Consider the following 1107223-nt stretch of genomic DNA (forward strand, 5'->3'; position numbering starts at 1 on the left):
ATACACTAATTGCCACTGAATTGTATGCTTTTTAATAGTTAATTGTATGTGAATTTCACCTCAATTTAAGAAAAAAATCGGCCGGGCGCGGTGGCTCAAGCCTGTAATCCCAGCACTTTGGGAGGCCGAGGCGGGTGGATCACGAGGTCAGGAGATCGAGACTATCCTGGCTAACATGGTGAAACCCCGTCTCTACTAAAAATACAAAAAAAACTAGCCAGGCGTGGTGGCGGGCGCCTGTAGTCTCAGCTACTTGGGAGGCTGAGGCGGGAGAATGGCGTGAACCCGGGAGGCGGAGCTTGCAGTGAGCCGAGATCACGCCACTGCACTCCAGCCTGGGAGACACAGCGAGACTCCATCTCAAAAAACAAAAAAAAAAAAAAAAAAAAAAGAAAAAAATCAACATCAGTTCCCCCAACCCCACATCAAGGCTCAGGCACAGCCCTAGTAGGCAAGACTGGACACTGGCCCTGTGTTAGTCCATTTTGTATTGGTATAAATAAATACCTGGCGCCAGGCGAGGTGGCTCATGCCTGTAATCCCAGCACTTTGGGAGGCCGAGGTGGGTGGATCACCTGAGGTCAGGAGTTCAAGAACAGCCTGGCCAATATGGTGAAATCCTATCTCTACTAAAAATACAAAAAAAATTATCTGGGCATGGTGGTGGGCATCTATAATCCTAGCTACTCGGGAGGCTGAGGCAGGAGAATCGCTTGAACCCAGGAGGCCAAGTTTGTGATGAGCCAAGATTGTGCCATTGTACTCCAGTCTGGCAACAATAGTGAAACAAGGAGGAAGGAAGGAAGGAAGGAAGGAAGGAAGGAAGGAAGGAAGGAAGGAAGGAAGGAAGGAAGGAAGGAAGGAAGGAGGGAGGGAGGGAGGGAGGGAGGGGGAGGGAGGGAGGGAGGGAGGGAGGGAGGGAGGGAGGGAGGGAAGGAAGGAAGGAAGGAAGGAAGGAAAAAAGGAAAAGGAAAAGAAAGAAAGTCTTGAGACTGGGTAGTTTATAAAGAAAAGAGGTTTATTTGCCTCACAGTTCTGCAGGCTGTACAAGCATGGTGCTAGCACCTGCTCAGCTTCTGGTGAGGCCTTAGAAAGCTTATAATCGTGGCAGATGATGTCATCACATGGCAAGAGAGAGAGCAAGATAAATGCCAGGTTCTTTTATTTTTTTTATTTCATTTTCTTGAGGCAGGGTCTTGCCCTGTTGACCAGGCTGGAGTACAGTGGTGCCATCACAGCTCAGTGTAGCCTCAACTCCCTAGGCTCAATCGATCCTACTGCCTCAGCCTCCCAAATAGCTGGGACTACAGGCATGCACCACTATGCCCAGATAATTTCTGTATCTTTTGTAGAGAGAGGGTTTCACCATGTTGCCTAGGCTGGTCTTGAACTCCTGGGCTCAAGTGATCCACCCACCCACCTCGGCCTCTCAAAGTGCTGGAGTTACAGACATGAGCCACTACACTTGGCCTGCTAGGCTCCTTTAAACAACCGGATCTTCGTCTGGGTGTGGTGGCTAATGCCTGTAATCCCAGTGAGGGGTGACAACGTGCTAGCGGCCCTCGCTCTCGGCGCCTCCTAGGCCTCGGCGTCCACTCCGGCGGCGCTTGAGGAGCCCTTCAGCCCGCCTGGCACTGTGGGAACCCCTCTCTGGGCTGGCCGAGGCCGGAGCCGCCTCCCTCTTGCGGGGAGGTGTGGCGGGAGAGGCGCTGGCGGGAAGGCGGGAGAGGCGCTGGCGGGAACCGGGGCTGCGCGCGAAGCTCGCTGGCCAGCGCGAGTTCCGGCGGGCGCAGGCATGGGCTTGGCGGGCCCAGCACACGGAGCGGCCGGCTGGTGCCGTCGGCCCAGGGTAGTGAGGGGCTTAGCACCAGGGCCAGCAGCTACGGAGGTTGCGCCGGGTCCCCAGCACTGCCGGCCCACATGCACCGCGCTCGAATTCTCGCCGGGCCTCAGCCGCCTCCCTGTGGGGCAGGGCTGGAGACCTGCAGCCCGCCATGCCCGAGCCCCACCTCGTGGTGGTCTCCCCTGCGGCCCGCGCCTCCCCAACGAGCGCCACCCCGGCTCCGCGGCGCTTGGTCCCATCAACCGCCCAGGAGCTGAGGAGTACGGGTGCACGGCGCGGGAGTGGCAGGCAGCTCCGCCAGCTGCCCGGGTGCGGGATTCACTAGGTGAAGCCAGCTGGGCTCCTGAGTCTAGTGGGGACTTGGAGAACCTTTATGTCTAGCTAAGGGATTGTAAATACACCAATCGGCACTCTGTGTCTAGCTCAGGGTTTGTAAATTCGCCAGTTGGTACTCCGTATCCAGCTAACCTAGTGGGGACTTGGAGAACTTTCCGTCTAGCACTCTGTCTAGCTCAAGGATTGTAAACGCACCAATCAGCACTCTGTTGAAACGGACCAATCAGCTCTCTTACACATCAGCAGGCTGTGGGTGGGGGTCAGATAAGGGAATAAACGCAGGCTGCCCGAGCCAGCAGTGGCAACCTGCTTGGGTCCACCTTCCACACCGTGGAAGCTTTGTTCTTTCACTCTATGCAGTAAGTCTTGCTGCTGCTTGCTCTTTGGGTCCACGCTGCCTTCAGGAGCTGTAACACTCACCGAGAAGGTCTGTAGCTTCACTCCGGAAGCCAGCGGGACCATGAACCCACCGGAAAGAACGAACAACTCCAGACGTAGTGCCTTTAGGAGCTGTAACACTCACCCCGAAGGTCTGCAACTTTACTCCTGACAGCGAGACCACGAACCCACCAGAAGGAAGAAAGCCCCAGGAGAATGGAGACAGCAGTGAGAGTGGAGTCTGGGGTCCTTATCCTGGTGGCCTGTCTGCTCCTGGCATGCCCTGCCATAGCCACTGGTAAGACACACGTGCTGGGCCTGCAGAGGGACTTGGTGTGGAGAAGTCAAGAGTGAGACAGGTACAGGGAGCAGTGGGCAGACCGCTCAGGAAAGAGTCCTGTTTGGAGGCAGACCGGGGGTTGTGCATTCTCTCTGGGCAGGTGCTCTGCTCTTGCTATATTTGTTTTTGTTGTTATTGTTGTTTGTTTGTTTGAGACAGAGTTTCACTCTTGTTGCCCAGGCTGGAGTGCAATGGCGCGATCTCGGCTCACTGCAACCTCCGCCTCCTGGATTCTAGCGATTCTCCTGCCTCAGCCTCCTGAGTAGTTGGGATTACAGGCGCCTGCAACCACGCCCGGCTAATTTATGTATTTTTAGTGGAGATGGGGTTTCACCATGTTGGCCAGGCTGGTCTCATACTCCTGAGCTCAGGTTACCCACTCACCTCGGTCTCCCAAAGTTCTGGGATTACAGGCATGAGCCACCAAGCCTGGCCTGTCTTTATGTTTCAAGGGGGCCTGAGATTTTTTTTTTTTTTTTTTTTTTTGAGATGGAGTCTCGGGCTGTGTCCCCCAGGCTGGAGCGCAGTGGCAGGATCTCGGCTCACTGCAAGCTCCGCCTCCAGAGTTCACACCATTCTCCTGCCTCAGCCTCCCGAGTAGCTGGGACTACAGGCGCCCGCCACCATGCCCGGCTAATTTTTTGTATTTTTAGTAGAGATGGGGTTTCACCATGTTAGCCAAAATGGTCTCGATCTCCTGACTTCGTGATCCGCTCGCCTTGGCCTCCCAAAGTCCTGGGATTACAGGCGTGAGCCACTGGGCCCGGCCAAGATTTGTTTTAATCAAGTATAGTAAGACAAGCAGATATGCAAATGACTATCAGGAGGGAAGAAGTTTGCTCATAGTTCCCTGTGAACAGGAAGCAGGCCATGCCATACAAGGCCACAAAGGGAAGCACCAGGTGGCATTCGCCAGGAGGCAGAGGGAGCAGGGGGGAAATGTGGGCAAGCCCTTTTGCCATGGTTTCCGCGGGAAGGAGTAGGCAAGGCAGGCTAAACAGGTTTATGATTGGCAGCAGGCTCTGGGAAAAGGGGCTGTCCCCAGCTTCCTGGTACCTGGCTCTGTGGTGATTACGGCTGGTTGATGGCAGCCAGGAGCTGAGAGCTATATAAAGGAGGTGGTTGGGATGTGGCTCTGGACTGGTTTGCATTTGCTCCCTAGAGAGTTGCCTGCCAATTCCAACTCCCCAGAGAGCTGCCTCCTATCTCCAGGAATTATCTAGCCTGGGAGAGGCAGTCCTCCAGTCTTAGTCTGTTTGTGTTGTTGTAAAACAATACATGAAGCTGGGTAATTCACAAAGAAAAGAGGTTTAATTAACCCACAGTTCTGCAGGCCGTATAAGAAACATGGTGGTGCCAGCTGGGCACGATGGCTCACACCTGTAATCCCAGCACTTGGGGAGGCTGAGATGAAAGGATTGCTTGAGCCCCAGAGTTTGAGACCAGCCTGGGCAACATAATGAGACCCCGTCTCTATATTTTTAAAAATAATTCAGGCCGGGCGCGGTGGCTCAAGCCTGTAATCCCAGCACTTTGGGAGGCCGAGGCGGGTGGATCACGAGGTCAGGAGATCGAGAGTATCTTGGCTAACACGGTGAAACCCCGTCTCTACTAAAAATACAAAAAACTAGCCGGGCGTGGTGGCGGGCGCCTGTAGTCTCAGCTACTTGGGAGGCTGAGGCGGGAGAATGGCATGAACCCAGGAGGCGGAGCTTGCAGTGAGCCGAGATCACGCCACTGCACTCCAGCCTGGGAGACACAGCGAGACTCCGTCTCAAAAAAAAAAAAAAAAAAAAAAAAAAAAAAAATTCAGGGCCGGGCGTGATGGCTGATGCCTGTAATCCCAGCACTTTGGGAGGCCCAGGTGGATGGATTACTTGAGGTCGGGGGTTCGAGACCAGCCTGGCCAACATGGTGAAACCCCGTCTCTACTAAAAATAGAAAAATTAGCCAGGTGTTGTGGTGCGCACCTGTAATCCCAGCTACTTGGGAGGCTGAGGTCCTAGAATTGCTTGAACCTAGGAGTCAGAGGTTGCAGTGAGCCAAGATCATGCCACTACACTCCAGCTTGATCAACAGAGCTAGACCCTGTCTCAAAAACAAAAAATAAAAACAAACAAATGGGCAAGTGGCTGGCCCCAAGGCTCAAGGCCCCAGTGGCAGGCCCGGTCTGGCCTGGAGTGGAGTGGTAGTGACTCTCAGGCAGGCAGGGAGGAGGAAGTTGGGAGTCAACCTAAGACCAGGCTCACCAGCTTGCTGGGAAGGTTACCAAGGTGCTGTGTGGTAAGTACTGAGAACAGCCCGAGTGTTTGTCTTTCACTCCTTCCCCTCGTGGGGGCTGCAAACTCACCCCATGGCCTCTCTGTCCTTCCCTCAGGGCCCGAAGTTGCTCAGCCTGAGGTACGTACCACCCTGGGTCGTGTGTGAGGCCGGCAGGTGGGCGTGAAGGGCACAGACCGCCTTGTGAATGTCATCCTGGGCATTCCATTTGCCCAGCCACCACTGGGGCCTGACCGGTTCTCAGCCCCACGCCCAGCACAGCCCTGGGAGGGTGTGCGGGATGCCAGCAGTGCGCCCCCTATGTGAGTAGTGTTGGTGGAGGCGGGCAAACCGGCAGGTTACTGGGGGAATCCTGCTGCTGGGGCTTGTGGGATTGAACAACTCAACCTCAGGCCCCACCCTTGGCCACAGGTGCCTACAAGACGTGGAGAGCATGAACAACAGCAGATTTATCCTCAATGGAAAACAGCAGATCTTCTCTCTTTCAGAGGACTGCCTGGTCCTCAACATCTATAGCCCAGCTGAGGCCACCGCAGGGGCCAGTAGGCCGGTAGGCACCCCAGAGGGCCCTGTCCACCCGATCCAGCTCCACTACTCCCACCTTTCCCCTCCCATCCCTGTTTCCAAAGCACCCTAGAGGTCCTGAGACTGCCCTGGGCTGGCAGGTGGGCAGCTGAGGTCTCAGGATCTTGGGGGTCACTGCCCCATGGCCACCTCTGCAGGTCATGGTATGGGTCCATGGAGGCTCTCTGATAACTGGCGCTGCCACCTCCTATGATGAATCAGCCCTGGCTGCCTATGGGGACGTGGTCGTGGTTATAGTCCAGTACCACCTTGGGGTCCTTGGCTTCTTCAGGTGAGATGACGGGCCTGGCCAGAGCACTGCCTGCACCAGGGAGTGGCCAGCTCACCAGAGCAGCTGGGGATCTAGGCTGGGGACCAGAGCCTGAATGGAGGGCTGCTTACCCATGCTGTCTAGGGCAGAGAAGGGCACCCCCCAAACCTCCACCCTGGGAGAGCGGTCCAGCCAAAGCCAGAATTATACAGTGAACTTGGTCCCTGTAGAGGGCATTGATTCCTGGGCTGAAGCCCAGGTTCCAGCAGGATATGGGACAAAGAGCAACAGGCCCTGGAGATGCCAACCATGGCTCCCAGTCAGGCCAGACCTGGGGAGCAGAGAAGTGTCTGGCATCCTGGTGGCTAATTCAAAGCAAACCTGCAGAGGCTGGCGAGGAGCCAGGCTGAACTAACCATTGCCCCACACTGCCCCCAGCACTGGAGATGAGCATGCACCTGGCAACCAGGGCTTCCTAGATGTGGTAGCTGCTCTGCGCTGGGTGCAAGGAAACATCACTCCCTTTGGGGGTGACCTCAACTGTGTCACCGTCTTTGGTGGATCTGCTGGTGGAAGCATTGTCTCTGGCCTGGTAAGTCACCATAGGGGACTGGCAGTGGCGGCCAGGAGGGCTCCGGTGGTCTCAGAACTCCCAGCCCCTCTGCCCTCATCTGACAGCCACCTGCTGTCTCCACTGCACCCAGGTCCTGTCCCCAGTGGCTGCAGGGCTGTTCCACAGAGCCATCACACAGAGTGGGGTCATCACCAGCCAAGGGATCATCGAGTCTCACCCCGGCCCCTAGCTCAGGTCTGCATTTCCTTCCCTCTCTTACTCTATTTGTGCCTCCCGTACCCCACTCTGTGCTGGCCCTGGGGTCTCAGAGTAGTGGGGGTTGCTGGCAGGGAACTTCCTGTTAGCAAAGAGGAGCCCACTAGGATGAAGGAGGAACAGAGGAAACAACTGCTGCATTCCAGCATGTGGGCAGTCAGGGAGGGCTTCCTGAAGGATGCCACCCTGAAGCACATCATCGTTGGCCCTTTCTCCAGGGTGGGGTCTTGAGGAGCACCCTTCTCTGCCCCAGGCAGCATGGTGGAGGGGGTCTCCATTCCCAGCCACCTGCTGCCTGAGAGCTCTCCATTCAGGCTCCAGATCCCCACCCTACATCCTCATTGTAAGGCCTTGTGAAGAGAATCCAGGGGAAGCCACAGTGGGAACTACATCTGCAAAGGCTGCAGGTGTGGGAGAGAGTGACAGGTCCTGCAGCAGCAAGCTCTCAGGTTAGGGGACAGGGCAGGAAGTGAAGGCACTAGAGAAGTGGGGGCCATGCCTGGGAATCAGGTCCATCCCCTGGGGTGGGAGCTACCTAATGTTGCCACCCCAAGGAAGGCCTAGAAGCAGTCTGACTCGCCATATGCCTAGGGCGAGTCCTGGTCAGGCCCTGTCTGTTCCTCTGTGAGCCCCAGACCACAACACAGCCAGGCTCCTGGCCCTGGCCCACCTCCTGGACCCTCACCGTGCCCTACGACTAACATTAGTACAGGGCTGCTGCTCTGTCCCCATGTGGCTAGCTGGAGGCATACCCGGGTCTTGGCCTGAGCCTGGGGAGTGGGGCTGGAAAGGGCCAGGCCAGAATTCTGGGTAAGAGACAGCATTGGGCCGAGCATGGTGGCTCATGCCTGCAATCCCGACACTTTGGGAGGCCAAGGTGGAAGGATTGCTTGAGCCCAGGAGTTTGAGACCAGCCTAGGCAACATAGTGAGACCTCTGTCTCTATGAAAAAATTTGCCAGGCATAGTGACTCATGCCTGTGATCCCAGCTACTTGGGAGGGTGAAGTGGGAGGATCCTTGAACCCAGGAGGTCAGGGCTGCAGTGAGCTGTGATCATTGCACTCCAGCCTGGGTGACAGAGTAAGACTCTGTCCTTTTACAGGACTAAGGGGCTTCAGCAGATCACTCCTGGCCTCCAAAGGCACCCTGGAAGGAGAAGAGCTGGGTTTTGCAGGATAACTAGGAGTCATCTGTCCCTTCCAAGACCCTCTGCAGCTTAGTGCTGTGTCAGGAGTCAGTCCTTACACAAAATTCCCCCCACTCCTATCGTTTGTGTTTTCTTCTGTCTCTTTTTCTGTCTCTGTCTCTCTCTCTCTTTCTCTCTCTCCCTCCCTCCCTCCGTCTCTCTCTCTCCCTTTCCCTCTTTTTTGAGACAAGGTCTTGCTCTGTCATCCAGGCTGGAGTCTTTGTGTTTTCTTCTTTCTCTCCCTTTCTTCTCTTTTCTATTCTCTTCTTTCTTTCCCCTCCCTCCCTCCCTTCCTTCCTTCCTTTTCTTTTTCTTTCTCTCTCTCTCCCCTTCCTTCCTGTCTAAAACAAAAAAGCAAAAAACAAAACTGAAGCTTATTCTGATTAGGTAAAATGTTTGTGGTAAGCCCTAAAACAAACACTTAAAACAATGATGACAAAAACAAAATTAAAAATGCACAGTGAAATAAATCATTAAAGAGATTAGGCCAGGCACGGTGGCTCACGCCCATAATCCCAGCACTTTGGGAGGCTGAGGCAGGCAGATCACTTTAGGGCAGGAGTTTAAGACCAGCCTGGCCAACGTGATGAAACCCCATCTCTACTAAAAATACAAAAATTAGCTGGGCATGGTGGCATATGTCTGTAATCCCAGCTACTCAGGAGGCTGAGGCCGGAGAATTGCTTGAACCCAGGAGGCAGAGGTTGCAGTGAGCTGAGATGGCACCACTGCGCTCCAACCTGGGCAACAGAGCGAAACTCCATCACAAAAAAACAAAAATTAAAATACTTTGGCCGGACACAGTGGCGCATGCCTGTAATCTCAAAATCTTGGGAGGCTGTGGTGGGTGGATAACCTGAGGTCAGGAGTTTGAGATCAGCATGGCCAACATGGCAAAAGCCTGTCTCTACTAAAAATACAAAATTAGCAGGATGTGGTGGCAGAGGCCTGTAGTCCCAGCTACTCGGGAGGCTGAGGCAGGAGAATTGCTTGAACCTGGGAGGTGGAGGTTGCAGTGAACCAAGATCACACCACTGCATTCCCCAGCCTGGGTGACAGAGCGAGACATTGTCTCAAAAAAAAAAAAAAAAAGGCCGGGCGCGGTGGCTCAAGCCTGTAATCCCAGCACTTTGGGAGGCCGAGACAGGCAGATCACGAGGTCAGGAGATCGAGACCATCCTGGCTAGCATGGTGAAACACTGTCTCTACTAAAAATACAAAAAATTAGCTGGGTATGCTGGCGGGTGCCTGTGGTCCCAGCTGTTTGGGAGGTTGAGGCAGGAGAATAGCATGAACCTGGGAGGCGGAGCTTGCAGTGTGCCGAGATTGTGCCACTGTACTCCAACCTGGGCAACAGACCGAGACTCCATCTCAAAAAGGAAAGGAGAGGAGGGGAGGGGAGGGGAGGAAGGGAGTTAAATGAGAAAAAATTCTGAGAGAAGCACAAGAAAAAGTGGACAGACACACAATGGTTATGATCAATTGTTATGAAAAGCAGCTGCTGCTTCCCATGACAGACGGGCCAGGGTCCCATTTGTGGCTGAGTGGCTGTGCAGGGATGACCCTTTTCCCTTCTCTTCCCAGGTGTCTTGGTCCCAGTTGTGGCTGAGTGGCTGAGCCAGGATCCCATTTGTGGCTGGGTGGCTGAACAGAGGTGACCCTTTTCCTTTCTCTTCCCAGGTGCCTTGCACACCAAGAAGCCTCAAGTGGTCACCAAATATAGAACCCTGCAAGGAAAACAGATGCACGTGGGGAAGACACCCATCCAAGTCTTTTTAGGAGTCCCCTTCTCCAGACCTCTTCTAGGTGTCCGCAGGTTTGCGCCTCCAGAACCCCCGGAGCCCTGGAAAGGAATCAGAGATGCTACCACCCACCCACCTGGGTAAGAGTCAGAGGCCTGTCCGCGGGAGGGGGCAGTGGGCCTGTGCCTGCATCTGGGTGGGGCTTTGCACAACTCACTGAGAATAACTCACTGTGTGACCACAGGCAGGCCTAGGGCCCATTCTGGGCCTCAGTTTTCAGACCCATATCATGAGCTAACTGGTCCCGATGGTGTTTAAGTCACTGACAATGCTGTTGTTGGTTTCTTTTCTTTCTTTCTTTTTTTTTTTTTTTTTTTTTTTTTAGACGGAGTCTCGCTCTGTCACCAGGCTGGAGAGCTGTGGCATGATCTCGGCTCACTGCAACCTCTGCCTCCTGAGTTCAAGCGATTCTCCTGCCTCAGCTTCCCGAGTACCTGGGACTACAGGTGCATGCTATACCACGCCCAGCTAATTTTTGTATTTTTAGTAGAGATAGGGTTTCATTATGTTGGCCAGGATGGTCTTGATCTCTTGACCTCGTGATCCACCTGCCTCAGCCTTCCAAAGTGCTGAGATTACAGGCATAAGCCACCACTCCCAGCCTTGTTGTTGGTTTCTTAGAGGAGAGCTCCAGGCAAGGGGGGGGCTGTCACTGACCGTGCCCCAGCACCTGCTGGGGAGCTGTGTTTTCCTGAATGTGTCTGAGGGGCAGTGTTCACTCTCACATCACCCTCCTGACCCATTCCGGAGCTCTTCCCTCTCTCTGGGGGCTGAGGCCTGAGTCACAGAAGCATAATTGGAACAATGACTGCCCTTTGAAGCACAGGGCTTGGCAGTTTACCCAGAAAAAGTGTATTTACTATTTATTCAGACTATTGAGTAATCCACTGTCCAGAACATTCTGTGGCAATCATTAACAATGCTCAGCATCGGTTGGTTAAAGCACAAGGTTTAGAAAAATGTCTGAGAACCTGGATATCAGCTGATATAAAAAGATACAAATACCACCCTAGGTGTCTAGCTGTTAAAAACAGGTTGTTGGCTGGGCATAGTGGCTCACACTTTTAATCCCAGAACTTTGGTAGACCAAGGCAAGAGGACTGCTTGAACCCAGGAGTTCAAGACCAGCCTGGGCAGCATGGCAAGACCCCATATCTACAAAAAAATTTTAAAAAATAGCTCGGGGTGGTGGTGAGCACCTGTGGTCCCAGTTACTGTAAAGGCTGAGGTGGGAGGATCACTTGATCAAAGCCCAAGAGGTCAAGGTTGTAGTAAGCCATGAGTCGCCACTGACAGCACTCCAGCCTGGGCCACAGAGTGAGACCCTGTCTCCAAAAAAAAAAAAAAAAAAAAGAAAAGAAAAAAAAAAAAGAAAGAAACAGGTTGTCCACTGTTAGAACACGACCAGCAGTTACTAAAATACCAGGGTGTTCATTGTCAGAACATTGGCTGTCACTGGAAAGATCCCAGTTATCCTGAACATTCTGTGACTTATTTAGAATCCCAAAGATCAGGTGACAGAACATGGGATGGCCACTGTTAGGACCTTGGAGATCAGGGATTTAGAGGTTAGGACGTTCACTGTATAGAAGTCTGAGTGTCAGTTGTTAGAAACTGACTATGAGCTATCAGAACAATGCCTGTTTGGAAACAGAGTGTCAAGTGTGAGAATTTGTGGATTGCTCAGAATAGCCCATGGGTGGTGGTTGCAGTGGGCAGCGGGAGAGAAGGATGTTGCAAAGATAGTAGTTTCTGCCTGAGTAGTTACCGGGGAGGTGGAAGGAAGGTATCAGACTCCAAATTTATTTAGAAAGTAAAATTGACAGGATTTGCTGGAGAATTGGATATAAGCCACAAGGGAAGAAGAGGAATCACTGATAATGACTAGTTTTTGGCCACAGCAGACAAGGAAATAGGGGTACCATTTATCAAAATGAGGAAGACTGGAGCAAGAGCAAGTTTGGGCAAAATAGGAATTCATTTTGAGCCAGGAACAGTGACTCAGGCCTGTAATCCCAGCACTTTGGGAGGCCGAGGCAGGAAAATCACTTGAATTCAGGAGTTCCAGACCAGCTTGAGCAACCTAGTGAGACCCTGTCTCTACAAGAGATTTAAAAAATTAGCTGGGCACAGTGCCGTGGTCCTAGCTACTTGGGAGGCTGAGGTAGGAGGATCGCTTGGGCTTGGGAGGTTGAGGCTGCAGTGAGCTGTGATCATGCCACTCACTCTTAGCCTGAGAGACAGAGTGAGACCCTATCTAAAACACACACCCACCCACACACACACAGTTCCTTTTGGGGCCTGTTAAACTTGACGTGCTGACAGATGTTCCATGTGGAGGGCAGGTAGGTGGCTGGAGAGAGGAGACAGAAGGCAAACTGATCATCAGCACATCAGTGGTATGAAGCCCCTGGGCCTGGATGATGGGAGAAAGGATGGTCAGAAAAAAAAACTGAGGGTCGAGGACTGGGCACTCTCATGCTTAGGCCTGGAGAGGAGGAGGAACCACTAACAAGGTGGCAGGAAAATCAGGAGCACGGGGTTTTACAGAAGCCCAGAGAAGGAAAGCTGTTCGAGAAAGAGCATCTGACCGGGCGTGGTGGCTCTCACCTGTAATCCCAACACCTTGGGAGGCTGAGGTGGGAGGATCCCTTGAGGTTAGGAGTTCTAGACCAACCTGAGCAACATAGTGAGACCCTGTCTCTACAAAAAATTTAAAAATTATCCAGTGTGATGGTGCGTGCTTGTAGTCCTAGCTACTTGGGAGGCTAAGGATCACTTGAGCCCAGGAGGTCAAGGCTGCAGTGAACTATGATCATGTCACTGCATTCACCTGGGTGACCCTGTCTCTAAAAAAAGAGAGGAGGCTGGGCACAGTGGCTCACGCCTGTAATCCCAGCACTTTGGGAGGACGAGGCAGGTGGATCACGAGGTCAGGAGTTTGAGACCAGCCTGACCAACATGGCAAAACTCCATCTCTTCTAAAAATACAAAAATTAGCTAGGTGTTGTGGCATGTGCCTATAATCCCAGCTACTCAGGAGGCCGAGGCAGTGAGCTGATATCTCCCACCTGAACCCAGGAGGCGGAGGTTGCAGTGAGCCAAGATCGTGCCACTGCACTCCAGCCTGGCCGACAAAGCGAGACTCCGTCTGAAACAAAAAAAAGAGAGAAAGAGACAGAACAAAAGGGAATATAATGTGGTCAACCACGTTGAGGGTTGTCAGGGCAAGTAAGACAATGACAGAGATTTAGCTAGATGGATGTCACTGGTGACCATGGCAGGATGGCTCTGGGGGTGGGATGGACACAGAAGCCTTGGCTATTCATAGTCCCAGTTCCTGGCTATCAGAGCCCTGGCTTTCCTAGTGAGAAGGTAGATGTGGTTTACTAGACAGCATTCTAATACCACATTAGCTGCTGCCAAGAAGTCAATCAAAGAAGACAAAAAACAATCTATAGAGATACAGATGCTGATACCTTGGAGAAACTGGGTCTTTCCTGGGAGTGGAGGGGAAGGCAGCCTGTTAAAAAGTTTGGCCTTAAGTGAAAGAGAGATGGGATAGTTGCTGGGAATGTGGGTGGGGGTGGACAGGTTTGGCTTGAGGAGTGTTGGAATGCTGTAGGGAAGGACTGGTGAAAGGGAGCAGTGACGCTCTGGGAACAGGCTAGGCTAGGACAACAGCAGAAGGGAGCAGAGGAACAAGGCGAGGCAAACAGGGTGTCCTGCACCCCAAATGGTCCAGGCCCAGCTGTTATGAGAATAGACACCTAGGGGTTGGGCCAGCAGGGAGAAAAGGCGAGGTGGCCAGAGAGCCCATGCTCCAAAAATACCCCAAATATCCACAAAGTATAAGGCACTGGGCTGGGTGCCAGGACTCAGATGAGTCTACCTCCATTCCTGCCCTTGGGAAGAGCATGGTCACTTGGGGAGGAAAACAGCCAACTGAAATAACTCCAGCCAGGACACAGTCAACAGCAGACAGGAGGCCGGGCATGGTGCTCATGCCTGTAATCCCAACACTTTGGGAGGCCGAGGTGGGCAGATCACTTAAGGCCAGAAGTTCGAGACCAGCCTGGTCAACATGGTGAAACCCCGACTCTACTAAAAATACGAAAATTAGCTGGGCATGATGGTGTGTAGTCCCAGCTACTTGGGAGATTGAGGCAGGATAATTGCTTGAACCTGGAGGCAGAAGTTGCAGTGAGCCAAGATCGTGCCACTGCACTCCAGCCTGAGCAACAGAGCAAGACTCCGTCTCAAAAAAAAAAAAAAGTAGACAGGACATCAGGAGTCACAGAAGAGGAAGTGACCAGCAGAGAAGACACCACTTGAGCTGGGCCTTAAACAGGGCTCAGCAAGGAGGGGCAGGATGGAAGCACCCCTGAGCATCCCTTCTTCTCTCTATAGAAGGTTGCCCACCTGGCTGGATACAACCAGAACAGCACACAGATCCTGGTAAACTGCCTGAGGGCACTTTCAGGGGCCAAGGTGATGTGTGTGTCCAACAAGATGGTAGGTAGAACATTCCAGCTGCCTGACCTGGCTACCTGAAGGCCATCCTCCTATCCTGGTACCCAGCCACCCCCAACTACTTCCCCAGGGACCCTGTCTCAAGAGCACACTGGGGAGACTTCCTTTAACTCTGATCCCTTCCTCTCCACCACAGAGATTCCTCCAACTGAACTTCCAGAGAGACCCTGAAGAGGTAATCAGGCCACATTCTGCAATTTGAGTATTTACTGAGCACTACTTTGTGCCAGGCACTTGGGATACTTAGGGAATTGTTCAGGCCAAGATCCTTTCCCGAGTGGAGCTGATGTTCCAGTGGGGAAGGACAATAAACTCTGTAAATAAATATATTATCCACCTCCTTAGAAGATGATAAGTGAATAGCAAGGAATGGAGAGGGTAAAGGGGTTAGACATGTTGGGAGGTGTGGACTTTTAAATAGAATGGATAGGACAGGACTCAGTGAAGTGAAATTTAGCAAAGATTTTCAAGAGGTGAAGGAGTGAGCTATACAGATACCCGCGGTAAGCATCCCAAGTCCACGTAACTTGGTCCTGCCTATCCTGCTCCCCTCCCACACCCATCCTCCTGGGGCTCACCATGCCAGCTCCAGTCTTTTTGCAATCAAAGAGCCTAGGCTAGAGCAGCCTCTGAAGGGGCACCAAAGGTCGCAGGGACCCTGGGAGGATACTTGAGGAGACTGGCTGGAAATGCCCTTTGCCTTGTAGATTATCTGGTCCATGAGCCCTGTGGAGGATGGTGTGGTGATCCCAGATGACTCTCTGGTGCTCCTGACCCAGGGGCAGGTTTTATCTGTGCCCTACCTTCTAGGTGTCAACAACCTGGAGTTCAACTGGCTCTTGCCTTATGTAAGTGAGTAGGAGTTCAATTGGCTCTTGCCTTATGTAAGTGAGTAGGAGTTCAATTGGCTCTTGCCTTACGTGAGTACCACAGTGGAGGCAGGGAAGGATGCCTCTTGGACAGTGCTGGGCACCAGGGCAGATGCCAGTAGCCCTTCTGGGGATGCACATATATTTGGGAGCCTCCTGTAGTCCCTGTACAGTAAAAACTGGCCATGAATGTTGGAGGGGAAGAAGGGCAAAGTGTGGCCTGTTGGAGATTTGAGGGCCATAAATTCTCAGATCATAGTTTAGATGGCTTATGATGTTCATTCCCAAGCCTCTAGGCAACTGCAAATCCTGAAGCCCTCCCTTGCTCCTGGGTCAGGGTAGATGCCCCAGCTCAGGAGGGACCCCCACTCAGTACCACTTCAGCTCTAGCCCAGGTGGTAGTGATGAATAGGATGGGAGCAGGCGGGCAAGAGAGAGTCATGGGCCCTTCCTGGGCTGTGTGCTGTGTCTGAGAACTCATCATTAGATGGGCAAGACCCTTGGGGCCTTTGTGGCTCTGGCCAGAATCCCTCCTAATGCTCAGGCCTGACCCACACTGGGGTCCTTGGCTTGTGAACAGATCATGAAGTTCCCGCTAAACCGGCAGGCGATGAGAAAGGAAACCATCACTAAGATGCTCTGGAGTACCCGCAGCCTATTGGAGAGGGACCCAGCTGGCAGGGGTGCTCAGTTTGGACAGGGCTGACCCCCCGTTTTTTTAACCTAGTAGCTACTCTCTGCAAAGGGGCTCCCATCCAGGGTAAGGATCTTTCTTGGAGGGCCTGGGGTTTGGTGTGGGATCAGATGACTGCTTATAGGTAAGGTGCTCAGGGTCATAGGGGAAGTTATGCAGCAAAATTCAGGGTTACATTCTGCTGAGATGGAAACTTTCCCAGGAATCTCCCTTTTTCCCCTCCCAGGCCAAAAACTCCTGGGGGGCTGAGCCTGGATCCAAGTCACTGGTGGGCCCACCTCTGGCCCAGCTGGCACCCAGGCCTCAGATAAGTGTGGCCTCCCCACCCAGAATATCACCAAGGAGCAGGTACCACTTGGAGGTACCTGGAGGAGTACCTAGACAATGTCAATGAGCATAACTGGAAGATGCTACGAAACTGTATGATGGACATAGTTCAAGATGCCACTTTCGTGTACGCCATGCTGCAGACTGTTCACTACCACTGAGGTATGTGGGGTCCCCATGAGTGGCCACACTGGCCCTGTCCACTCTCCAGGTGTGCTGTTTACCAACTGGGCTTATTGACTGCTCCCCAACCCTCTCTCTACTTCTGGGCTAGTGTAGGATTCTAAAATACCACAGAGGAGGCAGCATGCTATCAACTATAAGAGAGGAAGGGGCCAGGAACGGTGGCTCACGCCCATAATCCCAACACTTTGGGAAGCTGAGGCGGGGGCGGATCATTTGAGGCCAGGAGTTCTAGACTAGCCTCACCAACATGGTGAAAACCAATCTCTACTAAAAATACAAAAAAATTAGCCAGGTATAGTGGTGCATGCCTGTAGTCCCAACTACTCGGTAGGCTGAGGCAGGAGAATTGCTTGAACCCAGTAGGGGGAGGCTGCAGTGAGCCAGCATCACACCACTGCACTCCAGCCTGGGCAACAGAGCGAGACTCTGTCTCAAAAAAAAAAAAAAGGGTATAAGAGAGGAACTGTTCTTCCTTAGGAACAAGGGCAACCTCAGACAGTACAGAGGAGAAGCTTGGGGTGGTCAGGGAACGCTTCCTGGCTGAAAGGACAGGCTTAGGGGCACCGTGAAAGTCCAGGCTGACTGGGGCTAGGGAACATGTGGGTGACAGGTTAAAGTGGGGGCTGGAAACTGCAGACACCAAAGACCCTTCAATAAGAGGCCAAGAAAGGAAGGTTCAGAACAGGGAAAAGAAAGGCTTCCATGATCCTGGCCACAATCCTGTGAATTAGGTTTTAGCATTCTCAGTCTGAAGATAAGGAATTATTGATACAATTCAGAGAGGTAGAGCTACTTGCTTTAGATCATACAGCGAATGAATAGCACAGACAGGATTCAAGTCTGCTCCCTTGATTCTGAAGCCAAAGTTCTTTTTCCTGCTTGGTGCAGGTTAGTGGGACACACGGGGTGGATGAGAAGCCTAGGCTGAGGCTTTTCCTGCAGCCCTCCTCAGTTTCCCTCTTCACAGATGCCGGACTCCCTGTCTACCTGTATGAATTTGAGCACCACGCTCGTGGAGTAATTGTCAAACCCCGCACTGATTGGGCAGACCATGGGGATGAGATGTACTTCTTCTTCGGGGGCCCCTTCGCCACAGGTATAAAGGCCCCACCGGACACCCCGACTGGGTGTCCAGTTTTCCACCTCTGTATGCAGACCCACCCCTCCATCGGCTGGCCACAGAGAGCTCACCAGTTCCTAATCTGTGATGCTCTCCCAAATGAAAGTCTTCTGCTCTGGAGGCAGCAAAAGTAGCAAGAGTAGGGTGGGATGTCAGCATCCCCTGCTCTGTCTGAAATCCCACATCCCATTCTGCCCCCAGGCCTTTTCACAGGTAAGGAGAAGGCACTTAGCCTCCGGATGATGAAATACTGGGCCAACTTTGCCTGCACAGGGTGAGTCTACCCCCCAACACATCTGGCCATTCTACCTGCCCAGTGCTGGACCTGATGGCCAGCTGCTTCGGATATTTGCCCCAGCATGTCCTACAGGAACTGCCCAATTGACCCAACCAGAGTGCCCCTTGTTCCTCAGCTTTCCCCAGTCAGTCACCAGATCCTAAATGTCTCCAGAATGTGTCCTTCTTGATCCATGACCCACACTCTTCATTCACTCAAGCATTCCACAGTCATTCACCACTGCTCTCTTTTGGGCCCAGCCCCAGTACTGGGAGCTGGAATTCAAGGATATTGCAGACATGAGCGCCATCCTCCAGCAGCTCACCACGTAAAATCAGGAAATTATAATCTGGCACGCTGAGAGCTGTACTGGGGGAGCACAAGGCATGTTGAGAGCATAGAGGAGGTGTCTGACCCAGTATAGGGGGCAAGCGACATGTAAAGAGAGCTTTGGATAGCCTTGTGACTATTTTCTTAAAAGTTTCGCTCTGTCACCCAGACTGGGGTGCAGTGGCGCAATCCCAGCTCACTGCAACCTCCGCCTCCCAGGTTCAAGCGATTCTCCTGCCCCGGCCTCCCGAGGAGCTGGGATTACAGGCCACCACGCCCGGCTAATTTTTGTCTTTTTGTAGAGATGGGGTTTTACCATGTTGGCCAGGCTGGTCTTGAACTCCTGACCTCAAGCAATCCACCCACCTCAGCCTCCCAAAGTGCTGGGATTACAGGCATGAGCCACTGTGCCTGGCTTCTCTCCTTTCAATCCATCCGGATGATACTCATTGTCTGTCTTTTTCTTTTTTTAAATTTTTTTGAGACAGTCTCACTGTACTGCCCAGGCTAGAGTGCAGTGGTGCAATCACAGCTCACTGCAGCCTTGACCTCCCAGGTGATCCTCCCACTTCAGCCTCCCAAGTAGCTGGGACTACAGGCACACACCACCATGCCCGGCTAATTTTTTTTTTTTTTTTTTTTTTTTTTGAGACGGAGTCTCGCTCTGTCACCCAGGTTGGAGGGCAGTGGCGCAATCTCGGCTCACTGCAAGCTCTGCCTCCCAGGTTTATGCCATTCTCCTGCCTCAGCCTCCCGAGTAGCTGGGACTACAGTCGCCTACCACCATGCCTAGCTAATTTTTTTGTATTTCTAGTAGAGACGGGGTTTCACCATGTTAGCCAGGATGTTCTCGATCTCCTGACCTGGTGATACACCTGCCTCGGCCTCCCAAAGTGCTAGGATTACAGGCGTGAGCCACCATGCCTGGCCTAATTTTTGTATTTTTTGGAGAGATGAGGTCTTGCTATTTTGCCCAGACTGGTCTCCAACTCCCAGGCTCAAGCCATTTTCTCACCTATGTCTCCCAAAGTGTTGGTCTTACAGACGTTAGCCACCATACCCAGCCCAAGGGTTCTTTCCGAAATAACATCTGACCAAGTCACTCACCTGCTTAAAACCCTTCATGGCTTCTCTCTGCCTCAAGATAAAGTCCGAGCCCCTCAGCCTTGCATGAAAGGCCTTTCAAAATCTTTCGTACGTCATCTCCTTTCCACTTCGATCCCTTTCACACACACTCTGTTTTGTTGTTGTTGTTTTGTTTTTGAGACAGAGTCTTGCTCTGTCACCCAGACTGGAGTGCAGTGGCGCGATCTCTGCTCACTGAAATCTCCACCTCCTGGATTCATGCCATTCTCCTGCCTCAGCCTCCCAAGGAGCTGGGACTACAGGCGCCCGCCACCTCGCCCGGCTAATTTTTTGTGTAGTTTAGTAGAGACAGGGTTTCATCATTTTAGCCAGGATGGTCTCGATCTCCTGACCTCATGATCCGCCTGCCTTGGCCTCCCAAGGTGCTGGGATTACAGGCGTGAGCCACTGCGCCTGGCCACACACACACTCTGTTTTTACCTAACTCTTGATTTATGCTTCCTCCAAAAAGCCTTGGTCTTTTATATCTCTCAACCTGGCACATACGGTTTGCTCTGCTTGGAAGGCCCACCCCAATACACACTTTCTTACTCTTTCTTAAAGATCTAAGTATCATCTCTGTAAAGCCCTCTGGAACCCCAATTCCCAAGGGCAAATTAAATGAGGGCAGGGTGAGAGAAAGAAGCATGATGAAGAGGAACACACATAATCCTCTCTTTTTTTCTTCTGGGCAGAAATCCCAATGATGGAAATCTGCCCTGCTGGCCACGCTACAACAAGGATGAAAAGTACCTGCAGCTGGATTTTACCATGAGCGTGGGCATGAAGCTCAAGGAGAAGAAGATGGCTTTTTGCGTGAGTCTGTACCAGTCTCAGAGACCTGAGAAGCAGAGGCAATTCTAAGGGTGGCTATGCAGGAAGGAGCCAAAGAGGGGTTTGCCCCACCACCCAGGCCCTGGGGAGACTGGCCATGGACATACCTGGGGACAAGAGTTCTACCCACCCCAATTTAGAACTGCAGGAGCTCCCTGCTGCCTCCAGGCCAGAGCTAGAGCTTTTGCCTGTTGTGTGGGACCTGCACTGCCCTCTCCAGCCTGACATCCCATGATGCCCCCTACCTCAATGTTGACATCCAGTTAGGCCAGGCCCTGTCAACACCATACTGTGCCCAGCTCTCCAGCCTCGGGACAACCTCTCTTTTTCCCTTCTTCAAATCCTCCCACCCTTCAATGTCTCCTTGTGGCTCCTTCTTATGGGAGGTCGACCCAGACTGCTACTGCCCCTGTCACTGCACCCAGCTTGGCATTTACCATTCATCCTGCTCAACCTTGTGCCCATCTGTTCACATTGGCCTGGAGGCCTAGGGCAGGTTGTGACATGGAGCAAACTTTTGGTAGTTTGGGATCTTCTCTCCCACCCGCACTTATCTCCCCCAGGGCCACTCCAAAGTCTATCCACAGGGATGTTCTCAATAAAGAAGTGTTGATTTGACCTGAATTTCTCCACCTATAAAATGGGTGCATGAAGTGAATGGTGTCTCAATTTGAGCCCTGGGAGAAAGGGAGTGTTGCTGCCTGTTCCTTAGTGGGCTGTGCCTGGATGCTACACTCAGTCAAGGGGTGCTACTGCAAAGTTGCCTGGGGTACAAAACACTTGCCTTTTGCCTTCATGGTCTCAAGTGCACCCCTCAGAACAGTAGGACAGCCACACCCCATGCTCACTTGTCCATCAGTTTAGGTCTTACTGCTGCATCCAGATTCCTCTGGCCTCTCTTGCAGCCCGTGCATATCCCAGCCTGTCCCACAGTTTTGTTTCATTGTTTTGTGGGCTTTTTTTTAAAGTTTTTTTATTTTTTGAGACGGAGTTTCGCTCTTCTCACTCAGGCTGGAGTGCAGTGGTGTGATCTTGGCTCACTGTAACCTCCACCTCCTGAGTTCAAGCGATTCTCCTGCCTCAGCCTCCCGAGTAGCTGGGATTACAGGTGCCCGCCACCATGCCTGGCTAATTTTTGTATTTTTAGTAGAGATGGGGTTTCATCACGTTGGCCAGGCTGGTCTCGAACTCCTGACCTCAGGTGATCCGCCCATCTCGGCCTCTCAAAGTGCTGGAATTACAGGCATGAGCCACCATGCCTGGCCACTGTGGGCTTTTTGGTGGTAAAATACATGTGACAGATTTTACCATTTTAACTATTTTTGTTTTTTGTTGTGAGATGGAATCTTGCTCTGTCACCCAGGCGAGTGCAGTGGCGCCATCTCAGCTCACTGCAAGCTCTGCCTCCTGGGTTCATGCCATTCTCCTGCCTCAGCCTCCGGAGTAACTGGGACTACAGGTGCCCACCACCATGCCCGGCTAATTTTTTTTTTTTTTTTTTGAGACGGAGTCTCGCTCTGTCGCCCAGGCTGGAGTGCAGTGGCCGGATCTCAGCTCACTGCAAGCTCCGCCTCCCGGGTTTACGCCATTCTCCTGCCTCAGCCTCCCGAGCAGCTGGGACTACAGGCGCCCACCACCTCGCCCGGCTAGTTTTTTGTATTTTTAGTAGAGACGGGGTCTCACCATGTTAGCCAGGATGGTCTCGATCTCCTGACCTTGTGATCCACCCGTCTCGGCCTCCCAAAGTGCTGGGATTACAGGCTTGAGCCACCGCGCCCGGCCTCCCGGCTAATTTTTTGTACTTTTAGTAGAGACAGGATTTCACTGTGTTAGCTAGATGGTTTCGATCTCCTGACCTTGTGATCCGCCCGCCTCGGCCTCCCAAAGTGCTGGGATTACAGGCATGAGCCACCATGCCCAGCCCCATTTTAACTATTTTTACATGTACAGTTCAATATCAGTAAGTACATTCACATCATTACACAACCATTGCCACTATTCTGTCTTTAGAACTTTTTCATCATCTAAACTGAAACTCTGTACCCGTTCAACAATGACTCGCTGTTATCCCCTCGTCGTAGCCCCTGGTAACCCCTATTCTGCTTTCTGTCTCTATGAACTTGACTCTTCCAGGTGCCTGACATAAGTACAGTAATGCAGTATTTGTCCTTTTGTGTCTGGCTTATTTCACTTCACATGATGTCTTCAAGGTTCATCCATGCTGTAGCATCTATCAGAATTTCCTTCCGTGTTAAGGCTGGATAATATTCCATTGCAGGTATATACCACATTTTGTTTATCCATTCATCCAGTGATGGGCATTTGGGTTCTTTCCACCTTTAGGCTATTGTGAATAATGCTGCTATGAACACTGGCATAGTGTTCCACAGTATTTTTGTCCCAAAGTAGTGTTGATTAGGTCCTTTATTCCCAGAGGTTCCTGAGTCTCTGGGGCAAATGGAAGCTGTATAGATCTGTGGGACGAGGCCATCTAATTCCTCATACCCCAGGATCTAACCCCCAAAGCAAAGGGATGGTGGAGGAGGGGGGAAGCCCCTTCCAAGCAAACAATCCTCACAACGACCATGGATCTTATTATCCCCATTTTACAGATGAAGAAACTGAAGCATTGAGACATTGAAAAGCCTTGCCCAAGGGCCTGAGCTGGTGGAGGCAGAGCAGGAATTGGGTCCAGGCCAGCCTGAGGCACCCTGCCACCTCCATCCAGACCTGGAGCAATCCCTGAGGAGGGTGGCTACCACAGGAGATGGGGCAGCTCTAGTCTCAGGAAGCACAGCCGGAGGATGTCGCAGGCCAACAAACAGCCACTCATCAGTAAGGAGCCAGAGTGAGGGCTGCTAGTTCAGCCCCCGGAAGGTGGTCCTGGGGCAGCCAGTGCAGAACTCAGCAGGGGCTCAGCTCCAACTGAGCCAGATTTCACTCCAGTGTCCTCAAGGGACGTTGTGACCTGGAGGTCCTTGGCTACTCACCCTGGGGCCTGCTGGCACAGCCCAGGAGCTAGCCCAGGCCTGCCTCTGATGGTTCCTCCCGATTTCTCTCCTGACAAAGATTCTCTCGTTGACCAAACTCTACTCAGACTTTCCTGAACTTTTTCAGCTAGGCCTGACTTTTTAGCAAGATTCCTGCTAAGTCAGTTTAACCAGAGCCCCCCATCCTTGATATCTGATCACCTTCCATAATCTAATTAAGTTCCTTAGCCTGGGCCAGGTACGGTGGCTCACGCCTGTAATCCCAGCACTTTGGGAGGCCGAGGCAAGCAGACCACTTGAGCTCAGGAGTTTGAGACCAGCCTGGCCAATATGGTGAAACCCCATTCTACTAAAAATACAAAAATTAGCTGGGTGTGGTGGTGGGTGCCTGTAATCACAGCTACTTGAGAGGCTGAGGCAGGAGAATCACTTGAACTCGGGAGGCGGAGGTTGCAATGAGCTGAAATCGTGCCATTACACTCCAGCCTGGGTGACAGAGCAAGGCTCTGCCTCAAAAAAAATAAAAAAACAAAAGTTCTTTAGCCTCTATTATCCCCAAGATGATGTCTGGTCACCCCGGCCTGGCTGCAGCAAGAATCCTATTGGATGGGCTTAGCCAGAATTCCCCCTTTATCTCTGATGTTTCCTTTCAGTAATTTTCCATCCACTGACCCCACCTTGCTCCTTGGCTATAAATTCTTACTTGTCCATGCTGTATTCAGAGTTGAGCCCAATCTCTCTCCCCAACTGCCTGACTGCAAAACCCCACTGTGGCAGTCCTTATGTCAATTTTTTTTTTTTTTTTTTTTTGGAAACAGGGTCACCTCTGTTGCCCAGGCTGAAGTGCAGTGGTGCAATCACAGCTCACTGCAGCCTCAAACTCCTGGGCTCAAGCAATCCTCTCACGTCAGCCTCCCAAATAGCTGGGACCACAGGCAGGCACCACCAGCCTCGGCTGATTTTTTAAAAATGTTTGGGTCTGACATGGTGGCGCATGCCTGTTATCCCAGCACTTTGGGAGGCTGAGGCAGGAGGACTGCTTGAGCCCAGGAGTTTGAGACCAACCTGGGCAACACTGCAAGACCCCATCCCTACAAAAAATATTAATTAAAAACATTAGCCAGTTATGGTGGCACATGCCTGTAGTCCCATCTACTCAAGAGGCTGAGGTGGGAGAATCACTTGAGCCCAGAAGGCCGAGGCTTCAGTGAGCTATGATCACACCACTGCACTCCAGCCTGGGTGACAGAGTGAGAACCTCTCTACCGCCTTGTCCTCCAAAAGTGCTGGAATTACAGGTATGAGCTACGACTCGGCCCCTATGCCTATTTCGATGCTCCTGAATAAAGTCTGCTTTACTGAGCTTTAACAAGGATCATGAATGATTTTTCTTGAACGCCCCTCCTCATGCTCTCTCACACGGGTCTGTGGGGAGGGCAGCTGCTTCTAAGGGCCACATACCCAGGGCCCTCCTCCCCAAATTGGAGGAAGTGCAGCTGAGCAGGAGCCAGGGCTTTGTCGGGTCTGGGCTGGCTGTGGCATATATGACAATCATAAAGGGCTCTGGGGAAACCCTAGAACCCTCCCTAGGAGGGAGGACAAGCCTGGGAGAACACCAGTGGGCAGTCTGAATGCTGGGCTGGCCCCTGCCTCCCACAGCCCTGGCTCCACACCCTCCCCATACACCCAGGAAGGTGTCCCTCTTCCAGTCAGCTCCTTCCCGGGTTGCACTGCTGGATGACGGAGGCGGGAGGGCTACTTACTACTGCCCCATCGTCCCACCTTGTCTTCCTGTCCCCACTCAGGTCTTCCCACGGCCACCCGGAGTCTCTCCTGAAGCTGTTGCTAGGCCCCATCCCGCGTGGATCGGTGCGCACAACAGACTGGATCTTGGTGAAAGCCCGAGAACACTTCTGAGTCTTGCCCCCAGCCGCCCTCCCCATCCCCCGGATTTCACACCAGCCGGCGCTACCGCGGGGACGAACGAGTGCGGGCGCTAAGCTCTCGCGGGCACAGCGCACACACGCGCCCCCTGCTGGCCGGGCCGGGCCGCCCACCTCCGGATGAGCCTGCTCCCGGCTCCGGAAGCAGCTCCCCAGCTTCTCCCCCGCCACGCCCCCACCTTCCACCCTGGAAGCAGCAATTACCGGCCCAGGCGGCTGGGAAAGGGCCAATTAGCGCAAGAGACGCGGCCCCTCTGCGGGGCCCCTGCTGACCGCAGCCCACGCAGCGCTGCCTCCGCCGCGGGCCCCCAGGCTCCCGTCGCCCGCCCGCCTGCCGCAGCCCTCCCGGCCTGGCCGACAGCGCTGGCTGCCTGGGAGCCCCGGGGGACACGCCGTCCGGCCTCCCGCCATCTGCAGTCACGGATCCAACCGCCTGGCGCTGGCCCAGAGCCTGGGCGGACGTGCGGGCGCCGGGAGCTGAATCTCGCCGCCGGTCTCCAGGCGGGGGCGGCTCGGCCCAAGCCTTCTTGCCTTCTCATGGCCCTCCTTGCTCCAAGGCCCCGTTCTGGGCTGGCCGGACCTCCAAGGCCCCGTTCTGGGCTGGCCGACTGGAGCAGTTCCCCGCTGGTGGCTATGGCAGAGCCAGGCTTTGGAAACCCACGACCGGTGCTGGATCGTGCCCCGCGACAGGCACGTGGGCAGGGTGGAGGGTGGGCAGCACAGGGAAACAAGAACTCATTAGTGACAGTGAATGCATGAACTTCCTCCCCTGGTTCCCTCCCGTGCGCAACCTGACTTACCCACCTATAGGCTTTGGGAGACCCAAGAGGGATGGGTCCTGTCCTCCAGGAGCCTGCGGGCTGCATGGGCAGAGGCTCCAGGAGCTTGGCTAGGACCCCAAGCTAAAGAAAGCCCCGAGGTCCAGGAAGGGAGGCATCGGGTGAAAAAAAGGGGCTGGAAGAGGGAGTTGTAGGGGACAGATGACACCACGTCAAGGCTTTCCCTTCCCCCAACGAACCCCCTTGCCGCTGTAGCTGGTCACACTGGGGCCCCGGAGTAAGGGACAAAGTGGGCCTGAGCGCAGTACATCCTCTGCAGGAGGCTGAAGTTTCTAGAACAAGAAGTGGGAGAAGGTTCAGTAGGAAGGTCCACAGGTGAGGTTGACCAAAGAGATCCTGCTGTTTCCCCATGAGTGCCACAAGGGACTGGGTTAGAAGAGCTGAGGCTGGACCAGAACTGGATGCAGTGACCTTTTCTGTGTGTTCTCCCTCTGCTCCCTCAGGTCTGGAGGGCTGGGAGCCTGCTACGTGCTCTGGAACTTTACTCAGGTCTTGTTGAGCCACACTTTCTTTGGGAAAGTGTAGCCCATGTCTCTAAAAGAACCAGAACTCCTTCTTTCCACCAAGGTAATTAACTGTGTGGAGAGGGAGAGAGCCCCTTTCAGAAATTGGAGGATGCAGACTGAACAATGAAGGAACATAGCAACAATGAAGGAACATAGCGACAATGACACCACCTTGAGTCCAATGGAATGAGGTGCAGCTGCATTAAAGAATGAGGATGGAACAATCAGCCAAGAAAGTCAGGGGGTTGGCTGGGTGCCACGTGACTCACACCTGTAATCCCCACACTTTGGGAGGCTGTGGTGGGCAGATGGCTTAAGCCCAGGAGTTCAAGACTAGTCTGGACAACATGGCAAAACCCCATCTCTACGAAAAATACAAAAATTAGCCAGGCATGGTGGCATCCCCATGCAGTCCCAGCTACTTGGGAAGCTGAGGTGGGAGGATGGCTTGAGCCTGGCAGGCAGAGGTTGCAGTGAGACAAGATTTTTTAAAAGGCTGTAGTCCCAGCACTTTGGGAGGCCGAGGCAGGCGGATCACATGAGGTCAGGAGTTCTGGACCAGCCTGGCCAACATGGCAAAACCCTGCCTCTAATAAAAATACAAAAATTATCCAGGGCCGGGCGCGGTGGCTCAAGCCTGTAGTCCCAGCACTTTGGGAGGCCGAGACGGGCGGATCACGAGGTCAGGAGATCGAGACCATCCTGGCTAACACGGTGAAACCCCGTCTCTACTAAAAAATACAAAAATCTAGCTGGGCGAGGTGGCGGGCACCTGTAGTCCCAGCTACTGGGGAGGCTGAGGCAGGAGAATGGCGGAAACCCAGGAGGCGGAGCTTGCAGTGAGCTGAGATCCGGCCACTGCACTCCAGCCTAGGCGACAGAGCGAGACTCCGTCTCAAAAAAAAAAAAAAAATTATCCAGGTATGGTGGCACACACCTGTAATCCCAGCTACTCAGGAGGCTGAGGCATGAGAATCACTTGAGCCTGGGAGGTGGAGGTTGCCGAGATTGTGCCACTGCACTCCAGCCTGGGCCACAGAGTGAGACCCTGTCAAAAAAAAAAAAAAAAAAAGTCAGGGGTGGAGGAAAGAGGCAGAAGCTGGTGGACACACAGCCAGACAGACAAATGGAAAGAGAGCCAGGGCAGTGCTGGGGCAGTTCAGGCAGGAGGGGGGCCATGCCTGGACACTCAGAAGGTAGCTGTGGGATCTGTTTCTCATCACAGTTGTCTGACCACTGAGACACCTTGGGGTGGGAGGGTGATGGAAAGGGAGGGCTTCCTGGAGGAGCGTTTGAAAGAACCTATAGGGAATAGTGGAGGGAATGAAGGTGGGAGTGGAGGGGAAGCTATCTCAGCCAGAGGGCACAGCAGGAGCAAAGGCCTGGAGGCAGGAATTGGCTTGTTCAGTCCCAGCAGCTCTGTGTCAGTCAGCATGACCCCCACAGAAAGGCTGAAAGAGGAAATGGCCCAGAACTGGAGCACCAGGCCTGTAAGCTGGGAGGGAGCATGGACTCTAAGCGGAGGCACTAGGGAGCCATGGGAGGGGCATGTCTTGGTCAGATTTACCTTCCAGAAGGGTCTTTGAGGTTACCTAGTACAGAGACACTGGAGGAAGAGAGAGTGGAAGTGAGTAGACCGGGGGATGGTGGCAGAGAACTAGACAGTGGTCCTTCATGGAATCGAGCGAGCAAGTTCCCAAAGTAGATGGTCAGGACCTAGTGACACATAAGGGCAGGTGTCCTGTTTCTCCAAGGAACTTTAGGCCGAGGTGGGAGGCCAGCTCTGATTACTCACCTCCTCCACTCACAGAATGGCCCCTGGGGTACTCTGGCCTAGTGTACTCCCACCCAGCCAAGTCTAGGAACTCATGTGGTCCCTCCCCAGGCCTGGGAGACCTTGGCACCTACCCACTGGGCCCAGGAAAAGCCCCAAGAGGGTGTCCAGTCCAGGGTAGAGACACAAACAGACCTCCCACCCCACAGAAAGCTTGTTAAGACAGCACTCTCACCTCCCACCACCAGCCCTCTGTGCAATGATGACTCCACTGCCATGAGGGGTTAGGCTTGGGTCTATTTGGGGAGCCAGTAGGTAGGGGAGGAGGGCCCAGTTGAGCACAGAAAGAACTCAGAGGCTGAGATCACATGGCCCACAGAGCAGAGTTCACCACGCCTCTCTTAGGCAGAATTTAGGGAGCTGTGTGTTCCTGTCTGGGCCTGTTCTTCCGTGTGTCCTCAGGCAGACCACTTGCCTCTCTGGGCCAGACTTTCTTTGGGAACAGTCCCTGTGGTAGGACAGGACTCTGGCCTCAGCTCCCTCTAGCCATGGTCCAGGACCCCTGTCCACTCCCAGCCCTTTCAGCCACAGGAGCTGCTGGTGGAGCATGTTGGTGACCTCACCAAGGAGCTGCTGGGTGATCATTATGGATCCCCCACCGATAAAGAGCAAGAACCCTTTTGAGGGGGAGCCTGAAGGTGAAAGAAAAAGCCTTTCAGGAAATTAGCACCAGTGGCAGGAAAATTCATCAAAAGCTGGCGGAGGCGCCTGTGGCTGATTCACGTCTCTTGCCAAAGAGGCAGCTCCTCTGGCCTGGGGGAAGGGCTGGCAGCTTCCAGGGCCTTCCAGAGACCCCAGATCCCTGGCCCTGTTGCTGGGCCTCTCAGCACCTGGCAGGGGTGCCACCATGGATTTGCTGCTCCTACATCACAGGATTCTGCAGTGCTAGGAAAGACTGCTAATGAGTAGGGGGGCTTGGGTTTTAATATAACTCTTCCCTCTGCTGTGTGATCTCAGACACTCAATTGACTTCTCTGATACTCCCTGCCAGGAGAAATCCTAACCTTCCTGGCCTCTAGGCGACCAATACATCCACAATACTCAGTATATCTGAGACAAGAATATTTTTCTGAAGAGTGAGGATGCAACTATACCCAAACAATCATTGGTAGTGGGAGGTCTCATGTGAGAAGCAGGGAGGCAGCCTGAATGTGGAACCCATTATTCTGGTAGCAGCCCCACCTGCCAGCATCCAGGCATGGCTGACAGAATAGCTGTTGCAGCACACACCTCTAGGGGGCACCATTTCCATGGTTTACAGTCTGAATGAGGCCTGGATGTAACCTGAGCTTCATGACTGCCTCCTCTGGGCTTGGTACCCACATGCACACTCACACCACACACTTGCCTCAGAGAAGGCTCTGATTGGTTGATCACAATCACCACCTAACCTAAAGCATCCACATTGGTCAGGCTTTGGAGCCCGCGCTTCTGCTCTAGCTATGCATGGCTCCCTTCAGCTCCCAGAGCAGGTCCGGTCCCAGTCCAGCCGGATCATTTAATGCTGATAGAAGCAGGATCCTTTGAAAGAGCTATGGATGTAGCAGGCCCCAGAGGCTCAGAAAGTCCTTTCCAGGCCATGCCCTGGTTCTGGCACTGCCGCTGCCCCTGCTCCACTACCAAAGGAGGGAGGCCAGGCCATGCATGATGGCTCACGCCTATAATCCCAGCACTTTGGGAGGCTGAGGTGGGCGGATTGCCTGAGGTCAGGAGTTCAAGACCAGCCTGGTCAACATGGTGAAACCCCGTTTCTACTAAAAATACAAAAAAAATTAGCCAGGCATGGTGGTGCTCACTTGTAATCCCATTTACTTGGGGGGCTGAGACAGAAGAATCGCTTGAAACCGGGAGGCAGAGGTTGCAGTGAGCGAGATCGCACCACTGCACTCCAGCCTGGGTGACAGAGTAAGATTCCATCTCAAAAAAAAAAAGAAAGAAAGAAAGAATAAAGAAAAAAAAAAGGGCCGGGCGTGGTGGCTCAAGCCTGTAATCCCAGCACTTTGGGAGGCTGAGACGGGTGGATCACGAGGTCAGGAGATCGAGACCATCCTGGCTAACACGGTGAAACCCCGCCTCTACTAAAAAATACAAAAAAAAAAAACTAGCCGGGCAAGGTGGCGGGCGCCTGTAGTCCCAGCTACTCGGGAGGCTGAGGCAGGAGACGGGCGTAAACCCGGGGGGCAGAGCTTGCAGTGAGCTGAGATCCGGCCACTGCACTCCAGCCTGGGCGACAGAGCGAGACTCCATCTCAAAAAAAAAAAAAAAGAAAAAAAAGAAAAGGAGGCAGGCCACAGGCAGTTACCCTTTTTTTTTTGAGATGGAATCTTGCTCTGTTGCCCAGGCTGGAGTGCAGTGGAATGATCTCGGCTCACTGCAGCCTCCACCTCCCAGGTTCAAGTTATTCTCGTGCCTCAGCCTCCCAAGTAGCTAGGATTACAGGGATGAGCCACCACACCCAGCTGATTTTTGTATTTTTAGTAGAGATGGGGTCTCGCCGTGTTGGCCAGGTTGGTCTGGAACTCCTGACCTCAGGTGATCCACCTGCCTCGGCCTCCCAAAGTGCTGGGCTTACAGGTGTGAGCCACTGCGCTGGCTTCAGGCACCCTTTCAGCTCATTGTATGGCATTTTTGCTAGACCTTATATGAACTCAAATTGTTATCCAGTGCTTCCCTTACTGCCAGTGTTTACAGATGGCTTTGTATCAACCAAAGTGTTGTACAAATCATAGCATTTCAGAGCTAGGAGAGACCATAAAGCATGTCATAGCCACCATTCTTTGAGAACTTGCAACTTTGTGCTAGACACTAACTCAGGTACCTTCTGATGTTTTTGCCTGCACAGTACAGCCATTCCTTTTCCTGTGACACCACCCTGTCCTCAGCAATTCACAGTGTCCACACCACAGCTTAGGGATGACCAGATAACCCAGACTTGGACTATGAAACTCAATCTCAAGATTTTTGTAGAAACATCAGGAAAGAGAATGGCTACCACTTGAGGGTGAGTCAGCATGTGAAGGAAGCTAAAACAGAAAACTAGCCAGTTGCAGTGGCATGTGCATGCAGTCCCAGCTACTCGGGAGACTGAGACAGGAGGATTGCTTGAGCCCAGGAGATCTGGGCTGTAATTCACAATGCTGATTAGGTGTCTGCACTAAGTTGGCATCGATATGGTGATCTCCCAGGAACGAGGGACCACCAGGTAGCCTAAGGAGGGGTGAACCAGCCCAGGTCGAAAATGGAGCAGGTCAAAACTCCTGTGTTAATCAGTAGTGGGATCATGCCTGTGAGTAGCTGCTGCACTCCAGCCTGGGCAATATAGCAAGACCTCATCTCCTAAACAAACAAACAAACAAAACAAACAAACAACAACAAAAAAAAACGAATAGTGAAATGAAATAGTTCACACTGAGAAACAGCCTTGAAAAAATAAAATAAAATAGGCCAGGCGCTTATGGCTCACACCTGTAATCCCAGCACTTTGGGAGGTCGAGGAAGGCGGACCACTTGAGGCCAGGAGTTCCAAGACCAACCTGAGCAGCAACATAGCAAGACCCCCCACCCAACCTCTTTTTTTTTTGAGACGGAGTCTCGCTCTGTCCCCCTGGCTGGAGTGCAGTGGCGCGATCTTGGCTCAGTGCAAGCTCCGCCTCCCAGGATCATGCCATTCTCCTGCCTCAGCCTCCTGAGTAGCTGGGACTACAGGCGCCTGCCACCGCGCCCGGCTAATTTTTTGTATTTTTAGTAGAGACGGGGTTTCACCGTGTTAGCCAGGATGGTCTCGATCTCCTGACCTCGTGATCCGCCCGTCTCGGCCTCCCAAAGTGCTGGGATTACAGGTGTGAGCCACCGCGCCCGGCCAAACCACCCAACCTCTTAAAAAAAAAAAAAAATTAAAGAGTTAAGTGACTGCATTTCTTCAACTGTAGGACTTCTCTGGGATCTATCTCTCTCTGAGTCTACCTGGCCATATGCCCTTGAATGAGTCAGTCACCTGTTCTGAGTCTCAATTTCAAGAGCTACAAAATAGAGCAGTAACTCTTTCCCTCTTTATCCTTTTATTATTTATTTATTTATTTATTTTTGAGACGGAGTCTCGGTCTGTCGCCCAGGCTGGAGTGCAGTGGCACGAGCTCGGCTCACTGCAATCTCTGCCTCCTGGGTTCACGCCATTCTCCTGCCTCGGTCTCCCGAGTAGCTGGGACTACAGGCGTGTGCCACACCCAGCTAATTTTTTTGTATTTTTAGTAGAGACAGGGTTTCACCGTGTTAGCCAGAATGGTTTCAATCTCCTGACCTCGTGATCCACCCACCTCAGCCTCCCAAAGTGTTGGGATTACAGGCGTGAGCCACTGCACCCAGCCTTCCCTCTTTATCTTGAAGAAATTAAGGAGAGGACAGCGAGAAAGTGTTTGGAAAATTTCTTTATGCAGTGGCTTGTGCCTGTAATCCCAGCACTTTGGGAGGCCAAGGTGGGAAGGTTACTTGTGCCCAGAAGTTCGAGACCAGCCTGAGCAACGTAACAAGACCCCGTCTCTGGAAGTAAGGAAGAAAGGAAAGAAGGAAGGGAAGGAGGGAGGGAGGGGAGGAGAGAGGGAGGGAAGGATTAGTTAAGTGGAGTGGAATGTGCCTGTGGTCCCAGCCGTGAGACTGAGGCAGGAGGATCACTTGAGCCCAGGAGTTTGAGGCTGCAGTGAGCAATGATGCCACTACTGCCCACCAGCCTATCTAACAGAATGTGACCCTATATTGAAAAAAATGGCCGGGCGTGGTGGCTCATGCCTGTAATCCCAGCACTTTGGGAGGCCGAGGCGGGTGGATCACGAAGTCAGGAGATTGAGACCAGCCTGGCTAACATGGTGAAACCCCGTCTCTACTAAAAATACAAAAAATTAGCTGGGTCTGGCGGTGGGCACCTGTAGTCCCAGCTACTGGGGAGGCCGAGGCAGGAGAATGGAGTGAACCTGGGAGGTGGAGCTTGCAGTGAGCCGAGATCGCGCCACCGCAGTCCAGCCTGGGTGACAGAGCAAGACTCTGTCTCAAAAAATAAAAATAAAAATAAAAATAAAAATTAGCCAGGCGTGGTGGTGTGCACTTGTAGTCCCAACTACTCAGGAGGCTGAGACAGGAGGATCGCCTCAGCCCAGGAGTTGGAAACTGCAGTCAGCTAGGATCATGCCACCGCACTTGACTGAGCAAGACCCTGTCAAAAAAAAAAAGAAAAGAAGAAAAAAGAAAGAGAGAGAAGAGAGAGAGAGAAAGAGAAAGCAAAGGAAAAGAAGAGAAAAGAAAAGTTATGCACTGAAGGGAAACCTGAGTTGTTCATCTTTGTGTCCATTTCTGTCACCAACACTACCTAAACTGCAAAGCATGCTGGGAGCTCCCCCTGGGTAGGAGGGAGCAAGATGAAGTTAGCGTAAGGTGGGACTAGGGAAGCTATCAAGACCGTGGGATACCTTTGAGGTGGTTGAGTCCAGTCTTGTCTCACAGGCATTGGTGAAGGGATGCTGTGGGGCAGTCATTCTGCCCAGCTTCATTTAGAAAGCCTTGTCAGAGGCCTCTGAACTACACTTTTTTTTTTTTTTTTTTCTGAGACAGCGTCTTACTCCATTCCCCAGCCTGGAGTGCAGTGATGCAATCTCAGCTCACTGCAACCTTCACCTCCCAGGTTCAAGCGATTCTCCTGACTTAGCCTCCCAAGTAGCTGGGATTACAGGCACGTGCCACCACCCCCAGCTAATTTTTGTATTTTTAGTAGAGACGGGGTTTCACCATGTTGGCCAGGCTGGTCTCAAACTCCCGACCTCAGGTGATCTGCCCGCCTTGGCCTCCCAAAGTACTGGGATTACAGGTGTGAGCCACCACGCCTGGCTCCAACTACACTTTTTTTTTTCTTTTTTTTAAGGCGCTTCCCTCTTGTTGCCCAGGCTGGAGTTCAATGGTGTGATCTCAGCTCACTGCAACCTCCACCTCCCGGGTTCTGGGATTACAGGCATGCGCCACCATGCCTGGCTAATTTTGTATTTTTAGTAGAGACAGGGTGTCTCCATGTTGGTTAGGCTGGTCTCGAGCTCCCGACCTCAGGTGATCTGCCTTGGCCTCCCAAAGTGCTAGGATTACAGGCATGTGCCACCACATCTGAAATTTTTTTTTTTTTTTTTTTTTTTTTTTGAGACGGAGTCTCGCTGTGTCGCCCGGGCTGGAGTGCAGTGGCCGGATCTCAGCTCACTGCAAGCTCCGCCTCCGGGGTTTACGCCATTCTCCTGCCTCAGCCTCCCGAGTAGCTGGGACTACAGGCGCCCGCCATCTCGCCCGGCTAGTTTTTTGTATTTTTTTTTAGTAGAGACGGGGTTTCACCGTGTTAGCCAGGATGGTCTCGATCTCCTGACCTCGTGATCCACCCATCTCGGCCTCCCAAAGTGCTGGGATTACAGGCTTGAGCCACCGTGCCCGGCCTGAAATTTTTTTTTTTTTAGACAGTGTCTGACTGTTGCCCAGGCTGAAGAGCTGCAGTGGCACAATCTCAGCTCACTGCAGCCTCGACCTCCCCACCTCAGATGATCCTCCCACCTCAGCCTCCTGGGTAGCTGGGACTAAGGCTTGCACCACCATACGCAGATAATTTTTGTATTTTTTTTGTAGATAATGGGCTTTCATCATGTTGCCCAAACTGGCTTCCAGCTCCTGGGCTCAAGCCATCCACCTGTCTTGGCCTTCCAAAGTGCTGGGCTTACAGGCATGAACTACTGTGCCTGGCCTCTCTAAATGACACTTAATGAAGAGTGTGAATTGGTCTGGCCAAGGAAGGGAAGAAAGACAGGTTAGACAAAGGGAAGTTAGCCAGGGCTGGAGCAGACCAAAGCTGAATTCCTTGCCCATTTACTCAGTAGTGTCATCTCGAGGAAAAGAACAATTGTCTGCTTTCTAAATTGCCCTTTTTGTGTTCCTGGAGGGGAGGCAGGCTGGTGAGGTATCTGTGGGCTAATAATTATTTCTGCTTATTTACAAGGTAATATTACAGCATGATGGGAAACCCTGCCTGTCTTAATGATTCCGAGCTTGGAAAGTTTGGGAGAGAATCCAAGAACATGGCAGGTTATCAAGGCGTTATCAGCTGGGACACAAAAGGAGAGAAGGTAAAAGAGGCATTTGGATTCCAGAGTCAATAATGAGCCAGAAGTGAGTGTTGAATTATTCAACCTCCTGTATTGATTCATTGATCTCTATCTGCAGCTCTTGGTTTATTCTTGGTTGGCATTTCCTGTGTCTCAGACACTGATAAGAGAAATGGGAGGAGGAGGAGGAACAGATTCTTAAGACTCAAGAAGAGAGAAGAGGCGATGTCAAAGAGAAATTTGGCAACATACATCAGGAACCTTAAGATGTCCATATCTTTTGACCTAGTGGTTCTACTTTTGGAAACTGATCCTAAAAACACTATCCAGAATTTTATTTTATTTTTTTGAGGCAGAATCTTGCTCTATTGCCCAGGCTGGAGTGCAATGGTGTGATCTGGGCTCACTGCAACCTTCGCTTTCCAGGTTCAAGCGATTCTTGTGCCTCAGCCTCCCAGGCAGCTGGGACTACAAGTGCGTGCCACCACACCCAGCTAATTTTTGTATTTTTAGTAGAGTCAGGGTTTCGCCATATTGGTCAGGCTGGTCTTGAACACCTGGCCTCAAGTGATCCACCCACCTTAACCTCCCAAACTGCTGGGATTACAGGCGTGAGCCACTGCGCCTGGCTCAGAACTTTTAAGAAAAAGCCTTCGGCCGGGCGCGGTGGCTCACGCCTGTAATCCCAGCACTTTGGGAGGCCGAGGCGGGCGGATCACAAGGTCAGGAGATCGAGACCACAGTGAAACCCCGTCTCTACTAAAAATACAAAAAAAAATTAGCCGGGCGCGGTGGCGGGCGCCTGTAGTCCCAGCTACTCAGGAGGCTGAGGCAGGAGAATGGCGTGAACCCAGGAGGCGGAGCTTGCAGTGAGCCGAGATCGTGCCACTGCACTCCAACCTGGGCGACAGCGTGAGACTCCGTCTCAAAAAAAAAAAAAAAAAAAAAAAAAAAAAAAAGCCTTAAGGACCATGACATTCACAGCAGCCTAATTAGTAATTTGTGAATAACAGGAAACAACTTAAATGCCCAACAATAGGGGATCTGCCAAGTAACAGTAGAGCTACAAGATGCCATTAGGAGCCGGGTGCGGTGGCTCATGCCTGTAATCCCAGCACTTTGGGAGGCCGAGGTGGGTGGATCACATGAAGCCAAGAGTTCAAGACCAGCCTGGTCAACATGGGGAAACCCTGTCTGTACTGAAAATACAAAAAAAAAAAAATTAGCCAGGCATGGTGGTGCATGCCTGCAATCCCAGCTACTTGGGAGGCTGAGGCAGGAGAATCGCTGGAACCCAAAAGGCCCAGGTTGCAGTGAGCTGACATTGCACTGTGCACTCAAGCTTGGGTGACAGAGCGAGACTCTGTCTAAAAAAAAAAAAAAAAAAAAAAAAAAAGGCAGGGGCTAGGCGCTGTGGCTTACACCTGTAATTCCAGCACTTTGGGAGGCCGAGGCAGGCGGATCACCTGAGGTCAGGAGTTCGAGACCAGCCTGATCAATGTGGTGAAACCCTGTCTCTACTAAAAATACAGAAATTAGGCGGGCATGGTGGCAGGCACCTGTAGTCTCAGCTACTCAGGAAGCCAAGACAGGAGAATTGTTTGAACCTAGGAGGCAGAGGTGGCAGTGAGCTGAGATCGCACCACTGCACTCCAGCCTGGGCGACAAAAGCAAGACTCCATCTCAAAAAAAAGAAAAGAAGAAAGAAAAAAAAAGAAGATGCCATCAGGAATTTTATTGCGTTGTTTGTTGGTTTGCTTGTTTGTCTGTTCTTGAGACGGGGTCTGCCTATGTTGCCCAATCTGGTCTCAAACTCTCAGACACGAGTAATGCTGCCACCTTCACCTCCCAAGTAGCCGAGACTGTAGGCACATGCCACCACTCCCAGCTATCATTAGGAATTTTAATATGACATGGGGAAATATTTACACCATAGGGTTAGGTGGTAACAGAGTATCCAAAGCTGCACATACAGAATTTCATAACTAAGTGAAAAAAATGCAGATGAAATAAGCCCAAACGAAACACAGTAAAATGTTGGCAATGACTACTTTGAGATGGTACGATTCCTTTATTCTCTTTCTGTATGTCCTAAATTTTTTTTTTTTTTTTTTTGAGACTGAGTCTCGCTCTGTTGCCCAGGCTGTAGTGCAGTGGCGCGATCTCAGCTCACTGCAAGCTCTGCCTCCTGGGTTCACACCATTCTCCTGCCTCAGCCTCCCGAGTAGCTGGGACTACAGGCACCCACCACCACGGCTGGCTGATTTTTTGTATTTTTTTAGTAGAGACGGGGTTTCGCCGTGTTAGCCAGGATGGTCTCTATCTCCTGACCTCGTGATCTGCCCACCTCAGCCTCCCAAAGTGGGGGGATTACAGGTGTGAGCCACCACGCCCGGCCTGTATGTCCTAAATTTTCTACAAAAAAAGTACAAGTTTTAAATAACTTTAAAAATTCTTAACGGTGAGGGGAGATACCCTCATATGAAGGCTTCATAGTAAAGTAAACAAATTAGTGTAGAACTAAATCCTCCCAGAATCCAGGGGGCTGTTGTGTCCCAGGCGAGCTGACCATCTCCTTGGCACATAGCATGCAGCCAAATGAGTAAACGGATGCTGTGGGGCAGTCATTCCATGGAGGACAATCAGAGGCCCATGAATAGATTTAAAGAAAAAGTATAGCCTGGACAATGTAGTAAGACCACATCTCTAAAAAAAATTTTTTTTAAATTAATTACCCAGGCATGGTGGCACCTGTAGTCCCAGCAACTTGCTACTCAGGAGGCTGAGGTGGGAGGATTGCTTGACCCCAGGAGGTCAAGGCTGCAGTAAGCCGTGATTGCACCACTGCACTCCAGCCTGGGTGAAACAGGAAGACCCTCCCCCAAAAGAGAAAGAAAGAAGAACGATGAGTTTTCCCAGTAGAGAAACAGAAGGAAGTCATGGTATGGGTATGTGGGGAATGGAAACAGGCCAGTATGGCTGGATTGCAGGGTGCCATGGGGAGAAACGATAGGAGATAGTGTTGGAAAGTAGGGATTGTCAGGGGGTCATGAATGCTAGGCTGAGGGCCTTTTTCTTTCTGCCCCAAGTTTCTTCATCCTTGGGGGAGGGGTCTTAAGCAGGAGCGTGGTGTGGTTAGAGCTTACCCCAGCTCTCACCACATTATGTTATTATTATTACTACCATTATCATCGTTATTACCATTATTATTATTTCCTAGCCCCCTAGTCTAGTCTGTTTCCCATCACTTGTCAGAAACTAGGAGAGCAGGGGAGGGGAAGGAGAGCAGTCCAAGGCAGCCCTCTAAGATCAGCAGCCAGGCTTCCCGACCCCAACTTGGCACTCTTCCCACCACAGTAGGCTGAGTCCTGCCATCCCCAGGCACCCAGACAAACTCCTCCACCCCCAACCCCGATGACAAAGAGGCTCATTTGGAGCCCGGGCAAGATTTGCAAACGTCAAACTTATAATTACAAGGATGAAATCATCTGGTTCCTTTTAAGCAAACGGGTTTATTGATCCCAACACTAAAGAAATGCTATTCTGGGGAAACTTGCTCCTCTCTGCTTTCCTTTCCCTATGGGATGGCTGAGCAGGGGGAGGGTGGCTGGGGGGCTCAGAAGAGGGAGATGCCCCTGGGAGGGAGGGGAGATTCTTTGGGCCCAAGGGTGGATTTTACAGTATATAAATTATATCTCAAAAAGAAAAAAATTCTTTAGGGCCCAGGAAACTGCCACACTTGGGCAGATGACACCCTCATCCTGGATTAAGGCCCACTGCCTTCTAAAAACTAGAAGCTGAGTGGAGCCAGGGTTTTAGGCAATGTGCCAGCCACTAATTTTCCTTGTCTCCCACTCCTCTCAAGTCTCATTTGTGGCTCCAGATCCTATTTCAACTTCAAGATGGTACAATATTTTCTCAGTAACTGAAGGGAAACTATTTCCTTAGAAAAAATGCATCAGAGGCTCAGAGACCTCCTCTGTGAGGAGAGGCAAAGATGGGTGGCTGCTGACACCAGACCTGGATAAAACCATCCTTCCTGCTGGGCCTGTGGAGGCAGGACGTCTAGATTTCGATCTTCCAAGTCAAGAAGGGACAAACAGGCTCAGAGGTAGGAATGCACAGCCCTCAAGGGCAGACCCACATCTTGCCACAAGGCCCACAATAGAACCCCTTTCTTCAACCTGTGGGAACCCTTCTAGAACATGTTGGGGTGCTCCCAGAGGAATAACCCCAGACATAGCCTTCTATGAGTGTGCAGTTCAGTGAGGGTGGCAGGCAGGACTTTTGGTATCTCCACTAGGTCTCAGAGTAGAATGATTAAAATCACCACCGTGGGGTCACTTAGCACCTGTGAATCTCAGTTGGCCCATCTGTAGAATAGGATCAATAATACTAAACTTATAGGAAGGAACGAAGATGATGTATCCCAATGCTTAGCTAGTTTCTTTAGAGTTGGTGGGGGGTCTCACTCTGTTGTCTGGATGGTCTCGAACTCCTGGCCTCAAGTGATCCTCCCACTTCTGCTTCCCAAAGTGCTGAGATTACAGGCGTGCACTCTCTCTCAAAAAAAAAAAAAAAAAAAAAAGAAAGTACAAAAGGACAGTGATGAGACCCTGATCCATTTGAAATAACAAAATGGAGGCTGGCCACCGCTCCTGGCCTTATTTACTTTTTCAAAGTCTGTTTCCTCATCTCTGAGATGGAGACATGAGACCTGACTTAGAAGATGGTTGTGTGGGCCAGGTGCAGTGACTCACACCTATAATCCCAGCACTTTGGGAGGCTGAGGCGGGCAGATTGCCTGAGGTTGGGAGTTCGGGACTAGCCTGTCCTTCTCTACTAAAAATACAAAAATTAGCTGGGCGTGGTGGCAGGCGCCTGTAATCCCAGCTACTCAGGAAGCTGAGGCAGGAGAATCGGTTGAACCTGAGAGGCGGAGGTTGCAGTGAGCCAAGATCGCACCATTATACTCCAGCCTGGGCAACAGAGTAAGACTCTGTCTCAAAAAAAGAAAAAAAAAAAGGAGGTGGTTGTGTGAACTAACTGAGATAAGGTGCATGAAGGCACCCTGAACAGAGCTTCACAGTTGCACTAGGCAAGTGAAGGTTCCTGCACTCTGCTCAGCTTCATTGTGTATTATCTATTTACCCACCCAAGATCAGCTTTAGGAGTCTGCAGGAGCAGGCACCCACCTAGGAAGTTAGGGAGGTACTCAGAGAAGACCCTTGGTTGGCTTGAATCCTTACAAAAGGAAGATTCCAGATGATAGGACTTCAGATAATTCAGTCAGGTTTTGGGACGGTGGGGGCAGATGTTTCTTGGCACAGAAGAGACACCTGCAAGCTTCCATGTGTGGGCCTTAGTAGAGCTGGATCTTAGCAAACCCCCTTAGCAAACATCCATAGCATAGTGTCTGGGCTAACCCATACCCAACTCAACAGCTGCCAAAGCTGTTAGAAGCACAGACTTAAGTGTACCTTACATGGGTGAAAGTTTCCTTTATAAATTTCCTTTAATTCAGTTTTTTAAAAGAAGTGAAAAAAATTTAAACCACCACCAAAAAGGCATATAGAGGTTAGCTGAGGAGATGGCCTTCTTCAGTATGTGGCTTATTTCCCAGTCATCCTGGCTGTTGAATGCCAGACTACACCGAGTGTGGGTTACCCTGTGGCCTGCAGTTGCCCAAGGCTGTCTGTGGGGCTGCTGTTCTGGGTCTGCTTGGCAGGCTTTGCTGTCCCTTTCCCTTAGGACATCATTCCTCCCCTCCATGAGGCTGACAATGAGAGCGCCCTGCCCTGTTCTGTACTCCCACCCCTCCAGGTCCAGCTCCCTTGACCCTGATCTTGTCTAAGCTCAGTGTCTGTCTGGCCATCAAGGCCATTCTAGAGATCTTTCAACTTTTATTTATTCCACATTTCCCATGGCAGAAACAATTATTGCTGGGGTCTTTGGCCAAGATCAACTTGGAGGTCTGTGAGCCCTCCTTGGACCCATTGTGGAACAAGAGTGCTTCTTCATGGAGTTCCCCACCCCCCCCCCACCCCCCCCGAGACGGGCTTATGCTCTTGTCACCCAGGCTGGAGTGCAATGGCACGATCTTGTCTCACTGCAACCTCTGCCTCCCAGGTTCAACCCATTCTCCTGCCTCAGTTTCTCGAGTAGCTGTTTGAGATGGAGTCTTGCTCTGTGGCCCAGGCTGGAGTGCAGTGGCACCATCTCGGCTCACTACAACCTCCACCTCCCAGGGTCAGGCGATTCTCCTGCCTCAGCCTCCTGAGTAGCTGAGACTACAGGCGTGTGCCACCACACCTGGCTAATTTTTGTACTTTTAGTAGAGATGGGGTTTTGCCATGTTGACCAGGCTGGCCTCAAGCTCCTGATCTCAGGTGATCAGCCCGCCTCGGCCTCCCAAAGTGCTAGGATTAGGCCAGGCGCAGAGGCTCACGCCTGTAATCCCAGCACTTTGGGAGGCCGAGGCGGGCAGATCATCTGAGGTCAGTAGTTCCAGACCAGTCTGACTAACACGACGAAACCCCTTCTCTACTAAAAATGCAAAAAAATTTAGCCGGGGATGGTGGTGGGCGCCTGTAATTCCAACCACTCGGGAGGCAGAGGCAGGAGAATCACTTGAACCCAGGAGGCGGAGGTTGCAGTGAACCGAGATCACGCCATCGCACTCCAGCCTGGGTGACAGAGCAAGACTCTGTTTAAAAAACAAAAACAAAACAAAAAAAAAGGCTGGGATTACTGGTATAAGCCACCGCGCCCGGCCACAGGACTAACTTTGAATGAAACTCTGCCATAAATCCCATGTCAGACTTTCTCCAGTTTGGGCTAAACGACTTCCCTAGAACTTATGGATCTTATTTTTTTTTTTGCAGCTGATTGCACACTGAGAAAGTAAGACTGGCAATCGGTTACATTCTTAACGCAGCTTGTTCTTCTTTAGAAACTTAAATTTATTGGGCTCCCACTGTGTGCTAGACCCACATAACAGTTCTCACGCTAACACTGCAAACTTAGGAGTGTCTGCATTTTGGAAATAAGGAAACTGAGGTTTAGTGGTCCAGTTCTTGTCTAAGGCCCCAGCCAGCAGGTAGTGTAGCTGAGTGGGATCCCATCTAAGACCCATCTGACTCCAACAGCCACGACCTTTCCACCATGCCTTGGTTGGATTCTTCGGTCCATTTCCACCTCAGTCTTCAACGTGCACAGCCTACACCCCTACCGGTCGGTTTAGGGACGAAAAGTCCCCAAGGACTTAGGTTTCCTCGCGTTCAAATGACAATCTGGGGTTACTCCGCGCACCTGGGGAACCCAGAAGTTCCAGATGGCCGAGGAAGGGCGGAAGAAAAGGCCTGCGTTAGCTACTCCCGTCTGCTAAAAGGCAGGCGGATCCCCCCACGGCAGCTCCACGCCGAGTGACCGCGGGCCAGCAGCGGGAAAAGGGCAGCGCTGCGGAAGGAGCCCCAGGGCGCCACAGCCCCGCCGCTTAGCCAGCGGGCGGGTGGCGCATGCGCGGCGCGGGCCGCGGAGTTGTGAATGGTGCGTCTTGTTTGCTGGAGTTGGAGGCGGGCGGGCTCGCAAGGAGGAGGGGTGGGGCCGGCGGGGGCGGGGTGGGCGGTGAGAGGAAGTGGCGGCGGCGGCGGCGGCGGCGGCGGCGGCGGCGGCGGCCGGGGGCGGCGAGAGCTGGGGCTACGCCGGCGGCAGGCAACGGCTGAGGCGGCGGCGGCAGCGGCGTGGGTTGGGTTCGAGCGGGCAGCGGCGCCTCCGACTCCTCGGAACGGGAGCCCACGCGGGCGGGCGCCTGAAACAAAGGGAAGCGGGCGTCCGGGCGCCGCGGGTGGGCGGTCAGTCGGTCAGCGCGGAGCCAGCCAGTGGGTGCCCGCGCAAGCCCCGAGCGCGGCTGGCCGGCGCGGCCTCAGGGCGGGAAGATGCCGCGCGTCGTGCCCGACCAGAGAAGCAAGTTCGAGAACGAGGAGTTCTTTAGGAAGCTGAGCCGCGAGTGTGAGGTGAGGCGGGCGGGCGGCTAGGAGGCCGCAGCGCGCCCCGAGTGGGCCCGGGCGAAGAAAAGTTTGGGCGGCGCGGTCCCCGGGAGTCCCGGTCGGCGCGCCTGCGGAGGGGCAATCTCGCCTGGGCGGCCGTCGCCCGCAGCCTCTGCTTGCCTTTATCGGCGCCGCGCTGGGAGGGCGGGCGCGCGGGCGGCGCCGCGGATTTGGCTCCTGATTTCGGGCCGTCTTGCCTTGCAGATTAAGTACACGGGCTTCAGGGACCGGCCCCACGAGGAGCGCCAGGCGCGCTTCCAGAACGCCTGCCGCGACGGCCGCTCGGAAATCGTAAGTCGGCGGGCCCGGGGCGCAGAGAGGGGCGCGCGCGGGTCACTTGTTGCGCCGGGCGGCCGCGGCCCAGGCCGGTTCCGGACGGCGGCGCGGCTGCCGCGGCTCCCGGAACTGAGCGGGCGCCGTCTCACTTCCTACTCGGGTTTCAAAATGCGAAACCAGACGCCGCGGGCCGGTGCTCGCGAGGAGACGCTTTCCCTGGGGCCCGCCGCGGTGGCGCGTGTCGGCCAATGGAGCACCGCGAGTGGGGCTCGAACCCGAGCCAGACTAAAGAAGTGAAGGGCATTGTTTAGGCGGCTACACCAAGGAAGGGTTCAGGGTATTTGTAGCAAGCAAGCAAACCCCCATTCGGAAAAACAACCGGAGCTTCTTTCAAGGTCGGCGATAGTTTGTTTCTTAAAAGGTGAGCTCTCGGTGATTCTCTGTCAAGCGGTCTCACTCCCAGATCGCCGAGAAGAAATCTTTTCTCCAGTTATTTATTGTCCTAATAGAGAGGAAACGGGGGGAAAAGGCCTTAAAAGTGTCATTTTCTTAGAATGTTAAGCTTCAGGAGAATCAGAAATAAACCATTATCCCCATGTCTCGAGTAGGGCTGCCGTTCCTAAAATGCACAGATGGGCGAAACTCACGGTTGATCTCGAGGTCCTCGTTTTAGGAGGCAGATTTGGTGTGTCTTCACCAGATCTTGGGTTGAAGAAAAAAATTCAAGGGTCCTAGTTCCTCTCATCTCCTTTTGGTTTGCCTTGTTGGAGGTGCTGATGAGGAGAGAATGGTAGGAAGAAACCGAGAAAAGAGGTTGATTATTATTTTTTTGAGGTAGAGTCTTGCTCTGTTGCCCAGACTGCAGTACAGTGGCTCGATCTCCACTCACTGCAACCTCCGCCTCCTGGGTTCAAGCGATTTTCGTGCCTCAGCCTTCTGAGTAGCTAGGATTACAGGTGCCTGCCACCACGCCTGGCTAATTTTTGTATTTTCAGTAGAGACGGGGTTTCACCATGTTGGCCAAGCTGGCCTCCTGACCTCAAGTGATCCGCCCTCCTCGACCTTCCAGAGTGTTAGGATTACAGGCGTGAGCCACTGCGTCCGGCCTGATTATTTTTTAAAAAGTTAAAGCGCTGTCTAATGGAATGCTGTTACTATCTGCTGGATGACTTGGACCTATTGCATTGTCAGAGGCTTGAAGTTAGATGCGATTTGAATTTGGGTTAATAGTAGGAAGACATATTGGAAATTTACTTCTCCCACCCCCTTTATAAAACCAGTTTATTTTTATTCAGATATAATTCATATGCCATAAAAGTCTTCCTTTTCATCACTGAACTCAAATTTAATTTTAAAGAATATCTTGATATTTTAAGTGAAGGCTTTTTAGAATTGTAATAGTGAGAAGATACTGGTTAAATTTATAGGAGCTCCTGAATATTTGGTCATTAGTGCATGTTATGAAAGACAGTCTCAAGCTTTTAGCCCACTTGCAAGTTTCTTGAGTAATTGTATTATTTATATGATTGAAGTGCATAAGACATGCTTTTAGATTTTGTCACTGAGTGGTATAAGAAAATAATTCATTAGCTGGTGCGATGATCGTGTCATCCTTTGCCTGGGTTACCTTTTGCAAAAGGAAGGTGGTACACTTGAGGATAGAATTTCCTGGAGGTAAAGGATGCAAGTATAAAAGATAAGATACAAAGTATTTGTACTGTCAATGTTTGCTTTTTTGTTTGTTTTGAGATGGAGTCCCGCTCTATTACCCAGGCTGGAGTGCAGCAGCATGATGTAGTCTTGGCTCACTACAACCTTTGCCTCCCAGGTTCAAGCGATTCTCCTGCCTCAACCTCCTGAGTAGCTGGGATTAGAGGCACACACCACCACGCCCAGCTAATTTTTTTGTATTTTTAGTAGAGACAGGGTTTCACTATGTTGGCTAGGCTGGTTTTGAACTCCTGACCTTAAATGATCCTCCCACTTCGGCCTTCCAAAGTGCTGGGATTACAAGTGTGAGCCACCGCGCCCGGCCTTGATTTTTTTTTTTTTTTTTTAAGAGAGAGGTCTTGCTGTGTGGCCTAGGCTGGGGTGCAGTGGCTGTTCACAGACATAATCATAAGGCACTACAGCCTCAAACTTCTGGGCTCAAGCGATCCTCTTGTCTCAGCCTCCCAATAGCTGGGACTACCAGGCTTGGTGTCACCATACGCCGCCCCATGTATTATATTATTATCACTATTTTTGAAAGCTGAATTTTTTTGGAATGGTGAATCATAGCTAGTAGGGTGTTTTCTGTCATTTCAGACTTTGCTGAATGGAATTATGAATTCAACCCATGGGATATCTGAAATGCCGTAATATTATAGTAGTGTTATAGGTGGTTAGTGTTTGTCTTAAATTTCTTTCCAGGATGAATTAGACATTCTAGACTTTTCCTGTTTCCAAATATCTGATCCTCACCTGAGCCTGGGAGATCGAGGCTGCAGTGAGCCATAATCGCACCACTGCACTCCAGCCTAGGTGACAGAGTGAGACCCTGTCTCCAAAAATAAAACAAATGTCTGATCCAACACATTTTATAAGTTTTAAATTTCTGAAAAGTATTAAAGGTTAAAGAAGGTAGATTGAATGCTGTGTGAGGTTTGCACTTAAGACGACACAGGTCTTATTTTGTTAAGTAATGTAACTATTGGTATTTGGAGAGGAATTTCACATTTCCTAGTTTTTTCTCTTTCTAGTTTCCCTCCTTTAATTTAGTGTTAACCCACATTTAATTACAGGATCCTTAGCTCCTAGAGGGTGGAGACCTCATTAATTCTGTATAAACCCCTCTGGATACAGGTATTTTCCACAATACCATAGGTACTTGATTATTTGAATTTAGAGGCTACTTAATTTAATGCCTGAAATTTATCTTATTACTTATGAACAGGCCATGGTTTCTTTCTATTTGGCTGTGGAAAAAGGCATTATTTTGCCTGTTTTGACAGCAGCCATAAATGGCAAGAATATCCACAGTTCTCAAAACTATTCCCAACCTTTCTCCTGCCCCAGTCGTCCTCTTCTTATTTTGAATGTCTCCTTAACGTATCAGTGAGGTAAATGAAGAATTCATTCTGCTTTTGCCTAGGTTGGAGTGCAGTGGCACGATCTTGGCTTACTGCAACCTCCATCCCCCAGGTTCAAGTGATTCTCTTGACCCAGCCTCCTGAGTAGCTGGGATTACAGGCATACACCACCACACCCGGCTAATTAATTGTATTTTTAGTAGAGATGGAGTTTCACCATGTTTGCCAGGCTGGTCTCGAACTCCTGACCTCGGGTGATCCACCCACCTCGGCCTCCCAAAGTGCTGGGATTACAGGCATGAGCCACCACTCCCAGCCTCATTTTGAATTTAGATGTGAAATAATTTAAGGATGTGTTGATCATCTCTCTCTAACTATAAAAATCAGCCCCCTTATTTTATGCCAATTGAGTTTTTAACTGTAAAACCTAATCAGCATTAAATAAAAGTGAACACCAGTAGAAGAATCTGTGGTAGAATCTGATTTATTCTTTTTTTGAGACTGGATCTCACTCTGTCACCCAGGCTGGAGTGCAGTGGTGCCATTTCCGTTCGCTGCAACCTCCGCCTCCTGCTTCCGCCTCCCGACTAGCTGGGATTATAGGTGCCTGCCATCATGCCTGTCTGGTTTTTGTATTTTTAGTAGAGATGGGTTTCACTGTGTTGGCCAGGCTGGTCTCCAACTCCTGGCCTCAAGTGATCTGCCTGCTTCCGTGAGCCACTGCACCCAGCTTTGATTTATTCTTACGAATTTTTTTTTTTTTTTTTGAGTTGGAGTCTCGTTCTGTTGCCCTGGCTGGAGTGCAGTGGCCCTATCTCAGCTCACTGCAAGCTCCGCCTCCTGGGTTCACATCATTCTCCCGCCTCAGCCTCCCGAGTAGCTGGGACTACAGGCGCCTGCCACCGCGCCTGGCTAATTTTGTTTTTGTATTTTTAGTAGAGACAGGGTTTCACGGTTTTTTGTTTTTTGTTTTTTTTGAGACGGTGTCTCATACTGTCGGCTAGGCTGTGCAGTGCAATGGCAAGATCTTGGCTCACTGCAACCTCCGCCTCCTGGGTTCTCACGATTCTCCTGCCTCAGCCTCACGAGTAGCTGGAATTACAGGCGCACACCACCACACCCAGCTAATTTTTTGTATTTTTAGTAGAGATGGGGTTTCACTATGTTGGCCAGACTGGTGTCGAGCTTCTGATCTCGTGATCTGCCTGCCTTGGCTTCCCAAAGTGCTGGGATTACAGGCTTGAGCCACCGTACCTGGCCTATGCTTACCAATTATGTAGTAAGAGTGTTGGAGATGTCTTCAACGCTAATAATCAATTAAAGAAAAAATATTTATGAGAAGTATGGTTACTCTATGGTGAGAAGAGTAAAAACTAATACATATTTCTAATTCTGAAGAATGAATGGTAAACAGTATGTTGGATTGTCTCAAGGTGTGCTATTTTATAATTTGTGAAACCTATAAAACATAAGACAACCTGGAAATCTTAAATATAGGCGTCATACCAGTGTAGCATTTTGATGTTTTCATTTTGTTTCTTTTTTTCTTTATTTTCCTATGTTGACACCATATTAATATTTTGGAACAGACTTTTTCCAACTCTTACGTATATGTAGGTATCTCATTAAAAGAGTTCTATGGTCAGATAAGTTTGGAAAATGCTTTTCTAGAATGATCTGTTTACCACTTCTGTCTCAGAGAGCGATCTTTATGAGATAATGGACATATAGTGATGAAGCAGGAAATCTCTTCTGAGGTTGGCATCAAGACAGGAGATGAGGTAATACGATCTGCAGAGTGTCTTGGCACAGAGCTGATTTGGGGTACACTGGAGGTGGAAGGATTTGCTACTGAAGAAGCACACCACAGGGATTTTGACACAGGGCATTCATTCATGTGCTGAGTCTCTTTTCTGCCACCACTCTGCTCTGAGAATTTCATTATCTGAAGCTGAAAAAGTTGGCTTTCTTGTTGAACTTAAAGTTATTTCTCATATCATTCAGCAAACACTTTCGTAACATTTACTTGGTACTGTTTTAAGCACTTTACAAATAATTAATTTGTGAGGAAACTGAGGTATGCTTCAGGTCATACAGCCTGGGCAGTTTCCCTCCCAGAAACTCCTTTTTTGTTTGAACTAGTGTTGGGGGGTTCTAAGACTTATGCTCATAGTGCATGGGAAGTTTTTTTTGTTTTTTGTTTTTTCTTGTTTTTGAAATGGAGTCTCACCTGGTTGTCCAGGCTGGACCACAGTGGTGCAATCTCAGCTCACTGCATGCAACCTCTGCCTCCTGGGTTCAAGTGATTCTCCTGCCTCAGCCTCCCAAGTAGCTGGGATTACAGGTGTCTGCCACCACGTCCAGCTAATTTTTTGTATTTTTAGTAGAGACAGGGTTTCACCATGTTGGCCAGGCTGGTCTTGTACTCCTGACCTCAGGTGGTCCACCCGTCTCACCTCCCAACGTGCTGGGATTACAAGCGTGAACCACCACTCTTGGCCTGAAAGATTTTTAAAAATGATGTTGTAATATTGATGTTAGTTCAGTTTCTATGCATATAAAACATTTACCACATGAAAATGGTACCCCAGTTGATTAGGGAAATGCCATCAAAGAGGTTTAGAGATTTAGCATTTAGGTTGACAAGTGTACTGACAGTGCCAGTAATGGAAATAGGAAGGATAATTTTTACCTCTAAAGAATCTAAGCTGTTAACCATCGGGGAACTATTGGATAGCCAAATTGGTTGTTGGCTTTAAACAAATTGCCCCAAATGTGAACCTCTTAATTTGAGATGAAGACTGTATGCATGGAAACAAATAATGCTTCTGAACTTAATTAGTAGAATAAACCAAACAAAAAACTTTTTTTTGAGACGGAGTCTTGCTCTGTCACCCAGGCTGTAGTGCAGTGGTGCGATCTTGGCTCACTACAAGCTCCGCCTCCCGGGTTCACGTCATTCTTCTGCCTCAGCCTCCCAAGTAGCTGGGACTACAGGCGCCCACCACCACGCCTGGCTAATTTTTTGTATTTTTAGTAGAGAGGGGGTTTCACTTTATTAGCCAGGATGGTCTCAATCTCCTGACCTTGTGATCCACCTGTCTCAGCCTCCCAAAGTCCTGGGATTACAGGCGTGAGCCACCGCGCCCGGCCACAAAAAACTGTTTCTGGTTTCAGCAAAGAAGAGTTTACATTTAGATGATGAAAAATGTATTTTTTCAAAAATGCTTTTACTTCCTTTTTTCTTAATTTCCTTTGGGAAAGGGGTAATGTCTTTGTTTTTTGCATGAGGGAAATATAGAGGTAACTTGCTCAAGGGCTACATAAAATGACACTTTATTGAAATGGTTTTAGATCGTTCCATCTGTTGAGCTCTAACATCCAAATCTTTTATAAATATTAGATGAATACTTTTCTCTCCGTTGTAGTCGGATCAAGTTCTCCTAAAGTCAAATATTAGAAAAGACATATTTTTAAAAATCATCTAGGGTTTTAGAGAGTACTGTGACATCGCATGCTAATGTATGGTTTATCAGAGGAGAGACAGAAATTCCAAGTGCATTTTTTATGTACTGCCTGCCATGCAGTGTTTCTTTCAGCAAGGGAAATCAAGGAAAATTAAAGTGTCTCATTTATACAACTTTAAATTGAGGTGTTCTTTAAAATTCAAAACCTTTAGATTTTCAGTGATTTTTACATTTAAAAATAGAAGTTTTTAAATGCAAGGATGGATGGTGGCTTCTGGTTAGACATTAGCAGTGTGAGATCCTAACGTCAGCAAAAAATGACCTGAAAGAAAGTATTGATTCCATGTCTGATTTTATATTAAGCAGCCAATGGCAAATGTCCTCAAAATGGAATCAGATGTTTGTAACTTAATACTTAAGAAAAATGATGAGTGCATGTTTTTTTACTTTTAAGTATTCTCTGTGCTGCCTGACTTAAGACATAAACTGATGTAAAAATAAATGACTGCCTGCATAATTTATGTAATGTCCTGCTCCTGATCCTGTTTGTATTGATTTTTCTAAAAGGCTTTTGTGGCCACAGGAACCAATCTGTCTCTCCAGTTTTTTCCGGCCAGCTGGCAGGGAGAACAGCGACAAACACCTAGCCGAGAGTATGTCGACTTAGAAAGAGAAGCAGGCAAGGTAGGAAACGTTTCTTTGCAATTTAAAATACTGTGAGTTGTTTTGTTACAGATTATTTGGTAATTTACATTTTAATAAAGATCACAGATCTGATTACATCAGCATATGCTCAGATTTGCTTTCATTCCATGTTATAAGGATGTAATATAAATTTTTTTTTTTTGACGGTGTTGAGCTCTTGTTGCACAGGCTGGAGTGCAATGGCGTGATCTCTGTTCATTGCAACCTCCGCCTTGCAGTTTCAAGCAATTCTCGTGCCTCAGCCTCCTGAGTAGCTGGGATTACAGGCACCCACCACCATACCTGGCTAATTTTTGTATTTTTAGTAGAGGTGGGGTTTCACCATGTTGGCCAGGCTGGTCTCGAACTCCTGACCCCATCATGTGCCCTCCTCTGCCTCCCAAAGTGTTGGGATTACAGGCGTGAGCCACTGTGCCTGGTCAATATAATTTTTTAAAACCACTGGTAAACTTTTATATCACTCCATTCCTAATTTCATGTACATGATATTTGTCATAGAACATTCTAACCCTTAAGGAAAGTAACAGAACAATTACTTTAAAAGTTTGACAATACGTATTTTGTTTACAAAAATATATGTAAGTATATTAAATAAAAATAAAATTAAGAGGTGAATGGAAAAAAAAGCCCTCTAGGTTTAAAAATTAATAGTATTTAGAAATATCTCATAGGTAACTTTTTAATTCCATTAACAGCAAATTTACATTTGAGAAAAAACTGAAAATTTTAACTCAGAAATATGTATTTTTTGTTTTGAGAAAAAGTTTCTGGGAACATGTCTTACAGTTTTGATGTTAGAAGTTTAGATTAAAGATACAAAAATATAGGTAAAATGTTTAAGCTGAGAGCCTTATTTCAAGTCTACGTTAAATGTATTACGATTTTGATTTGGGTGATTTTTTTTTTTTTTTTGAGATGGAGTCTCTCTCTGTTGCCCGGGCTGGAGTGTAGTGGCGTGATCTTTGCTCACAGCAACCTCCACCTCCTGGGTTTTAAGCTGTTCTCCTGCCTCAGCCTCCTGAGTAGCTGGGATTACAGGCGTGTGCCACCACAGGCTAATTTTTTTTTTTTTTTTTTTTTTTTGAGATGGAGTCTCGCTCTGTTGCCCAGGCTGGAGTGCAGTGGCGGGATCTCAGCTCACTGCAAGCTCCACCTCCCGGGTTTACGCCATTCTCCTGCCTCAGCCTCCCGAGTAGCTGGGACTACAGGCGCCCGCCACCTCGCCTGGCTAGTTTTTTTTTTGTATTTTTTTTAGTAGAGACGGGGTTTCACCATGTTTGCCAGGATGGTCTCGATCTCCTGACCTCATGATCCGCCCGTCTCGGCCTCCCAAAGTGCTGGGATTACAGGCTTGAGCCACCGCGCCCGGCCATTTTTTGTATTTTTAGTAGAGACGGGGTTTCACCATATTGGTCAGGCTGGTATTGAACTCCTGACCATGTGATCCGCCCGCCTCTGCCTCCCAAAAGGGATTACAGGAGTGAGCCACTGCACCCGGCCTGGTGAAATTTTAATGAATAGCATCTTGGATTGGTTGATCCTTGATTGAGAAGTCAAGGAGTTGACTTCTTGAAGTAAAATTTTTAAAGAAGAAACACTCTTTTAAATCTAGTTTTATACTCAAAACACCCTTTTGGATCCAGTTTTATACTCATTATTTTTTCTGGGTTTGTTTCGCAGTGTGTTTTTGTACCTGTTTTTATCAACGTATTAAGTTAGTTTTCTCAGTGTCATCATGAATGGCATAACCTGCCACATTTATGTAACATGAGAAATGTCTAACTATTCCTTTGAGAAAATTAAAAGGATTTTGTATTAGGAAAAAGATTTTTAATCTTGTGTGTGTATATATACATATATATACGTGTATGTGTATATGTATATGTGTATAGTGTGTATATATGTGTATATATGTATATATAAAATTAAGAATTTTTTGTTTTCTCCAATTTTATGGAATTAGATTTGCTCTTTTGTGCATGACAAAACAATCTTTGAATTGGAAAAGGGAAAATAGATTATAAGATTTTAAAAAATGAGTAATAAGCAAGCAGTTTGCTTTCCTGTGTATTAGTTTGTTTGCTTGGAAAACTAAAAGTGAATGTTCCAGATTTTACTATTTGGTAATTCTTACACAGTATATAAGGAAGAATTTGAGAAGTCCTTGTAGGATTGTTGTTTTTTTGGTCTTTCTGATGCGTATATGTGTGACCATTGAAATTACTATTTTTTCTTGTTTGAATACTTTAAAGTTTGTTTAATGTGGTAGCTCAGATACTAAAGACATAAACCAAAAAAACAAATTTTTTTTTTGTCAGCTTTAGCCCAAAACTATTTTAATGCTTCAAGAGCGTCATCTCAGTGTTACTGAGGTCTTCCAGTATTTAATAACTTATAAATGGGTTGTTAACGCTACTAGAAGTTAAGTTTGCTTGAATTAATTTAATGATATTGCTTGACTAGTGTGAAGACCACATTATCCTTGGACTTAAGCCATTGAGATGTTTTTAATTATATGACCAAAAATAACAAAAATGTGAGATGGTTTGTTCTAGTACAGTCATGTGTCGCTTAATGGCAGGGATATGTTCTGGGAAATGTGTTGCTAGGTGATTTTTATCATTGTGTATATATAGAGCATACTTAGACCTAGGTGGTATAGCCTGCTACACGCTTAGGCTATATGGTATAGTCTGTTGCTCCTAGGCTACAAACCTATACTGTACAGCATGTTACTGTACTGAATACTGTAGTCAACTGTAACACAATGGTAAGTATTTGTGTATCTTCATGTATCTAAACATAGAAAAGACATGGTAAAAATACAATATTAAAAAAATGGCTTTGAATGGAGCTTGCAGGACTGGAAGTTGCTCTGGGTCAGTCACTTGAGTAAGTGGTGAATGAATGTGGTTCTGTAGATTTTATAAACACAGTATGCTTAGGACACACTAAATTGCTTATAAAAATTAAGCAATTGCACTACAATGTTAAAATAGCTATGATGTCACTAGGCAATAGGAATTTTTCAGATTCATTATAATCTTACAGGACTACTGTCATATATATGATCCATTGTAGGCTGAAACGTTGTTAAAGCAATGCATGAGTGTATTAAAAAGATATGTTTTTAATTCTATTAGGAAGAATGGTAGAACTGATGCAAGCTATTAGGAAATGTACATTTTTTAAATTCTGGTTTTAGAAGTTTTTTTTCTGTGAAGTGACAAATGTGAATGTTTTCAGTTTTGCAGGCTTTCAGTCTCTGTCACAACTACTCATCTCTGTAACTACTTAATTCTGCTGTTGTGGTGTGAAAGGGCCCTAGACAATATGTAAACAATTGAGTGTGGCTGTATTCCATAAATGATGACACTGGTAGAAATCAGTATCTTTCCCTCAGATGTAAATCTGTAAATGTTATGCATAGATCATGTATTTCTCAAATAAAATTTTGCCAACATCTGTACTACTTCTGTACTTTTTTTCTAGAAAAAAAAGCATAAGGCAAAAACTCCTGCTGCACTGTTCCATGCCACTGTAATAAAGTTCTCCAGTGAATTTGGAGAAAAGGCATTGCCCTGTGTTTTCTCATCCATGGAGCTCAGACTGTGGGGTCTCGAATTTCTTTTCTCTTTTTATGGTCTGTTTCTTATAACCATTAGGTTTTGTTTCTGTCCCCACAGGACTAGGACTGGAAGCAAAGAAAATTGAAGGAACTTCTCCAAATGTTAATTATTTGCCTCTGTTCCTTATGTTGGATTCCATATCAGTGTGTTCTTTCATATTCTTTCAACTGAGTTACCTCCTGAAGCAGCTTAGTTCTCGTCCCGTTCATATGCAGCTTTGAGGAACTATAGTTGTTAAGGCTTTAGAATTAGGCAAAATTGAGTTAAGTTCTGGCTTCTGCATTTACTATGATGTAACTTTGGGCATGTTTAATTATTATAATCCTCAGTTGTAAAATGAGATTAATGGATACTTCTCAGGGTTGCTGTTGAGAGTAACTGAAATAGTGTATGTAAAGTCTTTAACCACTACTGTACCTGTCACAGTTATCCAAAAATTTATTCATTCAGAAGGTCTTTGTTGAACACCTGTTATGTGTACTGAGCATTGTCCTAGGTATTTGAGATACATCAGTGAACAAAGCAGAGATCCTTAATGGACAATATACATAATAAGTTATGTAATAGCTTACAAAGTGACAATAGCTTTGGGAAAAAGGAAAGGTATTATAGGATAAGGGTGATCAATGAGCAGGAACGTTTGCAGTTTTAAATTGGGTGGTCTGGGTAAGGAAGATCATACCCGAACCAAGACACAAAGGAGGTTAGGGAATGGTGAGCCGTGCAGGAGTTGGGGGTGGGGGAGAGATGTTCTAGACAGAGGAAACAGCCATTATAAAGGGCCCCAGAGTGGCACCCTGTGTTGGATCAACAGCAAGCAGGCCATTGTGGCTAGAGTAGACTGTGAAAGAAGTTGTAGTAGATGAAATCAGAAATAATAATGAGCCAGTTCATGTGACCATGGTAGGCCATTATAACCACATGGGATTTTTATTCTGAGTGAGATGGGGAATAGTTTTGAGTGTTTAGTTTGCTTATTTTTTAGGTACAGGGTCTTGGTATGTTGCCCAGGGTGACTTAAACTCCTGGACTCAAGTTATCCTCTTGGTCTGCTTCCGAAGTAGCTGAGAGTAAAGGCATGCTCCTGCTGCTGGCTTTTGAGTAGATGAATGATATGATCTACGTTAGGTTTTGACAGACTAATGCTAGCTGCTAGGTTAATAATAGATTATAGAGGGCAAAAGTGAAGCAGGCTATTGCAGAATCTTGGTGAGAGACCAGGGTGGTAGCAGTAGAGGTAGTGAGAAATGGTCATATCCTGGATGTATTTTGAGATAGAGACAACAGGATTTGCTTATGGATTGGATATGGCATGTGAGAAAGAGAAGAATTAAGAATGACTCTAACTTAGGCTGAGGCAGGAGAATTGCTTGAACCTGGGAGGGGGAGGTTGCAGTGAGCTGAGATCGTGCTGCTGCACTCCAGCCTGAGCAACAAGAGTGAAACTCCATCTCAAAAAAAAAAAAAAGAATGACACCCACTTTTTGGCTAGAGAAACCGGGAATATGGGTTTACTGTCATGCGGGCTGGGAAAACTGGCTGGAACAATTTTGAGCAGCAGGTTAGGTCGATTTAGGGCATGTGAGCTTGTTGTGGGAGCTTGTTATTGCAGCTTGTTTCTTTGTTTTTTTTTTTTTTTTTTTTTTTTTTTTTTTTTTTTTAAGAGAGAGAGGGTCTCGCTCTGTCACCCAGGCTGGAGTGCAGTGGTGCGATCATAGCTCACTGTAACCTCAAACCTCAAACTCCTAGGCTCAAGAGATCCTCCTGCCTTTTTTTTATCCCCCACAAAACAAGGTCTCATTCTCTTGCCAGGCTGGAGTACAGTGGTGCCATCATGGCTCACTGCAGCCTCAACCTCCCAGGCTCAGGTGATCCTTCCACCTCAGCCTCCCGAGTAGCTGGGACCACAGCATCTCACCTGTAACCCCATCACCACCATGCCTGAAGTTATTTTTGTATTTTTTGTGGAGATGGCGTTCTGTTATATTGCCTAGGTTGGTCTTGAACTCCTGGCCTCAAGTGATCCTCCTGCCTTGGCCTCCCAAAGTGCTGGGATTACAGGCTTTTTAAAAAAACATTTGTTTCTAAGTGTTTCATTATTTTTTCTGCCTCAGTCTCTTGACTCACTAGGACGACAGGTATTTGCCACCACATCTGGCTGATTTTTTAATTTTTTTGTAGAGAAAATAATTATGCTCAGGCTGGCTTCTAACTCCTGGCCTTAAGCAATCCTTCCACCTTGGCTTCCCAAAGTACTGGGATTACAGGCGTGGGACCCTGCATCCAGCCTGAGGTTTTTTTTTTGTTTTTTTTTTTTTTTTGTTTTTTTTTTTTTTTTTTTTTTGAGACGGAGTCTCACTCTGTCGCCCAAGCTGGAGTGCAGTGGCGTGATCCTGGCTCACTGAAAGCTCTGTCTCCTGGGTTCACGCCATCCTCCTGCCTCAGCCTCCCGAGTAGCTGGGACTACAGGCGCCCGCCACCGCGCCCGGCTCATTTTTTGTATTTTTAGTAGAGACGGGGTTTCACCGTGGTCTCGATCTCCTGACCTTGTGATCCGCCCGCCTCGGCCTCCCAAAGTGCTGGGATTACAGGCGTGAGCCACCGCGCCCGGCCCAGCCTGAGTTTTAACAAATGTATGCACCCATGTAGATGCTACCACAGTCAAGATATATTTCAGTTCCCCCCCCCCCAAAGGTTTCCTTGTGCCCCTTTGCAGGAATCTGGGACCGGCTGGACTGGGTGGTTCTGCCTCAGTGTCTCTCATGAGGTTGCAGTCAAGCTTTTGCCTGGGACTATGCAGTCTCTGAAGACTTGACTAGAACTGAAGGATCTGCCTGTTGGTAGGTGGTTTCACCTCCTAGCTATGCTTCTCCATAGAGAGAAAAAGAGTGAAGCCACCATGCCTTTTATTTATTTATTTATTTATTTATTTTTTGAGACAGAGTTTTGCTCTGTCACCCAGGCTGGAGTGCAGTAGAGTAATCTCAGCTCACTACAACCTCTGCCTCCCGAGTTCAAGCAATTGTCCTTCCTCAGCCTCCCAAGTAGCTGGGATTATAGGCATATGCCACCACATGTGGCTAATTTTTGTATTTTTAGTAGAGACGGGGTTTCACCATTTTGGCCAGGCTGGTCTCAAACTCCTAACCTCAGGTGATCTGCCTGCCTCAGCCTCCCAGGGTGCTGGGATTATAGGTGTGAGCCACTGCGTCCAGCCCACTGTGCCTTTTATGATCTATTCTTCAAGTCACTTTCATACCTTTTATGATCTATTATTTGAGTCACTTGTTGCTTAGCCTGTTCATTAGACGCTGGTCACTAAGTCTAACCCACATTCAACAGGGAGAAAGGTGTTCACACACACAGGGGTGTGAATACCAGGAGGCTGGGATCATTGAGGCCATCTTAGAGGCCGGCTAAAATAATATTCACTTAAATTTAGTGAACTCAGAAAAAATTGAATCCTAACAGAGCGGAAGCAAAAAGCCCTATATCCTCTATTATTTGAAATACAGTTTTATGATTTAAGAAAATGGGCTCATAGAAATTAGTCCTTTTATTCATTCTGTTGCTAATGTGGCTGTAGAATATTTTCAAATCAAGGGCTTCCATAAGGAAGTTCTGTTAACGGGTGACTGATTATAAGTACATACCTTACATATGACCAAGTCACAGCACAGAATTTTATAATCTATCCTTCAAATATATTTGAAACTATTATACCCAGGTACCTGGTGAGCTGCCTACATTGGCTCTTAATAAGGATCTTTCTCAGAAACGGTTTAAACTAATACAATATAGTAGAAAGGGCTCTAGATTTGAGTCTAGACAATCATAACTATTTTCCTTAACATGTAAATGAGGATCAGAATGTCTGCCCTATTCATGTGCCTCGTGAGAATTAAATGTAGTACCGGAATATGTGAAAATGCCTTTTAAATTGTAAACCCCTATCCACAGTTAGACTATTTAATGGTTCTGTAGGGTGAGATTATAGCTAACTGATTGATAGAGTGTTTGTGCTATAGCGTACCTTAGGTAAACTTCATGTCAGGTAGTTGAAAAATGTTGGAACACTACATCTTTCCCAAGTGTTCCATCCTGATGTGTTACAAACACTGGCAGCCAAAATGTTCTTAATCCTTCTTTACATTAATTTAGCTGTCAAAAGACAAGGGAAAAGCAACTAATCAGAATTTAAATCATTCTTAAAATTGTATAGACCAAACAACTCCAATTCCTTTTTTCTTTCCTCTTAGGACTTATTTCCATTTACTTTTATTTCAAATAAATGCAAGTGATTATGGTTGACCATAAATTGTTAGTCTTGAGTGGTCAGATTAATGGTTTTTACATGTATTCTGTATCTCATAAAGCTTCATTGGTATTTTGAAATAATGATTGGATGTACTGACTTTGCGATCCCAGTTTATGACTTTAAAGATAAGGGGTATGAAAATCATTTCATAAAAGGAAAAAAATGAACTTTACAGTGATACTGTTCATTTTTTTGTGTAGAAATTGAATATGCTATCTAGTTTTTACCACATTGACCTCAGAAAAAGAGAGGTTACACTTTTTTATGGTTTATATTCCTGTTTATAGCTTGTGATTTTAATTGATAGTCAAATACATTAATATCAGACATCCAGAAGTATTTATAAAGTATATATCATTAGAGTAGCTACTTTGAAAAATCTTGATAAGTTATATATTTTTTCTTTGTGGACTTTTATACTTAAAAGTCTTTTAATTTATTTTTATGAGCATAAAATAAAGCAAAATCTAACAACATTGGATTTAATGAGTAAGGACAGAATTTTATTTTAAATGACCTTTTCTAATAAAAGTCTATGACTCTGCTTCTTCTGGAACCTTTTACGCACTTGCCTGCAGGATCTTTGTCCCAAAATAAATATTGTGTTTGTTTATATACCATCCACAATTTGGCACAGTTTACAGGACTTCTTGATGTTAGCTTTGAGAAATCCCTATTTAAACTCAAGAAGTTCCTTCTCTGTAGATAGCCCAGACATTCCAAATAAAAGATCTCTGTGGTAAAGCTTTGGAGTGTGATTTTCTTTGAGAGAGATTGAGGCAACTTTACAAATACCTTGTCACATCTGGATTTTAAGTATTTCAGTTCAACTAAAATATGAATTGACAGCACTTTGTTATTGACAGTTTAGTGTATTGAAATCTGGTTTTAAAAAATGTTTTAGGTATACTGTAATACTCTAATAATAACTGAATCATACAATTTAGAACTGGTAGCTGCGAGCTTATATATATATAAAAGACACCTTTGTATCTAGAAAAACGTTTGTATTTTTTTTTTTTTTTGAGACGGAGTCTCGCTCTGTCGCCCAGCCCAGGCTGGAGTGCAGTGGCGCGATCTCGGCTCACTGCAAGCTCCGCCTCCCGGGTTCACGCCATTCTCCTGCCTCAGCCTCCCGAGTAGCTGGGACTACAGGCGCCCACAACCGCGCCCGGCTAATTTTTTGTATTTTTAGTAGAGACGGGGTTTCACCGTGGTCTCGATCTCCTGACCTTGTGATCCGCCTGCCTCGGCCTCCCAAAGTGCTGGGATTACAGGCGTGAGCCACCGCGCCCGGCCAACGTTTGTATTTTTAAAGAAAAGTTTTTATTTTCGTTATTTTTCAATCTAAGAGAGGAAGTCGACTTTCTGAAAAAAGTAAAATGTTTTGGCTGGGTGTGGTGGCTCATGCCTGTAATCCCAGCACTTTGGGAGGCTGAGGCAGGTGGATCACCTGAGGTCAGAAGTTTAAGACCAGCCTGGTCAATGTGATGAAATCCCACCTCTACTAAAAATACAAAAAATTAGCCAGGTATGGTGGCATGTGCCTGTAATCCTAGCTACTTGGGAGGCTGAGGCAGGAGAATTGCTTGAACCCGGGAGGCAGAGGTTGCAGTGGGCCGAGATTGCACCACTGTACTCCAGCCTGGGCAACAGAGCAAGATTCTGTCTGAAAAAAAAAAAAATAGAATGTTTTAAAATTAGTATGTCGTAGTACCTTCCAGTTAAAGAGTACATGAATCTGAATATATGGTAAATGCACCTCTGAAGCACTTGAAGATTGTGTAGTCCCTTTTTCCCTTCTTTTGGATTGCATTATTTCCATTTTAGTGTAAAGGTGAAATTCTCATTCATGACCTTTCCTGAATTACATAGTCCAAGTGAGAGAAGGCAGAAATAATGTGTCTGAGAAGAGCATCTTTCACTCTTCCCCTTCTTGCTTCTACTTTCTACGTTTTTTTTGAGACGGAGTCTCGCTCTATCGCCCAGGCTGGAGTGCAGTAGCGCGATCTCAGCTCATTGTAAACTCTGCCTCCTGGGTTCACACCATTCTCCTGCCTCAGCCTCCCGAGTAGCTAGGACTATAGGTGCCCGCCACTGCGCCCGGCTAATTTTTTGTATATTTAGTAGAGATGGCGTTTCACTGTGTTAGCCAGTATGGTCTCCATCTCCTGACCTCGTGATCCGCCCTCCTCAGCCTCCCAAAGTGCTGGGATTACAGGCGTGAGCCACTGTGCCCGACCTTTTTTTTTTTTTTTTTTTTTTTTTGAGATGGTGTCTTGCTCTGTCACCTAGGCTGGAATGCAGTGGTGTAATCTTGGCTCACTGCAGCCTCCACCTCCTGGGTTCAAGGGATTCTCCAGCCTCAGCCTCCGAGTAGCTGGGATTACAGGCCTGGCTAATTTTTGTGTTTTTATTGGAGATGGGGTTTCACCATTTTGGCCAGACTGGTCTCAAACTCCTGACCTCAGGTGATCTGCCCACCGTGGCCTCCCAAAGTGCTGGGATTACAGGCATGAGCCACTGTGCCTGGCCTTTTTCTTTTTTTTTTGAAACTGGATCTCTCTCTGTCACCCAGGCTGGAGTGCAGTGGTGTGATCTTGGCTTATTGCAACCTCTGCCTCCTGGGCTCAAGAGATCCTCCCACCTCAGCCTCCCAAGTAGCTGGAACCACAGGCATGCGCCACCATGCCCAGGTAATTTTTTTTGTAGATACGGGGTCTCACCGTGTTGCCCAAGCTGATCTCAAACTTCTGGACTCAAGTAATCCACTCGCCTTGGCCTCTCAAAGTGCTGGGATTACAGGCGTGTACTCATCATTTTTTTTTAATGGTTAATTCAAATACTACCAGGATAGACTATTGAAATGTTGACTGAAGATGTTAATTTCTTTGTAGCACTGCTATGCCCTGGTTTTACTGTTTCCCATTTTCACTTGTAATTTTTCAATCAGCATTATTGAGGTATACTTTACATACAGTACAGTTCACCTATTTTAACTGTACAAGTCCGTGACAACTGTGTATTCAGTAGTATAACCACCACCAAAGTTAAGATATAGAATGTTTCCATTGCTTCAAAAAGTTCCCTCATGCCCCCTTGCAGATAGTGTTCTAATTGATGAAGACATATATGCACTGATACTTTCGTGATCCTCATCTTACAGGGAAGAAAACGTTTGTAATTTCTTTTTAACAGCATAAAAATGTTGTTTACCTTCAGGTGCAGAGACTTTGTTTCTTCAATATTATTCTTTGATAGTTTTCTACAGAGGATTGGAAGCTACAGACAAGCTAAAGTATAATAGTGATATGGTAGACTTTAATTTTTACCTATTTTTATGAAAGTATACAATGTAAACAGTTGGAAAGTATTATCTATTATAAGCTTTTCAGTTTAAGATGGGCCTGCTCAAATTGATGTGTATTTAGGAACTAAGAATTTTAAATAACATTTGAAGGGCCGGGCACAGTAGCTCACGCCTGTAATCCCAGCACTTTGGGAGACCAATGCAGGCAGATCACAAGGTCAGGAGTTCAAGAACAGCCTGGCCAACATAGTGAAACCCTGTCTCTACTAAAAATACCAAAAAAAAAAAAAAATTAGCTGAGAGTGTTGGTGGGCGCCTGTAGTCCCAGCTACTTGGGAGACTGAGGCAGGAGAATCGCTTGAACCTGGGGGGTGGAGGTTACAGTGAGCAGAGATTGAGCCACTCCACTCCAGCCTGGGAGACACAGCAAGACTCTGTCTCAAAAAAAATAAATAAATAAAATAAATAAATAGCATTTGAAATGTACTTTAATGCTGTGTGTAGAAACTGTATTTAAAAAAATAAAACTTGCCCCTTGGCAGTATTGCTGTGCTTTCAGGACTCTAATGCAGAGTGTACCTAAGAAGGAAAGGGCTGAGTCTGGGAATGGTTGGCAGGTTGTTTTTGGGGATGAAAAACTTTTTACCCATGTATGCAGCCAGTACTGAGCCTTTTTGTGTTTTAAAACTTCAGATGTAAAGGCAGGTTAACCTTCAGATTAAAACAAAAAGATGGCATAGAAACTGGTGACTTCGACATTTACATTAGAAGAATTTAGATGTTTTCAAATAAACAAATCTTCTGCCCATATCATAGATGTTCAAAGTTTGTTCTGTATAACAACAATCATATTTTCTAATAATTGTGTGGCCCCGTTTGCAGAACATTGTTCTAAGTAATGAGCACTTTGGGAGAACCCTCTCAATTGTTTTTTTGGGATATTGTTTATTCACACCAGCTTTTTAGTCCTGAGTTTCAATCCCTTTGCTATCCAGAACATTTCTGGGCCATTTTTTACTGAGCCAGGTGCCGTGGCTCGTGCCTGTGGTCCCAGTGCTTTGGGAGGCCAGGGCAGGTGAATCGCCTAGGGTTAGGAGTTCAAGACTAGCATGGCCAGCATGGTGAAGTCTCTACTAAGAATGCCAAAATTGGCTAGGCATGGTGGCAGGTGCCTGTGGTCCCAGCTGCTCTGGAGGCTAAGGCAGGAGAATCGCTTGAACCTGGGAGGCAGAGTGAGCCGAGATTGCGCCACTGCACTCAGCCTGGGAAGTGAACAAAATTCCATCTCAAAAAATAATAATAAAAATAAAAATGCAGAAATTGGTCAGGCGTGGTGTCGCATGCCTCTGGTTCCAGTTACTCGGGAGGCTGGGGCGGGAGAGTTGCTTGGGCCTGGGAGGCAGAGGTTGCAGTGAGCAGAGATTGCACCATGGCACTCCAGCCTGTAGCAGAGCGAGGCCCAGTCTCCAAACAAATAACAACAAAAAAAAAAACTCTAAAAGATTTCTTATTTTCCTTAAGCGTATTGGCCAAGGTTAAAATATTCATCCTGAATATTCTGTATGAAAACATTGGATATGAAGAAAAAAAGAAAATTTGGGCAGTTGACCAGGGGGGAGAATCAAGGTTTTTGGTTCTTCCTAACACTTCTTCTCAATGAGACTATACTCACTTTTTAAAAAGCTATTTATAAAATATTAAGATATTACATAAAGTTAAAAATTGAAACGAAAGTCAGCATCTTAAATTCACCAATTGCACAACTGAATGGTGTTTTTTGTTTGTTTGTTTTTTTGAGACAGAGTCTCGCTCTGTTGCCCAGGCTGGAGTGCAGTGGCATGATCTTGGCTCACTGCAAGCTCCACGTCCCGGGTTCACACCATTCTCCCGCCTCAGCCTCCCGAGTAGCTGGGACTACAGGCGCCTGCCACCACACCTGACTAATTTTTTTGTATTTTTTTTAGTAGAGATGGGGTTTCACCATGTTAGCCAGGATAGGATGGTCTCGATCTCCTGACCTTGTCATCTGCCCACCTCAGCCTCTCAAAGTGCTGGGATTACAGGTGTGAGCCACCGCACCCAGCCTTTTTTTTTTTTTTTTTTTTGAGATGGAGTTTCGCTCTTGTTGTCTAGACTGGAGTGCAGTGGTGCGATCTCAGCTCACGGCGACCTCCACCTCCCGGGTTCATGCAGTTCCCTACCTCAGCCTCCCGAGTAACTGGAATTACAGGCATGTGCCACCACGCTTGGCTAATGTTTTGTATTCTTAGTAGAGACGGGGTTTCTCCATGTTGGTCAGGGTAGTCTCGAACTCCTGACCTCAGGTGATCTGCCCACCTCGGCCTCCTTAAGTGCTGGGATTACAAGTGTAAGCCACCACGCCCGGCCACTGAGTGGTTTTTAATATAGTCACAACCATCACCATTACCTAATTTGTGAATATTTTAGAGACGGAGTCTCTTGTCTGCCGGGCTGGAGTGTAGTGGTGCGATCTCGGCACACTGCAACCTCTGCCTCCCAGGTTCAAGCTATTCTCCTGCCTCAGCCTCCTGAGTAGATGGGATTACAGGAGCCCGCCACCACGCCTAGCTGATTTTTGTACTTTTAATAGAGATGGTTTCGCCATGTTGGCCAGGCTGGTCTCGAACTCCTGACCTCAGGTGATCTGCCCACTTTGGCCTCCCAAAGTGCTGGGATTACAGGCGTGAGCCACCGTGCCTTGCCCCATGCTATTTTTGAAACAGTCTCGCTCTGTTGCCCAAGCTGGAATGCAGTAGCACAACCATGGCTCACTACAGCTTCAACCTCCCAGTCTCAAGCGATTCTTCCACCTCACTGGGACTGTAGGCACATGCCACTGCACCAGCTGTTTGTTTTGTTTTCTTTTACTTTTTGTAGAGAAGGGGTCTCACTATGTTGCTTAGGGTAGTCTCGAACTCCTGGCTGGGTTCAAATGATCCTCCCACTTTGGCCTCCCATGAACCATTTTAAATGCTTTTTGAAAACTGCAAAGCAGTTTTTATGGTGATCGCCACCACCAGACACTGTGGTAGTGATAATAGTTTACATTATCACTAATTATCTTAATACTGCACTATATAGAAGTGTTTAATTTTAGAACATATCTGGTGATAGCTTGATTTTACAGCTGAGGAAACTGAGGCCAGAGAGGCTAAGTAAACCTTCAGAAGTCATGTTACCTGTTTCCTGGTAGAGCCAGGACCCCGACCTACTTCTTTTTTTTAACCACCAAGTCTGTTCTTTGTATGCTACACTACTGCTAATAAGTAATCATTAGGGAAGTTGATGCTAACTCCACATACCACTTTCCGAAGCCTTATTTAAAGTTATTTTGGCCCACCAAGTTACTCTACTGATATATGTATATAAATTATACATATTAGATTATAATTTATATATATATATAAAAATATATTTAATATGTAATATATAATTATATATCTAATATATAATGTATATATTTATAATATATAAATTACATACAATTTGTATATATTTACTTATATATTATATAATATAATCTGTATTATGTATGATTGTCTTATATATATTAATATATATAGTATCTAATATATAAGATATATATTATATCTATATACGTATAGCATTATGTTCTAAGACTTATTTTTTTATATATATATGTAGTATGTTCTAAGACTCTCGGGGATTCCTGAGTACAGGATTTGATAGTACCAAATCCTATATATGTGCTATTTTTTCCTATACAGATATATACCTATGATAAAGTTTAATGTATAAATTAGGCACAGTAAGAGATTAACAACCATAACTAATAATAAAGTAGAATATGGCCAGGCAAGGCTGCTCACAACTATAATCCCAGTGTTTTGGGAGACCAAGGCAGTAGGATTGCTTGAGTCCAGGAGTTTGAGACCAGCCTGGGCAATATGAAACCCTGTCCATACAAAAAAGTTTAAAAATTAGCCGGGTATGGTGGCATACACCTGTAGTCTTAGCTATTTGGGAGGCTGAGGTGCGAGAATTGCATGAACCTGGGAGTTTGAGGCTGCAGTGAATTATGATTGAGTGATGACACTCTAGCCTGAGCAATAGAGCAAAACCCTGTCTCCAAAAAAATTAAAAGTTTAAAAAAACAAAGTGGAATACTAATAACAATATGCTGTAATAAATGTAAAATGAAGGTTATTTGAACATAAGCACTGCCATACTGCAGCAGGGTGGCTACTAAGTAACTAATAGACACATTCCTTATATAGCGTGGATGTGCTGGAGAAAGAGATGATTCATCTCTCTGGAGAGGAGTGCAATTTAAAACTTACAAATTGTTTATTTCTGGAATTTTTCATATAATATTTTTGGACTGTGATTAGTAACCGTGGGAGTAACTGAAACCATAAAGAACAAAACTGTGGCTAAGCGGGGACTACTGTACTTGATACATTTTTCCTTTTAGGAATTCTGCTAAATCATTTTTCATTTGTTAGATGTGTCTTACAAAGAATAGATAAAAACGTACATTTTAGGAATAATGATAAAAGGAACATAGGTATATTAGGACTGATGTTCAGTGTGGTAGCTGTTATACAATCCACATGTGACTGTTGAACACTTGTAATGTGGCTAGTGTGAATTCACATGTGAGGTGTGTGGAAAAGCACAAACCAGATTTTGAAACTCAGTATGAAAAACAAAAATAATACAATGTATTGCTATATATATGGATCCAAAATATATATCCAAAATAATGTAATATATTGTTTTTTATATATATATATATATGTGGATCCAGTTTTATACTTATTATTTTTTCTGGGTTTGTTTCACAGTGTGTTTTTGTACCTGTTTCTGTCAACTTACTGAATTAGTTTTCTAAGTGTCATGAATAGCATAACCTGCCACTTTTATGTAAAACATGAGAAATGTCTAAATGACCAACATATATAGGTAAAATGTTTAAACTGCGAGCCTTATTTCTACGTTAACTGTATTATATGATTTTGGTGATTTTTTTTTTTTTTTTTTTTTTTTTTTTGAGATAGAGTCTTGCTCTGTTGCCCAGACTGGAGTGCAGTGGCATGATCTTGGCTCACTGCAACCTCCACCTCCTGGGTTTTAAGCTATTCTCCTGCCTCAGCCTCCTGAGTAGCTGGGATTACAGGCATATATATATATATGTGTGTGTGTGTGTGTGTGTGTATATATATTCCTATAGCAATAGCTACAGGCATATATATGTGTGTGTGTATATATGTATTTCTATAGCAATAGAAATATATATAGCAATAGGAATATATGTATATATAGCAATAGGAATATATATACATATAGCAATAGGAATATATATACACACACATATAGCAATAGGAATAGATAATGTATTTTGAGATGAGTTCTGGCTATATCACCCAAGCTGGAGTTCTGTGACACGATCTCAGCTCTCTGCAACCTCTGCCTCCCAGGCTCAAGCCATCCTCCCATGTTGCCCAGGCTGGTCTCGAACTTGTGAGCTCAAGCGATCCACCTGCCTTAGCCTCCCAAAGTGCTGGGATTGCAGGTGTGAGCCACTGTGCCTGACCCAAGATATTGCTTACTTGATACCATGTTGAAAATTTTAGATGTTTTGAATTAAGTAACATTAAAATTAATTTCACCTCTTTTTACTTTTTAAAAAATGCCTACTAGGCTGGGTGCAGTTGCTCATGCCTGTAATCCTAGCACTTTGGGAGGCCAAGGTGTGAAGATTGCATGAAGCCAGGAGTCTGAGACCAGCCAGGTCAGCATAGTGAGACCTCATCCTTACAAAATAAAAACATTTTTTAAGTGACTGGACATAGTGGGGTGTGCCTGTAGTCCTAGCTCCTGGTGAGGCTGAAGTGGGAGGTTTGCTTGAGCCCAGGAGTTCAAGGCTGTAATGATCTGTGGTGGTGCCACTGCAGTCCAATCTGGGTGAAGGAGGGAGACCCTGTCTCTTTTTTTTTTTTTTTTTTTTTTTTTGAGACGGAGTCTCGCTTTGTCGCCCAGGTTGGAGTGCAGTGGCCGGATCTCAGCTCACTGCAAGCTCCGCCTCCTGGGTTCCCGCCATTCTCCTGCCTCAGCTTCCCGAGTAGCTGGGACTACAGGCGCCCACCACCTCGCCCGGCTAGTTTTTTGTATTTTTTAGTAGAGAGGGGGTTTCACCGTGTTAGCCAGGATGGTCTCGATCTCCTGACCTCGTGATTCGCCCGTCTCGGCCTCCCAAAGTGCTGGGATTATAGGCTTGAGCCACCGTGCCCGGCCGACCCTGTCTCTTAAAAAAAAAAAAAAAAGCCTGCTAGACAATTTATAGTTACAAATGTGACTTGCATTTGTGATTCACATTATATATTTCTATTGAATAGCACTGCCTCCACAGTTGGCCAGGTATGGCGGCTCACACCTATAATTGCAGCACTTTCGGAGGCTAAGGAGGGAGGATTGCTTGAGCCGAGAAGTTACAGACCAGCCTGGGCAACAAAGTGAGACCCCATCTCTACAAAAAAATAAAATAATTAGCCAGGTGTGGTGACACAGGCCTGTAGTCCCAGCTACTTGGGAGGCTGAGGCAGGAGGATCCCTTGAGTCCTGGAAATCAAGGCTGCAGTGAGCTGTTTTCATACCACAGAGCACGATGCTATCTCAAAAAGAAAAAAAAAAAAAGGAAAAGAAAACTTTAGAGTTCTTTTCCTCAACCCGTCTGCCCCCACAAAATAATCACTATCCTGATTAATGTATTTATTCCCTTACTTTTCTTTGTCATTTTATTTCCTATGCATATATCTCTGAATAATGCATTGTTTCATTTTTAAAAGCATGAAAATAGGAAGCACACACTTCAGGGCGGTGTAAACAAAGGACTCTAATGTCGCTTTCTTTTTTTTTTTTTTTTTTTTTTTGAGAGGAGTCTCGCTCTGTCACCTAGGCTGGAGTGCAGTAGCACAATCTTGGCTCACTGCAAGTTCTGCCTCCTGGGTTCACGCCATTCTCCTGCCTCAGCCTCCTGAGTAGCTGGGACTACAGGCACCCACCACCACCACACCCGGCTAATTTTTTGTGTTTTTAGTAGAAACGGGGTTTCACCATGTTAGCCAGGATGGTCTCAATCTCCTGACCTCGTGATCCACCCTCCTCAGCCTACCAAAGTGTTGGGATTACAGGCGTGAGCCACCACGCCTGGCCTTCTAATGTCACTTTCAAATGCAGCTCCTAGAAGATGAGCTGAACAGAATCTTAGGGTCAAGTCTGGATTCAGCTTCCCTGTGAATTTTTAGAGCCTCCCTGGGGAAGCTTGTGAGCAGAGTCGTGAGTGGATTATGGGAAACCTAGGGCTCACACTGGAGTTAGGGCGTCTGGCACACTGTAAAACCTTTGCTTACAGTGTGCCAGAGATCTGGAGGAATATGGTCAGAGGGAATTAGTTGCTCTGGTATTTTCTGCTTCTAGGCTCACCATGACCTTTACCTTCTTTTATCCTTTTTTTTTTTTTTTTAAATTCTTGTGTCAAAATTGATGTCTCATTCCAGACCTACCTTCTTTTCACAGGAGTAAGTCAAAGCACATCACCTCTGTCAGCTCAAATAAGTGTCCTTAGCTGGTCCCAGCAGTGGAGAAGGCTTATATGTGAGCATTTTGCCCTCAGGATCTTGGTGATGACCATCCTTAGAATGTCCGTCTCTTGAATCTAGACTGATTATCCTCTATATCCAGTGCACTGCTTTCATACTGGCTTCTGTGTTCATCCTCTGCTGTGAGGGGCTTCTTTTTTTGTTTTTTGTTTTTGTTTTTGTTTCTTTTTCAATTTTTCTGTCTTCCTGTTTCTTGGTTTACAGTCTCTTTGTGGATAACAGAGTCCTTGCATGTTTGAAGTGTCTTTATTCTACCCTACTTTATTGTAAGTTTGTCTTGTTCTAGAGTTTGAAGTTAGAGATTATTTTCATTAAGAAGGCCTTGTTTCATTGTCTTGGTTTAAATGTTGCAGTTGAAAATCTCTGAAGTCATTCTGTTTCCTGATCTGTTTGTGACCAATTTCCCTCATCTTTGGAAGTTTGTAAAATCTCCTGTCTCCATGTTTTGGTATTTATCTATGATGTAACCTAGTGTCAGTCCACAGTCATTCCTTGTGCAGGGTACTTGCCAGCCCTTTACAGTATGGCAGCTGTGTCCTTCATAAGGAAATTTTCTTGTATTATTTGATGACTTCCTTTCTTATATTTTTTCTATTCTTTTCTGGAACATCTACTATTTGGATGTTAGACCCACAGGAATGATACTGTTATCTTATTTTCTTATTTTCTCTTTTGTCTTTTTGGTTTACCTTCCAGAAGATTTCCTCTACTTTATCTTCAAAGTATTTTATTGGGTCTTAATTCCTACTATCATATTTATATTTCAAATAGAGCTTTCTTTTTTTGTGTGAGACAGAGTCTCGCTCTGTTGCCCAAGCTGGAGTGCAGTGGCGCGATCTCGACTCACTGCAAACTCCGCCTCCCGGGTTCACACCATTCTCCTGCCTCAGCCTCCCGCTGTAGCTGGGACTACAGGCACCCCCAACCATGCCCGGCTAATTTTTTGTATTTTTTTTAAGTAGAGACGGGGTTTCACTGAGCTCTTTTTTTGTGTGTGCTACAAATGTTCCTTTTTTGTTAGTATCCCCTTCTTGTTTATTGGGTGCATTTTATCTGAGAATCTAGCTGGTAGATATTTACCACTTTACATCGCTTCAGAGGAAATGGGGGCTGCAACTGAAGTGTGAAAGTCAGAATTTATCTTGGCTCAGCTTTTCATTTAAGAAAAGAAGAATACAGTGAAACCAAATTAAAATAATTATGTGGAGAGCATATTGGTGGCATGTTAATACATTTTTAGGACTTTTCGGAAGGTCTAATTTATTCTTGACAAAAGTCTTAGTATCCATTTATTGAATATTTATATGTGTATATACACACAGTTTATTAAATCTATTAAAATTAAATCTAATTTTTTTTTTTTTTGAGGTGGAGTCTCGCTGTGTCACCCGGGCTGGAGTGCAGTGGCCAGATCTCAGCTCACTGCAAGCTCCGCCTCCTGGGTTTACGCCATTCTCCTGTCTCAGCCTCCCGAGTAGCTGGGACTACAGGCGCCCACCACCTCGCCCGGCTAGTTTTTTGTATTTTTAGTAGAGACGGGGTTTCACCGTATTAGCCAGGATGGTCTCAATCTCCTGACCTTGTGATCCGCCCGTCTCGGCCTCCCAAAGTGTTGGGATTACAGGCTTGAGCCACCGCGCCCGGCCAAATCTAATTTTTTTTTGTTTTTTTTTTTTTGAGACAGAGTCTTGCTCTGTCGCCCAGGCTGGATGTGCAGTGGTGCATCTCAGCTCACTGCAAGCTCTGCCTCCCGGGTTCATGCCATTCTCCTGCCTCAGCCTCCCAAGTAGCTGGGACTACAGGCACCCACCACCATGCCCGGCTGATTTTTTGTATTTTTTTTTTTTTTTAGTAGAGACAGGGTTTCACTGTGTTAGCCAGGATGGTCTCCATCTCCTGACCTTGTGATCCGTCTGCCTTGGCCTCCCAAAGTGCTGGGATTACAGGCGTGAGCCACCGCACCCGGCCTCCAGACAGTTTCTTTAGTTTTTCATTTTATGATTTATCTTTTGAACTATAAGAAGATTGGTAAATTACATTAAATCACTATAGAAGAAGCCATTTTTACCCATACCTGCAACCCAGTTATGATTCAGAGGCAAACAAGATTGAGTGACTGTAGAGATTATCTGGCAGTTGAGCAGCTGACTGTGCATTTATGAACAGGGAGGTGCATGTGGCTAAAGGAGGATGAGTCAGAACCAAGTATCTTCTAAAGGAATCTGTTGAATAGACTACAGAAATGATTACAGCAAACGACAGAGTACATACTTCTTCAGTGGAATATCTTGTTTTCTTGGGTGCCTATGGCCATCCCAGTATTACTGTTGGCTGATTCATTGGTCTGGGTAGGAACAACTCTTCATTGTCAGGGAAAAAACAGTGACTCTCCTTTGGAAAGAAATTACTGTCAGTGTTGCTGTGATGTTCTCTATGTTTCACAAGTTTTATGTACATTGAGCTGTCTGATTTTTATTGTCACCTATGAAGGAGTATTATTTAACCCGATTTTTTTATATGTAAGAAATCTTTGCCCCAGACACATTTAATAGAGCTAGAATTTAAACTCACATTTTTTTAAGATTCCAAAGCACATTTTGTTTTCACTCTTCCCATGCTGTCTTGAGGTAAGCATAGTGGATAATATTTTCTTTCTTTTAAAAATGAATACATGGCCGGGCACAGTGGCTCACTCACGCCTGTAATCCCAGCACTTTGAGAGGCCAAGGCAGGTGGATCACCTGAGGTCAGGAGTTCGAGACCAGCCTGGCCAACATGGTGAAATTCTATCTCTACCAAAAATAAAAAAATTAGCCAGGTACGGTGGTGGGTGCCTGTAGTCCCAGCTGCTCAGGAGGATGAGCCAGGAGAATCGCTTGAACTGGAGAGGCAGAGGTTCCAGTGAGCCAAGATTGTGCCACTGCACTCCAGCTTGGACGACAGAGCAAGACTCCATCTCAAAAAAAAAAACAAAACAAAACATATATGGCTAGGCATAGTGGCTCACGCCTATAATCTCTGTACTTTGGGAGGCCAAGGCGGGAGGATTGCTTGAGTCCAGTAGTTCAAGACCAGCCTGGACAACATAGCGAGACCACCATCTCTACAAAAAAATGTAAAAATTAGCTGGGTATGGTAGCACGCACCTGTAGTCCCAACTACTTGAGAGGCAGCAAGTTGAGGTTGCAGTAAGCCATGATTGCACCACGGCATTCCAGCTTGGGTGACAGAGTGAAATACAACACAACACAACACAATACACGTGGGCATATTTGTGAATCACTGTGAAAGCGCTGTGAGTATTGAGTTTGAGTTTACAAAGAAATTGTAGTGGATGAATTTGCAGATACAGAATCCACAAAGAACAAGGATCGTTGGTGGCCAAGCGCAAACTTGTACAGAGTGGCAAAAAAATGAGTCACATTCAGAGCATGTTCCCAGTTGAGGTAGAACAAAAGTGGTGCGCTGCCTTCTTGTCTCAGCTTTTATACTGTAAGTACATGTCTTTTTCGAGGTCTATTCACATTTTTCATGTTGTGCTTTTTGTTGGTGATTTCACTGTTTAAAATGGCCCACAAGCATAATGTTAAAGTGCTCTCTAGTATTCCTTAAATGCAAGAAGGCCGTAATGTGCCTTATGGAGAAAATGTGTATGTTAGCTAAGTTCCCTTCAGTCATGAGTTACAGTGCTGTCAGCCGTGAGTTCAGTGTTAGTGAATCAGCAATATATATTGAAGACAGTGTCTGAACAGAAGCATACATAAAACAAGATTATGTATTGATCAGTTGAGGAAGATGTTAGGCTAGAAGGAACCTACCTCTGCATTTCCCTTAGGAACAGTGGTTTAGTGTTCACTAATTCAGTGTTTATATAGACTTGATAGAGTATAACAATGGCAAGTCTGTGTGTGTGTGCACGCGCACATAGGCTTAATAATTTTCTTTACCTAGTATTGTATTGTGTCTTTTCCCATTAACAGCATAGTATAAACATCCCATGTAACATGCTTGTTTTTGGTGGTGAGGGATGCTTGTTTTTGGTGGTCAACGATCAGCAGACCTGCCTGGATTCTAGCAGACCTTTTTTTTTTTTTTTTTTTTTTTGGACAGAGTCTTGCTCTGTCACCAGGTTGGAGTGCAGTGGCATGATCTCAGCTCACTCCAACCTTGGCCTCCCAGGTTCAAGCAACTCTCCTGCCTCAGCCTCCTGAGTAGCTGGGACTACAGGTGCGTGCCACCACACCCAGCTAATTTTTATATTTTTAGTAGAGACGGGGTTTCACTGTGTTGGCCAGGATGGTTGCCATCTCTTGACCTCGTGAGCCGCCCGCCTTGGCCTCCCAAAGTGCAGGGATTACAGGCGTGAGCCACCATGCCCGGCCTCTAGCAGGTTTTTTATTTTTGAGATGGAGTGTCACTCTTTCACCCAGGCTAGGGTGCAGTGGCGCAATCTTGGGTCACTGCAACCTTTGCTTCCTGGATTCAAGCGATTCTCCTTCCTCAGCCTCCCAAGTTGGTGGGATTACAGGTGCCTGTCACCATGCCTGGCTAATTTTTGTATTTTTAGTAGAGACGGAGTTTCACCATGTTGGCCAGGCTGGTTTCAAACTTCTGACCTCAGGTGATCCACCCGCCTCGGCCTCCCAAAGTGCAGGGATTACAGGTGTGAGCCCCCGCGCCTAGCCTCTAGCAGGCTTTTTAATTTTTTTTTTTTTTTTTTTTGAGACGGAGTCTCGCTCTGTCGCCCAGGCTGGGGTGCTGTGGTCGGATCTCAGCTCACTGCAAGCTCCGCCTCCCAGGTTTACGCCATTCTCCTGCCTCAGCCTCCCGAGTAGCTGGGACTACAGGCGCCCGCCACCTCTCCCGGCTAGATTTTTGTATATTTTTAGTTGAGATGGGGTTTCACTGTGTTAGCCAGGATGGTGTCGATCTCCTGACCTTGTGATCCGCCCGTCTCGGCCTCCCAAAGTGCTGGGATTACAGGCTTGAGCCACCGCGCCCGGCCTCTAGTAGGCTTTTTAAAGGTCATTGTTCAATTCGGAAGTTGATTTATTCAGCTCATTATCGTTGGGCATCTAGGCTATTTCTGATCATTTGGCATTATTTACAAAAATCCCTTGAGAATAAACATTCTTGTAATAGAATATTTTTTGTACATCTTTGATTAAGTTTTAGGCTACATTCACAGACATGGCATTGCTGGGTCAAAGGAAGATGCACACTTACTCCCCCAAATTGCCTTCCCAAAATCATTAGCCAGTTTACCCTCCCCCTGACAATGTAATATAACCTGTTTTCCCTCCTGATACATGTTATTAAAATGTTTTTCAATTTATTTTAATATTTGTTTTAAAATATTTATTCTGATTTAATATATTTGTTAGTGAACTTTTTTCCACAATTTTTGGTTAGTTATGTTAGTTTTGTTCTAAACTGTTCTTTTCCACATGGTTAGCCAGTTTTTTCAACTCCACTGGTTAAATATCCTTTTACTATTGATTTTAAGTGATGCCTTTTTCATGTATTAAGTGTTTATATACTTGGTTTCATTTTTGAATTTTTTGGTTGTTCCATTAAGTTATAGCTGACTGCCACAGCACTCCTATATATTTACTGATTGTGTTATGTTTTAATATCCGAAAGAACAAAAAATTATTCTTTCTCTAATTTTTCATGGATGGCCTGATTCTTTTATATGAACTGTAGACTTCCCAAATTCTAAAATACATTATTTTGATATTTCAGATATTTCATTGGAATTTCGTTTAAGATTACTTTGGGATAAATTGTCATTTGTAGTCTTTCCATTCATGAATATGACGTCACACTAGTTACTCAAATTTTTTTTTTTTTTTTTTGAGATGGAGTCTTGCTCTGTTGCCCAGGCTGGAGTGCAATGGCACCATCTTGACTCACTGCAACCTCTGTCTCCTGGGTTTAAGTGATTCTCCTGCCTCAGCCTCCTGAGTAGCTGAGATTACAGGTGCATGCCAACATGTCCAACTAATTTTTGTATTTTTAGTGTTGATGGGATTTCACCATGTGGCCAGGTTGGGTCTTGAACTCCTGACAAGTGATCCACCCGCCTCAGCCTCCCAAAGTGCTAGGATCACAGGCGTGAACCACGCCCAACCTAAGTAATAAACATTTGTTGAATAGGGGGATCTTTTCAAATGGAAATTATTATTGGAAACTTACAAGAAAAAAATTCTAAATTCTAGCTGTTTTCTGTTCTTCTATTAATCAGTATTTAAATATTTACTGAGAACCTAAGGAGTAATGAATGATCACACCCTCTTATGTTTTCTTAAGACACCAGTTTATAGACTAGAGCCACAAGTGTTTAAGCTCTAACAACTTATTACAGAGAAGTGAGATATCCTTTCTAGTTAAAAGGAATTTTTTGACAGTGAAGTTTCAGCTTCTTGCTTTTGTCAATAGCTTTGACACCTGGTTTCTGTGTGTATTGATTTTATGACTCAGTACTGATGTGCATGGGGGTCTTGTTTGCAAATCTATAGTTACTCTGTTTTAATTGCCTTGAAATTCTCGTCTTTAGAATCACTCAAAAAAGGGAACTTTGCCATCCCTTTGTACCTTCAATTTCTCTCTCATATCTCGGCTACCTAGAAACCATGATCTTTTCTGTAAGTTACATAGTATTGTAGAGGAAAAGACAGGTAAGGATGCCACTGCTTATTCCAAATTTAGATATTCATAGAATAAGTACCTTCCAGACCCTCAAAGAACTGTTTGTACAGGTTAATACATGAGAAGTTGACTTAGGTTATTCCTTTGATACTTACATTTCAAAACACAGGATTAGTAATACTGAGCTACTTAAGTTTGGTTCATTTACTAAATGAACATTTACCATCTCAGGCTCTATATTAGAAAGATCTTTGTGTCTATGAGGGAAAGGAAAAAATGGAGTTTTTCTATCATAATTGAATCCTTTTTGCCTTGCACACCCCTTTGGAGCATCTAATGAAAGCAGTAGACTTCATTAGAAAAATGCACATGGGCTCAAACACATTTTTGCACAGAGAAGTTTCTGGTCTTCTTGAAACATATCTGTAAGCCCAAACCGCTGTAGGTTTTCTGAACTCCATCTAATGCAGCCAACAAAGGGGAAATTTTGAATGGGGACCTGTAACAACCTTTAACCTGCGCTCCTTACAGGTTTCTTCACTGGCTGTTCATAGCCTGCTCTGCTGGGGTTTTTTCTTCTACCCAACCATCTAAAAGTTGGACTTCCTCCAGATTCTTCCTGGGTCCCCTTCTTTTCCCCTGCTTACCCCGGGGTCTCTTCCTTTCCTCTGGATTTAAATACCATGCTATTGTTGATGGCTGCCAGATTCATAACAGCCCAGATCTATTCTGAGAATGCTGGAATCCCATATGTAACTGCCTCCTCAAAATCTTGATTTGGATATCTCATAGATGTCATTTACATGTGGCAGATAAAAATTGTTGCCAACTTTTCATTTTTCTTTTCTTTTCTTTTCTTTTCTTTTCTTTTCTTTTCTTTTCTTTCTTTCTTTCTTTTTTTTTTTTTTTTTTTTTTTGACAGGATTTTGCTCTGTTGCCCAATCTGGAGTGCAGTGGCACGATCATGGCTCACTGCAGCCTCAACCTCCTGGGCTTAGGTGATCCTCCCCCCTCAGCCTGCAGAGAGTTTCGGGGACTGCAGGTGTGTAACACCACACCTGGCTAATTTTTTGTAGAGATGAGGGCTCACTATGTTGCCCTGGCTGGTCTTGAACTCCTGAGCTTAAACAGTCCTCCCACTGTGGCCTCCCAAAGTGTGCTAAGATTACAGGTGTGAGCCACCATGCCTAGCAGCAAACTTTTAAAAATGACAGCTCATTGGGATATAATTCACATACCATAAAATTCACTCTTAGAGTGTACATTTCATTGGTTTTTAATACATTGAGAGTTCTGCAACCATCATTACTATTTAATTTCAAAACATTTTCATCACACCGTAAAGAATCCCATATATGGTAGCAATTACTCCTCATTTGCCACTCCCCTGTGCCACTGGCAACTACTTACCTACTTTCTGTCGCTCTAGATTCAGCTTTCTGGATGTTTCTGGGGTTTTGTTTGTTTGTTTGTTTTTGTTTGTTTGTTTTTTGAGACGGAGTTTCATTCTCGTTGCCCAGGCTTGAGTGCAATGGCGCGATCTTGGCTCACCGCAACCTCCGCCTCCCGAATTCAAACAATTCTCCTGCCTCAGCCTTCCGAGTAGCTGGGGTTACAGGCATGCGCCACCACGCCCAGCTAATTTTGTTTTTTTAGTAGATACGGGGTTTCTCCATGTTGGTCAGGCCGATCTCAAACTCCCAACCTCAGATGATCCGCCCACCTTGGCCTCCCACGGTGCTGGGATTACAGGCATGAGCCACCACTCCGGCCAGCTTTCTGGACATTTCAAATAATATGTAGCCTTTTTCTAGCTTCATTCACTTAGTATTGTGTTTTCAAGGTTCATTCTGTGTTGTTGTGTGTATGAACATTTCATTCCTTTTTATGACCAAGTAATATTCCATTGTATAGGTGATACCACAGTTGATGGTAGAAACATATTTTGCTGAAGCTCTACTGCATTAGTGGTGGGAAATTTAAAGCTACAGAATGTGAAAATTAGGTGATATGTGTAATTTAGATTGAATATAACATCATACATACTTATATTTAGAGTTTGAGATGATTAAAAATTTAGATTGAATATAACATCACACATACTTATATTTAGAGTTTGAGATGATTAAAAATTGTGTTAAACTAGCTTTCACCTTTTCCAGAAGAACACAAGATATGAGACTATAGTCACTTTTTAACCTTCTGTGAAGTCTCAAACATATTTGTGATATTTTACTTTTGGAAAGATAAACTGTTTTCTTGTTTTTCTCATGTATGGTTAGCTGCATCTGTTTACCCATTTTATTTTTTTTTTTTTTTTTTTTTTTTTTTTTTTTTTTTTTTTTTTTTTTTTTTTTTTTTTTGAGACGGAGTCTCGCTCTGTCGCCCAGGCTGGAGTGCAGTGGCCGGATCTCAGCTCACTGCAAGCTCCGCCTCCCAGGTTTATGCCATTCTCCTGCCTCAGCCCCCCGAGTAGCTGGGACTACAGGCGCCCGCCACCTCGCCCGGCTAGTTTTTTGTATTTTTTAGTAGAGACGGGGTTTCACCGTGCTAGCCAGGATGGTCTCGATCTCCTGACCTCGTGATCCGCCCGTCTCGGCCTCCCAAAGTGCTGGGATTACAGGCTTGAGCCACCGCGCCCGGCCTGTTTACCCATTTTAAATTCATTTTGTATAAAATATTTCATTGTTCTAGGACAATAGGTTTAATCCCTAATTCATATTCTAATAACTTTTCTTTTTAAAGTTTGAAATAAGGAATCATTTTCAGTGAAAAACTGTCTTTGTGCTTAAATGACATTTTTTTTTTTGACAGAAGCATTTCACTGTGTATTAAATGACATTATTGAATTACATTATAAAATGCCAAACTGTTAAGAGACAGAATTTTATTTTCTTTATACTTTGAAGTTTGGTATTCATGAATACATGAAAGCACCAAACATTTACTTTGAAGATGTACACATAAAACTGTATTTATTTGAATAAGAACATCTAAATAAATCACTAGGATCATCTAAATACTATTTTTAATTATAATTGCAGACATTAGTCTTGATTAAAAATTGTCGTCATTTTCTGGCTGGGCGCAGTGACTCACACTTGTAATCCCAACTCTTTGGGAGGCTGAGGCAGTCGGATCACCTCAGGTGAGGAGTTCAAGACTAGCCTGGCAAATATGATGAAATCCCATCTCTACTGAAAATACACAAATTAGCAGTGCGTGGTGGTGGGCGCCTGTAATCCCAGATACTTAGGAGGCTGAGGCAGGAGAATCCCTTGAACCCGGGAGGTGGAGGTTGCGGTGAGCCAAGATTGCACCACTGCACTCCAGCCTGGGCGTTAAAAACAAAACTCCATCTCATAAAACAAAGAATTTTACTCATTTTCTGAAACCATTTAGAATTTTCCCAAAATAGATCATTGGTTTTCTTTGTCGTGAAGGAACATTTATAAATAAATAATAAATGGGCTTTAAAAAAGTTTAGTAATTTATAAGGAAATTTTTTTTTTCTTGGCTCACTGCAACCTCTGTCTCCCGGGTTCAAGCGATTCTCCTGCCTCAGCCTCCTAAGTGGCTGGGATTACAGGCGCCCACCACCACACCTGGCTAATTTTTTGTATTTTTAGTAGAGACGGGGTTTTGCCATGTTGGCCAGGCTGGTTTCGAACTCCTGACCTCAGGTGATCTGCCCTGCCTCAGCCTCCCAAAGTGCTGGGATTACAGGTGTGAGCCACCACGCCCAGCCAGGAAAATGTTTTTGACTATGGACATTAATATGAATAAGCTGGCTGGGTCAGGAGTTTGAGACCAGCCCAGCCAACATGGCAAAACCCTGTCTCTACTAAAAATAGAAAAGTTAAGGCCGGGCGCGGTGGCTCAAGCCTGTAATCCCAGCACTTTGGGAGGCCGAGACAGGCGGATCACGAGGTCAGGAGATTGAGACCATCCTGGCTAACACGGTGAAACCCCGTCTCTGCTAAAAAAATACAAAAAACTAGCCGGGCGCGGTGGCGGGCGCCTGTAGTCCCAACTACTCGGGAGGCTGAGGCAGGAGAATGGCGTGAACCCGGGAGGCGGAGCTTGCAGTGAGCTGAGATCCGGCCACTGCACTCCAGCTTGGGCGGCAGAGCCAGACTCTGTCTCAAAAAAAAAAAAAAAAAAAAAAAAAAGTTAAGTGGGGCGTGGTGGCGTGCGCCCGTAATCCCAACCACTTGGGAGGCTGAGCAGGGAGAGTCGCTTGAACCTGGGAGGTGGAGGTTGCAGTGAGCCAAGATCATGCCATTGCACTTTGGCCTGGGAGACAGAGTGAGACTCTGTCTCAAAAATAATAATAATTTTTTAAAAAAGAATAAGCTAAGAGATTGTGGAATCTTCAATTCTAAAGAATGTAAATCATTGATGACTAATATAAAATCCAATTAAAGTGGTGTAAACTTGACCTTGCTATTAGAAAAGATGTCTTCATGGTTAGAATTTATAATGAGGTGTGCTAATAGGTGAAATGACAGTCCCCAGTGCATGCTACCCTGTCCACCGTTAGCCTTCTAAATAGCCTTCTAACAGGATTTAAGATTAATGAAGATTTCTGGATGGAAATCTTCATGAGAGATGGTAAATCACGTTTCACTGAGATGAAATACGGGGTATTGTTTTTAGGTTTTGTGAGGGGTTGAGCAGAGGTCGGCATAGTCGCTTGTTTGATTTGGTGCACATTGGTGGAGTTTTAAATGCACAGTGTGGAAGGGAATGAGCACTTATCAGAACAGAAGGAAATGTGTGGTTAAACGGTTTCAGTAGTAACTGAAGACTATTTCCCTTGGTCCAAATAGGAGGAGAAATGGAACCTTTTGTATTTTGGTTATTTTCCAGTATAAGTAGAAATTGGTTCAGTGTGGTTCATTGCAGCCCTTAGCAGGAATGATTGGGTTCAGTAGTGAAGGGGAATGACACAAATATGTACCAGGAAAGCATAAATTTTTATTTATTTATTTTTTTTTTTGAGACAGAGTCTTACTCTGTCTCCCAGGCTAGAGTGCAGTGGTGCGACCTCAGTTCACCGCAACCTCTGCCTCCCAGGTTCAAGCGATTCTCCTGCATCAGCCTCCCTAGTAGCTGAGACTATAGGCACGCACACCATGCCCAGCTGATTTTTTTGTTTTTAGTAGAGACGGGGTTTCTCCATGTTGGCCAGGCTGATCTTGAACTCCTGACCTCCTGCCTCGGCCTCCTAAAGGGCTAGGATTACTGGCATAAGCCCCTGCGCCCAGCCAGAGGGCATAAATTCTATAAGTACTATTTTAAAGGTATCTGAGAGGTAATTTTTTATTGTGTTTATAATTATTGGCAGTTATTCTTATTAGACATCTCTAAAAGAAAAAGAATCCAAGAGACTGAAGAGACTACTGAAATGAGTTTTAAAAAAAGATGCTTCCAGCTTTTCCTCAAAATGAGAAACTATTTTACAAATTTTTATATAATTAAACAGGTAATAAATAATGTCAGATTTTAGCTCACAAAGCACTGGATTTCCCAAAGAAAATACATTTGGTGCAGGTAAATGAAAAGCCTCGTTAATAAAGACATATTTGATAATCTGCAGTTTTGAAAACTCACTGAAGAATTCCTGCTTCCTCTGCATTAAAAATATCTTGTTCAATGCAGTAAATATTAACCAATGCAGTAAATATTAACCTATGCTGGTTTATTCAGAAACTCATGTTAAACGAGGTAGAGAACACCTAAAATTATGTGTTTTGTTTATTTGTTTGTTAGTTTTTGAGACAGAGTCTAGCTTTTTCACCCAGGCTGGAGTGTAGTCGCACCATCTCAGCTTACTGCAATCTCTGCCTCCTGGGTTCAAGTGATTCTCCTGCCTCAGCCTCCCAAGTACCTGGGTTTACAGGTGCCTGCCACCATGCCCAGCTAATTTTTGTATTTTTAGTAGAGACGGGGTTTCACTTTGTTGGCCAGGCTGGTCTCGAACTCCTGACCTTGTGATCCACCTGCCTTGACCTCCCAAAGTGTTGGGATTACAAGCATGAACCACTGCACACGGCCCTAAAATTATGTTTTTAAAAGTAACTATTAGAATGGTGTAGTATTAGGAGTGGAAAGATTGTAGAACCTGTAATAAATTTCTCTTATATTGTTTATCACAATAAAATATTCACCTCAGGATAATAGAATTAGCACCATCCTTTCTGGGTGGATACTCTTGGGAACAATTGTATTTTGAGCCAATATGAGAATTAATTTGGTGATCAAAATGATCTAAATTTGGGTATGATGTATACCTAAAGCAATTTTTAATCTAGAGTTATTTATTTACTTGAAAAAGAATGGTGAAGAAACTGTTTTTTTGTGTGTGTTTGTTTTTTGTTTTTCCAGAAGAAAAGTTAAAATGTGAAACAGAAGTTTTCTTTCTTTTTTTTTTCTTTCTTTTTTTTTTTTTTTTTTTGTCTCCACTGTCACCCAGACTGGAGTGCAGTGGCACTATCTCAGCTCACTGCACTCTCCACCTCCCGAGTTCAAGTGGTTCTCTTGCCTCAGCCTCCTGAGTAGCTGGGATTATAGCTGTGGTTGCAACCATGCCTGGCTAATTTTTGTATTTTCAGTAGAGATGGGGTTTTGCCATGTTGGCCAGGCTGGTCTCAAACTCCTGACTTCAGGTGATTTGCCCGCCTTGGCCTCCCGAAGTATTGGGATTACAGGTGTGAGCCACTGCACCTAGCCAGGATGTAGGAGTTTTATCATAAAACTGAAGGTTCACCAGATGGGAGATACTTTTGGTTTCAGCAATCTTGAAGATCTTTTTAAAATTTGTTGGTACTTTTTTAAACCTCAGTGTATAAAGTATAGTGAACATATTTGTCAGTGACTTGAGATGTTACCATATCCTAGGATACTCATTTTTGATATTTCTCTAATGTATAAGCAGATATACTTGTTGGATGTGAAACAATAGGAAGTCTGGCTAATTTTCTTATCTAAAGGTATTATGTGTAAGGAATAAACACATTTCCATTAAGAATTCAAGATGCTTGGTTAAGTTTATTCATTTTGTTATTTTTATTTTTTAACTTTTTAGAGGTGAGGTCTCTCTATGTTGCCCAGGCAGGTCTTGAACTCCTGGCCTCAAGTGATCCTCACACCTTGGCCTCACAAAGTACTGGGATAACAGGCATTAGCCACTGGTGCCTAGCCTTATTGTCTTAGTTGATTTTGTTATAGTATTTAAGAATTTCAACAGGGAATTGAAAGAAGTAGATTTTGGGTTAACTTACCAGTTTCGAGATCAATGATTCATACTACATGTAGTCAAACCCTGTGACTTTATAACTTTTCTACTGTATTTAAAAGACTGATTCAGCTTACTGTTGCATATTGGGAAAAGTAAAAAATAATAAATAAAAGACTGTGAAATAACTTGAATTAAATTTCATAATCCCATATAAAGGATAGCAGTGTTTTGTTCCGAATTATTTATGGACACCTAAAGATAACCACATACTACTTAACGTGATATAATAGTAAATATTATACCAGTTCAAGTTCTTTGGTTAAAAGCAGTAGAAATCAACTCTGGCTAACAAGATAAAAAAATAAAAAGAAAAAAAGATTAATTATCAGGAATCTATGAGATAGCTTATAAAACTGAAGGGAATATCAAGAGCCTGATCCTGCATGGCTCCAGGAACCCACGTTGAGGGAAGCAGTGCATGCTCTCTTCAGAGGGTGGTGGCTTCCAATTGTTTCCCATCTTTCTACCCAACATTCAAAAATCAAAGTGTCTGGCCAGGCGTGGTAGCTCATGCCTGTAATCCTAGCACTTTCGGAGGCCAAGGCGGGCGGATTGCCTAGCTCAGGAGTTTGAGACCAGCCTGGGCAACATGGTGAAACCCCATCTCTACTAAAAATACCAAAAAAAAAAAAAACATTAGCCATGCATGGTGCTTGAGCGCCTGTAATCCCAGCTACTTGGGGGGAGTCTGAGGCGGGAGAATTGCTTGAACCTGGGAGGCAGAGGTTGCAGTGAATTGAGATCATGCCACTGCATTCCAGCCTGGGGAGCACAGCGAAACTCCATCTCAATCAATCAATCAATCATAATTTTATTCATCTTTTCTACAGAGTTTATATAAGTTTAATCTTTTTATTTTCATGTGTCTGATGCTTTTCAATGATTTTCATCCTTTTCTGTGTCTTAGGTGTATTTGAAGGCTCCCATGATTCTGAATGGAGTCTGTGTTATCTGGAAAGGCTGGATTGATCTCCAGAGACTGGATGGTATGGGCTGTCTGGAGTTTGATGAGGAGCGAGCCCAGGTAGGGTGACGTCAGGCTTTATTGAGCATGGTCCCTTTATTTGTAGTCCCTAATCTTGCCTTTGTCTGGGGACCTATTTTACCCAATCTTTAAGTATAGAAAGTATTATGTCGAAGCAATATTGAGGAATCCTGAAAATGTTGAGACTCAAATTTTGATCCTGATTTTGGGAAACTTTTTTCTTCAGCAGTTCTAAATTTCATGGGTTATTCGTATCTGCTCAGTGGGGGCTCCAAAGTCCAGTAAGTAGTTCTTTAAAATATTTGTTCTTGATCTCTAGAATATTATGAATAAGGAAAAAAGAAAAAGCAGTTCAAAATAAAATGTAGGAGCCGCGCTTTTGGAATGCTTGAGTGAGGAGCTCAACAAGTCCTCTCCCCAGAAAGCAATGATAAAACTTGACAAAAATTGTTTAAAAAAAAAAAAAAAAAGAGCTGGACGTGGTGGCTCACACCTATAATCCCAGTACTTTGGGAGGCCAAGGCAGACAGATCACCTGAGACTTGAGGTCAGGATTTCAAGACCAGCCTGGCCAACATGGTGAAACCCCGTCTCTACTAAAAATATAAAAATTATCCAGGTGTGGTGGTGCACACCTGTAATCCCAGCTGCTTGGGAGGTTGAGGCACAAGAATCGCTCGAACCCAGGAGGCAGAGATTGCGGTGAGCCAAGATGGTGCCAGTGCACTCCAGGCTGGGCAACAGAACAAAAGTCTGTCTCAAAAACAACAACAACAAACCACACCCATTTAAGGCCTCATGGAAGCTATTGAATCTCAGTAAGATCAGTGACTGTGGCATTTTAGTCAGGAGCTGCTCCCATTCCCCAGCTGTGTGGTCCCTCAAGTTCTTCCTGGGCAGGCAGGGTAAGCCATGAGCACTGGTAGATCTGTTGTCCTGCCAAAGAGAGCTGACTTTATTAAAAGTAGGGCTTGGGAAAAAAAAATCCATGCCCAGGCATATTGTTTAAAATGATAGAGGTCTCATTTGCAAACAATCTGGCAAAGCTAATGTTGCAGAAAGCAACGAAATGGCAGACCAGCCAGAAATTTATCAGGGAGATTCAGGGAAAGAGATAGGTAAAGTAGACCCTAGTGAGATTACACTCATGTCATCCAGAAAGCTGTATGCACATACAAGGCTACATCTGCTCTGAAGAGAACACAGAAGGCCCTTGCATGCTACTTTTCCCTGGGTGAACACAAGATAGACTGACAAACTCCCTGAACTTTAAAAGCATTTCCCCAAGCCACACACAAGTCCAGTGACAAAAGGTGGAAGTCTGCTGGCTCAAGGTGTTTGTGTAAAACCTCTGACCAATCATTGGCTGACAGCTGAACTATGCTGATCCAGGGACAACCCCCCAGAAAGCAAGACTTAAAAAGACAGCTGTGCACAGTGACTCCCGCTGATAATCCCAGCATTTGGGGAGGCCAAGATGGCAGGATCACATGAGCCCAAGAGTTAAAGACCAGCCTGGGCAACATAGTGAGACCCCATCTCCACAGTTTTAAAAATTAACCAGGTTTGGTGGCATGTGTCTGTAGTCCTAGCTACTAAGGACGCTGAGGTGGAGGGATCGCTTGAGTCCAGGAGTTCAAGGCTGCAGTAGTGAACTATGATCATGCCAATGCACTGCAGTCTGGGCAACAGAGTGAGATCCTTTCTCTGAAAAGAAAGAAAAAGAAAAACTGAGCAGTGACATCAGAGGCTGTACACTGCTGAGGAAAACAGACTCCTCAGAATTAGTCCAGGCAAGTCAGTAAACAAGTGCCAACAACAAGCTGAAAGCAAGGATCAGAAATCAGAGTTGCTACAGTATATTATCTAAATTGTCTAGGTTTCAACAAAAAGTTATGAGACATGCAAATATGAAAATGCGACTTATACAAAGGGGAAAAAGCAAGCAATATAAACTGTCTTTGAGGGGGCGCAAATGTTGGTTCTTAGTGAGAAAGACTTCAAAGTAGTTATTATAAATATGCTCAAAGAACTAAAGGAAAATTCTTTCCTTTTAATATTAAAGGAAATTATGATGGCAGTGGCTCATCAAGTAGAGTATATCAATAAACAGATCTAAATTATTAAGAAGTATCAAATAGAAATTCTGGAGTTGAGGCTGGGTGCGGTGGCTCACTCCTATAATCCCAGCGCTTTTTGAGAGGCCAAGGCGGGCAGATCACCTGAGGTCAGGAATTAAAGACCAGCCTGGCTAACATGGTGAAACCCTGTCTCTACTGAAAATACAAAATTAGCCAGGCGTGGTGGCACATGCCTGTAATCCCAGCTACCCAGGAGGCTGAGGCTCGAGAATCACTTGAACCCGGGAGGTGGAGGTTGCAGTGAGCTGAGTTTGTACCATTGTACTCCAGCCTGGGCAACAAGAGTGAAACTCCATCTCAAAAAAAAAAAAAAAAAAGCTGGGTGTTATGGCATATGCCTGCCATCAGAACTACTCAGGAGGCTGAGTTAGGAGAATAGCTTGAACCCAGGAGGCAGAGGTTGCAGCGAGCCAAGATCGCATCACTCTGCTCCAGCCTGGGCAACAGAGCAAGACTTCATCTCAAAAAAAAAAAAAAAAAAAGAAAGAAAGAAATTCTGGAGTTGGAAAGTATAGTAGTAACAAAAAGTTCACAGACTAAATGGCAGATAAGAGCTGACATATGAACAAAAAAAATGAACAGAGTTTTGGGGACCTGTGGGACATCAGCACACATATTAACATAAATGTAATGAAAGTTTGGGAAAGGAAAGAAAGAGATTGAAGATAAGAAATAATAGCCAAAAACTCTCACACTTGATGAAAAATGTTAATCTACATTGTCCAAGAAGCTCAGTGGACAAAGTAGGATAAACAGAAATCCATACCTAGTCACATTATAAACTGTTGAAAGACAGGGAATCATGAAAGCAGCAAGAAAGAGGATTCTTCACATGCAAAGGAACCACAGTAAGATTAACAGCTGACTTCTTTTGAAATCACGGAGGCCAGAAAGTTGTGGGATGACATATTAAAAACACTGAAAGAAAATGTAAAAGCAGATTGGGTGCTGTGGCTCACACCTGTAATCCCAGCACTTTGGGAGACTGAGGTGGGAGGATCACTTGAGCCCAGGAGTTTGAGGCTGCAGTGAGCTATGATCGCACCACTGCACTCAAGCCTGGGTGACAGAGTGAGTCATTGTCTCTTTAAAAACAACGAAAATGTAAAAGCACCTGATTATTAGCAGATATTAATGTCTTTTAATTGTTTCCCTGATATTAACCTTCTTAACAAAGTTAAAATAGTAACAGGAATATAAAGAAACTCTTTGTTGTTTCTTTGTTGTCTCTTTCCATATAGTTCTTTATATATGGAAATGTAAGAATTTTCTTTAAAGGGGATCAAAAAACGAAAACTTCCTAGTGAAAAGTTTAAGATTCAAAGTGAAAATTCTTAAGAAAGAATCCTTGGTCTGGCCCGGGTCATCCCAGTGGCACATGTCTGTAGTCCTAGCTACTTGGGAGACTGAGGCGGAAGGATCCCTTGATCCCAGGAGTTCCAGCCCAGCCTAGGCAACATAATGAGACCTTCATCTCTAACATAAAAATAAAGAATCCATGCTCTACCTTGATTTCCACAATGCTAATCAGTTCCCAGTTCTTGCAGAAAAATAATAACCAGCAATCTAGAAGACTATTTTCTATTAAGAAGTGATAAAGCAGACTTTATTTATATAAGGAAAATTCAGATTGGATTGACTTTTAAAACTGAATTATTTTGACAAGGTGCAGTGGCTCACACTGTAATTCCAACACTTGGGAAGGCAGAGGCAGGAGCATTGCTTGGTCCCAGGAGTTTGAGACCAACCTGGGCAATGTGGCAAAACCCTGTCTCTACCAAAAAAAGAAAAAAATTAGCCAACTGTGGTGGTGTGCACCTGTAGTCCCAGCTACTCAGGAAGCTGAGGTGGGATGGTTGCTTGAACCCAGGAGGCAGAGATTGCAATGAACCAAGTTGCACCACTGCACTCCAGCCTGGGTGACAGAGCAAGACCCTGTCTCAAAAACAAACAACAAAAACTAAAGTATTTTATTAAGATGATAGGTTAAAATTTTTAACATTTCTTTATACTTGGAGTTTTCCAAGCCTTATTTCCATAGTCCCCAAATTGAACTATATCATTACAAATCAAGTGCCATCTATTATGATAGTTTACTGCTATCACAACGGAGTTACATAATTCTTATGATAATAGGAGTTATACAGTGTATAATAAAAAAATTGAAAGCAGGTGACTCCAACTGTTTAGGTAGCAATCAGTACTTCCCTGTAGCTCTCCTTGTCCCCAGGTCATCTGCAAGATAATATAAGTAAAGAGGCAATGAAATGTAGATACTAGGGGCAGAAGTTCATAGTCGTATAATGTGAGTCCTGGCCCCATCACTTACTAGCTCTTATGGACTGAATGTTTATGTATCCCATCCCCAAATTGATATGTTGAAGCCCTATTCTGTTGTTACTGTACTTGAAGATAGGGCATTTATGGAGGTAATTAAGGTTAGATAAAGGCATAAGAGTGGGGCTCTGATCCAGTAGGGTTAGTGTCCTTATGAGAATAGACAGGAGGAGCTCGCTCTCTCTCTGCCATATGAGGACACAGTGAGAAGATGGATGTCTGCAAGCCAGAAGGAGGTTCCTCATGGGGAACCAAATTGGCTGGCACCTTGATCTGGGACTGCTGGTCTCCAGAAATGTGAGAAAATAAATTTCTGTTGTTTAATCCAATCCACACCATTTATGGTATTTTAGTATGGCATCCTGAGATGACTAAAACACCAGCTTTGTGATGCTGGCAAGTTATTAAATCTCTCCAGGCCTCAGATTTCTCCTTCCTAAGATGGGATAATACTGCCCACAAAATTGTGGGCTGTTGAATGGGATAGCATATGTAAAGGGCCATGCCTAGCACAGTATCTGGCATACAGTACAGTTCCTAAACAAAGACTCTTGTTTGTTACTGCTTGTACTTCAGCATTTTATACTTAGGGTTTCCACTCTTCTGCAGATGTCTGTCTTGTGTAGTAAGAGTGTAAAATCACAAAGCATGGATTTCAGCCCTCTTTCATTGGGCTGGAATAGGCCCCATCTCTAGCAAGTGAGCCTGGTGGCAGCCTCACTTCCATGTCCCAACACAGCTTTGTTTCTCTCTGCTGATCACACAGGCAGAAATAACTCTTCTAAATTAACCAGAAAACAGTTTTTTGAAAAGTTACTTAAGTTGATGGTTAATGTTTTATCATTCATAATTAATATAATTTGATATAGGATGAGAGTGACCATATTACTTATTGTCACCGAATTACTCCTAAAAGAAGGTCTTGTTTAAAATAACTGAAATTATGTAACATTTTGACCCACAAATTTATTGACCCACAAATTGATTTTATTATATTGCTAGCCCTAGAAAAATTGTTTCATTCAAAAAACACTTTCAAAAATGTTTTTAAATAAAATATGTACACATTAAAGCAAAATAAAAGTTACATCTTTATGTTAATCTTCTGAACATTAAGATTAATAAGCAGAATACTTAGTCTTGATACTTTTGCACTTTATTAGTCTCATATCTGTATCCAGTATTTTTCTGAAGAATATATAGATTTTTCAATATGGTCTTGTTTTTCTTCTCTTTTTTCTTTTTCCTTTTTTTCAGACAGAGTCTTGCTTTGTCGCCCAGGCTGGAGTGCGATGGCACAATCTGGGCTCACCGCAACCTCCGCCTCCTGGGTTCAAGTGATTCTCCTGCCTCAGCCTCCTGAGTAGCTGGGATTACAGACATGTGCCACCATGCCCAGCTAATTTTGTATTTTTGGTAGAGATGGGTTTCTCCATGTTGGTCAGGCTGGTCTTGATGTCAGGTGATCCACCCACCTCGGCCTCCCAAAATGCTGGGATTACAGGTGTGAGCCACCATGTCCGGCCCCTTTTTTCTTTTCTTTTTTTTTTTTTAGTGACAGAATCTTGCTCTGTTGCTCAGGCTGGAGTGCAGTGGTATAATGACAGCTCACTACAGCTTCAAGCTCCTGCCATGCTTGGCTAAGTTTTTTTTATTTTTTGCAAAGACAAGGTCTTACCATGTTGGCCAGGCTGGTCTTGAATTGCTGGCTTCAAATGATCCTCCTGCCTCAGCCTCCCAAAGCACTGGTATTATAGGCATGAGCCACTGCATCTAGCCTCTTTTATTTTCTTCATAAAAGTGCCTGCAATATGCTTCTGAATTGCATGTTATAATTAGTAAATTTGGAACTGTTGACATCTTCAATTGAGTGTCTGTAAACATGTAAAAAATTGACAAAATACTCTCTAACAAATGCTGAAGTATCTGGTAAACTAAGCTAAATGGAAGAGAGTCAATTCCATTTTTGAAAGATAAATTGTATATATATATTTCAGCTGAAATATTTTCACAGGTATTGTCTCTGCTTTTGTCCAGAGTACCTTTCTTTGACAAGTTTGATATAAGAAAAAAACCTGTCGAAGCTGTCTCTATTTATTATTCTGTCTCTATTTATGATTCTTCTGAAATTTTTGCCACGTTCTGTTACTTCAGAATCAAATAATTTCCAGTTAAAAATAGGAATTCCATCCAAGATTCTTTTCCCAAAAAGAAACAGAAGACATGTGACCAGGTGTGGTGGGTCACACCTGTAATCCCTGCACTCTTGAGAGGCTGAGACAGGTGGATCACTTGAGGTCAGGAGTTTGAGACCAGCCTGGCCAACTTGGTGAAACCACGTCTCTACTGAAAATTCAAAAATATGCCATAGTGGCGCGTGTCTGTGGTTCCAGCTACTCAGGAGGCTGAAGTGGGAGAATTACTTAAACCCAGGAGGTGGAGGTTGCAGTGAGCCAAGATCGTGCTACTGCATTCCAGCCTGGGTAGCAGAGTGAGACTCCATCTCAAAAAACATGAGGCCGGGCGCAATGGTTCATGCCTGTAATCCCAGCACTTTGGAAAGCTGAGGCAGTCAAATCACCTGAGGTAAGGAGTTCGAGACCAGTCTGGCCAACATGGTGAAACTTTTCTCAACCAAAACTACAAAAATTAGCCGGGCATGATGGAGGACACCTGTAGTCCCAGTTACTTGGGAGGCTGAGGCAGGAGAATGGCATGAACCCAGGAGGCGGAGCTTGCAGTGAGCTGAGATCCTGCCACTGCACTCCAAGCCTGGACGACAGAGCGAGACTCCGTCTTAAAAACAAAACAGAACAAAACAAAACACCAAACTGTTATTTGCAGAAAGTGCATGTACTTAGAAAATCTAAGATAATTTACAAACTATTAAGAAAACTAGCCGGGCGCGGTGGCTCACACCTGTAATCCCAGCACTTTGGGAGGCCGAGGCGGGCGGATCACGAGGTCAGGAGATCGAGACCATCCTGGCTAACATGGTGAAACCCCGCCTCTACTAAAAATACAAAAAATTAGCTGGGCATGGTGGTGCATGCCTGTAGTCCCAGCTACTCGGAGGCTGAGGCAGGAGAATGGCGTGAACCCAGGAGGCGGAGCTTGCAGTGAGCTGAGATCCTGCCACTGCACTCCAAGCCTGGGCGACAGAGCAAGACTCCATCTTAAAAACAAAACAGAACAAAACAAAACACCAAACTGTTATTTGCAGAAAATGCATGTACTTAGAAAATCTAAGATAATTTACAAACTATTGAGAAAACTAGCTGGACGCGGTGGCTCACGCCTGTAATCCCAGCACTTTGGGAGGCCGAGGCGGGCAGATCACGAAGTCAGGAGATCGAGACCATCCTGGCTAACATGGTGAAACCCTGTCTCTACTAAAAATACAAAAAATTAGCCGGGCGTGGTAGTGCACACCTGTAGTCCCAGCTACTCAGAGGCTGAGGCAGGAGAATGGCGTGAACCCGGGAGGCGGAGCTTGCAGTGAGCCCAGATGGCGCCACTGCACTCTAGCCTGGGCGACAAAGCGAGACTCCATCTCAAAAAAAAAAAAAAGAAAACTAACACATGAATTTCACAGGGTATTAGATGTCATACAAGGTCAGTACACCATCAGTTACATTTCTATATACCAGCAATAAACAAAGACAAAGGTAATACTGCAATGCAGACAAGGGCAGGGGGGCGGGGGGTAGGTCTCTTCAGTAAATGGCGCTGGGACAATAAAACATTTCTGTGAGGGGAAAATATTTCAGAGCCCCTTATACCATTCACAGAAATCAATTTCAGATGGATAGCAGTTTATAAAATGTGAAACAGTAAAGCTTTTTTTTTATTTTGAGATGGAGTCTAGCTCTCACCAGGCTGGAGTGCAGTGGCATGATCTCGGCTCATTGTAACCTCTGCCTCCCGGGTTCAAGCGATTCTCCTGCCTCAGCCTCTCGAGTACAAATGAAAAGGATTCAACTTTATTGGGTCATCAGAAAAATAATTATCAAAACTACAGTACTACCACACAGTCATCAGAATGGTTAAAATGAAAAAGACGATATCAAACATTGACAAGAATGTAGAGCAGCAGTTGGTGTGTTGGTAATGTAAGATTGGCACAACATTTGGAAAACTGGCTGTAAATACGCAAGCTGCGCATGCACACACACACACATATATATATGCATATGTATGTATATAATATAAACCGTGATCTAGCAGTTCTACTCCAAGGCATGACGGCAACAGGAGTGAATATGCATATTCATCACAAAATATGTACTAGGACATTTGTAACAGTATTATTAATAATAGCTAGAAATTGTAAACTGCGCAAATGGCCATTAACAGTGAAATTTATAAAGTGCGTGGTCACACAAATACAATGAGAATGAAAAGCTACAACTAACACCAATATGTGTGAGTTCCTCAAAAATATTGAGGGTACAGAACAGGCCAGTTATTGTGCCTTAACTCTTGTAATCCCAGCACTTTGGGAGGCCAAGGCAGGAGGGTTGTTTCAGGCCAGGAGTTCAAGAGCCTGAAATTTTAAAATCTCAAAAATTTTTAAAAATTGACTGGGCACAGGCCGGGCGCGGTGGCTCACGCCTGTAATCCCTGCACTTTGGGAGGCCGAGGCGGGCGGATCACGAGGTCAGTAGATCGAGACCATCCTGGCTAACACGGTGAAACCCCGTCTCTACTAAAATACAAAAAATTAGCCGGGCGCGGTGGCGGGCGCCTGTAGTCCCAGCTACTCCGGAGGCTGAGGCAGGAGAATGGCGTGAACCCGGGAGGCGGAGCTTGCAGTGAGCCGAGATGGTGCCACTGCACTCCAGCCTGGGCGACAGAGTGAAGACTCCGCCTCAAAAAAAAAAAAAAAAAAAAAAATTGACTGGGCACAATGGCTCATGCCTGTAATCTCAGCACTTTGGGAGGCTGAGGCAGGCAGATCACAAGGTCAGGAGTTCGAGACCAGCTTGGCCAGTATGGTGAAACCCTGTCTCAACTAAAAAATTAGCTGGGTATGGTGGTGGGTTTCTGTAGTCCAAGCTACTTGGGAGGCTGAGGCAGGAGAATCGCTTGAACCCGGCAGGCAGAGGTTGCAGTGAGCTGAGATTGTGCCACTGCACTCCAGCCTGGGTGACAGAGCTAGACTCCATCTAAAAAAAAAAAAAAAAAAATTTTTTTTAATTAGCCACGCATGGCGGCACACATTTGTAGTCCTAGTTACTTGGGAGGTTAAGGTAGGTGGGTCGCTTGAGCCTGGGTGGTCAAGGCTGCAGTGAGCCATGATTGCGCCATTGCACTTCAGTCTGGGCGACAGACTGTCTCAAAAAAATAAATAATTTTAAAAATAGCACATGTTATATGAATAGATTTATGTAAAAGTACAAAGTTGGGTAAAACCAATATATGCTTTTTAACCCTCCATTTATTTATTTCTATAGAAAGTAAACAAGAGGCAAAATTAAGCAAAACGCCTCTTGGTAATAAATAATAGGAAAGCCATAAGTAGTATTCACAAAACTATGGATAGTGGTCACCTCTAGGAACAAGAGGGAAACAGGGTAGAGCAGCACAGAAACTGTAATGCCCAAGGTCTATTCATCGTTAACACATGCTTTAGAAGTAAGGGTTATGGTGCCCTCTTGGGTGGAGGGAGCTAATTACTGGAATGGAGCAGGAGACTTCCAGGATGCTGATACTGTTTTGTGTCTTCATATGGTTCTAGTTATGTGGGTGAGTTCAATTTGTGAAAATTCATCAAGCTAGGTTTAGGACAGTGCAGTCCTGTAGAATTAATATACAAGCCATATACTGTAATTTAAATTTTTCTAGGAAAAAATAAAGTAAAATTTTCTAGAAGCCCATTTTAAAAGTTAGAAAAAGAAACAAGTGTGATTTTTACATTTTATTTAACCCAGTATACCCAAAAGTATTATTTGAACATATAACCAATATAAAAATTTATTGAGATATATTATTTTAGTAATGAGTATTTGAAATTCAGGGGGTATAGTCTGCTTGCTTCGCTTCTCAACTCAGATTAATCTTTTTTTCTTTTTTGAGACAAGGTCTCGCTATACCACAAACTCCTGGGCTCAACTGATCATCCCACCTCAGCCTGGTACTACAGGTGTGTGCCACTGTACCCAATAGACTATTCATATTTCAAGTGTGCAGTAGTTATCTGTGGTATGTGGCTGTCATATTGGACAGCATAGCCTTAAGATACATGTACTTTTTTGTATGTATAAAATACTGAAATAAAATATTTCAAAGGTTTTTCTATAGATGAAGATATTTCTGAGTACAGTTATAAAGATTCAAATTTAAATTGTATTTTCATCTTTTAGTGTCTTTAAGTTTGAATGTGTTCTTTACACACTTGGTTGTTTTTTGTTTGTTTTTGAGATGGAGTCTTTTTCCATTTCCTAGACTGGAGTGCAGTGGCACAATCTCAGCTCACTGCAACCTCCGGCTCCTGGGTTCAAGCCATTCTCCTGCCTCAGCCTCCCGAATAACTGAGATTACAGGCACCCTCCATCACGCCCAGCTAACTTTTGTATTTTTAGTAGAGACAGGGTTTCACCGTGTTGGCCACACTGGTCTCGAACTCCTGACCTCAGGTGATCTGCCACACTTGGTTTTTTAATATAATTCTCTAAAAACTTGAAAAACATGAAAATTTTGGTACTTCACCATTGAGTAATCAGAGATTTCCAACTAATTTTAAATAAAATGTTACTACAAAGACTTATTTACCAAAAGAAGGTCAATATTATTATAGGAACTAGGTTGTTTAGCATAGTTCTTCAGAGACTCAAGTTTTTTTAAAATCCAGTGTGTACTGTCATGAGATTATTTTTTTAATTCATCATTAGCTTTGTCACAATTCTACAGTTCACTTACTTTAACTATGGATATATAAAGATATTTGTTAAGTTATATAAACTATAACTTTTTTTTTTTTTTTTTGAGACGGAGTCTTGCTCTGTCGCCCAGGCTGGAGTGCAGTGGCATGATCTCGGCTCACTGCAAGCTCCACCTCCCGGGTTCACGCCATTCTCCTGCCTCAGCCTCCCCAGTAGCTGGGACTATAGGCGCCCGCCACCACGCCCAGCTAATTTTTTGTATTTTTGGTAGAGACGGGGTTTCACCGTGTTAGTCAGGATGGTCTTGATCTCCTGACCTCATGATTCACCTGCCTCAGCCTCCCAAAGTGCTGGGATTACAGGTGTGAGCCACCATGCCTGGCCTATATAAACTATAACTTCTAAATGATAGAATGTTTCATTTCTTTGGATGCAGTTATAAATTACATGTGTACCACTACTAGTTCCTAGTAAATTTCTAATTCAATGAGAATGTTATTTTTTATACAGTGTGTTCTACCATTTGTATTATCAATGTAAGCCAATAATTTTATCTTCATTGTGGTACTTTTTAAATGACTTTGTTTTGGCAATCACAAAATGATATTTCACCTTCAGTATAATGACCCTGCAAAGTTTTATTTGATTCCATGATTGGATTAGAAAAATTGAACCGTTATTGGAATTGATGAATTTTCTATTTGAAGTACCTGATGACACTGCTGTAAAATTAGTGTCTTTTTGTTTGCAAGGTTTTTCTGTTCATGAAGCAACATATAAACAGCTTTACTTTTTACATATGCAAAAAAATGTGGGTGAAATTAATTTGGAAGAGTCATTTAAGTGAAAAGTTAGGCTCTACAGATTGATACGTTAAATGTACCATTTGCAGCTGCACATACTGATTGTCTTTTATGTAAATACTGATGCTGCTTCAGCAGATTTATTTCTTTTGGTTTTCATGTGATCAGTGATATCATTCTGGTCCCCAAAGAGAATAGTAAAGGTCGATATTTTGTGCAAATGAGATGTTCATCGTCAACTTTCTTGGAAACAAATTTGATTCTTAATTTTTTAATTAAGCATGAACTTCTAGTTTTCAACCTCTGCTGCAGAAAGGTAAGTGTTACCAAACTGTAAAATATATATAGTTGTAGATTTAGACAATAAATAAAGCCACAATTTAAATACAGTGAAGAGAGAATTAGTACAAGAGTGGTCAGAATATTTTGTGTATGCTCTATGACAGAACTGCTAAGCCTTTATTTTCCACGTGGATTTCATTTACACCCAACCATGTTTTATGATGACCCCACCTGGCTACATTATGCAGATTGTGGTATAGACTTTGGAATAACAGACTAGTAGTATAACAAGTGGCTGGTGGGGACAGGAGAATTGAAAACCTTATCCCACCCGAACCTGAATTGAGTTAGTTGTTCCTAGCCATTTGAGCCTACTTTGTGGGTGAGCACGTGGTTTTTATTAGCAGATGCCCTTTATGCTGTCCTTGAAAGGGAGGTGTTAGATTGCAGCAGGAAAGGATCAGGATAATACTGGTAATTGCTGATTGTCTCTCCATTTTACCGTTTGTTAAAGTGTGAATTCTGTTCACTGCACATACATCTCACTTGTCATTAGAAAATACCAAGACAAGCTGGTCACGGTGGCTTATGCCTGTGATCCGAGCACTTTGGGAGGTGGAGGCAGGAGAATCACTTGATACCAGGAGTTCAAGACCAGCCTGGGCAACACAGCGAGACCCCATCTCTATATAAAAAATTTTTAAAATTAGCTCTGGTGGCACACACCTATAGTTCCTGCTACTTGGGAGCCTGAGGCAGGAGGATCACTTGAGCCTGGGAGGTTGAGGCTGCGATGAGCTGTGATCATGCCACTGCACTCCAGCCTGAGCTTAAGAGCAAGACCCCTTCTCTAAAAAAAAGAGGAAAGAAAAGATCAAAACAGAAGATGGAACAAGAAAGTGAGGGCTACCAAATATCTCCTGGCTTATTTTGCTGCAAATATTAATAATAATATTTTTTATTCTTTTTTTGAAATGGAGTTTCGCGGCCGGGCGATGTGGCTCAATCCTGTAATCCCAGCACTTTGGGAGGCTGAGACGGGCGGATCACGAGGTCAGGAGATCGAGACCATCCTGGCTAACACAGTGAAACTCCGTCTCTACTAAAAATACAAAAACTTAGCCGGGCGAGGTGGCGGGCGCCTGTAGTCCCAGCTACTCGGGAGGCTGAGGCAGGAGAATGGCGTGAACCCGGGAGGCGGAGCTTGCAGTGAGCTGAGATCCGGCCACTGCACTCCAGCCTGGGTGACAGAGCGAGACTCCGTCTCAAAAAAAAAAAAAAAAAAAAAAGAAATGGAGTTTCGCTCTTGTTGCCCAGGCTGGAGTGCAATGGTGTGATCTCAGCTCACTGCAGCCTCCGCCTCCTGGGTTCAAGTGATTCTTCTGCCTCAGCCTCCTGAGTAGCTGGGATTACAGGGGCCTGCCACCATGCCTGGGTAATTTTTTGTATTTGTTTTTTAGTAGAGACGGGGTTCACCATGTTGGCCAGGCTGGTTTCTTGAACTCCCAACCTCAGGTGATCCACCGGCCTTGGCCTCCCAAAGTGCTTTGGGAGTGAGCCACCACGCCAGGCCCACAGTTTTTTCCTGTCATGAGCACATGTGTCCCAGTTGATACCTAAGTGTATAGAACGCCCTGGGAAATTGGGAACAGCATTATTTTGTGGATACCTCTGGCTTATATAGTATGTCATGAGAATATAGTAGGTCCATGTCATGATGTTCAGTCAAATGTTTGAATTACATCTTTCCATTCTGTTTACGTTATAGACATTGTCACTGAAAATTTGGAGTATTAGAAAACCCCACTGACAGTGACAAATAAAGGATTTATCACACAGAACAAGATATCCAGCAGTACACAGTCCAGGCCTGGTATGGCACTTAATTATGTTATCAGTGGCCCGAGGCCTTTTTTTTTTTTTTGACCCTGACATGATATAAGGTCTCTTAGTCTTGCTGCTGTAGCATGCTCACTGTGTGACTATGTCCTCATTATTATGTTTGCAAGATGGCTGCTGCATCTCTGAGCACTGCATCAGTTCCTAAGAAGGTAGAATGGCGAAATGTCTCAAACTTTCTTAGAAGCCCCATTAGGTGACTTATGTTTCTGTGTCATTGGCTACAACTGAGTTACGTGGCCACCCCTTGCTGCAGTGAATCTAGGAAAGTGAGTAGTATTGATGACTTTTCTGGTATTGTTTTGGATCTTTTAGTTTCTTCAAGTGTACCATCAAAAATCCTAGTATTCTGACCAGGCGCAGTGGCTCACGCCTGTAAGCCCAGGATTTTGGGAGGCAAAGACAGGCAAATCACTTGAGGTCAGGAGTTCAAGACCAGCCGGCCATGGTGGCGCGCACCTGTAGTCCCAGCTACTCAGGAGGCTGAGGCAAGAGAATTGCTTGAACTTGCGTGGTTGCAGTGAGCAGAGAACACACCGCTGCACTCCAGCCCGGGCAACAGAGTGAGACTCTGTCTCAGAAAAAAAAAATCTAGTTTTCAGAAGTGTGTGACGGCAAAGGCCAGGCATCCTAGGCTGTACACAGTAAGGGAGCTCTTTTAAGTTGGGGGCATTGTGGTCAGATTGTGCTTTAAAGGCATACTCCGATGGCTGTGTGGTAGATTGGGTTGAGGGGTGACCAAATGGAAGCAAGGAGAGACTGTTGAGGAGACTTTTGCAATGGTCTAAGTGAGATTTTTAGGGGCCTGAACTAGGAAACTTTTTATAGGAATGAAGAGGAGACTGAAGATTCCAAAATATGTAGGACATCAAGTGGGTAGGACTCAGTGGTTGGTTGACTGTAGAGACAAGGAGAGAGTGAAGAAGAGTCAAAGATGATGGCTCAGGTTTCTAGCAGAAAAAAAAAAAAATGGTGCCACCAACAGAGACCAAAAAAGAGTAGAGGAGAAAGTTTAAGTTGGTTACCTTTTTAGACACAATGAGTCCTGAGGTATATGGGTTTCTTTCATGTGCAGATCTTTAGCCACTAACTGGGAAAAGACAGATTCGTTATATGTTAACAAATATATTTTCCTTAATAATTTCCCTTGAGATTTTTATTTGCTTTTTGTTGTCCAGAAGTTTCCAACATTTGTGTAGTCAGTGCTGTTCATCTTCATTTATATTTCTGGCTTTAGTTCATAGAGCCTTTCTTTTCCCCAAATGATAGAAGTATTTACCACATTTTTTTCTTGTTCTTCTCTGCCTTAAATGTTGATTGATCAGGATTTTATTTTGATGAGTAGGATTAAGTAAGTAAAGAAAACGGAAGAGCATTTTCAATTGTTAGAATATGATTAACATGACTTCGTTTCCAAGGTGTAGTATAAAATATGAAATACTGAATTTTTCTTTTAAAAGTACCTCTGACATTTTTTTTTAATGCTGTTGATGTTTCAGAAATACTCTGCTGTTTGTTTCTGTCAGAATTAAAAAGGCTGGACAAGGTGGCTTGCACCTGTAATCCCAGCACTTAGGGAGGCCGAGACGAGGATCTCTTGAGGCCAGGAGTTTGACACCAGCCTGGTCAACATAGCAAGACCCAGTATCTACAAAAACTAAAAAAAAAAATTAACCAGGCGCAGTGGTGCGTGCCTGTATTCCCAGCTGCTTGGGAGGCTGAGGCAGGAGAATTGGTGTAATGGGGTTAAGCCTTGGATTTTCAGGTTGTGGTGAGCTGTGATTCCACCACTGCACTTGTACTCCAGCCTGAGTAACAGAGTGGTACGCTGTTTTTTGTTTGTTTGTTTTTATTTTCTTTTCCTTTTTTTTGAGACAGGGTTTCGCTCTTGTTGCCTAGGCTGGAGTGCGGTGGCGCAATATTGGCACACTGCAACCTCCGCCTCCCGGGTTTTAAGTTATTCTCCTGCCTCAGCCTCCCAAGTAGCTGGGTTTACAAGCATGCGCCACAACATCCAGTTAATTACTGTATTTTTAGTAGAGATGGGGTTTCACCATGTTGGTCAGGCTGGTCTCAAACTCCTGACCTCAAGTGATCTGCCCGCCTTGGCCTCCCAAAGTGCTGGGATTACAGGCGTGAGCCATTGTGCCCAGCCGCTGTTTCAGGAAAAAAAAAAAAACACCCCAGATCTTGTATTTTTTTTATAAATCAAAATTAAAATAGGTATTTCATGTATTCTGACAGCAGGAGGATGCATTAGCACAACAGGCCTTTGAAGAGGCTCGGAGAAGGACACGCGAATTTGAAGATAGAGACAGGTCTCATCGGGAGGAAATGGAGGTGAGAGTTTCACAGCTGCTGGCAGTAACTGGTTAGTACTTTCCCCCAAACTCTCAGGCTGTGTTTGTGATGTTTGTGCATAATGCTTTTTAATGGTTTAATTTTGTCTTTTCTTTTTAAAAAGTTGTATTCTCTGACTTTGTATTTATTAAATGTAATTGCTGTAAAGAAATTTATTCTAATTTTAAGGTTGTACATCAATTCCTCATTCATTGATCTTCATAAAAATAATTTACTATAATAAGGTATATTTTCTCTTAATTAATTTACCCAAAATCTCACCTATTTTTTTTTCTTGTTTTTCAAATTATTTGTAAAAACTGGCTTATGTTAACATAGACTGCATATTTTTTAGAACATTATTAAAACTTTGGAGTAATATTACTTTCCATTTTCCTATGAATATTTATCTTGATTTTGTAGCTATAATTGTCGGTCATTTGTGTGATTTTTAAAGGAAAATTTAATATTTTCAAACTATTCAAAGAACGGAATTAACAAACTTTCTTTTAACCTTTCAATTGGAAAATACGGAAACAGAAATCAACATTAACAAATCTGTAGCTTCCTTTGCTGGTTTACTTAGGACAAATTATTAAAAATAATAATAATAAATCTATAGCTGAATGAATTATTGTAAGGCTAACATCCTTACAATTGCAGTTTGGTCAAAAAATAAAACTTCGAGCCTGAGCAACTCTGTCTCTATAAAAAGTAAGAAAATTACCTGGGTGTGGTGGCACATGCCTGTAGCTTTAGTCACTTGGTAGGCCAAGGTAGGAGAATCACTTGAGCCATGGAGTTTGAGGTTACAGTGAGCAGTAATTGTGCACCTGTATTCCAGCCTGGATGACAGAGTGAGATCCTGCCTCTAGAAAATAAATAAATAAAACATAAATAAAACTTTGACAGCTACCCTAGCAGCCCCTTCCATATATACATCTAATCATGACTTTCTCATGATTTCTGTTCAAAAGTAATCATTATTTCGATTTTTTTTTTTTTTTTTTGAGATGGAATCTTCCTTTGTTGCCCAGGCTGGAGTATAGTGGCGTGATCTCGGCTCACTGCAGCCTCTACCTCCCAGGTTCAAGTGATTCTCCTGTCTCAGCATCCTGAATAGCTGGGATTACAGGTGCACACCACCACGCCCAGCTAATTTGTGTATTTCTAGTAGAGGCAGGGTTTCACCATGTTGGTCAGGCTGGTCTCAGACTCCTGACCTCATGATCCACCTGCCTGGGCCTCCCAAAGTGCTGGGATTACAGGCGTGAACCACTGCGTCCAGCCCATTATTTCAATTTTTTTTTTTTTTGAGACGGAGTCTCCCTCTGTCGCCCAGGCTGGAGTGCAGTGGCGAGATCTCAGCTCACTGCAAGCTCTGCCTCCTGGGTTCATGCCATTCTCCTGCCTCAGCCTCCGGAGTAGGTGGGACTACAGGCGCCTGCCACCATGCCCGGCTAATTTTTTGTATTTTTAGTAGAGATGGGGTTTCATCGTGTTAGCCAAGATGGTCTCGATCTCCTGACCTCATGATCTGCCCACCTTGGCCTCCCAAAGTGCTGCGATTACAGGCATGAGCCACTGCGGCTGGCCTATTTCAATTTTTATAGTTATTTTGTTTGTTTGTTTGTTTATTTATTTATTTTGAGATGGAATCTTGCTCTGTCACCTAGGCTGGAGTGCAGTGGCCGGATCTCAGCTCACTGCAAGTTCCGCCTCCCAGGTTTACACCTATTCTCCTGCCTCAGCCTTCCGAGTAGCTGGGACTACAGGCGCCCGCCACCTCCCCTGGCTAGTTTTTTGTATTTTTTAGTAGAGACGGGGTTTCACCGGGTTAGCCAGGATGGTCTCGATCTCCTGACCTCGTGATCCACCCGTCTCGGCCTCCCAAAGTGCTGGGATTATACGCTTGAGCCACCGCGCCCGGCCTATAGTTAATTTCTTGTATTTCTTTAGTTTTAGTACCCATTGAAGTTTAGTCTTGCCCAGTTTTAAAATTTGATCTTTTTTCCCCCGCTTTTTAAAATCTACCATGTTGGTTTCTGAATTTTGATGTGTCTTTTAATTGACAATGGAATTTTAACCTTTTTTACACAAAATTGTACCCTGCTTTAAGCAGACCTCAATTACAAAAATTAATATTCAAAGTATATACAAATTGTTCAGAAATACAGATTTTCTTTAAAAAGTATATTCTAGGGCCAGGTGCCATGGCTCACACTTTTAATCCCAGCACTTTGGGAGGCTGAGGCGGGAGGATTGCTTGAGGCTGGGAATTTGAGACCATCTTGGGCAAAATAGCAAGCTCCCATCTTTGCAAAATATAAAAAATTAGCCAGCATAGTGGCACATGCCTGTCGTCCTAGCTACTCAGGAGGCTGAGGCAAGAGGGTAGCTTGAGCCTAGGAGCTTAAGGCTGCAGGAGCTATGATCATGCCACTGTACTCCAGCCTGGATGACAGAGCAGAACTCTACCTCAAAAAAAAAAAAAAAAAAAAAAAAAAAGGCTGGGCGCGGTGGCTCAAGCCTGTAATCCCAGCACTTTGGGAGGCCGAGACGGGTGGATCACGAGGTCAGGAGATCGAGACCATCATGGCTAACACGGTGAAACTCCGTCTCTACTAAAAAATACAAAAAACTAGCCGGGCGAGGTGGCGGGCGCCTGTAGTCCCAGCTACTCGGAAGGCTGAGGCAGGAGAATAGGTGTAAACCCGGGAGGCGGAGCTTGCAGTGAGCTGAGATCTGGCCACTGCACTCCAGCCTGGGCGACAGAGCGAGACTCTGTCTCAAAAAAAAAAAAAAAAGTATATTCTAGCAAAAATAATCAAGATAAGAACTAATGTGTTTGAAGAAGAATGTCAGATGTTACTGTATATTATGCTTCAAGTTTATAAACTTTGTATCAACATGAACATTTCATACAAGAAGAAATAGAAAAAGCACACATTCATCTTTGGTAATCAAAACACATTAAAATATAATTACAGTACATCAACTAAATAGAACCATTTCAGGTGTTAAAAATCAATATTATGCACCTAAGATTGTTAAATTCATGTCCTACATACTTTTGGAATCTACAGATAGTAGAATAGTGGTTGCCAGGGGAAATGGGAGTTAGTTATTTAAAGGATATAGAGTTTCAGTTTTGCAAGATGAAGAGAGTTCTAGTTGGTTGCACAACAGTGTGAATGTACTTAACACTACTGAATGTATGCTTTAAAAATGGCTAAGATGGTAAGTTTTATGATACATATATTTTACCACTTTTTTAAAGTTTTAAAGTCAATGTTACATAATGAAGAAAATTTGTGGGTTTTTTCCAAGCACAAAATTATATGTACACTATTATTTAAATTAAGGTGTGTGTGTGTGTGTGGACAGACAGTGGCTAAGAGCCCAGACTCTACAGCCAGACAGAAGTCTGAATCTGGCTCTGTCATTTACTTTGTCAGCTTGGACAGCTTACTTCACTTTTCTATGACTGAGGTTCCTCATCTACAGAATAGGTGTAATAATCCTGCCTGTCATATGGTCATTGTGAGGATTTTAAATGAGTAGATACATGTGAAACCACTTTGAGTATGTGCCACTGACTAGGTGTTGTGCTATTATTATTGTTAATATTATTTAAAGTACTACATAAAATTTCTGGTTGTGTGTTAAAATATATTTACTAAGAATACATTTAAAAATCAAGCCTATTTAGTGTTTAGTGTATGAAATAAATTGTGTGTGTGTGTGTGTGTGTGATGGAGTCTCACTCTGTCGCCCAGGCTGGAGTGCAGTGGCACAATGTCGGCTCACCGCAACCTCTGCCTCCCAGGTTCAAGTGATGATCCTGCCTCAGTCTCCTGAGTAGCTGGGATTACAGGTTCCCACCACCACACCTGGCTAATTTTTGTATTTTTAGTAGAGACGAGGTTTCACCATGTTGGCCAGGCTGGTCTCAAACTCCTGACCTCAGGTGATCTACCTGCCTCAGCCTCCCAAAGTGCTGGAATTACAGGAGTGAGCTGCCATGCCCAGCCTTGAAATAAAATTTAGTATCTTTTTTTGCGGGGGGAGATAGGGTCTCACTCTGTTGCCCAGACTGGAGTGCAGTGGTGCGAACACGACTCACTGTAGCCTCAACCTCCTGGGCTCAAGCGGTTCTCCCTCCTTGATCTCCCAAAGTGCTGGGATTACTGGTGTGAACCACTGCACACAGCCTAAAATGTAGTATCTTTTAGTGATTGCTAGATCTCTTTGTCAGTGAGTTAGTTAATCTAATGGGCTGATAGCAGCTGAGGATGTCCCCAAGAATACTTGTTAGCTAAGGGAAGAAAATGGAGGGATATATGTGATATATTTGTTTTCTTTGATGCTGTTATAATTCTTGTGATTTTCATATGTGAATACAAGACTTCCACACCATGCCCTTTCATTCTATATCTGTAAAATTTAGAAGCTTTAAAATGTATAATATACATTTTTTATAATTCTGAACCTTTTTGCTCATGCCATTTGTTCCCTGATGTAGAATGTTCTTTTCTGTCCGTCAAGGCCCAACCTGAATGTTGTCGTTAAATGTCAGACCTTTCCTCAGTCTTCTTAATCATAATCATAAAGCCCTTACACTCTGTAGCACTTTTTATTTCTACTACAACATGTTGAAACAATTATAAACATTAGTGCCCTCCACTTTATGGCAATCCCATGAGATGGAGCCCCTGATTTTTGTGTCTTCCACATTACCTACCACAATGCTTTGTACACTGCTTAGTTGTTCATTGTATCTTCAAAAAACAGCCCCTATCCTGACTGTCTGAAAACCAGAATTATAGGAGAGCCTGCTAGGATAGTTCAAGTAGATAATACATATTGATGGTGTCGGGAAAGATTCTAAATATAATCTGTTGGTTTATATTAACTAGTTAAGTAAAGTAATAAACCCAAGTGTGTTGGGCTGTATTCTGCATTAGGGACTGAGAAATATATAGATTAAAATGCATTGTTTCTATCTTTGATCAACTCTCAGTCTTGAGGGAAAGTGATGGATAAACAGATCATTGCAGTGTACTTTTGCAACCACCGTACATAATGGAGGTTCAAAAAGGGGACAGCGGCAGTGTAGAGGAAGCTTAAGTCTGCCTCTGCTTGGGAGATTCACAGGATAGTACATTTAGAGGGATTTGAAGGAAGAATGTGTTTTGCCAGCTGGACAAGTTGGGGAAAGCATTCTGGGCAGGACAAACAGTGTATGCAAAGGCATGGAGGAGTAAGAGAGCCTGCCAAGTCAGAGAGTGTGATTGGTCAGTATTTCTGGAGCAAGCTAACATGGCCTTAAATGAATATAGGAATCATTTTCTAAAAAGTGCTCTTCAGCTGTATTATATTTGGAGATTAACTATTTGACAATTAATGGAACAACTATTGAAAGCTTTTGTATATATTTTGCTTTACGTAAAACTCTAGATTAATTGACTAAGAATTGTCTCTTCTAAATTGCGGTGGCTCACACCTTTAATCTCAGCACCTTGGGAGGCTGAGGGAGGATTGCTTGAGCCCGGGAGTTCAAGACCAGCCTGGGCAACATAGCAAGACTTTGTCTTTATAAAAAATTTAAAAACTAGCTGGGCATGGTAGTGTGTGCCTGTGTTCCCAGCTACTTGGGAGGCTAGGTGGGAGATCGCTTGAGCCCAGGAGATCAAGGCTATAGTGAACTATGACTGTGACACTGCACTCCAGCCTGGGCAACAGGTCAAGACCCTGTCTCCCCGACCCCACAAAAAAAAATAAAATAAATACATGGTTAATTTGATTTTTCTAATTTAAAATGTTGGAAGTATATTTTGGTATGTGAGTTTATATGTATATATGAACAGAAATATAGTCTGTTGATAGAAATGTCACATAATTTCTTGCTCAGATAGATTGTTTCTACTTGTTTTTTGGTCAGTGATTGAGAGCATGGGCTTTGTAGTCAGGCCTAGTTGAGATTCCTGCTCTATCACTTGCCTCGAGCCCTAATTTTCTCACAGAAATTGAGTATTAAATGGGAAAATGCTTGTAAAGCACTTAGTATGATGGTTGGTATGTGTATGCCTACAGTAAATAATAGCTCTAAAGTACTTCTTTAGCACTAAAAGCTCCACCATAATGCTGGTTCCAGTTAATTGAATTATTGGGCTAACAAGAACATCCTTTTAGTTCTCTGAAGTGTTTCAGAGCACTTTCCCTGCATTATGACCTAGAGCATAGAGAAAACAGTTATATTTTCATCAATGATTTAAGATCCTGTAGTCCCTTATGGCAGTAATTGAAAACATCAGTTCTTGTAGAGAACTGTCATCTAGAAAATTGGGCTGGAATCTGACTCCAGCGCATGCACTGGCAATCACATAGTGGAATTTGGGGTTTGTGTGTCTTTTGGCACTTTGTGTGTATGTATTTTGCTTCTCTTTTTTTTCCATCCATAAAAAATTCCTAATGTCAGCTTATTTTCTTGCAGTTTACCTTTTTTTCCCTAAAAAGAGAGTATCAGAGAAAAATGTTATTTCCCCTCTGTAATTCAGGTATCTTTAGAGATTCAAACGTCATCTAATCTAACATTATTACAGTTGATGAAACTGAGAATCTCCAAAAAATTAATTGACTTGCTCTCCCTCAAATATCTGGTTAATGGAAGAAAAAGTGAGTATTTAAACCAGTTTCCTAACCAGGAGGCCTGCACAAATACAGCTTAGTGCTGGCAAATTAATTTCCACACCACCCATAAAGATGCTTAAGCCGAAAAATAAAATCTGCCAGGAGGGATTAAGAACCGTTTTGCCTGGAATAGAAAAGGCTGAGGCAGAAAAGAATAATAATGGTTCTAGTGGGTGGTCCTGATGCCTGGCTGGAGAGGAGGGCCAGAGAACAGTGGTAACTCGTGGGTGGCAGCAACTCAGTAAACGGCCTGTGGAAGCTTGAGATCCTGGCAGCACAGAGGCTTAGGGATGTCCTCCACTGTTTGGATAACCTCTGAGGCCTCCAGCCCTGCCATTCTAAACTTGTAACAGTGGTGCTCCTGAGTATTTAATCTATGTGTAAGGTTAAGATTACTAAGAGGGGGAAGTAGAACTCCAAGTGGTTGGTGGCCCAAGGGGTTTTAATTTTCACCAGTGTCTTTTAACCTGAAACTAATTCTAAAATTCCTTGAGCATGCTTCCATTTCACCATGTGTAAAATTTAGAAAGTTTTCAATCCTTCATGATAGGATTTAGTGTTTTCTTTTTCTCATTTTTCTGGAAAAGCCTATTTCAGTAGTACAATATTTTCGTTACCTTTCAGAGGTAATGGCAGATTATCATTAATTTGAAATGAGAAACTATAGTGAAATGCAGAAGCATTGTTTATGTTAGTAACCTTTACCAAATACTCTTAAATCACTGATATACATTAAAATGATATACACAAGGTACAGAATACTGTGTATAATATCTTACTCTCTGGGTATTTTTCTTACTCCGTGGGTGATTTTTGTTTGAATGTGCATAGTCATTCTCTAGTAGGATATGTAAGAAACTGGAACTAGAAACTATGGGGGAGAACCAGATATCTGGGGGACAAAATAAGCAAATTATTATTTTTCACTGTATATCTTCTATACCTTATGAATTTTGTATCATTAATTACCTATTTAGCAAAAAAAAACATTTTGCTTTTAGTATTACACAGAATAATGAAAACAAGATTCTAGACCTTGCTATCTATATTCTCTGGCATATAGGCTGTTTTTATGTGAAACCCTTCCTTCATTTGAAATTGTATACAGAGCCCCACTGTATAAAATAATTTTTTTTAAAGGCACTGCTCTGGGCAAAGCCAGGGTAGGGATTGTTCTGGTGTCCCTCCGGTGTCCCTGGGGGTGTTTTTATGGAACCCAGTGGGTGGCAGAACATAACGAGGACTCTGGATGTAGTGGAATGAGCACAAGGTTTTGCATCCCGGCTCCACTACTTGTTGCCACATAGCTTTGAGAAGGTTGCTTATTCTCATTGAGCCTCATCACTAAAACCTCCCTCCCAGGTTGTCGCAGAGCTCAGTATCTGAGGCTTAGAATGGGGACTCAGTGGAAGCCAGTTTCTTTACCCCTCCTTTCTGTGCACTTGGCTCACAACATATCTGGAGTGGCAGGAAAGCAGTAAAAGTAGTCATATCCTAACTTTAGATTTCGAAAGTCAAAGATACTATTTTGCCAAGCTATTTTAGATTATGGTATTTTTTGTTTGGTGGATTGGTTGGTTTGGTTTTTGAAACAACCAGTAAAGGATTTTGGACTTTTCTTGGCTCTGTTGGAGGCTACCAGTTACTCTGGGGGTTGAGTAGTGACTAGAAGTGGGTATGAAAAGAACTTCCCACATTCTGGTAATGTTAGTTCTTGACCTGGATACTAGTTAGGTGGGTGTGTTCGCTTTGTGAAAATTCATCATTACATACTTAACAATTTGGGCACTATTCTGTACTTGTATAAAAAGAAGGCTTTTAAAAAGAAAAAATAATCACAGACGTTACTTTTGTGAAATGCTGTCCATTGGCATCTGTTGCCATATAGAAGCATCCTGGTGCCTTTTCTGAGAATCCTTCCTTGATCTGAAAATGTTGACGTGTTTCCCATGGCCTTTCTTTTTGGGGTATATATGTCTATAACTAATTCAGATGTCTTTTGTGAAGGAAGATTGAGGTTAATAAAGGACAGATTTCACGCTCTGATCATAGTTAAGTTGGAAAGATAGCAACTTGTACACTAGTCTCTGTTTCTAGAGACTGTCTTCAACTTTATTGGCCTCTTGACCTAAAACTGTGATCTAGCACTCTTGGCTTTTAACTCAGCTCCAAGGTGACAGGGTGCTTAAAGATATCTTCTCTATTATCTTAGAAATGCCTACATTTGGTTAGATTATAAAGTGGCAGCAAATAAATGGTTGTCTTTAATGTCAGAGAATGGGTAAATTATTGTTTATCCTACTATAAGCAATTTTAATACAATTCAAATCATAGGAGAATTTTATGTGGAAACTATTTTGGAAATAAAAACAGGCAAAAAGTTTTATGTGGTTTTTGTATTTGTATTTTGCATAGTTTGGGGGCCTTCAATTCTGTGTGGTCCAAGAAAAAAATCTCAGCCTCTATTTATTTTAAATTTGCAAAGACTTCAGTTTTCAAATCATTTAACTCTACCAATATTCTTTCTTGTGTATGGACAAATCAACATGAGAACATGTCTGTACTAGGCCTTCCTGGGATTGTGTTTTGGGTAATGGCAATAGATGAGAATGAGCTGGGAGTATGAACTCAGACTGAGAATGAGAATCGGAAGAGGATTAATGAACGAGGAAAAGGATACGAAATCTGACTTCCCCCACTACCAGAGGAAGAGTGTCTTGGTTTTCTATCAGAGGAGCTATAGACTTTATTAAGATTTATTTTGTTTTAGCCTTGTTTTAGTTTCTAAAACTTACTCTATCTGCAGGATATGGATTTTTCAACATTTGAGTAGTTATTTGAAAAGTTCATAAATGTAAATGCGAAGTGATGAGCAACTTTATTATAATAACAGCATCGTGAGTGCATCCTATATGCCAGGCAGTAAATACATTATAATTTTGTCTTTATATTTGCTTTTTAAATGCTCTTGTAAGTTACATCTTCATTTTGAGGAACCGAAGTTAAGAGAGGATAAGAAACTTGCCTAAGGTCACATAGCTAAAGTGATAGAGCCATCGTGGTCCAAGCCCAGAAATGTAAATTCCCACTATTTCATTTTAAAATGTTACTTTATATTTAAAATTTTCCTTAGGTTGCATACTTTGTAAGAACTATATTTTTTGACATGCCTGTTGGACCAGCTCTCGCAGACTGCTTATCTGACAGATGTTTATAGTTGGCTGCTGACCTTTTTTTAACCTTTAAAAAATTTTTTTTAAATTTAACTTTACGTTCTGGGATACATGTGCAGAATGTGCAGGTTTGTTACATAGGTATACCTGTGCCATGGTGGTTTGCTGCACCTATCAACCCATCATCTAGGTTTTTTTTGTTGTTGTTGTTTTGAGAGAGAGTTTCACTTTCATTGCCCAGGCCAGAGTGCAATGGCACGATCTCGGCTCACCACAACCTCCACTTCCCGGGTTCAAGCGATTCCCCTGCCTCAGCCTCCCAATCATCTAGGTTTTAAACCCTGCATGCATTAGGTATTTTTCCTGATGCTCTCCTTCCCCTTCCCCCCGACCCCTCGATAGGCCCCTGTGTGTGATGTTCCACTCCCTGTGTCCATGTGTTCTAATTGTTCAACTCCCACTTAATGAGTGTGAGCATGTAGTATTTGGTTTTCTGTTCCTGTGTTAATTTGCTGAGAATGATGGCTTCCAGCTTCATCCATGTCCCTGCAAAGGACATGAACTCATTCTTTTTTATGGCTGCTTTTTAACCTTTTTAATGAGTTTGGGGAAAGTGCGTTCCTTTCTCTCATGTTGGGACTTAAAATTTGTGCTTTGAGGCCAGGCGCGGTGGCTCACGCCTGTAATCGCAGCACTTTGGGAGGCCGAGGTGGGCGGATCATGAGGTCAGGAGATCGAGACCATCTTGGCTAACATGGTAAAACCCCATCTCTACTAAAAATACAAAAAATTAGCCGGGCATGGTGGCAGGCGCCTGTAGTCCTAGCTACTCAGGAAGCTGAGTCAGGAGAAAGGCGTGAACCCAGGAGGCGTCGCTTGCAGTGAGCCGAGATCGCGCCACTGCACTCCAGCCTGGGCGACAGAGCGAGACTCCGTCTCCAAAAAAAAAAAAAAAAATTGTGCTGTGCGTCTCCTCCAGACTTAGCAATAGGGAGAACTAGCAGTGACTAAGGAGGCTGACATTAATGCCAATTGTAAGTTAAAGGCTCATCTTTTCCATAGGTCTCATTCTGTGTTCTAACTCTGCCTCCAACTATGTTACTTAGGGGAAATCACTTAACCTTAATCTTAGGCTGTCATCTGTACAGTGAGAGTTGAATTAGATCTCTCAAGTACTTTGCCACTCTAAAACTCTATAATTCTATGTTCAGAATTTTGTTTTTCTCCCTTCCTTCCCCCTGAATTTCATTTATTTATTTGTTTATTTATTTTGAGATAAAGTCTCACTCTGCTGCCTAGGCTGGAGTGCAGTGGCCGGATCTCAGCTCACTGAAACCTCTGCCTCCCGGGTTCAGGTGATTCTCCTGCCTCAGCCTCCCGAGTAGCTGGGATTACAGGTGCACACCACCATGGCTGAGTAATTGTTGTATTTTTAGTAGAGATGGGGTTTCACCATGTTGGCCAGGCTGATCTCGAACTCCTCACCTCAGGTGATCTGCCCGCCTCGGCCACCCAAAGTGTGGGGATTACAGGCGTGAGCCGAGTGTTGCAGTCTTACAGCTCACTGCAGCCGTAATATCCTGGGCTCAAGCAATTCATGCCTCAGCCTTCCAAGTAGCTGGAATTCCAGCCATGTGCTACCATGCCCAGCTAACTTTTAAAAATTATTTGTAGGGGCAGGATCTCACTGTGTCACTCAGGCTGGTCTTGAACATCTGGGATCAAGTAATTGTTCCACCTCAGACTCCGAAAGTGCTGTAAACTGTAGGCATGAGCCACCACACCCAGCCGTTCTTTTAGCCAGGTATCAAACATAAAGTGAATACTGCAGTATCTGGACATAGTACACACTCGATAAAATGTAGTTGTTGTTGTTAGGGGATTTTCCCATGAAGAGTTTTCAGCAATTTTTTTTTTTTTTTTTGAGATTTCAATATTAAAAGAATGGAGATCAACCAAGAAATTTTCTTCATTCTGGATACCCCCTCCTCGTGGCTGTTTCTGCATAGCTCTGGCCAGTAGGGAAAACTCAAGCTGCTAGTGTCTGTTCTTTCATCTCATTTGGAGTCATCTCATGACTACCTCCTAGCAACTCTATTTGCCTTGTTCCTGGGAGATGATATACTGAGAGAAAACAGGAGAGCAACTGGTAGTAAGAGATCTGTAGCACAAAATGTTGAGATTAATTCTTCATAAATACTAAGAACAGATTTGTGTTCTGAAATCAGACTCATGGATGTGTGCTTTATATTAAAACTCCAATTCTGAAATAACTGTTATTAAAAGGTTAGAATCAAGGGCCTATGACTGAGGAGAAGGAAACTAGAAATTACAAACTTTATGCTTTTAGGATGATGGAGTTCAGAGTTTCCTTGCCATCATGTAGTATAGTTTATTTACCCATAGAGGAAATCCTTCAAAAACATCCAGCCTTCATTAGAAAACTGCCACAGTAAGAAGTCCTGCTTCTTAAGGCAGCTGCTTATTCAGCTGTTAAGTTCTAGTCCTATGGAAGCTATTTTACTGAACCTAAATCTGTGCCTGTATTTGTTTCCTTCATATGACAGTCAATACATCTTCCCTTCTAGCATTAAATGTCCTCCCAGATATCTCATTCTTCCCTCTTCTCTCATTTGTACTGTTAGACTTCTTCCCTCTTTTTTTTTTTTTTTTTTTTAAGAGATGGGGATCTCACTATGTTGCCCAGGCTGGTCTTAAACTCCAGGGCTCAAGCAATCCTCCCACCTCAGCCTCCAGAGTGCTGGGATTTACTAGCATGAGGCACCATGCCTCCGGGCCCCTCCTTTTTGTTCCTACTCTTGACTCTTCATCACAGTGTCTTTCCTTACATCTTCCTCAGTGCCTTCACAATGTAAATAGAAACGAAACCCAAAAATAATAGCAAAACAACTTTTCTTTACTCCTGTTCTCTGTGCTTTTATCAAAAATGTAATATTTTAAACAAATCCATGGCTATTTCTGTGCAGCTGTGACGAGTAGGGAAAACTCCAGCTGCTGATGACTGTTCTTTGTCATATATTTGGAGTAATCCTGTTATTATTAAAATAATTCAAAAATTACTTTTGCCCCAAGACACAAAAGCTGAAATACTCTTTTCACAAAGTATTGTTGGTAGGTTAGTAGTGATTTGTACATATATAATTAGGATTGATTTTTTCTCAGTGTTTCTTCATTGCTCAGCCCCTTTCTAACCTTCATTGACTGAAAGCAGATGCTTATATCACCATCTCTGATTTTGCAGAATTGATCTGTCCTTACACTACGTTTAGCATTGATTGTGTATGGAACATAAATTGCTTTTCTCATGCATATGTATTCCGCAACTCTTTCGGTCTGTGATTATGCACTATAACCTATTTAATTGAAAAGAATGTGCTAAAATTTAGTCATTGTCCATTCTGCTTACAAAAGCAGTTAAAACATGCTAGAGAAATATATCAAAATTTTAAGAAAGAGGCCGGGTTTGGTGGCTCACGCCTGTAAATTCCAATACTTTGAGAAGCCGAGGCAGGCGGATCACCTGAGGTCAGGAGTTCAAAATCAGCGTGGCCAACATGGTGAAACCCTGTTTCTACTAAAAAAAAAAAAGAAAATTAGTTGGGCATGGTAGCACATGCCAGCTTCTCAGGAGGCTGAGGCATGAGAATTGCTTGAACCTGGGAGGCTGAGGTTACATACAGTGAGTTGAGATCAGGCCATTGCACTCCAGCCTGGGCAACAAGAGTGAAATTCTGTCTCAAAAAAAAAAAAAGGCTGGGCGCGGTGACTCACGCCTGTAATCCCAGCACTTTGGGAGGCTGAGGAGGGCTGACCACCATCATGGCAAACATAGTGAAACCCCATCTCTACTAAAATACAAAAAATTAGCCAGGCATGGTGGTGCATGCCTGTAGTTCCAGCTACTTAGGAGGCTGAGGCAGGGGAGTTGCTTAAACCCAGGAGGCGGAGGTTGCGGTGTGCCAAGATTGCGCCACTGCACTCCAGCCTGGCGACAGAGGAAAGCTTTTTGCTCAAACAACTGGTAAAATGGAGTTGCCGTTATCTAACATAGGAAAACTCTTGCTACTTGGGAAGGTGAGGCAGGAGGACTTGAGCCCAGGAGTTGGAGGTTGTAGGGTGCTGTGTTTGTGCCTGTGAATAGCCCCTGCACTCCAGCCTGGGCAGCACTGCAAGACCTCATCTCTTTTTTTGTTTTTTGTCTTTTGTTTGTTTGTTTTTGTTTTTTTGGTTTTTTTTGAGACAGAGTTTCAACTCTGTTGGCCAGGCTGCAGTGTAACGGCGCAATCTCGGCTCACCACAACCTCCGCCTCCCAGGTTCAAGCGATTCTCCTGCCTCAACCTCCCGAGTATCTGGGGTTACAGGTGCCTACGACCACACCCGGCTAATTTTTGTATTTTAATAGAGATGGGGTTTTGCCATGTTGGCCAGGCTGGTCTCGAACCCCTGACCTCAGGTGATCTGCCCACCTTGACCTCCCAAAGTGCTGGGATTACAGGCATGAGCCACTGTGCCCAGCCGATGTCATCTCTTAAAAAAAATTAGTTCAGCCGGGCATGGTGGCTCATGCCTGTAATCGTAGCACTTTGGGGAGACTGATGTGGGTGGATCACTTGAGCCCAGGAGTTCGAGACCAGCCTGGCCAACATGGCAAAACCCCATCTCTACTAAAAATATTTTAAAAATTAGCCAGGTGTAGTGGTGCACGCCTATAATCCCAGCTACTCTGGAGGCTGGGCAGGAGAATGACTTGAACCTGGGAGGCAGAGGTTGCAGTGAGCTGAGATTGCACTACTGCACTCCAGCCTGGGGAACAGAGAAGACTCTGTCTCAAAATAATAATAATAATAATATTTCCACTTTCATGGAAAGTACTTAGTACAGATTCTGGATACAAACAGATGTTTGTGCTTGGCCAACATTTGGAGGCAGTAAAGAAAACTTACAGAATAACCACATATTAGAACTTGAGAAGGAGACTATGTATATATATATAGTCTCCCTATTAAGTAATTTACCTAAGTGGTTTAAATAGGAATGTTTACTCTAAAGTGAATCTTGAAATCTCGGTGTTTATAATTGTCAAGCCTCTTTTTTTATAAAACAGAGGTGTGTGATCAACAGGGAGTGGTTTTTTTTTTCCTAATTTTTATTTCATAGACCTAGTGAAGCTTCTTAATTGTTAAATATTGTTATAACAATATATCTGGGCCAGGCACGGTGACTCACGCCTGTAATCCCAGCACTTTGGGAGGCCGAGGTGGGAGGATCACGAGGTCAGGAGATCGAGACCATCCTGGCTAACATGGTGAAACCCCGTCTCTACTAAAAATATAAAAAATTAGCCGGGTGTGGTGGTAGGCACCTGTAGTCCCAGCTACTCGGGCGGCTGAGGCAGGAGAATGGCGTGAACCTAGGAGGCGGAGCTTGCAGTGAACCAAGATGGCACCACTGCACTCCAGCCTGGGCGACAGAGCGAGACTCCATCTCAAAAAAAAAAAAAAAAAAAAAAAAAAATCTGGGTGGTACATGGTGACTCACGCCTGTAATTCCAGCACTTTGGGAGGCCAAGACAGGCAGATGGCTTGAGCCCAGGAGTTCAAGACCAGCCCCGTCTACATGGTGAAACCCTGTCTTCTACAAAGAATACAAAATTTAGCCAGGTGTGGTGGCGTGTGCCTGTGGTCCCAGCTACTCAGGAGGCTGAGGTGGGAGGATTGCTTGAGCCTGGGAGGCAGAAGTTGCAGTCAGCAGAGATTGTGCCATTGCACTCCAGCCTGGGCAATAGAGTGAGACCCTGTCTCAAAAAAACAACAAACAAACAAAAAATACATCTGGGGCCAGGCGCGGTGGCTCACGCCTGTAATCCCAGCACTTTGGGAGGCCAAGGCAGGCAGATCAACTGAGGTCGGGAGTTCGAGACCAGCCTGACCAACATGGAGAAACCCCGTCTCTACTAATAGTAAACTACAAAATTAGCCGGGCGTGGTGGCGCATGCCTTTAATCGCAACTACTGAGGAGGCTGAGGCAGGAGAATCGCTGGAACCGGGGAGGCGAGGTTGCAGTGAGTGGAGATTGCGCCATTGCACTCCAGCCCAGGCAACAAGAGTAAAACTCCGTCTCAAAAAAAAAAATCTGGGAATATAAGTGCACCAAGGACTCTAATTTTATATTTCTATTTTTAACATACGAGACAATACCTTATCCATAATAAAGTGCTACAGTTTTCAGTCATATAATTAGTGGAACATATATTTCTCTGTGACTTAGTTTTTTTATTTGTAAATAGAGATAAATAATAGCACTTATGTCATAGGTTGTTGGGAGGGATTAAATTAGTTCTAGCCACATCCTATGGCATGTGCCTACAGTTCTAGTTACTTGGGAGGCTGAGTGAGACAGGAAGATTGGTTGAGCCCAGGAGTTTGAGGCTGTAATTTGCTATGTTCTTACCTGTGAATAGCCACTGTAGTCCAGCCCGGGCAACATAGCAAGACCTCATCTCTCTAAAAAATTATTTAATTCATGGAAAGTACTTAGAACAGTGCCCGCAGACAGCTGATACTCAATAAATGTCAGCTGTTACTAAAAGGAAGAGTTTGCTTCTAAGGCACTTGGCTAATGTGTTAAATACTCTTTTTTCCAAAACTGCAAATATAGATTTGTTGTTGGTTTTTTTTGTTTTTTTTGTTTGTTTGTTTTTTTGAGATAGAACCTCACTTGTGTCATCCAGGCTGGAGTGCAGTGGTGTGATCTCACCTCACAGCAACCTCCACCTCCCAGGTTCAAGGGATTCTCGTGCCTCAACCTCCCAAGCAGCTGGGATTACAGGTGCCTGCCACCATGTCCGGCTAATTTTTTTGTATTTTTCATAGAGACAGGGTTTCACCATTTTGGCCAGGCTGGTCTCAAACTCCTGACCTCAAATGATCTGCCCACCTCAGCCTCCCAAAGTCCTGGGATTACAGGCGTGAGCCACTGAGCCCAGTGCTAGATTCGTTCTTCTTTTATATGCAGTACATATTTATGGTGATTGTCTTTTGAATAAAAATGATTTTTATTCTTGATTGTTAAGGAAACTTTAGTAAAATATGTCAGACTATTTTAATTGTTTTTTTGTTTTGTTTTGTTTTTTGCCTGTTACATGTGAATATATTGGTTGAAAACTTTTTAGTTATGAAGTTTTTCTATGTGCTACTGTCTTGTATTTTATATATCTAGCATTTTGATTGTCGAAACACTTTTTGACCCCAAATTATGATTTTGTCATTGCAGGCAAGAAGACAACAAGACCCTAGTCCTGGTTCCAATTTAGGTGGTGGTGATGACCTCAAACTTCGTTAATTAATAGCACAGCAGATGTGTGCCACCCATCTTTACATAGACATTGCTTCTAGTTGGCAGAAATAATTGATTAAAAGACCAGAAACTGTGATAACTGGAGGTACTGCGGTCTGTTTCTCAACCTTAAGCAGTAATAGACATCACAAACTGCCATGGTTTTGCACTATGATTATACCTGCATTTCTGATTTTTTAAGCGTGTAGCCAGTAATAATTTGAAGTTTTTTTTCTATGCAAGCTTACCTTGTTGGCATTATTTTAGGGAGTTAAAACTATCTACTTGTAAAGCTCCTTTACTTCCACTTTAATTTAAAAGTTCATGTCATTTAAAAACAGTTCAAGAAACTAAAATTATATCAGAGGGTTTTCTCTAATCATTTTTTCTAATTTTTTTTTTGTACTTCTAGATGTTTTGGTTATACAGCTTCATTTTAGATAAGCATTCTTGTTTTTTGTTTTGTTTGCCCCATTTCCTTTTGTGTTTTTATAGTCTATAGCATTTTAAAACTGCTGATGTTTGCATTATTTACAGGCTAAAAACCTAGTAGCATAGAGCTGTCTGCCACAGCCTTCTGACAAGGTTTACAGTTATTAAAGTTGCAGTATCCTTTTAAATGCTAGTAATCAGCACTCTTTCTTTCTTTCTTTCTTTCTTTCTTTAATAGAGACAGGGTCTCACAGTGTTGCCCAGGTCTCGAACTCCTGGCATCAAGCGATCCTCCTGCGTCAGCCTCCCAGAGTACTGGGATTACAGGCTCTTTATTTTTAAACATAGAAGTTTTAAATTGGTATTAACTCTGTACTCTGCCCCAGATTGTTTTAGCTTCTGTTCTGTAATCATGAGTTTGGTTGGAGATATTCTCCATAGATGATCTTCTACTGAAATGCCTAAAGAAGTCACAGGCTGGCTTCTGTTTTATTCAGGGATTTTTTTAAAAAGTCAATCAGAAAAGGGATACTGGAGCTTCTTCATGTATGTAACAGCGTATTAAACTGGAGACAGTGATGAATCAGCTACAAAGGTAATACTATATTAAAATGTTTAAGATAGCTGCTTTTATGTGTATTTTATATTGCATGCTTTTGTAAAAACATGCTGGGTGATGATGAAAGATTAGTTTTAGAGAGAAAATGTTCATCTGTGCAGAGGATACATTTTCTTCCATTAATTCTGGAAAAAACATTCACAGTTATATATATGGTATTTTGCAAAAGGACTATTAATAGAACCTTTCAAGATAAATTAATGTAAGAATATTTTTTAAATAGGCTTACTGTCAAACTGAGTGCAACTTTTTTTTTTAGATACAGACTGGAAAAAAGTGCTAAGTCTTTTGGCACCTCCTTACAAATATTTTTCATGGTCACATTTATTAAATGTTACTACATTTCTGAATTTTTGAAAAATGTATTTTATCATAAAATGGCATTATTTTAAAGGGTGAAAAACTGACAGTCAATTCAGAAAATGAACTGAAGTCTGAATAAGGTCATTGCATTTAAAAAGCATATAACTGTACTTGATTGATGAGGGAGGTGTTACTTTCATTGTATATAGGTCTTATTTCATAAACAGATATCCTGTATCAGAATAAAAATATTTGTTATATATTTGAAGTCATGCATGGTAAGAAGTGTGTTTAAATTGTTATAAACAATAATGCATCATTAAAGGCCATGCTGATCTTGCATAACTATAAGTACTATGAATGAATTTGGTTGGTTTTGGTGGTGTACAGCTCACATGTTTACACACTCAGTGCCCTAATTTGCCCTGAGGGAATTGCTTTTTAAGTGATCCTTACAGTGGTGTTTTATGTTACTTTATTACAGAGCTCCTTGGTTTTTTATTTCTGCAGTTAAATTTTTTTAAATAACATGATGATGGTACATTTTCCTCTGTTGTCTAGCTAAGGGCTTTCAGTCCACCAGTAAATAAGATCAAATGCTATTAAATGTTCCTATTACCATCCTTCTGTAAATACTAGATTTTCCTGTCATTTAGCACCGTGCTGCTTCTGTCTGTCTTAATGCTGGCATTAAGATCATGAGCCCTTTTTCTCCAGTAGTACAGGCTTTGAAAACTACTTCTATTAAGTTATTGATGCAGTTTGATATTTTTTCATAATCTGTATTTAAACAAAATTACATCATTGCATCATCTTTTCTAAATTCATCTCCATTAAAACTTGCCTTAAGCTACCAGATTGCTTTTGCCTCCATTAGCCATACTGTGTGTTTGTTTAATTTACTTTCACAATAAACTTCTGTGTAGTAAAAACAGGGTCTTGGCTCTTTACTGACCTAACCCAGTGATTTCTAAGAAAGCAACAACAGTGGCATCTAGTGGTAATTTCTGTTGATTCCAAAGAAGACTACTTTAAATATAGATGTCACAAGGTATACAAATCCCCCAGTGTCTATTATGGTTTTCAAAAAATCTGGCATGATTTACCCATCCTGTGAGATACGACCATAATAGTGATAGTTGGGAGGAAGAATTTTAAATTACACATCCAAATTAGTTCCATCTTTCAAGCTAGTTGTTTTGGAAATATACAGCCATTTTGATTGTGCTGGTGTTATATCAAACATTCTTAAGACTCATGGCATTTTCCTACAACAGAAAAGCCCTTTTCTTTGGAAGTATACCTTAAGATTGACCCATAATAAACAGATTTACTCATTAACCACCAGACTTACTGCAAATGACAAAAATGCCTTTAAATTCTGAATTGATGCCATCAAGGGAAATTCCAAAGAGGATTCATGCCCTTAATTTCAAAAAATTGAGCAGTAACAGCGTGGTTTTAGTAAGTATATCACTTCTAAAAACATAATTGAATATGCTATCTTGGGGCTGCTTGGTGAAAAATATCTTCCTTGATTTATGCCTCATTTGGCAATAGGGAGCTTTTCAAGCTATAAGCCATTGTATTATCCATAAGACATTACCCCAGAACTTAGCAGCTTAAAACTGTGAATACGTATTATCCCACAGGTGAGTCACAAATCTGGAAGTAGCTAAGATCAGTGGTTCTGGTTCAGAGTTCCTCACAAGGTTAGAGTCATCCTGGGCTATAGTCATCTCAAGGATTGGCTGGATGAAAGATCCCCTTTCAAATCCACTAATGTGGTAATTGGCCTCGATTCTTTGCAGCCTGCTAGATGAAAGGCAGATGTTCCTTGCTAGGTGTTGGACAGAGACCTTCTTCCATTTCATGCCCACTTGGGTCTTTCCATAGGACAGTGCACAGCAGGGTAGCTGGTTTCCCCCAAGGCAAGTGATCCAAGAGAGTACACACCCAAGTTGAAAGCAATTTTTGAGATGGAGTCTTGCTCTGTTGCCCAGACGGGAGTGCAGTGGCGCGATCTCAGTTCACTGCAACCTCTGCCTCCCGGGTTCAAGCGATTCTTCTGCCTCAGCCTCCCGAGTAGCTGGGATTACAGGTGCCCATCAACATGCCCGGCTAATTTTCGTATTTTTCAGAGACGGGGTTTCACCATGTTGGCCAGGCTGGTCTCAAACTCCTGACCTCAAGTGATATGCCCACCTTGGCATCCCAAAGTGCTGAGATTACAGGCGTGAGCCACCATGCCCAGCCAAAAGCACAGTCTTATAACTGAATCTTGGGCTGCCATATTGTATGTTAGAATCTAGTTGCTGGATCTGGCCCACACTCAGTGGGAGGAATATTAAGCTTCATCTGTTAAAGGCGGGGATGTCAAAGCGTTTTTGGACATCTTTCTAAACCACCGCAGTGATATTGAGGGGTGACAATGTGCTAGCAGCTCTCACTCTCAGCGCCTCCTCGGCCTCAGCGTCCACTCTGGCGGCGCTTGAGGAGCCCTTCAGCCCGCCACGGCACTGTGGAAGCCTCCGGGCTGGCCGAGGCTGGAGCCTGCTCCCTCTGCTTGCGGGGAGGTGTGGAGGGAGAGGCGCGGGCGGGAACCGGGGCTGCGCGCGGCGCTCATAGGTCAGCGTGAGTTCTGGCGGGCGCGGGCTTGGCGGGTCCCGCACTCGGAGGTGCCAGCCGGCGTCGCCGGCCCAGGGCAGTGAGGGACTTAGCACCCGGGTCAGCAGCTGCAGAGGTTGTGCCGAGTCCCCCAGCACTGCCGGCCCCCGCATGCACCGTGCTCGAATTCTCGCTGGGCTTCAGCCGCCTCCCCGCAGGGCAGGGCTCGCGACCTGCAGCCCGTCATGTCCGAGCCCTCCCCTCCGCGGCGGGCTCCCGCGCGCCCCAGTGTCTCCGATGGGCGCCGCCCCCTGCTCCGTGGCGCCCGGTCCCATCAACCGCCCAAGCTGAGGAGTGCAGGCCTGGCTCGGGACTGGCGGGCAGTCTGCTAGGTGAAGTCAGCTGAGCCCGAGTCTAGTGGGTACTTGGAGAACTTTTATGTCTAGCTAAGGTATCATAAACGCAAAAATCAGCACTCTGTCTAGCTCAAGGTTTGTAAATACACCAATCAGTACTCCGTATCTAGCTAACCTAGTGGGGACTTGAGAACTTTTCTGTCTAGCTGTCGGTCTAGCTAAAAGATTGTAAACTTACCAATCAGCACTCTGTGTCTAGCTCAGGGATTGTAAACGCACTAATCAGCACTCTGTCAAAATGGACCAATCAGCGCTCTCTAAAATGGACCAATCAGCAGGATGTGGGCGGTGGTCAGATAAGGGAATAAAAGCAGGCTTCGCCAGCTAGCCCGTCGCAACCTGCTCAGGTCTCCTTCCACATGGTAGAGGATTTGTTCTTTGCTCTTTACAGTAAGTTTTGCAGCTGTTCACTCTTTGGGTCTATGCTGCCCTTATGAGCTGTAACACCGGGAAAGTCTGCAGCTTCACTCCTGAAGTTAGCCAGACCATAAACCCACCAGGAAGAATGAACAACTCCAGATGCGCTGCCTTTAAGAGCCATAACACTCACCTTGAAGGTCTGCAGCTTCAACTCCTGAAGTCAGCGAGACCACAAACCTACCAGAAGGAAGAAACTGCGGACACATCTGAACATCTGAAGGAACAAACTCCGGATACACCATCTTTAAGAACTGTAACACTCACCACCAAGGTCCGTGGCTTCATTCTTGAAGTCAGCGAGACCAAGAACCCACCAATTCCGGACACAATACTACCAAATATATGTAACTGAGTATAAGATATGTTTGGTGTTTTAATCTCCTAAACATTCTTTAAAGGTAAGATTTCAGTCTTACAGATTTGAACGCATAATTCCCCCTAGATAGCATCAATCCGTTTTCTTGCATCACCATCATATATTCATATATGGCATTTCAAAAATGTTCCATAGCTAAAAAATGATAGTCACAGGGTGAAATCATGGATGGAAATGGCAGTTTAGTTTGTTTAAATATAGAATATTCTAAAACATAAGTCACTGTTTTAGTCAACTCTCAGCTTTTGGTTAGAAAATTTAAGCAACTTAGAATTAAGGTCGTTATTGGCTTCATTCAGATTTCGAAAATGTGAGTAGACAAAAATAAAAGGCCAGGCACGGTAGCTCATATCTTTAATCCCAGCACTTTGGGGGCTGAGGCAGGAGGATTCCTTGAGACCAGGAGCTCAAGACCAGCCTGGGCAACATAGCGAGACCTTCATCTGCACAAAAATATTTTTTTAATTAGCCAGGCATGGTGGTGCACACCTCTGGCTGGAGTGGGAGGATCGTTTGGCGCCAAGGATTTTGAGGTTTCAGTGAGCTACTGGACTCCATCCTGGGCCATCAGAGCAAGATCTTACCTATAAAAATGGAAAATGTTTAGGCTCTTTTTTAGACTAAAAGTAAGGTTATCGTTTGGGGGGGGGAATATCCAGTGTCCAAAGTAAACATGTTCCCTGCTCACAATGTACAGTCTAGCTCAACAGCTGACCAAAGGCAGTAACACCGTTTAAGTTACATCAGAAGTACTGGCTCTTATAGTACATCTAGTCTGGGTGGTGAATAAAAGCTTCCCTAAAGAGACGTTTGAGGGTGGGTGCGGTGGTTCACACCTGTAATTCCAGCACTTTGGGAGGCTGAGGCGTGCGGATCACAAGGTCAGGAAATCGAGACCATCCTGGCTAACACGGTGAAACCCCGTCTCTACTAAAAAATACAAAAAATTAGCCGGGCGTGGTGGCGGGTGCCTGTAATCCCAGTTACTCCAGAGGCTGAGGCAGGAGAATGGCATGAACCTAGGAAGCAAAGCTTGCAGTGAGCCGAGATCGCACCACTGCACTCCAGCCTGGGCGAAAGAGCAAGACTCTGTCTCAAAAAATAAAAAGAGATGTTTGAGCTAAGATCTGAAGGATGGCAGACCTTACACTAGCTAGAGAAGGTATTGCAGGTAGCTAGCCAATAGCTTGGCAAGTTTTGAGAAGCTAAAAGCAGCTGAGTATGACGAACAGAAAAAAGGTGGCTGCGGCAGTGAGATGAATCCAGAAGGACAGATTCCACCCAGCAGAGGGCAGGGTAAGAGTCACCAGCAGTGCTGGACTGGCCTTTCCAACTGTGTTTTAAAGCATCTGGGGCCGGGCGCTGTGGCTCACGCCTGTAATCCCAGCACTTTGGGAGGCCGAGGCAGGCGGATCACGAGGTCAGGAGATCGAGACCATCCTGGCTAACACGGTGAAACCCCATCTCTACTAAAAACACCAAAAAAAATTAGCCGGGTGTAGTGGCGGGCCCCTGTAGTCCCAGCTGCTCTGGAGGCTGAGGCAGGAGAATGGCATGAACCTGGGAGGCAGAGCTTGCAGTGAGCTGAGATTGTGCCACCACACTCCAGCCTGAGAGACAGCGAGACTCTACCTGAAAAAAAAAAAAAAAAACATTTGGACCATTCCCAAGGGTGAATAGGAAGCCATTGAGGGCTTATGACCTTGATGGAATCGGTGCTTGAGAAAACTCAAGTTTTGTTTGGGGAGAATAGTAAGACTGGAATCAGAAACGTGGTCCCACTGATCATATGATATGGTAACATAGTAGGAAGATTAAGGGTAGCTTTGTGGGCATGGGGACATTTCAAAGCTAAAAACAGTACAGGAGGCATAATTGACAGTTTTCCCAATTTCTCTTATCAGTCAGGATAGACTGGTTATGTTGCTTTGTGTTTTTTTGTTTATTGTTTTTTTTTTTGAGACAGAGTCTCATTCTGTTGTCCAGGCAGGTGTGCAATGGCGCAATCTCAGCTCACTGCAACCTCCACCTCCTGGGTTCAAGCAACTGTCGTGCCTCAGCCTCCCAAGTAGCTGGGATGACAGGTGCCCACCACCACACCCGGCTAATTTTTTGTATTTTTAGTAGAGATGTGGTTTCTTCGTATTGACCAGGCTGGTCTCGAACTCCTAACCTCAGGTGATCCACCCGCATTGGCCTCCCAAAATGTAGGGATTACAGGCATGAGCCACCATGCCCAGCCTGGTGTGTTGCTTTAAAACACCCAAAAAAATTATTGGCTTAAAGATTTATGTCTTATATGCTAAATACTCATCAGGGGTTGACCTAGGCTAACAAAGCAGAACTGGAAGATCACCAGCCATTGTGACAGAACCAAGAAAGAAAACAGGTAATGAAACAGGCATTGGCTTTGAAAACTCGCCTGAAATTGATACACGTGACTTCTGTTTTCAATGGACCAAGCAATTCATAGCCACACCCAACTTCAGTTGTGCAGGGAACTGCAACCCTACTTTTTTGTCCAGTATTTGTGAATCGCTCTAATGACAACAACAGGCCACTCTTTCAATAATTTTATTCTCCTTCCTTCAAGAACATATACTTATCATGGGAGAAAACCTAAAAGTGCCTACTAGTCAGGCATTGAGCTAAAATTGTGTGTGGAGACCAGGATCTACACACCCAGTACACAGTGGTGGGACAGGGACAGAAAAATTGCAGGAAGCACTTGCCTTCAGAAAGGGGAAGAATGAAGTCACTGGTCAGTAACAATTATGAAATGACACTGGAGACCATTTGAGGGCCCTCTGTCCTGAGAGAGGGGAGTGGTATTTGTAAGGCCTATTAGGATGGGTTCCCTGCTCCACCATTTTGCATGACTTAGCTCCATCCCTCATTTGCTGTACACATTACCTGTCATTCCTGCTTTCAAACTGGCTTTTAAAAATCTGGCTGGGCGCAGTGGCTCACACCTGTAATCCTAGCACTTTGGGAGGCTGCGGTGGGTGGATCACCTGAGGACAGGCGTTCAAGACCAGCCTGGCCAACATGGTGAAACCTCATCTCTACTAAAAATACAAACATTAGCTGGGTGTGGTGGCAGGTGCCTGTAATCCTAGCTACTGGGGAGTCTGAGGCAGGAGAATCACTTGAACCTGGGAGGCGGAGGTTGCAGTGAGCCGAGATCACGCCACTGCACTCCAGCCTGGGTGACAGAGTGAGACTCTCCAAAAAAGAGAAAAAAATAACTTGGCAAATGCAGTTAATAACCATGCTACTAAGATTGTTTTCCAAGTTCTTCACGTAAGGTTTCAAGCTTGTTACATTTATTCCCTTCCAAGTTATCACATGTGACAGTTTTACCAGAAGGACTGACATCCTTCCAAACACCAATGTCAGTTCCACCAATCACCATCCTTCCAGCTACCCAAGCTGGCAAAACTATGTCGTTATTCTTGATTCCCAGTCTCTCTCATCTCCCACATCCAATCTGGAAATCCTGCCAGTGGATTCCATCAATTCTGTTACTACTGGATTTTTTAAAATTTTAATTGTACACAAAGCATTTACCTGTAAGCCAGACACACAAGTACAGACCTCCTAACAAATCTGTGAGATTGTTACAGATTTTACAGAAGAAACTCAGGCATGGAGAGGCTAATTAACTTGTCAAGGCACAAAGCTATTAAGTGGCAGAACTGAGCTTAATCACCGTGCTCTAACCTGAAGCTGTCCTTACATGTCTGGCTTTGACTGCTACCATGACTACTTGTCCTCCCTGAATATGCTCTTCATTAGCCAATTCCATATTTCTGAACATCCCCACCCTCAGTTTGGGGGAATGGCTGTTGCTGACATTCTCCTGAGTTGGCCTGCTCCTCCGAGGCACCTTCTGCTTCTACTCTGTGTATTGGGCTCTGGGCCAAGGCCTCCTAATATCACCATCCCAAAGCTGTTACTCCCACCTTGGATAAAAACCTGGGTGAATCAACATTAAATGAGCAAAGATAAACTTTTTTTTTTTTTTTTTTTTAGAGATAGGATCTCATTGTGTTGCCCAGACTGGAGTGCAGTGGCACGAACATAGCTCACTGCAGCCTCAAACTCCCAGGCTTGGCCGGGCACGGTGGCTCATGCCTGTAATCCCAGCACTTTGGGAGGCCAAGGGGGGGGTGGATCACAAGGTCAGGAGATCGAGACCATCCTGACTAACACGATGAAATCCTGTCTCTACTAAAAATACAAAAAATTAGCCGGGCGTGGTGGTGGGCACCTGTAGTCCCAGCTACTCGGGAGGCTGAGGCAGGAGAATGGTGTGAACCCAGGAGGCGGAGCTTGCAGTGAGCCGAGATCGCGCCACTGCACTCCAGCCTGGGTGAGAGTGCAAGACTCCGTCTCAAAAGAAAAAAAACAAAACTCCCAGGCTCAAGTGATCTTCCCACCTTAGCCTCCTAAGTAGCTGGGACTACATGCATGTGCCTCCACACCTGGCTTGTGTCTGTGTGTGTAAATGGGGTCTTGCTATATTGTACAGTCTGGTCTCAAGCTCCTGGCCTCAAGCAATCCTCCCACTTCAGCCTCCCAAAGTGCTGAGATTATAGGCATGAATTACCATACCCGGCTAGATAAACTTTTGTTGTTGACTGACATTGTTCACAGAAATCTGCCTAGTATCCCAACAGGGAATTTCTCAAGGCTCTCCCTGACAACTTTGTTCTTCCTGTTTTGGGGGTTACCCAAATTAGAAATCATTTTCACTTTGTTATCCAGAATGATGTGGTTTCTTCTTTGTCTTGCCTCTCCCACAACCCCACTGGGCTTATCCCACAATCCCACTGGGCTTATCCCACCCCAATTTAGGCCCCACCCATCTTTCTCCTCCAGAAATAAGTCCCCTCCAAGTTGGAGCAAGTTTTGAGAGTCTTGCTCTGTTGCCCAGGCTGGCATGCAGTGGGGTGATAATTGGCTCACTGCAACCTCTACCTCCTGGATTCAAGTGATTCTCATGCCTCAGCCTCCCAAGTAGCTGAGACTACAGGCATGCACCACCACACGTAGCTACTTTTTCTATTTTTAGTAGAGACAGGTTTTCACCATGTTGGCCAGGGTAGTCAGGGTAGTCTCAAACTCCTGACCTCAGGTGATCTGTCTGCCTCCGCCTCCCAAAGTGCTGGGATTACAGGCGTGAGCCACCACGCCCAGCCAGACACTTTTAATTGACTAAGATTGCTCCTCACCAATCTTTTTTCCCCAGATTTCCTTCCCAAGCTATCTAGCCTAGCTGCGCAACTAGGCTTTTTCTTTCTTTCTTTCTTTTTTTTTTTTTTTTTGAGACGGAGTCTCGCTTTGTCACCCAGGCTGGGGTGCAGTGGCCGGATCTCAGCTCACTGCAAGCTCCGCCTCCCGGGTTTATGCCATTCTCCTGCCTCAGCCTCCCGAGTAGCTGGGACTACAGGCGCCTGCCACCTTGCCCGGCTAATTTTGTTTTTGTGTTTTTAGTAGAGACGGGGTTTCACCGTGTTAGCCAGGATGGTCTCGATCTCCTGACCTCGTGATCCGCCCATCTCGGCCTCCCAAAGTGCTGGGATTACAGGCTTGAGCCACCGCGCCCGGCCCTACTTCACTTTTTATTATTTATTTATTTATTTAGAGACAGGATCTCGCTCTGTCATCCAGGCTGAAGCCCCAGGGCTCAATAATCACAGCTCACTGCAGCTATCCTCAAGCTATGCTCCCACCTCTCAGCCTCCTGAGTAGCTAGGACTACAAGCCCAACCTACTGCCACCACACCAGCTAATTTTTTTTTTTTTTTAATAGAGACTGGGTCTTGCTATGTTACCCAGGTGGTCTCAACTCCTGGGCTCAACCGATCCTCCCACCTCATTCTCCCAAAGTGCTGGGATTACAGCTGTGAGCACTGTTCTCAGCATTCACCTTTAAAAACATGTCTAATTATATATCTCAGGGTTTATTTATCCACTTTCCTACTGGACTTCTCAGTGACCCAGTTCTGTTGTTTTGGCATACAGTGCTGCAGTGGACAACCTACTCTATGTAGTTTATCAAACAGCGATTTCAAATTTTGATAGAGCCTCCCAAGATAAACTAGTATCAAGCCAGTTTGAGAATTTAGTATGCCACTCTCCCCTGCTGAAAACCTTCCGGGGCAATGTAATGGAAAGGACTTGGGTTCTGCAGCCTAGAACCAAGGAGCCTTGGGTCTTTAACCCTCTCTGGGCCTCATGTATTCGCCTGCATAAAGTCGGTATAATCTCGCGTCTCAGGTTGGTTGTGAGAACCCAGAAACTGCCTCCGTGAAGGCTTGGCATCAGCAGAGGCCTCGGTTGTCCTTCAGTTTCAGGGTGTCCTGGGGCACGGGCCAAAACCTCAGGCTGAACGTGCTAGAGGAACCTTCCTTTCCCTTGCAGATCAGGAAAACTGTGGCACAGAAAGTGCCACAGGGGTTGGTCAAGACCCCACAGCTTTGGTCCACGCTGCTGCGGGCGGCTTCGGATCCTGGTCCCGGGGGACTGCGCACATTTGGATGTGGTCAGCAGGGAGGCCTGGCCCGGCCCCTTCCCCTTCTACCGAGTCCTCTCCCCTAACCAATTCCAACCCTTAACGCCCACAGTCCTCACTCGGTTCGACTCCTGCCCCAGGGGCGACCGGGTGGGGACGTCATTCCTGAACAACTAAAAGCTGCTGCGGCCAGCGTCACCTCCAGCCCCAGCGGAGACGGTGGGGGCCGTAAGGCTTAGGGACTCCGCGTCCTCCCTCCAGCTGGGCCTCAGCGTGCCCTCTGTACTTGCCTTCTGCGACCAGTCAATGTGAGTCGGATGTGTGTGTGGACTGCAGACGGGTGTTGTGCAGCTGTGTGACGTGTGTGTTGTGTGGTGAACCGTTCTTTGTGTAGATATGTGACGTGTGTGTGCTGTGGTGCACGGATATAGGGGCTCACGAAGTACCGGACTCCTCGCTCCTTGAGCCCTGATGGTTGCCGACGTTACAGCCCTGCCCGGCTCAGCCTCCTCAGCAACCGCGGTGGAACCCGGAGTTTGCGCGTGCGCGGCTCCGCCTCAGGCTCCTCCCCCGCGCTGGCACTCCCGCCTTCGCCGGCCCTCCCCGCGCTTTACGGCCCGGCACGCCACTTTTACTGCAGTCACTCCCGCCGCCGCCGTAGCCCCCACCGTCGCTTGTGCTGCAGGTGAAGTGAAGTGAGGTGAGGTGTGGTGTTGGGCCGGTGCCGCCGCCCCTGCCGCGGGGGAGGAGGTGGAAAGTGGGGCTGCGGCGGGCCGGCGGGGGCGGCCTGTCAGCCGCTGCTTTGTCTCCTCAGCTCGGGTCCAGTCTGCGCTGCTGCACGGAGGCCGCCCGGGCCAGGCGAGCCGAACCAATGCTGGACTTGGAGGTGGTGCCCGAACGCTCTCTGGGGAACGAGCAATGGGAATTCACGCTGGGTGAGTTTGGGGTCCTCTGTCAGGACCCCATTCGCTGATCCTTGTTTTCTTCTGGGCTCTTCCCACCTCTGTTCTCAGTCTCTCACGCCCCTGCGCCCGCAGCTCCTCACCTCTTTCGTCCTCTCGGCTGTCCGAGCTCCAGGCACTAGACACCCGCTCCAGGTGGCCCGATTTGCCTGTCAGTTGCTTATCTCCGGTCTCAGCAGGGTCTCTTCTGGGACGGTGGGACAGTAGTAGTAAAGACAATAATAGCTGGCTCTCCCCAAATGCCTAATGCCCGGCCCTGCTCTTTTTGAACGTAATTCTCTCTAGTACCCTTCGCCGGCGCCTGAGGATAGGTACTATTGTTATTACCATTTCCATTTTACAGACTAAATAATGGCTGAGAAGTGGCTGATCCCTCTGATCACCACTGTGGCCTGTGGTCTGTCTCCCACTGCTTTTCTGGGCTGTGGCTTCCTTCCCCTTTTTTGGATGGGAAACCTAGGTTTGGAACCCATTATCAGATGTTGGGGCTCTGGTCAAGGGAGTTGAGTTTGTGTGTGTTAAAGGAACAGCTGACTTGCTTCCCTCTCTTTTTTTTTTTTTTTTTTTTTTTTGAGACGAAATCTGGCTCTGTCACCCAGGCTGGAGTGCAGTGGCGCGATGTTGCCTCACTGCAACTTAACGCCTCGTGGGTTCAAGCGATTCTCCTGCCTCAGCCTCCCCAGTAGCTAGGATTACAGGCACGCACCGCCACACCCGGCTAATTTTTGTATTTTTAGTAGAGACGAGGTTTCACCATGTTGACCAGGCTGGCTGGTTTCGAATTCCTGACCTCGTGAACCGGCCACCTCGGCCTCCCAAAATGCTGGGATTACAGGCGTGTACCACTGCACCCGGCCCCGCTTCCCTCTCTTTTGAAATGTAGTCTGTATTGGATGCTGTAATCCTAAACCCAGACCTCAGTTGTGACAGGTGAAGGTTGGATGAAATAGGAGTTAGGGGGACGTAACATTTAGTTTCTAAAAGATGCAGTTTGGTCGTTTGGGGTTTGCTGGCCCAGCTTTCTCCCTTCACCCTCTCCATTCCCAACATCACTGCTTTTATGTGTACAAGGATGTTTGTATTCAGTAACCCCTGTGTGTTTACTTTGATGTTCCAGCACTAAGAAAAGGGGGTGGGGGTAGGTGTTGGTGCTGTTTGTTTATGCAGGCCTGAACTTTAATCACTCTAATGTGAGCTACTGGACTAAATCAGCTGCTTCATTGGATTATATATTATCCTTGACTCTGGAAGACTTAATTCTGTGGAGACAGTGTATTGGAGAAACCAGGTGGTACAGATTGCTGGTAGGGCCCTGCTGATACTTAGTGGCTACATACATCCTGTGTGTTGTAAGAGCCAGTTTTTGTTGTTGGTGTTCTGTTTTAAGACAGTCTCACTCTGTTGCCCAGGTTGGAGTGCAGTGGCACAATATCAGCTCAATGCAACCTCTGCCTCCCAGGTTCAAGCAATTCTCCTGCCTCAGCCTCCTGACTAGTAGCTGGGATTACAGGTATCTGCCACCATGCCTGGCTAATTTTTGTATTTTTAGTGGAGACCAGGTTTCACCATGTTGGCTAGGCTGGTCTTGAACTCCTGACCTCAAGTGATCTGCCTTGGCCTCCCAAAGTGCTAGGATTACAGGTGTCAGCCACCGTGCCCAACCATAAAAGCCGGTTTAATTTAGGGGTCTTGGTCAAATTCTTTCATAACTTACACCACTCCTGCAGAGTTCTTTCCAAAATATTAGCTGGTACGAAATGCTTCATTCTTTTGTGAAGCACTAACAGCTTAGTTGGGAGGCTAGTGATACCATGCTAATGCTGTTTGGCTTTTAGTTAACTCCTTTCCTCCCCTGTCCTTGACAGCTTCTACCCAAGCAAGATCCTCCCAGGGCTGGGTAAAAACCACAGCCGTAGCTTCAAACTGTGCTTGATAGTGTGACTAGGTTGTGGATCTCTTGGTGGTACAAGCATTCAGAGTCCCTTGGTCAAAAGTAGTGGCTAGGGACTGGGTGCAGTAACTCATGGCTATAATCCCAACACTTTGGGAAGCTGAGACAGGAGGATAGCTTGAAGCCAGGAGTTCAAGACCAGCCTAGGCAACATGGTGAGACCTCGTTTCTACAAAAAAAAAAAAAAAAAAAAAAAATTAGGTTAGTCAGGCCTGTAGTCTCAACTACTCGGGAGGCTGAGATGGAAGGATCACTTGAGGCTGGGAGGTCAAGGCTGCCATGGGTCATGATCACACCACTGGGCATGATCCTGGGTGACAGAGGGAGACCCTGTCTCAAAGAGACCAAAAAAAAAAAAAGTTAACTAGGATATTAATTGAGATCAGGATTTCCAGAAAACTGAGTGAGAGAGCAAGGCTTCTCTCGGAGCTGTTGTTTTAACACCCTAACCCTGACACCTAGCTCTGGTAGTTTCCCAGGAATCAAGGATTTACATAGTTCTTTCAAACTGTCTAAATAGCAACCAAAAACAGTGAGAAGGGCATTTCTGTATATTAGGTCCAGAATTGAATTTTAGGGGAAAGCTCATAGACTGACCCAGAGCCTTCATGATTCCCGTGGGTCTTAAAATTCATTTTTACATGGTGTCTGCCTGAGAGATGGTGGTCATTTAACTTTATCAGTCATTTTCCACCCCTTTCAATCAGGAAAGTCATTTTCCACCTCTTTCAATCTCCTCCCCACCCCTGAACACATCCAAACTACATTTGGGGCTGTTAGGTAGGGATTGGTCTCAGAAGGGAATCTGTTTTAGAATTACATGCCTAGGCTAGTGAACCAGGAAGAACTTACCTCTTGCCACCACAAGCTTGTAAGATAGGTGTTGTTATCTCTTTTTGCCAGGTGAGGGACAGGTTCAGAGAGAGAGATGATAAATAAAAGTTGGCAAACAGGCATTTCCTGCTTCCCACGGCTCTGTCCTTCTGAGAGTGGACTCAACTTTGTCACCAGGTTTCTTATTGGAATCTGTGCAATTGCAGATGCAATTATCTGCCTGGCATCACAATGGGAAGCTGCATCCTGGCAGCTCCTTGGCTGCCTTCCTGGTGGTATAATGTTGGATGATTAGGGAAATGCCAGCAACACAGGGACAGGAAAACCTAGGCCAAGCAGAATCTCTGTGAATGTGAATGTCACTGATGGTTTGACCAGCGGTGGAGTAAAGGCAGTGCAGATTTGAAATGGTTTTTTTTTCCTTTTTTTTTTTTTTTTTTTTTGAGACAAAGTCTTACTCTGTCGCCCAGGCGGAGTGCAGTGGCGCGATCTCGGCTCACTGCAGCCTCTGCCTCTTGCAATTATAGATGTGTGCCACTAGCTAATTTTTTACTTTTAGTAGAGATGGAGTTTCACAGTGTTTACCAGGCTGGTCTCGAACTCCTGACCTCAAGTGATCCTCCCGCCTCAGCCTCCCAAAGTGCTGGGATTATAGGCGTGAGCGTTTGTGCTGGGCCCTGAAATGTTTTCGATGAGAGTTGCAGAATGTATTGATGCAGAGGCAAGTCTCTGAATTTGTTTTTGAAATTAGTCTTGAAAGGGACTAAAAAAGGTAGATTTAAAGGGTCAGTGGAGAAAATACCTTCTCCGAGATTACCTTGTTCCACAGAGACTGAAGGCTCAGTGTGTTGAAGGCATCATCTACCTCTGTGAATTGCTTACAAACATTGAAAATTAAGTAATAAACAGTGCACAGTGACTCATGCTTGTAATCCCAGCACTTTAGGAGGCTGAGGTGGGGGAATCACTTGAGCCAAGAGTTTGAGACCAGCCTGGGTAACATAGTGAGACCCTGTCTCTATTTAAATAAAAAATTTTTAAAAAATGATCTTATTCCCTGAAGAACTTAGTCTAGTGATAGAGAAGGATTATAGAAATAGTTCATTTTATTATAATCAAGTAGAAGATGTATAGGGTACTGTGGAGGGGAAGAAGGGACTTAACCTGATGTAGGAGTTCAGAGAAGGCTTCCTGCCAACCAACAGGAGCTGGAAATCTTCTAGTCAAGTGAAAGAGGAAAAGAAAAACACAGGAGAAAAGATAAATGATGTGTGCAGGGAACTATAAGCAATTTGGTATTATAATTAGAGCATGATGTACTGGTAGAAGAAGAAAATGGATTTCCCATAGTCCCAATTCTGTTTGGTTTTAGCTGCCTGGGATACTATCAAGGATACTTTGTGCTGGAATCTGTGCAAATCTGTGGAAAAGAGGATATGTATTAGTGAAGTGTATTGTGGGCATTGGTTTAGGAAGAACTGGATTTGGCAAGGTGGGGAAGGAGGAGAAATCTAGAGGTTTTTGACTTGAGAAACTCTGTTAGATGTTGGACATACATATTGAGACCTAGAATACAGAGAAGATGAAAAGATCACTTTTAATCTGTTGACGTTTATTTGCCTTTAGATGTATATAGAAAATAGATGGAGATATGAGTCAGAAACTGGGTGGTTAGTTGAACCAGGGATGAGCAGAAGAAACATCCCCCATTGGAGAGACTTGGAAAAGTTAGAGGAGAGTAGTATTGGTGGAGAGACAATAGGAGTTCCAGAGAAGGAGGGTGGTCAACAGGATTCATGGTATAGGACCTAAGTGTTCACCTAATTGCTTTGTTTCACAGATGTGCATGACCACCGACAGTTGTGCCTGGCACAGTGATTGGGTGCTGGGAGGTATTGAGGTGAACAAGACAGACAAGGTCCTACCTCTGTGAGGATATAAGGGAGACTAACAAATAAATGGTATGAGAGACTTCATTGAATAAGGCGGTTAGGGAAGTGAGGTGTGACCAAGACCTAAAGTGCAAACAAGAGCCAGCTTTGGGTAGAACATTCCAGATTCCAGCAGCAACAAGAGCTAATTCAAAGGCCTGAGGTGAGAAAGAGCTTGATGTATGCAAGTAACAAAGGGTGAACGGTGAAAAGAAGATGTAGATGGCTAAGATCCAGAATATTCAGGGCCTTTGGTGATGACATGTTGTTTGGGTTTTATCCGCCTGCAATGGGAAGCCCTTCCATTGAGAGGTTATAAGCAGGCAAGTGATGAGATCTGTGAGACAAAGATTTGTGCGGTTTAGAAGGCTGACCATTCTGTTAGAGCTGGGATAGTGCTTCTGTTTCTTTGCCATTCATATAGTTAGTTCCCTTTAGAGATCTTTCGTAGCCCTGCTTTACCAGTAGCTGTGTGATGACCAGTCATCATGGCTGCTTCATCTGCTCTGTGTGAGTTTCTTCTTGGGTGACTCAGGATCCTAAGATGCTGAGACATCCTTTGATGTGGTAAGTGGAATCCTCCCTCAAGAAACTGGCATGGGCTGGAAGCGATGGCTCAGGTCTATAATCCCAGCATTTTGAGAGGCCGAGACGGGAGGATAGCTTGAGCTCAGGAGTTTGAGACCAGCCTTGGTGGCATAGCAAGACCCCGTCTCTTTGGAAAAAAGAAAAAGAAAGAGACTGGCCATGTGGATCAGAGAAACCATGTAGCCTTCCTCTTTCTTGACATCTAACTGACTGAGCTTGTCTGTCTTCTGCACATGGATGTTTGTCCATTCCTCCTGGGATCGACAGCATAGATGTTCCTCCATTTAGGAATGGCAAAGGTGAGGGATGCATCCAGCTTGTTCATATTCTCAAACATTTATTGAGTCCCTACTATGTGCCAGGTTTTATGCTATGAAAGGCTGAAAAGTACTTTTTTAAAGATTATAAGTCAGCCTTGCGATGATTGCCTTCAACTTTCTTCAAATGAAGAATGGCCTCTCAGATGAGGGCAGAATCAGTTTGTTTGTTTAAATGAGATGAGCCATGAGCTTTTTACCTTCTAATTAATTTTTCATTTGTAAGCTCTTTTTTGCACATCTCATCTCTTTGACCTGGAGGCCAACTGATTTAAATGTGAACTGGCTGCCATCGGATGAAGCCATGGTTGTTTTTCCTTCCTTTCTCTTGTCACCCATCCTACAATCCATCAGTCCCACTCAGTAAATATTTATTCAACAGTCACTGGATTGGCCAGGTGTGGTGGCTCACACCTGTAATTCTAGCACTTTAGAAAGCAGAGGTGGGAGGATTACATGAGCCCAGGAGTTCAAGACCAGTCTGGACAACACAGTGAGACCTCTTCCCTACCAAAAATTTGAAAATTAGCCAGTTGTGGTGGCACATGCCTGTAGTCCCAGCTACTTGGGAGACTGAGGTGGGAGGATCTCTTGAGCCTAGGAGACAGAGGTTTCAGTGAGCCAAGATTGCACTCACTGCACTCCAGCCTGGGTGACAGAGTGAGATTCTGTCTCAAAACAAAACAAAACAAAACCAGTCACTGGGTGGTTAGCTCTGAGCAGGGTACAAGGCATCCAGAGAGTGGTGAACAGCAGACACACTGTTTTCGAATTCATTTAACTATTAGTCTTTGTTTTTTGATTGTCCAGGACCTGTCTCTATGTGTGTTTCTACTTGTTTAAATTATAATGGACTCTGGAAACAATTTTTTTTTTTTTTTTTTTTTTTTTTTTTTTTGAGATGGAGTCTCACTCTGTCACCAAGGTTGGAGTGCAGTAGTGGGATCTCAGCTCACTGCAACCTCTGCCTGCCAGATTTAAGCAATTCTCCTGATTCAGCTTCCCGAGTAGCTGGGACTACAGGCACGCACCACCATGCCCAGCTGAATTTTTTTTTTTTTTTTTTTTTTTTTTTTTGTATTTTTAGTAGAAACGGGGTTTCACCAAGCTGGCCAGGCTGATCTCAAACTCCTGACCTCGTGATCCGCCCGCCTCAGCCTCCCAAAGTGCTGGGATTACAGGCGTGAGCCACCGCACCCAGCCTGGAAACAAACTTTTTGATGGTCTTGGTGAGTCCTTAGAATGTTGGAGATGTCATTGGAATTTGGATTACTTAAACTGGAGGCATATGTAAATCTGCTTATAATGGGCCATGAGTTAAAGAACCAAGTGTTAAGAGTTAGATATTCAGGAATGCCTCACCCTGTCACTTTTTTTTTTTTTTTCCTCCTGAGGCAGCACCTGGATCTGTCACCCAGGCCAGAGTACAGCCTCCACCTCCCAAGCTCAAGACATCCTTTCACCTCAGCCTCTTGAGTAGCTGGGACTACAGGGGCACACCATCATGCCTGGCTAATTTTTTTTTTTTTTTGAGGTAGAGTCTCACTCTGTAACCCAGGCTGGAGTGCAGTGGTGCAATCTCGGCTCACTGCAAGCTCTGCCTCCCAGGTTCATGCCATTCTGCTGTCGCAGCCTCCCAAGTAGCTACAGGACTACAGGCACCCACCACCACGCCCGGCTAATTTTTTGTTTTTGTTTTTTTTCTGTTTGTTTGTTTTTTTCAGTAGAGACAGGGTTTCGCCATGTTAGCCAGGATGGTCTGGATCTCCTGACCTCGTGATCTGCCCGCCTCAGCCTCCCAAAGTGCTGGGATTACAGGCGTGAGCCACTGTGCCCGGCTGCCTGGCTAATTTTTTTGATTTTTTGTAGAGACAGCGTTTCATCCTGTTGCCCAGGCTGGTCTCGAACTGCTGAGCTTAAGCGATCCACCCACCTTGGCCTCCCAAAGTGCTGGGATTACAGGTTCGCGTGAGCCACTGCACCCAGCCCCTGTCACAATTTTTTTTTTTTTTTTTTTGAGACAGAGTCTCGATCTGTCGCCTAGGCTGGGGGTGCAATGGCATGATCTTGGTTCACTGCCACCTCTGCCTTCCAGGTTCAAGTGATTCTCCTGCCTCAGCCTTCTGAGTAGCTGGTCCTATAGGCATGTACCACCACGCTCAGCTAATTTTTGTATTTTTAGTAGAGACAGCGTTTCACCATGTTGGCCAGGCTGGTTTCGAACTCCTGACCCCAAGTAAAAAAAAAAAAAAAAAAAAAAAGTTAGCTGGGTGAGGTGGCTACACTTGTAGTCCCAGCCCCAGCTACCCGGGAGGCTGAGGCAGGAGAAATGCTTGAACCTGGGAGGCGGAGGTTGCAGTGATCCAAGATCATGCCACTGCACTCAACCTGGGCAACAGAGCAAAACTCCATCTTAAAAAAAAAAAAAAAAAAAAAAGGCCGGGCGCGGTGGCTCAAGCCTGTAATCCCAGCACTTTGGGAGGCCGAGACGGGCGGATCACGAGATCAGGAGATCGAGACCATCCTGGCTAATACGGTGAAACCCCGTCTCTACTAAAAAAATACAAAAAACTAGCCAGGCGAGGTGGCGGGCGCCTGTAGTCCCAGCTACTCGGGAGGCTGAGGCAGGAGAATGGCGTAAACCCGGGAGGCGGAGCTTGGCGGTGAGCTGAGATCCGGCCACTGCACTCCAACCGGGGCGACAGAGCGAGACTCCATCTCAAAAAAAAAAAAAAAAAAAAAAAAAGATGCATGGACCTTTTTTACATTTTACATTTTTATTTTTTTAAAGCTTATTAACCATGATTAGTGTTAGTCTCTTTTATGTGTGACTCAAGACAATTCTTCTTCCATTGTGGCCCAGGGAAGCCAAAAGGTCGGGGTTTCACCATGTTGACTAGGCTGGTCTTGAATGCCCGACCTCAAGTGATCCTCCCGCCTTGGCCTCCCAAAGTGCTGGGATTGCAGGCATGAGCCACTATGCCTGGCCCATGCATGATTTTTGTGATATCCACCACCACAGATAAGCAAAAGAGTCCTTGCATTCAAAGAGTTGGACACCTGTGCACAGTCCAAGTATTCTCTTAGTGCTTGCTGCTTAACTTTATTGTAGCTCTTACTGCTTATTGAACTCTTATTTACTCATGTATCTGTAGACCTTAGTAGCCCCTAAACATCCCCAGGCTTTACTATAGGGACCAGTGCCTAGTGAAGTGGTAGATGTCAATAAATGTATAGCCAAAATAACCACACAGGTTTCTTGCTTTATTTCAGGAATGCCTCTGGCTCAGGCAGTAGCCATTCTTCAGAAGCACTGTCGCATCATCAAAAACGTCCAGGTTCTCTACAGTGAACAGGTGAGTGGTGGCTGATTTGTTTATTGAAATAGCATCCCTCGGCAGTGAGTCACTTCCAGAGCTGATGCTTTGGGAAAGGCTGACTGGCAAGGATAGCTGTGTTCGAATGGGAGAATCTCTAGCACCAGCCAGTTATCAAGTACCTTTTCTTTGATTCTGAAACTTTTGCTCTTGATTTTCTAGTGCAGCTAGATTTGGAAGAGCAGTAATAATTGAACCTGTGTTTTACCTGTGCTCAACTTGCCTACAGGCCCTTAAACAGGGACTTTTCAGTGGTAGGTTGCTTCAGAGGCTGTCGCTGGTCTTTTAGGGTGCTTACCGTCCACTTCCGTGTTTAAAATTGTCTTTTCTGCTTTGTTGGTTAGTTTGTGTTCAGGATTGTTGTAGTGCAGATCTCTAGTGAGCACAGCATACCAGATTTGAAAGGAAACAGATATAATTCACCCCTTTATCTCTCTCAAAGTGTAGTCTTCCCATCACTGGACTCTCCGAAATCTGCAGTTGTGTGACACAGACCATGTGCCGCCATGTTGAACAGCCTTTGTGGTGTCCTATGTGTCACAAGCCTCAGGGAATAGTTTTGAGCCTACAGAGGCTAAAGGATGTCCTCAATGACTTCTCTGAGACCCTTTGAATACTAGTTTGATTATTTCAGTTCTATTTGTTCCAATTAGTTTCAGATCCTAAAGCAAACAAATGACAGCTTATTTCTGACATGAAGAATGTTATAAATTATAGGTGGGCAAAATTTCTGAGAGGCTTCTCAGTTTGGCTTGGAGCAGAGTCGGAATTGAGCCTGTTACCTATACCCAGAGATTACCTTCTGCCATGTTGTACCCCTCTACCAGCCTAGTGAGACCCTCATGTGAGGGATCTGAGAGAACACATGCTTAGTCTCCAAGCAAGTGCTTGAGTATTCATGTGGTACCTGTGACAGAACAGGGGACTTGTAGGAGTGCGCAAGGTTTCTTGAACCAGTGTGAATTCTCAATGCCAAAGTGGATTCTCATTAATTTTATTTATTTATTTACCTTTTTTTTTTTTTTTTTTTTTTTTTTTTTGAGACAGAATTTTGCTCTTGTTGCCCAGGCTGGAGTGCAATGGCGCAATCTCAGTTCACCTCAACCTTCACCTCCTGAGTTCAAGCGATTCTCCTGCCTCAGCCTCCTGAGTAGCTGGGATTACAGGCATGTGCCACCATGCCCCCGCTAATTTTGTATTTTTAGTAGAGACAGGGTTTCTCCATGTTGGTCAGGCTGATCTCAAACTCCCAACCTCAGTTAATCCACCCGCCTCGGCCTCCCAAAGTACTGGGATTACAGGCGTGAGCCACCACGCCTGGCCTATTTAACTTTTAAGAAAATGTATTTTACTTTTTTTGAGACACTATCTTGCTTTGTCACCCAGACTAGAGTATAGTGACACGATCACAACTCACTGCACCCTCAATCCCCTAGGCTCAAGTGATCCTCCCACCTCAGCCTCCTGAGTAGCTGGGACCACAGGTTCATGCCACCATGTCTGGCTAATTTATTTTTATATTTTGTAGAGATGGGGTCTTACTATGTTTTCCAGGCTGGTCTCAAACTCCTGAACTCAAGTGATCCTCCCACCTCGGCCTCCCAAAGTGCTGGATTACAGGCGTGAGCCACCATGACCGGCCAAAATTTTTTTCTTTTTTCTTTTTTTTTTTTTTTTTTGAGGCGGAGTCTTCACTCTGTCACCCAGGCTGGAGTGCAGTGGTGTGATCTCGGCTAACTGCAAGCTCCGCCTCCTGGGTTGGCGCCATTCTCCTGCCTCAGCCTCCCAAGTAACTGGGACTACAGGTGCCCGCCACCGCGCCCAGCTAATTTTTTGTATTTTTAGTAGAGATGGGGTTTTCACCAAAATTTATTTCTTATATCACCACCATCATTGTTTGTTATTCCAATATTTGGGTATAAACAGTGCTAGCATTAAGCTGATTTCCCCCAATATCTTCTTTTTTTTTTTTTTTTGAGACGGAGTCTCGCTGTGTCTCCCAGGCTGGAGTGCAGTGGCGTGATCTCGGCTCACTGCAAGCTCCGCCTCCCGGGTTCACGCCATTCTCCCGCCTCAGCCTCCCGAGTAGCTGAGACTACAGGCGCCCGCCACCACGCCCGGCTAGTTTTTTGTATTTTTAGTAGAGACGGGGTTTCACCGTGTTAGCCAGGATAGTCTCGATCTCCTGACCTCGTGATCCACCCGCCTCGGCCTCCCAAAGTGCTGGGATTACAGGCTTGAGCCACCGCGCCCGGCCTCCCCCAATATCTTCTAAACAACTTTAACACATTAGCAAATATGGGTTTGACCAGGCACCGTGGCTCACACCACTAACCCCAACACTTTGGGAGGGCCGAGGCAGGAAGATTGCTTGAGTCCAAGAGTTTGAGACCAGCCAGGGCAACATAGTAATTCCCCATCTCTACAAAAAATTAAAAATTAAAAATTAACCTGGAGTGATGGCGCACGCCTATAATCCTGGCTATTCGGGAGGCTGAGGTGGGAGGATTATGAGCAGTGAGGTATGATTGTGTCATTGCACTTCAGCCTAGGTGACACAGCAAGACCCTGTCTCAAAAAAAAAAAAAAAAAAGGAGGTTTTGAGTCTGAATCCTGATTTAGATCTCTGCTTTTCTCATTTGTAATTCATGAGAGTTGTGGCATATTAATAAGTAATCTAGTTATCTTTCTGTAAAACAGTATAGTTTCTTGATAATAGAATAATCTTTGGGTTTGTTTGTTTTTGAGACAGAGTCTCGCTGTGTCACCCAGGCTGGAGTGCAGTGTCACGATCTCGGCTCAGTGCAACTTCCACCTCCCAGGCTCAAGCAATTCTCCTGCCTCAGCCTCCTGAGTACCTGCGATTATAGGCATATGCCACCATGCCTGGCAAATTTTTGTATTTTTAGCAGAGATGCGGTTTCACCATGTTGGCCAGGCTGGTCTCAAACTCCTGGCCTTAAGCATTCCACCTGCCGCGGCCTCCCAAAGTGCTGGCATGAGCCACCACACCGAACCAATGTGATGCTTCTTAAATTTGGATCCTGTTCTCTTCTTCTGCCTACTTTCTTCCCTTCCTTACCCATTTGTCTCTTTGTTTCCCAAATGCAGAAAACATTTTGTCTGCATTAAACGTTTCAGAAATATCTTCTTGTCTGTATGCAAATCACACCTTGGAAATGAAATGTCAAGTACATCCCATCTTTCTTAGAGGGATAAGGTATTAACTAGTAGCAGATGCTTTTTCTGAACTGCTTCATATGGAGGACAGCTAGGTTACTGGAAGAACCTGCTTAAATGCCACATAGTACGTGTGTATTTTGGTTTTAGAGATATAAAGTTTAATAAAACATTGACTCTGAGAGTAATTTGATTGCTTTTGAAAATTGCTAGGTTATGTCCTGAATTATAACAATGCCAGGGGAAAAAAAAAGATCAGATCTTGGGAAAGTATAGGAAAATCCAGATCCTGGCACATTCCTTCTCCAAGCAAGATTCCTGAGAGACTAAAATGTTGCTTCACTCTGCTTACTTCCATGGAATGGCTCTCTCCAAAATGGAACTTTGTGTTCTGGGTTGATACTGGTAATCCAAGGTCAGAGTTCATTGTTCCATTATCTTGCTTGAGACCTAATGGTTTAGACATTCATATAGACCTACTAGAAAATTATAACATTCTTTCTTTAGTTTTTGTCAAGCATGATGGTACTACCTGGGCCTGCTGCCTTGTGGGGATCATTGGGATGGAAGGAAGCAACCTGCACTAATCCCAAAAGACTCTTAGGAGAGAATTTCTCCAATAAGGCCAACACCAGCAGTGACTTGTGGCCTTCCAGCCTGTGTCTTTGTCTCTGATAGCCATATCTCCATCATTCACTTTGTCTAACTTGAGAAGCTCTATAAAGAAACTAAACTTTTGGCTGGGCGCAGTGGCTCACACCTGTAATCCCAGCACTTTGGGAGGCCGAGGCGGGTGGATCACGAGGTCATGAGATCGAGACCATCCTGGCTAACACAGTGAAACCCCGTCTCTACTAAAAATACAAAAAAATTAGCCGGCCGTGGTGGCGGCGCCTGTAGTCTCAGCTACTCAGGCGGCGGAGGCAGGAGAATGGCGTGAACCCAGGAGGCGGAACTTGCAGTGAGTGAGATTGTACCACTGCACTCCAGCCTGGGCAACAGAGCAATAGTCCATCTAAAAAAAAAAAAAAGAAAGAAACTAAATATTTTGAGCAGCTATGTGTTAAAGAAGGGTGGGGTTTTAGATGGTGTTTTTCTTTCTACTATTGGGCAGCCTCGATCAGGGCTGTGGAGAATCTTCAGACATTGAATCCTTGAATTAATTGAATTGGACCAGAAGCACGCAGATGGGGCAGGCACAAGAGGAGAGTGCTGTGTGCTCGGTATTGGGCTAGGTGCTTTCTGACCTACTGTCTCTGTCCTCCTAGCAACCCTGGAGGGAAGAGATGAAGGTATTCCTATGAAGAAACCAGAGCTTAGAGAAGTTTTGAGAGTTACCTAAGGTCACCAGGGTTCTATTCACTGCTTTGTTCTGCTACTCCCCTCCCCCAGGATTCAGAGGGGGCAAATGCAGAAATGTGACTCTTTAGATCTTAGATTTAGGCTTTTCAGGAAGAAGCACATATGAAATGGGATGGGAGGTTGGTGGGAGAGAGAAGAGGGATAAGAGGGTCATCTCATAATCAGATCACAGTATATTTCTTTGTCCTAGAATTTGATCTAAACCATCAAAGAATAAAAATGTGTTGCCTGTGGATGGTACGAACAGCCCGAGTGTGAATGGATGTAGGTTCAGCTGATAGGTGTAAGCAGTATCTACTGAGTTTAGATCCTGGACTAGGCCTTTTCACATGACGTGTATTCCTCATCAACTGCTCTGTAGGTTCGATGGCAATGAACTTCATACTGCATATGTGGACCCTGGATCCTGAAAGGAAAATGACCTGTATACTCATATAACTTTGTCCCTTTTCCCAGGTATTTTTACTCAAGCCCAGAAGGGAGAGGCTCTTTTCATCCGATATTAAGAAACAGCAGCTGCAGGCTAGAAGTAAAAAACACCATGTATTCATGCAGCAGTTTTTTTCTGGTTTCCAAGCATCATTAGCTGGAGGAGAGAGGGACTGCCTGCACTTAGATATTCCCTGTGTGTTGCATTTATATTGTAAGGCTTTCAGTAGGTGTTCGGTGAATAAATCAGTTACTCAGAATGTGTTTTATTTTTGTTTTGTAGTCTCCTCTAAGCCATGACCTCATTCTTAACCTGACTCAGGACGGGATCAAACTACTGTTTGATGCTTTCAATCAGAGACTTAAGGTAACTATAAATGACAACTAATGTTTCATGTCCAGCTGGGCCAGTCTTTCTGGAGCTGATTAGTATGTGCTATTGTGACATGTTTCAAAAACTTATAAGTAGGTGTGGACTTCTTTAGTTCAGAGATCACTACAATGTAGGGAACTGAAGCTGTGCCCGTTCCCCTAAAAAGAGGGAAAATGGAAGTGGTTGGGATGGTCAAAAAGAGGCTGGGAAGAGCTGCTTTCCCAGGCTCCAGAGGGGAAGGTGAAAGAGTGTTGAAGATTTGGGAAACATGCTGTGGGGAAGGGGCTTTCATGTCCAGGAAAACAAGATAGTTTTACTTTATTCTGTTGTCAAACACTGTAACTTGGTTAGAAAATGGAAACTGTTCTTCCTAGAATGCTGGGGCTTGGGTTAACAACACCAGCAATGAGTTGATTCTTTAACCCTGAGGAGGAAATGTAATAAAACAACTTACTAATATGTGGGGCTATCTTAATTGGCATTTGAGTGCAATTTGCTAATACCTGTTTCAGTCCAGTCTATTTTTTTGTTTTATTTTGTTTTGTTTGAGATAAGGTCTAGCTCTTTCACCCAGGCTGGAGTGCAGTGGCTCAATCTTGGCTCACTGCAACCTCCACCTCCTGGGTTCAAGCAATCTTCTGCCTCAGCCTCCTGAGTAACTGGGACTACAGGTGCACACCACCACACCTGGCTAATTTTTTGTATTTTTAGTAGAGACGGGGTTTCACCATGTTGACCAGGCTGGTCTCGAACTCTTGACCTTGTGATCTGCCCGCCTCAGCCTCCCAAAGTGCTGGGATTATAGGCATGAGCCCCCGCGCCCAGCCCAGTCTTTTTTTTTTTTTTTTTTTTTGAGACAGAGTCTCGCTCTGTTGCCCAGGCTGGCATGCAGTGGGGCAATCTTGGCTCGCTACAACCTCTGCCTCCCAGGTTTAAGCAATTCTCCTGCCTCAGCCTCCTGAGTAGCTGGGACTACAGGTGCGTGCCACCACGCTCGGCTAATTTTTTGTGTTTTTCATAGAGACAGGGTTTCACCATGTTGGCCAGGCTGGTCTCGATCTCTTGACCTCATGATCCACCCGCCTTGGCCTTCCAAAGTGTTGGGATTACAGGCGTGAGCCACCGTACCCAGCCCAGTCTGTTTATAATATACTCTGTTTATAAATGCCTGGGCCTCACAGGTTAGTCATGTGACACCAGAGTCATGCCTCAAAGTCATGAGGTTGAATGGGCCCTGGGCAGTGGCATGCCAGAGTTGTTGTCCTTGGGTTACGGAGTAGCCTTTCCAAAAGACTTGGGTACTTCCCAGTTCTCATCATCCATGTCACAAGTGAACTGCTAAGGAGAGAAAACAGAATGTGGAAAGAAAATCAGTATGTGGAATTAGAATTCCTCATTCTATCCTGTCTTCATGGCCAGAAGTTCCACACTGGGAAAGGGCAGAGGATGATCATCAATATGGCATAATCACTAATTGGGGGGAAATTAATCTAGTAACATGGAAATGCCTTTACAAGTAGTCATTTCCCTTTGACTTGGTAAAAGTCCACTTTAGAAAATGTAACCCAGAAACACTGGGGGAAAGTAATGGCATTTCATGGTAATGAGAAGCTGGAAGTAACCTAAATGGGCAACAAAAGGGATGGCCAGCAGCCCATAGAATCACAGCATGATGAAGACAATGTCATATGTTTAGTGAGTGCTTAGTACATACTAGGCACATGGCTGGGTGTTTCACACGCATTTTCTAATTTAATCCTAACACGCCTGTGAGTAGGAACTGTTTACTAGCAAGACAACCGAGGGACAGAGAGGATAAGTAGGCTACCTGATGCCAGGCTTTTAACTCAATATTGACAATATGTGGTAGCTGACCACTTAGGCTCTGTTGATGGGTCTGGGAAATAAATGAGAAAAGCTGAAGAAATGTACAGAAGTGTGAGGAATGGGAAGTACCTTTGGATAGGAAAGGAGATAAAATCGAACCGGCAATCCTCTTCTGCTTTCTGTGGGATCCCCATGAAGGAGAGACTGGGGTCCTGCCTGAGTCTTCTGGAAACTGAGCAAGTAATCACCCAGATGTTTTTGGTTGGCACCAGCGTGACCTGACCTGTCTTCCTGCCCTTCCATCCAACACCTTGAGAATCCGCCTCTTCTGATGCTGCCTCCTACAGTTGCTCCCCACCCCCTGCCTCAAGCCTAAGAGAGACAGCCCTGTGGAATGAGGCTTTATAAGTCACAACCTTTACAGCCACCTGTCTTTTCCATTTTTATCTTGGCTGCTGCCACATCTCATCCCCTCTGGGGAAATCAGGAGCTTCTGTAGCCCAGAGGTGGAAAATTATGGGTTTTAACCTTCCCAGGGGCTTGTCCCTGTAGTGCAGCAAGCTCCAAGAGATGAAATCTGCTTATTGATGCTCCTGGTGACATGAAGGACTCCAGGGTGGCCAGCACTCTGGGTCCATTGCCACAAGTACTGCTTCATGCCCTGTGATTAGCTCTGGTCCACTCTTTTCCTGTTGATCAGGCAGGGTCGAAGCACCTATATGTGTTGGATCCATATGGCTGTTGGCAGGTGGGGTGCCAGTGATACAGGAGGAATATCGTGCAGGCTCACTTGCACAGGGCGGGTGGTGGGAAGCTTTGGGGGATGATTGGCTAGCTGTAGGGATAGAAGTGAGGGAGGTGAGTGCCTGCGCCTGCTATGAGCCTTCTGGCTGAAGGTAGCGGCCCTCTGCTAGACGAGCCTCAGTAAAATGGCATGCCAGTTTGGCATGGTATACTCCCATGCCCAGATATTTTGAAGGGGACAGTGACTATCTTCTGAATCATAGCTGTTCCCCTGCCCTTCCTTCCACAGCCCCTCCTGGCACTTCTTTTCATGCTTTCAAGCTTCACACCAGGCAGAATTGCCTAACATGAATTGAACACCTTCCCTATGCAAATTAATGAGTCCCTCAAGGGGCTTAACTTAGTGGACCAGTTAATAGAATACACAAGTAGGGAGGAAAGGGTTCATTCCAGTGCTGTGATGGCCTAGCAGAGGGAGCAGTTCTTTCTAGCAGATAGGATCAAAAGAGCTACATTGTAGGCAAGAAGTTTCCAATTTGGTTCAGTGTTGTGGTCTCTAAATAAAGTTAGGGATAGGGTCTCTGGCCAAAAGTGAACCTACTATCTATTATGTCTCAGTTTCTGTGGCAGTGCCAGATATTCCTGCATACAATGCCCCACAGCCTCTTCCACAATCAGGGTCAGATTGGCAGGACAAACATATTGAGCCAGCTCTGCTTGTGTCTCCACAATGAGAGCCAAACCTCCCAGCTGGAGGATGGTAGATGGTGCTCTGAGCCCCTACTTGTGCTGCTGGCTGCCAAACCCTTGACACCATTGCATGGAGGACTTCATAGTGCTTATTACTTGGCACCACTGATGGCGGAGTGTTAGGTGATGCCTTTTCCTTTATCTCTGCCCTGCCCTGAGTTCTTTGAATTTCATCTGAGGCTGAACCCGTTAAAGAGCAAGCTTCACAAAGGTCCTGAGGCTTTCTTGTTTCAACCAGATCCTCTTCATCAGGGACATAACTGAATACTGTCACACTTGTGTGACAAATACTATGGCTTGCTTTCTAACGGGATAGACCTCCCCCTCCATCTTTTTGTTTTGTAAACAAAATCAACTTCAAAATAAGCTTCCTTCCTTCCTTCCTTCCTCCCTCCCTCCCTCCCTCCCTCCCTGCCATCCTTCCATCCATCCATCCATCCATCTCACTCTGTCGCACAGGCTGGAGGGCAAGTGGCGTGATCTCGGCTCACTGCAAGCACCAACTCTCGGGTTCAAGCAGTTCTCCTGCCTCAGCCTCCTGAGTAGCTGGGATTACAGGCGTGTGCCACCACACCCAGCTCGTTTTTGTATTTTTAGTAGAGACAGGGTTTCACCATGTTGGTCAGGCTGGTCTGGAACTCCTGACCTCATGTGATCCACCCACCTGGGCCTCCCAAAGTGCTAGGATTACAGGCATGAGCCACCGTGCCCAGCGAAAATAAGCTATTTTCAAAAGCAACCTGACCTGGGTTTTAAAATGCAGCAAAGTATGAGATGGGAGGAAGGGAGCTTAGTGTCCAAAGCAGAGCCTTAACAAGCTTCATGTCTGTGAAAGAGATCATTGTCCTATAGGGTAGTGTGTGCTCCAGCCTGACCCAGGAGTGGATTGCATGTAAGAGCCTTGACCCAGAGCATCCATGGACATCTGTTGAGCAGTCCACTAGGAGAGGGCGAGGAGGTTATGCTGTGTGTTTTCTCCTCAGTTTCAAAATGAGAACAAAGGACTGTCATGGTGGCTCATGCTTGTAATCCCAGCACTTTGGAAGGCTAAAACAGGAGAATCATATGAACCCAGGAGTTTGAGACCAGCCTGGGCAACATAGTCTTTTAGTTTTGCTAGGATTCTATCTCTACAAAAAGTTTTTTTTAAAATTTTAAATGAGAACAAAAGACAACATGCAGTGCTTCCATAAAATTTCTATTAGTAATAGATTTTTTTTTTTTACTAGTTATTCTATAAATGTATTTTTAATTGTTTTTAGTCTCTCATCACCTTCAGAGCATTGACAACTCTTAAACTTTTTTTTAGGTGATCGAAGTGTATGATTTGACTAAAGTAAAGTTAAAATATTGGTAAGTTTTCTCCCCTGCTGGTATATGTCACACTTGGTATAGACAGTCCATATATACTACCTTTGTTAAGTTAGTAAAGATTCACATCTGTCACAGATGTGAATTATAGCCTGGTGCCATGATTTCCTGAGGCAACCTTCAAGCCTGCTCAGTTTCCTGGAGAAGAGAAGTAAACCTCATTAAGAATACGTGATGTGTTTAACACTTCACGTATATGTCATCTAACTTAATCCACTCAACAAAGCCAGACCTCAGCTCAGAGGTGATATGACAGTCTCCTCAGTCATAGCTGCCCTCCCTCTGACAGCCTCTCTTATCACCTCTTTTCATGTTTTCATGAGTAATAGAGGTGGTACAAACCAGATAGGTCTGACTCCAAATCCTATGCTGAAGAGAATGCCAAAGAGACCACCATTTTAGAGCTCTAATGTACTTTTTAGAATTACAGCGGGAATGACATGCACAATCCAAAGTTGTTGATCCCCCATTATGGCAAGGCAGCATGCCCCATCTAAAAATCTAGAATACTCCTTTATTTTTCTTTTTTTTTTTTTTTTTTGAGACAGAGTCTCTCTCTGTCGCCCAGGCTGGAGTGCAGTGGCGCCATCTCGGCTCACTGCAGCCTCTGCCTCCTGGGTTCAAGCAATAGAATACTCCTTTCAGTAAGTCTCCTTAACTGGCTTCCCTTTCCCTTTTTGAGGGTGTGAAGAGGACCTGATTCCTGGGGCAGGCTCAGGCAGTTTTGCTGATAGAGGAGTAGACAAGCAAATGTGTGGTACCACTGGCCCCTGCAGGTTCTGGTTGTCTTTTAGTTTTACTGGGGCTTTCATACCTCAGAGTCTGGTGGCTTCTCTTCTCTACCCTCTTCTTAAGAGTCACTGGTGTCTTAAAGCCCCAGAAGATCAACTGTGTGTATCAGCCTCATGAGAATTGACCTTCTCCTGACCTCATTCTCTTATTTAAAAATTCTCTAATTAAACTTTGTATTTTGATATAATTAGAGACTCACCTGCCTGCATCTTAAAAATAACTCTCCCAGCTACTATCATCTCACATGATCTGTGAGCCCATCTTGTGAAGCCTAGTATTAAAAAATATTTTTGTTTTTCAGTGGCGTGCATTTTAATTCTCAGGCCATAGCTCCTACCATTGAACAGATTGACCAGTCTTTTGGCGCAACCCATCCTGGAGGTAAGCCAAGTCCATCTGATTCCTCTGGTCATCAGTGGCAGTTCATAGCAATAAACCTGCCCAGTAGTGCCATCCCACCCCACTTGCTGGAGTCAGGCTCCCATAGGATTGTGGGGTTGGTACTTGGGTGTGAAGGAAAGATCCTCCCCCTTGTTTTCAACTCAGTAGGTCAGTTCAGAAACAAGCTACGGCCGGGCGCTGTGGCTCAAGCCTGTAATCCCAGCACTTTGGGAGGCCGAGATGGGCGGATCACGAGGTCAGGAGATCGAGACCATCCTGGCTAACCCGGTGAAACCCCGTCTCTACTAAAAATACAAGAAAATTAGCCGGGTGAGGTGGCGGGCGCCTGTAGTCCCAGCTACTTGGGAGGCTGAGGCAGGAGAATGGCGTGAAACCGGCGGGGCGGAGCTTGCAGTGAGCTGAGATCGTGCGCCACTGCACTCCAGCCTGGGGCACAGCAAGACTCCGTCTCAAAAAAAAAAAAAAAAAAAAAAAAAAAAACAAGCCACAAGGAAGGTGTTGTCAGTCATCACTCCCTGCCAGGCTGGTTTATGTTAGCCATTTCAGATGCCAGTCAACCATGTTATTTTCTTCTCCCTCACCCCCAACAGTGTACAACTCCGCTGAGCAGCTCTTCCATCTCAACTTCAGAGGACTGTCTTTCTCTTTTCAGTTAGACTCATGGACCGAGGCTCCAAAGTATGAGGTTAGCCCTTCCTGTCCCCTGGTGTTTGTTGCCCAGTGTCTGTGTGGTATGGCTCAGCAGACGGTGTCATGGGATGGGGATAGACGACTGGGTATTAGATAGGCAGACTTTCTTTGGTTTCCATGTATTCGAGCTCTTTACGGGACAAGGAAGGGGCAGAGTGGGTGGGACTGACAGAGGAAGAACAATGCTCAGGCTGGCATTCCCAGGAAGAGGATATTTGCCACCATGGAGTGAGGTCAGGCTCACTTTTCAGAGATAAGTTCATTCATTCCTTATTTTCAAACTCCTAATCAGCAGTTTTCCTGGTTACCTAGAATCTGGAGATTTCATCCTCTGGATTTTCAATTACCTTTATTTTTGCAGACATTTCATTCATTCTTAGGGCTGTGAAAATGATAAGCTTTCATAATGCTTATTTTAATTAAGGAAGCATTTCTGCATTTTCCCCTATGAAGAAAAGGAAAACTGACCAGGTGTGGTGGCTCACGCTTGTAATCTCAGCACTTTGGGAGGCCAAGGCGGGAGGATCACTTGAGGTCAGGAGTTGGAGACCAGCTTGGCCAACATGGTGAAACCCTGTCTCTACCAAAAATATTAAAAAAAAAAAAAAAAAAAAAAGGCCGGGCGCAGTGGCTCACGCCTGTAATCCCAGCACTTTGGGAGGCCGAAGTGGGCGGATCATGAGGTCAGGAGATCGAGACCATCCTGGCTAACATGGTGAAACTCTGTCTCTACTAAAAATAAAAAAAAATTAGCTGGGCATGGTAGCGGGCGTCTGTAGTCCCAGCTACTCAGGAGGCTGAGGCAGGAGAATGGCATGAACCTGGGAGGCGGAGCTTGCAGTGAGCCGAGATTGTGCCACTGCACTCTAGCCTAGGTGACAGAGCAAGACTGCATCTCAAAAAATTAGCCGGTTGTGGTGGTGCATGCTTATAGTCCTAGCTACTCGGGAAGCTGAGGCAGGAGAATCACTTGAACTCAGGAGGTGGAGGTTGCAGTGCGCTGAGATCATGCCACTGTACTCCAGCCTGGGCAACAGAGTGAGACTCTGTCTCAAAAAAAAAAAAAAAAAAGAAAAGGAAAGGAAAACAAAGCAGAATTAAAGGTGGACTTGCATGGTTTTGGGGAGTTTACTGACCCAGAGCCAGAGAGCCAGGTTTGAGGATGTGCTTTGACCCTTTGACCTGAGCAGCTCTTGAAGACCATGAGTGACAGGGAAGACCAGAGCCTGAGTCCCATGACCTGTAGTGCCCTAAGTAAAACTCTTGACCTTTGTTTGCAGCCCAATTTTGCCCATGGCCTGGCTTCTCTCCAGATACCCCATGGAGCAACTGTAAAACGAATGTATATCTACAGTGGCAACAGCCTACAGGATACCAAGTAAGTGTAAGGAGCATGAGTTTCATGCTAAGGCCTGGGCTGCCTAGGAGAAAGAACCAAGCCTCTGCTCATTCTGTGCCTGTCCCCAGGGCTCCCATAATGCCTCTGAGCTGTTTCCTGGGCAATGTGTATGCTGAGAGTGTAGATGTTCTTCGAGATGGAACTGGACCTGCAGGTTTACGACTTCGGCTACTTGCTGCAGGTCAGTGACTGGCTTTGAGGTTGGTACATTCCCCATTATACCTATGTTGAGACAGTCTAAAATCCCATGTATTTAGGATGTGTCTTAGTCCATTCAGGCTGCTGTAACAAAATACCATAAACTGAGTGGCTGCTAAACAACAGAAATGTATTTCTTACAGTTCTGGAGGCTGGGAAGTCCAAGATCAAAGCACTGGCAGATTCAGTATCTGGATGCACCTGCAGTCTAGTTCATAGAAAAGACTTCCTCATATGGTGCAAGGGGCTAGCTAACTCCGTGGAGTCTGTTTTGTAATGGCACTGATCTCAATCCTGAGGTCTCTGCTTCCATAATGTAATCACCTCCCAAAGCCCTCCCCTCCTAATACCATCACTTTGAGGGTTAGGATTTCAACATATGAATTTTAGGGGAACAAAAGCATTCAGTCCATTGCCACATAGTTGGTAGAAGGCAAATTATGCAGATGTTTATGGTTAAAGCTTTTGTTTAGTTTTATCAAGGGACTGGACATAGTTTTTAATTAGCAAATCTTAATAAGCAACAGCACTGCTTCTCTCAGCATGCACATAGGCCTGCTGTGTGCTTATATAGCTTCGTGGCAGTTCCCAAGTGTTTCTTGAAGATGCATCCTGTGGGTTGCAGTGCTACTACTCTCCCCTTTTTCCTTTTTTTCTTTTTTTTGAGACAGTGTCTTGCTCTGTCGCTGAGGCTGGAGTGCAGTGGTGCGATCTCAGCTCACTGCAACCTCTGCCTCCCAGATTCAAGCGATTCTCCTGCCTCAGCCTTCCAAGTAGCTGGGATTACAGGCGCGCATTACCACACCCAGCTAATTTTTGTATTTTTAGTAGAGACGGGGTTTCACCATGTTGGTCTGGTCTCGAACTCCTGATCTCATGATCCACCCGCCTCGGCCTCCCAAAGTGCTGGATTACAGGCATGAGCCACCGGACCTGGGCAGCTCTCCCCTTTTTTCTACCTTTTGTTTTGTTTTGTTTTAAAAGAGATGGTCTCATTCTGTCATCCAGGCTGTAGTGCAGTGGTGTGATCATAGCTTACTGCAGCCTTAAAACTCCTGGGCTCAAGTGATCTCACCTAAGCCTCCAAGTAGCTAGGACCATAGGTACGTGCTACCATGCCCAGTTAATTTTTGTGTATGTAGAGATGGGTCTTTCTGTGTTACCCAGAATGGTCTTGAACTCCCAGGCTCAATCAATCCTCCCTCCTTGGCTTTCCAAAGTGCTGGGATTACAGGTGCAAGCCGCTACACCCAGCTTTTCTCCCTGTATTGCCGAGGCCTGTGTGCTGCAGTGGAATACTGTGGCCTTGAACTCCTGGACTCAAGCAATCCTGCCTTAACCTCCTGAGTAGGCTACAGGCACGCACCACCATGCCTGGCTCCCTTTTTCTACCCTTAATGCTAAGTTCTCAACGTAGGCAAGCAGACGGGACTTGTTGAATTGTGGTTTGGCCACACTTTGTCAAGAGTTTTGCCAACCATGAGCAACAACAACAACAACGAAAAGACAGAGTTGGCCAAGCGCGGTGGCTCATGTCTGTAATCCCAGCACTTTGGGTGGCCAAGGCAGGCGGATTACTTGAGGTCAGGAGTTCAAGACCAGCCTGACCAATATGATGAAACCCCATCTACTAAAAATACAAAAATTAGCCAGGCGTGGTAATGCGCGCCTGTAATCCGAGCTACTCAGAAGGCTGAGATGGGAGAATCGCTTGAACCTGGAAGGCGGAGGTTGCAGTGAGCCGAGATAGCGCCATTGCACTCTAGCCTGGGCAACAAGAGCGAAACCCCATCTTACAAAAAAAAGAAAAAAAGAGTTGTCACCTTCAGTAGCTGGTCCCTCCAGGATTCATGCCTCATTTTGTGACTTTCCCATGCCTGGCCAATGTCGGCTGCTTTTGGTTGTGAATTGTGCTTAATGGGACTGGGAGCTTCAGTGTGGAGTTTGTTCCCATAAAGATAGCTGAGAACCTTCATGGAGCTCATAGCCTAACCAACCAGCATTTGTTTTCCTGCATCCTGAGGCATTGTTCTTTTTTGTTTTTTTGGGGGGTTTTTTTGCTGCTTTTTTCTTTATTTGAGACATGGTCTCCCGCTGTCACCCAAGCTGGAATGCGGTGGCACCATCATAGCTAAGTGCAGCCTTTAACTCCTGGGTACAAGGAATCCTCCTGCCTCAGCCTCCAAAGAAACTGGGACTACAGGTGCACATCACCACCACACTCAGTTAATTCTATTTTTTTGTAGACATGTAGTCTCCCTCTGTTGCCCAGGCTGGTCTCAAACTCCTAGCCTTAAGTGGTCCTCCCACCTCAGCCTCCCAAATGGGTCTTAATTATTAATAATCTGGTATATAAACTCTGAGCCCACTTCTGTGAATGATTAGATAGTTCACAACCTCCAGGTTAAGAATTTCTTAAAATGTGATTTTCTAGCCAAGACAGAACAGCTACTTAAAGGAGTATCACACTTGAGCTGTGGTTTTGGGGTTTTTTGTTGTTGTCGTTGTTATTTTTTGAGGCTAGAGTGCAGTGGCACGATCTCAGCTCACTGCAACCTCTACCTTCTGGGTTCAAGCAATTCTCATGCCTCAGCCTCCCAAGTATCTGGGATTACAGACGTGTACCACCACGCCAGGCTAATTTCTGTATTTTTAGTAGAGATGGGGTTGCACCATATTGACCAGGCTAGTTTCAAACTCCTGACATCAAGTGATCTGTCCGCCTCAGCCTCCCAAAGTGCTGGGATTACAGGTGTGAGCCACCGCGCCCAGCATGAGCCATGGTTTTTGAGAGAATTGAGATGTGACAGCAAGGTCAAGTGATTTAGTATGTTTTTGCCCAAGAGGATCACTGCTTGAAACAGCAGGGTGGTCAAGGACCAGGGTCATTAATCATCCCAGATGACAGCAGGAAGAGCCTGTTAAGGGTGGACTCCCAGCCAATTATGTCTGCCACCTTGTATAGCACATTCCCAGCAGTCACACTGCTCACTGCTTACACTGTCAGCAGGGCAAACGATTTGTTAAGTCAGGGCCTCAGAGGGTTATCGTCTTCACTGAGAGTTTCCTGTGGCAAGCACAAGTTTCTTGACCCACTCATTTCTCATATCCTTCCTTATGGAATATGGCTGCAGTGATGGTTTTAAGGCAGGGAGTCAGTTCAGCCATCTGGGTCTCCACAATAATTTGTAGAAAGATACACTCTGGGGAATCACAATCTAAAAAGTAGCCTGAAACTGGGGGTAATTCTACCTAGATATACTTCAAGCAGAGGGAGACAAAAGAGAAGACTCACCTGTAAAGGGTTCCTTCCCTGCAGCCCCCATCTGTCATCCACACGTATCTGGCACCTGAAGAAATGTGTTAGGCCACTGGATACTTTGGGCCCACAGTCCAGCTTGACAGGACTTTTGGTGGGTTCTATAGGTCACCCAGGCTTGCCTAAGCCTTTATTTGCCCCTCAGTGTATACTTGCTGAGAATAGAGATTCTTGGGTTAGTTGAACTCAGTACCTAGTTATTTCAGATTTGGGTTCTCTAAACCTTCTGTATATAGCAAATGGATTGTTACACATGAGAGAACTTTGACAACTGTAAAGCCTTGTGCTGAGTGAGATGGTGTCAGTGATTATCATGGCACCAGGAATTACAATCCTTCTCAGATTCTTTGCTTCCTTTTTTTTTTTGCTGGGGGCTGGGAGCAAAACGCCTTGTCTCCCCCTCCACAAAATGGGGAAATGTTTACTGTTGGTGTGTCTATTACTGTGCTACAACCACTTCTACATCTGTATGTTTGTGTGTGTGTCATTAACTGTAATCATTTCTGAAATGTTGTATTAGAAAAAGTCAGAGCTTAAAGATTCTTCCCAAAGTATAAACTTTTGGCAAATCAGAAGGTCTTTTATTCCTCTACTTAGCTCGTTTGTCCCTTTTGAGTGATAATGGCTCTTGTCTGGGTTGGAGGGCTCTGTCAGGTGTTTTTGTAGAATTAGGGAGTCAAGTAATGCATGCTTCACTCTACTTGTTGATAGAGCAGTCTTAGAGGTTCAGTGTCTCTATTAGGGGTTACCATTGAGAGTACTTTTGTATCTTTTTTTTCTTTTTCTTTTCTTTTCTTTTTTTTTTTTTTTTTTTTTTGAGACGGAGTCTCGCTCTGTCGCCCAGGCTGGAGCGCAGTGGCCGGATCTCAGCTCACTGCAAGCTCCACCTCCCGGGTTCACGCCATTCTCCTGCCTCAGCCTCCCGAGTAGCTGGGACTACAGGCGCCCACCACCTCGCCCGGCTAGTTTTTTGTATTTTTTAGTAGAGACGGGGTTTCACCGTGTTAGCCAGGACAGTCTCGATCTCCTGACCTTGTGATCCGCCCGTCTCGGCCTCCCAAAGTGCTGGGATTACAGGCTTGAGCCACCGCGCCCGGCCTCTTTTGTTTTTTTTTTAAAGACAGTGTCTCACTCTGTCACCCAGGCTGGAATGCAGTGGTGTGATCTTAGCTCACTGCAGTCTCTGCCTCCGGTGCTCAAGTGATCCTCCCACCTTAGCCTCCCAAGTAGCTAGGACTGCAGGAATGTGCCACCACGCCTAGCTAATTTTTGTATTATATTTTGTAGAGCCGGGGTTTCACCATGTTGCCCAGGCTGGTCTTGAATGCCTGAGCTCAAGCAATCCACCCCGCTTGACCTCCCAAAGTGCTGGGATTATAGGCAGAAGCCACCGCACCCAGCCAAGAAGTACCTCTTAACATAAATCTTTGCATCTTACCATAGTTGTGTGATGATCTGATTAAGGTCTTCTCTAGCACACATAAGCTCCAGTGATGGAGCTTATGGGGAAGAAACAGCACTGCCTTTTTTTTTTTTTTTTTTTGAGACTGTCTCTGTTACCCAGGCTAGCGTGCAGTGGTGTGATCTTGGCTCACTGCAACCTCTGCATCCCGGGCTCAAGTGATCCTCCCACCTCAGCCTCCCAAGTAGCTGGGACTACAGACACCCAACACCATGCCCAGCTAATTCTTGTATGTTTTTGTAGAGACAGGGTATCACCATGTTGCCCAGGCTGGTGTCGAACTCTGAGCTCAAACAATCCATCCACCTTGGCCTCCCAAAGTGCTGGGATTACAGGAGTGAGCCACCATGTCTGGTCAGAAACTGCACTGCTTTTGTTCACTTTTGTTTCTTCAACATCTAGCACAATGTCCTAGCACATGGTAGGCAATAAAATAGTTAGTGAATGAATAAGTGAATGAAGTCTTCAGAGCTTCATGTCACATGTGGAGGATTGAATAAGTCCCTGGCATTATTTTGAATAGATAGTGATCTCTTGTACAGTCTTAAGCCCTGGTGACCTGATGTTTCTGCTTACATGCAGTCTTGCCCCTTGCCAGACCTAATAATGTAGCATGAAGCCAGTAGCTTCTCTGGGGCCCCCAGAGAGGGTCTCTGGTCCTAACCATAACCTGACAACCTCTCTCTTGTTTTTTGCAGGTTGTGGACCTGGCCTATTAGCAGATGCCAAGATGCGGGTATTTGAACGTTCAGTGTATTTTGGTGATTCCTGCCAAGATGTTCTTAGCATGCTTGGCTCTCCACACAAAGTCTTCTATAAATCAGAAGACAAGGTAGGGGAATTATGTTGCAGTCTCTCTCCCTCTTTTTTTAAATCAACACCAAAGTAAACTGTTTGCTATTTTCCCATAGAAGTTGTTCTAATTAAAGCTAATGGTAAAGTAAATTGAAAACTGTTTTCTAACCCCTGTAGTCTAATTACCCTGACTCTGTCCCTCTCCATAGTGCCTACCTTTCCTTGGAGACCAAGGCAGTCCATAATCAATGACAGCTGGCCCCCTCTCCTCCTAGACTGGTCAGCACCAGGAGCTGAGACTCCCCACACTCTTGCTTGTACCGCAGCTTAATGTTACTCATGGAACACAATTTGTAGACTTTATGTTAATCCAGAACTATATTAGAGGGATGGATTTTAATTTATGGTTATTTTTTCCCTACAGATGAAAATTCATTCTCCTTCCCCTCATAAACAAGTTCCATCGAAGTGCAATGACTACTTTTTTAACTACTTCACTCTTGGAGTGGTAAGTTGTGATTCCTCAGAGAAGCCCTTCATTTCTATTGGTGTGGACAGTGCACTTTTGCAGATTTGTGTGTCCACATGCAGCTGGAACCATGGGCATTGGAGAACCTAGTGCCAGCTGGCTTTGCCCAGGGTTGTTTTGCATAGGCTCTGGTACTCCAAAGTAGACCTTTCCCGCAACCAGGATTGCTCAGGAACGCTAGGTTCCCTGGTACATACTGACTTCTTTTCTGAGAGAAATACGTTCCACAGATGGAGGCCTTGGAAATCATTCAGATTAAGCTGTTTGGGGAACTGCCCTTTTGTAAAGCATAGGACCCTCTTCTTGAGTCACAAAATGGAGACTGAAAAGGCTTGGAGACGTGTGAGGTGTGCTTGTATATTTTTAGAGGACACCCCAGAGGCATTGCTGTATCCCTGTGCTCTGGACCCAGGGAGCTGGATGTAGCTGGTAGCTGGCCAGTGCGGACAGCCCAGCTGGTGGGTAAGATGCAGACATGAGAAATGATTGTGTAAACAGTGTTTCAGCAGGAAACATCTCAGAGGGCAGGGCTGGCCTGGACCATGGGTCTTGTAACCTTTGAGTTTTCTAGGGTCTGAGGTCCTGAGGCAGCAAAGAGTAGATTCCAGAGAGGGAGTGAGGAGAGACTGAGTCTGTCCAAGTGGGAAAGACCAAACACAGGAGCCAAGAGTAGTAGTGTAGCTGCTGTCGGGTCATGAACTCCTGAGAGTAGGATGGCGGCAGGAGGGAACAGTGCTGTTGCAGCTGGACCTCTGGTTCAAGGGCCAGTGATGATAGTATCTCGAGAACTTTAGGGTGTTGCTTTTCCAGCTGGAAACTTCTGTGGCCGGTGGCGCTTTTGCCCCAATTTTTGCTTGGTCCCACTGGGCTCATTCCGCTCACTCAGCCTGGCAGGTTGCGCTTGGCTCATGCTACCGCCCTGGATCCCATGCCTGCCAAGGGCAAACCAGGCATGGAATGGCAAGGGGTGTGAGCGAGTGAATGTGGCGTCCGGCCACTGCGCCCAGCCAGGCACACTGACTGCTGTGGTGGGGCGAGCGGCTCCAGGCGCCAGCATAGGCACCGGCTCCATGTAAGGGTAAGGCTAGATCACATGTACTGCAAGCAGCTTCCATTGCTGGCACCTGTGTCTGGACAAGGAGAACGCAGTGACACCCGGAAGCTTGGAGACACCAGGAACCACAGAGCCCCAAACAGGGTGTCACAGCTCTGGCTCGGGGAGCTCCTAGGTCTGGGCTTCCTGAAGGGCTGCAGCTCTTCTTGTTGCTCGCAATGGGGAAAGCAGGGCAGGGCATTTCAGCCCTATTTATGTTACACTTCTTTCAGTCCCACCATTCAGTGGGTCCCAAGTTCTTGTCCTGCGTCCAGGAAGATTGAGGTATGCAAACAGCTGGAGGGTAAGCAAAAAGGAGAGGAGCTTTATTGAGCAACAGAACAGTTCAGAGGAGACCCATAGTGGGCAGCTCCTTTCCACAGGCAGGTCGTCCTTATGAGTGTCCAGCTCTCAGCAGAGAGAATACCCATAGTGGGTAGCTTCTTTCTGTAGGCAGGTTGTCCTGAGGAGTCAAGGAGACCTGAAGTGGGTAGCTCCTTCCCACAGCTGGTAGTCTTGACGTCTGTCCAAGTCTGGCTGAATCCGGGGTTTTTATGGGCTCAGAAGGGAGGAAGTGCTTGCTGATTGGTCCATGAGCAGGCCCGCAAAAAGCACCATAAATTCTCACTCCACCCACAGATTCTACCCAGAGCTGGCAGCCCGGCCCCCAGGCCTTAGGCCATCCCTGGCTTAAAGGTGGGGTTTCACCTGGGACCCAGCCCTTTCTGCCCAGGAGCCCTTCTGCTTCCTACCGCCATCAACATGCTATCCATGGTGCCCATGCTGTGCATGCCGAGGCAGCAGGGGGCTAGTGTGTGTCAGTGCCCCCCTGAGCGTGTGTACTCCCAGCCAGGTTGCGACAGCGCCTGGGCTGAGCCACAACTTTGCTCCTCCCCAGAGCAGGCACCGGGAGTGGGGAGAGGCTAGGGAGTAGAAGCAGACACTGTCAAGCCTGCCAGGGCAAGGGGCCTTCTGGGGTCCTGAGAGTGCAGGGATGCCAGGGTCTGGAGTTGCAGCTGGGAGGCTGCAGTTACACCGAGGAGCATGGGCTCCTGCCCTGCCAACTCAGTAGAGGGCAGGGCTCTCACCTGTTCCCAGTTCCCACAGACTCTGCACAGTTCTATGGGAAAACAGGTCCTGGCCACACTTCTGCTGCAGTCAGCATCCTCACAGCGGCCGCTCCAGATGGGCCATTGCTGCCATCAATAGGTGACAGGGAAGATGGAGAGAAGGGACTGGCCACAGTAGGACTTAGTTGGCTGTGGGTACGGGGGTAGAGTCAGAGGTGACCCTGAGGTCACAGGCCCAAGCAGTTAGATAGATATGAAGCTGGGAAGGGTAGGGGATAGGAGGGAAGTATTCACTGGGTGGCATCAAATCCAGGTCCAAGTCCTGGAAAGAGGTCAGGCTCTAACTTCAGTTCCTGGAGTTGCTGACTCCCACAGAGTGTGTAATGGAAGCCAGGAGGATCTGATGGATCGTGGAATTCAGAATAGTCAGGTGGCCTTGAGCCAAGAACCAGGTGACTTGGCCAGCATGGTGGCTCACGCCTGTAATCCCAGCACTTTGTGAGGCCAAGGTGGGTGGATCACCTGAGGTCAGGAGTTCGAGACCAGCCTGACCAATATGGTGAAACCCCCATCTCCACTAAAATTACAAAAACTAGCCGGACATGGTAGTGTGCGCCTGTATTCTCAGCTACTGGGGAGGCTGAGGCAGGAGAATCGCTTGAACCCAGGAGGCAGAGGTTTCAGTGAGCCAACATCGTGCCACTGCACTCCAGCCTGGGCGACAGAGGTGAGACTCCGTCTCAAAAAAAAAAAAAAAGAGGTGACTCTCAATCTTCTTGGTAGCCTTAGAGCCAAAATCTGCTCTCAGTTAGATTTTTTTTTATCAGGTGCCATTGGCAGGAAGGATCTCCCTTACGTTTTTGTTCCTAAGAACTGGTAGCTGCAGCCCCTGTGCCTGTCAGGTCTGTAGATGGTTGGGTCCCCACTTCATTAGCCTGGTCAACATGGTGAAACCCCGTCTCTACTAAAAATAAAAAATTAAAAAAAAAAAACTAGCTAGGCGTGGTGGTGAGCACCTGTAATCCCAGCTCCTCGGGAGGCTGAGGCAGGAGAATTGCTTGAACCCAGGAGACGGAGGTTGCAGTGAGTTGACACGGTGCCACTGCACTCCAGCCTCGGTGATACAGTGAGACTCTGTCTAAAAAAAAAAAAGAAAAGAAAATGTCTAAAAGCTGGTTGGCCTGTCCCCTGGACTGTTGTCTGGAAGAAAGGTGATGCCTGCAGGCATTCTCACTGTGGAGTGGAGTGGATGTCCCAAGTTGGGCATGCCCTTGGAAAGGCCTCTGCCCTGCCTCAGTAACATTCCCTCCTTGAGTACCCTTGTTTTCTATTCCAGGACATCCTCTTTGATGCGAATACACACAAAGTGAAGAAGTTTGTTCTACACACCAATTACCCTGGGCATTATAATTTCAACATGTGAGTACACCTGTCTGTACCTTCCCCTCTGTAAAGTTGAGTTTTGGACTGAAAACCCCAGGAAAGAGCTTGTGGCTTTGGGTGTTCACTAATTTATCTACATCTGAATTCTTGCTGTTTCATGGGAAGTGAATTTCCTGAGTGCTTGCTGTGTTCCTGGCACAGGGTCCAGTGCCTTATATCTCTCTATTTGAACCCATTTTATAAATAGGGAAATCGGTTCAGAAAGCTTGATGTCTTATCCAAGGTCATAGGCTCTCCAGAGCCCAGGGCCAAGATCTTTTCTGTTTGACTTCCATGCCTAAATCTGGCCTCTCTCAGTGAACACTGTCAGGGGCTCAGAGCCAGGTCTTTGGGCAGGTGTGTTTGGTTCTGTTTCTCCTGGGGTATGGGGTTGGAATATGGGAGTGGCCAGGCCTTCTAGGAGGCCTAGCCTTTACCCATCTGCCTTCTCTCTAGTTATCATCGCTGTGAGTTCAAGATCCCACTAGCCATAAAGAAAGGTGAGTAGTGAAAGCTCTCAGGGTAAGGGAGGGGTTTTAGAGTCTGTTTTCCACTATGAGAAGGGAGAAAGATCGAAGCAGTAGTTGGGCGTGTAGAGCCTCTGCCCATGGCCTCAGTTCCTCTGGGGTGCACTCATTGTTCTGGGGGCTGCAGTGTTCTTGGTCTGAGTCTCCTAGAGGCCCTTGAGGCCTTTTCCTTTGACTGTGGGATTGCTGGCCTGTGGAGGGGGGAGTTTCTTATCTACAGATGATCATCCAGGGGCCCCCAGCCTATCCTTGTTGCCTGCCACCCACTGGCAGTTGGTGTAGCTCACACCTGACTGACCTCCCTTCACCCCTCCATCCTCTTCCACCCTGGAACTCCAAAACAGCCTGTTAGTCCTCCCCATGTACTCCAACCCTAGTGCAAAGGGACACCAGGTCTGGATCCTGCCTAGGGCTGGGGCCACAGGTAGGCTGGGCCAGCTACCAATCTGCCCTGCTGTCTTCTCCTTTCAGAAAACGCAGACGGTCAGACAGAAACATGCACGACCTACAGCAAGGTGAGCACCTATCTTCCTACCTGGCACAGCCTGAGAATGAGGTGGACATGAACCTGCAGGCAGCATGGGGCTGTGTCCTCTAGGCCAGCCATTGGTCACAGGCACGTTCATGTCCCTACTAACCCCTGCTCCCCTCTGTCCCTCTTGCAGTGGGACAACATCCAGGAGCTCCTGGGCCACCCTGTGGAGAAGCCTGTTGTTCTGCACAGGTGAGCGGGAGTTTGATGTCCCTGGCCATCCCACCTGACTCCTCAGAGCCCAGAAAGTCCAGGGAAGCCTGGCACAGTGGATGTTGCTTAAAAATTACAGAAGTTGCCCAGGTGCGGTGGCTCACGCCTCTAATCCCAGCACTTTGGGAGGCCGAGGCGGGCGGATCACGAGGTCAGGAGATTGAGACCATCCTGGCTAACACGGTGAAACCCCGTCTCTACTGAAAATACAAAAAATTAGCCGGGCGTGGTGGCGGGCGCCTGTGGTCCCAGCTACTCAGGAAGCTGAGGCAGGAGAATGGCCTGAACCCAGGAGGCGGAGCTTGCAGTGAGCCGAAATAGCAGCACTGCAGTCCAGCCTGGGCGAAAGAGCAAGACTCCATCTCAAAAAAAAAAAAAAAATTACAGAAGTTTCTGGTGTTGCCACAAGCATAATTCCTGCCCCATTCCACATTAAGAGTGAGTCAACTGTTCTCTGTGTTCACCTGTGCTAGAGAGGCTGTCCCCATGGGTAGCTCCCGTCTCCCAACCCTACCTCCAGGTAGGGGGCCTTCTCACCTTTAGTTATGAATTCATAAGGAAGGAGGGCTTGGCTGGCTGGCCTGGGCTGTCTTTTTCCCATCAAAGCTGCTGCCTGCTGACGTCCACAGCCCCATTCCTGGTTGCCATGCTGCCTGAGATTCTCTGACTCAAGAGAGCCCTCTTGACTCCTCACCACCCTAGTCTAGTTCCACAGTAACTTTTTGTGCCCTGTTGGGTTCTGTATGTACGATTCTGAGTTGAGTGAGGCCATCCCTACCCCTAGGACCTTGCAGGCCTGTGTGGGAAACAGACATACACTCACAGCCATGAGACTACTGGCCAGTATCCCACACCCCAGAAAACACTGGATCCCTTGTTTCAAGGCTGTGGCCTCTGTCTGCCCCTCTAATTCTGAATTCTCTGGCCTCAGGTCTTCCTCCCCAAACAACACCAACCCATTTGGTTCCACATTCTGTTTTGGTCTTCAGCGAATGATCTTTGAGGTAAGCTGTGGAAGCCCTAGAAATAAACTGCCTAGGGGGTTGCTGGTCATGGCAGAGCCAGGTGAATGATGGAGTGAAACTGGGGAGGGCCTAACTGCCATAGTGGGCAGATTCATCCTTCTCCAGCAACCCTGTCTGCTGCATGTCTGACCTCCCCACACTTAGCAGTGAAGGTTCAAAAATGATGTTGAGAAATCTGGGGTCACAGAGGCCAAAGCAGTGGTCTGTATCCAATAAGATGGGAGGTAATGAATCCCAAGTTTCTATCTGAAAACATGAGTATAGCAGGGAAGGGAACCACAGGGAAAGTGGGGTCCACCTGAGGGTGTTGGGGGCCCTCCAGTGGCATGTGAACGAATGCATTGTAGGGGAGTGAGTGGCTCTGGAGGCCCCACTGACTTGGGAGAACAGTGAGCTGCCCTTGTTTTCCCTGTGGATGCGGTATCTCCAGCAGACACCAACAGTTCCAGAAGGACTGGACACATGACCCTGGTAAAGGCTGCGTATAACCATTGAGAAATAGGCAGATCTCAAGTAGAGAGGGGCCCTTAGCAACCAGGGGAGGTTGAGGAGTTGGGAAGCCTAGCCCTTAGGTACAGGTGTGTCACACAACCTCCAGCCCTCATGCACAGGATCTGCCTACATCCCTCTACCCCTCCCCCTTGACCCACTGTCCTCTTCTCACACCAGGTCATGCAGAACAACCACATTGCCTCGGTGACCCTGTATGGCCCCCCTAGGCCTGGTAGCCACCTGAGAACAGCGGAGCTCTCCTAGGGACATCCCCACCTATGCCCCTCTGTCCCGTGGAACTGTGCATCACATCCTGCTCAGTGGGCCTCTGTACCACCCTGTGGGTTTTCTTGGACACCTGGCCAGTGTTGAAGGGCTGTTGTGATGTTCTGAGGTTGGGCTCAGGCTGCATGCTCTGCCATAGGCTGAGTGGCCCAGATATTCCTCTGTCCATCCTTGGCCTGCTGGTGCCAGCAGGGGACACAGACTGCAAAGAGAAGCACAAAGTTTGAGCCTTGATTCCTGGACCCAGGAGCTCTCAACAAACAAGCAAGGAGGCAGGACACGTCAACCCTTGTCCCATGCACGTTGGGAAGACTTGGGGCTCTTTCTGTGACTGAGGACATAGGCACCCAGGATAAGGACAAAGTCCTGCCTTTGGCCCCACATTGCCACATGACCCTTAAGGCAAGCAGGTAGCGTGTCCGTAGTACTTGGTTGCAACATTTGCACTACATCCACTTTAGTTACTTGATGAGCTGGCTGTGGCCAGGGTGACCCACCTGCCCTTCCCTGTTCCTTTCTTGCACGTGCTCCCTGCCTGGGCACACCAAACTGGTTGAAACACAGCTTTCTACCATCCAGGTACGTGCCCAGGCCTGGTTCTCACCCCTGTTGGAGTCAGCTTTCAAGATTGCCTGTGCCCCTGCTCTGCCCCAACCTGGCTGGCAGGGCTGCATGTTTCCATGCTGTTTGCCTCTTTTATTTAATGCCAAAGTTTTAGCCAAAGACATCTTCCTACTTCTGTTGTGTTTCAGCATTCTGTTCTGCACTGTGGGCTGGCTCCCTGCCCCAACCCTGGGCACTGGCCCCTGGCTGAGCCATTTCATGGCTCAAAGCCTCTGGGGGCTCAAGGAAGGCTGGGCTGCTCAGTCCTTTCATGGGTCTTGCTAATGGAAAGTAGCATATATGTGCTTTAAAAATATTAATCCTTTTGAAAAGAATTGAGAAGAGAAATGTATAATTTTATCCCATTTTTAATATTTTGGTCTAGCAACTTGTGATACATAGATGACAATTTTGTGAGTTTTTCAAATGTGTGTACAGATTTTTGTAAATATGACTCTTTTGTAATTAACTCATGTACAGCCTCATCCTGTATAGTTTAATGATGAATGTGCAGGGGACCTGCCTCAGGCTCCTATATGGTTCCTGGGCCTTATAGCCAGGTTTGTGTGGCGCTCCCATGACTTTGTGACTGACTGGTGTCTTCCCATTTGGACTGTGGCCTGGCCAGAGCCCCTTGCATATCCCCCACTGTCAGGGGCAGCCAGAACTGTTCCCATCCTCCTGGAATGTGGGAACCTTCCTTATCCCGTGCCCACATCCCCTCTCCAATAAAGCACCTGTGTCCTCAGCAATGGCCTGCCATGTGCTGTTGCTGGGATGTTTGTACTAAGTGTGGGTATTGGTTTTTTGAGCAAGGGGGTGAAGAATATGGGAAATTAATAGTGGTGGCGTCTCAGGGGAAGACATTCCTTGGCTCCTCTGAGGGGATACAGCCTCCAGTGGGAGACTGGCATTGTTGTGTGGGTTCAGGAGGTGGGGGAAGACTAGGTAGGACCGTGCACTCATTTGTCCCTTATGTGTGGCTCCATCCCTGGTGCTCGGCCACACCTGGGCCCAGGAGAGGTTGTGAGAAGCACAATGTCTGTTTTCAGATGAGCTGTGGCAGAGTGCCTGCCAGGTTCATGAAGGCTGTGGCGGCCGGAGCCCCTCCACCTCTCTGTGGGGCCTGGCCTTGAGAGCCTCTGCATGCGTCCGCGTCAGCCTAGAGGTTCCAAATCCAGCAGTGTGGTAGAATTCCATGAGTCCCTGCCACCCCACCTGAACACACCTCTGTGCTACTAGGAGGACCAGACATGTCCATTGCTCTGGGACCTGTTGGACAAGAGATGGTCATCTACCACCCAGCCGTGGCTCGCTCAAAGGGTCACCATTACACGGGTTTCAACTGGTTCCAGCAGGGTGGACCACCAGGAGCCAAGCTTAACCCCCATCCCCTGGGATCCTGTGGAGAAAGGCACCTGGTGATCGGGGAAGAACCACACACACGGCAATAATCTGCCTGGGAAACCGGCTCCATCTTGGGTCTGAGTTAGGACCTTGGGGCTGTAATTGGGAGCTAGGAGTCCCATTGGAAGGGGCCTGCAGCGACAGGCTGTGGATGCGCACAGGCTGGCCCATGTGGCCCGTGCAGCAGGCGCCACATAAGCCAGATGTCAGCGGCCGAGAGCCCATGCACTACAACCAGCTCGCGGTAAAAGCAGGGGTCGAAGGTGCTCAGATGCGGCGCGGCTGAAGGCTGGGGGATGCCAAAGGTGCGGAAAGCAGGGTGAGGCTCGGGCGTGAGCCGCAAGCGCTGCAGACACATGCCCAGAAAGACGTCGTCGATGGGGAAGAGCTCGACCTGCGCACAGGCGCCAGCCAGGCGGTGCAGCGTGGCCCCGGAAAGCACAAAGCCACCGCCGCCCGCGTAGGCCGGATAGGCGGGCAGGCCGTACACGGCCTCAGGGATGTAGTACTTGCTAGCCCGCGTGCGGATTGGCCGCGCCTGCACAATTACGTCACCAGCAAGCAGGTCTTGCGCCGGATCCCGCGACGCCAGGAACTCCAGGAGATTCCCCACGTTCACGAACACATCGGCGTCGCCCTTAAAAACGAAGCGCACGTCGGGGCAGAAAGCTGAGGCCCAGGCTAGAAAGTGGATCTCCTTGAGCGTTAGGTTAAAAAAGGTGTCGTCGAAGGCCCAGAGCAGGATGTCCGCATAGGCAAGGCTCTCGGCCCGCAGCAGGGCGCGCCAGTGGGTTCGTGCGCCCTCCCCAACTTCGTCGGCCCCGCCCGAGCCTGCGCCCCTGGGCACGCCCAGCAAGAACACGCGGCGCACCAGCGCCCCCTGCACCCGACCCTCCGCGCCCCACGTCTGGCGCACGGCTTGGCGCCGCTCGAAGTCCTCTGCCACTGACTTGACAGCAATAAGCAGGTCTGGGCGGCCACCGGGTGCTCCGTCGCCGCGGCACTTGTGCGGTTGGTTAATGAGCAGCGGAAACCGCCGCTGGTCCTTGGCGCGCAAATAGCGGGCGAAGTCAAAGGGTCCCGTGGGCGTGGGCGGCACCGGTGTGTCTCCTTCGTAGGCCGGTGGGGCTGCACCCGCGTCGGATAACTGGAACGCGCGGGGCGGGGGAGTGGGCCTTGGTGCCGCCCTCCCTCGCGCCCTCGGCGCGCTCGTTGTCGGGGTCGCGCCGTCGCGCTGCGCATAGAGTAGGAGGCCCAGGGAGGCGCAGAGGAGCAGCGTGAGCGAAGCGTCTCTGCGTAGGCGCAGCCTCCTCATCTCCGCGCGGCCTGCGCCCTCCCTCCCCTGTAAGGGTCGCAGTCGGCGGCAGGGGGCAAGGAGCCCCGCCCTCCCCAGATGAGGGGGCGGGAGGCCACGCCCCGGGGGGCTCCAGCGACCGGCGGTTGAGCCCTTCGCGTGGTTCTCCTTCCGGCCGTGTCGCACCGCCGGGACGGGCAGCCTGAAGGGACGAGAAGTTCACCCATGTAGCCAACTCCCTGGCAGCCTCGCTTCGGCCCAGGACTGCGACCCAGGACCGGGCAGGGAGACGGGAGTCTCGGCCCCTCCCCCGCCCGCCTCCCTCGTGCTGAGGCCGAATCCTTTCCACCCCTGCCATCCCCTCAACGTGGGCCCTGGGGTCCCTACACTCACGCTCGGCCCTCGGAAGTGGCGCAGCCCCGGACGCCCTGGCCTCCGGGGCTCAGCGCAGGGTCCCAGGGGCCGCCATGGACGGGGCCTGAGCCAAATGCAGCGTTGGCAGGAAGGGGGACCGGTGCCGTGCCACGTGACCCTCCAGCTGTGCGCGCCCGGACATCTGGAGCTCAGCTCCGCCCCGGCGCCAGGAGCACTTCGGCCTCCGAATGGGGGACTAATCCCTGAGAGGGAGCCTCCTCACGGTCAGTCCCTCTGGGAAGGGCTGATCTGGGTGCTCACATGCCAAATTCGCCTTTCCGGGGTTGAGAAGAAGCATCAACTCCTCTGGTTAGCTCCCCCAACTCTCCACTCCCCACTCCCGCCTCTCCGGAGTGGGGCGGAGCCTGGGCTGCTAGGAGACCCTGAGCGGGCCGGTTCCAAATGCGCATGAACCTGGCCACCATCCCGGGCCCGTCCTGCAGGCCTCTCCTCAGCAGCCCTGATTCCATGAGGCAGGGTGCATACGCTGCCCGAGACATGTGGCTGCCTTCTTACTCCTGGTACTGTCATGCTTCCCACCCCCAGTAAACACACGCACGAGACAAACAAGGCAGCCCACCCAATCCTTAGGACAACCCTGCCAGCAGCTCTCATTCATGCCCAGATGGGGGACACTGGGGGCTCCTCAGGGAGTTAAGTGACTTGCCCAGGATCAAAGGGCCAGAAAGCTCTACCCCCAGGTCTTCTGAAATTCCGCCCAGGATTCTTTCATCTGTCCTTGCCCCGCTCATCCATCCACTGGGATACAGAACAGGGGGCCAACCCAGTCTGCTTTAATTTCACAGGCAAGCACTGCAGCCTGTCTCCCCGGGACTAATGGACCCGAGCCCAAGCCAGGTGCAGTTCTGAGTCCCCTGGTCTCCAGCATAGCCTACTGCAGGTAGAAATAATCAGCCTGTGCTGCTGCAGGTCAGACTGGGCTGGCAGGGATGGGGACAGCTTGGGAAGACTCCTGGCAGAGGCCTTGGCTTAGGGATTGCTCTGGGATCCAGGTGGGCAGAGGTGCTCTGCAATGGAGAGCTAAGTCCTTGCCCAGCTCAGCTGCCAGTTCTCTCTTTCTCGGTCCCAGCCCATATGGTGGAGCCTGGAATAGACAGCCTCCACCAGTCTCTAAGAACCCAGCCCCATCCTCTGTTCAAGGGCTATATCTGCTCCTGATGGCTTCTTGCCACCAACGTTCAACCTTAAAAAGCCAATTCTCTGGCTGGGTGTGATGGCTTATGCCTGTGACCTCAACACTTTGGGAGGCTGAGGTAGGTGGATCACTTGAGGTCAGGAAGTCGAGACCAGCCTGGCCAACGTGGTGAAACCCCCTTCTCTACTAAACCCCCTTCTCTACTCTTCTGTACTAAAAATACAAAAATTAGCCAGGCATGGTGGTGGGCACCTGTAATCCCAGTGACTCAGAGGGCTGAGGCAGGAGAATTGCTTGAACCTGGAAAGTGGAGGTTGCAGTGAGCCAAGAACGCACCACTGCACTCCACCCTGCGCAAAAGTGCGAGACTGTCTCAAAAAAAAAAAAAGGCCAGTCATGGTGGCTTATGCCTGTAATCCCAACACTTTGGGAGGCCAGGGCAGGTGGATCACTTAAGGCCAGGAGTTTGAGACCAGCCTCCTGGCCAACATGGAGAAACCCTGTCTCTGCTAAAAATATAAACATTAGCCAGGTGTGGTGGCACGTGCTTGTAATCCCAGGTACTGGGAGGCTGAAGCAGGAAAATCACCTGAACCTGGGAGACGAAGGCTGCAATGAGCCAAGATCGTGCCACTGCACTCCAACCTGGTGACAGAGTAAGACTGTCCAAAAAAAAAAAGCCAACTCTCCACCCTGAGCCTCACTCTTTCTGGTCACGAAGTAATCAGGAGTCCTCTGCTCCAGCTTTCTCCATGGCCTCACCTCCCATTCCCTCCTGTGATAAAGCTTCGGACTGCCTCCACCATGACTCAGAAAGACCCCTGCCTGGTAAGCTCCTTTCAACTGAGTCCAACAGACGCTCCTCAGTCTTGACTAATTACCCACTCCATTATAGCGGGTGGGTAATCCCCTGGTTTCCAAATCTCCTGGTTTTCCTCCTTCCTCTTTGGCTGTTCCCATTCTGGTTGGTGTCCTTCAGGACATCCCCTGGGGCCACCCCACACACTCCCACTTGTCTATTCATCAATCTTTAGATTGAACCCTTGTCCTGAACTCAGAACTACAGACCCAACTGCCCTCATACTCTCTCCCTGGATGCCCTGCAGGAACATCATTCTCAACTTGTCCCAAACAGAGCAAGCACTTCACTTCCCCCGGGGCCCCATCCCAGCAGGCAGTCCCACCCACCATCCAACTGGCAAAGGCAGAAACTTGGGGTCCTCTCTCAGCCATTCCTCACTCAGTGTCACCAGGCTTGTTGCTCTTCCACCCACACAGCTCTTGGTGGTAATCCCCTTCCCCCATCTCTGCTGCTGCTGCCCCAGCCTGGGGCCACCATTTCCCCCACCCCCATCCTCATCAACCTCCCAGTCTTGGCCAGGTGCGATGGCTCACGCCTGTAATCCTAGCACTTTGGGAGACCAAGGAGGGTGGATCACCTGAGGTCAGGAGTTTGAGACCAGCCTGACCAACATGGAGAAATCCCATTTCTACTAAAAATACAAAATTAGCTGGGCATGGTGGTGGGCGCGTGTAATCCCAGCTACTTTGGAGGCTGAGGCAGGAAAATTGCTTGAACATGGGAGGTGGAGGTTGCAGTGAGCCAAGAACGTGCCATTACACTCCAGCCTGGGCAATAAGAGCGAAGCTCCATCTCAAAAAAAAGACACAAACAAAACAAAAAAACCTCCCAGTCTTAACTTCCGAAACCCTTCAAAGGCTTCTCACTGGCCTCATTGAAAAACCCACACCCTGTAAAATGGCTTATCAGATCCCCCCACACACGTGATCAGCCTCAGCTCCAGGTCTCAGCAAATCCACCAAACCACAGATCCAGACACTTTTAACTGTCCTTCTAATGTCCCTCTCTCGCATCTTCCTCAAGCTCTTGCCTAAGGCTGTCGGTGCCCCGAACATTGCCCTTCTCTTGATACCCCACCCCATACCTTCTCACACTCATCTCCAGGAAGCCTACCACCTGTCCCCTGTCCAGGTTAGGCTCCTTCCTCCATCCTCCACAAATTCTTTTTTTTGGGGGGGGGGGCGGGGACAGGGTCTCACTCTGTCACCCAGGCTGGAGTGCAGTGGCTCAATCACATCTCACTGCAGCCTCAACCTTCCACACTCCAGGGATCCTCCCACCTCAGCCTCCTAAGTGGCTGGGACTACCCAGGCTGGTCTCAAACTCCTGAGCTCAAGCAATTCTCCCGCCTCTGCCTCCCAAATTGTTGGGATTACAGGTGTAAGCCACTACTACTTGTATGTCTCACATCAAAACCCATGTTATACTTTATTATAATTGCTTTACATTCGGGGTCCCACACTGAGTGTGAGCTGGGGGCAGTCAGGATTGATTCGTGTTTTACTTCACTGCAGTATCTGCAGCACCCAGGATGAAGTCCAGGACACCAAAGGTCAAGGTGCTTCATGAGTGAAACTGTAAGGGCTGGTTGTAAGCTCCGCTTCTGGGTGGGAGAAGGTGAGGTTGATCTCCAAAGCAGGTCCCCCCCGCCCCACACTCTATCAAAGTACCTGAGGCAGAATCCCCAATGGTGCACCCCCAGCGGGCTCAGTGGGTGCTGGTCTGGCTCCTGGGGAAGGCAATCAACTCTGCCCCAGCAGGTCCAGCAGATAGGCCAGATGGGGTTTCAGGGTCCCATGGATGGACAGGGGTTCAGCAATAGCAGCAGAAGGAAACCTAGGGCCATCCAGGTTCTCCAAAAGCTGGCTGCACCCCTGGTCTAGGCCAGGCCGCCATTGGGATCGGTCAGGCCCAGCAAGTCCTCTGCCAGGCTGGTGAGCTCGTTCTCCTCAAGTGCCTCCACCAGGCGCTGCAGCGTGGCGCGGCGGCCCTCGGCCTGCACGAAGCGCCGCAGCAGCTGGAAGGCCTGCTCGTACAGTCCCTCACGCTCGTACTCGTAAGCCAGCGAATCCAGCGCCGGGTCCCGCAGCGCCCGGCAGCCCCGCTGCAGCGAACGCCCCACCTTGCGCCATTTGAGGCCCACGGAGCGCGCGAACGTCTGTTGGTCCTGCAGGCTCAGCGGCCGGTTCACTGCGGAGGGAGTGGGAAGCCGGGTGAGGGCGGGGACCTCCAGCGCCGGTCCCACCCATCCCCACCCGGCAACGACCCCTGCCCCTCCCCAGACTCCAACTTCCTGGTGACCCTGCCTCTCCGCCTGCGCCTCACCTACAGGCTGACCCTGGAACAGAAAAGTCTGGGCAGGTGGCGGCTTCACATCCGACAGAGAGGGCACCGGGGGCTGCGAGGGGGCCGATGTGACCTCCCCGTCGCCACCCTGGGTCCCCGAGCCGCACTTCAGATTTCGCAGCGCATCCTCCAGCTCGGCCAGTTCTTCATCCCGGAGCCGGTCGGGCTAGGGGAAGGGAGCATGCCGTCACGGGGGACTTAGCCGTGGATTCCCGCCCTACACCATCCTGACCCCAGCCGGGCCGCACCTGCTGGGCTAGGATACAACTCAAACAGCGCTCCTCGTCCGCCAGCAAAGCGTCCAGCCGCTCAGCGCCGGCGCGCAGCTCCAGTTGCAGCGCCACGGAACGCTGGGCGAGCGCGGCCGCCAGGGTCCTCTGCAGCGCGGCGCGCAGCGCCCCCTCGCGGTAGGCGCGGAGGAAGCGGCCGCAGGGCTGCCGCCCGCAGAATCGCAGCTGCACGATCAGCTGCGGGTCGCTGCGGTGGATCTTCAGCATCTGCAGCACTTCCGGGCTCCCGCCGCTCTCTGCGGAGGCGGGCAGTCAGGCGCCTGGCGGTCCCTAAGCTCGGTCGTTCTCCAAACGGCCAGAGGAGGGGTGAAGCCCGTGGTGAAGCCCCGTGTCCCATCCCCTGACCTAGGGTGCAGGTACCCCAGAATACCCAGCTGGGAAGCAAAATTGGGATGCAAACAGCAACAACCCAGAAAGAAGACCAGGACCTGTCACAGGGAGCACCCCAAGACAGAGTGGGTGCCACCTAGTCCAAGCTCTCACGCCCCAAATGAGGGTTGACAAAAGAGAGGGACTTCGAAGCACAGAAAAGGGGGCGTGTGCCCTGGGCAACCAAGCCGTCTGGGTAGGCGGCCAGCAGGGCAGAGGAGGGTGGGAGGTCTCAGGTCTTCGGCCTCCACCAAGCGCGGCTCCCACTGCTCGGGAAGAAGAGCGGCGGCTTTCGCTGCTCTGAGGCCACGAACAGATCCCCCAACCCGCTTCAGCCTCCTGTGGCCTCTGCCCTGAGATGGGAAAGGGGGGCCTGGAAGGGTAGGTACTGGGGAGGGGTCTTGAGCAAGAAGTGCTGGAGTAAGAGAGGAAAAGAGGAGAGAGACATCCACAATTAGTAGAAAGGAGTGAGCCAGCTGGTGGAGGGGGGCGGGGATGGAGCAAGAGATGTTAGTGCACAAATAGGTAAATCATACACAGACGAGGACACACGTCTACCGTCAAGGTCATGCCACAAGCAGAGAAGAGAGCCTGCACAGCCAGGGGTCCTCTGTCTTGCTCCTCCCACCCTAAATCTTCTCCTTAAAGGTGGCTAAGCCCAGGCCCACCCACAAAATGCCCCAGGCCACCCCTTCCTCTCCACATGCCCGCCCACCCACGCACCTGCCAAGGCAGCCTGCAGAGCCCTGTACACTGCCACCTTCTGCTGGGGGTGCGCGTAGGCATCCGACAGGACCACCTTGTCCAGCGAGGATTCCACAAACAGGTATGCGCTGCCCACCCACTCTTCGTGCCCATTTTGCCCAGCTGCCATCTCACCTCCTGGAGATGCAGACAGTCGGGTATCCAGTTCATCCCCCCTCCCTCTGCCCTGGAGACAACCGTCCAGCCCCACGTGGTTCAGCGTCTCCACCACCGTAACCTCAAGTCCCACATGGTTCAGTTGTCCCCACCACTGGTTGGCATACTTGGGACAGTAAGCCCCTTGAGCCCTTGAGCCCATCTCACAGGAAGCCCCTTGAGCTCCTGGCCCTGTACTGAGTCCCACCCACCCCAGGCTTGCAGTGAGGACTGTCCCTCCACTGCCTTCTCAGCGAAAGAGCCCAGGGTCACAGTGGAGGGGGAGCAGAGGCAGATTCTGCAGTGGGGCCTCTCTGCCTCCTCCTCAGGCCTGTGTGTCTCTCTAACCAACATGGACCAGAGACATCTTCATGCTGGATGGTGCTCATGCCCCAAAGCCAACAAGACCCATATGCTCCTGGCCTTGCCTTCTGAGTAGACTTGAGCCCAGCATCTCTGGAGGACCTCAGCCTAAGACTAAACCTCCTGTCTTCACTTCGAAGGACACCTGTAGTTTGCATCTACCCAGATTCCCTCCTGAAAGCCTGACTTACCTTAGGGACTTCCCTCCTCCCTCTTCTCAATCCATGTGCCTGTGTCCCACTCCCTAGTTTCAGGTCGGGCTTGTGCACCAGACCTGGCTAATCTGCACATTCCATTCACATTTCTGCAGTGATTAGTTCAGAGCAGGGTGTAGGACTTAAGTTGGACCCATGAGAATCAACCCTGCAACTCTGGTTGAGCCAATAGGAAAGAGGCACTCCTTTCCCTTCCCTTGGGACTGAACTGGAAGGAAGAGGTAGCTCTCCTTTAATACTGCTTGGGAAGAGTCTGGCTGGGAATGAAGCTGACACAGAAAGAAATAGTCAAGAGATGGAGCAGTGCACTCCCAACCATACTACGCCCCTGGATCCAGCTGTTCCTGAAGCCACTGCACCCTGGACTTTTCAGTTATGTGAGCTAAATAATCCTTTTTTGTTGTAAAGCCCTTGGAGTTCGGCTCTGGTCATTTCCAACACAAATTGTTCTATTCCTTCCCTGTCCAGAAAAAGCCAGGGCCCCTTGGTGCTAGCATAGTATCTCCTTCCTCCATCTTCTGACAAAAACCTAGCCCTGGACCAGCGGAGGCAAAATTCCCAGCCAGGGAACCACTGCACTGACCCACAGCTCAGTGGTCTCCCAGTTACTACCCCATGAGACAGCAAGTAAGAAACTGCCCTCCCTCTTTCTCCCCACCTTACCCTTTTCCTAGAATCATGGGATCAAGGCCCTACCTCCTGCCCCATCAGTCACACTCCTGCACTCTCCAGTCATCAGGGTTTATATATGGTGGGCTAGGAGGAGTGTTGAGTGTTAGCTATGGGGCAGGACAGATGGGGTGGCCCCAGCTGCCATCTGTTTACATGAGGAACAGGAAGCTATCCTGTCCTGGCCTCGCAACGTGCTGGAATTACAGGAGTAAGCCACTACTCTCGACCTTTGTTTTCTAAATTTTCTTGTTTTTGAGACAGGGTCTTGCTCTGTCACCCAGGCTGGAGTGCAGTGGCACTATCACGGCTCACTGCAGCCTTGACCTTCCCGGCTCAAGCAATCCTCTCACCTCAGCCTTTCAAGTAGCTAGGACTTTAGGCATGCGCCACCAAGCCTGGCTAGTTTTTGTATTTTTAGTAGAGATGGAGTTTCACCATGTTGCCCAGGCTGGTCTCAAACTCCTGGGCTCAAGCGATCTGCCCACCTCAGCATCCCAAAGTGCTGGGATCACAGGTGTGAGGCACCACACCTGGCCTCCTAATCTTTTCATAGAAAACATTAATACTGTGTACTTACACCAAACCACAGTCTGGATAGTAACAGGAAATTTGCATTTTGTTTATCTCTGGGCAGGATGGAGGGAGGGAGGTGGGGGTGGGGAAGGACTGTGGGTGATTTTTATTTTCTTTGTATTTAGCAATATTTTCTGCTTTATGTGAAGTAGAGACATTTTCTTTGTATTAAAAGAGCAAAATAAATTTGTTTTCTTTAAAAGCAAAACAAGAAAAAGTGGGAAACTCTGCAGGTGACAAGTGGGTCCATGATAGGGAGCCAGCCACGGAGGTGAGATAAGGGGGAGTCCTAGGAAAGTGGCCTGGGGAGTAGGAGAGAGTGAGAACCTCCCCTGGAAACGTTCCCTCTTTCACATCTTCCTAGCCCCTTGACTTGGGAGTGCTGACCCGATGGTTGTGGCCCCACCCCAAGGGGTGGAAGTGGGGACCAAACGGGACCAATGTCTGCCCATCAGGTCTGCAGGGGAGGGTGGGGAGGCAGGGAGTACTGGGAACCTGGAGACTGGGGATGCTTCCTCACACTCACTAGTACCAGACCCATGGGGGAGGTAAGCCAGGCTGGAGGTCGAGTTAACAGGGTAAAGAGGCCAGGGCCCTAGTTTCGCATCCGCCGACTGGCAGCTCTTCTAACGTGTTCTTTCACAGAAGCCCCTCCTTGGGAAGCCCCGCGCCCCACCCACCCGTAGTCGTCCCTTTTTGGGAGGGGCTGAGGCTTCCAGGCTGGGTCCTGAGAACGTTTGGTGGCCGGAGACTGTGGGGCACTTGGGTACCGACCTAACAACGTCTGCCGCTATTTCCAGGGGCAAGCCACGCACGGTGCCCCTTGAACACTTAACAGTCCCCGGGGCAGCCCCACCTCTGGCTGGGTGGACAGGGACAGCCTGTGGGCGTGGCCCAGAAATGAAAGCCTGCGACTCCTTGCGACCCGCCGGGCACACCCCCTACTCAGCTACGCAGCTCCCGAGCGCTGGAGGGGAGCTTCCCAGGCTCCCACTAGCCCACCCTCAAGCTGGGGTTTCGCACGTGCGATCGGCTGGGGTGGACAGGGGGGTCTCCGCTCAAGGAGGTGTTCAGAACCACCCCTCCTCCCCCACCCTCTCTCCTGCGGGGCCCTACTGCTCCTCGAAAGCGCTGGCAGGGACGAAGAGCCTGCGGGGGCCAAATTCAGTACCGCCCCCCGCCTCCCACGGGAACAGCCCAATAGGCCGCCGCCACCAGCTGGCTGGAGCAGCCGCTGGTGACATCTGCGCCGCGCCCACGCTTCGGAGCCAAGATCCACCTCCGCTCCCGCCCGCACTGGGGAGCCCACCCACACACCCACCCACCAACTGCACTAACCTGGCCGCCTCGGCTGGGCCTGGGTTCCCACGCCCGCCAGGCTCCGCTCTACTCGCGCCGCTTCCGGGTGTGCGCGGAGGCGCTGGGGCGGTGCCCTAGCCCGAGCCTCCTAGTCCGCCCGCACGTCCTGCTCCGCGGGCTCCCGGTGGCTGCTTCCCGCCCGCTGCCCTCTGCTGCCAGTCCCCTGTCCCGGGCAAAGCCCATCTGGTCCGCTGAGCAGGTAAGACACCAGCGCCCAAGGTTAGACGGCAGGAAGACCGGGACTTTGGGGGTTTGCGATTCTTACGAGGCCGGGGGCTCGTAAGAGCGAGAGCTGCCAGATTTCGGTAGATCAAGGGAGCGCCCCCTGGAGACCAGAATTTTCTGGTGCCCCTGGGGATCCGGCTTCAAGATCGCTGCTGCCAGTGGGCACTCAAAACGGGGTGCCCATGTGTCCCAGGTACAAGCCCAGCCGAGCGTATCTGAAGCCCCAGGAAACACGTGGCACAAATTCCGGGAGAAACTGTTAGCCCGGAAGATATGGGAACATTAACTGGCGAGTAGTGTGAAGCCTTGTGTACGCAAACCTTCAGGAACCTTAAAACAAGATTGGCGGCCGGGCGCAGTGGCTCACGCCTGTAATCCCAGCACTTTGAGAGGCCGAGGCAGGTGGATCACCTGAGATCAGGAGTTCAGGACCAGCCTGGCCAATATGGTGAAACCCCATCTCTACTAAAAATACAAAAATTAGCCGGACGTGGTGGCGCGCGCCTGTAGTCCCAGCTACTCGCGAGGCCGCGGCAGGAGAATCTCTTGAACCTGCGAGGTGGAGGTTGCAGTGAGCCGAGATCTCGCCACTGCACTCCAGCCTGGGCGACACAGCTAGATTCCGTCTCAGAACAAAACAAAACAAAAAGAAAAAACAAACAAGATTGGCAACTTCAAAGAGGACGCACACTTTTCCAGTAACCCATCCCCCTCTAAAGGCTGCTCTCCAGGGTGGGTCTGCGGAGTTCCAGCCAAACCCAAAGTGCCCAGCGGGAGCCAGGACTGCTCAGGGGTCGGCACTTGAAACTTGAGCCCCTCAGGCACCAGAACCGTCAGGTCCCAGAGCCCCAAGTTTTTTTTCATCTTGTGGGGCTGTCTTAGGAAGCACCCGGGACATCTCCCCCGCGAGGCGGAGGCGGGGAAGGAGGCGGGGAAAGAGCCTCCCCTCCCGGGGCGGATCCAGCTTTGCCCCGCCCACACCTCGCTTCCTGATTGGCTCATGGTCCCTGATAAGGAAAAGTCTACATTAATGCTCCCGGTAGTCACTTTCTACTAACCGGCCGGGTTAAGAAGGGGTTTCTCAGGCCGGGCGCCGTGGCTCATCCCCGTAATCCCATCACTTTGGGAGGCCGAGGCGGGCCGATCGCTCGAGCCCAGGAGTTCGAGGTCAGTCTGAGCAACAAAGCGAGACCTCGTATCTGAAACAAAATTACAAAAATTAGCCAGGCGTGGTGGCGTGCCCCTGTAGTCCCAGCTACTCGGGAGGCTGAGGTGGGAGGATTGCTTGAGCCCGGGATACAGAGGGTGCAGTGAGTTGTGATTGCGCCACCACTGCACTCCAGCCTGGGTAAAGTGGGAGACCCTGTCTCAAAAAAAAAAAAAAAAAAAAAAAAAAAAAAAAAAAAAAAAAAAAAAAGGTTGGGGGGTGAGTTCTCAACGTGGAACCTGTGGAGTCACCGGGGACTTGTTGAAATGCAGATTCCTGGACCTTACTCTTTCCGGAGAGCCTGATTTAGTAGGTGAGGCTGTGAAATCTGCTTTGTGAACAAGTGTTCACAAAGCAGTTATCTGATGCCCCACGCTGTCTGAGAGGCCCTCAGTTACTCAGGCCACAAGCATTTGTACACCTAAGATGGGTCTTCCCGCAACACTTTGCGCCTTCCTAAGCCCAGAGACGTCCCTTTCTCTCCAGGCCGGAGCTATTGGGAGTGGCGGATCCTCCCACCCCAGCCGGATCCAGGCCATGGCCGAGACTGGAGAGGGACTGCCAGAGGAGGTGTTGGCACTCATCTTCCGCCACCTGCCCCTGAGAGACCGTGCTGCCGCCGCCAGGGTCTGCAGGGCCTGGGCCGCCGCTGCTACCTGCAGCACCGTGTGGCACGACACAAAAATCAGGTGAGCCTGCTCCTCGACACTCCCCTCCCCATGGCCCACTCACCTTCTCTGTGGAGTCGTGGGCTAGAGATTCAGGTTGACTCCCCCATATTAAAAAATAATTGCTGGCAGGGTGCGGTGGCTTATGCCTGTAATCCCAGCACTTTGGGAGGCCGAGGCGGGTGGATCACCTGAGGTCAGGAGTTTGAGACCACCCTGGCCAAAATGCTGAAATCCCCTCTCTACTAAAATACAAAAACTAGCCGGGTGTGGTGGCGGGCGCCTGTAATCCCAGCTACTTCGGAGGCTGAGGCACGAGAATCGCTTGAACCCGGGAGGCGGAGGTTGCAGTGAGCCAAGATCCCGCCACTGCACTCCAGCTTGGCGACAGAGTGAGACTTTATCTCAAAATAATAATAGTAATAATAATAATTGCTGACATGTATTGACTACCTAATATATACCAACCATTGTTTTTAAGTGCCTTACATATATTAACTGATTTAATCTTTACGAAAACCTGTGTGGTAAATAGGTATTATCATTACCTCCATTGCCCAGATAGGAAGCTGAGGCAGACAGACTTAATCACTTCCCACAGGTCACTCAGCTAGGGAATGGCAGGGGCGGAATTCGAACCACGCCAAGACTTCTTAGAGACAGCTGAGAAAGCCCAGTTCCTAAAATATCATTGGCTCTCCATGTCCAGGTTTCATCCTGTGGCAGACGCCACTGAAATCTTCTAAAAGGATAGGATGCGAGTTCCCTCCTTTGGGGCAACAGTTGTGGTCTGGACAGAGACGTGGGGAGGGAGGCAGGAAATGGGATGGCAGCTGGAATCCCAGCTAAGGGGTGGATAGAGGGTTCTTCCCTGGTCGCGGGGACTCAGCCGAGGCCTTTTCTGCACGGCTCTAACTCAAGTTGCGAATGTGAGCTGGAAGGCATGCTGCCACTTTATCTGTCCACCTGCCTGGACCACGTTCACAACCTCCGGCTGGAATTTGAGCCATCGAGGGAGGTGAGCCGCCGGGCGGCCATCGAGCTGCTGATGGTTCTGGCGGGCCGTGCCCTGGGGCTGCGAGGCCTGCGCCTGGAGTGCCGCGGAGAGAAGCCGCTCTTCGACGCGGGCCGCGACGTCCTGGAGGCTGTGCACGCTGTGTGCGGGGCGGCCCGCGAGCTACGCCACCTCGACCTGCGGCGCTTGCCCTTCACACTGGACGACGCGCTAGTGCTGCAGGCGGCGCGCGGCTGTCCCGAGCTCCACAGCCTTTTTCTGGACAACAGTACACTAGTGGGCAGCGTGGGTCCCGGCTCAGTGCTCGAGCTACTGGAGGCCTGCCCGCGCCTGCGCGCTCTCGGCCTGCACCTAGCCAGTTTGTCCCACGCTATCCTCGAAGCGCTGGCGGCGCCAGACCGCGCGCCTTTCGCGCTCCTGGCTCTGCGGTGCGCGTGCCCCGAGGATGCACGCGCGTCCCCGCTGCCCAACGAAGCCTGGGCAGCGTTGCGCCGCCGCCACCCTGGGCTGGCAGTGGAGCTGGAGCTGGAGCCCGCGCTGCCCTTTGAGAGCGTGACGCGCGTCCTGCAGCCAGCGGTCCCCGTGGCTGCTCTGCGCCTCAACCTCTCAGGCGACACCGTAGGCCCAGTGCGCTTCGCAGCGCACCACTACGCCGCAACCCTGCGCGCACTCGAGGTGCGCGCAGCCGCCTCAGCCGAGCTGAACGCCGCGCTGGAGGAGCTGGCGGCGCGCTGCGCGGCCCTGCGCGAGGTGCATTGCTTCTGCGTGGTGAGCCACTCGGTGCTGGAAGCCTTCCGCGCGCACTGTCCGCGCCTGCGCACCTATACCCTCAAGCTCACGCGCGAACCGCATCCCTGGCGGCCCACGCTCGTGGCGCGATTGGGCGACTTCTCTCCCCCGTCCCCGCAGACGTAAGCGCTCCGAGATGGGACGGATGTGCCCAGGCGCGCCCCGACTGCTAGTGCCTTCTTTCGGGATTGTTGCCCGCCCGGGTCTTTACGGAGTTGGGAACTGTGATGGCATCGGGACCAGTACTGGGCGCCCTCAGACCACTCGCTGCTCTCACCCTCTGCAGACGCCCCACCCGCTCGGTCCTGGACACACTGCCCCCCCTCTTGCCTCCACCCCTCTGCGGACTCTGCATCTCTGCGGCCCTGGCGCGGGGAGAGGGAGGGCACGGGCGCGGGCCGGGCCTCAGGGGTGAGTGTGAAATAAACAAATCCTGCAGTGTTTCTGAGAGTCCTGTTAAAGGCGGGGTCGGATCTGAAAGGGAAGGGCAGGGAACTCACGGGGGACCGGAGGAGCCATCCTGGCAGAGGTGGGGTTTCCTCAGGGTCCTCTGGACTGACACAGCTGCGGGGGGTCAGGGGCGGGACACTCGCACCCTTGGAATGACTACCTCCAAGGGCTTGGGCGGGAGCCCCACCTTCCTATCTGCTTCCCCTGCCTGAGGCTTCACTGTGCCTCTGGCCATTACCTTCTAGCACTTGCCCAGCCCACACCAGGTCGCGCACCGGCTATTTCTCCCGTAGACCAGAGAAGGAAATAGAGGGACTGAGAAGGGTGGGACTCGAACCCAAGTCTCCCACTCGCCCCCCCCCCCCCCCACTCCACTCCACACATCCCATCCAGCCAGCCTTTTCTGCCTGCTGGTGCCTCGGCCGCTGTCCCAGCCCCGCCCCGCGGGCTTGCACGTGGCCCCCGCCTGACCCGGCGCCCTGGGGCGGAGTGGGGCGGAGCGGGCGGCAAACGCAGCACTTTCCGCGGCTTTGACGAGCCCGCAGCGGCCGGGCCCGAGCGCTGAGCCGGGCCGAGACTGCACCATGCAGGAAGCGCCAGCAGCGCTGCCCACGGAGCCAGGCCCCAGCCCCGTGCCTGCCTTCCTCGGCAAGCTATGGGCGCTGGTGGGGGACCCAGGCACAGACCACCTGATCCGCTGGAGCCCGGTGAGGGCCGGGGCCCCTCGATTCCCCCAGTGGTCCCGGGGTCCCTCCACGCCAGTGAACACCCATGCCCGCCCAACCCCCGCGTGGGACTGGCCGTGGATCCCCAGATTCAGCCATTCAGAGAAGTTCACCGTGGAGGGGGCGTGCGAGACGGGGGTTTCCTCTGCGGCCGAAGAAGGCAGCCTTCTGGAGACCTAGAGCCCGAGGGACCTTCGAGGCCATTTAGTTCCCACCCTACCCCATCCGACAGATGGGAAAACAGAGGCCAGGAAATGGGAAGGGCTGGTCTAGTTCAGGGCACACTGCGGGGCTGGGGCCTGTCCAAGGCTGCAACCCCGTCAGCCTCTCCTTTCTGAGAACCGAGCATGGAGTCAGGGTCTGGCTGGGGATAGGGACTCACTGTGGTCGCTCCAGGCCAGGCCTCGGAGCCCATTCTGGCCTGGCCTCGACCCATGTCCCCGTAAGCGGTAGGCCTGGACCCCAGAGTGAGTGTGTGTGCGCACGCCGGAGCGCAGGACTAGCCGTGGGCGGGCACCGCTCACCCTCTTGGTCTCCGCCCGCACGGTGGGCGGGCGGCGTTCTTGGTAGAGCGGGACCAGTTTCCTCGTAAGCGACCAGAGCCGCTTCGCCAAGGAAGTGCTGCCCCAGTATTTCAAGCATAGCAACATGGCGAGCTTCGTGCGCCAACTCAACATGTGTGAGTCCCTACGGCCGGGCAGGGAGCGGGGATGGGGGATTCGGTGCCGGGGATGGGGCGACCCACGCCCCCACGCCCCACTCCCCAGACGGTTTTCGGAAGGTGGTGAGCATCGAGCAGGGCGGCCTGCTTAGGCCGGAGCGCGACCACGTCGAGTTCCAGCACCCGAGCTTCGTGCGCGGCCGCGAGCAGCTACTGGAGCGCGTGCGGCGCAAGGTGGGGGCGGCCTGTGGGAATGAGCAAAGCGGAGGAGGGGTGCTGGGACTGCCGTCCTTGCTCCTGCGACCCAGTCCCGACGGTGCCTCCCGCCCGCAGGTGCCTGCGCTGCGCGGCGACGACGGCCGCTGGCGCCCGGAGGACCTGGGTCGACTACTGGGCGAGGTGCAGGCTTTGCGGGGAGTGCAGGAGAGCACCGAGGCGCGGCTGCGGGAGCTCAGGCAGTGCGGGGGCGGGTGGGGAAAGAGGGGACGGGGGGTGGAGGGTTCGGGATGAGACCATTACTGGCCGGCAGGCGGTTCTGGGCAGCCCCTTCCTCTCTCCGGCCTTGGCGCTTCCATCCAGGCTTACGGGCGATCTCTAGGATGGCCAATCATCGGGGTGGTCTCCTGGGTCCCCGGCCTCGCCATTCTGTGGGGGGTGGTGACTGGGCGAACCCTCAGATGCCTCAGCACCCTCCCACCCCTTCCTCAGGCAGAACGAGATCTTGTGGAGGGAGGTGATGACACTTCGGCAGAGCCACGGTCAGCAGCACCGGGTCATTGGCAAGGTGTTCCTCTCCCCATGCCTCACTTCTCCCTCCCACTCCTCGACACCCCATTCCACCGCCCAGTCCCCCGGCGCCCCTGGTTAAACCTCCCTCCCTCACCTGGAAGTGCAGGGGTGGGAGGGGTGTCCAAAGTATGAATTAACCCTTTGCTTTCTTTTCAGCTGATCCAGTGTCTCTTTGGGCCACTTCAGGCGGGGCCGAGCAATGCAGGAGGCAAGAGAAAGCTGTGAGTGAGAAAGCCAAGAAGGCCCACACCCACTTCCAAGACCCCCCAGAAGACCCCTTGCAAGGACCCCTTCTCCTCCAGAAACTCCTTCATCAGGAATCCTCATTCCTCCCCCTGCACTACAGGCTTCCTCACCCCATCTAGGATCCACTTCCCCCAAACTCTGCCACCTGATACCCCCACTCCCAGATCCTCTCATTCCAGGACCTTATTCCCAAATTCCTGCCCCAGCAGCCCCTTGCCCCTCCCCCCAAGGCTTCCCAACAGCTGAGGGCCTGGGGCTCAAACCAGGTTCCCTCCCTCCCCTCTCTGCCCGCAAAGGGCCCCCATCTCTGGGGGGAGCCCCTTCCACCTCCAGCATGTGACTGACACCCTGGCAACAGGCCTCAGCTCTGCTGACTTGGCTGCTGGGGCCTGAGGGAGGGAGGGAAGTGCAGGCCGAGGGGCATGGGGGCTGACCCTGCCCCACGCCTGCCTGTGCCCTGGTCGACCACACAGGTCCCTGATGCTGGATGAGGGGAGCTCATGCCCAACACCTGCCAAGTTCAACACCTGCCCTCTACCTGGTGCCCTTCTGCAGGACCCCTACTTCATCCAGTCGGTAGGTTTGTCTTCTTCCCCCTTCCCAAGGGCATGGCTGGGCTTATGGAGAGCCTGTTCCTTCTCCCCATCCCCTAAAAGGAAGAGAAGATGGAAGCCAGTCTTCCCCCCAACCAGACCCAGGCCCTCCAGCATGGACTGAGCCTCTTCCCTCAAACCTTCTCCCTTAGACCTGGCCCAGGTGGGTGTTGGTGGGGTTCTGGCTCTCCCTGTACCTACAGGCCAAGGGCTGGGCCTAGCCTTCTACTTACAGCCCCTCCCAGAGACGACTTTGGGCCTCAGCCCTCACAGGGCCAGGGGCCCCATCATCTCTGACATCCCAGAAGACTCTCCATCCCCTGAGGGGATCAGGCTTTCTCCCTCCAGTGATGGCAGGAGGTAAGGGGGACAGGGCTGCCCCTGGGGGGCCTGTGGGGGAGAGCCTGGCAGCCCAGATGGCTGTGGGGGTAAAGGGAGAAATCAGTGCCAGGGTCTGGTTGAAGCTTTTCTCCGGTGCAGGGAGAAGGGCCTGGCACTGCTCAAAGAAGAGCCGGCCAGTCCAGGGGGGGATGGCGAGGCCGGGCTGGCCCTGGCCCCAAACGAGTGTGACTTCTGCGTGACAGCCCCCCCACCGCTGCCTGTGGCTGTGGTGCAGGCCATCCTGGAAGGGAAAGGGAGCTTCAGCCCCGAGGGGCCCAGGAATGCCCAACAGCCTGAACCAGAGGATCCCAGGGAGATACCTGACAGGTGAGCAGAGCCCCAGCTGGACCATGAGCCCTGTGATAGAACAGCCCTTACCAGCCCACAAAGCTTCCTAGCCATTTGACTCCATGATACTCACCTGATTTCTTGGCCCCAGCATCAGAGTCCTGTGGAAAGCAGAGCCTCCCAGTCAGGGCACTCAGCATCTGTGGAAAGGCTTAGGAACCTACATATTAAATGAGTTCCCTGGGGTGATTGTAAAATACACAATAGTTTAAGAAGCCTTGGTGGCTATGATTATGGCTCATGCCTGTAATCCTGGCACTTTGGGAGGCTGAGGTGGACAGATCACTTGAGGTCAGGAGTTCAACACCAGCCTGGCCAACATGGTGAGACCCCCCCCTCCCACCTCTGCTAAAAATACAAAAATTAGCTGGGTGTAGTGGCATTTGCCTGTAGTCCCAGCTACTCAGGAGGCTGAGGCAGGAGAGTCACTTGAACTTGGAAGGTGAAGGCTGCAGTGAGCCCAGATGGTGCCACTGCACTCCAGCCTGTGTGACATAGTCAAACTCTGTCTCAAAAAAAAAGAAAAAAAGAAAAAGAAAAGAAAGAGAAAGAAGGAAAGAAAGAAGAAAGAGCGAGACAGAGAGAAAAAAAAGAAAAGAAAGAAGCATTGATATTGACATTTACATAGGGAGGGGAGGGGTCCCAAAGCCCCAGCTCCACCACCCAAACTCCAGGTCCCAGGTAGGAAGCAGAGGCACTTTCTCTGTGCCCCTTTATGGCAGGGGTGGGGAGGTTGGGGGTAGAAAAAGGATGGGGGTCCTCTCGTATCATTTTCTAAATGTTGGGGGATTTAAATCTTGATGCATCTGGGTTCCTTGGGAACTTAATGGAGGGCGTACACTGCAGGCCAAAAGCAGTTCTCTCAAAAGCAGTTCTCTCTGCACAGGGGGCCTCTGGGCCTGGAGAGCGGGGACAGGAGCCCAGAGAGTCTGCTGCCTCCGATGCTGCTTCAGCCCCCTCAAGAAAGTGTGGAGTCTGCAGGGCCTCTAGATGTGAGTACCCCTTCTGCTGAAACAGGGGCATGAGACCTGGTGGGGTCTAGCTCTCTGTGGAGCCTGGAGAGGGCACCACTGACCCAGAGCTCTCCTCAGGTGCTGGGCCCCAGTCTCCAAGGGCGAGAATGGACCCTGATGGACTTGGACATGGAGCTGTCCTTGGTAAGAAGTGGATCCGGGAGGGCAGAGGCCAGGGGTGGCTGAGCCAAGCCCTCTGGTCCATAGCTGTTCTCTGTGAGCCAGAGCCATGTCTCTAGGAGAATTGCCGCAGTGATTTCCCAGCTGTTCCCCTCAGCTGCTAGGTCTCCTCCCCAGCTGCTCCCTGCGGTTCTCACGCAGATGCAGCCCTTGGTTCCAGAGCTGGGTGAGCCTGAGCTGGCGGTCAAGGGGTTAAATTCTCCAAGCCCAGGTAATGGTTGTGATGACTCATACCTGGGAGGACGCCGTGATTGGGCTGAGCTACCTTGATTGAGTGAGGGGGCAATCTGCAATTTGCAGGGAAATCCTGAGTTCAGGCTGCCCTGCAGAGCGCGTTCATTGAGCCACCCGTGCCCTCACCATTGGGCGAGAGTGGGGAGGTTAAGAATGGATGCTTCATCCTAACTGAGCAGAAGGCAGGCAGGCAGGGCTCTCCTTCCCTGAAGAAAGGAGGGGGAACCTTTCCCCTGGTGAGCACAGCCCCACTTCTCCTAGGGAAGGACCCCACGCTCGGGGCCCCACTCCTGCTGGATGTCCAGGCAGCCTTGGGAGGCCCAGCCCTGGGCCTGCCTGGGGCTTTAACCATTTACAGCACTCCTGAGAGCCGGACCGCCTCCTACTTGGGCTCTGAAGCCAGTCCCTCCCCCTGAGATCCCGCGCCTCTGAAGGGGCTTGGAACCAGTCCGCGGCTGCACATCCTTCTTGGCTTCCTGGCGCCCCCTGGCGGGAGTGAGCGAAGCCCCTACTATTCAACGGCCTCTCTCCACTACCCCGACGAACCCTGCACATAAACTCCATTTTTTTTTCTGTTTCGCGTCTCTTTTCTCTATCGACCAGGCAGCACAGGAGTTGTGGGTGGGGGGTGATTTTGCACTGTAGAAGCGTCCAGATACTAGGTCTTTAATAGAGGAACCCCAGGAGGGTGGAGGTGCTTGGGGATCCGGTGTCTAGCTCCCTTGCTTAGGCCCGGATCCAGGGCTGGCGCGGCGCCGCTGCAATCTCTGGGAAGCGAGGGCTTCTGAGTCGCACTCAGCTCTGCAATGCATGCGTTCTGTGATCCTGGGTGAGTTGGTACCCTTCTGTGAACTTCGTCTGTGACAGGCAGAGAAGAGGGGTCGATGACAAGATAGATGGAAAGCACCTGGAAATTGGCAGGCCCTGAGTGGGCACTGGACGTGTGGGGCCGCGGGCCGAACTGCCCCCTCCCGGCCTCATCTCCTGGTGCGCCCCGGGTGGGAAGGGAAAGCTGACTACGTGCACGTCCCCAGCCCGCGCGCGGCTTCCGCGGCGTGGCTCCCAGTGCCCGGGGAAGAAGCCCTCACCCTCCCTATTCCCAGCAGCCCTGGCCGCCCCGCCCCCGCCGCAGCTGCTGCACCCACCCCCACCCTGCCCGGGCCTTTCTGCACCGTCATCTCCTGCCCCGCCGAGGCTCGACCCGTGAGTGGGGCCGCCCAAAACGGGCCAGACCTGGAGCCCCACTCCCGGCTGTGGGAGGGACGGGAAACCGAGATTGGGCAGAATCAGCGCCCCGTCACCCGCTGCGGCCCTCGGGGTGAGGTCTGTGGACCCCGCCCTGCCGCAGGACTCTCAAGCTCTGGGACTGGGTGAGCTCTGGGAGGTAAGGCGTGGGGCGGGGAATCCGTGCGGCCGCACATGCGCAAAGGCTCTTCAGTGACCCAAGACCCTGGCTTCCCCGCCAAAGAGCCCGCGCTGCTAGTTGGGGTTGGGGGCTAGGACCCAGCTCCACACCCCGCCACGTGGCTCTCTGGGAAGCATCGGACCTGTCACCCTCGAAGGACTGGCCGCTAAATAACTTCGGTATTGAGAGCTCTGAGAGCCTCAAAGGGAGGGCCCAGATCAGCTGGAGTCACTACCCCTAGACAGGATAAAGGGCAGGACTTGGGGTCATAGGAGGAGGAGGCTAACATGAAAACAACGTAGGCTGGAGAGAAGGAGGGGGCAATCCAATCTGCACCCTCCCTGTGTCTGTCCCAAGTAGGTGCTGTCCCCTCTCCCTTCCTATGCCCACCAATTGGAGGGACACTCTTAGGAAGCCTCAGTTGAAGAAAGCAGATAATCTGCACGTACACAGTGCAGTGATGTCAGTTAATGCGGTGGTGAGGACATATGTTGTTCACTGGGTACACAGAAGAAGGAACCACCTGCCCCTGGGACACTTAGACATTGGTGTAGACAAGGGAACATTTGAGTCCCGGAGGATGGATAGGTTCATGAAGAGGAGGGAGGGGGAAAGGATTCCAGTCTTAGCGATCAGCATCAGCAAAGGCTCCGAGGTGCCAGAGGCATAGTGAGTTCTCCCAGCCCTGACTCGTGGAGGGAAGCTGGGAAGGGCCTGGCTGTCCAGAGTGGTGGGAGGAGGCTAGAGTAGCCAGACCAGATACTTTTGGTTCTCTCAGATGGGCAGTGGGGTTGGCGGGGGGAGGTAGATAGGTATTTAGGATGGAATTCTGCTAGACAGGAAAATATAGTTAAGTTCCTCATAGTTCAGGCTGGAGCAAGTAAGATTCCAGTTTTACCACTGAATCTCTGAGCCTGTCTCTTTCCTCATCTGTAAAACAGGAACAGCAATCCTAGCCCAGAGAGTTGTCAAAATCACTGTGCTATAGGGCCTAGTGGAATGGGAGTGAGAGGGGCTCAGAGGAACTGTTACAGGACATGAGGTGACGATGGTGGGGTGGCAAGGCAGGAGCTGATGGAGACTCACTGAGAAGGGAAGCAATACTCATCACAGATGGGACATAAAGGGAGATGGAAGGGCAGGGGGTAGTCCTGGTCTCAGCTTGGTGGCCCGGGGGAAGGGCTTCAATGGGAGGGAGCCAGGGTGTGACGGGGGAGGTATAGCATGACACCAGAGGGTACTGAGAGAGACCTGGGAGGCAGGATGGCAGCTAGGACCAAATCCTCTCTCCCAGAGAAGGTCCAGCCTCCTAGAGCCAGGGAAGGAGGCGGAGGAGGGACAGCAAAAGGAAGAAGAGATGGGAGGATGCCTTGTGAACAAAGCCAAGGCGGGGAGGAAGGGAGGTTTTATGGGGGTGGGGGTGGGCTGAGGGCATGGTCCAAGACCTGATGTCTTTGCTTCCTAATGCCGGGGGTCTTGCTGGCTGGGTAAAGTCACTCATAGGAATGGGCCATAATCGGTTGGCAATAAATGGACAAAGCAACTAAGTGCGGTGGCTCATGTCTGTAATCCCAACACTTTGGCAGGCCAAAGTGGGTGGATCACAAGGTCAGGTGTTCGAGACCAGCCTAGCCAACATTGTGAAACACCAACACCGTCTCTACTAAAAACACAAAAAATTAGCTGAGCGTGGTGGCAGGCGCCTGTAGTCTCAGCTACTTGGGAGGTTGAGGTAGGAGAATCACTTGAACCCAAGAGGCGGAGGTTGCAGTGAGGAGAGAATGTGCCACTGCACTCCAGCCTGGGCAACAGAGTGAGACTCTGTCTCAAAAAAAAAAAAAAAAAAAAAGGATAAAGCAAATTAATTCTCCCTAATAGCTGCTGTTGGTAGAGATAGTCTCTCAAGAGTAATCCCAGCACTTTGGGAGGCTGAGATGGGAGGATCGCTCGAGGCCAGCAGTTCGAGACCAGCCTGGTCAATATAGCAAGACCAGGCCCGGCAGGTGGCTCACGCCTGTAATCCCAGCACTTTGGGAACCCGAGGCAGGTGGATCACGAAGTCAGGAGTTTGAGACCAGCCTGGCCAACATAGTGAAACCCCGTGTCTACTAAAAAAAATAAAAGAATAAATACAAAAAATATATAGCAAGACCCCATCTCTTAAAAATTAAAAAAAAAAAAAGGTCGGGCTTGGTGGTTCACACCTGTAATCCCAGCACTTTGAGAGGCCAAGGCAGGTGGATCTTTTGAAGGCAGGAGTTCAAGACCAGCCTGGCCAATAAGGTGAAACCCTGTCTTTACTAAAAATTCAAAAATTAGCCGGGCATAGTGGTATGCGCAAGTAATCCCAGCTACTCTGGAGGCTGAGGCACGAGAATCACTTGAGCCCAGGAGGCAGAGGTTGCAGTGAGCCGAGATTGTGCACTGCACTCCAGCCTGGGAACAGCAAAACTCGATCTCAAAAAAAAAAAAAAGGTCTCTCAAAATAGGGCAATCCATGGAGGAAAATCAGTCCAAGTTCGGCAAGCATTTGTCGGTAGCTTGTGTGAGCTAGGCCCTGGGTACTTCAAGATCAAACAACAAATGTCTGTAGGTCATTCCGAGGTCAGCAGGGAGCCAGGTGGGTCAGCAGGGAGACAGTCACATTGGGAGTTAGGGCTTCAGCAGGGAGACAGGTGGGTCTCAGGTGATGTCAAGAGATCTCGGTCAGAGCTAGGCCTGAAGAAGATTCTGGTATCTCTGCTCAGGAATCAGGGGACCAGGATGGGCCATGAGACCACATTGGCGTTGCATTATGGTGGTGGTGTTGGTGGGAGGGTGTAGAGGCAGGGCTTGTCATGGAAAGTTGGATCTCAGGGTCAAGGTAAGGGGAGAAAGGCAGGGAGGCTCTCAGCACTTTGTGCTCTGGGTGCAGAGGGGACTGGAGGGTAGAGTATGGAAGCAGGGAGCTCTAGTCCTGGGTTCTGCAGGGCCAAAGCAGGAGGCAGAAGGCTGGACTTAGTAAGTAGTGAGGATAGTGAGAGAAATATTCAGCAGTCAGACTGGAAAGGACTTGTCTGCAAGCTGGGTGTAGAGTATCAGCATCAATCCTAGGTTTTTCTGCCTGGTTAGGTGGTGAAGCAGATTTGAGAGAAAGACCTTAGTTTGGATAAACGGGGTCTGAACCCGCCTCTGATTAGCTCAGGAGGTCCCGGTTGGGGAGGGCACTCAGAGAGTAGACAGAGTCCTGGGAAAGGCAGGGGAGGAGAAGAGATTCACAGCTGACGTTTGGGGACAGAAGGAGGAGCCTGAGGAGGAGACAGGACAGAAGCGTCTGGAGAGGCAGGAGGACACTGAGTTCCCTGTGTTGGCCTCCAGGTCCTGTGCTTGCGGAGACCACTGGAGGCTGGAATCAAGGTGAACTTAGACCCCAGCCCGGGTGTTCACTGGGGGCAATGAGAGAGAGGTCACAGGCGGCGAGGGCAGGGGGGAGGGCAGCCCTCTATTACTTCTCTCCCCTTTCTCCATGCAGGCCTGACAATGGGCAACGCGCAGGAGCGGCCGTCGGAGACTATAGACCGCGAAAGGAAACGCCTGGTCGAGACATTGCAGGCGGACTCGGGGCTGCTGTTGGACGCGCTGTTGGCGCGAGGCGTGCTCACCGGGCCAGAGTACGAGGCATTGGATGCACTGCCTGATGCCGAGCGCAGGGTGCGCCGCCTACTGCTGCTGGTGCAGGGCAAGGGCGAGGCCGCCTGCCAGGAGCTGCTGCGCTGTGCCCAGCGTACCGCGGGCGCGCCTGACCCCGCCTGGGACTGGCAGCACGTGGGTCCGGGTGAGTGCTCGGGGCGGGGCCTAGGGCAGAGCGGGGACGGGGTGGGGCTGACCAAAGGCCCGGGGAGGGCGGGGTTGTCGTCTCCCCTAGAAGTAGGAGAGTGTGAAACCTCACAGGGATAAATTGAGCCTCAGTCACTCCCACTTCCGCCCCAGGTTACCGGGACCGCAGCTATGACACTCCATGCCCAGGCCACTGGACGCCGGAGGCACCCGGCTCGGGGACCACATGCCCCGGGTTGCCCAGAGCTTCAGACACCGACGAGGCCGGGGGCCTGGAGGGCTGCGAGGCAGTGCAATCCGGGACCCCAGAGGAACCAGAGCCAGAGCTGGAAGCAGAGGCCTCTGAAGAGGCTGAACTGGAGCCAGAGCCAGAGCTGGAACCCGAGCCTGAAGCAGAACCAGAGCCGGAACTGGAGCCAGAACTGGAGCCAGAACCGGACCCAGAGCCCCAGCCCGACTTCGAGGAAGGGGACGAGTCGGAAGGTGTGAGGCCGCCCAAACCCTGAGCCGGCTTGGCGGGAGGGCATGGCCTGGGAAGTGGATGCGGGACCCCAACTCTTTGACCACTGTTCCCGTCATCTCTAGATTCCTGAAGGCCAGAACTCTGACTGGCCGTGCTCCGCCCATCCTGGATAGGACCTGGGATGCTGCTGGAGCCGAATCGGATGCCACCAAGGCTCAGTCCAGCCCAGTACTGCTGGAAGTGAATAAACTCCGGAGGGTCCACCGGGACCTGGGCTCTCTCCATGATTCTGGCTATTTGCCCAGGAACAGAGGGTGGGTACCTCTGAGTCCCAGGGACCTGGGCAGCCCCAAGCCTACCACAAGCATCATCCAGTCCTCAGCCCTAATCTGCCCTTAGGAGTCCAGGCTGCACCCTGGAGATCCCAGACTAATCCCCTTAGTGGGACAAGGACCTGACCCTCATGCCCACATACACAACCCATTTCCCCTCATGAGCCACTTGGCAGCCTGTGTAGGTACCAGCTCAACCCCATGCAAGTCCCTGGGCTGAACATGGAGCAAGGGGAGGGTGACTTCTCTCCACGTAGGGAGGGCTTAGAGCTCACAGCCTTGGGAAGTGAGATTAGAAGAGGGGAACAGAAAGGGACCTTGGGTAGACAGAGGCCACACACATCATTGTCATTACTGTTTTAATTGTCTGGCTTCCCTCTGAACTGGGAGCTCAGTGAGGACTCTGACCAGTAACTTACACAAAAGGTGCTCTATACATATTATAATATATTCAATGACTAAATGAACAAGGACTTTCCAACTGTGTTTCTGAGTTTTACAGATGGCAAAACTAAGGCCAAAGGATAGGAGTGGGGCTCATACAGCTAAGTCTGAAGGGAAACTGGAAGCAGCAGCCACCTCTGCACCTCACCTGGTCCAAGAGGGGTTCAGGACTTGGGCCACCAAACTCTAGGGCCTGTCCCTCAGGCGCAATTGCAGCTGCTCCTAGGCTATGCCAACCTCTGCCAGAGACCAGCTGTAAGGGTGTGAGCAAAGACAGGAACAGCAGAGGCCAGTAGAGGGAGTGGTGACAGGGCCAAGGGAGCTCTTGGGCTTGACTCTCAAGGCCTGAATCACTGTGTGTGTGTGTGTGTGTGTGTGTGTAATGGGAGTGGGGCTGGGAAAATTGGTGCCTTCCAGGAAGGAATGTCCTGTTCCCCCGCCCACAAAACCTTCAGGAGCTGCTGCTCCCAGTCACAGGAAGTAGACCATATAAATATGGAATAAATATATGACCAGTGACAGATGCAAAATGTCAGAAAGCAGACCCCAGACCAGCTGGGTCTCTACTACCAGGACCCCAGGCTCAGGCCATCAATCACCCCAGGAGAAGAGATCCCAACCCCTACCAGGACCCAGTGAGAGGTAGACAGCACGATTGCTGAAGGAGCACCAAGGGGCCAGGTGAGGGAAGGGAGACTGGAGTACTGGGACAACCAAAGCCATCTCATGCAAGAACAAGTTTCTATTCCCAAACCACCCCCATCCCCATCAATGCTCAGCTCCCTTCCTGCCCCCATGGCTTCCCTCTGCTCAACAGACAGCTGGAGGCAGGAGGGGGACTCAGTTTGCCAGACATGCTGCTGCAGGTCCCCAGGCCCCAGGGAGGCTAGCAAGGGACACAAACCCTTTGATGTTGCCACTCCTCCTCAAGGAATGCTCCTGCCCTCCCAACACCCCCAAGAAACACCCAGGCCGTGGAAGCACGGAGCAAACAGCTTCATGTTCTCGGGGCCTATCTGAAGCTTCTGTCCAGGGCCTCTGTCTGCAGCCCTCAACGGACATCAGTCGGGTAGCAGGCGACCCAGCTCTGCCTCATCCAGCCGGTTGGTGGCCATGATGTGCTCCAGCTGCTGCCGGTAGCGTGCCAAGTCCTGCATGAAGTGGGGCACCCGGGTATTATCCAGCACCCCATGGGGCCGCAGGTGGTCCACATCCTCATAGGACACCTGCAGGAGGAAGCTGGGCATCAGGCATAGGCAGCGGCCCCTGGCTTTTAGGTAGTGGGTTCCAGCCCACTACTTACGGCTCACTGCCCTTTGCTCCAGGACTCCCCTCCTGATCCACAATTAGCTACAACGTTTTATACCTCTAGACTCAATCCTTGGTCTTTGCTCTTTCTCTCAATAGTTTCTTTTTGTCATAGATGCCCTACAACCCCACTTCTCTCTCTAGCCCAGCCTCTCCCCTCACCTCCAAACATGGACATCCAACTGCCTCCTTAATGTCATCCCCTGGATAGCCCTCAGGGTGGCCCCATGTCCAACAGTCAACTCCTGAGTTCCAACTTATGCCAGCTCCACCCTCTTCATAGTCACCCAGGTCAGATTCCAGGGAGGGGGCTTGGACTCTCACCCTCCCATCATGGTAGCCACGGAGTTAAAAGGATTCCCCTCTCTGAAGAGCTCTCCAGCTCGTCCCTTCATCTCCAACCCAATGGCCACTGCCTGGTTAGGCCAGACCACCATCCCTTCTGCAGGAGTGACAGGAAAGGCCTCCTCCATGCCCCTGCACTCCCTTCCCTAGTCCTCTCTCCAATCCACCTCCCATATGACGTCCAGAAGGAGCCTTCTGAAGCAAGTATCAGTGTCAGTCCTCTGCTTAAAGCTCCTCCCACTCCCCGTTGCTTCAGATGAAGTCTGCTTTCCTCGGCCTGGCACAAATGCCAGTGCCAGGGAGTTGCTCCCTGGCCATTTCTGCAGCCTCCTTCCCTTGGCCTTCCCCTGATGGCTCCCTTGGCCTGGAATGCTCACCTCCTTTGAGATGCAGTATTTACATACACCTGCAGCCTCCGTTAAGCACCTGGTTTTGCTGCCAGTCATTTCATCTCCTGTTCTCACTTCCACCCACACTCCCCCCACCACCAGAGGCCTGGCACCCAGCCCTCGGTCTAGCACCAATCCGAGGCTCAGGGAATTCTACAGCGAGGCAGGGAGCTGGCCGGAACCTCTGAAGGTCCACAGCCCCTCACCTTGCCCAGTGAGGTCAGCAGCGGGAAATCGATGGTCTGGCGATGTCGCAGAATGCGCACGATGCCGTCCAGGTACACCTGGTCCTTGCTGAAACAACCTGGGAGCGCAGGAAGGCGGTGAGCCCCTCGACCGAGGCCCTGCCCCTCTCCCCGCCCCCAACCCTGCTCTAAGCACCTCCCCTGCGCTGGCGCCCACCTGGCAGCGAGGTGTCGGTCTGGCCGCGCTTGGCGCGCACGCAATACTCCCAGCGCACGTCGGCGTCCTGCACGTAGCGCGCCAGGTCCTGGAAGAGCTGACGGAAAGACATGCGCGCGGCGCGGTGGATGGTGTAGTAGAGCAGCGCAGCGCGCCACAAGAACGGCTGCTTGCGGAACAGCACGCTGTGTAGGCTGGCCAGGCCCTCCTCCGTGGGGTTAGCCGGCCGCAGCCCGTACCGCAGCCGGCCCTCCGCGTTGTGCCACGGCTGGCGCGCGTTGTTCACGCCCCGCAGGTAATGGGTGCCTGCGGGGAAGGCGAGGGGAGGCGGCGCTGGGTAGGGCGTTCAGGGACCCGCCTGTGAGCCCAGTCCTGGCCCCTCTCCACCTGGCGGGGCTCTGGCCGCGACACTTCCATCCTCATGCTCCCAAACTCAGGCTCGCACTGAAGCTCTCCCAGCCCCAGGCAGCGTGAAGCTCCTCCTCCGGTGGACTCGCACCCAAGGATCCACAGAGGCTCACATACATGAATCCTCTCCCACCCATCCGTCCCCCACCTTACACCCACGCACCCACACACGTGCACGAACTCTCCCGAACTGACACTGCCCCCAGCCCTCCTGGGCACAAGAATACATATACCACCCTGCCCAACATCCTGGGTGCCCCCACATCATCTTGAACAGTCACGCTGATGCACCCGGTAAAAAACACCTCTTGCCCAGAGCAATAGGATTCTCGAGGAAGAGGGACAAACAGAGAGGAATAGCAGTGAGTGCCCTGCATCCTCCTGCCCAGCCTGGCCAGTCCCCTCCTAAACCAGGCGCCATGTGTCCTCAAGCCAAGTCCATTCCCAGGATCTGGCCTTCCATCCACCCTGGAGGGCCTGCGTGGCGGGTGGCCTGGTGGGACCCTGAGGCTTCTCCTTCTGGCCTGTCAGGGCCTCACCAGCCTTACCCCCACTGTCGAGAGAAGTCAGAGAGGAAGTGGAGAGAGAAAAATATATCCGAAAGGACCAAGAGATGAGGGCAAGCCCAGAGCATGGGCAGGCATGTTCTGGCCTACCTCTGTGAGCCAGAGGGCGGAGGTAGCTGCTCAGGAAGGGAAAGCCCTGACCTCAGAAGGGAAGGGGTGGAAACAAAAGGGGGAGTTATTGGGGCCCCTCCTTCCCACCCCTCCCAGCTCCCAGGCCCCTTTCATGCCTACCCATCCACCCGGATACCCACACCCTGACCTATCTCATGCCGCAGCATGCCCTCCAACCAGTACTGGCGGGCTCCGGTCAGGTTGATCGCCAATGTGGGCCGGCTGTTCTCCACCATCATCACTGCCTGGGACAGCAGGTCCTCACTCAGCTGCACCACAACCTGCAGGTGGCAGTGCTCTGAGCCATGGCCACCAGCCTGGGGCCAGGGTGCAGGTGGACCCAATGATGCCACAGGGCAGCAGGGCCAGACAATTGGCCAGGGCACCCGCGCTTCATCATCTCTGCTCAGAACCAGCTCCCACCTCACTGGGGCAGGGGCAGGGGTGGGTTATGTGTGGAGCTGGACCTGGGGTCACCCACAAGACACCCTGATTTGGGGCATGTAGAGGAAGGGCTCTGCAGGCAAGCTCACCTCCCCGACGCAGCCCTCCTTCTGCATGTATTTGCGCACAATGGACCATATCTGGCACTTGGTGAGCAGCTGCCCCCCGGTGGCAGCCTCAAAGTGTTCATAGGTTCCAAACTTCTCCAGAACAGCTTCAATGATGCCAACTGCCTGTACACGGGGCCACAGTGGCTGGTCAGGACAAGCCCCTTGGGTGGTCAGGGCCAGGGTATGGTGGGGAGGCTGGACTGACCTGATGGATGAACTGTCCAGAGGCCTCACAGTACTTCTCCAGCACAGCTGTGGGCATGGGCTCCAGGTACTCGAACTGTGGATTGTAGGTGTAATGGGACTGGAAGAACTTGTCCCGCTCACGGTCCATATTGGTTGGCCGCAGGGCCACCAACATGCAGGGGCTCTTGCTGGCACTATGGCCTGCATCCCTTTGAGTCTTAGCAATGTGAGGCAGGGAGGCTGCAGGCCGCAGGGTGCCCCCACCTGGGTTCTGTCCCCGTCCAGGTGGAGGCCGTCCCAGGGTGCCACGTCCCCGCCGGCCAGTACTATTTACAGAGTAGGTGCTCTCACTGCGACGCATGTGGCCACGGTGGCCCAGGTGCATCTGTGAGAAGGGCTGCTGCTCAGGCTCGGGCTGCAGTGCTGGGGGGACTGCCAGAGCCAGGGGCAAGGCCAGGGACTGAGACCAGGGGTACAGTGGTGGCCCATCTCGGTCTGAGGGCTTCAGCCTATGGCGCAGGGATGGGGGACTGGTAGGCGGGCTGGGGGGTGCCTGATCATACGCCTGAGCCCCGGAGTCCAGCACCATTCTGTCTTGGGGGTCACATCCAGCCGGGTCACTCCAACTCCCGACACTGTCGACCTCTGGGGACACAGAAGGGCATGTGGAGACCAGCATGAGTGGGTGTGACCAAACAACCAGCAGGCCCTGTACTCCACATTGCCTCTGCTGGGCCCTTGGTGGACCCAGGCTCTGCTACCAGGGGTCTGATTGGCTGTAGCGTCCATTGCTTCCAGCAGACTCACCGGAGTATGCTGGGCCGGGGGAAAGCACTTTTTTGTTTTTGCTCTTTGAGACGGGGTCTTGCTCTGTCACCCAAGGTGGAGTGTAGTGCAATGATCGTAGCTCATTGCAGCCTCCAACTCCTGGCCTCAAGTAGTCCTCCCGCCTCAGCCTCCCAAAGTGCTGGAATTAAACAGGTGAGCCACCGCACCCAGCCGAAAGCAAGTTTTAAACACCCACCTAGATGGTGGTTACTGGAATCCTTTCAGCCTGAGCTCCTGAAGGCAAGGACTGAGCCCCTTACTCGTGATTCTAACCTCTGTACTCAGCACTCACTTAATCTGGGAGGTGGTACAGTGTGGCTTCAGCTGCCTGGGCAGATTAGGTAGGTGAGAAAGCCTCAGGGGCTGCCTTCTGCCTATGGCATCTTCTCAGTGCCACCCCTGCCCACCCATCTGGCTTTACCCACATCATCCTGCCCATTTGGCCTCAGTCAGTTTCAATGTCTGAGGGCCCCATGCTTACGCCAGTACCCCCCAGAATGCCTTCTCTCCTCTGAGCCATCTGTTGAAATCCAAGTTAGAATCTGCTTTTGGGGAACAGAAGGAAGCTTCGGCAAATCCAAGCCAATCCCTGGCTTGTCACCTATCTGAGGAATCTTTCCAGTGGTCATCCAAAGCCAGTGTCAGGGCGCTCACCCTGACTCTGTTCCAGGACTCAGTCCAATCTTGTCTCTCCCCAGAGACTGCCTAGAGAGGCTGCAGCTGCTGAGCTTCCTTGCCTGCTCAGCGACTCACTTCCATCACTTCCTACATCATCAATCTCTTCCTCTCTACTGGAGTCTTTCCATCAGCATAAACACATGCTGTTATTTCTCCATCTTAAAAAACAAAACAAAACCCTCACTAGAACCCACACTCCTCCAGCTACAGCCCCACTGCATCTTCCTCCATCTGCTGCTATTGCAGCACATACCTGTAGTCATCTATACCCAGTCTGCAATTCCTTCTTTCCTGTTCTCTCTTAAATACACTCCAATTAGCCTTTTATTCCCGGCACTCCATCCAAATTGATCTAATCAAGGTCACCAATGACCAGCAATGACCTTCATATTGATCAGCACCCGATACAGTTAATCACTGCATCCTAGAGGCCAGGCAGGGTGGCTCACGCCTGTAATCCCAGCACTTTGGGAGGCTGAGGTGGGCGGATCACCTGAGGTTGGGAGTTTGAGACCAGCATGACCAACATGGAGAAACCCCGTCTCTACTAAAAATACAAAATTAGCTGGGCGTGGTGGCACATGTCTGTAATCCTAGCTACTCGGGAGGCTGAGGTAAGAGAATCGCTTGAACCTGGGAGGCGGAGGTTGCAGTGAGCCAAGATTGCACCACTGCACTCCAGCCTGGGCAACAACAGCGAAACTCCGTCTCAAAAAAAAAAAAAAAAAAAAAATTCACTGCATCCTGGAAACATGCTGTCCACTTGGTTTTCCAAAGACACTCGAACTTAGTTCTCCTCCTACCTTGCTGGTCATCCCTATCTCCCTGACCTCTTAACACTGTAACGCTCCAGGATTTGTCTATGGAAACTTCTCCATTTATGTTCACTCCCTAGGTGTTCTCATCCACTCTCGTGGTTTTAAATACAGTAGCTCAGACTTCTTCCATAAAAACTTTAGACCAGTGTTGCCAATTTTGGTGCAATTTGACATAGTGTCTATTTGCCCAGGCTGGTCTTGAATTCCTGGCCTCAAGCGATCTTCCCACCTCAGCTTTCCAAGTAGCTGGAACCAAAGGCACATGCCATCATGTCCAGCTTCAGTGCACTGTCGTTACTTGAATGTTTAACAGGCATATCAAACAGAATATGTCCTCTGTCTGGGATGTTCCTCCCCCTATATAATGGCATGGGTCACTTTCTCACTTTCCTCAAATCTCTGTATCAATACCATGTTATTAGAAAAGCCTCTCTAACACACCCTCTATAAAATAGTAAACCTCCTCTCCCCTCTCCACTATCTTCCCTTCCCCAAATTATTGTTCTCTCTAGCAGTCATCACCATCACTTCAGTACACTTTATATTTGAATGATAGGTATATTGATAGTTATCTGTTTTATCCTTTCCATCATTCACAGCTGTGTCCCCAGAACACAGAACAGTGCCTGGCCAGCAGCAGTTGCTCAATAAATAAATGAATCCAAGAGCCCTTCTTTCAGAACTAGAATTATTCCTTCCCTGCACTTTGCTTCCCTATCTAGACCTCATCTTCCCCCTCTCCACTCCCCTCTACCCTGCCTAATGACCAGCTGCTTGAACAGACTACAGGTCCCAGGTTTCACTCCCTTTAACTAACTGTACACTTTTTTGGACTCCTCACCCCTTTACAGGCTTCTGCCTGGCCCAGTCCCCTCCATCTCCCCTTCTTTCATTCGACATACCTCCTCGAAATTACCAGAATACGCCTGTTTCTTTCACGTCTCAGGTCCTTCCGCCAAGAATGCCTTTGCAATATATTTCTGGAGCAAACTCAACCATTCTTCAAGGCTCAGTTTAGGCCTCACTTCCTCCAGGAAGCCTTCCCCGCATCTAGTGTCCCACTGCTTCGGCGACTTCTTTACTCAGAGCTGTCACTGTCGGAGCCTAGGTCCGTGTTCTCCCACCATCCCCTGAACTCCCCGAAGGCAGGAACGGGGTCTGATTCAACCCCCTGTACCAAGCACCCAACACTAGGTGCATAATGAATGAAGGATGGATGGGGGAGGAGCCCTCGACTACTAAAGGCGGGGTCTGGTGACAAATGAGAGGGTGTGGCCTGTGCGGATAAGAAGCCCCGGGAGAGGACAAGGTGAAGAGCCAATGGGGAACCAGGAATTGAGGAGGGGCGTGACCTGTAGCCAATAAACGGTGGGGGATAAGGCGAAGGGCGTGTCCAATGGAGGGTGGGGCCAGGAGACAATGGAGTGGAGGGTTCTCCGGGAGATCAGGAAAGGTCGCGTCGCGCGCCTCCTCCCGGCGTTTGAGGGGTTCCGTCCGCGTGCGGTGCCCCCACCTGTTCGCCCTTTATCTTGCCGCCCGCCGCTCCAGCTCTGCTACACCAGCTACCGGCCGCCCGGCCGGCGGGAGCCGACGCCGATGACGTAGTCCTCGGGCGCGCGCACGCTCTTACGAAAGCGGGGAGCTTCTAGTCAGTCTCCACGGCGGCGCGCCCGCGAAGCCGCTGGGAGCGAAGCCAGGGAGGGCTGAGGGGGTGGTGTTCGTGGTCCTGGGCCCGCCCCCTTCCCAAGGCCCCAGCGAGTTACTGGGCTTCAGGGGCTCCCAGGTGGCCAGGGCGGCCGAGACTCTTGCTCACGGCCTGGGCGCTGAGACGTGGGGGCGTAGCCCGCGGCCTCGGGAACGCAGTCCGCACAGAGGGCAAATGCCTGCATAGGCGGAGCGCAGCCCGTGTACCAGGTCGGGAGCCAGGATACTTTAAGCGTGTCACTGTGCAAGGATTCCCTGAACCCTCGTGGGCACTTTTATTCCATCCCACCTTCCCCAACACACACACACTCAGGCGTCCGGGAGCCGTGGTTTATTCTGAGAGCAGCCGGGCTCGGGCGCAGGACCCCGAGGGCAGGCAGGAGGCCGGCGCGGGTGCTGGGGCGGGCACGAGGCTGAAGAGGGCGCGGCGGCTAGCGCGGGGCGAGGGCGGCAGCGCAGCCTGAAGCGAGCTGAGAGCGGCCAGTTGCTGCTCCCGGGACAAGTCACCGCGCAGGCCCAAGAGGGCGGAGACGTGGTCCTCGCTGCAGGGGCACCAAGGAGGCGTGTCAGCCCCGTTCTCCCCGCCCTCCGGCTTCTCCTCCCTCCTGGACCCCCGTCCGCACCTCACGTCGGGAAACTGTTGCTGCAGGCCAGCCACCTCCAGGCCCAGCAGCGCGGGGTCGCGGAGGTTTAGCAGCTCTCTCAGGGCGAGCAGCACCGGCGCGCAGTGCGCGTTCTCCTCCAGGCCCTGAGCACGTCGGGGTAGGGTCTCGCGCCAGCCCTCGTCTCCCACCCAACCACTGAGACTCCCGCCCGTCTGCCCGCCAAGAAGCTCTCACCAAACCGAGGAAAAGCTGCTGAAGCTGGGCAGCATCGTGCCGCAGGCGCTCGGCCGCCTGGGTCCTCTCGTCCGCTCCGCGGCACACCAGGCGGCCTTGCATCAGCGCGCGCAGGTACTGGAGCACCACGGCGCGCTCGGCCTCAGCCAGTAGCAGCTGCGGGGAGGCAATCAGGTGGGTGCAGGTCGCCTCTCTCACCCGCGCCTCCCCTTCCCCAGCCTTTTTCCCCAACACACCTGAACCGTGGGGTTCCGCACGCGCCCGAAGTCCCGGCAGAAGCGCCCCGTCCGTTCGCACACACTTTCCAGCAGCTCAGGGCTCGACAGCCACTGGCGCGAGGGCAGGTCCGCGAACAGGGGCTGGGGAAATGATCCAGACCTGGCATTGCCGCGGAGACCCCCATTGTACGCTGTACCGCCACCTCTCCACCTCCTTCTCCCATCCTGACCTGAAGGAGGCCTCACCTGGAGCTCCACCTGCAGCGCCTCCAACACCAGGCGGCAGATCCTCCTCTGTAACTTGTCCAGCGCAGCTTCCACCGGAGCCAAGGCCCCTAAAGGCGCCCCGTCCAGCTGCAGGACAGACACTGAGGAGCTGGACCGAGCAAAACTACGGCTTCAGGACCAAGGCCAAGGCCCGCATGGCCCTCGGTGGTCCAGCCCCTCCGGCGCCACCTTGTGGGGCAAGTGTTGATAGGAGGGAGCGAGAACAGCGGCTCCCTGCACTTCTGGTCTCAGGCATGGACCAGGGCTGGGAGGCGGCGCTCGGCGAGCTACAAAGGACACAGCCCAGCGGGGACCTGCCTCTAATTCGCGGTGCGACCTTGAGCAAAACATTCTTTCTGTTTGTGTTTCCTCATTCGTAAAGGGAGGGAACTATCCCAGTGAGGAGGGAGTAAAAATCATCACTAACTTGTTTTTCTTGCCCCCACCAAAAAGAACATACCACCCAAGAGGAAGGGAGTGTGTGTGTGTGTGTGTGTGTGTACACACAGCTGTAACCCCAGATATTACTGGCACAGAGTAGGGCCTTGAAATATTCGCTGGACGAATGAGCAATTGACATCATGTGCCAGGCACTATGGTGGCACTTGACATGTTATCTCATGTGATTCTCGGAACATTCCATTAGTACCCACATAATACTAATGAGAAAAGTGAGATTCAGAGAGATTAGGTAACCCATCCAAGGTCACATAACTAGTAATTAGCAGAACTAGAATTGGAACCCCAGGGCGATGTGAGTCCAAAGTCCCTAGTGTCCTAGTGTGGGCTGGGCCCATACACAATAGGTACTCAATAGGGGGTTAGTGAAGGTGGGGTTCCCCGGGGGCCTTCTGGTACCTGAGTGCTGACTGGTGGTTGAGGGCGGCCAGTAGGTAGGGCACGTAATGAGGGACCATTGCTTTCCCCCTGAGGTGGTCTCGGGAGAATCGGATCAGAGCGTCACTGAAGCTGCAATGGGCAGAGGTGGCTCCTGGACTTGCTGCTATGCTGGCAGCCCCACAGCCCCAGTCCCTGGTACTCCTGTCCCATCTCCAAGATACCCAAGTCCTTGTTTGAAAGAGCCCTTTCCCTGTGATATGTCTTATTCACACAGAGTCCCTTTCGGCTGCCTGGGGAGCAGGGATAGGGATCAGGAATGGGTCAGTGTCTCGACAGACCTCCTCAGGAATATGCCCAGTTCTGACAGTGCCATGCCATGCACTCGCTGTTGTAGTGACTCACTGACCAGGCTGGCCACACGAATGTTCTCTTCCAGGATCTGCAGGCAGAAATGAGCAGCCATCAGCAAAGCCTCCCTCCTTTCTCTCCTCCCCATTGCCCCATGGAGGGTGCCTGCCTGTCTGGCCACTTCCCACCTACCTGCAGCACGATGGCTGGCATTGGTGAGTAATAGGAGCCAGACGGGTCCGTGTTGGGCCCCTGCTCCCGGCCCCACTCAGCTACCTCCCCATCCAGTGCATTCTGCAGCCACTGGGACACGCTTGCCTGGAGGGAGGGGCCAGGGGCAAAGGAATGTAGCAGGGATCTGACCCTGCCGGAGATGGGTAGACATTCCACTCTGCAGATAAAGGCCCACAGCAGATGCATAGGACTGCTCTGGACCTTTGCCTCAACTACTCACCTGGACGTTGGCCACAAATGTTGCCTCCAGCTGCTCAATGTTCTCCAAGGTCAGGAGGGGCTCCAGCTGCGACACATCAGCCTCAGGCCCCAACTCCAGGCTCCCCATCATTTCCTGCCTGGAGATGGGTGGCCTGGTGTCACACCAAGTCCCCAGCCTCTGATCCCCCACATCCCGCCGCCCCAAAGGCACTGACCCCAGGTATACATGCAGTGCCCAGTGCAGCAAGGCGAAGGCATCCGCAGCTTCCAGCTCAGGCCCTGCAAGGAGGTGCTGCAGGCTGCGGCGCAGACCGCTATGCAGTGTGTGGGCCCATAGCTGGACCACATTGTACTGCGGTGGGCAGCAAGGCGCTACTAGTGCCTCAGCTGTGGCCAACTCAACTGGCAGGGCCACTCGCAGAGCCTCCAGCCACCCTGGTAGGGCCCCTGGCGCAGGCAGCAGAGGTGACCCAAAGTGGGTCTGCTCCAGGCCCTCCTGTAGTGCCCTCAGACAGCGCTGCCGCCAGTCCCGGGGGACCTGGCCCAGGGGGGTTGTTCGTCCAGTCTCCACCTCCGCCACACGCACAGCAGCCACCAGCAGGGCTGGGTCCTCCCGTGCCAGCTTCCCTGCGGCCCCTGCAGCTGCTTCCACAGCCTGGCCCAGTGCCTCGAACAGAAGGTCCAGCCCCTGGAAGACTGGCAACTCCAGGCCCCCCAGGGGTGCCCACGTATCCTCTCGCAGCTGCTCCAGCTCCCGAAGGCTCATATATGCCTCCAAGAACTGTTGGGCATCAATCAGGGTCTGTGTGTGGGCCACTGCAGCTGGCACTAATGAGAGTGGAAAGGAGATGGCCCTGGGTCTCAGCCTTCCCACCGCCTCAATGTGTACGGCAGGGGATACTGAGGCCCAGGGCTGGGGTGATGTATAAAATATTTAATAACCAGTAGAGTAGAGTAAGCTGGGCACAGTGGCTCATGCCTGTAATCCCAGCACTTCGGGAGGCCAAGGTGGGCAGATCACTTGAGGTCAGGAGTTTGAGACCAGCCTGGCCAACATGGTGAAATCCCATCTCTACTAAAAATACAAAAATTAGACAGGCATAGCGGCCTGTAATCCCAGCTACTTGCGAGACTGAGGCAGGAGGATCGCTTGAACCTGGGATATGGAGGTTGCAGTGAACTGAGATCGCACCACTGCACTCCAGCCTGGGCGACAGAGTGAGACTGTCTCAAAAACAAAACAAAACAAAAAATGAACAAAAAACCATAAATACATAAAAAAAAATAACCAGTAGAGTACTGGCCAATCTAAGAGGATCTTGGCAATGTCCTGGTGGGCCAGAGGTCAACCCATGAGCTCATGGAACATGAGGAAGCTGAGGATCCCGGAGGGAAGGCAGGGGAGATCGGGGGGTCCTGCCAGTACTCACTCAGCCACTCTGTAGGGAAAAGTTTCAATATACTGATAACCAGGTAGCCAGAGTCATGTGACTGGGTGTCCGTCCTGACTCAAGCATCCCACATGTGGGAATCCCAGGATGAGTTGATTTGCACCCTGCCTCGTAGGCCATGGGAAGCCCGGGCTACTCTCTGGGAGGTCCCTGGTGTGCCCCTCTATGCAGTTCCCCATCTAGTGCCCCAGCCCCTTCATTAGGGATGGGTGTTTGTGGACTGACTATTGGAGGCTGAGGCCCAGGGTCCCTGCACGCTCACCTGCCCGCAGCCGAGGCAGCAAGTGAGACATGGCCTGCAGTTGCTTGTACTGGGCAACCCGCTCCCGTAGAGGCTGCAGAGTCCGTAAGGCCTGGGACATGCCCTGGAGCAACCCACGGGCCTGGCTCAGGGCCTCCCGGGTTCCCTGCACCGCCTCAATGGCCTGGGCCAGCTGCCACACACCAGTCTGCACGCCTTCCAGGTATGACTGCACCACTGACTGTGGAGAGATGGAGCCAGTGAGACCAGGCCAGCCCTGCAGCACAGTCCCAGCACCGGCACCCCCCACCCCATGCCTACCTTGAGGCGTGCTTCCAGGGAGCAGGTACGCTGCACCTCGCGGCTGCGGTACTGGCCTAGCCTGGCCAGCTGCTCCGGCCGGTAGAAGATGCCCGAGGCCCACTTAAGCGCTGCACCCCGGGCCAGCTGCTCTGCCCGCTCCTGCTCCGGCCACTCAGGCCCTGGGCAGGAAGAGCCTGGGCAGCCGTGTAGTTAGGGAAGGAGGGCCCAGTGCCCCCAGTCCCAGCTTTCTTATTTATTTCTTTGTTTGTTTATTGAGACGGAGTCTCGCTCTGTTGCCCAGGCTGGAGTGCAGTGGTGCAATCTCGGTTCCCTGCAACCTCTGCCTCCCAGGTTCAAGTGATTCTCCTGCCTCAGCCTCCCGAGGAGCTGGGATTATAGGCGTGCGCCATCACCCCCAGCTAGTTTTTGTATTTTTAGTAGAGACAGGGTTTCACTATATTGGCCAGGTTGGTTTCGAGCTCCTGACCTCAGGTCATCCGCCCATCTTGACCTCCCAAAGTGTTGGGATTACAGGCGTGAGCCACTGCGCTCAGCCAGTCCCATCTTTGTTGCCATCATTCCTCCCCCAGTCCACCCAGAAGGTTCATACCAGGGGACAACTCCGGCTGCATCTCATCCTTGGCTGCTGAGTCCATTGCCGGCCTGGAGGAGCCAGAGCTGAGGTGGGCCCGGGGCAAGCAGGCAGAGTAGATGCCCCTCTGAGCTGCTGCCTCTGTCTAAGCCCTTCTGGGAAGGAGGAAGGAGGTTCTTCCTGGCCCTCTCAGGAAGTGAGAGGGAGGGGGTGTGATGCGGAGGGCACCTGGGAGGCTTTGCCTGCTAGGTTTCCCAGGCGTGCCTACTGCAGATGTCAAGCGAGTCAGGGTGGGCACAGGCCTCCACTGGACCCTGGTCCTGCTCTGAGCTGCACAGGACAGTTTGATACAAAACTTACCAGATTTGATCAGGCGTCCAGTTCTCCCTCCACAAATGACCTTGGCCTTGAGAACAGCCCTCTCCCCCGATGCAGCTGGGCACGCCTGCCACTTGCTCACAGGGCCTGGGCAACTCCAGCTGACTCCAGTGTGCAGCTGAATTCCTCTCCCCAAAGAAATCTCTCTCCCACTCCCCAGCCCAGAAGCCCCTTCTTCCCACCAAGGCTCCTCCCTCCCCAAGGCCATCAACAGAAAGGAAGGAAGCTGAGTCGCTGGCATTTTATTCCCAACAGGAAAGAGTGTCTGCACGGAGGGTGGGGAGGGCTGGGCGACACTTCCCTGAGGGGTGGAGGGGTGGGGTGTACTTGTATTCAACCAGTCTTGACCAGCCCACCCAGAACCTCTTAGTGCTCAGGAGAGGAGACAGGGATTTGCTAGACTTGGCCTCAAGCTGGGGTGGTGGGCAGGGTGTGTAGATATGGATGCAGACGACATCAACAGCACAGGATGAAAACTGTGTTGGTCAGCCTCCGAGGAGGATGTGTACCTCTGCGGAGGAGTGAGAGGTGGCAGGCTGTTGTGAAGAGGGGTGTGGTGGGGGATGGCAGGAGAGGGTCATGAAAGCTGTGTTTTTTTTTTGTTTTGTTTTAGACAGGGTCTTGATCTGTCACCAAGGCTGGAGTACAGTGGCACCATCATAGCTCACGGCAGCCTTCTGGGCTCAAGTGATCTGCCTGCCTCAGCCTCCCAAAGTGTTGGGATTACAGGCGTGAGTCACCGCAACTGGGCAGCTGTGTTTATCTTGAGAGTTATAGGGAGCCAGGGAAAGGACTATAAGGTGGTAATAATTTAGTGGATGTTCAGTCCACCACCCAAATCCACCCTTCAGGACAGAAGTGCTCATTCTCCAGCTGCCAGGAGTGTAGGCTGCTGAGATCAATATTGGGGTGCAAAAGCATGGTACCATCACGTGAACATAAACTCTTCAGAAGTGCTACCCCAATTTCAGAGATCCTAGTGGCATAGGCTGAGGCCTATAATATAATTGCATCTGCCCAATTCTGCTTGTCTTACTCCCTTAAAGGTGTGGATCCTGACCAGGTGTGATGGCTCACACTGTCATCCCAGCATTGTGGGAGGCTGAGGTCTGAGGATCGCTTGAGCCCATGAGTTCGAGACTAGCCTGGGCAATATAGTGAGACTCTCATCTCTACAAAAACTAAAAATAAATGAGCCGGGCATGGTGTGTGCATGCCTGTGGTCCCAGCTACTTGGGAGGCTGAGGTGGGAGAATCGCTTGGGCCCAGGAAGCTGAGATGGCATTGATCTTGCCACTGCACTCCAGCCTGGGCAACAGAGTGAGATCCTGTCTCAAAAAAAAAAAAAAAAAAAAAAAAGTGTGGATCCCCAACAAACTTGCTGCAAAACCCTGTCTCGAGTCCCATTTCCCATAGAACCTGACCTAAAAGAAACAATAATAAATAGTAACAATGTTAAAAGTAACAAAATGACCCTAGCAAACTTTCCTACATGCCAGAAATGACTCTGAGTGCTTTACTGATATATACACATAGGTAAATACGTTTGCATTGGCTGAAGTGTATATAACCCCATAGTCTCTGAGCACTGTAGCGGGAGGACAAGATGAGCGAAAGATGAGGCTAGGACCATGGATGGAGAGAGGTAGACAAGGTAGATATAGTTAGTGCTTGCTGTTTGGCAGGAAGTGAGGGACAGGAATAGATGGGGTGACCCCAAGACAGTAGGGGAACCTTTAGGAACATTTTTGATGTGGCAGTAAAATGAGTTTGAAATATAAAAGAATAAATAAAGAGAAAAAAATTAAAAAGGAACTGATTTGAGGGAACAGATTGGATTAGTCAGGTAGTGTGGTCTTGTCTCCCGAGATGGGGACTGGGCAGAGTTAGTGATGTTGGGGCAGATTGGCAAGGAAAGTTCCGATGGCATCCCTTTCTCTACTGCCAGGGCTGCCCACTGACGCCCTCCTCATTCCTCCCTAACTTCATCCCAACTCCCGGTCTACCCAGGTAGTTTTCGTCTTATTCGGCGGCTGGACATTTGCTAATGGTCCCTGAAGTTTTGCGGTTGCACCCACAGACAGCAATAGCGCCGCGTTCCCTGGAAGACGCACGGGGCGGAAGCGGAAGCAGCAACGCTGGCTCCGGCTGCCGGACGGCCAGGAACGGAAGCGGAAGTGGCGGCGGCGCCGGCCTGGCCTGGCCTGGCTGAGGGGAGGCGGCGGGCGGACGCGATGGCGGAGGCCGGGCCGCAGGCGCCGCCGCCCCCGGGCACTCCAAGCCGGCACGAAAAGAGCCTGGGACTACTCACCACCAAGTTCGTGTCTCTTCTGCAGGAGGCCAAGGACGGCGTGCTTGACCTCAAGCTGGTGCGGCCCGGGCTAAGGGGCGACAAGGGAGGATGGTGGACCAGGCCTGGGCCGGTAGCGGGAACCCCGGGGGCGGTCCAGCTGGGTCCTCCGAGAGCCGGCCGCCATCGTGTGCTTTCTCACAGGAGAGAAGCCGGGGAATGTTTCATTCATTCGGCCGAGGCCATTGAGCTACAGCTATGGGCCAGGCTCGGGGCTCCAGGTGTTCGTCCTCGTGGCCCTTCCTGGCTGGCGAGGAGAAGAGCTGCCTATGGGACAGAGCTGCGGGCCTGAGCTGCAGTAGCGCCTGGCAGGCACTACAGGGTTGGAATCCAGGTTACTCCCTTCCCAGACCACGTCTCAGGGTGGCTGGGGGTACACCCGAGAGTGGGGCTGAGCATTCTCCACTCTGTCTGCCAGGCAGCTGACACCCTAGCTGTACGCCAGAAGCGGCGGATTTACGACATTACCAATGTTTTGGAAGGTATCGGGCTGATCGAGAAAAAGTCCAAGAACAGCATCCAGTGGAAGTGAGTGGGGATAGTGGGAGGGTAGTAGAGTCTCCCACCCAGAAGTGTCGGGTGTGGGGTGGAGGGTGCCAAAGAAGGCAGGGGCCGTGGGACCCAGAGTTGTTAGCAGTCCCTCTCAGCCCCACTCCTTGGGCTCAGGGGTGTGGGGCCTGGCTGCAATACCCGGGAGATTGCCGACAAGCTGATTGAGCTCAAGGCAGAGATCGAGGAGCTGCAGCAGCGGGAGCAAGAACTAGACCAGCACAAGGTGTGGGTGCAGCAGAGCATCCGGAACGTCACAGAGGACGTGCAGAACAGCTGATATCCTCCTGGCGGTCCCTCCTGGGGGGAGTGGGCAAGGGGCCCTCTGGTTCAACTTGCCCTGGGCAAGCTCCCTGTTCCTCTTGGGAGCTTGTCTTGTGGCCCCTGGCCATGGCCCAGCCTCAGGCTCCCTCCTCAGAGCCTCTCCCCTTCCAGTCTTAGCCTGTGATCCCTCCCCCAGTGGACCTGAGTCCCCAGAACTTTCTCTGAGGGGCCTCTGTGTCAGACCTTGGCTAAAGAATTGGGTCTTTTTTGTAGTCTGCCATCTGTCACCATAGGGCATCGGCCATTCTCCTTAACCCTCACACTTTGGCCTACGTCACTCATGAGGACATCTGCAGATGCTTTGCTGGTGAGCAGAGCCTGGGTAGGGGTGAGGGGGTGGGCTGGGCTCAACCAAATCCCTGAGCACTGGGCTCAGTGTCTCAGGAGAGTTCCGTCTCTTAAGAGGGTTTCTGGGGCTTGCTCAGAGAGGAACCAGGCAGGGTAAGTCTTCTGTCTGAGTGTCACTGGGACCCTGTGGAGGTCAGCTATACCAAGAGGGTACAGGAATTCTGGAGTGGGTTCCTGGGTCTGTTCCCAACTGTACTGTTTCCTGGATTTGGCTTCTTGGGTATGATAGAGGTACAAGGGGGAGAAAGGGAGAGAGGATATGTGTGTATTTGCTTGTGTGCAGGCTCTTACATGCAGGGCATGGGGGTGCCCACCTCCAACTTGTTAGTTTAATTGCATTGTGAATGCAGGATATGTTCCTTTTTTTTCTTTCTTTTTTTTTTTTTTAAAAAAAGAGACAGGGTCTTGCTATGTTGCCAGGCTGGTCTTGAACTCCTGAGCTCAAGCTGTCTTCCCCGCTCAACCCCCTAAAGTGCTGGGATTATAAGTGTGAGCCACTGTGCCCTGCTGATGTGTTTCTTCTCCATCATGTATCCTCCTGACTGGTCATGGGAAAGGGATGTTGGCCTTGGCTAGAATACCTTCACCTAGGGAACAGCCATCGGTGGAAGAGTGAGGTGCCTGTGGCCAGTGATATTTGACTCCACATACTTGAACCCAGATTTCCTGGTTACTGACTCTGGGCTCTCAGGAAGAGAAGAGCTTTAGCTCTGCCCGGCCACTATGGGGAATGGGTGAGGTCCACTGTCTAGTCCCTCAGAGACCATGATCTCCTGCCTTGCTCCAAAAGACAGGCACCTCTGTTCCCAGCTCAGATTGAGCCCATGGGCTCTGACCCATTCTCCATGTCATTCTAGGAGATACCCTCTTGGCCATCCGGGCCCCATCAGGCACCAGCCTGGAGGTGCCCATCCCAGAGGTGGGTGCTTAGCCCAGGCAGGCGGGGTCAGCTGAGGGCGGGTGCTGGCTGTGGAGACTGATAAGTCCCGGGTGGGGCAGGTAGGGGAGGCCTGGAGTTTGGGGTTATCTAGGAGGATGGGCATCCTGGGTGGGAGAGGACACTGGTCCTGACAGAGTCGGGCAGGAGCCAAGCCTGCTTCCAATTCTACCCATCTCCCATCCCTTACCACCCATCTCTAGGGTCTCAATGGGCAGAAGAAGTACCAGATTCACCTGAAGAGTGTGAGTGGTCCCATTGAGGTTCTGCTGGTGAACAAGGAGGCATGGAGCTCACCCCCTGTGGCTGTGCCTGTGCCACCACCTGAAGATCTGCTCCAGAACCCACCTGCTGTTTCCACGCCTCCACCTCTGCCGAAGCCTGCCCTAGCCCAGTCCCAATCCCAGGAAGCCTCACGTCCAAATAGTCCTCAGCTCACTCCCACTCCTGTCCCCGGCAGCGCAGAAGTCCAGGGAATGGCTGGCCCAGCAGCTGAGATCACAGGTGAGGCACCATGGGAGCTTGTGACAGGCCCAAGAGGCAGTATCTCTGTGTTGTGAAACACCACACTCAGAGTTGGAAGAGACCCTTCAAGATGGGGATTGTCTTTTTCCTGACCTCCACCTAGCCTTCCCTTGCTATGGTAATGAATGAGCCTTTTTTTTTTCAGATTGAGACGGTGTCTCACTGTGTCCCCCAGGCTGGAGTGTGCAGTGGCGCAATCTTGGCTCACTGCAGCGTCCGCCTCCCGAGCTCAAGAAATTTTCCTGTCTTAGCCTCCCGAGTAGCTGGGATTACAGGCACCCACCACCACACGCAGCTAGCTAATTCTTGTACTTTTAGTGGAGACGGGGTTTCACCATGTTGGCCAGGCTGGTTTCGAACTCCTGACCTCAAATGATGCGCCTGCCTCGGCCTCCCAAAGTGCTGGGATTATAGGCTTGAACCACCATGCCCGCCTGAATGGGCCCTTTTTAATAGGGAACCTCTGACTGTGGGAAGAGACATTGCTGGTGGCAGTTTTCTCCCCCAGATCCACATCCACTGGTGTCTCAATTGCCCTGGTAGCCTGTCTTGAAGTACGGCCACAGCAGACATGTTGACCACGAGTCTCTTTCTGTAGGTCTTATGTTCCTGTCTGTCTCCTGTAGTGACAAATTTTAGGTTACTTCCTCGGGGGTGACTGGCAATGCCTAATTCTCCTTGGGTCTGGAAACCAGGCTTGGGTCCTCCTGGGTCTGGGTTCCAGCACAGCCAGGTTTAACAACCTCTTCTTGACCTTGTGTGACTGGGTTTGGGGGCTATCATTGCAGTGAGTGGCGGCCCTGGAACTGATAGCAAGGACAGTGGTGAGCTCAGTTCACTCCCACTGGGCCCAACAGCACTGGACACCCGGCCACTGCAGTCTTCTGCCCTGCTGGACAGCAGCAGCAGCAGCAGCAGCAGCAGTAGCAGCAGCAGCAGCAGCAGCAGCAGTAACAGCAGCAGTTTATCTGGACCCAACCCTTCTACCTCCTTTGAGCCCATCAAGGCAGACCCCACAGGTGGTGAGTACCTGCCCCCTAGGGGCAGAGAGAGAGAGTCTAGTCTCAGTCCAGTCCTAGGTCAGAAACAATGGGGATGGAACCCAGCTCTCCCGTCAACCCTGTCGGACACGAGAGCTCTCTGCCAGCACCTCTGGGTCAGTGCTGGAGCCCCCTCTAGTACCCCATCCTAGGCTAACACAGAACTCCCTGCCCTCTCTCAAGCCCTTTCCTGCCACCTATTGGAGCACCGCCTCACTAATTGACACTTCTCTGTATCACTCTTTCTCATCTTCTCTGTCTCCTTTCTGTCTGGACTCCTTGAAAAAGTAATCTCCACTCATTGGTCTCCTAGTCACCTTTCAAGTTGCAGCAGTCACTCCCCCAGCCCCAGTGTTACAGCAGTGTCACTCTTGAGAAGCTACCAAAGGCCTGCTGAGCCCAGCAGCCTCCAGCCTGTTTTGCTGGTGCTCTCTTGGTCCGTGTCAATATTCTTTCCTCCTTTGGCATAATTATGCCAGCTCTTGGCTCTCTTGTCTCACTGGCTTCTTGAACTCTCCCTGGCATGTCCTTAAACATTGCTGTTTTTGAGGGCTATGTCCCATTCCACTCCTGGAGAGGGCTGTAGCTCTGGGTGAACGAATCCCCAGCCTCCGCCTGGCCTAGATCTTTTCCCGATATGCACTTTGGTGTCCACCTGCCGTCCTCTGTACATCCAATGGACACTTTTTCCTGCATGTCCTCGACTGAAGTTAGTTTCTCCCTGAAGCTTGCTTTCCACCTCTGCACACCCTACCGTCGGCCCTATTTATCCAGGCCTGATCCTTGGCTCTCACTCTTAGTTCCAGCTCCTTCTCCCTCCTCCTTCTGCTGCCCACCCCATGCCAGCTAAGCGAGGTCTGTCCCAGATGTCCTCTCCTATCCCCTGGTATCCTCAGCACTCAGGATGACCCCTGGCCACCTCTGTCCTGGATTCTTCAGCATCTTTCTCTTTACCCTGACTGACAGACTAATCTTTCTGAAATGCAGGCCTGACAGAAAAATGTGGCATTTCTCTGTTTGCAAAAGTACCTTTAATGACTCCCTGAGGGCCACCAGATAAGATCTGAACTCCTGAGCCTGGCATGTGAAATCCCTCATGGTCCTCTCTGGTTGCATTTTCTTATGCTTCCCCTGTGTCCTCCTGGCCAGAGGTTTGTAGTGGAGTCATCACCCTGTAGCGCCACCACCTCTGCCTGGTGACCTGACCCAGGGTCTGGTCTCTGAGTCTTGCACAGAGCAGATGCTCAGCAAGGGTGGGACAGATGGGGTACCTTCCATCAGACAGGGGGTGCATGCTGAGCCCAGAAAGACGCTTCTGTGACCTTTCTGAGTTAGAAAAGCTGTACCAATCACTTGCAGTGGGCCTTTGGTGCCCTGGGCTCAGCACTGAGGAATTCAGGTTTAGCAAGTGAGGCCAACAGACAGTGCCAGCTTGGCCTAGGCAGGGCCTACTACATTTCCTCAGCTGTGTGGAGCCTCAGGGTGGGTGGTATAGGATCCGAGGAAGCCACGGGGCTGTAGTGGTGCCAGGTTGGACCTCTTGTGTCCTGAGCATGGCTTTCTTGTTTTTCAGTTTTGGAACTTCCCAAAGAGCTGTCAGAAATCTTTGATCCCACACGAGGTAGGCTGCTGCATTCCTCCCTGGGGGTAGGGGTAAGGGACACAGCTCATTGGGTCCTACGGCTGTTTTCTTGCCCTTTTGAGGACCTTGTGGTGGCGCTTATGGTAACTGGGGCAAAGGGTGAAGTTCCTGATGGGCAGGTGGGGTTCCCTTTCCTGGGCTTTGGTAGCTGGAGAGTTGGGAGCTGGAATGTTAGTAACTGAGCTCCCTCCATTCCCAGAGTGCATGAGCTCGGAGCTGCTGGAGGAGTTGATGTCCTCAGAAGGTGGGTGGCCCTGGAAGGTGGGAGTGGTTGTGGGCAGGGGTTGGGCTGCTGCTAGGGGAGCCCTGGCCCAGGGCCTGAGACTAGTGCTCTCTGCAGTGTTTGCCCCGCTGCTCCGTCTTTCTCCACCCCCCGGAGACCACGATTATATCTACAACCTGGACGAGAGTGAAGGTGTCTGTGACCTCTTTGATGTGCCTGTTCTCAACCTCTGACTGACAGGGACATGCCCTGTGTGGCTGGGACCCAGACTGTCTGACCTGGGGGTTGCCTGGGGACCTCCCCCATCCGACCCCTACACAGCTTGAGAGCCACAGACGCCTGGCTTCTCCAGCCTCCCCTCACCACACAGTTCTGGCCACAGCTCCGGCTCCTGTGCTGGCACTTCTGTGCTTGCAGAGCAGGGGAACGGAATCAGCCCCCATCACCGTGGAGCCAAAGTGTTTGCTTCTCCCTTTCTGCGGCCTTCCCCAGCCCAGGCTCGGCTGCCACCCAGTGGCACAGAACCGAGGAGCTGCCATCGCCCCCCCATAGGGCAGCTTGTCCAGCCTCACTGTCTTGCTCCTGCCAGCTACTTCCCCTAGGAGTGAAGGGTGGCATGGAACTGGGCACGTGCCAGCACCGCCCCTAGCTTCCTTCGCTGTCCCCCACCCCCTGACCCTCCAGCTCCTCCTGGCCTCTCACGTGCCCCCTTCTGCTGGGCCTTTAGCCCTAGAACCTGCAGGTGGTGGGGGTGGCTACCAAGAAGGAACAGAGGTCTCAGGAGGAGTCTGGGTGGTCCAGCCCTGAGGATTGACCCCACCTCCTGCTGCCCCATATCCTATCTTCATTTCTGCTTATTCATTTACCCTCATTTAGAGCCATTTGCAGAGATTTAGAAAGATTTACAGTAACGAATGGATTCCTATATAAAGATTATTTTTATACTTTTTGCAGCAAAAGGAAATTGTAATATTTGTACAGTGTCCAAGTGAATAAAAACCGTGCCTAAGGCTAGCTCTGATGTGGTTCTTTCGGGACCCTCCTTGGGACTGTGCTGGATTGGCAGTGTGACTGGGTGGGTCACCTTGCTGGAACCGGGGGTGTGGGGCGGCCTCCGGCAGCCTGCCCTCCCCGCCCCGACCTGCTGCACGTAGGTGTGGGGCGGGGACGCCTCGGCAGGGCGGGGCAGGCGGGGCGGGGCAGGCAGAGCCGTCCTACCTTCCTATCCCCGGACTCCAACCCGGAACTAACCTCGGCTCTCATGGGAAGGCTGCACTGCATGGCCAGGTCAGTCTGGGCCGCGAGTGCGGGACACCAAGGTCAGGTCTCGGAAAGAGGGAAGACCTCCTCGTCCCCAGGGGCCCCAAGCCAGGTGTACCCTTGGCCGGAGGTGCACGGTCTCCGAAAAGTGCAGGTGCCCACGCCCCGGCTGGACCATGACGCCTCCGCGGAACGTGGTGAAGATTGCCATCCAGATGCGTGACGCCATCCCGCAGCTCATCCAGCTGGACCAGGTCACCTGGCTGGTCCCGCCTCCATCTGCCCCGCGGCCCCACCTCCCAGTAGCCCCCTGGCCCTCGGGGCAGCCCGCCCCACCCCTCCCCCCAGGCTCCTCCCCATCCCTCCCTGCCCCAGCCGCTAGAATGACCGCTCCACTTGCAGGCGAAGCCCCTGGCCGCTGTGCTGAAGGAGGTGTGCGACGCGTGAGTGCTGCTGGGCCAGGGCCTCTGGAGGGCGGGAGGGCGGGAGGGCGGGTGGACAGGAGGGGCGGCTCCCCCTGCCGGCCTCGCTGAGCCTCGTGCCCCGCAGGTGGAGCCTGACGCACTCTGAGCGCTACGCCCTGCAGTTTGCGGATGGGCACAGGAGATACATCACTGAGAATGTGAGTACCCTCTCCCCCGCCCCACCCTCCGCCTTCCGACCCCGCTAACCCACCTGGCCCCGATATCTCTGGCTCTTCATCCCACTACCGGAGCGGGATATTTTACTGACCCCCAGCTGCCCTCACCGACACCCCAGCTGATCAGTCCTCGGTGCCCTCCCTGACCTCGCTGCCCTTTCTGCTGTCTTCTCCAGAACCGCGCGGAGATCAAGAATGGCAGCATCCTGTGCCTCAGCACGGCCCCAGTAATCCCCCTCGCGGCCTGCCTACCCCATCCCTGCCCCTTTGCCCCAGGTCCGGAGGCCCCTACCCCAGAGGCCGCCGCCCCAGACCTGCCTTGAGCCACCTAGTTGACACCCGGGGCCGCACACTTCCAGGTCCCACCCTTACTGTGCCCAACCTCTTCACCTCTGTTCCTGCTTCGTTCCTGCCAGGACCTTGAGGCTGAGCAGCTCTTGGGTGGGCTGCAGAGTGACAGTCGTGAAGGGCGCCGGGAAGCCCTGAGACACCTCGTCCCTCTGGCCTCGGACATGACCTTTGCCAGGGAGGTCATCAGCCGTAATGGGCTCCAGAGACTAGGCACCATCATTGAGGATGGGGACGAGTGAGCACAGGGATGTGTGGGCTGGGGGAGATGGTGGGGCTTTCTGGTCCTGATCTGGTCCTGCTCAGCCCCAGATGTCCCCCCTCCAGCCTAGGAGAGGTGCTGGCCCTCAGCCTGAGGGCCTTCTTGGAGCTCATGGAGCACGGCGTGGTGTCCTGGGAGACACTGAGCATCCCCTTTGTGAGGAAGGTGGGTGGGCTTTCCTAGGGCAGCGGGTGGGGGCAGTGGAGCAGTGAGGCAGTGGTAGACCCGGGTTCCATGGGGGTGAGGTGGTGACACCCCCACCCCTTACAGGTGGTGTGCTACGTGAACATGAACCTCATGGACGCCTCCGTGCCACCCCTGGCCCTTGGGCTGCTGGAGAGTGTGACCTTGAGCAGCCCAGCCCTGGGCCAGCTGGTCAAGAGTGAGGTGCCCTTGGATAGGCTGCTGGTGCACCTACAAGTGTAAGCCTCTGGGGCTGGGGTCCAGATGTGGGGAGCAGGGCTGGAGCCTGAATGTTCCACTGAGCCCTCTTCTTGCCATAGGATGAACCAGCAACTGCAAACCAAGGCCATGGCCCTGCTGACAGCCTTGCTGCAGGGGGCCAGCCCTGTAGAACGCAAGGTTAGTGTCGATCAGTGGCTGGATGTGGACAGCACCCGGTAGGCACCGCCCCACCCTAGGGCGAAATAATCTAAGCCCCCTTTCTTTCTACTCCCTCAGCACATGCTTGACTATCTCTGGCAGAGGAACCTTCGCCAGTTCATCTATAAGGTAGGAGGTGGTGGGCCAGGGGCACCTCTCTGCCCCTCCCTCCCAGTGAGCCCTTGCTCAAACCTGGGTCTGGCTGTCCTGCAGAACATCATCCACAGTGCAGCACCAATGGGCGACGAGATGGCTCATCACCTGTATGTACTGCAGGCCCTCACGCTGGGGCTGCTGGAGCCGCGTATGCGCACGCCCCTGGACCCCTACAGCCAGGTGTGTGTCTTTAGTGGGGACAAGGCGGGGGTGGCTTGGAGTTTGGCCTTGAATCTGTAATACTGATCCCTTCTCCTACCACCCGACACTGACCCCAGGAGCAGCGGGAGCAGCTGCAGGTCCTACGCCAGGCTGCCTTTGAGGTGGAGGGGGAGTCCTCGGGTACCGGGCTGAGTGCTGACCGTCGCCGTTCCCTCTGTGCCCGAGAGTTCCGCAAACTGGGCTTCTCTGTGAGTATCCCCCCTACCCAACTCCCCAACCCTGCCTCAGCCCAGGGCTGTTGTTCCGGGGGGCTATGACCCTTCTTGAACTGCCTGTGCCCACTTCCCCCAGAACAGCAACCCAGGGCAGGACCTGGAGCGCGTGCCCCCCGGTCTACTGGCCCTGGACAACATGTTGTACTTCTCCAGAAATGCACCCAGCGCGTACAGCCGGGTTGGTGACAGGGTAGGGTGGGGGGTGGCAGCATCCCCCAGGCAGGGTCCCCATGGGCTTAGCCGTGACACCTTGCCCCATTCTCTGCCCCCTCCAGTTTGTGTTAGAGAACAGCAGCCGCGAGGACAAGCACGAGTGCCCCTTTGCCCGGGGCAGTATCCAGCTGACGGTGCTGCTGTGTGAGCTGCTCCACGTTGGGGAGCCCTGTGAGTGGCCGGGACTGGGCACAGCATGGCTAAGAGCAGGGGACGGAAGGGCAGAGAGGGCCAGGGGCTGCATGCACTTTCTCCCTGAGCCCCTCCTGCCCCCCCGCTCCAGGCTCTGAGACAGCCCAGGACTTCTCACCCATGTTCTTCGGCCAAGACCAGAGCTTCCACGAGCTCTTCTGTGTGGGTATCCAGCTGTTGAATAAGACCTGGAAGGAGATGCGGGCCACACAGGAGGACTTCGACAAGGTGGGTGGGGTGGGAGCTGGGAGGCCTGGGCCAGGGCAGGGGGCTGATCTGGGTACAGAGCTCAGGCCCTGAGCTGAGCTTGGGCGGCCCCAGGTCATGCAGGTGGTGCGGGAGCAGCTGGCCCGCACTCTGGCCCTGAAGCCCACCTCCCTGGAGCTCTTCCGAACCAAGGTGAATGCGCTCACATACGGGGAGGTGCTGCGGCTGCGGCAGACCGAACGGCTGCACCAAGAGGGCACACTGGCTCCCCCTATACTGTGAGTTTGCGGGGATGGATCTTCAGTCCTAGCCCCACCTTCCCTGGTGCCCCCTGGGCTACTCCCCAAGTCAGATGTGCTCAGTGACACCCCTCTATCAGGGAGCTGCGGGAGAAGCTGAAGCCAGAGCTCATGGGCCTGATCCGCCAGCAGCGCTTGCTCCGCCTCTGTGAGGGGACGCTCTTCCGCAAGATCAGCAGCCGGCGGCGCCAGGGTCTCTGAGTGGGCATGGGTGGGGGGCAGAGGGCAGGCAGAGGGCGGCTGGCTTGGTGTCAGGACCTCTCAGCACTCTGGCCCTCTTCCTTTTCTCCACAGACAAGCTGTGGTTCTGCTGCCTGTCCCCCAACCACAAGCTGCTGCAGTACGGAGACATGGAGGAGGGCGCCAGCCCGCCTACCCTGGAGAGTCTACCTGAGCAACGTAAGGCGGGCAGGGGCGGGGGCCAGACACCTGCTCTCCCCAGACCTCCTTGGGCCCCGGGGCTGCCGGGGCCGCAGTGCTCAGCCCAGCCTTCTTCCTGCAGTCCCCGTGGCCGACATGAGGGCACTCCTGACAGGCAAGGACTGCCCCCATGTCCGGGAGAAGGGCTCCGGGAAGCAGAACAAGGTGGGTACAGCAGGCCAGGGGCTCCTTCCCACCCGCCTCTGCCTGCCCTGTCCTCTGCTCAGTGTCCCCGCTCCCTTGCTTCCCCAGGACCTCTATGAGTTGGCCTTCTCGATCAGCTATGACCGCGGGGAGGAGGAGGCGTACCTCAACTTCATTGCCCCCTCCAAGCGGGAGGTGAGTGTCCGCCAGGCTGAGGTCAGCAGGTGGGCAGGGGAGGCAGATGGGCAGACCCTCATGGCTCTGTGCCACCCCCAGTTCTACCTGTGGACAGACGGGCTCAGTGCCTTGCTGGGCAGTCCCATGAGCAGCGAGCAGACACGGCTGGACCTGGAGCAGCTGCTGACCATGGAGACCAAGCTGCGTCTGCTGGAGCTGGAGAACGTGCCCATCCCTGAGCAGCCACCCCCTGTGCCCCCACCCCCCACCAACTTCAACTTCTGCTATGACTGCAGCATCGCTGAACCTTGACAATGTGCCTGGCCACGGGCCACAGCTGCGGCCACTGCAGCAGCCATGAAGGGCGGAGGGTAGAGGAGTGCAGGCACCCTGGCCAGCAGAGACTGCTGCAGAAATAAAGTCTGCTTGGCTTTTGGGATATGTTGAGCCAGCTCTGAACCTTGTGGGCTGAGCCTGTGACAGTGACAGTCTTCCCCTTCTGCCTTCAAACTTAGCTGGTGGATAAGATGGGGCATCAGGCCAGGCCACAAACTTTGACAGCTGCGGTTGAGGGGCTGGTGTTTTGAAGCAGGTGGGGAGAGGATGGGACTGCTGCCCTTCTCCAAGATGAGTCCTCAGCCTCCCTCCATGCTGGGCCTGCGGGGAGGGCTGGCCTGTGGTCTGGGGGTACCTGCCAAGGGAGAGGCTGGGCTGCCAGCCTGCTGCAGGAGAAGTGGCAGGGCAGGAGGCACTGCTCCAAATGGATGCCTTCCTGGACAGCATTAACAGGGGCATAGTCTGGGAGCCATCTCCAGAAGGCTCCTGACAGTCTGACCTCAGTCCTCAAGCTTGCATGGTCCTGCCTGGTATCCTTTGTAGGACTTGGAGGTCTCTGGTGAGAGGCCTGAAGGGAGAGAGGCAGAAGGGCAGGCTCAAGATCCCCAGGCCAGTGGGAGGATGTGGGCTGATTCTGACAAGAGCCACTTCTGTGCAGGAAGCCCCGGATTCTGATTAAAACCTAACTTAGGGCCGGGCTTGGCTCACGCCTATAATCCCAGCACTGTGGGATGCTGGGGCAGGCCAATCACCTGAGGTTAGGAGTTCAAGACCAGCCTGGGCAATATGGTGAAACCCTGTCTCTACTAAAAATATAAAAATTAACTGGGCATGGTGGCACACACCTGTAATCCCAGCTACTCAGGAGGCTGAGGCAGGAGAATCGCTTGAACCCAGGAGGTGGAGGTTGCACTGAGCTGAGATTGCACCACTGCACTCCAGCCTAGGCGACAGAACAAGACTCCATCTCAAAAAAGAAATTAAAAACCTAACTCAGAACCATGGGTAGGGTGGGGGCCAGAGACAGGCCAGAGCCCCTGGGGGCAGAAGCAGCGAGAAGTATTGGGTCCAGCTGGAGGTTTGGTCACGGGGCAGAGGCTGTGGTCACAGACCCCAAGCCCTTGAGGAAAGAAGAGCCCATCAGTCTGTGGAGTTCACAGGATAGGTTGAAGCCACCGCCCCTCAGACTTCTCCCTGCCATTCACCTCCTCTCTCCCCAGTGCCACCTCCAATTTCTTTTCTTTCTTTCTTTCTTTTTTTTTTTGAGATAGAGTTTCACTCTTATTGCCCAGGTTGGAGTGCAGTGGCGTGATCTCGGCTCACTGCAACTTCCACCTCCCAGGTTTAAGCGATTCTCCTGCCTCATCCTCCCAAGTAGCTGGGATTACAGGCATGCACCACCACACCTGGCTAAATTTTTTGTATTTAGTAGAGACAGGGTTTCACCATGTTAGTCAGGCTGGTCTCTAACTCCTGACCTCAAGTGATCCACCTGCCTCAGCCTCCCAAAGTGCTGGGATTACAGGCATGAGCCACCGCACCTGGCTCCAATACTGTTTGTTTGTTTTTTGTTTTTGTTTTTTTTAGATGAACTTTTGCTCTTGTTGCCCAGGCTGGAGTGCAATGGCACCATCTCAGCTCCCCGCACCCTCCGCCTCCCGGGTTCAAGCGATTCTCCTGCCTCAGCCTCCTGAGTAGCCGGGATTATAGGCAAGCGCCACCATGCCCGGCTAATTTTATATTTTTAGTAGAGAAGGGGTTTCTCCATGTTGGTCAGGCTGGTCTCGAACTCCCAACCTCAGGTGATATGCCCGCTTCGGCCTCCCAAAATGCTGAGATTACAGGCATGAGCCACTGCACCTGGCCCCAATAACGTTTTTAACTGTTAACCGTTAACCTGGCTGACCTTGAGAACTGATGAAATGGCACTTCCTTTGGAAAGTGTGCTGGAGGGCACTTGCTCCCCCTCCCCCAGCTAAGCTTCAGATCCTTGGGCATCCAGGGCCTACCATGCCCATGCCTAAGGACTTCCCACCACAGTTAGAGCAGTCAGCCATGGAGTTCTAGGTGGAAATGGGGGCAGGGATCCCTGATGCTGTCGGCCTCCCTTCCCAACACTGTGGGCCAGGCCTGAGGAGGGAGTGTGTCTCAGGATTTTCTCCGCCTGCCCCAGGGCCACTTCAGCTGAAGTTGGGAGGGGAGGGGCCCTTTAGGGGCCTCCCTGTAACCATCAATTACTCCTGCTTAATGTTTCCAGTCCCTTGTGCGTGCCACCATCATAGCAACAGCCTCCCGACTTCCGGCCTCCTGTCTTGCACTTCTAATGCTCTCAATACCAGCTACCCCAACTGCTTTCACCGATATAAATCTTTTTTTTTTTTTTTTTTGAGACGGAGTCTCACGCTGTTGCCCAGGCTGGAGTGCAGTGGCGCGATCTCGGCTCACTGCAAGCTCCGCCTCCCGGGTTCCCGCCATTCTCCTGCCTCAGCCTCCTGAGTAGCTGGGACTACAGGCGCCCGCCACCGCGCCCGGCTAATTTTTTTTTTTTTTTTTTTGTATTTTTAGTAGAGATGGGGTTTCACTGTGGTCTCGATCTCCTGACCTTGTGATCCGCCCACCTCGGCCTCCCAAAGTGCTGGGATTACAGGCTTGAGCCACCGCGCCCGGCCCGATATAAATCTTATCATACACACACACACATACATCCCATATATTTGATGTCACCCTATCCATGTCCATGGGTTAATGGCCACAGTTTCCATGACTGAACCTGAGTTGAGCCAGGTGAGTCACAGACATACCGTGGTTTAGCCCTTTCACCTGAGCACCTGTGGCTTGCAGTGTTCTTGATGCTTGGTCTGAGCTGGCATCCTCCCTGCCTAGACTACCCCCTCAGTGACAGCTGTGGCCTGCCTTTGTGCACCCCCACAGTGCCTTCTACCTGGATCACCCCCTTCCTTTCTTCTGGCCATTTTCACTGCCCTGATTCCTTCCTGGACCCTCCAAGCCCAATTTGTTGCTCCCTGGGCTCTGGTCCCAGGTGCTTGTCTCTCTCTTCACCCGCACCCTGCACGCTGGACTGTCCCTGCTAGCTGGCTTCTCTGCCTCCCCAGCTGGCCCTGGGGCTGGGAAAGCTTTGACCCCTCTGAATCCCCACATAAAGCACAGTCCCTGCAGGCACCGAGGGAGCCCTGGCTCGCTGCTACAACCAGTGAACACGAATACGGACGAGGTGCGGGGACACACCAAGGGCCAGAGCTGCCATGGAGAAGTCACCAGCACCATTGAAGGGGCTGGACTAGGTGACCTCTAGTGACCCTCTCACCCAGAGATGCTGGCCTCTTTCATTCTTTTCCTCTTATTTCCCCCTCAGGACAGCCTCATTGACTCAGGCATCATTCATCGGTAGTTCCTGGAATCTGGCTGAGACAAGCACACAGCTTGTGCCTTTGCCTCAGGACACACCCAAGCCTGCAGGGTCTCCTACTGTGTGGGGAAGATGCTAGGAGTGTCAGGCCAGGGCGGGAGCCCTCAGCTGAAGTTGGGAGGGGAGGGGCCCTTTAGTCAGAATTTAAGACAAGGAGGTACTATCTGGAATGTTTAATCTTAGGGTTTACAACATAGACCTGGGCTCAGCTGCTGAAGCTCAGTGCACACAGGGTGCTGGGAGAGTCCCACAGGAGTAGGTGGAGCTGGGCCTTAGGTCTGAGAAGAGGGCAGGCAAGAGGCAGGGGCTTTGCTCCTCCCAGCACCAGACCCCGCCTGCTGGGGGCCTGGCCTCCCGCCCAGGGCTTGGCCAGAGAGCAGGAGCCTGTGACGGCAAACAAGCAGCTAGCATTTCCAGGGGCCTGTGGCAGCCACGTGTAGCTGGAAAGAGGCTACTGTCAGGTGGTGTGGCGGGAAGTTCCCTCTGGGCTGCCTGGATTGGCCCCACCCCCAGTCCTAGAGGGTCTGCAGTAGAGGGAGGCAAGAGGCAAGCCAGGTCAAGGCCAGGGTTGGGGACTGGGGGAGTCAAGGAGGCTGTGCTGCAGGGCTGGTTACTGACCCGGCCTCAGAGTGTTAGGGTCAGGTCAGCCCCTCCCACGAAGCGGGACTGGACGCAGGACACCTGGGGCAGCTGGGCTTGGAAGCGTCTGATGGCGGCCATGTTGATGCCAGGGCACATGGCCACATCCAACACCCGGAGCTGCCTGCACGCCTGCCCAATGGCATCCAGTGTCCTGTGGGGAGGCCACTGGATGAGTGTCTGGCCCGGCGTGGGACCCAGCCCAGCCCCTGCACTGTGGCTCCATCTGCCCAGTGTCATCGGACACACTCACTGCTCTGTGAGCTGACTGCAGCTGGACAGGTTGAGGTGCTGCAGCCTCGGCCAGGAGCTGGCTGCCTGGGCCCAGCCCTTGTCACTGACGCGGGTGCAGTGACTCAGCGCCAAGTGCTCCAGGCTAGGACAGCCCCCGGCCACAGCCAGCAAGCCCTTGTCTGTAAGTTCTGGCAACAGGCTCAGGGACAGCTGCCTCAGCTGGGGGAACTGGAGCACCTACACGGATGGGGAGGGTCGGGGAGAAGTAAATGCCACTGGAGCCCACAGCCTTGGCCTTTCCAGATCCTCCCACCCCAGCCAGGGCATGACTAGAGGCAGCAGAAGCCAATGAAAAAGGAACTCCAAGGTCAACTTTTTTCCAAGCAAAAAGTGGGTTGGCCCAGACCCCTGACTTCAGCCCCAAGATCCTCAGCCTACCCGCACCCACAGCCCCACACCTTGGCTAAACTGGCATCAGTCAGCTTGCTGCAGGCTGTGAGGTCCAACTCCTGCAGGGCCCGAAGCATGAGCAGGGAGGGGCCCTGTGGCTCGGGACAGGGGTCCTTGGTGCCTGAGGCCTGATGCTCCAGCTCTGGGCGTGGCTGTAGGAAGAAGCCCTTGCTTCTCAGGTTCCTCCTGAGTTTGCCCTTAAATGTTCCTATAGAGAGACTTGGAAGGGACAGGAGGGCAGCTGAGCCCAGGGGCCACCCCATCCTCCCAAGACTTCGAGGGTCCCGCACCTGGGTCCCCTGCAGAGGCTCCTCCAGCCCCAGAAGCCCCCAGTCACACAGCTCCCTGCACCAAGCCAGGCGTAGGACTGAGAGGTGGGTGAGGTAGGTGCAGATGGCCTGCAGGGTCCGGTTGGTGAGGGCCACACAGGAGGACAGGTCTAGCACCCTGAGGCTCAGGCCCAGCGCTGGGATCATGGAGAGCACTGAAGCGTCCTAGGAGGGAGGAAGGGAGGAGACAGGATGGAGCAGCAGCTGGTTGCCTATGCCACCTGGCCTGGCAGGGGTAGCTAAGAAGGGTCTGTTCAAGGTTCTCACCCCACAGGCAGGAGGGAGGGAGGGGAGCTACCAGAGGGTCCAAGGAAGGAAGCAACATGGTCCCTGTGCTGGTAGTGAAAGGTGGGAGTGGGCAGGGTGGGCCATGGGGGTTGCTGCAGGAAAAAGGCCTGGACTGTGGCTGGGGCAGGAAGGATGCAAGTGGCAGGGCCTAGGGTGGCCACCCTGCCTATGCTCCCAGCCCCTGCCAAAAGAGTGAATGAGAATGAGGCCACCTCAGACCACAGCTCACTGGACCAGCCAGTTGACTCTGCTAAGCCAATCGGAGTCGCTCCCTCTAGAATTGGAACCAGAAGTATGAGATGGAGGTAGAGCTGCCAGCTGACAGGGCAGTTAGGGATGGGGAGCAGGAGCTAAGGGCAGAGTAGAGGAGGCTGGTTTGTAGAGAGATGCACAGAGGGGAACAGATTCGTACCAGGTGCTACAATCTGTTGCTTACCACCTGGGCCCACACCTGCAGAGCTTGTCCCTGGGTGGAGGCAGCCCCACAGAGGCCTCCTTTGTAGCCCTGATCCTGGGATGCCCAGCCCTGTGTGTCCTTGATCTCAGTGGCTGCAACAGCCTCTTCACCTCTGGCACACTGCTGGCTCAGCCCGAGATGGCACAGAGGGACAAAAGAACGTGAGGCCTGGAGGCAGCAGCTGAGAGGACACGGGGATGTTGTACCACATATCTGACATGCTTGGTGCCAAAGAGAAGGAGGAGTAAGGCCAGGAAGAGAGACACTTGGAGGGTAACAAGGTGGAGAGACGGTTTTTAGGTTGGGAATGCCCTGGTCAAATGGACAGGCTGAAGAAATAATCCACTAAAGAGGGACAGACTGACACTGCCAAGACAGGGGCGCCACCCAGAGGGACAGCGCTGAGCCCCGCTAAAGGGCCTGGCCTTGGCTACGAAATGACCCTGCTGCTCCTGTCACATCACCCTCACAGGCCCTGTGCCAACACCTTCCTCAGTGCTCCTTCCCTGCCTTCCTTGCCCATCACCCCCTTTCTTCAGCCCTCCCAGCTTCGGAACACTCGTCCTTAGCGCCCCTCCCCAGACCACATGCACTTGGCATGTGAGCTGTTGGCCGCCTTGTGGGCTGGGTCACCTTGGCCACTTGGACCTCCTAGGCCCACAATGGGGGCTTTGGGGAGATGTGCTGGCAGCAGCAGCAGCTGTCTAGGCTCTTGTCCTCCTCCAGATTGGGTCCCAAGTACATTTCTAACTGCCAATCATAGGCATGAACACTGGGGAGTCCCTTCCTGGTGCCACAGGCCCACCACCACCCCGGTTCCCCCTCCCGCTGTCCTCAGCCCTGGAGAGGAAGGGAGGGGATGATGGTGAGCTCACCTTCAACGAAGAGCAGTGGGCCAGGCTGAGGGAGGCCAGCTGGGATGGAGCCCCGTGCACAGAGCCCAGGGCCTGGGCCAGTTCCCGCCCTCTCACCAGGCAGCACTCGGCCATGTTGAGGCTCTGCAGCTCCCGCAGGCCACCCAGAGCTGTACATCCTGCGTCTGTCAGCCGCTGCAGCTTCCCCAGGCTCAGGCGCCGCAGGTGCCGCAGGCCCCGGCTCACGGCCAAGAGCGCCCCATCAGTCAGTTCTGAGCAGCCGCTGAGGTCCAGGGAGGTAAGGCCTGGTTGCTGGAAGCACAGGGTAGCCACAGCCTCTGTGGAGAGGTCCCGGCAGCTGTGCAGGCTCAGCTCCTGCAGTTGCAGCCCAGCTACCTGGCCCAGGGCCTGCAGGGCCTCGGGTGGTAAGCCAGTGCCACTCAGGTCCAGGGCACGCAGCCTGCCAGCCCGCTCTTGCACAAATCGCAGCAGGTTGCGGAAGGAGAACTGGGAGGGAGAGGAGTCTTGGGGGCTGATGGAGCCTCGGACTGGGCCTAGCTCGAAGGTGAGGTGGCAGTATGCCAAGGAGAGGCGCTCCAGGCTGGGGGCACAGCTGCTGAGCCGGTTGAAGCTGAGGTCAGCCAGGTCTCGCAGGCCAGCCAGGTTGAGCTCACGGAGGCCGCTCAAGGCCTGCCGGACGCTCTGTGCCATCTCGGGCTGAGCCAGCAGTGTGCCAGAGGTGAAGAGGCTGTTGCAGCCACTGAGATCAAGGACACACAGGGCTGGGCATCCCAGGATCAGGGCCACAAAGGAGGCCTCTGTGGGGCTGCCTCCACCCAGGGACAAGCTCTGCAGGTGTGGGCCCAGGTGGTAAGCAACAGACTGTAGCACTTGGTACGAAGCCGGAGAGCCATCCACGTTGGTCAGGCTGATGCAGCAGATGCCCCTGAGGCCCAGGCTCTTGATGGCCGAGAGGGAGGCAGAGGACACTGGGATGTTGTATCGCACATCTGTCTATGGAGCAGCAGCAGGCCTGGGGGTAGCCCTCTGGCTTCAGAGGGTGCTGGGCATTGGGTTTGGTGACAAGTCACTGGCCAGAGGTTGAGGGCAGGTCAAGGAAGGGCCCTTCCACAACGGGGACCCATCGTGGTGTGTGGTATCATGTGTGGTCAAGTTGGGCATGGGTAGGAAGTGGGAGCTGAGGTTCAAATGAGATGACCATCAGAGGAAGGCAGGAAGGTTAGTGATGGATAGGACGGGATGCTGAGGGAGGGGCGGGGACAGAGTGGGGAGTTGGCATGCTGAGCACAGGAGGGCTGAGATGGGACCTAGAGGAAACCCAGTGAAGTCCCCAGGGCGTGGGAGGGCAAAGTATGCCAGACCCCAACCTTTGGGACTTTCAGAAGGAGGCCCTGAGATCCATGGACTCAGCCTCCTACTCCAGGGACTTGACATGAGCTAAGCAGCCAGCTTCCCCAACTTTCTAGAGAACATAGCCCTCTGAAGAGTGGAAGGCGAGAGAAGTGAGGTAGGTGTCACTCACCACAACCCTCTATGGCCCAGGTGACAGAGGTCTGGGGCAGGCAGTGAGGCCTAAGTCCCCTGGTGGCCTGAGAGAGTCTGTCACATGAATGTTTGCAAAATGTATTCTCTGTTTAAGCAAAATGTGAAAACTGTATTCTGTGTTTAAGCAAAAATGTGTGCATGTGCATATATGTGTATGTGTCTGTGTATGTATGTGCATGTGCATGTGTGTGCATAGAGCTGCCTGGTATTGGGCCCTGGATGCTCCAGCGTTCAAGATGTGCTTGTGATCCCTGCAGCATATCTCCGGAGAGGACATCTATCTGTCAAGGTAAGGACACTGAAGCCTCCCATTTCCGTGCATGGGAGCTAACAGAACACACCTCACCCGTGCCAAGGAAGTTGAGCTGGCTGTGCGTAGAGAAACAGGGGAGTGAGAATGGGGAGTGCACAGTTGGAGCCGGGTGGGACCCAAGAGACAAGCCAGGGCTACATGGTGGGAATAAGTTGGCTTGTGCAGGCATTTAGGAGCTCCCAGCTAAGGAGATATCTTCAAATAACTTTTCCTGATATTGCACTGGAGTGAGCCAAAGGGAAATTGGTAAAATTTGTGTGGAACAGATCTTTGGGGAGAGGGAGAGGAGGGCTTGGATTCTAAAATCCTTGCCCCATCTCCCTACCTCTTGCCCATGTTACAGGCAAGTGGTACTCAAAGAGGGCTCTTGTATGAATCAACATGGTCCTGATGCAGAAAAGAAAGCTCCCCTAAACCTGTCTTGTCAGTAACTGCAAAAACAACCTGCTGTTCCCTGCTGGTACCCCACAGACCATCATCAAAAGGGAATCCAAGCCAGGCATGGTGGCTCACACCTGTAATCCCAGCACTTTGGGAGGCTGAGGCGGGTGGATCACTTTAGGTCAGGAGTTTGAGACCAGCCTGGCCAACATGGTGAAACCCCATCTCTACTAAAAATACAGAAATTAGACTGGGTGCGGTGGCTCACGCCTGTAATTCCATTACTCTGGGAGGCCAAAGCAGGCAGATCATGAGGTCAGGAGATCAAGACCATCCTGGCTAACATAGTGAAACCCCATCTCTACTAAAAATGAAAAAAAAAAATAGCCGGGCATGGTGGCAGGCGCCTGTAGTCCCAGCTACTTGGGAGGCTGAGGCAGGAGAATGGTGTGAACCCGGGAGGCGGAGCTTGCAGTGAGCCGAGATTGCACCACTGCACTCCAGCCTGGGCAACAGAGCAAGACTCCATCTCAAAAAAAAAAAAAAAAAAAAAAACAGGAATGCAAAAAGTAGAAGTGACTCACAGGATGTGCTCCTGCAAGATGCTTATCAACAGGATTCTCCTAAGAAACACAGGACGCATTCCTAGGTGTGGAGAGACCAGCCTGGCTTCTGCCAGAGAGAAGTGGCACCCATGGCTGTAATGACAGGAAGGAGCAGTGTAAGAGACAGGAACCAGCTCCTGGCCTCTTTCACAGGAACCAGGGGTCAGCCAGGTTCCCCTTCCAGCCCCTACTTCTGGAACATGGTCATTCCAGATGAGAGGGGCACTCACCACAGGTCTCCTCGTGGGCAGTGGATCAGGGATCTCAGGTGAAAGGGAGGCTGGGAAGATCCCACTGTGTGAGGGTGGAGAGGGCAATAAAACATCAGAGAGGAATGGAGGGCATACCTCCAGCCATTCCCAAGCCCTGCAAGCTAGACAACTCCATCGGATGCAGATGAGAGGAAACTAGCTGGGGCAGCTGGGGCAGAGCTGGCTGTGAGGCAGCACCTCCTTCCCCAACTCACACATCACTGAGGAACCCCTGAAAGTCCTGCAGGCCCCAGCTCCGGCGGCACAGCACCTTCAGGGGCTCAGCCTGACTTCTTTCCTTCCCTTCATTCTGGAGCCTGGCTGGCCAGGAAGGGTCTCTTCTCTCCCACTGCCTCCCTATGAACCAGGCGGACAAAAGACCTTGGAAGGCTCTGGCAGTGCCCCCAGGGCCCAAGTCCAGGGCTGGCTCCTGGCAGCAAGGCCACCTGATAAAGAAGCACGGCTTGGTTTAAAGGACTTCTAGCTCTGGGGGTACAGAAGAGGCTTGAGACCATTTCCGGGCCCCACCGTTTTTGCTGGTGGGATGGGAGCAGCCTCTAAGCCACCTCAGAGGTGCCTCCTGAGGTCTGCTCCTGAGGTCACCTGCTCCTGAGGTCACGTGGATTTAAAACTGCAGGAGTTGGCCGGGTGTGGTGGCTCACTCCTATAATTCCAGCACTTTGGGAGGCCAAGGCAGGTGGATCACAAGGTCAGGAGTTCGAGACCAGCCTGGCCAACATGGCGAAACCCTATCTCTACTAAATATACAAAAATTAGCTGGGTGTGGTGGCAGGAGCTTATAATCCCAGCTACTCGGGAGGCTGAGGCAGAAGAATTGCTTGAACCCAGGAGGCGGAGGTTGCAGTGAGCTGAGATCGTGCCACTGCACTCCAGCCTGGGCAACAGAGCAAGACTCCAGCTTAAATAAATAAATAAATAACCTGCTGGAGCCCAGGAACATCCTTTCAGGGATATTTCTCTGTGTGAGGGCACAGCAGCAGGCTGAAGCAGGCCTTCTGGGTTCTGGACTTTGGCCCTGGTATAGGACACCCCCTTCCTGGGCCCTGGGAAGATGCTTCTAGACCCACCCAAAGAGGACTGCATGGCCACATGCTCTAGCTCTTGCTGCCCCATCTACAGAGGGAGCACCTTGCCCCCTGGTGTCCTCCCTTCCTGATGCTGGCCTCTTAAGAGTAATCGCTGGCTGGGCATGGTGGCTCATGCCTGTAATCCCTGGACTTTGCCCCAAGGCGGGCAGATCACTTGAGGTCAGGAGTTCAAGACCACCCTGGCCAACATGGTGAAACCCCATCTCTACTAAAAATACAAAAAAGCCGGGCATGGTGGCAGATACCTGTAATCCCAGCTACTCTGGGGGCTGAGGCAGGAGAATCTCTTGAACCTAAGAGGCGGAGGTTGCACTGAGCCGAGATCCTGCCACTGCACTCCAGCCTGGGTGACAGTGCGAGACTCCATCTCAAAAACAAAAAACAAAAAAAAAGAAAAAAAAAGAGTAATCGCAAAATCATTTGGGAAATGCTCTGAATCTGCTACAAGTGATGTATGTGCCTTTTTTTTTTTTTGAGACGGAGTCTAGGTCTGTCGCCCAGGCTGGAGTGCTGTGGCCGGATCTCAGCTCACTGCAAGCTCCGCCTCCCAGGTTTACGCCATTCTCCTGCCTCAGCCTCCCGAGTAGCTGGGACTACAGGCGCCCGCCACCTCGCCCGGCTAGTTTTTTGTATTTTTAGTAGAGACGGGGTTTCACCGCGTTAGCCAGGATGGTCTCGATCTCCTGACCTCGTGATCCGCCCGTCTCGGCCTCCCAAAGTGCTGAGATTACAGGCTTGAGCCACCGCACCCGGCCTGATGTATGTACCTTGTCTGTGGGAGACCAGGGTTTTGTTTTACCTAGTGAAGCCCTGAACTGAGACTGCAGGCCTGTGTACAGACTTGGAAAGCCATGTGACAGAGAAAATGGCCCTTCATCCTGCCTAGTACAGGACTCCAAAGCTACCATGCCTGTTCTCCAGGAGGCCGTTGGGAAATGTATGCCCTGGCACCCAGGGCATTGGTCTTTAGAGAGGAGTCAGACTGGTGGGTCATACAGAGGCTGCTCCAGGACTTCATCAATCCCTCCGGAAGGGGAGGGCGCAAAGAGCTCTCTTCAGCTATTGCTTCATGGGGACCAACCAGCAGCAGGTAGCCAGGGCTCCCCACAGGAACGGACAGGGCCGGTGTATATGGAGGGTGCTGCCTTTGCCGGCATCCTTACTTGAGAAAATTGGGATTAAGGGAACAGCTGGGACTGGTCAGGGACAGTAAGTCCCCAAGACCAGTGTCCTACCCTAGCTGGGCCTGTGTCTTCCATAGCACCTAACTGGCACCTAACTGGTACTGCCTCAGTATCCACCTGCCCATGCCTGAGCCCTGGGAGATGGTTCCTGCCTGCAGGGTCCCGCAGGTGCTCTCGGGCACATGGTAGGGGTGATGCCAGGTACCTGTGGCCTGGCCTTCCAGTGCTCCCAGCCTAGGTGGGGCTGAGTTTTGCAGAGGCACTAAAGGGTCTTTGTCAACATTCCTTTTCTCTTTTTCTTGTTTTTGGTTATCCCAAGGCTCTGTCATCTGTCTCTGTCCGCATTCTATCTGGAGAGCATAGTTGGCTGGAGCAGCTCCCGCTCTAAAACACTGACTCTGGCTTCCATCTCCTTCGTCCAGCCCTCACCCCTACTCCAATCCTATCTGCGCCTCAGGGCCTGGCTGCCCCCCTTGGGCTCCTCTGACTGCCCCATCTTTGCTGGGCTCCATGAGGCTTTGCCTGTGATGACATCTCCTTGGGGTCCTTGTTGCCCTGCCTCAGTCATGCTGCTGTACCCATTCTCCTGGCCTGGCCAGGACTGGTGAGACCAGCTGCCTCCTCTGAGTCTGTACCAGGGATACAGAACTCCGCCCAGGAAGTCATGGCCTCCTTGCTCACTTCCCACCCCAGACAAGTTTTCTCTCCAAGCCCCTCCCACTCCAGCTCCTGGTCCTACTGATACACCCTCCCTCACCCAGGATTCTCAGAGATGGCCATCAAGTGGGAAGTCCCTCCCTTTCCCCTCTTCATGTCCACCAGCTGCCTCCAGGCAGGGCCCATCTGAACTTTCCTCCTTCTCCTGCTCTTTTGCTTCCAGAAGACCTCTTCTGGCCTCCTTTACCCACTGCACCTTCTCCTCTGAGAACCCTGCTGTTTCTTCCTTTCCACTGCTCCTTCTTCAGAGGCCACAAACACCCCAGAGTCTTAAACTGCAAATAAAAGCCTCCTTTCATCCTGCACCCCCTCCTCTTGTCTCTCCTCTCTCCCCTCCCTCTACAGCCACACTTCTTGGAAGCACACAGGCACAGGCATGCCTGCTGTCCGGCCACTTGTTGCCCTTCGCCTCACCTGCTCACTCCTCCACCTTGGTCCCCACAGGATCATGCATTCCTTTTTTTGAGACGGAGTCTCACTCTGTTGCCCGGGCTGGAGTACAGTGGCCGGATCTCAGCTCACTGCAAGCTCCGCCTCCCGGGTTCACGCCATTCTCCTGCCTCAGCCTCCCGAGTAGCTGGGACTACAGGCGCCCGCCACCTCGCCCGGCTAGTTTTTTGTATTTTTTTAGTAGAGACGGGGTTTCACTGTGTTAGCCAGGATGGTCTCGATCTCCTGGCCTCGTGATCCGCCTGTCTCGGCCTCCCAAAGTGCTGGGATTACAGGCTTGAGCCACCGCGCCCGGCCAGGATCATGCATTCCTGGCAATGGCTCCCTTCCAGCAAGGTCACCAACATGTGGGGGCTTCACCTCAGACCTCCCACCAGGGATCTCTCTGCCATGTCTCCTGCTCTGCATGGCCAGCAACCACTCCCCTTGATGCCATCTCCCACTGGGGTTCTGCAACTCTGCCCTCCTGGCTTTCCTGCTACCTTCTAGCCTGCTCCTCTTCAGGCTCTTTTGGGGTCAGCAAAGAACAGAGATCCAGTCCACAGATGAGTGGGTTCCCCGTGGTTTGTTCCACCCAACAACACACATACATGTGTGCACGCGCACATATGCACACGATCTTTGCGACCCTCCAAGTGTACCCTGGCCAACTGCATTTTGCCCCATGGGGCCATCATTCCAACTACTGTCTTTCCGATCCACATCATTTTCCTGAACGCCAGACCCTGGGAGCCAAGTGCCTGATTGACCTCTCTCCAGAGGGAGATGCGGCACGCCCAAATCTGAATTCATGACCCCATCCTCCAACTCTGCTCCTTCTAAACTCTCCCCACCCTCTATTCAGTCACCCAAGTGGGAAATTTGACAGTGATTCTAGAATCCTCCCTCACTCCCCACATCCACAATAACCCAAGTCCCTTCTACTCTGTTTTCCTAATATGGTGCAATCAATCTGTCCCTCTGCTCCAATCTCACTGCTTCTGCCTAGTTGAGGTCCCCTTACTCTAAGCTCAGATGATGCCAGCTTCCTCCTTATCAGGTCCTGGCCTCCAGTTTCTCTGGCTCCAATCCACCCTGGGTTTTGTCACCGGGTGACCCTTCCAAAAGGTGATTCTGCCTGTGCTTTCCAGACCCTCTGCCAGTTCCGCACGCCTCCGGGACACAGGCTAAGCTTCCTAAGCAAGCATTCAAGCCCTTCTAGGACCCAGGGCTTCAGTCAAGCTCTTCCCAAGCCCGTTCCCTTTCCTCCTAGTCCTGGTTCTGAGGCTGCCACTTCTGACCACTGTCCTGTACCGCACGCCTCTGCTCAGCTGCTTTTTCTGTTCTAGGGGGTCTCACCCCTCACCTTCTCCTATTGGTCTATTTGGCGAATGTTTATTACTCTCTCGAGTCTCAGGCCAAACACCTCCTTCTCCATGGAGTCTTTTCTGATCTTTTCTCTGCACCCATGATGTACCTCACACAGACGTCAAATGCAGCACCCCAGCCTCTTTTGACTCATCTGTGCTCACTACACACTCCCCAGCCCTGTGCCTTCCTCAGTTTTGCCTTGCCAGTGCCCAGCACAGTGCCTGGCACAGCAGAAACACTTGAGAAAGGCTGCCCATACACTCTCCATGTGTCTCTGGTAATTTTCCATCTTCCTCCTGTCCTGTGACTGCTCCAGTCCTCTCTGCTGAAGCCCTGACCTCTATGTCTCTTTTCACTCTCCTCCTGAGACAACCTGGTCTCCAAATCCACTGAGCAAAGGGGCTGCTGAGGAAGGAGCCGCCTCTGAGGAACTTCTCTGCAAATAGCTCCATGTTTCCACTCCCACCTCTCTGCTTCCTCAGGAAGAGGTGACATCCTTTTTTTCACCAAACTGATGCTGAAAAAACAAAAAAGAAACACACACACACACACACACACACACACACACACATAAAAAAAAAAAAAAAAAACGGAAGAGGTGATATCCTCTCCATCCTATCCCAGACAAGCTTGGTATATGGAAGCCTGTCCCTGCCACCATCTTCCACACCTGACCTCTCTCCTCCCCCAAACTTCAAACTTCACCCCTCCTCTAGTGACTCCCTGAAGCATTTATTTATTTATGTATTTAATTTATTTATTTACTTTTTTTTTGAGACAGAGTCTCGCTCTGTCACCCAGGCTGGAGTGCAGTGGCACGATCTCAGGTCACTGCAACCTCCTCCTTCCAGGTTCAAGCAATTCTCTGCCTCAGCCTCTTGAGTAGCTGGGATTACAGGTGCCCGCCACCACGCCCGGCTAACTTTTTTGTATTTTTAGTAGAGACGGGGTTTCACTATCTTGGCCAGGATGGTCTTGAACTCCTGACCTTGTGATCCACCCGCCTTGGCCTCCCAAAGTGCTGGGATTATAGGCGTGAGTCACCACGCCCGGCCTCTTTTTTTTCAAGACGGAGTCTCGCCCAGGCTGGCTGGAGTGCAGTGGCACGATCTCGGCTGACTGCAAGCTCCACTTCCTGGGTTCATGCCATTCTCTTGCCTCAGCCTACCGAGTAGCTGGGACTACAGGTGAACGCCACCACACCCAGCTAATTTTTTGCACTTTTTTTTTTTTTTTTTTTTTTAGTAGAGCTAGGGTTTCACTGTGTTAGCCAGGATGTTTTTGTTTTGATTTGTTTTGTTTTGTTTGTTTTTTGAGATGGAGTCTTGCTGTGTTGCCCAGGCTGGAGTGCAGTGACACAATCTCAGTTCACTGCAACCCCCGCCTCCCAGGTTCAAGCGATTCTCCTGCCTCAGCCTCCCAAAGAGCTGTGATTACAGGCATGCGCCACCATGCCCAGCTAATTTTTATATTTTTAGTACAGATGGGGTTTCACCATGTTGGCCAGGGTGGCCTCAAACTCCTGACCTCAAGTGATCTACCCGCCTTGGCCTCCCAAAATGCTGGGATTACAGGTTTGTGCCACTGCACCGGACCACCCTGAAGCTTTATTTATTTATTTATTTATTTTTATTTTTTTTTTTGAGACGGAGTCTCGCTCTGTCACCCAGGCTGGAGTGCGGTGGCCGGATCTCAGCTCACTGCAAGCTCCGCCTCCCGGGTTCACGCCATTCTCCTGCCTCAGCCTCCCGAGTAGCTGGGACTACAGGCACCGGCCACCTCGCCCGGCTAGTTTTTTGTATTTTTTAGTAGAGACGGGGTTTCACCGTGTTAGCCAGGATGGTCTTGATCTCCTGACCTCGTGATCCACCCGTCTCGGCCTCCCAAAGTGCTGGGATTACAGGCGTGAGCCACCGCGCCCGGCCAGCTTTATTTATTTATTCATTTATTTATAGACAGGGTCTTGCTCTGTCACCCAGGTTAGAATGCGGTGGTGTGATCTCTGCTCACTGAAACCTCTGCTTCCCAGGTTCAAGAGATTCTCATGCCTCAGTCTCCCGAGTAGCTGGGATTACAGGTACGCACCACTGCGCCTGGCTAATTTTTGTATTTTTAGTAGAGACGGGGTTTCAACTTGTTGGCCAGACTGGTCTTGAACTCCTGGCCTCAAGTGATCCACCAGCCTCAGCCTCCCAAAGTACTGGGATTACAGGTGTGAGCCACTGCGCCCAGTCTCCCTGATAAATCCAAACACATTTCAGATTTCTCCAGAAGAGAATCCTTTTGTCAAATCCATCTAAACTTCTCATTTCTGCCCTATTTCTTTTTCTCTTTTTTTTTTTTTTTTTTTTTTTTTTTGAGAAGGAGTCTCTTTCTGTCACCCAGGCTGGAGTGAAGTGGAGCAATCTCGGCTCACCGCAACCTCCACCCCTGGGTTCAAGTGATTCTCCTGCCTCAGCCTCCAGAGTAGTTGGGATTATAGGCACCCACCACCATGCCTGGCTAATTTTTGTATTTTTAGTAGAGGGGGTTTTGCCATGTTGTCCAGGCTTGTCTCAAACTCCTGACCTCAGGTGATGCACTCGTCTTGGCCTCCTAAAGTTCTAAGATTACAGGTGTGAGCCACTGTGCCTGGCCTGCACTATTTATTTCCTTCTTTCCATGGAGAAATTTCTTGCCAACGAGGTCACGCTCTACACTTCCTACTTCTCTCATTCACTCCTCAATCCACCTGGCTTTTTCTTCAGATGCCAAATATCGCTGAAGCCATTGGTGGCCTCCTTGGATAACAAATCTCATGGACACTATTTGTTCTTCATTTTGCTGGGCTTTTTGTGGGATCTGACGTTGTTAATCATCCATTCAATCCTTTATTTATGTATTTATTTTTTTGAGACTGAATCTCGCTCTGTCGCCCAGGCTGGAGTACAGTGGCTAGATCTTGAATCACTGCAACCTCCGCCTCCCTGTTTCAAGAGATTCTCCTGCCTCAGCCTCCTGAGGAGTTGGGACTACAGGCGTGAGCCATCACATCTGGCCTCATTCAATCCTTTAAATGCTCTCCTGCCTTTGATGTCTGTGCCCTCCTCTCTCTGGGATCTCCTCATTCCCCTCTTTGGGTGTCTCCTCCTTTCTGTGCCCTTGAACTTGTGTCCTCCCCTGGGGCTTCTCTGTGGCCTGCACTTCTGTGGCTCTGCATGTTCTCTCTGGGGGAAGTTACTCAGATCTGTGGCTTCAACTGCCACCCATTCTTTTTTTTTTTTTTTTTTTTTTTTGAGACAGAGTCTCGCTCTGTTGCCCAGGCTGGAGTGCAGTGGCCGGATCTCAGCTCACTGCAAGCTCCGCCTCCCGGGTTCACGCCATTCTCCTGCCTCAGCCTCCCGAGTAGCTGGGACTACAGGCGCCCGCCACCTCGCCTGGCTAGTTTTTTGTATTTTTTTAGTAGAGATGGGGTTTCACCGTGTTAGCCAGGATGGTCTCGATCTCCCGACCTCGTGATCCGCCCGTCTCGGCCTCCCAAAGTGCTGGGATTACAGGCTTGAGCCACCGTGCCCGGCCACCCATTCTTTAATGACACCCAAATCTATATTTATTACCCAGACATTTCTCTTGAATTCCTCACTCAGAAATGCAACTACCAAGTGGATCTCAACATCTAGATCCTCACACTTCAAACTTTTAACATGACCAAAATCAAATTCCTTTGGACAATGAGATCAATGACACTGTATAAACAGAATCTACTTATATACCCATATTTAATATGGGATAGAGGATTCCAACCAGAGAAGGAGAAGATTAGATGTAAATGGTGTTTGGGCTCTTTGAAAATTAATCAGCTTAGCTTCTTACCTCATAACATAAATCTAAATAAATTTTACTAATAAAAACATTAACACAAAAATTCAAACCAGAAAGCAGAAGAGACAGTTTTGCTGTAAACCTAAAACCGCTCTAAGTAAGAGTCTATTTAAGAAAAACAGAAGAACAGTATAACGGGACAAGGAATCATTAAGTTTAGAAAACAATGGAAGAAGTAAAAAAGAAAAGGATGTTCAGAATCAACAACAGAGAAATTTAACTTCTGGGCCAGGCATGGTGGCTCATGCCTGTAATCCCAGCACTGTGGGAAGCTAAGGTGGGCAGATCTCTTGAGACCAGGAGTCTGAGATGAGCCTGGGCAACATGGTGAAATCTCGTCTCTGCTAAGAATGTAAAAATTAGCCGGGCGTGGTGACATGCATCTGTAGTCCTAGCTACTCAGGAGGCTGAGGTGGAAGGATCACCTGAGCCTGGTGAGGTCGAGGCTGCAGTGAGCTGTGACTGCGCGCTGCACTCTAGCCTTGGCAATAGAGCAAGACCCTTTCTCAAAAACAAACAAATGAAATTTTTAAAAAATTTAATTAAAAATTAAATTAAATTTTAAAAAAGAGGCCAGGTGCAGTGGCTCACACCTGAAATCCCAGCATGTTGGGAGGCCAAGATGGGCGGATCATGAGGTCAAGAGATCCAGACCATCCTGGCCAACATGGTGAAACTCCATCTGTACTAAAAATATAAAAATTAGCTGGGGCCGGGCGCGGTGGCTCACGCCTGTAATCCCAGCACTTTGGGAGGCCGAGGCGGGCAGATCACAAGGTCAGGACATCGAGACCATGGTGAAACCCCGTCTCTACTAAAAATAGAAAAAATTAGCCGGGCGGGGTGGCGGGCGCCTGTAGTCCCAGCTACTCGGGAGGCTGAGGCAGGAGAATCGCCTGAACCCAGAAGGCGGAGGTTGCAGTGAGCCGAGATCACGCCACTGTACTCCATCCTGGCAACGGAGCGAGACTCCATCTCAAAGAATAAATAAATACAAATAAAAAAAGAAGCCAGGCACAGTGGCTCACGCCTGTAATCCCAGCGCTTTGGGAGGCCAAGGGGGTGCAGATCACTTGAGGTCTGGAGTTCGAGACCAGCCTTGCCAACATGGCGACACCCCATCTCTACTAAAATACAAAAATTAGCTGGGTGTGGTGGCACACACCTGTAATCCCAGCTACTTGAAAGGCTAAGGCATGAGAATTGCTTGAACCTGGGAAGCAAAGGTTTCAGCGAGCTGAGATGGTGCCACTGTACTCCAGCCTGGGCGACAGAGTGAGACTCTTGTCTCGAAAAAAAAAAAGTATATATATATATATGTATATACATACACACACACACACACACAAAATATATATATATATATTAAATACCAAAAAATTTAATTTCCGTATCTCATAAATAAAAGCACATATCTACAAATCAAATTAAAAGGCAAACATACTAAGAATATATTTCAGGCCAGGCATGGTGGCTCATGCCTGTAATCCCAGCACTTTAGGAGGCCAAGGCGGGCAGATCATTTGAAGTCAGGAGTTTGAGACCAGCCTAGCCAACATGGTGAAACTCTGTCTCTACTAAAAATACAAAAATTAGCCAGGCATGGTGGCGAGCACCTGTAATCCCAGCTACTTGGGAGGCTGAGGCAGGAGAATTGCTGAGGCGGAGGTTGCAGTGAGCTGAGATTGCACCACTGCACCCCAGCCTGGGTGACAGAGCAAGACTCCATCTCAAAAAAAAAAATTAGCTGGGCATGGTGGCAGGTGTCTGTAATCCCAGTTACTTGGGAGGCTGAGGCAGGAGAACTGCTTGAACCCAGGAGGCAGAGCCTGCAGTGAGCCAAGATAGTGCCACTGCACTCCAGCCTGGGCAACAGAGCGAGATCTATCTCCAAAAAAAAAAAAAAAAAAAAAAGAAAGAAAAGAAAAAAGAAAAAGTCCATACAAATGGAACAGAAAAATACTAAGACCTTAATAGTTAAATGGATACAGAACATGAATAAACAAAAGGGGGAAATACGAAGGGTGAGCTAATGAGAAAAACAGTGCAACCTCACTAATAAACAAATCAAAATTAAAACAATGAGCCATCACTGCCTGCCTTTTAAACTAGCCCAGATGTCTGCATTCACCTCCTGGCTGGCCTCCTCCCTATGCTGTCTCACTCTCCCAGTCCATTCTGCACTGCAGAGTTCTAATACAAATCACGCTGTGTCACTTGCCTGCCTAACGGGCTCCTTGATGGTCACCAGAAGAAAGCCAAACTCTGCTGCCTGGCACATCTGCCAGCTTGCAGCCTGACCCCATTCTAGCCTCGTCTCCTGCCATGTCTCACTCAGTTCCAGCCACACGGAATTTGTGCGATTGTTTCCAGAACTATTCCACACCATGGTGCCTTCACTTGTGCTATTATTGATCACAGGGCTCAACCTTTCTTCTCACCCTATTCCTTCAGAAAGCCTTCCCTGATGCTGCCAGTCTCCTCTGGATGTCCTTCTTCATGTTCCATCAAACCCTTTTTTTCTGAGGCAGAGTCTCACTCTCTTGCCCAGGCTAGGGTACAGTGGCACGATCTCGGCTCACTGCAATCTCTGCCTCCCGGGTTCAAGCGATTCTCCTGCCTCAGCCTCCTGAGTAGCTGGAACTACAGGCACACGCCATGCCACCACGCCCAGCTAATTTTTGTAATTTTAGTAGAGACGGCGTTTCACCATATTGGTCAGGCTGGTCTCAAACTCCTGACCTCAGGTGATCCATGTGCCTTGGCCTCCCAAAGTGCTGGGATTATAGGCGTGAGCCACTGTGCCCGGCCGTCCCCTTCAAACTGTTTCTTCCCAGTGTCATAGCACTGAGCACACAATAGCATGATCATTCATATTACTTGTCTTTCTCCTTCACTGGAATGTGAGCTCCTTAGGGAACTGTGTCTTATTCGTCTGTGTAGCCCTAGCACTGTACCAAGAGCCAAGTACGTATGAATGTATGTATACATGTGCATATATGAGCATATATGGATGGACGGATGGATGGATGGAGACATATGAGCAGGGCCACAAGTAAGCTGAAGTGAGAAACACCCGAGGGTGGGACGGGGGAGGGTGGGTGCCTTACCTCCCGAAGGGCATTCTGGGCAGCACGGTACCAAGCCCAACTCACGAGGGAGGCCTCTTTCTGATCTGACAGAGGCAGGAAGCTCAGAATATATGTGAGCATCTGAGGGGAAAAGACAGGGCATTGGGGACTGTCAGAGCTGGGAGGTCTTTGGAACCGACTCCAGCTGATAGCACCATGGGTCTGAGGGCACCAGAGCACTGGCTTCTATTTTATCTTGGACGTGAAGTTTCACAAAGCATTCACTTCCCCGCTCCAGGCTTCAGGTATCTTTCCTGTGAACAAACCTTTCCTGAGCTGGGTGAAGGCTTTCACTGACTGATAACAATCAAACTTCCCACCTAGCTGAGTAGAAAAAGCCTGGGCACTGAGGCCAGATAAACCTAGTTCAACTCTCTACTCTGCCAACTGACCTCTAGAACTTTGTTTTCCTTATCTGCGAAATGGCAATTGTAGTGAGGTTTAAATGGGTTATTGTGAGAATTGAAGAACACAGTCAAGTGTCTTGCATAGGACTGAGAGCACAGCAGGCCAGGTGTGCTCACTCTAGTCCTCAGGAAGTCATGCTTGGTCCTCCTGCCCTCATGGCTCAGGCTCTGGGACCCTGCTCTTTTTCCATCTTCTCCACTGCCACCATGCCCTCTCCACTGGTTGTTAAGATGCGATCCCAGCAAGACCTAGATTGGGAGGCTCAGGCCTTTCCCCCACCTAGGGGGTGGTGAGGTTCAAGGTCCTAAATGGGACTGGGGAAGGGGTTGCCAGTGAGGTCTAGAATGATTTGATATTAAATATTTTTTTCTTCTGGAATCTTCCTCCCTGCATCCCAATTGCCTCGTTTTTGGATTCTTCTGTGGCTCCCAGGGCTCAGACCTGGGTCTTTTGGTTTTCTGTTTACCAACACAGGAATAACCAACAATTCAATATTCCCATATTGTCCTATTATCCAAGTGCTAGTCCATATTGCCAATTGTCCATGCAAATGTTTAGCCATCACTTTAATCTCAACCAAAACTCATATTCTACCCTCCGCCCCAAACAGCCCCTCCTCCCAAATTCCCCTTTCAATGCCAACAGTGCATCTACCTGATAACACTTTCTACTATTCAAACCCCTCTGTCCCTTGCTCCTAGATACAAGTGTAATGCACAGGCTTTAGGCCAGGCTAACCTAGACTCATTCAAATTCCAGCTCCACTACTTCCTGTCATGCTGCTGTGTGACCTTAAACAAGGTATTTGACCTGTCTGGGTTTGTTTCTATATCTATAAAATAGGGATACTTTTTAAAAATCTAGATCATAGCCTCATGGGGATTAAATTTTACATATATATAGTGTGTGTGTGACAACTAGATGTTCCATAAATGGTTGCTGGATTGCTGTTACTAAAATTTCTACTTTTGCAACTTTCCCACCTCAGTAGCTCAGATTTCTACCACCTCAAACCTTGATTCCTTCCACAATGTCCCACCTGAACTCTTTACCTCCAAGTTCATCCTTGCTAATACATTATGCACACTGTCACAAGGTTAATTTTTCCTATAAAACAGTTTTCAGTGTCAGCTCACCCCTGCTGTAAAACTTCAGGGTTCACCAGTACTCTCAGGACAGTCTTCACTCCTGGATCAGCACTGCCAGGTCTCTGTGGCTGATTGGACTCGCTGGTCCCCGAACTTCCCCAATCCAGTCTCCCTACTGCCCTACAAACATAGCATGTCTATTTCCTTTTGCCTATGCGGGCCTTTTCCCTGGGATCCCCTTCCTGAAGCTTGACTTCACCAACCCATTGTGATCTCTCCTTCCCTTCTCAGATGCCAAGCACGCAGGCACAGTGCTCAGCCAGTGCTTACTGGATTAAATTAAGGTTGGGCAGTCCAGTCCTCTACCTCTATTTTCACCAAGAGTATGCTCAGGGAAGGGGTCAGGGAAATAAAAGTAGTCATTACTGAGAGGACAATGACTGGGAGAATAGAATTCTGAGCCAGGGAGGCTAGGCATAGGGAAGACAGTATTGATGGGGACTGGGACTGACCATGTCCCAATCCCTCCAGGGAGGCAGGGAAGTCTGTTTGAGCTGAGTTAAGACAGTGGCCATCTTGTCTTCTGGGGCTAAGCAGCCAGCCCAAGAGCAAAGGGAGAGGGGAACAAACCTGTCATCCCTTGGGGTGAGTGGGGGAGGGACACAATTAATTGACCTAAGAAGAGGGTGGCCTTTCTAGAGGGATGAGAGGAGGCAGTGATGAGGATGGAGTGGCCATCCCATGAGTCCCATCTCAAGGGGGCTACTGGAGATAATGACTGGTCACTCATGGGGTCTATGGGGATGGAAATAGCCCCTAAAGCTAAGGGGGAAAGGAATAGCACTGCAAGCTAAAGGGGGTGGGAACAGGCCTATTTTTGCTAAGGATAGGGAGCATCATTCCAGGACCGGTGGGAAAGGGTGGCCCGTTTCCCATGGGCAGAGAGAGGGGGCTGCCAACCTTCAGGACAAAAGAGATGGAGAAGCCATTTCAACAGGCCACTGAAGACAAAACCTGTTATCTCCTCGGCAGATGGGGCAGAGTGGTCTTGCCCCTGGCTAAGGGGAAGGAGCAAACATCCCATGGAGTGAAAGAGGTAAAGGCGGCCATCACTAGGGGCCTAGGAATGGGGAACAGGCCTATCCTTGATAAAGGAATTCAGAGATCATTGCAGTTGATAGGTAGGGAGCAGTCTGTTTCCCACTGCCAGGGAGAGGGGGCGGCCGTCTCTGTCGGGGCGTAGGAAATGGAGAGATCATCCCAAGGGACCAATGGGGATAAGATCAGTTACCCTTCGGGACGATGAGATGGAGCGGACATCTTCCAGAACTGAGCGGAGAGGAGACAGCCACCTCAAGGGAAGGGGATGGGTAGAGGGCCTGTTCTTGCTGAGGTGACAGGGCAGCTATCTCCTGGGGCCGATAGGGAAGGGGAGGACGGTCCCTCAAGCTAAAGGGACAGAGTGGCCCAAAGGAGTAGCCGTTACCCAGAGCTAGAAGGTCGCGGGATCGGGAGGGCAGGTCGTTTCCGCCAGGCTGGAGGGGCCGGGCTAGCTATCTGACAGCCCCTCCCCAAAGCTCGGGACCCCGAGGGCGGGGCCTGTCCGGAGCTAGGCCTGAGGGCGGCTTCCTCTCACCTCCAGGGGCAGCGACTCCGCCATCGCATCCCTGCCGCCTCCGCCCCCCCCCCGCGCAAGGCTTTCTGGGAAGTGTAGTCTCGCCCCTTTGGGGAGGGGTTTGGGAAGGAAGTGAGCCCTATTTCCGTCCCAGACTCTGACCACTTTGGTCTGCGCCGGAAGTACATTTGCTGCAGATGTGGTGCAGATTCGGTCGCTCTCCCTTGTTCCCTGGGCTGAGTATTTGCCTCGCACCATGGCGGTAAGGAGGATGTGTAGGGCGGAGTCCGCACCAGCCAAGCTCTCCAGGGGTTGTGAGAGTGAAAACTGAGAAAGGACATTAAGGGATACGGGGTGGGCCGGAGGGGGGCACCATCCCCTGGCCAGACCGTACTAGAACTGGGCTGGGGGAGGGCGGCGCAGGACCATACCAGGACTAGTGCCGGAGCGGCTTGGGCATCAGTACCAGAGCAGGCCAGAGATATAAGTGACCTGAGATGGGCGTTAGCCCAGATCGGGACTACGCCAGCGGAGGCCTGAGGGAGGCATCATTCTACTCCGCCCTTGGAAGAGTCGTTGCCTAAAGCTAGACTACCACGGGATCCAGAGGCGGTATTAGCTTAGGGTTGAATTATTCCAGGGCGAGCAGGAGGCGATCCTAGCTGTGGGTGCTGGAGAGAGGGCGTCAGCCCCTAGATAGGATGGACTGGAGGATGGGTGGACATCCCAGGGATTGTGCTAGGTTTCAGCACTACGGGGACCTGGCTGAGTTGCGGCTGGAGCTCTATAGCTAACCCGGCTGGTGGGGAGAATGAGGAGGACCGTGGCCTCCTGACGTCATCTCATCATCCCTCTGCAGCCCAAGGGCAAAGTGGGCACGAGAGGGAAGAAGCAGATATTTGAAGAGAACAAAGAGACCCTGAAGTTCTACCTGAGGATCATACTGGGGGCCAATGTAAGTGCCTGCCTCCTTGCTTCTATGCCAGCTTATAGTCAGTCCCCTAGTCCTCAGCACTGCTTGGTGAGAAGTAGTGGTACCCGAAAAAGCTGTAGAAGAGAGTTCCAGTCAAAAAGAAATGAGAGATCTGGGCACAGAGAAAGTACTGACTAGTAAAACACAAAGGAAATGAAGGTGTGAGTCGTAGCTGAATTTAAGAGCCCTTCCTACCTCCAAGCACACAAAGGCTTCTTTCCTGGGCTGAGTTGGGTGTTAGAGGAGAGTCTGGATATTTGGGATTCAGGGAGCAGGGCCCTTTCTTCAGCCCTGTAAGAACAACCTTGCTCATCCCACAGCCTGGCCTAATTCTTGGTCAGAGTTGAGGGAGACCCATGGTTTGGAGGTACCTTCTGACCCCAACCTGATCCTGTGATTGCTTGCAGGCCATCTACTGTCTTGTGACGTTGGTCTTCTTTTACTCATCTGCCTCATTTTGGGCCTGGGTAAGTATCTCCATCCTGGGAGGTGGATGAGTGCATAGGGTCAGTGGCTGACCTTTGATACCCTCATTCTTGCTCTGCAGTTGGCCCTGGGCTTTAGTCTGGCAGTGTATGGGGCCAGCTATCACTCTATGAGCTCGATGGCACGGGCAGCGTTCTCTGAGGATGGGGCCCTGATGGATGGTGGCATGGACCTCAACATGGAGCAGGGCATGGCAGAGTGAGTGTCCCCCACCGCCAGCCCAGGTGAGCGGCCCCAGGGCTGGAGCCCAGATAGCCCAAGAAGCACAGCTACTTGCAACTTGAAAAGGGTGGAAGGGAGTTGAACTGGGGCCCATCTGCTGTCTTTGGCAGCTTTATTTCTATCCACAGGCACCTTAAGGATGTGATCCTACTGACAGCCATTGTGCAGGTGCTCAGCTGCTTCTCTCTCTATGTCTGGTCCTTCTGGCTTCTGGTACGTGGGCTGGGGACGCTCCCAAGAAGGGGCATCTAACCCTCCCCATCTTTTATTCCCTGCACCTTGCTTCAAGTTACCGTTTCTCTTGTAGGCTCCAGGCCGGGCCCTTTACCTCCTGTGGGTGAATGTGCTGGGCCCCTGGTTCACTGCAGACAGTGGCACCCCAGCACCAGAGCACAATGAGAAACGGCAGCGCCGACAGGAGCGGCGGCAGATGAAGCGGTTATAGCCATTGACATTGTGACCACAGGCCACTGGCCCTGGTTGACTCTGTCAAGGTGCACGGCCCCCCATGCCTGGAGCAATGAGGGTCTAGTCTAGGGGCCAAAAGCAGTCTGAGGTATTGGGTATACTTTATAGGGTCGTTGAATAAATGGCTTAGAGTGTGGCTGATGGCTGTGTGGGTGATGAGGGATGAAGCAGGAAAAGCCGGTCCTATGGGATTTCCCTCCTGCTACAGACCCAGCCTAGTGGGGACCCTGAAAGAAGAGAAAGCCTGTTGGATTAGTTAAGAAAATTTTATTTTGCTCTGTGAGTTCAAGGAGCTCACACACATGCACATGCACGTACACACACACACTTACATGCACACACACAGCTAATACTGCTTAAGGCTTGGCTCCTGGGCACAGAGTTCTGGGGCCAGAATTCTGCTCTGGGCCTTCCTCATTCTATCATCTCTTGCACTGCAGTCCAGGGTCCAGATAGATTTCCGGGATGCAGCACCTTCACACCTCCAGGCCAGGACCCTTGCTTAGTCCCAGTGCCTGCACCAGGTCATCTCCGAGCCCACTCTTTAACGTCCGTCTCACTGCAGGGACACAGTAGGGTTGGAGGGAGTTGATGGGGTTCAGGTGGGCAGCGGGGTTGTGGGGGGTTACTTACAAGACTTGCGGTTGCCGCGGGAACGCTTGCGTTCCCTAGCAGCTAAGGCACGAGGACTGCTCTTGGTCACTGACTGCACCAGAAGGTCCATGATCTCATCTGATGTATCACTGGGTAAACTGGAGCCTGGGGGTTCTTCTGGGGGTACAGTGGAGGGCCCCACTGTGGGCATGACTGGGGAGCTGCTCTGGACCATGCCTGAGGGAGGCCAGATAGGAAGGTCAGGCCAAGGTGGCCCTGGAGCCCATTCCCCACAGCAGCTATGAGCCTCACCTCTGCTGCGGCGATTGTGTGTGGTGTCCTCAGGCCTGCTGGTCAGCAGACTCTTCATACTAGCATGACTGTCAGCATCTCCCCGGCCTGGCCCACTGCTCACTGCTACTGGGACAGAGGGGTTGTTGGGGGCTTCCCCAGCCACACCTGAGAACTTCTCTGTCTGAAGAAAGAAGAAGGGTGAGCTGGGAGGAGTGAAGGAAACCAAGGAGGTGGCAGTGAAGACTAAGACCTGGAAGGGCACCCACCTCAGTGATCATGCGTCCCCGGGTCTTGTTACGCTCACGGTATGTGGCCCGCTTCTGCTGCTGCTGTAGTACTCGTTCCCGGCAAGTCCGATACTCAAGCGCAAATTCCCGCAGCGTGTGGCAGAACTGCGTGATGCGAACTTCACGGGCCGCCTGCGGGGTGTAGCCCAGGTAAAGCAGGAAGGCATGGAACCTAGGCAGGTCAGAGTGGGGAGGGACGGTGAGTCCTGCTTGTTGTCTGAGGGAGGGTGGTGGCCGTCCTGCCTCTCTTGGGTCCATGCCCCTACCTATTGCAGACACGGCGGTGCACTATCCTCAGCAAGGCAACACGGCGGGCACGCTGGGCCAGGAAGTGGGTGAGGCGGGCACGCAGGGCTGGGGCGAGCTCATGCTTGGCCAAGCTCCGCAGGCTCTCCTCAGCTGCCCAGCTCCGGCGCTCCAGCTGCCCCAGGTTCTCAGTCAGCTGTTCAAAGTCCACCTGAGAAAGCAAGGGGGTGTACATACTGTCCCCCAACACCCTGTAGATAAGACACGGCCCGAGGCTGCCTCTGAGCCAGACTGGCCAGCTTGGGCCCTGAGGACACAGACATTCAAAAGTTCATAGACTAGTGCAAGAGACACAAGTCCATTTGATTTGAATGAGGAACAGAAGGTTTATTGGGGGAAGTGGCAGTTCAACAGACCCAAAGACTGGGTAGGTGTGGCCAGGCCAATAGAGGAAAGAACATTTCTGGCAGAAGGCATAGCTCACACCCAGGTGGCTGGAGGAAGCCCTGGCATAGCAGCCCAGATAGGGAGAAGAGGGAGGAGCCAGGCCCAGGAAGCAGCGCTTCTCATGCCTCGTCCAGCCTTGGTTGATTCTGGCAGGTGCTAACCTTGGCACAGCGGGTCAGGGCAGGGATTTCTGAATAGAGGTCGGAGGACTCAGGCCGAGTCTGGAGCACTAGGGAGCAGAGATGGTGTAGCAGTGACTGTCGGCGCACCGTGTCTTTCACCTCTGACACCTTCTCCAGGTAGCTCAGCTCAAAGCCGCTGCTCTGAAAGGACCCTTTCTGAGCCTGGGCCTGGTTGGCTCCAGAACCCTGACTCCCCCTAGTCCCCATGTACTCTCACTCACCTGGGATCCATTGAGGAAGTTGCCCACAGCTAGGAGGGTAGCCAGGATGCAGCGGAAGGTGGCATTCTGTACCAGCTGTTCCATACCCACTTTCAGGTCAAACAGTGGCTCAGCAATTTCCTGGTATGGGAGACCAGGGACTCTTAGACTACGTGGTCATGATGCTTACCTGTCCCTACTGTCTGTCCCACTCCAAGATCCAGGTACCCGTTCCATGCTGTCATAGTCCAGCTTGAAGGCCCAGAGTTGTAGACGAGCAGCGAGGCCGCCAATGGAGGCAAGAGTTATCAGGAAGTTCTCGGCTGGGCCCAGGGGTATGTCAGGGTTGGCCAGCTGGGCTTCCTCAATCTTCTGCTGCTCTTCCTCCGTGGGCATCATGGTCAGTAGCTTCTGAGGATGTAGCCAGAGCCTGACATGCCCCACTCAGTGCAGGCCTGAAGCCTCAGGCATTGGTCTTGACCCGACCCTCAGTCATCTAGGGGAGGCCCCAGAGTCTGGGGACTGCCCTGCAGAAAGGCCAAGCCCATGCCCACCACTAGAGGGACAGGAAATGCCCACCTACCAAAGGAGAAGGCCAGACCTCCCTCCCACACCCATAGCTGGGTGACCCCACCTCTATGCCATCCTTGCTGACAGCAAACTCATCAAAGTTGAGCAGGGCAGCCTTAATGACATGCACAGGTGGCAGTGTGGTTAGGCCGATGTTGATGGCATTGCTGCGTTTGGGGTCCAGTACTGTGGTCATTGTCCGGCGGCCCTCACCAGCTTTCTGCATGGTTGGGGGAAGGGCAGTGTAAGACTGAGGAAGGGGGCCAGGCGCAGTGGCTCATGCCTGTAATCCCAGCACTTTGGGAGGCCAAGGCAGTTGGATCATGAGGTCAGGAGATGGAGACCATTCTGGCTAACATGGTGAAACCCCATCTCTACTAAAAATACAAAAAAAATCAGCCGGGCGTAGTGGCTGGTGCCTGTAATCCCAGCTACTCAGGAGGCTGAGGCAGGAGAATGGCGTGAACCCAGGAGGCGGAGCTTGCAGTGAGCTGTGAGCTGAGATCACACCACTGCACTCCAGCCTGGGCAACTGAGCAAGACTCCATCTCTCAAAAAAAAAAAAAAAAAAAAGACAGAGGAAGGGACTAGCTGGGACAGCAATCTAAGAGGGCACTGCAAGGTCCTCCTCTAGATTGCCAAATGATCCCACAACTGACAAACTGGCAACCTGGGATGTGTAAGGCATGGGGATGAGCTTAGATTCTTTTGAGACAGGACCTCGCTCTACCACCCAGGCTGGAGTGCAGTGGTGCCATCATAGCGCACTGCAGCTTAGCTTCTGGGATCTTCCTGCCTCAGCCTCCCAAGTAGCTGGGATTACAGGTGTGTACCACCATAACCAACTTTTTTTTTTTTTTTTAACTTTTTGTTTTTCCGCCTCCCAGGTTCAAGCCATTCTCCTGCCTCAGCCTCCCAAGTAGCTGGCATTGCAGGCATGAGCCACCACACCCAGCTAATTTTCATATTTTCAGTAGAGACAGGGTTTCACCATGTTGGCCAGGCTGGTCTCATACTCCTGGTCTCAAGTGATCTGCCTGCCTTGGCCTCCCAAAGTGCTGGGATTACAGGGGTGAGCCACCATGCCCGGCCAATTTTTTTTTTTTAAATATTTATTTATTTATTTATTTTTATTTACTTATTTATCTTTGAGACGAAGTCTTGCTCTTGTCCCCCAGGCTGTAGTGCAATGGCGCGATCTCGACTCACTGCAACCTCTACCTCCCGGGTTCAAGCGATTCTCCTGCCTCAATCTCCCAAATAGCTGGGATTACAGGTGCCCACCACCACGCCTGGCTAATTTTCTATTTTCAGTAGAGATGGGGTTTCGCCAGTTTGACCAAGCTGGTGTCAAACTTCTGAACTCAAATGATCCACCTGCCTCGGCCTCTCAAAGTCCTGGGATTACAGGCATGAGCCACTGCGCCCGGCCCAACTTTTAGTAGAGATAAGGTCTCACTATGTTGCACAGGCTGGTCTCAAACTCTCGGATTACAGGCGTGAGCCACCATGCCCGGCCAAGTTTAGATTCTAGTTGGGGCACTGCTGATCCCTTGTTAGGAGACCTTGGACAATTCCCTACTCCTTTCTTTGTCTTAGTTTCCCCATGTGGGAAGTGAGTGACTGGCTCCAACAGGTCAGATCCTTGAGCTCTGATTCCCTCCCGCCTCCAGTGGGGCTGCCTTGCAGATGAGTGGATTTACCTTGGAGGGCAGCACCTCTTTGGCACGAGACTCAAAGAGGTGTTCCAGCCGGGCTGTGTCCACTGAGACAGGCTCCAGTGAAGCCCAGAGGGTGGCGCAGGGCCCAAAGCGGCTTGCAGAGATTCCATGGCCCCCACCCAGCTTTAGCTCACGCCAGAAAAGTTTTACCGTCTTCCTCTTGGTGGGGACGGCTGAGCTGTCAGGCAATGAATGGGGAAGAGGGGCAGCCAGAGGTAGAGGTGGAGGTGGTGGGAACGGGCCTTTGATGGATGGGGGAGGTGGAGGTGGGGGAGGTGGAGGGACTCCCGAGAGTAGGGGCAGTGGGGGTGCGGGAGCTGGGACCTCTTTCCCAGCCTCCACAGACTCTACATTCAGCATGTCCTGGTCTTCCTCCTCCCCTAGATCTGAAAAGTCCAGGTCCCCAATAGAGAGGTTGGGTGCACGAGTAGGGAGCTCCCAGATGGGCTCAGCCTTGGGGCTTGCTGGCATCAGTGGCTCCTTGGGCTCTGGCTCAAGGCTTCGCTGGGCCCGGAGCAGGACACAGGGGGCAGGGCTCTGGGGTGTTCTGGGTGCAGGTGCTGTCTCTGGGGAGTCCCAGAGTTGCCGGGCATCTAAAGAAAGGTAAGGAGCTGTCAGTGCCATGCCCCCTGTGGGGCAACAGAGCAACAGGCAGGCTCTGCCTGCCCACCCACCTACTCACCTGGGTGTCCATCTGCCTCACTGGGCATGGCCTCGGCCAATGTCTCTGCCCGGCCCTGGGCCAGCGCAACCTGCTTCTCTGTTTCTGCTGCTGCCACATTCTCCAGGAACCGGGCTCTGAGGGAAGGTGCTTGTCAGTGACAGTGTCTGACACACCCCAGCCCAGGTACACATGCCTTGCTGAGCCCCTGGACACCACCCCCAATTGCAGGCACACACAGACACATGGGGAACAGTCCATGCACTGAGCAGACCAGAACCGCGCCCACCAAGGCCAGCCCTTCTTCAGTCCTCCACATCTGGGGAGGATTACTACCAACCCTGCATTCCCAGATGAAAATACAGGGAGAAGTTCTACTTAACATCTAAATTGCAACCTCGTTCATGTTCACTGTCCTGATTTTTTGTTTGTTTGTTTGTTTTTTAGAGACAGGGTCTGTCAGTCACCCAGGCTGGAGTACAGTGGTGTGATCATAGCTCACTGCAGCCTCAATCTCCTGGGCTTGACCCTCAACCTCCCAAGTGGCTGGGACTACAGACATGTGCCACCACACCCAGCTAATTTTTAAATTTTTTTGAGGAGACAGGGTCTCGCTATGTTGTTCAGGCTGGCCTTGAATTCCTGGCCTCAACCAATCCTCCCACCTCAGCCTCCTGAAGAGCTGGGATTACAGGTATGAATGATGCACCCAGCCAAATTTTTAAAAATTTCTTTGTAGAGATGAGGTCTTGCTATGTTGCCCAGGCTGGTGTCTTGAGTCTAGACAAGGACTCTTAGAGCAGGGGAAGGGGATAGCTGTCCCAATGGGCATATCAGGCTGTCCCTCCCTTAGCATGTCTGGTAGCTTCTGGGAGCCTATGCCTAGGAAAGGGCCTGGTAAACAGGCCAGGTGCCGTGGCTCACGCCTGTAATCCCAGCACTTTGGGAGGCAGAGGTGGGTGGATTACTTGAAGTCAGGAGTTAGAGACCAGCCTAGCCAACATGGTGAAACCCTGTCTCTACTAAAAATACAAAAATTACCCAGGTGTCATGGTGCAGGCCTATAATCCCAGCTACTTGGGAGGCTGAGGCAGGAGAATTGCTTGAACCTGGAAGGCAGAGGTTGCAGTGGGCTGAGATTACACCACTGCACTCCAGCCTTGGAGACAGAGCAAGACTCCGTCTCATAAAAAAAAAAAAAGGACGTGGTAAACAGTGGACCCTCAGTTTATGCTGAAATAATGGGTGCAATCCAGTGTCTCTTTTCTGGCCCCTCCTCTATTGGCTCTCAGTCCCTGCCTTTCCCTCAGCCTTAGGTTACCCCTCTACCCCTACACCACACAGCACCCTAGGTCCCCTCCCTCCTCGGTCCTGAGCTGAGGACATGGCAGAATGAGCCCCAGGTTGGGCGTCCACATCCCCATCTCTGGCTGCTAAGGTGTTGCTATTGAAGCACAGGGACCACTGTGACCCCAGTGAATTTGTTCCCAGTGCTTAGCCTTTAGGTTACTGAGGGGGCATATGTCTGGAAGAGGATAGGCCTGAGTTCCCTAGCTTTGGTTGCATCAGGCACGTGGAACCCCTGCTGGGGGAAGCAATGCTGAAGCCCTGAGCACATGGCAGGCCTGGCAGGCCGGCCTCTGTACTTACTCCAAACTGGCCTTCCCAGGAGGGGATTGGGGGACAGGTGGGCTCTCAGGGGCCCTGGGTAGGGAGGATGAGAGAAGAGATGGTAACTGTGGTGCCAGCTCCGTGGTTGCTCATACCCACACAGAGCTGGGCAGTGATATTGGGGTTCCTTCCCAGCCACAGTGGGAAGCGGGGCAAGGCATGACACGAGGAAACTAGAAGTGGAGGGGAGAGACTGACATGGAGCAGGACAGGGTGCCAGAAGAGATGGAGGCAGCAGAACAAGGGAGTGACAGATGGGGGCGGGAGACATGACAAGAGGCAAAGACAGGCAGAATGTCGGAGGAGAGGAGACCACAGGAGGAGGAGATCTAGTCAGAGCCTAACCCCACCCGCTGGCAGTCACTTACCAAGCGGGAGCAGTTTGGTGAAGTCTGGAAAGAGAGAGAAAGCACGCGTTTGGGCAGAGGAGGCTGAGTGCCCATGGAGGGGCGCAAAGCGGAGGGACAGTGGGAGAGAGGACTCCAGGGTGACTTCTGTCTCCCTGCTTACTTGTAGATGCTCCTCTCGCTGGAGGTGTCAGCTGAGGGTGCCACAGAGATGGTAGGAAAAAGGTTCACTGAAGCTCGGAGGCCGGAGGGAGGGCCCACAGGGCTGGAGGTGGGGCCTGTCAGCGGGGCGGGGCTGGTGAAAGAGGTGGGGCCTACCGGTGAGGCGGGGCCTGTGGGGCTGAAGGCAGGGGCTGTCAGTGGGTTGGGGCCTGAGAAGCTGGAGGCGGGGGCTGTCAGTGGGGTGGGGCCTGCGGGGCTGGAGGTGGGGCCTGTCGGTAGGGCAGGGCCAGTGGGGGAGGTGGGGCTGTCTGTGGGGCGGGGCCTGAGGGGTTTGGGGTCAGGGCTTGACAGCTCACAGGGCCTTGGCTAGTAGATCCACCCTTCACCATCTACGGAGGCTCGTACTTACCCAGGTTCCAGGGCACGCGCGGGGCAGCCCCCGCCTTCCAGCGAACGGCGGCTCCTCTTGCCCTCCTCAGAAGAAGGCTTTCGTCGTTCCCGCCGCCCACCGCCGCCTGGGGCTTCTTCGATGTCTCCATCCTCCAATTTCAGGGCGTTCTAGCAGAGGTGCACCAGGATGTAAGAAAGTGGTTAACATGCATGCAGGTGGGGTGGGGCGCTGGGGACAGCGCTTCTCTCTTCCTTCCTTCCAATCCCCCTCAGAGCGTAGGGCCCGGCCCACCTCGTAGAGCACAAGTTGCGTGCGCAGGTCGACGTCAGTGCCTGCAGTGCCCAGGTGGCGCTGGACCAGCGCTTCCATGCCCTGCTGCTCCAGTGCATCTGTCACATCGTAGAAGGAGTCCTGGTCCGGGAGCGCCGCCAGCGTCTGGAGGGCAGGGATAAGAAGGCAAGGCTGAGGTTGGTGGGGAGGTCAGGAGCCTGAGCATCCCAGAGCTGGTACCCAGTCCTTGGCCAGACCTTGTTGATGAGGGTGACCGTGTACACCAACAACTCAGGGTCAGTGCCATTCTTCTCCTCCAGGATGGATACCAGATTGGCCCAGGGAGGAGCGCCTGCCACACAGAAAGTGGAGCAGTCATGGGGGGATGGGTAGGAGAGAGGGCTCTGAGTGGTGGGGGAGAAGGGACAGTCTCTGACCGGTGGCGCTGGCCACAGAGTTCACTGCACAGATGAACAGCGGTGCGTTGTTTTCGGAGTATTCTACAAACACCAACAGCAGCTTCAGGGCTGTCTTCACCACCAAGCGGGACTGAGGGGAGAGGTCAGCACATATGAGTGGGGCTTAGGCCAGACCTGTGCCAGCTGTTGCTGGGGAAGGGGAAGGGCTGCTGGGGCTGGACCCAGAGAGAATCTAGGCAGAATGACCCTGGCTTCAGGCCCAGGCACTGAAGTGCCTTCTAGGCTTAAGAGAGGCTTAGATTCACTCCCTTCCAGCCCACTTTGCAGAACGGGAAACTGAGGCCCAGAGAGAAGCACTAGGCAAAGGGTATAAGGCTGGGTGGAGAGCCACTTACCAGGCTGGCAGACAATGTGTACAGCCACTGAATAGTCTCACTGTGGGCCACCACCCCCAGCATTCCATCCACAAAGAGCATCAGCTGGCCGAGCGCTGGGGACACAGGGATGGGCAGAGTCAGCGAGGGTCGCTGGAGCAGGGGTCATGGGGGAGGGAAGGGGCTGACCTCTAAGGATGTAGCTCTGGTAGTTGTGGTCGGCAGCAGCACCCACACGGATCAGGCAGCTCAGCCCCTCCGAATGCACGAATTCAGGCACGAGGTCTTTGTCCTCCTGGAGGCACCATGGGGGAGTTTAGGGAGGCTTGGGCTACACACTTACTCCCAGCCCACTGCGAGGCCTCACCTGGAAGATCTGCTTCAATGAGAAGAGGGAGCGGCGGAGCTCAGGGCCACTGGAGCCATACAGCTTTTCTGCAAAAGGTAGGGTATGAAACCGTCAATGGGACACAGACTCACTGTCTTCCTCTACTTGGATACAACCACAACTCTCCACCAAAGAATAGTCTAATATATATATATATAAATTTTTTTTTTTTTTTTTTTTTTTTTGAGACGGAGTCTCGCTCTGTCGGCCAGGCTGGAGTGCAGTGGCCGGACCTCAACTCACTGCAAGCTCCGCCTCCCGGGTCCACGCCGTTCTCCTGTCTCAGCCTCCCCAGTAGCTGGGACTACAGGCGCCCGCCACCTCACCCGGCTAGTTTTCTGTATTTTTTAGTAGAGACGGGGTTTCACCGTGTTAGCCAGGATGGTCTCGATCTCCTGACCTCGTGATCCGCCCGTCTCGGCTTCCCAAAGTGCTGGGATTACAGGCTTGAGCCACCGCGCCCGGCTATAATTTTCTTTTTTTTGGTCTAAGAGACAGGTCTCACTCTGTCACTCAGGTGGAGTGTGGAGTGCAGTGGCACAGTCATAGCTCACTGCAGCCTCAAACTCCTAGCCTCAAGCAATTCTCCCACCTTGACCTCTCAAAACACTGGCATTGCAGGCATGAGCTACCACGCCCAGTCTGTTCTAACATTCTTTTTTTTTTTTTTTTGAGATGGAGTCTTGCTCTGTTGCCCAGGCTGGAGTGCAGTGGCACCATCTCAGCTCACTGCAAGCTCCGCCTCCTGGGTTCACGGCATTCTCCTGCCTCAGCCTCCCAAGTAGCTGGGACTACAGGTGCCCGCCACCACGCCCGGCTAATTTTTTTTATTTTTAGTAGAGATGGGGTTTCACCGTGTTAGCCAGGATGGTCTCAATCTCCTGACCTCGTGATCCACCTACCTTGACCTCCCAAAGTGCTGGGATTACAGGTATGAGCCACCGCGCCCGGCCTTGTTCTAACATTCTTGAATCCCCCTCCACTCCCACCCTGGCCCTGGAAGGAGAGGTCAGGATAGGGAGAGGGAGAGCACATCCAGCTAAACATACTTTGCCCACTGTTCAGCACAGGCCTGAAAGTGAGCCAACTGGGCTATGGGGAGGAGGTGCTGCTGGACACGGATGCCCTCACACACTCACCCAAGATAGCGTTGACCCTCACAGAGAGCTGGGTCCGAAGGATCAGTGTGGGCTTCCGCCCTTTGCTGAAATCAAGGATCTCCGTCAGCAGCTCCCAGCCCATCCCTCAGCATCCCTCCCCACAAGCCAAGGGAGCCAAAGACCTCCCCATGCCAGCCCCAGCCCAGCTTGTTCCTCCCAGCTGCTCCTCCAAGGACCCAAGGGTTGGTCAGACAAGAGGGTTGGTGCAAACACAGGTATCTCAGGTATGTGGGAGAGCCCCTGACTCCCACCTTGGGCAGCAGGTAACACTGGCTAGGCTTTAGAATTCTCTTGGCACACTTCCCTGGGGCAGGAGGTGACCCATGGCCCAGGCTAGTGATCGAGTGTCTCAGCTGCTGACATTTGAGCCAGCCCCTGGCAAGGGTGGGGGTAACCTTGCCTCCCTGGCCCCATCAGTTCTGACCTGATCTCTTCATAGAAGCCCTCCAGCATCTCCCGCTGCTCTTCCAGGGACAGCTCAGGGTCCAGGTAGTATCCAGAGGGAGACACTTGCAGAGCACAATCCTCCAACTGGGGGCAAAAGGAACAGCTGTGAGACTGAGGAAGAGGTGGCAGGGAAATGTATGAAGACCCCTGACCTCTTACCTACCACTTGGGGGGTGGCAGAGAGACACAGGGTCTGCACTACAGCTGTGCATTCCTTCAGCATTTGCTTCTCAAGCCCATCTGTGTCAGGCACCAGGCTTTCTTGGCCTTTGTTTGTACCATCTCCTCTCTTGGCTGACACCTACCTATTCTTTAGGTTGCTATGCAACCCACTCCACCCTGTATGTATGCTCCCCTCCGAGACCTTCCACACAGCATTCTAATATCTGAGCCACTGGTCTCCTCCTCTAGCTTCATTCTCTGGGTTCAGGCACTCCGTCTGTCTTGCTCCCTGCTTTATCTGTAGAGCCTGGCATAGCACCCGACACACAGTAAGCACTCACTAGGACTTGTTGAGCTAATAAACACAGATGAGGAAGGGGAATGGAGAGAAGATGGGAGGAAGTTCCTGCCTTCCAGGAAGCTCACAGCCCTGTGGGGTGATAAGCTGTAGTCACAAAGAAGCCCCAGAGAGAAAGTGTTAAGATGGCTGGGAGGCGCAAACCCACCTGGGAGAGTGTGTCTGTGTGTGCGTGTGTCTCAGTGAGTAAGAGGGTGAAGACAGTGTCTGATCCATAGACTTCCCAGTCCACCAGATTTCAGGGTCTTTGCCCTCCCCCAAGGCGGGCTACAGTTACAATGGTCCTAGCTGGACCTCAGAGACACCCAAGGGACCTATTAAAAAACCAACTTTAGGCCAGGCGTGGTGACTCACTCCTGTAATCTCAGCACTTTGGGAGGCTAAGGAGGGTGGATTGCCTGAGGTCAGGAGTTCGAGACCAGCCTGGCCAACATAGTGAAACCCTGTCTCTACAAAAATACAAAAATTAGCCAGGCAAGATGGCAGGTGCCTGTAATCCCAGCTACTGGGGAGGCTGAAGCAGGAGAATCGCTTGAATCCAGGAGGCAGAGGTTGCAGTGAGCCGAGATTATGCCATTGCACTCCAGCCTGGGAGACAGAGCGAGACTCCATCTCAAAAAACAAAATGAAACAAAACACTTTAGAATCTGACTCAGTCTACAGTAGGACCCCAAAGCCTGCCTTTGTAACAAGCAGGCACATGCTCCATCCACGTGTCCATGTTTCCCTCCCCAGGCTCTCCTCCCCCGCCACAGGGCATGGCACTTAGCCCCTTGAGAAGTGCCTGTAGAGAAACCTGAGGGAGGTGACTCCCGTGTGTCAGAGGGTGGCACTCTGCCTCTCCCAGACACCTCCCCCCATTGCACAGTACAGGCATGAAGGTTCAGCAAAGTCCCCTTGACTTAAGTGGCTCTGGCCCTTGAGATGCCTTGGCCCAGGGAGAGCCCACCTCTGGAGAGGCAGGGGGTCTTCTGGTCTCCATCTTACTAGGCAATGTCAATTCCAACATTTGTCCTGCTGTTTGGTCAGCCCTGCCCTCTTCTGGACCCCGCCCAAGGGCTTCCAACTGGCCTTGGTCCCCTGGAGAAAAAGGGAGTCCAGTTCCTGCCCCAGCCCCCGCCTCTGTTTAGCACCCCTTGCTCCTGCCTTAGAGCCTGACCTGGCTCTTTCCCCACAGTTTAACATGTGGGGCCCTTGGGTGACCCCCTTCCCCCACCCGCCTGGGACCTGGGACATAGGACAAACACTCCAGCCTGTTCTCTGTCCCACTTCCTGCCTGGCTGCCTGCCCTCCCCAGGGTGCCTTGGGCGGGCCTGGCTGCTTTCCCCTCCCTGGGAGCAGAGTCATCTTCTCCAGGGCCTACTGGGAACAGGCCTGAGAAGGGGCAGCAAGGCCCGAGGGCTGGGGTATCTTGTCCAGGGCCAGCTCAGCTGAGGGCAGCCCACATTCTTCCTGATCTCTTCCCACATGGTGACTCAGCAGCCTACTACCCCACCCCCATTCAGGCATAGCCACATCTCCTTCCCTTGGCCTGGAAGATTCTGGGACCCTAGAAGAACACATCTACCCCAGAGTCACCCCCGTCAGGGATCCCCTCGAATCACACACATATAGAACATCTCATTCATTTGAACATTCATGACCAGGCTGGTTTTAGATGCAGAGGACCTAGGAGGAATCAGACACTGCCTCTGCCTTCCCTTCCAGCCCAGTGGGGCAGATGGGCAGACAGACAGATTTGAGTCAGAAAAAGCTCATGAATGTGGAATCACAACTTCCATGGGGGCTAAGAAAGGGGAGGGGCAGAGTGCTATAAAGATAAACGGGAAGGGAAAACATGTTACACCTGGTAACTGCTTACACACCCAGGTATAAGATCGGGTATGCACTGGCCAACACAGGCCGAAGCAGCACAGCCCCAGAAAGGTCAGGCCCACCACGCTGTCCTGCCTCCTTGCATACTGTAATCCCAAGGGAGCAGAGAATGTCCCTCTTCTTCTAGGACACCTGCATCCATCTGGGGCAGGGTCCTGAAGGTTAAATGGTCCACCTTTTTTTTTTTTTAGATATGGAGTCTTGCTGTGTCTCCCAGGCTGGAGTGCAGTGGCGCGATCTCGGCTCACTGCAAGCTCCGCCTCCTGGGTTCAAGCGATTCTCCTACCTCAGCCTCCCGAGTAGCTGGGATTACAGGCATGCACCACCATGGCTAATTTTTGTAATTTTAGTAGAGACAGGGTTTCAGCATGTCATCCAGGCTGGTCTTGAACTCCTAACTTCAAGTGATCCGCTCGCTTCTGCCTCCCAAAGTGCTGGGATTACAGGTGTGAGCCACCGTGCCTGGCCAACGGTCCACATTCTCTAGTCTCCTCAGCTGAGCAGGTTCAACCCTGTCCCTTCGCTGTGGTGGCAATGTCCTCCTTAGCCACTTTGCCTGTCCAGTCCTGCTAGGGCCCTATTTCTGGGGAGGTCCTGGGAAACAGGCAGTCCAGTGCCTTCCAGGACAGTGTTTCCCCACACCCAGCTGTCTGTCCTGGGTGGAAGTGTGGGGTGGTAGGCTAGAGTCAGGCAAGCAGCAAAGAGCAGGAGACTTCCTGCCAGCAGGATAGCACTTGTCCCTCACACCCCTGGCCCCTTCCTGAGGTCACCCTTCTGAGAGAGCCAAACCTCTGGGTCTTGTTTCTCACACCCTGTGGCTGGGCCAGGCCTGAATAAGCCCAAACCCTGGTCCTTGCTGACAGGGCTTAAGGTCAGCATGTAGTATGGGCCCACATCCCTGACACCTGCCTGGCTCTTGTCTTCCTCACTTCTGTGGTCTCTGTCTTGGGGTGGAGTCTTTCCCCCATTCTTTCCAGGCTCAGCTTCTCACTTTGGCCTCCAGCCCACTATTCTCTTGACTCTTGAGGCTCAGGCTTTTCTGAGCACCCAAAACCAACTGGTTATATATGGTTTTATATGCAGGGTCAAGCTCAGGGGACTATGGTGTCTACTTCTCTGTCTCTTTCTAGATATCTATCTATCTATATATAATATATAGATATAGATCTATAATACACAGGTAGATGTCTATAGATATCAATAATTTATATCTATATATAGCTATATATCTGTCATATATACACATCTGTTGCATATATCTATTATATATTTTTTTCTCCCTTGTTTCTTTGGACTGTCTTACCCAATATTTTTAATAACAGTGTAATCAGGTAAGACTGAACATACCAGAGCAGGGTACAGGGAAGATGGAAAAGAGGCGGGATTATAGGCTGAAGGGCTTCTGTTTTAGAAAATAATTGGTTAATTGCCTCTTTTGTCTCCTTTCCTATAAACACAGGACCCTGTGTTCTGAAGACCCTCCTTTCCTGTTATCGTGGGTCTCCAACTAGAGTGTGACTTCCTGAATAAGATGACAAGGATGGGCCTTGGGGAAGGAAATCCACTTTTATTATCTTTTGTTATGCTTCCTCTGTGCCAGGCACCGGGCTGCCTCTTTCTTTTCTTTCTTTTTTTTTTTTTTTTAATTTAATAGAAATAGGGTCTTGCTATATCACCCACTGTTCTTGAACTCCTGGCCTCAAGCAGTCCTCTGGCCTTGGCTTCCCAAAGTGCTGAGATGACAGGCATGAGCCACCATGCCCAGCCTGAGCCACATATTTCATTTGATTCTACCAATAATCCTTTTACAGATAGGGAAACCAAGAATCAGAAAATGAGCGCATTGCCCCAGGGTGCACAGCCAGGAGCCAGGGCTAATTGACCAAATCTTGGGCAGATGGGCCCTGGAAATGCTCCAAGGAACCTTAGAGGGGAGGTGGAGTGAGGGCTGCGGCCAGCACGATTGCCAAGAGCTGAAGACATCCTCTTAGTTTTCTGGACTCTGCAAATACCCCAAACTGGTCTTCCCAGTTCCAGTAAGGGAACACCAAGACACACGCACCCCATACAAGCTAGGATAATAGTATCTACCTCTGCCAGAACCTAGGTGTCAGGGTCCCTCACCAGGCTGCAGCTCAGCCACTCTGTTCCAGAATGACCAGCAGATTGGATAGACCAGCCCCAGGGGAGGCTAGGAGACCAGGACTCATGCCCACACCTCAATTTTCTACAATCTCCCAAAGGCTCCTGAGATGTAAAAAGGCTAGAGTGGGTTGGGATAGGGTCAGGAAACATTCCAGGACAGTGCCACCCCTGTCCTACTTATTTTTAGCCATAGCTAGGGAAACAAAGTTGCTAGTAATGACCAGATTTATAGGGCTGTCTCCACTGCCAGGAGGAGAGGGCTTTCCTGGCCTTCGCAGCAGGGTCAGAGAAGCACCCCAGGTCCCCCTACCTGGAGTTCAGGGAGAAGTCGGTGCTATACCAGGTGTGGTAAGACCTTGGGTATCAGGGAGAGGCTCCTGAGACACTTCCCAGAGGGAAGGTAGAACTGGGAAGCTCTAGATTAGGAGATGAGATGCAAGGCCAGAGGGACACATTCTCCCCTGGGGCAAAGGCAGGTCCCTGAGCTGGGGGAATATTTTGGAGGGGTGGAAGGCGCTCCTGAGTTCCCCCAGGGACACTAGGCCTGGCCCAATGCACTGTCAGGCTCCCTTCCACCAACCAGGGCCAGGAGATGAGTCAGAGGCTGTGGCCAGGAGCTTCCTCCTAGACTAGGAGGAAATGAGCAAGGGTTTCTGAGATCTGAAAGCTCTTTAAAAAGGAAGCCCCCAAGGGAACTCTAGGGGTTAGGCTCTGCCCAATGGGGTGTGTGGGTGGAGCCCCAGGGAGAAAGCAGACTGGCCTCTGTACATCCCCAGGGACGGGGCTCATCTGCTGGGATGATCAGGGCCAGTACCCACAGGAGGACAGAGGCCACTTGGCTGTGTCCTGTCCTCTGCTGGACAACTGTACATAGGACAAAGCAATGAGTAGAGAACCCCTTCCTCTTATTTCTGCCCTACAGCTTGGGACAGGGATGTCCCAGTTTCTGGGCCACCTCTCCCCTCTAGAGGGCCAGCAAGACAGGCCTGAGTCATGTCTGTGACTCTGGGGCACCCACTTACAGGACTACGGGAGGAACAAGCTGTTGACATTTCCTGCAAGGAGCCCTGCTCCCCCTCGCTCAGCTCTCTGATGTCCCTGCCCCTGCCCTATTCTCAGCCCCTCTTCCTCCAGCCTTCTATTCTGGGGCTGTGGTCACAGTTTATATTTGGGTTGAGCACATCACAGTGCATCTGACCATTCCTGGCAGAGTTGCTAGCCCCAGGGAGTCCTGGCTTCTGGCATTTGTGGTAACCTAGTGTGCCGCCTCCTTATCCCTGTGGGGGAGGGGAGGCAGTCCTCAGGTGCTCCAGGTGGGAGAACATTAAATCGGGGAGACCAGGAAGGACTGCATTGGGGATGAGGAACTTATATTCTCCACGAGAGCTCAGTAGTGTCTTCAGTTAAGGAGCAGGGAACACAGGGCAGAGCACCTGGTGGGGTTGGGTGGGGACAGGGGTCCCATGAGAGGGAGACAGAAGGGGTGGTTCTGAGCCTCTTTCTTGCAGCTGACCTACCAGGCTTGCCCCCAGTTGGGAAGAGGGGTGTCAAGGGGCCGGGCACCATGGCTCAAGTCTGTAATCCCAGCACTTTGGGAGGCTGAGGTAGGCAGATCACCGTCAGGAGTTTGTGACCAGGCTGGCCAACATGGAGAAACCCTGTCTCTACTAAAAATGCAAAAATTAGCTGGGTGTGGTGGTGCACACCTGTAATCCCAGCTACTTGGAAGGCTGAGGCACGAGAATTGCTAGAACCCGGGAGGTGGAGGCTGCAGTGAGCCAAGATAGCCCCAGTGCACTCCAGCCTGGGGGACACAGCCAGAATCCGTCTTAAAAAAAAAAAAAAAAAAAAAAAAAATGCAGGGGTGGTGTCAGGGCTAGGTCCAATCCTTGAGTGGCAGGATAAGAGGAATACCATATTTTCTCTAGTGCTCCACCCTTATTTCAGGACCCGGACTTTGGGAGCCTGGGAGCGGGAACCAGTCTTAGTTCAGCACTCCTGTCTTCCCAGCCCCCATCCTGAATGGGAGGTGGCCGCCAGCTGCACACGCTTCTTCCAGGCACACCTCAATTTGCCCCTCCGAATAGGGCAGGACAAGCGGGGGCTGCGTCAAAACTCTGGCGGTGAGCAGTGTGCTGCATTCTTCCAGCCATGGCCTTGAAGCCGGGGTTCTGGCCTGGACACGCGCCACCCCCCAGGCCAATAGTCTCACCACCCCTCCCGCCAGCGCTCAGAGGCGGGGCTGGCCGCAGCGCGAGGAATGCGGGCTGGGGGCCCGGGGCACATTCCAGGGGAGACCCTGGGCCCAAGGGGCAAGTTTACGCAACTCGGCGCCCAGCTGAGGCTGGGAGCAGGGAAGGGCACCCACCCCGACTCTCTCTCTTCCCCAGCAGTTCTCTTCCCCAGCAGTCTAGGCGGCCGGGCTGGTGTGGAGCCTGTGGGGGTGGTAGTGTGCCTCCCAAAGTCCTGGCCCGGAAACAGCGTGCCGGAAAGGGCTGCTTGCGGGGGGCTGACGGCGGCGAGAGGGAGGGGAGAGGAGGTAGGCTGGCCATCTGGAAAAGGGCCTCTTTCCGCACTGTGCACAAGTCGGCTTCGGGGCGGCAGCAAAGTAGGGCAGGCCGGCGGTTTAAAATTAGCCCGGCCCTCCCTCTCACTTCCAGGCGCGGGCCGATGGGCGGCGAGTGTCCGGGGGTGGGGGCGGGAGCGGTGACTCAAAGGGCTTTTCCACCCGTGCAGCCTCCTGCGCTCTGCGGATGCCGGGCCAGACCGCTTCCCGGGGACTCCCCTCACCCCGTGAAGTCTCTCCTCGGCCGGCACTCCCAAGTTCCCATTGACCTACAGAGTCAAGCCCCAATCCAGCTTCTTGACACCGCAGGAAACCTCTGCCACCTCTAGTAGCCCGCGCCAGGCCCGCCCCTCCTCGTGGTCCCGCCCCCACCTCACCTGAAGCAGGTGGAAGCTGGTCCCTCCCCAGCTCCGCCTCCAGGGTCCGCTACGGCCCAAGCGGCTACCGTCATCCTGACCAGGGAAGCCACCCTGGCAGACGGACGGCGAGGGGAACTCGAGCACCTCCCCAGGTGCTTGACAAGTTCCTAGCACCCCTCTTCAGTTTCCCCTCAACTTGAGAGGGGACTCCCCCGCAGGCGGGGCAGAGTGGACCCTGGGACCCCAGCCCAAGACTTTTCCGGAGGAGAACACTCGCTCCAGCCTCTTCAGGAGGGGCACCTCCCACCAGCTTTCATGGCGCCCACCCTGAACCCCCGATCGCCCCAACCTTTCTCCGGCCCCCCTCACCTTGAGCGGCGCTCCCAGCAGGCGGTGCAGCGCGGGTATCTGCGCGCCCAAGGGCAGCGCCCCGTCCAGGCTGCAGGTGGGGGCCCGGCGCGGCTCCGGGAAGTTGGCACACGCGAAGGGGTCGGTGTCTTCCAGGTACTGCACCCTCACGGTCACCACTGATACCGGCTCCTCGTCCCCGCGATCTTCCCCGCCCGCCATGGCTCCGCGGCCGGCTCGCGCGGCGCGCCTCGGAGTCCCGACCCCAGTGCAGCTTCTACTCAAGCACACTATAGCTCCGCTCTTCGGGCCGGGCCGGACCGGACGCGGCTGGAGGGGCGGGGCCAGACGGAGGCGGGGCCGAGGAAGGGGGTGGAGCCAAGATTAGTCCCCGAGTGCGCGCGTGGAGGTAACCACTGCCGGAGGCGGGGCCGGCGCTAGCCACTCACAGGGCCCGCTGGGAATCCCGTTAGTTCACTGGCTAGGAGGGCGGGAAAGGCCGAGCTCGCGCCCCGCCTTCGAGAACGCGCAAAAGGCTGGAAGGCTTTCTTAGGTCTGGGGGTAGAGAGGCTGCGTTCTCTCTGAGGGGTGTTAAGGCAGATGGGGCAGAAGTTTCCTTAGATAGTGGCCGGCCAGGTCTCCCTCAGTTGAGGGGCAAGATGGCCCTTATTCCTTCCATTTGAGGGATGAGTGCTTATGGTTTCCTCATTTAGGGAAAGCAGTGAGAGGGGTCCCTTCAATTTGGAGCAAGAAGTGAGAGTAGATTCCACCCAGTTTGAAGGAAGAGGTGGGATCAGTTCCCTTTAGTTGTGGGAGGAAGAGGGAAGGATGCCCTTCAGTTTTCAGGGAAAAGATTGGGATGAGTCAGTTTGAGGGGGCAGATAGAACACGTTCCCCTCAGTTTTGGAGAAAAAGTGGGATGGGTGCCCCTCAGCTTGAAGGAAAGTGGAGACGGTCCTCCTCTGTTTGGGGCGAGATGAGCCGAATGCCCCTCAGATTTGGAAAAAGTTGGGTGCATCCCGTCTAGTTTGAAGGGAATCAGGAGGCTGGGTTTTCCATAGGTTCCTGTCAGCTTCATGAAAGAGATGAGACAGTTCTCTGTAGTGTGCTGGAAAGGGCGGGCCAGGTGCCCCTTGGTTTGGGAGATGAAGAACAGCCTCCCTCTTCTCCTGGAATGAGCTGGGCCAGTCTGGGCCTTGGGGTTTCTGGGACGTTGGGGGCAGCGTTGTCCATCACTGCTTTGGGGAGCGTCCAGTGCGCGTGCGCAGCTCAGGTCCGGGCGGGGGCCGGCAGGGGGTCCCCAGCTTGGGAGCGCCGCGCGGAGGGCGGCCAAGCACTGTCCCCTGCCGTTTGCACCCGGCCACGCCTGGGCCCCAGGGGGATGCTGCTCGCCGCCCAGCAGCGCTGGCCGAGGAGGAGCCGTGCCCCTCCCGTCTTGACCGCGCCCCCCGCAGACCCCCGCTCTTCACGCTGCTGGCTGCCCGGGGGGGCCGTGGCCGCGCACCGCTCTGGATCTGGTGGGGGCGGTTTTGGGGAGGTTTGGGGGCGCGGACTCGAAGGAGTAGGTTGTGGAACTTGGGGGAGAGCTGCACTGGGGAATTTCCGGAGCTGGGACTGATTTAGGGAGGAAAGAGGAGGGAGTCCCCGACTACGAGAGTCCGGGGCAGGGTCTCGGAGCCCGGACCTGGCTTGGGGGTATCGGAGCCGGGATTGGGGGGAGCGAGCCCCACGTGCCTGTGACGCGGGGGCGCCCGGTAGGTGGCGGCGGCGACGCGGGGCCGGCGGCCGTGCGGTGCCGGGAGGGCGGCTGGGCAGGCTGCAGGATGCTGCGCGCCGCCCTGTCCCTGCTCGCGCTGCCCCTGGCGGGGGCGGCCGAAGAGCCCACCCAGAAGCCAGAGTCCCCGGGCGAGCCTCCCCCAGGCTTGGAGCTCTTCCGCTGGCAGTGGCACGAGGTCGAGGCGCCCTACCTGGTGGCCCTGTGGATCCTGGTGGCCAGCCTGGCCAAAATTGGTGAGTGCGTGTGTGCGTGCGCCAGGTCGACGGTCAGCTGCGGACCCGCCCCCAACACCCTCACCTCCTCGGTCCTCAGATTGGGGCTGGCTTCTTGCACGGTGCTGGGACTTAGGTTTGGATTCCACAAATCCGAGCTCTCGCCCAGTTCCTGCGTCGCCTCCTGTGGGTCCCTGGTCCCTGTCTTCTCCCCTGGGAGCTCTGAGGATTTACCTTTCTGAAGGGCTGTCCCTCCCTCTCCCCAACTCCATCTGTAGGCTCCTTTGCCCTCTCCGCTCCCCTGTTCCCCTTGCAGTAGGCCCTCTTCAGTCTGGTCTCTCCCCCACCAATCCCCAACCTCCCAGAAACCTCTGTCACCGGTGAGGACGTGTGGGGACATTGAGGGGAGGGTGTTCTCCCACGAACACAGGCATCCTGGTTCTGAAAAAGCAGCCTCCCCTGGAGACCACGTCCGAGTGTCCATTCCCTTGGGAAACTACACTGCCACTTTTCCTCCAGCTCTCCCCTGCTGCCCACTTAAAGCTGCTGCCTTCTTGTGCCTGTGTGTGGGGGCCCCCCAGCCCGGTTCAGGTCCACATTCTTCCCACTTCAGGGTATAAGAAACTTCCATGTATGGGGGCCTTCCTGTGTGCTGCCTACCCTAGATGCTTTCATACATCCAACCTCTTCAGTCCTGACAGCATTGAAGGCTGTGCTTCAGACTTCTTTTTCCCTGAATAGAGCTGCTTTTGCTTGCATCTGCTCCTTCCTCCTCCCTTCTGAGCAGCCAGTGGTCCCTCCTCCCACCAGAGACCCTCCTCCTTCTCTCTGTTGTGCAGGCTCTGCTGTGGGGGTGACTAATTATAGCTGAGTGTTGCTACTCTCTCCCCATGGATGCCGGCACAGCCTGTACTCCAATCTCACCAATACAGCCTTCATGGAGGAATCACCCAGAGCCTAGAAAATGCCCCCCTTCTCCACAGGGACACTGCTCGGGGGTAAGGGGGCTGGGCAGGAACAGAACTTTCCACTCTGCTGTGGCAGCCTAAGATTAATAATGGAAAGTAGAACTCAATATGCCTTCGGGGAGCATGGTTCTGTGGGGCTTAGATCACAGGGCTGGGGTTAATGCATAAACAGATGAAGATAAAATGGGGTCCCTGAAGGAGAGAAGTGGAAGACCAAAGTAGTAACAAGTACAGAGAGATCTATGACCACGTTTACCTTAGAGGCCCAGCAGCAATGACAGTAAGAGTGGAAGGAGCCTCAGATTTGGAGCCAGCAATTGGGTTTGCTGAGAAGTCTGTGAGTTGCAGAAGAGTTCCTGTCTTAGGGCTTATAGCAACAACTGTAGTTTTCCCCATAAATCATGGTTCTTTTTCTAGTTTGGATGACATCTTCTATGGAAGTGGGAGAAGAGAGCCTCGTTTTCACAAGCCAAAGAAAATCCTAGAATGAGAGAAAAGGTAGAACATTCAGGAACACCTTCCCCCAGCTTCATTGCTAGACTTTTTCCCTTTTATTAAACAAATATCTACGTAGAACTCACTATGTGCCAGGCACTGTTCTAGGCCCTTTGGGTACAGCTTCCAAAGGGCACTGTCTTGGCATAGGGTCTCACACAGGCTAATTTAGAGGTCTGCTTCCCCAGCACCCCAGGGATCATGTAGAGAGAGATGTGTTCACCTGTGGTCTGAGGACTTAAAGGAGAGCCAAAGAGTTTATTTTAGAGGACAAAAGTAGGAGTGGCAATAGTGTTAGAAACCCTTTTCTTCTCTCCTCCTACAGACAGAACTATTCTATTTAATTAACATTTGGTGTGTGTCTAACATACTATGTGGCTGACATTATGCTAGGCACATTTGCATACTTTATATCATTTTATCCTCACCCTTGATGCTGGGTATTTTTCCTATGTTACAGAAGAAGAAAATGAAGTTGAAGTAAGTTAAATAATTTGCCTGAGATCACACAGAATGTGCTAAGGCTGGAAGAAGACTTGGAGATCTTCTGACTGCTAAAGCCAAAGTTTAAAAAACTACGCAGTCCTGAGTGAGCCCATATAATGAAAGGCACATTGGGCTAGGAAGTCTACACAGCTCCTAGGAGGTATAATATACATTCTGGTCCAGTTAAGGAGTGAGGACATTATAATAGGTAACATTTATTGAGTGCTTACTGTAAATTAGTGTGCTAAGTGCATTTGAGTAGATTGTCTTTCTTTTTTTTTTTTTTTTTTTTTGTGACAGAGTCTCACTCTGTCACCCAGGCTGGAGTGCAGTGGCATGATCTCAGCTCATGGCAACCTCTGCCTCCCAGATTCAAGTGATTCTCCTGCCTCAGCCTCCCAAGTAGCTGGGACTACAGGCACCCACCATCACGCCCTGCTAATTTTTGTATTTTTAGTAGAGACAGGGTTTAGCCATGCTGGCCAGGCTGATCCAGAACTCCTGACCTCAAGTGATCTCCCCACCTTGGCCTCTCAAAGTGCTGGGATTACAGGTGTGAGCCACTGCGCCCCACCTGCAGACTGTCTTTTTTAGTGGTCACAATAATCTCATGAGATCATTATTGTTTTTACTCCCATTTCGCTGATGAGAAAACTGAGTCAGAGACGTTAAGTGATTTGCCCTAAGATCACAGAACTAGGCTTTGAATCCAAGCAACTTGTCTCCAAAGGCCCTGATTTTTACAGCTATCTTATATATAAAAAGATACCAGGTAGCATTTGCTGAGGTTCAAATAATGGCTATGGATAAGGATGTCAGAGAAAGGTGAGGTCCCCTGAAGATGAAAGTATAAAGGAAGGGACACTTCTAGAAGGGGAAAAAGCAGTAAAGGCCTAGGTTACCATGGTGTGACAGGAGCACTAAGAAACAGATGACTTTGACTGCAGGAGAGGGTTTGTAGCCCTGGAGATTGGAAATTCTAGAAATCTTACATATTTCTCCTCCCTTGGTCCCAGTCTTAGAAGGTTGGCCAGGCGCAGTGGCTCACGCCTGTAATCCCAGCACTTTGGGAGACCAAGGCGGGTGGATCATGAGGTCAGGAGTTCAAGACCAGCCTGGCCAACATAGTGAAACCCCGTCTCTATTAAGAATACAAAAAAATTATCTGGGCATGGTGGCGCATGCCTGTAGTCCCAGCTACTTGCGAGGCTGAGGCAAGAGAATCACTTGAACCCAGGAGGTGAAGGTTGCAGTGAGCTGAAATTGCCCTACTGCACTCCAGCTTGGGCAACAGAGTGAGACTTCGTCTCAAAAACAAAAACAAAACAAAACAAAAAAAACCTGGGAGGTCATAGGCCTGTTTGTGGGAGGATATTCCATAAACTGATCTATCCTGTACTCTTTTTGCATTGCAGTATTTCACCTGTCTCGGAAAGTAACATCTCTGGTCCCTGAGAGCTGCCTGCTGATTTTGCTGGGCCTGGTGCTAGGGGGCATTGTTTTGGCTGTGGCCAAGAAAGCTGAGTACCAGCTGGAGCCAGGCACCTTCTTCCTCTTCCTGCTGCCTCCTATTGTGTTGGACTCAGGCTATTTCATGCCTAGCAGACTGTTCTTTGACAACTTGGGTGCCATCCTCACCTATGCCGTGGTAGGCACACTCTGGAATGCCTTCACAACAGGCGCTGCCCTCTGGGGCTTGCAGCAGGCTGGACTTGTAGGTGAGTGACCCTAAGACCTGGGCTTTGCCGGACCCATCACCCCTCTCCCTTCTCCTCAAGCTCTGGAGGTCCATGCTGGTGTGAGCCATGCCCTGAAAACTCCATCCTAGGTCCCTCCCTCTAGAGTGCAAGGCAGTGCTCCCGATGGGGTTCAGGCCTCATCTAGGTCTCTGCCAGTCTGGGCTTCTGCAGCATAACAGCTGAGCAGGAGCCTGGCTCCCAGCTGTGTGTGGGCTGCCAAGGCTGGGGAGCCTGCGTTACCACTCTGTTGCCTCCTGCCCTCTGTTACCACATTGCCACTTGCCAGCCCTGCTCCCCTGAGGCACAGCTGCACATCATTTCTGCAAGGGCCTTCTGTCCTGGCTCTCCCCAGTCCAGGTCAGGGTGGTTTTCTGTTTTTATTATTATTATTATTTTCTTAACTATATGTTGTCTAGAATAAATTCATTATTTTAAAACATTTATTTTTTAAATAAATATAATAGGTATTTAAAAAATAAATAACTATTATAAATCCATCAAATGCTGGCACTACACTGGGTTTTCTCTCCTTACCTATCCCACTGACTCTTCATAGCAAACCTTTTGTGTAGTTTGTCACATTTAATGGATGAGGAAATAGAGCCCCTTACATTTGTTTGCTATCAGGTCCAAGGTTAGCAGAAGAGGTCTGTTTTTTTTTGTTGTTGTTGTTTCTTGTTTTTTTGAGATGGAGTCTCACTCTTGTCCAGGCTGGAGTGCAATGGCATGATCTTGGTTTACTGCAACCTCCACCTCCTGGGTTCAAGCAGTTCTCCTGCCTTAGCCTCCTGAGTAGCTGGAATTACAAGCATGTGCCACCACACCCGGCTAATTTTTGTATTTTTAGTAGAGATGGGGTTTCACCATGTTGGCCAGGCTAGTCTTGAACTCGTGAGCTCAGGTGATCTGCCCGCCTTGACCTCTCAAAGTGCTACGATTACAGGCGTGAGCCACCGCACCTGGCATCAGGTCTGTTTTACTGAGGCTCTTTGCCTTTAGGTTGCCCTCTCTTGCTACCTTCTTTATTTCCTAACGCAAGAAATTCATTCAACCCTCAAGGTTGATGATTCACACTTTTTCCAAGGTATTACAAGAAAACGTTTACAATTGCTACCTGGGACTCTAACCTGGTTTCCCTATTGAGGTAGTGAACTATTTGGGGCAGGAAGGGAAGGGAGGACATCAGATCATAATAACAGTAATAGATAATAATATTTTTTGGGTGCTTACTATATGTTAGGCATTGGCTAACTAAGGAAATTTTATTAGTCTCAATTGTAGACTAGTAAGTCTCAATTGTAGACTAGTAAGTCTCAATTGGAGACTCATGGAGAAACTGGGGCTCATAGAAATTATATGACATATTCAAGTCCCATCTGTGGTGCTTTTCTTACTATATTCAGTCCTCCACCCCTGCTGAGAATTGTGTCACATCCCTTTGGCTAGGAACCACAGGTATGGGAGAAAGCACTCTTTTGTTATTCTCCCTAAAAAAAATAGTTGGCAGCCAATTTCCATTTGCTGGTAGTCATTATTACTGTTGCTACAGTGTTTTTTCCCTATTTTATTATTATTATTTTTTTTGAGACTGAGTCTTACTCTGTCACCTGGGCTGGAGTGCAGTGACACGATCTCGGCTCACTGCAGCCTCCGCTTCCCTGGTTCAAGTGATTCTCCTGCCTCAGCCTCCCAGGTATCTGGGATTACAGGCATGCACCACTGCACCTGGCTACTTTTTGTATTTTTAGTAGAGACAGGGTTTCACCATGTTGGCCAGGCTGGTCTTGAACTCCTGACCTCAGGTGATCCAGCCGGCCTCGGCCTCCCAAAATGCTGGGATGATAGTCGTGAGTCACTGTGCCTGGCCTTTTTCCCTATTCTAAATGGCTGGGTTGAGTTTTGAAACAATCTTGTGAGGCAGGCAGATGAGGAGGCATGGCTTAAGGTAAGCCATATGACAGTGACAGAACCACATCATACAGTTGGTAAGTGGCAAAGCCAGGCCTTAGGCATAGGTAGTCTTTTGATCTGCAGGCTGATGCTGTCTTTGCCAGCCCAAGTCCTCTTTGGGCTTCCTTGTTGTATCAGCAGGGGTGGAGCTTGGGCTTGTCCCAGGGCGTGCTGCAGGAGACTGGGTCGTCTTCAATGACTGGCCTGTTCTACATGTGTCCCTTAATAGCCCCTAGGGTGCAGGCTGGCTTACTGGACTTTCTGCTGTTTGGGAGCCTCATCTCGGCGGTGGACCCCGTGGCCGTGCTAGCTGTCTTTGAGGAGGTGCACGTCAATGAGACTCTCTTTATCATCGTCTTTGGCGAGTCCCTGCTCAACGATGCAGTCACCGTGGTGAGCGTGCTCAGCTGACTGCCATTCCCTGACCCCAGGCTGCATGCTCTGACCAGCTAGGGGTCTGTGCAGACTCAGACCCTTCCCGTGGGTCCCCTGGGGGCAGAAATATGCTGTCTGCTTTCACTGTCTCCCAGCAGTCCCAGTTGCTGCCTTCCCACCTCACTGCTGACTCTCCTCTTCTCGCTCAGGTGCTGTACAAGGTCTGCAACTCCTTTGTGGAGATGGGCTCTGCCAAAGTGCAGGCCACTGACTACCTGAAGGGAGTCGGTCAGTATTTCCCTGCTCCCAGCTGGCACTGGAGGTCTGCCTCCCCTGGGTTGCTGAGGCCCTCCCACCCCACATCAGGACAGAGGAGGCTATTCGGGTTGCCTCATCTCCTCCACTCCTCTATAGATAAATGGGGTCTGGGAGGGGCTTGCCAGGGATCCTGGCTCTGGGTTTTGAGCTCCTGGAAGTGCGGTGGGCATCATCTCTCACTCCCTGCCAGGCAGCAGTCTTGTCAGCCCAGGTAGGGTCCAGGCCAGGGGTCATGCTGACAACCCACTCCTCCCCCAGCCTCCCTGTTTGTGGTCAGTCTGGGCGGGGCAGCCGTGGGCTTAGTCTTTGCCTTCCTCCTGGCCCTGACCACACGCTTCACCAAGCGGGTCCGCATCATCGAGCCGCTGCTGGTCTTCCTCCTCGCCTACGCAGCCTACCTCACTGCTGAAATGGCCTCGCTCTCCGCCATTCTTGCGTGAGTTCTGGGGGCCTTGCAGGCAGATAGCTGGGAGGGGGCACTGGAGATGGTTGCCCCTCATAGGGACACAGGCAGGAACTTCAGGAGTCCATAGGTTTCCCTGAGCCCTTGTGGTAGTGGGAGCCTCAAACTCTCCTGGGGAGTCAGTAAACCTCAGGCAATATTTCAGGAGCTGCCTCCAGAACTGTCCTCAGCACCCTCAAACTCTCTGGGTATAGGCTGGGCTGGAAATAGACTTCAAGGCCTGGGGCCGCCAGCTCTGGAGGCCATAGCACTTCAGAAGGTGCATCAGAGAGCCCGCTAGTCAGAGCACATTCCTCCCACCTTCCCTTCCAGGAGACACTGAGTGGGAAGCCTGGAGATCTGGACGATTAGCCCAGCACTACCACTCAGTCTTCAGGCCTCCCTGGGCTTCAGCTTTGAGAGTCTGACATCCTGTGATGGGCAATGCCCCCTCCTGCAGTATGCTCAAACCCCAGAGGCTAAGCACCCTGGAACCCTTCCCCACTTGCCCTGTCTCTCCATCCTCTCCCAGGGTAACCATGTGTGGCCTGGGCTGTAAGAAGTATGTGGAGGCCAACATCTCCCATAAGTCACGCACAACTGTCAAATATACAATGAAGACTCTAGCCAGCTGTGCTGAGACCGTCATCTTCATGCTGCTTGGCATCTCAGCTGTGGACTCTTCTAAGTGGGCCTGGGATTCTGGGCTGGTGCTTGGAACCCTCATCTTCATCCTGTTCTTCCGAGCCCTCGGTATTGCTGGCACCTTCTGCTTTCCCACTCTCCTTCCTGTCCCGCCCCTCCCCGCAGCTCATCTCCCCATCTGGGTCCACATCCTTGTCAATTCCTAAGCCTCCTCTTGTTGCTCACTTGTCCCAGTCCCTGTTAGACTTCAGCCCAGATACGTGGTGCCATCCACTCCTGCGTCCTCCACTCCCAACGCTTTGCTCCCACTGGCCTCCCTCCCGCTGTAGGCGTAGTCCTGCAGACCTGGGTGCTGAATCAGTTCCGGCTAGTCCCTCTGGACAAGATTGACCAAGTGGTGATGTCCTATGGGGGCCTGCGGGGGGCTGTGGCCTTTGCTCTCGTCATCCTACTGGATAGGACCAAGGTCCCTGCCAAGGACTACTTTGTAGCCACCACTATTGTAGTGGTCTTCTTCACAGTCATCGTGCAGGTGGGAGTGCCCACAAGGCTGGGTAGGGAGAGGGTTGGGCAGGCCCTGGGGGAGTCTTGAAGCCTATGGGACAGGGGCTTCTCTTCCCACTGGGAGATGGAGGGCCCTGACTTCCCAGACCTTGAGTGCAGTGGGGTGGGGGTACTGAAGCTGAAGCCTCATTATGGGGAGAGAAAGGCAGCAGGGAAATGAATAGGAATAGGGCAGGGCTCACCTCCTGCCTGTCCATAGGGCTTGACCATCAAGCCACTGGTCAAATGGCTGAAGGTGAAGAGGAGTGAGCATCACAAACCCACCCTGAACCAGGAGCTGCATGAGCACGTGGGTACCAGAACCCCAGCCCTCGCCTGTGCCTCTCGACCTTCTCCTATTTTGGGCAGAGTCCTGATCCAGTCCCCCTACCCACCCCCCTTCTAGACTTTTGACCACATTCTGGCTGCAGTGGAGGACGTTGTGGGGCACCATGGCTACCACTACTGGAGGGACAGGTGAGGGAGCTGCCCCGAGGCTCCTTCAGCAGCAGCAGCCCCACCAGCCAGGGAAGCACGGGGGATGTGCCACACTTCTGAGAAGGGACAGAGCCAGGTTCAGGCTGGGTGACCTCTGCCTGAAACCCCTCAGTGGCATCCCAGTGCTCTCAGGTTAAGACAAGGCTCCCCAGCGTGGCCTGCTTGGCCCTGCATGGTTTGGCAACTGCCAGACTCCAGCCTCGTCGTGCTCTGCTCTGTCTTTAACTGTCTGCCTGCTAATTCCATGGACCCTGCCTTACAGCCTCAGGACCCACCATATTCCCCCAGCCTGGCCACTGGGACCTTCTCTCTACTAGAACACTCCTTCACCTCCCTCTCACTTACTCAACTTCGATTCATCCTTCACAACTCATCATAGACTTCAATTGTTTAGGGAGGCCTTCCCTGGCCTCCCTGGCTAGGACATACCTGTGTCATATTCTCTAATTATCCTTTGTAGTTCTTGTCATGGTTGCAATTTTACAGTAATTTGTAATAATTTCAATTACTGTCAGGCTTTCCCATGACACTGTAAATTCCATGAGGGCGGGACTAGCCTTGAGATTCTCTCTGGCTGAGGCCCATATCTAAAAAGCCAGGCCAGTGCTGACAGTGTCCTTGCCCCGTCTGAGGAAGGGCCACCTGGCCAGGCCTTGGGAATGGGACTCAGGGCCGGGCCTGGCATCCTCTGTAGGTGGGAGCAGTTTGACAAGAAATACCTGAGTCAGCTACTGATGCGACGGTCAGCTTACCGCATCCGGGACCAGATCTGGGATGTGTACTACAGGCTCAACATCCGGGATGCCATCAGCTTTGTGGACCAGGTGGGCCAGCAGCTACCAGGTGGGCCCGTGGTGGGTAGGCAGATGGGCAGCAGAGCAGGACAGAAAGGGGTGGTAAGCAGGCTGGCCCTGAGCAGGGAGTTGGGAACTCCCAGCTGGCTCCATGGTCTGGTGAAGTGGCAGTGGCAGGAAGCAGCTGGGTCTGGTGCTGACATTCAGAGTCTGGCAGGCAGTCCAGAGAGGTGGGAAATAACTGGACTCTGGAGTCAGCAGATGTGGCTCAACCATTATCACTTCCAAGCTTGTAACCTTGGGTAAGTCACACTCTCTGAGCCTATTTCCTTAGCTGTAAGAAAGAGGCTGGGCACGGTGGCTCATGCCTGTAATCCCAGCACTGTGGGAACCTGAGGTGGGTAGATCACTTGAGGTCAGGAGTTTGAGACCAGCCTGGCCAACATTGTGAAATCCTGTCTCTACTAAAAATACAAAAACTAGCCAGGCGTGGTGTTGCATGCCTGTAATTCCAACTACTCGGGAGACTGAGGCAGGAGAATCGCTTAAATCTGGGAAGCGGGCTGGGTGCGGTGGCTCACACCTGTAATCCCAGCACTTTGGGAGACCAAGGCGGGTGGATCATGAGGTCAGGAGTTCGAGACCAGCCTGGCCAACATAGTGAAACCCCGTCTCTACTAAAAATACAAAAACTAGCCAGGCATGGTGCTGGGCACCTGCAGACCCAGCTACTTGGGAAGCTGCAGCAGGAGAATTGCTTGAACCCTGGTGGAGTTTGCAGTGAGAATGCAGTGAGCTGAGATTATACCACTGCACTCTAGCCTATGTGACAGAGCGAGACTCCGTCTCAAAAAAAAAAAAAAAAAAAAAAAAAAAAAAAAAAATCCGGGAAGCAGAGGTTGCAATGAGCCGGGATTGTGCTACTGCACTCCAGCCTGGGTGACAGAGTGACTCTGTCTCAAAAAATAATAATAGGCCGGGTGCGGTGGCTCACGCCTGTAATCCCAGCACTTTGGGAGGCCGAGGCGGGTGGATCACGAGGTCAGGAGATCGAGACCATCCTGGCTAACACAGTGAAACCCCATCTCTACTAAAAATACAAAAAATTAGTCGGGCGTGGTGGCGGGCACCTGTAGTCCCAGCTACTTGTGCAGCTGAGGCAGGAGAATGGCATGAACCCGGGAGGCAGAGGTTGCAGTGAGCCGAGATTGTACCACTACACTCCAGCCTGGGTGACAGAGCAAGACTCTGTCTCAAAAATAATAATAATAATAATAAATAATAATAATAAGATAGAAAGCAGGCATAAGAGTACCTATGTTATAGATTTTGTGAATTCGATATGCAAAGTGCCTAGCACAGTACCTGGCATGTCAAAAGAGTAAACTAAGTGTTCATTATTATTATTTTCTTTATTACCCCTGACTCCTGGGCAACCCTCCATCTGATTGGCGGCTGAACTTGGTCTTGATGCCTGCAGGGAGGCCACGTCTTGTCTTCCACAGGTCTCACTCTGCCTTCTATGCCCAGCCGCAATTCTGTGGCAGAGACTTCTGTCACCAACCTGCTGTGAGTCTTTGAGCCCCATCCCCTTCCTCATATTCCTCTCCATTGTGCCCTTTCTCTGAATCCCTTCTGGGGGAGATTTGTCAGCATCTTTGCATCTGCCCTTCTCCTGGCCTGTGCCTCCTGCCCCCTCCCCAGCACATGTGTCCTCTGCTTCCGGCAGGAGGGAGAGTGGCAGTGGAGCATGTCTGGATCTGCAGGTGATTGACACGGTACGCAGCGGCCGGGATCGTGAGGATGCTGTGATGCATCATCTGCTCTGCGGAGGCCTCTACAAGCCGCGCCGTAGGGTGAGAGCAGGCAGCATCGGGATTTTGAGGGGGTGGAGGTGGTCTGAGGAGAGCTTAAGAGGCAGTTGGTGCCAGCTTGTTGGAGAGCTGCAGATGCCCAGCTAAAGAGTGTGGGTTTCAGCCGGGTGCAATGGCTCACGCCTGTAATCTCAGCACTTTGGGAGGCCAAGGTGAGTGGATCACTTAAGGTCAGGAGTTCGAGACCAGCCTGGCCAACATGGTAAAAGTGAAACCCCATCTCTACTAAAAATACAAAAATTAGCTGGGTGCGGTGACACGTGCCTGTCATCCCAGCTACTCGGGAGGCTGAAGCAGGAAAATCGCTTGAACCCGGGAGGCAGAAGTTGCAATGAGCTGAAGTCTCACCACTGCACTCCAGCCTGGGCGACAGAGCAAGATTCCATTTCAAAAAAAAAAAAAAAAGAGTGTGCGTTTTATCTCATCAGTAATAAGAAACCTCTGCTTTATTTTTATTTTTTGGAGAAAGGGTTGACGTAATACAAGCACTGTTTAAGGATACCTTCTCTGGTAGCAGAGTGCAGATCAAATTGGAGGGGGTGAGTTGAGAAGCTGGGAGAGCCAGTTGGGAAGCTGGAGTGAAATATTGTGGATTAGGGCTGGGCAGTGGGAAGGGAAAGGGGCACATAGGCCTAGGTGATTGGCTCTGATGGTGAGAGGAGGAGGAGGAGACAGAGTACTGGGGCCCTTGAGGGTCACTGGAGAATGATGGGGTCACAGACAGAAGCAAGAGCACTGAGGAAGCCTCCTAGACCAGCTTAGCCTATGGAAGGTAGGCATCTGTTTTAAATAATGGGAGTTAGTCCAATGCAGATCATGAAGCTTTACAGCTGGAAAGGCCCAGCTCATCCAGGAGAGAATCTGTTGCAACCCCACAAGAGGGCAGCAAGCCATTACCTTGCACCTTTCTAAAATGGGAAGCCGGCTGTCACCAGTTCTGGCAGTTTCAACAATCAAAGCTCTTACTACTGTTGAAACAGAACTGGCCTCCTTTAACTTGCACCCACTGGTCCTGATTTGACTCTTTGCAGCTCTGCAGAATAAATCTTCTAAAATTTCAAGACAGTTCCCTTTCACACAGGCTGTCTTGCCCTCAGGCCAGCATCTCTTACCTCCTGGTATGTCTTCTCTGGACTTAAAAAAACAAGACCCAGAACGGAAGTTGCTATTCTAGCTGTGGCTGGCCAGGGAAGGACCTAGAAGCTCTCTCACCATTCTAGTTCTAGAACTTGCTATTTCTCTTCCCAGAGCCCAAGATCCCTCCAGCCTTGGCTCACCACTCTGGGGCCCCACATTGTCCTTAGAAGCTGCTAAACTCCCAGGTCTTCCTCAGTTAATGGCTGGCAGACCCTGACTCACCTCAGCCTATGGGGATTTTAAAAAACATTTCTTATTCAAAATTCCAGTAGAGTGAATAAAATAACTCATATTGATCTATCAACTAGCTCTGAAAAATCAGTGCATGATTAATTCTTTGTTTTTGTTTTTGTTTTTTTTTTTTGAGACAGAGTCTCGCTCTGTCGCCCGGGCTGGAGTGCAGTGGCCGGATCTCAGCTCACTGCAAGCTCCGCCTCCCGGGTTCACGCCATTCTCCTGCCTCAGCCTCCCAAGTAGCTGGGACTACAGGCGCCCACCACCGCGCCCGGCTAATTTTTTTGTATTTTTTTTAGTAGAGACGGGGTTTCACCGTGTTAACCAGGATGGTCTCGATCTCCTGACCTCGTGATCCGCCCGTCTCGGCCTCCCAAAGTGCTGGGATTACAGGCTTGAGCCACCGCGCCCGGCCAGTGCATGATTAATTCTATTACATTCTGCAGCCCTACCACATCCCGCCCACACTTTATCTTAAAACAAACTCCAGACATCATATCACATCATCTCAGAATATTTCAGTATGTCTCTCTAGGTGGCAAGAACTCTTACATCCAGTCAGTATTCAATAAGTATCTTTTTTCCAGCTGGATGTTCAAATCAGGGTCTAAATAAGTCCACACTTAGCATTTGAGAAATATGTCTCTTTGTTTTAAAAAATCTATAATAGTTCTTTTTCCCCTCTCTATCTCCCTTGCTATTTATTTATTGAAGAAGCTGGATACTTTGTCTTGGAGAATTGCACATTTTCTAGATTTTGCTGACTGTGTTCCAGTGGTGTTGTTTAACATGTTCCTCCGTTCCCTATATTTCCTGGTTGTTAAATCTAGAGGCCTGATCAGATTCAGGGACATTCAATAGGTATGCTATATATTTTCTGTGGTGTCACATCAGGAAATACACAATGATTTGGTGTGTGGGGGGTGTGTGTGTGTGTGTATGTGGTGTTTGTGTATAAGATTGGTCAATGGGTTCAGTCCAATCAGTTCATGTGTAGTCTGTTTTTCAAAAATCTGGAATAAGTTTGTGTGTATCCTGTTAAATGTCATCTTACTTGCTTTGGCCCATCATCCCATTGTTTGGTTCCTATGTCTGCCACCAAATGTCTCCTTCTTAGATTCATATCATCTGAAAATTTGTAAAGACTGTTAACTTTGTATTCATCCAAATCCACATAAACATGTTGAACAGGATAGAGCTGAGGACAGAGCCCTGTGGCATGCTACTAAAGACTTTCCTCCAGACTGACATGGATCAAGCATTTTTGGGGTATGGTAACTCAACTAGTTCTGAATCCACTTAGTATGATAACACAATCCACAATTTCTCATGTTCTTCATCGAAATACCATTAGACAGAGACAGAGATATCTAGTATGCAGTTAGAAGGATTACAGTTTAATAGAGAGATAAGGGCTGGAGAGAGATTTGGAAGCTCCATATCAGGTTTTGTCACCTGGCTACCATAGAATCCCCTGGGGAACTTCCTGGCTTCACCTGGAGATTCTGATTCTGTAGTTTGGAGTGGGACTAAGAATCTGTGTTCTTACTAAGTTCCCCAGGTGATTCAAATGCAGCTGGTCTGATGACTGATGTTGGGGGACCACAGATCTGTATCACTGGGATATCTGGGGCGGAGAGAATGGATAAGTTTTCTGGGGAGAGTGTTTCGTGGGGCGGGAGGAGAGCTAAGGATAACACTGAGGAGTGCACATGCGGGAAAAGGAAAGAGAGCCAAAGACAAGGAACTCTTGGAGAAGCAGTGGCAGGTGGTGCCTCAGGCCTGGGGCAGAAAGAGGGCTAGATGCTGTGCAGAGGCCTGGCCAGCACCTAGGCAGAGCCCACAGCACTGGTGACCAGAGAGAAGGCAGCACTGTGGAGTTGTGGACCCTGGAGTTGCATTTCTGGTATTTAAGGAAGTAGTGGGTAGGAGAGAAAGTGTCAGAATCAAATTATAAAAGTGTAGCAGCAAAATGGAGACAATGGTGTTCAGGGGAAGACATTCTTTAAGGAGGCAAGGGCAGGAGCTTGAAAACAGAGGGGAGGGAACCAAGTGGTGAGGGAAGGAGTGAAGATACAGGAGAGTGGATAAATAGGAGGCAGCAGGAACTGCTGGAGGCAGGAAGGAGGGAACTGAGCAATGTGGAGGCTGGGGCTGGGCAGCAATGAGCCTTGTGAAGGAGATGGACCCCTTCTCCCCAGGAGAGAGGGTACCTCCTGGTGCAGAGTTAGAGGAGGAGGACAGATGGGAGACTTGAAGGGGGCTCTTAGAACTGGTTCAGGGAAGCAGAAAATATGAGATAAAGGGACCAGACTTGGGATATGAGGCAAGATAAGAAGATTTGGCAGGCGCTGGGCAGTATTTCAGGGGATTACCAGTAGATGATGAAAAGGTCCTAAGCAGGGAGGGTAGAGGCAGAGGCAGTCTAGATGAGTGTGTAGTGGACTTGGTGTTGATAAGGGTTAAAAAGAGCATGGCCAGGCACCGTGGCTCATGCCTGTAATCCCAGGACTTTGGGAGGCCAAGGCAGGCGGATCACCTGAGGTCAGGAGTTTGAGACTAGCCTGGCAACATGGTGAAATCCTATCTCTACTAAAAATACAAAAATTAGCCGGGCGTGGTGGTGGGCACCTATAATCCCAGCTACTTGGGAGGCTGAGGCAGGAGAATTGCTTGAACCCCAGAGGCAGAGGCTGCAGTGAGCAGAGATCATGCCATTGCACTCCAGCCTGGGTGACAAGAACAAAACTCTGTCTCAAAAAAAAAAAAAAAAAAAAAAAAAAAAAAAAAAAAAAAAAAAAGATGATGGGGGTGATCCTGAATTATTGGGACTGAGAAGGTCCAGGGTGTCAGGGGAAATAGTTATGAAAGTTCAAAGTGCAGCCCAGAATATCATGGTGATGGATGTAGAAATGGCTAGATGGGAGATTCCAGCTGGAGAAAGGATCCTGTGGTGTAACTAGAAGGGGGCAGGTAGGCTGGATGTGTGGGAGAAGCTCAGATAAATGGAGGTACAAAGAAGAAAATGTCCCCTATGTTGTCACAGTAGCGGAACAAGACAGAGGGTCACCTTCAAACCAGAGAGAATCGGGAAAGGTTGGCAAGGGATGGGGAAGGTCAGGTTTGGGGGAATAAGTTCTGGGATAAAGGGAAGCTTTTCCCAGGGAACTGAGAACACAGTGTCTCTGGCTGGGTTCCTGTTGTATTTTTTGTTTTGTTTTTCAATCCATTGTTAATTCTGGAAAAGCTGGGCTGGCAGGGCCTGTGGTGAATATGTTGGGGCTGTGGCCTGGGGTTCCTGTGGGAGGCCAAGGCATCCGTCCTCATAGCCAGGCGGGGCTGTCATTGCCAGTACAAAGCCAGCTGCAGTCGCCACTTCATCTCAGAGGATGCGCAGGAGCGGCAGGACAAGGAGGTCTTCCAGCAGAACATGAAGCGGCGGCTGGAGTCCTTTAAGTCCACCAAGCACAACATCTGCTTCACCAAGAGCAAGCCGCGACCCCGCAAGAATGGCCGCAGGAAGGCACGTCTTCCCTCAGGGACTCCTCTTCGGAGCTGGAGGCTGACAGCATGCAGATTTGAGCCCCCAAGTATTAGGATCCAGCTTAGGGGGACCCCCAGTTGGACAGTCCTCAGGGACTTGATGACTACAGCAGTTTGAGTTCCCTTTTAGATGTTCCTGGAGCCCCAGAAGTAAGGTGAGACCTTCAGAGGGAGAGCAGCCTCTTGGCCATGTGGTCACCTGCTGGGAGGCAGCAGGGCCTCCTACCAAAGATGAAAAAGGCAGGAGAAAAGGAGATTCCTTTGAGGGGCAGCTCCATGAGCTCCTAAGTCAGCCCAGGCTGATGCATCCAGATTTCTTGCTGGGGCATGGGTCACTCTTGCCTGGTTGGCCAAGGGATGGTAGAACCACTGGGACTGACACAAATTCCCTCCCCTGCTGGGTTAGGAAAACTTGTCCTGTTGACCCCACCAGATAACAGGGTTGGGGTGGGAAGTTGGGGCCAGAGGCTCAAGTTTTCTTTCTTGGTCCTCAGAAGGATGGAGTGGCAAATGCTGAGGCTACAAATGGGAAACCTCGAGACCTGGGCTTTCAGGACACAGGCAAGCAGGGAGCAGTGTGGGATTGAGGATGGGAGGGAGGAGGGAAAGGGCTGGGGCTCGCCAGCCAGAATCCTGGATGACCCGCTGTAGGGTGCATTAAGCACTGTGAACTGGGGCTCTTCCTCCAGGGACTTGATTTCCAAGTTGGAAATGTTCAAAGCAGTAATTAGACAATGTGTGACAGGAGTCATCTGATTGCTAACTATGGGTTATAGGCCCCGAGGACTTGGAAAAGGTGTCATGGAGAAGGGGGAGCTTGGTCTGAGCCTTGGAGGATGGGTGGACCCTGGGGCCCAGGGTCCTGTCTGCAAAGCCAATTTTGTTTTGTTTTTTGAGATAGAGTCTCACTCTGATGCCCAGGCTGGAGTGCAGTGGTGCCATCTTGGCTCACTGCAACCTCTGCCTCCCAGGTTCAAGAGATTCTCTTGCCTCAGCCTCCCAAGTAGCTAGGATTACATGTGCACGCCACCACACCTGGCTAATTTTTTTTTGTATTTTTGGTAGAGACAGGGTTTCACGTTGCTGGCCTGACTGGTCTTGAACGCCTGACCTCAGGTGATCCGCCCGCCTCAGCCTCCCAAAGTGTTGGGATTACAGGCGTGAGCCACCGCACCTGGCTGCAAAGCCAGTTTTGTATGAGCTGAATGTTGATGGGCCTTCCAGCAATCCAAGTGCTCATGTTTCCAGTGGATCGTGGGATTTGGGGCTGAAAGAAGAGGATGGGGGAGCTGGAAAGTGTAGTCCTCATGGCTTCCTCTGAGGACTTAGCTTCCTCTGGTCACCTCCTTGGGCTCTGCAATGTCAACTTCTCTCCCTCCCAAGTCCCCACCTCTTAGGCCAGTGCTTGAAACAGCCAGAGGAGAAAGCAGGTGTCTCTGCCAACATGTGTTCTGCCTAGGGAGACAGCGAGCTGGCTTGGGACTGTGCAGTCCCAACAGGCAGCTGCCAACCCAGGCCACCTGACTCTGCTCTTGTCACTGTCCAGCTGCTGTGATATTAACCGTGGAGTCTGAGGAGGAGGACGAGGAAAGCGACAGTTCAGAGACAGAGAAGGAGGACGATGAGGGGATCATCTTTGTGGCTCGGGCCACCAGTGAGGTTCTCCAAGAGGGCAAGGTCTCAGGTAATGGCTTCCTCCCTGCCCACCTCCCTTCTGGAACAAGCTGGTTTCCTTTCTCTTCACTCATGGCCTCTACTCCAGACAACTCCCTTTTCCTATTCACTAGTTTATTCCTATTCACTAGTTTTCCTATTTCCTAGAATAGTTTTCCTCTTCACTAGTTTATTGATGCCAGCATTTACAGAGCATCTTCTTCATACCAGATGCCCAACATAGGTGATATTCAACTCTCACAACAACCAAGATGGGGAAACTGAGCTCAGAGAGATTAAGAGACTTGTGACTTGTCCAACATCACACAGTAGAACCAGAATTTGAAGCTGACTCATCTGACTCCCAAGCCCACAGCCTTTCTTTTTAAAATTTATTTATTTTATTTGAGACAGAGTTTGCTCTTGTCATCCAGGCTGGAGTGCAGTGGTGCAATCTCCGCTCACTGCAACCTCCAGCTCCCAGGTTCAAGCAATTCTCCTGCCTCAGGCTCCCAAGTAGCTGGGATTACAGACATGCACCCCCAAGCCTGGCTAATTTTCATATTTTTAGTGGAGATGGGGTTTCACCATATTGGCCAGGCTGGTCTTGAACTCCTGACCTCAGGTGATCCACCTGCCTTGGCCTCCCAAAGTTCTGGGATTACAGGTGTCAGCCACCATGCCCGGCCTTTTCTTTTCCTTTTTTTTTTTTTTTTTTTTAAATGCCATTTTTGCATTGCTATAATCTTTTTTTTTTTTTTTTTTTTTTTTTTTTTGAGACAGGATCTCACTCTGTCACCCAGGCTGGATCATGGATTGCACAATGGCATGATCATGGCTCACTGCAGCCTTGATCTCCAGGGCTCAAGTGATCCTCCCACCTCAGCTTCCTGAGTAGCTGGGACTAGCACACCCAGCTCTTTTTTTTTTTTTTTTTTTTTTTGAGATGCGTTTTCGCTCTTGTTGCCCAGGCTGGAGTGCAATGGCGTGATCTCGGCTCACGGCAACCTCCGCCTCCTGGGTTCAAGTGATTCTCCTGCTTTGGCCTCTCAAGTAGCTGGGATTACAGGCATGTGCCACCATGCCCAGCTAATGTACTTTTAGTAGAGATGGGTTTTCTCCATGTTGATCAGGCTGGTTTTGAACTCCTGACCTCAGGTGACTCGCCTGCCTTGGCCTCCCAAAGTGCTGGGATTATAGGCATAAGCCACCATGCTTGGCACCCAGTTGATTTTTTAAGATTTTTTGTAGAGATGAGGTTTCACTGTGATGCCCAGGCTGGTCTCAAACTCCTGGCAATCTTCCCTCCTTGGCCTCCCAAAATGCTGGGATTACAGGTATGAGCCACCATGCCCACTCATATCCTTTCAAGGCCATGCTGCTTCCCTTTATAGTCTAGTGAGGAACAGGAGGTGGTGAGCAAACCATGGGCTCTGTTGAGACCCATGCCCTCAAGTAGAGCCCCAGGTGAAGGTGGCAGCCTGATCTGGGAGAGGAACCTAAATTCGTCAAAATGGAGTTATTGTGGACAAAAATACAGTATATAAGCATGTTTATGTACGTATAGAGACCCAATTCACTCATAATGTTAGTATCACTGATGGTTGGCACCCTCAAGTGTCTTTAAAATTTATTATAGAAAATTTCAAAATATACAATCTTAGAACTATAAAATAAACTCCCATCTATCCGTTACCCAGCTTCAACAATTACCTACTCATAGCCAATCTTATTTCACCTAAGCCTCACCTATGCTCCTCCCTCAACTATTCCTTTGATGCAAGTCTCAAATATCGTATCACTTTATCAATAAATACTTCAGTACGTATCTCTAAAAGATAAGGATTCTTTTTTTTTTTTTTTCTTTTGAGACGGTCTCTCTCTGTCACCCAGGCTGGAGTGCAGTGGTGCGATCATAGCTCACTGCAGCCTTGAATGCCCCGGCTTAAGCAGTCCTTTTGCCTCGGCCTCCCGAGGAGCTGGGACTACAGGCACACACCATCATGCTCAGCTATGTTTTGTTTTTTTTTTTTTCTGGTAGCGATGAGGTCTTGTTATGTTGCCCAGGCTAGTCTTAAACTCCTGAGCTCAAGTATCTTTACTTCTCAGACTCCTAAAGTGATGAGATGAAAGACGTGAACTACCATACCTAGCCAGATAAGGATTTTTTTTTTTTTTTTTTTTTTTTTTTTTTTTTTTTTGAGTTAGGATCTCTCTTTGACACCAGGCGAGAATGCAGTGGCTAGATCATGACTCACTGCATCCTCAACCTCCTGGGCTCAAGCCACTCCACCTGGCCTCAGATAAGGATTCTTGATGTGTGCCTATAGTCAACTGAGCCCAGGAGGCTGAGGCTGCAGTGAGCTATGATCACGCCACTACACTCCATCCTGGGCAACAGAACAAGACTCTGTCTCTTGGGGGACAAAAAAAAGAAAGGATTATTTAAAAAATATATAACCACAATGCTTTTACCATATCTAAAATCTGTCATCAAATATCATTGTTCGAATTTCCCTGGTTGTCTATATATATATATATATATATATTTTCACAGTAGGCTTGTTCAATGTCCCTTTTAACCTATAGCAGTGATTCTCAAGGGGGATGGTGGTGGAGTGATTTTGCTCCCCCAGGGGACATTTGGCAACGCCCAGAGACATTTTTGGTTGTCACAACTGGGGAGGATGGCCTTGGATTGAGGGGTAGAGGCGAGGGATGCTGCTAAACATCCTACAATGCACAGGATAACCCCCCACAGCAAAGGAGTAGCTGTCCCAAAATGTCAAGTATCAAGTTTGATGAACCTGATCCATAGGTTCCCCCAACCCCCTCCTTTTTTTTCTTCACAATGTATTTACTGAAGAAACCTGCTTATTTGTCCTACAGTCTTTCTCTGTCTGGATTTTGTTGATTGCATCCCCAAAGTGTCATTTAATATGTTTCTCTGTCCTTTAAATTTCCTTTAAACCAGTAAATCCACAGGCAGAGGCTCACACCTATAATCTCAGCACTTTGGGAGGCCAAGGTGTGCTGATCACCTGAGGTCAGGAGTTCGAGACCAGCCTGGCCAACATGGTGAAAACCTGTTTCTATTAAAAATAAAAATAAATAAAAATAAATAAAAATAATAAAATAATAAAATAATTAGCCAGGCATGGTGGCAGGTGCCTGTAATCCCAGCTACTCTGGAGGCTGAGGCGGGAGAATAGCTTGAACCTTGGAGGTGGAGACTGTAGTGAGCTGAGATCGTGCCACTACACTCTAGCTTAGGTGACAGAGCAAGACTCCATCTCAAACAAACAAAAAAACTTCGCCTCATGAATTATTTGGTTACTTTGAGGTACAGTTCACCCAGTAAATGCTTGATTCTTTCATTTGTCAGTTTTCAGACCAAAGAGTTCATTCCCTAGCAGCCTCTAAAGGTGAATACCAAAAGTTTTTTTGTTTTACACTTTTTGTTGTTGTTATTACATTTTAATATGCCAGATCTTTCAAGAGATACCATTTTACTTTTAATCATACCATCAATACATTTCACACATGTATTCAAGCAAGAAGCTTACTGGGCTGCTCAGGACTTTATCAATGAACAGATACAGGCTGTGCTTTACTTTGGAGAGCTGGGGTGGTTGGTGGCCACAGGGATTCTTTCCAGGTTTCTTCCTGCAGAATCTCAGGCTTCCTGTAATTCAGCCCCACCCCTGCAGTTCTGGGATTCTTAACTCAAGTCCCCTATACCTCGTCATCCCCTTTGCGGCAAAGCTCTGGCCTCCTGTTAGGTTTGCATGAGCTCACACTCCTGGGCTTTGTCCTACCAAAGGGCTGTGGTGGGTACTCAGGCAGGACGCCTAGCAGAAAAACCTTTGGCCTGCAGCCTCCAGGTGTTTCTTTCCCTCCCTGGTCGCTGGCATTTCTCCCTCGCTGGTTGGCTGGGATGGGGCTTGGCAGGAGGCTGTTTCAGAGACCGGTGCTACAGTAGGGTGAGGGGACTGGAGATGGGGCTTCCTTCATGCCTGGCTCCTGCTTTCGCTATCTTCTTCTTATTTTTTATTTTCATTTATTTATTTATTTTTTAATTTTTTTTTTTTTAGATGGAGTCTTGCTCTGTTGCCCAGGCTGGAGTGCAGTGGCGCAATCTCGGCTCACTGCAACCTCTACCTCCTGGGTTCACGCCATTCTCCTGCCTCAGCCTCCCAAGTAGCTGGGACTACAGGCGCTTGCCACCGTGCTTGGCTAATTTTTTATATTTTTAGTAGAGATGGGGTTTCGCTGTGTTAGCCATGATGGTCTCGATCTCCTGACCTTGTGATCCACTCGCCTCGGCCTCCCAAAGTGCTGGGATTACAGGCGTGAGCCACCACACCTGGCCATTTATTTATTTTTTAGATAGAGTCTCACTCTTTTACCCAGGCTGGAGTGCAGTGGCGAGATTGTAGCTCACTGCAACCTCTGCCTCCTGGGTTCAAGCGATTCTCTTGCCTCAGCCTCCCGAGTATCTGGGATTACAGGCATGCGCCACTATGCCCGGCTAATTTTTGTATTTTTATTAGAGATGGGTTTTCATCATGTTGGCCAGGCTGGTCACTAACTCCTGAGCTCAGGTGATCCACCACTTTGGCCTTCCGAAGTGTTGGGATTACAGGCGTGAGCCATGGCGCTCGGCCAACTTTCCTTATTTTCATTTGTTCGATGAAAATAATGTTTGATTTCTTGAGCAACTACTGTGTGGCCGGCCTGTGCTAGGTGTTGCGGACACAGTGGAGAGTAAAACAGGCTGTGGTACTTCCCCTCAGCAAGACATTCATCAGATAATTGCACAAATGGATGGCAGATGGAAACTGTGGCATGAATTTATGAGAATGTGCTTATACTTGAGGTTTCCACTGTATTGGTAATGAGTTCATGCGTACTCTCTGTCCTCAGGAAACCTTGAGGTGTGCCCAAGCCCACGAATCATTCCCCCCTCCCCAACCTGTGCAGAGAAGGAGCTCCCCTGGAAGAGTGGGCAGGGGGACCTGGCAGTGTACGTGTCCTCGGAAACCACCAAGATTGTGCCTGTGGACATGCAGACCGGTTGGAACCAGAGCATCTCATCCCTGGAGAGCCTAGCATCCCCTCCCTGTAACCAGGCCCCAATTCTGACCTGCCTGCCTCCCCATCCACGGGGCGCTGAGGAGCCCCAGGCCCCTCTCCACCTGCCTTCTGATCCACGCCCTAGCTTTGCCTTCCCCCCAAGCCTGGCCAAGGCTGGCCGCTCCCGCAGTGAGAGCAGCGCCGACCTCCCCCAGCAGCAAGAGCTGCAGCCCCTCATGGGCCACAAGGACCACACCCATCTCAGCCCAGGCACCACTACCTCCCACTGGTGCATCCAGTTCAACAGAGGCAGCCGGCTGTAGCCCAGGGTCTCAGGGAGGAGCAGAAGGTGGAATCCCTGCGGGAAATGCTCCCTGGGCAACGGGTAGAGCCCTTGCAACTTGACATGGGGCCAGAGGGGCCTGGCTTGAAGTAGTAATTGGGCTTCCTTGGGGCTGGTCAGAGGGGTCACCTGAGCTGGTCTTCACAGGGGCCTTTCTCACCACCTCCCTGCTCCTAACCCCTGCCACTTTCTGTTTCAGTAAGGCCTCTACTGTGGCTCAGGACCCAGTCCAGGCCTTCTACGGGCTAGGCCCAGAGACTTGGGTTGCTGCTTTCCCTTCACTAGTGGGTTTTTCCAGGGACTCTATAGGCAGCTGCTCCTGCTCCCAAAGCAAGGGCATCATTCCTATTCTTCAGTGGATGCCAGCCTTCCCTGCCCCCACTCCCTCCCCAGCACTGGGTCAGTGGTGTCCTGGCAGTGAGGCTCCGTGAGAGGAACCGGGGTGGAAGGTGGTGCAGGCCTCACCCTCGGGCTTTGCTGCCCTGTTGGGTCAGCTACCCATAGTCCATTTTTTAAGGGCGGTGGGAACTTCTGTCTCCACATCCTGCTTTAGTCCCTTCCCTTTGCTGCCAGGTATTGGGGTAATAGTTCCTCCTTTTCCAAGACCAAGGCCAGGAGGCTGGGTCAGGCTTCAGTTCAGGCCTGTTGCTTAACTGGGGTCACCCTGGGATCTGCTGCTCTGGTCTAAGTCTGGACCTTTCTGATCCTTGGGTCTGGGTTTTTTGAGGAGGGGACATAGTGGCCTCTGGGCTGCAATGTCACTACCTGAACATTCCCCAAACAGAGAAGGAACCCAGCATCTCAGGGCCACTGCTCCACTGCTCTGGGGGCTGGGATGCCTGGCTAAGCAGGGGCTGACAGCAGGTGACTTTCCAAGGGTCAGCACCTGCCTTGTGTTTTGTACCTTGAACCTAAGATACATTAAACATCTCTCAGATGGATGGGTGTCTTGTGTCCATGTGTCAGAGCATTCTTAGGGTGGGGGGGCAACAACAGGGGCATCTGGTGAAGGAGGTGAGAACCCAACTGCCTGCCCCAGGGATTGAGAATGGAGGGGAATCCTAAGCAGGACTGTTCATCCTTCTGGTCCCATCATGTGTTCCCCAATACTTTCCCAATATTGTCCCCTTAGCAGGGGTCCTGCCATGGTAGTCGAGGGGATCACTGTTTTGGCATGGAGTTACAGAACTAGAAGTCTACAAAATGAGAAAGGCTAGCAGGGAAAGACCCCAGAGGTCAGGTGCCAAGCTGCCCTGATGCAGCACCCCACATACCTAGGACCAGATAAGAATTTCTTGAAAACCTGGATGCAGGTACAGGACACGTGAACATAGGTGGCCTTTTGCACATAACAGATGGGAAGGCAATCTCAAGGGCTCACGGGATTTGGTTACCCCGAGTGTTTATTTTTTATTTTTGGAAACAGGATTTTGTTCCATCACCCAGTCTGGAGTGCAGTGTCACAATCAGCTCACTGCAGCCTGGAACCCCTGGGCTCTAGGAATATTCTCGGCACAGTCTCCCAAGTAGCTAGGACTACAGGTGTGTACCACCATGCCTGCTAAATTTTTAATTTTTGTTTTTATTATATTTATTTATTTTTAGAAACAGGATCTTACTCTGTCACCCAGGCTAGAGTGCAGTGGCGTGATCTCGGCTCACTGCAACCTCCACCTCCTGGGTTCAAGCAATTCCGTCTCAGTCTCCTAAGTAGCTGGGACTATAGGCACATGCCACCGTGCCTGGCTAATTTTTTGTATTTTTAGTAGAAATGGGGTTTCACCATGTTGGCCAGGCTGGTCTCGAACTCCTGACCTCAAGCGATCTGCCTGCCTCAGCCTCCCAAAGTGCTGGGATTACAGGTGTGAGCCACTGCACCTGGCATATATATATATACATATGTACACAAACACACACACACACACATATATATATATATTTTTGGAGGTAGGGTCTCACAATGTTGCCCAGGCTGTTCTTGAACTCCTGACCTCAAATAATCCTCCTGCTTTGGCCTCCTCTAGAGTTGGAATTACAGGTGTGAGCCACCTCACCTGGCCATCTCTGAGTGTTTATGATGCAAAGCAGATAGTGTGGGGTCCAGAAACACGAATAGAAATCCCTAGATGGCCGGGTGCGATGGCTCACACCTGTAATGCCAGCACTTTGCGAAGCTGAGGTGAGCGGATCACCTGAGGTCGAGAGTTCGAGACAGCCTGACCAACATGGAGAAACCCTGTCTCTCCTAAAAATACAAAATTAACTGGGCGTGGTGGTGCACACCTATAATCCCAGCTACTCAGGAAGGCTGAGGCAGGAGAATTGCTTGAACCCAGGAGAACAGCTTGAACCCCGGAGGCAGAGGGTGCGGTGAGCTGAGATCACACCATTGCACTCCAGCCTGGGAAAGAAGAGTGAACCTCCGTCTCAAACAAAAACAAAAACAAAAACAAACAAAAGAAAACAAATCCCTAGATTAAAGCAGTCCCAAATCCAATTCCACTGGTGTCTAAATGACTTAAAAGAAAAAAAAAAATTTGGCCCAGCACGGTGGCTCACACCTGTAATCCCAGCACTGTGGGAGGCTGAGGCAGGTGGATCACCTAAGGTCGAGTTTGAGACCAGCCTGGCCAACATGGTGAAACCCCGTCTCTACTAAAAATAACAAAAATTAGCCAGGCCTGGTGGCGTTCACCTGTAATCCCAGCTACTCGGGAGGCTGAAGCAGGAGAATGGCTGGAACCCAGGAGGCAGAGTTGCAATGAGCTGAGATCATGCCACCGTACTCCAGCCTGGAGGACATAGAGAGACTCCATCTTAAAAAAAAAAAAAAAAAAAAAAAATCTTTGAGAGCTGGGCACAGTGGCTCATACCTATAATCCCAGCACTTTGGAAAGCCAAGGCAGGTGGTTTGCTTGAGGCCAGGAGTTCAAGACTAGCCTGGGCAACATAGCAAGACCCTGTCTCTACCAAAAATCCAAAAAATTAGCTGGGTATGATGACTTTAGTCCCAGCTACTTGGGAGGCTGAGGAACCAGAATTGCTTCAGCCCTGGAGGCGGAGGTTTCAGTGAGCCGAGATTGCACCACTGCACTCTAGCCTGGGCAACAGAGCAAGACTCCATCTCAAAAAACAAAAACAAAAACAAAAACAAAAACCATATATATCTATACATTTGAGATATAAGTCACATAACATAAAAATTCATCCATTTAAAGTGTACAGTTCAGTGTTTTGAATATACCCATAGAGTTGTGCAGCCCTTACCACAATCTAAGTTTAGAACATTTTCATCATCCCCCAAAAAAACCCTGTACTCATTAGCAGTCAGTCCTCATCCCTGGCCCTCCTCAGCCCTAGGTAATAACTAACTTACTTTCTGGCTCTCTGGATCTGAAGGACTTCTGAGACACTTGGAAGGTTATACTTTAAGCCAACTTACCTTTACTTTTTCTGCATTATGCGCAGGGAAGGTGTGATGAGAAGGAAGAGTGACTTGGGCTTTGCCTTCAGGTTGTGCACAGTCCACAGTGATAAGGCCTTGTAGTGAACTAGTAGTCAACAGTTTATTTTTTTAATATTTATTTATTTATTTATTTTGAGACAGTCTCATTCTATCACTCAGGTCACTCAGGCTGGAGTGCAATGGCATGATCTCGACTTACCACATCCTCTGCCTCCCGGGTTCAAGCAATTCTCCTGCTTCAGCCTCCCAAGTAGTTGGGATTACAAGTGCCCGCCACCATGCCTGGCTAATTTTTTGTATTTTTAGTAGAGACAGGGTTTTGCCATTGTTGGCCAGGCTGGTCTCAAACTTCTGACCTCAGGTGATCCACCCGCCTCCGCCTCCCAAAGTGCTGGGATTACAGGTGTGAGCCACCACACCCAGCTGTAGTCAACACTTTCAAGTCAACAGCCACAGCTGCCACTCACCAGTGTCATTCTGGGTGTGTTACATGCTCTCTCTGAGCCTCAGTGTCCTCATCTCTCAAATGAGATAATCATACTCACTTCATAAGGCTGCTGTCAGGATTAAATGATAAAATTTAATGGGAAGAATCTACCCATAGCCTGGCTCAAGGTAAGGGATCATAAATGTCATTATTTGTCAGGCTGGGTGTGGTGGCTCATGCTTATAATCTCAGCACTTTGGGAGGCCGAAGCGGGTGGATCCCTTGAGGTCAGGAGTTTAAGATCAGCCTGGTCAACATGCCAAAACTCCATCTCTACTGAAAATACAAAAATTAGCTGGGCACGGTGGTACATGCCTGTAATCCTAGCTACTGCGGAGGCTGAGGCAGGAGAATCACTTGAGCCTGGGAGGCAGAGGTTGCAGTCATGGGGCAGATGAGCATGGTGGGTTTGATGGGGAGGTAGGCAGGTGTCTTGGATGCAGGAGAGCAAATGCATCAAGCGCTTATCCATGGGTCCTTGCCATGTGACTGGGCAGGGTGGCTTGAGCTGAAAGAACTTGGCTGGGGAAGGCTTCGTGAAGGAGGTGCTGCACCCAGGCCTCAATGGAGGAAGGATTTTGATTAGGGGAGATGGGCATGGGCCTTCAAGAAGAGGAGCCAGTGTGAGACTAGACTAGTGATCAGATTTGTTTTCCAGGCCAGTCTGGGAGGTAGATGGGAAGGCTGTGATGCTTCTAAGTGGCCTTGACTGTCATACCAAGGAGTCTGGAGTTTATTTAGGTCAAAGGCAAGTGAGGTCTGGAAGTTCTGGGGTATTTGTTGCCCTCAGTATTTGGGGTAGTACTGAAGAGGGGTGTGCAAGGCAAATGACTATGGGTCTGTTGTCACTAGGCCCAGTGAGGCCCAGAGCCCTCCCCTCCCTTTTTATTTATTTATTTATGAGACAGAGTATTGCTCTGTCACCCAGGCTGGAGTGCAGTGGCGTGATCTTGGCTCACTGCAACCCCTGCCTCCCAGGTTCATGTGATTTTCTTGCCTCAGCCTCTCAAGTAGCTGGGATTACAGAAGCCCGCCACCACATCTGGCTAATTTTTGTATTTTTAGTAGAGACAGGGTTTTGCCATGTTGGCCAAACCAGTCTGGAACTTCCGACCTTAGGTGATCTCCCTGACTTGGCCTCCCAAAGTGCTGGGATTTTGTGGCATGAGCCACAGTGCCCGGCCCATTTTATTTTTTGATTGAGTCACGTCGGCAAGAAATGGGAGGCTGAGGGAGAGTTGGGGAAGGGTCAGGGGAGGGAGGCCCATTCCCATTTTATGATCTCAGTGGAAAAGGCTGCTGTGAGTTGATTCTGCTGCCAGGAGAGCCACAGAGATGGGCCCCATGAGTCACTGCTCAGTCCTGCAAGCTCAGCCCACAAAGCCTGCTGTGGTCAGCCACCCCTGGCTGGCTTCAGGCCCAGCTCCCCAATATTCCCCACTAGGCCTCAGTGTGTCCTCATTTCTATCTGTACCTTTGCCATCCTGGGGCCATACAACCTGTAGCTCTCTGCCTCTTCTGTCTCCTTTCGGGCTGAGTCTCTGAATCTGTCTCCATTTGTGACTCTGGTTTCCATCTGATACATAGATGTGGAGCCTCAGGAGGGCAGGGGTAGTGTGATGAGTGTCAAGCGCCCCAAAGCATTTATTCTGTGCCAGGCCCTGTGCCGGATGCTGGAAGGACGGAAGTGGATAACATACAGTCTCTGTTTCCGTGAAGCTTACAATGCACATTCTCTGTGGAGTGGAGAAACCAGGGCCTAGCCCTGCCTCTATCTCAGTGTGGCTGTACCTCCCCTGAATCTGCCTGCTGTGCCCAGAGTGCCAGGGTCAGCTATAGCCTGTGGCTTGAGGCTTTTCTTTGCCTCTGGCATTCACAGGGGTATGTGTGCCTGCCAGCAGGTCCCTCCCAGCTCTTAGGGCTCCTGGGGGCCTTGGCTGGTGGGTGCCAGTGGGCAGCAGAAGGGGAGGGAGGGAGCAGAAGGCAGTGACTCAGTGGGGGTGGCCCTGGGACAGAACCGGGGAAGAAGCCAAGGTTGGAAGATGCTTTCTGAAGCCAGCAGGGTGGGAAGAGAGGTCTGGCTGGGAGTTAGGGATAGAGCAGGACAACTCCAAGGCTCCCCTCTGGCAGCCAGACCTGCTCATGAAGACTCCTCGGTAGCTGCCTGAAAGTCTGGACTCTGGGGGCTGGGCTGGGCTGGGTGGGGAGACTGCTGTTGGTCCTACTGTGCCTGTTGTCATCCCCACGTTCGTGAAAGAGGCGCCTGCCTTAGAGCCAGGGAAGCCGTAGCACCGGGTGCCCCCTCTTCCCAGGGACCATGGGCCTGGGCACACCTTGGGGCTCAAGGTCTTCTCCTGGTCACAGAGCTGACCTTCCCACAATCTTCCCACAAATTCTGGGGAGTGTCAGGCCAGGCCCACATGCCCCAAAGGGAACTTAAATCACACAGCTACCCAAGTGACTTTCATCAGTTCAGGATTCCCTGACTGGGGGTGGTCAGGGTGAAATGAGGGGGCAGGGCACCAACACAGCCTGAGTGCTGGCAGCAGGTGGACGTATAACATAGGGAGTCTTCCCCAGTCCTCATGGCAACCCCAGGAGAAAAATGACTTTCCATTTTTACAGGTGAGGAGGGTGAGGCTCAAAGAGCAGAGTTCCTGGAGAGCCCCCAGCAGGTAAGTGGAGAAGCCAGGCCTGGGCTGGGTGCTCTGGCTCCAGGACCCCACCTCAGCACCAGCCTCCTGCATTGGACTTTGTGGAGAAGGGGGTAAGGGGGTGCCACGGATGGCAAAGGGGTGGTGGATCTGGGGGACTCTGGCAGGCCTGGATCAGTTCCACCCATTGGTCTCACTCCCACCCCGATGGCAGCCCCATCCCGCGTGGGATCATGCGACCTGTCTCTGGGTGCCCGCGCCGAGGCAGCGTCCCGCTTCCCTACACAGAAGCCCTTCCCCTCCCGTCTGCCGTCTGCTCATTCAGCCGCGGAAGCCCCTGGGAGCCCCCACCCCTCCCCATCCCGCAGTGCTCTCCCCGCCACTGCCCCCCCGCCCCCGCCCCCCGCCGCGCACTCACCCTTGCGCACCCACGCGGCCTTCCTGGCGGGACAGCGCTTCCGGCGTCCTTGCCAGGCCCGGGAAGTGGGCACGGTGGTGCTGCCGGCCGTTGGTCGCTGCCCCGACCCACGCACTGCGACGCCGCGGGTGGGGCGCGCGGTCTGCGGGGCCCGGGGTTGCGGCGGGGCGGGGCTGGCGGGCCGTCCGGGCCCGTGGAGAGGACCGCGGCGAGCGGGGGTTGCTGAGGGGGCCGGAACCTCATTCCCCGCCGGCCGGGCTGTGCCCCGTCGAGACCTGCGCGGGCTGTGGCTCCGTCCTCCGGCCCCCAGGGGGCGGCGCGGCGCGGCGCCGCGCCCCGGCGGCCCTGCCCTCCCTCCCTAGCGGCCAGGAGGCGGTGCCCGGTGACGCCGCGCGGGCACGCTGTACTCGCCGTCGAGGCCGCCGTCTGTTCGAAGGCTCTCCGGCTTCGCGGTTCCCCGCGAAGCGGCCCGGGGGCGTGAGTGTCGCCAGAGGGCGACGTGGGGCGCGCGCCAGGCCCCACAACGAGGTCAGGGCCCGGCGGGGCCGGCGGGAGAGCGAATACGAGGCAGCGTGGCGCCATGGCGAGGCCGCCCCCATGGGCATGGGCCTGCAGAGAGTGGCCGTGGGGACGCTGAGGGTGGGCGCGCACGGAACAGAGGCCCACGGGCGTCCGACAGGGGACCTGGACAGAGGGACGCCCCTAACATTATTCCCTCTCCCCAGGCCTGAATTGCAGTTCCTGTGCCCTGGCACTAAGACTGGCACCTTCTGCGGCCCATGCCTTTCGCCTGCATTGCCCACTGAATCCCACTCGACTGTCTTCAGCCTGGTTCACACTGAGGCCCAGCCCTCTCCCACTGGCCCGGAGCAGGCCCACCTTTAGGAGGGCGTGATGGAAAGGCCCCTGGAGGATGGGGATGAGTCCCCAGACTCCCAGGGCCATGCCACCGACTGGAGATTTGCTGTGTGCAGTTTCAGGGATGCCTGGGAAGAGGAAGAACCTGCTTCCCAGATGCAGGTTAAGGACCTGGGTCCTCCAAGACCACCAACCGGGGCCGCCCAGGATGAGGGGCTACAGGGCAGCCCCTTGTCCAGGAAGCTTCAGTTACTCCTGGCTGCAGATGAGTCGGGGGATCCCCACAGGGGCAAAGTAGAAAGCTCCTCTGTCCTGTCAGAAGGGCCAGGTCCCTCTGGAGTGGAGAGCCTCCTATGCCCCATGTCCTCCCACCTCAACTTGGCACAGGGTGAGGGTGACACCCCAGGGGTAGGGTTGGTAGTGGACCCAGGTCCAAGCAGGGTGATGCCATCTGGCTTGAGCCCTGGGGGATTGGACAGCAACCCTGTGGGCCTTGGAGACCCTTTATCAGAGAAATCATCAAAGCTGCTGGAGGCAGGTAAGGAAGGCTGGGCTAGGGAAGTCTGGGAAGGGAATAGGGATGCCTGGAGAAATGAGTGTCAAGACCTTGGAGGTCTCTGACCCTACTCAGGCTGAAGCCGGGATCCAAGGAGGGGTCTCTGGATAGGTGGCCCAAGGCAGACCCAAGTCATTTCCCTTCCCAAGCCCCCAGTGGATCCAGCTTCCCTAAGCCTGCTGACTGCCTCCTGGCCCAAGACCTCTGTTGGGAGCTGCTGGCCAGTGGTATGGCCACCTTGCCAGGTAGCCGGGAGGGCCTAGAGGCGGTGGAGGTGGAGTGGCCCAATGGGGCAGGAGTTCACTGCTTCCTCCCCATAGGGACTCGCGATGTCCAAGGCCGGGCAGTACTGCTTCTGTGTGCCCACAGCCCAGCCTGGCTTCAGCCTGAGTGCAGCAGCCAGGAACTCATCCGCCTCCTGCTGTACCTGCGAAGCATCCCCAGGTTTGAGGGTGGGGGTTGGGAGACTGAGCCTGAGCCAGCTGTGAGGACTGGGAGTCAGGTACTGAACTGAAGCTCACCCCTTTAGGCCCGAAGTACAGGCACTGGGACTGACAGTGCTAGTTGATGCCCGAATTTGTTCCCCAAGTTCTTCCCTCTTCTCTGGGCTCAGCCAACTACAAGTGAGTACGGGATTGTAGCTCCCCTCATTCCTTTTCTTTTCTTTCCTTTCCTTTCCTTTTCCTTTTCTGATGGAGTCTCACTCTGTTGCCCAGGCTGGAGTGCAGTGGTGCGATCTTGGCTCACTGCAAACTCTATCTCACGGGTTCATGTGATTCTCCTGCCTCAGCCTCCCGAATAGCTGGGATTACAGGCACCTGCCACCATGCCCAGCTAATTTTTGTATTTTTAGTAGAGGGGGGTTTCACCATGTTGGCCAGGCTGATCTTGAACTCCTGAACTCAGGTGATCCTCCTGCCTTGCCTCCCAGATTGCTACAATTACAGGCATGAGCCATTGTGCCCTTTTCTGTAGAGTTGGGGATAGGGCTGAGCTCAGGTTCCTTGCAGGAAGCAGCCCCAGGGGCCGTGTACCAGGTGCTGCTAGTGGGAAGCACGCTGCTGAAGGAAGTGCCTTCCGGGCTGCAGGTACTAAGCCCAGTTAGGCTAGGGGTAGAGGCGGGGTGCCTCCTCCCTAGGCCTGGGTCACAACACCTTCCTCTCCTGTAGCTGGAGCAGTTGCCCTCTCAAAGCCTGCTGACCCACATCCCAACGGCGGGGCTGCCCACTTCACTAGGAGGAGGCCTGCCTTACTGCCACCGGGCCTGGCTGGATTTCCGGAGGGTCAGTATACTGGGCGGGGTGTGGGGGCAGTTATATAGGCAACTTGGGATTGCGGAGGAGCCTCTTGGACTGGCTTGAACAGCACAAAGCTGGCTGCAGTGGCCTGGAACCCAGGAAGCCCGGGACCAACACTGCGTGCTGCTGCAGTCATGCCTGCCCCTGCTTACAGCGGCTGGAAGCCCTACTGCAGAACTGCCAGGCGGCTTGTGCCCTGCTCCAGGGGGCCATCGAAAGTGTGAAGGCTGTGCCCCAGCCCATGGAGTCTGGGGTGAGTGTCCCCTCCCAATCCCTCCATGAATGCTCCCTGTCTCCCTCCTTTTCTCCCACGGCCACCTCCACTGCTTATTGCCCTCAATCACAGGAAGTCGGTCAGCTGCTACAGCAGACAGAGGTCCTGATGCAGCAGGTGCTAGACTCGCCACGGCTGGCATGGCTACAATGCCAGGGGGGCCGGGAGCTGACATGGCTGAAGCAAGAGGTCCCAGAGGTGACCCTGAGTCCAGATTACAGGTGGGTGCAAGCCCGGCCCCCAGATTTTGCCCCAGCCCACCATATTCTATGCCAGGACTCATCTGGCTAGCTCAGAACCTGGCAGGATTGTGGGTGCCAGGACAGCGTGGAGTGGTGCAAGGCAGGGGGTCTAAGATGGTATACCCTCCACCAGGACAGCAATGGACAAGGCTGACGAGCTATATGACCGGGTGGATGGATTGCTGCACCAACTGACCCTACAGAGCAACCAGCGAATACAGGCCCTAGAGTTGGTCCAAACACTGGAGGCCCAGGAGGGCGGACTGCACCAGGTCGGAACTACTTGCCCAGAGTGGGCCCTGCCCCGATCTCAAACGTGAGCCCCCAATCCATGGCAGCTCTCTTCACCTTGCCCTGCTTGTGCCCCTCCAGATTGAAGTGTGGCTGCAGCGGGTGGGCTGGCCAGCGCTGGAGGAGCCTGGGGAGCCCTCGCTGGACATGCTGCTCCAGGCCCAAGGCTCTTTTCGGGAGCTGTACGAGGTTGCCCAGGTATGTGTGGTCACTTGTTCGTGCCATGGGTATTGGGATGCAATGCCAGGAACTAGGAATGCAGAACTGTGAAAGAAATTCAATCCCTTGCTCTCTTGGACCTTATAGTCCCATAGAGAGTATCAGTTATAATTAATCACAGTCATATACGTGCCTGTAAACTCAGGCAGGATCTCTGGAGAGAATCAGTGCAGGTGATTCTGCCTGAGGGTATAACCAAGACTTTACCCAGCAGGAGTGTCAGGCAAGCTTTTTTTGGGTGACTTTTGAGCTGAGAGTTGAAAGATAAGTTGAGGTCAACCAGGCAGAAGAGGGTTGAGGGTGGGGGCACATTCCAGGCTTAGAAGACAGCATGCACAAAGATCCTGTGGCAGGAAGGAGGGTGGTGTGCCTGAGGAAACATAAGGCCAGTGAGGCTGAAGTGCAGAGCAGAGAGGGAGAAAGAGTGGGGGCAGTTGTGGTGGGACAAGCCTGGTCAGTGGCCACATCACTGGGCCCTGTAGCAGTCAGTATAAAGTTTAATCAGGAAGGCCACATAATCAGATCCGTATTCTAGGAAGATTACATTAGTTTCCAAGTAGACAGTGACTTGGAGGATGGGCATGGGGAGTGCAGTGAAGAGGCAATTGCAGTAGTCCAGGTGGGAAATAATGCCTTCTCTGGACAGGATAGTGGCAGGGGAGACGGGTTGGAGAAGTTGATGGGATTTGCTGTGGACCCATGTGGGAGGGTAAGGGACAGGGATGTTGCAAGGATGAATGGGCGCTGTTCCCTGACAGACTAGGAGACGAGGTCATCTGGGGGAAAGGGCATTCGAGAGTCCAGTCTTGGGCATGCTTTTGAGATGGCTGTGAGGGATGAGAGGAGGGCCCTTGGGTCTCGGGCCTGGAGCTCAGAGGAGCGGTCTGGCTGGAGAGGATCACTTGGTGGGTCCAGGTGTTTGGATGACGTTTGAAGTCAGTTACATGAGAGTGCCTGGGAGATTGAGTGCACTGTCCTCAGGATCCCCAGTGTTTAATGGCCTGGGTGAGGGAAGGGGAGGAGGACGAGCCACCGGAGAAGAGTGAGGAGAATCAGGAGCATGGGGAGGAGCGCTGAGAGGTGGACTCAGTGAGGCCTGAGAAGCGCTGCGGATGGGGCAGAGTGGAGCTAGAGAGGGCTGTAGGGAATTTGGCTGTGGAGTGGAGCTAGAGAGGGCGATTCCTGTAGGGAATTTGGCTGTGGAGAAGGAGAGTGGATGTGGGTGGCAAGTGGGAGATAAGGGGTAGGTGTTCCACCACAGGACAGACTTGATGGGGACATGTCGATATGTCAGCAGGAAGGATCTGGGTCTGGGGGCTGAATCACCAAGCCCGGACTGGCTGAGCCTAGTCTCTGTCTCTGCAGGAGCAGGTCAGGCAAGGGGAGAAGTTTCTGCAGCCACTGACTGGCTGGGAGGCGGCTGAACTGGGCCCCCCTGGGGCACGCTTTCTGGCCCTGCGAGCCCAACTGACTGAATTCTCTAGGGCTTTGGCCCAGCGGTGCCAGCGGCTGGCGGATGCTGAGAGGCTGTTTCAGCTCTTCAGGGAGGTGGGTGAGAGTCTCCCCAGCAACAAGTGATCCATGAGGCCGGAGGGGTGGCAGCCCCAGCTTCAGCAGAGCGTGAGCTCTTCTTGGTCATGCTGCCTGTTCTCTTCCCTGGTCTTCAGTTTGACCCTAAAACCCAGTCACTGGGGCTGTGTCCTGGGCAGCATCCTGTGGGGATGGGGAGTGGGTAGAGGAGCAGAGTGTCCAGTGGGCTTGGCGGGATTCTCCTCTAATGCTTGTCCGGCCCTGGTGTTGCAGGCCTCGATGTGGGCTGAGGAGGGGCAGCGAGTGTTGGCAGAGCTGGAGCAGGAACGCCCAGGGGTTGTGTTGCAGCAGCTGCAGCTGCACTGGACCAGGCACCCTGACTTGCCTCCTGCCCACTTCCGAAAGATGTGGGCTCTGGCCACGGGGCTGGGCTCAGAGGCCATCCGCCAGGAGTGCCGCTGGGCCTGGGCACGATGCCAGGACACCTGGCTAGCCCTGGACCAAAAGCTTGAGGCTTCACTGAAGCTACCACCGGTGGGCAGCACAGCTAGCCTGTGTGTCAGCCAGGTCCCCACTGCACCTGCCCATCCTCCCCTGAGGAAGGCCTACAGCTTCGATCGGAATCTGGGGCAGAGTCTCAGTGAACCTGCCCGCCACCGCCACCACGCGGCCACTATTGCTGCCTGCTGCAGACCAGAGGCTGGAGGAGGTGCCCCGCCCCAGGCATCCCCTACTGTGCCTCCACCGGGCAGCTCTGACCCTAGGAGCCCCAACAGGTATGGGTAGTAGGCAGGGTGGGGAGGGCAGTAGAGGAGAAATGTCTTGGGTCCTGACTCCCCATACCTGGTAGGCTACAGCTGGTGCTGGCAGAGATGGTGGCCACGGAGCGGGAGTATGTCCGGGCTCTAGAGTACACTATGGAGAACTATTTCCCCGAGCTGGATCGCCCTGATGTGCCCCAGGGCCTCCGTGGCCAGCGTGCCCACCTCTTTGGCAATCTGGAGAAGCTGCGGGACTTCCACTGCCACTTCTTCCTGTGTGAGCTGGAGGCTTGCACCCGGCACCCACCACGAGTGGCCTATGCCTTCCTGCGCCATGTAAGCCCAACAGGCCACATGGTATCAGCTCGTTCTGCCACAGTCCCCAAGTTGCTGCTGGGCACATACTTGGTGCCAGTCCCTGTGCTGGGTACAGCTATGAGCAAGACTGGCAAGCTTCTGCACCTGAGGGTGCTCTTAGTTCAGTGGAGGAGACATAGAAGCAAGAACGATACTTGTAGATTATAGTTGGGGCTAGGAGGAAAATAAGCAGAATAGATGTTTGTGAATTACTGGCGGGGCAGAGGTTCTGCTTTAGAGGGCCTGAGTGCGGTGCCAGGACACCTGGTACAAGAGGAAGCCTTTGAGGGGCTGATATTTAAGCTGAGGAATAGGGGAGGGGCTGGAGTGAGTGTCCCACCCAGAGTGCAAGGTCATATGGAGGAAGGGGGCCTGCCAAAGGGGTGGCTGAGTGTAGTGAGCAGGACAGTCCCAAGTGAGGTGAGCTCTTAGAGCCATGGGAGGAGCAGAGCTGAAGGCAGGGGCTCAGTCCGAGGGCAAGGGGCTTCTTCCTCAGGGGCCTGTGGGCACACCCCCCTCTGCCCAGTACTGTTCTTGCCAGATCACCCCTTGTTCAAAGCAGGGCAGATTGGGTCTGTAGGGAGAGGCCTTCCTGGGAGCCATATACTGGCATCTTGGTCCTCTCAAGCTGAGGGTGGTCTATCCTGTGCCAGCCTTAGGGAGCTGGCCCCTTTGCACTGGGGCTGAGCCACATGTCTTTGTAGAGGGTGCAGTTTGGGATGTACGCGCTCTACAGCAAGAATAAGCCTCGTTCTGATGCCCTGATGTCCAGCTATGGGCACACCTTCTTCAAGGTACGTGAACCTGAGACTAGGAAGAGTAGGGGATGCGGGGAGTGCCCCCAAATCACTCAGTGGTCTCCCACCCGCCCACAGGACAAGCAGCAAGCTCTGGGGGACCACCTGGACCTGGCTTCCTACCTGCTAAAGCCCATCCAGCGCATGGGCAAGTATGCGCTGCTGCTGCAGGAGCTGGCACGGGCCTGCGGGGGCCCCACGCAAGAGCTCAGTGCGCTGAGGGAGGCCCAAAGCCTTGTGCACTTCCAGCTGCGGCACGGAAACGACCTGCTGGCCATGGATGCCATCCAGGGCTGTGATGTGAGTCATCCCAAGCTGTGATGGGCAAGGGCGGTGGGTGTGGAAGAAGAAGGCAGAAGAGGCCGGCCACCCACTGGCCCCCAACTCTGCAGGTTAACCTCAAGGAACAGGGGCAGCTGGTGCGACAGGATGAGTTTGTGGTGCGCACTGGGCGCCACAAGTCCGTGCGCCGCATCTTCCTTTTTGAGGAGCTGCTGCTCTTCAGCAAGCCTCGCCATGGGCCCACAGGGGTTGACACATTTGCCTATAAGCGCTCCTTCAAGGTAGGCCTGCCCACCCCAGCCCCGCCACTTATGTTCCCGACCCATGCCTTACCAAGCCCCTCTCTCCCCGCTGGCCACAGATGGCAGACCTTGGTCTCACTGAGTGCTGTGGGGACAGCAACCTGCGCTTCGAGATCTGGTTCCGCCGCCGCAAGGCCAGGGACACCTTTGTGCTTCAGGCCTCCAGCCTGGCCATCAAGCAGGCCTGGACAGCTGACATCTCCCGCCTGCTTTGGAGGCAGGCCGTCCACAACAAGGGTGGGTCCCTGCCCCTCCTTCACCCCACACTCCCCTCGCTGGAGAGCTTACATTGACCCATAGGAGCCCAGGGACCTGGAAAAGCTTGGGAAGTGAGGAGGAGGCCCAGCGACAGCCACCAGTGCAGTAGAAAGGAATTCAAAGCCAGGCAGCCTTGCTGTCACTGCCTCTGACTTTGAATACAACATGAACTTCTCGGAGTATCAGGGGCATCATGGCTGTCTCTCTCTCTTTATTTTTGGAGACAGGGTCTCACTCTGTCGCCCAGGATGGCGTGCAGTGGCATGATCTCTGCTCATTGTTGCCTCTGCCTCCTAAGCTCAAGCATTCTTCCCACCTAAGCCTCCCAAGTAGCTGAGACTACAGGCATGTGCCACCATGCCTAATATTTTTTTTTTTTTGAGACGGAGTCTCACTCTGTTGCCCAGGCTGGAGTGCAGTGGCGTGATCTCAGCTCACTGCAAGCTCCGCCTCCCGGGTTCACGCCATTCTCCTGCCTCAGCCTCCCGAGTAGCTGGGACTACAGGCGCCGCCACCACGCCCAGCTAGTTTTTTGTATTTTTTTTTTTAGTAGAGACGGGGTTTCACCGTGTTAGCCAGGATGGTCTCGATCTCTTGACCTCGTGATCCGCCCGCCTCGGCCTCCCAAAGTGCTGGGATTACAGGCGTGAGCCACCGCGCCTGGCCACCATGCCTAATTTTTAAAATTTTTTCATAGAGGTCTCATTATATTGCCCAGACTAGTCTCAAACTCCTGGGCTCAAACAATCCTCCCACCTCGGCCTCCCAAAGTGTTGGGATTACAGGCATGAGCCACTGTGCCTGGCCAGGGGCCTCATCTTTAAAAGGGGAATATGGCACCTGCCCCACAGGATTGTTGGGAGGAGGGCACCTGGCACTAGAAAGGCTCAGCTCACAGGACAATTTAATGTGCTGGATGAAGGTATATAGGAAAGACTTATTTAGGGGGTGGTAGAGGCCCAAGGACAAGCTTATGTCCAGAAACGTCCCACTTATGTCCACTCTCCACCCAGAGGTGCGCATGGCTGAGATGGTGTCCATGGGTGTGGGGAATAAGGCCTTCCGAGACATTGCCCCCAGCGAGGAAGCCATCAACGACCGCACCATCAACTGTGTCCTGAAGTGCCGAGGTAGCAGGCAGGCTACAGGGTGTCGGGTAGGAGTAGGAAAGCTGTGCGGGAAGCACTGTGGCCTTCCGTCAGTGCTGACCCGCACTCTCCTTGGGATCTGGGGTCAGGCTAGGCTCTGGCCTGTCCCAGACTGACCCTCTCTCTTATGCAGAAGTTCGATCTCGGGCGTCCATTGCCGTGGCCCCGTTAGACTATGACAGCCTCTACCTGGGGGCCTCGAACTCCCTTCCTGGAGACCCTGCCTCTTGCTCTGTTCTGGGGTCCCTCAACCTGCACCTGTACAGAGACCCAGCTCTTCTGGGTCTCCACTGTCCCCGGTATCCCCCCAACTTCCTGGAGGAAGCAGCACTGGAGACTGAGGCAGAGCTGGGCAGCCAGCCCTCTTTGAGTATGTCTGGGCCCAGCCAGAGACAGGAGGGCATGGGTTGGGGTCTGGGGCCTTCCGTGCTGACAGCTCACCCAGTCTCCCTCCCTAGCTCCTGAGGACTCAGAGGTCTCATCTCAGTGCCCATCAGCCAGTGGCTCCAGTGGCTCTGACAGCAGCTGTGTGTCAGGGCAGGCCCTGGGTAGGGGCCTTGAGGACTTATCCTGTGTGAGTGCCATTTGCCCTTACCCACCAGCCCTTCCCCAGCCCAGGCTGGGCCTGTGACTGTGACCAGCCCCTCCCAGGACAGGGTAGCCCTTTACTTTAGGTAGAGCTTGGGGTGGGTGGGCCAGAGCCATTCCCCAGACACCCCCTGGGCCCAGAGTCAGGGAAGCAGGCATTCATGCCTGGCCTGGCTCTGCAGGTCTGAGCTCGGGACTGGACGAGCAGTAGATCCAGCAGCCTGCAGCTCCAAGGAACATTGCCTCTCTGGATCTGCTGTGACCAGGGTGTGGCGGACACCTGGGCCGCCTCCAACCTACGTGTGCAGCACTGTTGACTACCCTTTCTGATGTGTGTGGCCATCGGACTAACTGGCACGGGGCCTCTCTAGGGGAGTCTGGTTGTAGAGCCTTAATAGGCTCCTGGCCCCATGACCCCTTCTCCTGTCCTCAGCTCCCATCCCAGTTGTGGGTTAAGAACAGGCTAGAGCAGACATTGGGTGTTTTCATGCTATAGGCTGGTGGGGGACCATGTGCCTCTGGGCAGTGACTAGGCTGCCCCCACCCCTCAGGAAGAACATAGGTGGGCTCCTAACAGCTGATCCCCAATCCCTGGACTTAAAGCCGAGCTGTTACCATAGGGGCAGGTCCACCTCTACAGGGCCCTGATGCTTGCCTGTCCTGGCCCCCAGGCCCAGCCACTTCTTTACGGGGGCATTTTGGTTATTTTGACTTGATGCCTTTTGAATAACTTTCAACAGAGTTGTCTAAAATTATCTTACTGGTTGTTAGGCCTTTGGTGTCTCAGAGAAGGAGTCTAGGTCTTTGATGTGTGATTTACTGTTTTATTTGTTTATAATAAAAAATAGACTGATATGTACCCACCGATGGGCACATGCATTCTGGGGCTATCTCCAGTTAACATGAACTTTGGTGGGTGGGGCACAAAGGGCTGCATCTCTGGACACCCTAGTCCTCTTGTAGGTACTTTCCCAGGATGGAGTACGAGACAGACCTAGACAGGCCCCTCTGGATGAGCAGGTCCATGCAGCGGCCATATTTCCTGGCGAAGGGCAGTGTAAGCTGGAAGGAAAGGCCAGTCTTATCCCTGATTTCCTGGCCAGTTGCCTACTCTAGCTCCTTGTGGGTGGGGTTCTCCCATCTGGGCAGGGACAGGGCAAGCCCGGCTGTAGAGGACTTTTGATGCTCTAGGGCCCAGCTCTGCCCAAGGGCATCTCACAGGATGGGGCTAGAAATGGCTATCAGGGAACTAAGCAGAAAGACTGGAGGGTCAAAAACATGTTTCCTGCTACCAGTTTTCCACTTTCTAGCCACACACGCTGACTTCCCCTTTACAAACCACATATGAGCCAGATGCCTAATGGTAACTGGGTACTAGAGGGCTTATGGTGAAAGGTGTTATAATAATGCTCTTGATTATAGAAGTGTCAGATCAATGAGAAACTGCCTAAATCGTTTCCACCTCAATGTTAAAATTAGATTAAGGAATCAGAAAAGGAAAAAAAAAAAAACCACAACAAAAAAACCTTTGATCATTTCTTTGCCCTTACTGAACATTTTCTTTTTCTTTGTAAAGAATGCTTAAAAGTAGTTTAAATATGAAAGGAATGTACACAAATGGTGACATCGTGGCCAGATAGGTGAAGCTGCTACACTGGTTGAAAAGGCCTCACTCCCATATGAGTCAAAGCTTGGGCTCGTATGATATGTGTACCTAAGTGTGGCCAGGGTTGTTAGTGATGAAGGCAGTTGGTATCATTAGAGGAAAACTATAAAAACCAGTGACCTAAATACTGCTTTTGGACTACTCTGGATTGGTTAATTTCATCCAGTTTCTCCCTCCCTGGGAGCAGTGGCCTAAGGTGCCTGTCTAGCTTTCTGGGCAGTACTGACCCAGCCCTGGTGCAGCAAGACACATGTCCATCTGAGGCATCCACAGGGTCAGTGGATTTCCAGGGGTTGCAAGTGACCCTCACCTCCACCCAGCTGTACAGGCGCTCCTGGGTGTGCCGGTCATCCTTGAAGCCGGTGATGGCCAGCAAATCTACCACAAACTGCTTGGGGCTGATGTGCAGGGTCTGCCAGGAGAGCCCACGATCAGGCAGGGCTAGGGCAGCTCCTAGCCCCTCAGAGTGAGATGCAGAGCAGTGACTTCTCTGGGCCTGCAGAGCCACAGAGGTAGGGGGCAGGCACTGTCACTGCAAATCTGCCTCTTGGCTGAGGCTCAGTCCAGGTGCAACTGCTCTGCTTGCCCGTCCCTGCCTGTCCCACCACTCTTCTGGTCCTGGCCTTCTCCTTAACCCCATCTTGGCTTACTTCCTCTTGCCTTGCACCACTTACTGTGGGACAGGGGAAGAGGTGGAGAAGGTACAGGGTGCCCCAGGGCCTGGGGCCTATCACACATACCCACAACTGGTTGGCCAGGGAGACCACCTTGGCTGTGATGGCTTTGGGGTCCTTTTGCCTGATGGAATCCAGGATGATGTCAGCCAGGAAGCAGTGACATTTCTGTGCATAAAACATCTCTTCCCAGGACAGAGAGAAACTCAGGAAAGTCACTTCTGTGGAGAAGGGAAAGTAGATGTGGCCACATCTGTCAACAATAGGGCCTTAGAGACAGTGTGAGGAGGGGGAGAGGGGTAGGGCCCCCAGGCCACTGTCTCTGCCTGAAATAACCTGGGAGGGGGCTCAGGCATCCTCACGAGGAGGCGCAGGGCTTGGCCTGGTTCCAGAGCCTCACCTTGGGGCTGGGGGCTGGCTGTGGGTGGTGTATGCCTGAGATTGTCCATCTGTGTGGTGTAGATGATGCTGTCCTCAAAAAACATGCAGAAGCCATCGTTGCCCACCACAGGGGGGTGAGTCACTTTGAGGATAACCCCTAGGCTGTCCACCTCACTGGCCTCAGGCAGAGGCTGCTCAGGGGCAGGGATTTCTGTGAAAACAATATAGGGAGGGGGCTCTCCTTTTAAAAAAATTTATTATTATTATTATTTTTTGAAATAGAGTTTTGCTCTTGTTGCCCAGGCTGGAGTACAATGGCACAATCTTGGCTCACTGCAACCTCTGCCTCCTAGGTTCAGGCAATTCTCCTGCCTCAGCCTGCTGAGTAGCTGGGATTACAGGCATGTGCCACCATGCCTGGCTAATTTTTGTATTTTTAGAAGAGATGGGGTTTCACCATGTTGGCCAGGCTGGTCTTGAACTCTTGAACTCAGGTGATCCACCCGCCTCAGCCTCCCAAAGTGCTGGGATTACAGGTGTAAGCTACCACACCCAGGCTTTTAAAATTCTTTTCTTCAATTACCATCAAATCTACCTAAGCAGGGGCTCTCCTTAAGCTACCTCAGAGCCCAAGGAGGGAGGGGACCTCTGGTGACAGGACAGTACAATCAAGTTACCCCAGCCTTGCAACAGCTGCCATCTCTAGTTTCTCAGAAGTGACACCCTGGGCTGGCAGGGGCCTGTCCTGGCCGCTCCTCTCTTCATTGCCCTGGCATCACTGCAAGTCAAATCCTGAACATTTTGGAACTCCAAGAAACTCCAGATTCCTCTGTTGAATTAAGACGTCTCAAATGGAGTGGACAGTAACCCAGCTGAGGGCTAGAAATCTATATAAAATTTTAAGTTGAGAGCTTTTGGGGCCAGCCTTTGATGCATGTCCAGAGAGTGGACATGCTTTGTCATCCCAAGCTTAACAGACCAACTTAGGGCTCACAGGCAAGAGTCCAAGAAGGCCCCTCCAAGCAGGGCTGGAGCCACTAATAGGGAAGGTGACAATACTGCAGGCAGGGCTTTGAGGGAGCAGAGGCAGCAGCCTGGCACAGCAATTATCAGCACAGTTCCTTGGCCGCCTCCCCTTAGCTGGCTACACACACTATCCAGCTCAGTCCCTGTAGCCCCTGCTACATCCTGGGCTTCTCCACCTGGATGTCCCTTGGCATTTCACACTTATTGTGTGTCCTTCCCCAAGCTCTGCTCTTTCTCTTACTCACACCTCAGTAAGGGCCCATCCACCCCCTTGTAGTCCCACAGGCTAGAAACCTGGCTCCTCCTTGGCCCAACCCTCCTTCCATCCCCTAGCTGCCTAGCCTCCTTCCCCTAGCCTAGAAAGAACTCCAAGTGGCTTCGAACACCTAGCTCCCGCTGCATTTCCTCTGCTCCTGGAGCACACTTTCTGATGGGCACACCTGATCCCTGTGCTCTTGTCTAAAATCCGTCAGAGGCTGCTCACTCCTGTCCTGGTCAGAACAGAGTACCACATCCTGAAGCTGGCCCGCAAGCCCTGTCCTGATGACTTCTGTCTTCAGCCTCATCTTTTATCACATCTGCACATGAAGCCTGGCCTCCAGCTAGACTCATGCCCTGCACTTCCAAACATCCTGGACTTCATCCTTCCCCTGCTGACTCCCCAGCCCTCAGCCTCTTTTGTGCTCCTGCTTCATAGGCACCCTCTTCCCACAGCGCTCATCCCTTCACCATGTGTTCTCCTGGCCCCTCCAGCCATGCCAATGTGCCAGTCATTTCTGTGTCTGCTGCCTGGCACAGAGATGGCATTGGTGAGCAGGGGGGGTCTAGTTCTCCTTTGTCACTAACTTGCTCTGCCATCTTGGCCAAGGAGTTTGCCTTCTCTGTTGTGAATAAGACTTAGATCAAAGTGGGACAGGACTCACCTCTCTCCTTGGTCCTCTGCTTGCTCCAGTCCTTCAGGGTGATGGGTCTTTTTTGGGGGAAGTATGGCTTGAAGGTTGGCTCTGGCCCCTTGTCTTTCAGTCCAGCTCCAGCCCCTGCCTGTGGTCCTGGATCCTTCTCTGAGGCTGTGGAATGGACTTTCCAGGCAGCTGAGGGGCTGGGCTGGGAAGCAGCCTCACTTCCCAAGGGGAGCTGCAGGGTGGCCTCCTCCAAGGGACTGCTCCGGGAGGCTGTCAGTGGCTGGAATTCCCACTGTTTGCAATTGACCATGTCCCATTCTCTCACCAGGGAGATGAGTTTTTGCATGGGAGTGGCGGGAGGGTCTTTGGTTTCAGATTTCTGTGTGAGGTTGATTGTGGTGCATTTCTTCTTTGGGGGGCTCTCAGGGTGGCTCCCCCAGTGTCCGGGGTTGGTACATAAGCCAGGGCAGTGTGAGTATGTGCTGGGGTTGCCAGCCCTCTTGGCATTTCGGCATAGGGACACCTGGATGGGCCGGGTATACTGCTCAGCCTCCTCCATCTGGTTGGACCTGGCCAGGTTTCCCTTAGCCTTGTTCCATGGAGCCCTGTCACTGCAGTCTTCAAAGTCCACAGGCATGTAGGCTGTGGTCTGGGGAGGGAAGGGCACAGTAACTCTGGATAGGTTGGGCATGGACATCAACACCTTGCCCAAGATCTAATAAGCTGGGCCTCCAGGACTTCACTTGCTCTCCCTGAACAATCTCATCCCTGATAGGGGTCACCCACTTGAGCTTTGCTCAGGCTGAGTAGGGGTAGTACCAGCCCAGTGGCCTGTCATTCCAACAGGAGATTCAATCAGCATCGCAGGCCACAAGTGGCCAGTAAGTTCCTGTGCCTCCTTCACGGTTCAGAAACCAGGTTCTGTCCTAGGAATCCATGTAGGCCCTGCTCTTTCGTTTTACTGCATCCCTCAGTAGCTGAGCCTGCCTCCCTCCACCCTGAGCCTGGTGGTAGTGGTTTTTGAGGACAACAACAACCAGAGGAGGCTGGGGCTTACTTCTTTAGTGTCTCTACTGAACTCTGCCAGTGACCCTGGCCCTTCTGTCACCACGTGCAGCCTCCTGATGGGAAAAGCTTCTTCATTTTCAGATTCTTTCTCCTGAGTCCATGACCTGCAGAAAGAGGGGTGGGTTAGTGAGCAGAGACTTCCATCAGGCCATTGGCCAGTTGGTCAGATCTGCCCTTTGGCTGGGAGTTAATGCTAGACAGCAGAGAAGAAGGGGCTCTTAAAGGGTTTTGCCTAGGTCACTGGCCAATCCTGGGCCTGCTTCACTCCCTCAACCCCAAGGAGAACAGGATCCTCTAGGAGTGGGACTTAGGACAGGATTTCAAGAGGAATTTAAAGGACCAAATTCTAAACATAGAGTCGTGAAAAAGTTTCCTTACTTGTATGCTTCACATTGTGCAAGGGCTTCTGAGAGGGATGGAATGTGGTATTCCTCCACCTCCTGGCAGAAGAGGGGCCATTCCCTACAAATGACAAGATGTCTGACTGGGCAGCTAGGGTGGGAGTGTGGGAGGGGGCATAAGTTCCTGGAGCTGCTGCCGCCGAAATAAAATAACCTCCTCCCTGAAGGCTGCAAATCAGGTCTCCTTTGTTGCTAAGGGAGGGGTCAGCCTTCATGATTTCATCTTACTGTGTCCTTGCTTCACTTACTTAAATTCAGATGGTAAAAAGAGTTTGCCAAGTCTCAGGAAGTTGAGAATGTGTCGGAACATCTGGCCATCCCCGTGGATGAGCAGGGTTTGTCCATATGTGATCCAGTACACTCTCTGAGGGTTGGACAGCAGTTCTGGATACTGGAGGGGGTTGGACACCAGACTCAGTCTCAGAGCCTCGGTCTTTGGGAAGGGACAGGTCAATCTTCTTTCACTCCCCTTTCCCAACTACACTAGAGCAGAAGCTTTGAGATTTCCATCTCCCTGTCTTGTCAGTCACAGGGAACTATGGTAGGGAGCAGAGCATCCAGGGAGAAGCACATCATCCCTGCTTCAACTTTTCATGGCCCCTAGACCACCATCTCAAGGCATTTGGAAGCCCACCGTACCTCCTTCTCAGTCCAGGCCCCTCAGAGCTGGCCCCCTCCCTACCCAAACTCCAGAGGGCCTTCCCAGCAGGCTGCTCGGTTCACTTGCGCTTTGTTTGTTTTGTTTTTTGAGGCAGAGTTGCACTCCGTCACCCAGGTTGGAGTGCAGTGGGGCAACCTCGGCTCACTGCAACTTCCACCACCTGGGTTCAAGTGAGTCTGGTGCCTCAGCCTCCCAAGTAGCTGGGATTACAGGCACGTGCCACCACACCCCGCTAATTTTTGTATTTTTAGTACAAATAGGGTTTCACCATGTTGGTCAGGCTGGTCTTGAACTCCTGACCTCGTGATCTGCCCACCTCAGCCTCCCAAAGTGCTGGGATTACAGGCATGAGCCACTGCGCCTTCCGGGAAAGTCTTTGTTCTAAGCAAGTGCTGGAAGCTGTGTGAGGGCCAGGTGATGGCCCCCAGAGCAGCTCAGGTGGTGATGCCAGATGGGGAGCAGGGCAGCCAAGGCTGGCAGTACCTTCAGCAGTGTCTGCAGGGTGGTTGCATACCAGTGGCTTCCAACATACACTTTGATGATCTGTTGTGGGGAATACACAGTGATCTCTGCTGTCCACTCATCTATGGGAATCGAGATAGAACACATAATCATATGGCCAGAAGGGAAAGCAGGTAGGGCCCTTTGGTCAGTAGTGTATTTCATGTTAAGTCTCAATATCTTTCCTCAGTCATATTGTGTTGCCTACTCTGAGAAGCAGCAGAAATCCCTGACATAAACGTTGCTTGCTGCAAGGTTTCCTGGGTGGTGAGGTGGGAAAGGGCACTGCCCCTCTTCACCTGACCCTCCTCCCTCAGGAAAGCTGGGTTGATGACCCTGTCCACCTACAATGCCAACTGCCTCCAGTTTCTGGCTGGGTGTGTCCTGGGTGTGTAGCTTTTCATGTGGCCACTCAGACTGAAACTAAGAATCTCCCTCTGCGTGTTTGTGTTTGTGGTTTGGCAAATGTCATGGAGCCTACTCCCATCAAATCCCTGTCACTTTTATGAGACTAAGCCTCTAGGCATGTCTGGAGAATGGGGGCTATATGCTGGGAAGATGAACCCATGACCCTTTTCCTGGAGCTGACTATATGTAGGCCTTGTTCTGATGTTTGGGAAGCAGTTTCTAATGAGCTCTGTAATGAATGAAGGGTATATAACTAGATTATATAACCAAGAGGTAAGATGTATAGAACTACACTGTGAACTCTAGGAAGACAGAGACTCTGTTGCTTACTTCTGTACCACCAATGTCTACTGCTGTCCTGGTATATGGCCAGTACTCAATAAATGTTGAATGGTGCTAAATGATAGTAATACAGCTTAAACTTTGCCCCCCAGATTTTTGGTAATAAGAAGTTATAGGCAGCTGGTGAAAACAACAGTAGCTTTGGACTCAGTCAAACCCCAGCTTGACCACTGTGTAACTTGAGCGAGTTTTCTTCTCTGAACCTATTTTTCAGCTATTAAATGGACCCAGGGACAGCTCTGTTTAACATCGAGGAGGCTCCTCCCTGCATGGCTATGAGAAGCACAACAAGTCAGCTCCCAGGGTCAAGGCAGGCCTGCCTTGGGGGTCCTGCATGGCTGCAGACTGGGTAACAGCCCTGTCTGCTGCTGGAGATGAATTGTGGGCTTGGAGGTGAGGACAGAGCACTTAACATTATAGTTTCCCTTTTGTAAAAATCCAAAATATTGGCCTGGCTTTCCCCTCCTCCTCCATCTACAGTTCCTCGTCCTGGCCACCTCATCTATTCCCTCCAATCCCCCAGATACTCCCCTGATGCTAAATTCAAACCTAGAAGCTTTCTCACTTACTGAGCACATCCATGGGTGCCAAAGTCCTCGGCTCCAGATGAGTCTTCAAAGCCACTTTCATTGGCTCGTAGGTGATGTCCCTTTTGTCCAGGAAGGCACAGAGCTCGTATACCTCGGAAATGGTCTCTGTCAGGGGCAGCCGGCAAGTCCCCAGCCAGTTCCTACCCAGAGGAAAGGCGTGTTATGAAGAACATCAGCAATGCACCCCAATAGAGTCGAGCCTGTAAACTTTCCATGCCTAGGATGCCTTGCCACAACACTGGCTCAAATCAGGCATTATTAACATCGTTTCCTTGTTTTTTTTTTTTTTTTTTTTTTTAAGACAGAGTCTCACTCTGTCGCCAGGCTGAAGTTCAGTGGCACGATCTCAGCTCACTGCAACCTTCACCTCCCAGGTTCAAGCGATTCTCCTGCCTCAGCCTCCAAAGTAGCTGGGACTACAGGCACCCAACACCACGTCCAGCTAATGTTTTTTTGGTGTGTGTATTTTTAATAGAGACGGGGTTTCTTTTTTTTTTTTTTTTTTTTTTGAGACGGAGTCTTACTCTGTCACCCAGGCTGGAGTGCAGTGGTGCGATCTCGGCTCCCTGCAAGCTCCGTCTCCCAGGTTCATGCCATTCTCCTGCCTCAGCCTCCTGAGTAGCTGGGACTACAGGTGCCCGCCACCACGCCCGGCTAATTTTTTGTATTTATAGTAAGGAGATTCTTAGCTTCAGTCTGAGTGGCCACATGAAAACGGGGTTTTACCATGTTGGCCAGGATGGTCTCAATCTCTTGACCTCATGATCTGCCTGCCTTGGCCTCCCAAAGTGCTGGGATTACAGGTGTGAGCCACTGCGCCTGGCCCGTTTCCTTGTTTTAACTGGAAATCTGTCTAACCTTGTAGGAGAGTAAGCCTGGATAACAGGTCACATTTTTGGAACTGAGCTTGACTTATTTCAGCAAAGCCCTCTAAATGGACTAATTTCATGTCTCCAGGCCCTGTTTCAGGTTCCAGGGCCAGCCGAGGGCCCAGCCACTCCCTTTTTGCCCCATACGCATTTGTCCAAGACATCTCAGTCACTGTGCCGCAGCCTGCCACAGTCTTGGAAAAAGACTGGGGTCTGAACATCAACCCCCTTCTCCAAACCCTCCCTTCCAAGGCACCTGTCTTTGCCCTCTGTGACATCAGGGTGGACATCTCTGAAAGAAATGGACTTTATGGGCCAAAAGAGCCCAAAACAACAATATTGGGAAAAGACAGCATTCAGGGTCAGCTGACCCTCTCACAGGGGCTCCAGAAAACCCACTTCTACCTTCAATTTTGGTACCAGACTATTTTGCGACCCTCAGAGAGTTGCTCTGTTGTTCTGCACCTCAGTTTGCCCTTCTACAAAACAGGGTTGGATTCCTTGCCCCTGCACTGAAGACATCCTGAGCTCATCCCACAAGGCAAGGGCTGGGGATCAGCACCTCTGGGAAGCCTGGCCTGGCCTGCCCTGCCCTGCTTCTAAGGAGGGCTCACCCCTGGCTATGGCCATTCTGTGTGTCCAGTGAGCCTCCCAAGAGTGGCAGAGGACCTTTGTAGAGGGGTCTGCACAGGGAGGTACCCAGCTCCCTGAGGGTGTGACTGTGGCCTGGTCACCTCAGACCTAGCACAGGGCTAGAACCAGGGAAATGGACTGCAGAGGACAGAAAGAGGAAATGGTCTGAAGCCTTTGAACCTTAGCAACCCTCGTACCTTGGCACCAGCCCTCTCCTTTGAGGCCCTAACCTGGTGGTAGTTTGGCGGTGCTGGTGATGGGAATGGCTAAAATGATGGGCTGGCCCCAAGGACACACTTCCCCTCTGGCTAGTGGGAAAGGCCCCAGTTTATTCCGAGAGGGAAGGGCAGAGCCAAGCGTGATGGGACTCAGCGTGCCCTAAGGAGGGCCTCACTTGACATGCTGAAAGAGGACACCATTCCCTGTGATGTACAGTCGGCTTCCGTCTAGCGTGCTCTCGATGCGAAGCTGGCCCAGCGCAGAGTCCGGGTACTTGACCAGCAGACCCAGGGCCATCGTGTAGAGCGGCTTCACAGACTCCAGGCTGACTGTGCGGGCCCCCTTCCCGGGGCTCAGGGGAGGACAGGTGGTCCGGGAACAGCCACCTGTGTCAAGGAAAAGGGTGTATAGAACTAGACTGTGAACTCTAGGAAGGCATGGTCTTCCTAGACCCCCATGGTCATAGCTGGATTGGAGGCTTTGGGGCTCGGTTCCTACTGCTACATCCATTATACCGAGGAGGCTCAGAGGGAGGATATTTCCTTGCACAGTCCAAGTCGAGATCTTCTCAAAATCAGTATAATTTTTTTGTATACTCAGGCTTAGAAATCATAACTATTTGTTGGAAGGTGAGTTGGGAGTGGGGGGATTCATTTGCTGTATCACTAGCATCTGAATTTCCTAAGTTTCAGGAAAGCAGCCATCTGGCCCCAGCCTCTGCAGGAGTCTTCATTAGTCCCAAGCTCTACTGTAACCATCCAAGGGTAAGGAACGGCAACCATAGCCTGGAAACTCTATGTGTGTTACAGGCTTCCTGGATTCACAGCCCCTATTGCTGGCTCTCCTGGGCAGAATTTCCCCCGGAGACATACCTTGTGGCATTATTTTCAGGGTGGGTATTTGGGTTGCTGGTTTATGGGTGGGACCTTTTCTCCTACAGTGGGCCCAGGGTACAGTCCAGAGAATACAGTTATCACAGCCTTCAGGACCCTGCTGCTGTGGCAACAATGTGCCAGTGGGCACACTGCTGGGGGATGTTCGTGGATCATCTCCAATCCTCAGAGCAACCCTACAAGAGGGGGTAGTGCTATCATCATTTCATGCTGAAGAAGCTGCCCTGAGAGGCTAATGAAGTATCTTGCCCTGAACTGCAAAGCTAGGCAGAGGCGGGGCTAGGATTTGAGGTCAGCTCTGTCCAGCACCAAGGTTACCACAGCTGTTTCCCTTATTGTGATGTTAAAGCCACCTTTTGTGTTTGAGGAGTGCTGCCAGCTTCCAGAGCCTGGATGTCAACACAATTCCTCCATCTTTGCATTGCTCTGTGGAGCAGGGGCTATGCTATCATCCCACAGTGATCTATGTTCTCTGAGGAACAGAAGGCTTTGAGGGAAGGGGCTGAACTCACACTGCCTTAAGTGGATTCTAAGGCCCTGGGACAGGGTCCTGAGACCTGCTGCAGCATGCCACTCCCCACAGAGGGTGGGTTTCTTTTTTGAGAAGGAGTCTTGCTCTGTCACCCAGGCTTGAGTACAGTGGCATGATCTCAGTTCACTGCAGCCTCCTCCTCCCAGGTTCAAGCAATTCTCCTGCCTCAGCCTTCCAAGTAGCTGGGATTACAGGGACACACCACCATGCCCGGCTAATTTTTGTATTTTAGTAGAGATGGATTTTCACTGTGTTGGCCTGGCTGGTCTCGAACTCCTGACCTCAAGTGATCCGCTTGCCTTGGCCTCTCAAAGTGCTGGGATTACAGGCATGAGCCACCAGCGCCTGGTCAAGAGGATGGGTTTCTATTTGTCTGGGAGAAGGCTGGGAAATCTATGCCTGAAGATAAGGAAAGGCTTGATTGCCATGGGATAAATGTCTGGTGATGCCCAGGCCAAATTTCCCATGCGCAGTGCAGTCCTACACATTCTCAGGATGGTGGCTGAAGCCATGCTTAGGTGGCAGGTGCCCTATAACATGCACAGTAGCTTCCATGGAGGCGGAGTTGGGAAATGGAATGATGAACGGCCCTGAGGAAACCATGAGGAGAAGAACAAGCTGGAATGAGGTAGGGCTGGGAGCACGAAGGCCTGGGCTGGACAGGGGTCAGCAAGTGTCAGGAATAGGCAGAAACAGGCACATCTGCCGGGAGTTTCCAGGTGAGGTGATGAGGGAATTTGGGGGCAGGTGAGATGCTCGAAGCACTGAGCATTTCCCACACCTCCAACCATACCTGGAAGAGGAAGGATGGGAGTGACTGGTGGGTGCTCCTAGTCCCCAACACTTTCACAAGCAGGGCAGACCTCCCCTACCCCTGAGAAGCCTGCTCTCAGGTCTGAGACATTCCAGCCTGGCTCCCCACCCAGGCTGGGCTCCTTCTGATCCAGGCTGGGCTGGGCTTCCTACACCCCTGGCTGGTTGCCCACTCCCTACCCTCAGTGGGAAGGCTGAGCCGGCAGAGCAGCATGCAGGATTTCAGGCTGTGAATCCTCTTGGATTCAGAGTCAGCCAGAAGACCCACTTCTCTCACTAACCCCCAAAGCCCGAAGTGGTTGTGGAAGGGGAGATTGTTCTTGGCTTTTCCAGGTCAAACCAAGACTATCAAGGGGAGGCCAAAGTTTCCTGGCGACATACCCATGTTCATCCGGTACCACCTTATGGCTTCAGTGAGTGCAGGGATTTCCAGAATTTCCACTTCTGCTTCTAGTACATCAATGTTGGAGAAATTATCCGGTAGTAAAATCTTCTGTGAGCGAAGAAAATTCACTTGAAAAACAAAGGGGAACACAGTGAGTTAATGAGGCTATTTCTGGTTTAACTGCAGGTCCTGGTTTTGGCAGATTTCTGGTGCTGTAACTTATCCTAGGTTCTCCTTGTTCTGAAACAACTTCTCAACATACCTGATTAGATTAGCTTTGAGTGTGTGGTTTTCAAGGTGAAAGACCCCACATTACTTTGTTTTCCTGTGTCTGAGGCCATGGGTGTGGCCTCCCGTGGCTTGGCCTGGGGCTCCCAAGCCAGGCCCTCCTGGTGGGCACACTGGCCCTGAGACTTACCCTGCGAGTCTTGACCCAAGAGCAGGTCATTCCAAAAGAGGGAGTTGTCTTGCTGCTTAGAGAGGAGGGGCCCGGCCGAGCCTGGGCTGGCGGGTGGCACTTGCAGTTTGTCCCTGCCTGGACTGCAGTATGGGAGGCAGAGATGGAGCCAACGCTAATGTCCTGTGTGAATCAACTTGGAGATACAGAAGCACATCACAGACAACTTTCTAGGTGACTATGAATATGAATGACTGGGGTTCCAGACATTTGGGTTCCTAGTGTAACTTGAATGTTTACTGCCCTCTCTCTCTAGATAGCAGTAGCATCTTGGGGTCAAAGAGGTCATTCAGTTCGCATCCCAAACAGAGCTCATCCTGGGGCAGTAGGGGGAGAGAGCCTCTCTGTCAAAGGTGGAAAATCTCATCCTTCCTTAGGCCACTACCTCAAGTGGACAATTCTGCTATGACTCTGAGGGAACCTGTCACTATCTACCCTCCTTCCCTTTTATTCTGAGTTTGCTGACATTAAGAGCAGGTAGCACCATCCTTTGAAACAATCTGGATTCCTCATTTTATGGTGAGAGGAACTGAGGCCTGGAGGCCAGTTGGATACATAAGGGCAGAGTAAGAAGAGAAGCCGACTGGCAACCAGCTGAGCTCCCTGCCCTTCACACCAACTCCTGTGGTCCCTGACACTTTCCAGTGCCCTTTTACAGCCAGGCCATCCCAAAACAAATAGGGAATAAAATAGCCCTGAGTCTAGCAAGATTCTAATGCTGGAATCTGCTTGCCTCCTGGAAGGCTCTGTCATGCTTCCACCACCTCTACCCAGGGAAGCTCCTGAGGCCCTGAGCTCCAAGCTGGGCCTCTGTGGGACATGTAATGGGGAGGGGTGAATGGGCCCTATCAGCCCACCCCCCACCCCACCCCTGGACAGAGCAATCACCAATGAAGCGGAACTCGCTGCACTCGCACTCGATGAGGGCCACCGTCTCAGCCAGCCACAGCAGGTTGTCTTCAGTCACTAGGCTGGGATACTTGGCCACCAGGTCTAGGGGCAGGAAGCAGTAGTGCACCTCCTCTTCTGTGTCTAACAGGGGTGTGTCCATGAGCCCCAGAGGTGCCTTATCATGTAGGCCTGGAAGAGAACATGTAGGCAGTGTCGCTACCTCCCAGAAGCCAGGGGATCTGATTCCAGCAGGGCTTTCACTGACCCAGGGGCCCCAGAGGATGCTAGAGAGACTACCCAGGAGATGGTCCTTGCCACTTGCCAGACACATCTTCCTTCTTTCTCTTTTCAGTTGTAGCTCTAAGATTTGGAAGGCATGTGGTAGGAAGTGGGGCGTGGAAGTCTATTTTTTTTTTTCTTTTCTTTTTTGAGAGGGAGTCTCACTCTGCTGCCCAGGCTGGAGTACAGTGGCGCCATCTCGGCTCACTGCAACCTCTGTCTCTCACATTCAACTGGTTCTCCTGCTTCAGCCTCCCAAGTAGCTGGGACTACAGGCATGTGCCACCACACCCAGATAATTTTTGTATTTTTAGTACAGACGGGGTTTCACCATGTTGTCAGGCTGGTCTCGAACTCCTGACCTCACGTGATCCGTCTGCCTCGGCCTCCCAAAGTGCTGGGTTACAGGCATGAGCCACCGTGCCCAGCTGGAAATCTTTTTTTTTTTTTTTTTCTATAAACAGTGAAGGGCAGTGGGACATGTGACATTTCGACTTATGTACCCAAAGTCATTAAATTCATTTACCCATTTGATCCTTTCTAACTGATCAAACCAAACACAGTGATCCACAGACAAAATAGATACTTTTGACACTCCTGGAAGCTAAAATCCATTAATAATCATAAATGCTTTGTACTCATGTCTCAGATAGGCTGAACCATGCTGCCAGGCACCTATCAGACAATGATCATTTGGGGACATTCTGTGTGTGATGGTTGGAGGAAACTCGAAAGAATGGTGGCATTCCCTGATGAATAGGAGGGAGTGGAATGAAGCCTTGCCTTGCCCATGTGAAGCCAGAATGCAGAGGAGTGAGTGTGGAGGAGGATGTTGGTTCCAGCAGGCAAGCAGCCATGGAGAGGGCCTGTGGCAGGGCAGAAGATCAAAGGAGATGACAGAGACTGCCCCAGAAATCAGGCACTCTCTGCTCTCTGGATGGAAGCCATTTCTGTTAGGGTATGGAGAGGGAAAGTTGGTGTGGGCTTTAGGGAGGGCCAGTCTATCCCAATTTACCTGTAAAGGCTGGGCTTTTGATTGGAAATTCTGAGGGTTTGCTAATACACTTCCATGTACGCCAATAGTTCAGAGATGCTCTCTCAGCAACAGGTATGTCTGCAGGCCGCACGCGTAGATGGTGTTTCCCTTCCTTCAGATTATCTAGAGTCTGTTAGATAAAGAAGAGTACTATCTTGAGAATCTAAACCAAGTAACTATCTACCAATTCTAGTGTGACGATCAGGAAAAACAGTATGTGACTTACTTTGGTTTTTTTCTTTTTTTTTTTTTGAGACAGAGTGTCGTTTTGTTGCCCAGGCTGAAGTGCAGTTGTGTGATCTCAGCTCACTGCAACCTCCACCTCCTGAGTTCAAGCGATTCTCCTGCCTCAGCCTCTCGAGTAGCTGGGATTACAGGCACCTGCCACCACACCCGGCTAATTTTTTTTTTTTTTTTTTTTTTTGTATTTTTAATAGAGACGGAGTTTCACCATGTTGGCCAGGCTGGTCTTGAACTCCTGATCTCAGGTGATCCATCTGCCTCGGCCTCCGAAAGTGTTGAGATTACAGGCATGAACCACCGTGCCCAGTGACTTACTTTAACTGTTTTGAAATAAATTAGGCAATCACACACACAAAAAATGTAAAAATGTAGGGCTATAGGGTGACATGCTGATATTCAAAGTCCCAATGATTATTTCTCTTCTGATTTTTGAAACAAGTTTTATTATACTTTTATGTTGAGTAATAGTAATTTATCTTGCACAATCTAAAGAGTAATTTCTATTTAATCATTAAAAACTTGTTATTTTTTGCTATCATTTTCCTTCAAGTGCTCAAAACCACTTTTGACCTGTTATAATTGTGATTTGCTATTGTTTGTGTTCATCCTAACCCTGGGTAGTGATCTAAGTGGTGAGATTGAGGTATAATAAACATGTCTTATATTGCCACAGGGCTCCACATTTTTCAATGCACTTTGACACATGTTTGCTCATTTACCATGACATGACTGTGAGACAGATGTGGTTGGTGTCTTACTGATGAGGCAGCTGAGGTCAAAGGCTTTGCAGCCTGCCCAAGCAGTCTTCCAAGTCCAGAGCTTGTCAGCTTGAAGGATCAAGCGACCAGGGGTGGGCTGAAGCTGGAGTGGAACACCCCAACTAGGCAAGCCTGAAGCTCAGGGCGGTCTTTGTGCCACCCTTACCCAGGGACCCATTCTCCCTCAAAAGTCCTGCAGGGGGCAGATTATCATAACATCAGCCCCCCCCCCTTTTTTTTTTTTTCTGCCTTTACTCTAGAAGAAGATACATAGGATTTTCCCAATAAATTTCTGGATATAGCAGGGCAAGTGGTACTTTAAAGGCACCAGGTCCTCATAATGGACAGATGCCCCAGATTCAGTCTGAAACTAACAAAAGTATCTGCCTCTAAATGCTGCTATGTCAATGAAGCCCTTAAGTTGCTCTCAAAAATCCTGAGCATTGAGACTAGCCCTCTGGTGGCCAAGCTATAAACTGTGCCCGCATAATCACTTAAGGTCGATGCAAAAGAAGGCGGGCCAGAGTGGGAGAATCTTTCCCACTTTGGATGGTTGGAGGGTTTGCAAAAGCACTGGGCAATGGTGGGATCATGGGGAGTGCTTTCCTGTGGCAGTGAACAATGGGGGAGACAGTGTGTGTGTAGAACGCTGGAAGACAGTCTGTCATTCATTTGAGAAATACTCATTGTGCATCACCAGGACCACAGTCAGACACTGTGCCTGCCCTCAAGAAGCTCTCAGCTTGGGAGAGAAGAAAGACATGAAAAACCACAATTTACGTATACTGAGATTAGAGCCAGTGTCAGTTACGAAGTTTCTGGACTTCCAGGAACCCTGGGATTTCTTTCCACAGCATTAGAAGGGAGCATTAGAGTCTCCCTCTGTCACCCAGGCTGGAGTGCAGTGGTGCAATCTAGGTTCACTGCAACCTCCGCCTCCTGGGTTCAAGTGATTCTCCTGCCTCAGCCTCCCAAGTACCTGGGATTACAGGTGCCTGTCACCATGCCTGGCTAATTTTTGGATTTCTACTAGAGATGGGGTTTCACCATGTTGGCCAGGCTGGTCTCGAACTCCTGGCCTTAAATGATCCACCAGCCTTGGCTGGTGCTGGGATTATAGGTGTGAGCCACTGCGCCCAGGCCTGCCTCTCCATTTTCTCTCCTTTCCCCTAGTCCTGGTCCCCTAGCCCCCAGGTCCTCTCCACACAGTGATCTTGCAAACATATGAGGTGAGTCCAAATCACTCCTCATCTTAAAAAACTTTAGTGCTTCCTGTTGCTATGGGATAAATCCAGATTCTCCTTTGCATTGCACATAATGTCCTTCACAATCAATGGAGGGAGTAGGGTATACATGAAAAGCACAAGGGCTTTGGACTCAGCATATCTGGGGTAAATCCTGACTCTGTCACTTAAGAGCTAACATTTATTAGCCATGGACTTTTAAACTGAATCCTTCCAATCTTCCCCTGACAACAAACTAGGCTCTGGTCTCACCACTCCCTTTGAGGACATGGGAAACTAGGTCCAGGAAGAGGTAGGGGACTAAGTGCACCAAGTAAGTGGAGATGCTAGGAACGAAACCCAGGACTCTGGAGCCCAAGCCCTTAGTGACTGTTTTGTTTTTATTGATATGTAATAGTTGTTCATATTTTTGGGGTACATGTGATATTTTGATACATGGAAACAATGTATAATGATTAATTTAGGGTAATGAAGATATCCATCACGTCATTTTTTTTTTTTTTTTTTTTTTGAGACAGAGTCTCACTCTATCACCTAGGCTGGAGTGCAGTGGCATGATCACAGTTCACTGCAGCCTCAACATACTGGGCTCAACTGATCCTCCCACCTTACTTTCCTGAGTAGCTGGGACCACAGGTGCACATCACAATACCCTACTATTTTTTTTTTTTTTTTTTTTTTTGAGACAAGGTCTCACTCTGTTGCCCAGGCTGGAGTGCAGTGGCACAATCTTGGCTCACTGCAACCTCCGCCTCCCAGGTTCAGGTGATCCTCCCACCTCAGCCTCTGGAATAGCTGGGACCACAGGCGTGCACCACCACACCTGGCTAATTTTTTTGTATTTTTAGTAGAGGTAGGGTTTCGCCACATTGCCCTGGCTGGTCTCAAACTCCTGGACTCAAGTGATCTGCCTACCTCAGCCTCCTAAAGTACTGGGATTGCAGGCATAATCCACCGCGCCCGGCCCACAGCCAGCTAATTTTTAAGTTTTTTTGTAAAGACAGGGCTTTGCCATGTTTTCCAGGCTGGTCTTAAACTCCTGGGCTCAAGCGATCCTCCCACAATGGCCTCCTGGGATTATAGGCATGAACCACTGGGACAGACCCATCACCTCAAACATTTATCTTTTCTTTGTAATAGAAACATTCCAATAATTTTCTTCTAGCTAGTTTGAAATATACAATATATTATTGTTAACTATAGTATTCCTAGCACACTACCAAATACAAGAGCTTATTCCTTTTATTTGACTGTATTGTACCCATTATTCAAATTCTTTTCATCCCCTTCCCTCCTCCTACTTCTCCCAGCCTCTGCTGCCTTCCACTTGTCATGTAACTTCTCCAAGCCTCAGGTTCCTCACAGGCAAAGTCGAGGCAGTAAAATCTGGAAGGTGTTGTAAGGATTAAATGAAACAGTATGTTAATTTCCTTTCTCTTGGAGGTCATATCCTAAATTTCCTTCCTCCCTCCCTCCCTCCCTTCCTTCCTTCCTTCCTTCTTTCTTTTCTTTTCTTTTTTTTTTTTTTTTAATAGGGCCTTGCTGTGTCACCCACACTGGAGTGCAGTGGTACAATCATCATGGCTCATTGCAGCCTCGACCTCTTGGGCTTAAACAATCCTCCTGCCTCAACCTCCCAAGTAGCTGGATCACAGCTGTGCGCCGCAACACCCCACTAACTTTTTGATTTTTTGTAGAGATGAGGTCTTGCTATGTGGCCCAGGCTGGTCTCAAACTCGTTAGCTCAAGTGATCCTCCCACCTCGGCCTCCCAAAGTGTTGGGATTACAGGCATCAGCCACTGCGCCCAGCCTAAATTACCTTTCCAGCCTCATCTCCCATCATTCTTTATGTTTACACCCCATCATCAGTGACACTAAACTCCACAAAACTCCAAAAACACATCACATTCTTTGACACCTCCCTAGCTTTGTGTACGCTATTCCATCTGCCCAGAATACTCCTCCCCATTCTGTTCCTGAAGAGGCTGGAACCTCTCCGAGCCAGAATGGGTCATCCTCCCACTTTGTTCCATAGACACCCAACACTTTCACTTCTCTCTGCAGGCCTCTGGCTCAGTTTCAGGCCAGTTCTTCCCCCTATACCAAGCTTCCTGGGGAGAGGCTGGTTTGATGCATCCCCATTTTGTATTCTAGAACCTAGCATGCATATGAAAGAATGCATGAAAATGGAGGGCTAGCCAGGTGCGGTGGCTCACACCTGTAATCCCAGCACTTTGGGAGGCCGAGCTGGGCAGATCACTTGAGGTCAGGAGTTTGAGACAAGCCTGGCCAACATGGTGAAACCCTGTCTCTACTAAATATACAAAAAATTAGCCAGGCTTGGTGGTGCATGCCTGTAGTCCCAGCTACTCTAGAGGCTGAGGCAATCATTTGAACCCGGGAGGCAGAGGTTGCAGTGAGCTGAGATCACGCCACTGCACTCAAGCCTGGGAGACAGAGCGAGACTCCAGCTCAAAAAAATAAATAAAAAATAAAAAATAAATAAAATAAATAAAAGAAAAAGGAAGGGCTGGAGGGCTGATTTTCTGCAAAGAAAAGCAAAAAGAGACATGGGAGATCTCCAAAGGAACAAACAGAGTAGACTGCACTCATAAAACTGAGAAAGATGGAAAGATGTTGAGTATCCAAAACCACAGGAAAAACCAGCACAAGATTTCAATGGGCAGAGCCTATGGAGTTCAGAGGACAATGAAGACAGGGATTCCACCTTGGAATCTGGAGGCCAGAGGGAAGACCTAAGCGGGAGAGGGACAGGGATGAAGGAGAGGGAGAGAGGATGGCAAGAAGAAAGAGTTCAGCTTAGGTCTGATTTGTGATGGACAGAAAGACAGGTGAAGTAGCAAGAAAAGGGTGAAACTAGGGAGAGTCAGCTAGGGGAGCCTAGCACTCAGCCCATGCTCAGTGGACCGCATCACAGGAACCTGAACCTGCCACTTACTTCACCTGCAGATTCAAGCCCCAAGATTCTGTCTCACTGGAGAAAATAATAGTGCCCTTGAACAAGTCTAAATTGGCCACATAGGAGGAGGCCTGTGGTGGGGAGAGGAGGATATAAATCCCTGCGCAGGACAACACTCCTATTTGGAGGTGTTTGGTACTGGATGTGTCCTCTGGAATGGGTCAGTAATGATAGTCTAGCTAGTTTGAGAGGAGATGTGCTAGTTGAGGAGAGAATGATCTATTTTGCAGAAATGAAATCTCCATTTCCTGCTATTTTCAAGCATGTAAAGTGCTAGCAGCACCACTTCCCCCAAGAAAAGTATGCCTGAGAAACCTTAAAAGAGAGAAAAACTGGCCAGGCATGGTGGCTCACACCTGTGATCCCAGCACTTTGGGAGGCTGAGGGGGGTGGATCACGAGATCAGGAGACTGAGATCATCCTGGCTAACACGGTGAAACCCCGCCTCTATTAAAAATACAAAAAAATTAGCCGGGCGTGGTGGCGGGTGCCTGTAGTCACAGCTACTCGGGAGGCTGAGGCAGGAGAATGGCATGAACCCAGGAGGCAGAGCTTGCATGAGCTGAGATTGCGCCACTGCACTCCAGCCTGGGCGACAGAGCGAGACTCAGTCTCAAAAAAAAAAAAAAAAAAAGAGAGAGAGAGAGAAACTACTAAAACAAACAAGTCCACAAAGATTGCCATCCTTGCCAGTCAGGTCATGCTGCATGCCAGGCCCAGGCATCGGCCTTGACCTAGGCTCAGGAGCCTCAACAAGGCTGTTTTCCAAACTCTGTCAACCAGTACTTGCTCTGACTTCTAGAAATACAAGTCCTCTACTCACGGAAAGCCATTCGGGTGCTATAAGAAATCACAGAAACCATTCCTCAGCCCCTCACTTACTTATTTTTGGTCTGCCAGTTTCCCCTAATAGATATAATCTCCCCAAGACCTCAGGACCTTGGCTGTTTTGTCCTCTGCCGTATTTGCAGCACCTAGAACAAGGCCTGTGGGGTCTCAATACCTTTTTGTTCAATGAATGGCTAAATGAATGAAGAACATTCCAGAGAGCCTGGGCTTCCAGCTGCCCTCTAGCTTTGCTGACTGAAGTTGCAACAGAGTGTGTGGCTGGTCTGCTATAGGCTGACTTCAAGTCTGCTTTCATCTGCCTGAATACAACTTCTAGGAATTTTACTTTTCACATGTAATGAGCTGGAAAAAGTTATTGGAGAGAGGATTTCTTAAGGAAAATACAGACCTTAAATCAATTCAGATAGCTAATTTCTAGCACAAGGATAACTGATGTTGCTTTTGGCCTAGATAGTAATGAAAAAAATATGTCAATCAGAAGCAACATAAAACTGATGGTGTGGGGAAGTATGTGTATGTATATGTGTGGTTGCAAAGATGGCTGACAAATGCACCCTGCTGGCAGAGCTTTGGGACTTAGCAGAGGTTTTCCAAAGCAGCAGCAGTTCTCAGAGATGCCTTATGCTGTGATGTAGGCTGTTGGAAGGAATGTGATGGTAAAGGAGCTTGGGGGAACTTGCAAATCCCTGACTGCCTTGTAAAGACAAGGAGGGCCAGCACTGCTTTAAGGCTCAAGGAAACCAAGGCTGGTAGAACAAAAGGATGTGCAGAACAGCTGCTGTCAGCCCCCAAAGCCAAACAAGACTCAGCTTTTTGCATTTCAAATCTACCCCTTCACTGCTGGCTCCAGTCCCCTTACTCTGCAGAAGTCATCTTGGGCATAGCATAGAGTGCTCTCTCAGCAGATATGTTGTTAAGCACATGCAAATGCTGGGTACTGTGATAGGTGCTAGGTGTTTGTTTCATGAAAACATGAAAAGAGCACAGTCCAGTGAGGGAGAAAGACATATGAATACATGATCACAATAGAATTAGCACTGCTAGAACAGGGGAATTCAGTGTGTTATGAGAGCAGAGAGACAAAAACTTAGGAAATGTCAGGATAGTCTTCCAGTGGGCCACATTCAGGCCAAATCTTTTTTTTTTTTTTTTTTTTCCGAGATGGAGTCTCGCTCTGTTGCCCAAGCTACAGTGCAGTGGCGCAATCTCGGCTCACCGCAATCTCCACCTCCCAGGTTCAAGTGATTCTCCTGCCTCAGCCTCCTAAGTAGCTGGGATTACAGTTGCCTGCCACCATGCCTGGCTAATTTTTGTATTTTTAGTAGAGATGGGGTTTCACCATCTTGGCCAAGTTGGTCTCAAACTCCTGACCTCAAGTGATGCACCTGCCTCAGCCTCCCAAAGAGCTGGGATTACAGGCGTGAGCCACCGCCCCTGGCTTAGGGCAAATCTTAAAAGGCGAGAAATCCAAGAAGAGGAAACAGCAAGTGAAAAGGTATAGAGAGAAAGCATGTGGGGTGCTTGGGGTGTGGCTGAACTTCAACGTGTGTGTGTGCCTGTGTGTGTTCATGTGTGTGTGCATGTGTATGTGGCCCTGCCTGCATGTAGGTGTGTGTCTTTGTTGGGATATGAATCAGCACAAGCAGATGGGCCAGCCTATGAGGAGCCCTGATGCCATGTCAAGGGGTTTGCATTTGAGTCATCCACTTACCCATACCACAGACAAGCTACACAGTTGGGATGAATATCTGCTGCTTATGTCATCCTCTTCCTTTCCAAGATCACAGTCATAATCTCACATCATGAGTAATGGGAAATGTGAGACTGCCACTGGTCTATTTTCTTAAAAACATCATTTGTGTGATCAACATAAAAACTCCCTGGCTCCCTTGAGCACAAGGAATGAAGGCGGGTTTGGGTTGCTTGCTGGTAGCAGAATGCTCACAAGGGGAACAATTTAAATTTCCAAACTGAGAAGTCCCCAGAAGGTGTGAAAAAGGAAACATAAGTAGCATGTCCTGTCAACACATTGTCCTCAGTGGACTTCAGGGGGAAAGTAAAAGAGAATAGATAATCTGCCATGAACCTTAAACCCTGGTGAATGACCCTGAAGGGAAATTCCACACTCTGCAGCTGTGACTCCCACCCAGGCTGATGGATGTGAAGGGCTCAGATCAGTTTACATTTAGGTGAAGTGGCCTTCCCAAATTACACAGGAAGTTCTAGGAGGCCCTGTGATATTAATGTGTGGATCTGTAATGTCTACTTTGTATTTCTCCTATAAACAATATACAGTATTCCAAAACATCCAGATTCATGGATTTACATATCAGCTTTTATGACTCCCAAATTTTTATCTCTAGGCCTAACTGTTTCCATGAATTCCAGACCTGTACATTTAGCGCCTCCTGTTTACCTTCCCTTGAATGGTTTTATTGCACTTTCATTGTCAAACTCAACATGTTCAGATCCTAACTCCTGATTTTCCTCGCTAAACCTGTGTACACATCCCTCAAAATCCACCATTCATCTGGTTGCTCAGGAAAGAAACAAAGGAGTTGTCCATTCTCTCTCACCCTACATTCAATTCATCAGCAAACCCTGTCAGTTCTACCAGCAAGACATATTCAGAGTGTGAACACCTCTAACACCACTATTACCACCATAGACCAAACCACCATTATCTTTCATCTGGATACTGCAGGAGCCTCTTAACTGGTCCGTCCACTTCCTCTCTTGCTCTGCTGTAGTCTAGGCTGGGGGTCAGCAAGTTTTTTTCTGTAAAAGGTCTGACAGTAAATATTTTAGGCTTTGCTTTGCTAACCACATGGTCTCTGTCAACTCAACCACTCAGCTCTGTGTTATAGCTTGAGAGCAGCCGTAGACAACACATAAACAAATGAGCATAGCTATATTCCAGTAAAACTTTATCAATGGCACTGAAATTTGATTTTTTTTTTTTGAGACGGAGTGTTGCTCAGCCGTCCAGGCTGGAGTGCAGTGGTGTGATCTCAGCTTACTGCAACCACCGTCTCCCGGGTTCAAGCAATTCTCTCATCTCAGCCTCCCAAGTAGCTGGATTACAGGCACTTGCCATCATGCCTGACTAATTTTTGTATTTTAGTAGAGATGGGGTTTCACTATGTTGGCTAGGCTGGTCTTGAACTCCTGACCTCAGGTGATCCGCCCGCCTTGGCCTCCCAAAGTGTTAGGATTACAGGCGTAAGCCACCACGCCCCGGCCTGAAATTTGAATTTCATATGATTTTTACATAGCACAAAATATTTTTGATTTTTTTTCAACCATCTAAAAATGTAAAACCCATTCTTAGCTCATGGGCTTTCTAAAAAAGGTAGTGGCTGAATTTCGTCCATGGGCTGTAGTTTGCAGATTCTTGATCTAAGGTTAAGCCAGCAGCCAATGATCTTTCTCTTTTTTTTGGAGATAGAGTCTCACTCTGCCGCCCAGGCTGGAGTGCAGTGGTGTGATCTTGCCTCACTGCAACCTCCACCTCCTGGGTTCAAGCGATTCCCCTGCTTTAGCCTCCTGAGTAGCTGGGATTACAGGCGCGTGCCACCATGCCCAGCTAATTTTTGTATTTTTAGTAGAGACGGGGTTTCACCATGTTGGTCAGGCTGGCCGCCTCAGCCTCCCAAAGTGCTAGGATTACAGGTGTGAGCCACCGCACCCAGACTTTTTTTTTTTTTTTTTTTTTAAAGAGAAGGTCTTGCTCTGTCACCCTGGCTGGGATGCAGTGGTGAAATCTCGGCTTACTACAGCCTTGAACTCCTGGGCTCATGTGATCCTCCTGGCTTCAGCCTTCTGAGTAGCTGAGACTACCGGCACATGCTACCATGCCTGGCTAATTTTCAATTTTTTCGTAGAGATGATGTCTTGTTATGTTGCCCAGGCTGGTCTCCAACTCCTGGCCTCAGGTGATCCTCCCACCTCAGCATCCCAAAGTGTTGAGATTACAAGTGTGAGCCACCGTGCCCAGCCCCTCTCTCCCTCCCTCCCTCCTTCCCTTCTTTCTTTCTTTCTTTCTTCCTTCCTCCCTTCCTTCCTTTCTTCTCTCCCTTTCTCCCTCTCTTCCTCTCCCTCCCTCCTTCCTTCCCTCTCTCTTTCCTTTTTTTTCTTTCCTTTTCTTTCTTTCCTTTTCTCTTTCTTTCTTTTTCTTCCTTCCTTTCTCTTTCTTTCTCTTTCTTTCTTTTCGTTCTTTCATTCTTTCTTTTCTTCTTTATTGAGATATATTTCACATATTTTATTTTATTATTTTTTTTTTTTTGTTGTTGTTGTTTTTGAGACGGAGTCTCGCTCTGTCGCCCAGGCTGGAGTGCAGTGGCGCGATCTCGGCTCACTGCAAGCTCCGCCTCCTGGGTTTACGCCATTCTCCTGCCTCAGCCTCCTGAGTAGCTGGGACTACAGGCGCCCGCCACCGCGCCCGGCTAATTTTTTGTATTTTTAGTAGAGACGGGGTTTCACCGTGGTCTCGATCTCCTGACCTTGTGATCCGCCTGCCTCGGCCTCCCAAAGTGCTGGGATTACAGGCGTGAGCCACCGCGCCCGGCCATATTTCACATATTTTAAAACTTACCCATTTAAAGCATGCAATTCAGTGGCTTTTAGTCTATTAACAGAATCAAGCAACCATCACCACAATCTATTTCAATATCCCTAAAGGAAAGCCTGTACCCATTAACAGTCACTGCTCATTCTCCATTCTCACTCATCCATCCTTCCTACTCTGAGCCCCAGCCCTAGGAAGCCACTTATCTACCTTCTGTCTCTATAAATTTGCCTATTCTGCACATTTTAGATAAATAGAATGATACAATATGTGGTGCTATTTTATTTATTTATTTATTTGTTTGTTTGTTATAGAGATGGGGTTTCGTCATGTTGCCCAGGCTGGTCTTGAACTCCTAAGCTCAAGTGATCCACCCACCTCAGTCTCCCAAAGTGCTGGGATTATAGGCATGAGCCACCGCACCCAGCTGTGTCTATCTTCTATACACATAATCATACAAAAGGACTGTTTATTTCACTTAGCTGATTTTTTTTCATTTAGCATTTTATATATACATATATATATATATAGAGAGAGAGAGAGAGAGAGAAAGACAGGGTCTTGCTTTTGTCATTCAGGCTGGAACACAGTGGTGCAAACACGATTCATTGCAGCCTTGACCTCCCTGGCTCAAGTGATCCTCCTGCTTCAGCCTCCCAAGTAGTTGGGACTATAGGCATGAGCCATCATGCCTAGCTAAATTTCTTTTTTAATTTTTGGCAGAGACGGAATCTCACTTTGTTGCCCAGGCTGGTCTCGAACTTCTGGCTTCAAGCAATCCTCCCGCCTCAGCCTCCAAAAGCTACCTATAACATTTAGAATAAATCCTGTGTCTTCACCATGGCTTTCAAGGTTCTGCAAGATCTGGCTTACTCTGACTTCACTGTCAACCTTTGACATCTCCCTACCTCTCACTGTACTTTACAATGGCCCCCAAGTGGGCCAAAGAGTCACTATAACCTCAGGGTATTAATGTTTAACTACTCCTTTTTTTTTTTTTTTTTTTTTGAGATAGTCTCACTCTGTTATCTAGGCTGGAGTGCAGTGGCGCAATCTCAGCTCCCTGCAACCTCCACATCCTGGATTCAAGTGATACTCCTGCCTTAGCCTCCAGAGCAGCTAGGATTACAGGCATGAGCCACCATGCCCAGCTAATTTTTTGTGTTTTGTTTGTTTGTTTGTTTTTGAGATGGAGTCTCGCTCTGTTGCCCAGGCTGAAGTGCAGTGGCACGATCTCGGCTCACTGTAACCTCCACCTCCGGGGTTCAAGCGATTCTTCTGCCTCAGCCTCCCAAGTAGCTGGGATTATAGGTGTGCAACACCATGCCTGGCTAATTTTTGTATTTTTAGTTGAGATGGGGTTTCACCATGTTGGCCAGGCTGGTCTTGAACTCCTGACCTCGTGATCGCCTGCCTCGGCCTCCCAAAGTGCTGGGATTGCAGGCGTGAGCCACCACGCCCAGCTACTTTTTTTGTTTTTTAGCAGAGATGGGGTTTCTCTATGTTGGCCAGGCTGGTCTCCAACTCTGGCCTCAAGTGATCTACCCACCTCGGACTCCCAAAGTGCTGGGATTGTAGGTGTGAGCCACCGCGTCTGGCCTAACTATTCTTAATGTCTGTAAGTTCTTTCCCCAGATACCTGTATGCCTTACCCCTTTGCCCCTTTTTCATTCAGATTTCTGCTCAAATGTTGCCTTGTCAATGAGGCCTGCCTGATCACTGTTTTCTTATTTAAGTATTTATTGACAAGGTCTAGCTCTGTCACCCTGGCCAAAGTGCAGTGGTGCAAATACGGCTCACTGTGGCCTCAAACTCCTGGGCTCAAGCAATCCTCCCACCTCAGTCTCCTGAGTAGCTGGGACCACAGGCACGCACCATCACGTCTGGCTAATTAAATTTTTTTTTTTTTTTTGTAGAGACAGGGTTTTGCCATGTTGCCCAGGCTAGTCTTGTCCTGGACTCAAGAGATCCTCCTGCCTCGGCCTCCCAAAGTGTTGTGATTGCAGGTGTGAGACACCATGCCCAGCCTCTGATCACTCAGTACAGGAGTCACTTCCCTGGCTCCAGTCACTTGCTATCCCCTTACCCTTCTTGCTGCATACTACACATCTGAATATTAAAAGACAAGGAGATTCGATGTGAATGTTTTATTCTTTCAACTAAGTTCTAGTACTATAAGGACAGTAAAACAATGATATACTGGGGAAAATGTAGCAATATACATTTGCTTAAAAGACTGATTGAATAAGCAAAAACTACAAAAAAAAAGAAAAAAGAAAATCATATAAACACAATCTGAAATTCCAAGAAGTCCTGGAATACAGAAATGCCCTCCTCCTTCATTACACAGGAAGCACTGTTTTGTTTTCATAGCATATATCTCTACCTGACATTGTACAGCTATAGGCTTCACTCCTGTATCTCCAGAACTTGGTGTAAGTTTGGTGCTCAATATACAATAAGACACTAATAAACAGCAAGTGTATCCTTTGGAGGCCACAACTACGGGCTAGGGGTGGGGGTTGGGTGGGCAGGTGGAGTTGGGGGATGTGGGAATGGGGAGGGGTGGAGAGCAGAGCAGCAGCATGAGCCTGGGTGCCTGTCCTCCAGAAGCTTCCCATCTTGTGCTGATTGGTGGTCATTCTACATGGCTTTCCATCAAAGCCTACTATGTCACAGATAATTCTCAGTAGAATATGCATTTGTTGAGTGCATGGGAACCTTAGTTAGCAGGAGGAAAAGTCCCATTTTTATTGTTAGGGGCTAAATCTGAAAGACACTGTGGTAAGGAGTACTAACAGTTTAGAACAGTTTAGATATATGCTGCCCAATATGGTAGCCACTAGCCACGTATGATTACTGACTACTTGAAATGTGACAGTCTGAGACCCAGCACGGTGGCTCACATCTGTAATCCCAGTAATTTGGGAGGCCGAGGTGGGCAGATTGCTTGAGGCCAGGAGTTTGAGACCAGCCTGGCCAACATAACAAAACCCCATCTCCACTAAAAATACAAACATTAGCTGGGCGTGGTGCTGCACACCTGTATTCCCAGCTACTCGGGAGGCTGAGGCATGAGAATCTCTTGAATAAGGAAACAGAGGTTGCAGTGAGCCAAGATAGCACCACTGCGCTCTCGCCTGGGCGACAGAGTGAGACTCTGTCTCAAAAAAAACAATAAAAAAAAGAAAGAAAGAAGTGTGACAGTCTGAATCTGAGATGTGCTGTAAGTATAAAACACATAACGAATTTTTTTTTTTTTTTTTTTTTTTTTTTTTTTTTTTTTTGAGACGGAGTCTCGCTCTGTCGCCCAAGCTGGAGTGCAGTGGCGCGATCCTGGCTCACTGCAAGCTCCGCCTCCTGGGTTCACGCCATTCTCCTGCCTCAGCCTCCCGAGTAGCTGGAACTACAGGCGCCCGCCACCGCGCCCGGCTCATTTTTTGTATTTTTTTAGTAGAGACGGGGTTTCACCATGGTCTCGATCTCCTGACCTTGTGATCCGCCCGCCTCGGCCTCCCAAAGTGCTGGGATTACAGGCGTGAGCCACCGCGCCCGGCCCACATAACGAATTTTGAACGCAGTACAAGGAATGTAAAATTTCTCAATTTCTAAATATTGATTACATGTTGAAATAACATTCTGAATATATTTAATAATGCTTTGAATACATAGTTAATATTTTGAGTATAATAATATATTATTAAATTGACATCATCTCTTTCTTTTTACTGTTTTAGATGCAGCTGTAGAAAATTTAAAATTACATAAGTGGCCCACATACATGGCTCACATTATACTTTTATTGGATCATCCTATGTTTTCCCCAAAGCCCACAGGAATAATGCCTGGAACCCAGAATGCTCTTCATAAATATTGGATGAATGCATTAAGTTGGGTTGCCTGAGTAGGGTCTAAAGACTAAGAATTGGCAAACTCCAATGTCTCCAAGCAAAGTGTTTGCTCATTTAGTAAAAAAATCTGAGTATCTGATAGGCCTTAGCAGTGGGAAAGTGGTGGAAATGTGTGAAGCTGTTGATTAGCTTGAGGCGACTGTTGGTTCCCAGCTGTATTTACACTCTGCTTCAAGAAATAAACACTATTTCAGTTGGGCCAACTCAAATATTTATTTCTTTGAAAACACCATTTCCAAAGTGTAAGCACTTGTTTTACAGTCTTTTTCAGGGAGGCAGATCCACATGATTCTTCAAATACTTCTACTCCTCACACAACGTGGAACTTTGGAATTGGACCAACCCATTGGCTTCTGAGGTGCAGCCTCCCATTTAGAAGCTGCCTGTGGCTGGACATGGTGGCTCATGTTTGTAATCTCAGCACTTTGGGAGGCCAAGGCGGGCGGATAACTTGAGCTCAGGAGTTCAAGACTAGCCTGGCCAACATGGTGAAACCCTGTCTCTACTGAAAACACAAAAATTAGCCGAGTGTGGTGGCACAAGCCTGTAATCCCACCACTTGAAGCCTTAGGAAGGAGAATTGCTTGAACTCAGGAGGCGGAGGTTGCAGTGAGCCGAGATAGCGCCATTGCACTCCAGCCTGAGACAGAGCAAGGCTCTATCTCAAAAAAAAAAAAAAAAAAAAAAGCTGCTTCCTTGATATATTTTGTTTCAATTTGGTAAGTGAAGACAGCAAAGGGGTTAAAGGGCTTAATACACTGTACAATAGGCTTGTATTCTTTAAAATGTTCTTTAAAAAATTGCCTTGATCTCTGATTTTCTGCAACAAGTAAGTTACTCCCTCCCTTCTACCTCAGAATGATGCCTTGGCATAGAGTCGTCAGCAATCCTGTCATGACAGGCCATTTAAGTGGTTTTGAAGCCACTTGTAAACAATTCTAGTACTCCATTCCTGGGGCAGTTGGAAAAAAACAATTAAATTCAAGAAGGTAGCTTGAAAAAGAAAAAGAAAAAAAAAATACAGCAACTTGCCTGGGAATATATTAAGAATTTGTAGGCGAGGCACGGTGGCTCACGCCTATAATCCCAGCACTTTGGGAGGCTGAGGTGGGTGGATAACCTGGGGTCAGGAGTTCGAGACCAGCCTGGCCAACACGGTGAAACCCCGTCTCTACTAAAAACACAAAAATTAGCCGGGTGTGGTGGCGGGTGCCTGTAATCTCAGCTACTCAGGAGGCTGAGGCAGGAGAATCACTTGAACCCGGGAGGCGGAAGTTGCAGTGAGCCGAGATTGCACCATTGCACTCCAGCCTGGGTGACAAGAGTGAAACTCCATCGCAAAGAAAAAAAAAAAAGAATTTCTGATATTCCAACTATAGAATGACTTTTAAGAGAAAACACTGAATTATTTAGTAAGAAGCATCCATAAAAACATACACTATGAAATGTTCTCATTCCTCTATGGCCCAGATACGCATGGTCTATTTCAATTTTCTTCTAAAAAGTGTTGAGGTACAGTTGGTGGTTCACTGAGCTACACTGCAGCTTGTCAGGTTAGTGCTGATAGAGATGGAATAAACAACTTGTATAGACGGTAGGATTAATATGGAGGATGGTCAATAGTCCTTCCCAGTTGTAATATTTAGTTCTTCCAGGTTAAAAAGAATTGTTCAAAAACTACTGAATAAACTACTTAAGATCAGTCACAGAAATGATTTCTGTGGCTTGGAGAAAAATTAGGAAGGAAAGGTAATGTTTTTTGGCAGTACTTTAATGGTTTATAAGTAAAGGTATTTAAAGCTCTTATAATAATAATAATAATAAAGTTTCTTGGAAGACAAAGAAGTGATAGTAAAGGAAAGATTCTGCAGAACTTGTTTTTTTCTCTCTCTCTCTTGACATTTGGCCCAAGATGAGAACTTTTTGCTTTGCTGTAAATGCATCTTGTGTACCTAACAGGCACAATGAGAGGTGATATTCTTGATAAATCTTTTAGATTTTAAATCTCAGACGTCATGTACATAGCAAATCCTAAAATGTCTAAAGTGTTCTCCTTTTAATATTCAAAAAACAACAACAAGAAGCAGCTTAATACAGGATTTTCAAGAGCCAGGGGCACACTCTTAGTGGATAGTAAATCCCATTCTGGGTCCATGGTGGCTGCTAGTATAACTAAAGCACAGTTGGGATGAAATCATTTATTAAGAATATGTAGGCTGGGTGTGGTGGCTCATGCCTGTAATCCCAGCTCTTAGGGAGGCCAAGGGAGCACTAAAGGAGGCCACTTAGAGAGGATAACTTGAGCCCAGGAGTTCGAGACCAATCTGGGCAACATGGAAAGGATTGGCTGGGCATGGTGGCATGCACCTGTGTTCCCAGCTACTCAGAGGGACTGAGGTGGGAGGCGGGAAGATCCTTTGGGCTTGGGAGGTAGAGGTTGCAGTGAGCTGTGATTGCAACAGACACCCTGTCTCAAAAAAACAAAAGCAGGTAATTTCAGTGTATTGTTTTTTACTTTTTTTTTCCTTTTTACTCACCCCTATACTAATGAGGAAATTATTTATTACTTTAACATACTTATTACATTTGCCCATTAAGAGGGTCATCTCAGCAACCAATATATAACAGAAAACAACATTTAGTGATGTAAAGCCATGTTACTGATCCACCACTCCCAGAAAACAAGAGCATCTTACCTGCAGCAAAGGCATCAGCTGCAAACCCAATGCTTGCTCATACAGCAAGTTCAGTTCCGCACAACTGGAGAAGGAGAGTTTGGAGGTGTAGAGGTAATAGTGCACGTGCCTAAATGTGGAACCATCTCTGTCAATAAATAGCCTCTGGCTTTCTGAAGAAGTCAAGGCTGAAGCCTCTTTCCACAGCAGGGAGTCTGGAAACTGAGAGAGTTTGCTTCTGGGAACCGAGAAATGCCAGCCCCCTACGTTGAAATGAAACAAGTCCTCTGATGATTCATGAGACATGCCAAACTCCTCCTAAAGGGAGAATGAAAAAGAGATCTACGCAAGAAAAAGAAATAAAAAGGCATCCAGATTGAAAAGGTAGAAATAAACTATCTCTGTTTGCTGATGACATGATCTTGTATGTAAAAAATCCTAAGGAATTCACCAGAAAACTATCAGAAATGAGTCCAGGCCAGGCATGGTGGTTCACACCTATAATCCAAGCACTTTGGGAGCCTGAGGTGGGAAGATGGCTTGAGACCAGGAGTTTGAGGCTGCAGTGAGCTATGATTGTAACACTATACTCTGGCCTAACAGAGCAAGATCCTATCTCAAAAAAGAAAAACAAACAAAACAAACAACAACAACACACAAAAATGAGCCCAACAAGTTTGAAAGATGCAGAGCAATATTAAAAAATGTTGTATTTTTATACTTTAGTAATGAACACTCTGAAAATGAAATTAAGAAAACAATTCAATTCCATTTACAATAGCATCAAAAATAACATACTTAGGAATAAATTTAACAAAAGAATGAAATACATATACACTGAAAACTTCAAAACATTGTGAAAATTTAAAAGACCTAAATAAATGAAAAAATATTTGATGCTCATGGATTGGAAGATTTAATATCGTTAAGATGACAATAGTCTCCCAATTGATTTACAAATTCAACACAATCTCTGTGAAAATCCTGACTTTTTGCAAAAATTGAAAAGCTGATGCTAAAATTCATATGAACATACAAGGGACCCAGAATAGCTAAAACAGTCTTGAAAAAAGGAGAACAATGTTTAAGAAGTCACATTTCCCACTTTTTTTTTTTTTTTTTTGTAAAGGCAGACTGCCACATGCAGTGCCTTATTAGGATGTGTCTGAAGTCTTGGAAGCTTGACTACCCTACGTGCTCCTACAATGGACCTTGAGAACTTGTTTGGAGGTTCTAGCTAAGAAGAGCAGATACTTGTATACCCTTGACTGAAGACAGGTCCTCCTTTATTGGGGATGGTCGTCCTCTTTGACTGAGCACGCAGCTTCAGGAGGGATGCACATGGAGCAGTGAGGGAAGAGGGGGGACACCCACCTAGCCAGCCAGATCAGCCAAATCAACCCTGGCAATCAATGAAGTGACAGATGTCACAGCCAGATCGCCCTCACATCCCCCACTTTTAAAACTTATTACAGGCCGGGCGGGGTGGCTCACGCCTGTAATCCCAGCACTTTTGGAGACCGAGGCGGGCAGATCACGAGGTCAGGAGATCAAGACCATCCTGGCTAACATGGTGAAACCCCGTCTCTACTAAAAATACAAAAAAATTGGCCGGGCATGGTGGCGGGCGCCTGTAGTCCCAGCTACTCAGGAGGCTGAGATAGGAGAATGGCGTGAACCCGGGAGGTGGAGCTTGCAGTGAGCCGAGATTGCGCCACCGCACTCCAGCCTGGGCGACAGAGCGAGACTCCGTCTCAAAAAAAAAAAAAAAAAAACTTATTACAAAGCTAGATCAAGACAGTGTGCTACTGGCATAAGGATAAATATAAAGATAAGTGGAATAGAATTGAGAGTACAGAATAAAACCCTTACATTTATGATCAATTGAATTTTGATAAGTGATTCAAGATGATTCAATGGATAAAGAATAGTCCTTATAAAAAGTGGTGCTGGGACAACTGCCCATCCATATGCATAAAATATAATAACAATAATAATAAAGTTGGACACCTACCTCACCCCACAGACAAAAATTAGCTCCAAGTGAAACACAGACTTAAAACTATAAAATCCTTTTTAACCCACAGAAATGGAACAAAATATTTGCAAATCATTTGTCTGATAAAAAATTTGTTTTTAGAATATATAAAGAACACATAAACTCAATAATAAAAAGACAACCAAATTCGAAAATTGGCCAAGCATCTAAATAGACATTTCTCCAAAGAATATATACAAATGACCAATAGCACGAAAAAAGATGCTCAACATCCTTAGTCATCAGAAAAATGCAAATCAAAACCCACAACAAAATGCTACTTCACACCCATTAGTATGGCTAGAATGAAAACAATAGATAATAACAAGTGTCGACAAAGAAACCAGGACCCCCATGCACTGCTGGTGGAGGTGTAAAATGGTGCAGGCACTTTGGAAAACAGTTTGGTGAGTCCTGAAAATGTTAAGCATGGAGTTATTCTACTATGAGCCAGCAATTCCACTCCTAGGTGTGCACTTAAGAGAAATAAAGACGTATGTCCACACCAAAATTTCTAGACTAATGTTCAAGAACATAATAGCCAAAAGGCGGGAATAAACCTAACGTCCATCAACTGACAGATGAGTAAATAAAATGTAGTATATCCATAAATGGAATATTGTTTGTCAATAAGAAGGAATGGGATGAACATGGTGGCTCGTGCTTGTAATCCCAGCACTTTGGGAGATTGAGGCAGGAGATTCACTTGAGCCCAGGAGTTTGAGGCTGCAGTGAGCTGTGATCATGCCATTGCACTCCAGCCCGGGCAACAGAGCGAGGCACATCTCTAAAAAAATAAAAAATAAAAAGGAATGAAGTACTGATACATGATAACAACATGGATGAAACTTGAAACATTATGCCAAGGGAAAGAATCCAAACACAAAAAATCACATATGATTCCATCCACATGCAATGTGCAGACAACGCAAATTTCTAGAGATAGAAAATAGATTAATGGTTGCCTAGGGCTGGAGAGGCTATGGGGAGATGGGGTGTGACTACTAATGAGAATGGGATTTCTTTTGGAGATGGTGAAAACGTTCTAAAATTGATTGTGATGACAGTTGCTCAACTCTGAACATACTAAAACCCACTAAATTGTACATATTAAAATGTGTGAATTATAAGGTATGTGAATTATATCTCAATAAATCTGTTAAAAAAAATAGATGAGGTACTGTCCATTCTATGGAGCACATGCAGAACTCTCTTGGGATCTTATCTGCAGAGACATTACATTACTGGGGGATGAATGCTGTAGATACCTTTTCATATATACAAAGGCAGCAAAGATCACTAACCTTCCTCAGCTCATTGTTAAAAGTTTAAGGTCATCTGTACATCTGTTGGACAAGAGGTTGTTGAAAAAAAATATGTATTTTTTTTTTTGAGACGGAGTCTCGCTCTGTCGCCCAGGCTGGGGTGCAGTGGCTGGATCTTAGCTTACTGCAGGCTCCGCCTCCCGGGCTTACGCCATTCTCCTGCCTCAGCCTCCAGAGTAGCTGGGACTACAGGTGCCTGCCACCGCGCCCTGCTAGTTTTTTTGTATTTTTTAGTAGAGACGGGATTTCACCATGTTAGCCAGGATGTTCTCGATCTCCTGACCTTGTGATCCGCCCGTCTCGGCCTCCCAAAGTGCTGGGATTATAGGCTTGAACCACCGCACCTGGCCGAAAAAAAATATTTTAAGGTCATCTATTTATAAGTAAATTGTCTTCTTTGCTTCAAGATGACCTAGTTTATTAATATGATGGAAAAGTAGAGAGCCATCAAACATACAAACCATCCATATCAAATTTTAAAATAAAGGGCACTACCCTTGTAAAAACATTTTTTAAAGGCTAGTAAATAGTATATAGAATTTTACCTAAAAAGAACCATAAAACAATATCAAATTCTAATTAAAAATTATGCACGCTGAAGTGATGGGACTGCAATGTACTGATATCTTCAATTTATCTTGAGATGAATTTTAAAAAGACAGATTGATGGATAGATAGGATTGCTAGATGGACATGTAATAAAACAAATATGAGCAAAATGTTGATTGTAGAATGTAGATGGTGGATATATGGTGCTCACTGTACAATTCTTTCAATCTTTCTGAATGTTTATAAAATTGCATTAAGACGTTCGTGGGTGAAAAAGAGTGTTAAAGTAAGAGGTGATTACTTAAGAAAGGAAAAGCTCCCTCCCTGCTCCAGAAAGAACCTGCATTTCCTATTCTGACAGCTAAGGAAAGAAAATAAATGCATGTAAGAAAGAATGGGATGGGCATCTCTCCCACAGCAAGCCTAGTCTAAATATTCAGACATAAGGAAGAGCAATTATATATGCCACATTTGAGACTAGAAGAGTTCAAGGGGGTATTAAGAGAAAGATGACAAATTGTGAAATGACTTCATAAACTGACAGAAGCAGAGCCAGAAAAATCAATCTAATGAGCTAACCTAGGATTCTAAGTCCCAGCCCTTCCAAAAGCCCTTCTACAAGTTCATGTTCAGGAAAAGGCTGAACGTGACACATGGAGTGACTAAGGGTCCCACCTAGACCAGAAAGCATAAATATGCAAGGAAGGACTCTTGATTCTGCTTGCTGTTCTCCTTAAAGGTGGCTGAGAGCTCAGTAGGGGGTGCTGAGAGTGTGCAGATGTTGGATGCCAAAGAAAACCTACTCCTCGCAGGTGATCCCCAGTTCTGGTCTCAGTTCCTCTTTTCTTGTTAAGAATAGGGTGTGACAAGAGGGTCCTGGCTCCTTCTTACATACATGTCCCATCCACAGGTGGGCTCTCAAGAAGTGCCTGCTGGAGTAAGGGTAGGGGTTAGGGATGCAGCTGTTCTTTCCCAAAGACTGCTCAAGGGCTGCTTAGTGCAGAGCTATCCCAGTCTGGGGACAGCCCTCAGTCACAGGCAAGCTTAGGGGGACCTGTGGTGCTTGAAAGACAAAAGGCTTCTTGCCAGACTGACTTCAGGAAACAGGATAGCCCTAAAGCAGTCATCCCCACCCCATTACAAAGAGCTTCTCTCTTTCCCACGCTGATCCCTCTACCTCAAAGAAGCTCCGTCCAAGTAAATTTCTTCTTCTTCTTCTTGTGTTTTTTTGAGACAAGGTCTGGCTCTGTCACCCAGGTTGCCCAGGCTGGAGTGCAGTGGCGCAATCTCGGTTCACTGCAACCTCCACCTCCCGGGTTCAAGCAATTCTCCTGCCTCAGCCTCCCGAGTAGCTGGGACTACAGGCCGTGTCACCACGCCCAACTAATTTTTGTATTTTTAGTAGAGATAGAGTTTCACCATCTTGGCCAGGCTGGTCTTGAACTCCTGACCTCAGGTGATCCGCCCACCTCGGCCTACCAAAGTGCTGGGATTACAGGCGTGAGCCACCGCTCCCAGCCCGTCCAACTCAATTTCTAGAGCTAGAACCGCCTCATACTCTAAAGACAGGACCACAACTCCTTAGAGCCAGGATTCCCAACCTTTCAGATCTGGAGCTCCCCATTACGCCTTAGAGTTCTGTCCCCACGCTCCAGTCCTTCAGATCTGGATCCCCCCCCTTCACACACACCCTTTCCTTGCCCCAGAGTCAGCATCCCCCAGCGCTGAGATGTGAAGACCTCCCGTCAAAGGGGCACACCCCCAGCCCTCAGACCCGGAGTTCCCCACATCCTCAGAGCCAGAACACTTCATTCCCTCAAGACCGCGTTCTTCTAACTCCTCAGAGCCAAGCCCCCAAATCCTTCCCAGGTGGGGGCCCCTCGCTCTCCCCCGTTCCCCAGACCAGGTCTCGCACCACGTAGCCCTAATCCTTGGCCACAACGACCCCCATTCGCCGCTTTGGTGCTTTTGGCGCCCCCGCCAGGGCGGGCTCCGTACCATGGTCGCGGCTTCAGCTGCGGGCGGACGGGCTTGTGACCCGGCCAATAACGGCTCCCGGGGTCGCGGTGGCTCGCGGGAGGTGGGGGTTGGGGGCGTGGCAGTGGGCGGGACCTGGCGCGCGCCGGGTGTTCTCGCGGGCGGCGGCAGGTGAGCGGCGGGAGGAGATGGCGGAGCAGTGGGAGCTGGACGAGGAAGGCATCCGCCGCCTGGGGGCGCTGACGCTGGAGCAGCCGGGTAGAGTCTGGCCGGGAGGTTGTGGACCGGGAACACAGGGTCAGAAGCTGTGGAAAGAGAACTGAGGTGGAAGCAGGGGAACCTGAGATAGAGGAGAGAGAACCACAGAGAAGCGGTACCTGAGGCTGAGGGGGGCGGTGGGTAACTTGAGGCAGAAGGTTAGAGGGAGGTGGAGGTGGAGGTGGAGGAACTGAAGTAACCGGGGAGTGTGGGGCAGAGCCCGAGGAGTTGAGAGAGAAGAGGGGGAGTGTGAAGTAGGGAAGGAGAAACAAGTTAACAGGGGACCCTGCGGCAGGTGACAGAACTGCCGGGGACGGTGGCTCACCCCTATAATCCCAGCACTTTGGGAGGCGGAGGCAGGTGGATCACCTGAGCCTGGCCAACATGGTGAAACCCCGTCTCTACTGAAATACAAAAATTAGCCGGGCGTGGTGGCTCATGTCTGTAATCCCAGCTACTAGGGAGGCTGAGGCAGGAGAATCGCTTGAACCCGGGAGGCGGAGGTTGCAGTGAGCCGAGATCGCACCACTGCACTGCAGCCTGGGCCACAGAGAGACTCCGTCTCAAAAGTAAATAAATAAATAAATAAATAAATAAATAAATAAATTCCTATTAGACATCCAAGTGTAGGATACCTAGTAGGCAGTTGGATATATGGATCTGGCCCTCAGAGGAGAGGTCAGGGTTAGAGATGTAAATTTTGGAGACATTAGCAATAGGTGGTATTTAAAGCCACGGGAGTGGAAGAACTCAGCTAAGGAGAGAATGTCGATGGAGAAGTGAAAGAAAGCTTAAGACTCAACCTTGGAATATTTCAGTGTTTAGAGGTTGAATAGAGGAAAAATGTGGTATCTTGGAATTTGAGAAGGGGTAGTGTATGGTAACAGCAATGGCCAACTATGCCAAATGCTATTGACAGGCTGAGCAACTTAAATGCAGAGTGTCTGTTAGATTTAGCAACATGTAACTTACTGGTGACCTTGACAGAGGGAGTTTTGGGAGAGTGGGGAGGAGGGAAACCAGATTGGAGTGGGATGAAAAAGGGAATGATATTTGAGGGGAAGAGACAGTGAAAGTAAGAACTTTTGCTGAAAATTTTAAAAGCTGTAAAAGTGACTACAGAAATGGATGGTAGCTGAAGTGTATAATGTGCAGTCAAGAACAGTTATGACAGAACAGGATATATTAGAGCATGTCGGTAGTCTAATGATTAATTATTTGGTAGAGAGGGGAAAATATGTAATTATTTACTCATTTTGACTGTTAAAATAATTCAATTAATTTATTCTGTGGGTAATATAATAATTGTACAGTGAGGCCGGGCGTGGTGGCTCAAGCCTGTAATCCCAGCACTTTGGGAGGCCGAGACGGGCGGATCACGAGGTCAGGAGATCGAGACCATCCTGGCGAACATAGAGAAACCCCGTCTCTACTAAAAAATACAAAAAACTAGCCGGGCGAGGTGGCGGCGCCTGTAGTCCCAGCTACTCGGGAGGCTGAGGCAGGAGAATGGCGTGAACCCGGGAGGCAGAGCTTGCAGTGAGCTGAGATACGGCCACTGCACTCCAGCTCGGGAGACACAGCGAGACTCCGTCTCAAAAAAAAAAAAAAAAAAAAAAAAATTGTACAGTGAGAAGAAAGTCTTGACTCCCCCATCCCTGTCTCATAGGCCTACTTCCCCTTCCTAAAGGCAATTACTGTAACCAGTATCTTGTATAGTTTTCCAGAAATATTCTCTACATATATAAGCATATATTACTTATTTTATAATTTTATATTATGGCAATTTTCAAATATATACAAGAGTAGAGATAACAGAATAATAAACTCCATTAGCCTACCTCAACAGTTACCATCAATTCATGGCCAAGCTTCTTTCACGTTTACCTCACCTATCCTCCACCCACCCCCAAACCCCTACACTGACTATTTTGAAGCAAATTTCAAGTATATGATTTCCTCCATAAATATTTCAGTATGTATTTAATTAATTAATTTATTTATTTATTTTATTATTTTTCAGATAGAGTTTTGCTCTGTCACCCAGGCTGGAGTGCAGTGGCACAATCTTGGCTCACTGTAATCTCTGCCTCCCCATTTCAAGTGATTCTCCTGCCTCAGCCTCCCGAGTAGCTGGGACGACAGGCACCCACCACCACACCCAGCTAATTTTATATTTTTAGTAGTGACAGGGTTTTGCCATCTTGGCCAAGCTGGTCTTGAACTCCTGATCTCAAGTGATCCACCCACCTCAGCCTCCCTAAATAGAGCTGGGATTATAAGCGCAAGCCATAGCACCCGGCCAGTATGTATTTTTAAAAGATAAGATCACTTAAAAAAAATCACATATGCAACCTAAAAAATTTAACAGTAACTTCTGTTTTTGGTTTTGTTTTGTTTTTGAGATGGAGTCTGGCTCTGTTGCCCAGGCTGGAGTGCAATGGCATGATCTCAGCTCACTGCAACCTCTGCCTCCCGGGTTCAAGCAATTCTCCTGCCTCAGCTTCCTGAGTAGCTGGGATTTCAGGCGTGCACCACCATGCCCGGCTAATTTTTTTGTATTTTTAGTAGAGATGGGATTTCACCATGCTTGCCAGCCTAGTCTTGAACTCCTGACCTCAAGTGACTCGGCCTCCCAAAGTGAACAGTAATTTCTTGATATCATAAAATATCCAACTAGTGTTCTTATTTCCCCAATTGTCCTATACTTTTTTAAAATTAGAGTCCATGGCCGGGTGTGGTGGCTCATGCCTATAATCCCAGCACTTTGGGAGGCCAAAGTGGGCAGATCACTGGAAGCCAGGAGTTCAAGACCAGCCTGGCCAACATGGTGAAACCCCATCTCTATTAAAAATACAAAAATTAGCCAGACATGATGGCTCACACCTGTAATCCCAACTACTTGGGAGGCTGAGGCAGGAGAATCACTTGAACCTGGGAGCCAGAGGTTGTAGTGAGCTGAGATTGTGCCACTGTACTCCAGCCTGGGCGACAGAGCAAGGCTCCATCTAAAAAATAAAATAAAATAAAATAAGAATCCATATATGGTCCATATATTGCAACTGGTTTATATATGTCTTAAGTCTTATTTGATCTGTAGGCTCCCCCTTTTTCTCCCTCGCATTTTCAATTATTTTTGAAGAAACTGGCTTCGAAAGAGTTTACTATAACCTGAATTTTGCTCATTGCATTCCTGAGATGTTTAACATTTTCCCAAGTTCCCTGTGCTTCCTGTGAATTGGTAGTTAGATGAGGCTTAATCAGATTCAGGTTGGATTATTATTATTATTTTTTTTTTGCAAGACAATTTCATAGGTAATAGTGTATGTTTATGTTAGGAAGTATATGGTGCCTAGTGTTCTTTCTTTTTGTGATATCAGCCATTGAATATGATTACCTAATTCATTAGGGATTGCAAAATAGTAATTGTCTATTTCTTTCATTTTTCTTTGTTAACTGTAATACTTCCATAAAGAGAAATTTCCTCATATCAACTGTTTGCTTATCCTGAGGTACAGTTTGTATAGGAAAGCCAGCATAAAAGCTTGATTTTTTTTCACCTTATATACCAGCTTTCAGAATGATGATTTATTTTCTTAGCATTCTCCAAAGATGACCAGTGAGGACTGTTTTGCTTTTTCAGTATCATTATAAACTCATCGATTTAAATATATGTCTTAGGGCCGGGCATGGTGGCTCACACCTATAATCCCAGCACTTTGGGAGGCCAAGGCGGATGGATCACCTGAGGTCAGGAGTTCAAGACCAGTCTGGCTAACATGGCGAAACCTTGTCTTTACTAAAAATACAAAAAAAAAATTAGCCTGGCATGGTGGCAGTTGCCTATATTCCCAGCTACTCAGGAGGCTGAGGCAGGAGAATCCCTTGAGCCTGGGAAGCAGAGGTTGCAGTGAGCTGAGATCACACCACTGCATTCACTGGATGAAAGAGTGAGACTCAGTCTCAATCAATCAATCAATCAATCAATGTCTTAGTCCCTTTTCTCTTGTCGTAACAGAATACCATAGACTGGGTAATTTGTAAAGAAAAGAAGTTGATTTGGCTCATGGTTCTGGAGGCTGGGAAGTCCAAGAGCATGGTGCCAGCATCTGGTGAGGGTCATTCCATAGTGGAAGGGCAGAAGGTGCATGCATGAGATGAGAGAGAGAGAGAAAGAGAAGACTGAACTCCTTCCTTTATTAGGATAACTAACTCCCATGATAACTAACTCCACCATAACAGCATGAAGCCACCATTGACCTAATCACCTCTTAGAGGCCCTACCTCCCAGTACTGTTACATTGGCAATTACGTTTCAACATGAAAGCTGGGCATGGTGGTGGCTTACACACTTTGGGAGGCCAGGGAGGAGGATGAGGTCAGGTATTTGAGACCAGCCTGGGCAACATAGCAAGATCCTGTCTCTACAAAAAATTTAAAAATTAACTGGGTGTGGTGGTGTGGTGTACCTATAGTCCCAGCTACTCAGGAGGCTGAAGTGGAAGGATCCTCTGACCCCAGGAGTTTTAGGCTGCAGTGCACTATGATAGTGCCACTGCACTCCAGTCTGGGTGACAGAGCAAGACCCTGTCTCTGAATAAATTAATACATTTCATCATGAGTTTTGGAGGGGACATTCAAACCATAGCAATATATTTCAATGTATGTTTTAATCCATTATAGTTATTATCATAATTGATATTCAGTTTATTCTAACTTTAGTTAATAGGTGATCTTTCTTTTTTTTTTTTTTTTTTTTGAGATGGAGTCTCGCTCTGTCGCCCAGGCCGCGCCCCACCAATAGGTGATCTTTCAAGTTGACTCCTGAGATCTTTTTAAAAAAGTTTTATGGCTGGGTGCGGTGGCTCACACCTGTAATCCCAGCACTTTGGGAGGCCAAGGGGGGCGGATCACCTGAGGTTGGGAGTTTGAGACCAGCCTGGCCAGCATGGTGAAACCCCATCTCTACTAAAACTACAAAAATTAGCTGGGTGTGGTGGCGCATGCCTGTAACCCCAGCTACTTGGGAGGCTGAGGCAGAAGAATTGCTTGAACCCAGAAGGCGGAGGTTGCAGTGAGCCAAGATCATGCCATTGTACTCCAGTCTGGGTAATGAGAACAAAATTCCATCTCAAAAAAAAAAAAAGTTTTAATTATTAGAAACATTCATTGTCATTATAAACAAGTTAAAGGTTGTTAATTCAATTTCCAAATGAGCTGTAAATGTAATGGTTTTCATTAGAGAGACTACTTGATTTGTTGCATTTTAAAAATATATAATTCACATACTATAAAGTTCACCATTTTATTATTTATTTATTTATTTTGAGACAAGAGTCTTGCCCTATTGCTCAGGCTGGAGTGCAGTGGCCCGACCTCAGCTCAATGTAACGTCTATCCCAGGTTCAAGCAATTCTCCTGCCTCAGCATCCCGAGTAGGTTGGACTGCAGGCATGTGCCACCATACCCTGCTAATTTTTGTATTTTTAGTAGAGACAGGGTTTTACCATGTTGGCCAGGCTGGTCTCGAACTCCAGACTTCAAGTGATCCACCTGCCTCTGCCTCCCAAAGTGCTGGGATTACAAGCATGAGCCACCACTCCCGGCCCCATTTAAAAAATATATAATTCAGGGTCATTTTGTACATTTACAATGTTGTACAAGCATCATCACTATATGTATAGTTCCAGAACATTTTCATCAACCCATTAGGCAGTCACACCTCATTTCCCACTACTCCCGGCTCCTGGCAACCACTAAACTGCTTTCTGTCTCTGTGGATTTAACTCTGCTGGGTATTTCATATCATTGGAATCAAATAATATGTAGCCTTTTCTGTCTGGCTTCTTTGACTTAGTATGGTATTTTCATTATTCATTCATATTTCAGCATGTATCAATACTTCATTCCTTTTTTAAAAAAATTAATAGACTTTATTTTTTAGAGAAGTTTTAGGTTTACAGAGAAATTGGGCATAAAGTACAGAGAGTTCTCATATACCCTTACCTCCCTTGCACCTCTCCCCACCCACCCCGTTTCCCTTAATTTTAATATCTTGCATTATTGTGGTATATTACGATTTATGAACCAATATTGATGTTATTATTAACTAAGGTTCATAGTTTACATTAGCGCTTACTTTTCGTGTTGTACAATTCTATGGTTTTTGACAATTATGTCGTGTCCACCAATTTTATTTTATTTTTTTTGAGACAGTCTTGCTCTGTCTCCCAGGCTGGAGTGCAGTGGCGCCATCTCGGCTTACTGCAAGCTCAGCCTCCTGGGTTCATGCCATTCTCCTGCCTGAGCCTTCCGAGTTGCTGGGACTACAGGCGCCCACCACTGTGCCCGGCTAATTTTTTGTATTTTTAGTAGAGATGGGGTTTCACCGTGGTCTCGATCTCCTGACCTCATGATCCGCCCACCTCAGCCTCCCAAAGTGCTGGGATTACAGGCGTGAGCCACCGTGCCCAGCCGTCTACCATTATTTTTTATTATTTTTTGAGGCACAGTCATGCTCTGTTGCCCAGGCTGGAATGCAGTGGCATGATCTCGGCTCACTGCAACCTCCGCCTCCTGGGTTCAAGTGATTCTCATGCCTCAACCTTCCGAGTAGCTGGGACTGCAGGCGCGTGCCACCATGCCTGGCTAATTTTTAAATTTTTAATAGAGACGGGGGCCGGGCGCGGTGGCTCAAGCCTGTAATCCCAGCACTTTGGGAGGCCGAGACGGGCGGATCACGAGGTCAGGAGATCGAGACCATCCTGGCTAACCCGGTGAAACCTCGTCTCTACTAAAAAAATACAAAAAACTAGCCGGGTGAGATGGTGGGCGCCTGTAGTCCCAGCTACTCGGGAGGCTGAGGCAGGAGAATGGCGTAAACCCGGGAGGCGGAGCTTGCAGTGAGCTGAGATCCGGCCACTGCACTCCACCCTGGGCCACAGAGCCAGACTCCGTCTCAAAAAAGAAAAAAAAAAATAGAGACGGGATTTCACCATGTTGGCCAGGCTGGTCCCAAACTCCCAACCTCAGGTGATTCACCTGCCCCGACCTCCCAAAGTGCTGGGATTATAAGCATGAGCCACCGCGCCTGGCCAGTCGTGTCCACCATTATAATACCGGTTTTACTAACCTAAAAATCCCATGTGCCCCACCATCTGTTTATCCCTCCCTCACCCCAAACTCCTGACAACCGCTGATCTTTTTATTGTTGCCTTTTTCAGAATGTCATATAGTTGGAATCATATAGTATGTAACCTTTCAAACTACTTTCTTTCACTTAGCAATATGTATTTAAGGCTCCTCCATGTCTTTCCATGGTTGATAGCCCATTTCTTTTTATTGCTGAATAATATTCCACTCTGTGGATGTACCATTGTTTGCTTATCCATTTACCTGTTGAAGGACATCTTGGTTGCTCCCAAGTTTTGGTAATTATGAAGAAAGCTGCTGTAAACATTCATGTGCAGGTTTGGGGGTGGACATAAAGTTTCAACTCACTTGAGTAAATACCAGGGGATTTACTAGATCGTATAATAAGATTGTGTTTAGCTTTGCAAGAAACTGCCAAATTGTCTTCTCAGATAGCTTCACCATTTTGTATTCCCACTGGCAATGAATGAGAGTTCCTTTTGCCCCACATCCTCCCTAACATTTAGCATTGTCAAAGTTTTAAGATTTGGGCCATTCTAACAAATATATAGTGGTATCTCATTTTAATTTGTAATTTCCTAATGATGTATGATGTTGACCATTTTTTCGTATGTTTGTTTAGTGGAGTGTCTGGTTTGGGTTATTTTTACTGTTTTTTAGAGACAGGGTCTTGCTATATTGCCCAGGCTGGACTTGAACTTCTGGGCTCAAGCAATCCTTCTGTCTCAGCCTCCCCAGTAGCTGGGACTACAGGTATGTGCCACTGCATCCAGTTTTTCTTTTGCCTACTTTTTTTTTTTTTTTTTGGAAATAGGGTAATCTTACTTGGTTGCCTAGGTTGGAGTGCAGTGGTGCCATCATGACTCACTGTAGCCTTGAATTTCTGGTTTCAAGTGATCCTCCCACTTCAGCCTACCAAGTAGCTAGGACCACTGGCCTGTGCTACCACACTCGGCTAATTTTTTTAAATTTTTTGTAGAGACAGAGTCCTGCTATGTTGCCCAGGCTTGTCTCAAACTCCTGGCCTCAAATGATCTGCCTGCCTTGGCCTCCCAAAGTGCTGGGATTACAGACTTGAGCCACCATGCCAGGCCCATCATTCCTTTTTATGGCTAAGTAATAGTCCTTCTTGTGAATATACCACATTTTTGTTTATTCATTCATCTGTTGATGGGCATTTGGGTTGTTTTCATCTTTTGGATATTGTGAATAATGCTGCTATAGATGTTGGTGTACAAATATTTGTTCAGGTCCTTGCTTTCAATTCTTTTGGATATATACCCAGAAGTGGAGTTATTCTATTGTTCTTTTGTGCTCTTATTTTCATTCTTTTGTCTTCATTTCAAAAATGACCTTTTAATTTTTATTATTTCTTTCTTTTTTTTTTTTTTTTTTGAGATGGAGTTTCACTCTTGTTGCCCAGGCTGGAGTGCAATGGCGTGATCTCAGCTCACTGCAGCCTCCGCCTCCTGGGTTCAAGCGATTCTCCTGCCTCAGCCTTCTGAGTAGCTGGGATTATAGGCGTGTGCCACCATGCCCGGCTAATTGTTTTTGTATTTTTAGTAGAGACAGGGTTTTGCCATGCTGGTCAGTCTGGTCTCGAACTCCTGGCCTCAGGTGGTCCGCCCACCTCTGCCTCCCAAAGTTCTGGGATTATAGGCATGAGCCACTGCACCCGGCCTAATTTTTATTATTTCTTGAATTCTGCCTTCTCTATATTCAAATCTTTTTTTTTTTCCTTTTTAATCATCTTTCTGAATTTGTCTAATTTACATTTTTCAGTTAATTCCCACATTTTTGGGTCTCAAGATCCCTTTACACCTTAAAAAATTATTGAGGGCTGGGTGTGGTGGTTCATGCCTGTAATCCCAGCACTTTGGGAGGCCGAGGAGGGTGGGTTACCTGGGGTTGGGAGTTCCCAACATGGGAAACTCTATCTCTACTAGAAATACAAAATTAGCTGGACGTGGTGGCGTATATCTGTAATTCCAGCTACTTGGGAGGCTGAGGCAGGAGAATCGCTTGAACCCAGAAGGCAGAGGTTGTGGTGAGCTGAGATGGCACCATTGCACTCTAGCCTGGGCAACAAGAGTGAAACTCCATCTCAAAAAAAAAAAAAAATTATTGAGGACCTCAAAGAGCTTTTGTTAATGTGGACTGTATCTACTAATATCTACCATACAGAAATTAAAACTGAGAAAAATTTAAAATATTTCTTAATTTATTAATAGGTAACCATAACATAGACATTGTATGTTAATATAAATATTTTTATGAAAAATAACTATATTTCCCAAAATAAAAAAACAGTAAAGAAAGTATCACTGATTTATATTCTTACAAACCTCCTTCATGTTTTGTTTAAAATAAGACAGCTAGATTCTCATACCTGCTTCTGTATTTAATGTGTTATGATATATTGTTTTGCTTGAAATCTTTTGTGTGAGAAAAGTCTGGCCTCATACAGAAATATAGTTAGAAAAGGAAGGAATATTTTAATAGTCTTTCATCGAATTTTTTATATTATTCTTTGATACAATATGAAAACAGGATAAGTGATAGTTTCTTAAAGTTTAGTTGAATGTGGAATCTGAAATAACATCAATGAAATTTTTGTACTGTTACTTCAGAATCTACTGGTATATCTTACATATGGATGAATCTTTTACCCATGCATGATTTTGTAACATTACGCATTGGTCATTTGAAAATATTGACTCACCAAGTTACATAGATCTTCCAAATATTGACAAATTTGATTATATGATGTTTAAAAATCATGTTTGTTAATATCATCATCAATGTCATTTGAAAAATCTTTCAAGGGTTGAGAAGCTGTCAAGTTCATGGTGGCAGTTATAAGCTTTTCAAATTTCTAATTTCTGCTTAGAAGCTGAATTTTTGTTTTTGTTTTTTTTCTTGAGACAGAGTCTCGCTCTGTCGCCCAGGCTGGAGTGTAGTGGTGCGATCTCGGCTCACTGCAACCCCTGTCTCTTGGATTCAAACGATTCTCCTGCCCTAGCCTCCTGAGTAGCTGGGACCACAGGCATGTGCCACCATGCCTGGCTAAATTTTGTATTTTTGGTAGAGATGTGGTTTCACCGTGTTGGTCAGGCTGGTCTTGAACTCCCGACCTCAAGTGATCTGCCCGCCTCAGCCTCCCAAAGTGTTGGGATTACAGACATGAGCCACCACACCTAGCCATGATTCATTCTTAAGGTGCCAATAGCTGTTGCTCTTGTACCGTAAGTGTAAATATTAATACTGTTAAAAAAAAAAAAAAAGGCAATTAGTGTCTGCATATTATCATGAAAATACTTTTTTAAAAGTAGTTTTAACTTTGTGGACCCCTGTACATGTCTCAGGGACCTCCAGGGGTTTAGGGACCATACTTTGAGAGCTGCTACATTGCTATGATGTCTTTAAGCTTGTTTTGAAATATTAAGTTACAGTTTTCATTTGTGGATGTATCTTTCTGGAGTGCTTTTAATTTTAGGGATATTATTCTGCTCCTTTTTAAAAAATAATAGCCTCATATAAGATTTGACTATAATCCTTTTCTGTGGCTCTTTAAGTGCAGTTAAGTTTTCATACACTTTTAGGTGGGAAAGATGGGCCAGAATAGCTTTTTTAGTTTCAAGGTTTTGGATCTCCCTCTTCTGTTGTGTTCACAAAGTAGTGTAAAATACTACATGCTTCCTGAGATCCGTCTACTCTGCTTCCCTCCCCTATTCATATCTGGACCTTTTATTTCCTTTGCATCTATGTCCCTGCTCCATTCAATGTAGATTCTACTCCCACTAATTTCTCCCTGGTATGGGTCTTGTCCTGAAAGGGATCTTTGGTTTATGACTTTTTAAAGCTTATGGGGGCAGGATGGCTCACGCCTGTAATCCCACCACTTTGGGAAGCCAAGACAGGCAGATCACCTGAGTTCAGGAGTTCGAGACCAGCCTGGGCAACATGGTGAAACCCTGTCTCTATTAAAAGTACAAAAATTAGCCAGGCGTGGTGGTGCACACCTTAATCCCACCTACTTGGGAGGCTGAGGCAGGAGAATCACTTGAACCCAGGAGGTGGAGGTTGCAGTGAGCCAAGATCGCACCATTGCACTCCAGCCTGGGTGACAAGAGTGAGATTCCATCTCAATAAATAAATAAATAAATAATAAAATAAAGTTTATAGGACCCAGACTTCTCTAGCACCTTAAGATCTCATTTCAATGCAGTCTCCTGGCACTTATCTGCAAATTGGATTCTGTAGAACTCTCTTCCAGTTTTGGTTGCTATTCTCAGTTTGGCCTACCATCCTTGCTAGTGAGTTCTTACTGACAATTTTGAGGTTCTCCTCTTTTCAGTGCTGTTAGTAGTCTAGTTGATGCCCAGGCTCAGTGGCTCATGCCTATAATCCCAGCGCTTTGGGAAGCTGAGACTGGTTAATCACCTGAGGTCAGGAGTTCAAGAGCAGCTTGGCAAAACCCCATTTCTAACTAAAATACAAAAATTAGCTGGGTGTGGTGATGCACACCTGTATTCCCAGCTACTTGGGAGGTTGAGGCAAGAGAATCACTTGAACTCTGGAGGTGGAGGTTGCAGTGAGCTGAGATCACACCACTGCACTCCAGCTTGGGCGAAAGAGTGAGACTCCATCTCAAAAAAACAGAAAAAAGAAGTCTAGTTGACTTTTCTCTACTTCTTCTCATATATGTGTGTGTGTGTGTGTGTGTGTGTGTGTATGTATATATGTATATTCTACACACACACATACATTCTCTCTCTCTTTAAAAAGTTATACATGCAAAAAAGTCATATTTTCCATCACTTAATTTCTTAGAGATCTTTCCGTGTGAGCATCTATAAATCTACCTCATTCTTTTTAACGGCTGTGTTATGGTAATTAACACTTGTGTAGCACTTACCATGGGGCCAGGCACTGTTGTATGTTTTGTACATATATATTAATTTAATTCTTGTAACACCTTATGAATTAAGTACCATTGTTACCCCCATTTTGCAGATGAGGAAACTGATGCACAGAGAGGTTAAGTGACTTGAACAAGGTCACAGATGTAGTATATTGTCTTTTGTATCAATGTACTATTATTTAGGTGTCTAGTTATATTTTTCTACTGATGGACCTTTGACAGTTTTCTATTTCTTTCTTTTTGATTTTTTTTACTATCTTAAAAACCTCTCTGAAATTGACATCCTTGTGCTATATTTTATATAACCTGCCAAAATTTTGTGGCTATTATCCATAGGGCTGAATCCTAGAAGTGGGGTTGCTGAATATCTTTTGCAATTTTGTTTCGAGAACTTTTGGAGACTTTTAGTACATCGTTCAGGGAAATTAGAAAAATTCAAGGGCTCTATAAAACTAACGTTCAATGTCACTATATTAGACCATATTGCTGCTTTTAAAAAGAAGATCTGATCTTATGAGGCTTGGATGTAGGGCCTTTCACAGTTGAGATATGGGAGGAAGAAAGGCCTACTTTCACTGACTCTGCTGTTTATCCAAGCAGGGATCATAATATATCTACCGATGATCTCTTTTCAGAACTGGTGGAGTCTCTTTCATTGCAGGGATCTTATGCTGGAAAAATCCATTCCATTGGTGATGCCTTCAGAAATTTTAAAAATCTCCGATCCTTAGATTTATCAAGGAATTTGATCACTAGCCTTAAGGTAAGTTCTATATTCTATGACCAGCCAGGTCTGCCCAATTTATTTTTTTGATGGGAAGAAATAAGAGATAGATCATGTCATCCTGGGGAATATCGGACCTTCCCTGTAAATGATTCCCAACTAAGTTTAATTATTTATTATAAAATTATTTCAACTTTGCAGTATATTTTAAATTGTTTGTTATAAAATATTGGGAGGGGAATTTATTTTATACTCTGGGAAAACTATATTAAGATATCACTGTCTAGGGCAAATGCATAAATTTTAATGTGTATAAAAATTATGAAGAACACTTGTAAAAGTACAGATTCTCAGTCCCTACTGTGAGAGTTGGTCTGATTTAGTAGGTCTAGGGTAGGCTCAGGACATACTCAGGGGATTCTGATGATAGTGGTACATGGAGCATACATGGAGAAACACTGGCCTGTGTTGTTGTTGTGGGTTTTTTCTATGAGAAGGAAGGTGTAGTCTTGGAAAAATTTAAGTCAGGGGATGGTTGAGCAGAGGACAGTATAGGAAGGCAGGAGGGACCAAGCATGAACAGTGTGCATGTGGATTAGCAAACACGCACAAAGAACTCTACAAATGTAAGTGTGCACACAGAGATGGAAGTTTTGTTTTCTTTTGGTAGACCCTCAAATACTGCTTCTTGGACATGTTCCCATTTTGCCCAAGCTCTGTACCTGTCTTGGCAAAGCCCTTCTCTGCAAGATTGAGGGTGACAAAGACTCACAGATGCTATCCAGGATTAGTTACCGATCTCCTGGGTCATCTACCAGTTTTGCACTTCCTAGGGGATATTTGTTCAATATCCCGGCCCGCGGGATAGTCAGAGCAGGCCCTGGAGGAGGGGGTGGGAATTTGGGGAACAAGAGACACGAGAAACGGACACAAGACAGTGCTCTGATCAAGTCTCGTTTAATGGCGGTAATGCACTGCCTTATATACACTTGGAAGGGAAGGGGTTGGGCTAAGGCGGAAATGATCTCATTGCCGAGGGCGTGGCCAGGTTAGTTTCGGTTTCTCCCGTCGGACGTCATGTTGCGCTTGCACTACTAAGTAACAATTTTCCCGGGCGCGGGAAAAGTGAGTGAAGAAGAAGCAGGAAGAGCGCCATCTTTAATGAGGTATTAGTACAGGGGAAAAAAGGCAAAGATAGGGAGAAGGTGTGGGGTGGAAATGAATATAGCTCAGGCGTTTAATCCTTAATTATTATTCGCTATGGCCGGGGCGAGCAGCTCCGGACAATTCAACAACACATCCAGACCCAATCCCAAGGTTTAGCTAAGGGCCTAAAAGATTAAAAGCCCCAAAAAGATCAAATTTCCATCTAGGACTCTAACATCAGCAACTCCAAGTTCAACGACGTCTTTAGACTATTTTTTAGCAGCCATTTATATTTGGCCTATCAGTTTCAGAAAGGATTAGTTCTTTCACAGGTGATAGGATCCAATTTGAAAAATGACAAGATAAAATATAAAAAGAAAGTATTAGTTCAGAGTTGCTTAGGTCTCCTCTTTGTTTATTCTTTTTCAGGTTAAATAATTAAGTGAACATTGCTTTAATTTTTTTTTTATACTTCCTTTCTTTCCACTTCTGTAAATTGGGTGAAAAACTTATGAAAATTAATCAAATTAGAGCTAGGCATGGTGACTCACACCTGTAATCCCAGTGCTTTGGAAGGCTGAGGCAGGCAGATTGCTTGAGCCCAGGAGTTCAAGACTAGCCTGAGCAACATAGTGAGACCCCTATCTCTATTTTTAAAAATCGGCCAGGTGCAGTGGCTCACGCCTGTAATCCCAGCACTTTGGGAGGCAGAGGTGGGCGGATCACGAGGTCAGGAGATGGAGACCATCCTGACTAACACGGTGAAACCCTGTCTTTTTTTTTTTTTTTTTTTTTTTTTTGAGACGGAGTCTTGCTCTGTCACCCAGGCTGGAGTGCAGTGGCCGGATCTCAGCTCACTGCAAGCTCCGCCTCCCGGGTTTACACCATTCTCCTGCCTCAGCCTCCCGAGTAGCTGGGACTACAGGCGCCCGCCACCTCGCCCGGCTATTTTTTTGTATTTTTTAGTAGAGACGGGGTTTCACCGTGTTAGCCGGGATCGTCTCTCGATCTCCTGACCTCGTGATCCGCCCGTCTCGGCCTCCCAAAGTGCTGGGATTACAGGCTTGAGCCACCGCGCCCGGCCGAAACCCTGTCTTTACTAAAAATACAAAAAAATTAGCCAGGCATGGTGGTGGGCGCCTGTAGTCCCAGCTGCTGGGGAGGCTGAGGCAGAATGGCGTGAGCCCAGGAGGTGGAGCTTGCAGTGAGCCGGGATCATGCCACTGCACTCCAGCCTGGGCAATAGAGCGAGACCCCGTCTCAAAAAAAAAAAAAAAATCAAGTTGGTTGGGCATGGTGGCTAATGCCTGTAATTTCAGCACTTTGGGAGGCCCAGGCAGGTGGATCACGAGGTCAGGAGTTCGAGACCAGCCTGGCCAACATGGTGAAACCCCGTCTCTACTAAAAATACAAAAATTAGCCAGGTGTGGTGGCGAGCTCCTGTAGTCCCAGCTGCTTGGGAGGCTGAAGTAGGAGAACTGCTTGAACCTGGGAGGCGGAGGTTGCAGTGAGCCAAGATCTTACCACTACACACCAGCCTGGGCAACAGAGTGAGACTCTGTCTCAAAAAAAAAAATCAAGTTAACACATGTAATCAAATAGAACATATATAAGACTCCTGGTGCAGTGCTTGGCATATAGGAAGCACTCAGTAAAGTTAATTTTCTATATTTTTTGCATCTATGATTTTATTTTATTTATTTATTTTTTTGAGACAGAGTCTCTGTTGCCCAGGTTGGAATACAGTGGTGTGATCTTGGCTCACTGCAACCTCCGCCTTCTAGGTTCAAGAGATTCTCCTGACTCAGCCTCCTGAGTAGCTGAGATTACAGGTGCCCACCACCACACCCAGCTAATTTTTGTATTTTTAGTAAAGGCAGGGTTTCACCATGTTGGCCAGGTTGGTCTCGAACTCACGACCTCAGGTGATCTGCTCACCTCAGCCTTCCAAAGTGCTGGGATTACGGGCATGAGCCACCACGCCCAGCCGCATCTGTGATTTTATATTAATCTTTAACAGTTCTGAATCCCTTTGTTTAATTTTCCTGGGAGAAAATGTTTTGTGATTATTCGATTATTCATAGTGTAACTTTGGGGAATACATAAATTCATGCCAACTGGTGAAAGTGAGAGGATAAGAAAGTGTTCCTTAATTTTTTTTTTTTTTTTTTTTTTTTTTTTTGAGACAGAGTCTGGCTCTGTCACCCAGGCTGGAGTGCAGTGGCGCGATCTCGGCTCACTGCAAGCTCCGCCTCCCGGGTTTACGCCATTCTCCTGCCTCAGCCTCCCGAGTAGCTGGGACTACAGGCGCCCGCCACCTCGCCCGGCTAGTTTTTTGTATTTTTTAGTAGAGACGGGGTTTCACCGTGTTAGCCAGGATGGTCTCGATCTCCTGACCTCGTGATCCGCCCGTCTCGGCCTCCCAAAGTGCTGGGATTACAGGCTTGAGCCACCGCGCCCGGCCTCTTTTTTTTTTTTTTTTGAGATGGAGTCTCACTCTGTTGCCCAGGCTGGAGTGCAGTGGCGCGATTTTGGCTCACTGCAAGCTCTGCCTCCCAGGTTCACGCCATTCTCCTGCCTCAGCCTCCTGAGTAGCTGGGACTACAAGTGCCTGCCACCATGCCCAGCTAAATTTTTTTTTTTTTTTTTTTTTGTATTTTTAGTGGAGATGGGGTTTCACTGTGTTAGCCAGGATGGTCTCGATCTCAGCCAGGATGGTCTCGATCTCCTGACCTCGTGATCCACCCTTCTTGGCCTCCCAAAGTGCTGGGATTACAGGCGTAAGCCACCACACCCAGCCGTATTTCCTTAATTTTACACTGAGAGACTTTAAAAGATTACTTGAGCCAAGTGTGGTGGTTTATGTCTATAATCCCAGCACTTTGGGAGGCTGAGGCAGGAGGATCACTTCAGGCAAGGAGTTTGAGACTAGCCTGGGCAACAGAGCAAGACCCTGTCTCTACAAAACAAAAACAAACAAACAAACAAAAACCATAGTTGGTGGTGCATGCCTATAATCCCAGCTATTTGGGAGACTGAAGCAGGAGGATCCCTTGCCCCAGGAGTTCAAGGCTGCAGTGAGCCATGTTCGTGCCACTACACTCCAGCCTGGGTGACAGAGCAAGATTCTGTCTCAGGAAAAAAAAAAAAAAAAAAAAAAAAGTTGAGCTGGGCCATTAGACAATGAAAGACAGTCCTAATGGTGCACTGCCCTGAGAGTGAGGCCAAGGGCACTGATAGCTATTCCTCACCACTGACCCATTAACAATATGGAAGTTAATGGAATTGGAGGAAAAAAAAAAAAAAAAAAGAAATTCATCAAAGTATAAACAGGGTTGTGTTGGGAATGTTTTGTGTCTTTGAATTTTCTAAATTTCTTGCAATGAGAAAATGATAATTTTAAATGAGAGGAGAATAAAAACATCATTTTATAAATACATGATGGAAAATAATTTCACCTTTCTGAAATAATTATCAGTGACAGAATTCCTTTTATGAAAAGCATTTTTACTTTTTTTTTTTTCATTTTTACTATTAAAAGTATATGATTAACCAGGCACAGTGGCTCATGCCTGTAATCCCAACACTTTGGGAGGCCAAGGCAGGAGAATTGCTTGAGCTCAGGAGTTCAAGACCAGCCTGGGCAACATAGTGGGATGTTGTCTCTACTAAAAATAAAAAAATAGTTAGCCAGGTGTGGTGGCACATGCCTGTATTCCCAGCTACTCAGGGGCTGAAGCGAGAGGATCACTTGAGCCCAGAAAGTCAGGGCTGCAGTGAGCTGTGATCACGCCCACGCCAGCCTGGGCAATAGAGTGGTATGCTGTCTCAAAAAAAAAAAAAAAAGTACGCGATTATACATATATGTACATGTTTTGAAATTGTCCTGAAACTTAGTATTGGGCAAAAGCAGCTAACTAGCTAAATACATAAAGATGAAATAAATCTTTTCAATAGCAGGTTTCAACAGAGGAAGAAAATTGTGGCTTTTCCTCTCAAGTTTGCCAGTCTTGATTGTAGTGTTGCCAGTTAGGTAGAGGGTGGGGTTGTTAAATCCACAGAAAGAGAACTGAACAAGGAAGAACATTTCTGCAAAGGAGATCTGACTGATTGATTAAATGGGAAGCTTGTGTGGTAGCAGGAACTCTGAAGAGGAAAACAAAGACAAGAGGAAGCCTAGACTGGTCCAGGAGGGAGGACTTGGAGATAGCATTGTTTTGTTTCCCTAAATAGTCCTTTGACCATATAAGTGAGGCACTGAGATATAAGAACACAACACAACACATACACACACACACACACACACTCTTTTTTTTTTTTTAACCATGCCCCTTTCCCCTAGAACCAGCTTTTTTGCTTACCTCCCTTCTTGTAAATTAAAGTGCTTGTGGCATCAGGAGAGGGGTTGGGACAAAAGTGAGAGAATGCTAATGTGGCTTGGCCACTGGGAAACCACTGTGAAGGATTGGATTGCATTGGGAGAATAATTGGAGAGCCAACAGCAGTGGAGAATTGACTGCAGATATTTGAATGTCAGATTTTGTAAAGAAGGAAATGTATTATATATATGAATTATTTAATGTATGGAACACCCAGTGCTCATGGACTACAGTGGTCTTATTTTCAGACAAGTTAAGTGGGAGTTCCAGCCCTGCCTTTCTCTCTGGGGACTCAGATAACATGTTTAAGGATGGAAAGTAACATATATTTCCACCTTTATCTATGAGGTTCCTAGTCTTTACCAATATGCCATTTCATAATGTGATGTTTTCCTTGTAGGGAATCCAGTATTTATGTTCACTACAAGACCTGAATTTATATTATAACAACATTCCTTCATTAGTGGAAGTGTCCCGTCTACAACCATTACCCTTCCTCAAAGAACTGGATTTGAGACTTAATCCTGTTGTAAGGAAAGATACAGATTATAGGCTCTTTGCTGTATACACACTACAAACTCTGGAGAAATTAGGTAAGACCTTCCTTCTCTGTTCTTTTCCACAGAATCTAACTTTAAATCAGCTGCCCCTTAACCTTTTGGATGTTGGCCCAGAGTGTGCACTGGCAGGATATATTTGTTTATTAGTCAATATTTATGTAACTCTTTTGTGTTGGCAGGATGTATGACGAGTTCTTTTATTGTTTATTGAATGACAGTCTATGATTTTATCAGTTACTTCCAGCTTTAGTTTTCTTCAGTTGATGGTTTCACCGCCCCTTCCTCCTCAACACAAAATTTCCAGGTTGAGAATTATTTTTCCAGGTGCCCCAACTTTGCAACTGTATTAGCAATAGAAAGCTAATACAATTTATTTGGGGCTTAGTTGGCAAGAAACAAGAAATATTCCTTCAAATGAGCTGGTCTGTATTTTCTTATTATTTTACTTATTTATTTATTTATTTATTTATTTATTTATTTATTTATTTATTTGAGACAGGGTCTCACTCTGTTGCCCAGGCTTGAGTGCAGCGGCATGATCTTGGCTCACTGCAGCCTGGACCTCCTGGGCTCAAGCAATTCTCCCATTTCAGTCTCCTAAGTAGCTGGGACTAAAGGCATGCGCCACCATGCCCAGCTAATTTTTGTATTTTTTGTAGAGATGGGGTTTCATCATGTTGCCCAGGCTGGACTTTCTTATAATTTTATTGTTGAGTATACATTTCTTATTGATACAAAATTGGATTTCACATGGTCCTGGGAAACTCATTGTAGGGAAACTAAGTAAACTCTTTCAGACAATGGTATGACTTTCTGCCCTAACATTAGGCCTTTGAATTGTTTACTGTCCAAGCTCTGCTTTCCTGAAGGGTAGTTAAAACTGTGAGGCAGTGGTCGCTATGGCTCCCTGCAGTCTCCCTGAGTTACTGCCTGCTCCAGTGACAACATAATAGCATTATTTTATGACCTGTCTCTAACACACCAAGATGAGACTGGTCTTATTTTTTCCTCTGTGAATATGGTTTTCTGATTAACTACTAGTATGGTTATGCCAAAAAAAGAAACATGCTCAGACCATGGTTTTTGCCTCCAGATGACCGAACTGTACGTGAAGGTGAGAGAAAAGCTGCCAAGCTGCATTTTAGTCAGTTGGGCAACAGTGAAAATTTTCTTTTAGAGGTGGAAAAAAGGTAAGAAGATTCTTTACAAAATTTTTAAAGTTTGGTTCTGGACATAGGAAATAGTGAATTCCTGCTTAGCTTTCTTCATTTTCCAACAGAAATTTCCCACAAGTTGTAAGAATCCTCAGATCAGGAATAAAAGTATTTATTCTGCAAAAGCTGAGATTTTATCTGGGATGATAATCTGGCCCTCAGTGGATACATCCCTGTTTTCTTGAACTCTGGGTATAATTGTTATAAATTCTCTAAAGTTGTTGTTCACAGGTTATAGATAGGGATATTATGAGATTACTTATTCCTATAAATGGTTACCAACTCTTTCTTGGTAGAGTTATCAATCAGTTCCTGATCTTTTCCTATTGAATTAGGATTACATTACCATGGGCAAGATTGTTAGAGATAAATTTGTTAAAGGAAGGGAAGAGAAGCATTTCTCTTCAAAACAAAAAATGAATAAACTTTGAGACTCTAAAATTTCTGAATGGTAGCTTTGTCCATTTCTTGTTACTAAAATCCTCTCAAAAGAAGGTACCATTATCTTCTACCCCCAAACCTATGCTTTTTAAAAAGTAGCTTTATTATTTTAAAAAAATAGATAGTAGTCCATTACAATTTTAATAATACAGAAAACTACACTGAAAAAAGTCAAAGTCACTTCATATCCTACAACCGAGAGTTAACTATTAGTAATGTTTGGTATACATCCTTCCAGATATCCTTTGTACTATAGACACATAGATATATCAGTTTTTTTTTCTGATGACAAAGGTAATACATGCTTATTATTGAGAATTTGGAAAGTACAGAGAAAAAACACAAGGCATAAAGTAAGTAATTCATAATACTACCATTCAGAAAGAAACCTTCATTATATTCCGGTAAATATCCTTTTTTTTGTTTTTGTTTTTTTTCTTTTTGAGACGGAGTCTTGCTCTGTCACCCAGGCTGGAGTGCAGCGGTGCGATCTTGGCTCAGTACAACTTCCATCTCCCGGGTTCAAGTGATTCTGCTGCCTCAGCCTCCTGTGTAGCTGGGATTACAGGTGCACACCACTGCCTAGCTCACCATTTTTAATTTAACAAGATATCATGAACATGTCCCCACAACATTATTCTTATATTATTCTCCAGAATAAGTCTTTTGTTTGTTTATTGCTTTTACCTTTACTACTAGAACATAAACTCCATGAGAACAAGGATCTTGTTGGTCTTGCTTATTACAGTATCCCTAGTTGCTAGAACCGTGTCTGGAATACAGACGATGCTAAGAAATAATGTATTGAATGATGAATGAATGAAGTCAATGCCCATTGGCTTGAGATCCTTTCCTTTCCCAGTGACTTTTGCCTGTCTCTGCTTTGATCCATTGTATGTTTTATAGTGCAGACTTCTGTGAACATTCTTGGTTTCCTATTTTTTCTTAGTTTCTTTTTTTCTTTTTTTTTTTTTTGAGACGGAGTCTCGCTCTGACGCCCAGGCTGGAGTGCAGTGGCCGGATGTCAGGTCACTGCAAGCTCCACCTCCCGGGTTTGCGCCATTCTCCTGCCTCAGCCTCCCGAGTAGCTGGGACTACAGGCGTCCGCCACCTCGCACGGCTAGTTTTTTGCATTTTTTAGTAGAGACAGGGTTTCACCATGTTAACCAGGATGGTCTCCATCTCCTGACCTCGTGATCCGCCCGTCTCGGCCTCCCAAAGTGCTGGGATTACAGGCTTGAGCCACTGCGCCTGGTCAGTTTCCTATTTTTTAAAATCAGATTTATTGAGGTTTCTTTGCATAGAATAGTCACTCTTCTTTAGACAGAAATTGAGTGCTTCTAAAATATTGTATATATATTTTATGGATTAATTTCTATTTTAAATGCATTGGGTACCATTCACTACAAAAATACAGAGATTAATTAATGTGTAACTGAATAAACTTTCTAATAAACAGATAAATTAATTCCATCATTTATCTGTTTAGTTACCATATAATGATTGCAAAACTGGAGGCAAAATGTTACTCAAGTACCCTGTATTAACATTAATATCTTATAAATTCTCTAACTTTGGGTGAAGTTTTTTTTTTTTTTTTTTTTTTTTTAAGCCTTTCTGAGTCCCAGTTCCCCCACCTATAAAATGGAAATAATAACCAGTAGGGGGCCTTTTATGATTACATGAAATGGTGATTATAAAGCATCTGATACTTACAGCCTAGGCTTTGTGTACTTACTGTACTACCCAAGGTACCTACCTGTCTTTCTTGTGTGCTTTTCTAACTAACAGCTACAGTTGTCTCCTCTATAATTCTTGGCAGCAGAATCTTCCTTTCTGTGTCCTAACTATGAGTGTTTTAATTAGAAAGAAACTATCCTACTCCCTCAATAATTCAGATCTAAGTATGTGTCAAGAAAACAGAGTATCTAAGTTCTAAATCTTCTGGCTTTCACACTTTATAGGCTGAACTATAGTGTCCTTCTCTCATATTTCCCAGTATAAATATTACTTTTTCTTGTAAAGTATGGCTTTAACTGAAATGTTTGTGAAATTTTTATTTTTTTGGAGACAGAGTCTCGCTGTGTCACCCAAACTAGAGTATAGTGGCACGATCTCGGCTCACTGCAACCTCTGCCTCCTGGGTTCAAGCGATTCTCCTGCCTCAGCCTTCTGAGTAGCTGGGCCTACAGGCACCTGCCATCATGCCTGGCCAGTTTTTGTATTTTTAGTAGAGACGGGGTTTCGCCGTGTTGGCCAGGCTGGTCTTGAACTCCTGACCTCAGGTGATCCACCTGACTCAGCCTCCCAAAGTGCTGGGATTACAGGGGTGAGCCACTGCGCCCAGCCGAAATATAATTAAATTAATATGTTCAAGAGCATTTAAGAAAAATCCGATCACCATAAAATGTTTTCTAAATAGCATTTACTGGTGATCTCAGAAGCCTTCTTTTTTTTTGTTTTTTTTTTGTTTTGTTTTGTTTTTTGTTTTGAGTTGTAAATAAATTATTCTATGTGGCAGCTCTAGGGAGAAGACAATGAAAAACTGTGTAACAGGTGAGAGCTCTGCATCAAAAGTCAGTGCTAATGTTGACAGCAGGATTGAAATGGGTAAGTTTTCTCCCTGTGATTATAAAATGATTAAATCATCAGTTATCTCAGCTGCCGTAGCCAATATTGGGTAAGATGAAGACACATAGTTGAGAAAGAACAGATTTGAAGCAAGCACAGGTTTACTGACTGTGTTTTTCTTCCATCCTCTCACTGCCAGAAGGACCTTACAGAGCAGGCCTAACCCAGAGCCCATCAAAGCACAAGCTGTACTTGGAGAGTTCAATTTCATTTACATCACTTTACATCATTAGTATACCCAGAAAATTACATCAGTGATTGATTTCATTAGAGACTGGCGACTCATATGCATACATCCAGCTCACACCCTGGGCTTCCTGGGCTGCCCAACCAAGAACCTTTGCAGCTGCAGAATCTCTTGTGTTTGGGATATATTCCTGGGGAAATGTTTACTATGTTCCTGGAAATACAGTTGATAAGCCAATATGGTTAAAGTGGTTATGCCAGGCTGGGCACGGTGGCTCACGCCTGTAATCCTAGCACTTTGGGAGGCTGAGGCGGACAGATCTCCTGAGGTCGCGAGTTCAAGACCAACCTGACCAACACTGAGAAACCCCATCTCTATTAAAAATACAAAATTAGCCGGGCATGGTGGCGCATGACTGTAATCCCAGCTACTCGAGAGACTGAGGCAGGAGAATCGCTTGAACCTGGGAGGCAGAGGTCGTGGTGAGCCGAGATCATGCCATTGTACTCCAGCCTGGGCAACAAAAGTGAAACTCCGTCTTAAAAAAAAATAAAAAGAAAAAAGAAATAAAGTGGTTATGTACCTTAATGGTCATGCCACAGGCTGGGAGAAAGCTTTCCACCAGAGAAGTTGCATCCAGTGAATCCTTGTGGATTAGCTTTTGGTACTGTCAAATAAATCAAGCGAACTTTTACCTGAAAAAATGTTCTTTGGTCTCAGTGCCTCTTCCCTTGGAAGAATCTAGTGAATTATATACAAACTCTAAAAATCAATTCCTAAAAGCCAAGCAATAACTTTAGTAGGTTGACTCTACACTGTAGTTCAGACATTAAGGGTTTTCAGTTTATAACATGTATTTTATTTTCTTGATTTCTTATCATTTATTGACAAATCATTTTTACAGTATTTTGTGGTAAAATAAGACACAGGCCAGGCACAGTGGCTCACACCTGTAATCCCAGCACTTTGGGAGGCTGAGATGGGCAGATCACCTGAGGCCAGGAATTCAACACCTGCCTGGCCAACATGGCAAAACCCCATCTCTACTAAAAATACAAAAATTAGCCAGGTGTGGTGGCACATGCTTGCAATTCCAGCTACTTAAGTGACTGAGGCATGAGAATTGCTTGAACCCGGGAAGCGGGGTTGCAGTGAGCCCAGACTGTGCCACTACACTCTAGCCTGGGCAACAGAGTGAGACTCTGTCTCAAAAAACAAACAAAAAGACATAATGAGGTGTGATTTTAATGTTCATTTCTTGGATGTCCCAGCACATATAAATATTGGGAGTATGAATTACTTTATTTCATTTTAAATAGCATTTTTAATATTTTTAAATTGATACAATTTTATTGTAATAATTTTGAAAAAGACTGAAAATCATGAAAAACAACAGTTTTGTCCTAGTTAATGCTTTGGTATACAGCCTTCCTTGGTATACTACTTTTGGTATACAGCCTAGTCTTTTTTTCTAGGTACAGGCATTTAAATATCCATTTCTAGACAGAGAAAAACACATTGAAGCATAATTTGGCAACCTCTTTTTTGTGTGAGCTGAATTAGACTTCATTTATGCCATATTACTTCATTAACACAATTAGAAAGTCTGAAAGTGCACTTTCTCTTCTAAGAACAAACTGCTTTGCTAGAGGGCCCATTTCTAAAAGTTCTTAGAAGCTCCAGCTGTTGCCTGGATTTTTTTTTTAATATCAAATTTATTTTGCTACTTCAAAACGTTAAGGAGCTTTGTTTTCCACCGAAAATTGTGTTTGTGCTGGATTCCCTGGGGTGTGTTGCCAGTAAGCACTGTTGGTAATCCAATATGATCGAAGTGGTTATGCCACGTTAATGGCCATGCCACAGGCTAGGAGAAAACTTTCTGGAGAAGATCTCTCACTAGCTCAGTTGTTCACAATGGTGTTTTTCCACCAATCATTTCAAATGGCAGTGAACCTCCACTGTCTTGGATCCTCCTCTTATTCTCCTAACCACATAATCGTTGAGTCTTTGAAAGGTTCCTCTCTCTCTTCCCATATCCCCAAAATATGCGTACCTAGGCTACATCTTTGGGCTCTCCTGTTTTTTCTCTTTGACTCTATTGATCTCATCTATTTTACAGCCTTATTTATAAATAAATAAATGTTTCATTTGTTTGTTTGTTTATTTATTTATTTATTTATTGAGAAAGGGTCTCATTCTGTTGCCCAGGCTGGGGTGCAGTGGTGCAATCTCAGCTCACTGCAACCTCTGCCTCCTGGGCTCAAGCCATCCTTCCACTTCAGCCTCCTGAGTAGCTGGGACTACAGGTGTGTGCTACTATGCACAGCTAAGTTTTGTATTTTTTTGTAGAGAGGGGTTTTGCCATTTTGCTGTGTTGCCCAGGCTGGTCTTGAACTCCTGAGCTTGAGCAATTTGCCCCCCTTAGCCTCCCAAAGTGTTAGGATAATAGGCGTGAGCCACTGTGCCCAGCCTGTTTTATTTATTTATATTTATTTTATATTCTTTCCTCATGTCTTAAATATATTGGTCTAGCTTTGACAACCTGCACTGGTCTCTCTCTGCACCAGGCCCGTATTTCTGTTGACCAACTTGTAATATACGCTTGGAATCACCACTGTCTAACAGCCTATCAAGCTAAACATGTCCAAAATAACCCCCAAAACAAACAAATGAGCCCCTCTCCCCCAGCCTTAAACAGCTCCTAGGGTTTCATCAGTATCACCACAACTTTACCATTACCCTGTCCCAGAATCATGTTGGGGTTTGCCACTGCTGCTCCTCTGAGCTGAATGTTCATGCCCTATAGTATGATCCACAATTGACGAGCCTTCCTTTCCATTTCTTTTTTTGTTTGGTTTTTTGGTTGGTTGGTTGTTTTGAGACAGGGTCTTACTCTGTCACCCAGGCTGGAGTGCAGTGGCAGGATCTCGGCTCACTGCAACCTTTGCCTCCCAAGTTCAAGCAATTCTCATACCTCAGCTTTTGGAATAGCTGGGATTACAGGTGCGTGCCACTGTGCCCAGCTAATTTTTGCATTTTTAGTGGAGACGGGGGTTTCACCATGTTGATCGGTCTGGTCTCGAACTCCTGGCCTCAAGTGACCTGCCTTCCTCGGCCTCCCAAAGCGCTGGGATTACAGCACATCCAGCCCCTTTCTATTTCTTGATAGTCTTTTTTTACCAGGCATGGTTAATTATCTCAGTTAATCCTCACAACAACCTTGAAGGTGGTTCTACAGGTGAGGAAACTGAGACCCAAAAAGGTGAAATAACTTGCCCCAGTTATACAGTAAGTGGCAGAGCTAGGAGGCAAACTCTGGTCCATCTGTCATCAAAGTGCTCTTAACCATTACATGATACTGCCTCACAGTCTCTTACTCCTTCAATTCATTTTGTACTTTGCTGCCAGATTAATTCTCTTTTTTTTTTTTTTTTGGAGACGGAGTCTCGCTCTGTCGCCCAGGCTGGAGTGCAGTGGCCAGATCTCAGCTCACTGCAAGCTCCGCCTCCCGGGTTCCCGCCATTCTCCTGCCTCAGCCTCCCGAGTAGCTGGGACCACAGGCGCCGCCACCTCGCCCGGCTAATTTTTTGTGTTTTTAGTAGAGACGGGGTTTCGCCGTGTTAGCCAGGATGGTCTCGATCTCCTGACCTTGTGATCCGCCCGTCTCGGCCTCCCAAAGTGCTGGGATTACAGGCTTGAGCCACCGCGCCCGGCCACAGATTAATTCTCTTAAAACACAGCTGTGATAATTCATTATGCTTACCTGCTCAAAAACTTCTCTGGCTCCTACTCCCCTACTAAATTAAGTCTAAACTCCTTTACTTGGCATATAAGACTCCCCTAAGCTCTATGTGTAATTCGTCTCTTCAACCTAAACTGAAATCTTATCTCCTGTTTGTCAACTACAATGTCCAATACTCAATCAAACCACTCCTTCCTCCCCAAATAGTCCTTCTTTTCTCCCTCATCTGTCCCTAAACTAATGCTGTCCCTCTGCTTGTAATGCTTTACTCAAATCCTACCGTTCTTTATGACCCAGACCAAAGCCCATCCATTTTAGTGAAACTTTTTTTGTTTTTGAGACAGAGTCTCATTCGGTTGCGCAGGCTGGAGTGCAGTGGTGCCATCTCGGCTTATTGCAACCTCCACCTCCCGGATTCAAGTGATTCTTATGCCTCAGCCTCCCTGGGATTACAGGCGTGCATCACCACGCCTGGCTAATTTTTGTGTTTTTAGTAGAGATAGGGTTTTACCATGTTGGCCGGGCTTGTCTGGAACCCCTAGCCCCAAGTGATCCGCCCACCTGGGCCTCCCAAAGTGCTGGGATTACAGATGTGAGCCACTGCACCTGGCCAATAATCTGATTTTTAAAACATACTTTATTTTTTAGAACAGGTTTAGATTCACAGCAAAATTGAGCAGGCAGTAGAGTTCCCGTATACCCTACCTGCACACACGCACAGCCTCCCCCACTATGAATATCCTGCCCCAGAGTGGTACATTTGTTACAATCGGATAAACCTGCACTGACACATCATTATAACCCAAAGTTCATAGTTTACATTAGGTTTCGTCCTTGGTGTTGTACATTCTATGGGCTTGATGAATGTATAACGACATGTATCTACCATTCTACTATTGTACCATTGTACTATTTTTGTACTATCATACAAAAATAGCTTCACTGCCCTAAAAATTCTCTGTGCTTACCTATTCATTCCTTCATCCTCTCTAATTCCTGGCAACCACTGATCTTTTTACTGTCTCCATAGTATTGCCTTTTCCAGAATGTCATATAGTTGGAATCATTCAGTATGTAGCCTTTCAGATTGGCTTCTTTCACTTAGCAATATACACTTAAATTTCCCCCATGCCTTTTCATGGCTTAACAGCTCATTTCTTCTTAGTGCTGAATAATATCTTATTGTCTGGATGTACCACAGTTTATTTATCCACTCACCCACTGAAAGACATCTTGGTTACTTCCAAGTTTTGGCAATTATGACTAGAGCTGTTATAAACAACCTTGTGCAGGTTTTTGTGTGGGCATAAGTTTTCGACTCATTTGAGTAATTGCCAAAGAACATGATTGCTGGATCATGTAACAGTATGTTGAGCTTTGTAAGAAACTGCCAAATTGTTCCAATATAATCTTTTTAAGATGCCTTTTTGTATACTGAGTTTAGTTTCTTATAGTTTCTCAAACTGGACTCCTGTTCTCAGAGTTTATTAGAACATTGAGCTTGAGAAACACTGATGTGGCTGGTGACATGCTACAGAAGCCCAGTGTGTGCTGGGGGCAGTGGAGAAAGGTTTTATGACAGATATGGAAACAAAGCCATCAGACCTTACAGGCTAGACAGCAATGGAATGGCCTGAAAAGAGGAGCAGCACATTTTGATTGGTGGGGTTGGTGTGAATTACTGTCTGGAAGTGGTAAGGAGCATGGTAGGTCATGAAGAAAGCCATGTGTCGGTGTGGTTTGGGTGGAAGGTTTATGTTGGGTAGAAGGTCAAGTTCTGGAGAACAGTGAATGCCTTACTAAGAACAATTTACATTTATCCTGTAGGTACTAGTTGAAAACAACCTAACTCACTGTTTTTGCCAGTTCTATTTGCCTTTAAATAGAGTACTACTGAAAATATACTGATCTAATATATTATTCTAAAATAACAAGGAAAAATCCACCACAGCCACCCTCAGTGGCTCATTCCTGTGTCTAGCATTGAAAACCATCCCATTTCAACATGTTGATCCATGTCATCTCTTGGTTTAGCCATGATGGAGTTTTGGCTGAATAAAAATCAGCTTGGAATAGCAGGGACTTCTCAAAATAGTCACTTGAACAAGATAGAAGTTCATTTCTCTCTCTTTTAGAAATCCAGATGTTGACAATCTAGGGCTGTCATGGGAAGAGTTCTAAGGGAGGAATAATGAATATGGGGGAGAGGCAGTTAGCAATCTCTGTCAGTGGAAATGAGAGCAATTCAGCAAAGGAGTATCTACTGGGCAAATCCTGTGTTGGGGGTAGGCAGACAAGGACATGATTAAAATAGTGTCACATCTTCACATACTCCCATTTTGGAGGGATTTATTACAGCTAATTAGGTCACAAGTCAGGCTTCACCGTGAGACAAGAGTTTCACTGTGGCAGAGATATAGAGGGATGGAGGAGAGGCGGTTGCAGTTAGTACTCATTGTAGGCCTGGGAAAAGGCTGCACAAAACAACACTTTAGTTGGGCATTCAAATAGAGTTCAGTGGGCATAGTTGAGGGGAAAAGGTAGAGAGAAAAGCAGCGGCAATGTAGAGGGAAAAGCAGCAGCAGACAGGTGAAACAGATCAGGAAATTGACTCAGCTGGTGGCTGGAGATAAAGCCAAGTTGCAAAGGCCCTCTTTACTAATTATGTTCATTTTCTTCTCTTGAAAATACGTAATAATTAAGGATCTCTTAGAGGCGAGGCATGCTTAAATGTGTGATTTTGAGAGATAACTCAAGCTAGATTTAGTTAGTGGGAGGTAATGAGGACCTGTCCTAGGAGGCCAATGGTAAAATAAATTCAGATGAGGAAGCACAGGTTGATTAAGTCCTGGAGGATACGAAAAGAAAGCCTGGATACAAAACATGAAGTATTTTTACCTGCAGTGTTTTGCTATGTAGTTCAAACTTCAGAAAAATGGAATTTATGAATATAAGACACAACTATTATTTAAAGGGGGAAAAAATACAAGGTTACTAAGATTACACACAGTCTGTTCATGATAGGAAAAAACCACCTCACCAATTACCTTTAATAATTATCATATCTGCAATAGTTATTACATATTAATATTTTAAATGTCAGGGATTGTGTTGTTTTTATTGGTGATTAGCAATTTAAAAGAAATGGTTTTGGAGACTAGTGAAAGCCAAGTTATTTCTGCTCTTATATTTTTATCTCAGTGGAATCTGGGGTACAATATGTTTATTTGAGAGTAACACTGAGAGGAAGGGGAGGAAAGAGGGTTAAGCAGAGAGAGAGCTCTAGAGTAAGAACTTCCCTTCAGAATGTCCCTTACTAGGCTGAAATGTCTGGGCCTTTGTACCCTGCCTAGCTCTGTCACGGGGAGTGAACTGTCATTGGAAGAGAATGGCATCAGGAGATGGTTCTTGATAGCTAAGACGGACTCTGAATGAAGAGCAAACGGCTGAAGTGCCCTCCAGCAGCTGGGCAGCAAGTCCTTCCTTGAAGGGGATCTGGCCAGATCTCAGCCTCCCATTGATTGCAGGGTCTTTGTACAAACATGTGAAATGGAGCCTCATCCAGCTGGGATTACTGATAGTAGAAGTAGCTATTATTTGCCCCTGTATCTGTATGATAAACCCATTTCTCTATTATTACAAATAGAAAATAATTTTCAAACAAATTGCCCTATCGCATTGATTATATGGATGTTCAAACCTGGGCTGGACAACATGTCATAATTAAATTTGCTTTTGGAATTAAGGGCTGGATATATTTTGTGTCTGAAGAAAAAGAATAAAATAAACTGAGACAAGACAAAAAATAAAAAAATAAGACAAGAAAAAAATGATCTCAGAATACAAATTGCTTCATTTTCTTGATTGTTGTATATGACATACTTAGTCATAATAGTGGCAGAGTAAGGCATCAGTTTTGTTTTTTCAAGAGTGATCCTATATCTTGGATATGACACAAAAAACAACCAAAGGACTTCATAAAAATTAAAATCTTTTGTGTTTTAAAGGACACTATTAAAGTGGAAAGACAACCCACAGAATAGGATAAAATGTTTGCAGACTGTATATCTGAGTAGGATCTAATTAATATTCATTCTATATTTTAAAAAACTGGAGGGTAATGTCATGCCCAGGCTGCAGTACGGTGACACAATCGTAGCTCACTGCAACCTCAAACTCCTGGGCTTAAGTGATATTCCTGCCTCCTGAGTAGTGGGGACTACAGGCATGTCACCACTATTTTTTTTTTTTTTTTTTTTTTAGCACCCAACTATTTTATTTTTTGTGGAGATAAGGCCTTGCTATGTTGCCCAGGCTGGTCTTGAACTCTTGGCCTGAAACGGCCCTCCCACCTCGGCCTCTTAAAGTGCTAAGATTACAGGCATGAGCTAATGTACTCAACTCATTCTACAAGAACCCTTACAACTCAATAACAAAAGACAAAAATAACCCAATTAAAAAAAAATGTGGGCAGAGAATTTGAATAGACATTTCTCCAAAGAAGATACACAGCTGGCCAAAAGCACATGAAAGATGCTCAACATCACAAAGCAAAACTATAAGGAGATACCACTTCACATCCACTAGGCCGACTAGAATCAAAAGGACATCTAATAAGCAATGACTGGGAGCGTGGGAGGAAGGGGAGGAGCAGAAAAGGTAACTATTGAATACTGGGCTTAATATCCAGTGATGAAGTAATACGTATAAAAAAGAAAATAGTTTTGGCAATTAAAAAAGTTGCTATAAAGAAAAGCAATGTCAAGGATGTACAGAAATTGGAGCCGTCATACATCGCTGGTAGGAAAGTAAAATTGTGCAGCTGTTTTGGAAAACAGTCTGGCAGTTCCTCAAAAAGTTAAACATAGAGTTACATTTGATCCAGCAGTTCCACTCCTACGTATATACCTAAGAGAAATGGAAATCTATGTTCATACAAAAACTTGTACAGGAATGAAAGCAGCATTATTCATAATAGCCATTGACTGGAGAATGAATAAACAAAGTGTGATATATCCATATTCAGGCATTAAAAAGGAATGAAGTACTAACACATGCTATAACATGTATTTTGAAAACATCAGGCTAAGTGAAAGAAGCCAGACAGAAAGGCCATATATTGTATGATTCCATTTATATAAAATTTGCAGAATAGGCCATTGCATAGAGACAGAAAGTATATTGTTGGTTGCCAGAGGATGGAAGGGAGAGAAAAATTGGGAATGACAGATATGAGGTTTCTTTGGGGGTGATGAAATATTCTAGAATTAGATAGTGATGGTAGTTGTACAACTTTGTGAATATACTAAAAAACACTGAATTGTACACTGTAAAAGGATGAATTGTATGATATATGAATTATATCTCAATTAAAATAAAGCTTCTCACACAGTTATAGAGTGATTCTGTAGAACTTGGTAATTGAGATTTCAGATGAGTAAGAGTCAAATAACAAGTTTGTATCTTAAGTGACTGGGTGATGGTATGCCAATAACAAGATTGGGGGAGGCACCAGCAGCAGAAGTGGGCCTGGAAATGAAGATAATGAGTTTGGCTAGAAAATACTGATTTTTGGCTGGGTGCGGTGGCTCACTCCTGTAATCCCAACAGTTTGGGAGGCCAAGGTGGGCAGATCATTTGAGGTCAGGAGTTCAAGACCAGCCTCACCAACATGGTGAAACCCCATCTCTACTAAAAATACAAAAAAATTAGCTGGGCGTGGTGGTGCATGCCTGTGGTCCCAGCTACTCAGGAGGCTGAGGTGGGAGAATTGCTTGAACCCAGGAGGTGGAGTGAGCCGAGATTGTGCCATTGCACTCCAGAGCCTGGGCAACAGAGTAAGACTCTGTCTCAAGGGAAAAAAAAAAAGAAATAAAATATTGACTTTTTAGTTGTGTGCGGGCACTAATTGGGGGCTGTTCAGGAAATTTAGGTCTAGACATCAGAAAAGAGACCAGGGTTAAGAGATTTACATTAAGAGTCACTCAGATTTAAGTGATAGCTAAAACCCAGGAGAACTATGAGAGCACTCAGCAAGAAGTTCCGGCGGTAGGGGATTTGAACCAATACATAGGTTGAAAGAAAAGGAACCTGTGAATCTGGAAAAGAGCATATGTGCTGTAGAAGGAAAAGCAGGATGGAGCAGGGTCTTGAACACCTGCAAAGTCTTGTTCCGCAGGATAAGGGTAAGAGGAGGCCTGAACCCAAAGTCACAGCCTACTAACCATTCTCATTCGCACAAAAACTGTGTTACAACTAGCAGTTTCTGCTTCACCTTGTTTCTTCTGTAGTACTACTGCAGTGGGAACCAGAGAACAAAAAGGTTGATAGCTCACGTCACTTGCAGAAAAGTAGTTCTGTCAAGTCCAGTGGTTGGAAGAGCATCTTGTGTTTAAGTAGGACATTTCAGTCCCAGAAGGCAATTCAGAAATAGAAAGCATCTTAGAGCCCCAAATGGATGGAAGGGCTGGTTCTCAAGAGGCTGGCTTTATTCACTGTCTACTCTCAGTTGCACTGGCTTGTAGTGGCTTTCTGTTGCCACAACCAGTAGATGAAAGTGAGCATAAGAGCGCATTGTTTGACAAAGGCCCAAGTTCTTGATACTATCTTCTTACATAATCCTGCTGGAAAAAAATTCCTTAAACAAAAGCAAAACTTTTGTTTTAATTCAAGTCCCCCCAGAAGACCCCAAATCCCAGAATTCTACAATTAATAAATGTATTGATCAAGAGTGGAAAAACCTTTGTACAAATATGACAGCCTAATAGAATCGTTCTCTCTTTCTTGTCATTCTTGTCTCACTCCTGTCACTCAGGCTGGAGTGCAGTGGCACAATCTCAGTTCATTGCAGTCTCGACTTCCCAAGCTCAGGGTTCCTCCCACCTCAGCCTCCCAAGTAGCTGGGACTTGTGCCACCACGCCTGGCTCATTTTTGTATTTTCAATAGAGATGGGGATCTCACTATGTTGCCCAGGCTGGTGTTGAACTCCTGGGCTCAAGTGATCTACCCACCTGGGCCTCCCAAAGTGTTGGGATGACAGGCATGAGCCACTGTGCCTGGCCTGTAATAGAATTGCTGGCAGGCTCTTCTTGATAACAGTTTCCAAAGTGGCCAGAACTAGGCTATAGTTTTTGTTATTTTTACTTTTTATTTTTAAAATAATTTTTCTAATCACAGTAAAAATATTGGTAAAAAAATAAAATTATAAAACAGGAAAAAAGTTAAAATTTATTTGTCACTTTTTTGTGAATATATGTATTAAACTAACACGAAAATTTGAAAGGTGAACTGCAAAATACTAATGGTATTTTCTCTTTTCTTTTGGAGATGGAGTCTCGCTCTGTTGCCCAGGCTGGAGTGCAATGGCACGATCTCGGCTCACAGCAACCTCCGCCTCCTGGGTTCAAGTGATTCTCCTGCCTCAGCCTCTCAAGTAGCTGGGATTATAGGCATCCACGCCTGGCTAATTTTTGTATTTTTATTAGAGACGGGGTTTCACCATGTTGGCCATGCTGGTCTCGAACTCCTGACCTCAGGTGATCCACCCACCTCGGCCTCCCAAAGTGCTAGAATTATAGGTGTGAGCCACCGTGCCTGGCCCTAACAGTATTTTTTAATGAAAATGGAATGCTAGTTCCTTTGCTTTTTAAAAATTATTTTTCTTTCACTAGAAAACAAATCTTACCAGGCCTGGTGGCTCACGCATGTAATCCCAGCACTTTAGGATGCCAAGGCTGGCAGATTGCTTGAGCCCAGGAGTTCTAAATCAGCCTGGGCAACATAGGGATGCCCTGTTTCTATTAAAACTTTTTTTAATGTAAAAATTAAAAAAAAAAAAAAATCTCACCGAAAATAACATACAGAGTGTTCTAATACATTTGATTTTTTTTTTTTTCTTCCCGAGAAAGAGTCTTGCTCTATCGCCCAGGCTGGAGTGCTGTGGCATGATCTTGGCTTACTGCAACCTCTACCACCTGGGTTCAAGCAGTTCTCTTGCCTCAGCCTACCGAGCAACCGGGATTACAGGTGTGCACCACCACACCCAGCTAATTTTTGTATTTTTAGTAGAGACAGGATTTCACCAAGTTAGTCAAGCTGGTCTTGAACTCCTGACCTCAAGTGATCTGCCCACCTCAGCCTCCCAAAGTGCTAGGATTACAGGTGTGAGCCACCATGCCCAGCTTAGTTTCTCTCTTTTTACAAAAGAGAGAAAGTAAGGTAAAAAAAGGCTGATTTGATATGGTCAATCAGTGCTGACTGCTGATTAGTACCCTAGAGATGTGTAATACCAGGAGTCTATTCCCAGCATCTCCCCCTGTAGTTGGAGATTATTTAATTGGTATCAAAGTTAATTATTTATTAGCTTAGGAAATGTGCAAAGTATTTGCCTTCCACTCAGTTTCTGTTGAGCACTTCATAAATTATGAAGCCATTTCATATCCATTATCCTGTTTTAACCTGGCTCAACCCTAAGAGATAGAAAGTTTAGACTTTATCATCTCTGTTTTCCAAATGAAGTGAGAGATGTAGAGAAGTTAAGTGATTTGCTCAAATTCATGTGGTCTCCAAGTGGTGGCACCAGAACTAGCACTCAATCTTGTGACTTTCCTTTTAGTATCTTTCCATTAGACATGCTGTCTTTGAAGTCTGGTCAGTGCTTCATTGTATGCTTTTTCTTTTAACACAGACTCAAACAAAGGACTTTTTATTCCCTTCCCCAACCGAGAAATAAAGGATTCCCTAAGTACTTCTGCAACTCAGGGCAATGGTACACCTGATCAGAAATTAGACACCTTCCCACTGGGGACACAGGTAATGTATTCACTCTCCTGCTGATCTGTTGGCTAGTCAGTGATTAATACTGATAATTCAATGGTCTCTCAATTATTTATGAAGGTCTCAGAGGACTTGTTTGAAGGCATTTTAGACCCTTTTAAAGGAAAGGGCAGGACAGAATGTAGAGTACCTTCTCCATTAATTTCAATCTCCCATTTCCCTCTCTCTCACACTAACCTGTTATCTAATGTCATATATTTATACATATAACTTTAGCATATCTATGACAGGCATTTTGGTCCTCAAACAGGAATGCAACTGTTACAGTTTTTGGCTGGTTTTAAATTTTCTCCTCTCTATCCAGTATCTCCATCTCCTGTTGCCTTGCTTCTTACATTTTCTACCTCTGCCCTTTAATGCTGAGTCTTACATTTAAGGTATGACTTTCGCAAAGCTGCCTCTTCAGTGTAACAAAAAAAGTAAAGTTTAAGGGGTAAAGATGGCATGGAAGTTGTGGGCAATGGGAAGATAGAGATCATGCAAGATGGGGAGTAGTGAAAAATAAGGTTTTAGTGAAAAAATTGATGACAGAAGGGATGCAACCATTATGTAAGCCTTGTTTGTGTGAGTGAATATGATACAAGGAGCAGAACTGACTACTTTATATTCACCTGCTCCCTTTCTTTGCCTTTTCTTTGATATATTTATGAACAATAAAATTGTAGAAAATAGCCAGGAGGAGAAAGAAAAGCAGCAAAGGCTCTGATTGATCCATAATTTGGATAATCAAGACTGAATTAGTAAAAAGTACTATTCTTTTCAGTTCGGGTATAGACTACCTTCACCTTTTAAAAAAGATAAGCATTTAATCAGTTTCTTTGTTTTTGGAGATTCTACTTGGATGACTTAGAAACGATCTTAGTTACCATTTTTTTTTTTTTTTGAGGCGGAGTCTTGCTCTGTCGCCCAGGCTGGAGTGCAGTGGCGCGATCTCGGCTCACTGCAAGCTCCGCCTCCCGGGTTCCCGCCATTCTCCTGCCTCAGCCTCCCGAGTAGCTGGGACTACAGGCGCCGCCACCACGCCCGGCTAATTTTTTTGTATTTTTAGTGGAGACGGGGTTTCATTGTGTTAGCCAGGATGGTCTCGATCTCCTGATCTCGTGATCCACCCGTCTCGGCCTCCCAAAGTGCTGGGATTACAGGCTTGAGCCACTGCGCCCGGCCTTAGTTACCATTTTTTAAAACCATATTGACTTAAGGAAGTGGAGACAAAGAGTATTGCAATCTCCAGTTAAATAGCACTTCTTGGATTAAAAAGCAAACAAAAAAATGTCTCTGAAATTACTTCTTGAAGTGAGAAAAAAGGAAATTGAATAGTTTGCTGTATCTTTTTAGTTTAAGAATTAAGGAAGTGGGATTTCTTTCTCTCCATGACTACCAAAAAGACACTGAATACTTTAAGATAATTTTTTTAAAAGCAAACCCTAGATGGTTTTCTGTTTTGCTTTAATTCTTGCCTAGTTATGCCTCAGATTAATTTTCAGCCTATTAAAACCCCCTTAGCTTATGGTGGTTGTCAGCTTTACCAGCCGGTACAATAAGTATGAGAGTCCTTTAAACAGAAAAAGCAAAGTTGGAGAGTGGCCTCATCTACCTTGTATGCTGAGCTATCTAAAGCAGAGAAAGTACAGTCATTGTTTGCTATGATCTTTACCTCCTAAGGATATTCAAGCAACTCTAGAATCTCCTTGTATTGTGACTGTTTTAAAATAGACTTAAACTGGACCTTTGCTTAAAGGTCTGTTTCCCTAACTTGCAAGGATAGTCTTTCCCATTAACAGGAAAGTATTCTGAACCCCTGGTCTAATAAGCTCACATTTGAACACACATGGACTTCCTTCTACCTAAACTTTCAAACTTTTTTTAGACACAGGAAGTGGCAAGAAGGGAGATGCCAAGTGACAATCACCATGAAGATGGTAAATATTTTGCTCACTGAGTATTTTCCCCCATACTAATCAGAGAAGTCTGGATGTGATGGGATTTGGGAGATGAAGATGTCTCAATATGGGGGCCCTATTTAGTCAAATAATTTCTGCTTTCGTGAGGGACTGTCCTGGATGATTAGTAACCTGTAGGACTTCTCTGCCTAAAGAGTGGATATTCTGACCTCCTTTGTTCTTGATTTTTTTTGCATTGGCTGACTATTCTTTTTCTTACCTTTCTTGCCTTCTTTTGTATTTATTATTTTTTTATTCATCCATTTGTTTATCTCTACTAGTTTATAAGTTATATGCTTTTTCTATATTTTTAGTATTATTCCCCAAATGATAATATGTATCGTTAACTTACATAATGTTTAAATTGTTAATACCTTAAGTCTTCTTTTACATAATTCAAAAACCTTATAGTACTTTATTTCATTTACTCTTTCCTGACTTATATGTTGTTATTATGAATTTTAATTCTCTATATTTTTAAAGACTTCATAAGATAATATTTTTTATATAGTCAATGTAGATTTAAATCTATCCATTTATTAACCACTGTTTGCTCACTTCCTTTTTCTTCCCAGGCTTCCCTTCTGATATCATTTTCTTTTCCTTTTAGTGGTACATACTTTAATGTAGGTCTATTAGTGATAAGTTCTTTCAGCTTTTCTTTGTGTGATAATGCCTCTATTTCACTATCATTCTTGAAGGGTATTTTAGATGGATGTAGATTTCTAGGCAATTCGTTCTCTCTCTCTTTCTTCCCTTCCCACTTCCTTCCTTCCTTTTTTTTTTTTTGAGACAGGGTCTCAGTCTGTTGCCCAGGCTAGAGTAGAGTACAATGGCACAATCAGAGCTCATAATAACCTCAAACTTCTGGGCTTAAGCAATCCTCCCACCTCAGCCTCCCAAGTGTTAGGACTACCACCACACCTGGCTAATTAAAAAAATTTTTTTTCAGCCAGGAGCAGTGGCTCATGCCTGTAATCCCAGCACTTTGGGAGGTGGAGGCAGGTGGATCACCTGAGGTCAGGAGTTCGAGACCAGTGTGGCCAACATGGTGAAACTCTGTTTCTACAAGAAATACAAAAATTAGCCAGGCGTGGTGGTGCATGCCTATAATTCCAGCACTTTAGGAGGCTGAGGCGGGTGGATCACTTGAGGTCAGGAGTTGGAGACCAGCCTGGCCAACATGGTGAAACCCCGTCTCTACTAAAAATACAAAAACTAGCTGGGCATGGTGGCACATGCCTGTAATCCCAGTTACTCGGGAGGCTGAGGCACGAGAATTGCTTGCACCTGGGAAGTGGAAGTTGCCAAGAAGCCAAGATTGCACCACTACACTCCAGCCTGGGTGACAGAGTGAGACCCTGTCTCAAAAAAATAAAATAAAATAAAAGGAAAAGAATTTGTCTCCAGAATGTTATAGATTATTTACTGTTTACACAAAAGTCCCACATTTTATTAGTGGTGGTGGTGTTCCATGTGGAAGTCCTTTCATCACTTTATGCTACCATTAATCAGAATTATAAATCACCTCTTCCTGAGAGGTGTTTCTGGCAGAGAGTATGTTCAGTGAACAGAGGTACTCCCAGCTAGGCCACAAAGAATTCTTACCATGTTTTGTTTTTTTACCTTGGTGGTGTTTAGAGTTCAGACATTACTCGCCTCGTCAGTCCACAGTCCGATCCCCAGAGAAGATGACTAGAGAAGGGTACCAAGTATCTTTTTTGGACAATAAGTCTTCAGGTTCTTCTCCAGAAAAGGAATTGATACCAAAACCTGATACTTTTCAGCTTACCCATGATGCCTCGTTGAGTAAACGCCTGGATGTGGGTGATTCTAGCCAGATCCATCCCTATCAGTTACCTTCAGATGTTGGTCTGGAAAATTATGACAGTCATTATTCTCAAACTCTATCCCTGCATGGAAGTCTTGGTAAAAGGCCTCAGAGAAGCAAGAACTATCAAGAGTACAGCATAAAGCCTTCAAATGACATAAAGGCCACTGCTTCACATTCCTGTGGAGACTTATTGACTTCTCTGTCAAACCCCGACTCCAGCACTAGAAGGCTTTTGAAGCTTAGTTCAGGTAACAGCTTCCTGTCAGTTTACAGCTCTTCTTCATAGGCATGAAGGTAGAAGATATAACTGAAAATTTTGGAATTAACCCTTCTGAAATTGTATTAGCATTTCTTAAGTTGTATTTTAGGATCACCAGTGGTCCTTGGAACCTCCAGAAATCTATAGGGTATTAGTTTAACATGATATATATATATTAGGGAAAATTTGTAGGAAAGTGAGCATCACAGCTACTTGCTATTTTAGTTAAGTAGCATCCCAGGACATCTAGTCTTTACTCACAGTCACTTCTATTCTGAGTTACTTTCAGAAGAAGTTAGTTTCAGGTCGGGCACGGTGGCTCATGCTCGTAATCCCAGCACTTTGGGAGGCTGAGCTGGGCGGATCATGAGGTCAGGAATTCAACACCAGCCTGGCCAACATGGGAAAACCCCATCTCTACCAAAAATACACACACACACACACGCACTCACAAAAATAGCTGAGCATGGTGGCGTGCACCTGTAATCCCAGCTACTCAGGAGGCTGAGAGGCAGGAGAATTGCTTGAATCTGGGAGGCAGAGGTTGCAGTAAGCCAAGATCAGGCCATTGCACTCCATGGGCAACAGAGCAAGACTCCGTCTTGAAAACAAAAACAAAAGTTAGTTTCAGAGTTAGTGACAGAGATCACTCTTCTGTTACTTATTCAACCAAACTCATTGAACACCTACAGTGTCCCAGACACTGTTCTAACTCTGGAGATAAAGTAGCAAACAAAATAAAGTTCCATGTATATTTTACCATAATAAGAAGACAATCCCTACTTTCATGGAGCTTATATTCTCATGGGGTAAGACACATGATAAACATTTTAACATGTAAATATATGTCAGGTTATGGTAAGTGCTGTGGAAAAAATTATATAAGGGCACAGAGCATGATAAGGAGGAGGTGATGCTTTAGACAGAATGGTCCAGAAAGCTTCTCTGATGAGGCACCATAAAAGTAGAGACTTGAATGAGTGTAAGCCATGTGGGTCTGGGAGGAGAACTTTCTACACAGTGGGAATAAATGCAAAAGTCCTGAGGCTGGAACATACTTTTCATGTTCCAGGAACCTCAGGGAGGCCAGTGTGGCTGCAGCAAAGAAAGTAGAGTGTATAGCTGAAGTAACAAAGATGCCAGACTTTTATTCTGGGTGAGATCAGAAGGAGTTGGAGGGTTTGTAGCAAGGGAGTGATGTGATCTCACTTAAGAATTACTGTGGATGTCGGGTTGAGAATAGACTATGGGGAGCAGGGTAGAATTTTTTTAAAAATGCTTTAAGAGATTGGAATCAGCGTAACAGAAAATGATGGCTTGGGCTAGACAGATAGCGGTGGAGGTGGTGAGAAGTAGTCAGATTCTGAATATGTTCTGAAGATGACACTCCATGGTTTGCTGATGGATCCAGGATGAAGTGTGGGAGAAAGGGTTAACGATGATTCTGTGGTTTTGAGTCTGAATAACTAGAAGAACAGAGCTTTCATTTACTAAGATGGAAAAGAATGGGAGATACAGATTTTAAGATAAATATCAAGAGTTGGGTTTTAGACATCTTAAGTTTCAGGTGCCTTATTAAAACTTTCCAGAGATGCCAATTTGGTAATTGGACATACTAGTGCAGAGTTTAGGGAAGAAGGTATGGCTGGAAATATAAATTTGGAGATTATAAGTGTATGGGTGACAGTAAAACTGTGAGACTGGGTGAAATCTCACTGAAAGAGTAAATATAGATAGAAAAGGGATCTGAGGACTGGTCCTGAGCCCTCCAACAATTAGAAGTAGATAAAGAGAAACCATCATGGAGAGTGAGAAAGCAGCAGCCAGTAAGATAGAGGGGAAAAAACCAAGAGGAAGTGATATACTGGAAGCTAAGTGAAGAATGTGTTTCAAGAATGAGGGAGTCATCAAAGCTAGGTCAAATGCTTCTTCTGATAGGGAGGGAGGGAGCCTGGGACTGAGAAGTGATTATGGTATTCGGCAATGAAGAAGGCATTAGTGAACAGCTTCAGGGGATGCATAAGAATGAAAGCCTCACTGAGGTGAATTCAAGAAAAAATTGGAAGCAAGGCAGTAGAGTTATTGAATATAGACAACCCTTGTGTTAGTCTGTTCTCACACTGCTAATAAAGACATACCCAAGACAGGGTAATTTATAAAGGAAAGAGGTTTAATTGACTCACAGTTCCACATGGCCGGGGAGGCCTCACAATCATGGCAGAAGGTGAATGAGGAGCAAAGTCATGTCTTACATGGTGGCAGGCAAGAGAGCTTGTGTGGGGAAACTCCCCTTTATAAAACCATCAGATCTCATGAGACTTACTGTCACCAAGAACAGCATGGGAAAGACCCGCCCCCATGATTCAGTTACTTCCCACCAGGTCCCTCCCTTGTCATGTGGGAATTATGAGAGCTACAATTCAAGATGAGATTTGGTTGGGGACACCGCCAACCCATATCAACCCCTTCAAGGAGTTTTGCAGTAAAAGGAAGCAAAGAAATGGAACTGTAGCTGGAGAGGGGATGGGGTCAAGGAGATCCTGGTAGAAATGATCTAGTGGAGGGAAAACTGATGATGCCAGGGAGAAAAGGGACCATTATAAAAAATGGAATCCAGTCCACCAGTGGAGACGCTGGCTTTAAATAAAAGCACAGATAGTTCATCTATTGTAATAAGAAGGAAGGCAGAGAATTTAATACAAATACAAGAGAGTTGGTAGATTTAATGGTGTGATCACGTAGATGTTTTCTTTGATTGCCTCTCAGTGAAATAAAGGAGGTTGGCACCTGGGAGTAAGAAGGGAAGAGAAGGTGTTGGAAGTTTGAAAAGAGATGTGGGCCGGGCGCAGTGGCTCAAGCCTGTAATCCCAGCACTTTGGGAGGCCGAGACGGGCGGATCACGAGGTCAGGAGATCGAGACCATCCTGGCTAACATGGTGAAACCCCGTCTCTACTAAAAATACAAAAAAATTAGCCGGGCGTGGTGGCGGGCGCCTGGAGTCCCAGCTACTCGGGAGCCTGAGGCAGGAGAATGGCGTGAACCCAGGAGGCGGAGCTTGCAGTGAGCTGAGATCCAGCCACTGCACTCCAGTCTGGGTGACAGAGCAAGACTCCATCTCAAAAAAAAAAAAAAAAAAAGAAAAGAGATGTGAAATATTTGTCTCAGAGAATAGAAGAGTAAATTGGCCAAAGTATTATATTAGGAGAGGCCGGGCACAGTGGCTCACGCCTGTAATCCCAGCACTTTGGAAGGCCGAGGCCAGCAGATCACTTGAGGCCAGGAGTTCAAGACCAGCATGGCCAAGATGGTAAAACCCCATCTCTACTAAAAATACAAAAATTAGCTGGGCGTGGTTGTGCCTGCCTGTAGACCCAGCTACTCGGGAGGCTGGGGCAGGAGAATATCTTGAACCCGGGAGGCAGAGGTTACAGTGAGCCGAGATTGTGCCACTGCACTCCACCCTGGGCAACAGAGCGAGACTCTTAAAAAAAAAAAAAATAGAAGGACTGGGCACCACTAAGTCATGAGTGGTGCAGTTACAATAGTGGTCATGAGTTTAAAGTTAGAAAGGTCAGAACAGATGCGTTTCGTTCTCCAGCTATGTTCCCCTGCTCTGGTGTAGGCTTGGAATATGTGGACAGTTGGATTTAACCAGAGTTGGAGTTTTGTCAAAGAGTTGAGGATGTATGCTAGGGAGTGGTTATTATGACCCTTGGACTACAGGCCAGGTATGGATAGAAGTGAGACATGAGGGAGTCAAGGGGCAGGTTCATCTCTCAGCCTGTTTCCTCCACAGATCTGTATGCCACAACCCATCTCAACAGTGACCCTGCTCTATTCGTCAATGTAGAGCAACAATTATCTACCAGCCTCGGTGATTTAACACCAGCACACGGTTCTGTCCCAAACAACGCTGTCCTGGGAAACAGGACAACTCCTCTGCGGACACTGCTGTTGTCTCCTGGGACTTCAGAAGACAGAAAGATTTTTACTAAGAGGTCATTAAGCCCATCGAAGAGAGGATTCAAATGGAAGGACAATATCCTTGCCAACCTGAATCTAAAGCATGGTTTCCAAGACGCTACAGGCAGCGAGGCAAGTATTGGCTTGTTTGTGTTTGTGCAAGAAACATGTCAGCTTGAAGACCAGAATGAGGGTTCTGTTGGGAGTGGAGGTGGTTCTGACCAACAGAGCTAGAAATTCAAAGAGATTTTTAGAGGCTGGTGGCTAACGCTGCCAAGCTAATGTCTGTTGAACCTTCTGCTCTTGGGAAAGTCATTCCCCCACTGCTGCCATTTTCTCACTTATATCACAGGGAGAACTGTCCCTGATCTACTTCCAGCTGAAGATTGAACTCTGTAGCATCTATGTTTACAGTCTCATCATATTTACACATTTGCTTCAGCCGCACATTAAATAGTTCTTATAAAAGCATTGCTTCAGGCTGGGCACAGTGTCTCACACCCATAATCCCAGCACTTTGGGAGGCTGAGTGGGTGGATCACCTGAGGTCAGGAGTTCAAGACCAGCCAGGCCAACATGGCAAAACCCCATCTCTGCTAAAAAATACAAAAATTAGCTGGGTGTGGTGGCACGCACCTGTAGTGCCAGCTACTCTACTCAGGAGGCTGAGGCAGGAGACTCACTTAAACCCCGGAGGTGGAGGTTGCAGTGAGCCGAGATTGCACCACTACACTCCAGCCTGGGTGACAGAGTGACTCAGTTTCATAAAAAAAATAATAATAATAAAAGCATTGCTTTGCTTTTCTGTCTAGAAGTTAAAACAATTTAAATTTTTTTTCCAATGTAGCAGCAAACAAGATGAATTAGATTATCCAAGGGATTTTTAGCTGACAGTAGTTCAGAGAATGAATGAAAAATCAAGAACCATTCCCATATAAACAGTATACATGTAATTCATTTTATAAAATATCCTAGTGACTGGGCGCGGTGGCTCACACCTGTAATCCCAGCACTTTGGGAGGCCGAGGCGGGCGGATCACCTGAGGTTGGGAGTTCAAGACCAGCCTGACCAACATGGAGAAACCCCATCTCTATTAAAAATACAAACTTAGCCGGGCTTGGTGGTGCATGCCTGTAATCCCAGCTACTTGGGAGGCTGAGGCAGGAGAATCGCTTGAACCCAGGAGGAGGAGGTTGTGGTGAGCCGAGATGGAGCCATTGCACTCCAGCCTAGACAACAGAGTGAGACTCTGTCTCCAAAAAAAATAATAAAATAAAATAAAATATCCTAGTATGATAGTGTCATACAATAAAACTTTATCATTACTAGTTCTCAGCAAGTTTTGCTTCTGCCTTTGCATACATCCCTTGTGGAGAATGCCTTCTACTCTCCTCTCTTGTCTTTTTGAATGTTCATTTTTCTCCAGGTTCTACTTCCATCATGAGGAAGATCCATCCATGTGGTTAGAGGAACCCCAGCTCTTAGGGTCTTCTCTTCCCTTGTACCCAAGAATCTTTGCGATAGGAACCATTTGTCAATCATTTACTGCCCTGTAAGGAAGCAGGAGATTTGGTCAAAAACAGCCATTTCTAGTTACTTATTTTTCAGTTGTTGGAAATCTTACACATTGGGGTGGGTTTACAGAGTTTTTGTTGGTTTGTTTGGAGTGCTTTTGTTTATGTTTTTGTTTTTTACTCTTTAAAGACTTTCTATTCAGTTTTCAGAACTTTGGAAGTGGCTGTAATTTTTGTGCACCAAAGGGGGCAGTCTTGTAATGTTTTCTTTAGTTTTTTGGTCTCTTTTCATTCTCAGTCCCCCATGCTTATTTTACCAGACAAGAACATTAACTGTGTGTTAATGTATTCAGTGTGAAGATCCAGCAACATTTAGCATATTTGGGATGTTATATTAATCAGACATGTTCTAGGAAATTTTTTAACCTCTATTTCATGTTATATTGTTAAAATCTGGCTAGATGCTATGGCTCACACCTATAATCCCAACACTCTGGGAGGCCAACGTGGGAGATTACTTGAAGCCAGGAGTTTAAGACCATCCTGGGCAACACAGGAGACCCTCTCTCTACAAAAAATAAAAATAAATAAACAAATAAATAATTGTTAAAATTTCAATATGCTTTTCTAGACGATCTTAAAAACTCCTTTTTTTCTGTTAGACATTATTTTTATCTTTATGGAAAGCTTTAAAACAGCTGCTTGAATATAAATAAAAAAGAAATATACTCTTTAATTTCTGAAAGGTGTAAGTCATCTGTAATTCCAGCACTTTGGGAGGCAAGGCAGGCAGATCACCTGAAGTCAGGAGTTTGAGCCCATCCTGGCCAACATGGTGAAACCCCATCTCTACTAAAAATACAAAAAATTAACTGGGTGTGGTGGTACATGCCTATAGTCCCAGCTACTCAGAAGGGTGAGGTAGGAGAATCACTTGAACCCGGGAGGCAGAGGTTGCAGCGAGCCAAGATCGGGCCACTGCACTCCAGCCTGGGTGACAAAGCAAGACTCTGTCTCAAAAAAAAAAAAAAAAAAAAAACACCAGGCATGGTGGCTCATGCCTGTAATCCCAGCACTTTGGGAGGCCGAGGCAGGCAGATCACTTAAGCCAGGAGTTTTTGACCAGCCTGGCCAACTTGGCAAAACCCTGTCTCCACTAAAAATACAAAAATTAGCTGGACATGGTGGTACACACCTGTTATCCCAGCTACTTGGGTGACTGAGTCATGAGAATTGCTTGAACCTGGGAGGCAGAGGTTGCAGTGAACTGAGATCATGCAACTACAGTCCAGCCTGGGCAATAAAGCAAGACCCTATCTCAATAAATAAATAAATAAATAAATAAATAAATAAATAAATAAAATATAGAATTAGCCAGGCACAGTGGTGCACACCTGTAGTTCCAGCTATTCCAGAAGCTGGAGTAGGAGTATCGCTTGAGCCTGGGAGTTCAAGGCTACAGTGTGCCAAGATCACACCATTGCACACCAGCCTGGGTACAGAGCTAGACTCTGTCTTAAATAAAATATTATAGAATATTTATGTTTATTATATATTAATATATTAAATATAAGCTTACTTTGAGTTATAATTTTTTATATTACTCCCCAATTTATTTTATAAAATATAATACTATATATATATTTTTTTTGAGACAGAGTCTCACTCTGTCGCCCAGGCTGGAGTGCAGTGGCCCGATCTCAGCTCACTGCAAGCTCCGCCTCCCGGGTTCACGCCATTCTCCTGCCTCAGCCTCCCGAGTAGCTGGGACTACAGGCGCCCGCCACCTCGCCCGGCTAGGTTTTTTGTATTTTTTAGTAGAGACGGGGTTTCACCATGTTAGCCAGGATGGTCTCGATCTCCTGACCTTGTGATCTACCCACCTCAGCCTCCCAAAGTGCTGGGATTACAGGCATGAGCCACCAGGCCTGGCCTGAAATTTTCTATTAAAATTTATCATATAAGATACTGTTACCTTTGAAATTATCCTTGAATATCTTATGTTTTTGTCTTGGACATAAATAATATTATGCTACTCAAATCCAAACTGAAAGATGAAATCATCTTTTTTTTTTTTTTCTTTTTTGAGACGGCATCTGCAGTAGCACAATCTCGGTTCACTGCAAGCTCCGCCTTCTGGGTTCACACCATCCTCCTGCTTCAGCCTCCCGAGTAGATGCAACTACAGGCACCCACCACCACACCCGGCTAATTTTTTTTTGTATTTTTAGTAGAGACGGGGTTTCACCATGTTAGCCAGGATGGTCTTAATCTCCTGACCTTGTGATCCACCCACCTCAGCCTCCCAAAGTGCTGGGATTACAGGCATGACCACCGCACCCAGCCGAAATCATCTTTCTTTTTCACTTTTTAAGTAGTCTAGGCTAGGCGAGGTGGCTCATGCCTGTAATCCTAACACTTTGGGAAGCCGAGGCGGGCGGATCACAAGGTCAGGAGTTGGAGACCAGCCTGGCCAATATGGTGAAATTCTGTCTCTACTAAAAATACAAAAATTAGCCGGGCATGGTGGCACATGCCTGTCCCAGCTACTTGTGAGGCTGAGGCAGAAGAATCGCTTGAACCCAGGAGGCAGAGAGATTGCAGTGAGCCCAGATCGCACCAGTGCACTCCAGCCTGGGCGACAGAGCAAGACTCCGTCTCCAAAAAAAAAAAATTAAAAAAAAAAAAAAAAAAAAAAAAGTCTAAATGTCTACATACTTACTTCCCTTATTATATAAGAATGACAAATGGTTGGGTTTTTTGTTTGTTTGTTTTTCCTTTTTTTTTTTTTTTTTTTTTTCTCTTGAGCCTCTCTCTAGTGACCTGGGTAGCTTGCACGGTTTGCCTGGAAACCACAGTCCCCCAATCTCTGCCAGAACCCCCCATGTGGCCACTGTCCTCAGACAGCTCCTGGAGCTTGTGGATAAGCACTGGAATGGCTCTGGCTCCCTCCTCCTGAACAAGAAGTTTCTTGGTGAGTGAATGCATTCTCTGTCCCTAGAGAGGAGCTGGACTTTGCCTCTACTCTGTGTTCTGCTAAAAACCACTTAGCCCACTTCACTTGCAAGGAAAGTTGTTCTCATGATCACATCCTAAAACATCTCAGAAACACCATAGTTAACAAATCTGCATTTTTCTCATATTCTTCTTCATTATTTTTTAAAAGCAGCACCTTTTCTAATTGTTTTGTAACGATTGTTTTGTTCCTCCTGTGAATATTTGGTAGTCTTTGGTATTATATAGAGTAACCAGATATATAAATTAATGACTACATTAATTTTTTAAAAGATTTTGTGATCCTTGGGAAAGTGCCAATAATGAATACAACAGAAATTGGGTTTGATCATCAGAGTTTTGAGATGACTGTTAGAATGTTATGATTTGAAAAACTCGAATGAGTAAATGACCTGGACTCTCTTTAGGGTTCGTTTTTTAGAAACATGGGAGAAAACAGTTTTGCAAATGTTGGCTTCATGCATTTATTTGTTGTTATTTTCTTTTTGATGCTTAACATGTTTATTGGCTATTTAATAGAAGAATAATTAAGGAAATTTTGTTGGTGGTAAAAGTTTAAGTAAAAACTAGAAACTTGGCTGGGTACGGTGACTAACGCCTGTAATCCCAGCACTCTGGTAGGCTGAGGTGGGTGGATCATGAGGTCAGGAGTTGGAGACCAGCCTGGCCAGCATGATGAGATCCCATCCTTACTAAAAATACACAAATTAGCTGGGCATGGTGGTGTGCACCTGTAATCCCAGCTACTCGGGAGGCTGAGGTAGGAGAGTTGCTTGAACCTGGGAGGTGGAGCTTGCAGTGAGCCGAGATCGTGCCATGGCACTCCAGCCTGGGCAACAGAGCAAGACTCTGTCTCGGAAAAAACCAAACAAACGAAAAAAACAAAAAAACTAGAAACTTGAAAGTGGTTTGGGGTTAAAAAAAACTTTTTAAAAAATGTCTAAAGGGACATCCAGAAGAAGAAATCCTGACACAGTTATTTTCCTTCTCATGTTGACCTATTGCTCCCATTTTGTAGGAAATTATCCCCAGGACCACTAATCAATGACTAAGGAATCATGCACTCACAAGGGGCTGCTGTTGTTTCTCCACAGAGGATGTAGGATATAATTTCTTATCCTCTTAAAAACACCTCTGTCTGCCACTTACTAAGTTCTGGTAAAAAGGAGATACTAGATTACCCTATTTGATCCAGAGAGCTGAGAGTTACTGACTAGGAATGCTGTGCTTTAGCTTTTAAGATTGGCCCGTGTGCCCATCCTGAATTTTTGGCAGGTCCTGCCCGAGATTTGCTTCTGTCTTTGGTAGTCCCGGCTCCTTCTCAGCCGAGGTGTCGCTCACATCCTGAAGACACGACGAAAGCCTTCTGCAGGAGGGAGCTTGAACTGAAGGAGGCTGCGCAGCTGGTCCCTAATGACATGGTATGCCCCTCTCATCTCCCTTTAGAAAAGGACAGAGCAGCAGGACTACAACGTCTCTGTGCCCTAACGATCAGCATCACCATGAACACCTAACCAAAATATGGAAAAAGTCTGGGCACAGCAGGAATATAAAACTTGCTAGGACAGGGACAACTTGGAGGTTCTGCAGGGATGACTCCCTCATCCTAACCCTAATCCAAAAATTCTAAAGAAAGACTTGAAATGAGAAAAAACAAACAAAAATTCCAAAAAACTCTAAGTGGAAATGTTTAGGATAATGTTCTTGAAGGTTATGGTTTGATCCCAGTGAATGTATCTCGGATTGTCTTTCCTCTCTTCTAAGGGAGCTGAGAGCCCTGAAACAGGGGCCAGGGGCTGGGGGCCATTCTAGAGCATCAGCCTGCTGGCTCTAGGAGAAGAAGCAGCAACTCGTATCCCCATGCTTTTTTCCTTTTTCTCTTTTCTTCTCTTCTCTTCTCTTCTCTTTTCTCTTCTTCCTTTTCTTTTCTTTTCTTTTCTTTTCTTTTCTTTTCTTTTCTTTTTTTTCGTAAGGCAGAGTCTTGCTCTGTTTCCCAGCCTCGAGTGCAGTGGCACAATCTTGGCTTACTGCAACCTCTGCCTCCCGGGTTCAAGCAATTCTCCCTGCCTCAGCCTCCCAAGTAGCTGGGATTACAGGTGCCCACCACCACGCCCGGCTAATTTTTGTATTTGTAGTAGAGACAGGGTTTCGCCATATTGGCTGAGGTGGTCTCAAACTCCTGACCTTAGGTGATCTGCCCATCTTAGCCTCCCAAAGTGCTGGGATTACAGGCATGAGCCACTGTATCCGGCCAGCCTTTTTTTTTTTTTTTTTTTTTTTTTTTTTTTTTTGAGATGGAGTCTCACTCTATCGCCAGGCTGGAGTGCAATGGTGCTATCTTGGCTCACTGCAACCTCCGCCTCCCAGGTTCAAGCGATTCTCCTGCCTCAGCCTCCCAAGTTGCTGGGACTATAGGCACACACCACCATGCCCAGCTAATTTTTGTATTTTTAGTAGAGACGGGGTTTCACCATGTTGGCCAGAATGGTCTCGATCTCTTGACCTCATGATCCACCTGCCTCAGCCTCCCAACGTGCTGAGATTACAGGCGTGAGCCACTGCACCCAGCCTCAGCCGCCTTTTCTTAACATTAGAGGATTTTCAAACACCAAGTTCAGTTCTAGAAACTTTAGATAGATGATAGATGACTAAGAATGCTGGCCACTTGTCAAAATGACCATTTGTTCTGCAAGAGTAGTAGATAACTCATAAGAAAGATTGCTAGTCCATGTAATAAATTTGTTTACTGCATCTGAGCTGTATTTACCAATGAATTAAAATTCTAGTGAGAAAAAAGATGCTGACTTCCAATCATTTTATCACTAAATAGAGGAAAAGTCAGTTCTCTAAACACACCTCAGCATGTCAGATTCTTTTATTTTTTATTTTTTGAGATAGATTCTCACTCTGTCGCCTAGGCTGGAGTGCAATGGCACTATCTCAGCTCACTGCAACCTCTGCCTCCCAGATTCAAGCAATTCTCCTGTCTCAGCCTCCCGAGTAGCTGGGGTTACGGGCACACACCACCACGCCCAGCTAATTTTTTGTATTTTAGTAGAGACGGGGTTTCACCGTGTTGCCCAGGCTGGTCTCGATCTCCTGAGCTCAGGCAATCCACCCACCTCAGCCAAAGTGCTATGATTACAGGCGTGAGCCATCACACCCAACCTAGAATGTCAGATTCTTAATGTATTTGTATTTTGTTTTCTAATCTAAAGGAGAGTTTGAAGCAAAAACTGGTCAGAGTGCTGGAGGAAAACCTCATTTTGTCAGAAAAAATTCAACAGTTGGAGGAAAGTGCTGCCATCTCAATTGTGAGTGGGCAACAATCACATACTTATGGTAAGTTGAGGAAAGCCATGATATATGGGGCCTCGCAAGACAACTGTTTGTTTATAGATGACCAATTTAGTAACCTTCATCATGCTAGCTCACATGGCTGCCTTTGGCCTATTTGGTCATCAGTTTTCCTGGCAGTTAACAGAAACAATCATCTTGCCTCAGAGAATTGTAATGCAGGTGGCTTGAGTTACCAGATGAAGCTCTTGTCAGTGGAAAGCATGTTCAAATATTACTATTGCCATTAATTTTGAGAATGACACATGCTTTTGTGATTGTAACACTAAGAACATGTTCTTTATAGAAAGTTTGGAAAATACAAGGAAAATATAACCCCATGATCCAGCAATAACTTCCATTCGTGTTTTTGGTATATTTTCTTCTCCCTCACTTCTCTGTATGTTTTTAACTCCAAATTAAAAATTGTGGATGGGCAGGTGCAGTTGCTCACACCTATAATCCCAGCACTTTGGGAAGACAAAGCAGGAGGATTGACTGAGTCCAGGAGTCTGAGACCAGTCTGAGAAACATAGTGAGAACCCGTCTCTACAAAAAATAAGAACTTAGCCAGGCATGGTGGTGTGCACCTATAGAGCTAAAGAGGCTGAGGCAGAAGGATCACTTGAGCCCAGTAGTTCAAGGTTAGAGTAAGCCTTGATCATGCCACTGCAATCCAGCCTGGGCGAATGAGAGACCCTGTTTCAAGAAAAATAATAATAAAAATAGGCCAGGTGCGGTGGCTCATTCCTGTAATTCCAGCACTTTGGGAGGCCAAGGTGGGCGGATCACTTGAGCTCAGGAGTTCAAGACCAGCCTGGCCAACATGGTGAAACCCTGTCTCTACTAAAAATATAAAAATTAGCTGGGCTTGGTGGCAGGTGCCTGTAATCCCAGCTACTCGGGAGGCTGAGGTATGAGAATTGCTTGAACCCAGGAGGCAGAGGTTGCAGTGAGCTGAGCACTCTAGCTTGGGCAACAGAGCAAGACTCCCGCTCAAATAATAATAATAATAATAATAATAATAATAATAATAAATAATAATAAAACTGTGTCCTGGTTTTAAAAAAATAATTTACATATAATTAGATGCACACATTTTAAGTTTGATCTCAATCAAAATACAGAACATTTCTAGAAAGTTTCTTCATACCTTTTTATAGTCAGTTTCCCCTACTCTTGACCTCAAATAATCACAGACTTGCTTTCTACATCCTAATGTTATTAATTTCATAGTATAGGCATTTCTACAATATCACAAGAGTATACCATATTTGTCTGTTTAGTCCTCTAGTTGTTTTTATAATGGTTATATATTTAGAATAAAATGATTTTAAATTATTTCTAAACATTCAAAAGAAAGACCTGAAGTGAAGGAAAAGACCCTAGAATCAAATACTTTTCTGAGATTAACCTTCTTCCCTTTTGATGGAGCTGAGAGTTCTAATATTTAATATTTATACTATTATAAATAATGCTGCTATTAATGTCTATGTACGGAAATCTTTGTGTACATTTCAGACTATTTTCCTAGGAGACGGTCCTAGAAGTAGAATTAGTGAGTCAAAAGATGGGATATTTTTGAGGCTTTTGTCATATAAATCACTTCCAAGAAAGTTGTTTCAGTTTACACCCACCTCAGCAGTGTACTTGAATGCCTCTTTCACTCCACTCTGCCAACACTGGGCATTTTTTCAAAATTTGCCATTGTGATAAGTGAAAAATAATATCCTATTTAAGTCTTAATTGTACTACTTTATTATCAGCATAGTTTAGGTCAGTATTTTAGATACAGTTTGCCCTTGACAGACTAGCTTAGCACCCCTAACAAATTATGGGTACATGGATTTATATGAGGAACTCGATTTCGAAGTTCTGCAATGGAAGCACTGAATTTCCATTGTTAAATCTCGGCACTAAATAAATAATTAAATAATTCTCAGCACTATCTGATACTCACAAGCCTGAATAATCAAGGTATCAGTCTCCACTTACCTACTTTGAAATTAAAAGTAGGTATTTGTCCACTATACACTTACTTTCATTCAGCCAAGAGACCCAGTATACTATTTTGGCTTACTGGTGATAAACAAGCTTTTGTGGCCTTGTTTTCCACCTTCTAGAACCCTCTTACTCAAGATGTGATCCACATATATCACCTGGGAGCTTGCTAAACAAGTGGGGCCTCACCTCAGGCCTACTGCATTAAAATATATTTTTAGCAAGATCCCCAGGTGATTTGTAAGCATATTAAAGTTTAAGGCTGGGCACAGTGGCTCACGCTTGTAATCCCAACACTTTGGGAGGCCGAGGTGGGTGGATCATCTGAGATCAGGAGTTCGACACCAGCCTGGCCAACATGGTGAAACACTGTCTCTACTAAAAATACAAAAATTAGCAGGGCGTGGTGGCATGTGCCTATAATCCCAGCTACTCGGGAGGCTGAGGGAGGAGAATTGCTTGAACCTAGGAGGTGGAGGTTGCAGTGAGCTGAGATCAAGCCATTGCACTTCAGCCTGGGCAACAAGAGCGAAACTCCGCCTCAGGAAAAAAAAAAAAAAAAAGGTTTAAGAAGCACTATTATAGAAGATTGGCATCATTACAACCAGAGTTCCTGTTCTTTTACCTCCTTGTCATTGCAGGTAATGGTAGCATATTGGGGAAGCTAGGTATGAGTGTCTTAGGCACAAATTCAGTTTCTACAAATATTAATTGAGTTATTACTATGTGCCCGACACCATTCTAGATGTTTTCACGTACTACGTAGGGAGTGAAGGATGTACAAAACAAACTAAAATGGAGAATATGGAGTGAGACCCAATATCTATTGACTGCCTATGCTAAGTGAGGGTAGGTGTCTCACTGAATCCTCATAACAGTGCTAAGGAGCAAGGTTATTAGCTCTAATAAAAGTCAGAAAAATGAACCTACACATGCAATATTAAGTGGCTGAAGTTTAACTCAGATCTGTTGCCAACCCCTGTATTCTTACCACCATATCTCCTATACTCAAGTAAGGAAATGGAGTGTGAAGTTGGGTGCCATGGGGCACTCTCAAGATGTCCATCTGAATACTTATATTCTGCTCAAAGACTAGCAGCTTGGAATCCTTTTCACCCCTGGCTACTGTGCCCTTTGTAGATGATCTTCTGCACAAAAACCAACAGCTGACCATGCAGGTGGCTTGCCTGAACCAGGAGCTTGCCCAGCTGAAAAAACTGGAGGAGACAGTTGCCATTCTCCATGAAAGTCAGAGGTAGGAGAGGGTCTATCTAGCTTGCTTCTAGAAGCAGATATTTACTCCTTTTGTCTCCTTTGTTTTGCTTGGAAAGTTAATATCTATGCACTTTGCAAGTGAACTCCATTCTGTGTGTAAACCTCCTGTATCTGGCCAGTTAGCTCAGGGATCATAAAAATTACTGCTTCCCAGAACACATCAGGGACTAATCGTCTTTGTTGGCATTGGTGGGTTGCAACACCTTGATAATTAGCTTCTCACTGGATCTGATGGGACCTTTGTTTGTGTCAGTTAACTTTTCTGGGAGGTCAGTACATACCCCTAAAATCGGCCATCTGGCTCCTCTGCAAAATGCCTGCTATTGGTCACAGAAGACATCAAGAGCACTTGGCAGGGAGTGATAGGGAAAGAACCCAAAGTGTGTTGTTTCCTTCAGAGGAGCTCAACAGCATCAGTCCTTAAAGAACAGCACCCCTGGCCAGGTGTGGGGGCTCACGCCTTAATCCCAGCACTTTGGGAGGCCAAGGCAGGTGGATCATGAGGTCAAGAGATTGAGACCATCCTGGCCAACATGGTGAAACTCCGTCTCTACTAAAAATACAAAAATCAGCTGGGCGTGGTGGCACACGCCTGTAGTCCCAGCTACTGGGGAGGCTGAGACAGGAGAATCACTTGAACTCAGGAGACGGAGGTAGCAGCAAGTCGAGATCGTGCCATTGCACTCCAGCCTGTTGACAGAGCGAGACTCCATCTCAAAAAAAAAAAAAAAAAAAAAAGCACCCCCAGGATACAGGCCAGGCAAAAAAAAAAAAAAAAAATCAGAAGAGACCTCAAGACTATGGCTACATTTAGAGAAGTCCTTGAGATTTTGGCTTGCCAATAATATACATTTACGAGGACTTTTGCTGCAGTTTAAATATAAGCACTCCATCCCCAAACCTTCAACCTCCTACCTCACTTCCTGATTTTCATTTGGTTAGCTTTATATTCAGAGGATTAGACCCAGAACCATTCTGGATTTGTCTGAAAAGCTTTTCATTATAATTATTTCAAACATTACAAAAGTAAAGAAAATAGCATAATACGGTTCTCAAACTTGGGTATGCCTCCAAATTAACTCAAAGGGCGTGTTGAAATGCAGATTACTGGGCCTTATCCCACAATTTTTAAGTCAGCAGGTCTGCGTTGGGAACTGAACATCTGCATTTCTAACTAGCTTTTGGGTGATGCTATTGCTGCTGGTCTGGGGACCACACTTTGAAAACATTAGGATATATTGCTTTAGTGATGTACAGTCAAAATACTCTCTTTTAAATTAACCAGAAATAATCCTTCTGAAACCATACAGGTTCACTTGTTTTATTTTGCCTTGGATTCTTAGGGAATTTTAAAAATAATTTTGATTTAATCTTGTTTTCATAATTATGTAAAACATTTACACAGTCCCAATGTCAACTTATAGAGTTATTTTATAGAAATAAGATAAATCTGGAAAAATCCAGCTTCCTCTCCTGTCTTTGCTGTCCTTTCCTTCCCTCCCACCATCCTTCTATTGTAGGTGTGGGTGTATATTTGTATTCCTCCATTATTACATAAGAAGACACAGTGTTGCTTTAACATTTCATCTTGAAAATCCATTCATAGTGGTGTATAGAGTTAGTTCTCATTCCTTTTTCTAACTGCATAGTGCTCAGTTCTGTGGATGATATACCACTTATTTAATTAGTCCTCTGTTGATGGACATTTAGTTTAACATATTTTGCCATTAAAGATAGTGCTATAATGAATAGTATCGTGCATACATTTTTTTTTTTCGGCCAGTGTGTGGATGGCTTTTAACATTAGATGGTAATACAGGCCAGGTGTGGTGGCTCGAGCCTGTAATCCGAGCACTTTGGAAGGCCGAGGCAGGTGGATCATTTGAGGTCAGGAGTTTGAGACCAACCTGGCCAACATGGTGAAACCTTGTCTATACTAAAAATACAAAATTAACTGGGTGTGGTGGTGCACACCTGTAATCCCGGCTACTTGGGAGTCTGAGGCAGGAGAATTGTTTGAATCTGGGAGGCGGAGGTTGCAGTGAGCCAAGATCCTGCCATTGCACTCTAGCTGGGCAACAAAAGTGAAACTCTGTCTCCAAAAAAAAAAAAAAAAAAAAAAAATTAGATGGTAATAGAGTTCAATGCTGCTACTGCTAGCACCATTAGTGAATTGTAGTGGCAGGATAGAAGTAGATGTTACGATTTGGGGTAGAAATTAGAGGCCGGATCAGGTGCCAGTGACCCAAGGCTTCTACTTACCTCATCATCAAAGTGCTTTGGAGAGAACAGAACAACCGCTAGCTATATATAAAATGGGAAATGTATTATTGCTTCAGTAAGTCTGGAACATAATCAAATGGAATTGTATTAAAGAAACTGCAGGTCTGCTTTTAAAATAACTCAATCATAAATTGGATAGTTCCTTCTATTTAAAGATGTGACTTCATTTCACATTTGTCTTTGGGAAACATTTTGGGTCTGCATGGTATCTCTCTTGCTTTTATGATTTCATGACTGCCTTTTTCCCCCGGGCCTCAGATCCCTGGTGGTAACTAATGAGTATCTGCTGCAGCAGCTGAATAAGGAGCCAAAAGGTTATTCTGGGAAAGCGCTCCTGCCTCCTGAGAAGGGTCATCATCTGGGGAGATCATCACCCTTTGGGAAAAGCACATTGTCTTCCTCCTCACCAGTGGCACATGACACTGGTCAGTATCTAATACAGAGCGTCTCGGATGCTGCCCCAGAGCCTGGCTTATGGAGCTAGCATGGAACCCACACCACAGCTTCCCTGGTCCACAGAGGCTCTCACCACCATTGCCACCAGTATGGTGGTATGTACTCACAAAGATTAAGAAAGAAATGTATTCTGATTAGATTGTATTTGTCCTTCTTTTTATTTCTCTATTTATCTCCCCCTGTTGAGTCATTCTTTCCTTCTGCCCACAGAAATAGTTGGCACTTAGTCCCAGCTATTGTATAGACATTGCATAGAGACATTTGGCTGAAAATGTTGAAAGGGGAAAATACACTAGACATTTTTCCCCTATGTCATTTGAAACTGTGTGGTAGAAAGTTAAAAAAGAACATCCGCCAGATTCATCAAACAGGGTTTGATTACCTCCCGCCATGGTGAAAAGCTGACAACATCTGGTGTCTGCCCTGGAGCAGCTAACCATTTAGTCAGGGAAAAAAGCAAACTCGTGTAATGGGGCCCAAAGCTTGGAACTGGTACTAAATAGGTCTAAACAAAAGCCTGATGATGTCCTGAAGAGGGAGAAAGAGAGTAATGGCCACTGTAGGATTGGAGAAGGCGTCAGTGAGGCTTATTTGAATGGACGCTGCAGAATGAGTAAGAACAATAGCAGGTAGAGGGGATGCAGAGCCTCCCAGGCCAAGAGTACAGAGAAGAGTCTGGAACACCACAGGGGGATAGTGGGGCAAGGACAGAAGTGTGGGACATGGAAGAGGTGTAATATCATGAGAATGTCCCCAGAGCAAGTGATCTTTCATGAAGGGGGAGACATGAAGAGGTTACCAGGCAAAGCATGTGGCTGAGGGCAAGAGCAATGGGGAGAAGCTGCAGAGAGTAGCAGCATGTGTGAAGGCTGGGAAATGCAAAGGGACGTGGTTTCTTCAGAGAGCTGAGGGCTGAGAGGAGGTAAGCAGGAGCAAGGTTGCACCGCTCCTTGAAGATTTTAGATTGGGAAGGCAGAGGAGTGACAGATTGTGTTTGAGAAGCTTTCTCAGGACCAAGCATAGGGGCTCACACCTGTAATCCCAGTACCTAGGGAGATTGAGTTGGGAGGATTGCTTGAGACCAGCCTGGGCAACATAGTGAGACTCTACCTCTACAAAAAAAAGTTAAAAGTTAGCCAGGCGCAGTGGTGCATACCTGTGGGCCCAACTACTAGGGAGGTTGAGGCATGAGGATCGCTTGAGCCCAAGAGTTCAAGGCTGCAGTGCACCACTGCACTCCAGCCTGGGCAACAGAGCAGAACTCTGTCTCTGAAAAAAAAGAAAGAAGAAGAAGTAGAAGGAGAGAAGAGAATGGGTTGATCATGGTTTGAAGTAGGGGAGGACCAAAGGGGAGCTAGACAGCCCAAAGAAGAGGCAGAGGCAGGCCAGACTAGATATGCTGCTTCTGAATATGTTAGCTTTGGGCTCAGCATCCAGTTTACATGTGGGTGCCCTGTACTTTTAATCCTGATTGGGCATTTAAAAAATCAATGGGGAAACATGATGTAAGTGGTTCTAGGTATGTTTCTGCTTCAGTGGCCTCCCAGGGTGCTAATGTCACCAGAGAGTGTGTAGAAGGTGAAGGATTTTCAACCTAATGCCACATGGTACTTCTCTTCACCTTCAGGGCCACGTCAGAGAGAGAGAGACAAATGGAAGGATTAGATAACTTACTTGTACCCCTGATTCCATGCTGTGCAGGGAAGGAGAACCACCGCCATACTAATGAGACGTGACAGTCACAAGTTTCTAAGTTATAAATCCACAGACTTCTGGATTTTAAGTGGCTTCCCAAAAGCAGCTTGTACAGAGGAGCCAGAAGTTTCTCTGAGCTGCAAGGCTCTGAGGGATCTTGAGCAAGCCTGTGCTCTGTGGAAATGTCAGTAAGAGCAGCCTCCCTGCACCCCCGCTGCCACTTTCCTGGACCTGTCTTTGTCTTACTGAGAGACCTCCAAAGTGTCTTGCCCAGGTAGGGGAGCATCAGCCAGTGGCATTGCATCCCTGCGTTGTTATATTTCAGGGTCCCAGCCCAGTGCACAGGCCAACCTAATGGACACACCAGGGGGCAGGGAGGAATAATGCACTGCTTTCCTCCACCCCAGCCCTTCCTGCCTCCTCCATGAACATCTGATGGTACCAGCCCCAGAATCTGCTCAGGACACCTCCTAATGGGAACAAAGAACCTGGCCCAGCCCGTGCCAACCTCCACCCCATTTTCCATTGTCATTGAAAGTGGCTGATGCTGTCCCCAGCCAGGCACCTGCTAGGGTTGCTGTCCACGCCTGGGGAAGTCATTTGTGTTTCTGATTTTTCCCTGTATGGCACTTGGTCTACAGGGCAGGGATAGGGGTTACCATGTCAAAGACCTAAAGAGTTGTTGCCCTGAGGGGCTAACTGGACTCATCATGGAAAGCGGAGGACCCTTGAAACAAGCAGAAAACCCGTGGAGCAGAATCCCACACCCTAGGCCTGGTACTACCGCCAGAAAGCAAACAGGTCTGGGATGGAGACTGGTCCTCAGGGAGGTTCTGTGTCCAGAGGGAGGGGCAGAGCCACTCTCAGGTTGTCTCAAAAAAAAAAAAAAAAAAAGAGTAGCTCATCTGACTCTGTAATTTTATAGCCAAGGAAACACCCTTGGAGGGTTTTTCCTCCAAGAGTGGAGGGGCTTCTGCAGAGTAGAGGCCAAACCATGCCACTTGCCTCCCAGGCCAGGCTCTTTCCAGCAAGCCCTAACATTGACTTCCAAAACTGGGACAGGCTGACCGGTGATAGGGCTTGGCACCCAACGCTAGCCTGTGGGCTAGTCCCAGCCATGCAGAGCAGGTTTTAAAGGCTCTGTCCCTCTGATCCTAACCTCTTCTTTGTCCAGCCTGATTTTGCTAGTAAGGGTATCCAAAGCTTTCGACCACAAGGAGGCTGTTAGGGGAGGAGCAGTGGCATCGCTGGGCAATGGCTGCCCTGTGCCAGATTCTGCCAGACCCATTTGGTCTTAGGGTCCTCCTGGCCCTGAGTGGGCCTTAAATTCCCTCAGGCTTCATAACGGCATTTCGAGAAGAGGGGGCTTTACTCCTATGAGGTGGGGTTTGGAGGCTTAGCAATTCTCTCTGTGTTCTTCCAAGCCATACTGCTAGTCACAGGTATGGAGAAGCTACTGGGCCCCCTGCCATTGGATGGTACTATCACCTGCAGCGGAATAGTGGGAGCCTGGCCCAATTTGGAACACAGTTAAATATGCTTCCCTGTGAGGCTGTTTTGGTGAAAGCCAGAGGGTTTGGGTTTCACTCCTATTATGCTCATTTTAAGCTTGCAATTCAAATGAATTTTCCAGGGCTAGAGGAATTGTTCCTCTGCATTTTTGTTTTTTCATTAAACGCCTTGCATTCTACCTCTTAACATTTACTGGTAGGAGGACCTGCCTAAAGGTCTCTGAAGCTCTTCCCTGGGCCACACAAGGAGACACGGTCATTTGGGTCAGGAGGAGCAACGCTGTGAGGCAAGGCTCTGCTATGGCCAGATGCCCACCTGCTGCCTGCTGATTCCCCCCTGACATCCCTGTCTCAAGCCACACTATTCTGCTACACCCCTGTCCCCAAGGAAAGCTGGCCTTAAGGGATGTGGGGCCACCTGGGCAGGAGCATCCCCCAATAGCCTGTGGGATGAGAGGATAGACAATGGTGCTGCTTTGTCTTGTGATCTGGGTGGGGAAAGCAGGCATTTGGGAACTGGCCCTTTTATACCTTTTCTAGCCCCTTTGGGAGCCACCCTTTCCTGGGTAGGCCCTAAAGTCCCATCCAGCCCCATTTTCACAGCAAGGAAGGAAGGAGAGGTGGCCTCAAAGCCTTGACTTGAGAATAGCTCTGTCAAACACCCAGAGCTTCCGTGAGATGATCTGGAAACGCCCAGGCATCCTCAGGACCAGAGAGGCTCCCCTTCCCCCCACCAGGGATGTGGAACAGATGGGAGGACATCAAAGAGGAGGCCCCTTCACTGAGGGATTCCCTGCCCCCCACCACAGGCTAGCGTTGGGTGCCAAGCCCTATCACCAGTCAGCCTGTCCCAGTTTTGGAAGTCAATGTTAGGGCTTGCTGGAAAGAGCCTGGCCTGGGAGGTTAGAGGCATGGTCTGGCCTCTAGTCTGCAGAAGCCCCTCCACTCTTGGAGGAGAAGCCCTCCAAGGGTATTTCCTTGGCTATAAAATTACAGAGTCAGATGAGCTACTCTTTTTTTTTTCTTTTTTTTTTTTTGAGACAAAGTGTCTGTTGCCCACACTGGAGTGCAGTGGCGCGATCTCAGCTCACTGCAACCTCCAACTCCCGGATTCAAGTGATTCTCCTGCCTCAGCCTCCTGAGTAGCTGGGACTATGGGCAAGCACCACCATGCCCGGCTAATTTTTGTATTTTTAATCGAGACGGGGTTTCACTATGTTGGCCAGGCTGGCCTTGGACTCCTGACCTCGTGATCCACCCGCCTCAGCCTCCCAAAGTGCTGGGATTACAGGCGTGAGCCACGGCGCCCAACCTGGATGAGCTACTCTAGTCTAAGGTTCTGCCTGGCCCTGCATTTTCTGATATTCTGAGCCAAAGCCCAAAATGACTTGCCTCAGTAGCCCCTGTTCGCAGATGGAGAGCTGAGGCCTGGCTCTGAGGCCTGTGCCAATGCTTGGCCCAGGCCAAGTCAGCTGTTTCATCCCTCCTACTGCTGGGAAAGTGGAGAGGGGGCCAACTCTCCAAACCCAAGGCACTGATCACAGGAAGGCAAGCTTGGATGTCAGGACTCCCATCAGGCCCAGCTAAAAGGCTTTGGACTTCCTCAGGAGTCTCCTCAGATAGAATGGCTCTGTGCTAACAGAAGGGGACTCATGAGTGCCTTTAAGAGATTAGCAGTGTATGGCATGCAGTGGGGTGATGACACTGAGGGGGTCACTGGGGTATGAATGTCATTCCCCCATCATCGTCAACCAGGCCATATTGGTACAAAAGGTGTCTTTATTGAGGTCTGGGTTAAAATTAGGCACTTGGCCAGAGCAGCAGCTTAAATATGAGGCAAGCAGGCAGGGGTTAGCCATGCCTGGGGCTGGGCTGGGGTCATGAGGCTACAGGCACAGACTGTCCCCAGGTGGACAGAAGTCGGAGGGGGAAGAGGAGGAGGAAGGGGCCGCAGAGCAGCCTGGGTCAGAGGCCTGGTGGGCCGGCCCCATGGGACTAGGCAGGAAGCTCTGGGTGGCAGGTCCAGCAGGGAGGGGACCAGGATCTCTTGCTCCACATGCCCCTTAGATCCAGGCCTGAGCCTCTGGCAGGGGCAGCCGCACTTGGCGGGGCAGTCTTCCCAAGCCTCACTTCTTCACCTTGGTGTCATAGGTGCCTGCATTCTTGTAGGCGCTCACGTAGCCACTGTCGTCCAGGATGTCCTGCCGTCCCGCAATGCCCTTGCCCTTGCCGCTCTCATCGAAGCGCTCCTTGTGGGAGCCCGTGTACCTGCTGGTGTCCGTCAGCCGGTCTACAGCACCCCCCGTTTTTGCTTTCTGTTTGGACAGAGTTTCCCCAGGGGCACCTGGTGAGGGAGCCCAGCCCTTCCCACCCACAGCCATGATTCCCCACACCCCATTCCATGGCCACCCGAGACCAGCAGGGCACTTACGGTGACGCCCACATTGGCTGGCTCTTTGCCTGCCACCAGCTGGCAGATGGCATCGAAGGCCTCCTCCTTGCTCTTCCCCTTGAATCGCTTGGTCGCCAGCTCTTCCAGGGCCTTCTTGAACTCCTCATAGTTGATGACCCGAGCAGACTTCCCCCTGCCAGGCATGTGGGCACCATGAGCGTTCCCCTTTCTTTTTTCTCCCCCAGGGGAAAGCACGAACGCAGTCGCTGCTGCCACAAATTATGCAATTGCGTTTCTTTCCCACATTTGGGGAAATCGCGGGGGTCAGCACCTCTGGAGGGCAATAGATAAGGTTTGCCCTGGAAGAACAACCTTCGTGATCATGGTGTTTCCCTGACCCCTTCTCAATGTCTTCCCTGGTTCCAGCCCCCCAGTTCCCCACCTCCTGGGAACATGAGAAGCAGGGGCTGCCTGGGGCTCACTTGACTTTGGAGAAGACGATGTCCACATCGGTCCCTGTCACGGCCTTTCCGTCAGCTACCTTGCAGTCCTTGCACAACTTGGCCCAGTTCTTGCCATTCATCTCTTGCCCACTGGCCTTGGGGTCACCATGGATGGCAAACTTGCGAAAGCTCTCCTCCAGTCCAGCGATGTCTGTGCTTGCTGCCATGCCACCCTGTAGAGACCCACCTGGGTCATCTCCCAGCCAATCTGCCCTTCCCCTCCCCCAAGCCCAGAACATCCCAGCCTCTACCTCAAACCTGCAAGACCTGGGCAGGTTCTGCTACAGACAGAGTTGGAGCTGGAGCTGCCTGGGGAGAGGGGCCAGTCACTGTCACCCTGGGCCACAGAGCCCCGAGGAAGAGCCCTGGGAGGCACGGTCTTGTCACTAATGCCAGCCCTGGCTCTGAGCAGGGTTCAGCAGATGAAATCATGATGCCCACAGCAGGCTGGGAACAGAGTGGCACTGTCCAGAAAGACTGTGAGGGCAGCAGCTGGGGCCCTGGCTTTGTCTGGCCCTGGCACAAGGCCTCCTTCGGTGGAAGTGAGGGTGGCACAGCAGGCCCCCTCCCTGGAAGCTCCACGCCAAGTTGGGTTGGGGCCAGGCCAGGCTGCTGGTCGGGCAGGCATTTAGTGAGGCCGGCATCTTTGTAAGGGTCATGAGGATCCAGCAAGAGCCAGTCTGGGCACGGGTGCATGCCCTGGGCAGGGGTGCAGCTGGCCCAGCAAGGCCTTGTTACTATTTGCTGTTAAACAAAAACATGAGGGGAGCGGGAGCTTGGGGCTGGCCTGGCCACAGTTTGTGAAGCCTGGAGACGGTTGCTAAGGGAGGGTGGTGCTGCTTGGAGAATGTTGCTAAGGGCAGGATGGTGTCAGGGCGGCTCAGGGAGAAGCTCCCAGTGCTGAGGGGCTGGGCTGGGCTGGGCTGGACTGGGGAGCTTGGGCCCACGGGTGGGGCACACCAGCACTCCCTGCGCCTGGGGCATAACCATAGCTTCCTGGCCCCTCGCCATTGACTGGGGCTGTAACCTCCCACTGTGGAGTTTTGGGGGAGCAGGAGGTTGGGGACTAGTTAGGGTGGGGGCTGTAGAGTTACGAACCCCAAGAGTCGTGCTGGCACTTGGGGCTGTGGCTGAAACACACCTCCTCATGTCTACACTTCAGACCACCCCTGGCAACACCCTGAACTCAGCCACACCAGCCCATTCCCGGCGACCCTGTGCATTCAGCCCTGGCCTGGCACCCCCTGGGCCTTGTACCCCTGGCCATACCTTCAGCCCTGCACTGCAGCCTCCTCCATCCTCACACCCACCGTCACAGCCCTCGGCCACCAGTCCCCACATATATACTAACAAGCCTGCACCGACCCCAGTAATACCCACACCCCTGCACTAAAGTACCCCCCACACCCACAGCCCTCTGCTGCAGACCCCTGGCCACACCCTGAGCCTGCACAGCAGCCTCCTCCATACCCACACCCGCAGCCCTGGGGCTGAGGGCCCTGGCCACAAACCTGCATCCCTTCCTGAGACCCCTAACCACAGCCTCAGCCCCTCACCCCCTCCAATACCCACAGCCCTTTATCAAGGCCCCCTGACCGTCAGCACCCCTTTGTCCACACACCCGAAGCCCTCTGGCCACACCCTCAACCTGCACTGGAGGCCCCAGTCCACATCCACACACTAACATTATGAGACTCCCAGGTACTATGCGGAGATCCCCTGTGTAGAGACCCCACCAGCACTCCCCCTCCTCCACTGCCACCTCCTGACCACACCCTCGGTCTCAGCAACCATCTTCTAGCTCTGCCTTTTACACTAGGGCCTCCAGCGACCACAGCCTGGGCTCCGTCCGGCTGCCCCATCTTCCACTGAAAATTCCTCCCCAGTGACCACACTCCCATCCCTAAGCGGCAGTTTCTGGGACTGTGAGCACCGGTGGCTCCTATGTTACAGGGACCACAATCCCAGTCCACACTGCACACCCCTTCCCTTTCCCTGGGTACAACCTCCTACCAGGGACCCGAAGACCCACACTTGGTTCACCAAGGGTAACGTCCAGGGGAGCTTGGATGCCACAGGGTGCTTGGCCCAAGCACTGGGCGGATCCTGCGTGCAGTGCTCACCCCTGTCCATGGAAAGATGGATTATTGGTCATCTCAGCCCCGTCAAGTGGCGCTGGGTTGCAGGCCACAGCCCCATGCGTTTGCAGGCGGTGGATGGAGTGGCCACACCCATGAACTGGGGCACCCGTCCCACTCCCACTGGGACAGCTGGAGTCATCAATCAGCCGGACCAGGAGGTGGGGGCTGTGAGGTGGAATGCTTGGGGCCAGGGCAGGGCCGCTCAGCTGGCTCCTCGGCTGGGACCGCCGGAGGTTGGGACCCTTTCCAGGCTGCTCCCCCCAACCCTCATCGTGCAGGATACTGATTGGGGTGGCAGGCATCTGGGTCTCCTATGGGCTTCTACCTCGCGACTGCTCCTGAAGTGCGCGTTCGGATGGACAGAAGGACGCAGTAATGGACCGATGGACGCGGGAGACCAGGCGGCTCCGCAGCTCCGCTCCCTGCCGGCTCCCGGGTGGGACTGCAGCCTAGGCGGCTCCGCCGTATTATCCCCTGTTTCTCGGTCTCCATAGAGACGGCGAGTCCCACCCCCGAGGCTGTCTCGGCGGGAGAGTGACCAAGGTCACGCCGGCCCCGCCCACGAGGCCCCGCCCTCCCCGCGCCTCTCCGGAGCCGCATCCCGCCCCTCCCCCGCAACTCCTCGGTCCTCGCGGCGGCCAGACCAGCGCTCTGCAGTTCGGGGCGTCTTCGGACGGCCCCCTCAGGAAACAGCCTCCCATCCTGGGATCTACCTAAATCTCTAAGCGGCCCGAATCTCCAGGGGAGATCCAGCTCCCCAGAGTCAACCAGAGACCATCTGGGGGCTGCAGCGCGGCATTGGTGGGGTTTGGGGAATCGGGAAGGAGCTCTCCCTCAGTGACAGGGGTCTACGGTTGGCTCAAGAGCACTGCCATCCACTGAACGGGTGGCACCCCCAGGCCACAACTCCCGTGCTCTCCTGGGTAGGATTCAGAGTCTGGAGCAGTGGGGAAGAAGGGAGGGGACTCCCCACGAGCGAATCGCACTCGCCCACCCCCAGCATGCTGGCATTCGACGGCAGCCCTGCTGCAGGGAAAACCTGCAGGGACCTCCAGGCTCAGCCCCCTCCTTTCGCCGCCACCTCCCCGGGACCTCGCAGCCTCAGTGCCCATTGCTTATTTCGGAGTCCAAAGCCTGCTTTCTCTCGGCCTCCCAACGCAAAGCCCATCTTTAAAAAAAATAACCTCCTCCGGCCGGGCGCGGTGGCTCACGCCTGTAATCCCAGCACTTTGGGAGGCCGAGGCGGGCGGATCACGAGGTCAGGAGATCGAGACCATCCTGGCTAACACGGTGAAACCCCGTCTCTACTAAAAATGCAAAAAATTAGCCGGGCGAGGCGGCAGGCGCCTGTAGTCCCAGCTACTCGGGAGGCTGAGGCAGGAGAATGGCGTGAACCCGGGAGGCGGAGCTTGCAGTGAGCCGAGATCGGCCATTGCACTCCAGCCTGGGCGACTAAGCGAGACTCTGTCTCAAAAATAAATAAATAAATAAATAAATAAATAAAATAACCTCCTCCAGGCCGCCATCTAAGGCCTTTCCTAACCACGAGACGCACCTGAGCACCTCCACAGGGCAGCCTGGGTGGCCACCTACTGTACAGGGACCCCCTCCCCACCGCCGGTCGACTGGCCAGGGTCGGGCTTCTGGATGGTCCGTGGCCCCTGTCATTAAGAAAGTAAGCACGACGTCCGCAAAAGCATAAAAAAGTTTATTGGAGCATCACAGCCGGTGGGGCGGGTATTGCTGAGTCGTGGGGGAGGGAGGCCGATCCCGCCGGCCGTAGAGGCCTCTAAAGTGCACTCGGTGCGGCAAGGATGGGGTGTTGCATAGAGAGTCGGGCCGGCCGCTCCAACTCGGCCCTCCGGTCTCTCGGCCCAGCTAAGCCAGACCAGCCTCCCGGCCGCCCGGCGCCCCGGGCTCGCCGCTACTCGGACTCACGAAAACGGCGGGGGCACGCGCCTGCAGCGCCAGCGTGGGCTCTCGGCCCTGGCCCCGTGGGGCAGCCAGAGCGGCGCTGCCCAGGCGCGTCTGCGCCACTGGTATCTCGTCCACGGACTCTGCTGACGCCGAGTGGTAGGCGCCAGCAGGGCCAGCAGCGTGCACAGGGCTGGCGTCCGCGGAATCCGTCGACGAGCTGGAGCGGCGGCCGGGGGCCCTGGGCCCTGCGCAGGGGAAGGGAACATGAGCCCAGTGGCTGCGGCTCACTTGTGACTCTGCCTTCCCCTCCCTCGAGTTCCCAAAGCAGGACCCGGACAGGGAGTGGCTCACCCGACGCCCGATCCGAGGTCTCAGACGTCCGCACTTTATACACGCGCCTCTTCCTCTTTTTCTGCAGAGACAAGAGGGAGACTGAGGGCCCCACATCGCCAAAAGAAGCAGAGGTGAGCGCCAGGGTAGAGGCTTATTTTTATCCCACTCCACCTGGACCGGAGGCCCAGCACAATCCCTCCTACCTGGGGTCGGATCCGGGGAGGCAGGGCAACAGTGTCTGGGGAAGAGGGTGGTGGAGGTTCCGCTTGGCCACGGGTGGCAAGAAACTGGGAGGGACTGAGGGGGAAGCAGGAGGGTAAGCCTGGGCTCTGTTCCCCAAATCCCTCCCAGCTGGAGGTGCTGAGAGAAGCTTCCCTCACTGTTAGCTCAGAGAAGGGCCAGACCCATGCCCCAACCTTAGCCTACCGCCTTCTCCTGCCTCGATGGCCCTGCCATGCTAACTGGAGATGCCCAGGTTGCACTCACTTGGCATTCACTGCTGCTGGCCTGGCCTGGCCAGGGGGCTCTGGGCGCACATGGCTGAAGGTCCGCATGTAGAACTCCATCTCCTGGGGAAGGTGGGAGTCAAGGACGCTGGGAGGCCAGGTGTGGCTCCCGAGCCTCCTGAGCCCTGATCTCATGCAGTCCTGCCCTCACTGGCCTCTGTGGGTCATTTCAGGCCTCATGCCAGGCTCCTAGCCATGCTGGGAAAACCCGTCTGTAGGGTAAGGCTTAAAACACCTATTTCTGGCCCTTGCCTCATCCCCAGGTCCTTACCTCATTTATTCAGCCTCTGCCTCCTGCTGGAAGGCTCCCAGCCCCCATGGATCTATAGGCCTAGAGAGGCTCAGCCAGGGAGTGGTGGGAAGCTCAGAGCGGCCCGCACCTGCTCCTGGCGTCCCCAGGGCTCCAGCCTCTGAACCAATTATTTTCCCCTGGCTGAGAAACAGGCCTAAGTGTGCATCCACCAGCTCCCGCAGAGCTGAGTCCTGGGCGCACCCCTCGCCCTCACAAAGGACCAGCCACGATCCCGGCTGCCGAGAAGGGGCTGCGTAAATGCATGTGCGGTGGTCTCCCTGCCACTACGCCAAAAGGGAAGGTAGTAGGTGGTGGAATAAACAGAGCCGCAGCCCCATTGAGCACCAGGCTTACAGGCAAGCCCTGATCTTCACAGCAACCCTGAGGGTGCAGACACGACCCCTGAAAGCAAAGGGGCCTTGAGGGCAGGGGGTTGCAGGAGTGGCCTAGTCCTGCACCCCCGCCCGCAGGACTCCCCCCAGCTTTGCCGGGGAGGACGCCAGGTGAGGAAACAAAAGCCGGGGGAAAGCAGGCCCAGAAAGGGCGTGGTGCGGGATGGGGGCTGGTCCAGGGCGGGGTCGGAGGGGAGAAGGTTTGCCGGGAGCACCCAGACAGCTGTCCCAGGGTTCAGCAGCCGTTTCCATGGAGACGGAGGCGTCCTGACTAATGCAGAGAGGACACTGTAACAGCAAGGCCGTCTCTAAAACAAGCCTATGTTTGGGGGCAACGGCTCCAGAGAGGGGCCCCTCCTGCATTCCTGCTGGGGTGGGGGTGGGTGGCTGCCTGCAGGGCCCTGACAGATCTGGGGGAGGAGCCCAGCCAGCAGCCCCGCCCAACCTCTGCCCTGGCTGCTGCTCTGGAGAGGGGTGTGGGAGCGCCAGCCTAGGCTGAGGGGCACGGGGGTCAGGGGTTAGAGGCCAGTCACAGGGACTGGGGACCTCAAGATCACTCTCCCCCACACCTCTTCTCTGCCCCAGTGTGGACTCAGTGACCCTCTAGGGCCAGCAGAGGGGCAAAGCCCACTGGGGGGCCCTGGGTTCCAGATGGGGGAGCAGACGAGGGGGCAGCAGTAGAGGAGGTCTCAGAAGCTGAGGGGCCAGGATGGGACAGGCGCCAGGCCCTAGCCAGCTCCGGAAGTCTGGAAGCGTCCCTAGTGAGTCCCCACTCAGAGCCCTGTCCTCTCTCGCCATGGCTGTCCAGAGGATCCTTCCTCAGAGACTTTCAAAACCCTGTACATTCCTGAATGGTACTGGGCCCTCAGCCTCAGCTCTCTGCTTTGTAAAAAGGGACAAGAACATCACTCCTGTCCCCCGGGTTTGCCTCCCTCGAGTCACTGCAGATGGACAGAACAGAAATTAAATGTCTTTGCTATGGCTACATTTGGCCCCAAAGCCTTGGCAGGGCAAGGCCGAAGAGCCTGCCCTGACTCAGTGGGTGCTACCTGTGAGGCTTGAGAAAGTCTCCTGCCTGATTATCTGGGCCTCCGTCTCCTCTTGATGTGGGGCTGGAGACAGTACCCTCTCCCCAGCACAGCTGCCACCATCAGAGCCCAGCACCGGGGCAGGTATACGGTGGTGTAACAGCGGAGTCGCCACCCACAGCCAGCACGCCCCAGGCCCAGGCCTGCCCAGTCCTGGCAGCCTGGCCCACAAGCAGTGTCCAGCCCTGGCGACAAGAACAGGAGAGGCGGGGTCCTAGGCCCTCCCCAGCCCACCCACCAGCCTCTGTTTGTGTCCAGTTGCCATGAGGCCTCGGGATCCAGGGCTCAGCCTTCCCCCAGCAAAGCCTGCCTGGGCCCCGCCTTTCTAGTCCCTAGGGGCTCCTCTGAGGACTGGATCACCCCCACCCCAGCTGCTGACCTCAGGAAGCCAGGGGGCATGGGAATGGGGATAGGCTGGTCAGCCACTGGCCTGGCCAGGCTGGCCAGAGCATGGAGACCTTAACTCTTCCCAGACCCAGCTTGTGGTTAACCTTCTAGGCCTCAGTATGCACATCTACAACAGAGGCTGTTCTAAGCATAAATTAGGGTAATGGGCATAAATGCTCAAGGTCATGGATGGGGAGAAATGATGGCTCCATCCTGGCCACCCATCACTGACCCCGTCGCTGGTCCATCCCTCTCTCTCTCCTGCTGCAGCCCCAACCTGCTTACTTCCAGGCTCCCACATCCCATGCCGTCCGCGCATGCTTGGCACCTGGGCAGGCATGTACGTGGGGTCCGGGAAACACAGGGCTCCCTCTGGCTGTGCCCACGCTTGGGTGAGCAGGCACACGCTCAACACAAGCCTGGTCCCTGCTGCCCCCAGCACCCCCGCCCCCAGCACCCCCGCCCCCAGCAGCTGTTCCAGGCTTGCTTCCCTTGCCCTGTCTCCTCACTGGCTGCTTGGTGCACAGCCCAACACCCCCCACACCCAGGCCCCCTCCCACCCCTCATCCTCTATACCTGAATGGGCCGCATCTTGCGAGGACATGACTCGAGCTCCCTGTGAACCCCCTTGGCCTCCTGTGGTGGGCGGTGCTGCACAATGTACTCATAGGTGGTGAGCTTGTGCCACACTGGTGAGGGGAAGAGAGGGCTCAGTGTGGTGGAAAGGGGACCCTGGAGCTCAGAACAGGAGGGAGGACAACCAGCCCCAGGCTGAAACCAGTGTCCCCAAATACACGAAGCCATCGGGTGAGACCTGGCCACCATAGCGAGCCCATACTGGGCAGGGGCATGGTTTCAGGCTCCACTGTCCAACTGGGCACCTTCCTGCAATCTGAGGACCCCTGTGCTCTGGAAGGCAGGTGCGGGAGGCACTTACTGAGATAAATGTGGAAGCAGAGCAGGTGCCCCAAGAGGGCTGTGGACAGCAGGCCCAGAAGGATGAGCAGGGCAGCCAGGGCCAGGATGGCAGGGGCCTGGGTCTCCACAGGGGCAGCGGGCAGGAACACGAACCACACATCCGTGTGATTCTTCAGGACTGCAAGGCACAGACAGCGTGTGCTCAGCCGGGGACGTGACAGGTGACCAGGGTTGGGGGTGAGAATAGGCCCGGAGCCTAAACTGACCTTCAAAGTGTCGGTTGGTGCGCAGCCGCATGGGGTTGACAAAGAACTCCACAAAGACATATGTGGCCACCAGCACCAGGAGCAGGACACCCAGTAAAGCGGATGCAACACTATGTAGAAAGAGCCTGGGCCCAGCCATGGGTAGCTGTCAGCTCCCGGGAGCTCCAGCGCCTCGGAGGGCTCATAGGAGTTGGGGCTGTAGGGTCATTGCTACGGGCTCAGAGGGCTGAGAGTGACCCCACAGCCCCAACTCCCCAGAAGTCAAAGGCATACAGCAAAACTGAAGACGGGTGGCCACCCCATCAGGCAGCCCACCTTTCTCTGGGCCAGCTCGGTGGAAGATTCCAGGCCCACACTTGGCCATCTCAGCCGGCACCCAGGAGCATCTCTCTCTGGGCAGCACCCCCGCATAAAATGGGCACAGGTCCTCTAAGTATCCCCATCCCTGCCAGCCTGCCATGCGGGCTGCAAGGTCTGTGGCTCCCACCCTCAGACAGTGCATCCCCAGGCCCCCGTGCGGCCAGGCTTTCCTCACCGGTAGTTCCGCTCGCCCACACAGTTGTTGAGCCACTTGCAGTGATGGTCGAAACCGCACACGCACTTGTTGCAGGCGCTGCAGTGCTTGGAGCGAGCGCTCCTGCAGGGAGAGGGGGCACAGCGCGGTCGGCCGGCTTATTCCCCGCTTTGTGGCCCGGCCGGTCGGGGCGGTTGAGTGGGGTCCGTGGAAGGACGAAGCGCCAGGCCTGAGACAGCCCCGAGCGAAGCGACGAGGAGCGCGCGCGCCCTCTGCAGGCGCTGCGGGGTGGGGTCCCTGGAGGAGGCAGCGCTCCCAAGAGCTGGGGGACCCCAGGAGCCGCAGGAGGGGTAAGGAGGTGCACCCCTCCTGCTCCGGGACTGTGCGCCTAGCTGATGCGCCATGAAACGGAAAATGGGCGTCCTTTCCAGGCAAAGAACCCTGAGAGAAGGCAGAAGATGCAGGTGTGGGCCCAGGGAGCTGCAGACAGCAAGGTGTGGGGCCCAGGGCCTGCACTGCCCTTCCGGACACCTCTGGCAGTGGGTCCCTGTTTCCTTGCCATTCTATGGGAATGGTACTGGCATTTTCCCAGAAACTTCAGTCTGTGTGGACTAAGAGAAAAGAGGCAAAAGAAGTGCAGGCCGCCATCCGCATGAGCATGCTCACCACAGGGGCTCAGGGTAGTCTCCCAGCCCAGGGAGGCACAGGGCAGGCCCAAAGGCACAACCCCTCCACCAGAACAGGGCAGAGCCCTGCAATGGGCAGCAGCTTCTGGAGCAATCGCTTGGAAAGTGTGCTGGCGGGTGCCCAGTGAATGGCAGGAAGTCTTTGGCGCCTAAAGGCTAGGGGCTTGCTCAGTCTGCAGACAGACCCCTTCAACAGGCTTCCTGCGGGGGCTGGCCTTGGGCCATGTCCCCATCCCTGATCCCCCACCAGAGACCTGGAGACTGTGGGGCTCCAGAAGGGTGGAGAGGGGCCCCTAGAGAGGCAGCTGGGACCAGCCAAGGGGGTAGGGGTGCAGCACGTACTGACTCCTCCATGTTAGCAGAGGGACCTTAGCAAGCCACCTGCTCCCCCTGGGCCTCAGACTCCTCCTGGGTAGGCCAGGGCACCAGTATCTGCTTGGGGGCCTGGCCGCCCAGGTGTAAATCTGGCTCCGCTATCAGTGGCTATGTCTGACCTATCAGCCTTTGTAAGTGCTGGGCTCTTCCTCCTCCATGAAGTGAGAAAACCAGACAGGGTGGCTGCAGGAAGAGCTCAGCACACAGTCTCAGGCATCAACGCCCCTGCCCACCCCTAAATGGGAATACTGGCAAGAGATGTGGGGCTATCACTGGCAGAGCTGCTCATTAGAAATATTTGGGCAGGGCCAAATGTTTCCTCCTTTAACTGCTGGAATACTACTCCTCATCTTCTGTTTCCAATCACCTTCTCTTCACCTTCTCAGGAACCCAATTCTCTGTCACGCCATCAAGGTTCTTGACTGCATAAAACATGAGGGTTCTGAGGCATCAGGGATAGCTGTGAAGCCCCGGCACCCCCTCTCCACCGTGCACCCCATAGCACACTCGGCAGCCACACGCACCCACACACACTCACACATCCACGTCGCACAAGTTGCAGTGCAGGTCTTCAATGACATGTGCGTGCTGGCTTCGGTTGAAGATGGGCAGGGGCCCCGCATAGCTCTTGTCTCGTACGTTGGCATCTGCTGGATCGATGGAGACGGCGGTCAGGTGCACCACAAGGTGGCCGGCAAAGATGGCGCCCATGCACTGGCCCAGCAGGTTAAAGACTCACTCCGCACTCTGCCAGCTGGGAGTCCTACCCCACTCCTTGCAGCCAGAGAACTCCCCACTGCCATGCCAGCCTGTTTTGTGCAGATTCTCTGCCTGTGCCACCTCCTACCTCCAGTCCCTCAGAGCCTCCTCATCAGACCTCTCCAGGTGACCCCTGTGCCCCAAATGGAAAGGGGGAGGGGCCATCTAGGAAAGGAGTCCACAGCCAGCCAGCAGTGCCTGCTGTCGCAGAGTCCTGGTGCCCAATCGCAGAGTCCTGGCCTCACTGCTCCAGGCCTGGTGCAGGCCCTAGCTGGTCTGACCTCAGGCCGGTTTCTGGTTTCAGATTCCAAATGATGATGTGAGACTGAAAGAGATCAACCCCACCTAAGGCCCAAGAACCTGAAGTTTAAAGCTTGCTTATCTTGCTTTCATAGGAAGTCACTTCCAAGAGGGCTGCAGCCATCCCCCTTTTCATTAGCTGGGCCAGATGGAGAACCCCTTGCAGACAGGGGCTCGGACACTTGCTACCTCCCCTACCAAGAATCTAGGCACTTGGAGTCCTGGGCTGAGTGTCTGGGATGGCCTGCTATGTTCAGGGCCTGGTCAGGGGCAGCATGGCTAGTCTCTGAAGCTGAAACACAGCTCTTCCAGGACCTATCTGCTCAATGACTGGGCCAAATGCAGGAGACAAGTTTGCTGACAATTTGCTACAAAGTCTGATGTGTAAAAATTCACCCATAGATTCCACCCAGGCAGCCATCCACTCTCCCTCCCTTGATCCCACCTGCTTCAGCCCAAAATTGCACTCGTCCTCTTGCTAGCCAGGCAGATATCATCCCTCCATCATTCATGCTCTACCCATCATCCATCTGCCATCCTTCATTCATCAGCTGTCCAATCTCTTTTCCTCCCTTCCTTCTCCTCCCAGCAGCCAAATTTCTCTAGATATCCGCATAAACCAGGCTCCGCCCTAGTGTGCCACAGCACAGCTGAGAGAGACAATCCCGTGGCCATCACTGCCCCTTCTATCCCTATGGCCAAGTCTTCATCTCTTGCCTGTGCCACTCTATAGCTTCCCAACTCTCCCCTCCTGTCTGAGTTCCCTTGAGTCTATGCTTCACACAGTCGCAGAGAAAGTTTTTAAAAGCTCAGACCCAAAGCCCTCTCTGCTTGCTTGCACTCCTATAGTGGGTCTCAAGAGCTCTCCGGCTGAAATTCACTCCTCTGCTCGGTGCCAAGGTCCCTTTCCTCTGGCTCCTCCCAAACCTCTCTGCTATCACCAGCTACTGTGCTCACCATGCCATCCACTCTTCAGACACTGAATGAGGGCAAACATTTACTCCCTGCCTGCCCCAACTCTTCTCCTGCCTCACTCCTGGGGTCATTCATTCAGCTGTCTACTGAGGTCTTTTGTTGTGATAGGCACTGAGGGATATGGCAGGGGCAAGAGTCCCCAGCACTGAAGAGACTGCAGTCTGGTGGAAAACATGGATTTTTTTTTTTTTACGGAATCTTGCTCTGTTGCCCAGGCTGAAGTGCAATGGCGTGATCTTGGCTCACTGCAACCTCTGTCTCCCAGGTTCAAGTGATTCTCCTGCCTCAGCCTCCTGAGTAGCTGGGATTACAGACACTTGCCACCACGCCTGGCTAATTTTTGTATTTTTAGTAGAGTCAAGGTTTCACCATGTTGGCCAAGGCTGGTCTCGAACTCCTGACCTCAGGTGATCTGCCCGCCTTGGCTTCCCAAAGTGCAGGGATTACAGGCCACCACTCCCACCCAAAAACATGGCTATCAATCAAATAATGGGTTAATTACAATGAAGAAAGTTCATGGATATGCCAGTTTGTAACCAAGTGACCTCATCTAGTCTGAAGGGGTCCAGAAGGCTTACCTGAGGAAGTATTGTCTCAGCTGAGACTTAGAGAAGAATGGATTCCAGGGACCTGGCAGGTAAAGAGGAAAGGGGGCCTGGCTAGGGACTGTGGCTGTGGGGAACATGTGGAGTGCCAACCAGCAGTTTGGCTGAAGTGTGCCTCCAGCTCACGGCTGTCTTGCACGAATGCAAGAATGAGGGTCTGTGTGGCCAATTTCTGGCTTCTCAAAAGGAACCAGAAGTCTGGATTTTTATGAGATCTCTCAATGTTTAAATGTTAAGGAAATAAATAATTTTTAAAACATGCCTATAGAAGGAACATTAAGATCTGTGCATTTTCTTTGTTAACTATCCTTCAATTCAAAAAAACAAACCTGCAGGCTGGACTCACCCATGGGCTTCTAGTTCTCGACCTCTAATTTAGCTGGGTGTTGGGAGCAGGGAGAGAGGCAAGGGGATTCCAGGCAGAGACCAGTGCCGTGGAAACAGAAGAGGACAGGGAAAATCACATCAGAGGAAATGGGGGAGAGAGGCAGAGTCCAGAATGCGGAGCCTTGATGCCATGTTGAGCCTCATTTCTTTATTTTTTTTGAGACAGGGTCTCTCTCTGTTGCCCAGGCTGGAGTGCAATGGCACTATCTCGGCTCACTGCAGCCTTCGCCCTCCGGGTTCAAGTGATTCTCCAGCCTCAGCCTCTCAAGTAGCTGGGATTACAGGCGTGTGCCACCACGCCTGGCTAATTTTTGTATTTTTAGTAGAGACAGAGTTTCGCATGTTGGCCAGGCTGGTCTGGAACTCCTGACCTCAGGTGATCCATCCGCCTCCGCCTCCCAACATGCTGGGATTACAGGTGTGAACCATCGCACCGGGCCTTGGGCCTCACTGCTTAAGGCAGGAAGAAACCATTAGAAAGCCTGGAGCTGGGGCGCAACATTATCAGATTTGGTTTTTGGAAAGGGCAGGAATGCAGATGGGTTGGCCGAGGTGAGAGCGTGTGTGGGGGACCCGTTTAGAAACTCAGCGGTCATCCAGGGAAGAGAGGCAGCTGGCAGTGGCAGAAACCGGGAACCAATTCAATGTCTATTTAGGAGGCAAAATCAACAGGGCTGGATGACTGACTGGATTTAAGTGAGGTAGGAAGGGGGAGAGCCAAGAGCATGTGGGGAGAGCTGGGGTGGGAAAGGAGGGGAGTGACAGGCCTCGAGTGTGCCTGTGGACACACGGTGATGCTGGTGTAGGTGGCCTCCACCTGCCCTCACAATCTGCTGAACTCACCATGTGGCGTGATCACCATCTCCAGTGCACCAGCCTTCCCTTCAGCCAGGGGCCCAGCACCCTAGGGCTCAGCTTGCATCCCTAAGGCCCAGGCCAGTTCCAGGCCCAAGGTGGGTACCTGGTACCCACTATGATCCTACCTCACTCCTCAGGGGACCTGAGAGAGCCTGCAGAAAGGAGAAGGCTCTGATGGAAGGAAGGAGAGCGTACAGGCTGGTCAGGCACAAACCAGGTGGCTCTGTGAGCTTCTGCATTGCCCAGAGCAGACAAACCCTGAATGTGGAGACAGAGTCCTCAAACCGTCCCTCTCATGACAGTCAGGCTTCCTGAGCAGCCCATCTGGCCTCACTGGGTGCCTGCTATGTGATCTTAGGAAGTCATGGAACCTCTGTGCCCAGCTTCTTCATTAGGAAATGGGGAGAATACCTCCTTACAGGATGACTATGAGGATCAAATGAGATCATTCATGTAAAGTGGCTGACGCAGGGCCTGGCACATGTAAGGGTTTAATAAATGCTACTGCCTTCTGTTTATCATGATTTGCTTTGCTTCTACTTGTCCAAGCCATGGGGTTGTTTATCTGGTTAATCTGGTTTCCCAGGTATCCTGATGGCAGAAACTCAGGTGATCCCTAGTGAGGGGCGTGTCCATTCCAGATCACAGGAGGAATGTCCCATGATGCATTCCCATGTCCCATGACTTAACAGCACTAAGGCCTGTTGGTCACCTCAGGGAAAGTCCAGTTTTCCATTCACAGAACTGATGACCAGCCCCTGGGCTCTAGTGAACAAGAAGCCCCCAGATGGCACTGCTGTGTCTAAGGAAGACAACCTCCTCTAGGGTCCCCCTCCACACACCTACCCTGTCACTCGCCAGCCCAGGGCTTTGTGGTTTCCCAAAAGAGCACGTTCACGTTTGTGGCTTAATGAATTCTAGTGCTCACATATATCTTAAAGTGCTCCTGGTAGGAGCCTTCCCATCAGACAGAGGATGAGGCTGAGACCCACAGAGCTGGCAGGAGTTGCTCGGTCCTGTGCAGCTCTGAAGGTGCTGAGCAGGGACAGAGCTCACCACAGGCTCGATGTCCCAGGCTTTCAGGCTTATCCCTGCCAACCACCCTTAGGCCGCCCTCACCTTCCCCACAGGAGTCATCTTCGTGAAGGACACTCAAATAGGAACTCTCCGGAAAGGAGCACAGAGATGCCTGCTTCATTGCAACCCCCTGGCTTTGCAGCCACATCCTCTGCTCCTGGGGGCTGTGGCCAGGGACGGGGCAATCACACCACTGGGCTCAGGCAAGTCTGGGTTTGTCACTATTCCCAGGAGCCTCCGGGGTATCTCCAGCCCGTCTCTTGTCACATTCAACCTCACTCTAAAAGGGTCTGATTTACAGAATCAATGTGCCCATAAACAGTCCTGGGCACAGTCTGTCCATAAATAAAACCATATTTTAAAGGCACCAGGACACTTACCATGTAAAAGAATTCTATGGTGACTCTTTGAAAAGTGAAAAATTCTTTGATAAATGGACTAATTACTCCCTACTTCGTCCTTTGTTCAGCTTTGAACACAGTTAGTGTCAGGATGGTTTGAGGCTCCTCCTTCTACAACTGCTCCTGTGGTGCCTCCGCGGACAGGATTCACATCCTTGCAGGGCTTGACATGCTCCTAGGTATTTTAGGCATGCCCACTCACCCTATCGGGGGAGAGGTCAGGTGGAGGCTGGAGGCCAGGATGGGAAGCAGCAGGTCCCCAGGACTGGGCCCACCCTGCTCTGCTCCCCTGACTGTGCTCCCCGAGGCTCTGAACCTGGCTTTGGGCCTCCGCTGTGCCGGCCATCCTTTGCCTCCCCACTTCCACACACCAGCCCCATGCTTTCCCAAGGATACAGCGTAGCCAGAAGGCACCCAGTGGTGAGGCAGGAGGGGAACAAGGACCCCAAAGCCGATCACAGCAAAGAAGAGGTACAGCAGCCAGGCCACAATCTGGAGCGGATGAGGGGGCCAGCTCCACCCATTCCGGCGGGATCGCTGGCCCTGCAGCTCAGGGGAGGGTCCGCTGGGCTGTGCCGGCGGCGCTGTCCACACACTTTTCTCAGGGGCAGTCTTGTTGGAGGGCTTGTTGCAGATGTTCATCTCCAGAGGGAGAAACAGTAGAGAGAGCATTAGCCCAAGAGGCCGGGCTGGAGCCCAGGGCCGGTGTCTGCAGCCAGGTTTCAGCAAGGGGGAGTAGGCTGCGACATAAAACCATCTCCCAGCTACTCTGCCGGGGATACTGGCATCCTAGCACGATAGAGACGGGCAGTGGGGAAAGGCTGGGAGTGGGCTGCTGTCTCAAAGCCCAAAGCAAACCCTGGCCCCAGCCTGGCCAGGACAAGGTAAGAGGACCCAGGGTTTATTCAGGACACAGTGCTGCTGCCTGTTACTCAAAGTGCTGTCTCCACAGCCATCGCAGTTAAACCCAATAAGACATGTTCTCATCTGGTAACAATATCAGGCCGGGGCCAGAGTGATGAGAACACATGCTGATTCTGTTAGGATTAGTCACCTCCTTCCTGAGGTCCAAATCCAAGTGTCAGACACCCCCGCTATCCTTTGCTCAGGGAAACGGGGAATGGGGCGCCCAGAAGGAGGATCTGCCCTCTGCCCCACAGTGGACACAAAATCCCTTTAGGACTGGGGGAGCCTGAAGCTCTGCCCCATGCTGCCTGAGGGTTCTTGGCTGGGGAGGGGCCAGCTCACGAGAGGGAGGGAAGGATTCCTCTTTAGTTCCCTTCAGCAGCAGAAATGACCATGTTTCTCTAAGTAAATCTGGGCCTGGTGTACAGTTTTGTACAGAAGGCTGGGCTAATGCTCTTGGACTCAGAGGCAGACCACCAGATGGCATCAACCACCCCCTCCACCTGCCACCCTCTAGCCAGACAGCTGGCCCAGTGGCCAGAGATGAAGGCCAGGCAGGAAGGGGTGGGCTACAGAAGGAAGACCCCCAACCCCAAGATCTGGGCCCTGGCCGGGCGCGGTGGCTCAAGCCTGTAATCCCAGCACTCTGGGAGGCCGAGGCGGGCGGATCACGAGGTCAGGAGATCGAGACCATCCTGGCTAACACGGTGAAACCCCGTCTCTACTAAAAAAAATACAAAAAACTAGCCGGGCGAGGTGGCGGGCGCCTGTAGTCCCAGCTATTCGGGAGGCTGAGGCAGGAGAATGGCGTAAACCCGGGAGGCGGAGCTTGCAGTGAGCTGAGATCCGGCCACTGCACTCCAGCCCGGGCGACAGAGCGAGACTCCGTCTCAAAAAAAAGAAAAAAAAAAAAAAAAAAAAAAAAAAAAAAGATCTGGGCCCAAGATGGGACAACAGCCCAGGCAGGCAGCGCCATACCTGGGAGACAGGCCAGCTCTGCACTCGTGGTGGGAAAGCCAGGAGCTGGGGCTAAAACCCTGGTAGCTAAACTCTCCTTTCAGGAGCCTCTGCCCATGAGACAGGGAACCTAAGCAGAAAGGGTGCCGCAGACCCCCACTCAGTGCATCTGCCTGGATCACCTTTCTCACATCTCAGTCCACAGAATGAGGCTTGATCTTCAGAGCCAACTGCAAGCATTGCCTCATCCAGGAAGCTTTCCCTGACTCCCTGAGTCAGGGGGTCCTTATGCTAAGCTATTGTTGGGCAAATTACTTTGCCATTTGGGATGCTTTGCAATCCCCATGTCTGCCCCCATTAGGACAGCTTTCCCCAAAGGCAGCAAATGTGCTGGGTGGGGTTTATTCATCTCTGTCCCCTATGTCCCTTCCCCCAGGCACCCAGAATTGTACCTTGTACACAGTAGATCCTCAGTAAATGTTTGCTGACTTGAAAACATCTGAAATAAAAGGAAACGTGGGCACAGTAAATGGTATGGAATCCTGGTCCACCCTAAGCCATCTGGCCCGCTTTCCCCTGCCTTCCATCCATCCAGCCCTGCCCGCTTTCTGCAGGCTCCTGAACCCATGCCTCCCGCAGCCCATCTCCCGCTGCTGGCTGGCTACCACCCTGACTGCCAGACACTCACTCCTAGCCACCCTGCCCTTCAGCCAACCTGAGGCTCAGAGCTTCCTGCAGGCCAAGCCTAGCATTATTTGAAGTGACCTCTGAGTAGTCCCCCAGAGGTCTCAAAACTAAATGGAGGACTTAAGTTTTTCCCCAGGGATTCAGCTGGTGGTTTTTTGGTTTTGGGTTTAGGGTTTTTTTTCTTCTGGGACAGGATCTTGCTCTGTTGCCCAGGCTGGAGTGCAGTGGCACCATCACAGCTCACTGTAACCTTGACCTCCTAGGCTCAAGTGATCCTCTCACCTCAGCCTCCAGAGTAGCTGCAACTACAGGCATGTACCTGGCTAATTTTTTTATTTTATTTTATTTTATTTGTAAAGACCGGGTCCCACTATGTTGCCCAGGGTGTTCTCCAACTCTTGGACTCTGGACTCAAGAGATCTGTCAGCCTTGGCCTCCCAAAGTGCTGGGATTATAGGCGTGAGCCACTGTGCCTGGCCTTGCTTTGTTTTGTTTTGTTTTGTTTTTTGTTTTTGAAACAGGGTCTTGTGCTGTCACCCAGGCTGGAGTGTCGTGGCACAATGATAGCTCACTGAAGCTTCAATTTCCTGGACTCAAGTGATCCTCCTGCCTCAGCCTCCTGAGTAGCTAGAACTACAGTGGCGTGTCGCCATGCCTAGCTCTTTATTTTTTATTTTTGCAGAGACAGTCTCACTATGTTGCCCAGGCTGGTCTCCAACTGCTGGGCTCAAGCGATCTTCCCACCTTATCCTCCCAAAGCACTGAGATTACATGCATGACCCAGTATCCCAGCCCTCACTTTCTTTTGCAAGTCCCCCAAAGATAGCAAATCTTTGTCCTTGTATTGTGGAAATGTCAAAGGTCATCAGGTCAAGCCCTGTGAATACAGTTGGGCTAGATGGTTCTGCTCTGGGGCCAATCCCTGTGGCTTGCACATCAGCTCTCCAGTGACACCATCACCAGGGCAACTACTTTGAAAGGAATCCATGAATTTGGAATTCCTAAAGTCTGGCTCTCCTTTTGCCATCCCCAAACCTAAACAACCCTACACCTTGCAGGAGTTTCCAAAGAGCAAAAGAGAGGCATGCGGCTGATCCGGCCCCACTGCCTGGCAGTGGCCATAGGTACCCCCAGCGCTGCTGTATCCCGGACTCCTGAGGCAGGAGGAGTCACCATCTGCAGCCAGGCACCCGCCACATACAGCCTTGGGGATGCCTCTGACTCCAAATCAGGATACCCCCTTGGTCCAGGAAGCGAGCACTTGTTTGAGGCTGTGGAAATGGGGATGGTGCTGCTGGGCAGACCTCCCTCGGCAGAGGCAGCATTCCGGAATAGACGCCCAGGCTGGCCCACAGGCATGCCCAGGCCAGCCTACTCTTCACTGACAAAATTTTCTTTTTTTTTTTTTTTTTTTTTCTTTTTGAGACGGAGTCTCGCTCTGTTGCCAAGGCTGGAGTGCAGTGGCGCGATCTCGGCTCACTGCAAGCTCCGCCTCCCGGGTTCACGCCATTCTCCTACCTCAGCCTCCCGAGTAGCTGGGACTACAGGTGTCTGCCACCATGCCCGGCTAATTTTTTGTATTTTTAGTAGAGACGGGGTTTCATCGTGTTAGCCAGGATGGTCTCGATCTCCTGACCTCGTGATCCACCCGCCTCGGCTTCCCAAAGTGCTGGGATTACAGGCATGAGCCACCGCGCCCGGCCCGCTGACATTTTCTCCTGCAGAGCTGGTGGCCACAAATTCCTTCGGCCCAAAAGATTTTGATTAAAAGGGCTGGGAGGTCGGAGAGAATCCAATTACGGGGCTTCCAGGCCATGGATGGGACCAAACACTGTCACCAGACCCCGGGACTTCTCTGGCTGTTGCTCCCCTCTCAGCACTTCTCTAGGAGACCAGATTGAAAGACATGTGGCTCTGTTCCCCGACAACGTGGCCAGCTGGCACCCTCTGACCTTGGCCAGTCAGCACTTATCGGGGCCCAGCCTGCGTACTTAGGATGTAAACACAGATGGAACCAGGTGCATGCCCTCAGGGGCTTCTTTTCTGGGACCCAGACAGACACAAACAGAAACCAGGGCAGTGGTGAATGGGCATTTTGGCAGCCCATGCAAGGGCCAGCCATCCAATGTGACAGAACACAGGGTGGACAGGTTGCGGGGGCGGGGGTTAGGGGAAGGAGGGAGGGGAGGGCAGGACCCAGTGAGAGATGGGACCGAAGAAGTTGCAGGGCTCAGATCTCAGGGGGCCTAGAAGGCCACGTGAGGACACATGGGCACTGCTGGAAGAGCCACAGGGAGGCAAAGCAGGCTTAAGGCATGAGAGTGACCCAATAGCTCAGGGTGCTTTGGAAAACTTTCTAGCCAGTGGGGAGAAGGGCACGGGGGAAGTGGTACCACAGCAGCCCAGCAGGGAGCCCAGCAGCTCTGTGCTTTGGGAGAAGCTGGTCAGAAGGTGGTGGTGAAGCCCACAAGCTCCCTGCTGCCCACCTGGCTACCCCCAGATGCATCTTTGCAGGGTTCAGAGGTACACGGCCTTGGGAAAACATTCTTCATGTACCTTCTACTGCCACAGAACAAACCATAGAGAGTCAGGCTGGTGGTGATAAAGGGAAGACAGGAAGGAGGGGGTCCTGTGGCCTGGGTAAGCCAAGGACCCACCTGGCTACTGAGGCAGGCAGGAGGAGCTGTGGAGGCCCCTTCCTTGTCCCCCGCAAGATGGAAGCCATTGGCAGGATGACAGTAATCTGTTCACGTTAACATTCACTTGCAAAAAGCCTTAGATGGTGTTTTCAGTATAAGGTTAGGCTACCTTAATTTATTATTATTATTATTATTATTTTAAGACTGAATCTCGCTCTGTCGCTCAGGCTGGAGTACAGTGGCTCGATCTCAGCTCACTGTAACCTCCACCTCCCAGGTTCAAGCAATTCTCCTGCCTCAGCCTCCTAAGTAGCTGGGATTACAGGCGTGCACCACCACATCCAGCTAATTTTTATATTTTTAGTAGAGACAGAGTTTCACCATGTTGGCCAGGCTGGTCTCAAGAACTCCTGACTTCAGATGACCCACCTGGCTCGGCCTCCCAAAGAGCTGGGATTACAGGCGTGAGCCACCATGCCCTGCCTGGGTACCTTAATTTATACTTCATTTGGGTACCTTAATTTATACAATTCATTTGACTTAATTTAAGTCAAAGGAAGGAAATCTTAACATTTTAAGTTCTCATTATGAACTACATTATAGTTACATGAGTGACCACTTTCCTCATGCCCACCTCTGCTACCAACAAAAAAAAAACATTTAGGAATATTGTTCTGAAATTCTTGCCTAGCACTCTCAAAGAAACCACACCAAGGTGAAAAGTACCAGCCCTGGAGAGACTGTGGGCATCCCTGGATTGTTGCAAGCTACCTGAGGGCTTCAGAATCAAGTCAATTACTAAAGAGGGTTTCCCAGGAAAGGACAAGGAACTGGGAGGGCAGGGTGATGGGGTCAGAGGAGAAAGGGAGAGGGTTGAAGCAGACACTTGGAGGGCCCTGCACCACCAATGGGGAGACACAGGTGGGACCAAAGGAAGAGGGCTGAGCCTGGAGTAGAGCCCTTTTCTGGTTCCCGAGCTGCCACTCACAGACTGAGGAACATTGAGGCAAATGTCACAGATTCACTTCTTTGGATCTCTTCTATACTCATCTTTAAACAAAGTTCAGTGAAGCAATTTGGCAATGTCCAAGTCTGGCGAAACTTTAGAATATAGATGCCCTTTGACCCAGACATTCCATTCCTAGGTATTTATCTTATACATATACTCACAAAGATTTATTGCAGCATTATTTGAAATAATAAAGGACAAAAGACAATATAAATAAACTATGGCACATCCACACAATAAAATGCTAGGCAGCATCAAAAATAACGGATAAAAAAAGAAAAAAAATGGATGAAGTAATCTTTGATACACAATTAAGTGAAAAAGCAAGATGAAGAACACTTGTAGATGGAGCTACCAAGTGAATAAAAACAAAGAGGGCCGGGCGCAGTGGCTCATGCCTGTAATCTCAACACTTTGGGAGGTCGAGGAGGGTGGATCACTTGAGGTCAGGAGTTTGTGATCAGCCTGGTCAACCTGGTGAAACCCCATCTCTACTAAAAGTACAAAAATTAGCTGGGCGTGGTGGCACGGGCCTGTAGTCCCAGCTACTCAGGAGGCTGAAGCAGGAGAATCGCTGGAACCTGGGAGGCGGAGGTTGCAGTGAGCTGAGATCGCGCCACTGCACTCCAGCCTGGGCAACAGGCGAGACTCTGTCTCAAAAAAAAAAAGTGGGGGAGGGGGACAGATGCATAAACATCTACATTCCTATATGCATAGATTCTCTCCAGAATGAAATGCAAGAAACCAAACACAGGAGCAGCCCCTAGGAAGGAGATCTAGTGGTCCAAGAGCTGTAAGACAGAAATTGCATTTCCTGGTACTCCTTCGTATATATATATATATATATATTTATTTATTTATTTATTTTATCATGAGCATGTACTGCTTTTGAAAACAAAAAGTATGTCAAATAATAAACGATTGGGGGATGTCACCTCCTGCCTTCCAGGCCCCACTGAGCTGCCTTGTGGACGAAACACACTCGTGTGATCTAGAGCCCTGTTATCATGCCAGACAAAGAATTCCTACCTAACAAGGGTGCTTGGTTTTAGTGAAATGTTTTCTCACTCTTGAAAGCAATTCTAAGATGCTCAGCTACAGAGCTATGAGGAAAAGCCATAGAACTTCCTATGAGCTGTTAGGGTTCTTGTCAAAGCTGGAATCACACAACCAGACAGCACAACAGAGGAGCTGCTAGGCAGGACCTGCTTCATCCTTGGCCAGAGCCAACTCAGCTACCAGAGACTCCCAGAACCCAAAGGGAAAGTGCACTCCACAGGAAACTTTTGTTCCCATGCATCTTGTCCTTTTGCTAGAGGATTTGTGGTTTCCATGTGAGAGATTTTCTTTTTTCTTTCTTTTCTTTTTTTTTTTTGAGACAGAGTCTGGGGCTCTGTCGCCCAGGCTGGAGTGCAGTGGCGGGATCTCGGTTCACTGCAAGCTCCACCTCCCGGGTTAAAGCCATTCTCCTGCCTCAGCCTCCTGAGGAGCTGGGACTACAGGCGCCCACCACCACGCCCAGCTTATTTTTTTGTATTTTTAGTAGAGACGGGGTTTCATCGTGTTCGCCAGGATGGTCTCGATCTCCTGACCTCATGATCTGCCTGCCTCGGCCTCCCAAAGTGCTGGGATTACAGGCGTGAGCCACTGCGCCCAGCCCATGAGCCACCACGCCTGGCCAATGTGAGAGATTTTCTTCTCTTTTCTTCACTTTTTTTTTTTTAAGACGGAATTTCACTCTTGTTGCCTGGGCTGCAGTGCAGTGGTGCGATCTTGGTTCACTGCAGCCTCCGCCTCCTGGATTCAAGTGATTCTCCTGCCTCAGCCTCCCGAGTAGCTGGAATTACAGGAGCCAGCCGCCACGCCCGGCTACTTTTTAATTTTTTTTTTTAGTAGAGATGGGATTCTACCATGTTGGCTGGGCTGGTCTCGGCCTCTTAGCCATGGCGCCCAGCCTACCCCTTTTTTTTTTTTTTTTTTTTTTTTTTTTTTAGAGACAGGATCCTTCTTTGTCGCCCAAGCTGGAGCGCAGTGGTATGATCATCGTTCACTGTAACCTCAAACTCATGGGTTTATGCAAGCCTCCCACCTTGGCCTCCCAAAGGGCTGGGATTACAAGTATAAACCACCATCCAGTCGGGAGATTTTCTATCTATGAGTATTCCTAAATGAACTTTGTTTCCCCCAGGATCTGCTTTTGAAATAATTTTCACTGAGATTTAACAGATGCCCAGTTGAACTACCTAAAGAGAAGCTAGACAGAAAACATTTCACGGTACACAGTGCTTTACAGCACAAAAGTCATTTACAAAAGATTGTTTAGGGACGAGTACTTCATTTATTAAAATTCCCCACAGGTGCCAGAGAAGTCTCTGACCTTAAAATTCTGAGAAGCAGCTCTAGTTCAACTAACGGATGCACATCACACAACTACCGAAAACTAAACTGGAACTTCAAGCTGTTCTCAAAGACCTCTCCAGTCACTGGTCTCAGAGGTAGCTGGGCCCTCGCTTTCTCTCTCATAACAGGCGGAAGTCTGATGCTGGTCGGACGCAGTGGCTCATGCCTGTAATCCCAGCACTTTGGGAAGCCGAGGCGGGCGGATCACCTTAGGTCAGGAGTTCGAGAACAGCCTGGCCAACATGGTGAAATCCCGTCTCTACTAAAAAAAATACAAAAATTAGCTGGGCATGGTCGTGGGCGCCTGTAATCCCAGCTACTCAGGAGGCTGAGGCAGGAGAATCTCTTGAACCCAGGAGGTCGAGCTTGCAGTGAGCCGGGATCACGCCGTTGCACTCCAGCCTGGGCAACAGAGCGAGATTCTGTCAAAAAAAAAAAAGGTCTGATGCCATGGCAAGAAAAGCTTGAAACCCCAATTATTCCTGAGTCGACATGGTTTGCAAACATTTTCTGTGCCATTCTCCTCCTGAAGCAACCATTGCAAATTGGGATACAAATGAAGCCAAGGAAAGGGGACAAGAAGGAGGGAGTAACACAGAATAGAAACAAGGCCAATGAAGAGAGGCCAAGGTTGTTGATTTCAACCAGGAAATCAACTCATATGACTGCAGGAGCCAGCCTTGGGGAACACCCAGCGCAACAGTCATTAAGAACAAAGTTGTGACAGAACAAAGAAAGAAAAACAAAAACAAAACAAAACAATCTGGCTAATTAAGCACCACTGTTGCTTTTACTGCATCTCATGGTGATTATCTGTTTATAAACCCATCTCCCACAGTGAACCAACAGTTCCACAAAAGCAGAGACCACCCCTCAGCCCAGGTCTGAACCCAGCTCTCCTTCAGTAAAGGAAGTCAAGCCACTTTTTTACCATCTCTGCTGCCATTACCCCAATCCAAACCACCAGCATTGCTCTCCTACAGTGTTTGCATGATAATAACCAACACCAGCATTTAGAGGGCACTTATTCTGTGCCAGGCACTGCTTCAGTGGAATTCACTCATTCAGTTTTCACAGAGCTCTAAGGAAGGTCCTATCATTTCCAACCATTCTTGCAGATCCCTGTAGTCATTGATTTCAGATATGACTGGCCTCTCACTTTCTCATAAAAAACACGCAGAACATCCACCCCCATCATGAGAACACTGAGGCTCAGAGGCACTAAATGAGTTATTTTAGGAGGCACAGCTAGATTGGCAGAACTAGGATGGCCCTCAGCTGACTTCCCAGTATGTCCTGTCACAACCATGCTGTTCAGCAGCCAGAGTGAAATGAGCTTTTCAAATGTGAAACTCATCCAAACTCTTCTTTGGGAGGCCGAGGAGGGTGGATCACCTGAGGTCAGGAGTTCAAGTCCAGTTCAAGTCCATGTTAGTCCCACCAGGGCTAACATGTTGAAACCCCGTTTCTACCAAAAATACAAAAATTAGCTGGGTGTGGTGGCAGGCACCTGTAACACCAGACTCGGGAGGCTGAGGCAGGAGAATCGTTTGAACCCGGGAGGCGAAGGTTGCAATGACCCGTGATCGTGCCACTGCACTCCAGCCTGGACGACAAGAGCAAAACTCCGTCTCAAAGAAAAAAAAGGAAAAAAATTAAAAACTCTTCCCATGGTTTCCTTTTAAAACAGACCCTCCATGACCAACCCCTAGATTTCAATACCAGAGAGCCTAACCCGACCTGAAATCACTTTAGTCATATATGACACCTGCTTCCCAGCCACCTTCCTTAATGCTCTGGGTTCTGGAGACGGGCCACGTCTGTTCGGAGTCCTCTGTGCCCACGCCTGGCACAGAGCCTGGCAAAGAGTGAGCGCTCAAGGAAGATCTGTGAACTTGATGCATGCTAAAAGGAAGCCCCGCGCTCTGCCCGGGCCCTGGAACTCAGGCCACCAGCTCCAGGCGGAAGTGAGCCCAAAGCTGGCCAGGCGGCAGCATCCGCGACCCCGTGGCTCAAGCCAGGCTCCGAGGTGAGAAACCGGGCGGGGACTCCTCACCTGCGCGCCGCGGCGGCCGTGCCAGATGGGCCCTGCCAAGGTCAGCCAGAGGTTCGGGCCCCACGCCTGGCCTTCCACCCTCCCCGGGGCAGCCGCGCTTCAGACCCTCGCGGTAGGGACGGTCCCCGGGACTGGGCGGCAACGCGCCCGGGAGCGGGGCCCCATCCCTGACGGAGACTGGGCCGGCGAGTCCTCGGGCTCTGGCTCTGGCTCCAGCTCCGGCTCCAGCTCCGGTTCCAGCAGGCTTGCGGGGCGGCCAGGCCAGGCCCAGACTGGATGGGCCTCGTCCGGCGCTGGGCCCGTTCCCCTGACAACGGCGCGGGCTACGGCGCCCCACAGCGGCCAAACCGCGCTGCGTCACTCCGCGCCGGTCCTCCGGCCGAGGCGGGGCTTGCCAGGGGCCCCCTTGGTGCCCCAGTCGGACCATTCCCAGATTCTGCCTAACCTTTCGTCTAGAAAATCCACTTTTCCCTACTCCCGAGTCACAGCTTGTCTTCCTGAAATCCTAACATCTCAAACGCGCCCCCTTCCAGTTTCTATCCTGAGACCATCGCTCTCAAGAAGAGACCTCCCCCAACCCCAATCAACCTTTACACTTCGATGAGCGTATGTTCTGGAACATCCATGATATCGTGATCCTTCCGGGAGTTTACAGGTTAAGGGGCAAACAGATCTAGACAAATAAATTACACCACTAAAAATGCAGGTACCCCAGAATATAAAGCAAGAAGTGTAAGAGCTTAAAATAAGTAGCACAAAATATCTCATTTATTTATTGCCTTTAAATCAAGCAAAAATCAAACCCCAATCTTCCAGGCTTATGGGAAACTCAATCTTTTTTTATTTTTCAAACTGGTCTCTGTTGCCAAGGCTGGAGTGCAGTGGCACAGTCACGGGTCTCTGCAGCCTCGAACTCCTGGGCTCAGGTGATCCTCCTGTCTCAGCCTCCAGAGTAGCTGGGACTACAGGCGAGCACCACCACGCCCGACTAATTTTCGCATTTTTTTGTAGAAACGGGGTTTTGCCGTGTTGCCCAGGCTGGTCTGGAACTCCTGAACTCAAGCGACCCACCATCTCAGCCTCCAAAAGTGCTAGGATTACAGGCGTGAGCCCCTGCCCGGCCGGGAAATTCAGTCTCAGTCTCCACTGGACTCCTCTTAGCTAGGTAATCCCAAAGGACTCATGTTTTCCTACAGCAAAAAACAACCAAAAACAAACAAGCAAAAAACCCTCTGGTCAGGGTTTTGTCTGGTACTGAGGCCACAGCCATTGCCCCCGTCCACAAAGATGTTCAGGTTTGGGCTCTGTAAGGCCATCCCTGATGAGGCCCCTGCCTCTCCCTGGGGCTGCCAGGGACAGACACCTGCTTCCTCTGCTCCAGGACCTGCAGCCTCACTTCCCTTTCTTTACCTGGGAGACTTCCCTGCTAACTTGGTTTCCCTAAAAGTCCCCTCTCCCCTTCTCCTTGGGGACACTCAGAATGGAATCTTCTATGAGCTCAGGCTTTCTCAAAAGACAGGAAGAGGCCGGGCGCGGTGGCTCAAGCCTGTAATCCCAGCACTTTGGGAGGCCGAGACGGGCGGATCACGAGATCAGGAGATCGAGACCATCCTGGCTAATACGGTGAAACCCCGTCTCTACTAAAAAATACAAAAAACTAGCCCGGCGAGGTGGCAGGCGCCTGTAGTCCCAGCTACTCGGGAGGCTGAGGCAGGAGAATGGCCGGAACCCGGGAGGCGGAGCTTGCAGTGAGCTGAGATCCGGCCACTGCACTCCAGCCTGGGTGACAGAGGAGACTCCGTCTCAAAAAAAAAAAAAAAAAAAAAAGACAGGAAGACACTTTGTCTTCTGATATCTGTCCTGTGCACATCTCCAAGGCAGATATGACAGATAGGGAGAGAAAACATCCTTATCTCTAAAATGTATAAGTCACAAGCATACTTATTGTATGTTTTATTAGGCAACATAACTACTGCTCTGTCACATGACAGGTGCGTGGGTCCTTGTGCAAGTGACATAACCTATTACTTAAATTCTTGTGTTTTTTTTTTTTTTTTTTTTTTTTTTTTTTTTTTTTGAGACGGAGTCTCGCTGTGTCTCCCAGGCTGGAGTGCAGTGGCCCGATCTCGGCTCACTGCAAGCTCCGCCTCCCGGGTTCACGCCATTCTCCCGCCTCAGCCTCCGAGTAGCTGGGACTACAAGCGCCCGCCACCACGCCCGGCTAATTTTTTGTATTTTTAGTAGAGACGGGGTTTCACCGTGTTAGCCAGGATGGTCTTGATCTCCTGACCTCGTGATCCGCCCGTCTCGGCCTCCCAAAGTGCTGGGATTACAGGCTTGAGCCACCGTAAATTCTTGTTTTTAAGATTGATAAACTCAAACTCAATGTGGGATAAATATCAATGCTATTCTGGCTTCAGAATACAAGCTAACTCCTTAATTCTTATCTGGAATTGGAAAACATCGGGTCAAACAGAGATCATGACCCAGAAATCAAGATGGAGGATGAGGCTGGATGCAGTGGCTCACACCTGTAATCCCAGCACTTTAAGGAGGCTGAGGCAGGAAAATTACTTGAGGCCAGGAGTTTGAGACCAGCCTGGGAAACATAGAGAGACTCCCATCTCTACAAAAGATGAAAAAAATAGCCAGGCCTGGTGGCCTGTGCCTAGAGTCCCAGCTACTCACGAGGCTGGGGCAGGAGAATAGAATCACTTGAGTTCGGGAGTTCAAGATTGCAGTGAATTACGATCATGCCACTGCACTCCAGCCTGGGTGACAGAGTAAGATCTTATCTCTCAACTGGTCTCAGTGGCTCACGCCTGTAATCCCAACACTTTGGGAGGCCGAAGCAGGTGGATCACGAGGTCAAGAGATCAAGACCATCCTGGCTAACGTGGTGAAACCCCATCTCTACTAAAAGTACAAAAATAAGCCAGGTGTGATGGCACGCACCTGTAGTCCCAGCTACTCGGGAGGCTGAGGCAGGAGAATGACTTGAACCCGGGAGGCGGAGGTTGCAGTGACCCGAGATCGCACCACTGCACTCCAGCCTGGGTGAGAGTGAGACTCTGTCACAAAGAAAAAAAAAAAAAAGGCCGGGCGCAGTGGCTCAAGCCTGTAATCCCAGCACTTTGGGAGGCCGAGACGGGCGGATCACAAGGTCAGGAGATCGAGACCATCCTGGCTAACACGGTGAAACCCCGTCTCTACTAAAAAACACAAAAAAACTAGCCGGGTAAGGTGGTGGGCGCCTGTAGTCCCAGCTACTCGGGAGGCTGAGGCAGGAGAATGGCCTGAACCCAGGAGGCGGAGCTTGCAGTGAGATGAGATCCGGCCACTGCACCCCAGCCTGGGCAACAGAGCAAGACTCCGTCTCAAAAAAAAAAAAAAAAAATTCTTATCTCTCTCTCTCTCTTTTTTTTTTTTTTTGGAGACAGAGTCTCGCTTTGTCTCCCAGGCTGGAGTGCAGTGGCGTGATCTCAGCTCACTGCAACCTCCACCTCCTGGGTTCAGGTGATTCTCCTGCCTCATCCTCCCAAGTAGCTGGGATTACAGTCACCTGCCACCATGCCCAGCCAATTATTGTATTTTTGGTAGAGACAGGGTTTCGTCATGTTGGCCAGGCTAGTCTCAAACTCCTGAACTCAGGTGATCCGCCCACCTCAGCCTCCCAAAGTGCTGGGATTGCAGGCGTGAGCCACTGTGCCCAGTCAGATCATATATCTTTAAAAAATAATAATAATGGCCGGGCGCGGTGGCTCAAGCCTGTAATCCCAGCACTTTGGGAGGCCGAGACGGGTGGATCACGAGGTCAGGAGATCGAGACCATCCTGGCTGACACGGTGAAACCCCGTCTCTACTAAAAAAATACAAAAAACTAGCCGGGCGAGGTGGCGGGCGCCTGTAGTCCCAGCTACTCGGGAGGCTGAGGCAGGAGAATGGCGTGAACCCGGGAGGCGGAGCTTGCAGTGAGCTGAGATCCGGCCACTGCACTCCAGCCTGGGCGACAGAGCGAGACTCCGTCTCAAAAAAATAAATAAATAAATAAAAAATAATAATAATAATACATAAATATTTTTTAAAACAAGGCGGGGCCAGGCACGGTGGCTCACACCTGTAATCTGAGCACTTTGGGAGGCTGAGGCAGGCAGATCACTTGAGGTCAGGAGTTTGAGACCAGCCTGGGCAACACGACGAAACCCTGTCTCTACCAAAAATACAAAAATTGGCTGGGCATGGTGATCCATGCCCGTAATCCCAGCTACTCAGGAGGCTGAGATGGGAGGATCACTTGAACCCAGGAGGCAGAGGTGGCAGTGAGCTGAGATTGTGCCACTGCACTCCAGCCTGGGCAACAGAGCAAGACTCTGTCTCTAAATAAATAAATAAATGCAAATACAAATAAAAATGTAAAAACAAAGTGAAAGATGAGTCCATATATTCTCATAATAAGGGGAGGGACCCAAAAGGCCCTGGATCCACTTGACTCAGGGGCTTCTCTCCTGGATGTCTCATCGGTGTCTGGGATGTAACACATCCCTTCATGCCCTCTTTGTCCTTGCCGCAAAACTGCTCCTCCCCTTGGGCCCTCTGAAGGTCACCAACATCTACCCAGTCAGCCCATCTGTATACTCAGGCTTATCTTCCCATGTCTCTCCTGCTAGTCCTTGCCCACTTAAACCAGACAGTGCCCATAACCAGGCTGCCCTCACTCTGAAACACATCCTGTATCCATTCCTTCCTCTCCACCCCAGCACAGACCACCAGCATCTTCCTTGCTGAGCCTGCAGCAGCCTCCAGTTCTCCTTAACATCAGCCTGCCTACTTCCAGCTCATCCTCCTCTCAGTTGCCAGACTATCCTTCCTTCTCTTTATTTGTTAGAGGAGGTGGTAGTCTGAATAATAGCGCCACAAAGATGTCATCGCCCTAATTCCTGGAACCTTTGACTGTGTTACGTGATATATCAAAGGGGATTTTGCAGATGAGATGAAGGTCTCAAGATGGAAGAGATTATCCCAGGTTATCTGAGTGAGCTCAGTGTAGTCACAAAGGTCCTTATAAGAGGGAGGCAGGAGGGTCAGATGGGAGAAGGACCACATAATGACAGAGGTCAGAGAGATTTGAAGGTGCTACACTGCGGGCTTTGAAGATGGAGGAAGGGGCCTGAGCCAAGGAATGCAGGCAGCCTCTAGATGCTGGAAAAGGCTAGGGGGCAGACCCTCCTCTAGAGCCTCCAGAAGGAATCCACCTGCTGTTACCTCGACTCTAGCCCAGGGGGACCCATTTTCAACTACTGATCTCAAGAACTGTCAAGATGACACATTGGCAGTCATTTGTTTCAGCAGCAATACGAAATGGATACAGTGGTTTGCAAACAGGGTTAAATGCACATATATATGCCCAGTGAAAGCTGTTTTCAATTGAAACAAAAATCCGAGTGACAGCTCAGATTCCTTTGACATCTTTTTTTTTTTGAGCGGGGTGGTGGGGTTGGGGGGACAGGGGGATGAGTTCTCTCTCTGTCACCCAGCCTAGAACGCAGTGCCGTGATCTTGGCTCACTGCAGCCTCCGCCTGCTGGGCTCAAACAATCTTCCCACCTCAGCCTCCTGAGTAGCTGGGGACTACAGACATACACCATCAACCCAGCTCGTTTTTGTTTGTTTGTTTGTTTGTTTGTACTTTTGGTACAGACAGGGTCTTGCTATGTTGCCCGGGCTGATCTCAAACTCCTGAGCTCAAGCCATCCACCCGCCTCAGCCTCCCAAAATCCTGGGATTACAGGTGTGAACCATGGCGCCTGGCCTCCCTTGATGTCTTTGTGCGTGACTCCAGGCCAGGCTCTGTGAGAAGATGACTCTCTCACCCCAAATCTGCTTCTGAAAAGCACAGGCAGTTTGATCATGCTTTTTTGTTTGTTTGTTTGTTCATTTGTTTTTTTGAGACGGAGTCACCCAGGCTGGAGTGCAGTGGCGCAATCTTGGCTCACTGCAACCTCCACCTCCCAGGTTCAAGCAATTCTCCTGCCTCGGCCTCCTGAGTAGCTGGGATTACAGGCGTGCACCACCACACCCAGCTAATTTTTATATTTTTAGTAGAGTTGGGGTTTCACCAGGTTGACCAGGCTGGTCTCGAACTCCTGACCTCACGCTGATCCTCCTCCTTCTGAGTCTGTCATCCTTGTGTGGTCCCCAATCCAGAAGCTGACATTGTGCAGGGCATCACCGACTGAGGAAAGCCACACGTTGCCTGGCAGGTGCCAGAGAAATCTTTCTAATGTGAAAACACAACCTCATCAACCTTGCTTAAGAGATTCCAGGGCTCCCTTTTGCCTTTAGGATCAACTGAAATGACAAAGTGTGGCTTCCAATGCCCTGCTGGGCAGGCTTCTGGTATGTGGAGCTCCTTCCTGTCCTCTGTGACAATTCTGCAGCTCCTGGAACCGGCAACATCTGTTTTCACCCTCAGGCCTCTTCCCACAGGGTTCTCTGTACCTTGTGTTGTTCCAGCTCCTCCCAACAACACCCCCTCCCCCAACCTGGCCAATTTCTATGAAAACTTGAGACATATTTTATAGAAGTCAGCCCCTTGGGCAGGACTTGTTCCTAGCCAGAGCTGCAGCCAGTGATTCGCAAGGCAGGTCTGCCCAGGATAGAACAGCCCAGGGCCACAGGGAGAAAAAGGCCAACTGTGGTTTTCCAGGTATGCATACACACGTGTGAGCTGACTTACAGGGCTCCTGGGAGCTGCCAGAGGAGACTCCACAGGGGCAAAGCTGGCTCATCCCACCCTGGGCCTGAACCGACAGATACGTCCATAATTAGAGCCAGTGTGATCCCAGGGTTCTGGGCATTCTTCACCTGTCCCAGGGCAGGTTAGTGGTTCAATCTCAATGGTGCCAGTTATAAGATGGTGACCTTGGATAATTTTTTTTTTTTGAGGCGGCATCTTGCTCTGTAGCTCAGGCTAGAGTGCAGTGGCACAATCTCAGCTCACTGCAACCTCCACCTCCCAGGTTCAAGCGGTTCTCCTGCCTCAGCCTCCTGAGCAGCTGAGATTATAGGCGCCCACCACCATGCCTGGCTAATTTTTGTTTATTTGTTTTTGTTTTGCTTTTTTTTTTTTTTTAGTAGAGACAGGGTTTCACCATGTTGGCCAAGCTGGTCTCCAACTCCTGGCCTCAAGCGATGCACCCACCTCAGCCTCTGAAAGTGCTGGGGATTACAGGTGTGAACCACTGCACCTGGCCAAAAATCCTTCAACTTTAATAATCTCAATTTGCTTGTATGTGAAGTGGGGGTAACAATAGCTACTGCCTAGGCCTGTGATGAGGCCTGAAAATGTGGCCATGCATATAGCGTACCCAAAGACTGCTCGATGGGTAGCAATCATGGGTGCCTCCCATCCAGACCGTCCTTGTCTTTCTACCAGGAAACGATGCTGTCCAAATCATCAACAAGCGGAATTAAATTTAATTATTAAATTAGACTGGGTGGGAGATTATCAGCCACAGCTCTCGCTGTCTGGGCCCACTTCGTCTGGGTCACAGTACCCTCTCCGATGGGCCCTGGATGACTCAGCCTATCCACTTGGCTTGTCTTCATGGCCACCAGCATCTCTTGCCCTGGCCTCCTGACTGGCTCTTGATTTCGACAGGGGCCCTCCCTATCCCTGTTCCTACCCCTATCAGTCCATTCTCCTTACAACTTGTGGCTGTCTTAGAACAAAAACAAAATTTTAAAAACCCACACCAAGCTGATTCTTTTACTTCCTGCTTACAACCCTCAACAACACTCCCTGCTCCTTAGGGAGAGGTATTTCCATATACCATGAAATTGGAATAGAAACCTCCTCCTCACTGTGGCCACTGCAGTCTCCAGACCTTGCATGTGCCCTGGCTCAGGCTGACTGCAGCTTTGTCTATCCCACAGCCTTCTCATTTGAAGCTCACACTACCTGGAAACTTACTTCCTCTGGGAAAGCCCTCTCTGGTCCCCAGAATAGAGGCCATCACTCCCATAGCATCATGGGACTCTGCTTTCTCGTTCCTTCTGTCCGGGTCTCCTTGATTGTGTAATGATCTGATAAGGGCCTGTCCCTCCAGTCAGACAGAAGAGGAGGGAATTATTATTCCTCCCACAGGGGAGGAATAATGTTTGTATTGTTTACTATTGCTTCCTTAGCACGGAGCCCAGAACACACTAAGCACTCAAGAAATGTGTATTGAGGCCGGGTACGGTGCCTCCCGCTGTAATCCCAGCACTTTCGGAGGCCAAGGTGGGAGGATTGTTTGAGCCCAGGAGTTTAAGACCAGCCTGGGCAACATAGCAAGATCCTTTACAAAACATTGTTTAAATAGCGGTGCATGCTGACGCATGCCTGCAGTCCAGGCTACTCAGGAGGCTGAGAAGGGGAGGATCCCTGGAGCCCAGGAGTTCGTGTCTGCAGTGACCTATGAGTGACTGCACCACTGTAGCCTGGGCAACAAAGCAAGATTCTGTCTCTAAAAATAATCATCATAAAGAAAGAAATGTGTGTCAAACACATGAGGAATAAAAAAGGATAGTGCTACTTATAGGAATTCTGTGAAGCTTTGTGTAAATAGCCAAATTATTTTTGTGTAAAAATGGACTTTCCTACGTCTTCAACATAGTAAATCTATTTTTCCCATGTCCCTTGTAAAGCTTTTTGCTGCATTCAAGGCACTCTCCTCCCATTAATATTCTTCTGTTAAGTGGTTTTTACGACCACTTCATGCTTTAAGAAAGAAGTGCCCTTTAGTATTTAAAATATTCTCTCAGCTTCCTTGGTGAGATATTTGGCAACCCTCCTACTGTTGATTGTAACCAGTGCGACTTGGAACACGATGTCACTCTTCCAGAACTCTTCTCAGACCTAGATAAAACTTACTCTGTGTCACCAGTTGGGGACAAGGTGTTTGGAAACAGTACCTTATGCAACAGAACTGCTGGAGGGCCGCCCCTCAGAGGCAAATGAAATAAAAATCATGGTGTGTGGAAAATGTGCCCGCGGAGTCCTAGGAACCAAAGATTTTTAAGCGTCTCTGCCAGTAATTCAGTTTTTATTTTATGTTTCTTGGAAAACTGAAGTATTGTATTTACCACGTGTCACCTAAGATGCAGAAAGGGGGGAAAAAAGTGATCCTGGCTGGTGAAGATTTCCATTCCAAAGGCAGCCTGGTCCAAGCTGTTCTCTTGCAACTGACTCCCCCATCTCCCCCACCAGCCCCCTCCTGCCCCTGCAGAGGCTCCCTGGGGAGGGGTATTTCCTTTCAGTATGAAATCTGTCTTTTTGCTCGTTCATTTCTATGGGGAATGGCACATCCATGCAAAGTTGTTGGCTGCTCTTATTTTATTTCAAAAATGTGCTGGCCTCAGACACCTGAGTTTTTCCTCGAATACTTTAAAGCAAATTATGTGCCGGAACCTCTCAGACCTGCTCTCACCGGAATTTCCTTTGAGTGTTCATATCTCAGAGCCTTATGTAACCTGACACAATTATCTGAAAAAGCTTGGGATCCAAAAGAAAGGTGTTCTGAGCTAGGAATGAAGGTCAAAGCTGGGAAAAAAGTGCTCTCCCCTGCCTGGGGACTGGGTCACACTTCACTACGACAATGCCCAATTCACGTTCCAAAGAAAAAATACTAAACCTCTGGCAGGGTGACCAGTGGGTACACTCACCTCATTTCTCTGAACAAGGAATCGCTTAATGAGGGCTCCCGGGGCATTACAAAGCCTTGGACCTGGCTGGCGGTTAAAAATATTTCGATAACCACCTCCAGCTTCTGGTTTCCCAGGATGGAAGCAGGAGTTGCTCGGGCCCCTTTAGGAGAGTAACCCCTCCACTGACTGCAAAAATGAAACGAACTGGAGAGTTGGGGTCTCATGCCAGAGGTCATTGCTGCAAATGGGATATAGGTGGGGGTCTGGAATTCACATTTTTATACCAAGTGGTTTGTCTAAGTGATTTGACTCAAGCCCGGCCCAAGGCTCCCCCACCCCAGCCCACTCCCAACATGAGGGGGAAGGAGAGCGAGGACGATAACTGTAAGTACAGACCTAAAATTGGGGGCAACCAGGAGGTGACCCCGCATTCTGGAAAGCCCTCAGGCCAAGAAGCTCTTTTTCTTCTTCTTTGAGAAATATCAACCCTGCTCGATATTTGCATACCAGCGGTGAGGGACCTCCACGGAGCAGAGGCACCACTCATAGGTGGTTGACTTTTCAAGGAATTCGCTGGAGAAAATTGTAGGCAAGGCTGTGAACAAAACCCCCTGCCATCTGGTTTCAGTTTATTTAAAAAAACAACACACACAGGCCTCCCCACCAGCAATCAGAAGACAGCCACAGCTTCCCCAGGGGGCGCATTAGCCACCAGGGGTGGGGCTGAATTATGTATATGCAAATAAATTAAAACAGTCAGCCAACAGCAACTAATTTTTGTATCTTTTGCAGTTGTTCTGCCAAGAAAAGGCCTGAATCGGGGTGATGGAAGCTGTAAGGAGACAAGCTTTGGAATGAGTGTTAACAATCAAGTTGCCTTAATTCCGTCGCTGGGAGACTTGTTTTTCATCGAGCAGCAAATAGTAAAAGGTCTGTAGCCTTATCCTTATGTATAGGATAAGGATAATGATAGTACCTACTTCATAGTGATGATGTGAGGATAGTAAATAAAATAAAGACCAAGCAAGCTAAGCACAAGGACTGGCATGCCACAAACACACAGTCACACTGGAGGATACAAGACAGATCCTAGAAGGATTTCATCCAGAGTCAATCAAGCTTTCCTTCCACATGCTCTCAGCTGGGGCTTGCTTTCCCCCTGGGACTGGTCCAGAAAGCCCTGCAGAGCACACTCTCTCTGTTTTGCAAACTCAAGGACCCTAATCCCCAAACATCTGCCTTTAATCCTGGAGACAGTAAAAGTTCGGAGGAGGGTGCCAGACACAGGCTGAAAACACAAGTGATGCTCCTGGCTTTCTGTGTCTTACTGCCCCCTCTCTCTGGTAACTGGAGGGGAGGTTTCCTTCAGTTCCTTAACTGAAGGGCCTGGTTTCCAGGTGCCCAGCCCAGGTGGGATAGCTCTGAAAAATGGTGGGGACAGGGGGAGTTCAGTTCATGCCTAGGGTACTCAGAGGGGAGTCGGCAACCTCCAGGGCTCCCACGCTACAGGAGCAACGTGCTGGAGCCCACAGGCTTCCACGTGTCTTGGGGTTCAGCCTTTGCATGTTCAGGGGCGCCTCGAGCTCAGTTTGTTTGAACAGACCTCTACTCTGTCCCTCATCTGGATGCAGACTACCAGCCTCAAGGATCACTTGAAGCCAGCAGTTCAAGACCAGCCTGGGCAACATATTGAAACCCCTGTCTCTACAAAAAATTTAAAAAACAATAGCCAGCTGTGGTGGTGAGCACCTATAGTCCCAGCTACTATGGAGGCCTAAGATGGCAGGATTGCTTGAGCCCAGGAGTTCAAGGCTGCAGTGAGCTGTGATTGTGCCACTGTACTCCAGCCTGGGTGACAGAGCAAGACCCCATCGCTAACTAAAAGTAATAATAATAATAAAGTAATAATCATAATAAAATTTAAAAGTGATAATAATTTAATCAGCCTCCACTCTTCCCCAGATCCATTTCCTGGCCACCTGGGATGGGGGTCTCATTTGCTCAAAACCATTCCAAGCTCTCCTTTGCCCTCAGGATGAAGTCTAAGGTGCCACAGGTGACCAACACAGCCCCGTATTAACACAGTTCTCAAGAGCCCAGACTTTGGCTTCAGGTGCACCTGAGTTTGAATCTTGGGGCTGGTCCAAGACTCCAATGCAAATGGACTTGAGCTTGAGAGCTTGAGCAATTCCCTTCGCCTCTGGAAGCCTCAGTTCCCTTGAATGTAAAATGGTGATAATGGCAACTGCTATAAAGGCTATGATGAGGTATCTGCACCCAACCCAGGGCTTGGGACACAGCAAGAGATTTGGAGGCCATTGCATGGCATGAAGGTTGAGGATGTGGTGGGGCACGATGACTGCCAGGACCAGCGTTAGACGTGCTGAGGCTGAGAGGCCTATGTGTGTCCAAGGGAAGTGTCCAGGGGCAGCTGGACATGTGGGCCTGTGGTCAAAAGGGAGGGCTTGGCCAGAAAGCAAGCAGGGAGGTCGCCAGCATGTGAATAGAAAGATGAGCTCATTGTGTGGGGAGGGCCAAGGGTGAGGCCTCCACAGCCAGAGCTTCACCCACAAGGAAGAGAAGCTGGAGAAGGAGGCTGAGAAGGAGAGGCAGTGAGGTAGGAGGAAACCCGGCAGCCATGGCTTCGCAGGCACCCAAGGGAGACAGGGCTTGGGGCAGGAGAAAGCCAGCAGGGCCGAGGCTTTGAAGAGGCCAAATTAGCTGAAACCAGAGATGGGTCTATAGGATTTGGGAACTAGGGGGTTAGGAGGGGGAGCTGGTCCCAGGCAAAGGCCGGGAGGGGAGAGTGGTGATGGTGATTATGGACAACTTTAGAGAAATGCAGCTGAAAACAGGAGAAAACACAAGAGAGACGCTTTTTTTTTTTTGAAACAGAGTCTTGCTCTGTCACCCAGGCTGAAGTACAGTGATACAATCTCAGCTCACTGCAGTCTCCGCCTCCCGGATTCAAGAGATTCTCCTGCCTCAGTCTCATGAGTAGCTGGGACTACAGGCATGCGTCACCACACCTGGCTAATTTTTGGATTTTTAGTAGAGGCGGGGTTTTGCCATGTTGGCCAGGTTGGTCTCGAACTCCTGACCTTAGGTGATCCGCCTGCCTCGGCCTCCCAAAGTGCTGGGATTACAAGCATGAGCCACCGTGCCCAGCCACAAGAGAGATGCTTGTGGAAAGGGATACGGGCTTGAGGTTCCCCATGGGTGAGGCTAGCGCCAGTACACTTGCTGCTAGGGCCAGTAGTCAGTTGCTACATCTGTGGTGCCCAGCACAGGGCCAGGGCCTGGCATGCAGTAGGAACTCAACACAAGTTTGCTGTCTTTGAGGACAGGGAGCAATGGGGTCTAGGACCCTGGCCACTGGCAGGAAGAGGGACCCTCTGCCATTCTGCCAAGAGGAGGCGTGGTGGGGGTGAAGGCTTGAAGCAGAGTGCAGGGCAGGGGCTCCTTGGGAAACTGCAGCCTCTGACCTGCAAAGGGAGGAGGAGGTGACAAGTCAGTGCTGAGTGCTCTGCTCCAGGAACCCAAGTACAGTCAGAAGACAGAGCGTGAGGGCTCCTGGAGTCTGCCACTTGGTACCCCCTACTCTAGACATCTGTTCCCCTCTCCTCAATCCAGCAGTCAGTCGGTTACCTGGTCTTTATCTCCTTCAGGGCCGTGCTCTCCCTACATGGCCAGCAGAGGGTGCCAGTGAGCTGCTGGACTGCGCTGGAGGAGACCAGAGCCAGCCTGCCCACCCCTCTGTCCTCCAGAGCCTGGGGCGTGCTAAGGGTTTGGTTAACCAGGTTTCTGACCAAGGTGGGGTGGAGGCTGGGATAAAGGACTAAGGGAGGCTGTGGGCTGAGGGCTTAGGGGCTGAGTGGATCAGGGGCTCTGCTCCTGGTCACCCTTCATTCCTCTGCCCTGCCAGACCCTGCTTTATCTGTTGAGGCTCCTGCCCACTGCCCCTCTCCACTTCTCTTCCCTGGAAGGCCCTGACAGCCTAGACTCCTGGTTCTAGCAGAGGCTGGTTTTCTGCCCCTAGGCAGGCACGACTTGGCACCAGGCCTTAGACAGGGCTGGGCCAGCTTCTCCCAGCCATGACTGCCCTAACCACCCTGTACTTCTAGAACGTCTCCACCTAATGAGGGATAAGGGGTCAGTGGCTGAGGAGGCCACAGGAGCTGGAGCATAGGTTCTGGGAAGGAGGAGGTCTGGGCTAGGAAGTAGGATGAATGGGCAGGGGGAGTTTACATAAAAATGTGGCAGATGGTCCAGTCCCACCAAGACCCAAATCCCATAAGACTAATGGCTCTGCCTGAGGTGGCACGAGGTTCCAGAAGCTGAGCTGGAAATACCCCCTTCCTCATCCTAACCACGTTATACTCTTCAGCTAAACGCAAATCCCAACATCGCCTCCCAGCAAGCCTCTCTCCCCATCGTGGCCTTTGCGGTTCCTTCCCAGGACAGTGTAGGACCCTGCTTCTGTCTCTGTCCTTATCTTGCCTTCCTGCCCCATCCCCCTACTCTTCAACTCCTGCTTTAGCAAGTGCTAGTTCTATCTGTGTCACTTTGACCTTGAAGGCTCCCCAGGACCCTCATCTCAGCTTCTACTCCCTTCCCCAATCCAAGGGGAAGGCTCCAATGGACTGAGGCTGGAGAAACCACAGCCAGACTCTTGGTGGGGTGGCTAAAGCTGGGGGGTCTGGCCAATCCAAGCTCTACAGCTCAAATCAGGAAGTCAGGCCAGGAGCGCTGTGTCTGTCTCTGAGCCTGGGCCATACATTCACCGCAACAGGAGTCAGTGACTTTGGAAAAGGAATGTTTCCCTGAGTTTCTAGAGGCAGGATGACCCAGACTGAAGGGCAGAGAGTTACCAGAAACACACACAACACACACAAACGTACTCACTTGCACACACAGGGTCACGGTATAGGGAGTGACACAACCAAATGGCCTGGACAAGCCACAGAGTCCCATGGACACAAGTGCTTACAAACACAGGCACACAAGGTCGTGTACCCAAGGTCAGGCACACACACCCTCTTCATTCAAGTCCTGCCTCCCAGGGCCGGGGTTTGCCTGTCATCTGTCCTTAGGAGGATGGATAGGTGGAGGCACAGGAGTGACTTGGGGCAAATTGGTCCTCCACCCAGAGCCTCTCCCTTTAGGTGGGTCTGGCTCCCAGCACCCCCCTGAGATTTCCCTGGCCCACCAGGGGGCTGTGTCTGGTGGCAGAGAGGGCACTGGAGGAGGCATTGCCCTGAAACCCTGGCAGAGCCTGGACACCTACGAGAGAATGAGCAACAGGGCTAGGAGGTGTGACAGGGAGTCCACAACCTCCCAGGACCTTGGGAGGGCAGGGATGAGGCACTGAGCATGGCCTGGAGGCCCACGGGAAGCAGGGACCCGTCTGCCGAGGGCTGCACCTACTCCTTTCAGCATCAAGCCTGCAGCCAGGTACTGGCACCAATTCCCAGTGCCTGGCAGAGCCCTGGCATGGATGCTAGGCACAGGGTGCCAGACACGGGGGTGGGCAGGGTGGGGGGCCACTGGGCCACACACAAGCATGGAGACCTTCACACACGCAGGCAGAAAAATCCACCCACACTCATACCACTTATTTTACCCCCTGGGGGTTCAGGGGAGCAAGGCAGGGAACACCCTGTCCTAGAGGCTGCCTTCTTCACTGACACCCCTCTGGCCTGGCTGTTGGGGTTGGCGGGGGTGGGCCATAGGTAATGGGAAACCTAGGTGCTTCCTCTGACACCCCACCCGCCACTGACCCACACACACATATATTTGTGAGGTAGGAAGTGGGGTCGTGCGTCCCCAGGGCTAAGCCCTGGAAGGAAAGGGAAAGATGGGCAGAGACTCCAAGAACCCGGAGCGGTCGTCCTGCTTCCCCACCAGCCCCTGTCCCAGGCGGGTTTTGTGGCCGCGAGCTGCTCAGGGGTGAGCGCGCCTTAGGGTGTGTGCGCCAGGGACCTGGCGCCGCGGACCACGTGGGAGTGCGGCGCGTGTACGGGCGCTGGCGGCGGCGGCAGCGGCAGCGGAGACCAGGTGAGCACCGGCTGGTTCCCCACGGTGTTCCTGCAGGCTTGGCGGCCGCGGCGGTGCGATCAGCAAAGGGCACCGGGATGCCAGTTGTGCGTGTCCTCAGGTGTCCCGAACAAGCGTGAGTGGCATGTGCACACCTGAGCGCGGCGGCTTGCCAGCCCCGGGCGCATGGGTGCTGCAGCCAGACGGCTCCTCTAGCGCAGCAACTTTGGGACTTTGTTCCGGCTTTTTCCAAATCGAATCTGGTCGAGGGGGCGGGGCGGGGCGGGGCGGGGCGGGGGGGGGCACCTGCCCTGCAGGGGGTGCCGGGAGAGAAGTGGAGGAAAGCCCCGCCCCCTCCCCGCCCGCTCCCCGCCCTCTCCCCCGCCCCCGGGGCTCTTTATAAGCTCGGCCCGAGGGCGAGCAGAGGAAGCCTGTGTCCCTCCCGCGCCTGAGGCCGGTGTTCCCCCGCACTCCGCGCCCGGGCCCAGACTCTTTCTCCCCGATCCCCGGCCGGGCCCCCGCCCCGCCCCGCCCCAGCCCGCTGGGCCGCCATGGAGCGCTGGCCTTGGCCGTCGGGCGGCGCCTGGCTGCTCGTGGCTGCCCGCGCGCTGCTGCAGCTGCTGCGCTCAGACCTGCGTCTGGGCCGCCCGCTGCTGGCGGCGCTGGCGCTGCTGGCCGCGCTCGACTGGCTGTGCCAGCGCCTGCTGCCCCCGCCGGCCGCACTCGCCGTGCTGGCCGCCGCCGGCTGGATCGCGTTGTCCCGCCTGGCGCGCCCGCAGCGCCTGCCGGTGGCCACTCGCGCGGTGCTCATCACCGGTGAGTGCGCGGGTCGCGGAGCGCGGGGACTCCAGGCTCGAGGGCGGGACTAGACACTCACAGGACTGACTCCTCATGGGCACGGCCAAGGCGGGCTCCCCAGCGCAAGAGTGGGAGAGTTCTCCTCCCCGGGGTGCAGGGAGCGAGCCAAGTAGGGAGCGCCGGGCACCTCCCCAAGCCCGGGTTCACTACCTGCTGCTGCAGGGAGTGTTGGAGGGAAAGTGAGACAGGGAGTGGGCAGGTTCAAGAAGGAAACTGACTGGTGGCTGAGAAGAGGGAGCCTCCTGGAGTTTGAGAGTTTATGCCATTCCCTTCCCCAAGAGAGCAGTTTCAGGGGACTTCGGAGGCTTTGAGAAGGGAGGATCGTTACCCCTTGAACGCTGCCTGACATCCCCACCTGAGACACCCCATCTCCCATTCCTGGGGCCAGAGGGAAGAGCTTAGATGGGGAACTTCCCCACCCGACCCAACCCCCACTGGCTGGGATCCTTGGAGTTCAGAAAAGCTTGAGGTCACCATGAGGGGCAGCTGGACATTCAGCTGTCTTTCTGTGTAGCCATCCACTGCCAAACTGCTGAGGCAGTAGTTCGGAGCCTGCACCCAGCACCCCACCCCCAAGCCCTCCTGGTCCTCTGTGCCCAGGAAGGAGCTCTTGGAGAGCTGGGCTCAGGTGCCTCTGACCGTATAGCTGAGCTCCTTTGTCTGAAGCAGGGAATAAATCTGTCACCAGAGGGAGGGAAGGGGAAGCGGGGGCTGCAGGCCCGGCCGGAAGTGGGGAGGGGGAGAAAGGCCAGGGGGCACTGACTCCATTGCATGGGGGAGGGGCAGCCTGGTGTCTCCCCCAACACCCATGGGTTTGGACAGGTGCTCTAGGCTTTGTCCTTGCATTGCGCCTGGGCTGGGGCAGCCAGCAACCTGGCTTCTCAGAGACCTGGGTCTACTAGGCGCCCTGTGTGATCAGATGGAGCTGGGAGAATTTTCCGGAGGAGGAAATCCTTGAGTGGGGCCCTGGAGGATGAGTGGAGATAAGTGGAGTATGAAAGGGATCTCAGATCAGAGAAAGGATGTGGGACAAAGGCTTAAGGCAGGAGTACACATGGCCTCTGCAGGGGACAGCCAGTCTGGCTGTGGGGGTGGGGAGAAGGGGATGTGAGGTGGTTTCCTTGGGACCGGCCTTGAATCAGGTAAGAAGTCAGACTGCTGAGGCAGAGTAGGGGGGAAGGAGGCACAAGGGCCACACACTCCAGCAAAGATGGTAGAGATGGGGAAGCGTTCGGGCTGGACAGGAGAGACCCAGGTTCCAGGAGCAGTGTGAAGCCTCAGCGGACCCCAATTTCAGGGGTTTGAGGAAGGAAAGTCAACAGACACCCCTGGTATGAAGTAGGGGCTAGGTTGTGGGCTCTGCCTCTGGGGACAGGGCAGATCCCTTCCTGCTTTCTTTATTTGTGAGCCACCTCAACAGGACCCAGGCCATCTGCAGGTACTAGTGGCCTAGCTGGATGGTCTTTCCTGAGGTCTCACCTCAGGCCTTTGTGCTGCTGCTGTTTCTTCTGGCTTTGAGCCTGAGAGAGAGGTAAGAGGAGAGATGCTTTCTCTAACTTGGGCTCACCAGATCTCTGGTGGCGAAGCTGGGGTTGGGGGAGAGAGGACTACCCAACCTGCCCTGTACAAGCATCAGGAAGCCTCCAAGTTTCCCAGGGCCCTCACACTTGGGGGTTGTCTCTCAACACCCAGCTGGAAGACAAGTAGGTAACCAGGTTCGGCCCCACCTGCCAAGAACACTGTGTCTTGGGCCCGGTAGAGCTGCCACTCCCCCTCCCCCTCCTAAGAATGCCCAGAGAACCACTTGCCGAGGCTACTCCTGGAGCTCAGCTGTGGAATCAGGGTTTGGGCTGAGGGTCAGGTGCCTGTGTGCGCGCATGTGCACCAATGGGTGGTAGGGATTGAGCCCATTTTGAAAACATCCAGCCAGGTTGGATATACAGGTATCTGAGGGTGTGCACATGAGCAAGAGGGTGTGCAAGATGTGGGCGACTTGGGACCACAGACCTGAGGCCTGTGGTCAGCTCAAGTCAGAATTGGGAGGTCTGTTTCCCTTGGGAGGACCTGTCTGCTCTGAGAGGGACCCGGGCAAGTGCACGTATGCATGTGTGTGTACACACACACACACGCACACACACATGCTTGCCTCCCTCTCCAAGGCAGACTTGCCTGGGGGAGTACCTCTCCTCAGCAGGAGCTCGAAGCCCCCTGCCCAGTGCTGTTTTCAGTAGAGGGAGTGGAGCTGAGATGGGGAGACCGTACTGAGCAGTCCAGGAGTAGGGAAGCAGAGCTGCTTTGCAGCTTCTATTCCAGAAAATGGGGGTTGGGGGGCAGGGTTGAGGGCCAGGGGTGGGGGCAGGAGCAGAACAGAAAGCCTCCCCACTCACTGGCCTTTCCCCTTCCCTCACTGGCTGCCCATGGAGCCAGGATCAGCATGGGAACAATCAAGGAGGCAGGGGCTTATCAGTACTATGGACCCCTACACTGGCTCTGCCTGGTGGTTCTTCTCTCTGCATACCAAAGACAGAAATTAAGCCTCCAAGAGTGGTAACTAACCTTGGTCACACTTGGTGGGTGTGGGAAGGGATTCAAATGTAGGTCTGTTCTCTTCTTCATCTAGCATGGTCCCTGTCGTAGAGGCAAGTACTCTGGGGCTCAGAAAACACCCGTGTTGCCACTGATTGGAAATCCAAGGGTCTGGGTGAAGTGGGGATGGGCCTCCAGCTTGCCTCCAGCCTGAAAAAATAGTCGAGCGTGTTGAGGCTGGGAAGGGAGGTGGGGCTCATGTTATACAGGGCCTGAGCCAGGGAGCTTGGGCTTCATTCTGACTGTGGCAGCCTTGGAAAGGTTTGCAGCACAGAGGGATATTGTCATTTTTGGAAAGATCCCTTCAGCTGCTTAGGTAGAGAAGGGCTTCAAGAGGGCAGGAAGGGACAGGAGTAGAGAAGAGGCTGCTTCAGAGTCCAGATTAAGGGAGGAGAGGCCTAGGCAGTCAGAAAGGAAGAGAAGCCGGATGTGGTGGCTCACATCTTCAATCCCAGCACTTTGAGAGGCCAAGGTGGGAGGATCACTTGAGCCCAGGAGTTCAAAACCAGCTTGGGCAACATAGTGAGACTCCCGTCTCTGCAAAAAAAAATTAAAAACCAGCCAGGCAGGCTGGGCGCAGTGGCTCACACCTGTAATCCCAGCACTTTGGGAGGCCGAGGCAGGCAGATCATGAGGTCAAGAGTTAGAGACCAGCCTGACCAACATGGTGAAACCCCAGCTCTCCTAGAAGTACAAAAATTAGCCAGGCCCATGGTGACGCACACCTGTAATCCCAGCTACTCAGGAGGCTGAGGCAGGAGAATCGCTTGAACTCAGGAGGCGTGAGCTGAGATCATGCCACTGCACTCCAACCTGGGCAACAGAGCGAGACTCTGTCTCAAAAAAAAAAAAAAAAGAAAAGAAAAAACCAGCCAGGCGTGGTGACACAGGCCTGTAGTCCCAGCTACTCAGGAGACTGAGGAGGAAGGAATGCTTGGGCCCAGGAGGGGAGGTTGCAGTGAGCCAAGATCATGCCACTGCACTCCAGCCTGGGCAACAGAGCGAGACCCTGTCTCAAAAAAAAAAAAAAAAAAAAAGAAAAAAAAAGAAAAGAAAAGAAAAAAAAAAAAAAAAAAAGAAAAGAAAAGAAAAAGAAAGGGAGGCTCCGTACTAATACTATGCCTGTGCCTGTGAGCTGTGACCTGAAATCAAGAAAGCAGAACTACACTGGGGCCTGGGACTGTCCCAGACCTGACCTATGTGGATTTGGGAAGCAACTTAGCATTACTAGGCCTTAGTTTCCTCTTCTGTAAGCCACATTGGTAGGGCAGCCATGGGGAGTCAGACAGATGACAGCTGTCACAGAGTTAGGGCCCAGGGCTCAGCTAGAGGGGCAAAGCCTGCCAGGGATGGGCCTAGGGAAGGAGTTAGGGTCGTTGATTGCTGGTGGCTTGGGTTTGCAGGGGCCTGGATCCCATCCAGACCCTGGTGATTGTGGGGTTGTCTCAGGCTAGGCTGGGCCACAGTGGAAGTTCACTGACTGCCCTGCCCTGGCTAGGCTGTGACTCTGGTTTTGGCAAGGAGACGGCCAAGAAACTGGACTCCATGGGCTTCACGGTGCTGGCCACCGTATTGGAGTTGAACAGCCCCGGTGCCATCGAGCTGCGTACCTGCTGCTCCCCTCGCCTAAGGCTGCTGCAGCTGGACCTGACCAAACCAGGAGACATTAGCCGTGTGCTAGAGTTCACCAAGGCCCACACCACCAGCACTGGTCAGTGGCAAGTGTCCACCAGGCAAGGGCATGGCAGGGCAGGGGGAAGGACACGGGGACTGGAAGTTTGCTGCTGGGCTGACCTGAGGCTTCCTCCTCTGCTCTGTGGCCTCAGGCCTGTGGGGCCTGGTCAACAACGCAGGCCACAATGAAGTAGTTGCTGATGCGGAGCTGTCTCCAGTGGCCACTTTCCGTAGCTGCATGGAGGTGAATTTCTTTGGCGCACTCGAGCTGACCAAGGGCCTCCTGCCCCTGCTGCGCAGCTCAAGGGGCCGCATCGTGACTGTGGGCAGCCCAGCGGGTGAGTGCCTGCCCCACTGGAGCAAAAAGGAGCCCCCTGGGGTGAGGGAGGGCTTAGGGAGCCCCTTGCCAAAGCCGAGCTGCCCCACTCCCAATCCATCCACAGGGGACATGCCATATCCATGCTTGGGGGCCTATGGAACCTCCAAGGCGGCTGTGGCGCTACTTATGGACACATTCAGCTGTGAACTCCTTCCCTGGGGGGTCAAGGTCAGCATCATCCAGCCTGGCTGCTTCAAGACAGGTGGGAATCAGGGCTGGGGGTGGGGTGGGGGTGGGGAGTGGAGCTGGGAATGGTCTTATGGGGGCAGGTCAACTTTGATGAACGGTCGTGGTTTTGGTTGGGGGTGTGGTTTTGGCTGGAGACCTGGCGCAGGTTAAATAGTCCTAATTGACTTTGGCTCCCCTAGCTGAGCCCGCTCTGACCTTGCCACTCCTTCCCCAGAGTCAGTGAGAAACGTGGGTCAGTGGGAAAAGCGCAAGCAATTGCTGCTGGCCAACCTGCCTCAAGAGCTGCTGCAGGCCTATGGCAAGGACTACATCGAACACTTACATGGGCAGTTCCTGCGCTCGCTACGCCTGGCCATGTCCGACCTCAGCCCAGTTGTAGATGCCATCACAGATGCGCTGCTGGCAGCTCGGCCCCGCCGCCGCTATTACCCCGGCCAGGGCCTAGGGCTCATGTACTTCATCCACTACTACCTGCCTGAGGGCCTGCGGCGCCGCTTCCTGCAGGCCTTCTTCATCAGTCACTGTCTGCCTCGAGCACTGCAGCCTGGCCAGCCTGGCGCTACCCCACCACAGGACGCAGCCCAGGACCCAAACCTGAGCCTCGGCCCTTCCCCAGCAGTGGCTCGGTGAGCCCTGTGCACCTATGGCCCAGCCAATGCAGCACAGAAGGCTCTGTGAGCCCTTGGTTCCTCCCCGAAAACCCCCAGCATTACCATCACCCAAGTCTGTCCTAGACCCTAGCCTAAAGGATCCTGCCCCCACTTCATGCCCACTGCCGATGCCCAATCCAGGCCCGGTGAGGCCAAGGTTTCCCAGTGTGCCTCTGCGCCTCTCCACTGCTTCATGAGCCCAAACAGACCCTCCTGGCACAACACTCTATCCTGCAGCTTGGAGAACTCTGCTGGATGGGGAGTCTCGTGAAAGACCTCACTGCAGTCTTTCACAGGACTCTGCAGATGGTGCCTCTGCAAACTAAGGAGTGACTGGGTGGGTTGGGGTCCCCCTCAGGATTGTTTCTCAGCACCAGTGCCTCAGTGCTGCAATTGAGGGTTAAATCCCAAGTGTCTCTTGACTGGCTCAAGAATTAGGGCCCCAACTACACGCCCCCAAGCCACAGGGAAGGTTGTACTGTACTTCCCAATTGCCACATGTTAAATAAAGACAAATTTTTATTTCTTCTAAAATGCGGCAGGTGCTGTTTGGAGGGGGTGGCTGGCTGGCTGGCTGAGTGACATAATGTGGCCGTGTGACAGGGTGGCAACTCCTGGGGCTCAGCATGGAGGCTGGGGACTCCCCTGGTAGACTCTGTGATTCACACCTCCCCCTCCTCCACTGACCTGGGGCAAATCATTTAAGACCATGGGTTTCCTCATAGTGAAATAGGGGTAATGACCCTGATCCCAATTGCTTGAAGCAACTGGAAAGGCCAGGGGGGCCTCCAGGGCCAACACCTAGCTTCCCAGGCCTGTATGCATCTGAGCCTCCAGCAGAAGAAGGAGCTATCTTCCTGGAACTCCCCAACCCTGAAGAATCTGGGCTGCTGACTGAGGGAGGGAAGTGGAGGCTTAGGCAGGGTTGCTTAGCAAGGTGGGGTCACAAGGGAAGTTAGGGGTCATGGAGAGGTACTAGGGTCTAAAGGAGACAGCAGACAGTTGGGCTTAGAGAGGGCAGTTTTATTGTCTCAGAGGGGCAGGGCTGAGGGAGGGAGCTGACAAGCAACATCCCCCCAGGCCCCAAGGACACACACACTCTATCCTTCCCATGGGCCACGGCTCTGGGAGTGACTCACAGAAGGGAGAGGAGGCTCGAACTGCCCCCAGCCCCCAGGGTTCTCAGGTTAGGGAGTTAGGGAGGAACATGAAAGTGACCACATGCTTCTTAGACACATCAGCGGCTGTAAACACAGGGCTGAGGGGGCCTCCTTGCTCTGGAGGGGGTCTTGGTCCATCCTTGGTGAGGGGTGCCCAGCCCCTTTTCAGGCCTAAGAACAGTCTCTAAGAGGGTCAGGAGAACTGGGCAGCCGCTAGGACAGTGTACTACACCCCGGGCAGGCAGGTGAGCCACAGGCTTGTCACAGACCACACACACACATGCGCGCGCGCGCACACACACACACACACACACACACACAGTGCAATTGAGAGCCTCGGGCCAGGACGCTAGAAGATAGGGATGTAGTTGTCGATTTTGGCGCGGTGGCGCTGGGCGATACATTCAGCGATCCACACGATGTTGCGACACTCCTGCTCCTTGAGCTTCACAAAGGCATAGAAGACACCAAAGTGGAACTGGTTCAGGAAGGCCAACTTGTTCAGCTTTACCTGTGGACACAGGAAGATGTGGTATCCAGGTGGCCATGGCCACAGAGTCAGGTCTAAACCACCAGGTTGGCCTCCCTCTGACAAGCAGACCCCACAGACTCACCTCATGCTCAAAGAATCGGTCCTCCAGCGTCTTGTCTCCAGGGTTGCTACCTGCACCCTCGAAGAGCAGCTTGTACTCCTGGCCAGGGGGGTGCGGGAAAGCATGAGCATGAGGGTTCTGGGTGGGTATGCTTGGTGACAACACGCCCACCCGCTGTCCTGCCAGCTGGGGCACTCACCGGGTAGTAATCGGCCACGTTCTTGACCTGCTCATAGTCATCAGCCCGAGCCAGCTGCGCCAGGCCCTCAGGGTAGAGCCGCCCACAGTGTGGAAAGAGCTTGGCACGGTCCTCTTTGGACAGCTCTGTGCCGAAAGAATTGATGGTGATGATGAAGGCGCGGCGGTCTGCTTCAAACTGTGGAGCCAGTGCACAGGTAAGGAGAGAGGGGGGAAGAAGAAGGCAGTAGCCAGTCAGTTGGCAGAGCCTCCCCAGGCCAGGGCTAGCGGGCACCAGCAGGCAGGAGGGCGGGCAGGCACTCACCTCTAGGATGGGGCACATGGCATCGGCCGTAGTCCCGCCCAGTAGGGTGCAGAACTTGTAGAAGGACTCCAGGTATGCCTGTGCAGAGCATGCAGCTTGCTCAGCACAGGCAAGGAGGCTCTGGAGGGCCAAGCCCTCATAGCTCCCTCCTCCCCTCCCTAGCCCCTTTCAAGGTGGGTACAAGCACACCTATGGATGGGCCAGGGCAGCCCTTACAGCAAAGCCAAACACTTCTGTGAATCAGCCAAGTGGCAGCTGCCCATAGCCTCCCATGCAGGAGTGCCAGGGCAGGGCCCACTGGACTGTCTGCTTCAGCCTACAGTCCCCTTCACCCCCTCATCTCACAGAAGGCTGGGCTCGCAGGGGTCCTCTGACTTCCCCCTGCTGCTCTGCCTTCCTTTTCCCCAAATCTTTCCAAACCTCCCCTTCCTCAGCTTCTGAAAACCAGGTGTGGCTGGATGTGGTGGCTCACGCCTGTAATCCCAGCACTTTGGGAGGCCAAGGTGGGTGGATCACAAGATCAAGAGTTCAAGACCAGCCTGGTCAAGATGGTGAAACCCTGTCTCTACTAAAAATATTTAAAAAATTAGCCAGGCATGGTGGCGGGCGCCTGTAATCCCAGCTACTCGGGGGACTGAGGCAGAGAATTGCTTGAACCCGTGAGGCAGAGGTTGCAGTGAGCTGAGATCATGCCACTGCACTCCAGCCTGGGCGACAGAAAGAGACTCCGTCTCAGAAAAGAAAAGAAAACAAAACAAAACAGGTGTCCGTGGGCTGGTGAGGAAAGGCCACACCTGAGAGTCCACAGGGATGGCAGGGACTGAGTGACCCGGCCCTCTCTGCCACCCTCCCTTACAGAACACCTCCTCCTCCCATCCTCCAGGCAGTCCCTCAGCATCACACAGCAAGAACAAAATTGTCAGGCCAGTTCCTGCTGAGGGATGGTTATTGCCTACACGGACGTCAGCTGGGCACAGTACAATGGCAGGCACATGGGCTGCCGGCGGGAACAAGCACTCCCTGCCCAGGCAAATTGGATCTGCTGGGCATGAGGAAAGAAGAGGTCAGCCCAGGCCCCAGGTCCCTCCCAACGCTCACTCACAAGAGCAGCCATGCTTCCTCCCAACACCTCTCCATGCCAAGGAAGGTGGATGATCTTACGGGCCCCATGGGGAGCTCCCTTGTAATGGCCAGCCTCCACTTAGGCCTCCCTAGTCCCATCTGCTGGCATGGGCTCAGAGACTCTGGCTCCACAGGCTAGAGATTATTCTTCCAGGTTGCAGGCAAGGGCTGGATGGCATGGAAAGGTTTTCATACTGAAGTCTAAACTCCAAGGTGTGGAGACCTTTCCACCAACTATCAGCTAGCTTGGGCTCACAGGCTTTGCTGGGTGGTGCTCCAAGAGAGATGAGATGAGACCCAGGAGTCTGTGAGGCCAGGTCTGCCCTGGCGAGCAATGCTGGGCAAGCTCGACTCAGGGGAAGGCCTGAGAGTGACCTCTGGGATCACGGGAAACAAAAATCTAGGACAGGTCAGGGAGTAAGAAGCCTGGAAGAGAGGGTTGTCCCCAGCACAGAGGATCTCAGGGATCAGAGGGCCTGGGTGGCAGAGATAGCTGCCAACCCCTCCCATGGTTTGGTGGTACCTTTCACAGTCCCTCTAGGGGCCTATCCCCACAGTCACCTCCTTCCCTGTGGCCAGCCAAGCTGGATATGTCAAAAATCCCACAGCCTGCCCCAGTGGGGCCTGCACTTCCTATTTGTGGGGGAACAACTAACCAGGTCTTGGGCTCCATGCCCTGCTACCTACCCAATTGCTTAGCCAATCTGTACCAATCCCAGGAGAGGCTGATCCCAGGGTCAGGGAGGCTGGTGGGACTCTTCTCTGGAGGCTAGGGCAGCTAAAGAAACTGGCAAGATCCCAGCAACCCCAGTACCAAGGTCACCTTCCCACTCCCACCCTGTCCCCTGGAGTCTGCCAGTCCACGGCTGCTGCACCAGCTGCCTACTGTTCCCACCCGCCGGGTGGCTGAGGGTCCACCTAATCTCCCATCTGTGGTCATCGGGCTGGGACACTGCCTGACAGGCTGGCAGTCCTGGCACAAGGCCCACAGCATTGGATCCATGTTTACGAGCTGGTGCCTGGGTAGCCCTCGCCAGCAACTCCAGCTAGAACCAGTCAGGCCCGGTGAGGGCATGGGTGAGGCTGGCGGACAGCCGCACCCCTCACCCTGTCTCAGGGCAGGGAACCCGGCAACAGGCCAGCTAGGCGCGTGCGTACACACACACACACACACACACACACACACACACAGACACGTATGTTCTCTCTCCTCTCAGCTAACTGGCTGGCCTGTGCCCTATTAGTGGAGTGGGTGAGAGCACTCACTTTTGCAAACAAGCTGAGCCAGGTGTGATCCCTGGCACTGCCAGTGACTTATTATGTGGCTTTAGGCAACCCACCCTACTTCTCTGAGCCTTCAGTTTCCCCATTTTCACATGGGGATAATGACACCTTCCCAGTTCCTAGTGCAGGCCAAAGGATTAAAGAAGCTGACGACCTTCCCACCTCTGGTCTCAGGCCTTCTAATCTGCTCTCCACGTTGTGGCTAGAAGGGGCTTTCTGAGAAGACTCTGCTCTGTTGGAAACCTCCACTGGCTGACCCTGCCCACGGGACTATGTTCAAACTTCTGGCCTTACATTCAAAGCCCTGGGTAACTTGATCCCATGCCTGCCTCTTCTTCTAGACTTCTCCCCTGTCCATCTGGAATGTGTCCTTCCACAGCAAACTGCCTGCCACTTGGCGCATGCTCCATGCTTTCCTTCTGCACGTGTTGGTCCCTTGCCGACACCACTGCAACCTCCAGGCAGGCCCTTCCCCTATCACCAGACCTACAATGTGCTCTGGCCCAGGCCCCTGCAGGGAGATTGGTGGGCCTGGGCTCAGGCTGCAGCCGAATGTCAGCCAGCTCGCTCCAACCAGGTCAGGAGAGGACTTTCACCCAATAGACAGGTGAGGTCAGCAGGTCCCTTGGCCGGGGTCATCCTCAGCCCCGCTTTGGGGCCTGCCCACCACAGATCCATGTTCCTGACTATAGCCCGTCTGGGGTCCTGGCGCTATGTATAGCTCACTGCCTCACTGCAGCCAGAGCATAGTCTATCCCAAACACCCCTAACCTAACTGGTCTTGGACTTTTATTTTTTTTAATTTTTAAACCTTCCTCTCCTCTCCGGTCCCCTGGCTCTTTAATCTCTTTGGGCCAGGGTAGCGCTGACCCAGAAATCCTGAGCCCACCTTCTATCTCTAGGGGTTGCCCAGTCTATGCTACAGCCTGGTGGGAGGCAAGAGGTGGGCAGGGGATGAGGACAGTGGGAAACGGCACTGACTCCAAGCTTGGGAACCTATGAGGGACATGAGGACCTGGCTATGCCTCGCCAGGTCCCTCCCCCCACCATAACTGAGCACACTGTTGCCTTTGCTCAAGTGCCTGTCCTTGCTGGCAATAGCTTAGGTAGGGTGGTTCCAGGGTTTACGGCCTGGGTGGTAGCCCATAACCCTCCTGGATGCTAGGGGAGCGGCTGTCCAGGAGCCAGCTGTAACAGGCCAGCGGTGGAGCACCAGTCACTCCTGCTGATTTTATCTGAGCCCGCCACAGGCACTATGGGATAGAGAACCTGTTCCACACAGCCTTGTGCCCACCATGGGAGCCAGATAAGCCCCTGGGATAGGAGCCTGGCATAGCTGCATCCTGTCCCAGCACCTCACATAAATCACCGCCCTACCACTTCCCACAGCCCCACCCACCGACAGGCCAATCGCCCATGGCTTGTGCGGGGCATTACCTTGTAGAGGGTGTTGCGGATGATCTCAATGTTCATCTCGTCAAGGTCCTGCTCTGAAATGCAGTCCTGGAAAAAAGCCGCTGGGGAGGAAATGTGGTTTGAGGGGTAGGCAGGTGGTCTAGGCCAGAATCTTGATGTTCAACTGCCCTACATGGCACAGAGTACCTGTGCCACAAGGCCCACAGGACTGGGTACTGAGGGGTCCCCAGCCTGGGCTGTTGCCTTGGAAGTGGCAGAAGCAATGCTCTGGGCCATGTACACTGACCTGAGCTTCTCCTGCCTCCTTGCTCCTAAAATTGATTTATAAAGGAGGCAGCTAGCCATAACATGATCTAATCACCGCTGGGGCAGACCCAAGCTCAGACCATGCCAAAGACAGGCTTGCATAAGAGGCCATGACATCCTTCCTTCTGGAGAGGCAGCTGTGGATTCGGGGCCTAACGCCTACTTCTTTACACCCCCCAGGAAGGCCTGGCGCCCACATTTGGAAAACCAGCCTCCTCCTTAGGACAAGTCCAACAGCAGGGTAGGCACAGACCAGTGACCCAGGAGGCCACTGTGGGGTTGGAAAGAGAGGCCAGAGCAGGATACAGCACCCTCATCCCCCAAGAGGGCCTACAGACTCACTCGTCTATCTCTTCTTTAAAGACGGAGAAACTGAAGAAGCCACAAACAGCCCAGAACCAGCTCAGAGTTGCTGGGAGAGCCTATGGCAGACAAGGTCAGCAGGTAGGGCTCAGGCCTCTCAGCTCAGAACTTAGTGCAGCTTAGAGGCCTGTGGTTCAACCCTGGTGGCTTCTTGGAAGTGGTACCCCAGGCCCAGGACTCTGGCTATGAGGACACTTAGTGCCTTCTCCTCAGCCTCCTAAGCAGGCAGGAACTAGCACTGCCTAAGCAGGGCTCTGCAGGAAGCTCTTAATTCCCCTTCCCTGGCTTCTGACACGGACCTTGCATCCTGCTGGACACTGTCTGACCTGACCCAGGGGACCTGCTCAGTGGAGGGAAGTGACAATGTTTGCTTCGCTCCTCTGCCTCACAGCCAGCCAGCCACTCTGGCTCTGCTCACGTTCCAGCTCGCAGAAGCTCCATAGTCTATAGGAGCTCCCAGGACTCCAAGGGACCTGGGCCTCTCTCTCACTTCTCCATGAGCTCAGCCCTCCTCTGCACTCTGGGAAATCACTGCTTCACAAAGTGAGACAGTCCCAGTCAGACCCTGGGGGAGCCTGCCTGGCCCAGCAAAACCAACAGGACAGGAGCAGAAGGGGGTGAAGTGAGGAGAGAATGGGAGGAGGAAGTTGAAGGGCAACAAAGGTAAGCAGCAGTGTGCAGGTCTCACTTTCTGGCTCAGGGTCATCCCCCAGCAGGTCCACAAATCCCACCCTGATGTGCTGATGCTGACACCACTGCCCACCTCCCATGACCAACACAGCGGCTCACCGAGAGGCGTGTCCACCAGAATGGCATTGTAGAGCTCAGCAGGTGTCTGAGCAATGTTCACGGCCTCCATCTGCTCGAAGCTGCCTAGTGGGTGGCACTTGGGTACAAGCTCAGCAATGGAGCGCTGGTGCAGCGTGCCCGTGATGAGCAGGATCACGTTGTCGATCATGTAACTGTAACTATAGGAGGCAGGCAATAGCAAGGAGCCCATCAGGGTAGGGACTGGGAAGTCCTGGCATAGCACCATGCCCTTGCCCCCCTGCACAGGTCATCATCCCTTAACAATGTGTGCTGACTCATGGGTGATGCAGATAAGCACCAATGTCTCCTCTCCCTCCCCATGTTCCTCTCAAGCTCCTGACCAACCCCACTGCCAGAGGCCTAGGACAGACACAGCCCCCGCCTTTGGCGGGGTAGGGGATTCATGCCCTGTGAGGGATTGGGACACAAGTTAACTACCCCACAGCATGAACAGTGTTCTAACAGGACACGGGAACTGGGCACAGAAGGTGAGACATGCAGCTCAGCCCAGGGGTGAAGAGTGTGAGAGCCTGGGAAATTAAAGGGCTGGGAGAAGAAAGTGTGTTCTGGGAAGAGGGAACGGCATGTGCAAAGGCCTGGAGGCACTCACTGAGTGACGGATGCATTGGAGGAACTGGCATGGTCAGGACTGGCAGAGGGAGAGAAAAGCGCAGCAGCCGGCAGCACAGGGCTACAGCAGGCGGGGGGCAGAGGCTGGGCCTGGAGGGCCCTGGCTTTGTTTTGAGCACTAGGGATCTATGAGCAGGGTAAGCAGGGGAATTGCCATCCAGTTAGGGTCACTCTGTCCCCCAGTGGGGACAGAAGAGGAAGAGGCAGAGATGGCGAGGGGAGGAAAGGCTGAGGAGTGGAGTGGAGAGAAGCTTCTCCAGGGAAGGCCAGCAAGGAGCCAGTGGGGGTTCTCTGGAGTAAAGGCCCAGGTCAGGCAGACCTGCACAGCCCATGCCAGAATAGAGAGCTGTCCTCTTCCTTTAGGGCCTGAGGCCAGGGCTGGGCATTCACCCAGGATGGCCTGGATAAGACCCAGAGACCTGAACAGGAGGCTGGGTCAGGTCGATCCCAGGTCGAGGCTCTCATCACTCTGCCCTGCAGAAGGCCAGCTCTGTGGGGTGTATGGGCAGCAGAGGGGGCTGTGGAGCTGGGGAGGGGTGGGACTGCCCAGTTCAGACTTGGCAAGGGACAAGGCTCTGCCTACAACCAGCTACAAAGGGGCTGGGGCAGAGAGTTCTGTGTAGTCACCTGTGTGGGGATGCAGTGAAGGGCAGAGAGCCCCGGGCCACAGTTAGGCTGCAGTAGCCACAACTATCCTCCAGTCTGTCACCAGAGATGAACTCAGGGTACAAGGGAGCTAAATGAGGCCTAGGGGAAATTCCTCCAAGGTCAGGGTGAGGCACCTATGGGAGGATAAAAGTTGGGGTGGAGGCTGCTGTTCTGAGCTGGGCACTGAGCACGGGTCTTGTCCTAGCTTCTGAGTGAGCCAGACCTAGGCCCCTGCCCTGTGACAGGACCTTGTGCAACCAGTGCTCAGGCTGTCCAGGGAGGACCTTGGTAGGAGGTGAGTTCCCCCATACTGAAGGAAGAAAGGAGGGGAGGTGGCAGCCCAGGGCCCAGGCCTCAGCTCAAAGCACTGGCCACTGGGGGAGCTCCCATAGGGCCCTCCAGAAAGGCGGCAGGAGGAGAAGGCCCCAGCTCCTGTCCTGGCCTGACCCCTACTCCCCCTGCTTGCTCTACACTCCCCCTGCTTGCTCTACACTCCCCCAGCTCCCACCCAGCCTGGCGCCCTGCGAAGACCTTTGCTCTCCTGGGCCTGGGGCCAGGCAACTGCCCTCTCTCCGCCCCCAATCTGGCTGGGTCAGCTACAGGATGTGCACTGAGAAGAGACAGTCCCCTAACTCCCAACCATAACTGAGAGCCTCAAGCAAGGCCCACTTGCAGCTGCAAGCCAAGAGGCCCAAATGGACAGCCTCCTGCCCCCAACCCCACAGTGCTGACAGAGTAAGAGACCTCAGAGCTCACCAGAGCTTTGGGCCATGGTCTGCAGCCCCAGCCTGCATCTTTTCTACCCTGGACAGCACATACGCCTCCTGCCTATGAGGCCTCCAACATCTCACATACCCCAGAACCCATGCTGCATATGCGCCACCCCGCAATACTCTAACTGCACCCCATCCAGCCCCAGTGTAGCCTTGGTGCTCCCTGAGACAGCCACCAATCCCCTGCCCCCAAGCTGAAGGATGCTTTTTTATGATCTCACTCCCTTTTGGACGGGAAGAAGGAGAAAAACACACCCAAGGCCCATCTTATCCAAGTGATCCCACAACCACTAGCATTACCAGCCCCACTGTCAGAGCAGATAAGGCCCAGAGAAGGCCAGCACCAGGCCCTATCACACCACAAAGCAGAGGAGCTCCCTGCCCCCATGGCCAGTGTCCACACACCTCCACCCATGGCCAGGGCCCCCTGCCTGGCTCTACACACCCCACCTAGTCTCATTTTCTCAGAGGGATCCCCACCAGCCAGTTTCCTCTTTTTCAACCTCCCACTCCTTGTGTCCCCCGCTCAGGGCATCTGTTTATGTGGGGGAAATGCTGAGCCTAGTAAAGGCCACTCACAATCACACCACCCCAGCCCCTTCAAGGCCCTCTTCAAACCCAAGCCAGGCCAATCGTGGGTGATCCTGTGCCAGGCCCGGCACTTTCCTTCCCGGGCTGGCTATAAGCTTGTTGCTGCTGCAGCCCTGTTTTTCTCTCTTGCCCAGTGAGGGGCAGAATCCTCTTTTTCAGGAGATGAGAGGCAGGACAGGCCTGGCAGAGATGAGGCTGGCCCAGCAGTCTGCCTTTCTCCCAAGGCTGAGGCCTTCGGCAGACAGGGAAATCCTCTTCCTCCTTGCCTGGCCTAAGCAGCTGCCTCCCTGCCCCCAGAAAGCCACTCCACCATTCCTCCCCTCATTTGGCCTCAATAGGAGGGAATAAGGTTCCAGCTGGTCAGTGTCTCCCTCCAGGGGAAGACAGCTGGGGAGTGGAGGGCCGGCTGCCCGCCAGGCCAAAGAGGCCCTTGTGGGGTGGGGGTGGGGCCATCTGTATTCCTCTGCCCAGAGGCCCTCCCTTGCCCTGTGCCTTCAAAACTCAGTTTGGGTCCACAGACCTCTTAGTTTGGAGTTGAGGAAGCCACTTCCTCCAAGAAGCCTTCAGAGTCCCTAGCCAACCAACCCTGCCCCTCTGCTGTGCCCTTTGGTGCCACCTGCTGGAACAATATGGCTTCTCAACCCTGGGGGGCTGGTCTGGTGCTGGTGAGGCAGCCATGATGCCTGGGTACCCCTGCCAGCCTGTCCACTGCAGTCCCCAGCAGGGGCTCGGGTGAGCTGCTAGTGACAGTATCTGTACTCAGTCACATCTGGGTCCTAAAGAGCCCTGTGCAGGGTGGAAAGTGAACAGAAATATCACTGTTTCTGAGTCCTGTCCATGCCCTCAGCATACCACCTCTCAAGACTTAGTTTCTCTTCCATATCAAGATAAGTGAGGGCCAGCCATGGTGGCTCACACCAGTAATCCCCACACTTTGAGAGGCAGAGGTGGGAGGATCTCTTAGCACAGGAGTTTGAGGACAGCCTGGGCAACATAGCAAGACCTCATTTTTATTAAAAAATCAAAAAAATTAGCCACGTGTGGTGGCATGCACTTGTAATCCCAGATACTTGGAAGGCTGAGGCAGGAGGATCACTTGAGCCCAGGAGATCAAGGCTGCAGTGAGCTATGATCATGCCACTGCACTCCAGCCTGGGCAACAAGCAAGATCCTACCTCAAAAAATAAAATAAATAGGCCGGGCGCGGTGGCTCAAGCCTGTAATCCCAGCACTTTGGGAGGCCGAGACGGGCGGATCATGAGGTCAGGAGATCGAGACCATCCTGGCTAATATGGTGAAACCCCGTCTCTACTAAAAAATACAAAAAAAACTAGCCGGGCGCGGTGGTGGGCGCCTGTAGTCCCAGCTACTCGGGAGGCTGAGGCAGGAGAATGGCGTAAACCCGGGAGGCAGAGCTTGCAGTGAGCTGAGATCCGGCCACTGCACTCCAGCCTGGGCGACAAAGCGAGACTCCGTCTCAAAAATAAATAAATAAATAAATAAATAAATAAATAAATAAATAAATAAAATAAAATAAAATAAATAGAAGATGAGGGTGGGTGCGGTGGCTCACGTCTGTTATCCCAGCACTTTGGGAGGCCAAGGCAGGTGGATCACTTGAGGTCAGGAGTTTGAGACCACCCTGGCCAACAAGGCGAAACCCCATCTCTACTAAAAATACAAAAATTAGCCAGGTGTGGTGGCACGCGCCTGTAATCCCAGCTGCTCTGGAGGCTGAGGCAGGAGACTCACTTGAACCTGGGAAGCGGAGCTTGCAGTGAGCAAGAATGTGCCACTACACTCCAGCCTGTGTGACAAAGTGAAACTCCATCTCAAAAAAAAAAAAGAGAATATGAGTGAGGTGTGGCTCCAACAGAGATAATGAGCTCTAACCTGCTCATAAAAGTCCTGCCTCTCCCCGAGGCACAGTTGGGTCCTTCCACCTGGTCTGAGCCTTCTGGGCCTCACGGAGCTCCTGCATGCTTGACCCCAGGCCCAGGAAAAGAGTGGCAGTGCTGGCACTTCTTCAAGGCAGGAGCCAGGTCTAGCCCAGGACCCTGAAACCACAGCAGGCCTACAGCCCCCAACTGCAGAGTCCTGCCACGGACCCAGAAACAGTGACTGTAGATAGCAAAGACAGGAATTGGCCAGGGGAGTGGGGGCCAGAGGAACCTGATGCCCCTCTGTGACCAAGCAGGGCCCCAAGGTTGGGGTGACAGGTCCTGGAGAAAATCACAGATGTGCTGACAGGCTCATTAGGCATTTGAGGCCACTGTCCTGGGACAAAGCCTCTTTCCAGTTGCCCACTCCAGGCTGGTGGCACTGAGGCCCCTGACACAAGAGAAATATGGGCTCTCAGATCCCCCAGGTGGTTCAGGTTACCCATGCCCAGGCTCTGCCAATGGGCACCTGGGCTAGGCCCCCTCCAGGGAGGCTCACTCATTCAAAGACAAAGGCCTTTAAAGCCCACCTGGGACTCCCCAGAGGCCACACTCACTCCTCCCACAAGTCTCTCAGCTTCTCTTCCAGGACCGACTCTCTCAAGGGAAAACATCATGGAATGGCCCAGATCAAAGTCCCCTCCAAGGTCAAAAAATCCTGACAGACACTATCCCAAGTCTCACAGCAAGGTAATGACTGGGCTTGGGCACAGTGACATAACAACATGTTAGTGGCATGAAACTGAGCCAGATCCTCTCAAGAGCACATGACGAGTCTACTTTAGGGGCCCTATCTCAATCAGGCTGTCAGCCCCATGCCAGACAGCTGCCTCTTTTCCAGCCACCTACTCTCTCCAGTGGCATTTCTATCCCCACCTGATCCTGGAGTCCTCCCAACGCTGTGAAGCCACCTGTGAACCCCAGTTCCATTTGCTAAAGCTGCTCACAGTCCTCTCCAGGCACTGTCTATACTATCACTGGTACCACCCCACTGCATCCAGCCATCTCCCTCCCAGCCCCAGGCCTGACCCAGACCAGGTACTGGTTATATGTGCAGCTGAAGGCTGGCCAGGACCTACAAAAGCAGTGGACACTGTCTCACACGGAAGGACAGAGGCAGCCTCAGCCAGCTCCCGCTTTCATCACCTCCTGGCAGAAGCCTGCTCCAGCCAGCCTGGGGCAGCTCCAGAAGCAACTACGAGGCCCTGAGGGATGGAGCTAAGGTGAACTCTGTGATGGTCCCGACCTCTGTCCCCAGCTGGGCCAACTTTGTGGGCAGTCAGGGCACTGTTCTCTCAGGTCTTCACACCCAGGACGGGGCCTCTCACTGATGCTTCTACTACCTGGAGGACTGTACTCTCCTCTCTGGCTACATTCCTCTGGGTTTTCTAGGGTAGCTTCCTCCTTCCCAGAGTGGGCACCACACCTGGAGGCTGTTGTGTGGGGCACAGAGCCAGGTGCACCATGCTCGCTACTCAGGACATGTATAGTTCCCTCAACCTAAAAACCCCCTATTCCAATGCTTCCTTTAAATGCTTTTCCCCTCAGCCACACTAGCCACCTCCTCAGGGAAGCCAATCGTGAGCCCCAGCCTGGGGGAGCTCAGGCCTCTATGGAAGACTTCACCCCTTCCTGCAGCACTCCACACACACACTGGGGATGACCTGCTGGGACAGAGTGGAGAAGGGAGAGTGGCCAGAGAGGTAGGAGTTAAGTCAGAGAGGCATCATGGGAGCAAAGAAATAGCTAGGTGACTGGGGGCTGGACACTGCAGAGTGGTCACACCTGGAGTGAAGGTGTGGGTCAGGGGTGGCTTTAGCCAGGGCCTTGTGGTGGAGTGATGGGACTGTTGAAAGCTCAAGGGATGAGGGAAAATGAGAGAACAGACAGTGAATGTAAAAGTTTAGGTCCCCTGAGATGGTTTTTAACTATTTGAGCTTGCTTAGATACTGAAGAGAAGAATTTGGAAAGGAAGGTGCCTGCACGGACAGGAATGCAGATGAGTGGCCACTCAGCATCCAGGGAGTAAGGTGAGGGCACTCAGAACATTGGTGGAAGGATCCAAGAGAAAAGGAAGGGCGCTTCTGCCATTGGAATGGGCTTCAGGGGTGGGGGACAGAAGCAGCACTGGGAGGTATACGGGTTTCTACTGTCTTTGTGAAGAAGGTGGGCCATCTGCCCAAGAGGAGGCTGGGGGCAGGAGAGCAACAGTATAAGATGGGAAGGTGGTCTTTGCAGTGCTGGTGGGGTCTGCAGGGTGCTGAGTAGGTAAAGCCAGAGTCTGCCAGGCAGAAACAAGCTGAGGCTGGCTAAGAGGGTGAGTATGCATGCCTGGCAGCAAGGATGACCCCCCCTCCCCCAAGGCTGGCTTCCCCAGCTTTCCTCCCCGCAGTGGAGGTAGGGGGAGGGCGGCTCCAGACTGGAGGCTGCTGGGATTCCTCCAGGGCTGGGGGGCTGCCAGCCGGGTGGGACCATGAGTTGGGCGGCCAAGAGAGCTGCGGATGTTGGCAGAAAAGTGCTCGAATGATGGACCAGGGAACCTCAGCTGGGGAGGGCGGGAAATGAAGACAGAAGGGGTAGCAGGGGAGGAAGCAAGGCCTAGTGTCCCGCTGAGTCCGGAACCCGTGTCCCACAAGGGACTGAGAGTGGGCTGGAGGGCCAGAAGGCTGTGGGTAGAGAGGGTGCCTGATTCAGCAATTTCAGGGGTGGAGCAGTTCCAGGTGGTGACATGGGCCTGGGCAGCCATCAGTGGGGGTGGCTGAAGTGCAGAGCAGAGGAGGAAAGGTGCAGGTCATTGGAGATGACTAGGTCATGGACCAAGCAGACACAGGACCTGATGGGCTGACACGTGACTGCTGAGCTCCTGAGGGCAGGAGTGAGTGGCTGGTAGGACTGTAAGCCACAATCACCCATGAATGGAAGGGATGGGAAGCGGCAGATTCGGAGAGCCTGCCACAGGACAGAACTTGGCTGCTTTAAGCACCCTTGGTGCTTGCAGCCAACCTCTAGCAAAGAGCTGGCAGTTGTGCGGCCTCAGTCACGCTCAGACCCCTCTCCAGTTTCATGGCCTGGCAGGCTAAGACCAAGACAGGCCAAAGGCTAGCTGCACAGGCAGGTGGGCCGGTGGGCAGTGGGATGGGTGATATCTACCCTCTGACCATGGACATGGGGTCAGGCCTCCTCCGGCCAGCCTAGCTGGCAAGGCCAGAACATTCACCAGGAAGCTAAAGCAGCCTTGTGCAAACAAGTCTCAGGCTGGGCTCTGGCAATAAATGTACTGCTTCCTGGTATGTCCTCAGCTCTGGCTTTGCAGCAAGGAACACAGAGACCCAGGCCAGGGAATGATCAACAGATGGGGAGCTGCAATGTGACCCCTAATGTGGCACCACAAGAGATACCCCATTACCAGCCTCCTGCCCCAGTAGGTCCATGTTGGCATACTTTGATGGAGGCCAGGGCAGCAAGGAGGCTCTCAGGGAAGGAGGTCTGTGGCCAGGAGAGGGCCTGCTTCCTAGCTTGGGCATGTTCCCTGGCCCTTCAGGTGTCCCAGCCTGTCACTCCTGCCTGAGAATGGAGCCCTTTGGCTGCAGCACTTCCTTGAGCAAGTGGATCCTGGGCAAGTGGCTCCTAACTGCAGGGGATAAGAATCAGGCCAGGCAGCAGGCATCTAACTCTGTCTCTGCAGGGACAAGTGGGGCAGGTGTGCCAGGTCCCAAGGAGGACGGTGGAGGCACCATAATCAGGGAATGGTAAAAGCTAGACAATACTCAGAGAGTTCAGGGAAATGCTTCACATACTGCACACTCACATTCTGCCAATGCAGGGTACTCTCCTAGACGCTAGCTGCCGAGCATGCCTCTGCTCACCACCCCTATGGGGCAGCCACCTAGACTGGGGCTATTTCTTTGTCCACCAGGACCTGGCTCATGGCTCTTGGGACATCCCTGCAAAGGGACCCTCTCTACTTTCCTATGTCCACAGACATACATGGCCAGCAGAGACTGCCCAGTCCAGATGCCCTCCCCAAGCCTGCAGATCCCAAGGTCCTTTCCTCCACTCAGTTTCTCCAGGAGCGTGATGAAGGCAGAGCTGTGCCCAAGCATCAGACAATGAAGAAGCTGGGGCAGCCAAGGGTCATATGAATGGGGGCCTGCCTACCTGAGTTCCTGAGGGCTTGTGTCAGAACTGAGAAAGGCAGCTAGACGTTCAGCCTGCTCCCCAACTGTACTCCGACCCAATCTCCCTGAGACCCAGGGCCATGGTCAGAGCAGACAGAGAATGGGCCTAAGACCTTGGCCTTTCAGAGCTCTGTCCATCGCCTGACACCTGACCCCTGGCATGGGGAGTGGGGCCTGGTGAGTGTTTTGTTTGGGTGCTGTAGGGTAAGAAAAAGGGCTCCCACCTTCCCAGGTTTCCCTACCCTAGTCTATGTGATTGAGGGAAGAGGCTTCATCCAGCACTACTGCGTGGGACACTCTTGCCTGCCCACCATATCTTCAGGCAGTAGTGAACATGCTGGTGACCCCACTTTATAGGTGGTGGCCTGGAGGTCCAGCGTTGTTGAATGATCACGCACACAATCAGGGAGGACTCTGAAAGCAGGGCCCCGTGACAGCTGGCCTGACAGAGCTGTCCTTAGCTCTTGACAGCTGACGTAGGCACGAAGGCAGCTGGCCTAAGCCACACTGGGGCCGGCTCCTGCAGGTGTAACTATCCTGCCCAGGTAAGAGGAGAAGGCGCCACAAGGCACACTCACGTAATGAAGTCTAGGAAGCTGGCGAGTGGCTCATAGGCGTGGTTCCTCATGTGGCGGAACTCCACCACCATCTTCTCCTTGAGCCGGTCATCGATGACTGACACCGTCAGAGGTGATGCCTCGTTGGCCAGGAAGTTACCATAATCAGTGCTCTGCAGATGCAGTTTCAAGTCTGAAACCCAAGGGTAGGGGGTGAGGGCTAGCCTTGCTGGGCCTCCCCAAGGGTCCCAAGTCCCCATTCCCACCCCGATCAGCCCCAGTTCTCCCCTGCAGTTGTGTCCCACTACTACCCTGACCTCCATCTCCCTGTTGGCTCAGGGCCTACCACAGGGCAATCAGCTAAGGCCCTGGAGATGCACCAGATCTTTGGGACACAATCCAGGACATGGGGCCCCAAAGTTCGAGCATAAGAGGAATAGTTCCTCCCCAACATGATCAGAAAGCCTGGGAAACTCCAATCCACAACCCAGTCTTTGAGGCCTTTCTGTATGCTAAGCTGTAGGCTGGCTCTAACCTAGAGCAGCTAAGTCCTGAGTCCTGCACTCCAGGGCCTCAGGGTCAGAGGGGCAAGCCAACATACCCCGAGGCAGACACGAGGCACATGAAATACAGAAGATGCCTAAAGCTGTGGAGTGGAGTGGAGAGGGCACCAAAGATCAGACTGAGAAGATGAGAAGGCCACAAAAGGCTGGGCCACAGCAAAGGGCAGGGGCAAGAAAGTATAAAGGAAACAGCCAGGAGGAGGGTGTGAGTGACAAGTGGCCTTCAGGGCAAATGAGTGGCACGCAGGGGAGGTGAGGCTGACAGGAAAGACTAAGCATCCCTTCAGAGTGGCTGGAGGCAGGTAGACCAATCCTGAGGGCTCTCCTGAGCATTCAGAGATGGCCTGAGGGAAAAGGAAAGAGAGGCAGAGCAGAAGGGCCCGGGGGAAGCAGGCCAGGGAAGAGGCAGTGGGATCCTGATGAGAACCTAACAACAGTCTCCCACAGTTTTGTTTTGTTTTTGTTTTTGTTTAGAGATGGCATCTTCCTATGTTCCCAGGCTGAACTTGAACTCCTAGGCTCAAGCGGTCCTCTGGCCTCAGCCTCCCAAGTAGCTGGGACTATAGGCATGTGCTAGCTAGAGTGATCTTTTTAAAACACAAGGCAGACCATGCCATTCATTGGCCTTAAACTCTCCCCTACTCCTACTTCACTCAGAAAGGGAGCCCCTTCCAGAGCCTTCATGTGGTGGTCCCACCATCCCCGCTCTACCTCTCTAATTTAGGTCCTGCGGTTCCCCCATGCTCACTATCCACAGCCATGTCCCCACCTCAGGGCCCTTCCCTGTCCCCTGGCCTGAAAATGGAGCTGTCTCCCTCCCTTCCTTCAGATCTTTCCTCACACACCCCCTCTTCAGAGGCTTCTCCACCAGCCCATCACTGTCCCTTCACTTGTGTTACTCTTCTCAGCAGTACTTATCCCACCCGATACAGGACACAGAAGCTCCCTTGGGACAGTACCAAGGGCAGTGGCTGAGGAGAGACCCAGGCACATGTTGGTGGAGGCTGGCTTGGAAGACTACATGCCTCTCCGTCCCCTGGGGAGGCTGCCCAGGGGATCAAAGGCGGAGCTGCACTTGGGACCACCTCCACACTCTGTCCTGGCCACGGCCTCCCCAGGTGTCTTTGAGGCTCAGGAGACCATGCTATCCTGGGTTGTTTAGAGAGGGAGGGAAGTGAGGCATATAACCCTCTACAGGCTTAGGGGACCCCGGTGATGCACCTCCTGCTATACTCCATCAGGAGAAGACAGCCCCAACCTGGAGTCAGGCATGCTAAAAGAGAGATGGAAGACAGCATGTTGAAGGTAGGGGTATGCACAGGTCTCTGGAATGGACGCCTTCCACCTGTATCTCCAGGGGCCTGGTGGCAGGCTGCACTCATGACCTCTGTGGCTCCTGGGTACTCATGGAGTGAACTTCAACCTCCAGAGGCCTGCAGGAGACACCACCTGCTACCTTCACCGTCACTCTGCAATTGACTACTACTTTCCTCCCATGGCCACCCAAAAGGGCATGAGAGAGCCAGGCAGGGCAGGCAGAAGCCACTAGCCCCTGTTCTGCTCTGTGGACCCCAATGCCTTTTTGCCTGGGAGATGTGCACTCTCCTACATCCTTACTCCAGGCTGTCTGCAATGAGCCCCTGCCCTGGGATCTCTTCTCCCACATCCTTACCACATCTAACCAAGTCCTAGCTACTCCTAGAGTAAGGCATGGGTGAGAAAAGGTGCTTTGCTCAGTAAACTTGGGTGGTTGCAGAATTTCATTCCCCATTTGGTTGTTAACTGTTCTTAACTGTAATTGATGGTCATTGCTGAAATAATATATTGCCTGTATTTCTACCTCTACAAGTGGGTTTCATGTGCTAGATTTTAATATCCTTGAGCTTGGGCAAGTGTGCAAGCCTCTTTTTTTTGGTTTTGTTTTTTGTTTTTTGTTTTTGTTTTTGTTTTTTTTGAGACAGAATCTCGCTCTGTTGCCCAGGCTGGAGTGCAGTGACAAAATCTCGGCTCACTACAACCTCTGCCTCTTGGGTTTGAACGATTCTCCTGCCTCAGCCTCCTGAGTAGCTGGGACTACAGGCGCATGCCACCATGTCTGGCTAATTTTTTTTTTATTTTTAGTAGAGACAGGGTTTCACTATGTTGGCCAGGCTGGTCTCGAACTCCTGACCTTGTGATCCGCCCACCTCAGCCTCCCAAAGTGCTAGGATTACAGGCATGAGCCATGTGTGCAAGTCTTTTTAAAAGAAACATGGTTTATTTGTACAAAACTGAAAGATTGTTAATGCCCCTGATGTGGTTTTTGTGGATGTGAAATGGTGAGAATATTAACTGGTTCCTTTTACTGTGGTATTAAAATGAAGCCTTCTTAATTTATCAAAGTCATGTTCATGCTCTGATTTTATATACTTGGGGTTCTGGCCCAGGCCCAGCAAGTGCTGAAATCTCCACTAGGGGAAGCTGCAAAGTGGATGGCAGCTGGGAGCCAGGACTGGAATACAGTTCTCTGGGTCAGACCCAGGCACTGGTGAGGCAGTTGCCAGACCAAACCTGTCTGCTTATTCACACAGCCACTGCAGCCAGCCAGGAGCCCTTCTCAGGCCAGGAGACTTCTTCCTTTTCAGCTATAGCCTGGGCCTAGAGGCCAGGCCAGATGTACAGGGTGAGCTCCAGGGAAAAACTCAGTCCTTTGGGTGGTGGCACTCCTGCCAGTGACTCTACTATTCCCCGAGACTGGGAGTCTGGACCCCAGTCTGGCCTCCTGATCCCTCCCCTCCAAAGCACCAGGGGCTGGACCTCACCCGGGCATCTGTGTACACACTGCTCTTCCAGGCCCTGGCACAGGCTTCCCCAAGTGAGCTGTCACCTCCCACTCAGGATCCTCATTAGCTCTCAAGCAGCGCGAAACTTCCTCTGCTCCAGCCTCCCACTTTGCTCCACATGGCTTCTCTCCCTAGCTCAGCAACTTCCCCACTGCCAAGCACCTTTCCCCTCCCCAGGCCTCCATGACTCTCTATCCAACACCTGGCACTGGTCGGGGGTAGTCCCCTCATCCCAACATGAAGCGGGCAACCCAGATCCACTCTAACTGGAAACACATGGGCTGTACAGTGTACTCAGCCCCATGCCAGGAGCAACCTGTGTGCCGGACCTCTCAGCCATGCCCATTTCAGCCTCAGGAACAGAAATCAGACAGAACATGAAACCTGTCCAGAGTCCCAAAGCTGGGGCGTAGAGGGGCTGGGAGGTGCAGCAGGCCTGAGGGATTCTGTCTGTCCCCAGATCTGGTCTCCTCCTCTCCTCCCCACTCTGCACCTCCTTTACTGCTCTCTTCCCCAGTCCTTGACCCAGGACAGGCTTTTCAGATATGGACTCAGCTGTCCAGACGGATTTCAGTCCCAGATGACCTGGCAGGTGGTGGCAGAGGGGTGGGAGAAGACAGGGCATGCCTTCTTCCCCTCCTCGGAGGCAGCCTGGACACTCACTGCTCACCTGACAGGCACGGACCGTCAGCACTGTCACTGGACTGTCATCACTCAGGGACAAGTCCCTCTGGCATCCCTTGTGGCACCATCCATTCCTAGAGAAGCCAGGAATGTGTGCACATGAATGAGGGGGCAAAGCCAAGCAGCAGGCTCTCTTCTGCAGGCCCCCCACTCCTGGACTCAGCACGGGCCTCCAAGCAAACACCCCTGTGCCTTGGCTGCTGCATTCTGCTGACGCTGCATCTCAGGAAGCCACGGCTCCAAGCACTGCTGGAACGCAGGCGGCCGGGTGGTTTCTGCTGGCGTTTGTCAGATCAGAGCAAACCCGGGAGACTCTACTGAGAATCCTGCCCAAGGCCTGAGGAGTCTTCCCTACCAGGAAACTTATTTTTTAAAAGCCCCCAGGGATGATGTCAAAGGGCTGTTCCAGACCACTTTCCCTGGCCAAACCCCACATCTCCCTGTGACCCAGGGAAGGGGGACAGCCTGTCAGCCAAGAAGGCGACTTAGAGGAGGAGGCCTACTGAACCCTCAGCTCACCCATGAGGAGACCACACAGGGCTTCTAAACCAACTCCGACCCTGTTGGAGAAACCTGGCTCCCAGACCCAGTGGCTGGCAGCCCCAAGCCCTAAGACGGTACCGGTCAGGGCTAGGAGAAGGCTGGTTGGGATGCTCCCTCCTCCCCAGCTTCCTGCTCTCTCTGAGGGATGCGGAGGAGGGGATGTGACTGGGAGGGGACGTGACTGGGAGCAGGATCTAAGCACAGAAGGAGAGGCCTGGAACTTGTTGAGAGCTTCGTGGGAGACCTGGCCACCCAGCCCCGGCCCAGCCCCTGAGGGCAGCCAAGGACGGCAGGGGCTCTGGGAAGCCAGGGGTTAGTTCTGCTCTGGGCCTTGGGCTCAGCAGTCTAGCAGCCTGACAGCCTCGGTGATGGCCACTGAGAGGCCCAGACGTGCCCAGCCGAGGCATGAGCAAGCAGTGTTCTGGCTAGCACAGACTCGGGGGACTGCTCTGGTCTACCCACAAGCCCAGCTGTCTACCCCAAATCCTCCCATCCATGGCCCAACACCAGGAATGTCTGGCCAGCTTGTGATCTCCCACAGTAAAAGACTTCCTTGGAGGCCGATTTCTCATGTTCAAGAAGATGCTGCTGCTCTCAGGAAGTTCTCTCTGCTGTCTGACCTAAACCCCAACTCAGAAGCAGCAGACCAACTCAGTCTCCCGGTGTCTCCAGCCTTCCCTCAGGCCTAGGCTTGCTCCTCAGTCTGCACCCCGGGACGTTCCCACACCTCCTCTGTGTCCCACATTCTTGTCCCCATGTTCAGATGACTCTCCCTCCAACTCCTTCTCCTGGCACTACTCAGGCCTTCTGCCCTATATCTTGGCTCCCTACTCCCAAGTCCACTCTCCACACCATCAACAGAATGAAGTCCTCCAAATCAAATGGCTTGCTGTCACCTTCACCTAGCAGTCCATGTAGCCCTGGAGCTGGAGCTCTGCCCTCCACCACAGCCTGGGAGGCCCCGTGCCCTCAGCCCTAGCATTACCTCAGCCCTTGACTGGTCTAACAGTGCTACTTGCTGGCCAGAGTGACCTTCCTGTGATCTCTGCTCCAGCAAGTGCTCCAGGGAAGTCCACAGGCTGCTGGAGAGAGAAGCCCTTAAAGTGCAGGAAATAGTGCTGCTTTCTCAGGCCCATGGAGAGGCTGGGTTGGGAAGACACACCCCCAGCCTGGAAAGTGAGAATCCCTGCCCTCCCGCCTCCACAGGCCGGCCCTGTCCACCCTGAGGTTGCCTGTGTCAAGGACCATTGCCCTGGTTCCAGCAGGGGTAGCTGAGGTCTTTGAAGAGGCCTGAGAAGGTTGCAGCCTAAGACCCACCTGGCATGGCTGCCCCTCTCAGGGGTCGCCAGGCTGCACCAGACTCAGGCTGGCCACATAGTGGGCCCCAGCTGGCACCCCTGACTATCACCCTAGCCCTTGATTAGTAAGAGGGCATAGGACACTCAGCCTGCCCAGTGCTTTCTGCTCTCTGTGTGACAAAGTATGGGTTTGGCAGCCAGCATCAGACAGGCCTTGAGAGGTGGCAGCTGGGCAGCCCTGCCCCCGCCCACTTCCTGAAACTTTTCCCAGATCCTGCCAACCCAGAAGGGGATCTTTCAGCCTCTCCAGGGCTCCCAGGGTCAGATGGCACACAGCCTTTTCAGCTCCCAGGCCTCTGCAGTTCCTCCCCAAGGGCCACAGGGAGGCAGAAAGGAGGGTCCTGGCCCATGCCAGGGGGTTGGTCCCACATGCACCTGGGCCCAGTAGGCATGGAGGCAGCCCCTGGCCAGCACACTAGGCGGGGCAGCCCCGCTCGAGGCTCTCCTGTGGCCTCATGGCCGGCCCATGGAGGGGTCTTGCTGGCCAGCTGGCCAGGCAGAGTGTGAGAGGACAGTGTGTTCCCAGACTTTACTTCTGCTTTTCCAGAGGTCACTCAGTGAGGCTCTCCTGGGGAGCTCAGGGGTTTTCAGGAATTGAGGCCCACTGAATGGAACCAGATGTGAGAACATGCTCCCTAGACTCTGGTGTGCCCACATTGCCATTCTCTGCAAGGGTGGCAGAGCCTTACAGCCTGTTCTACCACTCCCCTGGCCTTGCTGAGAAGTCTGCTTCGAAGGGACTGGACCTGGGCTCTACCTCCAATGCTACAACTTCTACTGGCTCAAAGTAGGAAAACTCAGACAGATGGACTGATGTGGACAGATGGCCAGGCTGGTGGCCCAACAAAGCGAGAGCTGCCCTGCCCCTCCTCGGTGAATGTGCTGAGCCTGACCTACTCCCTAGGCTCAGGGGTGGGAGGAGACCTTTTTTTTCATATCAGCTCCAAAGCAGATGTGTGCACTGGCTGGCTAGATCTGCAGGGTCAGAGCACCACATCTGGAACTCTCAGTGTGGGAGCCACAGCATGGAAACCATTAACCCTGGGTTTACCTGGGGCCTGAAGCACAGTATGAGTGTCCTCTTCAGCCCCCAGGCCTCTGCCAGGGCCCTTTGCAGGCTCTCTGTGAACCTCACGTAACACCAATTGACTGAGTAACCCCAAGTTCCAACACTTCCTATCAAATGCCAGCTTTCCCCCCTCCCCTCTATGCCACCTGCTATTCCCCATTCAGAGCCTTGGCACTACCACCCTCAACTGGGGTGTCCATGGCACCTTTCCCTGGCCAGTGCAGGCCCACCCATCACCTATCAGCTGACCTATCCCACAGTCCCGGCCCCCTCTGCAGATCCATTTTGCCAGATCACTGGCTTCATGACATCATTCCTTAGGCAGCTGAGTAGGACAGGGGAGAAAGAAACTGGGCTTCAGAGCCTCAAGGACCTGGGTTCAAATCCTGTCTACCCAAATTGGCCCTAAAACACTTGTGGAATCTCTCTGGAACCAGGCCCCTGGCTAGTCACCGGGTAACAGATTCTGCAGTGCCAGCCTCCCAGGGCACTGCATGGACACTGAGCAAAGGCAGTGGTTTACAGAAAGCTGAGCACAGCATACCATAGTCCATTTCTCCTGGCTAACACCATGAGCCCAGCAGTGTGTAGCCTTGACTTTAGGCCGTTGCTTAGGCTGTCCTACTAAGTTCTGTACAGAATGTACCTGTTCCTCCTCTCCATGGTCTGTCCCAACCCTTTCCCAGGCCTCTAGCATGTCCTCTTCCCTGTCATAAAGCCTGCAGGGGACCTTGTACAGTATGAGCATGCTAACACTCTGCTATCTCCTGCGGAAAGAGAAACAGGGCTGGCTCAAGATCCGGGGCTCCTGTCCCCAAACCTACATCTCATCTATCAGCAAGATCACAGAGAGCTCTGAGCAGCCCCAGCAACCTGGATAGAGAGAGGCAAGGACAGAACGCTGCACCACCCACCACACCCTGAGTTGCCCTGAGGGTCTTGGAAGCAGGCAGGAGGTAGTATAGCCAAGGGCAGCTCTTGCTTCACGGGAAACCTCTGGGCTGGCAGGCCAGCAGTCTTGGGAAGAACCTGGAGTCTCTTGCTGGCACGGTCACATGCAAGTTACTAGGTTTCAGGTGGCTGAGGCAGAGCTCCTGCAGGGAAAGGACGGTAAATTCTCCTTCCTCGGTCCCTGGACCCACATTTTGTTTCATGTTAGAGGTTTTTCAGTGAGGTGAGGCACTCACAGTAGAGGAATGGGGCCGATCTGCAGAGATGGTCCAGCTGACACCAGGCGCCAGTGGCACCGACCACTAGCAACATCAGACACAGGGATCAAATGGGAGAGTCACCTCCCAAGTCCAGGAAGCAAAAGGATGTCTGCCCTGGGTTCATCACCCCACTCCCTGCTCTGAGACAGGTGGCAGGTGGTGGCAGAGACATATTTAATTACCCTCATACTCTCAGGAACACCTTGTCCCTGTGGCTGGGAGGATGAAAGCATTTCTCACATCCTAGGAGGAAGTCAACTCATTTGACAGTCAGGAGGGTGCCAGGCAGGCGACAGTCCCATGTGCCAAAGGGAGGGGCACAACTGGTTACTGCTGCACCCAGGGCAAGTTCCAAGAAGCTCTCCTCTGACTGAGTGGAGATCCACCTGGACAGCCCCTCACCAGGCCGTCCCCACCCAGGCCCGAAGGCTCCATGGGACTGACATGTCCCAGGAGACACAGGGCTTGCAGGGCAGCTTCCCTATGTTCCCTGGCCACAGCCCAGCCTGAGAATCAGACAACCTAGCCTCACTCTGGGAGGTGGGGGCCACACCTTCCTCTGTTGATGCCCTGCACTTTGACCGAAGCGAGCTCTTTCTTCTCCAGGTTTGCCACCACAGTTACAGAACCTGCAGGTTGGAGTGGATTTGGAGCTGTGAAGAAGAGCTTCTTTTCATTTTCCCAAAGATGTGAGTTTGCCTGGGCATAAGTAAGAGATAAACTGGTCTGGCCTGGCCAGATGCCAGGTAGCCCAAGGAAGGCCAGTTATGGCAATGTGCTGAGCTCAAAAGCTGGCTGAGGCTGGGTATGGTGGCTCACACCTATAATCCCAGCATTTTGGAAGGCCAAGGTGGGGGAATCACTTGACCCCAGGGAGTTTGAGACCAGCCTGGGCAACATAGTGAGACCTAGTCTCCACAAAAAAATAAAACAAAATGAGCCCAGCGCGGTGGTGTGTGCCTGTAGTCTCAGCTACCTGGGAGGCTAAGGTGGGAGGATGGCTTGAGTCTGAGAGATTGAGGCTGCAGTGAGCCAAGATCATGCCACTGCACTCCAGCCTGGGAGACAGAGGAAGACTCTGTTGCAAAAAAAAAAAGAACCTGGAACATGCCCTTGTCTAGCTTCTGGGTCTGCTGGCCTGCACCACCTAAGCAATCCTGTCAGCTCTTGATGCTGGGCTCCTGTTCCACATGCACAGCCATCTTAGGAAGGAGATGAAGGAAAGTTGGGGCTCACTCAGGTAGAGGTGGAGGGGATTTCTAGGGCTCCCTAGAGGCAGCTATTCTCAGTGAGAATAAGCAAGTCAGGCTGGATCCTGGCTGGAGCATCCTACCAGTTCCATGGTGCCCAGAGCCAGCCCGAAGGAGAAAAGTAGGAAATACTAACTTTGCTTTGACCTAGGCCCTGTGTTTGGGCTCGTGGGATCAAACCTCATCTGGGGCTGTGAACTCACGTACTGTCAGCATAAAGTCCCATTCCCTGTGGCTCATGGAAACTGGACAGAGGCTGGGCATGGTGGCTCACGCCTGTAATCCCAGCACTTTGAGAGGCTGAGGTAGGAGGATCACTTGAGCCCAGAAGCTCAAGACCAGCCTGAGCAACACAGAGAGAGTCTGTCTCTACAAAAAATACAAAAATTAGCCAGGTGTGGTAGCACATGCTTGTGGTCCCAACTACTCAAAAGGCTAAGGCGAGAGGATCACTTGAGCCCAGGAGGTCAAGACTACAGTATTCGTGCCACTGCCCTCCAGCCTAGGTGACAGAATGAGACCCTTTCAAGAAAGAAATTTAAAAAAAAAGAAAGAGGGAGGGAGGCAGGAAGGAGGAGAGGAAAAAAGCAAAGAAAAAGAAAAGAGAAGAAAAAAGAAACTGGTCAGAGTAGCCCAGGCCAGAGGTAGAGTTAATCCATCCCATACTTTCGCCTGGCAGAGCCAAGAGGCTTGGTCCAGGCAAGAAGATGGCAGAAGCAGTAACTATACAAGCTAGTCCAGTACAGCACCCCCAGGACCCCACCCACCCTTCCTTTCAGCCCTCCCCTCAGCGGCCCTGCTCAAGGGCCTCGTGGGACAGTTGTGGGGGCAACAGTAACATGCCAGAGTGAGCCAGTGCTGTGAACCTGGGCTGGCCCCTGGGAGGGACATGGTCACCTGCTTGACCACACAGTGGAAGCCAGGTCCGAATGACTGAAGCCACTGGGGCAGGTGGGAGGCATGGAGCCTGCGCGGATACTGAAGGACCCTGGATCCAGGACCCTGTGCTCCCCCAGGCCTTGTGATATGGTATCTAGCCTGAAGCGTAAAGGGTTGGGGGCGGGGGGAAAACAGGCAGAGCCGAACCCATGACCTGGCAGCCTCAGGGCCCTGTGTACTGTGTCATGGATTGCAGCTCATCTGTATTCATCAGCTGCCAACCCTTCAAGTTCCAAGCTAAATCCCATGTGGCAAGGCCTGAGGGAAAGACAAGGGCCCCAGAAGCAGGGTCCTTTTTGCATGACTACCACTTCTGAGTTGGGGGTCCGTTCATAGAGATATAGTCCAGGCATTCTTGAGTGAACAAATGAAAGAATAGATAAAGGGGAAAAAAAAATCGAAGAACGTAGAGTGATTGGACAGGAACTGCCAAGACAGATGTCAGGAGACCATAATTACACCCTTAGGCCTCACCTTGGACCCAGCTTCCCAGATGAAGAGAGCTGGATAACGGTACCTCCAGGTTCCTGTCCAGCTATGACACTGTTCTAGCCTAGTCAGGCCCAGACCACATTGACTCCCTGCAACCCAGCCCCTGAGGTCATTCAGGGGCTCTAGGTGAGACCCCTGGCCTGGATACCCATGGAGCAGCCTCAGAAGAACTGATGACAACTGCAGGGGAGACCCTGGGGCTGTGGAGCCTCTGAGGGACAGGGACAGGCGGTAAAGGCTGAGTTTCAGATGACTCCTCAGAGGGGAAAGCCCCATCCACCAGCCAAGCACGAAAGCCTCTGTTGAGGTCAAGGCCTGCAAACCACTGCCTGAGCATCCAAAGTGGGGCAAGGTCTGGGCAAATGCCCAGGGCCAGGCCAGAGCTGGCCAGGAAAGCAGTGTCTAGCACCAGTCAGGGATGCTCCTCCATATATTCCTTTCCCCTGCCATCAATCTGCTCAGCGGTCCTCAGGACCACCCACATTCACACAGGGGCAACCCCAGCCCTGCCCCTTGTGCATACTCCTTGGTCCTTCAGGGGAGTTGCTAGGTTTGGACACACAGAGCAGGTGCCCAGGCCACAAAGCAGCAGCCTAGCCTACTAAAGCAGCCTTCGGGGCCTTGACTTTCCTGCCTTTGAAAAGGAGGAAGACCAACATTCTAGGGCAGAATAGATTTTTCAAAACATCAGCCAGGGAGTAGGTGTTGGATGAGGCAGATGCCAGGGAGGCCAATGGAGAGGCCTCCAAACTGCGGTACAGGGTAGGAGAGAGTTGTCAATCAACTAATGATAACCCATTGCCAGCCTGACCATGTGGACCTGCAGTGCTTACGTGGTGTTCAGGGTGCCTGGTTCGGCCATCTCCCGGAGTCACCCTGCATACATGTACCTATACATGCCACATACATCCTACATGCCCCTCAGAGGGAGTGCCAAATGAGGTTAAGAGAGAAAAGTTCATCCTCTGCCCTGAAGACAAATTTTCCCTCTCCTGGAGGGGCCAGGGTGGCAGGACAAGAGTAGTGACAACCTAGGGAGGTGCATGGGTCTAGGAGCCTGAGAAGTGTAGCCCTGATCCCTGGGCTGCCTCAAGCTCCTACTTGGAGCTCCCAAGACCCTTAGGTTCATAGCACACTGTGCTTCACCTGCAGCTCCAACTCTGAGCTGCTGGCATGACCCAGGTGAGGGCAAATGAGGACGGTGTGGTGGGCAAGGCTGGAGCAGCCTGCACTGGGCACCAGGGCAGAGAGCATCAGGAAATGTCCCCTGGCCTTCTCCTTCCCAACCCAGGAAGATAGGGCACAGGGAGGTAACGGTGGGTAGAGGTACACAGACAGGAGACACTAAGTGACAAGCCTTACCTCATCTGAGAAGGCCAACTGGGACTTAAGTGAGGGAAGTAGGGCCCAAGGCAGAGACCCAAGGGACAGTGCTGGTGGCAGCTGCCTCATGGAAAAGCAGAGGAGAGGCAGCCTGGCTGACTCCCGGGGTCCAGCCACACCTCCCTCCCCAGGCTCCTTGACAGTGGAGTGATCCTGGCGCACCCCCTTGTGGTGGAAGGGAGGATGGCATTGTCCACAGCGAGGGGCCCTTCTGGTGGGAAGAGGGTACGCCAGCTTCAGTTCCCCTTCAACACATCCCTCCAATTTAATCACTGCTTCAGACTCCTGGCCAGCATCTCCCAGTCATTAACCTCTGAGGCAGTAGGACTACAGGTACCCACAGAGCCATGCAGGAATGTCTCATAAAGAACAGGAGTTGGGCCAGGCGCGGTGGCTCACACCTGTAATCCCAGCACTTTGGGAGGCCAAGATGGCAGATCACCTGAGATCGAGAGTTCGAGACCAGCCTGACCAACATGGAGAAATCCCATCTCTAGTAAAAATACAAAAAACAAAAAACAAAAAAACAAAAAAATTAGCCAGGCATGGTGGCGCATGCCTGTAATCCTAGCTACTCAGGAGGCTGAGGCAGGAGAATCACTCAAACGCAGGAGGCGGAGGTTGCGGTGAGCCAAGATCGTGCCATTGCACTCCAGCCTGGGCAACAAGAATAAAACTGTCTCAAAAAAAAAAAAAAGAACAGGAGTTGGCCGGGCACAGTGGCTCACACCTGTAATCCCAGCACTTTGGAAGGCCAAGGCTGGAAGATGACTTGAGCCCAGAAGTTTTGAGACCAAACTGGCTAACATAATGAGACCTTGTCTCTACCAAAAATAAACAAAATCAGCTGGGCATGGTGGTGCGTGGTTTGCTTGACCCTAGGTGGTCAAGGTTACAGTGAGCCATGATGGAGCCACTGCACTCCAGCCTAGGCAACAGAGTGAGATCCTGTCTCAAAAAAAAAGAAAGAGGCCGGGCGTGGTGACTCAAGCCTGTAATCCCAGCACTTTGGGAGGCCGAGACGGGCAGATCACAAGGTCAGGAGATCGAGACCATCCTCGCTAACACAGTGAAACCCCGTCTCTACTAAAAAATACAAAAAAAAAAAAACACTAGCCAGGCGAGGTGGCAGGCGCCTGTAGTCCCAGCTACACGGGAGGCTGAGGCAGGAGAATGGTGTAAACCCAGGAGGCGGAGCTTGCAGTGAACCGAGATCGGGCCACTGCACTCCAGCCTGGGCGACAGAGCGAGACTCCATCTCAAAATAAATAAATAAATAAATAAATAAATAAATAAATAAATAAATAAGAAAGAAAAAGAAAGGAAAAGAAAGAACGAAAAGAAAATAAAAAGAAAAAGAAAAGAAAGAAAACAGTTGGCCAGAGGTGGATATAAGCCTGGAAAGCCAAACCGGAGACCACATGGACTTGAGTCAGTCATGAGGAACTGGTCTGTTTTGCGTGAGTGAAGACAGAGCCTTCGGAGGGACAAGGCTGAAGAGGACATGGAGGGAAGCGTGGGCATCCTCAGACCTCTACACTCCTGCTCTCCCTCTCAGCCAGACCCTCCCAAGTCTCCAATTCCCTTTATCCAAGTCTCAACTCCTTTTGTCTCTACTGCCTAGTATGTGTCTAACGAAAGCAAGTGCTTAATAACTCAGAAACAGGGAAATCTATGATATGGTGCATCCCTGGCGTTGTGGGAGGAGACTTGGCTTTTCCTCCCCCACACCCCAAAGCCTAGTACTCAGTCAGTGCCAATAAAGAGCTGTCATGGCTGGGCGTGGTGGCTCATGCCTGTAATCCCAGCACTTTGGGAGACTGAGGTAGGTGGATCACGAGCTCAAGAGATCGAGACCATCCTGGCCAACATGGTGAAACCCCATCTCTACTAAAAAGACAAAAATTAGCTGGGCGTGGTGGCGGGCGCCAGTAATCCAGCTACTTGGGAGGCTGAGGCAGGAGAATCGCTTGAACCCAGGAGGTGGAGGTTGCAGTGAGCCGAGATCATGCCACTGCACTCCAGCCTGGTGACAGAGTGAGACTCTGTCTCAAAAAAAAAAAAAAAAAAAAAAAAAAAAAGAGCTGTCACTCATCCAATCAGGCAAATATCTATTGAGCATCCACTCTGACTAGGACTGTGCTGCTGAATCCTTACAACCTACGAGTAAGTGATTTCTGTTTCATTTTACAAGTGGGCAAATACATGCTCTACATCACACAGCTGTCCAGAAAGGGAGTCATGGTCTGCCTGATGCCTGGCTCCACACAGAACTCAAGAAAGGTTCTGGCAACCCATAGGGGCCCTAGGGTCCTGACCCTGAGCAGGCGCAGATGACTTAGAGACGGTCATATCATGTCCTTGCACCTGTTCATTCTGGAATTAGATCCTCCTAACAAGCTGCAGTGTGTCTAACCACTGAGCTCAAAGACCAAGAGCAGCTGCAGGTTGGGAAGGGGACCCTGGTGCTATAGTAGGCATCCTGACCACAGCAGGAAGAGTGAATGGGTGGCCTGACAGAAGGCCAGGGACAAAACTATTGGAGGCAGACATGGGCCCTCAGGGACAGTGGTTCTGTTACATCTCATTCCAAGTCTAACAGCCACTAATGTAGGAGAGACTCTGCTATGTTCAGTGTGTGCCACTTAAGAAAGCAGGGAGCAGCCGGGTGCGGTGGCTTAAGCCTGATATCCCAGCACTTTGGGAGGCCGAGACGGGCGGATCACGAGGTCAGGAGATCGAGACCATCCTGGCTAACACGGTGAAACCCCGTCTCTACCAAAAAATACAAAAAACTAGCCGGGCGAGGTGGCAGGCGCCTGTAGTCCCAGCTACTCGGGAGGCTGAGGCAGGAGAATGGCGTAAACCTGGGAGGCCGAGCTTGCAGTGAGCTGAGATCCGGCCACTCCACTCCAGCCTGGGCGACAGAGCGAGACTCCGTCTCAAAAAAAAAAAAAAAAAAAAAAAAAAGAAAGAAAGCAGGGAGCCTGGGCAACATAGTGAGACCCTGTCTCCACTAAAAAATAAAAAATTAGCCAGGCATGGTGATACATGCCTGTACTCCCAGCTACTTGGGAAAGCTGAGGTAGAAGGATCACCTGAGCCTGGGAGATTGAGGCTGCAGTGGGTCATGATCGTGCCACTGCAATCCAACCTGGGTGACAGAGTGAGACCCTGTCTTAAAAAAAGAAAAGGAGCTGGGCATGGTGGCTCATGCATGTAATCTCAGTACTTTGGGAGGCCGAGGCAAGAGGATCACTTGAGCCCAGGAGTTCAAGACCAGCCTGGGAAACATGGCAAAACCCTTTTGCTACAAAAGAGACAAAAATTAGCTAAGTGTGGTGGTGCATGCCAGTAGCCCTAGATATTTGGGGGGCTGAGGTGGAAGGATTGTTTCAGCCTTGGGAGGTCAAGGCTGCGGTGAGCTGTGTTTGGACCACTGAACTCCAGCCTGAGCAACAGAGCAAGACTCAGTCTCAAAAAGAAAAAGAAAAAAGAAAAAAAAAAAAACAAAAAAACGGAAAGAAGGAAAGAAAGGAAAGGAAGCAAGCAAGCAGGGAAGTGAGACTAATATATTCCAGAAGTGTATTATGCAATGTTTAAAATAAGGTGTTGAAGCATTTCCGTCTCTGCCATCAAGAAACCCTAGTCACCCAGAAAGCCTTATTTACTAAGGGCCCTGAATGGCTGACATCTGCCTATGCTGAGGGTACTTCAAAAGGCCTAGCAGGGGTTCAAGCACTGGCTCCACCTTGGAAACCAGGCCCAAGAAATCGCTGAGTAAACCCAAGAAAAAGTGTATGTTATCACCCACCAGAGCAAGTTCTGACAACACATCCTGTGGCAGGGATTTGGAAGATTTGGAAATAGCAGTTATTGGCTCCTGTGGGAACTCTTACTGACTTGACCACAAATAGCTTCCCAGATACAATCGGGCTAAAGGCCAGGCGCGGTGGCTCACACCTGTAATCCCAGCACTTCAGGAGGCCGAGGCGGGTGGATCACGAGGTCAGGAGTTCGAGACCAGCCTGACCAACATGGTGAAACCCCACCTCTACTAAAAATACAAAAATTAGCCAGGCACGGTGGCACGCGCCTGTAATCCCAGCTACTCAGAAGGCTGAGGCAGGAAGATCGCTTCAACCCGGGAGGCAGAGGTTGCAGTGAGCCGAGATTGCACCACTGCACTCCAGCCTAGGCGACAGAGTGAGACTCCTTCTCAAAATCAATCAGTCAATCAATCAATCAACAGGGCTAAAGTATATACCAGTGCAAAATGCAACCAACAAAGCGAATACAGGAGCTGGGGTCGGGAGGAAGAGGCAAAGGACAGACAGAAAAACGGCCAGTTAAGTGGTCACCTGCTCACAGGGGCTGTACCTGGACAGGGGCCCTGCAGCTCCAGCCAGCTGACATGAGAAGAGTCCAGCTCTGGCCTGGGCCCTCAAGCACCCCCACCACACTTGGGAGTCTTCAGGTGTAAAGAGAAGTGGCTTCATGGGGTTTCCCTAAGACTCAGACCAGCCCTACAATGCTTCGAACCAAAACCTGGCTCACAAAGGTCCCAGGCTCTCCAGCACAGGCCTTAACTTCGTTGGCTGCTGGGTGCGGGGACCCTTCTCTTTGCTCACCTACATGTCCTAATTTTCCTTAAATATCTTTATTGAATGTTTCAAATTACAAAATGTATTCACTCTAATACATTTAAACAATAGAAGAGTACATAAAAAGTCAACATTGAAATCATCCCCCTCCCTGCCTCTATAAATCCCTCTCCCCACAGGTTGTCACTCATGACAACATTGCACCTATGCTTCCAAAAACATGTGTATGTCCATCTGGTAGTCTACCAAGATGGGATTATATGTAACGCTTTGCAACTTTTCACCTAACAGTATATTTCTAAATCAGCCCTTATGGAACTTCATGCTTTTGAGCACTCTCTCGTAGTATTCCATTTTAAGAACAGACCATGGTTTATTTAACCAGACCATAACCAAATCACTGGATATTCCATTGGTTCTAATAGTTCGCTGTTACCAACAAGGCTGGCGTAAACACCTCTGTACATGCTATCCCATGCTAATCTACGGGATACAACCTTATAAGTTGGGTTGCAGGGTCAAACGGTATATGCATGCAGTGTTTTGACAAAGGGGTGACAATGTATACCCCTTGGAGAGTCTACACCAGGTCATCCTTCTACCAACTTTTTGGAATTAAAAAATTATATTTAGTCAAAAAGAAAACAAGAAAACAAAAAACCACCATGCCCCAGCATCATGCAGGAAGAGACATGGCAGGAATCTGGAGGGAGAGCCCGGCTGTCCCTCTCTCTGCTCCACTTGCCAAACTGGGCTCCATGCCAGGTGTCCTTGTTAGGCCACACTTGTGTCCACTTGGCCCACAGTTAAGGCTGCTCTCTAGCCTCCTGGCAGGACTTGTGGGCAGAGCTAGGCTTCCAAGGCAGGCTTGCCCTGGCTACAAGCCAACAGATGGCCTGGTGCGGGCCTAACTGCCGCCAGCCAGTGTACTGGTGACTTCCAGGTTAATATTTTTAGTGTTACTTCCCCACACAGCCACCTGCCTGCTGGACTCCCTCAGACATTTGAGATAGAACACTTCCCTCCCACCCCCCAATCTGCACCCCTAACCTTCCTACCCCTTCTCTGGTAGCCCCCATCTCAAAAAGAGCTCCAGCATCCACCCAGTCATTAATTAAGCCAATAGCCTGACTTCTAACCCCCTTCACCCCACATCTAATAAAAACTGGCCCAATCTTGTGGTTTTCATCTCCCAAGCTGATCTCTGACCCGGTCCTTCATCCCCCCTCATTTCACTCCTACCCTAGTTAGTCCATATTCTCCTACCTGGAGAGCTGCAAGAGCGGCTAGCAAGTGTCCTGCTTCTGGCCTGTTCCTGCAAATCCATCCTCTAGAGCCTCAGAGCAAGTTTCTTTTTTGTTTATAACTGACCTGTAACAATTGCACATATTTATAGGATACATGTGATATTTTGATACACATATACCCCGTGTAATGATCAACTCAGGGTAATTAGCATATCCATCAACTCAAACATTTATTATTTCTTTGTTTTTGAGACAGAGTCTCATTTTGTTGCCCAGACTGGAGTACTGTGGGGTGATCCTGGCTCACTGCAACCTCTGCCTCCTGGGTTCAAGCAATTCTCCTGCCTCACCCTCCCAAGTAGCTGGGGATTACAGGCATGTGCCACCACGCCCGGCTAATTTCTGTGTTCTCAGTAGATTTGGGGGTTTCACCATGTTGCCCAGGCTGGTCTCAAACTCCTGACCTCAAGCGATCTAACTGCCTCAGCCTCCTAAAGTGCTGGGATTACAGATATGAGCCACCACACGTGGCCTATTATTTGTGTTGAGAACATTCAAAATCCTCTCTTACAGCAGTTTAAAAATATATAATATTGTTAAATATAGTCACCCTATGGTATGGAATAGAACTTATTTCTCCTACCTGTGATTTTGTACATATTAATCATCCTCTCCCTCAGAGCAAGTTTCTTTTTTAAAAAAAATTAATTATTATTAATTTTTTTTTTCCAGACAGGGTCTCTCTCTGTCACCCAGGCTGGATTGCAGTGGTGTGATCACAGCTCACTGCAGCCTCAACCTCCCAGGCTCAAGTGACCTTCCCACCTCAGCCTCCCATATTATTAAGAGATTGGGCAGGGGGTGGGGGGGGTCTCACCATGTTGCCCAGGCTGGTCTCAAACTCCTGGGCTCAAGTGATTCTCTCACCTCAGCCTCTTAAGTGGCTGAGATTACAGGCGTCAGCCACCATGCCAGGCCCAGTGAGCTTCTAATTGTATCACACCACCAACCCTACCTCCTCCACAATTCCCCATTTCTTCACCCACTGAGGGGTTAGGTTCCCACACTGGCTCATGATAGCAAGATGCCAAACCTCCCCCCTGCCTAGCCCTAGCCTCCATTTCTGCTCTGGGGCCTCATCCTCACAGGCTGCAGCAGCAGCAAGCTGGAGGGGAGCAACGAGTGCAGCAGGCTGCCAGACACCACAAACAACCTGTGCCAGTTCATCCGCCACTGAGCTTCGGGGTCTCCTCGTGCAGCAATGACACTGCCCAGGGCAGTGGGGCCAACATGAGGGAAAAACCCTAGGCTTGTGTGGGGCCCAGGATCTCACAACTCAACATGCTCATTCCCTTCCTTCCACAGAGTAAATGCTCCTTCCATTATTGCCTTCTGCACACCCTTCTCCCAATGCCCTCCCCCAGCCCCCAACTCCCCTCTCTCACTTGTACTCACTAGATTGCCAGTACCATGTCATCTCTTCCTTTGGATCACATTTGACTCAGAGGAATTTAGGACTGAGCTAAGCTCATCTTGCTGTCCAAGTTGTGGTCATCTAATTTCACCAATTCAATAGAGTTTCCTTTGACAAACAAAATGAAATATATAAACTATTTCCAGGCAAGACCATACACAGAAACTCCTAAACAAGACATTTCCTACACATTAACCTTAACAAGAATCTCTCTCTTTTTAAATTTTTACCATAACTCTCATCCTTCCTGAGCAATATGTCCTTCTAAGATACCCACAGCCTTCCAGGAACCAGCCCAATGCATCTATCCAGACCTCGCTGCTGCAAACCCTCGACACACTCTACTTTCTCCTTCCACCTCCCAAGGCTGCTCTCATGCACGAGGCAGTTTCGTGTTTCTGAGACTACTGCCATTCCTTCTCCCTATGCTCTTCCCACCTCTTGGCCTGGCTAATTTGGGGGTAGGGGGTGCGGGCGGCAACAGCTTTACTGAAATATAATTCATTTGCCATACAATTTGCCAACTTAAAGTGTACAATTCATGGTTTTTAGTATACTCGCAGAATTGTGCAACGGCCCCCACAATCAGTTTCAGGACTTTTTTTTTTTTTTTTTTTTTAGATGGAGTCTCACTCTGTCGCTCAGGCTGTAGTGCAGTGGTACAATCTCAGCTCATTGCAACCTCCGCCTCCCGGGTTCAAGCGATTTTCCTGCCTCAGCCTCCCAAGTAGCTGGGATTACAGGTACCTGCGACTATGCCCAGCTAATTTTTTGTGGTTTTGTTTGTTTGTCTGAGACGGAGTCTCGCTCTGTCTTCCAGGCTGTAGTGCAGTGGTGCAATCTGGGCTCACTGCAAGCTCCACCTCCCGGGTTCACACCATTCTCCTGCCTCAGTCTCCCGAGTAGCTGGGACTACAGGCGCCCACCACCATGCCTGGCTAATTTTTTGTATTTTTAGTAGAGACAGGGTTTCACTGCATTAGCCAGGATGGTCTCGATCTCCTGACCTCGTGATCTGCCCACCTCGGTCTCCCAAAGTGCTGGGATTACAGGCATGAGCCACCACACCCAGGCAATTTTTTGTATTTTTAGTAGAGATGGGAGTCTCACCATGTTGGCCAGGCTAGTATCAAACTCCTGACCTCATGATCCCCCGGACTCGGCCTTCCAAAGTGCTGTGATTATAGGCATGCGCCACCACACCTGGCCAGTTTTAGGACATTTTTATCACCCCAAAAAGAAAGCCCATACCCATTAACTGTCACCCACCACATAATACATCCCCTCCCTAAAATACCCTACACCTACTGTGCACTCAATGCCATTTTGATGGTCACCCAGTTTGCCTATTAGACAGGCACACCTGCCCTAAGCAAGACCTGTGTGACATATTTGTATTAGCCACTCAAGGCCCACCATGGCACCTGTCTCCTAGGAGTGATGGCAGAGAATGACCACAGGGGAAAAGTGGGCCTCTCCAACTGTTCACTTGGTCCCAGGCCCTGTGCTTACACTTCACAAACATCTCAGAGACCCTAATATTATTCCCATTTTACAGCTGAGGACAAATGACTTGCCCAAGGTCACAAAGCCAATTAAGTGGCTGCACTGGGATCAGTTCATCAGTAAGGTCTTCTCTAACTATCTAGACATTGTCTCTGCCCATCCACTGCTGTCACCTTCTAGCCTCACCTTCTGCTGTTCTCATTAAGGTCTCCTATGACCTCTGAACGGCAAAACCAAATGGAAGGCTGACTTTATCAATCTCTTGGCCACATTTGGCACTCACTACCTCATTTATTTTCAGGCTCTCCTTTGGGGCTACTCACATTTCAGGGAATGCCTTTGGCCTTTTTGGCAGGACCATTATCTTCCCCCAAGTCCTTTGATCAACTGAAGTGCCTCCTGGGGGAGGGTCCCATCTTCAGCCTCCACTCTTCTGATTCCATGGTTATCTCTTGGGGACCATGGACACACTGCTACCTCAATTTCCAAAGTTCAGAACTGTCACACCTGAGCACCAAAAATAACCTTCGTATCTCTACTCAGATGGCTCACAGAACCCTCAATTTCATCTTCTCACTCCTCCAACCTGTTCCTTCTCCTACATGTCACCGTCATTTCATTTTGCCACCTACACAGTTGCCTAAGCCAGAGATGAGGACATCGACTTTGACTTATTCTTCCCCCAGCCTTCTTACCCAACCCTCAAGTCCTATCAATTCCCCTTCCTTAAATTCTCCTACAATACTCCCAGCCAATGCTTGAGGTCAGGCTCACCCCCAGCCTGAATTACTATAAGAACCTGCAAACTGTTCTTTCCGCCTCCAGGGTGGCCTCTGCCTTCAAATTGCAGGTATCCTCTGAAGTACAAGTCTAATAGTTTTACCATCCCATCCCCTGCACTCAGGACAGAGTCCTTTCTATGGTTTTTACGATCCTTCAAGAGCTAATCTCTCCTTAACTTTCCAGTCACACTCCTAACCACCCCACAATCAGTCTGTGCTAAACGACTTGCCACACCATCAACATTTGCATCTGCAGTTTCATGTGACATTGTGACTGGCGATTGGCCAAGCCCAGCCTGGAGTCTCTCTTCTTCTTGCATAAAATTGTCTCTTGTGAAATAATGTTGAAAGGCACAAAGAGATGTAATGGACAGAAGACAAATGAATCAGGGTAGAGAGGGATAAAAGTGTTCTGGACAACAGCCAGCACATCACATACAGGCGCTTCAACCATGGCCTCCAAGGATCTAACTCTCTGGCTGAGAAGAACAATCTTCAGGACCATTAGCTCACATGGAAGTTGAGAAGGACACAGGACTCCTCTTGAGTGTTAATTATATTTCTTTACAACAGGAGGGAGATGTCCTGACTGGCCCAAGTATCAGGTAGAGCTCCCATTCCAAATTAGGAAACTGGCATTCTGGTACTCATCAGCTGAAGCACTGCTACATAACCCAGCAAGCCATTTGCTTCTCTGTAATTTCCAAGTTTCTGAGTAAGAGAAGAGCTAAACTATCCATGGAAAAAACCAAGAATGACGTCCAATACAGTATCAATGAGAACCCCACATGACTCGGATTATGGTCTCTAAATATAACTTTTTAATAAAAAGAACCAAGTCTCCTAAGAGGAATGAAGACTCTAGGTCTGGGTCAAGAAATGTTCAAGGTAAGATTAGAACATATGGGCATCTCAGGCCAGACGGAGTGGCTCACACCTATAATCCCAGCACTTTGGGAGGCCGAGGTGGGTGGATCACCTGAGGTCAGGAGTTCAAGACCAGCCTGGCTAACATGGTGCAATCCTATCTCTACTAAAAATTAGCCAGGCGTGGTAGTGTAGGTCTGTAGTCCCAGCTACTCAGGGGGCTGAGGCAGGAAAACCACTTGAATCCAGGTTGCAGTGAGCTGAGAATGTGCCACTGCACTCCAGCCTGGGTAAGAAAACAAGATTCCATTCCAAAAAGAAAAAAAAAAAACAAAAAACAGATATCTCAGATAGTAAGGAAACTTTCAATGGCTACAGGGTTACATAAAAAAGACTTGGCAGTCAACTGAAAAAGCTTCCACTGACCAAGAGACAATTTAAGCATCAATAAGATTAATCAACTGAAACATAATAAATACATTAAAATCCATTAGTGTGTTATAATACTAAACAAATCTCTTGGTTGGTTTAGTCACAAAACCTCATTAGTCATTTTTGGAGGATGTTGGTGAAACAACTCATTATTTTGAAACCTGGTAACTACTGGAAAGAATCAAGCATTTATCGTAAACTCTCCTATACAGACTGTATCTCAGGATAACTAAGTAGTTGATTACTGGAAGTTTACAGGCATAGAAGTAGTCAAGCTGGCAACTACAGAAGGAAACAATTAGAATAGCACTGTTTTGCAACCCCCAATGAAATGATGGCTCCAGTCAATAAATGTCAATTATTCCTTACACCATAAAAAGAGAAACTAGGTATTATGTGCCTCCCAATAGAAGTACAAACATTGGCTGGTTGCAGTGGCTCACGTCTGTAATCCTGACACTCTGGGAGGCTGGGTGGATCACCTGAGGTCAGGAGTTCCAGACCAGCCTGGCCAACATGGCGAAACCCCATCTCTAATAGAAGTACAAAAAAACTAGCCAGGTGGCGGGTGCCTGTAATCCCAGCTACTTGGCAGGCTGATGCAGGAGAATTACTTGAACCTGGGAGGCAGAGGTGGCAGTGAGCTGAGATCGCGCCATTGCATTCCAGCCTGGGTGACAGAGTGAGACTCTGTCTCAAAAAAAAAAAAAAAAAAAGTACAAACACCACCTATTAAGTATTCACACACCAAAAAAGAAGTACAAATATCACCTATTAAGTATTCACAAAAAAAAAAAAAAAAAAAAGAATTGAACCAAAATCTGAGCAAGCCTCTAGATCTACTACTAATTGGGACAGAGGAACAAGTTCAACTAAATATCAGAGATGGGATCAGTAAAATCGAGATGGATGGAAAATCTATAAATCAAGTAATCTAACTTCAATCTATATATTAAAATACTTGAGAGAGTATCAACTGAAATGTAGGGATCACATCTGGATCCCAACTGAAACAAATAAATCATATTTTAAAAATTTGAGACAATCAGGGAAATTTGAACACTAAATGGATGTCTGATTACATTAACAAATTACTGTTTTTAAGGAAGGAGGAATAATATCTTTTTTTAAAATACTCATGACTTTTTTCAGAGATGCTGAAATATTTACAACTGAAATTGTATGCTATCTGGGACTTACTTCTGAATAATTTGGGAGTGGGGGTATAAATGGAGCTAGTATTGAAACAAGACAGATAATTATTCTATCAATAAGAATTTATTATTGTTGTAGTTAGATGATTATTACTTAGGGGCTTATATTATTGCTTCTTATTTGCATATGTTTGACAGTATCCATAATAAACAGTTTTAAAGAGAAATGAAGAAGGTGAAATTCTGGAGGGTACAGGTACAAACAATACTGAAAACAAGAGCTACCATTTACCTAGTGCTTACTCTATCCTTGGTGCTGGGCTAAGTGTTTTACACATTGTAGCTTCTTGACATTTCACAACCTGTATGAGATAGGTGCTGTTAACATACCAGTTGAAAAACCCAAGGTCCAGAAGTGTTAAATAGGTTGTCTAAAGTAGTCCAGTAATTGGCAGGATTGTGATTCAAACCCAAGTTTGCCTAACTCCAAAGTCCACCACACTTTGTGCATCAAGTGCTGGAGGGATGGCTTGCATGAGGGATATGAAGGATAGAAATGTGTGTGAATGGGCCGGGCGTGGTGGTTCATGCCTGTAATCTCAGCACTTTGGGAGGCTGAGACGGGCGGATCATGAGGTCAGGAGATTGAGACCATCTTGGCTAACACGGTGAAACCCCATCTCTGCTAAAAAAATACAAAAAATTAGCCGGGCGTGGTGGCAGGCGCCTATAGTCCCAGCTACTCGGGAGGCTGAGGCAGGAGAATGGCGTGAATCCGGGAGACGGAGCTTGCAGTGAGCGGAGATCGCGCCACTGCACTCCAGCCTGGGCAACAGAGCAAGACTCCGTCTCAAAAAAAAAAAAAAAAAAAAACCCAAAAGAAATGTGTGTGAATGGCCAAGTGTGGTGGCTCACACCTGCAATCCCAGTACTTTGGGAGGCCAAGGTGGGTGGATCACTTCAGGTCAGGAGTTCGAGACCAGCCTTGCCAATATGGCAAAATCCTCTCTACTAAAAACACAAAAATTAGCCGGGCATGGTGGCACATGCCTGTAATCCCAGCTACTCGTGAGGCTGAGGCATGAGAACGGCTTGAACTGGTGAGGTGGTGATTGCTGTGAGCAGAGATCGCGCCACTGCACTCCAGCCTGGGTGACAGGGCTAGACTCTGTCTCAAAAAAAAAAAAAGAAAAGAAAAGAAAAGAAAAGAAAGAAATGTGTGTGAAAGAGCAAAGGATCCCTGAATGCCACACTAAAGATATGGATGGTGGGCTGGGCACAGTGGCTCACGCTTTTAATCCCAGCACTCTGGGAGACTGAGGCGGGCAGATCATGAAGTCAGGAGAGCGAGACCATCCTGGCTAACACAGTGAAATCCTGTCTCTACTAAAAATACAAAAAATTAGCCAGGAGTGGTGGCGGGCACCTGTAGTCCTAGCTACTCAGGAGGCTGAGGCAGAAGAATGGCATGAACCTGGGAGGCGGAGCTTGCAGTGAGCCGAGATTGCGACACTGCACTCTACCTTGGGTGACAGAGCGAGACTCCGTCTCAAAAAAAAAAAAAAAAAGATATGGATGGTTTTCTACAAGAGGTGAGGCAGGGGGTGGGCGGTGGGTGCCTATGTTGAGCAGTGTTACAGGAAAAGTGTGTAGAAAGAATGGCCTAACAGGTTTATGGGGGATGATAGAGGGTCCCCTGGGAAGATGGTAAAAACCCTGTGCCCCCAGAAGCTCTGTTACAGGAGAGTGGACAGCAGCAGGAGTGAGGAAAGTCAAGAAGAGAAACAACCAACTGAATGTCTATTGATGATCAACGATGTTCACCTTAGATTTAGGCAAATAAAGACCTTCAACAAGTCCCAGGAAGTCCACAAAACTCATATTAAGCTCCAACTGTGTGCTAGGCCTTGTCCCAGGCAGCCTACCTCTATTTCTCCCCTTTTTCCCACAGTAAGGTCAATCGGTTGCTGGCGGAGGCCTACAACCCAGCATCTGAAAGTGCTCTCCTTCCCCACCTCTACTCACATAAGTAAGGTAAACAACTTTTCTTGCATATGTACATTAACATCATAAAACCTACAATTATTATTATTTTTTTTTTTTTGAGACGGAGTCTCACTGTGTTGCCCAGGCTGGAGTGCAGTGGAGCGATCTTGGCTCACCTCAAGCTCTGCTTCCCGGGTTCACGCCATTCTCCTGCCTCAACCTCCTAAGTAGCTGGGACTACAGGCGCCCGCCACCACGCCCAGCTCATTTTTTTGTATTTTTTTTTTTTTTTTAAGTAGAGACGGGGTTTCACCATGTTAGTCAGGATGGTCTTGATCTCCTGACCTCGTGATCCACAGATGGTCTCAATCTCCTGACCTCATGATCCGCCCGCCTCGGCCTCCCAAAGTACTAGGATTACAGGCGTGAGCCACCGCGCTCAGCTGTATATCTACAATTATTGTCGATTTTTTTTTTCAGATGGGGTCTTGCTCTGTTGCCTAGGCTGGAGTGCAGTGGTGCAGTCTTGGCTCACTGCAACCTCCGCCTCCCGGGTTCAAGCAATTCGAGTAGCTAGGATTACAGGCGCCTGCCACCACGCCCAGCTAATTTTTTGTATCTTGAGTACAGACAGGGTTTCACCCTTTTGGTCAGGCTGGTCTCGAACTCCTGCCCTCATGATCCACCCGCCTTGGCCTCCCAAAATGCTGGGATTACAGGCGTAAGCCATCGCGCCCGGCCTGTACTGCAGATTTACATTAAAATCATAACACCTACAATTACTGTATTTTAACGGTAAGTTTTCTATTTTAAAGGTATTTATTTTCACTTTACTGGTCTAGTTTGCAAGGTAAACAATAAACTATTTTTTTCTTTGAGCTCACTTTTAACCTCAAGAAGTTTCTGATGAGAAAATGTTCTCCAGTGGGTGAATCATCAGGCCATCCTCCCCCTACCCAGCTACCAATCACGAGGCTACCAGTACCTCTGCTCGAGTACCACTTGAGGATCAGGGATCCCCTCACATCCCGGCCACCCTTCCCTTCCCTACCACCTGGAGCGGGAGTGGTTGGCAAAGACTGGAATTAGAGGCATCTCTAACTCAGTACATCTGTTGGAGCTGTGCCTCAGAATACAACGCCACTCTGGAGCTGTGTGCTGAGAAGAAAGGGGAACTGGGTTTCTCATCACTCTTGTGCTCAGAAACCCTGTCCCAACAGGCATCCCCCTCGCTGAGGGGGTGGGATTAATTGGCCAAATACTTGTATATGAACTTCCAGATCTGCAAGGGCCACCCTTGTTCTTTCAAACATTGCCTTCGGGAGATACTGCCCAGCCAGCGGTTCAGAGTTGGGAGAAAACCCTCGCTAAACTGGCTCAGCAATTCCCCACGAAGGCTCACCCCGCAGGACAACGCGAAGACACAATGATCCCAAAGACCTTAGTGTCTTGGTGGGGGGGAGGGGGAAGAGGTGGGGGGCTTTTCCGCTTAGCTTTCCTAAGCGTTGCCACGGGACAACTCTCGGGCTACGTCAGGGTAAAGAGGCCTATATGGCCACACCTCGCACCGACCAGCTACCCCCGAAAGACCTTCTCCTTCCAAACTGCAGGGTGAGCACAGCGAGAGAAAAGGTGGCATAAGCAAAGGCGAACAACTGCGGTTCTTAAAGCCTTGTTTGCGTTTGGGCCCGCGCCGAGTCACAGCTAGAGGTAGATCCCGCTCCCGCGCGTCCGCTATCAGCCCCGGGATTCCCAGAGAGGCCTCTCAGGCCCTTCAAGACCCCCCGCTTCCGGTTTCCCGGCCCACACCTCTGAACCCTCAGGCCCTGGCCAGCCTCTATCCCCGCCTTTCGCGGCCCCGGCTCACCCTCGAGCGTCTCGCACTGCACCAGGTTGAGGTAGTCGGCCTGGCTGAGCACCCCGGCCTTCAGGCCGCGCACCAGTCCCTCCAAGTAGCCATTGTCCACGTTAAAGTAAAGCTCCGGGAAGAACGACATGGCTGCTGCGGGAGCGGCGGGACCAGAGAACCTGGACCGGCAGGCACGAATCGCGACTCCCAAATCAGCTGACGCGGCGTCTTCAGTAGGCTGTCAAGCGCGTCAGGTGACGCGCAAGCGCCTCACGTGACCACAAGGGGGCGTGGCTCTGAGCAGCTCCCGGCTTCCGGGTGGCTGCGCGGAAGCGCGGAGCAGGCGTGGGCTGGGGACGGTCCTATGGCGCCTGCGCACTAAGAAGAGGACTTTCGGGGCCGGCCGCGTGGTGGCGCCCGCGGCCGCAGGGATTTGACTGGACCCTCTACCTTTCCCGGTTTTGCTGCACTTGGCGCTGCAGGGGCGGGCGGGGCAAAGAAAGGAGCCAGGCTTTCTCAAGCTTGCAAAGTTTTCAAACTGCTGGGCTAGCCTCCTCCCCAGAGGGAAACTGAGGTCCGATAGAGGCAGGAGAATAGGGTCTAGAGGCGGGGAACTTGAGGCCAATACGTGCTGAATTCTGAAACTGAATCAAGGGAAAACACCAAGGTCTGGGGGCAGGGAACGTGAGGCCAACTAAGGCGAACTTCCTAAAGCTAAACCAAAAAGAAAAGCCCCATCTCCCCATGTCCGAGTGACAAAGGATCAAAAGCCACTGTCCCCACAAACCTTCCCCATCCACCAAGTCTCATTTGAAAGGGAGAGTGCCTTGGATTGGCTGCGGGCCAAGCATGGGCCATCCCTTCATCTGCATAGGGCGCCAATTCTCCTCAGCCTTTTTTGTGCCTAGTGTTCCACTATTGGAACGCTAAGCATATGGGAGTTATTTATATCCTACTGCTCAAGGTAATCGCCAAGGTCTAATTGCAAAAATGCAAAAGATTGCAACCTCAGGCATAAATGGGTTAATTAGCCATGGACCAAACCCTTCATCCAGATAAGGGGTAACGGACAGGGACCGCAAAAGGAGTACTTAAAACCCAGAAAACTTTGTAACTGGGCCCCTTGAGCCTCTTGCTCAGGCCCACTCCCACCCTGCGGGAGTGCTTTCTCGCTTTAACAAATCCCTGCTTTCTGCTTCCTTCCTGTGTGTCATTCCTTTGTTACTTTCTGGGTTTTGTTCAATTCTTTGTTCAAAACGCTAAGGACCTGAACAACGCACACTCCCCGCCTTCCCTCTGGTAACAGGATGAGGGGCAGGCATTGTGTGGAAGTAGCAGCAAGCAAGCCCTGGAGCCTAAGGCTTATTCATTAGCCAGGAGTGATAGCCCCTGTGCCATGCTGCGTCCTGCTTTCCAAACCACACTTGCTGTACAAGATTTTTGAAAGCTGGAGTGCGGTTCTTCTCTACTTTTCCCAGGGGCGCCAGGACCCCTAAAAGCGCCTGTGTATGTGCCTCCTATGTTGGGGTAGCCCGGGCCCTGGAATAAGAGTATGTGTGGTTTCTTGGCTTGGCGACACTCCCACCCCCTCCATGAACCCTCCCTCTTTTGACGGCCACGTTTGAAATAATCACAGCCTTGGGGTTGGTCCCATCCTTTATTCGCATTTGCTTGCCCCTACGCTAGCCCTGACCCTGACGTTGGCCAGCTAGGTGCGGCTGCAGGGGTTCATGGCAGTACCCAGCTTGCGGCAGTAGCAGAAGGCGTTGAAGAAGCGGCAGTAGCATGTGGCACAGGGGTCACAGCAAGGCACCTGCTGTCCCAGGCAGGACTCATGCAGCCTTACGCAGCGACGTGAGGAGCGGGGCTCGCGGTCCTGCGAGTCTAGTACCTGTGGGTGTGGGGAACCAGGAATGTGGGCACAGGCCTCTAACTACAGGTCCAGGGACCTTACCTGTCGCAACCTGTGCAGGATGGCAATGGAGCATGGGGAGAGGTGGAGCTGGGGAGAGGAGCTAATACCCAATGCCCCCTCCCAAGGGCCACCACCTTACCCTTTTCCCCGAGCAGTTACCTCTGCCAAGGGCTGAGCCTCCTGCAACAGATCCTCTTCTGCCAGTTCTGCAGTTGTCTTCTTCAGTGGGGCCCGCAGGCCCAGGCCTGGGGCAGAGGATGTGAGGGCAGGAACCCCCCCAAGCACAAAGCACCCACCTCCCATGGGAGGGTTTGGGAAGGGAGAAAGAGGGTTTATGCCAGGGGACACAATTTGTGGCCAGAGGGTATTCAGGCCCCGCCCAGTCCCACCCTTGCTCACACTGACCTGGGAGCTCTGGGAACAGGGCCTGGTCAGGCCTTCTGATGCCCTCCAGGGGGGCCAACCCCATCTGGGCTCCTTGCATGGCAGGCAGTGCCAGCAGCAGGGCACAGCTCAGCAGTGCTGCAGTCAGCATGGCCTGGCTCAGCAGGAAGACGCACCACTTAGTCCCTCCTAATCCTTGGAGTCCCCTCTAGATGCCCAGATAGAGACCCCACAGAGAGGAGGAGTCCCTGCCCAACCTGAGAACTCACCTCTGCCTCCGGGATTCTTGCCTAGAGAGTTCCTGGCCACCCCGTGCCCTCGGCTTATATGGCAGGGCCTAATAAAGGGCCACACGTGACTGATCCCTGCAGGCAGGCTGTGAAGGGCCCTTCCTGGAGGGTGGGGGCACAGTTCAGACCCTCACTCCCTGAACCTGAGCCTTTTGTTCTATAAGAGGGGTGCCTATCTCCAATTTGGGGTGAGGTTTCCAGGAGCCAATTACAATTTGGGAGCCAGAGAGGGTGCCCAGGGTCCCCAAATGTCCATGGGACAGGGACCTAGGAGCCGAGCAAGGCCGGAGCCATTAGCAGTAACAAGGCAGGCGGCCCTGAAAGCTTAATTTAATTTGTGGCCCCAGAGATGCTTACTCAACTCCTATGTGACATGTTGTTTCCTGTGCTTCTAAGAATTCAGATCAAGGACATTGGAGAGGGTGATGGGCCAATGGCCACTGTTGGGCAGGGGTAGGTGAGAACTAGACCCTGGGTTTCTTTGGAGGGAATGGGGAGGGAAAAACCCACCTAACCAATCCCAGGCCCTCCTGACTGCATTTCTGGTCCTCCCCTCCCTTTCTCCCTCTAGGTCTTTCCAAGACCCCCACTCCTGCTCCTGTCCCCAAACCCCTTTCCGCCTGGGGTTCCTGGAAGCCAAGGAAACAGAACGAACTGTCCCCTGGGTGGGCGAGCCACTGCAGAGTACAAAGCTTTCAGGCCACCTGCCTCATTAGCGTTAATGGCTGCTCCCTTCCGCCCTGCGTTGTCAGTACTATCTATGCCTGGTCTCATCAGCACAAGGCTGGGGTGAGGACTGCCCTTTTGTGGAGATGGCAGGACATACAGGACCCCACTGCCCCTGGCTTCCCTCACCCCACTGCAGGGCTGTTTATCACACACGTGTCCATCTGGGAAAGGAATGCAAGCTGAATCAGCTTTGAGAGGATCACAAGGCCCCAGTGCACAAACTGGGTTGGCACAAAGCAATGGAAAAAAGATGAAGGGGGCCAGGTATGGTGGCTCACACCCCTAATTCCAGCATTTTGAGAGGTCAAGATGGGAGGATCACAAGGTCAGGGGTTTAAGAGCAGCCTGGGTATCATAGCGAGACCCCATTGCTACAAAAAATTAAAAAATAGCTGGGTATAGTGGTGCATGCCTGTAGTAGAGGCTGAGGTGGGAGGATGACTTGAGCACAGGGGTTCAAGGTTGCAGTTAGCTATGATTGCATCACCGCACTCCAGCCTGAGCGACAGAGCAAGATCCTGTCTCAAAAAGAAAAGAAGATAAAGGGTGGCCAGGCATGGTGGCTCACGTCTGTAATCCCAGCACTTTGGGAGGCCAAGGTGGGTGGGTCACTGGAGGTCAAGAGGTCAAGACCAGTCTGGCCAATATGGTGAAACCCTATCTCTACTACAAATACAAAAATTATTCAGGCATGATGGCACATGCCTGTAATCCCAGCTACACGGGAGGCTGAGGCATGAGAATCACTTGTAACACGGGAGGCAGAGACTGCAGTGAGCAGAGACTGCACCACTGCACTCCAACCTGGGCGACTGAGCAAGACTCTGTCTCAAAAAAAAAAAAAAAAAAAAAAAAGAAAAAAAAATGCTATTTAAAATGAAATGAAGCAATCCATACTCCCAACATTTGTATACACTGGGACAGCCAAGAAATTAAAATCATACCTCATTATGTCTTTTTTTTTGAGACAGGGTCTCACTCTGTCACCCAGGCTGGGCCTGGTCAGCACCCATGCTATGGAGAGCTCTTCATGGTCTGGTGCAGGCAGGGTGGGAGTGGGAGAAGTCTTCCCACCCAGGTACTCAGTGTCTTACCTCACCTACGAGCAGTGGCTGTCTTCACCTGAGTATGTGCACACAGGTGTATCAGCCCCATGGGCAGTGATGGGCAAGGGCTGAGGCACTCACAGGGCAGCCCATGCCCCGGACGGTCCAGTGGGGGAGACATCAAGAAAACCCACCACCAAAACACAATGACCTGTAATCGCGCCACTGCACTCCAGCCTGGGCGACAAAGCAAGATGCTGTCTCAAAAAACAAAAACAAAACTAAAGAAAAACACAGCCAGGTGTAGTGATTTACACCTTCTTGAGCCCAGGAGTTTAAGACCGGCCTGGACAACATAGTGAGACTCTGTCTCTACAAAAAAAATTTTAATTAGCTGAATGTGGTGGTGCACACCTGTAGTCCCAGCTACTCAGGAGACAGGGAGGAAGATAACTCGGCCCAGGAGATTGAGGCTGCAGTGAGCCGTGTTGATGGTGGCTCATGCCTATAATCCCAGCACTTTGGGAGACTGAGGCAGGCAGATCACCTGAGCCTAGGAGTTCGAGGCCAGCCTGGGCAACATGGTGAAACCCAGTCTCCATTAAACAAACAAACAACAACAGAAAAAGTTTCATGGCCAGGTGCAGTGGCTCATGCCTGTAATCCCAGTATTTTGGGAGGCCAAGGTGAGCAGATCATGAGGTAAGGAGTTCAAAACCAGCCTGGCCAACATGGTGAAGCCCCACCTCTACTAAAAGCCCCACCTGGGCATGGTGGCACGCACCTATAATCCTAGCTACTCAGGAGGCTAAGGCAGGAGACTTACTTGAACCTGGACCCGGGAGGCAGAGGTTGCAGTTGGCTGAGATCGTGCCACTACACTCCAGCCTGGTGACAGAGTGAGACTCCATCTCAAAAAAAAAAAAAAAAAAAAAAAAAAAGTTTCACTATGTGGGTGATTTTACTGGTAAGGAACCACCCTGATATTCCCAGGACAATGCTTGTTGGCAAAAGGACCTTCAGAAATATGTGGCATGTTCTGGAAGGAGGTTTTGGGAAACCCTGGGGGAGGCAGAGCCTCCTGAGTGAGGGTGGGGGCCCAGAACACAGGGACTCTGCAGGGAGGAGAAAAGGGAGAGTGTGCATGCTTGTGCCAGCAGACCACACAAGGACAGAGAGGGGTGCTCAAACCCTCTCCCTTCTCTTCTTTTTCCTCCTGCAGTGTACTCCCCTTCAAGGGCCCTGTTCCCACTTCGTCTAGGGGAGAGAGCGGGGGATGCAGGGAAAAACTGCAAGCACCTGTGGCCCTGTCAATCAGGTGCTTTTTGAATCGGGGTTGATTTTGAAACCCCTACCCAGCCCACTGACCCTGCCCCAGAGAGCACAGTCACGTTTCCTGTGAATCATCTGTAGGATTTCCTAAGGCAGAGGTTTCCTGGAGAGGCATGGTCTCCTCGGTCATTCAGGGAGGGGAGAAGGATGGATGGGGGTTCTCTCAGGCTGGTGTATTGAGCCCTGAGCTGGAGGGGATCTGTGATGGTTAATTTTATGTGTCAACTTGACTGGGCCAGGAATGCCAAGATATCTGGTTAAATATTATTTCTAGTTGTGCCTGTGAGGGTGTTTCCCATCCAATCCTTTGAGGGTGGGAATAAAACAAAAACATAAAGTTGGTGCCGTGGCTCATGCCTGTAATCCCACCACTTTGGGAAGCTGCGGTGGGAGACTCCCTTGAGCCCAGGAGTTTGAGACCAGCCTGGGCAACATAGGGAGACCCCATCTCTACAAAAAATTTTAAAATAGCCAGGCACAGTAGTGCATATCTGTGGTCCCAGTGACTCCAGAGGCTGAGGTGGGGAGGATCGCTTGATCCCAGGAGGTTAAAGCTGTAGTGAGCCATGATCACACTACTACATTCCAGTCTATGCACATAAGACCTGTCTAAAAAAAGAAAAAAGAAAAGAAAGAAAGAAAACTGGAAACAATCCAAATATCCATCAACAGCAAAACGGATAATAACAGTATATTGATACAATTGGGCCAGACACAGTGGCTCACACCTGTAATCCCGGCACATTGGGGGTGCATCACTTGAGCTCAGGAGTTCAAGACCAGCCTGAGCAATGTGACAAAACCCTGTCTCTTAAAAAATTACAAAAATTAGCCAGGCATGGTGGCGCAAGCCTGTAGTCCCGGCTTCTGGAGAGGCTGAGGTGAGAGGATCGCTTGAATCCAGGAGGCAGAGGTTGCAGTGAACCAAGACTGCGCCACTGCACTCCAGCCTGGGTGACAGAGTGAGACCCTGTCTCAAACAAACAAACAAACAAACAAACAGTATGTTTATATAATTGACAACTATACAGCAATGAAAAGAGAATGAACTGCTGCTACACACTGCAACATGAATGAATTGCACAGACATAAGGTTGAATGAAAGAAGCACGCTGGAGAAGAGAGGATGGTATGATTCCAGCCCTGTAACATTCAGACCCAAGGAAAATTTTAATAAATGGTGATAAAACACACAGTGGTTAACTCTGGGAGGGTGGGGAATTATTGACTGAGGGGGGAAATGAGGAAAACGTGTGAGGTGTTGGAAAGGTTTTGTATCTTGATCTGAGTGGTGGTCACACAGGTATATACATGTGTAAAATTTCATTGAACTGCACATTTAAGACTTGTGCATTTTGCCAAGTGCAGTGGCTCACACCTGTAATCCCAGCACTTTGGGAGGCCGAAGTAGGCAGATCACCTGAGGTCAGGAGTTCGAGACCAGCCTGGCCAACATGGTGAAACCTCGTCTCCACTAAAAATAGAAAAATTCGCCAGATGTGGTGGTATGTGCCTGTAGTCCCAGCCTCTCAGGAGGCTGAGGCAGGAGAATCACTTGAACCCAGGAGGAGGAGGTTGCAGTCAGCCAAGATTGTGCCTCTGCACTCCAGCCTGGGTGACAGAGTGAGACTCCATCTCAAAAAAAAAAAAAAAAAAAAAGACATGTAGTTTTTAGTGGACATTATGTCTCAATGAAAACGTTTTTTCTTTTCCTTTATTAGTGGCTCAAAAAATAATGGAGTGTCTGGCTCGGCGTGGTGGCTCACACCTGTAATCCCAAGACTTTGGGAGGCCGAGGTGGGCAGATCACGAGGTCAGGAGTTCGAGACCAGCCTGACCAACATGGTGAAACCCCATCTCTACTAAGAATACAAACACTGACCGGGCATGGTGGCACATGCCTGTAATCCCAGCTACTCAGGAGACTGAGACGGGAGAATCACTTGAACCCAGGAGATGGAGGGTTGCAGTAAGCCGAGATCACGCCACTGCACTCCAGCCTGGGCGACAGAGTGAGACTCTGTCTCAAAAAAAAAAAGGAAGGAAGGAACGAAGGAAAGAAGGAAGGAAGGAAGGAAGGAAGGAAGGAAGGAAGGAAGGAAGGAAGGAAGGAAGGAAGGAAGGAAGGAGAAAGAAAGAAAGAGAAAGAAGGCCGGGCGCGGTGGCTCAAGCCTGTAATCCCAGCACTTTGGGAGGCCGAGGTGGGCGGATCACGAGGTCAGGAGATCGAGACCATCCTGGCTAACACGGTGAAACCCCGTCTCTACTAAAAAATACAAAAAACTAGCCGGGCGAGGTGGTGGGCGCCTGTAGTCCCAGCTACTCGGGAGGCTGAGGCAGGAGAATTGCGTGAACCCGGGAGGCGGAGCCTGCAGTGAGCTGAGATCCGGCCACTGCACTCCAGCCTGGGCGGCAGAGCGAGACTCCGTCTCAAAAAAAAAAAAAAAAAAAAAAAAAAAAAAAGAAAGAGAAAGAAAGAGAGAGAGAGAGAGAGAGAAGAAAGAAAGAAAGAAAGAAAGAAAGAAAGAAAGAGAAAAAAAGAAAGAAAGAAAGAAAGAAAAGAAAGAATGAAAGAAACAAACAAACAAACAAACAAACAAACTTCCCTCATCTCTGTAGCTATTTGTGTAACTTCTCCTATCTGTGTAACTACCATTAACTGTGCAGCTGTGGGCATGTCTTTAGGAAAGCACATGTAGCTTCTCTTGTCTCTGTAGTTGCAGTTATGTTTTAGGTAAGTCCCCCCATCCCCCTCCCTGTCCAAGTTCCCACAGAGCTCACCATTTACTTGCCTGAAAAGGGGAGGAAACATTTTCCCGGGAGCCCGCTGATTATGCAAAGAACAAAGACCTCTATCCTGGGCCTTGCTCCCTTATCTGTGCAGGTGCAGCTTGATTTTTCCCCAGGCTGCTCTATCTGTGCCTGTAGCTTTGATTTTTCAAAAGAATTTTACCAAGGACTAGCCTTAGCTGTCTGCCCAACTGCTTTTTTCCTTTTCTCCTCCCTCAACATCCTATAGGAGAAAGTCACCTTTGTCTGCAAATTCCTTGGTCCTGGTTTTGAAAATCCTGCTGGCACCTACTGCTGAAGGCTGTGGCTGGAGAATTCAGTGAGCTACTCTGATCTGGACAGGGTCTGATGGTCCTCACTTGACCTAAGCTGAGCTGTCCCAGGATGTGAGCATCCCCAAGGTCAGCCTGTGACTTTCACAGAAGTTCTGACTTCCAGAGCCTTCCCCCTGCTGTGGCCTTTGGGGTAGAGTGGGTTACATGGGCCAGCACCATCTGCCAAAGTCAGGGCCAGAAACCTACCCATGGGAGCCAGATTTAGCTTTTGGCTTGGGCTAGTATTGACTTTGGGCACATTCTCATCCCAGAAATAATAATATGGGGTGTGGGATTTCATGTTGTCTTTAGCACAGCCTTGAAAGCCACGTGTGCAGGGTGTTTTCTTGCTAAGATAGCAGTCGGACTATATTTGAGCAGTCAAAGCAGTTTAAACTACAGAGGCATCTGGATATTGTCACAGTCTTGTCTGAAGTCAGTAGCTTGCAAGTGGTACAGCTGAGAGTCATATTGGGGAGTCTGACCCTGTAATGACCCCCTGGTCACTATGATCAGAAATAATGACACCTGGAGTTGTATTTTTCAGCACAGATCGACTTTGTATAATAAATACGTAAGAATATTTCTCCAGTTACACACACACACACACACACACACACACACACACACACACACACACACAATTATGCCATTTCTCATCTTCCCTGAAGCACACATGGCCCTTTGGCCTCTCTTTTATTTTCATTTTTTTTTTTTTTTTTTTTTGAGATGAAGTCTGGCTCTGTCGCCCAGGCTGGAATGCAGTGGCACAATCTTGGCTCCCTGCAACCCCTCCTGGGTTCAAGCAATTCTCCTGCCTCAGCCTCCCAGGTATCTGGGATACAGGTGTGCATCACCACACCCAGCTAATTTTTGTATTTTTAGTGTAGATGGGGTTTCAACATGTTGGCCAGGCTGATCTTGAACTCCTGACTTCAGGTGATCCACCCACCTTGGCCTCTCAAAGTGCTAGGATTACAGCCATGAGCCACCATGCCCGGCCTGTCATACTTTCCTTCAGAAACAGAAGATTAGTTCTGTATTTCTTTTTTTTTTTTTTTTTTTTTTTGAGACGGGGTCTTGCTCTGTCACGCAGGCTGGAGTGCTGTGGCTGGATCTCAGCTCACTGCAAGCTCCGCCTCCCAGGTTTACGCCATTCTTCTGCCTCAGCCTCCCGAGTAGCTGGGACTACAGGCGCCTGCCACCTCGCCCGGCTAGTTTTTTGTATTTTTTTTTAGTAGAGACGGGGTTTCACCGTGTTAGCCAGGATGGTCTCGATCGCCTGACCTCATGATCTGCCCGTCTCGGCCTCCCAAAGTGCTGGTATTACAGGCTTGAGCCATCACACCCGGTCTAGTTCTGTATTTCAACATTAACAATGACCACACTCTGACTCAATATTGGGGAAGTTTTGAAACTAACCCAATAGTCCCATAGACAGCTTTTTTGGATAAACATAGAAATCAACCCTTCTGATCTTAAAGCTTGAAACTTACATTTGTTTTATCTGAGTTCCCCTCTCAGGAAAGGACCCCCAGTCCTCTCAAAAAGTATCAAAGAACTGAAACCCACCAGATCATCCCATCCAGACAATGAGACTCAAGGGCCTTCATTCATCATGATTTGCTTCCTTATCCCTTGCATTCATTTTCCCACACACCGTTACATTTCTTCCCTGCTATATAAACTCCTAATTTTAGTCCATTAGGGAGATGGATTTGAGACTGATCTCCCATCTCCTCACCTGCAGCACCCAATTAAAGCCTTCTTCCTTGGCAATAATTGTCTCAGTGGTTGGCTTTCTGTGTGGTGAGCAGCAGGACCTAGACCAAACCTGTGGCATTTTAATAACAGTTTGAAGAGTGTGAGTTTCACCTGAAGGGAGAAGCCATTGATGGCAGGCAAAGATGTAGGTCCTGGTTTGCCGGAGCTTCAGACTTTTTTTTTTTCTTTTGAGACAGACTCTCGCTCTGTCACCCAGGCTGGAATACAGTGGCGCGATCACGGCTCACTGCAAGCTCTGCCTCCTGGGTTCATGCCATTCTCCCACCTCATCCTCCCAAGTAGCTGGGACTATAGGTGCCCACCACCACACCCGGATAATTTTTTGTATTTTTAGTAGAGAGGGGGTTTCACCATTCACAGGATGGTCTCGATCTCCTGACCTTGTGATCCGCCCGCCTCGGCCTCCCAAAGTGCTGGGATTACAGGTGTCAGCCACCACACCCGGCCAACTTTTTTTTAAGATGGAATCTCGCTCTGTCACCCAGGCTGGAGTACAGTGGCGCAATCTTGGCTCACTGCAACCTCCGCCTCCTGGGTTCAAGCAATTCTCCTGCCTCAGCCTCCTGAGTAGCTGGGATTACAGGCATGTGCCACCACACCAGCTAAGAGCTTCAGATTTTTAAAGAAGAGAGAAAACAGAACTTTTTATTTATTTATTTTTTTTTTTCGAGATGGAGTCTCACTCTGTTGCCCAGGCTGGAGTGCAGTGGCACAATCTCGGCTCACTGCAAGCTCTGCCTCCCAGGTTCACGCCATTCTCCTGCCTCAGCCTCCCAAGTAGCTGGAACTACAGGTGTCTGCCACCATGCCCAGCTAATTTTTTGTATTTTTAATAGAGACAGGGTTTCACTGTGTTAGCCAGGATGGTCTCGATCTTCTGACCTCATGATCTGCCCACCTTGGCCTCCCAAAGTGCTGGGATTACAGGCGTTAGTCAAGAAAACAGAACTTTTAAATGATGTTTACATGTCTAGCTTCAGAAAATGCCATGCAGGTTGTTGGTTTCCCACTTCCAGGGTAACTGGATAGAATTTCGGCCTTCATGGTGGTTCCAGCCTGAAGTGCCTTGAGACCAGAAGTGAAGAGATCCTTCCTCCTGCATCACTGCTAGGTTTCCTGGAGAAGATGGTCTATAGGCGGGGTTCCTAAAAGGTGGAGAGAGGAGGAAATTACTTTCTAAAGAGAAGGAAGATAGGGGGTAACTTAAGTGTGGTTTTTGCAGAATTGTTCATGACAGGAATCCTACAGGCCCTGCAGTTTCCAGCAGCACAGCTCCCAACCCCCACTGTCTCACACCCTTAGCTTCCTGGTTCTAGTCTCAAGGGATTCTGCTCACTTCTGTCCTCATTTTTTTCTCCCTGGGAACCAAGTAACAGCTGAAGAAGTCCCAGGAATCCTCCCATGTCCTCTCAGCAACCCAGGCTGGAGCCTACTCCCTGGTGTTGGCAAAGGGAACCATCTTTGAAGGTGAGGCCTTTTTTTTTTCTTTTTTTGAGATGGAGTCTCCCTCTGTTGCCCAGGCTGGAGTACAGTGGTGCAATCTCAGCTTACTGCAACCTCTACCTCCCGGGTTCAAGCGATCCTCCTGCCTCAGCCTCCTGAGTAGCTGGGATTACAGATGCACACCACCATGCCCGGCTAAATTTTTTTTGTATTTTTAGTAGAGACGGGGTTTCACCATGTTGGTCAGGCTGGCCTCGAACCCCTGATCTCATGATTAGGACCTCCTGACCGTGCCCGGCCCAAAGGTGAGGTTTCTTACTGCTATAATAAAGAGAAGAGAGGGCTGGGTGCAGTGGCTCACACCTGTAATCTCAGCACTTCAGGAAGCCAAGGTAGGCAGATAGCTTGAGGTCAGGAGTTCGAGAACAGCCTGGCCAACATGGTGAAACCCTGTCTCTACTAAAAATACAAAATAATTAGCCAGCTGGTGTCACACGCCTATAGTCCCAGCTATTCAGGAGGCCGAGGCAGGAGAATTGCTTGAATCCAGGAGGCAGAGGTTGCAGTAAGCCAAGATTACACCACTGCACTCCAGCCTGGGTGACAGAGCAAGACACCATCTCAAAAAAAAAAAAAAAGGAGGAGAGAGGAGGGTCTGAAGACTTCCTGCTGGCTGAGTGTTATCTGCCTCAGGCTACCCTGACTTTTTCACTGTTTTTTACTTTTTTTTTTTTTGAGATCGAAACTCACTGCGTAGCCCAGGCTGATGCGCATAACACAGCAGCCTTGAACTCCCTGGTTCAAGTAATATTCCTACCTCAGCCTCCTGAATAGCTGAGACTACAGGCTTGCACTACCTCACCCAGCTCACTACTTTTCAGAAAGGGTAGACCAACTACAATAGCTTCCTGGACACCATACTTGGAGGAGAAGGGGAGGGGAGGCTGCACCGGATTCTGTCTTCTGAACTATGCTATCTTCTAGTTTCAACATTGTAAAGAGCACAGCAATCGTATACGATGGGCTTCCTGATGTGATGCAAAAATCACCAATGTAGTATTCTTGACAAAAGTATTTACCATGGATCCAATCTTGAAGAAGCAATCAGGTAAATCCAGAATATGATACTAGAAAACTGGCCTGGCCTGAACTCCTAAAAAGAAAATCAAAGACATGAAAAACAAACAGGCTGAGTGTGGGGCAGATGATACTCTTCTATATTAAAAGACAATAGAGAGACATAACTAAATCCAATTCATGAAACTTGTTTGGCTCCTGGACTAAAATAAGAATGCTAAAATGGGCTGGGCGTGATGGCTCACGCCTGTAATCCCAGCACTTTGGGAGGCTGAGGTGGGCGGATCACCTGAGGTCGGGAGTTTGAGACCAGCCTGATCAACATGGAGAAATCCCATCTCTACCAAAAATACAAAATTAGCTGGATGTGGTGGCATATGCCTGTAATCCCAGCTACTCGGGAGGCTGAGGCAGGAGAATTGCTTGAACCCGGGAGGCAGAGATTGCGGTGAGCCGAGATCGCGCCATTGCACTCCAGCCTGGGCAACAAGAGCGAAATTCCGTCTCAAAAAAACAAAAAACAAAACAAACAAAAAAACACAAAAAAAGAACATGGTAAAACGGCATTCTTGGAACAAGTCAGGTTGATACTGCTGAATTACTGTTGGTGTGGTGATGGTGTTTTCATTGTGTACAGCAAGCTTCTCAACCTCTGCTGTTAACATTTTGGTGCAGACTATTCTTTTTTTCTTTTTCTTTCTTTCTTTCTATTTATTTATTTATTTATTTATTTATTTTGAGGCAGGATCTTGCTATGTTACCCAGGCTGGTGTGCAGTGGTGCAATCATGGCTCACTACAACCTCCCCTTCCCAGGCTCAAGCAATCCTCCCAGCTCAGCTTCCCGAGTAGCTGGGACCACGGGCCCACGTTGCCACGCCCGGCTAATTTTTTGTATTTTTTGTAAAGATGGAGTCTCACTTTTTTGCCCAGGCTGCTCTTGAACTCTTGGGCTCAAGTGATTCTCCCACCCCTGCCTCCCAAAGTGTTGGGATTACCAGCAACCCCACGCCCAGGTAATTCTTTCTGGTGGGATGTTTAACAGCAGTTCTGGTCTCCGCCCACTAGGTGTCAGGAGCACCATACCTCTTTAGTTGCAACAACTAAAAATGTCAAATGTTTTCCAAATAGGTAGTGGTGATGGTTGCATAACATCGTGAATATACAAAAAGCCATTGTACTGTACCCTTTAAAATGGTTAAAATGGTGAATTTTAGGTTATGTAAATTTTCCCAATAAAAAATGTTATTAGGCCAGGTGCGGTGGCTCACACCTGTAATCCCAGCAGTTTGGGAGGCCAAGGCTGGCAGATCACTCAAGGTCAGGAGTTTGAGACGAGCCTGGCCAACATGGTGAAGCCCCGTCTCTACTAAAAATACAAAAATTAGCCAGGCGTGGTGGCATGTGCTTGGAATCACAGCTACTTGAGAGGCTAAGGCAGGAGACTCGCTTGAACTCAGGAGGCAGAGCTTGCAGTGAGCTGAGATCACACCATTGCACTCCAGCCTGGGTGACAAGAGCGAAACTCCATCAAAAAAAAAAAGAAATGAGTTTCCTCCTCCATAATCCCAGAGCTCCAGTGAGTCCCTGCTCTACAATGCTCACACCCATTGTGCTGTTACTGCAAGTCAATGAGAATGTTGGTGGACTTCTCTCCACTTCACAGAAGAATGAATGGAGGCCCAGAACAATGGCACGAACCTGTCATTTCCCGGCCTTTTGGTTAAGATCAAGTGCAGTGGAGTGAACTGACCATAGTCATAGACAAACAAGAGGCAGAGACATTGTCTTAGTTTGAGTTCCCACTTCAGAAAACCTTGAGACAAACATTGTAGCATAGGAAGTTTATAAGAGGATACAAGCCAGGCATGGTGGCTCACGCCTGTAATCCCAACACTTTGGGAGACCAGGCTTACAGATTACCTGAGCCCAGGAGTTCGAAACCAGCCTGGGCAACATGAGGAAATCCTGTCTATAAAAAATACAAAACAGGCTGGGCGCAGTGGCTCAGGCCTGTAATCCCAGCACTCTGGGAGGCCGAGATGGCTGGATCACTTGAGGTCAGGAGTTTGAGATCAGCTTGGCCAAAATGGTGAATGAAACCCCATTTCTACTAAAAATACAAAGATTAACCAGGCATTGTGGTGTGCACCTGTAATCCCAGCTACTTGGGAGGCTGAGGCAGGAGGATCGCTTGCACCTGGGAGGCAGAGGTTGCAGAGAGCCGAGATCATGCCACTGCACCCAGCCTAGGTGACAGAGCGAGAGTCTGTCTCAAAAATAAAAAATAAAAAATAAATAGCCTGGCATAGTGGCACACACCTGCAGTCCCAGCTATTAGGGAGACTGGGGTGGGAGGATTGCTTGAGCCTAGGAGGTCAAGACTGCAGTAAGCCATGAGCATGCCACTGCACTCAGTCTGGGCGACAGAGCAAGACCCTGTCTCAAAAATAAATAAGTAAATAAAAGAGGATACAAAGAACACGTTACAAAAATACAGGGAGGGAAGACAGCCACTATAAAGTGGGTCATAAGCAGGGTTCCACCGGGGATGCCTGGTCCCCCCGGGATGTGGATGGGGAACTCTGGGCTGCAGTGCAGAATGCATGTCTCAGAGAAGTTCCACCCGAGGCAGGAGGAAGGTGAGTAGATATACAGCAAGCCCCTCTCAGTCCCTTGGAGGGTTGTTGGGGAAGAGTTAATTCCTGGCACTTCTGATCAACTTGTAGAGTGAGCTCAGAAAGCCTCAGGCACATCAGAGGGAGATACCAGCTGTGGACACCAAGAGTCTGTTCCAGGTGTGTCTAAACATGTTCATCCCCCAAAATTTGGCACCCACACCAATAGCATCAGCATAAGTTAGGAACTTGGGAGCATTTAAGTCTGGCTCTGCCCCAACATAATGAATCAGAAACTCCTGGGTAGGGCTCAGCTGCTAGAGTTTGTTTGTTTGTTTGTTTGTTTGTTTCGAGACGGAGTCTCACTCTGTCGCCCAGGCTGGAGTGCAGTGGCTCCATCTCGGCTCACTGCAACCTCCACCTCCCAGGGTCCAGTGATTCTCCTGCCTCAGCCTCCTGAGTAGCTGGAACTACAGGCACGTGCCACCACACCCAGCTAATTTTTGTGTTTTTCAGTAGAGACGAGCTTTCACTATATTGGCCAGGCTGGTCTCGAACTCCTGACCTTGTGATCTGCCTACCTTGGCCTCCCAAAGTGCTGGGATTACAGACGTGAGCCACTGCACCCAGCCAGCTACTACAGTTTTAACAAACCCTTCAGGTGGCTCTGATGGGACTGAGCTTTGAGAATCTCTGCCCTAACCCACTGTTTCTAACTCCAAAGCCCAAGGCCTTTCTGGTACCAGATGATGGCTGAGGCCTGCAGCCAATGAGTTTCAGGGAAGGGCTGCTGGGGATGTTAGAGGCAGAAGAATAAGCAGCCTGACACTCAGCTCCGGGAACACCAAATAGGTGGTGGTCATTGGAACCCAGTGAGCAGGCATAGCTCATTCCTTTATTTTGAAATATGTCCTGAGCACCTACTGCATGCCAGGGCCTGGTACAGATACTTAGGGCCTACTAGGAACGTTGGGGTGGAGGGAGCAGGGTTGATGTGAAGGCTGGGGATTGAACACAAATAATTTGGATCTTTTGGGGCTCCTGTGGTCTGGTCCACTCCTCAGAGATGCCCACTAGGAGACGACTCAGCCTTCCCAGCCCAGGAAGGCCCCCACCTCTTTTTCTGTGAGCCCAGCCATCACCTTATCACCTTCAGCATGTCCTGAGTGGATTTTGTCACTGTTACTGGGGCCTTCTAAGCACACAGCCCTCGTGGTCCAGCTGAGACCACCTGGCCACAGGTCAGCCCACAGCCTTACTTGCAGGGTGAACCAAAGTCAGGGAGGGGTCCTGGGTCCGAATGCCACTCACCACTTGCCCATGCCAGGAGATGACACTTATGTGGACACCCCAGGGATTCCTATGGATTACTCCAACCCATCACCTTTTCTGGAGCACCCCTCCCTCCTCCCTCTGGAGTCCCCCACCTTTCCAGCACTGGCTTCCCAAGTTCTACTCTCTGCAGCCTCCATGTGTGGCCTGGACCCCAGGATCCAACCCCCTAAACTCCTTCTAGGCAACCATCTTGGGCAACTTTACCCAATGACAACCTATGCTCCTCCTGATATTGACAGCCCTGAAAAAATGGAGTTCAAGGTCATAGGCCCCATTGGACCTGATATCTTCACCAGGCTCCTGAGACCCCAACTGAGCAGCCCTGTCCTCAGATTCCAGCTGGGACATAACATCAGGGGTCAGAAAACTGACTCCCAAGGAACTGGCGTGTGGGTGCCAGCACACAGGATGGCTTCCTCACCATAGGCCAGAGTCTGGCAAATTCAGGGTGGCCTACAAGAAGAATGAGCTGGAAAGAGCTGTGACCAACCCAGGGAGGCCCCAAATACACCAAGTCCCAGGTCCTCCTGCTCTTGTCACCTTACTCTATAGTGGTAAGACAAGACACATTGTGTCTACAGTCCCAGCTCAGAACTTCTGTCAGGGAGCCTGCAGTACTGCAAAGGTTGAAGACAGTGGCTTACACCCAGCTCAGTTCTTTATTTATTTTCTTTCTCTCTCTCTCTTCCTCCTTCTTTCTCTTTCTCTTTTTTTCTCTCTCTCCTTCTTTCTTTTTTTTTTTTTGTTTTTGAGACGGAGTTTTGCTCTTGTTGCCCAGGCTGGAGTGCAATGGCACGATCTCGGCTCACTGCAACCTCCGCCTCCCGGATTCAAGCGATTCTCCTGCCTCAGCCTCCTGAGTAGCTGGGATTACAGGCGCGCACCACCATGTCCAGCTAATTTTGTATTTTTAGTACAGACCGTGTTGGTCAGGCTGGTCTCAAACTCCTGATCTCAGGTGATCCACCTGCCTTAGCTTCCCAAAGTGCTGGGATTACATTGTTTTTTTTGTCATGTGTCTGTTGCCAAGGGAATAAGGTGGGGCAGGGGGATCAGGCAAGGGCCTGATTTTTATATATATATATACTTTTTTTATTTTTAATTTTTTTTTTTTTTTTTTTTTTTTTTTTTGAGACAGAGTCTTGCTCTGTGCCCCAGGCTGGAGTGCAGTGGCGCTATCTCGGCTCACTGCAAGCTCCGCCCCCTGGGTTCACGCCATTCTCCTGCCTCAGCCTCCCAAGTAGCTGGGACTACAGGTGCCCGCCACCACGCCCGGCTAGTTTTTTGTATTTTTTTTTTTTGGTAGAGACGGGGTTTCACGGTGTTAGCCAGGATGGTCTCGATCTCCTGACCTTGTGATCCACCCACCTTGGCCTCCCAAAGTGCTGGGATTACAGGCTTGAGCCACCGCGCCCGGCCTGATTTTTAATTTTTTTTAATTTAAGGACAGGGTCTTGCTATGTTGCCCAGGCTCTTGAACTCCTGGGCTCAAGCAATCCTTCTGCATCAGCCTTTCAAAGTGCTGGGATTACAGGCATGAGCCACTGCGCCTGGCCAAGCTCAGTTCTTTCTGGGGATGGGCTTGGGAAGCCTTCCTCAGTAGTGATCCAAAGGCCTAGGACAGAGGAGAGGGGGTGCAGACAAGAAGGAACAAGGCCTCAGCCTCCTATTCTTGGCAAATCTAAACCTGACAACCAAGCTGATGATATTCTCATTTCACAAAAAGTCTACTTTTCTCCCCTGGGGAGCAGGTGTCAGGAGCACTGGAGCCCGACTCTCTCCCCAACCCGGACCTGCTCATTTTCCCCCCTTGCCTAAGGACCCTGGGGATGGAGGAAGAGCATCAGACCAGGGGCAGGGTCTATTCTGGGCCAGCACGTGGAGCGGAGGCAGAGTTGGCCTCAGGCCCTTGCCTGATCCTCCCTCCCCTTATCCCCTTGGCAGCAGACACATGACATAGAAATCACTGGTTCCACCAAATACTGCATAGCCCAGATGCTGCTGGCCTTATCGGGGCCAAGCTGAGTCACCACTTTAGGGTACGATTCTGCTTTGTGGACTATGAATGTACCCTCATCACCCCATGCTCAACCCCCAACTGAAGGCTGAGGTTACAGCAGATCCGTGGATATCACAGGGTGATGAGGCACTAGACCACCTGCTGCCTATTCCCTGGCACTTCATTCTTCTGATAATGGAGTATGAGAGAGAATGGGACATGAGGTGGACCCCGATCAGGCATGTCATAGACAGGAGGGACATATACTATCACTGGGCATGGCACCCTAGATATTGACCCAGAGGGAGGTTGTAGGTCTCGGCCCTGGGGTGCAGCCTGATGAGGAAAGGCAAGAAAAAAAGAAGGGGCCAGGCGCAGTGGCTCATGCCTATAATCCCAGCACTTTGGGAGGCCAAGGCGGGCAGATCACTTGAGGTCAGTAGTTGGAGACCAGCCTGGCCAACATGGTGGTGAAACCCTTATAAATATATATATAAATATATATAAATATATATATATATAAATATATATATATTTATATATATATATATATATATATAGCCACACTGAGTCCCATCCTTGGAAAGTCAGAAAAGCCCTAAGATCTCTAGGCTCCAGCATAAGGCATGTCCCCAGTACAATGACTGACTCTTCTTTCTCCCTTTTCTCTCTTTTTTATTTATTTATTTATTTTGAGACAGAGTATTGCTGTTGTTGCCCAGGCTGCAGTGCAATGGCACAATCTCAGCTCATCGCAACCTCTGCCTCTCGGGTTCAAGTGATTCTTCTGCCCTAGCCTCCTGAGTAGCTGGGATTACAGGTGCCTGCCACCATGCCCAGCCAATTTCTGTATTTTTAATAGAGACGGGATTTCACCATGTGGGTCAGGCTGGCATCCAACTCCTGACTTCAGGTGATCTACCCACCTCGGCCTCCCAAAGTGCTGGGATTACAGGCGTGAGCCACCGTGCCCGGCTTACTTTCTTCTTTTCACATGATAGGTATGCACTGGTAATAGAATAAAATAGGCCAGGTGCAACGACACACATCTGTAATCCCAGCACTTTGGGAGGCTGAGGCAGGCGAATCACCTGAGGTCAGGAGTTCAAGACCAGCCTGGCCAACATGGCAAGACCACATCTCTACTAAAAATACAAAAATTAGCCGACCATGGTGGCACGTGCCTGTAATCCCAGCTATTCAGAGGCTGAGGCACAAAAATTGCTTGAACCCAGGAGGCAGAGGCTGCAGTGAGCCGAGATTGCGCCACTGTACTCCAGCCTGGGGGACAGAGTAAGACTCTGTCTCAAAAATAAAATAAAGTAAAATAATATAATATAAATTGTCACTGTATGATGATACAGTTGGCCCTCAAACTTATCAAGTTGTGGCCAAGCGCAGTGACTCATGCCTGTAATCCCAGCATTTTGGGAGGCCAACGCTGGTGGATCACTTGAGGTCAGGAGTTTGAGACCAGCCTGGCCAACATGGCGAAACCTCGTCTCTACTAAAAATACAAAAATTAGCTGGGCATGATGGCACACACCTGAAATCCCAGCTACTTGGGAGGCTGAGGCAGGAGAATGGCTTGAACATGGGAGGTGAAGGTTGCAGTGAGCTGAGATCATACCACTGCACTCCAGCCTGGGCAACAGAGCGAAATTCCATCTCAAACAACAATAACAACAACAACAAAACGATCAAGTTGTAACTGCAAAACTGAAATTTATTTATTTATTTATTTTGAGACGGAGTCTCACTCTGTTGCCCAGGCTGTAGTGCAATGGCGCGATCTCAGCTCACTGCAACCTCTGCCTCCCGGGTTCAAGCGATTCTCCTGCCTCAGCCTCCCAAATAGCTGGAATTACAGGCCCCCGCCACCACGCCCAACTAATTTTTGTATTTTTAGTAGAGACAGGGTTTCACCATGCTGGCCAGGTTGGTCTCAAACTCCTGACCTCAGGTGATTCATCTGCTTTGGCCTCCCAAAGTGCTGGGATTACAGGTGTGAGCCACCACGCCCAGCCCAAAACTGCAATTTATAGTGCACTGAGCTGCAAAGCAAAGTGACAGAGCACCACTTACGATCTCTGTTCCAACAACTCGACTCTGCTGTTGGAGCCCAAAAGCAGACACAGGCACCATGTAACAGATGAACCTGGCTATGTTTCAATAAAACTCCATGTCTGCACACTGAAATTAGAATTTTAGATAACTTTAATGTGTCACAAAATAGTCTCCATTTGATTTTTTTTTCGTGGTGGTTCACGCCTGTAATCCTGGCCCTTTGGGAGGCCAAGGCAGGCAGATGACTTAAGCCCAAGAGTTAGGGACGCAGTCTGGGCAACATCAGGAGACCCTATCTCTACAAAAAAATGTTTTAATTAGCTGAGTGTGGTGGTGTGCACCTGTAGTCCCTACCTTTTGGGAGGCTGAGGCAGGAGAATCGTTTGAGCCCAGGAGCTCACTACACTCCAGCCTGGACAAGAGAGACCATGTCTTGGAAGGAGAGATAGAGAAAGAGAGAGATGGAGGGAGAGGGAGAGAAATATAAAAACTTCAGAAAAACTTCAGTGATTCTTAGTAGGTTTAAAAAAAAAAAAAAGCTCCTCGGGAGGCTGAGGCTGGAGGATTACTTGAGCCCAGGAGGTTGAGGCTGCAGTGAGCTGTGATCCCGCTACTGCACTCAGCCTGCATGACAGAATGAAACCCTGTCTCAATAAATAAATAAATAAATAAATAAGGCCGGGCGCAGTGGCTCATATCTTTTTTTTTTTTTTTTTTTTGAGACGGAGTCTCGCTCTGTCGCCGGGGCTGGAGCACAGTGGCCGGATCTCAGCTCACTGCAAGCTCCGCCTCCCGGGTTTACGCCATTCTCCTGCCTCAGCCTCCTGTGTAGCTGGGACTACAGGCGCCCGCCACCTCGCCCGACTAGTTTTTTGTATTTTTTTAGTAGAGACGGGGTTTCACCGTGTTAGCCAGGATGGTCTCGATCTCCTGACCTCGTGATCCGCCCGTCTCGGCCTCCCAAAGTGCTGGGATTACAGGCTTGAGCCACCGCGCCCGGCCCAACAATGGCTCATATCTGTAATCCCAGCGCTTTGGGAGGCCGAGGTGGATGGATAATTTGAGGTCAGGAGTTCAAGACCAGCTTGACCTACATAGTGAAACCCTGTCTCTACTAAAATACAAAAATTAGCCGGGTGTGGTGGCAGGTGCCTGTAATCCCAGCTACTCAGGAGACTGAGGCAGGAGAATTGCTTGAACCCAGGAGGTGGAGATTGCAGTGAGCCGAGATCATGCCACTGCACTCCAGCGTGGGAGACACAGCAAGACTCCCTCTGAAAGAAAGAAAAGAAAGAAAGAAAGCGAGAAAGAGAGAGAGAAGGAAGGAAGGAAAGAAGGAAGGAAGGAAGGAAGGAAGGAAGGAAGGAAGAAAGATTCTTGACTTGTGGGTTATACAAAAACAGGCAGGGTTCCACTCCTGACACTAGGTTTGTTATTCTTTCCCTCTGTTCAGGGTTATGCCACACAGGGAGTAGGAGGGGCATTGGTCCATGGTTATGTGTGCTCACAGATGACCACTGAGAAGGCCACCATGCCTGGTCGTCACAACTCTAGGCCCAGCAATTTGCTGAAACCTCTGCAATGCTGGGGACCCAGGCATCTTCGTGAGGCTGTCCACACCCTATCTGCCTGTGAGGCCTGGGCAGTCCATCTGGGGGTCTGGCTGCCTCTCCTGCATGCTGCTGGGAGGCTGGGCCTGACCGTCGTTGCTCTATGGCCACATCCCCAGCCACACTCTTCTTTTTCTTCTTTCAGCCAGAGGGAGCCCTGAATTGATGCAGAGGAGTTACTCTACCTTCCATCTGCTTCTGCATATCATCTTGTCTACTTACATGCCCCTCCTTCCGGATTTATAGAACAGTATGCATAATATGACCCCAACTGCATTCCAAAAAATAGATGTAGATGTAAGTTAGAGATGCAAAGAAACTTTTTGCGAGAGTTCACTATGCTTCTCTCTGGTGGTGACACAGTTCAAGGAGGTTCTATGGGGTGTCATGTTTACCTTTCTCTTTTATCCCTCTGATCATTGAAACGATGCTTTGTGTGTGTGAACATGTATTATTTTTATAATTAAAATAGAAAAGTTAATTTCAATGGTACAAATGCTTGAAGTCAAAGCCGCCTGTTATAACTGCTGTCACTAATAGGGCAACTGTTTGAAAATGCTGCAGGAATATGAGAAATGTTCATGAAGTGACCCTGTGGAGGCTTCCGGTCACAGGATCCTGTGAGTGCCATGATCACCCCAGGGGTGGAGCAGATGCTAAGTGTTCACCACACCCAATTCTCTTCCTGGACACATAGGAAGATGACATTTCCCAGGCCCTTTGCAGTTAAACTGAGGTCTAGTGACAGAGGTCTGGCCAATAAATATGGACAGTAGTGACATGCCCACCTCTAGGCCCTAGTCTTTTTTTTGTTCAAGGGTCTGAGTCTCGTTCTGTCACCCAGGCTGGAGTGCCGTGCTGTGATCATGACTCACTGCAGTCTCAACCTCCTGGGCTCAAACACCTCAGCCTCCATAATCGCTGACGTTATAGACATGAGCCAGTGTGCCTGGCTCAGGCCCTACCCTTAAAAGCATCCCACCTGATTCACCAGCCCCCTTCTCCTCTCTCTCTGTAAACTTGGAAACCACACATTCCAGATGGTATAATTTACAGCATGATGGAAAAAGCCAGCTCTCCATGGGAAGCTGGCCAGTCTTCACTGGAGTACATTTTTATCGCATGAAGCCAATGAGACTTGAACATTAGCAGAAGCAAATATTGTTTAACTCTGTGGTTTCCAAAGTGCGATCCTTTCAAAGTATCCATAAAGTCTACACTAGGTTCACAGCAATATTAAGATGTTATTTGTCAGCTGGGCGTGGTGGCTCACACCTGTAATCTCAGCACTTTGGGAGGCCGAGGCAAACGGATCATGAGGTCAGGAGTTTGAGACCAGCCTGGCCAACATGGTGAAACCTAATCTTTACTAAAAATACAAAAATTACCTGGGTGATACATGCCTGTAACCCCAGCTACTGGGGAGGCTGAGGCAGGAGAATCGCTTGAACCCAGGAGGTAGAGGTTGCAGTGAGCCGAAATCTCACCACTGCACTCCAGCCTGGGTGATGGAGCAAGATACCATCTCCAAAAAAAAAAAAAAAAAAGATATTATTTGTCTTTCATGAGTGTACAGTGGGATTTTCCAGAGGATACGTGACATGTGATTTTTTGTTTTGTTTTTATAGAGACAGAGGGGTCTTGTTTATGTTGCCCAGGCTGGTCTTCCAACTCCTGGCCTCAAGTGATCCTCCCGTCTTGACCTCCCAAGTGCTGGGATTATAGGTGTGAGCCACTGCGCCTAGCTGTTTGTGATATGTGATGTTGAAACAGGTTGAGTGTAGAAGCAGATATGGGAATTAAACCAGAATATTAAACCAGACATTGAAGAGATTTGCAAAAAATACAAAACAATACCACTGTTTTCACCTTCGTTTTGGTTTGGAAAAATGTAGTTATTTTTCATTAAAAATATGTTGTGTTGGCTGGGCACAGTGGCTCATGCCTGTAATCTCAACACTGGGAGACTGAGATGGGAGGATCACTTGAGATCAGGAGTTTGAGACCAGACTGACCAACATAGTGAAACCCCATCTCTACTCACAATACAAAAATTAGCTGGGCGTGGTGGCACGCGCCTATAATCCCAGCTACTTGAGAGGCTGAAGCAGAAGAATTGCTTGTACCTGGGAGGTACATGTCGCAGTGAGCCGAGATCGCACCACTGCACTCCAGCCTGGGAAACGGAGCGAGACACCTTCTCAAAAAAAAAAAAGTTGTGTTAACATGTAATGGTTTTACGATATTATTTCAAATAAATTAATTAATAAATGTGTAAACATTTTCTCTGTTTTAATTTCTCACATGGTAGACATTAATGGTGTGAACCAAAAAGTGATTGAGGCATCTCAGTCGATTTAGAGGTTTATCTTGCCAAGGTTGAAGACACACCCAGGGAAAAAGAGACACAAGTCACAGTATGATCTGTGTCCTGTGCTTTTTCCAAAGAGGAAAGAGGCGGCAGGAGGGGAGGGAGGAAAGGGGAAAAAGCGGGCAGGAGGGTAGGCAGGGCGGCAAGTGGTGACATTGTTGTGAGGCTCTGATTAGCAGCTCGGTGACTCTACATTTTATATGTGAAAAGGGATCGGGGGAGTCAATTATGCATTGTCTCGGGCTTAGTAGATCTACATTTTACATAACTAAGCCTGTGAAATTACAGCTGTCCGTTTGGGAAAGGAAGGCAGTTTTTGTGGTTCCCAAGCTTAACTTTCCCTTTGACATAATGAGTTTGGGGTCCCAAGATTTTATTTTCCTTTCATAATAGATATAACCAACATGAACAAAATTCTTTAGAATCCTAAAAAATACTGAAGAGTGAAAAGAGGTTATGAGACCAAAAGGTTTGAGATCATTTGCTCTGTGACAGCTAGCCATCCTGGGACAGTCCATTACAATCTGGAAAACACACACACAGTACCTCAGTTATAGGAAATTCTCTCTCTCTCTCTTTTTTTTCTTTTTTCTTTTTTCTTTTTTTTTTTTTTTGAGACGGAGTCTTGCTCTGTCGCCCAGGCTGGAGTGTAGTGGCCGGATCTCAGCTCACTGCAAGCTCCGCCTCCCAGGTTCACGCCATTCTCATGCTTCAGCCTCCCCAGCAGCTGGGACTACAGGCGCCCGCCACCTCGCCTGGCTAGTTTTTTGTATTTTTTTTTTTTTTTTTTTTTTTTTTTTTTTGAGACGGAGTCTTGCTCTGCCGCCCAGGCTGGAGTGTAGTGGCAGGATCTCAGCTCACTGCAAGCTCCGCCTCCCGGGTTCACGCCATTCTCCTGCCTCAGCCTCCCGAGTAGCTGGGACTACAGGCGCCCGCCACCGCGCCCGGCTAGTTTTTTGTATTTTTTAGTAGAGATGGGGTTTCACCGTGTTAGCCAGGATGGTCTCGATCTCCTGACCTCGTGATCCGCCCGTCTTGGCCTCCCAAAGTGCTGGGATTACAGGCTTGAGCCACCGCGCCCGGCCGTTTTTTGTATTTTTTTAGTAGAGACGAGGTTTCACCGTGTTAGCCAGGATGGTCTCGATCTCCTGACCTCGTGATCCGCCCGTCTTGGCCTCCCAAAGTGCTGGGATTACAGGCTTGAGCCACCGCGCCCGGCCTTTTTTTTTCTTTTGAGATGAAGTCTGGCTCCATCACCCAGGCTGGAGTGCAGTGGCGCAATCTTGGCTCACTGCAACCTCCGCCTCCTGCGTTCAAGCGATTCTCCCACCTCAGCCTCCTGAGTAGCTGAGATTACAGATGTGCACCACCACATCTAGCTAATTTTTGTATTTTTAGTAGAGACGAGGTTTCACCATGTTGACCAGGCTGGTCTCGAACTCCTGACCTCAAGTAATCCTCTCACCTCGGCCTCCCAAAGTGCTGGGATTACAGGCGTGAGCACGGCACCTGGTCCCTTTTACTTTACATTTTCCATTACTGTCATTTTGCTCTACTTCCTGGAGATTTCTTCAACTCTATTTCCAACCCTTATATTGAGTTTCTCACTTCTGCTATCATAAGTTTCATTTTTCAAGAGCTTTAACATTGCTTTCTGGAATTTCTTTTCTTCCCCCCTTTTTTTCCTGAGGCATGCTGTTCTTGCTTTATGGATGTAATGTCTTCTCTAATATCTCTGAGAATATTAATGCAGAATGCACATTTCCTCTGATTTGTTATTGTTGCTTTCATCTCCGCTTACCACGTTACTTTCATTTCTCTGATAGCTGCTGATTATTGGTTGTCTCCTTATACACAAGAGTCAGGCCCTAGAAAACTGATTGGCAGTAGGAGGCATTGAGTGGGGCTTGTCCACAGTTTCAGTGTTGTATAATCTGAGTGGTCATTTCCTTTAGAACCTCCTTTCCCACTCTGTTTGATGTCAATGTCAATGTGTTTATTATTTTCTCTTGAGGTCTCTGCCAGTCTCCTGCCTGCAGGTATACTCTGGCTGTAAGCATTCTAGATCCTTCCTAAAGAAGAAGCGCGGGGCTTACATATTCAGTATATAAACTTATCTGTAATCATTCTGCTTTTCAGATGATAATCTGACTCTTAACTGCCTGGTGTTCCCCAGTCTAGAGACACTCTCTTCTCTATCACCTGCTGGTATGGGAGAAGGGCAGCACCATTTGGATTGAGTTGAGGAAGGGATATGGGGTTCAGCCACTTCTTCTTTCTTTAAAGTAGTTTTTTTAAACTGTGGTTTTAAAAAACATAACAGGGCCGGGCGCGGTGGCTCACGCCTGTAATCCCAGCACTTTGCGAGTCTGAGGCGGGTGGATCATGAGGTCAGGAGACCGAGACGGTCCTGGCTAACACGTTGAAACCGCGACCGTCCTGGCTAACACGCTGAAACCGCGTCTCTACTAAAAATACAAAAAATTAGCCGGCTGTGTTGGCGGGCGCCTGTAGTCCCAGCTACTCGGGAGGCTGAGGCGGGAGAATGGCGTGAACCCGGGAGGCGGAGCTTGCAGTGAGCCGAGATTGCGCCACTGCACTCTAGCCTGGGCGACAGAGCAAGACTCCGTCTCAAAACCAAAACAAAACAAAACAAAACTTACCATTTAACCATTTTTAAGCATATGTCAGTAGCATTAAGTACATTCATAATGTTGTACACCCATCGCCACTATCTACTTCCAGACCTTAAGATGGAGTCTCCTTCTGTTGCCCAGGCTGGAGTGCAATGGCACAAACTCCAATGGTACAATCTCGGCTCTATGCAACCTTCATCTCCCAGGTTCAAGCAGTTCTCCTGCCCCAGCCTCCCAAGTAGCTGGGATTACAGGTGCCCACCACCAGGCCTGGCTAATTTTTGTATTTTTAGTAGAGACGGGATTTCACCATGTTGGCCAGGCTGGTCTCAAACTCCTGACCTCAAGTGATCTGCCTACCTTGGCCTCCCAAAGTGCTGGGATTAAAGACATGAGTCACTGTCCGCAGTCCTTTTTTTTTTTTAAGACAGGATTTCTAATGCCTGGTGTAGTGGCTCATGCCTGTAATTCCAGCACTTTGGGAGGCTGAGGCGGGCAGATTAAGAGCTCAGGAGTTCAAGACCAGCCTGGCCAACATGGTGAAACTCCGTCTCTACTAAAACTACAAAAATTAGCCAGGTGTGGTGGTGGGTGCCTGTAATCCCAGCTACTCAGGAGGCTGAGGCAGGAGAACTGCTTGAACCTGGGAGGCAGAGGCTGCAGTGAGCCGAGAAAGATCATGCCACTGCACTCCAGCTTCGGTGACAAAGTGAGACTCCATCTCAAAAAAAAAAAAAAGACAGGATCTCGTTCTGTCACCCCGGCTGGAGTGCAGTGGCACTATCATGGCTCACTGCAGCCTTGACCTTCTGGATTCACGCGATCCCCCTACCTCAGCCTCCCAAGTAGCTGGGACCACAGGCTCACGCCACCATGCCTGGTTAATTTTTTTGTTGTTTTTTTTTTTTTAGGAAATGGTGTCTCAATATGTTGCTCAGGCTGCTCTCAAACTCCTGGCCTCAAGCAATGCTTGGATGCTCCCACCTCAGCCTCTCAAAGTGCTGGGATTACAGGCATGAGCCACCATGCCCAGCCAGTCCTCAACTTTTTGACCAACTGTTCTCTCCAAAAGGATAGCAGACGGCCAAGCAGACAGTGTCTCACACCTGTAATCCCAGCACTTTGGGAGGTTGAGGTGGGAAGATCACTTGAGGTTGAGAGTTCAAGACCAAGACTAGCCTGGCCAACATGGCGAAACCATCTCAAAACAGCAAGACTATCTCAAGACGACAACAACAAAAAAGAAGTCTAGTAGTCTTAAATTATTTTAGTGAATTATTTTACTTAAACATCCTCCACCTTTTTTTTCTTTTTTTTCTTTTTTTTTTTTTTTTTTTTTTGAGATGGTGTCTCACTCTGTTTGTTGCTCAGGCTGGAGTGCAGAGGCATGATCTCGGCTCACTACAAGCTCTGCCGCCTGAGTTCACGCCATTCTCCTGCCTCAGCCTCCTGAGTAGCTGCAACTACAGGCCCCAGCCACCATACCCGGCTATCTTGGCTCACTGCAAGCTCTGCCTCCCGGGTTCACGCCTTTCTCCTGCCTCAGCCTCCCAAGTAGCTGGGACTACAGGCGCCCTCCACCACGCCTGGCTAATTTTTTGTATCTTTATTAGAGACCGGGTTTCACCGTGTTAGCCATGATGGTCTCGATCTTCTGACCTCATGATCTGCCTGCCTCAGCCTCCCAAACTACTGGGATTACAGGCGAGAGCCACCGTGCCTGGCCCATACCTGGCTAATTTTTTGTATTTTTAGTAGAGACAGGGTTTCACCGTGTTAGCCAGGATGGTCTCAATCTCCTGACCTCGTGATCCGCCCGCCTCGGCCTCCCAAAGTGCTGGGATTACAGGCGTAAGCTACAGCACCCGGCCAAAGGAAAAATCATGTGCAGAATAATATTTTGTGATATGTGAGAATTATCTAAAACTCAAATTTCAGTGTGCAGAAATAAAGTTTTTTGTTTGTTTGTTTTTGAGACGGAGTCTCTGTCGCCCTGGCTGGAGTGCAGTGGCGCGATCTCAGCTCACTGCAAGCTCCTCTTCCTGGGTTCACACCATTCTCCTGCCTCAGCCTCCCAAGGAGCTGGGACTACAGGTGCCCGCCACCACACCCGGCTAATTTTCTTTTCTTTTCTTTTTTTTTTTTGTATTTTTACTAGAGACGGAGTTTCACTGTGTTAGCCAGGATGGTCTCGATCTTCTGACCTCGTGATCCGCCCACCTTGGCCTCCCAAAGTGCTGGGATTACAGGCATGAGCCACCGCACCCAGTTAGACAGCGAGGAATAAAGTTTTATTGTAACAGAGCCAGGCTCACTCATTTATGTATCCTCTATGTCTTCTTTGGTTCTATAAATGCAGAGTTGAATAATTGGGACAGAGATCACGAGTGGTGCTCTCACCACTTCACACTGCTGCTAAGTGCATTAAAATTACTCTTTTGGGGGTGGGCATGTTGGCTCATGCCTGTAATTCCAGCACTCTGAAAGGCTGAGGTGGGTGGATCATTTGAGGTCGGGAGTGGTGACAGAGCCAGACTCCGTCTCAAGAAAAGGAAAAAAGAAAAAAAAGACTGGGTGCCGTGGCTCATGCCTGTAATCCCAGCACTTTGGGAGGCTGAGGTGGGCGGATCATGAGGTCAGGAGATGGAGACCATCCTGGCTAATACAGTGAAACCCCATCTCTACTAAAAACACAAAAAAAATAGCCCAGCATGGTGGCAGGCACCTGTAGTCCCAGCTACTCGGGAGGCTAAGGCAAGAGAATGGCGTGAACCCGGGAGGCGGAGATTGCAGTGAGCAGAGATCGCAGCACTGCACTCCAACCTGGGCGACAGAGCGAGACTCTGTATCAAAAAAAAAAAAAGTTCTTGACTGGGCACAGTGGCTCACACCTGTAATCCCAGCACTTTGGGAGGCAGGAGGGTTGCTTGAGAGACCAGCCTAAGACCCTTATCTCTATTGAAAATTTTAGGCCGGGTGCGGTGGCTCAAGCCTGTAATCCCAGCACTTTGGGAGGCCGAGACGGGCGGATCACGAGGTCGGGAGATCGAGACCATCCTGGCTAACACGGTGAAACCCCGTCTCTACTAAAAAAATACAAAAAACTAGCCGGGCGAGGTGGCGGGCGCCTGTAGTCCCAGCTACTCGGGAGGCTGAGGCAGGAGAATGGCGTGAACCCGGGAGGCGGAGCTTGCAGTGAGCTGAGATCCGGCCACTGCACTCCAGCCTGGGCAACAGAGCGAGACTCTGTCTCAAAAAAAAAAAAAAAAAAAAAGAAAATTTAAAAAATTAGCCTGGTGTGGTGGCTCACACCTGTAGAACCAACTACTTGGGAGGCTGAGGTGGAAGGATTACCTGAACCCAGGCGACTGAGTCTGCAGTGAGCTGTGATCACACTACTACACTAGCCTGGGTGACAGAGTGAGATCCTGTCTCAAAGAAAACAAAACAAAACAAAACAAAAAAAGCCAACATTCTTAGCTCAGGAGCTGCACAAAAACTAGAAGTGGGCTAGATTTGGCTATGAGCCAATCCCTCTACCCCAGACTATTGGCAAAGATCAAGAAGTATGATAGCTGAGGAGAAACACTTGAACTCCTCTTGGTGGGATGTCACTGGCACAACAAGGAGTGGGAGTGGACAGTGGGTGGCATGGCTCAACACAGCTGAAGCAGTGTCCACTCCCTCACCACATCCAGAACAGTGGCAAGACCTCAGTGGGGAATGAGTACGAAGTGTACCCAGCAAGGCTGAACCCTAAGAATTAGGCACCAGTTGACTGGGGGCAGTGGCTCACGCCTATAATCCCAGCACTTTGGGAGGCTGAGGCAGGCAGATGGTGAGGTCAGGAGATGGAGACCATCCTGGCCAATATGGTGAAACCCCATCTCTATTAAAAATACAAAAATTAGATGGGTGTGGTGGTGCATGCCTGTAGTCCCCGCTACTCAGGAGGCTGAGGCAGGAGAATTGCTTGAACCGAGGAGGCGGAGATTGCAGTAAGCCTGGCAACAGAGTGAGACTCCACTTGCACTCCAGCCTGGCAACAGAGTGAGATTCCATTTCAAAAAATAAATAAATAAGAAAAAGAATTAGGCATCAGTCTTGACTAAGGTCCTTGAGTCCTATCTGAGCTGCCCCTTCTAGGGCCTTGTGAGTGTGGAGAGTGACAGACCCTCAGTGGTAGGCCAAAAAGGACACAAGGCCAAAGCTCTGCTCCAAGCAAGACCCGGGTCGTTTCTCAGCCAGGGGAGGGAAGGGGACCCCAACAGGGTCATGCACAGGGTAATGACGATTTGATCAACAGTGGACTGCATATATGACAGTGGTCACATAAGATCATAATACTGTATTTTTACTGAACCTTCTCTATGTTTAGATGTTTACATGAACAGATATTAGCTGTTGTGGTACAACTGCCTACAGTATTCAGCACAGTAACATGCTGTGCAGGTTTGTAGCCTAGGCGTGCAGTAGGCTATACAATCTGGGGTTGTATAAGTGCAGTCTGTGATGTTCACACAATGATAAAATAGAACTTATTTCTCAGAACGTGTTACCATTGTTAAGTGCTGCATGACTGTAATCACTTGACAGAAGGGAATTCAGATTCAGATTGATGTTTCTTGCACAAAGGTGGTATTTGGAACAATTTTTTTTTTTTTTTTTTTTTTTTGAGATGGAGTCTCGCTCTGTCTCCCAGGCTAGAGTGCAGTGGCATGATCTCGGCTCACTGCAACCTCCACCTCTCAGGTTCAAGCGATTCTCCTGCCTCAGCACCACTCCCAGCTAATTTTTTTTTTTTTTTTGAGATGGAGTCTTGCTGTGTGGCCCAGGCTGGAGTGCAGTGGCCTGATCTCGGCTCACTGCAAGCTCCACCTCCCGGGTTCATGCCATTCTCCCGCCTCAGCCTCCGAGTAGCTGGGACTACAGGCGCCTGCCACCACGCCCGGCTAGTTTTTTGTATTTTTAGTAGAGACGGGGTTTCACCGTGTTAGCCAGGATGGTCTCGATCTCCTGACCTTGTGATCCACCCACCTCAGCCTCCCAAAGTGCTGGGATTACAGGCTTGAGCCACCGCGCGCGGCCTTTTTTTTTTTTTTTTTTTAAGATGGAATCTCGCTCTGTCACCTAGGCTGGAGTGCAGTGGCGCGATCTTGGCTCACTGCAAGCTCCACCTCCTGGATTCACTCCGTTCTCCTGCCTCAGCCTCCCGAGTAGCTGGGACTGCAGCGCCCACCACTATGCCCGGCTAATTTTTTTTTTTTCAGTAGAAACAGGGTTTCAGCATGTTAGCCAGGATGGTATTGATCTCCTGACCTCATGATCCGCCCTCCTTGGCCTCCCAAAGTGCTGGAATTACAGGTGTGAGCCACTGTGCCTGACCACTCCCGGCTAGTTTTTTTTTTTGTATTTTTAGTAGAGATGGGGTTTCACCATGTTGGCCAGGCTGGTCTTGAACTCCTGACCTCAAATGATCCGCCTGCCTTGGCCTCCCAAAGTGCTGGGATTACAGGTGTGAGCCACTGCCCTGATCTTTTTTTTTTTTTTTTTTTTTTGAGACAAAGGTCTCACTCTGTCACCCAGACTGGAGTGCAATGGTGCAATCTCGGCTCACTGCAGCCTCCGCCTCCCAGGTTCAAGCGATTCTCATTCCTCAGCCACCCAAGTAGCTGGGATTACAGGCACATGCCACCCTGCCTGGCTGATTTTTGTATTATTATTATTTGTTTTTGGGAGAGGGAGTCTTGCTTTGTTGCCCAGGCTGGTGTGCTCTCAGCTTACTGCAGCATCCACTTCCCAGGTTCAAGCAATTGTCCTGCCTTAGCCTCCTGAGTAGCTGGGACTACAGGCGCATGCCGCCACGCCCGGCTAATTTTTTGTATTTTTTTAGTAGAGACAGGGTTTTACCGTGTTGCCAAGGCTGGTCTCAAACTCCTGAGCTTAGGCAATTTGCCAGCCTCGGCCTCCCAAAGTGCTAGGATTACAAGCATGAGCCACTGCACCCGGCCGTGATTTTTGTATTTTTAGCAGAGACAGGTTTTAGCCATGTTGGCCAGGCTGGTCTTGAACTCCTGGCCTGAAGCGATCCACCTGCCTTGGCCTCCCAAAGTGCTGGGACTACAAGCATGAGTAACTGTGCCTGGTCTGGAGCAAAAATTATATCCACATTGCATAGGGGTTTTTTTAAACAATTGTAGTTATGCCGACTTTCTGAACTAATCTGGAGGGGGTCCACCTGCCCAGAGCTCTCCATCTCACTCTCAGGTGACAGGGGAGGCAAAATTAGTACCCTGCTGCGAGGGTGACTGTATGCAGCCCTGGGGCAGCAAGCTCTCTGGTGAAGCCTCAGTGATGGGATAGGAAGGTGGCTTTTGTGAATGTATCTTTGAGGTCATTCCATCATCATTTTGACAAGTAAAAAGAGGCAAGATATTTTGCCAGAGGTGCAGGAACCTGAAGCTGGCCTGCTGTTGAACCTTTGTGCAGGAGGGAGTCAGGCAGATGACAGGAATGACAGGACAGGCTGGTGGCCAGCCATGAACCCCAGGGAGGAGAAGGAAGGGAGATCAGGTGAGGCTGAGGCTCGCTATGTTGCCCAGGTTAGTCTCGAACTCCTAGGCTCAAGCAATCCTACCACCTCAAGTGGAAAGTGCTGGGATTACGGGTGTGAGTCCCCACACCCGGCCTATCACCTTTAAAATATGTTATGTTATGTTATATTGTGTTGTGTTGTGTTGTGTTGTGATGTGATGTGATGTTATTATGTTGCCCAGCCTGGGAAACATAGGAAGATCCCATCTCTACAGAATATTTAAAAATTAACCAGGAGTGGTGCCATGCACCTGTTGGCCCAGCTACTCGGGAGGCTGAGGTGGGAGGATCCCTTGAGCCCAGGAGTTCAAGGCTGCAGGGAGCTATGATCATGCCACTAAACTTCAGCCTGGGCAACAGAGTGAGATGCTGTCTCAAAAAAAAAACAAAAAAAAAGGTTAAAAAATAATTTAAAAAGAAAAGACTGGCCAGGTGCCGTGGCTCACGCCTGTAATCCCAGTACTTTGGGAGGCCAAGACAGATGGATCACAAGGTCAGGAGATCAAGACCATCCTGGCTAATATGGTGAAACCCTATCTCAACTAAAAATACACACACACACACACACACACACACACACATTAACCGGGCGTGGTGGTGGGAGCCGGTAGTCCCAGCTACTCGAGAGGCTGAGGCAGGAGAATGGTGTGAACCCGGGAGGCGGAGCTTGCAGTGAGCCAAGATCATGCCACTGCACTCCAGCCTGGGCGACAGAGCGAGACTCTGTCTCAAAATAAACAAATAAAGAAAGAAATAAAAAGAAAAAGAAAAGACTAGGCTGGGTGTGGCGGCTCACGCCTGTAATCCCAGCACTTTGGGAGGCCGAGGTGGGTGGATCACGAGGTTAAGAGATCAAGACCATCCTGGCCAACACGGTGAAACCCTGTCTCTACTAAAAATACAAAAATTAGCTGGGCGTGATGGCACACGCCTTTAGTCCCAGCTACTTGGGAGGCTGAGGTGGGAGAATTGCTTGAACCCGGGGGCTGGAGGTTGCAGTGAGCCAAGATTGCCCCCGCAGGTGGAGCTCTTGAGCGTCAGAGTGGGAGACCAGCCTAGGCAACATAGTGAGACCACGTCTTACAAAAAAATACAAAACTTAGCCAGGTGTGGTGGCACATGCCTGTGATCCCAGCTACTTTGGAGGCTAAGATGGGAGGATCACTTGAGTTCAAGAGGTTGAGGCTGCAGTGAGCCATGATCACGTCACTGCACTCCAATCTGAGTGACAGAGCAAGACCCTGTCTCAAAAAAAAAAAAAAAAAACCATTAAAATTAAAAAATAAAATTAGCCAGGTATGGTGGCACGAACCTGTGGTCCTAGCTACTTAGAAGACTGAGGCCGGAGGATCATTTGAGTTCAGGAGTTGGAGGTTACAGTGAACTGTGATTGCACCATTGCACACCAGACCAAGAGGCTAACTCAAAAAAAAAAATTGTTTTTAATTGAAGGACAGTAAATGCACGCCCCCTTGTGGGTGCATGTTTACACTTGCTCTCCTTTTGGGACTTCCCAGGAACTTCTCACTTGGTCTTCTCTGTTCACGGGGGTTATGGCCCTACAGCTCTGTTCTCGCTCCGATCTATTGATTAGACTCCCAGAAAGCCCCAGCCCTGTGCTGAATTCCCCAAGCTGATGCATAGCTCTGCATCCCAGAGTCTGACTTGATTGCAATAAAAGAGATTCCTCCACAGGTGGCCGACATCAGTCAGAAACATCCAGACACAGAACCCACAACATTAACCATACACACACATACACAAACACACACACACACGCACTGAGGGTAGTCAATCAATAGCAGTCACACTGTACGGGTAGAGCCCCTGGATGAGTGCACAGCTGACTTCCATGAGGGCAGATGGTACCCTGGGACAAGTGTGTAGAATCTTTCCACTCAAGGTCACATTAGCCACCTGGGTATAATTCAGTGGTGAAAGTAGGGCTGGCTTCATGGGCCTGAAATTTGTGCCGTCATGCAGGGCTCCATGCTCAAAAGTGTCCCATGACTGCTTTTATGCTTTGCTGTCATCATCTTGAAATTCATAATAAGATTGAATAAGGCACTCTGCATTTTCATTTTGCACTAAGTCCCACAATGTATGTCCTGGGTAAAATGTTCCAAGCCCATGGCAGAGCAGAAGACCCTCAGGGGATGAGACAGCCTTGGCTTGCAGGAGCCATGATACTCAAGTTTGTGTGGAGGAGGGCGTGACAGTTGTGTCTGACAGTTTGTTTTTTTTTTGAGATGGAGTTTCGCTCTGTCGCCCAGGCTGGAGTGCAGTGGCGCGATCTCTGCTCATTGCAAGCTCCGGCTCCCAGGTTCACCCCATTCTCCTGCCTCAGCCTCCCGAGTAGCTGGGACTACAGGCCCCCGCCACCTCTCCCGGCTAATTTTTTTTTTTTTTTTTTTTTTTTTTTTTGCATTCTTAGTAGAGACGGGGTTTCACCGTGTTAGCCAGGATGGTCACATATTAACCCCTCAAAAACAATGGCTATTACTACTGTGTGTCATTGATGATGATGATAAGAGTTGGCAAACTGCTCCAAAGCTGTTTTTCAAACTTCATCGCAGCCTGGTTAATTCAGGATCCACATGCCATCATTCTGCTTTGTTTCACTGGTGCATTTGCAAAGCATTTTTTATTCAAGCAGTCCCTTTGGCAACCCTCAGGAAACTCAACACGTACACCCAGCCTTTCTTTTTTCTTTTCTTTTTTTTTTGAGACAGAGTTTCGCTATTGTTGCCCTGGCTAGAGTGCAGTGGCATGATCTCAGCTCACTGAAGCCTCTGCCTCCTGGGTTCAAGTGATTCTCCAGCCTCAGCCTCCTGAGTAGCTGGGATTACAGGCGCCCGCCACCCCACCCAGCTAATTTTTTGGCATTCTTTTTTGTTGTTGTTGTTGTTTTGTTTTGTTTTGTTTTTGAGACAAAGTTTTACTTTTATCGCCCAGGCTGGAGTGCAATGGCGCGATCTCGGCTCATTGCAACTGCAACCTCTGCCTCCCAGGTTCAAGTGATTCTCCTACCTCAGCCTCCCAAGTAGCTGGGATCTCAGGCGCCTGCCACCACACCAAACTAATTTTTGTATTTTTAGTAGAGATGGGGTTTCGCCATGTTGGCCAGGCTGGTCTCAAACTCCTGACCTCTGGTAATCCGCCCACCTCAGCCTCCCAAAGTGCTGGGATTACAGGCATGAGCCACCGGGCCTGGCCCACACACCCAGTCTTTCAAACACCCACAGAGACCGGGCGCAGTGGCTTATGCCTGTAGTCCTAGCTATTCAGGAGGCTGAGGAGGGAGAATCTCTTGAGCCCAGAAGTTTGGGGTTGCAGTGAGCTATGATGTTGTCACTGTTACCAGCCTGGGTAACAGCAAGACTCTGTCTCAAAACAACACAAAACAAAACAAAACATGCTGAGATGTTATATACTGATAAGGTTTAGCTCTGTGTCCCCACCCAAATCTCATCTTGAATTGTACTCCCATAATTTCCACATGTTGTTGAGGGGACCCAGTGGGAGATAATTTGAATCATGGGGTTGGCTTTCCCCATACTGTTCTCATGGTAGTGAATAAGCCTCATGAGATCTGATGGTTTTATGAGGGGTTTCCGCTTTTGTGGAAACTTCTTCATTTTATCTTGCTGCCACCAGGTAAGAAGCGCCCTTTGCCTCCCACCATAATTCTGAGGCCTCCCCAGCCATGTGGAACTGTAAATCCAATTAAACCTCTTTTTCTTCCCAGTCTTGGGTATGTCTTTATCAGCAGCATGAAAACAGACTAATATATATATCCTCATCCAGATATTACCGCCATTCCCCAGTTGCATCAACAGTTCATAAAGTCCTACTCCATCCCCCACCCAGCTGCCAGATTCTCCCAAAGTTCACACAGACACACACCCTCAGGTCATCTGGCTGAGTGTGGGCAATATCTGCATGATCCCATCTGCCATATTGAAACTGGCCCAACTGTCCCCTAGAATTGACATTTATGGCTTATTTGAATAAACATAGGAATTGATCCTCCCATTCTTAAAACTTGAGAAAGTTACATTTGTCTTATCTGAGTTTTCCTGTCTTATCTCAGGAAACCAACCATCAGGCCTCCCAGGTAGTATCAAGGAGCTGAAACTTACCAGATCACTGCATCTGGACAATATGTTATCAGACACCATACCCATCATAACTGCCTAATCAGGCTGGGCACAGTGGCTCACATCTGTAATCCCAGCGCTTTGGGAGACTGAGGCAGGAGGATCACTTGAGGTCAGGAGTTTGAGACCAGCCTGGCCAACATGGTTAAAACCCCATCTCTCCTAAAAATACAAAAATTAGCCAGGCGTGGTGGCATGCCTGTAATCCCAGCTACTTGAGAGGCTGAGGCACAAGAATCACTTGAACCCAGGAGACAGAGGTTTCAGTAAGCCGAGATCACACCACTGCACTCCAGCCTGGGTGACAAAGTAAGACTGTCTCTAAATAAATAAATAAATAACTGCCTAACCAACCACCTGCTTCCTATCAACCAACTCCTCTTCCTTGCCCTTCCTTAATTCCTGTTTTCCTATACAAGGTCACACTTCTCCCTGCTATATAACCCCCTAATTTTTTTTTTTTTTTTTTGAGACAGAGTTTCGCTCTTGTTGCCCAGGCTGGAGTGCAGTGGCACGATCTCGGCTCACTGCAACCTCTGCTTCCCAGGTTCAAGCAATTCTCCCACCTCAACCTCCCGAATAGCTGGGATTACAGGCACCTGCCACCACGCCTGGCTAATTTTTTGTATTTTTAGTAGAGATGGGGTTTCATCGTGTTGGCCAGGCTGGTCTCAAACTCCTGATCTCAGATGATCTGCCTGCCTTGGCCTCCCAAAGTGCTGGGATTACAGGCATGAGCCACCACACCTGGCCTAAACCCCTAATTTCGTTCAAAGAGACAGATTTGAGACTGATCTCTCATCTCAGCTGCAATACATGAATAAAGCCTTCTTTCCTGGCAATGCTCGTTTCAGTGATTAGCTTTCTGTGTGGCGAGCAGCAGGACCTAGACCAAACCCCTAGGTCATTTCAGTCACAACATAAACACTGACTATGTTCAGGTTGTGGACTCTATATTTTTCATTTGAGCTTTTAGATTATTACAAATTAGGAATTGTACTTGTGTGTATGTGTGATTTCTGGGTAACTAGAAAGGTGAGAAGGGTTGGCATTTTGAAAGTACATTAGAAATAATCCAGTGGCTTTCTAGATTTCCAGTGAGAGCCAGTTGTTGTCATTATGTGGAAACTTAGCGAGGAAATACAGGTGATTTTGTGTCTTTGTAAGGTTTGGAGGTTGGGGGCCTTGGAAGCTCTACGAAGGCCCTGGGGTGAGCACCTAGGGGTATAGGGCCATGGTGTAATGAGGGCTGCCTAAATCAAAGGAAAACTAACAATTCCACTGCCTCTTATGATTCAACAAATCTGGAGTTTTAGATAAGTAAATTCAGAGACAAGAGGGGGCAGGCGGAATGAAAAATGATGTCACCTGCCACTCTCAGTTTTCCTACAAGAAATCCCAGTGGAGAAGTGAATCCTGGCTCAGTAAATGAGTCACTGGCTTTATAAGCCAAGAAAGATGAAAAGCAGATTCCAGGAACTAAGCAAGGAGGAATCTTGGGGAAAGTGTTTCGTTTTAGTGTGAAACTGTCAAGTCGCTTGCTCCAGTGGAAACTCAGGGAGAGAAAAAACAGTGAGAAAGACTAGCGAAATAGCAAGGAACCAGACAGCTTGCCTGAGAGAGTCTGTGCCTCTGGGCAATTTATTAATAGAAGACTGAGATGCACCTACTATGCAAAAAACAAAACAAAACAAAACAAAACAAAAAAAACTAGGCAGCTCCAGAGAGGAAGACAATATCCCAGTTTCCAAGGCCCCCTGCCATTCATAATCCAACAGACAGTCATTGAGCATCCATCCAGTTCCTGTGGAAGGAGTGCACATGGATTGATGAATGAGGCACCACCATCCCCGGCCCCACAGAGCTCACAGCCATTGAGCAAGTCATCGAACTTGTGTTAAGTGAGAAGGAGGAAGGTTTGGGATGGGGGTCCTAGAAGGCTTCTCCAACACCTAGGGAAGGATCGTTCAGATATAAAGGTCAAGCTGAGGCTGGGCATGGTGGCTTACATCTGTAATCCCAACACTTTGAGAGGCTGAGGTGGGAGCATTGCTTGAGTGCAGTAGTTCAAGACTAGCCTGGGCAAAATAGTGAGACCTTGTCTTTACAAAAAAAAAATTTTTAAAGAAATTAGCTGAGCATGCTGGCACACACCTATAGTCCCAGCTACTCAGGAAGCTGAGGCAGGAAGATCACTTAAACCCAGGAGTTCAAAGTTGCAGTGAGCCATGATCATGACACTGCACTCCAGCCTGGGTGAAAGAGTGAGACCCTTACTCAAATAATAAGGCTGAGCACAGTGGCTCATGGCTGTAATCCCAACACTTTTGGAGGCCAAGGTGGGTGGATTGCTTGAGCTCAGGAGTTCGAGATCAGCCTAGGCAACATGGTGAAACCTCATTTACGTATGTATATTGCTTGGGTTCCTGGGTTCAAGTGACTCTTCTGCCTCAGCTTCCCTAGTAGCTGGGATTATAGGTATGCACCACCATGCCCAACTAATTTTTGTATTTTTAGTAGAGATGATGGGGTTTTACCATGTTGGCCAGGCTAGTCTCAAACTCCTGATCTGGTCTCAAACTCCTGATCTCAAGTGATCCGCCAGCCTCGGCCTTCCAAAGTGCTGGGATTACAGGCATGAGCCACCACACTCACCCGTCTGTATATATTTAATTTTTTTAATGAAAAATAATAATAATTAATTAAGGTCAGGCTGAATTTCCGGCAGAGGCCTGGGCCAGAGAGAACAGGGCTGCTCTGGAGACCTAAAAGGAGAAGCTGTTTGGGGAGCGGAGGTACAAGAAAAGTCTAGATGAGTTCTTTCTATTCTATTTTAGGTTATTTATTTGATTAGCAAATTTGGTGGGGCGGAGAGGGACCATCTCCCAAGTGACAGGCAGGCTTGTTTGGCACTTTTTGTTTATTTACAAAGCAATGCAATTCCCCGGTGTTCAGGAGCTCCCTGAGAAACGGGCCAGGCTCAACTCTGAGACAGGCAGAGGGCACAGCATTAGCAAAGGCCCAGAGGGACCTCGCAGAGCAGCCTCTGGGAAGACCCAGGAGTCCCTAGGGCTGGGGAAGCGAGAGGGCATTGAGGCCTGAAGGACGACTGGGCTGATCTTCAGACTTCAGTCTAGTGGGGGGCAGGGTGAGTCCTGGAGAGACAGTGCCCCATGTAGCCAAGGCAGGGTGAGGGAGGTCACACCTCAGCACATTCTCTTCTGTGTGACGTTGGAGATCATTAACCTGCAGACCCTAACAGCTGCCACCACCACCTTCAGGAATTCAGGCCCTCCCTGCCTGGCATATTGGCCAGCACTCCCACAGCCCAGCCCTGTTGGAGAAGGAGGCAACTCATTAGATGTGCTGACACTGGCCCTCTTGGCTTTCTGGGACAGCCCTCGCCAGCATCCTGGGCTCTCAAGAGCCTGGGCTGGTGGTTGCCATCCACCCAGGACAGGAGCCCATCAAGTCCCTTCTGGTTGAGGCCCCTTGGGCCCTCAAGGATCCCAACTCTGCTCACGATGGCATCTGGGGGAGCGCGGGAGCCCTGGAGGGGAAGGTAAGAGTCTTGGGTCCCAGACCAGCCTGGCCACTAACTCACTGTGGCGACCCTCAAGCATGGCCTTGCTCCCTCTGGAACTCAGTGACCTTTGAGATCTGGGACCCCTGAGTCTGGGAATTGGGCACAGAGTCAGGTGACTCAACCTGTACCTGGTCTTGGGGTATGGAACCCTGAGCAGAGCAGGTGGCCCTCTTGGAAGGGGAGGCAGACAAGGGCAGAGAAGGGGGTTGCACAGGGCTTTATAAGAGTGAAGGAGAGGTTCCAGACTCAGCCTGTGGTTCAGGAAGCTGTCTCAAAGGAAGTGGTGTCTTGGCTGAGACATCAAGGGTGAGCAGGAGTTAGGCAGGTGAAGGAAAGAGGAAAAGGCATTCAACTGCATGGCCCAGGCCAGGCACAGTGGCTCATGCCTGTAATCCCAGTACTTTGGGAGGCCGAGGTGGGTGGATCACATGAGGTCAGGAGTTTGAGACCAGCCTGGCCAACATGGTGAAACCCAGCCTCTACTAAAAATGTAAAAAGAATTAGCCGTGTAGTGATGCATACTTGTAGTCTCAGCTTCTCAGGATGCTGAGGCACGAGAATTGCTTGAACCTGGGAGGTGGAGGTTGCAGTGAGTGGAGATTGTGCCACTGCACTCTACCTGGGCAACAGAGCAAGACTGTCTCAAAAAAAAAAAAAAAAAAAAGAGGCCGGGCGTGGTGGCTCATGCCTGTAATCCCAGCACTTTGGGAGGCCAAGGCAGGCGGATCATGAGGTCAGGAGATCAAGACCATCCTGGCTAACATGGTGAAACCCCGTCTTTACTAAAGATAGAAAAAATTAGCCAGGTGTGGTGGTGCGCGCCTGTAATCTCAGCTACTCAGGAGGCTGAGGCACGAGAATTGCTTGAACCTGGGAGGTGGAGGTTACAGTGAGCTGAGATCGTGCCACTGCACTCCAGCCTAGGCAACAGAGTGAGACTCCGTATCAAAAAAAAAAAAAAAAAAAAAAAAAAAAAAAAATGAGGGAAGGGGGCTGAGCTCCTGGAGGAGCCCACTGAGGTGCATGAAGGGAGATAGCCAGAGAAGCAGCTAGAAATCCTTCTCTTGGATCACAGAAGCCAAAGGACGCTTCAGAAGATGGAGAGGACCAGCTGTGCCCAACACGCCTGGAAAGGTTAAAGGAGGAGAGGACGGAGAAGTGGAGGGACAGGGAGCATTTCTCCCTCTTGAAGAGGCTTTGGCGTATGGCGTTCAATGGTAGCGGTGGGGTTCCCAAGATCCGTGATCAGGTCTGAGTGTCAGCAGAGCTGTCACACAGAACCGAACAGGTTGTGCGCTGCACAGTGACTGTTGGTTCTTGAACCCAGGACTGGCCGCCAGGGGCACCCCCTTGAGCTGGCGGTATTTTGCCAAGTCCGACACTGCAGTGTAGACACTTCCCATACGGTGACGCCAAAGAAAAACTCTACTTCTTGGGAGCAGAGCCGGGCTCCGCTTGGGGATTCTCAGCCCCAGGTCGTCATCCGATGGGATCGGGGGATTTCCAGATGCCCGGTGGCCGGGTCTCTCCTACCGCAACACCCTGCAAGTCTCTGTCAGAGCAGTTCACCTAGCATTAGCAACTCACAGAAATAAACTATGCACCACACACTGCAGCCTTTGTCAGGGGGCCTGGGCTGACAGGGTCCCAGGGGAGCAGTTCATCCCTTGAGCTGGGAGAGACAAAGACGTCCCTCCCACTTGTCCCTTAGGAGAAAGGAGTCAGGAAGGAAGGAAGGACGCCCAGCCCAGACTGCGAGACACACAGTCAGTCGCCCCACCCCTTGCTCAAACCAGCAGAGCACCGCCCAGCTCACAGCTCCCCCTGGAGTCTGAGGCTGGACTAGTGGGGACAATGACAGCGACACCAGCCAGCCTCAGATGGTGTCCCCAGGGAAGAGATTGCCAAGCCTAGAAATTTACACCTCCTCAGTGCAGAGGCCAGCCTGGAGATGCCCCAATAAGTAATGGCCATGTTGCTTTTGAAAACGATGCCATGTTCATTGCAAACCATTATTTGTATGAATAAATACAAAGAATCAAATAAACCAAGTGAAAGTACAACACCTGGAGATGATGGGCATTGTGGCCCTCAGGACCCATGGATGTAGTTCTCACCTGAGGAGATTCCTGCTATGCAGGCTCTTCTGGAACTTTCTCCACTCCACCATGTTTGCTGTTGTTGTTGTTGTTGTTGTTTGAGACAGAGTCTCGCTCTGTCGCCAGGCTGAAGTGCAGTGGTGCGATCTCAGCTCACTGCAACCTCTGCCTCCCGGATTCAAGCTATTTTCCTGCCTCAGTCTCCCAAGTAGCTGAGACTACAGGCGCGCGACACCACACCCAGATAATTTTTTTTTTTTTTGAGACAGAGTCTTGCTCTGTCCCCCAGGCTGGAGTGCAGTGGCGCGATCTTGGCTCACTGCAACCTCTGCCTCCCAGGTTCGAGCAATTCTCCTGCCTCAGCCTCCTGGGTAGCTGGGATTACAGGCACGCATCACCATGCCTGGCTTATTTTGTATTTTTAGTAGAGACAGCGTTTCCCCATGTTGGCCAGGCTGGTCTCGAACTCCTGACCTCAGGTGATCTGTCTGCCTCAGCCTCCCAAAGTGCTGGGATCACAGGCGTGAGCCACCGTGCCTGGCCAATTTTTGTATTTTTAGTAGAGACAGGGTTTCACCATGTTGGCCAGGATGGTCTCAATCTCTTGACCTCGTGATTTGCCCGCCTCAGCCTCCCAAAGTGTTAGGATTACAGGCATGAGCCACCGCGCCCAGCGTCCACCATGCTTATTATATTGAACACCTTTCCATGTTCGGTCCCTCCCATGTCCCTCACTCCCTACCCTGCCCTCACCCCACTCTCCTCTCAGACCTCACCTCCTGACCTCTCCTCTAGCCCACATGACTCAACCACTGTTGGCTCATTCTCACCTCCTACCCTCCCCCCACACCCCACCTTTGCTGTTCCCTCTGCCCGGGACACTATTCCTCTGTGTTGTTCAGTGACTATTTCTTTCCTGTCATTCAGGTCTCAGCTCCAATGTCACTGCCTCAAAGAGGCCTTCCCTGACCAACCTGACTAAAGCAGCCCCTCAGACCCACCACGCCAAACCACATCACCTGGTTTGGCTTCTTCACAGCTCTCTCCCTCTCTCTGAAATCATCTTGTTTATGTGTTAACTCATTTGTTGTCAGTCTCCTTTGGCAGAGTGCAAACTCCTTGAGAGCGGGGACCTTGCTGAACTGGTCTGTCACTGTGTCCCCAGCATCCAGAATGATGCCAGGCACACAGCACATGCTCAATCCATGCCTGACATCCATTTGCAGTGGCTATGGAGCATCTCAGGCCACTGTGCACCTCCTTTAGCCCTCCATCTCACACTGAGGGACTATGTCATCCCTCTATCCCCGATTAAACAAGCCAGTACTTTGGGAGGCCGAGGCAGGCAGATCACCTGAGGTCAGGAATTCAAGACCAGCCTGGCCAACATGGTGAAACCCCATCTCTACTAAAAATACAAAAATTAGCTGGGCATGGTGGCATGCGCCTGTAATCCCAGCTACTCGGGAGGCTGAGGCACGAGAATCGCTTGAACCCGGGAGGCAGAGGTTGCAGTGAGCCGAGATTGCACCACTGCACTCCAGCCTGGCGACAGAGAGACAAAGCTAGGCTCCGTCAAAAAAAAAAAAACCAACCCAGTAGTCAACATCTTTTGGCACAGATATTTTCCTGCGTGAACAGCTATTTCTTTGGGGTAAATTTGCTGAAATTTGGTGAAAGGGAGGTTTGCACTTGCCATCCTGATACATTCTGAAAAAACTACCCTTAAACTTTTTTTTTTTTTTTGTGAGACAGGGTCTGGCTCTGTTGCCCAGGCTGGAGTGCAGTGGCGCAATCACGGCTCACTATAGCCTCAACCTCCGGGACTGAAGCAATTCTCCCACCTCAGTCTCGAGCTGGGATTACACACATGTGCCACCATGACGTGCTCATTTTTGTGTTTTTAGTAGAGACTGAGTTTTACTATGTTGCCCAGGCTGGTCTCTAACTCCTGGCTGAAGCCATCCTCCCACCTGACCTCCCGAAGTGCTGAGATTACGGGTGTGAGCCACTACCACACCCAGCCTACCCTTAAACATTTAAACCAATTCCTACTCTCTTGAGTGTCCACTCACACATCATGTTCATCACTGCCCATCTCAGAGGCAAAAAAAAAAAAAAAAAAAAAACAGTGTCTCCTGTTGTTTGTGTTTGCATTGTGTTGATTATTAACGAGATGCAGCACTTCTTCAAATTGCAATGTTAACGATTAAATGGATGGGTGCACTTAAAGCATCAGAAAGAAGTGGCTCTAGCAGGAGCCTGATGAGAGCGGTAAAGCCAGGACTTGAATGTGGGGCAGCATCTCTGGCTCTTGTCTTTTGACACACACAAAGGAAAGTAGAGTCCAGGCTGGCGCTGGAGGGGTGTGGAGGCTGGTGGTGGGTCAAGTATACCCGCAAGCCTCATACCTACCTCCTCCAAGCCTGCCTTTGCCCCACCATGCACTGAAGTGCTCCAGCAGGCCATGGTGCTTTGGGCCTTTCCTCACTTGATCTCTTGGTGACCCAGTCGACCACCGTTCCCCTCAGAAGATGTCTCCAGCTCAGACCCCTCTCTCCTCTCCCTGCCTGTCCAGCTGCCTTCTGGACACTTCCTCCTCGGTGGTCCCTAGATCCCTCAGATGCCACCTGCCCAAACTGACCATATCACCTTCCCCTTAACCAGATCCTCCAGGCCTCCCACTATCCACCCATCACCCAGGCCCAAAGTCACTGCCTCATCTGGGATGTCTCCCTCTCTCCAGACTCCACATCCCTTCAGTCACCAAGCTCTGCATTCTGCCTCCTGAACATCTCTTAAATGTCTCCTTCTCTCCATCCCCACTGCCCTCACTCTGGCCCAGGCTACCATCCACTGGGCTGGAAATGGCACCAGCCTCCTTGAGGCCTCCTGCCTCCCCTCATACACACACACAGTGCCTGAGTGACGTTTGCAAAGCCCAGATATGACCACAAAATCCCCCAGCCTAAAGCCCAGGCTCCCTATCACCCCAAGGGTAAAATCCTTGTTCCCCAGCCTGCCCCAAGGCCCTGCACGCAATTCTCCAGCTTTTGCTCTGGTCCAGCAAAAGAGGCTGCTCCTTCCTCCTGTGGCTTAAACTCTGTTGCTCCCCCAGCCTCAGCTGCTCCTCCCAGGACCTACCCACTGTCTGCCTAGGGAGCCCCAACAACTAGTCACACTAAGGGCCCCTTCTCTGCAAAGCCCTTCCTTTTTTTTTTTTTGAGACAGAGTCCCGCTCTGTCGCCCAGGCTGGAGTGCAGTGGCCAGATCTCGGCTCACTGCAAGCTCCGCCTCCCAGGTTTACGCCATTCTCCTGCCTCAGCCTCCTGAGTAGCAGGGACTACAGGCGCCCGCCACCTCGCCCGGCTAGTTTTTTTTTTTTTGTATTTTTTAGTAGTTTCACTGTGTTAGCCAGGATGGTCTCGATCTCCTGACCTTGTGATCCACCCGTCTCGACCTCCCAAAGTGCTGGGATTACAGGCTTGAGCCACTGCGCCCGGCCACAAAGCTCTTCCTAACCAGCACACATGTGCACACAGACATAGTCCCACACACTCACGTACACACACTCTCTTAGCATCTGGGGACTCGGGAGGTGCAGAGACTTGGACATACCTGTTCTTTTTGACTGTGAGCCCTGTGGGAAGGGACTAGGGAGATCTCACCTCTGGTCCCCTCAGGGCGGCCCAGGCACAACCGACATTCCACAAATGCTTGCTGTATATCTGGCAAATGAATGAATGATGTGGCCCCAGGCACAGTCCAGGGCAAGCTTCTATTCTATCTGTTCACAGAAAGCTGGGATGGGGGGGCGTTGCATAGCAGAGAGTTGTCATCCATGGGGGCTGGAGGGTGGGGAAAGCCGCAGTTTTTCTGGGTTTTTTTTTTTTTTTTTGAGACGGAGTCTCGCTCTGTCACCCAGGCTGGAGTGCAGTGGCCGGATCTCAGCTCACTGCAAGCTCCGCCTCCCGGGTTTACGCCATTCTCCGGCCTCAGCCTCCCGAGTAGCTGGGACTACAGGCGCCCGCCACCTCGCCCGGCTAGTTTTTTGTATTTCTTAATAGAGACGGGGTTTCACCATGTTAGCCAGGATGGTCTCGATCTCCTGACCTAGTGATCCGCCCGTCTCGGCCTCCCAAAGTGCTGGGATTACAGGCTTGAGCCACCGCGCCCGGCCTTTTGTTTTGTTTTTTGAGACGGAGTCTCGCTCTGTCGCCCAGGCTGGAGTGCAGTGGCGCGATCTCGGCTCACTGCAAGCTCCGCCTCCTGGGTTTACGCCATTCTCCTGCCTCAGCCTCCTGAGTAGCTGGGACTACAGGCGCCCGCCACCGCACCCGGCTAATTTTTTGTATTTTTAGTAGAGACGGGGTTTCACCGTGGTCTCGATCTCCTGACCTTGTGATCCGCCCGCCTCGGCCTCCCAAAGTGCTGGGATTACAGGCGTGAGCCACCGCGCCCGGCCGGGGTTTTGGACTTGAACTGCATTCCTTCCAAAAATGGAGCTAGCAGCGCCATGTGTGAGGACTGGGGGTTCACTGCGGCTCTCACCACCCTCTGCTGTCTGTCCTAGGGATTTTTCTCAGGCCTGAGTCCACCCCTCTGAGAATGTGATCTCCCAGTGGTTAGAAGTGCTAATTCCCTTCTACACACACCACAGCTCCCAGCTGAGTCCCAGGCAGAGGACAGCGCTCAGGAAATGATGCCTGATTCAAACAGGGCCAAACTGACCACGACCCAGGGAGCCAAGTTGGAGCTCAGAGTCTGCCCTTCCCAACAATGTGACAGTTTCTGTGGGAAGTTCTTGCCTTCCCTGAGCTTCAGGTGTCTTCTCTGTGAAGTGGGTTTCAAGTTGTGTCCTCCCTGTGCTTAGCTCACCAAATTTTTAGGGAGAGGCCTTGAAGGCCACCAGCACCCTGTGACCCTTGGAGGGATGCTGCCCTTACCTTGAGGCCCCTTGGATGTGGGGGAAGAGCCAGGTGAACTCCCAGGTGTTCCATTTAATCACTGCAGCCCCATCTGTGCCTGGCCTGGTGGTCACAGGCCTGGCCATGGACAAGGACAATAGGCAATGATGGGTGCTCAGAGGACACAGGTTCCCTGGAGGAGGGGACATCTGAGCCGTTTTCCAAGTGAATGAGGGGGAGAAGCATCCCAGGCAGAAGGCAAGCTGGGAAAAAAAGGCAGAGGCCAGAGGGTAGAGGCTGCATCCAGGGAGCTGCAGGCTGGGAGTGTAGTAGAAGCCAGATCACAGGGGCCGCAGAATAAGTGTAAGATAAGGAGTTGAGGTCATCTGAGGCCAGATCTCCTGGGCCTCAGAGGCCCCACCACAAAGTATGGACTATCCACTGGAGTGGGTGGGCATGGTATTAGGAGGGAATTAATTCAAAAGATGTTAAGGAGAAAGAAACAAGAGGGCTGGGCTGCTGAAGGAAGGTGAGGGCAGGAGAGGGGGATGCCAAGGGCTCACGCATTTACACGTTCAGTTATTTGCTCATTCGACAAATATTTCTTGAACTCCCACCGTGAGCCAGGGACCGTGATGATAAGGACTTCTGTGGTTCCTACCCCTACACTACTTAGAGACAACACAGTCAGGCAGGCTCAGGCCCATGAGCACACATGGTGTGCACGCTGCTGCCTGGCCATGGTGAGCAGTATGAAGGGAGTCAATAGGAGGCTGGAACAGAGGGTGTCTGCAAAGAAGGTACTCAGAGGATGCCTGGCTGAGAGGTGACTTTAGTGGGGCAGGGGCCAATTGGTGCCAGCTTTGAGAATTCCAAAGAACCCCAGTCTCTGGCTTAAATGGATGCCTGGGTAGACTGGCACTTTGCAGGTATGGGGACAATCATGAGGACTGGTGAGTCAACCAGAGAGCAGCCAAGGGCTCTGGAACAGGAGAGGGCTCTGGGCACAGAGGGAAGCTTGGGATGGTCAGCAATGAATGGATGGGAGCCCTGAGACTGGATGATATTTTAGGGTAGAGGGAATAAAGAGAAGAACTCAGCCCTTGGAAGTCATGCCCAGGTTTAAGGACTTCAGAGAAAAGGGCACTGACCGGCACAGTGGTTCATGCCTGTAATTGCAGCACTTTGAGAGGCTGAGGCGGGTGGATCACTTGAGGCCAGGAGTTGGTCAGCCTGGCCAACATGGAAAATATACCATCTGTACCAAAAATATAAAAATTAGCCGGGCCATCTCTAGCAAAAATATAAAAATTAGAAGGTGGAGGTTGCAGTGAGTTGACTAAAATCGCGTCACTGCACTCCAGCCTGGGCAACAGAGGGAGACTCCGTCCCCACCCCCTAAAAAGAAAAACAAAAAAGAAAGAAAGAAAAGGGCACTACAAAGGAAGCCCAAGAGGAGGGGCTGGAGAATGGAGAACTGCGAGGCAGAGGTGGCTCAAGCCTGTAATCCCAGCACTTTGGGAGGCTGAGGTGGGAGGATCGCTTGAGCCCAGTTAGAGACCAGTCTGAGCAACATGAAGAAACCCCATCTCTAAAAAACTGACCAAACAGGCCGGGCGCGGTGGCTCATGCCTGTAATCCCAGCACTTTGGGAGGCCGAGGCGGGCGGATCACCAGGTCAGGAGATCAAGACCATCCTGGCTAACATGGTGAAACCCCGTCTCTACTAAAAATACAAAAAAATTAGCTGGGCGTGGTGCGGATGCCTGTAGTCCCAACTACTCAGGAGGTTGAGGCAGGAGAATGGCATGAATCTGGGAGGTGGAGCTTGCAGTGAGCCACTGCACTACAGCCTGGGCAACAGCGAGACTCCATCTCAGAAAAAAAAAAAAAACACAAACCACCAAACAAAACCAACCAAACAAAACACACAAAGAAACAGCCCTCAGGACACTGGTAGCGGCGGGGTACAGATATTTAGGAACCTCTTACTGTCCCTGAAACCATTCCTGGGTAGGTCTGACATACATGAGGGGCTGTGGGAGTGCAAGGCCTGGAGAAGCCTCAGGGGTGTCCAGGTTGGAAAGGGCCAGGGGTGTCTGATTGATGGGAGGGGTGGGGAAGTGGAATTGGCCCTTTGACCCCAACATGGGGTCGACTCTCAGCCCCACCTTTACCCACTGTGTGGAGGGCCAGCATTCCAGCCCCGGCTTTGGAAAGGACTGGGTTGGCCAACACATGGCCCTGTACCTGGACCCTGCCAGCGTCCCCACCCCAAGACTGCCTGGAAACCAGTACCCAATAAGTGGGGAATGCATGACCCGGCTATGAGCCTGGACTTACCAGCCAGACAGTGGCAGAAAGGGCGGCCCGCCTCTACAGTGGAGAGGCTGAGGCTGGCTGAAATGGCAGGGCTGAAGGGCAGCGTCTGGACCCAGAAGGTGTCAGGAGGCATCTGGACTCCCCAAGGCCTTCACCGAAACAGTCCTGGATCCTTTCCATCAACCAACCTAAGCCAGCAGTAGCAGCTCCAGGACCTGTTTCAGGTGGCCACAGACAGGGGGCCCGCAAGGTCTCCAGAGCCCGAGGGATCTGGGGAGGGGACAAGCAGGCGGGGCTCCCTGGCGCTCCCCGTTTTAGGGTCTGCGTGAGGTTCCCAGAAAGCCGCCCTCACGTCCCCAGGGTCTGCCCTCCCTGCAAGCTGGTGGGCTGCATGGGCCACCGGCCTGCCCCGTTACCCGAGAGGGCGGAGCGAGCCCTGGGCGTCTCCAGGGGTGCGGGAGCCGCGGGAGCGCAGGGGGGTGGGGCCCGGCGGGCCAGGGGAGGGGCAGCGGGGCGGCGGGCGGAGGGAGGGGCCGGCGCCGGCGGCGGCGACAGCGGCAGCTGCGGTGCGACCAGGCCGGGCACCTCCGAGCGCAAGGACAGTGCGAGGTCCGCGCAGCCCAGCGCAGCCATGTGAGTGTCCGCACGGTTTCCGGGGCTGCAAGCCGGGCGGGGGGCAGGCGCGGAGGTTCTGGTGCCTCCCCTGCTGGCGCTGCCCGGTGGGTCCGGGATCTGCGGCTCTGTCCCGCCTCACCCCATCCATCCGACCCCGACCGCGCCGTGTCTTTCCTGCCTTCCCTGGGCGCGGAGAACTTCTCCCACAAAAGCCGCCGCCTCCGGGCCTGCAGGGCCTGGCGCTGCCGCCTTCCTCCCACGGCAAGGCCCTGGCAGCCGGTGACCCAGGGCGCTGGGGTGGGCCAGGCCGGAGGGCGGGCTCAAGGCTCCGGCCTGGGCCCTGGCACGCGCGCTCCCCGGGAGCCTTTGCTGCCTTCGCCGCAGGGGAGGCTGGGCTGGAAATGGGGAGGGGGCGACGAAGGGTGCGGGCAGGCCTACGAGCTGAGCTAATCTTCCTAGCTCTAGGGGCCGGCCTAAGCGGCTTTGTGGCCGGCCGCGAGGTGACCGAGCCTGGGCTGGAGCCGGGTTCTCCGCCCAAACCTGGCGTAGCCGAAGCCGGAGAGGATTGTCCTGGTGGGGGAATAGAGCTTTTCCCTGGAAATGGAGGCTGGTGCGAGGTCCCTGCAACAGCCGGGCCTGGGCACTCTGCAGAACTGGTTTGGGCAAGGGGCTGCTCACCAGGGCTAGAGGTCGGATTCAATCCAGCTTCAGCACCCTTTGTCCTCCTCTCCAGGGTGAGGCCTGAGTCCCACCTCCCCTACCGACCCTCCCCAGCCAGTTCTAACGCGTGTCCAGGCTGGCCGCCCCAGCACCTACTGTGGGCAGCCTCATGTAACAATCCTTGTGCCCTGGCTGCCATCTGCGGGGCCGCGCCCTGGGCCTGCCGCTTTCGGCCAAGGCACAGCTTCTGAGGAGGGTTATGACCATCTGGCAGATGCAGAAACAGGCCCAGAGAGGTTAGTAGTATTCTCAAGGTCACACAGCTGGTTTGGGAGAAGCGGGGATTAGATCTGAGTCCTTGCCCCTGCGACACCCACCTCCGTGGTATTAGAAGGACAGGAGGGATGTTAATTGGGGACTGAGGTACAAAATACTCCAGCGGGACAAGGAGGACTGGCATAGCTCCTTCTTCCATCCCCCTCCCCGGCTTGGGTCCTGTGACTGCGGCGGGAGAGAGGAGCAAGGTGAGCAGTCCCAGGGATCTGGGTTTGGGTGTGGGTGAGGGGAGGACTCAGGACTCCGGGCTGGGTACTGCTGGGGAGAAGCGGGCGGGGAGGGCGCGGGTGAGTCAAGGCGGCCCCTCTGCCACCGCTGCTCAGACTCAGCCCTGACCCGGCCCGGCCCGGGGGAGGCCGCCCGGCTCCCAGCACACGGCCAGGGAATGTAACCAGCTGACCAGGGAGGGGGCCGGCAGGAAGTGAGGCCACCCAACAGCCTCCGCCCGGTTCCGGGGTGGGGGGTCCGGGGCTGCACCGCTCCCTCTCCCTCCTATACGATTGGGCAGCTGTGAGATGACGTCAGCCGCCAGGTTTGGGGGCAGTTGCCATGGAGACAGGGGCAGGCTCAGAGGGGACCCCCTTCTCCCTTGCAGCCCCCCTTGCCCAGGTTATTTTTAGCCTCTGTTTACCTCGGTCGGGGCGGCCCCGGGGCGGAGCGGGGCTAGACCTGGGGACTCCCAGAGAGGCGGCTGGCCTGGCACAGTGCTGAGCTGGGCAGCCCAGGTGGTGGGATATTCCCCTGCATCCAGGTGTGCCAGGCTTGGCGTGTAGGAAGTATAGTGGGGCTGCAGGATCTGGGGCCATGCGCACAGGTCAGGACTCCACTCACAGCCATCCTGACCTGGCTGTGCTGCAAGCCCCTTTGGAACCTTGGATCTGGGTTATTTCCCATCTTGGGAACAGACTATAGGGCTGACATGAGCCCAGAGAGTCCCCTGGCTCTTATCAGCCAGTCCCCCACCAGTTGAGGTGGCCCTTCTGCCTTAGCTCAAGGGGTTCAGCTCTTTCCCTACCCAGCAAGGGCAGTCCTGCCCACCCATCTCCCGAAGCAGTCACTCAGATGGACATTCTGAGGGTCATTTGTACCAACAGTTAGACATCCTGGTTCCTATGGGACTCGGGGGATGGTGGCAGCAGAGGGCCAACCAGAGAGAGAAAACTGATGGAACAGTCAGCCTTTTCCAAGTCCAGAATCCCAGGGGACTCCCACGGTGCACCATCCCAGGGAGCAGAGCCCCACTTGCTGATGGTATATGATACCATCAGTCAGTGGGAAGGGAGACTGACTGTATGTGGGGTAAGGGAGTTGGGGTGGACACAGACTTGAAATCCTCCCCACCAACAAACAGCTCAGGACCTGCTGTTCCTGTGTCTAGGCAGCCCAATTTCCCCCACTGCTCCCCCTCCTTCATCTCCCAGGTGCTACAGGGCCTCCAGAGTGCTATAGTGAGCCAAGCAGATATGCCCCAGGCCTCACAAGGTTCAGTCTGGTGGGAAGACAGGCCCTAAAGGAGAACTGACAACTGGGTTATGTGGTTTTGGGGTTCAGAGGGAGGAAGCCAAAAAGGGGGAACCAACCCAGGGCCTGCTTACTGGAGGAAGAAGTCATAGGGTAGACTTGAGGAAGGAGAGGGACTTGGGGCTGAGTAGTGGGAAGAAGGAATAGGAGTGATGGGGGCTGCTGGTCACAGTCTGAAGAACTTTGCAGATACTGAGAGAGGGTCTCAGTTGCTGGAACAGAGAAAGCAGGGGACTGGGAGGGGAGGAGTGGTTGAAAGAATGTGAGGGACAGGACATATCCTGAAGGGCCTTGTGGGTCATGTTAGAGAGTCCAGTCTTTCTTCCTGGGACAAGAGTGGCTGTGGCTATTTCACATCAGTCTGAATAGAGTGATATTAAAGATTTAGAGTCCTGGGGTCAGACAGCCTGGGTTTGAATCACGGTCTTGCCACTTACTAGCTGTGTGACTGTTAAAAATAACCGCAGTTAGTATTTGTTGTGTGTTCACAGTGAGATGTTAGCTAAGCATGGTGGTATATGCCTGTGGTTCCAGCTACTTGGGAGGCTAAGGCAGTAAGATCGCTTGAGCCTAGGAGTTTAAGGCTGCAGTGAGCTATGAATGCACCACTGCACTGAGACCTAGGTGACAGAGTGAGACCTTGTCTAAAAAAAAAAAAAAAGAAAAAGGCCGGGCGCAGTAGCTCAAGCCTGTAATCCCAGCACTTTGGGAGGCCGAGACGGGCGGATCACGAGGTCAGGAGATCGTGACCATCCTGACTAACACGGTGAAACCCCGTCTCTACTAAAAAATACAAAAAAACTAGCCAGGTGCGGTGGTGGGCGCCTTGCAGTAAGCTGAGATCCGGCCACTGCACTCCAGCCTGGGTGACAGAGCGAGACTCCGTCTCAAAAAAAAAAAAAAGTTAGGTAGTGAGTCTACCTCAACATCCCTACCCCACATACAATTCTCCCTTCCCCAAACACTTCCTATAGAGGGACACTCTCATGAGAGGAGATCTCATTTCATCCTCCCAGCAGCCTTGGGAAATAGCTGTTGTTATTATTATTATTGTCCTCTTTTTACAGATGGGTGTCTGAAGCCCAAAAGGCTGAATAAGTGTCTTGCCCAAGGTCACACAGTTAACCTCAGGTTTCTCAAATGTGAAGTGGGGCTAATAGGACTTACCCTCATAAGGCTGTTGCCAGGATTAAATGAGATGATGTTTGCTAAGCTCAATGCCTGGCATATAGAATGCTCTCAATAAAGGACAGTTTTTGGCACTGCCAAGTGGCTAGAATTTTAAGGTCAGTGTTGTTACTGAATAACGAATGGATGATTGCAGGTTAGAGTGGAGACAGGGAGCCCCTCCGGAAGGTTCTAACTCATCAGAGGCCCAGCTGTAGGGCTCGAGGGGAGAGTTGGTGATGGCTTGGACCTGAATTATGGCTATAGGGGTAGAGGTGAGGTGGCAGATTGCAGAGAGATTTAAGAGCCAGACCTGGCAGGAGGGGATGACTGAGTGGCCAAGGAGACTAACTGAGACATCCAGGATGACTCCTAGTTTCTGTCTTGAACAACGGGGTACATAGATGGTGAGGTGTCATGGAGAAGTTGAGACTGAGAAGAATCAGGTGGAAAGTGGTGAATTTGGTTTGGGAACCTGAAACCCAGCATGCACTGTGACAGTGCACTCAGCATCTGGGGAGGCAGCAAGCGGGCAGTTGGATACAGAGGCCTGGTGCTCAGAAGAGTGGCTTGGGTGAAGGAGAGATAAGGAAGCTGGCAACATTTAGATGGCATTGAGCTGCAGGAGCTGTGCACAGCCCAAGGGCAGGGAGGATAAGGCCCTTTCAGGGATGCGGGGAGAGAAGGGGCCTCTGTGGGAAAGTAAGATATGCAGCCAGAGAGGTAGATAGAAAACCAGTGTATTGCCTGTTGAAATTCAGGGGAAGGAAGGGCTTAAAGAAGAGGAGAGGAGCCACGAAGTCCAAAGTTTTGCTGAAATCAAGCAGGATAAGGATGAAACATGGGCACTGGGTTCAGCAAAAGGGAGGTCACTGGTGACCTTGTCCAGACTAGTCAGGGGAATGGTGGGTACAAAAACTGGACCAGGGTGGGAAGAGGAGCAGGCGGGTGTAGTGAGAAAATGCAGGTAGACATCTCTTCAAGACACTTGGCTTTGAAAGGAGAGGAGAGAGATGGAATAAGGAATTTGGTAGCTGGAGAAAGACAGAAGGTCCACAGGGCAGCCTTTTTTTTTTTTTTTTTTTTTTTGAGACAGAGTTTTGCTCTTGTCTCCCAGGCTGGAGTGCAATGGTGCCATCTTGGCTCACTGCAACCTCCACCTCCCGGGTTCAAGTAATTCTCCTGCCTCAGCCTTCTAAGTAATTGGGATTATAGTCATGCACTACCATGCTGGTTAATTTTTTTTTTTTTTTTTAGTAGAGACGGGGTTTCACCAAGTTGGTCAGGCTGGTCTCGAATTCCTTACTTCAGGTGATCCACCTGCCTCAGCCTCCCAAAGTACTAGGATTATAGGCATGAGTCGCTGCACTGGGCTGAGTCATTTCTTTTTTGTAATTTTTTTTTTTTTTTAAGAAAGAATCTTGCTCTGTCACCCAGGTTGTAGTACAGTGCGATCTTGGCTCACTAAAACCTCTGCCTCCTGGATTCAGCAATTCTCATGCCTCAGCCTCCCGAGTAGCTGGGACTACAGGCCGTGCCACCACGCCTGGCTAATTTTTGTATTTTTAATAGAGTCAGGGTTTCACCATGTTGGCCAGGCTGGTCTCAAACTCCTAGCCTTGAGTGATCCACCTGCCTCAGCCTCCCAAAGTGCTGGGATTACAGGCGTGAGCCACCGCACTGGCCCAACATTTTGTGATTATTTATAACCAATTTTACATTGAAATATAATAGGCACACAAAAAGTGTGTATGTCCTAAGTGTACAACTCTGTACATTTTCATAAGAGAACACACTCATATTGGATCAGGAAATTTAACCCAGAGCAGGAAATAGGACATTACCAGCATCCTGGAAGACTCATTGTGGCCCCTTCAGTCACAACACCTGGAGGAAGACTCCCAGGCTAACTTCTATCACGATAGATTAGTTTGCTTGCTTTTGAACTTCATTATCAAGGGGATCATACATTCGTCCTCTCTTGGGTTTGCTCTCAGATTCACCCATATTGTTGCATGTCACCGTGTATTTTTCATTCTTTTTGCTGTGTGGTAATTCCATTATTCATTGACAGGTATCTGGACAGTTTCCAGGGTTTTCTTTTTTTCTTTTTTGAGACAGACTCCCGCTCTGTCACCCAGCCTGGAGTGCAGTGGCACAATATCAGCTCTATGCAGCCTCTGCATCCCAGGTTCAAGCGATTCTCCTGCCTCAGCCTCCCAGGTAGCTGGCACTATAGGTGCGCACAACCACGCCCAGCTAATTTTTGTATTTTTAGCAGAGATGGGGTTTCACCATGTTGGCCAAGCTGGTCTCGAACTCCTGACCTCAAGTGATCCACCTGCCTCTGCCTCCCAAAGTGTTGGGATTACAGGCATGAGCCACTGCACCCAGCCCATTTTTATTTTTCATGTGGGAGTGACTTGAGCTTGTCTGAGACTTGTGGAGAAAGTCTGAAACACCCCAAAAGGAGAAAGAAGACTAGAGTCACACTTGAGGATTTGCCAGGTGGGTGGTGAGGGCCTGGCCAAGGTTGAGGATTGCTCTGTGATTCCAGCCAGGCTGCTGTGCCAAGACCTCTGGCAACTCCTGCCAACCTGTGTGCAGGTGTAGAGAAGACCAGGAGTTGGGTTCCCCAGGGCTGGTTTCTACCAGCTGGGAGAAAGGCAGGCAGTGCTGAGGATACTTGCAGCAGGCGAGTGATGGGATGGTGGCTGTGAATCCAGGCTGGGGAGGAGGCTATGCAGCGAAGGTAGGGAAGAGAAGGTAGGAGGGAGCTGGCAGAAAAAAAGAAAGCAGAGGTGGACTGTGTGAGCTCTGCACAGGGTGGTGTCTGTGAAATTCTGGGCTGTATCTCCAGTGACTGGCACATGCTTGGCACAGGGTTGCCATTCAGTGAACAGGTGAATAAATGAGCGAGAGCTCGAGGGGCCAGAGGTCTCAGGTAAAAAGCAGCTGAGGTGGGGGTGATGGAAAGCCTGAGGGTTGTATCAGTGTGGTTGTGGTTTAGCATAGGGGCATTCCAAAGGCAGGTGATAAGGCTGGGGATGGCTGAAGGGAGCAGAGAGGCCAGTTTTAAGCAGGCAATCCATGGAAATGCACAGGTCACCAGTGTAGGGTGCAGGGTACCCAGGCTTCGGCTTCAAGGAGGAGGGGAGAATAACATGTCTCAAACTGAGGTCCCTGGACCTCTTGCACCTGAATCTGTCGGGGGGAGGGGGAACTTGTGGAAATGCAGACCCCTGGGCCCAACCCAGACTCTTGGGGAGAAAGTAAGCACAGTATGGGAGAATTGAGCCTCAAGGAGGAAGAGTGTTTATGGGATGGGGGAGCATCCAGCCCCTCCAAGGTCAGGGGAGGGATGGGCATGGTGGCATCTATCCAGGCTAGAGGTGGACATGGGATATTCAAAGAAGAGATAGGCTGGGCGTGGTGGCTCATGCCTGTAATCCCAGCACTTTGGGAGAATGAGGCAGGCTGATCACTTGAGGTCAGGAGTTCGAGACCAGACTGGCCAACATGGTGAAACCCAGTCTCTACTAAAAATACAAACATTAGCCGGGCATAGTGGTGGGTGCTTGTAATACCAGCTACTTGGGAGCCTGAGGCAGGAGAATCGTTTAAATCTGAGAGGCGGAGGTTGCAGTGAGCCGAGATCGTGCCACTGCACTACAGTCTGGGTGATAGCACGAGACTCTGTCTCCAAAAAAGAAAACAAAGAGACACTGGGGATGGAGATCAGGATGGGAACGCAGAAGCTGAGAGGCCCATGTGAGCTGGGGGCAGTAAGAATGGGACATTAGCCTAGGATGCAGCTTGACTAGGGAGGAGGCCCTGGCTGGCAGCCGGACCTGATCCTTTCCCCTGGGTCCTGGGAGGAGGGGAGTGCTCAGACTGAGCACTCACTCTGTGGGAGTAGGGGTGGGGTGGTGCATAGGGCTGTGGGACTCTGCATCCAGTTCCTTCTCTGCATCCCTCTTGGCGCAGCAGCACACACTATGGGGTGGATCTAGTCCCACACTTTCAGCCTCTCTTCTCAGCCTCCCAGTCCCCTGGTGATCAGTGTCCTAACTCTCCTCCCTCCATTGGCACAGCCCCTCCAATCAGCCCCTTGGCCCATCCTTCCACTCTTCAGCCCCCTACTATCCATCTTCGCACACTTAGAACCCCAGCTGTCAGCCCTCTGTGTGTTCAGCCTTAGCACAGCAACTCTTTTTTTGGTGGGGAATGGAGTATTGCTCTGTCGCCCAGGCTGGAGTGCAGTGGCGCCACCTCCCGGGTTCAAGCGATTCTCCTGCCTCAGCCTCCTGAGTAGCTGATATTACAGGTGTGCGCCTTCATGCCTGGCTAATTTTTGTATTTTTAGTAGAGATGGGGGTTTTGTCATGTTGGCCAGGCTGGTCTCGAACTCCTGACCTCGTGATCCGCCCGCCTCAGCCTCCCAAAGTGCTGGGATTACAGGCGTGAGCCACTGCGCCCGGCCTCAACAGCGACTCTTTAAGGCCCCTACTCTAATGTCCGATACTTCCTCCACTTAGCGCCTTCATTCTATCCCTCCATATTCATCCCCATGCTCAAATCCCTTTACGCACATTACTGACCCCAGCCGAGAAGACCCCCCACTCCCCCGTCGGTCCCCTCCCCGAGGGGAACCCCAGTCACCGGTTCCGCCCCATCCAGGCGGGCTGAGTCAGGCGGCAGGAACTGGGCGGGGGGCGGCGCCGGGAGGAGCCGAAGCCGAGCCAGAGCCGCTGGGAGCGAGCCGCGAGCCCAGCCGGGCGGCTCCAAGTGGCCAGGGCTGCAGGGTCCGCGGTGGGCGAGCGCGGGTCGGGGGCCGTCCCGGACCCACCATGAACACCAAGAAGAGAGGTAGGACCCGGCTCGGGGCTTCGAAAGCTCAGGGACTGGCCCCAGGGGGCACAGGCCGGGTTCGGGGCCCAGGAGTGCGTGTTTCGCCGAAGCGGGGTGGGGGTCTGCCGAGGAGCTCTCCCCGCCGAGGCCGGGGTGGAGGCGCACGTCCGTGACTCAGTTTCCAGGTGGGAGCCGCATGAAAGAGGAGGGGGCGGGGCCCTTCTCGGCATCGCGCCCAGCTCTGGGAATCCCCCGGCCGGGAGGGCGCCGGGACGCCGGGGCCGGTGGGGGCTGGGGGGAGCAGGTCACGCTGGCGGGCAGGGGGCAGGCAACAAACCCGCACCGGCTGGGCCTGTCGGGCAGCTCCGCAGAGCTCCGAGCGTGCGCCCTGCCCCGCCCCGTGACCTCCTCGGCCTCCCGGGGTGGGGGCGCCCGAGCTCCGGGTGCCCTGGGGGGGGCGTCGGGGGCAGGGCTGGGGAGGCCGCCCCGCCCCCGGGTAAACAGGCGCTTCCGCACATTCTTCCCGCGAGCCGCCTCTTTCCTGCCCCTTCCCAGCCAGAGGAGGGTCCCCGCGCGACCCCCCTTCCTGCCCCGCGGCGGGCGGAGCCCGCACCTCGGCAGGAAGTGGGGCCCGAGCCGAGGCCACGCTGAGTCCGAGACCGAGTCGCCTGCGGCTGGCCTGTCATTAGCGCCCGGGTCGGCGGGACTAGGAGGACCCGGCCGGAGCCCGCTGGGAAAGCTGTGCCTAGCGACAGGAAAGACCTGCGCCAGCCCTGGATTCCAGCTGTGGGGAGAGGGCTTCGGGGATCCGACTGGTACTGGACATCCCCCCCCATCCCCCGCAGGGAGCCCCGCGCGGACTCACTCTATGATGTCCCTGTCGGTGCGGCCGCAGCGCCGCCTGCTCAGCGCCCGGGTCAGTAGGAGCCAGTCCTTTGCAGGCGTCCTCGGCAGCCACGAGCGGGGGCCCAGGTACGCGGCCTCGCAGGGTTGGTGGGGTCAAAGGGCGTCAGATGGGGCTGGGACTGGGCGCTAGTGAGGATCTGGGGGTGCGTAGTGAGGGTCTGGGGGGACTTCTGCTCTCCTCTGAGGACAGCCTCTCCTTCAGGAGCTTCCCGGTCTTCAGCCCGCCAGGGCCCCCACGGAAGCCCCCCGCGCTCTCCCGAGTGTCCAGGATGTTTTCCGTGGCTCATCCAGCCGCCAAGGTGCCGCAACCCGAGCGGCTGGACCTGGTGTATGCGGCGCTGAAGCGGGGCCTGACGTGAGCAGCTCCTCTCTTCCCAGCCCTGTCCCGGGATCCCTCCCCAAGTCCGCCTCCTGCTAGCGGGAACCTTCTCCAGCCCCATGCCCTCTCCCTGCTGTCTGCACCCTGGGCAGCATGAGGCTGGAGAACCGAGTTCATTCTTGTGGTCGCCCCTTTCCTCAGGGCCTATTTGGAAGTGCACCAGCAGGAGCAGGAGAAACTCCAGGGCCAGATAAGGGAGTCCAAGAGGAATTCCCGCTTGGTGAGTGGCGGGAGGTAGGGATGCCCTTTGCCTCTTTGGTGTGGAGGGCTGGGCAATGCCAGCCCTGGGTGATATCTGGGTTATTTTCTGAAGTGATCTGGTTCAGGTGTGAGTAGAAAAGGGGATATCAAGAAAGGCTGAGGGCTTTTCTATCCCCAAACTTGCTGTGCATACTTTCTGCTTGGGGCTCAGTACCTGCTCCAGGAGCTTCCAGTGGGGTAGGTGGGACCCCTACAGACATGGACAGCAGGAGATTCTGCTGCCATTGGTATTGAGCAGTGGTACTGCTGCATGGTGCTTCTTGGGAAGACGGGCTTCCCGGAGGAGGGAACACTTCTGCTGGGTCTTGATGGGAGTTCCCCTGCAGAGGGAACCTTGTCCAAGGAAGCACAGAGCTCTCTCCAGGGGCCTGCAGGAAAAGGAATCCCAGGGAAGAGGTGTGGGGAGAGGTCCTGGAGGGGGTTGAAGGGACCAGATCTGTGCTACCAGCATCCACCAAGGGCTAGGCCAGCATGAAGGGGCATCAGTTGCTACTGTGATGGGAGTGCTTGTGGACTGTGGTGTGAGAGAGGGGAGCTGTGATGAGTCTGAGTGCCTCTGCTGGAGTCCTCCTCATCCCTCCTAAATATTTGCCCCTTCTCCCCACTCCCTGCAGGGCTTCCTGTATGATCTGGACAAGGTGAGTATGCTTGGAATGGTACTGGAAGGGGTTGGCTCACAGGGAGGGTAAGGGCCCTGGGCCTCAGGCCCCTCCTGACCCACCTCTTCTCCAGCAAGTCAAGTCCATTGAACGCTTCCTGCGACGACTGGAGTTCCATGCCAGCAAGGTACGAGTGCAGCATGTGTGCAGGGTGGGTGGGGGGTTGGATATCATAGGGAGAAGAGGGGCAGTGCCAGGCCCAGGGTGAGCAACCCCAAAGGTGAGTAAACCCAGAGGTGAGTCTCAGTCCCCCTACTGTCACGCCACTTACCTTCCCAGATCGACGAGCTGTATGAGGCATACTGTGTCCAGCGGCGTCTCCGGGATGGTGCCTACAACATGGTCCGTGCCTACACCACTGGGTCCCCGGGGAGCCGAGAGGCCCGGGACAGCCTAGCAGAGGCCACTCGGGGGCATCGCGAGTACACGGAGGTGAGGGATGGGTGCCCACAAAGCAGAGGCACAGGGTGTGGCAGGGCTAGTGGCTGGCTCTTGACCCCCTCCTGTCCCTGCCCCTCCCTCCCAGAGCATGTGTCTGCTGGAGAGCGAGCTGGAGGCACAGCTGGGCGAGTTTCATCTCCGAATGAAAGGTACTGAGTTGTGGGGGCAGGCGGGGGGCCGGAGGAAGTATGCTGAAGACCCCCAATATGGCTCACCAACTTCTCCCCTTCTCCACCAACTCCCAGGGCTGGCTGGCTTTGCCAGGCTGTGTGTAGGCGATCAATATGAGGTATGAGAATGTACAGGGAAAGGCTGGGTTGGTAGGGTCCCAACACCTAGGCTGCCTCATCCCGCCTGTTCCCCCAGATCTGCATGAAATATGGGCGTCAGCGCTGGAAACTACGGGGCCGAATTGAGGGTAGTGGAAAGCAGGTGTGGGACAGTGAAGAAACCATCTTTCTCCCACTGCTCACGGAATTTCTGTCTATCAAGGTGATGTCTCTGCCCAGGACAACAGGCCACCATGGTCCTGTGAACCCCTTGTGACCCCCATTACCCTGAGTCCCTTACTCCTGTAATCCCCTCATGGCTCCGTAGCCCTGGGAAGATATCCCATGACCTTCATGATCTCTGTGGCCCTGAGAGGAACAATCTTTGTGACTCTTAGGACATCACGGCCTCCTGACCCTGTGACCTCCTCATGATCTTCTGACCCTGTGAATATTTGGCCTCCTAAGCTCCCATGAGGCTGTGACCTCCATGACCTCAGTGACCCTACCATGCAGACCTCTGTGATTCCCATGCTCCCAGGCTGCTTCAAGCATCAATGGCTCCATGAGCATCTATCTATCTATCTATCTATCTATCTATCTATCTATCTATCTATCTATCTAGGAGATGGCAGGTCTCACTCTGTCACCCAGGCTGGAGTGCAGCAGTGCAATCATACCTCACTGCAGCCTCAAACTCCTGGGCTCAACCCATCTTCCCACTTCAGCCTCCCAAGTAGCTGGGACTACAGGTGCACCACCATGCCTGGCTGAATTTTTTTTTTTTTTTTTTGAGACAGTCTTGCTATGTTGCCCAGGCTGGTTTTGAACTCCTGGCCTTAAGTGATCCTCCCGCCTCAGCCTCCCATGACCATTTTATAAGTTCTATGCAAATTCAGACCTCAGATTGCCCATGATCTCATAGCCCCTGCACCCTTGTGACCCCCCCATACACTCTTGGCTACAGGTGACAGAACTGAAGGGCCTGGCCAACCATGTGGTTGTGGGCAGTGTCTCCTGTGAGACCAAGGACCTGTTTGCCGCCCTGCCCCAGGTTGTGGCTGTGGATATCAATGACCTTGGCACCATCAAGCTCAGCCTGGAAGTCACATGGAGGTTGGTGGGGCTGAGGGGTTTGGGGGAGGGCCAGGAGGGCTGTGGCACCTGCCAACAGCCTCTTCCCTTCCCAGCCCCTTCGACAAGGATGACCAGCCCTCAGCCGCTTCTTCTGTCAACAAGGCCTCCACAGTCACCAAGCGCTTCTCCACCTATAGCCAGAGCCCACCGGACACACCCTCACTTCGGGAACAGGCCTTCTATGTGAGTCATAGCCCAGGTCCAGGCCTTGCCATCCCCCAGAGGCTCCCTGGGGGTGGTTCTGACACGCCCTTTCCTCTTTCTCAGAACATGCTGCGACGGCAGGAGGAGCTGGAGAATGGGACAGCATGGTCCCTGTCATCCGAATCTTCAGACGACTCATCCAGCCCACAGCTCTCAGGCACTGCCCGCCACTCATCAGCCCCTAGGCCCCTGGTGCAGCAGCCTGAACTCCTTCCCATCCAAGTTGCCTTCCGTAGGCCTGAGACCCCCAGCTCTGGTCCCCTGGATGAGGAGGGGGCCGTGGCCCCAGTCCTGGCAAATGGGCATGCACCCTACAGTCGGACTCTTAGCCACATCAGTGAGGCTAGTGTAGACGCTGCCTTGGCTGAGGCTTCAGTGGAGGCCATTGGCCCAGAAAGCCTAGCCTGGGGACCTAGCCCACCTACACACCCAGCTCCCACCCATGGAGAGCACCCCAGCCCTGTTCCTCCGACCCTGGACCCTGGCCACTCTGCCACAAGCTCCACCCTCGGTACAACAGGCTCTGTCCCCACATCTACAGACCCTGCCCCATCTGCACACCTAGACTCAGTTCATAAGGCCACAGATTCTGGCCCTTCAGAACTGCCAGGCCCCACTCACACCACTACAGGCTCCACCTGTAGTGCCATTCAAAGCCCCCTCACTCACACTACTACAGGCTCTACCCACAAGCCCATAATCTCTACCCTTACTACTACAGGCCCTACCGTCAATATCATAGGCCCAGTCCAGACTACCACAAGCCACACCCATACCATGCCAAGCCCCACCCATACCCCCACAAGTCCCACCCATAAAACCAGGACGTCAACTCCTACCACTATAAGTCCCACCCATACCCCCACAAGTCCCACCCATAAAACCAGGATGTCACCTCCCACCACTACAAGTCCTAACCCCAGTGCTATGGGCCTAGTCCAGACTGCCACAAGCCCCACCCTTATAAATGTAAGTCCTTCTACTTCTCCAGAACTTGCTACCCTCTCCAGCCCCTCCAAACACTCAGACCCCACCCTCCCAGCCACCGACTCCCTTCCCTGTAGTCCCCCAGCCTCCAATTCCTGCACTCAGGCAGACCCTATAGCCCCCAGCACCTCCCACCCAAGTCCTGCCCATTCCAGTAGGAAACCCCTCACAAGCCCTGCCCCAGATCCCCCAGAGTCTATGGTTCAGAGTCTCAGCCCCACTCCCTCACCCCCAACCCCTGCACCCCAGCATTCAGACCTTAGCCTGGCCATGGCTGTCCAGACCCCAGTCCCAGGGGCAGCCGGAGGGTCTGGGGACAAGATCCTGGAGGAGGCACTGGGGGCCCTAATGGCTGCCCTGGATGACTACCGTGGCCAGTTTCCTGAGCTGCAGGGCCTGGAGCAGGAGGTGACCCGACTAGAGAGTCTGCTCATGGTGAGGAGGGCTGGGCTGGGCTAGGGCAACCAGGGAGGGCAGCCAGGGGGCGGCAGCTGCTCTGACGCCCTTCACAACCTCAGCAGAGACAAGGTCTGACTCGCAGCCGGGCCTCCAGTCTCAGCATCACCGTGGAGCATGCCTTGGAGAGCTTCAGCTTCCTCAATGAAGACGAAGATGAAGACAATGATGTTCCTGGGGACAGGTGAGGGGGCTAGGCAAGATGGGTGTGAGGCTCAGTGAGAGGGAAAAGGTGAGGTAGGACCAGGGGAAGGTGGAACAGGTGAATTGGGAGAAAGTCAAAGGGGAGGACAGGTGAGGCAGGGTCAGGTGGAGCACATGAGGACTGAGTTGCTGGCAGGTACACCTGTGTCCACCCCTCCCATGTCCTTCATGCGCATGTCTCCAACCCTACGTATCCCCCCAGTGCTTCTGACCGCCCTCCTCGTCTCTGCAATGTCTGCCTCCTCTTCCAGGCCCCATCAGCTTGGGTGCCTCCAGCCCCTCCTCTTCCCCTTGGCCTCACCTTGGACCTGCCCTTTGAAGAAGCTCTCTCAATGCCTCGCAGTTCACCCTGGGACCCCAGCACTGCCCCACTCCTTCTTGACCCCAACTCTCCCAGAGGCCCTCGCCCCTCAACTGCCAGTCCCGGAGTGGCCTTTGCTGGTTCCCAGTTGAGAGTTGTGCCAGGTCCCTCCTCCCTCTGCTGTTGCCCAGGCTACAGCACCATGCCCTGCACCCTTTGCAGTCCATTTGTCATAAACCATCCTGCCTGCAGCCTACTCCTACCCATGCCATCCCCAGTGGTCCCAGCTGGAGGTAGCATGGAGCAGACTGACTCCAGAAATCCCTTCTACCACCAGCTGATCCCAGCCCCTTCCTCCTTCTAGAAATCCTCCACGAACTTACCCCACTGTCTGCTGTCAGTGCATCATCATCTTCCTTTCTGGGATGGGGGAAGCTTAATAAAAATAAACGCTGGTGACCAGGTGGTGATGTGTGCCTCTGGGGTGGTTGACCCCATTTTTCCCTCAGGCCTCCAAGCAGCCCAGAGGCTGGGGCTGAGGACAGCATAGACTCACCCAGTGCCCGCCCCCTCAGCACGGGGTGTCCAGCTCTGGATGCTGCCTTGGTCCGGCACCTGTACCACTGCAGTTGCCTCCTGCTGGTGAGGCTGATGGTGTTCCCCCACCCTTCCCTTGTAACCCCTAACCCCAGGGAGTCCTGTCCTTCAATCCTGGTCCTCTAAACCTCCTCTGAGTGCCACACCCAGTGCCCCAGGGCCCTTGCTGAGTGGAGTATCTTCCAACTCTGTAGCCCCAACCTCCCCCAGTGGGGAGGGACTTGTCCCTGAGCACGATCCTCCCAAGCCCTACCCTGATGCCTGAGCTACTTGGCCATCCATATTCTCCAGAAACTGGGCACATTTGGGCCTCTGCGATGCCAGGAGGCATGGGCCCTGGAGCGGCTGCTGCGGGAAGCCCGAGTGCTGGAGGCAGTATGCGAGTTCAGCAGGCGGTGGGAGATCCCGGCCAGCTCTGCCCAAGAAGGTAAAGGCCCAGTGGGTTGGGGCTCTGCCATCTGCCTTGAAGCTCCTACCTCAGCCTACCACCATCTGCATGCTCTCTACTCACCCGCCTGCTCTATTGCTGACAGTTTCCCTCACGCCCTCACAGTGGTGCAGTTCTCGGCCTCTCGGCCTGGCTTCTTGACCTTCTGGGACCAGTGCACAGAGAGACTCAGCTGCTTCCTCTGCCCAGTGGAGCGGGTGCTTCTCACCTTCTGCAACCAGTATGGTGCTCGCCTCTCCCTGCGCCAGCCAGGCTTGGCTGAGGCTGGTGAGTGGGCTGCTTCCTCCTTCCACCCTTGCTCAGATTCCCAGTGACAGGAAGCTCGGGGAAGCCAGGTCAGTCCACGCAGAACTGGGCACCGAGGAGACCAGCAAAGACTTGGGCCTTAAAGCAGAAGGACCCAGATGGGTGGGGTTTGAACAGAGGGCCCCTAGACCTGAGCCTGGGATAGGAGCATCTCTCCCCTCTAAAAACCTGTGTTCACCCAAACTCTGAGGCCCATGCTATTGCCTTCTGCAGTTTGTGTGAAGTTCCTGGAGGATGCCCTGGGGCAGAAGCTGCCCAGAAGGCCCCAGCCAGGGCCTGGAGAGCAGCTCACGGTCTTCCAGTTCTGGAGTTTTGTGGAAACCTTGGACAGCCCCACCATGGAGGCCTACGTGACCGAGACTGCCGAGGAGGGTGAGGCGGTGGCCCTGATCACAAAGTGGCCTGACTCTTTGGATCTGAGGACATGAGTCCACCCTCGGGAGCTCCTCACCCTGCCACTTTGCCCATCCACCCACCATATCCCCTTTTTTCAGTGCTACTGGTGCGGAATCTGAACTCAGATGACCAGGCTGTCGTGCTGAAGGCCCTGAGATTGGCGCCCGAGGGGCGTCTGCGAAGGGATGGGCTGCGGGCCCTCAGCTCCCTGCTCGTCCATGGCAACAACAAGGTGATGGCTGCTGTCAGCACCCAGCTCCGGAGCCTGTCACTGGGCCCTGCCTTCCGGGAGAGGGTGAGTCGGACAGGGCTCCCTTGAGGGCGAGGGCTGGAGTCCTGGGCTCCCAGCATCTGGCTAAGTCTGTCCTCCCACCCTTCCACAGGCCCTCCTGTGCTTTCTGGACCAGCTGGAGGATGAGGACGTGCAGACTCGAGTGGCTGGCTGCCTGGCCCTAGGCTGCATCAAGGTGACCCCTGCCAACCCTCCCACCCTTCTGTCCCCTTCCGGCACCCCCACCCCTGAGCCCCTCCCATCTGCTCCCCTGGGCCCACCTCAATGCTCCCTCCCCTGACAGGCTCCCGAGGGCATTGAGCCCCTGGTGTACCTCTGCCAAACTGACACAGAAGCTGTGAGGGAAGCTGCCCGGCAGAGCCTACAGCAGTGTGGTGAGGCTGGGGGGTAGGAGAGATGGGTGGAGTTCTGGAACATCTTGGCTGATGGGGGTAGGAGAGATGGTGCCAGGGGTGGGAGAGTGGGATGGGGCTAGGGCCACCCCTGACGCCATCCTCACTCATTACAGGAGAAGAGGGACAGTCTGCCCATCGACGGCTAGAGGAGTCCCTGGACGCCCTGCCCCGCATCTTTAGTCCTGGCAGCATGGCGAGCACAGCATTCTAAACTATTCACCCACGGGTTCCTGGCGCCCCTTCCCCGTACTTTCAGGGCTCACCAGGCACTGGCAGGGAGGGTAAGGGCTGGCTCCAGATACCCCTCCCCCACAGATTCCTAGCAATGCAAATCTAATATATTCTTCTGTTGCCCCTGGGGTTGAAGAGTCAGTGCCTGCAGTCAAGTGCCTCCCAGCCTAGGCTCAGCACATCCCTTGCCACAAATCAGTGTCCAGGGCTTGGCCACCCTGCCTCTGCCCAGCCACATCCCTTGATTTTGTATTTTATTTACAGAGTTTTACAGAAAATAAAAAAGCAAAATGCCTTTCCTACATGGCCTGGTACACTCCTGATCCTCTGCTCCAACACCCTCTGGCTGCGGCCCTGCCTGACACTGGTGTGTCCACACTGCAGCTGTGACAGTGTCATGTGTACTTGCCCTGGAAATCCAGGTGGAAGAAAGCCCAGAGACTGGAACTGGGCTTGGAGAAGAGAGCAGGGGAAAAGGGTGGTTCAGCCGACAGGTGGGGCCTACCCTGGGCCTGGGAACTATGGCCCAAGGTGGAACTAAACTGGAGTTGGCCCAGAAAACACCAAAGGGTGCCAATCCCAGGCTGTGGCCTGGGAGCAAAGGGGAAGGGAAAGGAAAAACAGGAAGGGAAAGGAGGCACGGGGTGGCTGGAGCTTCTGCCCACCAGGGGGCAGCAGATCTGCATCAGCAGATGCCAGGTTTGGGTCTTCTGCAGCTTGGGCAGCTTTCTGCAGAGGGGGCTGAAGGAGCTCCTTGAGGCTGGGTGGCAGGGGAGAGGAGCTCCTTGCAGAGGGGAAGAGCTGGGACCTGGGAGGCAGAAGAGCTGGATGGCTACCCTGTGACCCAAGACAGCAAGTCCCTTCCCTCCCCAGCTGTCTCCCCCTCTGTAATAACAAACCTGCCTGAACTCTGTGATCCCCAACAGCCAGCCAACCTCTGCTGCTTCAGGAAGCAGAGATCCCAGGGGAGGGCTTGCCTTTGCCCTGCCTCACCTCACCCCAGAGCTGCCTGGCCAGTAAATGTGTTAACCCCAGAAGGCTGAGTCCTGTGTGAGGAACTGGAGGGTGGGGTGGGACTTCAGGATGGCAGGACTGTTCTAAGGAGGGGCTGAGGGAGGCCCACACCTGTGGCTAGAGAAACAGGTTCTCCACCCTTCCCCTCTCCCTCAGCACTTCCAGTATCCAGGGGCAAGGAGATGATGCACAGGCAGCACCTCCCCAACTCATTGAGGCCACTCTGATGTCCCAGTGCTTGTGGCAGCAGCTTGGCCTGTGCAGGACATGTCACGTTGGGGAGCCTGCCCCTCAGGAAGAGCCATGAAGTGCCAACAGTCCCCTGGAGGGTGACCCAGATCCCCGGGGAGCCCTGCCCCCAAGTGTTTTAGAGCTAGATATGAAGAGGTTTGGTTGGGGCCTTAACCACCTGCTGGGGAAGCCAAGCTGAGCAGAAAAAACGGCAACAGGAAGGAGCACAGGAAACACCTGTGTGGATGCAGGTGGCTCATTCCAGATGCTAGGGCGAGGGTGGGCAGGGGCAGGCAGGCAGCCCTCTGCACACTGGCGCAGCTCTTTGCTCCCTGGGTAATGAAGGATGGCACGGGATGGTGCAGCTCAGTATTTGGGGTGGTCAGCTGGAGCAGCATGGGGCAGAGGAGGCAAACAAATGATGGAGACCAGCCAGCACCCAAGGCTGGCCACAGCTGGGGCCTGCCCCAGAGGTCCATGCAGGAGGTTGGCAATCCCAGAACTGCCCCTAGCAGCCCTCAGTCCTGAGGACCCCACAGAGGCCCTCTTGTGGTACAGCAGGGCTGTCCACCTGCATCAAAAGCATAGCCTGTCATGGGGGGAAAGAGGAAGTGAACAGTGGTTGACCAGGTCCTGGGAAAGTGCAGATTGGGGTGACTGAGCCAGCACAAGCTCACAGCTCAGTACACAGGAGAGGGCAGGGCTTGGGCAAGAAATGGAGGATGGAAAAATGTCATCATCCCAGCCAAGGGGTCCACTGGGGTTGTCACTGAGAATCCCTGCTCTCCAATGCTGGGAAGGGACAGACCCCTGACTCTCTGTGCTCTGCAAGTCCTGAGGCCAGAGCCTAATATTCAGCTCTAGCCAGGGGTGGGTGTGAGGATCGGAAGGGGACAGGAGCTGGAATGAGGGCACTGTGAGCACAGCCAGGTGAAGCCCATGATGCCTATCTGACTCAGAGCAGCATGGATCAACCCCAAAACAGCCACTCGGCCTCTCTCCATCAGTGGCTTGAAGGCAGGCTGGATGGCCTCCTATACCCAGGCCCATGGCCAGGTTCCTCAGATGGTAGAGGGGCAGGGAGAACCCTTGTCCTCCCACCTCTATATCTCTCCTGACGCCCTCTGCCTCACAGGGGACTCCCACAGGGCAAACCTGCCCATTGCACTCTCCCCCCCGCCCTGCTGTCATGTGGGTCAGGGAGGCACATGTTCCTGCTGTCTGGGACTGAGGACAGTTGGGAGCCCCCTGCCCCAGGTGATGGGCGGTTGATGATACCATCACGAGTCAAAGGTATCAGGGCAGGGAAAGCCTCTGCCCAGCCTCTGAGGGGACAGATGGAAGTGGGCCTCCAAGGCCTGTGACACACTGAGAAGTGCCCTATCAGTTAAGTCCATTGAGGCCACAGTCGTGTCTTGGCCATCATCTCTGAGACTGCCCAGAGGAAAGTGGTCCACGCACACTACAAAACAGGGGCCAGGCTGAAGTAGTCCATGATACAGTTTATTGTGTTGGCAATCGATGGAGTGTACACTCTACTCCCCTCTTTCCTCTTGCCCTCTCCCAACCTTACCTTTCCTCCTGTCTCTCTCTCTTCTTCCTCATGTATTCCAAGCTGCAGGGGACCAAAAAAGAAAGAAAAACGGCACATTTGTGAAGGCAAAGAAGCAGATGGGTTAGCACGTGGGAAGAGGACTGCTGCTTTGTCTCGCCCACAGAGCGGGGGTGCCTTCCTTGTATGTTTCTGTGCCTGGTATGTGGGTACAATTTGCTGAACCCCAGACATATGACCCTCCTTTTCCTCCATACCCCCCTCCCCACCCCCAAACACTCCTGGAGTGTCCCCTTCAGGCCATCCATCTCCCATGGACAGAAGGCTCTTGGCTTGGCTGCAAGGCCTGGCTTTTCTGGGCCTGGGTAATACAGGAGGGTGAGCTTGGGAAGGACTCCCAAGCCTCATATAAACTGCTAATGAAGCACAATCTATCATTTAGAAAATAAGACTGACATTGGCCTACGAGAAAGGGGTCTCTTGTTTCAGAAGGTTGATGGCAGTTGGGTGATGGCCACTACTCTGAGTTTAATGTCAAGGGTCAAGTCTCACTTGTCTCACTTGTCTCCAGATACACACAGGGCATATGGACACTCAGTGAATGCTGACTGAGAGCAGCTGAATTGCTATATGCAACACCTAGATTTCTAGCTGTCTCCTCTTAATCTCCTTACAACCTTCTCCTCCTCCTCAGGCATAGTCTTAAACATCACCTCACAGGGTTCCATTCTAGGCCCTTTTCTCCTCTCTCAAAACACACCCCTAGATGACCTCCCCATTCCACTGACTTCCATCCACATGCTGAGGCTGCATGCCAATCATTCACGTGGTTCTTACCTTGCTTCCAGACCCCCACATCCGACTGCTCACGGGACACTTCCTTTTGAACATCTGGGGCATTTCAAACTCAGCATGCTCAAAATCAGACTCAATATCTTCTCAAAACTTGTTTCTCCTCCAACAGCTCTAGGGGTTACCAATTACCCAGGTATCCAAGCCATACAACAGAGCCTCACCCTTCCTCTTTCCTCTGTACCCACATCCTAGCCATCAGAATCCTCCCAATTAAATGCCCTAAATATATATATTTTTTATATCGAGTCTTGTGCTGTTGCCCAGGCTGAGTGCCGTTGTGTGATCTCGGCTCACTGTAATTTCTGCCTCCAGGGTTCAAGCGATTCTTGTGCCTCAGCCTCTGGAGTTGCTGGGATTACAGATGCCTGCCACCACGCCCAGCTAATTTTTGTATTTTTAGTAGAGACGACATTTCACCTTGTTGGCCAGGCTGGTCTCTAACTCCTAACCCCAAGTGACCCACCCGCCTCAGCCTCCCAAAGTGCTGGGATTACAGGTGTGAGTCACAGCACCTGGCCCATGTATTTCTTTAGGAAGCTGCATGCCCACCTACTCTTGTCACAGGAGCCTGCATTTTCCCTTCTGTAAGACTAATCACACTTCATTGCAATTGCTTACTTTTTTTATTTTTTATTTTTTTGAGATGGAGTTTCACTCTTGTTGTCCAGGCTGGAGTGCAATGGCACGATCTCGGCTCACCGCAACCTCCGCCTCCTGAGTTCAAGTGATTGTCCTGCCTCAGCCTCCCGAGTAGCTGGGATTACAGGCATATGCCATCATACCTGGCTAATTTTGTATTTTTAGTAGAGATGGGGTTTCTCCATATTGGTCAGGCTAGTCTCGAACTCCTTACCTCAGGTGATCCAACCACCTCAGCCTCCCAAAGTGTTGGGATTACAGGCGTGAGCCACTGCACCTGGCCTGCAATTCTTATTTAGTTTGTACCCTCTGGAACATACATTCGTAATATACGCTGACAATTTTACTGGGTAACCACCCAGGTCTGAGGTGGGTGCCTTCCCTCTGGAACTTGGTCCAAGTGTTTTGTTTTGTTTTTGAGATGGGGTCTTGCTCTGTTGTCCTTGCTGGAGTGCAGTGGTATGATCATAGCTCACCGTAACTTTGAACTCATGGGCTCAAGGGATCCTTCTGCCTCAGCCTACCAAGTAGCTGGGACTATAGGCACACGCCACTATGCCCTGCTAAAGAGGGGGTCTCGCTATGTTGCCCAGGCTGGCTTCAAGTGATCCTTCCACCTTGGCCTTCTAAAGTGCTGGGATCACAGGTATGAGCCATCACACCCAGCCTTTTTTTTTTTTTTTAACAGCTCTTTTTGAGATTTAGTGCACAACCATGCAATTCAACCATTTAAAGTGTACAATTTGGCCAGGTGCAGTGGCTCATGTCTGTAATCCCATCACTTTTGGAGGCCAAGGCAGGTGGATCACCTGAGGTCAGGAGTTCCAGACCAGCCTGGCCAACATGGTGAAACCCCATGTTGTCTCTACTTAAAAAATACAAAAATTAGCTGGGCATGGTAGCAGATGCTTCTAATCCCAGCTACTTGGGAAGCTGAGGCAGAAGAATCTCTTGAACCTGGGAGGCGGAGGTTGCAGTGAGTTAGATCATGCTACTGCACTCCAACCTAGATGACAGAGCAAGACTCCATCTCAAAAAAAAAAAAAAAAAAGTGTACATTTCAATGGCTATTAGTATATTCAAAGCTGCACAGCCATCACCACCATTTTAGAACATTTTCATCAACCCAAAAAGAAACCCTGCACCCCTTAGCTGTCATCCCTACGCTTCCATATTCTCCCTACCCCCAGGCAACCACTAATCTACTTTCTGTCTCTACAGATTTGCCTATTCTGGATATGTCTTACAAATGAAATCAGGTTAGGGCTTTCCAACTTACCCAGTTCTAAGATTCACCTGAGAACTTCCCTGGAGATTCCAATGCAGCAGGTCTGGCGTGGGGCCAGCAAATTCTCTATTTGTTCAGGCTGCATCTGCCTTTGCTATGCCCAGCACCCAAGGCCAGATACACAGTAAGTGGTCCAGAAATATCTTTTGATGAACACCTCTAAAACCTGTCTCTAGCTCTGGTTTCCCTTAAATACACCTCCTCAACTGATGGCCTTGTCTTATCTCAAAAGCAACCTGAAAAGCACTTTGAGTGTGAAAGTACCATATGTTCAGTGTGGAAAAAGCCTGGAAACTCAAAAACACTCTCCCTAGTCCCCCCATGGGGCATAGTGCTTTAGAATGCACTTTCACCACCAGGATCCCAATTAAGGAATGGAACAGAAGCCTGAGGAGGGGACAACAGAGGGAGGGAGGACTGAGGTCAGACTGGTGGAGGAAGCAAGCAAGCTGAATCCAGAGGCCAGAGGGGGCAGTTACAGATGAGGCTGAGGGGATGAGCAGGGGCTTGGTCATGGGGGGCCTTGTGGTGTGGCTGAGGAGTTTGGAATTTATCCCAGGGTACTGGGGAGCCACCCGTGGGCTTGATGCAGGGGGCTTTTGTGATCACGTTTGTGCTTTGGAAAGGTCACTCTGGCAGCTGTGAGAGGGAGAAGGCCAGAAGCAGGGAGGAGCCTGCAGTTACCATTAGAAGAAGCAAGAGTCTGGGCGTGGTAGCTCACGCTTGTAATCACAGCACTTTGGGAAGCTGAAGCAGGTGGATCACTTGAGCTCAGAAGTTCAAGACCAGCCTGGGCAACATGGCAAAACCCCATCTCTACAAAAAATATAAAAATTAGCTGGGCATAGTGGTGTGCGCCTATAGCATCATCTACTGAGGAGGCTGAGGCAGGAGAACTTGAGCCCGGGAGGTCAGGGCTGCGTGAGCCGTGATTGCACCGCTGCATGACAGCCTGGGCAACAGAGTGAGACCCCATTTCAAAAAAAAAAAAAAGCAGCAGCAAGAGTAGCCTGGGCCAGAGTGCGTATAAGCTAGAAGCAGAGGTTCGAAAGTCATGCTCACTTTAGCATGCGGTTTCATATGACTACTGTGATGTCCAGTGACCACTCCATTCTTTTTTTTTTTTTGAGATGGAGTCTCGCTCTGTCGCCCAGGCTGGAGTCCAGTGGCACGATCTCAGCTCACTGCAAGCTCCACCTCCCGGGTTCACGCCATTCTCCAGCCTCAGCCTCTTGAGTAGCTGGGACCACAGGCGCCCACCACCACACTCGGCTAATTGTTTTTGCATTTTTAGTAGAGACGGGGTTTCACCATGCTAGCCAGGATGGTCTTGATCTCCTGACCTCATGATCCGCCCACCTCAGCCTCCCAAAGTGCTGGGATTACAGGCGTGAGCCACCGTGCACAGCCTACACTTCCTTTTTCATCCTTGACTTTTACCTACTAATACTCGAGGTTTAGTCTGATATCTTCACACTAACATAAAACGAAATAGAAGGCACTCAAAGGCTACGGACATCCTCTATCTATCTCTGGTATTACCTAACCTCGAACATAGACCTTGGTCCTAAGCAGTTATTCAGGACATACTTACAGATTAATAAGTCATCACCTAAATACCTCTGCTGCCTGCCTGAGAGCCTAAAGTTTCCACAATTAAAGCCCTTCCCAGCCTGGGCAACATAGCGAGACCCTGTCTCTATAAATAATTTTTTTTTTTTTTTAATTAGCCGAACATGGTGCATGTGCCTATAGTCCTAGGAGGATTGCTCAGGAGGATTGCTTGAGCCCAGGAGTTAAAGGCTGCAGTGAGCTATGATTACGCCATTGCACTTCAGCCTGGGCGACAGAGTGAGATCCCATCTTTTTTGTTTTTTTTCTTCTGAGACAGTCTCGCTCTGTTGTCCAGGCTGGGGTGCAGTGATGTAATCTCGGCTCACTGTAGCTTCCACCTCCCAGTTTCAAGTGATTCCCCTGCCTCAGCCTCCTGAGTAGCTAGGATGACAGGCATGCGCCACCATGCCCAGCTACTTTTTGTATTTTTACTAGAGACGGGGTTTCACCATGTTGGTCAGGCTGGTCTCGAACTCCTGACCTCGTGATGCACCCACCTCAGCCTCGCAAAGTGCTGGGATTATAGGCATAAGCCACCACACCAAGCCTACAGTCCCCCATTTTTTGGGGGGATATGTTCCAAGCTGTCTGGTGGATGTCTGAAATCAAGGATAGTCCTGAACCCTATATATGCATATGCATTATCAATCTGATAACCGAGATGGCTACTAAGTGGCTAACAGGTGGGTAGCGTATACAGCATGGGTACGCTGGACAATGGAACGAGTCACATTCCCAGCAGTATGCAGCAGGATGTTGTGAGATTTCACCACTCTACTCAGAATGGTGTGCAATTCAAAACTTATGAATTGTTTATTTCTGGAAGTTTCCATTTAGTATTTTCAGACTGCAGTTGACCATGGGTAACCGATAGCAGAAAATAGCAGAAACTGAAGCTGTGAACAAGGCGGGGGACTACTGTACTCATTCTGATTTTGCCAACAAGTTGCTGGACAACCCTGAGCAAGTCACTTCATTTCTGAATTTAGGACATCAAATAGAGCTGTGAGCATCACTTGAAAAGGCAGACATGAAGGTGTTTTGCAAAATGAAAAATATAGAGATGGATTATAAAGGGTGATCCATGCATGTTTGGAAAAGTAAGTAACAGTGCAGAAAACAAAATCAACTTCTAAAACATTGGATGTAGGTCTAGGAACAGTCCTTTATACTTTAGAGAGCAGTCATTTGAGCTGAGAGGTAAAAAAGAAATATGGCTGGCTGGGGTAACCCCAGCACTTTGGGAGGCTGAGGGGGGCAGATCACAAGGTCAGGAGATTGAGTCCATCCTGGCTAACACAGTGAAACCCCATCTCTACTAAAAATACAAAAACATTAGCTGGACATGGTGGCACACACCTGTAGTCCCAGCTACTCGGGAGGCTGAGGCAGAAGAATTGCTTGAACCTGGGAGGCGGGAGCTGTAGTGAGCCAAGATCTCGCCACTGCACTGCAGCCTGAGTGACAGAGCAAGACTCCATCTCAAAATAAATAGGCCGGCACAGCTCACGCCTGTAATACCAGCTCTTCGGGAGGCTGAGGTGGGCAGATCACCTGAGGTCGGGAGTTCGAGACCAGCCTGACTAACGTGGAGAAGCCCCGTTTCTACTAAAAATACAAAATTAGCCGGCCATCGTGGTGCATGCCTGCAATCCCAGCTACTTGGGAGACTGAGGCAGGAGAATCGCTTGAACCCAGGAGGTGGAGGTTGTGGTGAGCCAAGATCGTGCCATTGCACTCCAGCCTGGGCAACAAGAGTGAAACTCCATCTCAAAAATAAACGAATAAATAAATAAATAAGGCTTTCACAGGGGTCTGAAAAAAGCAGACATTAATAAGGAAAAAAACTCCTACAGTCTAGGCAGATGATACAGAAGGATGAGTCTTTAAAATGTTACAAGAGACTGGGCTTGGTGGCTCATGCCGGTAATCAGCACTTTGGGAGGCCAAGGCAGGTGGATCGTGAGGTCAGGAGATTGAGACCAGTTTGGCCAACATGGTGAAACCCCATCTCTACCAAAAATACAAAAATTAGCCGGGCATGGTGGTGCGTGCCTGTAATCACAGAAATTTGAGAGGTTCAGGCAGGAGAATCACTTGAACCTGGGAGGCAGAGGTTGCAGTGAGACAAGATTGCACCACTGCACTCCAGGCTGGGCAACGGAGCAAGACTCCATCTTGGGTAAAAAAAAAAAAAAAAAAAAAAAAAAAAATTAAAATGTTAGAAGTGGTTATGCTTGGTGGTTTATGTTGGTAGACAATGAAAGCTTTCCAAATGTCTTTAAAAGTTTAGCATCACTACTCTACACCCTCATCCAATGGTGTAAGATGACTTGCTGTCCCCCAAATACTCTTGTAGACTTTTATGCCTTTGATCATGGCTCTTTACCTTACATGTCTTGTGTCACTTGTTAATGCCTTGTTAATCCTTTAGACCCAGCTGAAATGAGATACTCCTGGAGTGATTTACTCCTTTAGCTGTGAGCTCATTTCTTTCCACTATAACAATTATTGCATTAATTTTTTATGTGTTTGTTTTCACCAGTTTTACTAGTTAAATTTTGAGTCCAAGGGCAGGAAACACATCGTGAGTCATCTTTGAATCTCCAGTGCCTAGAACAGGAAGCTGCACACAGCAGGTATTCAACAATTACTTGGTGAGCTGCATCATGTCTCACACATGTTCTCAATAGGTATAGAGAAAACAGGAGTGTTCACATGTAACTTTAGGCCTTACCCCAGATAGGGCAGGAAGATTCCTGCCCATTGTATCTTAGAAAATCAACACGTCTCCCCTTCATTTGTTGATTATCTTGATTAAAGAGTTTTTTAAAAAACATGTAAATGATCATAATCGTTGCAAGCTTTACAGGGGTAATAATAGGAGCCAAGGAAGATCTTGGAAATACAATTGTTCTGAGAATTATAGGATAATGATTTCTGGCCGGGTGCAGTGGCTCATGCCTGTAATCCCAGCACTTTGGGAGGTTGACGTAGAAGGATTGCTTCACACCAGGAGTTCGAGACCACCCTGGGCAACATAGTAAGACCCCCATCTCTACAAAAAACAAAAAAACTTAGCTAGGTGTGTTGGCACTCGCCTATAGTCCCAGCAACTCGGAAGCCTGAGGCAAAGTTTGCAGTGAGCAGAGTTCGCCACTGCACTCCACACTCCAGCCTGGGTGACAGTGGACAATGCGACCCTGTCTCCAAAAAATAAAAATAAAAAAGCTTTACTTGCATTTTCTTGTCTAATCCTTACGGCTGTATCAAGCACAATTATCATCCCATTTTATTTATTTATTTTTTTGAGACCGAGTCTCCTCTGTTGCCCAGGCTAGAGTGCAGTGGCGTGATCTTGGCTCACTGCAACCCCTGCCTTCCAGGTTCAAGCAGTTCTCCCGCCTCAGCCTCCTGAGTAGCTGGGATTACAGGCACCCACATGGCTAATTTTTGTATTTTTGTAGAGACAGGGTTTCACCATGTTGGCTAGGCTGGTCTTGAACTCCTGACCATAGGTGATCCGCCTGCCTTGGCCTCCCAAAGTGCTGGGATTACAGGCATGAGCCACTACACCCGACCTATCATCCCATTTTATAGAAGACAAACTTATAGTTGAGTTGTTACTAATTCAACAGAGACCACACAGCTAATAAGAAACCAAAACTAGACTTGAATCCCAAACAATCTAATTCCAGCATCCAGAGAGGGTGACATTAAACATTTAAGTTATATGACTAACACTGCTTAATCTAATTAACTGCTCATCAAATATTTCTAGTAATTTGGCTTCCCAGGATGCTCTCCTATAGGGGATCGATATGCCTTTCGCCAGCACGGGGACAATGGTCTACTTGCCTGTTGCTAACAGCACTCTGCTTATCTAGCAAGTGCCTATGCACCTGACAAGTCCCTGAGGAAGGAATCTGCTCTTACGGTACAAACCACATTGGGTTTCTGGTTCTGTATGTGAGGCTCAGGGCCAGATCTTTCTTTTTTTTTTTTAAGACAGAGTCTCGCTCTGTCCCCAGGCTGGAGTGCAGTGGTGCGATCTCAGCTCACTGCAACCTCCGCCTCCCAGGTTCAAGCGATTCTCCTGCCTTAGCCTCCTGAGTAGCTGGGACTACAGGCACCTGCCACCACGTCCAGCTAATTTCTGTATTTTTAGTAGAGACGGGATTTCGCCATGTTGGCCAGGATAGGCTCGATCTCTTGACCTTGTGATCCGCCCACCTCGGCCTCTGAAAGTGCTGGGATTACAGGTGTGAGCCACCATACCCGGCCTAGCTTTATTTTTATCACCTCAACTGTTTCGCAGCCTCTCATCATATTTTCCCTCAGCTTGCTTCTTTCCAGCCTCAAACATCCTATCCCTTTTGTTTGGCCTTCTGTTCGTCTTTGGAGCTGACTCCATAAAGTAGGACACATCATGATTTACCATAAAGAGAAGAAAATATTTTATTTATTTATTTTTGAGATGAAGTCTTGCTCTGTCATCCAGGGTGGTATACAGTGGCGCAATCTTGGCTCACTGCAACCTCCGCCTCCCAGGTTCAAGCAATTCTGCCTCAGCCTCCCAAGTAGCTGGGACTATAGGCGCTCCACCACACCTGGCTAATTTTTATATTTCCAATAGAAATAGGGTTTCACCATGTTGGCCAGGCTGGTCTCAAACTCCTGATCTCAGGTGATCCGCCTGCCTTGGCCTCCCACAGTGCTAGGATTGTAGGTGTGAGCCACTGTGCCCAGCCAGAAAATATTTTATTTTCTTCCTTCCTTAGTGATCCTTCGCATTTTCTCAGCCCTATGTGAGAGCAGTACATAGGGTCCTTGTCTTCAGAAAGCAGGCTCCAAGGCCACTTGGACCCCATTCCTGACTTTTGATGCCTCAGAGATCATAGAGTTGTAAATATAATTAATATATAGTTGTAAATATAATCATAAATATAGCTGAGGGTTTTTTCCCTCTAAATCCACTGCCTCAGGCTGGGTGTGGTGGCTTACCTCTGTAATCCCAAGACTTTGAGAGGCTGAGGTAGGCAGATATCCTGAGATCAGGAGTTCGAGACCAGCCTGGCCAATATGGTGAAACCCAGTCTCCACTAAAAATATAAAAAATTAGCCAGGAGTGGTAGTGCACACCTGTAGTCCCAGCTACTCAGGAGGCTGAGGCAGAATTGCTTGAACCCAGGAAGTAGAAGTTGCAGCGAGCTGAGATCGAGCCACTGCATTCCAGCCCAGGTGACAGTAAGACTACATCTAAAAATAAAATAAAATAAAATAATCAATCCACTACTTCATATTTGCCTATATGAAAGCTTTAGGTGTTCTTGTAGTCTACTCTTAAAGAAGATGGGGACAGGTGTGGTGGCTTACACCTATAATCCCAGCACTTTGGAAGGCCAAGACAGTATTGCTTAAGCCTGAGACCAGCCTGGGCAACACAGTGAGACCTCATCTCCACAAAAGAAAAGGGGGAAAAAAAAAAAGGAAGATGATTTGAGGTAAAATCTTAAGAGAAAGTGAACTAATTAGTTTATTAATGTTACTAGAAAGAAAATCTAAAGTTTAAATGCAAGTCAGCTTTTAATTTTTTTTTAATCTTTGAGACCATGTCTTGCTCTGTCACTCAGGCTAGAATACAGTGGTGCAATCAAGGCTCACTGCAGCTTCAACCTCCTAGGCTCAAGTGATCCTCCTGCCTCAGCCTCCCAAGTAGCTGGGACTACAGGTGCACACCACCACGTTCAGTTAATTTTTTGTAAAGATGGGATTTTGCCATGTTACCCAGGCTGGTCTCAAACTCCTGGGCTCAAGTGATCCACCTACCTTTGCCTCCCAAAGTGCTGGGATTACAGGCATGAGCCACTGTGCCTGGCCTATTTTTTATTTTTTTGAGACAGGGTCTTGCTTCATCACCCAGGCTGGAGTACAGTGGCACACACATGGCTCCCTGTAGCCTTGACCTCCTGGGCTCAAGCGATACTCCCACCTCAGCCTCCCAAGTAGCTGGGACCACAGTCATATGCCACCACACTCAGCTAATTTTTAAATTATTTTGTATAAACAGGGTCTCCCTATGTGAAAGTCACCTTTTTTGTTTTTAATACATAAGTTCCTAAGTATACCAGGAGCTATTTGGGCTGAGGAGAGTGCAAAATGCAAGTATTCCAGAGGCATCTGTTTGGTAATTTTCCTCTAAGTTTGTCTTTTCTTTATGTCTGAGTCCTAATGTGTACATAAGAGGCAAATGGGATAACTTGGTTTCTACAAAAAGAAGGGTCAGGTGTAAATTTTCCAAATACTTCACACATTCCTAAAATAGTATCTAATGGTATAAGGTAAGTAACTGGGATTAGAAATGAGAAAACTTGCCGGGTGCGGTAGCTCGTGCCTGTAATCCCCAGCACTTTGGGAGGCCGAGGCGGGCGGATTACCTGAGGTAGGGAGTTCAAGCCCAGCCTGACCAACATGGAGAAACCCCATCTCTACTAAAAATACAAAATTAGTTGGGGTGGTGGCGCATGCCTGTAATCCCAGCTACTCAGGAGGATGAGGCAGGAGAATCGCTTGAACCCAGCAGGTGGAGGTTGTGGTGAGCCGAGATCATACCACTGCACTCCAGCCTGGGCAATAAGAGCGAAACTCCGTCTCAAAAAAAAAAAAAGGAGAAAACTTGGGTCCTGGTGTTGAGAAGCTATACTATCGCTTTTCTTCATGTCTGTACCCAAGCAGCTGAATGTTGGAGAAAAACGAACACACTGGGCCAACTGGTTTACCTTTAACGTTATGATCACAAACCTCAGATGAGCACCCAATGCCACCAAGGCAATCCTGTTAAGGACTTGCCTTCCCTCTCCCCTGCATTTGCATCTGTCTTCACTTTTGTTGCCCTTATCATGAATGGAAACATCCCTGTTCCTCTCCAAGGTCAACCCTCCCTGTTTCCTTACATCTTCTCATGGATTTCACTCCTATATGGGTCAAGCAAGCCTTCTCTCTCCTGGATCACCCATCTTTCTTCCCCACTGTATCCCTCCCAACGGCACATAAACATGCTCTGGGAATCCTACCATCTTTATTATTTTTTGAGATAGAGTCTCGCTTTGCTGCCCAGGCTGGAGTGCTGTGGCGCAATCTTGGCTCTCTGCAACCTCTGCCTCCCGGGTTCAAGCAATTCTCCAGCCTCAGCCTCCCAAGTAGCTGGGATTACAGGCACGTGCCACCATGCCCAGCTAATTTTTGTATTTTCAGTAGAGACGAGGTTTCACCATATTGGCCAGGCTGGTCTCGAACTCCCGACCTCAAGTGATTCACCTGCCTTGGCCTCCCAAAGTGCCAGGATAACAGGCGAGCCACCGCGCCTGGCCCGTAGCATCTTTTAAAACATCTCTTCTTTCTATTATCTATCCCCAAACTTATCTGGTCCCTTCACAGCAAAACCTCTCTCAAATTGCATACATGTGCTGTCTCCATTTCCCCACTTTCCTGGTCACTCTTCAACCCAATCCGGTCAGGTCCACCTCCCTGATATACCCACATCAATCAAGCCAAGGCCATCAATGACATTCTCCAGTGACTTGCAAGGTGACCCAATCCAACAGCCATATCTCTGGCCCAAGTTTATCACACTGCTCAGCGGATGCCTCCTACCTGAAACCTTCTCTGCCCAGGGATTCCACAACTCAGCGCTAGATTTCATGACTTCCTAGATGCTCCCTTTCAGACTCCTTCTCCATTACCCTTCCAATATTGGAGTGCCCCAGGATTTGGCTATGGAATTTCTCTTCACTCTTTCCTTCAAGCCAAGCCAGGGGTCGTAAACTGACAGCTCATCTGTGTGGTTTAATCAGCTCATGAAGTGTAAAAGCATCTGATTCAGTTGCTAACATCTAAAAACTCTGGAGATTTGACATCTTAAAAATACAGATTTTTTTATTCCTTTAGGGAAAAAAAAAAAACAGAGTATCTGTTATTGGGCCAGCATTCTCACAACGGAACGGTCAGCTGGATGGGGCAGAAGCTGCTCCCTAGATGCTGGGTCCATTTGATATCTAATGGAAGAATCATATTCCCTGTAAGTACCAAAAGGCTCTCCTCCCAGAGCCACCAGCACCTTGCAGTCAGTTCTTGGTCAACTTGACTGCAGGTTGGGAAGGGTCCGTAGGTGCCTCCTGGGGAGGGGTGGGACTGAATGCCTCCGCTCACAGAGAACAGCTCTCCCGTACAGACAAGAAATGTACGTTTCAGTGCTAAATACAGAAAGACCTTTCGGTAAATAAGGCGACTGCTATGATCGTGTTAAAGCATCAAGTCTGGTCTTCCGCTGCCTCTCCGGGCTGAGGTGGCTTGGGGACACCCAGAGGAAGCCCTCCTACTCTTCTCTCGCACCCACTTTTAGGTGGCCCTCTTCTAGGTCGGAGAGATCATCAAAAGCCGCTGAGCAAGGACAGCCTTTCCAGCCGTCGCTCGCGAGGACGGAGCTAGGAGCGCGCGGGAACCGACCCGGCCTTACTCGGTGGCGGGCAGCTGTGAGACGTTCGGAAGGCGGGTCGGGCCTGGCTGGGGCGGAGACTGGGCGGGGCCGGGCCCAGGAGCCTCCTCTGCTCCACCGGCCGGCCCCGCGCGCGCTTCCTCCAGCCACCCCCCATTTCCCCAACCCTGTACGGGTTCAAGGGGCCGGAGACAGCAGCTGGGGAATCAGGTCAAGCGGACTGGATCCGGCACCGCCCAGGGGCGGCGGCCTCCGCCCAGGAAGCCCCACCCAGCGGGAGCCGGGACGCCGCGGCGCCGGCAGAGCCCACGCGCGACCCGGCGAGGGCGCGGAAGGGCGCGTGCAGCGTGACGACGCGACTCGCGGCGCGTCCCGTGACGCCATCGCGCCCGCTTTTGAAAGTTGGCGCCCGGGGCCGCCTCCCATGCTGCCCTGCGCCAACCCCTCCCCTCACCTTTCCTCCCCCGCCCTCTACTCGCCGCCCGGCCGGCCCCCCCACCCGTCCCTTCCCTTATCAGCACCCGCGGCCCCGGCAGCGCCGACGCAGGCGCACTGCACCGCGCCGCCGCCATTTTGTGTCCGAGCCTGTGGAGCGATTAAACCGTGCGCGGAGCTGCTTCTTTGGCGGCAGCGGCGGCGGCGGTAGCCGGTGCGGACGCGCGGAGCTCGCCGGAGACGCCGGGTGGCCGGAGCCGTGGAGCGGCGGCGGAGCGGGCGCCGCGGGGGGTGTGGCGCGGAGGTAAGGGGGCCCGGGGTGGAGGAGGTTTCGCGGGCCGCCTCTAGGTGTCACGATGGGGCCGCTCCGGTCGGCGCTGGCTGCAGCCCGGCGCCAGCGCCGCCGCCGGGGGGTGTTTGTCTCCCTCTACCGTCCCTGCTGCGGCGCGGCCGCCGCCATTGCCCGTCGCCGCCGTGGCCTGGCCGCCCCCCCACCCCCACGCCCGTCCGCTAGGCCTCCCTCCTGGCAGCGCGCTAGGCCTTGGGCGGCGGCAGAGGCAGAGGCCCGCGCGCCCGGCGACTCCATTTTCCTTCCTTTGTCTCTGCCCTCGAGGCCGGTTCTTGGCCGGCCGATCGCCCGGCCGCGGCCCGCCCTCTGTCCTGTGTCCTCCGCCCCTCCTGTGGCGGGTGGCACCAGCTGAGACGCTATCTCCGCGTCCCGGCTTCGGCGCCCGCCTAGCTAAAGGGTTCGGACCCACTGCCACCGCGCGCTCAACCAGGTCCCGGTGCCGTATGGGTGTCGGGCCCTGGCCGTCGCGTCTCGGGCTGCCCCTCCTCCAGCCCGCCCCGTCCCCGGAACCTACCCTGCCGCCCTGCGTGCCTCCCCAGCTGCTTGGCTGCTCGGCGGTCGCTCCCAGTCCGCGCGTCGCCGCTGCTGGTCTCCGTCTCCGCCGAGTGGCGCAGGCGGCGCTGCAGCGGCTGCGAGCAGAGGGACCCCAGAGCTGCCGAGAGCTCCCTCTGCAAGGCTGGCTGAGCTGCTCGCACCTCTACGCCGCCTGAGCGGGCGGGGGGACGCGCGCTCGCCGCCCCCGCTGCGCCCCCAAACTCGCGCCCGGGCTCCTGGCCGGACCCGACCGGTGCGGGCCCCCCTTCAGGGGGCGGAAAAGATGCGAGTTCCGCACCAAGTAGTTTTTATCCATCCGGGTTCGGACTCCCCAGCCCCTTGGAGTGATGGCAACCTGACTGTGCGCTCAGAGATCTCAAAGGGACTGAAACTTAAATTTCACTCTGATCTCAAGTGACGTGACAAATTTCTGAATTTGGGAGTATGGGCTGAGTCCTTAGAGTTTCCCTCCCGCTTTAAAATGTCCTCACATTAACTTAGTACCTGATGCTCTAGGGCTAGGCGAAGGCGGTTCTGCCCCGGGATTGTGCAACTCGATCTAGAGCGCCAGTAGGGCAGAATGAATTTATTCTTGACTGGTAATTTGCCCATACGATGAAATATGAGGGTTGATGTTGTAATTGAATCCTGGGTCACTTGCTGCAGATGGTTTATAAATATCTACGCCTAATGTAACTACTGTTTAGTAGGAGACTTCCTGTAGCCCCGAGTTCAGCGTTAAGTAAACATTCTCGCATACGTAGTCTTTATACTTTGAGTTTCAATCAACTAGGAAAGTTAAAACTCCAAGTCCGCATAGGTGGGAAAGGAGGTTAAACAGGGCATATATTTAAATTTATTCGGTCCTTAAGTTTTCTTCACTAAAAAGCTTCCCGTTGAATTGCGGGAGTCTTTTGCTTTTCCTTAAATATTCTAGTGCCTTAATATAGTTCAGTGCAGCAGTGGCTGTATCAGTTTGGGTTGTTTTGGAGAAAAAAAAGTCTGGATTAACATCTTTTTAGGAAGGAAGCTATGTTAAGTTTATGAAGAAATTAAACAGCCTGATCCTAACCAAAGTTGTCCAGTCCACTGTATGTAATCTCAATCTGTAGCTCCTCACTGCAGTCCTCTTCGTAGGCACGCTTTCTACGTCTCCTTTTGGAACCCTGCAATATGTTCCTGCTGCCCCTCTTCCTGAATAAAATTGGAATGAGTAAATGCAGTAGCGTTGATTGATAGACTTGGGAATAGAATCACCTTTATCTAATATATTAATCCAATTGTGTAATTTATTGCATTCTTTTGTGACTTTGTTTTCCTTTTGAAATTGTGGTTAAGTGGCATGTTTTATTTAAGCTCAATATTGAGTTAAAAATTAAAATACAGCAGGTGTGTAATTGAGCCAGGAGTAAAGCTTGTTTTCCCGGGTTAGTACTGTGCTCCATAGACCATATTTTACTTCTTGGTTTGGTTGTTTCATATGCAGTCATCGGCTTCTTGAGTTTATACATCATTTATGCTGTTTTAGTGGGATAGACCTTTTCCACATAGTTGCTATCCTTTGAAATTCCCATATGCCAGGAATCATACTTTGTCTTGTTTTTATTAGAAAACTAAATCTACAGAGAGAATAAATTGAGGATGAAATGATATGTCAGGGTAACCCAGAAGACTTTTTTTTTTTTTTTTTTTTTTTTGAGACGGAGTCTCATTCTGCTGCCTAGGCTGGAGCGGCAGTGGTGCAATCTTTTCTCACTGCAACGTCCGCCTCCCAGATTCAAGCAATTCTCCTGTCTCCGCCTCCCAAGTAGCAGGAATTACAGGCCCGCGCCACCACACCCGGCTAATTTTTGTATTTTTAGTAGAGACGGGGTTTCACAATGTTGGCCAGGCTGGTCTCGAACTTCTGACCTCAGATGATCCACCCGCCTCCGCCTCCCAAAGTGCTGGGATTCCAGGCATGAGCCATCTCGCCAGGCCAGGACCTATTATTTAAATCGGTGATAGGAGGATGATTAAAACAGGAATGTTTGCTTACATAAGAAAATACTGTCTATTTAAGAGTACTTCTGGCTGGGTGCGGTGGCTCACACCTGTAATCCCAACACTTTGGGAGGCCGAGGCGGGTGAATCATGAGGTCAGGAGATTGAGACCATCCTGACTAACACGGTGAAACCCTGTCTCTACTAAAAATACAAAAAATTAGCCAGGCATGGTGGCATGCACTGTAGTCCAAGCTACTAGGGAGGCTGAGGCAGGAGAATCGCTTGAACCTAGAAGGTGGAGGTTGCAGTGAGCCCAGATCGCGCCACAGCACTCCAGCCTGGGCAACAGAGCGAGACTCCATCTCAAAAAAAAAAAAGTAGTTGTAAAGGTTAACTTTAGCGGGATCTATTCAACCTATGTAAGAATTTAGGAGGTGAAGTTATCCTTAAGATGCATTCAAATTCTAAGAGCTTTAGGGTTTTATTTTAAAGTACACATGCAAATGAGGGCACTCACCTGGGACTTGTGAGTGGCTTGGGGAGTTCCTTGGTGGAAGCCACTTGTGCCTGACTTAAGGCCCTGGGGTGGAATCTTGGGCAGAGCCTTGTAGGCTGGTGCTTGCTGGCCAAGAGTCACCTCTAGAGACTCTTTTTTTAGCTTCAGGGATGCTGCTGCTGTCACAACCACTCCACATCATCTATGTTATAGAATCCACCTAATTTTTTAAAACTAGACCATCTGTCTGCCTAATTTACCTGTCTTGGCTCCAGATGACTGTTTTGCCAACAATTAGACCCCTCTTCAAACAACTCAGATGCATTATGATTTAAAAAAGAACAGTAATGGCAAATAATGTATAACTTTGAAGACCATGGTTCTCAACTGATGTGTAGATTTGTAGGTGGGACATGGTGGCTTACACTTGTAATCCCAGCACTTTGGGAGGCTGAGGCGGGCGGATCACCTGAGGTCAGGAGTTTGAGACCAGCCTGGCCAACATGGTGAGACCCCATCTGTACTAAAAACACAAAAAATAGCTGGGCGTGGTGGCATGTGTCTGTAATCCCAGCTACTCAGGAGGCTGAGGCAGGAGAATCGCTTGAACCCTGGAGGCAGAGGTTGCAGTGAGTTGAGATCGCGCCATTGCACTCCAGCCTGGTTGACAGAGTGAGACTGTGTCTCAAAAAAAAAAAAAAAAAAGATTTGTCTTACCGCATTTATTTTGTTGTTGTTGTGGGTTTTTTTTTTTTCTTGAGATGGAGTCTCGCTCTGTCTCCCAGGCTGGAGTGCAGTGGCATGATCTTGGCTCACTGCAAGCTCTGCCTCCTGGGTTCACGCCATTGTCTTGCCTCAACCTCCTGAGTAGCTGGGAGGACTATAGGCGCCCACCACCATGCCCGGCTAATGTTTTGTATTTTTAGTAGAGGCTGGGTTTCACTGTGTTAACCAGGATGGTTTCGATCTCCTGACCTTGTGATCTGCCTGCCTTGGCCTCCCAAAGTTCTGAGATTACAGATGTGAGCCACCATGCCCAGCCTGTGGGGTTTTTTTGTTTTGTTTTGTTTGTTTTAAGACAGGGTCTTGCTCTTTTACCTAGACTGGAGTGCGGTGGTGTGATCACAGCTCGCTGCAGCCTCCACCTCCCTGGCTCAAATGATCCTGCCACCTCAGCTTCCTGGGTAGCTGGGACTAATTTTTTCTAGAGACAGGTTTTTGTCATGTTGCCTACCCAGGCTGGTCTCAAACTCGTGGGCTCAAGCAATCTGTCTGCCTTGGCCTCCCAAAGTTCTGGGATTAGGTGTGAGCCACTGTGCCCAGCCCATTTTTTTTTAAACACCTGTAAACTTTGTGTAGTCTATCTTTGTATCTTCCCTGATAGTATCTTTGTGCATTTTCTCAGTGATTTAATATTTGAATGCAAAGGTGTGGCACTGCATATAGACTGCCAAAATACAGTCCAAAGATCAGGGTTAGGATGATATTCTTTCACACGTGATCCTTGTTTTTGGTCACTCTTGGAATTTTCGGGGGCAGAAAATTTCATTCCCTTTGAGGTATGCTAGTAATAATAACGGACTTCAATACAGAAGTGTTGCTTGGACTAACTACGCTAATCACCTATTTCTGTTACTAAAAATTGTCTCTCAACAGAGGAGACTAGCTTCATCTAAGAGAGTATTATATCAGTTTTGTGGAGTTTAGCTAATTGTGAGATGGATTTCCTCTTAGAAGATGTACCTCATATGCCAAATTTTTTGGAAACTTTTTTAAAAATACATTTTAATTGAGGCAGGGTCTTACTCTGTTGCCCAGGTTAGAGTGCAGTGGCATGATAATAGCTCACTGCAGCCTTGAACTCCTGGGCTCAAGCAGTCTTCCTGCTGCAGCCTCCCAAGTAGCTGATACTATTGGCGTGTGCCACCATGCCCAGCTGATTTTTTAAAATTTTTTTGTAGAGACAGGATCCTACTATGTTGCTCAGGCTGGTCTTGAACTCCTGGACTCAAGCAAGTCTCCCACCTCAGCTTCCCAAAGTGTTGACATTACAGCTGTGAACCACCATACTGGGCTTTTTTTTTTTTTTTTTTTTTGAGACAGGTTGTCACCCTGTTGCCCGCACTGCAGTGCAGTGGTGTGATCATGGCTCACTGCAGCCTTGTCCCCCACCTCCCCCAAGTGATCCTCCAACCTCAGCCTTCCAAGTAGTCGGGACCACAGGCACACATCACCATGCCTGGCTTATATATATGTATACATACATACACACACACACACGTGTGTATATATATGTGTATATGTGTGCATATATATATATTTTTTAAGATGGAGTTTGCTCGGTCGCACAGGCTGGAGTACAGTGGCATGTTCTGGGCTCAGTGCAAACTCGGCCTCCCAGGTTCAAGTGATTCTCCTGCTTCAGCCTCGCAAGTAGCTGGGATTACAGGTGCCTGCCACCGTGTCCAGCTAATTTTTGTATTTTTAGTAGAGACAGGGTTTCACCGTGTTGGCCAGGCTGGTCTGGAACTCCTGACCTCGGGTTATCCACCCACCTCAACCTCCCAAAGTGCTCGGACTGCAGACGTGAGCCACCGTGCCTGGCCTTTTTTTTATTCTTCTTCCCTGAGACGAAGTCTTGCTCTGTCACCCAGGCTGGAGTGCAGTGGCGCGATGATGGCCCACCGCAACCTCCGTCTTCCAGGTTCAACCAGTTCTCCTGCCTCAGCCTCCTGAGAAGCTGGGATTACAGGCGTGTGCCACCATGCCCAGCTAGTTTTTGTATCTTTAGTAGAGACCGGGTTTTTTCACCACGTTGGCCAGGGTGGTCTTGAACTCCTAACCTCATGATCCACCTGGCTCGGCCTCCCAAAGTGCTGGGATTACAGGCATGAGCCACGGTGCCCCAACTGGCTTCAAACTCCTAGGCTTGAGCAGTCCTCTACCATGGCCTCCCAAAGTGCTGAGATTGCTGGTGTGAGCCATCACACCTGGCCATATTATTTGGAAACTTTTTTTTTTTTTTTTTTTTGGGACTGAGTCTTGCTCTGTCACCCAGGCTGGAGTGCAGTGGTGCGATCTCAGCTCACTGAAACCTCTGCTTCCTGGGTTCAAGCAATTCTTCTGCCTCAGCCTCCTCAGTAGCTGGGATAACAGGCGTGCACCACTATGTCTGGCTAATTTTTGTGTTTTTTTAGTAGAGACAGGGTTTCACCATGTTGGTCAGGCTGGTCTCGAACCCTTGACCTCATGATCTGCCCGCCTTGGCTTCCTAAAGTGCTGGGATTACAGGTGTGAGCCACTTTCCCCAGCCTATTTGGAAACACTTAATTCAAATTTAGCTGTTTATTTCACTTGGGATTTTCTTTTTTTCTTTCTTTGAGACAAAGTCTCACTCTGTCGCCAGGCTGGAATGCAGTGGCACAATCTTGGCTCACTGCAACTCTGCCTCCTGGGTTCAAACGATTCTCCTGCCTCAGCCTCCTGAGTATGAGTAGCTAGGGCTACAGGCTCGCGCCACCATGCCCAGCTAATTTTTGTATTTTTAGTAGAGACAGGGTTTCACTGTGTTGGCCAGGATGGTCTCAATTTCTTTACCTCGTTATCTGCCCACCTTGGCCTCCCAAAGTGCTGGGATTACAGGTGTGAGCCATTCATTATGCCTGGCCTGGGATTTGCTTTTTTTTTTTTTTTTCTCTCTCTCTAGACATAGGTTCTACTCTACCTTTGCTCAAAGCTTGACAGTTCATTTTGTAATTTAGGGTGAAAAGATGCCATCTAACAAAGTATTCCATTATTTGGCTAAAAAAAACTGTTTCATTGCTCTGCTTCTAGGATTTTCTTTTTTTTTTTCTTTTCCTTTTCATGGAGAACGGGGTCTTGCTATATTACCCAGGCAGGTCTCGAACTCCTGGCTCAAGCTATCCTCCCGCCTCGCTTCTAGGATTTTCAAAGCTCAATAAAAGCTCCTTCTGCCAGTTTTTTAAAGACGGAATCTTGCTCTGTTGCCCAGGCTGGAGTACAGTGGCGTGATCTCGGCTCACTCCAACCTCCAGCTCCTGGGTTCAAGCAATTCTCCTGCCTCAGCCTCCTGAGTAGCTGGGATTGCAGGTGTGCGCCACCATGCCTGGCTAATTTTTGTACTTTTAGTAGAGATGGGGTTTCACCATGTAGTTCAGGCTGTTCTCAAACTCCTAACCTCAGGTGATCTACCCACTTTACTCGGCCTCCTCAGTTATCTTACTAACCTGGAAAGCATAGCCTTTAGTTGTGGCATGAACAGACTTAATCAGGAAGACTGCTGCTTGCTGAAGATATGGAAATAGACTGTTAGAGGGCCATTACTGCAGCCATAAGAATTATTATTATTGTTATGTATTTATTTTTTTTTGAGACGGAGTCACACTCTGTTGCCCAGGCTGGAATGCAGTGGCACGATCTCGGCTCACTGCAAGCTCTGCCTGCTGGATTCATGCCATTTTCTTGCCTCAGCCTCCCGAGTAGCTGGGACTACAGGTGCCTGCCACCACGCCCGGCTAATTTTTTTTTTTTTTTTTTTAAGATGGAACCTCGCTCTGTTGCCCAGGCTGGAGTGCAGTGCAGTACAGTGGTGTGATCTCGGCTCATTGCAAGCTCTGCTTCCTGGGTTCACACCATTCTCCTGCCTCAGCCTCGCCAGCAGTTGGGACTACAGGTGCACGCCGCCAAGCCCAGCTAATTTTTGTATTTTTAGTAGATACAGGGTTTCACCTTGTTAGCCAGGATGGTCTCAATCTCCTGACCCTGTGATCCCCCTGCCTCAGCCTCCCAAAGTGCTGGGATTACAGGTGTGAGCCACCACACCCGGCCAAGAATTAATTTTTTGGAATTTTGAGTGTGTGTGCTGTTATTTGGTTGCAATATTGCAGTGGAGTTTTTTTGTTGTTGTTCTTGTTTTAGAGGGGACAAGATCTCTCACTTTGTCAAGCAGGCTGGAATGCAGTGGCACAGTCTCAGCTCACTACAGCCTCAAACTCTTGGGCGAGTCTCCCACCCTGGCTTCCCAAAGTGTTAGGATTACTGGTGTGAGCCTAGAGTACCATTTTGCTACTTACAAATCTTTAGTCATTTATATATTTAGCAAACGTGTGGAAAAATAAGTGAATGTTTCGTTATTGGCTTGATGGTGGACATTTATGGAATGGCTCAGTTAGTGACATGACATTAACAGGTGTTTTGTTTCTTTCCCAATTTTTTCTGTCTTCAGTTTTCCCTCATTTTATTTTTTATAATCTATGTGTATTTGTATGAATTGAGTGTTTCACAAAATGATTTATGCTTTTCTTTTAGAATGATTACGGACCTGAAGCCAAAGAACAAGATGCACTAGTGGATGGATTGCTGACCAGGGGCTTGAGAGCTGGATTCTGTTTTCCCTCCTCAAACTGACTTTGCAGCCACGGAGAGGTAAGTGCTATTTCCATTTTTTTCTATCTTAAAAATGGTAGTAATATAACCCTCCTGGAGTTAGAGGATTTGTTGGCTAATTCTTGGGTATAGAGGATGCAGGAATCAGGTGATTGAGAGCATACAGGCTTCATAATCAGAGTCCTGGGTTTGAAACTCTTAACGATGATATATTAGCTGGGTAATAATAGGGCAAGTTACTTTAACCTGTCTACTCCTGTAGTCCTCACTTGTGAGAGAATAACACCACCAATCTCAGAGACTATTCTCAGATTTAATGAGAATGTGTTTTGTAAAGCGTTAAGTACTATTCTGAACATGTACATAGAAGGATCTCAGGAAATTGTGGTTTCTTTTCTGTAGAAACCCTTGAAATGTATATTTTGATTATTGGCAAATGAACTGAAAAGAAAGTCCATGATCTGTGGCTACTTGTAATTTTGATGAGAAACAGATGGAATCCTGTTATTGGGTAACCTGGTATCCTGGATAAAAATTGTCATAATTTGAGTTAGGCTAGCTTATTGCCCATTTTGCATCAGAGAGTGACAATAATTATTATTTTAATTTAGCCTATAATTTCTGCTATAAAATATAATGGATATTATATGGAACTTGGAACAGGCCTCTTATAAATATTGGAATCTGCTGTGCTTTGGGATCTCATAAACAACAAAGTGGGATTCTGGTTGTAAAAATTATCTCTTCTCACGGTATCAGAAAGCACATCTTTTTTAGACCCTAGAAAAATGTGAAAATAATTTAATTGTACATGGGTAATGGCAAAAAGGAATGTAGAAGTGGAAATTACAAATGCCAAGATTAGATAAGCTTATATGAATGAATCATCTAAATGACTACTGAGATTTTTCTTACAAGCTCTGCCTGGAGCAAATAAAGAGAAGGGAATAGGAATGAAAGTTTGTTATTCTTCAAACCTTTATTTTCCAAATGGGCAACTTGTTTTCCTGCTAGATGGGAAGTACAAGGTCTGTGGTAGTATTCTGTCGCTCCAGAAATAACTTATGCCCTGCAGGTTCTTTCAGGAGTGTTGACACAGAGTGCATACTAATAAGTTGCTGAAAAAAGAAATAATGCTGATTTAAAAACTATTGAGAAATCTAAGCTTTAAGAGTTTAGGGAATGGGTTTATAGGAACATGTTAATCATTTTCAAGTGTTATGACTAGCTTAATTGCTTAGATCCCTGTTTCTCAAATTGGGATATGAATACTCTTAGGGAATCAGGTGGTATGATTTCAGATTACTTGGAGTCACAAGATAGACATGACCCGTCTTCTTAGAACTTCAGTTATGCTCATTGAGGAGGTGCTGAGTTAAGTAATTTAACTGTTAAGTGATTAAATACTAAATATTGGCCGGGCACGTAGCTCACACCCAGTACTTTGGGAGGCCAAGGCAGGCGGATCACTTAAGGTCAGGAGTTCCAGACCAGCCTGGCCAACATGGTGAAACCCCATCTCGACTAAAAATACAAAAACTAGCCGGGTGTGGTGGTGGGTGCCTGTAATCTCAGCTACTTGGGAGTCTGAGACAGGAGAATTGCTTAAACCTGGGAGGCGGAGGTTACAGTGAGCCAGGATTGTGCCACTGCACTCCACTCTGGGCGACAGAGTGACTTTGTCCGCCTCCTCCCCGCCCCCGCAAAAAAAAAAGCCAGGTGCGATGGCTCATGCCTGTAATCCCAGAACTTTGGGAGGCCGAGGTGGGTGGATCACGAAGTCAGGAGTTCGAGACCAACCTGGCCAACATGGTGAAACCCCGTCTCTACTAAAAATATAAAAAATTAGCTAGGTGTAGTGGTGGGCACCTGTAATCCCAGTTTCTTGGGAGTCTGAGGCAGGAGAATTGCTCGAACCCGGGAGGTGGAGGTTGCAGTGAGCCGAGATCACTGCACTCCAGCCCAGGCAACAGAGCAAGACTGTCTCAAAAAAACAAAAAAAAAAAACCAATTAGCTGGATATGATAGTGCGTGCCTGTAATCCCAACTACTCGGGAGGCTGAGGCAGGAGAATCACCTGAACCAGGAGGCAGGCAGAGGTTGCAGTGAGCCAAGATCACACCACTGCACTCTAGCCTGGGTGACAGAGCAAGACCCTGTCTCAAAAAAATATATATATAAAAATATTGTAATATTAAAACAGACATTTTTGGAGCAGAATGAAAACTGTATGATTAAGATAACACAGGTCTTCAACAAAATGAGGCATGAGTGCCTGAGGGTGAGAAGTTCTCTTTGTATAGGTTCTATAGTGGATACATTTGAGAAGCAATACATTTGAGCTATAGAACAGCTCTGCAATCCTCCTTACTTTGTCCTTGTCGTATTTGTGTAGGGAAAAACTCTCAAGCCCAGGTTTTTCCTTTGCTTTCACACAACCACCATCAACACAAAAGAAGACTTACGTGGCTGGGTCCAGTGGCTCAGCCTGTAATCCCAGCACTTTGGGAGGCTGAGGTGGGCAGATCCACAAGGTCAAGAGATCGAGACCATCCTGACCAACATGGTAAAATCCCATCTCTACTGAAAATACAAAAATTAGCTGGGTGTGGTGGCTCACGCCTATAGTCCCAGCTACTCGGGAGGCTGAGGCAGGAGAATCGCTTGAACCCGGGAGGTGGAATTTGCAGCGAGCTGAGATCATGCCGCCGTACTCTGGCCTGGTGACAGGGTGAGATTCCATCTCAAAAAAAAGAGAAGACTTTCGTGACCAAAGATGGGGTGGAGGGATTTTCCCCACACACCAAACAGTGGATACCAGCTAGGTGTCCTCCAATTCAGTTCCAACACCATCTACCCAAGATGGTGTCAGATCCCACACGTTTAGGGTTCAGTCCCACCCATCCGTCCTACTAGTCACAAGCCCAGTCCTTCAGAGCTTCTAACCAACTGGCTTCAAGTTGAGATTCCCACGACCTCTTTCTTGGGTTCCATTAATTTGCTAGAGCAGTTCACAGTCCTCAAGGAAACACTTCTTTAGATTTGCCAGTTTGTTAAGAAGATTATTTATTTTTGAGACAGTCTCACTGCATTGCCCAGGCTGGAGTGCAGTGGCGTGATCTCTGCTCATTGCAACTTCCCCGTCCCAGGTTCAAGCGATTCTCCTGCCTCAGTCTGCCGAGTAGCTGGGATTACAGGTGTCCACCCCATGCCCAGCTAATTTTGGTATTTTTAGTAGAGATGGGGTTTTGCCATGTTGGCCAGGCTGGTCTCAAACTCCTGACCTCAGGTGATCCACCCAATTCGGCCTCCCAGAGTGCTGGGATTATAGGCATGCACCACTGCACCCAGCCAAAAGCGTCTATTCTTTTTCTTTTTTTGAGATGGAGTCTTGCTCTGTTGCCCAGGCTGTAGTGCCGTGGTAAAATCCTGGCTCACTGCAAGCTCTGCCTCCCAGGTTCACACCATTCTCCTGCCTCAGCCTCCCGAGTAGCTGGGACTACAGGCGCCCACTGCCATGCCTGGCTAATTTTTGTATTTTTAGCAGAGATGGGGTTTCACCTTGTTAGCCAGGATGGTCTCAATCTCCTGACCTTGTGATCTGTCCACTTTGGCCTCCCAAAGTGCTGGGATTACAGGCATGAGCCACTGCGCCTGGCCAAAAGCATCTATTTTTTTTTTTTTTTTTTTTTTTTTTTTGAGACGGAGTCTTGCTCTGTTGCCCAAGATGGAGTGCAGTGGCATGATCTTGGCGGCTCACTGCAAGCTCTGCCTCCTGGGTTCACACCATTCTCCTGCCTGATCCTCCTGAGTAGCTGGGACTACAGGCACCCACCACCATGCCCGGCTACTTTTTTTGTGTGTGTGTGTTTTTAGTAGAGACAGGGTTTCACCGTGTTGGCCAGGGTGGTCTCATTCTCTTGACTTCGTGATCCGCCCGCCTCGGCCTCCCAAAGTGCTGGGATTTCAGGTGTGAGCCACCGCACCCGGCCAAAAAACATCTATTCTTAACTGTGTGTTTTATAATTACTAAGTATTGTGGGGTTTTTTTGTTTTTTTTGAGACGGAGTCTCACTCTGTTGCCTAGGCTGGAGTGCAGTGGCGTGATCTTGGCTCACTGCAAGCTCCACACCCCAGGTTCACGCCATTCTCCTGCCTCAGCCTCCCGAGTAGCTGGGATTGTAGGCGCCCGCCACCACACCCAGCTAATTTTTTGTATTTTTAGTAGAGATGGGGTTTCACTGTGGTCTCGATCTCCTGACCTCGTGATCTACCCGCCTCGGCCTCCCAAAGTGCTGGTATTACAGGCGTGAGCCACCACGCCCGGCCCAGTATTGTTATTAACATACTGCTCTTAATGTAAGTAGCATTTAAGAATTACATTTTCTCCGTATGTCCTTGTGGGTAGAGGTAAAATAAAGAATTACATTTTCTTTAGTCACGCATCCTGGTGCGTGCCTGTAATCCTAGCTATTCAGGAAGCTGAGGCAGTAGGATCGGCTGAGCTCAGGAGGTCAAGGTTGCAGTGAGCCATGGTCCCACCACTTCTTTTCAGCCTGGGTGACAGAGTAAGACCCTGTCTCAATAAACAAATAAGTAAGAATTAAGTTTTCTGAGGCTGGGCATGGTGGCTCATGCCTATAATCCCAGCACTTTGGGAGGCTGAGGCGGGTAAATCACTTAAGGCCAGGAGTTCGAGACCAGCCCGGACAACATGGCAAAACCTTGTCTCTACTGAAAATACAAAAATTAGCTTGGTGTGGTAGCTCATGCTGTGATCCCAGCTACTCAGGTGGCTGAGGCACAAGAATTGCTTGAATCCAGGAGGTGAAGGTTGCAGTGAGCCGAGATTGCACCACTTCATTCCAGCCTGGGTGGCAGAGCAAAACTCTGTCTTTAAAAGAAAAAAGGAAAAAACACATTTTCTATATTGATAGTGCCCGTTCTTTGGATATGGGTTTTGTATTTGAACCTAGTTGATTCTGAATATACTGAAATGTGACTTTCCCTGAAATGATGTGAATTGGATCAACCCAGATGTGCCTGTCCTGCATCTGCAATATTTATGAAACCCCTGTAATGTGCTCATTTTATACTTGAACACATGGCTTTCTATCCTGTGCCAGGTACTACACTAGGTGCTAGGGTTTCAAAGATGAATAAGAAAAGGAACCTTCTCCTGAGGGTCTTAGGTAGACTGGGCAGGAGATCTGTATATAAGTGTCATTGGTGCTCTGATAAAAGTGTATTCAGGGTAGGCAGGGCACGATGGCTCACACCTGTAATCCCAGCACTTCGGAAGGTCGAGGCGGGTGGATCACCTGAGGTCGGTAGTTCGAGACCAGCCTGGCCAACATGGTGAAACCCTGTCTCTACTAAAAATACAAAAATTAGCTGGGTGTGGTGGCGGGCACTTGTAATCCCAGCTACTCAGGAGGCTGAGGTGGGAGAATCACTTGAATCCGGGAGGCAGAGGTTGCAGTGAGCCAATATTGTGCCCTTGCACTCCAGCCCGGGTAAAAGAGCGGAACTCAGTCTCCCAGGAAAAAAAAGTGTTCAGGGGGCCGGGCGCGGTGGCTCAAGCCTGTAATCCCAGCACTTTGGGAGGCCGAGACGGGCGGATCACGAGGTCAGGAGATCGAGACCATCCTGGCTAACCCGGTGAAACCCCGTCTCTAGTAAAAAATACAAAAAAATAGCCGGGCGAGGTGGCGGGTGCCTGTAGTCCCAGCTACTCGGGAGGCTGAGGCAGGAGAATGGCGTAAACCCGGGAGGCGGAGCTTGCAGTGAGCCGAGATCCGGCCACTGCACTCCAGTCTCGGCGACAGAGCAAGACTCCGTCTCAAAAAAAAAAAAAAAAAAAAAAAAGTGTTCAGGGTGTAGGGAGAGATTGTCAGTTACAGGAGTTTGGGAAAGATATTAGGAAAGACTTTCTGAAGAAGAGGCCCTGATCTGGGTGTAACAGGAAATGCAAAAGAAGCATAAATTTGATTTTAATCGTATTAGGACACCAAGTCCTGGCCATGCAGCTTAATAGCTGTATGGCCTCGGGCAAGTCTATTAGAGGTGACTTCCTCGGGCTTCCCTTTCCTCTTTATTTTTGAGATGGAGTCTCGCTCTGTCGCCAGGCTGGAGTGCAGTGGCGCGATCTCGGCTCACTGCAACCTCCGCTTCCTGGATTCAACTGATTCTCCTGCCTCAGCCTCCTGAGTAGCTGGGACTACAGGCGCGCACCACTATGCCCAGCTAATTTTTGTATTTTTAGTAGATGCAGGGTTTCACTGTATTGGCCGGGCTGGTCTCAAACTCCTGACCTCAGGTGATCCGCCCACCTCGGCCTCCCAAAGTGCTGGGATTACAAGCGTGAGCCACTGCGCCAGGCCAAGTTGGTTATTGTATATATTTTGCATTAAACTGATCTTCAGTGACCACCAGATAATACAGATGTTAATAAACTAAACAGAAATATTGTGCCAGAGGAAAATGAGTTAGATTTATCAGAAAATCTGTTGAGCAGTGGAGAAGTGGGTAAGAGAACAAGGTCACATCGCATGTTGTGAGGGATATAAAACCCTAACCCATTTAAAAAGATGAATACCAGCCTGGGCAACTTAGTGAGACCTTGTCTGTTAAAAAAAAGAAAAATGCCCAGCACTTTGGGAGGCCGAGACGGGCGGATCACGAGGTCAGGAGATCGAGACCATCCTGGCTAACACGGTGAAACCCCGTCTCTACTAAAAAATACAAAAAAAAAACTAGCCGGGCCAGGTGGCGGGCGCCTGTAGTCCCGGCTACTCAGGAGGCTGAGGCAGGAGAATGGCGGGAACCCGGGAGGCGGAGCTTGCAGTGAGCTGAGATCCGGCCACAGCACTCCAGCCTGGGTGACAGAGCGAGACTCCGTCTCAAAAAAAAAAAAAAAAAAAAAATGTAGCCAGGTGTGGTGGTGCACACCTGTAGTCTCAGCTACTTGGGAGGCTGAGATGGGAGGATCACCTGAGCCAGGAGGTTGAGGCTTCATGCACTCCAGCCTGAGTGACAGAGTGAGACTCTGCCTTTTTAAAAAAAAAAAAAAAAAAAAGAGGATTGTTAACCAGCAAAATGCTTATGAGAGAGGTTTTTTAATAGCATAGTACCAAAAAATTAATTATTATGGAATAAAAGTAAAGAAAATCCCGAACTAAAAGCTGGCATATAGCAGAAGCTCAATAAGTAAGTAATTGGATGAATAATGACCAGGGCAAAAGACTAAACAGACATGGAAATAATTAGTCAAAACTAGTAGTGTGAGGGTAGTTTGGTTTGGGGGTCACTTTTTTTTTTTTTTTTTTTTTTGAGACTGAGTCTGGCTCTGTCGCCCAGGCTGGAGTGCAGTGGCCGGATCTCAGCTCACTGCAAGCTCCGCCTCCCGGGTTTACGCCATTCTCCTGCCTCAGCCTCCCGAGTAGCTGGGACCACAGGCGCCCGCCACCTTGCCCGGCTAGTTTTTTGTATTTTTTAGTAGAGACGGGGTTTCACCGTGTTAGCCAGGATGGTCTCGATCTCCTGACCTTGTGATCCGCCCGTCTCAGCCTCCCAAAGTGCTGGGATTACAGGCTTGAGCCACCGCGCCCGGCTTGGGGGTCACTTTTTGTTGGTTTTGTATAGTTTGTGTAATTTTTTAATGCAAATAAGTTTTTTTCTTTTCTTAAGTTAGATTAAAGCAGAATTACCAAAATCTGGCTATAACAATATTTAACAATGGGGATTGGTTAAATTATGATACATACCTATAATACAATGTTGTGTAGTCATTATGTATAAAAAATATGTTGAAATGGCAAGATATTTGAAAAAAAGTACAGAAGAAAGCAGATTATCAACAATATGTATGATATGATCTCATGCGAGAGTAACTATGTGTATATATTGGGGAGGGGACTACGGATTTGGATATACGCCAGAATGTGTATGTAAAACCTATAGGTAGGTTTCTTTAAGCTTTTCCTGTTGCCTGTATGCATAATTTCTTTTTTTTTTTTTGAGACGGAGTCTCGCTCTGTCACCCAGGCTGGAGTGCAGTGGCCGGATCTCAGCTCACTGCAAGCTCCGCCTCCCGGGTTCCCGCCATTCTCCTGCCTCAGCCTCCCGAGTAGCTGGGACTACTTTGCTGTTACTACAGGCGCCTGCCACCTCGCCCGGCGAGTTTTTTGTATTTTTAGTAGAGACTGGGTTTCACCATGTTAGCCAGGATGGTCTCGATCTCCTGACCTCGTGATCCACCCGTCTCGGCCTCCCAAAGTGCTGGGATTATAGGCTTGAGCCACTGCGCCCAGCCGCCTGTATGCATAATTTCTAAAGGAAAAGGGAATGCAGTACAGTAGGAAGTAGCACTGAAACTTTCTAATAAAGATAATGAAATGGGCCGGGTGTAGTGTCTCACACCTGTAATCCCAGCACTTTGGGAGGCTGAGGTGGGCAGATTACAAGGTTAGGAGATCGAGACCATCCTGGCTAACATGGTGAAACCCCGTCTCTACTGAAAAGACAAAAATTAGGCAGGTGTGATGGCGGGCGCCTGTAGTCCCAGCTACTCGGGAGGCTGAGGCAAGAGAATGGCGTGAACCTGTGAGGCAGAGCTTGCAGTGAGCCGATTTTGCACCACCTCACTTCAGCCTGGACGACAGAGTGAGGCTCCGTCTCAAAAAAAAAGATAATGAAATGATAAAAGGTGTTTTTGCCTAGTTTACTTGGCAGTAATGTCTAGACTTCTTGAGTGGAATCGAGAGGCCCACTGGAACAGTTACAGAAGTGCAGCCAGGAGGAGAGTAAGGCAGGAGGAAGCTGCTGCATCTGCCCAACTGTTAGAGGGGATTGAGGTTGCAGAGGCAGTTCTTGCAGTGTTCCTCCCTTAAAGTTAGTCTTAAACTTTTTAAAAATATTACTAAAGTAATATTTAGTTTCATTCTTTGGAAGAGTCTAATGATTGTAGAATTACATTAGAACCTAAAGAATGCTTTAACTTTGTTTCCCCAGAGCTGAAAACTGTTAATAATCTGGTTTGTTGACTTTGTGCTTTTATTAGCAGGCATGTACGTATAATACAACTTTTTTGTTTTGTTTTGTTTTGAGACGGAGTCTTACTCTGTCACCCAGGCTGGAGTGCAGTGGCGCAATCTCGGCTCACTGCAAGCTCTGCCTCCCAGGTTCATGCCATTCTCCTGCCTTGGCCTCCCGAGTAGTTGGGACTACAGGCGCCCACCACCACACCGGGCTAATTTTTTTTTTTGTATTTTAGTAGAGACGGGGTTTCACCGTGTTAGCCAGGATGGTCTCGATCTCCTGACCTCGTGATCCACCTGCCTCAGCCTCCCAAAGTGCTGGGATTACAGGCGTGAGCCACCGCACCCGGCCAATACAACTTTTTAAACAAAATATAATTGTGCTATGCAAATTTTCTATAACCACCACATTTAATGTAAGAACATGAGGGGAAAATACTTCAAACAGTACAAAATGTTAATAATGAAAAGTAATCTTCAGTCCCACCTCTGAACTCTCAGTTTTCTTCCTCAGAGGCAATAAATACCAATTTTTCATGTATCCATCCAGAGAAAATTCTGCGTATATTCAAACATATAAGTTTATGTATCTTGTTTTTTTGTTTTGTTTTGTTTTGTTTTTTCCTGAGACGGAGTTTTCACTCTGTTGCCCAGGCTGGACTGAGAGGCGTGATCTTGGCTTACTGCAACCTCCAACTCCTGAATTGAAGTGATTCTTGTGCCTCAGCCTCCCAGGTAGCTGGGATTACAGACATGTGCGGCCATGCCCAGCTTATTTTTGTAGTTTTAGTAGAGACATGATTTCACCATGTTGGCCAGGCTGGTCTCAAACTCTTGGCCTCATGTGTTTCACCTGCCTCGGCTTCCCAGATTGCCTGGATTACAAGCATGAGCCAATGTGCCTGGCCAAGTTTATGTATCTTTTTGAAAAAGCACAAATAGGCTGGGCATGGTGTCTCACGCCTATAGTCCCAGTACTTTGGGAGGCTGAGGTGGGTGGATCACCTGAGGTCAGGAGTTCGAGACCAGCCTGGCCAACATGGTGAAACCCCGTCTCTACTGAAAATACACAAGTTAGCCGGGCATGGTGGCAGGCGCCTGTATCCCAGCTACTCAGGAGGCCAAGGCAAGAGAATCACTTGAACCTGGGAAGCGGAGGTTGCAGTGAGCCGAAATCGCGCAATTGCACTCCAGCCTGGGGGACAAGAGCAAGACTTCGTCTCAAAAATAAATAAAAATAAAAGGCCGTGCGTGGTGGCTCACGCCTATAATCCCAGCACTTTGGGAGGCCGAGGTGAGTGGATCACCTGAAGTCAGGAGTTCAAGACCAGCCTGATCCCAACATGGTGAAACCCTGTCTCTACTAAAAATACAAAAAGTAGCCGGGCATGGTGGCATGCGCCTGTAATCTCAGCTACTCAGGAGGCTGAGGCAGGAGAATCGCTTGAACCTGGGAGGTGGAGGTTGCAGTGAGCTGAGATTGTGCCATTACACTCCAGCCTGTGCAACAAGAGTGAAACTCTATCTCAAAAATAAATAAATAATAAAAATAAGAAATAAAAAAACACAAATAGTAGCTTACTATACTCGTTGTTCTAGACGTTTGAATTGTTTTCAATTTTTTTTTTTGCAGATGAAGTCTTGCTTTGTCACCTAGGCTGGCGTGCAGTGGTATGATCTCGGCTCACTGCAACCCTCGCCTCCCAGGTTTAAGCAGTTCTGTCTCAGCCTCCCGAGTAGCTGGGCATGGTGGCACGTGCCACCATGCCCAGCTAATTTTTGTATTTTTAGTAGAGACAGGTTTTTGCCATGTTGGCCAGGCTGGCTTCGAACTCCTGACCTCAGGTGATCCACCTGCTTCGGCCTCCCAACTGCCCAGGCTTCCTGAAGTGCTGGGATTACAGGTATGAGCCACTATGCCCAGCCTGTTTTCAATCTTTTGCCATTAGAGAAAAATACCCTAGTAGTAGATAACCTTCTTACATATATATCTTTAGACTCGCGTACTAGTGTAAACATAGAGTAAGTTCAGAGAAATTGAATTGCTTGTATACTCCTAGAAGAGGGAATGGTCATGTACAAAGGCCGAGAGGCAGGAAAGGAAAGACCTAGAATGTTCTGGCTACTGAAAGCAGTTCAGTATGATTAGAGGAGAGTATATCAGACTGGATGCAGATCTGCTGATAGGGCCCTGAAGCACATGGTAGGCCATGTGAAAGAGTTTGGACTTTAAAGAGTTTTCAGCATGGTGGTTTCAGAAGGGAAGTCTTCTTGCTGATAATGGATTTACATTTTAGAAATCCGTGGCCACTGCGTGAAAAATGGTAGGTAATGGAGCAAGAGGGGAAGCAGGGAAACTGGTTAGAAGGCCATTGCATTGGTCCAAGCAAGATGTAATGCTGTCCTGACTTAAGGTGAGATAATTGGGATTGCTGTTTGTCTAGTTCGTTAAATTATGATGATTATTTTAAATTAATTAAGTTAGAGACAGAGTCTCACTCTGTTCCCCAGGCTAGAGTGCTGTGGTGTGATCATAGCTCACTATAACCTTGAACTCCTGGCCTTAAGCGATCCTGTGGTCTTAAGCTCCTGGGTAGCTAGGAGTGTAGGGTGCGTATCACCAGGCCCAGCTAATTTTTTTTGTAAAGACATCCAGCAACAAAGTTCCTACTAATCGAAGGAACAAAAGATGTTTTTTTGAGACGGAGTCTTGGAGTCTTGTGTTGGTTGCCCAGGCTGGCCTTGAACTCATGGCCTCAAGCAATCCCACCCCCCCAGGCCGTCCAAGATGTTGGGATTACAGATGTCAGCCACCACACCCAGCTTAGTTTTTTAATTATTTATTTATTTATTTATATTTTATTTATTTACTTATTTATTATTTATTTGTTATTTTTGAGATGAAGTCTCGCTTTTGTCCCCCAGGCTGGAGTGCAATGGCGTGATCTCAGCTCACTGCAACCTCTGCCTCCCGAGTTCAAGTGATTCTTCTGCCTCGGCCTGCTGGGCATTACAGTGGTGTACCACCACACCTGGCTAATTTTGTACTTTTAGTAGAGGAGCCTGCCACCACGCCAGGCTAATTTTTTTTTTTTTTTTTTTTTGAGACGGAGTCTCGCTCTGTCACCCAGGCTGGAGTGCAGTGGCGCAATCTCGGCTCACTGCAAGCTCCGCCTCCCGGGTTCACGCCATTCTCCTGCCTCAGCCTCCCAAGTAGCTGGGACTACAGGCGCCCGCCACTGCGCCCGGCTAATTTTTTTCTATTTTTAGTAGAGACGGGGTTTCACCATGGTCTCGATCTCCTGACCTTGTGATCCGCCCACCTCGGCCTTCCAAAGTGCTGGGATTACAGGCGTGAGCCACCGCGCCCGGCCTTTTTTTTTTTTTAAAGTAGAGATGGGGATTCACCATGTTGGCCAGGCTGGTCTAGAACTCCTGACCTCGGGTGATCCACCCACCTCGGCCTCCCAAAGTGCTGGGATTATAGGCATGAGCCACCACACCAGGCCTTACTTATTTTTAATTAGGTTGGAATCCTATTCTGCATCCTCCTTTGTAACCTTGCTGCGTGTTATGAACATTTTTCCTGTTATCTTTTTTTTTTTTTTTTTTTTGAGACAGTGTCCATCACCCATGCTGGAGTACAGTGGCATGATCTAGGCTCACTGCTACCTGTGCTGCCTGGGTTCAAGTGATTCTTGTGCCTTAGCCTCCTGAGTAGCTGGGATTACAGACATGCTCACCAGGCCCGGCTTATTTTATTTTTATTTTATTTATTTATTTGAGACAGACTCTTCCTCTTTTGCCCAGTCTGGAGTGTGGTGGCGCCTTCTTGACTCACTGCAACCTCCGCCTCCCGGGTTCAAGTGATTCTCCTGCCTCAGCCTCCGGAATAGCTGGGATTACAGGCGTGCACCACCACGCCCAGCTAATTTTGTACTTTTAGTAGAGATGGGGTTTTACCACGTTGGCCAGGCTGGTCTAGAACTCCTGACTGCAGGTGATACACCCACTTCGGCCTCCAAAAGTGCTGGGATTACAGCTGTGAGCCATAGCGCCCAGCACTAATTTTTGTTTTGTCACGTTGACTGGGCTGATGTTGAACTCCTGACCAAAAAATTAGCCGGGCATGGTGGCGGGCACCTGTAGTCCCAGCTACTGGGGAGGCTGAGGCAGGAGAATGGCATGAACGGAGCTTGCAGTAAGCCGAGAATTGTGCCACTGCACTCCAGCCTGGGCGACAGAGCAAGACTCCTCTCAAAAAAAAAAAAAACGTTTGTTACTTCAAATTAGTAGGAACTTTGTTGTTGGATGTTAAGTGGCATGTGTACATGCTTTAGTTTTCAGAACTGTTCTTTTGGGCATAGCAATCCTTGTTTGCCCTAACTTTTTGTCTCTAGTACGTTGTTTCTACCTATTCCTCATTAATTGAATTATTTCTAAAATATGAGCATTGACCAGACATGGTGGCTCACGCCTGTAATCACAGCACTTTGGGAGGCTGAGGTAAACAGATCGCTTGAGTTCAGGAGTTCAAGACCAGCTTGGGCAACATGATGAAACTCGGTCTCTGCTAAAAATACAAAAATCAGCTAGTTATGGTGGTGGGTGCCTGTAATTCCAGCTACTTGGGAGACTGAGGCAGGAGACTTGCTTGAACTCGGGAGGTGGAGGTTGCAGTGGGCTGAGATCGCGCCATTGCACTCCAGCCTGGATGACGAACAAAACTCCTTCTCCAAACAAAAAAAAAGTCGTCTTTTTTTAAAAAAAACTGTGAAGTGGTGATACTGGTTCCCTTCTAACCTATAAGTATTACTCGAATTGATAACCTAAAAAAACTGTAGGATATTAAAGCCAAAAGAAAATTTAAGTCAATCCCTTCATTTTACAGATAAGAAAACTAAGGCAAAGTGATTCACCTAAGGTCACGGATGTAGGACAAGTGCTTATGCCTTTTTTGTTCTTCCCTAGACTGGCTCTGAATAGTCTTTGTGTTTCCCAGAATTTCCTCCTGCTTTTGGTTCTGTAGCTAATTATTTTATACATTCATTTTTAAAATCTCTTTTGACAGAAAAACATTCATCAATGTGTATCTCTAGAAAAACAATGTCGAGGCTGTACATTACTGCTCTTGGGTATAGTATACAGGCCTTTTTTTTGTTTGTTAGTTAGAGTTTCGCTCTTATTGCCCAGGCTGGAGTACTGTGGCGCAGTCTTGGCTCACTGCAACCTCCACCTGCCAGGTTCAAACAATTCTCCTGCCTCAGCCTCCCAAGTAGCTGGGACTACAGGCATGTGCCACCACACCCGGCTGTTTTTTTGTATTTAGTAGAGACGGGGTTTCACCATGTTGGTCAGGCTTGTTTCGAACTCCTGATCTCAGGTGATCCACCCACCTTGGCCTCCCAAAGTGCTGGGATTACAGGCGTGAGCCACTGTGCCTGGTTTATACATGTCTTCAGTGTGTATTTTTCAGACGAGCAGTAATGTTACCAACTTTTAAAAAGTTTGCCAACGTTTGCAGTGATGCATTACTAGGCTCTGACTGACGATAATATTAAAGTTCAGTATCTAATAAGATTTTGAGCTTACTCATCTTCTTCTTAACCCAGGACTTTTCAGAATTCTTCAGTCATCTTTGTGTGATAAGAACAGAACATCCTTAGAGGCGATATTGGTTAGCACTTCTGTTTTTAATGCAGTGCACTTGGACCACTGAAAATTTTTAATTATTCCAACCACTACTTTTTGTTTATTTGCTTAAATAAACTCTAATATAACAAATCTCTGGACTAGCATGGTCACTATCCCATATTATAAAGCAGGTAGAAGATATTTTACATTTACAGAGGTATGATGCAGAACTTTTCTATAATAGAGAATATCCTAATTCTTTTTAGTATTTCCTGTGTTTTATCTCTTATACCTTTCTACTCCTACTTAAAAATTTTTAAGGTTATGTTGAGAGTATAAAATAATAGTGACTCTTGGTTTGTAATTTTTTTTCCCTGTCCAACAAAGTATTTGCTTCTTCCTCTGTCTTTATTGTGTCTTTTGGGTATATATAAATATATACCCCTCCCTGCCCCCCACCCTATCCCCATGCAATTTCTTGGTTATGGTATTGTCCACATTTTTTTGTTTCCTATACATGTTTGTTTCAGTATTTCTAAGAAGTAACCAAGTTGACAAATTACTTGTTTTAATCATCTTGGTTCAAAGTAACATTTTGAGGCTGGGTGGGGTGGCTTACACCTATAATTCCAGCACTTTGGGAGGCTGAGGCACGTGGATCACTTGAGGCCAGGAGTTTGAGAACAGCCTGGCCAACATTGCAAAACCACATTTCTACCAAAAGTACAAAAAATTAGGCTGGGCATGGTGGCTAACGCCTGTAATCCCAGCACTTTGGAAGGCCGAGGCAGGTGGATCACAAGGTCAGGAGTTTGAGACCAGCCTGGCCAAGGTGGTTAAGTCCTGTCTCTACTAAAAATACAAAAAAATTAGCTGGGCATGGTGGTGAGTGCCTGTAATCCTAGCTACTCAGGAGGCTGAGGCGGAGAATTGCTTGAACCCGGGAGGTGGAGGTTGCAGTGAGCCGAGATCATTCCACTGCACTCCAGCCTGGGTGACAGAGTGAGACTCTGTCTCAAAAAAAAAAAAAAAAATTTCCTGGGCATGGCCCCTGTAGTCCCAGCTCCAGCTACTGGGGAGGCTGAGGTACAAGAATTGCTTGAACCCCCTGGGAGGTGGAGATTCCAGACTGTGTCTCAAAAAAAACAAACGAAGCAACATTTTGTTTCTTTTGTTGTTTAAACTTCTACATGTATATCTTTTTTGTTTTTTCAGCCTCTTTTATTCTTCGTAGCTATTCAATAATACTTCATTATCCATATTCTATGCTGCTATACTCTTTTGTTGTTTTGTTTTTTGAGACAGGGTCTCACTTTCTTAACCAGGCTGGAGTGCAGTGGCTCAATCTCAGCTCACTGCAACCTCTGGCTCCTGGGCACCTGCAGTCCTCCCACCTCAGCCTCCTGAGTAGCTGGGACTGCAGGCCCGCACCATCCATGCTTGACTAGTTTTTGTATCTTTTTGTAGAGACGAGATTTTGCCATGTTGCTTAGGCTGGTCCCCATCTCTTGGGATTACAGGTGTGAGCCACTGTGCCTGGCCTGCTACTTGCTAAATATGTCATTTGAGGGGGCTAACTGTTAAAAAATTTTTTGTTTCTTTTTCTTTTTTTTTTGAGACAGAGTCTTGCTCTGTTGCCCAGGCTGGCACGATCACAGCTTGCTGCAGCGTCAAAATTCTGGGCGCAAGCAATCCTCCTGCCTTGGCATCCTGCAATGCTGGGATGGTAGGCATGAGCCACCCTGCCCAGCCAATAACTTTCTTGATTGTTGTCGAAGACATTATATTGCTATTTATTATTACCACATTGGTATTTGGTACAAGTGTCCATTGTTGTATTTAAACTGTTAGCTTCTGATTCAATGTTAACTTTACAGGTGAACCCCTTTACCAAATAAAAGTTGTCTTGGTTTTACTAAGTAGCCTTCATGAGTGAGTCCTAGGTTACAGAGATATTATAATTCATAAAAATAAAAACCACAACAGTTCACCCTATCATGTGTGCCCATTTGTGCAGGCTTTTTTTTTTTTTTTTTTTTTTTCCCTTCTTCCATGCCTAGAGATTGTCCTTACTACCTAGAGATTGTGTTAAATATTGGTTGTACCCACAATAGAAGTGAAACTTCAAGGCTTACTCTGCCAGGCACAGTGGCTCATGCCTGTGATACCAGCACTTAGGGAGGCAGAGGCAGGAGGATAGCTTGAGCCCAGGAGTTCAAGACCTGCCTGGGTGACATAACAAGACCCCATTCTCCACAAAAGGGGAAAAAGACAAAAGACTTAGTCATTGAGTCATCCATTCTATTATTGCATATATGAGGATTATATTAGTTTTGAGATAGGCTTTGTAGTTTTTTGTTGTTGTTTGTTTTGTTTTGAGACAGTGTCACCCAGGCTGGAATGCAGTAGCGCAATCTTGGCTCACTGCAGCCTCCGCCTCCCAGGTTCAAGCGATTCTCCTGACTCAGCCTCCTGAGTAGCTGGGATTACAGGTATGCACCACCACACCAGGCTAATTTTGTACTTTTAGTAGAGATGGGGATTTACCACGTTGGCCAGGCTGGTCTTGAACTCCTGACCTCCGGTGATTCACCTGTCTTGGTCTCCCAAAGTGCTGGGATTGCAGGGATGAGCCACCATGTCCAGCCAGGATCTATATTTTTTAAAGCTCACCAGAATATTCTGATAGTAGAATATTCAGAATATTCTGATAGTAGAATATTCAGAATATTCTGATAGTAGAGTAGGTTTGGGAATCATTGCTCAGGCAGCATCTGTCCAAAATTCATAGAAGTACCTGTTAGGTGTTGTGTAAATCCTGCATTATGTGTGTGTAATTTGTTCCTATTTTGTAGCATGTTTGTTCAAGGTGATAGACTTGCTATAGATCCTCAGTCTTTCTCATATTCCAAGTGATGAAAAGACTGTAGGGCTGCTCCAAAGACAGTCTTAACTCAGAGCTGCTTCCGGGGATATGGGTCTGCAGTGTGGCAAGGAGGGATCTGGTGGTCTCTAACATAGTCTCTTATTGGGAGAACAAGAAGTGAAGCTTAGGTTACTCTACACCAGCAAAAATATCATTTGGGCTATGGAGAGCAGAGAGAGGACAGCATGTGCTTGAGAGGCAGCCTTCTGTTGGTACTATGGCACCAGCGTCAACTCACAGATAAGGATTATCTTTGGTTTCATGTATAAATATTAAATAAGTGAAATAAACAGGCTACCCTTAACAGAGGGCTAGAACATGGTCTCTGAAACCACATCAAAATAATTTTTTTTTTTTGGAGACAGATTCTCACTCTACCCCAGACTAGAGTGCAGTAGTGTGAACTCAGCTCACTGCAACCTCCACCTCCCGGGTTCAAGTGATTCTCATGTATCAGCCTCCCAGGTAGCTAAGATTACAGGTGCACGCCACCACAGCCAGCTAATTTTTGTATTTTTTTTAATAGAGACAAGGTTTTGCCATGTTGGCCAGGCTGGTCTCAGACTCCTAACCTCAAGTGATCCACCGGCCTTGGCCTCCCAACATGCTGGGATTACAGGTGTGAGCCACCATGCCCAGCCTCAAAATAATAAATTTGAGGCCTGAATATAATGGCTCATGCCTATAATCCCAACATGTTGGGAGGCTGAGGCAGGAGGATCGTTTGAAGCCAGAAGCTCAAGACCAGCTAGGGCAACAAAGCAAGACCCCACCTCTACAAAATAATAATAATAAAATAGCAGGGTGCAGTGGTGCATGCCTGTAGTGTCCCAGCTACCCAGGAGGCTGAGACAAGAGAAGCACTTGATCCCAGGAGTTCGAGGCTGTGGCAAGCTACGATTGCACCACTGTGCTCATTCCAGTCTAGGAGACAGAGCAAGACTCCACCTTTTAAAAAAGATTAATAATTATAATAATATTAATTTGAAATGGCTTAATACAGTTCCACTCAGTTACATTAAATTTCTTCTGCACAGAATTGGTCTAATTCCATACGTATTTAAGTTTTTGTTATATACTTTTCACCTGTTCTGTAGTTAGTTAGGCAAGGTCCATCTCATCCTTTAATATCCAGCTGTAGCAATTCCTCTCCTTAAAGCCCTTCACCCACTGAAGTCATCCTTTATGCCAGGGTGGTAGGAAGTATGTTAACCCTTGTTACAGTAGTCATCATACCCTATAGCTGCTATTCTTTCTGCCTGCCAGACAAGGAGCTCCCTAAGAACTGAAGACAGAGCTTATCTGGGAGTCAGCTTTACCACAGTACTGATTGAAGACTGTCCCCAGTACATATGCTCTTACTCTCTTTCCCTTCTGTGCCTCCAGCCCCAAATGACACTTCAACACCTAATACCCCATTTCTTCCATTAACTTGAAAAGGAGCCGGGATGCAGTGGCTCACACTTGTAATCCCAGCATTTCGGGAGACTGAGGTGGGTGGATCACCTGAAGTCAGGAGTTTGAGACCAGCGTGGCCAACATGGTGAAACCCTATCTCTACTAAAAATCCAAAAATTAGCCTGGGATGATGGTGGGCATCTGTAGTCCCAGCTACTCAGGAGGCTGAGACGGGAGAATCACTTGAACCCGGAAGGGGGCCATTGCAGTGAGCCAAGATGGCGCCATTGCACTCCAGACTGGGCAACAAGAGCGAAACTCTCTCAAGAAAACAAGAAGAATGGCCGGGCGCGGTGGCTCACGCCTGTAATCCCAGCACTTTGGGAGGCCGAGACGGGCGGATCACGAGGTCAGGAGATCGAGAGCATCCTGGCTAACACGTGAAACCCCGTCTCTACTAAAAAAAATACAAAAAACTAGCCGGGCGAGGTAGCGGGCGCCTGTAGTCCCAGCTACTCGGGAGGCTGAGGCAGGAGAATGGCGTGAACCTGGGAGGCGGAGCTTGCAGTGAGCTGAGATCCGGCCACTGCACTCCAGCCTGGGCGACAGAGCGAGACTCTGTCTCACAAAAACAAAAACAAAACAAAACAAAACAAAAAAGAACAGTTAGACCTTTTTTTTTTTTTTTTTTTGAGACAGAGTCTTGCTCTGTCGCCCAGGCTGGAGTGCAGTGGCGCGATCTCAGCTCACTGCAAGCTCCGCCTCCCGGGTTCACGGCATTCTCCTGCCTCAGTCTTCCGAGTAACTGGGACCACAGGCGCCCACCACCACGCCTGGCTGATTTTGTTTTGTATTTTTTAGTAGAGACGGGGTTTCACAGTGTTAGCCAGGATGGCCTCGATCTCCTGACCTCGTGATCCACCCGCCTCGGCCTCCCAAAGTGCTGGAATTACAGGCGTGAGCCACCGCGCCCGGCCGGACCATTTTTTTTTTTTTTTTAAAGAGAGAGTTCCTCTCTATAGCAGCATCAGCCACCTTTTGGTGAAAGAATTATTGTCTAGCCTTTATTATTCTTTGTAGCAAAGGAACTCCTTCTTCCGCTCCTCCCATACTAGTTTCACTGTTGCCATTACAAATATTTTATTAGTATGTATTTCCTAGATTCAAAGCTTCAGTGGGCTTTCTTCAAGTAGCTGTTAGAATACTGTACCCTTTAATATTAACAAATGGGAGGGGAGATTGTTAACAAAATACTAGAATGCTCAACTTTTTTTTTTTTTTAACTTACAAGAAGCATTTTTATTTCCCTTTTAATTATTTCTACACACACACACACATACAAAAAGCCCTAACTGTTCTTTTAAAAATTGGCCGGGCATGGTGGCCAGCCAGGCATGGTGGCTCACACCTATAATCCCAGCACTTTGGGAGGCTAAGGCGGGTGGATCACCTAAGGTCAGAAGCTCAAGCCTAGCGTGGCCAACATGGCGAAACGCTGTCTCTACTAAAAATACAAATATTAGCCAGATATGATGGTTGGTGCCTGTAATCCCAGCTACTTGGGAGGCTGAGGGGGTAGAATCGCTTGAACCCGGGAGGTGGAGGTTGCAGAAAGCTGAGATTGCACCATCTCTTCCTTTGAGATGGAGTGAGACTCCATCTCAAAGGAAAAAAAAAAATGCTGGGCTGGGTGGCTCACACAAATGCTGGAATTACAGACGTGAGCCACCGTAATCCCAGCACTTTGGAAGGCTGAGGCGGGCAGATCACTTGAGGTCAGGATTTTGAGACCAGCCTAGCCAACATAGTGAAACCCCATCTCTACGAAAAGTATGAAAATTAGCTGGGCGTGGCGATGCGCGCCTGTAATCCCAGCTACTCAGGAGGCTGAGACTGAGAATTGCTTGAACACAGGAGGTGGAGGTTGCAGTGAGCGGACATCGCACAACTGTACTGCAGCCTGGGTGACAGAGCGAGACTCTGTCTCAAAAAAATAAATGAAAATTAATGTGAGAGAAGAGAAGTGAGAGGTACACTTGTGATTAAATAAATGAGTGCTGCTTCAGATAAAGACTGCTTCCATTCCAAATCACTATGAAAGAAATGGTCACTATTATTTTTCTGCTTCTCAGCCCAAGTTATTCTCCCAATTTAGCTCTTCCCCAGTCTTTATTGTAGTCTGCAACTTTCCTGGTACTAGTTCACTGATACTTTGCTTTGATGAATTTTAAGCTCTCAAATAAGATGATGGTGTGTTTTCAGGAATAGCAGAGTAAAATGGTTATTTTATTCTAAAAGAGTTAATAACTTTTTTTTTGTTTTGGCTGGTGTCCTGCATCTAGTAAAAGTTACTTAGCTTTTCCTTTCATCCTCAGGAAAAACTGATAACTTTTTTTGCGGGGGGAGGGGACAGAGTCTTGCTCTGTCACCCAGACTGGAGTGCGATGGTGTGATGATGGTTCACTGCAGTCTGGGCTCAGGCGATCCTCCCACCTCAGCCCCCTGAATAGCTGGGACTACAGATGGATGCCATCATACCCGGCTAATTTTTTTTTAAATTTTTAGTAGAGACAAGGTCTCACTATGTTGCTTGAACTCACTATGTTGCTTGCTCAAGCCTGTAATCCCAGCACTTTGGGAGGCCGAGACGGGCGGATCACGAGGTCAGGAGATCGAGACCATCCTGGCTAACACGGTGAAACCCCGTCTCTACTAAAAAATACAAAAAAACTAGCCAGGCAAGGTGGCGGGCGCCTGTAGTCCCAGCTACTCGGGAGGCTGAGGCAGGAGAATGGCGTAAACCCGGGATGCAGAGCTTGCAGTGAGCTGAGATCCGGCCACTGCACTCCAGCCTGGGCAACAGAGCGAGACTCCATCTCCAAAAAAAAAAAAAAAAGATACATACAGAGGTCTGGCGTGGTGGCTCGACGTCAGTAATCCCAGCACTTTGGGAGGCTGAGGCGGGTGGATCACTTGAGCTCAGGAGTTTGAGACCAGCCTGGCAACATGGTGAAACCCCATCTCTACTAAAAATACAAAAATTAGCCGGGCACAGTGGCATGCACCTGTAGCCCCAGCTACTCAGGAGGCTGAGGCAGGAGAATCGGTTGAACCCGGGAGGCTGCAGTGAGCCGAGATGGCGCCACTGCATTCCAGCCTGGGTGACAGAGTGAAACTCTGTCTGGAAAAAAAATTATATATATATGTATAAATTTCAAATATAAATTTTATATCTATATATTTAATATATTTTAATATATATTATATTTATATATTTGGATATATATTTTATATTTTAATATGTTATTTTAAATATATATTTTATACATGTAAAGAGAAAGCTGCAAGGTATTTTCTGTTCTCTTAAAATTTTTTACAGTTTCAGCTTTTACTTTAGATTCGGGGTACATGTCCAAGTTTTTTTGTGTACATGGGTATATTGTGTGATACTGAAGTTTGGGGGTACAGTTGTTCTCATCACCCAGGTAATGCGCATAGTACCCAATAATTAGTTTTTCAGCCCTTACCCTGTTTTCTCCCTCCCCCTCCTAGTCCCTAAGGTCTATTGTTATGTTTATGTCCATGTGTACCCAGTGTGTAGCTCCCACTTAAATGTGAGAACATGAAGTATTTGGTTTTCTGTTCTGCCTTAATTCGCTTAGGATAATGACCTCCGGCTGCATCTGTGTTGCTATAAAGGACATTGTTTCATTCTTTTTTGTGGCTGTGCTTTCTCTGCCTTCTCATTATGTCTGAGGGTTGCTATCAATCTCTTGTTAGGCCATTTGTTAGGTGCCCTTCAGGTTGACTTTCAGAATTTCTGTGGCTTGTGAAAGTTCATGGGGTCTTAGAGCTGCTAATGTGTTTCTTACCAAGAGAATGCAGATAGACTTCTGATCTCTCCAGGAAATAAGTTGGGGATTTTAGCAATCAGTTGCCCCTTATAATGGATAGTAAGTAGTATATTAAAAAGTTGTGGGTTTAGTTATAAAATAGACTGCTGGAAATCATTCTTCTCTACTGTCTTATTCTCGGTACACATGGATTATTCCTAGTATAATAACCAGTCTCCTTAACTGACTAAACTCTGCAGTGGTGAGTATAAAAGGTTATTTTGGGCCAAGCGCAGTGGCTCACGCCTGTAATCCCAGCACTTTGGGAGGCCGAGGCGGGCAGATCACGAGATCAGGAGATCGAGACCATCCTGGCTAACACGGTGAAACCCTGTCTCTACTAAAAATACAAAAAATTAGCCAGGCGTGGTGGCGGGTGCCTGTGGTCCCAGCTACTCAGGAGGCTGAGGCAGGAGAACGGTGTGAACCCGGGAGGCAGAGCTTGCAGTGAGCCGAGATCGCGCCACTGCACTCCACCCTGGGTGAGAGCGAGACTCCGTCTCAAAAAAAAAAAAAAAAGTTATTTTGGTGGTTTTCTTTTGGAAATTGTGTGACATGTTTGCTGTGTAGTCAATCATAGGTGATAAATTACTAAACCTTAACGTCTTCAAAAATTAATGTATTCAAAATTAGCCTCCATTTTTACAAGGCAGGATTTTAAAAAATCTAACCTGTAATTGTGTGTTTGGGAAGTTTTATTTTTCTGTATTAAGTGACACAGGCTGAGCATGGTGGTTCATGCCTGTAATCCCAGCACTTTAGGGGGCCAAGGTGGAAGGATCACTTGAGCTTAGGAGACCAGCCTAGGCAATACAGTGAGATCCCATCTCTGTAAAATAAAATGAGCCAAGTATGGTGGCATATGCCTGTAGTCCCAGCTACTTGAGAGGCTGAGGTGGGAGGATCACTTGAACCCAGGATGTCAATGCTGTAGTGAGCCATAATTGTGCCACTACACTCCAACCTGAGCGACAGGGTGGGACCCTGTCTCAAAAAAAAAAAAAAAAAAAAAAGGTGTAAGAATTGACACAGGCTAGGTGCAGTGGCTCATGCCTATGTTCCCAGCATTTTGTGGGGGCTGAGGTGGGAGGATCCCTTGAGCCCAGGGGTTCGAGAACAGCCTGGGCAACATAATGAAACTTGGTCTTTCAAAGTTGCTAAACTTTGCATCACTAAAAAAATAGTGATGCAAAGAGAGCAATAAAGGTAAATTGATATACTTAGGCTTTCACTTAGCATATAAACAGTGTTTTGTTTTTCCATGTTCCCTTCCTGCTCTTGTCCTGTGCAGGAACCATTTACATCTGTTTCACCTGACAAAGTCACTGATAATTCCTGTTTGTCTAACACTGTTTTGTATCCATTGCTATAGAGACTACAGAAATAAAAGGCATAGTTACTGCCCTTAAAAAGCTAATACTGGGGGCAAAAACACGTAGAACATTATGCTACAGTTAAAACTTGTGGTCAGTTTGCACTGGTCAGGGTTGAGATGACTTTGATTTAGAAAGTGACTTGAGCTGGGAAGGGACAAGACAGCAGATACTGATACGGAAGATGCCCAGCAGGAAATAGTCAAAGGTGAGGTTGGGTGGGTGGAAGGGAATGGGAACAAATTGTACAGAGCTCTGGGAGCTAAGATGGAGAATTTGGACCTGATTCAGTAAGCATCACCAATCGTGAATTTTTGGAATTTTTGAGCCTCATTTCAGGGAAGTTTAATGTGGCATCAATATTCTGGACAGAACAAGACTGGCCAGCCTGCAAAGCTGTTCTGTCTCTTCCTACCACCCTCCCCCACCCTTCCTTTCACTGACCTCAAACTCCTGGGCCCAAGCCATCCTCCTGCCTCAGCTTCTCAAGTAGCTGGAACTATAGGTACAAACCACCATGCCAGGCTTGTTCTGTTTCTTTTTTACTCTTTCTCCTCCATTCCTGGATTTAGTCAGTCACCAGCTTCTGTCAACTGACTGATAATGCTACCTTCATCCTACAGAAATCCAGTACTTCATCAGAGAAGTCATTTTTGTGGGGAAAGTTTGTCAAAGGTTCAGATAAGATTAGATTCTATGAATCTAATTAGAAATCTAAGCCGCCGAAAAAGCATATATTGTTGAGTTAACCATGTTGAATGGCTTCTTGGCTGGCCTATAAGGATGCAGAGGATGACAGTTGGCACCATGCATGTGTTGTTTCATTGGGTTTTTATGATAGCCTGTGAAATGGGTGCCATTTCCTTATTTTATAGAAAAGAAAACTGCAGCGAGAAGGTAGCATATCTCACTCCAGGTCACACTGCTAATTAGAAAAACCAGAATTGGGATGCACGTCTCACTCTTAACAGTTATTCCATTCTGCCTCTCCTGTCCGCCCTCCCTTTTTAAATATAGAACAAACATTTTCTCCATATTATGTATTACAATGCACTATTTTTAATGTCTACGATTCACACTACCAATTACCTTCAGTAGAATTGTGCTGGTTTCACTGCACCAAGGCCAACATTAGGGAATATCTTTCTTTTTTTCTTTTCCTTTTTTTTTTTTTTTTTTTTTTTTTTTGAGACAGTCTTGCTCTGTCGCCCGGGCTGGAGTACAGTGGCGTGATCTCGGCTCACTGCAAGCTCCGCCTCCCGGGTTTACACCATTCTCCTGCCTCAGCCTCCCGAGTAGCTGGGACTACAGACACCCGACACCTCGCCCGGCTAGTTTTTTTTTTTTGTATTTTTTAGTAGAGATGGGGTTTCACTGTGTTAACCAGGATGGTCTCGATCTCCTGACCTCGTGATCCGCCCGTCTCGGCCTCCCAAAGTGCTGGGATTACCGGCGTGAGCCACCGCACCTGGCCTTTTTTTTTTTTTTTTTTTTTTTTTTTTTTTTTAAAGACAGAGTCTCTGTTGCCAGGCTGGAGTGCAGTGACACAGACTCGGCTCACTGCAACCTCCGCTTCCTGGGTTCAAGTGATTCTCCTGCCTCAGCCTCCCGAGTAGCTGGGACTATAGGTGCACGCCACCACGCCCAGCTAATGTTTGTATTTTTAGTAGAGACGGAGTTTCACCATCTTGGTCAGGATGGTCTCGATCTCCTGACCTCATGATCCACCCGCCTTGGCCTCCCAAAGTGCTGGGATTACAAGCATGAGCCACCATGCCCAGTCTGGGAAATATCTTTCAAAACAGCCATAGCAGTTAACAGAGGCAAATGCTGTCACATTATTTTAATTAGCATTTGTTTTACTGTTAATGAGGTTTGGTTTTTTATTCATCTGCCATTTGTGTGTTTTCAGTCATCTATTTGTGTCCTTTGCCCAACTTTTTCTTTCAGTGTTCATCTTTTCATTGTAAATTTTACAGTTATATATGTGATAAAGAGTAGTTAATCCATTGTCATAGATGTTGCAGATATTTTTTTCCTGATTGGCCATTTTCTTTTTAGTTTTTGTTCAGTATGTTTTTGTCATATATAATTTTATTTTTATTTTGTTTTATTTTCTTTTATTTAGAGACAGAGTCTTGCTCTGTCACCCAGGCTGGAATGCAGTGGCATGATCTCGGCTCACTGCAACCTCCACCTCCCTGGTTCAAGCAATTCCCCTGGCTCAGCCTCCCTGAGTAGCTGGAATTACAGGCACATGCCACCATACCTGGCTAATATTTTTGTATTTTTAGTAGAGATGGGGTTTCACTGTGTTGGCCAGACTGGTCTTGAACTCCTGACCTCAGGGAATCTGCCCACCTTGGCCTCCCAAAGTGCTGGGATTACACGTGTGAACCACTGTGCCCGGCCTGGAATTTTTTTTTTTATTTTATGGTGCTTAAAATCTCCATCATTTCCTCTGATTTCTCCTATTACTTATGTTTCTAAGCACAAAGCCTTCCTCATTTTTAGAAAGCTGTTCACCTTTTTCTTTTTTAAGTTTTGTGTGTGTTTTTGTTTGTTTTGTTTCATTTTGAGACAGGGTCTCACTCTGCCACCCAGGTTGGAGTACAGTGGCACAATCATGAGAGCCTCAGCCTCCCCAGGTTCAGGAGATCCTCCCACTTCAGCCTCCCGAGTAGCTGAGACCACAGGCGCACACCACCACGCCCAGCTGACTTTTTGTATTTTTAGTGGAGATGGAGTATCTCCATGTTTCCCAGGCCAGTCTCGAACTCCTGGGCTCAAGCGATCTGCTGGCCTTGGCCTCTCAGTGTTGCGATTACAGGCGTGAGTCTCCGTACCTTGCCACTAATGCTTTTTTCCTTCTCTGAGACAGAGTCTCGCTCTGTGGCCCAGGCTGGAGTACGGTGGCACGATCTCGGCTCACTGCAACCTCCACCTGCTGGGTTCAAGCAATTCTCTGCCGCAGCCTCCTGAGTAGTTGGGATTACAGGCGCCCACCACTATGCCCGGTTATTTTCTGTATGTTTTAGTAGAGACAGGGTTTCACCATGTTGGCCAGGCTGGTCTTGAACTTCTGACCTTGTTATCCACCCACCTTGGCCTCCCAAAGTGCTGGGATTACTGGCGTGAGCCACCATGCCCGGCCCTGCCAATGCTACTTTATTTCATACAACAGATATATTCCAAATGGATTAAAGATAACTCAGTTTTTTTCCAAATAGTTAACTGTTTTTCTGATACCTTTTATGTGGTATTTCTCTTTTCCCTAATGATTTAAAATGACAGCTTTTTATTTGCTAGGGTTTGTTTCTGGATTCTGTCTTCTATTTAAATTGTCTGCTTATAGTAGTAACAGTACCACATTATATGAATTATGTGGCTTTATGGATATAGATAATAGTGTCCCTACTTAGTGAGGTTTTTTAAATGCCTTCTGGAGTTTGGGCCTGGAGGGAAAGGGTTGTTTTCTTTTTGTTTTTGTTTTTCTTAGTTTTTTTTTTTTTTGAGACGGAGTCTCGCTCTGCCGCCCAGGCTGGAGTGCAGTGGCCGGATCTCAGCTCACTGCAAGCTCCGCCTCCCGGATTCACGCCATTCTCCTGCCTCAGCCTCCCGAGTAGCTGGGACTACAGGTGCCGCCACCTCGCCCGGCTAGTTTTTTTGTATTTTTAAAGTAGAGATGGGGTTTCACCGTGTCAGCCAGGATGGTCTCGATCTCCTGACCTCGTGATCCGCCCGTCTCGGCCTCCCAAAGTGCTGGGATTACAGGCTTGAGCCACCGCGCCCGGCCTTTTCTTAGTTTTTTTAAGACCGTGTCTCATTTTATTGCCCAAGCCAGAGTGCAGAGGCATGATCACTACTTACTGTAGCCTTAACCTCCTGAGCTCAAGTGATCTTCCCAGCTTAGCCTCCAGGTAGCTGGGACTACAGGCATGCACCATCACACCTGACTAATTTTTTAAAGTTTTTGTAGAGATGGTGTCCTACTGTGTTGCCCAGGCTGTGCTCAAGCAATCCACTCTCCTCAGCCTCCCAAAGTCCTAGCAATCAGGCGTGAGCCACTGCACTTGGCCAGTGGAAGCGTTTTATCATCTTCAGATAGACCCTGCATGTTTTCAGTTCACGTTATTCTTTTTCCTGTATCTTTTTATGTTTCTCTATGTTTTCCTGTATTTCAGTAGTTTCTATTTATTGAATGGATATGTATATACACTTTCTTTTTTTTTTTTTTTTTTTTTGAGACGGAGTCTTGCTCTGTAGCCCGGGCTGGAGTGCAGTGGCCGGATCTCAGCTCACTGCAAGCTCCGCCTCCCGGGTTTAGGCCATTCTCCTGCCTCAGCCTCCGGAGTAGCTGGGACTACAGGCGCCCGCCACCTCGCCCGGCTAGTTTTTTGTATTTTTAGTAGAGACGGGGTTTCACGGTGTTAGCCAGGATGGTCTCGATCTCCTGACCTCGTGATCCGCCCGTCTCGGCCTCCCAAAGTGCTGGGATTACAGGCTTGAGCCACCGCGCCCGGCCTCCACCGCGCCCGGCCTTACACTTTCAAGTTTATAGCCCATCTTGTTCCAGAAAGAGCTTGAAGAAATATATGGGAAATACAGATAATAAATGATATAAATAAACCAGAAAATATAAATTATAATAGAAAATTATTATTACATAGTTTGAGAGGCAAAAAATTAATCAAGATGTAGCCAGCTAAAAAAAATGGCAATATGATCCTGTTACATAGGTTTCACAATGAAAGAAAAAAAATTCCCTTGAAGAAAAGCTTTTCCAAGTATTTAACTCCCAGTGCAATTTCTCCCACATGTCCTTTAGTGTAAGCTAAGGCATGATGCCAAAGTGAAACTCGGTAAAAGCAATTCTGTAGGGGATAAGGCCATGTGGCCCAAGTATACCCAGCTTTCTGATGGTCTGGCATAATTCTGGGATAAAGCCTAGACTAGAATACTGAATTCTGCAGACAGGTCAAGTCAGATAAGGACGGAAAAGCCTCGGCAGATTTACCAATTAAAGGCCATTGCTGGCCTCAGAGCGGGTCCGTAGAGTATTGGGGAGCAGAAACCAAACTGGTGAGTGGAAAGTAAGTAAAGAATTAGAGACAGCAAGTGTAAAGTTGAGCGTGGTAGGAAAAAAGAGATGATAGATACTAAATCGTGCAATGGGGTTGAGGGGAGTTTTACATGGGCAAGATTTAAGTAACATAGAGCTAGCTAAGAAGTAGCTGAAGCGGCCAAATGTGTGGCTCATGCCTGTAATCCCAGCACTTTGAGAGGCCGAGGCGGGCGGATCACGAGGTCAGGAGATCGAGACCAGCCTGGCTAACGTGGTGAAACCTCATCTCTACTAAAAATACAAAAAATTGGCTGGGTGCGGTGGCTCACATCTGTAATCCCAGCACTTTGGGAGGCCAAGGTGAGTGGATCATGAGGTCACAAGATTGAGACCATCCTGGCCAACATGGTGAAACCTCGTCTCTACTAAAAATACAAAAACTAGCTGGGCCTGGTGGCGCGCACCTGTAGTCCTAGCTACTGAGGAGGCTGAGGCAAGAGAATCGCTTGAACCTGGGAGGCAGAGGTTGCAGTGAGCCGAGGTCGCGCCACTGCATTCCAGCCTGGGCGACACAGCAAGACTCTGTCTCAAAAAAAAAAAAAAGTGGCTGAAGCAAGAGAAGGAAGGGCTGATCCATGCTCCCCAAGGATACAGGCCTCTGGGGTCTCTGTGTTGGCACCTAGGCCCTTGCATCCTCACACTCACCAGTCAGTAGGGGCAGAGAAGCATTAAGATGCCAATTTTCCTTCCTTTTAGCCCCTCATCCCCTATTGCCTGGATATTTCTTCCTCATTCTGGAGGAACCTCCTGTTTATCCTCAACACAGAAGTTGACCGAATAATAAAACTTTTTTATCTAAGCTTCACTTTTTCACCTAGATGATAGAGAAACGCAATAAGGATCTGGTCTTAGGAGCTCCATTTTATGGTGATATCACAGTCTGGATGACTGACCCACCCACTTTACCAAGCTCATTTAGTTGGTTAGTGATGGATTGGTTATACTGGAGTTTCCGTGTATTCCCTGTCCAGTGCCATTGAGTTGAAGGTGACAGCCAACATTAATAGAGAGATCCTTTAGGCAGTGAAACTTGGATTGCAGATATGGATTGGAAAGACCTCTGTGTAGAAACAGTGGAAGTTAAAAGGCTAGTGCAAGGGACGGCTACAGAGCCTTGGTGTACTCAGGGAGGCTGGTGAAAAGAGTGCTCGGAGACAAAGGAAGGGATCTAAGGGTGGAAAGAGGCTTATGAAGGAAGAAGATGAGTTTCATCTTGTCAGATACCAGAGAAACTGAGATTGAGGATGAAGGAAAGGTGTTTGGGTTGGCTTTGGTGGTTCTTGATGGATGGTACCTGTGGACCAAACGAAGGGGCCACAGAGGGCTAAGGAGGGAGTTGAGTCCTTTTTTAATAAGGACAGATATTTAAATTTATTATTTTTTTGATTTATTTTTGAGGAACAGGGGGTCCCATGCCCAGGTTGGAGTTCAATGGTGTGATCTCAGCTCACTGCAACCTCTGCATCCTGGGCTGAAATGATCCTGCTGCTTCAGCTTCCCAAGTAGCTGGGGCTACAGGCATGCACCACCATGCCTGGCTGTATTTTGTAGAGATGGTGTTTCACCACGTTGCCCAAGCTGGTCTCGAACTCCTGGACTTAAGGGATCTGCCCACCTCAGCCTCCCAAAGTCCTGGGATTATAGATGTGAGCCACCATGCCCAGCCTGGCTAATGTGTGTTTTTTTTAAATTTATTTTTAGAGTTAGGGTCTCCCTATGTTGCCCATGCTAGGCTTGAACTCCTGGGCTCAAGTCATCTACCTCAGCCTCCCAAAGTGCTGGGATTACAGGCTTGAGCCATCACACCTAGTCGTAAGGACAGATTTTTAAGATAGGAGAGCAAAGCCATATATAGAAGTGTATATAAATTCTATATATGATATGATTTCATATATATATAAAATATGTACCTTTAATTGAACAGCTGAGAAAACAGCATCAGAATATTAGGTGATTTTTGGCCGGGCGCGGTGGCTCAAGCCTGTAATCCCAGCACTTTGGGAGGCCGAGACGGGCGGATCACGAGGTCAGGAGATCGAGACCATCCTGGCTAACACAGTGAAACCCCGTCTCTACTAAAAAATACAAAAAACTAGCCGGGTGAGGTGGCGGGCACCTGTAGTCCCAGCTACACGGGAGGCTGAGGCAGGAGAATGACGTGAACCCAGGAGGCGGAGGTTGCAGTGAACTGAGATCTGGCCACTGCACTCCAGCCTGGGTGACAGAGCGAGACTCCGTCTCAAAAAAAAAAAAAAAAAAAAAAAGAATATTAGGTGATTTTCGTAATCTGGAGGAAAAAAATTGTGTCTTGTAAGTAAATTAAAACCGTTTTGAGTGATATAAACTTCTTTTTGGTGGTGGTATTGGTCCCCAAAAAAAGTTTTGACAAAACCTAGAAGGCATGGGCAACTCAAGCAAGGATAGAGCCGAAAAATATGTAGGAATTAGAGTGACTGGGTATGTTTTGTGCTAAGAGGAACTGAGTATTTGAAAGCAGTAAAGAAAGGGAGGAGATGGATTGGAGCTGCTAGTGTCGGGAGAGGCAACTAGAAGCACACTCCCCAGGGAGTGGGGAGAGTGACCTGGTCCAGCCTATTGGTTACTTACTGATTCAGAGGAGAGACTCCCATCCTCTGGAAAGAAAGTAAAAGAAGTTAAGTAAAAAGAGGATCCACTGGTTGATGGGATGCACTGAGTTTTCTGGGGTTTTTTTTTGGTTTTTTTTTGGTTTTTTTTTGTTTTTTTGAGACAGAGTCTCGCTCTGTCGCCCAGGCTGGAGTGCAGTGGCACAATCTCAGCTCACTGCAAGCTCCACCTCTTGGGTTCACGCCATTCTCCCACCTCAAGCCTCCCCAGTAGCTGGGACTACAGGCACCTGCCACCACGCCTGGCTAATTTTGTTTTTGTATTTCCAGTAGAGACAGGGTTTCATCATGTTAGCCAGGATGGTCTCGATCTTCTGACCTCGAGGATGCACTGAGATTTCTAAGCAGTGTATTGAGAGGCTGATGGCTTGCTACTTTGTGTCTGATTTTTCTCTGTTAAAAATAGAAGCTAGGCCGGGCGCGGTGGCTCAAGCCTGTAATCCCAGCACTTTGGGAGGCCAAGACGGGCGGATCACGAGGTCAGGAGATCGAGACCATCCTGGCTAACACGGTGAAACCCCATCTCTACTAAAAAAAATACAAAAAACTAGCCGGGCGAGGTGGCGGGTGCCTGTAGTCCCAGCTACTCGGGAGGCTGAGGCAGGAGAATGGCGTGAACCCAGGAGGCGGAGCTTGCAGTGAGCTGAGATCCGGCCACTGCACTCCAGCCGGGGCGACAGAGCGAGACTCCGTCTCAAAAAAAAAAAAAAAATAGAAGCTATGGCTTTAAGACCTGAGTAGATGCTGTTGTTTTGTGGACTTTATGCCATGTGTTTTTTTTTTTTTCAGGAAGACAATACTCTTGTCAGCTCAGCTACTTGGAAGCACAGTTGGTTTCAATTTGTATCTTTTGTACCACTTCTGTATCTGTGACCTCTTTTAGATTGGACTTGGTTGTTTACAAGCATTTTTTTTTTTTTTTTTTTTTGAGGTGGAGTTTCGCTCTATCGCCCAGGCTGGAATGCAGTGGCTTAATCTCGGCTCAGTGCAACCTCCGCCTCCCAGGTTCATGCGATTCTCCTGCCTCAGCCTCCTGAATAACTGGGCCTGTCGGCGCCTGCCACCACGCCTGGCTAATTTTTGTATTTTTAGTAGAGATGGGGTTTCACCATGTTGGTCAGGCTGGTCTCGAACTCCTGACCTCAGGTGATCCGCCCACCTCGGCCTCCCAAAATGCTGGCATTATAGGCATGAGCCACCCTGCCAGGCCTGTTTACAAGCCTGTAACATTTTAAGTTTTCAGATTAACACCAGAGACAAGATGGAATTTTTTTCCATCATCTTCAAGTTGTAGCATCGAATTGTATGCTACAGAATCCTGGAGACCCCAAAGATTGTTTTTCCTCCACCGATTTTATTACTGAGAATATTTAAATAGTCTGGGATTATGTGGTGACTCTGGCAGGGTCACCACATTTACATTGACAGCATCTGAATTTTTTGTACTTTGATACTTTTTCTGAGAATGTCACTCAGAAGTAAATTGGATTTTTGTCTGTTCCCTAGCTCCAGACATTTGGATTATCATTCCCTTTGCAGGAATACTAACTTTTGGGGCTTTTCAGGGACTGAAAAACTTCTCTTAAAAAATTTTTTTCTTAGGGCCGGGCACGGTAGCTCATGCCTTTAATCCCAGCACTTTGGGAGGCTGAGGCAGGCGGATCACCTGAGGTCAGGAGTTCGAGACCAGCCTCACCAACATGGAGAAACCCCGTCTCTAATAAAAATACAAAACTAGCCAGGCATAGTGGCGCATGCCTGTAATCCCAGCTACTTGGGAGGCTGAGGCAGGAGAATCGCTTGAACCCAGGAGTCGGAGGTTGCATTGAGCCAAGATTGTGCCATTGCAGTCCAGCCTAGGCGACAAGAGTGAAACTTCGTCTCAAAAAGAAAAAAAAAAATCTTAATGGGGAAACAGTAATAGTATAATGTTAAATTGCAAAATCTAATTCTGTGGGTCAAGGGTGGGACCTGAAGGTCTGTGTTTCTAAGAAGCTCCAAGGTTATGCCAGTGCTGCTGGTCCTCAGACCATATTTTGAGTAACACAAGTACAAAGCTGTGCTGCCCAGTACAGAAGCCGCTAGCCTCATGTTGCTGTTGAGAATTTAGAGTTTTACTGGTTCAGATTAAGATATGCTGTAAATGTAAAATATAACTGGGCATGATGGCATATACCTGTAATCCCAGCACCTTGGTAGTCTAAGATGGGACAATCACTTGAGACTGGGAGGTGAAGACCAGCCTGGGCAACATAGTGAGAGCTCACCTTTACAAAATTAAAAAAAAAAAAAAATTAGGCTGGGAGTGGTGGCTCACACCTGTAATCCCAGCACTTTGGGAGGCTGAGGCGGGCGGATCATGAGGTCAGGAGATCAAGACCATCCTGCCTAACATGGTGAAACCCCATCTCTACTAAAAATACAAAAACAAAATTAGGTGGGCGTGGTGGTGGGTTCCTGTAGTCTCAGCTATTCAGGAGGCTGAGGCAGGAGAATGGCATGAACCCGGGAGGCAGAGCTTGCAGTGAGCTGAGATCACACCCCTGCACTCCAGCCTGAGCGACAGAGCAAGACTCCCTCTTAAAAAAAAAAAAAAAAAAGTCCGGGCATGGTGGCTTATGCCCGTAATCCCAGCACTTTGGGAGGCCGAGGTGGGCAGAGCACGAGGTCAGGAGATCGAGACCATCCTGGCTAACAGAGTGAAACCCCGTCTCTACTGAAAGTACAAAAAATTAGCCAGGTGTGGTGTCAGGCGCCTGTAGTCCCACCTGCCCGGGAGGCTGAGGCAGGAGAATGGCGTGAACCTGGGAGGCAGAACTTACAGTGAGCCGAGATTGTGCCACTGCACTCCAGCGTTGGCAACAATGCAAGACTCTGTCTCAAAAAAATAAATAAATAAATTAGAGGCCAGGCATGGTGACTTATTCCTGTAATCCTAGCACTTTGGGAGGCTGAGGCGGGCAGATCACTCAAGCCCAGGAGTTCGAGACCAGTCTGCGCAACATGGTGAAACCCCACTTCTACTAAAAATACAAAAAAATTAGCCCGATGCTTGGCATGAACCCGCTGGAGGCTGAGGTGGGAAAATCACCTGAGCCCAGAAAGTCAAGGCTGCAGTGAGCCGTGACCATTCTGTTGCACTCCAGCCTGGGCAACAGAGGAAACCCCATCTCAAAAAAAAAAGAAAGAAATTAGTTGAGTATGGTGGCATGAACTGTAGTCCTAGCTCCTCGGTTGACTGAGGCAGAAGGATCACTGGAGCCCAGGAATTGGAGGTTACAGTGAGCTGTGGTCCTGCCACTGCACTCCAGTCTGGGCAACAGAGCAAGTCTGTGTCTCAAATATAACAATTTTTTGTTTGTTTGTTTTGGGGTTTTGTTGTTGTTGTTTGTTTTTGAGATGGAGTCTCACTCTGTCGCCAGGCTGGAATACAGTGGTGCGATCTCGGCTCACTGCAAGCTCCGCCTTCTGGGTTCACACCATTCTCCTGCCTCAGCCTCCTGAGTAGCTGGGACTACAGGCGCCCAACACCACGCCCGGCTAATTTTTGTATTTTTCGTGGAGACGGGGTTTCGCCATGTTAGCCAGGATGGTCTCGATCTCCTGACCTCATGATCCACCTGCCTCGGCTTCCCAAAGTGCTGGGTTTACAGGCATGAGCCACCGCGCCCAGCCAACAATTTTTTAAATTGATTAAACCTTGAATTGATATTTTGGACCTACCAGGTTAAGCAAAATAGATTACTAAAATTAATTTCACCTGGATTTTTTTTTTTTTTTTTTTTTTTTTACTTTTTAATATGAATTTTTTTTACTTAAAATTGCAGGTAATGTGGCTTACGTTTGTGGCTTGCATTATATTTCTATTGAATAGTGCCAGCATAGAGAATTTCTATGCTAAACGTAATCTGTCTGAACAGTACTGAGTATATAAAATTAATTATATAGTTAAGGTCATGCTTAGTCTTTTCCGATCAGAGATATAAATGAGATATTATAATAAAAATGCTAGCACTTTGCTCATTTTTAATTTATAGGCAAATTATAAAGCATTCTACAAATGTTCTTTGATCCCCACCTTCTGCAGTAACTTTTTTTTATGTTTGTCCCCACTGTCATGAACAGCATAGTAAGAGGCCTTTGCATTGGATGTTGTATTTTTCTCTTGGTTGTTGAGAACAAGGGACTAATGAAAGAAAGAAGGTAGTGGCAGAATAAACCAACCTGGCAACTCAACAACCTCGGGAGTTTACCATGAGCCTTGTTTTTCTCTAGGCATATGGTGGGGTTTGCTGAATCTGTCCAAAAATGTATGTTGCTCCAAGCCTGGCTTTTGCCCTTAAAAATAGATCGTTTTGAGAAAATTTTAAGTGCTAAACTGTGTCTTTATTTTATCAGAAACACATTTGGAGCAAAGTAATGGCCACAAGAACCTCAGAAAACTTTGTTGTGCCAAAGATGAGCTGGTGTTGAGAGGAGTGGATCAGACGTAAAGTACAGAGTGAAAACAGGGAGATGACAGTGGGAACTGTGTCTGGATGAAGAGACAGCTTGACTGAAGGGGAAAGTGCTAGAGGGCAAGACATAAATCTGAATAGGTTATCATGGGGTCAGGTGAGCCTGAAGGGCTTTGTGAGCCAGAAGGGTGGTAAGTGCATCAAGCAGTTTTTGCAAAAATAGAGACACACTTTTTGAGGAAATTAAGTCCTGTTCTTTGTAAAATGAGTTAATCTTTACTTCTCTGCCTAGAAAGTGTAAGTGGTTTTCCTTTGCCAGCCATCTGAGGTATTTTGTTATTCAAGACTGTCCAAACTATGGGGCAACCAGTACATCTTTCACCTGTCTTACAGCCCTCTCCTCTGTCCTGTGCTTTAAACCAGTTCTTTTTCTTTCTTATAATTCCTACATGTATTTATTTTACCCAAAAATCCGGACCCTTCCCCTATAAAATACACCCTCTGCCCCCCACTGTCAAACTCTGCCTTTAAATGTCCTGCTCGTGTTTCAGGGTTCCATTCAAATTCCACGTTTATGAAGCATTTTTCTATCACACCTGGTTATGTTATCTTTCTCCAGACCTGCCTCGTATTATCTTGAGCCATTGTACTACCTATTTCGTCCTTTATGTTAGACAGTAACTCCTAGAATGTAGGACCAGGCCTTGCCCGTCTCTCTGTAGTTCTTGTACTGCCTTGCAGGTGGTCCTGGCTTAAGGAGTCTTCTCTGACTGCTAACGTGGATACAATACAATGTTAAGGTGCCTAGACAGAGAATTAGAGAAAAGTGTCAAAGTGTCTCTAATAGAAGTAGCAAAAGCTTCGTTTGAACTGTATTCTTGGCCAAAAATACAAAACACTTTAATGATGTTGTTGTTGTTGTTGTTGTTGTTGTTTTGAGACACAGTTTTCACTCTTATTGCCCAGGCTCCAGGCTGGAGTGCAGTGGCACTCAGCTCATTGCAATCTCCGCCTCCAGGGTTCAAGCAATTCTCCTGCCTCACTCAGCCTTCCAAGTAGCTGGGATTAGAGGCACACCCCACCACACCCAGCTACACATTTTGTTTTATTTTATTTATTATTATTATTATTTTAATTTTTTTTTTTTTTTTTTTGAGACAGAGGCTCGCTGTTGCCCTGAGTGGAGGGAGTACAGCTCACTGCAACCTCCAGCTCCCAAGTTCAAGCAATTCTCCTGCCACAGTCTCCCAAGTAGCTGGGATTACAGGTGTGTGCAACCACACCTGGCTAATTTTTGTATTTTTAATGGAAATGGGGTTTTACCGTGTTGGCCAGGCTTCTCTCGATCTCCTGACTTCAAGTGATCTGCCCGCTTTGGCCTCCCAAAATGCTGGGATTACAGGCATGAGCCACCACGCTCGGCCCTTATTTTACTCTTGTTTAGGTGATGTCATTCACAAGGTTTTTGTTTTTTGTTTCTGAGACCAAGTTTCGCTCTGTCACCCAGGCTGGAGTGCAGGGGCACGTTCTCAGCTCACTGCAACCGCCACCTCCAGGGTTGAAGCTCTATCTCGTGCCTCAGCCTCTGAAGTAGCTGGGATTACAGGTGCGCACTGCGCCGCCTGGCTAATTTTTGTATTTTTAGTAGAGATGGGGTTTTGCCATGTTAGCCAGACTGGTTCTGAACTCCTGGCCTCAACTGATCCACCAGCCTTGGCCTCCCAAAGTGCTGGGATTACAGGTGTGAGCCACCGTGCCCGGCCCATTCACAAGATTTAAGAGCCAAAAACTATGAATTGGCCGATTTGTTTTCTGCTTTCTATTATGTATTCAATTTGGTTAGCATTTATTGAGTAGTTACCAGCCTGGGCACAGTGCTAAAGAGTAACAATCATGGCCGGGCATGGTGGCTCACACCTCTAATCCCAGCACTTTTGGAGGCGGAGGCAGGCAGATCACAAGGTCAGAAGTTCGAGACCAGCCTGGCCAACATAGTGAAACCCCATCTCTGCTAAAAATACAAAAAATTAGCCAGGTGTGGTGGTGGGCACCTGTAATCCCAGCTACTCAGGAGGCTGAGGCAGGAGAATCACTTAAACCTGGGAGGCGGAGGTTGCAGTGAGCCGAGATCATGCCATTGTCCAGCCCAGGCAACAGTACGAGACTGACTCAAAAAAAAAAAAACCAAAATAGTAAAAATCGGCTGGGCGCAGTGGCTCACGCCTGTAATCCCAGCACTTTGGGAGGCCGAGGCAGGTGGATCACGAGGTCAGGAGATCGAGACCACCCTGGCTAACACGGTGAAACTGCATCTCTACTAAAAATACAAAAAAAATTAGCTGGGCGTGGTGGCGGGTGCCTGTAGTCCCAGCTACTTGGGAGGCTGATGCAGGAGAATGGCGTGAACCCGGGAGGTAGAGCTTGCAGTAAACTGAGATCGCGCCACTGCACTCCAGCCTGGGCAACAGAGCAAGACTCCGTCTCAAAAACAAAAATAGTGAAAACCACTTGTTGGCCAGGCCCGGTGGCTCACGCCTGTAATCCCAGCACTTTGGGAGGCCTATGCAGGCAGATCACAAGGTCAGGAGATCGAGAGCATCCTGGCTAACAGTGAAACCCCATCTGTACTAAAAATACAAAAAATTAGCCAGGCGTGGTGGCAGGCATCTGTAGTCCCAGCTACTCAGAAGGCTGAGGCAGGAGAATGGCGTGAACCCGGGAGGCGGAGCTTGCAGTGAGCAGAGATCTCACCACTGCACTCCAGCCTGGGCAACACAGTAAGACTCCATCTCAGAAAAAAAAAAAAAAAAAAGCCCCACTTGTTAGATGTGGATCTTATCCTCAGGGAATTCATGATTCATTGTTGGGAGAGAAGTGAATGTCAAGTTGATGGTATGACATGGGCAGTTTTGTGTGGTGTCTACAAACAGGGCCATTGCAGTCTGGATCTAAGTTCTGAGTTTAGCTTCAAAAAACAAGGTCAAAAAACTTTGACAGGGTGGGGAAAATGGGGAATTGCTGTTCAGTGGGTATAAAATTTCAGTTATGCAAGATGAATAAGTTCTAGAGATCTGCTGCACAACGTAGTTCCTATATTAATCATATGGTATTATGCACTTTGAATTATGTTGAGGATGGATCTCATGATAAATGTTATCACCAAAAACAAAAATACAAGGAAATTTTGGAGGTATGTTTAGTGCTTTTTTTTTTTTTTTTTTTTTTTTTTTTTTTTTTTTTTTTTTTTTTTTTTTTTTTTTTTTTTTTTTGAGACGGAGTTTCGCTTGTTACCCAGGCTGCAGTACAGTGACGCAATCTCAGCTCACTGCAACCTCCACCTCCCGGGTTCAAGCGATTCTCCTGCCTCAGCCTCCCAAGTAGCCAGGATTACAGGTATGTGCCACCAAACCCGGCTAATTTTGTATTTTTAGTAAGGATGGGGTTTCTTCATGTTGGTCAGGCTGGTCTTGAACTCCTGACCTCAGGTGATCTGCTCACCTTGGCCTCCCAAAGTCCTGGGATTATAGGCGTGAGCCATGATGCCCTTAATATAGCTACCTCAATAAAGCTTTTTACAAAACATTGGCAGGCCCGGGCAGAGTGACTCGCTCACACGTATAATCCCAGCATTTTGGGAGGCTTAGGTGGGAGGATTGCTTGAGCCCAGTTCAAGGCCAGTCTGGAAACATGGCAAGACCCCATCATTGCAGAAAATTAAGCTAATTCATATATGCATCATCTCACATCCTTGTCATTTTTTGTGATGAGAACACTTAAAAATCTGCTCTCAGTTATTTTCAGGTGTACATTATTAAGTATAATAGTCATGTTGTACAATAGATCTCTTGAACTTATTCCCACTAACTGAAATTTTATGTCCTTTGACCAATGTCTTCCCCACTACATATGTAAGATTTAAATTAGTTTTGTTAGTAATTCTTTAATATCATCAGATATCCAGAGTTGAAATTTCTAATTGTCTTGTGCACATCTTTTTCTTTTTTTTTTTTTGAGACAGAGTCTCGCTCTGTTGCCCAGGCTGGAGTGCAGTGGCGGGATCTCTGCTCACTGCAAGCTCTGCCCCTGGTTTCACGCCATTCTCCTGCCTCAGCCTCCCGAGTAGCTGGGACTACAGGCGCCTGCCATCATGCTTGGCTAACTTTTTGTATTTTTAGTAGAGGCGGGGTTTCACCATGTTAGCCAGGATGGTCTTGATCTCCTGACCTCATGATCCACCCGCCTCGGCCTCCCAAAGTGCTGGGATTACAGGCGTGAGCCACCGCGCCCGGCCTGTGTCACATCTTTTTCATCATTTATTGGTTTGAATCAGGATCCAAAGAAGAGTCACGCATTGTGATTGATTACTGGTCTCTTAAGACTCTTTATATCAGAGTTTCTCAACCTCAGTGCTCTTGACATCTTGGGCCTGATAATTCTTTGTGGTGGAGGACTGACCTGTGCCTTGGAGGATGTTTAATAGCATCTCTAGCTTCCACCCACTAGATACCAGTAGCACATCCCAGCCCAGTAGTGACAACCAAAAATGTCTTAGCCAAATGTTCCTAGAGGCAGAGTCACCCCAGGCTGAGCACCACTGATCTACTGGTTCTCCCTTCAGTCTTCTCTTTATTCTTCTGGTTATCTATTTGCAGAAGAACCTGAGTATAATCTTGCAGTGTTTCCCTCAGTATGGATTTCACTGATTTAATCCCTGTAGTGTAATTTAACATCTTCAGTCACCAATTTCCTGTTAATTGGGTTTGATCTAGAGACTTGATTGGTTTCGGAGTTTTTGGGTTTGATAAGATTGCATTATAGGTGTGGTTTTTTCTTTCATCAAGAGGCACATAATGTCTGTTGTGTCTTTTTTTAATATTAACAACCATTGATGCCTAATTCATTCACCACAGGGTCTTTATGTTTTAAAATGTATGTTTTTATTTAGGCTGCTTTGCTTTAAATAACAATCTGTGTTCTCCCTTAATAAAGGCAGGGGAAATGGAAGGTGAGGCGGTCGAAGCCATTGTGGAGGAGTCCGAAACTTTTATTAAAGGAAAGGAGAGAAAGACTTACCAGAGACGCCGGGAAGGGGGCCAGGAAGAAGATGCCTGCCACTTACCCCAGAACCAGACGGATGGGGGTGAGGTGGTCCAGGATGTCAACAGCAGTGTACAGATGGTAATGATGGAACAGCTGGACCCCACCCTTCTTCAGATGAAGACTGAAGTAATGGAGGGCACAGTGGCTCCAGAAGCAGAGGCTGCTGTGGACGATACCCAGATTATAACTTTACAAGTTGTAAATATGGAGGAACAGCCCATAAACATAGGAGAGCTTCAGCTTGTTCAAGTACCTGTTCCTGTGACTGTACCTGTTGCTACCACTTCCGTAGAAGAACTTCAGGGGGCTTATGAGAATGAAGTGTCTAAAGAGGGCCTTGCGGAAAGTGAACCCATGATATGCCACACCCTACCCTTGCCTGAAGGGTTTCAGGTGGTTAAAGTGGGGGCCAATGGAGAGGTGGAGACACTAGAACAAGGGGAACTTCCACCCCAGGAAGATCCTAGTTGGCAAAAAGACCCAGACTATCAGCCACCAGCCAAAAAAACAAAGAAAACCAAAAAGAGCAAACTGCGTTATACAGAGGAGGGCAAAGATGTAGATGTGTCTGTCTACGATTTTGAGGAAGAACAGCAGGAGGGTCTGCTATCAGAGGTTAATGCAGAGAAAGTGGTTGGTAATATGAAGCCTCCAAAGCCAACAAAAATTAAAAAGAAAGGTAAAACAAGTTTATCCATAGTGGTTTCATAAAACCATTTTGGGATAAGCACACAACACAGTGCCTATGCAAGTTGTTTTATATTAACCGTATTTGTAAAAGGTCATTATGTGGGTACAGTTCTTTAAAACCAGTCTAAAGTAAGTTTTTTTACAGATCAAATGCTCTGTTTTTAATCCCAAAGAAGAAGTAAATGTATCAATGATATAATTATGACTTATATTGGGTTTTGTTATTAAAAGCTAATAAAATATATTTGTAGAAATTTAAGATTAGGATTAATCTTAACACTTTGAAACTCTGCAGCAAGTGTTTTATTTTGCACATAGGTGTAAAGAAGACATTCCAGTGTGAGCTTTGCAGTTACACGTGTCCACGGCGTTCAAATTTGGATCGTCACATGAAAAGCCACACTGATGAGAGACCACACAAGTGCCATCTCTGTGGCAGGGCATTCAGAACAGTCACCCTCCTGAGGAATCACCTTAACACACACACAGGTGCTGGATAAGAATGTTGGGGGCTACAACAGCAAATGCTCAGACTTGGCTTTTTAATATTCATTCAAGCTCACTCCAGTGGGAATTTAAAGGAAGTTTTTATTATTTCTTATGATGCCCTTTTTGTAATCATGATTTTATTGTAAGCACTTGGATTTAGTTATTATAGACAAATGTAAAGAAAATTTAATGAAAAATAACAACACCCTGTCTCTTAAAAAAAAAAAAAAAAGTCTCTGGCAATAGATGCCTGGTACTCTGAGGAAGAACATTAGAAATAGAAGTGAAATCCCAGTGAAACCCCGCCTCTACTAAAAATACAAAAAATTAGCTGGGTGTGGTGGCGGGTGCCTGTAGTCCCAGCTACTCGGGAGGCTGAGGCAGGAGAATGGCATGAACCCGGGAGGTGGAGCTTGCAGTGAGCCGAGATATCCCGCCACTGCACTCCAGCCTGGGCGACTGTGAGTCTCCATCCAAAAAAAAAAAAAAACAACAAATGGAAGTGAAATCTTACCTTTATTTACAAAAAAAAAACAAAAAACAAAAAACAAAAAAAGGCTGGGCAGAGTGACTCATGCCTGTAATCCTAGGACTTTGGGAGGCTGAGGTGGGCAGATCACTTGAGATTAGAAGTTGGAGACCAGCCTGGCCAACATGACAAAACCCCATCCATCTCTACTAGCAATACATAAATTAGCTAGGTGTGGTGGCGGGTGCCTGTAATCCCAGCTACTCAGGAGGCTCAGGCAGGAGAATCGCTTGAAACCTGGGAGGCAGATGTTGCAGTGAGCTGAGATAGCGCTACTGCACTCCAGCCTGGGTGACAGTGAGACTCTGTCTCTCAAACACACCATACCATTTTTTGTTTCTGGTTGTTTCAGGATAAGTAATTCATAATTTCAGAATGGAAAAGTTAAGGCACCGTTCTTGATAATTCAAACATTTATTTGAGCACCCTACTTACTTTAGTGTTCAGATATTCTGATATTAGCTTCATGTTGGCTATGGCCAGGTTCCATGAGGTCTAAAGTAGAGGGACTGTATGCACTAAACCTCTCTTTAAGCTCTCCTGGGCTGTTTGTTATTCCAGTGTAGGAACTTAGTTGCAAGTCTTCTCACATGGTTTTTCATGCAGAATAACTTTCTTCTGTCCATATTCTGTACTTCATTTCATATGACAACTCTTGTTTTTGTTTTTCAGGCTTCTAAAAATTTCTAATGACAACTCTTGTTTTAGATTTGTTTGTGCTGGTTGTCAGATGACCATGATCAAGTGGGTGTTAATCATAAACAGTATGCTGTACATTGGCACATTCTTCACTAATATGACTGACTTTTAAACATCTCTATAATTTCTACTCAGACACTTGATAATATGTTTTATTTGATACTTTGAAGACACTAGGATGGGCCATATGACTACGTAAAAGTAACTGGGTAATCCCAGCACTTTGGAAATCCGATGGGAGGTAGATCACTTGAGGCCAGGAGGTCTAGACCAGCCTGGCCAACGTGGCAAAACTGCCTCTGTACTAAAACTACAAAAAATCAGCTGGGTATGGTGGCACACGCCAGTAAACCTAGCTACTTGGGTGGTTGAGGCAGGAGAATCACTTGAATGCGGGACATAGAGGTTGCAGTAAGCCGAGATTGTGCCACTGCACCCCAACCTAGGTGACAGAGCAAGACTCTGTCTCACCAAAATCAATAAATAAATGGCCCCATGACAGGACTTCCCAGGATGGGTGTGCCTTGATGTGGGCATTCTCTATCTAGTCTTCAGCTTTGAAAGTAAGAGGTGCAGGCCGGGCGCGGTGGCTCAAGCCTGTAATCCCAGCACTTTGGGAGGCCGAGACGGGCGGATCACGAGGTCAGGAGATCGAGACCATCCTGGCTAACACGGTGAAACCCCGTCTCTACTAAAAAAAGTACAAAAAAACTAGCCGGGCGAGGTGGCGAGCGCCTGTAGTCCCAGCTACTCAGGAGGCTGAGGCAGGAGAATGGCGTAAACCCGGTAGGCGGAGCTTGCAGTGAGCAGAGATCCGGCCACTGCATTCCAGCCTGGGTGACAGAGCGAGACTCCGTCTCAAAAAAAAAAAAAAAAAAAAGAAAGTAAGAGGTGCAGTCTGGTTACTCAGCAGATTTGGCAGGACTAATTCATATCAACAAAACCCGCAAGAGCAGACAGGTGCCTACACAAGAGTATCAGTTTATGGTGAAGAGTATACCTTTTCATGTTCCAGATGCAGTTGCATTGTATTCTAGGGGGCGCCATTGCCTTTGTTATGATGCTGTAGCGGCCAGGCACCATAGCTCTTGCCTGTAATCCCAGCACTTTGGGAGGCCGAGGTGGGTGGATCACCTGAGGTCAGGAGTTCAAGACCAGCCTGGCCAACATGGCGAAACCCTGTCTCTACTAAAAATATAAAAAATTTAGCTGGGCGTGGTGGCGCATGCCTGTAGTCCCAGCTACTTGGAAGACTGAGGCAGGAGAATTGCTTAAATCCAGGAAGCAGAAATTGCAGTGAGTGGAGATCACACCATTGCACTCCAGCCCAGGTGACAGAGCGAGACTCTGTCTCAAAAAAAAAAAAGATGCTGTAGCAGTTGAAAGCTAACTTGGTGAGGATGAGCCTTGATGGCTGGGCATGGTGGCTCACACCTGTAATCCCCGCACCTGGGGAGGCCGAGGCTGGTGGATCACTTGAGGTCAGGAGTAAACCCTGTCTCGACTAAAAATACAAAAATTAGCCAGGTGGCTGGGTGTGGTGGCTTATGCCTGTAATCCCAGCACTTTGGGAGGCCAAGGCAGGCGGATCACCTGAGGTCGGGAGTTCAAGACCAGCCTGACCAACATGGGGAAACCCCGTCTCTACTAAAAATACAAAATTAGCTGGGCATGATGGCACATGCCTGTAATTCTAGCTACTCAGGAGGCTGAGGCAGGAGAATCGCTTGAACCTGGGAGGTGGAGGTTGCAGTGAGCTGAGATCGTGCCATTGCACTCCATCCTGGGCAACAAGAGCAAAACTCGGTCTCAGAAAAAAAAGCCGGGCATGGTGGCTTACGCCTGTAATCCCAGCACTTTGGGAGGCCGAGACAGGCAGATCACAAGGTCAGGAGATCGAGACCGTCCTGGCCAGCATGGTGAAACCCCGTCTCTACTAAAAATACAAAAAAAAAAAGCCAGGTGTGGTGGCACGTATCTGTAGTCCCAGCTACTGAGGAGGCTGAGGCAAGAGAATTGCTTCAACCTGGAAGGTAGAGGTTGCAGTGAGCCAAAATCGTGCTACTGCACTACAACCGAGGCGACAGAGCAAGAGACTCCATCTCACAAAAAGAAAAAAAGAGGATGGGCCTTGAGTGAAGGAATGTAGGTGGTCATGTGGCGCAGCCTAATGGAAATCCCTGCTCTACAGCAGTGTCCACTTCTTTGCTAATTGCCATGCTTATGTCTGCCAGGGGCAGGCCTCTTTCTCCCCTGGATAGTACTAGGTAAACACCAGCATTTATTTTTTAGCTTACTTTTTTCTAAAAGAAGACCAGGCATGGTGGCTCACACCTGTAATCTCAGCAATTTGTGAGACCGAGGCTGGAGGATTGCTTGAGCCCAGGAGTTTGAGACAAGCCTGGGCAACGTGGCAAGACTCCATCTCTACAAAATAGAAAAAATTAGCCAGGCATGGTGGTGCAAGCCTGTAGTCTCAGCTACTGGAGAGGCTGAAGTAGGAGGATCACTTGAGCCTGGGAAGTCAAGGCTACAGTGAGCCTTGATCCTATCACTGCACTCCTGCTGGGCAACAGAGGAAGACCCTGGCTCAAAAACAAGGAAAAGAAAATTGGATGTCACTTTTCTTCTCTTGTTAATTGTTTTACTTCTCATCCATACACCATACTCTACACTTTTCACAGGAAGAAGTCTGTGCTTTACCGTTAGATCCATGGTGGTTCTAAAGAATCAAATTGAATGAACAAATGAACATTCCTTGGAATTACTTACTTTTTATTATATTCCAGTCACTCTTCCTCTCCACCATTCTCTTCATTCTCTAAGAGAATCATTTCTGCAGATGGCTGGTTCTATTCATTACATTGTGGCTCTTCCTAATTGTATTCTCAAAGGCAGCCTTCTTTTGGTTTTAGTGTTTGGTATTACCTTGCTGTCACCCCTTAGCTGCTGCCCACAATTACAGATGGTCACTAGTCTGTGAAACTGGCATTGCATTGTGCTATCAGTTTTGTCTCTAGGATTCCTTCAGTGAAAGACAAGAAATGTAGAGAGTATATTATTTATGAATGTTTTATATTGGATGAATTGACATTCAGAATGATCACAGCATATTAGACAAGGGTGCTTGAAAATCATTTGTTTAAATCACATAAAAGGCAATACTATGTAAAGCCTGTGATAAGCCTGTGAAATTCCTTATCAAGAGAGACAAATATAGAAAACAAGCTATATGCTTGTGGTTTTTTGTTTTTGTTTTTGTTTTTTTTTTGAGACAGAGTTCGCTCTGTCGCCCAGGCTGGAGTGCAGTGGCGCGATCTCGGCTCACTGCAAGCTCCGCCTCCTGGGTTTACGCCATTCTCCTGCCTCAGCTTCCCCAGTAGCTGGGACTACAGGCGCCTGCCACCACACCCGGTTAATTTTTTGTATTTTTAGTAGAGACGGGGTTTCACTGGGTTAGCCAGGATGGTCTCAGTCTCCTGACTGCGTGATCCGCCCGCCTCGGCCTCCCAAAGTGCTGGGATTACAGGCGTGAGCCACCACGACCGGCCATGTTTGTGTTTTTAAAAGAAAGTTTCAGAATATGGACAGCCCAATGGCCCTATATTTATAGTCATAATACAGTGAGATTTGAGAGACGGGATCTTGCCATGTTGCCCAGGCTGGTCTCAAACTCTTAGCCTCCCAGAGTTCTGGGATTAGAGGCCTGAGCCACCAAGACCAGTCTCTATTAACTTTTAATCCATAATGACCAGGATATTCACAAAATAGGAATAAGAAGGTTTTTATGATGTTAAAAGGCAGCAGATTCAGATGGGTAATTAAGAGAAACTAAATGTTTGGCATGTGTTACAATATCCTGGCGTTAGTATTATAAATCCATCCAGGCCCTCCCATAGTTTTTGGAGCTCACTTTTGGATCTACTTACAAGCTACTGCAATTGATGGGATGACTAGGGTTCAGTCTCACAGCAGTTCTATGCCACACATTGATATCGGTCATTAACTGTGCCCTTGATCTTGCTCTTCCTGTTATTCCATCCTTTCTCTAGGTACTCGTCCTCACAAGTGCCCAGACTGCGACATGGCCTTTGTGACCAGTGGAGAATTGGTTCGGCATCGTCGTTACAAACACACCCACGAGAAGCCATTCAAGTGTTCCATGTGCGATTACGCCAGTGTAGAAGTGAGTGTTCAGCTTTTTGTTGGTATCTGTCTTAGGCAGGCCATGATGTATTTCTGTACAAAGCCGTAACTACCCAAACTGACTTAAGATGAGGTAGAAAAATGTTAGTAAATTATTGGCTGCGTGCAGTGACTCAAGCCTGTAATCCCAGCACTTTGGGAGGCTGAGGCGGGTGGATCACAAGGTCAGGAGATGAGACCATCCTGGCTAACACAGTGAAACCCCGTCTCTACTAAAAATACAAAAAAAATTAGCCAGGTGTGGTGGCGGGCGCCTGTAGTCCCAGCTACTCGGGAGACTGAGGCAGGAGAATGGCGTGAACCTGGCAGGCGGAGCTTGCAGTGAGCCGAGATTGCACCACTGCACTCCAGCCTGGGCAACAGAGCAAGACTCCGTCTCAAAAAAAAGGAGACCGGGCGCGGTGGCTCAAGCCTGTAATCCCAGCACTTTGGGAGGCCGAAGTGGGCGGATCACGAGGTCAGGAGATCGAGACCATCCTGGCTAACACGGTGAAACCCCGTCTCTACTAAAAAAAAAAATACAAAAAAACTAGCCGGGGCGAGGTGGCAGGCGCCTGTAGTCCCAGCTACTCGGGAGGCTGAGGCAGGAGAATGGCGTAAACCCGGGAGGCGGAGCTTGCAGTGAGCCGAGATCCGACCACACTCCAGCCTGGGCGACAGAGTGAGACTCCGTCTCAAAAAAAAATAATAAGAAAAATGTTAGTAAATTATGAATACTCCCACACAACACCCCTCCCCGAAAAAAACTTATGAGCGTGAAAGATTTACCTGTTAAAAAGAGTACCAGTATCTGGCCGTGTGTGGTGGCTCACACCTATAATCCCAGCACTTTGGGAGGCCAAGGCGGGCGGATCACCTGTGGTCGGGAGTTTGAGACCAGCCTAACTAACATGGAGAAACCCCATCTCTCCTAAAAAATAAAAAATTTAGGCTGGGCACGGTGGTTCACGCCTGTAATCCCAGCACTTTGGGAGGCCGAGGCGGGCAGATCATGACGTCAGGAGATCGAGACCCTCCTGGCTAAAATGGTAAAACCCCATCTCTACTAAAAACACAAAAAATTAGCCGGGCGTGGTGACGGGTGCCTGTAGTCCCAGCTACTCGGGAGGCTGAGGCAGGAGAATGGCGTGAATCTGGGAGGCGAAGCTTGCAGTGAGCCGAGATCCCGCCTCTGCACTCCAGCCTGGGCGACAGAGCGAGACTCCATCTCTAAATAAATAAATATTAGCTGGGTGTGGTGGCACATGCCTGTAATCCCAGCTACTCAGGAGGCTGAGGCAGGAGAATCGCTTGAACCTGGAAGGAGGAGGTTGCAGTGCGCCGAGATCGCGCCATTGCACTCCAGCCTGGGCAACAAGAGCGGAACTGTCTTAAAAAGAGTACCAGTTTCACATGTTAGTACAGGCAAATTCTGTCAAACTTAGAAAAAAAACTGTACCCAGAGCATTTTAAAATGGTAGGTTTAGGCGGGGTGCGGTGGCTCACGCCTGTAATCCCAGCACTTTGGGAGGCTGAGGTGGGCAGATCACAAGGTCAGGAGATCGAGACCATCCTGGCTAACACGGTGAAACCCCGTCTCGACTAAAAATACAAAAAATTCGCCGGGCATGGTGGCGGGTGCCTGTAGTCCCAGCTACTTGGGAGGCTGAGGCAGGAGAATGGTGTGAACCCGGGAGGTGGAGCTTGCAGTGAGCCAAAATCACGTCACTGTACTCCAGCCTGGGCAACAGAGCAAGACTCCATCTCAAAAAAAAAAAAAAAGCTAGGTTTATCAGTTTTATTATTTGAAGCTACACTGTTACCAAAACTGGGTCAGAAAACTACCAAAAAGAAAACTTATCCTCAGAAAAACAAAAATTTTAAATGAAATTATTAGCCAGTGAGCCAACCTAATTTAGTAATACGTTCTAAAAAATAAGTGATACTGAATATATCTGAAACACAATGATAGTTTATCATTGGGAAATTACTGATATATATTACATTGAAGGATTGAAGAAAAACTATATTATTTCTGTAGATGGGAGGGGGCGCTAAAATTCAGTAATTGTTAATTACTGTTTAATGTCCTAGCAAGTTAAGTATAGGAGAAAATTTCTTTAATGTGTTTAGGCTGGGCGCAGTGGCTCAATGCCTGTAATCCCAGTACTTTGGGAGGTTGAGGTGGGCAGATCACCTGAGGTCAGGAGTTGACCAGCCCGGCCAACATGGTGAAAGCCCATCTCTACTAAAAATACAGAAATTAGCTGGGCACGGTGGCACGCGCCTGTAGTCTCAGCTACTCGGGAGGCTGAGGCAGGAGAATCATTTGAACCTGGGAGGTGTAAGTTGCATTGAGGCAGGATCACTCCACTGTACTCCAGCCTGGGTGACGAGTGAGACTACCTCAAAAAAAAAAAAAAAAAAGCATATATATACCAGAAATGTATAATAAACTTATCCTAATTAATTCTGAAACATTGAAAGTATTTCCACTAAATTCTGGAATGTGACAAGATATTCATTCTTAATGTTACTGTTTCAACGTTGTACTGGAAATCCTAGCTAATAGAATAAAGTAAGAAATGAATTATTAATGGAAAGATAAAACTGTTATTTCTTGCAGAGAGATTTGCTTACAGAGAAAATCTAAGAGTATCAAAACAAAAACTTAGAGCGGGAAGAGTTCAGTTCACTGACCAGATATAAGATAAGCATACAGAAATCAGTAACTTCTATAGTGATAGGAAGGTGTAAAATGGATTCTAATAGCAATAAAATAACTTAGGGATAAACTGAACAACAAAAAACAATATCTGGCTGGGCATGATGGCTCACGCCTGTAATCCCAGCACTTTGGGAGGCCGAGGCGGGCAGATCACTAGGTCAGGAGATCGAGACCATCCTGGCTAACACAAACAAAATACAAAAAATTAGCTGGGCGTGGTGGCGGTCACCTGTAGTCCCAGCTACTCAGGAGGCTGAGGCAGGAGAATGGGGTGAACCCAGGAGGCGGAGCTTGCAGTGAGCCGAGGTCATGCCACTGACCTCCAGCCTGGGCGACAGAGCGAGACTCTGTCTCAAAAACAACAACAACAATATCTATGAAATCTACGTGAAGAAAACCTCAAGCTTTTCCAAAGGACATGAATAAATGAAGAAACATTACAAGTTAATTCTAACTTTCAGCTGGAAGAATAAATGTGAATGGCTAAGATAAATTTGAAAATAGAATGAGGGGCTTATGTAATTGGATTTTGTAAAACTATAGTAAATGAAACCAGTGCGATATTGCAGCAGGAATAGATAGCTCATTGGAACAGAGTGGGTTCTGGTACATACGAGTTAACAGGTTAAATAGGGAAATCTTGAAGGAAGAGAGTTAGTAATGCTATTAGGATAGTTATCGACTTATGTGTTGGAAACTTGGTGTGTAACACTTATAACTGGGGCCGGGCATGGTAGCTCACCCCTATAATCCCAGCACTTTGGGAAACCAAGGCGGGTTGGTCACCTGAGATCAGGAGTTCAAGACCAGCCTGACCAACATGGTGAAACCCCATCTCTACTAAAGATACAAAAGTTAGCCAGGCGTGGTGGTGTGCGCCTGTAGTCTCAGCTACTTGGGAGGCCAAGCCAGGAGAATTGCTTGACTCTGGGAGGTGGAGGTTGTAGTGACCCACAATCGTGACACTGCACTCCAGCCTGGGCAACAGAGCGAGATTTCATCTCAAAAGAGAAACCAACAACACTTAAGAGTGCAGTGCTTGTTTTTGTTTGTTTGTTTTTTCCTTAAAATTGGGAAACTTTTTAAATTTTTCAAAACAAACATTGAAACATTAGTGAATGTTCAAAGCGCTTTTTGGGGCAGGGGGTGCGTGGGGGACAGGGTCTCTCACTCTGTTGCCCAGGCTGGAGTGCAGTGGTGTGATCATGGCTCAGTGTAGCCTTAAACTACTGGGATCAGGTGATCCTCCCACTTTAGCTGCTCCTCATGTAGCTGGGACTACAGGCATGTACCACCACACCCATCTAATTTTTGTATTTTTTGTAGAGACAGGGTTTTGCCATGTTGCCCAGGCTGGTCTCGAACTCCTGACCTCAAGTGATCTGCACACGCCTTGGCCTGCCAAAGTGCTGGGATTACAGGTGTGAGCCACCGCACCCTGCCCTCAAAGCACTTCGTAGAATCAAGTTTGAAAGTCACTGTTTTAGTATAAGGTATCCTGCAGGGGACTAAAGGATGGATAATGGGAGGATGATAGATGAGAGGCCCTTCGAGCCTGGCCTGTCTAGGAAACCCTAATGATAGGAAAAGAGGATGAGTGGAATTAAAACATGTATTCAGTAACTCAGGATTTGGAACAAATTGATCTGTAAATAGGCATGGATTAGTTTTAAACTATTACGGAAAATTTCAAACATGTAGAAGTAAAGATTGTAATACATCCTCATGTGCCTACCACCCAGCTTAAACAGTTACTAGTCACATGCAATCTTTTTTTTGAGACAGTTTCGCTCTTGTTGCCCAGGTTGGAGTGCAATGGCATGATCTTGGGTCACTGGGACCTCCACCTTCTGGGTTCAAGAGATTCTCCAGCCTCAGTCTTCCGAGTAGGTGTGTGCCACCATGCCTGGCTAATTTTTGTATTTTTAGTAGATAGGGGGTCTCAGCATGTTGGCCAGGCTGGTCTTGAACTCCTGACCTCAGATGATCCGCCCACCTTGGCTTCCCAAGTAATGACCAATCTTGACTCATCTACACCCGTATTCATTTACCCACTTCTCTTAGATAATGATAAGGATTCGAGAAGCAAAGTTTACAAATAATGAAGAGAGAAGGTTATCTTTTAGACTTTTTCTGTATTCTGAATTTCAGTGCCCCAAAGCTAAGCTTTTGTGCCTAACCTACAGTGCTCATGTTACAGTCTGTGTTAACAGAAGTTAAAGTTTTGTTTTCATATTTCAGGTCAGCAAATTAAAACGTCACATTCGCTCTCATACTGGAGAGCGTCCATTTCAGTGCAGTTTGTGCAGTTATGCCAGCAGGGACACATACAAGCTGAAAAGGCACATGAGAACCCATTCAGGTAGGACTTCTCCACTCCTTACTGTATTAATGAGCTGCTTTTCAGTGAATCCCATGGGACCCTGTGGACCACTGTGTGCCCCCATTGTTTATGCAAATGGGAGACTGGCATGAAAATAGTATGGAATTGATTAATGCTTCTCTGGCATATCCTCTGAATTCATTGTTCGGAAAATACATTAGAAAATAGTACCTTTTGTTTTGTTCAACTTGAATCTGCCTATAACAAGAAAATAATACTTTTTAAGGGAGAAATTAAGTTAAAATGGACAGATTTTAATTTTGAAAGTCTGGGTGGATTTCCTAACCCACCTTATTCAGTTTTCCTGGATACTGCCTTTTCTTAAAAAGAAAAACTTGTGGGTTCTCCATTCAGTCTCCCCCAAAGGTAAGCATTGCTGTAATGTGGAGGATTCCAGAGCAGAGCTGGACAGAGCAGAGGTGGCCAGTAGCAGTTTAGGACTTGGCCATGTCTGAAGATAGACATGATCTGGGCACTGGGACTGAGCCTCAGCCTTCCTGAGACCTGTAGATTCTCTGTGATGTAGCATATCTGCCACCTGAGTTACCCTCCAATTAAATTACAGTATTTATTCATTTCATTTAATGTGTTCAATTCTGTATTTTCTTTAAAGGAGAAAAGCCTTATGAATGTTATATTTGTCATGCTCGGTTTACCCAAAGTGGTACCATGAAGATGCACATTTTACAGAAGCACACAGAAAATGTGGCCAAATTTCACTGTCCCCACTGTGACACAGTCATAGCCCGAAAAAGTGATTTGGGTAAGTAGATCAGTGACAAGTGAAAAACATATTTTGAAGGATTTATATTTTGAAATATGGGGATCATAAATAACTTCACCTTCTGACTCTCATACATTTTATGTATAGGAATGGCCTGTCACTTAGTAAAAGCCATTGCTTAGCTACTTTTTTTTTTTTTTTTTTTTTTCTGTTGTTTCTTCTTTTTCTTACTGTAGTCAGGCCACAAGATTCTGTCCTGAATAAAACTCATCTATAAATTAATGGGAGCTGTGATGGGAGGAAACAGAGTACACCTTTAATTAGTAGCCCTCCTTCCCCAAATAGGAAAGTAACATAGTGTAATTCAAACTCAGGTCATTCTATTGTATTTTTTTGAGAACATCTGTACTTTCTCTAAGTAATGGGACTATTTTATTGGTTTAGTAGCAACTGTTTTTCTGTGCATAAACTAGAGTTTACATAGATATGGAGTTTATTAATAATATTTAGGCCGGCACGGTGGCTCACGCCTGTAATCCGAGCACTTTGGGAGGCCAAGGCAGGTGGATCACAAGGTCAGGAGATCGAGACCATCCTGGCTAACAAGGTGAAACCCCGTCTCTACTAAAAATAAAAAAAATTAGCGGGCATGGTGGTGGGCATCTGTAATCCCAGCTACTCGGGACTCTGAGGCAGGAGAATGGTGTGAACTTGGGGGACGGAGCTTGCAGTAAGCCGAGATCGCACCACTGCACTCTAGCCTGGGCAACAGGGCGAGACGCTGTCTCAAAAAAAAAAAAAAAAAAAAAAACACATTTAGTGTAACTCATACAGAAAGATAGTCACTTGGATTGCCTGCTGTTTTTTTTTTATTCAAAGCAGAAATAAGTATTGCCCATTGTTTTACTTTTTTGCTCATTGAATTTCACAACAACCATATGAAGTAATGAAGGCTCATCTTACTCTGATTTGATGGGTGATAAGCCTAAGACTCAGAGAGCTGTCTTTACCAAAGCTTTGCAACACAGCTTCTGGGTGGCAAAACCAAGCTAAGTTCTCTTGAGTCTGCCCCAGCTCCTTCTCACACTGGGGTGTATATTAGTACCCAGGCCATAGCAGCAGCTTGTCCATCCCCAGCATAAACATGGCCTGTCTTTCTGCAGCAGTGGTTTTACTTAGAAGAGTTTTGAAGAAACTTTATGCAATTTAGCTGGTGTCTTAACACTTTTTTTTTTTTTTTTTTTTTTTTTTTTGATACGGAATCTCACTCTGTCGCACAGTCTGGAGTGCACTGGCACGATCTCGGCTCACTGAAACCTCCACCTCCCTGGTTCAAGCGATTCTTCTGCCTCAGTCTCCTGAGTAGCTAGGACTACAGGCATGTACTTCCATGCCTGACTAATTTTTGTATTTTTGGTAGAGATGAGGTTTTACCATATTGGCCAGGCTGGTCTCAAATTCCTGACCTCATGATCTGCCTGCCTCAGCCTCCCAAAGTGCTGGGATTATAGGCATGAGCCACTGCGCTCTGCCATCTTAATACTTTTTAAAATTTATTTTTATTGGGGCTGAGCACGGTGGCTCATACCTGTAATCCCAGCACTTTGGGAGTCCGAGGTGGGCAGATCACCTGAGATGAGGAGTTCAAGACCAGCCTGGCCAACATGGTGAAACCTCATCTCTACAAAAATACAAAAATTAGCCTGGCATGATGGCGGGTGCCTGTAATCCCAGCTACTCAGGAGGCTGAGGTGGGAGAATCTCTTGAACCTGGGAGGCGGAGGTTGCGGTGAGCCAAGATTGTGCCATTGCACACCAGCGTGGGCGACAGAGACTCTGTCTCCAAAAAAAAAAAAAATTATTTGTATTTTTGTATTGCTATGTAATAGTTCTATTAAAACTTTTTTATATAGCCAGGCGCGGTGGCTTACGCCTGTAATCCCAGCACTTTGGGAAGCCAAGGCGGGCGGATCATGAGGTCAGGAGATTGAGACCATCCTGGCTAACACGGTAAAAACCCGTCTCAACTAAAAATACACAAAATTAGCCAGGTGTGGTGGCTGGTCGCACGTGCCTGTAGTCCCATCTAGTTGGGAGGCTCAGGCAGGAGAATCGCTTGAACCCGGGAGGCAGAGGTTGCAGTGAGCTGAAATCGCACCCCTGCACTCCAGCCTGGGCAACAAAGCAAGACTCCATCTCAAAAAAACAAACTTTTTAAAAATATTAATATATTAAGCAAAATGCAAATGTTATTTTATTTTATTTTATTTATTTTCTTTGTTTGAGACGAGTCTCGTTCTGTCGCCCAGGCAGGAGTGTAGTGGCACAATCTTGGCTCACTGCAACCTCCACCTCCCGGGTTCAAGCGATTCTCCTGCCTCAGCCTCCCAAGTAACTGGGATTGTAGGCTCGCACCACCATGCCCAGCTAATTTTGTATTTTTAGTGGAGATAGGGTTTCACCATGTTGGCCAGGCTGGTCATGAACTCCTGACCTCAAGTGATCCACCCACCTCAGTCTCCCAAAGTGCTGGCATTATAGGCATGAGCCATCACACCTGGCCAACGTCACATATATTTTGAAGATGAAACCATGAGCTTGAAGTAAACGACTTTGGGCTCCACGTAAGACCCATGAGTCATACATTCATTCTGGTCGACTGTTAAGAGTTTTGTGTTAGAAATTAAATCTTTCAGGCCAGGTGTGGTGACTCACTCCTGTAATCCCATTACTTTGGGAGGCTGAGGTGGGCAGATCACGAGAGTAGTTTGAGACCAGCCTGGCTAACATGGTGAAACTCTTTGTCTTTTACTAAAGAAATACCAAAATTAGTTGGGCATGGTGGCAAGTGCCTGTAATCCCAGCCACTCAGGAGACCAAGGCAGAAGAATCGCGTGAACCCGGGAGGTGGAGGTTGCAGTGAGTAAGATCGTGCCACTGCACCCCGGCCTAGGCAATAGAGTAAGACTGTCTCCAAAAAAAATTAGCCAGATGTGGTGGTGCACACCTATAGTCCCAGCTATTTGGGAGGCTGAGGCAGGAGAATTGCTTGAATCTGGGAAGCGGAGGTTGCAGTGAGCTGAGATCTTGCCACTGCACTCCAGCCTGAGTGACAGAGCGTGAGACTCTGTCTCAAAAAAAAGAAAAAAGCCAATTCTAAAAAAGTTTGTATTTCCTCTTTGAAAACAGGTTAGATTTTACTCTCATAAATAGGTAGCGAGTGAAAAGTGAGAGCCATCCTCTCCCTTACCTCATTCTACTCCCAATAATTAGCTCTCTTTAAGTTTGGTGGGATGTCACCTCAGTTGATACAACTCGTAGCACTGTAAATACATAAATTAATGATCCCAAATGTAGCTAGGCCCTCACTGCTTCTAGCTATTCCAGCTGTTTGTTCTTGTCAGGTGTGCTCCAGTTCTTCTTTATGAGTCAGCGAATTCATTCCACAATATTTGGTGCTTGTTATATAGAGCTGGGCACCCTACTCTTACTTTTTTTTGTTGTTGTTGTTGTTGAGATGGAATTACCTTCTTGTCACCCAGGCTGGAGTGCAATGGTGCGAACTCAGCTCACTGCAAACCTCTGCCTCCCAGGTTCAAGTGATTCTCCTGCCTCAGCCTCCTGAGTAGCTGGGATTATAGGCACATACCACCATGCCCAGCTAAGTTTTTTTTTTGTATTTTTTAGTAGAGATGGGGTTTCACTGTGTTGGTCAGGCTGGTCTTGAACTCCTGACCTCAGGTGATCTGCCTGCCTCGGCCTCCCAAAGTGCTGAGATTACAGACATGAGCCACCGTGCCCAGCCCTCACTTATTTTTTTTGTGACAAAGTTTTGCACTTGTCACCCATGCTGGAGCGCAGTGGTCCGATCTCTGTTCACTGCACCCTCCACCTCCTGGGTTCAAGCTGTTCTCCTGCCTCAGCCTCCTGAGTAGCTGGGACTACAAGTGCCCGCCACCACGGCTGATTTTTGTATTTTTAGTAGAGATAGGGTTTCACCATGTTGGCCAGGCTGCTCTCGAACTCCTGACCTCAGATGATCTGCCCTCATTGGCCTCCCAAAATGTTGGGATTACAGGCATGAGCTACCACACCAGACCCCCTACTCCTACTTTCTTATAACCTCTAATTTTCCGTCTTTTTTCTCTCCCTTCTTGGTCTCAGTAAATGACTTCTCTTCCTACTTAAAAAATAAAGACAAAGGGCCAGGCGCGGTGGCTCAAGCCTGTAATCCCAGCACTTTGGGAGGCTGAGGTGGGCGGATCATTTGAGCTTAGGAGTTCCAGACCAGCCTGAACAACATGGCAAAACTCCCATCTCTACCAAAAATACAAAACAGCCGGTTGTGGTGAGGTGCACCTGTGGTTCCAGCTACTCAGGAGGCTGAGGTGGGAGGATCACTTGAGCTTAGGAGGTGTAGAGGTTGCAATGAGCTGAGATCGTGCCACTGCACTCCAGCTTGGGTGACAGACCCCATGTCTAAAAAAAAGAATCTTAGCCAGGCACAGTGGCTCACACCTGTAGTTTCAGCTATTCAGGAGGATGGGCCAGGAGTTCTAGACCAACCTGTGTGATACAGCAAGACCCAATCTCTTAAACAAAAATATGGCTGGGCGCAGTGGCTCACGCCTCTAATCCCAGCACTTTGGGAGGCTGAGGTGGGTGGATCACAAGGTCAGGAGATGAAGACCATCCTGGCTAACATGGTGAAACCCCATCTCTACTAAAAATACAAAAAATTAGCCAGGCGTGGTGGCAGGCACCAGTTACTTGGGAGGCTGAGCTGAGATCGTGCCACGGCACTCCAGCCTGGGCAAGAGAGTGAGACTATCTCAAGAAGAAAAGAAAAAAGTGTGTGTGTGTGTGTGCGTGCGTGCGTGCGTGCGTGCGTGCGTGTGTGTGTGTTCATTCTCTAGGTTTCACTCTTCTGCTCTTCTCTCTTTCCCACCCAGCCTTTATGAAGAGTTGCATCCCTCACAGTCTTCTCTCATTCTCTCTTGTCTAGCTTATTCCCCATCACTCTGGTATAATGACTCCTGCTTAAGGTCATGAATGACCCCACACTCTGAATGTAGTGAAGACTCCTTTCCACTCTTCTTCCTAAAACATGAGTTGATCTCTTAGCAGTGTTCTTCATAGTTGACAGCACCCTCTTCCTTTGAAACACTTTCTTCCCTTGGTGTCTGTGACACTTAATCCTGTTGGTTTTCTTCTTTCTCTTATTCCTTTCAACTTTCTGTTGTTTTAACCTTTTTTTCTCTCACTAGCCTTAACTCTAAGGTTTTTTGTTGTTGTTGTTTTGTTTTTTTTAATTATTGGAGACTGTGTCTTTCTCTGTTGCCCAGGCTGGATTTCGGTGGCGCAATCTTGGCTCACTGCAGCCTCGACTTCCCAGGCTCAAGCAATCCTCCCACCTCAACCTCCCTGGTAGCTGGGACCTCAGGCACATGCCACAATGACCAGCTAATTTTTTTTTTTTTTTTTGGTAGAGACAGGGTTTCACTATGTTGCCCGGGCTGGTCTTGTACTGGACTCAAGCAATCCACCCACCTCAGCCTTCCAATGTGCTGGGATTAGAGGTGTGAGCCACCATGCCTGGCCCAACTCTTAGACTTCTTTGTTTGTGTGTGTGCGTGTGTACTTTGTGTGAGAGACAGAGTTTCACTGTGTCACCCAGGCTGGAATAGAGTGGCACGATCTCGGCTCACTGTAGCCACTGCTGCCCTGGTTTAAATGATTCTCCTTTCTCATTTTCCCGAGTACCTGGGACTCCAGGTGTACACCACCATGCCCAGCTAATTTTTGTATTTTGTAGTAGAGAGGGGGTTTCACTATATGTTGACCGGGCCACGTCTCAAACTTCTGACCTCAGGTGATCCACATGCGTTTGCCTTCCAAAGTGCTAGGATTCCTTTTGAGATGGAGTCTTTGTCGCCCAGGCTAGAGTGCAGTGCAGTGGCATAATCTTGGCTCACTGCAACCTCCGCCTCCCAGGTTCAAGCCGTTCTCTTGCCTCAGCCTCCCGAGTGACTGGGATTACAGGTTTACAGGCATACACCACCACGGCCAGCTAATTTTTTTTTTTTTAGGAAGAGACAGAGTTTTGCCATGTTGGCCAGGCTGGTCTTGAACTCCTCACCCCAGGTGATCCACCTGCCTCAGCCTCCCAAAGTCCTGGGATTACAGGCGTGAGCCACTGTGCCTGCCAACTCTTAGACTTCTTAAAGCATGACCCATACTTTTTATTTTAATTCTACTTTTTGCCTTAGTGATCTTATCAGCTCCCATGGTTTCAAATTCTAACAACTCTTTGTGGCATTGGTGGTACAGTGATAAGCATAGCTGCTTTCAAATCCTAACAACTTGTACATTTATATTCCTACTCCAGATCTTTCTCTTGAGTTAACCTTATATAACTGTGTATCCCTTGCCATCCCACCCCTGCATTGATGTCTCTGGCATTTCAAATTCAGCATGTCTAAAACTGAAGGTCTAAAACTTCTCTATCCCTTATACCCCCCGACTCCCCGACCCCAAAAATAACACATACAACTTGGTCTTAAGCCCTCTTCCACTATTCTTGTCTCAGTAAATGACCCCAACACCTACCTGGTTTTCCAGGCCTGATGCCTACTTTCTTCTTCACTCTACAGTCACTAAATCCTATTGATGCAACTGCTTCCATCTCTCATCAGTTCTTCTCCTTCCATCCACACCCATTGTCATCACCCTTGTCCCAGCCACCATCTTCTCCCACCTATCCTATTTGAACAATCTTAATTGTTCTCCCTGCACCTGTTACTCTGCCTTTTCATTCATTTTTTGTGTAACACCCAGAGTAAACTTAAAAATCAGGAGAAATGGGCCAGGTGCAGTGGTTCACACCTATAATTCCAGCACTTTGGGAGGCCAAGGCGGGCAGATCCAAGGTCAGGAGATTGAGACCATCCTGGCTAACATGACGAAACCTCGTCTTTATTAAAAATACAAAAAAAAAAAAAAAAAACAAAAACAGCCGGGCGTGGTGGCAGGCGCCTATAGTCCCCAGCTACTCGGGAGGCTGAGGCAGGAGGATGGCATGAACCTGGGAGGTGGAGCTTGCAGTAAGCTGAGATTGTGCCACTGCACTCCTGCCTGGGCGACAGAACAAGACTCCGTCTCAAAAAAAAAAAAAAAAATCAGGAGAAATGTATTAGTAACTTATTAAAGTGCTTGTTTGTGTTTTAACATTACACTGGGCTTTTTACTGTGCTTTCAGGTGTCCACTTGCGAAAGCAGCATTCCTATATTGAGCAAGGCAAGAAATGCCGTTACTGTGATGCTGTGTTTCATGAGCGCTATGCCCTCATCCAGCATCAGAAGTCACACAAGAATGAGAAGCGCTTTAAGTGCGACCAGTGTGATTACGCTTGTAGACAGGTAGGAACCTTCACTGAAAGTTGTTGGTGCTTCCTCAGTGTCTGGTGTTATCAGAAGGCATTTACATATTTTAAGGATAGTATTTTCAAACTGGATTATGAGGAATGTCACCAAAATCAAAGGTCATGCTCCTTGTCAATTGTATTATCCCATGTCCCGCTGATGTTTTATTCAGTCACAGCTTACCTCTTCCTTAAGCAGACATCTCTCTGAAAACTGTGGAAAGTAAGTCCAGGACTTGAGAGAGGGGAAGAATCTCATGCGGGGACATGACTCTTGGGGGAGAGCCAGAGAAGGAGCTCAGCAGGAATAAGCAGCTCTGTCTGTGCTAGAATTATGGAAGCAGTTCTGCACCACACTAAAAATACCTTTATCAAGCGGGGCCCAGTGGCTCACACCTGTAATCCTAGCACTTTGGGAGGCCGAGATAGGCAACGGAGAGAGACCCTGTCTCTACAGAAAGAAAAATTAGGGCCGGGCACGGTGGCTCAAGTGCCTGTAATCCCAGCACTTTGGGAGGCCGAGGTGGGTGGATCATTTGAGGTCAAGAGCTCGAGACCAGCTTGGCCAAGACGGTGAAACCCTGCCTCTACTAAAAATACAAAAATTAGCCAGGCGTGGTGATAGACATCTGTAATCCCAGCTACTCCGGATGCTTAGGCAGGAGAATTGCTTGAACCTGCAGCGGAGGTTGCGTTGAGCCGAGATTGCGCCACTGCGCTCCAGCCTGGGCGACAGAGTGAGACTGTCTCCAAAAAAAAAAAAAAAAAATTTAGCTGGGGCCAGGTGACTCACACCTGTAATCCCACCACTTTGAGAAGCCAAGGCAGGCAGATCATTTGAGGTTGGGAGTTCAAGACCAGCCTGGCCAACCTAATGAAACCCCATCTCTACTAAAAACTACAAAAATCACCTGGGCGTGATGGCAGGCACCTGTAATCGCAGCTACTCCAGAGGCTAAGGCAGGAGAACTGCTTAAACCTGGGAGGTGGAGGTTGCAGCGAGCCGAGATGGCGGCACTGCACTCCATCCTGGGCGACAGAGCAAGACTCCGTCTCAAAAGAAAAAAAAAAATTAGTTGGGCATGGTGGCTCATGTCTATGGTCCCATTTTGAAGCTGCAGTAAACCATGATCACACCACTGCTCTCCAGCCTTTGCAACAGAGCAAGACCCTGTCTCTAAATATATAGCTTTATCATCTCAAGCCGTGTTGAGTCTAGACCTAGCTTGGGTGAGAAAGACCTGTTGGCCACTTGCATGCAGGTGGCAGCTGGGATAGTAGCCCCATGAGCAGGCTCAGAGGCCTTCCTTTCCCCCTATGCCATTTCAGGAGAGGCACATGATCATGCACAAGCGCACCCACACCGGGGAGAAGCCTTATGCCTGCAGCCACTGCGATAAGACCTTCCGCCAGAAGCAGCTTCTCGACATGCACTTCAAGCGCTATCACGACCCCAACTTTGTCCCTGCGGCGTTTGTCTGTTCTAAGTGTGGGAAAACATTTACACGTCGGGTAAGGGTCAGAACTTCACTTTTCCTATTATGATACTGAATATTGGATTTTTGGTCTTCCTCTGCAGAGCAAGGTAGTTTTTTTCACTGAGGTTATAAACAGAGATGCTCCATTGTTTGGAAAGTGTTAGTCACCCCATCTTGATGTTTCTATCCATGTGTGAGCCCTTCCACTGATGGGGAACACAGTATCTTTGAATAGATTGATTGTATAAAGAAATTTCCTGCTGGGCACGGTGGCTTACACCTGTAATCTCAGCACTTTGGGAGGCCATGGTGGGTGGATCATGAGGTCAGGAGATCGAGACCATCCTGGCTAACACGGTGAAACCCTGTCTACTAAAAATACAAAAAATTAGCCGGGTGCAGTAGCAGGCCCCTGTAATCCCAGCTACTCGGGAGGCTGAGCCAGGAGAATGGCGGGAACCAGGGAGGCGGAGCTTGAGTGAGCCGAGATCACGCCACTGCACTCCAGCCTGGGCGAAAAAGCGAGACTCCGTCTCAAAAAAAAAAAGAAAATTCCTTAGGTGGATTGAAACCTGCACCCCACCCCACCCCTAGCTAGCTGTAGCCTGTGCGGGGTCTTGAGGGCTGTGTTAGATCTTGACAGAACTAGGAACTGGTCTGAATCCTCCCCTGTCTCTGTCTGTAGGCTGCTGAGCCTCCCCTCAAAGAAGCTAGCCTTATCCGTTTCCCCTGAGCAGAGACAGCGTGTTCAGGACACACTTAGCAGATACTAGAATTGTTAGGCTTAATATGGATTTTATTAAAGTAAATAACTTTCAATCTGATCTTAGCTTTTTTAGTGGTGTGAAAGAGGATTTTGTTCTTTTTGTTAGAATACCATGGCAAGACATGCTGATAATTGTGCTGGCCCAGATGGTGTAGAGGGGGAGAATGGAGGAGAAACGAAGAAGAGTAAACGTGGAAGAAAAAGAAAGATGCGCTCTAAGAAAGAAGATTCCTCTGACAGTGGTAGGTGACTTGTTTCTTGGTTTGCTTACTATGGCAGGCTTTGGAGCCCAGTTTCCAGTGTATTTATGTATGGATATGCTGAGATATAGAGGCAGGCACACGCTCTTCCTTTCTTTAAACTTCTCATCTCCTAATGTCTATTTACAACAGCAGTTAGTGTTTTTCTGGGGCACATTTTCTTTTCTCCTCGTGGCATTCCACTTATTAATGCCTTATAAGTAATCTTCAGTTAAAGTCAAAGCAAAATTAATATTTTTATTTAGTTTATTCAAATTTGTGATATTCTAAGGCCAGCCGAGTTTCTTGTCCTATGTTCTTAACTTTTACATTTAGGTAGCTGGTCTAGATTTGAGCAGTGAATCTAATGGACATGAAGAAAGTTGTTTAAGCCTCTTCACTTATGGTTTGACTGCCTGTGTCAGCCTAGCCTTGAGAGGTGCTGATCAAGTCAGTGAAGGTCAGCCTTTCTCTTCCTACCTTAATCTCTCCATTTAAAGTTTAAAATAGGCCGGGCGCGGTGGCTCAAGCCTGTAATCCCAGCACTTTGGGAGGCCGAGATGGGCGGATCGCAAGGTCAGGAGATCGAGACCATCCTGGCTAACCTGGTGAAACCCCGTCTCTACTAAAAAAAAAATACAAAACACTAGCCGGGCGAGGTGGCGGGCGCCTGTAGTCCCAGCTACTTGGGAGGCTGAGGCAGGAGAATGGCGTGAACCCGGGAGGCGGAGCTTGCAGTGAGCTGAGATCCGGCCACTGCACTCCAGCCTGGGCAACAGAGCAAGACTCCGTCTCAAAAAAAAAAATAAATAAAGTTTAAAATCTTGCCTATTTTCCTACCACAGGTACTCTTTGGAGTGTTTTTTGCCTCTCTAGTCATGAAACCCAGGCAGGAGGTTATGCTTAGAAGTGCCAAGCCTTGGTCGGGCACAGTGGCTCATGCCTGTAATCCTAGCAATTTGGGAGACGAAGATGGGCAGATCACTTGAGGTCAGGAGTTCGAGACCAGCCTGGGGAACATGGCAAAACCTTGTCTCTACAAAAAATTTAAAAATTAGCCCGGTGTGGTGGTACATGCCCATAGTCCCAGCTACTCGAGAGGCTGAAGTAGGAGAATCACCTGAGCCCGGGAAATAGAGGCTGCAGTGAGCTGTGATCACGCCACTGCCCTCCATCCTAGGCGTCTTTTTTTTGTCTCCAAAAAAAGAAGTGCCAAGCCTCACAAAGAGGGTGGAAGAACAAGAGTCTTGGTAATTTGGAGGCCACGTTTAATTACACAAACATGTTCAGAGTGTTAGATTCTATAGTGTGGATATGTGGGTTGCTGGCATCCAGGTGGGAAGACACCTCTGTAACTAAAGACTTAAGGTATGGATGGAAAAGGTGGTAGAGAGTTTGGTTTTAGGGAATGGACTTCCCAGAAGCACCATTAAACTGGAGAGATTATAGATGATGCCTGATAGTCTAGGGATTACTTCATTTTGTGTTTTGCACTGGTTGTCAGTAGAAATAGTGGGGAGGGGATGAGATTTTTTGAATAAGTAACATATTGAAGAACTTTAGTCACTTATTGGGCTTTTTTGTTTTTGACTTTTGTTTGTTTGGTGTTCTTTTTTGTTTTTTGAGATGGTATCTCCCTCTTGTTGCCCAGGCTGGAGTGCAGTGGCGTGATCTCTGCTCCCTGCACCTCTACCTCCTGGGTTCAAGCGATTCTCCTGCCTCAGCCTCCCAGGTAGCTGGGATTACAGGCTTGCCCCACCATGCCCTATTAATTTTTGTATTTTTAGTAGAGATAGGGTTTCACCATGTTGGCCAGGCTGGTCCCGAACCCCTGACCTCAGATGATCTGCCCTCCTCAGCCTCCCAAAGTGCTGGGATTACAGGCTTGAGCCACTGTGCCCGGCCTTAATTTGTATTTCTAATTAATGCTGTCTAATGACTATTAATATGGTGAGTTATAGTAATTGATTCTATTACTTTTTTACATTTTTTTTTTTTTTTCCCCGAGACGGAGTCTCACTCTGTTGCCCATGCTGGAGTGCAGTGGTATGAGCTCGGCTCACTGCAACCTCCGCCTCCCAGGTTCAAGCAATTCTCCTGCCTCAGTCTCCCAAGTAGCTGGGATTACAGGCATGAGCCACCGCGCCCGGCCTGGAGTATCTGTTTTAAGTAGCATCTTCTTCAGTCACTGGGTGTTAAGTGTATGCCTCCTTTAAGATGTCAATTTGCCCCTGGTCATGGTGGCTCACACCTGTAATCCCAGCACTTCGGTAGGCCAAGGCAGACAGATCACCTTAGCTCAGGAGTTCAAGACCAGCCTGGGGAACATGGCAAAACCCTGTATCTACAAAAAAATACAAAAATCAGCAGGGGGTTGTGGCCTGCACCTTCAGTCCCAGCTATCTGGGAGGCTGAGGTGGGAGGATGGCTTGAGCCCAGTAGGTTGAGGCTGCAGTGAACTGAGATAGTGTCACTGCACTCCAGCCTGGGCGACGGAGTGAGACCCTGTCTCAAAAAAAAAAAAAAAAGAAAAAAATTATTGCAGTGAACTGTTGGGGGTTTTCAGAAATGTTGGGAAACTCCCAGATATTACCAGTGATCAGATAATCTTAACCTTTATAGTTGCTCTTAGTTGCAAAGCCCCCTGCTGCCAGACTCTGTCCTGTGTCCTGCTTTCTCCTGATACTTCCTTGTTCACTTTTGTGATTCATCTCCAGGAAGACCAGCTTCTTTCCCTCATCATATGTAACCAGAAGCATCTTAAGTCTAAAGAGATTATTGATAGCTTCTGATAGATTTCTACAGTTCTTCCTTCGGTCTGCTGCTGTTTAGTAGAGCACGAAATTTGGTTCAAGGCCTTATACCTAGTGACTCTTTATCTCCCCCAGAAAATGGACGTCAGCCTGGGCTCCATGCCACTGATGGCCGTGCAGTGTTACTTGTCCTGACCCAGAAGTTCTGCTTGTCGGCTATCTACAGAAATCGACCAGCAGATGGTCTACTGCTGTTTTCAAGGCTTTTTGCCGAAATACCACCAAGCCAATAAGCCTTTGATCCTGTTAGCCTGCTTTTGTGTGCTTTTCCCCCCAATTCTGACTGAATTTGTTTAGTTTTCTAGGCATTGGGCCAACTTAGGCAATAGGGGGCTTGAAGAAGTTCAGCAGGGAAGCATCTCTCGTTCTTGACACACTGCCACTTATCTCTACATTCCGCACATTTTCACTTAGGATTTCAGTCACTTGAGAAATAAGGCATTTTATCTGGAAGATCAGGAGTTTACCCACAGATCTCTAAATTTAAACATTTTGTTCCAGAGAAAGAGAGTACACGTCAATAACCTGTGCTTTCTAGAGGAAGGCAGGCATTGTACATTTTGTGCCACAGCCATGGGGGAGGGATAACAAAAGCTCTTTAGCTGCCTGCAGATGTGGGCGCCAGAACAGCCCAGACTGAGGGCAGAGGTTTGAATTCTACCTGCTGTGACTTGGCTGTGCATTGCAATCACTTAGTTTCTCACTTTTTCTATAAAATGAGGGTAACACCCTCATTCAGTGAAGTACCGAAGCCTAAGTGGAAAATTGTGAATTTTAAAATTGTGATGTTTGCTATAAGTAAAAGCTGTGTTTGTGGTAGACTGTAGGTTATGGAGCAGGATTACATGAGTTGCCTCAGTCCTGTTGATCTCCAGGTCACTATTAAGTGGAGTGAGAGTGCTACAGAAATTGCTCAGGGAAACTGAGTCTCAGCTGGTCAGATGTCCCAGGTCACATATCTAGTAAGAGATCTGAGACTCAGAGCCTCATTACCTGACTCCTCATCAGTATTCTTTATACAATAATTTCCTCACTTTTATGTACCACTTATTTTACCATGGATGGACAACTGTGGCATTAGGGAGGAGAGCAAAAGGGTTGGGAATGATACATTAGGTCTGGTACAGCTGGGAATTAAGTCCAAAAACTTGACTTTAAAAGAGAATCAATAATAGTTTCAAAAAAACTCTTGCTACTTACCTTAGTAAATAGGACCTCACAATGCGTAAGAATTTCTGGCCAGGCATGATGGATGAAGCCTATAATCCTAACACTTTGGGAGGTCAGGAGTTAGAAGCTGCAGTGAGCTATGATCACACCACTGCACTCTAGCCTGGGTGACAGAGCAAGACCCCATCTCAAAAAAAAAAAAAAAAAGAAAAAGAATTTCCGTCTTGTCCCCTGACACACACATACACACACACACTTTTAGCCCTCCTGCCCACTTAGAGATGAGCAGAACCACATCTCCAAGGGTCCATTTCAGGCTTAGTGTCCTGCTTTATCCTGGTATAGTAGGTAGGGGGATCATTAAAATTTGAAATTCAGTATTGTGTTGAATCAAAAAAGTAGGGTCTAAAGCTAAAAGGAAAAACTAATAGCCAATCCCACATAAAGTGCGAATAATAGTATTCAAGTCAATTTGCTTCATTTTGCTGCAATACCTGTTTGTTATATTAATCCTGATAGCAAAAATTCCAGCAAAAGCATTTTTATTTATTACTTTGGAACCTCACACCCTGCTTTTCTAAAAGCATTTTTAAATGGACTTTTGTTTTGTTTTGTGTTTAATTTTTAATTTATCTTTTTTTGTTGTTTGTTTTTCCCAAAGTCTTACTCTGTCACCCAGACTGGAGTGCAGTGGCATGATCTCAGCTCACTGCAACCTCTGCCTCTCAGGTTCAAGTGATTCTTATGCCTCAGCCTCCTGAGTAGCTAGGATTACAGGTGCCTGCCACCACACCTGGCTAATTTTTATATTTTTAGTAGAGACGGGGTTTTACCATGTTGGCCAGGATGGTTTCAATCTCCTGACCTTGCAGTCCACCCGCCTCGGCCTTCCAAAGTGCTGGAATTACAGGCCTGAGCCACCATGCCTGGCCACATTTTTTTTTTTTTTGGAGTAGAAATGGGGTTTCACCATATTTGCCAGGCTGGTCTCATCTCGAACTCTTGAACTCAAGTAAGCCGCCCACCTCGCCCTCCCAAAGTGCTGGGATTACAGGCATGAGCCACCACACCAAGCCAATTTCGTTTGTTTTGTTTTTTGTTTTTTGTTTTTTTCTTTTCTCTCTCTCTCTGGAGACAGAGTTTCATTCTTGTTGTCCAGGCTGGAGTGCAATGGCGGATCTCAGCTCCACGCAATCTCTGCCTCCTGGGTTCAAGTGATTCTTCTGCCTCAGCCTCCCGAGTAGCTGGGATTACAGGTATGCGCCACCATGCCCAGCTAATTTTGTATTTTTAGTAGAGTCAGGGTTTCTCCATGTTGGTCAGGCTGGTCTTGACCTTCCAACCTCAGGTGATCCACCCGCCTCAGCCTCCCAAAGTGCTGGGATTACAGGCGTGAGCCACTGCGCCCAGCTGCCAGTTTCTTATTTCTTGTAGAGATAGTGTCTCACTATGTTACCCAAGCTGGTCTTGAACTCCTGAACATGAGTGATCCTCCAATCTCAGCCTCCCAGAGTGCTGGGGTTATAGGTGTGAACCACTGTGCCCAGCCTTAAATTGGTTTTTCTTAATAAAATAATAGACTGAGCACAGTGGCTCACGCCTGTAATCCCAGCACTTTGGGAGGTCGAAGTGGGCAGATCATCTACCTGAGATCCGGAGTTTGAGACCAGCTTGGCCAACATGGCGAAACCCCGTCTCTACAAAAAATACAAAGATTACCTGGATTGGCTGGGCAAGTTGGCTCATGCCTGTAATCCCAGCACTTTGGGAGGCCAAGGCAGGTGGATCACCTGAGGTCAGGGGTTCAAGACCAGCCTGACCAATATGGTGAAACCCCATCTCTACTAAAAATACAAACATCAGCTGGGCGTGGTGGCGTATGCCTGTAGTCACAACTACTTAGGAGGCTGAGACAGGAGAATTGCTTGAACCCAGGTTGCGGAGGTTGCAGTGAGCCGAGATCGTGCCACTACATTCTAGCCTGGGAGACAGAGTGAGACTCTGTCTCAAAAAAAAAAAAGAAAAAGAAAAATTACTTGGGCATAGCGGTGCATGCCTGTAGTCCCGGCCACTCAGGAGGCTGAGCCATGAGAATTACTTGAATCTGGGAGGTGGAGGTGGCAGTGAGCTGAGATCGTGCCACTGCACTCCAGCCTAGGCAGCAGAGTGAGACCCTGTCTCAAAAAAAAAAGAAAAGAAATATATATATATAAAAAAAACAAGACTTCAAAGAATATGTAATTGTTTTCTTTCTTCTTCCACCACCCTTCTCCTTGTCCCACCACCTGTGCTTCCTGATTTCATGAAAAGAAAATGCTGAACCAGATCTGGACGACAATGAGGATGAGGAGGAGCCTGCCGTAGAAATTGAACCCGAGCCAGAGCCTCAGCCTGTGACCCCAGCCCCACCACCTGCCAAGAAGCGGAGAGGACGACCCCCTGGCAGAACCAACCAGCCCAAACAGAACCAGCGTAAGTTGTTCATCTCTGCTCTGGAGGCTGGAGTCTTCTCCGAGCATGTGGGGGAGCCAGATGGGTCCTTGTTCTTTGGGGAGGTGGGAACTAAGCCATGAGAACAAGTTAAGGGCATGTCGAGAACAAACTCTCAGGAAATGGTTTTTTAGGAGTTTTTACTGAGGAACATCTGAGGAAATCTTTAGAGGCCTGTTACATTTCAAGGAGAAGAAGTCCAGAGTAGAAGGGTACTTGTGTTCTACAAGATGGGTACTGTTAATGTGGGCGGGTTTTGAAAAACAACCAAAGTCACAGTCAGCTGGCAGAATGGATGCAGTAATGAATATAAAAAAGCCAAATCGTAAAGGGTGGAGAGGGAAAGCAGTTTCTGTGCTGAGATTGCCCCTTCTAAGAAACTCAGGGTGAGGCACGGTGGCTCACACCTTTGATCCCAGCACTTTGGGGGGTCAAGGCGAGAGGATCACCTGAGGTCAGGAGTTCCATACCAGCCTGGCCAACATGGTAAAACCCCATCTCTGCTAAAAATACAAAAATTAGCCAGGCGTAGGGGCAGGCCCCTGTAGTCCCAGCTACTCAGGAGGCTGAGGTAGGAGAAACGCTTTAACCCGGGAGGCAGAGGTTGCAGTGAGCCGAGATCGTGCCAGTGCACTCCAGCCTGGTGATAGAACAAGACTCCGTCTCAAAAAATAAAATAAAAAATAAATTGAGGCCGGGCGCGGTGGCTCAAGCCTGTAATCCCAGCACTTTGGGAGGCTGAGACGGGCGGATCACGAGGTCAGGAGATCGAGACCATCCTGGCTAACACGGTGAAACCCCATCTCTGCTAAAAAATACAAAAATAAACTAGCCGGGCGAAGTGGCGGGCGCCTGTAGTCCCAGCTACTCGGGAGGCTGAGGCAGGAGAATGGCGTAAACCCGGGAGGCGGAGCTTGCAGTGAGCTGAGATCCGGCCACTGCACTCCAGCCTGGGCGACAGAGCCAGACTGAGTCTCAAAAAAAATAAATAAATAAATAAATAAATTGACTCTCTCTGGACCACTATCTAATAAGGCTTTCCTGCATTGCTGACATCCTGTTTGATGTCAGTCTGAAGGACCCTTGTGATTCTTGGGGCTTTAATGCACCATTTGTTCTGTCTGTGCTCTTCTTTGCCAGCAACAGCTATCATTCAGGTTGAAGATCAGAATACAGGTGCAATTGAAAACATTATAGTTGAAGTAAAAAAAGAGCCAGATGCTGAGCCCGCAGAGGGAGAGGAAGAGGAGCCCCAGCCAGCTGCCACAGACGCCCCCAACGGAGACCTCACGCCCGAGATGATCCTCAGCATGATGGACCGGTGATGGCGGAGCCTTGTGTGTCGCCAGGACTGCTCTGGGCTGTGTTTAAACGGCCCGCATCTTAATTTTTCTCCCTTTCTTTTTTTGGCTTTGGGAAAAGCATCATTTTACCAAACATACCAAGAACGAAAACTTCAAGGATGATGTTAGAAAAAAATGTGATTTAACTAGAATTTGCTCTCTGATGTTAGCAAATCATGGAATGTTCTGAGTCCCCGAGGGTTTACTGTGAAGTGCTGAGGACAGTGTTGACGACTAACTCGTTTTCCTAGATGGAAACGGAGACATTGACCCCTCCCTCCATGTGGTAAACCACTCCAGAATGGCCACCAGGCTTCCCAGAGTTCTATGGTCTTCTTCCCAAGAGAGTTTTTAATTGTAAATGCATACTTGGGAAGGACTTAGACTTTTAAACTGTTTTTTGCTTTTGCTTTTCCCTGACTCCCTTTGCTTGGAGTCAGCTGCACACCAGTAGTATGGCATGCTACGATCAGGTTCTGTCCTGAAAGCTTTGCCTCTTTCTTGGCAAAGTTTCTGGTATGGTCAAGCTTGTAAATAACTTTTTTTACATTTTAATCTTTTCCATTAATTAAGAGGTTGAAAAGAAGTGCAGTGTAAGAAAACCCAGCATTTTAATTACTTGCAAATTAAGTTACCACAGACTCTAGTGTGTAAATGTTGACAAGGAATTGGATCACAATCATGTTAGCAGAATGGCACCCAGACCACTGCCCACCAGTGACGGACACCCACGTGGCAGATCATGATTTCCAGCCCACGGAGCCAGCATTTGAACCTTGTACAATTAACTTTCAGTTATGATTTCCCATCAACATTTTCTTTGCCCTGTTTGTAGCTGATTGTTGTGTTTTATAAATCTTCTGTTAAAGCAGAAGGGTGATTATGAGTGGGTCACAGCAGCCCTTATAAGCTGGGCCAGAAAATTTCACTAGGTCAGTAATTTAAACTTTGGATCTTCAAAAAATAATAATGTGAAACAAAACCAACTAAAAAGTGATTCTTGCACATGAACTGTCACATGTTTAAAAATGTGTTTTTTAGAGAGCCTCAGTCTTACTGATTTCAAACACTTTTTTCTTCTGTGTATTGCTTTTAAGAGAGCCATCAGTTAGCTATCAGACTCTAGGTTGATGCATTTTGTACTTAGCTGTACTGTGTGATATTTTTCATTATTTTAGGACGCCAACATGAGACCTGTAATAAAATATGTAATGGGGTTGAAAGCTGGGGAGGAGGATCTACTGCTGTACAGCTAATAAATCATAACGGATTAACAAGTGCTTCAAAGACTCCATCTTGTGTGATTCCTGCCTGCTTGAGGGAGGTTGGGGGACTGCATACGTGGTTCCAAGCTGTGCAGGCTGCTGCCTTTCACAGGCAACCTCTGTTCCTGGGATGGTACTTTCTCTAGCAGATGGGAGGATATGATCTTGGCGGGTGACTGGATATTGAGCACATCCTGCTATAACTTTTTTTTTTTTTTTTTTTTGAGATGGAGTCTCGCTCCGTTGCCCAGGCTGGAGCGCAGTGGCGCAATCTCGGCTCACTGCAACCTCCGTCTCCTGGATTCACGCCATTCTCCTGCGTCAACCTCCCAAGTAGCTGGGACTACAGGCGCCTGCCACCACGCCTGGCCAATTTTTTGTATTTGAGACAGGGTTTCACCGTGTTAGCCAGATGGTCTCAATCTCCTGATCTCGTGATCCGCCCGCCTCAGCCTCCCAAAGTGCTGGGATTACAGGCGTGAGCCACCGCACCCAGCCCCTGCTGTAACTCTCTAACTCCCCAAAAAGTGTGCTTGAGTACAGGTGAGTAGATGGACGGCAGCCAGCTTCTGTGATCCACTTGAGTAGGTGCCCTGTGCACAGAGTAGATGGGCCATAGAGCTGCTTACAGTGAAAGGGGCTAATGGGAGGCTCTCAGCATCTCAGCTCAAGGAGGCCTGGGATCAGATGTACCTGGAGCTCTGGCAGGTGTGAGGGAACAGAGAAGCTGGACCCAGCCTGCCCTAGAGAAGTTCATTTGAAAGGAGAGACAGATGCACAACCACCGGGTAGTGAGGAGACTGTCTTAGATAATAGAACTGCCTGTTAGCACCCCAGGAAGGTGGATGGAGTTGTGTCGTGTTTGGAATCTTAGGCGTGACTGGAAAATCATCTTGCTGCTGCTGCTGTTTCTAGGCAGATTGCTTTGGCAAACCCACTTTAGGTGAAAGTTTAAACCACTTACTCGAGTTTTTTAACCAAAATTCCAACTTACAAGTTTTCAATGAGAAGTAACAGCAAAATATGTGAAGCTTTTGGCTGCCTAGTGCTGTCCACACAGATGGGTCTCCCAGGAAAACAACCCAGGGCCTCCTGGGGCCTCGGGATTCAGCCAGGCAGTGAACTCCTTGCTCTGAAAGTTAGTGGTCTCGGTCTGTTGGAGCTTGAATTCTGTCTCCCATCCATGGTTTACCCACCAGGTTACCCACTACCAGTCAGCCAAAACTTTTTTTTTTTTTTTGAGACGGAGTCTCACTTTGTCACCCAAGCTGGAGTACAGTGGCACAATCTCGGATCACTTCAACCTCCACCTCCTGGGTTCAAGGGATTCTCCTGCCTCAGCCTCCTGAGAAGCTGGGATTACAGGCACCCACCACCACACCCAGCTAATTTTTGTATTTTTAGTAGAGATGGGGTTTCACCATGTTGGTCAGGCTAGTTTCGAATTCCTGACCTCAGGTGATCCGCCCGCCTCAGCCTCCCAAAGTTCTGGGATTACAGGCATGAGCCACCACACCTGGCCCCAACTTTTTTTTAATTCCAAGTTTTTTTTGAGACAGGGTCTCACTGTCACCTAGGCTGGGATGTGGTGGCACAAACAACTCACTGTGACCTCGAACTAGGCTCAAGCAATCCTCCTACCTCAGCCTCCTGGATAGCTGGGACTACAGGCCATGCCATCACACCTGGCTCATTTTTTTTTTGTTTTGTTTTTTTTAGTTTTTTTGTAGAGATAGGATCTTGCTATGTTACCCAGGCAGGGTAGTCTCAAACTCCTGGACTGAAGTGATCTTCCTGCCTCAGCCTCCCAAAGTGCTGGATTATAGGCATGAACCACGATGCCCAGCCACCTAAGCATATATAACCTTTTTGCAGAACAACGAGGCTCAGTTTTTCAACACCGCCTGTCATTCCTGATTGTACATATTCTGTTTGAAAGGTGTTTGTTTGTTTGTTTGTTTGTTTGTTTGTTTTAAGAGTCTCTGTCTGTTGCTGGAGTGCAGTGGCACGAGCTGGGTTCACTGCAACCTCTGCCTCCCAAATTCAAGCGATTCTCCTGCCTCAACCTCTGCAGTAGCTGGGAATACAGGCGCATGCAACCACACCTGACTAATTGAATTTTAGTAGAGACGGAGTTTCACCGTGTTGGCCAGGATGGTCTCCCATCTCCTGACCTCATGATCCGCCCACCTCGGCCTCCCAAACCGCTGGGATTATAGGCGTGCACCACCACTCCCGGCCCTCTGTAAGTGGATTTGTTTTAGCTTGGGAGGGGGCAAAAGAATTGACATTGTGGGGGAGTTAAGGCTGAAAAGGGATCCTCCTGCTGCATAGCCCAGGATGCATCCTGTCTGACCCTTAATTATAAAACCTTTAGCAGCAGAAGCCAGTTTTGTTACTGCACCCCAGAGAACTGTTGACGGGGAAGTTCCTGAACCCGTGTGCAGCTCCCTCACTGTTAAGCCACAGAAGTAAAGAATCTATGCCCTTTTCACCCCTGGGCTGGCATCACCACCCTATTGCTGCCCAGCTCAGCAAGTACCTGAGCTCTTCTCTGGCTTGTCAGGACCTGGTCTTCGAAAATCATCTGAGGTGAGCCTTGTGGCAGCACCAAGGGGGCGTAGCCCGGCCCACCTGGGAGGCAAGTCTCGTCCTCAGCCTGTGCTACCCAGAACAGGCAAGGCTAATACTCTCAGGAGCTTTGGCATTTCCTGAACGCCCATGGAGTAACATGCCATCCAGAACACAGAAGGGCTTGAACAAGCTGACAACTTCTCATTGAGTCACTGTCACTTGTAAGAACTGAGTCCCATGTGTTCACTTGGTCTCTGAGATCAGGTTTGCTGTGTTACTACCGCCCTGACTGCCACCAGCCACGTGGCTAGTCCTGCAAGCCTGGCCTGATTTCTTAGTTGTCCCTGCCTGCCCCCATGTGCTCACACACACAGGGACTGGCCCCACTGGTGTCGCTGTAGCCTCCAGAGGCCCTCCACCTGGGCATGACTCCAACCCTTTTGGCAGTCACTCTCATCTTTCCTCCTTGTCATTCTAAACAGAAAAATCCCAGTGAGGTGGATTTTCTGTCATTCTGTTTTGGAATCCCTGGGTTGTCATGGTAGACTTGGCAAATGTGAGTGTTATCTGAGTGCCAGGCACTGTTGTGGGCACTTCCCTTAATAAACATTGATGGCCGGGCGCAGTGGCTCAAGCCTGTAATCCCAGCACTTTGGGAGGCGGAGACGGGCGGATCACGAGGTCAGGAGATCGAGACCATCCTGGCTAACCCGGTGAAACCCCGTCTCTACTAAAAAATACAAAAAACTAGCCGGGCGAGGTGGCGGGCGCCTGTAGTCCTAGCTACTCGGGAGGCTGAGGCACGAGAATGGCGTAAACCCGGGAGGCGGAGCTTGCAGTGAGCTGAGATCTGGCCACTGCACTCCAGCCTGGGCGACAGAGCGAGACTCCGTCTCAAAAAAATAAATAAATAAATAAAAATAAACATTGAATCCTTAGAGCAAGGCTGGAGGTTAGTTAATAGCTCCGGCTTACAAACAAAACTGGAAGACCAGAAAGGCTAAGTAACATGTTAGGTGTCATCTAGGCAGTGTGCCTGCAGAATCTGCTTTTTTTTTTTTTTTTTTTTTTTGAAATGGAGTCTTGCTCTGTCACCCAGGCTGGAGTGCAGTGGTGAGATCTTGGCTCACTGCAACCTCTACCTCCTGGACTCAAGCAATTCTCGTGCCTCAGCCTCCCCAGTAGCTGGGACTACAGGTGCTCATGACCACGCTCAGCTTTTTGTATTTTGGTAGAGACAAGGTTTCACCATGTTGGCCAGGTTGGTCTCAAACTCCTGAGCTCAGGCGATCCACCTTGGCCTCCCAAAGTGCTGGGATTATAGGCATGAGCCACTACACCTGGCCAGAACCTGCATTCTTGGTTCCTTGGCAGTACTGTGTGAGACCTACTGAATTGTCACCCTACAAGCAGTTTGAGGGTTCTGTGTGGTCTTCGAGCCTTAGATTTTAATCCAAATTATGTCTCTTCGTGGCCAGGCATAGTGGCTCACACCTGTAATCCCAGCACTTTGGGAGGCTGAGGTGGGCGGATTGCCTGAGGTCAGGAGTTGGAGACCAGCCTGACAAACATGGTGAAACCCCATCTCTACTAAAAATACAAAAATTCGCTGGGTGTGGTGACACGTGCCTAATTCCAGCTACTTGGAAGGCTGAGGCAGAAGAATTGATTGAACCCGGGAGGCAGAGGTTGCAGTGAACCAAGATCTCTCCACTGCACTCCAGCCTGGGCAACAAGACTGAAACTCTGTCTCTAATAATAATAATAATTAGCCTGGGCATGATGGTGGGCGCCTGTAATCCCAGCTATTCAGGAGACTGAGGGAGGAGAATCGCTGGAACCTGGGAGGCAGAGGCTGCAGTGAGCCAAGATTGTGCCACTGCACTCCAGACTGGACCACAGAGCAAGACTCTGTCTCAAAACAAACAAACCAACCAACCAAGTATGTCTCTTCAATCGGGAAGGCAGCAGGAACTCTCTGTGCAGCATCTTCTCCAGCTGACTCCTCCCTGTCACCCTTAACTGTCTTTTCACCTCCACCTTGCTGAGCTACGGGCAGGGTAGACTGCTGATCCTTACCGCTTAAGTGGAGTTTAGATTGTAATAGAAGAAAAAAAAATGCAGCCTCTTCCTGTGAACCTTCCAGAATCTAGGTCCTGGTCTTTTAGAGGGCAACAGGCTAGCAGGCCCTACCCCATGACTGTCTGACCCCTCTCAGCCCTGGAGACACTAGCTTATCTCTCTCTCTGGCTGCCCCTCCCAAACTCTGTCCAGCTTGGGGAGAAGGCAGACACAGGAAGACCCCCCATGTACCTGGAGGACTCACTCCGGCCCTCTATGAAGTGCTTGGGGTTCAGGACTCAGCCCCAGGCTGCCCCCCTGAAGGCCCTCACCACTGCCGGCAAGGAAGGGCGCTGGACCCATCAGGCTTTTTTTTTTTTTTTTTCAGACAGGACCTGGCTTTGTCACCCAGACTGGAGTATAGTTGTGCAATCTCCGCTCACTACAACCTCTGCCTCCCAAGCTCAAGCGATCCTCCCACCTCAGCCTCCCAAGTAGCTAGGATTACAGACACACGCCATCACACCGGCTAAGTTTTAATTTTTTTTTTTTTTTTTTTTTTTTTGTAGAGACAGGGTCTCCCTGTGTTGGCCAGCTTGGTCTCGAACTCCTTGGCTCAAACGTTCCTCCCGCCTCGGCCTTCCAAGGTGCTGGGATTACAGGCGTGAGCCACCGCGCCTGGCCCCATCTGGCATTTTTTCCCACCTATTCAAAATCTCTTGGATCTGTAACACGGTCACGGACTCCAGGTTCGGAGCAACGGGCAGGACCCCCGGTGTTGGCAGATATCGGGTGCTCCTTGCTGAACAGTCCCCCTTCTGCCAGGCGCCTCGTCCACCTCCGCAGCCTGGACTCTGGAGGGGACCAGCCTGGGTGGGCCGCGGGGATCCCCGGGCAGGCAGCGTCCCCTGGTGTTCGCGGCAGGGACTGCGGGGCGGGGTGGAAGCAGGGGGCGAGGACCAGCTGGAGGCCCGCCACACGCGCCACCCTCCTGGCCACGCCACTCCCCACCACAACGTCTACCCTGGCGGAGAAGCTCCTGGGCGACAGGGTGGGAGGGCAGGTGGGACTCGGCCCCCCTCCCACAACCCCGCTCCCTGGTGAGCTCTAGGGCCGCGAGGCCGGGGCGGGGAGGGGCCGGGCCGGGGGCGGCCTGGCAGGAAGCGGCGCGCACCTTCCGCCGCCGGGGGAGCAGGTGGCTGCCGTGCGGGTCGGGGCCCCTGGCTTCCTGTGTGCGCGCTCGTCCGCTGCTGTTTCCCGCCGGAGCTCGTTGGGCCTCCCAGGCCCACCCTGCCCATGGCCCAGACCCCCGACGGCATCTCCTGTGAGCTGCGAGGTAAGCGCTGGCTCTTCCCGCCTTCTTGGCTGGGAGGAAGTAGTGCAGCCCCAAAATCAGAGGCCCACCCAGCGCCCCGGAGGGCCCGGTCAGAGGTTCTCTCTGCTCCCCAGGAGGGCGGGCGCCCCAGATCCTCTCCCTTCCTTCCTCGCTGGCTGCAGATTAGCCCCAGGGCCCCAGCCTGGCACAGACTGCGGGCACCAGTGGCTTATGTGCAAGGACCGAAGTCATCCAGCAGGCTGCCCTTCCACAGGCGAGATCACCAGGTTCCTGTGGCCCAAAGAGGTGGAGCTGCTGCTGAAAACCTGGCTACCCGGGGAGGGTGCTGTGCAAAACCATGTCCTGGTATGGGGCAGGGGACAGAGCCGGGGAGGCAGCTGTGGCCCCACAGAAAGAGCCTCTTGTTCTGCCCAGGGTATCAGACTGTCTTTCCCCAGGCGCTGCTACGATGGAGAGCCTACCTGCTACACACCACCTGCCTCCCACTGAGGGTGAGTCCCAGGGCCTGGCCACACCTCCCACCCTCCAGCAGCTACCTCGGCAAAGGGCTGCATCTGCGGTCCTTCTTGGCCTTGTGGGCCCTGACTTTGCACCAGCAGTCGGCTCCGGGCAGCCAACAGGAGTGGAGTCCAGGCAGGTCTGGCTCTGCTCCAGGCTGCCCAAAGGACTAGGCTTCCATGAAGGCGGGGTTTGGGGCTTGGTCCCAGCTGATCTAGGTGCTTACTAGGTGGACTGCACATTCAGCTACCTGGAGGTCCAGGCCATGGCGCTGCAGGAGACACCCCCTCAGGTGAGACATCTAGTACCCCACCTGGGCCTGCAGCCTGGTCTTCATGCTACCACCATCACCTGCGCCCATGCGTGGAGCCGAGGCCCAGTAGTCCTCCTTCCCTAGGTCACCTTTGAGCTGGAGTCCCTGCGTGAGTTGGTCCTGGAGTTTCCTGGTGTGGCCGCCCTGGAACAGCTGGCCCAGCATGTGGCTGCAGCCATCAAGAAGGTCTTCCCTCGCTCAACCCTTGGGTGAGGCCTGGCAAATTTGAGGGGCTGACAGGGGAGGAAGGAGGAGGGAGTGCATGAGAAGGGCTGCTTCCCATCCCAGAGGCTGGAAGTCCCTTGCCTCCTTCTGCTTAACCCCCTACCAGGAAGCTATTCCGGAGGCCCACACCTGCCTCCATGCTGGCTCGGCTGGAGAGAAGCAGCCCCTTGGAGTCCACTGGCCCCTGCAGCCCCTGTGGTAAGGGCAAAGGCAGGACCACAGGCCTTCCAGCCTGCCCCAACTCTGCCTCCCCAGACCCGCAAGATAGGGGGGGAGCCCACACTGAACAGAGCCATTCAGGTCACAGCCACCACCTAGCCTGTGGGTCTGGTCTTCCTCCATTGCTGATCTTTTGTCTCTCTCCTTCCCACTATTGCACCCCTGTCCCCTCCCCAGGTGGCTTCTTGGAGACATATGAGGCTCTGTGTGACTACAATGGCTTCCCTTTCCGAGAGGAGATTCAGTGGGTGAGGGTAGGGCCCTTTTGGAGGGCTCTGGAGACATCTGGTCCCCCATGTGTGCTGAGCCCCTCCCTGCCCCTTGTGGTCCCAAGCAAATTGTAAGCATCTCCTTCTTGCCCAGGACGTGGACACCATCTACCATCGCCAGGGCTGCCGCCATTTCAGCCTGGGAGACTTCAGCCACCTCGGCAGTCGGTGTGCAGCCTGCCAGGATGGGAGAGGAGGAAGATCCCGGGGCCCATATCCCTAGGCCTCATCTTCTCCATGGAGGGGCTGCTGGGCCTGGGACCTGGCTGGAGGGCCCTGAGCTCTGCCTCTCTTTCCACCCTCCCACCAGGGACCTGGCCTTGAGTGTGGCTGCCCTATCCTACAACCTGTGGTTCCGGTGCCTCTCCTGTGTTGACATGAAACTGGTGAGGGGGTGGGGGGTAAGGGCAGGGAGGGGCCAAGGGTGTGAGCCAGGGTGCAACCCACTGAGGGCCAGGGTGCAGCCTGTGAGCCGCCACCCTCTGCTTTTCAGAGCCTTGAGGTCTCAGAACAGATTCTACACATGATGAGTCAGTCATCGCACCTGGAGGAGCTGGTGCTGGAGACCTGCGGCCTGAGGGGGTGAGGGGACAGGGCAGGGCTTGGAGAGGAGAGTCTGGGGGCTTGGAATTGGGGGCTAGTGGACTGGAAGGGGTTGGCAAGCCGGGGGCAGAATCTCATGCCTGGGGTCTGGTCCCCAGAGACTTTGTCCGACGACTGGCCCAGGCTCTGGCGGGACACTCGAGCTCTGGGCTGCGGGAGCTCAGCCTGGCAGGGAACCTGCTGGATGACCGAGGTATGGATGAGCCTGGGGACCGCAGCGGCGGGCAGCAGGAGGAGGTGAGACCCACGTGGCTGGTCCCACCCCCTAGGCATGGCTGCACTCAGCAGACACCTTGAGCGTTGTCCAGGAGCCCTGAGGAGACTCAGCCTCGCCCAGACAGGATTGACTCCGAGAGGTAGGCTGGATGAGGGAGGGGGTGAGGGGAGGGGGGTGGGGTCTGCCCAACTGCTGAGCTACCCCACCCCACCACCAGGAATGAGGGCTCTGGGCCGGGCACTGGCCACCAATGCTGCCTTCGACTCCGCCCTGACCCACCTGGACCTTTCCGGGAATCCCGGGGCGCTGGGGTCCTCCGAGGACAGTGGGGTAAGTGACTGTCTTCAGGGTGGGATCCTGGGGTTGCTCGGAAGCCCTGGGAGGCCATCCCCGACTCCATCCCACCCCTGTCCTCCCGCCAGGGCCTCTATAGCTTCCTGAGCCGTCCTAACGTGCTGTCGTTCCTGAATCTCGCAGGCACCGACACCGCCCTGGACACTGTGAGGGGGTGCTCCGTGGGGGGATGGATGACCGATAGGGCGGACTGGAGGGCAGGACAGGGAGGGCTCGGTCCCCCAGCGGGTGCAGCCAACAGCCTCCCCCCGCAGCTCTTCGCAGCGCTGTCCCGAGGCTGCTGCATCAGCCTTACCCACCTCGACGCTTCGAGGAACGTCTTCTCCCGCACGTAAGGGGGACCTGTCCGGGCCGGGGGAGGCAGCTGGAAGCCGCCTCCTTGCGCCCCCAGGCCCACCTTCCCACTTCCCCCAGGAAGTCCCGCGCTGCGCCGGCCGCGCTGCAGCTCTTCCTCAGCCGCGCGCGGACGCTGCGGCACCTGGGCCTGGCGGGCTGCAAGCTGCCGCCGGACGCGCTCAGGTCAGTGTCTGACCCCGGCCACGCCCCGCGGGCGCTCCAACCCCGCCCTGGCCTTCGCCCCTCCCCGCTTCTGCTCCGGTCGCTCCCACAACCTCCCCCAGATCCTGGCCCTGCCTCCTTCGTTCGCACCCTGGAGCCCCCTGTCCCAGCTCCCGCCACCCCCTGTAACGTCCCCTCCCAGGGCTCTTTTGGATGGCCTCGCGCTCAACACGCACCTCCGCGACCTGCACCTGGACCTCAGCGCTTGCGAGGTGAGCGCCGGCCCCCAGAGAACACACATTGGGAGTGGCGCTGGAGGCGGGAGGGCAGGGCCGTGGGCCGCCTACCCCTCCCCACTCGCGGCCTGAGTGGGTCCCATCTCCTACCTCCCACATCCAGCTGCGCTCGGCCGGCGCCCAGGTGATACAAGACTTAGTGTGTGACGCAGGCGCTGTGAGCTCCCTGGATCTGGCGGATAACGGTGAGGCTGCACAGGAGCCCATCCTCGCATCATCCACTCGATTCCCAGTCCCCACCCTATCCTTGCAACTTCGCCTGGTGCGTGACCCGAGTCACCCCCAGGCTTCGGCTCGGACATGGTGACTCTGGTGCTGGCCATCGGGAGAAGCCGGTCCCTGAGACATGTGGCGCTTGGAAGGAACTTCAACGTCCGGTGCAAGTGAGCCCCCACCCCACTCCTGGGCCTCCCAGACAACACCCTACCACCCCTGTCCCCCACAACTGCGGCCCCTGCCCACAGGGAGACCCTGGACGACGTCCTGCACCGGATTGTCCAGCTTATGCAGGACGACGACTGTGTGAGTTCACGGGACCTTGCAGGGTCCTCGGGCAATTAGACCCCTTTGGTCTTCCCTTCTCTTGTTCCCTCAGACCCTGTGACCTGCCCTCACTGACCCCTGACTCCAGCCATCAATGGCTTTCTCTTAACCCCAGCCTCTTCAGTCTCTGTCGGTGGCTGAGTCTCGGCTGAAGCTGGGCGCCAGCGTCCTACTCCGGGCCCTAGCCACCAATCCTAACCTGACCGCGCTGGATATCAGCGGCAACGCCATGGGGGACGCGGGCGCCAAGTTGCTGGCCAAGGCGCTCCGGGTCAACTCCAGGCTCCGGTGGGCGGGGTCAGAGGGGTGGGACCAGCGGGCAGGGGGCGCGGTGGAGAGGAGGGTACCGAGCTAAGGGGCGGGACTGAATGAGGCGGAGCAATGGAGCAGGTAGACGAGGCGAACGGACGAGGCCGAGGGTTGGGTGGGGCGTTGTGGAACTCTGTCCCCGACTGAAGCCAGGCCCGGCCCAGGTCTGTGGTCTGGGACCGGAACCACACATCTGCTCTGGGTCTGCTGGACGTGGCACAGGCGCTGGAGCAGAACCACAGCCTGAAGGCCATGCCTCTGCCACTGAACGACGTGGCCCAGGCGCAGCGCAGCCGCCCTGAACTGACAGCACGTGCAGTCCATCAGGTGGGCGTCCCCCTCTTCCCTTGTCCTTCTCTGCACCCTGGCTCTGTCCCTCGGCATTTCTCAATACCCCTTACCCCTAGATCCAAGCCTGTCTCTTGAGGAACAACCGCGCAGACCCTGCCTCTTCTGACCACACGACCTGCCTTCAGCCACTCGGTCTGGTCTCAGACCCCTCAGAGCAGGTCAGTGTCCCCTCCCCAACCACGAGAGGTAGGGCATGAGGAGACCTGTGGCATCCGGGAGCCTCCATGAGTCAGAGGGTCTGACTTTCCTGGAGCCAGAGTGCCTGAACCCTGCTGTCCCAGACAAAGTCCCTCTCCTTGATCTGGAGACTGCTAAACACCCCTTAAATAGCTCTCCAATGACACCCTTGGTTGCGTAACGTTAAGCATGTAAACAGGGTGTCCTGTTAAAGAGGAATTTTTATGTCCTCCCTCAGTTTTCCCCCAATTGTAACCCCATCTCTGACCTCACATATTCAGAGCTCCCCTCTCCTCTCCATGGTGTGTCCAAACCCAGCTGCTCCTTCACTGTCTTCATCTCCCTCCACTACCTTATCTATTGGAGGTGTTTCCACCTCTCCATTCCCAAATACCTCTTCTTTCCTAAGCTGCAGAGCCCAAAGGTCTTAATCCAGACATCCTGCAGAGCTTCATGCTCTGCACTTCTCCAAGTGATGTTATCGTCTTCCACAAACCCTGTTCTCTACCCTGGAGCCCAATTCCACTGGTGCCCACAGCCACCCAGTGCTGTGGACAGAGGTTGGGGCATCCTTCCAGGTCTCTCCTGGTCACACTGGAGCCCTCATAGCCCTCCTTCGTCCTGCCTCTAGACCAACCTTCAAACGTGCCACTCTTTACCCCCACACCAATTATTCCCTTGCTCCTCCTGGTCCCTCCTCCAGGGCTACTCACTCTCTTTTCCACCCCTCTCCCAGTCTGTCCTCTGTGTGGACAGACTGAGCTTCTAAAACACAGACATGATTTACAACTGCTTTCCTTCCTATTCTGGGCACTTAGGAAGTATATATAAAGTCCTTAAAATGAACCAAAGCAACAGATAGTTCCTTCCCTCCTTGAACAGATAGGGTTCCAAATTGGCTGGTCTAAGAGTGCCAGCTTCAGGACTTCCCTCTGTTAAAGAGCCTGGGAGGAAGGCAGGCAGGATCTGGGAGACTGGGAGGGAGCTAGGCTGAGACTGATCCCCATTCCCCCCCAGGAAGTGAATGAATTGTGTCAGTCGGTGCAGGAGCATGTGGAGCTGCTGGGCTGTGGGGCTGGACCCCAGGGTGAAGCCGCTGTGCACCAGGCTGAGGATGCCATCCAAAATGCCAACTTCTCTCTCAGCGTGAGCACTCCGCCTCCTGCTACAAGGACCCTTCCCCTCTTAGTCAGCTGTCAGCTTGCAACTGCTTTTCCTCTTTGGCCCTCAGATTCTCCCCATTCTATATGAAGCTGGAAGCTCCCCAAGCCATCACTGGCAGCTTGGGCAGAAGCTGGAGGGCCTTCTGAGACAGGTGGGCGAGGTCTGCCGCCAGGACATCCAGGTGAGAGGGTACTCCTGCCCCAGCCCCACCTCCGTTCGCAGGTTTGACCCCCATCCTTTAGTTTTAACTATGATATCCCCTGACTCAATATTCTGTTGGAGTTGGAGCCTCAAGCCAGCAGCCTGGTGTCTGGACATATCCTCACCATGCTCTGACCTTTGTCCAGGACTTCACTCAGGCCACACTGGACACAGCAAGGAGCCTCTGCCCACAGATGCTGCAGGGATCCAGCTGGAGGGAGCAGCTAGAGGGGGTCCTGGCAGGCTCGAGGGGCCTCCCAGAGCTGCTCCCAGAGCAGCTGCTGCAAGATGCCTTCACTAGGCTCAGGTAGGCTGGATGGGGCTGGGCTGGGCAAGGCTAAGCAAAGCCAGCCCATTAACCTCTGTCCTCTCCTGCCCTTAGGGATATGCGGCTATCAATCACAGGGACCTTGGCAGAGAGCATTGTGGCTCAGGCTTTGGCAGGCCTGAGTGCAGCCCGGGATCAGCTGGTGAGGGGGAGATGTGCACACACTTTCGTGCAAACACACACATGCAGTGACTTGGCCATCTCCCTTGCAGGGGCTCTGTAATGTCTTCTGGGGTCATGTAGCGTAGGGCTATTTCAGGGTCCCCTTAGCACCAATGGGATCATGGCTGAGGCCCTACGTGCCATCTTTGGCTGCTTGGTATTGCAGGTGGAGAGTCTGGCTCATCAGGCCACAGTGATAATGCCCTCTGCCCTACCGGCACCAGACGGAGGTGAGCCCGGCCTCCTTGAGCCTGGGGAATTGGGAGGTCTTTTCTTCCCCGAGGAAGAGAAGGAAGAGGAGGAGGAGAAGGTAAGTAGTTTTAGAACACGGGGCATAGCACTCCCAATTTTCCCATCTTGCTGTGGAGTGTGGAAGGTGAAAGGCAGTTCTTTTGGGGTGGTGCTCTCCTACCTCAGGCTGAGTTTGTGCCCTCCCCACCAGGATGACAGTCCTCCACAGAAATGGCCTGAGCTCAGCCACGGTCTTCACCTGGTTCCCTTCATTCAAAGTAAGTCAGGGCCTTGGGGAAGGGAGTTTACATGGGTGGGCTGAAGCTCCATTAGACTGGGGACCCGGGTACCTGGATGAATTCATTCAGCCTTGTCTGGGTACCCCCAGCCCTTGACTGGGCCAGGCCAGGACCCCCGTGTAACTTGCAAAGCTGGGGTCTGCTGTGGTCAGCCCGGGGCGGGACCTGGGCAGACTAGGGACTGGACACCGGCTCGACTCGCCTCCCCCATGCCCCTTTCCCTACCCCCGGGACGCGCATGCTTGGCGGCGGCGCGGAGCCGCGCGCGCTCGGGGCCGCGCTCAGCACCACGGACAGCGGCGGCGGCGGGGGAGGGGCGGAGGGGCGGGGGGACGGGCGGCGTAGCCGGGCCCCTCCCCGCGCCCTGGGCGGGTCCCCCGCCGCCCTAGCGCCTCCGCCGCCACCTCCCCGGGCTCGGCGCTCGGTGCTCTTCTGGTGCTGTCCCCTCAGGTGCTGCTGAGGAAGCGGAGCCGGAGCCCGAGCTGGCGGCTCCGGGAGAAGATGCGGAGCCGCAGGCTGGGCCGTCTGCGCGCGGCTCTCCGAGCCCTGCCGCCCCCGGGCCCCCCGCCGCCCCACTGCCCCGCATGGACCTGCCACCGGCGGGGCAGCCCCTGCGCCATCCGACCCGGGCCCGGCCGCGGCCGCGCCGCCAGCACCACCACCGCCCGCCGCCGGGGGGCCCCCAGGTGAGCACCCTTCCCCCACTCCGGAGCGCGTGTAATTGGGGATCGCAGGTGACCCGGCCGCTCCTCATGGGTGGTGGCGGTCAAGGAGAGGGGTTGGTAGGGGCCCAAGGCCACCTGGTCGTGCGGCCGCGGTCACATCCTGGCTTCTTCCTGGTCACCCCGCACCCCAGGCCATGCCTGTGCAGGACCATGGGTGTGCGGGTTCCGTTCGGGGTGTGCCTGGGTGTGGGACTCCGCCTCGGGGCGGCCCGCGGCCTCCGTGGCTGCGCGAGAGAGGGTGTCCATCCTCCCTCCCTCCCCCGGGGCTGCTGAGAGATGCCGGGCACCGGGTAGCCGGGCCGCGGGGCCAAGCCTGCGTCTGCTGCGCGTCCGGCGGCAGCGCGTGTGGGGAGATGCGTGTGTGGGCTGCAAGCCCGCGGGGGCAGCGGGCACTGTTGGAGGGCGGGGAGGAGCTGGCTTGAGGTCCCCCAGAGGGTCTGACGCAGCAGCCGGCGCCACTGAGCCGGCAGCAGGCCGGGTGGAGTGGGGGTGGGGTGGGGGGGGGGACACTGCAGGGAACTGTTCGCAGCAGAGCTGGTGGCAAGTGGGAATGGGTGACCCCGGGGGCACGTGGGGGCTAGGTTTGCTGGTGACTGGGTGGCTCGGGCATGTAGGATACTCTGTGGGACAAGGACGGGTGTGGACTGGGTGTGCGGGCCAGCAGCGGGTGAGGAGTGTGTGAAATCTGGTGTCTCTGTCCAGCAGCAGGACAGTAGGAGGCTGGTATCAGCAGCCCCTAGGATCACCCCAGTCTGGAATCCTGGAGTTACTCAGTCCAGGCTGCCGGCCAGGGGCGGGGAAGAAGCCAGAGTTGCACTCAGCCCTGACCCCTGACCCCATGATGCCCCCCAGGTGCCCCCAGCCTTGCCGCAGGAAGGGAATGGGCTCAGTGCCCGCGTGGACGAGGGCGTGGAGGAATTCTTCTCTAAAAGGCTGATCCAGCAGGATCGCCTGTGAGTGAGGGGCATCTGCTGGGGGTGGGAGAGGGTGGGATGCCTGATGGGCTTTCTCACTCACTGCTGGGTGTCCCCACAGCTGGGCCCCCGAGGAGGACCCGGCCACTGAGGGGGGTGCCACTCCTGTCCCCCGTACACTGCGAAAGAAGCTGGGCACCCTCTTTGCCTTCAAGAAGCCTCGTTCAACGCGGGGTCCACGACCTGATCTAGAGACCAGCCCTGGGGCAGCTCCCCGAACCCGAAAAACTACGTTTGGCGACCTACTGCGGCCGCCAACCCGTCCCAGCCGTGGTGAGGAGCCTGGTGGGGCTGAGGGGGACACCAGCAGCCCTGACCCTGCCCGCAGGAGCCGACCTCGGTACACAAGAGATAGCAAGGCCTACTCGATGATACTGCTGCCTGCTGAGGAGGAGGCAACGCTGGGTGCCAGACCTGACAAGGTAAGGCTTGCTGATGGCAGGGCTAAGGCACTTCTGGGACCCAGGGCATGGACTCTCTCCAACCCGAGCATCTCTGTCCCTAGAGGCGGCCCCTGGAGCGGGGAGAAACAGAGCTGGCTCCATCCTTTGAACAGCGGGTACAAGTAATGCTGCAGAGGATAGGCGTCAGCCGAGGCAGCGGGGGTGCCGAAGGCAAGAGGAAGCAAGTGAGTTGGGGGCACATGACCGTGAAGTGAGAGGGCAGGTGGCATGCTGTGGGTGACATATGTGACCAAGATGGAGGAGACTCATGACAGATAGGTCTAATTGTCAGTTCTACTCCGTCCTCCTCAAAGTGGTTACAGAATCGACCTTTCTTCCCTCTTGGCTTCTCGACCCAGGCACAGGCCACCAGTATCTCCTCTTCAGACCTGAGAAAGTCTTTTCTCTGCAGGTCTAACAGAAATCTAAGGCCTGGGCCGGGTGCCGTGGCTCACGCCTGTATTCCCAGCACTTTGGGAGGCTGAGGCAGGTGGATTACCTGAGGTCAGGAGTTAAGAGACCAACCTGGCCAACATGGTGAAACCCTGTCTCTACTAAAAATACAAAAATTAGCCGGGTGTGGTGGTGGGCACCTGTAGTCCCAGCTACTTGGGAGGCTGAGGCACGAGAATTGCTTCAACCTGGGAGACAGGGCAGTGAGCCTAGATCGTGCCACTGCACTCTAGCCTGGACAACAAGAGTGAGAATCCATCTCAATTAAAAAAAAAAAAAGAAAAGAAAAAAATCTGACCTTGTCACCTGTACTTGAAATAGCAAGTCCTCCAGGGGCTTCTTCTCAAGACACTGTTCAGACTTCACACCCTGCTTGGGGGCCCTGTGGGGTCTTGGCCCTGGCCACCTTAAAACCTCACTGCTTTCCTCCCCTAGGTGCAAATCAGAACCTCCACACACATCCCTGGGTGGTCTGGATGTCCTCCCTGCCTCGCTTCCAGTCTCTAATTGTGGGTTACACCAGGTCCCTCCTCAGCCATCCCTGCATTGCCCATGGTTCTTCCCTGACTCTCCTCTGTGGCCACCCTGCTAATGTCACTCTCATCACAATCCCAGAGAACCCCAGTCCTCCATACCATTCAATATCTTTTTTTTTTTTGAGGCGGAGTCTCACTCTGTTGCCCAGGCTGGAGTGCAGTGGCCAGATCTCAGCTCACTGCAAGCTCTGCCTCCCGGGTTTACGCCATTCTCCTGCCTCAGCCTCCCGAGTAGCTGGGACTACAGGTGCCCGCCACCTTGCCCAGCTAGTTTTTTGTATTTCTTAGTAGAGACGGGGTTTCACAGTGTTAGCCGGGATGGTCTCCATCTCCTGACCTCGTGATCCGCCCTTCTCGGCCTCCCAAACTGCTGGGATTACAGGCTTGAGCCACCGCGCCCGGCCCCATTCAATATCTTAAAACAAAACAAAGCATGAAGTTGGCCTGAATTTAGAAACATTGAAGTGTGCGAAGAGTTCTAAGAGGGCTGGACTGGGTTTGCCATGTTCTTGTCCAGTCCATGGTGGGCATTCAGTGGCTGGATTATAAGAACAATAATGAACAAAAGGCTAGGGTTTGGGGCCAGGGCAGGGCTGGAATCTGATTGCCCTGTTTCCTACAGAGCAAAGATGGCGAAATCAAGAAAGCTGGCTCAGATGGTAAGTGGGAGCCTGGGGTGTGGCAGCACATTCGCTGGGAGGTGTCCTTACAGACAGCCCCCAAGGCACTTGCTCTCCTGGGGGAGGAAGGGGAGAGGCCAGGTTTTTCTTCCCCTCGCCTCCAAGTCCCCAGCCTGAGTCCCCAGCTCCGCCTTGCAGGTGACATTATGGACAGTTCCACGGAGGCCCCTCCCATCTCGATCAAGTCCCGCACCCACTCTGTGTCTGCTGGTGAGTGATGGCCACTGTGTGTGTTGGTAGGGGGAGCAGGGACAGGCAGGAGCAGGGTCAGACCGTTGTTCAGACCTATCTCCAAGACCTGACCAGGTCTTGGCTGACACCCTTCTCCCCACAGACCCCTCCTGCAGACCTTGCCCAGGGAGCCAGGGGCCCGAGTCTGCCACCTGGAAGACACTGGGGCAGCAGTTGAATGCAGAGCTCAGGAGCCGTGGTTGGGGCCAACAGGATGGTCCAGGCCCTCCCTCTCCTGGTCAAAGCCCAAGTCCCTGCAGAACCAGCCCCTCCCGAGACAGCCTGGGCCTCCCAGAGGACCCTTGCTTGGGCCCTAGGAATGAAGGTAGGCAGGCACCCGATTCCCCATCCCAATCCTGGGTTGGGTGCTGGAAGAGTTCCTGCTGGGAACTCGGCTCCTCTAAGGACCCTGAGGGTGGGAGGCAAGGGCTGGAGTGGGGACAGCTGTTGGAACACCCGATTCCCTGGCCTCCCTCAGATGGCCAGCTGAGGCCGAGGCCTCTCTCGGCAGGGCGGCAAGCAGTGTCTGTGCATGAGGACCAGCTCCAGGCCCCTGCTGGTGAGGGGAGACACCTCCACGTGTGCTTGAATGCAGGAGATGCGGGAGGGTGGGCTTCTGGGGCTCCCTTCATGGCTTTGGTCCTTGGAGGGAGCCACCAGTGTGTGAGGGCTCAAGAAATCAGGGAGCCAGAAGGCCAGGTGCAAGGGTTTGACAATAAGCCCTTTCAACTAGCACTGGCTCCATGTCCCGAAGAGCAGCCTCTGTCAGGGGTGAGGACGCAGGGATGAGGGATGCTCTGAAGGCAGCAGTGTGTGTGAGCGCATACTTACATGCACTGGAGGTGGAAGAGAGGGGCAGAGGATGGACAGACCCCGAGCCTTTCTGTGTCCCTTAGAACGGCCCCTGCGGCTGCAGCGCTCCCCGGTCCTCAAACGCAGGCCAAAACTTGAGGCACCTCCATCCCCAAGCCTAGGTAAGAGGGGGTCCAGGCCAGCTGGGAGGGTGGCAGGACTGCTTAGCCCAGCCCTGAACCTTCCTCTCTCCCCCTCCCTCTCCTCACAGGATCTGGCCTTGGAACGGAGCATCTGCCCCCACAGCCCACAGAGCCCTCCAGCCCTGAGCGGAGCCCACCCTCCCCAGCCACAGACCAAAGAGGCGGCGGCCCCAGTCCCTGATCCTCTCCTCTCCTGCCGCATGAGATTATTTTATTAAAAAACTCAAAGGAAGCAGAGTGTGGAGCGGTATCTGTCCTGCGTGACCTCTCACATTGGAGTTGGCTCAGACTCTGGATCCATCAGAAAGTGCAAGGCCCAGGCCATGAGCTGGGGAGGAAGCCTGGAAAGAAACCACGGCTGCAGGTCAATGGAGCCTGGGACTAGTGACCAAGAGTGGGGGCAGACCCAGGAACTCACCTGGCAGCTTGGACCCGAGCACAGAGGGACGTGCAGGGTGGCTCATACTCATATTGGAAGGCAGAACCATCACGATGCCTCTTTGGGGGTTCCTGAAAGGGGTATGGTGTCTGGGCAAGAGCTAACAAGGACCCCAACCCCATCCAAGGCTACCCATGCTCCCTCCCAGCTCCACCTCAGGCCTTCCTCATTCCACCCTCCAGCTGCAGAGGGGCTACACTCACCCAGACACGGCAGGGCTCCTGGGCTCCTTTGGTAGCTCCGGTCCTGGGAGAAGGCCGCTGATTCTTGCAGGGCAACCCTACAAACTCCTTGAACTCCAGGCTAGGTTTCTGGGGCCTGGTCACAAGAGCCTGGTGTGGACTGGGGACATGGCCACGGGGTGAGAGATTGGGAGTGCAGCTCTGGAGTGGGGAGCTAGGGGTTTGGCTGGGGTGTGGGGACCTGGGGATCAGGGGGGCAGGGGCTGAGCAGATGGCTGGTGGGGGCTGGGAGCTGCTCCTCTGCCCTGGGTCTGGAGCAGCCAAGGACAGGGCAGGCAGAAGGCTGATGCTGGTACCACTTTCCTCGGATGACATGTGGCCGGGTAAGGCTGGGGTTCCTGAGGAGGAGGGGACTCATTGTAGGCAGAGCCCTCTCCGCTTAGAGCAGCTGAGTGGCCTGTGAGCTCAGACAGGACTGCAGGGACCGTGTTCATTCCCCACCCGCCGTGCAACTTTAACAGCATCCCGCGCAGCCCGGGAACCTGACAGATGGCAGTGAGTGCCTGTGACCTGTGCATCACCTCACCTGAGGAACTGGGTGAGGAAGGAGAGGCTATGAGGGTCAGAGATAGGTCCTGCAGAGCCGGGTCTGGTGGGGGCAGCTCACGGCCTGGGGGGTTCAGGAAGGCTTATCAGCACTGTGGACCTGGGCCCCAGGTATCCCCCCAACCTCTCCAGTCCCCCTTACCCTGTGTCCTCTGACAGGGGCCTAGAGAGCTCAGAATTAGCTGGTCATTCTCAGAGATGCATAGCATTGAGCTGGGGACAGTGTACACAGCTTCTCCCTGTGGGACATAAACTCTGTAGGACAGGCCCGTTTACTCTCATGTCCTGTGGGACATGACCCTTGCCCAACTCCTCACCCTGACATCTCCCAAGAAAAGCCCCAGACTGACCGTGGCCTTGCATCGTGAGGCAGCCCAGTGGGTGAGCGGAGGTGCTGTGCAAGGGCCCTCCAGCGTCAGGCAGCTTTCAGCCAGGCACACCAGCGCCCCCTGATGCTCCTGATCCTCCCGCATTTCATCCAGAAGCTGGGACAGTGATAGGCCTGGGGACAGGGGACCATGGGATGAATCAAGGCTTAAAGGAGAGGACCGGGAGGGGAAGTGGGAGGAGAGCTTATTGAGGAAGCGGGAGTTTAAGGCTGGAGAGGTCACTGCACAGGGTGTTAGGACGGCTGGCCAAGCCCTACAGTACCTGCATTGGACGAGGTGGACTCTGAAAGGTGCTCCCTACAGGAAGAGAGTGGCCAGGACTCAGGAATCATGCTGAAGCCTGTCTACCCAGACACACCAACCCCTCACCAAACCACACGTGGCCCCCGAGCCCAACCCCAGACTCACTCAAGGCAGTCATAGAGCTTTTTCTGAACATCTAAGTCTTGGTTGCTAAGAAAAAGATAAGGGTAGTTAATGGGGGCCCAAGCCCTCCTACCCCAAAGGCTTCTGCCAGCGCCGGCCAGGCTGGGGTGGGGAGAGCTGCTGGAGGGCGAAGGCATCACTTACCAACCAGGCACCCGTAGCCGGGGCTGCTCCGTGGGCAGCAGGCTGAAGCGGTCCACCTGGAGATAGAACTCTGCGGGCTGGAGGAGTTCGGGGGGAAGGGGAGGTCTCAGGAATCGTCACGAAGAGTCATGCCCGGTAACCCGCCCAAGGCAGTCTCACCACTCACCGCGCCGCCCTCAGCGACCTGGATATGAACCCCGCAGTCCTGCAGCAGCAGCAGCCGGCCCTCTGTCCCGCGGAAGCCGAACTCCTTCTCCTCCCTGCGGCGAGCAGGACCCTCACTGCCGGGCCCACCGGAACACAAGGCCCGCCCACCTCGCTCTCTCCTGAGGGACTCCGACCTCCGGAGCCGCGCGGGGCCTCTCACCAGTCCGAGGTGTCCAGGGCCTCCCGCGTCACCAGGCATCGGACACTGTAGGTCCCGTCAGACACAAGCAGCGTGGCCCCGACGTCGGACGCGTCAGGGGCGTGGGATGGGCCCGCGGCCGCGGCCTCGGCCTCCTGTAGTACCTGACGGCGGTGAGCGGCGTCAATCCCACCACCCCGGGCCTCCGCCTCGGTCTCCGGGCCCTGAGTGGGGGCTCACCTCGAGCAGCTGCCCGGCTCGTGGACTGGAGAGTGTCTCCGACCCCAAAATCAGCTCTCGAATCCAGGGCCGTAGGACCAGCCTTCCCGAACCTGCCATCCCGGCGGCTGCACCTAGCGGAGGCAAACCGCCCGGGTTTCCCGCGGGCGCCAAGGCCCCGCCTCTCCTCGGAAGAGGAAGCGCCTTCGGCTGGGCGGGGCCTGAGGAGGAGGCCCCGCCCACGTACACCCCGCGCCTGCGCAGGAGAGCGTCCTGCTCGGGAGGTTATGTGGAGACTCCCGCTGGTCCTCGGGATGCTGGCCCGTTTACTCTCATCGCGGCGTCACTCCGACAGCGGCCCGGCGTTTCGGCCGTTCGTCAAGATGCCTGTGGTACCGAGAGGGAACAGAACAAGAGCTGGTCCGGTCTCTGGAGAGGGATCCAGGGCAGGGGCCTGCGGCCGAGTGCCGTCCGTTAAGTTGACTCGAAACCATTTCAGCGCCGTGTGACCCCCGAGGGGTTCAGCACATATTTTTTATGACTCAGTTTCCTCATCTACACAATGCACGGTCTTGTAAGGCCAGTGGAAATAAGAGCACACACACAACGTCCAATAAATGGTACTTCCTTGGCCCTCCCCTCGGATTGGCCGAGCTCTCCTCGCCAGACTCCGGGGGCGCGTGGACCTCAGCGTGATGACGCAAGAGCGGAGGAAGGTTCCTCTCCACCCCCGGCTCCGTTTCCTAGGAAACGTGGACTCCGCGTTCCACTCTGCTTCGCTGCCCCCTTGACGTCAGGCTCCGGCTGGGAAGGCGGGGCGTGTGCTACCGCCAGGGGCGGGGCGGCGCGGGCAGGCCGGCCGGGCTGTGCACCTGCGCCTCGGCGGGCCGCCTGGGGCACCGTCCCCGGCCCGCCCGGCCCCGCCATGGCCCGGCCGCAGAGGACTCCGGCGCGCAGTCCCGATAGCATCATCGAGGTGAAGAGCAAAGTAAGGGCTCCTTCGGCCTCGGCCCTAGGCGCTCCCAATTCCCTCTTTCTCCCCTTCCCAGCTCCTTGGTCCCCGCCACCTCTTCCCTCTATCTTCCAAGTCCCATTCTGCATTTCTGCTCGCCTTCCCCCATCCATCTTCCTTCCTCCACTGCTGGTCTCCAGATCTCTCTGTGGCCTGAGTACCTGGAGGGCGGTGAGAAGACCTTGGACAGCGTCCCTGGTACTGGAGCTGAGGTCTGGGCTTAAGGCTGCCGCTTTTGCGGCAGCCGGTATCTTTCCCACCCCTGCCAGCCTGCGGTGAGAAAGGGGCGCAGGCTGTCCTGACTCCTCTCCCCCAACCCCGACTTCCAGTTTGACGCCGAGTTCCGACGCTTCGCGCTGCCCCGCGCTTCGGTGAGCGGCTTCCAGGAGTTCTCGCGGTTGCTGCGGGCGGTGCACCAGATCCCGGGCCTGGACGTGCTACTTGGCTATACGGATGCTCACGGCGACCTGCTGCCCCTCACCAACGACGACAGTCTGCACCGGGCCCTGGCCAGCGGGCCCCCACCACTGCGCCTATTGGTGCAGAAGCGGGGTGAGGAGGGGTACAGTGGGCAGCCTCTGTGGGGTAAGGTGCCTGTGGGGCAGGTCTACAAGGGTTAGTCCATGCCCAGGGTACCCACGTGTCACCCTCTGCAGTCCCTGCCCTTGACCTGACCTCCAAGTGGTAGGAAATAGCTACAGTGGCCCTGTAAAGAGCCCAAGTTGGGGAGCAGGTCTCTGATCTCAACACCCCCCTCTTCTGCAGCAGAAGCTGACTCCAGCGGCCTGGCTTTTGCCTCCAACTCTCTGCAGCGGCGCAAGAAAGGGCTCCTGCTGCGGCCAGTGGCACCCCTTCGCACCCGTCCACCCCTGCTAATCAGCCTGCCCCAAGATTTCCGCCAGGTTTCGTCAGTCATAGATGTGGACCTACTGCCTGAGACCCACCGACGGGTGCGGCTGCACAAGCATGGTTCAGACCGCCCCCTGGGCTTCTACATCCGAGATGGCATGAGTGTTCGTGTGGCTCCCCAGGGCCTGGAGCGGGTTCCAGGAATCTTCATCTCCCGCCTGGTACGTGGGGGCCTGGCTGAGAGTACAGGGCTGCTGGCGGTCAGTGATGAGATCCTTGAAGTCAATGGCATTGAAGTAGCCGGGAAGACCTTGGACCAAGTGACGGACATGATGGTCGCCAACAGCCATAACCTCATTGTCACTGTCAAGCCGGCCAACCAGCGCAATAACGTGGTGCGAGGGGCATCTGGGCGTTTGACAGGTCCTCCCTCTGCAGGGCCTGGGCCTGCTGAGCCTGATAGTGATGATGACAGCAGTGACCTGGTCATTGAGAACCGCCAGCCTCCCAGTTCCAATGGGCTGTCTCAGGGGCCCCCATGCTGGGACCTGCACCCTGGCTGCCGACGTCCTGGTACCCGCAGCTCTCTGCCCTCCCTGGATGACCAGGAGCAGGCCAGTTCTGGCTGGGGGAGTCGCATGCAAGATGGTAGTGGCTTCAGCCTCTGACAGGCAGGATGCAGCCCCATGCCACTCCAAACTGCTGGGACATGGCAGGGACTTCACAGTGGGGGTTTTTAGCTGGCTCCCAGGGCTCCCTCAGCCTGGGGAACATTAAAGGTTTTTCTACAAATACAGTCTTGGTCCTTCTGTGTCCCAGTCCCAGCCTCCTCCCTGGTCCCACCAGCTTGTCTTCTGCTCTGGACTAAGTCCGGAGTGACAATGGGGAAAACTTCCTGCAATCAAGCAGCAGGAGGGCCACCAGGCTTGGCATTTTTAGGGTAAAAAAAGCTCTTATGGAAACAAATCCTGTGTACAAAAGGTTTAATTTTGGCAAAGCAGTTAAAAGGCTGGGGTGGCCCTTCTGCAGCCACTGGTGGCTGGGAGGAGTGCTCTAGGGACACTGGCCACCCCCCTGCTCCTGTCTTCAGACCTCTGCTCTGGGATTGGGTCTGACTCTGTCCTTTGCAGCCATGTGGCGATCCTCAGCATGGAGCTCCCTGCCACTGTCCCTCAGAGGGGCTCAAGTATCCATCTTCACGAAGACTTTGGGCCGAGAAAAGATCTTGATGGCCTCCTCTACCTGCACCAGTTTCCGATCCAGCTCAGCACGGTGGCTCTGGGCCCTCAGTGAGTCTGCCCCGGCAGGCAGCAGTACCAGCTCACGCAGCAGCTGGCTCTGGCCTACAGGGGGCCCGGGAACAGTGAGAACAGTGAGTGTTGGGCAGGGGTGCCTGGTCCCCAGTGGGGTCCCCCTCCAGCCTCCCTGCCCAGGTACTCACTCTGGAGCAGCTTGGTCAGTGTTTCCAGCCGCTGGTTTTCAGGCATGCGCGTGTGGCCTGGGGGCATGGCAGGGTCTGGCTGGCTCTGCTTGCGAGCCTCAGCCTCCCGCTGCCACAGGTCCCTGCGCTCCAACAAGCTGTGGGTACACAGGTTCAGGGTTGATGACCCCAGGGCAGAGGTTGGTTCCCGCCCTCCACAGGTGTCTCCCTCACCCTGAGTGTCAGGCAGTGAGACCTACTAATGCGGCACATGGCCCTTCTGTGTGGCATTGTAGTGCTCCTGGGCCTGCCGCTGCTGCTCTAGCACTTGTGCCAGGACCTGCAGCGAGCAGGAATGCCTCTGGGGGGCCCTCTTCGCAGCTCGTGCATTGTGACGAATGAAGTCCACCCCCAGGCCTGGCTCCTGCAGGACACAGCAAGCGTGGGTGGGGGCAGACAGCATTATGTTGTGTCCCTGAACCCCCACCACACACCAGGAACCCTGCCCAGCCACCATCCAGCCCCCACACATCCTCTCACCTTAGCTTTGGGACCTGGTGGTGTTGGCTGGGGACTAGGTACACGGGGTGGTGGGAGGCCAGGGCCGCAGCGGGAGTGCGCCCGCAGGAAGTGTGCAGACTCTGTCCCAAAGGCAGGGCCAGGCTCCTGGAGGGCAGGGCACAGCAGAGAGACCAGGCAGGCTGAGGTCTGGGGCTCAAGCTGCAAAACCCTGGCCCTCTTGGCCCTTCTGACCTTTGCATCCGTGTCCCTCGGGCCCTCTTCCCTCTTCAAGAGACAGTTGTCCTCATCAGCACACAAACGTGTGAGTACGTCACATTTTTAAGAAAACAACAGGCCGGGCGCGGTGGCTCAAGCCTGTAATCCCAGCACTTTGGGAGGCCGAGACGGGCGGATCACGAGGTCAGGAGATCGAGACCATCCTGGCTAACACGGTGAAACCCCATCTCTACTAAAAAATACAAAAAACTAGCCGGGCAAAGTGGCGGGCGCCTGTGGTCCCAGCTACTCGGGAGGCTGAGGCAGGAGAATGGCGTAAAAAAAAAAAACCCGGGAGGCAGAGCTTGCAGTGAGCTGAGATCCGGCCACTGCACTCCAGCCTGGGCGACAGAGCCAGACTCAGTCTCAAAAAAAAAAAAAACAAAGAAAACAACAAACCATCTCTCCTTCCACCTCAGTACTGGCCCACCTACCACTCTCTTTCATCCTTCCTAGCCAAGCTTCCTGGCTCTAGCCCCGCAAGGTTCCTGACGGCTGGCCTCCAAGTCCTCAAATCCAGGCGGTCACTTCCTTGGTCTCGTTGTCCTCAACCTGATCGTCAATAACTCCTGGGTCTCACTCCTGAGATCCAGGCCTGAATTTCCATCTGCTTCCTGGACACACTCCCACCCCCTGGGAGCCCCACAGATGCTTCAGCCCAGACACATTTGTGTGACCTTGCCTTTCCTCTCACTCCTGCTCCTCCTGCTGAGTCCCTGGATGGAAAGATGGTGCTACTCTCTACCCGAGACAGAGCCCCCCACCATACCCCTGCCCTTCCCACTGTCCTCAGAAATAAGGACTGAAAAGTGGCTTTTGTGGCCCCTGATGTGGGCCCAGCTGACTTCTTGGCCTAACTTCACGCCTTTCTTTCCTCACAGTGAACTGTACACCTGGCATCTCCACTGCTGCGTGCCCTGTGGTCTGTGAGGTTCCATCTTTTGGGAATGTTCTCCTCTGCTGTCCCCTTGACTAACTCCTGCTTGCCCCTGAGGATCAGCCCCGCCATCAACACTTCTGAGAAGCCCCCCAGCCTCGCCCTGCAGCAGAGCCAGGGTCTCTTAGTTCCCTCCCTCCCCAGAACTCGGATCAGGGTATAGCTGCCTGTTGGCCAACAAAAAGGATAATACTTCTGGCTCCCTGGAGCAGGTACCTGGAGCTGGGCCTTGACCTGGGACTCCACCTTATCGTACTTGGGTGAGCGCCACAGAGCTTTCAGGGGCCTGGGCTGTCCATGCTCTCGGCTGCGCTCCTGTTCTCTGAAGCGCTTCTGAATCTCCCTGATCCGCCTCAGGTTCTCCTTCTCATGGTCTTTAGGGTCCTTCCCTGGAGAAAAGATGCCACCAGTCTCTGCCCTACATAGGGCCCACACAATCCAACTTCCACTAGTTCACACACAGGCCTGCCCCCTGCCTCCTACAGAAAGAGTTCCCTTCCTCATGTAGTATTTCAGGATGACTGTCTCCATTATTATTATTATTATTTGAGACAGTGTCTCGCTCTGTCACCCAGGCTGGAGTACAGCAGCACGATCACAGCTCACTGCAGCCTTGACCTCCCCAGCTCAAGGGATCCTCCCACTTCAGCCTGCTGAGTAGCTGGGATTACAGACACACGCCACCACGCCAGGCTAATTTTTGTATTTTTTGTAGAGATGGGGTTTCACCATGTTGGCCAGGCTGGTTTCCATCTCCTGGGCTCAAGTGATCCGCCTGCCTGGGCCTCCCAAAGTGCTGGGATTCCAGGAGTGAGCCACTGCGTCCGGGTGATTTTCTCCATTATTATAGTGAAGTATACCATAGATCATCTCATATATGACATTCATCTCTTGTTCTTTGTCTCCCACCTTGACTCAGTGATGGCTCATGCTTATCTTCAACCCTGTGTTCTAGCACCTATATGGCCTGGCACACAGTGGGCACTCAACAAACAAATGTGACGGGTAATAAATGCACGAGCAGGCCGGGCGCGGTGGCTCAAGCCTCTAATCCCAGCACTTTGGGAGGCCGAAACGGGCGGATCACGAGGTCAGGAGATCGAGACCATCCTGGTGAACACAGTGAAACCCCGTCTCTACTAAAAATACAAAAACTTAGCTGGGCATGGTGGCGGGCGCCTGTAGTCCCAGCTACTCAGGAGGCTGAGGCAGGAGAATGGCGTGAACCCGGGAGGCGGAGCTTGCAGTGAGCTGAGATCCGGCCACTGCACTCCAGCCTGGGCGACAGAGCGAGACTCCGTCTCAAAAAATAAAAATAAATAAATAAATAAATAAATAAATAAATGCACGAAGCAGAGCTAGGGCTTCGTGGCAACTACCTTATTCAGTTCACTTCCTTCGAGAAGGTAGCACATTTCTCCCCCTTTTATAGTTGGGGAAACTGAGACTCAAGAGATGCAAAGCCTGGGCCCAGGTCAGGGCGGAAAGAGCAGCTGCTTTTGATCTCTTTCCACCCCGCATTGCCTCTCTGCCCCTTCTTCCATTCCTGGGACTTACTCTTAAGAGAGGCCCCAGGACCTAGGGAGATCCCCTCGAGTTGCAACAGCACGTCCCCGACGCCGCGCCGGCCGCGCTCCAGGACCTCTCGGGCACCGGGACCGATGCGGGGGCCACAGGGAGCGTTGGCGTCCAGGGCCCGGTCCGAGGTCAGCAAGTCCAGCTTCAGCGCGTTTCCCTCGAGGCGCCCTTGAGCTGTGGGGCGGAGCCGGGCGGAGTCCAGGACTCAGGTGGAGCCGGGGCCGACCCCTGAGCCTAGCACCACCGCCAAGCCTCCGGACTCACCCGAGGCCGGCCGCCGGTAGTAGTCAGGGCAGAGCGTCGGGTCTGGGGGGATGGGCCCCGAGATGCGGGACGGGCCCTCGCACATGCCGCCGGCACCGCCCAGCAACGGTGCCCCGAGGCCTGCAGGGCTGTGCACCTCCCTCCCCGGGCCCCCTTCCCCAACCCCGGGCCTCCTCCCTCGCCTGGGACCCTGACCCTGGCGTGCCCGTCACTCCCGGGCCCCTGCCGGTCCCTGCCTGGGCCCCGGCCTCGCTCGCCGCCTCCGCGACCTCTCCCCCCAGCCCACTTCTCGGTCCCGCTCGCGGCCTCTCCCCCGCGGCACTTGGGCAGGGGCTCACTCGAGAGGTTTTGCCGCCAGCCGCTGCCACCCGACGGGAGTTGTTGTTGCCGGGCAACCGTGGCTTCCGTCCCCGGGGTCAGGGCCCACTGACCCTGGCGCAAAGCGTCCTGGGGCTTGTAGTTTCCGCTGAGTGTGGGCTCCGCTGTCGCGGGTTTCGCTTCCCAGCTCTGCCCTCGCTTGCTGGCCCGTCTCCAGGGTCAGCGCGGGGCCACCATCCAGCCGCTCGGGGCCCTCCCCAAGCAGCTGTGGAGGATGCACTGAGCCTGCGCAGCCATGGCCTCGGCAGGGGCGGAGAGGCGGCCGGGGGTCCAGGAGGCTACGGTCGTGGGGCAGGGACAGCTCGCGGAGGACCCCGGCAGCGCTGAGACCTCCGAGGTGACCGTCAGGCTGTTTAACCTTTAAACAGGGGGCCGCAGCACTCTGAGAGGCGGAACTCTGAGCGCCCCGACCCGCTAACTGCCAGGCTGGGCCCTCCAGGCGGGGAGGGGCACAGGCTGGTGTCCTTATTCCTGTTTCGGTGTCTAATGTTAGGTGTTCAGTGACGGATCCCTATGTCCTTTGCCCGACCATGGTGACCGATGGCCTGTGTGTCACCTCTAGTGTCCAGTGGCGGAAGAACATTTCCTGGTGCCAGCCCATGAGGCCCGCGGAACCCAGGGTGAAGACCAGCGCCCAGCAGGCGCAGCTTCGGAGCTGGAGCTCCAGGAGGAAGGACCCAAGCTGGGGGAGGAGAGGCCCAAGCCGGAAGCCGGGGCGCTACAGGAGAGAGGCCCCAGGCCCGTGGTCTCCATTGTGAGGCCCCGTCATGGTCCAAAGAGAAAGCCTGTCAAGTGAGGGGGCTCTGGGGGAGGAGGAGGGGAAGGAGCTGCAGGCCCGGGGTTGGGGCACACACCCCAGTAGCATTCCTGATTCCTGCACTCCTGCAGGAAGGATTCTTGTCCCCTGTCACTACCATCACTCTCCTCTCCCGTTCTTCCAGAGCCCCCATGTAGGGAGCAGCAGGAGAGTGGGAGCTTCAGGGTTTGTAGGGCACTGGGCTCACTGGCCTCTAAGCCTCTTGGGCCTGGGGCCTCATCGACCAGGAAAGGGGCAGGCGTCGAGTCCTGGGGCGGTGGGCAGGCTGGGGTATTCCCTGGGTCAGGTCTCTTGTCCCTGGCTCAGGTCCCTCAGCCTCCCGGGCCTTCGTGCCCATCCCAAGGCTGAAGCTGAGCTGCCACCCAGGCTGCCGCTGCAGGAGGAGGAGCCAGAGGGCAGCCAGAGTGAGCCCTCACCATCTGCCAAACAGCACAAAAAAGCCAAGAAGCGCAAGAGCCTGGGGGCTCCCGTGCTCCACGCTGTGGCCAGCACGGTGTCTGCACCCTTAGAGACATTGGGGCTGGAGCGTGAGTGGCAGTCCCTGGGCTGTTCCTTCTCCCTGTGGGGCCTGACATGGCACAACCTGGCGCTCTAGCCTCTGCCCTGCCCTGGGTCTTTGCAGGAAAGGCCCAGCGCCTGCGGCCCCTGTACCAGTACATCAACTATTGCAACCCCGAGCTGAACCAGGCAGGGGAGGGGGACGGGGAGGCCGAGGTGGAGGCAGAGGCAGAGCTGGCCCTGGTTCCCGAGGAGGCAGGTGTGGAGCAACTGCAGGCCTTGCTGCCCTTGGCAGGTGAGCTGGGCCCAGGCCTCGCTTTGCCCTGTCCCAGTCCATTAGTGACCCCCATCCATGCTCTGGCTCCCCTCGGAGAGGAGGCTGGAGAGGAGGCTGGGGGCTTGCCCAGCTTGGGGGTGAGTGACCACCACAAGGCTGAGGTGGATAAGTCAACCCAGGTGGACATCGACAAGATGCTGAGTGTCTGCACTGCTCCGCTTGTCCCCCCGCTCTCTCCTCAGTACAAGTGACTGTCCCGCCCCACTGGTGGCTCCCCTCCTTCCATGCCTGAATTTGGCTTCAGGCTTCCTGTGGGCCTAGGCCCTCTGGTGGAGGGGGCAAATTTGGCACCTGCCCCCACTTGGGACTTTGGCTTGCTGAAAATAAATATTTTTCTTTTTCAAAGACTTTGTGATTCCCCGGATAGGTTTCCTGAACTGGGAAAGAGGATGGAGGACTCAACAGTGCAGGGTTTGAGGCCTGAATGGTCATCTGCATCTCCTGAGACTTTGACAATGACAGATGCCTTTGTGCCACCCCATGCCTCACTGAATTGGGGTGGACCTGGTACTGTGTGTTTAGGTGAATCTGAGGGTCAGGCGGCTAACTGGGTGATGAAGAGGGAAGTGAGGAGGAGGAACTTGGAGCAGAGGAAAGAAAGGGTCTGTAGGGTCATGGGAAGCAGGTGTTTGGCCCTACTCTTTGTCTCCTAGGGAAGGGCCTGCATTTGGTTTCACCTTGAGGGGATCAAAACTTGGGATCCTCCTAGGAGGTAGCTCAGAGTTCTTTTGCCTGTCGCCGGAGTGACAGCTTTGGGATGTTTTCCACTCATTGCCAGACCATAGCTGGACCGGACCTTGTCCATGGAGTAGCCCCTGGTCACAGGTGACAGGGCATCAGTGATGTTTTCCTGACAGGCAGGGGTGGGCAGGGGCAGTAAGTGCATCTGGGGCCCTGAGGCCAAGCCACTGGATGACAACTGTGTCCAACCGGCAGGGATCTCCGCTGCCAGAGCCAGCCAGTGTTGGCCATTTTGGAAACTGCACATCCTGGGCCTCCTGTGTGTTCCTTGGACACCGCAAACAGACACAGGGAATTTCAAGTTCATGGATAATTTCCCCTCCCTCCAACTGGCTTTTCCTCCTGTATCTCATCTGCGCAATTGTTTAAGCTAGAATCTTGGATGTCACCCCAGACTCCATCCTGTTCTTTGCCCCCTGATTCCTACAAGCTAAGCAGACATTGAGGCCAGTGAACATACCCTTTCAGGCTGAGAACCTCTCGGACCCCACAGTCAGCACCGTTGCCTGGACCACTGTCATCTCCAGGTGACAGCCTCACTGGTCTCCCTGCCTGTCGTCCCTTGGCCCACAGATCCATCCAGTGGCCCTGCGACACACACACCTGAGCCCCTGATGGTGTCACTCCCCCTTGGGATTCCCCTTCTCTTGCCCCAGCTACCTTAGAACTCAGTGGCTTCCTGTAATTCCCTGAGCAGTTACACCTTTTCCTCCCTTTACTCTGTGAATGTGGGGTTTCCTCTGCCTAAAATGCCTTTATTCCCACCTCTCCCCCTGGCTAGTGCACATACACCTTTGAAAACCCTGCTTCCTGGGGAGGCAGACAGCATGCCATGTTGCCCTGCATTGTAACACCTACATACTACTATCATGTGGGTTTTAACTGTCTTCAGGGCTAGATTGTGAGCTCCCTAAGGGCACATCTCATTGCATCACATCCACCAAGCCAGAGGGCCCCCTAAAAGGCACCAAGGTGATGAGACCGAAGTGAGGGTGGAGGAAGTTGCAGAGAGGGACATGCCGGAATCTGAAAGGCTGAGGTCATCCCGAGGACACAGTCATGTGTAGGTTCCCTGGAATATGGCCTGGGAAGGTCACTGGAGGAAGTGGGATGGGCAGGTTCGGGTGGGAAAAGCAGGGTCCCCTTTCTGGCATCATCCCAGGCTGCTCCCTCCTTTGACAGGGTCACTTGGGGGCTCACTGGCCCCATGGCAAGCCATGGGCTCAGGATGTTTTTTTTTTCTTTGAGACAGGGTCTCCTTCTGTCACCCAGGCTGGAGTGTAGTGGCACAATCTTGGCTCACTGCAACCTCCACCTCCCGGACTCAAGGATTACAAATGTGAGCCACCGTGCCTGGCCAAAAAATTTTTTTGTGGAGATAGGGTCTGTGTTCCTCAGGTTGGTCTCAAACTCTGGACCCCAAGCAATCCTCCCTCCTTGGCCTCCCAAAGTGCTGGGATTACAGGCATGAGCCAACACACCCAGCCAAGATAATGGAGCTTAACCTCCTCGCTTTATGGTTGGGAAGGCAGAGGCCTGGAGAGAAGTGGCCTTGCAGGAGACTACACCCTGGGATCTAGGAATCCCTGTCCTCAGTTGTGCAGGATCTGCCGACCTGGGGACTCTCTGGCTAAGGCCTAACCCCAGAAGGCCCCCCTATCTTTGTGCAGCCTCCAGGGCTGGAAGTGTAAGCAAGGCCCGCACTGATAAGGAAGAGCTGGTCCTGTCTTCTCACGGGCGAGGCAGGAATTAGAAATCGTGGGAGAACTAGTCTGCAATTCCTGAGGCCTATTACCCAATGGACTTGTCTAAGCAGGGTGGGTGGCAGGAACTGCAGAAAGGATCAAGTCCCTACTACTCCTAGAAGCTCGCTGTAAAGGGGCAATGCTACATGATTTAGGGAGACATGTGTAGCTGGGTGTGGTGGTCTGTGTCTGTAGTCCCAGATATTTGGGAGGCTGAGGCAGGCGGATCGTTTGAGCCCGGGAGTTCAAGACCAGCCTGGGCAACATTTTTCCCTGTCTCAAGAAGTAAAAATGATGCAGCCATAAAAAAGAATGAAATCGTGTCCGTTGCAGCAACATGGAAACGGCTGAGACCACTATCCTAAGCAAATTAACATAGGAACAGGAAACCAAATAGAACATGTTCTCACAAGTGGGAGCTACACATTGGGTACACATGGACACAAAGATGGGAAACACAAACACAAGACTACGAGAGGGGGCAGAGAGGGGGTGGGGTGAGTGTTGAAAAAACCTATTGAGTACTGTGTTCACTACCTGGGTGATGAGACCAATCGTCCCCAAACCTCAGCATCACACAGTATACACATGTAACAAACTTACACATGTACCCCCTGAATGTAAAATAAAAGTTGAAATTATATATTCAAAACAAGTGGCCAGGTGCAGTGGTTCATGCCTGTAATCCTAGCACCTTGGGAGGCTGAGGGGGGCAGATCACTTAGGCCAGAAGTTCAAGACCAGCCTGGACAACGTGGTGAAACCCCGTCTCTACTAAAAATACAAAAATTAGGCTGGGGGCGGTGGCTCACGCCTGTAATCCCAGTACTTTGGGAGGCCAAGATGGGTGGATCACGAGGTCAGGAGTTCGAAACCAGCCAGCCGGCCAACATGGTGAAACCCCGTCTCTACTAAAAATACAAAAAAATTAGTCGGACGTGGTGGTGTGCGCCTGTAATTCCAGCTACCTACTCGGGAGGCTGAGGCAGGAGAATTGCTTGAACCAGGGGGGTGGAGGTTGCAGTGAGCCGAGATCACGCCACTCCACTCCAGCCTAGGCAACAAGAGCGAAACTCCGTCTCAAAAGCAAACAAAAAACCCCCCCAAAATTAGCCAGGTGTGGTGGCGGGCACCTGCAGTCCCAGCAACTTGGGAGGCTGAGGCAGGAGAATCACTTGAACCCGGGAGGTGGAGGTGGCTGTGAGCCAAGGTGATGCCACTGCACTTTGGCCTGGGTGACAGAGTGAGACTCTGTCAAGAAAAGAAAGGAGGGAAGGGAAGGGAAGGGGAGGATAGGGAAGGGAAGGGGAGGGGAGGGGAGGGAGAGAGGGAAAGAGGAATGGAGGGAGGGAGGGAATAAAGGAAGGAAGGGAGGAAGGAAGGGAGGGAGGGAGGGAAGGAATAAAGGAAGGAAGGAAGGGGGAGAGAGAGAGAGAAAGAAAAGAAAAAGAAAGAGAGAAAGAAAGAAAAGAAAAAGAAAGAAAGAGAGAAAGAAAGAAAAAAGAAAGAGAGAGGGAGGGAGGGAGGGAGATGCAACCTCAGTGCAACTGAGGACCAAGGCTGTGGGACCACAGGTTGGGGAGTGGCTACTTTGCCGAGGGCAGAAGTGGTGACCAGGCAGTCCTCCAGCTGACTCCTGAGAGAGGTGGTGCCTTCCAGGCAGAGGACGTGCCAGGGACAAAGCCCTGCTAGTATGGAAGCTGCCACCTCTGCAGGAGGGCTGCTTAGTGTGGCTGGAGTGGAGGGCACGGCCATATGGAAACCAGGTTGGGCAAGTCCGGGGGTGAGGAAGAGGGGTGTGGACAGGGAGGGATCTTGGCGTGGCGTTCAGGAGAGGCTGCTTGGCCGGCAGGGTGACGGGCAGAACAGGAAAGGAAGCGGCTGCCACTGTCTGGGTGAAAACAGTTCTGGATTTGGTGAAAACAGTCCTGGATTTGGCTGGAGGTTGAAGAATAAGCAACAGGTATTCTGGAAGTTCTCTTCTGGTTGCTGTATCTGATGAGCAAAGCTAACTGCATTTTTACTGTCCTGGAAATACTTTATTTTGACCTGAGAAAGAGCTAGCTAGTAACATCCTGAGATTTGGAAACAGGTCCTGGGAGATGCTGTCTTCTTCCAGGAGGGGGCACTGCTGGACAAGTCTGGAACCAGTGTGGGTTCAGTCCCGCATGGAGACCAGAACCCTGTGGGCTCCCTTGGCCACAGGTATCTGAGCACATCTGTCTTCCCCATCCCATGTGGGACTGACCAGCTCTGATACCCAGGAGATACTCGATGGTAAAGACATCTGAGGGAAGAGGCCATGTACCCCTCTGGCCATGAATCTAGGCTCTGGGGATTCCCTTAGAGGAAACGGGATCCTCATTGAAGTAGCTCTGCACTAAGCCCCAGCACATTCTGGGAACCCAAGTGCCATTCTGGATGGCCACATGGCCCTTTCTTATGTGGGAGCATGTAAGTCGGGCTTGTGCTTTCCTGGTCAATTCCCACATTTCAGAGCAACCTCAACATCCTAGCAACAACATGGGAGGACTGAGCTGAGCCAACTGTCCCAGGGACAAGGGGGCAGCCCCCCCTTTAACCTTCAGTGTCCTGCCTGGTGGTGGGTGCTGTCTGCACTTCACTTCCTAGTTCAGGCCAGGCCGAGGCTTCTGCAGCAGGCAGAGGCAATGCCGGGCCCTCGGGTGTGAAGACTCCCAAGTGCTGGGAGGAAGTGTGGTTCAAGGTCAGGCTCTGCGGTTAGATGGTCCTGACCAGGCTCCCAGCTCCATCATGGACAACCTACAGGAGACAAGTAGCTTTGCCCTCTGTGCCTCCATTTTATGATCTGAATGATGGGAATATTTACCGTCAGAGAGTGGTTTGGAGATTAAGTGAAATAATAACATACATGTTTGCCCTGAGGGTCAGCATGCAGTAGGCACACTCCAACCCCATCCCTTGTTATTCCCTCTCACAAGGATATCTGAATCCAGTACATGACAGGAAAACAAGCCTGGTGACTTCTAGAAGAGGTGCCAAGAGGAAAAGGAAGCCCTCCCTGGGCTTTTCTGGCAAGGAGCCCAGGGCAGGGAAGTGGGCGGAAGGTTAGAGAAGGGAACAGAACTCGGTCCAGGCTGAACGAGCCTGGCAGGCTGGTCAAAGACGCAATGGGGAGGGCGTGTCCTTTCTCAACACCACTCCCCACCCCAGCTTCTGGAGGTGGGTAGAAGGCTGGCCCTGTGCAGAGCACAGTCAAGAGCACAGTGGGTGATTGGCCCTCAGGTCCAGTCACAGCTGCTCCACGGGGCATGCCTGGAGCTCTTCCTCCTACTTCTCACCCTGTGCCACCTCCCTGAAACCACTCCTCCCCGCCACCTCAAGGGCACTCTGGCAGCCAGCACCATGACATTAAGAACAGAACCCCTCCTGACCTCCAGCCCAGCGAGGCCCCAAACTCTCCCGATATCTGCTGAGACGGCAGGCGCAGCAGCAGCCCATCAGGAAGTCCTGACTCCTGTTCTCTAAGGAAATCTTTTCTTCGGAGGCTCCTGGGATTTGGCTATGAGGGAACAGGTAGGAGACGAGGGCTGGAGGGGCAGCAGCCCGTGTGGCACAGTTGACGGTGATGACCCACGGCTGGCTTCAAGCTGCTGTGGAGCAATGAGTGAAGAGAAAAACCCCCTACAGCAAGAAACAAGCCTTTCAGTATTAAAGAAACCCAACCTACCAAACAAACACCACATGCCATGTCCTATTTTCTCAATTATTCATTAACATTTCTCAGATGTTCTAAAGCCCTCCCTTGCCTCCTCTCTGCCAAATCAGGGCCCTCTGTCCTACTTCAAAAGCCTGAGAGCTCACTTAATAAAGCAAGCCCCAGTCCCCACCTGGGAAGGGCCTGGTCACATGGGAGGGCACGTGAGGGTCCCTGAGGGACAGCTTGTTGCCCTCACTGTTCCTGAGATGTCCCAGCCCAAGAATGAAACGAAACTTCTCATCATTTCTCCTCGGGCCTCAGCCGAGCTGGCCCTATTGTGCTTTCTCACCATTAGGACTGCGGATCAGGCTGAGGGGCTCACCAGGGTGAGCCTTTCCGAGTCCCACTCACTGGCATTGCCATGAGGAGGCCCGGCGGCAGCTCTGCCCTCTGCACGCCGTGGTAACCTGGCCAACAAGAACATTTGCCACCCTGCAAGTCTGAGGAGCAGGTGAGTCGCTGGAGGGGGCGAAGTCCCAGGGCCACCTCTGGCTTCACCCAGACTCATTAAGGGTGAAAGATACCATCTCTGCTAGGGCCAAGCCCCTGTCACATCTGGCTCCTGTTCCCCTCCCTGGTCCCTCTGCCCTGTGGCAAGGAGCCCAGGTGCAGGTTCATAGGTTGTTCCGCTGAAGTGCCTCACACAAGTTCTGGTTGGTGTCGGGCTCCTCCGTCAGCACCTCCACAGCCTCCCACTCCCCGGATCGGCTCGACCTCTTGATGGCGTCTACCACGCTCTGCATGTACAGCCCATCTTCGAAGGAGGCGGCCATGGAGACAGGGGTGCGGTCCCAGGTTCGGCGGTCGCCCTGCCCCTGGAAGGACTGGCGCAAGGCCTGCACCATGTAGACCATGCCCTTCAGGTACAGCAGCGGGACGTCCTGGGGCCCCTGTTCTGGCAGCCCCGCACCCACGGCCAGCGAGTCCCTCAACAGCAGCTCCTCTTGCGTGGCAGAGTTCTTCTGCCCATAGAGGTCAGCTCCCCGGGCGACGAGGCGTCCTGCAGAGCCTACCACCATGACTTCATGCACAAAGGCGCCCGGCATGTTGAAGTTGAGTGTCACTGTGCTACACACACCCCCACCCATGAGCATTTGGAAGAAACAGAAGTCATCGCTGGTGACGTGCCGGATGCCACGGATGGCAGCGTTCTGCCTCACAAATGTCTTGAGCAGCCCGTGCACCTTCTCAGCTCTCCGGCCAGTCAGGTGGGTCAGCAGGTCCACAATGTAGGTCCCCATGGTGTGCAGGCCCCCGCCACCCATGAGCTCATCACAGATCCAGCCATAGCTGGGGCTCAGCAGGCTGCCTGAGTAGATGCGGGCATCGCAGATCATCACTGCTCCCACATAGTGCTCTGAGATCAGCTGCTTCATGCGCACGAAGGCAGGCAGGAAGCGCAGCACGTTCCCTACCAGGCTCATGAGCTGTGGGTAGTAGCGCGAGGCTGTCACCATCCGGAAGGCATCCACCGATGTTGCTGCCTTCTCGCAAACGACATTCTTCCCAATACCTAACAATAGGACACAACAGGAAATCTCAAAGTTCCAAGGAGGAATCTCCAGCATGTCCACCTGCCCTGAGGATTCTGGACTTGTCTGCCTCACAACTGCATGAACTAATTTTTTTGTTTTCTTTTTTGTAGAGGTGGGGTCTTGCTATGTTGCCCAGGATAGTCTCAAACTCCTGGCCTCAAGCGATCCTCCACCTTGGCCTCCTGAGTAACTGGGACCACAGGTGTGTACCACCACATCTGGCTAATTTTAAATTTTTTTTGTAGAGATGGGGTCTCCCTCTGTTGCATAGGCTGGTCTAGAACTCCTGGGCCCAAGTGATCCTCCTGCCTTGGACTCCCAAAGTGCTGAGATTACAGGTGTTAGCTGCCATGCCTGGCCCCAAATTTCTTCAAATAAATCTCTCTCTTAAACACCCTATTGGTTCTGTTTCTCTGGAGAACCCTGAATAATACAGGTGGGCTAGAGAGGTTGGCACACTTCATGGATGTGTCTCTATGCTGTCATGCATTTATTAGGTCATCAGCTTGGGGCAAGGGAATCTAACCTATTTTCTAGGGGATGGGCTAGTCATAACTCCCACTCTTAGTCATAACTCCAGAGAGAGCCCTAAGAGTCCCTGCAGATTGTTTTCTGAAAACACTGGTCCAACAAGTTAGAGTGGCCCAAGGCTAGAAAATGCTCGGCTCTTGTAGGACGGGAAGGAAGTGAGAATACCCTTTTTGCCCTCACACCCATTCTGGGTACGCTGCAGTCAACACGCACCCAGAGCTAAACAAAGCTGGACAAAGCCCTGAAGAGAGTGCTAGAGGATGAGCAGCTGGAAACTGAAGGGATGAATGCTGCTCCATGTTTCAAGATGAAAGCTCGTGAGGATATGAGCAGCGATGAGACACTAACACCTGCAGTGTTCCTGCAAGCTTCATGTGGTTCAAGTCAAAGGAAATCCTGTGCTAATACCTTAAATAGAAAACTTAGAAAGCCCAAAAAGCAGTATGGACTAGACACATACAGAAGTTTACAAGTCATAGTAAGCCAGGAAGGGTAAATACCCACGAAAAAGCTCTCCAATGACCAATTGCTTCTTGGAATAAAAGCCGAAGTCCTTACAAAGGCCCCACCCATAAGGTCTTGATACGTGATCTGTGCACTCCTCCAAAAAAATTTTTTTTTTTTTTTTTTTTTTTTAATTGAGATAGAGTCTCACTCTGTTGCCCAAGCTGGAGTGCAGTGGCTTGATCTCGGATCACTACAACTTCCACCTCCCGGCTTCAAGCAGTTCTCCTGCTTCAGCCTCCTGAGTAGCTGGGATTACAGGCACCCACCACCATGCCCGGCGAATTTTTGTATTTTTAGTGGAGAAAGGGTTTCACCACGTTGGCCAGGCTGGTCTCCAACTCCTGACCTCAGGTGATCCACCTGCCTTGGCTTCCCAAAGTGCTGGGATTAAGGCATGAGCTGCCATGCCTAGCCACTCCAAAATTTTCTTTTTGATCTCTTTGCCTCCTGTGGTCTTTCAGCTGCTCATCCTGCTCTAGCCACTGAATGAGAGATGGGAGCTGCTATGCAGAAGGACTTGGTGACTGGGGAGAGGCAATGATCACAAAATACTGAAGGACTGAGAAGGCAGGGCTGGGTTAGGAAACGAGACTGAAAGCATTACACAGAGCCTATATGCAATGTGGAAAACGGAATACCAAGTCTTGGTCTGGATTAATTCGTGTGCTTACCCTTCTAGTTGAAGCCCATTTGGGCAATGTGTGCACCTGGGCTTCTCCTCCATGGCCATCCAGGCTCCACTCTGGCACTCCACAGGTACTTCCTGGTTGGAGGGGCAGCCTTAGGCCTGGATGCCTGTGACCTGGGGTAACCGAGTCAAGAGTGTGCCTTCTCCAGGTATGTGCATCTTCAATAACCATGGTGTTCATCTTCCCTCAGGCCCCTGAACATTTTCTGAGTGTTTTCAGATGGGGCAATGGTAAAGACACAGATTATTTCTGATGGCTCACTGCAGGGTGCAGCTTACCCTGATGGACCAAGATGGATTCTTTCCACACAGGTTCAGGTGGGGCCAGCTTGCAGCAGAAACAATAGTAACTACAGACAATAAATCTTGCAACAAAAAACTAAGAAAACTTTATAGAAATGGCCGATGTCTCGGCTGGGCATGGTGGCTCACGCCTATAATCCCAGCACTTTGGGAGGCTGAGGTGGGCAGACAAACTGAGGTCAGGAGTTTGAGACTAGCCTAACCAACAGGAAGAAACCCTGTCTCTACTAAAAATACAAAATTAGCCGAGTGTGGTGGCACATGCCTGTAATCCCAGCTACTCGGGAGGCTGAGGCAGGAAAATCACTTGAACCCGGAAGGTGAAGATTGCAATGAGTTGAGATTGCGCCATTGCACGCCATCCTGGGCAACAAGAGCGAAACTCTGTCTCAAAAAAAAAAAAAAGAAGTGGCCGATGTCCCACGTGATGGATGGGCCCCAAGACAACTGACTGCCCAGGAAGAGTCAATTATTGGTGCAAGACTCAAGCTTTGGAGCCAGAAATTCCTATGCTCAAATCTTGGCTCTCTCACTTCATTGCTAGATGACCTGGGAAATTTCTAAACTTCTCTGGGTTTTTGTTTACTACTGTTAACGTAAAGCAGGATTTTACAGTTACAGGGAAGAAAAGAGGACTAAGTCAACCAAAGCAGTATATGTAAAGTACCTGGCTCAGTACAGCTCTGTCAACAGTACATTTTATTACCATCACCAAGGAAGGGATTCAGCCAATGTCACAAATTCAGAGGAAAAAAGCCCATTGCGACTTGGATATTAAGACTTGGCTGGGCATGGTGGTTCACGCTTATAATCCCAGCACTTTGGGAGGCCAAGGTGGGAGGATCACTTGAGTTCAGGAGTTCAAAATCAGCCTGGGCAACATAGCAAGACCTAGTATCTATTTAAAAAAAATAAAAAATAAGCCAGGCATGGTGGCATATACCTGTAGTCCCAGCTACTTGGGAGGCTGAGGTAGGAGGATCCCTTGAGCCCAGGAGACTGGGGCTGCAGTTAGCTATGATCAAGCCACTGCGCTCCAGCGTGGGCGACAGAATGAGACTTTGTCCCAAATAAATAAATAAATAAATAAATAAATAAATAAATAAATAAGACTCACATAGAAACTACATTTTCCAGGTAAATAATTTCTTTTTTGAGACATAGTTTTGCTCTTGTTGCCCAGGCTGGAGTGCAATGGCGCGATCTCAGCTCACTGCAACCTCTGCCTCCCGGGTTCAAGCCATTTTCCTGCCTCAGCCTCCCGAGGCAGCTGGGATTACAGGCGCCTGCCGCCATGCCCAGATAATTTTTTTGTATTTTTAGTAGAGACGGGGTTTCACCATGTTGGCCAGGCTGGTCTTGAACTCCTGACCTCAGGTGATTCACTCACCTTGGCCTCCCAAAGTGCTGGGATTACAGGCGTGAGCCATCGCGTCAGCCCCAGGTAAATAATTTCTATGTTCTGTATTTTGAAAATCTGATTTAGTTTCTTCTTCCTCTTTTTAGGAGACAGGGTCTTGCTTTGTCACTTAGGCTGGAGTGCAGTAGCATGATTCTGGTTCACTACAGTCTTGGTCTGGCCTCAAGCAGAGCCTTCCTCTCAGCTTTCCAAGTAGCAAGGACCACAGGTACGTGACAGCACACCCAGCTGATTTTTTTTTTCTTTTATTTTGAGACGGAGTCTCGCTCTGTCACCCAGGCTGGAGTGCAATGACGCAATCCGCAATCTTGGCTCACTGCAAGCTCCGCCTCCCAGGCTGCCGCCATTCTCTTGCCTCAGCCTCCCGAGTAGCTGGGACTACAGGCATGCACCACCATGGCCGGCTAATTTTTTTGCATTTTTTTTAGTAGAGACGGGGTTTCACCATATTAGCCAGGATGGTCTTGAGCTCCTGATCTCGTGATCCGCCTGCCTCGGCCTCCCAAAGTGCTGGGATTACAGGCTTGAGCCACCACGCCCGGCCAAGCTGATTTTTAAATTTTTTGTAAATACAGGGTCTTGCTATGTTGCCAAGGCTGGTCTCAAACTCCTGGCCTCAGGTGATCCTCCTGCCTTGGCCTCCCAAAGTGCCAGGATTACAGTCATGAGCCACCATGCCCAACCCATGTTGATTTTATAATGTCTTTTCAGAAAATCTAATTTTCAGGCTGGGTGAGATGGCTCACAGGTGTGGCAGTACACAGCTGTAGTCCCAGATACACAGGAGGCTAGGGTGGAAGAATCACTTGAGTCCAGGAGTTAGAGGCTGTGGTGAGTTATGATTGAGCCACTGTACTCCAGCCTGGATGACAGAGCAAGACTCTGTCTCAAAAAACAAATAAAATCAAAATGAACATACAGGAGTTGTTTTATCATATGTACTGTTTATCAGGCCTCTCTGAGAGTCAGGCCCAGCCTGGCCCCCTGGTAGCTCACATCCCGACCAAGCCCACAGGAGACAAATTGGTGCCTCTGGTCAACCCTTCCAGCTCTTCTTACTTCCTACCCCCACCTCTGCCGCCTTGACCCTGAAGAACCCCACAGAGCATCTGTTATTCGTACTTATGGGCATCTTAGGCTTGAACTCCCAGGATTACAAACCTCAGTTCTGTAGCAAGGAACAAGGCATATGGGTCGGTAGTCTATGACATCATTCAATCTCTTCAATTTATGACACTTCAATCTCCTGCTCTTCTTTAATAAAAGAAGCTTTTCAACAGGTACTAGCAGGACAATAAAGAACGGCCAGCCAAGTGTCACATATCTGGGGTAGGGTGGCCAGGCTTTGCATGGGGCCCAGCAGGGAAAGTAGCCCCTGACTGCTAGCACTACTGCTTCTGGAGGGTCTCCAGTGCTTCTCCACACTTGTGGGCCTTCCAGATTAGGGATAAGACAATCACAGTTCCGGGGGTGAATTCTGCCATTTGGCTGCTGAACACATATGGCTGACCAGGGAGGGATGTAACGAGGAAATGAGGTTCTCAGACACCCCATTTGAGAGCTGCCACTCTGACCACCTCAGAAGCCTCCTGCTACAATGCCTCACTGCTGGCGACAGAGTGGATATTGCAGTGTGAGGCAGTGAGGAGGTGGGTTGAGAGGAAAAAGGACTTTTATGACTGCTAGGAGTTTGGTGGTAATAAAACTAGGATAAGGAATCCCTGTTTCATGCCTCAAGAGGTAAGGAAAGGGAGAAAGGCCTCTCTTCTTGAACCTGAAAAACAGTATGCTTTTGTTTTTTTAGATGGGGTCCTGTTTTGTTACCCAGGCTGGACTGCAGTGGTATAATCTTGGCTCACTGCAACCTCTGCCTCCTGGGCTCAAGCTAACCTCCCACCTCAGCCTCCCAAGTAGCTGGGACCACAGGTGCACACCACTGTGCCCAGCTAATTTTTTGTATTTCTGGTAAAGACGGGGTTTTATCATGTTGCCCAGGCTGGTCTTTAATTCCTGAGTTCAAGCAATCTGCCCGCCTTGGCCTCCCAAAGTGCTGGATTAGAGGTGTGAGGCACCGTGCCCAACCCTGAACAACAGCATGCTTAAACTTAGGACCCAATAGTATCAGTGTGGGACTGAAAGGACATCTTGAGTTAAACAGGCTCCTGCGGGCTAGTTGTACAGGGTCTTTGGGTAGCCATGAAAGACATGTCTACCTGAGTTTATCTAGCTTTCCTGCCAGGAAGTCAAGGGAGAGATTAGAGAAGCTGAAATCTGCTGGGCACAGTGGCTCCTACCTATAATTCCAGCACTTTGCAGGGGCCAAAGTAGGATGATTGCCTGAGGTTAGGAGTTTGAGGCCAGTTTGAACAACATAGGGAGATCCTGTCTCTACAAAAATGCTTTCTTCTCTTTTTTCTTGAGACAGAGTCTCGCTCTGTCGCCCAGACTGGAGTGCGGTGGTGCGATCTCGGCTCACTGCAACCTCCGCCTCCTGGGTTCAAGCGATTCTCCTGCCTCAGCCTCCTGAGTAGCTGGGATTACAGGCGCGCGCCAACACACCCAGCTAATTTTTGTATTTTTAGTATAGACGAGGTTTCACTACGTCGGTCAGGCTGGTCTCGAACTCCTGACCTCGTGATCTGCCCGCCTCGGCCTCCCAAAGTGCTGGGATTACAGGTATAAGCCACTGCGCCTGGCCTGCAAAGTGTTTTTCTAATGAACCACAGAAGTGCCAAGAATTGGGCACAGAAGCCCACCTTTTAAAGGTGACAGACTAAAGAAAACATTCAACTGTGGCAAAAATGCCGGGGCACCTTGCACTTAAAATACAATTTCCTGAACCACTTCTGAACTGAAGAATGAAATATATTAGGGCTCTTCCCCTCTCCCCTTTAAGAAATTGACTGGAAAGCTTTAAGGATAAAATCGGAGGTAGAAGATGAAGACCAAAGCAGAAAACAAGATGCCATAAAAAGAGCTGTCATATGAAAAGTCTATCTCTGGAAGGTAAGTTCAATCATTAATTTTAGGAAAAACTAGTAACAACAAGGGCAAGAAATGATCTCATGGCCTTAGAAGTAAGGTAAAAATACAAAGCTCTAGCAAGGAGAGAAAAATCACAGCACGAAGACTTGGTGAAATGTAACCAAGGTGTCATTCCTTAATGTTCCTGGGCCTCAGTTTAATTCAAAATGATTGGATCAGTGGCTCTCAATCCTTAATGTCCACCAGAGTCACCTGCAAGGCTTGTTCAGACACAGATAGCTGGATCCCAGACATTCAGTAGGTTTGGACTGAGGCCTAAGAATTTAGATTTCTTTTTTTTTTTTTTGAGACGGAGTCTTGCTCTGTCGCCCAGGCTGGAGTGCAGTGGCCGGATCTCAGCTCACTGCAAGCCCCGCCTCCTGGGTTTACACCATTCTCCTGCCTCAGCCTCCCGAGTAGCTGGGACTACAGGCGCCCGCCACCTCGGCCGGCTAGTTTTTTGTATTTTTTAGTAGAGACGGGGTTTCACTGTGTCAGCCAGGATGGTCTCGATCTCCTGACCTCGTGATCCGCCTGTCTCGGCCTCCCAAAGTGCTGGGATTACAGGCTTGAGCCACCGCGCCCGGCCTTAGATTTCTTTTTGTTTGTTTGCCTTTGAGACAGTCTTACTCTGTCACTCAAGCTGGAGTGCATGATCACTGCTGACTGCAGCCTCTATCTCCTGGGCTCAAGCGATCCTTCTGCCTCAGCCTTCCGAGTAGCTGGCACCAGTCATCTGCCACCATGCCTGGCTAACTTTTAAACTTTTTTTGTGGAGATGGGATCCCACTATGTTGCCTAGCTGAGAATTCAGATTTCTTTTTTTTTTTTTTGAGATGGCATCTCGCTCTGTCGCCCAGCCTGGAGTGCAATGGCATGATCTCGGCTCACTGCAACCTTCGCCTCCTGGGTTCAAGCGATTCTCCTGCCCCAGCCTCCTGAGTAGCTGGGACTACAGGCGCCCTCCACCATGCCCAGCTAATTCTTATATTTTTAATAGAGATGGGGTTTCACCATGTTGGCCATGATGGTTTCAATCTCTTGACCTCACGATCCGCCCGCCTCGGCCTCCCAAAGTGCTAGGATTAAAGGTGTGAGCCGCCGCACCCGGCTAAGAATTCAGATTTCTAACAAACCCCAGGTGATGATGCTGCTGGTGGAGCATACCAAGAACCTGAAAAAAAGCAAGCTTGCTGCCAAAGAACCCTGGGGTTTTCTCCTTCCTCCTGTACAGCTTGGAAATGGTCTACGTGGGGAACCCTAAAATTCAGGGAGAAGACAGAGAGCCTCCAGGGCTCTGGCTCTGGACACACCTCACCTTTCCAGCCTGCATTCAAGCCACAAGGGATGGCAAGGAGTCAAGTGACCATAGCGGCTTGCTTCCCCTTGAACCAACTTGCTGCTAAAGTGTTGACTTAGGTCTATTTCTGAATTCAATCTGGGAGCCACCGTCTGACCTCCCAAGTATTTGGTGACCAATGAATGAATAACTCCAATGTCACACATCCTCAGAGAGAGCTCTCTGGAAGAAACAAACAATAAGGCCAAAACTTACTTAATCCAAATTGACAACGAGACAGACTAAAGTTCTTTCTCACTTCAATGAACATTTATCCTTCCCCACCCACAGGACCAGAGATGACAGACACCTTCGTATGACATTCCTCAGAATGAGGGAGAGATAAGTAGCAGACCCCGAGGTTTTCCACCATGGCAGTGGTCAGGAAGAGTGGAGGACAGCCTCATGGCACCAATTCCTGGACCTAGAGATCTTCAGCTGCATCAAAGAGACACTTGGCTCCTATCACCTCACATAAAACAGTTACTGAGTCAAGTAAGTATATGCTACTTGAATTGTGACTATGTCTTCTGTCATCTACCTTGTAATGTGTGTTATTTCTAGTTGCCTCAATTGGACTATAAAATCTGAAGGCAGGGCGGGGTCCAATCTAACACAGCTTTGAATGTCCAAAATGACATCAGGACAGTGACTGGCACACAGGAGGCACTAAAAAAAATAATTGAGGCTGGGTGTGGTGGCTCATGCCTGTAATCCCAGCACCTTGGGAGGCCAAGGCGGGTGGATCACCTGAGGTCAGGAGTTCAAGACCAGCCTGGCCAACATGGCAAAACCCCATCTCTACTAAAAATACAAAAATTAGCCAGGCATGGTGGCACACGCTTGTAGTCCCAGCTACTTGCGAGGCCGAGGCAGGAGTATCGCTTGAACTGGGAGGTGGAGGTTGCAGTGAGCCGAGATTGTGCCAATGCATACTCCAGCCTGGGCAACAGAGTGAGACTCCATCTAAAAAAATAAAAAAAAAAATAATAATAATAATAAAATGTAGGCCGGGCGTGGTGGCTCACGCCTGTAATCCCAGCACTTTGGGAGGCTGAGGCGGACGGATCATGAGGTTAGGAGATCAAGACCATTCCAGCTCACAAAGTGAAACCCCGTCTCTACTAAAAATACAGAAAATTTAGCCGGGCATGGTGGCAGGCACCTGTAGTCCCAGCTACTTGGGAGGCTGAGGCAGGAGAATGGTGTGAACCCGGGAGGCGGAGCTTGCAGTGAGCGGAGATTGCGCCACTGCACTCCAGCCTGGGTGACAGAGCGAGACTCCGTCTCAAAAGAAAAAAAACAAATGCTGGGCACGGTGGCTCACACCTGTAATCCCAGCACTTTGAGAGGCCGAGGCGGATGGATCACCTGAGGTCAGGAGTTCGAGACCATCCCAGCTCACACAGTGAAACCCTGTCTCTACTAAAAATACAAAAATTAGCTGAGTATGGTGGCGGGTGCCTGTAATCCCAGCTACTCAGGAGGCTGAGGCAGGAGCACTTGAACCCAGGAGGCGAAGGTTGCAGTGAACCGGGATTGCGCCAGTGCACTCCAGCCTGGGCAACAACGGTGAAACTCTGTCTCAAACGAAACTAAACTAAACTAAAATAAAATAAAATAAAAATTTCTGGTTGAATGTTTACTGGTTTACTTACTAAACTAGGTTCTGATTTATATTAGATAAAGAGAAGAAGTTGACTCCAGTTGACTAGAAAGAGACCAATGGGAACTGCAGGAGAACAGCTCAGCAGGCCACGCCCAGCCAGGGGCAGGAGGTTACCAAGCCAAAATTTCCCAAGGGAGTGGAGATGTCATGTGAGCAGGCTGTCAACGGATCTTGTCAGGGAAGCCAATGCTGTCAGAGCCTTCCTGTCCTCTGGCAATACAAGACTGCAATTCGGCAGGAAGGGTGTGTGCTCACTATAGTCAAACGCTGACAAAACATGGGAAATGGTAGCCTTGCTACACAGCCTCTCCTTCCTGTGGTGCTGTATGCCCCAGAAATGGGAGAACAAACACACCAGTCACAAGCAATTCCCCGGCGCCCAGGGCTCGGACCTCTAACTTCACATAAACCTCAAAGTTTATGAACCATCTCCAGCCCCTTGATGGCTGTCTCTTAGAGTATTTCCTTAGTTTCTGTTCAGGGATTTATAGATGGGAGGTAGGTTAGGCTATGTCTTTTTTCTCCTATAGTTATAAGAACTCCCAATATGCCCTCCCCAAGCACTGCTTCAGGGACAAGTGATGTCCCAGAGTTCTCCTCCCTGCAGATGCGAGCCTAGGACGGAGAGCTCAGAGGAGGGGAGTGACCCTCAGAGGACTGCCCAGAGGGAGACACGATCTGCCCCTGCCGTGGCCTGCCGGGCGTACCTAGAGCCTTCACGGATATCTGCCGGGTGAGTGGAGGGGGGATGCTGATGCACACCAGATCCACGTCTTGATGCAGCAAGATGTCATCAGTCCGGCTGGTATAGAAGGCGATGTTCATCTCCTCAGCAAGCTGCTTTGCCTCCTCCTCAGTCTTCCCCCACAGGGCCTCAACAGTGAACCCTTCTGCCCTCAGCAGTGGGACCAGAACTCGGGCGGAGCTGCCAGTCCCAAACACGCCCACTCCTGGCAGCATCTTCATCCCGGCCTCTCTCTTTACCAACTCATCTCCTCACAAGAGCCTCCGGCATGGATATGATCTTCCAAACGTCCTGGTCAGACATGGCTCCTAGAATAGCAAGCATTACACTGGTCATTACTGGAGAAGACACTCAGCTGAGGCTACTTTCTTCTTCTTTTTTTTCAGATGGAGTCTTGCTCTGTCGCCCAGGCTGGAGTGCAGTGGTGCGAAGGCTACTTTCAAATAAGGAAGCAACAAGTTCTCTGCCAGAAAAGCACAAATGAAATACGGCTCAAGGCCAGGCATGGTGGCTCACGCACGCCTGTAACCTCAGCATTTTGGGAGGCCGAGGTGGGAAGATCACTTGAGGCCAGGAGTTTGAGAGTAGCCTGGGCAACATGGCGAGATGTCATCTCTATAAAAAAAAATTTTAAAATAGCCGGATGTGGTGGCATGCGCTCATTGTAGTCCTAGCTACCTGGGAGGCTGAGGTGAAAGGATCACATGAGCCCAGGATTTCACAACTGTAGTGAGCTATAATTGCACTACTGCATTCCAGCTTGGGCAACAGAGCAAGACCTTGTCTCGAAAGAAAAAACAAATACTGTTCCAAGATGAAAAACTGTAGAATCTTCTTCTTCCATGGAGACTGAATGATAGGAGGAAAAATGGAAAATGAATAAAGCTGGATTTAAGTCTCTGTTCTGCTACTTAATTTTCTGTGTAACCCTGGTCAAACCATTCAACCTTCAAGGCCTTAAATGTATAATAAGGGGAGTGATTGATCTTTAAAGTTCCTTCTTGCTGTAAAAGTTCATGATTCTATATATGACAAAGAAAAAGAAGAGTGGAGGCCAGGTACAGTGGCTCACACCGGTAATCCCAGCATTTTGGGAGGCCAAGGTGGGTGGATCGCCTGAGGTAAAGAGTTCAAAACCAGCTGGGTCAACATGGTGAAACCCCATCTCTACTAAAAATACAAAAAAATTTAGCCAGCCATGGTGGCAGATGCCTATAATCCCAGCTACTCAGGAAGCTGAGGAAGTAGAATCACTTGACCCAGGAAGCAGAGGTTGCAGTGAGCCGAGATCACACTATTGCACTCCTACCTGGGTGACAGAGTGAGACTCTGCTGTCTCAAAAAAAAAAAAAAAAAAAAGAAGAAGAAGAAGAAGCTGGGCGCGGTGGCTCACGCCTGTAATCCCAGCACTTTGGGGGGCTGAGGCGGGCAGATCATCTGAGGTCAGGAGTTCGAGACCGGCCTGGCCAACATGGCCAACCCCGTCTGTAATAAAAATACAAAATTAGCCAGGCATGGTGGTGCATGCCTGTAGTCCTAGTTACTCGGGAGGCTGAGGCAGGAGAATTGCTTGAACTCAGGAGGCAGAGGTTGCAAGGAGCCGAGATCACGCCACTGCACTCCAACCTAGGCAACAAGAGGGAGACTCTGTCTAAAAAAAAAAAATAAGGAAAGAAGGAAGGAAGGGAGGGAGGGAAGGAGGAAGGGAGGGAGGGAGAGAGGGAGAGAGAGGGAGGGAGGGAGGGAGAGAGAGAAGGAGGGAGGGAGGGAGGGAGGGTGGAAGGGAGGAAGGGAGGAAAGAAGGAAGGAAGGAAGGAAGGAAGGAAGGAAGGAAGGAAGGAAGGAAGGAAGGAAGGAAGGAAGGAAGGAAGTCGCGTGCGGTGGCTCATGCCTGTAATCCCAGCACTTTGGGAGGCTGAGGCGGATGGATCACTTGAAGTCAAGAGTTCGAGACCAGCCTGGCCAACATGGTGAAACCCCGCCTCTACCAAAAATATAAAAAATTAGCCGGGTATGGCGGTACACGCCTGTAGTCCCAGCTACTCGAGGGGCTGGGCCAGGAGAATCACTTGAAGCTGGGAGGTGAAAGTTGCAGTGATCCGAGATTGTGCCACTGCACTCCAGCGTGTGTGACAGAACGAGACTCCATCTCAAAAAAAAAAAAAAAAAAAAAAGAATGGACAACAAAAACCAGTTCAAGAGGAAAGTGAAAGAACTAATTGCTACGTAGATTAAGTATAATTAAAATTTTTATGGTAGCAAACATAGGAAAATGCTCACTAGAAAAAAAAAAATACCAAAAAACTTTTTCCATCAAACTGGCTAAAATAAAGCGTATACTTAAAAAGATTTTATTGGGCTGGGTGTGGTGGCTCATGTGTCTGCAATCTCAGCACTTTGCGGGGCCAAAGCAGGAGGACTGCTTGAGATCAACAATTCAAGACCAGCATAAGCATCGTAGTGAGACCCCCATCTCTACTTTAAAAAAAAAAAAAAAATTAGCCCGGCATAGTGGCACGTGCCTATAGTCCCAGCTATTTGGGAGGCTGAGGTAGGAGGATCGCTTGAGCCCAGGAGTCCAGACTGCCGTGAGCTATGACAGTGCTACTGCACTCCAGCCTGAGCAACAGAGTGAGACTGTCTCAAAAAAGGTTTTTTTGTATACAGATATTTACTATAGCATTGGCTATCATAATGAAAAACTGGGAGACAATCTAGATGTCCAATACAAGTAATGGGTTAGACAAAGAATGCTGTGGAGCTACCAAAAACCATGAAGTAGAAGGCCCTCAATAACCTGAAAGACATTCACCACATAGTCATTGAAAGGGGAAAACACACACTATTAGAAGTATGGGTTTTTTTTTTAAAAGCACACAAAAGAAGTATAATAGGTATGAGAATATATAAGGATATCTGTAATACATCTATAAAAATATCTCTATTCAATGCTGTAGAAGGACCAGAATACTACTGAATTTGCTGCTGAGGTGGATGGGATTATGAATGATTTTTGTTTCTTTTCAATTTTTTTTGAACTTTGCAAATTTTCTGAGACATGATTATGCCTTATTCATTGTAGAGTTTTTCTTCTGATCACAAGGGTTATACAATAAATAATAAAACCAAACAAAAGTCCTTTGCTTGGGATCAATGTCATGTGAGAAAACCAAGATGAGATGTAGGTGTGCTCAGAATATCCAGGTTCTCCATCCAACATTTCCCTCAGCTAAACCAGCAGCTCCCCACTCTGTATTAGCGTCATTGGTGACCCTAGACCCACTGAATCAGACGAGAGCGATGTGGGCCACATCATCATCATTTTTTCTCTTTTTAAACTTTAATGTAATTTTTTAAATTGTGGTACAATATACATAAAATTCACTTTTTTTTTTTTTTGAGATGGAGTCTCGCTGCGTTGCCCAGGTTGGAGTGCAGTGGCGTGATCTCGGCTCACTGCAGGCTCCACCTCCTGGGTTCACGCCATTCTCCTGCCTCAGCCTCCCAAGTAGCTGGGACTACAGGGGCCTACCACCATGCCCAGTTAATTTTTTTTGTATTTTTAGTAGAGATGGGGTTTCACCATGTTAGCCAGGATGGTCTCAATCTCCTGACCTCATGATCCGCCCACTTCGGCCTCCCAAAGTGCTGGGATTACAGGCATGAGCCACAGCGCCCGGCCTATTTTTTGCTTTTTTAAAGACAGAGTCTCACTCTGTCGCCCAGGTTGGAGTGCAGTGGCGCAATCTCGGCTCACTGGAACCTCCCCCTCCCTGGTTTCAAGCAATTCTCCTGCCTCAGCCACACGTGTAGCTGGGATTACAGGTGTGTGCCATCACCCCCGGCTAATTTTTGCATTTTTGCTAGTGACAAGGTTTCACCATGTTGGCCAGGCTGGTCTCGAACTCCTGAGCTCAAGCGATCTACCCACCTTGGCCTCCCAAAGTGCTGGGATTACAGGCGTGAGGCACCACACCCAGCCCATCTTAACTATTTTTTTTTTTTTTTTTTGAGACAGAGTCTTGCTCTGTCGCCCAGGCTGGAGTGCAGTGGCGCAATCTCGGCTCACTGCAAGCTCCGCCTCCCGGGTTCACGCCATTCTCCTGCCTCAGCCTCCTGTGTAGCTGGAACTACAGCTGCCCGCCACCACGCCTGGCTAATTTTTTGTATTTTTAGTAGAGACGGCGTTTCACCGAGTTAGCCAGGATGGTCTTGATCTCCTGATCTTGTGATTCGCCCGCCTCGGCCTCCCAAAGTGCTGGGATTACAGGCGTGAGCCACCGCGCCCGGCCCATCTTAACTATTTTTAAGTATATACATCAGTGGTATTAAATACATTTACAGCTGGGCGCAGTGGCTCATGCCTGTAATCCTAGCACTTTGGTAAGCAGAGGAGGGTGGATCACCTGAGGTCAGGAGTTCGAGACCAGCCTGACCAACATCGTGAAACCCCATCTCTACTAAAAATACAAAAATTAGCCGGCCTGGTCGCACGTGCCTGTAATTCTAGCTACTCGGGAGGCAGAGACAGGAGAATTGCTGGAACCTGGGAGGCGGAGGATGCAGTGAGCCGAGATCAAGCCACTGCACTCCAGCCTGGGTAACAGAGCAAGAATCTGTCTCAAAATAAAATAAAATAAAATAAATAAGTAAATAAATAAATACATTTACATTGTTGTGTAACCATCAGCACCACCCATCTCTGGAACTCTTTTCACCTTGCAAAACTAAAAACTCTTTAAATAATACCCATTATTCCCATTAAATAATAACTTCCCATTCCCTCTACCCCCGCCCCAGCCCCTGGCAACCATTATTCTACTTTGTCTCTATGAATTTGACTACTTTAGATACCTCATATAAGTGAAATCATACATTATTTGTGCTTCTGTCATGGGCTTATTTCGGTTAGCATAATGCCTTCAAGGTTCACCCTTACGAAACTTGTAGCATATGTCAGGACTTCCTTCCTTTTCAAGGCTGAGTAATACGCCATTGTATGGCTGATACATTCCTCTATCAATGGACACCTGGATTGCTTCCACGTTTTAGCTACTGTGAATAATACTGATATGAACATGGTGAACAAGAATCTCTTCTAGACTCTGCTTTCATTTGCTTGGAGCATATATCCAGAAGTGGAATTGCCAGGCCATGGTAATTAGATTTTTAATTTTCTGAGGAACCACATACTGTTTTCCACAGTGGCTGTACCATTTTACATTCCCTCCAACAGTGTGCAAGCCTTCTGATTTCTCCACGTCCTCACCAACCCTTGTTACTTTCTGGTGCTTTCTGTTGGTTAGCCATTCTGATGGAAGTGAGGTGACCATTATTCACTTTTTTTTTTTTTTTTTGAGACAGAGTCTCACTCTGTCACCCTGGCTGGAGTGGAGTGGCACTGGTCTTGAACTCCCAACTTCAAGGGATCCGCCCGTCTCGGTTGCCCAAAGTGCTGGGATTACAGGCGTGAGCCACTGTGCCTGGCCTCACCATTCACTTTTATCATTCACTTCTAAAGCTCCTCAGGTGATCCTAGTGTGTAGCCACCAGATGAGAACCTCTGAGCTATGTTTAACACATGTGAAAAATTATCTACATTTGGAGCCATAACAAAATGTCCTGTTTGTCATATGTACACTTTCCTGAACCTTCTCACCCTCTGTACTATGATTAAAAGGACAAATCTGTCATTAAGAGGGAAAAATCTCTAACACAACTATTTTAACTTCTATGTATTTCCTTCAGTAACATCATTTTACCAATAATTTTATAAATACCATACAGTCCCTTTGTTTACCAATTACATTTATTGATTCTTTTTTGAGATGGAGTCTCACTCTGTCATCCAGGCTGGAGTGCAGTGGCATAATCTCAGCTCACTGCAACCTCCGCCTCTTGGGTTCAAACAATTCTTGTGCCTCAGCCTCCTGAGTAACTGGGACTACAGGCATGTGCCATCATGCCTGGCTAATTTTTTAATTTTTAGTACAGATGGGGTTTCCCCATGTTGGCCAGGCTGGTCTTGAACTCCTGACCTCAGGCGATCCGCCTGCCTTGGCCTCCCAAAGTGCTGGGATCACAGGTGTGAGCCACCGTGCCTGGCCTACCGATTACCTTTAAAAAGCTAACTACTCCTGATCTTGGTCACTATCACAATTTTTATTTTGAGACAGATTCTTGCTCTGTTGCCCAGGCTGGAGTGCAGTGGTTTGATCATGGCTCACTGCAGCCTCAACCTCACAGGCTCAAGGGATCCTCCCATCTCAGCCTCCCGAGTAGCTGGGATTACAGGTGCACACCACTGTGCCAGGCTAATTTTTGCATTTTCTGTAGAGATAGGGTTTCACTATGTCACCCAGGCTGGTCTCGAACTCCTGGCCTCAAGTGATCTGCCCACTCTGGCCTCCCAAAGTGCTAGGATTACAGGAGCAAGCCACATTGTGCCTAGACCAAAAAAAAAAAAAAAAAAAAAAAAAAAAAAAAAAAAAAAAAAATTAAGACTGCGGTAGGTCCCTCTGCATAGCACAGCTTCTGCTTTCTTTGAGATGACCAACTCCTGGAACTCCTCTCTACCCTGCATCTTCCCTCCTCTGTAAATCTTTTCTGACTGTACCCCACGAGGAGCTCCTCCCTCTGGACCTTCTATACACTTGCAATAGGAACTAAACTTATTCCTCTTTTGTGTCCTCAGGGCCACAAACACAGCAGGCCCTCCACTGATTAGTGAATGAATAAATTAATGAATTTACTGCGCTCAGTAAAGTGTTTTCTGGATGCGCCCACTCACTGGTGTCACCAGCTTCTGATGGCCACGTTTGTCCATGAAACACCAAAGTTACCCTTTGAAAACATACTGGAGGTTCTATCCTCACGTGCTGCTGATAGTGATATAGAATCGTCCAGCTATTCCGAGTAAGAAGTAATCTGGCCTTATTTATAATTAAAACTGCATTTTATGACTCACAAATTCTACTCGTGTGTGTGTGTGTGTTCCCAAAGAAATTCTCATAGGGATCCACTGATAAGGGATACAAAGATATTTACCACATCATGTCTGAGGTGCAGAGTTGGAGACAATCTGGGGGTCAGAAGCGGGCAGGTAAAGTGTGGGGGATGTACCCAGTGGGGTTCTCTGCAAGTTAGAAACAATACTAGATGAATATAGTCACATGAATGAAATTGGTAAAAAAAAGAAAACATAGTGAGCTCTAATACATTATTTATATAAGCTAAAAATACACACACAGGCTGAGTGCAGTGGCTCACACCTGTAATTCCAGCACTTTGGGAGCCAGAGGCGGGTGAATCACCTGAGGTCAGGAGTTCACGACCAGCCTGGCCAACATGACAAAACCCCATCTCTACTAAAAAATAAAAAAAATTAGCTGGGTGTGATTGTGCACGCCTGTAGTCCCAGCTACTCAGGAGGCTGAGGCAGGAGAATTGTTTGAACCCGGGAGGCAGAGGTTGCAGTGAGCCGAGATAATGCCATTGCACACCAGCTTGGGCGACAGAGCAAGACTCTGTCTCAAACAAAACAAAACAAAACAAAACCCCACACACATACACAGAAACAAAAATGCTTCACAGGAACTTTTACAAACAAAAGGATACATACTAAATACATTTACAGGGGATAGGGAAACCAGAGTAGAGAAAGGGGATAAAGGAGAATAATTAAAAAAAAAAAAAAAAAAAAAAAAAAAAAAAGGCCGGGCACAGTGGCTCGTGCCTGTAATCCCAGCACTTTGGGAGGCCGAGGCGGGCGGATCATGAGGTCAGGAGTTCAAGACCATCCTGGCTAACACGGTGAAACCCCGTCTCTATTAAAAATACAAAAACAAAATTAGCCAGGTGTGGTGGTGGGCACCTGTAGTCCCAGCCACTCGGGAGGCTTAGGCAGGAGAATGGTGTGAACACGGGAGGCAGAGCTTGCAGTGAGCCAAGATCCCACCACTGCACTCCAGCCTGGGTGACACAGTGAGACTCTGTCTCAAAAACAAAAACAAAAACAACAAAAAAGGAAAATGTGGTTCTAAAAGGAATCCCTCCTCACTTTTTAAATAAAAAGCTTGCATTTCAAACACAAAGTGACAGATATATGTACCTCTGGTCCTACTAATGGGACACCAGCAAAAGCTATCTGATCGAGCCGGGCGCGGTGGCTCACGCCTGTAATCCCAGCACTTTGGGAGGCCGAGACGGGTGGATCACGAGGTCAGGAGATCGAGACCATCCTGGCTAACACGGTGAAACCCCGTCTCTACTAAAAATACAAAAAAATTAGCTGGGTGAGGTGGCGGGTGCCTGTAGTCCCAGCTACTCGGGAGGCTGAGGCAGGAGAATGGCGTGAACCCGGGAGGCGGAGCTTGCAGTGAGCCGAGATGGCGCCACCACACTCCAGCCTGGGCGACAGAGCAAGACTCCGTCTCAAAAAAAAAAAAAAAGCTATCTGATCTAGCCAAATCCAGGGAGAGCACTTCATCTGCATATTCGGCCCAGGACCACTTATAACTTAAAGAACCGTATTTCAAATTAGCCACCACACCTGGAATTTTTTTTTTTTTTTTACACAGAGTCTCACTCCGTCACCCAGGCTGGAGTCGAGTAGTGCGATCTCAACTCACCACAACCTCCGCCTCCTGGGTTCAAGCAAGTGGCTGGGACTACAGGTGCATGCCATCACGCCCCGCTAATCACACCTGGCTAATTTTTTGTATTTTTTGTAGAGACAGGGTTCCATCATGTTGCCCAGGCTGGTCTCAAACTCCTGGGCCCAAGCAATCCTCCTGCCTTGGCCTCCCAAATTGCTGACATTACAGGAATGAGCCATGGTGCCTGGCTAGAATCTTTTTTGGGAAGTGGAAAAGTGTACATTATAGAATTTACCATTTTAAACCATTTTTAGGTGTACAGTTCAGTGCACTAATACATTTGTATTGAGCAACCATCACCAACACCCACCTCCAGGCCTACTTCATTCCATACTGAAACTCTGTATCCAGCTGAAATTAACCATTTTAAAGTGAACAATTCAGTGTTGGCTGGGTGCAAAGCCTCATGCCTATAATCCCAGCACTTTGGGAGGCTGAGGTGGATTACTTGTGCCCAGGAGTTTCAGGCTATAGTGGGTTATGATCATGCCACTGCACTCCAGCCTGAGTGACAGAGCAAGACCCTGTCTCAAAAAAAAAAGAAAAAAAAAAAAGAAAACCAAAAACTCCAAAAAACAAACCCCCACAATCCAGTGGCATTTAGGACATACACTTTTGTTTGTTTGTTTTTTTTTTTTTTTTTTTTTTTTTTTTTTTTTTTGAGACGGAGTCTCGCTCTGTCACCCAGGCTGGAGTGCGGTGGCCGGATCTCAGCTCACTGCAAGCTCCGCCTCCCGGGTTCACGCCATTCTCCTGCCTCAGCCTCCCGAGTAGCTGGGACTACAGGCGCCCGCCACCTCGCCCGGCTAGTTTTTTGTATTTTTTAGTAGAGACGGGGTTTCACCGTGTTAGCCAGGATGGTCTCGATCTCCTGACCTCGTGATCCGCCCGTCTCGGCCTCCCAAAGTGCTGGGATTACAGGCTTGAGCCACCGCGCCCGGCCTGTTTGTTTGTTTTTTAAGACAGAGTCTTGATCTATCACCCAGGCTGGAATGCAGTGGGTTCGATCTTGGCTCACTGCAACTTCCACCTCCCAAGCTCTGAGGCTGAGGCGATTCTCCTGCCTCAGCCTCCTGACTAGCTGGGACTACAGTCATGCGCCATCACACCTGGCTAATTTTTTTGTATTTTTAGTAGAGACGGGGTTTCACCATGTTCCCCAGGCTGGTCTCAAACTCCTGACCTCAGCTTATCCGCCCACCTGGGCCTCCCGAAGTGCTGGGATTATAGGCATGAGTCACCGAGCCCATCCTAATTTTTTATTTTTTTGTAGAGATGGGGTCTCGCTGTGTTACCCAGGCTGGTCTCAAACTCCTGGCCTCAAGTGATCCTCTCGGCTCAGCCTCCCAAGGTGGTGGGATTATAAGCGTGAGCCACTGAGCCTGGTTTTTTAATAAAAAATGTTTTTTTGTTTGTTTTAATTTTAATATAGAGACAGCATCTTACTATGTTGCCCAGGCTGGTCTTGAATTCCTGGCTTCAAGTGATCCTCCCACCTCGGCCACCCAAAACGCTGGGAGTATAGGTGTGAGACACCATGGCTGGCAAAATTGTTTTCTTAATTTCATTTTCAAGCCCAGCATCTCTTTTCCTCCTACTGTAGACATAAGTATACTGGGCTAAGAAAATGTCTACGTTAGGGGATGGTTTGTCAGCATAGCCCGGTATAGCATCCTGTACTGCTCGATTCTACCTGAAGTACACCTGCTCTTTTGTGAACCACTAAATTACACATGACTTGGGCTGCCTCTAAGTCCAGACCCCTGCCAATTCGTGCCTCTTATCTTCACTCTCTGTGACTGTGAAGCTTGGCTTGCCTCCTGTACTCTCACTGAGGTTCTGTTTTATCTTAACCATCTTTCTTTCTTTCTGATGGTAAACAGTGTCTGTGGCCACTCAGTCACCTCGCTTTCCTTTTCTACTTTCTCCATCTCTCTCTCTCTCTCTTTTTTTTTTTTTTTTTTTTTTTTTTTTTTGAGATGGAGTCTCACTCTGTCACCTAGCTGGAGTGTAATCGTGCAATCTCGGCTCACTGCAACCTTCGCCGCCTCAGTTCAAGCGATTCTCCCGGCCTCAGCTTCCCAAGTAAATTGGATTACAGGCATGCACCACCATACCCAGCTAATTTTTGTATTTTTAGTAGAGACAGGGTTTCACCATGTTGGCCAGGCTGGTCTCGAACTCTTGACCTCAGGTGATCCACCCACCTTGACCTCCCAAAGTGCTGGGATTACAGATATGAGCCACTGAGCCTGGCCACCCTCTCTCTCTTTTCTCTGCTAATTCTGCCCTTACAGCCTTCTCTTCTAGTTTTCTTAGAAAACAGGTCAAGCACACAGTTATCTTCTACAATTTTCATGTCCTAGACTCCCTTCAGCTATTTTGGTCACTGTTTGCTTTTACAGGTGTTTTGGTTATTTATAAGTTATGGCTATTATAGGAGCTTGACAGTGTCAAGTATGCAGCATTAGATAAACAGTGAGATTCTACTTAAGGTTTTTTGTTTTGTTTTGTTTTTTGATACAGTCTCCTGTCACCCAGGCTGGAGTGCTGTAGCATGATCTTGGCTCACTGCAACCTCAGCCTCCCGAGTTCAAGTGATTATCCTGTCTCGGCCTTCCGAGTAGCTGGGATTACAGGCATGCGCCACCATACCTGGCTAATTTTTGTATTTTTAGTAGAGACAGGGTTTCGCTATGTTGGCCAGGCTGGTCTCGAATTCCTGACCTCAGGTGATCCGCCCGCCTCGGCCTCCCAAAGTGCTAAGATTACAGGCATGAGCCACCGTGCCAACCCAAATTTTGTTGGTCATTAATTACCAACTGTTACAGGGCTAAGGGAGTGAGACACAGTCCATGTCTTCTGTAAATTCATGACCAGGGCACACTTCTTCCACTCTCACACTGTTCCTTCTCACTCTAGTTGTATTTGGGTATATATAGGGACTATATATACCCACTACATAGGGAATTTTTTTTTTAAGCTCTATTACGTATCTATGACCGACTTAGATGTCTCCTCTTCAAAAGCTGTGTAGGAATATGAGGATAATAATTTTGAGCCAATGTGAAGTGAAAAAAAAAATATGTAAGTATCGGTAGCTTAAAACAACAGAATGGACTAGAAAAAATTTTAATAACCTGTTTTATTGCCACTGACTCAAGAGGAAGCTTCATTAACACCCAAACACCCATAAAGGGGTACTGGCTGGTCCCCGAGGAAGCCAGATGGCATGAAGGCAGGCAGGCTTGCTGACTAGCTATTTCCTGCCCAAGCAGGCAGAGCTGGTTTTCCTTGTTTATTTCAGTGGTTATGCTTTCTCACCCCTAAAATTTCCCCACTCTTTGTCTTTAACATCCTTGCACATATCCTTCACATGCCTCCAAAGATCTCCACAAACCCAGTCCTGCCAAGGCCACATGCATTTCCCATCACCACATGCTGGTCAGCAATGACGGGTGCCTTGGCAAGACAGGCTATATACAATTTCACAAGGCCTTGCCTGGGTTGAAATCCTGGCTCTGTCATTTACCAGCTGAGTGACCTCAGTAAGTCCCTTATTCACTCTGTATCTCCATTTCCTCATCTGTAAAATGGGGAAATTTTATCTACCTCACAGGGGATTTAAGGATTGAGTTAATATTTGTAAAATACCTATAATTGGGCCTGGCCAATTAGATATGCGTCAGCACATAGGGAATCTTTTTCTTAAAAAAAGATATCTATTAACCATCTGTGACTTAGATGTCTCTTCTTCAAAAGTTGGGTAGAAATACGAAGGTCATAATTCTGAGCTAATATGAAGTGAGTTTAATAGGCCAGCCAGTGTTTAGTCCGTCCCTGGGTCCATGCAACCCTGTTGTACAGATGAGAAAACATGCTCAAAGAGGCGAGGTAACTCTCCCAGGATTCCATGCCTGGCTGTGTGCATGACCTGCTGCAACCAGCATGAAACCTTGAGCAGGTTACTTTGCTTCTCTGAGCCTCTATAAAAACAAGAAAGAAAAACAGTCATTTTGTAACATGTGCATGTGTGGAGCAACTCTTCTTCCATCCTTCGTGATGAGTGTGAGCCAGGTTCCTTCCGCTGTCTGCCCTGGGGGGTGACTGTTTGCCTCTGATCCACTGTTCAAAACCAGTACTAACCTGTTCATACATCTCACCTTTCCTGAGGAGCTAACAAGGGAGCTGTGGGACATAAAAAGATTAAAAGTCCTAATTTCAGGGGTGACAAGTTAGCAAGGTGAGTAGGAGCCAGAGCTGGTGGCATAAAGTGTTAATCTCAGGAGTTTGGATTTTGACAGGTGGGTGTGCTCGGTATTCTTGGTCTGCTCCTCCTTCCCTACCTGATCCTCTCTGCCCCGCTTTTTGTCTCTGGAGTCAGGTCAGTCTCTAAAGGCCTGGGCTCCAGGTCCTCTGGCTTCCATCTGAGTCCAGCCAAGAGAAAGAACCAGGAAGAGATCAGCGAGAAGGAAGAAAGGCCAAGGTGTTTATTCTCTGCCTTCTCTCCCTGCCAGGATGTGGTTCTGGCAGGAGCTGTGTTCCTTAACCAAGGTCACAGCTCCTTTGGAGGACCCCTCTCTCCCATGACCATAGCTTTTGCTAGGTTCCAGTGACACATCCCCACTCCATCATTGCACCTGGCGTGCTGACACTATCTTGCCAGTCCCTGGGTGCTCCACCATCCCTTGTATGTTTCCTTTACTACTCACGCTATTGTGAATAATCCCTTCATTAAAGAGTTTTTAATTAACCCTTTGAGTACACTGTTTCCTGCCTAGACCTTGACTAATGTAGGTAAGCAATAAGAACCACTGAACTGTTTTTTTTTTTTTTTTTCTTTTTTTTTTTTTTTGAGATGGAGTCTTGCTCTGTCACCCAGGCTGGAGTGCAGTGGTGTGATCTCGGCTCACTGCAACCTCCGCTTCCCAGGTTCAAGCAATTCTCCTGCCTCAGCCTCCCGAGTAGCTGGGATTACAGGTGCCCGCCATCATGCCCAGCTAATTTTTGTATTTTTAGTAGAGACGGGGTTTTCCCATATTGGCCAGGCTGGTCTCGAACTCCTGACCTCTGGTGATCTGCCCGCATCGGCCTCCCAAAGTGTTGGGATTACAGGCGTGAGCCACTGCGCCCGGCCTGAATTTTTTTTCTTTAATTTGGCAGAAAGATGTAGGTAGGATAGAGTTTAGGAGACACTAGACACAGAGAACCAGTTAGGATATCAGGTAAGACATAAGAAGGGTCTAATGGAGTTCCCTCCATTTTAGAAATTAGAATGAAATGGAGCAGACAGTTATCACTAGGATTTGGGATTATCAGGGGGTGGGAGAGCCAAAAAAAAAAAAAAAAAACTGACCTATAGACCAACACCTCTCATAAACTTAGGCACAAAAATCCTCAATAAAATATTAGCAAATTAAATCTAGCAATGAGTTAAAAGGCAACACACTGGCCAGGTGTGGTGGCTCACATCTGTAATCCTAGCACTTTGGGAGGCCAAGGTGGGCAGATTACCTGAGATCAGGAGTTTGAGACAAGCCTGGCCAACATGGTGAAATCCTATCTCTACTGAAAATACAAAAATTAGCCAGGCATGGTGGCGTGTGCCTGTAATCCAAACTACCCAGGAGACTGAGGCAGGAGAATCGCTGGAACCAGGGAGGCAGAGGCTGCAGTGAGCTGATATTGCACCACTAGCACTCCAGCCTGGGTGACAGAGCAAGACTTCGTCTCTTAAAAAACAAAACAAGGCCAGGCACAGTGGCTCACGCCTGTAATCCCAGAACTTTGGGAGGCCGAGGCAGGCAGATCATGAGGTCAGGAGATTGAGACCATCCTGGCTAACACAGTGAAACTCCGTCTCTACTAAAAAATACAAAAGATTGCCGGGCGTGGTGGCTCAAGCCTGTAATCCCAGCACTTTGGGAGGCCGAGACGGGTGGATCACGAGGTCAGGAGATCGAGACCATCCTGGTTAACACTGTGAAACCCCGTCTCTACTAAAAAATACAAAAAACTAGCCAGGCGAGGTGGCGGGCGCCTGTAGTCCCAGCTACTCGGGAGGCTGAGGCAGGAGAATGGCGTGAACCCGGGAAGCGGAGCTTGCAGTGAGCTGAGATCACGCCACTGCACTCCAGCCTGGACGACAGAGCAAGACTCCATCTCAGAAACAAACAAAACAAAACAAAACAAAAAATCAATAATAAAAAATAAAATAAAATAAAATACACCATGACCAAGAGGGGTTTAATCCCAGGAATGCAAGGCTGACTCAACATTCTAAAATCAACTACTATTGGATAGGAGAATATGGGTTTTTTTTGTTTGTTTTGAGACAGTCTCACTCTGTCACCCAGACTGGAATGCAGTAGTGCGATCTCAGCTTACTGCAACCTCCGCCTCCTGGGTTCAGGTGATTCTCCTGCCTCAGCCACCTGAGTAGCTGGGACCACAGATGTGTACCACCACGCCTGGCTAATTTTTGTACATTTTGTAGAGAAGGGGTTTTGCCATGTTGGCCAGCCTGGTCTCGAACTCCAGGCCTCAAGCAATCTACCAGCCTCAGCCTCCCAAAGTGCTGGGATAACAGGAGCAAGCCACCGCTCCCAGCCTGGATAGCAAAATGTTTAACTGAAAAAAAAAAAAGGCCAGGTGCAGTGGTTCACCTGTAATCCCAGTATTTTTGGAGGCCAAGGCAGATGGATTGCTTGAGGCCAGGAATTCAAGACCAGCCTGGTGAACATGGTGAAACCCTGTCTTTACAAAAAAACAAAAAAAAGCCAGGTGCAGTGGCACACACCTGTGGCTACTCAGGAGGCTAAGATGGGAGGAACACTTGAGCCCGGTAGGTGGAGGTTGCAGTGAGCCATGTTTGTACCACTACACTTCAGCCTGGGCAACAAGAGCATGACCCTGCCTCAAAAAAATAAAAAATAGGCCAGATGCGGAGGTTCACACCTGTAATCTCAGCACTTCGGAAGGCTGAGGTGGGCAGATTGCCTGAGCTCAGGAGTTCACAACCAGCCTGGGCAACAAGGTAAAACCCCGTCTCTACTAAAACACAAAAAAAATTAGCCGGGCATGGCAGCACGTGCCTGTAATCCCAGCTACTTGGGAGACTGAGGCAGGAGAATTGCTTGAACCTGGGAGGTGGAGGTTGCAGTGAGCCGAGCTCGTACAACTGCACTCCAGCCTGGGCAACAGAGTGAGACTCCGTCTCGAAAAAAAAAAAAATGTAAAAAAGTAATAAAATCAATTACTATAACTCACTATATTAATAGTCATTAGACAGCATTAATTAGAAATACAAATTAAGGCCGGGCACAGTGGCTCAAGCCTGTAATCCCAGCACTTTGGCAGGCTGAGGAGGGCAGATCACCTGAGGTCAGGAGTTCGAGACCAGCCTGGCCAACATGGTGAAACTCTGTCTCTACTAAAAATACAAAAATTAGCAAGGCATAGTGGCGGGTGCCTGGTAATCCCAGGTGCTCGGAAGGGTGAGACTGGAGAATTGTGTGAAGTCGGGTGGCAGAGGTTGCACTGAACCGAGACGGTGCCACTGCATTTCAGCCTGGGTGACAGAGCAAGACTGTCTCAAAAACAAACAAACAAACAAACAAAAAATTAAGGCTGGGTTCAGTGGCTCATGCCTGTAATCCCAGCACTTTGGGAGGCCAAGGCGGGCAGATCATCTGAGGACAGGAGTTCGAGACCAGCCTGGACAACATGGTGAAATCCCGTTCCTACTAGAAAAAAAAAAAAAAAATTAGCCAGGTGTGGTGGTGCATGCCTGTAATCCCAGGTACTCAGGAGGCAGAGGCAGGAGAATCGCTTGAACCCAAGAGGCAGAGGTTGTATTGAGCTAAGATTGCGCCATTGCACTCCAGCCTGGGCGACAGAGTGAGATTCTCTCTCTCAAAAGAAAAAAAAAAAAAAAAAAAAGAAAGAAAGAAATACAAATTAAAACGTATTAAATACACATTACAAGTCTGAAATTCAGAAAACCTGATATCAAATACTGGCAAGGGTAAGAAGCAACTATTCATTATTGATGAAAATGTAAAATAATATAGCCACTTTGGAAAAGTTTCCCATCTTACAAAGCTAAATAGATACCTATCATACAACCTAACAATCCTACTTCTAGGTTTAGTACTTAGCAAGAGAAATGAAAACTTATATTCACACAAAAACCTATACATGAATGTCTATAGCAGTTTTATTCATAACTGCCACATCCTGTAATCAACACAATATCAACACAAATATCCTTCAATTGGTGAATAGATGAACAGTAGTATATCAATGCCAATGGAAACTACTCAGCGATAAAAAGAACATACTACGGATGTATGCCACAATGAACAAATGCATTCTGCTAACTGAAAGATGCCCTACTCAAAGGCACCATACTGTGTGATCCCATTTAAATGCCATAATGGAAAAGCAAAACTATAGGGACAGAGAATAGATCAGTGGTTGTCAAGGGTTGGAACTGGGGCCAAGTGTAGACAACAAAGGGGCATGGGAAGTTTTGCGGGGTGATGAAACTGTTCTATATCTTGTCTAGAGTGGCGATTACATGAGAGCATTTGTCAAAACTGATAGCACAGAATATACAGAAAAAGGATAAACTTCACTGTTCTGTAAACTATACTTCAACAAATATGACTGCCCCCACCAAAAAAAAAAAAAAAAAAAAAAAAGACCCTGAGGTTCTAAGCCTAAGTGACAGAAACTGCAGTGTCCTTAAGAGAAACATGGAACCCAAAAGGCCTGACTGTTGAGACTTTGGTGTGGAAGCTGAGATTTGTGAATTGTTTTTTCCCAGACTGCCCGAACATCATCTTACCTTCTGTGTATCTAGTCTGTAGAGCCCATGCTTCTGCCAAACTAGAGGCCACGACCCACTGGCTATCACAGGGGTGGGAGAAATCCAATCTGATAACTGTTTTTGTAAATAATTTTACAGGTATGACGGAACACAGTAGGTAATACTCCTTTTTTTTGGTTGCTTTTGTACCACCAACAGCAGAGCAGGTACAACAGAAGCCTATATGGCCCACACAGCTTAAAATATTTAAAATTTGGAGGCTGGTGCAGTAGCTCACACCTGTAATCCCAGTACTTTGAGAGGCTGAGGCAGGCGGATTGCTTGAGGCTAGGAGTTCAAGACCAACACATGAAACACTGTCTCTACTAAAAATACACAAATTAGCCAGGCTTCGGGGTGTGTACCTGTAATCCTAGCTACTCAGGAGGCGGAGGCAGAAGAATCACTTGAACCTGGGAGGCGGAGGTTGCAGTGAACAGAGATCACGTCACTGCACTCCAGCCTGGGCAACAGAGTGACTCTGTCTCAAAAAAAAAAAAAAAAAAAAAATTTTTACAATTTGGCCCTTTACAGAAAAGATTTGCTGACCCCTGCCCTACACTCTGTTATAAGGCTCAGGAACTCCAAGTGACACAGTATCGTCATGAAGGTAGCCAGGATTTTTTTAAATTTTTTTTTTTTGAGATGGAGTCTCACTCTGTCGCCCAGTCCGGAGCACAGTGACACAATCTGAGCTCACTACAACCTCTGCCTCCCGGGTTCAAGTGATTCTCCTGCCTCAGCCTCCCAAGTAGCTGGGATCATAGGCGTATGCCACCATGCCTGGCTAATTTTTGTATTTTTAGTAGAGATGGGGTTTCACCATGTTGGCCAGGCTAGTATTGAACTCCTGACCTCAGATGATCTGCCTGCCTTGGCCTCCCAAAGTGCTGGGATTACAGGAGTGAGCCACTGAGCCCGGCCAGTAGCCAGGATTATAGTAAAAGAAGGATCACTCACTGTGTGTGAGAAATCAGATTCTGGGAATTTTGGAGTCAGTGGATAACTTTAGAGGTCACTTGCTCATTAGGCAGCTTGTATAGTGGTCAGACCCTCAGCAGAAGGTGCCTAAGAATCCTTCTTTCCTGCCAACAGTCTTTATAATGTTGGTTTTTTTTTTTTTCTTGAGACGGAGTCTCGCTCTGTCGCCCAGGTTGAAGTGCAGTGGTGCCATCTCGGCTCACTGCAAGCTCCGCCTCCCGGGTTCATGCCAGGCTCCTGCCTCGGCCTCCCGAGTAGCTGGGACTAAAGGCGCCCACCACCACACCCAGCTAATTTTTTGTATTTTTTTTAGTAGAGATGGGGTTTCACCGTGTTAGCCAGGATGGTCTCGATCTCGTGACCTCGCGATCTGCCCACCTCGGCCTTCCAAAGTGCTGGGATTACAGGCGTGAGCCACCAGCCCGGCCTAATGTTGGGGTTTTAAAGTGCAGAGTTAAAACCTATATTTCCTGGCCAGGCATGGTGGCTTATGCCCAAATCCCAGCACTCTGGGAGGCCAAGGCGGGTGGATCACCTGAGGTTGGGAGTTCCAGATCAGCCTGACCAACATGGTGAAACCCCATCTCTACTAAAAATACAAAATCAGCCAGGTGTGGTGGTGCATGCCTATAATCCCAGCTACTTGGGAGGCTGAGGAAGGCAAATCACTTGAACCCAGGAGGTGGAGGTTGTGGTGAGCCGAGATCACGCCATTGCACTCCGGCCTGGGCAACAAGAGCGAAATTCTGTCTCAAAAAAAAAAAACAACACCCTGTATTTCCTAGCATTACTTGTAAAGAGGTGTGTCAAATGAGATAAATATAGAAGGTTTAGTTTGGTAGAATGTCTGGAAATGTTCTTTAAAGGAGGCAATCTCAACTGGCAGGAACTGTCACCCCTGCCCCTGTCTGTCTGGAATTACCACCAGGAGGTGACTTGAGGATAAAACACAATTTCTTGCAGATTTTGACACTGAAAAGATAAATCAGATGTTACCTGTACCCTCAAAGAACTCCATAGATCGGACAGGCACTTGAGCAAATCTATCATATGATATGACAGGCAGAGCAACAGAAACTTGCCTCTGGTGCAAAGAAGAGCACCATTAACTACAGGGGCTAGAGGCAGCGTACAGGCAGGAAAGACTTCCTGGAGGAGATGACATAACTCCCCATTACCCCTCTGCCCAGCCTCTGGCAATCACCATTCTACTTTCTGTCTCTGAATCTGACTACTCTAGGTACCTCACATAAGTGGAATCATACAGTATTTGTGCTTCTATGTCTGGCTGATTTCACTCAGCGTAATGTCCTCAAGGTTCATCCATGTTGTAGTATGTGTCAGATGTTCCTTCCTTTTATAAGGGCTGAATAATAATATTCCATCATATGTAGATACCACATTTTGCTTATCCATTTACGTCAGTGAATGCTCGGGTTGCTTCTACATTTTACTATGTCCATAATGCTGCTATGAACTTGGGTGTACAAATTACAGTTTTTTGACCCCAAGTCCAATACTTTAAATTTTCACTCTAATAAATTTCATTTAGTTTAATTTGACTGACTGTTTACCGGCTGAGATAATTTTGGATATTTACTCACTGTCCCTACCAGTTTTGTGTCAGCTGAAAATCAGATCAGCATAACAACACCTCTTTTTGAGTAAACATTGCGTGCCCCGTGCTTTACAGGCATCATCTGATTTAACAATTATAACTTCCAGAGGCAGGTGCCATTATTATTATTATCTTCATTTTACATATGAGGAAACTGAGGCTGCCATCATTTTCTGGATTAGTGATTTCAAGTACAGTAATTTACAATTTCACAGAACTATACTAGCTCTCATTTCTCTTTTTGCCCAATGGGATGAGGGGCTACAAAAAACCCCCACAGCTCACATCTAAATAAATGATATTTATATTTGGCACTCCCCTCAAGGTTACCAATAATCCAGCAAGCATACTAAAAAAAACAAATTGTTACCAAGAGCACAGTCAGAACTCACCATGATATCCACAAGGCCAACAACCAGACGTGTATAGGCACCTGACATAGAGTTAGGCCTTAATAAATGTTAGATGATGATGTCCTTTATAAATCCACACATCTTGCAGTGTTTGCCAGTTCTCTTTCCAGGTGTTCAGGGATCATTTCTTTGATGAGATGTTCTCACATTGTTCTGAGGAATCACCAGCATCAGGCTCAAACATCACAGATGTTGTGTATCTCCCATCATCGGGCACCTGCCTCTGCTCCACAATGCCTCAACGCTTACTGACAGTAGTTTATGAAGTATATCATGGTCAGCTGCTACTTTTCTAAGACCCATGGGATGTAATTCAAATTGATCAGAGGAAACAAACCCACTGGGCACTGGGTAGTCTACCTTCCCTGCACCTGGTCCTTCTAGCTGGGTCTCTGATGAAAGAGAAATATAGGAGTTGAATAGTTGTTTTCCCTGCCATGGTATCCATTATTCATCCTAAATACCTCTCAGTACATTTTCAAGAATACTTTTGATCGCCTGCCAGTTTTTTTTTTTTTTCTTTTTTTAAACAGAATCCCACTTTGTTGCACAGGCTGGAATGCAGTGGCATGATCTCAGCTCACTGCAACCTTCGCCTCCCAGGTTCAAGCAATTCCCCTGCCTCAGCCTCCCAAGTAGCTGAGATTACAGGCATGTGCCACCACGCCCAGCTAAATTTTGTATTTTCAGTAGAGACGGGGTTTTGCCAAGTTGGCCAGGCTGGTCTCGAACTCCTGGCCTCAAGTGATCCACCTGCCTCAGCCCTGCAAAGTGCTGAGAACACAGGTGTAAGCCACTGTGCCCGGCCTATCTACAGGTTTTTTCAAGTGTCATTACTTGTTCTGGGATTGTGTCTCCCTGATCCTATTAGCAGCAGCGAGCTCTTCAGAAACTTATAGATGAATGGAACCTGGGTGGTTCCATCTAAGCTTTTTAAAAATGTACCATAATAGGCTGGGTGTGGTGGCTCATGCCTGTAATCCCAGCACTTTGGGAAGCCGAGGCAGGCAGATCACTTGAGGTCAGGAGTTCAAGACCAGCCTGGCCAACATGGTGATACTCTGTCTCTAATAAAAATACAAAAAATTAGCTGGGCACGGTGGCAGATGCCTGTAGTCCCAGCTACTCAGGAGGCTGAGGCACGAGAATCACTTGAACCCGGGAGGCGGAGGTTGCAGTGAGCCGAGATTGTGCCACTGCACTCCAGGCTGGGCAACAGAGTGAAACTCTGTCTTTTTTTTTTTTTTGAGACGGAGTCTCGCTCTGTCACCCAGGCTGGAGTGCAGTGGCGCGATCTCGGCTCACTGCAAGCTCCGCCTCCTGGGTTCACACCATTTTTCTGCCTCAGCCTCCCGAGTAGCTGGGACTACAGGCGCCCGCCACCACGCCCGGCTAATTTTTTGTATTTTTAGTAGAGACGGGGTTTCACCGAGTTAGCCAGGATGGTCTATGATCTCCTGACCTTGTGATCTGCCTGCCTTGGACTCCCAAGAAACTCTGTCTTTTAAAAAAAGTGCCTGTTATAGTGTTTTCTCTGTGATTTTTTTTTTTTTTTTTTTGACATGGAGTCTTGCTCTGTCGCCCAGGCTGGAGTGCAGTGGGGAAATCATGGCTCACTGCAACCTCCGCCTCTGGGGTTCAAGCAATTCTCCTGCCTCCCAAGTAGCTGGGATTACAGACGCGTGCCACCACGCCCAGCTAATTTTTGTATTTTTTGTAGAGATGGGGTTTCACCACGTTGGCCAGGCTGGTCTTGAACTCCTAACCTTGTGAGATCTGCCTGCCTTGGCCTCCCAAAGTGTTAGGATTACAGGCATGAGCCACTGCGCCTGGCCTGACCATACTTTTTAAAATTACAAAATATGCTTTTTATGTCTCAGTGCCGGGTTTTTAAAAAGAACCATTAGAGACTTCTATAGACAAAGTTATAGCCTTGTAATACTATCTTTACCCTGCAAGTCACACAAATGCAGTAAACTGATTTTCAGCCAAAGCATTAAATCAATTCAATGGGGAAAAAAAATTCTTCTTAAGAAATGGTGTTGGAACAATTGGATATCCACATGGCAAACAATTAACCTTAACCCCTCTTATATGCAAAAATTAATTCAAGACAGATCAAACACCTAAATGTAGAAGCCAGAACCATAAAGCTTCTAGAAAAATACATCAGAGAGTACTTTTTGAAATCATAGGGTAAGGATTTCTCAGACAGGACACCAAAAGCACTAACTAATTGAAAACTGGATTTCAAAATTTAAAACAATTTCTGCTCATTAAAAGACATCATTAAAAAAATGAAAAGGCAAGCCACAGGCTGGGAAAAAACATGAGCTGAACATATATGTAACAAAGGACTTGTCTGCAGAACTCCTAAAAATTAACAATAAAAAGATGAACCACCCAATTAAAAAAATTGTCGCCGGGCACAGTAGCTCATGCCTGTAATCCCAGCACTTTGGAAGGCTGAGGTGGGCGGATCACAAGGTGAGGAGATCGAGACCACCTTGGCTAACACACGGTGAAACCCCGTCTCTACTAAAAATACAAAAAAATTAGCCAGGTATGGTGGCGGGTGCCTGTAGTCCCAGTTATTCGGGAGGCTGAGGCAGGAGAATGGTGTAAACCCGGGAGCTTGCAGTGAGCCGAGATCGTGCCACTGCACTCCAGCCTGGGTGACAGAGCACGACTCCATCAAAAAAAAAAAAAAAAAAAAAAGGGCCAGGCGCAGTGGCTCACGCCTGTAATCCCAGCACTTTGGGAGGCTGAGGCGGGTGGATCACAAGGTCAGGAGATTGAGACCATCCTGGCTAACATGGTAAAACCCTGTCCCTACTAAAATTACAAAAAAATTATCCAGGCATGGTGGCCGGGTGCCTGTAGTCCCAGCTACTCAGGAGGGTGAGGCAGGAGAATGGTGTGAACCCGGGAAGTGGAGGTTGCAGTGAGCCGAGATTGTGCCACTGCACTCCAGTCTGGGCCACAAGAGTGAAACTCCATCTTAAAAAAAAAAAAAAAAAAAAAAGACTTACAATCCTGAAGTTTGGAGAGGATATGTGGCAAATGGAACTCTCATACGTTCTTGGTGGGAGTGTGAAACAGTACAACCACTTTGGAAAATTGACAGTTTCTTATAGTTAAACATATATCAACCCAATCACAGCAACTCCACTTACAGATATTTATGTAAGAAAATAAAAACATAAGTCCACAAAAAAAAATTATACAAATGTTCACAGCAGCCTTATTCATAATGGCCCCACACTGGAAACAAACGTTCACAGAACATCATAAATTATGATGTCACACAATGGAATACAGTAAAACAGTAAAAAGGAATTAACTATTAATGAATTTTTTTCTTTTTAAAAATTTCATTAATTTTTTGTAGAGATGGGAGTCTCACTATGTTGCCCAGGCTGGTCTCAACCTGCTGGCCTCAAGTGATCCTCCTGCCTCAGTCTTCCAAAGCGCTGGGATTACAATGAGCCACCTCGCCTAGCCTGTATGAATCTTAAAAACTTATGTAGAGTGAAAGATGGCAGGTCCGCACACAAAAGACCCATACTGTAGAATTCCACTTTTTTGAAATTCAGGAGCCAGCCTTATTTACAGTGATACTAGTCAGAAGGCGGCAGTGGCGGTGGTGGCTTTGGTGGAGGGAATCAACCAAAAAGGGGCACAAGGCCACATTCTAGAGTGATGGAAATGTTCTATATCTTGTGTGGTGCTTGGGTTACATGGTGGTACAATTGTCAAAACTCATCAAATTGAATATTTAAGATCTGTGTTTTTAATCGTATGTAAAGTATACCTTAATTTTTAATAGCCTTAAGTAGTTGTGCCCAAGGCCATAGAACAACCCGTTCACAGCTTGCAGATTCAGTTCTGTAATCAAACTAAAGGGGTATGTGCGAATTAGAAGTCTTCTTCCTTTAAAAAAAAAAACAAAAAAAACCTGTAAGCTTACTTTTGGGAACATCATCAATACAGGCTGGGGCCAAAAGAATAAGTTTTCTGAGAAAGTAACTTCAAGCTAAGGCCCAGTAGGCTGGTGAGTCCCAGAACTTGCTGAATATATCTGAAGATGGCACTTTTCCCTGGGCAGTGTCACACTGGGTGAGTGGCTGAGCTCCAGATGTTAGAAGTCCTCACCACTCACCAACAACTCATACTGAGGAAGGGAGGGTTCAAGAGGGGTTCTCTGGTATCACTTCTGGCAAGCAAACTTAACGATGGCTATTCATAGAGCATTGGTATGTATCAGTTTGTAGTTGTAGCTATACAGGTTGGGCAATAAGACTTGGCACTGAAAGAGTGGCAAGCCCTCACTTAGTGTCAGCCTCTACTGTGCCTCAAGGGCCACTCACCATGAACTAGCCCCAGAGCCAGCCCCCACCTTCCAGAGCACTGAATCTTGAAAGGCACCTCCACAGACTTGCTGCACACTTCTGTCCCCTCAGGCACATTCCAAAGGGCCAGTGTCAAGACCCATACTGTAGAATTCCATTTATTTGAAATGCAAATAAGACTTGTTTCAGAATTTGATTTTTCTGTGGGTGAATTCTTTTCAGTAATTTTATCCTAATATAACACAAGCTAAAGTAAAGCACTGGGGCCAGAGGTGAGTCAGGGCCCTAGTTATGAAGTGAGACAGATCCTCAACCTAACTTCAAAACAAACTGTAGAGTTGAGAGCTGTGGCTCACACCTGTAATCCCAGGACTTTGGGAGGTCCAGGCAAGTGGATCACTTGAGCCTAGGAGTTTGAGACCAGCCTGGGCAACATGGCAAAACTCCTCCTCCACAAAAAATACAAAAATTAGCTAGGTATGGTGGCATACACCTGTAGTCCCAGCTATTCAGGAGAGGAGACTGAGGTGGGAGGATCTCTTGAGCCCAGTAGGTCAAGGCTGCAGTGGGCTGTGACTGCACCACTGTACTCCAGCCTGGGCAACAGAGCCTATCTCAAAAAAAAAAAAAAAAAAAAAGATTGTGACATTAGCTAAGCTGATTAGGTGTTTTAGGTGCTTGTGTATAAAATGACACCTGTAATTTATGCAAGTTGATTAATAAATACTTATTAGGCACGGACTATGAGCCAGGCCTCAGCAAAGCACAGGATACTTTGGCAAGCCAAACAGATATAGTTTCTACTTGCATAGAGCGTACAGCCTAGGAGGAGAGATAAGATAATCAAATAATCACATAAATATGTAATTACAATTTGAGATTAAATGCTAAAAAGGAAAAGAATAGTGCTATGAGAGACTCAACAGGATATAAATTAGCCTTATGATTATTATTATTATTGGGTCTCACTCTGTCACCAGACTGGAGTGCAGTGGCATGATCTCAGCTCACTGCAACCTCTGCCTCCTGGGTTCAAGCATTCCTCCCACCTCAGCCCCCTGAGTAGCTAGGACCACAGGCACGTGCCACCATACCCAGCTATTTTTTTGTATTTTTTGGTAGAGAGGGGGTTTCCTATGTTGCCCAGGCTGGTCTTGAGGCTGGTATTCAACTCTTGTCCTCAAGTGATCTGCCTGTCTCAGCCTCCCAAAGTGTTGGGATTATGGGTGTGAGCCACCGTGCCCAGCCAAATTAGCCTTATGTTTATTATTATTTTTTATTTTATTTATTTATTTATTTATTTATTTTGAGATGGAGTCTTGCTCTGTCGCCCAGGCTGGAGTGCAGTGGCCGGATCTTGGCTCACTGCAAGCTCCGCCTCCCGGGTTTACGCCATTCTCCTGCCTCAGCCTCCCGAGTAGCTGGGACTACAGGCGCCCGCCACCTCGCCCGGCTGGTTTTTTGTATTTTTTAGTAGAGACAGGGTTTCACCATGTTAGCCAGGATGGTCTCGATCTCCTGACCTCGTGATCCGCCCATCTCGGCCTCCCAAAGTGCTGGGATTACAGGCTTGAGCCACCGCGCCCGGCCTATTTTTTATTTTTTAGGGGGGGATCAGAGTGTCACTCTGTCGCCCAGGCTGGAATGCAGTGGTACAATCTTGCCTCACCACAATCTCTGCTTCCTGGGTGCAAGTGATTCTCCTGCCTCAGCCTCCCGAGTACCTGGGATTACAGGCGTGCACTATGACGCCCAGCTGATTTTTTTTTTTGTATTTTTATTTATTATTTTTTTTAGAGACAGGGTCTCGCTCTGTTGCTCTAGCTGGAGGGCAATGGGGCAATCACAGCTTACTGTAACCTTGAACTCCTGGGCTCAAATGATCCTCCTGCCTTGGCCTCCCAAAGTGCTGGGATTACAGGCATGAGCCACCATGCCAGTCCTGTATTTTTAGTAGAATCTGGGTTTCACCATGTTGGCCAGGCTGGTCTCAAGCTCCTCACCTCAAGTGATCTGCCCGCCTTGGCCTCCCAAAGTTAGCCTTAATTTAAAAGTGTTCAATGACAGATTTATAATGCACTTCGAGTTCCACGTGAGAAAGGTTTCACACTCTGAGGCTGAATTACGATAAAACACTGACATTGTGAGTCATTTTCTATCCACTGACCCTTACCCTGCTCCTTGACTATCAATCCCCACTGGCTGTGCTGTATTCAGAGTTGAGCTCAGTCTCTCTCCCCGACTGCAAGACTCATTGCAGAGGTACCTATACCTATCACCATGGTCCTGAATAGTCTTCATCATCATGAAAAAAACCCAAACATTGACACTGGTAGTGCAGTAAAAGGCACAGCAGCCCAACGTCATTAAAAACCCAATTTGTGATTAACAGACACTCCCCTTCCCCAGAGCAGTAACCAGACCCAAAAGCATTTCTTCAGAATGAAGAGTCCAAAAGAGGTAGGAAAGAAAAGTAAAATGTTCAGAACTTCAAACTGCAATTATGCAACTCTCTCATGATGCTCTGTGTTCAGGCATCGTGGCTGAAAACCCTAGATTATTGGTTGTAAATCACACTACAAATAACCAAGCTTCAGCTATCTGATCTTTATCAAATACAATTAAATCCGGTGGTCAATTCCCACCTTCATCCCACTTTGCCTATCAGCAGCATCTGACATGGCCGATTCCAACCTCTCTGAAACACTCTTCACCTGACTTCCACAACACAAATTTCTCCTGATTTTCCTCTTACCTCTCTGACCACTTCTCGGTTCCTTCTGCTCGTTTCTCCTGATGGTGACTGTAGTAACCATGGCTCAGTCCCCAGTCTATTTCTCCTTTCCAACTATACTCACTCCCTTGGTGGTTCCATTCAGTGTTATGGCTTTTAAATGTTATCTATTCCCTGCTGACTCCCAAAGTTATCAGCCAGGTCCTCTTTGAGCTCCAGACGGGTGCAAACAACTGCCTATTAACATCTCTACTTGGGCCGGGCGCGGTGGCTCAAGCCTGTAATCCCAGCACTTTGGGAGGCCGAGACGGGCGGATCACAAGGTCAGGAGATCAAGACCATCCTGGCTAACACGGTGAAACCCCCATCTCTACTAAAAAATACAAAAAAAAAAAAACTAGCCAGGCGAGGTGGCGGGCGCCTGTAGTCCCAGCTACTCGGGAGGCTGAGGCAGGAGAATGGCGTAAACTTGGGAGGCGGAGCTTGCAGTGAGCTGAGATCTGGCCACTGCACTCCAGCCTGGGTGACAGAGTGAGACTCTGTCTCAAAAAAAAAAAAAAAAAAAAAACAAAAACATCTCTACTTGGATGTTTAATAGGTATCTCAGACTTAAAATGTCCAGAACTAAACTCCTGATGTTTCTCCCCAACAAACATACTCTTCCCACAATGCCTTCATCTCAGAAACTGGTAACACAAATTTTTCAACTGTTCAAATTAAAATCTTGGAGTTATCCTTGATTCTTCTTTTTCTTTCACACTTCACATCTGATCCATTAACAAGTTTTGCTAACTCTCTACCTTCAAAATATACCCTGCATTCAACCACCTCCCACAACTGCTATTACTACCACCTTTGTTCAGTCCACCCTTACCTCTCTCCTACATTATTGCAATAGCCTAACTGGTCTCCCAGCTTCTACCCTACCTGACCCCCTGCCTCCCATCTACTCTCAACATACCACTGAGAGGAACTCGATTAAAATGTAGTCAGATTAAGCCACTCCTCTGTCCAAACCTCCAAACGTTTCCCATCTCTCTTGGAGTAAAAGCCAAAGTTCTTTCACTGACCTACAAGGCCCTACATGATACATGTCTGCAATCCCACACTCCTTTTACCTTTCTGATTTTTTTTTTTTTTTTTTTTTGGAGACGGAGTCTCGCTCTGTTGCCCAGGCTGGAGTGCAGTGGCGCAATCTCGGCTCACTGTAACCTCTGTCTCCTGGGTTCAAGTGATTATCCTGCCTCAGCCTCCCAAGTAGCTGGGACTACAGGCGCCTGACACCACTCCCAGCTAATTTTTTGTATTTTTAGTAGAGATGGGGTTTCACCACGTTAGCCAGGATGGTCTCAATCTTCTGACCTCGTAATCCGCTCGCCTTGGCCTCCCAAAGTGCTGGGATTACAGGTGTGAGCCACTGCACCCGGCCTACCTTTCCGATCTTATATCCTACTCACTCTTCCTTCACTCACTCTGCTCCAGTAATGGTAGCTTTCTGGTGTCTGCACCCCAAACATGTCAGGTACATCCTGCCTCAGGACCTTTGCACTTACACTGTCCTCTACTGTGCAGACATCCACTTGGCTTTCTCTCTCTCTCATGTTTCCTTTAGGTCTCTACTTCTATGTTGTCTTTACAGAAACAGGTATATTTTTCCATTGTTTGTCTCTCCCCACCATCCCTGCTAGAATGTATGCTCCCTGAAGACAGCGAATTTTTTGTCTGTTTTGTTCACTGCTATATCCCCAGTGCCTAAAACAAGTTCTGACATGTAGTTGGTGCTAAATATTTGCTAAAAGAATGAAAGATTTCAGGCCTAGTTCCTGCATAGTCAGTCAATAAACTAAGATATATACTGAGCTCATCAAAACCATACATAATTCAGTAGGCTCTTGGGATATGCTTAAAAATGTAATAAAGAGGCCAGGCGCGGTGGCTCACGCCTGTAATCCCAGCACTTTAGGAGGCCAAGGCAGGTGGATCATGAGGTCAGGAGATTGAGACCACCCTGGCTAACACAGTGAAACCCAGTCTCTACTAAAAATACAAAAAATTAGCCGGGCATGCTGGTGGACACCTATAGTCCCAGCTACTCAGGAGGCTGAGGCAGGAGAATGGCGTGAACCCGGGAGGTGGAGCTTGCAGTGAGCAGAGATGGCGCCACTGCACTCCAGCCTGGGCGACAGAGCAAGACTCCATCTCAACAACAACAACAAAAAAGTAATAAAGAGATTTCTTATGTCACTAGCCTAAGTACTTTGGAGCGGAATCTGGCTTGAAGGTTCAGGAAAGAAAACAAGCACCATAATAGCTTTGCTTGATGCTTGGGGTAAGGAAGATGAACTGCTGCTCTGTCTTCTACTACATTATGATACGCCAAGATGCTGCTCTCACATAGAACTGTCTCTCCAACCATCATGCCTCCTCCACAGGGCATGACCCAGGCCTATCCATCACCTCAGTCCCCTTGCAGTCAAGTTTCCTCCCTCTTACCAGAGAAGTTATATTGTGTTGAGCAAGCCTTGCAGGACAACAGTGACCTAGCACCTAAGGGACATACTGAGTCAAATGTCAACAGACAAATGTGAAGGGAAGGCAAGTGATAATGGACCCAAATAAATGATAGTGACTGAAACCTGACCAGTTCAGGAACCACTATGGCTGCAGTGAAGCCTCCTTGCCCCCATGGCCAGTCCATCCTTCCATTCCATCAGCTGGACATCCTGATGTCTCTCTCCTGGTTCTGACCATTTTCTTCCCCAACCCTTAAGTGCCCATAGGATAAAGCCCAAATTCCTTGATGGGGCTCACAAAGCATCTCCCCAGTGTGGGTGGGACCGTTCTTCATCTTTCTCCTATGACTGCATTTGTCAGGCTAGAAGCTACCATGCCTGACCCTTTCAGTTCTGCTCAGAGATTGTGGTCCATGCTGTTTGCTTTGCCTGGGACAACCTTTTCCGACTATCCCAGTTTAACTCCTTCTCAGGAGATCTGTTAGGTCTCCAGTTAAACAACATTTCTTCAGAGAAGCTGTGCCTCAGCTGGTTAAGTGATTCTATTCACAGTCCCCACAGCAGCCTCAGCTTTGGCTTTCAAATGCTCAGCATGCTTCACTGGCTCACCTATTTAGTGTCTGTCATGATGGCAGGACCTTGCTTGTCTCACATGCTGCTATGTCACCAGGACAGAGCACAGTGCCTGACATGGAGTAGGTGCTGAGTAACGATTGAAAAACAAGCATACAGGTGGGACGTGGTGGCTCACACCTGTAATCCCAGAACTTTGGGAGGCCAAGGCAGGTGGATCACCTGCTGCTAGGAGTTCGAGACCAGTCTGGCCAACACGGAGAAACCCTGTCTTTACTAAAAATACAAAATAATAATAATAATTAGCTGACCATGGTGGTGCATGCCTGTAATCCCAGCTACTCAGGAGGCCAAGGCAGGAGAATCGCTTGAACCTGGGATGTGGACGTTGCAGTGAGCCAAGATCACGCCACTGCGCTCCAACCTGGGGGACAGAGTGAGACTCTGTCTCAAAATAAATAAATAAATAAATAAATAAAGGAAAAGCAAAGGAAAGAAATGCTACCCCTCCAGCTCTATAGTTGACATGGCAGTAAACTGCTAGGCAACTACCATGTCATCAGAGAACAGACCAAGCCCTAGCCAGAGATGCCAGCTCCTAATTCTACCTTGCTCCACACAGTGTCCCAGGAAGGACACTAATGACAGGCTAATGATCTATCCTATGAAGCATAACTACCCAATGTACAAAAAGGATCAGAAAAATTGGATCATAAAGGAGAAGTAAATTTAACACTCACAGGAGTATCTGGATCACTGTGAGGTTTTATTTTTTTGAAATGGAGTCTTATTCTGTCGCCCAGGCGGGAGTGCAGTGGCACGATCTTGGCTCACTGCAACCTCTACCTCCCAGGTTCAAGCGATTCTCCTGCCTCAGCCTCCTGAGGAGCTGGGATTATAGGCACGTGCCACCACACTGGGCTAATTGTTGTATTTTTGGTAGAGACGGGGTTTCATCATGTGGGCCAGGGTGGTCTCAAACTCCCGACCTTGTGATCCGTCTGCCTTGGCCTCCCAAAGTGCTGGAATTACAGGAATGAGCCATCACACCCCACCTCAGCTACTTACTAACATAGGCAAAGTACTTATCTACTGGCTACATTAGGTATTTATTGATTTTATATATGTATCTATATATATATATATATTTTTTTTTTTTTTTTTTTGAGACAGAGCCTTGCTCTGTCGCCCAGGCTGGAGTACAGTGGCCGGATCTCAGCTCACTGCAAGCTCCGCCTCCCGGGTTCACACCATTCTCCTGCCTCAGCCTCCCGAGTAGCTGGGACTACAGGCGCCCGCCACCGCGCCCAGCTAATTTTTTGTATTTTCAGTAGAGACGGGGTTTCACCGTGTTAGCCAGGATGGTCTCGATCTCCTGACCTTGTGATCCACCCGTCTCGGCCTCCCAAAGTGCTGGGATTATAGGCGTGAGCCACCGTACCGGCCTTTATATATATTTTTTTGAGATGGAGTTTCCCTCTTTTTTGCCTAGGCTGGAGTGCAATGGCACAATCTCAGCTCACTGCAACCTCCGCCTCTCAGGTTCAAGCGATTCTTCTGCCTCAGCCTCCCAAGTAGCTGGGATTACAGGTGCACACCACTACGCCCAGACAATTTTGTAGTTTTAGTAGAGACAGGGTTTCACCATGTTGGCCAGGCTGGTCTTGAACTCCTGACCTCCAGTAATCCACCCACCTCGGCCTCCCAAAGTGCTGGGATTATACGTGTGAGCCACTGCACTCGGCCTATTTATTTTTTGAAATGGAGTCTCCCTCTGTCACCCAGGCTGGAGTGCAGTGGCACCATCTCGGCTTACTGCAACCTCTGCCTCCAGTGTTCAAGCAATTCTCAAGCGTCTGCCTCCCGAGTAGCTGGGATTACAGGTACACACCACCACACCTGGCTAACTGTTGTAGTTTTAGTAGAGACGGGGTTTCACCATGTTGGCCAGGATGGTCTCGAACGTCTGACCTCAAGTGATCTGGCCTCCCAAAGTGCTGGGATAACAGGCATGAGCCTCTGTGCCCAGTCATTCCCTAACATTTTTAAATGCCACCTGAATCAAGCATTATGCCAGGAGTTGGGACATACAAGCATGATCCAAACAAACAGGCCAGGTCCCTGGAGCTTACAGTTTCCATTTCTTGCTACCCTTAGCCAAATACCAAGGACTGATGTGACTGAAGAACATAGTGAGTGTTCAAAGACCTTTCCCTGTGGCAGGCATGTAAACCAAGACTCTGCCTTTGCCTTTGAATCACTGAGGTAAAGCACACTTGTCTGCGATGCACATGAAGTAGCCAACCCTAGAGAGGTGTTACCTGTGGTCCCAAGAAGAGGGTATTTAATTATGCTAAACATTTTTCAATGTGCAAACCTAATTGACTGAAGTTTTCTTGTGTTTTCTACCTTCTATATAGATAGGAGTGCTCTGTTTCTGAGAAAAGTGCTTGCTATTTCAATGGTAGCAAAAGACACTTTGGGTCACCCATCTGTCTTCCTTCTGGATTTCAGGGTACTCAAGAGTGCAGGGACCCTGATGGGTGTTCTATAACTCTGTGTTACATAGTCTCTGGTCACTGGGAAGGTTAAGTAGTTCCCCCGTGACAGGAAAGGTCCAGGGCCCTTCACAAGCACCACCTACTTATACACAGAAAACGGCTTACCAGCTGGGCCATGACCATGTTGAGTAGTGAGTTAACAATCTTCCAGCTAGCTGCTAAATGAGAGATGTAAAATATCGAATCTCAGTGGCTGAGGCATGAGAATCACTTGAACCCAGGAGGTGGAGGCAGCAGTGAGCTAAGATCCCAGCACTGCACTCCAGCCTGGGCAACAGAGCAAGATTGTCTCAAAAAAAAAAAAAAACACCATGAGGCCAGGCGCGGTGGCTGATGCCTGTAATCCCAGGACTTTGGGAGGCTGAGACGGGTGGATCACCTGAGGTCAGGAGTTCAAGACCAGCCTAACCAATATGATGAAACCCCGTCTCTACTAAAAATACAGAAATTACCCAGGCATGGTGGCATGCTCCTGTAATCCCAGCTACTTGGGAGGGTGAGACAGGAGAATCAGTTGAACCTGGGAGGCGCAGGTTGTAGTGAGCCAAGATTGCACCACTACACTCTAGCCTGGGCAACAAGAGCGAAACACCGTCTCAAAGAAAAAAAAAAAGCAAAAAAACAAAAACAAAAAAACCCACCATGAACAGGAGCAAGCCCAGGGCTAAGAGAACTAAAACAGTCATTGAATTACAGTGATTTATTTTGAAAATAACATCAGATAAGAAATACTATGTTGGCCGGGCGCGGTGGCTCAAGCCTGTAATCCCAGCACTTTGGGAGGCCGAGACGGGCGGATCACGAGGTCAGGAGATCGAGACCATCCTGGCTAACACGGTGAAACCCCGTCTCTACTAAAAAATACAAAAAACTAGCTGGGCGAGGTGGCGGGCGCCTGTAGTCCCAACTACTCGGGAGGCTGAGGCAGGAGAATGGCGTGAACCCGGGAGGCGGAGCTTGCAGTGAGCTGAGATCCGGCCACTGCACTCCAGCCTGGGCGGCAGAGCGAGACTCCGTCTCAAAAAAAAAAAAAAAAAAAAAAAAAAAAAAAAAAAAAAAAGAAATACTATGTTAAATCATCTTCCCCATTGCTCCAAAATACAAGCTGTGTCCCCTGAGCTTCTGAATGTGAGTTCAGGAATATGAATACAAAAGGTTGAAAAGCAACCGGATGTATAACTGACCTCTCTTCCATCCCCCTTCTCCCTGACAATCAGAGGATGCTTTGCAGGACAATCACACAATCTCACGTGCTCCCAGAGTCACCCCTAGAAGGGCCTCTCAGAGAGAATCATTTCCTAGGAGGAGCTACCCTGCCATAAAAACCACTAGCCACATGGAACATCCTATAATATACTTGCTGTCCATCAAGCACCACTAAAGAAACCCAAATGGTCAAAACCACCTGTCAACAAGAAACAGCAGCCTTAGAAAGCAACATTTAAGATCTATATAGTCACTTTTTTTTTTTTTTTGGAGACAGAGTCTTGCTCTGTCACCCAGGTTGGAGTGTGGTGGCATGATCTCGGCTCACCGCAACCTCTGCCTCCTAGGTTTAAGTGATTTTCCTGCCTCAGCCTCCCAAGAAGCTGTGATTACAGGCATGCACCACCACACCTGGCTAATTTTTGTAGTTTTAGTAGAGAAGGGGTTTCACTATGTTGCCCGGGGTCATCTCGAACTCCTGACCTCAAGTGATCCACCCGCCTCGGCCTCCCAAAGTGCTGGGATTACAGGTGTGAGCCACTGTGCCCAGTCGTGTATAGTCACCTTTCAATTACACACACACAAACACACACACTCGTTATCCAGGTAACCTCATTACTGTTTGGTTCACTGACACCTGGGAAAGGAAACATCAGTGCCACCTAGTAGTCCCTGCCATCATTCTCCCCACTCACAAACCAATTTTCATAGAGTGAGAGGGGGTGAAGTCTCTCAGAAGATGAGTTTATATCCTCATTTATACCAGCAAAAAACTTTTAAGAGGGTTTACTTTTTAAAATATAGACCCATCTCTATTAGGAGTACAAGTACTGTAGTAAATGCAACACAAGCTATTTCAGTACTGTTTGTTTGAAATTTGTGTTGTTCATGTATTGTGATTTAACTTGTTGATGCATGTAAATTGGATGCATTTTGTTGCCACTGCATGTTTGTATTTTAAGGAGTCTCACTGTGTCGCCCAGGCTGGAGTGCAGTGGCACAATCTCAGTTCACTGCAACCTCTGCTTCCTGGGTTCAAGCCATTCTCCTGCTTCAGCCTCCTGAGTAGCTGAGATTACAGGTGTGCACCACCACCACTGGCTAATATTTATTTATTTATTATTTATTTTTTGAGACAGAGTCTTGCTCTGTTGCCCAGGCTGGAGAGCAGTGGCATGATCTCGGCTCACTGCAGCCTCTGCCTCCTGGGTTAAAGCAATTCTCCTGCCTCAGCCTCCTGAGTAGCCGGGACTTCAGGCAGGTGCCACCACGCCCAGCTAATTTTTGTATTTTTAGTAGAGATGGGGTTTCACCATGTTGGCCAGGCTGGTCTTGAACTCCTGACCTCAGGTGACAGGCCTGTCTTGGCCTCCCAAAGTGCTGGGATTACAGGTATGAGCCACCGTGCCTGGCTGCCACTACATGTTAAATGGTGGTCAATGTTTTTACAAAGAAATTCAACCAAAAATCATAAATAATAATAATAATAATAAAATACATACTAAGAAAACTATGGTGTTTTCTTATGTTCTATTTTGGCTACTTTTTTACATTTGTTTGGTAATCATATTGTATTCACAGTTTTGTATCCTGAGTTATTTTACTTACTCTTTTGACACAAGCATTTTTCTTTTTTCTTTTTGAGATGGAGTCTTACTGTCGCCCAGGTTAGAGTGCAGTGATGCAATCTCGGCTCACTGCAACCTCTGCCTCCCAGGTTCAAGTGATTCTCCTGCCTCAGCCTCCTGAGTAGCTGGGACTACAAGCATGCACCACCACACCCAGCTAATTTTCTGTATTTTTTCGTGGAGACAGGGTTTCGCCATCTGGGTCAGGCTGGTCTTGAACTCCTGGCCTCAAGTGATCCGCCCACCTCAGCCTCTGAAAGTGTTGGGATTACATGCGTGAGCCACCACACCCAGCCAGACATAAGGATTTTTCATGGTATCATAAATAGTTTTATGGGTTACATAATAGATATGTCATTGTGAAAGTGGAAAGACAAACTTCAATTGTTTTTCCTCTGCTTTTACACCACAACGATCAACACAGAAGACCAATGTGTGGGGGTTTCTCCCCATACACCAGGCTAGCAAGCAATTCTGCAGTCAACACCTGTTGGGTGTCCCTCAATTTAATTGTGACGTTATCTACCTGGAGAATCACATCAGATCCCCCGGGTAGAGGGCTCAGTCCCACAGACTTCCCCTCCCCAACTTCCAATGCCATCAAAAGCCCCAGGTTATTTCAACTGTGCCTCTGCCTGATGGGCTACAGAATGGAGATCCTATGACTCTCTCCTTCAGATTAATTAATTTGCTAGGGCAGCTCACAGAACTCTGTGGAAAACGTACTTTTATTTACTAGTTTATTATAAAGAACATTATAAAGGATAGAGATGAAGAAGGTACATAGGGCAAGGTATGGGGAAAGGGGCTTGGAGCTTTCGTGACCTCCCTGTGTTTATGGAGGCTTCATTAACTAGGCATGATTGATTAAACCACTGGCCATTGATCAACTTAACCTTCAGTCCTGCTCTCCTCCCCAGAGGCTGGGGAGTGGGGCTGAAAGTCACAACCCTCTAATAATGCTTTGATGTTTCCTGTGACCAGTCCTCAGCCTGAAACTACCCAGGAGCTGCCAGCCACCAGCCAACTCACTAGCATACAAAAATCCATCACTTAGGAGATTCCAGCGATTTGGTTGGTGCAAAAGCAATCGTGGTTTTTGCCATTACTTTGCAGCAAAATCCGCAACTGCTTTTGCACCAACCTACTGAAATTGCATGCCAGGAAACAGAGACAGAAGACCAAATATACATTTCACAATATCACAGCCACTGACCATGTGAACGAGCTTTTCATTCTCTACTGTTACACATTTACGACATTTTCATTTTGCTTCCTGTTATACAGGTTAAGAAATTATGGTCTAGTGGCCAGTCAGGGTCGCTCCCCCACCTGTAATCCCAGCACTTTGGGAGGTTGAGGTGAGCAGATCACTGAGGCCAGGAGTTCAAGACCAGCCTGGCCAACATGACAAAACCCCCATCTCTACTAAAAATACAAAAATTAGCCAGGCATGAAGGCGCACACCTGTAATCCCAGCTACTCGGGAGGCTGAGGCACAAGAATCGCTTGAACCCAGGAGGTGGACACTGCAGTGAGCCGCGATTGTGCTAATACACTCCAGCCTGGGAGATAGAAACACTGTCTCAAAAAAAATTATGATCCAGAAATTACACGATTTGCCTAAGGTTATCATCCTAAGTAAAATACAATTGTGAAAGTAAATGATGAAGATTTTGAGGTTATAAAGTGATACAGTAGAATCTCAAAGCCAAGTAGAAGTGTTCTGGGTTCTATTTTGGGGTTATCTAGTCTCATGAGAAATTGAGAGCTGACAATTTGAGAGAAGCAGTTATCCCAGGTCAGAAAGGAAGACCACACTAAATACCCAGTTCCCATTTCTCACAGCCTTCATTCCAAATCCTTGGATTTGGATCAAATAGAGGATTGATAGAAATCTTTACAGAAGCTCTTGGGAACGACTTAGAGAGGTGGCAGAGAGAGTGAGCTATGTTCCCATGAATTTCAAGACTATCCAGGGTCCCAAAGAGTATATACATTTTATCACCGGCTACCTTGAGAAATGACAGTACTTTGGACAAAAACACCACTTGCAACTCCCTTTCTAAGAGCAGGAGCTAGCAAACAAGTGCTTAAGGATAGGGTTTAAGTGTACTAAGTAACGTGGAAATACTCAACTCTTCCTTCTTAATGTTTAATCCATATTTGCTTTTTGTTTGTTTGTTTTTGAGACATACTTTTGCTCTTGTTGCCCAGGCTGGAGTGCAACGGCATGATCTTGGCTCACTGCAACCTCTGCCTCCTGGGTTCAAGCGATTCTCCTGCCTCAGCCTCCCTAGTAGCTGGGATCACAAGGACCCGCCAGGATACCCAGCTAATTTTTTGTATTTTTAGTAGAGACAGGGTTTCACTATGTTGGCCAGGCTGGTCTCCAACTCCTGACCTCAGGCGATCCACCCGCCTTGGCCTCCCAAAGTGCTGGGATTACAGGCGTGAGCCATTGCGCCTGGCTCTAATCCATATTTTCTTTTTTTTTTTTTTTGAGACGGAGTCTCGCTCTGTCACCCAGGCTGGAGTGCAGTGGCTCAATCTCGGCTCACTGCAAGCTCCGCCTTCCAGGTTCACGCCATTCTCCTGCCTCAGCCTCCAGAGTAGCTGGGACTACAGGTGTCCGCCACCACACCCAGCTAATTTTTTGTACTTTTAGTAGAGACGGGGTTTCACCGTGTTAGCCAGGATGGTCTCAATCTCCTGATCTCGTGATCTGCCCACCTCAGCCTCCCAAAGTCTAATCCATATTTTCTAAGTGTTTATTCACATCACTATGAGAGAAAATTTTCATTTCTTACGTCTTTGAAGACAAGGTACTTTAGTGAGCTCATTCCCGACCCAATGTCTAACTTATAAGGTGGTGTTAGAGTATAGGGAAGTCTTCCTGCTTTCATGTTTTTCTCAGTATCTCTTATCATTCTAACTTTCATGAACCCAAGTTTTTCAAGTATCTTTCATTCTCAATTTTTAAAACACCTGCCATTTAAATTTTCCATAAGGACTTTTAGACTCCAAATTTCAGTTTACTTTTAAGTTTGCTAATATAAACCTACTACTTTTGAATGTAAGAAAGATAATGTTCCATTGCTAAACTGCATATAAGTTCTCAAAAATAGCAAAATCTCCAATTCCATTCTTTCCTAGATGTACTCTAATTCCAATTGTGGATTTGTTCTAGAATTGGACCCCCTGTCATAGAGACCCCCATCTCTTAAAAAAAAAAAAAAAAAAAAAGACAAACTTTTTTTTATTAGCTGGCTATGGTGACATGCACCTGTGGTCCCAGCTACTCAGGAGGCTGAGGTGGGGGGGATCACTTGAGCCCAGGAGTCAGAGGCTGCAGTGAGCTGTGATCACGCCACTGTATTCCAGCCTTGGTGACAGAGCAAGACCCTGTCTCAAAAATGAATAAACATTTAAAAAAAAATATGCATGAGTGACTTTTCAGGCATCAGAAAGGCACTTTTCCTATTTCTAAGTTAGCGGTCTCTCTGATTCCTGTGTTTTCTGAACACCAACCTCTGCATTTCAACTTCTAACATCAGATGACATTGCATCTCCATTCCATTTCTCCTCTTATGGGAAAACTAGAAAATCAGTTCAGTGAAAGTAGCTTCTGTTAGCATTGCTGGTTTATCTGGTAGTTTCCTCACGGTTGGCCTGTCAAACACTGTTGATTACTTTATTACAGGCCAGATATGATAACTGCCCTCAGTTGCTCCAGAAAATGGCATAGAAGTTAAGTAATTATTTGTCAAAGGTTTCACTGTCATAGCAACCAGGACTTTTGAGAGTCCTCTGTAAATCTACCCTTCTCTGAAAACAAGTGTTTTTCTGATTGGAGTTCAGAAAACGCACACAAATCCACAGGGCACACCACAGCCATATTTAAGCAGTACCCTCTCCAAAGCTCATTCAAAGTATTTGGGCCCACGTTCAAAACACTCTCCCACACTCCATCCAGTTCCACAGATGGCAACTGCTCCCTTCCATTTTACCTTGACTTGATTTTGGCCTCCTTGTCTTACCTTCCTCTGGGTCAACCTGAAAGTAATGAAGGTTTCTGCACAGAACACAATGATTTTCATGAAGTCTTTCTGACAGAATTTGGTTAACAGTACTGATTTTCCGCACAGGTTACATCTGCTTCTGATAATGCTCCATTATATCTCCTGAGGTATTTATACAAAATAACCCCACAAGTGCAAGAAAAGTCAGTAAAAAGCACAGTCACAATACCCATAGTTATGGTATGATGCTGAAATTATGAAGCCAAAACAAAGTTTTCTTCTTTTTTTTTTTGAACCAGAGTTTAGCTCTTGTCATCCAGGCTGGAGTGCAATGGCGCGGTATCGGCTCACTGCGAATTCTGCCTCCCAAGTTCAAGCGATTCTCCTGCCTCAGTGTCCCAAGTAGCTGGGATTACAGACGTGTACCACCATGCCCAGCTAATTTTGTATTTTCAGTAGAGATGGGGTTTCATTATGTTGGTGAGGCTGGTCTCAAACTCCTGACCTCAGATGATCCACCCACCTCGGCCTCTCAAAGTGCTAGGATTACAGGCATGAGCCACTGCGCCCGGCCCAAAGCTTTCTTCTTTAAACTGATTTCACCTGTTAACATTATTATACTTCCAATCTATCTTCTTATAAGGGCAAGGGGAAAAACCTGCTGCAAAGTCAAATGTAAATAGAAAATTTGTTTTTATCAAGCGAGGGACAAACTAGCTTTGATGATTAGAATCAGGGACCATCTTTTAAAAATCACATACTTCTAATTTTTAAGTTTTGGGTCAGGAGAGGCTTTTTTAAAAATACCTAGTTCTACTACTAATGTGTTCTAGTATTACTATAGAAATCAGATATCAATTGCCCTAGCAAATAAAAACAATAATGAGGGCTGGGCGTGGTGGCTCACACCTGTAATCTCAGCACTTTGGGAGGCCGAGGCAGGTAGATCATCTGAGGTCAGGAGTTCGAGACCAGTCTGGCCAACATGTGAAACCCCTTCTCTACTAAACATACAAAAATTAGCTGGGCATGGTGGTACATGCCTGTAGTCCCAGCTACTTGGGAGGCTGAGGCCGGAGAATCGCTTGAACCTGGGAGACGGAGGTTGCAGTGAGCTGAGATTGCACCACTGCACTTCAGCATGGGTGACAGAGACTCCGTCTCAATAAATAAATAAATAAACAAACCCAAACCAATGATTATTCCATAGCAAAAGTGGGAAAACCAGGTGGTAAGAGAAAACCTCTCACAATAGGATCTTTATCTGTGAAATAAGGAATCGACCAACAGAAGCGTATGTTGAAAATTTTCCTCTCTTGGTCCAGGCAGGTTCTCTAAACTCCCAATCCCAAAAGCAGTTAATTTTTTCACGATTTCTGTAAAATAGATGGCCTTAAAATTCTTTTGTTCTCTAGTGTAGCTTTTCAGAAGGAAGTAAGTTTCCTTATCAAGAATGAATCTAGCGGCCGGGCGCGGTGGCTCAAGCCTGTAATCCCAGCACTTTGGGAGGCCGAGGCGGGTGGCTCACGAGGTCAGGAGATCGAGACCATCCTGGCTAACATGGTGAAACCCCGTCTCTACTAAAAATACAAAAAAAAACTAGCCGGGCGTGGTGGCGGGCGCCTGTAGTCCCAGCTTCTCGGAGGCTGAGGCGGGAGAATGGTGTGAACCCGGGAGGTGGAGCTTGCAGTGAGCCGAGATCGGGCCACTGCACTCCAGCCTGGACCACACAGCGAGACTCCGTCTCAAAAAAAAAAAAAAAAAAAAAGAATGAATCTAGCTTCCCCGACTCAAAGAAAACCATCTTCTCTATATTGCTCCGTATCACAATAAATTTAAGTGTCTTCCTTTTCTAAATTAAATGCTGTTCCCTTCAACTTAAGGGCCACACACTAAGGGCTATTCCTTTAGAGGCTTTTGGGCCCCACAGATCACAAAGGTGTTGCCCTGCCCCAGTTCTTTTTGGACATTTAAAAGGGCATCCACTCTCTTGCCCTCAGGATGACATTATGGGAACAATGAACATAAATAAGACAGTTAAATAAGCTTCCTTGATGCCTATCCAATGCAGCTTTCAACTCTTCTACCCTGCCTTGCTCTTTAGATCGTGCTGTAGTCTGGACGATAAACTCTTCACACAATCATTCCCAAGCCCTCATGTTCCTGTCCACTTTTCCTCCCTCACCTTTTAAGTGTGATAGGGCCTTGATGGGAATACCTCACTTCACCTTTTGTCTCAAGTCCATCTGCTTCCTTCCAGAGCTACAAAGGTAGGCCAGGGCCACTGAGACGTGGCCATAGGGTATATGGGGGCTGGCAGAGTCACTCGCACCTTCTGGGGTGTCCCTTCTTCCACCTGTCAACTGAAAACCCGTTTCTTAAATATTTATCCCCAAAAGTCCCATATCATTCTGAAAGGGGATGAACTAGCTACCCCACGAGCCCTTTGTCCCAAGCTTCTACACCTCACACACATCCTCATCCACAAAGCGTCCATCCTAACACAGGCAGGAGGTCGGCTAGGCACAGGGCAGGGGAGACTAGGTTTTTGCATCTGGTAAAGGATGGATTATGTCTCAGGTTCTTCCAGGATCCCAAATCCTATAATTCTACCACCAAGCCTGCGGGTCCTATTTCTGCGGTGGAAAGGGCGAACCCCAAGGCGACCCTTCACTCCGCCCGCCTGCAGGCAGTTGGAACGAGCCCCCTCCAGCCCCGGGTCTGCGGGTCCACGCCTCCAACCTCCGGCGCCGGGCCGCGGAGGAGGCCCTGTCGCCGCCAGCTCCGGCCGCGCCATGCCCTCCTTCGCCCTCACCCGCCGCCGCTGGCCGCCTCTCACCTGGCACGCTGGCATCGCCCACTCCGCGCTGCACTGGAGACCATGGGTCCCGGGGGGTCTCGGCAGCCACCCATCCGCTTTAAGGAAGGCTGGCGAGGATGCGCGGGCCCGCGAGTCCAGGGCGCCGCCACCCGGAACGCGCCGCCTGGTTTCTAAGGAACGGGGGGCTCTGGAAAGGGAGGGGCGGGACGGCATAAGGACTGCGCATGCTCTATAACGGGAGTGGGCCTACGCTGGGAGGGGCCGTAGCGGGGAACTGCGCATGCTCGCAGGTTGGGGGCGGAGGTTAAGCAGCCTGGCTAGGAGGCTCAGGTCGTTCATTTCCGGCGGCGGAGGCGGCGGAGCCAGCGGTTTCCTAAGCTTGGCTTCTCTCCGGTCCGCTGACCAGCGTCAAGAACCAGGTTTTGGGAGCTGTGGTTAGCCTTGGTGGTCCTGGAATGAAAGACGATTTCTTGTTGGACAACGACATATCTGCAGAAGGCCAGTTCTCTCGAACTCGTCGGACTTCCTGGCTTCCTGACTCCCAGTGACTCGTTTTTCCGTTTTCTCAGGTGCCTATCTGGGCTCCTCTTCCTCTGGATGTTTTTTGATTGTTCTTTAAATATCAGTGCTCTTCAGGATTGTGACCTCAGTCCCCTTGGCCTCTTTACTGAAGCCTATGCCCCACCAAAGTAAATAGAAGACTGTCAGCTAGAGTAAGGAAGCCGGTAGATCTTAGAATAAAACTGGCTGTGTAGGAAATGTGATTGGGGTTTGTATCTGCATGGGGAGCCCCCATCCCTGCTTGTCTGACCCTCCTGCTGAGTATCAAGATCCCCACTCAGCTGGCATTAGGATGGTCTCCCAGCCATCATTCCAGAGCAGCCTGTGATGACAGAATATGTCAGCTGACCTAAGCGTGAGGCAGTTCCTACTGAGATATGCTAACTAGCAGTAGAGCTATGCCTGCTTTGAGCCGAGGAGACAGGACTCCTACCACCTGTGAGCATGGAAGGCTCCCCGAGTGATAAGTTGTAACCCCTAAACCCCCCCTCTTCTAATGGTGTTTTATCCTTTCTCTCCTGGATCCTCAAGAGCCAGGCGGAAGGGAGGCAGAGTCAAAATGTGCCTGTTTGATCTGTTTCTTAGTCATTCTTCAGAGTTCCACTCTTCTTGAGTAGGATTTCTCAACAATGGCACTACTGACATTTTGGACCTGATAATTCTTTGTTGGGCAGGGATGGGGGGAGCTGTCTGCATTGTAGGATGTTTGGCAGCATCCCTGGCTCTACCCAGTAGATGCCAGTAGCACCCCAAGCCCAGTTGTGACTACCAAAAAATCTCCAGACATTGCCAAGTGTCTCCCTGGGAGCAAAATCATTCCCAGTTGAGAACCACTAGTCTAGAGGAAAATGAGCCTACTCTGGCTTTATTTATATAGAACCAGGACTTTATGCTTAATGTAAAACCCACATTTTCCCCTCTATGCTACCTCTTCCCTAAGAGCATTCTTTTTTTTTTTTTTTTTTGAGATGGAGTCTCACTGTGTCACCAAGGCTGGAGTGCAGTGGCGTCATCTCGGCTCACTGCAAGCTCCGCCTCCCGAGTTCACGCCATTCTCCTGCCTCAGCCTCCCGAGTAGCTGGGACTACAGGCGCCCGCCACCACACCTGGGTAATTTTTTTTTTTTTTTTTTTTTATTTTTATTTTTAGTAGAGATGGGGTTTCACCGTGGTCTGGATCTCCTGGCCTCGTGATCCACCCGCCTCGGCCTCCCAAAGTGCTGGGATTACAGGCGTGAGCCACTGCACCCAGCAAGATTTTGTCTCAAAAAAACCACCCCAAAAACAACAACTCTCAAAAGAGGTGTGCTCAGAAAACTTTCTGACTGTGCAATATTTGAGGAGAATAATATTTAGAATTTTTTTTTTTTCCAGACAGGGCCTTGCTCTGTCATCCAGGCTGGAGTACAGTGGCTCGATCATGGCTCACTGCAACCTCAACCACCCAGGCTCAAGCAATCCTCCAGCCTCAGCCTCCTGAGAAGCTGGGGCCACAGGCACACACCAACATGTCTAATTTTTTCCATTTTTTGTAGAGACAGGGTCTCACTATGTTGCCCAGATTGGCCTCGAATTCCTGGGGTCAAGCGATCCTCCTGCCTTGGTCTCCCAAAGTGCTGGGATTACAGGCATGAGCCACTGCACCTGGCCCTGGAATGTTTTGTTGTTGTTGTTTGAGATGGAGTTTTGCTCTTGTCACCCAGGGTGGAGTGCAGTGGTGCGATCTTGGCTCACTGAAACCTTTGCCTCTCAGGTTCAAGCAATTCTCCTGCCTCAGCCTCCCTAGTAGCTGGAATTACAGGAGCCCGCCACCACGCCCGGCTAATTTGTGTACTTTTAGTAGAGATGGGGTTTCACCATGTTGGCTAGGCTGGTCTCAAACTCCTGACCTCAGGTGATCTGCTCGCCTCGACCTCCCAAAGTGCTGAGATTACAGGTGTGAGCCACTGCACCTGGCTCTGGAATGTATTCTTAATATCTTATTTTTGTTGGGAGAAGTTCCTGTGGCCCACCTTTATTTAGTTGAATTTTTTTTTTGAGACAGGGTCTCACTCTGTCACCCAGGCTGGAGTGCAGTGGTACGATCTCAGCTGACTGCAGCCTTGACCCAGGCTGGAGTGCAGTGGTATGACTTCGGCTCACTGCAAGCTCCGCGTCCCGGGTTCACACCATTCTCCTGCCTCAGCCTCCCGAGTAACTGGGACTACAGGCACCTGCCACCACGCCCAGCTAATTTTTTGTATTTTTAGTAGAGACGGGGTTTCACCATGTTAGCCAGGATGGTCTCGATCTCCTGACCTCGTGATCCACCCACCTCGGCCTCCCAAAGTGCTGGGATTACAGGCGTGAGCCACTGCACCTGGCCAATTTTTGTATTTTTTGTAGAGAAAGGGTTTCGCCATGTTGCCCAGGCTGTTCTCGAACTCCTGAGCTCAAGGGATCCACCTGCCTCAGCCTCCCAACGTGCTAAGATTATTGGCGTGAGTCACTGCTCCCAGGCTCTTTAGGTGAATTTGCTACTTTTTCCTTGTCTAAGATGAAAGCCATTTCAAGAGAAAACTAAGGTTTAAGTACCTGTCCTCTTTGGGGTCTTACAAATACAGTTTCAAGGGTCCTTGAGGAAGGCACCTAAGGGCCTGGGCACTTGAGAGGCTGGGAAGGGCCCAAATCCTTTAGGACAGGATGTGTCATAGAAGGGGTGCCAACCTCAATAAGACTCAAAACAGAGACCAGACACACATGACTGCTCATGGATGTGTATTTTAATAAAAATAATTCTGTCAAAATACAACAGGAGTTTTTTTTTTTTAATCTCTCAAGTACAATTTTAATAAGATGTTTTGTGTTAGAGTTCTCTCTCCATCCTCCCACACCCACAAGTTTCATGCTAATGCCAAGTATCAACTCTCGAGGACAAAGGCAAAACCAGTGTGCACAATGTGGAGGATGTCTGTTTCAGCTGTAGTTACTAATGGAGGAAAACCCGATGCAAAGAGGCAAGTGCCTGAGGCAGCCAGAGGCCACAGTCTGGCCACAGGTCTGGGTGCATGAGACTGGCAGTCTAGTAGGGCTCCGCTGCCTGGCTGCCACATGGGTGCATACCTGAGTTGTGAGCAACCAAAGGAACTTTCAGCTCTGACAGTTCTCTGCCTTATCTTCTTTGTGCTTGCTTAAGGAGTGGGAAGGCGCTGGATGGCCAGGCAGTCCCCACTTCTGTCTCGTGGTGTCCGTTTTCATGGCCTGCACCCAGCCACAGACCCATGTGGATGGGAATGGGGGTTCTGGCTTGCTATGAGTGCCAGTTTTTGCTCTGGAAGGAGTGACCATTTGGTGCCGCAAGGGGAAAGTGAGTAGGGAAGGCTGCTCCTCAGAGCTGGACAAACCAAGAAAGCCAGGTCTTCCTCCTGCCGCCACGAGTCAGGTCCAGCCCTTCACCAGGGCTCCCCCAGGTGCCTTTCCCACTCTAGGCTCCTGGAAGCAGGCTGGTAGGACTGGATGTGCATAAGGGGCACCTCCGGCTGGCAGGCAGGCCTGGACTCTCAGCAAGAGAGTGGGCTCAAGCAGCTTGGTTTTGGCCCTCTCCACAGCTTGTGGGGCAAAGGCTTATGTCCCAAAGGTGAGCTGCCCAACTGGGACAGAGAGCCCCTCTGGAGAGGAACAGAGTAAACAGCTTGGACTCAGCTGAAACAGTGAGATAAGGCACAGAAAATGGGGAGGTGGCCATGGGTACCGAGTGCAAGCCAGGCAGACACCCAACCCCATGCAGCACACAGCTGTCCCGAGCCCTCCTGGGCCCTCTCAGCCACTCTACAACCTAAGCTCAGGCACCCATCCTCATCCCTGACACAACCCTGAAGGTAGCAGCTTCTCACATACTGCTGGAGGGCACATCAGCCTAACCCTTCATGGGGCTTATCTGCCATTCAGTTTCAGGACTAAATAAACAGTGTTGCCCAACCCACAGGGATAAGGGATAGTCTCGGCTCGGCTACTAATTTGCTGTGTGACTTTAGCCAAGTCACTTAATCTCCTGGGTCTGTTTCCTTATCTGTAGCAGGAGAGGAATCGGGGAGATGTTCACTGAACTCCATTCCAACTGCAAAAGCCTGTGGTTTCAATTCCCAATCCTGCTAGGCTGTGATCATTTTAACAGCCTGATATTTCCAACCTCTGGATTTGGGAGCTAGGTAGCCCCAGGCTGTCACAAGAGATGAATTTCCTTTACGGACAGGACACCTCCTAACAGGCCATGGTCTATGGGCCTGCCAGCCCCAAGGACCAAGAAAAAGCAGCAGCTATAGGATCATTTCCCAAGGCAGAATTCTGAGAGCACAGGGCCCAGGGCCCTGGCCCCATCACTAGCAGTTGGTCCAATTCAATCATTTTTCTTGTTGCCCAGCTGTGGGCCCAGTGAGGCCTGGTGAGCAATGAGTATCTCAGGCCACACCAACCATTCCCATGTCCACCAATATGGAGCAGGAGCTTGCACAGCCCAGATTCAGGCAGGGACTGAAAGTTCAACTTCTGGCCTTGCCATGGCTGCCCCTACTCTTTGCATGGGCGGCTTCTGCACTCCCCTCACACTGTGAAGCACGTATGATAATTCCAGCCCGTCCTGGTGCTCCTCTGTGTAGGCTTCCTCCCTTTCCTCCTCCAGGGCAGCCAGTCCTCTCCACAGATGGGCCACCCCAAGTCCTGGCAACCATCTCAGCCTTTCCTTTTCTTATTCCCCAATGGTAGCGGGACCATTTTTACTCCGCCAGCTGTGAGGATCTATCTGAAACAGCTGGTGGGACATCTGTAAAGCTGATGGAGTCCCATCCTCTGGCCAGCAAATACTCCCAACAGTCTTTCCTAAGACTGGCTAGGGTCCAGCTGCAGGGAGCTGTCTGGTACAGTGGCAGTGAAGTCTGGCCTAGGGGATCAAGGATTCCAAACACTCCCTGGAGTAGCAGCCCAAGAACCTGCCTCCACAAGGTACTGGTTTCTCAACAGAAAGCATCCATTCTCTCAGAGCTGTGCAGAGATGGTGAAGATCCAGGCAGGAAGAAAGCAGCCCCTGTACTCAAGGGCCTCTGTCCTGGGAATGGAGTCTTCTTTCCGGCAGCCTGACACAGAGAAGCTCTCAGGACGAAGGCAGGTAGTTTCCAGGCAATCAATTTAGAGTAAATGTATTATTTGGCCATCTTAACAACAAGGGAAGGTAGGGTATTGAAAAGGGAGGAAAGGGGAGCAAGGCAAGCAGTGGGAGGTGGGGTAGAGTGGTAGATAGTGTGCTGGCCAAGGACCCTCTACCTCTGCTGTGTGGCCCTGGGTCAAGTTATCACTTCTCTGGACCCTTGGCCCTGTAGTTCTCTGCTCTGTCCAGCTCTCAGGGGCCTAGGGACCCACAGTTCTTGGGGTGCTATAAACCAACATAACCATGCCCACTAAGTGGCCCACCAAACCCTATTTGGGTTTCCTAGGCTGCAGCTCGGCCTGTGACTCAAAAAAGGGGGAGCAAAAAATAAATCACTTGGCTGAGGTGACAAAGATGATTCTTTTTTAATGAGTTGGACTCAAAGAAAACATGGTGCCTGGACAGCCTCACCCAAGAGGTGCTGGACCACTAATGCTATGATAAATACTGTCTTTTTTTTAATATATATATATTTATATATATATATATATATAAAAAATCTCATTTGTTTTTTATTTATGAAAATAATAAGCTATCACCAACTTGGATAGGCTTCATCACTAAATTAGCAGAAACCAGCTCAGCACAAACTCTCCAGAGATAAATACTGGTGGCTCAGTCAGGAGAAAAAAAATTTAAAAACCCCAACCCCTCCTCAAAACAAACCCCCCCCTTTCAAAATAGAAGGCGCTACATGAGAGTAACCAGCCAATACTATGTCACAGGCCGCTGCACGTGAAGGGGAGAGAGAGAGACTGAGGGGGTGGTGGGCAGAGAAAGGAAGGAAGGAAGGAAAGGGAGAGGAGAAAAGGCCAGGCAGGAGGAGTGGACTCTGTCCATGGCTTCCCAGTCCCTGCACCAGGTGCCTATGGAGGGCAGGGCAGCTCCAGCCCTGGGGCCAGCGGAGGGCCAGCCGGAGCCAGCCAGCACGGTCAGCTAGTGCAAGTAGTCGTCGACTCTGGCAAAGGAGCAAGAACCCAGGCCTGCTCGGGCCATGAGCCGGAGACACTCAGATGCCTGGCCCAGGGCGAGCATCAGAGGGGGCTGCTTTGGCAGGTTCTGGGACTCTGTGGAGGAAAGAAAAGGCCTGGTCACTGCCCTGCCCAGGGTTTGGGCCCAGGTCAAAGTTCCCTTGGGAGTGGAAAGAGGGGGCAGTAGACAGATTCTCTTGGAACAGAGTGTTCAGTACCTCTGTGTAAGTGTGTCCCAGCCACCAGGCCATGGCCCTGAGGTCATGCCAGGAACCTGAGGTCCTTAGCCCAGTGTAGAGCACTGGGCTGGCCTGGGCCCACCGCCATGGCCTAGGACCCATCATGAACTCAGCTGGGCAGATGGAGGTCAGGGTTTAGGTTCAACCATGGGAGCCCAGGAGTCCTGAGTCACCAGAGAGGGCCTATGCAGAGCCTGCTGCCCCGGTGTGGACAAACAGCTCTTACTGGGGCCAATTGGGGTTGGGAGTGGGAACCACCCAGGTAGCCATGGGCCAGCTTCTGTTTTTGTTAGATCCACTCACCTAGGCCAGGCATGGTGGCTCACACCTGTAATCCCAGCACTTTGGTGGGCTGAAGCAGGCAGATCACCTGAGGCCAGAAGTTCAAGACCAACCTGGCCAACATGGCAAAACCCCATCTCTACAAAAAATACAACTAGCCAGGCATGGTGGCATGCACCTTAGTCCCAGCGACTCAGGAGGCTGAGGCACGAAAATCGCTTAAACCCGGGAGGCGGAGGTGGAGATTGCGGTGAGCCAAGATTGTGCCACTGCACTCCAGCTTGGGCTACAGAGCAGATTCTGTCTCTAATAATAATAAAAAATAGATTCACTCACCTAAAATGGCGCTGTTGAGGGCAGCACACACAGGTTCCCTCTGGATGGGGTCAAGCTGCTGGCCTACTGGGCAGTTCCAGGGGTCTGAGTATGCCAGCAGGCTGAAGGCATCCTATAGAACAGGGCATTCTTGAGAGGACTGTGGCACACACCATAGCCCGCCCTGCTACCCATGGCTCCAGAGGGAGACAGGGCCCTGCATGATGCCCAGCCTGGAATGTGGGGTGTAGGGTCGAGCAGGGCTATACTCTCCCCAGAGCCTGGACACGCATGTCCAGTGGGCCCAGATGCCCCACTTCCCTCTGCAGACCTGGCTGGAGCCCACTCTTTCCTGCTGCCCCCTGGACTCTCCCAGAGCCACCCTGCCCCCAACACCAAATGGGGCCTGCTCTGCATGAGGTCTGGCTCATCCTGTACCTGCAACATCTCTGTGTGGGCCAAATTATTGCCGTACTCCCGGCCCAACTGCTCACTCAATGCCTGCAACTCACGGCCAAACAGAATGATTCTTTCTGTGGCAGCCTGGTTGCCCCCGCAGAGCTGCCGCCGAGGATGCCCGTCATCTGCATCCAGAACGCAGTGGAGAATACATTAGGAGAGGTGAGGAGGGAAGGGCAGGACTGGGGTGGGGCAGGAAGGACTGGGAGGAACAGGTAAGGCAGCTACAGTTGAGGCATTCTTCTCTTCGTCCACCTGGCACACAGTCTAGGGTTCAGGGAGGACTTGGAAGCTGTCCCTCTTCCCAGCCCGCACAGACGCAGGGTGCTCATTAGGGTGGCCACGCTCTCGAACACACTCTAGCCTCAAACACAGGTGGTCTTGGCACAGGCCAGGGCCTTCGTACATTTGGAGCCACCTCAAGGACCCATCCACAATTGGCTAAGGAGGCAGTGGACAAGGTCTGGCTGGAGCTTCTCAAGATGCCAAAGCCTGCCTAGCCCAGCTCCTCCCAGGGGAAGAGGGCACCCAGACTGCACACTGCCCTCAAAGAATAGCACACCAGGCCGTGGCTCTCACCCATGCTGGACTCATCCGTCTGCAGGTCCTCATGCTTGTAGGCACCGTTAACAATGCGCGTGGACATGCTTCCTAGCACACCGTTGGGGTAGTGCTCTGCCTCCATCTCCATCTCACTGTCGCTGTGGGGAAGGGTTGAGGTGGGAGTTGGCCCAGGGGGTGTGGTTGGAGCTGCCTGGTTGGGCCTCCTTTCAGGCTATAGCCATGGGTTGCTGTGGGTAAACCGAGGACCCCCCAGGAACATGAAAGGACAGCTCAGGCTTCCAAGTCTTCAGCACTTGACCCCTACTGTGACACCAGCTATCCTCAGAGGCCTGTCACCTGATTCCCACCCTTGTCCCAGTGCTGCCTCTGTGATTTTCCCGTCCCTGGCCCTCCTCTGAGTTCACACACCTCTTCTACATATTCCCCAACCTACTGACTGGGCCCCATGGCCCCCATGGGCATCTCTGTGGCCTTGGTTGGGAGCCAAACCCAGGTCAGCCTTGAGGTGTATCTGGGAATGCTGAGAGCCACCTAGAGCTCTAGCCTGCAGCTTAGCTTCCCCTGCCTGCCCAACCTGGCTGTCTATAAAGCCAGAGCCAGGGAAAGCTCCCTCATGATGGACCCTGAGGGTTCTCACAGGCCTGGCCTCTTTGGAGGAGACCACATCCTCAGCCTGGTATCACTGGAGCCTCTGGAGAAAGCCAAGGCCAAGGAAAGTGCAGCTAAATCGTAGGGAGGACTAGAAGCCAGAGCTGACATCTGGCCCAGTGGGCCAAAAGCTAGGACTCCAGGCACAGACCTGAGATGGAGGCTGGGGGTGAAGGGAAGGGCACTCAAAGGATAGACTGCAATGGGCCCAACTGGCATGGGGCAGAAGGCAGAGGAGGAAGCAGAGCAAGGCAGGCACCTGGTCTCCTGGTTACTGGTACTGCTGTGGGGCTGGGACTTGGTGGAGTCTGTTGAGTTGGACTCGGAGTAATTGATGGAGGATGGGGAAGAGGAGGACGAGGAGGAGGAGGACGAGGATGAGGAGCTGGGTGCAGGGTATTTACTGTGGTTCTGTTTGCTCTTGGTGGACACGACGCCATTGCTACAGCTGGGACTGTCTGCTCCTAGAAGCCAGGGGGACAGTCAGAAGAGGAGGGGCAGCTTGCCCTCAAGTGGAGCCCCAAGAATAACCACAGTGGTCCCATTTCCCTTCTCCCAAATCCAGCAGTGAGCCCGGAGCCCAGCCCAGGAAAGGGTATGTGGGGTGGCCTCTCTCCTCCACACCAGTTCTTCCCAGAGCCCTCTGGAGAGTGGCTGACCTGTGTTGTGCATGTGGGAACTACTGGGGCCATGTCGGGGGCTGAGGCTGGGGGAGCCAGGGTAGCTGTCCTGGGACTTGGGGCTTCGGGAGCTCAAGCTGCGGACCTCACTGTCCGTCCCATTCACCATCTCCACAAACTGCCGGCACCTGCAGAGGGAGCGGAGCAATAATGCTCTGGTTGTGGTCCAGGCTGACGTTCCCATCACCAGCTGAGAGGGGCTGGACTCTGGGGGAGCTGGGGTCATGCCCAAGACTTACTTGAGCATGAAGAGGAGGTTGGGGTTGTGCTCCAGCAGCCCTGGGTAGAAGCGCTGGGTGGTCTCGATGGCCTCGCCCACACGGCCCTCCAGCACCAGCTTCTGGATCTCTGCAGGGTGCAAGAACACAGCAGTGAGCAAGGGCTACAGACCTCTCCCACAGCCACATGCCTGGGATGCTGCCAGCCTCAGGGCAGGGGCCGGCCATGATCAGATGGGCTGGCTCAGAGTGCCTCGCCAGCTTGAAATGCTCACAGGAGAGGAGGCTGGAGAAAGAACCTGACTGCCCAGCCCAACAGATCCTGGTTTCTGCCAAGCGTCAGAGTCCTCAAGAATACGGGGAAGATGGAGGGGAAACTCAGTCCAAAGGCAGGAGGGTAAATGTGGAGGCCTGTTCCTGCAAGGCACATGGTGCCAGGAACCTGGGGGCAGGGTAGGGCCCCAGCTGGGGCAGCATGATCTGGGGATGGGCACCCAGGCAGCTTGGTGGCCTGAGGGGCTCCTCTTCAGATACACTCCTCTCTTTCCAGGCCTCACAGGGTAATGGCAAGGAAATCACACTGGTTTCTGATCAGGGTTGTGCCTGGTGGTTTTCAAGGGCTGCAGCATGCCCCCTGCTGGGAGAGGAGGCCATCCTCCTCATGCTGGCACCTCTGACGTTGACACCTCTCAGGCCATCAGCATCTTGCTGCTGCCTTTTTGCTCTTGCCATGGGGCCTCGTGCATCTCGCTGGGAGCAACTTCAGGGTCTGAGGCTCTCATTCATAGATCCCAAGTCTGGGATCCCTTTCTGTCTGGCTGAACACAGCTTCTCTGGGAGACAGAAACATGCATATACAGAAGAGACAGCAGGCTCGGAAAGGGGCAGGCAGGCACTCACAGACACGCATATCCACACCCACTCGCCCTCACTCTCCTTTTCTCCTTCTAGCTCCTCGCTGGGCTCTTTTTCCACTTTTCCAACACCGCTCCTTCCATGAAAGAGCCTCCAGATGCACAGCATCCAGGCCAGCATCAACACTGGGAGAGCTCTGGCGAAGCGAGGACTCTAGGTGGTCAGCAAAGGGCAGGACCAGAGGTGGGGAGCGGAAAGCAGTGCCCCCATAGCAGTCATTGAGCACTGGCTTTGCCCTGTTTGACCACTTCAGTCCCCTCTCTGGCTAAGAATAAGCAGAACTACTAAAGGCTGAGTAAATGGTGAGAAAGGCAGAGAGTTTGGTAACAGGCAAACAGTCTTCCTGGAAGACCATGAACAGGAGGCTGAGAGGAATCCAGGATTCAGAGGGGAAGGAAACAAGCAGGGAGGAAATGGAGGAATGGAACCAGCCATGCCAGGGCCTGGCCTGCGCCCAGCCTTCAGAATATGCATTAGGGAGGCTGCCCTGAGATGTCTCCATCTTGCCAACTGTCCATCGGGGCAGTGCCATCTTGAAGGTGGGACAGGAACATGGCCTTGGGCTGCAGGCTGGTCATGAGGACCAGAGCTGAATGGACTCCTGACAGGTGAACCAGGGTTGGCATGAGCCAGAGAGCAGAGTTAGGGACAGGTAAGGGAGGAAAAGGGGAAAGCAGAATAAACCTTACTTTGTCTGTTCTTTATGGATGCCTGTTCTTCCTGAATCGGGGTTTCAGTCATTCGAGCAAAAGCTGTGGCTGTGGCACAATACCCATGATGCACGAGGTAAGATGAGACCATGCTAGAAGAAAGGAAGAGCTTCAGGTGACACTCAAGAACTGCACTTCTCAATGACCACCTGATGGACTCAGGGCAGATTACCTCCCCCAGAGGTCTCCCTAAACACATCCTGGAGGTGTAACCTCCACAGAATGAGAATAAAGGGGCTGAAACAAAATGAAAACTTCCCCCATGGTGCCCCATGGTCACGAAGTCAGGCTGCGGAGGGGCTGTTCACCTGTGTGCCCACAGTTCAGAGGAGTGGCTGCAGTTTCTCTGAGACATGCTGCCCACAAGTAAGCAAGTACGATAACAGAAGTACACACACAGGCACACTCCTCACAGGTGGCTGCCTCTTTGGGAACTGCAGCAAGCCTACGGGGCCAATGGTCTCACTGATAGCGTCCCAAAACTGCAGCCAGTCAGGTAATCTGGCAGCTTCCCAGACAAGATGCATGCCACATGCACACCTTCTACAGACACAGAAGCCCCTCTGCAGCCTGTGCCATGTACCTGACAGAAGCATTTCAGTCCCCCAGGTGAACCTGCCCTCAGCAGTTCCAGCTCTAGTGAGTGAGTGATGGGAAGCTAACTCACAACACAGAGTTACACCATGATATGCCACAAATCAGGGGCCCAAGAAGCCAAGCGATCAGGCTGATTTTGCCAGGCAGAGATAGGCAGCAGCAGGGCCAGTGGGAACACAATCACTGGGAAATGGTCTGGAGGAGTCTGACTCCCAGTAGCCATTTTACCCCAGCAGAAGCTGGCTGAACAGTGGCACATGTGTGTACACATATAGAGCAGAGGCTGAACCCTCGAATCTGATGTGTACAGGAGTGAACACCTTGGTGTGTGCATGTATCTGATGTCATTACTGTAACTCTAAACACAAATGTCTGAAGGGTTGTCAGGTGGAAGGCACAGAAGTTTGGGTGTGTGTTCTCTCAGGCTTTAAGGGGTAAATGAGATAATACACATAAAGTACCCGGCAGGAAGAAGTCCATAAATAAGACTTCTTCTTATTATGAAATGATATATTACATAATATTATAGTATAAATAATAATTATCAGCTGGGCGTGATGGCTCATGACTGTCATCCCAGCACTTTGGGAGGACAAGGCGAGAGGATCACTTGAGGCCAGGAGTTCAAGACCAACCTGGCCATCATTGCAAGATCTCATCTTTACTTTAAAAATAATTATTGGCGGCCGGGCGCGGTGGCTCAAGCCTGTAATCCCAGCACTTTGGGAGGCCGAGACGGGCGGATCACAAGGCCAGGAGATCGAGAGACGATCCCGGCTAACACGGTGAAACCCCGTCTCTACTAAAAAATACAAAAAAACTAGCCGGGCGAGGTGGCGGGCGCCTGTAGTCCCAGCTGCTCGGGAGGCTGAGGCAGGAGAACGGCGTAAACCCGGGAGGCGGAGCTTGCAGTGAGCTGAGATCCGGCCACTGCACTCCAGCCTGGGTGACAGAGCAAGACTCCGTCTCAAAAAAAAAAAAAAAAAAAAAAAAAATTATTGGCTGGGTGTAGTGGCTCTCGCCTGTAATCCCAACACTTTGGGAGGCCGAGGCAGGCAAATCACTTGAGCCCAGGAGTTTGAGACCAATCTGGGCAACATGGTGAAACCCTTCCCCACAAAAAATACAAAAAATTAGCCATGCATGGTGGTGTATGCCTACAGTCCCAGCTACTCAGGAGACTGAGGTAGGGGAATTGCTTGAGCCCAGAAGGTCGATGCTGCAGTAAGCCATGACTGTGTCACTGCACTCTGCCTGGGCAATACAGTAAAATCCTGACTCAGAAAAAAGTAAAGTAAGTATAATTATTATTATTACACCATATTATTATTATAAACACAAGGGGAAATATGAAAAATTCTTTACCTACAAGAGGGTTACCTACACAAGTAAAAGAGAGGAAATTACCAGACCTTCCACTAGAGGAAGCCAGCCAAAAGGCGTGTGACAAATTTGTCTCTGTGATAACATAGCCATTATCAATATTCATTAAATGAAGTTATATAAAACCATAGTACACAAATTATATGCAGGTCTTGGCAAATGCTACATATGAACACACACAAGCACATGGATACACACATGGAAACAGAAACACCTATGTGCTATGCCGGACATGGTAGCACATGCCTGTGATGCCAGCTACTCAGGAGGCTGAGGTGGGAGGATCACTTGAGCCCAGGAGTCCAACCTAGGCAACATAGTGCGACTCCATCTCAATATTTTTTTAAAAACCCCGAAACAAAAACACATCCATGTGCTGAGCCGAGGCCCTGAAAACTGAGAGGATCAGTTCCTCCTCTACACAGACTTGGCATCTTTCACCCCTCTCCTTGCCCATCCCACCAAGCCTGCTATGGGAGTGGCACTGTCCTGGCCATCCAAGGAAGTCCTTGTCATCTGCTCTGGGGGACTGGGAACAAGAGGCAACAATGCTGTTTTTCCTGGGGAAGGTCTGGCCACCTAGCCCCTGCCTCAGCCCATCCTTGGGGTCTGCCTCAAGGGACAAAGGCTGTACAAAGAAACCAGTGTGCACCCCAACCCCACCCCAAGGACCCTAGCACCCTGGTGCCTTTGCAGGGCAATGACCAGAGGTAGTGGAAGCCTAGCTGTTCCCCATGCCCATCTGCCCATCCTTGGGAGCTAAGCTAACACCCACCTCCTGGCAGAGTGGGTACTGGTCACTGCCTCACTCAGGCTTGCAGCTGGCAAGTGCAAGAGAAACCCAAAGCTGGCCTCCCTTGGGAGTTCAGCGACACTGGCTTCCAGGACAGTCTGGGAATTAATCAGCCAAGGAGCTAGCTTAGCTGGTCCTAGGGAGGACTCCCTTCCTTCCACCACTGCTACAGACGAATGAGACTCAGCTGGATGCTGGGCCCTGTGAGGTGGCCTCAGGCCAGAGTCACGGCATCATGGATACTCCCTATGGTAGAAAAAGGGTCCACAAAGGAAGAGACCACAGGGCATCCTCTGCAAAACCCTCTGCAAAATGACCTGGTGAAGGAAAACAGCCCTGCTGGTGATCTTATATACAGGAACCTCCAATCTGGCTGAGAGGCAAAGGTTTAATTAGGAGTAGCCCGGAGAACTTGGCGGGAACTGTCCATCTGATGAGAGAGAAGCAGGAGAGCTGCAGGCTGAATCGCCCTGGGAATGTTTCCCAGAAAGGATCCACCCGCTGGAATTTTTAAGAACAGCTTGTAGCCCTACAGGCGCCTAGAGTGAAGTGGGCTGGGGTGGCGTGGGGGTGGGTAAGGGCGGGAGCAGGGCACTCACTTCTGCAGCACTGCCTGCCACTCGCCAAGCCGAGCACTGATGGGGAAGCAGTGGACCGTGCCCTGGACCTTGGCACGCCACTCCCGCATGTAGTCCTCAATGTCAAACAGGAAGGGCTGCTGACCAAAGTTGGCGTCCACAATCTCCCCAGGTGTCTGCAGGCCTACGGTGGGGTAGAGGTTGGCCTGAGGAGGAGAATGAAATGTCAGTCAGGCCCTAAGGGCAGTGGGGTGGTAAGGCCTCACCTCACCTCCATGGCTGCTGCCGCCCCATACTCGGGCTGGGAGAGTTGCAGCAAGGCTGGAGGAGGCAGGGCAGAGCCACCTCTGTCCACCTCCCTAGCAGAGACATTATGCCCCAAAGCTTGAGGGGAGAAAGCAAAAGAAAAGCAAGCAAGGCACATCATGGAGAGTGTCCTGCCCTGCATCAGAGGCCTTTGTGTCCTCAAGGCCCAAGAACCCTTTCTGGAACTCAGTCAAGGCATACAGAGATGGGCTGGGCTCCACGACCCTGCAGACATGCCTGTGAAGGTCTGCTGCAATGGTGGATCATGGCTCCTCTTGGAAAGTTCCAGGGCCAAGGATCTTTCTGCCACAAAAAAATAGACACATGAGGCTGGGCACGGTGGCTCATGCCTGTAATCCCAGCACTTTGGGAGGCCAATTTAGGAGGATCGCTTGAGCCCAGGTTTTCGAGACCAGCTTGGGCAACGAAGTGAGACCCTGTCTCTACAAAAAATAAAAAAATAAAAATTAGCCAGGTGTGGTGGTGTGCACCTGTGATCCCAGCTACACGGGAGGCTAAGGTGGAAGATGGCTTGAGTCCAGGAAATTGAGGCTGCAGTGAGCTGCGATTCTGCCACTGCAACCCAGTCTTGGTGTCAAGAGTGAGTCCCTGCCTCAAAAAAAAAAAAAATAGATACACAATGGGGTAGGCAGAGATGGGATGACACAGGAAAGGAGGGAGGAGGGGAGCATGGCAAAAGGGAACCAGTGGTCTAGACCCCTGGTGCTGGCAAAGGGTGAAGAGAAGCTACCCTTCCTGTTAGACGCTTGCTAAGAGGAGGATCTTCTGGCCAGTAGGGTGTAGGGCTCCCTGCTTTCCACCTAGCCTCTGCCATGACTGGCTTTTGTCCAGTCCCTCCCTCACTTGATGGTTCCTGGGGCTCCCCGCTGCTACTATCCAGAGCCTCGCTAGCCTCCTCCCCACTGTCACTGCAGATGGTCTTCTTAGGGCCCTCAGTCCACTCTTCATCCCATGCTCAGGCCATGTTCCTTCCTGAGTACCATGCACTTTTTTTCTTTGAGACGGAGTTTCGCTCTTGTTGCCCAGGCTGGAGTGCAATGGCGCGATTTCAGCTCACCGCAACCTCCACCTCCTGGGTTCAAGTGATTCTCCTGCCTCAGTCTCCTGAGCAGCTGAGATTACAGGCATGCGCCACCATGCCCGGCTAATTTTGTATTTTTAGTAGAGACAGGGTTTCTCCATGTTGGTCAGGCTGGTCTTGAACTCCCGACCTCAGGTGATCTGCCCACCTTGGCCTCCTAAAGTGCTGGGATCACAGGCATGAGCCAGTGCACCCGGCTAACCATGCATTTTTGTATCTGCACAAGGTGTGGGACCTTTTCCTGTATGCTGGCTTCAGCCCACCATGGGCTCTGCACACAGAGGACCTCTCGCTTCCTTTTTTTCCCCTACCATCCTCCACACCACAGGCAAGGCCCACCTCCTCCAGCAAGCCTTCCCTGACCGTCACTGCCCACAATGTCATCCCCCATACCTTCTTGCATGTGGATGCATACTGGCCATGCTCATGCCTGGTCATTTCATGTCACGTCCCCATAACTAGACTCTTCCCTAGCCAGGGTCAGCATTCTCCACCTGAATCTGCTCTTTGCCTAGGACCACAGCCTCTCTCTGGGGCTTCCAGGTAGGAGGGAAGGATTCTGAGCCATAGACTGGAGGTTCTAACAGGACCCTGGGTGCTATGGTCTGGGTTTCAGAGGCCCATAAGATCACAAAGGCATTTCCTGGGGCATCACTGGGGTGTCTGGGATCCCAAAGCAGCCACCAGAGTCAGTAAACCTTCCTTCCTCCCAGAACCCAGCCAGAACACACAGAGCCAGGCCAGGCTCCCAGCATCCTGGGTGGAGGCACTGCATGTGATTAGGCCTGTGATGACTCATAATAAAGAGGTACTGGGGTACAGGTGTGGGATGGCTGGAGGTAAGGATACACCCTGAACTAAGCAAGCAGAAAACCCCATCCTTTTATAAGAAGGGAAGACCCCACAAAGCTCACCTCTCTGGCTTGGGGGTGCCCTAGGTAGTAGCAGATGAGTTCCCCTAGGGCACTGGCTTTCCTCAGGGATCTCTGATGGGTATGTACAGGGACTGGGTTCCCTCACAGTTCAGGAATAATTCCCTACACTCTGCACCCCAGGTGACACAGAGCTGGCTTAGACCAGCTGAGCCATGGAGCTGTCTTCATTCCACCACCCTAACCCCCCCAGGCCCACAGCTGCCTCTGGAAATGCCACAAATTACTGTCACCTGCTAAGAGTCGTAGGAAGACCAGACCTTGCTGCTGGAGAGAGAGGAAGGCCAGCAAGTGCCCCTCCTGGTACCCTCAAGCTGACAGCATGGCACACATCCCTGGTTGGGGAAAGAACCAGACTCCACACCCTGCACTTGCAGGTACCACCATGCCCATCCCAGTCAGCCCCCAGAAGCCCAGGAGGGGAAGACCCAATAGTAGTACTCACCGGGAGGTCTGTGAAGGCTATACCTGTGGGGGGAAAGGAACAGTTATCAGGGCCAGCCCCTGGGGCTACTCTGCCTCTGCACCCCATGGTGGAGCCAGTGCTAGGGCCAGGTATTGTTTTTTTGGTTTCTTGTTGTTGTTGTTGTTGTTGTTTTGAGACAGAGTCTCCCTCTGTAGCCCAGGCTGGAGTGCAGTAGTGCGATCTTGGCTCACCGCAACCTCTGCCTCCCGGTTCAAGCGATTCTCCTGCCTCAGCCTCAAGAGTAGCTGAGATTACAGGTGCCCACCACCACACTCGTATTATATTTTTAGTAGAGACAGCATTTCACCATGTTGGCCAGGCTGGTCTTGAACCCCTGACCTCAAGTGATCTGCCCGCCTCAGCCTCCCAAAGTGCTGGGATTACAGGCATGAGCTATCGTGTCCGGCTGGGCAGGTTTTTTTTTTTTTTTTTTTTTTGAGATGGAGTCTCGCTTTGTCGCCCAGGCTGGAATGCAGTGGCGCGATCTCGGCTCACTGCAAGCTCTGCCTCTCAGGTTCACGCCATTCTCCTGCCTCAGCCTCCGAGTAGCCGGGAATACAAGCACCTGCCACTACGCTGGGCTAATTTTTGTGTATTTTTAGTAGAGACGGGGTTTCACCGGGTTAGCCAGGATGGTCTCGATCTCCTGACCTCGTGATCCGCCCACCTTGGCCTCCCAAAGTACTGGGATTACAGGCGTGAGCCACTGAGCCCGGCCCGGGCTAAGTAGTTTTAATCACACCATGACCTTCTCTTCACTGGCGGCCTGGCCAGAAGTGAAATCAGATGCTTAGGTAGGTGCACAGCTCTTCCACCCTCAAAGAAAGCCTGCTAAGGGGAACTAAATTCAAAAGATCTATCCCCTGTGGCCCTTTAGAAGGCCTGATTCTTCTCTTGATTCGACACATATTTATGGAAACCTATTGTGCATGCCAGATCCTTTTTTGGAAACAGGGTCTCACTCTGTCGCCCAGGCTAGAGTGCAGTAGCACAATCTTGGCTCACTTCAACCTCTGCTTCCCGAGTTCAAGCAATTCTCCTGCCTCAGCCTCCTGAGTAGCTGGGACTACAGGCACATACCACCACGCCCAGCTAATACATATTTTTGTATTTTTGGTAGAGATGGGGTTTCACCATGTTGGCCAGGCTGGTCTTGAATTCCTGACCTCAAGTGATCTGCCCGCCTTGGCCTCCCAAAGTGCTGGGATTACAGGCGTGAGCCACCATGCCTCACCCCTTTTCCATCCATTACTTCGTCTGATCCTCATACCAACTTTGGGAAGCAGGCTTATCCCATTTTACAAAGGAGAAAAGCCTCAGAGGTTCGACAATTTGCCAGTAGTCATAAAGCTAGCAAAAGTGGTGGGGCTGGATTCGTTCCTAGTCCGATGCTCCAATGTCATCTCTAAGCTGACAGAGAAGCGGAAACAGGGAGGGTGGCAGCTGCCTATCTACAGACCATACGCAGTCAGAGTCCTCAGAGGTTCCAAGCTGGCAAAGCACAGGTTAACAATGGCCTGTGTGGGAGGATCTCTTGAGAACAGGAGTTCAAGACCAGCATGAGCAACACAGCGAGGCTCCGTCTCTACAAAATATATAAAATTAGCTGTGGTCCCAGCGACTTGGGAGGCTGAGAGAGGAGGACCACTTGAGCCCTGCAGGTTGAGGCTGCAGTGAGCTAGTATGATTGTGCCACTGGGTTCCAGCTTGGGTGACAGAGCAAGACCCCGTCCCAAAAAACCAAAAACAAAAAATAGCTTGTCAAAAACCCTCCTGCCAAGAGAAGTGGCTGCATTTCTAGGGACCTCAGCTCTGAATTGGAAGTGAGAGTAGAGGGCAGTGGGACCCCAACTATATAAGCAAGCCACCAGAGCACCCATGTTATTCACATTGGGAAATGACTCAGGACCAGTGGAGATTCTCCCAAGGACTCAAAACCCTCTCATTTTTTAGATAAAGTCTTTTTTTTAAGATGGAGTCTAGTTCTGTCACCCAGGCTGGAGGGCAGTGGCGCGATCTCGGCTCACTGCAAGCTCCACCTCCCAGGTTCACGCCATTCTCCTGCCTTAGCCTCCCAAGTAGCTGGGACTACAGGTGTCTGCCACCATGCCCGGCTACTTTTTTTTGTATTTTTAGTGGAGACAGGGTTTCACCGTGTTAGCCAGGATGGTCTCGATCTCCTGACCTCGTGATCCGCCTGATTCGGCTTCCCAAAGTGTTGGGATTACAGGCGTGAGCCACCGCGCCCGGCCAAGTTCACGCCATTCTCCTGTCTCAGCCTCCCGAGTAGCTGGGACTACAGGATCCTGCCACCACGTCCGGCAATTTTTTTGTATTTTTAGTAGAGACGGGGTTTCACTGTGTTAGCCAGGATGGTCTCAATCTCCTGACCTCATTATCCACCCATCTCAGCCTCCCAAAGTGCTGGGATTACAGGCGTGAGCCACCGCGCCCAGCCCTAGATAAAGTCTTACATCTCCCAGAAGCTCCTGAGCTTTTGGCCTCAGAGGTTTTCAAACTGCTGATTCCTTAGAGATCTCCAGTCTGCTACTCCAACCCCTACCCAGAAAAGAAACTGAAGCCCTGCAAAATAGAACAGGTGAGGATCTGACAACAGGTCTCCCAGAAACCTGGCTGGAATCATGTCAGCCAGTGCATACCACATGCTTCCTTTCTGCTGGGCACTGGACTGAGTGTCTTATAAGGCACCATTCAATCCTTAGACAACCTTGGAAGATGTATACTGCCTCTGACACTAGGTCACATATGAAAAAACCAAGGTGCAGAGAGATGGTTTATATTCTTTGTTTGGCTATTTTGTTTGCTTCTCACTGAGGGATGCTCATAAGCCACATGGTCTGCCTGTCTGAGGCCACTTCTGGGCCCCACATGCACAGTCGGCATGACTCTGGCATGCTGGCAGGACTGAATCTGGAAATCTCTCTACCCAGGAGGAGACCCCAATGTCCACCCTCCAGGTCTGCCCAGGAGCTGCCCTCACGGATCTCAGCATGGCCAGGATATTGCTTACTCCAGGGCTCATGGAGGAGTCCCCAAGAAGCCTGGAAAAAGGGAATCCAAGCTCCATAAGTTATATGCAGTGTGACCTTTGGCGAGTATCCCAACCTCTCTGAGCTCATCTGAAAAAAAGAGATAATATCGATATCTCGACTTCAAGGAAAAAGGGAGAAAATGAGACATTCTGTGAAAGCTACTTCATGAACTCTGAGGTCTACATATAAGTCAGCTGCAGTAATGCCACAGGGTGAGGAAACTGCAACACTTTTGGTCAGGGGATGACTTACCCAGGCTTGCCCAACTCTGCCTCTCAATGGCACCCAGGAAGGATAAGGCCTTGAGGTGCTTCCAGGAGAATGAGGAAAGACGCTACTCCACCCACTACTGCACTAGACAAGGGCAACACTGCTCCTCCAGCCTGTAACGTCACTTTGATGGCAAGATCTGAGTTGGCCCACGGGAAGAAGGTTCAGGCAAAGATCCAGAATGCAAATAGGATAGCCAAACTTGCTGATAAGGAGTACCGAGTCAAACAGACATAGGTCAGGGACCTCTGAGGCTGAGAACATAAAAACCTTGTGGGAAAGCACAGAGCTGTGTGGAAATGACTCTGTGAGCACATGGACCCCTTGCAAATGAGACATCAGTCCGTATCTCTGTTCACTCAATTCCTTCATCCTTCTACCAAGTATTTGCTGTCACAAGACTAGAGAAACAGCTGCAGAGCCTGGCCCTCAGATTCCAGCAAGAGAGATGGCATATGACTAACAATTATGCAGATAACTGACCAATAGTACATAGGGCAAGGGCTGTTGACAGAGGAAAGGAGCAGGGAGGCCAGAGGCAGGAGACATCATTCCGCTGCTGTAAAATGGGGAAGGGTTCGATTCTGAAGCACATTATTGATAGGATGGCTTGGGAAACGGAAACAGGGACAGTAGAAGATTCACCACGCATTCTGTCACTCCAACTTCACTGCTTTCCCATTACATTTTGTGATCTAAAAATGCAGGGGACAGGCCATATCCCATTTTCAGTAAGGTTTCAATAATATCCATGTGGAAAAAATGGAAAAATATGAGCTTCAGGAACTGATTTTTTTTTTTTTTAATAGGGACCGGATCTCACCACTTGCCCAGACTCATCTCGAATTCCTGGGCTCAAGCCATCTGCCCACCTCGGCCTCTCAAAGTGCTGGGAATACAGGTGTAAGCCACTGCGCTTGACCAACTTAGTTATTCCTTTTTTTTTTTTTTGAGATGGAGTCTGGCTCTGTCGCCCAGGCTGGAGTGCAGTGGCGCGATCTCGACTCACTGCAAGCTCCGCCTCCTGGGCCCACGCCATTCTCCTGCCTCAGCCTCCCGAGTAGCTGGGACCACAGGTGCCTGCCACTGCGCCCAACTAATTTTTTGTATTTTTAGTAGAGACAGGTTTCACCATGTTAGTCAGGATGGTCTCGATCTCCTGACCTTGTGATCCACCCGCCTTGGCCTCCCAAAGTGCTGGGATTACAGGCATGAGCCACCGTGCCCGGCCAACTTAATTATTCTTAAATGGCTGATGTCTCCCAGGACAAGCTCAACTGTACACTGAAGGGCTCAAATCTTAACCTTCTCTTCTTTCTATATTTTTTAACAACATCTTCATGAAAACATAAACACAAACAACAAATTTTAGATTAATACAAGACTGAAAAGGATATCAAATATTTGAGATAGAACAAGTAAGAACACAGAAAGTGCTGACAGGCTGGAAAAAAAGTCAAAATACTACTAGATGAAGTTTCATTACAAGATGTGTGAGGTCTTGGATGGGGGTCTATAAAAAGCATCCACTAAGGAGATGGGTTTCTAAAAACAGCCGAAGGGTTTGAGGTGACATTAAAGTGGCCATCTGCTCTCTATGGGACCTTGGGACTTGACTGACAAAGAGCTCATGGCCCTTTGGTGGTCCTGGTGCACATGAAGGGCCTGGAGGAGACAGATGCAGGTACAGAGGGAACAGCAGAGTCTGCCCCCATCCATGAGCAAAATGTGGACAAGCTGGAGGGATGTGAGGAAGGCAGCTATACAAGGGGGCCGGTGAAGGGGGGCTTGCATATAGGGTGAAAGCCCACAATAGTGGCCCCTGGGACTTTGATAGCAGAACCCAGAACCAAGAAATAGCTGGAGTCAGAGTGCCGAGTGGAGAGTGAAGAGCTGTCTTCAGGCCCTGGCCCACCCTCTACCCGCTAGCTCCTCACCAGCTGGTCACTAGCAACTGCAGCCAGGTGGTCATCAATTTCAGAGGAGGGTTTCTCTGATGTGCACCTAGGTCAGCTCAGTAGTGTCTGTGCTATGTTCTCGGCTGCCTAGCTACCAAGGCTTTCCTGCCAACTCTTAGCTGGGGCATCCAGTTGCCCTACTGAGGAATGCTGGCTCCTAGGCATGCAGCCCCAGCCATCAGCAATCCAATTCCCACTCAGGTGCCCTGATTCTAGCTGCGCTCATCTCCTGGAGAAGTCATAGAGGGGATGTGGAGAGTTGCAGCCACCTTTTTACTGACCCTCAAGCCAAGGGAAATGGGACTTCTAGGAGTTGGGTTCCAAGTAAAATGCCCACTCCCTTTCCTGGCAGAGCTGCTGGCAGCTGGGCTGGTAGAGTTCTGCCAGTCCTCTCCTCACTATACCATTCCATTCTGGAGAACTAGGGTGTGTAGACTGGAGACCTCTGCAAACCCAGGCAGGCAGACCAGGCAGTTAGTCACCACCTCAGGGCCAATGTGGTCAAATACCAGTTAGCACCCAGTAGGCAAGGCATCAGAATAGCCAAAGTCTCTTCCTCTCAAGCCCTAATCCTAAATGTCTACACACATACAGGAATGCTCCTTCCAGGGATCCCACAGGCCCCATCCTCTTCCACTGATTGCAATTTCTCCTGGGTTTCTTCTCCTGGTTAACAGCAATACCAATCCAGCCATTTTCCCACCTTGCCTTCTTGCAAGTGAACCCCATCTGTCACCAAGCCCTGCAAGGCCACACCCAGGCCTTTGTCCTGTATTCATCACTACTGCCTTACCTCAGGCTATCTGCCTCTTCCCCTGGTCTTTACTCTGGTCCATCCTTCATGGTTTCACCAGAAGCCTTTTTCAATGTAACTGCCCCAGCTGCTGCCCATTCACCAAGAACAGAACAGAGGTCTGGCCCTATCTGACTCCAGCCTGTTTACCTCCTGGACTAGTGCCACCCTCACTGCTGCTCCACAGCAACCAGCACCAAAGTCTGGGCCAAGTCACAGGCACGCAAACCATCATCACACAACCTATGCGAGGGTTCCCCAAACTTCTCATCAGATGCCAAACCTTGCTCCATCAAGTGCCACCAAAGCCAAGATCACGACCAGGATACTACTGCACTCTCAGCATCCTCCCCGGGCTGGATAAATGCAGCTGACCGGCTGGATGAACAAAGGCGTGCCCCTGCTACCCTCTATTCACCTGAAAGGGCTCCAATGCCTGGAAATGGTGCGGTACCCCAGAGCTCAGCAGAGGCGACACTGCCTTGAGCACTTGCCCCTGAGCCTCTCACCAACCAAAGTGGCTCCACAGAGCAGAGCCTCCAAGGTCCCTCATGCACACACCAAGGCTGTGGCCATTCTTGGTGTAGAAGCAGGTGCCATTGATGAGGTTGACGCAGCAGCCGATCACGTCTCCTGTGGTGAATGTGGGACCATAGGGCTGGCCAGTCCCCGAGGAGCAGAAGGAATGCCCATCATCACCATGGTAACCATAGGAATGTTTGTCCCAACCTGTGGGGGAAGAGAGCAGCAATAACTGAGTAGGTACTTAAGGGAGGAACAAGACAGTCACAGAAGCCCACCCAGGTCTCTCAGCCTCTCCTCAGCCTGCCTCACCTCTGTCAGCACTCTTGGCTTCTAACAGAGCCACCAGTAGACAGAGTCTGGCTGTGAGTCCAGCAGGTGACCGCCCAAGTAGCTGATGCAGCCCCACAGAGGAATGATCCCATGCTGTGGTTAACAGGATCAGTGACCCGGAAAGAACACACGAGAGGGTGGCACAACAAGGAGGTGGTCAGGGGAAGCCTTGTGAAGGAGCGAGAGCTGGAAGTGACCTTGGAAGTGGACCTGGCAGGTTGTTAAAAATGGTTTTTTGTTTGTTTGTTTGTTTTGAGATGCAGTCTCACTCTGTCGCCCAGGCTGGAGTGCCGTGGCGCGACCTCGGCTCACTGCAAGCTCTGCCTCCCAGGTTCATGCCATTCTCCTGCCTCAGCCTCTGGAGTAGCTGGGACTACAGGGACCCACCACAATACCTGGCTAATTTTTTTTTTATTTTTAGTAGAGATGGGGTTTCACCATGTTAGCCAGGATGGTCTCGATTTCCTGACCTCGTGATCCACCTGCCTCGGCCTCCCAAAGTGCTGGGATTACAGGAGTGAGCCACCGTGCCTGGCCAACGCCCAACTAATTTTTTTGTATTTTTACTAGAGACGGGGTTTCACCCTGTTAGCCAGGATGGTCTTGATCTCCTGAACTTGTGATCCACCTGCCTTGGCCTACCAAAGTGCTAGGATTACAGGCGTGAGCCACCACACCCGGCCTAAAATGTATTTTATATTGAGAATTAGTTTACACATAGTAAGATTCTCTCTTTTATTTATTTATTTTTTGACACAGAGTCTCCCTCTGTCACCCAGGCTGGAGTGCAGTAGTGTGATCTTGGCTCACTGCAACCTCCGCCTCCCAGTTTCAAGGGATTCTCTTGCCTCGGCCTCTGGAGTAACTGGGATTACAGGTGCCTAGCTAATTTTTGTATTTTTAGTAGAGACGGTGTTTCAACATGTTGGCCAGGCTAGTCTCAAACTCCTGACCTCAGGTGATCCTCCAGTCTCGGCATCCCAAAGTGCTAAGATTACAGACATGAGCCACCATACCCAGCCAATTCTCCCTTTTATTTATTATTTTTTTTTTTGAGACGGAGTCTTGCTCTGTCACCCGGGCTGGAGTGCAGTGGCCGGATCTCAGCTCACTGCAAGCTCCGCCTCCCGGGTTCACGCCATTCTCCTGCCTCAGCCTCCTGTGTAGCTGGGACTACAGGCGCCCGCCACCTCGCCCAGCTAGTTTTTTGTATTTTTTAGTAGAGATGGGGTTTCACCATATTAGCCAGGATGGTCTCGATCTCCTGACCTCGTGATCCACCCGTCTCGGCCTCCCAAAGTGCTGGGATTACAGGCTTGAGCCACCGTGCCTGGCCAATTCTCTCTTTTAAACTGTACAATTCAAATGAGTTTTAACAAATGTATACAGTTGAATTACCACCACCACAATCAAGACACAATCAAGACACAGAACATTTCCATCACTAAAGCTGAGCTTGGTCAAGATCAGCCTGGGACAACATAGTGGGACCTCATCTCTATAAAAAATTTTAAAAATAGTCCAGGGGCAGTGGCTCACACCTGTAATCCCTATACTTTGGGAGGCCGTGGCGGGTGGATCACCTGAGGTCGGGAGTTCAAGACCAGCCTGACCAACATGGAGAAACCCCCGTCTCTACTAAAAATACAAAATCAGTCGGGCGTGGTGGGGCACACCTATAATCCCAGCTACTTGGGAGGCTGAGGCAGGAGAATCGCTTGAACCCAGGAGGCAGAGGTTGTGGTGAGCTGAGATCGTGCCACTGCACTCCAGCCTGGGCGATAGAGCAAGACTCTGTCTCAAAAATAATAATAATAATAAATTAGCCAGGTGTGGTGGTGCCTGCCTGTAGTCCCAGGTACTCAGGAGGCTGAGGTGGGAGGATTATTTAAGCCCAGGAGTTCAAGGCTGCAGTGAGCTATGATCATGCCAGTGTACTCCAGCCTGGGCAACAAAATGAGACCCTATCTCCCCAAGAAAAGTTCCCTCAGGCCTCTTGGGAGTCAATTTATTCCATCTATCCCCAGTCCCTGGCAACACTGATCTGATGTGTTCCTATGGTTTTGCCTTTTCCAGAATTTCACATAAATGGAATCATAGAACATGAGGTGTCTTGCCTGGCTTCTTACACTTAGCACAATGCATCTGCAATCCATCCATGTTGTTAGGAGAAGCAGTGTTCCATTCCTTTTTATCGCTGAGTAGTACTCCATGTTATGGATACACCCCAGTTTTTCTGTCTGTTTATACACCAGTTGATGACACTTGAGTTGTTATAATTTTTAGCTATTATGAATAAAGCCAACAAATATTTGCTTTAAGGTATTTGCACAGACATATGTTTTCATTTCTCTTGGATAAATACTTACAAGTGGTATTGCTGGGTTATAAGATAAGTGTATGTTTAATTTGATAAGAAACTGTCAAACTGTTTTCCAAAGTGGCTGTGCTATTTTGCTTTCCAACCAGCAATGTATGAGTTCCATATCTTCTTCAGTATTTACTATTCTCAGTTTTTTTAAATTTTGGCCTTTTAGTGTATATACAGTGGTTTTATTTTATTTTATTTTATTTTTGAGACGGAGTCTGGCTCTGTCGTCCAGGCTGGAGTGCAGTGGCCAGATCTCAGCTCACTGCAAGCTCCGCCTCCCGGGTTTACGCCATTCTCCTGCCTCAGCCTCCCGAGCAGCTGGGACTACAGGCGCCCGCCACCTCGCCTGGCTAGTTTTTTTTTTTTTTTTTTTTTTTTTTTTTTGAGACGGAGTCTCGCTTTGTCGCCCAGGCTGGAGTGCAGTGGCCGGATCTCAGCTCACTGCAAGCTCCGCCTCCCGGGTTTACGCCATTCTCCTGCCTCAGCCTCCCGAGTAGCTGGGACTACAGGCGCCCACCACCTCGCCCGGCTCGTTTTTTGTATTTTTAGTAGAGACGGGGTTTCACCATATTAGCCAGGATGGTCTCGATCTCCTGACCTCGTGATCCGCCCGTCTCAGCCTCCCAAAGTGCTGGGATTACAGGCTTGAGCCACCGCGCCCGGCCAGTTTTTTGTATTTTTTAGTAGAGACGGGGTTTCACCATGTTAGCCAGGATGGTCTCGATCTCCTGACCTCGTGATTCGCCCGTCTCGGCCTCCCAAAGTGCTGGGATTACAGGCTTGAGCCACCGCGCCCGGCCTATAGTGGTTTTGATATCACTGTGGTTTTAATATACATTTTCCCTATGACAAAATATATTGAGTATCTTTTAATGTACTCATTTGCCATCTATTTGTTGGAAAACTATTCAACTGTCTATTCAAATTTTTAACTCATTTTTTTTTTGGATTGTTTATTGTATTGCACTGTAAAGGTTGATATATTTTAGATACAAGTCCTTTTATGTTCTGTGAGTGAGTATTTCTTCCAGTCTGTGGCTTATCATCATTTTTTTTTGGGGGGGGGTGAGAAAGGGTCTCACTCTCTCTTCTAGACTGGAATGCAGTAGCCCAATCTCAGCTCACCACAACCTCCGCCTCCCAGGCTCAAGGGATTCTCCTGCCTCAGACTCCTGAGTAGCTGGGATTACAGGCACACGCCACTACCACCAGGCTAATTTTTGTATTTTTAGTAGAGACAGGGTTTCGCCGTGTTGGCCAGGCTGGTTTCGAACTCCTGACCTCAAATGATCCACGTGCCTTGGCCTCCCAAAGTGTTGGGATTACAGGCATGAGCCATGGCCATCCAGCCTCATTTTCTTTTATTTTTCTTTACTTTTTTTTTAAGACGGAGTCTCGCTCTATCGCCCAGTCTGGAATGCAGTGGCGTGATCTCGACTCACTGCAAGCTCTGCCTCCTGGGTTCACACCTTCTCCCACCTCAGTCTCCCAAGTAGTTGGGACTACAGGCGCCCGCCACCATGCCTGGCTAATTTTGTTTTTGTATTTTTTAGTAGAGACGGTGTTTCACCGTGTTAGCCAGGATGGTCTCGATCTCCCAAAGGGCTGGGATTACAGGCGTGAGCCACTGCGCCCAGCCCTCACTTTCTTTTTTTTTTTTTTTGAGACGGAGTCTCACTGTGTCGCCCAGGCTGGAGTGCAGAGGCACGATCTCGGCTCACTGCAAGCTCCGCCTCCCGGGTTCACGCCATTCTCCTGCCTCAGCCTCCCGAGTAGCTGGGACTACAGGCGCCCGCCACCACGCCAGGCTAATTTTTTTGTATTTTAGTAGAGACGGGGTTTCACCATGTTAGCCAGGATGGTCTCGATCTCCTGACCTCGTGATCCGCCCGTCTCGGCCTCCCAAAGTGCTGGGATTACAGGTGTGAGCCACCGTGCCTGGCCCCTCACTTTCTTAATAATGCCTTTCAGGCTGGGCGCGGTGGCTCAAGCCTGTAATCCCAGCACTTTGGGAGGCCGAGGCAGGCGGATCACGAGGTCAGGAGATTGAGACCATCCTGGCTAACACGGTGAAACCCCGTCCCTACTAAAAATACAAGAAAATTAGCCGGGCGTGGTGGCGGGCGCCTGTAGTCCCAGCTACTCAGGAGGCTGAGTCAGGAGAATGGCGTGAATGCACTCCAGCCTGGGGCACAGAGCAAGACTCCGTCTCAAAAAAAAAAAAAAAAAATGTCTTTCAAAGGTGGGCTGTGATCGTGATTGGGACTGTGTTCACTCTCTAGATCAATTTGGAGAGAACAGATAGCTTAACAATATTAATTATTCTGGCCGGGCGCAGTGGCTCCTGCTTATAATCCCAGCACTTTGGGAGGCTGAGGCAGGAGGATTGCTTGGGCCCAGGAGTTTGAAGCCAACCTAGCCAATATGGTGAAACCCTGTCTGTAAAAAAATACAAAAAAAATTAGCCGGGTATGGTGGCGGGTGCCTGCAATCCCAACTACTCGGGAGGCTAAGGCAGGAGAATAGCTTGAATCTGGGAAGGTGGAGGTTGCAATGAGCCGACATCATGCCACTGCACTCCAGCCTGGGCAACAAGAGCGAAATTCTGTCTTAAAAAAAAACGTGCATGGTACTCAGGAAGGCAAAAAATATATATATTACTATTATTTGTACAGATAGGGTCTTTCTATGTTGCCCAGGCTGGTCTCAAACTCCTGGCCTCAAGCGATCCTCCCACCTCTGCACCACGGTTTTATGCAAGGGGAGAGGGAAGTGAAAAAGGGAGGAGGGGCCGGGCGCGGTGGCTCAAGCCTGTAATCCCAGCACTTTGGGAGGCCGAGACGGGCGGATCACGAGGTCAGGAGGTCGAGACCACCCTGGCTGACACGGTGAAACCCTGTCTCTACTAAAAAATACAAAAAACTAGCCGGGCGAGGTGGCGGGCGCCTGTAGTCCCAGCTACTCGGGAGGCTGAGGCAGGAGAATGGCATGAACCCGGGAGGCGGAGCTTGCAGTGAGCTGAGATCCGGCCACTGCACTCCAGCCTGGGCGGCAGAGCGAGACTCCGTCTCAAAAAAAAAAAAGAAAAAGGGAGGAGGATGTGCAGGCAAAGGCATGAGAACAGGTGGGGCAGGAGCAGTGGAGCTGCAGAGGAGCTCGACTGCCTGGCTAAGGAGGAGAAATGGAACCCATAGAGCCATGACAAGCCCAGGACCTGCACAGGCTAGGGAGCTGATGGGCTGACAGGCAGGTCTACTCCCCAGGCACCCCTCCAGGTAGCTTCCCCACTGTCTGCCTGCTTTCTCCTTGGGGCCTGAACAGCACACCATATGAACACGCTTAAGCACATCCCTCCCCTCCCAAGTGGCGTGGGTAGAGGCTCTCCTCTGAGTAGAGGATCTGAGTAGCTAGAAAGCAGGGCAAAGCTCAAACATTCATAGTGCATGTGTGTATGTGGACGGGCAAGGCACAGGGTGTGGGCAGGCAGCAAGCAAAGGTGTGGAGGTGAGAAAAGAAGGATAACAGGGCCAAGGGCTGACAAGGGAGGCAGAGAGTGTGACTGGAGAGGTGACACGGCCCAAACCCTGGAGCCTAAACTCAGCATTTGAATCAGCGAGCACAAGGGAAGTTGTCCCCTTGGTCACAGCACCCATCCCAAGCCTAGTGTACCCTGAGCTTTCATGTCTTTTCATCCAGGAAGCCTCTATTTAAACAAAGATTCTCCAGCACCCACAGTGGGAAACAGGCCAAGACTGAAGGGCTCTCGGAGACTGGTAGAGGACCTCAGCCCTGCTGGTCCCTCCTGCATCTCCCCACTGCATCACCAGGAAACCAGTGTGAGAACTGCTTGAGACTGGCTTTAGAGGGGCCAAAGCCTCTACCTGGATCCAGACTCTATTCTCACTTTCTGAATTCCCCAAAGACATTGGAACTGCCTGGCTCAGGGCACACATTGCTGCTCTGAGCATCAACTCAGCTCCTAAGCTCACCAGGCCCAGCAGTGGGAGAGGCCTTTCTGTTGCTAGTGGGTATGCAAATCATTTGACCTCAGAGAAATAGCTCTTCTGGCGAACAATGCCCATTCCCCACCAAGAGGCAGGCTCATGAGGCCATCACAGTCAAGGCCTTTTCTCAGGCATCAACTCGGGAGGCACCATGGCTCCTGATGGCGGCAGCTGTTCCCCTGGTCTATAGCAGGCTATAGATGAGGGCGGCCAGCTGGACAGCAGTGAGGAGCAAAGTGACAATCATGCCTCCAGGTCTGGCTCAGACTGTGGTGGCCCCAGGCATGCCCACCAGCTTGCCCTGACAGGATCCACAACCATGGGCTACAGCAGCCACAGAAGCCCTCCTCCTCCCGCTGCCCCTCATCCCTCAGATAGAGCACAGGGATTTCCCACTGCAAGGCAGTAACTGACAACAATGTGGCAACTGTTAGGAGAGCAAACATAACCCTGTGTGTTTGGCAGAGCACAACAGATGTTGCCAGGGGTCTGGGATGCCAGAAGGTAGGACGGGGCTCTCTTCAATGCTCCCTGACCTGCACAGCCCCCTAAAGTCAAGTCCACTGCTTATGTGGCCATGGGAGCACACCATCCAGCAAAGCCACTGCCCATTCCACCCTCCCCAAATAGTCTTTCAGGAAGGTTGCCTGCTGCTCCTCTGGGTCCTCTTAGAACTATGCCCAAGAACTAGTAGTATCCACTCTGTCCTCCCCTCTTGCCAGGGCATCATGATCCAGTTCAAATTTCTGCCTCCTGGAGTCTTCCATAACATCCTTTGGTCCTCCCCTTGCACACAGCCCATATCCCTGGTCCATTGCCTGGTGCCTACTGAACCTCTTCAATCACTAGTCACTGTTCCCGCGACTGTCACGCCCCTTCCCCCAAGATCATGAGCTCCTTGGTATGGGGCCAAATGATCTCAGGACAATTCCTCCAGTGCCCAGCATGTCAGGAGTCTGACAGGTGGTACAAGTGTGTGCACATACACATGTGTGTTCATGTACCACCAGTGACCAGCCCCAGCTGTCAGCCTGCCTCTTTCTCACACAAGGATGGTCCTGTATGACAGATTTTTATGCAAATTTTACTGTCCAGGAGGTCCAAGACATAAGCTAGAAGCTTTCCTTTTTTCACTTTCTCAGGTTAGAACAGTAGATATCCTAGAAAACCTAACAATAATTTGGTCATTTGATTTATGAAAGCTCATGAAATCATCAGGAAGAACCTACTTAGTGAGCGACTCAAGGATATTTGGGAGATATTTTTGTTTCAGTGTATGGGAGTTCAATAACCACTATGAAAACAACAGATGCTTAAATTTTCAAAGACCTAAAATTAAAATAAGTATTTTAAATAATTTTCTTTAAAAATAAACTATATAACTATTTTGACAAAATGAGCACAGAATTTTTAGATTTTGCCTGTAATCCCAGCACTTTGAGAGGACGAGGTGGGCGGATCACTTGTGGCCAGGAGTTTGAAACCAGCCTGGCCAACATGGTGAAATCCCGTCTCTACTTAAAAATACAAAAGTTAGCTGGGTGTGGTAGCACATGCCTATAGTCTCAGCTACTTGGGAGGCTGAAGCATGAGAATCACTTGAACCGGGGAGGCGGAGGTTGGAGTGACCTGAGATTGTGCCAATGCACTCCAGCCTGGGCAACAGAGCAAGACATTGTCTCAAAAAAAAAAAAAAAGGGGGGCCAGGCTCAGTGGCTCACACCTATAAGCCCAGTACTTTGGGAGGCTGAGGTGGGTAGATCACCTGAGGTCAGGTGTTTGAGACCAGCCTGGCCAACATGGAAAAACCCCATCTCTACTGAAAATACAAAAATTAGCTGGGCATGCTAGCACCGCTCCTGTAATCCCAGCTACTCAGGAGGCTGAGGCAGGAGAATCGCTTGAACCTGGGAGGCGGAGGTTGCAGTGAGCTGAAATTGTGCCACTTCACTCCATCTCAAAAAGAAAAAAAAAAAAGAAAATTTAAAAATTTTTAACTCTGGCTATAAATATGGATTTTAAATTTAAAAAAACCAAAGAGCTCAATTTAAAAAAAAATTAGAGTCAATTCAGGATTCACCATCACCTCAGTTTGGCCAAAAAAGAGATAAGTTTTCTGCTTTTCCAATTCCCAAATGATTTATCAATTTTTATAGATTTTCCCAGAGGGCAAAAATACACAGTACCTGTTATAGGCCAGATAAGACCCCCACCCCAAAGATGTCCACGGTCTAATCCCCAGAACCTGTGACTATGTCACCTTTCATAGTAAAAAGGATGTTGCAGAATGATTAAGTTAAAGCCCTTGAAGTAGGGGATGACAGTGGATTATCAGGTGGGCCAATGCAATCACAGGGGTCTTTATGAAATGGAAGATGCCTCACTGCTGGCTTTGAAGATGGAAGAAGAGGCCATGAGTCAAGGAACACAGGAGGCCGCCAGAAGCTAGAAAAGGCAAGGAATGAATTCTCCCCTAGGGCCTCCAGAGAGAACTCAGCCCTGCCAACATCTGGACTTTAGAATTTCTGTTCTCCAGAACTGTAAAATGATTATTTCAAGCCACCATTGTTGTTACAGTAGCACCAGGAAATCTGAACCTATTCTGGTCAGGGGTCTGCCATTACAGAGCTGTAATGTATCTTCAACTGAAGCTACCAATATTTTTTTCCAGACACAGTGTCTGTGTGTGTATATAAGGTATATACCATAAATACATGTATGTATACACACACACACACACACAAAGTACGTGTGCAAAAGGCAGTCTGAAGTTAAAAACAGAATGTGGCATACCTCATTTAGTATCACTGGCTGCTGCAGCAGCACGGTTTATGGCCACCGTGTTGCCTTCATATCCTCTGGAAAGGACAAGCACTATCTGCTCGCCACCAAATAACTAACAAAGGCCTGCCCCAGGGAGTTTGCAAAGTGGGAGTAGGAAGTGTGAAAGGAATAAAGACAGGGAAAATGTAAGTAAACAAACAGGAAAACAAGAAACACCTGGTAGATCAAGTATGCTCTAAAGAAAACAAGGCTGGGCTGGGTGCAGTGGCTCATGCCTATAATCCCAGCATTTTGGGAGGCCAAGGCAGGAGGACTGCTTCAGTCCAGGTGTTCGAGACCAGCCTGGGAAACATGGTGAGACCCCCCATATCGACAAAAAATTACAAAAACTAGCTGGGTGTGGCGGTGCGTACTTGTGGTCCCAGCTACACAGGAGGCTAAGTTGGGAAGATTGGATCATGCCACTGTACTCTAGCCTGGGCAACAGAGAGATATCTCATCCTAAAAGAAAAAAAAAAAGGCTGTGTGCAGCAGCTCATGCCTGCAACCCCAGCACTTTGGGAGGCCAAGGAAAGGGGATCGCTTGAGCCCAGGAGTTCGAGACTATCCTGGACAACATGGCGACACCCCATCTCTACAAAAAATAAAAAAATTAGCCAGGCGCTGTGGTGCGCACCTGTAGTACTGCTGAGGAGGGAGGATCTCTTGAACCCAGGAGTTTGAAGTGGCAGTGAGCTATAATCATGCTAGTGCACTCCAGCCTGGGCAACAAAGACTCTATCTATAAAAGAAAAGAAAATGCAAAGTCAGATGATGGGCTAGCAGTGTGGGGGGTGGAGATGAGGACTGATTGGAATGGGGCAGTCCATTGAGTTCCTGCTGAGAGGGTGACTCCTGAGCAGAGGTCTGTCTGCTGGACAAGAGAAACAGAAGGAAAAACCTTCGGGGTAAAGGGTATGAACTCAGCATGTCTGAGAAACAGAAAAGCATGCAGTGGGGCTGAAGCTGAGGGAGACTTACGAAAACTCAGAGCAGAGTGGGCAGGACTCGCCAGGTGTGGGTGCAGCTAATGTGAGAGGAAAAAAGGATGGCACCCAGGTTTCTGGCCTAAGCAAACGTGTACATGGTGGCACCACTTATCAAGAGACAAGGAAGATGGGCGGAAGGAACAGGACCTTCGGAAATGCTAAGCTTGAGATGTCTTATTAGACATCCACGTAGCCAGCAGCTGAACAAGGCAGGTAAGATGGTGGCAGGTCCAGGGACTTTGTGGCTCCTTCCCAGATGCGGAAAGACTGTGATGGGGAAATGCTCATTAAACAAACAGTGGTGTGGACAGAAAACTTTGAGTGAAGTCACTGGAGGATTTTCCTCTTGTGTTGTCCTGATACATACAATGGTTTTCTGTTTTTCCTTTGTGAGAAAGATTCAGGCTAGCTAAGGGCTAGAAAGGACAGGACAAACATGCAACAAAGGCACCAGAAGCCCAAAGAAGCTGAGACGATGGATTCAGTCATCCGCCCCGCTGTGAACCCGCTCCCCAGGCCTTGGGAAGTTGTACAGTGGAGAGGAACTGGCACGACACTGCCGTCTTGAGAAACTGGAAACCACAAGGCCAGGGCTTAGCCCCGGCCCCACATTTTGCAGTGAGTCTGCTGTCAGCCTCAGGCTAGGATCCTCACACAGGCAAACTGGCCTCTGTTAGAAACAGACTATGGCCCTGGGTGCCAGGACAGCCAGTGGGGCTGAAGCGCTTCTGCTGTCTGGTTCTGGCCATAGCACTGTCCTTCTCGTGACAGGCCCTGGCCAGTCACTCATCCTTAGACCTCAGACTTTGGTTCCCTTCTCTACAAAATGAGAGGAAAGGGACTAGGCATGGTTGTCAAAGGGCCCTGGATGTCTACGTGTAGGAAACATTCTAAGACTCCAACCCACTGGCAGGTATGATAAATCCCATCAGAGGACAGAGGAAACTGAGGCACTAAGAGGCTGAGTGGAGGCCTGTGGTCATGTAGACAACACTTCTCCCCTCCTCTGAGGGACACCCAGGGGAGCACCAAGCTGGTATTTGTGATGGTGAAGCTACCTCCTCCTTCCTGAGCCAACCACCCAGCACCATGCCTAGGGCGCTGCCCTTCCCATTAAGGGGAGTCCAGCAACTATGCCTGGGTGAGCAGCCCCTCCAGCCCCACCACCTTGTGCTTCAGAACCGGACAACCCTTTTCCCACTCCTGTCCTGAAGCCAAAGTCATCAACTTTCTAAACACGCCACCCCTCCCTGGGTGGGTCTAGTGAGAGGCTGGAGATGTGCCTAGAAGTGAGAGTTGTCACCCATACCATGAGGCCAGAGATGGCTGTCTCAGAGGGCACTGGGATGTGAGGGCCAGAAAAGAACAAGTGGGCTGGGCATGGTGGCTCACACCTCAGCACTTGGGAGGCCAAGGTGGGTGGATCACCAGAGGTCAGGAGTTCAAGACCAGCATGGCCAACATGGCAAAACCCCTTCTCTACTAAAAATACAAAAAGTAGCCGGGCATTGTGGTACATGCCGGTAATCCCAGCTGCTCAGGAGGCTGAGGCAGGAGAACTGCTTGAACTTGGGAGGCGGAGGTTGCAGTGAGCTAAGATGGCGCCACTGCACACTCCAGCCCAGGTGACAGAGAAAGACTCTGCCTCAAAAAAAAAAAAAAAAAAAAACAAAAAAAAACAAGTGGACATGGCTACCTGGGTCAGGCCCTCAGGGAGTCACATCTGGCTGGCTCTGGGTCAGAAGGATGGCTGGGGCCACATGATGGGGACAACACTCTGGCAGAGAGGACCACCCACTAACCATTCTTTTATCTCCAAAGAGAATAAGCCTTGTCACTCCCAGAGAGAAGGGATGGGCAGTCAGCCTGGCACCCATACACAAAAGTCTATGCCTGGCCATGTCAAGTACCTAGGAGATGCCAGTGACACAAGAAGAAACTAAGCCACATTTGAACCAGCAGGCAGGAGACCCCAGGAGGCCAGTGCAGATGTTCTGGCACCACCCACTTCCCCCTGCATCATCACTTAGACAGTCACAGAACTGCCAGGGTGGCTGCAGAAATGGTTTATCACCTTGGCACTCCCAGGTATCATCCCTGGACAGTGCCCTAGAGATGGGAGACTCCTCCTGTAGGGTGCCAGGGACTCCAGCATGACCGTTCCAGCAGCCCACCCATACCACTCCCATCCACCACGGCACATCCAAGGCCTCAGTCCCAGGGCATCGAGGAATGGAGAACACTCCTACTGCTGAATGGAAAGATTTCCTCAGAAGCAGCATGTTAGTCTGGAACCTGGAAGTGGCTAGAGCTGTGCTTGCCCACCAGGTTCTGGTCCTGGCCCAGCTGACCAGCACACAGGGGCCAGACACATCTCCCTCACAAAGCTAACCTGAGGCCGGGCGCGGTGACTCACGCCTGTAATCCCAGCACTTTGGGAGGCCAAGGCGGGCGTTCAAGACCAGCCTGGCCAAAATGGTGAAACCCCACCTCTACTAAAAATGTAACAACTAGCCAAGTGTAGTGGCGGGTGCCTGTAATCCCAGCTACTTGGGAGGCTGAGGCGGGAGAATGGCTTGAACCTGGGAGGCAGAGGTTGCAGTGAGCCAAAATTGCACCACTGCACTCCAGGCTGGGTAAAAGAGTTAGACTCTGTCTCAGAAAACAAAACGAAACAAAACAAAGCAACCCCTAAAAAGCTAGCCTGAGCACTGATCACCAAGCCAGTCATCTCTTCCCAACACATGGGTCCCAGCCATCACTCACTGTGGGTCAGAAGACTCGAGCTTGGATCCCAATTCTGTCACTTCTTAGCCCCCAAGTTCCCTTAGCTAAACTTCTCTCGGGGATGGCAGGAAGATTAAAACAGAATGTGTGCCATGTGCAGCGGCTCACGCCTGTTATCCCAGCACTTTGGGAGGCCAAGGCGGGCGGATCACCTCAAGTCGGGAGTTCGAGACCACCCTGACCAACATGGAGAAACCCTGTCTTAACTAAAAATATTTTAAAAATTAGCCGGGCGTGGTGGCACATGCCTGTAATCCCAGCTATTCAGGAGGCTGAGGCAGGAGAATCGCTTCAACCTAGGAGGCGGAGGTTGCGGTGAGCTGAGATTGCACCATTGCACTCCAGCCTGGGCCCAAGAGTGAAACTCCATCTCAAAAAAAAAAAAAAAAAAGAGGGAATGTGCATAGGACACAAGTCCGCAGGAGAGACACTCACCAGGGAGATTCCCTTTCCTCACCATCTTAAACCCTGGCTCTGCAGCCGACTCTGGGCACTTCACATGTTCTGCTCCCTTCTGCCCTGAGGGAGCGGGTAGGGGTGGAGCTGGTCACTAGCCCCTCTCCTAATGAGTGGCCACAGGCAGCAGCCCCAGACCTGCTCCACTCTTGCTTGTTTCTGGCCTCCTGGGGAGGCCATCTAACCCTTGCAGCACCAGGCAGGGTTCAACAGCCATGCCCCGTGGCTCTCAGAACGTCCCTCTTGAGGCTGGCTGTGGAGGGATGAGCGCTGCGCTGGCTTGGCCAGAGTGCTTCCTGAGCGTGGGGCCGGGCCCAGGTACATTGCAGGACATCATGGCAGGGCTGCTCCACAAGGGTGGTCACTCACACAGAGCCATCAATCCCCAGAAATCCAGCAGACAGATGCTATCCCCATAACCTCAACTATCTTAAAAAATCTGGCAGGACCCATGGCCTGGAGCAGCTCAACAATGGATAATGGGAAAGCAAAAGAGATTTTTTTCATTCAGCAAATGCTGTGGGGTGGCATCAGAGAACACCCCTGTCACAGCACTCCCATGGCTGTTCCTTTTAGAACCAAGAACCAGGACCAACGTAACCATAAGGCGATGCCTCTGGCACTGCAGGCAGGAGATCTGGCAGTGCCCTGGGTGCAGCGTCTTCTCTTCACGGTAGCTCAGCATGGAAGCCATGGTAAAGGGGCAGGAGAAAAAGGCTACCTCTACAGGTAGCTGATGATACCAGGGGCTGACACCAAGTGGGGCATGCCTTCCCATGGGCACCTAGGCCCTCCACTGAGATAGGACCCAGGTGTCAGCTTGAAGTCACGGGCAGGGCAAAGAACAATACAGCTAGCACCTGCAGAAAAAGGGGCCTTGCGGCCAGGCGCGGTGGCTCACGCCTGTAATTCCAGCACTTTGGGAGCCAAGGCGGGCGGATCACAAGGTCAGGAGATCGAGACCACGGTGAAACCCCGTCTCTACTAAAAATACAAAAAAAAAATTAGACTGGCGCGGTGGCGGGCACCTGTAGTCCCAGTTACTCAGGAGGCTGAGGCAGGAGAATGACATGATCCCAAGAGGCAGAGCTTGCAGTGAGCCGAGATCGCGCCACTGCACTCCAGCCAGGGGGACAGAGTGAGACTCTGTCTCAAAAAAAAAAAAAAAAAAAAAAAAAGGGGGGGGGGGCCTTGCACAGATCACACCCTCCCCACCCAGGAGAAGTAGATTCCTGATGGCCAGGAGAGGCCTAGGGGGGCCAGGCTGGATCTAGCTTGAGTCTGGATAGGACATGGCTCAGATGGCATCTGGCCCATCCGGCAGCGCTACCTGCCAACACCTTGTCCCGACAGGACAAGCTGGCTCGGTAACCCATACTGAACCAGGCTAAGGAAAGGTGTTGCGGTATCCTGCAAAACTGAGGTGCAGTATCAGCTCGCCAGGCTAGGTGTCTCTCTTCTAGGGCTGGGTTTGACTTTTGCTTGTTTCCCCAAGCTCCTTTTGAGCCTCCTGGGAAAGTCACTGGACGGGTGACCTATGGTAACATATGCCTGTGGCTCTGTGTACATCATTGGGTCCTAAGCAAAGGCCAACCCCTTCCCGAAAGGAATCCCTGGAGTGGCATCCCCACATTCCCAGGGTCTCAGGATACAGATCCTCTGCTGGCACTAGGAAGGCAGGGGACTGAATGGGAACTGGTCTCCACTCTGCTTCACCCTAATATGGCCTCAGCCTCACCCAAGACACTTGAGAATCTCTGTTTTGAGACACTGACAAACTCAGGTTTCAGAACTGGCCCTCTGCTGTCGATGAAATCTTTTCTTTCAAAGGACTTAACTTGCCCTGAAAAATCCAGTCTTAGAATGTTTACTTCTGTGAGAAAGGCTGGGGGCTGGTATTTGGAAGATGAAAACCGGACAGTATAGAGGAGGAATCCCATGCCCAGGAATAAGAGTTTTTAGGTCTGGCTGAGCTGCCTCACTTGAAAAGGCTGCTGAGCAGCCCGGGTGTGCCGGGGTGATACAGGTCTCCTGTGGGTCAGGGAGGAGGCCCACAGAAAAGGAACGAGTGCTTGCTGGCCATAGGGCCAAGGGTGCTGCCAGCCCGGGCAGGAGTGGCAGGGAAGCAGAGAGCAACTTGCATGAAACAAGCTTCTCAGCATGGAGCACAGTGTCCTGCAGCACTTACATCATTAGTCACAGCTTGAATCACCAGCTAAGTACCTCTGGGGCTCAAATGCCAAACCACCCTCTGTTCTGGACTGCCCTGGAGAACCTGTTGCTGCTCAGAGCTACAAGGCCTTGGACATCTACTCCTTCACTCCCATCTAGGCCATGTGCCAAGGGCCTCTCAGAAGGAGAAATGACAGAATAAGAAAGGCAGAGAGGGGCAAGGCAGCACCAGGTACACAAACCCAACCTATCTTCCCACGGCCCTGGTCCTGAACAGCTGCTCCAGCTAATTCAGAGACCCTCCTGTGCCATGAGCCCTTTTCCAGACAGGGCTGCCTGGAGGCACCCTATAGGCTTGAACTACAGGGTGACAATCAGTTGGTTTCTTCCCCCTACCAGCCTCAGTTAGGTACCGGCTGACAGAGTGCCCAATCATGCCAGGGGAGCAGAGGCTTGTTCCCAGAAGGAGGGACACCCAGAAGCATAGTGGGCCCTGATGGCTCAACTCACCCAGCTCGGGAGAAGCATGGCTTCCCTCACAGAGGGGACCTGGCTGCCCCACGGCAGACCCCTGTGAGGTACTGCAGATCCCAAGGTGAAAGATGCTCCAAAGAGAGGTGGTGTTAATGGTGGACACTGCAGGGACTACATGGGTCCCAGGCTATATGGAGCAGCAAAGAAGCAGTGCCTATTTGGCAGGTATAGACAAATAGCATTTCCAGACTACTAGAAACCCACCTATATTGGGGCCGGGTGCGGAGGTTCACGCCTGTAATCCCAGCACTTTGGGAGGCTGAGGTGGGCGGATCATGAGGTCAGGAGATCGAGACCATCCTGGCTAACACAGTGAAACCCCATCTCTACTAAAAATACAAAAATTTAGCCGGGCGTGGTGGCGGGCGCCTGTAGTCCCAGTTACTCGGGAGGCTGAGGCAGGAGAATGGCATGAACCCAGGAGGTGGAGCTTGCCATGAGCCGAGATCATACCACTGCACTCCAGCCTGGGCAACAGAGCAAAACTCCGTCTCACAAAAAAAAAAAAGAAACCCATCTACGTGCCAATAATCTCTAAGACAGCCACTGCATAAAGTCACCTGCTACTGGTATTTGCTCAAAGCAGAGGTGTCTTTCACCAGATGTGCTGTACTCTTAGGAGGACAGGGAGGAACGATATCAAACACCTTGTTATTTCTTTTCATTGCTTGCCACTCAGGCAGGGACTAGCCTCTGTCCTTGTGAACCTGGCACGGACCCCTGGTGTTCTGCCCTGATCTCTGCTATCAGTGGTTCTGCTTCCATGGCACACACAGATGTGAAATATCAGCTGTTTGCAGAATGTGTCCTACCCAGCAGAAGCAGCTTCCTGCTGGGCCTATGACTCTAACAGCTCACTCAGAGCAAGCCTGGTAAGGTAAGTTCTAGGGGAAGGAAAGATGCTCACTTGATCAGGACCATCCTGTGGTAGTAAAGCAGACAGCCCCTATCCCTCCTCCTGCAAAGGCCAGGGCCTGGTTGCTGGGCACCACCTGTTTCAGGAGGTATGTCTCCTATCCCCAATCCCTGCTGTAGTTCTTCCAGCTATTCCTTTTCCAACAGTTATAGTCAAGGAAAGTATGCTTCAAAGGGCCTGATGCTGCTCTGAAGCGTTGTAGTAACTAAGGTAATATATGCCACATCAAGGGAACAGCTGCCTGCGCTACAGAAATGGCAAAGAGGAAATTATCAACTACCCAGTTCTGATGCAGCTGGGCCTCCTATCAATACAGCCTGAGTCTCCCTGGCTCTGGCTGAGGCACAAGACACAGAAGCAAGATTTGTCTTCTCCCACTCCCTTAAAGTACTTTAGTCTTCTTACAGACTTTGTCTTCTTGCTTCCCCAATTCAGTATCCTAGCCTCTGCCCTTCCCTGCCAGCTCACCGACGCCAGGGTGGGGCTGCAGGTAGGTTCACCTGCCCTGCTTCCGAGTCATTTAGCCAAGGATTCTGACATTTTTATTTTGGGGTGACACCTGTTCCTTGGTTTCACACTTAAGAAGGCCAAAAGGCCAGGCGTGGTGGCTCAAGCCTGTAATCCCAGCACTTTGGGAGGCCGAGTCGGGCGGATCACAAGGTCAGGAGATCGAGACCATCCTGGCTAACACGGTGAAAACCCGTCTCTACTAAAAAAAATACAAAAAACTAGCCGGGCGAGGTGGCGGGCGCCTGTAGTCCCAGCTACTCGGGAGGCTGAGGCAGGAGAATGGCATCAACCCGGGAGGCGGAGCTTGCAGTGAGCTGAGATCTGGCCACTGCACTCCAGCCTGGGTGACAGAGCGAGACTCCGTCTCAAAAAAAAAAAAAAGAAGGCCAAAAAACACCTTGCAAAAGATGAACATAAAAACTTCCACATCTTCCAGCAGAAACCTCTGACCATGCAAGCTCAGACATGCCCATAGGCTCCCAGGAAAGTGTGAGCACCACAGCCTCACTGGAGAGGCACTTATTGTTATCATCTGCTCCAGGTTCCAAGCAAGACCCCAGGGTGTCTGCCCTCTGCCTCTGACAGCCCTACCGGCAAAGATGTCCTTGCTGAGCCAGTGCAACCTACAAGAAAACACTCAAAACATCAACATCTTGACTTTGATTGCTGTGCCATCTTTCTCTATAATTCAACTACAGCTACCATAATAAACACGCCTATGCAAACACAGAAGGCCAAGCACTTGAGAGAAAGGGTAGTTTCAATGACACCTAACTCCACTCTAATACATCAACATTTATGTATTTTTTATTTTTATTTTATTTTATTTTTGAGACGGAGTCTCACTCAGTCGCCTAGGCTGGAGTGCAGTGGCGCAATCTCGGCTCACTGCAAGCTCCACCTCCTGGGTTCACACCATTCTCCTGCCTCAGCCTCCTGAGTGGCTGGGACTACAGGCGCCCGCCACCACACCCGGCGAATTTTTTGCATTTTTAGTAGAGACAGGGTTTCACCATGTTAGCCAGGATGGTCTCGATCTCCCAACCTTGTGATCCGCCCACCTCGGCCTCCCAAAGTGCTGGGATTATAGGCGTGAGCCACCGCACCCGGCCTATTTTTTTTTTTTTTTATTTTGAGAAAGGCAGAGTCTCACTCTGTCACCCAGGCTAGAATGCAGTGGCACGATCTTGGCTCACTGCAACCTCCGCATCCTGGGTTCAAGCAATTCTCCTGTCTCAGCCTCCTAAGTAGCTGGGACTACAGGCGTGCACCACCACACCCAGCTAATTTTTTATATCTCTGGTAGCGATGGGGTTTTACCACATTGGCCTGGCTGGTATCGACCTCCTAACCTCAAGTAATCCACCCGCCTTGGCCTCCCAGTGCTAGAATTATAGGTATAAGCCACCATGCCCGGCCATACATAAACGTTTATAAAAGAACTTTAAATATATAGGTACTTCCTTCTTCAGATAGAAAAAAACACATCTTTTCTCAATAATAAGAATAGCTAATATAGCTGGGCATAGTGGCTCACACCTGTAACCCCAACACTTTGGGAGGCCAGAGGAAGACTGCCTGAGGCCAGGAGATCAAGATCAGCCTGGGCAACATAGCAAGACCCTCATATCTAAAAAAAAAAAAAAAAAAAAAAACACATTAGCCAGATGTGGTGGTTGCGTGCCTGTAGTTCCAGCTACTCGGGAAGCTGAGGCAAGAAAATCACTTGAGCCCAGGAGTTTGAAGTTACAAGGGAGCTATGATCATGCTACTGCACTCTAGCCTGGGCAACAGAGTGAGATCCCAATCTCTAAAAAGTAAAAATAGCTAATATTTATGTACCCCTTTTTGTGTCAGGCACTAGTCTAAGCAAGTTACAGGAATTAACTTAACCCTCATAACCATCCTATATACAAGTTAGATACTAGTATCACTTTCATTTGCAGAGGGGGAAACTGAGGCAGAGCAGTACACTAACTCACTCCAGGTAACACAGCCGCCAGGATGCAAATGCAGGCAGTATGGCTCCAGAAACCATGCTCTGCTCCACCAGCTGACCACAGCCCTTGATGTCTGTTTCCCCACATGACTAAATGTGAGTCAGGAGTAGATTCAATGACACTTAGTCCTAACATACAGAAAAGGGAGCAGTCACTTTTCTATTTCTCCAGGTAGAAGGTGGTAGCACAGCCCCTACACACAATCAGTGCCATAATGATTAGGGCAGTGGGGTGAGGCTGAGCTCCAAATGACGGCTTCAAGCTGTAGACAGACCGCAGACTGACACAGCCTGATGCAATTTGCTGAAGTCCAACACACTTAGACAAAGCACAGCAAAATGCAGAAACAACTCATCCCACAGCCCAAGTGCATGATGCCAGGTGCTGTGCCCACTCTGGGGAAGTCCCAAGGATCTCACAACCCAGTGAGGACACTCTGGGTAAATGTGAAAGACACACACCAGGCAGGGTGGCAAGTGTCATCCAAGACATGGTCAGGGCTAAAGGGGTCAGACAAAATTGAGTGGGGGTCAAGGAGGAAGGGCAGTCCCCGGGCAAGAAGGACATCTGCCAAGGGGCAGAGCAGGGAGTGTCAGCAGCATGTTTGGCACCTCACATAGCCATGCTGGTGTGTGGCATGTGCAGAGGGCAGAGGTACAGGAAGATGAGGCTGAGCAGGAGACTGTCTACTGGGCAGAGGAGCCAGAGGCCCGAAGCAGGCAAGGGGCACAGTGCACACAAGAGAGCAGAGGCACGTGGCACAGATCATAGAAACAGCCAATGGAGAGGCAATGGCAATAGGGGCAGAGACAGGAGCCAGATTAAAGAGATATCTGTGGAGCAGCAGAACCACAGCTGAGGGAGAGGGAGGACATAAGATTACACTGAGGAGTATCACCTGGGGGCCAGGGTGGACAGTGGCTGTCAGCAGAGATGGGGAAAACACGAGGATCTGGTTTTTGCAGGAAAATAACCCCAGTCTGGGGCAAATGGGTTCACCTCTGCTGGACCTGGAGCAAAGAACTCAGGTTTCTGGAAGTGGGATTTGCTCAAGGGCAGGGCACAATGAGTGGAATGGCTTGAATACTCCTGCCGGGGGCACCAGCTGCCCCTTCCCTGCTTTCTTAGTGTCTGGCAAAGCACAGTCACCATTCATAGGCCTCATGAGTCTTCTGGATCCCTCAAGGAAGATGAGTCCTGTCCCGACCACCCCCACACCCACTTTACTCAGGTACCTGATTGATTAATTAATATTTATTTATTTGAGACAGAGTCTCACTCTGTCCACCCAGGCTGGAGTGCAGTGGCTCCATCTTGGCTCACTGCAACCTCTGCCTCCTGGGTTCAAGTGATTCCCCAGCCTCAGCCTCCCAAGTAGCTAAGACTATAGGTGCCCACCACCATGCCCGGTTAATTTTTTTGTACTTTATTAGTAGAGACAGGGTTTTACCATGTTGCCCAGGCTAGTCTCAAACTCCTGACCCCAAATGATCCTCCCGCCTAGGCCTCGCAAAGTGCTGGGATTACAGGCATGAGCCACCGCACCCAACCAGGTACTGGAAATTTTAATCAGGAACTAGACCCAAAAGGACCAGAGAAAAGAGCAGTCCAATATACAGGAGGAAATCACGGAGATGGAGATTATCCTCTATATTCAAGAAACACTTTAGAGAGAAAGAGGCAGAGGCTCTCTCAGGACAGTCTCATGAATTTCTTGTTGGTTTCAAACACTCAACCAGATCAGGCCCCAGAAGAAAAGGGGCTTAGTTCCACACTTGGGCCTCTCCTTCACCCCAAGCCTCTCTTCCAAGGGCTCATAGAAGGCCAAAGACTAAGTACTTCCAGACAGCAGCGGCCGGGCAGGCCAAGGATAGAATTTCTAAGTTAACCTCTTATCTTGGGCTGACTCAGATAAGGGCCGCTTAACTCACATTCTGCCCACTTGCTCCTAACCACACTGAGACTCAGCATCTAAAATGGCCATTGTACTGAGAAGCCAGAACAGAGAAAAAAATAATAATAAAATGGCCATTGCCAGGCCATTTTATTAATAAAAGCATTCTTTTTTTTTTTGAGAAGGAGTCTTGCTCTGTTGCCCAGGCTGGAGTGCAGTGGCCGGATCTCAGCTCACTGCAAGCTCCGCCTCCTGGGTTTATGCCATTCTCCTGCCTCAGCCTCCCGAGCAGCTGGGACTACAGGCGCCCGCCACCTCACCCGGCTAGGTTTTTTTTTGTATTTTTTTTAGTAGAGACAGGGTTTCACCGTGTTAGCCAGGATGGTCTTGATCTCCTGACCTCGTGATCCACCCGACTCGGCCTCCCAAAGTGCTGGGATTACAGGCTTGAGCCACCGCGCCCAGCCAATAAAAGCATTCTTAAAACAAATAATCAGGAACACTCTAGAGGCACACTTCGTAGCTTACAGTCTAATAATCTACTGTGAAGACACCAAGTCCAGCTGAATCACCTCCCATAGGGCTTGTCAATCCTGTCACAGTGAGCTATGATCGTGCCACTGTATCCAAGCCTGGGGGACAAAGTGAGATCCTATCTATAAATTAAATAAAGCAATGTAAAAATAAACAGACACATTTCTGGTTCGGAAGACTAAATTTTCAGTAAGATTGAGGTTTTCCATACTAATCCATTGATTTTATGCAACACATTATCAATTGAAATGCCAGTAGAACATTTTGGAACATTTAATAAAAGTCTGATTGATAGGCCCATCAAAGAAACAGGCATGTTGCTAATGAAACCCCAAAATAGTCTAGCCCAATAAAATGTAAGGGCTATAAACCTGAACATCTTAACTGTATTAAAACATTAACACCCCTCAAAAATAGTACAAGAAGCAAAAACAAGGACTTTGCACAAAGATGTGTAAGTACCGGTCAAAACAGCAAACTTAGGTGGGTGTAGTGGCTCATGCCTATAAACCCAGCACTTTGGGAGGCTGAGGCAGGAGAATCACTTGAGCCCAGGAGTTCAAGACCAGCCTGGGCAACACAGTGAAACCCCACCTTTACAAAAAAAAAATGTTTTTCACTAGCCAGGTGTAGTGGTACACATTTATAGTCCCAATTACTTGGGAGGCTGAGGAAAGGGGATTGTGGGAGCCAGGAAGTCCAGGCTGCAGTGAGCTGTGATCGTGCCACTCCACTACACCCTTAGTGACACAGTAAGACCCTTTAACAAAAAAAAAAGTAAACTCCTCCGGACAAATAAAAATATCCAATTAGGAGGGAGGTTTGTTCAAACATGGTGCACATATACAAAATGGCTCCACATGCATGGACTACTTACATAGGCAGCAAGAGTTTATGCCAATTACACACGCCCACACTTATCTCAGTGTGCACACACTTCATGAATGCGCACAAAGACCCTTGGGGCAAATGGGGATAAATGTAACACTGACCTGCAGGCAACTGAAGTCCCAAGTGACGGCAAGCAAGCCTGAGGATACATCAACCCTCAAATATCTCATTTAAAGTTAACACCAGGCCGAGCATGGTAGCTCACACCTGTAATCCCGGAACTTTGGAAGGCCAAGGTGGGCAGATTGCTTGAGTTCAGGAGTTTGAGACCAGCCTGGGCAATGCAGTGAGACCTCATATCAATTAAAAATTTAAAAATAAGCCGGGCACAGTGGCTCACACCTGTAATCCCAGCACTTTGGGAGGCCAAGGCGGGTGAATCACCTGAGGTTGGGAGTTCCAGACCAGCCTGACCAACATGGAGAAATCCTGTCTCTACAAAAAATACAAAATTAGCTGGGTGTGGTGGCGCATGCCTGTAATCCCAGCTACTTGGGAGGCTGAGGAGGCGGAGAACCGCTTGAACCTGGGAGGCGGAGGTTGCAGTGAGCCGAGATTGTGCCATTGCACTTCAGCTTGGGCAGCAAGAGTGAAACTCTGTCTCAAAAATAAATAAATAAATAAATTAGTCTGGGCCAGGTGCAGTGGCTCACGCCTGTAGTCCCAACACTTTGGGAGGCCGAGGCGGTCAGATCATGATGTCAGGAGATCGAGCCCATCCTGGCTAACACAGTGAAACCCCGTCTCTCCTAAAAATACAAAAAGTAGCCGGGTGTGGTGGCGGGCGCCTGTAGTCTCAGCTACTCAGGAGGCTGAGGCAGGAGAATGGCGTGAACTCGGGAGGCAGTGCTTGCAGTGAGCCGAGATAGCGCTACTGCATTCCAGCCTGGGGAGCAGAGTGATATTCCGTCTAAATAAATAAATAAATAAGTCGGGTCTGGTGGCACATGCCTGTAGTACTAGCTACTTGGAGGCTGAGGTGGAAGGAGCACTTGGTCCAGGAAGTTGAGGCTGCAGTGAGCTGTGACTGTGCCACTGCACTAGTCTGGGAGACAGAGTAAGACCCTGTCTCAGATAAATAAATAAACAAAGAAACAAACAAACACCAAAGTCTCAAAGTCTGGACCCAGCCTAGGCCACCACCACTACTGCCCTCCTACCAACCACACATCTGAACCATTCAATTGACCTGCGTCTCAACCAAGGGCCTCTTGAAAATCAGCAGCGGCTGGCAGAAAGGCTTTAGCTGCTATCGTCTTCCATCCCACCTCCCCACGAAAATACCAGGACCTTCATCTCTGTTTATGAATGATGATGCTTTCAGTTCTACAGAATGTATGCTCATCACCAGAAATAAAAAAGTGATCCCAGAAAGTGGAAAGCACCAAAAGGGATTCTGATCTTCAAAACCCAGCATTGCAATGAATAACGGCAAGCTGATACAGTTGGGATGTTTGTCCCCACCAAATCTCCATTGAAATGTGATTCTCAATGACGGAATGGAGCCTGGTGAGTGGGAGGTGTTTGGGTTATGGTGGCATCCCTCATGAATTGCTTGGTGCCCTCCCAGCGGTAATGATTTCACGTGAGATCTGGTTGTTTGAAAACGAGGCTGGTACTTCCTGCCTCCACATTGCTCCCTCTAGCCATGTGATATACCAGCTCCCCTTCCATTCCACCACGATTTTAAGCTTCCATAGGCCCTCACCAGAAGCAGATGCTGGAGCTAGGCATGTATAGCCCTGAATCATGAGCCAAATAAAATTTTTTTATTTATAAATGATCCAGCCTCAGGTATTCCTTGACAGGAACACAAACTAACAAAAAGGCCCACTATCACCCCTGAGAGGGGTGCCCTCTACTCCAACCTTACATCTGCCCCGTGCTAGATCTGTCCGGACATTCGGCTAGCCCTATATTCTGGAAGAGCCAGGGGCATCCATCCTTCCCAGGGAGAAGGGCTATCTAGATGCAATGTGATTCCTCCTTTCCACCTTAAAGATAATCAGGGAGATGATCAGATATGGCAGGAAGGAAAACCCTGAGGAGCTGGCAGGCAGAGTGAAGCAAAGACAAGTGCAATATCTACTGAACACTTAGGCCCCTTCCTCTTGCCAAAGAGAGGTGCACCCATGAGGAAAATAGATTTCCCTACGGCTTTATATTAGCAATGTCAAAGGACATGACCAGTAGCTGGCCTCAGACCAGCCCAGAGAGGTTAAAAAGTCTCACATTGTGAAAAAGGGAAACAGACTAGGCTGGCTCCATATGGTCCCATCTCAAAGAGACTCAGATCAGCCCAGCAGACTCTGAACACCTCTCACCTCGTCTACTCCACTCCATGGATCTGAAACTCAATGGGTGACACAAAAACAGTTTTTACTAGGCAGGCATGGTGGTATACACCTGTAGTTCCCATCTACTTGGGAGGCTGAGGCAGGAAGATCATTTGAGCCTAGGAACTCAGGGCTGCAGTGAGCCGTGACCACTCCATTATACTCCAAGCTGGGCGAGAGTGAGACCCTGTTTCCAAAAAAAAAAAAAAAAAAAAAAGCCGGGCACGGTAACTCATGCCTGTAATCCCAGTACTTTGAGAGGCCTAGATGAGACGATCGCTTGAGTCCAGAAGTTAGAGACCTGCCTGGGCAACACAGGGAGACCTTGTCTCTACAAAAAATTTTTAAAAATTAAAAAGGCATGGTGGTGTGCACCTGTAGTCCCAGCTATTCAGGAGACTAAGGTGGGAGGATCACTTAAGCCTGGGAGGTCAAAGTTGCAGTGAACCATATCATGTCACTGAACTCCAGCCTGGGCAACAGGGCAAGACTTGTCTCATGAAAAAAAAAAAAGGGTTTTTACTAAAGAAAAAAGAACATACGGCCAGGCATGATGGCTCATACTTGTAATCCCAGCACTTTGGGAGGCCGAGATGAGTGGATTGCTTGAGCTCAGTTCAAGACCAGCCTGGGAAGGCTGGGCGCAGTGGCTCATGACTGTAATCCCAGCACTTTGGGAAGCTGAGGCGGGCGGATCACGAGGTCAGGAGATTGAGACCATCCTGGCTAACATGGTGAAACCCCGTCTCTACTAAAAATACAAAAAATTAGCCGGGCATGGAGGCAGTCGCCTGCAGTCCCAGACACTTGGGAGGCCGAGGCAGGAGAATGGCGAGAACACAGGAGGCAGAGCTTGCAGTGAGCCGAGATGTGTCACTTCACTCCAGCCTGGGGGACAGAGCAAGACTCCGTCTCAAAAAAAAAAAAAAGACCAGCCTGGGCAACATGGCAAAACCCTGTCTCTACAAAAAATACAAAAACAACCGGGCGCGGTGGCTCACACTGTAATCTTACCACTTTGGGAGGCTGAGCAGGCAAACTGCCTGAGCTCAGGAGTTCGAGACCAGCCTTAGCAACATGGCAAAACCCCGTTCTACTAAAAATACAAAAAATTAGCCGGGCATGGTGGTGTGCGCCTGTAATCCCAACTACTGGGGAGGCTGAGGCACAAGAATCGCTTGAACCCAGGAGGTGGAGGTTGCAGTGAGCCAAGATCGCGCCACTTCACTAAAACCTGGGTGACAGGGCAAGACTCTGTCTCAAAAAAAAAAAAAAAAATACAAAAACTAGCTGAGCATGGTGGCACGTGCTGGTAGTCCCAGCTACTTGCGGGGCTTAGGCGGGAGAATCGCTTGAGCCTGCAAGGTTGAGGCTGCAGTGAGCCATGTGTGCACCACTGCACTGCAGCCTGGGCAACAAAGTGAGACCCTGTCTTAAAAAAAAAAAAAAAAAAAAAAGAACATATGAAGAAAAGAATACTAAGTCCAACACATGGCGTAACAAGCCACATCCTAAGACTACCTAAAAGACAAACATGAGGGTTTCCTAATACAGAGTCATTTGCTTCGGTTTATTTTGTTTTAATTTCATTTACATTTTTAAAACAGATAACATATTTACAAGAAAGAAAATTCCAAAGGATCGAAAGTCAAAATTTTTCTTTCTCAGTCCTGGCTCCTGCCACCCATCCCTTCCCAAGGAACAGCCAATATTACAAGTTTTTCTGTAGCTTTCCAAAGATGATCTATACATGTACAAGTAAATACAGATATGTTTGTTTTCTCTTTTTTCTGCACAGTTGGTAGCATATTATGTATTTCCATGCTTTATATTTTTAATTTCCCAATATATCCTACAGATGATTCCAAATTGGCACCTAAAGAGTCTCCGGCCAGGAGCAGTGGCTCATGCCTGTAATCTCAGCACTCTGGGAGGCCAAGATGGGTGAACCGCTCAAGCTCAGGAGTTCCAGACGAGCCTGGGCAACCTGGCGAAACCCTGTCTTTATTAAAAATACGAAAAAAACTAGCTGGGCGTGGTGGCATGTACCTAGAGTTCCAGCTACTCAGGAGGCTGAGGTGGGAGGATCGCTTGAACCCAGCAGGTTGAGACTGCAGTGAGCAGTGTTTGCGCCACTGCACTCCAGCCTGGGAAACGAAGCAAAACCCTGCCTCAAAAAAAAGAAAAAAAAAAAGTCCCCTACCAGGCAGGCTGGCTCATGCCTGTACTCCTAATATTTTGGGAGACTGAGGCAGAAGGACTGCTTGAACGCAGGAGTTTGAGACCAGTTGGGGCAACACAGTGAGACCCCGTCTCTATAAAAAAAGAAAAATTAGCTGAGTATGGTGGCTTGTACCTGTAAGCCCCACCTAAAGGGGAGAATGAGGTGGGAGAATCACTTGAGCATGGGAGGTCAAGACTGCAGTGAGCCATGATTATGCCACTGCACTCCAGCCTGGGCAGCAGAATGAGACCTTGTCTCCAAAAACAAAACAAAAAAAAGCTCATAAAAGTCTCTCTTCTCCACTACCAACTCAGTGCAAAAGTTGAAAGAGCACACCTAGAGCAAACAAACAAAATTAAGAATCAGTTTGCACTTGACAGAAAATTATTTTTCCTGTTCATTAAGAGGCAGAGCTACAGATACTACAGCTACATCTCCTTAGCCAAGGCCAGACACTCGTATAACAAAGAACACAGCCACACACATTCTGATTAATAATGAAAAACCAGTTTTCACTCAGACTAATCAAAGGGGGAAAAAAGTAAGATTCCTGACAATTAGTTGAATCCTAAGCATCCTAGATTGAAAGTATTTGAAATCAGTCTACTAGAAAAAAATCAGTGATTCACATTAAACATTGATCAGAAAAGATGTAAGGTCTCAGTGTTACTCCCTGTTTGGGAAAAGCCAGCTGCCTTCTCTGTGTCATAGGCACAAAGAGGAGGAGGCCAGGAAAAAAAACACAAGGACTTTTCCTGACCCCATGACAGTGTCAGGGAAGCCTGGATCATGTCACTTCTGCCACTCAAGGGACCAACGGACTTAAGACCATTTTCTGGAACCCATCAGTTCATGGCAGAAGCTTTGTCTCCCCAGTTGCAGCCAGTCCAGGTCTAGGTATGAGCTGCTGGGCAGAAAATAGCTGAAATTAGCCAGGTGTGATAGCACAGGCCTATAAATTAGCCAGGTGTGGTAGCACATGCCTATAATCCCAGCCACTTGAGGGGCTGAGGTGGGAGGAGCGCTTGAGCCCAGAAGGTTGAGCCAACCAGAAGGTTAAGAAGGTGGTGCCGGCCGGGCGCGGTGGCTCAAGCCTGTAATCCCAGCACTTTGGGAGGCCGAGGCGGGCGGATCATGAGGTCAGGAGATCGAGACCATCCTGGCTAACACGGTGAAACCCCGTCTCTACTAAAAAATACAAAAAACTAGCCGGGCGAGGTGGCGGGCGCCTGTAGTCCCAGCTACTGGGGAGGCTGAGGCAGGAGAATTGCGTGAACCCGGGAGGCGGAGCCTGCAGTGAGCTGAGATCCGGCCACTGCACTCCAGCCTGGGCGGCAGAGCGAGACTCCGTCTCAAAAAAAAAAAAAAAAAAAAAAAAAAAAAGAAGGTGGTGCCAACACTGCACCACTACACTCCAGCCTGGGTGAAAAGTGAGACCCTGTCTCAAAAGAAAAATAATAGATGATAAAAATAAGGCTGGGTGCAGTGGCTCACTCCTGTTATCCCAGAACTTTGGGAGGCTGAGGCAGGCTGATGGCTTGAGCCCAGGAGTTCAAGACCAGCCTAGGCAATGGCAGAACTCTGTCTGTACAAAAATTACAAAAAATTAGCTGGGCGTGGTGATGAGCTCCTATGATCCCAGCTACTAGGAAGGCTGAGGTGGGAGGATCACCTCAGTCTGGGAGGTTGAAGCTGCAGTAAACTGTGATTGAGCCACTGCTCTCCAGCCTGGGTTACAGAGTGAGACCCTGTCTCAAAAATATATATATATTAAAAAATAAAAAATAAAAGTAAGAAACTGTTTTAATCATGTTCTACGTGGGAGGTCACTTAAAAACTTTGATTTTTTTTTTTTTTTTTTTTCTTTTGAGATGGAGTCTCACTCTGTCGCTCAGGCTGGAGTGCAGTGGCACAATCTCAGCTCACTGCAACCTCCACCTCCCGGGTTCAAGCAATTCTCCTGCCTCCACCTCCCAAGTAGCTGGGATTACAGGTGTGTGCCACGACCCCCAGCTAATTTCTTATTTTTAGCAGAGGCAGGGTTTCACCATGTTGGCCAGGCTGGTCTCAAACTCCTGACCTTAGATGATCCGCCCGCCTCAGCCTCCCAAAGTGGGATTACAGGCGTGAGCCGCTGCACCCAGACAAAAACTTTGATCTTTAACACGATGAAGTAACAAAGGAGCCAAGGTTGGCAGCAGTCTTCCTCCCAGTACATGCCTGAGTCTGCTCAGCTAGGCCAATGGGAGCAAGGGCTACTGAGGCGTATCCCCACCTGGAGCAAACTCAGGTCAGTTGACTTTGATGGCAAACAGTTCAAATTCCATTAATGACAATCACTTGTCAATTAATTTTTGGAATGGAAATGCACACCATCCTGGCCCAAAGGCTACCTTTCAGGATCCTCCAACCAGTGGCATGGCTTGAGGCAGGCAGCTAGCAAACAAAGTCCTCCCCAGCCTCTCTGCTACCACCATGACTCTCAACACCAATTGGATCAGGAGAGCAGAACAAATGTTCTCTTCAACAGTGACTCACCAGGAAGTCTGTTCATGTTGACGCCTTGAGCCGAGAGTCCTATTCCCATGTAACTTCAAAAAAAAAAAAAAAAACACAAAATTTTTGGTTAGCAAACGCTCATGTTTCTCCCTTCTCAAATATTTCTTGGTAAAAGACAAAAAAATGAGAAAAGCAATGAATGTAGAGGCTCTTATACTAATGGTTCTTGGAGAAACCTGACATTTTGATTTGCTAATGGAAAGCATCTTACTGCCTCACCCAGCTAGAGAAACAGAAGGTTGTGTGTACGTGTCACTGTGAACCACTGGCTTCAGTTTCAGAGGACAGTGTTATGAATTCACGGTTTCCAGTTCTTTGGTGTTCTGGATGTAGCTAAGGCACAGAATCTATTCCTAAGATGTGCCTGAAGTATCTCAATCCAAGGTAGTGCTTGACAGAGCAATGCACGGTCGTTCCACAGGGACAACCCAGTTTGCACCAAAGACCAGGACATGGAAAAAGTAAAGCCATGTTGGATCTACCTAGGATCATCAATCAAGACTGCTCACACAGAGCTTGTTCTCTGGGTCTCAAAATTAATTACCTTCCCGACATACATTCACATTGGCCTCCCAAACCACACAAAGCTGGGAGTAGTGATATATGAGGCCCCGAGAGATCCCCTAACTCCTCCCACTCTTTGAAGAGTGAGGGCTTATTCTCCTTGAACCCTGACTCAGCTGTGACCTCAGTGGAGTACGCAACCTGGGCTCCTGTGGGGCTGCTCCCTGTGTCATTGACACATGGAGGTGGAATGGCGCCCAAATGTGGGTGTCAGCTTCCTCTGGCTGCTCTCCCCTTAGACAGTCCACTCAGATTCTCAAGTTGAGGCAGGGGTTTGTACAGAGGCTCCCAGACCATCTACTAATAAACACCGTCTTACCTTTGGACTTGGGACTTTTAAGTTAACGCTGGAACGAGTTAATACTCTGGGGGACTACTGGGAAGGCATGATTATATTTTGCAATGTAAGAAAAACATGAAATTTGGGGGCTCAGGGTAGAATGATATGGTTTCGATGTTTGTCCTCTCCAAATTTCATGTAGACATGTAATCCCCAGGGCTGGAGGTGGGGCCTGGTGGTAGTTGTTAAGATCATGGGGATAGATCTCTCATGAATGTCTTGGGGCAGTCCTCACAGTAATGAAGAAGTTCTCTCTCTATGTTCCTGCAAGTTCTGGTTGTTTTTAAAAGAGTATGGCACCTCTCTGCAACTTGTTCCCGTTTCTGCCATGTGACATGCTGGCTCCTAGTCACCATCCACTGTGATTGTAAGGTTCCTGAGGCCTTTGCCGGCACCATGCTTCCTGTAAAGCCTGTAGAATTGTGAGCCAATGAAACCTCTTTTCTTTATAAATTACCGTGTCTCAGGTATTTCTTTTTTTTTTTTTTTTTTTTTTTTTTTGAGACGGAGTCTCGCTCTGCCGCCCAGGCTGGAGTGCAGTGGCCGGATCTCAGCTCACTGCAGGCTCCGCCTCCCGGGTTCACGCAATTCTCCTGCCTCAGCCTCCCCAGTAGCTGGGACTACAGGCGCCCGCCACCTCGCCCGGCTAGTTTTTTTGTATTTTTTAGTAGAGACGGGGTTTCACCGTGTCAGCCAGGATGGTCTCGATCTCCTGACCTCGTGATCCGCCCGCCTCGGCCTCCCAAAGTGCTGGGATTACAGGCTTGAGCCACCGCGCCCAGCCTCAGGTATTTCTTTATAGTAACATTAAAAAGGCTTAATATACTGCCCCTGCCAGTCCTTTATTGGCAGTAAATGCCCTTTTGCCTTTCTCTGGGTTGCTGCACCACTATATTTGGGGAAGCAGCCTCTACTACCCAAATAAAGGATCAGGCAGGGAGGGAAGGCTCTGACCTACTCACCTTCCTCTGAAACCAGCTATCCCAATCATGCTGGGCAGGAACCAGGAAAGGATACAACTCAATATATGGCCCTGATAACTTGGCCCACATGGCTTAGGGAAAAAGGTAGAGAAGGGAAAGGAGCAAAGCAAAAGGAACAGCACTTCAAAGAGGGAGTTTCATGGTTCAAAGGGAATTTGTCTTCTGCTTTGTTTTAAGCAGCATTTGAGACAAAGTTGGATCCTTAAAGGTCAAAGACATGAACCAATATATCCTGTAGTTGGACAGGACTGCTCAGTCATTCCCAGAAACACACAAAGTGCCTGCCACCTCCTGCCAGAGGGGCTAGCTTCAAGGACCATCAGGAACAGAAGGTGTCTTAGCCTGCTGGCAGAATTCCCATTAGATTAAAACTTGAACATTTTTCCAGAAAAACTGTAGCCCAAATAATCAGCTTCCTGACTTTACATGGCAGAGGCTGCTAAAAGTCAGTCTCCGTTCCTTCAGTACCTCAGCTGAACAAGCAGCAAACGACCCCAGCTGCCCTGCAGTCAGCAGTCCAACAGGCACAAGTGCAACACAGCCAGGGCTTTCCTTGACTTAGACAACAGCCACTCACCATGCCCTGTTCAGAGGGGCCTGGGGCTACGCCCACCACCACATGTCATCCCATCCCTGGCACACAGGTTTCCTGACACTAGGTAAGGGTTTATGTTTGGAGCACATGTGCAAAGGGGGAGGTCAAAGGTCACTCAAGAAGAGTTATGCTCGGTCGCTGCAACTCGTTCCACAACATTCTATGGGAATGAGTAATCACTAAAGCACCTGTGCTCAAAACACAAATTGCTTAGTCCTCCCCATAGGAGAAGTCTCTCTTTTCTCCAGCAGCTAGCCCTAAACACCTTCCTACAGACTCTGTTCCACAGGTAAGACGGTGTTTATTAGTGGATGGTCTGGAAGCCTCTGTACAAACCCCTGCTTCAAGTTGAGAATCTGAGTGGACTGTCTAAGGGGAGAGCAGCCAGAGGAAGCTGACACCCACATTTGGGCGCCATTCCACCTCCACATGTCAATGACACAGGGAGCAGCCCCACAGGAGCACAGGTTGCATACTCCAATGAGGTCACAGCTGAGTCAGGGTTCAAGGAGAATAAGCCCCCACTCTTCAAATACTGGGTAACATTAAGTCTTTTCCAAAAGCATGGTGTTTTAAAGCTACCAAAAAATGCACTCTTCTATCTTCCAGAAACTTTTCATAAACTTGAAGACTATCATCCAACCAATCTGAGAGAAACAAAGCAGACTCTGTGAATATATTAAAATACACTGAATTGTACACTTTAAATGGTGACTTGTATAGCATGTTAAATTACATGTCAATAACACTCAAAAAAGTGGGAATAAAAGAAAACTACCTTAACACAACAAAGGTCATATATGAAAAACCTGGCCAGGTGTAGTGGCTCACACCTGTAATCCCAGCACTGTGGGAAGCCGAGGCAGGTGGACCACTTGAGGTCAGGAGTTCGAGACCAAACTGGCCAAAATGGTGAAACACCGTCTCTACTAAAAATACAAAAATTAGCAGGGTGTGCTGGCACACGCCTGTAATCCCCCAGCTACCAGGGAGGCTGAGGCAGAAGAATCACTTGAACCCAGAAGGCAGAGGTTGCAGTGAGCCAAGATCAGGTCACTGCACTTCAGCCAGGGTGAGAAAGCGAGACTCTGCCTCAAAAAATAAATTTAAAAAAACCCACAGCTAACATCATACTCAATGGTGGAAGACTGAAAGCCTTTCATCTAAGATGCCTGCTTTCACTACTTCTATTCAAGACAGTATTGGGAGTTCTAATGAAGCAATCAGACAAGAAAAAGGAATGAAAGACATCCAAATTGGAAAGTAAAACTATCTCTGTTCACAGATGACATGTTCCCATACGTAGAAAACCTTGCAGGGTACGGTGGCTCATGCCTGTAGTCCTAGAACTTTGGGAGGTCGAAGCAGGAGGATCGCTTGAGCCCAGGAGTTCGAGACCAGCCTGGGCAACATAGCGATATCCTGTCTATACAAAAAATTCGGTGCACATGGTGAAGTGCACCTGTAATCCCAGTTGCTTAGAAGACTGAGGTGGGAAGAGCACCTGAGCACAGGAGATCAAGACTGCAGTAAGCAAGACTGTGCCACTGCACTCCAGCCTGGGTGACAGAGTGAGACTCTGTCTCCAAAAAAAAAAACAGGAAAGAAAAGAAAGGGAAACCCTAAAGATTGCACAAAACAAAAAACTTGCCAGGCGCAGTGGCTCACGCCTGTAATCCCAGCACTTTGGGAGGCCGAGGTGGGCAGATCACGAGGTCAGGAGATCGAGACCATCCTGGCTAACATGGTGAAACCCTGTCTCTACTAAAAATACAAAAAATTTGCCAGGCGTGGTGGCAGGCTCCCGTAGTCCCAGCTACTTGTGAGGCTGAGGCAGGAGAATGGCATGAACCCGGGAGGCGGAGCTTGCAGTGAGCTGAGATGGCGCCACTGCACTCCAGCCTGGGTGACAGAGTGAGACTCCATCTCAAAAAAAAAAAAAAAAAATTAGAATTGGCCAGGTGCAGGGCTAGGTGCGGTGGCTCATGCCTGTAATCCCAGCACTTTGGGAGGCTAAGACAGGCAGATCACCTGAGGTCAGGAGTTCAAGATCAGCCTGCCCAACATGGTGAAACCCCGTCTCTATTAAAAATACAAAAATTAGCCAGGCGTGGTGGCGCGTGCCTGTAATCCCAGCTACTCAGGAGGCCAAGGCAGGAGAATCACATGAACCTGGGGGCAGAAGTGGCAATGAGCAGAGATCAAGCCACTGTACTCCGCCTGGGTGACAGAGCAAGACCCTGCCTCAAAAAAAAAAAAAAAAAAAGAAAGAAAGAAAAGAAAAAGAAAAAAAAAGAACTAATAAGTTACCCTATTTCTCACTTTTCAGTTGTGTTGCTACACACTAACGATGAACAATCAAAAAAAACTGAGAAACAATTCCATTTCCAATAGCATCAAAAGAATAAAATACTTAAGCTGGGTACGGTGGCTCACACCTATAATCCTAGCACTTTGGGAGGCCAAGGCGGCTGGATCACGAGGTCAGGAGTTCAAGACCAGCCTGACCAACATGGTGAAACCCCATCTTTACTAAAAATACAAAAATTAGCCAGGTGTGGTGGCGCATGCCTATAATCCCAGCTACTCGGGAGGCTGAGGCAGAATTGCTGGAACCCGGGAGGTGGAAGTTGCAGTGAGCCAAGATCACAGCACTGCACTCTAGCCTGGGGGACAAGAGCGAAACTCCATCCCCCACCAAAAAAAAAGAATAAAATAATTAAAAGTAAATAAACTTAACCAAGGAGGCAAAAGACACTAAAAACTGTAAAATGTTGATGAAGGAAATTACAGACACAAATAAATGGAAAGACATCCTCTGTTCACTGATTATAAGACTCACTATTGTTAAGATGTCAATACTGGCCGGGCGCGGTGGCTCAAGCCTGTAATCCCAGCACTTTGGGAGGCCGAGACAGGAGGATCACGAGGTCAGGAGATAGAGACCATCCTGGCTAACCCAGTGAAACCCCGTCTCTCCTAAAAAAATACAAAAAATTAGCCGGGCGAGGTGGTGGGCGCCTGTAGTCCCAGCTATTCGGGAGGCTGAGGCAGGAGAATGGCGTAAACCCAGGGGGTGGAGCTTGCAGTGAGCTGAGATCCGGCCACTGCACTCCAGCTTGGGCGACAGAGCGAGACTCCATCTCAAAAAAAAAAAAAAAAAAAAAAAAAAAGAGATGTCAATACTACCCAAAGTGATACACAGATTCAAGACCATCCCTATCAAAATCCCAATGATGTTTTTCACAAAAATAGAAAAATCCATATGGAATCTCAAGGGACAGAAACAGTCAAAACAATCTTCAAAACGAACAAAGTTGGAGGGCTTACACTTTCTGATTTCAAAACTTACTACAAAGCTACAATAATCAAATCGGTGTAAGACTCGCATAAAGATAGACATACAGTCCAAGGAATAGAATAGAGATCCCAGAAAGAAACCCTCACAGGTACCGTCAGCTGATTTCAACAAGGATGCCAAGACCATTAGATGGGAAAATGACAGTTTTTTCAACAAATAATGCTGGGACATCTGGATAATCACAAACAAAAGAATAAAGTTTGGCCAGGTGTGGTGGCTCATGCCTGTAATCCCAGCACTTTGGGAGGCCAAGGTGGGCAGATCACCTGAGGTCGGAGTTCAAGACAAGCCTGACCTACATGGAGAAACCCCGTCTCTACTAAAAATACAAAATTAGCCGGGTATGGTGGCATATGCCTGAAATCACAGCTACTTGGGAGGCTGAGGCAGGAGAATCACTTGAACCCAGGAGGTGGAGGTTGCAGTAAGCCGAGATCGTTCCACTGCACTCCAGCCCGGGCACCAAGAATGAAACTCTGTCTAAAACAAAAAAAGAAGAAGAAAGTTTTTTGCTTACATTATACCATATACAAAAATCAACTCAAAATGGATCAAAGACCTAATCGTAAGAGCTAAAACTTCAACTCTCAGGAAAAGACATAGAAAGAAAGCTTCATGACATTGGATTTGGCAATAATTTCTTGGACAAAAGCACAGGCAATAAGAGAAAATATAGATAAACTTCATCAAACTTTAAAACTTTTAGCTAGGAACGGTGGTGTACACCTGTAGTTTCAGCAATGTGGGAGGCTGAGGCAGGAGGATTGCTTGAGCCCAGGAGTTTGGGACTAGTCCAGGCAACACAGCAAAACCTAGTCTCTAAAAAATGAGAGGGGCAAAGTCCTTGAGCAGATGTTTCCCTAAAGAAGGTGTACACGTGGCCAACAAGCACCTGAAAAGATGCTCACCATCACTATCATTACAGAAATGCAAATCAAAACTACAATGAGGCCAGGCACAGTGGCTCATGCCTGTAATCCTAGCACTTTGGGAGACAAAGGCAGGTGGATTGCTTGAGCTCAGGAGTTCAAGACCAGTCTGGGCATCATGGCAAAACCCCATCTCTACGAAAGAAATATAAAAATCAGCTGGGCATGGTGGTACTTGTCTGTAGTCCCAGCTACTTGAGAGGCTGAGGTGGGAGCACAGCTTGAGGCCCACGAAGTCAAGGCTGCAATGCCTCATGCCATTGCACTCTAGCTTGGGTGACAAAGTGAGACACTGTGTCAAAAGAAAAATAAAATAAAAATAGTCTGGGCGCAGTGGCTCATGACTGTAATCCCAGAACTTTGGGAGGCCAAGGAGGGCTGATGGTTTGAGACCAGGAGTTCGAGACCAGCCTGGGCAAAATGGTGAAACCCTGTCTCCACCAAAAATACAAAAATTAGCCAGACATGGTGGTGCGCACCTGTAGTCCCACCTACTCAGGAGGCTGAGGTGGGAGGATGGCTTGAGCCTGGGGTGGGTGGAGGTGGCAGCAAGCCAAGATGGCACCACTGCACTCCAGCACGGGAGACAGAGCCAGACGTTCTCTCAAAGGAAAAAACAAAACAAAAAACAGCGAGATACCACTTTGTACCCTTTGAGCTGCCAAGAATGAGACAAAAAAATAAGGAAAGGGCGTAACAAAAACCTCAAACTCGTTCTCCTGTACACATACTACAATATCTTTGCATCTATGGAACAGGAAGAATCCCCATAGGAGGCCACTGACACTACCTTTCCTCTATTGATCTCTGGAGGCACTTGAATATGGCTGAGTTATCAGGAGCTCTTGGGTCCTTGCTAACGTTGAATAATTCAGTAAAAACAGGTGTGATAAATTTCTTTTCATAGAGGTTCTTCCAGTCACTCATGTCATCAACAAAAATCCCCTGTACCCAGTATGGTGCTGGGGACACATGGATGGGAGCCTGGGCTCAATCCTTGCCCTTCAACAGTTCTAATGTCAAGTCGGGGCAAGCCAGAGACTCAAGGTGTGCTGACTCAAAGTCAGGAATTCCCTCAGGAAGTGAAGGCTGAGCCAAGGCCTGGTAAAGGAGATGAGAGGAGAAAGAGGATCATGGTCCGCGCAGAAACAGCAGAATGTGGGCCAGGCACACTGGCTCACGCCAGTAATCCCAGCACTTTGGGAGGCCGAGGCAGGTGGATCACGAGGTCAAGAGATCGAGACCATCCTGGCCAACATAGCGAAACCCCCATCTCTACTAAAAATACAAAATTTACCCGCGCGTGGTGGTGGGTGCCTGTAGTCCCAGCTACTCAGGAGGCTGAGGCAGGAGAATCACTTGAACCCGGGAGGCGGAGGTTGCAGTGAGCCGAGATTGCACCACTGCACTCCAGCCTGGAGGCAAAGCGAGACTCCGTCTCAAAAAACAAATAAATAAACAAAAAAACACAGCAGAATGTGAAAAGGCATAGAGGCAAGAAAGCAGCCACATGGTCAGGGAACTAAGAGAAGTTCAGTGTGACAGGGTTACAGTCTGGGCAGACCCAGCTGGATCAGGAAATGGGCTGTGCATGCACAGCCTGCATGCTAGCTTAAGAAATCTGAACTTCATGAGAGGTAAATGGCAAGCCACAGAAGGGGCTAAGCTGGGGATGGTGGCTTCAGCCTATAATCCTAGCTACTTGGGAGGCCAAGGCGGGAAGATCACTGGATGCCAGGAGTACAAGACCAGCCTAGGCAACATAACAAGACCACCTATGTCTCTAAAAAAAAGAAAGGGCACAGCTAATCAAACAGCTGATATTTGAAAAATGGATCGAAGAACCAAAACTGGACACTTCCAGAGTCATTCCCATGGAAGATGACAAGGGCAGGACAGGAGCAGTGGAATGATGTGGAGACAGGCAAGTGCGCTCTAGAACACAGTGAATTTATTGGGTGGGGGAGGGGCTAGAGAAGCCCAAGACACTGCCCAGCACAACCAGGCACCAAGGTCAATTCTCTGAGACCCACTTGGAAATACTAGAGCCAAAGTGCTCAGCCAGAGTTAGCAGCAGCCATTCTCCAGCTGTGCTCTCTAGCCCTGGCACTGATGCTATGTATTTGCTCCATGGAGCAAATACAGTTGACAATCCCAGACTCCAATCTCACCTCCACCACTGAGTTCACCACACGCCCACTGGCATGTCTCATGTGCTCTCAGAGCCTGCTTTATCAGCTATTACCATGAGGCTGGAGAGCCCCCAGTGCAGCCATTCAACAGGATCAGACAAAGGAGCACCTGGGTGCAGTGCCGGGGGCTGAAGGTGGATGACGGGATAACCCCACTTTGTCCATTCATTCATACACTGGAGGATCTTCCAGCATCAGGATCTGGTAAGGAAAGGAGGCCATTCTGGAAGGCCTGGATCTCAGGACATCTAAAACAAACGCCTGTTTACTTGAGATTACCAAGGAGAAAGGAGGTATTTGCTTCCTAGTTGGTAACGGGCCAGGCTATGCTAGGAACACTCACGGATACAGCCTGCCTGAGTCAGCCTGGGAGGGAGGGCGGCAACAAGGGCTCTTACTCCCGGAGCAGGTGACTGGAATAGATAGAGCAACTTAGCTCCCAACACTTCTCTACTAGGGCCTCCTTTTCTAACTGCAGGATACATTTAAGGAGCTGGAGAGAGGGAATTATTTACGCTGTGACACAAGTGAAAGTAAGGTAAAGCCATCTGACTTACTCCTTTCTTCTATATGGCAGCAAAGTGGAGAAGAGACATCATGCCAGAGAGGTGAGACAGGAAGCAAGCACAGAGAGACAACAGACAAGCTCTTCGCGGCAGTGAGGCCACGAGTGGGCCTATAACTTCTCAGTTCCTACCCTTGCCTGCCAAAACCACAATGCTAGTTGGAGATACAAGAACAGCTACTCTGCCCCATCTAGCACAAGAGACAAGAGGGCAGCAAATAGGCGCTGCTTGGGCCAAGTGGAGTTGAGATCCACCAGAACATGATATAGAGAAGCAACCGCACCTAGAAGCAGGCAGTAAAGGCCCACAGCTGTCCACACTCACGAGTCCACCCAGAAGCTCCCACCATCCACTACAGGTAGCAGGGGGTCCATGCTGCCACCCAAGCAAGGGGGTCCACCCAGCCCTGCCACCTGAGCAAGTCTGCTGAAACCCTGCAGTCATATGGAGAGCTGCAAGTACAGTCCAGTCCTCTTGGATTCCTTTTTCTCGTTTTCCAGATTTTCTACAACTAACACAAATTACTTTTTACAATTTTTAAATTTTAATTTCTAATTTTTTTTATTTGAGACAGGGTCTCACTCTGTCTCCCAAGCTGGAGTGCAGTGGTGAGATCTTGCTCACTACAACCTCTGCCTCCCAGGCTCAAGCCATCCTCCCACCTCAGCCCCCTGAATAGCTGGGACCACAGGTGAGTGCCACCACACCTGGGTAGTTTAGAGACGGGGATTTGCCCTGTTGCCTAGGCTAGTCTTGAACCCCTGAGCTCAAGCAAGCAGCCTGCCTCGGCCTCCCAAAATGCTTGGATAACAAGCGTGAGCTACTGCACCCAGCCAAATAGTTTATTTTATATTTTATTTTATTTATTATTTTTTTAGAGATGAAGTCTTGTTCTGTCACCCAGGCTGGAGTGCAGTGCCGCGATCTTGGCTCACTGCAACCTCTGCCTCCCAGGTTCAGGCAATTCTCTTGCCTCAGCTTCCCAACTAGCTGGGACTACAAGGTGTGCGCTACCACGCCCAGTTAATTTTTGTATTTTTTCAGTAGAGATGGGGTTTCACTATATGTTGGCCAGGCTGGTCTTAAACTGGTGACCTCATGTAATCTGCCCAGCTCGGCTTCCCAAAGTGCTGGGATTACAGGCATAAGCCACCATGCTGGGCCAAAAATCACTGTAAGAGCCATCTCTTAAAAACCACTTTTAAGAGCAATGGCTACAAACTGCAGAGTTTGTTGGCTCTCACTCATCAGACTCTCTCTGGATCACCCCAGGACAATATTTCAGTGATGGGGGACACATTAGGGAACGTGGTTTCCATGGTCAGCTCTTTGGTCCACCTAGCACCCCAAGTCTTGACAGAAGGGCAGAGGCTGCATCACAACAGTACAGCTTCAGAAACAGAAGAAACAGTCAAAATCCTTGCTGAGCAGAGGCACTGGGGCTCCGGCTCACATGGCACCTAGTGTGTCCCAAGCTGGGCACAGAGCACACACGCAGGAGACCCTGCTGCAGTGAGATGGACTTAGCACAGCTCCAACTGACTAGAGTTTCTTCTGCGACCAGGCAGGCCTGGTGGTGGACAGAGGACAGAACCTTAGAAACCAGGGCCACCTGACTCTCACACCTTCCAGATACGTACAAGGCCACAGGAAGGAGACGACCCCTTTACTGTACTCTACCACCCTCTCCTGACAGCAAGTTTGAGACCCCTGCACAGAGAACCCTTTTGACAACAAGTCTGACTTCCCTTCCTGCCTCCTGAAGAGTTCTGAGGTGACAGGAACACTTCGCAGCAAGGCTCCAAACACAACACCCTTGACTCTGAAAGACTGATCTCAGACACTCCAGCCTAATTCAGGACTATGGGTCTTAGATTTCAACCCACATATCAGGTTCCTTATTAGAAGAGGAAAGGTTAAACCAAAGGCTCTTAAGTTCCTTCCCAGCTCTGACCTAGAGACTTCAGTTCTTCACAGAAAAATGTCTGTGCACATTGTAAATGTGCAGTGCCCAGATGCAAACCCAAGATGAGGAAGACCCTGGAACAGCAATCAAAAAGTCACTAAGAAGACATCAGGCTGGGTGTGGTGGCTCACACCTGTAATTCCAGCACTTTGGGAGGGCGAGGCGGGTGGATCACAAGGTCAGGAGTTCAAGACCAGCCTAGCCAAGATGGTAAAACCCCATCTCTACTAAAAATACAAAAAAATTAGCCAGGCGTGCTGGCAGGCGCCTGTAATCCCAGCAACTCGGGAGACTGAGGCAGAGAATTGTGTGAACCCAGGAGGCGGAGGTTGCAGTGAGCTGAGATTGCGCCACTGCACTCCAGCCTGGGTGACAGAGAAAGACTCTGTCTCAAAAAAAAAAAAAAAAAAAAAAAAAAAAGATATCAAAGGAAAAGAAAGTTACAGAGCAATATAGATGAATATAGATCCAAAAATCCTGAACAGAATAGTAGCAGACCAAATCCAACAGTATATTAAAAGGATTAGATACCACAACCAAATGGGATTTATCCCAGACAGGCAAGGGTGATTCAACATAAGAAAATCAGGCCGAGGCCGGGTGAGGTGGCTCATACTTGTAATCCCAGTATTTTGGGAACCCAAGGTGGGTGGATCACTTGAGGTCAGAAGTTTGAAACCAGCCTGACCAACATGGTGAAATCCCATCTCTACTAAAACTACAAATTAGGCCGGGCACAGTGGCTCACGCCTGTAATCCCAGCACTTTGGGAGGCCAAGGCAAGAGGATCACCTGAGGTCGGGAGTTTGAGACCAACCTGACCAACATGGAGAAACCCCGTCTCTGCTAAAAATACAAAATTAGCCAGGTGTGGTGGCCCATGCCTGTAATCCCAGCTATTTGGGAGGCTGAGGCAGGAGAATTGCTTGAACCTGGGAGGTGGAGGCTGCAGTGAGCTGAGATTGAGCCATTGCACTCCAGCCTGGGCCACAAGAGTGAAACTCCATCTCAAAAAAAAAAAAAAAAAAAAATTAGCCAGGCATGGTGGTATATGCCTGTAATCCCAGCTACTTGGGAGGCTGAGGCAGAAGAATCACTTGAACCCAGGAGGCAGAGGTTGCAGTGAGCTACGATTGCGCCATTGCACTCCAGCCTGGATGACAAGAGCGAAACTCCGTCTCAAAAAAAAACAAAAGAAAAGAAAAGAAAATGATCTAAATATAAGAGGTAAGGCCCTGGGCCAAAAATCTGACACTGACCCAGTGGCACTAAAAAAAAAAAAAAAAAAAAAAAAAAGCCCGGGCGCATTGGCTCACGCCTGTAATCCCAGCACTTTGGGAGGCAGAGGCAGGCGGATTACGAGGTCAGGAGATTGAGACTATCCTGGTTAACACAGTGAAACCCCATCTTAACTAAAAATACAAAAAATCAGCCAGCATGTTGGCGGGCACCTGTAGTCCCAGCTACTCAGGAGGCTGAGGCAGGAGAATGGTGTGAACCCGGCAGGCAGAGCTTGCAGTCAGCAGAGATCGCGCCACTGCACTCCAGCCTGGGCAACAGAGCGAGACTCGTCTCATAAATAAATAAATAAATAAATAAATAAAGGCTGGGCACAGTGGCTCACACCTGTAATCCCAGCACTTCTGGAGGCCGAGGCGGGCAGACAACCTGAGGTCAGAAGTCTGAGACCAACCTAGCCAACATGGTAAAACCCTATCTCTACTAAAAATACAAAAAAAGTAGCCAGGCGCGGTGGCAAGTGCCTGTAATCCCAGATACTCGGGAGGTTGAGGCAGGAGAATCACTGGAACCCGGGAGGCGGAAGTTGCAGTGAGCCGAGATCGTGCCACTGCATTCCATCCTGGGTGACAGAGTGAGACTCAGTCTCAAAAATAAATAAATAAATAAATAAATAAATAAATAAGTAAATGAATAAGGAAAGAGCTAAAACCATAAAATTCTTAGAAGAAAGCGTAAGGGTAAATATTCATGACCTCAGATTTCAACGGGGCTCATGCCTATAATCCCAGCACTTTGAGAGGCTGACGCAGGCAGATCACTTGAGGTCAGGTATTCGAGACCAGCCTGATCGACGTGGCAAAACCCTGTCTCAACTAAAAATACAAAAATTAGCCGGGTGTGGTGGTCCATGCCTGTAATCCCAACTACTCAGGGGGCTGAGGCAGGAGAATCGCTTGAACCCGGGAGGCGGAGGTTGCACTGAACTGAGATCATGCCACTGCACTCCTGCCTCGGAAACAGAGTGAGACTCCATCTCAAAAAAAAAAAAAAACAAAGACATCATCAAGAGGCCAGGCATGGTAGTTCACACCTGTAATACCAGTGCTTTGGGAGGCTGTGGAGGTGGGAGGACTGCTTGACTCCAGGAGTTCAAAACCAGCCTAGGCAACATGGCAAGACCCCATCTCTACAAAAAATTTAAAAATTAGCCAATCATGGTGGCATGTACCTGTAGTCCCAGCTACTTGGGATGCTGAGGTGGAATGATCGCTTGAGCACAGGAGGTTAAGTCTGCAGTTAGCCAAGATTGCACCACTGCACTCCAGCCTGTGCAACAGAGCAAAAACTTATCTCAAAAAAAAAAAAAAAAAAAAAAGAATCAAGACAGTGAAAAGACAACCTATGGAATAGGAAAAAGTATTTGGAAATCATATATCTGATAAGGGTTTAATATCAAAAATAAAGAAAGAATTCCTATAACTCAACAACAAAAAGACAAACAACCCAAATAGGCAAAGGACTTGAACAGACATTTCTCCAAAGAAGATATACAGATAGCCACATACAATAAGTACATTACAAGATCCTCAACATCACTAGTCATTAGGAAATGTAAATCAAAACCACAAGGAGTTACCACTTCATACCTAGAATAGCTATAATTTAAAAGTTCCACGCCAAGTGCAGTGGCTCACGCCTGAAATTCCAGCACTTTGGGAGGCCGAGGCAGGCAGATCAATTAAGGTCAGGAGTTCGAGGATGGCCTGGCCAACGTGGTGAAACCCGTCTCCACTAAAAATACAAAAATCAGCCAGGCAAAGTGGTACACACCTGTAATTTCAGCTACTCAGGAGGCTGAGACATGAGAATCACTTGAACCAGGGAGGTGGTGGTTGAAGTGAGCCCAGATCGAGCCACTGCACTCCAGCCTGGGGGACAGAGCTAGACTCCATCTAAAAAAAAAAAAGAATACATAGGCCAGGCATGGTGGCTCACACCTGTAATTCCAGCACTTTGGGAGACCAAGGCAGGCAGCTCACTTGAGGTCAGGAGTTCGAGAGCAGCCTGGCCAACATGGTGAAACCCTGTCTCTACTAAAAATACAAAAATTAGCCAGGCGTGGTGGCACATGCCTGTGATCCCAGCTACTTGGGAGGCTGAGGTGGGAGAATCGCTTGAACCCAGGAGACAGAAGTTCCAATGAGCTGAGATAGTGCCAGTGCCCTCTAGCCTGGGTGACAGAGTGAGACTCCATATTCAATCAATCAATAAAAGTTCCAGATACTTGAGAGGCTGAAGCAAGAGGATTGCTTGAGCTCAGGAGTTCAAGACCAGACTACGCAAGACAGCAAGGCTTTAAAAAATAAAATAAATGTTGGCAAGGATGTAGAGAAATTGGAGCCTTCACACACTGCTGGTGGGGATGTAAAATGGTGCAGCCACTATGGAAAAGTTCAGTGGTTCCCCAAAAAAGTTAAACAAAAATTATCATATAACCAGGAATACCATTCTTAGGTGAACACCCAAAAGAACTAAAAATAGGAACTCAAACACTATGTACACCAATGTTCACTGCAGCATTGTTCACAATAACCAAAAGGTAGAAGCAACCTAAGCATCCATCAATAGATGAAGGGAAAACAAAACGTGATGTATATGTAAGTACAACAAAATATTATTCAGCCATAAAAAGGAATGAAGTTCTAGGCTGGGTATGGTGGCACATGCCTGTAATCCCAGCACGTTGGGAGGCTGAGGCAAGAGGATCACTTGAGGCCAGGTATCAAGGACCAGCCTGGGTAACATAGCAAGATTCCGTCTCCACAAAAAAAATATATATATATATTTTTTGAGATGGAGTCTCGCCCTGTCACCAGGTTGGAGTGCAGTAGTGCGATCTTGGCTCACTGTGACCTCCACTTCCCGGGTTCAAGCAATTCTCCTGCTTCAGCCTCCCAAGTAGCTGGGACTACAGGCGTATGCCACCACACTCAGCTAATTTTTGTATTTTTAGTAGAGATGGAGTTTCACCATGTTGTCCAGGGTGGTCTCGATCTCTTGACCTCATGATCCACCCGCCTCGGCCTCCCAAAGTGCTGGGATTATAGGTGTGAGCCACCTCGCCTGGCCTCTACAATTTTTTTCTGAGACAGAGTCTCACTCTGTTGCCCAGGCTGGAGCACAATGGTGCAATCTCGGCTCACTGCAACCTCCATCTCCTGGGTTCAAGCAATTCTTCTGCCTCAGCCTCCCAAGTAGCTGGGATTACAGGCACACACCACTACATTGGGCTAATTTTTGTATTTTCAGTAGAGACGGGTGTTTCATCATGCTGGTCAGGCTGGTCTCAAAGTCCTGACCTTGTGAGCCCCCTGCCTTGGCCTCCCAAAGTGCTGGGATTACAGGCATGAGCCACCACGCCCAGCCCAAATTTTTTTTTTTTTTTTTTGAGACGGAGTCTCGCTCTGTCGCCCAAACTGGAATTCAATGGCGCTATCTCGACTCACTGCAAGCTCTGCCTCCTGGGTTCACGCCATTCTCCTGCCTCAGCCTCCCGAGTAGCTAGGATCACAGGCACCCGCCACCATGCCCAGCTAATTTTTTTTTTTTCTTTAGTAAAGACGGTGTTTCACCATATTAACCAGGATGGTCTTGATCTCTTGACCTCGTGATCTGCCTGCCTTGGCCTCCCAAAGTGCTGGGATTACAGGCATGAAACACTGCACCGGCCCCAAAAATGTTTTTTAAATTAGCTAGGGAGGCTAGGCACAGTGGCTCACACTTATAATTACAGCACTCTGGGAGGCCGACGCAGGCAGATCACTTGAGGTCAGGAGTTTGAGACCAGCCTGGCCAACATGGTAAAACTCCATCTCTACTCAAAATACAAACATTAGCCAGGTGTGGTGGCACACACCTGTAGTCCCAGCTACTTGGGAGGCTGAGGCAGGGGAATAGCTTGAACCTGGGAGGTGGGGGTTGCAGTGAGCCAAGATAGCACCACTGTACTCCAGCCTGGGCAACAGAGTGAGACTCCGTCTCAAAGGAGAAAAAAAAAAAATTATCCAGGTAGTCTGGGCACAGTGGCTCACGCCTACAATCCCAGCACTTTGGGAGGCCAAAGTGGGCAGATCACTTGAGGTCAAGAATTCAAGACCAGCCTGGCCAACATGGTGAACCACTATCTCTACTAAAAATACAAAAATTAGCCAGGTGTGGTGGTGCATGCCTGTAGTCTCAGCTAATTGGGAAGCTGAGGCAGGGGAATAGCTTGAACCCGGGAGGTGGGGGTTGCAGTGAGCCAAGATTGCACCACTGTACTCCAGCCTGGGCAACAGAGTGAGACTCCGTCTCAAAGGAGAAAAAAAAAAAATTATCCAGGCAGTCTGGGCACAGTGGCTCACGCCTACAATCCCAGCACTTTGGGAGGCCAAAGTGGGCAGATCACTTGAGGTCAAGAATTCAAGACCAGCCTGGCCAACATGGTGAACCACTATCTCTACTAAAAATACAAAAATTAGCCAGGTGTGGTGGTGCATGCCTATAGTCTCAGCTAATTGGGAAGCTGAGGCAGGGGAATAGCTTGAACCTGGAAGGCAGAGATTGCAGTGAGCCAAGATCGCGCCACTGCACTCCAGCCTGGGCACCAGAATAAGACTCCATCTCAAAAAAAAAAAAAAAAAGTAACCCAGGCATGTTGACATATGCCTGCAGTCCCAGCTACTCAGGAGGCTGAGGCTAGAGAATTTCTTGAGCCTAAGAGCTCAAGGATACAGTGAACCACGATTGTGCCACTGCACTCCAGCCGGGGCAACAGAACAAGACCATATCTCTCCTTTTTTTTTTGAGACGGAGTCTCACTCTGTTGCCTAGGCTGGAGTCAATGGCACGATCTCAGCTCACTGCAACCTCCACCTCATGGATTCAAGTGATTCTCCTGCCTCAGCCTCCCGAGTAGCTGGGATTACAGGCACATGCTACCACACCTGGCTAATTTTTTGTATTTTTAGTACAGATGGGGTTTCACCATATTGGTCAGGATGGTCTCAAACTCATGACCTCAGGTGATCCACCTGCCTCGGTCTCCCAAAGTGCTGGGATTACAGGAGTGAGCCACCATGCCTGGCCAACCATATCTCTTAAAAATAACCAACTAGGCCAGACATGGTGGCTCAAGCCTGTAATCCCAGCACTTTGGGAGGACGAGACGGGCGGATCACGAGGTCAGGAGATGGAGCCCATCCTGGCTAACATGGTGAAACCCCGTCTCTACTAAAAAATACAAAAAACTAGCCGGGCGAGTTGGCAGGCGGCTGTAGTCCCAGCTACTCAGGAGGCTGAGGCAGGAGAATGGCGTAAACCCAGGAGGCGGAGCTTGCAGTGAGCTGAGATCCGGCCACTGCACTCCAGCCTGGGCAACAGAGCGAGAATCCCTCTCAAACATAAAAATAAAATAAAAATAACTAACTAACTAAATAAATAAATAAGAAGAAATGGGCCAGGTGCAGTGGCTGTAATCCCAGCTACTCGGGAGGCTGAGGCAGCAGAATCACTGAACCCAGGAGGTGGAGGTTGCAGTGAGCCGAGATCGCACCACTGCACTCCAGCCTGGGTGTCAGAATGAGACTCCGTCTCAAAAAAAAAAAGAAGAAATGAAGTTATGAAACATGCCGGCCGGGCGCGGTGGCTCAAGCCTGTAATCCCAGCACTTTGGGAGGCCGAGACGGGCGGATCACGAGGTCAGGAGATCGAGACCATCCTGGTTAACACGGTGAAACCCCGTCTCTACTAAAAAATACAAAAAATTAGCTGGGCGCGGTGGTGGGCGCCTGTAGTCCCAGCTACTCGGGAGGCTGAGGCAGGAGAATGGCGTGAACCCGGGAGGCGGAGCTTGCAGTGAGCTGAGATCCGGCCACTGCACTCCAGCCCGGGCAACAGAGCGAGACTCTGTCTCAAAAAAAAAAAAAAAAAAAAAAAAAAAAACAAACAAAAAAAGAAACATGCCACAACACAGATAAACCTTGAAAACATAATGCTACGTGAAATGGATCAGACACAAAAGGACCAATATTGTAGGATTCCCCTTACATGAACTATCAAGAATAAGCAAATTCATAGAAACAGAAAGTAGATCAGAAGTTAACAGGGACTAGGAGGAGGGAGAAATGGAGAGTTACTGCTTAATGGGTACAGAGTTTCTGTTTGGGGTGATGGAAAAGTTCTAGAAATAGACAGTGATGTGGTGATGGTTGCACAACATTGTGGATGCAATTAATACCACTGAATTATACACTGAAAATTGATAAAATGGCATATTTTAAGTTACATATATTTTACCACACACATACACACACAAATACACACACACACACAGACACCAAGAACACCCCTATGGCCCTGCAAACCAGCATGGACCGCATCTGGCTTTTCCCGATATGACAAGGGAGGCCCTGGCACAGAGCACAATGGACAGCATAAGAGTATTCTGGCCTCACATTGGGGCAAGAAGTCCCACACTTAGCCCACAGCAAATGACAAGAGTGAAGAAAGACCCAACTGTTTTTACTTTTACCAATTTTTTATTTTTTTTATTTTTTGAGATGGAGTCTCACTCTGTTGCCCAGGCTGGAGTGCAGTGGCATAGTCTCGGCTCACTGCAACCTCTGCCTCCCAGATTCAAGCAATTCTCCTGCCTCAGCCTCCCGAGTTGCTGGGATTACAGGCACTCGCCACCACGCCTGGCTAATTTTTGTATTTTTAATAGAGACGGGGTCTCATCATGTTGATCAGGCTGGTCTCGAACTCTTGACCTCATGATCCACCCACCTCAGCCTCCCAAAGTGCTGTGATTACGGGCATGAGCCACAGAGCCTGGCCAGTTTTACCAATTTCTTTCTTTTTTTTTTGAGACGGAGTCTCACTCTGTCGCCCAGGCTGGAGTGCAGTGGCATGATCTTGGCTCACTGCAACCTCTCTGTCTCCTGGGTTCAAGTGATTCTCCTGCCTCAGCCTCCCAAGTAGCTGGGACTGTAGGCACGTACCACCATGCCTGGCTACTTTTTTTGTATTTTTATTAGAGACAGGGTTTCACTGTGTTAGCCAGGCTGGTCTTAATCTCCTGACCTTGTGATCTACCCACTTTGGCCTCCCAGAGTGCTGGGATTACAGGCGTGAGCCACTACGCCCGGCCCAGTTTTACCCATTTATTTTTAGAGAGAAGGTATATTTCACAGGCTGGGAAGCCTATGGGCACTTGTAAGAACTGCTGCATAGGATATGGGAGCCAATGGGGCTTGAACATTCTTAATTTAAGCCCCATCAGCAGGATGTCCCCACACCCACAGGGCTCTGGCAGGAAGTGATGAAGAGGAGAGAATAGACAAGGTCTTCAGCCTCAGGGCTGAGATGGCTGTTGGAGACTGCAGGAAGGTACCAGCTCTGCCGCCCACCCTCAGGTGAAAGGGCTAGTCACCACTACCCCCAACCCTAGACCTCCCAGGGGCTCCTGGAATCTCACCTGACAGTTTCATCTTGACATCTAATACCTTAGCCACAGCTCAGCAGGCTGGCAATCTTGTTGCTATCAGAACCTGCCCCAGAAAAGAAATCAACAGCCTCTACAACAAAGGGGAACTCTGGGACCTCAGTTACAAAATGATCCTTGGAAGATGGTTCAGGAAAAACACCAACTGATATTTAGGTCTGAAATGAGGGCTAATATTCAGTGTTAGGAATTTTATTTCATAGTCTAATGGGCCCACTTAAGGCCATAGTCAATGCCAGGTGTGCTGGCTCACACCTGTAATACCAGCCTTTGATAGGCCAAGGCAGGAGGACTGCTAGTGCCCAAGAGTTTGAGGCTGCAGTGAGTTATGATCACACCACTGCACTCCAGCCTAGGTGACAGAGCAAGCAAGACCTTGCCTCCAAAAGTAAATAAATAGACGGGCATGGTGGCTCATGCCTGTAATTCCAGCACTTTGGGAGGCCGAGACAGGCAGATCACGAGGTCAGGAGTTTGAGACCAGCCTGACCAACATGGTGAAACCCTACCTCTACTAAAAATACAAAAATCAGCCAGGCATGGTGGTGCGCACCTGTAATCCCAGCTACTCAGGCAGGAGAACTGCTTGAACCCGGGAGGCAGAGGTCACAGTGAACCAAGATCGCACCACTGTACTCCAGCCTAGGCGACAGATTGAGACTCCGTCTCAAAAAAAAAAAAAAGAAGCCGGGTGCGGTGGCTCACACCTGTAATCCCAGCACTTTGTGAAGCCAAGGTGGGCAGATCATGCGGTCAAGAGATCGAAACCATCCTGGCCAAAATGGTGAAACCCCGTCTCTACTAAAAATACAAAAATTAGCTGGGCATGATGGCGCACGCCTGTAGTCCGAGCTACTAGGGAGGCTGAGGCAGGAGAATCACTTGAACCCAGGAGGTGGAGGTTGCAGTAAGCCGAGATCACGCCACTGCACTCCAGGCTAGGCAACAGAGTGAGACTCCGTCTCAAAAAAAAAAAAGTAAATAAATAAATAAAGCAAGCTACAGTCCATCATGACACTGGCTGCTACATAAAGCTACTCCTCCAGCAAGCATCCATAAGCGCCTCTTCCCCAGGAAGCCATGCAGTCACCCACTGAGCCCAATTCTGTGTAGGCTTCCCACTAAGAGGAAGGGCATTACAGTGATGAGTGGCCTGGGCCCCAGCACTATCCACAACAAATATAGGCCAGACCAGGCACAGTGGCTCACGCCTGTAATCCCAGCACTTTGGGAGGCTGAGGCAGGAGGACCACAAGGTCAAGAAATCAAAAGTGGGCCGGGCACGGAGGCTCACACCTGTAATTCCAGCACTTTGAGAGGCTGAGGCAGGAGGATCACGAGGTCAGGAGATCGAGACCACCCTGGCTAACACAGTGAAACCTGTCTCTACTAAAAAACTACAAAAAAAAAAAATTAGCCAGGCGCAGTGGCGGGCACCTGTAGTCCTAGCTACTCGGGAGGCTGAGGCAGGAGAATGGCATGAACCCAGGAGGCAGAGCTTGCAGTGAGCCAAGATCCCGAGACTGCACTCCAGCCTGGGTGACAAAGTGAGACTCCGTCTCAAAAAAAAAAAAAGAAATCAAAACAATCCTGGCCAATATGGTGAAGTCCCATAAAATACAAAAATACAAAAATTACCTGGCATGGTGGTGCGTGCCTATAGTCCCAGCTACTCAGGAGGCTGAGGCAGGAGAATCACTTAAAACTGGGAGTCAGAGGTTGCAGTGAGCTGAGATCACACCACTGCGCTCCAGCCTGGCAACGGAGGGAGACTCCGTCTCAAAAAAAAAAAAAAAAAAAAAAAAAAATAGGCCAGAAAGCACAGAGGCCTCAAGTTAGGGTGCTCATATGGAGAAAAGCGGTTCTGTGTATGGGTCAGGAGACCCTCGTGTGCCCAATGTCACCAGCACTATCAAAGCACCCAGAGACAAAAGGGGCAGAACAGCCCCTATCGGTGGCCCTAGGCAGGTTACACACCCTTGGTTCTGAGCTCCTTCTCTAACGTACTAACAGAGTCTCAAGTACCAAACCTTGACTTTCTAGAGCCTGCCACATTCAAAAACCCAAATGCACTGCCCTTAACCAGAGGGTGTAGCCACTAATGCCCCACAGCCGGTAGGCTCTGGGCCCTAACCTCCACCTCTATGGCCCCGTGTAATTACAGAGCTGAAGTACACAAGCATAGCAGTGTGTGAACACCACAAATGTCCTTAGGTACTCAGACACTACCCTTAACTTTAGTTACAGGTGTTCATCCAGACACTGGCCTTGATTTGGCTGGCTTGTAATTTTTTTTTTTTTAGATGGAGTTTCGCTTGTTTCCCTGGCTGGAGTGCAATGGCGCAACCATAGCTCATTGCAACCTCCACCTCCCAGGTTCAAGCAATGCTCCTGCCTCAGCCTCCTGAGTAGCTAGGATTACAGACATGTGCCACCATGCCTGGCTAATGTTTGTATTTTTAGTAGAAATGAGGTTTCGCCATGTTGGTCAGGCTGGTCTCAAACTCCTGACCTCGGGGGATCCACCCACCTCTGCCTCCCAAAGTGCTGGGATTACAGGCATGAGCCACTGCACCTGGCCTAAAAAAAATCTTACATATTCTTTAACAGTCAGAAAAAAAAAATTTGGCCGGGTGCGGTGGCTCAAGCCTGTAATCCCAGCACTTTGGGAGGCCGAGACGGGCGGATCACAAGGTCAGGAGATCGGGACCATCCTGGCTAATACAGTGAAACTCCGTCTCTACTAAAAAATACAAAAAAACTAGCCGGGCAAGGTGACGGGTGCCTGTAGTCCCAGCTACTCGGGAGGCTGAGGCAGGAAAATGGCGTAAACCCGGGAGGCGGAGCTTGCAGTGAGCTGAGATCCGGACACTGCACTCCAGCCTGGGTGACAGAGCAAGACTCCGTCTCAAAAAAAAAAAAAAAATTTCAGGCCACGATCTTGCCACTGCACTCCAGCCTAGGTAACAAGAGTGAGACCCTGCCTCAAATTAAAAAAAAAAAAAAAAAAAAAAAGGCCAGGTGCAGTGGCTCACACCTGTAATCCCAGTACTTTGGGAGGCCGAGACAGGCAGATCACTTAAGCCCCAGGAGACCACCCTGGACAAGTGGTGAAATTCCATTTCTACTTTAAAAAAAAAAAAAAAAAAGGCCGGGCGCAGTGGCTCACGCCTGTAATCCCAGCACTTTGGGAGGCAGAGGTGGGCGGATCACAAGGTCAGGAGATCGAGACCATCCTGGCTAACATGGTGAAACCCTGTCTCTACCAAAATACAAAAAAATTAGCCAGGCATGGTGGCAGGCACCTATAGTCCCAGCTACTTGGGAGGCTGGGCATGAACCCAGGAGGCAGAGCTTGCAGTGAGCCAAGATCATGCCACTGCACTCCAGCCTGGGCGACAGAGCCAGACTCCGTCTCAAAAAAAAAAAAAAAAAAAAATTAGCTCAGCATGATGGCATGTGTCTGTAGTCCCAGCTACTCAGGAGGCTAAGGTGGGAGAATCTCTTGAGCACAAGGGGAGGTTACAGAGCCGTGGTCACAACACTGCACTCCAACCTGGGCAACAGAGTGAGATCCTGCCTCAAAAAAATAAATAAATAGGCTGGGCACAGTGGCCCACGCCTATAATCCCAGCACTTTGGAAGGCTGAGGTGGGAGGATGACCTAAGGTCAGGAGTTCAAGACCAGCCTGACCAACATGGAGAAACCCCGTCTTTACTAAAAATACAAAATTAGCCAAGCATGGTAGTGTATGCCTGTAATCCCAGCTATTCAGGAGACTGAGGCAGGAGAATCGCTTGAACCTGGGAGGTGGAGGTTATGGTGAACTGAGATGGTGCCATGGCACTCCAGCCTGGGCAACAAGAGTGAAACTCCATCGCAAAATAAATAAACAAATTACATAATTTTAAAAAAAGGCCTGGCGCAGTGGCTCACGCCTGTAATCCCAGCACTTTGGGAAGCCAAGACGGGTGGATCACGAGGTCAGGAGATTGAAACCATCCTGGCTAACACAGTGAAACCCCGTCTCGACTAAAAAATACGAAAAACTAGCCGGGCGTGGTGGCGGGCCCCTGTAGTCCCAGCTGCTCAGGAGGCTGAGGGAGGAGAATGACGTGAACCCGGGAGGTGGAGCTTGCAGTGAGCCAAGATCGCGCCACTGCACTCCAGCCTGGGCGACAGAGCAGGACTCCGTCTCCAAAAAAAAAGTTTTTTATAGGTAAAATAAAAATATTTTGATTTTTTTTTTTTGAGATGGAGTCTCACTCTGTTGCCCAGGCTGGAGTGCAGTGGTACAGTCTTAGCTCACTGCAAACTCCACCTCCCGGGTTCAGGTGATTCTCCTGCCTCAGCCTCCTGAGTAGCTGGGATTACAGGCACCTGCCACCACGCCCAGCTAATATTTTTTTACTTCTAGTAGAGATAGGGTTTCGCCATGTTGGCCAGGCTGGTTTCAAACTCCTGACCTTGTGATCCGCCCACCTCAGCCTCCCAAAGCACTGGGATTACAGGCGTGAGCCACCGCACCCGGCCTATTTTGATTTTTATAGAAGTAAATATAACTACTGAAAAACTCCTGGTGCAAGTTGTTATTAAAACAGAGCATTCCATTTTTTTTAAAAGTCCATGCCAATTTCAGATACATGGCTTTATAAACTGGGTCAGAATCAGTTCTACTCAGTAATCCAACCCCTCTGTTTCTTTCCTCTTGGTTCAGCTCTGCCTTGGGACTCTCCTTTAGAAGAAATAAGCGGCCGGGCGCGGTGGCTCAAGCCTGTAATCCCAGCACTTTGGGAGGCCGAGGCGGGTGGATCACGAGGTCAGGAGATCGAGACCATCCTGGCTAACACGGTGAAACCCCGTCTCTACTAAAAATACAAAAAGAAATTAGCCGGGCGTGGTGGCGGGCGCCTGTAGTCCCAGCTACTCCGGAGGCTGAGGCAGGAGAATGGCGTGAACCCGGGAGGCGGAGCTTGCAGTGAGCCGAGATCGCGCCACTGCACTCCAGTCTGGGCGACAGAGCGAGACTCCGTCTCAAAAAAAAAAAAAAAAGAAGAAATAAGCTGAGCCCTCAGACCATCTGGGCCTCTATCCACTTCTTATCTTCCAACCACCTCCATGCTGAGGGATGGTAGATTTCATCTCATGATGAAACTCTGACCAGTAAATTACAGCTGCCTGGTGTGCTGTGCATTGAGAAAAATTCTGGGCTCTGTCTGGACAAGAACAAGCGCTACTGTCAATCAGCAATGTTGGTCATAGAAGCTGAGGGTATTGTGGGGTATTGGAGCCTTCACACTTGCCATCCCTGACCTAAACTAAACCCCCCTGAAACCCCAAGCATCTCTAAGTCCAAAAGTTAAGAGAGAAGAAATGGCATAAGAGGGGTGCCAAGGGCTTCCCCAGTCCCTCCCGAACTTTCCTACATAGTACAGAGCATCTTGTTCTGGCCCCTTCATGACAGAAGGGCTGGGCTCTGTTCCACCACCAAGTCACAACACCAACGATCCCAGAATTACAAAGACATTTTATACAGATTTTGAACAGAATTTCTGGAGAGGCAGAGGAACATCTTTGCATTTAGACATAATTACCCATCCCTCTTCCACTGATGAGTCCCTTCTTTCCTACTTGACCCGACCACACAGACCCACTCTGGGGCCCTTTATTCCTTCCCAATGGTCCCATAATAGGAATGGCACACGGTGCCTGCCACATGGGGCTGCTAGGTTCATCCTCCTGTGCTCTGGCCTGATGAGTTCCTGCTTCTCTTCTAACAAGGAATCTCCCTTACATGGTGACCCATACAGGGAAAAGACCAGAAGTTCCAGAGAACAAAAACATCAGAGGCAGAAAAGAAGGACGTGAAGTGAATTCTAGGAATTTCTCTAAAAGCTAATCCTTGACCAAGGAAGGCCCCAGCTATAAAGAAGGCAACAACGCTCCCCAGCTCGCAGTTGGAGCCTGGGTAGCAACACATAGTGAGGAAGGAGGCCCTACCAGAAAAGTGGCCACAGGCCAGGCGTGGTGGTGACTCATGCCTGTAATCTCAGTACTTTGGGAGGCTGAGGCAGGAGGATTGATTGAGCCCAGGAGTTCCAGACCAGCCTAGGAAATACAGCGAGACCCTATCTCTACAAAAAATTTAAAAATTAGCCCGGGCTGGGGATGGTGGCTCACACCTGTAATCCCAGCACTTTGGGAGGCTGATGTGGGCAGATCACTTGAGGTTAGGAGTTCGAAACCAGCCTGGCCAACATGGCAAAACCTCGTCTCTACTAAAAATACCAAAATTAGCCAGGTGTCATGGCACATGCCTGTAATTCCAGCTACTCAGGAGGCTGAGGCATGAGAATCATTTGAACCCTGGAGACGGAGGTTGCAGTGAGCCGAGATCACTCCACTGAACTCCAGCCTGGGTGACACAGTGATACTCTGTCTCAAAAAATAAATTAAACAAATAAAATAAAAATTAGCCAGGCATGGTGGCATGTACCTGCAGTCCCAGCTATTCAGGAGGCTGAGGCAGGAAGACTGCTTGAACCCAGGAGGTCGAGGCTGCAGTGAGCCATGATTGTGCCACTGCACTCCAGCCTGAGTGACACAGCGAGACCCTCCCTATCTCAAAAAAAAAAAAAAAAAAGAGCAAAGAACAGTGGCCACTATCGAGACTCCAGCTTTCTTACCCCGTGTTCCAGAACCCAAACATCTTACCCTGTGTTCCAGAACCCAAACATTCCATGTCTCCACAAATAGCACAACGTGTTACCTGAGTAGAAGAGCAGCCCAAAGCTCAGCATCTGCCTGTAAGGCCATCAACTCCAGAGAGGCAGTCAGGGAAAACAGGGCACAACCACGGCCTGTACCTGCCTTGGGCAAGGACAGCACCTTCTTCTCAGGGCGGGCAGGACAAGGCCTTCCCCAGATGACATATGAGCACCAAAGTTCTCAACAGCACTGTACAATGCATGTAGACTGGACTTTGGTGAGGAGACCCAGAGTGAGGAGCCAGCCACAGCTGTCTCTCAGCTGGAAGGGCCTAAGCTTAGATGGCCCTCCAGACCAGGAATGTGGCAGGTGAGATCTTAATCAAGGTAACTTAATTAACAGTGGCTCTCTAGGTCTCCATGGAAAATCACTTTGGCTGATTCTGACTCACAAGAGGAGATGCTTGGGTATAAAACATGCGACATTACTGTCTTTCAGATGGGAGTTGGCAAAACCAAAATACCGGAACTCTGGCACAAGCAGAGTCCTCTCACCTCCGAGAAGCCTCCTGGCTACCAGTCTTTCACACCCCATCCCTGCATCTCTCCATACAGAAGGGCCAGCCAAGAGAAAAAAAAGACAACCGCTATGAGAAAACCATGCTAGAGCCAAAGACCTCAAGTCACTGGCCCATCCTGGACAGAGCTCTTGGCCAGAGAAGCCTGGCTGAACCAGACTGGCAGAGTCTCTTCTTCTCTTCTTCACTCTCAAAAGCATGGGTAGATCCACAGCCCCCCACACTGCCACTGCCCTCAGGATAAAGCCCACGCTCCCCGGTCACAGCACACAAGGTATTTTCTTCTTTATCTTTTTGAGACAGAGTCTCACTCTGTCACCCAGGCTGGAGAGCAGTGGTGTGATCTCGGCTCACTGCAACCTCCACCTCCCAGGTTCGAGTGATTCTCCTGCCTCAGCCTCCCAAGTAGCTGGGATTACAGCACACACCACCACTATTATTAGCACCTGGCTAATTTTTGTATTTTTAGTAGAGATGGGGTTTTGCCATGTTGGCCAGGCTGTTCTCGAACTCCTGAACTCAAGTGATCCGCCCACCTCAATCTCCTAAAGTGCTGGGATTACAGGCATGAGCCAGGACACACACAAGGTATTTTCAGTCTGGCCCTGCTGACCTCATGCTCTGCACTCCATGTCATTTTATGCACTTTTTCTTCTGCCTGAATCATCTGCTTCTCACTTTGTTCACCTAGAACACTCTAACTCCTCTTTCCAGAGCCCACATCATCACCTCTTCTATGATTCTATGATGTTTTCCTCAAACTCTGAGGTACAGTCCATCCTCCAGGCCACCCTTGGATATGGCACACACTGTGGACTGACCCTTCGACACCACCTGTGGGGCCTCATGCCTGTGCTCCTGGGGCCCAGGCTGGGACAAAACAATGGGTACGGCCAGGCGTGGTGGCTCACGCCTGTAATCCCAGCACTTTGGGACGCCGAGGCAGGCGGATCACGAGGTCAGGAGATCGAGACCACGGTAAAACCCCGTCTCTACTAAAAATACAAAAAAATTAGCCGGGCGTGTTGGCAGGCGCCTGTAGTCCCAGCTACTCAGGAGGCTGAGGCAGGAGAACAGCGTGAACCCGGGAGGCGGAGCTTGCAGTGAGCTGAGATCGCGACACTGCACTCCAGCCCGCGCGACAGAGCAAGACTCCGTCTCAAAAAAAAAAAAAAAAAGGGTACAGCCAGGCGTGGTAGCTCACGTCTGTAATCCCAGCACTTTGGGAGGCCAAGGAGGGCGGATCATGAGGTCGAGAGATCGAGACCATCCTGGCCAACATAGTGAAACACCATCTCTACTAAAAATACAAAAATTAGCTGGGTGTGGTGGTGCACGCCTGTAGTCCCAGCTATTCGGGAGGCTGAGGCAGGAGAATTGCTTGAACCCAGGAGGCAGAGGTTTGCAGTGAGCCAAGATTGTGCCACTGCACTCCAACCTGGCAACAGAGCGAGACTCCGTCTCAAAACAGCAACAACAACAACAAAAACAATGGGTGCTGTGCCCTGGTGTCTGGAATGAATGAGTAAGTGCACTGCTGCCTGGCCAAAGGAAGCCAGCTGCAGGAGCAAGGGAAGGCTGGCTGGCTGTGGTCAGAGACCCCTGCTCTGGGCCTGGGCCTGGACACTAGCTACAGAGGAGAATGCCCCCACCCCTCTCCATGCCATCCAGTGCTCTAGCCCAGGCCTACTACTCTTGGGTAAAGCAACCATCACATGTCAGGAGGCCTCCGCCACTGGGATGATGTTACAGTCTATTTTGAGGGTCACACTGGAGCATCTGTCGGCCTAGCCAGCCACACCCTCCATGTGTCATCACTAAGAGCCAGGGACACCCACAGGTCCATGAACTCTGTCTGTGGACGTTGCTCCTCCCCAGGGACTCTCAGCTTCAGGCCCTCCTTCGCTTCCTAGAAAGACAGACCTGGATGCCCCTTATCTCCTGGCACCACTGGCAGTGCTCTGATGTCTCCTCACCCCACCAGACCCGCTCCCCGAATTCATAGCTCTGGTGACTCAGCAAAATGCAGCTGAAGCATATCAGTCTGTGCCAAGCTCTTAGCTCAAACAGAGTCCCTCCTTCGCCACAGTGCTCTCTTATACTTGAGGAGTACCCAGAAAGCCTAGCACCCAGACGTCAAGCTAGTTACCCATTAGACTCATAGGTCTAACAGGTCTCGCCTCCTGGGGAACTCCTACTCATCCCTCGCAACTGTTCCCAGGCTCTGCCTCCTCTTGCAGACTTTCAGTCCACTCTCTACTGAATGGGCCACAGGCTTCCTGAGGACAAAGCTGATCTGTGCTGGCTTTAACTCTGTTCTCCCTACACCTAGTATAGGACCTAGCACATAGTAGGTATATATAAATATTCTGTGAAACCTTGACATGAAACTTTCCTTATTAGGCTAGCTTAGTGTGTTCTTCTCCAAAAGATATTGTCAAAACAAAGGACGTTCTGGAGAACAATGACACTAACAACTGGGTTTATAAATATCTTTTACAAAGGAAGGGTACTCAAATCTACAGAAAAGCAAGTTTACAGATTAAATGGAACAGTAAGTTGATCAAGCCTGGCCCACAGCATGTCACAATTCTCTGGCCCCACAAAGCACCATGTACCTTTCAGCTCTGTCCCCTAACATTGCAATCTGGTAGGAATCCAACAGAACATTCCTTCACTCTACCCAGGGAAGGAAGGCAATAGCTACAATGGAGAAAGGCAGCAGCAGCATGAACATGTGTGCCTTGGATCAGGCGAGGACATCTGATTCAGGCTACTCCACTGCACACCCTAAGCCCTGCAGCCAGGGTAGGACACCAAACATCCCAGGGACTCAGGGCTTACTCACAAAACAGGAATGTACATGATCATCTGCTCTAGCCACTTGCCAGAGATGCTGTGAGGATCAAACTAGGTAACACAGGAAAGCTAGACAACCAGTTAATGCTTGGGTCATGGACTAAACCAGGATCAAAAACACACCTCCAAAATCCATGGGACGCTGGCCATGGTGGCTCATGCCTGCAATCCCAGTGCTTTGGATCACTTTGAGGCAGGAGGATCACCTGAGGCTAGGAGTTGGAGACCAGCCTGGACAACTCAGCAAGATCCCATCTCTACAAAACAGTTTTAAAAAGAATTTATATATCAGCCAGGCACGGTGGCTCATGCCTGTAATCCCAGCACTTTGGGAGGCTGAGGTGGAAGAAACACTTGCGCCCAGGAATTCAAGACCAGCCTAGGAAACATTGTGAGACCCCATCTCTACAAAAATAAGAAAAGGAGTCAAGCATGATGGTACACGCCTATAGTCCCAGCTACTCAGGAAGCTGAGGCGGGAGGATTGACTGAGCCCAGGAAGTTGAGGCGGCAGTGAGCTGTGATGCTATTGCACTCCAGCCTAAGCAACAGAGCGAGACCCTGTCTCAAAAAAAAAAAAAAAAAAAAAAAATCTACAGAAAAAGGGAAATGAGCCAGTTGATGTCTGCCTGCCCTGTGTAACTGCCTTTGGCCTCCTCAAAACCACACCTGGCCCATACTAACATGCGACTGCATCCCAGCCATGAGAAGGCTTTCGGGGATTCTGTAAAGAGACCACGAGGAGCTATTTATACTTTTGCCATCTGACAGTGGTCAACTGAAGCAGGCTACCACAGGCATACATGACCTGAGACCTTTCTTTTTTTTTTTTTTTTTTTGAGACGGAGTCTCACTCTGTCGCCCGGGCTGGAGTACAGTGGCCGGATCTCAGCTCACTGCAAGCTCCGCCTCCCGGGTTTACGTCATTCTCCTGCCTCAGCCTCCCGAGTAGCTGGGACTACAGGCGCCCGCCACCTCGCCCGGCTAGTTTTTTGTATTTTTTTAGTAGAGACGGGGTTTCACTGTGTTAGCCAGGATGGTCTCGATCTCCTGGCCTCGTGATCCGCCCGTCTCGGCCTCCCAAAGTGCTGGGATTACAGGCTTGAGCCACCGCGCCCGGCCGACCTGAGACCTTTCTAAAACTGATGTTTCCTTGCTGGGCATCGTGGCTCATGCCTGTAATCCTAGCACTTTGGGAGACTGATGCAGGCGAATCACTTGAGGTCAGGAGTTCGAAACCAGACTGGCCAACATGGCAAAACCCCATCTCTACTAAAAATACAAAACTTAGCCAGGCGTGGTAGCGTATGCCTGTAATCCCAGCTACTCGGGAGGCTGAGGCATGAACCCAGAAAGTAGAGGTTGCAGTGAGCTGAGATTGAGTCACCGCACTCCAGCCTGGGTGATAAGGGAAACTGCCTGGCAAATAAATTAATTAATTAATTAACATCTGATGTTTCCAGATCAGCTCAACAGCTATGCTTACCACATGTAAAATGCTGGGAATAGATGCCCACCTTTCTTTAGACTTCCAGTCAACACCTATAGTTCACCAATCTAACATGACACAGGGCCTTTTCCAGCAAGATTGACTAAAACTGAAATGTTAAAAGCCAGTTGAAAGAATCCAGATCTCCAACATAACCAGACCTCATCTCTCAAAAAATACAAAAAGAAAAAAAGAATCCAGGTCTCTAAGTATAAACACTTTCCTTCTGAAGTTGGTCTCTGCTCTCTAGCTAGATAACTAATTCAGCTGTTATCTATGATAAAGACTAGGAGAAAACAATCCATTTTCTTCCCTACAAGTTTAAGAAGTGCACCTCAGTTTCTCTGGCAGTATGAGACTCTAGCACCAACATTTCAGTCAACATTATTTTTGAGGTGCTTGTTTAAAGGGGCTATTCTCATTCACACTAGTTCAAGCATGCTAAATACATGTGCTTCTATAAGATGGTGGAAGGGGAAAATAGGAGCTTTGAAGACCTCCTATAAATTTAACTTTCCTATCTGTAAATGCACTAGATGGGGATAAAAATGAAAGACAGCCGGGTATGGTAGCTCATGCCTATAGTCCCAGCAGTTTGAGACACCAAAGTGGGAGGATCACTCAAGCCCAGGAGTTTGAGACCAGCCTGGGCAACACAGGAAGACCTCATCTCTACAAACAATTTTTAAAATTAGGCTGGGTGCACTGGCCCACACCTGTAATTCCAGCACTTTGGGAGGCCGAGGCAGGTGGATAACCTGAGGTCAGGAGTTTGAGACCAGCCTGACCAACAGGGAGAAACCCCGTCTCTACTAAAAATACAAAATTAGCCAGGCATGGCGGCACATGCCTGTAAGCCCAGCTACTCAGGAGGCTGAGGCAGGAGAATCACTTGAACCCAGGAGGCAAAGGTTGTGGTGAGCTGAGATCGCGCCATTGCACTCCAGCCTGGGTAACAGGAGTGAAACTCCGTCCCAAAAAAAAAAAAAAAAAAAATTAGCTAGGCGTGGTGGCATGCACCTGTACTCCCAGCTACTCAGGAGGCTGAGGTGGGAGGATAACTTGAGCCCAGAAGGTCGAAGCTGCAGTGAGCTGTGATCTTGCCACTGCACTCCAGCCTGGGAGACAGAGCAACACCCCATCTCGTTTAAAAAAAAAAAAAAAAGAGAGAAAGATGCAGTAGCTTCCCATGATCAGAATTTCAGAGGCACAGAATTCTGGAGTTCAGGCAGCTTAGATGCTGGCCTGGATCCCCACAGTGTAGATCAGGAGACTGAAGCTCCAACATCCACCCAAGACCACAGAGACCTCACAGGCAGAGAAGTTACATCACTGAGGAAGTAGACGAGGCTCTGACTCTGGCAGTGTTGCCCCCAGCCTAGTCCCTTGGTCAAGCATTTTGCATGCACCACAAAGCGGACAGTCCCTAGGGGAAAGAAGTTCTCAATGTCTGAGAACACACTCTCAGCGTTGGCATGGTCACCAGAGGGGGTGGCAAACTTCAGACACCAAACCTAAAGTCTGATGAGGAAAGCCTTTCCAAGATAGCTGCAGTCATGTTATTTCATAACTTAAACACCTGCTTCGTCACAATCACTAGGAAAAAAAGGGAGACTGGGAGAAAGAAGAAAAAGAAAAAGAAAAATTAAGTATCTCCCTTATGATTTCCTGTGTCTGCTTGGATCATCTTAAAATAGGGAGTCTCCCTAATGCTGACTTTTTTTTGTTTGGTTTTGGGACGGAGTCTCGCTCTGTTGCCCAGGCTGGAGTGCAGTGGCATAATCTCAGCTCACTACAACTTCCGCCTCCCGTGTTCAAGTGATTCTCATGCCTCAGCCTCCGAAGTAGATGGGATTACAGGTGCACGCCACCACACCCAGCTAATTTTTGAATTTTTTTTGTAGAGATGGGATTTTACCATGTTGGCCAGGCTGGTCTTGAACTCCTGATCTGAAGTGATCTGCCCGCCTCGGCCTTCCAAAGTGCTGGGATTACAGGTATGCCAGCTAATTTTTTTGTATTTTTAGTAGAGACAGGGTTTCACCATGTTTTCCAGGCTGGTCTCCAACTCCTGACCTCAGGTGATCTGCCCATCTTAGCCTCCCAAAGTGCTGCGATTACAGGCGTGAGCCACCGCGCCGGGCTCCTAATGCTGACTTTAATGAGGACCTTCCTAAAGCTGATCCAACTAGTAGTGTTCAAGTCCTTGGACTGAAAAACAAGTTTATGAGCAGCAAGGTCACCTGATTCAGACCATGTGTATGCTGTTTACACTGAGATGACAGGTCAGGGGCCACAGCAGCTTTCATGAATGCTGCAAAGACTCTACTATCTCTTTGAAGGCTACCAGGGCCTCTACATGACTAAATGCCATAAAAAAGAACCTCATGAATACAGTAAGAATGTGAAAGGAAGGAAGTCACGAAAACACCACATGTTTATGAGGGAAACCCCATTTTGGACACTAAATTTTTAAAGTAAACTTGTTACTTGTTTGTCTAACCTTCTAGGTATCAAATTACATCATCACTAAAAAGAATCCCCTGCTTTACCCCCAACACACCCACTGGCCATCAAGATCTGCTGCTTCGACCAGACTGTGCTCACAGTCAGGAAACAGTGGCAGCCCAGACCCATGCAGCTCACCTGCTCACATCAGCAAGTGCCAGCCAAGGGACCTGAACTCTGACCACAGGGATCAGCTCGTGTTCAGGGAAAGAGGGTGGTCATAAACGGCTTACCCATCTCTTCCTTTGCTGACAATCTTCACTTCAAAGTAATAAATGCCACAGGCAGCAGGTATGGGGTGGGTGGCACGCACCGAGGCCGCATCTTTGTGATTTTTGCCATGACCTAACAGGGGAGGGCAAGGAAAAAATTTCAGCAGAAGGAAATGCAAATGGAAGCCTCATTTTTCTCTGCAACTCCTCCATGGCAACTCCACTCCTCTGTGGCCAAAGGAAGCGCTTACGCAGTCCAAGGAATCATTAGACAACTGAGTAAACACTTAAACCTTCCACCTGTGCCTCACCTCCTCCTGAAAACAGCAGTCCTGCCTGAGACACTGCCCATACAAACAAAACAAGGGTACAGGCAATGTGAGAGATACCCACAAGGGTACAGGCAACGTGAGAGATACCCAAGTGCTGCTGGCAGCCTCTCTAGAATCCAGGCAGCCCACCTAGGAGGCCAGTGGAAGAAGGAGGCCGACCTGTAACACACCCCCCAAACTCTAGCACGGAACCCCAGGCCCAGTCTAGGTGCCTAGCAGGTGGGCAAGCCCATGAGTCTCAGGCTAATGTAATGGTAGGGATGTGACCACCCCTTTCTTCTAAGCAGTGGCGAAGGGTCCCGCTGGAGTTGGAGCCTGCCTAGGACAAGCAGGGAGGTCCTGGAGTGGAAGGTCCGGCCCAGCACTGGGTTTGGACACCTGTTGCGGTTCTCTTGACTGCAGGTGTCTCGGGACCGAGAACAGTCAACCCTCGGCCTGGTCAGCCTCACCACCCTGGACATCCTGAAAGGGCCAAGGCCTAACTTGGAGCACCTAGGCAGGCAAAGGGAAGTGATGGGGCGGGGGCCTGGCCTCAGAGCCACCCCACGGACGCTCTAGCCTTGATTCCCCGCAGCCTGACGGGCCGATACCTTTGTAGTGGACGCGGAGGTTGCCCTGGGAGAGACCAATGTAGTTGTATTTGTCCTTGGGGCTCCAGGAGCGCGGCAGCGGAGTCTCTTGCTGGTTGACCGCGGGATACAGGCGCTGCAAGCGCCGGCTCAGCTCCTGCTCCCCGGGAGACGGCAGCCCGCCCCCAGCGCCCCCGCCGGAGGAGTCCCCAGCCTGCGGGTTCCCAGCTCCCGGGTCTGCCGTCGCTGCCGCCATCTTGGAGGGAGCTGCTATTGTGTCACTGGGGGCGGGGAGGAGCGGGACCAGATCCGCCACGCTCAGCCAATGGCCCGTGAGCCTCCTTGGGCCGCAGGGAAACCGAGTCCGAGTCCGGCACCTCTCTTTGGACACTGACACCCCTTTGCCACATTTCGAACTCCATACCCCACAATGCAGAGCTCTCGAGAGGCGGAGCAACTCGGGCTGGTAGAGAATTCTGGGAGATGTAGTACAACCCTTCTCAGCTATAAGCCTATCCCATCGAGAGGTCGGGACACCGAAAACTACAATTCCCGCCGGCAAAGCGGCTCCGGCCTCTCAGCCGACTTCTCTCCCCATGGCCTCTGTTCATCCCCCTGCCCCAGTTCTGGTACCTGGGGTCAAATCGGCTGTAGTGATTGACTCTCAGGGCACCCGATGCTGGGTCCCAGTCCACCTTTGCTACTTTGTCCTGCTCCCAGCCTGCGGGCGCTAGGCTCAGGGGCGCGGCGCATCCCTGACTCCGCCCTCACCGCGGGGGCTTCTGGGGCCTGGTCGCCATGGCGACGGGCTGTACACTACCACAATTTCCCAGGCCGCGGGTGCTGGTTGCCCCCCTGCCCGTGGGTCATGGCCTGCCAGCAGTCGCGGTACCACAGCTTCTCGTCCGCGTCGAGGTAGGCGCTGGCCGGGATGAGGGCAGAGAGGAGGGCTGGAGTATTTCTAGAGAGGGAAATGGCACTTGATAGGACCTCTGCACCTCCTGCTGGCCTCTGACCATTGATCTAGGGCTCCAGCACCACAGAGTCAGTGGTTGCAGGAACGGTTAAAATCGGGCTGATTTAGCCCAGTGAAGACGGTACGTGCTAGCAAAAGGGCAGGCGTACTTTATCATTGCTAGTAACAACCAGCTTGTATTGAATGTACTATATGCCACATGCTTTATATACCACATTTTTAAACATTTTATTTTTGAGACAAGATCTCACTCAGTCGCCCAGGCTGGAGTGCAGTGGCACTACTACGGCTCACTGCAGCCTCGACCTCCCAGGCTCAAGCAATCCTCCTGCCTCAGCCTCCCGAGTAGCTGGGACTATAGGCATGCGCCACCACGCTCGGATAATTTGTGGGTGTTTCTTTGTTAGTTTGTGTTTTGTAGAGAGGAGGTTTCACCAAGTTGCCCAGGCTTGTTTTGAACTCCTAGACTCAAGCGACCCTCCCACTTTGACCTCTCAAACTGGGATTACAAGCGTGAACCCCCTGCACGCGGCCTACGTACCATATTTAATCCTCATAACAACTGTATAAAGTAGTAATATTACCATGTACAAGTAAAGAAATACTTTAGAAACCTGGTGAGATCATCCTTTGGGTAGCTTCTACCTGTACTCAGGTGTATAGCCTCTGGATACTGCAAAATATGACCAGCTCCATCAGCTTGGAAAGCCATATATATGGATTAAAACAAAAATTTTGGCCAAATCATTTTCTAGTTTTGGGACTTCAGAGAAGGCCCTTCAAGTTCCAGGCCTCAGCTTATATATCTCAAACATGGGAATGATACAGTCCACCCCACAAACATAGTTGGGAACATTTAGACAGAATATGTGAAGCTCTTACCACAGCTCTTGTATGTAAATAGGCACCCAGTAAGTGTTGAATGAATGTCGTGTCCCCCCTTCTACTCATTCCCAGTGGGGAAAAAAAAAAAAAAAAAAAAAAAAAACCACCACCCAATCCCAACTAAACTCTCAGCCTTCAGGGTCTGCTGCCTTGACAGTGAAAAGCCTACAAAAGTCCCTAAGAGGCCAGGCGCGGTGGCTCACGCCTATAATCCCAGCACTTTGGGAAGCCGAGGCAGGCAGATCATGAGGTCAGGAGATCGAGACCATCCTGGCTAACACGGTGAAACCCCGTCTCTACTAAAAATAAAAAAAATTAGCCGGGCGAGGTGGCGGGCGCCTGTAGTCCCAGCTACTCGGGAGGCTGAGGCAGGAGAATGGTGTGAACCCGGGAGGCAGAGCTTGCAGTGAGCCGAGATTGTGCCACTGCACTCCAGCCTGGGCAACAGAGTGAGACTCCATCTCAAAAAAAAAAAGGTCCCTAAGAACAGGAAATGCCAATTTGATGATTTTTATCCAGAGTTAAAATTAGTCTACAAGAACCAGGCAGCAGGCTTGAGAAAGATAATTGTTGGGGCCAGGCACGGTGGCTCATGCCTAAAATCCCAGCACTTTGGGAAGCCGAGGCGGGTGTATCACCTGAGATCAGGAGTTTGAGACAAGCCTGGCCAACATGGCGAAACCCCGTCTCTACTAAAAATACAAAAATTAGCCAGGCGGTGGCTCATGCCTGTAATCCCAGCACTTTGGGAGGCCGAAGCAAGCGGATCACGAGGTCAGAAGATCAAGACCATCCTGGCTAACACAGTGACACTAAACGTTTCTACTAAAAATACAAAAAAAATTAGCCGGGCGCAGTGGCAGGTGCCTGTGGTCCCAGCTACTCAGGAGGCTGAGGCAGGAGAATGGTGTGAACCTGGGAGGCAGAGCTTGCAATGAGCCGAGCTCACACCACTGTACTCCAACCTGGGCAACAGAGTGAGACTCCGTCTCAAAAAAAAAGAAAAAATTAGCGGGGCATGGTGGCAGGCACCTGTAATCCCAGCTACTTGGGAGGCTGAGGCAGGAGAATCGCTTGAAGCAGGGAGGCAGAGGGCAGAGGTTGCAGTGAGCCGAGATCACGCCACTGCACTCTATCCTGGGTGACAGAGTGAGACTCTGTCTCAAAAAGAAAAAAAGGGGGAGAGAGAGAGAGAGAGACAGAGAGAGAGAGAGAATTGCTACCCAGCACAGGAATAATTTAGTAAACTTCCATTCTCTATGAAAAGGATATGAAGCAGACCCAGAAAGAGAATCCCCATCCATTTTAAGAAAGAAGCACAGGGCTGGTCATGGTGGCTCATGCCTGTAATCCCAACACTTTGGGAGGCCAAGGTGGGAGGATCACTTGAGGTAAGGAGTTCAAGACCAGCCTGGGAAACACTATAGTAAGACCCTGTCCCTACAAAAAAAAAAAAAAAAAAAAAAAAAAGTTTCAGCTACTCAGGAGGCCGAGGCAGGAGGATTACTTGAACCCAGGAGTTCGAGAGGGTGCAGTGAACTCTGATCACACTAGTGCCCTGTAGCCTGGGCAACAAGGCAAGACCCCTATCTTTTTTTTTTTTTTTTTTTTTTTTTTTTGAGACAGAGTCTCGCTCTATCACCCAGGCTGGAGTGCAGTGGCCGGATCTCAGCTCACTGCAAGCTCCGCCTCCCGGGTTTACGCCATTCTCCTGCCTCAGCCTCCCGAGTAGCTGGGACTACAGACGCCCGCCACCTTATCCGGCTAATTTTTTGTATTTTTTTGGTAGAGACGGGGTTTCACTATGTTAGCCAGGATGGTCTTGATCTCCTGACCTCGTGATCCGCCCCTCTCGGCCTCCCAAAGTGCTGGGATTACAGGCTTGAGCCACCGCGTCCGGCCAAGACCCTGTCTATTAAAAAAAAAAAAAAAAAAGCACAGCCAAGCACGGTGGCTCACCCCTATAATCCTATTACCTTGGGAGGCCAAGGTGGGTGGATTGCCTGAGCTCAGGAGTTTGAGACCAGGCTGGGCAATATGGCAAAAACCCCATTTCTAATAGCAATACAAAATATTGGCCAGGTGCAGTGGCTCACACCTGTAATCCCAGCACTTTGGGAGGCCGAGGTGGGCAGATCATGGAGTCAAGAGATCGAGACCATCCTGGCCAACATGATGAAACCCTGTCTCTACTAAAAATACAAAAATTAGCCGGGCATGGTGGCGGGCACCTGTAATCCCAGCTACTCAGAAGGCTGAGGCAGGAGAATCGCTTGAACCTGGGAGGCGAAGGTTGCAGTGAGCCGAGATCGGACTCCGGTCCGGGCAAGAGAGTGAGACCCTGTCTCAAAAATAGTAAATAAATAAAATTAAAAGCAAATACAAACATCATTAATCTACCATATTCCTTATTCACCAGGATTTAGTGATATATGTTGGGCCAGAGTCACTGTTTCTCTTAGAGACACTGTGGGTGTCCTCATCCTTTCCCTTTAAAGAGGGGCAGGATGATGGATAGGCTAGACCTTAGCACTGTGGAACATGTCATCAGGACCCTCTGCAAGGGACCTTCAAATTGTGCATTTTCCTGGGGCAGGCTTCTCCTCCCTATTGGCTTTTCTCCCTTCACACTCATAACCCTGGCACTTGGTGGATAGAACTCAGCAGCTTGCGTTCACTGAATACCAAGATACATTCCTGACAAACCCACTGCCTACTACCTCTTAAATAACTGAGCCTAAGGCCGGGCGCGGTGGCTCACGTCTGTAATCCCAGCACTTTGGGAGGCCGAGATGGGCGGATCACGAGGTCAGGAGATCGAGACCATCCTGGCTAACATGGTGTAAACCCCGTCTCTACTAAAAATACAAAAAAATAAATTAGCTGGGCGTGGTGGTGGGCACCTGTAGTCCCAGCTACACGGGAGGCTGAGGCAGGAGAATGGCGTGAACCCAGGGGTCGGAGCTTGCAGTGAGCCGAGATCGCGCCACTGCACTCCAGCCTGGGCGACAGAGTGAGACTCTGTCTCAAAAAAAAAAGAAAAAAAATGAGTTTTATCTAGCTTTGAGGTAGAAATATAAATGTTTCCCATTCCCCTCTGAGGGTTACCGTAAAATATTTAACATAATACATCCTAAGCTCCTTTTTTTTTTTTTTGAAATGGAGTGTCTCGCTCTGTTGCCCAGGCTGGAGTGCAGTGGCGCGATCTCAGCTCACTGCAACCTCTGCCTCCCAGGCTCAAGTGATGCTCCTGCCTCAGCCTCCTGAGTAGCTGGGACTATAGGCGCGTGCCAACACGTCTGGCTAATTTTTTGTATTTTTAGTAGAGACAGGGTTTCACTGTGTTAGCCAGGATGGTCTCGGTCTCCTGACCTTGTGATCCGCCCACCTCAGCCTCCCAACGTGCTGGTATTACAGACGTGAGCCACCACGCCCAGCCCAAGCATCCTAAGCTTTTTGGATAAGTGTACAGGCCTTAGAAAGTGTTTGGTTTGCCTTGTTTTAGGTCTGTTTTATAATGTTGTCTCCTTTGATATTCAAAACTAACAACATCTGTTACCTACTAAACTTTTCCATTCAACAGCTTCTCAGAATTTATAGAATTCCCCAATTTTCTTGCTTACCTTGCCTTTCCTGGTGGTTCCAGCATGAGCAAGAACAGAGTTTGGAGAATTTATTAGTCTTTTTTTTTTTTGAGACAGAGTCTCGCTGTGTCACCCAGGCTGTAGTGCAGTGGCTCCATCTCGGCTCACTGCGACCTTCGACTCCCAGGTTCAAGAGATTCTCCAGCCTCAGCCTCCCGAGTAGCTGGGACTACAGGTACCTGCCACCACACCCAGCTAATTTTTGTATTTTCTTAGTAGAGACAGGGTTTCACTATGTTGGCCAGGCTGGTCTTGAACTCCTGACCTCGTGATTTGCCCACCTCTGCCTCCCAAAGTGCTGGGATTACAGGCTTGAGCCACCACACCGGCGGATAATAGATTAGTTTTGATAAGAAGGTATTGATTTAACCCAGTGAGCACTTGGGGTTGATCTGTTGTACCTTGTTGGTCTCCAAGACTGTCTTACACCCACACTCATCTGGGCAGACACTCTTCCTTCTCCTCACCAACTGCTTACTCCATGTGTTTTGCTCACACTTGTCCAATGTCGAGAGGCAATAGAGGACTAGGGTTTGGAATATTACTGCTCCATGGACTATAGCTGAGGAGCATTACAGGACAGAGTTTCTCAACTGAGTTCACATTAGGGGTCTCAACTTCCCTGGAGTTTGGGTAGTCCTAATCCTACTTTTATGGGCAAAGACACTGAGGTTCAGAGATGTTAAGCGGCATGCCCAAAGTCACCAGCAAGCAAGAGGAGTGAACACAAGATCTATCCGGCAACATAAATCACACACCCCCACCCCATGGATTGTTGGAATTACTTCTTCCTTTTGTTCCACCTGAGCCTGCCTGCCCACAGTAGCCCTCCCTGTTGGTCCTCAAATGCCTTCCTAGGATGGCTGTCCTAAGAGGCTTTTCCCGTTCTACAGTCATAATGAACATCTAGCAGTTCATTGCAGTTTACATGGTATTTTGCATATCTCATTTTTTTTATTTATTAAAAATAATAGGCCGGGCATGGTGGCTCACACCCGTAATCCCAGCACTTTGGAAGACTGAGGCGGGCAGATCACAAGGTCAGATCGAGACCATCCTGGGCAACATGGTGAAGCCCTGTCTCTAATAAAAATACAAAAATTAGCCAGGCGTGGTGGTATGCACCTTTAGTCCCAGCTACTCAGGAGGCTGAGGCAGGAGAATCGCTTGAACCTGGGAGTTAGAGGCTGCAGTGAGCCAAGATCACGCCATTGCACTCCAGCCTGGGTGACAGAGTAAGACTCTGTCTCAAAAAGAAAAAAGAAAAAAAAAAATTGACTGGGTGCAGTGGCTCACGCCTGTAATCCCAGCACTTTGGGAGGCTGAGGCAGGCGGATCACCTGAGGTCAGGAGTTTGAAACCAGAAATAAATAAATAAACAAATAAATAAATAAATAGAGGCAAAGTCTCACTATGTTGTTCAGGCTCATCTCGAACTCTTGGGCTCAAGCAATCTGTCTGTCTTGGCTTCCCAAAGTGCTGGGATTACAGGCATGAGCTACCACGCCCAGATACACATCTAATTTTTTTTGTTTTGTTTTCAGACAGAGTTTTACTCTGTCACTGAGGCGGGAGTGCAGTGGTGCGATCTCGGCTCACTGCAACCCCTGCCTCCCAGATTCAAGTGCTTCTTCTGCCTCAGCCTCCCAAGTAGCTGGAATTAGAGGCACCCACCACCACACCCAGCTAATTCGTATTTAAACTTCAGACCAGTCGCGGTGGTGGCTCATGCCTGTAATCCCAGCACTTTGGGAGGCGGAGGTGGATGGATCATTTGAGGTCAGGTATTCAAGACAGCCTAGCCAGCATGGTGAAACCCCCATCTCTACTAAAAATACAAAAATTAGCTGGGCATGGTGGCAGGGGACTGTAGTCCCAGCTACTCAGGAGGCTGAGGAAGGAGAATCGCTTGAACCCGGGAGGTGGAGATTGCAGTGAGCTGAGATGGCGCCACTGCACTCTACCCTGGGTGACAGAGCGAGACTCCGTCTTAAAATAAATAAATAAATAAAATAAACTTCACAACTGTGTAAGATATGCAAAGCAAGAGTTGTCTCTGGCTGGGCACAGTGGCTCACGCCGGTAATCCCAGCACTTTGGGAGGCCAAGGCAGGTTTATCACGAGGTCAGGAGTTCAAGACCAGCCTGCCAACATGGTGAAACCCCATCTCTACTAAAAATACAAAAATTATCCAGGCGTGGTGGCCGGTGCCTGTAATCCTAGCTACTCAGGAGGCTAAGGCAGAGAACTGCTTGAACCCGCAAGATGAAGGTTGCAGTGGCCTGAGATCGTACCACCGCACTCCAGCCTGGGTGACAGAGTGAGACTCTGTCTCAAAAAAAAAAAACAAAAAACAGTTGTCTCCACTTCTTTGTGAAGAAACCAGTCTGAGAGATATTAAATGACTTGCTCAAGGGTGGTCCTATTGGAACCCCAGATGTCAGCCCTTAGACCCTATCAGCCAGTAAGTGCAGGATTCAGACTTACACCCCAGATCCTGGACCCCAGACCCTGTGCTTCTTGTCCTACAGCACCTGCCCTTTGTATCACAGCCCCAGAGTGTGCCAGAGTTGTGTACGTGAAACCAACATCACAGCCACAGTTGAACACTGAACAGAAGTATAGGCCCATGGGGTTCTCTGGGTTCATGGGGGGATATCGGTATCTTGCTGCTGCAGTAGTTGGTGAAATTTTGGTGATGAAAAGAATGTTTCTGGGAATGTAGGGCAAATGGTTTGGACCCAAGGCCAGGGACTTGCTTGGCAGTTTCTCTGGGAATCTGGAGCAGCACTGGGAAGACTCAGAGCCTAGCTTGGGGAGATGGCTATGCCTTGTGGATCTATGAAGGATGGGGGTTCTCTCCCAACTCTGGACTCTGTCACCCACCATCAGTTTTCCCTTCTCTGTGCAGATTACAGCCACAACCTTCAGGAGTGACCATAGATGAATCCTTTATCACAGAAAACAAGAGTACCCAGAAACGCAAGCTTCTTCAGAAACGAAGGACGCTGGTTAGTGACAGTGTTGTTTTGGAACCCCAAATATCAGTCCCCAGACCCTATCTGTCTCCCTTCCTGCAACCCAAGAGTACCACCTACCTGAAACACACCCACCTGAAACATGCCCACCAAGTGGCTTCTTCTCAGAGAGTATGGCTCAGAGAGGCCAGGCCCACCACGCTTTGGGAAGAAAGGTGTACTCTGGCTGCCTGCTCCTCACCGGAAAAGCCTTCCCGGATCTCCCCAGGCAGAGAGAGAACTCACCTCTGCCCACAGACACCCCTCGCCTGCAGCTCAGCATTCTGCAGTGGACCTCACTTCACATCCCTCCCGCCAACACGCCAGGCACTGTGCTACCTGCTGGGATGGTCACACCCGATCTGCCAAGGTCCTTCAAGGCTGTGACTATATCTTTCTGTCTTTATGGCCCTAGTATCTAACAGGCTACCTGAATGGCTGCCAAATGTTGATAGCTCCATCATTGCTGAGTAGGTGTGTGAAGGCAGTAGGAAAGAGATGTGTCTCTACCATGTTCACTCCAGATCTCTCCGCCATTCCTTTGTTTTAAAGTTTTTATATAAAAATGAATGCTGTACCAAAGGTATCAGAAGAGAAATGAATTTTTTTTTTTTTTTTTTTTTTTTTGAGACGGAGTCTCACTCTGTGGCCCAGGCTGGAGTGCAGTGGCCGGATCTCAGCTCACTGCAAGCTCCGCCTCCTGGGTTTACGCCATTCTCCTGCCTCAGCCTCCCGAGTAGCTGGGACTACAGGCGCCAGCCACCTCGCCCGGCTAGTTTTTTGTATTTTTTAGTAGAGATGGGGTTTCACCGTGTTAGCCAGGATGGTCTCGATCTTCTGACCTTGTGATCCGCCCGTCTCAGCCTCTCAAAGTGCTGGGATTACAGGCTTGAGCCATGCGCCCGGCCGAGAAATGAAATTTAAATTGAAAAAAAAAAAAAAGAACTGGGTGCAGTGACCCATGCCTATAATCCCAGTACTTTGGGAGGCCAAGGCAGACAGATCACATGAGGTCAGGAGTTTGACCAGCTTGGCCAACATGGTGAAACCCCATATCTACTAAAATTATAAAAATTAGTCATGCATGGTGGTGCATCTGTAGTCCCAGCTACTCAGGAGGCTGAGGCACAAGAATCGCTTTAACCCGGGAGGTGGAGGTTGCAGTGAGCCGAGATCACACCACTGCACTCTAGCCTGGGCAACAGAGCAAGACTCCATCTCAAAAAAAAAAAAAAAAAAGAAATGAATGCGGTTTTTTTTGTTTGTTTGTTTGTTTGTTTGTTTTTGAGACAGGCTTTTGCCTGTCAGGGTGCAGTGGTACAGTTATGGCTTGCTGCAGTCTCAAATGCCTGGGCTCAAGTGATCCTCCCACCTTACCCTCCCAAGTAGCTGGAACCATAGACACATGCCACCACACCCAGCTAATCTTATTTTTTTGAGACAGAGTTTTGCTCTGACACAGGCTGGAGTGCAGTGGCACAAACACAGCTCACTGCAGACTCCACCTCCCATGCTCAACCAGTCCTCCCACTCAGCCTCCTGAGTAGCTGAGACTACAGGAGTGCACCACCACACCTGGCTATTTTTTGTATTTTTTGTAGTGGATCTAACTACGTTGCCCAGGCTGGTCTTGAACTCCTGGGCTCAAGCTATCCTTCTTCCTTGGCCTCCCAAAACACTGGGATTACAGGTGTGAGCCACCACACCGAGCCCAATGCTGGTTTTTTTTTTTTTTTTGAGAGTCGTGCTCTGTTGCCCAGGAAGGAGTACAGTGGCGCCATCTCAGCTCACTGCAACCTCCGCCTCCTGGGTTCAAGTGATTATCCTACCTCAGCCTCCTGAGTAGCTGGGATTACAGGCGTGCACCACCACGCCTGGATAATTTTTTTTTTTTAGATGGAATCTCGCTCTGTTGCCCAGGCTGTAGTGCAGTGGTGCCATCTTGGCTCACTGCAAGCTCTGCCTCCCAGGTTCATGCCATTCTCCTGCCTCAGCCTCCCAAGTAGCTGGGACTACAGGCGCTCGCCACCACGCCCGGCTAATTTTTTTGGTATTTTTAGTAAAGACGGGGTTTCACCATGTTAGCCAGGATGGTCTTGATCTCCTAACCTCGTGATCTGCCTGCCTCCACCTCCCAAAGTGCTGGGATTACAAGCGTGAACCACCACGCCCAGCCATGCCTGGTGAATTTTTGTATTTTTAGTAGAGACAGGGTTTCATCATGTTGGTCAGGCTGGTTTTGAACTCCTGACCTCGTGATCCGCCTGCCTCGGTCTCCCAAAGTGCTGGGATTACAGGCGTGAGCCACTGTGCCCAGCCCCAATGCTGTCTTATTAAGTACTTTTGGGCTCTTGTTGATATGATCATAGGATTGTTATTAATCAGCAAATAGCCATTGTCCAAATCTCATAAGGGAAAAAACACATTTGAGTAAACTTACAACTCTGGCTCACAGTGGAACAGCATGGGTTTTCCTTGTGTGACCATGACCCTCGTGGGGAATTAGGAAACACATGGGCCACACACTTTGTGGGGCTGGCCCAACACTCCTGTGGGAGTGACTCCAGGGAGGAGAAAGCTGGGGTCTATGGATTATTCGCAGAGACCAAGCGCAACCCAAAGACCTGATGACTAGGGGAGAGCCCTGAGGCTCCCAGGCAGCCTTCTCAGCTGCCACCTTCCGTGAGCCAGGCTTTTTCATTTCAACTTTCTTTAGAGCGACATCAACCACCAGGGGGCAGTGTTCCCTCCCGCCGTCCCTCCAGGGCCGCCTTCCCGTTTTTACCTACCGGGAGAAGCAGAGAGCACGGAGCGCCCGGGGAGCATTGCGTTCCAGCCTACCGGGCGGAGATCCCTCAGCTGTTAATAACCTCACCAACAATCGGCCGTGGCAGCTGGTTCTCCAGCTTCCACTCGCCTCTGCAAGCAAAGGAGGGTAGCCCCATTTTCTCCCGGTAGAAACAGTAGACAGAACACGAGGACTGTTTTGTGTGTGTGTGTGTGTGTGTGTGTGTGTGGTGGTGGTGGTGGTGTTTTTTTTTTTTGAGACGGAGCCTCGCTCTGTCGCCCAGGCTGGAGCGCAGCGGCACAATCTTCGCTCACTGCAACCTCCGCTTCCCAGGTTCAAGCGATTCTTCTGCCTCAGCCTCCCGAGTAGCTGGGACTACAGCCACGTGTCACCACACCTGTCTAATTTTTTGCATTTTTAGTAGAGACGAGGTTTCACCGTGTTAGCCAGGATGGTCTGGTTCTCCTGACCTCGTGATTTGCTCGACTTGGCCTCCCAAAGTGCTGGGATTACAGGCATGAGCCACCGCGTCCGGCCAAGGGCTGGTCTTTCACAAGTCTGAAAAACCACGGGGCACGGTGGCTCACGCCTGTAATCCCAGCACTTTGGAAGGCCGAAGTGGGTGGATCACCTGAGGTGGTTCAAGACCAGCCTGGCCAACATGGTGAAACCCCATCTCTACTAAAAATACAAAAATTAGCTGGGCGTGGTGGCATGCGCCTATAATTCCAGCTATTAGGGAGGCTGAGGCAGGAGAATCGCTTGAACCCAGGAGGCGGAGGCTGCAGTGAACAGAGATTGTGCCACTGCACTCCAGCCTGGGCGACAGAGCGAGACTCAGTCTCAAAAAATAAATAAAGTCTGAAAAACAAGGCCAGCTCACACCTGTAATCCTAACACTTTGGGAGGCCAAAGAAGGAAGATTGCTTGAGACCAGGAGTTTGAGACCAGCCTGGCAACATAGGGAGATTTCATCTCTACAAAAAAGATTTTTTAAACTAACCAGGAGTGGTGGTGTGCCCCTGTAGTCCTAGCTACTAGGGAGACTGAGGTGGGAGGATCTCTTGAGCCCGGGAGTTTGAAGTTACTGTGAGGTGTTATCGGGTCACTGCACTCCAGCCTAGGTGACAGAGTAAGACCCTATCTCTAAGAAAAAAATAAAAAATAAACTCTCAGGTGTCTTCCAGGATTATTTTGTGCTTTTATAAAAATTAGGCTGGGCGCCATGACTTAAGCCTGTAATCCCAGCACTTTGGGAGGACAAGGCAGGAGGATCTCTTGATCTCAGCAGTTCGAGACCAGCCTGGGCAACATAGTGAGACCCCATCTCTTTTTTTTTTTTTTTTTTGTGAGAGAGAGTCTCTCTCTGTCTCCCAGACTAGAGTGCAGTCGTGCAATATCTGCTTACTGTAGCCTCTGCCTCCAGGGTTCAAGTAATTCTTCTGCATTGGCCTCCGGAGCAGCTGGGATTACAGGCGTGCACCACCAGTCCCGGCTAATTTTTGTATTTTTGGAAGAGATGGGGTTTCAACATGTTGGCCAGACTGGTCTCAAATTCCTGGCCTCAGGTTATCCGCCTGCCTGGGCCTCCCGAAGTGCTGAGAATCAGGTGTGAGCTGGGTGCGGTGGCTCACACCTGTAATCTCTACTAAAAATACAAAAGAACTGGGCGTGGTGGCAGGCACTGGTAATCTCAGCTACTCAGGAGGCTGAGGCAGGAGAATCGCTTGAACTCAAGAGGCAGAGGCTGCAGTGAGCAGAGTTTGCACTACTGCACTCCAGCCTGGGCAAGAGAGTGTGACTCCATCTCAAATAAATACATACATACATATAAACATACATACATAAATAATTACATCCATTTTGATAGTCTTTTTTTTTTTTGAGATGGAGTTTCACTCTTGTCTCCCCCGCTGGAGTGCAATGGCTCAATCTCAGCTCACTGCAACCTCTGCCTCCCGAGTTCAAGAGATTCTCCTGCCTCAGCCTCCCAAGTAGCTGGGATTACAGGCATGCGCCACCATGTCCAGCTAATTTTTGTATTTTTAATAGAGATGGAGTTTCACCATGTTGGCCAGGTTGGTCTCAAACTCCTGACCTCAAGTGATCTGCCCACCTTGGCCTCAAAGTGCTAAAAGCTGCCCACCTTGGCCTCCCAAACTGCTGGGATTACAGGCATAAGCCATTGGCCAGGCCAGAATGGCTGATCTTTACTGAGTTCCTAGCAGGTGCCAGGGTCCATATAAAGCACACATTATGCTTTCTCTATTTCTCTTTTTTTTTCTTCGAGACAGTTTTGCTCTTGTTGCCCAGGCTGGAGCGCAATGGCGCGATCTCGGTTCACTGCAACCTCTGCCTCCCGGGTTCAAGCGATTCTCCTGCCTCAGCCTCCCAAGTAGCTGGGACTACAAGCACATGCCACCACACCCAGCTTTTTTTTTTTTTTTTTTTTTTTGTGAAACTGAGTCTTGCTCTGTCGCCAGGCTGGAGTGCAGTGGCACGATCTCTGCTCACTGCAAACTCCGCGTCCCAGGTTCACACCATTCTCCTGCCTCAGCCTCCCGAGTAGCTGGGACTAAGGGCACTCACCCCACGCCCAGATAATTTTGTTTTTGTACTTTTAGTAGAGACAGGGTTTCACCACATTAGCCAGGATGGTCTCAATCTCCTGACCTCATGATCCCGCATTGGCCTCCCAAAGTGCTGGGATTACACGCGTGAGCCACTGCGCCCAGCCTAATTTTTTTTGTATTTTTAGTAGAGACGGGGTTTCACCGTGTTAGCCAGGATGGTCTCGATCTCCTGACCTCGTGTCTGCCCACCTTAGCCTCGGAAAGTGCTGGGAATTACAGGCGTGAGCCACTATGCCCGACTATGCTTTCTCATTGCATCCTCACATCAATACACTGTGACAAAGACTACCATCATCCCTATTTTACAGACGTGAGGACTAAGGCTCAGAGAAGTTGACATAGCTAATAAGGGACATCTGAGACTTAACCCCAGCCCTCTCTAACTCAAGAACCCACAGTCTTAATTATGAACCATGTTGAGAGATGTCTGTAAAAAACATCAGGGCTGGCTGGGTGTGGTAAAGATGGTAAAACCCTGTATCTACTAAAAATACAAAAATTAGCCAGGCATGGTGGTGGGTGCCTGTAATCCCAGCTACTCGGGAGGCTGAGGCAGAGAATAGCTTGAACCCAGGAGGTGGAGGTTGCAGTGAGCTGAGATCGTACCACTGCACTCCAGCCTGGGGAACAGAGCAAGACTGTCTCAAAAAGAAAAAAAAAGTCAGGACTGGGGGAGGAGGGATGGAGAGAAACATTAGTAAGGGGAGCAATGTTGCCATGGTAACCCCACCTGTCCCTCCCTGCAGACTGGTCAGTTCTCCATGGGTGGGCACCTGTCCCCATGGCCCACATACACCAGTGGCCAGACCATTTTGCAAAATCGAAAACCCTGTTCAGATGACTACCGGAAGCGAGTAGGGTAAGCCAGGGTCAGTCCCATGGTGAGTGGGCTGGCATGGGCCAGGCTTTGGGCCAGGAGACGGCAGGGGCGTGTGTTGCCCCAGACTGAGGGCACAAGAGCCCCGTGGGGGTGCTGGCCACATTATCAGCCACCATCCCCTGCAGGAGCTGCCACCAGCATCCCTTTCGCACTGCCAAGCCCCGGTACTTGGAGGAGCTGGAAAACTACCTACGCAAGGAGCTCCTCCTGCTGGACCTGGGCACAGATTCCACCCAGGAACTAAGGCTGCAGGTCAGAGCCACAGAAGAAACTTGGGGAGGGCGGGGAAAGGGTGGGAAGAAGCTTCACCTACCGGCCAGGTACAGTGGCTCACGCCTGTAATCCCAGCACTTTGGGAGGCCGAGGCGGGTGGATCACCTGAGGTCAGGAGTTCGAGACCAGCCTGGCCAACATGGCAAAACCCCGTCTCTACTAAAAGTACAAAATTTAGCCGGGCATGGTGGTGAGCACTGGTAGTCCCAGCTACTCAGGAGGCTGAGGCAGGAGAATCACTTGAGCCCGGGAGGGAGCGGTTGCAGTGAGACGAGGTCACACCACTGCACTCCAACCTGGGCGACAAGAGTGAGTCTCCGTCTCAAAAACAAAAAAAGCCTCACCTACCAGGTGAGCACCTCAGACCTTCAGGGGATACCCACCTCTCCCAGCTCTCCTGGGTCTCCTTCCCTGAACAGAAGCAAGAAACATCCTATGAAAATGCCAGTGAGGCCGGGCACAGTGGCTCAGGCTCACGCCTGTAATCCCGGCACTTTGGGAGGCTGAGGCAGGAGGATCGCTTGAGGTCAGGAGTTCAAGACCAGCCTGGCCAACATGGATCACGAGGTCAGGATATCAAGACCACGGTGAAACCCCGTCTCTACTAAAAATACAAAAAAATTAGCCGGGCGTGTTGGCGGGCGCCTGTAGTCCCAGCTGCAAGCTTGAACCCAGGAGGCAGAGGTTACAGTAAGCCAAGATCGTGCCACAGCACTACAGCCTGGGCAACGGAGCGAGACTCTGTCAAAAAAAAAAAGAAGGCCGGGCACGGTGGCCCACACCTGTAATCCCAGCACTTTGGGAGGCCAAGGCGGGCAGATCACCAGGTCAGGAGATCAAGACCATCCTGGCTAACACAGTGAAACCCCATCTTTACTAAAAATACAAAAAATTAGCTGGGCGTGGTGGCGGGCGCCTGTAGTCCCAGCTGCTCAGGAGGCTGAGGCAGGAGAATGGCATGAACCCAGGAGGCAGAGCTTGCAGTAAGCCAAGTTCGTGCCACTGCACTCTAGCCTGGGCGACAGAGTGAGACGCTGTCTCAAAAAAAAAAAAAAAAAAAAAAAGAAAACGCCAGTGAGCAGGCAAGGCTGCAATGTGGATGTGAAAGTCTCCTGAGGCTAGAGTTTCCTCACCTGAGTCAGGTGGCCTGGATGCTGTGCCCAGTCCCTACAGCTCTGTGATCCCTGGTGCCCAGGTTAGGTCACGACATCAGTGAATGGAGCCTGATGCTGGCAGTTGGGCAAGCAGGGGTCACGCCGTGTTTACCAGCCCAGCGGCAACAACCCCAAGCTTAAGGAACCAGCCCAGATGCATAAGGAGGGAGGGAGGGAAACAGAGATATATATACATAAGATCCAACCCAGATTCCGGTATATATTGGGGAGAGAATCACCAAATCTGCTCAAACAAGGATGATGACAGATAATTCCTGCCTTTTGACTTAGTCATTGACTAAAGCATTTACTGAGCACTGGCTGTGTGCAAGTGCAAGGCCCTGGGCTGGGGCCTTACATCGATCTCCTGAGCAGATAAGGAAGAAGGCATACCACTATGGTGTAGTGGGACTGGGCTTCAAACTCAGGGCTGACTCTGGAGACTGTGCTCATTTCTTTTTTTTTTTTTTTTTTTCTTTAGGCGGAGTTTCACTCTTGTTTGCCCAGGCTGGAGTGCAATGGCACGATCACGGCTCACCGCAACCTCCGCCTCCCAGGTTCAAGCGATTCTCCTGCCTCAGCCTCCCTAGTAGCTGGGATTATAGGCATGTGCCACCATGCCCGGCCAATTTTGTATTTTTAGTGGAGACGGGGTTTCTCCATGTTGGTCAGGCTGGTCTCGAACTCCCAACCTCAGGTGATCCACCCGCCTCCACCTCCCAAAGTGCTGGGATTACAGGCATGAGCCACCGCGCCCGGCTAACTGCGCTCATTTCAGTGAGCAATGCTGCCTCCAGAAACCTCCCATGTGTCCAAATGGGACAGGGGACCACACCCCTACTTGCATGTCAGGACGCAAGGGTACAACCTTCAATCTCCTGAATCTACCAGGCTCTAAGATGGGAAGAGGTTACAAGTGAGAGGCCAATGATACTGTGTCTAGAAGGCAAGAGGCTGGCTGCCTGGAGAGCCAGAGAGGGGCTCAGGCAGAGTGGAGATCTGTCTATGGTCATGGTGGTCCACTAGGCCTCAAAGACAGCATCAGGACAGGCCTCCAGAGAGCTGCCCCCCAGGCACCATGGCACTGTGAGGTACCCGGGTAGTGTCTAGGGCATTTACTTGAATATAAGTGACCTGGCAGCCTTACGCCGGAATACTACTAAGCCCAGTAAAGAAAAACACAGGACCGGGCACAGTAGCTCACGCCTGGCCTGTAATCCCTCTACTTTGGGAGGCCGAGGTGGGTGGATCACGAGGTCAGGAGATTGAGACCATCCTGGCCAACATGGTGAAACCCCGTCTCTACTAAAAATACAAAAATTAGCCTAGCATGGTGGCGGGCACCTGTAATCCCAGCTACTCAGAAGGCTGAGGCAGGAGAATCACTTGAACCTGGGAGGCGGAGGTTGCAGTGAGCCAAGATCGCACCACTGCACTCCAGCCTGGGTGACAGAGCAAGACTCCATTTCAGGAAAAAAGAAAAAGAAAAATAGTTCCCCACTAAGGGTGGCAGCTGTGGGCCAGGAGATGATGGGTTCCTTTTTCTTGCCAGCCTTACAGAGAGATCTTTGAGTTCTTCATAGAGGACTTCAAAACGTACAAGCCATTACTATCCTCCATCAAGAATGCATATGAGGGGATGCTGGGTAAGAATGCACCTCCTGCCAGGCACAGTAGCTTACACCTGTAATCCCAGCACTGTGGGAGGCCAAGGTGGTGGATCACTTGAGGTCAGGAGTTTGAGACCAGCCTGGCCAATATAGTGAAACCCTGTCTCTACTAAAAACACAAAAAAATTAGCTGTGCATGGTGGCACACACCTATAATCTCAGCCACTTGGGAGACTGAGGCAGGAGAATTGCTTGAACTTAGGAGATGGAGGTTGCAGTGAGTTGAGATCACACCACTGCACTCTAGCCTGGGCAAAAGAACAAGACTCCATCGCAAAAAAAAAAAAAAGCAGAAATGCAGCTCCCCTCCTTGTCCCAGCCTGGAAGGGGTGGAGAAGATCCTATTCGACCTTCTGGCGCTCCACAGCAGGGCTGGGGCAGCTACCCAAGTGGGCCTTGAGGTCACCAAAGCCCCTCAGCCATTCTGCACAGACTGTTCCGTTATAGGGCACCCCAGAGCACCTGACCACCCCTGTCATTGAGAAGCACAGTGGAGCAGTCCCTGTTGAAAACAGAGTGAACCCCAGGAGAGAGTGAGCACCTCTGGGAGTCAGCAGGCTCCCCTGCCAGGCTCAGGAGGTACAGGGCATGGTGCAGCTGCAGGACTTAAGGCTGTAGGAGAAAGGACACGGGAGACACCCCGGTCTTCATCTGAACTCTGCCCTTGGTTTAAAATCAAGTGCAGGAAGGCCTGAAACAGGGACCATGGCTTTGAACAAGGCATGCAGAGACTCTTGGGGTTTGCAAGTGACATAGCCACTCACCCATGACCTTAGGGTCTGTGTCTTCTGTCCATGGCCCCAAAGCAGCTCTCCCACCTGTCTCTGCTTAGCCCACCAAAGGGAGAAGATCCGGGCTCTGGAGCCCCTGAAGGCCAAGCTTGTCACTGTGAATGAGGACTGCAATGAGAGGATCCTGGCCATGAGAGCTGAGGAGAAACATGAAATCTCCCTGCTCAAGAAAGAGAAGATGAATTTACTAAAACTCATCGACAAAAAGAATGAGGAGAAGATTTCACTGCAGAGCGAGGTGAATGGAAGTGGTGTGATGACCCCGAATTCCTGCCAATCCCACTACAAGGGTGACCCCCTACCCCGCTCTGCCTTTCTACAAGGAGTGACACACTGAGCCACCACCTTACCCCCAGAGCCTTGCTAATTCCACCCTCTGCCCTGCTGCTAGGCTCAGCACTTTCCCCAAAGGGGGAAGCAGTGGTACCTTGCCGAATTCTCAGAAATGGCCAATCTCCTTCTTCTTTCACCTTTCCTGTTCACAGGCCCTAATGGGGCAACCCAGCACCCAGCCCACTCCCTGGGGTGACCGACTGCATACAGGGGTTCAAGGGCAGCCCCTGACCACACAGCCACCTTCTCCACAGGTGGCCAAACTGAGGAAGAACTTGGCTGAGGAGTACCTGCACTACCTCAGTGAGCGAGATGCCCGTAAGATACTCATCGCAGACCTGAACGAGCTGCGGTACCAGCGGGAGGACATGTCATTAGCCCAGTCCCCAGGTAAGCCTGAATCGGGTTTCTCTCTTCTCTGAGATGCTGGAGGAGTCTGGTCTCACTCCTAAGCCCCATTCATTCAACATTCCTAAGACCTGCTCATTCCATAACCATTCAGGGGGGAGATGTCCCTGCCTCTCCCAGGGCTGTGTATCTTCTGAGTTGAACTGAGAATTGTAGGAACACAGTTGGTAGCTGAGGCAGCCTAGGCTCCTGGTGGGCTGGACAGGCCTGTTACTCAGTTTCCTGGGCTTCTAGACTTTAGCCTGAAACCCTAGGCTGGTAGCACTGTGGGCAAGACCCAGGGAACCCCAAACGGGAAGGGCAGAGGGCTTCGGGCAACCCGAGAAAGCCAGGATGACACGGGCTGGTGGGCCCCCTCCCCTGGCAGGCATCTGGGGGGAGGACCCTGTGAAGTTAACCCTGGCTCTTAAGATGACCCGGCAAGACCTGACCCGCACGCAGATGGAACTCAACACCATGAAGGCCAACTTTGGAGATGTAGTCCCTAGGAGGGACTTTGAAATGCAGGAGAAGACCAACAAGGATCTTCAGGAGCAGGTGCTGAGGCAGGCAGGCAGGGCCAGGAGGGTAGGACGGGGTCTCACAGGTGGGGGGCCAGGGCCAATGTCCTTGCCCACAGCTGGACACCCTGAGAGCCAGCTACGAGGAGGTTCGCAAGGAGCATGAGATCCTGATGCAGCTGCACATGAGCACGCTGAAGGAGCGGGACCAGTTCTTCTCTGAGCTGCAGGAGATCCAGCGCACTTCCACGCCAAGGCCTGACTGGACCAAATGTGAAGGTGAGGGCAGCCAGCGGGGCCCCAGGTCCTGCTTACATGTGGGCCCAGACTCTAGCTCCCTCTCCCCACATGCAGATGTGGTGGCTGGGGGCCCAGAGCGCTGGCAGATGCTGGCTGAGGGCAAGAACAGCGACCAGCTGGTGGACGTGCTCCTGGAAGAGATTGGCTCAGGGCTGCTGCGGGAGAAAGAATTCTTCCCTGGTCTGGTAGGGGAGGCCCCAGGAGTGGGGCTTGGGCCAGAGTCAGAACAGCCATGCCCTGCTGCTCAGATGAGCTTTCGGGGAACCAACTGGGGCTCTTCCCTGCTTGAGGGTGGGGCCACAGATGGGTCCAGAGATGAGCTGATATCCTCCCTCCTAGGGTTATGGGGAAGCCATCCCTGCTTTTCTTCGGTTTGATGGCCTCGTGGAGAACAAGAAGCCAAGCAAGAAGGATGTGGTCGACCTCCTCAAGGATGCCTGGAAGGAACGTCTTGCTGAGGAGCAGGTCAGATCTCACCAGCCACTCTGGTCCAGCGTGGTCTCCATATCCAGGGTCCTCTGGAGGTCCAGAGGTGCCAGGGATGAGGGCCAACCAACCGTAAGGCAGGCTGACCGAGCATTTCCTCAATCCCGCAGAAAGAGACATTCCCAGACTTCTTCTTCAATTTCCTTGAGCGTCGCTTTGGGCCCAGTGATGCCATGGCCTGGGCTTACACTATTTTTGAAAATATCAAGATCTTCCACTCCAACGAGCTTATGAGTCAGTTCTATGCAGTCTTGATGGGAAAGGTGAGCTGGGGCCTATTCCCCTTGGGGAGACTGAGAGGGGTCTTTGTCCCTAGCATAGACCAGCTTTGCCCCCACCACTCCCAGGAAGAGCAAGTGAATAATGCTTCTCTCCTTATAGCGGAGTGAGAATGTGTATGTCACCCAGAAGGAGACAGTAGCCCAGCTGCTGAAGGAGATGACAAATGCTGACAGTCAGAACGAGGGGCTACTAACCATGGAGCAGTTCAAGTGAGAGGCTGGTCCAGGCCACCCCAACTCCTACCCAACTGTTCCTGCACCTGCAGGGAAAAGGGGCACCTGGTGGGAAGGGCCACAGCCTTGGAACTCACTCCCTTTTGAGCACTACGGAGAGGCACAAGCAGGCCTCAGCAGGTCCCTGTTGGCCCTCATGTCTCCCCTACAGCACTGTCCTCAAGAGTACCTTCCCTCTCAAGACAGAAGAGCAAATCCAGGAGCTGATGGAGGCAGGAGGCTGGCATCCCAGCAGCAGCAATGCAGACTTGCTCAACTACCGTTCACTGTTTATGGAGGTGGGTATGTGGGTCCCGGAACTGGCCTGGCCCCTGCCCCAGCCTTGGTTGGACCCAGGCCAATATGCCCTCCCCCTGACTTGTGGCCCATCCCAGGATGAGGAGGGCCAGAGTGAGCCCTTTGTGCAAAAGCTCTGGGAACAATACATGGATGAGAAGGATGAGTACTTACTGCAGCTAAAGCAGGAGCTGGGCATAGAACTGTGAGTGACCCTGATCCATAGGCAAGTCCCACAGGCTGGGCCCCTGAAGCCCCTGGGTCTCCCTGTGTACCATGCACCATCCACTACTCAAGCTCAGCACAGAGGAGAGCACCTGGGAGTCTGGGGCATGGAGAGGAGGGGTCAGGGCCTGTCACTCTCTTTTCCTGTGGGGCAGCCATGAGGAGGTGACTCTGCCCAAGCTGCGAGGGGCCCTGATGACCATCGACCCCAGCCTGGACAAGCAGACTGTGAACACCTACATGAGCCAGGCCTTCCAGCTCCCTGAGTCGGAACTGCCAGAGGACAGTGACGAGAAGGAAGAAGGCGTGGTGGAAATCCTCCAGACTGCCCTGGAGCGGCTTCAGGTGATTGACATCAGGCGTGCGGGACCTCGAGAGTCAGAGCCTGCAAACTAGGAGCCTGTGTGCAGCCTGCGTGCTCGTCCTGCTAACCCCTAGCTTTTAGTATAAAAGCGTTTGTCTAAACCCATGCCATTCTCCAGACTGTGCTGGGGAGTTGGGGGGGGGAAATCAGTCCTTGCCTGGCTGGCCCCAGGACATGCACCAAAATGCAGAATATTCTGTTTATGACACTTTATTGATGCTGGGGGGGTGGGGAGGAGACCTGGAGAAATATGTGGGGGCAAGAGGCCCCAGGTGGGGACAGGGAAAGTGTCAAGGCCTGGCCACTACTGGGCAGGGAAGACAGAGTTGCCACTGTACGCACAGGGGATGAGCAGCTGCCGGTACTCCAGGGGCAGGTGCCGCTCCACTAGCACGTGCAGTGAGACTTGGTCAGTGACCAGGCCCTGCCTGCAGTGGAGGAAGAGAAAGGACAGGCAGAATCAGCGCCAGAGCTCCCCCAGCCAGCACCCCCACACCTTCCGCCCTCTCACCGCCGCATCAGCAGCTCCAGGTCCTCTGGCTTCACAGTCTTGCGGCCAGCATGAGCAGCAAATACCTCCAGGTCATCACAAAGATGCTGGAAATATTTATCTAGGCTGCCAAGAAGGTGGGGATAGAGCAGGCTGAACAGTCTGATCATGACCTAAGGGGTTCCTCTCCCTACCCCACGTGCCCAGGACTCACCACTTCTCCACCATCTCAAGAGCCTTCCTCTCCATGGGCATCTTGGCAAAGAAGCTAAAGAGTTTCACATAGTGGCTCAGTCCAGCCTTGTGGGGATCTTGCCGGGGCCTGGGGCCGGTGGTCCGGGGCCTAGGGGGACACCTGACCAACAGAGGCTCTGCAGGCTCTGAAGATAAGCTGAGGGCAACAGTGCACAGAGGGAGCTGAACTTGCCTCAGTAGGCCCTTATTCAAGGGCAAGTCTTGCTGGCTCCTGCTGAGGCTGGGGACCATGTGGCCCTTGGCCAGCCAGGACCAGCAGCCCTGACCACCTGCTGAGGGGCAGCTGGGTCAGGGGGCCACAAAGAGGCCAGTCTTTCCCTGGGGCTCTGTTCCTCCACAGTCGACTTGACATCCTAGTTCAGGCTTATCTGTATTGATACCTGCTTGGGTCCATGACCCCAGGCCTTAGAATGGACAGTCTCTTCCCTTACTCTACTGCTGCCTTTCCCGATTCTGCTAATCATCCTCCAGGAAGACTTTTCTGACTACAAACCGACCACATACTTTCCCCTTTCCCCTCACCCAGGCTCCTCTAAGCTCCGGAGGCAGAGGTGCTCTTGGTGAGCTCTCCCCAGCCCAGCTCCGGCTGCCCTGCTAGGTAATCATCTGCATACCCGTAGGAAGGGGGAGGACCCTATGTACACAGCGTACCCAATGCTCCCTTCCCAAGAGGCCCATGAGGAATGGGGTTGTGGGATCTTACACTGCAGCACCAGGCGGTGGGGCTGGCTCAGGAAACTGATGATGTCGCCTGGCCTGGAGAGACTCAGGGGTGCTGGAGGCCGACTCTGGACTTGCTACAAAGGAAGAAGGATGGGGTCACAGGAATTCCAGGCCTGACCATCTCACCCAGGCCAGCACAGCCACAGTATTTCTGTCCTGTTTCTGGTGGAACCCATCTAGCTCCAGCCAAGCGGGTGCCCCTCAGAGTCTCCCTGAACCCCTACCACCACCAGTGCCCGGAAACACAACCCAGGCAAGGCCTTTCTGTGTGCTGGGGCCTGAACACAGCTGTCACCAGTCACCCCCTGCACTGGGCCTCTTACCTGCCCTGCTAGAGGCATCCTCATCCCCTGAAGATGCTCCTGGCCCCTCGGCCTCAGCAGTCCCCTGGGATCCCTCTGCTTCTGTCACCTGTGTGTGTCCCTCGGGCTCTTCTGCCCTGCTGGGTCCTTGTGCTCCTGTTGCCTCCATTTCACTCACACTCACACCTTCTTCTTCCATCTTTTTCTCTGCCTCTTCAACTCCATTGTGTAAAGGCTCTACTTCATCTTCTCCAGAGACACCACTGCTGGTGCTCAGGAAGCCCAGAGCAAAGGCATCGACCTCCTCTGCCTCTCCTGCCAGAAACTGGGCTGGTTTCCCAGGGCCTGAGTGAAGGGAAGAGAATACAGGCTGGAGATGCAGCAGGCCAAGGCTGCATAGCACAGAGAAGGGTAAAGATGGACTAGCAGACCCAGCCCTGCCCACTGAGGAAAGACAAAGCCAGATGCAGCACCAGGACATGGATCTGAAGTCTCCTGGCCCAACATGGACTCTGCTCTTAGATGAAGGAGGCAGCCACAGCCAGGGGGCTCTAGGGGCACAGAGGGGCTTGAAGAAGGAAAACCACCATTGTCAACTCTCACCCAAGCTAAGTTTGGCTCCAGGCCATCGGCGCCATACACTCACTATTGTTCTGCAGCCCAGGCCCACTGCTCTGTGTCCTGCGACCTGCAGCCTGCTCAGCGTCTTCAGCCCCAGTGTGAGGCGTGCAGGGCAGGGAGTGATACACGTTGGGGGAGCCAACTGTGGGCTGAGAGAAGGGCTGGGTGTCCTCCAACACAATGTCTGTGGGCAGAGTAGTAACAGGTTTTGAGGCTGTCACATGGAGATCAGGGGCCAGCTGGCTCTCAGCTTATTCCAGGCCCACTGGCTGCTACTCAGCATTGCCAGAGCCTGGACAGTGGGCCGCATGAGTTCACCCTGAGTGGCCTTCAGAGAAAGAAGACGATCTAGCACGTGAGGTCTTATCTCCTACAGCCCTCCTTGCTTACCTTCCTGTTCCTCTGCCTGGCAGTCCCAAGCCCCCACAGCTGCCCACCCACCAGCTGCCCACTTAAAAAACCTCTTCACTGCTTGTTCTGCTCCTTCTTCCCAAACTCTCTTCTTACCCTGGTGAACTTGTTTTCTGCAATCAGGCTCCCAGGTCAGCTCGAATTGGCCAGCTGATCCTGAAACCTGGCCCCTTTCAAAAAGTTTCAGCCACCACACCACACCCCCTTCCGACCTCCAGCCCTATAGTTTAAGGATATGGGGCCCTGGGAGACACCGAGGGACCAAGGTAAGGGGCCCCCTGTGGAAAGAAAGCAGAAATTCCTTGTAGACCCACTGACCAGAGTTGCTCGCTGTCCTTGACCCCACCGAGAGGGGTGCAACCCTGACTCAGCATCACCTCCTATCTGTCATGGCAGGGAGAGCTTTCCCCAAAGGCCAGCAGGGGAAAACCTCAATCTTACTTGGAGGAGCCAAGGAAGTATCTCGCAGATCCCGCAAAAAGGCACCCACATCTACAGCTCGGCGGGCGGGAGGTCTGCGGGCCAAGCCAGGCCTCTGAACTGACTGTGGCTGAAGAGGTGTGGCAAAGGTCAGGTTGAGGGAGCTGGTGAGAGGAGGGAGGCACAGAGGAGTCAGGTACCTGACACCCAGTTTGCCTAGAGATCCCTCCATCTGCCCTGGGGCTCTCATCTCTTAGAACAGAGCCAACATGCTGTGAGGCTAAAACTGGCAGGGAGTAGTGTGGCCAGATTCCATCCCAGGCAGCACCTCCCTCCCCAAGCCTCTCCTCCACCCACCCCCAGAACAGCACCTGGTGAGGGAAGAGGCATCAGCATTCCCTTGAGGCTCTGTCAGCAACCGGCAAGATAATGTAAAAGAAGAAAACCGTGGTAAGTGATCCAGGCCTGTGAGGGCCCTCTCTCAGGACTCCTCAGCCTCTCCAGAGGACAGGAGGGAGAAGGTAGCAAAAGTGGTGTCCAGGGCCTCACCTTGGGAGAGAGGCAGCCCCTGGTCCACTCCCTGCTGAAACATCGACAGTCTCAGCCTCTGTTTCCTCCTTCCAGGGGCCAGCAGACCTGGAGCCAGGGTTGTGGAGGGCTCGAGCTCAGGAAGTTGCAGCTCCAGGCTATAAGAATGGAGCTTATCTCAGACAGGCCAGGAAGTCCAATTCTGGCATTTGCGACCCTCAAGAAACTCCCTGACTAAGCTGCCCATAGCACAGTCCAAGGGGGTGGAGTTTGTGTACCTGCCGCGACTGCTCTCTCTTCTGGAGGGTTGGACCACCTGTGGTGCTGGCACTGGCTTCACTACCGACTCGGGCATCAGGATGGAACATTCTGGGGCTGCAGAAACACCAGGGAGAGGGTGGGGCTGACAGAACAGGTCACCCTGAATGAAAGATACCACAAGACTGGTGTTGGACTGGTACCTAACTCTGACCCGCAGGCCAGCACTCACTCACCAGTTAGTAGGATGTTCTTCAGCAGCGTCCGAGGTGTCTGTTCCTCCAAGTGCCCCCTGGCCTGAACATGGGCCGATCTGCCAATAGACTATCGGCAAAAGCACCAAGCAACCAGTCTGTCCGTTTGCCTTGAGATTTCCTTAAGGTGGGCTCCAGAGCAGAGCTAGACCTTAACCCCCCTCCCCGAGGCAGCCAGGGCCCTTTGGGGTCAGTAGGTGGGGTACTTACCCTGGCTCCACGGGAACGCCCTTTGGCTATTGTCTTTGTTTGGCCACTCAACCTCCTGGAGGCAGCCGTTTCAAGCAGGGCTCTCTGGGCTCTGCGTAAAGACCAGCAACGCTGAGAATTACAGTGAGGAGGGACAGAGAACATAGAGACATGCCTTCATCTGGGTCTTGGTATGAAGGCTTTTTCCCTCAGGGCAAGGGACCCAGAAACCACTTGCCCCTACTGTCGCCCCTGTTCCCAGCCCTATGTCAGCAGTGTGGACGAAGAAGACCCCTGGGGTATGGGAATAGAGACGGCATATGAGTGAACCAACCAGGAGGGGCTGGGAAAGGCTTCACAGAGATGACTTCAGCATAATCACAAAGGGTAAGTAGGGGTTAGCCACACAGACAAAAGGAGCAATTGGAAGAGCATCCATCCCAGACATGAAAGTAACAATCCATGAAGGATATTATTTTAAAATCTTTTAAGAACCTGGTACCCCAGACACCTTAGTCTCTGGGTGTTCCCAGGGCGCAGCTCCCACCTCATGGGTGTAAAACCTATAATGAATGGCTTCTCATTTCCTATAAAGGAACTCCATTGTCCCAGTCTGGCAGATGTCAACGTATGCATTCGATGCACCATGAGCACACCACAGCCCTCACCCACTGCCACTCCCACCAAGTCAGGCCAAATTCCCTGCTCCTTAGCAAAGCATCTTCCAGTTGCTGCCTCCCAACTTCTGCCCAGGCTGTCCTCTAGCTCCTTTCCCATTTCCAAGCTGGGGACAGTAAGACTATGCACAGGAACAGTGGGAACCCTCGGGCAAAAAAAAAAAAGTTCAGGGCAAATGCTTAGGCAAACCCTGGCTGGTTTGAGGAAAGCAGCCTAGAGAATAGAGCAGAAGGTGAGATTCTGAGCGCCTATCCTCCATCTCCAGTGGCCGAGCCCCCAAAGACTTGGGATCAGTCAGGCCCTGTGGTCCCGAGGCCTGGCTGCTGGAGCCCTGGGGGCAGGGCACAAACCGCTGGCCCGGGCCCGGCTAGAGCAATAGAGCCAGTTCTCAGAGTCCCAGGCCCTGCTCCTCTCTGAGACTTAGTTTTCCTCTCGAACAGAGTCGGCCCTGGGTCCCACCCAGACCCCACTCCCCAGTCCCTCTAGTTGCTCAAGTACTCGGGGAGCCCCCTCACATACCCAGCCCGAGCACTCCGGGGTCGCCGCGGGGTGCGCGGATCCGCTGTATCCAGCACGCGTCGCAGCAGAGTGCGCGGCGTAGGGTCGCCGTTAGGGCTGTGGTCAGCCATCGTCTCGGCCCCGGGCCCTCCTAACCGCCCAGCCAGCAGCAGGGTCCGCCTTCCCGCCGCCACAGTTAAGCTAACTCTCGCGATGCTCCCGCACAGCCCCACGGGAATTGTAGTTCTCGCCCTATCACAGCTCGCGGGGTGGACGGTGATGGTTGCAAACTCGGTCTGCTTTGGCGGCAGCCTCGCTGCGGGTAAACCTCGGTTAATGTAATGCAAGTAGCCCAAGTCTTGGCTTCTTCATCTGTAAATTGAGGTTGATACCCACCTAACAAGGAGCTTATAATGATTCAAGGAGTTAATGTTTAACTCATGGAGTCTAAAACACGGTAAGCCAGGGCATTGGTAACTAGCAATTGCTATTATTAGAAGGCTCTCTCATTCCCATCTCTCTCTCCGAAGAGGAGGAGAGACGCTTGGGCCAGGAAAAAGAATTTTATCCTACATACGACCTGGTTAGATTTGCATTTGCAGGCTAGGCGGTGGCTCACGCCTGTAATTCCAATACTTTAGGACACCGAGGCAGGAGGATAGGTTGAGCTCAGGAGTTCGAGAGCAGCCTGGGCAACAAAGTGAGACCCCACCCCCTGGTCTCTACAAAAAATAAAAATAAATTAGTCAGGCATGGTGGTGCGCGCCTGTAGTCCCAGCTAATTGGGAGGCTGAGGCAGGAGCATTGCTTGAGCCCAGGAGTTCAAGACTTCAGTGAGTCGTGATCGCACTCCAGTCTGGGCAACAGAGAGAGACCCCGTCTCAAAAAATAATAAAAGCATTTTGAAAAGATCCGCATTTGCAAATCTGTCTATAGGGCCTATCTCTATCAGAAGAGACCAGGAAGCTCCAAGGCTAATAGGCTGTTTGTGATCCAGCACTGATGTTATGATCTCCAAACACGAGCAATTTTGAGATGAATTCTGGCTCTCAAAAGTTCTGTTAATCTTTTCCCCATTACCACATCTAGGAAAATAAATAAATAAAAATTGGGTTTTCTTTTGAGACAGATTTTTGCTCTTGTTGCCCAGGCCGGAGTGCAATGGCCCAATCTCGGCTCGCCGCAACCTCCACCTCCCAGGTTCAAGCGATTCTCCTGCCTCAGCCTCCCGAGTAACTGGGATTACAGGCATGCACCACCATGCCCGGTTAATTTTGTATTTTTAGTAAAGATGGGTTTTTCTCTATATTGGTCAGGCTGGTCTCAAACTCCTGACCTCAGGTGATCTGCCTGCCTCGGCCTCCCAAAGTGCTGGGATTACAGGCGTGAGCCACCGCACCCAGCCAATAAAAATTATTAATGCTAGAGATGCTTACCATATTCTGTTAGTGTTTTCCTCCGTATTTTTCACTGACTGACAATCCCCTCACCTTAAGTTTTCATGGCAACTGAATTAGAACTTGGTTTCTGAGTATTCTGTGGAGTTCGCTTTCGCAGAATCTCCACCAAGACCAAGTGTAAATTATCAGATACCTGACACAGGCATGGGCATATTTGTGCTTGTGTTAAAAAAAAAAAACTGAGCCAAGAAGTCCAGGCACGGTAGCTCATGCCTGTAATCCCAGCACGTTGGGAGGGTGAGGCGGGCAGATCACTTGAGGTCAGGAGTTCAACACCAGTCTGGCCAACATGGTAAAACCCCGTCTCTACTAAAAACACAAAAATTAGCCGGGTGTAGTGGCATACACCTATAATTCCAGCTACTCTGGAAGCTGAGGCAGGAGAATCGCTTGAACCCTGGTAGGCAGAGGTTGCTGAGATCCGGCCATAATACTCCAGCCTGGGCAACTAAGCAAGACTGCATCTCGAAAAAAAAAAAAACAAAAATAAGCAAAAAATTAGATTATTGCTTCTCAAAATAAGAGAACTGTAGAGAAAAAGCTATCAATATTCCTTGTCATTTAGATCCAATATGTTATCTTACTCAATTTGCTATCCTTTTGCAGACATATTTCCATGGTTACTACCTAAATGCAGTTGTTTGTTTTTTGTTTTTTGTTTTGAAATGTTCTCCTGCCTCAGTCTCCTGAGCAGCTGGGATTACAGGCAGATACCACCATGCCCAGCTAATTTTTGTATTTTTAGTAGAGACGGTCACCATTTTGGTCAGACTGGTCTCGAACTCCTCATGATCCGCCCACCTCAGCCTCCAAAGTGCTGGGATTACAGGCATGAGCCATGGTGCCTGGTCTGCAGTTTTGTTTTTGTTTTTGTTTTCTAAGACAGAGTCTCACTCTGTTGCCTGGGATGGAGTGCAGTGGCATAATCTCAGCTCACTGCAACCTCTGCCTCCCAGCTTCAAGCAATTCTCCCTGCCTCAGCCTCCCAAGTAGCTGGGATTACAGGTGCCTGCCACCACACCAGGCTAATTTTTTGTATTTTTAGTAGAGACAGGGTTTCACCATGTTGGCCAGGATGGTCTCAACCTCCTGACCTCATGAGGCGCCTGCCTCAGCCTCCCAAAGTGCTAGGATTACAGGCGTGAGCCACCACACCTGGCCCCAGCCTGCAGTTTTAAATTATTTATTCATTTATTAGTAAAACCATGAACTACTGAATAATATGGAAAAAAACAAACTTTTTTTTTTTTTAGATAGGGTCTTGCTTTGTTGCCCAGGCTGGAGTGTAGTGGTGCGATCTCAGCTCACTGCAACCTCTGCCTCCTGGGTTCAAGCAATTCTCCCTGCCTCAGCCTCCCAAGTAGCTGGGATTACAGGTGCCCACTACCATGCCTGGCTAATTTCTTTTTTTTCTTTTTTTGAGACGGAGTTTTGCTCTTGTTGCCCAGGCTAGAGTGCAATGCTGTGATCTCGGGTCACCGCAACCTCTGCCTCCTGGGTTCAAGTGATTCTCCCGCCTCAGCCTCCCAAGTAGCTGGGATTACAGGCATGTGCCACCACACCTGGCTAATTTTGTATTTTTAGTAGTGATGGGATTTCTCCATTTTGGTCAGGCTGGTCTTGAGCTCCCGACCTCAGGTGATCTGCCTGCCTCAGGCTCCCAAAGTGCTGGGATTACAAGCGTGAGCCACCGTGCCCAGCCAAATTTTTTTTTTTTGAGACAGAGTCTCCCTCTGTCGCCCAGGCTGGAGTGCAGTAGTGCAATCTCGGCTCACTGCAAGCTCCGCCTCCCAGGTTCACACCATTCTCTTGCCTCACCCTCCCGAGTAGCTGGGACTACAGGCACCCACTACCATGCCCGGCTAATCTTTTGTATTTTTAGTACAGACGGGGTTTCACCATGTTAGCCAGGATGATCTCAATCTCCTGACCTCGTGATCCACCCACCTCAGCCTCCCAAAGTGTTGGGATTACAGGCGTGAACCATTGCGAAATTTTTTGTATTTTTAGTAGAGACAGGATTTCGCTATGTTGGCCAGGCTGGTCTCCCACTCCTAACCTCAGGTGATCCGCCCTCCTTGGCCTCCCAAAGTGCTGGGATTACAGGCATGAGCCACCGCGCCAGGCCTTTTTTTTTTTTTTCTTGAGACAGGGTCTCGCTCTGTCACCCATGCTGGAGTGCAATGGTGGGATCACAGCTCACTGCAGATCTCAACCTTCTGAACTCAAGCCACCCTCCCACCTCAGCCTTCTGAGTAGTTGGAATTACCAGAGTAAGCCACCATGCCCAGCTAATTATTGTATTTTATGTACAGGCGGAGTTTCACCATGTTGCCCAGGCTGGTCAAACATGTTTCAAAAAAGATTAAAACATGAGCTTTGGCTGGGCGCGGTGGCTCACGCAGGAGAATCACTTGAACTCGGAGGGTGAAGGTTGTGGTGAGCCAAGATCGCACTCCAGCCTGGGCAACAGAGTGAGACTCCGTCTCAAAAACCAACCAACCAACCAACCATGAGCTTCATTCTTTGCATAGCAGTATTCTGTTTGTTCACATAATTAAATATTATAATTACTTGTTTTAAAAAATTACTGAGATGAAGTGAGGCAGGGAGGAGTAAAAGAGAATGGCAGGGCTAAACTAATGTGGGGTCTTGCAGGCTCTGGGAAAGAGTCTGGACATTATTCTTTTTTTTTTTTTTTTTGAGACGGAGTTTTGCTCTTGTTGCCCAGGCTGGAGTGCAATGGCACCATCTTGGCTCAAGGCAACCTCTGCCTCCTGGGTTCAAGCAATCTCCTGCCTCAGCCTCCCGAGTAGCTGGGATTACAGGCATGTGCCACCACGCTCGGCTAATTTTTTAATTTTAGTAGAGACAGGGTTTCTCCGTGTTGGTCTTGAACTCCTGACCTCAGGTGATCCACCCACCTCAATCTCCCAAAGTGCTGGGATTACAGGCGTGAGCCACCATGCCCGGTGAATCTGGACATTATTCTAAATGGAATAGGAAGCCACTGGAGGAATTTAAGCAGAGGTATGACAGATCAGATTTTATTTGGCAGCCATGTGAAGAAAAGATTGCAGGAGAGGCAAGATTGGAGGCAGGGAGACATGCGACGAGGTTCTTGCCTTTCTCCAGAGGTGATTAAGACAGAGAATGAGCTGGGCAGTGGAGGTGAGGAGAAAGCCATGCATTCCAGATATGCTTTGAGTTAGAAGATTAAGTGTAGATGACAGGTGATTTTATGTACTGGAAATTAGAGTTTCATTGGGCATAATTTTCAATATTCTGTGCATAAAGAAATTACATCAATTTGGCCTCTCACCACTTTTTGAGCAAGGTGAGTCCTGAGACAGGTAGAGTTTGAACCATAACAGTTAAAATGATCTTTTGCTGAATTTTATCTCTATTACACACGTTTTATAAAAATTTAAACATGGCCAGGCACGGTGGCTCATGCCTGTAATCCCAGCACTTTGGGAGGCCAAGGCAGGCTGATCACTTAAGGTCAGGAGTTCGAGACCAGCCTGGACAACATGAAACCCCATCTTTACTAAAATCACAAAAATTAGCCAGGCATGGTGCACATGCCTGTAGTCCCAGCTACTTGGGAGACTGAGGCAGGAGAATGGCTTGAACCCGGAAGATGAAGGTTGCTGTGAGCCGAGATTGTGCCATTGCACTCCAGCCTGGGTGACAGAGCAAGAGTCTGTCTCAAAAAAAAAAAAAAAAGGCCAAGTGTGGTGGCTCACACCTGTAATTCCAGCATTTTGGGAGGCTGAGGTAGGTGGATCATGAAGTCAGGAGGTCGAGGCGAGTCTGGCCAACATAATGAAACCCTGTCTCTACGAAAAATACAAAAAATTAGTCGAGTGTGGTGGTGTGCGCCTGTAATTCCACCTACTCAGGAGGCTGAGGCAGGAAAATCGAGTGAACCCGGGAGGCAGAGATTACACTGAGCCGAGACTGTGCCACTGCACTCCACCCCGGGTGACAGTGCGAGTACAAGACTGTCTCAAAAAAGAAAAAAAAAAAAATTTAAACATGTAATATAGGCCGGGTGCAGTGGCTCACGCTTGTAATCCCAGCACTTTAGGAGGCCAAGGTGGCCAGATCACCTGAGGTCAGAAGTTTCAGACAAGCCTGCCCAACATGTTGAAACTCCGTTTCTTCTAAAAATACAAAAATTAGGTCAAGTGCAGTGGCTCACACCTGTAATCCCAGCACTTTGGGAGGCTGAGATGGGTGGATCGCATGAGGTCAGGAGTTTGAGACCAAACCTGGCCAACATGAGGAAATCCCCGCTCTATAAAAATACAAAAATTAGTCGGGCATGGTGGTGGGCACCTATAATACTACCAGCTCTTGGGAGGCTGAGGCAGGAGAATTGCTTGAATCCGGGAAGCAGAGGTTGCAGTGAGCCTATATCCTGCCACTTCACTCCAGCCTGACCAAGAACAAAACTCCATCTAAAAAAAAAAAAAAAAAAAAAAACCACAAAACAAAAATTAGCTGGGCATGGTGGCGCGCGCCTGTAATCCCAGCTACCTGGGAGGCTAAGGCAGGAGAATTGCTTGAACCCAGGAGGCGGAGGTTGCAGTGAGCCAAGATTGCACCACTGCACTCCAGCCTGGGCAACAGAGTGAGACATCCTCTAAGAAAAATAAAAATTAAAAATAAATAAATAAATAAATAGGCTGGGCGCAGTGGCTCACGCCTGTAATCCCAGCACTTTGGGAGGCCAAGGTGGGTGGATCACCTGAGGTCAGGAGTTCGAGACCAGCCAGTCCAACATGGTGAAACCCTGTCTTTACTAAAAATACACAAAATTAGCTGTGCGTGGTGCCTGGCGCCTGTAATCCCAGCTACTTGGGAGGCTGAGGCAGGAGACTCTCTTGAACCCAGGAGGTGGAGGTTGCAGTGAGCCGAGATCACACCACTGCACTCCAGCCTGAGCAACAAGAACGAAATTCTGTCTCAAATAAATACATAAATAAACATGTAATATGTGTGTTCATGTTTATACTCTTGTATAAATGATTCGCCTAAATGAATGCATATCTTTTACCAGGGGCTACACATAGTAGAGAATGCATTTCTGGATTTTTTCTGGATTTCTGGATCTATATTTTTAGTAGAGACAGAATTTCATAATGTCGGCCAGACTGGTCTCGAACTCCTGACCTCAAGTAATCCGCCTGCTATGGCCTCCCAAAGTGCTGGGATTACAGTCCTGAGACACCAAGCACAGCTTTTTTTTTTTTTTTTTTTTTTTTTTTGAGACAGAGTCTCACACTGTCACCTGGGCTGGAGTACAGTGGTGTGATCTCGGCTCACTGCAACCTCGACCTCCTAGGTTCAAGCAATTCTCCTGCCTCAGCCTCTCGAGTAGTTGGGATTACAGGTGCCCCAGACAACGCCGGGCTAATTTTTTTGTATTTTTAGTAGAGATGGGGTTTCACTATATCAGCCAGGCTGGTCTCGAATTCCTGACCTCGTGATCCGCCCGCCACGGCCTCCCAAAATGCTGGGATTACAGGCGTGAGCCACCGCATCCGGCCCTATTTTGTTTTTATGTCAAATACTATAATTAGAAATAATGTATATTAGGTTTCCATTTCATGCCTGTGACCTGCTACCAGGAGAGAAAAAATGAGGAGTGAGAGTTAGGTGAAAGGGTAAAGAAAGACAAGAAAAATTGGGAGGAGACCAAGATCATGTCTTTTGTGGGAATATGGATGGAGCTGGGGGCCGTTATCCTTAGCAAACTAATGAAGGAACAGAAAACCAAATACCACATATTCTCACAAGTGTGAGTTAAATGATGAGAACTCATGAACACAAAGAAGGGAACAACAGACACTGGGGTCTACTTGAGGGAGGGGGGTGGGAGGAGAGAGAGGAGCAGAAAAGATAACTATTGGGTACTGGGCTTAATACCTGGGTGATGAAATAATCTGTACAACAAATCGCAGTGACATGACTTCCCCTATGCAATACATCTTCACAGGTACCCCCGAACCAAAAATAAGTTTTTAAAAAATTGGGAGAAGGAAGAACTCGGCAGAGGAGGGCTAGTTTGCAGGTAATTCCCCTGAAGGACTGCCTGGCCCCTCCCTGGCTTTCCACAACATTTTGTGTTCTTTAAAACATTTTCCCCCGGCCAGGCGCTGTGATACTAGCTCACGCCTGTAATCCTAGCACCTTGGGAGGCCGAGGCGGGCGGATTGCCTGAGCTCAGGAGTTCGAGACCAGCCTGGGAAACATGGTGAAACCACTTCTCTACTGAAAAAAAAAAAAAAAAAAAAATTAGCCGGGCATGGCGGCGTGCACCTGTCGTCCCAGCTACTCGTGAGGCTGAGGCAGGAGAATTGCTTGAAGCCAGGAGGCGGACGTTGCTGTGAGCCGAGATCTCACCACTGCACTCCAACCTGGCGACAGAGTGAGACTCCTTTACACACACACACACAAATTTCCCTCAAATAAGTTGAGGTAGGGGGGAGGTGTATTGTTACAATGCAAATCCTTTCGCATTAAATCCTTTAATAGCTCTCAGTGTGGCCTGCAGAATAAAACCCCAAATCCTTAACATGTCCCAGTTTGGTATTTTCCTACGCTTGGTCTACCTGGGCCACCCCCTTCCAGGTTCTTTAAGGGCGGAGCCTAGCTCTTTTCTGCCATGTGGCCTTACAGACTGGTTCCCGGGACACGAACTGGGTACTTCTCCCTACCCAAGCTTTCGTTCTTTATTCCTGGCCACCCCCTCCCCCGCTTCCATTTCTCTGCTCTCCTGTTCATTGCTTTAGAGCGATTACTTTCTGTGAGTAGACATCCATTCGCGTGCATTCAGATCTATTATCCAAAAGACAGAGGCTCATCCGTCTATGCAGTCAGGCTCCAAGAGAGGAGCCCAGTCGGTCTGACTCCCGGAAACTCCGTACACTGGGTCAGCCACATAGTAGGCGTCTACTGGAGACTTTGTTTAGGTCAGGGAGTCAACGCAGGCAGCAGCTGAATCAGGAGAGAGTCCCCAACGCAGACAAAGGGGCTCCTGAGACCCTTCGGGGCGCCGAGGCCCAGGTTTCGTCTCCCTCTGCTGCAGCAATGCCGTCGACTCAAAGGCGCTCAGGGCTGGGGCACTGGTTCTGGCAAACAGCACAACCTCGCCCGAATACTGGTCCGCAGTAACTCGATCTTTCCCTTAGGCGGCGCTTCGGGTCGCAGGCGCCCAGTTCAGGGCGAGGCATCACGGGATTTGTAGTCTCCGTGGGCATATACCCACCGCGCTTGCGCACCGGTGAGGCGCGCACCGCCCCTCTCCACGCCCCTATCAGGATTCGGGTCCTCGTAAGGAGCAGTCCAGGCGACAGCGTTCCAACCTAATACGCCTCTCTCGCCCGCCGGGGACAAGCCGGGCTGGAGAAAGAATCCGCTCTTCGGAAGCTGGCGCCGTGCCTTGGAAGGCGGCCGGAATCCGCACACACCCGCCCCGGAAGTGAGCGGCTCCTGGCGCGGGGCATTGTGGGGGGCGTAGTCTCTTTCTCAGGCGGTCCTTCGCGGCGTCCCTGGGGCCGACTCCCGAGCGCAGGCGGGCAGCCAGGCGGGCGGCGCGGCGCGGGCCGGCAGGAAGCGTATTCTGGGCACGGGGCGCCGGGCGGGCCGGCTGCGCCGAGCGGCAGTGGTGGGATACCACCCAAGGCCTCGCGCGGCGCCGCCCGTCGAGGGGCGGGCGGCGGCGGAGCCAGTGGGCCGTCGAAGGGCGCAGGAGGCCGGTGGGCCGGGCCGGGCCGCGCGGCGCAGCCATGCCTGGCTTTACGTGCTGCGTGCCAGGCTGCTACAACAACTCGCACCGGGACAAGGCGCTGCACTTCTACACGTTTCCAAAGGACGCTGAGTTGCGGCGCCTCTGGCTCAAGAACGTGTCGCGTGCCGGCGTCAGTGGGTGCTTCTCCACCTTCCAGCCCACCACAGGCCACCGTCTCTGCAGCGTTCACTTCCAGGGCGGCCGCAAGACCTACACGGTACGCGTCCCCACCATCTTCCCGCTGCGCGGCGTCAATGAGCGCAAAGTAGCGCGCAGACCCGCTGGGGCCGCGGCCGCCCGCCGCAGGCAGCAGCAGCAGCAGCAGCAACAACAACAGCAGCAGCAGCAGCAGCAGCAACAGCAACAGCAGCAGCCGTCACCCTCTGCCTCCACTGCCCAGACTTCCCAGCTGCAGCCGAACCTGGTGTCTGCTTCCGCGGCCGTGCTTCTTACCCTTCAGGCCGCTGTAGACAGCAGTCAGGCTCCGGGATCCGTGCCGCCGACGCCCATCACTCCCACTGGAGAAGACGTGAAGCCCATCGATCTTACAGTGCAAGTTGAGTTTGCAGCCACAGAGGGCGCAGCCGCTGCGGCCGCCGCGTCGGAGTTACAGGCTGCTACCGCAGGGCTGGAGGCTGCCGAGTGCCCTATGGGCCCCCAGTTGGTGGTGGTAGGAGAAGAGGGTTTCCCTGATACTGGCTCCGACCATTCGTACTCCTTGTCGTCAGGCACCACGGAGGAGGAGCTCCTGCGCAAGCTGAATGAGCAGCGGGACATCCTGGCGCTGATGGAAGTGAAGATGAAAGAGATGAAAGGCAGCATTCGCCATCTGCGTCTCACCGAGGCCAAGCTGCGCGAAGAACTGCGCGAGAAGGATCGGCTGCTTGCCATGGCTGTCATCCGCAAGAAGCACGGAATGTGAACTGGTGCCCCGGCGGCCTGCTGGACTCCCAGACCCCATCCAGCCAGGGGACTGCAGGCCATTGTTGAACTCTATTATACTCCTGGGGCACTGGTTGACAGTACTGAGGCTTAAGGCAGCTGGACTCTCTTGCTGGTGACCTGGCATCCTCAACTGTTTCCTCCTGAAGTGGAAGCTGGGGCCTTAGACTCTGCCCTGGTGACACCAGCAATTATGACTTTGTCTACCCTTCTTCCCCAGTTACTGTTGCAGATTCTGGTTAAGCAGAGGCTTCAGAACCACTGAACTTGAAACTTACCCTCTAGGGATGCAGGTGATATGTCCAGGGACTATGAGTTTGGGATAAACCATACCTTAAGGTTGGTCAGCAGTCAGACAACTCTAATGTGTGTAGTGATAAGAGATGCAAGTAACATCAGTTCTCCTTTTCATGCTTTTCCTTCCCAGGTGCAGCCTGTGATTCTGATGGGGACTGGTAAATCTGTGCCTCTGCCTCCTAGGATTTATTTTCCCAGGAGACCATTTACAAGGGGATCTGGATGACCTGCTGATGGAGATCCAGCTTGCCAGGGATTTAGGTTTATCCTGTTTTGTTTGCTACTGGTTACAAATTCTATTTTCTGTACAATTAGTCAGACTAAAGTTTTCACTGTGTTTGTTTGGCAAAACAAATTAAACAAAAAGTAAGGTTTTTATTTGGGTCTCGCCATTTTATTTTTACAAAAACATAGTTAAATGTCCTTGAAACATGGGGAAATAGGCCTCAGCCTATTTGAAAGACCAGGCTGACCCTGAAAGTAGAGATGCTTCAGTGACCAGGTTTTTCCAAAAATGGACCCTAAGCACATGGATCCTGGCCTTACAAGGTCCTCACAGAGTTCCTGGCCCAGCTCACCCTAAAGAGTTTGGAAACTGCACCAAATGGGCCCAGTTTGTCCGTGGGTTATCTCCCTGTATCCTTTCAACAAAGACCAACTGCTAACTAAACTATATTGTGATAGTTCGCCTCTGAGGGTTTTGAATTCTCAGCTGGGATTGAATTTTGCTCACCATGACATCCCTTAGGCTTAGCACAGCCTCTGGTATGCATGTGCATGCAGTTACTCTACGAACCAGTAAGACCACAGCTGGAGCTAGCCAAAGCTTCTTCAGGCACAAGGACTCTTGTATAGATACCTTGGCCTTGGTACACCTTTGGTGTGACAGATCTGTATCCACAGAGGGCATTAAGAAGTTGGGAGGTGTGATCCCTTGACTCATTTTCTTGGCTGCCTCTATATTTTTTTCCTTTTTTTTTTTTTTTGAGATGGAGCTTTGCTCATGTTGCCCAGGCTGGAGTGCAATGGTATGATCTCAGCTCACTGCAACCTCTGCCTCCTGGGTTCACGCGATTCTCCTGCCTCACCCTCCCGAGTAGCTGGAATTACAGGCGCCGGCCACCACATCTGGCTGATTTTTGTATTTTCAGTAGAGACGGATTTCACCATGTTGGCCAGGCTGGTCTCGAACTCCTGACCTCAGGTGATCCGCCTGCCTCTGCCTCCCAAAGTGCTGAGATTACAGGTGTGAGCCACCTGCCCAGCTTCTATCTTTTCTTAAATTGGATATCGAAGGGGCAAGGATGACATTGTTTTTGTCTGTAGCTCCAAGTAATTTAGCTCAAAGCCAGTGTCTCAAAGTGAATGCCTTTAAAGCTATGGGTTTACTGTGGGTGGTGGGGTACAAATAGAGACTTTCAGACCCCATAAAATATGACTCCCTTCTGTTACTTATGGACAAAGCCATCTGCCTGGGAACTTGCCTGTGGCAACATGCTGGAATGGTCCTAAAACTCAAGTCTCTATTTCCCTTCTAGTCCCTTAGCACTGAGTTGGGAAAGAAGTCTGGTGGGGAAGAAGGGGTGAGACATAGGTTGTGTGGGTGCCTGGTTGGGGGATGGACTGGAACTCTGCCTTCCTAGGGTTAGATCTGGCTGGTAATCAGGTGGTGGAAGCACAGCAGTGCCCTTTGTTGCTCCTATTGGGCCAGTCTCTCATCTTCCCAGTTTCCTTCCTTGGAGCGAGGCCTTTTCCAGGCTGTAGCCATGCTCTTCAGTGCATCCTTGAGCTCCTGTTTATTGAAGGGACTTCTGCTGTTTCTGCCTTGGCTCCCTTGAGGCTCTCAGCAGTACTCCCTGGACCCTCTCTGGTGTTCGGAGGTTATGGGCAGTGTTTTGGCTTCTTAGGGAGAAGAAGACAGTTCACAGAGCAATGGAGATCCCAGATGCAGATGTACAAGCGGGGCAATGCAGAGTTCTCATTAGCTGAGTAGTAAGCATCTAGTCTGGCAAAGTGTAATGCTGACAGACCTGAGATTTAAAAAACAAGCGTGGTCCGATCTTACCAGTCATCTCTTGGAGGGGTAGCCTAGGGGTGGGTAAAGGTGCAAAACTCTTCTGGAAGAACATGAGTACTGAGAGATCTCCGGCCAGGAGGGAAGGCTAGGAGTTGCCTGGAGAGGCCTTGCAGCCATTTCCCTTACCTGTGGTACCCCAGGTTGGCTGCAGATCTCTTTGCCAAGCACAGGTCTGACCTAAGACTGGCCTTACCACAAATGTTTGTGTTACCAAGGAAACAATGAAATGGGCGTTGAAAGGAAAGGGCAACGGGTAGGAAGAGAACTATTTACAATCTGGTCACTTAAATCACAGGGAAATTTTGGGTAAGTCAGTTATTTATTTCCTCATTAATAAAAATGAAACACTTAGCTTCTCTGTCTGCTGCAAAAAAACCTTACAGAATGTTTTGGGGACCCCTGACTGTAGAAGTTTGAGGGTAACCTCTCCAGCCAAGCCCCACCTGAGGGACATCTGAGTCTCCGGCCCAAGAACAGCCTAGCCTGCTCGAAACCAGCTTTGGGCCCAGCTCGCCCAGGGGCAGGCGAACGAATGTTGGAATTGCAAGAGCTTTGCGTTCCGCCCGGGATGGTTAAGGCCACACAGCTCCGAAGAGCAGCAGCGGCAGCCATAGCCCCAAGGGGAAGGGGTTTCGTGAGCGGAAACGGCCCAGGGGCCCAGGGAGGGGCAGCTGGGCCAGCTTGGGGCCGGGCTGGGCTCCCACGGAGGCGGGGCCAACCCCCACCCCAGTGCACAGACCGGGCGGGGCCGAGCCAGCTGAGACCAGGCAACAACTGAGCCCTGACCCTAGCCTGGCGCCAACCTCCAGTGTTCCAGAGGCTTCCACTAGACCACAATTCTCAGGGGCTTGCCCCGGCAGCCTCCCTCCCTGGCTTAGCCTCACCTCCCGCGCTGCGGGCCGTGTCTGGGCCTCCGCGCATAGCACACCGGGAATTGTAGTTTTTTCTTGGCGTGCTCATGCCGGAAAGGGGGGGCGGTGGGACTGCGTCTCCCAGAGTGCAGCGGGGCGGGCGAAGGAAGGCAGGGGGGAAGGGACAGTCGGTCGCAGACCGCGCTGGGTTGCCGCCGCCGCTGCCGCCATCGTGCCAGCCCCTCGGGTGAGTGTCGGGGCCAGCACGCCGGGGCGGGGGCTGGGCCGCAGGAGCCGCTCTCCGGGCTGCCGGGAGGCTCCGCTGAGAGTCTCCGGGCGGCCCCTCCCCTCCCCCCCCCCGGCGGCCCGAAGCCGCGCGGGGCCCGGGCCATGTGTCGAGCGCGGCTCCGCCTCCCGCCGGTCCTGTGAGGCGGCGGCCTGGGGGAACGCAGAGAGAGCCAGTCAGGCGCCTATCTGGGCCGTACCGTGCTGGTGGCTGATGCACTGGCCTGCGCCATGGCCGGGCCTTTTTCTCTAGTCGGGACCATCCGGATGGGGCCTTAGGGCCCCGCCCCGTCTAGCCTGGCCCGGCCTGCGCGAGCCCCACAAGCTCTGCAGGCTGGCTAGCGGGCAGACCCCAGTCCCACCTCCTGCTACCCACCTACGAAGGATCCGGGGATGGGCAGCGCCACCCGGCCCGCTCCAGAGTCAGCATGGGTAAGGGCGCCCGCCTGCCGCAGCCGGGGCTTGGGCCCCTCACCCTGTTCCCGACCATAGCCCGGCCGGGGTGTAGGTGAACGCCCCCTGCTTGTCTGCCCCTCGGGAGTGTACGTTTCTTACCGCTCGCTCTGTGGAGCCCGTACTAGAGTTCTCGCAGGGAGGGCAGGGTCAGGGAATATGAGGCGGGAGGGGATTCCACGGGAGACTTTACCCCTGGCTGGGCCTGATGGGGTGAGGCGGCTTCTGGCGGGTAGGCCCAGCCCACGCCCTTCTCTATCAGTGATCAGGCCCCAGCGGCAACTATAGAATTGCCCCGCAGGATGACTTCATAAGAATGGGATGTTAAGGTGGGACTTAATGCACGGGAAAGTAGAATTCAGGCCTGAGGTTCTTGAGCCTAGTGCTAAACCAAAACCTGGGCTGGAAGGGGCCTCTGTGTGGAGCATGTAGATTTCAGACTTTGTAGGGCCCTTCCGAAGCCTGGGCGGCAGAACTAGGGCTGGAAGCTGCAGAAAGTCTGGCTTTCCCTCACTTGCTTGCTCACTTCCCAACAACTGGAGCCGCCTATAAACAGGCAGGAACGTGGTTGCTTTATGAAATTGCCCTTACTGCTGCCATCAGAGACCCTACTGAGTTCTGGGAGAAGGGTTATCTTTGACCAGAGAATACTATCCTGATAGCTTTTGTCAAGGCGCTTCTGATTGAGAGATGGTAAATTTAGGAACCAGTCCAGAGAAGACCTTGGGACTAGAGGAGAGATGGCATGTAAAGCCTTGATTTCTCTGAGCTGCAGTCTTTCCAGAGACTAAAGAAGCAGCTCAGGCCTGGCGCGGTGGCTCACGCCTGCAATCCCAGAACTTTGGGAGGCCAAGGCCAGCGGATCACCTGAGGTCAAGAGTTCCAGACCAGCATGGCCAACATGGCAAAAGCGCATGTCTACTAAAAATACAAAAATTACCTGGACGTGGTGGTGCATGTCTGTAATGATAGCTACTCAGGAGACTGAGGCAGGAGAATTGCTTGAACCCGGGAGGTGGAGATCGCAGTGAGCTGAGATCACACCACTGCACTCCAGCCTGGGTGACAGGGCAAGACTCTGTCTAAAAAAAAAAAAAAGCTGGGTATGGTGGCACGCACCTGTACACCCAGCTAGCTACTCGGGAGGTTGAGGCAGGAGAATCGCTTGAATCCGGGAGGCAGAAGTTGCAGTGAGCAGAGAGCATGCCACTGCACTCCAGCCTGGGCAACAGAGCAAGACTCCGTCTCAAAAAAAAAAAAAAAAAAAGCAGCAGCTCAGTCTCTGCAGCCCTGGCCTCAGCAGCAAGCAGAATATCAGGGCTCTTAGGAGGGCTGATTGAGACCCAAGGTGAAGAAAGCAACTGCCCCTACATTTTTTTTTCTTCCCCCTTGAGTATTTTCCCATGTAATATTTTTCTGGTCATTTCTGGTCACTTCTTCCAAGTACTCTTTTTTTTTTTTTTTTTTTTTTTTTTTTGAGACGGAGTCTTGCTCTGCACCCAGGCTGGAGTGCAGTGGCCAGATCTCGGCTCACTGCAAGCTCCGCCTCCCGGGTTCATGCCATTCTCCTACCTCAGCCTCCCGAGTAGCTGGGACTACAGGCGCCCGCCACCTCGCCCGGCTAGTTTTTTGTATTTTTTAGTAGAGACGGGGTTTCACCATGTTAGCCAGGATGGTCTCGATCTCCTGACCTCGTGATCCACCCGTCTCGGCCTTCCAAAGTGCTGGGATTACAGGCTTGAGCCACCGCGCCCGGCCTCCAAGTACTCTTGACTTAGAAGTTTTCTTGCATATGAATTGCTCTGCCTAGTTATTTTCCCTGGTCAGGAAGAACAGGCAAGGATGCTGCTCAGATCTTATCAAACCCTGCCTTCTCTTTGGATTTAACTTTCCTAGTCCATATTCTGGCCCATGAGGACATGGAAATCAGGTTCATCCAAAAGGGACTACCCACAGGACAATGAGGTGAAATCTAGAACTAGAAGCAGTTATTTCAAGACTCTCCGTAGATTGTCTGGATTGGTACTTTCTAGGACACAGATTTCAGGTGAGCTGGCTTATGGCTCTGGCTTAGTTTGCGTATTTCGTGGCCCTGGGTGGCTTGACCAGGAGAGGTTTTTTTTGTTTTTTTGTTTTTGTTTGTTTCTTTGGAGACAGAGTCTCGCTCCGTCACCCAGACTGGAGTGCTGTGGTGCGATTTCGGCCCACTGCAACCCCTGCCTCCTGGGTTCAAACAATTCTCCTGCCTCAGCCTCCCGAGTAGCTGGAACTACAGGTGCATACCACCACGCCTGGCTAATTTCTGTATTTTTATTAGAGATGGGGTTTCACCATATTTGTCAGGCTGGTCGAACTCCTGGCCTCAGGTGATCCACCTGCCTTGGCCTCCTAAAGTGTTGAGATTACAGGCCTGAGCCACCACGCCTGGCCTGTTTTTGTTTTTTTTGAGATAAGATATTGCTTTGCCCTCCAGGTTGGAGTGCAGTGGCTCAGTTGTGGCCGACTGTAGCCTCGACCTCCCGGGCTCAAGTAATCCTCCCTTTCAGTCTCCCAAGTAGCTGGGACTACAGGCATGTATTAGTACTCTGGCAAATTTTTTATTTTTTATTTTATTTATTTATTTATTAGACGGAGTCTTGGTCTTTCGCCCAGGCTGGAGTGCAATGGCACGATCTCAGCTCACTGCAACCTCCGCCTCCAGGGTTCAAGCGACTCTCCTGCCTCAGCTTCCCGAGTAGCTGGGACTACAGGGGCACACCACTATGCCTGGCTATTTTTGTAATTTTAATAGAGATGAGGTTTCACCATATTGGTCAGGCTAGTCTTGAACTCCTGACCTCAGGTGATCCACCTGCCTTGGCCTCCCCAAAGTGCTGGGATTACAGGCGTGAGCCACTGATCCCAGCCTAATTTTATTTTTATTTTTATTTTTTGTAGTGATGTGATCTCCATATATTGCCCAGGCTGGTCTCAAACTCCTGAGTTCAAGTGATACTCCCACCTCAGCCTCCCAAAGTGCTGGGATTACAGACATGAACAATTGCCCAGTGATCACAAGGGTTTTCTTCAGGGTGAAAAAGATACTTTTCCTTCTCCGAGGTTACTCAAGAGTAGGAGGAATCCAGGTGCCTCCCTCTCATTCCAACCTCTAGAAGTTCCCTGTAACTTCTTTGTCTGAGGTCAGCTAGCCATCGCTAGGCATCCTGATCCTGATAATTTGTTAACGTTTCTGGAACTTGGCAGGCCATCTAGGTCTCAGATATAAGAGAAGTACCCTGAGGTTCTCGGGGATCTATCTGCATCCTCTGTTCATGTAAGGCTGACTTGGAAGTGGGACCTGGCATGCGGTGGTTGGGATTTGGCTGCACAAGGATGAGGCGGGATATCAAGATGCTTCAGTTCTCAATTAGCTCAAAATTATGTCCTTTCATGTGTAGAGGCCTATCTGCCTATCAGTTTTTTTTGAGCCAGAGTCTTGCTCTGTTGCCCAGGCTGGAGTGCAGTGGCGCCATCTTGGCTCACTGCAATCTCCGCCTCCTGGGTTCAAGCAATTCTCCTGCCTCAGCCTCCCGAGTAGCTGGGGTTACAGGTACCTACCACCACACCCGGCTAATTTTTGTATTCTTAGTAGAGATGGGGTTTTACCATATTGGCCAGGCTGGTCTTGAACTCCTGACCTCAAGTGACCCACTCGCCTCGGCTGCCTAAAGTGCTAGGATTACAGGTGTGAGCCACCGCACCTGGCTGAGCCCATCTCTTCTCTCCGAGCCATGTCTTGTTTTATTCTGCTGCCTTTGGAGTTGGTAGTTTGGGAGGGGAAGAATTACTTAAGAGAGACACAGACTAGTCAAGGTGCGGTGACTCACACCTGTAATTCCAGCACTTTGGGAGGCCAAGGCGGGCGGATCAGGAGGTCAGGAGTTCGAGACTAGCCTTGCCAATATAGTGAAACTCTGTTTCTATTAAAAATACAAAAATTAGCCGAGCATGGTGGCGGTTGCCTGTAATCCCAGCTACTTAGGAGGCTGAGGCAGGAGAATTGCTTGAACCCAGGAGGAGGCTGCAGTGAGCCAAGATTGTGCCACTGCACTCCAGCCTGGCAACAGAGTGAGACTCTGTCTCAAAAAATAAAAGGAGACACAGAATTTTTTTTTTTTTAATACTTTAAGTAGTAGGGTACATGTTCACAACGTGCAGATTTGTTACATATCTATACATGTACCATGTTGGTGTGCTGCACCCATTAACTCCTCATTTACGTTAGGTGTATCTCCTAATGCTATCCCTCCCCGCTCCCCCCACCCCACAGCAGGCCCGGTGTTTGATGTTCCCCACCCTGGAGACACAGAATTTTCAAATTTCAGAACTAGGCCGGGCGCAGTGGCTCAAAACGCCTGTAATCCCAACACTTTGGGAGGCTGAGGAGGGTGGACCACTTGAGGTCAGGAGTTTGAAATCAGCCTGACCAACATGGAGAAACCCTGTCTCTACTAAAAATACAAAAATCAGGCCGGGCGCGGTGGCTCACGCCTGTAATCCCAGCACTTTGGGAGGCCGAGGCGGGCGGATCACAAGGTCAGGAGATTGAGACCACGGTGAAACCCCGTCTCTACTAAAAATACAAAAAATTAGCCGGGCGCGGTTGTGGGCGCCTGTAGTCCCAGCTACTCGGGAGGCTGAGGCAGGAGAATGGCGTGAACCCGGGAGGCGGAGCTTGCAGTGAGCCGAGATCGCGCCACTGCACTCCAGCCTGGGCGACAGAGCGAGACTCCGTCTCAAAAAAAAAAAAAAAAATACAAAAATTAGCTGGGCGTGGTGGTAGATGCCTATAATCCCAGCTACTCTGGAGACTGAGGCAGGAGAATCGCTTGAACCTGGGAGGTAGAGTTTGCAGTGAGCTGAGATGGTGCCAACATACTCCAGCCTGGGCAACAACAGCGAAACTCCGTCTCGGAAAAAAAAAAATTCATAACTAGAAGCCACCTTATATCAAAAATTCTAGGATTCAGCACCAGCTCCGAAGCTGGAGTATCGCTTGAGGCCAGGAGTTCAAAACCAGCCTTGTCAACATTGCAATACCCATTTCTACAAAAGAAAAATAAAAAAATAGCTAGTGTGGTTATGGTGTTGTATACCTGTAGTTTCAGCTGCTCAAGAGGCTGCAGGAGGTCAAGGTTCCGTGAGCTATGATCATGCCACTGCACTGTAGACTGGGGACACTCTACAAGACCCTGTCTCTAAAAAAAAAAAAAAAAAAAGCTAGGATTCCCTTAATGAAACACTGGTATCTTTTTTCTTTTCTTTTTTTTTTTTTCACCCAGGCTGGAGTGAAGTGTCACTCTTGCCCAGGCTGGAGTGTAGTGGGACAATCTCGGCTCACTGCAACCCCCGCCCCCCAGGTTCAAGCGTTTCTCCTGTGTCAGCCTCCCGAGTGGCTGGGATTATACCCGCCTGCCATCACACCTGGCTAATTTTTATATTTCTAGTAGAGATGGGGTATTGCCATGTTGGCCATGCTGGTCTCAAACTCCTGACCTCAGGTGATCTGCCCACCTTGGCTTCCCAAAGTGCTGGGTTTAGAAGCGTGAGCCACCGTGCCTGGCCATTTTTTCTTTCTTTCTTTCTTTCTATTTATTTATTTATTTAAGACCGAGTTTTGCTCTTGTTGCCCAGGCTGGAGTGCAATGGCGTGATCTTGGCTCACTGCAACCTCCGCCTCCTGGATTCAAGCGATTCTCCTCCCTCAGCCTCCCTAGTAGCTGGGATTACAGGCATGTGCCACCATGCCTGGCTGATTTTATATTTTTAGTAGAAACGGGGTTTCTCCATGTTGGTGAGGCTGGTCTCGAACTCCTGACCTCAGGTAATCCACCCACCTTGGTCTCCCAAAGTGCTGGGATTGCAGGCATGAGCCACCGCGCCTGGCCCTTTTTTCTCTCTTTTAAAAATTTTTCTTAGTGTACATCAGCAGCCTTTTTTTTTATTTTAATGAGATAGGGTCTCACTCTTTTACCAACAGTGAGACCCTGTCTTTATTTATTTATTTATTTTATTTTATTTATTTATTTTTATTTTTTTTTTGAGATGGAGTCTCCCTCTGTCGCCCAGGCTGGAGTGCAGTGGCGTGATCTCAGCTCACTACAAGCTCCGCCTCCTGGGTTCATGCCATTCTCCTGCCTCAGCCTCTCAAGTAGCTGGGACTCCAAGTGCCCGCCACCACGCCCGACTAATTTTTTGTATTTTTAGTAGAGACGGGGTTTCACCGTGTTAGCCAGGATGGTCTCAATCTTCTGACCTCGTGATCCGCCCACCTCAGCCTCCCAAAGTGCTGGGATTATAGGCGTGAGCCACCGCACCCGGGGCTAGATGCTATCTTTAAAATAAATTAAATAAATAAAAACTAGCCAGATATGGTGGTGGGTGCCTATAGTCCCAGCTACTTGGGAGGTGAGGCAAAAGGATCACTTCAGCTGGGAAGTTCAAGTCTGCAGTGAGCTGTGATTGTGTCACTGCTGAAGTGCAGTGGTGCCATCTCAGCTCACTGCAGCCTTGACCTCCTGGGCTCAAGCAGTCCTCCCACCTCAGCCTCCTGAGTAGCTGGGATTACAGGTGCTCACCATCACGCCCAGCTAATTATTATTATTATTTTTGAGACGGAGTCTCACTCTTGCCCAGGCCAGAGTGCAGTGGCACAATCTCAGCTCACAGCAACCTCTGCCTTCCAGGTTCAAGTGATTCTCCTGTCTCAGCTTCCTGAGTAGTTGGGACTACAGGCTCCCGCCACCATGCTTGGCTAATTTTTGTATTTTTAGTATAGACAGGGTTTCACCACATTGGCCAGGCTGGTCTCGAACTCCTGACCTTGTGGTCCGCCTGCTCAGCCTCCCAAAGTTCTGGGATTACAGGCGTGAGCCATTGCGCCTGGCCACACCTGCTAAGCTTTATATTTTATTTTTTAGTTTTTGTGGAGACAGAAGTCTCACTATCTTGCCCAGGCTAGTCTTGAACTCTGGGCTCAAGTAATCCTCCCAAAGTCCTGGGATTACAGATGTGAGCCACCGTGCCCGGCCAAGTTATACAACTTTTTGTAGAGACGGGATCTCACTGTGTTGCCCAGGCTGGTCTCAGAATTCTTGAGCTCAGGTGATCCTCCTTTCTCAACCTCCCAAGTACTGGGATTATAGGGAACAGCCACCACGCCTTGTCTGTTGTGCGTGACCTTCTTTTTGAGATGGAGTCTCACTCTGTCACCCAGGCTAGAGTGTAGTGGCACGATCTCGGCTCACTGCAACCTCTGCCTCCCGGGTTCAAGCGGTTCTCCTGTCTCAGCCTCTCGAGTAGCTGGGACTACAGGCATGCACCACCATGCCCAGTTAATTTTTGTATTTTTAGTAGAGATGGGGTTTCACCATGTTGGCTATGATGATCTCGATCTCTTCAACTCTTGGTCTGCCCACCTCGGCCTCCCACAATCCTGGGATTACAGGCATGAGCCACCGCGTGCCTGGCCTGTGCGAGACCTTCTAATTCCCTTCCTGGAGCATGGGTTTGTGGCTTCTGCTCCTTTCACTGAGACCCTCTTATGGTCACTTTTTAATTGTTCCTGTGGTAGTACCCATCAGGGCATCTTCCCAGGCGCCAGACAGGAATTCTTCACAGAGGTGGGAGGTTCAGCAGACCTGGTTAGGGAGGCTCCTTGGATGTTCCTTCAACAGATGGCCGTTGCCTGGGGGCTTACAGAGGGAAGCCGGAGACAGCAGGGACTTTGGAAATACCAATAGTGCTTGTTTTAGAATGCAATTCAGACCATTTTCCTTGAGGCCTCCGGGACAGAGGAATAGTCCTTTTGGGGTAAGGGGAGTGAATCCAAAAAGTTTTCCACAGAATGGACATTGAAAGTTGGGCATGATTTCTTGGCCGGGCACAAGGCTCACACCTGTAATCCCAGCACTTTGGGAGGCCAAGGTGGGTGGATCATCTGAGGTCAGGAGTTTGAGACCAACCTGGCCAATATGGAAAAACCCCATCTCTACTAAGATTCCAAAAACTTAGCCAGGCATGGTGGCAGGTACCTGTAATCCCAGCTACTCGGGAGGCAAGAGAATCGCTTGAACCTGGGAGACTGAGGTTGCGGTGAGCCAAGGTTGTGCCACTGCACTCCACCGTGGGTGACAAAAGGAGGTCTCTGTCTTAAAAAAAAAAAAAAAAAAAAAAGTTTGAGCTGAACTTTGTGCTGGGTGCTGGTTTTTTTTTTGTTTTTTTTTTTAATGTTTAATTAATGTTTTGGTAGGGCATTTGAGAATGATGTTTGTGTGTTTGCAGTTCAGTTTGAGTTGGCTACCCCTTTTCTGGCTTTGAGATTCTGTGATTCTCTCTTCCTTTGATCATGTATGGCAGGAATTCTTAAGTCCCTCCCTCGGGGAGCCAGCAGTGTTTGGATTATCTTTGGAGTGATTTAGGCCATGTAATAATATTCACCCTCTTTTTCCTCACCCTGTCAGCTGGAGTGTGCCCTCCTGGGCAGAATGCTTTGCTTGGGTCTCGGTTTGGCTGGGAACGTGTCTTGGTGGCCAAGGGAGAGGGACACGAGGCCCACGGTGGCCTGCCTAGGGACCCCAGGGCTCCTACTGCAGGGTGACCAGTGGCCAAGAACTTCTTTTCACTGCCTTGGGCGTTACTCACTTGTTGCTGTACCTGCTGTGTGCCAGCTCCCTAAGCCCCCAGGCTGGAGACAGGGCAGCTATGGGGATGGGGAACTTTCCTCATAAGAGAGGGGTTTCTGGGGTACCTGGGAACTGAGGGCTGTTTGCCCCAGTGTCCTCAGTAAACTGGGGGAATTTTGGGATGTTTGTTTCTTAAAACCTCGAATGATTCCCTCAGAGCCAGTGGGTGTCCCCAGGGCAGAAACTGGAAAGCTTGCTTCCCCAGGAAGGAACTCTGTGTGGAGATACTGGTTCCACTTGCAGGTGGTTTCAGGACTAGGAGAATGCAAATTCTGATGTCTCTAAGGTATAAAGGTGCTTTGACCTGCTGAGTAGGTGCTCAGGTTCTTCCATTCTAAGGCTCATGGAGCTTGCTGATTTCGTAGGGGAAGACAAGGCCTGGGCTGCATTCCTTGCCACCCGATTTTTTTTTTCGGGGGGTGGGGGAAATGAGAATAACTTTATTTCATTGCGGGGAGTGGGCAGACGTCCAGCCTTAGAACTTCTGGAACTGCTTCTTGGTGCCAACGGCCTTGGTGACCTTGAACATGATGAAGCGCACTGTCTTGCTCAGGGGCTGGCACTCACCCACTGTTACGATGTGGCCAATGTGGACGTCCCTGAAGCAGGTGGAGAAGTGTATGGACATGTTCTTGTGTTACCTGATTTTGTCACTTAGGTGCTTTCTGCTACTCCACATTGGCTTTCAGCTGTTCGCATCTTGGCCAGTTTTTTTTTTTTTTTTTTTTTTTTTTTTTTTTTTTTTTTTTGGAGAGAGTTTCGCTCTGTCGCCCAGGCTGAAGTGCCGTGGTATGATTTCGGCTCACTGCAACCTCCACCTCCCAGGTTCAAGCAATTATTTGCCTCAGCCTCCTGAGTAGCTGGGATTACAGGCACCCACCACCACGCCCAGCAAATTTTTGTGTGGTTGGTTTTTTTTTTGTTTTTTGTTTTTTGTTTTTTTGAGAGGGAGTCTCACTCTGTCGCCCAGGCTGGAGTGCAGTGGCGCAATCTCGGCTCACTGCAAACTCTGCCTCCCGGGTTCACGCCATTCTCCTGCCTCAGCCTCCCGAGTAGCTGGGACTACAGGTGCCTGCCACCGCGCCCGGCTAATTTTTTGTATTTTCAGTAGAGACGGGGTTTCACCATGTTAGCCAGGATGGTCTCGATCTCCTGACCTCATGATCTGCCCGCTTCAGCCTCCCAAAGTGAAATTTTTGTATTTTTAATAGAGACAGGGTTTCGCCATCTTGGCCAGGCTGGTCTTGAACTCCTGACCTCATGCTCCATCTGCCTCGGTTTCCCAAAGTGCTGGGATTACAGGTGTGGGCCACCACACCCAGCCCAGTTTTTTTTTTTTTTTTTTTTTTTTTTTCTTTTTGAGTTGGAGTTTTGCTCTCATTGCCCAGGCTGGAGTGCAGTGGCACGATCCTGGCTCACTGCAAACTCTACTTCCCGGGTTCAAGCAATTCTCCTGCCTCAGCATCTGGAGTAGCTGGGATTACAGGCACCTGCCACCACGCATGGCCAATTTTTTGTATTTTTAGTAGGGACAGAGTTTCATCATGTTGGCCAGGCTGGTCTTGAACTCCTGACCTTAGGTGATCCACTTGCCTTGGCCTCCCAAAGTGCTGGGTTTACAAGTGTGAGCCACTGTGCCGGCCCCATCTCGGCCAGTTTTGTGAACATTCTAATGCTAGCTATACCAGTGGCTTTTTGTGGTCTTAAATTCTTTCTTAACCTCTTGGAGTCTTTGTTTCCTTGTCTATAAAGTGAAGATAATCATACCAGCTTCACAGGGCTTGTTGTGAGACTCAAGTGAGAGAACACAGAAGTGTTTGACTCACAGGAGGTGTTCCCTCCACCACCCTGTGGACGCCATGGTCATCCCTTTATTCCCGGCTCTTCTCAATCTCAGCGTGTCACAACAGTATTGGCCAGGCCACAGGAGTGGTCCCTTAGGAGTCTCAAGCCCCATTAGGGGAGCCAAGTCCATATTTACCTGACCATCAAGTTCATAGCCTGAGGCTTAGTTCAGGGATGGGAGCTGGGTAGAAGGAATGGGGCCCCAGAGGTCTTCTGAGTCACTGGGGAAAGGGAGGTTGCATATGGAGTAAGTGCAGAGCAGAGACCAGAATGCAGGTCTTGGGATTCAGCTGGGCCAGTCAGGGAAGCCCAGTGGCTATAGAACCCTCCCTGCAGGTAAAAGAGGAGGAAGGAGCCCTTAGGGTGCTGTGGGCACCTAGACCTCAGGTGACAGCCCCAGGAAAGGATTCTGTCCTGGTCAGCCATCTGGGCTGATTTCACTCCATCCTTCAGGCAGGGGAGTGGCGGGCCACACAGGTTCCATTCCTGGTTCTAGGCCTACTCCATGGTGTGGGTGAGATACCTACCTTCTTCCTAGCTGTTGACCTAGTATTCACCTAGGAACCCGTACTAACTCCTAACAGCTGGGTCCTGCTCCATACCCCATCATTTCCTCCTAACATCCTACAATTACTAATGATAGGACAGAGTCAAAGGGTCACATAACAAGGGAGACGTGGAGCAGGCTAGAGGCTAGGTTTTTGAGGGTGTGGCTGTGCCTGCTGTTCAACCACAGCTGTCTGTCATGTCACTTGGACCTTGGGAATGAGAGAGTATTGGGGCTAAGCCCCACTTGCCAGATGCTACAGACAGATAGCTGGGTGGACAAGAAATAATTGTTTCCTCACAGCTTGGACAGAAGGTGTGGGTGGAGGGGAAGTGGGTCAGTAGGCCACTTGAGTGAAGTTTGCACAGAACTCACTCCTCCTCCAGAGAAGAAGGACTGGCCTCTCAGCCCAGGCTCTGACACACTCATGCACTTAGTCGACAAATAGTTATTGAGGGCTGGGCCAGGTACCATGGGAACAGGGATGACTAGGGGTGCTTTGTCAAGGAGATAGACCGTAAACAAATACCAAAATGTGACAATGTCATGCAGTGATAAGTGCTAAGAAAACAATACAGGAGGCAAAATGGGTAACTAGACAGCTACTTTATTATTTATTTATTTATAAATGATTTATTTATTTATAATTAATTAATTTATTTATTAAAATTTATTTATTTATAAATAATAAAGACTGACTCTGTCGCTCAGGGTGGCATGTGGGGCGGCATGATCTCGGCTCACTACAACCTCTGCCTCCCGGGTTCAAGTCATTCTGCCACCTCAGCCTCCCAAGTAGCTGGGACTATAGGCACATGTCACCATTTCTGGCTAATTTTTGTATTTTTAGTAGAGACAGGGTTTCACCATGTTGGCCAGGCTGGTCTCGAACTCCTGACCTAAAGTGATCTGCCTGCTCAGCCTCCCAAAGTGCTGGGATTACAGGCATGAGCCACTGTACCTGACCACTAGACAGCTACTTTAGACCAAGCCACTAGACAGCTACTTTAGACTGAGTGGTCAGGGAAGGTGTGAATGAGGAGGTGACATTTGAGCTGGCACATATGTGACACAGGAAGGTCTAGGAAGTAGAGTGGTCCAGATAGAAGGAGCAACAGTTACAACGCCCTGTAGTGAGAACAGACTCAGCATGTTCCAGATGGAGGAAAGTGCCTGGTGCGACTGGAGAGGAGGGGAGGGAGTGGCAAGAGATGAGGTTGGACAGCCAGGAGGGCCAGGTCACCTAGGACAGGACAAGTGGTTGATACTTGAAGACAGGATAAGTGGTTGAGACTGTTCCAGGTGCCATGGGACAGAATGCATAGTAGCACCCCTTGTCAGACCATAAAATCAGTGGGGGACAGTTTTTCCTGAAAGACTAACACCCAGCAGTGTCTTCCTGTCTAGTTGCTGCTGCTCTGCCTTCAGGATTTTTTTTTTTTTGAGACAAGGTCTCGCTGTGTTGCCCAGTCTGGACCTCCCTGGCTCAAGCCATCCTCCCACCTCAGCCTCCTGAGTAACTGGGGCTACAGGCATATTCCACTATGTCCAGCTTTTTTTTTTTTTTTTTTTTCCTGTAGACATGAGGTCTCACTGTGTTGTCCAGGCTGATCTCGAACTGCTGGGCTTAAGCAGTGCTCCTGCCTTGGACTCCCAAAGTGTCCGAGGGATTACATTTATGATTAGGGGTGTGAGCCACCGTACCCTCAAGATACTTTTTGCACTCTGGCTCCAAGGGTTTGTTTTTGTTTTTGTTTGTTTGTTTGTTTGAGACGGAGTCTCGCTCTGTCCCCCAGGCTGGAGTGCAGTGGCGTGATCTCAGCTTACTGCAAGCTCCGCCTCCGGGTTCACACCATTCTCCTGCCTCAGCCTCCCGAGTAGCTGGGACTACAGGCGCCCGCCACCATGCCCGGCTAATTTTTTTGTATTTATAGTAGAGACGGGGTTTCAGCGTGTTCGCCGGGATGGTCTCCATCTCCTGACCTCGTGATCCACCCGCCTCAGCCTCCCAAAGTGCTGGGATTACAGGAGTGAGCCACCACGCCCGGCCATTTGTTTGTTTTTTTGAGACAAAGTCTCACTCTGTTGCCCAGGCTGGAGTGCAGTGGAGCGTTCTTGGCACACTGCCACCTCCACCTCTCGGATTCAAGCAGTTCTCCTGCCTAAGCCTCCCAAGTAGCTGGGATTACAGGCGCATGCCACCACACCCAGCTGATTTTGTTTTTTCTTTTTTTTTTTTTTTTGAGATAGAATTTTGTTCTTGTTTCCCAGGCTGAAGTGCAATGGCACAATCTCGGTTCACCGCATCCTCTGCCTCCCGGGTTCAAGCAATGCTCCTGCCTCAGCCTCCCAAGTAGCTGGGATTACAGGCATGTGCCACCATGCCCAGCTAATTTTTTGTATTTTTAGTAGAGATGGGGTTTCTCTATGTTTCCCAGGCTGGTCTGGAACTCCTGACCTCAGGTAATCCACCAGCCTTGGCCTACCAAAGTGTTGGGATTACGGGCCTGAGCCACTGCTTAGGCCTTTTTTTTTTTTTTTTTGAGTTGGAGCCTCGCTCTGTCACCCAGGCTGGAGTGCAGTGGGGTGTTCTCAGCTCACTGCAGCCTCAGCCTCCCGGGTAGCTGGGATTACAGGTGTACCCACTGCGGCCAGCTAATTTAGTTTTATTTTAATTTAATTTAATTTAATTTTACTTTATCGTATTTTATTTTATCTTATTTTGAGATGGAGTCTCACTCTGTTGCCCAGGCTGGAGCGCAGTGGCACAATCTCCACTCACTGCAAGCTCTGCCTCCTGGGTTCACACCATTCTCCTGCCTCAGCCTCCCAAGTAGCTGGGACTACAGGCGCCTGCCACCACGCCCAGCTAATTTTTTGAATTTTTAGTTGTTCTACCGTGTTAGCCAGGATGGTCTCAATCTCCTGACCTCGTGATCCGCCCACCTCGGCCTTCCAAAGTGCTGGAATTACAGGTATGAGCCATCATGCCCAGCCTGTTTGTTTCTTCTGAGGCAGAGTCTTGCCCTGTCACTCAGGGTGGATTGCAGTGGTAAGTTCACAGCTCACTGTAGCTTTTACCTCCTGGACTCAGGTGATCCTCCCACCTCAGCCTCCTGAGTAGCTGACACTACAGGAGTGAACCACCATGCCTGGCTAATTTTTAGAATTTTTTGTAGATATGAGGCTTTATTGCTGAGGTGCTTCTAGAACTCCTAGACTCAAGTGATCCTCCTGCTTGGGCCTCCCAAAGTGCTGAGATTACAGATGTGAGCTACCATGCTCTGCCTTGGGCCTGAGGGTTTTAAGCCAGGTTGGCTATCAGTCTCCCTGTTGGAAGAGTCCTTTCTGGGCTGTGCTTCAGGGCTGTGTTTTTGGCCTCCATGATAGCATGTGTGGGGGATAGCCACGACTGGTACCGATTTCAGGGCCCTCACTGCAGGTCATGCAGATCTACTGGCATTCCCTGTGGCTTCAGGCACATGAGAATCTTTCTGTGTGCAGTCTGGAAGGAGTGACATGGTCTTCCCAATCACTCTCCTGCCTCGGGCTAGCATCTTTGTCTGCTCTGCTTTGCTGAGATGGTAGAACAGGGTTGTGACTTTGAAGGTTTGAGAAAACTGACATTATCCTCCATGAAAACTCATGTGTTTGGACTTTGGGTTTGATGTGGAACTCTTCTGCCTGAGGCCTTTGTTTGGAGGTGGAAGCCCTGGTTCAGGACTGCCTTGCCCCTTTCTGAGAGAGCCAGGCTCAGAGGAGTGCTCTCACTGATGTGGTCTGTTTGTTTTTGTCTCCAGGCCCAAGTTGTCACTAGGAGTCCTGACTCTGGAGAGGCCTCCAAATCTAGTCAGTCCAATTCCACCACCTATCAGCTGCTGACCTAGAGTGAGTTGGAGTTGGCTAACCTCGCTGAATCTCCTTTTGGTCATCTGTAATGTGGGGGTTGACTCACAGGGTGTGGTTACAAACAAGTGCACATAAGCTCTTTGCACATTTCTATGCCTAATGTGCATTGGTGAAGATGAAGTGTTCACAACCAGACACTGTTATTTTGAGTTTTGTTCTTGGAAACACTTAAAATTGGAGGATAAAAATGGGGTTTTTCTGTTGTCTAACGGGATCTCCTGGGTCAGAGGTTTTAACCTGGGATCTATGGCTAAACAGTTGAAAATTATTCACAAGGCTGGGATATCTCTGCCTCTGAGCAAATGTGTTGGGAGAGGGCCACAGTTGCCGAGACATTCTTAGAGGGTCTTTGTGCTCACAGAGACCTAATGGTCAGCGAAGGCTGGTGTTCAGAGGTCATCAGAGTCTTTTCTGCTCCTCAAGGAGCCAGGCCTCAGCCTGCAGACTGTTGGGGTGAAGCAGGAGATGGTGTGGTCAGCGGCCCTCTCACAAGAGCTGTAGGAGAAGCTGTCATGATGGTCAGTTCCCAGTCTAATGTGAGGCTGCCTCTGAGCCCAGGCTTTTTTTGTTTCTTTCCAGCCTATTACTTGTACAGTAAATGTGTTAGAAACAAGATCAGAGCTTGCTGGCTATTTTGGGAAACATCCTCCAGCCTGGCCTGGAGGATGTGAGAAGGGTGGGGATCTCAGGAGGGGACTTGCCTGTGTACCAAACACAGTGAATAGGCTTTCAGTAGGTTCTGTTGTGTCTGTGTATGTAGCTGGATTGATGTAGGAGGGAATGGCTAGAGAGATGGGGATGAGGGTGGAACTTAGGGGGTTTGGCCTTTAAGCCAAAAGCAAGGGTGTTGTAGGGGAGGAGCATGGTCAGCTTTGTGGTTTAGAGCTCAGGGATGCAGAGTTAGCAGAGAAAGAGACGGGCCTTGACCAGAGGACCCAGTGTCAGCACTGATGTACCAGATGAGCTTAGGGCAAGACCCAGCGACATCACTGGATGACGGTGGATTCTGACAATGTGGCTGTTGTGATCACTACGTGGAAATAAACACAAGACGGTGAAGCAGGCCTCAATCCACATAGTTTTGAAGGTTCCTTCTCATTTTCTGGGAGCCCCTGATCTGTCCTATTCCTCAGAGAGCTTACTCTTCCCCACTCTGCCCTGCCCTACCAGGCCAAAGGATCCTTTTCTTCCTTTATTCTTCCACCCCATTTCCTTCTACCACTACTTCAGTCAAGGAGTTTTTGTATCAGAAAGTTATCACAGGCTGGGTGTGGTGGCGCACGCCTATAGTCCCAGCACTTTGTGAGGCCAAGCTGGGCGGATCACTTGAGCTCAGGAGTTTGAGACCAGTTTGAGCAATATGGCGAAGCCCGGTCTCTGTAGAAAACACAAAAGGGAGCCAGGCGTGGTGGTGCTTGCCTGGAGTCTCATCTCCCTGGGAGGCTGAAGTGGGAGGATTGCTTGAGTCCTGGAGGTTGAGGCTACAGGGAGCTGAGATGGCACCACTGTACCCTGACCTGGGGGACAGAGGGAGACACCCTTTTCATGCCCCAAGACATTTGCTGGTGCTGTTTCTTCTGGTTGGCATATCCTTTCTGAGGACTGCCCAACTTTGCTGTGAGCCAAGGGTAGAAGGAGACATGGCCCTTATCCATTCCTCCAGCTTTTCCCCTACCCTCAGAGCTCTTAGGCACTGGGTATGGCACCTTGGAAGCTGCAGCAAGGTCAGGGCATGTTGAGTGACTAAGCATAGCAAATGCTAGGGTGGAAGGGGCAGAAATGCCAGGGGCGGGAGCTGTGCTCTGCCTTAGGTCCTCTAAGTTTGTGTGTGGGTACAGCCAGAGTCTGACCCCTTGGAAATGTGACCAAGACCACAGTGAAGACTAGATGATGGTCCTGTGCTTTCCCCACTTGTTGATTTGTTTCTTGGCAGAATGAACTAGGATACACCTTGTGTTCCTGTGTGGCAGGCATGACTGGATCCAAGCTTTCTCCCCTGCTTGCTTTAGATTTTCCTGGACATTTCTTAGTCATCCCAGCACTAAGCTTCTATTTTTAGTGCCACTACCTCCTAGGGGACCTAAAATAAAGCTGGCTTAGCTTCCTGGTCCCTCATTGGCTTGAGTGTTGGTCACAGAGTGGAGGATTGGCTGTGTTGTCACTCTTCCCCTACATAATTCCTCCCCACTGGCTCCTCTGGCTTTGGGTGAGGTCACAAGGACTGGAGTGAGCTAGCACTTACCATGTTGAGCTGAGGGCTTTATCATGTTCCCTTAGAGAAGCTTCACAACCACTGGCACTGTCAGGTTGCCATCCCCATCTTACAGTGGAGGAGGCTGAGGCCCTAAGAAGGGCAGTGACTTGCATCAGATCCCACCACTGCGAATGCTTGTCTGCTGGGATAGAACCCACGTCCTCACTGCTTTGGTTCAGAGTCCTATTATCAGGACAGAGGGGATGGGCTCCTCTACAGTCGGGGCCAACCACAGAACAACACGTGGGTCTGCAGTCAGGGGATCTGCAGCGAGATGTGGGCTTCCCTACTTGGAAGAAGCCTAGCAAAGCCCAAGCGACTCTCCCATCTGGGGCTTGGGTTTTCCATCCAGTATCCTTGCAGCCATGGTTTCTAGTTGGGAAGGGGCCTCCCCTCTCTCTCAGAGACCCAAGAGAGACAGCTCCTTAGGGTGAAGGCAATGCTGGGATGAGGGGATATGAAGTGATGACACGTTTCCCCTCACAGCCTTCAGCCCTGCTTTCCACAACCCTCAGCTTTCCCTCTGATCCTTGAACTCATGTCCCCAGTTCTGAAGTGGGTAGGAGTTACTCCAGTCAATGAAGAAATATCCTAGAAAGGGCCAGGTCAGGTATCACCTGGCCTCGGGGAAGTAAACTGCCCCCATTGAGACTAAGGGGTCACTTGCTCTTTTTGTCAGAAGAGGGGCCTTGACTGGGTACAGTGGCTCATGCCTGTAATCCCAGCACTTTGGGAGGCCAAGGTGGGTGGATCATCTGAGGTCTAGAGTTCGAGACCAGCCTGGCCAACACGGTGAAATCCAATTTCTACTAAAAATACAAATTAGCTGGGTATGTTGGAGGGCGCCTGTAATCCCAGCTACTCCCGAGGCTGAGGCAGGAGAATCCCTTGAACCCGGGGAGCAGAGGTTGCAGTGAGCCAAGATCGTGCCATTGCACTCCAGCCTGGGCAACAAGAGTGAAACTCCATCTCAAAAAAAAAAGAAGAAGAGGGGCCTTGAGAATCTGCCCCCATCCTCACTGGGTCTTCTTCCATCTGTCAGCATAGCCCTGGGACAGTGTTGGGGGCCTGAGCACTGTAATACAAAATAGTACACACACACAGATAGCAGTTGTTCTGGGCTGTAAAGTGGGAAGAACAGCAGTAACTCTGACCTTGCAGTTTGTTGAGAGGATTACATGGAAAGATATTGGAAGAGTGCTTAACTCCTCCCATAAGGACCCTCCCCTTACTGGGCTTTCAAGGGCCTGCTCTGACCTTACTTTGTTGTAGATCCACCCTCAGCATCCCTCCTGTGTGCTCCACGACCCTGTCATCTATGTGTCTCATCAACCAAGAACTCAAAGGAAAAGCTGGGTCTGGTCCACCTCTGGGCTCCCAGCACTGGTCTGACTTGGGAGGGGTCTCCTGCCAGTTCCCCAGGGCCTCTCCGTGTACTCTGAGAGAACAGATCTCAGCAAAGGACTCCAGGAAGGCCAGTGAGGGGTGGGGGTCAGTGGCTGGTCACCTACTTTTGTGGTACCAATGCTTCCCTCCTGGTCTCATTGGTCTTGCAGGTCTCCGTGAGGCCGGGTGACGCTCCAGAATGGGAGACAAGCCAATTTGGGAGCAGATTGGATCCAGCTTCATTCAACATTACTACCAGTTATTTGATAATGATAGAACCCAACTAGGCGCAATTTACGTAAGTTTCCAGCTCTAGGGCCAGAATAGGACCTAAGGGAATCAATCTGGATGTTGGGCGAGTATGTCCAGTTCACAAGTTTTGGCAGCCCTATCTGGACTGGCTACACCTCTGTATCTGAGCTTTTGTCCATGGGACGGGTCTGAGGCCTGGCCCAACTAACTACCTGGTCTATACTTTTCCTTTTGTCAACTTCCCACAAGAGTGGGAATCCTGCTATTCTGGGCAGGGTATTCTGGACTTGCCATTCCATGTGGCCAGCACTTGTCATGGCACATGGTTTTGGGTTGGGCAGCAATAGGCAGAGGTTAGGGCTCATGGTGCCCTCTGGAGGCAGCAGCCATGAGCATCCTCAGTGCAAAGCTAAGCTCTCCTGGAGGCCTGGGGTCCAGCTTCCTTTTGGATCCAAAGCTCCTGAATGCTCATGGGAAACAAATGGGGTTAGCCCAAGGGAGGCTGATATGTCATTTGACAAACCCTTCTATGCAGGCATTGTTGACTGCTCCTTTTTTGAGATGGAGTCTTGCTCTTTCTTTTTTTTTTTTTTTTTTTTTTTTTTTTTTTTTTTGAGATGGAGTCTCGCTCTGTCGCCCAGGATGGAGTGCAGTGGCTGGATCTCAGCTCACTGCAAGCTCCGCCTCCCGGGTTTACGCCATTCTCCTGCCTCAGCCTCCCGAGTAGCTGGGACTACAGGCGCCTGCCACCTCGCCCGGCTAAGTTTTTGTATTTTTAGTAGAGACGGGGTTTCACTGTGTTAGCCAGGATGGTCTCGATCTCCTGACCTCGTGATCCGCCCGTCTCGGCCTCCCAAAGTGCTGGGATTACAGGCTTGAGCCACCGCACCCGGCCATTCTTTCACTGGGCTGCAGTGTAATGGCTCGATCTCAGCTCACTGCAACCTCTGCCTCCTGGGTTCAAGTGATTCTCCTGCCTCAGTCTCCTGAGTAGCTGGGATTACAGGTGCCTGCCACCATGGCCAGTTAATTTTTTGCATTTTTAGTAGAGACGGGGTTTCACCAGGCCAGGCTGGTCTCGAACTCCTGACCTCATGATCCACCCACCTTGGCCTCCCAAAATGCTGGGATTACAGGTGTGAGCCACCACTCCCGGTGTTTGCTGCTCTTACAGTGGTGTTCATATACACCAAGAACTAATTGTACTTGATTCTGCCTGAGATTCAGTCACAAAAGTGTGATTGATCAGGCAGGTGATCCTGATGGGAGTGATGGGAGTAATCCAGGCACAGTCTCAGAGCCTGACTGGGCTGAGTGTCCATAGTCTTCCGTGTCTGTCTCCAGAAAGTCAGGGTCCATTCAGAAATTTTGGAAAAAATAAGGAAATCTTATTAGTGGAAGACCAATTCCCGCACAGATATTATTTGATTGTCATTATCATAGTAGAGTTTTTTTTGTTGTTGTTGTTGTTGTTTTTTGAGACAGAGTCTCACTCTGTCACCAAGGCTGGAGTGCAGTGCGGTGATCTCGGCTCACTGCAGCCTCTGCCTCCTGGATTCAAGCGATTCTTGTGCCTCAACCTCAGGCGTAGCTGAGACTACAGGCATGCACCACCAAGCCTAATTTTTTTTTTTTTTTTTTTTTTTGAGATGTAGTCTCACTCTGTCGCCCAGGCTGGAGTGCAGTGGCGCAATCTCGGCTCACTGCAACGTCTGCCTCCTGGGTTCAAGCTATTCTTCTGTCTCAGCCTCCCAAGTATTTGGGACTACAGGCACATGTCACCACGCCTGGCTAATTTTTGTATTTTTTAGTAAGAGATGGGGTTTCACCATGTTAGCCAGGCTGGTCTTGAACTCCTGACCTCAGGTGATTCGCTCGCCTCAGCTTCCCAAAGTGCTGGGATTACAGGCATGAGCCACCGCGTCCGGCTACGCCTAATTTTTGTATTTTTAGTAGAGGTGACATTTCACCATGTTGGCTAGGCTGGTCTCCAACTCCTGACCTCAGGTGATCCGCCTGCCTTGGCCTCCCAAAGTACTAGGATTTACAGGTGTGAGTTACCATGCCCAGCATAGAGTTTTTGAAAACTTGAAGTGATCTGACCTGAGATCCTGGCAATTCTGCCTCATTATCTCTCTTTTTTTTTTTTTTGTGGGGGCGGGGGAGTGGAGTCTCACTCTGTCACCCAGGCTGTACTGCATTTGTGCAATTTTGGCTCACTGCATCCTCCGCCTCCCAGCTTCAAGCAATTCTCATGCCTCAGCCTCCCAAGTAGCTGGGGTTACAGGTGCGCACCACCATGCCCAGCTAATTTTTATATTTTTAGGAGATGGGGTTTCACCATGTTGGCCAGGCTGGTCTGGAATGCCTGACCTCAAGTGATCTGCCCACTTTGGCCTCCCAAAGTGCTGGGATTACAGGTGTGAACCACTGGCCTCATTATCTCTTTTTTTTTTTTTTTTTTTTTTTTGAGACAGAGTCTTGCTCTGTCGCCTAGGCTGGAGTGCAGTGGCGCCATCTTGGCCCACTGCAAGCTCTGCCCCCTGGGTTCATGCCATTCTCCTGCCTCAACCTCCCAAGTAGCTGGGACTACAGGCGCCCGCCACCATGCCCGGCTAATTTTTTGTATTTTTAGTAGAGATGGGGTTTCACCATGTTAGCCAGGATGGTCTCGATCTCCTGACCTCGTGATCCACCCGCCTCGGCCTTCCGAAGTGCTGGGATTACAAGCGTGAGCCACTGTGCCCAGCCTGGCCTCATTATCTCTTAGAGCAGGCCTGAGCCAGAGAGTTAGGAAGGTCCTAAAATAACAATTTATATTTATTATTTCATAATATTCAGCACATTACCCCTTTGAAGGTTAGGAAACTAAGACTCAGAGAAATAACTTACTAATGTCACAGCTAGTAAGTAGCAGAGGTCCTTTTGAGTTCTGCCCTTGAAGGCTGTGGAAGGGAAGATTTGAGGTGGAACTAAGCTAAGTGGGTTACATGTGAGATATTGCTTCTTGGTGGTAGGGAGGGTCCCAGACTAGGCCTTGGGAGGCCTTGTCAGCCTGTATCTCTCCCTGACCCCAGGGGTATCCAGAAGGCTAGCTAGAAGGTCCACAGTAGAACTGAGCCTGGGCCGTGGAAGGTGATGAATGTGGAATTTTTCCAAGTTATTTCTGATGACTTTTTTTTTTTTTTTTTTGAGATGGAGTCTCACTCTGTCACCCAGGCTGGAGGGCAGTGGCGCGATTTTGGCTCACTACAACCTCCCCTTCCCAGGTTCAAGCGATTCTCCTGCCTCAGCCTCCTGAGTAGCTGGGATTACAGGCGTGCGCCACCACGCCCAGATAATTTTTGTATTTTTTAGTAGAGCTGGGGTTTCACCATGTTGGTCAGGCTGGTCTTGATCTCCTGACCTTGTGATCTGCCTGCCTTGGCCTCCCAAAGTTCTGGGATTACAGTCATGAGCCACCGTGCCTGGCCATATTTCCGACACCTTTTGGGGACTGACACCACACAGCAGGATGGCTGAGCTCAGGCCACATATAGCCCTCCCGGGCCTATGCATATCAGTGGCCGTATGACTTCTTAAATACAAATGGGAAGTATATTTTATTAAATAGTCTTTCAGAGCCTGGGTCCATGGGACAATGGGGTATACTTGAAGATGCTGACAGTGTAATGTTTGGAGGTTATACTCAGTCTCCCTCTTTAGACAGGGAAACTGAAGTGTGGGCACACTTCTCCAAGCAAGACCCTTTTCAGAGTCTTTCCAGGGCCTTAGAGATACCTGTACTCTGAGGTCCCAACCCTGGGGTTTCCTCTGCATTTTTCAGATTGACGCGTCATGCCTTACGTGGGAAGGACAACAGTTCCAGGGGAAAGCTGCCATTGTGGAGAAGTTGTCTGTAAGTAGGGATGAAAGCCAGGGTGCAGGTGGCTCCTTTCCCACCTCTTCGGGCCTTGGTTCTCCCACCTCCCACTCTCTCTCTTGCAGAGCCTTCCGTTCCAGAAAATCCAGCACAGCATCACCGCGCAGGACCATCAGCCCACTCCAGATAGCTGCATCATCAGCATGGTTGTGGGCCAGCTTAAGGTAATGGTGCTGTCGCAGTGGTAGGGAGGGGTGGGCAGGCAGAGGAGAGTCTTGTGTCCCTGCTTTCCCTGTGGATGTGGCCGGCTTATCTAGGGACACCCAGACAAAGTGACTGTCTAGAGCTGCGTAGTTCACTATGCTAGCCATTATCCACATATAGGTGGCAATTTTTAAGTTACATTAATTAAGATTAAAACATACTTCTTTGGCTATACTAGCCATATAGAACATTTTTGTGACTGCAGAAAGTCCTATTGGCAGACACTGGTCTAGAGCCTTTATCTGGAAAAGGGAGAAGTATTGGAGCAGGATGGGACTGGAGTGCCAAGCCACTAGGCTCCCACCTGCCCCAAGGTCAAGGTGGACAGGCCAGCTGGGTGTTGAGAGGCAGTCCACTACTGCAGCCCTTGCTACCACTCCTCAGGCTGGCTGCTGGCTCCTCACCTGCTGAGCAAAGCAGATTCCTGGAACTCTCTCTTTCTCTCTTTCTTTCTTTCTCTCTCTTTTCTTTTCTTTTTTTCTTTCTTTCTTTCTTTCTTTCTTTCTTTCTTTCTTTCTTTCTTTCTTTCTTTCTTTCTTTTTCTTTTCTTTCTTCTCTTTCTTTCTATTTCTTCTCTTTCTTTCTTTTTCTTTTTCTTTTTTTTTTTTTGAAGACAGAGTCTCTCTCTTGTTGCTCAGGCTGGAGTGCAGTGGCACAATCTCAGCTCACTGCACCTCTACCTCCCGGTTTCAAGCGATTCTCCAGCCTCAGCTTCCTGAGTAGCTGGGATTACAGCCGCCTGCCACCATGCCCAGCTAATTTTTTGTATTTTTAGTAGAGACAGGGTTTCACCATGTTGGCCAGGCTAGTCTTCAACTCCTTGACCTCAGGTGATCCACCCGCCTTGGCCTCCCAAACTGCTGGGATTATAGGCATGAGCCACCGCCCAGCCTGGAACTCCTATTTCTCTTTGCATTTTCCTTTCTCCTTCTCAAGACCTGTTATTCTCAGAGACTTCCTGTGGTCCCGCAGACCTGCCAGGAACTCTCCAAGGACCTGCTGTGCTTCAGCCTATTAAAGCCAGATTCTGGGCCAGGCGCAGTGGTTCATGCCTGTAATCCCAGCACTTTGGGAGGCCGAGGCAGGTAGATCACCTGAGGTCAGGAGTTCGGGACCAGCCTGACCAACATGGAGAAACCCTGTCTCTACTAAAAATACAAAATTAGCCAGGTGTGGTGGCACATGCCTGTAATCCCAGCTACTCGGGAGGCTGTGGCAGGAGAATTGCTTGAACTCAGGAGGCGGAGGTTGTGGTGAGCCGAGATTGCACCATTGCACTCTAGCCTGGGCAATGAGAGCGAAACTCTGGCTCTAAATAAATAAATAAATAAAGCAAGCCAGATTCTGTTTCCAAAAACACCCTTCTTCCCAAAAATAGCAGGACAAATTGGCTGCCCCTTGGCCTGGGCTTGTGTCTCACAATAACATGGTCACATGCTCGCTCTCTCTAGCCTAGCTGGGACAGGGCTTCCTGAGTCCAGAGTGGGTGTGTAGGTGGTCCTGTGGGCCTCTGCAGTGGACGCAGAGGCACCTGCTTTCTGGCCTGGACTTTCCTGTGTCAGTTTATCCTGCCTGTCCAAGATGTCTTGCTCAGTGCCTGCGCCTGAAGAGGGACAGAATTCAGGAGGTCTCTGTAGGGAGTTCATTGCTCACTTTCTCAGGCAAAGGTAGTAAACACTGCTCCTTCCCACCTGGCTTCATGTTCTTCCTGGTGATTCTGTCCAATTTGGAGCTCCCAAACAACTGATTTGCCTCCTTGATGACGATAATTCCCAGAAAGCAGGTGATGTTAGAGACAGTGCTGGTTAGCTAGGCTCCTGTTTCAACTAGGCCTCATCCTAGTTTTCTGCAGTTTGGCTGCAGGTTTCTTGCCTTTTTTTTCATCTCAAATACTGTTTATTACATGACAGGAAACATCATCAGATGGTGAACCTATGTTTTCAATATTGTTTGCAGGTTTTTTTGATACGCTAAGTACTTGGTAAATACTATGGGATTAATTTCAAAATTGTGATCACTTGTGCCTGGAGGTATGTGCTTGGAGGCAGGTACATCCTCTGTCTTTGCTATAGCTAAGGGTGAATTATTGTGCAGTTTAAGCACACATAGCAGTAGGCGTGGCTGATTGTTGACCTCCATGTGCCCAGGGCCTTGTTTCATACATTACATCAATTCACATTCACAAGTACCCCTTGGCTATACTGGGATTTGAGTTCAGGACAGTAGGGCCTGATCCTAAAGTCCACATTTTTTTGCCCTATTCTCCTACCACTGAATTATCTTCCTGTTTCTCGATCCCCTTACTGAATCCTCTTCTCTCTCCTCACAGGCGGATGAAGACCCCATCATGGGGTTCCACCAGATGTTCCTATTAAAGAACATCAACGATGCTTGGGTTTGCACCAATGACATGTTCAGGCTCGCCCTGCACAACTTCGGCTGACCTCCTCTCAACTAGGCACTCACGCTGTTTCCTCCTCCCTCCTCTTCCCAATACTATTCCCACTCCTCCAGATGCTCCAAATATCATGCACAAATGAGCAGGGCCGCGGCGGGAGTGGGCGCAGTGCGCTGCTGCCACCGAGGTGTTGTGCATGATGTTTGGACACTAGACTAGTTGCATCTGATGGGAGAAATTTGTGTTGTACCAGCGCATGCCTTGGAAAGACTTAAGTAATGCAAAAGGTTGTCCTTTTTTTTTTTTTTTTTTTTTTAATCTACTGACAAGTTGCTCTAGTAACCCAAAGAAGTGAAGGAGAAAGCAGCTGCCTCACCGCCCAGACATTGATTTGTTCAGATGTTTCAATGCCTCATGATACAATAAAACCACAAAAATTTTCTTAACAGTTTAAATTGTTTTAATTAGTTTACTAGTTGGCTGGGCATCAAAAGCCACCCGGACCCATTGTCTGTCTCATGTCTCACCCTCCCACTTCTGCCCCAACTCTGAATACCTGTTTCAGGGAGAAACTGCTGAAGCAGCACTCCCAGCTAGCCTCTCAGAAGCCCTGTAGGGCAGTTCTCTCCCACTCCACAGGGCGACTGGTCTTGGGAAAGCAGGCAGGAAGAGCTCAGGTCCGACTTGAAGCTTCTCGCACTGAAGCCTGTGCAGTCAGTTCTGATACCTCCTGTGACTTCTGCTCTGGCGAGGTTCAGGGTTCTAGTAGCAGGAGAGATGATCCTGAATCCTGCTGAAGCTGGAGAGGCCTTGGCAAAATGGCCCATCACATTTAGGCCCTGTGGGCTGAAGTCTCAGCAGTATCAAGGGAGGGGTCCGCTGTATCCCCAGAAGGATCAGGATCATATCCAGGGTGCCCCACATACACCAAACCAGGCAGAGGGCAGCTCAGCTCCTGTCCCATCTGCTTTGGATATCATTACCCAAAGGCAGGTAATCCGAAGAGCCAGCCTCCACTGCCCACAGAGCCAGGCCCAGTTGGGTTGGAGTATAGGTCAAGAGCTGTGGAAGGAGGCAGTCTGTGAGGGACTCATAATTTAGGAGTCCTCACCCCTCAGACCTCTGCAGGACATTGCCAGGCCTCTATTCCCTTCCTCAGAATACAGACTTAATGCTGTCTTCAAATCCCAGGGAGTCTTAGCTATTAGGGCAGTTTCTGCTTCTCCATTTTGGGGACAAACGCCTTGCCCAATACAAATCTAGCCCCCCATCCCACAGACTTCTGGATTGTATAAACCTAGTGGCAACGTAGCAATGATAGGCCAGAAGCAAACCCAAGATTTGGGTCAGTGCCCTGTTACGGGTTTTAGGATTGGTAAGGACACCACAGCTAAATCTGACGTGTAAAAAGATACCCTTTCCCCGTCCCAGTGCGGGTGGACTGTATCCCCACCTCTTCAGATCCCATAGACTGCCGGGTGACATTGGGCACAGGGCTGGATGGTGTGCTGTTTGAGAGGACAGCATGCTCAGGAGATTTCAATAGGAATGATCTCTAGACTGATGTGTATTTGGGGAAGTGGGGGTGGGGAAGAGGTAGGTGCCTGCTGCCTCAAACCACCTTGTGTAAAATCTGCAATACAGCTTCTTCCATGTACCTGTGCCTGAACTGTCTGCAATAAAGAAGAATTTGTAAACTGTGGTTTCTTTCTTCTAACCTGAGGGTGCCAGGTGGGACAAGGGGATGCTGGGGGACAGTAGGGAACAATGACTGATCATTGTGGTGGGACCATCTCTGCTCTTGCAATTCCTGAGTTTTATGACCTCAAGGGTCGCCTCAGGCCTTGAGTTATTCCCACCCATTCTCCAAAGGAAACCTGAGGCACCTGCCAATTCAGCATATTCTGGGGGTCTGAAGGACCTTAGCATGGGCGGCTGAGTTGACCCCGTCCTGGGACCATTGGAGCCATGCTCTGGGAGTGGACAGGGACCTGGGGGCTTCTGAGTCGAGTAGGGTTCTGGGTGGCCCAGTGTGTGGACGTTTACCTCATCCCTGTGGAACTTCCCTGACCTCGCGGGCACAGGGGCGGGGCCGCCGAAGGGGACGGGCTGCGGGAAGGGTTTAGGCTTCCGCCCCCAGCCCGGAACCTTTCTTCTCCGTCCCTGGCAGGTTCCGGGAGCCTCGGCTAGTGGGGGCCGGAAGTGGAGGCGGTTGGTGGTGTTGGCGGGGCTCGGGGACGCTGCGCGGGCGGTGGTTTGCGAACTGCGGGTGGACTGAGTGTAGTGACCGGCGTCCTGCTGTCTCGCCCCGTCGCGGGTGGGCGAGGGTGGGTGGTGCGCGGCGGCGGCGGAACGAACGCGGTGCGGGCGGGGCGCCCGCCGCTGGGCTCATGGCCTCCTGCGCGAGCATCGATATCGAGGACGCCACGCAGCACCTGCGGGACATACTCAAGCTGGACCGACCCGCGGGCGGTGAGCGGGGGTTGCGGGGGTGGGCCCCAGGCGAGCTGACAAAAGGGCGGCGCGCGTCTGAACCGCCCTTGGGGCCCGCAGCTCCCTTAGGACCAGCTCTGGATCCTCCTGGCGGGTAAGGGTGGACGGGGATTGACTGCGCCCCTCGTTTCCTGGCCCCAGGTCTCTAGTGTTCCTGGGACTGGCCTAGCTTCTCTTCCCTTTCGCCATGGTTCAGAGGCCTGGTCTGGGCTCCGTATATGGAATTCTGGGCCTAGGCTTAAGCGCGATGCTGAAGAGCCGCCGGTCCCCGCCATAACTTGCCCTTCTCTCTGGAATAAAGACTCCAGGCCTCCCGTTCTGAAACTGATTTCCAGGAGGAAGGTGTCCAGCCTCAATTCCGTGTTCTTTCTGGGATGAAGGCAAACCACAGACCGCACCACCCTGACTGAATTAGGCTACAAATATCTCCAAGCCCTAATTTGTTCCCATTCATTCATATTTCTCTTTGGCTCTTAATGATACCTCAGAACTAATCTTGCCCCCAAAGATTCCCCAAGACACAGCTAACAGGGTTGTAATATACTGTTGTCATTGAAAGAGAGGAGTGTCTCGATACTGTGATGGGCATGGGAAGGGTGGAGGCTGATGAGTGCAGAGTGCAGGTCTGAGAGGGGAGAGTGGGCTAGGTCTGGTAATGTGAACAGGGTCTTGGGTGTCAGGAAAGGCACCCAAGGCATGTATGTAGACGCCACCTATTAGGAAAAGGAAATAGCACGTGTGGAGGCACTAGTTTACTGACAGGTTTAGGGATCTCTGAAGTGGCCGGTGATGATGGTGTGGGTGTACAGTGGAGGACTGATGTTTCCTCAGATCTTGTTCTTACACCTGCTGGGAGGCCCAGACTGGCTGCTTCTGGAAGCAGGCACTGGTGCTCACTAGGGGTGGATTCAGCTAACCCCTACTTTCAGAAAATCCATCTGCTGCCTGAGACCACTGGGGCCTTTGTGCCAGGCCTGGAGTGTGTGCCCTCTTCACTCATGAGTTGGGCGTGGACCTCTTCTGCTGCTCAGCTGCTTTGCAGACTAGACTCTGCAGATATTTGGTAGAGCCTGGCATGGCCAACCATGTACAGCCTGGGCCTGCTTTTTGGTTGTCCTCATGGTACCCTTCATGGAAGGAAGAGTGGTCAGCTTGTCACTGAACAGCTAAAGTGGCTCTGATCCGAATGAAGTGGCCTGCAGGCTTTCCTTATAACTCCTTTGTTTATTGATTGGCACTTGATTCCCTTGTTTGCCAAGCAGCTCTTTCTTGTTTCCTCTCACTGGAGGACCAGGTCAGAACTCAGACTGTTGAGGGCTGGGTGCGGTGTCTCCCGCCTATAATCCCAGCACTTTGGGAGGCCGAGGTGGGTAGATTGCTTGAGGCCAGAAGTTCGAGACCAGCCTGGCCAACATGGTTTCCCAACATGGTGAAACCTCGTCTCTACTAAAAATATAAAAATTGGCCGGGCACAGTGGCTCACGCCTGTAATCTCAGCACTTTGGGAGGCCAAGGTGGGCGGATCACAAGGTCATGAGATCGAGACCATCCTGGCTAACTCGGTGAAACCCCGTCTCTACTAAACATACAAAAAATTAGCTGGGCATGGTGGCAGGCACCTGTAGTCCCAGCTGCTCGGGAGGCTGAGGCAGAAGAATGGTGTGAACCTGGGAGGCAGAGCTTGCAGTGAGCCAAGATCGCGCCACTGCATTCCAGCCTGGGTGACAGAGCAAGACTCCAAAGAAAAAAAAAGCTGGGTATGGTGGCTCACGCCTGTAATCCCAGCACTTTGGGAGGCCGAGGCGCGTGGATCACAAGGTCAGGAGTTCGAGACCAGCCTGGTCAAGATGGTGAAACCCCATCTCTACTAAAAATAAAAAAAAAGTAGCCGGGCATGGTGGCACGTGCCTGTAGTCCCAGCTACTTGGGAGGCTGAGGCAGGAGAATCCCTTGAACCTGGGAGGCGGAGGTTGCTGTGAGCTGAGATCATGCCACTGCACTCTAGCCTGGGCAACAGAGCGAGACTCCATCTAAAAAAAAAAAAATTAGCTGAGCTGTAATCCCAGCTACTTGGGAGGCTGGTGCAGGAGAACTGCTTGAACCCAGAGGGTGGAGGTTGCAGTGAGCCAGGATCGCGCCAAAAGAACTGAAAGACTGTTGTGACTGGAAACATGCTATGTTCCTGAATGTGGAGCCCTAGGCTCCTTGCCATTTGGGGATTTTGGAAATGGTGTCTGAGCCTATGAGAGTGTTTGAAACCCAGCCAGTTGCAAAGAACTGAAATGCTGTCTTTCGTTACTCCACACTCTGTCCCATAGTTTCTCTCCTTTTGGTCCAGCTCCTTTATGTCCCTGCATTCTGTGTTTACTTGCCCAAGATAGCTTCTTCGGAGCCATTTCTGTGTGGGGCAGCCCCTTCCACATCTTACCAGTGCCCTTCCATGCCTTAGGAGCCCATCTTCTCTCCCGATCTTGACACTACATTGGTCTAGGCCGTGATCTCTCTCACCCAGATTCTCAACCATTCTGCCTGCTATCTTAATCATCCCACTGGCCAGAACTGACCGCGTCACCTTCCCCTTTGAAACTCTTTATGGTTCTCATGGCCCACAGGGAAGAGTCTAAGTGCCACAGCATCATACCTGATGCCTCTGCAGCTTTGTTTTCCCTCCATCCTTCCCTACATCTAGTGTCCCTCCATCTTTCCCTACATCCTAGTGTGTTTGTGTGTTCTGGCCACACTAACTGCTGTATAAAGTCTTTCCTGACCGTTCCTATGCCCTCACTCAGAGTCCACAGAGTTCTGTAGTAACCCAGGCCTGAGTATTAACTGGCCTCAAAGGGTCCTTGATGGCTTGTACCCCTCCCCCAGGCAGAAGAGCCTCATGCTCATCCTTGGTCCTGCATACGTCAGCGTTTATGGAACGAGAGATGAACACAGGGCCCTCCTCCTCATGGACATGCTTTGCTCAGTTGAGTGTTCCTAGAACACCTCATAGTTCTTGAAGGAAATTCTGCAAGGGGAGAAGCTTGTGGGCAGGTCGAGCAACCTTATCAGAGTGACCCTCTCTGTCCCCAGGCCCCAGTGCAGAGAGCCCACGGCCATCCAGTGCCTACAATGGGGACCTCAATGGGCTTCTGGTCCCAGACCCGCTCTGCTCAGGTGATGGTACCTCAACAAACAAGACTGGTCTTCGGACCATGCCACCCATTAACCTGCAAGAGAAGCAGGTCATGTGAGTACCTAGGAGACGACAATGGTGGTGATGGTGTGTTTGGGGTGTCTTCCTAGCTGAAGCCATGAGATGGGGAGTGAGCAGGGCCAGCAGCCTCTGCTGCTTCCTCTCTAGATGACATGGGGTGGGGCTTGAGCTTGCACTAGGATGAGAGGCAAGGACAAGCTCAAGGGTTTGGCCTGGATACCTGGTTTAAAATGAAAGTAGACTCATTCCCAAGGAAGGAGGTGAGCAAGCGGAGCTGTGGGTCTGGGGCCAGTGTACCAGGCAAAGCTGACATTGGACTAGATACCTTTACGAGGCTGGCTATGTCCTCGCTTCCTCCCGTCCCTGCCCATTGAGCCTTTGGGTGAACAAGAGACAAAGTTTTTGCACTCTTCCCCACAGCTGTCTCTCAGGAGATGATAGCTCCACCTGCATTGGGATTTTGGCCAAGGAGGTGGAGATTGTGGCCAGCAGTGACTCTAGCATTTCAAGCAAGGCCCGGGGAAGCAACAAGGTAGGTACTAGGATGCTGTGGCATATATAATGTATAGGGGCACACCCAGCCTTTCCGGTCTCCCTCATGCTGCCAGTTCCTGTGGGGCCACCTTGACACTTTCCCAGTTTCAGGAAGCCAGGGCTGGGTGCCAAGCCTCTGTGGGAGTCTGGCTCCAGGAGGTAACAGTGGGTAGCTGGACTTGCATCTGTGTCCTCTCCCATCCCCAGGGATGTTGGGGGCCACCTAGGCTCTAGGGAAGTTCCGTGACTTTTCTCACCCTGGGTTCTCAGGTGAAAATTCAGCCTGTCGCCAAGTATGACTGGGAGCAGAAGTACTACTATGGCAACCTGATTGCTGTGTCTAACTCCTTCTTGGCCTATGCCATTCGGGGTGAGTAAAGACAGTGGGGAGGAAGGACGTCCTTCCTCCTATGCTGGACGTCCAACAGAGCCAGTTCCAACATCAGGCCACTGAGGCCTTAGGGGTACAATGGAAGGTTTGTCCATGCTGCCTCTTGGGGAGCTGGGTGGGAAAACCAAGCTTGCGACTATGGTGGTGGCAGGAGACAGACAGGGGCAGCGCTTCTCTGCTGCTGCCTGAGCCTGGATGTGTACTCATGGTCCACTGCTCTCCTGATTCCAGCTGCCAACAATGGCTCCGCCATGGTGCGGGTGATCAGTGTCAGCACTTCGGAGCGGACCTTGCTCAAGGGCTTCACAGGCAGTGTGGCTGATCTGGCTTTTGCACACCTCAACTCTCCACAGCTGGCCTGCCTGGATGAGGCAGGCAACCTGTTCGTGTGGCGCTTGGCTCTGGTTAATGGCAAAATTCAGTATCCATTCCTTCCCGTGGGTGGTGGGACTGAAGAAGGGTGGGCGGAGCTGGGGTGTCACGCCTCTTCATTCACCTATCTAGCCCTTAACACCCTGCTCAGAGAAGAGATCTTGGTCCATATCCGGCAGCCAGAGGGCACGCCACTGAACCACTTTCGCAGGATCATCTGGTGCCCCTTCATCCCTGAGGAGAGCGAGGACTGCTGTGAGGAGAGCAGCCCGACGGTGGCCCTGCTGCATGAAGACCGGGTGAGGGGGCTGGCATGGCGAGGAGGCGCCAGAGAAGCCATAGTGTGGGGATGGGCTGCACACTCACCTCTCTGTGCCTTCCAGGCTGAGGTGTGGGACCTGGACATGCTCCGCTCCAGCCACAGCACTTGGCCTGTGGATGTCAGCCAGATCAAGCAGGGCTTCATTGTGGTAAAAGGTCATAGCACGGTAAGCCTGTGACTGCCTGCCTCCCCTGCCCTCTCTTTCCTCATATCCGTCCTCTGTTCCCTATATCCACAGCTGTCCGGGCAGCTTTACTAGCATTCTGTCCATGGGGACTCTGAGCTCAAAGTGGCCCTTGCCTGTGTAGTTTTCTCCTTACCTCACAGCACCCTGCAGGTCTGGCCTTCTCTAGGGACCCTGTTCATTCAGTCAGTCACACAAGCATTCCAGTCCCACCATGAGTCAGTCCAGCTCATTACCATCCTCACTTGGGAGGGACTTGTTCTCACCTCTAGTCAGCAAAGCTTTTTGGGTTCTTTCTAGTGCCTCAGTGAAGGAGCCCTCTCCCCTGATGGGACTGTGCTGGCTACTGCGAGCCATGATGGCTATGTCAAGTTCTGGCAGATCTACATTGAGGGGCAAGATGAGCCAAGGTAAGGCAGGGCCTCAGGGACCAGGATCCTCCCGAGGTAGCCGACCGGACTGCTCACTCAGACCCCTCATCTGCCTACCTGCAGGTGTCTGCACGAGTGGAAGCCTCATGATGGGCGGCCCCTCTCCTGCCTCCTGTTCTGTGACAACCATAAGAAACAAGACCCTGAGTGAGTGAGTGGGCAGCCTAGTGGGTGGTGGGCTGGACCATGGCTCCCAGCAGGCGGCCCAGCCAGCCAGTCAGTGCCTTGTTGCCTTGCAGTGTCCCTTTCTGGAGGTTCCTTATTACTGGTGCTGACCAGAACCGAGAGCTAAAGATGTGGTGTACGGTGTCCTGGACCTGCCTGCAGACTATTCGGTAAGGAGTAGTTGGAAGGCTGGGGGACTGGGCAGGGGCAGCAGGGTTGGGAATGTGGCTTCCTTCAGTTCTCAGCCTCATTCACTCTGCTTTGTGGCTCTCTAGCTTCTCCCCAGATATCTTCAGCTCAGTGAGTGTGCCCCCTAGCCTCAAGGTTTGCTTGGACCTCTCAGCAGAATACCTGATTCTCAGCGATGTGCAACGGAAGGTAGGCTGCCATGGGGTACCCTGGGCAGAGCTGGGATTATAGAGGAAGGCCAGGGGGCAGGTGGCGCATTGCAGCCCTTAGCCTCTGAGCTCAGCTAGGAACGTTCTGCCTGTGCAGGTCCTCTATGTGATGGAGCTGCTGCAGAACCAGGAGGAGGGCCATGCCTGCTTCAGCTCCATCTCGGAGTTCCTGCTCACCCACCCTGTGCTGAGCTTCGGTATCCAGGTTGTGAGTCGCTGCCGGCTACGGCACACTGAGGTGCTGCCTGCCGAAGAGGAAAATGACAGCCTGGGTGCTGGTGAGCTGCCCCAGGGTCAGAGCTATGTGTCCATATATCTAGGGGGTGTGGAGGCACAGAGAGGGCCAGGGGCTTCATCATCCACACTATCCTTTCAGATGGTACCCATGGAGCTGGTGCCATGGAGTCTGCAGCTGGTGTGCTCATCAAGCTCTTTTGTGTGCATACTAAGTGAGTGAGTGGGGAGGCCCATCAGTGCCCTGTCTGTGTCTGTCTCCACTCTACTGATCCTTGCCCTTGGAGCACTTTATTCTCCCCCTTCTTTTCCTGCAGGGCACTGCAAGATGTGCAGATCCGCTTCCAGCCACAGCTGAACCCTGATGTGGTGGCCCCACTCCCCACCCACACTGCCCACGAGGACTTTAGTGAGTAGGGCGTGAGAGGGAGGTAGGGTAAGTTGGACTGACCAGGGTCTGAGATCTGACTCAAGTGGCAACTTCCCCTGCAGCATTTGGAGAGTCTCGGCCCGAACTGGGCTCCGAGGGCCTGGGGTCAGCCGCTCACGGCTCCCAGCCTGACCTCCGACGAATCGTGGAACTGCCTGCACCTGCCAACTTCCTCAGTCTGAGCAGTGAGACCAAGCCCAAGTTGATGACACCTGACGCCTTCATGACACCTAGCGCCTCCTTGCAGCAGGTACTCTCCCAAGGTAGGGGGACCTGGGAATGCCTCAGCCATAGGCCACAGGTCTTATTCCCTGCATCTCCCCAGATCACTGCCTCTCCCAGCAGCAGCAGCAGTGGTAGCAGCAGCAGCAGCAGCAGCAGCAGCTCCCTTACAGCTGTGTCTGCCATGAGCAGCACCTCAGCTGTGGACCCCTCCTTGACTAGGTGAGGCAAGGGTCAGAGATGGAGGATGGCAGGGGCTGGTACCAGATGATGCCAGGCTCTGGCTGCTGACACCTCAAGCTTCCCCTACCAGGCCACCTGAGGAGCTGACTTTGAGCCCCAAGCTGCAGCTGGATGGCAGCCTGACAATGAGCAGCAGCGGCAGCCTGCAGGCAAGCCCACGCGGCCTCCTGCCCGGCCTGCTCCCAGCCCCAGCCGACAAACTGACTCCCAAGGGGCCGGGCCAGGTGTGTGAATGGGTGTGTGTGTGAAGTGGGAGCAGGTGGGCGGCAGCAGGGAAGGTAGGTGGTGGGTTCCTCCCGACCCCCCTGCTGCTGATCCTGCTCTACCCAACATGGTCCATGTTTCCCTGAGGTCATTTCACCCTCCTGTGTTTCTTGGTGGGTGTCTTCTCAGCCTCCCTGCCCCCACCTCCTCTTCTGGGCTGTGGCCTCGTTTTTGACCTGTATCCCCACTTGACCTTTTGACTCTGCTGCCCCGTCTCTCATTACTACTAATACTAATGCTTCGTGTCTGTGCCCCCATCCCTGCCTCACCTCCTGTCACTTAAGCCTCCATCTTTGGCCCACCTCAGGTGCCTACTGCCGCCTCTGCACTGTCCCTGGAGCTGCAGGAAGTGGAGCCCCTGGGGCTACCCCAAGCCTCCCCTAGCCGCACCCGTTCCCCTGATGTCATCTCCTCAGCTTCCACTGCCCTGTCCCAGGACATCCCTGAGATTGCATCTGAGGCCCTGTCCCGTGGTTTTGGCTCCTCTGCACCAGAGGGCCTTGAGCCAGACAGTATGGCTTCAGCCGCCTCAGCACTGCACCTACTGTCCCCACGGCCCCGGCCAGGGCCCGAGCTCGGCCCCCAGCTTGGCCTTGATGGAGGCCCTGGGGACGGAGATCGGCATAGTACCCCCTCCCTCCTGGAGGCAGCCTTGACCCAGGAGGCCTCGACTCCTGACAGTCAGGTTTGGCCCACAGCACCTGACATTACTCGTGAGACCTGCAGCACCCTGGCAGAAAGGTGAGGAGCTTGGGAGGGGAAAAGTGTGTTAGCAGGAGGGACTTCAGATAGATTCATCCTCTGCTGAGTTGGCCTGTCCTTCCAGCCCCAGGAATGGCCTTCAGGAAAAGCACAAGAGCCTGGCCTTCCACCGACCACCATATCACCTGCTGCAGCAACGTGACAGTCAGGATGCCAGTGCTGAGCAAAGGTGGGTGCCACTCTACACCATTGTCCTCATGGGGGGATGGGCAGCAAGTGGGCAGAGGCTTACTCCTCTTTCCCCTTCCCACAGTGACCATGATGATGAGGTGGCCAGTCTTGCCTCTGCTTCAGGAGGCTTTGGCACCAAAGTTCCTGCTCCGCGGCTGCCTGCCAAGGACTGGAAGACCAAGGGATCCCCTCGAACCTCACCCAAGCTCAAAAGGAAAAGCAAGAAGGATGATGGGTAGGGAGGAATCTTAGGGAGGGAGAGGGTGGTCTCCAGGCTGCCTGACGTAGCCTGAGGTGCTTTTCACCTATGGCAGGGATGCAGCCATGGGATCCCGGCTCACAGAGCACCAGGTAAGTGAACAAGCCCACTTTGTACTTGTGGAACTTCACCCTGCGGGGGTGGAGAAGGGCTCTGGGCCATTCCCTGGTCTGGTGTGTGGGGATGGGTGGGGCAGGCATCGTGTGACTGTCAGTGCTATTGACAGGTGCCAGAGCCCCCTGAGGACTGGCCAGCCCTAATTTGGCAACAGCAGAGAGAGCTGGCAGAGCTGCGGCACAGCCAAGAAGAGCTGCTGCAGCGTCTGTGTACCCAACTCGAAGGCCTGCAGAGCACGGTTACAGGCCACGTAGAACGTGCCCTTGAGACCCGGCACGAGCAGGAGCGTATCCTTGAGACTGGTAGCACAACATGGCATAGGGATGGGGGCAGCATTCTTGGCCTGGGAAGGAGTACACGACCTGCTCCAGGCCTGTTCCTTAGCTACGGCGCAGAGCGGCGGCTGGAGCGAGCACTGGCTGAGGGGCAGCAGCGGGGAGGGCAGCTGCAGGAGCAGCTGACACAACAGTTGTCCCAAGCACTGTCTTCAGCTGTAGCTGGGCGGCTAGAGCGCAGCATAAGGGATGAGATCAAGAAGACAGTCCCTCCATGTGAGTTTTGCATGCAGATTCCTTTTGGGTAGTTCAGGTGGAAGTGGGGGTACCTGTCAAGCTTCTTCTCATGGCTCCACCTCCCCCTCTTCCACTCTGCCAGGTGTCTCAAGGAGTCTGGAGCCTATGGCAGGCCAACTGAGCAACTCAGTGGCTACCAAGCTCACAGCTGTGGAGGGCAGCATGAAAGAGAACATCTCCAAGCTGCTCAAGTCCAAGGTGCTATAGGGCCCAAGATGTGGGTGGAGGTGGTGGTTCCTGGGCCTAGTCAGGCCAGGTTGGGCTCAGGTTTTCAGGTTTTCTTTTTTTTTGTTTTGTTTTTGTTTTTTTTTTTTGAGATGGAGTCTCACTCTGCCTCCCAGGCTGGAGTGCAATGGTGCAATCTCAGCTCACTGCAACCTCTGCCTTCCGGGTTCAAGTGATTCTCCTGCCTCAGCCTGCCAAGTAGCTGGGGATACAGGCGCGCGCCACCACACCCAGCTAATTTTTGTATTTTTAGTGGAGACAGGATTTCACCATGTTGGCCAGGGTGGTCTCCATCTCCTGATCTCATGATCCGCCCGCCTCGGCCTCCCAAAGTGCTAGGATTACAGGTGTGAGCCACTGCGCCCAGCAGGCTCAGGTTTTCAACTTGGCCCCCTCTTCTAACCCCAGAACTTGACTGATGCCATCGCCCGAGCAGCTGCAGACACATTACAGGGGCCGATGCAGGCAGCCTACCGGGAAGCCTTCCAGAGTGTGGTGCTGCCGGCCTTTGAGAAGAGCTGCCAGGCCATGTTCCAGCAAATCAATGATAGCTTCCGACTGGGGACACAGGAATGTGAGTGGGGTCATATGGCCCAAGGTGGGAGCGGTTATCCTCTTTCCTTCTGTTCCTCTTATAGTCCCTGTGGTCACCCCTCAGACTTGCAGCAGCTAGAAAGCCACATGAAGAGCCGGAAGGCACGGGAACAGGAGGCCAGGGAGCCTGTGCTGGCCCAGCTGCGGGGCCTGGTCAGCACACTGCAGAGTGCCACTGAGCAGATGGCAGCCACCGTGGCCAGCAGTGTTCGGGCTGAGGTGCAGCACCAGCTGCATGTGGCTGTGGGCAGGTGTGTGGGCAGAGTACTGGGCAAGGTGGTGGGCTTGAGAAAGGCCAGACTGGGCTCCCTGTTCACTTCACCTCACTCACTTCCCTTTGCAGCCTTCAGGAGTCCATTTTAGCACAGGTACAGCGCATCGTTAAGGGTGAGGTGAGTGTGGCGCTCAAGGAGCAGCAGGCCGCCGTCACCTCCAGCATCATGCAGGCCATGCGCTCAGCTGCTGGTACACCTGTCCCCTCTGCCCACCTTGACTGCCAGGCCCAGCAAGCCCATATCCTGCAGCTGCTGCAGCAGGGCCACCTCAATCAGGCCTTCCAGCAGGTATGATAGGCGTTAGGCCCTGGTAAGGGTCACGTGTCTCTTGACAAGGCCCACACACCATACATTCCACCCACCAGCTTTGCACCTTCTGGTCCCAGCAGACTGTTCTTGGTTCCCTTTGGCCTCGAGGCCATTGTCCCTGCTGCTTCCTCTTCCTGGACCCCCTTCTTCCCACCTAGCCCACCTTGCTTTACAACTACCCTTCTCAGGAACCATTTCCCAATCCCCTAGGGTAACTATACAACTCTGCGGGGCTCTCTCTGAGTCCCTCTGGAGCCCTCACTAGCGCACCCTGTTGTCTTCCTCCCTCAGGCCACACAGTTCAGATAAACAGACATTCCATCCTGATATTTGCTATAAACACTGCTCTTTTTTTCTCCTCCAGGCACTGACAGCTGCTGACCTGAACCTGGTGCTGTATGTGTGTGAAACTGTAGACCCAGCCCAGGTTTTTGGGCAGCCACCCTGCCCACTCTCTCAGCCTGTGCTCCTTTCCCTCATCCAGCAGCTGGCATCTGACCTTGGCACTCGAACTGACCTCAAGCTCAGGTAAGTGGGGGCAGCCAGGAATGGGGAGATGAACTGGGGAGTGGGGGAGTGGGAGCGAGCAGTTTGAATCTGACACCCACTTCTGCCTGAATCCTCTCCCTAATTTTCTCCACCAATCCTCTCTGCCCTCACCCAGAGGGTTTCCTCTGGGCTTCATTGCCACCAGGGGGCGCTCCCATCTGCTGGTGCCCACCTGTAGCCTGTCCTTTCCCCCATCCCCAGCTACCTGGAAGAGGCCGTGATGCATCTGGACCACAGTGACCCCATCACTCGGGACCACATGGGCTCCGTTATGGCCCAGGTGCGCCAAAAGCTTTTTCAGTTCCTGCAGGCTGAGCCACACAACTCACTTGGCAAAGCGGCCCGGCGTCTCAGCCTCATGCTGCATGGTCTTGTGACCCCCAGCCTCCCTTAGCTGCTAAGCCTGCCTTGCCCAGGGGTGGGATGGCACTGAAGGCCATCAGACAGGCCTAGGCCGAGGCAGGGTCACGGCTGGCCTTTACCTGCTCAGGCCCCCATCTCTGGGGTGTTTGGGGGTCAGGGAGCAGGGAGCACTGGCTGTGGTCTACAGGGTGTGGTAGTCAGAAGGTTTAGGCTGGGCCCAGGGCAGGTATTGTGCCTGCTTGGGTTCTGCCATGCCTGGAGCATGACCCTGAGATCGTGACACCACTTGAGTGGAATTTTCCATGTTCCTTTTTACCTCTAATTTGGATCTTTTTGTTTTTGAAAAATGTTGAGAAATTCAATTAAATGCTTTTGGAATAAAATGGAGTATGTGTGTGCTTTTGGTTTGTCTTTGGTGTGACTCTCATAACTGCCCTCTGTTCCTTCCCTGCCCCTCTCTTCCCTGTGGAGCTCTGTCTAGGCCAACCCAGCCAAGGGGCGGGGTTACCCACTCATCTGCTCCAGCTGCCTTCCCAGATCTCCCTTCTCCCTCCTTTTATGGGGTGAGGGTCCAGGGGCCTGCTCAGCACCAGCCTGTGCTCCTGGGAATTTCTGCTCTCTGAGGTCCCTTCTCGCTCCTTTTCCCATTTGGGTGTTGGAGGTGGAGCCGCCGGCTGGGTTCGGAGCCCCACCCCCGGCTTCCATCCAATCACCGTCCCTCCCTCCGGGGGCTGGGCGGACGGGCTGCGCTCCAAGCTGCTAGCTCTCGCACTAGGCTCTCAGCCAGGGACGATGCGCCGCTGCCACTGCCGCTGCCGCTGCTGCTGCTGCTGGCAACCACCCCGTGCCCTGAGGCCGTTGCTGTTGCTGCCCCTCGGTGAGTGCGGGCGTCCGGGGCCCGGGCCACACCCCCTTCTTGCCCAGCCAGGCCAGACTGGGCATAGGGTGTGTGGGAACACTGGGCACCAGGGTGGAGAAGAGTTGCAAGGGCTCCAGGAAGGTGTGCTGGTGACTTCAGGACAGAAGGTGAGAGGCACAAACAGCCCTAGTTATGGGGGAAGGACTCCAAAATTTGCATCCCCTCTTATGATAAAGGGAGACATGCCAATGGCAGGACTTATAGATCGGTTATAGGATCCCTAAGTCCTCTCTGAGGGTCTGGCCTGGATCCCAATACCTCTGCATCCTGCCCTGTCTCTCCAAAAATACCTATCTTTAGAGAGAGTTTGGAGGGCCAAGCAAAGCTTGTCTAAACCGCAGAGAGATGCACTTGTTTCTAGTCCCGGGCCTCTGGACCACCCTCCCCTCCACCCTATCCTGATTCCTTCACGTGAACCCTCCTCATCCCACCTGGGGCCCCAGAAGCTCAGAGGAAGAGCTGATTTGGGGGACACAACATCCCCTCCCCCTGTGCAAATCCCAGTCTGGGTCTTACCTTGAAGGGGGCCTGGGTAGGTAATCCCCAGATTTGCCCTTTAGTTCCTTAGGGCACCCTTTTTCTGCTGAGTCACATCCCCAGAGTGCTCCCAGGTAAACAAGCCCCTGGGGGCTGGGGGACGGGCCTGGCTCATCCTATCTACCATTCCCCCACCCCCACCCCACTTCTAGTCCTTGTACCTCCCCTGGCAGCAGCTGCAGTGGGCCCAAACCGCTGTGACACCATATACCAGGGCTTCGCCGAGTGTCTCATCCGCTTGGGGGACGGCATGGGCCGCGGAGGCGAGCTGGAGACCATCTGCAGGTACCAGCGGGTGCGAGGCAGTGGCCCAACCTGTGCCACCATTGGGGACTGAACCTTTTATTTCCCAAACCAAAATCTCCTTGCCTCACCTAATCCCCCTAATCCCACTCCCTTAACAGATCTTGGAATGACTTCCATGCCTGTGCCTCTCGGGTCCTGTTGGGCTGTCCGGAGGAGGCAGCTGCAGCGTGGGAATCACTACAGCAAGAAGCTCGCCGGGCCCCCCATCCGAATAACTTGCACACTCTGTGCAGCGCCCCGGTGCATGTTCGGGAGCGCGGTACAGGCTCCGAAACCAACCAGGAGACACTGCCAGCTGCAGCACCTGCACTCCCCATGGCCCCTGCGCCCCCACTGCTGGCGGCTGCTCTGGCTCTGACCTACCTCCTGGGGCCTCTGGCCTAGCCTATCAGGTCAGGTGGCAGTGCCTGTGCCTCCAGCCCTGCCCTGGCGGTGGTTGTCCAGGCCCTGCAGAGCGCAGCAGGGCTTTTCATTAAAGGTATTTATATTTGTACTAAGCTCCTTCCTTTCTCCTGGCTGCGGCCTTGCTTGGCTGGGGCCAGGGACTCCCAGAAACTGATCCTTTGCTTGGATGGAATGGGCGGGGCTGAGGGCCACCACAGGGGACTCAATCTTCCTCCTTACGAACACTGGTTTCCCAGTGGCAGCGCAAAGCTTTCCATTTCGTGCAGGTCCCAAGAGCTCCTCCAGTGGAGACCAGAGATCTGCCGGAATGCACAGTCTTCCTCTACTTTCCTATGCTGGCTTGGGGTCGGGAGGGCGGGGTCTCAGCCCTGCACTCCTAGCACTGCCTACCCCTTCTATCCCGGCCCCTGGGGGCCAGGTGAGCTGGTGAAGTGCCCTTGATCTCAGCTCCACCCCCTCCCCAGCCTCTGGGCTCCTGACCATTTCACCTCCTCCTCTCTCTGCCTGTCACCTCAGCCTTCAAGGCACAGCACAGACTGTGTGCTCAGTCCCTTCCTCTGGCTTTCTGGTCTGTCTGAAGGAGGCCTGTTCTAGAAGGTGGGGAGCCTCTGTTGAAGTCCACATTCAAGCCCCTGATATGACCTGAAGTGGCAAAAACTGGGGTTACTGTAAGGGTTCCTCTGGCCTCTGCTCTCCACAACCTTGTTCTTTGAGAAGAGGTAGGCGGTGTGTTGTCAAAACAACTGCAGAAGGCTTTCTGGAAGCCGTGGAATGACAGCATGTGGTGTGCGAGGAGCCCCTCTTCATACCAGTGGAAAGGAAGAGCAAAATCAGCTAGGCAGAATCTGAGGAAGGAGGAAGCCTTCTGGGGGTGGGACCTTCTTCTGATCAGCCTTCTCCCACCACTGTCAGGATCCTATTCCAAGCCATCACCCCACGGTTTATAGAGGAACTGCCATAGTCTCCTCATTGACTTATATTATCGTTCCCTCCACTTTATTTTTATTTATTTATTTTTTTTGAGATGGAGTCTTGCTCTTGTCACCCAGGCTGGAATGCAGTGGCGCAATCTTGGCTCACTGCAACCTCCACCTCCTGGGTTCAAGCAGTTCTCCTGCCTCAGCCTCCCTAGTAGCTGGGATTACAGGTGCCCGCCACCATGCCCAACTAATTTTGTATTTTTAGTAGAGATGGGTTTCACCATGTTGGCCAGGCTGGTCTCGAACTCCTGACCTCAGGTGATCTGACCCCCTTGGCCTCCCAAAGTGCTGGGATTGCAGGCATGAGCCACCACATTCCGCCTTATTCTTTACTTTCTAAATTGAAAAACTCAGCCGGGTGCAGTGGCTCACTCTTGTAGTATCACCTCCTCTAGGAACTATTCCCTAACCCTGACTACAAGCTGAATCAGAAGGCTCCTCTAGGTCCACACGGCTCCTGGATTCCCTTCTGCCTCAGTACTGATAGCACTAGCTTGTTATTGTCTAGGTACAGGTCAGAATTCCCCACTGTGGATTCCCCAAGGGCAGGAAGTCCTTTTTGTCAGAATCCTCGTTGTGTCTCTAGCATCCATCCTAGGGCTGGATATAAAGGGTGCACTTGTGGGAGGGTGTGGAATGAAAGATAGAGCTCTTAAGTCCAGCATGGGTAGTGCTACAGTCAGCAAGAGCTTGGACTGAGAATGACCCCACTGTGGAGGTGTGTCATTTTAGGGTGGCACCTTTACCCTGGGCATACTGCTAGGAAGGATGGTGCTGGGGCTGTATATCCCAGAAGTCTTCCAGAGCTGGGCTTGGATGACCAGGAGCAGGGGCCTGGCTGTTCTGGCCAGCCATCAGGGAGATTACCATCCTCCTGCTGTGACCTACTTTTCCCCTGGTTTTTGCTAAGTCCCTACTCTTCCATGGAATAGAGTGGGGCTTGGGGAGGGGGGAAAGAATCTGCTCTCTGGCCAGGGGCTTAAGGGCTTTGTGTGTTTTATCCTAGAGCTGGAGGAGAGGGGTGGGCTGATAGCCAAGCTGGCTGGGCCCTGGGCACAGCTGCCCAGGCCAGAGCATCATGGTGATGGTGTTTCACACATTTGAAGCACTGTGGACAAGGAGTACCTTATTGTTCTGAGAGAGCCTGAGGGATGGATGTCCTGAATCCAGTCCCCTCTGCATTAATGTATCTCTTCACCTAAGGACCTCCCTCCTGCTCTTCTCCAGAGCCCAAACCAGCACACAGTAAGGGTTCAATAAATATTTGTTAATTAATGCACTGAATGTCTGTAAAACAGGAGTGTTGTGTAGATTTCTGAGTGCCATCAACCTGGAATTCATATTACTTTTAACCCTCACAACAACTTTGTAAGGTCAGGATTATGACCCCCCCGCTTATATTTTATTTTATTTATTTATTTTATTTTTATTTTATTTATTTATTTATTTATTTTTGAGACGGAGTCTCGCTCTGTTAGTGCAGTGGCGCGATCTCGGCTCACTGCAAGCTCCGCCTCCTGTGTTCACGCCATTCTCCTGCCTCAGCCTCCCAAGTAGCTGGGACTACAAGCGCCCGCCACTGCGCCCGGCTAATTTTTTGCGGTTTTAGTAGAGACGGGGCTTCACCGTGTTAGTCAGGATGGTCTCGATCTCCTGACCTCGTGATCCGCCTGCCTCGGCCTCCCAAAGTGCTGGGAGTACAGGCGTGAGCCACCGCACCCAGCCTTTATTTTATTTTTTGAGACAAAGTCTCATTCTGTCACTCAGGCTGGAGTGCAGCAACCCAATCCTGGCTCACTGCAGCCTTGACCTCCTGGGCTCAAGCGATTCTCCAGCCTCAGCCTCTTGTGTAGCTAGGACTATAGGTCTGTGCTATCACACCCAGCTAATTTTATATTTTGGCAGAGACAGGGTCTCATTATGTCACCCAGGCTGGTCTCAAACTCTTGGCCTCAAATGATCCTCCTCCCTCAGCCACCCAAAGTGTTGAGATTACAAGCACGGAGCTAACCATATATAGCTAAGAAAAATGAGGCTCATGGGCCAGACGTGGTGGTTCATGCCTGTAAGCCCTGCATTTTGGGAGGCCGAGGCAGGTGGATCACCTGAGGTCGGGAGTTCGAGACCAGTCTGACCAACATGGAGAAACCCTGTCTCTACTAAAAATACAAAAAATTAGCTGGGTGTGGTGGTGCATGCCTGTAATCTCAGCTACTCAGGAGGCTGAGGCAGGAGAATTGCTTGAACCTGGAAGGCAGAGGTTACGGTGAGGCAAGATCGTGCCATTGCACTCTAGCCTGAACAAGAGTGAAACTCCATCTCAAAAAAAAAAAGAAAGAAAAAGAAAAATGAGGCTTATGGCCCAGTGCAGTGGTCCATGCCTGTAATCCCAGCACCTTGGAAGGCTGAGGTGGGAGGATCACTTAAGGCCCTGTGTCAACAAATAGGCCAGGCGTGGTGGCTCAGGCCTGTAATCCCAGCACTTTGGGAGGCTGAGGCTGGCAGGTCACCTGAGGTTGAGGAGAGTTCGAGACCAGCCTAACCAACATGAAGAAACCCTCTCTCTACTACAAGTACAAAATTAGGCCAGGCACGATAGCTCACACCTGTAATCCCAGCACTTTGGGAAGCTGAGGCAGGAGAATCGCTTGATCCTGGGAGGCAGAGGTTGCAGTGAGCTGAGATCATGCAATTGCACTCCAGCCTGGAAAACGAGCAAAACTCCGTCTCAAAATACATAAATAAATAAGCAAGTCAGGCATGGTGGTGCGTGCCTGTAGACTTAGCTATTTGGGAGGCTGAGGTATAGGGGGATTTTAAGGAATCAGAGAGACCAATGGGGTTCAGGAGGATATTTATTAATTATTTAGGTGCACCGGCCCAGTTGGATTAAAATCTGAAGGACTGAGCCCTGAACAAAGAGTTAAGTTACCTTTTAAGCATTTTGTGGGGCAGGGGGAGCTCTTTGCAGGGGGAAGCATATTACAGAAGGAAGAAACAAAGCCCGTTATTAAATTAATTGAGACATGCATTACATCATTTCTTACTTTTCAAGGAGAAGCATGTTTTATGACTTGAGTTTATCTGTCTAGTGACCTTGCAACTGCACAGCTAGGGAAACGGGGTCTTCACAATGCCTGGGAAAGGAGGAGAGATAAGGCTCACTAGCTGCAGAAAAACAGGCAGTTAATTTTTTTTTTTTTTTTTTTTTTTTTTTTTTTTTTTGAGACGGAGTCTCACGCTGTTGCCCAGGCTGGAGTGCAGTGGCGCGATCTCGGCTCACTGCAAGCTCCGCCTCCCGGGTTCCCGCCATTCTCCTGCCTCAGCCTCCTGAGTAGCTGGGACTACAGGCGCCCGCCACCGCGCCCGGCTAATTTTTTGTATTTTTAGTAGAGACGGGGTTTCACTGTGGTCTCGATCTCCTGACCTTGTGATCCGCCCGCCTCGGCCTCCCAAAGTGCTGGGATTACAGGCTTGAGCCACCGCGCCCGGCCAGGCAGTTAATTTTTAAAGGACTCCAGCTCTTTCTCTTTCTCAGGGGGAATTGGATTTTCTTATATACAACTGAGTTTCTGCTTACACATTCTTCAATTTCTTTTAATTCCTGTTCCAGAGGCAAAGGATCCCTTGAGCCTAGGAGTTCGAGGTTACAGTGAGCTTTGATTGATGCCACGCACTGCAGCCTGGATGACAGAGCAAGACCCTGTCTCTAGTAAAAAAATAAAAAAGGCTGGGAGCAGTAGCTCACGCCTATAATCCCAGCACTTTGGGAGGCTGAGGCCAGTGGATCACCTGAGGTCAGGAGTTCAAGACCAACCTGGCCAAAATTTAAAAAATAAAATGAGGCTAATGAGGCAGATGTCTTGCTTAAAGTCAAACAGCTCTGGAAGTGTCAGAGCTGGGATTTGATCCCAGGTATGTTTGGCCCCAAAGTCTATACCCTTAATTATTGCACTAGACTTTTGGAAACAATTTTTTAACTTTTTTTTTTTTTTTTGAGACGGAGTTTCACTCTTGTCGCCCAGGCTGGCATGCAATGGTGCGATCTCGGTTCACTACAACCTCTGCCTCCCGGGTTCAAGCAATTCTCCTGCCTCAGCCTCCCAAGTAGCTGGGATTACAGGCGCCCGCCACCACACCTAGCTAATTTTTGTATTTTTGGTAGCAATGGGGTTTCAACCATGTTAGCCAGGCTGGTCTCGAACTCCTGACCTCAGGTGATCTGCCCACCTGGGCCTCCAAAAGTGCTAGGATTACAGGCATGAGGCACTGCGCTGGCCACCATTGTTCTTTTTAAATGAAATCTTGTATGAAACCTTACTACGGCTGGGCGTGGTGTCTCACACCTGTAATCCCAGCACTTTGGGAGGCCGAGGAGGGCAGATCGCCTGAGGTTAGGAGTTCGAGACCAGCTTGGCCAACATGGTGAAACTCTGTCTCTACTAAAAATACAAAAGGGCTGAGCGTGGTGGCTTACGCCTGTAATCCCAGCACTTTGGGAGGCTGAGGTGGGTGGATCAGGAGGTCAGGAGATCGAGACCATCTCGGCTAACACGGTGAAACCCTGTCTCTACTAAAAATATAAAAAATTACCCGGGCGTGGTGGTGGGCCCCTGTAGTTCCAGCTACTCGGGAGGCTGAGGCAGGAGAATGGCATGAACCCAGGAGACAGAGCTTGCAGTGAGCCGAGATTGCGCCACTGCACTCCAGCCTGGGTGACAGAGCGAGACTCCATCTCAACAAAAAAAAAAATTAAAATTAAAAATAAGCCGGGCGCGGTGGCACAAGCCTGTAATCCCAGCACTTTGGGAGGCAGAGACGGGCGGATCACGAGGTCAGGAGATCGAGACCATCCTGGCTAACACGGTGAAACCCCGTCTCTACTAAAAATACAAAAACTTAGCCGGGCGAGGTGGCAGGCGCCTGTAGTCCCAGCTACTCGGGAGGCTGAGGCAGGAGAATGGCGTGAACCCGGGAGGCGGAGCTTGCAGTGAGCTGAGATCTAGCCACTGCACTCCAGCCTGGGTGACAGAGCGAGACTCCGTCTCAAAAAAAAAAAAAATAAATAAATAAAATAAAATAAAATTAAATTAAAAATAAAAATAAGAAAATTAACCGGGCATGCCTGGATAATTTTTGTATTTTTAGTAGAGACGGGGTTTCACCTTGTTGGTCAGACTGGTCTCAAACTCCTGACCTGAGGTGATCCACCTGCCTTAGCCTCCCAAAGTGCAGGGATTACAAGCGTGAGCAACTGCACCCAGCCGACGACAATGTTTTATTGGTGTTAATTTATTTTTAGGTTTAAAGTATAACATTAGCTTATACAGTCAGTCAAAGACAGTTCCATGTGGAAAGTACATACTCAATAAAGATTTGAATACATGAGCCACTGAAATGGGGAAGATGGATGGAGGTTACAATGCACTTACCATCTGCAGCACCTATTTTTCCCCCTCCAAGTTGGGTTGACTGTAAAGTGAACCAGTTCTGATCCTATAGAGAAGTCATTGTGAATGGTAACAATTTTTTAAAAATCCGCTTGCTTTTCAGACTCGGGATATAAATTAAATTAACAACAACAAATAACCATGAGTCCAGAAGTTGGCCCAAGATTGACTTCACCAATCTACAAGTTAACCATTTGCACCTCTTCTTTGATAGAGGCCAAATTCAACACATGGAGTTCTGAAATTATTCTAATTGCAGTTTTAAAAAATATATTTTGTTAATGAAATTTAAGTCAATCCTTTGCGGAGTTCCGGAGGCACTTCCAGAAACCTCTGTTGGAAAGCATTGTTTACCCAAGCTAGCACTACAGAGTCCCCTTTCCCCCAACCAGAAACTTGAAACTTTCTCCTTATTTCCCGCGATCCCTCGTTTTTCTATCACGGATCTGTCCGGCAGACAGCGGTCAAGTTTCTTTGAGCGACAAATAGATCCACCCGCTCAGGAGAGTGCCTGTCCCCGCCCCGAACAGGTTGATTGGCAGGCCACGCTCGGAGATCCGCCAGCCGCGTAGCCCAGCTTCGTGAGAGTCCGCCCCGTCCCGCCCCGTAGGTTTGTTTTGGCTTCAGCTGCGCGCTGTGATGACGCCACGACGCTAACGCCCGAGAATGGCGGCAGCAGCGGCGGCGGCGGCGAAGTCGGTGGCCGCGGCCACTGCCTGGAGATGGCCCACAGAGCCACCGAGACGCCGAAGAGCCCGCCGCCCGCGCGAGGTGAGGCGGCCCGGCCCAGGACGACGGCCCGACGGGCGGGAGGGGCGGCCGAACTGTGGTCGTGGTCGCTTTCTGGCGCACCGGGGCCTGTCCCTGGTCAGTCCGCAGCGTCGGCCCGTGTCCCATGCGCCAGGGCCTACAGGGTTGGAGAGCAGGTCGGGCGATGGCTGCTCGGGTCCCCGGCGTCCGAGTTCGGACTGGCCTCGGAACGTGCTGTCTTGCTGGGTATCCCGTCTCTAGGCCCGCGTGGGCCTGGTGGACGTGGTCGGTTGCCCTGCCTGCTTGCTGTTTAGCCGCCCCGCGTCCAGAGCGGGTCAGGTTGATCCAACCTGGTTGTCCTTGTCCTTACTGCCCTCTCGCGCCCGGCGCCTACTCCACACTCCTCCTTTGCATCTGCCTGGGGCCAGCGGGGCAGCTGATCGCTTCCTTGTGCAGGCTGGGAAATAGCAGGTTTGAGCCCAGCTGGATTGCCTGCTTGGCAAGCTTGTCATTCCTCTACCTGCAAGGGGAAGCCTAGCCCCTCACACTTAGTCCCCCTCCATAAAGCGGCTGAAGTGATAATTCCCACCTGAAAATCTGAATAAGTCCGTCACTGCCTGAAAGTGGTTCCTTAGTGCCTTCAAGACAAAGGCCACGCTTCTTAGCAAGGCATTCAGGGCTCTTCAAAATCTGGTGAAGGCTTAACCAGCCAGTCAACACCAGAGCGCTTTTGTGCTCCCTTTACGTAGTTTATTGTTGTTAAAGCGTGTGGTGCTCCTGTTAGCTCTGGATTCATATCTTTGTGCTTTAGTATTACTAATTTTGAGACAAGGTTTCTTGCCCAAGCTGGAGTGCAATGGCTCATTCATAGCTCACTGCAACCTTGAACTCCTGGATTCAAATGATCCTCCCACCTCAACCTCCCGAGTAGCTGAGACAACAGGCGCTCCCCTCCACGCCTGGCTAAGTTTTAACATTTTTTGTAGAGCCTGGGAGTCTGGCTTTGTTGCCAGGGCTGGCTTCAAGAGACCCTCCCGCCTAGGCTCCCAACGTATTGAGATTATTAATACAAGCGTGAGCCACTGTGCTTGGTCCCCTTGTGCTTTAGATACGCAGTTTTCTCAGTTCTCAATACGCTGCCTTCCACCCCACCGACCACCTACCAGTGTTGGAAACTTACATCTGTCCTATAAAATCCACCTGAGATGTCACTTCCTAGGAAAAAAAATCTCCCTTGCTTGACATATAACCATTAACTCCTCATATCCATGCTGCTACTATTGAGTACATCCTGTTGTGTCACATGGTGGTCTTCTGTGTGCATATGTCTGGCTCTGTGCCTGGCATAAAATAGGGGCTAGCCTCCAGTAGCATTTGCTGAATGCTGACTTATGAATGGATAGATTCAGCTGTATTTTTGAGCACCTATCAGGGCTAGGATCTGAGATGAGCACAGCAAATGCAACGTATGTGTGTGGTAGGTGGTACAGCCTCTTAATCCTGGATAGTCCAAAATCTCCTGGGATAATTTTGTGATACAAATTCAAAAGCCTCACTGTCTGAGGTTTTTTTTCTTTTTGAGACGGAGTTTCGCTCTTTTTGCCCAGGCTGGAGTGCAGTGGCACAATCTTGGTTCACTGCAACCTCTGTCCCCCAGGTTCAAGTGATTCTCCTGCCTCAGCCTCCAGAGTAGCTGGGATTACAGGCAAGCGCCACTACACCCAACTAATTTTTGTATTTTTAGTAGAGATGGGGTTTTACCATGTTGGCCAGGCTGGTCTCGAACTCCTGACCTCAGGTGGTCCACCTGCCTCGGCCTCCCAAAGTGCTGGGATTACAGGAATGAGCCACTATGCCCGGCTGAGATTCTTCTTCTTTTTTTTTTTTAAACAGAGACGATGTCTTGCCATGTTGCCCCAGCTAGTGTCGAACTCCTGGGCTCAAGCAGTCCTCCCACCTTGGCCTCCCAAAGTTTTGGGGTTACAGGCAAGAGCCACTGCACCTGGCCCACTCTTTGAGATTTTGATGAAGAAGATCTGGGGTAGAAATCTGTATTTTTTTTTTTTTTTTGAGACGGAGTCTCGCTGTGTCGCCCAGGCTGGAGTGCAGTGGCGCCATCTCGGCTCACTGCAAGCTCCGCCTCCTGGGTTCACGCCATTCTCCTGCCTCCATGCCATTCTCCTGCCTCAGCCTCCCTACCAGCTGGGACTACAGGCGCCCACCACCATGCCTAGCTAATTTTTTATATTTTTAGTAGAGACGTGGTTTCGCCGTGTTAGCCAGGATGGTCTCAATCTCCTGACCTCGTGATCCGCCCACCTCGGCCTCCCAAAGTGTTGGGATTACAGGCGTGAGCCATCGCGCACAGCTGGAATCTGTTTTTTTTTTTTGTTTTTTTTTTTGAGATGGAGTCTTGCTCTGTCACCCAGGCTGGTAGTGCAGTGTTGTGATCTCAGCTCACTGCAACCTTTGCCTCCCAGGTTCAAGCGATTCTCCTGCCTCAGCCTTCCGAGTAGCTGGGATTATAGGCACGCACCACCACACCTGGCTAATTTTTGTATTCTTAGTAGAGACGGGGTTTCATCCTGTTAGCCAGGCTGGTCTTGAACTCTTGACCTCGTGATCCACCCGTCTCAGCCTCCCAAAGTGTTGGGATTACAGGCGTGAGCCACCTCGTCCGGCAAGGTATCTGTATATTGAAAAAACTTCCCAGGTAACTTTACTGTGCTTTCTTGTTGAAGATCTTTGTCATTGCCTAAGAAAACTGTTGTCTCCTTTGTCCAGTGAGAAGGGCTTGCCTTGTGAACTCCTGTTGTCGTCTCATGCCTAGAAGCATGGGCTTTGGTGTCAGAAAGACCTGGATTCAGTTTCTGGCTTTTCTGAAATCTTGAGGTTCTCTAAGTCCTAATTTCCTTATTCAAAAATAGGAATAATCGTGCCTACTACATGTGCTTGTAGAGAGGAGTGAGATGGTACATATAAGATCCTTAGCATAGTTGGCACTCAGTTAATGGAAGCCACTTTTATTGCTAATGCTCCTCTTCGCAGAGTTTCCCTTGTCAAAAGAAGGACTTGTCTTCTTTTTTCTTTTCTTTTTTTTTTTTTTTTGAGACGATACCTCGCTCTGTCGCCAGGCTGGAGTGCGATGGCGTGAGCTCGGCTAGCTACAACCTCCGACTCCCAGGTTCAAGCCGTTCTCCTGTCTCAGCCTCCCGAGTAGCTGGGACTACAGATGCCTGCCACCATACCCTAATTTTTTTTTTTTTTTTGAGACGGAGTTTTGCTCTTGTTCCCCAGGCTAGAGTGCAATGGCGCGATCTCAGCTCACCGCAACCTCCACCTCCCAGGTTCAAGCAATTCTCCTACCTCAGCCTTCCCAAATAGCTGGGATTATAGGCATGCGCCACCAAGCCCATTGTATTTTTAGTAGAGATGGGGTTTCTCCATGTGGGTCAGGCTGGTCTCAAATTCCTGACCTCAGGTGATCCACCCACCTCGGCCTCCCAAAGTGCTGGGATTACAGGCGTGAGCCATGTTGCCCGGCTTACACACCCAGCTAATTTTTGTATTTTTAGTAGAGATGAGGTTTCACCATATTGCTCAGGCTGGTCTCAAATTCCTGACCTCAGGTGATCCACTAACCTCGGCCTCCCAAAGTGCTGGGATTACAAGCCTGAGCCACCACAACTGGCTAGAAGGTCTTGTCTTAATAAGCCTGTTTGTTCTTCAGGCTTAGTTGTGTGTAGGAAGTGCTTTGTATTATATGATTTCCTCAAGGTCATTTCTGGTCATTGGGGAAAACTGATAATAGTGTGCTTGCTTTTTTTTTTTTTTTTTTGAGACGGAGAATCTGAAGTAGGTGCTGGAGTTCTCTATCAATCACAAGTTCATAGTTAAATGAGTGAGACTTTGCTTTGGCCTTCTGTTTTACTTTGGAAGTGTGAGTTTGTAATATGGGCAACTTAGGTCCTCTTCACAGCTTCCCAGCTGTATGATGTGAATGGGCTATAGGTGTGCCAAAGTATCAACCCTTAAGCTTCACGATAGCTGAGAACAGCTGTCTCCATTGACTCCCGGGTGTTATGCAATAGTATCATTCTATCATTCTCTGTGTATATCTTGGCATGGAGAAAAATTTTTGAGAGAAAGAAGTACAGCACTGGAAGAAGGGAAGCAGTTTTGCTTGTTGAGAACTGGAGAGAGACTTATTTATTTGAACTCCCTTTCCTTCCAGGAATCTTACTCAATGAGCATTAAGCTAGTTTGTGTTGGCTAGGTCATCACTGAACTAATTCTTGGTACAGCCCTCTGTTGCCATGGTGTCTGATGTGATGCTAAGGTGGAAAAATGTGATGTTTTCATTTGCTGGGAGAACGTTTTCTTTCCAAGCTGCCACCCTTGAAATGGCCTCTCAGGGCATCATAAGAGTCATGGATCAAGGGACTGTTGGTGTGGAGCCATCAAGGCTGTGAGTTTCTTGAGAGTAGAGACTATGGCTACCTGCTTTTTGTTTGTCACAACCTCTGGCAGAGTTCCTGACCCACAGCAGGAATTCAGTAAATATTTCTGGGTTGAACATGGAATTTTGGAAGGAGAACCCCAGGTGCATTGCCAGGGTCTATATTTCTGATGATGGCATGGTCTCACTCTGTTGCCAGGCTGGATTGCAGTGGCATAATCATAGCTCACTGCAACCTTGCCTTCCCATGTTCAAGTGACTCTCACCTCAGCCTCCTGAGTGGGACTACAGGCACACAGCACCACACCCAGCTAATTTTTTTTTGTTTTTTTGAGATGGAGTCTTGCTCTGTCGCCCAGGCTGGAGTGCAGTGGCACCATCTCGGCTCACTGGAAGCTCTGCCTCCCGGGTTCACACCATTCTCCTGCCTCAGCCTCCCAAGTAGCTGGGACTACAGGCGCACACCACCATGCCCGGCTAATTTTTTGTCTATTTTTAGTAGAGATGGGGTTTCATTCTGTTGGCCAGGGTGGTCTTGAACTCTTGACCCCATGATCCACCTTCATCAGCCTTCCAAAGTGCTGGGATTACAGGTGTGAGCCACTGCGCCCGGCCACACCCAGCTAATTTTTTTTAACATTTTTTTGTAGAGAGGCCAAGACAGGCAGATCACTTGGGCTCAAGAGTTCGAGAATAGCCTGGGCAACATGGTGAAACCCTGTCTCTACTGAAAATACAAAGATTAGCCGGGCATCCTAGTTCTCGGGAGGCTGAGGCACAAGAACCACTTGAACCCAGGAGGCGGAGGCTGCAGCGAGCCGAGATTGTGCCACTGCACTCCAAACTGGGTGACAGAGTGAGACCCTATCCCGAAAAAAAAGAAAAAACTTTTTTTTCTGTAGAGACAAGGTCTTGTTATGTTGCCCAGCCTGGTTTGAAACTCCTGGCTTCAAGCAATCCTCCTATCCTTGCCCCCAGAGTGTTGGGATTATAGGCGTGTGCCACTGCATCCAGCCTTATTTCTGGAATTATTGAGAAATTACTAACTACTTCATTTTGGTAGACAGTTTTTCTTTTTCTTTTTTTTTTTTTTTTTTTTGGAAATGGAGTCTCGCTCTGTTGCCCAGGCTGGAGTGCAGTGGCACGATCTTGGCTCACTGCCACCTCTGCCTCCCGGGTTCGAGCAGTTCTCTGCCTCAGCCTCCCGAGTAGCCGGGATTACAGGCACGTGCCACCACACCTGGCTAATTTTTGTGTTTTGAGTAGAGACAGGGTTTCACCATCTTGGCCAGGCTGGGCTTGAACTCCTGACCTTGTGATCCGCCTGCCTCGACCTCCCAAAGTGCTGGGATTACAGGTGTGAGCAGCACCACCCAGCCGGTAGACAGTTTTTCAAAACATGGCAGTAGAATATGGAGATCTTTGCAGGTGACAGGTTATAAAGCTTTGCTTGGAGAGGGCAAGGTTCCTATGTTTCCTTGTCTGGAAGACATTCACAGACCCTGCCTCTATGGCCAGGAAATTGCTTCAGGATTCATCCTTGCTCCCTGCTCCGGGACCCTGGCTTTCCCCACAAATGGGGCTAGCTTTGGCAGCTTGTGAACAAACTTGCTTTGGCATTCAGATAAGAATCTGTAAAACTCAAACTTCCTTCCTTCATTGTTGAGGATACTTACAGGGTGTCCAAAGAGTGTGGCTATGGTTTAACCACCGATCTGGCCTCTTCAAAATTTCTGAGGTTCTCTTTGCCTTGCAGCAAAGAGAAATCCAAGAGCCAGACCACATTTCTTTTCTTTTCTTTTTTTTTTTTGAGATGGAGTCTCGCTCTGTCGCCCAGGCTGGAGTGCAGTGGCGTGATCTCGACTCACTGCAACCTCTACCTTCCAGGTTCAAGCGATTTTTCAGCCTCAGCCTCCCGAGTATCTGGGATTCCAGGTGTTCACCACCACACTCGGCTAATTTTTTTGTATTTTTAGTAGAGATGGGGTTTCACCATGTTGGACAGGTGGTTTCAAACTCCTGATCTCAAGTGATCCACTTGCCTCAGCCTCCCAGAGTGCTAGGGTTACAGGCAGGAGCCACTGTGCCCGGCCTGTTTTTCTTTTTCTTTTTCTTTTTTTTTCTTCTTCGGAGTGTTGCCCTGTCGCTCAGGCTGGAGTGCAGTGGCATGATCTCAGCTCACTGCAACCTCCGCTTCCCAGGGTCAAACGATTCTCCTCCCTCAGCTTCCGAGTAGCTGGGATTACAGGCACCCACCACGATGCCTGGAAATGTTTTTTGTATTTTTAGTAGAGACGGGTTTCACCATGTTGGCCAGGCTGATCTTGTACTCCTGACCTCAGGTGATCTGCCCGCCTTGGCCTCCCAAAGTGCTGGGATTACAGGCGTGAGCCACTGCACCCGGCCAGACCACATTTCATTTGCTCTGAGTTCAGCACTTTGATAAATACCAAGGGAGTTCTGGAAACCTGAGAATGGCCCCTTCCCTCAAGGGTCTGACAGCTGTAGTGATCAAAGGCCGTCCGGAATAGAGCAGTGAGCAGCGTGACTCAGATTATAGTTAGAATGGAGGTTTCTAAAGCAGACCTTTCAGGAAAGATCCTCAGGAAAGCTTTGTGGGTTCATCAACTCAGTGGCATGGGGAAGGTTCGAGGCCTGGACTGGATGAGGCCCAGCACTGCTGGAGTCTTTCCTGAGTGCTAGAAGGAGCCCCAGATGGGGAACTAGGAGATTTGGGTCCAAGATGCTTCGTCACCACCGTCTGAGTGGCTTTGGACGAGTCTCTTTACCTCTCCTGGACTGTCATTTCTGTAGAGTGTCAGTGAGGATGATAATGCTGAATGCTTACACTCATTGCCACACTGTCCAATGTGCATGCCTTCCTTGAAGAGTGCTTTGGACCAGGCTGGGAGTTGAAGGTTTGGAGGCGGACTCTAGAGAGTTGGGTACTTTCTGCAAGATGACATAGTGTGACCCTCCTGGGAAGTCTCTCTTTCTGAAGCTTCCTTACTCATCCTTGCCCACCCCTACACCCACCATGGTCACTGGGCTAGAGGCACACACAAGAGATGCTGGGAACAGGAAAAGGCTCTGCTTTTCTTCCTAGGAGCTTTACCAGCCACCTCCCGTGTCATAGAGTCTGCATTTTCACCTGACCACAGTGTGGAGAGGGAGTTTAACAGATGTGATGGCCGGGCGCGGTGGCTCAAGCCTGTAATCCCAGCACTTTGGGAGGCTGAGACGGGCGGATCACGAGGTCAGGAGATCGAGACCATCCCGGCTAACACGGTGAAACCCCGTCTCTACTAAAAAAAATAACAAAAAACTAGCCAGGCATGGTGGCAGGTTCCTGTAGTCCCAGCTACTGGAGAGGCTGAGGCAGGAGAATGGCGTAAACCCGGGAGGCAGAGCTTGCAGTGAGCTGAGATCCGGCCACCGCACTCCAGCCTGGGCGACAGAACGAGACTCCATCTCAAAAAAAAAAAAAAACAGATGTGATGGGACTGTGGAGCAGCTGTGATCACCTGGGGGCTGTTGCCCATGATCTCCACCTCTCAGCCAGCACCCTCTCTTGTCCACTTTCTTTTTTTTTTTTTTTCCCCTCTCTTGGCCAATTTAGTCTAATATCATCCTCCAGTTTCAATCTGTAGTTGGGATGGTGGAGTACCCGCATCAGCCTGTCTTTACAGAGTTTCTGATTGGAATCAATGGGAGAGAAACTGTGTCCCAGGAAGAGAAAAGGAAGGTCAGAGGGAAAATCCTTGACTCTCTTATTGCCGACTGACTTTATTTATTTATCTATTTATTTTTATTTATTTTTTTCTTTTTTTTTTTTTTTTTTGAGACGGAGTCTCGCTCTGTCACCCAGGCTGGAGTGCAGTGGCCAGATCTCAGCTCACTGCAAGCTCCGCCTCCCGGGTTCCCGCCATTCTCCTGCCTCAGCCTCCCTAGTAGCTGGGACCACAGGTGCCGCCACCTCGCCCGGCTAATTTTTTGTGTTTTTAGTAGAGACGGGGTTTCGCCGTGTTAGCCAGGATGGTCTCGATCTCCTGACCTTGTGATCCGCCCGTCTCGGCCTCCCAAAGTGCTGGGATTACAGGCTTGAGCCACCGCGCCCGGCCATATTTTTGTATTCTTTTGGTAGAGATGGGGTTTTACTATATTGGTCAGACTGGTCTCGAGCTCCTGATCTTGTGATCCGCCCACCTCGACCTCCCAAAAGTGCTGGGATTACAGGTCTGAGCCACCGCGCCCAGCCTAATTTTTGTATTTTTAGTAGAGACAGAGTTTCTCCATGTTGATCAGGCTGGTCTCAAACTCCCAACCTCAGGTGATTCACCTGCCTCAGCCTCCCAAAGTGCTAGGATTACAGGCGTGAGCCACCGTGCCCAGCCTACCCAGCTAATTTTGTAATCTTTTGTAGAGACAGGGTCTCACTGTGTTGTCCAGGCGAGTCTCGAACTCCTGCACTCAAGCTATCCCCGGAACCTCAGCCTCCCAAAGAGTTGGGATTACTCCCAAAGTGCTGGGATTACTCCCAGTGCTGGGATGACCACACCTGGCCAATGGGACACCATACTCTTACTTGTCTTTTTTTTTTTTTTTTTTTTTTGAGACAGAGTCTCACTCTGTCGCCCAGGCTGGAGTGCAGTGGTGCAATCTCTGCTCACTGCAACCTCCGCCTCCCGGGTTCACGCCATTCTCCTGCCTTAGCCTCCCGCATAGGTGGGAATACAGGTGCCTGCCACCACGCCCAGCTAATTTTTTGTATTTTTAGTGGAGACAGGGTTTCACCGTGTTAGCCACTATGATCTTGATCTCCTGACCTCGTGATCCGCCCGCCTCGACCTCCCAAAGTGCTGGGATTAAAGGCATGAGTCACCACGCCCAGCTCTTACTGGCCCTTTTTTTTTTTTTTTTTTTTTTTTTTTTTTTTTTGAGACGGAGTCTCGCTGTGTCTCCCAGGCTGGAGTGCAGTGGCGTGATCTCAGCTCACTGCAAGCTTCTCCTCCCGGGTTCACACCATTCTCCCGCCTCAGCCTCCCAAGTAGCTGAGACTACAGGCGCCCGCCACCACGCCCGGCTAGTTTTTTGTATTTTTAGTAGAGACAGGGTTTCACCATGTTAGCCAGGATAGTCTCGATCTCCTGACCTCGTGATCCACCCGCCTCGGCCTCCCAAAGTGCTGGGATTACAGGCTTGAGCCACCGCGCCCGGCCTCTTACTGGCCCTTTTAATCCACTTTGACCCTCCTCCAGGTCAACCTCATCCTTCTCTCTAAACACAGATCTGACTGCCTCTTTTCTCGTAAACGCTTTCATAGCTCTCCTTCACTTCCCAGGAAGGTCCTGGTCCTCACTTGTGTTGCTCTCCAGAACCAGCTTCTGCTGACCTTCTATAACTTCATCTCCACATTCCTGCCTTTATACCACCAAACTGCCCATTCCTAGACACAGGATGTTACTCTGGGTTTCTGAGCCTTTACAGTGTGTTATTCTCTCTCTCTGAAACACCATTCCTACCTTTCCTCATCTGACTCATTCTTGCTTCAAAATTCAGCATGGAGGTTACCTCCTTCAGGAAGGTTTTCCTAACCCCGGCTTCACTCTACGTTATCTACTGTTGGTTCTTAAACTTAACACTTACCGTGTTATATTGAAATTATGTTTTTGGCTGGTCGCAGTGGCTCACACCTGTTATCCGAGCACTTTGGAAAGCCAAAGCTGGCAGATCACCTGAGGTCAGGATTTGGAGACCAACCTGGCCAACATGAAACCCTTTCTCTCAATTACCCAGGCGAGATGGCAGGTGCCTGTAATCCCAGCTACTTGTGAGCCTGAGGCATGAGAATCGCTTGAACTTGGGAGACAGAAGCTGCAGTTAGCTGAGGTCGTGCCTCTGCACTCCAGCCTGGGTGAAGGAGACTCTGTCTCAAAAAAAGAAAAAAAAAATTATCTCTTTTTATGCTTCTCTCTTTTTTTAGATTGTGAGTCAGTTGACCATGTTCTACTTGTTTGTGTGTGTGTGTGTGTGTGTGAAAATATAACCTACATTGGACCATGTTTTATTTATTCCTGTGCCCCTGGTATCTACTAGATATTTAATAAATGTTTTATCTGAATTGATCATTCGTCTTCCAGTTCTGTGTGTCATAATTTTTTTCTTTTTGACAGAGTTTCGCTGTTGTTGCCCAGGCTGGAGTTCTATGGAGTGATCTCGGCTCACTCCAACCTCTGCCTCCTGGGTTCAAATGATTCTCCTGCCTCAGCCTCCCAAGTAGCTGGGATTACAGGCATGTGCCACCAAGCCCGGCTAATTTTGTATTTCTAGTAGAGACGGGGTTTCACGATGTTGGCCAGGCTGGTCTTGAACTCCCGACCTCTGGTGATCCGCCCGCCTTGGCCTCCCAAAGTGCTGGGATTACAGGCGTGAGCCACCGCACCCAGCCTGTTTTTTTTGGAGACGGACTCTCTCTTTGTCGCCCAGGCTGGAGTACAGTGGCCGGATCTCAGCTCACTGCAAGCTCCGCCTCCCGGGTTCACTCCATTCTCCTGCCTCAGCCTCCCGAGTAGCTGGGACTACAGGCGCCCGCCACCTCGCCTGGCTAATTTTTTGTATTTTTTAGTAGAGACGGCGTTTCACCGTGTTAGCCAGGATGGTCTCGATCTCCTGACCTCGTGATCCACCCGCCTCGGCCTCCCAAAGTGCTGGGATTACAAATGTGAGCCACTGTGCCCAGCCTTTTTTTTTTTTTTTTTTTTTTTTTTTTTTTTTTTTTTTTTTTGAGACGGAGTCTCGCTCTGTCACCCCGGCTGGAGTGTAGTGGCCGGATCTCAGCTCACTGCAAGCTCCGCCTCCCGGGTTCCTGCCATTCTCCTGCCTCAGCCTCCCGAGTAGCTGGGACTACAGGCGCCCGCCACCTCGCCCGGCTAGTTTTTTGTATTTTTTAGTAGAGACGGGGTTTCACCGTATTAGCCAGGATGGTCTCGATCTCCTGACCTCGTGATCCACCCGTCTCGGCCTCCCAAAGTGCTGGGATTACAGGCTTGAGCCACCGCGCCCGGCCTTTTTTTTCTTTTAAGACAGATCTCGCTCTGTTGCCCGGGCTGGAGTGCAGTGGCGCAGTCTTGGCTCAGTGCAACCTTCACCGGGTTCAAGTGATTCTTCTGCCTCAGCCTCCCTAGTAGCTGGGGTTACAAACAGGTGTGCATCACCACACCCAGCTAATGTTTTTTTTTTTAGTAGAGACGAGGTTTTACCATGTTGCCTAGGCTGGTCTTGAACTCTGGACTTCAAGTGATCCGCCCACCTCGGCCTCCCAAAGTGCTGGGATTACAGGCGTGAGCCACTGGGCTCCGCCTGTGTGTCATAATTAATAGGAAATCCTTAGCTCTCTTCAACCCTTGGAGCACTCGGGTAGACATAGAGAAGAGCCCTCTCGTTAGAAAGGTTGTACCTCTGGAAAGCAGTAACTTCAGCACTGCACCTTGTCCGGGGCCCCACCAGCCCCAGGGTATTGTTCATGGTTGGAACATCTCTGGGAATCAAACTGGAAGGGCTCCTGAATCCCCATCGTAAGGAAGCAAAATAACCCTGATCTTCATCCTGAGTTAAATCTGAGTGAAACTGCCAGTGTCGTCTCTGAGCTCAAGCCCCTCTGACTCTTTTTTTTTTTTTTTTTTTTTTTTTGAGATGGAGTCTCACTCTTTTGCCCAGGCTAGAGTGGGGTGGCACAATGTCAGCTCACAGCAACCTCTGCCTCTCGGGTTCAAGCGATTCTTGCCCAAGTAGCTGGGATTACAGGCGCCCGTCACCACGCCCAGCTAATTTTTATACTTTTAGTAGAAATGGGGTTTTACCATGTTGGCCAGGCTGATCTCAAACTCCTGACCTCAGGTGATCTGCCTGCCTTGACCTTCCAAAGTGATGGGATCACAGGCATGAGCCACCATGCCCGGCCCCGCCTCTGACTCTTGAATGAAGACCAGGCAAGTTTTGCAGTCACCAGGTGGCGTGTGCTGAGGCTTGTGGTCCCAAGTTCACTGGAGTTGATTACAGCAGCTCTGGGCCTTGTGTGGGATTTCAGCCATCCATGTAGTGTGCTGGGGAAGTGAGAGACCCTGGAATAGGGAGTTAAACTGCTAGGGTGGGGACGGTGCATTAGCGAAGGAGTGGAAGCCTTCCAGGAGAATGAGGGAGAGCCCCCAGGGAAGTGGTTTGTTGTTTGTTGCAGAGGGACCAACCCCTGTAGGAAGCCCAAAGGGCTGGGAAAGATATCCATGAAGGAGGCCTTGGAGAAGCAGCTGTCTGAGCCCTGGTGGGTGATGGTGTTAGAGAGCAGGCCTCCAACACTTCACACCCCCATTTTGGAAAAGATGAGTCAGAATAATAAGAGGAATGATTTTAACATTTTAGAAACATGGGACTTCAACTAGGATAAGGGGCCCAGGCAGAGGAGTGAGGAGGGTGGGCGCCCTGACGGCTGAGGCTGTGCGTGTTCCTGCCCCCTCTCAGGGTTGAAGAGCAGCATGAGACTGAGGCCCAGGGAGATATGAGTCAAAGCCGTGATGTGGCTGGGCGTGATGGCTCACACCTGTAATCCCAGCACTTCGGGAGGCTGAGGCGGGCGGATCACGAGGTCAGGAGATTGAGACCATCCTGGTTAACATGGTGAAACCCCGTCTCTATTAAAAAAAAAATACAAAAAATTAGCTGGGCGTGGTGGTGGGCGCCTGTAGTCCCAGCTACTTGGGAGGCTGAGGCAGGAGAATGGCGTGAACCCGGGTGGCGGAGCTTGCAATGAGCAGAGACCGTGCGCCACTGCACTCAAGCCTGGGCGACAGAGCGAGACTCCGTATCAAAAAAAAAAAAAAGAAGCCGTGATGCTCGGGCCATCTTTTCAGCTAGACCCTATGTTGAGATGTTGAGTCTGGGGTCTTGAACAGCAAAGCTATACTCCTGACCAGGGAAATAAATGAGAGCCAGGACTTCGGTTTTTTGTTTGTTTGTTTGAGACAGAGTCTCGCTCTGTCACCCATGCTGGAGTGCAGTGGTGCAATCTCAGCTCACTGCAACCTCCACCTCCTGGGTTCAATCAATTCTTGTGCCTCAGCCTCCCGAGTAGCTGGGATTACAGGTATATGCCACCGTGACCGGCTAATTTTTGTAATTTTAGTAGAGACGGGTTTTCACCATGTTGGCCAGGCTGGTCTTGAACTCCTGACCTTAGGTAATCCACTTGCCTAAGCTTCCCGAGGTGTTGGGATTACAAGTGTGAGCCATCATGCCTGGCTAGGAGTTTGGTTTTAATGAGACTGGGTTTCTGGAGAGGGAGAGCTGAGGAGGACGGCTGGTTTCCTTAGAGTTGTCCTAGCTGTGCTGACTTGTTCTCTCTTTGTGTGTAGGTGTAGACGGGGCACTGCCTTCAGAGCAGGTCCTGCCAGCCTCGCTGGAGAGGATGCCCTCGTGTCCGTGATGGGCTGTGGGACAAGCAAGGTCCTTCCCGAGCCACCCAAGGATGTCCAGCTGGATCTGGTCAAGAAGGTGGAGCCCTTCAGTGGCACTAAGAGTGATGTGTACAAGCACTTCATCACAGAGGTGGACAGTGTTGGCCCTGTCAAAGCTGGGTTCCCAGCAGCAAGTCAATATGCACACCCCTGTCCCAGTCCCCCGACTGCTGGCCACACGGAGCCTCCCTCAGAACCACCACGCAGGGCCAGGGTAGCTAAGTACAGGGCCAAGTTTGACCCACGTGTGACAGCTAAGTATGACATCAAGGCCCTAATTGGCCGAGGCAGCTTCAGCCGAGTGGTACGTGTAGAGCACCGGGCAACCCGGCAGCCATATGCCATCAAGATGATTGAGACCAAGTACCGGGAGGGACGGGAGGTGTGTGAGTCGGAGCTGCGTGTGCTGCGTCGGGTGCGTCATGCTAATATCATCCAGCTGGTGGAGGTGTTCGAGACGCAGGAGCGGGTGTACATGGTGATGGAGCTGGCCACTGGTGGAGAGCTCTTCGACCGCATCATTGCCAAGGGCTCCTTCACCGAGCGTGATGCCACACGGGTGCTACAGATGGTGCTGGATGGCGTCCGGTATCTGCACGCACTGGGCATCACACACCGAGACCTCAAACCTGAGAATCTGCTCTACTACCATCCAGGCACTGACTCTAAGATCATCATCACCGACTTTGGCCTGGCCAGTGCTCGCAAGAAGGGTGACGACTGCTTGATGAAGACCACCTGTGGCACGCCTGAGTACATTGCCCCAGAAGTCCTGGTCCGCAAGCCCTACACCAACTCAGTGGACATGTGGGCGCTGGGCGTCATTGCCTACATCCTACTCAGTGGCACCATGCCGTTTGAGGACGACAACCGTACCCGGCTGTACCGGCAGATCCTCAGGGGCAAGTACAGTTACTCTGGGGAGGTGAGTCTGTGCTGCCCTGTCCCGGCATGTTGGGGAGGCACCTGCGGGGGCAGGTATTTCCTGCAGCTCTGTCAGAGGTACGTCCTCAGGGCCATGCTCATGAGGGCCAGGCAGGTCATGTAAAAGGGACAAAGTGAGACTATCACAGTGTAGTTTGGGTTCCCTCAAGGTGAGCCCTGAGACAAGGGCTTGGGAGCAGATAGTTTATTTAGGATGTGATTTGAGTAACTGCAAGTGAAGGAGTGGGGAAAGCGAGGCAGGAAAGGGAGAAAGTCAGTAGAGTAGATTGAGAAGTGGCTGCCACTGTGGGCCACTGGAGACCATGGTAATAACCATGTGGAACGTGCCTCACAGTTGTACCACCAAAGAGCAGGAACGTGAGTTTCTTTCTTTCTTTCTTTCTTTTTTTTTATCCACCGACTCCTGTACTTCATGGGTTGAGAATTTCTTTGAGGGCACTAAATCCCTGGTGCTTCTGGGCTGTCCTGATACCAACTAGTGCTAGAGAAAGTCTTTAGGCAGAGAAGCAGAGAGATGCAGGCACTGGCGGTGGGAAGCTGTTGCCAGGCACCAAGCAGTGTGCCACAGCTGCAGATGAGCTCAGAGGTGGGCTGAAAGTATGTGGGTATCTGCATCTGCTCTGTGGGGCCCCAGCCAAGCTAGACTGAACATGCCCATCTCAGAAAGCAGCTTCTCATCTCTGTCCAGTTTTGCCACACAGTGAGGACCTCATGTGTCCATATCTGATTTTTTTTTAGAAGAGAAGCCAGAAAATCTGATCTTTTATTTTTTGAGATGGAGTCTTGCTCTGTTGCCCAGGCTGGAGTGCAGTGGCACAATCTTGGCTCATTGTAATCTCCACCTCCTGGGTCCGAGCGATTCTCCTGCCTCAGCCTCCTAAGTGGCTGGGATTACAGACCTGGGATTACAGGCCCGCACCACCTCGCCCAGCTAATTTTTGCATTTTTAGTAGAGATGAGGTTTCGCCATGTTGGCCAGGCTGGTCTCGAACTCCAGACCTCAGGTGATCTGCCCGCCTTGGCCTCCCAAAGTTTTGGGATTACAGGTGTGAGCCATTGCACCCGGCCAGAAAGTCTAATCTTAAAATGTTAGAATATTCTGATTCACATATTTAAGCAGCTTCTTGTGCGCCAACAAACAGTAACCTGCAGGTCGGATTCAACCGCCAGGCCGTCAGTTTGTGTCTTTGGATCCATTGATAGTCCTGATACCTCCCAAAATGTGTGAGGTTTCAGCACCGTTGGGAGCTGAAGGAAGGTACAGAAAAAGTGAGGGCTGATTGGTCCTTAGGAAGGATGCTGACTGGGTAGAAGACAAGGCTGACCGTAGGAAGCAGCAAGCATGGCAGCTGGAGCCTAGTGGTGTGCTGAGAAGGCTGTGAAGAAGAGAGTATGTGTCAGCTTTATGTGGGAGGGAGGTGAGCTTGGCAGGATGACAAGATTTTGCCCAGGCAGTGAGAGCTCCCTCTTCTAGGGGGCTCCCCATAGAGTGTTTCTCTCAGACATGGACCTGCTGAGGTGCTATCTGTGCCTCTTGTACATCTTCTGTAGAAGGGAAGGAGCTCTGGAAGAGCTCCCTTCTGTGGCCCAGCTTTCCTCCCAGGGGTATGGGCTGGGCCCTCTCTGGCCCCAGCCAGCATTTCCTTCAAGAGTCACCCAACAGCTGGCCAGGTGCGGTGGCTCACACCTGTAATCCCAGAACTTTGGGAGGCCGAGACAGGTGGATTACTGGAAGTCAGGAGTTTAAGACCAGCCTGGCCAACATGGTGAAACCTTATCTCTACTGAAAACACAAAATTAGCCAGGTGTGGCAGTGGGCACCTATAATCCCAGCTACTCGGGAGGCTGAGGTAAGAGAATCACTTGAACCCGGGAGGCAGAGGTTGCAGTAAACCGAGGCTGTGCCATTGCACTCCAGCCTGGGCAAAAAGAGTGAAACTCCGTCTCAAAAAAAAAAAAAAGTCACCTAACAGCCTCCTGCCACTTACTTTGCCTTTAGCACTTGAGGTCCTGTGCTGTATCACCTTCCCTGACAGCTTCCAGATGTGGCTATGGGATCCATTGAGGACTTCCTCCTGCTGGGGAGGGGGTTGGCATTCCCTAGGGGCATCCCCATGTTATGCCTCTCAAAGGTGGCACAAGGAAGGGAGGGAAGCTTTCCTCCTCAGGCTGGCTCTGTTGCAGGCACAGGGGATGGTGTTTGTTTGTACCACTCTTAGGAGATGGTTGAGTAGGAGTCAGGCAGGTGGTGAAGATTTATACCAGTAACTGGGATCTGTGGGCCTAAGGGTGAAGGGGCCACTGTAGACCACCAGGTGCTTACTGCAGAGTGGTCAGCCTTGTGGAGAACTCAGTCCTGGCCCACTGTCATTCTCAGGTTTTAAGTGGACAGGTGAGTTCTGCAGAAAATCTGTCACATGCTTATAGCACTGGGCGATAAATGGGACCATACTGGTACTGAATGAGAGCCTGCGAAGCCAGAGAACAGTCCCCAATACTCAGTTAAAAGTCAGAAGTGCCCAACAGTGAATTAACTATCACACTCGGGACCATTCCAGTCTAATTAGATTTGATTCAGGGTTCAGATAATTTGGTTCCCAGCATCATCATGGCAAGTGTGAGCTTTTGGTGTCTATGGAAGGCACTGGGAAGTGTGAGAGGAGCAGGCACAGGTGGTGACAGAGGGAACAATTTAAAGACGAGCCCCTTGATCCTGATGATGATCCCCTCAGTAATGTTGGGGCAATGCCCTGATGTTTACTTGGTTGTCAGATATGGATTGGCCATCAGGTTGGCACAATCTGTAGCTATAAACTGGAGATAAGAAATCCTCTTCCAAGGCTGGGCACGGTGGCTCATGCCTGTAATCCCAGCATGTTGGGAGGCTGAGGTGGGCAGATCATGAGGTCAGGAGATGGAGACCATTCTGGCTAACACAGTGAAACCTCGTCTATACTAAAAATACAAAAATTAGCCGGGTGTGGTGGCGGGCGCCTGTAGTCTCAGCTACTCAGGAGGCTGAGGCAGGATAATGGCGTGAACCCGGGAGGTGGAGCTTGCAGTGAGCCGCGATGGTGCCAGTGCACTCCAGCCTGGGCGTGAGTGAGACTCCGTCTCAAAAACAAACAAACAAAAATAAATCCTCTCCTAACTGGGCGTGGTGGCTCACACCTGTAATCCCAGCACTTTGGGAGGCCAAGGCGGGAGGATCACTTGAGGTCGGGAGTTCGAGACCAGCCTGACCAACATGGTGAAATCCATCTCTACTAAAAATGCAAAATTAGTCGGGCATGGTGGCATATGCCTGTAATCCCAGCTACTTGGGAGGCTAAGGCAGGAGAATCGCTTGAACCCGCAAGGCAGAGGTTGCAGTGAGCTGAGATTGTGCCATTGCACTTCAGCCTGGGCAACAAGAGTGAAACTCTTGTCTCAAAAAAAGGAAAACAAAAACAAAAAAAATCCTCTCCCAGGCTGGGCATGGTGGCTCACATTTGTAATCTCAGCTGAGGCAGGAGGATCACCTGAAGCCAGGAATTTGAGACTGCCTGGGCAATATAGTGAGACTCCATCCTAAAATAAAACAAAATTTAGCCAGGTGTGGGCACATGCCTGTAGTCCCAGCTACTCAGGAGGCTGAGGTAGGAGGATCACTTAAGCCCAGGAGTTCAAGGTTGCAGGGAGCTGTGAATGTGCCACTGCACTCCAGCCTGTGTGAAGATGGTGTCTTGCTGTGTTACCCAGGCTGGAGTGCAGGGGTGCCATCTTGGCTCACTGCAGCTTCCATCTCCCAGATTCAAGTGATTCTCCTGCCTCAACCTCCCGAGTAGCTGGGACTACAGGCACATGCCACCACGCACGGCTAATTTTTTATATTTTTAGTAGAGATGGGGTTTCAACATGTTGGCCAGGCTGGTCTTGAACTCCTGACCTCAGGTGATCCGCCTGCCTCAGCCTCCTAAAGTGCTGGGATTACAGGTGTGAGCCACCACACCTGGCCAAGACCCTGTCTTAAAAAAAAATTGTTTTTTTTTTTAAAGCCTGTCCTGGTGTTCTCTGATACAGCTATAAAAGCATGCCAGGGGCCGGGCGCGGTGGCTCAAGCCTGTAATCTCAGCACTTTGGGAGGCCGAGACGGGCGGATCACGAGGTCAGGAGATCGAGACCATCCTGGCTAACACGGTGAAACCCCATCTCTACTAAAAAATACAAAAAACTAGCCGGGCGAAGTGGCGGGCGCCTGTGGTCCCAGCTACTCGGGAGGCTGAGGCAGGAGAATGGCTTAAACCCGGGAGGTGGAGCTTGCAGTGAGCTGAGATCCGGCCACTGCACTCCAGCCTGGGCGACAGAGCCAGACTCAGTCTCAAAAAAAAAAAAAAAAAAAAAAGCATGCCAGGTTGCTGGCAGGAACTTGAAGGAGGTGCTGCCTCTGCTTACCAGGAGACTGTCTAGCTGTGAAGTGAATGGCTAGAAGGAGTGATTGCTGGGTCCCATTCTAGCGATGTCTGTCCTCACCTCCATGCAGAAACATAAAGAGAAACCAGGGCCCTGCCAGGGAGTGGCAGAGGCTGGTACTTCTCAGACACCTGATGTTCATGCACATCCCCTGGAATCTCGTTAAAATGTAGATTCTGATTTAATAGGTCTAGGTGGGGCCTGAGGGTCTGCATTTCTAACAAACACCAGGTGGTGTTGATAACATTGACCTATAAGAACATGCTTTAGGAGTGGGTTTTTAGGCAAGTGCCTTAAAAATGGGCTGGGTTGGTCAGGGACAGTCTTAGAGAAGAGGGAACCTGGAATTTGGAGCATGGCCGTGAGGAGTTAGACGAAGAAAAAGGGAATGACAGCCACAGAAGTATAGGAGGGAGAAAGCAGGAGGCAGGCCTGGGGGCAGTGGTCTGAGGGACAGGTTCATATATAGCTGAGGTCCATCAGAGGACCCTGCAGGGCACGTGGGAAGTTCAGTTGTCCTGATAGCAGGCTCTGGAGAACCATGTGAGGTTGTAGCTGAAACTGAATTTTTTTTTTTTTTTTTTTTTGGTATGGAGTTTCGCTCTTATTGCCCAGGCTGGAGTACAGTGGCGTGATCTTGGCTCACTGCAACCTGTGCCTCCTGGGTTCAAGAGATTCTCCTGCCTCAGCCTCCCAAGTAGCTGGGATTACAGGCATGTGCCACCATGCCCAGCTAATTTTGTATTTTTAGTAGAGACGGGGTTTCTCCATGTTGGTCAGGCTGGTCTCGAACTCCCAACCTCAGGTGATCTGCCTGCGTCAGCCTCCCAAAGTTCTGGGATTACAGGCGTGAGCCACTGCTCCCGGCCTGAATTTTTTTTTTTTTCCTTTGAGAGGTAGTCTCGCTCTGTCGCCCAGGCTGGAGAGTGGTGGCATGATCTCAGCCCATTGTAGCCTCCACCTCCCAGGTTCCAGCGATTCTCCTGCCTCAGCCTCCAGAGTAGCTGGGATTACAGGAGTGTGCCACCATGCCCGGCTAATTTTTGTATTTTTAGTAGAGACGGGGGTTTGGCATATTGGCTAGACTGGTCTCAAACTCCTGACCTGAGGTGATCTGCCCGCCTCAGGCTCCCAAAGTGCTAGGATTACAAGTGTGAGCCACCACGCCTGGTGAAACTGAAATTTTAAGATAGATCTGGGAATGTCTGAAGTTCGAGAAGCTGGTTGTGTTCTGGGAGCTCTGCATGGTGCCAGGCTGTTGAGGGTCCAGCTGGCAGAGGGGAGCATTGAGCTTAGACCAGGAGGGAGGGAGAGAGATTTCCCAAGATGTGCTGACAGAGGAAAGACTCTGCTACAAGCCTGTAGGTTTGCCTGAGTTCCTGATTCTGGCCGTTGTTGACCTGGCAGTTTATCTAATTGGAGCTTGCACAGTCTTGCTAATTGGCTATTGATTACCTGAGGGTTGGAACATGACAAATGGGGTGGGGAGTGGATTCCTGCCCAGTCCTACTGTAGCTGAAAGACTGGGTCCTTAGATTCTGCTTGCTGCTCTGCTGGAATCACAGGGCAGGACTCTGCGGCTCAGTCAGTGAGAGAGAGAGAGAGTTTGTCTGTGGGGGGGGGGGCGGGGGGGCACTGCCCTGCCTTTGCTCCTACTACGCTTTACCCGGAGCTGAAAAGCATCAGTTCCCAGCTCCAGAGGCAAATCCTGGCAGACTCTGGTGGCCCTAATCTGTGACCGGGAGCTTGCCTGACCCCAAAAATCAGATTCTACCACCCCCTGTGGAGAGCTCTGGGTTGGGAGGGATCAGTCTGGGACATTTCCTGGGGGAGGGGTCCTTATCATGAGATCAGGCTCTCTCAGCTGGAGACCAGTCCAGCAGACCCTCAGGCCCCACAAGACCTAATAAATCAGAATCTACATTTTAACGAGATTCCAGGGGATGTGCATGAACATCAGGTGTCTGAGAAGTACCAGCCTCTGCCACTCCCTGGCAGGGCCCTGGTTTCTCTTTACTTTTCTGCATGGAGGTGAGGACAGACATTGCTAGAATGGGACCCAGCAATCACTCCTTCTAGCCATTCACTTCACAGCTAGACAGTCTCCTGGTAAGCAGAGGCAGCACCTCCTTCAAGTTCCTGCCAGCAACCTGGCATGCTTTTATAGCTCTATCCCAGGACACTAGGACAGGCTTTTTTGTTGTTCTCCTGGCCACTGCCCACCCACAAACACACCTGCACACACCTGGGGAAAATGCAAGAGACGTGAAGGCCTGTTCTTCCTATCCATGGAGGTTGAGATTGCCTGGGGGTAAGGAACTAGAATAGGGAATGGTCATAGGATGAACCTGCATTGGCAGGCACACGTGAACACAGGCCTTGGCATAGAGCCACTGGGCCTGGACAGTCTGCAACGTGGACTGTGGTGCTCAGGTCAGGTGGTTGGGCCTTCACCCCACCCACTCCAGCCATCTGTCCTGTATGTGTGATAGGCATTTGCCCTTAGGAAGGCCGTGTAAGAGAGCAAGGCTCTGCTGGGATAACCTCTGAGAGAGAGAGAGTGCCATGGTGAGGGGGATGTTGCTGTGTGAATGAAGGACCTCCGACGCAGCAGCGTTTGGAGGTATGCATTCCTCACCAGCGAGTGTCTCATGGCGCTTGATGCCTTTCTAGGGGCACCTTTCCTGTTCACTGATCCGGTAGAGTGCTGTCCCTTGTATACCAGGCCCGGTCTGGTGTGCCTGTTTCCTGTGGGCTCTGTCCATGCAGCCCCAGTTCTCTGTAAGGCTCAGTGGCTTCCATGGACTTGAATAGAAAGCTTCCTGCAGAAGATGGGTTTTGAGAAGGAGGAGGCCCAGAGAAGGGAGCATTGCTGAGTGCTCCAGAATAAACAGATTGGGAGTGACGGAGCAGAGGTTGAAGAGGCTGGGGCAGGCCTGGTGTTTGTTGTTGGGAGCCCTCTGCACTGTGGGAGGAGCCCTCTGGGTTCTGGGTAGTGGAGGAGGAAGGCAGCAGAAAGTGGGAAGGGAGCCTGGCAGGAGGAAGGCTAACTGGAGTATGGGGCAGAGCCCTAGCTCTGCAGGAGGGACATCAGCTTGTATGGGCAGACTTGGAGAGCATTCTGGGCTACCCTCTGACCTGGAGGGCATGTGGGGTCCTGCCTGCCATCCTGGCACTCCAGATCCCCCAGCCCAAAGCCCGTGCCCTAGACCCCACCCCACTCCCTGCATACCACAGGTCTGAGCCATTGCCTCTGTTCACTCTCCACACCACGCTTCTGCCTCCCTGTTCACGCAGCTCCCAGTATCGGTCTTAGTTGTTTAGAAATAATGCTGCCTACTGCCATTGTGTGGTGCCTACTGAGTAGCAGACCCAGAGCTGGACGTTCTGCACCCCCCACCTCCAATCTATGACAACCCTGCCAGGCGGTATGTAATCCCCCACCTTACAGATGAGGAAACTGAGGATGGTGAGGTTACATAACTTGGCCATGGTCTACCAGCCGGAGAGTGGCAGGTCTGGGATTTGATTCCAGGCTATCTTGGCTTCAGAGTTCTTGGCCTGTCTAGTGCTGCAGTCTGCTCTCCCTGGTATGTGTGCCTCAGTACATTGCTGGTTTCTTGTTTCAGTACTTTCTGGTTGCTGATCAGTGCACACATCTCTCCTGTCTAGCCTGTAGGGTCCTTGAGGACAGCACGTACATCAGTACATATGCTCTCCACTGTCGTGTCCAGGCTTAGTGCACAGCGGTACCTGTGTGCTGGGTTGAACTGGAGTATTTATAAGTGATAACTGGTGGGGGAACTTTCTCTTGGCTTCTCCTGAGGGAAGCACCAGTGGCTATTGGTGACACCCTGGGAAGGGTCCCAAATGTGACTGCTGGCAGGCAGACAGACTGTGCAGCCTGTGGAGTGCTCCCCTCAAGGGGTCAGACTCCAGGAAGAAGCAGAGAGCCTGCTAGCAATGCAGTTAGGAGGCTGCTGGCCACAGCTGCCTGGGGGCACAGGCAGTAGGAAGACTTAAAGGCCCAGGGCTGGTGTGTGCTTGTCAACTTTTAGGGCAAATCCAAGACTCTTGGAAGAGGAGTAAATGCTGAGGAGAGGATTACTGGAAAGGAGAAATCTGAATGTTTACCCAGCACCCAGAGGCACTGGAGTGGAGAGGGCATGCTGGAAGTTGGGTAGAGACACAGGTTGGGAGAGGTACGGAAGACCTACGTGAATATGAGAGCAGTCTGAGGACACAGTCACCTTGAGAGGAGGCTTCCTATCACAGGAGGCCTAGGAGGCCTGGAGGAGCTGTTTCTAAAGGACGGCACAGAAGGTGAGTCATCAGCTGCAGACTCATGGTAGAGGACTGTCAGGGTCCTCCAATGCGGAGAGTCTGTGATTTACTTGACATGAAATGTGACATCCTTGATGTCAGTGCTTTTGTCAAGAGTGCTATTCCTAGAGGCAGGACAGATGAAGGGGCTCTTGTAGGATTGATATTAGAGTGATGCCATTAGGAGCTTTGCTGTGTGCTGCATTCAGCATCCTGAATTATCACCCTCCTCTGTTTGGGCAGTCTCTGAGCTGTGGGTGAGCCCAGGTGACTATACCAGGAACAGGTGGGCTTGGGTAGAAATTCTCACAGAGCCTTATGAGTGCTGCTGGTTAGGGGACAGACTACTGTTGAGAGAGGATGCCCACCTTCATGGCCACTCTGCTGCTACCTGGGTGACAAGGGCTGGTGGGAGGTGGCTTCCCAGGGGTGGGTGTCTGGTCTGCAGGTTGACCATACATTGATCTAGGGCTAAATATACCTGAAGAGGCAGTGAGCTTGACTATGTGTAGTTCTTTTTTTTTGAGATGGAGTCTTACTCTGTTGCCCAGGCTGGAGTGCAGTGGTGTGATCTTGGCTCACCAAAGCCTCCACCTTTTGGGTTCAAGCGATTCTCCTGCCTCAGTCTCCCAAGTAGCTGGGATTACAAGCACCAGCTGCCGCACCTGGTTAATTTTTGTATTTTTAGTAGGGATGGGGTTTCACCTCGTTGGCCAGGCTAGTCTGGAACTCCTGACCTCAGGTGATCTGCCTGCCTCAGCCTCCCAAAGTACTGGGATTACAGGTGTGAGCCACCACACCTGGCCTCCCCACTTCTTAAAGTGACTCTAACATGCGTTGGGATGTAGAAGATAAAATGAGATGCAGAGAATGTGGCATGTCTCAGGGCTCTCTAGGTGACGGGACTTGGTTATGCAGCCTGGTCCTATGCTCTGACTTTATGTCTCCCTCCCTGCCCCTCACCTGCCCCCATATGTCACAAGGAGCAGCCATGTGAGCAGGGATAGGACCTCATCCCAGAGTCATGGGGAGCACTGTCTGGGTGTCTGGAGAGCAGGAGACCAAATGTATATGCTGGTGGCAGAGTGGAGGCAGGGAGGCAGGGATTGTGTTTCCTGGTTTATGCTTGGATTCTCCTGGATGCTTCAGTTGCTTGACTTTTCTCACCTTCAGTGTGGGTGGGGACTGTGATGGACCCATCAGCTCACCTCTCTTCTCACTGGCCTCTGCTCCCAGAGTCAGAGGATGGCTTTTCCATGACTCTCTCAATAGCTGACAGCATGAGCAAATACAAATCAATTTAGAATCCTTCGCTATAAGGCATCTGTCCTCCTGCCCTGCCGGCCTGCTGGGGCTGCTGCATGTCAAGTGCCAGATGCTGGTGCTGTCTGTGTGTGAGGATCCCATCAGGATGATCACATGCCCCCATACCTGGCCAGGAAGGTTCCCTCGGGAAAAGCCATCCCTACTTCACCAAAACATGAAGCGTTCAACAGATTAAGTCTCCCTCTTTCACTGCAGGAGCAGATGTCCTCAGGCTGGATTCCTGCCTGGTCACTGGGAGGTGGCATGGTTTAGGCCACTGGATGGAGGCAGTGGACCCTCAGTTGGTCACTGTGGTTGGGGACCTGCCCTTGGAGACCTCTGGCAGGAAGGCAGAGGGAAGCTCTCTCCATGTGAGGCTGGAGGCAGCTCTGAGTGGAGAAGAGCAGCAGCCCCATCTTGTGTCACCTCTGTGCCACCACTGGGCTCCCCAGAGCCCTGTCCTCTAGGTTTCCCTTTGTCACTGCTGCCGTGGTTGCATACACCCCAGAGAGCAGCAGCTTCCCTGTAGTGGCAGGAGCAGACCCACCCCCCACACTGCTGCATTCAGCCGTTCCTGCTGACCACCCATAGCATCACGTCAGCCTGGGTCACAGCTGCCTTTCATCACTTTTTCCACCTCCAGCCCTTGAGGCTTTGCCAACAAAGAGCAGGGTGTGGTGGCTTGTGCTCAGAGCCATCCCTGGTGCGTCAGCAATCCCCTCCCTCTCCTGTCTTTTCATTGTCTGTCTCCACCTGGACAGCACTGCCCTTCACAGGCTCTGTCGCTTCTGGGCCCTCGAGTTCCTCTGGGAGCTGCTGGGCCGTCATCTCTCCCACATTCTGACCTCTTTATTTTTATTTATTTTATTTTATTTTTTAATAGAGACAAGGTCTTGTAGAGCCCAGGCTGGAGTGCAGTAGTGTGATTATAGTTCATTGTTACCTTAAACTCCTGGGCCCAAGCCATCTTCCTGTCTCAGCCTCCCGAACAGCTGGTTCTACAGGTGTGGGCCACCATACCCGGCTAATTTTTTAGGTTTTTTTTTGTAGAGATAGGGTCTTACTATGTTGCCTAGCCTGGTCTTGAACTCCTGGCCTCAAGTGATCCTCCTGCCTTGGCCTCCCAAAGTGCTGGGATTAGAGGTGTGAGCCATTGTGCCCAGCCCTGACCTCTTTAGATCCACTCATAGCCTCCCATGCTCATCCTCCTCCTACCCCTACTGAGGTGGAGGCTTGCTCTCAGTTGCATAGCATAGCTGATGGTGACTTGGTCCAGCCAACCTCACTGGCTGTGCCCCTCCAGGCTCACCTTTCCAGGTCAGTCCTCCCATCACACAAGGTTACCCTTCTCCATCGTGCCTGATGTCCCTCGGTAGACGTGTGGTGCCCAGAGAGCTCTGTTCCCTGTGGCCCATCCAGTTTGGAACAGAAGGCTCAGTCACATTCATGTCTTCGTTCTTCCTGCCATCCCATGTTGACCGTCCGCTGGCCCTGAGCCAAGTCTTATATGCCTGGGGTTCCAGGGACAGAGACCTGTGGATGAGATGGTTATAGCCACTGAGCCTCCAAACTGCTTCAGAACTTAGGATGAGAGGAAGTTTAAGAAAAAAAAAAAAAAAGACCGTGCACAGTGGCTCACACCTGTAATCCCAGCCCTTTGGGAGGCCAAGGTGGCTGGCCCCTGAGGTCAGGAGTTCGAGACCAACCTGATCAACATGGTGAAACCTCATCTCTACTAAAAATACAAAATTAGCTGGGCATTGTGGTGCATGCTTGTAATCCCAGCTACTTGGGAGGTGGAGGCAGGAGAATTGCTTGAACCCAGGAGGTGGAGTTTGCAGTGAGATCGTGCCATTGCACTCCAGCCTGGGCAACAAGAATGCAACTCCGTCTCAAAAAAAGAAAAAAAAAATGCCAGGTGCCGTGGCTCATGCCTGTATCCCAGCACTTTGGGAGGCCGAGGCGGGCAGATCATGAAGTCAGGAGATGGAGACTATCCTGGCTGACACGGTGAAACCCCGTCTCTACTAAAAATACAAAAAATTACAAAAAATTAACCAGACATGATGGCACACCCCTGTAGTCCCAGCTACTTGGGAGGCTGAGGCAGGAGAATCCGTTGAACCTGGGAGGCAGAGGTTACAGTTAGCCGAGATCGCGCCACATCGCGCCACTGCACTCCAACCTGGGTGACAGAACGAGACTCCGTCTCTCTCTCAAAAAAAAAAAACAAAAAAACCCAAAAATCCAGGCTCGGCCCTGGGAACCACTTGGCCTCAGCGGAACCTATGATGAGTATAGATAAAAGAGATTATGCTGCAGCAGGGTTCTAAATCTGGAACCTTCCAGGGCTACTCCAGGACATTGTTAAAAGCAGACATCACTATATTGGTGGCACGGGCCGATTGCAAAGCTAGCAAATAGCATCCTTCTCGATCTTGAGTTGTGCCCCGTCTCCCTCCTCTCTTTCCCCTCCACTTTGGCTCTGGGCAGGGACAGGTGGGGGCACACGATTTCATTTTGTTACACATTTCAAGTTTCAGAACACAGCTTTACTAACCTTTAAGTTGTCCCGCCTTTTCTCATTTTAATCTTTATTCTCTGCTTTTTTTTTTTTTTTTTTAATTCTCTACTTGTTTTTAAAACTGCATTCTCTTCCCTCTATTTCTCTCCTCAGACTCTCTCCCTGCACACCCTTCCCTTTTCTGTTGCTGGCCCCTCACCTGCCCTCTGCCAGATTCCAGGGTGGTAGATTCTGTCTGGTCTGGAAGCCCAGATACCAGGATGATGGGTTTTTGACCAGAGGAGGGGATGCTGGCTCTGCTGCCACACAGTGTCTAATTCTGCTGATGCTCTTCGTTGTGGGCAGCATCACAGTTCTTGTTGTCATGCTGCTTTCCTGAGTAAACTCAAAGCCCTGTTTCCAGAATTTCCTCTGTGCCTTTTTCTCTGCTCTCATTCAGGCCCACGTAAGTACAGAAAGGAGGCCTTTGAAGGTGGGAATAGTGGGTCTGAAAATACATCTTGAAATAGAGCTGAGGGAAGAACTGAGTCATGGTAGCAAAGCCCAGGCTTCTTCCTCCCTTCCCATCCCTTCTCTAGCAGCGCTGTGTTGGGGCCACCTTCTCTGCCAGCCAGCCAGCCTGCCCCAGAATCGTCATGGGTTAGATAAGGAGCTCAGGGCTCAAGAGGTCAGCTTAAATGCTAGACTCTGTGCTTCGTATGTGGCCATATGAAGGAAAAGGTGGAGAAAAAGGAATCCAGGACTTTAGAACTGGAAGTGACTTAGAGTTCATGACATTCAGCCCCTTCCTCGTGTTAAAAGTGAAGGCAGTGTGATTTCTGTAAGGCCGATAGAGAAGGTAGAACTAGAACTCAGGTTGCTGGGCTTGCAATCTAACCCTTTAACCTATCCCAGATGCCACTCAGAAGAGACACCAAGGGGCCTTTCTCTCCCAGCCTCACTTGCCAGTAGGCAGCCCTGCCTGCCAGAGGAAGTCTAGGGCCACCCTGTAAGCTGTGTTTGCTGCCAGAAAGAAGCAGCTTCCTCCCCTGCAGCCTGTGCTAGACAGCTGGCACTGTTCTTTGTTTCCTTAGCCCTTTGGCTCAAGGTGAGACTGCTGGCAGTGGCTTGGGTAGTGTTCATTCCAGGCGCTTGTGCCAGATATTAGAGCTAGAGCAAACGAAAAGGGTTGGTGCAGGGGGTCCTCAGGCAGGAGCGGAAAGCCCTTCCTGCTCTGCCGCCTCTCCCTCTCCAGGGGGAGTAGGACTCCACTGCCTAGGAGTGGCTTTAGCGCATCATGGGTAGGGGGATGAGGAAGTCCAGTTGGTAAGGAGGTGCTCACTGAAGAGGTCCCTCCCCATACCCACTGTTGGCATCATTGCTGTTCCAACATCAGGAGCAGGTACGCTAAGTGCAAGGGGAAAAGGACTTTTTGAGGGCCATGGACTCAGAAAGGCAGCCAGCTTGATGGTCGGAATCAGAGTGGAGGTGATGCCCTCCTCCCACAGACCCTGCTTGTCCTCTTGAAGCAGGGCCCAGCCCTCACTCACACAGTAGCCTCCTGGAGTGCTGGGATTAGAGGCATGAGCCACTGACTTGTCCAGAGACTGTGGAAAGGAGAGAGTGGAGGCTGTCACCTTGGGTATGGAAGCTGTTCTCTGATCCCAGAGCAAGGGAAGACCTGAGAGTCTGGGCCTAGAGCCAGCTGACATCTTAGTGTTTCCCTCTGTGCCTTGTGCTCCACGTTGGCCCAGAAGCAGGTGGAAGCCTCAGAGACTGCCCAGGTGGGTCTTGGCACCTGTGCCATCTGTCAGCCAACTGAGGCCATGTGTGTCCCTTGTGTGGCCTCAAATAAGTATACTGAGGCACGAGCTCTGTTCTTCACCCAGAACAAACAGAGTTGTGGAGACCGAAGGGCATGACTATTCATCATTTTCCCTTTTCTCCTGCTTAGAATGCTTCCCAGCCAGTCAGTCCTTGGCTGACACACATACTTACGTGGCTCCAGGGGAAGCAGGTGGGTTGGGCTGCTAATGTTGAGTGCTTTCTTAGGAGATGCTGAGTTGATGTGGGGCCTGAAGCCTGGCTGTGGGCGAGTGTGGAAAGCCTTACTTTTCTGAGCCCAGTGGGAGGCCTCAGCAGGGCTTCCAGAGGCTGCTATTCTGGAGGTCATCTTAAGCCCCTGCCTGACTGTCAGTGAGCTGGATGAGGACCACCTTCTTGTGTTCAGCCTGACTTTCTTCTGTAGGTTCCTCTGTGTACAAGGGTTAGGCTGGGGGCCAGGTCAGGACGACTTGAGTCACTTTGGCTTGGGGGATCCACCTGGCCCAGCTGCTCACAGCTCTTCAGAGATGGGGAGAGCTGGGACCTGCCAGAGAGGCCAGGCCAGCCCTCAGACAAATGAGTCCATCTGCATTCTGCACACAGCCACACGTCCACAGTAATTGGTGAGGCGAGAATCTTGGGGAGCAGCGGGAGAGGGATCGATCTGGCTGCCGCTCTGCGATCAGCAGGGGTCGATGCCTGCTAGTGTGAGCCTGTGCCACTCTGAAGATGGAGACACTTAAGCCTATAGGGCTGGTCTGGGGAGAGGCCCCTCCAAGACTGCACTGGTGACTTGTTTGGAGTTTCAAGTCCACGGTTTGGCTGGATGTGGATGTGAAGTGGTGAGACCTCCAGTCCATCCGTGTTCAGGCTCCTGGCCTCTGTAGGGGAGTTGCCCCTCTTTTGTCTTGGCTGGACCAAGGGGCAGGGGCAGAATCCATGTCCCAGCCCTATTGGGACACCCTGGGCTGTCAACCCTGTCTTGGGGCTGTTCCAGCAACAGGCCAGGCTGAGCTGCAGCGTGCTTCCTAGTGAGTCCTCCTCTTCCTGGAGACTGTAGAAAGCCAGCGGGCAGCAGAGGTGTCCCCTGACCCACTCTGTTCAGCTGTGTGTGTGCTGTCTCCGTCCAGCTTCTTTCTGTCTCTCCAGTGGGTAATGGGGGCTACAGTGAATGTCTGTGGTCTGGACTGGCTGCCCCCAGTAGTGGTTCCTTGTATTCAGGGGGCAACCATGGAGCTTTCTTTCTTAAAAGATTTTTCTTAATTTTTGTTTTTCTTTGAGACGGAGTCTTAACCATCTTGTCCAGGGTGATCTTGAACTCTTGGAATCAAGCAATCCTCCTGCCTCAGACTCCCAAAGTGTGGGGATTACAGGCAGAAGCCACTGCTCCTGGCTTTTGGGGCTTTCTTGAGCTGTTATCCAAAAGCTATTGTGGCAGCTGTCTAGTCCAGTTGCCCTGCATATCGGTCTCAATACCTCAATATGAATTTTTTTTTTTTTTTGAGATGGAGGCTTACTCTGTTCCCCAGGCTGGAGTGCAGTGGTGCGATCTTGGCTCACTGCAACCTCCGCCTCTTGGGTTCAAGCAATTCTTCTGCCTCAGCTTCCTGAGTAGCTGGGACTACAGGCACATACCATGCCCGGCTAATTTTTGTATTTTTAGTAGAGATAGGGTTTCACCATGTTGGCCAGGATGGTCTTGATCTCCTGACCTTGTGATCCACCTGCCTCAGCCTCCCAAAGTGCTGGGATTACAGGTGTGAGCCACCACGCCCGGCCTTCAATATGAATATTGAAGTACACAAGCCCCCAGGAGACTTACCTGCCTATGTGGGAGGGCTGTTGCTCTCTGCGCCCACCCACAGCCCTTGGATAGTAAGGCATCTATGGGCCTCCGTTGACTGCATGCTCCTGGACCCTCCCTGACTTTCCTCCTCCTCAGGCCCAGCGTCTCCCCAAGAGTCACTGGGTGCTGCTGGCCCAATGATGAGGATGACCCTATTAGGTGTGTTTGGGAATGTGGTTCCCTTGTTGCTCCCACTTCAGCTCAGTAAAACTTGGAATAACCTTCCAAAGAGTGGGTGAGGACAGAAGCTGCAGGTAGCCCCAGCCCTTCCTCAGGAAGGTGGAAGCATGTTCTCCCTGCCTCACCCCTCTGTGGCAGTGGGGAAGGGGGTAGGGGAAGAGTTAGAAGTCAAGGGAGCCAGACTGGGGGTAGCAGTAGTCAGTGTGTGTGTGTGTCTGCTACATGGCTGTGCACCTGCCCTGAAGGTGGGCTCTCAGATCCCTGGCATGTTCAGGGGTTCCTCAAGGTGAAGGGTACCATGGGTGGAACAGGCAGACCTCAGCTGGCAGGAAGGAAAGTGATGGCATCCTTAGCGTCCCTGTTGAGTCATCTGCAGCATGCTCAGGAAAGGTCCTAGCTGCCTACCCTTTGGGTAGGCATCAGAGCCTGTGCCAAAAGTGCTCCTAGGAGATGCAGGGACGCAAGGACTCACCTGGCTAAGCCCCAAGGCCTGGAAGCAGCTTCGGGAAAGGGCACCCATCCGGCAGCACCGTGGGTTGTTTACTCGCTGAGCCTGTGCCTGCTGAGTGCTTCCTATATGTGCAGCACCAGGCACTGGGGCTCATCCAGCTCAGCATGATCTCATGGGAATAATAAACCAACATGAAATTGCAGTCTCAAGTTACAGCTGGAATAATTGTTGGAAGCACTGGGGGCTAAGAGGGAGTCTGAGCAAGTGTCTTTTACCCTGAGAACCTGAGGATCCAGCCAGGTGAAGACAGCATGCAGCCTGAGGCCCTGAGACAGACAGCTGCTGGGTTCACAGCTGAGATGAGGCAGCCCTGGGTGCACGTGGTAGAGTGGGCTTTGTGGAGTTCCTCCCAGGGGACAGAATGTACTAAAATGAGGCTGGGCCGGGCGCGGTGGCTCAAGCCTGTAATCCCAGCACTTTGGGAGGCCGAGACGGGCGGATCACGAGGTCAGGAGATCAAGACCATCCTGGCTAACGCGGTGAAACCCCGTCTCTACTAAAAAAATACAAAAAACGGCCGGGCGCGGTGGCTCAAGCCTGTAATCCCAGCACTTTGGGAGGCCGAGACGGGTGGATCACGAGGTCAGGAGATCAAGACCATCCTGGCTAACACGGTGAAACCCCGTCTCTACTAAAAAATACAAAAAACTAGCCGGGTGTGGTGGCGGGCGCCTGTAGTCCCAGCTACTTGGGAGGCTGAGGCAGGAGAATGGCGTGAACCTGGGAGGCAGAGCTTGCAGTGAGCTGAGATCCGGCCACTGCACTCCAGCCTGGGCGACAGAGCGAGACTCCATCTCAAAAAAAAAAAAAAACAAAACAAAAAAACAAAAAACTAGCCGGGCGAGGTGGCGGGCGCCTGTAGTCCCAACTACTCGGGAGGCTGAGGCAGGAGAATGGCGTAAACCCAGGAGGCGGAGCTTGCAGTGAGCTGAGATCCGGCCACTGCACTCCAGCCTGGGTGACAGAGCAAGACTCCGTCTCAAAAAAAAAAAAAAAAAAAAAATGAGGCTGGCGCACAGCACTGCCAGGAGCCCTTTGTGGCTTAGAGAAGTAATGAGGGCTGGAGGGTGCCACTGAGAAGGGTCCTGGTTCCTGCCTGGTCCCAGGAGTACCTGCCCTCAGCCAACGGGGAAATCTAGTTGCCTTGAGTTGTTTCCTTTCCTCCCCACGCTGGGAGGCGGAGGCAGGGAGTAGTGGTCTCCTACCACTGCTTTGGCAGTTGGAGAGAGGTTGGACCTTCTCTGTAAGGACTGGGAAGTTCCCCTCTAAGTGGCCTGATCCTGGTCATCCAGAGATTGGAGCTTCAATCTGACTTAGGATGTGGTGGAAAAGTTTGAGTCATTCTCTTACATTCTCCTGAGTTACGATACTCCTGGGGCAGGTTGGGGGGTCTTGGCAGAGGCCATCTCCCTGAGCCAGGCTTTGGGTCCAGTGCACCATAGAAGTTTGCTCCCTGGGAGAGTGGACGGGTCCTTTCCTTCCTTGCCAGACTCCATCACCTGGAGAGCAGCCCCTGTTCAGCCTGGGCCAGCGTTGGGCAGGGAGGCCCCAAGCACTACATGAGAGGAGGGGCAGCACCTTAGGAAAGTGAAGGGATGCTGGGTAGTGGCCTTATCCAGATGGGGTGGGCAGTGTCGGATACTCTCACTCTAATGCTTGTCCTTGGTCTCTAGCCCTGGCCTAGTGTGTCCAACCTGGCCAAGGACTTCATTGACCGCCTGCTGACAGTGGACCCTGGAGCCCGTATGACTGCACTGCAGGCCCTGAGGCACCCGTGGGTGGTGAGCATGGCTGCCTCTTCATCCATGAAGAACCTGCACCGCTCCATATCCCAGAACCTCCTCAAACGTGCCTCCTCGCGCTGCCAGAGCACCAAATCTGCCCAGTCCACGCGTTCCAGCCGCTCCACACGCTCCAACAAGTCACGCCGTGTGCGGGAGCGGGAGCTGCGGGAGCTCAACCTGCGCTACCAACAGCAGTACAATGGCTGAGCCGCCTGGCTCTGCATACATGCAGCATGGCCCAGCCTGGCCACACACTGCGGTGCCATCTGTGCCTGATGCCCTCTCTGGAGATAGGCTCATGTAGCCCGCAGTAGGTGAAGAATGTCTGGCTCCGGCCCTTTCTCTGTGCCCTCAGCAGCCCCTGTCCTCACTATGGACCTGGGCCAGGTGTGACAGAGTGGAGGTAGCCCAGGGGGCTGTGACTCCCCCTGAACTGAGAGCCTGGCTTGGCACTGATACCCCTCTTGGTGGGCAGCTGCTCTGGTGGAGCTGGGAAGGGATAGGACCTGGCCTTCACTGTCTCCCTTGCCCTTTGACTCTTCCCAAATCAAAGGGGCCTGCAGTGCTGGGTGAAGTGTCCTGTGGCCTCAGGACCCTTTGGGACAGTTACTTCTGGGACCCCCTTTCCTCCACAGAGCCCCTCTCTCTGGCTCCACACATTCCCATGCATCCTGATCCTTCAGATTGTGCTCCAGTGGGAGACCCTGGTAGGCACAAAGCTTGTGCCTTGACTGAAACCGTAGCCCCTAGCTAGATCCAAACAACCCTCCACCTCGTAATCAAGATCTGTCTTCCTTCATGGTGCCCCGAGGGAGCCTTCCTGGTCCCAGGACCTCTGGTGGTAGGGCCATGGCGTGGACTTTCACCCTTCTGGACTCTGTGGCCATGCTGGTCGTCGGCTTGCCCAGGCTTCAACCTCTTCAGACTCTGAGGGGTCTCTGCCCACCAGCCCACTGCCCTTGGTGCCTTCTTTGTAGAGTCTACTGCTACCTCCCTCTCCCCATTGGATGTTCATTCCATTCCCCAGGTGCCTCCTTCCCAACTGGGAGGGGTTAAAGGGAGCCCCACTGCTGCTACCTGGGGGATAGGGCACCTGGGGGCCAAGGCAGAGGGCAGGGGGCCCCTCCCCATTAGGGTCCAGTGTCAGCCTGGGTTCTATCCTTTGGTGCAGCCCATTGCCCTTTCCCTTCAGGGTCTGTCGCTCCCTCCTCTGCAGCTGCACAAAGACGCCATCTGGTGTCTGCATGGGTGTTGGCAACCTGGGAGTGATCACTGCACACCCATCGTGCACACCCGCTCATCGTGCACACCCGCTCATCGTGCACACCCGTAGTCCTCCACGAAGACATGGGAAGGTAGGAGTTGCCGCCCTGGGGGAGGGTCCCAGGCTGCTCACCTCTCCCCTTCTGCTGAGCTTCTGCGCACCCCTCCCTGGAACTTAGCCGTACTGTGTGACCTGCCTCTGAACCCTGGGTGCCTGGGGCACTGCCTTCTGACACCTGGCCTTGCCCCATCCACCCTGTGCTGCTTCCCTTCACAGCATTAACCTTCCAATCTGGGTCCCGCTGAGTCGAAAGCTGGAAGGAGCCCCTGTGGGAGGTAGGTGGGGTTGGGTGGCTGCTTTCCCAGAGGCCTGAGGCAGAACCGTCCCCATTTCTGTTGTGGTATCTCCCCCACCACAAACCAGGCTGGAACCCAAGCTCCTCCCTCCACAGCTGCCTTCAGTGGGTAGAATGGGGCCAGGGCCCAGCTTTGGCCTTGGGTCAACTGCAGGGCCCCTGGCATTAGGGGAGGGTTTGGCTCCCACTCAGCTTCTGCCAGTTGGCAGCCTGGGCCAGGCCCTCCTCTTCCTGCATGTGCCACCTACAGTGGGAAACAAAACTAAAGAGACCACTCTGTGCCAAGTCAACTGTGCCTTAGACACACCCTCCTGCCGTCCTCACTGCCCCCTGGGCAGGAGGCAGTGGAGAACCAAGCCCCATGGCCTCAGGATTTCCTCCCAGTTCCCTAACTGTCTCTGAGGACCTGAAGCTCTGGGGATTATGTTCTCTCTCGCCCAGGGTGGGCCTGGTCCTGAGGGCGGGACAGGGGGTTTGGAGATGTGTGCCTTTGATAGACCCACTTGGGCCTTCATGCCATGGACCGTGGATGGAGAATGTGCAGTTATTTATTATGCGTATTCAGTTTGTAAATGTATCCTCTGTATTCAGTAAACAGGCTGCCTCTCCAGGGAGGGCTGCCATTCATTCCAACAGCTCTGGCTTCTTGCTGTAGGACCAAGGGGTTGCCCTGGAGGAGGGGTGGGGTCCCTGGCCTGGGCATGACTACTCTAGGAAGAGCCACTGCTACTCAAGGAGCCACTCAGCCCCGTCCATGCCAGAAGTCCAAGTAGGGATTCGAACCCTCAACAGCCTCTGCTTTCTCCTGAGCCAGGAAGACAGACACGAATGCATGATGGGACAGGGCCTGGGTCTTTAATGGGTTGAGCTGGGGAGGGGCCTGTGGTGGGCTCAGTTGTAGGCAATGACCTGGTTGATCCAGGCGCTGAACTTGCTAACTCGAGTATACACGGCAGGTGCGCGCACATTGCAGTTTTTGGTACCCCAGGAGACAATACCAATAAGCACCCACGTGTTTCCCTTCTGGCAGACAAGAGGGCCTCCGGAGTCACCCTGAGAGGAAAGAGGGAGGGAGAAGTGAGTGTGGGGGGTTGGGGAGGTGTGCCACAGGACAGCGCGGAGGACCGGGTGCTGGGCTCACCTGGCATGAGGAAGCACCTGCGCCACCTGCACAGATCATGGAGTCGGTGATATCTGAGCCCCAGTACTGCCGGCACTGATTCACAGTGACCAGGGGCAAAGCCACCTGCTGCAGACGTGCTGGTGTCACATTGCCTGTGGGCCAGGAGGGGTAGTCAGGTGGGGCCCAGAACACTGGTCCCCACCCCAGTCCTCCCACCCTGAGCTTTGGCCTGAGTTCCTACCCACGCCACTGAGGCGACCCCAGCCGGTGGTGACACATGTGAGGCCTTCAGTCAGAGCCTCGTTTGAGGATGCCAGGCAAACTGGCGAGATGCGTGTTGTGTACTGGGCTGGTGAGGCGAGCTTCAGCAGTGTCACGTCATTGTTCATGGTGGTAGGGTTCCAGCTAGGGTGTGTAATGGCCTGTGGGGTCAGAAACAATCCATGTTGGGCTGGGGTGGGCCCCGGCACCTGGGGCTGATGGGTGCTGAGCAGGGTAGGCCAGGGCGTGTCCTGAATTCCCCGTTCCCAGCACCCATCCACTTGCACTGCCCACTTTTCCTCTGTGTCTGCAACCCAGGCACTCACCTGAGAGATGGACAGAACCTGCAAGGGCTCAGCGTTCGACGATAGGTCATGCTCGCCCAGGACAACAAAGTGGCGGCCAGGGCTGCAGAGGGGTGGGGTTAGGCAGCTGCAGGGAGGCCAGAGCGAGAGGGGGACAGCCAGGGGAGGAGGCAGGAAGAGGCGAGGGGCGGGGCAGGTGGAGTGCAGGTGCTCACCTGACATTGCAGTGGGCAGCAGTGACCACCCAAGACTGGCTGATGAGAGAACCACCGCAAAAGTGGAAGCCGCTGCTGTCCTGGGGTCAGGGCTCAGAGGTCAGAGTGGGGTTGGGCTGCTTAGGCTGCCCCTAGGCATGATGTACCCAGGACCCTGCCCACCCCTCCGGTGGTATACCTGCAGGGACACCTGCCAGGGCCAGGAGCCTGGTACTGCATTCTCCCCGTTGACAATCCTCTGGCTGAAGCTCAGGGCTGGTTTGATGGCAGGAACACCGCAGCCTGGCCATTGGGCTAATGAGGACCTGCTTCCTATGCCTCAGCCCACCTTTCCCCACCTCCTTCTGGGTGCCCGAGGCTGTGCACCCCAGATAGGTCAGTCAAGAGGGTACAACACTACCCCTTTCCCAACAGGGTACATGCAGGCACCTTCGGGCCCCACAGCTATCTTGGTTATCCCCATCCAACCAGTCCCCCAGTGCTTCTGTTCTCTCACATCTTTCTCCAGCCTAGTCCCCGCTGTTCCCCATCTCTACCCCTGGTCTCTCTGCCCGCTCCAGGCCTGAACAGTACATACCCTTCATGCAGCCAGAAGGTTCTTTCTAAAAGTCATGGGCAGCTCTTCCTGTCTCAGCTTCCTAAACACTCCCGGGCTCCAGAGCCTTGCTCAAGTTCTGGTCCTATTCGTGAGACTCCCCCACCCCACCTCTTGCCCCCTCCCAGCCCTGCAGGCCTGGTCCTGCTCCCCTGCCCTGGCATATCCTGTTTCCTTTGCCCACTCTGTCCACCTTTGTCCCTTCCAGCCAGCTTGGCCCCTTCCCTGGGCTAGTGCTGGGAGCTGAGTTGTTCCCAGGTCTAAATCAGGGCTGGTCCTGGCCCACTCACCCCAGGAGGAACCGAGGAGAACCAGGCTTAGGGTCAGGCTGAGCAGCAGCATCGTGGCAGATGTGAGGTTGGGAGCTGGGCCTGGCTTTATGGGTCTTCTCGTCCTTGAGCTAAAGCTCCAGGCCTGAGGCCAGGCCAGCTGTGTAGACTCAGCCCCCTCCCACGCTCCAGTCAAGAGAGGCCCTTTAGGCAAGGTCCCCTGACCCAGGCCTATACTTATCGGACAGAGCCCAGGTGTGAGGCTCTCACCTCTGCCACCTCCCAAAGCCTGGCCTCTAATTCGCTCCCAGAACCACCTCCCATTCCAAATGTTGAGCCCTGGGTACCGAGGGCAGATGGTTAAATTAGGTCTATAGTGACAACCTGGTGGCTGGGATCAGAGGAGTCTCCCAGGGCTATCAAAGGCACCAGGCTCTCAGAGAAGGCCACTCAGCATCCAGGGTGTTCTGACTGGTGGAGGGAATGCTCACTGTGGTCGACTTTGCTGTGAAGGGTCAGGGGCCGTGAGGTTCTGGCAGGTTGGGAGTCCTAACACATCATCTCAGTGGTTCCTCATCCGTTTGGAACAGGAGTCACAGGTCTGCTCAGAGATGGTGACTCTCCCACCAGCACGTGGTTGAGTTGGACACAAACCTGCATTTGTCTGGCACTGAAGCCCCCAGTCTTTTTTTTTTTTTTTTTTTTTGAGACAGAGTCTCACTCTTCGCCCAGGCTGGAGTGCAGTGGCTCGATCTTGGCTCACTGCAAGCTCCGCCTCCCGGGTTCACACCATTCTCCTGCCTCAGCCTCCCGTGTAGCTGGGACTACAGGCGCCCGCCACCATGCCCGGCTAATCTTTTGTATTTTTAGTGGAGATGGGATTTCACTGTGTTAGCCAGGATGGTCTGGATCTCCTGACTTTATGATCCACCCACCTCGGCCTCCCAGAGTGCTGGGATTACAGGCGTGAGCCACCGAGCTCGGCCAAGAAGCCCCCACTCTTAACAATGAGATGATGCTTGTGAAGTGCCTGGCATTTAGGAGGGCAAAGTGTGAGCTCTTGGTGCCTGGCAGACCCTGAACTGAGGCTGCAGTTGGAGGTGGAGAGTGACAGCCATCAAAACTCTGCCACCCTCTCTAGGCCTGGGGGCTCCCATGGGCAAGCCCCTGGTGTCTGCAGCCCATTTGTTAATGAGATGCAGGCCAAGCTTGAAGGGAGAAGACACCCTGTGTGTAGAATTCCAACAGGTGCATTGGCTGGCCTGCTTCCAGGAGTGTGAGGGCTTTAACTGATTCAAGAACAGATCAGGGCTGGGTGTGGTGGCTTACGCCTGTAATGCCAAAACTTTGGGAGGCAGAGGTAGGAGGCTTGATTGCAGGAGTTCGAGACCAGCCTGGGCAACGTGATGAAACCCTGTCTCTACAAAAAAAAATTTTTTTAATTAAAAAATGATCTGGGCATGGTGGTACACACCTGTAGTCCCAGCAACTGAGAAGGCTGAGGCAGGAGGGATCACTTGAGCCCTTTTCAAGGCTGCAGTGAGCCATGAGTGCACCACTACATTCCAGCCTGGGCGATGGAGCTAGACCCCGTCTCAAAAAAAGAAACCGCATCATTTAAAAAATGAGATGAATTGGCCAGGCGCAGTGGCTCATGCCTGTAATCCCAGCACTTTGGGAGGCCGAGACGGGCGGATCATGAGGTCAGGAGATTGAGACCATCCTGGCTAACACAGTGAAACCCTGTCTTTACTAAAAATACAAAAAATAGCTGGGTGTGGTGGCGGGCGCCTATAGTCCCAGCTACTCAGGAGGCTGAGGCAGGAGAATGGCGTGAACCCGGGAGGCAGAGCTTGCAGTGAGCCGAGATCTCGCCACTGCACTCCAGCCTCGGTGACAGAGCAAAACTCTAAGAAAAAAAAAAGATGAGGCCGGGCGCGGTGGCTCAAGCCTGTAATCCCAGCACTTTGGGAGGCCGAGACGGGTGGATCACGAGGTCAGGAGATCGAGACCATCCTGGCTAACACGGTGAAACCCCGTCTCTACTAAAAAAATACAAAAAAATAGCCGGGCGAGGTGGTGGGCGCCTGTAGTCCCAGCTACTCGGGAGGCTGAGGCAGGAGAATGGCGTGAACCTGGGAGGCGGAGCTTGCAGTGAGCTGAGATCCGGCCACTGCACTCCAGCCTGGGCGACAGAGCGAGACTCCGTCTCAAAAAAAAAAAGAAAGAAAAAAAAAGATGAATTAATGGATAGAGAGATGGATAGATGATAAAGCAAATATAACAAAATACTATCAGGTTCAATATATAACTCTACTTTTCTGTTACATTTACAAATATTCATAATAGAATGTTGGGGCTCAGGGAGCAGTCAGCGGCCCAGGGATGTCCAGCCTGGCATAGACCCTCCCTGGAGCCTGGGCCGACTCTCCCTGACAGTTCTGAAGCTGCAGTGGTGTTCATCTGTTTGTTTCACTAAGGGCAGGATGCTCTTGCTGGCACCCAGCAGCCAGGCCTGAGACTCAGCAGGGGCCCAGCAAAGGTTTGTTGGAGAAATGTGTCCTCTCTCCCCATGTGAGTCCTGTGAGCCTTCTTAACCCGGAAAACTTGGAGTCATAAGTCCAACATGTGCAGACAGAAGCCAAGCTTCAGGTGAGCAGTGCAGGCATGCCTTGCCATCTGAGGGGAGTTACCGGTAAAGATGTGAGGTTGAGAAGTGCTTGGTGAGAACTTGCCTTGGAGTCAGGGAGTGGCTCCTCTTGTCAGCACTTTAGCCCTCAGTGAGGCCTTACTGAAAGGTATGAGCTTTGTCCTGGGCCACTGAGGAGCCATGGAAAGTCCCTAGGAGGGGTCATGGGGTCTTTTGTGTTTTACAAGTCTCCAGTGGACTAGAGGGCAAGAGCAAGGCAGTGGAGTGATGGGGGAGCCTCCAAGGTGTGGAGTCAGAAGGAAGGTTTGGATGGAGATCAAGCCTGCAATGCTGGCCAGGGCTGGGGTTCTGGAGCTGTAGGTGCCTGAGGTGATGGGTGAAGAGCATCTCTTAGGCCAGACACTAGAGCTATGGGAAGTAATGGTCCCTGCAGGGACGCCTTAGCTACAGAGCCCTGCTGGCTGCCTGCCCACCCTACTCCACTCAAGAATGACACAGCTGCCGGGCGCGGTGGCTCACGCCTGTAATCCCAGCACTTTGGGAGGCCGAGGCGGGCGGATCACAAGGTCAGGAGATCGAGACCACGGTGAAACCCCGTCTCTACTAAAAATACAAAAAATTAGCCGGGCGCGGTGGCGGGCGCCTGTAGTCCCAGCTACTTAGGAGGCTGAGGCAGGAGAATGGCGTGAACCCGGGAGGCGGAGCTTGCAGTGAGCCGAGATCGCGCCACTGCACTCCAGCCTGGGCGACAGAGCGAGACTCCGTCTCAAAAAAAAAAAAAAGAATGACACAGCCATCTGTTTAACTGTATTTTCTGGGTTTATTCCCCCTTGTTCCAAGCTCTAAGCCTCAACCTATTTTACTCCACCTCCATAGCCTGCACAGTTTCCTCCACTAGCTCCAGGGTTAGTGGCTTCACGGTTTGGGTCAGGACAGCTGTGGTTCCAGGCACAAAGTGGTAGCGGCCAGACCTGGGAGAGAGGAGGGACGGCCTCTGAACATGGGCCTGTCATGTGGCCCATCCCCTTCTTGCAGCCCTCCATCTCCCCTGCTGCAGCCCCACACATCCCTGTGGTACCCCAGCACTCACCTCTCCAGCACTCACCTCTTCACGGGCTCTGTGGGTGAGCTCAGTGTCCGCAGCAGCTTGGCGCCAGTCTTCGTGATCACACATGCGTCCACATTGCCCCCGGAGCCCAGGTCACCCAAGATTCCGGCGGTGATGGCTTCCACCAGCAGCCCCTGAGCGGCCTCTAGCTGCGGTGATGAGTGTGTGAGGCCTGACGGGCCCTCTGCTGTTAACTTAGGCTACAGCCTGGGGACTTGCCTGTCCACTCACCCAATCTGGTCTTGCACCCCAAACCCCCACTGTGTTTCTCCCTCTGAGCCTTAGCCACCTCTGAGGCAATATCACCTGCTTCCATCCCACCCCAAACAAAATGTAGGCTCCAGACGTTGATATAAGTGTAACCCTACTGGTCCTTCCCTCCGCCCTCGGCTCCAAAAGATCCTCTGTGAGCTTCGACTTCTCCCAAACGTCCAGGCTTTGGTATTGGACGGTGTTGTGCCAGGACCGCACTTCTCTGCCCTTACTCCACTCACCCTTCAGTGGTCACCACCTCCAAGCCTTCCCCCACCTCCACACCGGGCTAGGGTCCTGTGCTCCCCCAGCTCCCGGGTGCACATCCCACCAGCGACCACATAGTCGGGGACAGAGGCCGCTCACCGTCATGTTCGGCTGGAACCGGTCTTCTAGTACCGCCAGGGCCTCACCCTGGCCAGAGCCTGAAGGCAGGAGAACCATCTGAAGTCAACCGCTGCCACCCAGTTTGGAGTACAACCGTGAGGCCAAGGTCACAGGGGCAGGGTTCGAGGAGAAGGGACAGAAGTGCTCACCCAGGGCTGTGAAGGGCAGACGGCTGTAGGAGCCATGGGGATGCACGCTGTAGAGCTGCGGTCCAGTCAGGTCTACGCCGCCCACGATCAGCGATGCACCCACGTGGCCCCGGTACCTGCTCGAGGATGGGCGGGGTCGGTCACAAGCAGGGGCCTAGGCCCCGCCCCTCTATGCCTCCGCCCTTAGGTACTATCCCCGCCCCTTCCTGTGATGTGGCGCCCGATGACTGACATAGCCTTTTCCGATAGCCCAGCTTCTCTTGGGCTGGCCTCTTCCGGTCACCTGGCCCGTCGCGGCCCCGCCCCCTTTCTGTCCCGCCTTCCATCGGCCCCGTGCCGGCAACGACCCCTCCCGGGATCCTGTTAGCCCCGCCCCCGCACCGGAAGAGCGTCTGGCACAGGACGCGAGTGACCGTGGCCACGCGGGGCTCTCGGCCCGTGGATAGCGCGTGTAGCTCCATCTTGGACGCCACCATCCTTGTGGTCATCTCGGCGTCAGCGGCTACTCCAGCCCCACAGCAGCTGAGGGAAAAGGGAGGATCGGTGTGGGCAGGGCTGGCACGTGCCGGGACCGGAGTGGGAACGAGGGGGCCGTTCTCTTTTGCGTGAGGGAACTGGGCTGGTGAGTCTCACTAGATTTTGGGGGCGATGAAGTGGATCTTCTCACAGCTCTTGTCCGCCACGACCGAATCGTTAGTGGCTCGCGTGTCGGCGCCCAGAATGACTCCGTCCTGAGGAGAGGGAGGGACCGCAGCCTCAGTGCCTGCTCGATACTCCCGGCTCCCCTCCAGCTCCCCTGTCCTTCCCCGCTGCTCACTTGGAACACAAGGCCCGCGATGGTTGTCCCGGTCTTGCGTGCATGAGGGACCTTGAGCCCCGGGAGGACGCGTTCCAAGGATGCATTTCTGGAAACGGAGGAGAGCGCCCAGGTTTCGGCTCTGCTTCCAGTACCCCTGTTGCTTCCCCTAACCTGGTCCCCGTCTCCCTCATCTTCCGGGGTAAGCCTGGAACCCAAGTCGCCCAACACACCCTCTCCCACCCCCAGCCAGGAAAAAAGGCCACGACCAAGCAGAGGTGACTCAGGAGTGATCGTCCCCTCACCAGCCCCCGCTTCACCTTTGGCAGTTCTCGAAGGAGAAGCCCCCTCGGGGCTCCAAGGCTGGCTTCAGCATCTTGGGGCAGGCAGAGCGGATTAGGGGTCGCGGGTGGATGAGTCGGTCAGACAAGTGGGGCCAGTGAGGAACTAAAAAGTCCTCTGCTAGGCTCGACGTCTGTCCTTCCTGCTTTCGCTTTCGCCTTTACCCTTCAAAGGCCCGTGGCGGTTTTCTGCATCTTGTCTTTCACTTTCGGCTTCACTTGTGGCTCTGAGCATTTGGAGAACTGGGGGATGTCCCTTGCTGTGCCCTCTGTGCTGCTCACAGGGTCCTCTTTTGGATAGAGATTCAAATCTCTTCCCTTCTGGACATTGTTCAGGTCCTCCTCCCCCTCCATCTGAGCCCCCTGCTCTTACCCTAGCCTCAACTCTGACCTCCAGTCCCAGCATAATAAAGCTCTCAGAGCCTTGGCCAAGTCTGCATTGTTGCTGGCCACCCAGTAGCATCAGGCATGGCTGACTTTTGTTCCTTGTCACCTTTCTTCCAACTCTTGCCTCTTGTGTTGCCTTCACTCCTCTGTGAAACCTCAAACACAGGCTCAGTCCTCAGCCACAGGGACCCTGGTCTTTCCATCTTCCATCTCAGGTGACATCTTCCCCCTCTCAAGAGGGGCACCATGGGTGCTGGGTTCCACTCACGGCCAAGCCTTGTTATTTCACCTCCCCAGTGACCTCTTATCTGCACACATCTTTCTCCTAGCACTTCTCGTCTCAGCTAGCAACCTCTCCCACCTGGACATCGCACTGGCCTCCCTGATTACCTTGCGATTCTTGCCCCCTACCTCAGGCTACACCTTACCCTGCAGAGAGCGGGTCTTTCTGAATTGGAAATCTGGTCACACTCTTTCTCTGGTTTAAACCCTTCAGCAGTCTGGGCCTGGTGGCTCACACCTGTAATCCCAGCACTTTGGAAGCCCGGGAGTTCGAGGCTGCAGTGAGTACGGATCATGCCATTGCACTCCAGCCTGGGCAACAGACCCCATCTCAAAAGGGGAAAAAAAAAGACTTAGGTTTGAGCCTAAGAGCAGCACGCAGCTGCCAAAGGGTTTACTTTTTTTTTTTTTTTTTGAGACGGGGTCTTACTCTGTTGCCCAGGCTGGAGTACAGTGGTGCGATCTCATTTCACTGGAACCTCTGCCTCCCAGGCACAAGCACTCTTCCACCTCAGCCTCCTGAATAGCTGGGATCACAGGCACATACCACCATGCCTGGCTAATTTTTTGTTTTTTTTTTTTTGGTGGAGATGGGGTTTCACCATGTTGCCCAGGCTGGTCTTGAACTCCTGAGCTCAGGTGATCCACCCTCCTCAGCCTCCCAAAGTGCTTGGCTTACAACCATGAACCACCATGGTTGGTTGTGCCTGGCCTATTTTACTTTTTTTTTTTTTTTTTTTGAGACAGAGTCTTGCTCTGTCACCCAGGCTGGAGTGCAGTGCCGCGATCTCAGCTCATTGCAAGCTCCGCCTCCCGGGTTCACGCCATTCTCCTGCCTCAGCCTCCCGAGTAGCTGGGACTACAGGTGCCCGCCACCACGCCCGGCTAATTTTTTATATGTTTAGGAGAGACGGGGTTTCAGTGTGTTAGCCAGGATGGTCTCGATCTCCTGACCTCATGATCCGCCCGTCTCTGCCTCCCAAAGTGCTGGGATTACAGGCGTGAGCCACCGCGCCTAGCCCACTACTTTTTTTTTTTTTTGACACAAGGTCTTGCTGTTGCGCAGGCTGGAGTGCCATGGCACCATCTTGGCTCACTGCAACCTCAGCCTCCCTAGAAGATTTGACTACAGGTGTGGCCACGCCTGACTAATTTAAAATTTTTTTTTTTTTTTTTTTTTTTTTTTTTTTTTTTTTTTTGAGATGGAGTTTTGCTCTTGTTGCCCAGGCTGGAGTGCAATAGCGTGATCTCGGCTCACCGCAACGTCCACCTCTCAGGTTCAAACGATTCTCCTGCCTCAGCCTCCTGAGTAGCTAGGATTACAGGCATGCGCCACCATGCCTGGCTAATTTTGTATTTTTAGTAGAGACGGGGTTTCTCCATGTTGGTCAGGCTGGTCTCAAACTTCCGACCTCAAGTGATCCGCCCGCCTTGGCCTCCCAAAGTGCTGGGATTACAGGCATGAGCCACCACGCCCGGCCTAATTTTTTAAATTTTTGTAGAGATGAGGTCTCACTATATTGCCCAGGCTGGTCTCGAACTCCTGGGCTCAATCAAGTCAAACCCAAGTCTTTACAGTGGTCCATTACTCTTCTTGTCCCTCTGACTTCAGTATAGGCACTGCCTCCTCTGGGAGGCCTTTGCTGACCCAAAAGACTCAGCCTCTTGTGCTCCCTAAGCTTTCCTCAGAGCATTTAGCTTCATTAGTAATTAAACTTTCATTAGTGAAATGATCTGATTAATGGTTGTCATTCCCAGATTCAAATTCTAAATTTTTTTTTTTTTTTGAGACCCAGTCTCTTTTTTTTTTGAGAGTCTCACTCTGTCGCCCAGTCTGGAGTGCAGTGACATGATCTCAGCTCACAGTGACCTCCATCTCCCAGGTTCAAATGATTCTTGTGCCTCAGCTTCCAGAGTAGCTGGGACGACAGGCGTGCGCCACCACACCTGGCAAATGTTTTGTATTTTAGTAGCGATGGGGTTTCTACCATGTTGGCCAGGCTGGTCTCAAACTCCTGAGATCAGGTGATCCGCCTGCCTCGGTCTCTCAAAGTGCTGAGATTACCGGCGTGAGCCACTGTGCCTGGCTTCTAAACTCTTGTGGCCCTGTCATTCACCCAGCACTCAAAAGGCTGTCCCACTTGCCCTTTTGGGAGCTGGGAGGGACAGCTCAAATCATCCCCTCCCTGTACTCCTCTGACAGGGTTGGTGGATGCAGCCAGCTCCAGTCCCCACGCCCAGCACTGAGGCAGGCCTGGTGCACGCTGCCTAACAGCTCAACCAGGAGAGTGGACAGCTGCACATCTAGGGTGCCCACCTCAGTCCCAGGCCTCAGCAGAGCCCATCTTGCCCCACTCTGCACAGCACTGAGCCTGTGGCTGGTGATGAGTGAAACCTGGTGTGGGACTCTAGTGCCTCCCTTCAACCTGCAATATACACATCAGGGCTTACGGCAGCAAAGGAAGGTCTTTATTCAGGAGGCGGGGGCTCTGGGCTGGCAGTCAGGGATGCAGGGGGACCCTGGCGGTAGGCACCCAGCAGGATAGCATTGATGTGCTCCAGGGTCTGGTTGCTGAAGACCATGTTGAGATGCTGTATCCCACGCAGGGGCAGCAGGTGCACGGGCTGCGGCTGGCGGCCCTGCCAGAGGCCACAGAGCTCAGTGCTGCGCGTGGCCACTGTGTCGTCACCGTCCTCATAGAGCACATCCACAGGGTCCGTGTAGGGGAAGCCGTGGTCGTAGATGTAGGTGCGGGGTGTGGGCAGGCCCACGCCATAAAGACAGTATACTTCCACGCCAGGCGCTGGGAGGCCTGCCAGGAGGTCACGTGACTGCAGCCACATGTACCAGCCTTCCTCAAAGTGCAGGTCTGCAAAGAAGCGCTGGAAGTCACGGCCTGTGTAGTTGAAGCTGGGGGTGGAAATGAACACGTGGTCCTCAGGCCAAGCCATGCGAGAGGGAAACATCCAGGGGGAGGTGGTCGTTATGCGCTGCTCCTCTTTCAGCTTGATGCTGGACATGATGGGGATGCCCTGGTTGTCACCTGTGGATAGGGAGCAAGGTGGGACAGGGAGCCAGGCCTGGCTACCCCTGGCCCACAACCTGCTGAGTGTAGGCTCAGCCAGATGCTCACTCTTGCCCCTGCCCAATCTAGACATAGACTCTAAGCCACAGGCTTGAGAAGGCCTGATATTCAATGATGCTCAGTGTCGGCTTACTCAGTGAGAAGCTGTTGGGCAGAGCTGTAGGGCTTCAAAAGAAGGGCAGGGGCAGGCACCATGGCTCACTCCTGTAATCCCAACACTTTGGGAGGCTGAGGCAGGAGGATCACTTGAGGCCAGGAGTCCAAGACCAGCCTAGGCAATGCAGTGAGACCCTGTCTCTACAAAAAAAAAAAAAAAAAAAAAAAAAATCAGCTGGGCATACTGGATTGCACCTCTAGTCCTTAGCTACTCAAAAGGCAAAGGCAGGAAGATTGCTTGACCCTAGGAATTTAAGGTTACAGTAACTATGATCATGCCACTGCACTGTAGCCTGGGTGACAGGACGAGATCCCAGCCTAAAAATAAATAGGGCTGGTTATGTTGGCTCACGCCTGTAATCCCAGCACTTTGGGAGGCCGAGGCAGGCAGTTGACTTGAGGTCAGGAGTTCAAGACCAGCCTGGCCAACATGGGGAAGCCCCGTCTCTACTAAAAATACAAAAATTAGCCAGGCATGGTGGCACATGCCTGTGATCCTAGCTACTAGGGAGGCTGAGGCAAGAGATTCACTTGAACCTGGGAGGCGGAGGTTGCAGTGAGCGGAGATTGCACTACTGCATTCCAGCCTGGGAAACAGAGTGAGACTCCATCTCAAAATAAATAAACAAGTATTTTGTAAAAGGCCCAGCACAGTGGCTCACGCTTGTAATCCCAGCACTTTGGGAGGCTGAGGCAGGAAATCACTTAAACTCAGGAGTTTGAGACCAGCCTGGGCAACATAGCAAGACTTTGTTTCTACTAAAAAATAAAAATAAATTAGGTGTGGTGGTGCGTGCCTATCGTCTCAGCTACCCAGGAGGCTGAGGCAGGAGGGTTGCTTGGGCCAGGGAGATTGAGGCTGCGGCTATGATCGTGCCACTGCACTCCAGCCTGGGCAACAGAGTGAGACCCTGTCTCAAAAAAAAAAAAAAAAAAAAAAGGCCGGGCGCGGTGGCTCAAGCCTGTAATCCCAGCACTTTGGGAGGCCGAGACGGGCGGATCATGAGGTCAGGAGATCGAGACCATCCTGGCTAATACGGTGAAACCCCGTCTCTACTAAAAAATACAAAAAACTAGCTGGGCGAAGTGGCGGGTGCCTGTAGTCCCAGCTACTCTGGAGGCTGAGGCAGGAGAATGGCGTGAACCCGAGAGGAGGAGCTTGCAGTGAGCTGAGATCCGGCCACTGCACTCCAGCCTGGGTGACAGAGCAAGACTCCGTCTCAAAAAAAAAAAAAAAATGTAGGCGGGGCTTCCTGAGGACGGGGTGTGTGGGGATGGTGGGTGAGGCCCGGGATGTGTGGGGATGGTCAGGGCAGTGCTGGCTGTCTTCCCTTGGGCATGTGTCTCTCTGCTCCTTGTGTGGCTTGTGCTGCATTGGGGGCCACAGAGTTGTGCTCCAGAAAGGGAGAAACAAGATGGTGTCTGTTTGGCATTTATTGGTGGTGTCTGATGAGTGTTTCTGTCCAGACTGTGTTTCTCTCTCCAGACCAGCTCCCACGGTACAGGGGGTGGGGAGTAGGTGGTAGCTGTGTCAGTGCTGGGCCCTGGTGCCACTCCCTAGGGAAGGGCAGGCGGGGCTCCGGGGGGTCTGGCCCTAGCTCTGGCAGACCCATCCTCAGTAAAGCACATCCCTCGGCAAAGGCGCTCCTGCGAGCAAGCGGAAGGCAGGCAAGGGTTGGGTAGGCAGGCTCTGGGGCTACAAGGAACAAACCTGGGGGCAGATAGCTGGGGTTCACTTTCTGTTTTCACTGCCCTTTTGCCATCACTGACACAGACTCTGGAAGGAGCCACCCTAATTGCTCAGGCCAGGGTCACTGCTCTGGAGGCCAGTGACAGCGAGCATGCCTGCCCAGGGGTGGTAGATGGCACCCCCAGAGGCCACCGTGAGCAGGAGCCGCAATGAAGGCAGGCCCAGGATCAGCTTCGTCTCACCCATCGCTGGGCCTAAGTGGTCGAGGCCTTCTCACCTGAGGCCAAGACCAGCATGGGCTTGATGGAGCCGCCCCAGGGAGCCCCAAGAGAGATGAAACCATCGATGAAGTGGTCCTTCCAGGCCTGGGGCTGGCGCAGCAGGAAATAGAGCAAGTGTAGACAGCCAAGGCTGTGGCCAATGAGGAAGACAGGCTTCCCATAGGCAGCGTGCATCTCCTCCACCAGCCCTGCGAGCTTGTGGTAGTACTCCTCCTGCTGGCCTGCAGTGGGTGGGAGGGGTCAGGGCAGTTGGGGTCCGGGGCACCTGCCCCACCCCAAGCTGGTCATCCGTAGAGACACTCACCGGGCTCCAGCCGCCAGTCATAGGGGGCGGCACGCACAGTCTCGTCCCGCACGTAGCCGTTGTTGACCAGGTTCTGCACCAGTGTGTGCAGGTACCCTGTGGGGGGAGCAGCAGCACCGGGGGCTGGGCCATGCCTGCTGCGGGCCAGCACCCCAGCCTGGAGCCCCAGCCCTGCCCTCTGACACAAACCTGCCAGCTTGCTACTGTCCAGGTACTCCACAGAGTAGGTCTTGCCAAAGCCGGGGACGCGGATCTGGACACCGGGGGCGTTGGACACAAGCCCAGAGCTCCGGTTGTAGACAACCCTGCAGGGCGGGGGTGCCACTCAGCAGCCAATAGCCAAGGGGCAGTGTGTCGGGGCTGGGGCGGAGCACATGGCTGTACCTGGTGTTATCGATCCAGCAGTCTACCCCGAGGGGTAGGAACATGTTGAGATCCAGCCAGATGGTGAAGAAGTCCTCTGTCTTGCGGTAGCACATCCAGTTCACCACATCTGGCTTGTCTAGCTTGGCTTCTAGCTGATTCCCCAGGCAGCCGGGCACTGTGAGTAGCGGCCCTCACTCTGGACTCTGGATTCCCCCGGTGACCCTTACCCCAGTCACCCCAGATGCTGCAGTGACTAGACCCACCCCCAACCTCCCACACCCTCAACCCTAGGTACAAAGCACACTTACCCTCCCCTGCTCACACCCCCTCTCCCCGCTGTCCCCCCAGTAGCCAAAGCCCAGGCCTCCCTGAGGAAGGAAAGGTGCTGAGGTGCTGAGGCCAAGGCCGCTGACCCCTGCCTCTGCAGAGCAAACACCCAGCCTGGCGCTCCTTTATTTCCAAAGTCCAGGGTGGGAACAGATAGGTCTAGGGGCAGGGGGGCTGGGCTTAATAGGGGCCGGGCATGGATGGGCCTCTCCTGCTCACCGGTCCTGGGCTGGGCATCTTGTCCTTGGTGGGTGGGGGCCAAGGAAGGAGTGGTGGGGTTTGGCCCAGAGTCTGGTGTGGCTGTGGCTGACCACAGCTTGTGATGCCCCAGCCAAGACCTCAGGCACATCCTGTCCCCCACTCCGCCCCCCTGGGGTAGGCAACTGGGAGACACGTAGTCGGGCGTCGGGGAGAAGGGAGGTCATTCCTCTATGGGACAAGCTTTTGGCCCCTCCCCACACCAAGGCAGGTACTTACACCGGGGCTTATGCAGGGCAGAAGGGTTTTGGCCGGGTCAGCTGCCAGGGGCTGGGGCCCAGGCTCCCCAGGGTCTGGCGTTTTGCATCAGGGGCCTGGTGGGGGCTTACCGAGGATGACGGGCCGTGTGTGGTTACTGAGCTCAGCCTTGGGCGTGGTGTGCGGGGGGAAGAGCACATTGAGGAGCCAGAAGGGGGCGGCAGGAGGGAGCAGCAGCCCCAGCAGCAGCGGCACCCACTGCCATGGGGAGCCGGGCGGCCCCATTCCAGCCCTGGTGCCTACTGCCAGAGGAAGCGGCACTGGGCTGGCCTTATCTGGTGTGGGAGTGGGAGGGGCCCTAGAGCCAGTGGGAGGGACGGCCTGGCCAGTGGGGGTTGTGGCCAGAGATTGCCGGAAAGGGGCACAGCCTTAGGGAGCCGGCTCTGGGCCTGGGTTCAGTTCCGCCTTCTTCTCTTGGCGCCAGGGGAAACAGAGCCGGGGCAGCAGGAGGCCCAGAAGTACACAATGTTTTATTGAAAAAGTCAGGCCTCAGCTCGGCTGTCTCCATTCGGCTCAGCTTGGTGGGGGGCCCTGCCCATAGTTGACTGAGCCAGATCTTCCTGCAGGCAGCTGGGCTGGACTCCCTCCCTGGCTACCCTTCCCTTCGTCTCTGATGGTGAGATCCAAATAATAAATATGCAATAAATAGCGCTCCTGGACTGGGCTGCGCCAGCTGCCTTCAAACCCCACTCGGCCCCAACCAGTCTTCTCTCGCCAGGACAGGCCTACTGGGGTGCTAGACAGTAAAGTCCCCAAACCTCCCACGGTCCCACAAGACCTGGGATCCATCTCCATTTTGAGGCCCAGGCCTGGTTTCCAAGGAGACCTAGCAAAGCTGGGTCTAGGACAGGGCCAGGCAAGCAGGGCTGGCAAGTGGGTGCTGGGAAGAGGCTGTTACCCCAGACCACAGCTTGTGATATCCTGGCCAAGACCTCGACTCCAGGCCACAAGGTGACACTGGGCTCAGGAGTAGATGGTGATGACTTCACGGCCACCACCACGCACCAACAGCACCCGCTCAAGGCCCTCGGTCAGCACCTCGAGGAACTCCATGTCTGCAGGGCCTCAAGTCAAGGAGGCAGCAACAGAATCAATGGGTAACCAGGGCCACCTGGGCCACACCCACCCAGGGGGCTCGGGAGAGGAGCTGCTGGCCTGACCTCCCACGCTGCCCACCTCCCAGTTGCTGCCCCTCCACAAAGGGATCCAGTTCTCGTCGCCCTCGCTGTTCTTGGGTGGGCCAGGCATGTTTAGGAGAACCAGGCGGGCGTCGTGGGAGCGCGTGACAATGACTTCATTGAGCTTCACAGCGGTGTGCATGCGTCGCACGTTGGACTGGTCCCTACACGTAGTGCAGCCAATCACAGGTCACCATAAGCCATCCTGCAAGGAGGGTCCCCACCCCTGGTCCACCTAACACCGCTTGTCTGCCCCACCCCACCTCCACCCCTAGATTCCAGCGCCACTGGATCTGTTTTTGCTGCACTCACGGCTTAATATGTACCAGCTCCCGGAAATTGTCAGGGGCATGGCTGGGGTCCCAGGTCTCAGTCATGTACTTGTCCCTGGTCCATGTCATCTGGATCTTGTCAGCCCCCACTGCAGACTCATCTTCCTCGTCTGAGTACAGGCTCTCCAGCCGCAGGGCCGAGTGCCGATCCTTGACTAGCTGGGCCTGGGGACAATCGCAGGAGGTAGCCTTGGTCCCATAGGAAAAGGGGGACGGGGCCTGTCTGGCCCAATGTGACCACCCTGCCTCCGGGAAATGAGCACTGGCTTGGGTAGGGCTGCGGTGAGTCGTTCTGATTCCTCCACACCCACTGACGCGGTCTCTAAAGGCCTGACCCTGCCACCCGCCCTGGCCTGAACCACAAAGGGCACTGACTTCTCGCTCCCGCTCAGTCTTGGTCAGTCTCATCTGCCGCAGCATCTGCGACCGCTGCTCCATCATCAGCGTCCGCTCGTAGGTGTATGCAGAGATGTCACTGTTATGCTGGGGAGAGGGTAGGCCATGAGGACCCAGCTGCATGGGACATGGTATCCACGGGGCCAGGGCAGGACAGGGGGCTCACCATCTCCACCACCTCCACCTCGGCCTCAAGGCGCAGATGGTACAGGAAGACGGCCAGGTCCTTCTTCATCTGGATGCTGTTATCATCCATCTGGGCCACTGTGAAGATGCGCATCCGGCACTTCCTCCAGACCTGAGGCAAGGGACCGGGTGGGCCATTTGGTCACAGCCGCTCCTCCGAGGGCCTAGCCCCTCTCACCTGCACCCACCCCCCAGCCCACCTTATGCTGGCGCAGCAGGAAGGGCAGAAGCATAAGCATGCCGCCGTCGTGCACGATCCACCACACGTCTATGTGGCCCTCCAGGTAGCGCTCGTGGTTGCTGGGGTAGAAGGCGATGTTCTTGGGCACGAGCAGGGCCAGGTGAGCAGCCGTAGTGCAGCGTACGGTGTCTGGGGAGGAGGGGCACAGCTGACCACCAGCCTGTGGCCCTCCGGCCGCTGCCACCTCACTTCACCCCTGCCCACCAGGCTCAGCCCAGGCCCCAGGCCCTCACACACCAATGAAGGTCTTCCAGGCACGGGGGTCCTCGCTCTGTCGCCAGCCGTAGGGCCAGCCCAGCACCACAGAGTTATGCCGCATGCCGCCCAGGCCACAGGACTGGATGAGGTGGGCCAGCCCCTCCCGCACCTTGCTGGCCACCACCACCTGGCAGAAACCCTTCACCTTCTCAATCTCCATCATGTTCTTGATGGTCTGTGGGGAACACACCCAGGGCCAACGGGAAGCCATCAGCTTCCCGCCTCTGGGCTCCCTCCCAAGGCCCCTTGGGAACAAAACGACTTTGGGGTGGAGGAGGGCCTGGGGGCAACAAGCTGCCTACCCGGAGCCCAAGTTTTCAAGATGGGACTGCCGGCCCCCCCTTGTGCCAGCTCTCAGGTGGCAGCAGTGCTGGCTGCCTGGCTGGTCACGCTCGCCAAGATTGGGCCCTTCCCCTCCGTCAGCTGCAGCCCAGACTCCTGTAGTCTGGCTCAGCTCTCACCCCCGAAGCAGGTACCTGCTCGGCAGCCTGGGCCTCGCCATAGCTCTCCAAGAAGCTCCCCTGGATGACAGAACCAACAATGGTCAGGCCCTTGCCGGCCTTGAGCTGGGAGGCGAAGGTGAGGAGCCGTGGGTACTTCACGTGCAGGTCCTCGTCCAGCTTCAGCAGCACCAGCAGCTGTGGCCTGCAGTGGCCGGGTGGGGGAGCCTGAGACCAGGGCCGGCCGTTCCAGGGAGCCCCTCCTCTTCTTCTCTTCTTGGGTGATGGTCCCTGCGGGTTTGGGTAGCATGGCCCAGGAGGGTGCCCCTGGCAGCCCCAGGACGGGGAGCTGACACCTCTCGACCCTCTGACCCCGACAGCGACCCCTGAGAACCTCTGCGCCCTGGCCAGGGTCTGGTGGGAACTCACCGCCAGTTCTTGGTATGAGGAGGCCCCTCCTCCAGCCGCAACAGCGCGTAGCGGGCGGCACTCAGGGACAGGCCTCGGATCCCGTCACCCCACTCCTTCTCAGCCCTGCAGATTCCACCACAGCTGGTGAGCCCCTGGTGCTGCCCAGGGGGTTCTGTCTATGTGGATGTGAGATGGAGGGGTTCTGCCCCTCAAGACCACCCCGGGTCCTGAGTTACAGTCCCCAGTCTTGGCACCCACAGTGGCCCAGCTCCCCGCCCACCCCAACGTCCGACCACCCTGCCTGTTCGGCTGGGCCCCCTCAGGGTGGTGCAGGCTGCCGGCAGAGGCCAGGTGGCAGCGCTCACTCACCCTTGGTACTCGATGTATTTGTAGATCATGCCGGCGATGAGCATGGCCACCAGGGCATAGTACCAGGAGGAGACAAACATAAGGGCCAGGCAGAGGCTCATGCCCAGGAAGGACAGCGCCCTGGGCCAGAGGGGAGGGCAGAGTCAGGGCAGGACCAGGAGGGCCCCTGGCCACAGCCTGGCCCATGCCCTGGCGGCCCTGTCAGGTCCCAGGTGGGAGGTCCCAGGTGGGTGGTCAGGTCACTGGGTGGGAGACCCAGGTCCAGTTCCTCCCCAGCCCCATAAACTCCCTCCCCACAGTGTTTCATCAAGACCTACCTACCCGGGAAGCCTAGGCCTCATCCAGAATGAAGCTCCTGGCCTCCCCAGGGCCTCCCATGTCAGAGGCGTGGCTCACCAGTGATAGTACTTGAACCGGGGCCGCCAGTTGGGGGTCCTCAGGAGTGTCTGCACTGCACAGGCCAGGTTCACGAACAGGTAGCACATCAGAAAGAACCTGTGGCACGGGGGACGGTTGGTGAAGAGCGGCCACCTTGGCAGCCAGGGGCCTGACATCAAGCTGGGACTGGCCCTGCCCTGCATGGCTTGGCCAGGTCTTCTCAACCTCATTGCTGCCACTTTCATGGCCTGAGGTGATGAGACTACTGTGGAGGAGTCCTTGGAGATTGCAGAGGATGGGCAAGGGTTCGCCAGCAGAGGAGGTAGGAAAGGGAGTAATGGGGCAGAGCTGGAGGGTGGTACAGGGGTGGTAGGAAGAGCTCAGTGCCTGGAGACTCTAGGCCACACTCAGGCCTCTGGCCTGGGTGACCAGCTGGATGAGGGGCTGCCATGCATGAAGGGGAGGATGCAAGATGAGCCGGACCATTTGAATGCACCCAGTCAGAGACACTTAAGAGTCCCTGTGGTGGGTGTGGGAGTCCCAGGCATGGGCAGGGCTGGCTGCATCAGCCCTCTGGGAAGGCAGCTGAGGATGGGAGCACAGGAAGGAAGGAGGCAGGTGGATCATCTGATGTCAGGAGTTCGACACCAGCCTGGTCAAGATGGTAAAACCTCATGTCTACTAAAAATACAAAAAATTAGCTGGGCGTGGTGGTGCATGTCTGTAATCCCAGCTACTCAGGAGGCTGAGGCAGGAGAATTGCTTGAACCCAGGAGGCGGAGGTTGCAGTGAGCCAAGATCACGCCATTGCACTCCAGCCTGGGTGACAGAGTGAGACTCCGTCTCAAAACAAAACAAAACAAAACAAAACAAAAAAACAACAACAGATGGAAGGGGCAGCAGTGGCTTCAGGGAGGCATGAGGGACGTGGTGATTGCCCTGTCCAGGGGAGAGGTCTGCCAGCCACCTGCTTTGGGGGCTCTCTCAGGGAGGTGTGGACCTGTTGGTCACTTTATAGCTTTGGCATAGGTGCCAGGCTTGCTTCTAAATGCAGGGGTGGGCTGAGCCCTGCCAGGCCACATCTCCCCATGCAGCCTGCCACATCTCCCAGCTGCGCCCCCAACACCAGACACAGCCACGGGGAGGTGCTGGGGTTCAGGGACCCTTTCCCAGAACATCCCCCTGCCCTGCCCAGCCCCAGCTCACATGGATAGGATGGGGGCCACCATGTCGAGGGAGGCGATGAGGATGCCCAGCTCGGCGATGAGTGCCGTCAGGAGGAGTGCCCATGTGGGTTCACCATTCACCTTCCCATGGCCAAATACCTGTGTGCACCAGGAAGGAAGCTGGCCCTGTCACCTCCATTCCACCCCTTGGGCCCCAGACCCCAGCCTGGCCTCCCTCACCCCCAGGGCCCTCCTTGGGGGCTTAGGCCGCCTCTGTGCCTATCCCTGTGGGTGTCACCAGTCTCCCTGACTCCACCTCCCCAGGCCTCTCTCCTTTGGATGAGCCCTAAACAGGCCATGAAGATTCTGGTTCCAGGCAGCTCCAGGCCCAGGGCAGTGTCAGCCCAGGGCACTTCTCAGTAGCTCCTCATGGATGGCCGCCTGGCCCCGGGGCTACTGAGGACAGGACACACTGCATCTGTGTTCCCTATCTCTCTTCCCAGCTGGGCGAGAGCCTGGGAGCAGCCAGGCCATGGGGGAGTGCAGAAGGGCTCACCCGGAGGAAGGGGATGATGTTGTCCTTGGCAATGGCCTGCAATAGGCGCGGTGCCCCCGTGAGGCTCTGGAGGCCAGCACCACATGTTGAAAAGAAGGAGCCGATGACAATGACCCAGGGTGAAGGCCAGGCCAGTGTGCCCACCACCAAGTTCCTGCTGACGCCATCGCCATACCTGCAGGGGCCACCAGAGTGAGGGATGTCAGGGATCCGGAAGGACAACACAGACCACCAAAGGTAGCCAGCAGCCTGAGGACCACCCACAGGGTTGGGGGCTGGTGTGAAGGCAGGCCAAAGCCCAGCCGCTGCTAAAGAGAGGGGCCCAGCTCACTCACTTGTCCCGGAGAACCACACCCTCGATGCAGGCGCCAAAGAGAACCACACTGCTGAAGTCTGTGGTGGCATCAAGGAAAACTCGGCCTCCGCCACCCCACTGTCCCTGAACAGGACCACGTGCCCCCACCCCAGCCAGACCGCAAGGACTGGGAGTATCATGGTGTGTATGTGTATGTGTGCATGAGAAGGGGAGCCATATATGAGTGTGTGGGGTGTATGTGCATGTGAGCTGGCGATGTGCACAGGCCAAGCGCCTCCCGTCCTCTGCCCAACCTGCCCCAGGCCTGGGAAAGGATACACACGAGGGAAGTTGTAATGATGGCCAGAATGGTCCCCACAGGGATGGACTTCTGGGCATCACGGAGGTCCCCAGAGCGGTTTGAGCCAGCCATGATACCTCCAAAAACAGATGAGACTCCCTCAGGGGCTCCCCGGGATTGGGGACAGGGATGGGTGGGTAGGCAGGTGGGGCTCACCTGTCACAGAAGGGAAGAAGATGCCGACCAGCACGGTGAATGATGTGGCGATGTCGGCCACCACGTACAGAGGCAGGCTCTCTTTCAGGCTCGGGGCATCTGCAGAGGGCAGCCCATGCTTCTCCACGATGTCACCCTTCTCCAGGTAGGCGCTCCACAGGTTTTCTGCAGGGATAGCTGTGTCACCACCACAGCCGCTCCCGACTACCCCGGGCAGTTTGGGGCAGCCTAGCCAGAGGCTGCAGATGCAGGCAGTTTTGGGGACTCAGGAGACAGCTTCAGCTCAATGACTGCAGTGTCAGCCACAGGGCTACCCTGACCACAGGGAAGGAGCTGCCCAGCTAGAAGTCAACAGACAAAGGTGGCTGAACCACCATCACCCAGAGCCCCCTACTGCCCGCCTCACACAAAGGCCTTTATGGATCCTGTGGGAACATCCCCAGGCAGTGTCAGGGGCTGGTGGCTAGGGAAGACAGGCTGCTGCAGGCCTTGGATGCTGGCCAGACAGGCTTCACTCACTCCAAACTCGGCTGCCAGGAGCCAGGCTGGGAGGACACTGCTGGGCTGGGAAGGCGGCCAGTCCTGCCCCCATTCCCAAGCTGACCGCACAAGGACAGCTCTGTGCTCTGCACCCCTGCTCAGCCTGTGGGTTCGAGAGCAGGAGGATGGGAGGGAGGACCCACCCTGGAGCACACCAGCAGCTGCCCCGGGGATGCCAGGGATCTCGGTCACATTGTTGAGCAGGAAGTAGGGGTCGCAGGAGTCGGTGGTAAGGTTGGGGCTGTGGCAGAAGAAACTCCATAGCCGGGTGGCCACTGTCTCATTGTCTACTACAGCTGTCTTGGCACAGATGTCAAACTGGTCCCGGGACAGGGTCCTGTTGCCCAGCATGCAGACCCTATGAGGGACAGAAGCATTGGCACCTGCTCAGCTTGAGGCCCCTGCTTGTGCTCACCCTGCAGTCTCTGGGATCTAGGGCATCAAAGGCTGGCTACATGAGAGGGATGTCCATGCAATGCCCAGATAAATTCCTGGGTTACTTACGGAAACACGGGAGGGTCAAATATAGACTTGATGCCCCCAGCATAGATGGAAAGGATGGAGATGATCACACAGGCCAGGAAGAGTGAGGCAAATTTGTTCACATACTTGACCCCCACAAACACCACCAGGGTCATAAAGGTCAGGAAAATGGTCCCATACACACGCATATTGTTCAAAGTGGCATTCGACGTGTCATGAGCGCCCAATGGGTAAAAAATGGCAGCTGGTGGGGCAATGTAGGTCTGAAACAAGAAGATGGATAAGGAGGGTTTTATCTTCTTATTTGGAAAGTGAAACTTGTCATTTTGGTTTTCTTTTTAAGAGTACCTAAAAGAGGCTGGGCGCAGTGGCTCAGGCCTGTAATCCCAGCTCTTTGGGAGGCCGAGGTAAGGGGATCACTTGAGGTCAGGAGTTCATGACTAGCCTGGCTAACATGGGGAAACCCCATCTCTACTAAAAATACAAAAATTAGTTGGGCGTGGTGGCACATGCCTGTAATCCCAGCTACTGGAGGCTGAGGCAGGAGAATCGCTTGAATCCAGGAAGCAGAAGTTGCAGTGAGCAGAGATCACACCACTGCACTCCAGCCTGGGTGACAGAGGGAGACTCCGTCTCAAAAAAAAAATAAAAAATAGGCCAGCACTGTGGTTCACATCTATAATCCCAGCACTTTGGGAGGCTGAGGCAGTGGATCACTTGAGGTCAGGAATTTGAGACCAGCCTGGCCAATATGGTGAAACCCCATCTCTACTAAAAATACAAAAATTAGTGGTGCAAAAACTGGTGGTAGTGGTGCACGCCTGTAATCCCAGCTACTCCGGAGGCTGAGGCAGGAGAATCACTTCAGTCTCAGAGGCGATGGTTGCAGTGAGTAGAGATCACGCCACTGCGCTCCAGTCTGGGCGACAAAGTGAGACCATCAAAAAAATAAATGAATAGGCCGGGCGCAATGGCTCACGCCTGTAATCTCAGCACTCTGAGAGGCCGAGGCGGGAGGATTGCCTGAACTCAAGAGTTCGAGACAATCCCAGGCAACTTGTTGAAACTGAAACACAAAAAATTAGCTGGGCATGGTGGCGTGAGCCTGTAATCCCAGCTACTCGGGAGGCTGAGGCAGGAGAATCGCTTGAACCTAGGCGGTAGAAATTGCAGTGAGCTGTGATCACGCCACTGCACTCCAGCTTAAGCAACAGAGTGAGACTCTGTCTCAAAATAAATAAATAAATAAATAAATAAATTTTAAAAATAAAAAATAAGAGTACCTAAAAGAAGCCAGTCACAAAAGGCCACATATTATATGATTCTGTTTATATGAAATGTCCAGAATAAGTAAATCCCGAGGCAGAAAGCAGATTCCTGGTTGCCAGTGCTGGCAGCGAATGGAGAGTAACTGCTAAGGGGGTTCTGGGGATGATGAAAATGTTCTAGAATTGACCGCAACTCTGTGAATATACTATAAAACATTGAATTGTACACTTCCAATGGTATGTAAATTGGCATGGGAATTGCATGGTATGTAAATTATATGTTAATAAAGCTATTATGTAAAAACAAGCAAACAAAAAGGATCCGAACATAGATGCCAACCTGAATCACTAAATAGCCAAAGTGGAACAGTTTGAGCACGAAAATAAATAATGATAGTATTGGATTACAACCCAAAGAATAAAGTAAATATCCAGAAGTCCATTCAGATATAATGACATGGCTGAATACATAAACAGAAGAAGGGACAAATCCCACATAACGAATGTAGAAAGGATATAAAAAACGAAAACAAACCAAAGCCCCCCAAAATCAGAAGGTGCAGGGTCCATGCTGCAGGTAGAGGACCTGGAGGCAAAAGCAGTCAGGCAGTCCCTCTAGGTACCTCCTACCCTCTGGATCCCCAGGGGCAGGCACCTGTCACCCCATGCCTCCCGCAGCTCCTTGCCTCTTCTCCCACTGCTGCGGCAGTTAATTGGGGAATGAGAAGCTGAGGCTGACAGAGCTCCCATGGGGCTCATGGAGCGGGCACCAACCTCCAGCAGGGTCCTGTGGCTGCTTATCCTGATTGAAGGACAAGGAGAAGGTGGATCTGAAGTGCCCTGGCACAGAGCCCCAGGGGACACAGAGCTAGCCAGAGCCCACACAAGCCCAGAAGGAAGCCTGCATCACCACCAAGATCTGTCACTGAGCTAAATACAACAGTTCCTGGAACCCTTGCCATGGCTGCCATAGTGCCCAGGTGGACGGAACACCTAGGGCCGAGGTGAAGGCGGCCAGGCCTCTTTCTTGCCTGACCCAAACTGGCATGGAAGTGAAAGAAAAACCAGCCTGAGCAAAGGTCTTTGTCTCTTGAAGAGGCTTTCTACTTTATAATGCCCAGGCGGTGGCCAGAGGTGTGGGGATGAACAGCCTGGAACTTCTGTTTAGAGTCCAAAGGGACTGTCTGGACATGGCCAGAGTTGGCCAGGGCTTAGCCTGACTCACCAGCAAGATCTCGATGGCCCCCAGGATGTACATGGCTGCTGCGAATGTCGTTCCCAGGTAGAAGCACAGGCCCACAGCACCTCCAAATTCTGGCCCCAGTGAACGAGAAATCATGAAATAGGAGCCCCCAGCTACAGCAGAGAAATGAAAATGTGCACAGGTCAAGGCTGGTTCTTCTTCAAGGGGTCTCCCTGTGACAAGCCTGCACAACTGCCCGGAAGGACAGGGACTGCTTTTCCCATTTATGGATGAGTAGAGGGGCTGGGAAACCTGCCCAAGGCTGCATGGTGGGTAAGCATCCAGGCTGGCATTCGATCCTATCCCCATCTGATTTGAATGTCCAGCATGGAACATGGAAATGACTGCTTTCTGGGAGCAGCTCTAGTCTGCAGCAGTGGCTGAGTGGCCACTGTCCTCCAATGCCCTGTGCACAGCCCCCAGCCTCTTCTGGCTGGGTGTGTCCCATCTCAGCCCGCCTCACCCTCCTGAGGCCTGTGCCTTTGTTAGTCTGACCCCTCCAGACCAGGGCAGGGACTGTGTCTTATCCAGTCTTTTGGCCCTAAGGCCCACCACAGGGCCTGCCACCAGGTGAGTGTCCACAGGTCCTGCCCTGAATCTGTGCTTCTACCAAAGTCTAACACCCTTGCAAGACTCAGAGAGTCATGACTAGGCCCCAGGGTGACAAGCACAGGGGGACAAGTCATCTCATGTTGCTGGTTGTATCTGCTGCTGAGACAATGTCTCTTGTGAAAATCTGGAAACAGGGATCAAGAAATTCTTTCAGAGTCAATCTGGCTGGGGCGTGGTGGCTCATGCCTATAATCCCAGCATTCTGGGAGGCTGAGGTGAGTGGATTGCTTGAGCTCAGGGGTTCCAGACCAGTCTGGGCAACATGGCGAGACCCCGTCTCTACTAAAAAAAAGGAAATTATAAAAAATATACATTTAAAAAAAAAGGCTGGGCGCAGTGGCCCACGCCTGTAATCCTAGCACTTTGGGAGGCCGAGATTGGCAGATTGCCTGAGCCCAGAAGTTTGTGACCAGCCTGGGCAACACGATGAAACTCCGTCTCTACTAAAATACAAAAAATTAGCCAGGTGTGGTGGTGAGTGCCTACAGTCCCAGCTACTGAGGAGGCTGAGGCAGGAGAATCGTCTGAACCTGGGAGGCAGAGGTTGCAGTGAGCCGAGATTAGAGTGAAGTGAGCCACTTCACTCCAGCCTAGGCGACAGAGTGAGACTCTGTCTCAAAAAAAAAAAAAGAAAAAGTCAGCTGGGCACAGTGGCTCACGTCCATAATCCCAGCACTTTGGGAGGCCGAGGTAGGCAGATGACTTGAGGTCAGGAGTTCGGGACCCGCCTGGCCAACATGGTGAAACCCTGTCTCTACTAAAAATACAAAAATTAGCAGAGCATGGTGGCACATGCCTGTAATCCCAGCTACTCGGGAGGTTGAGGTAGGAGAATCACTTGAACCTAGGAGGCGGAGGTTGCAGTGAGCTGAGATTGTGCCACTGCACTCCAGCCTGGGCAACAGAGACTGCATCTCAAAAAAAAATACTAAAATAAATAAATGAAAAGTCAATCTTTTTCATGCTGTAATCCACCTCCAGGACCCTCTCCTAAGGGAACTGCTGGGGCATGAACAAAGATTCATGTTCAAGGATGTTCATGACAACAATGTATACAATGGTGAAAAAGTGGAACCCACAGGCAGGAGAATAATCACATTAATTAGGTTATGTGGTGTACCATGGAGAGTGCTGTTTTCAAAAAATCATTTTCGGCAGAGTGCAGTGGCTCACACCTGTAATCACAGCACTTTGAGAGGCAGAGGTGGGTGGATCAGTTAAGGTCAGGAGTTCGAAGCCATCCTGGCCAACATGGTGAAACCTCGTCTCTACTAAAAATACAAAAATGTGGTGGTTGCCTGTAATCCCAGCTACTCAGGAGGCTGGGGCATGAGAATCACTTAGAATTGCTTAAACCTAGGCCGGGCGCGGTGGCTCAAGCCTGTAATCCCAGCACTTTGGGAGGCCGAGACGGGCGGATCATGAGGTCAGGAGATCGAGACCATCCTGGCTAACATGGTGAAACCCCGTCTCTACTAAAAAATACAAAAAAACTAGCCGGGCGAAGTGGTGGGTGCCTGTAGTCCCAGCTACTCGGGAGGCTGAGGCAGGAGAATGGCGTGAACCCGAGAGGAGGAGCTTGCAGTGAGCTGAGATCCGGCCACTGCACTCCAGCCTGGGTGACAGAGCAAGACTCCGTCTCAAAAAAAAAAAAAAAAAAAAAAAAAAGAATTGCTTAAACCTGGAAAGTGGAGGTTGCAGTGGTCTGAGATCATGCCACTGCATTCCAGCCTGGGTAATAAAGCAAGACTCTGTCTCAAAAAACACACCGAAAAACCAAAATCAAAAAACTGTTCTCAACACTTGGGAAACACACACACGTACACATGTAAACACATACACATAAATGCATAGATATATATACACACATATACTTTTGGGAAATATATATAATTTATATAAATAGAGTGTGCGTGTGCGATACTTCATAAGACCCTAAGACCTATATATACCAAAAGGCGAATAGTAATGATCTCGGGATGGTGGGATTATTGGTGCTTTTACTTTTCCATTCTACACTTTTCTGCACTTTTTTATTTATTTTTTTTGAGATGAAGTCTTGCTCTGTCACCCAAGCTGGCGCAATCTTGGCTCACTGCAACCTCTGCCTCCCAGGTTCAAGCAATTCTCTGCCTCAGCCTCCCAAGTAGCTGGGATTACAGCCACCCACCACCATGCCTGGCTAATTTTGGTATTATTAGTAGAAATGGTATTTCACCATCTTGGCCAGGCTGGTCTTGAACTCCTGACATTGTGATGCACCCGCCTTGGCCTCCCAAAGTGCTGGGATTACAGGCGTGAGCCACCGCGCCCGGCCTTTTCTGTACTTTCAAACCTTCTTACAGTAAACATACATTGTCCTTTTTATTTTTTGGTATTGCTTTTACATTAACAAAAACCACAATGGCACTCTCCAGCTCTGTCTAGCAGTAAAGCTTCTACGTGGGCACTGTCCTGGCATCAGGGATTGGGAGCCCACTACAGAACTGCTTGGGGCAGGGGTGTGCTATGGGGGTTCCCAGGTAGGTCAAGGCAGATTCTGGGCCCTTTTATCTTCCACCAGGCCTTGGGTGGCGCTCACTGACCTGGAACAACACCGTTGGTGGCAATGGCGCTCATGGAGATGGCCGTCAGCAGGGTCTGTGGGAAGGAGAGCCTGGGTGAGTGGCTCAGCTGAGTGGGCTCTGTGGCAGCAGCCATGGCCCACGCCCAGCCCACCCCTGCCACGCCAGGACACTCACACAGCAGCAGCAGATGAGCACGATGAGGAGAGCCTGTAGCACACCAGCCGTGCCCACCATCCAGGTCAGCCGCAGGAATAGGATAACCCCGAAGATATTCTGCAGGCAGGGCAGGTACACCCCCATGAGGGTGCCCATGCTGGGCGCCTGTACGAACACGAAGGGAGGGGGCGAGTAGAGCATCAGAGGGATGCACCATGGAGGGTCAGCCCTAGTCACTCAGCAGGCCCCCTCCCCTGATGGGGCCCCAGGGAACACAGCGGGTAGGGGTGACAGCTAGGATGTCTCTATTGACTTTCATATAGGAAGACAGTTGAGTCTGGGAAGGTGTAAAACCTGATTCTTTTTAAAAACCCACATTGAGCTTTAGAACCTTAACTCTCTCTCAAGGTACTGCCTCCTTCCCTTCCTCTCTCCTGCTAAACTTCTAGAAAGAGGGGTTTGTCTCAGATCTCCACCTTCTCACCCAGCAGGCCCTAAGTCACCCAAGGCAAAGTCCCAAAAGTCATCCCTGGCCCTACCTCTCCTCAACCCCCAACTCCAGTCCTGATGGACACTAACTCCTACCCAGTCTGTCTCCCTGCTGCCCTGAGATCCGCCTGCCTTGTCCCAGCCTTAGTCCCTTGAACCTCAGGCACCTGGGTGGTACCCTCCTGAGCCTTTCAACCTCTCCACATTCCAGCCCACTCTGCTGCTAGAGTAGGTCTCTGAAAGCAAGTCTAATCTCATCCCCCACGCTGAAAACCCTCTGTGCTGTCTTGTAATCCAGTGTGCAGTCCAACGCCTTGGCTTGGGCCACCAGACATGTCCCATCACCTCTCTTGTTAGCCCCAGCCCCTGACTACATGGGTCCCCCAGATTCTCCGAACCTGAGAATGTGCTGGACTCTGCCTGGGAGAGTCGGCCCTGCCTCACGGCCTGGCAAACTCCTCTTCAGTGAAACTGTTACCTCCCCCAGGAAGATGTCCCCAGGTTGCCTTAGGTGGAGCTGGTCCTCCCTCTCGCAGTCCTTCGGCAGCTGATACTCCCTATCACAGTAGTTACTACAGGTCATGGTAACAGAATGTACTTGTATGTTTTGTGACCATATTAGAGCAGGCTTGGCTTGTTTATGGTTCTATCACCGGCAGGCCCTGCAGGTACCCAAAAGGTGCTTCTGAACCCAGTGAGTGGTGTTTTGGAAGCCCCTGGGACATCCTGTTGGGAAAATCCTACAGAGAAAGTGCTCAGGCTTTAGGGCAGGTGAGGAAGATCTAATATGCAAATCCAGGCAGGCTTTCTCAATTTAGGGCAGAGTAGGGGCCAGCCAGGAGGCCAGGGCAGAGGCTGAGAGCACAGAGGCTGGCTGACATCTTTTTGAGGCACTGGGCCCCCAAGAGTGCAGCCTCCGCAACGTGGCCCTGACAGCTTCCACTGGAGCTCCAACAAAGCCTCCTCACTGATCCAAAGGACTGGATTAGTGAAAATCATTCAGGGAGAAGAGACAGGGAAGCCCCACGAGAGAGTGCCTGTGCTGCCCAGAAGCTAGGGAGAAGAGAACTCCATGGCCATGATCTTGTCTAGCTGAGTCACCTTAGACAAGTTCCTTAATGCCCCTCCTGAAGGGGCCTGGCCTGGGGCAGGACCTGTGAGCAAACTAAAGGACTTCAGAAAAGTCTCAGCAAAAACAAATGGCTCCTCAACCTGTCCTGCGTAGAGCAGTGCAGGGGACGGATCCCCCTCATCTGGGCATTGTCTGAGCCCTTCTCAGAGGATGCCACCCACGGAATAGCAACGGCAAGAGCTCCCAGTCCCACCCCCATCCCAAGCTGAGTCACTCTAAGAAAAGGGCAATGTGGGAAAGGGCAGGGCGGGCCGGAAATGCTTTCTGCATCCCCAAATAACCTCTGGCAGCCTCAGAAGGTCATCAGGCCACAGCTGGAGCTGGAGCTGGAGCTGGAGCTGGACAAGCTGCTGGGGAGAGGCTGCTTTGGGTCTTGGCATCGTCTGGTTGGAGGCCCACCCTTCCTGCTTCAAGCCTTCCTTTTCCGAGGCCCCTGCTTGGGCCTACCCTGGGTGAGGACCACAGCTCAGCAGCCCCAGATCCCTAGCTTCCTACTGACTCCTTAAAGACTTGGCCCGGCTCCTCTTTCTTTTTTTTTTTTTGAGACAAAGTCTCGCTCTGTCGCCCAGGCTGGAGTGCAGTGGTGCAATGTCGGCTCACTGCAAGCTCCGCCTCCCGGGTTCATGCCATTCTCCTGCCTCAGCCTACTGAGCAGCTGGGACTACAGGTGCCCGCCACCATGCCCGGCTAATTTTTTGTATCTTTAGTAGAGACGGGATTTCACCACATTAGCCAGGATGGTCTCGATCTCCTGACCTTGTGCTCCACCCGCCTTGGCCTCCCAAAGTGCTGGGATTACAGGCGTGAGCCACTGCACCCGGCCAAGGCTCCTCTTTCTTCCATGGAAAAACTATTGGAGCTAGGACACCCAGCCACCCTCTCCCATCCTTACTGTGGGGCCAGGTAAGCTGGATAGCTAAGCTAAGCATCCTCATGGGTTCCCCACTGGGCCAAGGGATGATGGGTCTTCTCTGGCCCATGCATCCCTCCCACATTCCTGCTGAGATGTGCACTAGCTGTTCTCAGGGGCCTCTTCACTCCCCGCCACCAGCTCCCTGGCTTGGCCTTAAGGGACAGGGATGAGGCTCTGACCTAAGGATCCTGTCACCCACTGTGGACAGAGCACTCTCAGAGGTTGAGACACTCCTGCAGTGCTGGACAGACATGGCCAGATGCAGTTAGGGTTCTCCACTATCTAGTCCAGAACATGCCAGCAAAATTACACCTGGCTGGACAGGGTCAGGGTCAAGTCTGTGTGCTGGTTTGCCTCTCTGAAGGGCAAGGTGAGAGATGTGCTTCAGTGAGGTCCACCTTCTCTGCTGGCCCCACCCCAGAGAAGCCCAAATCTCACAACCAGATGTGAGGCTGCAGGCCTGGCTTATCCCAGCCAGGAGCTCCTTCTGCTTGTGCCAACCTCTGAGAATACTACAGCCAGTGCCAGACCTCAGCTCCTCCCAAAATACTGCTGCTTCCCACACCTCAGGGAGTCAGTATGTAGAGGGAGGGTCCCTAGCCTCCAAATGAAAAATGTAGAAAAATCCCCAGCCCTCAGCTACACTGAGCCCCAATAACACAGAGGAGCTAGGCAAAGAGGTAACAGTCACCCCAAAGAGAGGAGGGCTGAAGGGCCAGAAAACTGGATTAGTGACCAAAAAGTGGGACAGGGAAGCCCCATAAGGCAACATCAGGCTCCGATCACATACACATGTCCCCCGACCCTGGCACTCAAGGAACCCAGGGGGTTGTTGGAGGGTTCTGCCAATGGAGCCTTGGGCCAACACTGTGAGTAGCAGAAGGGTTTGTGACTTGCTCTGGATTGCATGACCTCCGAGAGACAACCTGGTTCCTGGCTCCAAGGGCAACACCTTTAGCCACCCTTACACAATGTCACTGATCTGGCATTTTGTGTAGTTACATATCCCACAAATCTGTCTCCCATAAAATCCACGAATCCATCTCCCAGCATTACACATTGATCTTGTCTAGCTCAGTCACTTTACACAAGTTCCTTAATGTCCCTGACACTATTTCCTCATCTGAAACATGGGGATTATAGTAGCACCTGCCTCTTGGTTTTGTTGAACAGATGACATGTGAGAACCCAGGCCCACTGCCTGGTGTGGTACCTCGCACACAGTAAAGGCTGAGTACAGGCAGCTGTGTCTCCCGCCGTCATTCCTGAGGGCCTCCCTGGCCCTCTGTCCCTGGGGAGATTCTCATTAGCTCACTTCTTAAAGCCTCCTGAGCCAAGGCACTCAGTGCCCATCCTCCCTGCTCACCATGGTTTGCACCCACTTCCCCTGGTGTGCTCACCACCATGTGGGGAAACAGCCAATTCCATGGTGCTGTGTCTGTCTTCCCAGGTGTGGCCCCTCTGCTGCCCCACTCAGCTCACCTCGGCTGCCCTCCGGCGGGTGCCCTCCCCACTCTCAGCCTCCTCATGCTCCTTGGCGCCCTGGGTGAGGTTGGTGTAGCTGACGAGCTTGCCCAGAAGAGACGATACCTTTGGGCGGATGTCCAGCTCTTCCTGTAAACAGAGCCACAGGGCAAGATGGCATTGGGCCAGGTGGGTACCAGCTGTGTGAAGCCAGCTGCCTGATCCCTGGCCCTGTTCCAAGCCCTGAGACAGGCCTGGGCCTGATCCCAGTTCCTGCCTGGGGAAGCCCAAGCCATCCAACTGGACAGGTGTGGACACCACACCCCAGGACGTGGCACTCAAAAGGCCCAGCCCCGCGGCTGCTTTTCTCTACCCCACCTTGGCTACAATCACTGCCAGCCCATTTGTGAAAACCACCTGCCTCAGGGGAGAGAGGGCAGGGAAGAACACGCCTGGCAGGCGGGCAATGGCACACTTCATCCTGCCTGCTCTGCGCAGCCACCTCCCAGCTATGGCTGCACCTCTAGGACTCACGCCTACCCTCCCCACAAAAAAGTCACCCTAGTCACCTCAGGGAACAAAAGAGGGCAAAAGAGTGATGTCTCGGACAAGTGAAGTCTCTCTTGTCTGCTCAAACCCTGATCTCCCTGGATGGTCTTCCCCTGACCCCAGTCCTGCGAGTACCCACGTCAATCACAGAGATGGGATCCTGACCCTCCAGCCCATCCTCAGGCGGGGCTGGGCCAAGGCCTTCACTGCAGAACCTTGCTGCTTTCCCAGGTCAGGAGGCCTCCCAGAGCTCAGGCTCCCCAGCCCCACCGGGGTCTAGGCGATGATCCCTGCTCCTGCAGCCTTCTCGATGCTGTGCCTCCACCTGCCTCCTGCCCACATTTAGCTTTTCCCTCTCTGTCAGCTCCCTTCTGACCTACACACAGGGAGAAGGTGCTTTGGTGTGAGAGGGGAAGATGAGGGCCCTTGGGGGCATGTGGAGATTGAGGAGCCTCAGCTGGATGTGGTGGCTGACAGTGATAATTCCAGCACTTTGGGAGGCCGAGCAGGAGGATCACTAAAGGTCAGGAGTTCAAGACAAGCCTGGCCAACAGGGTGAAACCCCGTCTCTAAAAATACAAAAATTCCCCAGGTGTGGTGGCAGGCGCCTGTAATCCCAGCTACTCGGGAGGCTGAGGCAGAAGAATCACTGAGCTTGGGAGGCAGGGCTTGCAATGAGCCAAGATCACGTCACTGCACTCCAGCCTGGGGCAACACAGTGAGATTCCATCTCAACGAAAAAAGAAAAAAAAAAAAGAGAGATTAAGGAGTCTCCATTATTCAGCCATACAATGGCTGAATGCGTGGGTCAGAGTTTAGGAGCTTAAACTACATTTTAAATCCAGATCTCACTGCTCAGCTTGAGTCTGAAGGAGATAAAACTCAAGTACAGAGGCAGATATTTGGGAATCTTTCCACAGAGGTATCCCCTAAAGCTGCAAATGGACCAGGACTCGGGAAACTAGAGGGAGACAGAGCTGGAAGAGCCAACCAAGAAGGACAAGGAAGAATCCTCGGGAGAGCGAAGAACTATGGACTTGGAGAAGAACCAGGAGTGGAGGGAAGAGGAGAAATCCTGAGTTGGGAAATCCTAAGCGGGCGTTTCCTTGCTGAGGGGTTGTAAGGAAGTCAGAGGTGAACAGTCCTGGAGGTAGCAATGGGGGTGGGGTTGTGAGTGGCCTCTGGGAAGGCAGTTTCAGTTGAAAGGGCCAAGGGAACTGCAGCCCGGCTGCCATGAGAGCCAGGAAGACAAGAGGAAATGAGAGGAAGAGCCAGACAGAGGAGGGCCACGTGTCCAGCCTGACTGCTTAGCTAAAGCCTCTGTCTGCCAAACCTGTGACCCAAAATGGCTCCTCAGCTACCTCAAACAGTGCCAGGTTCCTGTCATAGTAGTCACTTCCTCTGGAAGCCTCCAAGGGGGAAAGAAAAGGGCTGCTCTCTCTGTGGTTGCCATGTCCTGTGAAGAGAGAGGGACAATCAGGGCCTGCTTCCTGAGCCCCCCCAGCCTGTGCCCCTTCCCAGAAAGCCAGTCCCCAAAACATCGTTTCTGTGGAGCACTTTGGAGCTGCAGTGTCACCAGGTTGGAACTCAGTTTCCACATCGCACCATGACAATGCCCTTGAAGGGCCAGAGATAGCCAGAGAGTGGCCAGTGACCAAAACCTGGGACATCATTCCCTCCAGAGAAGGGAATCCAGGTGAGGGAGCAGGCACCCTAGCACAAGCACGTGTGGACACTGAGGGGCGGGGCCCGCTGGTGGGCGGGGCTAGCCTTTGACCCGCCCCCAGATCCCCTCCCCGCCCCAGTCCCTTTCCCAGCCTTTCCGGAGTACCCAATGTGCAGGATACCAAAGGCTCGGTGTCCTCAGGGACCGCCCAGGCAGTGCCCTCCAGATACACGAAGCCCCACAGAGCACCTTCAGCTGCCATGGCCCGAAGGTGGCTGGCTGGCTACCCCACTATGCACTGCGCGGCGGCATCCTGCAGGGCAGCCCAGGGCATGCCGGGAGGCGGGGCAAGCCCTAGGCCATGGAGAGCAGAAGTGGATGCCAGGAGCCTTCTAGAGTCGCCTAAGAAAGTCGGACCGGTGGGTGTCGGACTGAGCAGGGAGAAAAATGGGAGCCAGGACTACAGTGGACAAAGGCGGCCAGAGGTCAAGATAGTCTACCATGTCATATTAAAGCCAGGTGAGGTCATGTAGCTCTTTGGACACTCTATGATATCTGCTGTGCCCTCCATGCTTGTTCAGGATCAGGAGTCCCAAGAAAAATCTGAAAACCCAGTAACACTCTGCCCCTTACATTAATGACATTAATGGCCCTTTAGTGAAAAGCCTTTGAAAATTACTCTTGGATTTTTGTGACAAAAAAAGTGTCTCCCTTTGATAAATCAGATGCTTCATTTTGTCAGAAAATGGCAGCTATACAGCTCGTCTTACTTCTCTTTCTGCTTTGGCTGCCAGGAATCTCCAAGCTAAATTTACTCTTTAGATAAAGTCACCATCTGTCTCATCTCAGAGTCCTTGCCCCCTTCCTCTGCATGGTTTTCGATCTTCCTGAGAGTAACAATCACTTGGGGAGACTCTTTTGTTGGCTATTGCTTCTGATTCTTTTGTGGAAGTTGGCTGGAAATCAATTGTAATTTATTCTAAACTCATGTACTGCAGCCTGCCCCATCACTGTTGCCTAGTCTTTCTGGGGAGACTGTATTGCTATCCAGAAAACATATAGCTGGGCACACAGCAGCTCCCCCACAAATGCCTGTAAATGGTCCTCTAAGACCTAGCCTATCCCTTGTCCCTTCAGCCATCACTCTAGGATGGCTCGAGTCCCTTCCAAAAGTTGTCTCTAGTTCTCACAGCAACATTCCAGTAGACAGCATTTACTCCCTTTTAGGGACAACAAGAGTGAAGTTCAGAGATGTTCAGAGGCAAGGCCACCCAGGCAGAAGGCCACATCTGGGTCCCAGGGTCCATCAGAGCCAGGTGGGGGCTGGGCTGCAGGTTCCGTTACTACTACAGACTCCAGTCCATCTATGCAGCACAATCTTTAAACATAGAGAAGAGTGCTGCAATTTGGCCAGGGTATGTACAGCCAGGCCTCTGCACGTTCAGACTACGACAGACTGGCTTGGATTCCCGGCCCTTCCCCCGTGTGACCCAGGGAAACCTGCTTACTCCCTGTGTGGCCTTGGTTTCCTCTTCTATGAAGTAGAGATGGTAACACTTGTTTTTCCAACTGCCCAGATGCACTAGAAAAGGGACAATTAGTGCCAGACACCCAGCGGGCACTCCTCGGGGTTCCTCCAAAGCCCCCAAGGGCTTGTGGGAATGTAAGGGTCTAAGCAGTGCCTGGATGTCTGTACTGCCCTCAGCTTCAGACCTCCTGTTCTGGCCTCAGCCATTTCAAAAATTCCAGGGCAGGTCTGGACATGCCTGCCAGGCCGAAGCTGCTCAGACACCACTTGAGATCCCCAGTAAATCTGAGTATGGCCTAGGCCTAGGGACTGCCTGTGAGCTACACAATTGTGTTTCCACCAGCAACTGTGTCTGCACCAGTGGCAGGTGGGGATCCAGGTGACCCTCCTGATTCCTGTGCACATGGATATCTGCCTGAGGTGCCCCCTCCAGGACCTCCCTACCCCCTGCCCACAGGCCAAGGCGGGATGAGCAAGCCCATCTAGGCCTCCCAGAGCAGAGGTGTGGGCACTGAGCTGCGGAAGGGGCAGGAGATGGATCTGAGGCTCACTGTGCTTTGTGCCCTCTGACCCTTTGCAGTCCCCATCAAGGATCAAAATCACTCACCGGGGCTCAGGGTGTCCCCCATCCTGCAGACAGCCAAGGTCTGGCTGAAAAGGAGTAAGAGGAGGAGAAAGAGGAAGGGAGGTAGTGGGAGGAGCTGGCCTAGCTTGCGGGGATCTAGCAGGACTCAACCAATGTAGCTCCAGGTCCCTCCAGTCACCCTGTAGGGGCCAAGGCGTGGCCAAGGCGGGGCCAGCAGCTAGGCTCAGCTCTCTGCCTGCCCACTGGTCCAGGCTGATCCTGGGGATGCAGCCCAGTCCACCCTCTGGGGAGAGAGGTCCTCCCAGGGTTAGGAAAGCAGGGATGCTGGCTTTTGCTTTGACCACTTGAATCAAGCTAGGGGCAGATAAGGGCATGGAGGCTGGGGCACTCACACAGCTGTCAAGCCTATAAAACCTCTGCAATGTCCAGCAGCCCATGCCACTGTCCTGTGCTACCTCTGCACATGGCAGTCAAGTGATACACACACATAGCCATCATTTACATCAAGCATGGATCACCTCAGTCATCATCACAGACAGATCAGAGGTCCAGATCATGTCACCTGGCAAGTGTCAACCACACACTTCCTACATATCTCCATCATGATTGGTCACACATATCACAGGCATTTGTCATCAGTCAAATCACCATCCTCATCACTGTCAACCCTGCAGGAAACAGGGGCTGTGAGAATGCCCTGACCTGAACCAGACTTCACACTGTGATACCCACAGCCACACACTTATACAAGCACAATTACACATGCATAGGCCACTACATACACAGACACACGTCCTCAGCCGTGTTTGCACTCCAAGGATGGGCCTTAACAAGGGGGCCTCTTGGGGTAGGAGATGGAGAAAGGGCTGTGGAGAGAGGCAGGCACCTGGAAGGAAGGAGGAGGGAGATGGGGCTTACCTCTGGGCCCTGGCACCTAGGTTAAAGAGTTAAGGTGCTGGAATCTCACACCCAGGCTTGACTGCCCCTGGGCAAGTTACATAACCGCCACCCCTCCCTTCACTGCTGCCTAATTGGGAGTAACCGTACTTATCCCACGGGTGATGCTGGAGGATTAAACGTTTGGCTCCGTGTTGAGTGCTTCACAGAGGCCCACTGTCCCTACAGATCTACACCGGGCGCACTCACAGGCAGTTACCCATAGACCCCAAGTGGGTACACTCTGGCCAGAGTGCAGGTTGGCGCAGAGAGGCACACGGAGGGGTTTGGGTAGTTGGGCAGAGGGTCGTCTCACAGGCAAAGACGCTGAATCTCAAGTGGGGAACCGAGGCGAGAAGAGGATGTGGGATTCACCGAAGGTGAAAGGCCGGGAAGGGCCTGAGATGGGGTCTCGGCCCTGTCCCCAAGCCGGGCGCCCCGGCCGGCTGGCCTCCCTGGGCGGCCACGTCTGCAGCCCCCGCCCGCGGCCCACAGGGGAGGAGCTGGGGTGGAGAAAGTGGCCGGGCGCGGGCGCCGGGGGCCGAGGAAAATCGTGTCTGCGCGCGCGGGGCGACGAGCCAGTGGCTGCGGCGCAGACCAAAGAAAGTTGAGTCCACACCGACGTGTGCGCGCAAGGTCCCGGGATAAGTGCGGGCGCGGGCCCGGGATGGCGGCCCCGGGTGGCAGGCCCCGCCGCCCCGCCACAGCCCCTCAGAACGCGCCCTCACCGTCCGAGTCCTCCCGCTCCGCGCGCTCCCCGTAGTCCACCCAACTGAGCCCCTCGAGGTTGTCATAGTCGCCGCGCCGCGGCCCGTCCACCGGCACCACGGTGAAGTGAGGCATCGCGCACACTCAGCCCCGCCGCACCCGCCGTCCTGGCCGCCCGCAGCTGTCCCCGCCGCCCCGGGCCGACACGCCCCGCCCGCTCGCATTCCTCCCCGCTGCGCTCACTTCCTCCGCCCGCCCCCGGGCCGCCCCTCGGGGGCGGAGAGCGGGAGGGGCTCGGGCCGGCTCCTCCCAGAGCGGGGGCCCTGGTGGCGGGAAGACCCCTAGGCGGGGGCACTCCTACTGGCTCCACGGCCTGGGGGCGGGCCCGATTCCTGTGTGACGTCGGGTGAGAGGCCGCCCTCTCTGAGCCCCAGATGCAATATTTGTAAAATGGGGGAAACACACTTCCACCTAGGGGTTATTTTAGGGCTCTGTGAGATGGGTCGCGGGGTGTCCTTGCTCTGCGCCCTGGACAGGGCAGGGCAGGCCGGACCGGCCCAGGACTGCGGAAGCCACTTGCCCAGGGCCTCCTGCCATCCCCGGATACCTCCTTCCCATTTCCAGCGTCTGCATCCAACTTCTCCGCGACCCTGGAAACCGGATCCCCGCGAAGGTCCCGTCCCAGCCCTGGGCCCTCTAGCCGCATCCTCTCCTGTTGGAGGCAGCTGGGGATTCTCGGTCCTTCCCCAGGGGCTGCTACGTCCTCGGCAGGAAGAACACCCACACCCACCCTCCCGCGCCGCGCCTGCCCCGCTTGCCTTTTTGGGCCTGTACACTGGGTGCTTTAGCCAAGTCCCTTCATTTTAACTTACTCTGACTATCTCACCTCCTGGGTGTTCCTCTACGCAAGCCGTTGACTTATTTGCTCCTAACGTTTCTTTCACTTTCTTCTCCACTGCTTCAGATTACTTATCTAGTTGGCTTTACTATTTTTTTGTCTATCAGAAAACCCCGGAGCCCATCTTACTTGTCTATCTCCACTCTTCTCCCTCACGTGGCTCGGGTGGCGTCCTCTGAATACGCCTCCTACTAGCCTCCAGCTCGGGGGTGGGGGGGTGCGGAATCAGAGCCGCTGGGCCCCGTGAGACGACCCCCGAGCTTACCACCCTCTGACCCCTCCCCCACGGCCCCCGCGGCGGGCCCCGCCGACCTGACCCACCCGCCCCTCACGCCACCTTCGGCCGCCCACAGTAGCGTCCTTCCTACTGGACTCCCTGCCCTCGCGCCTGCTCACGTAGAGCCGCCTCTTCCAAAGGAAAATCCTACTAGCTCCCGGCCCATAAGGCCCTGCCCAATGCTGCCCGACCCCGACCTCTGCAGGGGCATACTTCGCCACCCAACTCACAGCCTCAGCCCTTCAAATCTCTCTCTCTCACCTGAGACTTGTGGAGTTTCTGGGCATCACCCACTGTTCACTCTGGGGGACATCTACCTAGCCTCTGTCCCTACCCTCACTTATCAAACTCCTGATCCAAGCCGGATGCGGTGGCTCACGCCGCCGGTAATCCCAACACTTGGGGAGGTTGAGGCGGTAGGATCACCTGAGGTGAGGAGTTTGAGACCAGCCTGGTCAAATGGTGAAACCCCATCTCTACTAAAAATACCAAAAAATAAGCTGGGCATGGTGGCGGGTGCCTGTAATCCCAGCTAGTTGGGAGGCTGAAGCAGGAGAATCACTTGAACCCGGGAGGCGGAGGTTTCAGTGAACCGAGATGGCACCATTGCACTCCAGCAAGAGCAAAACACTGTCTCAAACAAACAAACAAAAAAACCTTCAAGGCCGACCCGGTGGATCACGCCTGTAATCCCAGCACGTTGGGAGGCCAAGACAGGCAGATCACAAGGTCAGGAGATCGAGACCATCCTGGTTAACACGGTGAAACCCCGTCTCTACTAAAAATACAAAAAATTAGCCAGGCGTGGTGGCCGCGCCTGTAGTTCCAGCTACTTGGGAGGCTGAGGCAGGAGAATGGCATGAACCCGGGAGGTGGAGCTTGCAGTGAGCCAAGATTGCACCACTGCACTCCAGCCTGGGCGACAGAGCAGGACTCTCTCTCCAAAAAAAAAAAAAAAAAAGCAGGCCAGCCACCTGGGAGGTCGAGGGGGTTGGATCACCTGAGGTCAGGAGTTCAAGACCAGCAAGATCAATATGGTGAAACCCCGTTTCTACTAAAAATACAAAAATTAGTCAGGCGTGGTGGTGGGCACCTGTAATCCCAGCTATCTGGGAGGCTGAGGCAGGAGAATCGCTTGAACCTGTGAGGCGGAGGTTGCAGTGAGTCAAGATCCCACCATTGCACTCCAGCCTGGGTTGAAAAAAGAAAAAAGCATATGGTGGTTAAGTGCTTAATGGGTATAGGGTTGGTGCCTGGGTCTTACATTTCTGCTTGTTCTTTTTTTTTTTTTTTTGAGACTGAGTCTTGCTGTATCTCCCAGGCTGGAGTGCAGTGGTGTGATGTCGGCTCACTGAAAGCTCCGCCTACCAGGTTCATGCCATTCTTCTGCCTCAGCCTCCCAAGCAGCTGCGACTACAGGTGCTCGCCACCACACTGGGCTAATTTTTTGTATTTTTAGTAGAGATGGGGTTTCACCATGTTAGCCAGGATGGTCTCGATCTCCTGACCTTGTGATCCGCCTGCCTTGGCCTCCCAAAGTGCTGGGATTACAGGCGTGAGCCACCATGCCCAGCTATTTATTTTATATTTTATGAGGCACAGTTTCACTCTGTTGCCCAGGCTGGAGTGCACTGGTGTGATCTCAGTTCACTGCAACCTCCTCCTCTTAGGTTCAAGCAATTCTCATGTCCCAACCTCCTGAGTAGCTGGGATTACAGGCATGTTCCACCACGCCCAGCTACTTTTTGTATTATTAGTGGAGATGGGGTTTCACCATGTTGGCCACGCTGATCTCAAACTCCTGACCTGAAGTGATCCGCCTCCCTTGGCCTCCGAAAGTGCTAGGATTACAGACATGAACCATTGTGCCCGGCCTCAAAACTTATTTTAAAGTTGCCGTAATGAAGACAGTGTGGTATTAATATGATAAACACATAGTCCAAATAAATGGAACAGACCCAGACATATATAGACCCTTGGTTTATAACATAGGTGGCACTGGAGTCATTCTTTCTCCCAATTCAAGGTTCCCATGGAAGGAACTTAGATCTGGCTCTGGCCCAACTGGAGAGGAAAGCGGCCAAAGGAAGAGGCCATTCGAGTGAGTCATGCAGACCCCATGAGTTTCATTTCTTTCTTTTTTTTTTTTTTTTTAAGATTTGGTGATTCTGCACCCCCACATTTAAAAATAAGTTTTTTAAAAAAAATCAGAGGACCTAATCTGAGTATCTTTTACAAAGGTACTCTCCAGATAATTCCAAACAAGTTATTCTTTTTTAGGGGGGTCGGCGGAAACGGAGTCTCACTCTTTTGCCCAGGGTGGAGTGTAGTGGTACAGTCTCGGCTCACTGCAACCTCTGTCTTCTGGGTTCAAGTGATTCTCCTGCCTCAACCTCCCAAGTAGCTGGGACCACAGGCACGTGCCACCACGTCCGACTAATTTTTTGTATTTTTAGTAGAGATGGGGTTTCACTGTGTTAGCCAGAATAGTCTTGATCTCCTGAACTCATGATCTGCCCACCTCCACCTCCCAAATTCTGGGATTACAGGTGTGAGCCACCACACCCGGCCAAGTTCTTTATTCTATAAATAGTATCAGCTTCTAAAAAAAACAAACACATTTAACCTCTTTGACAGAAACTGGGAAGCACCCCACTGTCACACTCCACGAGGGACTGAAACTGAACTCACTTCCTTTGTGTTCTTCTGTGGGCTCAAGCTTTTAGCTGAAGAATTTCATAAGATGCCTCTGGCCTTCCTGAGAGAGCCAAAGCTGGAGGTGAGTGGGAAGCACCCACCTTGACCAGCTGTGGCTAGACCACAAGATCCCTCACTGACCAAGAGCCCACCTGCCCCCACTCCCGCTAGGGAGAAGGAAGGACATGTGCACCTGGCTCCATGTGTAAAATGTTTATTCTCAGCATGTGCTTAAGAATGAACTAGGACGGGGGGCTTCGTGAGACTTTGCCACAGTGACCTCTTGGGGGACCGGCCGTGTCAGCAAAGCTACTGGATGACAGTTGGGAAGGTGGCAGCAGCCACCAGGCCTGGAAGAAGGTATGGGGAGGCATCTGAGGACCTCCAGGGGACCCGATTGGTTGGCCACTTGGTCACCTCCAGATGCGTAGCCTGGTGTCCATTCTGAGGCACGAGGTGGGAGTGGCAGGATGTGCTCAGTTGCCCATATGGAAACTCAGCCTCCATGGGGCTCTGCGCCCTGCTCTCCTCTCTCACCTAGGGGAGGAAGTCCACAGTCAGAGGCTCCCACAGCAATCCCCTCCCTTGCTCAAACCACTGAACCATCCTGTCCACCAGCCCAGCTTACCTTTTCCACTTGTCTGAAGACCCGCAGCAGGTTTCCACGAAGGACACCTTGAAGCTCTTTCTCACTCCAGCTACGACTCAGCAACTCCTCTATCAGGACTGGGTATGTGGACACATCCTCCAGCCCCTGAGGGAACCTGTGTGGCCACCCACCAGCCAGCTGTGGGACCTCAGCCCTGATCCTGTGTTAGGGCCTGCTACCCACCAGCCCTAGTCACACAGGGGAAACTGAAGGCCAAGTTCTTCAGGCTAGTGAATGCAACCGTGGAGGCTCCTGGAGGACTGGGCTTCTGTAGCCTCCACCTGCTGAGCAGATGGTCAGCCCACAGCTGGTCTGCAGGGCTGGGAGTGGAGCTTATCTTGGACAGATGAGCCATGCCTGGGGAGGGGAGTATTTAGCAAGTATGACAACTTGGAGTAGGGCCACTGGGCCACTGAAGGGACAGGGAGAACCTAGGAAACAGGCCCCGAGAGTGGGGAGTGTCGGGTGGGCTACGAGACCAGAGCCTGTGGCTGAGGCCTGGATAGGAGGATGGCAGGATGGGAACGAAGACTAAAGGACTCCCTGCGGCACCCCAGCCTAAGAGAAACCTCAGGGAAGCACTCACCGGCCAGCCCCGTCGTAATTTCCACCAATCCCGATGAACTCAGATCCAATGACTGCCCTGATGTGGTCAAAGTGATCTAAGGTGGAGGTGAGTGTGGGCAGCACTAGGCTGGAGTTAGACCCTGGCACCAGCCCTGTCCCCAGCACTCCAGGCTGTGGCAGTTGGCTCCGCAGAGCTAGCTCATGGCCAGTCATGAGTCCTGAAGCGGCTACATGCTGGTCCATGGACCTAGAGTGGGGACCTCAGAGCCACCCCTTTGGGCCTTTTCCTGCCCAGGAGCCACCCTGCCTCTGTGTTCCTTGAGAGCCTTGTGGGGCTCAGCCTGTCCTGCCCAGACATGTGGGGAATGAGAGAAGTTCAAGGATCGGGAGCAAAACCAAGAGGCATCAAACCCATCAGCGCCGACTCTGTGGCTGCAGATCTGGGTGGCACTGAAGAGCCGTGTCTGCTGCCTCTGGGTCATTGGAAGGTCTGCCCGTTGCCCAACAGGTGCACTAGACTGCTAGAGTCGTCCTGAGAGCCCTGGCAGCCACAGCCCAAGCTGGCGCTGCACAAAGCTGAGGAGGGACTCACCTGCCACCGTGGACACGTTAGCCAGCAGGTTGCACTGCAGCACCCCCATGGACAGTGTCACCATCACGATGCCACCATTCTTCTTCTAGACGGATAAAGGGACACTCATCTCAGCCCTTCTGGCATGAAAGCATGCCTCCTGTGCTGTGGGGGCCCTGGTAGGACTGTGCTCCGTCCTGGCTTCAGGGGTTGGAAGAGGCTTCACCTCTCTGGGCTTGTGGGTCCCTGGGTGGAAATGACTTGGCCTTGAGTTTCAGGGATGGAGGATTCACCAGCCTGTGGTTCAAGGGTATGTGAAACCTGGCCTGGTGGCTTTCTCTCCTCAGGGTCAAGAACCTTTGGATAACACACGCCTAGCCCTAGGTTTGAGAGCTGGGATGGCCACCCACCAGAAGCTGCAGGATGTCATCGGGAACATTCAACGAATTGTCACACACAGCTCTGGCAGCTGAGTGGGAGAAGATCACAGGAGCCCGAGACACTTCCAGGACCCTTCTCATCAAGGTGTCCGATGCATAGGACAAATCTATCATCATGCCCAGGCGGTTCAATTCTTCTACCACTTTCTGCAGAAACAATTAGTTTTTTTTGTGGGGGAGGGTGTTGGGATGCAAAGGTGTATACACATATCCATAGGGAGCAGGTGGGGTGGGGTACAAAACAGGAGTCCTCACCTCACCAAAGCTTGTCAACCCGCTGACATTGGTGTACATGTGGTGTGTGAACTTGGTGGAACTCTCTGCCCTGCAGGACAGCCATGGAAGGGCAATTTAGCTGATCACACCTTGGGCCATCAGGTCCTGGGAGCCCTGGGTCTATCCATCCATCCCACTTCCAGAACAGGTGCAGGACCAGCTGCTTTCTGGGACTGTGAGAGACCCGCTGGGTGTCCAGCCTCCCTCTGCAGACCCCTTTATCCTCAACAGCCTGGTCACACCCATGCCACGGATGGGGCAGTTTCCACACCATGCCATCTAGCATCCTGGCCAGGTGCTGTGCTCACCATGGTGTATTGCAGGTGAAGGTGAGTGTCAGGTAGCGCACTCCCAGTACATAGAAACTGCGCAGCACAGACAGGCTGCTGTCCAGTGAGTGACCACCCTCCACACCAATGAGGCAGGCCAGCTTTTGAGAGCTGTTCAGACCTAGAAGGAGGTAGAGAGTCAAGTGGTTAGATCCCAGGAACAGAATCTCCAGAGTGACATCCTGACTATTCTCTCATCTGCGGGCCCACCTTCAGCTGAGGTCACAAGCTCGAGTTCAGAGTAGGAGGCACACATGCGGCGAATGAGGTCAATCTGCTCCAGGGCGAGGCGCACGGCAGTCTGGTCCTGAGTCTGGCATGAGACGGACGCTGACCAGAACTGAGGGTAGGTCAAGGGGTCCAGAATGAGGCCAGAGTGGTCTTCATCCCCTAGGCCTGCCACTCCTGCCTTAGACCCCATAATACCCATTTGGGTCAGTGGCCCCAAGCGAGGCACTACATGACTCCATGGTACCTCGATGACTTTTTTTTAATTTATTTTTTATATTTTTTATTTTAAAATTTGAGACAGGGTCTTGCTCTGTCACCCAGGCTAGAGTGCAGTGGTGTGATCATGGCTTATTGCAGCCTTGACCCCCCAGGCTCAAACAATCCTCCTACCTCAGCCTCCCAAAGTGTTGGCATTACAGCTGTGAACCACCGAGCCCTGGTTCCTTGATGATGGCTGCCAGCAGTCAAATGATGGACTCACAACACATCATAAATTACTGTTACGGCCAGGCCCAGGGGCTCACGCCTGTAATTCTAACACTGTGGAAGGCCTAGGAGGGTGCATCACCCGAGGTCAGGAGTTGGAGACCAGCCTGGCCAGCATGGTAAAACCTTGTCTCTACTAAAACTACAAAAATTAGCCAGACATGGTGGCGAGTGCCTGTAATCCCAGCTACTCAGGAGGCTGAGGCAGGGAGAATTGCTTGAACCTGGGAGGCAGAGGTTGCAGTGAACCGAGATCGTGCCACTGCACTCCAGCCTAGGCTACAGAAGGAGACACTGTCTCAAAAATACAACCAAACAAGCAAAAAACTGCTTTTAGTCCATGTGCTATGTGAATGCCCCAAGGCAATCCACATTACAATGTCCTTTGTAATTACAGCAGACTGATCCCACACCAGGGATTTTCTGGTCATTTTCTGCATGTTTCCACAGAACCTGGGCATCCATGCAGCTAGCCTGTCTTGGCCTCTAAGGCCCCACTCTCCTTAGAAGCCACATGATGGCACACTGCATGCCCCATTGTATTTAGTCACCCAGAGGCTGGCCGATCCAGGTTTCTGTGACCCCAACATCCCCCAGCAGCCATGCTGTGGCACCCTGTGTGTCCCTGTGGTACCTGGGCACCCACGAGGCCGTCTCTAAGCCTGTCCAGGCTGGTCTGACTGTGACTGAAATTTCGCAAGTTAACATCTTGAAGCACATTCTTGTAACGCTGTCTCAGGACCTGGGGCAGGTCATTGTGGCTGGGGGCGTGAAGGTCAGATGGAAACAAGGCCTTCAGATCAGTCAGGATACACCAGGTGCTTGGGTCTACCCTCCCCCACCCCACCAGGCAGCTCCTCACACAGACCATATAGAAATCTCCTGAAGTCGGGTTGGAGGGAGGGGGTTAGGTTCCACCAGGAATGCGGCAATGGGGGGAAGGGCACCCATGGGTGATGGAGGAGAGAGGGCATCCAGGGGTGGTGTGAGGGAGCCTCCTTGATAGCCCTGCATGTCAGAACCTCCTCTCCTGCCCAAGGTGTGTTCACCCTGCATTGCCCAAACGCTGCACCTACATACCCGTCCACGAGGGGGAAATCCCTCATCAGGGCCTGCGCGCGACTCCGAAGGTCCAGGGTTTTGGTGGTGCCTGGAGTAGTGAGGCCTGGCGTAGTGAGGGTGCTGGGGACTCCCGGCGTGGTGAAGGGGCTGGGGAAGCCCAGCGTGGAGAGGGCTCTGGGGGCGCCCGTCGTGGTCTCCCCGCGGGTTACGGGCTGCCGCAGCAGCAACAGCAATAGCAGGAGCAGCAGACGCCGCAGATGCCGCCGGCTGAGCGCGCGGGAACCCTCGTGGCCTGTGGGCTGCATATGGCGCTGGGGTCGGTCGCGGGAGCCTGGGAGGAGCAGGCGACGGGCAGAGGCCGACAATGGGGTCCGGACCATGACGACCCAGCCTCGTGGCCTCGCGAACAGGGGATTGAAGTCACGCGACTCTGCGACCGAAGAGCCACGCAAGGGGGCGCCACGGCTTTTCCGTCTCCAGGTAGGAGAGCGCCCCCATGGGCCGGAACCGCCGCTGCAGCGTCGAGGACCCCTCGCCCTTCCACCCCCAATGCTGGCTCCGTAGACCCCCAAGACAAGTAGGGGAGCAGGCCAGGCGGGGAACTAGTAGGGGCCCAGGGATCTTCCTGATCTCACCTCCTACCCAGGCCCACGTGGGGGTTAGCTGCTGGCTTGTGCCCAGCTCCCAGGCAGGTAAAATACTCTAAGCTGAGGCTCAGAAGAGTTAATTCGATCTGTCTGTTTTGACTGACAGAAAAAGATTCACTATAGATATTTCATTTCATTTCATTATTTCATTTCATTTCATGTTTTGATACAGAGTTTTGGCTCTTGTTGCCCAGCCTGGAGTGCAATGGTGCAGTCTCGGCTCACTGCAACCTCCACCTCGTGGGTTCAAGCCATTCTTCCTTAGCCTCCCAAGTAGCTGGGATTACAGGCGCCGGCCACCATGCCTGGATAATTTTTGTTTTTTCAGTAGAGATGGGGTTTCACCATGTTGGCCAGGCTGTCTTGAGCTGCTGACCTCAAGTGATTTGCCTGCCTCGACCTCTCAAAGTGCTGGGATTACAGGCATGAGCCACTGTGCCCAGCCCCGAAAATGAAATTTAAGAACAATTTTTATGGGGGATCATTATTTTAGCTTTTTTCCTTGGAGTTGCAGTGGGGTGATCATAGCTCGCTGCAGCCTTGAACTCCTGAGCTCAAGCGATCTGCCCACCTAGGTCTCCCAAAGTGCTGGGATTACAGGCATGAGCCACCACATCCAGCCTTAGTTCTTTTTTAGAGATAGGGTCTTTCTGTGTCGTCCAGGCTGGTCTCAAACTCCTGGCCTCAAGTGATCCTCCCACCTTGGCCTCCCAAAGTGTTCCAGTTGCAGGCATGGGCCACTGCATCTGGACCTGTTTTAGCATTTAGTGTTGAATATTTTTTCTCTATATATGTTAATATACACACACAAAAAGACCCAGAAGAGTCTACACATCAAATGTTAGTTAATAGTGGCCCTCTCAGCAAGAGATCTACCTACACCCTGATCAGTTTGCATCTCATTTCTTTCTGTATTATGGTGATACTGGCTAAGGGAATTCATGGGTAGTGCTGGTGAGGGCTAATCAGGGTCATAGGGGGTTTGTGGAAGCACCACAGCAGTAGCTGAACCTTGCTTGAAAGGATGGGGTCTGGATCAGGCAGGAGGAGTGGAGAGGGGATCCTGTGTTAGCTAACAGCCCAGCAGAGATCTAGTTTGGGCATTACAACAACTGCTGTGGAGGAGGCACAGGTGGATCCTCTAAGGCATGGAGTTGTGGGACAAGATCAGACTAGGGCTCTTGGTCCTGAGAGCACGAGGGGGCTTGCTCTGACACATTATTTCACCTGGGGCAGAAATCTTCCTTCAAGACAACACAAGGCAGCTTCCAGCAGCCCCTCATCATTTCCTGTTGAGAAAACCCTGGTGCAGGGGAAATGATGTCAAAACTGCATCTCGGGCCGGGCGTGGTGGCTCATGCCTGTAATCCCAGCACTTTGTGAAGCTGAGGTGGGCAGATTGCTTGAGTCTAGGAATTTGAGACCAGCCTGGCCAACACAGTGAAACCCCATCTCTACTAAAAATACAAAAATTAGCCAGGCATGGTGGCACCTGCCTGTAATCCTAGCTACTCAAGAGGCTGAGGCAGGAGAATCACTTGGATCTGGGGGGCGGAGGTTGCAGTGAGCCGAGATTGCACCACTGCACTCCAGCCTGGGCTACAGAGCGAGACTCCGTCTCAAAACAAACAAACAAAACAACTGCATCTGGGCCAGTGCAGTGGCTCATGTCTGCAATCCTAGCACTTTGGGAAGCCAAGGCAGGTAGATTGCTTGAGTCCAGGAGTTTAAGACCAGCCTAGGCAACATGGTGAAATGCTATCTTTACTAAAAATACAAAATACTAGCCAGGCATGGTGGTGCGCACCTGAGGTCCCAGCTACTCCAGAGGCTTAGGTAGGAGAATCACTTGAGGCCAGGAAGTTGAGGCTGCAGTGAGCTGAGATCCTGCCACTGCACTCCATCCTGGGCAATGGGAGTGAGACCCTGTATCAAAAAAAAAAAAAAAAGAAAGAAAGAAAGAAAAAAAGGCCGGGCATTGTGGCTCACGCCTATATTCCTAGCACTTTGGGAGGCCAAGTTGGGTGGATCACCTGAGGTCAGGAGTTGGAAACCAGCCTGGCCAACATAGTGAAACCCTGTCTCTACTAAAAATATACACACACACAAAAATTAGCCGGGCATGGTGGCAGGTGCCTGTAATCCCAGCTACTTAGGAGACTGAGGCAGGAGAATCGCTTGAACCTGGGAGGCAGAGGTTGCAGTGATCCAAGATCGTGCCACTGCACTCCAGCCTGGGCAACAAGAGCAAAATTCCGTCTCAAAAAAAAAAAACAAACCCTGCATCTGGGTAGCATCTGAACCCCTCGGCTTGAACCAGGTCCTGCTGAGAAAGGTCAATGATACAAACCGAATCTAAATTATCCTCCCTCTGCATCTGTTTCTGTCTCTTGTTTTTCCACCTGGGCTCCCTGATAAATGTGCATCCCTTTCTGAGAGGGCACATCGAGAAGGGCCTTGGCCTCTGGTGACTACTTCCCCTTGTTCGTTGCTGTCTGCTCCTCCTCATGCCTGGGGGTTAATGGCCAAGTGTGACCCAGCTGCTTCTAGCTTTGGTTCTCTCAGGAAGGGCAGAGAAAGGTCATGTTTATTTTGGTCTCCCGACCTGCCATGAAGGTCTTTATTTAAGTGACTTGTAACAACATGAAGAATGGCAACTTTGCTAATAGTTTAAGAAAAGTGTAGAAGAATTGCACGTACAGCTGTTTCCTATATTATTATTATTATTTTAGTTTTGTTTTGTTGTTGTTTTGGGTTCTTTTTTTGAGATGGAGTCTCTGTTACCCAGGCTGGAGTTTAGTGGTGTGATCTCAGCTCACTGCAACCTTTGCTTCCTGGGTTCAAGCAATTCTCCTGCCTCAGCCTCCTGAGAAGCTGGGACCACAGGCGTGTGCCACTACAGCCGGCTAATTTTTTGTGTCTTTAGTAGAGATGGGGGGTCACCATGCTAGCCAAGATGGTCTCGATCTTCGACCTCGTGATCTGCCCGCCTTGGCCTCCCAAAGTGCTGTGATGACAGGTGTGAGCCACCGCTCCCAGCCTATTATTTTAAATTGTTTAGGCCGGGCGCAGAGGCTCATGCCTGTAATCCCAGCACTTTGGGAGGGCAAGGTGGGTGGATCACTGGCGTCTGGCAGTTTGAGACCAGCCTGGGCAACATGGTGAAACCTCGTCTCTCCAAAAAATACAAAAATTATCTGGACATGGTGGTGCGCGCCTATAGCCCCAGCTACTCAGGAAACAGAGGTGGGAGGATCACTTGAGCCCAGGAGGTTGAGGCTGCAGTGAGGCATGATCGTGCTACTGCACTCCAGCGGTGACAGAGTGAGACCCTGTCTCAGGAAAAAAAAAAAAAAAAGTATTATTTTAATGGGCAGCCCCCAGAACTGGAAGAGGTTCAGAGGACTCCCTATTTCCTACATTAGACACATGAAAGGAGAGGGCATGAAGTTACAATTAATTTTTTAAATGTTATCAAAATAATACATAAGCACAGTTTAAAATGTTTGCTTATGGTTGACTAGGTAAATCAAAGTTACCCTACTCCATCTGGGCATGGTGGCTCACTCCTGTAATCCTGGCACTTTGGGAGGCCAAGGTGGGAGGATTGCTTGAGTCTAGGAGTTGGAGACCAGCCTGGGCAACATAGGGAGATCCCTGTCTCTATAAAAATTTTTTTTAAATCTTCCTTTAAGTGAAGTGATGAAAAAAAGAAAGCTGGCCGGATGCGGTGGCTCACGCCTATAATCCCAACACTTTGGGAGGCCAAGGCGGGTGGATCACAAGGTCAGGAGTTTGAGACCAGCCTGGCTAATATAGTGAAACTCCATCTCTACTGAAAAAAGAAAAATCAGCTGGGCGTGGTGGTGCGTGCTAGTAGTCCTAGCTGCTCAGGATCTGAGGCTGGAGAATCGCTTAAAACCGGGAGGCTGAGGTTGCAGTGCGCTGAGATCATGCTACTGCATTCCAGCCTGGACGACAGAGCGAGACTCCATCTCAAAACAATAATAATAAAAAATAAAATAATAAAAAGCCAGGCACGGTGGCTCACATCTGTAATCCCCCAGCACTTTGGGAGGCCGAGGCAGGTGAATCACCTGAGGTCAGGAGTTTGAGACCAGCCTGATCAACAAGGTGAAACCCCATCTCTACTAAAAATACAAAAATTAGCCGGGCATGGTGGTGGCGCCTCTAGTCCCAGCTGCTCAGGAGGCTGAGACAGGAGACTTGCTTGAAGCCGGGAGGTGGAAGTTGCAGTGAGCCAAGATTGTGCCACTGCACTCCAGCCTGGGCAACGGAGCAAGACTCCGTCTCAAAAAAAAAAAAAAAAATCCAGAAAGTAAAAATAAAAATAAAATAAAATAAATTAGCTGAGTGTGGTGGCGCATGCCTATAATCCCAGCTACTTGAGAGGCTGAGGCAGGAGGATCACTTGAGCCCAAGAGTTCAAAGCTGCAATGAGCTATGATTGTGGCACTGTACTCCAGCCTGGGGGACAAAGTGAGACTCTGCCTCAAAAATAAATAGATAAATAAGTAAAAATAAAAAGTAAGAGATGAGCTACTCAGAAGGAATACGGAATAGGGTCTACCTCCTGCCACCGGATTGACCACTGTTTTCGTCCAGTGCTGAGCCCAACCACCTGGGTCACCTCGGGCTCCTGCCAACAGTCTTTCCTTGAACAACTGGTGGCTGAAATGAAGGATTCCCCTACCAACCACCAGCATTGGGAGACTACGCCACCAGACCCCACTGCAGAGAAGGAAACTCATGTCTGGTTCTATGTCCAAAACATTTATTTTCAGGAAATATTTGTGCCTGCACAACAGGGGAAATTTGTGGGGTGTCTGTGGCTTGCTACAGTGACATCTGGCAGGACTAACTGGGTCATCAGAGCCACAGAATAAGGACTGGGAAGGTGACCACAACTGCGAAGACTGGGGCCATGTTGGGGGAGGACTCTGAGAGTGGCAACTTGGCTGATAACTTGGGTGTCCAGTGTGTGGGAATCTCAGTGAGTTTCTGGTCTGAAGTCAGACTCTGTCTCTGACGCAGACGTGAGAGGTCGGAGCGGCAGGAACTGCTCAGCTGCTCATCCGGGAACTTGTCTTCCAACGGGCTTCGCCATTCGTTTTCTTCCTGTACCTAGAGGTGGCAGTTGGTGCTCAGCTTCCACAGCTGTCCTCGACACACCTGCTCAGACCCGTCGGCTACTCTCTTGCCCAGCCCAGAGTACCTTTTCCACTCGACTGAAGACCCGCAGCAGGTTTCCGCGAAGGACACCCTGAAGCTCTTCCTTACTCCAGCCACGACTCAGCAACTCCTCTATCAGGACTGGGTATGTGGAAACGTCCTCCAGCCCCTGAGGGAATCTATGTGGCCACCAGCCAGTGGGTTTCAGACCTGATTCCCTGATCCTGACTGAGAACCACAGTCCAGGGTCCATGAAACCCCAGCCGTAGTCAGGTATGGGAAGTGGAGACTTGGAGAGAGTAGGTAATCTTCCTCTGCTCTTCATCCTTCAGAAGGAGGCCTCAAAACCTCCTTGAATATTTATCAAAACTCATTGAATCATACTATTAAGATCTATGCCTTTTACTGAATGCAAATGATCCCCCCTACCAACCAGAGTTAAAAAGAAGAAAATGGCCAGGTGTGGTGACTCACACCTGTAATCCCAGCACTTTGGGAGGACAAAGTGGGTGGATCATTTGAGGTCAGGAGTTCGAGACCAGCCTGGCCAACATGGTGAAACCCAGTCTCTACTAAAAATACAAAAAAGAGGCCAGGCGTGGTGACTCACGCCTGTTATCGCAGCACTTTGGGAGGCCGAGGCAGGAGGATCACGAGGTCAGGAGATCGAGACCATCCTGGCTAACATGGTGAAACCCCGTCTCTACTAAAAGTACACAAAAATTAGCTGGGCGTGGTGGCGGGCGCCTGTAGTCCCAGCTACTCCGGAGGCCAAGGCAGGAGAATGGCTGAACCCGGGAGGCGGAGCTTACAGTGAGCCCAGATCATGCTACTGCACTCCAGCCTGGGCAACAGAGTGAGACTCTGTCTCCAAAGAAAGAAAGAAAGAAAATTAGCTGGGCATTGTGGTGCATGCCTATAATCCCAACTACTTGGGAAGCTGAGGCAGGAGATTTGCTTGAACCCAGGAAGCAGAGGTTGCAGTGAGCTGAGACTGCGCCACTGCACTCCAGGCTGGGCAACAGAGTGAGACTCCATCTCAAAAAAAAAAAAAAGAAGAAGAAGAAGAAGAAAAGGCCCAGTGAGGTGTCTCAGGCCTGTAATCCCAGCATTTTAGGAGGCCAAGGCAGGAGGACCATTTGAGTCCAGGAGTTCAAGACCAGCCTGGGCAACATAGTGAGAACCCATCTCTGCAAAAAATAAAATTATCTGGGCATGATGGCACATGCCTGTAGCCACAGCTACTTGCAGGCTGAGATGGCAGGATCACTTGAGCCCAGAAAGTCAAGGCTGCAGTGAGCCAAGATTGTGCCACTGCACCCCAGCCTGGCCAACGGAGCAATACCCTGAGAAGAAAAGAAGAATAATAAACAGAAGAAAAGGAAGAAAGAAGAAAGAAGAAAGAAGGAGGAGGAGATGAAGAAGAAAAAGGAGGAGGAGGAGGAAGAGAAGGAGAAGGAGAAGGAAAAGGAGAAGGAGAGGAAGAGCTTCTTCAGAAAATAATGGTTGCAAGCACAGCCACTGTGCACAGGGCAGAGAAGATGGTCAGCACACACCAGACCTTGCTGACGGTCTGTTCAGAGAGAGTGGGTCTACTGGGGCTGGGGGATGAGCTCTGTCTGGTAGTTTAGCCAAGTATAATGTCCAAAGTGGGGTCACTGGGATGAAGACAAACAGGAGAACCCAAAGAACTGATCCTGGGAGTAGGGAGATGCCAGGTGGTCAAGGCCTAAAGGACATGATGGCTATGGTGACTGTCAAGTCCCCACTGCTGTACAGCTAGCTCCAGACAAGCCACAGGGAAGCACTCACTTGCCGGCCCCATCATAATCTCCGCCAATCCCAATGAACTTGGATCCGATGACTGCCTTGATGTGGTCGAAGTGATCTGGGGAGGGGGCAGGTGGAGAGTCAGCTGCGTAGGGCTTCCAGGGCAGGGGTGCCACTGGGGCTGGATGGCAGTGAGTCTCTTTGCAGCCTGTAGGCCAGGCAGGCTAATTCCTTCATGGCCTGCCACATAGCTTGGCAACCTGAGAACCCTGAGGTTCGACCTGAATGGATTCAGCTGGTTCTGGCCTGGACTTCAGGTTTGGAGTGGATCCACAGAGCCACCTGTCTGGGCCATTTCCCACCTAGGATTAAACCTGCCTCTAGTCTCTTTAGAATCTGGTAGGAACTCTTTTCTTTTCCTTTTTTATTTTTTCTGAGACAGTGTCTCGCTCTGTTGCCCAGGTTGGAGTGCGGTGGCACAATCTCGGCTCACTGCAAGCTCCGCCTCCTGGGTTCACGCCATTCTCCTGCCTCAGCCTCCTGAGTAGCTGGGACTACAGGCGCCTGCCACCACGCCTGGCTAATTTTTTGTACTTTTAGTAGAGACAGGGTTTCACCATGTTAGCCAGGATGGTGTCGATCTCCTGACCTCATGATCCGCCCGTCTCGGCCTCCCAAAGTGCTGGGATTACAGGCGTGAGCCACCGCGCCTGGCCGGTAGGAACTCTTTTCTATGGTTGTGGGAGATGACAGAGGGACAAAGAGTACAATCGACAAAGACCCCAGAGACCTAAGGGGCCTTCCAGTCTCTTGGCCAGAGGCTGAGGCAGGGTGCTTTTGTGACCCCCTGCAGAGGCGCAGATAGTTAGCACTCAGGTTCTATGTGTAGTTTCCTCCCTTATACCCATCAGGACTGCAGCATTGACTCTGTGGCTGCAGCTCCACATGACCAAGGTGCTGTGTACTGTCTATCATTGCATTTTTTTTCAGTGAAACCACTGGGACAGTACTGAGGCCCTCCCAAGTCTTCAGGTGCAAATCAGAACTGTTCAGAGAGCCCGGGAGTAGGGGTTACCTGCCACAGTGGACACATTGGCTGACGGGTTGCACTGTATTACTCCCATGGACAGAGACACCATCACGATGCCACCGTTCTTCTTCTGCAGGGGCGGGCAAGTGGACACTCAGCCTGGCCCCTCAGCAAACTGCATTCCCACCCTGCCACCCTCTGGATCCCTGGAGGGGGTGTTCAGTCCTGGCTTCAGGAGTCAGAGGAAATTTTACCTCTCTGGTTTTGTGTGAATGGCGGAGTCTAGGCCCTGGTCTGGCACAGGTGTCTTGGCACTTACTTTGAGGAGTAGAGGAATATACATATTTATCATCTAGAACCCCCCACTCCTGGATGTGGACTGTGGGGTTGTGGAGCAAAAGGTGTTCAGCCTGAAGTTACAGGAAGTGGAGGGAGCAGGGCCTCAGGTTTGAGGGCTCCTGTTTTTTGTTTTTGTCTTTGTTTTCCGTGGCAGGGTCCCACTCTGTCACCCAGGCTGGAGTGCTGTGGTGTGATCTTGGCTCACTGCAACCTCCGCCTCCCAGGTTCCAGAGATTCTCCTGCCTCAGCCTCCCAAGTAGCCGGGATTACAGGAATATGCCACCACACCTGGCTAATTTTTGTATTTTTAGTAGAGATGGCTTTTCCCCATGTTGGCCAGGCTGGTCTTGAACTCCTGACCTGAAGTGATCCACCCACCTCTGCCTCCCAAAGTGCTGGGATTACAGGTGTGAGCCACCGTGCCTGGCCAAAGGGCTCCTGGTTTGAACCTCTTGCTTGAGGTTCCTGTGCTGGGCAGTTTCTCACCAGAAGCTGCAGGATGTCATCAGGAACATTCCGAGCACTGTTGCATACACCCCGGGCAGCCGAGTGGGAGAAGATCACAGGTGCCTGTGATACTTCCAGGGCCCGCCGTGCCACAGCATCTGAGACGTGGGACAAGTCTACCATCATGCCCAGGCGGTTCATTTCTGCCACCACCTTCTGCAGGGACATGTTGGGGGAAGGGTATCAGGGATGCCCATGTGTGTACATTTATCTGTAAGAAACAGCTGGGGTGTGCACATCTGTGTGGGGTGGAGTTGTGAACCAGGGTCCTCACCTCACCAAAGCCAGTCAGCCCGCTGATGTTGTTGTAGAAGGAGTGGACTCCCTTAGCTGAGCTCTCTGCCCTGCAGGTGGCCAGGAAGCAGTCTAACTGGTAGCTGTTCCGTGGCCTCAAGAGCCTAGAGGCCCTACCCACCCTCCATCCCTGCAACCCCCTGAAACAAAAACAGGGATCCAAAATGGGCCATGCAAATGGGCCATGCCTGGCAGCAGGAGTGCCCTGCTGGGTCCAGTCTTTTTTTTTTTTTTCCCCCTTTTCTTTTTTTCTTTTTTTTTTTTTGAGATAGAGTCTCGCTCTGTCTCCCAGGCAGGAGTGCAGTGGTGCGATCTTGGCTCACTGCAACTTGCACCTCCTGGGTTCAAGAGATTCTCGTGCCTCAGCCTCCCAAGTATCTGGGATTACAGGCATGCACCACCACGCATGGCTAATTTTTGTATTTTCCGTCAAGACAGGGTTTCACCATCTTGGCCAGGCTAGTCTCGAACTCCTGGCCTTTAGTCATCTGTCCGCCTCAGCCTCCCAAAGTGTTGCGATTACAGGTGTGAGCCACCGCATCTGGCCAAGGGTCCAGTCATATTCTGAAAACCAGAATCCCAGCTTCCCTCCCCACTCGAGTCAGTGCCAGACCCCATGGGTAAAGCTTGTTCTGGGACCACAGTGACCTCAGGCACATCTCTGCCCCTGCCGCGGCAGTCCCACACCATCTGTGCTAGGCTCACCAGGGCGTGTTGCAGGTGTGGGTGAGCGTCAGGTAGCGCACTCCCAGCATGTAGAAGGTACGTAAGACGGAGAGGCTATTGTCCAGCGAGTGGCCACCCTCCACACCGATGAGGCAGGCCAATTTCTGGGTGTCATTCAGAGCTGGGGGCAGGTAGGTCAGGTGATTACTCTCGAGGTCTGGAGTAGCTCAAGCAAGTTCCTAACACTTCCCATCAACTCACCTACCTATAGCCGAGGTCACAAGCTCCAGCTCAGAATAGGAGGCGCACATGCGGCGAATGAGGTCAATCTGCTCCAGGGTGAGGCGCAGGGCATCCCGGTCCTGGGTCTGGCATGGAACGTAGGCTGACCAGAACTGGGGGGAAAGCCAGGGGTTGGCTTGGACAGGGGCTGCTTTGGAGCACCCTGGACTGCTCACAGCCTCCACAGCTGACACAGCACCCAGTGGGCCAGGAGGTCACATGTAATGCACTGCTTCTTCCACGGGGTCTTCCTGGCCACCAAGCTGGTTCATTGTAGCCTCTGCAGCCCCCAGCATCCATATCATGACACTTTTTGGGTCACTATGGTAACTGAGTTCTCATGTGACTAACTTGTGATCTCTGGGGTCCCCACTCTCTCCAACATACCCCAGCAGCCATGCTGTGGCACCTCATGTATCCCTGTGGTACCTGGGCGCCCACGAGGCCATCTCTAAGCCTGTCCAGGCTGGTCTGGCCGTAGCTGAAATTGCGCAGGTTAACATCCGGTAGCCCTTTCTGGTAAACCTGCCTCAGGACCAGGGGCAGGTCGTTGTGGCTGGAGGGATGTCAAGGCAGGGTCAGGTGAAGAACAGACAGATGGGCCTCTTAGCCCTCCAGTTCAGGAAGGACACATCTGGGGATCCCCATCCCACATTGTCACACGACTATACTGAGACCCCCTGAGGCCCGGGCTAGGAGTGCCCACCCAAGAGGGGGTGACAGAGGGGAAAGAGTATCCATGCATGACGGGAGACGGCATCCAGGTGAGATGTGAGGGAGCCTCCTCCACAGCCCTGCATACTCTGGGACCCTCCCTTGCCCAGGAGTGCGCTCAGTCCCATAGCCCCCTTGCAGCAATTACGCACCCGTCCACTAGCGGGAAGTCCCGCATCAGGGCCCGTGCCTGCTCTCGCAGGCCCTGGGTGCTGGGACTACCGAGTGTGGTCGAGGGAGCGTAGGTGCCTGGCATGGTGTGGGCTCTGGAGGCGCCCAGCGTGGTGCGGGCTCTGGGGGCGCCCGGCGTGGTGTAGACGCAGGTTACAGGCTGGAGCAGCAGCAGCAGGAGCAGGAGCAGGAGCAGGAGCAGCGGACTCAGCAGAGGCCACCGACCAAACGTGCCGGGACCCTCAAGGCCCGCGGGCTGCATGTTGTGCAGGGCCGGGCAGGCGGGCAGGGGTGGCGGTCAGAGAGCCTGAGAGGGGCGGGCGAGGGGCAGAGCGCGACGATGGAGTCCTGACCCTCGATTCAGGCCACCCGGCGGAGTGGCCTCACGAGGAGGGTAACGAAGTCACAGGGCCCCGCGAAGGATGTGCGGGGAGCGGCGGCACCGCACAGTGTGGCCACCAGGGGGCGCCCAGCCCTCCAGCCGTCATCCCCAAGGGCGCTCCCGCTGGCTGGGCGGATCCCTGTCCTGGGCACCCACTCGCGGCCTGTCTCAGGCCCCTCCACTCTCCCTGTTACCCCTCTCACTGTCCCCAGGGGTCCGACCCAGGTGGCTCCTCTGCTGCCCCTAGGCCCCCTCTCTAAGAGAGAGGGCCTGGGGTGCTTCTCCCAAACAGTGGCCCTCTGCCCTGCCCTGGGAGATCTGCGGACCACATCATGTCCCCAGCCGCCTGCAACATGTCCCGGCCACACCCAGGGCCACATGTGTCCCTGTGACCACAGTGCTCTGGGCTCTGGATTTCCTGGTGCTGGGTTGTGTGGGTGGGTGTGGGGGAGGAGATAGGCTCTGGAAATGAGGGGTTAACCCTGTGGACTGGATTCAGGAAGGGGCCCCCTGGCCCTGGCCTTCTGTCTCCCGTAATTTAGGCCCTCAAGTCTATACCTAGGGCCTCAAGTCTATACCCTGGGGACTCTCCCAGCTACTAGGACCTGTCAGGAGCACCCCTCTGTCCCCCCCCACCCCACGTTCTCCAATCAGCCTTAGGAAAGAGCTCCTTCCTAAGGATCTGCCACACCTCCCCAGGACCCCAGTGGAGGGATGAGGGCAGAGCAAGCATCTGGCCACTGCCGGGGAACATTCACTCAACAGAGCAGGAACCCACCCAGCCATCTGCATGGAAGAAATGAAACCATATCTAGGGCAGCAGAGTCCCCGACCACAGCACCTTCCTCCTAGAGCTTCTGGCTGCACTGCTGGCCAGGATACCTCCTACCTCTGTGAGGAAGCCCCAGCCTCGTCCAGGTCAGGAGTAAGGGGCCTGAGGAAAGGCCTGCCACCTGGGTTCTGCAGCCACACTCTTCTTATCTTGTGGCTCCTGTGACTGGAGCGCTCACGGAAACCTCCAGGGCTGAGTTCTCTTCCTTGACAACAGGCCCCACCCCATTCCCAGCCTGGGGCCCTCAACCTAGGTGCCTCCTCCAGGAAGGACCCCCCAACCACACAAGCACACAAGCACACAATCACACATGCATAAGGGATGTGCCTGCTCACAGAAGCCCCACCACCTGAGAGCTTCAGGGACTGTGGCCAAACCCCTTGGTCCTCAGAGACCTTTGCCTCCTCCTGCCCCTCAGGCTCTCAAGACTCTGCTCTGAACCTTGGCACCCACTGGAGCTGCTCCATCTTTGGAGTCTCCCCTACGTGGCAGGGCCGATCAGTGCATGGGTAGTGTGACCTAAACCTGACAACTAGAGATGCAAGAAGGCCTCCTAAAAAGAAAATAAGCCAGCTCTTCCAAAGGGACTGGAGGTCCCAAGCTACCCAGGAGGGGAAGTGATCCTAGCTTTGATGTATTTTAGGGACTGCACATTTGATGTTGCCCAGTGTCTGCTGTCCAGGAGGAAGGCAGATTGATGACCAAGTGCTCGAGGTGGGTTAACTCTCACGTCTACTGCTGCCGAAGGGGACCTTTTATTGTTTGTTTGTTTTGAGACAGAGTCTCACTTTGTTGCCCAGGCTAGAGTGTAGTGGCACAATCTCGGCTCACTGCAATCTCTGCCTCCTGGGTTCAAGCGGTTCTTGTGCTTTAACCTCCCGAGTAGCTGGGACTACAGACATGTGCCACCAAGCCTGGCTAAATTGTGTATGTTTAGTAGAGATGGGGTTTTGCCATGTTGCCCAGGCTGGTCTCAAACTCCTGGTCTCAAGCAATCTGTCTGCCTCAGCCTCCCAAAATGCTGGGATTACTGGGGTAAACTACCACACCCGGGCTTTTTTTTTTTTTTTTTCTGAGACAAAGTCTTGCTCTGTCGCCCAGGCCGGAGTGCAGTGGCCGGATCTCAGCTCACTGCAAGCTCCACCTCCCAGGTTTATGCCATTCTCCTGCCTCAGCCTCCCGAATAGCTGGGACTACAGGCGCCCGCCACCTCGCCCGGCTAGTTTTTTGTATTTTTTAGTAGAGATGGGGTTTCACCGTGTTAGCCAGGATGGTCTCGATCTCCTGACCTCGTGATCCGCCCGTCTCGGCCTCCCAAAGTGCTGGAATTACAGGCTTGAACCACCGCGCCCAGCCCAAATTTTTTTAAATGAAAGAAATAGATATGGTTTCTCTATAGGGAATGGGCTGGAGGTCAGGAGATCAGGAGGGGACAAGGAATGAAGGGGCCTGTGGGGGGGAGAAGCAGTGGGAACAGGAAAAACACATACCTGGGAGATGTTTGGAGGTTGAACCCACAGGATTTGGAGATGCTTTGAAGCAGGGTTGGTGGGAGACAGTAAGGAGGTATCAGCGGTGACACTTAGGGTCGGCTCTGGAGTCAGGCCCTGAGTTTCCCTGCCTCTGCCTCGTTTCCATTCTGCCCACTGCCAGCATCTAGCTAACTTAGATTATAGCCTCTGACCCCAAATTATTCCTATTCTCAGGTCTGTGTCACTGATATTGGCAGATCCTAAGACAAGACTTCACTAGTGTGTGCTATTTCCCCTGCAAGGGGGAGAGCACAGAGATGGCTTTGGGTGAGGTTATGGGGAGGATAGACCACCTTGTTGGCTAACACTTGTTTACCTCTGGGGCATGAGTGTTCATGTGAGCCACCATGCCTGGCCTATTCCTCTTTTAACAAAATCTAGTAGGACATGGTGGCTCATGCCTTTAATCCCAGTAATTTGGGAGTCGAGGTAAGAGGATCTCTTGAAGCCAGAGGTTTGAGACCAGTCTAGGCGACATAGTGAGAACTCTCTCTAAGAAAAAAAAAAGGTGGTGCATGCCTGTGGTCCCAGGTACTTAGGAGGCTGAGGTGGGAGGTTCGCCTGAGCCCAGGAGTTTAAGGTTGCAGTGAGTTATGATTGCACCACTGCTCCCTAGCCTGGGCAACAGAGTGAGACCTCATCTCTAACAAAACAAAAACAAAAGCCAATGCATCCTCCTGCCTAAAGCTCTTCTGTGGCTTCTCATTGCAGAAATCTACCAAATTTCTTTCTTTGGCTTTCAACTCCTGGAGAGTCTGCTCCCACCAGCCTCTCCAGTCTCAGCAAATAGAACTAACCTTCCTGTCCTCCAAAATCTCACCACATCAGTGATGCTACGTCCCACCACAGGGCCGTGGTGCAATCTCAGCCTCCAACTGGTAGGGCTGTTGAGGCAACGCCAGGATAGGAAATCTTACTACAAGGAAGGAGTAGGTAGGTGAGCAGCTTTTCCCTCTACTTCCTCTTCTATGCAGTGTTTGCATAGATCAAGACCTGCAGAGGAGGCAGCGGTAGAAACAGTTTGCTCCAAGGACCAAACTTATTCTGGTGTGCAGCTCACCCGCCCCTACTCATCTCCAGTGTATTTCAAGAGTTTGCAGAGAAGGAAAAGGTCAGGCTGAGTTATAGGTGCACAGGCTGCCTCCCATGCTCAGAGTGCAGGGGTGGGGTGCAGGTGGGGCTTACTCAGTATCCAGCAGTGCCCAGATGATGATCATCTGCATTCAAGCCCCCTGGTCCTGGAGACTCATGCTTCCCTCTGATGTTGCCCTGGATCTGCTCCCATGATGTCTGATACAGACAATTCCCAAGAAACAATAGTCTTCCAAGCCAGAAAACAGCCTGGCCACTGTAGACAAACATCCTCCAATCACCAAGCTGAAGCCACCCTTCCCGAAATGGCAAATAGCTAACATAACATTTTTCTTCCTCAAAAGGCAGTCAATGTTTATCTTTCTAGGAGAAGTGCAATAACCCCAAATGCGTCTTTTATCTCCTGAATCTCCTGAATGCATCTCGAACCTTCTCCTCAACCCCTACCAACCCCTACCCTGCCAGCCTCTCTGTTCAACATTCCTGGGCTGCTTTTTTTTTTTTTTTTTGGAGACAGAGTTTTGTTCTTGTTGTTCTTGTTGCCCAGGCTGGAGTGCAGTGGCATGATCTCGGCTCACTGCAACCTCCACCTCCCAGGTTCAGGCGATTCTCCTGCCTCAGCCTCGCAAGTAGCTGGGATTACAGGCATGCACCACCATGCCTGGCTAATTTATATATATATATTTTTTAGTAGAGACGGGATTTCACCATGTTGATCAGGCTGGATGGTCTGGAACTCCTGACCTCGAGTGACCCACCAGCCTCGGCCTCCGAAAGTGCTGGGATTACAGGCATGAGACACTGCACCCAGCCTTTTTTTTTTTTTTCTTTTTTTTTGAGACAGGGTCTTGCTCTGTTGCCCAGGCTGGAGTGCAATGGTGCCATCTTGGCTCACAGCAACCTCTGCCTCCCAGGTTCAAGCAATCCTCCCACCCCAACCTCCCTAGTAGCTGGAGCTACAGGCATGCACCACCATACCCAGCTAATTTTTGTATATTTAGTAGAGACGGAATTTCACCACATTGGCCGTGAACTCCTGGCCTCAGATGATCCACCCGCCTTGGACTCCCAAAGTGCTGGGATTACAGGACTGAGCCACCGCGCCTGGTCCTGGGTTGCTTTTTGATGGAGATGATTGATGACTTCGGTCCCATGTGTGCCATTGAGTTCCTCTTGCAGCTGGGCTCTGCCTGATTTCAGGCAGTACCGAGGATCTGGGACACAAGGTTGCATGCTATCCCATGTCCTTTAGGTAGTGCCATCAGCCAAGGGTGGGGAGGGGACTGGAGGGCCCTGGGGTGCAAGAACTGGATCCAGCAAGGCCTTCAAAAGTATCTCAGGGAAATTAGCTGGGCACAGTGTCAGGCGCCTGTAGTCCCAGCTACTTGGGAGGCTGAGGCAGGAGAATGGCGTGAACCTGGGAGGCAGAGCTTGCAGTGAGCCGAGATTGTGCCACTAGACTCCAGCTTGGGTGACAGAGCAAGACTCCATCTCAAAAAAAAAAAAAAAAACCTCAGGGGACAGGAGGTGGTGGCTCATGCCTGTAATCCTAGCACTTTGGGAGGCCAAGGCATGAGGATTGCTTGAGGCCAGGAGTTCAAGACCAGCCTGGGAAACATAGTGAGACCCCTTCTCTAAAAATTGTTTAAAAAGTAGCTGGGCATGGTGGCACATGCCTGTAGTCCCAGCTGCTCAGGAGGCTGAGGTGGGAGAATTGCTTGAGCTCAGGAGTTAGAGGCTACAGTGAGCTATGGTCGCTCCACTGCATTCCAGCCTCTGGGCAGAGCAAGACCCTGTCTTAAAAATAAAATACCTGGCTGGGCGTGGTGGCTCACGCCTGTAATCCCAGCACTTTGGGAGGCCGAGACGGGCGGATCACGAGGTCAGGAGATCGAGACCATCCTGGCTAACCCCATGAAACCCCGTCTCTACTAAAAAAATACAAAAAACTAGCCGGGCGAGGTGGCGGGCGCCTGCAGTCCCAGCTACTTGGGAGGCTGAGGCAGGAGAATGGCATAAACCCAGGAGGCAGAGCTTGCAGTGAGCTGAGATCCGGCCACTGCACTCCAGCCTGGGTGACAGAGCGAGACTCTGTCTCAAAAAAAAAAAAAAAAATTAAAAATTTAAAAAAAAAAAAAATTCCTTTTAGAGGCAGGGTCTCACTGTGTTGTTCCCTGAAACTTCAAACTCCTGGGCTCAGGCGGTCCTCCTACCTCAGCCTTCCGAGTTGCTGGTGGAGTCTGTGAGAAACATGGTGACCCGGTCAATACCCATGCCCCAGGCAGCTGTGGGGGACAGCCCGTATTCCATGGCGGCACAGAAGTTTTCATCTATGAACATGGCCTCATGATCACCTGCGGCCTGTTCTTCAAAAAGCTGCCGCTGCTGCATAGGATCATTTAGATCAGTGTAGGCATTGCTTATTGCTTTCTTTACGACAAATAGCTTAAAGCGCTGGGCCAGACCTTCTTTAGAGTGGTGCCATTTAGCTAAAGGGCTCATTATCTGGGGGTGATCACAGATGAATGTAGAATTGATGCAAATCACTTCCAGGAACTCACCCACAAGCTCGTCAAGGAGCCTGGCTGTGGTCCTAGGTGGAGGGCATGCAATAGCGTTTGCACACAGATATCATCAAGAATTTTGCCAGTTGCTTCCGTTTCAAACAGGTTACTTTCTGCAGCTTCACCCCCAGGGCTTTCTCAAGCTCTTCTATCATGCTGATCCTCTGGAAGAGTAGGGTGAAGTCAATATTGCAGGCTTATCCCTCTGGGACATCTGGATAGTAGGTGACCTTGTAACTACCTGTATTATGCTTCACCATCCCTGGAACCATCTTCCCTGTGATTTACATGAGATTACCATAGTCTGCATAGGCCATGCAGAACCCAGGGGTGCTGAACTCAGGATTTTACGTCAAATCAATTCCTTCATTCCAGAACTGGAATGCAATTTCATAAACCTGGTCAATGCCACCACCCACTAGCATCTTATGGTAGAGTTCTGGAGCAGTTCATGTCCAGCTTGTTGTGATAAGTGATGAAAGGCTTGGTTATAGCTCCCCCTGGGATGATGTTCATTCATGGGAGTTTCAATCTCTAGGAATCCCAGCTCATCCAATAAACTTTTTTTTTTTTTGAGATGGAGTTTTGCTCTTACTGCTCTGGCTGGAGTATAGTGGTACAATCTTGGCTTACTGCAACCTCCACCTCCTGGGTTCAAGCAATTCTCCTGCTTCAGCCTCCTGAGTAGCTAGGATTATGGGCGCCTGCCACCATGCCTATCTAATTTTTGTATTTTTAGTAGAGGTGGGGTTTCACCATGTTGTCCAGACTGGTCTTGAACTTCTGACCTCAGGTGATCTGCCTGCCTTGGCCTCTCAAAGTGCTGGGATTACAGGCGTGAGCCACTGCGCCTGGCCTAAGAAACTTATTATACATGTGATGATCTTACAGCGGATGATAAATTTCTGTCTCACAAAGTCATTCAGGATCAAGTCCAAGTATCTCTGACCATACCTTGTTTCCTTGTCTTTGAGACCAAAGTGAAGATGAGGTAACATATGCAAGCAAGGCCACAGCAGTGTGATCTCATAGGGAATGAAGCTCTGCTCACTCTTCTTTGTTTTTCCCAGGATTCCCCTGATTTCCAATTATGTTTCCCCAACACAGTTTGTTATTAATATGAGTTATTCTTCTGATTTATAATTCCTGAATTTGGCCATGACTTACAACTTGACCCCCTCTGCTCAAAGATCATAGAAGTTCATGGCTGGGAACTGTGTCTCACGCCTGTAATCCCAGCACTTTGGGAGGCCAGGGCAGGCAGATCACCTGAGGTTGGGAGTTTGAGATCAGCCTGACCAACATAGGGAAACTTCGTTTCTCCTGAAAATACAAATTGAGCCAGGCATGGTGGCACATGCCTGTAATCCCAGCTATTAGGGAGGCTGAGGCAGGAGAATTGCTTAAACCCAGGGAGGAGGAGGTTGCAGTGAGCTGAGATTGTGCCACTGCATTCCAGCCTGGTCGACAAGAGTGAAACTCCATCTCAAAAAAAAAAAAAAATCATAGAAGTTCGGCTTTCCTCCAGAAGCTTTTTTGGCATGGATCCTACCTGCCACCTTTAAGGTGATATCAGTCTGGAGATCCCCAGTTTGTAGGTGACAGTATTCTTGGATGAAGTCAGTGAGGGAGATGTCTACATGGATCTTGTTGGGGTATGGATCTTTCCCATTGACCTACCTGACTGCAAATCTTTTTTTTTTTTTGAGACAGAGTCTCACTCTGTCGCCCAGGCTGGAGTGCAGTAGCGCAGTCTCAGCTCACTGCAAGCTCCACCTCCCAGATTCAAGCGATTCTCCTGCCTCAGCCTCCCAAGTAGCTGAAATTACAGGCATGCACCACCATTCCCAGCTAATTTTTGTATTTTTAGTAGAGATGAGGTTTCAGCATGTTGGCCAGCCTGGCCTCGAACCCCTGACTTCAAGTGATCTGCCTGCCTCAGCCTCCCAAAGTGCTAGGATTACAGGTGTGAACCACTGGGCCTGGCCTTGGCTGTGGATTTTGTAGCACTGATTTGGGTCCAGGCTCTCCTCCTCAGGACCCACACCATTGTCAGTGGTATGGTTGGTGGCAGCAGCAGTGACCCGGGCTTAGCTGTTTCTCACTGAGCTCTTACTGCGTGGCCGCCTTCTCTGCCACTTTCTTCTTGGCTTTCAGGTATCTCTTCAGCTTGTTCTTGCTCAGTTTTGACTCACCACCATCCACTTTAACCTTGGCCCCTTGTGCTGCAGTCATCTTCCCGGAGGGCCTGACCCAAAAGTCTGTTTTTTTTTTCTTTTTCTTTTCTTTTTGAGATGAAGTCTCGCTCTGTTGCTCAGGCTGAAGTGCAGTGGCGCAATCTCGGCTCACTGCAACTTCTGCCTCCAGGGTTCAAGAGATTCTCGTAGGCCGGGCGCGGTGGCTCAAGCCTGTAATCCCAGCACTTTGGGAGGCCGAGACGGGCGGATCACGACGTCAGGAGATCGAGACCATCCTGGCTAACACGGTGAAACCCCGTCTCTACTAAAAAATACAAAAAACTAGCCGGGCGAAGTGGCGGGCGCCTGTAGTCCCAGCTACTTGGGAGGCTGAGGCAGGAGAATGGCGTGAACCCGGGAGGCGGAGCTTGCAGTGAGCTGAGATCCGGCCACTGCACTCCAGCCTGGGCGACAGAGCATGACTCCGTCTCAAAAAAAAAAAAAAAAAAAAAAAAAAAAAAAAAAAAAAAAGAGATTCTCGTACCTCATCCTCCAGAGTAACCAAGGCTACAGGCACCCACCACCACTCCTGGCTAAATATTCGCATTTTTAGTAGAGACGGGTTTTTGTCATGTTGGCCAGGCTGGTCTTGAACTCCGGGCCTCAAGTGATCCTCCCGCATCAGCCTCCCAAAGTGCTGGAATATAGGAGTGAGCCGCTGCGCCTGGCCCTGGTTTTTGCTTTTTTTCATGTGGCTGTGTACTTAAGGAACCAGTCTTATTGTGTAGGTGAGAAAATTGAGCAGCTGGTCAGATGAGGGGTTCCTTCAATCCCTATACTTCCAGCTGCTGCCTCTAGGAAAGGCCTCAAATTCCTTACATCTTTTTTTTTTGTTTTGTTTTTGAGACAGAGTCTGGCTCTGTCACCCAGGATGGAGTGCAGTGGCACAATCTCAGCTCACTGCAACCCCCACCTTCTGGGTTCAAGTGATTCCCCTGCCTCAGCCTCCTGGGATTACAGGCGCACGCCACCATGCCTGGCTAATTTTTGTATTTTTAGTAGAGACGGGGGTTTCTCCATGTTGGCCAGGCTGGTCTCAAACTCATGACCTCAAGTGATCTGCCCACCTCAGTCTCCCAAAGTGCTGGGATTACAGGCGTGAGCCACTGCGCCTGGCCTCAAATTCCTTATACCTATCAGTTTGTCTGGGCATCCTTTCCTGATCACCCACTGGTGCTGCCCATTTGCTGGGGTGTGCAGTGAGGTGGCTGGATAAGTCTCCAGCTATCTCATGTGCTGGCATAAGCACATGGGGGTGGAGGGTGGGCTCTGTAGGGGCCCCAGGATCCAGGAGCCAGTGCTGACCAAACATCTACTAGGCAGCATGTGTGATTTCACATTTAACCTCAAATTCAGACTTGCTGTCTCTTTTGCTTAACCTAGTCTGCTCATCCTGGAGGGCTATCAGATCTGTTTCTGCAAAAACACAGTGAAGTCACAGCACACCCTGCCCCAGAGCGCTCTGAGCTTCCTGTTTTTATGCAGAAAGCCTGCCCTCCTGTGAAACTGACCATGTGAGATCTCACTGACTCGGAATCTGGGTGAATCTGAGAAGCTTAGTTAACAACAACAACGCAAAACTTTTTTTTTTTTGAAACTGTATCTCGCTCTGTGGCCCAGGCTGGAGTGCAGTGGTGCCGTCGTGGCTCACTGCAGCCTCAAACTTCGGGGCTCAGGTGATCCTCCCACCTCAGCTTCCTGAGTAGCAGGGACTACAGGGTGGGGCCACCACACCCAGCTAATTTTTTTTTTTTTTTTTTTTTTTTTTTAATAAAGACGAGATTTCACCATGTTGCCCAGGCTGGTCTCAAACTCTGGGTCTCAAGCGATCCTCCCACCTTAGCCTCCCACAGTGTTGGGATTATAAGCATGAGCCACTGTGACCAGACCAAAACACTTTTTATAGGGAAAATTGCAAATACATGAGAAAGGAGGGAGAAAAGTGTATTAACTCCCATGTAGCCATCACCCAGTTTCAACGATTATCAAATGATGGTCCATCTTATTTCATTGATCTCTCACTCACCCCTTTCTACAGATTATTTTAAAGCAAATCATAGACATCTATTTCATCCATTTTTAAGTATGCCTCTCTAAAAGGTAAGGGCTCTTTTTAGGCTGGGCGCGTGGCTCATGCCTGAAATCACAGCACTTTGGAAGGCTGAAGTGGATCACCTGAGGTCAGGAGTTGGAGACCAGCCTGACTAACATGGCGAACCCCATCTCTGCTAAAAATACAAAAATTGGCTGGGTGTTGTGGAGGGTGCCTATAGTCCCAGCTTCTCGGCAGTCTGAGACAGGAGAACTGCTTGAACCCAGGAGGCGGAGATTGCAGTGAGCTGAGATTGTGCCACTGCACCTAGCCTGGGGGACAGAGAAAGACTCTGTCTCTAAATAAATAAATAAATAAATGGTAATGGCTCCTTTTTTTTTGAGACGGAGTCTCGCTCTGTCGCCCAGGCTGGAGTGCAGTGGCCGGATCTCAGCTCACTGCAAGCTCTGCCTCCCGGGTTTACGCCATTTTCCTGCCTCAGCCTCCTGAGTAGCTGGGACTACAGGTGCCCGCCACCACGCCCAGCTAGTTTTTTTTTTTTGTATTTTTTTTAGTAGAGACGGGGTTTCACCGTGTTAGCCAGGATGGTCTCGATCTCCTGACCTCGTGATCTGCCCATCTCGGCCTCCCAAAGTGCTGAGATTACAGGCTTGAGCCACCGCGCCCGGCCAATGGCTCCTTTTTAAAGACAACTACAAGCCAGATGCACTGGGCCATTCCTGTAGTCCTAGCTACTTGGGAGGCTGAAACAGGAGGATTGCTTGAGCCCAGGAGTTTGAGGCCAGCCTGGGCAACATAATAAAACCCTGTTTCTGAAAAATAAAATAAATAAATAAATGGCAATTACCATACCATTATGGCCCTTATAAAAGTTAACAGTACTTTTAAAATTTGTAGAGACAGGGTCTTGTTTTGTTCCCCAGGCTGGTCTCAAACTCCTGGGCTCAAGCAATCCTCCCACTTTGGCCTCCCAAAGTGCTGGGATTACAGGCTTAGGCTATTGCGCCTGGTCGATCAGTCTCATTCTTACCATTATACTTGAAATTTCCTCCAGTAATGCTCTCCCTTTGACTCCTCACATGACTCCCTCACATCTCAGCCACAGTGTCATCATCTCAGAGAAGCCTTCCCTGACCACCTTGTATAACACAGCACACCTCATCACTGTATTCGCTTACCCAGTTTCATTTTTCTTTATAGCAGTTATAGTTATCTAAAATTATATCGTTTGGGGAGGCTGAGGCAGGAGAATGGTGTGAACCCAGGAGGCGGAGCTTGCAGTGAGCTGAGATCGCGCCACTCCACCCTGGGTGATAGAGTGAGACTCCATCTCAAACAACAGCAACAACAAAGCATTATATTGTTTGTTTGTCTCTATAAACAAATTATATTGTTTGTGGGTGCCTTGAGGGGAGGGGTTTCTCATTCACCAATATATCTCAAGAAACCAGCACAGTGGCTGGTATGTAAGAGGTGCTCGATAGGCTGGGTGTGGTGGTCATGTCTGTAATCCCAGCACTTTGGGAGGCTGAGGCCAAGGAGGATGGATCGCCTGAGGTTAGGAGTTTGAGACCAGCTTGACCGATATGGTGAAACCCCACCTCTACTAAAAATACAAAAATTAGCTGGGCTTAGTGGCATGCCTCTGTAGTCCCAGCTACTCAGGAGGCTGAGGCAGGAGAATTGCTTGAACTCAGAAGGCGGAGGTTGCGGTGAGCCGAGATCGCACCACTGCACTCCAGCCTGGGCAACAGGAGAGAAAACTCCATCTCTACAAAAAAAAAAAAAAAGTGCCCAATAAATACTTGTTGAATAAACGAATGGATGGACGGGTGGATTGATAGATTGAATAGCATCTTCTTAGTCATTTCCTCTCTCTCCTAACACTCAAACACACACACACACACACACACACACACACACACACGGAAAGACTCACTGGGCTCTACATTTTTTTGGCTTTTTTTTTTTTTTTTTTTTTTTTGAGACCAGTCACCCAGACTGCCGAAATGCAGTGGTGTGATCATAGCTTACTGCAGCCTTCAACTCCTGGCTTTAAGCGATCCTCATGCCTCATCCCCCCGAAGTGGTTAGGACTACAGGTGCACACCACCATACCTATTTTTACTTTTGTAGAGACAGGATCTCACTAGTTGCCCAAGCTCATCTCGAACTCCTGGCTTCAAGCAATTCTCCCCCCTTGGCCTCCCAAAGTATTGGGATTACAGGTGTGAGCCACTGTGGTCGGCCAGGTTCTGCGTTTCTTTTTTTAATTTTTATTTATTTGGGAGGCCAAGGCAGATGTGTCATTTGAGCCCAGAAGTTCAACATCAGCCTGGACAACATGGCAAGACCCCATCTTTTTTTTTTTTTTTTTTTGAGACGGAGTCTCGCTCTGTCGCCCAGGCTGGAGTGCAGTGGCTGGATCTCAGCTCACTGCAAGCTCCGCCTCCTGGGTTCACACCATTCTCCTGCCTCAGCCTCCCGAGTAGCTGGGACTACAGGCGCCCGCCACCTCGCCGGCTAGTTTTTTGTATTTTTTAGTAGAGACGGGGTTTCACCATGTTAGCCAGGATGGTCTCGATCTCTTGACCTTGTAATCCACCCGTCTCGGCCTCCCAAAGTGCTGGGATTACAGGCTTGAGCCACCGCGCCAGCCTTTTTTTTTTTTTAATAAGATGGAGTCTCACTCTGTCGCCCAGGCTGAAGTGCAGTGGCGCGATCTCAGCTCACTGCAACCTTCGCCTCCCAGGTTCAAGCGATTCTCCTGCCTCAGGTTCCTGAGTAGCTGGGATTACAAGGGCCCACCACCATGCTCGGTAATTTTTTTTTTTTTTTTTTTTTTTTGAGATGGAGTCTCGCTCTGTCGCCCAGGCTGAAGTGCAGTGGTGCTATCTCGGCTCACTACAAGCTCCGCCTCCCGGGTTCACGCCATTCTCCTGCCTCAGCCTCCTGAGTAGCTGGCACTACAGGCGCCCGCCAACATGCCGGGCTAATTTTTTGTATTTTTAGTAGAGACAGGGTTTCACTGTGTTAGTCAGGATGGTCTCAATCTCCTGACCTCGTGATCCGCCCGCCTCGGCCTCCCAAAGTGCTGGGATTACAGGCGTGAGCCACTGTGCCCGGCCAATTTTTTGTATTTTTAGTAAGAGACGGGGTTTCATTGTGTTGGCCAGGTTGGTCTTGAACTCCTGACCTCAGGTGATCCACCGCCTCAGCCTCCCAAAGTGCAGGGATTACAGGAGTGAGCCACCGTGCCGGGCTGAGACCCCATCTAAGAAAGACAGACGAGAGAAAGAGAGACAGAGAGAGAAGAAGAAGGAGAAGGAGAAGAAGAAGAAAAATAAAAGAAAGAGGCCAGGCGCAGTGGCTCACGCCTGTAATCCCAGCACTTTGGGAGGCCAAGGCAGGCAGATCATGAGGTCTAGAGATCGAGACCATCCTGGTCAACACGGTGAAACCCTGTCTCTACTAAAAATACAAAAATTAGCTGGGCATGGTGGTGGGCGCTTGTAGTCCCAGCTACTCGGGAGGCTGAGGCAGGAGAATGGTGTGAACCTGGGAGGCGGAGCTTACAGTGAGCCGAGATAGCGCCACTACACTCCAGCCTGGGCGACAGAACAAGACTCCATCAAAAAGAAAAAAAAAAAAAAGAAAGAAAGAAGATCAAGTCAAACACTGTTATGGAAAAATAATTTTTTAGATCATTTTTTAAAAAATTGAGCAGTAGGGACCTCACTGGGGCCATAATGGGCAGGAAATAAAGGAATATGTGAGCTTCAGGGGGGATGTTACTCAACTTCCTCCATATTGCTCTTGATGTAGGTGGCAGGTCTCCCTAGGTCTCTTTCTTCTACCTCCTGAGATGCCCAGCAGGAGCCTTTCTCCTGCTGTGACTAGCCATGGGCTGCTTCTTCCAGTTTCAGCAAGTCCTGGCCCTCCTGGTTTGTGCTGGTAGTTGCTGGCAGTAACTCAAAGCAAAAGCCCATCTGGTAGACCAGGCCCCTGCTAGGCTATGCTGCACCCTCTTTCTGCAGTTGACTCCTTGGCTAGCAAGAGTACAGATTTTTCTTTCTTCTGCCCAAAAAGGGACTCTGGAGAGATGAATAGAGGAACATCAGGTTTTCTTCCAGGCCAGCTTCAGCGTTGGGATATTCAAAGCAACCTCTCATTTTAAACCACAGTTTCTGAGGCTCCTTGCCCATGGGTAGTTAGCGTGGAAGGGGGCTTCTGGATGAGGAAGGCTTAGGTAGAATGACTCAGGCGCTATCTGCAGTGGTGGGCAGGGGAGGTCACTGCAGAAGAGGCATTAGCTGTCTCAGACAGCTAAACATTTGTCCTTTCTCCCAAATGGCTCATCCAGCAAGCTTCTGTGGGGTCAGTCTCCTGCCACTATACTCCAAGCGCCGAATTTTGGGGCTAGAGCAACCGAGGTCTTTATCTGACTCTGTTGTAGCTTGACGTCTCTTGGGAGCACGGCTGGGGGCTGGCTTCTCTGCTTCAGCCTTTGTTGAGGTGGCCAAAGGGGTATCCCCATAGGCCCGGTAGCCACCAACCAGGCAGTACGTCTCCCCATGCCAGCCTACCTGAGTTTCTCCACACCCTCGGTAGAGAACATGGTAGTGCCCAGGTGTGGGAGGAGAAGTGGCAGGCACTGCAGCTGGAAAGAAAACCAGAATTAGTAACTTTTACCTTATACACTGTGTTGCCTCCCGTCTCTCACGTCTCTTCCTAAGAAGTCCTTTCATCTTCTTCGCATTCCAGACACAGCCTTGGCCTATCACCTCTCTGTGTCCCCTAAGACAGGATGCTGGCTGTGAAAGCAGTTATGTGGAGCCTGTGGCAGCAGCAGGATACCACGAGATACTCCTCATCCCTTCCAAAATATACATTTCTTAAGGTCTGTCACATCTCAGGCTTTAATGGAAATTCTTTTCTTTTTTTTTTTTTTTTTTTTGAGACGGAGTCTCGCTCTATCGCCCAGGCTGGAGTGCAGTGGCCGGATCTCAGCTCACTGCAAGCTCCGCCTCCCGGGTTCCCACCATTCTCCTGCCTCAGCCTCCCGAGTAGCCGGGACTACAGGCGCCCACCACCTCGCCCGGCTAGTTTGTTGTATTTTTTAGTAGAGACGGGGTTTCACCGTGTTAGCCAGGATGGTCTCGATCTCCTGACCTCGTGATCCGCCCGTCTCGGCCTCCCAAAGTGCTGGGATTACAGGCTTGAGCCACCGTGCCCGGCCTCGGAAATTATTTTCAAGTTTTGTAAAAAATCATCTACTATTGGCCGGGTGTGGTGGTTCACGCTTGTAATCTCAGCACTTTGAGAAGCTGAGGAGGGAATATCACTTGAGTCCAGGAGCACCAGCCTGGCCAACATGATGAAACCCCATCTCTACTAAAAATACAAAAAATTAGGCAGGCGTGGCGGCGGGCACCTGTAGTTCCAGCTGCTTGGGAGGCTGAGGCAGGAGAATCGCTTGAACCTGGGAGGCGGAGGTTGCAGTGAGCTAAGATCGTACCACTGCACTCCCCAGCCTGGGTGACAGAGCGAGACATTGTCTCAAAAAAAAAAAAAAGAAAAAAAAAGGCTGGGCGCGGTGGCTCAAGCCTGTAATCCCAGCACTTTGGGAGGCCGAGACGGGTGGATCACGAGGTCAGGAGATCGAGACCATCCTGGCTAACACGGTGAAACCCCGTCTCTACTAAAAAATACAAAAAACTAGCCGGGAGAGGTGGCAGGCGCCTGTAGTCCCAGCTACTCGGGAGGCTGAGGCAGGAGAATGGCGTGAACCCGGGAGGCGGAGCTTGCAGTGAGCTGAGATCCGGCCACTGTACTCCAGCCTGGGCGACAGAGCGAGACTCCGTCTCAAAAAAGAAAAAAAAAAAAAAAGGATCTAATATGCCACTGCACTCCAGCCTGGGTAACAGAGCGAGAGTAAAATAAAAATATCTAATACCAATTGGTGGGCCAGGCACAGTGCCTCATGCCCGTAATCCTAGCATTTTGGGAGGCTGAGGTGGGCAGATCGCTTGAGCTCAGGAGTTCAAGACCAGCCTAGGCAACATGGCGAAACCCTGTCACTGCTAAAAATAGAAAAAATTAGCTGGGTGTGGTGGCGCATGCCTATAGTCCCAGGTACTAGCGAGACTGAGTTGGGAGAATCCCCTGAGCCCAGGAAGCTGAGGTTTCAGTGAGCTGTGATTATGCCAGTGCACTCCAACCTGGGCGACAGAGACCCTGTCTCAAACCAAACCAAAACAAAACAAAAGAAAAAATTCAGACCAGCCCCGGCAACATAGCAAGACCCCGTCTCAATTTAAAAAAAAAAAAAAAAGATGAGAACCTGTCTGAACACCTGCTCAGATGACATTTCACTTGCCCTTAGCAGTGAGCAGGAAGACTGTGGGTCCCTGAGTGGCCACGCCCTCGATATTACTTAGGCTAGGAAAGCTGTGAGGTGTGGTGGGCCAGCCCAAAAGGAACGTGTCAGCCAGGTGAAGCTGTGGGTACAGCAACGCCTCCTGTATAGATGCCCCCTGTATGCCTACCTGCTGCGCTGCCCTCCCAGGGGACAGAGGACATGTTAGAGAGAATATAGAGGATCCGGTCAGACATTGTCTCTCAGCCAACCAAACAGATTGGTATCTCACAGAGAAATGGTAGGGAGGTTTCCCTAGGACACAGGTGTGTAGTCACGCTGCCATGGAAACTGTGAAAGCTTGTGAGGTCATCACTACCCAGTGAAGTCACATAAGGAATCTGTGACCTAAGGGGCAGGCTTTGGGCCTTCAGGGTTTTGTGGAGGAGAGCAGGGCAGAGATAGAGAGGAATCCTGCTTGGGCCCTCCCATCCAGCCCTCCCTACAAATGCCTAGTAGCCACTCTGTGGGGCACATCTGTTGGCTGGTGCAAGTTCCAGTGACCACAGGAGGGCAAGAGAAATCTAAATTCTGAGATGAACTGGAGAGGCAAGATTAATCTAAGAGATAGATAGGTAGCCACGCACTGGTGCTAAACAATCAACAGCAGGAGAGGCAGAGATTGGGATGGACAAAGGGATCATGGAAGGCTCCTTCCAGCTGGACTTGAAGGACAAGTGAGATCTGGACACACGCAAAGTGTAACTGCCCTATGGGTTCCCTTTGCCACTGCCTAGACAAAGCTGATTTATCAAGACAGGGAAATTGCAATAGAGAAAGAGTAATTCACGCAGAGCTAGCTGTGCAGGAGACTGGAGTTTTATTATTACTCAAATCAGTCTCCCTAAACATTCAGGGATCAGAGTTTTTAAAGATAATTTGGTGGGTGGTGGGCAGTGAGTCGGGAAAGCTGATTGGTTGGGTCAGAGATGAAATCATAGGGAGTTGACTTGGGCGTAGCAGCTCATGCTTGTAATCCCAGCACTCTGGGAGGCTGACAAGCCTGGCACATGGCGAAATCCTGTCTCTACTGAGAAAACAAAAATTAGGCTGGATGTGGTGGCTCATGCCTGTAATCCCAGCACTTTTGGAGGCCAAGGTGGGCGGATCACGAGGTCAAGAGATTGAGACCATCCTGGCCAATATGGTGAAACCCTGTCTCTACTAAAAATACAAAAATTAGCTGGGTGTGGTGGCATGCGCCTGTAGTCCCAGCTACTTGGGAGGCTGAGGCAGAAGAATCCTGAACCCAGGAGGTGGAGGTTGCAGTAAGCTGAGATCCAGCCATTGCATTCCAGCCTTGTGACAGTGAGACGAGACTCTGTCTCAAAAACAAAAACAACAACAAAAACAAAAGTTAGCTGGGCATGGTGGTGCACATCTGTAATCCCAGCTAGCTACTTGGGAGGCTGAAGAACTAAAATCACTGAAGCCCAGGAGGCAGAGACTGCAGTGAGTCAAAATCGTGCCACTGCACTTCAGCCTACGCGACAGAGTGAGACTCTGTCTCAAAGAAAAAAAAAAAAATCATAGGTAGTCGAAGGTATCCTCTTGCCCCGAGTCAGTTCCTGGGTTGGGGAGCCACAAGATTGACCAGAGCCACAAGATTGACCACTTGATGGTCAGCTGATCCATCAAGTGCAAGGTCTTTTTTATTTTATTTATATTTTTTGAGACAGAGTCTCACTCTGTTGCCCAGGCTGGAGTGCAGTGGCACAATGATCTTGACTCACTGCAAGCTCCCCAAGGGATTCTCGTGTTTCAGCATCCTGAGGAGCTGGGACTACAGGCACCCGCCACCACACCCAGCTAATTTTTGTAATTTTAGTAGAGACGGGGTTTTGTCATTTTGGCCAGGCTGCTCTCAAACTCCCCCGTCCTTAAGGGATCCACCTGCCTTGGCCTTCCAAAGTGCTGGGATTACAGGTGTGAGCCACTGTGCCTAGCCAATCAAGCGTAGGCTCTGCAGAATATCTCAAGCACTGATATTATGTTGCATATATAATATATAACGTATATATGACACGTATGTGTATATATATGTATACACACACACATATATATATATTTTTTTTTTTTTTTTTTTTTTGAGACGCAGTCCAACTTTGTTGCCCAGGCTGGAGTGCAGTGGCACGATCTCGGCTCACTGCAACCTCCACCTCCCAGGTTCAAGTGATTCTCCTGCCTCAGCCTCCTGAGTAGCTGGGATTACAGGCACCCTCTACCACGCTGGCTAATGTTTGTATTTTTAGTAGAGATGAGGTTTCACCATGTTGGTCAGGCTGATCTTCAACTCCTGACCTCAAGTGATCCACCTGCCTTGGCCTCCCAAAGTTCCGAGATTACAAGCGTGAGCCACCACACCTGGCCTATGTATATAATTTTTAAAAATTAAAACATTAACAAATATGGAACGCTTCATGGATTTGCATGTCATCCTTGCACAAGGGGCCGTGCTAATCTTCTCTATAGTTCCAATTTTATTATATGTATTGCTGAAGTGAGCATGATCTTAGGTTTTATATAGTGATGTTATCCCCAAGAACAATTTGGGGAATGGTCAGAATCTTGTAGCCTCGGCTGGGCGCAGTGGCTGACGCCTGTAATCCCAGCACTTCGGGAGGCCGAGGTGGGTGGATCACCTGAGGTCAAGAGTTCAAGAGCAACCTGGCCAACATGGTGAAACCCATCTCTACTAAAAATACAAAAATTAGCCGGGTGTGGTGGCGGATGCCTGTAATCCCAGTTAGTCAGGAGGCTGAGGCAGGAGAATTGTTTGAACCCGGGAGGCGGAGGTTGCAGTGAGTCGAGATAGTGCCTTTGCACTCCAGCATGGGCAACAAGAGTGACTCCATCTCAAAAAAAAAAAAAAAAAAAGATAAAGAAAAAAGAACCCTGTAGCCTCTAGCTGCATGACTCCTAAACCATAATTTCTAATCTTTTGGCTGATTTTGTTACAAAGGCAGTCTAGTCCCCAGGCAAAAAGGGGGTTTCTTTTGGGAAAGGGCTGTTATCTTCTTTGTTTTCAACTATAAACTATAAACTAAGTTCCTCCCAAAGTTAGTTCAGCCTATGGACAGGAATGAACAAGGACAGCTTGGAGGTTACAAGCAAGATGGAGTTGGTTAGATCAACTCTCTTTCACTGTCTCGGTTGTAATTTTGCCATGGCGGTTTCAATAGGAGAGGGAATACATTCCAATTAAGAAGACTGAAAACATACAGGCTCTTCTTTTTTTTTTTTTTTTTTTTTGAGACGGAGTCTCACTCTGTCGCCCAGGCTGGAGTGCAGTGGCGCGATCTCGGCTCACTGCAAGCTCTGCCTCCCGGGTTCACGCCATTCTCCTGCCTCAGCCTCCCGAGTAGCTGGGACTACAGGCGCCCACAACCGCGCCCGGCTAATTTTTTGTATTTTTAGTAGAGACGGGGTTTCACCGTGGTCTCGATCTCCTGACCTTGTGATCCGCCCGCCTCGGCCTCCCAAAGTGCTGGGATTACAGGCGTGAGCCACCGCGCCCGGCCAGGCTCTTCTTGACTTTGTTCTGCCCCAATGTAAATTCATAGCACCCTCACATTTTTACCACCTAAGACTCAAGAAAGCCAAGAGGTTAGGGGTCTATCCAAGGTCATACAGGTAGCAGAGAGGCATTCTGTCAGCAGGGCTTTGTTTGGAGGTCCAGATTTGTAGCTATTAAGAATGAGGACAAGCTCATTACATTTAAAGGTGGTGTGGCTGGGCGCGGTGGCTCACGCCTGTAATCCCAGCACTTTGGGAGGCCGAAGCGGGCGGACCACGAGGTCAGGAGATCGAGATCATCCTGGCTAACATGGTGAAACCCCGTCTCTACTAAAAATACAAAAAATTAGCCAAGAGTGGTGGCGGGCGCCTGTAGTCCCAGCTACTCAGGAGGCTGAGGCAGGAGAATGGCGTGAACTTGGGAGTCAGAGCTTGCAGTGAGCCGAGATCGTGCCACTGCACTCCAGCCTGGGCGACAGAGCAAGACTCCATCCCCCCCTCCAAAAAAGAAGGTGATGTACACTGGGAGGTATGTTAAAAATGCTCTAAGGCAAAATGAGGCTCCCAAATGACTGTCTGAAGTGCACATGATGGTTCTATTTTTAAAATTTATTCTTTTTTCAGAAACAGAGTCTCACTTTGTCATCCAGGCTAGAGTACAGTGGCACCATCATAGGTCACTGTAACCTGGAACTCCTGGCCTCAAGTGATCCTCCTGCCTTGGCCTCCCAAAGTGCTGGGATTATAGATGTGAGATGCCACGTCTACAGGTGAGCTTATTTTAACATGAAATTCAAACAAATTCATGACAAGATAAGAATCCCAAATGACTGGCGAGGCGCCTTGGCTCACGCCTGTAATTCCAGCACTTTGGGAGGCTGAGGCAGGTGGGTCACTTGAGGCCAGAAGTTCACAGCCAGCCTGGCTAACATGGCAAAACCCTGTCTCTACTAAAAATATAAAAACTAGCTGCGCATGTTGATGTGCACTTGTAATCCCAGCTACTCAGGAGGCTGAGGCCCAAGAATTGCTTGAACCTGGGAGGCGGAGGTTGCAATGAGCCGAGATTGTGCCACTGTACTCCAGCCTGGGTGACAGAGTAAGACTCTGTCTCAAAAAAAAAAAAAAAAAGTAACAATACAAAATCATAACCTTATCATTACACTGCCCTCTCTTTAAATAGGCAAACAATGACAGTCTCATCACTATGAAAGGATGAGGTTTAGCCCCCAGCAGCAGCCCAGGTCAGCACTGTAAAGAGGTACCAAAAGGTCATTTGGGCCAGGCATGGTGACTCACGCCTGTAATCCTAGCACTTTGGAAGGTGGAGGCAGGAGTATCTCTTGAGCCCAGGAGTTTGAGACCAGCCTGGGTAACATAACTAGACCTTGTGTCTATTTTTTTTACATATAAAAAAGGTGATTTGGTCCTACTCAAAGAAACAGGCAACTCTGCCCTTAGCCTGATTAGGACCATACTAGGAGCAGCCTTTGGTTCAGTGTGGCCAAGAACTTCCTACTAAAGAGAGATAACCTTTACGAGAGGTCTCCCTGTTACTGGCCTTGAAAAAACAAACATGGGACATTTATTTAGTGGGGTTATTGCAGAGGGGATATGCCCAGGAGGTAGAGACGGCCTGATCTTTGGAGACTGGGTCACCCTGGTTGAGAATCACAGCTCCTTCTCTCATATGTTGCTTTAGTGTGGTGCTAATTATAGCAGACGGCCTGCAGGGAGTGGTAGGAGGTAAAATATCAAGGGTACGGTTCCTGGGAAGTTTGTTCTGGCGGGAGGGCTAGCAAGACATCACTCAGATTCTCCAGTGCTCTGGAGAGAGTACTTGTCCGGAAGCATCCCTCTGGTCTTGTGGGGGTACACAGCCTTATAGGAATTTGCTGGGACTCTGGGAAAGGCAGTACAGCATAGACAAATGGTTCATCGATTTAGGAGGGCCAGAGTATCACCCAGGGGAGTTTACAAAGACAGTATTCTCAGGTCAAACTTTAGAGAGCTTAATCCCATCTGGAGTGGGGCTCAGGATTGTTTTTTTTTTTTTTTGAGACAGGGTATTGGCTCTGTCACCCAGGCTGGAGTGCAGAGGTGCAATCTTGGCTCACTGAAAACTCCGCCTCACGGGTTCAAGCCATTCTTGCGCCTCAGCCCCCCAAGTAGTTGGGATTTCAGGCGTGCACCACCACATTCAGCTAATTTTTTTGTATTTTTAGTAGAGATAGGGTTTTGCCATGTTTGCCAGGCTGGTCTTAAACTCCTGATCTTAAGTGATCCTTCTGCCTCAGCCTCCCAAAGTGCTGGGATTACAGGTGTGAGCCACCACACCCGGCTTTTTTCTTTTGAGATAAGAGTCTTGCTCTGTCCCTCAGGCTGGAGTGTAGTGGTATGATCTTGGCTCACTGCACCCTTCGCCTCCCAGGTTCAAGTGACTCTCCTGCCTCAGCCTCCCGAGTAGCTGGGACTACAGGCACGTGCCACCACGCCGGGTTAATTTTTATAATTTTTTTGTATATATATATATATTAAAAAAATGCTATATGGTTATCTTGCCAGTTTTGTAAAACAGTTTAATCATCTCTCCTCTTTCTCGGCCACTGAGTTGGGATAGAAGTACAAGCAAAACTTCTGTGTTAGTCTACCCTTTACTTTCCTGCCGGTACCTTCCAGAGAGATTTCACCAAGATGCCCGTTTGTCTTGAGCGCTGTTAGTGAAGAACTCTGTCTACTGCTGGTCATAGTTCCTTTCCTTTCCCTGGGGGCTTAATGGATACCTTTTTGGGGGCAGGAAATAAAAACTCAATGTTTATAAATTAAAACATCAACTGAAAGAGCCTTTGTCCTAGATGTGGCAGTCTGGGGTATGAATCCTCAGAAACTACTGAATTCCACCCCAGTGCTAAATATTCTTAGGGGAGGCACATAAAAACATCATTTATTGTTAGAAATCATGACATGATACAAAGTCAAAATCCACTTGTGTCTTGTGAAAGACTACAGAAAGCCAAGCTCAGCAGCTTCTTCTCCAATGCTGGCTAGCATCTTACCTTTCCAAGTCACATGGCAGTTCATCCTACCCTCAAGGAGCTGACGGCAGCCCACAGCCTCCCACTTACAAGTGTGATCACCCACCCAAGATACTGGGAAATATCCCTGTTCTAGCATCACATTTTAATCAGATTTGTCAAAATCAGGTTGCTGCGGCAAAGGCTCTTTCACCGACGATACTAGTCCTGGAAGACTTCTCCTTCGGCGAGCCGCCAGCTCAATCTTCTGAACCAGGCTCACATCCCAGGGATGGGTCACAAAACTGATGACGGTGCCTGGAACCTCGCTCCCCACACGGCCCACTCTCCCTGCTCTGTGGATGTAATCTTGCAGCGTTGGGGGGAAATCATAATTGACAACCAGCTCCACACCGGTGCTGTCCAGGCCCCGAGAGGCTATGTCTGTGCAGAGAAGTATGTCTCGGGAGCTCTTCTGGAAGGACTGGAAGATTCCTGCCCTCATTAAGGCCGGCATTTGCCCCTGCAACCTTAGGTGTTGGATTTTGTGATCATCCAGAATATATCCCAGCCAGTTCACAGTGCTGGAGCTATTACAGAACACCAGAACAGTTCCTGAGGGGCCAGTCCTTTCTGCTCTGTTATGATGCTTGAGAATGTGCACCAGCTCGGCTACCTTATCTGCTCCCTTCAGTCTCAGAAATGTCTGTTTCACATGAGGCATAATACAGTGGAGATTGGAGCTGGTGATGGTGGTGACAGCATCTGGGCTGGCGACTTTATCCAGCAACTGGCCTACACCTTCGGGAAATGTGGCTCCTACCAGCACTAACTGAGCTTTGGGATTGAAGCGGTCTTCCAAGTCAGCTGGGCCGTCTGCTATGTGGCTCTTCTCTAAGATGCAGTCCACCAGTTCCAGGAAGCTTTCATCCAGCAGTGTGTCTGCCTCATCCAACACCAAGAACGAGAGTTGCTCCAGACTAATCAGTCGACTTTTCAGGGCCTTCCACAGAGCCCCTGGAGTGGCCACTAGCACATCTGCTGAACGTTGTCTGGCCAATTGCATCCTGATCCTACACATGCCGTGGCCTCCCTCCAGGTCCCGCACCAGCAGGCCCAAGGAGCGGCCCAAGGGTTGGGCCACAGCCTGCACCTGTTGGGCCAGTTCTCGGGAAGGAACAAGGACTAGGCCTCGGGGAGCGGGGATACGAAGGGAGTCCAGGCTTGGCTGGACCATGAGCCGTTGAAACAGCGGCAGGAGGTAGCTGAGAGTCTTGCCACTGCCGGTTTCTGCGGCGCAAAGGACGTGGCAGCCGCGAAGTAGTTGGGGGATGGTGTTAGACTGCACGGTTGTGGGCTGAACGACTTCAGGCGCAACCTCCTGTAGTGCGTGCAGCACACGGGGCTCCAGGCCCAGGTCAGCAAAGTTGCCCTCAGACGAGAGCTTTTGCACAGCTGGCGCCTCCTGTTGCGCTCGCTCGATGGAGAAGTGGTCCCGACGCGCGCGTCGACTCTTCCAGCCTTGAGAGGCTAGCGGCGCGCTCTCCCAACGACCCAGTGTGAGGCGCGCCGGCTGGTTGAACTCCGGCCGCCGCGCCGAGACCAGCAGCCGTCCAGGTCGAACCAGCACTGGCCTCGGGAGGTTCCGCTGCCTGCTCTGCCGTTGTTCCAACTGCCGCTGTAGAGCCACTGGAATACGCACCACCGGCAGGGGTTCGTCGGGACTGCGGACCGTGAGACCTCGTCGGGGCGCCAGGATCAACCGAGCCACGAGGGAAAAGAGCCTCACTGGCCGCGATAGAGCCATGTTTCCCTTAGTGCGGCAGAAGCGCACACAAGTGACGTCACGGACGCGCCGCGACCTCGCCTACGGTGGCTGGCGAGGCTCAGTACATTGTACGGAGCTGCAGCACCGTGAGGAAGAAGGGAAGTTCTCTTTAAGAGTTCAGCTGCGAGGTCTGTAGCTCGGAATAGGGGATGGCGACATCCAGACCCGGCCAGCCTTGGGGAAGGGTGCGTCGTGGAGGCAGGACTGGAGGCTGGCGATACGAGGCGGCAGTGGGGCCTTGACCCAATGGATCATGAGGGCGGAGGGCTTCTGGCGATTGGTTACCTGGTTCCTGGGATTCTCTTTAGTTGCTCCTTATTGCCCAGAGATAGCTTGTCCCGTGCTGGTCTCCGAGGTTGCAGCTGTTTTCCCAGATGTCTTCCCTGCGCAGGGTCTGGTAATCCTTTTTTATTGAGAATTTGAATGAATGGTCAGGCCTAGGGGCCGAGACAGGGGTGTGAAATCGTAGATCTGGTCTCAACCCCTCACGCTCCCTGTCTGAGAGCCCAGAGTGCAAGCTGATGGCTTTCAGCTGCTTCTCTCTCTCAAGTGGGAGGTGAGGTCTTCAGGCTTTATTTCAAGCTGGGTCATCTCTTCTTCACAGTTATTTTCCTTACTTTTCAGCCAAGATTCACTCTCTACTCCTTCGTCACCCATCCCAACTTCTCATCCTGAACCCACCCCTCTTGCAGCCCGCTCAGCTCCGCTGGTTTCCCGGTCAGAAACCTATATTGCCTAAATAGTAGTAAGAAGGGTGCTGCGACCCTGCGAAGTGAGCAGGTACGTGGCTTATCATGTAGCCCTGGTCAGGCAGAATATTTTACCTGAATTCAGATATTCGGGTTGTAAAAACAAGAACTATATGAGTCACCTTTTTTTTTTTTTTTTTTTTTTTTTGTCCTGAGACACAGTCTCGTTCTGTCACCCAGGCTGGAGTGCAGTGGCGCGATCTCGGCTCACTGCAGCCTCCGCCTCCGGGGTTCAAGCGATTCTCCTGCCTCTGCCTCCCGAGTAGCAGAGACTACAGGCATGCACCACCCACTCCCGGCTAATTTTTTCTATTTTTAGTAGAGGCAGGGTTTCACCATGTTGGCCTCGCTGGTCTGGAACTCCTGGCCTCAAGTGATCTTCCCACCTCGACCTCCCAAAGTGATGGGATTACAAGCGTGAGCCACCATGCCCAACAGACACTTCTTGAACAGATCTGGAAAATAGGTGTCAGATATTTTCTGTAATCCGCAGTGCCTGGGGTGGGAGATAAGGTAAATGTTTATGGGTTAACTCTGGGAGGTTCGTAACATCTGGAGACAGCGTTTTAGTTTCATCAAATACCACTGAAAAGATAAAAACTGCTTTTTTTTGGAATAGTATGAGGAAAAACTTTTACAATTTTAAGTACACTCTACCCTTGTGCTACACAATTAGACTTTCTGGAGAGTTGCCAGATAAACCAGAGGAGTAGAGACTTTTTTTCTCCACAGGAAAACATCTGGAAGTACGAAGAGAAAGTTTTGAGTAGTGATGGGTGAATGAACAGTCATTGGATAAGGTAGTGGTTCTAAAACAAGGGTGATTTTGCCCTTTCCCCCCTTTCCCTCCCACCATATTTGACAATGGCTGGAGACTTTTTTTTTTTTTTTTTTTTTGAGACAGTCTCACTGTGTTGCCCAGGCTGAAGTGCAGTGTTGCAGTCTTGGCTCACTGCAGCCTCTGCCTTCTGGGTTCAAGGGATTCTCCTGCCTCAGCCATCTGAGTAGCTGGAATTACAGGCATGCGCTACCACGCCCAGGTAACTTTTGTGTTTTTAATAGAGACAGAGTTTCACTATGATGGGCAGGCTGATCTCAAACTCCTGACCTGGTGATTTGCCCGTCTTTGCTGAGATTACAGGTGTGAGCTGCTGTGCCCGGCCGGATTCTATGCTACTTTTATGATTCTACAAACTCAGGGCTCCTCCTTATCCAAATAGTTCCTTGGGGCCAGGCTCACGCCTGTAATCCCAGCTACTCCGGAGGCTGAGGCAGGACAATCATTTGAACCCAGGAGGTGGAGGTTGTTGCGGTGAGCCGAGATCACACCACTGCACTCCAGCCTGGGCGACAGGGCGACGCTCTGTCTAAAAAAAAAAAAAAAAAAAAAAAGTCCTTTGGATGTTTGTCCCAACAGGTTTCATCCATTTCCATGTGCCACTGTTTTTCAGATATCAAACAAAGAATTACTCTGTACAAAGCCAGAACAAATATATCAAAGTAATTCCGAAGTATCAGAACAAACTAATACGTATGTATGTGCATTTGGGTTTTTGGGTTTTGTTCAAACATCCAGGGTAGGGTAGCTGGTTAATATATAGTTGTTTTCTCATTATGCTTGAGTCCTTACAATATGATTACCTCAAAATTTCACAGGAGTTAGAGCTTGCCTAAGCCTGTCTGTGCCCATGGCCACTAATTTCTTCTTGTCACATCACTAGACACTGCCTGCCTTTTTTTTTTTTTTGAGACAGAGTCACGCTCTATCGCCCAGGCTGTAGTGCAGTGGCACCATCTCGGCTCACTGCAAGCTCCACCTCCCCGGTTCACGCCATTCTCCTGCCTCAGCCTCCCGAGTAGCTGGGACTACAGGCGCCCGCCACCACGCCCGGCTAATTTTTTGCATTTTTAGTAGTGACGGGGTTTCACCGTGTTAGCCAGAATGGTCTCGATCTTCTGACCTCGTGATCCGCCTGCCTCGGCCTCCCAAAGTGCTGGGATTACAGGCGTGAGCCACCACGCCCGGCAACACTGCCTACCTTTTTTCCCCCTCACTCACGGTAGACATTGAGTAACTTCTAATTGTTTTCTTGAGATATTTTTATAAGTAGTGCTTTAGAAATAGGAAAGGTGTCCTTATTGTGAAAAAATCTAAGCTCCTGGGATCAGGAGCTTGGTGTGTTCCTTGGATCTCAGTTAATAATGGTATATTCATTCATTCAACAAATTCCTGAGCACCATGCATGTGCCAGGCACTGACTGTGAACAAAACAGCCAAAATTCCTGCCCTTGTGGAATTTACATTCTGATTTAATTGATTTGGGGTAAGGCCTAGACAGAGTCTTACTCTGTCACCCAGGCTAGACTTCAGTGGCATAATCTCGACTCACTGCAACCTCTGCCTCCCAGGTTCAAGTGATTCTTCTGCCTCAGCCACCCCAGTAGCTGGGATTACAGGTGCGTGCTACCACACCCGGCTAATTCTGTATTTTTAGTAGAGACGAGGTTTTGCCATGTTGACCAGGCTGATCTTGAACTCCTGACCTCAGTTGATCCACCTGCCTCGGCCTCCCAAAGTGCTGGGATTACAGATGTGAGCCACTGTGCCCGGCCTAGAAATTGGTATTTTTAAAAACCTCTCCAGATGTAACTAGGCTTGAGAATCACAGTTATAAATGAAGCACTTTGGAAATTGCAAGCATTACAACAATAAAAAGTGCTGTTAATATTCCTTTATTGTTCCTCCGTTTTCCCACCTGTAGCAGGACTGTTGCACAGGTAATCATATTTCAGTCATTGTCACTATAGTATGCCTGGACCCTTTGACCTTCCTTCTTATCCAGCTCCCTACCTGCTCTTTGTCTTTTACCCTCTAGTCCACCTTCTGTTTCCCAAATGATGTTATTAAAGCACAGCTAGGCTGGGTGTGGTGGCTCACGCCTGTAATCCCAGCACTTTGAGAGGCCAAGGCAGGCAGATCACGAGGTCAGGAGTTCAAGACCAGCCTGGCCAACGTGGTGAAACCCCGTCTCTACAAAAATACAAAAATTAGCTGGGCGTGGTGGCACACGCCTGTAATCCCAGCTACTAGGGAGGCTGAGGCGGAAGAATCACTTGAACCAGGGAGGTGGAGGTTGCAGTAAGCTGAGATCATGCCATCGCACTCCAGCCTGGGTGATAGAGCAAGAGTCCGTCTAAAAAAAAAAAAATAAACAACAGCTATGGCCATGTTACCCTTTGACTCAAAAGCCATTCATGGGCCGGGCGCGGTGGCTCAAGCCTGTAATCCCAGCACTTTGGGAGGCCGAGACGGGCGGATCACGAGGTCAGGAGATCGAGACCATCCTGGCTAACACAGTGAAACCCCGTCTCTACTAAAAATACAAAAACTTAGCCGGGCGAGGTGGCAGGCGCCTGTAGTCCCAGCTACTCGGGAGGCTGAGGCAGGAGAATGGCGTGAACCCGGGAGGCGGAGCTTGCAGTGAGCTGAGATCCGGCCACTGCACTCCAGCCTGGGTGACAGAGCGAGACTCCGTCTCAAAAAAAAAAAAAAAAAAGAAAGAAAAAAAAAAGCCATTCATGAATCCCTGTTACCTGCAGATTATCTCCTAATCAGTATCCAGAATTGGGCTCAACCTCTTCTATTGCTTCCCTATCTGAATCTTGTTCACTCAAGTGATGGCTCCCATGTAAGTTGGCCAAAGGGCTTGTAGTCTTTTACTGGGTAAGCCAGAGATTGGAGTAGTCATTCGTCTCCTCTAAAACCAAACTTGAGTGATAACAAAGCACTTTAAATGCGCTTTGGCTGGGATAGAGTTCTTCTGTGACCAAAGCATGCACTGAATCATAGCTCTTGTTGCATGTGGTCCATTAACTTCTTTTTTTTTTTTTTTTTGGAGATGGAGTTTCGCTTTTGTTGCCCAGGCTAGAGTGCAGTGGCGTGATCTCAGCTCACCGCGACCTCCGCCTCCTGGGTTCAAGCAATTCTCCTGCCTCAGCCTCCTGAGTAGCTGGGATTACTGGCATGCACCATCACGCCCGGCTAATTTTGTATTTTTAGTAGAGACGGGGTTTCTCCATGTTGGTCGGGCTGATCTGGTCTCAAACTCCCGACCTCAGGTAATCCGCCTGCCTTGGCCTCCCAAAGTGCTGGAATTATAGGCATGAGCCACCTCACCCGGCTGCCATTAACTTCTTTTTACAGCAAACACTAAGCGTCCACCATATGCCAGATTGTATACTCTCTGATGAGGATCTGGTGATGAACAAGCCACAGTGCCTACTTTCACCTTACAGTGAAGAAGGCATATTGACAGATACTTGTTCTTCTATTAATAGGTGCCAGGATAGCTCCATGCCAGGACAGGAGTGAGCTCAGAGGTGCCTTTACCCTGTTTTGGGAGATGTTGGTCAGAGAAGGCTTCCAGGAGGAGGTGACATCTGTAATGAGGTTCTTTTTTTTTTTTTTTTTTTTTTTTTTGAGACGGAGTCTCGCTCTGTAGCCCAGGCTGGAGTGCAGTGGCCGGATCTCAGCTCACTGAAAGCTCCGTCTCCCAGGTTCACGCCATTCTCCTGCCTCAGCCTCCCGAGTAGCTGGGACTACAGGCACCCGCCACCTCGCCCGGCTAGTTTTTTGTATTTTTCAGTAGAGACGGGGTTTCACCGTGTTAGCCAGGATGGTCTCGATCTCCTGACCTCGTGATCCGCCCGTCTCGGCCTCCCAAAGTGCTGGGATTACAGGCTTGAGCCACCGCGCCCGACCTGTAATGAGGTTCTAAAAGTCTACAGGGAGTCAGTCAGGTGGAAGAATAGGGATGTGGCCCCTGGGCAGGGGCAGCTTGTCCAGAGACCCCATACTGAGAGAGAGCAGGCCAGGTTGAGGAACTAGAAATATTTCAGAATAGCTGAAGCTTAGCATGGGGGAGTTCTGAGGGCAGGAGTCAAGTGATGAAAGAGGCTTCTGTGGCAGAAGAGACCAGACCTTATATTTACTGTGTTAAAGAGTGCAGACTTAATTTTACGGGCAGTAGGGAAGATGTCCAGAAATGGAAATATCATGTCTTGATTTGCTTTTGAAAAGAGCCCTTTGGGCCGGGCGCGGTGGCTCAAGCCTGTAATCCCAGCACTTTGGGAGGCCGAGATGGGCGGATCACGAGGTCAGGAGATCGAGACCATCCTGGCTAACACGGTGAAAGCCCGTCTCTACTAAGAAATACAAAAAAATAGCCGGGCGAGGTGGCGGGCGCCTGTAGTCCCAGCTACTCGGGAGGCTGAGGCCGGAGAATGGCGTGAACCCGGGAGGCGGAGCTTGCAGTGAGCTGAGATCCGGCCACTGCACTCCAGCCTGGGCTACAGAGCGAGACTCTGTCTCAAAAAAAAAAAAAAAAAAAAGAGCCCTTTGGCTGGAAGGAGCATGGATTGGAAGTGATAAGCCTGGAAGCACAGAGACTGGTTTGGAGACTTTTTTTTTTTTTTTTTTTTTTTTTTTTTTTTTTTTTGAGACGGAGTCTCGCTCTGCCGCCCAGGCTGGAGTGCAGTGGCGTGATCTTGGCTCACTGCAAGCTCCGCCTCCCGGGTTCACGCCATTCTCCTGCCTCAGCCTCCCGAGTAGCTGGGACTACAGGCGCCCGCCACCTCGCCCGGCTAGTTTTTTTGTATTTTTTAGTAGAGACGGGGTTTCACTGTGTCAGCCAGGATGGTCTCGATCTCCTGACCTCGTGATCCGCCCGTCTCGGCCTCCCAAAGTGCTGGGATTACAGGCTTGAGCCACCGCGCCCGGCCTGGTTTGGAGACTATTGTCGTGGTTCAGTTGATAGATGATGGCAGTGGTAGAGCCGAGAAGCTCTTTGAGGTTAAGAGCTTAGTGCTTTTCATGTCTTTACACCTCACGCCTTGATCTTAAAAGAGCTAGCATGTGTTTGTCGATATGACAACATAATAATAGACATTAGAGGCTGGGTGCGGTGGGTCACGCCTGTAATCCCAGCACTTTAGGAGGCCAAGGCAGGTGAATCACGAAGTCAGGAGTTTGAGACCAGCCTGGCCAACCTGGTAAAACCCTGTCTCTACTAAAAAAAATATATATAAAAAATTAGCTGGTCATGGTGGCGGGCACCTGTAATCCCAGCTACTCAGGAGGCTGAGGCAGGAGAATTGCTTGAACCCAGGAGGCAGAGGTTGCAGTGAGCCGAGATCGCGCCACTGCACTCCATCCTGGGAGACAGTACAAGACTCCATCTCAAAAAAAAAAAAAAAAAAAAAAAGCATTAGAGTGTTGAAACCGTGAAAACATGATGATGAGATGTTATGGCTAACATTTATTAAGCCTTTAGTATATGCTGAGAACTGTTGTACACCATGGAATTCACTCTTCGCAGCATTTCCTTTGACTCCTATAGTGGAGCCTCATATTCCACAAGGAGAAGCTGAGGCTCAGCCGGGTTAATTACTGTGCCCGAGGAACAACTGGGATTCAAATGAAGGTCTGTCGAATTCCAGAGCTCAGAATCTTAACTATGAAATGCTATATCAGGGCTGGGCACAGTGGGTCAAGCCTGATTCCAGCACTTCGGAAAGTTAGGCAGAAGAATCGCTAGAGGCCAGGAGTTGGAGACTAGCCTGAGCAACATAGCAAGACCCTATCGCAACAGAAAAATTTAAACACAAACTTAGCTAGATGTGGTGGAACATGCCTGTAGTCCCAGTTACTGCAGACGCTGAGATGGGAGGATCCCTAGAGCCCAGGAGTTTAGGACTGCAGTGAGCCATGATTGTGCCACTGCACTCCAGCCTGGGTAACCCAGCAAGGTCCCATTGCTAAAAAAAAAAAAAAAAAAAAAAAAAGCTATGTCATCTCTTTCTCCTCAAATCTAACAAATCATTTTTACTTTTTGTCATGTATATATATATATTTTTTGTTTTTAATTTTATTTATTTATTTATTTATTTATAAATTTTTAATTTTTATTAGAGATGGGGGTCTTACTATGTTGCCCTGACTGGTCTTGAACTCTTGGGCTCAAATGATCCTCTTGCCTCAGCCTCCCAAAGTGTTAGGATTACAGGTGTGAGCTACCACACCTGGTGTATTTATACTTAAAAAATTTTTTTTTGAGGCAGAGTCTTGCTCTGATTTCCAGGCTAGAGTGCAGTGATACGATCTTGGCTCACTGCAGCCTCCATCTCACAAATTCAAATGATTCTCCTGCCTCAGCCCTCCAAGTAGGTGGGATCACAGGCCCGCGCCACCATACCCGGCTAATTTTTGTATTTTTTGGTGGATATGGGGTTTGCCATGTTGCCCAGGCTGGTCTCGAACTACTGAGCTCAGGTAATCTGCCCACCTTGGCCTCCCAGAGTGTTGGGATTATAGGCATGAGCCACTGCACCCAACCACACATTCAGAGTAGGAAATAGGATAATTCTCTAAATATTTAATTCTAGTTGACTTTATAAATTTGTATTTTAGAGCTAGATGCAGTGGCTTACGCTGGTAATCCCAACACTTTGGGAGACTGAGGCGGGTGGAGTAGCTAGGACCACAGGTGTGCACCACCATGCCCAGCTAATTTTTTGTAGAGGTGGGGTCTTATCATGTCGCCTGGGCTGGTCTTGAACTCTTGGCCTCAAATGATCCTCCCGCCTCAGCCTCCCAAAGTGCTGGGATTACAGGTGTGAACCAGCATGCCTGGCCAGAAATAGCTTTTTAAGCATGCATTGTCTTTGGAGAAAATTGACAGAGAAGGGAATGGTAAAGTTTGTTTATACCCATTGTTTTCCCTGAATAGTGCTATGTTCAATCTGAAAGCATTATAATTAATGGGATTATGAAAGTTGCAGATACCAGGATGAAACCGCTTTTGTCAAAATAGGACAAGGAAGGTGTGAAGTAGAGGGAGCTCATGCTTACATGTCCGAGATAAGAACTATTTCCAAGGCTTTTCTTTTTTTTTTTTTTTTTTTGAGACGGAGTCTCGCTCTGTCTCCCAGGCTGGAGTGCAGTGGCGCGATCTCGGCTCACTGCAAGCTCCGCCTCCCGGGTTCACGCCATTCTCCTGCCTCAGCCTCCCGAGTAGCTGGGACTACAGGCGCCCACAACCGCGCCCGGCTAATTTTTTGTATTTTTAGTAGAGACGGGGTTTCACCGTGGTCTCGATCTCCTGACCTTGTGATCCGCCCGCCTCGGCCTCCCAAAGTGCTGGGATTACAGGCGTGAGCCACCGCGCCCGGCAAGAACTATTTCCAAGGCTTTTCTAAAAACTCCACTAGAGGACAGGAGTGGTGACTCACACCTCCAATCCCAGCACTTTGGGAGGCTGAGGCGGGCGGATCACTTGAGGTCAGGAGTTCGAGACCATCCTGGCCAACATGGTGAAACCCCATCTCTACTGAAAACACAAAAATTAGCCGGGCATGGTGGTTAATTTTTGTCCCAGCTAGTCGGGAGGCTGAGGCAGGAGAATTGCTCAAACCTGGGAGGTGGAGGTTACCGTGAGCCAAGATCACGCCACTGCACTCCAGCCTGGGCGACAGAGTGAGACTCCATCTCAAAAAATATATATATAAATAAATAAATGAATAAAAACCCACTAGAAATCCCTTCATGTCTTTCATGAATCACCTGCTTTGCATGGCCTGCATGTTTTGCATGTGTATATATATTTCTATGACAAGGTTTATCAGTAGATATTATTTTTTTTTCTTTTTTTTTTTTTTTTTGAGACGGAGTCTCGCGCTGTTGCCCAGGCTGGAGTGCAGTGGCCGGATCTCAGCTCACTGCAAGCTCCGCCTCCCGGGTTCACGCCATTCTCCGGCCTCAGCCTCCCGAGTAGCTGGGACTACAGGCGCTGCCACCTCGCCCAGCTATTTTTTTGTATTTCTTAGTAGAGACGGGGTTTCACCGTGTTAGCCAGGATGGTCTCGATCTCCTGACCTCGTGATCCGCCCATCTCGGCCTCCCAAAGTGCTGGGATTACAGGCTTGAGCCACCGCGCCCGGCCACTTTTTTTTTTTTTTTTTTGGAGACAGGGCCTTGCTCTGTCACCCAGGCTGGAGTACAGTTGCACAATCATGGCTCACTGCTGCATCGAACTCCTGGACTCCAAATGATTCTGCTTAAGACTCCTGTAGTGGCTGGGACTGCAGGCACCTTCCATCGCTCCTGGCTAGTTAAAAATATATATATATTTTTTGGTAGAGATGGGGTCTTGCTATGTTGCGCAGACTGGTCTCAAACTCCTGGCCTCAAGTGATCCTCCTGCCTTGGCCTCCCAAAGTGATGGGATAACAGGTGTGAGCCACCTTGCCTGGCATAGACATTTTTTAGGACTATCATAATTCACATAAAATGCTCTGGAAAGAATACTTTCCCAGTAATGGCATCTCCACCAATGAACTGAAGACAGCACTGGCTTTGATCCTCTGGGGAACTCATGAACTTGTTTATTTTATTTTATTTTTGAGACGGAGTCTTGTTCTGTCACCAGGCTGGAGTGCAATGGCGTGATCTTGACTCACTGCAACCTCTGCCTCCCAGGTTCAAGTGATTCTCCTGCCTCAGCTTCCTGAGTAGCTGGGACTACAGGCGTGTGCTGCCACACCCTGCTAATTTTTATATTTGTAGTAGAGATGGAGTTTCACCATGTTGGCCAGGATGGTCTCGATTTCTTGACCTCGTGATCCGCCTGCCTTGGCCTCGTAAAGTGCTAGGGATTACAGGTGTGAGCCACTGTGTCTGGCCGTGAACTCTGTTTCTAAGCAACTTATATAAATCTCTCCCTTTCTGCTAATAAAAGCTTCCTTTTCCCCTTCTATCACCATATGTACTTGTGGCTTGCTGCATCCTGGATTATAATCCTTTTCTCCCATTCTCAAATAAACTCAACATGTTTGGAGATAATTTTTCTTTAATGTCTTTTTTTTTTTTTTAAGGTTAACAGGATATGATGTCCATGTAACTGAAGTTAAGGTTACTATTTTTTACTTTTTGAGATGGAGTCTCACTCTGTTGCCCAGGCTAGAGGGCAGTGGTGTGATCTCGGCTAACTGCAACCTCCGCCTCCCTGGTTCGAGTGATTCTTCTGCTTCAGCCTCCCGAGTTGCTGGGATTACAGGTGCGCACCACCATGCCTGGCTAATTTTTTTATTTTTAGTAGAGACAGGGTTTCACCATGTTGGCCATGCTGGTCTCGAACTCCTGATCTCAGGTGATCCTCCCGCCTTGGCCTCCCAAAGTGCTGGGATTACAGGCATGAGCCACTGTGCCTGGCCAAGGTTACTGTCTTAAGAAATTGGAAGTAATAGAGGAGACCAGCCCTTAAAAGGAATGGTAGAAGAGATTGGAAATAAGTGACTAAAGTGTGATGTGGGTGTGATCTCAGGGTGGGGTGAGTGGTTGTGGCAGTAACTGGGAAAGGCATGGGGGCTGCCTAGTTTTTCTCAGAGGAGCCTCCTTAGAGGCAGGGTGAGTCAGGCACCTCTGACAGAGTGCCAGAGGAAGTTCCCAGACCAGCCACCCTACAAGAGGCTGTCCTCTCGGCTACCACAGTGGGGTATTCAGTCATACCTTACAAAGCAGCCTCTAAAGGCCAGGTACTTGGCTTAGTGCTAGAAACCTGGCAGTGAACTAAGCAGCCACACTCCTGTTCTTATAGAGCTTGTTGTCCTGGTGGTCTCCAGGAGGAGCTGGGCATTGAACAAGAAACGACAGCACTCAGTGTGGACACATGGAGTGTAACTGAGCTGCAGAGAAATGTAGGGTGTTGGGAAAGCATGGGACCAGGGACCTGAATTTGATTTTCTACAGGGACACATCTCCACAAAGGGGGCATTCAAGGACAAGGGGACCTTAGTATGGGCATGCATGTCCAAGTTGGGGAGATGGGGAGAGTATTCCAGACAGAACTGCAAGTGGGCAGGCCCCAGGGTAGCAGACAGTTTGGTGTGGGAGACTTTAAAGGAAGGCCAGGGTGGCCGGGCACAGTGGCTCACACTTGTAATCCCAGCTCTTTGGGAGGCCAAAATGGGCGGATCACCTGAGGTCAGCAGTTAGGTGGGTATGGTGGTGGGTACCTATAATCCCGGCTACTCGGGAGGCTAAGGCAGGAGGCTGAACCTGAAAGGTGGAGGTTGCAGTGAGCTGAGATTGCACCACAACACTCCAGCCTGGGCAACAAAGTGAGACTCCATTTCAAAAAAAAAAAAAAAAAAAAAAAGGGAATGCCAGGGTGGCCAGGGCAGAGATGGAGGGTGAGAGAGACACAGGTGAGGGTGAGACTGGAGAGGTGGGTAGGGACTGATCATGCAGGGCCTTGTGGGCCATTATAAAGGTTTAGGATTTTTCCTAAAGTCAGTGGGAAGCCACTGAAAGGTATAAATGGGGGGAGTGATATTATCAGAGTTGCCTTTTTAGGATCCCATGCTGGCTATTGTAAATAGATTGGATAGGAAGGGGCAAGTGTAGATTTTTGGAGATCTATTTGGGGTCTATGCTGAAGTCCTGGCAGCAGATGAGCAGAGGGTTTTTGGCGTGCAGTGGTGGCCATTGGGGTGTAGTAAAGCGTGTGGGTTAGAGTTATATTTTGAAGGTTATTTGAATAGGAGTTAGTGATGGATTGAATGTGGGGAATGTGGGTTAAGGATGAGTAATTGGGAGACTGGAGATGCTATTAATGAAAGGGGAAAGATTTTCTTTCCACTTATTGGACTGGTTAACACATTCTCTTCCTTTAGTCCTTGGATCAGAGATTATTTCTTTTTAAAATTATTTTTATTTAAAAATAAAAATTTTTTTTGAGACAGGGTCTTGCTCTGTCACCAGGCTGGAGTGCAGTGGTGTGATCATGGCTCACTGTAGCCTCAACCTCCTAGGCCCAAGTGATACTCTGACTTCATCCTCCCAAGTAGCTGAGACTACAGGTGCTATTTTTTTTTTTTTTTCAGGTAAAGTCTTGCTTTGTTGCCTAGGCTGGAGTGCAGTGGTGCGATCTCAGCTCGCCACAACTTCCGTCTCCTGGGTTCAAGTGATTCTCTTGCCTCAGCCTCCTGAGTAGCTGGGATTACAGGCGCGTGCCACCACGCCTGGCTAATTTTTGTATTTTAGTAGACATGGGGTTTCACCATATTGGCTAGGCTGGTCTTGAATTCCTGACCTCAAGTGATCCACCCGCCTTGGCCTCCCAAAGCGTTAGGATTACAGACGTATGCCACCATGCCCAGCCCAATTTTTGTATTTTTTGTGGAGATGGGGTTTCACCATGTTGCCCAGGCTGGTCTTGAAATCCTGAGTTCAAGCAATCTGTCTACCTTGGCCTCCCAAAGTTCTGGGATTATAGGCGTGAGCCACCTTGCCTGACCTAGTTTTATTTTTATTTTCAGACAGGGTCTCACTGTCACCCAGGCTGGAGTGCAGGGGTATGATCTCAGCTCAGCTCAGCAACCTCTGCCACCCAGGCTCAAGTGATCTCACCTCAGCTTCCTGAGGAGCTGATACTACAGGCATGCACTACCACTCCTGGCTAATTTTTATGTTTCTGTAGAGATGAGGTCTTGCCATGTTACCCAGGCTGATCTCCAACTCCAAGCTGATCTCCATCTCCAACTCAAGCGATCTCCCCACCATGACCTCCTTAGTGCTGAGATAACTGGCGTGAGCCGTTGCCTGGCTTTTTATTATTTTTATAATAAAAAGGGGGTCTTCACTGATCAAATCTTATCTTCTCATTAAAGCCCATGTTGACTTCTCTATTTGAAATTGCAACCCATCCCCAGCACTTTCAATCTCCCTTCTCCCTGCTCTAGCATTACCAGTTTTCCAACATACTATATAGTTTACTTATTTGTTATGCTTTTTGGTTTTTTTTGCCTATACTCTCTGGCTAGAATGAAAACTCTGCTTCAGATACTCCACCGCATGTATCTGAGTAAAAAAAAAAAAAAAAAAAAAAAATGAACGAAAACTTCCAGAGCAGGAATTTTTCTATGTTTTTTTTTCTTTTTTCTCTAATGTGTCCCAGGAGACTGGGACAGTGACTGGCACAGACTAGTCATTTAATAAATGTTTGTTAGATGAATGAATGTGCATGTATACTAATTTTTATGTTCAGGGAAAAGGAAAACAGGCCAGGAGCAGTGGCTCACGCCTGTAATCCCAACACTCTGAGAGGCCAAGGTGGGTGGATTACTTGAGATCTGGAGTTCAAGACCAGCCTGGCCAATGTAGTGAAACTCCCATATATATATATATATATTTTTTGAGATGGAGTCTTGCTCTTGTTGCCCAGGCTGGGGTACAATAGTGCCATCTTGCCTTACTGCAACCTCTGCCTTCTGGGTTCAAATGATTCTCCTGCCTCAGCCTCCTGAGTATCTGGGATTATAGGTGCCCGCCACCATGCCCAGCTAATTTTTGTATTTTTTAGTAGAGATGGGGTTTCACCATATTGGCCAGGCTGATCTCAATTCCTGACCTCAGGTGATCTGCCTGCATCGGCCTCCCAAAGTGCTGGAATTACAGGTGTGAACCATCGTGCCCAGCTGTAAAACTCCATCTTTACTCAAAATACAAAAATTAGCTGGTCGTGGTGGCAGACGCCCATAATCCCAGTTACTTGGGAGACTGAGGTGCGAGAATTGCTTGAATCCGGGAGTGAGAGGTTGCGGTGAGCCTGCACTACATGGCACTCCAGCCTGGGTGACAAAGCAAGACTGTCTCAAACACAAAAACAAACAAACATAAACAACCAACCAAAAGAAAAGGAAAAGAAACTACTGTGTGCTAGAAGCTTGAAGAAGGGAAGCCTGCTCTTGATAACAGAAGAGATTTTCTCCATTTGAATTTCTGACTCTTGTTTCCTTTATTTTCAGGCTGTAACAGAGGAGGAAATGATTTTGAATAGCCTCTCTCTGTGTTATCATAATAAGCTAATCCTGGCCCCAATGGTTCGGGTAGGGACTCTTCCAATGAGGCTGCTGGCCTTGGATTATGGAGCGGACATTGTTTACTGTGAGGTAAGGGCCTCTGATTTTCTGGGTGGGCTTCTCTACAAGTGCAGACTCCTCTTCATTTGTGTGTGGGAGTGGTCAGGAGTTAGGGGGGACAGAATGGGAATTGACTTTATAGGTGCTCACCAAAGGCTGGAGGAGATGAACATGTGTGACTCTGATGAGTCTTGTGCACCCTGCCAAGGCCCAGGAGCCTGGTAGCACGGAAGCGTTCTGGGATACCTTGGGCCGGGTGAATAGATAAGTTGCATGACGTGTCTGGGCAACACAGTGGGACCTTAACTCCATTTTAAAAAATTAAAGAGGCCTGGCACAGTGGCTTATGGCTGCAATCCCAGCACTTTGGGAGGCCAAGGCAGGCAGATCACCTGAGGTCAGGAGTTTGAGACCAGTCTGGATAACGTGGTGAAACCTTGTCTCTACTAAAAATACAAAAATTAGCTGGGCGTAGTGGTACATGCCTGTAGTCCCAGCTACGCGGGAGGGTGAGGCAGGAGAATTGCTTGAACCTGGGAAGTGGAGGTTGCAGTGAGCCAAGATCATGCCACTGAACTCCAGCCTTGGCAACAGAGTAAGACTCCATCTCAATAATAATAATAATAAAAATAAAAGATAAAAAGAGACTGGGCATGGTAGCTCATGCCGTAATACTAGCACTTCGGGAGGCCAAGGCAGGAGGATCACTTGAGCCTAGGAGTTTGAGACCAGCCTAGGCAATATAGTAAGACTCCATCTCTTTTTAAAAAAGTTTTTATATATTAAAAAAAATAACCCTGGTGTGGTGGCTCATACCTGTAATCCCAGCACTTTGGGAGGCTGAGACAGGAGGATTACTTGAGTCCAGGAGTTCGAGACCAGCCTGGGCAACATAGTGAAACCCTGTCTCTACCAAAAAATAAAAAAATAAAAAAGGTACAATAGAAAAAGAAAACCACTATGTAGAGAGAATGGAGGACTTAAGAGGAGATTGGGGGAAAACATACTCTTACGTGCTGGGTATGTGTGTTGGCCCATAGGAATCAATAACAGAAGACGTAAAAGAGTGAGAAAAATAGGCAAATTAAAAAGAGTATAGTGTCAGGGAAGGTAAAAGTCAGGTTTGTTAACCATGTCAGATAATGCAGAGAAATCCAGAAGCAAAAAGACCAAGCAGGTATTTGATTTGAAAATTAGGCTCATGCCTATGGGAGGCTAGGTAGGAGGATTGCTTGAGCCCAGGAGTTCAAAACCAGCCCTAGCAACATAGTGAGACCTTGTTTCTTGAAAAAAAAAGCAAGGAAGGAAGGAAGGAAGGAAGGAGGGAGGGAGGGAGGGAGGGAGGGAGGGAGGGAAAAGAAAATTAGACCACTGGAGGACAGCTCTAGCACATAGACGTGAACACTCATGGAGTTAATGGCTTGAGGAGTGAATAGCAGGTGAGGGAATAGAAGTAGGGCTGCTGACTACCCCTTCAGTTAAGGGAGGTACAGGCAGGTAGCTTGAGGTGGGGGAAGTAGGGTGAAGTGAGTTGTTTCTAGATGACTTGCATGTTTGTAGTATAAGAGGAAGGAAGGCATTAGAAGGAAGCCTGAAGGTCAGGGCTTGGTGAGGACAGGAATCTTTTTTTTTGTTTGTTTTTTAAGACAGTATCTCACTCTGCCTTCCCAGGCTGGAGTGCAGTGGTGCAATCTTGGCTCACTGCAACGTCTGCTTCCCAGGTTCAAGCGATTCTCCTGCCTCAGCCTCCCGAGTAGCTGGGATCACAGATGCCCACCTCCACGCCTAGCTAATTTTTGTATTTTTAGTAGAGATGGGGTTTTGCCATGTTGGCCAGGCTGGTCTTGAATCCCTGACCTCAGGTAATCTACCTGCCTCGGCCTCCCAAAGTGCTGGCATTATAGGCGTGAGCTACTGTACCTAGCCTTAGGGTTGTTTTCAAGCCCTTTGGAAGTTTAGGGCCCACGATTTATGTGATTACTTCAGTATGTGACCCTCCTAATTGGGCAAGACTTGGTTTTCCTAGTAAATGTGCCCATTCCTTTCTTCCAGGGTCGTGCTCCTGTATGGAGCAGAGGAAATATGAATTAAAATGTGTTAGCATTGTTTGATGTGCTCTTCCCTGATAGAGTCAGTGTAGGTTACGAATAAACAAAGGGGTCTCTACCTATTCAGAGACCTAAGCCTTCCACCCAGACCTGTCCCCTGTGGAGAGCAGACAGGCAGGCAGGTCAGCCTGGGTTGTGTAGGTGGCTGGGACTGGGCCCCAGGGCATGGCTGACTGTGGTGTCTGGTGCCCCCTGGTGGCTCCATGGTTGTTCTGCCGGTGAGCTTTGGAGTACCAGTTGCCTGGATGTTCTTACTGGAGCGGGGGAGTTCATCTGAGGTGGCCTATCTGTGGGATTAGATAATCAAATGACCCCACCCAGCTCACAGGACCTCGGGCATATCAGGCATGTAGGCACCTCCTTAAAAACCCCACAAAGTCACTGGGTGTGGTGGCTCACACCTGTAATCCCAGCACTTTGGGAGGCCAAGATGGGTGGATCACCTGAGGTCAGGAGTTTGAGACGAGCCTGAACAGCATGGTGAAACCCTGTCTCTACAAAAATACAAAAAATTAGCTGGACATGATGGTGCACGCCTGTAGTCCCAGCTGCTTGGGAGGCTGAGGTAGGAGAATCACTTGAACCTGGGAGGCGGAGGTTGCAGTGAGCTGAGATCGCGCCACTGCACTCCAGCCTGGGCGACAGAGTAAGACTCCGTCTCAAAACAAAACAAAACAAACAACCCACAAAGTCCTCAGCATCTGGAGGATAAGCCAATCTGTAAAAGTCAAGGGAGCAGTAGTCTTTCTGCATCAGGGTCTGCCAGGAATTTTTGAGGAGTGATGACAGTTTTTTGGGAGGTGCTGCAGAGGCTGCGTTCCTGTTTCTTTTTATAAGAATGGTGGGATTTGGTGTTCCAGTCTGTGAAGAGACACTGACCTGTTAGACCTAAACTTCTTAGTAAGTAGGATCAAGGGAAAAGGCAGTGTTCTTAAGAGGCCCAGAGTCCCACAGTCCAGAGGCCCACAAATGATTGATTTAGGCTATGCACAGTAGCTCATGCCTGTAATCCCAGCACTTTGGGAGACCGAGGCGGGCGGATCACCTGAGGTCAGGAGTTTGAAACTAGCCTGGCCAACATGGTGAAACCCTGTCTCTACTGAAAATACAAATTTAGCCGAGCATGACGGTGCATGCCTGTAATCCCAGCTACTTGGGAGGTTAAGGCAGGAGAATCGCTTGAACCCGCAAGGCAGAGGTTGCAGTGTGCCCAGTGCACCATTGCACTCCAGCCTGGGTGACAAGAGCGAAACTCTGTGTCAAAAAAAAAAAAAAAGAGAAATGAGTGATTTTTTTAAAAGTTTTTTTTTTTCTTATTGTGACAAAAAACATTTAAGATTTACCGTCTTAACCATTTGTAAGTGTACTGTTCAGTAGTGTTATGGAGATTCACATTGTTGTGAAACAGATCTCCGGAACTTTTTCATCTTGTGAAACGGAAACCCTGTAGCCATTAAACAGCAATTCCCCCATTCCCCCTTTCCCAGCCACTGGTAACTGTCATTCTACTTTCTGTTTCTATGAATTTGACGACTTTAGATACCTTATATAAGTGGAATCATGTAGTATTTATTGTTTGTGACTGGCTTATTTCCCTTAGCATAATGTCGTCAAGGCTGACCTATGTTATGTTATAGCATATGACAATATGATTTCCTCCCTCTTTTTTTTTTGAGACGGAGTCTTGCGTTGTTGCCCAGGCTGGAGTGCAGTGGCACGATCTCGGCTCACTGCAAGCTCCACCTCCCGGGTTCACACCATTCTCCTGCCTCAGCCTCCTGAGTAGCTGGGACTACAGACGCCCGGCTAATTTTTTTTTTTGTATTTTTAGTAGAGACGGGTCGTGTTAGCCAGAATGGTCTCATCTCCTGACCTCGTGATCCGCCCACCTTGGCCTCCCAAAGTGTTGGGATTACAGACGTGAGCCACCGCTCCTAGCTGATTTCCTTCCTTTTTAAGGCTGAATAGTACTCTATTGTATGTATATATCACGTGTGGTTTATCCATTCATCCATTAATGGCCATTAGGTTGCTTCTATCTCTTGCGATTGTGAATAATGCTGCTGTGAACATGGGTGTACAAATAATCTCTTTGAGACCCGGCTTTTAATTCTTTTGATTATATATCCGGAATTGGGACCCTCCATACTGTTTCTTATAACCATAATGGCTGCATCATTTTACAGTCCCACTAACAGCACACAAAGCTTCTGGTTTCTCTACATCCTCAGAAATGCTTGTTTGTTTGTTGTTTTTGAGACAGTCTTATCCTGTTGCCCAGGCTGGAGTGTAGTGACATGATCATAGTTCATTCCAGCCTGGAGCTCCTGGGCTCAAGGGATCCTCCTGCTTCAGCCTCCTGAGTAGCTGGGACTACAGGCTTTTGCCACCACACCTGGCTAATTTTATTTTATTTATTTATTTATTTAATACAGAGTCTTGCCCTGTCGCCCAGACTGGAATGCCATGGCGTGATCTCAGCTCATTGCAACCTCTGCTTCCTCGGTTCAAGCAATTCTTGTTCCTCAGCCTCCTGAGTAGCTGGGATTACAGGCGTATACCACCACATCTGGCTAATTTTTGTATTTTTGGTAGAGATGGTGTTTTGCCATGTTGAGCCACCATGCCCAACCACGTCTGGCTAATTTTAAAATCTTTTGTAGAGATAGGATTTTGCTGTGTTGCCCAGGCTGGTCCCAAACAGGTGGCCTCAAGTGATCCTCTCGCCTGGGCCTCTCAAAGTGCTGGGATTGGCTGGGTGCAGTGGCTCACGCCTGTAATCCCAGAACTTTGGGAGGCCGAGGTGGGTGGATCTCGAGGTCAGGAGTTTGAGACCAGCCTGGGCAACATGGTGAAACCCCATCTCTACAAAAATACAAAAATTAGCCGGGCGTGGTGGTGTGCGTCTGTAATCCCAGCTACTCGGGAGGCTGAGAATTGCTTGAACCCATGAGGCACAGGTTGCAGTGAGCCGAGATCACGCCATTGCACTCCAGCTCTGGGTGTCAGAGCAAGACTGTGTCTCAGGAAAAAAAAAAAGTGCTGGGATTACAGGTGTGAGCCACCATGCCTGGCCCACTTACTGTTTTTCCGTTGGTAGCCATCCTAATGGGTGTGAGGTGATACTTCATTGTGGTTTATTTCTCTGATTAGTGATGGTTAGTGATGGTGAGTATATTTTTATATGCTTTTTTGGCCATTTGTATGTCATATTCACCCAGAATAGGGAATTTTTAAAAAACAAAAAAAAATTAAAAATTATTTATTTACAAAGAAATAATTTCTTTCTTTCTTTTTTTTTTTTTGAAACGGAGTCTGTCTCTATTGCCCAGGCAGGAGTGCAGTGGCATCATCTCAGCTCACTGCAACCTCCATCTCCTGGGTTCAAGCAATTCTCCTGCCTCGGCCTCCCAAGGAGCTGGGACCCCACGCCTGCTTAATTTAGGTATTTTTGGTAGAGACAGGGTTTTGGCATGTTGGCTGGACTCGTATTGTGCTCCTGGCCTCAAGTGATCCTCCTGCCTTGGCCTCACAAAGTGCTGGGATTACAGGCTTGAGCCACTGCACTGGGTCTGAGGTCTTGTAAAAAATCAATTAATCATAGATGTTTTGATTTATATCTGGACTCTCATTTCTGTTTTGCTGGTCTGTATGTCTACGTGTATGCCAGTACCACAGCCTTTTTTTTTTCTTTCTTCTTACTGGTGAATTGAGGACACAACACAGTCTTGATTATTGTAGCATGGTAGATTTTAAGATCGGGAAGTATACATTCTCCAACTTTGTTCTCTCTTTCAAGATTGTTTTGTCTAATCTGGGTTTTTTGCATTGCTATATGAATTTTAGGATCAGCTGGTCAATTTCTGCCAGAAAGGCAGCTGGGATTTTGATAGAGTTTGCATTGAATCTGTAGATTAGTTTAGGGATTATTGCTGTCATAACAATATTTAGTATTCCAATCCATGAACATGAGATGTCTTTATTTAGGTATTCTTTAATTAATTAATTTTTTTTTTTTTTTTGAGATGAGGTCTCACTCTTTTTTTTTTTTTTTTTTTTTTTTGAGACGGAGTCTCGCTCTGTAGCCCGGGCTGGAGTGCAGTGGCCGGATCTCAGCTCACTGCAAGCTCCGCCTCCCAGGTTTAGGCCATTCTCCTGCCTCAGCCTCCCGAGTAGCTGGGACTACAGGCGCCCGCCACCTCGCCTGGCTAGTTTTTTGTATTTTTTTTAGTAGAGATGGGGTTTCACGGTGTTCGCCAGGATAGTCTCGATCTCCTGACCTCGTGATCCGCCCGTCTCGGCCTCCCAAAGTGCTGGGATTACAGGCTTGAGCCACCGCGCCCGGCGGGGTCTCACTCTTACTCAGACTGAAGTACAGTGGCATGATCTCAGCTCACTGCAACCTCTGCCTCCTGGGCTCAAGCCATCCTCCTGCCTCAGCCTCCTGAGTAGATGGGACTATAGCCATGCACCACCCCACATGGCTAATTTTTGTATATTTTTGTAGAACTGGGGTTTTCACCATGTGGCCCATGCTGGTCTCGAACTCCTGATCTCAAAGTGATCTGCCTGCCTAGGCCTCCCAAAGTGCTGGGATTAAAAGCATGAGCCATTGGGCTGGGTCAGGTCTTCTTCGATTTCTTTCAACAGTGTTTCATAGTTTTCAGTATGTGAGTCTTATACTTCTTTTTTTGAATTATTTCTTATGTGTTTTATTTTTATTTATTTTTTATTTTTTGAGACACAGTCCCACTCAGTTGCTCAGGTTGGAGTGCAGTGGCGCAATCTTGGCTCACCGCAACCTCTGCCTCCTGGGCTCAGGCCATTTTCCTGCCTCAGCCTCCTGAGTAGCTGGGATTACAGGTGCCCACCACCATGCCCGGGTAATATTTATGTTTTTAATAGAAACAGGGCTTCACCATGTTGGCCAGGCTGATCTTAAACTCCTGACCTCAGGCAGTCTGCCTACCTCGGCCTCCCAAAGTGCTGGGAATATAGGTGTGAGCCACTGTGCCCAGCCGTTTTACTCTTTTAGCTGTTATTACAAATGGAATTTCTTAATTTCAGTTTTGGATTGTTCATTATATAAAATATAATTGATTTTTGTGTATTGATCTTGTGTCCTTGACCTTGCTGAACTTGCTTATTAGCATGTATTTTCTCTTTCTGTCTCTCTGTGTCTCTAGTGTCTGTATGGGTGGGGGAAACTTCCATAGGCTTTCTATATACAAGATCACATCGGCCCGGCGTGGTGGCTCACACCTGTAATCCCAGCACTTTGGGAAGCTGAGGTGGGTGGATCACCTGTGGTTGGGAGTTTCAGACCAGCCTGGCCAACATGATGAAACCCCATCTCTACTAAAAAAAAATACAAAAAATTAGCCAGGCATGGTGGTGGACGCCTGTAATCCCAGCTACTAGGGAGGCTGAGGCAAGAGAATCGCTTGAATCCAGGAGGCAGAGGTTGCAGTGAGCCGAGATTGTGCCACTGCACTCCAGCCTGGGCGACAGAGCAAGACTCCGTCTCAAAAAAAAAAAAAAAAAAAAAAAAAAAAAAAAAAAAAAAAAAAAAAAGCAAGAAAAAGATCAAATCATCTGCAAATATAGTTTTACTTTTTCCTTTCTAATATGAATGCCTTTTATTTTATTTTATTTTTCTGCTTAATTGTCCTGGCTGGAACTTTCTTTTTTTTTTTTTTTTTTTTTTGAGAGGGAGTCTCGCTCTGTCGCCCAGGCTGGGATGCAGTGGCCGGATCTCAGCTCACTGCAAGCTCCGCCTCCCGGGTTTACGCCATTCTCCTGCCTCAGCCTTCCCAGTAGCTGGGACTACAGGCGCCCGCCACCTCGCCCGGCTAGTTATTTTTTGTATTTTTTAGTTGAGATGGGGTTTCACCTTGTTAGCCAGGATGGTCTCGATCTCCTGACCTCGTGATCCGCCCGTCTCGGCCTCCCAAAGTGCTGGGATTACAGGCTTGAGCCACCGCGCCGGGCCTGGAACTTTCTTTTCTTTTTTTTTTTTGAGACGGAGTTTTGCTCTTGTTGCCCAGGCCGTGGACTGGAGTGCAATGGCATGATCTCGGCTCACTGCAACCTCCGCCTCCTGGGTTCAAGTGATTCTCCTGCCTCAGATTCCTGAGTAGCTGGGATTACAGGCATGCACCACTATGCTCGGCTAATTTTTGTATTTTTAGTAGATACAGAGTTTCACGATGTTAGTCAGGCTGGTCTTGAACTCCTGAGCTCAGGTGATCCACTGCCTTGGCCTCTCAAAGTGCTGGGATTACAGGCATGAACCACTGTGCCCGGCCTGGAACTTTCAATATAATGTAGATTATAAGTGACAAGAGTAGATATACTTGTTTAGTTCCTGTTCTTAGGGGGAAAGCTTTGTTTTTCATCATTTAATATGTTGTTAGCTGTGGGTTTTTCATAGATGCCTTCAGCAAGTAAAGAAAGTTTTTTTCTATTCCTAGTTTGTTGAGTGTTTTTATCATGAAAGGGTGTTGGATTTTGTCAGAAAATTTTTGTGTTTATTGAGAAGATCATGTGGTTTTTGCTTTTTATTCCATTGATATGGTGCATTATATCAGTTGATTTTTGGGTTTTACACCAACCAGAGATAAATCCTACTTGGTCATGGTATAGAATCTTTTTATGTGTTGCTGGACTTGGCTTGCTAGTATTTTGTTATGGATTTTTTGTTTTTGGTCTTTATGAGAAATATTGATTATTATATTTCTTTTCTTGTGATGCCTTTGGTTTTGGTACCAGGGAAATGTTGGCCTCAACTAATGAGTTTGAAAGTGTCAGCTGGGTGCAGTGGCTCACACCCGTAATTCCAGCACTTTGGGAGGCGAAGGTGGGTGGATCACGAGGTCAGGAATTCGAGAACAGCCTGGCCAACATGGTGAAACCCTGACTGTACTAAAAATACAAGAAAAGATTAGCTGGGCGTGGTAGTGCACACCTGTAATCCCAGATACTTCGGAGGCTGAGGCAGGAGAATTTTTTGATTCTGGGAGGCAGAGATTGCAGTGAGCTGAGATTGAGCCGCTGCACCCCAGCCTGGGTGACAGAGTGAGACTCTGTTTCAAAAAAAAGAAAGTGTTACCTCTTTTTCTGTTATTTGGAAGAGTTTGTGCAGGATTGGTCGTTTAATCATTTGGTAGAATTTACCAGTAAGGCATTTGGTCCTGAGCTTTTCTTTGTGGGAAACTTTATTTTTAAAAATTTTTTTGAGATGGAGTCTCACTTTGTTGCCCAGCAGGCGGGAGTTCAGTGGTGTGATCTCGTCTTACTGCAACCTCCGCCTCCCAAGTTCATGCGATTTTCCTGCCTCAGCCTCCTGAGTAGCTGGGATTACAGGTGCCCACCACCACACCTGGCTGATTTTTGTATTTTTAGTAGAGACGGGGTTTCATCATGTTGGCCAGGCTGGTCTTGAACTCCTGACCTCAGGTGATCCGCCCTCCTTGGCCTCCTGAAGTGCTAGGATTACAGGCGTGAGCCACAGTCCCTGGCCTGGGAAACTTTTTAATTTTAAAATTTACTCTTATTTTCAAAATTTTAGATTCAGGGGTGTATATGAGGATTTGTTACAAGGGCACCATGTATGATGCTGAAGCTTTGGGCTTCTATTGATCCTGTCACCCAGATAGTGAACATAATACCCAATAGGATGTTTTTCATCGCTTGCCCCCTCTCTGCTTCCTGCCTTCCGAAGTCTCCAGTATCTGTTGTTCCCATCTTTATGTTCGTGTGTACCCAATGCTTAGCTCCCACTTATAAGTGAGAACATATGTTATTTGGGTTTGTTTCTGTATTAATTTGCTTAGGATAATGGTCGCCAGCTGCATCTATATTGCTGTAAAGTACATGATTTCATTCATTTTTTTTTTTTTTTTTTTGAAACGGAGTCTCCCTCTGTTGCCCAGGCTGGAGTGCAGTGGCATGATTTCAGCTCACTGTAGCCTCCGCCTCCCGGGTTCAAGCAATTCTGCTGTCTCAGCCTCCCCAGTAGCTGGGATTACAGGCCCGTGCCACCACGCTTGGCTAATTTTTGTTGGCATAAGCCAACTGTGCCCAGCCTTAATTTCTTGTTTTAGGTCTGTTCCCATTTTTTATTTCTTCAGTCAGATTCAGTAGTGTGTGTCCATTTCATGTAGGTTATCTAATTTTTTGGCATACAATGGTTTATATTATTTCCTTATAATCCTTTTTATTTCTTTAAGATCAGAAGTAATGTTTTCTCTCTCATTCTGATTTTATTTATTTATTTTTTTTTGAGATGAGATCTTGCTCTGTTGCCAGGCTGGAGTGCAGTGGCGCCATCTCGGCTCACTACAACCTCCGCCTCCTGGGTTCAAGCGATTCTCCTGCCTCAGCCTCCCAAGTAGCTGGGATTACAGGCACACGCCACCACACCCAGCTAATTTTTGTATTTTTAGTAGAGATGGGGTTTCACCATGTTGGCCAGGCTGGCCTTGAACTCCTGACCTCATGATCCGCCCACCTCAGCCTCCCAAAGTGATGGGATTACAGGCGTGAGCCACCGCGCCTGGCCTCTCTCATTCTGATTTTAATAATTTGAGTCTTCTCTCTTTTTTTCCACTGGTAGTCTAGCTAAGAGTTTGTCAGTTTTGTAGATATTCTCAAATAACAAAGTATTTTTTTTGTTGTTGTTGTTGTTGTTGTTTTTTCGCGAGATGGAGTCTTGCACTGTCGCCCAGGCCGGAGTGCAGTGGCGTGATCTCAGCTCACTGCAACCTCTGCCTCCCGGGTTCAAGTAATTCTCCTGCCTCAGCCTCCTGAGTAGCTGGGATTACCACCATGGCCAGCTAATTTTCGTATTTTAGTAGAGATGGGGTTTCACCATGTTGGCCAGGGTGGTCTTGAACTCCTGACCTCAAGTGAGCTGCCTGCCTCGGCCTCCCAGAGTGCTGGGATTAGACATGAGCCACCGTGCCCAGTGTGTTTTCTTTTTAAGACAGGTGTCGGCCAGGCGCGGTGGCTCAAGCCTGTAATCCCAGCACTTTGGGAGGCCGAGACGGGAGGATCACGAGGTCAGAAGATCGAGACCATCCTGGCTAATACGGTGAAACCCCGTCTCTACCGGGCGAGGTGGCGGGCGCCTGTAGTCCCAGCTACTCGGGAGGCTGAGGCAGGAGAATGGCGTAAACCCGGGAGGCGGAGCTTGCAGTGAGCTGAGATCCGGCCACTGCACTCCAGCCCGGGCGACAGAGCGAGACTCTGTCTCAAAAAAAAAAAAAAAAAAAAAAAGACAGGTGTCACTCTGTTGGCCAGGGTGGTATGCAGTGGCACAATGACAGCTCACTGCAACCTTGACCATCTGGGCTTAAGCGATTCTCCTGCCTCAGCATCCCATGTAGCTGGGACCACAGGCACATGCCACCATGCCCAGCTGTTTTAAAAATTTTTTGTAGAGACAAGGTCTCACTTTGTTGCCCAGGCTGGTCTTGAACTCCTGAGCTCAAGCAATCCTCCCGCTTCAGTTTTCTTTTTTTTTTTTTTTTTTTTTTATTTATAATTTTTTTTTTTTTTTTTTTTTGAGACGGAGTCTCGCTCTGTCCCCCAGGCTGGAGTGCAGTGGCCGGATCTCAGCTTACTGCAAGCTCCACCTCCCGGGTTCACGCCATTCTCCTGCCTCAGCCTCCCGAGTAGCTGGGACTACAGGCGCCCGCCACTGCTCCCGGCTAATTTTTGTATTTTTTTAGTAGAGACGGGGTTTCACATGTTAGCCAGGATGGTCTCGATCTCCTGACCTCGTGATCCACCCACCTCGGCCTCCCAAAGTGCTGGGATTACAGGCTTGAGCCACCGCGCCCGGCCCCGCTTCAGTTTTCTAAAGTGTAGGGATTACAGACGTGAGCCATCATGTCTGGCCAGAGTTTGTTGTTGTTTGTTTGCTTAGTGACTATTCTGAACTAATTTTGTAAGGCCTGTGTTCTTTGCCATGTGTGGCCTATAAAGTTCTCCTGGGTTAGCTTAATTGTTAGCTAATGTTTGGACAGAGATTTCTGTAAATACTTGGAACCAATAAACTTCCCAATCTTTGATGTGATACATGTCTTACTTTTTCCTGTTCCACTCCCTACCAAAGCTCAGTTTGGCTACGGAATTTATTTTTATAAGCACAGGCCATTCAGTCCTTCCTACTTGTCCACTTGCCTTATTGCCTGTCCCTGCAACTAGGATCACTGGCTACCGGGGCTCTGAGTTGGGCTCTGCCCATCCCTTGGGATGCCACACTGATTTTTGGGGGTTGGATGTCAACCATATCCGAACTGCTTGGTTGTGGTGATTTGTTTGTTCAGGCCTAGTGGGCATCAGATATTTGATGGAGAGAATGGCCACAGAAACACCTAGAGTGGCCGGGCGCGGTGGCTCAAGCCTATAATCCCAGCACTTTGGGAGGCCGAGGCGGGTGGATCACGAGGTCAGGAGATCGAGACTATCCTGGCTAACATGGTGAAACCCCGTCTCTACTAAAAATACAAAAAACTAGCCGGGCGTGGTGGCGGGCGCCTGTAGTCTCAGCTACTTGGGAGGCTGAGGCAGGAGAATGGCGTGAACCCGGGAGGCGGAGCTTGCAGTGAGCCGAGATCAGGCCACTGCACTCCAGCCTGGGAGACACAGTGAGACTCCGTCTCAAAAAAAAAAAAAAAAAAAAAAAAAAAAAAAAGAAACACCTAGAGCATTTCTTAACCTGATGGTGGGTATGCTGGGGTAAGTCCCATGGACACTATGGGGATTCTTTCGCCATTGTCCCCAGGTACTCCCATGAGTGAGTAGGAGGTCATTGTGCCCACCTGGCTGGGGTTGTGACCTGCTGGGGCTCACAGGGAGTCAGTGTGGGGGTTAGTACTAGGAGTGAGTGCCTCTTCTTTTCTTTTCTGGACCCCCAGAATCCATGGGCATGAACTTCTGGGCAGTGTGACAGGTGTGTGCTGAGATTATGATAGAGCAAAGCAGAACAGTCTTGTCTCCAATTAAGAATTAGAGAATCTCAGTGCTCCGGCAGATAGGAGATTTTCCTCCATTTTTGTGATGTGATTTTGAAGAAACCCCCCTTTTTCTTTCTTTCCTGAGTCTGTTTGAGTATCTCCAGAGTTGAGCACTTCACCCTTTTCATTTCCACATAGTGTGACCCATGTTGGATAGAGGTTTTAGACTTTTCTTTCCTGTGTTCATCTCAGATCTTCCTCCCTTTGCTTCTATTCACTGGTTCCAGTTTTGTTCTTGGATGTTTCTTAGGAGCCCTTCAATGCCTGCCCTTTGCTTAGGGATAGGTGGGATATTCTTTGATGGGGTGAACTTCTGCTGAGACCAGTAGGTGAGAAAAATTTCCAGGTGACTACATCCTGGATGATTATCGTCTTTCTGGCTAAGTGGTTCATTCATTCTAGGCTCCAAACATCTCCAAGTTTCCTGGGAAGAGCAGCTAATTTAGGGTAGCTCACTCTGGCTCCTGCTTGCCATACTTGGGTGGGGAGGATAGCACTACATGTCCCAAAAGCTGTGGTTTATTGTTGGTAGTAGGGCGACTGGCCAAGTGATCCTCATTGGGTGTGTGATGAAAATCCTTCATGCCCAGAGCCTACATGTTCAGGACTGACAAGCGTCCTCTGATTCCTCTGCAGGAGCTGATCGACCTCAAGATGATTCAGTGCAAGAGAGTTGTCAATGGTGAGTACAGATCTGGCTTCAGACTGATGCATGTGCCCTGCTGGGCTCAAGCAGCACTGCCACTGCCCTTGCCTGGGGTGAAAGTGTCTTGCCTGGCTTCATTGAGTAATTTTGTAGATCAGATGCTCCCTTGAGAGCAGTCACTGATCTCCAGAGGCCATGACAAAAAGCCTGATGTGAAACGGGCTAAGAGTGCCTTTCACTCACAGGCTTGCTGGCATAGAAATCACCATGTATCATAGCATAGGAGGAACTCTAGGAGCTTTGGAGTCAGGATGGCTTTAGCATTGGCCCTGGCTTGGCCACTTGCTAGGTGTGTGACCTTGGGCAGGCCATATGACCTCTGTCTGCCTCAGTTACTTTATCTGTAAAATGAAATCATAGTCTTTGCTTTACTGAAATCATAGGGTTGGAGTGAGGACCAAATAATATAAGGTACATGTAAGTGCTGTGGACACCCTGTGCTCTGTGCAAATATGATTGTGATGAATTGTAGTTTTGCTGATACTTTATTGATGAGGCTGATTCTGCTTTGATTAGAGTTGTGGTATATTCCTTGAGGTTTTTGATACATGTGTATATGCTCGTGGAATCCTTTTTTTTTTTTTTTTTGAGATGGGATCTCCCTCTATGGCCTAGGCTGGAGTGCAATGGCACAGTCTTGGTTCACTGCAACCTCTGCCTCCCAGGTTCAAGCAATTCTCCTGCCTCAGCCTCCCAAGTTGCTGGGATTACAGGGGCATGCCACCACACCCGGCTAATTTTTGTATTTTTAGTAGAGAAGGGGTTTCACCATGGTGGCCAGTCTGGTCTTGAACTCCTGACCTCATGATCCACCTGCCTTGGCCTCCCAAAGTGCTGGGATTACAGGTGTGAGCTGCCACACCTGGCTGAATTGTTTTAAATGTATATATTTTTTTCTGTGTGATAAAAAATTCAATATTACAGATCTGTATAACCTAGAAAATGAAAATCCTCCATAATCCTCTACCTAAAGAGGTAATCAGAAAGAGAAATAATGTATGTTTTTCTATACATATAGTAAATAATGTGTGTGTACAAAATATGACATGTTTATCCCTCTTCTAGGTCAAAGATAAGGAGAAAAAAATGTATCTGTATCTATATCTATATCATCTATCTCTCCACCCCATGAGATCATACAACACATGTTGTTTTGCCATTTGCTTATCTACTAGGTCATTTGCCCATGTCAGTACCTAGGGGCAACTATGACAGAATTGATTTTACCAGAGCCTTAACAGGGGTTCCCAGTGTTTTGCTGTTATAAACAGAGTTGCATTATAAACACACAAAGATTTTGTGGTTCTTCTCTCACACATCTTACTGCCAGTCATGAGCTGTCTCTGTCAGTGATACTTTGATTACCTCTCTCAACATGTCACGCCTTTACCCCACCCTAAAAACCTTCTCATCTGTTTAGTGCTGGGATGATAATAACACTGTCCATGTATGGAAATGCTTTAAGTGCGTCAAAGATCTCATTTATTTCTAAAGACAGGCTTTGAGGTAGGCATATTCTCCCATCTGCCATGTTCAGTCTTTTTCATGTCTAGTGATCTTTGAAAGGTAATAATGGTCGCAACTATTTGTGGAGCTTCTTTAGGAAGCTGACAGATAAAATACAGTTGCTTCTCATTATGCACAGTTGTTGTTTCTGTAAAGTTGCTTTAAACATCAGATGAGCAGATACTGAACCACTGACCCTGGGGGAAACAAAGGTTTAGGTTTGTGCAAACCTCTGGTCATACTTTCATCAACTCGTCAGTCCATAACTTTTGTTATGTGTTTCTTTGTTTTTGTTTGGTTTCTTTTTTGTGACCAGGTCTCACTCTATTGCCCTGGCTGGAGTGTAGTGGTGTGAGCATAGATCACCGCAGCCTCAAACTCCTGGGCTCAAATGATCATCCTGCCTCAGCCTTCCAAGTAGCTAGGACTTCAGGTGCACACCTTCATGCCCAGCCAATTTTTAAATTTTTTGTAGAGATGGGGTTCTTGCTGTGTTCCCCAGCTGGTCTCAAACTCCTGGCCTCAAGTGATCCCCCTGCCTCAGCCTCCCAAAATACTGGGATTACAGGACTGAGCCATCACACCAGCCATGTGTTTCTGTTTAAAGGCATATTATTTAATATATACCATTGATTCGCTAACATTGAACTCCCTAACATGGGTAATTGTGCTATAATTTCAGGCCTAAACAAAGCTTATTCAAGATGTATAATTTTCTCCGTAAGGCCCATGACAGTCTTCTTGTGCTTAGGAACATTAGACAGCATTTCAGCAGTATGGTTGGGACCATTTTATTTTATTTTTTTTGAGATGCAGTCTCACTCTGTAGTCCAAACTAGAGTGCAGTGGCGCAATCTTGGCTCACTGCAACTCCGCCTTCCCAGCTCAAGAGATACTTGTGCCTCAGCCTTCCAAGTAATTGGGACTACAGGTATGCACCACCACACCCAGCTAATTTTTTGTGTGTGTGTTTCAGTAGAGACTGAGTTTTACCATGTTGCCCAGGGTGGTTTCGAACTCCCTGACCTCAGGTAACCCACCTGCCTTGGCCTACCAAAGTGCTGGGATTACAGGTGTGAGCCACCGCACCTGGCCACTTGGGACCATTTTAAACAGTGAGATCACCAACAAAAAGCATAAACATGCAGAAATGTGGCATGAAATATACCACAAAAGGGCCACTTGTTGACAGTATGAGAGCTGAAGGGAGAAGACAGAGCATCACCTTGTTTGACCTCAGCTGGGAACATGCACAACGGGCAACTCAAAACTTTCACCACTCTGTTCCTGTCGTTGGATGACCATGAAAACATCACAAGTATTGATTTTGGGGTCACGAATAAATGTTAGCAAATAGGCACATTTGCAAATATGCAACTATGAATAGTATAGGAGACTGATTGTTATATAGTAACCTTCCACTAGCAGCACCTGTCTCACTGTAAGTAAATAGTAAATTTGCTGAACTTCAGAGTGATGTTTTCTGGGAAAATTTGGGCCAAAACTGAAACAGACAAACATTTTTTTTTTTGAGACAGAGCTTCCCTCTGTTGCTCAGGCTGGAGTGCAGTGGCACAATCTCAGCTCACTGCAACCTCTGCCTCCCAGGTTCAAGCGATTCTCCTGCCTCAGCCTCTTGAGTAGCTGGTATTACAGGCACCCTCCACCATGCCCAGCAATTTTTTGTATTTTTAGTAGAGATGGGGTTTTGCCATGTTGGCTAGGCTGGTCTTGAACTCCTAACCTCACGTGATCCACCTGCCTTGGCCTCCCAAAGTGCTGGGATTACAGGCGTGAGCTACTGCTACGTATGTACATTTTGTTTCAACTTTTTTTTTTCCCCCAAGACGGAGTCTTGCTCTGTCCCCCAGGCTGGAGTGCAATGGCGCAATCTTGGCTCACTGCAGCCTCTGCCTTCCGGGTTCAAGATTCTCCTGCCTCAGCCTTCCGAGTAGCTGGGATTACAGGCACGCCCTACCACGTCCGGCTTATTTTTGTATTCTTAGTAGAGACGGCGTTTCACCATGTTGGCCAGGCTGGTCTCGAACTCTTGACCTCATGATCTGCCCGCCTCGGCCTCCCAAAGTGCTGGGATTACAGGTGTGAGCCACCATAGCCGGCCCTGTTTTAACATTTTAAACACAGCAAAATGTTAACCACCATTCGGAAAAAGTGCATTAAACACAAACATGCAGTTGAACAAGTAATTGCAAAACGAACAACCATCACCCAGGTCAGGAAATAGACCATTGTCATCATCACAGAAGCCTCCCATGTGCATAGTTATTTTTGGTAAGAATGGTATACATTTAGGATCTCTTTCCCCTCCAAGCTTATACTCTGGCCGTGTTTTCTTCCAGGACTTAGGCTAGGGTTGAATTTGCATCTTCATTGAGTGACGCTATGTGTTTGTGTTTTCTTGCAGAGGTGCTCAGCACAGTGGACTTTGTCGCCCCTGATGATCGAGTTGTCTTCCGCACCTGTGAAAGAGAGCAGAACAGGGTGGTCTTCCAGATGGTGAGAGATGCCATTGCTGCATACCCTCCCGAGTCTCACCATCCCCTGGGATTTCCCAACTCATGCCCTGTGCCAGGCCAGTGTTGAATACCTGGGGTACATTGCACAACGATGGCTTCCTGAAGATCTGCTTTAATGTTTTCCAAAGAGCCAGTCATGAGTAATTATACTATTGGAGACGGTTTATGGAAATCAAACTATCACAGTCATGTATGCCTCTAGTCTCAAATTTAATTTACTTACTTGTAGGAATTGTCTGTTTGGCATGATTTCTCTATTGTTTTAATCCCTAGCATTGATTACTCAGATCATAGTCTTTGTTTTTATGTAGTGTATATATATTTCTCATAGAAAGAAATTAGGATTTTTCAAGAGTAGTTAAGATTTGTATTTGAGGCCGGGCGCGGTGGCTCAAGCCTGTAATCCCAGCACTTTGGGAGGCCGAGACGGGCGGATCACGAGGTCAGGAGATCGAGACCATCCTGGCTAACACGGTGAAACCCCATCTCTACTAAAAAATACAAAAAAAAACCTAGCCGGGCGAAGTGGCGGGCGCCTGTGGTCCCAGCTACTCGGGAGGCTGAGGCAGGAGAATGGCGTAAACCCGGGAGGTGGAGCTTGCAGTGAGCTGAGATCCGGCCACTGCACTCCAGCCTGGGCGACAGAGCCAGACTCAGTCTCAAAAAAAAAAAAAAAAAAAAAAAAAAGATTTGTATTTGAGTTGTGATGACTCTATGGTGCTCTTCTGTCACTTTGGGAACTTCTTGGTACTTTTTCAGAAACATCCTGAATGATGTTTAGGTTTCTAAAAAATTGATAATAATGGGTAACCATGTGATAAAGCAAATCTAGCAAAATGTTAATTGTAGAATCTAAATGGTGAGTGTTTGAATGGTCACTGTAAAATGTTTTCAAGTTTTTTATATGTTTGGGTGTAATCATAGTATTGATAACATTTTCTCAACCTTCCAAGTCCACCTTTTTCTGCTGGCAGCAAGCTAGTCTAGTGGGCTGGCTGTTTAAGAGAAAGCCAGCCTGACTCTGTTATTGGTGTGTGGGGTGTGTGTGTGTATGTGTGTGCTGCATGGGTGTGTTTGTCAGTGCATGTGTATCTGTATCAGGGCAGTGGTTGATGCAGCCTCTTGTGTTCCCAGGGGACTTCAGACGCAGAGCGAGCCCTTGCTGTGGCCAGGCTTGTGTAAGTTCTTCCTCCGTCTTTAGCACTGCCTTTGCCTCTCCTTTGAGCTCTGAGGGTTTAATGTCCTGGTGACTTTGGAGTTGACCCACCCTTCTGCCTCCTAGCCCATTACGTTCTATTTCCAGGTTAATAGTGTCTGGTTTCCGGCCAGGCACGGTGACTCATGCCTGTAATCCCAGCACTTTGGGAGGCCAAGGCAGGTGGATCATGAGGTCAAGAGATCAAGACCATCCTGGCCAACATGGTGAAACCCTGTCTCTACTAAAATTACAAAAATTAGCCGGGTGTGGTGATATACACCTGTAGTCCCAGTTGCTCACGAGGCTGAGGCAGGAGAATCTCTTGAACCCGGGAGGCAGAGGTTGCAGTGAGCTGAGATTGCACCACTGCACTCCAGCCTGGTGACAGAGCAAGACTCCGTCTTAAAAAAAAAAAAGTGTCTGGTTTCCTTCTGTTTGTGGCATCCAAGGGCTGGCCTGGAACTCATGTGTACCCTCAGTGTCCTAGATCTCAGAGACCCTCTATGCGTATTGTGGGGAGCTGTTTTTTTGTAGTTATTCATGAAACTCCCTTTCCAGGGACCCCAATGACTATGAGTCCTAAAGCTTTAAGTATCAAAGTATAGGTAAGACATATTGCTTCCTGAATTAACAAAGACAGGAAGCCTGGGGAACACAGGCAGACCTCATCTCTACAGAAAAGGTGGTGCATGCCAGTGGTCCCAGCTACTTGGAAGGCTGACGTGCAAGGATCACTTTGGCCCAGGCTGCAGTGAGCCTCCATTGCGCCACTGGACTCCAGCCTAGGGAACAGAGTGAGACCCTGTCTCAAAAACAAAAACAAAGGCAGGAGAGTGCGCTATAGTTTGTGATAGGTTTTGAAGTTAAGACAGATCTGGTTTGGAATTCTGATTTTGCTACTTGTTAACTGTGTGACCTGAGATAAGTTACTTAACCTTAATGAGAACCTAGTTTTCTCACCTATAAAATAGTGCTACCAACCTCTGACATAGGGAAAGGTAAATGAAGTAATGTATGTAAATGTCTTTGCAGCATGTGGTACATAATGAGATCTTAGTAAGTGTTAGCTATTGTTATCATTACAAAGAGAGTGAGAGGGAACTCAGGCAGTTATTGCTGCTGATCACGGACTATTAACATGTATTAATATTTAGGTTGATGCAAAAGTAATTGCGGTTTTTGCCATTACTTTCAGTGGAAAAAAACACAATTACTTTTGCACCAACCTAATACATACCAGACAGTGCTAGAACTTCCACCAGAAGCTGTTGTCTGGGAAAGGGCTCTTAGGCTCATGTCACTTTTCTGCATTGACAAATGACTTTTACTATTTCAGCCAAGTTCAGTGTGCCCATCTGAGTTATCTGATACAACTCCAAAGTAGCAAAGTCCTCTGCATCTAGCCCTTTGTAAATGTGTGCACACGTTATATCTTTTCTCTGGATTTCTGCTCAGATGAGGCAGGTGCACATTTTAGGGATGGATTTCTTTCCCATTTTTTAGCTTCTGTCATTGGGGGTTGGTGTGTTTCATAGGGTCAGGGACAGGGTAAGAGGTTCATGAGCACAGGCCCATCCATGCCTTTAATTTTACCTTCTTTGCTCTAATTCAATATTTATTACCTTTACTCCTTCATCTTTTTCCAGAGAAAATGATGTGGCTGGCATTGACGTCAACATGGGCTGTCCAAAAGAATATTCCACCAAGGTAAACTGGTTTCTTTATACTCCTAATGTGGGATGTATATTGTAGGATGTAAATGTACAATATAGGATGTACATGTACATGTAAATGTAGGATGCAGATTAAGAGGCTAACAAGACATAATTAAGTATAGTACCTAACTCTGGATTGGATTCTGTACTAGATGGGGGAAATGCTCAAAAAGATATTGTTAGATGAACTGACAAAATTAGAATAGGGACCATAGTATATTAGCTAAATATGCTGTATCAATGTAAACTTATGAAGATGACTCTTCTGTGGTTATGTAACAGACTATCCCTATTCTTAGAGAATACATGCTGAAATATTTAGGAGTAAGGGGCTATGATATATGTAACTTACCCTCGAATGGTTTATACATATACACACACACTCATATATCACCCACACACATATATAGATTCATAGATTATATATATTTTATTATATATTATATATAAATAATATATATTATATATGTTATATATTATATATTACATAATATATAGGTATATTACATATGATATATATGTATTCCACATATAGTAATACATATATAATATGTAATATATAATTATGTATTACATATATAAATATATGTAATTATGTGTGTGTGTATACATATATATATAGAGAGAGAACTCATGCCCAAGTAATAAAACAATGCAAATGTACGGAGAAAAATAGAGTGGACAAGGCTGTGTCTTTTCATGAATAAAACTGAGACACATATCCCAGAAAGCCCAGAGAAGGATTATAAAGAAAAAAAGGGCTTTCCAACTTGGACCCGGCAGAATGGCTCCCGCAAAGAAGGGTGGCGAGAAGAAAAAGGGCCGTTCTGCCATCAACGAGGTGGTGACCCGAGAATACACCATCAACATTCACAAGTGCATCCATGGAGTGGGCTTCAAGAAGCGTGCCCCTCGGGCACTCAAAGAGATTCGGAAATTTGCCATGAAGGAGATGGGAACTCCAGATGTGTGCATTGATACCAGGCTCAACAAAGCTGTCTGGGCCAAAGGAATAAGGAATGTCCCATACCGAATCCGTGTGCAGCTGTCCAGAAAACGTAATGAGGATGAAGATTCACCAAATAAGCTCTATACTTTGGTTACCTATGTACCTGTTACCACTTTCAAAAATCTGCACACAGTCAATGTGGATGAGAACTAATCGCTGATCATCAAATACATCAAATAAAGTTATAAAATTGAAAAAAAAAAAAAAGAAAACAAGGGAAAACAACTGAGACATACATTTAAAAAAAAGAGAGGAGGCTGGGAGTGGTGGCTCACACATGTAATCCTAGCACTTTGGGAGGCTGATGCAGGAGGATCACTTGATCTCAGGAGATTGAGATGAGCCTGGGCAACAGAGTAAGACATTGTCTTTATAAAAATTCTTAAAAGTTAAAAAAAAAAAAGGGTCAGGCCTGGTGGCTCATGCCTGTAATCCCAGCACTTTGGGAGGCTGAGGCGGGCAGATCACCTGAGGTCAGGAGTTTGAGACCAGCCTGACCAACATGGTGAAACCCCATGTGTACTAAAATTACAAGCCATTAGCTGGGCGTGGTGGTGTGTGCCTGTAATCCCAGCTACTTGGGAGGCTGAGGCATGAGAATCGCTTGAACCTGGGAGACAGAGGTTGCAGTGAGCCGAGATCATGCCACTGCACTGCAGCCTGGGTGACAAGAGCAAAACTCTGTCTTTAAAAAAAAAAAAAAAAAAAAAAGCGGATACAGTGCAAATGTTCCCATTGTCATATCAGAAGAAATCAGACTGTGGTAGCCCAGAGAAGGGAGTGGAAAGACAGCCTTTAAACTTGGAGTTTTATAGGGAAATGTGGTCCTTGGGCTGAGATTCGGGACCCTATAAGCAGAGGGTGTGATATAAGCAGGGCCTGGGGATGAATATGAAGTAGACACAGGGAGGCGTGAGTAGCTCGATTTGACCAGAGGTTTGTCGAGTGGAAGATGATGAAGAAGAAGCGGAGTGCAGGATTGAAAACCTTGGTTGGTAAAAGATCAGCTGGACTTGGACTTTAGGTATCTTTGGTCTTTTGTTTTTCTTTTTTTTTTTGAGATGGAGTCTCACTCTTGTCGTGTAGGCTGGAGTGCAGTGGTGTGATCTCGGCTCACTGCAACCTCCGTCTCCTGGGTTCACGCCATTCTCCTGCCTCAGCTTCCTGAGTAGCTGGGACTATAGGTGCCCGCCACTATGCCCGACTAATTTGTTTTGTAATTTTAGTAAAGATGGGGTTTTGCCATGTTGGCCAGGCTGGTCTCGAACGCCTGACCTCGTGATCCACCTGCCTTGACCTCCCACAGTGTAGGGATTACAGGTGTGAGCCACTGCGCCCGGCGGTTTTGCTCTTTTCTGATTACTTCTTTGTGTTCCTAAAGTATGTGAGGAGCAGCGTTAAAATGATTTGGAGGCAGGGTATGGTGGTATATACCATTTATATAAGGAGGATAGGGGATGATTATATATATTTATTAGTTTATTCAGGGAAGATTTTTGGAGACACACAGAAGAAACTAGTAACATTGGTTTCCTCTGGGGAAGGAAACTTAAGTTGTTTCTTTTTTTTTTTTTTTTTTGAGACAGAGTCTCGCTCTGTCGCCCAGGCTGGAGTGCAGTGGCACAATCTCGGCTCACTGCAAGCTCCGCTCCGCCTCCCGGGTTCACGCCATTCTCCTGCCTCAGCTTCCCAAGTAGCTGGGACTACAGGCACACGCCACCACGCCTGGCTAATTTTTTGTAATTTTAGTAGAGACGGGGTTTCACCATGTTAGCCAGGATGGTCTCGAACTCCTGACCTCATGATCCACCCGCCTTGGCCTCCCAAAGTGCTGGGATTACAGACGTGAGCCACCGCGCCCGGCCGAAACTTAAGTTTTTATTTGGTTGTGCATAGATAGTAAATTCCCATCACAGGGGTGCTACTGAAAATAATTAACTGGCACAACACTGGCACTGATCAGTCAGAAGAGATACCAATCAGTATGCCACACATGTACATACTAGCTGAATATCTGCTTTGTTCTCATGGTTCAAAAATTGAAGCCAGATAAAAAGTATAGATTGAGGTTGGGTGCAATGGCTCATGTCTGTAATCCCAGCACTTTGGGAGGCTGAGGTGGGCAGATCACCTGAGGTCAGGAGTTCAAGACCAGGCTGGCCAAAAGGGTGAAACCCCATGTCTACCAAAAAATATAAAAATTAGCCAGGTGTGGTGGCACACACCTGTAGTCCCAGCTACTTGAGAGGCTGAGGCAGGAGAATCACATGAACCCCAGAGGCGGAGGTCGCAGTGAGCCAAGATCATGCCACTGCACTCCACTCTGGGCCACAGAGTGAGACCCTGTATCCAAAAAAAAAAAGTATAGATTGAAACGTTTCTCATTCTTTAGGGAGGGAGACTTCTTACTTGTTACCCATTTGAATCTCTCAAATTTTGAATGTTTTACCTATTCAAAAAAGCAAGTAAGTTAAATAGAAAGGAAGGAAGGAAGGAAATTCCGTTGTTGAGAAGGCTATTATTGTGGAAGGGGCAGTGAAACTGAATTCTAGATCCTGTGATTCTATAAGGAAGGGCTGGATATATGTGAGTAAAAGGACAGATGGAGCCAGGGGGAGTGCTGGGGCTTCCTCTAGGCCTTCAAGGTTTCTTTTATGACCAGTGTAGTCCAGGCTTGGTAGATTTTCCAGCCTACCCCTTTTTCTCTAAAATCCAGGCTCAGCCTGGCCGAGTCTGTGGTGGTTTAATGTTCTCTCTGATTCCAGTTTGTCATCCTTAAGCATGAAATTGAAGTGTAATAACCGAACTTACACCTTCTGAGCATTTTCTGTGAGCATTAGTATGTAATCTTTACACTGGCAGCATATATTTATTGGAATTGTTTTTGTTTTTTTTTTGCCTTCATCTCGCTCTTAATGGATTCAGATTTTTAAAGATCCCCGTCCTCCATTATTAAAGTAATTAATACCATTGTCTAGAAGTTGGAAAATATATAACAAGTACAGAAAAGAGTGGGAAAATCACCAGTAACTCACCATAAAGAGCAACCACCATTACTATTATCAAGATTCAAGCGGTTGTGTGGGTTGGTGGCTTCCATTTCCTGAGGCTTTTGTTAGAGTTGGGCATGGGTCTGGGCTGGGACATTGTTGCTGGCAGAAGAGAAGGGCCTAGACAAGGTTCGTAAGTTGTGTGCACCTTAGTAGCTTTGCTGGTGGTGTTGATGCCTATGCAAGCATTGGGTATGATAGGAAGAAGGCGCATTTGATCTTATTTCAAAGGAAGGATGATTCAGTGTTTTTTTTTTTTTTTTGAGACGGAGTCTCGCTGTGTCACCTAGGCTGGAGTGCAGTGGCGCGATCTCGGCTCACTGCAAGCTCCGCCTCCCGGGTTTACGCCATTCTCCTGCCTCAGCCTCCGAGTAGCTGGGACTACAAGTGCCCGCCACCACGCCTGGCTAGTTTTTTGTATTTTTAGTAGAGACGGGGTTTCACCATGTTAGCCAGGATGGTCTCGATCTCCTGACCTCGTGATCCACCTGCCTCGGCCTCCCAAAGTGCTGGGATTACAGGCTTGAGCCACCGCGCCCGGCCTGATTGTTTTTTAAGGGCTTGGAAGATGGTGGGATTTAGTTTATTAAGACACTGAGACGTGGGTTAGAGAGTGGGCAGTCTTGAAAAATAAGTTTTATATAGCCCATTTCTAGATAGATTTGTGGGTTTTACCAAGGGGATCAGAACGATGACTTTTTTTTGTTTGAGATGGGGTCTTGCTCTGTCACCCAGGCTGGGGTACAGTGGCGCAATCTCGGCTCACTGCGACCTCTGCCTCCTGGGTTCAAGCAATTCTTCTGCCTCAGCCTCCTGAATAGCTGGGACTACAGGCGCACACCACCATGCTCGGCTGATTTTTGTATTTTTGGTAGAGACAGGGTCTCACCATGTTGGCCAGGCTGGTTTCGAACTCCTGACCTCAGGTGATCCACCTGACTCAGCTTCCCAAAGTGCTCAGATTATAGGTGTGAGCCACCACGCCCAGCCTATAAATTTTAAAAGTCATCACTCTGGTCCGGCCAGCCTGGTCAACATGGTGAAACCCTCTCTCTACTAAAAATATATTAAAAAATTAGCCAGGTATGGTGGTGCATGCCTGCAGTCCTGGCTACTTAGGAGGCTGAGGCAGAAGAATCACTTGAACCAGGGAGGTGGAGGTTGCAGTGAGCTGAGATTGCACCACTGCACTCCAGCCTGGGTGACAAAGCGAGACTCTTGTCTAAAAAAAAAAAAAAAAAAAAAAAAAAAAAATCACACTTCAGTCCGAGATGTTGTGGGCACAGATACTGCTGCCCTCCTACTTGTTTAAAAGAAGTGACGGTTGCCAGTGGGCCTTGGTCCCCTGGAGGTGAGTGTCGAGGTGATGCCCAGTTGCCAGACCCCATCCCATGGAGAGGGCCATACTGTCTCCCAGCTGTAAGAAGACCTTTTGTGTGTTTCTCCTTAGGGAGGAATGGGAGCTGCTCTGCTGTCAGACCCTGACAAGATTGAGAAGGTAAGTCCTCCACAGGTGAAAGCAGGGGTCCTCAAACACAGCTCCAAACTAGAGTTGTCTAGAATGCCTCCTTCCACTAATACCAGATTTACTGATGTCCA

At 50.2% G+C, this 1107223-nt stretch overlaps 50 protein-coding genes, 2 long non-coding RNA genes, 1 other non-coding gene and 1 pseudogene across 122 annotated transcripts in view; 27 read left to right on the top strand and 27 right to left on the bottom strand.

The window, feature by feature from the left end:
• The first annotated feature begins 2461 nt into the window (after positions 1 to 2461).
• CES4A (carboxylesterase 4A) lies at positions 2462 to 20740 on the top strand. Its single transcript, XM_050774953.1, is given in 14 exon segments — positions 2462 to 2855; positions 5275 to 5479; positions 5589 to 5727; positions 5900 to 6033; positions 6451 to 6604; positions 6717 to 6820; positions 8602 to 8611; positions 14241 to 14345; positions 14500 to 14538; positions 15071 to 15211; positions 15813 to 15889; positions 16253 to 16283; positions 16286 to 16415; positions 19987 to 20740. Coding segments are annotated over 14 exon segments (1431 nt in total). The 5' UTR covers positions 2462 to 2773; the 3' UTR covers positions 20067 to 20740.
• Positions 20741 to 43035: 22295 nt separating this feature from the next.
• Positions 43036 to 120954, top strand: CBFB (core-binding factor subunit beta). 3 transcript variants are annotated; one of them, XM_050774980.1, is made up of 6 exons: positions 43036 to 43367; positions 43605 to 43691; positions 50782 to 50898; positions 84681 to 84797; positions 101349 to 101475; positions 118606 to 120954. In XM_050774980.1, exons 1-6 carry the CDS (start codon positions 43290 to 43292, stop codon positions 118626 to 118628), a joined length of 549 nt encoding a protein of 182 aa, XP_050630937.1. In that variant the 5' UTR covers positions 43036 to 43289; the 3' UTR covers positions 118629 to 120954. The 3 variants fall into 3 exon arrangements, with proteins under 3 accessions (XP_050630937.1, XP_050630936.1, XP_050630938.1); XM_050774979.1 differs by having other exon boundaries at positions 101349 to 101444; XM_050774981.1 differs by lacking the exons at positions 43036 to 43367; positions 43605 to 43691 and adding an exon at positions 48334 to 48528 and having other exon boundaries at positions 101349 to 101444.
• A 9980-nt stretch (positions 120955 to 130934) lies between these two features.
• Positions 130935 to 167996, top strand: PHAF1 (phagosome assembly factor 1). 2 transcript variants are annotated; one of them, XM_050774950.1, is made up of 17 exons: positions 130935 to 131061; positions 131176 to 131296; positions 140218 to 140300; positions 145576 to 145659; positions 150296 to 150339; positions 151451 to 151530; positions 152142 to 152236; positions 153522 to 153619; positions 153709 to 153821; positions 159318 to 159451; positions 159839 to 159922; positions 163443 to 163525; positions 163985 to 164028; positions 164527 to 164570; positions 164721 to 164779; positions 165732 to 165804; positions 166495 to 167996. In XM_050774950.1, the coding sequence occupies exons 2-17, from the start codon at positions 131233 to 131235 to the stop codon at positions 166579 to 166581; spliced, it is 1269 nt and encodes a 422-aa protein (XP_050630907.1). In that variant the 5' UTR covers positions 130935 to 131061; positions 131176 to 131232; the 3' UTR covers positions 166582 to 167996. The 2 variants fall into 2 exon arrangements, with proteins under 2 accessions (XP_050630907.1, XP_050630906.1); XM_050774949.1 differs by having other exon boundaries at positions 130997 to 131296.
• On the bottom strand, positions 161337 to 163239 carry LOC126945044 (uncharacterized). Its single transcript, XR_007722278.1, has 2 exons — positions 163123 to 163239; positions 161337 to 162295 (listed from the first exon to the last, which is right to left on the bottom strand). It is a non-coding gene; the product is annotated as an uncharacterized LOC126945044 (long non-coding RNA).
• B3GNT9 (UDP-GlcNAc:betaGal beta-1,3-N-acetylglucosaminyltransferase 9) lies at positions 167558 to 170645 on the bottom strand. Its single transcript, XM_050774952.1, has 2 exons — positions 170300 to 170645; positions 167558 to 170108 (listed from the first exon to the last, which is right to left on the bottom strand). Exon 2 carries the CDS (start codon positions 169925 to 169927, stop codon positions 168722 to 168724), a length of 1206 nt encoding a protein of 401 aa, XP_050630909.1. The 5' UTR covers positions 169928 to 170108; positions 170300 to 170645; the 3' UTR covers positions 167558 to 168721.
• Positions 170646 to 173740: 3095 nt separating this feature from the next.
• Positions 173741 to 179482, bottom strand: TRADD (TNFRSF1A associated via death domain). Of its 3 annotated transcripts, none has more exons than XM_050774956.1 (5): positions 179405 to 179482; positions 176067 to 176225; positions 174933 to 175210; positions 174664 to 174850; positions 173741 to 174528 (listed from the first exon to the last, which is right to left on the bottom strand). In XM_050774956.1, the coding sequence occupies exons 2-5, from the start codon at positions 176215 to 176217 to the stop codon at positions 174218 to 174220; spliced, it is 927 nt and encodes a 308-aa protein (XP_050630913.1). In that variant the 5' UTR covers positions 176218 to 176225; positions 179405 to 179482; the 3' UTR covers positions 173741 to 174217. The 3 variants fall into 3 exon arrangements, with proteins under 3 accessions (XP_050630913.1, XP_050630914.1, XP_050630912.1); XM_050774957.1 differs by lacking the exon at positions 179405 to 179482 and adding an exon at positions 178841 to 179261; XM_050774955.1 differs by lacking the exon at positions 179405 to 179482 and having other exon boundaries at positions 176067 to 179261.
• Positions 179483 to 179494: 12 nt separating this feature from the next.
• FBXL8 (F-box and leucine rich repeat protein 8) lies at positions 179495 to 183770 on the top strand. Its single transcript, XM_050774954.1, has 3 exons — positions 179495 to 179624; positions 181344 to 181546; positions 182447 to 183770. Exons 2-3 carry the CDS (start codon positions 181395 to 181397, stop codon positions 183453 to 183455), a joined length of 1161 nt encoding a protein of 386 aa, XP_050630911.1. The 5' UTR covers positions 179495 to 179624; positions 181344 to 181394; the 3' UTR covers positions 183456 to 183770.
• A 482-nt stretch (positions 183771 to 184252) lies between these two features.
• HSF4 (heat shock transcription factor 4) lies at positions 184253 to 189528 on the top strand. Of its 2 annotated transcripts, none has more exons than XM_050774987.1 (13): positions 184253 to 184486; positions 185075 to 185183; positions 185272 to 185399; positions 185499 to 185623; positions 185874 to 185949; positions 186111 to 186175; positions 186674 to 186776; positions 187015 to 187153; positions 187378 to 187501; positions 188409 to 188514; positions 188614 to 188679; positions 188857 to 188926; positions 189211 to 189528. In XM_050774987.1, the coding sequence occupies exons 1-13, from the start codon at positions 184364 to 184366 to the stop codon at positions 189363 to 189365; spliced, it is 1389 nt and encodes a 462-aa protein (XP_050630944.1). In that variant the 5' UTR covers positions 184253 to 184363; the 3' UTR covers positions 189366 to 189528. The 2 variants fall into 2 exon arrangements, with proteins under 2 accessions (XP_050630944.1, XP_050630943.1); XM_050774986.1 differs by having other exon boundaries at positions 187029 to 187153; positions 187274 to 187501.
• Positions 189529 to 190257: 729 nt separating this feature from the next.
• On the top strand, positions 190258 to 195446 carry NOL3 (nucleolar protein 3). Of its 3 annotated transcripts, XM_050774974.1 has the most exons (5): positions 190266 to 190333; positions 193712 to 193750; positions 193866 to 194168; positions 194324 to 194653; positions 194756 to 195446. In XM_050774974.1, exons 3-5 carry the CDS (start codon positions 193874 to 193876, stop codon positions 194761 to 194763), a joined length of 633 nt encoding a protein of 210 aa, XP_050630931.1. In that variant the 5' UTR covers positions 190266 to 190333; positions 193712 to 193750; positions 193866 to 193873; the 3' UTR covers positions 194764 to 195446. The 3 variants fall into 3 exon arrangements, with proteins under 3 accessions (XP_050630932.1, XP_050630931.1, XP_050630930.1); XM_050774975.1 differs by lacking the exon at positions 193712 to 193750 and having other exon boundaries at positions 190258 to 190333; XM_050774973.1 differs by lacking the exon at positions 190266 to 190333 and having other exon boundaries at positions 193605 to 193750.
• MATCAP1 (microtubule associated tyrosine carboxypeptidase 1) lies at positions 195308 to 203003 on the bottom strand. 3 transcript variants are annotated; one of them, XM_050774946.1, is made up of 7 exons: positions 202905 to 203003; positions 199698 to 200323; positions 199472 to 199615; positions 199087 to 199219; positions 197854 to 198159; positions 197658 to 197755; positions 195308 to 196635 (listed from the first exon to the last, which is right to left on the bottom strand). In XM_050774946.1, the coding sequence occupies exons 2-7, from the start codon at positions 200265 to 200267 to the stop codon at positions 196471 to 196473; spliced, it is 1416 nt and encodes a 471-aa protein (XP_050630903.1). In that variant the 5' UTR covers positions 200268 to 200323; positions 202905 to 203003; the 3' UTR covers positions 195308 to 196470. The 3 variants fall into 3 exon arrangements, with proteins under 3 accessions (XP_050630903.1, XP_050630904.1, XP_050630905.1); XM_050774947.1 differs by lacking the exon at positions 202905 to 203003 and adding an exon at positions 200486 to 200576; XM_050774948.1 differs by lacking the exon at positions 202905 to 203003 and having other exon boundaries at positions 199698 to 199772; positions 199943 to 200000.
• On the top strand, positions 196144 to 218570 carry E2F4 (E2F transcription factor 4). The gene is made up of 11 exons (XM_050774951.1): positions 196144 to 196247; positions 211804 to 211987; positions 212387 to 212496; positions 212635 to 212796; positions 213105 to 213148; positions 214047 to 214108; positions 214330 to 214630; positions 215440 to 215673; positions 217265 to 217312; positions 217533 to 217577; positions 217674 to 218570. The coding sequence occupies exons 2-11, from the start codon at positions 211853 to 211855 to the stop codon at positions 217787 to 217789; spliced, it is 1257 nt and encodes a 418-aa protein (XP_050630908.1). The 5' UTR covers positions 196144 to 196247; positions 211804 to 211852; the 3' UTR covers positions 217790 to 218570.
• Positions 204024 to 209822, bottom strand: EXOC3L1 (exocyst complex component 3 like 1). Of its 2 annotated transcripts, XM_050774924.1 has the most exons (14): positions 209601 to 209822; positions 209259 to 209311; positions 208667 to 208827; positions 208367 to 208586; positions 206869 to 207481; positions 206673 to 206790; positions 206411 to 206536; positions 206209 to 206309; positions 205889 to 205999; positions 205010 to 205139; positions 204782 to 204904; positions 204546 to 204701; positions 204330 to 204454; positions 204031 to 204248 (listed from the first exon to the last, which is right to left on the bottom strand). In XM_050774924.1, exons 2-14 carry the CDS (start codon positions 209302 to 209304, stop codon positions 204038 to 204040), a joined length of 2241 nt encoding a protein of 746 aa, XP_050630881.1. In that variant the 5' UTR covers positions 209305 to 209311; positions 209601 to 209822; the 3' UTR covers positions 204031 to 204037. The 2 variants fall into 2 exon arrangements, with proteins under 2 accessions (XP_050630883.1, XP_050630881.1); XM_050774926.1 differs by lacking the exons at positions 204330 to 204454; positions 209601 to 209822 and having other exon boundaries at positions 204024 to 204248; positions 208667 to 208842; positions 209259 to 209594.
• A 174-nt stretch (positions 218571 to 218744) lies between the features above and the next one.
• ELMO3 (engulfment and cell motility 3) lies at positions 218745 to 223378 on the top strand. Of its 2 annotated transcripts, none has more exons than XM_050774928.1 (20): positions 218745 to 218843; positions 219219 to 219259; positions 219366 to 219438; positions 219633 to 219683; positions 219873 to 220042; positions 220132 to 220231; positions 220337 to 220488; positions 220570 to 220648; positions 220748 to 220798; positions 220883 to 221005; positions 221104 to 221235; positions 221339 to 221440; positions 221538 to 221646; positions 221759 to 221895; positions 221989 to 222152; positions 222254 to 222366; positions 222468 to 222572; positions 222676 to 222758; positions 222846 to 222932; positions 223014 to 223378. In XM_050774928.1, exons 5-20 carry the CDS (start codon positions 219969 to 219971, stop codon positions 223224 to 223226), a joined length of 1824 nt encoding a protein of 607 aa, XP_050630885.1. In that variant the 5' UTR covers positions 218745 to 218843; positions 219219 to 219259; positions 219366 to 219438; positions 219633 to 219683; positions 219873 to 219968; the 3' UTR covers positions 223227 to 223378. The 2 variants fall into 2 exon arrangements, with proteins under 2 accessions (XP_050630885.1, XP_050630884.1); XM_050774927.1 differs by having other exon boundaries at positions 218779 to 219070.
• Positions 223379 to 226835: 3457 nt separating this feature from the next.
• Positions 226836 to 248072, bottom strand: LOC126945011 (leucine-rich repeat-containing protein 29-like). 5 transcript variants are annotated; one of them, XM_050774941.1, is made up of 7 exons: positions 247979 to 248072; positions 244826 to 244927; positions 230820 to 230888; positions 229950 to 230240; positions 228009 to 228494; positions 227570 to 227787; positions 226836 to 227470 (listed from the first exon to the last, which is right to left on the bottom strand). In XM_050774941.1, exons 1-7 carry the CDS (start codon positions 248000 to 248002, stop codon positions 227302 to 227304), a joined length of 1359 nt encoding a protein of 452 aa, XP_050630898.1. In that variant the 5' UTR covers positions 248003 to 248072; the 3' UTR covers positions 226836 to 227301. The 5 variants fall into 5 exon arrangements, with proteins under 5 accessions (XP_050630898.1, XP_050630899.1, XP_050630900.1 ...); XM_050774942.1 differs by having other exon boundaries at positions 247829 to 248038; XM_050774943.1 differs by lacking the exon at positions 230820 to 230888.
• TMEM208 (transmembrane protein 208) lies at positions 247688 to 250242 on the top strand. The gene is made up of 7 exons (XM_050774967.1): positions 247688 to 247735; positions 248112 to 248219; positions 248817 to 248912; positions 249338 to 249397; positions 249478 to 249614; positions 249767 to 249851; positions 249946 to 250242. The coding sequence occupies exons 1-7, from the start codon at positions 247709 to 247711 to the stop codon at positions 250081 to 250083; spliced, it is 651 nt and encodes a 216-aa protein (XP_050630924.1). The 5' UTR covers positions 247688 to 247708; the 3' UTR covers positions 250084 to 250242.
• Positions 250243 to 250353: 111 nt separating this feature from the next.
• Positions 250354 to 269095, bottom strand: FHOD1 (formin homology 2 domain containing 1). Of its 5 annotated transcripts, none has more exons than XM_050774903.1 (24): positions 268772 to 269095; positions 260915 to 261021; positions 260470 to 260534; positions 259310 to 259377; positions 259132 to 259237; positions 258964 to 259058; positions 258587 to 258698; positions 258407 to 258501; positions 258171 to 258314; positions 257898 to 258046; positions 257490 to 257621; positions 257348 to 257371; positions 256959 to 257012; positions 255330 to 255445; positions 254630 to 255240; positions 252991 to 253146; positions 252585 to 252767; positions 252378 to 252497; positions 252136 to 252297; positions 251548 to 251738; positions 251261 to 251453; positions 251013 to 251175; positions 250740 to 250937; positions 250354 to 250665 (listed from the first exon to the last, which is right to left on the bottom strand). In XM_050774903.1, the coding sequence occupies exons 1-24, from the start codon at positions 268970 to 268972 to the stop codon at positions 250583 to 250585; spliced, it is 3528 nt and encodes a 1175-aa protein (XP_050630860.1). In that variant the 5' UTR covers positions 268973 to 269095; the 3' UTR covers positions 250354 to 250582. The 5 variants fall into 5 exon arrangements, with proteins under 5 accessions (XP_050630860.1, XP_050630859.1, XP_050630861.1 ...); XM_050774902.1 differs by having other exon boundaries at positions 257490 to 257666; XM_050774904.1 differs by lacking the exons at positions 256959 to 257012; positions 257348 to 257371 and having other exon boundaries at positions 257490 to 257666.
• Positions 269096 to 270512: 1417 nt separating this feature from the next.
• On the top strand, positions 270513 to 294793 carry SLC9A5 (solute carrier family 9 member A5). Of its 2 annotated transcripts, XM_050774988.1 has the most exons (16): positions 270513 to 270760; positions 274104 to 274406; positions 276607 to 276770; positions 276962 to 277040; positions 277329 to 277506; positions 278045 to 278265; positions 278487 to 278689; positions 278921 to 279010; positions 279107 to 279177; positions 279893 to 280022; positions 281473 to 281561; positions 281722 to 281848; positions 286590 to 286760; positions 287275 to 287341; positions 288327 to 288464; positions 293360 to 294793. In XM_050774988.1, exons 1-16 carry the CDS (start codon positions 270574 to 270576, stop codon positions 293830 to 293832), a joined length of 2691 nt encoding a protein of 896 aa, XP_050630945.1. In that variant the 5' UTR covers positions 270513 to 270573; the 3' UTR covers positions 293833 to 294793. The 2 variants fall into 2 exon arrangements, with proteins under 2 accessions (XP_050630945.1, XP_050630946.1); XM_050774989.1 differs by lacking the exons at positions 286590 to 286760; positions 287275 to 287341; positions 288327 to 288464 and having other exon boundaries at positions 270548 to 270760; positions 293360 to 293545.
• A 4766-nt stretch (positions 294794 to 299559) lies between these two features.
• On the top strand, positions 299560 to 311497 carry PLEKHG4 (pleckstrin homology and RhoGEF domain containing G4). 5 transcript variants are annotated; one of them, XM_050772846.1, is made up of 23 exons: positions 299560 to 299686; positions 300431 to 300480; positions 301603 to 302273; positions 302441 to 302536; positions 302612 to 302735; positions 302821 to 302914; positions 303302 to 303379; positions 303461 to 303574; positions 303744 to 303842; positions 303936 to 304084; positions 304239 to 304377; positions 304478 to 304594; positions 305981 to 306163; positions 306419 to 306921; positions 306996 to 307242; positions 307968 to 308057; positions 308139 to 308360; positions 308453 to 308623; positions 308704 to 308881; positions 309916 to 310032; positions 310184 to 310420; positions 310509 to 310624; positions 310821 to 311497. In XM_050772846.1, the coding sequence occupies exons 3-23, from the start codon at positions 301772 to 301774 to the stop codon at positions 310824 to 310826; spliced, it is 3582 nt and encodes a 1193-aa protein (XP_050628803.1). In that variant the 5' UTR covers positions 299560 to 299686; positions 300431 to 300480; positions 301603 to 301771; the 3' UTR covers positions 310827 to 311497. The 5 variants fall into 5 exon arrangements, with proteins under 5 accessions (XP_050628803.1, XP_050628802.1, XP_050628804.1 ...); XM_050772845.1 differs by lacking the exon at positions 299560 to 299686 and adding an exon at positions 299850 to 299961; XM_050772847.1 differs by lacking the exon at positions 299560 to 299686 and having other exon boundaries at positions 300002 to 300480.
• Positions 311449 to 349464, bottom strand: KCTD19 (potassium channel tetramerization domain containing 19). Of its 4 annotated transcripts, none has more exons than XM_050772849.1 (16): positions 349404 to 349464; positions 343515 to 343811; positions 326245 to 326395; positions 324948 to 325139; positions 323599 to 323730; positions 321155 to 321365; positions 319238 to 319398; positions 317901 to 318001; positions 317005 to 317147; positions 316734 to 316817; positions 316345 to 316459; positions 315309 to 315936; positions 313379 to 313570; positions 313045 to 313199; positions 312615 to 312716; positions 311449 to 311700 (listed from the first exon to the last, which is right to left on the bottom strand). In XM_050772849.1, exons 1-16 carry the CDS (start codon positions 349404 to 349406, stop codon positions 311587 to 311589), a joined length of 2781 nt encoding a protein of 926 aa, XP_050628806.1. In that variant the 5' UTR covers positions 349407 to 349464; the 3' UTR covers positions 311449 to 311586. The 4 variants fall into 4 exon arrangements, with proteins under 4 accessions (XP_050628806.1, XP_050628808.1, XP_050628807.1 ...); XM_050772851.1 differs by lacking the exon at positions 349404 to 349464 and adding an exon at positions 349321 to 349388; XM_050772850.1 differs by lacking the exon at positions 349404 to 349464 and adding an exon at positions 348209 to 348353.
• Positions 349465 to 349524: 60 nt separating this feature from the next.
• Positions 349525 to 407591, top strand: LRRC36 (leucine rich repeat containing 36). 6 transcript variants are annotated; one of them, XM_050773254.1, is made up of 14 exons: positions 349525 to 349640; positions 362352 to 362479; positions 368366 to 368558; positions 369619 to 369715; positions 372702 to 372790; positions 385428 to 385552; positions 387444 to 387495; positions 389158 to 389598; positions 393407 to 393705; positions 397897 to 398062; positions 399379 to 399524; positions 401322 to 401445; positions 404581 to 404695; positions 407257 to 407591. In XM_050773254.1, exons 1-14 carry the CDS (start codon positions 349571 to 349573, stop codon positions 407480 to 407482), a joined length of 2271 nt encoding a protein of 756 aa, XP_050629211.1. In that variant the 5' UTR covers positions 349525 to 349570; the 3' UTR covers positions 407483 to 407591. The 6 variants fall into 6 exon arrangements, with proteins under 6 accessions (XP_050629211.1, XP_050629214.1, XP_050629213.1 ...); XM_050773259.1 differs by lacking the exon at positions 349525 to 349640 and adding an exon at positions 349661 to 349755; XM_050773257.1 differs by lacking the exon at positions 389158 to 389598 and having other exon boundaries at positions 349554 to 349640.
• A 4830-nt stretch (positions 407592 to 412421) lies between these two features.
• TPPP3 (tubulin polymerization promoting protein family member 3) lies at positions 412422 to 680959 on the bottom strand. Of its 3 annotated transcripts, none has more exons than XM_050773282.1 (5): positions 680956 to 680959; positions 416022 to 416105; positions 413535 to 413728; positions 413092 to 413245; positions 412422 to 412975 (listed from the first exon to the last, which is right to left on the bottom strand). In XM_050773282.1, the coding sequence occupies exons 3-5, from the start codon at positions 413720 to 413722 to the stop codon at positions 412787 to 412789; spliced, it is 531 nt and encodes a 176-aa protein (XP_050629239.1). In that variant the 5' UTR covers positions 413723 to 413728; positions 416022 to 416105; positions 680956 to 680959; the 3' UTR covers positions 412422 to 412786. The 3 variants fall into 3 exon arrangements, with proteins under 3 accessions (XP_050629239.1, XP_050629238.1, XP_050629240.1); XM_050773281.1 differs by lacking the exon at positions 680956 to 680959 and adding an exon at positions 592926 to 592929 and having other exon boundaries at positions 416022 to 416139; XM_050773283.1 differs by lacking the exons at positions 416022 to 416105; positions 680956 to 680959 and adding an exon at positions 413807 to 413971.
• Positions 417384 to 439715, bottom strand: ZDHHC1 (zinc finger DHHC-type containing 1). 3 transcript variants are annotated; one of them, XM_050773265.1, is made up of 12 exons: positions 439387 to 439715; positions 431048 to 431094; positions 429129 to 429374; positions 423909 to 424084; positions 422331 to 422432; positions 421796 to 421920; positions 421549 to 421707; positions 421188 to 421300; positions 418433 to 418515; positions 418150 to 418243; positions 417965 to 418025; positions 417384 to 417858 (listed from the first exon to the last, which is right to left on the bottom strand). In XM_050773265.1, the coding sequence occupies exons 3-12, from the start codon at positions 429372 to 429374 to the stop codon at positions 417575 to 417577; spliced, it is 1443 nt and encodes a 480-aa protein (XP_050629222.1). In that variant the 5' UTR covers positions 431048 to 431094; positions 439387 to 439715; the 3' UTR covers positions 417384 to 417574. The 3 variants fall into 3 exon arrangements, with proteins under 3 accessions (XP_050629222.1, XP_050629223.1, XP_050629224.1); XM_050773266.1 differs by lacking the exon at positions 439387 to 439715 and adding an exon at positions 439071 to 439134; XM_050773267.1 differs by lacking the exons at positions 431048 to 431094; positions 439387 to 439715 and adding an exon at positions 430617 to 431015.
• On the top strand, positions 455536 to 461978 carry HSD11B2 (hydroxysteroid 11-beta dehydrogenase 2). Its single transcript, XM_050773273.1, has 5 exons — positions 455536 to 455924; positions 460051 to 460263; positions 460379 to 460564; positions 460670 to 460807; positions 461009 to 461978. Exons 1-5 carry the CDS (start codon positions 455660 to 455662, stop codon positions 461422 to 461424), a joined length of 1218 nt encoding a protein of 405 aa, XP_050629230.1. The 5' UTR covers positions 455536 to 455659; the 3' UTR covers positions 461425 to 461978.
• On the bottom strand, positions 462447 to 765720 carry ATP6V0D1 (ATPase H+ transporting V0 subunit d1). 2 transcript variants are annotated; one of them, XM_050773276.1, is made up of 9 exons: positions 765717 to 765720; positions 506551 to 506746; positions 478339 to 478510; positions 468980 to 469158; positions 467543 to 467622; positions 463700 to 463777; positions 463397 to 463573; positions 463219 to 463296; positions 462447 to 463115 (listed from the first exon to the last, which is right to left on the bottom strand). In XM_050773276.1, the coding sequence occupies exons 2-9, from the start codon at positions 506678 to 506680 to the stop codon at positions 462954 to 462956; spliced, it is 1056 nt and encodes a 351-aa protein (XP_050629233.1). In that variant the 5' UTR covers positions 506681 to 506746; positions 765717 to 765720; the 3' UTR covers positions 462447 to 462953. The 2 variants fall into 2 exon arrangements, with proteins under 2 accessions (XP_050629233.1, XP_050629232.1); XM_050773275.1 differs by lacking the exon at positions 765717 to 765720 and having other exon boundaries at positions 506551 to 506784.
• Positions 508176 to 509396, bottom strand: AGRP (agouti related neuropeptide). Its single transcript, XM_050773286.1, has 4 exons — positions 509101 to 509396; positions 508853 to 508985; positions 508607 to 508692; positions 508176 to 508423 (listed from the first exon to the last, which is right to left on the bottom strand). Exons 2-4 carry the CDS (start codon positions 508980 to 508982, stop codon positions 508241 to 508243), a joined length of 399 nt encoding a protein of 132 aa, XP_050629243.1. The 5' UTR covers positions 508983 to 508985; positions 509101 to 509396; the 3' UTR covers positions 508176 to 508240.
• Positions 558465 to 576261, top strand: RIPOR1 (RHO family interacting cell polarization regulator 1). Of its 2 annotated transcripts, XM_050773249.1 has the most exons (22): positions 566966 to 567108; positions 567936 to 568062; positions 568199 to 568351; positions 568517 to 568595; positions 569251 to 569274; positions 569369 to 569422; positions 569575 to 569727; positions 569822 to 569885; positions 569982 to 570025; positions 570103 to 570228; positions 570973 to 571121; positions 571196 to 571325; positions 571410 to 572768; positions 572852 to 572973; positions 573804 to 573936; positions 574183 to 574318; positions 574445 to 574606; positions 574859 to 575017; positions 575140 to 575336; positions 575425 to 575508; positions 575617 to 575707; positions 575842 to 576261. In XM_050773249.1, the coding sequence occupies exons 1-22, from the start codon at positions 567090 to 567092 to the stop codon at positions 575937 to 575939; spliced, it is 3663 nt and encodes a 1220-aa protein (XP_050629206.1). In that variant the 5' UTR covers positions 566966 to 567089; the 3' UTR covers positions 575940 to 576261. The 2 variants fall into 2 exon arrangements, with proteins under 2 accessions (XP_050629205.1, XP_050629206.1); XM_050773248.1 differs by lacking the exon at positions 566966 to 567108 and adding an exon at positions 558465 to 558573 and having other exon boundaries at positions 569822 to 570025.
• Positions 592208 to 673870, top strand: CTCF (CCCTC-binding factor). Of its 2 annotated transcripts, none has more exons than XM_050773260.1 (12): positions 592208 to 592385; positions 600775 to 600891; positions 642331 to 643120; positions 643450 to 643620; positions 648901 to 649034; positions 654003 to 654123; positions 654758 to 654907; positions 662127 to 662287; positions 663619 to 663801; positions 664640 to 664775; positions 671066 to 671227; positions 672386 to 673870. In XM_050773260.1, exons 3-12 carry the CDS (start codon positions 642340 to 642342, stop codon positions 672568 to 672570), a joined length of 2184 nt encoding a protein of 727 aa, XP_050629217.1. In that variant the 5' UTR covers positions 592208 to 592385; positions 600775 to 600891; positions 642331 to 642339; the 3' UTR covers positions 672571 to 673870. The 2 variants fall into 2 exon arrangements, with proteins under 2 accessions (XP_050629217.1, XP_050629218.1); XM_050773261.1 differs by having other exon boundaries at positions 672392 to 673870.
• On the top strand, positions 643627 to 646367 carry LOC126944039 (uncharacterized). Its single transcript, XR_007721938.1, has 2 exons — positions 643627 to 645418; positions 645740 to 646367. It is a non-coding gene; the product is annotated as an uncharacterized LOC126944039 (long non-coding RNA).
• On the top strand, positions 679482 to 692350 carry CARMIL2 (capping protein regulator and myosin 1 linker 2). 3 transcript variants are annotated; one of them, XM_050773246.1, is made up of 38 exons: positions 679482 to 679824; positions 680078 to 680169; positions 680262 to 680315; positions 680552 to 680614; positions 680720 to 680844; positions 680967 to 681058; positions 681257 to 681327; positions 681443 to 681516; positions 681659 to 681734; positions 681842 to 681930; positions 682050 to 682144; positions 682221 to 682307; positions 682386 to 682498; positions 682591 to 682668; positions 682777 to 682853; positions 682937 to 683041; positions 683223 to 683292; positions 683420 to 683501; positions 683603 to 683699; positions 683781 to 683838; positions 683975 to 684147; positions 684333 to 684495; positions 684576 to 684677; positions 685714 to 685842; positions 685928 to 686041; positions 686208 to 686368; positions 686444 to 686531; positions 686718 to 686861; positions 686994 to 687060; positions 687532 to 687767; positions 688659 to 688759; positions 688842 to 689202; positions 689286 to 689408; positions 690835 to 690871; positions 691031 to 691102; positions 691227 to 691448; positions 692020 to 692097; positions 692187 to 692350. In XM_050773246.1, exons 1-38 carry the CDS (start codon positions 679785 to 679787, stop codon positions 692297 to 692299), a joined length of 4122 nt encoding a protein of 1373 aa, XP_050629203.1. In that variant the 5' UTR covers positions 679482 to 679784; the 3' UTR covers positions 692300 to 692350. The 3 variants fall into 3 exon arrangements, with proteins under 3 accessions (XP_050629203.1, XP_050629202.1, XP_050629204.1); XM_050773247.1 differs by adding an exon at positions 691602 to 691682 and having other exon boundaries at positions 679693 to 679824; positions 682591 to 682853; XM_050773245.1 differs by having other exon boundaries at positions 682591 to 682853.
• On the bottom strand, positions 692313 to 695566 carry ACD (ACD shelterin complex subunit and telomerase recruitment factor). Of its 3 annotated transcripts, none has more exons than XM_050773271.1 (12): positions 694891 to 695566; positions 694672 to 694805; positions 694471 to 694564; positions 694305 to 694381; positions 694143 to 694187; positions 693997 to 694031; positions 693696 to 693847; positions 693488 to 693584; positions 693326 to 693409; positions 692761 to 693137; positions 692537 to 692628; positions 692313 to 692459 (listed from the first exon to the last, which is right to left on the bottom strand). In XM_050773271.1, the coding sequence occupies exons 1-12, from the start codon at positions 694987 to 694989 to the stop codon at positions 692387 to 692389; spliced, it is 1359 nt and encodes a 452-aa protein (XP_050629228.1). In that variant the 5' UTR covers positions 694990 to 695566; the 3' UTR covers positions 692313 to 692386. The 3 variants fall into 3 exon arrangements, with proteins under 3 accessions (XP_050629228.1, XP_050629229.1, XP_050629227.1); XM_050773272.1 differs by having other exon boundaries at positions 694489 to 694564; positions 694672 to 694814; positions 694891 to 695547; XM_050773270.1 differs by having other exon boundaries at positions 694672 to 694814; positions 694891 to 695547.
• Positions 695676 to 697526, top strand: PARD6A (par-6 family cell polarity regulator alpha). 2 transcript variants are annotated; one of them, XM_050773268.1, is made up of 3 exons: positions 695676 to 695857; positions 696211 to 696433; positions 696647 to 697526. In XM_050773268.1, the coding sequence occupies exons 1-3, from the start codon at positions 695795 to 695797 to the stop codon at positions 697396 to 697398; spliced, it is 1038 nt and encodes a 345-aa protein (XP_050629225.1). In that variant the 5' UTR covers positions 695676 to 695794; the 3' UTR covers positions 697399 to 697526. The 2 variants fall into 2 exon arrangements, with proteins under 2 accessions (XP_050629225.1, XP_050629226.1); XM_050773269.1 differs by having other exon boundaries at positions 696650 to 697526.
• Positions 697697 to 702113, bottom strand: ENKD1 (enkurin domain containing 1). The gene is made up of 7 exons (XM_050773277.1): positions 701707 to 702113; positions 701422 to 701616; positions 700081 to 700253; positions 698691 to 698816; positions 698411 to 698574; positions 698172 to 698308; positions 697697 to 698073 (listed from the first exon to the last, which is right to left on the bottom strand). The coding sequence occupies exons 1-7, from the start codon at positions 701789 to 701791 to the stop codon at positions 697913 to 697915; spliced, it is 1041 nt and encodes a 346-aa protein (XP_050629234.1). The 5' UTR covers positions 701792 to 702113; the 3' UTR covers positions 697697 to 697912.
• On the top strand, positions 702132 to 704081 carry C20H16orf86 (chromosome 20 C16orf86 homolog). Of its 2 annotated transcripts, none has more exons than XM_050773279.1 (4): positions 702132 to 702421; positions 702647 to 702876; positions 703268 to 703428; positions 703524 to 704081. In XM_050773279.1, exons 1-4 carry the CDS (start codon positions 702320 to 702322, stop codon positions 703925 to 703927), a joined length of 897 nt encoding a protein of 298 aa, XP_050629236.1. In that variant the 5' UTR covers positions 702132 to 702319; the 3' UTR covers positions 703928 to 704081. The 2 variants fall into 2 exon arrangements, with proteins under 2 accessions (XP_050629236.1, XP_050629235.1); XM_050773278.1 differs by having other exon boundaries at positions 702137 to 702421; positions 703208 to 703428.
• GFOD2 (glucose-fructose oxidoreductase domain containing 2) lies at positions 709954 to 764845 on the bottom strand. Its single transcript, XM_050773274.1, has 3 exons — positions 764692 to 764845; positions 721685 to 722030; positions 709954 to 711474 (listed from the first exon to the last, which is right to left on the bottom strand). Exons 2-3 carry the CDS (start codon positions 721941 to 721943, stop codon positions 710576 to 710578), a joined length of 1158 nt encoding a protein of 385 aa, XP_050629231.1. The 5' UTR covers positions 721944 to 722030; positions 764692 to 764845; the 3' UTR covers positions 709954 to 710575.
• A 2257-nt stretch (positions 765721 to 767977) lies between the features above and the next one.
• RANBP10 (RAN binding protein 10) lies at positions 767978 to 855401 on the bottom strand. 2 transcript variants are annotated; one of them, XM_050773262.1, is made up of 14 exons: positions 855057 to 855401; positions 854156 to 854267; positions 819479 to 819531; positions 789206 to 789373; positions 782550 to 782572; positions 779786 to 779970; positions 776393 to 776505; positions 774810 to 774918; positions 774550 to 774698; positions 774150 to 774354; positions 773258 to 773379; positions 772658 to 772803; positions 772241 to 772352; positions 767978 to 771479 (listed from the first exon to the last, which is right to left on the bottom strand). In XM_050773262.1, the coding sequence occupies exons 1-14, from the start codon at positions 855289 to 855291 to the stop codon at positions 771349 to 771351; spliced, it is 1863 nt and encodes a 620-aa protein (XP_050629219.1). In that variant the 5' UTR covers positions 855292 to 855401; the 3' UTR covers positions 767978 to 771348. The 2 variants fall into 2 exon arrangements, with proteins under 2 accessions (XP_050629219.1, XP_050629220.1); XM_050773263.1 differs by lacking the exons at positions 789206 to 789373; positions 819479 to 819531; positions 854156 to 854267; positions 855057 to 855401 and adding an exon at positions 789063 to 789193.
• A 231-nt stretch (positions 855402 to 855632) lies between these two features.
• TSNAXIP1 (translin associated factor X interacting protein 1) lies at positions 855633 to 877259 on the top strand. 4 transcript variants are annotated; one of them, XM_050773250.1, is made up of 16 exons: positions 855633 to 855950; positions 863453 to 863552; positions 869726 to 869838; positions 869985 to 870111; positions 872839 to 872932; positions 873789 to 873985; positions 874335 to 874470; positions 874856 to 875025; positions 875108 to 875267; positions 875343 to 875473; positions 875628 to 875753; positions 875885 to 876037; positions 876156 to 876265; positions 876441 to 876567; positions 876664 to 876770; positions 876946 to 877259. In XM_050773250.1, the coding sequence occupies exons 1-16, from the start codon at positions 855712 to 855714 to the stop codon at positions 877184 to 877186; spliced, it is 2331 nt and encodes a 776-aa protein (XP_050629207.1). In that variant the 5' UTR covers positions 855633 to 855711; the 3' UTR covers positions 877187 to 877259. The 4 variants fall into 4 exon arrangements, with proteins under 4 accessions (XP_050629207.1, XP_050629210.1, XP_050629208.1 ...); XM_050773253.1 differs by lacking the exons at positions 869726 to 869838; positions 872839 to 872932 and having other exon boundaries at positions 855842 to 855950; XM_050773251.1 differs by lacking the exons at positions 869726 to 869838; positions 869985 to 870111 and having other exon boundaries at positions 855842 to 855950.
• Positions 877260 to 877348: 89 nt separating this feature from the next.
• On the bottom strand, positions 877349 to 883148 carry CENPT (centromere protein T). Its single transcript, XM_050773264.1, has 13 exons — positions 882803 to 883148; positions 881627 to 881717; positions 881399 to 881486; positions 881183 to 881279; positions 880926 to 881062; positions 880748 to 880784; positions 880398 to 880540; positions 879571 to 879729; positions 878946 to 879269; positions 878603 to 878696; positions 877859 to 878035; positions 877666 to 877770; positions 877349 to 877582 (listed from the first exon to the last, which is right to left on the bottom strand). The coding sequence occupies exons 1-13, from the start codon at positions 882910 to 882912 to the stop codon at positions 877459 to 877461; spliced, it is 1686 nt and encodes a 561-aa protein (XP_050629221.1). The 5' UTR covers positions 882913 to 883148; the 3' UTR covers positions 877349 to 877458.
• Positions 883149 to 891572: 8424 nt separating this feature from the next.
• THAP11 (THAP domain containing 11) lies at positions 891573 to 893659 on the top strand. The gene is made up of 2 exons (XM_050773280.1): positions 891573 to 893323; positions 893412 to 893659. The coding sequence occupies exon 1, from the start codon at positions 892041 to 892043 to the stop codon at positions 892962 to 892964; it is 924 nt and encodes a 307-aa protein (XP_050629237.1). The 5' UTR covers positions 891573 to 892040; the 3' UTR covers positions 892965 to 893323; positions 893412 to 893659.
• A 2702-nt stretch (positions 893660 to 896361) lies between these two features.
• On the top strand, positions 896362 to 924084 carry NUTF2 (nuclear transport factor 2). Of its 4 annotated transcripts, none has more exons than XM_050773290.1 (6): positions 896368 to 896456; positions 910952 to 911037; positions 915782 to 915909; positions 919690 to 919761; positions 919851 to 919949; positions 922319 to 924084. In XM_050773290.1, the coding sequence occupies exons 3-6, from the start codon at positions 915811 to 915813 to the stop codon at positions 922430 to 922432; spliced, it is 384 nt and encodes a 127-aa protein (XP_050629247.1). In that variant the 5' UTR covers positions 896368 to 896456; positions 910952 to 911037; positions 915782 to 915810; the 3' UTR covers positions 922433 to 924084. The 4 variants fall into 4 exon arrangements, with proteins under 4 accessions (XP_050629244.1, XP_050629247.1, XP_050629246.1 ...); XM_050773289.1 differs by lacking the exon at positions 910952 to 911037 and adding an exon at positions 911863 to 911950; XM_050773287.1 differs by lacking the exon at positions 910952 to 911037 and having other exon boundaries at positions 896362 to 896456.
• Positions 924085 to 924542: 458 nt separating this feature from the next.
• EDC4 (enhancer of mRNA decapping 4) lies at positions 924543 to 936855 on the top strand. 3 transcript variants are annotated; one of them, XM_050773244.1, is made up of 30 exons: positions 924803 to 924859; positions 927752 to 927851; positions 927959 to 928115; positions 928503 to 928614; positions 928887 to 928986; positions 929239 to 929428; positions 929531 to 929678; positions 929763 to 929867; positions 930186 to 930295; positions 930380 to 930463; positions 930556 to 930651; positions 930757 to 930859; positions 930977 to 931157; positions 931256 to 931328; positions 931431 to 931522; positions 931606 to 931793; positions 931869 to 931987; positions 932079 to 932232; positions 932580 to 933013; positions 933099 to 933203; positions 933288 to 933440; positions 933520 to 933556; positions 933691 to 933868; positions 933977 to 934132; positions 934236 to 934351; positions 934787 to 934952; positions 935037 to 935223; positions 935316 to 935535; positions 935921 to 936084; positions 936307 to 936855. In XM_050773244.1, the coding sequence occupies exons 3-30, from the start codon at positions 928081 to 928083 to the stop codon at positions 936497 to 936499; spliced, it is 3999 nt and encodes a 1332-aa protein (XP_050629201.1). In that variant the 5' UTR covers positions 924803 to 924859; positions 927752 to 927851; positions 927959 to 928080; the 3' UTR covers positions 936500 to 936855. The 3 variants fall into 3 exon arrangements, with proteins under 3 accessions (XP_050629200.1, XP_050629199.1, XP_050629201.1); XM_050773243.1 differs by lacking the exon at positions 927752 to 927851 and having other exon boundaries at positions 924543 to 924859; XM_050773242.1 differs by lacking the exon at positions 927752 to 927851 and having other exon boundaries at positions 924543 to 924859; positions 933691 to 934132.
• Positions 936856 to 937089: 234 nt separating this feature from the next.
• On the top strand, positions 937090 to 940864 carry NRN1L (neuritin 1 like). Of its 2 annotated transcripts, none has more exons than XM_050773285.1 (3): positions 937090 to 937345; positions 938077 to 938209; positions 940722 to 940864. In XM_050773285.1, the coding sequence occupies exons 1-3, from the start codon at positions 937261 to 937263 to the stop codon at positions 940777 to 940779; spliced, it is 276 nt and encodes a 91-aa protein (XP_050629242.1). In that variant the 5' UTR covers positions 937090 to 937260; the 3' UTR covers positions 940780 to 940864. The 2 variants fall into 2 exon arrangements, with proteins under 2 accessions (XP_050629242.1, XP_050629241.1); XM_050773284.1 differs by lacking the exon at positions 940722 to 940864 and adding an exon at positions 938329 to 938723.
• Positions 940865 to 945677: 4813 nt separating this feature from the next.
• Positions 945678 to 981705, top strand: PSKH1 (protein serine kinase H1). The gene is made up of 3 exons (XM_050773299.1): positions 945678 to 945836; positions 959679 to 960705; positions 979343 to 981705. The coding sequence occupies exons 2-3, from the start codon at positions 959749 to 959751 to the stop codon at positions 979658 to 979660; spliced, it is 1275 nt and encodes a 424-aa protein (XP_050629256.1). The 5' UTR covers positions 945678 to 945836; positions 959679 to 959748; the 3' UTR covers positions 979661 to 981705.
• Positions 981706 to 981901: 196 nt separating this feature from the next.
• Positions 981902 to 984530, bottom strand: CTRL (chymotrypsin like). The gene is made up of 6 exons (XM_050773300.1): positions 983155 to 984530; positions 982977 to 983056; positions 982783 to 982864; positions 982437 to 982617; positions 982214 to 982347; positions 981902 to 982125 (listed from the first exon to the last, which is right to left on the bottom strand). Exons 4-6 carry the CDS (start codon positions 982582 to 982584, stop codon positions 981964 to 981966), a joined length of 444 nt encoding a protein of 147 aa, XP_050629257.1. The 5' UTR covers positions 982585 to 982617; positions 982783 to 982864; positions 982977 to 983056; positions 983155 to 984530; the 3' UTR covers positions 981902 to 981963.
• Positions 984531 to 987290: 2760 nt separating this feature from the next.
• Positions 987291 to 990366, bottom strand: PSMB10 (proteasome 20S subunit beta 10). The gene is made up of 8 exons (XM_050773301.1): positions 989503 to 990366; positions 989204 to 989291; positions 989020 to 989117; positions 988768 to 988908; positions 988387 to 988502; positions 988217 to 988275; positions 987596 to 987747; positions 987291 to 987461 (listed from the first exon to the last, which is right to left on the bottom strand). The coding sequence occupies exons 1-8, from the start codon at positions 989556 to 989558 to the stop codon at positions 987350 to 987352; spliced, it is 822 nt and encodes a 273-aa protein (XP_050629258.1). The 5' UTR covers positions 989559 to 990366; the 3' UTR covers positions 987291 to 987349.
• Positions 990367 to 992639: 2273 nt separating this feature from the next.
• LCAT (lecithin-cholesterol acyltransferase) lies at positions 992640 to 997143 on the bottom strand. Of its 5 annotated transcripts, none has more exons than XM_050773295.1 (6): positions 996990 to 997143; positions 996094 to 996250; positions 995899 to 996014; positions 995710 to 995805; positions 995402 to 995626; positions 992640 to 993236 (listed from the first exon to the last, which is right to left on the bottom strand). In XM_050773295.1, exons 1-6 carry the CDS (start codon positions 997141 to 997143, stop codon positions 992662 to 992664), a joined length of 1323 nt encoding a protein of 440 aa, XP_050629252.1. In that variant the 3' UTR covers positions 992640 to 992661. The 5 variants fall into 5 exon arrangements, with proteins under 5 accessions (XP_050629252.1, XP_050629254.1, XP_050629251.1 ...); XM_050773297.1 differs by having other exon boundaries at positions 996094 to 996227; positions 996990 to 997071; XM_050773294.1 differs by having other exon boundaries at positions 995710 to 996014.
• A 225-nt stretch (positions 997144 to 997368) lies between these two features.
• On the bottom strand, positions 997369 to 1021421 carry SLC12A4 (solute carrier family 12 member 4). 3 transcript variants are annotated; one of them, XM_050773292.1, is made up of 23 exons: positions 1021368 to 1021421; positions 1016419 to 1016513; positions 1014527 to 1014658; positions 1010529 to 1010675; positions 1010373 to 1010427; positions 1007158 to 1007288; positions 1004686 to 1004927; positions 1004325 to 1004539; positions 1003642 to 1003806; positions 1003464 to 1003562; positions 1003165 to 1003222; positions 1002830 to 1003004; positions 1002314 to 1002432; positions 1001126 to 1001224; positions 1000730 to 1000849; positions 1000379 to 1000483; positions 999986 to 1000154; positions 999489 to 999684; positions 999211 to 999380; positions 998991 to 999122; positions 998804 to 998911; positions 998409 to 998593; positions 997369 to 998260 (listed from the first exon to the last, which is right to left on the bottom strand). In XM_050773292.1, the coding sequence occupies exons 4-23, from the start codon at positions 1010664 to 1010666 to the stop codon at positions 997984 to 997986; spliced, it is 2958 nt and encodes a 985-aa protein (XP_050629249.1). In that variant the 5' UTR covers positions 1010667 to 1010675; positions 1014527 to 1014658; positions 1016419 to 1016513; positions 1021368 to 1021421; the 3' UTR covers positions 997369 to 997983. The 3 variants fall into 3 exon arrangements, with proteins under 3 accessions (XP_050629249.1, XP_050629248.1, XP_050629250.1); XM_050773291.1 differs by lacking the exon at positions 1021368 to 1021421 and adding an exon at positions 1020502 to 1020744; XM_050773293.1 differs by lacking the exons at positions 1016419 to 1016513; positions 1021368 to 1021421 and adding an exon at positions 1020502 to 1020705 and having other exon boundaries at positions 997369 to 997971; positions 998125 to 998260.
• A 3130-nt stretch (positions 1021422 to 1024551) lies between these two features.
• Positions 1024552 to 1029492, bottom strand: DPEP3 (dipeptidase 3). Its single transcript, XM_050773302.1, has 10 exons — positions 1028983 to 1029492; positions 1028537 to 1028663; positions 1027396 to 1027525; positions 1027165 to 1027306; positions 1026836 to 1026905; positions 1026551 to 1026727; positions 1026162 to 1026246; positions 1025589 to 1025664; positions 1024982 to 1025117; positions 1024552 to 1024890 (listed from the first exon to the last, which is right to left on the bottom strand). Exons 1-10 carry the CDS (start codon positions 1029342 to 1029344, stop codon positions 1024663 to 1024665), a joined length of 1533 nt encoding a protein of 510 aa, XP_050629259.1. The 5' UTR covers positions 1029345 to 1029492; the 3' UTR covers positions 1024552 to 1024662.
• A 4897-nt stretch (positions 1029493 to 1034389) lies between these two features.
• Positions 1034390 to 1044587, bottom strand: DPEP2 (dipeptidase 2). 4 transcript variants are annotated; one of them, XM_050773304.1, is made up of 11 exons: positions 1041849 to 1042225; positions 1040559 to 1040884; positions 1040122 to 1040248; positions 1039676 to 1039805; positions 1039450 to 1039591; positions 1038725 to 1038794; positions 1038430 to 1038606; positions 1037650 to 1037734; positions 1036617 to 1036692; positions 1034848 to 1034983; positions 1034390 to 1034756 (listed from the first exon to the last, which is right to left on the bottom strand). In XM_050773304.1, the coding sequence occupies exons 2-11, from the start codon at positions 1040837 to 1040839 to the stop codon at positions 1034502 to 1034504; spliced, it is 1479 nt and encodes a 492-aa protein (XP_050629261.1). In that variant the 5' UTR covers positions 1040840 to 1040884; positions 1041849 to 1042225; the 3' UTR covers positions 1034390 to 1034501. The 4 variants fall into 4 exon arrangements, with proteins under 4 accessions (XP_050629261.1, XP_050629260.1, XP_050629263.1 ...); XM_050773303.1 differs by having other exon boundaries at positions 1040559 to 1042225; XM_050773306.1 differs by lacking the exons at positions 1040122 to 1040248; positions 1040559 to 1040884; positions 1041849 to 1042225 and adding an exon at positions 1044509 to 1044587.
• A 2042-nt stretch (positions 1044588 to 1046629) lies between these two features.
• On the bottom strand, positions 1046630 to 1049277 carry LOC126945085 (lysine--tRNA ligase-like; annotated as a pseudogene).
• Positions 1049278 to 1054948: 5671 nt separating this feature from the next.
• On the bottom strand, positions 1054949 to 1058260 carry DPEP2NB (DPEP2 neighbor). The gene is made up of 2 exons (XM_050773388.1): positions 1057818 to 1058260; positions 1054949 to 1055929 (listed from the first exon to the last, which is right to left on the bottom strand). Exons 1-2 carry the CDS (start codon positions 1057882 to 1057884, stop codon positions 1055625 to 1055627), a joined length of 372 nt encoding a protein of 123 aa, XP_050629345.1. The 5' UTR covers positions 1057885 to 1058260; the 3' UTR covers positions 1054949 to 1055624.
• Positions 1058261 to 1060089: 1829 nt separating this feature from the next.
• Positions 1060090 to 1060195, bottom strand: LOC126945186 (U6 spliceosomal RNA). Its single transcript, XR_007722352.1, has one exon. It is a non-coding gene; the product is annotated as a U6 spliceosomal RNA (small nuclear RNA).
• A 3935-nt stretch (positions 1060196 to 1064130) lies between these two features.
• Positions 1064131 to 1066258, bottom strand: DDX28 (DEAD-box helicase 28). The gene has a single exon (XM_050773361.1). The coding sequence runs from the start codon at positions 1066022 to 1066024 to the stop codon at positions 1064384 to 1064386; it is 1641 nt and encodes a 546-aa protein (XP_050629318.1). The 5' UTR covers positions 1066025 to 1066258; the 3' UTR covers positions 1064131 to 1064383.
• DUS2 (dihydrouridine synthase 2) overlaps positions 1066075 to 1107223 on the top strand; it is a 59816-nt gene continuing 18667 nt past the window's right edge. The window contains exons 1-8 of one of the 5 annotated variants that reach the window (XM_050773367.1): positions 1066095 to 1066173; positions 1066670 to 1066825; positions 1080658 to 1080801; positions 1094540 to 1094585; positions 1098541 to 1098632; positions 1099787 to 1099830; positions 1101497 to 1101557; positions 1107075 to 1107122. In XM_050773367.1, coding sequence (XP_050629324.1) covers positions 1080676 to 1080801; positions 1094540 to 1094585; positions 1098541 to 1098632; positions 1099787 to 1099830; positions 1101497 to 1101557; positions 1107075 to 1107122 — 417 coding nt within the window. In that variant the 5' untranslated portion in view covers positions 1066095 to 1066173; positions 1066670 to 1066825; positions 1080658 to 1080675. Of the gene's footprint in view, positions 1066231 to 1066669; positions 1066826 to 1080657; positions 1080802 to 1094539; positions 1094586 to 1098540; positions 1098633 to 1099786; positions 1099831 to 1101496; positions 1101558 to 1107074; positions 1107123 to 1107223 lie in introns of all 5 variants that reach the window. The other 4 variants (XM_050773368.1, XM_050773366.1, XM_050773370.1 and 1 more) reach the window with 4 other exon arrangements.
• Positions 1102244 to 1102803, top strand: LOC126944092 (60S ribosomal protein L31-like). The gene has a single exon (XM_050773387.1). The coding sequence runs from the start codon at positions 1102350 to 1102352 to the stop codon at positions 1102725 to 1102727; it is 378 nt and encodes a 125-aa protein (XP_050629344.1). The 5' UTR covers positions 1102244 to 1102349; the 3' UTR covers positions 1102728 to 1102803.

Source organism: Macaca thibetana, chromosome 20 (genome assembly GCF_024542745.1).
Source record: "Macaca thibetana thibetana isolate TM-01 chromosome 20, ASM2454274v1, whole genome shotgun sequence".
In the NCBI taxonomy this organism is placed as follows: Eukaryota; Metazoa; Chordata; class Mammalia; order Primates; family Cercopithecidae; genus Macaca; species Macaca thibetana.

What these genes read in the sequence shown, in the direction of transcription:
- EXOC3L1 (XM_050774924.1), bottom strand. Translation starts at nt 209,304, where the DNA reads ATGGACTCAGCAGCCAAGGATGAGATGCAGCCGGAGTTGTCCCCTG. An exon ending in CCCTGGAAGCACGCCTCAAG is followed by an intron (nt 208,587 to 208,666) that starts GTAGGCATGGGG and finishes ATCTCTCCACAG; the next exon opens with TCAGTGGTGCAGTCATACCT. An exon ending in CATTTGTGGCCAACGTCCAG is followed by an intron (nt 206,537 to 206,672) that starts GTGAGTAGTTGA and finishes CCCTCCCTCCAG; the next exon opens with GCAAGCGTGTCCCAGTGGCT.
- B3GNT9 (XM_050774952.1), bottom strand. Translation starts at nt 169,927, where the DNA reads ATGAGGAGGCTGCGCCTACGCAGAGACGCTTCGCTCACGCTGCTCCTC.
- ATP6V0D1 (XM_050773276.1), bottom strand. Translation starts at nt 506,680, where the DNA reads ATGTCGTTCTTCCCGGAGCTTTACTTTAACGTGGACAATGGCTACTTG. An exon ending in TCCGCAACACCCTCTACAAG is followed by an intron (nt 463,778 to 467,542) that starts GTAATGCCCCGC and finishes TGCTCTGCACAG; the next exon opens with GCATACCTGGAGTCCTTCTA. An exon ending in ACGTGGCCGATTACTACCCG is followed by an intron (nt 463,297 to 463,396) that starts GTGAGTGCCCCA and finishes CCCCCTGGCCAG; the next exon opens with GAGTACAAGCTGCTCTTCGA.
- C20H16orf86 (XM_050773278.1), top strand. Translation starts at nt 702,320, where the DNA reads ATGGCCTCGGCAGGGGCGGAGAGGCGGCCGGGGGTCCAGGAGGCTACG. An exon ending in GCAGCGCTGAGACCTCCGAG is followed by an intron (nt 702,422 to 702,646) that starts GTGACCGTCAGG and finishes TGTCACCTCTAG; the next exon opens with TGTCCAGTGGCGGAAGAACA. An exon ending in AGAGACATTGGGGCTGGAGC is followed by an intron (nt 703,429 to 703,523) that starts GTGAGTGGCAGT and finishes GGGTCTTTGCAG; the next exon opens with GAAAGGCCCAGCGCCTGCGG.
- ELMO3 (XM_050774927.1), top strand. Translation starts at nt 218,993, where the DNA reads ATGACGCCTCCGCGGAACGTGGTGAAGATTGCCATCCAGATGCGTGAC. An exon ending in ATCATTGAGGATGGGGACGA is followed by an intron (nt 220,043 to 220,131) that starts GTGAGCACAGGG and finishes TCCCCCCTCCAG; the next exon opens with CCTAGGAGAGGTGCTGGCCC. An exon ending in CACAGGAGGACTTCGACAAG is followed by an intron (nt 221,896 to 221,988) that starts GTGGGTGGGGTG and finishes GGGCGGCCCCAG; the next exon opens with GTCATGCAGGTGGTGCGGGA.
- KCTD19 (XM_050772849.1), bottom strand. An exon ending in GTCCTCTTTCAGCATGTCAA is followed by an intron (nt 319,399 to 321,154) that starts GTGAGGCCCTCC and finishes TCCTCTGGGTAG; the next exon opens with GAACTGGCTGGGGACTTGCC. An exon ending in AGCCAGCCCCCAGCCCCAAG is followed by an intron (nt 313,200 to 313,378) that starts GTGAGGCTCTGG and finishes CCTTCTCCACAG; the next exon opens with AAGTGACTTTCCTGAGTTTC.
- LCAT (XM_050773294.1), bottom strand. Translation starts at nt 997,143, where the DNA reads ATGGGGCCGCCCGGCTCCCCATGGCAGTGGGTGCCGCTGCTGCTGGGG. An exon ending in TGCTGGATCGATAACACCAG is followed by an intron (nt 996,015 to 996,093) that starts GTACAGCCATGT and finishes CCCGCCCTGCAG; the next exon opens with GGTTGTCTACAACCGGAGCT. An exon ending in CATGCTGGTCTTGGCCTCAG is followed by an intron (nt 993,237 to 995,401) that starts GTGAGAAGGCCT and finishes CCCTATCCACAG; the next exon opens with GTGACAACCAGGGCATCCCC.
- DDX28 (XM_050773361.1), bottom strand. Translation starts at nt 1,066,024, where the DNA reads ATGGCTCTATCGCGGCCAGTGAGGCTCTTTTCCCTCGTGGCTCGGTTG.
- ENKD1 (XM_050773277.1), bottom strand. Translation starts at nt 701,791, where the DNA reads ATGTGCGAGGGCCCGTCCCGCATCTCGGGGCCCATCCCCCCAGACCCG. An exon ending in TCCTGGGGCCTCTCTTAAGA is followed by an intron (nt 700,254 to 701,421) that starts GTAAGTCCCAGG and finishes TCTTTTCTCCAG; the next exon opens with GGAAGGACCCTAAAGACCAT. An exon ending in AGGTCAAGGCCCAGCTCCAG is followed by an intron (nt 698,817 to 700,080) that starts GTACCTGCTCCA and finishes CCTGCCCTCCAG; the next exon opens with GAGCCTGGCCCTGCCTTTGG.
- CENPT (XM_050773264.1), bottom strand. Translation starts at nt 882,912, where the DNA reads ATGGCTGACCACAGCCCTAACGGCGACCCTACGCCGCGCACTCTGCTG. An exon ending in CCCCGGAGTGCTCGGGCTGG is followed by an intron (nt 881,718 to 882,802) that starts GTATGTGAGGGG and finishes GTCTTTACGCAG; the next exon opens with AGCCCAGAGAGCCCTGCTTG. An exon ending in GCCTGGGCTGCAGAACAATA is followed by an intron (nt 879,270 to 879,570) that starts GTGAGTGTATGG and finishes CCCTTCACTCAG; the next exon opens with GCCCTGGGAAACCAGCCCAG.
- CARMIL2 (XM_050773247.1), top strand. Translation starts at nt 679,785, where the DNA reads ATGGCCCAGACCCCCGACGGCATCTCCTGTGAGCTGCGAG. An exon ending in CTGCCGCCGGACGCGCTCAG is followed by an intron (nt 683,042 to 683,222) that starts GTCAGTGTCTGA and finishes GTCCCCTCCCAG; the next exon opens with GGCTCTTTTGGATGGCCTCG. An exon ending in GATGCCTTCACTAGGCTCAG is followed by an intron (nt 686,369 to 686,443) that starts GTAGGCTGGATG and finishes TCCTGCCCTTAG; the next exon opens with GGATATGCGGCTATCAATCA.
- FHOD1 (XM_050774902.1), bottom strand. Translation starts at nt 268,972, where the DNA reads ATGGCGGGCGGGGAAGATCGCGGGGACGAGGAGCCGGTATCAGTGGTG. An exon ending in CTCTGTGGCCAGCGCCACCG is followed by an intron (nt 258,502 to 258,586) that starts GTCAGAGACTGT and finishes TCTGTGTGGCAG; the next exon opens with GCGCTCCTCCCTGGGCCAAT. An exon ending in CGCAACTTGTGCTCTACGAG is followed by an intron (nt 258,047 to 258,170) that starts GTGGGCCGGGCC and finishes CACCTCTGCTAG; the next exon opens with AACGCCCTGAAATTGGAGGA.
- EDC4 (XM_050773242.1), top strand. Translation starts at nt 924,778, where the DNA reads ATGGCCTCCTGCGCGAGCATCGATATCGAGGACGCCACGCAGCACCTG. An exon ending in TGGTAAAAGGTCATAGCACG is followed by an intron (nt 929,868 to 930,185) that starts GTAAGCCTGTGA and finishes GGTTCTTTCTAG; the next exon opens with TGCCTCAGTGAAGGAGCCCT. An exon ending in ACCTGCCTGCAGACTATTCG is followed by an intron (nt 930,652 to 930,756) that starts GTAAGGAGTAGT and finishes GTGGCTCTCTAG; the next exon opens with CTTCTCCCCAGATATCTTCA.
- NOL3 (XM_050774975.1), top strand. Translation starts at nt 193,874, where the DNA reads ATGGGCAACGCGCAGGAGCGGCCGTCGGAGACTATAGACCGCGAAAGG. An exon ending in CTGGCAGCACGTGGGTCCGG is followed by an intron (nt 194,169 to 194,323) that starts GTGAGTGCTCGG and finishes CTTCCGCCCCAG; the next exon opens with GTTACCGGGACCGCAGCTAT.
- HSF4 (XM_050774986.1), top strand. Translation starts at nt 184,364, where the DNA reads ATGCAGGAAGCGCCAGCAGCGCTGCCCACGGAGCCAGGCCCCAGCCCC. An exon ending in ACCTGATCCGCTGGAGCCCG is followed by an intron (nt 184,487 to 185,074) that starts GTGAGGGCCGGG and finishes CGTTCTTGGTAG; the next exon opens with AGCGGGACCAGTTTCCTCGT. An exon ending in CCCTCCAGTGATGGCAGGAG is followed by an intron (nt 187,154 to 187,273) that starts GTAAGGGGGACA and finishes TCTCCGGTGCAG; the next exon opens with GGAGAAGGGCCTGGCACTGC.
- TRADD (XM_050774955.1), bottom strand. Translation starts at nt 176,406, where the DNA reads ATGGGCTCAAGGGCTCAAGGGGCTTACTGTCCCAAGTATGCCAACCAG. An exon ending in GTTGTATCCTAGCCCAGCAG is followed by an intron (nt 174,851 to 174,932) that starts GTGCGGCCCGGC and finishes CCCTTCCCCTAG; the next exon opens with CCCGACCGGCTCCGGGATGA. An exon ending in GTTCCAGGGTCAGCCTGTAG is followed by an intron (nt 174,529 to 174,663) that starts GTGAGGCGCAGG and finishes CTCCCTCCGCAG; the next exon opens with TGAACCGGCCGCTGAGCCTG.
- DPEP2 (XM_050773304.1), bottom strand. Translation starts at nt 1,040,839, where the DNA reads ATGCAGCCCGCGGGCCTTGAGGGTCCCGGCACGTTTGGTCGGTGGCCT. An exon ending in CACACCTGCAACACGCCCTG is followed by an intron (nt 1,038,795 to 1,039,449) that starts GTGAGCCTAGCA and finishes GGCCACCTGCAG; the next exon opens with GGCAGAGAGCTCAGCTAAGG. An exon ending in GGCTGACTGGCTTTGGTGAG is followed by an intron (nt 1,038,607 to 1,038,724) that starts GTGAGGACCCTG and finishes ATGTCCCTGCAG; the next exon opens with AAGGTGGTGGCAGAAATGAA.
- LOC126945011 (XM_050774941.1), bottom strand. Translation starts at nt 248,002, where the DNA reads ATGGCGGAGTCGCTGCCCCTGGAG. An exon ending in CCCAGAATGCCCTTCGGGAG is followed by an intron (nt 230,889 to 244,825) that starts GTAAGGCACCCA and finishes TCGGCCATCAAG; the next exon opens with AGCCTGGGCCTCAGGGGCAT. An exon ending in TGCAGTCAGCTCACAGAGCA is followed by an intron (nt 227,471 to 227,569) that starts GTGAGTGTGTCC and finishes GCCTCCCCACAG; the next exon opens with GACACTGGATGCCATTGGGC.
- RIPOR1 (XM_050773248.1), top strand. Translation starts at nt 567,959, where the DNA reads ATGATGTCCCTGTCGGTGCGGCCGCAGCGCCGCCTGCTCAGCGCCCGG. An exon ending in GTGTAGGCGATCAATATGAG is followed by an intron (nt 570,026 to 570,102) that starts GTATGAGAATGT and finishes CTGTTCCCCCAG; the next exon opens with ATCTGCATGAAATATGGGCG. An exon ending in AATGATGTTCCTGGGGACAG is followed by an intron (nt 572,974 to 573,803) that starts GTGAGGGGGCTA and finishes TTTTTCCCTCAG; the next exon opens with GCCTCCAAGCAGCCCAGAGG.
- PARD6A (XM_050773268.1), top strand. Translation starts at nt 695,795, where the DNA reads ATGGCCCGGCCGCAGAGGACTCCGGCGCGCAGTCCCGATAGCATCATC. An exon ending in TCATCGAGGTGAAGAGCAAA is followed by an intron (nt 695,858 to 696,210) that starts GTAAGGGCTCCT and finishes CCCGACTTCCAG; the next exon opens with TTTGACGCCGAGTTCCGACG. An exon ending in CCTATTGGTGCAGAAGCGGG is followed by an intron (nt 696,434 to 696,646) that starts GTGAGGAGGGGT and finishes CCTCTTCTGCAG; the next exon opens with CAGAAGCTGACTCCAGCGGC.
- PSKH1 (XM_050773299.1), top strand. Translation starts at nt 959,749, where the DNA reads ATGGGCTGTGGGACAAGCAAGGTCCTTCCCGAGCCACCCAAGGATGTC. An exon ending in AGTACAGTTACTCTGGGGAG is followed by an intron (nt 960,706 to 979,342) that starts GTGAGTCTGTGC and finishes CTTGGTCTCTAG; the next exon opens with CCCTGGCCTAGTGTGTCCAA.
- RANBP10 (XM_050773262.1), bottom strand. Translation starts at nt 855,291, where the DNA reads ATGGCGGCAGCGACGGCAGACCCGGGAGCTGGGAACCCGCAGGCTGGG. An exon ending in CCTCCGCGTCCACTACAAAG is followed by an intron (nt 854,268 to 855,056) that starts GTATCGGCCCGT and finishes CTCCCCTGTTAG; the next exon opens with GTCATGGCAAAAATCACAAA. An exon ending in ACCAGTAACCAGGAGACCAG is followed by an intron (nt 773,380 to 774,149) that starts GTGCCTGCCTTG and finishes CCTTCCCCACAG; the next exon opens with CGACAGTGAGATGGAGATGG.
- MATCAP1 (XM_050774946.1), bottom strand. Translation starts at nt 200,267, where the DNA reads ATGGTGCTGGACTCCGGGGCTCAGGCGTATGATCAGGCACCCCCCAGC. An exon ending in GACCGACACCTCGCTGCCAG is followed by an intron (nt 197,756 to 197,853) that starts GTGGGCGCCAGC and finishes CTGCGCTCCCAG; the next exon opens with GTTGTTTCAGCAAGGACCAG. An exon ending in TGCTGACCTCACTGGGCAAG is followed by an intron (nt 196,636 to 197,657) that starts GTGAGGGGCTGT and finishes TTCCTCCTGCAG; the next exon opens with GTGTCCTATGAGGATGTGGA.
- LRRC36 (XM_050773254.1), top strand. Translation starts at nt 349,571, where the DNA reads ATGGCGGAGCAGTGGGAGCTGGACGAGGAAGGCATCCGCCGCCTGGGG. An exon ending in ATTTGATCACTAGCCTTAAG is followed by an intron (nt 362,480 to 368,365) that starts GTAAGTTCTATA and finishes TTTTCCTTGTAG; the next exon opens with GGAATCCAGTATTTATGTTC. An exon ending in AGCTGGTCCCTAATGACATG is followed by an intron (nt 399,525 to 401,321) that starts GTATGCCCCTCT and finishes TCTAATCTAAAG; the next exon opens with GAGAGTTTGAAGCAAAAACT.
- PLEKHG4 (XM_050772846.1), top strand. Translation starts at nt 301,772, where the DNA reads ATGGAAAGGCCCCTGGAGGATGGGGATGAGTCCCCAGACTCCCAGGGC. An exon ending in CCTGGCTGGATTTCCGGAGG is followed by an intron (nt 303,575 to 303,743) that starts GTCAGTATACTG and finishes CCCTGCTTACAG; the next exon opens with CGGCTGGAAGCCCTACTGCA. An exon ending in TGTTTCAGCTCTTCAGGGAG is followed by an intron (nt 306,164 to 306,418) that starts GTGGGTGAGAGT and finishes CTGGTGTTGCAG; the next exon opens with GCCTCGATGTGGGCTGAGGA.
- PHAF1 (XM_050774950.1), top strand. Translation starts at nt 131,233, where the DNA reads ATGCTGGACTTGGAGGTGGTGCCCGAACGCTCTCTGGGGAACGAGCAA. An exon ending in TGGCGCAACCCATCCTGGAG is followed by an intron (nt 151,531 to 152,141) that starts GTAAGCCAAGTC and finishes CACCCCCAACAG; the next exon opens with TGTACAACTCCGCTGAGCAG. An exon ending in ACTTCGGCTACTTGCTGCAG is followed by an intron (nt 153,822 to 159,317) that starts GTCAGTGACTGG and finishes TGTTTTTTGCAG; the next exon opens with GTTGTGGACCTGGCCTATTA.
- CBFB (XM_050774979.1), top strand. Translation starts at nt 43,290, where the DNA reads ATGCCGCGCGTCGTGCCCGACCAGAGAAGCAAGTTCGAGAACGAGGAG. An exon ending in AGCTGAGCCGCGAGTGTGAG is followed by an intron (nt 43,368 to 43,604) that starts GTGAGGCGGGCG and finishes CTTGCCTTGCAG; the next exon opens with ATTAAGTACACGGGCTTCAG. An exon ending in TAGAAAGAGAAGCAGGCAAG is followed by an intron (nt 50,899 to 84,680) that starts GTAGGAAACGTT and finishes TCTGTGTCTTAG; the next exon opens with GTGTATTTGAAGGCTCCCAT.
- PSMB10 (XM_050773301.1), bottom strand. Translation starts at nt 989,558, where the DNA reads ATGCTGAAGCCAGCCTTGGAGCCCCGAGGGGGCTTCTCCTTCGAGAAC. An exon ending in TTCATCGCCCCCAAAATCTA is followed by an intron (nt 988,909 to 989,019) that starts GTGAGACTCACC and finishes CTTTTCCCTCAG; the next exon opens with CTGCTGTGGGGCTGGAGTAG. An exon ending in TCTGCCCTTCACAGCCCTGG is followed by an intron (nt 988,276 to 988,386) that starts GTGAGCACTTCT and finishes TCCTGCCTTCAG; the next exon opens with GCTCTGGCCAGGGTGAGGCC.
- CTRL (XM_050773300.1), bottom strand. Translation starts at nt 982,584, where the DNA reads ATGAACAATGACGTGACACTGCTGAAGCTCGCCTCACCAGCCCAGTAC. An exon ending in GGGTCGCCTCAGTGGCGTGG is followed by an intron (nt 982,348 to 982,436) that starts GTAGGAACTCAG and finishes CCTGGCCCACAG; the next exon opens with GCAATGTGACACCAGCACGT. An exon ending in CAGGTGCTTCCTCATGCCAG is followed by an intron (nt 982,126 to 982,213) that starts GTGAGCCCAGCA and finishes CTTTCCTCTCAG; the next exon opens with GGTGACTCCGGAGGCCCTCT.
- E2F4 (XM_050774951.1), top strand. Translation starts at nt 211,853, where the DNA reads ATGGCGGAGGCCGGGCCGCAGGCGCCGCCGCCCCCGGGCACTCCAAGC. An exon ending in CAAGGCAGACCCCACAGGTG is followed by an intron (nt 215,674 to 217,264) that starts GTGAGTACCTGC and finishes CTTGTTTTTCAG; the next exon opens with TTTTGGAACTTCCCAAAGAG. An exon ending in GGAGTTGATGTCCTCAGAAG is followed by an intron (nt 217,578 to 217,673) that starts GTGGGTGGCCCT and finishes TGCTCTCTGCAG; the next exon opens with TGTTTGCCCCGCTGCTCCGT.
- DPEP2NB (XM_050773388.1), bottom strand. Translation starts at nt 1,057,884, where the DNA reads ATGTCTGACCGGATCCTCTATATTCTCTCTAACATGTCCTCTGTCCCC. An exon ending in CTGGGAGGGCAGCGCAGCAG is followed by an intron (nt 1,055,930 to 1,057,817) that starts GTAGGCATACAG and finishes TTTTCTTTCCAG; the next exon opens with CTGCAGTGCCTGCCACTTCT.
- DPEP3 (XM_050773302.1), bottom strand. Translation starts at nt 1,029,344, where the DNA reads ATGGTCCGGACCCCATTGTCGGCCTCTGCCCGTCGCCTGCTCCTCCCA. An exon ending in GATTTCCCCCTCGTGGACGG is followed by an intron (nt 1,028,664 to 1,028,982) that starts GTATGTAGGTGC and finishes TCACGCCCCCAG; the next exon opens with CCACAATGACCTGCCCCAGG. An exon ending in TAACGTGTCCACGGTGGCAG is followed by an intron (nt 1,025,665 to 1,026,161) that starts GTGAGTCCCTCC and finishes CCTCCACCTTAG; the next exon opens with ATCACTTTGACCACATCAGG.
- NUTF2 (XM_050773287.1), top strand. Translation starts at nt 915,811, where the DNA reads ATGGGAGACAAGCCAATTTGGGAGCAGATTGGATCCAGCTTCATTCAA. An exon ending in CCCAACTAGGCGCAATTTAC is followed by an intron (nt 915,910 to 919,689) that starts GTAAGTTTCCAG and finishes TGCATTTTTCAG; the next exon opens with ATTGACGCGTCATGCCTTAC. An exon ending in CCATTGTGGAGAAGTTGTCT is followed by an intron (nt 919,762 to 919,850) that starts GTAAGTAGGGAT and finishes TCTCTCTTGCAG; the next exon opens with AGCCTTCCGTTCCAGAAAAT.
- LOC126944092 (XM_050773387.1), top strand. Translation starts at nt 1,102,350, where the DNA reads ATGGCTCCCGCAAAGAAGGGTGGCGAGAAGAAAAAGGGCCGTTCTGCC.
- SLC9A5 (XM_050774988.1), top strand. Translation starts at nt 270,574, where the DNA reads ATGCTGCGCGCCGCCCTGTCCCTGCTCGCGCTGCCCCTGGCGGGGGCG. An exon ending in GGCCAGCCTGGCCAAAATTG is followed by an intron (nt 270,761 to 274,103) that starts GTGAGTGCGTGT and finishes TTTGCATTGCAG; the next exon opens with TATTTCACCTGTCTCGGAAA. An exon ending in CCTGTTCTTCCGAGCCCTCG is followed by an intron (nt 278,266 to 278,486) that starts GTATTGCTGGCA and finishes CTCCCGCTGTAG; the next exon opens with GCGTAGTCCTGCAGACCTGG.
- CTCF (XM_050773260.1), top strand. Translation starts at nt 642,340, where the DNA reads ATGGAAGGTGAGGCGGTCGAAGCCATTGTGGAGGAGTCCGAAACTTTT. An exon ending in GCACATGAGAACCCATTCAG is followed by an intron (nt 654,124 to 654,757) that starts GTAGGACTTCTC and finishes TTTTCTTTAAAG; the next exon opens with GAGAAAAGCCTTATGAATGT. An exon ending in AGCCCGAAAAAGTGATTTGG is followed by an intron (nt 654,908 to 662,126) that starts GTAAGTAGATCA and finishes CTGTGCTTTCAG; the next exon opens with GTGTCCACTTGCGAAAGCAG.
- NRN1L (XM_050773284.1), top strand. Translation starts at nt 937,261, where the DNA reads ATGCGCCGCTGCCACTGCCGCTGCCGCTGCTGCTGCTGCTGGCAACCA. An exon ending in GTTGCTGTTGCTGCCCCTCG is followed by an intron (nt 937,346 to 938,076) that starts GTGAGTGCGGGC and finishes CCCCACTTCTAG; the next exon opens with TCCTTGTACCTCCCCTGGCA. An exon ending in GAGCTGGAGACCATCTGCAG is followed by an intron (nt 938,210 to 938,328) that starts GTACCAGCGGGT and finishes CTCCCTTAACAG; the next exon opens with ATCTTGGAATGACTTCCATG.
- TPPP3 (XM_050773282.1), bottom strand. Translation starts at nt 413,722, where the DNA reads ATGGCAGCAAGCACAGACATCGCTGGACTGGAGGAGAGCTTTCGCAAG. An exon ending in ATCGTCTTCTCCAAAGTCAA is followed by an intron (nt 413,246 to 413,534) that starts GTGAGCCCCAGG and finishes CATGCCTGGCAG; the next exon opens with GGGGAAGTCTGCTCGGGTCA. An exon ending in CAGCCAATGTGGGCGTCACC is followed by an intron (nt 412,976 to 413,091) that starts GTAAGTGCCCTG and finishes CTGTCCAAACAG; the next exon opens with AAAGCAAAAACGGGGGGTGC.
- GFOD2 (XM_050773274.1), bottom strand. Translation starts at nt 721,943, where the DNA reads ATGAAGATGCTGCCAGGAGTGGGCGTGTTTGGGACTGGCAGCTCCGCC. An exon ending in GATATCCGTGAAGGCTCTAG is followed by an intron (nt 711,475 to 721,684) that starts GTACGCCCGGCA and finishes TCCTATTGTTAG; the next exon opens with GTATTGGGAAGAATGTCGTT.
- AGRP (XM_050773286.1), bottom strand. Translation starts at nt 508,982, where the DNA reads ATGCTGACTGCAGCACTGCTGAGCTGTGCCCTGCTGCTGGCACTGCCT. An exon ending in CCTGTTCCCAGAGCTCCCAG is followed by an intron (nt 508,693 to 508,852) that starts GTCAGTGTGAGC and finishes CCTCTGCCCCAG; the next exon opens with GCCTGGGCCTGCGGGCCCCA. An exon ending in AGGCTCAGCCCTTGGCAGAG is followed by an intron (nt 508,424 to 508,606) that starts GTAACTGCTCGG and finishes CCACACCCACAG; the next exon opens with GTACTAGACTCGCAGGACCG.
- ZDHHC1 (XM_050773265.1), bottom strand. Translation starts at nt 429,374, where the DNA reads ATGAACATCTGCAACAAGCCCTCCAACAAGACTGCCCCTGAGAAAAGT. An exon ending in CTGCTTCCACATTTATCTCA is followed by an intron (nt 421,301 to 421,548) that starts GTAAGTGCCTCC and finishes TCCCCTCACCAG; the next exon opens with TGTGGCACAAGCTCACCACC. An exon ending in CTCCCCGGATCCGACCCCAG is followed by an intron (nt 418,026 to 418,149) that starts GTAGGAGGGATT and finishes TTGTCTCTGCAG; the next exon opens with AAAAAGAGGAAGAGGCGCGT.
- FBXL8 (XM_050774954.1), top strand. Translation starts at nt 181,395, where the DNA reads ATGGCCGAGACTGGAGAGGGACTGCCAGAGGAGGTGTTGGCACTCATC. An exon ending in TGGCACGACACAAAAATCAG is followed by an intron (nt 181,547 to 182,446) that starts GTGAGCCTGCTC and finishes CTCTAACTCAAG; the next exon opens with TTGCGAATGTGAGCTGGAAG.
- THAP11 (XM_050773280.1), top strand. Translation starts at nt 892,041, where the DNA reads ATGCCTGGCTTTACGTGCTGCGTGCCAGGCTGCTACAACAACTCGCAC.
- HSD11B2 (XM_050773273.1), top strand. Translation starts at nt 455,660, where the DNA reads ATGGAGCGCTGGCCTTGGCCGTCGGGCGGCGCCTGGCTGCTCGTGGCT. An exon ending in TCGCGCGGTGCTCATCACCG is followed by an intron (nt 455,925 to 460,050) that starts GTGAGTGCGCGG and finishes TGCCCTGGCTAG; the next exon opens with GCTGTGACTCTGGTTTTGGC. An exon ending in GGCCCACACCACCAGCACTG is followed by an intron (nt 460,264 to 460,378) that starts GTCAGTGGCAAG and finishes CTGTGGCCTCAG; the next exon opens with GCCTGTGGGGCCTGGTCAAC.
- TSNAXIP1 (XM_050773250.1), top strand. Translation starts at nt 855,712, where the DNA reads ATGCTGGGTCCCAGTCCACCTTTGCTACTTTGTCCTGCTCCCAGCCTG. An exon ending in AGATTTCACTGCAGAGCGAG is followed by an intron (nt 873,986 to 874,334) that starts GTGAATGGAAGT and finishes CCTTCTCCACAG; the next exon opens with GTGGCCAAACTGAGGAAGAA. An exon ending in ATGCAGTCTTGATGGGAAAG is followed by an intron (nt 876,038 to 876,155) that starts GTGAGCTGGGGC and finishes CTCTCCTTATAG; the next exon opens with CGGAGTGAGAATGTGTATGT.
- ACD (XM_050773270.1), bottom strand. Translation starts at nt 694,989, where the DNA reads ATGGCAGGTTCGGGAAGGCTGGTCCTACGGCCCTGGATTCGAGAGCTG. An exon ending in GTCCACCTCGTCCAATGCAG is followed by an intron (nt 693,848 to 693,996) that starts GTACTGTAGGGC and finishes CCCTGTCCCCAG; the next exon opens with GCCTATCACTGTCCCAGCTT. An exon ending in AGGAGCCCTGCCGTGTCTGG is followed by an intron (nt 692,629 to 692,760) that starts GTGAGTGTAGCC and finishes TACCCCTTTCAG; the next exon opens with GAACCCCCAAAGAGGCATCG.
- SLC12A4 (XM_050773291.1), bottom strand. Translation starts at nt 1,020,616, where the DNA reads ATGCCTCACTTCACCGTGGTGCCGGTGGACGGGCCGCGGCGCGGCGAC. An exon ending in CCCGCCGGAGGGCAGCCGAG is followed by an intron (nt 1,010,676 to 1,014,526) that starts GTGAGCTGAGTG and finishes GTGTTCGTACAG; the next exon opens with GCGCCCAGCATGGGCACCCT. An exon ending in TCCTGCTGCGCCAGCATAAG is followed by an intron (nt 999,123 to 999,210) that starts GTGGGCTGGGGG and finishes CCCTTGCCTCAG; the next exon opens with GTCTGGAGGAAGTGCCGGAT.
- TMEM208 (XM_050774967.1), top strand. Translation starts at nt 247,709, where the DNA reads ATGGGTAGAGGGCCTGTTCTTGCTGAG. An exon ending in GGATCATACTGGGGGCCAAT is followed by an intron (nt 248,913 to 249,337) that starts GTAAGTGCCTGC and finishes GATTGCTTGCAG; the next exon opens with GCCATCTACTGTCTTGTGAC. An exon ending in ATGGAGCAGGGCATGGCAGA is followed by an intron (nt 249,615 to 249,766) that starts GTGAGTGTCCCC and finishes TTCTATCCACAG; the next exon opens with GCACCTTAAGGATGTGATCC.